The sequence below is a fragment of the Canis lupus genome, chromosome 10, assembly GCF_011100685.1.
Source record: "Canis lupus familiaris isolate Mischka breed German Shepherd chromosome 10, alternate assembly UU_Cfam_GSD_1.0, whole genome shotgun sequence".
Taxonomy (NCBI): Eukaryota; Metazoa; Chordata; class Mammalia; order Carnivora; family Canidae; genus Canis; species Canis lupus.
Genome location: NC_049231.1, coordinates 8,878,911 through 10,032,343, shown reverse-complemented (window position 1 = coordinate 10,032,343; position 1,153,433 = coordinate 8,878,911). Strand labels below are relative to the sequence as shown.

The 1,153,433-nt window shown below is 40.8% G+C and overlaps 6 protein-coding genes, 1 long non-coding RNA gene and 4 pseudogenes across 26 annotated transcripts in view; 7 read left to right on the top strand and 4 right to left on the bottom strand.

The window, feature by feature from the left end:
• Positions 1–32,766, bottom strand: part of CAND1 (cullin associated and neddylation dissociated 1) — a 40,288-nt gene extending 7,522 nt beyond the window's left edge. Inside the window, exons 1-10 of the mRNA XM_038549954.1 lie at positions 32,612–32,766; positions 21,799–21,942; positions 12,383–12,537; positions 10,526–10,649; positions 8,494–8,750; positions 8,302–8,407; positions 7,211–7,356; positions 3,649–3,941; positions 2,061–2,202; positions 236–1,729 (exon numbers count right to left, since the gene is read on the bottom strand). Of these exons, the coding sequence (XP_038405882.1) occupies positions 236–1,729; positions 2,061–2,202; positions 3,649–3,941; positions 7,211–7,356; positions 8,302–8,407; positions 8,494–8,750; positions 10,526–10,649; positions 12,383–12,537; positions 21,799–21,942; positions 32,612–32,679 (2,929 nt within the window). The 5' untranslated portion in view covers positions 32,680–32,766. The remainder of the gene's footprint in view (positions 1–235; positions 1,730–2,060; positions 2,203–3,648; positions 3,942–7,210; positions 7,357–8,301; positions 8,408–8,493; positions 8,751–10,525; positions 10,650–12,382; positions 12,538–21,798; positions 21,943–32,611) is intronic.
• A 162,173-nt stretch (positions 32,767–194,939) lies between these two features.
• LOC106559346 lies at positions 194,940–196,059 on the bottom strand (annotated as a pseudogene).
• Positions 196,060–215,716: 19,657 nt separating this feature from the next.
• Positions 215,717–876,486, top strand: GRIP1 (glutamate receptor interacting protein 1). Of its 13 annotated transcripts, none has more exons than XM_038549942.1 (26): positions 645,662–645,705; positions 646,080–646,156; positions 646,721–647,020; positions 696,916–696,996; positions 729,397–729,532; positions 731,869–732,014; positions 739,482–739,565; positions 743,718–743,793; positions 746,142–746,287; positions 781,484–781,631; positions 783,958–784,127; positions 790,262–790,417; positions 791,091–791,240; positions 799,890–800,076; positions 800,668–800,813; positions 811,616–811,696; positions 822,477–822,546; positions 824,786–824,931; positions 836,005–836,149; positions 838,246–838,385; positions 838,536–838,730; positions 852,551–852,707; positions 853,521–853,632; positions 858,509–858,742; positions 872,752–872,898; positions 874,742–876,486. In XM_038549942.1, exons 3-26 carry the CDS (start codon positions 646,738–646,740, stop codon positions 874,967–874,969), a joined length of 3,564 nt encoding a protein of 1,187 aa, XP_038405870.1. In that variant the 5' UTR covers positions 645,662–645,705; positions 646,080–646,156; positions 646,721–646,737; the 3' UTR covers positions 874,970–876,486. The 13 variants fall into 13 exon arrangements, with proteins under 13 accessions (XP_038405873.1, XP_038405879.1, XP_038405877.1 ...); XM_038549941.1 differs by having other exon boundaries at positions 791,088–791,240; XM_038549951.1 differs by lacking the exon at positions 646,721–647,020 and having other exon boundaries at positions 645,656–645,705; positions 791,088–791,240.
• On the top strand, positions 344,501–348,623 carry LOC106559345 (annotated as a pseudogene).
• Positions 408,107–409,233, top strand: LOC119876755 (annotated as a pseudogene).
• Positions 876,487–880,195: 3,709 nt separating the features above from the next.
• HELB (DNA helicase B) lies at positions 880,196–911,503 on the bottom strand. 8 transcript variants are annotated; one of them, XR_005365350.1, is made up of 13 exons: positions 911,095–911,503; positions 908,821–909,231; positions 907,543–907,712; positions 904,573–905,415; positions 901,339–901,516; positions 899,830–899,971; positions 897,675–897,829; positions 894,459–894,540; positions 893,055–893,114; positions 891,436–891,664; positions 890,191–890,334; positions 884,234–885,159; positions 880,196–881,273 (listed from the first exon to the last, which is right to left on the bottom strand). XR_005365350.1 is itself a non-coding variant. In XM_038549934.1 (13 exons), the coding sequence occupies exons 1-13, from the start codon at positions 911,486–911,488 to the stop codon at positions 881,169–881,171; spliced, it is 3,408 nt and encodes a 1,135-aa protein (XP_038405862.1). In that variant the 5' UTR covers positions 911,489–911,503; the 3' UTR covers positions 880,196–881,168. The 8 variants fall into 8 exon arrangements, 7 of the variants coding, with proteins under 7 accessions (XP_038405862.1, XP_038405863.1, XP_038405860.1 ...); XM_038549934.1 differs by having other exon boundaries at positions 884,665–885,159; XM_038549935.1 differs by lacking the exon at positions 880,196–881,273 and adding an exon at positions 904,392–904,520 and having other exon boundaries at positions 882,768–885,159; positions 905,056–905,415.
• Positions 911,504–935,125: 23,622 nt separating this feature from the next.
• On the top strand, positions 935,126–938,594 carry LOC111097585. Its single transcript, XR_005365349.1, has 3 exons — positions 935,126–935,191; positions 935,756–935,855; positions 938,056–938,594. It is a non-coding gene; the product is annotated as an uncharacterized LOC111097585 (long non-coding RNA).
• Positions 938,595–946,975: 8,381 nt separating this feature from the next.
• IRAK3 (interleukin 1 receptor associated kinase 3) lies at positions 946,976–992,540 on the bottom strand. Its single transcript, XM_038549565.1, has 12 exons — positions 992,402–992,540; positions 979,118–979,300; positions 976,173–976,237; positions 975,492–975,546; positions 974,089–974,240; positions 970,063–970,127; positions 965,516–965,630; positions 964,379–964,497; positions 950,397–950,595; positions 950,088–950,150; positions 949,836–950,000; positions 946,976–948,138 (listed from the first exon to the last, which is right to left on the bottom strand). Exons 1-12 carry the CDS (start codon positions 992,538–992,540, stop codon positions 947,629–947,631), a joined length of 1,830 nt encoding a protein of 609 aa, XP_038405493.1. The 3' UTR covers positions 946,976–947,628.
• A 12,965-nt stretch (positions 992,541–1,005,505) lies between these two features.
• On the top strand, positions 1,005,506–1,032,476 carry TMBIM4 (transmembrane BAX inhibitor motif containing 4). The gene is made up of 7 exons (XM_038549931.1): positions 1,005,506–1,005,679; positions 1,017,937–1,018,045; positions 1,019,071–1,019,176; positions 1,022,593–1,022,626; positions 1,024,528–1,024,645; positions 1,031,615–1,031,660; positions 1,032,204–1,032,476. The coding sequence occupies exons 1-7, from the start codon at positions 1,005,583–1,005,585 to the stop codon at positions 1,032,408–1,032,410; spliced, it is 717 nt and encodes a 238-aa protein (XP_038405859.1). The 5' UTR covers positions 1,005,506–1,005,582; the 3' UTR covers positions 1,032,411–1,032,476.
• A 5,041-nt stretch (positions 1,032,477–1,037,517) lies between these two features.
• On the top strand, positions 1,037,518–1,044,577 carry LLPH (LLP homolog, long-term synaptic facilitation factor). Its single transcript, XM_038549930.1, has 3 exons — positions 1,037,518–1,037,651; positions 1,040,537–1,040,754; positions 1,044,207–1,044,577. Exons 2-3 carry the CDS (start codon positions 1,040,550–1,040,552, stop codon positions 1,044,383–1,044,385), a joined length of 384 nt encoding a protein of 127 aa, XP_038405858.1. The 5' UTR covers positions 1,037,518–1,037,651; positions 1,040,537–1,040,549; the 3' UTR covers positions 1,044,386–1,044,577.
• A 97,694-nt stretch (positions 1,044,578–1,142,271) lies between these two features.
• On the top strand, positions 1,142,272–1,147,157 carry LOC100684165 (annotated as a pseudogene).
• The last annotated feature ends 6,276 nt before the right edge of the window (positions 1,147,158–1,153,433 follow it).

Genomic DNA, 1,153,433 nt, shown 5'->3' with positions numbered 1-1,153,433 from the left:
TTAAGATAAAAGAGTAACATTCAAATATAATGAACAGAAGGAACTACAACTGATTAACCATGATCTTATTACTCCATCTTTTAAACAACAAAATGTCACTTGAATCTGGCTCCATATTGCAACATAAGGCATAGGTTCTACATGTACAATACAAAAGGTTTTAACTTCTGCATTAGGCACCTTTCAAGGTTAACAACTGCTAGTAAAATTTTGTTAAGAAAGTCTAGATACCCACCTGATATCAAATACCCCTTAAGCCGTGGAAGGAGAGTTTCTGGATCAATTAGAGTGAGTTTCCCTAGACATTCAGCAACAACATTTCTGGTTCCTTCTTCTGCACACTCACAGTGCTTTAGCAATAAGGCCCAGATGTTTTCAACATACGGTTTAAGGCCCACTACTGATGCAGAGCTAATAATTTCCTTCAAAGAATGAAGCAGAAGATACTGCCTTTTGGGTTGACTGGTTATTTCTTGTAAGACAAATGGTAGATACTCAGGAAGATTGCCCACACTAATGCTGCCTAAAGCATAGGAGGCCGCTGATTTAACTTCTTCACTAGGAGATGAGAAGGCTTCTAATATTACAGATTTTAGTTCCAGCTGCCCACTTAAGTCAATATGATGCCCAACTTCTCCGAGAGAAAGCAGAGCTAAGAGACGAATGGAATCTGTAGACCTTGAGTTCTTGACATCTTGAATAAACTGACCTACTACAGCTGGTCCTTCTTTAGGGCATGCTCGAGTAAGGGCAGCTACACATTTGGCAATAGAATAGTAAGACTGCTTGTGAGTAAGAGCTGTGCTCTGAGAATAAACGGGACCAGTCAGCATGCGCAACAAATCCATGTATCCTAGATTATTTGTTCCAGTGACAACCAGAGCTTGGAAAAAGTCTAGCATGGCGCTAAGAGCTCCCCCCTGTAATAAAGGTGATCTCACAAGTCCAATAAGTTCATTGAGAATGGATCCACTTATCTTTGAAAGGGAGGAGGGATACACTTTTGCCAGTGTGGTAAGAAAACTGATAGCCATCTGTGAAACATGCATATCACTTTCACTGATAAGAGGTGGGAGCTCGTCTAGAACTGCATCAATCATGGCAGCTGTCAAGCTGTCACTATAGTTTTTAATTAGAATATCTAGGGCAGAAAGGGTACCCAGTTTCAAAGCTCTCTGGTTTTTCCTGAGAAATGAAGCAAGGATAGGAACCCCTTCTCCCAGGACAGGCCTCAAATCTATCTTCAAAGGCGACCCAGCAATCAGTGTCAACGCCTTCACTGTAGTTAACCGAGTAATTTCATTCTTTAGTCTCTCCAAGAAAATCTGAAGTGTATTGGGCAAATCAGAACCCAAATTGTCTCCAAGGTTGCAAATAATTTGTCCCATACAGGAAATAGCCCTTTCCTTGACCTCCTGATCAATGTCAGCTGCTTTTAACCTCTTAATGGTACAGGTAAATAGATCTTTGATATAAGGAGTTGCATCAAACGAGGAAGGCTGATCTAAAGGACGAATTACTTTGACAAGCTGTTGGGTAACAAGAAGTGCTTCAGATGTAATCTTGTAAAATGGGTCTCCAACACAAGCCACCACTGGAGGAACCAAAGCCTGAACGTGAGGATGGAAGACTTGAGGAGAGTGGTTACAAAGGATTACATACAGACACGACAAAGCATCAATCTTCAAATTTGATGAGCTTGATTTGTCATTCAGTGAGAAAATGATTCCTAAAAAAGTCAATGAGAAAAGTCCAATAATTTTTAGGTAGTTCTAGGAAAGAAAAAATTAAAAACTAATCCCTAAAATATTACTAAAGTTTCCGTTTCATCAAACTACCTCTAAAATAATAGAAACTCCATAATCTATAACTGTCAGTGCCAAAAATTTTAAGACTAGACTTTTTACTTGAAAATTTCTAACTTCAGGTGTTTAAAACGGTTTTTACGTGCAAATTAAGTTGTACAAGTTACCTTTTTGAAGGAAATGATTGTTTAAAGCTTATCAAAGACTTAATAAAGTCTGTAGTAAATCCCTAAAGTGATTAACTATTTTTCATACCTGGTACAAGTACAGGAATGTGTTGCGTTAGCGCCCCAGGTAGTACATTTACCAGTTCAGTTAACATGTTAAAACAACACTGTCGGGTCTTCACACTTTTTTCTTTCATCTGTTTGTGCAGAGCTTTAACAATGTTGGGAACCTGTAATTATCACACACTTATTAGCTGGTTCAGCTACTGGTATTTCCTCGGTACACTTAACATAAATTATCAGGGATGGGGAGAGAGGGAAGAATTTAACATGACCGTTTGATACAAATTTTGTTGTACCTATTACAACATGTGGTCTCTTGTAACTCTATCTGCTTTATACTGATAATAGAGAAAAGCCATCATTAACTTTCTACAGAGCAAGAAGTTTTCCTTGATTAATATTTAATTATGAAATACACAAGACTAAATAGAAATCAAACCAAATAATAGCACAGATATGCATTAAAAGAAAAGTGACAAATTATGGAGAAGAAACCATTAAATTGGGTCTTTGTCTTAGCTTTTAGTTTGCTCTCACAGTGAAATAGATCTCACTTCAAATACAAGCAGCAAGGTTATGATTCAAAGACACCTGCTTCTAAACTTTCTAACGTCTTGTTAGTTGGTAAAACCAAAACTGAGTTATTTATACTAATCTTACGGTATGTGTCTGTATGTATCCTCACACCCATATCAGATAGTGATCTGAGAGCTAGAGACAAAACCACCTAATTCATCACTTCATCAGAATTGCCCATGTTTTGCAGAACAATCTACCACAACCCTTGAATTGCCCATGTTTTTACCTGACTTCTATACCCTTTTCTCATTTCCTTCTACAATTAATTTTCAATGTTCACCTTTAAGTTCACCATGACTTTTCTGTTGTTAATTTGTACTATTTGAAAGCAAGACAAATATGTACATCTCCCCCGGGTTAGTTGTTCATTCCTCCCCAACATCTGTTTCTGTAATTTATAAAAATGAACAAATACATACGCCATGGGGCTGCTGTAGGGATTATATTTAAGATAGGAAAATGCCTAGCAGGCACTAAATATTCAATACATAGGAGCTATAGAGCTCTAATCGTTAGAATCTTAGAAAAGATGTACTAAAGCAAAAAATATCTATGCCAGTTGTTATTAATAAAATACATAAGTACTTACTATGTAATAGGCACCACACTAAATGTTTACATAGATCATCTCATTTCTCACTACCATGGGTAGGCTGTTCTAATAAACCATTATTACAAATGAGAAAAGTGAGGTTTAATAAAATGACTAACTTGTCCAAGATCACACCAGCTAAATTAGGAGTGAAGCAAGGTATGAACACAAATAGTGTGACTCCGCAGCTCTAAGATTTCTGTTAACACCAAAGATAATTTTACTGAATCTTAAAATTATTATCTAGTAAAATCAAAATACTTCAAATCAGAATAAACTATTTACAAGTAACATAGTATGAATGTACATAAACTACTACGTAAACATATCCTAGAAGTTTGCTCTTCCGAGGATGTTCTGGGACTTCAATTTCCATATAAAAAAAACAATTTTAAAATTTTGTAGTTACAGGCATGACTTTCAACCATACTTTTAAACTGACCTGACTCTGAAGCATGGTTAAGGGTGTTTCTCCCTGCTCCATGGCATCGGGGTCACATAGCCAACTTTGTACAGGACGAGTTTGCTTCAAAAGAGAAAGGTATGCATGAAAAACATCTGCCTTTACATTCTCTTCACGCTCTTTAAATCTGGATATCAGTGCAGGGGAGACAGTCTTGTAGAATTCTGGAAGCATTTCATGCCTTGTGCTAACTACAGCGTCCAAGCACTTGGCAGCTGCACGTCTCACTTTCCAACTCATGTCATCGTCGTCACTGTATTCATCATCACTCCCTAAAGAGAAGTTTTAATGTTAACAGGCTATTAATCATGGAAAAAGTTTATTGTTTAATAGAGAAAGTGAACAGATACTCAAACTCAGTTTTAAGATTTTTCACTAACATACAGCAATAGAGAAGCTTTAAAAGAACAAGGACTTAAGACTATACAAATTTACACATAAATTAACCTCTGAAGAAAAGAATCAAAAAAAAAAAAAAAAAAGAAAAGAAAAGAATCACAACTGTTTTAAACTTGTTAACCATCTTCTCACTTATGTGGGTAATGAGTAGCTTATCAGTCTTTATGATTAATTAATTTATAAAGAAGTTTCATGTATATTTGTAAAATTTTAAGTGTCCCAGCCTTTTAAACAATTATGACTAGAATTTCAAAGAACTCATCTAATACCACAGGAAAATCAAACAATCAAGGAGTTAATAAGATAAATCAAGAAATAATAAGACTGTGACTACAGATGAGGTGTTTAAAAAAAAGCACAGCTATCAATCCCAGGACATGCTGGGGAGAAAATCCTGACATGAGCTTTCCTTATGGCTAAAAGGGTTTTCACTAAATTTGTTGATGGGCTATTAGAAAAAACTAGGTGTATTTTTAACCTTTCAAGATACTCTCTTAAGGTAGTATAAAGAAACTATACTTCCTCAATCACAAATAAATTCTTTTAACAACAAAGCACCATGTAAAAAGAGAGCCCATCTTCTCCAAATTCCTGTGAATCCTTAGAACAATGTTCCAACACTACTGACTCCATCTTATTTACGTTAACTTTCATTGTGTGTGAAACCTCTGAAAATTATTTCCTTCTACCGCCATAAGGCTGAATCAGCTGGGTAGTAACAAAGTCAGGGGGATGGCAAAAATATTAGCAGTTCTCAGGATGGTCTAAAATTATCTAACAATAATTTTGGTGTTCTTAGGTAAGATTATAGTCCTGAAATGCAGATTCCTCACTGGAGGAAAAAGATGTCATCTCTTCGCTGGCTTATATTCTACTTAGCTTAGTGACAGCTAAACGTAGCTATCTATGCCTTAGAAAAATCCTAGGATTATGTAATAAAATTTTCCATTCTCCAGAAGGTTTACTTAATTTCATCCTAGCATATTACAGGAAAACCCAACCAAATACTTACTAAACCCAACACATTTGACTTATACAAGGTACTATATCAAAATGGACTATTTAAAAGCAAATAGTTGGGATCCCTGGGTGGCTCAGCAGTTTAGCGCCCGCCTTTGGCCCAGGGCACGATCCTGGAGTCCCGGGATCGAGTCCCATGTCGGGCTCCTGGCATGGAGCCTGCTTCTCCCTCCTATGTCTCTGCCTGCCCCTCTCTCTCTCTCTCTCTCTCTCTCGTAAGTAAATAAATAAATAAATAAATGAATGCAAATAGTTTTTCCCATGGCAACCCAACTATGGGAATTATTTTGCAAAAATATACTTAAGTGAAAAAAAGGACTATTTAAACGTTAAATACCCTAATCACTGAAATTATATTACTTTTATGTTATAGTAACATTATGGTGGAAAGGTAGTTATTAGGTATAATCAATGCAAATTGATAACACAGCTGAAGGACTTGGTTATTTACTTAATATAAGTACTTGGCACACTAAAAACCAACAATCAAAAATGGGAATATATACTGCTTCTGCTTTTTTCAAAGGATATTCTATTATAACCCCTTCATTAATATAGCGTATTTATTGAATGTCTTCTGTGTGTCAAACACTATCCTAGGCACTGAGATAAAGCAGTCAATAGAGGCTGAAGGTCTCTGTCTTCAAGAAACTTACATCATCCTAGTGGGTGGAAAATAACTACCCGTGTCAAAAGGGATTAGGCATAATAAAGAAAATAAAAACACTAGGAAGGAAGAATGTAAGGAAGGGAAAAGCCCTGAGATGTGAAAATGAAGAGGGGGTGTGAGAGAAAGTTTTTGGCCTGAGAAACGAAGACAAAGGTACCATATGTGGATAGAAAAGGCTAAAGAAACAGGTTAAGCAAGAGAAGGGGGAAAGGGAGTGAGAAGAAATTTTAGACACCTGAACAGTAAATCAATTAAGCAGATAAATATATAAACTAAGTTCACAGGAAAGATCTAGGATAAAGAAAAAAAATGGGTTTTCAGCATACTGGTATTAAACCCAGGAGACTAGATGAGATTAGCAAGAATATTAGAGTATCACAGAGAAGTCCAAGGCCCTGGAATACTCCAAAGTTTAGTGGTCACGATTATGAAGAACAATCGGCATAGACTTGAGAAGGAGTAATCACAAAAATAGGACTAATACCAGGAGAGTGTGGTGTCCTGGAAATTAAAGAAAATGCTGCTGATCTGGGTAATAGGCAAACATCTGAGGTCACTGGTGATCCTGTCCATCACTGGAAGAATGGATTCACGAGAAAAGGAGAAAAAGGAATTGGAGAGCATTCTTTTGAGTTCTGTTTTAAGAGAAACTGGGCATTAGCTGCCAGAGTGTAATACTACTGGGTTAAGAGGGATTTTTTGTAGTTGTTTTCTTTTTAAAAGATAAATGAAATTAGACTTTGGGAGAACATAAATTAAAGAATCAAAATTTTTAGAAGTATGAAAAATATCAGGAAATCCACCAACCCACGTACCTTGTAACTTACTATTTAATTACCTCCACTATGATTCATTTAATATTAGCAGAAACAACTAAACCTGAACAATCTCTATGTCCTTGAAAGTGCTATTCCTTCAGCGTAAATACTACAAATTGTGGCACAATGACATCAATTTTAGGAGCCTCAGAAATGTTTAGGTGATTCATGAAAGTTAAATGGAGCCTCCAACAATATTTAGGATTTTTCATGAAAGTATATATAAAACCAACCAAATTATTGAGTATGTATATCTACCACACAGTTTTAAAATAACATTCATTTCCCTCCTTACAAAAACCCTTTGGAAAAAAACCTGAATAAAGAACAAAATTCTCTTGGCTACCAATTATAAATGTAGTAGCAACATTTTTTTTCTGTATATTAAAAAAAAATAAAACTGGGATTGTAAGTTTTGTTACCCACTTTTTCACTCAACTTACTAGTAACTACTTTAATAAATACTATTCTGAAAATGTTGTGTAACAGGTTCAATACATACATGCCCCATTATTTATTTAATCAATTTGCTATTGTTGAATATTGGGGTCATTTCCCCTTTCACTATTATAAATAAATGAGGTAAGATCTTTCATGTAAATTTAATAAATTCCTTCTGTTTGATTTGAAATACCTTGGTCGTCATCATCTCCACCATCTGCATCCATGGCATTCTCATCTTCATCTTCATCATCATAATTATAATTTGGATCATAGGTAAGATATTTAAGACAAATATTTATAATGGTAGAAACATGAGGATATACTTCCTTAGGACATCTAAAGAAAAAAAATAAAAGCTGCCTTGAATAACTATACTTTTCTCCTTGATTCACTATTGGACACATTTTATTGCCAGATTTTTTCTTCCCTTTAACATAGCACAGGAAAAGTGGTTCCCAGCCTTCCAAAACCAATGGCTTTTCAGCAAGTAGGACTGTTTGTGAAAACGCCAGTGCACATTCTTCTAGGTTTGGTCTTCTAGCTATATGCTTTGAGACAGAATATAGAAATTCCCCACAATAAAGGAGTAACTTCTGTTTCTCACTTAGAAGAACAGAAATGTATCCCACAATTTCTAATTTTAAAAATTTGGTATGACCATAAAGATACTTCTCAAAACTATGAGCAGGGCAAAAGATTACTGTAGATAACAACCAGTGAAGTCTTAAGACACTGTGCAGTACCAAATGGTCAATTCTAGCCAAAGACAAAAAAACAATCTGCTCCTCAGCCAGTATGGCCTTCTAAGTACATAAATGAAGATTTTATGATCAGAACCAAGGTTTCCAAATGGAGATTTACTGCCCTAGCAAAATGGATATGACAAATTTCAAAAACTGTTGAAAAGATAGAAAATTCACTACAAATTTTTGGTCAAGTAATTAATTACTGCTCTTTGAGATAGTAACTACATTATTAAACCAAGACAACCATAAGTGCCTTTCCAAAGTCTTTCAAGTCCTAACAATGAAAAGGCAACATTTCAAAATAAGCATAAGGACCTGTATTTTGAAATATAAGATGACATCCACTTTAGATACTGTATTGATTATCAGTTACTAGTTAACAAGACTTTAATCTAATCAAACACATCTGAAACCAAAACTCAAATCCTGGCTATCAGCAAGGGAACTCATTTTCTTCACCCACCTATTCCAGATCTTAACTCTATTCTTAAGGAAAGTTTTTATTTGAATATACATAAAGATCCTAAAAACTTACCTTCTCACAAATGACTCAAAGGCTTGAATGCAGTACTCTCTTAATTCATCGTCATCTACATTACAAAATTTTACCACCAAAGGAATGATCTTCTCAAGGTATTCACCTAAGAAAAGCATATTGGTTCTTTAAAACATTCTTTTTTTTTTTCTTTAATTAAAGAGAATCTTAAAGTATTTAAACATATCTTACCTATTCTATGACCAGCTTGCCTACTAATTGCGGCAATACATTGTATGTAGGTTCTTGTTGTTGACATGGAATCATTTTTGGACAATTCTGACAAGAGATGTTCAATAAGATCTACAAACACTATATTTCCACAGCTCATAACCAGATGGCCAAGAGCAATAATGGTTCTTTTCCTCACTGCAAGTCTAGGGCTGGTCAACTGGGGGAGCAGACAGGTCAGAATTGAAGGATGGAAATTAACAAGAAGTCCTCCTTGCCTTAAAATAAAATAAAAAAAGAAAGAAAACAATATATAAATTCAAGATGTGTCAGTACTACTGAAATGTCCGGCCTCTGACCTTGGTGTTTTCAAAGAGTAAAAATTTAGATGACACTAATCCAAATTCATAATTAAAGTGAAACTAAATTCTTACTTTCTTTACCAACCCAACCGAGAAACTGAATTAAGTAAATACAGTTTAGAAATCTCTATCTACTTAATCCATCCCAAAATTCACTTCTGGAATCTAGAATTTATCTATAAGACATCCAGCCAACAAGCTTGAGAATACATCAAAAAAACCCAATGCTGTTGTCACTTTTCCCTCTCCCAGATCTCTGAATTGTTTTCGCTAATACCTTTTTCTCTGTCTAGTTTTCTGGGAGTTCTCCACACTCAAAATCTCAGAATCTCTTGACTACCCCCTTCTCCCTATGGTCTTTCCTCAATATATCTAGGTACTAAGTTGCATTGATCCTGTTGGTTCAACCTTCTCTTCCAAATCATTTCACATGTGCATCAGGGAGTCAATACCAGTTAAACATCTTATGTGCCAGGACCCTACAACTGATCAAGTAACACAGAGGACAAAAACTCTAACTGCATATTTCCTACCTATGAAACTATATAAATTCCCCAACCTATGAAAATGATTTCCTAACTACTTTCTTTTTTTTAAAGATTTATTTCTTTATTCATTCAGAGAGAGAGTGAAGAGAGAGGCAGAGACACAGGCAGAGGGAGAAGCAGGCTCCATGCAAGAAGCCCGATGTGGGACTCGATCCTGGATCTTCAGGATCACACCCCGGGCTGCAGGCGGCGCTAAACCGCTGCGCCACCGGGGCTGCCCTCCTAACTACTTTTCTATTCCTTCTATATATTCTAGAAAATGAGAATACAATGTTTACCAACTCCAAGACTATTTATGCTGAGAATTCTAAGCTGAGGCACATATAGCTATGCCCTACTCATTCTTCAAAACTAAATTCAAATGCCACTCTTTTCATAACAAACTCTCTTAGAATCTTCCATTTTAAACCCCAAAACACACCAACAGTCTCAATGTTTAGTTCCATTTTTGTTCTTATGTCCTATGGTAAAGTATAAACTCTTGTATGTGCCGGGATGACAGCTCTTACTATATGGTACTATAAATATGTACCATATGAAGGCACTTGATTATTTTCAAGTTGCAGTATATCAAGCACAAATCATACACAAACAATGATTTTGAGAATTAGGGATAAACTGAAACTGACAGGTCTTTTAAGATATTTCCCCCTAGGAATTTATTAGATCTTTCTATTTTCCCAAGTTTGACTTCCAGAAGAAAACAAACAAGGAACAAATGTATAAAGCCAGGTTCCCTCCTCCAAACATGCAGTATAATTATGGTTGTTGAAATTCACACCATTATTTTAACCGGAAAAGTTGCTACTCCTACCAGCACATCTCTTATTTAATAGGTCACTGTAATCAAAATACAAGAGTAAAACAAAACATTAAAACTGTGCTGAAATATTCAAATCACAAATCTTATTACTTTTCAAAACTACAAAAAAATACCTGCTATGCAGTATTTTTCATGCTATGCAATATTACATGATAAATATAATTAACTTATTTCTCCCCTTACCCCTACCCATATGCTTCTAAAACAGTCACAATTTAAACATGAACAATTTTAGGTCAAATTGTATTTATCAAAAGATGCTTTTAATAAAGGCACATAGTTTTTATATTACAAATAATACAAATCATAGACATGTTTACCTGCTCAACATATCAGCCATAATATCCAAGGCTTCTAGCTGAACAGAGACATCTTCCTGCTTCGCTATTGCACTGGTAAGACGTCCAGTAATCTTTTTACATACATTAGCAGCTAATGCAGAGCCTGCATAAATAATAAACCAAGAATAATTGCAAGGCAAGTATACTGACTCGATCTTATATTCGTGGTGATTACCAGAAAGTCAACAACTCTAAACTTGATTACAATCAAGACTGACTCAAGAGGTCCATGTCAGAAAAATAGGTAATTCAAAAGAGGTTATTTTCAATAAAATAATTTATTAGACATAAACAACAATAAGAGATAATTGTAGGAGTACACCACACAGGCGGAACAATACCAAGTGAAGAGACTCTACTAGACAACTATTTCCATATACTGACGTGACTACCAACTATCAAGCCAGTATGTATATAGTGTGTGCACCTCTCAACTAGAAAGCAAAAATGATTTTTCTTCTTGAATACTCTTTACTAGTAACCTAGACTTTTCTAAAATTTCAGTGAATTAAAAGCCAAATATATTCTGAGCTCCTACACAATCTCTTAGAAAAAAGAAAAAAAAAAGAGCTATCTCTAAGATCCTTCCTATCCCAATCCAAAGATTCCAAAACTTCATTATGAAGTAAAATGCTGTTCCAGAGAACTCATGAATCAAGGTTATTACTATTTTGAGACAGATTTGTGTTGTTACCGGCAAGTGGCAGAAAAAAAAGAGCAAGAGGCTAATCTAAATGGTTAATAGAATTCTTGTTAGAACCAGACCAGAAATCAGCTAAAAACAAATGTGTTTCAATGAAAGAAATGAGTAAAGTATTAATGTAACTAATACAATTCTAAGAAATATTTTACTGAAATAATAAGAGTAAAATAATATTGGTAAGACACAGTGGAAAAAGCACCAGCTTTAGATTGAAAGATAACGGAGGATTTGAATCTTCACCCAAACAGATAATCACAACCTTGAGTGCATCAACCTAATCTCTCTGTATTTCAGTTCCCTCAACAGAAAACTAGGAATATTAAGACCTCCCATATGGCTGATCTTTAGACTAACTGAAATAACACACACCTATCATCTAGCATGATAGCATAGCAAAAGGTTAATAAGTATTTGTTAAGTAAATGAGTAAAAACTACATACTTAAGCTACACTATTACCAGTCTACATATTTCCATGAAATAGGGAGGTAACATTTTCACTCCATCTGTAAATGAGACCCATCACTAACTTCACTCTGCTGGTTTTAGCCAATAGCTTAGTAGTCAAGATTAATTCTAAATTAACTCTAAATATTTGTAGCAGATACCAAATCTAATTAATTGACAAATTCATTAAATGTACTTTTATAAAATTACCAAAGTAGCTATAGAGTCAGCCTTAATTATAGATACCAGTAAACTATTTCACAGCTGTCTTAACAGTGTTAAGTTTTACACATCAAAAAGTCTGATGTAGAGCACAATTAATAGAGCACTGAAAATAGAGAGCTTATCAGAAATAACTCAGAATTTTAGTTTTCTTTTCCCTCAGTACATAGGCTGGCATCAACTCTATTCTGTAGTCATGGTACATACAACAATAAAAAAATCTTGCTATTCTGAGATACTTAAATTCAATCAAAATAATATTCATTTAAAACTGAAAACTGAATTTATTTTTAAGCAAAAATAAGACTCCAGACTTTTTTCCCCCCTCCTAATTGATCAAAGGGATGCTTACAAAGATCCTCTGAATAGACATTACTCTCCCTACCTGGGCAGGAGGAAAAACAAATGGAGGAAAAATAGCTCCATGTAAAAAGGAACTAGGAAGAAAAAAGTGCTCTTGCTTACCACTGGAAGCTGGAGGAAGTTCTCCAATTACTGTTTTAAGGCCAATACTTGAAATATCTCGAAGCTGTTCCTTATCAGAAAGCATGTTAGTGCAGAGAGTATCTACAATGGTCTCTACTTGGTATTCTTTCACCTTACTCACTAAGGGGCCAAGACTGTAATATAAAATAGACAAAAAAAATTTTTAATTTTTACATTAATTTACATTAAATTAAATTACATTAAATTACATTAAATACAAAAACAGAAAAATTACAAAAAAATTACAAAAAAAATAAAATTATTTCTACCTAGCAACTGTCAACACAAAGTAAAAACACTATGTAATATAGATAGTATATGAATAGGAGTTTAAAACAAATTTAGATTGGTAAGCTCCTTGTAGTTGGCTTCCAATGTTTCCCCATTGATTTCCACCATGGTATCATGAAACTTTAAGATGCTTTTACCTCTCCCAACCCTTCATGCATACAAAACATGTTGTAGTATTTTTTTTTAAAAGGCTAATTAGGAGTCTGCTCCTAACAAGGATCCTACAGTTTACCTCAAATAGCAATTCCATCCAATATATCACTTTGTCAACTCTGACCCTTCCTTTCTCTTACCATCTATCATCAACTCCACCTTGTGAACCAAAAGAATTTACATTCCTTTTATTTTATTGTTTAAATTTTAAAGCCATCAAATAATTGGTTGTCAAGCAAGTTAATACTACTGTGTGTTCCCAGAACCTTATATGTTCCTTTTATACTAGTGTTTTATACATTATAGGTTTGCATGTAGGACCACTGATTGAGGATGTAGAAAAGTTCTTCCTTTGTGTACTTCCTATAGAATTTAGCACACAGATGTTTGTTGCATGAATTTTCATTTTAGAGCCATTGTGTTCAAGCTTATAACTGGTTAAGAAAAGGCCCCTATTCCCAAATATTTGCCAATGGTTGATGAGGTAAGGCATTCACTGAGCTACTTTAGAAATGAATTGAATGAATTCACTATTCTGCACAATTTCTTTTTATAAGAACTTTATTTTCAAGATTTATTTATTTATTCATGAGAGACACAGTGAAGAGAGGCAGAGACATAGAAAGCCAGAGAAGCAGGCTTCTCACAGAAGCCCCATGTGGGACTCCCCCGACCCCGGGATCAAGCCAAGCCTATGGCAGATGCTCAACCGCTGAGCTACCCAGGTGTCCTTTTTAAACAACTTTTAAATTCAATGTTAGTATCTACAGGAAAGGAGACTGCATCTAAGGGACAGAGTTTTAGGTACTGGGCTTTGATGGTGTATTACAAGAAAAGAAGAGCATTTCAAATCGAAAAATCAGAGACCAGAATGAGTGGAATGCATATTGAAAAATGAGGAATGGAAAACAAAAAAAGCAAAAATGAACTATTAGGACTTCATCAAGATAAAAAGCTTTTGCACAACAAAGGAAACAGTCAACGAAACCAAAAGACAACCTATAGGATGAGAGAAGATATTTGCAAATGTCTTATCAGATAAAGGGCTAGTATCCAAAATCTATAAAGAATTTACCACATTCAACACCCCAAAACCAAATAATCCAGTCAAAAACTGGGCAGAAGACATGAACAGACATTTCTCCAAGAAGACATACCAACAGACAAGAAAAAACTGTTTCCCATCACTCGGCATCAGAGAAATACAAATCAAAACCACAATAAGATACCACCTCACACCTGTCAGAATGGCTAAAATTAACGAGTCAGGAAACAACAGATGTTGGCAAGGATGCAGAGAAACAGGAACCCTGGTACACTGTTGGTGGGAATGCAAGCTGGTGTAGCCACTCTGGAGAACAGAATGGGCGTTCCTCAAGATGTTAAAAATAGAGCTACCCTATGACCCAGCAATTGCACTACTAGGTATTTACCCAAAGGACACAAATGTTGCGATTCAGAGAGGTACCTGCACCCCAATGTTTATAGCAGCAATGTCCACAACAACCAAACTATGAAAAGAGCCTATAAGTCCATTAACAGACAAATGAATAAAGAAAACATGATACACACACAATGGAATATTACTCAGACATCAAGAAGGATGAAGTCTTACCAGTTACATCAGACACGGATAGAACTGGAAGGTATGTATTATTTGGAGTAAAGTTAAGTCATATCAGAGAAAAACGATTGTCATATGGTTTCATTCATATGTGGAATTTAAGAAACAAAACAGAAAATTACAGGGGAAGGGAGAGAAAAATAAGACGAAATCAGAGAGGGAGACAAACCATAACAGTCAAAAAATGAGTCCAAAATGATGGCAGTGACAAAGAGACATGGCCTATGTGTAAAGACCTGACACGAAACAATGAAAATATCTGGAGTGAAAATAAAAGGGATTCCAAAAAATGAATTTAAGGAGTTCCAGCTTCTGGCAACAGCAAAATAGCTTTGTTGGACTAACCCTACTGTAGATAAGGACTTTTAACTCTATAAAACTGTATTTTAGAAAACAACAATTTGAATGCCAGATAATGATGTAACTAAAAAGAGAGAAAGAAAAGTCTACCTAGGATTCCAAATCCGGTAAGTTATCCCTTAAAAATGAGAATAAAGACAATTTATGATAAAAGCTGAAAATATATCACTAGCAAACCTATATTACAAGAACTGCCAAAGAAAGTTGAATTTTGGCTAAAGAAAAATTAAACCAGATGGTTACTTGCATTTACAAAGATCACTAGAAATGTAAATGTGTGTACACATAAAAGGCTATATTTAAAAGATTACATGGGTTGCCTGGCTGACTCAATGATAGAGAATACGACTCTTGAACTCAAGGCTGTGAGTTTGAGTCCTATTTTGGGTCTAGAGATTACTAATAAATAAATAAACAAAAAAAAACAAGACTACATAATTTTTTCCAAAGTATAAATAATACTGTATTACACATACACATACAGATATATGGGGGGAAAAAAAAAGTAGCACAAAGAAAGTAGGACAAATGTTGCAAGGTTTACATCATTTATATGAAGTGATACAATATTAACTTTTAATAGACTGCCATAAATTTAAGATGCCACTTATAATCCCTAGCCTAGAGTGACAATTCAAAACACACCAGGAAAACACACACACACACACACACACACACACACACACACACACACCAGGAGATAGATCTAAAAAGTCAAGAAATAAAAATTAAATACAAAACAGATTCCCAACCTTTTGGTTTCAGGAACACTTTTAACACTTTAAAAAATCAACTAAGACCCCAAAAACTTTTCTTTATGTAGGTTGTATCTGTCAATACTTACCATATTAAAAATTAGAAGTAACACATGTTAATATAAGTATTTTTAAAAAATTAACTATATTCTCAAAAAAAGTGAGAAAAATAACACTGATTTACATGTTTGTACTTAAAAAAAAGCCTAGATTCTCATATCTGATTTTGAATTTGGTCTGATTACCACATGTCATGTGGCCTCTGGAAAATTATACTGTACACATATAAAAAAAATGAGAGTCAAGGGAAAATAATTATTCACATGATAATTTTGATATTTTCAGAGTCATGAGATGTTCCAGGGTTCCCCAAATCAAACTTTGAGAACTGCTGCTATAAAATAATTGATTAACCCAAAAGAAGGCAGGGGAAAAAAAAAAAACACAGAAAAATGAAAGAAAAAGAACATAAGAATGACATATCTAAATCCAACCGTATCAAATATTTATAATAAATGTCAATGGACTATGTAAGCACTCCTATTAAAGGGCAACAATTATGAAACTGAATCAAACAAAGCAAGCATTAACTATCTGTTGTCTACAAGACACATCATTTAAAAATAAAAACAGAGTAAACTGAAAAAGATAAAAGGTACACTATGCAAACAGTAATCTCAAAAAAGTTGAGGTGCCTTTTCCACATTAACATACAAGAAAATATATTTCAAGATAAGATGTATTTATTCATTTATTTTTTAATTTTTTAAAGACTATTTATTTATTCATGACAGAGAGAGGCAGAGACAGGCAGAGGGAGAGAAGCAGGCTCCGTGCAGGGAGCCTGACACGGGACTCGATCCCAGGTCTCCAGGATCACAAAGGCCAAAGGCAGCGCCAAACCGCTGGGCCACTGGGGCTGCACGATAAGATGTATTTAAAGAGAAACACTTTATACCTCCCAAAAGGTCAAACATTAGGAAGACATAAATGTGTATGCACTTGGTCATACAGTTTTAAAATATACGGAGCAAAAACTGACATTATCAAGAGTAAAACATAATTTGACAATCATAGTTGGAAATCTTAAACTTTTGTTTCTTTGGTATTTAATACCAAAAACAAACAAACAAAAAAAATACAAAAGAATATAAATCTGAACTTCAACTACCTTGACCTGACATTTCTAAAACATTATGCCCATCTACCACAGAATATACTTTCTTCCAAATATATACGGGACATTCATTCACTAAGACATACTATATGTTGAACACAAATCCAAGTAGACAAAATAAACATCCTGAAATCTTAAAGAATATGTTCTCTGACGAAAAGGGAATTACATAGCAATAAAAATAAACATCTCGATAACCTCCAAATATTTGAGAATTGCTTATAATCCATGGATCAAAAGAAAATCATAATAGAATTAAAAATATTTCAAACTAGGGGCACCTGACTGGCTTAGTTGGTGAACAGAAGAAAGTGAGTAGAATAATAAAAGAGAAGAAATCAATAAGGCAACAAACAAAAGAAAAATAAGTCAGTTTTTTGATAAGTTGGTAAATCCAAATGAACTGAGGGGAAAAAAGAAAACACAAATTACCAAAATCAGGACTGAAAAAGAGAGATAATCACTGATGACCTCTATTTAGGTAGAAAATCCCAAAGAGTCAACAAAAACTACTGTGACTATAAAGTAGTATGAGATGCTATAGTTCACTATTAAAAGACCGTATTGTTGAGATGTTGACTCTCTTCAAATCTCTATAACTTCAACACAATCCCAATCAAAATCTGAGCAACCTTATTTTTTAAAAAAAAAATTGAAATTGACAAACGGATTCTAAAATTTACAATGGAAATAGAAAAAAAAAACTTAACAAATCAAAATTCTCTTGGGAAAGGAAGAATGAAGCTAGAGAACTTATACTACCTTACATCAGACTTCTATAGATCTATACAGGGGGTTTTCAAGAAAGGGCAATTTTTACCCTCCAAAAGACAGCTGGCAATGTCTGGAGACATTTCTGGTTGCCACTCCTGGGAAAAGAAGGAATGCTACTAGTAGCATTCCTTAGTATTAGTAGCTAAAGGCCAAGATCCTGCTAAACAAATCCTACTGTACACAGAATACAGAGGACAGCTCCTTACAACAAAGAATTATCTGCCCAAAAAGTCAATAGTGGCCAAGGTTGACTAATACACTACACTAATACAACAGTTTTGCACTGGCGTAAGAATACACAAAAACATCAATGGACCACAAGACAGTTGTGAAACCTACACACTCAGTCAACTGATCTTTGATAATAATGCAATTCAATAGGGAATAGAAGATGTTTTCAATAAACAGTGCTTCAACAACTGGATGGATGTACATATGAAAAAACTGAACTCAAATCCTACTTTATAAAAATTAATTCAAGACAGATCATAGGACTAAAAGTAAAAGCTGAAACTATAATAAGGCTTTTAGAAAAAAGCAGAGGAGAAAAATGTTGCAACATAAGGCAAAGGTCTATGACATGGAAACCAATTATCATGAAAGAAAAGTTGGAATTAATATAGAAGTTAAATCAATCAAACAAAATTTTAAATTAAATTTAAAAACTTAAGCTCATCAAATTGAGAGAAAATATTTCTAAAATGTATATATCAAAGAGCCTACCTAGAATATATGAAGAATTCTTACAATTTGATAATAAAAAGACCACCTCAGTTTCAAAACTTGGGAAAAGTCCAGGAAAAAAAATGTCCAACAAACACACAAAACAGCACCGGAGATTATTAGTCATCAGGAAAATGTAAATTAAAACTTCACCTATACACTTACTGGAATGGCTAAAAGTAAAGAGTGACAAAACCAAGTGTTAGTGAGAATGTGGAGACAACTAGTACTTCCATATAAAATGATACAAAGACTTTGGGGAACAATATGGCAGTTCCTTCAAAAAAAAATCTAAATGGAGAAAAGCAATTTCATTCTTACGTATTTATCCATAAGAAAGACCTATATGTTAAAAAAAAGGAGTCATAAAAGAATGTTCACTAACTCTATTCATAATGGCTGAGCCCTAGAAAGAAAACAAATATATAAACAGACTGGTATCAATGGCTACTAATCAGTAATAAAAAGTCAAGAAATAATAATACACCTAACATGATGTATCTCACAGATGTCATGAGTAAAAAGAGCTAGACACAAAAGAGCACATACTGTATTAACTCCATTTATATGAAGTTCTAAAACAGGCAAAACTAATTTAAAGTGCACAAAACAATGTAACCTTAAGTAGGGATGCTCTTTGTGAGGTAATGATACAATTTTATCTTTTTCAAATGGTTATCCAGTCTTATAAAAAAAAAAAAAAAAAGGCCAACTTTCTATCATGTATTTCCTATTTTACTCCATTTGTCCATTAATGTCTCACTACTTCACTGCTTTAATTAGAGAAACATAATAGTCTCTTTTCATATCTCGGGCTAAGCAACAACTCTCCACCTTCAGCAACTATCATACTTTTTCAGGGTTTGCTAAAGCAAACACCTGCCCCCCCTCCCTCCCACCAAAATATACTTTAAAATCAACTTATTTATTAGCTTGTGGAAATAACGGATTTTTACAATTAAGTTAGCACTAAATTAGCTTGGAGAGAATCAACAACTTTGTTGAGTTATCCTATCCAAGGACATGGGATGTGTTTCCATTTGTTCCAAGTATATTTTTGTTAGAGGTCAAGAATATTTTAAAGTTTCCTAAAGTTTCGAAAAAGATAAAATTGTAACCTTACCTATACCCTCATTCAAGGTCACTATTGTAGCATTTCTTGTTACATTTAATTCATAGGCATTTTGTCTTTCTGTTGCTGTAATAAATGGACATTTGGTTCCATGAGATCTTCCAATCGGTTTGTTTATATGAAAACTACATATTTTTGTTCATTACCCTTCACACCCTGTTACTTCACTGAATTCTTACTGTCCACATTTAATTTTTCTTGACTTGATTATTCTCATGTATCTTTCCTAATTCTTACATATCAAATTTTATTTCCTCCTTGTCCTATAGTGGCTAATATCTTCAAAAAGAATGCAGCAGAGATAGAAACGCATCTTTGCCTTGTTCCTGACTTTAGTGTGATGGGAGCTGGTAATTTATCCATTTCTGGGTTAGGTACGTACATCTAACATTAAAAATGGTCTTGGCGGGCAGCCTGGGTGGCTCAGCAGTTTAGCGCTGCCTTTGGCCCAGGGCATGATCCTGGAGACCTGGGATTGAGTCCTGGGGCTCCCTGCATGGAGCCTGCTTCTCCCTCTGCCTGTGTCCCTGCCTCTCTCTCTACCCGTGTCTTAAATAAATAAATAAATAAATAAATAAATAAATAAATAAATAAAACATTAAAAATTAAAAAAAGGTCTTGGCAACTCCCTGTTATTAAATGCTTCCCTTGAAATAGGTAGTGAATTCTCCTTAGTGAGATAAAACATCCCTGACCTGTTCTTCACTCCAGCGACATATTAAGTATGATGCTGGTCTTTGGAAGGTGTTTAATTCTCTAAATACACTAAGCAGCCTAAATAAATGTTGTGTTTTGGGTGGTGGTTTTTTTTTTTTTTTTTTTAATCAAGCTCAGTGCCTGAACAACTGTGTTTTCTTCCTCTTATTTATTAACATAAAATGAAATCAGAACTTGTTACCAATAACTGGTTTAGAGTAATACTAGAACTCCCCGTACTGGAATTATCTGTTTTTTGAGGTTTCAAAGACATGTGCAAAAGATTTTCAGGCCTGAGCTTCTTTTGAGTGATGACTTCTCTGACAATTTTCCCAATTTCTTGGTAAGGTTACTTAGCAATTTATCTATCTATTGTGATTTTCCCTCCTCCAAGAATCAGATCTTGAGTTTTATCTCCCACTATTATTATGTTTATATCTTAATTCCCTTTTTTCTTGAATATATTCCATTTCTTCCCCCAACCTGTTAATTTTAAGTATAAAAGATATTCAAAAGATCAAAAGCTCCGTTTTCTAATGAGTAAAGATCCATATGAAGTAAGACTTATATACTTCTCAATTTGGGACAAACACTACTTTTTATTACTATTTTTAAGAGCTGGTAAATGTTCATATATTTTTAAGAGAATTTAATTTTACTAAGGCAAAAAAATTAAAAGATGAAAAATAACTAATGTAAAATTATACTAATTTCTATTATTCTGCAACTTATCCTTTTAAGACCCATTTTATTTTAAACTTGCAAATGTCCCAAGTTACAGAAAATTGTACTCCATGTCTAGAAATTCTATGCTGACCAATGATTTCTCATTGGTCTGTTTTCACAGCAGGTTTGTAAAAGCTAACCCCAAAACAAACTTAAAATCTTTATAATAAAATGAAATAAAGGAGTCATAATGAGACAAAACTTTATTTAAATTGATGCCTAATTATTATAGGATATACAAAATGACATAAATCCCAGTTTGTTACATGAAACTAAAGGTTATATTTTCTAATAACTTACTATGTAGATTGTTAAGGTTTTCTAGTATTTGATATGCATAAATGAAATAATTTGTTAACAGAATTTACTGAGAACTCAAATTCTGTACCCTGTTACTAAGTCAAATTGTCAATTTCATGTCTGATAAAAAGACACTCTTACTGTACTGTACACAATTGGAATTCTCACAATTTTTAGGAAAAACTCTGAAACTGCTGTATCATCAGTCCTAATTTCTGTTAACCATGGTTTTTTTTTTTTTTTTTTTTTTGTTAACCATGGTTTTAACTGCTGCTATTCTTTATAAAGTCTTATTATTTTTTACTTCCTTTGATCATTGGTTCTTAAAATTTTCAAAAAGAGATGAATAGAGGCTGGTAAGTCCTTAACTCAGCTAAAAAACAAAAACAAAAACAAAACAAAACAAAAAAAAAACCAAGTGAGAGAACCACTCTTTCTGGGGACTCCTATACTTACTTCATGCAAATTAAAATACGATAAATGGCTACATCTAGTTAAAATATAAACCTTAAGAAGTAGATAATACGCACCACATACAAACATTATGCACCACTCACCTGCAAATTCTAAAGGAACTCCAGAAAGACAGTACAAGACTAAGATAATTTACCAACTATTACACTGAGTTTTTTTTTTTAATGGGGCTGATAGGGGTGAGAAGCAAGGAAAAAAAAAAACACTTACCATTTGACAGCTAAATTCTGTACCTCTCCATTTTTATCTTCCAGTAACTTCAAAATCATTTTCACTACTTTCCTTTCACTATCATCGTCCAACTTGATGGAATCTTTCTGCAGTTCTGTCATCAAATCATTTGTAGCCATAAACCTATCAAAAAATTAAATTTGTTGATAAATTAAGTTTTTAAAGCATTAATAAAAAAGACACTGTCTTTCAAATCTAATGCTATCATCCTTATCTAACCAAGTCCTACTTTTAAATAAGGAACCATCACTTCGAATTATCTCCCCCAGGTCAGTCCTGTTTTAAGTTACTGACAGGATCTACAGTGGGTGCTCTTTCACTCTAATTAACTGTATCATTGCTTTTAGGAGAAGACAAGCGCCTCTTTACTTTTTCTTTGCATGTCGTTTGAATTTTACTTAGGAAACCTTTAGCTACGAATATTAACAATATCTTCCGGGCAGCGGTTTAGCGCCACCTGCAGCCTGGGGTGTGATCCTGGAGACCCAGAATGGAGTCCAACATCGGGCTCCCTGCATGGAGCCTGCTTCTCCCTCTGTGTCTTCTGCCTCTCTGCCTGCCTCTCTCTCTGTCTCTGAATAAATAAAAAACTAAAAAAATTTTAAAAAAACAGTATCTTCCTATACAATATTGTGTGTTGGGAATGAGAGGTGGGGGTCACATTAAAAAATTACTGGGAAATTTCCAAAATACAAATTCTCACCTCCACTCCAACTCCCATCATAAGGTATCCAGTCTATTTTCAAAATGGTGAAGAGGTGATTCTAGAACATTGTTCCATCTGACATCCAGCCCCCCCTCCCCTTAAGAACCACTGCCAAAGACAAGTTTAATATTGAAAAGCCTAACAAAAAATGTAGAGCGACCAACTGTTTAAACTCAGCTTTAAATAAAAGGGTTGAACAGAAGACAAAAATAAGGTAAAGAGTCTCAGATTTTTTTCTCATATACCTCATCAGACAATTCATTCTTTTAAAAATAAATCCTCAGAGTAATAGATAATTCACCTGAAATAAAGCCCCCATAATTCATTTAAAGGCCAAATGAATTTTTCCAATGATTCTGGTTCTTCTCTACTTATTGAAATAACCTAACTGCAATAACAACTACTTAATGCCTTTTTGTTGTATTTGAACCAAATCAAGTTTGAGTAAAAAGTGTACTACTTTATACTACATATAGGAATGTCAAAATCTGTTTAATTAAAAAACACTATTGAAGCTGAAATGATATATAGCCATGCAGATAGTCTGGCAATACAGGTGATAAACTATGTGATAAAGATCGGCAAAATAACTTATTAATTTAGGAACTCATTATTTTAAGGAGTCAGTATGTTCATTTAATGCTAATTTGACAAAGTTTTTTTTTTTTTGACAAAGTTTTAAACTACAATGCAAAAACAATTCTTCCCAAGTTTTGTGAAACAGCTTATAAAGTCTGTGTTCAAATTAGGATTATACTAGATAAAGTACTTTTTAAAAATAAACATAGTTCTAATCAGTGGCCCCTTCCCAATTTATATGATGACTAAAGAAATTAAAACCACACAATATTCTAGAAAATAAACAAAAAACTGAATAAGAGGCAACTAATGCAGGAATTCTTTATGAAAAGCATTAAAATATCTTAGCTATTTTACTTACTTTAAGATCATGAAATAAAACCACAGTAGTTGGGACCTCTAAAGATCCCTGAAATGTTCATCTGGTTGGAAAGAAAATGACCATCTTCAATTTAGGTAAAAAAGCAAATAACCCTAACGCAAAAAGTTGCTTTATGGTTCTGAAGGGAATCTATTGGTACACACATTCTTTCCTTGATTTACCACGTATTTACTCATTGCCTACTACACTACAAAGGCTGCACTATGAACAAAGGATAGACAACAATAAAAGAAGTCTGAATTTCAAAAAATTATGATTAACGCAAAACCACAAGATACCACCTCACAACAGATTGGCTAGTCTCAAAACTACAAGAAATAATAAGCACTGGCAAGGATGTGGAGAAAAGGGAACCCTCGTTTCCGGTAGTAGGATGTGAAATGGTGCAGCCACTATGGAAATTGGTTTTGGAGGTTCCTCAAAAAAGTAATAGCATATAATCCAGTAATAAGCCCACTATTTCAAAAAGATATATGCTCCCCTATGTTCATTGCAGCATTATTTACAATAGCCAAGATATGGAAGCAAATGGACTAAAGAACAAGGGAATATTTTATGGAATAGCCATAAAAAAAAAAAAAGAATGAAATCTTGCCATTCTCAACAACATGCATGGACCTAGAGGGTATGAAAAGGTATTAAGAGGCACAAACTTCCAGTTACAAAATAAATGGCAGAGATGAAAAAGTAAAGCATAGGGAATATAGTCAATAACATTGTAATAATTTTGTATTGTGACTGACTATACTTAGCATGGTAAGGACTATATAATATATAGAATTAGAATTGTCAAATCACTTTGTTGTATACATACAACTAATACAACATTGTATGTCAACTATACTTCAATACAAGTTTTTAATTTTAAGAAAACTATGACTAGATTTTTTTTAGAGTTTTAAACATTTTTTATAAAGTTGAAATGAGCACCAGTATAAATAGCAATAGGTAGTATTTTTAAAAATCAGAAAAATAAACTGAGATAGTATGAAGTTATGTTACTTTTAAATGGTGACCTCCAAATTATAAAGTCCTAACAATTTCTTCCTTCTGTTATTTTGGTATAAAAATTTGTACTACAAATCATCCTATGAGAAAGTTGTTTAACCAGCTAAAAAGCTGTCCATGGCAGATTTAAAAGCCAATTTGTAAAATGTCTCTTAAGCATGTAAAGTTTTAGGCATGGTGCTAAGACCTAACATGATAAAACAGACTTAAGTCCCTTCCTAACCTTTTCATCTAATATGGCAGCCAGGTAAAGGGACAAATCTTAATCTTACAGATTTTTAAAAATACTCAAGGACATCTGACACTGATCACAGCAAAGAACAATTAGTTTAGATCTCACTGATTAACAAGGGTGTTAGTGGGGAAAATGAGGCATGGGGAAAGCTGGTTTAGAATTTTAAATTTTTATTTTTGTCTGTGTTGGGGTGGGGGTGGTGGCAGCAGCAGCAATGCTGAGGGCCAGAGGTATGACATTTTCGAGTGAAGGGCTGAGAAGGAGTTAAGTGTGGCTGGGACATAGGCAGATAGAAACTTAACAGGAAGAAGATGAAAATGTAGGCTGATGTTAAGATAATAAGATCTTATATACTCGCTGACTATACAGTGAGAACCTATTATGTATCAAGTACTGTACTTGATCCTGTGTAAACAAGAGATGGCAAGAGCAAACAGAGCTACTGCTCTGTTGGAGCTTACAAGACAAATAGTCACACTAGTTTTAAAAACTACATATATGGGTCAATTATATACGTAATTATGAACAGAAATAAATCCTAGATGGGATGGAAAGGAATATGGAACAAAGAAAATTCAATGGTAGAACAAAGTATCCTGATGTAGACTGCACTAGAGGTTGTGCGTCAGGAAGGACTAAACTCTTAAACTCTGAAGCACGGGCAGGAATTTTTCTTAGGTGGTAGGGGGAGGCAAGAGATTAAGGGGATTTGGGGGTCTTTTTTTGGATTTTAGTCTTTACTCTAAGAGCAATGGGAAGCTACTCAAAAGCATCTGGGGCAGAGATGGGGAGTATACAGAAATGACCAAATGTGCACTCAGAAACATTACTCCAGCTATACTATGGTCAGAGTTAAGAGGGAACCAATCTTCATCTAGCCAAACTGACTACAGAACAGTTAGGAGTTACTGTAGCAGTCTAAGTGAGAAATGATGGTAGCTAGAATTAGGGTTATGACCATCAACCAACCAAGAAAGAAAAATGGACAATTCTCATGATTAGCAGAGTAAATGCCTTGTTTCACCTCACATATTGTAAAAAGTATCCTCTATCTAGTGCCACATCTTTTGCATGTTTGTGCTTTTTGTTGATAGTTCTGTTCAAAATGATCCCCAAGCATAGCGAAGTGCTGTCCAGTGTTCCTAAGTACAAGACAGCTGTGACGTGAAAAACATACATGTAATAGATAAGCTTTTCTTAGGGATGAAATGATGGTGCTGTTGGCCGTGAGCACAATGTGAATCAACACATTAAGTAAGGTTGCCTTTAAATAGAAATAAACATAAAACGAGGTTATGAACTGATCATCTATGAAAATGCTGTGACTAAAAGGCTCACGGGAACCTACCATCATATTTCCTCCAGAAGTTAATGGCTTGGTATCATTAATTCAACGTTCATGGGTAACTTTATAGTACTACCTACTGAGAATAATGAGAACCAACTATATGAGATTTAAAAGGTTAAAATAAGTCTTTGAGGTGGATTAGATATGGGGACGGTAAGGGAGGAGTTAGAAAATGGACAAAGAAGAGGAAAACCACAGGACTTGGGTATTACAGTCCGGTATGTATCCTTTCCAGAGTCTGTTATTTAGCGCCATTGTCTGGTCAGATCGTTTGACCACTGATCTTACAACAGGAGAAAGGATTCATAAACCTGGCTCAACTACAGACTACACTGAATGGCCATTCATCTGAGCCTAATCAACAAAAATCTCAACAATAATGAAGTTGTGAACATCATAAATCAAAGATGTTCTACAGCCCAATATGATCTGTCCTCGGCCAAAAGGGGGGATTGAGAAAGAAAAAAAGAAAACCGTAAAAGTCCAGGAATCTAAGATTCATACCCATATCTGAATATTATTCCAAATTGATCTGATGCTTACAACAAAAGCATCATTTTCCTGGACATAAACCACCCCAGAGAACATCCATTTCAGACAAGTTCACTTAACACAAAATACCAAACATCTTCCTCTCTAACTCATTGACTGCTATTTCTTCACCAATTATAGCCTTTGCTCTGCTTTAGTCTTCCCTCCTTGTAGATGTCAAATGATGGAACTGCCCCACCTTCCAACAATCCAGTGTGAAACTCTACTTCCTTAGACTCTTCCCAAAATTATCCAAATGAATAGGTCCTGATACCCTTTAACTGAGACTTCCCAAAGTGTGTGTTCTCCCTCACTATAATGGTAATAAACCCAACCTGTGTCAAGGATGCCTCTCTAAGAGAATTTCAAGAAGAAAAAAGTGATAAACAGTAGTTTTATATCTAATAAATGAGCATAGAAAATACCCACTGAATTAGTGGTACATAGAGCTTGTAAGAAACTTGGAGGGGAGTAACTTCAGTGATCTTAGGAGGGCAATAGCTAAGAAGTTTAGAGTTTATCTTGTAATCAATAGGAATTAGTGGGGAAGACAATGATCGGCTGTGATAGAAAATTCTAACGGAAAAGTTACCAATAGACTGGATTAAAAAGAGGCCTGAGACAGGAAGACTAATTTGAGAAATACTTAGCAGAAAATTAAATGAAAGAAAAAGGTAGAAGGGTGACATGAGGGTTTTCCAACTGGAACATCTGGTACATGGTAATATAAAAAGGCAAAGTAAGAATACAAAAGGCTTAAGGTGAGAGAGAGCAAAGTTAAAATGTTAACTTTCGGGCTTCTACGGCAGTCCCAGGTGGATATAACCTACAGGCAGTGCCATCTCATGTATTCAATAAATATTTTAGGGGTATCATCATTAAGAACTGTGCCAGGCTCTGCAAACAGTTATGAATAAGACAGTCTGTAGACTAGAACTTACACACCTGGCTGATTCTACTGGACTTAAAGTTCCTTGCAGGGAGAACTTATTCATCTTTAGTAAATCCAATGCAGAGATATGCAGAAACAATGGTAGAAATGGATACCTTGTACAATGAGCAGTCTCACAACCCTTCCCCTCATACACAAGCACAATTTTACCCTTGTTATTAACAGAAATCTAAATGATATGGGCCAACTGCGCCATCCAGTGAACCAATTATTTTTCAAAGAACTCATACACACACCACCATCTCATTTTCTCATTTATTCCCTTACGGTATGAATTTAGGAAGGTCTTAATACTGTCCGTGTAAATAAAACTAATTTTTTAGTCCTCTTTCTTCTTCCTGGTTTCCTCAATGAGATCTATTTTTCCAGTGGTGAGCCTTAATCACTGCTGATAATCAGTGTTATAAGTATACCTTTATCAACAAAAATCATGTAGTGAAATCCAGTAACTTACTGCCGTCAATCTGCAAAGTACTTAAAGTGTCCAGAAAACACCTTCTTAAGCTCTAAAAATCTGTTTCTTCTGATTAAACTTACTTGTCCTTAAGCACAAGTAGTGCAGAGAACCTCACTAGTATTTACGGTCACATTATTGTTTCAGCTATGTTACAGGATCTCTAAGGTTCCTTCCAGCTCTGAAAGTGTAGAATTCCCAGGCCTGAGATTTTTATTAGCATTTTAAAGTTTCCAAGAAAAAACACCTAATATCCAAAATACACACACACTAAATTTGGTGGCATAAACCATTATCAAACTAGGAAATTCTGCAATGCAGTAAATTATTTTAAGATTGTACCAAATGGTATTTTAAAAAATTGATTGATTTCTGAATGAAAATGGTTTCTGAAATTTCCCCAAATCCTTACATGCTTAAAAGAACTCTGTAATTAAAATCCAACTAAAACTAGTACCTGAGAACCCACAAGGCTCAGTTGGAGGATGTAGTTCAGTAAAATGAGGTCCCTACCCTCAAGCGGTTCCCCTCAACCATACTCCCAGCTGCAGTGAAGGTCACCAACTTGTACAGTGTGCCTTCAGGCTTATACTCATTTTCCCTACCTCCAATTTCAAGAGCTAGCTCAGATGACTCCACAAACATGAATCTCCTTGCTTTCATATTCTCTGCCACTTAAGCCTGACAACTACACATTGCCGTGGGTTCTTCATCTTCATAGAAGTGTCTTAACCATTGAACAAGCATGTAAATATTACTCAGAGCAAGCACTATATCTTAAACATTTTGTAGTCCCTCTCAAGGAATTACTAAAAGTGTTTTCCAGTACAAAATATACCATAAGCCTAATTGAGAGAGAACTAAAATCTAAGTTCTTAAATTCCTAGTCAAAACCCTGGAGAAGTAACATAACATGGTAGTTAAGATTAAGAGTTCATGGTGGATTGGGGGGCGAGGAGGTTGTCTGGAAATCCCAGATCTAATGTCTAACTCACTTTGGCCAAGTACTTAATTAACATCACATCTCAGTTTCTTGGACTGGAAGAGAGATTGTTAGTATCCACATTACTAGAGTTATAAGGATAAAGAGGATCAAGTGTATATAAAGCCAACAGAAAGCATTAATGTAAACTACTACTATGTAGAGAAAGGAAAATGTGGTAAATTTTCTTTAGCTCTTGATTCCTTGCAATACTTTAATTCAGTTGGTGGTAAAGCATATGAAAATAAAAGCAAAACTTCAGTTACCTCAACCCACTGAATTTTCAATATTAACGAACAGTATCCACATGGTTCATGCATTTAAGTTTTCATTCTGCTATCTACAGAATTACCTACGTACTGACAATAAACCTTAATATACCATCTTCAAAGAGTACAGAACTCTAAAACATGAAAGAAAAAGGGTAACAGATGTACCCTCTCACCAATAAATTGAACCCATGAATCAAATCCTACAAAATGATTCTTTAAAAATGCTGACATCTGATTATTTTGAAGCCTGTACCTATTTCCTTATTTTCTTTACATGAACAGACTATGTCATTATCCGGAGACCTAAAATTTCAGGCCTATAAGGGACCTTTTATAAGTACCCACATACAAGTCTCTCCAAGTAAAAATTTATTCCAAATTAAGTAACCTGCCTAAGACCTCACAGCTAGTTCACAAGAAAGAATCCTACTAGACTAGAACCCATATATTGTGACCAGTAGGTCCTATGCTCTTTGGAATCTACCATGAGAAGAATAATGTTTTTTTCCTGTTAGACACATTATTGTTTTCCTCTTCCCTTAGCACAAGAAGAGTGGTTTGCACTAGATATTCTATAATATTAACTCTGACCTCAAGATTTTTCTGGTAGGTATTTTAAAACATGTAGCAACAACCTGTGATATTTACACCAAAATAAATTTCAAATGAGAAAGTACACGGCATAATTTTTTTAAAAAAGACACATACATGCAAATAAATGCCTATACCGATATTATACAGAAAAAAGGCTCAAAATACTTGACTTCAAATGCACACTATTTGAGTTAATCTCTTAAATATCTGTAATTTAGTATATACACACAGTACTTTAGTTCCAAAGGCTTGCCTGTTAACTGGATGGCTTCAGCGTATTACAAGTCTTTAAAACAAAGTTAATGAAAATATCTTAATGCCAAATTGTTGGAAGTCACTGTTTCTACACTTATCTTTTACACTTTTCTTCTTCTTCAACTATTAGAAATATATCAATACTACACTTCTAGAATAATCATCCTCCAAGCAATGTTTTTTTGATTTACTCTAGCTGAGACTGGGAGATAATTCTTATCAAGTTCAACACTGACTACAGCTTAATATCAAAGCATTATGTCTTTCAAATAGTTTATTTTAAAAAGCAAACACAAAAGCATGCAATATATTAACTTTACAAGAAATTTAAGTAGCTGGAGTCAAAAATCACATATACAATATTAACACTCCTTTCAACATGTTACCTATACACAAGTCTGCCTAGTTGAACAAAATCATGCTATTATAAGGAAGTGCTGTCTTTAATCTGAAGTTGAATACAATCAGCATGACTTTTCTAGTACTTTCACAGAATGAGCCAAAATGACAGCAAAGGGGGGAAAAATCACACCACACACTTTAAGGCTGTACATATGTACATACATATCCCACTCAAATGTGTATTTAAATTTCAGTGTCTTGCACTGGGAGCAAGTGAAACTTCATAGGGAAGTAAACAGCATTCTAATCCTTAAACACACACACACACACAAAAGAAAAAAAAAAGCAAAACTTTTATTTCCTCCAATAATCTAGATTTTGATCTACACAAATCTAAAATACCAAAAACAAAAAAACAAAACAAAAAAAACAAATCATGTCTCTTCCAAAAAGTCCCAACGCTAAAATCTTTGGTATTGACAAACTGGATTCTCAAAGTTTCAAAATGTGACACTTAACAACTCCCTAGGTAGCAAAACTTTAAAAATTACTCTGGCTTTGAAGTCACAGAACCAAAACTGTTATTTCCCTGGCCACGTGACTACACCAGGACATCAACTTAATCTAGGGACACGATCACTACAGTTTTTCCCGCTTCTCCTTTCACAGATGGGAACATCTCTTCCTGGTAGATGAGGTCTGGACCGGTTTCCAGGTGGTAAAGGATTACCGTTCACACATACACAAAACAAAGTAAGGTAGCTCCCAGTCACAGTTTTAATCGACGGTATCTGTACTTTCCTTAAAAATGCTCACAAAATACAAGCACCAAAGAAATAGTTTTGTTGTTGTTTTTTTTTTTTTTTTTTTTTTAGATCGGGAGCGTATTTATTCTGTGATGGGACAGGAGGTGGGAAGGAAGGAATGTAACCACCACACTAGTGCAAAAGAAAGGGCGGTGGGGGCGGAACCAGGACAAGCCGTGGAAACCACCATTCTCCGACGTGCGTGTTCCCAAGGTCCGGAACGCACAGCACAGCGACCCGGGGCACGAGCTCCGCCAAAGCCTCCTAATCCACCACCTTCATTTTTTTAAGAACGTCCATCAGCAAAGATGCATTCGCTCGCTTTACTTTTCAGGGTTAAGGTTCCCGAATTCACCCTTCTGGCAGTAATTTTGCATATAAGACAATGAGACTGAAACCCCGAGAGCCCGCTTAGTTTTCACCTGACAAGGTTAAAAAAAAAAAAAAAGAAAAAAAAAGACACGAGATGCTGGCGGGAAAGCCCTGCGAGTCCGGTTTCCTCACCCTGGCTGCGCCCCCCGCTCCCACTCCCTCCCTCCTTCCCACCGCCACGAGGAGAACCGGCCAGGCAAAAAGTTCATAGGGACCCAATCTGCAGAAAGCTAAAGCTAAAGCTAAGGTGAAAAAAAAAAAAAAGAAAAAGAAAAAGAAAAAAGAAAAAAAAAAGGGGGGAGGGAAGAAAAAAAAAAAAAGCAAATCATTGGAGCTGAATGCACCTAGGCCCACTCCCGTCTGCGGGCCGAGGCGGCAGCGGGGGCCCGGGGCGGGCGGCAGGCTGAGCCCCGGCGGGCAGGGCGGCCTAGGGCCTGCGGCGGGCTGCCCCGGGGGCCCGGCCTCCCCTCCTCCGGGCCTCCCCTCCTCGGGTCTCCAGGTCTCCGAGCCGCCCCGCCTCCAGGGCCTCCCCTCCTCCGGGCCTCCGGGCCTCCGGGCCTCCAGGTCTCTGGGCCTCGCCTCCTCCGGTCTCCGGGTCTCCGGGCCTCCCTTCCTCCCGGCATCCCCTCCTCCAGGTCTCCGGGCCTCCCCTCCCCCCGGCCTCCGGGCCTCCGGGTCTCCGGGCCTCCAGGCCTCCCCTCCTCCCCGCCGCCCCCACCTCCCGTCCCTACGCCCGGGGGCGAGCCTGCCCCGTGCCGGGGCTGGGGGCGGGGAGGCCCGGGGACGCAGGAGCGGCCTGGCAGGCGCGGCGGGCAACGGCCCGGGGCGGCGGGCGGCGGGCGGCGGAGGGGGAGGGGGCGGAGCGCGGGAGAGGGCGGCCTGCGGGGCGCGGGGCGCGGGGCGGGGGCCGAGGGGTGGGGCCCGGGGCGGCGGCCGCGGGGGCCCCAGGCCGCACCGCCGGGCCGCGGCCTCACCTGAAGTCCTTGTCGCTGGATGTCATTTTCTCCAGCAGATTGGAGATGTGGTAGGAGGCGCTCGCCATGTTGGCGGCCTGGGTCCCGCCCGCTGGCGCTGGCGCTGCCGGTGCCGCCGCGGAAGCCGGGCTCGTCGTGTCGCTCGCGGCGGCTCCCGCTCGCAGGGGCGCGGCGCCTGTCCCTGGGCCTAACGACGGCGGCGGGGCGCGCTCATGGGCCGCGGGGAGCCGACGCCTCCGCTCGGCCGGCCTCGCTCCCGCGCTCTCCGCGCTCGCTCCCCGGGCAGGCGGCCAGAGCCCGCCCACCTCGCTCCGGGGCGGGGGCGGGGGCGGCGGACGCGGGCGCGGCGGACAGCGGGGTCAGGGTTCACGGAGGTCTCCCCGCGCACGCTGCGGCGGCGCCCGCCGAAACGCGACCCCGTTGGCTGACGGCCCCGTCCGTCTCCGCGTGACCCGCCCCCCAGGCGGCATGACAACGACCCAAAGCGGCTGTTCTCGCGAGACTTGACGGCGGCGGTTACGCGATGGGGGGGGCCCGCAGTGGGGGGGACAAACGTGCTGTAATCTGAGAATAACTTGACTTTTTTTTAATGTTTTATTTTTGTATCCGTAGGACTGTAACGATTTCTAATTAGCATAAAGCGAGGGAGTAATGCTACTGAAGGCACCAACATAAGAATGATTACAAGCGGCTTCCTTTCGAACCGGACGCGTGGCCTACTTTGCCTCCACCGCCGTGAAAATAATGCTGCCACGTGAAAACCACAAATCCCAGAATTCCGTCGGGGTGGGTCGGGATGGGATTGGCTGAAGGAACTTGTAGCTTCCCCATTGGCTCCCGGGAGAGGAGTGGATGCTGGGATTTGTAGTCTAAAGAGTCGGTAGCGGAGGGTTAAAGCTTCAGCGGCCCGCGCGGTTGGTTTCCGCCGCGTATTCGGGATTTTCCTTTTTAGAGGCCCGTTTGGCTGTTGCGGGATGTCTGCAGCGCTAGGCTGCCGCGGTCTGGGCAGGCGCAGTGCGGTTCAGGGAGCGTTCTTGGCAGATGTGCAGCAGAGAGGCTTGCTAGCGCTGCTCCTTGGGGGCGGGGGTGCAGGCGCTGGGGCTCTGCTGGGCACGCTCCTCCCCGCGCGCATCCCTGAGCTCGCCGAGGGCCAGCGGTGGTAGGCACCTACTCGGTGCATTCGGAGCCGCCGAAGGCCCACCCTCTGTAGCCAGCTCTCATGGCCTTGAGGCTCCTGCAGCTGTATTGCATTGTTCCCAGAGACGCACACACACAGCGGTGGGAAGTCCAGTCATTGGTTGCAGGCTTTATCTGCTTTCATCGGAATTGGAGCTGGCTAAAGGAAGACAGAGACAGCCCAGTCAAGCGAGAAGGAAAATTCTGTCTCAATCCGTTACTGCTCCTGTTCAATAAACAAAACACCTAAATAGCTTCCTTTCTTCCAAATATCAAATATGACCTTTCTCTGCTGTTCTTTCCTATAGTTCCCACATGTTAATATTGAGTGTCTTCTAAAAGCCAGGCACCGTTGTAATCAATTACAGTTAAAACAGGTGAAATGTGACCTGGCCTCCTCATGACTCCTACCTAATTCTTTTTTTTTTTTTTTTTTTTTTTTTTTTTGCCCCAGTGCATCCTTTTACTTTAATGCTGTTTCTCCCCAGTAGAACCATGCCGCTTTCCCTGACTTCATGATGGATTCATATCGTGTGTTGATTTTGGAGGTCAGAAGTTTGAAATTGTCAGCGTAGGTTCCCAGGGCGCTTTAGCCACAATGAACGCCCTTCTGCTCTGAGCAACCTCTCCACGATATTTAATGTAAACTATGCTTATGCATGTCACACACAAACAAGCTGGTCATTTATCTTGCGTGGACCCCAAGGCCTAAAATCTAAGTCATCTGGTTGATAACCCCCCCTCCCTTTTTTTTTTTTTTTTTTTTTTTAGCCTGAATCCAGTCAGACGCCAGGGCTTGTTTTTTCCATTTGTGTGTAAATCCTTTCATTTATCAGTCTCCAACTGAACTATAATATGTGTAGTCAGACAGCTTGAATATAAATCCTGTGTACTGCCACTTATTAGCTGTCTTAGGCAATTCACCTCAAGGTCTCTGGGCCTGGGTTTCTTTATGGATCACACTAGGATCATCAGAATACAATGTTACCCTATCTGACTGTTTGAAGAGTCAAATGAGCTATTGTCTGAGTCTGCTACTGTTGCTATAACTGAATACCGTGGATTGGGTGGCTCAAACAACAAGAATTTGATTTCTCCTAGCTCTGGAGGCTGGAAATTCGAGACCCATGCAATAGCAAGGTTAGCTTATGCTTATGCTGAGGCCTTAGCTTGCAGATGGTGGCCTTCTGCTTGTGTCTTAGTGTAGACTCTCCTGTGTACGCCCACACCCCTAGTATCTCTTTCTCTTCTTCTAAGGACACAAGTCCTGTTGAATTAGGGCCCCATCCTTGTAACCTTGTAACTTTATTTCACCTCATATATCTCTTCAGAGGCCCTATCTTCAATTATTGTAATACTGGAGCTTAGGCTTCAACATCTGAACACTGGGGGAGACACAGTTCAGTCTGTGACAGATATCCCTTATAGAGTGTTCAGCATATTACCTGAAACATAGTAGGTTTTATAAATAATAACATTTCTGGTAGTTACAAAGGTCACTGGAAAGCATCTAATAAAAGTCAGCTGCTAGTAGTAATATATTCTTTTGGTCTTTTCCTTGTGCCTATCCCAAACCATTCTGCATAGCCAGTTGAGGGTTTCTTTTTTTTTTTAATTTTTTTTTATTTTTTTATTTATGATAGTCACAGAGAGAGAGAGAGAGAGAGGCAGAGACACAGGCAGAGGGAGAAGCAGGCTCCATGCAGGGAGCCCGACGTGGGACTCGATCCCGGGTCTCCAGGATCGCGCCTTGGGCCAAAGGCAGGCGCTAAACCGCTGCGCCACCCAGGGATCCCCGGGGGTTTCTTAAAACATTGTTTTCATAGTGCTACTCAGCAACTTAAAAAGTTCAGTGGAGGGCAGCCCCAGTGGCTCAGCGGTTTAGTGCCACCTGCAGCCCAGGGTGTGATCCCAGGATCGAGTCCCACATCGGGCTCCTTGCATGGAGCCTGCTTCTGCCTCTGCCTGTGTCTCTGCCTCTGCCTCTCTCTCTCTCTCTTTCTCTGGTCTCTCATGAATAAATAAGTAAAATCTTTAAAAAAACAAAAAAAAGTTCAATGGAGGAAGAAAAAAGGTAAAAAAAAAAAAAAAAAAGTTCAGTGGTTCTCTACTACTGAATGAGATCCAAATGTTTTGGCAATCCGTGGCCTCCTTCATCTGTCCCTAACCCTTTTTTTCTGACCTTTCTCCCACTATTCTAACATAAGAATTTCTTCCATTGATTTTTTTTTTTTTGAGTCCCTCAAAGACCCAACTCCAAGATTTCATATAATCATCATTATAATAATAAGCCCTTACTTCTAGGTCAGGTGCTACATTCATTAAATCCACATTTTAAGTCTGAGAGGCACAGAGAGCTTCAGTAACTTGCTAAAGGTGCAGTCAGGATGAAAACCCAGGCAATGTGCTTTCAGAGCCTACACTCCAAATCTCTGTACTAAAATGCTTGTCCCCACCTGCAATGCTATTCACCTCCCCTGTCTCTTTCTAGGATCTTGAACCAACAATCGTGTTCATATTCTTCCAACTAGAGTGTAAATTCCTTAAGAGCATATACTAACTTTAAACCACTTCTGCTTCTTTCAAGTACTTAGCCCATGCCAAGTTTGTAATAGCAAAAGTACTTAATTTTATTTTGTATTCTTGACCTCTTAGAGATTTGATCTGTGTATCACTGAATATAGCTTGTTACTAAACAGTGGGGAAATGCATTCCTTTAAGGATCTATAAATGATGAGGCTCTGGGTGGCTCAGTCAGTTAAGCTAAGCGTCTGCCTTCGGCTCAGGTCACGACCCCAGGGTCCTGGAATCCAGCCCTGTGTCTAGCTCCCAGCTCAGCGGGGAACCTGCTTCTCCCTCTCCTCCCCATTCATGCTCTCTCTCACTGTGTCTGTCTCTCAAATAAATAAATAAATAAAAATCTTTTTTAAAAGTAAGGATCTGTAAATGCTAAATTAATTTTAAGCGCAAAAGGAAATAAGCCGGCAGGGGGTGGGGGTGAATGGGTGACGGGCACTGAGGGGGGCACTTGACGGGATGAGCACTGGGTGTTATTCTGTATGTTGGCAAATTGAACACCAATAAAAAATAAATTTATTATTTAAAAAAAAAAAAGAAAGAAGCCTACATAAGGCTGTCCTCCAAGAGTTTTCTTTCTTAGTCAATGGTCATAATGGAAAACAGACAAGAAAAGAAGAAAAATGGAGTCTTTCAGCTCTTGGAAGTTTCTTCAAATATCAATCAGTAGCTTAGCTTAATTCACAAACATTTATTGAGTGACTGCACTATTCCAGGAAGTGTATAGTTACTGAAGAGATAAACATGAGCAAGACACTTTTCCTTGATTTGGGGAGACATTCACATTGACCAAATCTTAAATTTCATGTATTTTTTTTTTTGTATTTTGCCTAAAGTATAGATCCTAAAATTCTCTTTAAAATGTAAATATGGTAAGACTGAGGTGAATTAAGTATTAAAAGTCAAATATCAATACAGAGAAGGCAACAGAAACATATAATTGATTAAAGAATATGAAGTTGTTTAAGTAGTGGCATGTTACTTTGTTGTTTTTCTTTTTTTAAGATTTATTTATTTTACTGAGAGAGAGAGAGAGAGTGCACAGCAGGGAGGGCCAGAGGGAGAGGATGAAAGACTCTTAACCAGACTTCAGCTCAGCACAGAGCCCAACACAGAGAGCTCAATCACAGGGCTCAAACTCACTACACTGAGATCACTACCCCAAACTGAAACCAAGAGTCAGATGCTCAACCTGCTGCACCACCCAGGTGCCTCTGTTGTTATGTTTTTCAAACACACTGTTGTCAGTTCTTTTACATGACTCTTAATGACATATTGGGCAGATCCCTTTTAAAGTCTTAAAAGTCCAATCTGGTTTAGTCCAATGTCCATCCTGACACCACCTTCTGCTTCTATACCCCATAGAGTTAAAGAGAATGGCAAAAGAGAGGATAAGGAGAAAGAGGTAAATTGCTTATAGTTCTACCTCTCTTAATTGTTGATGCCATCTGGTAGACACCCAAATACTGACACTCTTGTGAGGGTCAAGGTTGTAACTTTTTAAGGTGTCTTTCAGAGGCCTACCTTCTGCACACCTCCATGACCCAGCATGCCTGAGCATTCCCTAACCCTCCAGGTAGCAAATGGCACTCATAGATGGGGTCCCTCAAGAAGGCTCACACCTAACTTACTTTAGAGGGAGAGATGCTTACTTCACCTGCTAGAAGCTCATGCATCCTTGCCACCCACATGAAGGGAGTGCAGGCTGCTGCGTGCAATGCCTCTCTCTGTATTGCCATTTCTCTTCATTTCTCTTCTCTCCTCAAGGGGGCACAAATAAGTAGATGGCAAACCCAGGAATGAATTTTTTTCTATCGTTTCATTTTTTCATCACTGCTTTCAAACACACTCTATCAAATATTTTCCCTCACCCTTAATAACATCTTGAGCAGACCTCAAAACTCTGTAGAACCTTTTCCTTCCTGTAGGGATTTTGATTTTTTCTGGGTGGTAGGGATCTTTTATTTGTTTGTCTGGTTTTGTTTGTTACCTTGTTGGAATGGGAAAGGGAGGAAAGACCCAGCGCCCAGCATTTTGAGCCATCTGCTAATTTCCACATTTCTCTCTGACCCATGTGAGGACACCGAAAGAAGGCAGCCATCTACAAGCCAGGACGAGAGTTCTCACCAGTACCCAATCATGCTGGCACCCTACTCTGGGACTTGCAGCCTTCAGAATTGTGGGAATAACGGTTGTTTTAAGCCACCCCAGTCTATGGCATTTTGTGATGGCAGCCCAAGCTAACTAACACAAGTATATACAGGTACTTGACACATTTGAGCATAGAGTTTTTTTAAAGTCCTACCTATTACCATCTCAAGAAATGAGAGTACCATAAAACATTGAAAATCATTGCTCCATTGGTGATTTTTTTTTCCTGAATTGAATGCTGAATGAGCTATGAAGAGCAAGAGTCTTAGCAAAATATAAGTTTATTTGACATTCATTTTAAAACAGCTTTCTGCCAAGTAAACATGGATTGTGTTTAATTCATAGATTTGCTGTAAACTGAGTTAAAGGAAGTAAAGAAAATCAAGCTATATTTATTCAACCAGTTACTAGCTTCTGAAATATAATTCTTTGTCAAATGTCAAAGCTGATATGTTAATAGTGGAAGAAAAGGGCAGTGGTGATTTGTGTTTCAGCACAGACAGATTTGCACACAAATAAACACAAAATGGGCCTGTTACAGATCATTTGTTAATAATGAATTCATCTTAGATGCAAAAACAAGTAAATGCTGTATAAGATTGATTTTAAGAAGATTTATTTCCAATTGTTTGGAAACAATTCAGCAGCTCCAGTTTTTCCTATGATCTACTCTCTTCTAAACAACTGCTAGAAGCTCTTGGTTAATTTTAAGTGGCACTCTAAATCAAACTTAATTGTTATTCTATGAAGGGATTATTCTTTTAGAGTTAGAAATATATTTGTAGCATATTAGAGAAAATTGCAAAGATTATTTATATCATGAAGGTTCTTCCTTTGATACATCTACCATTTCATTCTTAACTTTTGACGTTTATGGTAATATTAACCATTGTGTGGCATTTTACTATTATAACATCTTCTGATATAAAATTTTAAGAGGACTGTCCAGGATTTTCAGACAACTAAAAATATAATTATATAAATGTAAAGCTGGTTATCAGTTTTTACAGAAGAATGCAGAAGAAAATGCTAAAATTAAGCAAATGCCACATTTTGTTTTAAATATAGATGCCCTGCTGATGGGGTCTTATCCCATTGCTTAAAAAAAGGTATTCTGCTCACCACAAGGTGCAAGTTTTCTTTTGAGAAAAGGTGTAAAAGAGTAATTAAAGGGGACTCATGAGCCCACAGGTTCAGAGATAGAAAAAGAAAGTACAGTAAAATGAAGCTGGAAAAAATAATAATTTTAATAAAAATAAATTGGATGAAATAGTCCTGGGATTTTTTTCAGTAGTAGATATTTATACAATGAAATGAGTCCATCATTATTATTTATATTAATAGGTGAAGTGGTACAAATATCACCTTCTAGAAAAACAACTGCTGATTATATTAAATACCTGTTTTTATTGTATTTATATAATTTTGGAAAATACAAGCCTTTCTGTATGATCTAAGTAAAAAAATTCAAGTTCTCTTTACATTTCATGGAAAATGCTATAAAAAATTTCACACCATTTCCTAACAAGTGTGAGAGTTTTGTTATAATGGATATAGTTATTAACACTTAAGATGCGTCACAATCTAGAATTAGTTAAAAGGAAAATATTTATTGATTGGGCCAAATGATTACTTTTAATATGTATAACAAAGGCTTAAAATGGGAGAAAATACTTGCAGGAGATATCTTTGACAAAGGACTTGTATTAAGAGCTCATATAGCTCAATAAGAAGACAGAAATTCCTATTTAAAAAATGGATAAAGATTTGACCAGACTCTTCACAGAAGAAGCTACAGGATGACAAATAAACACATGAAAATGTGCTCAATATCATTAACATCAAAGAAGGATGAATTAAAGCTACAAAGAGACACTACTACATAGTTTTTGGAATATTAAAATCAAAGAGGTTGATGATACGAAGTGTTGGTAAGGTTAGAGCACAACGACAACACTCATACACTGCTGTTGGAAATCAATTTGGCAGTCTCTCAAAAAGTTAAACATACATCTCCCATATATACAGCCATTCCATTCTTAGGTACCTACTCAAAAGAGAAAGAACATAAATGTTCATATCCGATTTATTCCTAGTAGTGCCAAACAGGAAACAACCCAAACGTTTGCCAACAGGTCAACAGATAAACAACAGGTCAACAGATAAACAACAGATAAACAACTTGTAACATCTCTATACAATGAAATCCTTCTTAGCATGAACCATTGGTAAACACACCAGTGGAATGAACCATTGGGAAACACACCAGTGTGGATGAACCTCAGAAGCACCATTGTGAGTGAAAGAAGAGAAAAAAAGTACAGAATCTGAGTCTACTTATATATGATTTTAGAAACTGCAAACTAATCTGTAAAGACACAAAGCAGGTAGGTCACTGGTTGCCAAGGGATGAGGGTGGAGGACATAGATAAGGCTCCAGGACAGTTTTGGAATTGATAGAAATATTTGTTATTTTAATTGTAGTAATGACTTCACAAGTGTATACGTACATCAAAATTCATTAACATGTACACTTTAAATGTGTGCTATGGGATGTCGATTATACCTCAATAAAGATGCCGAAATAATGATAAAAATAGAAGCCAAGCTACCTAAAAATAGACCACTTTTTAAAAATACAAGCATCAGAATAACTTCAGTTTCTCTCATGGATTTTTCCCCCAAAGAAAGCCTTTGACCTAAGACATAAGAAGAATAACTCAGTACGATCACCACTGGAGAACAAGAGATATTTGCTACAAAGGGTATGTATTAAAAAAGAGTACGGGGCAGCCTGGGTGGCTCAGCAATTTGACACCTGCCTTCGGCCCCGGAGTGTGATCCTGGGGTCCCGGGATCCAGTCCCACGTTGGGCTCCTTGCAGGGAGCCTGCTCCTCCCTCTGCCTGTGTCTCTGCCTCTCTCTGTGTGTCTCTCATGAATAAATAAAATCTTTTTTTAAAAAGTACATATTGACCATATACATATATACAGCCTTGATAAGAATTTTTAGAAACTAGTGATACTGTATTTATGACACTTAATAATGTCGATGTGCTAATGCCTCATTTGAAATAACAGGATATATATTTATAAATTATTAACTATTTAAACATAAATCCAATCATTTTGCCTGTGCTCTAGTCCCATATGGCCAACTCTTCTGGCACATTTCTGCTGAGATAACCAGCCACCTTAAACCTTAAACCCAATTTGCCGTATCGTATAGCTGGGTGATTCAGAGTACAAGCTCTAACTCACAGAGACCTGAGTTCAAACTCTGGCTATAACCACTTTTTCTGTGATCTTGGGCAACTTCTCTAAAATGAGAACACTACTAGTACCTAGGGTCATATGAGGCTTAAATGAGATGAATATAAAATGCCTGTTACAGGTACTTTATAAATATTACCTATTATTATTTAAAAACAAAATTAGTTTTCTCCAAAACTTTAACCCTTTTCCCTATCACCATATATTTTTTAAGTTTAATTTATTTATTTGAGAGGGAAAGAGAGGGAGAGAGAGAGAGATCATGAGGGGACAGAGGGAGAGGGAGAAGTTGACTCCTTGCTAAGCAGGGAGCCGGATGCTGGGCTTTGAACTCAGGACCCTAGGATCATGAAGTGAGCCCAAGGCAGGTGCTCAACCTACTGAGCCTCCCTGGTGCTCCAGATCTTTCCTTTCTAATCAGTTCCCAATACAATTGGTCTCTCCAGGCCTTCTTCAGTTCATTACTGTCTAGGCGTTCAGTAACCCTCGCCACATTAGATATTAGCTGGATGATTTAGGCAAGTCACTTAGCCTCAGTGAGCTTCCATGTTCACTACAAACGGGGTAGTAATATCGACCTCCAGGGTTAATGTAGGGACTAAACTATATAATGCACTAAGAATCCTTTGTACTTGCCGGATACAAGAGTAAATGTCTGCCAAAGGGGGGTACTTTTACCATTTTCTTTTTTTTTTTTTTTTAATTTTTATTTTTTATGATAGTCACAGAGAGAGAGAGAGAGAGAGAGAGAGAGGCAGAGACACAGGCAGAGGGAGAAGCAGGCTCCATGCACCGGGAGCCCGACGTGGGATTCGATCCCAGGTCTCCAGGATCACGCCCTGGGCCAAAGGCAGGCGCCAAACCGCTGAGCCACCCAGGGATCCCCTTTTACCATTTTCTAATTCTCTGTTCAATATTTACAACTTAAGATCATTTCGCTTTCTCAACTGCCACATTTCACTGTTGCTTCACTGATCTTGCAGTCCACAAAGCCTCTAAACACTTCTGTAAATACACACACACACACACACACACACACACACTGGGCTTTGGCTATTCCACATACCTTCCTCCTCTACTTGCACAGAATCACTATCCTTGTCTGACTTGACTTAGAATCAACTGGAATGCTCCTAAAAAATACTGATGTTTCAAGCCATTCTCAGACCAATCTAATAAAAATCGCCCCACATAATTCTAACATGCAACTGGCATTGAGAACCACAAATTCGTTTTGCTGATTTGGGTTTGGTTTTGCTGTTCACGTTTTGCTTTGTTTGGCATGAGATCTGATTGTAGAATTTTGCTTCAGTTTCTGAAGATACTTTTGGGTCTCGATTTTACCATAAAACATGCTAACTACCTCTTGCTGCTATCGAGTTTCTGCAAATTTTAAGCATCGTATCAGTCAGATCCTTAACCAAATCGTTTGTAAAAATCAGAGAATAAGACATTTACACACTCCTGGAGAATTCGCCATAACTTGGCATCAATTCATCAACAGCACTTGGGGAATATCATTGATCAAGTACTCCAATTATGAACCTGCACCGGTAATACTTCTTGATCTGCAAACATCATCCCTTCTAAATCATTTACTTCAAAGGATACTGTAAGCGAGCCTGTCAAAGGACTCTCTAAAATCAAGATGTATATTGTGATCCTGTGTAAAAATGATATGAGGTTTATCTGGGTCTGATTTTTCTCGTTAAGCCTGTTCTCTTCCTGAGCACAGGTTTCCTTTCTCAGTTCATAAAGACTCAATAATTCATCCTAGAGTCTCACTGGAAGTCATAGCAAGCTCTCAACCTGATAGTTTGCAGCATCTTTTTTTTTTCTTTTTAATTTGAGGCTTTATTTTTCTAACTCTATATTTTAAGCACCTTTCAGTTCCCTCCAAATCCCTGAAGATTATCAACAGTCATTTAGTAATCATCTACAGCTTTTTGATAGATTGAGATAACTTTTATCTTTTTAGTATTTTGAGATATTGTTCACCCAGGCTGGAGACAAACCAGACCAGATGGATATTTCTTGGCTATTTTACTCTGTTTGATTTCCCTTTCTTCTCCTTACTATTTATTTTGTTCTTTCCAAGTGATGATAAATCACAGGAAAAAAAAAATGAAAACATACTTAAGGAGTCAGTAAAGAGAGTTACATAACTCAATTTAATTTTTTCTGTTCAGTAGCATTGTTCCAATCACCTGAAGTGGTAGCCCTATACCCCATTCTTGCTTCCCTAACTCACAAATAAAAGTTATTGTTGTTGTTGTTGTTTTTTTACTATTAAGAATTTTTCACAAGTCTCAGAATCTTATGAACGTTTAGCCTCACTGAAATCATTCCCATATATTCCCTATGACATCTCCAAATTATTTCTCAAAGTGGATCAGAGACGGAAAACTTTTCTGTTAAGAAGCACAGAGTAAATATTTTCGGCCTTCTTTTTTCTCTATTTCTTCTCTATTTAGGGACACCTACTTGGGGGGTCTACATATATTTCATATGCTATAAAATATTGTTTCTTTTGATCTGTTTAAAAATATTTAAAAATGTAAAATCTATTTTTAGCTTATGAGCTTTCTAATAGGTAGTTGGATGGAATTCACATGTAGGCTGGATTTTGTCAACTCCTGCCAGACAGGGATCCAAATGTACAATAAACACTACAATCAACAGGGAAAAAGATGATAATGAAAATAATCACATAAATTAGCTCACCTAGTTCTTAAGCCCACATTTCCATTGGGAACTGCTGTGGGTTGAATTGTGTCTCCTCAGAAGATTCATTCTAATGCTCATCTCTGGTATTTATGAAATACAATGACTAGATTGGGCTGGCAGGGTATTGCAGCACGTAGCACAGCACCTGGTACAAAATGAGGAACCACAAATATTTGGTAATTTGAAACAAGAAATGCAGGACAGATACTCTGAATATATGCACCCAAATGATATATATCCATGGGACACATGGATGGCTCAGTCAGTTGAGCCTCCGACTCTCAATCTTGGCTCAGATCTTGATCTCAGGGTTTTGGGTTGAAGCTCTACATTGGGCTCCATACTGGGCATGGAGCCTACATAAAAATATATATATACATATAATCTAATAAGTCCTTTCATTGTCACTTAACATTCATATTGTTCTCTAATATATTTTTGTTATTTTTTTAAGGAAAAGAATGTGGAAAGGAATATAGGAAGAAAATCAGTGGACTACAATAATGTACTGTTCTAAAGAAAAATACTAGAAAACAAGAGAATAGAAGTTAAGTGGGAAAATACTTGAAAGAAAATAAATTCATCGCTTGACGGGTGCCCGGGTGGCTCAGTTGATTAAGCATCCTTTTCTTGGTTTCAGCTCAGGTCATGATTTCATGGGTCATGTGAGGGAGCCCTGCATCAGACTCCACCCTTCAAAGGCAGTCTGCTGGAAGATTCTCTGCCTCTGCCCCTTCCTGCATTCGCATGCATGCACATGCGCTCTATCTCAAATAAATAAATGAATCTTTTAAAAAAAAATTCATTGCTGAGAGAGTAGATTCATTCTGTGATGTACTTCAAAAATTTTTGATCTTCTTTGACTTTTCCCAATTCACAGTAGACGCTTAATGATGCACATTAAAAATATAGAAGAATTCTACAGAGGAAGTTCACCGCCAAATAGTAGTTTTGCATACCCTTTTCAAGAAACACCAAGGATTACTGGCAGCACTAGAAGCTGAGAGAATGGCATACAATAGATCCTTCCTCAGAGCCTTCAGAGGGAATATGGTACCACTGACAGCTCGATTTTGAACTTCCAGCCAGAACTGTGGGAGGGAGAATAAGTTATTATCTTAAGCCACCCAGTTAGTTTTACTTTGTAACAGCAGCCCTAGGAAATTAAAACAGAGACATAAAAATTCACCTTGTGAATGATGATGGTCTCTCAACCTCAAGGTTTATAAAGATCTCTTCTGGTATCTGGTTATTTGCTCAGGGATTTTCTCTCTTCTATCCTCTCCTGCTTCTCAAGATGGCATCTGGCCATCACAGAAACATTTATATGTCATGGCTGCATTAGGGAAGGAGGGGACTGGTCTTCTATGACCTATGGTTCATGGCAATTGAGATTTCTTAACCCAACTAAGGTTTCTTAACCCAGTGACTCTGGACCCTGGTGTCCAATCTCACTGCATTCTCTATGGTACAGCTTGGTCTTCTCATTTCTGGGTGTCTTTTCTAGCACTGACTGAGGTATAGTTGGTCCTATCTGGTGTTTTGGGCCATATACTGGCACCCATTGCTGATGAACCTGACCTTTCCCTTGGCTCTTATTCCAAAGTGCCTCGATCCAAGGCCTGACCCCAACTGAGGCCTGTTTTGGTATCATGGTCTCTTCTCTATACTCCCCCCTTGTAGGCTCAAGATGTCTCAGTTACTTTCTCTATGCTGGCCTGTGCTAGACCCTGGGAGGCTGCCTTCAGGCCCACTGAGCTGGGCCCCTCCCTCAGCCTTCTACTTTACCTGTAGCCTGATGTGTGCAGTACAACATGAACCATGGTTTTCCCGGAGAGACATTAGAAGCGTTTTCAGCCTACACCTGAGGCAGTCAGTTACAGACTTTGGACCTGGAATTCTCCTAAACATATCTGGGTGTTTCTACTGATGTGTTTTCCTCTGAAGTTCACCTCTCACCTGGGGATGGAGAAAGCCACCACTCTCCTGGTTCCACCTCTCAGCAGCAGGCCGACCACATCCTTCACAAGGTGCCAGGAACTTTTCCGCATCACATTCTTATTGTTTCTTCTGTATATTCAAGTTATGGTCAATCCTTTAAGCTTTGGTTCTGGACTAAAATCTAAACTTTGATGATGGTAAGAAAGTGTTTTTTCTCTCTTGAAAGCCGTATTTCAAGACTGTTGTTTCCCTGTATATTTTTTAACAGGCAGATTTGGAACTCAAGGCTGATCAATGACTTGTTCTTTCAAAACTCTACTAGTCTCCTTTTCCCAGAGACTATTTGCCCAGGGGCAGGCCAACTCCACCTGGAAGAAGGACTATGGAAGGTAAAGATAAATTGTTTAAAAAGGAAAATATATCAGGTGAGATTTCAAAACAATTCTACATCAGATTCATTTGTGACTTTATTGTCAGAACTGCATTTTTTTGAGAGCTTCCCTAACTAGTTAAGCTTTGTGTTTGTGTTTTTAAGGTGAAAGAATTGCTTTGTTTTTGTTTTTGCTTCTCTTAGATGACCTTGAATTGACTTTACATGATGAATACAGCTATTTGAGGTTCCAGTGAGTTAGCCTTACTCTTTGAACAAGTTCTCAAGAGCGGCCCTGGAAGGCATTCAGAAACCCTCCAGAGGCATTCTCAAAAAAGCCCTTTTCTATCAAGCTGAAATCCCAAGGCCAGACTCATCTTCCATGACATAACTTTTTCCTATCTCCGGAGGGAATTTCTGCCTTCCCAGGCAACTGTTTGTATCCTTCAATACCCTCCACCAGCACTCCTGCAGGTTGCAACAAAGGAATCTTCATTGTATCTCCTGGGGAGCCTCAGTCAAAGAGGACTTCTGATGGCCTATTCCGACTTCCCAGAATTCTTGAGAAGGGTATACAAATACTACTCTGTGGCAGTGAATTTCCTCTAGAATTCTTCTATATTCTTTCTCTCAAAGATTTTATTCATTTATTTGAGAGAGAGAAAACAGGGGAAGAGGGAATAGCAGAGGGAGAGGAAGAAGCAGACTCCCCACTGAGCAGGGAGCCCAATATGGTGCTCCATCCCAGGACCCTGACTGAGATCATGACCTGAGCTGAAGGCAGACATTTAACCAATGCTGAGTCATCCAGGTGCCCAAATTCTTCTATATTTTTAATGTGCATCTTTAACTGTCTACTGTGAATTGGGAAAATTCAAAGAAGAACAAAATTTTCCATGTTCATCACAGAATGAGCCCATTCTTTCAAGCAATGAATTTACTTTCTTTTCAGTCTTTTCCTACTTAAATTGTAATCTCTTGTTTTCTAGCATTTTTCTTTAGAACAGTACATTATTGTAGCCCATTGCTTTTCTTCCCATATCCCTTTCCATATTCTTTTCCTTCAAGAGATAACCAAAACATACTTAAAGAATATGCACTTTAAGTGCATATAAATTATATGTATATGATTCGAATGCATATATTCAGCGTAGCTGTTTTGCATCTATTGATTCGTTACCAAACATTTGCGATTCCCCATTTTGTATAAGGTGCTATGATACATGCTGCAGTACCATTCCAGCCTTTTGAGAATCCCAATCTGGTTATTATAATTCATAAGATATGGTTTGGCAGAGGGGTCATGGACTTGGGAGTCAGACAGATTTGAGCTCTGCTGAGATCTGCCAATTATAAAACCGTGATCTTGGGCAAAAAAAGTTATTATTATTATCCAAGCTGATGATAAAAAGTACCACAATGTTCCAGTGCATTGTGCAGTGACTAGTTCTGAGTATGGTAAGGATGGATTTCAAAATACTTGATAAATAAATGAAATTCAAAGGGAATTTTGAAACATGGGTAGGACTGTAGAGGGTGGAACCAGGGCAGGGACAGGAGAAAAAGAATATTCCTTGGCTTATAAATAAAGCACCCAAAGCTTAAAAGTAGTTGTGTTTTATTATTTGACTCAACCATTAAATTAATATAAATGTCATTTCATGACTATATGTAAATGTGCCATTTTGTTGTTCATATTTTATGAAATATCCAAGTGAATATGGTGTGAAAATGTTATGATCTGATAAAACCCAAAGAACAAGCATTTTTGACTCACTATTATGTATAATTAACCAAAAATGATTTTTGAAGTAAATTATTAAGGAATTCTATTCATTAGCCCTGCTTTTATCCAGTAAGTTCTTTTTACCAACTTTGTATCAAAATCTTGCAGGTTCCAAATCTATTTTCCTGGCTTCTCTCAAACTAGGTTTAACTCTGTTTTAAGCATAGTGCTTCACAATATGACAAATAGCTGAGATACTAGGGAAATTCTTTTTCACTGCTGCACACAATCTCTCTAGAAATGCTGTTCCTAATTCAGTGCAGTATTTTTTATTTTTTCAAATGTTCCCTTAATCTCGTTCCTAAAAATTAAATACATTAAGATAATTGCTAATCAGGGGACATGTGGATTCAAAAGAAAGGACAGGCCAGCCTGTACTTGTCTAGCCCAGACCAGCAGGGCACTAAGTGGAAGGAGGGAGGGTGTGAACACTCCAGGGATTGCTCAAAACCACCCACTGAGATACAGCTGGAAAATATGAGAACTTATGTCTACACACCTATTTTTAAAATTCTACCGGTATAGGGACGCCTGGGTGGCTCAGCGGTTGGGCATCTGTCTTGGGCTTGGGTCCTGATCCCATGATCTGGGATCGAGCCCCACATCAGGCTCCCACTGTGGAGCCTGCTTCTCCCTCTGCCTGTGTCTCTGCCTCTCTCTCCATGTCTCTCATGCATAAATAAATAGAATATTAAAAAAAAATTCTACCGGTATAAGTTTCATCTGTGCATGCTTTGTTAATATAATAATATTTGTATACAATTTGTAAATAAAAACGTTTACCTATGTTGGGGGGATGTGCTCAGTTATTTTTAAGTATTAGGGATATATGCAACTGAAAACACTGATGCACTGCACAAGAATTAGTGGCCTTTGGATCTTGGGTTCTGGAGACTATGCCAGGGTTGGTCACACAGCAGAAATAACCCGAAACTGCAATGGCATTCAGTGTTATCTTCTGTCAGAGAGTATATGGGTTTATGAGCTAGATGTGGACTTTCATACTTGCTGCACCGCAGTTGGTGTTTTTTTTTTTTCTCATACAAAGACAACAGAAACAAAAGGGCTACATATCCCTTGGCCCCAGTGTTAGTAAACATCATTGTCCTATTTCAATTGATCAGCTTGAGATTGGCAATAGCAAATAACTAATAGTGACTTCATAATTACTGCAGTGCTATCATTTATTGAATAATTTTGGACCTCACAGAAAATATAATGGGTAATGGTGATAGGCTTCTTTTACCTGCTTTGGCTCCAGAAGAGGAGGACTTCAATCTCAAACACAGAAATTATTTGTTAACTTTTCTCAAGGGAAGCCCACTCCCCTCACCCCCTTACTTTCCTACTGCAAGAAAAAAAAAAAAAGGCTGTTAATGAGAGAAACTCTCAATTAGGGGAATGAGGGATGTTCTAATCAATCTTTCATTCTCTAAATAAATTTCTGATTAATATAAAAATGATTTTTAATCAACACTCCCGTTAAAAACAACTTCAGAATGTGATATACTCCATTACAGTAAAAACTGACTAAATCTGTCTCTCTTTTTTCTGATAAAGCTTTTTGTAAGGACCAAGGATTGCCATTCCCTACAGCAGCTTTCAACCTCTAGAATTAGAGCAGAAGAATAAATGTGTAAACAGACCTCAAAAAATGTTAGACATTTAGGGATTATTTTCACAAAATAGTTATGTTGACGTTTTGATCTTATCATCTACTTGTTTCTCTGGAAATGTCACTGTCAGACTATTTTTGGTTAAATTGAGGACTCTGGTCAATTATGGGGGGGGGGGGGGTTGACCAGTGCTTTAAAAAAATAAACCCCAAGAGAATCAATCATTTAGCCAAATGAAACATTTGACACTCTTTCTGATGCTGTTTTCTTTTCTTTCTTTTTAAAAGATTTTATTTTTAAGTGATTTTTATACCCAGCGTGGGGCTCGAACTCTCAAACCCCTAGATCAAGAGTCACGCCCTCCACAGACTAAGCTAGCCATGTGCCCCTCTGATCCTGTTTTCTGACTTTTTCTATGAAATTTTAGCACTGAGGACTTTGTGACTATTTTACCAGAAAGGGTAGGAATTTTCTGGTATTAAAAAAAAAATAGAGATCTCATAACCACAAACATTTGGAAATCCTAGGTCTAAAGGAAACAAATTTTCTTCTTGGTTTTCAATTTCTACTGACACAGGCTATCAAGTTTGTTTTTACATAATAAGCCTACTGCCTGAGTACACACAATCTCAGAGATGAGAGGTTATCATCCACTCCATAAGAGGTAAGACACACTATATTTATTTATGTTGGGCCCTCAGTAGTGGTGAGCCATGACACTTGCTTCCAGTCTTTTCAGAATGAATCATTTGTGCCTTAAAAGGTGAACTCCAAGAATGGAATTTCCATACAGGTTATGGTATTGCTTGAGTGTTGTCTAGCACTCGTCTCTCCCAAAATTATTTCTGGAAGAGTAAGGCAAACTTCAGCCTGAAAAAAAATCACTCAATAGTATTTTTTTTTCAGGAGGGGGCACTAATACAACAACCTGTTAGAATACAAGTTGTTTAATAGAATTTTTGAGTGATATTATAAAATATTGCACATACTCCGTTTATAAACAACAGCTATGTGTACAAGATAAGCAACTACATAACTACATATGAGTGTTTTATGATTTTTAGTTATAAATATCTTGTCTTTAAGTTACTTGAGGTTGCTCACTAGGTCTTTATTTATGTACTTACTTAGTAGCAAGAACACCTGAAGGCAGGGAAGTAAAATTCTGTCAAACTGCAGCAGATGGCAGTGATAAGGCTCTGGAGTTGGACAGAAATGCATGAGATAGAAAACAGAATCCAGAGTTTAATCAGCCTTATTTTATGCAAGAATAACGACCTCTAGTCCAGGGTGTGTTGTGAAGACCAAATGGAAACATGCAGGTGCAAGGCTTCACCCAGTGTCTGGAGGGGCTATTCATAGGGATGCTGTGCTAAATTGTAGGAGGTCTTAAAACAACTGTATACTCCTCCTGGAGAGTGAGAGACAGATCCTGAGACATTAGCAATAGGGTTTGTGTCTTAGAACAAGGCAATTCATCTCCCTCCAAACATTTCCTGTCTTCATCAGCAGCATCCAGCCTATCATTCAGAAATGGAGCAAACTATTCTTAGAAGTTAAAACACTTCATTAATGTCATTCCCATGGAAACTTCTGCAGAAAAGCAGCCATGCTGATCAAAGGTAATTGATTATGTGAGCATCAGATGCAAAATTCAGCTCTCCCTGCTTTTCAACCTATGCCTGCCCCTTTATACCCATTTGGGATCCAGCCAGGCCGTTGCTTACTCTGGTACCACTCAAGAAATTAGGAATATGGCTAGCCCGTTTATGTTCACAAGTAGAAAATCTTTATTTCTCCTTATCTCTGCCAAATAATCGCACAAATCTTCGTAACATGCACACGTGCTTTTGCACTTGTCAAAATTTGGGTCAATAGACAAGCCATTCTCACCCCAAATGTAACGGTTGAGTGTAGTTTTGTCGTTATTTTCAGCAATCACAATAAAAGAAAATTGTAATATTTCAAATTGATAGCTTAGGGCGTGGTTATTTATATACCAGAATTTATCATTAGTTCTTTGAAGAAAACAAACGGCTAACAGAGAAGCATGAAAAGAAAATGTTAGGAGCTCTTGTCCAGTGAAGCAATGAAAAAAATCACCAATTTACCAAACTTTTATTTATATGCAGTCCATCAGGGAAGATACACCTCTGGATACTCTTGGGTCTATTTGTTTAATAGTATTAACCTTTTAAAAATGCCCAAATAATTCAATATATAAATAATATCATCATGCCAAAAAAGAGAAATAGAATTCTGAGTTGAGGTACCTTTAAAATCTCTCTCATGTATGAAATGAAACTAACCCCTGAACCATTAGGGACAAGATAATCAGAAATCACTAAATTCAGCAGAGTTGTTGTTAATAAGGAGAAAGAAATATTTAAAAGACACAATGAAGTTTCTGCTTCTTCATTAGGCTCTTCAATAGACCTCTGCAACCTGAGTGGTTCTAGAGTCTGGTGGTAGTTAGGACCAGTTAGAGAATTAGTCTTCAGTGTGCGTTGGCACAGATCTCATACTCATCTGTGTTTTCCTTTGTTGCCTTTGGACAAAATTATAATAATAACTTAGAATAGCTTGTTCCTTGCTTGAGATTAATGACATCACAGAATTTTCTAGCTCATGCTGGTCAGCTAGCTATACATTGGCTCCTGGGCCTCTATGAAGTTCCTGATTCAGATGAATAAGGTACTGTGACAGGTGCTATGACATACCATTGACCCCAATATTTCTTTTTTTCAATCTGAATTATCACAAAAGTGAACACATCACTGCAGGCCTTTCACATAAATCTTCGAGAGTATAGAAGAGAAATGTCATAAAAGCAGGGATTTTCAGACATATTTTCACCATGGTGCACATGAAGAAAAACATTTTAAATCACAACTCAATACATTTACGTTTATAGATACATATACACACACAGATGCATATGTGATATTTTGATCTATAATATATATATATATATATATATAGTCTTCATCCCTCTCCGGCACAGAGTCCCATAAACTCTGGGAATTTCCTAGGTGGTGAGAGTGATAAAAAGTACCTTTTGTTACTTTGATGAGGTGACTTTTGGATCACACCTAGGGATGGGGTCTGGTTGCCAGTGGAACCAACCACAGGATGAGAGGGTTGGCACTTTCAGCCCCACTACCCCACCTCCCCATCCTTGCCCCCCACACCTCAACCACTAGGAAGAGGAGAAGGACTAGAGATTGAATCAATACCAGGAGCCAATGAGTTATTCATTCGTGCCTGTACAATAAGGCCTTCGTAAAAACTCCAAAGAGGTTCTGGTCCAAGACAGAGATGAAGGAAGACCTTGAATTCACACCCTCCAAAAACACACCAAAGTACACCTATAGATTGAAGGATTCCTCCTGAAGTAGAATTGAGGGCAAACCGAACAGTTTCTGCAGTGCAAAAGACTGAAGGAATGGCAAAAGAGAATAGTGAGAGAGCCAGGAACATGGTAACAAAGGGAATGGCCACCCCTTCACCTCCCTAGCCCCCCCAGCCTTGACACCTCTCCCAGCCACCCATCCCTCCACTCTCCATTGTACCCTGCAGCAGGCAAGGATAGTCCTGAGGAGCGAGGAACAGATGCCTTGGTCTTTGGGCACAGAAACAAAGCCATGGTTTCAAAATGCAACTGGCAGAGAAAAGGGACAGCACCGGAGCTTCACCAAATAGCAGCTCCAAGAATGTTCTCCGTGTCGCAGGGACTGAGAAGGACGTGATTTATATTCCCACTTCACCTTAGAAGCCTCCACCGGTGGGGCAGGGCCAGGACCCAATCACTGGTGGCTCTGGTCTATGCAGAGAGCCAGCTGCCTCCCCAAGCGCCGGGTCCACAAGCCCACACCAGCCCTGGTGGCCCTGGGGCTCAGATTTTAAACCACACACATTTTGTTTTGTTCTGTTATTGTTTGTTCATTCCTTTTCTTTCCTTCTCTTTTTTCCCTTGTTTTCTTTGTTTATTCTCTCTCTCTCTCTCTTTTCTTTAAAAAGCCCTGGTTTAAAAGAGCAACTAGCCTATAAATGAGCCAGCCCTAAAAACTCGCCAAAAGGTTGTATTGGTGGTGGTGGTGGGGTTACTAGAAAGTTCTCTGGGGGGGAGGGGCTGACTACAGAGTCTAGGTTCTGTCCACCTTGAAAGGACAGACCAGGGTACCGTCTGGGCCCTGTAACTGGCCTGCTGCCTCATGAACCCGACTCCTAGCCCACAACAGCCCAAACCTACCAAGGGGCCACAGGCAGTGCTCGCCAGGACTCCCCTAGTCAGGGCTCACCACAGCCCTGGGCTCTGTGCCACGGTGACCCAGGCGCAAAGCACCCCTAGAACACTCCAGGCCTACACGGTGTTAGCTTCGGACAGCTCGCAAAAGCACCCCTGGTGCAGATCATTCTGGAACCTCCCGGCTGACATCTGCTTCAGATCCAGCCATCCTGCCAGGGTACCCGCTGTGTGGAGAGCCCTGGAACACTCCTGCCCAGACGGGCTCCAGACACCTGGCCAGGGCACACTCTGTGCTGCACACCTTGTGACAGCTTGGCTTGCACCCAATTCAGCTTTAGCTCCTTGCCAGGTTACCCTCAGTTTGGAGAGCCCCAGGACAACCGAGCTTGCAACCACCAGCTTCGGCTGTTAGGGGCGCATTTTGCAGGAAGGACCAAGGACCACACTGGCCCGTGCTCCTCTGCCCGGGTGCTCCCTGCACAGTGCCCAGGACCTCCCAACCTGTTCCCCACCCTGGCTCCAGCCTCCTCTTCAGGTTACTGTCTGTGCAGAGTGTCCTGGGACACCCTGGTTTACACATACTTCACCTTCAGCTGTCCTGCCAAGTTGCCCTCTGTGTGTAGAGCCCGGGGTCCCCCTGGATTGCCCCAGTTTAGTTTTGGCTATCCTGCCGGGGCAACCTCTGCACAGAGAACTCAGGGGCCTCCTGGCCCACACATCACCTCAGCTCTAGGTTTCCCACCAAGACACCCTGGCACAGAGCATCCCAGGACACCTTGGCTTGCACCCTTTTCAGCATCAGCTGTCCAGGTAGGTAGGGTGGTGCCCTCAGCTATAGAACCTCAGGACTCGTGGCCTGCATTCCCTTCACCTTTAGCTGACCCGATAGGGTGCTTACTATGTGGAAAACCTCAAGACCCCCAGCCCAAGCCAGCTACAGCTCTAGCCAGCCAGATAATCCAGTTTAAAAAATGGGCAGAGGGCAGCCTGGGTGGCTCAGCGGTTTAGCACCGCCTTCAGCCCAGGATGTGATCCCAGGATCAAGTCCCACATCAGGCTCCTTATAGGGAGCCTCCTTCTCCCTCTGCCTGTGTCTCTGCCTCTCTCTCTTTCTCTCTGTATGTCTTTCATGAATAAATAAATAAAATATTTTTAAAAAATGGGCAGAGAAACTGAATTTTTTTCCAAACAAGACATACTAATAGCCAACAGACACACGAAAAGATGCTCAATATCACTCACCATCAGGGAAATGCAAATCAAAATCACAATGAGCTATCACCTTATACCTGTCAGAATGGCTAAAAGCAAATAAACAAGAAATAAGAAGTGCTGGTAGGGATGTGGAAAGAAAGGAGCTCTCATACACTCTTGGTGGGAATATAAATTGGTATAGCCACTATGGAAAACAGTATGGAGTTATCTCAAATAATTAAAAATAGAAATATCATTTAAATTATCATTTAATTCGACTATTGGGTATTTATATACCCACCCCAAAAACCCCCACTAACTTGAAAAGATATATACTTATTGAGGATTATTTAGCAGAGATATGTAGCAGATACATAGCAGAGATATGGAAACAACCTAAGTATGCATCGACAGATGAATGGATAAGGAAATGAGCTACGGTATATATTACACACACACACACACAGGAATATGATGCAGCCATAAAAATGGATGAGATTGTGCGATTTGAGACAACATGGGTGAGAATGAATGCCAGGAAGATGTTGATGTATACTATGGACATATGATAATTATGAGTTTAATCATAATTTAATGAGTCGAAATCATTTGTTTTAGTTTAAACTAGTTATCATATTCAGTTCATTCTAGTCCTTTTTTGGTTCATTTGTAGGCTAGGCTTGCAGCTAGTAGGGACTTAGAGGGTATTATGCGATGTGAAATTAGACTGAGAAAGACAAATATCATATGATTTCACTCATATGTAGAAAAAACCCAACAACAAATTTTTTAAAAAAAAGCAGAATCAGACCAATAAATATAGAGAACAAACTGATGGCTACCTGAGCGAAGATGCACGATGGTTGGGCAAAATGGGTAAGGAGAAGTGGAAGACATAGCTTCCAGTCATGGGAATAAAAGGCACAGCATAGGGAATACAGTCAATGAGATTGCAGGGCCATATTCTTTTCCCCTTCTTTAAAGATTATTTATTTATTTATTCATGAGAGACACAGAGAGAGAGAGAGGCAGAGACACAGGTAGAGGGAGAAGCAGGCTCCACGCAGGGAGCCCGAAGTGGGACTTGAACCCTGGTCTCCAGGATCACACCTTGGTCCGAAGGCGGCGCTAAACTGCTGAGCCACCCGGGCTGCCCTGCAGGGCAATTTATGGAGACAGACGGGAGCTACACTTGTGAACACAGTGTAATGTATAAACTTGTTGAATCATTATGTTGTACACCTCTTTTTTTTATTTTTATTTTTTAGAGAGAGAGAGAGACAGGGCACATACAAGCAGGGGGCAGGGGCAGAGGGAGAGAAAGAATCTTAAGCAGGCTCCATACCCAGTGCAGAGCCCAATGTGGGACTCGATCTTACAACCCTGGGATCATGACCTGAGCTGAGAGCATGACCTGAGCTGAAATCAAGAGTCAGATGCTTAACCAAGTGAGCCACCCGGGGAACCCCTGTTGTAAACTTGAAATTAATATAACATTATGCGTCAACTATACTCAGATAAAACAAAACAGAATAAAATCCTAGAGCACAGGGTTCAGAGAGCTTCTGAGTTGGTGAACATGTGGACATTCAGAGAGAGCGGTGCCCTGGAGAAGGCATGGGAAGTTCTTGTCCTTTTCCCATACATTACACTATGCACCTGTTCCACCTGGCTGCTTGAGTTCTATCTTTTTGTAATTAACCAGCTCTCTAGTAGTTCTAATGTTTCTTTGAGTTCTGTGAACTACTCTAGCAAATTAATTGTACCCAAGGAAGAGTTCTTGGGATCCTCTGATCTATAGCCAGGTGGTCAGAGAAGTGCAGGTAACAACCTGGACTTGCAATTGACCTTCTGAGTTGGAGGAAGTTGTTGGAATCTTCAAACTACAGCTGATTGGTTGGAAGCACAGGAGATAACCTGGGCTTATAACTGGCATCTGAAGGAATTGGGGGACAGTCTTATAGGACTGACTCCTTACCTGTGGGATCTGATGCTATCTCCGAGTAAATAGTATCAAAATCAGGTTAAGCTATAGGATCCCTAGCTGGTGTCCAGAGAATTGCTTGGTGGTACGTGGGGAAATCTACTCCCTACTTCTGGGAACCGAGTCTAGGAACTCAAAAAAGCATTTTTTTCCTAAATGGTTGGGATCCACCAAAAGATTGTGACCTGCAATTTGCAAAATGCCCTTCTCAGGACAGCCCCTAGAACTTGCTTCTTCTACTGAGAATCTGCTGGGTTTGTCAGCATTAGAGCACAGGGTGAAAATCTTCCCTCCTGCTAGCCATTTGTACTATTTCTGTATGTCAGAAACCAGTAGGAAACCGAGTTTTATCTCCCCAGTGGCAAATAAGTCCAGAGATGCAGGCCTACAGTCCATTTAAGTATAATCAATCTTTACACCAATACTTCTTGACTACATTCTGATGAATCTGTCAAACATACTGTGAGCACAGGGGGGGAAAGGGGGGGAAAATACAAAGTATTTTAAAATAAAAATTTAACATTATCTCTGCTGCTTGTAGAATGACACCTGCAAATATTTTGCCTAGGGCAAAGGGAAGGAATGCTGGCTCCTTGTCGGATCTCAATTTAACACAGCAGTAAAAGGTGTGTATTCTCAAAAAAAAAAAAAAAAAAAGGTGTGTACTCTCTCTTTGTCCTACTATGAGCAAGATCTGTAGTCAAGGCTTTTTCCCTCCCTTACTTTCTAAATGCCATTAATCTTGCAATCTATTTGTAGTTCGTGGTTGGAAATAGGTTTTTCATATAGCTGTGTGTGCAGCTGGTCACCAGAATCAGGGAGAGCTTCTGTCTTCCGCAGCACAAGTGAGAAGAGGCAGGTGTGGCAGTTGGATGGAGCTTGGATTCAGAAAACTGGGGTTTCTGGGTTTCACTCCTTGGTGGATTACACTGCTTTAAAAAGAAGCATTCACTTTCTCTGAACCCCAGGATCATAAACACGTAGGGTGCTTATCATATGCCAGGTATGGTGCTAGATTTTGACAAAGATGGCTAAAATAAGGTATATATCCCTAAAACAGAGATGACAATACTGTAATATTATTCTTATAGTTATTATCAGAATTAGAATAGAGAACAAACAGGAAACAACTATTTTAGGATTATTTGTTCATTTCTTTTCAAATTGGAATCATCTTATGAAATATAACCCATATTTAGAAAAGTGCAAAAACATATATATATTCAGCTCACTGAATTATTAAAAAGCAAACATTCTTATAGCTATCACCCAGACATAGAAATTGAATACTGCTATCAATCCAGAAATCTCTACTTCTTGTTCCTCCAATCACAACTCCTCACTCTTGCTAAAAGTGACCATTTGCTTGACTTTTACAGTTATCACTGTCTTGCTTTTCTTTATATACACATACTTAAAACACACACACACACACACACACACACGCATCCTAAATATTACAGTTTGATTTAGCCTGATTTTGAATATGCAATATGGTCTAGCTGGCTTTTTTAGTTATCACATTATTTTTAACACTCACCCACACTGTAAATGTGAATTGTAGTTAATTTGTTATATTGCTGTTTAATATTCAATTCAATAAATATGCCACATTTCCCTTTCTAACCCACTCTATCGTTGATAGATGTTTGGTTTGTTTCCACTAGTTGGCTATCACACAAAATCTGTGATGAAAATTCTTGTGCATGTCTTTTGGCACATCTAAGTTTGTGTTTCTATATTGTATATCCTTTTGAGAAGAGCTGCTGGGTCGTAGAACATATGTGTCTTCATTCCTGCTAGGTAACATGAAACCGTTCTCAAAAATGCTTTCACCAACTTACGATCTAATCCACAATGGGTAGGAGTTGCTCTTGCACCACTTTCTCACCAACTCTTGATACTATTGGATTTTTAATTGTAGCTAGGATATGCAGATTTCATTTTAGTTTAAATCTCACATTCGTGATTGCTGATAAGATCAATTTGATCTATCAGCCATTTGAATTTCCTCATATAAATTGCTATTTGCATTTCCTCTTACATATATTGCCTGTTTAAGATTTTGCCTCCCACCCCTTTTTTTTAAAGTGAGTTGTTTCATGATGCTCTGGATATAACCTCTTGGTTAGATATGCAATATAAATGCTATGCAAATGAATTCTCCCACTTTGTACCTTGTCTTTTTCCTCTCTTACTGATGTTTTTGATGAACACAGGCTTATAATTTTAACTAATCCACTGTATCAATCTTTTTCTTTAAGTGCTTTTTTTGGTCCTAACAATGTTTTTTGATAAGATCTTTCCCCTCCCTATACTCCAGTGCTACTTCTGTGATAAATCAAGTGTCCATATACATGTAGGTCTGTTTGTGAATTCTCTTTATGATCCCATTGATCTATGTATCTATCATTGCAACGATCCCACGGATATATGTATATTTATTAATCTTTTCTATTTATTTAGTTACTGAAAAATTATGGTATGATTTCTCAATATGATTGTGGATTTGTCCACTTCATCTTTGGACCTTGTATCAATTTTTTTAATATTTGGAGGCTGAGTTATTAGATGCATACATTTTAAAATTTGTTACAAAATTTCTTGTGAATTAAATAACTTATAAGGAAGTGTTCATTTCTAGTAATTGAAATAAAAAGTTTTTTTCATATCTTTTATGTCTTTATTTCTTAAATGTGTTACTTATAAATAGCACCTGGTTGTAATTGTATGAAAATCTGTCTTTTGATTGGATCATCTTATTTACTTACATTTAATGCAATTATGGATTATTTCACATCTTTATTAATCTATTGCCCACCCTTCATTGCCATGTTTGTGATATTGAAACATTTCTCTCTTGACAGCTGATGTGATGTTACGCTTCATCAGCTGAAGCCACTGGAGACAGAACAAAGGAGAATGCAGAGGTCAAAAGAATGTAGTCCTTCTCCCATAGACAGCTTCCTCTGCACTTAAAGGAAACTTCCCAGGGAGTTCCATTACTGGGACACCTCACTGGCCTCTGTCATATTTTAACCACTTCCTTTCCATGCTGTTTCTAGCGTTGAACTTTTGACATTGCTTTATAATTTATCCGGATGTCAGATGGTTTCCACTACTAGGATATAACTTAAGAATAGGGTCTATGTTTTTATTATCTCTACTCCATAGTGCTTAAGCACGGTTCTAGGCAACAACAATAGCTAACTTATATTCTAGACATTGTCTCATGTGTTAGAATATGGTGGATGTTTGGTCAATGTTTGTTGATGAAATAGCAAATTATTATTACCATTTTTCAGGAGAAGTAGCTGAGGATCACTAAAGGAAAATAACTTGCCGAAAGGTCACATAACTAATAAGTGGCATGGTCAAAATTTAAACATAGAATATATTTCTTTCCTCTATTCTATGCTTATTAAGATACAAGGACGCTTCATGCCCAGAGGGGCTTTTGGTATTTTGTTGCTTAGAGTAGAAACCTCTTGAGCTTGAACTCAATAGTAGAAAATAGGGACGGGTCTTGTAGACTGACTGTGCGCTAAGCACTTTGCATACATTCACTGATAAGACAGGTATTATTATCATCATGTTACAGGGAAAGTCACCGAAGCCCACAGAGGTTAAGTGTAACTTCTCAGGTGGGTCTTAGCTTCTAAAAGGCAGAGACAGAATCCAAACCCACTTGGTCAAGCTCTTGGATCTATACCCTTGACCATTAATAAATATACTGACCATTCAGGTACCTAAAAAAGGTAAGAAAGCCAATGTAATAAATATTTGTGTCCCTATGACTCAACATAAGAAAATGCTACCCCTTACACTGGTCACATTCTCTTGTATTTGGTGGCTTTCATTTGTTTGCATATCTTTAGTTTTTTTTATATACATGTGAAAATACTGTATAATATATAACATTAGTTTTCATGTAAGTATACTTATATAAATGACATTTCTCAGCAAATATTTAAGCATCTACTCTGTGCCAATCACTCTTAGGTACAGAGAATCTAGTAGTGACAGAACAAAATTCCTGCTCTCATGAAATTTAATTTTGGAGTCAGAAGACAGGCAATAAAGCATAAACTAAGCAATATATAATATATCTGTTGTAATCAGTAAAACAAAATAATGCATAGTAAGGGATAAAGAGTGATGAGACTGTGGAACAAGATAAAATCTTCTCTTATCAAGAGAGATTGGAGCAGATATCTGAAATAAGCAAGAGTGATGTCTTACATTAAAAAAAAAAAAAATCTTGCCACTGTGGAGAAAAGATGGAAGTGAGCCAAAAGTGGAAACAGGGAGACCTGTTGCAAAAATTCAAGTGAGAGATAACGATGGATTTGATGGTTGAGGAGGACACACGCTATCAGAGTTTGCTTGTATTTTGAAGGTAGCATTCATAAGAGAAACGGTAATTTTTAAAATCTGCCCTTATGTTTTTAGAATCAAGACTATATTAGCCTCATAAAATGATCTGAGCAGTTTTGTTGCATCTTTAGGGAAATTCATGTGAAATAGGAGCTGACTATTCCATGAAGTATTGGTAGAACTCATTGTAAATCCATTCAGCCTGGGATAATTTGGAGGTGAAATGCGGTGAGGTAGAGGTCTCTGACTACCATTTCAACTTCTTTAATTCTCAATGTTTTCTTCAAATTCTACACTTAATTTTAGCATATTTTTCTTTGAATTTTTATATTTCATCTAAGTTTTCAAATTTTGTTAGCACACCATTCTTTGTATCATTGCATTTGCATTTTTATCCCTTTTCTCACTCAGTATGCTCTTTTTTTCTTTTTTCTATATTAGCCTTACCAAGAATCTATTTTTTTAAAAAAAGAACTCTCCTGCTCCCTCTCCCCCTCCCCACTGCTTGACGTTTGTTGAAAAGAAAAATTAGAGAGAAGGAAGGGGCATAGCGAGAGAGGGAATGTGAAGCAGGCCCCATGCCCATGATCTCACAATTCTGAGATCATGACCTGAGCTGCAGTCAAGGGTCCCACACTTAACCGACTGAGCCACCTCAGTCTTGCACAGTTCTTATTAAACTTTTTTTCCCCAAGATTTTATTCATTAATGAGAGAAAGCCCACAGGGGAGGCACAGAGGAAGAGGGACAGGTGGACTCCATGCTCAGTACAGAGTCCAATGCAGGGCTCTATCTCAGGGCTCTGATGACCTGAGTTTAAACCAAGAGTCCGATGCATAACCCATGGACCACCTAGATGCCTCTCTTATTCAACTTTTTTAAGAATAAGCTTTGCTGTTTTAAAAAATCTTCACTGATTTTTATTATCATTGTCATTTTTGTCTATTTCAGAGTTTCATGCTGTGAGAAGGTAAGTTGTATTTCCTTTTTGTTTTTCTAGGTGTTCTCTAATGCTTCCCTTGACTTATGTACCACCACCACCCCCGCCTTATATTGAATGCTTAGCTAATATATTCTCATGGTTCAAAAGCCCAAAAGTACAGAACATTTTACAGTGGAAACCGACCTTCCATACTTGTGCCCATATGCTCAATTATTACCATGGTACCCATAGTTTCTTAGTTTCATATGTGTCATTCCAGAGTTTATGCACAGATCAGTGGATATAAATATAGTCTCATTTTCCTACTTTTTAAATAAAGGTTACTTATAAATTCTCATCTGTACCTTTCTTTTCACCCATTATATAGATTTTCCATAACAGTACATAAAATATTTTCTAATTATTTTTTAGAGCTGCATAATATTATTTGTATTTCATTCAATCATTCCCTTATTGATATACTTTTGGGTTGTGTCTCATTGTTTTTGTTATAAATGATGCTTGTAACAGACATCACTTGTATTTTTTCAGCCTTACCAGGGTCATTTTTCAATATTTTGTTTCCTCTTTTTACTCCTGTGAACCTAACACAAGCTACAGCTCATTCCAACCAGACAGTGCCTTGTCCCTTGTCCAAGATGTGTCTTTCACCTCCCATTCCAAGGAGCTCAGTTACTACTGAGGCACGAGATGCCCTAGGACAGACTCAGCTCTCATGCATTTAAAGCAGAATTGCAGGAAAATAAATCTTAAAGAGAACTGCAGAGAATGAATCTTAGAAGAAAAGGAGATGGGAGCCATCAGAAAAATGATTCACTCTTTCTTCCAAGGACTGCTCTGAACTAAAACACAGTAGATCCCAGGCTCCGAGGATGCTGCAAGATCAAGCAATGAGTTTTCCTTGAAAACAGGTAGATAGTCTGCTCAGTAATAGACCTTGTGCCAGTTCTCTCTACTTCCTTGCCTCTTTCCCCTTCTCCTTCACTTGCATTCTCTGGTAAAGTAGCAATATGTAAGGGTTTGCCTCAGGTTCTGCACTTGGGAACTAAAACCTCTAAAACCAGGATAACCCTTGAAAGCAGCCCTCTCAAAATAAGATTTTGGAGTTGTGTTTCTCCTCAGTTTGATGCCAGTAGGAACCTTATTGCTGGTGGTAAGTGGAAGTGGCAGTAACTCCTGTTCGCAATAGTGTTAGAATCACTAAGGCTTTCATCCAGGATTAATTAGGATGAGATATGGGGGAAACTGAGGCTCTGGCATGTGCTGTGGCTATAGCACATCTTGTGTCTCAATGGATATGGCAATGATTACAGACAAAGATTATGGTGGAGATTGGATCCGGTTGATGTCATTGAGCAACTCAGGTAAGGCCACACACAGCCAATTGCCACCGTCAGAGTCCGAGGGGCCCCTTGCTGGTTATTACGCTATCGTTTCTCAGCTCCAATCCCACTTGTCTATCCTTTGCTTTGTGACATTTTCCGTGTTTCTGGTTTAGCAGTGGGCTCCCTGTTAGGTTTTTCCAAAAGGGAACACTAGAGGGAGACCAAAAGCCTGGAGGAGAAGAAAGAACCAGTTCCTTCTCCTTCTCGATTTGTGTTCTGTGCCCGTCAACATCGCCTCCTCAGAGATACCAGCTTCCAGACGCCTGTAAGCCTGAGTTCCCCTTACACAGAGAGGTTTTCCAAGCTTTTGGGTACATCTAACCTTTTCCCTTTGATCCTCAGCCCTTGAAATGGTAGCTTCCTTCTATGCTATTGCTTCCGTGTTACTCAATATTTTCCTTTTGCCTTTTTGTTCTTGCAAGATCTATTTAACCAGTTCCTTATGAAACGATGTCCCCTTTATAGAATTGGACTGGGTCAAATAAATTGAAAGGGGTACCCTTTCAGACATCAGAAATGTAATGCGCTGTCCTGCACATTTGGAAGTGGTTCTAATAGTTTACTTGGTTGGTTGACAGAACTTGGGTTCAGTGATGATCTGCATTCATTGAAATGGAGATGCAGGACTTTCCCTCATGTAAAGCAGAGGTAGGAATGTAAAGGTTTAGAGAATAGGGATATTGGAATGGATTTATCATAAGTGATCTGTACTCTAACCTGACCTACCTTCATCACATCATCTTAGATGCCTCAGAGGACACTTCCTTCACGGGGGTACTAATCAACATGTGGGTGAGGGGAGCACAACTGTGGTCTTTGTCATCTGTAGGCCAGGCAGGATGTTGAGAGATGTTGTCATTGCAGTGAGTCTCTGACTTCAGTGAGAATGCTGGGATCCTGGCATAGTAGAGCCAAGTGGCCACGCTTACCTACTAGAGAGAGTGAGGACACATTTCCAATGAAGAGCATCCCAGGTAAAGGGATAACCAAAATGTTTGGCCACCTGCCACAGAAATGAAATAGATAGACATACCACTAAAATGTCACTTGATCTGCATAACACAGGGGAAAAAATAATCCAGGCCTTGTGACCAGAAAGCTGACTTGAGTCACCACATTGGAGAGTGAAAGCCTCTCATCTAGCCTTGCAGACCCAAGCCAGTTCACAAACTTTGACTGAAAAGAAGGGTGAGTCTGGAACACCTGGCTGGCTCAGTCAGTAGAGCATACCACTCTTGCTCATGGTGTCATGAGTTTGAACCCCATGTTGGGCATAAAGATTACTTAAAAGAAACAAAAAAGGTGGGTCCCTAAGAAAGTACTCTGTAATTTGGCTACGGGTATATACTGTAAATCTTCCTCAAAGCTTCCCTCAGTGAGACACCTCAGTCATTTACTGTCATGAGAGGAATGTACTAAATGAGAGGAAACACTCAAATCTTCGCTGACATAACTTCCTGAGTAGTTTATAAGAAAATGCTCAACTTCTGTCACAAGGTAGACTGTGTTGAAAATCAGGCCCTGCATCTGACTTTAAGGGTGGTAATGGAGTGAAGGAGACTGACTGCAAACTTGACAGGTTTCTTATGTGAAAGACAGGACCTTGATGGAAAAAGAATAGGGCCCTGAGATTCGGAATTAGGGCATTAGATAGGTGAGCCTAAGAGTCTATAATGCCTAAATACTTCTCAATCCTCTAGAATGACAAAAGCAGACTGTTTTACTTGCCAGGGAGGGAGGCCTCCTTCTACCTAGAAACCATGCAATGAATTCAGCCATAGCAGGTATCAACAAAGTGGTGCCAATTATTAGCACACATACCCCACCTCATTACTCCAGGCTGAAAACTAGGGTCAGATTTTAGCACAGGTTGAATGTGGAACTAGATTGCTCATATCAATGAAATTGAATTGAATTGAAATTGAATACCGTGAGTCATATATACAGTCATGATCTAGGGAAACATGCAAGGGCAATGGCCTGGGTAGGAATGTGGCATATAAGGCTAGAGAGGGGGTATTTATTGACATAGGGACACTCATCCATCACTTGGGATTCAATGTCTTGGCAAAGACATCTGGACCCAGTCCTCCCAATCTGCTGGGATGGTTCTCTGAAGTTTGGATACAGCGATAGCCTATGTAAATGAAGTGGAGATTCCAAAATTTCCTTGCATGAGACTGGAAAGTGTTCAGGGGCTTAAAGATATAGGAATGGATTTACTACATGATACCTGAGGACCCACCATTGAACAGTTCATGAGCGGTACCGAAGGATGACCCCTTTTTAAAGGCAACAAAATGTACTTGTGAAAGCATCACCAATATTTTTGAGAAGTTTAACGGTTGCTGTCTTGTAGAGGCTGGAATTGATGTGAGATGCTGCACTCAAGTTGAGATCCTTGGAATTCAGGAAGAGGAAGGGATTAAGAAATGGCAGAAGCCAGGTGGCAGCACTGAATCATCAGAGGCAAAATGGATCTAATTACCATGAGGAGTAAGGTCAACATATGTCACACTTTGCTCTGGATAGTTTTTGCCAGTTGTATAATTATTAATAGTGCCAGCTTTCACTCTTGAAAGTGCCCTGGTTTTGACAATAAATCTTTGGTTAACCTAGCAATGGACAGAAAAAGTGGGCTGACAGTCAGAACACCTTGATCCATAGGAATCTAGGGTGATGGCTATTAGATCATAATATTTTTAGTGTCAAAAAAGGATAGTGGACCATGGTGTTACCTGATTTGTAGACCACAACAAAATGATTTTTTTTTTAAATGAGAGCTGGTGAGTAGTAGGCTGATGTCAGCTACAGGAAATTGCAATTTCTCATTCACTTTTCAGCTAAGCCAGGTCACAGACCCAGAGCCAACTGATTGAAGCAGAGAATGTGCACCCTTGACGAAGTACCCTGCAATGTCATCACAAGTGACATATTTATATATTTATATTTTTGCAATCCTTCCCCAAAGAGGCTTGTGATTTTTTTTTTCCAGGATAACTGCCCACTGGAGAAAGGAGAGACTATTCAAACATTTTGAGGGCCAGGGATAAAGGAAAATTTATGCAGTCCAATTGATAAATGGAATCCTGGCCCACGTCTACCATATAGAGGATCCAGTGAGTCTATATATTCATATTGTGGTAATTTTCCTGGTACTGAATATGTAATTGGAATAAATATTCTTGGCACAAACAGAAATTTTACATTTGACTATAGATTGTGAAATAAGGACCACGGTGCTATTAAAAACCAAGGGAAAGTCCCTGAAACTGCCACCAACACTGGGAAAAGAGAATAAATCAGAAGTAATACCATCCAAAAGAATTATACTGTTTGGTGTCATGATACAAGATTGAAAGGATGCAGGGACAGTGCTCCCCATAAACTCACAGCTTGATTCTTGCTGCTGTAAAAAACATGGATTATGGGGGATATTATTGGAACACCATGAATATAGACACTAGGCAATTGGTAGCCCCAGTTGTGGCTGCCATGCCAAATATGGTAGTTTTAGCAAAGCAAATCAACACAGCACTGGCATTTAGCGTCTATTGATTTGGTAAATGAATGTGTTTTGCTTCATCTCAATTAGTAGAAAGGATAAAAAGGATAGCAAGGACATATAGCAAGGACAGACTTATTGTCTTGACCCCCATCTACGTTAACTATCTTGTTCTCCTAATGCGTCTACATATTATTAGTCATTTTGATATTTTATGGAACATCATTGGTCTGCTATATTGATGACCTTATGCTAGTGAATCTTACAAGAAAGAAGTGGCAAGTACCCTGGATGATGTCCCAGTACTAGAGAGTGGAAGGAATGCCCCGTGGAGATCCAGGAGCTTGCCATGTGGGTAGAATTTTCTGGAGTCAATGCACAATACTGGGACATCCTCCTCTAAGATGAATATATTGTTGCACCTCACACTTACTGCCTCGGGCAAGCAGCGCTGGGTGTGGTGGAGCTCTGGATTTTGGCATAAGTCGGTACCTCAAAACAGAATACAGCTTTGGCCCATTTGTTGGATGACTTGAAAGGTTTCCATTTTCTAAGAGACCTAGAGCAAGAGAGGGCTTTGCATTAGGTCCAAGATAAAACACAAGCTTCCTTGCCACTCAGGTCACATAAAGCAGCCAGTAAGTTTTCAGTATACAAGTTTTTCCACATCTTCTTATGGATTTATTCCTAAGTATTTCATATTTTTTATGTCATTTGAAATGGCGTTTTTATTTCAATTTTTGATTGTACACTGCTGGTATATAGAAATACAATTTATTTTCACATTTTACATTATATTCAGCAGGCTTGCTAAGCTTACTCATTAGCTGAGTGGATGCCATATATTAAAATGTTACCTTGTTACATGTGTATTTTTGTATTCCTAAAATATTTTTGAGATTTGTTCTGGGATCTAATGAATTTACATACAAAAATACAAACAATCTGATCTTTCTATGATTTGGTTCACAGGCTCACAGTAGTGCTCAGTGGAATTATTCTCATCTACTAAGGCAACTTTCATTTCTGAGATTAGTCATTGCCTGTGAATTATGATTTTGTCTAGTCTGACTAGTGGGAACAGGTGCTATTACCAGCCCTTAGGGAGCACCAAGCACTATTCTCTAATGCTTTCATGTGGGCTTTGTCAATGTTAGGTGATTTCTTCACATTGAAGAACTGATGAGTCCTCTGCTGATTATTTGAGAAGAATTTTGCGGATGTCAGAATTCTCTGTGAAATGCTCTCATCTCTAGAACTCTGGTCTGTGAACTAGCTATCTTGATCTACTCAGATTCTCAGACTTATCTTCTCAACTCAGAGTGTCCACTAGGATTTGCCTGGTTCCCCTCTTGGTGCCATGGCCTGGAGGCCTAGGGTGATAAATTGGGTCAATCACTGGCCTCACGTCATTTTTATTCACTCAGGGTTGCTGTTTTTCACTGCTTAGTATCCTTGAACACCATTGATTCATTTATCTTATTTTTGTTTTTTTAGGGGGTTGTTTTGTTTGGGAGAGCAAATCTAATTCCTATTATTCTATCCTGGATGGAAGTAGAAGTCTCAGAAATGAATTTTAAGAATACATTTATTCTATTTTATCTGAAATTTGTAAGTATTTTACAGCGTAAGGATTTTCATATTCTCTAAAGGTGGCATCCAACTAGTTGCCTTTCTCAACATCCAAAATCTTATTCCTTTTCAGCAGTAAAACATAGATTAAGGACACCCCTAGCTAAAAGACACCATTCTCATTCTTCCTTATATCTGTGTGTGCACACTTAAGTGCTACTCATAAAGTTATTAACAGTAATATTTTGGGCTTCTGGGATTCTCTTTGTTTCTTTCTCCTATCCTGCTGATCAGAATGCAACAGAATGACTAGAGCTCTGATAACCATCTTGGTCCATGAAGAAAATTGGCTCATCAATCTGCCTCTGTCCTGAGTTCAGAACCAGAAAGTAATATATTTGAGAGAGATCCCATTACTTATCTTCTTGAAAACTGTACTACAAAATTTTGACATATATCATGGCCATAGTTTCTCTCTCTTTGGTCGGCTCTGGGAAACTCATATGTTACAGTGAATAGATTCGGTTGACCAGACATCCATGCCCAGTTGAACCACTTGCATGTAACCAAGCATACCAGGTAGAGAAACGTGTCTCCCATTTACAAACCCTTCAATTCTTTTATTTATTCAACTTCTCAATGTCACCTCTACATTTTCATTTTGAATGTAGTTCTCTAAGCTTCTGAGGCGGGGGGGAAAGATCTGTTAGGTGAAAATGTTACTTATGTCACTTTTCTTCTTCTCTGCTATTTGAATCCCTAGCAGCAATTGCTTACTATATGCTAGAAAAAAAGTACAGGGATAAGATAATCCCTTCCTGTCCCGTGGGATCCATATAAGGCTATAATTTTGTGGCATTGGCAGAGTCTTCCTGAGAATTTCTCAGCCCTGGGGATATGTGTAATTCTTGGCCCTAGTAAACAAACTCATTCATAACTCATATATATACACAATTTAATATGACTGCAAAGGTGTGTTTGCTTGGTTATGAATTTATGTGTACAAATGACAAACACATAACACAATTTAACAAAGGAAAATGCACTTTGAATCTTATATTCTCACTTTTTTGGTAAGTGGAGAAAAGTATTTGAGAGGGAAATATTTTAAAAACTGCAATGTAGATTGCAAAATGAATTGTCACTGAAGTATTGCTAATCAATGTATATTATTAATTCATTCATTTATAAAACACACATTCATCAAGAGCACTTGCTTTCTTTCTCCAAGCTTTTTATATGGCTTTGTATGGCACTCAGTTGTCAGCCTGAAGCCCACCTGCTTAGAAAAATCTTCCCTTGTCATCCTATCTAAAGTAGCCTCCCCTGGTTACTCTTATTCCTTTACCTGGTTTATTTCCATTATAAGATTCATCACAGTCTGAAATGATCTTCCCAACAACAATTGAGGTTTATAAGGTCAGGGATTTCTTTTCTTTTTCTCTCCTCCTTCTCCCTCTCCCCCTCCCCTCTTCTTTCTTCCTTCTTTTTTTCATCTTGTTCATCTCTGTGATCTAGAGTCTGGCACAGAGTCCAGTACCTAGGATAGTAACAGTAAAATGTAGTTGGCTAAGTCATATGAATGAAACAGTGAGCTCTTACTATATGCTAGGCATCACCTAGCTAAATACCCAAGTACCCTCAACTTACTCAAAGTCCTATAGGTAATACAGGTCTGTAAATAGTAAATATTAACAATATAGTACGTTTTACAGGGGTGCATGAAGGTGCTTTGCAAGCACATAGACAGATCTTCTGACTCAGAGTTTCTCAACCTCTGCCCCAGTGACATTTGGGGCCAGATAATTATTTGTTATGGACAGTAAGAGGTTGGGAAGTCGGGACCAGAGGAAGGGCGATCCTATGCATTGTAGGATATTTAGCAGCAACCAAGGCTTCTACATATCAGTTGCCTATAGAACTCTTCCTCTGAGTTGTGACAACTGTAAATGTCTCCAGCCATTGCCAAATGTGCCTTAGAAGCAATATTGCTCTAGGTTTATAAACACTGATCTAACTCAATCTATATAGTAAGAGTATGACGTTTAAATTTGTTTTCCTAAAAAAAAAATTTGTTTTCCTGTGCATCTGTGCATTATAATAGAAAACTTGAAAGGTATAGAAGCAGAGAAAAACTTCATAATCGTGTATCTTAGGATAACCATTATTTTAGCATATTGACATATTTCTTCTTTTTAAATCATGTTTTTAAATTGCTTCACTCCCAATGTGGGGCTTGAACTCAGGACCCTGAGATCAAGAGTTGCATGCTCCACTGACTGAGCAAGCCAGGTGCTCCTTACATATTTCTTTCAACTAACTTAACTCTCTGTTTTTCTTTTCTTTTTTTTTTTAAAGATTTATTTATTTGAGAGAGAGAGAAAGCAGGCGTGCATGCACATGAGTTGGGCAAGGGGCAAAGGGAGAGAATCTTCAAGTAGAACTCCCTGCTGAGCAGGGAGTTGGATGTGGGGCTCCATCTCATGACCCATGAGATCATGACCTGAGCCAAAACCAAGAGTTGAACACCTAATCATCTGAGCCACTCAGGCACCCCAGTATTTTTCCCTTTCCATAGATGAGATCACATATACTAATATTGTGTAACAGAATTTTGGCTTAGTATTATTTATATTCTTATAAAATTTTTTCATGTAAATTATTTCAATAATTACAACTATATAGTACATATTTTATATACAAATATATTTAATATATAACATAACTATATAATATTCTATATAATTGATGCAACTGTTCCCATATTAGATGTTTTTAATTCTTTCAGAAGTATTTTTTTTAAGATTTTATTTATTCATGAGAGACAGAGAGAAAGAGAGAGAGAGGGAGGGAGGGAGGCAGAGTCACAGGCAGAGGGAGAAGCAGGCTCCATGCAGGGAGTCCAATGTGGGACTCGATCCCGGACTCTAGGATCATGCCTTGGGTGGAAGGCAGGCACTAAACCGCTAAATTCTTTCAGAATTTATACCAACTTACTCTACCATCTGTGGTATATAAAATTGGAGATTTTATGTAACTTTATTAAATTATAATCTTTAAAATGTTTGTTAATTTAATGAACTATCAGAAAGGGAGACAGAACATAAAGACTCCTAACTCTGGGAAACAAACTAGGGGTGGTGGAAGGGGAAGAGGGCGGGGGGGGGGTGGGGGTGAATGGGTGACGGGCACTGAGGGGGGCACGTGATGGGATGAGCACTGGGTGTTATTCTGTATGTTGGTAAATTGAATACCAATAAAAAATTTATTATAAAATAAAATAAATTTAATGAACAAAAAGTTCCTCATTTTTGCACACATTTGCATTTTTGTTAATTTATTTGCTTTACATGTTAATATCCTGTTTATTCTTGTGTTTTCCTTAGCTGTTTTGAGAAATACTTTGTCTTAAATTCTTTATATGTCATTTGTTAAATTTTTGATCGTATACTCCAGGGTTTTTTTTCCAGGTTTTAAAAAATATGGATTTAACATTTATTTTGGTTTATGGTATTCCTGAAAAAAAGGTCAATTTTAAGATACATTGAAATTTCATCTTTTTTATGACTTTTTCCATTGATTTCAAGTTTAAAAGTCCTCTGTACCCAGAGGATCAGGTAAATATTTTTCTATACTTTCTACTGCTTTAAAAAATTATATTTTACTCTGCCCCTCCTGGAATTTATTTTGGTATGTGGAATGAGATCAGGCTAAACTTGATATTCTTCCAAATAGCCAGCCAATTGTTCATGACATTTTTATTGAATCATCTTTTCCTCCCCTAATTTCTGTTGACTCTTTTAATAATGGTATAAGTTTGTTCATCTACTTGTAAGAGCTCTTACAAACTAGAAACAATACTCTGAGACAAGAATGAAACTATATAGTATATGTTTTACTTTTTAAATTAACATTATTGCGGTATAATTTACATACAAAAATGCAACCATTTAAAAATGTATAAAGAATTTTGACAAATATAGACATTCATGTATGCACCACCACAATAAAGATATATATTACATTAGTATCAGCCTAAAGGACCCTTGTGCCCCTTCCTGGTCAATCCCGAGCCTGCACTCCTGTCGTAGGCAATTTCTGACCTGCAGAATCTGTAAGTTAGATTTACCTTTTCTAGAATTTCATATATAGGGAACAATACATTATATATATATTTGTACCTAAATTCATCTAAGAGATGTACTGAGAATATCAGTAATTAATTCCTTTTAATTGTTGAAAAGTACTATATGTATAAATACACAAACTCTTTTATCCATTCACCAATTAATAGCATTTCTATGGTTTTCAACTTGGGACTACTGTGAATAGTTGTTAAGAACACTCACGAACACATTTTTGAGTGTGTGTATGAACATATGTATTTATTTTGGAGGGAAACTAAGAGCAAAATTGCTGGGTCATATGGTCAGTGTATGTTCAACTTTACAAGTGTATGTTTGACTTTACAAACTTTACAAGAAACTACAAAGGGTTTTTCCAAATGGTTGTACTATTTTCCACCGTGAATATATATATATATGAGGGTTCTAATTGTTCTAAATCACTGTGAACACTTAATATCATCAGTGTTTTAAATTATAGTCATCACAGAGGGGGCGGGGCACGATGGCGGAGGAGTAGGTTCCCCAAGTCACCTGTCCCCACCAACTCACCTATATAACTTTCCAATCATCCTGAAAATCTATTAATTCAACCTGAGATTTAAAGAGAGAATAGCTGGAACGCTACAGAGAGAAGAGTTTGCGCTTCCAACAAGGTAAGAAGATGGAAAATAAATAAATAAATAAGAATCCAGGGGGCGAGGGGCCCCCGCGAGGAGCCTCCAGGACAGGAAAGCCCAGCCTTGGAGAAGTGGGAACTTTAAAAATCCACCCCGGATTCTTTCCTGATGGAAAGGCACTGAACAGGGAACTCGGGGGGAACCGCATGAGGGACAGTGGGGCCCCCAGGCTCCTGGGGTCACTAACAGAGAAAGTGCATCCCAGGGGAGAGCGCACCCACCCCCCGGATCTAGCGCAGTAAAGGGCTGGAGCGCGCCCGGGGGGCCCCAGGAGCACCTCAGGGAGTGGCTGCAGGCCGAGGGGGCTATCCAACCCCGGGCGCACGATTCCAGCGGTGCAGGCCCTGACTCCAGGGCACTGGGGGACACAGCCCAGGATCCTGCCTCCCCTTGGGACAAGCAGAGGCGGGGAGGGCACAGGACAGCGAGGAAGCTCCTGCCACCAGGCGCCCCCAAGCTGTGCAGATCAGCGCCCCCAACCCCTGGAGCATCAGGCCCATGCGGACTGGGAGCTGCAATGGTTACTGGGGGAGCTGACTCCAGGGCTGGAGAGCTGGCTGCTGCCAGTCTTGTTGTTCCTCCTGGTGTCACCCTGTGCCTGGGACAGAGTGGGCCGCCAGGGAACAGGGGCCTCACAGGGTAAACAGCTCCCACAAAGCTGTGCACCTGGCAGGGGGCGGGGCAGCTCCTGCAGGTGCACACATCTGAGAATCAGCACAGCAGCCCCTCCCCCAGAAGACCAGCTGGAAGGACAGGGGAAGAGCAAGCTCTTCTTAAAAATTTTTCTAAATATTTATTTATTTATTTATTTATTTATTTATTTATTTGACACAGAGAGAGAGAGAGAGAGGCAGAGACACAGGAGGAGGGAGAAGCAGGCTCCACGCCGGGAGCCTGACGTGGGACTCGATCCCGGGACTCCAGGATCGCGCCCTGGGCCAAAGGCAGGTGCCAAACCGCTGAGCCACCCAGGGATCCCCGAAGACCAAGTTCTTAATCAAGTAGCACTGGAAAGCTCCAGGGAAGTCCAAGGATTTACAGTATATAGAACCAGAGGATATCCCTCGTTGTTTTTCTTATTGTTTGTTTGTTTTCTTCCTTTTTCCAGTACAACTCGCTTTTAGCCACTCTGCACTGAGCAAAATGACTAGAAAGAAGAACTCACCACAAAAGAAAGAATCAGAATCAGTACTCTCTGCCACAGAGCTACAGAATTTGAATTACAATTTGATGTCAGAAAACCAATTCAGAAGCACAATTATAAAGCTACTGGTGGCTCTGGAAAAAAGCATCAAGGAATCAATTCATGACCAGAATTTAGATCTAATCAAGCTGAAATTAAAAATCAATTAAATGAGATGCAATCCAAACTGGAGGCCCTAATGACGAGGATTAATGAGGTAGAAGAACGAGTGAGTGACATAGAAGACAAGTTGATGGCAAGGAAGGAAGTTGAGGAAAAAAGAAAAACAAAAGACCATGAGGAAAGGTTAAGGGAAATAAATGACAGCCTCAGAAGGAAAAATCTACGTTTAATTGGGGTTCCAGAGGGCGCCAAAAGGGACAGAGGACCAGAAAGTATATTTGAACAAATCATAGCTGAGAACTTCCCTAACTTGGGGAGGGAAACAGCCATTCAGATCCAGAAGATAGAGAGATCCCCCCTTCAAATCAATAAAAACCGTTCAACACCTCGACATTTAATAGTAAAACTTGCAAATTCCAAAGATAAAGAGAAAATCCTTAAAGCAGCAAGAGACAAGAGATCCCAAACTTATATGGGGAGAAATATTAGATTAACAGCAGACCTCTCCACAGAGACCTGGCAGACCAGAAAGGGCTGGCAGGATATATTCAGGGTCCTAAATGAGAAGAACATGCAGCCAAGAATACTCTATCCAGCAAGGCTCTCATTCAGATTAGGAGGAGAGATAAAGAGCTTCCAAGATAGGCAGAAACTGAAAGAATATGTGACCACCAAACCAGCTCTGCAAGAAATATAAGGGGGACTCTGTAAAAGAAAGATGAAGTCCAAAGAAAGAAGACACAAAAACAAGGACTGAATAGGTATCATGATGACACTAAATTCATATCTTTCAATAGTAACTCTGAACGTGAATGAGCTTAATGATCCCATCAAAAGATGCAGGGTTTCAGACTGGACAGAAAAAGCAAGACCCATCTATTTGCTGTCTACAAGAGACTCATTTTAGACCTAAGGACACCTACAGCCTGAAAATGAAAGGTTGGAGAACCATTTACCATTCAAATGGTCCTCAAAAGAAAGCTGGGTTAGCAATCCTCATATCAGATAAATTAAAGTTTATCCCAAAGACTGTAGTAAGAGATGAAAAGGGACACTATATCATAGTTAAAGAGTCTATCCAACAAGAGGACCTAACAATCATGAATATTTATGCCCCTAATGTGGGAGCTGCCAAGTATATCAATCAACTAATAACCAAAGTAAAGACATACTTAGATAATAATACACTTACACTGGGAGACTTCAACACGGCACTTTCTGCAAACGACAGATATTCTAAGCACAACATCTCCAAAGAAACAAGAGGTTTAAATGATACACTGGTCCAGATGGATTTCACAGATATTTAGAGAACTTTACATCCAAATGCAACTGAATACACATTCTTCTCAACTGCACATGGAACTTTCTCCAGAATAGACCACATACTAGGTCACAAATCAGGTCTTAACCAATACCAAAAGATTGGGATCGTCCCCTGCATATTTTCAGACCAGAACGCTTTGAAACTTGAACTCAATAACAAGAAGAAATTTGGAAGAAATTCAAACATGTGGAGGTTAAAGACCATCCTGCTAAGAGATGAAAGGGTCAACCAGGAGATTAAAGAATTAAAAAGATTCATGGAAACTAATGAGAATCAAGATACAACTGTTCAAAATCTTTGGGATACAGCAAAAGCAGTCCTGAAAGGGAAATACATCGCAATATAAGCATTCCTCAAAAAATTGGAAAAAAACCCTCAAATACACAAGCTAACCTTACACCTAAAAGAACTGGAGAAAGAACAGCAAATAAAACCTACACCCAGCAGAAGAAGAGAGTTAATAAAGCTCTGAGCATAACTCAATGAAATAGTGACCAGAACTGTGGAACAGATCAACAAAACCAGGAGTTGGTTCTTTGAAAGAATTAATAAGATAGATAAACCATTAGCCAGCATAATTAAAAACAAAAGATAAAAACTCTCATGAATAAAATCACAAATGAAAAAGGAGAGATCACAAGCAATACCAAGGAAATGTAAACAATTTTAAAAACATATTATGAGCAGCTATATGTCCATTTCTTGGAGAAATGCATTTCTGGAAAACCACAAACTACCAAAACTGGAACAGGAAGAAATAGAAAACCTGAACAGGCCAATAACCAGAGAGGAAATTGAAACAGTCATCAAAAACCTCCCAAAACACAAAAGTCCAGGGCCAGATGGCTTCCCAGGGGAATTCTATCAAACATTTAAAGAAGAAACAATACCTATTCTACTAAAGCTGTTCTGAAAGATAAAAAGGGATGGAGTACTTCCAAACTCATTCTATGAGACCAGCATCACCTTAATTCCAAAACCAAAGACCCCCACCAAAAAGGAGAATTATAGACCAATATCCCTGATGAACACAGATGCAAAAATTCTCAACAAGATACTAGCCAATAGGATCCAACAGTACATTAAGAAGATTATTCACTATGACCAAGCAAGATTTTTCCCTGGGATGCAAGGCCGGTTCAACACTCATAAAGCAATCAACGTGATAGATCATATCAACAAAAGAAGAAACAAGAACCATATGATTCCCTCAATAGATGCAGAGGAAGCATTTGACAAAATACAGCATTCATTCCTGATCAAAACTCTCAGAGTGTAGGGATAGAGGGAACATTCCTCAGCATCTTAAAAGCCATCTATGAAAAGCCCACAGTGAATACCATTCTCAATGGGGAAACACTGGGAGCCTTTCCCCTAAGATCAGGAACATGACAGGGATGTCCACTCTCCTCACTGCTATTCAACATAGTCCTAGAAGTCCTAGCCTCAGCAATCAGGCAAAAAAGAAATAAAAGGCATTCAAATTGGCAAAGAAGAAACTCTCCCTCTTCACAGATGACATGATACTGTACATAGAAATCCAAAGAGTCCACCCCAAGATTGCTAGAACTCATACAGCAATTTGGCAGCGTGGCAGGATACAAAATCAATGCCCAGAAATCAGTGGCATTTCTATACACTAACAATGAGACTGAAGAAAGAGAAATTAAGGAGTCAATCCCATTTACAATTGCACCCAAAAGCATAAGATACCTAGGAATAAACCTAACCAAAGAGGTAAAGGATCTATACCCTCAAAACTATAGAACACTTCTGAAAGAAATTGAGGAAGACACAAAGAGATGGAAAAATATTCCATGCTCATGGATTTGAAGAATTAATATTGTGAAAATGTGAATGCTACCCAGGGCAATTTACACATTTAATGCAATCCCTATCAAAATACCATGGACTTTCTTCAGAGAGTTGGAACAAATCATCTTAAGATTTGTGTGGAATCATAAAAGACCCTGAATAGCCAGGGGAATATTGAAAAAGAAAACCAGAGCCGGGGGCATCACAATGCCAGATTTCAGGTTGTACCACACAGCTGTGGTCATCAAGACAGTGTGGTACTGGCACAAAAACAGACATAGATCAATGGAACAGAATAGAGAATCCAGAAATGGGCTCTCAACTCTATGGTCAACTAATATTTGACAAAGCAGGAAAGACTATCCACTGGAAAAAGGACAGAGTCTTCAATAAATGTGCTGGGAAAATTGGACATCCACATGCAGAAGAATGAAACTAGACCATTCTCTTACACCAGACACAAAGATAAACTCAAAATGGATGAAAGATCTAAATGTGAGACAAGAATCCATCAAACTCCTAGAGGAGAACACAGGCAACACCGTTTTAGACTTGGCCACAGCAACTTCTAGCAAGATACGTCTATGAAGGCAAGGGAAACAAAAGCGAAAATGAATTGTTGGGACTTAAGATAAAAAGCTTCTGCACAGAGAAAGAAACAGTCAACAAAACTCAAAGACAACCTACAGAATGGGAGAAGATATTTGCAAATGACATATCAGATAAAGGACTAGTATCTAAGATCTATAAAGAACTTATTAAACACAACAGCAAAGAAACAAACAATCCAATCATGAAATGGGCAAAAGACATGAACAGAAATCTCAGAGGAAGACATAGACATGGCCAACATGCACATGAGATAATGCTCTGCATCACTGGCCAACAGGGAAATACACATCAAGACCACAATGAGATACCACCTCACACTGGTGAGAATGGGGAAAATTAGCAAGACAGGAAATGACAAATGTTGGAGAGGGTGTGGAGAAAGGGGAACCCTCTGCACTGTTGGTGGGAATGTGAACTGGTGCAGCCACTCTGGAAAACTGTGTGGAGGTTCCTCAAGGAGTTAAAAATAGACCTGCCCTATGACCCAGCAATTGCACTGCTGGGGATTTACCCCAAAGATACCATGCAGTGAAACTCCGGGACACCTGCACCCCGATGTTTATAGCAGCAATGTCCACAGTAGCCAAACTGTGGAAGGAGCCTCGGTGTCCATCGAAAGATGAATGGTAAAGAAGATGTGGTCTATGTATACAATGGAATATTCCTCAGCCATTAGAAACGACAAATACCCACCATTTGCTTCGACGTGGATGGAACTGGAGGGTATTATGCTGAGTGAAATAAGTCAATCGGAGAAGGATAAACATTATATGGTCTCATTCATTTGGGGAATATAAAAAATAGTGAAAGGGAATAAAGGGGAAAGGAGAGAAAATGAGTGGGAAATATCAGCGAGGGAGACAGACCATGAGAGACTCCTAACTCTGGGAAACGAACAAGGGGTAGTGGAAGGGGAGGTGGGCAGGGGGTTGGGGTGACTGGGTGATGGGCACTGAGGGGGGCACTTGGCGGGATGAGCACTGGGTGTTATGCTATATGTTGGCAAATTGAACTCCAATAAAAAATTAAAAAATTATAGTTATCATATTGCCATTTTAATTTGCAGTTTGTTGATGGCTAATGATGTTGAACATCTTTTCATCCATTAATAGCCATTTGTATCTTCTTTGGTGAAGTGTTCAAAAATTCTTTTTACCTATTTCCACTGTTTTTTGTCTTATTTTGTGTTGTAAGAGTTTTTTATATGCTCTATATATAAGTTCCTTAGCAGACATGTGCATAGCAAATATTTTCTCCCAGTTTATAGCTTACCTTTTAATTTTTAATAGGTCTTTACAAAGTTTTAAGTTTTTATAAAGTCCAATTTATGAATTTTTATTTTATTTTTTAAAGAGAGCATGTGCAAGTGGTAGGGGTTGGCAGAGGAAGAGAGAGAGAGAATCTTAAGCAGGGCTCAATCTTACAACCCTGAGATCATGACCTGATCCGAAAACTGAGAGTCATGATGCTTAACTGACTGAGCCACCCAGGCACCCCGATATATGAATTTTTTAATAGTTTATTACTTGTTATGAGAAATATTTTTTCTGGCCAAATATCACAAAAGATTTCTCCTGTGACTCATTTTTAGTTAGTTTTTTAACATGATTTCATGAAGAATCAGAGCTTATCTTTTCCATATGGATATCTAATTATTTTAACACCATTTGTTGGGGGACAAAATACCCTGCCCTTTCCCCTAATGAAATAGCTTAACATATTAGTTGAAAATCAGTTAATCATATATGTGAGCCTATTTCTGTGTTCTTATTTATTTTCTATAAATTTATCTAAGGATATGTCTATCCTTATGTCCTTAGATCTTGATTAGTATTGCTTTACAATAAGTCTTGAAATTATGTGATGTAAGCCCTTCTTTTTGTTCTTTCTTTTTTAAAATTGTTCTGGCCCTTTCAGGTTCTTTGCATTTCTATATTAACGTTAACATCAACTTGTCAACTTCTATGTAAAAGCTTGCTTGGATTTTGATTGATATTGCACTGATCATTTAGGGAGGAAATGAATTCTTACCAATATTGAATCTTCTGTCCAAATATATATCCATCTATTTTGTTCTAGTTAATTTTTCCTTATAATGTTTTGTACTTTTGAGTATATATGGTTTTCAATGATATTGAATTTATTGCCAGCTATTTCAATTTTTGAAGACATAACTATTTTCTAATTTTAATGTTTGTTGCTAACAAAAATTGTAATGAATACATGTAATACATATGTAATTGAAAAAATACAATTGATTTTTAAATATTGACTTTGTATCTGTGATTATGGAATACTCACTACCTCTAGTAACTTTTCTGTCAATTCCATAGATTTTCAACATTGACTACTATATCATCTGTGAATAAAGATAATTGTTTATCTTCTTTCTAATCTGAATTGTTATTTTTTCTTTCTCTTGTTTCATGGCTAAGACCTCAAGTACAATATTGAATAGAAATGGTGAAAATGAATACTTGTCTGGTTTCAAGGGCACTACTGTAGCACTGGCTGATAATAATACAAACAACAGGGGATCCCTGGGTTGCTCAATGGTTTGGCACCTGCCTTCAGCCTAGGGCGTGATCCTAGAGTCCTGGGATCGAGTCCCACGTCGGGCTCCCTGCATGGAGCCTGCTTCTCCCTCTGCCTGTGTCTCTGCCTCTTTCTCTTTCTCTGTGTCTCTCATGAATAAATAAAATCTTAAAAAAAATCCACCATGATCAAATGAGATTTATTTCTGGAATGTAAGAATGCTTCAATATTCACAAATCAATGTGATACATCACATCAATAAGAGAAAGGATAAAAAACATATGATAATCTCAATAGATGCAGAAAAAGCATCTGACAAAGTACAGCACCCACTTATGACAAAAACTCTCAATGAAGTAAGTTTAGAGGGAATGTACTTCAACACAATAAAGGCCTTCTATAAAAAAACCTACAGGAAAAATCATACTCAGTGGGGGAAGTCTGTGAGCTTTCCCCCTAACACAGGAACATGAAAAGGATGTTTGCTTTCACCACTTTTATTCAGAAAAAGAAATAAAGGGCATCTGAATTAGAAGGAAGAAGCAAAAAGTAAAACTGTCATTTTGGCAGATAACATGATAGTATATGTAGAGAATCCTAAAGACTCCACTAAAAAACTACTAGACTGATAAATTAATTCAATAAAGTTGCAGAATACAAAATCGATGTATCGAAATCTGTTGCATTTCTAAATATTAATAATGAAGTAGGAGAAAAATAAATTAGGAAAATGATTCCATTTGCAGTTGTACCAAAAATAATACAGTACCTAGGAATAAACTTAACCAAAGAGGTGAAAGTCCTGTACTCTGAAAAATAAAGCACTAATGAAAAAAATTGAAGATGACACAAATGGAAAGACAGTACATGTTCATGGGTTGGAAGAACAAATATTGTTAAAATGTCTATATTATCCAAGGTAATCTACAGATTTAAGGTAATTGCTATAAATACCAATAGTATTTTTTTCAGAATTGGAATAAAAACATCCTACAATTCATATGGAACCAAAAAAAAAAAAAAAACCCCAAAGAAACAAAAACAAATAGCCAAAGCAATCTTGAAAAAGAACAAAATTGGAGATATCACAATTCCAGATTTCAAGTTACACTACAAAGCTATAGTAATCAAAACAGGATGGCACTGGTACAAAAATAGACATACATATCAATAGAAAATCAAAACCCAGAAAGAAACCTTGCAATTATATGGTCAGTTAATCTTTGACAAAGAAGGCAAGGGTATGAATAGGAAAAGACAGTCTCTTCAACAAATGGTGTTGGGAAAACTGTACAGCCACATGTAAAAGGATGAAACTGGACCACTTTCTCTTACCATACACAAAATAGATTTAAAAAATGGGTTAAAAGTCTAAATGTGAGACCTGAAACCATAGAAATCCTAAAAGAGAACACAGGCAGTAATTTCTCTGACATCAACCATAGCAACATTTCTCTAGATATGTCTCCTGAGGCAAAGGGAGTAAAAGCAAAAATAAGCAATTGGGACTACGTCAAAACAAAAAGTTTCTACACAGAGGTGGAAACAATCAACAAAGCTAAAAGGCAACCTACTGAATAGGAGAGGATATTTGCAAATAACATATCTGATAAAGGGTAAATATCCAAAATACACAAAGAACTTACATGATTCAACACCCCAAAAACAAATAATCCAATTAAAAAATAGGCAGAAGACATGAACAGACACTTCTCCAAAGAAGACATCCAGGTGGCCAACAGACACATGAAAAGAAACAACATCACTCATTATTAGGGAAATGCAAATCAAAACTACAATGAAATATTACCTCCAATCTATCAGAATGGCTAAAATCAAGAACACAAGAAACAACAAGTATTGGTGAGGATGTGGAGATAAAGGAACCCTCAAGCACTGTTGGTGGGAATGCAAACTGGTGCAGTCACTGTGGAAAACTGTATAGAGGTTTCTCAAAAAAATTAAAAATAGAGCTGTCCTATTATCCAGCAATCTCAGTACTGGGTATCTTTCCCAAAAATACAAAAACGCTAATTTAAAGGGATACATGCATCCCTATATTTCGATAGGGATTATTTACAATAGTCAAATGTGGAAGTAGGCCAAGTGTCCATTGACTAATGAATGGATAAAGACAATGAAATATATATATTTCATACATATATAATACATATATTATATATACTATATATAGAGAGAAAGCAAGAGAGGAATATTATTCAGCCATAAAAAGAATAAATCTTACCATTTGTAATGACACGGATGGAACTAGAAAGTATAATGCTATGCAAACTAAGTCCGAGAAAAGACAAATACCATATGATTTCACTCATATGCAGAGTTTAAGAAACCAAACAAAGAAGCAAAGGAAAAAAAGAGACAAACCAAGAAATAGACTCAACCTTAGCGAACAAACTGACAGTTTCCAGAGAGGAGGTGAGTGGGGGATGAAACAGGGGATGGGGATTAAGGAGGGCATTTCTCGGGATGAGCACCGAGTGCTGTACGAAGTGCTGAGTCACTATAGTGCACACCTAAAACTAATATAACACTGCATGTTAACGACACTGACATTGACACAAAAACTTAATAAAAGAGATCACACAGCTAATAAGTAAGGATGTCACAATTTTCAGATCAAGGATTTTGAGTGGACTCCAGAGCTGCTGTGTACCATGGCATCTCTCAAAGCCCCAGATTAATAGAGCGGGAGAAGGGAGAACAAAGAATTTGGCAAGAGACAACTTGGATATGAAGTCTTTCTCTGCATTGGTTCACTTCAGGTCCCTCACCTTTGAAAAGGATGATAATTTCATGCTGCAGGGTTAGTAGGAATATTAAATGAGTTTTAACATAAGAGAGCATGTGACATAAGCGCTAGGGCTTTTTTATTTATCTAAGTTTAATGCTGTTTTGTCTCCAGTTGACTAAAAAGTATGCAATATTTTTGATTCATGTCCTTCCAGTTCTCTGTTACCCACTGACTTATCCCTAGTCTGCATCTCCTCCCGACCCAGGCAACACCAGAGTGAGCAGAAAGCGCACACAGCAGAAGGGAAAACTATAAAAAAAAAAAAGAAAAAAAAAATCAGAGTCACCAGTTTTGGTATGACCAAATATGCAAATAGCTCAAGTGTTTTGTATACGTTTTTTACAAGGCACTAAAGGAATTTTTGTTATTTTGGTAAAGGGTCATCTCAATGCTTGACAATAATAGTTTTAGTAATATCAGGTATAGTACATGGAAGAGAAGCCACGTAGTTAGAATGGTGGGCTCGGGAAGCAGCGTACCTTGAGTTCAAGTCCTTTCCTGGCCCCACTTGTTGACTGGAACTTTGGACAAGCTGTTCAGTCTCTCTATATTTTGGTTTCCTCATCAATGGGAACATTACTAACTCTTAACCCTTTTCATTTTTAAGAGAATTAATTGTGGCTTATAGTAAGTGCTCAATTAAGAGTTAGCTTTTGCAACTCTTCAAAACTCATAAAACTCATTTATTTTTTTATTTTTTCATAAAACTCATTTAAAAAGGTTTTACTTTATGTTCCTCTTTGAAGAGTTGTTACTTAACAGCATAATATTTCTAACTACACAAATAATATTTACATTTATTCCCATTACTAATAGAGTATTCTCTGTTTTCAAGCTTGCCTCTGTTTCACTTGAGTCGATTCTATAATTTCGTGCAGGATTTCATAACCTTCAGGTTGTAAAGCAGCCAGGAAATCTGTTTGTGTATTAGAAGTCAAAGTAACACAAGGCCTGGCACTGTCAAGTAAGGCGACACTATTTGGGCTGCCTACAGATTTGGGTCAGCAATGGGAAGAGAATTCATGTTGATTTCATCAAGTTGCAAATCAAGGGATTTTGGTTGGCTTTTCTTTCCTTAAAATAAGTTGACAGACTGGTGAACTGATTAGCACAGTACACACCCTACATTCCTCTTTCCTAGCTCAAAAAGTGTTAACTATAAATTTAACCTTCCTTTAAACACATTTTTTTTCTTCCTTCAATTCTCCAGTTCTCCCTTTGCATTTCTCTCTGTAAATCCTACACATTTGTTAGATCCAGGTACCATTTGATTTTTTGCAGTGATTTGGCTACAACACGTTAGGACAAAGAAAGGCACCTTTCTGTACTCTGATGGTGTATCGAGTTATTTTTAGAAAACACCTTGAAAATTGGTAGAAGAAATAGGAGTGACCGTTAGTATTTCCAAGGCTCAAGAACTTCAGGTGACAGGAATGTAGGAAGCTGATTTGACTGTTTTAGGGTCCACCTGGATGTTCTTGATCAATAATTTACAACTAATTTGCTTGTTTGAAAGATTAAAACTGGGTTTAAAGGGGGCATTTTCATTCAATCTGCCTGGTGTTGTTCCAAGCGGTAAAGACAATACTGAAAAATCTCTCAAGAGATTATACTCCAGAGGAGGACTTTTGGGAGCTGGCGTGAGGCCAGTTTTTTTTTTTGTCCAGGACTGTAAAGGGGTTTTTGAAACTAAGCGATCAAGTATTGCAAGTGTTCCCAATTTCCCTCTCGAGGTGTTTGGTATAAAATTGCTCTCTGTATTTTTGGCTAAAAGATGTGTGCATCTGCCTCTCGAAGATTAAAATTGTGTCTGTTGACAAGAAATAGGTACTGGGGAAGCATATTTGTTGTTAAGAGGCATGTTTTCCTTACATGAGGTGTTAAGGGAATGACAATAAATTAGCGCTCCCCTTCTTTGTGTCAAGCTCTCGAGTGAATTTTTGCGTATGACACTAATCTCAGGAGATAGGATGCGTTGATTAATAGAGGAGAGCGGAAGATCAAGAAAACCACTCTCCTGGCCTGGTAACCAACCTGGAACTGTAAAGTCATAAAACAGTATTTGATCCAAAACCGTGTGCTGTCTCCAAACAATCACTAACCTCTTACTATTGATAGGTTTCTCAAGGGATCTTTCGTTCTTGTCTTTCCATTCCCAACTAAGATTCCTATGTAATCTCATGGAGGGCAACACAAAATTAATCAACAAGCCATTTCAATCAATAATTCCTTTTAAATCAGGTGTGTGTGCTTTTAAAATTGTTCAAAGGACAGTTTGGTTTTGTTTTGACTTTTTGTTTCCTTCCTCTTCTAATTGCAGTTGTCCTTTGAATAACGTGGGTTTGAACTGCATGGGCCCTCTTAAATGCAGAGTTTTGGGGATAAATACAGTGCAGTAACCATATTTTCTCAATAACATTTTCTTTTCTTGAGCTTGCTGTACTATAAGAACACAGCATATAGGGGATCTCTGGGTAGCTCAGCGGTTTAGCACCTGCCTTTGGCCCAGGGCGTGATCCTGGAGTCCCGGGATCGAGTCCCACGTTGGGCTCCTGGCATAGAGCCTGCTTCTCCCTCTGCCTGTGTCTCTGCCTCTTTCTCTCTGTGTCTCTCATGAATAAATAAATCTTAAAAAAAAAAAAAGAATACAGCATATAATGTATATAACATACAAAATACATGTTAATCTACAGTTTTTGTTATCAGTAAGGCTCTGGTCAACAGTGGGCTACTAGTAGTTGAGGTTTTGGAGAGTCAAAAGTTGTGTACAGATTTTTCAACTACCAGGAAGGTAAGTGCCCATAACCTCTGCGTGGTTCAAAGGTCAATTGCATATATTTCCTTGATTTTTTTTCTCCATATTCTAAGTATGAGGGGAAAGACAAATACTGGGAGAACTATCTTGAATGTTTTATTCACATTTTAAACATAAGAATTGAGAAATAATTCATTAACTACATATAAGCATTATTAAATAAAATTTAATATTTCAATAAAATTGTCACAAAAAGTGACTAATATCTTCCCATTGAGAAGAAGGAATAAAGGGCAAGAGATGTGTACAGATAAAAATAGTTACTTTTGGACAAATGTACTGAAATACTACCTAAATACTTATATTTCAGAAATATGCATAACTCAATGGGTTAATAGAGAATCAGGAATGCAAACTCTGAAGTAAACATGACCGAAGTTTCAAATGTGAAGAGTTTCTCAGGTAGCATCTTTTCTGTTTAAATTTACTAAGAAGTATAGACATTGTGTTAAGAAATGAGTTATAGATTTCAATTAAAATCATTAAAAACTAAGTGTTAATGTATTGTTTAATTTAAAATCAATTAATAAACATATGGTGTATTATTAGTTTCAGAGGTAGAGTTTGGTGATTCATCAGTTGCATGTAACACTCAGTGCTCAAAAATTGATTACCAAAGATCTAACAAATTAAATTACATAATGAAGTTTTGAGATCACAGGATAGACGGCTAGGAGAATACGTTCTGGAACATATTTTTTTGTTTTTTTGGTTGGTGGGGAGATTGTTCCTTTTACGAGTATTATGTTCCCTTCTTTGGCCCTTTCAACGTTGCTCACCATGCTATTTTATGTTTATAATTTGAATGTCGCTATATCAGTTTCTTTATGTTGGTATTTATTGAAACACTTATCCGTTTTATCTATTTTTGGGTAATTCTGGAAACAGCAGATAGATCTATTTTTGCTAACTCTGAGAGTCTTTCAGAAGTTTGAGACTTTACATATTTTATGGTTCTTGTGTCTGCCATATTATATTATCTACCATACTTCTTATTCTTATCTTTTCTTGTTCTTTTTTCCTATCTTCTCTTCAGCTGATCAAGATTTTGTTTCCTCTTTCCCCTCCACTCATTTGGAAACTGCGTATTCTATTTCCTTTTTTCTTCCTTTTTAAGGTTGACCCTTATAATTTATAACATGTATAAATGTACGTATATCATGTATACATGCATATTTTCTTAATAAAGTCTTAAGTTAATTAGTATCTTTTTCCTCCTTGTGAAGAAGTCTATCTTAGCACACTCTACTTTTCTTCAAACTGTTCCCCAACTCCCATATAATTTTTGCTTGAGGAGCACCTGGGTGGTTCAGTCTGTTAAGTGTCTGCCTTTGGCTCAGGTCATGATCCCAGGGTTCTGGGGTCAAGCTTTGAGTCGGACTCCCTTCTTAGTGGGGAAACTGCTTCTCCCACTGCCTCTCTCCCTGGCTTGTGCTCTCTCTCTCAAATAAAAAAGGGGAGCCCTCAAAAAAAATAATTTTGCCTAAAATTCTAGACACATCTTATTGCTAAACATAAAACATTTTTTGTTTATAAACATTCATTTGCATTTCCATTATAGTTTCCTGATTCTTTGCTCACTTTTAATTCTCATATAGCATTACTCCTTCTAATTCTATAAATTTACTTAGCTGAAAAATCGGCTTTCAGAGTTCTTCTAATGATGGTTTTTATTTTAGTGGTATATATATGCTTTAAAATATCTTTATAAAAAATAAAAAATAAAATAAAATATCTTTATAGTGGCACCCGGGTGGCTCAATTGGTTAAGCGTCTGCCTTCGGCTTGGGTCATGATCCTGGGGTCCTGAGATGGAGCCCCACTTCAGGCTCCCTGCTCAGCGGGGAATCTGCTTCTCCCTCTCCCCCTGCTTGTACTCTCTCTTAAATAAATAAAATCTTTAAAAAAATAAAAATATCTTTATAAATTATAGTTTGGCTGTAGAATTATAGTGTGGCTCTATTTTTCCTCCAGAAACCTTATAGATACCAGTCTATTTCCATAGGTATCTATTTTTACTGAGAAAACTCTACAGCTAATCTGATTTTTATTTTTGTTTTGTAGGATTTTCACCTTATCTTACTATTCTGCAATTTTACTATAACGTGTCTATATGTGAATTTTTAAACTGTATTTATCCCATTTTACAAGTGGTGGAATGTATCAGCTGGAGTACTCCTGTCTTTGGTTCTGAGACATTCTAGGCATTATCCCTTATGGTGTTACTTTGTTCCCATTTTCCCTCTTCCTCCTTTTGGGGCTCCTGTTAGATTATACCAGGCCCATCACTTCAGCTGCTTGCAACTATAGATTTCTGTTTTTGTTTTTATCATTTTTATGGTAATATCTTGGTTTCTGCAACCATATGTTCCCCCTTTGTGTTAAGTGTGGCCAAGTGCTTTTCAATTCATAAAATATCTTTTACTTGTTATTTATGTGTGATTTGAGCTGAAGATGGGAATTTTAGTATTGTTTCCATTCACCATCCTGACTTGAAGTTTACCAGAACTTTTTTAAAGATTTTATTTACCTGAGAGAGAGAGAGCCAGAGAGCACAAGTGCAGGAATGGCAGAGAGTGAAGGAGAAGCAGGCTCCCTGCTCAGCAGGGAGCCTGAGGCAAGGCTCCGTGCCAGGACCTGGGGTTCATGACCTGAACGGAAGGCAGGTACTCAACCGATAGCCACTCAGGTATCCTGGAAGTTACCAGAACTTATTGAAAAGAGACAATAAAAAGAGTGTCCAGCGATACATGAAAATATAGTATGCTAAACTTATGGAACCAGTTACTTGATCCCAATCAATATTTCTCCCTCTGCCATAAAATAAGATGAAATTTTAAATAAGTCACTCTAACAGGTACTATTGAGTTGCAGAGACAATTTCATAGGCCTCCATTATTTACTCCTAACTGAAGAAGAGGAGAACTCCTTCTTCCTAATTCTCCCCAAGCAAAATATTTTCATCACTCAAATCCTATTTCCCTTGCAGTTCATATCCCTTCTAGATCTGCCAAGGAAAAAAGAGGATTATCTGAGACCAATGGCCAGTGGAACGATGTTGCTCAGCAGAAGAGAAACAAAGAGCAAGAAATGGCTTTTGATGCAGCAGAAGGTGAGAAATGAGAAAGGTACGTAGACCAGAGGAGGAAAATATTTGCCACTTCATAAGTCATAGCCAGGAAAAAGACTTTTGAATTATTACCTTACATTTGTATCATTCCAGGTAGGCTAGTAATAACAGTAGCTGTTGCCATGACAACCTACAGATGATGTTAGAGTTCTCCAAATCATGAGGCACTTATATTGTAAATAACAAAGCCTAAAGGAAGCAACTTTGAGGTTTTTTACTTACTTTTAAAATTTTAACATTCTACTGACATCATCCCATGGGCATTATGCTCCCAAATGATTTTTATTTGTATCTGTCACAGTTACCTGAGGCAAGCTTAAATAACTGAATAGCTCTCACACAGAAATAAAGATATTCAGATACAAAGCAGTGAGATGCCTGGCCTGAATCCCAGAGAGAAGTCAGTGACATATCTGAGAATGAGGCTCCTAGCACTTAAACATTCCTCATCCCCCAATCCTGAGATAGCAGTTCTGTATACAACACTAATCATTACATCCAAATACATTTTTTTAGTGACCCCTGAAGTCAACAAAGCCAAACTCCTAAAATAGGATCTTTCTTGGCAGAAGAAAAATATATAATTTGTTATCTGGTCTTTTCTTCAGATTATCTTCCAAGTGATAATTAAATTAATGTTTCAGGCTGCATTGAATGAGGTACACATCTAAAATCCTAGTTATATTCCAGGAAAATAATTCTTGTTGGGATGGGAGAAGTCGGGAATGAAATATAAAACCCAAGATCTGGGACGCCTGAGTGGCTCAGATGGTTAAGCGTCTGCCCCGGGCTGAGGTCCCGATCTTGGGGTCTTGGAATTGAGCCCTGAGTTGGGCTCCCAGCTCAGTGGGAGTCTGCTTCTCCCCTTCCCTCTCCTCTGTCCACCCCCCACCAACTTGGTGCTTGTTCTCTCTCTCTCTCTGCCTCCCCTTGCTCTTTTTCTCTCAAATAAATAAATCTGAAAAAAATTAAACCCAAGATCTTATTCTCGTCTCATGTTATAGAGAATAGAAATTAAAGATCAGAGAGTCTAAAGGATTTATCCAAGGCCACACAATTTGTGGACAGAGCCAAGAACAGAAGATCAGTTCTCCTCCCTTCCAGAGCAGTGCTCCTTCTTTATATTACACTGAATATGATGAGTGCCTCCCTTAACACAGGTGACAGAGCCTGATGGATTATTAGGTGGGTAGGAGTGAGTAATTTGCTGTGGTAGTCACCTTCTTCCTGTTATTGTCATACGTGGAACAGAAAGCCTAATTTTTGTTATGCTAAAAGTAGCATAATACAAATGAACTTTCAGTTAACATTCTACATGTGCCTACTCTCTTTGTGGCAAGTAATTTTTCTATCTTAAAACTCAGATCATTAGGGAAATAGAGAATCTAATACTGGAGCGAATTTGAACACCGTTACTGATAAAGCAAAGAGAAAAATCCATGATTACAGCCAAAATTACCACCTTTAAATGACCTTCAGTTGTAACAGAGTAATCAACCCCATTTGGGAAATGCTTATTTGGCTCAAAAGCCCAGGCTTGCAGTAGCTCAAATCATTGGTCTGACTCAGCTCTTGGTGATGTTGCCTTACAGCTATTATTTCATTTCCTGAAGACTTATCAACAGGTAAAAAGACACGCAGCCCACCAAAACCGTTCATCATCTTAGCTGCTATTGTTTTTTTTTTCCCATTGCTCACTTTCAGTAAACATTTTAAAGAAACAGATTTGGCTTTTGGCTTCCACTGTGATCACCTGATGAGTCATGGCACATTGAGAAAGGAAAGATGTCAAGAATGTTTAATCAGCAGTGATTTAAACAAGGGACATATTTGAGAGAATTAACAAAATCAGCATGCTCATTGCTCCAGGGTGATTTTTCTTGCTGGTAAGACTAAATGAAAATCAAAACCCAAAGCAGTAGAAGCCTTTCAGGTCCAATTCATGCTGCCAAAGTTAAGAGACTGCCAGGATGGAAGGCTGAATCACTCCCTATGCCAGTTACAGCTGTGTTTTTCATATTTATAATGAAATCTTGATTCCAGTGTTAAAAAAATTCACTCATCTTCCCAAGTTTTATTCTTATCTCTTACCCTCCATCAATTCCCTTTCCCCCATCCCCACTCCACTGCTAAGAATTGATTGCGAAGCAGTTAAAGGCATTTAGTACAACATCAGTTCAGAATGTCCTAATTTAGCCTGATGTCAATGTCCTGAGGTAAAATATTCTGAAGGAAGGCTGAATCAATGAGTGGTGATTCTTCTTCCTGGTGAAGTCCTCAAAGACAAGTGGGCCAGAACAAGTGCTTAAAACTAATAAGACAAAATATATTTGGGGAAAAAAAAACTATGAAGTTTAAGGTGTAGGTTTAAAAAATTGTGGGAGAATCAAAACAACAGTTCATAGAAGGCTGTGAGTTTTGATGACTACAGGTCAAACTTCTGCTGCAGTATGAGAAGCCTGGTGTCCAAGAATAGTGTGGACAAGAGTTAATTTCCCCTTGCAATAATCATAGGACTTCTGGATCATTGTATATAGTTCTGGTAGCCAGGCTTTTATGTCCTTGATGTTTCTGGGCGGTGTTCTTGGTCACTTCTTTGTTACATTCAATTTTCAGAAGGTGTGCCTGTGTCCACCAAGAACTAGTAGTACCAACCACTCAGGGAAAAAATGCCAACATATGAAGAAGGATCTAGCCACAGAAAGTGGGCCTATGAAAATCCGATTGTGAATTATAGCTGGACAATTGTTTCATAATGAAATATCTTCTTCAAGTAACATGAAATAAGTTTCTGATGGAAATGAAATTAATCTTCAGCATCCTGCTTAGGCCTTCAGATCTCATGGATGCAAAATAAGCAATATCATGTTTATTCTCCTTATTATGATGGAAATTAAATGGGAATATCAAAGTGATATAGATGCAGAACCTATTGACTAGAAACCTGATGTCTTTCAGTCTGTCTGGGGAATTCTATGGCTGCATTGTGTTAAATAATTTGCCATGTCCCAAATGTTTGTCAAAACCATTATACTTGTTCTATTAAAAGGTGATCGGTTTGATTATTTGTTTCTAGATTTGAATGTTTTAGCATGGGAGAGAAAAGAAGATATCCCGTAGCAGCAGTTGAGAGCTATTTGCTTCATGTGTGCCTATTGCTTCCTTTGTATGATGCAGGTCCTCCAGGGAGAAAACAGGACAAATTAAGGTGACTTGGCAGCATCGGGAAAGTAATTCAGGGTTATACCACCATCTTTTGAGCAGATTTAGGACAAGCAGGCTTAGTCACTCCCAATGGCAGCAAAGAAAATTCCCACAGACTACAGCCAAACAAAGGAGCAGTTGTTAATGGGTGCAGGAGCACAAGCCAAGGTTACCCTCCCAGGGTTCAGCAAAGAGGGAGCAGTCAAAACCACTCATCCCCTAGTCTTTCCCTGAAAGGAGTCTATCTACCTACTTTGAAAGCTGCTGCCTGAGAGTCAGGCTTCTAATTTAGCACACATCCAGGGGCTGCCTGTGATAACCTCTGAATACTGGGGAACCATGGGTGAATATGGAAGGTACTATAGTAAGCAGAAGAAGCCAGATGGAGCAAGACAAATTCTGCATGATACTGTTTATATATGGAATCTTTAAAAGAAACAAAGTCAAATTCATAGAAACAGTGTAGAAAAGTGGTTGCCAGAGGCTAGGGGGAAGGGGTGGGTGTTGGGAAAAGGTACAAACTTAGTTATAAAACAAATAAGGTCAGAATCTAATGTAGAACATGGTGACTATAGTTGGTAACCCTGTTACTGTACAGCTTAAATTTGCTAAAAGAGTTGAATGTAAATGTTCTCACCAAAACAAAAAGGGTAAATATGTGAGGTCGTAGATGTGATAATTCACCCAACACAGGCAGTCCTTTTCCAATGTACGCATATATCAAACCACCTCAATATAGCTAAAAAACTAATAATAAGTGCTATTTGTATACAGAATCAGTGATCTGAATCAGCTTGGTTCATAGCCTTCTACTGAGTTAACTTCTACTAGAGTTAACATACTTAGATCACAAGGGAACTTAGTTTACTGGCCCTCTTCTATTAAACTAAAATTGACATTTCTCAAGGTGAACTCTTCAACTTTAGAAGGGGAGAAGTTGTTTGCAACTGCACCATTCTTAAATGGTACTCTCTGTAGTGAGTTAAAGGTGAAGAGAGGGGAAGTTTTTTTAAGCAGAGGAAATGGAGTCAGAGGCCAAAGAGATGGAAGAGGAAATCACACTCGGAGAATTTAAAATAGTTCAGAATGGGGGGGATAAGAAAGTAAGGGCAAGCAATGAGGCTGGTCAGCTGAGTAGGACAGGGGCTGTCATGAAGAGCTCATTGGCCTTGCCAAGGAAAATGGATTTTTATCCCGAGGGTTATGAAAGATATTTAGGTGCTTTAAGCAGGTGAGTATCTTGACACAGATGTATGTATGTATGTTTGTTTGTTTCTTTCTTTCTTTTTCTTTCTTTCTTTCATCTATCTATCTATCTATCTATCTATCTATCTATCTATCTATCTATCATTTTATTTATTCATTCAGAGAGACACAGAGAGAGAGGCAGAGACATAGGCAGAGGGAGAAGCAGGCTCCATGCAGGGAGCCCAATGTGGGACTTGTTCCCGGGGCTCTGGGATCACACCCTGGACCGAAGGTGGCACTAAACCGCCCAGGCCACCCCCACCCCCCCGGGCTGCCCTCAGATCTACAATTTAGAAAGCCCACTTTCCCTGCAGCCTGGAGAATGGGATAGCACTGGGCAAGCCACATCACAGTAAGGAGACCAAAGAGAATAGACATTTTTCCCAGTAAGTTGGATACTGTCACCAAGTTGAGTGGTAGAGATGACACAAAGAAATGAAGAGCATGAAGGAACTATTTAAAAAGTAGACTCATAGGAATTAGAGTTTAGTTTGATTTTGAGATGAGGGCAAGACAGGATTAAGGGTGACTTCCTGGTGTCTTGGGCAATGATGCAGACGGAAGCTTCTTCACAGACAAGAATACAGGAAAGAAGGGCAAGTTTGGGGACACGAAGACAAAGAGAATATATTTAGTTTTAGATACGCTGAGTTTGAAGTGTCTGTGTGACATGCACGTAAGTGGAGACGTCTACTAGCAATTGAGAATATGTAACTGGAGGTCTGAAGAGAGAATGTGTCAGAACTCCAAATGTGGAAGTTCTCAGTGTAGATGAATATTCGTTGGAGCCCAGGAAGCAGATGAGATCAAATAGGGAGCATCTATAGGATGAAAAGAAAGTAAGGGATAGAACCCTGAGGAACATGAACTTCTAAGAGGTTGTCAGAAAAAGGAACCCGTGGAGGAATTTGAGAAGGTGTAGCTTGAGAAAAAAGAACTAGCTGAGTATATGATCACGGAAACCTAGGACAGCATTTTAAGAAGGAAGACGTGAGAACCAATGATACACTTCTGAGAGGTCAAGTAAGGTAAGGACTAAAAGGAGCACCATTATATTGGCAACCATTGGACACAGCAATGACCTGGCCTTCAAGTTTTCTCCAATTTACCTGGCATTGGCAGGGAAGTGGTGAAACAACTACATGAGAAGAGACCAGAAATATAAGAACATGTAAATTATGCTGTGAGCATGTATATACATAAGAATTAAAATACTCTGAGTCACATTCTGCATAATTATTATTGAAAGGCTTAAAAATATAATTTAAACAAGGTTTTGTAGGGGGGAGACATTTGGCTTGGTAGTAGATCCTCCCACAGGAGAAATGGAAAATGAATTCTGTTTCTGTAAAGTTTTGTGGGCCTGCTCTGAATTCTCCTCACATATTTCCTGTGTTCAAGGTAAGTTTCAAAACTGTGGCAATTTTATAGCAGTGATATATCATATTTGTGACACTTTGGATTCACTGACATATAACATGCAAGAGTTTTCTCCCGGTGGTCACCAGTAGTTTCATTGTGTATGTTGTCTTCAGGCTTACGGTCTTTGTTTTGGATTTTCCCCCACTGGCACAAAATAGGAAAATAAGATTTACTGAGCTGGAAGTCTTAGTCCCATCATACCTACATAGGGTAGGCTTTGCTGTTCCCATTTTATAGGTGGAGAAGTTGAGCCTCGGAGAAGTTAAGGTCACGATGAAGACTAACTTTTTCTATCATAGTTTATCATGTTGTCTCTTCCTCTTGTCATTGCTCCTATATTGAAAAGTTGTCAGTAAGATGCTGGCGAGCTTCCCATTCTTTCCTCCTAATAGGTCTTTGGTAATATTTATTCATTTCAATACTATCCCAATAACTAGATAAAAAATATTTGCATGTAAATGTTGCTCTAAAAGAAAATGAAGGCCAGAGTTCTTTACCTGATGACACTCTAAGCAATTGGAATAATTATTATTGTTATCTCCACCATCGTCACTGTTACTATCACACTGGGAATTTACTCAGACACCAAGAAAATGTAAAGACCTTCTGAGTGGCTTAAAAATTTTTTTAAAAAGGATGATTAAGGTCATTCTTATGTAGAAGAATAAATAGTGTTTATGTGCTACAATCTCAGTGGACCAAGAAGGCATGTTTATTTCTTAAATGTCACTCCTGCCCACATGTATAGTTGCTGGTGTTAAAGTTTCTATTAATTTTAGTGTTTAAAATTCTAGTAACAAGGAATAAAACCTTTTGTCTCACAAAAGGGAGATGAGACTTAAGGACGTATACCTTTGTAAGAGCAAAACGCAATGAATAAAATAGACTCTAGGATATAATTTACTATTATAGTTAGATCTGTATGGTAGAGAATAGATAAGAGAACAGAAGTCAGTTTATGACTGAGGTATTGGGAGTTAGAGGACGCCACAAAAGGACGGGGGGAATGAGAGGCTAAAATGACCAAAATTTGTAATTTCGTATCTTTGCTTAAAAGCATCCCTTAAAAGGCTAAGTGCCTATGATTTCCTCTCCCTACATTTTGTAAAAAAAGTGAAAGTAAGGCTTCTTTTTCATTCTGAACTATAGTTATTGCTTTCTTTAGAAGCTTGCCTCTGGCTTCTACCTCTAGATTTATTATGCAGTCCCTTACTTGTTGACATGTGTTTCAGCATGTTTATCCTTATTGATGGCTCTAAATTATAAATGCCTTGAGGCCAGGATTTAACTACCTTGCTTACCATAGCAGAATACTATTAGTACATGTCTGTTAAACAAATAACAAATATTGCTTCATTTGGTATGTGAAAATTAGGAGTATTTGTCCTTTGATTACTTCCCAGAGACACTTCAAAGATTGGGAATGTAATGCGACCATTTTAGGTGCCTGTGAAAAAGGGCACTATCTTAATCAAAGAAAAGAGAAACAGAAGAATGAAGAAGTCAAGAAATAGTTTAGATGATTGAGACAAGTACTTCTAAGACTCAAATTGCTTCTAAGTAGGTGCTATAGGATTAAAAAAAAAAACCCTTTTTAAAAATCTCTTGAACTGACAAAGGTATAGACTTTGTCTATTTAAAGACTTTTCTATTTCTCAAATCTTTGATGCTCATACTTTGTATATTACCTTCTGAGTAGTGAACACTTTTATTTATCCTTTTGACATTCCTTTCCTAGTGATTACTTCAAAAAGTTTTATTTGAAATGTCCCTGAATGAAAGTCACCTGAATATTGCAAGGAATGATTTTTTTGATCAGACTATATCAAACAGTGTTTTATATATTTTTTAAAGGCTAGAGACACCTTGATAGAATATTCTTAGATTTTCTGACAAAGTATTGGAGCTATCTCCATTTGTCTTGATCAGATGAAGTCAACTACCAGGGTTGATCAGCCATAGGAAGGGAGAGATTTATCTGAAAGAGCAATAAAGCAGGATGCTATTTGGTTAGGGATTTTTTTCACACTCTAAATTTGTCTAAGCATATTTTTTGGTAATGATCCTGAAAGGAACTGCCAAGAGAAATTCACAGAGAATACACAGAATGTAATGAAGACCACATAGTGGCCCTGTTTCAATGTGTACTAGCAGGCTCCCATTTCTATTTCCCACCATCCTCTCACTATTCCCATTTTTCCTATCCTTGATCTTCTTTCATGTTGGTAAAGGCGATCAGGATTGAAAATGGTCAGCATGAACACTTGATGGAGAATGAGAGGAGTGGGCATTTTACGGTCATAGAAGTGAGATGTGAGAGAAAGTCTTGAAGGTCTTCAGTCAATCCAATATTGTTTGGTACACCCTCGAGGAAGAAGGGATCTCTTACAGTTTTTCAATGGCCACTTTACTATCAATGTGACTACTTTAAGTTAGTCAAATATTGTATAAGGTGGGAAATTTTCTCTTTGTGGATTCAGATTAAATCTAATACCTGATTTTTATCTTTCTGTTTCTAGCCACATTTTAAAACCAGGAATCATTTTATTGAATATTTCATGAGCCCAGATTATAACTTAACCTATAAAGCATCTAAGTTAAGAATCAGAATCATATACTTTAATAAAATCCCAATTAACCTGATTGAATTTAAAGCTCCTGCAGAAAAAAATAAATAAATAAAGCTCCTGCAGCAGGTATAATCTTTGGCAAGGAGAAGGATGAAATGAAATGAACACAGGCAGGCAGCTCACAGGAATAACTGACTCTACACCAGAAGTATAATGTGCTAAGCCTAACAAGCATTTTTAATCAAGAATCAGGCTAAAATTAAAAGAGATGACAGAGAAGATAAAATACAGAAGGTCTTTGGGCCATCTAAAGATGAAATTCTTTTTGAGGAAAACATTTTATTAAGACACTGCAAAATAAATTCATGAATTGAACAGCTGTGCTTTACTTCTAAAGGATTCCATGGAGAATTTATTAGTATGCATCCCATCTAAAAAGCCTGAAGTTTAATTACACAAAATTATTAAAGAAAGAAAACTTGTGTTTTTCTTCCTTTCAGTGAGAGAGAAAAATAAATGCTTAACTGGATACCTTCGGGGTCTTCCACAAGACCTTGGGAGCATCTTCACTTTATAGTCTTGGGCTCTCTCATATCAATTTCTACCTCTTAGGAGAGAAAATGCATGTGTGTGTGTGTGGGGGGGGGGGGGGAATGTGATAAAGTATGAGGTTAGCTACAACTCCACCTCTACCCCACCCCATACATATTTTCTTCCATGTTGATGGAGCCTTAGGCCAGAAACCTACAGTGGATATGAAAGGTAGATGAAGTTCATTTTCTCTTCACATCCCCCCTCCCTACCTCAGTGAGGGGAGAGCCTCAAACTATAAAGACCATGACATTAAAATTCCACAGCTTAGAGTTAAGGCCTATGATGAGATGAATCCATGTTTCCAAAAATGGAAAGTCTAGCAGCAGTAGACCAAGCTTGGCGGAGCTGTCCAGGGTCCTGACACCATCCTGCACCATCCGTGGCACGCTTTCTCCTTCCCTTTCTCGGTTTGAACACTAATCATCTTGACTTTCCACATTCCTTCAGAAATGCTGACATCTCTTGCCTACTACTTCAGAGTGCTTCAAGACTTGCCTACACAATCTCACCTTAGAAAATCTTAGTAAATGTGGCTTTCTGTCCCCCTCAACCTATGAATATCCAGGATAAGGATACTTCTAGGTTAAGGGCAGGCTTTGAGGACACTGGGGAGATTTAAGACCATTCACTTTTCCCCCTACAAACAATGTAATTTACTTATATTTTAAATTTATTTCCCAAATTGGACTCCTTGGTTATAAAAATATCCAGGATTTGAGGCTCTTGCGCCCCAGTGACCATCAACATAATTAATTATAAAAGACAAGGTGAGACAACATATCCTAGAAACAAGGTCAATGTAAAAAGGCCAATACAGCCATGGTCCCTGTTCATTCCAAAAATGTTCCCATGCTAGAGCAAATGCTGCTAAAGGGGAAACATGGTCAGATATTAATATAACACAGTCTAGTTACCAGGAGATATTACTGAAATATTTTCTGTCCAAAGAAAGGAAAAGAGAGACCTAAGAAATGTCTGAAGCTCCTTGCCAGGTAAGAATAGTTAATTGTAAAATATGATTTAATGTCTATGATTTATATGGGATACCTGGGTGGTGCAGTCAGTTGAGCATCCAACTCGGTTTTGGCCCAGGGAGTAATCTCAGGATCATGAGATCGAGCCCTGCCTTGGGCTCTATGCTCAGTGCAGAGTCTGCTTGAGATTCTCTCCCCGCCTCCTTACTCCTCCCACTTGTGCATGCTCTCTTTCTCTAAAATAAGTAAATCTTTAGAAAAAATATCATTTACAAATTTATCTATAAATCTTTCTCTTAAAGCCATAAATACTCACAAACCCCTCATATTTGTAATAAATATAATTATGGTTGGACACTATACATATTTTTTACTCTGGAGATTTAGATTATCATTGAAAATATTATAAACCCACATGGTGAATTTTCCAAAAGCTATTTTTAAAATCCAGTAAATTTATTCTTAAATAATGCAACTTCTGACCTGCTTAGTATTCAAAACCAAAAACCAAAATTCTGCCCCCCTCTTCGCAGTCTATTGATTTGAGAACTACAGCTGCTGAAATTAAACTTTATTGTTAGCATAGAGCTTTCAGCTGAGGAAGCAATTTCAAATTGGTTTCTTTTCTAGTCCAGCTTAATATTAAGTAAATATGTGCCTATAAGTGTCTCTAGCAGATTATTACCTAAAGTGGTGCATGCAACTCTGCAGGTGTAGCTCTGAAAAACTAAAATCTACTTTGGTGATGTATCTTATAGCCCAATGGATAAACATTAGTTTTGAAAATGAATACACAGTTATCTTCAGAGCTCAAAGAGTGATTTCAAGTTAGAGCTCTTTTCATTTATCGCCCCCTTTTAATTTAGTGCACTAGAATATAGACATACAACAATGAAATGACCATAGTTCCTGTGCTTGAGGAGTGTCCCATCTAGAGAAAAGACAGAAATAGGTATTATGATGTAACATGGCAATAAATAGATACGCACAGCATACTTTGGAAAGGCTTCTTATTCACAGAGGGGGCAGTTTTGGGGGAATGAGGAAGATCCCCTAGAGGAAATCAAATAGAGATTGATGAGAAGGATGTCTTTGCTTTATTTCTTTAAAATAGCAAGTTCAATTTCCTGGTTCAAGAAATAGCTTTTATACTCTAAAAATAATAAAATAATGTTCCCTCTGCTGGCATAAATACTAACTGAAGTAGCGGAAATAATAACCCATCATTTTATAGACATTTTGAAAGACAAGGGGGGAAATGAGGAAGAGAAGAAGAATATAAAGAGCTGTGAATTTTGAATAACAAGATCAGTAATGATATCACCTATTTTGATCTCAAATCTATAGACAGTGAAATTTGAGGAGTTAAAGAAAAGATACACATTGTCTTTTCACGAACGTCATATCTTTTAAAGAATATTCTGGCTTTCAAAGTTATGCCTTGAACTAAAATGAACAAAACACACAGAAATGTGCCTTCAGAAGTCAATAAAACTTGGCTTATGTTGATATTGTGCCTATTTAAACTTACATCTGAGTTCTATCAGACTTCCCTTCTTAATAGAGAAAGCCATCATTACTAACCTAAGTAAAAATAAATCTCTACCCCCCAAAATCTCATGCCAATTTACCCGCTGTGATGCATTTTTGTGTCATAAAAAGGTGTGGCTGGGTTTTGAGTGCAACTAAGTGCAGCTATTTGTAAAAACAAAACAAAAACAAAAAATAAAACAAAAGCAAGCCACTTTTATCAACTGACTGTCAAGAACAAGGAAAGACAGTACAAGCTATGTCCTATATCTGTGTAACACAAACATGAATGAAAATTTGTCACTTTGCCATATGATTTGAACAAAGGAAAAAACTAATCTAGGTAATTCAGATAGGTTAGGAGGCTGTTGTTGAGTTCTAGAGTACAACACTCAGGAATGAAGAATAAGAAAGGGAAACCACTATGTTACCCACAAGCCAGAGACAAAATTATAAATGGTGACTAAACCGAGGGATAATTTTAGGTCCTAAAAAGAGTACTTGAGCTAAGCCACACACGTTCTTCTTTATATACAGTGTGATCATCACCAACACACTAATATTTACTCAGCATTTGCTCTGTGCCAGCACTATTCTAAATGATATAACTTTGTCTCTGCAACAACCCCATGAAGGTTGTATTTCCATATTTCACAGAGGATCTAAGACATCAGTGAGTGTGATACATGCCGTTGTTTTATAAATGCACTGTTAAAAGAGTAAAGACAACCAAACTCTGATTTTCACTCCATTTAAGCCACATTTAGATTTTAAATTGTGAAATAATGTGCACTTGGAAATAAATGAAATTCAATACTCTGGCCCTTATTTTAAAGCGGAACAAACCAAAGCCAGAGAGGCTATTGTAACTTTTCCAAGGTCATATAAAGAAAGTAGAGGAACTAGGGTATGAATCTGGAAATCAGGTGCCCTAACCAGGGCCACCGTCTGTTTTTATCATCTTAAATGACAGATGCTCCTCTGTGCCCAGGTTCCTGGTCTTTGGAGCAGGGTTTTAAGTTTTAACTAGATTATCTCTAAGGTCCCCTTCAGCTCTCGCATCTTTACAAACAGGCAATGGTTTGGAATTTAATGAGGAAAAAAAAAAAACTGATCACACACAGCCTAATTTTATGACCATGGAAATGAGAATGGACTCTGAGAAATAACTCAGATTTGGGGGTAGCATAACATAGTGGAAGCAGCAATAGCTTTTGAGCCAAAAAGACCCAATTTCTATAACCAATGCCAATTCTCCTTTAGCTATGTGACACTGGGCAAGATGATTGGCCTCCTTAAACTGAAGTTTCTCTATCTTAAAACAACAACAACAACAAAAACAAGGATATGCCTGCTTCAAAGCATTATTGTGAAGGTGAACTAGCATAATAAAAGTCAGTCTCTGGACACGGAACATTTGTCCCATAAAGGCTACTTCTCCATACTCTCAAAAAATTGGTCTAAAATAAAATTATGGTTTAGGATCTGGCAGTGGATACTTTGGGGCTATATGTATTCTCTTTGTATAAATGTCATATGGCAATGGTACTGGAAAGTTGAAAAGGATGGGGAAATTGTGTAATGTATTATTTAAAAGGTAGTCCTTTTAGAATGTGACAGTTGTAGATGTTTGCTATCTCCCCCCTCCCCCATGTACAGACAGTATCCATTTCCTCTTCTTCTGGTGATAGTACCATGGAGTCATTGTCTTTTTCATTCTCAGTCCAAGTGCTTTGAATGTAGTTGACTGAACACCTAACTCCATTGAGAGGCATGAGACCTAGACTTGGAAAATCAAGTATCTCATCAGATCTGAAGAGATATGATCTGGAGAGCTTTGTTGCAACTGTTGAGAGGAAGCATGTGCTCTTCATGTGCACTGGATTTGAACCTTGACACTTGAAGCAACTGGTAGTCATCTTGTTAGCATGAGAATATAAGAAACAACACAATGTAGTTCTGGGAAACAGAACTGAGAGATGGATAAACACCATGTCCTGATGGCATCACTTTAGTCCATCCAGTGGACCCAATCACACTGAAGCCATGCATGACTCCTTGGTTCAGACAGCTATAGCAAAGTAGATTGAGTAGCTTACAAACACAGAAATGTATTTCTCTTATTTTTGGAAGCTAGAATTCTGAGGTCAGAGTGCCAGCATGGTTGGGTTCTGGTAAAGACCCTCTTCTGTGTTACAGATCCTCACGTGGTAAAAAGGGATGAGAGAGCTGTCTGTAGCTTTTCTATAAGGGAACTAATCCCATTCATGAGGGTTCCACCCTTGTGACCTGATCATTTCCCAAAGGTTCCACCTCCTAATGCTATCACATTGGGGGTTAAGATTTCAACATATGAATTTGGTGGGGGGTGACAAACATTCAGTCTGTTGTAACTCCTGTGAACTAATAAGTTCCTTTTTTGCGTAAGCCTATTTGGGTTAGATTTGTCTATTACTTGCAACCCAGAGATATCCTCAATAACTGTAAATAAGATAATATTATTAGATTGCTTGAAGGAATTTGTCTGTTGAGAAGAGAAACTACTACAATTTCCTCACCTAATTCTTCTCCCAGGCCTGGACAGAACCAAGACTACTGCTATCATTTTGCAAGCTACCTCATTTGCAAGCAACAATGACAAGAAGTCACACACAGAAGAACCACAGCATCTCCCCAGTTCCAATGTGGAGACAATCTGTACCTATATTGTTCCTAGAGGCACCACTTGTTTGTTTTCTGACACAGTCATTTAATAATCAAGAACCATATTCTAGAGATTGCTTTCAGATATTTTTCCCCTCTAAACCTTCTAGTAAAACTGGAAAACTCAATGCACAAAATGGACTGGTATTAGTTCCATTTTTCTCTCACCTGTAAAAGCTCTGATGAAGAGGCCAGTGCAAAAGAAAAGCAGCTGAAGGAGGAGAGAGGCCACAGGATCAGGAAGAGCACCAGGGTGGGGGAAATCGGTTGTACAGAACACAGTCTATGTAGATTTGGAGTTGGTCCCTTTAAATCAGGACTTTCATTGGGTGCATTCTAAATACTATATGCGATTCGGATAAAATCCAAATGTATATCCATTCCATGTTCCTTAGCCTGGCATTTAAGGCTCTCCATTATCTGACTCTAAACTACTTTGCCAGCCTTACTCCCCCTCCTTCCCCATACTAACCAACTGTCTTAGCCAGACCCACCCACTCTCATCACTTGAACACATCCAGTAGTTCTCCTGTTGCTGTGACTTTGATTTTACCCCCTAAGGAGACCTCTCATCTCCTTTTAACTCTCCTAATTTCCACAGGGATCAAACCAATGCCCTTTGGTCTCATGAAGCCAAAAGGATTTTTTCTTTCAACACTTAGGGCATTCTTCTCCTATCTCTCATTTGACCTGTACTTACATGTATTGCCTTGCACCATTAGCTGTCATTTACTGTGAATGCATTTTGTTTCTCCAACTAGAGGGTTTATTCCTTGAGATCAAGCATGGTTGTACCTTATGTTTCATAATAAACCTGGTACTACCTGGCACAGTGATATGTACAGAGTAAATGTTTGAAAAATAATTTCTAGGTTAAGGATTGAGGCTGAGTAAAATGCTTCCCCCCTATGTAAGTTTTTACTCACAGTTTCTCTTGGAATGGTGTTAGTAGCTGGGTATCAGATCTGACAGAGGCAGAAATGCGGGTATTTGGGAAGGAATGACAAACAGATAAGCATTAAATGGAAAGGGATGAAGGGAGAGACCTGGTCAGTAGAGCTGAAATTCAATATAAATGATGGCAGATATGGTATCTGTGCAGAAGCTTAATTTCCAGGACTCCTACAAACTGAACCTACACAAAACACAACTGCAGCAAGATTGTTCCCAATGTGTATACATGCCAGAAATTGTTCAGTCCAAGTTATCTGTCCTCTTAATGATACTGAGGCATCTCTTTGCAGCTGGAAAATGATAAATCCTGAGAAGCCAATAATAGTTCAATATGTATATGAGAAAGTCAAATATTCTTAAATATTACTTCACAAATGCAGATCATGAATAATTGCAAACCCTCCTCTTCTACTTGTCAACTGCCCCTTCTGTTCCCTTTCTCTGTCTCTCTTTCTGCATTTGCGGGCAGGTGCATGGGGTCACAGTATCACCCACTCTGTTCTGATCAGGTTGTGGATTCACTCTTCCCCTCCTCTGTACATTTTTTTTTCTTGTTACTTTCCATACACAGGAAGTCCTTGATTGACTCTGCCTACCCGGTGCATGTTCATTTTTAAAGCTCATCTAATTTCCTTGCTCCATAGTCTCCACCCTCCATCAATACTGCTCACAGATCTTTCCATACCTGTGCTCCTTTATCAGTTAAATACACCAAACTATCCGGCACTGAATAAGTTCCTCCTTAACTTGCCTTTTAGTTGTTTAATATGTGGAACTCTTATCTTCTGCACTCAACTGTTTATCCTTGAAAGATGAAACCCTATTTTAAAGGAATGTTCAAGTAAGATCAACATACATGATACACACAAAAATATCATTTTCGTTGCTTTAGACTGAGCACAGTCAGGGTTTCTCCCATCTTCTAATCTCTAATAGCATCTAGCACAGAACTTGGCACAGAGAAGATGCCTAATAAACACATGATTAATGGAATTGAAAACTCTTCACTTTGTTTAGGTTGTGATGCCTGAACAAAAAACAGTAAATGCTATTCAATCAAGAATTTTCATCGCAAAAAAAAAAAAAAAAAAAAAAAAAAAAGAATTTTCATCTGAAAATTCAAAGTGTGTCCCAATGAGCTTGATGTACTGGAACAGACAAGTGCAATTGAAAACAGCACACATAGCTAGCCAGAGACAAAATGGAAAAATACCAGGCTAGTCAAGAACCATTTCCAAGTTCTCTGTTTCCTTCACTGACCAAAGAATTCATTCAATCCAGTGAAATAAGTACTTCAGTTGAATACCAGTGAGCTTCTTTCTAGCCGGGGGAGGCAAAGGCTGAACTTGCCATCTTAGAAAAAGCCTACATGTGCATATTGAGAATTTTCTCTTAGAATATTCGGCACAGAACAATTATCATTTCTACCTATCTCTTGTTTCTCTTGTTTGGAGGAGGTATTTTCATGCTAAGTCAGAGATTAAGTATAACATTTAATTTAATTTTCAGTTTTCCATTTCCTTTACAGCTTTGAAACAGAAATTACTTTTATTAAAGTCTGAGTTGAAAGTCAAAACAAAATGTGGCGGCAGAACTTTAAATTCAAGGATATATAAAAAGAGTCAAAAGGCAAGGAATTCATTTCCACATCTGAGAACTAAAGCGATTTGTCAGTAAACTAAAATGCAACTAGTAATAATTTCATTAATATTTTTAAGGGAGTCTAGCAGTTGTCCATTAATAAAGGTGGAACATGCAGAGAAACTTCTTTATTTTTGTTATACAATAAATGTATGCTGATTAGGAAAAAATAGGAAATACAGTTGAATAAAAAGAAGAGTAAAAAGAAATTTTAAATCATCCCTAGGAGAGAAGAGCAACTATTGACATCTGGGGGTATACCCATTAATAATATGTATGCTGCAAACAAGATTAGTTAGATCCTTCCCGTTTTTCCAGTTGAGGCTAAGGGCCCTTGAGGATGAAAGTCTCATCACCTCACAATCTAACCATCAGCCTCTAAGGACAGCCTTCACCCTGCAGCCTTCCTGGAAGGTACCAATGCAGCACCTAGTACCAACATCACTTCCTCCCCACTGACAGATTATATTAGATGAAGAGAAAAGGCAGGAGGATCCTTCTCCTCTCTCACAGGAAGAAGAGGAAGTTGTTTTCTCCTCTCTGAAATTCAGTGAGGGGAACTCCAAAAGGATCATCATTAAAAACAAAAAAGGATAATCACTGAACATTAGGGGTGCCTGTAAGTTGATGCACTAGCATCTTATTCATCTTATTCTCCAGGGGGGGCATCCATCATTCCAGTTGGATGATGACTCAGGGACAGACCCTTATACATCCCACGCAGGTGATGAGAACATGGTGAGAGAGTTCTTGGAATTCGGGGGCTCTGAGGATCTAGGAATAGGATACTGTGATTTGGTGTGCTTAAGGGTTGGAGGTACACTCAGTTTGGAGAGTTCTCAAAGAGAATCATTGTGGGGAGACCATTTTTGGAAGCCCATATCAGTCAGCAGTGCGTGGCTGAAAGATAGATAGAATGGTCCAAGTCCTATCCCATTCTGTTTTCTAGGTGCTTTATAGAGCACGCGCGCGCGCACACACACACACACACACCACCACCACCACCACCACCACCACCACCACCACCACCACCAACAACAACAACAACAAACAAAAACAAAAACAAAAAAACCCTGGCAATTTTCCTGGCTCCACATGAAGGAGCATGGGCACTTTGAGACAGGGGCCTTAAGGCTGCCCAGATGTGTATTTTGAGGGTCACAGAATGAAGTATTCAAGTTTGACAGGGCATTGGGAATACATACAGCAAGTGAGCCAATAGGAGACATTCCTGTTCTGTGAAGGAGGCTCTTGAGCAATGGAAATGTCAGGTGAAGTCTAATGTCTCCTTGAGAAAAACCACACTCACAGCCTGTAAGGAGCTCTTCACAATAGTCGAGGCCCCCCAATATCAGATCAGACCAGATTGATCCAGGGCAAAGATAAGGTCTAGTTAACATTTGGATGAGGAGACCTCTGTATCACCAACACTGAAAGAATTCATTCCTGAGAGAGGAAGGGGAAAAAGATGTCTTACAATCTAACCATATGGTCATACTATCCATTCTCTGCTCTAAGCGATCAGGGAAAAGGGAAGAGGTTGAGCTTTGAACCAAGAATTAAGACCTATTGTCTTAAATACAAAAATAAGATTTTTCTAGAAATTGAAAGTGACTAAAATGTTATAGAAGGAGCAATAATACACAATTTTATATCCCAATAAATTTCAAATTCTTAATAAGCCTCTTTGTGCGCGTTTGTGTGTGTGTATCCTGGTAATATGTAGGACAAGGTTCATGCCAATTCTCCCGTTGAAAACAACTAAGAACACTGAATATAGTTTTTTAAAGTTTTTTAACCTTAAGAGCAAAATGTAAATGATTATTAAAATTTAAGTACAAGAAACAACTCAAAATGGTAAGTCAAGGATGAAGTCCCCTTTTGTCTTGAGGACATTTGCTTAAAGCAGAAGAAAATAAGCATAATTTTCACCACCTGGATAGCACAGGGAAGCAGTAGTCCCCTAAAACATACCCATCCCTCTATAAAACTCAGATTTCAAACTATACACTGTACACTTAGTGTAAAAATAAATCATAAGAAAATTTCAAAAAACCGTGCCTACCACCTTTACAGGAAAAAAATGAACCTGAAGATCTGCAAGAAACAGATAACTATGAAAAGTGATTTAGCTGATTTGAGAAAATGAATCTTTTGAAAAAAAAAGTTTATTTACTTATTTAGAGAGAACGCACACAGTGGGGAAAGCCCAAAGGAGAGAGAAAATCTCAAGCAGAACCCCCACTGAGCACAGAGCCTGACTTGGGGCTCAGAACCTGGCATCATGATCTGAACCAAAATCAAGAGTTGTATGTTTACCCACTAAGCCACCCAGGCAATCTAATAGCAGGTTAGATACAGTTGAAAAGAAATTAGTGAACTAGAAGAAAGGTAAAAAAAAGTCATCCAAAATGCAGAACACAGCAAAAGATGAAAAATATGGAAGAGACGTTAAAAGTCATGGGAAATAAAGAAATCAAATATATATTTAACTGGAGTTCTAGAGGAGAGAGAATAAGACAGAGGGATATTTAGACAGATTATGACTGAAATTTTTCTAGATGTAAGCCACCAATCAACCCATTCTAAATACCCAGCAAATCCTGAATAGGATAAATAAAAAGAAATTCATATCTCAACACACTAGAGTAAAATTGCAGAAAGCCAAGCAAAGTAAATAATAAAATAGACATTTTTTAAAAGAAAAATTACTTTTATAACAGCATCAAATATACTGACAAACTTCTCAAGAGTAATACTGGAAACCGGAAGACAGGAGAATGATGCGTTAAATATGTTTGGGGAAAAACTCAACAGATTCCACACACAAAATGATCTTTTGAATGTTAAGGAAGAAATAAAGATATTTTCAGTTCAACAAAAACTGAAAGAGTGTGTGACCATTAGGCCTCTCAAAGGAAAATTCTCAAAGAATACTTCAAGCAGAAAGAAAATAATCCCAGAGAAAGGTCTGGGATGCAAAAAGAAATAAGAACAAAGTGTTAAATAGGGAGTAGATTTCAATGACCACTGAATATTATAAACAACAACAACGTGTTTGGAGGTTAATAAGATGATAGCAGTAAAATACATTAAGAAAACAAAATAAGATCATATGGGGGCTAATTGAAGTTAAAGTATTTTATCATTGTAAAAAGTCAAGGTATTTATTGAAACTTTACACATAAGTGAAAAAGTATGTATGTTGTAACTCTAGAGCAACAACTAAATTAATAGAAATAAAATAAATAATATTACAACTTGTAGAAGAAAGTCCAAATGAGGCAACAAGCAGAAAAATAAAATAGACATAGGTAGGACAAATTCTTTTTAAGCAATAAAATAGATAAAAAGAAACTAAATTATCAGCAAATACTCTAAATAAAGCATAAATATGGCCTGAAAATTTCTAATTATATGCTATTTACTAGGAATGCATCCAAAATACAAAAATGCAAAAATAGTAAAAAAAAAAAAGGAATATATATACATATAACTACAACTACTACGCCCCCTACAAAAGCTGATATAACAAATTAAAATTACAAAGAATGAATTGCAAGACAAAAAAAACATTATTAGAGATTAATATATCAGAAATATTACTTTTTCAAATTGGTATGAAATATTTAATATCATGTCAAAATTTATGAATCAAAAGTATAGAAAAATAACTTTTATGATCATACTAGGAGGCTTTAAACACACTTCTTTTAGTTATTTTTTCAACAAATAGACAAGAGTTTAGCAAAGAAATAGAAAATTTGAACATAATTAACAAACCTAACCTAGTGGGCATTTATAGAACAAATGTTCAACATATGCTGAATATATATTATTTTTAAAGTTACAGAAACGTTTATGCAATTGATTACTGACCCATCAACTTTTAAAGAGCTAAAATTATACAGTGTATATCTGACCACATTGCATTTCAGCTAGGAATAAAAACAAGAAAGAGAACTAGAAATTTTTAAAATATCTAAAACAATTCTCTATAATATTGTTTGAAAGAAATTGTAATGCAAATTAGAAAATATTTTAAACTAAATGATAATAAAAATACTATATAGGATATAGATAAAGCAATACAGGAGAGAAACATATACTCTTAAGTGCAAATATTAATAAAACAGGCTGATAATGAGCTAAGCATACATCTGAAGAAATGAAAAAGACCAAGATAAACCCAGAGAAAGAAGAAAGCAGGAATAGAATGAGTAGAAATCCATGAGATTAAAAATAAACATACGAGAATCAACAAAGCCAAAATTGATTTTCTGATTTCAAACTATAAGACTATAATAATAGAAATGGTATGTTCCTGGCATAAAAACAGACACACAGACCAATGCAACAGAATCATGAGCCCAGAAATAAACTCATACATATATAATAAATTAATATTAGAAAAAAGGAAGCCAAGATACTTAATAGGGTGAGGATTATGTCTTTAATAAATGGTATTAAGAAAACTGAACAGTCACATGCAAAAGAATGGAATTGGACTCCCATCTTATACCACTCACAACAATGAACTCAAAATCAATTAAAGATGTGATGATCACAGGGTGTTGTATGTAAGGATTGAATCACTAAACTATACACCTGAAACTAATATTACCCTGTATTCTACCTAACTGAAATTTAAATAAAAACTTGAAGAATAAACATAAGTGTAGATGCATATTGGGGAAAAAAAAGACCTACATGTAAGACCTGAAACCATAAAATTCCTAGAAGAAAAACCAGAGGTCTTGGTAATAAATTTTTTTTAATGATATGACACCAAAATACAAGCAAAAAGAGCAAAAATAAACAAATGGGACTACATGAAACTAAAAAGCTTTTGTGGAGCAAAGGAAACCACCAATAAAATGAAAAGGTGACTTACCAAATATGAGAAAATATTTGTAAATCCTACATCTAATAAGGGGCTAATATTCAAAATATAAAGAAGCTCATACAACTCAACAGCAAGAAAACAAAGAATCTAATTTAAAAATGGGCAGAGAGGGATCCCTGGGTGGCGCAGCGGTTTGGCGCCTCCTTTGGCCCAGGGCGCGATCCTGGAGACCCAGGATCGAATCCCACGTCGGGCTCCCGGTGCATGGAGCCTGCTTCTCCCTCTACCTGTGTCTCTGCCTCTCTCTCTCTCTCTCTTTCTGTGACTATCATAAATAAATAAAAATTAAAAAAAATAAAAAATAAAAAAAAGGGGATCCCTGGGTGGCGCAGCGGTTTAGCACCTGCCTTTGGCCCAGGGCGCGGTCCTGGAGACCCGGGATCGAATCCCACGTCGGGCTCCCGGTGCATGGAGCCTGCTTCTCTCTCTGCCTGTGTCTCTGTCTCTCTCTCTCTCACTGTGTGCCTATCATAAATAAAAAAAATAAAATAAAAATTTAAAAAAAATAAAAAAAATAAAAAAATAAATAAAAATGGGCAGAGAACCTGAATAGGTATTTTTCCAAAGACTTACAAATGGCCAATAAGTACCGGAATCATCAAGGAAATGCAAGTCAAAACCACAATGAGGTTTCACCCCATCTGTCAGAATGGGCTACTATTAAAAAGATAAGAGATAACAAGTGTTGGCAAGGATATGGAGGAAAGAGTATCCTTGTACACCGTTGGTAGGAATATATATTGTACAGCTACTATGGGAAAAGGTATGGAAGGGCTTTAAAAAATTAAAAATAGAGGTACAACATGATCCAGCAATCCCTGGATTCAAAGAAAATGAAACAGGATAATGTATATATTCAAAGATATGAGTATACCTGGGTATATATTCAAGGGTAATGAAAACAGGATAGCAAAGAGATATGCACACCCACATGTTCACTGCAGCACTATTCACAATAGCCACCTCGTAGAAATACTCTAAGCGTCCATTAATGGATGAATAGAGAAAGAAAGAAAATATGGCACACCCACTTGTAGGAATATTATTCAGCCATAAAAAGAAGTCAAAAAAAAAAAAAGAAGGAAAGTCTGTCGTTTGTGACCATACAGATGGACCTTGAGGATATTATGCCAAGTGAATTAAGTGAGACAAAGAAAAACAAATACCATATGATCTTTCTTCTCATTAAAATAGAGAGTAGAATGGTGGTTGCCATGAGCTATGGGGTGGGGTGGTGGGTGGGATTGGGGAGCTGTTGCTCAAAGGGCACAAACTTCCAGGTACAAGATGAATGAAGTCTAATGTACAGCAGGGTAGGGTGAATGTAAAAATATATAAAAAAATATATATATTACAGTTAAAAATACTGTAATATATACTTTGAAAAGCTAAGAGAGTAGGTCTTTAACATTCTCATCACACACACAAAAAACCAATAGTAATTATTTGAGGATATAGATATGTTAACTACCCTTATTGTGGTAATCATTTTAGGGTTCACATGTACCAAATTATCATGTTGTACACCTTAAACTTATACAATGTTATATATTAGTTATATCTCAGGAAACCTGGGGGGAAAAGACGACAAAAATCTCAAATAGTCCTATAACTATTAAATAAATTGACTCCATGAGACATCTGGGTGGCTCAGTCAGTTGGGCATTTGTCTTTGGCTCACGTAAAGATCTTGGGGTCCTGGGATTGAGCCCTGCTTCAGGCTCCTTGCTCAGTAGGGAGCCTGCTTCTCCCTCTCTTTCTTACTTGTGCGCACATGAGCACGCTCTCTCTCTCTCTCCAATAAATGACTAAAATCTTTAAAAATAAATAAATAGACTCCATAATCAAGATTTTCTACCAAGAAAAATTAGGATGAAATAGCTTCAAAGTTGAGTTCTCTCAAAAACTTTAAGAATAGTCCAAACTTATATAAATTCTTAGAGGAAATTTAAAATAGAGGGAACACTCCCCAATTCATTTTATGATGTTAGCAAAACCTTGACACCAGAACCTAAAAAGAGAATATAAAAAAATCATAGACTAATTTCACTCATGAAAAAGTATGCAAAACTCCTAAACAAAATATTTGCAAACCAAATTCAGCAATATGCAAAAATATAATCCATGAAACCAAGAAGCAGAAACAGTGTTTAATAAAATTCAGCATCATTTCATGATAAAAATTCTTAGCAATCTATAAATAAAAGGCTGTTTTGTTAATCCACAGAGAGTATCTCAAAACTACCTACTGTACACATCATAGTTAATAGTAACATATTAAAAATTTTGCTTTGATAGTAGAAATGAGTCACCAGAGATACTTCCTATCCACTACTATCCCACATTGTAGTGAAGGCCTTCAATATCATTTAAGGGATATTGGGAAAAATGGTGAAGAGATCAGGCAAGAAGATACTAAATGGTAATTTTCATAGATGTGAGTATATGCATAGAAAATCCCAAAGGATCTACTCCTAAATTATTAGGATTAATAGAGTTTACCAAGTTTGCTGTGTACACAACAATGCAAAACTAAATTGTAGTTTCACATATAGGCAATACTTATGATTGACATCAAGAACAAAACTAAAGTTTTCAAAGGCATCAAAAATGTGAAGCGCCCAGGAATAAATCCAAAAGATGTTCATGCTTCTGGAGGGAAAAGTGTAAAATTTGAGTGAGAGACATTAAAGACCTAAATAAAAATGAGAAGTATGTCCTGTCCATAGACTGACTGAACTCAATATTATGAAGATTTCAATCTTCCCTTAAGTGATTTATAGGTTCAATGTAAATCTCATAAAAATCTCCAATAGGGGCAACCTGGGTGGCTCAGCGGTTTAGCACTGCCTTCAGTCCAGGGCATGATCCTGAAGACCAGGGATCGAGTCCCAGGTCAGGTTCCCTGCATGGAGCCTGCTTCTCCCTCCGCCTGTGTCTCTGCTTCTCTGTGTGTGTCTTTCATGAATAAATAAATAAAATCTTTAAAAAAAGAAACAATAGATGTTTGTGTGTATGCATGTAAGGAGAAAATTTATTAGCTAATATTACATTTATATAAAAATACAAAGGGCTGTCATGACCTCTTCAAAAAGAAAAATAAAGGGGCACTTGGTTGGCTCAGTCAGTTAAGCGACTGACTCTTGGTTTTGGCTCAGGTCATGATCTCCGGGTCATGAGATTGAGCCCCCAGTTGGGAGCTGTTCTCAGCATGGAGTCTGATTGGCCCTCACCACCCCCCCCCACTTCCTCCCTTTCTAAAATAAATGAATAAAATCTTTAAAAATGTATGAAGATTTGTCTATCAGATAGCAATACTTAATATAAAAGGTTGGCGGGGGTGGGGGTGGGTGGGTGTCTGAGTGGCTAAGTCAGTTCTGTCTCAGACTCTTGGTTTCAGTTTCAGCTTGGGTCATGTTCTCAGGGTTGTGGGACTGAGCCCCAGAGCGGAATTCTGCTTAGAATTCTCTCCCCGCCGGCCCGCATCCTCCCTTCATCTCTGCTTGTGCTCCCTTTCAAATAAATAAGTAAAAAAAATCTTAAAAAATATACATAAAAGGGTGGGAAAGATATTTAGCTCAGTGAAACCAAATGGAGTCCATAAATACCTGCAAGAGTGTGTGTGTGTGTGTGTGTGTGTGTGTGTGTGTGTGTGTAGATGCTTGCTATATGCCAAGAAGCACTGTGAATCAGTGGATATGTTTGGAATATTCAATAAATGAGGCTAAAACAATGGTTATCCATATGGGAAAAAAAGATAATTAAGCCATTAACTTCACATCACACACAAAATCAAAGACCTATAGTTGGGAAAAAAAAACCCTAATAATACTTTAAAGGGACAACATAGGGGAATATCTTTATTTCATGGCTTTGGAAGAGGGAAGGAATTATTTAACTATAGAGAAATAGGAATAATCCTGGAGGAAAATAATTAAATGCATTTATATTTAAATGAAGAACATTTATTTTATTTTTTTTTTAATTTTATTTATTTATGATAGGCACACAGTGAGAGAGAGAGAGAGAGGCAGAGACATAGGCAGAGGGAGAAGCAGGCTCCATGCACCGGGAGCCTGACCTGGGATTTGAACCCGGGTCTCCAAGATCGCGCCCTGGGCCAAAGGCAGGCGCTAAACCGCTGCGCCACCCAGGGATCCCAAATGAAGAACATTTATTTGCCAAAAACATAGAAACAGTAGAAAGATGAATGAATAGGAGGAAAATATAACACATATAACTGGCAGAGGTATAGACAAGAGTGTAGTATTCATATAAACAATCCATTTAAAAAGTTTGAGTATCTCCTACACAGCAGGCACTGGTCTAGGAAATGGGAATATATTCTAGTAGCAAACAAAGACAATAAAGTAGATAAAATATAGGTAGTGTGTTAAACAATGGTCAATGTCTAGGGGGAAAAAAAAGCAGCAAAGGGGCATCAAGCAAACATACACCTACATTGTCATTCATTCAATGTTCCAAGTCTGGGAGGTGTTGGGCCATCTGTAAGATCTACTTCGGCTTGGGGAAGGTGTCCTACCTGCACCCCATGCCCCCCATACAGGTACCCACACTCTCCCCTGAGTGCACACACATACATATTTCATTTCACTCCCCTGCTTGTGCTTGTACGTAACTCCCTAAAAAGAAACAAAGCTTTTGCTTTTAAAATGCAAAGATGCCTTGGAGAGGTAACACTGTATTGGATTTACATTTAATTTCAAATTACCCATCTTAGACTTTTTTTTCCCCTTGAGAATATTTAAGGAGAGAAATGTAAGAACTAATTTCTTGTGTTGGATGAATAGGAGGGCTGCGGAAACAAATCATCACGCAACTTATCTTCCAGTTCCTAGATAGTTAATAAGTGTCCACCTATCCCGTTGCCGGGAACCTGTGTGGTGTATATGCTGGGGCTGGGTTTGAGGTCGACGCTGAGGCAGGGCATCCAAGTTTAAGATCGTTTGAGATGAGAATGTTAAAAGGGTGTGTGGGAAGATACTGCAGGTAGGAGGACTTACCTGCAGTCACTGAGGCATTCTGTCCATTAGTACATGTACCTGGGGGAACCACCTTCCACGGTGAGCTCAGGTATCCTCAGTGTGATGATTTGGGGCTGCCAGAATCTCAATAATAAGGTGGCCATAATCCAGGGCAGGATCAGTTGAGTTTCAGACTGCTGAATCTCTGACATGAGTTGGGCATAAGTCAATTTTCAACTCTTTTATTCAACGCTTTGAGTAAAATATTGCTTTTGTCAATAAAACAGACTTTCCTGTATCTGTGTCCTTTCAATTTCCTAGCAAACCAAAGCATACAATTTTTTTGATAACAAAAAGAGGAAGAGGTCCAAAGAATGAACTGAAATACTGCCCGAGCCTGACAGTAAGAACCAGATATCATCCAGGCAAGAAAACATTCAGTAGAGAAAGTCTAGAGGCTTGAAATAAAATTTTGCTTACTGCATATTTTTTCAATGTACAAATATAGGTCCTGGCAAAGTCCTCCATTGTCCTCGCTTAGTCACTCTTTTCCTTCTACAATATTCTCCAAGGAGCTTCAACTCATGGTTTCAAAATGGAGGTAAATATGTGACATGGGCAGCATGGAAGCTGAAATCACTGGGAACCTCCTAACCTCTCTATACTATAGCTGGTCCTATTGTTCTCCAAATGCCTGCTTCATTGCATTTCATTCATGGACAGGATCAAGATCTTTGAAGTAATGCTGTTGTTACCAGGGCTGACTATCTTGGATTTGGATAATTTCTCACAATAACTCTACTCTTTCCCTCAAACAAGAAAAAGAGACATAGCAGTCATAGCTATGAAAATTCTGAATTCCTGGGACGCCTGGGTGGCTCAGTAGTTGAGCACCTGCCTTCGGCCCAGGGCGTGATCCTGGAGTCCTGGGATGCAGTCCCACATCAGACTTCCTGCATGGAGCCTGCCTTTCTGTGTGTGTGTGTGTCTCTCATGAATAAATAAATAAAATCTGAAAAAAGAAAAATTCTGAATTCCTGTTTAGTTCTGAAAATCAAAAAGCTTTGAAAATTTGGTATTGCTCTTTCATTACTGTAAACACACCAAGGTCAATGAGAGCCTGGCACAGCATGTCCACATCTATTCCGTGGTACCACTGAGCTGATTTTGATTTGTTTTCATCAATCTGTGAGATCATTATTGTCCTGCTGTATAATTGAATGGTTCTGTATTAGCATCAAGCTTTCTCAAAATGAGTTCACCAAGACTGAGCGAATGTTCGGTATAACACTCATCTGGGTATATTTCTCTTTAGCAACTTCTCCTATGGAATGTTTGACTTATGTTGAAGAGTACAGTCTTATACTGATAGCTTTCACTAAATCTTCCTTTTCAATCTCCTTGCATCTCTCCATCATACATACCAAAAATAAAAACCCAATTTTTGGAATGGATGAGTTAGCATATGGCAGTCTTTCTCTATATGATTGGCCCAAATCTTTGATGTCTGTAGTCCTTTCATTTGGGGTTTTTATATAAAACTGTCATTGACCTTGCAAGTACCAGCTGTCCTCTTGAAATATGAAGCTGGTAATGATGACACACAGGATTGATAATAACAAATGGTAGTTCATATTTCAGCTGAGTTGGGCTTTTATGCTCGGCTATTAGACCCAAAGTATTCCATATGGATGGAAAATATTAAAATATAATTCAATTGGCTAATCTCTTCTTTTTGCTACCAAGCAGGACATCTGGAATTGAAACCTACACTGAGTCTGCTCACAAATCAGGTCAGACCTGGCGTTGGGGTAAGGTGATGCTTTTAAACTAAGGATTTGAAATTCTTGTTTGGGGAGATTAGATCATTATCTGGGATGGAGATTATTTTACCATGACTCTCGACTCTGTCATAAATTCTGTGAGGGCAAACTCACAAAAACTGGGCTCTTTCATAGTTTAGAATGAAAATTGAGCCAAATTGGGGCCTTGGGAATAGCAAACCAGTAAGTAAACAAAAAAAATATTTGAGACTCAAAATAAGTCAAATCATTTTGACTGTAAAAGAGAATGTTTCTCTATACTATCTTGAGATACTGATCTTTGGTCAAGTTTTGCCTTGTTAAGCACATTCTTACGTAGACCTTCCTTCTGGTCATTAAGAGATACCGTTAATACTGCCTTTAAAATTTTGTAATGGCATGAATATAAAGAGAAATTATAAATATTTAGTTTTTCTTTAACTTTCAAAAAAAAAAAAAGACTTTTAAGAATCAAAACAGAAGTTCCTAAGGAAAACAGGACAGCATGAAAACGAAAATCATCGTGGTGGACATGGGCTATGCCCCAGGTCTCCCTCCCTCCCTTGCCCTAGCATCTAGAAGCACCATCAGCAGAGAGCCTTCAGCTGTCAGCTTCTTCAGAATTGCCCAGTTGCAGAGAGCTACCTCATCTAAGGTCACAACTTTGTGAGATGGTCCAAATCCAGGGCTAATGTGGGAATATAGAGACCTGGTCCTTTCATTCCATTGCAGGACCGCCAGGACCAGCCATTTTAGGTCCAGATGGCGGCCTAGGCAATTATCAAGCTGCAAAACAGCTCTACTTCTCTTTTTGCCCAAATCCCATCCTCTTCCCTTTTTGCCACGAGTATGGATCCCAAGAGGACCCACCTAAGAATACTCTGCACACCAATTTAGTTTTAGTACCCAATTTGCAACAATGATAAAACCATTAGAAAATAAAAGTGAAGGGTAGATGATATTGTCTCTGAAAATCTCTGATTGGAGTTTCTTGGTCAGGGAAAGAGAAGGAAAGCATGGTGTACGCCTGTGTGAGTGACGGGGCGACAGTGCAGGGGATGGGAGGAGGTGGAGGTAGCTTCCTACACAGCGCCAAGCAATTCTAGGATTCCAGCAGGCTGTCCAAGAATTCAACTCAATTATGACACCATCTACTTGGAGATAGTATCAGATTCCACAGGTTAAGGTTTATGAGACTGTGCCCCCCACCCTGCTCCTCTTCTGAGGCCAGTCACAAGTCCAGATTGTTACCTGTTCTTTAGACCAAGTGGCTATAAGTCAGAGGTTCCTAAGATGCCCTCCTTAGGTTTCACTAATTTACTAGAGTGGCTCACACCTCTAGATTACCTGTTTATTATAAAAGGATGTAATTTAGGAAAAGAGATGCACAAGGCAAATTATAGGGAAAGGGTGAGGAGCTCTACATCCTCTCCAGGTACAGCACTCTTCCCAAATCTCCACATATTTACCAATCCAGAAACTTCAAATGCTGTGATTTTATGGAGGCTTTGACTAAATCATTGGTCACTGGCAACAAACTCAAACTCCAGCCCCTCTCCTCTCCTGGTGGTGGGGGAGAGGAACTAATCACTTGGTTGGTTCTCCAGGCAACAAGCCCCCCATCATCCCTAAGTTACCAAAGCACTTTCCAAAAGTCTCATTCCCATAACAGAAGACACTTTATCACTCTTATCCCAGGAAATTGTGAGTGTTTTAGGAGCTGTGAGCCAGGAATTGTAGACAAAGACCAACTCTATATGAAAAATATATTACGGTTATTTGAAAGAACAAGTATATATATTTTTTCTTATAAATCAGAGTATCTCAGAAGTCAACATTTATAGATTCCCAAGCACCGCTGGGTCAGCACCAGCAAGTCAGGTGAGGAAGAATCAAGCCTGCAAACCATTCATTTTGTCTTCGTGCAATTCTCCTTCTCTCCTCTGTATAGGAGTCTTGTTAGCTCTATTGCTACTTGCAGCTGGGAGCATCTTTGTGCTCACCTGTAGGTACTCTGTTTCCAATTGCCAGAATCTTCAATAAGTTCTACCCATCAGAAGACGTTTCTCAACAGCAGTGGTGTGAGAGGGACTCACAGGGAGGAAATTTACCCACTATATGCTAATGCGGGTCTCTTCCTTAAGACATCTCTACCACAGAATCAGTGGTGCACTTGCTCCAAAGTCAAATACTAATGTTTTCCCCAGAGGTGCTCCTAACCAGAAGAAAAAGAAAACCACATAGCTTTGGTCTGAAACAGGAAATAAAATTCTTATGCTGGTTTCTGATTCCTGCTACACGGAACAAGGAAAACTGAAAGAACAATGCATGTTTGTCCTCCTTGTATATTAGCATGCCTAGTGACCTTGAGCTAGAATATTCAAGTATTAAAAAGACAACCATCTTAGAAATGGCTTAAGAAATAGGAAGGCTTTGCAGGCTGACAAAGAGAAGAAATGAACTTTTCTATCAGAAAGTCTAATTAAATTCTGGAGTTTGCATTGAAGATATGTTAGGCTATATTACACAGTGTTCCCACTAGGAGAAAATTGCTTCTGAAAGAAAGAGGAGGAAGCAAAAGAAAATTTTAGAGGAAAATCCTTTTCATTTCAGCAATCAAGTGAAACAGATGGAGAAGGAATTTGTAAAGAATTTTTCTTTGCAAAAATTTTATTTAGAGTTTTAGTTGTTGTGAATCCCAAATCCAAGCTCAAGTATTCTTGCTGTGGATTGAAAGCAAATAATCATCTCATGGTCTAATGCTCTGATTATGGTTGTAGTGGTGATGATGATAATGATAATAAACCTTTTTCTGATAATAAACATTTTTTAATGCATTAGGCATTATTCTAACCAGACGAGCAAGCATGCCATGGCTTTTCATACATTTATTTATGCAGTAGAAGTAGTCTACAAATTGTTCTGGACACTTAACCCAGGATGTAGATAAATGAACCATCTGATTTTCTATATCAGCATGTCTAACTGTGAATTTCACCAACTCCTCTGTGGTCCTATTGAGATTTGGCTTATTTGGTTGTGGTAGGGAGTGAAGGTTTGCACTTAATCTTTCACAGTCTTTACTATAGAATATTTAATAATTGCTCAAAAAATTCTGAACACTTTACTAAATATACCTACACCTCTTTTGGCAGCCTTTTTGTTTCAATTCAACCCAACAAGCTATCATTTGCACCTGTGATGTAAGGATGCTGTGAACAGAGAAAAGATATGAGAGATAAGGTCCTCTGCCAAGACACTTGTAGTCAGCTTTAAGGAGAAAGGGCAAACACATGGAATGGGCAGGGAATGATCCAAGACAGGGCATCACTAAATTTCACAGTGTTCTAGGAGTTTTTAAGATTTTATTTATTTATTTATGAGAGACACAGAGAGAGAGGCAGAGACACAGGCAGAGGGAGAAGCAGGCTCCCTGCAGGGAGCCAGATGCAGGTACTCCATCCCCGGACCCTGAGATCATGACCTGCGCCAAAGGCAGATGCTCAACCACTGAACCACCCAGGCATCCCTGTGAGTTCTGATAAGGATGGAGAACAGCAATGACTGGAGCCAGAAGGGGAGAATAAAGTGAAGAGAGTTGATCAATGACTAAGAGGAGTAGCCGGATACTCCAGCAAGAGAAATTAATCACAATGAGACCTATGTGGTTGGAGCCCAGAATTTGCCTTTTCTGCAGGGATAAAATACCTTTGCTGAGAATTCTAATCTTCACAACACAGGATGTCAGATCATTAAAAACAAAACTTGACATATTACTTATTAATAATGTGCGTATTGTCCCCAAAATTTAAGGTAAAAATACAAATCCAGATTAACCTTTTGTGTGTTAGAATAACTCATTAAAATATTTTAATTACTGAAGATGTTGAAATAAATTTTTTAAAAGTTATTTTTGGTTTCTGTTGCTGTTTAATAAAAGGTTGAAAAGATCTATAATCATAGATAGTTGTTACCTCCTTTGGGCTTCCATAACATTTTGTACTTAAATCATTTTTACATTAATTATATTATGCAGAAGTTTCTTTTTAAACTGACTTCTGTTTAATTAGGTTACTAAAATAGATGATGCTCTCCATTCTGTCTATAAAATATGCTGACTGATGCTTATGACATTTAGTGCTTGAAGATTCAACTCTTCAAAATGCCCTCACCTACTCACACCAGTTGAACTGTTTGCTTATCAAGAGTCATTTGGGCTGATTTCCAAAGCTCCTTTAAAAAAAATATATATATATATATATACACATACATACATGAGAGACAGAGGGAGAGAGAGAGAGAGAGGCAGAGACACAGGCAGAGGGAAAATCAGGCTCCCTGTGGGGAGCCCAATGTGGGACCCGATCCCAGGACCCCAGGATCATGCCCTGAGCCAAAGGCAGATAGATACTCAACCACTGAGCTCCCCAGGGGCTCCCCCCAAAGCTCTTTAATCCATCTATACTTGTGATTGCAATTACAGATTTTAAATATTATATCCACTAATAAAATAGAGATACAAAAGGAGCCATTTCTGTGAAAAAAATGATTTTAAAACTATTGATAAAAGCAAGTTACTAAAAATCCTGTTAACACAGATGTAAATGATAACTTTAAAACCTGAGTGAAGGGATCAGACATGATTCTGCACTCAGATCGATGGCAAGTGCCTTTAAATTCCTACTCCAAAGAATTTGAAATTAAAGGTATTTATAAACGAAGTGATGGGCCCATACTTTTGTGACTCTACATCAAAATATTGGTGAATTAACATACATGCATCTGTATTGAGAAAAAATAATCGTATGTATCATACTTTAAGTATCCCAGTTTCAATCTATTCTTTTCTATTAACTGACCACCACTAGTCCCAATTAAACATAAGGAATCTACTATCTTGTGATGTTTAGTTTATAAGCTCCTATGTGGTTGAGGCAGCCACCCGAGGTCAAAAGTTCTGACTTGAATGAGTGATTCCACTGTCAGGACACTGGAGACAGAAGATCACGGATTCTAGTAGGCTGCAGAGGATCAAGGCAAGGAGTCCATAGCTTTGGAGTGTCACGAACTGGGAAATTTTTAGTAACATTTTGTCAAGTAAAAGCATTAAAGAAGCCTACCAGGTGTCATCACCAAAAGTTTATAGGACAATTTTAATCATCCAAAAAAGTTGAAACATCAGCTAATGGGCATTCCTTCAAATGTAAAGTATTATTTAGTAGCATTCAAAATTTACTACATTGTCTTTGTTTTGCCTCCTTTGCCTCAATTACATCAAACTTTCATTTGCAGTCCATGCCAATTCAAAGACCAGGAGTTAGGTTCTGAGAATGTAGTTTACTGTAGTGTTTTCTCTTTGAAAAGGGAAAGGCAAGCTCAGACACTCCCCTCCTCATGTTGCCTTACCTTAGTTTATTATAATGTAAAATAAATATGCACATATTTTATGGGAATGTAAAAGAAATATGTGCTCATTCCTATCCAACTAAAAAACAAAAAGCACGTTTAGAAATTAAATACTAACAAGACCACAAAACAATTAAAATTCAAATTATCAGTACTAATTTAATACATGATGTTGTCTTCCTGGAACTGCATTGCTGATGTAGGCTTTAATATATAAGGACATAACCTCAGGTCAGGTTTTATATATAGTCAATTTTTATATTTTGATTTCAATAATACTAATGCAAGAAAAAAGTGTGTGTTTTCTTAAGTACGATTTTGTTTCCCAGCTTAGGATACATGGTCTCTCTGTATGATCAAAACTCCTCCAGGGAATAATGGTCCTAGGATAATTTTCATGATGTGTCAACTCTGTAAATTGTTTAAGATAATTTTAACATTGTGACATTAAAAAAAAATCTGTATATGGGTATTTCATCCAGCTCTGAAAATAATGAATACTTCATAGCATATTTATTGTTAATGAAGTTTTCCTAGTTAGTATCTGAACAATATATCCACTTGTAAAATAAGCAGGACACCGATGCTACAGTACGGGTTTTCTTAATTCTGCATGGCTTCACCATCATATTCCAGCAATGACCAAATTCTCCTACCACTACTCCCTATTCTTATGACCTTGAAACCTTCAGAAAGTCAACATTGATGCCATTTGATGCAAACACGGTCATAAACACAAACATAAGCTCAGGCGCTAGAATTATAAGGCATTACTTAGGCTGCTACCATTCCGGTAAGCCGGAATATGCTTACGTTAATTTTTAAGTTTATCAATGAAACAAAAACAAAGTTAAAATCCTTTTGCCAAAACCCAAGATTCCACAGAACATATCCATGCTTTCCCAGAGTTCCAAAGGCTAGTTTTCAAAACTCTGGTACAGGGCATAGTGAAGAGAAGAAGACCAATGAAATTAAAAGGATTTTGGGTAATCACAAACTTTCTAGAATAAATCATCAATTGTCAATCACTTTTAAATGAAAAAAAATTGGGGTAAAATAAGCCTGGAAAATAAACATACGGGAAAAGACAGGTTCCTAGGGCAAAAACTAAACAAAGAGGAAGTCAAAAGCTAAAGACCAATAATGTGTTCCAAAAGAAGGATCCAAAAGATGGAAAAATTAACAGATAAATCAGTAAGGTATAGGTGCTTAGGAGTTCGGCCTGAACACTGTCAGACAAGGAGTCAGAAGAGCTCGAAGATCTCTGTGGAAGTTTCTAGTTCAGTATTTCCATCACCAAGTATCAAAGATAGGCACTGATCCCATGTCTGTTTCCCTCTTTAGACTGTTGGCTCCTCAAGAGCTGGAGCACAGCCTTATTCGTCTCTGTCCCTTCACTACTCCAGCTTCAAGCACACAGTACAGCTCAAGCAAAACATATGGAATGGAAGAATTTCGGCATTAAAGAAACATCAAAGATTCCCAGGCCAGTGTTTTGCAGCTTTCAAGCTACAGATCCGTTGCTAGATTTCTACCTGCCTAGCAAAAGCTTCTGCTGTGTTTGACAACATGTATTGAGCATTACTCTTCAAACTCAAGTCTTTCTGGTTTTAGAGGCAGAATTGTTAACCATTTTGATATGCTACCTCCAAACAGGTTTTAAAGTCATCAGTCAAGTTATTAACTTATAAATACCTAATTTTTAAAAATCCACAAGATGGGGCATTACAGTGGAATTGACCTGACCAGCTGTCTACCAATTCATATTCCCCTTTGCATAGTATAGAGTTGCTGGAAAATGGCAAGTGACTGACTGCCCAGACACAAATGACATTTCTCAGCCCCACTTACATGCAAGGGAGGCTATGTGAGAGTTGCCCCTGAGTGCAAGATCGCCTTGGCACTTCTGGGCCAGGGCTTTAAGAAGCATTGTACCTTCTCCCATCTAGATTCAGATGATTATCAGATCCTAAGGTAGGCATCAGCAAACTTTTTCTCTTAAAGTCCAGATAGTAAATAGTCTAGGCTTTGCAGGCCACAATATTTCTGTTACAATTCTTCAATTCTAACATAGTAACGTGAAAGCAGCCATAGACAATTTATAAAAGAGTGGGCATGGCTGTGTTCCAATAATATTTTATTTACAAAAACAGGCAGTGATCTGGATTTGGTCCACTGGCTATAGTTTGCAAAAACTATAGGAGGATAGGAGTTAGCAAAAACTCCTATCCCAGAGGAGTTATGGAGCCACAATATTGAAGGAATCTAAATTCCTGTATCACTACACAGAGTTTCCTAATAGGAAATCCACTTTGGATTTGAGAAATACTTGAGTGAAAAATAAATTTCTATTTAGTTTGAGCTGATATGTATTTTTTAAGGGGATCTATTTGTAGCAGTACCTATCATCCTATTAAACAAACTGATAAATTGAAGTGCAATGTTACCATAACCAAAACCAAAACACAAAACCCTAAAAATGTATGGTACCAGCTTAAAGGGCAGGTGGTGGGCACCAAGGAAGCAGTTGCCTAATGCTAGAATGAATAATGGAGATATAAAGTGGCAAAACATTTGGTAAAACTGTCATTTACAATAGGTTGGAAAGAAGATGAAGTGCCTACTGAGTCTGCAGCTCTCAGTGCGTGGGTGGATGATAGGGAGGGGAGAGGATTGGAAAAAGCCAGAATCTTAGTGTGTATTGACAGTTGCATTAGTTGCTTGATTGCTGCCTTTAGTAAGATATTGCAAGAAAATTATAAGCTCTGGCCAAGAATGTCTGATTAGAGGGCAAGAAGTAAAAGATAAAACATGAGGCTTTCTAGCGTTGAAGAATGTTTCTAGACCTTAAAAGGAATAAGTTGGAAATAGTTCTTGAATGACAAAGGTCCAACAAGACGCCTCAGTCAAATGAAGTGACTCAGCTCTACAGCAAACATACCACGGAGGGTACTGCCCCTTACTTAAGACTATGGCTTCAGAGGCCTCAAGGTAATTCTCATTAGATTGAGTGAGAAAGGCTTCTGGGAAATGGAGCTAGGAAACAAAACAGAGTTGAGAGCTATATGCGGGAAAGAACTTGGGTGTATTTATACTTGGAACTAACTGGAAGCAAATAGATTGACGCTTACTAAGTTTCTGGGGGATCTGCTAGATTGTATTATTGTCCGCTCCTTCTAATAAGATTATATGGCTCTTCCCACTGCCTTAAGATTGGCAGTGTTTCCCTGAGGGAGGAATATATTTCCCTAACCCATCAATAGCAGACTCTGGCCATTGGAATGTAAAAAAGAAATAATGAATGTCACTATGTTCTATCACAGGCCTTAGGAGCCATTACATGGTTCTGCTAATTCCAGATAGGAGCTGATCCCCTAGCCTGGATCCCAGAATGGGGTAACATAGAATAAAACTCTGCCAAACTAGAATTGACATTTAATGTGAGCAAAAAATAAGATCTTATTGTTGAAAGCTACTGAGTTGTGCTTATTACCACAACAAAAGTTGGCAACGGCTAACTTTCACATAAAGAAATGACAGCTTTATGGCTTAGTCGGTGAAGCATCCGACTTCGGCTCAGGCCATGGTCTCAGGGTTCTGGATGGAGCCCCATGTCCAGCTTTCTGGTCAGTGAGGAGTCTGCTTTTCCCTCTCCCCCATCCCCCTGCATGTGCTCTTTCTCTCTCGAAAGGAAAAAGGAAAGGAAAAAGGAAAGGAAAGGAAAAAGGAAAGGAAAGGAAAAAGGAAAGGAAAGGTAAAGGAAAGGAAAGGAAAAAGGAAAGGAAAGGAAAAAGGAAAGGAACCTTAGCCCAAAATCTAAGACCATTTGAGCTTTAAAAAAAGAATACCAGGTCCCAAAATTGCATGGGCAGGAAGAAGACTGTGAAATCTAGACAACTTCCCAACTCCCGAGAAAGAATGGCATACCCCTCAACATTTATTGCAGATGTGGGCCCGGAGGATAAAAGGAGGAACTCCAGAAGAAAAAGAGCCAACAGTGAAGCCTCTGTTTCTTGAGAGCAGCACCAAGGTCTAATTAAGGAACTTTCCCCGTTCCCAAGGGAGGAGTTCCTCACCTTACCTCCCCAGTAGGACTCCATCACGCTCTTGGTCTATGAGATCTGTGTGTCTCCCATTCTTACTTCATCCAAATGAGAACTTCAGTTGTGTGTATCCCATCCCTGCTCTACCATTGCAGACTTTCTTTTCCAATGTATAGATTGCCAGGCCAGAAGACGACCATTATTAGACCTAGTGAAGGCGACTATGTACCACCAAGAGATCATGGAGTTAGAGCTTGTTGCAGAACGTACATGGTTCTGATGCACAATTTCCTTGGGGAGGAATAAGCATGTCCTATGGATGCAGAGGAAGGGGAGCATGTTTAGTGCTAGAGGGGCAGACTGTGCCAAATGCTAGATGCACACAAGTTTGAGCTTCCCCTCTTTGGAGCATGGAGTTGTCCCTCAGAAGGGAAAGTGTTTCTCTGTTCCCCTTACATCAAAGTGTGGGTAGAGAACTCGTTCTCCCCAGAGAAAGGATTGTGAAAATGATATGTAGCATTCTGGGCCAGGCTTATCAGAAGTGGATGCACCTTCTTTTCCCCTTTCATTGTCTAGATGCACAAAATAAAACTGAGGATTTAGAGGATGATAGAACCACAAGATAGGGAAAACTGCCTACTGATCAGGAACTCTGCCTTGATGCATGAGAGAGAAATTAACTTTAAGCTATTTTAAATTTTTAGTCGATTTCTTGTGATGCCTGGTATTATTTACTACAGAGATTGTAGTAATTCTAAGAGTCTATATATTGGGAGGATTAAATGAAGTAAAGCAGTCCCGGTGGATTATGATGGTCAACCTCATGTGTCAACCAACTGGGCCACAGAGTGCCTAGATGCTTTGAGAGATGGGATTTGGGGTGTGTCTGTAAGTGATTTTGGATGAGATTAACATTTAAATTGGTAGATCAAGTAAAGCAGATTGTTCTCTCTAAATGTGTTTAGGCCTCTCATCCAATCTGGTGAAGAGCTAAATAAAAGGGCTGAACCTCCCGGGAGTAAGAGGGAACTTGACCTGCCTAAATCCTTAGCTGGGAAATTGGTCTTTTCCTGCCTTTGGACTGGAACTGAAACATTGGCTTTTCTTGGGTCTTGAGCCTGCTGGCTTTTGGACTGGAATTTATACCATCAGCTCTCCTGGTCTCAGATCTTTGGGCTCAGGCTAGAACTATACTATTGGCTCCCCTCGATCTCCAGCTTGCTGACTGCAGATCTTGAGTCTTGCCAGTCTCCATGATCCTGTGAGCCAATAAAATCTCTTTGTGTGTGTTGTGTGTATGTGTATATACACATCCTGTTGTTTGTTTCTTTGGAGAATCCTATTATACATATATTAATTATTCAATAAATATACATTCATTCTATTTCTGAGTGCAGCAATTAAATCCAATTTCTTTTCTGCTACCTCAGTTCTGCTTGCTTTTATTCCCAGTGTATATGGCAGAGAATACTTGCTCTATTCTAGCCTATTTAAAGGAATCCTCCCTGTCCATGTAATAATGCACTAAAAGCTTATAAAAGCTAATCTCGGATATTAGCTTTGGTCTCTGGAATTCATCCAGAACACATCCTGGCATATTCATTCCTATGTATAAATATTTATTGTCACATTCCCTCACTTTGCAACTCCCTCCACTGAGTACTTTACTACCCATTCCTGATTTTTAGTTCAAAATCTGATCTTTCATGCTGGATATACATAGAGCCTGTTGGACACAGTGATATTTGCCCCCTGGCACCATTCACTTCCACTTCTTGCTCTGTCCAACACTTTAGTCCCACTCTCCATATCCATATTGAACCCTTCTGGAAAAGGAGATTTTTGTGTTCCATGGATTTAAAAGTGGCTTCCTCTTACATTTAGTTGAAGACTGATAGATTCAAGGATGTTGTGCAGCAACATGAATCATATCCTTACCCAGGAAGCTAAGATGTATACTTGACTAAATGCTATTACTGTGCACTACCAAATGCCACCTCCCTGCATTGAGCTGCATGCTGGAAAGCCTGCCAAGATATCAATAAACTAATGGGGTCCTTTAGCCATTACTAAAATTCCCTTTTATTTCTATCCTCTCATATTTAAAGATGTTAGCCATTTGAGGGCAGGGACTTTGGCTTGTTTGCTGCTATATTCTAAAATCCTAGAAAAGAGCTTAGCATATACATATTTGTTAAATAAGTGACTAAAGACCTATGCTCTGTGGCCCCTTTATCCTTTTATTTACCTTGAAACTCTGCACCCAGCACTAGTAATACATTTATTAAGTCAATTTCACCTTCTCCTTATTCACTGAAGTTATCTAAGTTTGCAACAAACTGAGGGCCAGGGCACCTGCCCTTGAGTAGTTCAAATGTGCAATAAGATTCCAGCAAAGGAGGCAGGTTTGCCCTCATTGCTCAAAACCAAGGCCTTCTGCAAGTTCCAAGACACTGACTATTATAATGGCCCCTCAAGTCCAACTTCTATAAGCACATTGGGATTTTGTTAGGGTTTCTATATCTAACAACACCATTTGAGACAGTTACTCTTGCTAATCCCTATTATAGACCAGTTCCATGTATCCTTGTGCTTGACAAAGTGAGACTTTTGTAGCATCTACAGGTTTGGGCAAAACAGAAAGAATAATAAGTGATGACAGTTTTGCAGGAACATCTCAACCAGTTCATGTATTTGGGGATACTGTTGAGCTGTTATGACAGCTCTACCTTCCATTGAGTCAGAAAGGGGATTCTCCATGAGTTTCTGGGTGAGATTTCTTTATGCATAGGACTTTCAAAGAACTTTTGGTTTAGTGTTGTAGCTGGGTCATATTTGGTCTAAAGTAGATGATCCAATGGTGCCAGAGAAAGTGAATGTTATTTTAATACAGGGGTACTCTACAAAATCAAGAACTCCAGATAACTTCAAGCTTTTTTTTTTTTCTGGATATACATGATCTCTAGAGTTTCCTGGTTATTTAGCACTAATTTCCTTAATCCAATGGCTGTCAAAGTGTATTCCCACACTAGCATCATGATTTAGGAACCTATTGGAAGGAAGTTCACATTCTCAGGTTCCGCCCATCCCAGTCTTATTTAGTCAAAAACTGGTGGGCAGGGCCTGCCAATCTATGTTTAACAAGTCCTGAAGATGATCCGGATAGATGCTCAAATGTGAGAACCACTGCTCTAACCTATTCTTGGGAATTCTTTACATGGGCAAAAGGACTTTCTTGGTACCTATATGTGGCCATGGTCTCACAGTTATTTTAAAATCTTATTTATCTCGGAGATCCCTGAGTGGCTCCGCAGTTTAGCACCTGCCATTGGCCCAGGGTGTGATCCTGGAGACCCGGGATTGAGTCCCACATCAGGCTCCCTGCATGGAGCCTGCTTCTCCCTCTGCCTGTGTGTCTCTGCCTCTCTCTCATGAATAAACAAAAGTTTAAAAAAATCTTATTTATCTCACATTTAAACCTTACCTACTCTTGTTCTTCATTAACTTTCATGATACATCAAACATTATTTGGAGGAAAGTATATTATTTCAGAAGTAGATCCAAGCTCTGCTGGTCCCTGCTCTATGATTCTTCTAGAAGTTGACCCCAGCTTAAGCCAATTAGTCTGCACAGGAACAAGTGGTATTAGCTAGTGGTCATGGGGACCTTTGAAATGTGTAGACCTTCTTCTAAGGGACCCTGAATGATTGATGCTCCTAGACAATATGAATAATTGAAGCACACCTGTAAACTCAGTTCATGCCCATTGAATGGACCACTTTATGCTGCTATCTGTATTACATGCTATACAAACAGACCTGCCTGACTTCACTGCAAAAGCCAGAATATCTGAGAACAGAAGACAGACCCAACCACAGTCAACCTCCTGACACCACTGCAATTAGTGATTTCCTGAGGCAGAAATCCAATTCTGTGTTGGGATGGTCCTTAAGCCACAGAGTATTGGTAAACCCCTACATCCAGACTAAATATATCTAGTGCATAGAAACCACTTAAAATTTATAATGCAGTCCATCAGGATTTTTGTGGTCCCTCACCTTACTTGAAACCCTCCAGCACTTCTCCCCCTGCCATAAGTCATGGGTCAAGGGACCATAGGACTTGCTCACAAATACTTTTGCAACATCATCAACCTTCATTTTCAACTTTAGGCTTTTTCCCTAGCCACACTCCATCCTATAGATGAGGTACTCTATCTGTAAAATGTCATTCTTTCTCCTTATTATCTCTCCCACCTAATAACCCTGGCTTAACAGAACATTATTACCATTTTGTTTATTTTCTATCTCTTAGTGCTCAGATATCTAGGTCAACTCTGTGGCTGTCTTCTCAGTGCTATCTTGCAATATTGGTTAAACACCTAGTATTTACTTGGCATTGAGAATAAAAAATAAAACCGATTATGCCTTTTTCTTGCCCTACCTCAGTTTTGAATTCATTTATTGAACACTAACTATGCACCAGCACGTGGCAGATGAATTTATACACATTTTCTCAAATAACAGATGAGGCATGTAAAATTACTATCTTTACAGATAGGGCAATTAATGGTCAGATGACTATAGTGATGTTCCCAAGGTCAACAGCTGGTAATTGAAGGACTTTGGATTCCAGCTGAAGTCAGGGCTCATGTATAAAATACTGTGTTGGCTACTTCTATAAAGTCATTCCACTTTTTAGTGATTTGGTGAATTAGTTCAGCTTCTCTCTCCAGAATAGTTACTCCATCCTATCATGAGCCCTTTAAATGAATTTGAGTCAGCTATGGACGTATTAGATGAGCAAGAAGAGCTCATTGACTAATACAGATGGAACTTTTTTACACTTAGTCTTTTGTCGTCTATTTGGATCAAAAACTCAACTAATTTTATTCCCCAGCTTCTGTTTGATTCTATATCAACCCCTTTGAATAATCTGATTTGGCTAGACCAGCATTTTTCCCTCAGATCTTGGCATTTGTCCTCAAGTACCTAGCATTTTGCCGGTGGCTAAGTCTCATTTCTAGACCCTCAATACTGTGGAAATGACTAGCCTGGCCAACTCTGAACAATTTCCCCACCAGGGAAGTGCTGAGCAGATGAAAAACTTACTTAACTTTTCACTTTAAAAAACCTAAGTATATATATAAAAAAAAAAAAAATAAAAATAAAACCTAAGTATATTGGAAAACTCTGCAGTAGTTCAACTTTGCTTGCATTGAACGTGGTTAATGCAATTACCTTAAGTCGTCCTCCAAGACATGTTTTACATGACCAAGTATGGAGATGTGGGTCACTCTATTTGTACACAGCCCTAACTTATACTGGAATCCTACTAAATCTGTCCTGTGATGTTGCTGCTGCTGTTGTTTTTAACTCCTTTTAGTTGTACAAAACAAATCTATTCCTTTTTGGATAGTACTGTTACTCAAATGTTTTTCTTGTTTTTTGTTTTTTTTATCATCTGTCAGGTTCCTTGTTGTGCCAAGTCCTACTCCTCCTACCTCCAAGTCTCCTCAATTTGGCTAAAGTTCCCCAGTCCATTCAATTTTTCCTTCTATCAGGGTCTCTGGTCTCATCACTATTTGAGTTATTACCTTCTAACTACTCTCTAGTTTGTCCAAATCTCTCCTTAAATATGGCATCCAGAATAGCACCTGATTCTCTAGGACTTTAAAGCACATCTTTCAGGCAGCCCTGGTGGCTCAGCAGTTTTGCACTGCCTTCAGCCCAGGGTGTGATCCTAGAGACCCGGGATTGAGTCCCATGTCAGGCTTCCTGCAAGAAGCCTGCTTCTCCTTCTGTCTGTGTATCTGCCTCTATCTCTCTGTGTCTCTTGTGAATAAGTAAATAAAATCTTTTAAGAAAATTTAAAAAATAAAGCACATCTTTCTTTTACTTGTGATTATGAAATATTCTAGACAAAAATGCATAAAGATTATAAATAACACCTACATATATCAAGTTTAAACAGATTATTAAATAGACAAAACCTCCTATATAACCTTCTCGTCACCCTCCTCCTATCCTCCAGAGATAATTGCTAGAGGATATCACCATTATCATAAACAGAATGATAATCACTGTTTACCAAACCAATGCATTTTTTGTGCCAAAGATCCTTTTAAATTATTCTTTCTGCTGTTCATGCCATCTCAAGCTAATAGCTATCTTGTTTTTATAAACTTTCCAGAAGAGAGTTAGTATAAGCAATATTCTTTATCTGTGTTCCCAGCTTTTCATTACCATTCCTCCCAATTATTTTTAATTATTATGTTTAACTTAATTTCTTACTATTATCGGGTACAACAATTAAATCTAGAACTGACAACAGCAGAAAGGGAGAACACTTGTTCTCCATCTTCTGATGTAAACTTTTCATATCCTTTGAAGACCTGTTTTAAATCTTCTGTGCAAATATCTGTTAACAAACCTGGGTAGGTACTAAAACTACTTTATGTTTTCTTCTCAGAAAGTTTGAGCCATGAAAACTGTAATCGCTTCCCATTATCAAGGGGGTATTAGTTTGGTAGTCTGAGCCTCTCTTGGGAAAATTAGATTTTCTCCTATATCTCTGTAGTCCTGTAAGTCATCTATAGGTTAATCTTCAAGCTGGATCTAGCAGATATCTGTGAGCTTTCCTGAAGGAACTTAAGCGATTGCATGTATAACGTATTGTCTGTTCCATAGCTGCAGCAATTGACTAAATTTCCCCATATTTAGGGACTGTTGATTATACTGAAATCTCACATCCTTCAAAGGAGTTGATCAATAAAATAGAATAGCTAGGGAGGTGATAAACAGCTTAAGACCTGTCTAACACGGTAGCTGCAAGGATATTCTGAATATCTATTTTCGAAGAAAATATTTTCTTCTTTCTGCTGTTTAAAATAGACTCTTCAATGAAATAATGTTTGATTTAGATGCTCTTGGAATTGAAGTAAAACTAATTCCGAAAGTATTTTTTTTCCACATTAAAGAAAAATGGCTTTAGTTTCTGTTACCAAATGGATTCTATCTTCATTAGCTAGAAGATAGCAGACAAATCACTTTTGGCAGATGATACAAAAAGAAAGGAGTTAAATATAGTTTATACCCTTGAGAAAGATTATATCTGAACCTTTAATATTAAATAACCTGGAAAATGTACAAATCTCTGTAGTCATCAAAGTGAAATGCTAATCAAATGAATTATATAGCTTCAACATTACTAATAAAGTTGTGCCCTTTATTTGTCCAAAAAAGAAGCCTATGAAAGAGAATTAAAAATTTCTGGAAAAATGGATTAAATTTGTAGGACCCTAATCCCACAATAGCTAAATAACCATGATTTTCCCTTTTTGGAAATCTATTAAAATATAGGAAAAAAATGGGAGCACCGGGGTGGCTGTCAGTTGTGTCCAGCTCTTGGTTTCAGCTGGGGTCATCATCTCAGGGTCCTTGGATTGAGCTCCTTATCAGGCTTTGCACTCAGTAGAGTCTGCTTGTCCCTCTCCCTCTACCCTTCCCCCTCCCCCCCACTCCTACCCCTCATATTCACACCACATATTCTCTGTCTCTCTCTGGAATAAATAAAATTTTTTTTAAAATAGGAAAAAAAACCCAACTTCTATGTATTCATTACTGAAAATTAACAGATGCTATTAACATTTTTTGCTTCAGATTTTAAAATTTAATAAAGGAAATAAAGTATTTCAAATGAAGTTAAAATTCCCTTTGTCTTTCCCTCTCTCTCTCCAAGTTCCAATCTCCTATTCCCCTTCCCAGAGGCAATTTCTACCTCATTGATCATCAATGTGATATGTATCCTTTAGTCCATGTTATTATACTCACTACTTTCATGTACTCTTTTTGTTTTTAATTTACACAAATGCCCTCATATTGTATCTACCATTTTTGAAACTTTTTTTTGGGGGGGGGGGCATCCTGTTATTGAGAATCATCCATGTTGACTAGTATTGGTCTAGGTCACTCACTTTAAATATTGTTAGTATTTCATTTCCTCACACAATTCACTTATTAATGGGAAGTTATTTTCTAATACGTTGCTATACGTTGCTATTTAAAGCACTGCCACAGTTGACATCTTTTACATGCCTTCTTGTGCATGTGTGCTGGAGTGTCTCCAGAAAAGTAGACCGTTAGGTGGGTACAATTACCAAAATAAGCTCTGTGTCCATTGTACCAATTATAGGACCACCCCAGAGTACTTGTTTCTCTGCATACTCTTCAGCATATGGTATTGTCAATGTAGTGAACATTTGTCATGCTTTTTGGCTCCCCGGCCTCTGAACATCCTTCTATTTGGAGAATCTCCAGTCATGAGTCTCCGTCTCCCACTATAGACATCAATACTCTCTTCTCCATCCTTCCTAGACTTTGCTATTCAGACTCACCCACACCAGATCAGGAATGGAAAGCCAGGGACTTAGCAGGAAATAGGTGCTCCATGGTATCCACTGTTAAAGAAAAAGGTAAATAAATTTACTCTACTGAGTAAATTTAAAGATCTAATTGGCTTTATTCATGATTCATGAATCAGGCAACATCTAACAAATGGAAGGGTGTTCTGAGCTGTGCAAAGTGGGAGGCTTTTATAGGCAGAAATGGTAGGGAGCAGGGTGAGGAAGTTATTAGCACACAAAAAGAAAAATTGTTTCAGACAAGATCACTTTCCCTTAGAAGGAAGGGCCAGAAGTCTTATACAGTCTCCCTCACTATGCTGACCAGGAAATTCTGGGCTGATTGGTTTGAAATCCCACTTCTGGGTAAAGCAGAAGCTGCAGTCAGGTTAGGGATTAGTCTTGCTGGGGGCTTAGCATAAGTGACTCCATTTGGACCTGTGGCTTCTTAACACCACTCTTGTTGGCAGCAGCTATATCCATTTTTCAGAGGCCTCAGAAATAGAGGTTCCAGAAGCTACATTCTGGACTCGTATTGATAACGCAAACAGTGGTCAGTATTTAGGATTTCGGAATAGTTGTGGAGTTTCAATGGCTTAAAACAGTGTCATCTGGGACATGGCTTCTGGCCCTGCCTCAGGATTATTAGAGTTTTGTTTGTTTTTTTTTTTTTTTTTTAAGAGTTTTCTAATAAGAAATTTAATGCATCTCAAAACAGCATAGACCTTGAAAACAGGCTGCCTACATAAAAGCCATTCTTTTTTGACAAACTAACCTCGGGTAAATTAACCTCTCAGAGTCTCTGCTTTCTGTTCCATAGCAAGTGGGAAATGATTGCACCTGCCTTAAAGAGTTGTTGTGAGGATTTAATGAGCCAATATGTGTAAGACATTTAGAATTACGCCTGCACATGGTAAGCAATTGGTCACCGTTAGTACTGTAATTTAATATGTTCTTTTTCTTCTTAAACTAACTGTGCTGACTTCTGTAGCTTGTAACTACAAAATCATGTGTAATCGATTCAGATGTTTTTATTTTTTCCAATTTGATAGATGAGAAATCAGATCTTATGGATTTTATCGCATTTTCCTCAGTGCTAGTGGACCTAAGGTCTTTTTTTTCCCCTCATGTTTATTGGCCATTTGAATTTCATCTTCTGTGAATCGCCCGTTAGCAGCTTTTGTGCATTTTCTATTGGGTGATTTTTCTTTTTCTTATTGAATTGGAGGCTGTCTTTATATATTCTGGATACTAAACCTTCACTTTATGTGTTGCAAATATTGTCTGCCAGGCTGTCACTTGCCTTTAACTTTGTTTATAGTGTCTTTTATCATGCTGAAGTTTTAAATTTTGATGTGATCCAATTTATTAGGCTTTCTTTTATCAGTTAGGCTTTTTGTGCCTAATTGAAATTCTTTCCTATCCTGAGATCATAAATATATTATCCTATTTTTTTCTAAGAGGTTGAAAGCATTTTTTATATTTCAGTGTTTATAGTATAATGACCATGATTTTTAAAAATAAATTATGAAAAAGGTTATAGCAAGAATAACTTTCCACTCTTTCTCAGCTGCTAGCTTATCAACGAGTACAGCAGAATTGTCCGTTCAGAAATTGCAGAGCCATCTTATAAGACACAGGCAGCAAAGAGGCAGACTATTAGGAAAGACTGATCATGCAAGCTGATGAGAGTCTAGTTTTTGAGGGTCTTATCTTTTGAAAAGCCCTTCCAATTACATGCAAGCACACCTCACACATGTTTTAGATATATCTATCTAACTAGAGGTCAGCAAATCAGGAGATAGTGCTTATGTCATGCTAAGATTAATTTTAATTTCCCCTAAGGAGATTTGAGGCTGCAGAGCGAAGGACACAATGAAGGAGCAACACAGAAAAATCTTTGGAGGCTAAAGCTGCCAACAGCCTTGCTCTTGCCCTGCTCATGGACAGCATGATGTCCTCTAGCTACTGCATCAGTGCTCTTGACTCAGGCTTGAAATAGATTGTGTCATTTTAAATTAATCATTTCCAAACTTCTTTCCATATCTGTTTTGGCCCAGAATGGAAGCCCAGTGTTGCAGATTCTTTCTCCCACTCAAATACGACTATCTTCATTTGCTTCCATCTCTCTCATTCAGGGGTCCACATACAGTTGAATTTTGTGCACACACTATATAAATATTCCCTTACTTAAAACTAGGTTAGTTTTGCTTAAAGTTGAAATTGGTGAGGGTACCATAGTGTAGCTGGAAAGACACAGCTGAGACATTTGGAAACAGTTGGCAATTACATTGTGCCAGTCTGCTCTGGACTTGAAGTCCTACCAGTAGAGATTTAAGATTCATACTAAGGAGTTAAGGCATTCATCTTCAGACTCTAGGTTGCATAAGAAACAGCTGTAGAGCTTATAAAAGTAAAGGATCTAATTCAGTAGGTTAAGAGCCAGGCATCTGCATTTTTACCTGTACTCCTAGTTAAAATGGTCTGTGAATCTCTTTGAGAAAATGTAGTTATATTATTTCATCTCTAGGAATCTTCTGTTGAGTTCTAAACACTCCATAGTGGAGTAACACATTATACATTAAGGTCAGTCAATTATCAGCTTTGCTAGTCACTTAAGATCCTTGGTGGAAAAGGATCTGAGAAAAAGTGCCTTTTGTTGAAGTGAAGGGCAAAAGTAGAAATCAGTTTAGAGTGTAAAGAGCAGGAGTTGTCCAGAAAGAAGTTTTGGTGGATCAGAAAGGTAAAGGTACTAGAAAAGGCACCAAGAAACACGTCAACTCTGTACATGGGAATAGGGATGGGTCACTGAGCATGACTCAGTTGCTGATCCAGGCCTACAGTTATGCTTGGTCCTGGACACTCTTTTCAAATGACATTCTCTCTGTAGTTGATCTCACTTTGAATGGGTGGATTTTATGTCATGTGAATTATAGGTACAGAGTTTTTTTTTTCTTGCTTATTAAGCATATTGTATACAGCAAAAGGCAAAACTTGTAAACTCAAAAATGGTCAGTAGAACATGTCCAAAATTAAGTATGAAGAGCAATTTTTTTAAAAAAGATAACAGAGTAAAAGAGATATCAGGAGTAGGCCAGAAGACCTAACAAAGAGAGAACATAGCAGTAGCAATATTTGGAGAAACATTTGTGCAGTTTGTGAAACTGTTAAAAAAATATTTAATCTGCAGACTCAAGAATTTCAGCAAATCAAAGCAACAAAAATACAAAGAAAACGACATCTTGGCACATCATAAACTACTAAAAACCAGATAAAAGAATACTTAAAAATATTGGAATTTCTCTTACCTGAATTTCACACCTTGGTTCTAGGAGTGGAAGCCAGAAAGGAAAGTATTGGGAGAGGCTGGACCAAGTAAGAATATTCTTCTTAAGATCAGTGAAGGACCTGGTGTAAAGGAAAACCTAGTTTTCCACCTCCTATGTAGGAAAAATTCAGTTCTTCCCTACTGTATTTCTTTATCCTGTATGCTCCTTTACAATTCACACAGAATACTTCACTTCCGGCATCCTGGTCACCAGACGTGTGGTGTTTTGTTTTGGGTTTTTTTTGTTTTTTTGTTTTTTTAACCCACAACGACAAGCAGCTGGTTGTCCTACAATTCGACTCAATTCCGGCACAATCTATTTGGAGATGGTGTCAGATTCCACAGGAAAGGGCTACAGCCTCACAAAACTGTCTTCCAATCCCCCCACCTCAGAGGCCAGTTGAAAGCCCAGGTGATCACTTGCGCTTCTGACCAACTGACTATATATTGGATGTTCCAAAGACTCCTCCTCAGATTTGATTAATTTGCTAGAGTCGCTGGTAGAACTCAGGGAAACATGTTTACCAGCTTATTAGGGGAGACAGATAAACAGCCAGATGAAGAGGTACATAGGGTGAAGTCTGGGAGGGTCCTGAGCACAGGAGCTTCTGTCCCTGTGGAGTTAGGGTGCATCACCTTTCCGGTGTGCCTCATGTATTCACTCACCTGGAAGCTCTCAAATCCTATACTTTTGGGATTATATGGAGGCTTCGTCACGTGGGCGTGGTCAATCATTAACTCAATTTTCAGGCCTTTCTCTAGGCGAGGTGGCGGTGGAGGAGGAGAACTAAAAATTCCAAACTTCTAATCATGGCTTGGTCTTTCTGGTGACCAGTCGTCATCCAGGGGCCCTCCAGGAACCTACCCAGAGTTGCCTCTTATAAAAGACAATCCTATCATCCCAGAAATTACAGGGTTTCAGGAGCTCTGCACCAACAACCTGGGGCAAAGATGAAATATATATTTTCTACTATCTCACACCATATTTAAATAGGGGTGAGAGAAATTAGAGCAAAATTAAGAGCCTTCTGAAAAGCCAGCTTGGAACATGTCTTCTGGAATAACCCAGCCTCAAGGACCTTGCAAACATGACCCCACTCTGAGCCCACTTTGGTGACCATGTTGGAATTTATGCTCATTGGTTTAAAACAATCACAGGGGCTTCTAGTAATAGGATGATGATCCACAGGTTTGGAAGGGAGGAGGATTACCTCCACAGAGACCTCACCTGAAGCACGTTGATAAAATAAAGACCGTTCTGAGCAGGAGAATGCAATGTGCTTTAGAACCATACACAGCTGGGTTTGAATTCTAGCTCTAGCATTGACTGGCTATGTGGCTCTGAGACCTCACAAGTTTTGGTTTCTTCACCTGACAAATGGAGATAATATTTATCTTGTAAAATTCTTGCAAAATATCTTGTAATGTATATTTTTTGTAAAATATATATACTTAAAATAGATGAGAATATATATAATCCTGGCATACTGGGTTGTCTACAACATTAGTTTGCCTTCAACTAGAAAAGAGAGGATTCAAATTCCCAGGCTTTATTTTCTGCAACCGTATCAGAGCAAAACACTTAGCATATACTATGCCAGGGTTAATAAAAATCATCATTATTTTAAAAGAGATATTTTTATTTGGTATTTATCTTATTCCCTAGAGATATGGCTTTTTCCAGTTAAGTCAAATTTGTTTGCTCTACCACTATAGTCTTGCTTAAGAATTTTATTTCAAGACAAAATTTTAGCTTTTGTATATCGTAATAGAACAGAATAAATGCATTTTAAAAATTATTTCCAAGGACCTTTCTTCAAAGGTCCTTTTAAGTTTTATTGTTTTTTTTTGTTTTTGTTTTGTTTTTTTTTTTTTTTAAGTAAAATGCTGGGGCACCTGGGTGGCTCAGATGGTTAAGCGTCTTCTGTCTTAGGCACAGGTCATGATCCCTGGGTCCTGGGATGGAGCCCCGAGTCAGGCTCCTTGCTCAGCAGGAAACCTGCTTCTACCTCTCCTTCTGCCTGCCACTCCTCCTGCTTGTGTGTTGGTGCTCTCTTTGTCTCTGTCAAATAAATTTAAAAATCTCTTTTTTAAAAAAAAAAGTAAATGCTAAAAATATGCAATCTATAATGGATTGGCTACTTGAGTTTTATAATAAATAAATATAATAGAACTCATATCCCTTATGCCACTCCTCCAGTCTGTTGCTAGATAAACCATTGCCTTTTACTTGTAAAATTAGATTTAAGGAATAAAGCTTTCTCTATTCAACCGAAATTCTAATTCGGTGCTCATGATACTTGAACTTTATTCATTATAAATAATTTACAGGTGTTTCTTTCAGAGTTCTGAATATTTTGGCAAACATTTTCCACTTCCTTGCAAGGGAATTCAAATCTGAGTGGATTTGTCTTTAGTCTTATGAAGATGACTCAAAGACAGCTCCCAGTGGACTTATCTCTGTCACATTTTCTGTATTAGATGCAATCTCTCTCCTACAAATATATTGCTTTATTTGGGGGGATTTTCCCCAACAATGTCAATTTCCTTCTATACATTTCAGTTGGTAAGTTTCCAAAAGATTGAAAGATCACTGGGATAAAAAAATCACGAAGATGGAGGAGCTTTTGTGCTTTCTGGATTGAGGGAAGTATTGAGTCTTTAAGCTCACTCCAACAATTATTTTCTCAAATCTCTTTGGTGTAATTTCATTCAAAAACTCATTGGTGACAGTGTTCTCTATAGTGGATAAAACATTTAAAAACACAGTTCTTATTAGCTGGTGATTTATAAATTCTTAATTTTGAAAGAATAATGATCCCTTTTTTCTCTTTGTGGTCAATGTTGATGATTCTGTTATATGTGATTCAGCAAGCGTATTAACCATAATGATGTTTGACAGTTAATCAGTATTTTCCTCCTGGGGAAGGTTCCAATCACTCTAGAAAGTTAAGAGAAGTGATAAAAAAAATCTCAGAGATCACAGCATTCACTCCTGAAATGTCTCCCCTAGAGTGAAATTGCCACTGCTTAATAGTGCAGAGTGATGTTTCATGCTGTTTAGAGGAAGTAAGCAAGAAAGCAGAGGCTAAGTCCCATTTCCAGGTAACTGAATAAGAATTCCTTATATTTCAGTAATGTATTTAAAATCACTGGAGTATTCCAGGCTAAGACTTAGGTCTCTGTCCTTTGTGTCCAATAGAAATGATATGGATAGCAGAGCTCACAGAATGTCAGACCTATATTAAAGCTTCATCTAGGCATGAAAGCTCAAGTCTCTACTCTGAGCCCATTTCTAGACTGGCAGAGTCAGATGGAGAATTTAATTCATAAGATAGAAAAAAATTTGGATATTTTAGAACAAACTTCTTAAGTAAACATTATTTTCTTGTTAGTTTTAGAGAGAAAGTTGTCTTCCGATGAAAATGAAATTATAGTGCAATACCACACTACACTCACTGTGGCTAACAGACTCTAAGATAACCCTCAATGATCCTGACCTGGTATGTACACTTCAGTGTTACTCTTTCCCCTTGACTGCAAAGAGGATTTGTTCTAACTGATAGAACATGGCAAAGATAGTGGGATATCATTCCTGTTACTATGCCATGTTTTATAAGGCCCTGTACAGACATGCTTCATTTTATTATTTCATTTTGTTGTACTTTGCAGATATTGCATTTTTAAAATAAATTGAACATTTGTGGCAACCCTGTGTCAAGCAGGTCTATCAGTATTATTTTTCCAATAGCATTTGCTCAATTTGTGTCTTCGTGTCACACTTTGGTAATTCTCACAATATTTCAAACTTTTTCATTATGATTATGCTTATTATGTTGAAAACTGAGGGAGGCTGAAAGCTGGGCCCCTTGTGCTGAAGAGCAGCCAAGTTATGAATGCAAAGGTCAAGTTCCTGAAGGAAATTAAAAGGGCTACTCCAGTGAACACATGAGTGATAAGCAAAACAGCCTTATTGATGATTTGGAGAAGGTTGAGCAGTCTGGATAGAGGATCAGTCCAGCCACACATTCCCTTAAGCCAAAGCCTAATCCAGAGCAAAGCCCTAACTGTCTTCAATTCTGTGAAGGTTTAGAGAGGTGAGGAAACCACAGAAGAAAAGTTTGAAGCTAGCAGAGGTTGGTTCATGAGGTTTAAGGAAAGAAGCCATCTCCATAACATGAAAGTACAAAGTGAAGCAAAAATGCTGCTATAGAAGCTGTAGCAAGTCATCCAGAAGCTCTTGCTAAAATAATCAATGAAAGTGGCTACACTAAACAACAGATTTTCAATGTAGATGAAACAGCTGCCCATTGGAAGAAGATGCTGCCTAGGACTTTCATAGCTAGAAAGGAGAAGTCAACGCCTGGCCTCACAGCTTCAAGGGCTGAGTCCCTTGTTAGGGGCTAATGCAGCTACTGACTTTCAGTTGAAGCCACTGTTCATTTACCATCCTGAAGAATCTATGGTTCTTAAGAACTGTGCTAAATCTATTCTTCCTGTGATCTGTAAATGGAGCAAATCCTCAAAGACAGCACGTATGTTTATAGCATGATTTCCCGAATATTTTAAGCCCATTGTTGAGACATACTGCTCAGAAAAAAAAAGTTTGCTTTCAAAAGATTGCTGCTCATGGGCAATGTATCTGGTCACCCAAGGGCTCTGATGAAGATGGAAACAAGATCAATGCTGTCTTCATGTTGCTAACACATCATCCATTTTGTAGCTCAGGGACCAAGGAGTAATTCAACTTGCAAGTCTTACATTGAGGAAATACATTTAGTAAGGCTATAGCTGCCATCTTAGAGAGTGATTCCTCTGAGGGATCTGGGCAAATTGAGAAACTTCTGGAAAAGACTCACCACACTAGATGCCACTAGGAACATTTTTGATTCATGAGAAGAAGTAAAAAAAAAATCCACATTAATAGGAGTTTTAAAAAAGTTGGATAACTTTGAAGAGTTTAAGACTTTAGTGGAGGAAGTAACTGCAGATTTGGTGGAAATAACAAGAGAACTAGAATTAGAAGCGGAGCTCGAAGATGTGACTGAATTGCTACAATCTCATGATAGAACTTGAAAGGATGAGTAGTTTCTTCTCCTCGATGAGCACAGAGAGTGGTTTCCTGAGATGGAATCTACTCCTGGTGAAATGCTGTGAAGATTGTTGAAATGACACCAAACGATTTAGGATATTACACAAACGTAGTTGATAAAGCAGAGGCAGGGTTTGAGAAGATTGACTCCAATTTTGAAAGAAGTTCTGCAGTGGGAAAAATGCTATCAAACAGCATGACATGCTACAGAGAAATTGTGGAAGAGTCAATCAGTGCAGCAAACCTCATTGTCTTCTTCTAAGAAATCAGCATAGCCACCCCAACCTTCAACAACCTGCTCAATCAGCAGCCATCAACATTAAGGGAAGACCTTCCAACAGCAAAAAGATGACTTGCTGAAAGCTCAGATGATAATTAGCATTTTAGTAACAAAGTATTTTCTAATAATTTCTAATTAATATTTCTAATTAATATTGTACATTTTTAGACCTAATTTTTTACATTTTTTAGACCTAATGCTATTGCACACTGTAAGACTAATGCTATTGCACACTAGACTGCACTATAGTGTAAATATAACTTCCTATGCACTGGGAAACCATTGAACTCACTTTATTGCAATATCCACTTTATTGGAGTGGTCTGGAATTGAACCTACAATATCTTCAAGGTATGACCATATTACAACACTGGAAGTAATATTGTGAGCTTGATAGAGTAAGTAGCTGAGTTAGAAAAACTTACATAGCAAGGAACTGAGAGCGGCATCTAGTTATTGTGAACAACTTCTAAGACCTAAAAGCAGCCTCCAGACAACAGCCAACAAAAACTAGGGCTCTCAGTCACACAGGAAGGAAATTAATTCTGCCAACAAGTTGAATAAGCTTGGAAGCAGATTCTGGTCCAGTCAAGCCTCCAGATGAGAATGCAGCTTGGCTGATGTCTTGATTGCAACCTGGTGACTCTCTGAGCATAGGACTCAGTTAAATTGTATTCCTAATGCACAGAAATTGTGATATTGTATAAATTTGTGTTATTTTAAACTACTAAGTTTGTGATAATTTGTTATGCAGTTACAAAAAAGTAATATACCCGCCAAAATGGCAAAAACATAATGGGAAATACCAAGTATTGACAAGGATTCGGAACAGTTGGAATTTTCATATCCTACTGGAGAGAATGTAAATTGGTTCAGCTACTTTAGAAAACTGTTTGGCAGCAACTCCTAAAACTGAATATATACATATCCTGTGACTCGACAATTTCAGTCCTAGATATATAACTAAAATAAATGCATGCATGTTTACCAAAAGACATGTCCAATGATGTCCTTAGTCACATTATTTATAACAGTCCCAAGCTGGAAACAATCCAAATATCCATGGTCAGGAAAATGAAAGAATAAATTGTGGTTTATTTTTAAATAGAATGCTATATAGCAATGAAAATAAATGAACTACAAATACACACAACATGGAAATTGCAAAAAACAATCTGGAGAGGAAAAAAAACTAATGGTTTCTTTTTTTATTTTATTTTTTAAAAAGATCTTATTTATTTATTCATGAGAGATGCACAGAGAGAGGTAGAGATGTAGGCAGAGGGAAAAGCAGGCTCCATGCAGGGAGCCCGATGCAGGACTCGAGCCCAGGGCTCCTGGATCAGGCCCTGGGCCAAAGGCAGGTGCTAAACGGCTGAGCCACCCAGGGGGCCCTAATGGTTTAAATAACGCTTGAGGACAGGCAATACTAAACTACGCTATTAGAAATCAGCATAGTGATTATTCTGGTGGGGGCAGCAACTAGAAAGAAACGTGAGAGAAGCTGCTGAGAGCCAGTAATATTCTATTCCTTGATCTAGATGCTACATTAATATATGCTATGGGTGTGTTCACTTAGTGGTAATTCATTGGATTACACATTATGTGTGTACTTTTTTTCCATGTGAATGTTATACTTTAACTAAAAAGCTCATGTAAAGATAATATTTCCTCTATATTGCCTCTCTAAAACTTTTTTTTAAGATTCATTTATTTGTTCATGAGAGACAGAGAGAGAGAGAGAGAGAGAGAGAGATGAAGCGTGAGAAGCAGGCTCCTTGTAGGGAGCCCGATGTGGGACTTGATCCTGGATCCTGGGATCAGGACCTGAGTCAGAGTCAGGCGCCCAACCCCTGAGCCACCCAGGCATCCTCTCTCTAAAGCTTTTATGGTTAGATCCAACTCACCTGTCCTTTTGTAGTTAAAGTATAAAAGAAGAAAGTGATAGGGAAAAAAATTAAAAAAGATAAGTGCTAAAACCAGGAAGCAAATCCCTGTCCCATATTTGTCAAATCTGACTCCAGGCTCTTATATATACTTCTGGACTATGAGAGTGTAGATTATACACAGTATGCTCTTCTGTCCCTCCATACTGTCATGTATTTATTCTAAGGAAATAGATTATTATATACCACAGTATAGTTACCAAATTCTAGAAATTTAATATGATCACAATAATTTTATTTAGCCACAGTTTATATGTTATCAGTTTTCTCAATAATGGGCTTTACAATATTTCCCTTCCTTTTTCTCTATTTATTTATTTACCTATTATCAGTTTGAACTCATGAGTTTTCAGTGACTAATAATTCATTGTCACCCTTAATTATCCTGACGCTCAGTTTCCCCAGATTTGGCCAACAGAAGTCCTTTGAAACGGCCTTTGTGTCTTTTTTCATGATCCATAAATTTTGAGCACTTCTTTAACTTCTCACAAAAGATATACTCGGCTCATTTTTTATTTTCCCCGCCCCAGCCCTGGAATCAGCCTTTCTCCAAGGTACTTTCTCGGGTTGTTTTCAGTGGGGAATGGCATTAGAAACCAAAATTGGGGTCCTCGGTGTGGTCACTGTTACTAGGGTGCCTGACTTCTGGCCCTTTTGAGGAACAGATGGAGGAGATGTATATACACACACATGTGCACACATCCACAGACACTTGGAGGTGAGAGAGAGGAGATAAATAAACAAACAGGGCTTCCTGTCAGTCCTATTGCCTCCTTACTTACGAATTCCTAACCTTGCCCCTAGTATATCCAGCCAGGTCTTTCCACCATACCTAAACGCAATTATATAGTTTTTTGTAGTTTATGAGACACCTCCATGGACATCCTCTCCTTTGGTCCTCATAACTGCCCTCTGATAGAGCCAGGGAAATATCACTATCATCAATTTAGAGATGAGACAACCAAATCTCTTCAAAGTGACTGCTTCACTCACATCGTTAATAAGGGCTAAAATCCCAAGTCTAGTTTGTTTACTTTGCACACCTCTTTCCACACAGGGAAGTTCACTGGTCCTTGAACAGGGCTAGACACTTCTTCAGTACAGGTAACGTACAAGGGGGTCAGGAGCTCCCTTCACATCTACATGACTAGTCAATTCCCAGCTTAAGCCACACCTTCATACGTGATGTGTGAGAAAATAGCTGTTTTATCTCTAAGCTTGTATTGAATAATATAGTTTCTCCTCCTTAGTTTTTGTCCCAAATAATGTAGTAAGCAAATAATATATTGAAATCCATCATTTTGAAGGCAGGCAAAGCACTCTAGAGCTAATGAAAATATAGCATAGATGGAAATGCAGACAGTCTGCATATTTACAAAATCTTATCAGAAAGATCCCATGTTGAATCATTTATGAACCTAAGCAAGCCCAGCCAAAAACCCAACTTACGAAAATGTTACTTTTTAAAAATAATCCCAGATATTTGGAAATAATAATTTTAGAGCATCATGTTATTATAGAGAATACATGCATGTCTTGTCTAATGTCAGTATCTCTACACAAGTCATGTTGAATTAATTTGGTCCTGTATCCATATTTACTCTTGGTTTTATAACCTTGATATGTATATGAAAGAATTTTATGTGACAGTTGTGAAAAATCATTACTTCTTACACCTGCAGTACATTTCTCCTAAGAGGAGATCTCCCATGAGTGTAGAAAATTGATTTGATTTATTTAAATAAAGGGGCAACTACGAAACCCCTCAGAGCTTCTAATACAGAGTAGCTTAGCTTGCAGGAGACCTATGGGCCTCCTCTGAGGAAAAAGAGCCCCACCTCATATCCTTTATAATTGAAAAAGCTGTGCTCTTCTAGGATTTCCTGGTTTATGGTATTATGAGCCGTTGGCTATTATTCCCCCATTTAGACTATAGGTAGCATGTATCACTTTTTTTCTGATTCTGTGGCAGCCATTGTTAATCAATTGGTTTCTTCTGGCTTTTTTCTACCATTCATCATCATCCTTTCCAAACACCCTCCCTCCCCATAGTTAGTTCATATGAGGTCCCAAAGTTTATAGAAGGAATATAGTTCAATAGGAAAAGCATAGCACTGGGAGATAGAAAACCTGGATTGTGTTTCCACTTTTTCTAGAAGTATTTGTGTCACTTTGTGCCAGTCACTTCTTTGAGTTTCAATTATCCTCCATTGCCCACCAGCACCACCACCACCATCATCATCATCATCATCATGATCTTTGAAGTTATTCAAGCCCTGAAATTCTGGCTTTTGTTTCAATTATGAAGATACATCCTAGGGATGCCTGGGCGGCTCAATGGTTGAGTAGTCTGCTTTTGGCTCTGGAGTCCCACATAAGGCTCCCTGCAAGGAGCCCTCAGTCTGTCTGTCTGTCTGTCTGTCATCTCTCTCTGTCTCTCTCTCTGTCTCTCATGAATAAAATCTTTTTTAAAAAAGGCACATGCTAGTTGAACAGTAACCAGTTTAATACGAGTAATCGACCAATTGTGCCTGATTCTGATATACATCTATATACACACAAATATGGTGCCCAAATAAAGCTGAATATTATGATTCCCATTTAGGAAGTGGGACAGGGAGTCCAAGCGGGAACATCATGCATTCATTCATCAAATGTTTATTGAGATATCACCATGAGTCAGCTATTCTTTCTAGGCATTGCAGATTCAACAGTGAACAAGAATGTTCAAGGACCCTGTTCTACAGAAGCTTCCATTTTAGAATGTGTGGAGGGACAAACAATAAGCACATAAAAATATTAAAGGAAAAACACAATCTCAAATAGTGACTATTACAATGAAGAGAGAAAAATCAGAAAAATGGGATGGAAAGGAGCCAAGAAGATGAGCAGGTAAGAATGATCAAGCAAGACTTCTCTGGGGATGTCACAGTTAAACTAAACCTTCTGGCCGGTCATACAAAGTTCTGGGGATAGTTCTTCCAAGCAAAGGAAGTAGCATGTTTAAAGAAAGGTTTTCCAAGATGGCTTAGAATGTTGGAGGAGGAGATTGAATGCCAGAGTCATTGCAGCATAAAGATTCATAAAGAGACTTATTGGACCTGAGGTAAGAGAGGTGATTTGGGCAGATGAGGAGTCTACCTGGAAAGGAGGACACCTTTCCTGCATGAGGCAGGCATGCTGCCTGCAGGGCAGTGGTCTTTCTCCTTTGGAAGAGCCTGAGAGTGTCACAATTGCGGGATCAAGTAACACCAACTGTCACGCCAACAGGGCCAATCATTGATTTAGGTCTCTCTGACAACAATCCTAAATCCAATTGGAAGTCCAAAGGTAGAAATCCACGTTTCAATCTAAGACATTCACTCTAATTTTCCTCTAAAAACCCACTACGTTTAGCAGAGGAAACCTCAGCCTTTCCCTGAAGGGTAGATTCTAAGAGATGGTGAGAGAGAGAGACCAATGACAGATGATGCAGAATCAAGTCATGTAGCTCACTTGTTGCGAGGCTGGGAAGGCACTTTACCTCTCTTGATGTCTGTTTTGACAACTGTACAATGAAAGCTTAGACAAGATATTCTTGAAGTCCTTTTCCCATTCTAAGTTGGAATTGTTTATTTGTAACTCTAAGATTTCTAAAATGATTTTTCTTGCTATTTAAATAATCTCTGCCCTATCAGATTTAAATTTGAATAAAAAACAATTTTTCTAAAGCACTTTGTAGTTTATACTTCTACCCCAGTACAAAAGTAATTTATATCATTTAGATGATTTCTTTCCATTAGCACATATATTCTCATTAAATTTCATTATGCTCATATTCTTAATGGGATAAATTGAAGACTGAGTTCTATAGCAATTGACCAGAGACCAACATTTGGGATCAGTCATTTAATCATATGGGGATCTGCATATCTCCTTTATCACCATTACATCATGGAAATTTGAGGACACTCATTTAATGGGGTGGGAATCTACATACCTCCTTTATCGCTAGCATATCATGCAAATTCTACCTTTTTTTATTCCTTTTGTAAAACTCAAGACAACATTTACAAGTTTCCAGATATCCAGAAACTCTCCTATTCTGCAAGATTTCTTAAAGATTAGTACTAATCCATAGTACTAGTACTTTGGTAATTAATTCAATGAATCTCAAAAGGTTAAACACATTTGAAAGTAAACTCTGATGATCTCAATAGGATTTAATTCTTTCCTACCAAAGTTTAATCTACATTTCTGGTCTGGGCATCAATCACCATCACAAGGAATATAAAGGAAAATCAATATATTTTTATTCTTCTCTTCAAGTTAGATCCATTAAGAATGCCCTTTACTAATTTTTATAAATTTCAATTCTTTCTAGACCTTTATCTTTCTGATAATATAATTTGACCCATGCCATCCCTTAATGTGTCTAAAACTATGTATGCTTCTTTTCATATTTTGTTTGCATCAAAATGCTGTTTTATTTAGGAGACAAAGGTTATCATATAGGCAGTTCACAAAAGAAGAAATATGGATAGGGATAAAACATGCAAATACATGATGTACCTCGCTAGTAAAGTAATACAAATTGAAGCAATGAAAAGACATTTTGCTGATCAAATTGGAGAAGTTTAACAGCCACCGTAGGTAAGGGTCAGGAGATCTGAAAACGATCCTATTCTGGTGGTCAGAAAATGAACTTGTATAGCCTTATCATAAGGCAGCATTTGATGGGTACTTTTGATCTGGTTCTTTCCTTTCAAATAATTTATCTTAAGGAAGTAATCAGTAATGTGCACAAGATTATGCCCAGAAGGATTTTTTATTGTAGGGCTGTTCATAATTCAGAGCAATCTAAATGTCCAACAGCAAGGATTATTAATTGGGTTAAATGAGTTGGGCTACATTCATTCTATGGAATTCCATAAACCTATTAAATTCTAAATATTGTGGAAAAAATTTAATGGTGGAGGAAATGTTCACAGCATAATACAAACACAGTTTTCAAACCTGTGTTTATACTATGACTTAATTATAACAATATTTGTATGTATGTATAAATAATTTAACTATTTATTCACTCATGAGACCCCAAGTTAGACAATATATAAAATTAAGTTTTGAGCAACTTAACTATGATGTGCCAGGGTATGGTTACCTTCATGTTTCCTGTGCTTGAGGTTCATTTAGCTTCTTATATTTGAGGGTTTAAAGTTTTCATCAGTTTGAAAATTTTTTGATCATTGTTTTTCCAGACATTTTTCTGTTCTCTCATATTTTTCCTCTCCTTTGGAGACCCTAGTGATATGCACATTAGGCTGCTTCAAGTTGTCCTATAGCTTTTTGGTGCTTGCCATTTTAAAAAGTTTTCTGTGTTTCCTTTTGGATAGTTTCTATTGCTTTCTGTTTAAAAGTCGTTAAACTTTTCTACAGTGTCTAATCAATCCTTAATCCCATCCAGTATATTTCCATCTCAGCCACTATAGTTTTAATTGCTAGAGATTTTATTTGGGGCTTCTTTTTTAGACCTTCCATGTCTCTACTTAACTTTTTGAACTCATGGAATATAGTTATAATAATTTTAAATATCCTTGTCTGCTAATTCTAATATCTGCATCTGTTCTGGGTCAATTTCAATTTATTGATTTTTCTTCTGATCATGGGCAACATTTTCCTGCTTTTTCATGCCTGGTAATTATTTATCATATACCCGACATTGTGAACTCTATCTTTTTGGGCACTAGATATTTTTGTATCCCTATAAATATTCTTGAGCCTAGTTCTCAGACGCAATTAAGGTACTTGGAAAGAGTTTGATCCTTTGGTTCTTGTTGTTAAAATTTGTTAGGCAGCACTGAACAGCATTTAGTCTAGGGCTGGTTATACTTCACTACGAAAGCAAACTCTTCTGAGTGCTCCACCAATGCCCTGTGAATGATGAGGTTCTCTAGTCTGGCTGATGGTCATAGGTACTATTCCCAGCCTTGTGTTGGTAACAGGTACCATTACCTCCAAGCATTACGAATGGCTCTTTCCCACGCTCAGGCAGTTGCCTCACATGGGTGTGCTGATCAGAACCTTGCTAGGTGCGAGAGGTGACTCTCTGCAGACCTCTCTAGAGTTTAATCTGTGCTGATTTCTCTTCTCTGTTACTCTGTCTTGTGAATTCCAGCCCCCTGAAGTCTACCAAATCCTCACATTGGTCAATTCAGACTTTACCTGGGCTCTCCTTTCCTGAACTGCAATCTGGAAATGTTCTTAAGGCAGCAATCTGGAGCAAATGTAGGGCTTGGCTCATTTTTTACCCATCTCTTAGGAATCACTATCCTTAGTGGCCTGATGTCCAATTGCTTAAAAACAGCTTTTTCATATATTTTGTCCATTTGGTTGTTTCAGGTGAGAGAACAACTCCAGTTCTTGTTATTCCACACTTCCTTTCATACTTTAAAAATGTTCTCTAATAACTCATCAGAGGCATTTCTTTGTAGTCACATTGATTTAGATGCCTCCCACTTGTCTTCCTCATTTATGGTAAAAGATTTCTGCAAATACTCTAATATTTAATATAACTTCTTTATAATTTCAGTATGATATCCTGATACTATCTTCTATTTAAAATCATAGATGTAAAAAAAATGATAAAGTCAGATATTTTGACAGACATTTACTGTTCTTGGAATTTCCATTTGTTGGCCATATATCTTTGTGGTTAGGGTGGGCCATAAGACTACTTCTACTGAATGGGGAATGAGTGGAAGTGGCATGTGTTGTTTTAGGTCAAAGATCTCAAAAGAGTGAGTTCTCTACTCACTCTCTTCAGTGGTACAGGGAAGGCTGAAATCACAAGTTCAGATAGCGGTACCACAAGATGATAGACATTCCATTAGTCCGAGTTCTTAGAGTAGAGCTCCTTTCCAAAATGCCAATCAACATGTAGCGGTGACCAAGAATGAATGCTTGTTTGGTCTGTAAAACCACTAAGACCTGAGAGTTAATTTGTTAACACAGTAAAAATGGTCTAATGTGAAAAACACACTCTAAAATGATATAAATCTTTTCTATAAACAAATACATTTTCTTAATATCTATGTTGTCATAACAGAATTTCAGACAGATCTCAACTACTTGGAAATAGCAACAATATGTTTTTAAGCCCCTCCAAAATAATTCTGGAGCAAAGAAAATGTTATCTCAAACTACTTAGGAAATAACCACAATGAGAACATCTTATAAAATCTATATGCAAAGAATTATTAATAGCTGATTGAATTTAATGCTAAAAAATGCATCATGACCAAGTAAGTTTATTCCAAGAATGGTTAATATTAGGAAATATAAAGCATCCACACCAAAAGGTTAAAGAAGAAAAATAATCTCAAAGATTCAAAACAGAAAACTCTAATTTGATTTTTTTAAAAAAACCTTAGTAAATGAGGATTAGGAAGGTGGTTCTTTAAAATTACAATGAAAAAGTCTATGTCAAACCAACTACCAATATCATGCTTAATGAATAATTATAGACATTTCTTATTTTGAAATTATGAATGACAAAGACTTCCTCTATCAGCACTCTTATTTACCATTTTTCTGCAAATCTTAGCCATTATAAGACAATAAAAGCAAGAAAACAAAACTGTCAGAATCTGTTACCCAGAAAACTCAAGAAAATCAACTGAAAAAATTTTTAGAAGCAATGAAAAAGTTTAGCAATATGACTACAAATAAATAAAAATTGGATTTTTATATGCCAGCAAAATCCAACTTTGAACAAACAAAGGCAGATTGCCAGCGAGCACACAACAGGCCTCTGCAACAACATTTATTGAAGAAACTCCTAGAGATGGAAGCAGTAGCATGGTCTATGAGATTACCTTGCTCTTCACATTCTAAAAAAGTGCAAAGAGATCCAACAGGGTCAGGTGTCAGATACTAGGAGAGGGATCCTGGCCCTAGGGATAGGGGACTTATAAACTTCTGATCTAGGGCAACACCAGCCCCTAGACAAGCATGGCCAACATTCTGACAGAAGCTTCTTCCCCAGCAGCGCACTGACATATTAGCAGGTACTGGTTGGGAAGCATCAGTCCTTTCCTTTGGTATTATTTGGGGACTATGGCAGATTCTGTTATCTAAAAATAGCCACAGCAATATTTCTGATTCCAGATGCTCTTCTAGAAACTTGCCATACTCCATCAAGTGTAGGGTCTATCTAGCTTCTCTTGAGCTGGAGTATAGATGTGACTTCTCTGACCAACAGAATAAGGAAGAAATGATATTATTTGAGTTTTAAGGCTAGCACAACAATAGGACACAGATTCCAACTGCTGCTTTCTTTCTGAGAGGCTTGCATTGGGGAAACCAGCCACCATGCTACGAGAAAGCCCAGACTAGCCTACGTGGAGAGACCACATGGAGAGGCCAATATGGAGAAGAACTGAGCCCCCTTGACCCACTCCGCCACCCCCACCCAACCAACAGAAACATTAACTACCAGACATGGGAGTTAACAAGTCTTCAGATGATTTCAGGTCCAAACTTCAGGTGTCCTAGCTGAACCTCAGACATCAAGAGCAGAGAGAAGCTATACTCACTGTATCCTGCCCAAATTTCTGATCTATGAGTGTAATAAGTCGTTGTTTTGTGTCACTGAACATTGGGGTAATTTGTCATGCAACCATAGTAACTAGAACAGCTACAAAAGTTTGTCTTACATGTGTAGCTTATATGACCAGGGCCCTGATCTACCACCACGATATTATGCCAGAACATTGATTGCTTTAACTCTTGGCTTTATCCAGGTTCCATGGAGTTCTGTAGGTCAATTTTCTGGGAACCAAATTTCAGTGTATCAGTCAAGATAACTATTACCTCTGAGCCATGTAGAAAATATAATGGGAAAAGATCACATTCATAATAACAGCAACAAAATATCCAGAAAACAATAAGATATTTTTGTAGGGCCTACATACAGAAAAAAACTTTCTTCTGAAAAACACAGAAGAGGACTGGTTTATCTAGAAGGACACATTCAATGTTGAAAATATGTTAACCTGGGATCCCTGGGTGGCGCAGTGGTTTGGCGCCTGCCTTTGGCCCAGGGTGCGATCCTGGATATCTGGGATCGAATCCCACGTCGGGCTCCCGGTGCATGGAGCCTGCTTCTCCCTCTGCCTCTCTCTCTCTCTCTCTGTGTGTGACTATCCTAAATAAATAAAAATTAAAAAAAAAAAAAAAAAAGAAAATATGTTAACCTTCACAAATGAATGTGTAGGATTAATGTAAGTATAATGGAAGATCTTAAAGTGTTTTTCCTAAATTTTATATATTAATTCTAAAATTCATCTGGAAAAATAAAAAGAGGATTTATGAAATTTTTGAAAAAGAATGGTATCATTCAGGGTCCAATCAGGAGACAGAAGCAAAATAATAATTAAAATAGGGAACATTTAATATTAATAATTATTAAGTATGAGAGAGGATTGGAGTAATGAATGAGTGTTTAGCTAGTAAGAAGTAAAGAAAACTAAAGAATATAGTAGAGTAGAGCTACTAAGTCCAGGGCTGCAGGAGAAAGAGCCTTTCACAAGGATGTTTTGTTGTTTTCGGTTTTGTTTTTGTTTTTTACCACAAAACTGCCCAAGGGGGGTTCTGGAGGCATTTATTGGTCATTGGTTCTCTAGACTACTGTGGATTGAAGGAGGGAGGCATCAGAGAGCCCTTACCTGCTGCGGACTGATAAGCTGCACTCCAGAACTCAGGACCACCTCTTCTTCTTGCAACATCTTTATACTGCCCTCCACTGAGATGAAGATTAACATCATGCCAGCCGACAAAGGAAAACACTAGAAGGACTCAACTCAATTTCCCAGAGCATTCAATGAAGGGTAAATTTGGAGCTGAGTAGCAGTAAATTGATTACTGGCAAAAGGTGATTTGGATGACCACTAATTGATATTAAAATATGCTTTAAAACCCTAATGATGCAAACAATATGAGAATGGCACGACACTAAGAAACTGATTAATGGAAGAGACTAAGAGAATAAAAAGCTCAGAAACAGATATACGCACATACATAAATATATGAACTTAATGTATTAAAGAGGTAGCATTTCAAATCACTGAGGAAAATTAGCATTATGAAAACTAGCAAAAGGTTAGATTTCCATTTCACACCATACACAAAAATAGATTTCAGATGTGTTGAAAAATTAAAATTAGGAAAGCTTGCTCCTTTATTTACTATCGCATCAATTCTTCCTACCGCCAATGCGGCACAGGCCCCAGCACCACCCCCACTTGCTAGCATCTATGACAACAAGCTGGGCTCTGCTAGAGAGAAGAGTCCTTTTTTGAGTCCCTTAAAGGAGTTTAACATGGAAATTAAGAGCTCCACCAGAAGAAAGTTTCAACAAGACACATCCAGGTTCCCGAGAAAACAATAAAGGTACAGATAGGAACATGAAGAGGATAACAACAATGCTGGCCTATAATATCAACATACCACCCCAGGAAAACAGGTGCCTTGTGGGTTATAAGAATGCTAAATATATCATATATATATAAGAATGAAAATATTATGACAATAGAAACATCATAATGCTTGTTAGGAATGGGAATTATTTACTTCCTCTCCAGGTAGCCCCACTAGATGAAGCAAGAGATTTTGCTAAAGAAAATGGTGTGTTGCTCACTGTGACATCCACTCTAAATACCACAAAGTTAGAGTTGCTTTTTACAAACAGTCTTTCTGGGATATTCCATATTACTTTTCAGAAACAAATGAAATAACCTTATAAACCTAAACAATATTATAAACCTAATTATGTTTCAGCAGCCACTAATAAAAAATTCAAAGAATGGGGTGCCTGGGTGGCTCAGTCGGTTAAGCATCTGTCTTTGGCTCAGGTCGTAATCCCAGGGTCCTGCAACCAAGCTCTGCATCAGGCTCCCTGCTCAGAGGGGCATCTGCCTGTCTTTTCTCTCTGCCTCCCCCCTCCAAACATGCTCACTCACTCTCTCAAATAAAATCTTTTTTAGAAAGTTTAAAGGTACAGTGAGGTCATAGCATATAAGTCAATTCTTTTCTTGCCTGGACTGCTGTGTATGATTTGATTTGCATGTCGTTTAGAGTTGACCCTTGAACAACCCAGAGGGTAGGGGCACTGACACCCAAGTGTAGTCGAAAATCCATGTATAACCTTTGACTTCCCTAAAACCTAACTACTAATAGTCTACTGTTGATCGGAAACCTTACTGATAACATAAACAACATGTATTTTGTATTATGTATTATATACTGTATTCTTACAATAAAATCAGCTAGAAAAAAGAAAATGTTATTAAGAAAATCATAAGGAAGAGAAAATACATTGAAAGTACTATATTGTATCTACCAAAAAAAAAAAAAATCTGTGTAAAAGTGGACTCACATGTTCAAACTTATGTTGTTCAAGGGTCTATAGTACTTAAATATATGTAAGATACACAAAGCTAAAAAATAAATTTTAAAAGACAGTCTTTTAAAATTTGCTCAAAAATAACACTAAATATTTTTTTGAACTCAGAGAGAACACAGTGTCTTAACATAACAGCAAATTTTAAAAAACTAAGAAAATACTAATTTATTACCTAAAATGTTAAATCTCATAAAGATGCCATGAAGAGAATTTTAAGGCCAAATTTTAGAAGAAATTTTTGAAAAATTCATGATAAATTTTGACTATCATTAACATGTAAAGAGTTTTTACAAATCAACAAGAAAAATTTTAAAGCTGGAAGAAATCATGCAAGAAATATTATCAGGTATTTAAAAAATAAATCTAAGTAGCCAACAGATTTATTACCTTATTAATAATCTAAGAAATATAAATTTAAAGAAAAATTATTTTTTTATCAAATCGACAAACATTTTTAACTATATAATGTCTTAAAATTATTGCATACTCTTTAATTCAGCAATTTCATTTCTATAACTTTAAGGCCATACAATAGATACTCATAAAAGTGTATGGTCAAAGTTGTTAATGACAGCATTATTTATAATAGCCTAAAAATGTAAACTCTTTAGAAATCCAACAATAGAAGATGGGTTAAGCCAATTTTGATAAATTCCTACAATAAAAGAAATACCATAATGTAGTAGTTAAGGGCACAGACTCTGGTTTCAAATTAGTGAGATTCAAATCTGAATTTTATAGTTTTTGCCTTTGGAGCCTTTGACGAGTTATTTATTTTCCCTAAATGTCAGTATTAAAGGGAATCCTAAAGGTGTTTAGCATAATGATTGAAATGAGCATTCAATGAGATAGTCCAACAATACACTTTTGTGTAGCGTTTAGCATATAATGCCAATGAAAATTAACTTCATATTTTCTCTTAATAGGTTATCACATAGACATTAAAATAATGTCTCCGTTGGCCATGTAATAAAATGGGACAGCTTTTATGATGTATTGTCAATGGGAGAAAGAAGAGTATAAATTTTCAAATGGAGTATAATACAAATTATATAACAATAGAAGCATAATACAGGTATTTAAAAACTGGGAATGTACATGAAAATGTTAACAGTGCTATCTCTAGGTTACTACATTATTTTTTTCCTTGGTAACTGTCTACATTTTCTGCATTTCTCTGCAATGAGTACCTATTTCATAATAAAAATAATCAGAAATAAAAATGTAATCTGATACATTGCTGAATATGTCTAGCTTTCTTCTCCTTGACTATCACAAGATATTATGCAACATCATTTTATTCTTCCAAAGTTCTAGCACTTATACGTTATCAAGAAATTCTTTCTTGTAGGCTATGATTAGATCCAAAGTAGCATTTTCCCTTCACAGCTTTCCTTGTCATTTGGCAGATAGAATTATCAGGAAGGCATGTCAAGAATGTATATTCCTGGTAATAGCTGATTTAATGCCAGTGTCACATTTAAAGTGCTGTTTTAATTTTTTTCCCCTTTGTATCCTGATAGGATTAAAGGTATAAAGACACTGTTGATTTGCCAATACTCAGAAGACATTTTTTCCTTTGTTAGAAATAAAGTAAAAAAAAAAAAGAAAGAAAGTCAATGCAGCACTTACTTGCACATTTTAATATGAACTAAGTTGCCTAAAGAGCAAACATAAAACAGTGCTGATAATAATAATATAATATTTTACGTGCCAAGCACATAATATACGATCAACAAATATTTGTTTAATAAAATAGAACCAAAAGAGGTACTAGCCACTGTGTACAGAATATTCATATTTAAACTTGTTGAATTGTTCTTAAATTTTAGAGATGGTGTATATTTCACTATTTTTTTAAGAGAAGACTTCCATGAAACTTTTGCCTAGGGGACTTGGGGACCTATATTTTCACACTGTCACTGGGCTAGTGTTAGGGCATCCTTGACAATAGCAGTGAGTGACACTTTTCTCCCCTTTATAATAAATAAAAAGTCTTTTTTATTTTTAAATAAAAAGTCCCTGTCTCCACTGCTCATTCTCTTAGGCTTGGTTCATGCTTCTTATCACTGAGAGAGGACCTGTTCTTATCACTATCTACCTACATCAGTCATGATTAGGGTTGGTCCAGTATAACAGAAAACAAAACATGGCTTTTTTTTTTTTTTAAATTGGAGTTCAATTTGCCAACATACAGCATATCACCCAGTGCTCATCCCATCAAGTGCCCTCCTCCGTGCCCATCGCCCAGTCATCCCAACGCCCCCTTTTAAGGAAGTTTAAGTTAAGGCAACAAGAGGTAGGCAGTTTGTGACCAGTTAGGAAATTTCACAATGTCTTCAGAAACTTCACAAGTTTCCTCCAACTCAATCTTCTGCCCTCCCTGGAGGGTTTCTATTGGAAAGTGGAGGAAGGACAGTAAAGTATCCTCCAGACTGGGAAGACATCCTTGAGAAAGAAAAATGAAGCAAGCCACTCCATATATGTACACAGAGTTTCGTTCAGCGTACCTTATTGACAGGGGGAATAAGGTGAGTTGAGGATCCAAGTACCACGCAGCTATTCTCTACCCTCCCCATCCGGACCTTAATCCACAGCTTTTAGAGGGTGAGAAGGCATCATGATGAGGTCAAAGGGTGGTTATCTAATGTGGCACCATCTGTGCACCAGTCATCTCTACTAGTTACCTCAAGTAGCATCTTCTGTGCACCAGGTTAGGGAAAATCAGAACAAGCTCTCCTGCATTTTGGTCAGGGCATACATTAACCTCCAAGGGGCCTTGGAGGGAGACTTGAGGGAGGTCACTGCTTGGGTGTGAGCAAGATGGAGGGCCAAAGATGGAGTCCGTGTCATCAACACTCCTAGAATATCCTTGACTCCATGATCCAACATACCTGGTGGAGCTCCAGCACCGTTATGATCCAAACAGCATGACACATAGTGGCTGTGCTTCTTTCTTTTAGGGGACTTTCTATGCACACTTTATGGCACTTCCTTAATACCCGTGTTAGTTATCTATTGCTGTGTAACAAATTATGCCAAAATTTTGCAGCTTTAAACAACAAACATGTATTAGCTGAGTTTCTGTGGGTCAGGAATCCATGTGCAATTGAGCTCAGTACTTCTGGCTCAGGATTTCTCACAAGGCTGCAATCACAATGTTGACTGGGTCTAGGTCATCTGAAGGCTTACTTCGGATGAACATGATTCTGAGATCACTCATGAAGTTGTTGGCCAGCCTCAGATCCTCGCTAGCTGTTGGCTGGAGACATCAGTTTCTTGCCATGAGTCCCTCCGAAGACCAGATCACAGCATGGGAACTGGCTTTCCTCAGAGCAAAAGAGTGTGAGAGGACACCACAAGATGGAAGCCATAGTATCTTTGTAACCTAATCTTGGAAGTGACATTTTTTTTCACTTTTGTCGTACTCCATTCATTAGAAGGCCTAGTTCATTCTCAAAAGGACACAATTGCATAGGGATCTCTGGGAACCATTTTAAAAGCTGCCTACCACAAAATCTCATTAAACGACATGTGGCCACATACAGATTTTCCTAGACTTACAATGGGTTATTTCCCAGTAAACACCACAGTTTAGGGACATCTGGATAGTTCAGACGGTAGTGGATGATCTGTCTTTGGCTCAGGTTGTGAACATGGGGTCCTGGGATTGAGTCTTGCATTAGGCTCCCTCTGAGGAGTCTGTTTCTCCCTCTGCCTATGTCTCTGCCATTCTCTCTCTCTGTCTCTCATAAATAAATAAGTAAATAAATATATACATAAAATCTTTTTTTTAAATAAAGAAAAACATCACAATTTAGGCTAGCTTCCCTTAAGTGTGCTCAGAACACGGACTTTAGCCTATAGTTGGGCAAAATCATCTAACGCAAATCCTATTTTATAATAAAGTATTGAATAGCCCCTGTAGTCAATTGAATACTATGCTGAGAAAGAAAAACAGAATGGTTGTATGAGTACAGTGTGGGTGCAAGTGGTCAGTTGTTAAACCTCAGGATGCCGCCTGCCTGGGAGCTGCTCAGCATCACAAGAGAGTATCCTACCACCTGCTGCTAGCCTAGGAAAAGATCAAAATTGAAAATTGAAGTATAGTTTTTACTGAATGCTTATCACTTTCAGAGCACTATAAAGTCAAAAAATCCTTTTTTTTTAAGTCAAAAAATCCTAAGTCCAATTGTCATATGTCAGAGACCATCTGTACTATGAGGGAATTTGGAAATGTAGTTTTTAGTTGTGTACTAATAAACTCAAATAAAACTCTGTCTCTAAAAAAGCAGAGAAAATTGTTTGGCAACAATCCTATTCTCTACCACCTTCACTGACATTTTGCTCTTCGCCTCATGATCTCCCTTTTTTTCTTGTGTCCTTCTTTCCCTTCTTCTATTAGTCTCCATCCTAAACCCTTTGTTCAACAGAGACCTCCATATTTATTATGATAATATAAGAATATTGGGCACAAAATACCATCCTCTTGACTTATTTTTATCAGGATGCTCATGAATTAGCAGTTTCACTCGTTTACTTCCTAAACTTCTCTCCTAGATCTAACCTAATGTCAAAACAAGCTCTCTCTTTGTAAAAATCTCTCGGAGCCATATCTTTCTTTTCATTCACACAGTAACTGCCTTTACATGATCCCTCAACATATTACATCTAAAGATAATTCCCTCCTTGCTTACAACTATCTCCTCCTGAAATCTATTCTAAGTGATCCTATAAGACGAATCTTTCTAAAGAGCTGCAGAAAGGCACAACAGGAGGAGCTCTTGGGTAGGATTTTGGGAACTTGGGATCTTGCCTTAGCTTGGCTCCTTACATACTGAGTGATCTCACAAAACCTACAAACTGCCCCAAGATTGAGTTTCCTTTTCTGTGATTTTAAGACCAAGTAGTGGCGGGAACACGGTGAAGTTCCCCAGTGGTGGAAGAAATGGAAGTAGCATGCTTTCTCCTGCTCCCTCAGAGGCCACGCTCTCTTAAATGACAACATAATTCATCAGTGGCTTAAATCCAGGTGAGATTCACCCCTAACCCAGCAGCTGGTGAAGGGGTAGGAGATACCTCAAGCTTATCACCTGGGTGAGGTACATGTCCCCACCCCCTAACTCTTGTAGATCACGTGCCTACCCAGTTTAGAGGCCATCGATGGCTTCCATTTGTCCATTCATTCAATTACTTAACAAATGTGTAGTGAGCACTTCCCTGTGCCAGAGTCTTTACTGGGTGCTTAGGGGGGAGGAAGATGTCTTTAGAGCATTTGAGTTTATTGGGGGGAGAAAATTACACAGTTTAAGCAATAGCAATAGAAAGTAATATATGTTTAATAAAAGGCATCATGTGCATGCTTACTAGGGGCATTTAACCTAGCCTAGGAAGACTAGAGAAAGATTACCAGAGGGAATGAAGTCCAGACTCTTTTTTTTTTTCTCAAACTCTCCATATTCAAATTTCACTTACATTTGTTTTTGTTTTGTTTTGTTTTACTATATGTTTGCCATTCCCTCTTGCATGCCTTCCTCTCGAAACAAAATGGATTACCCATTCTGTGCTAAATGCACTGTATATGGTCATAAAACCACTGTCTTCTTCTACAGTACGATAATACATATCTTGGGATCCCTCTCTCCTTCTTATTACAGAGCCACTGATACTTCCAAGCAATATTTCAGACATAGGGAGCTTTTCATTCCAGCCTAGCAACAAAGTTTTGGGGCCATATTTTTCTGGGTTGATTTTATAACTGATTTGTCTTTTTAAAACTCATTTCAAACTTTGCTGTACAGCTACCCCCGCACAGCAGTCTATAATCTACAAAATAACTTACTGGACTTGTTGTTCTAGCATACAATCATTTGCTCCAAGGAAGTTCATCGATGGCCCCCTCAAGGATTCTGGGGATATATGAAATCCAATGAGAGAGAGAGAAGTATTCTGGAGACTTAGAAACACAGTCTAATAATAGCATCGAGGTCCCTTGTTGTAATGTCAGGCATGGGTGCATAAAACAGATTGAGTCCAACTGTGCCCATTATGTACTTGTGCTTCACACCATTAATGATGGGCAAGAAATCAAACCAAGCATTTTCAGCACTACCCCCAACAAGCCATTCCACCAGGAAATCACTTCCTTCAGTCAATCAGGCACTGTGAAGTCATTTCAAGTATTTCCATCGCTCCCATTTCAGCCAAATGTTTGAAATTCTTCCAATACTACAAGACTTTCTGAAAAAGAGTTTAAGGTACAAATTGGCATTTGAAGGATCAGACGGGCCAGTGGTTGACCTCTGTGCTTAGCCTGGGTCCTGTCAGCCATTTGCTGCATGACTGTCACAAGACACCTGACCACTCACACCTTAATGAGTTAGAAAATGATGGCTTTAGGGAGGTATCGGCCTAAAAGAGTGTCTATGAAACCCATGGAATGCTTTGAAGAGACTGTTACATAATTTAAGTTCATCCCTACTGATATTAATCATCCTCTTTTCTCAATGCATTATTCATGTCAATTAATTAATATAATTAGTAGGACTCAACTTTGCCCTTCACAAGGAGCATAGCACCTCTGTTATCTTTATTCTTTTTTATTATTATTTGCATTTAGTCTCCTACTTGGCAGTAATCAACCATATTTACTTCACTCAGAGAAAAAGCAACACATCAGTCATCACCAGACATTAAATAAATTCCTTCATTTTTGAGAAAAAGTCCTCCGCCCCCTCAACCCCAAAAAACAATCTCTACTCCCTGCCATGCTTCAGTACTGTGGATGTTGATAATTGCTCTTGCCATTTCTACCCATAAAAAGCTGAGAATCTGAAAGGCAACAACATTCAGTTACCTTTTTCATGCCTTATGCAACAGCTCATTCGCCCTGAAAACATTAGGATTGGCCTCAGTGATGGACTGAAAACACTCTTCAGGGCAACACGGAGGCATAGGTGTAGCCTGAGGCAGTTTCAAGTTCTGACTTGAAATCTACATCAGACGTTGGCCCCACCACTTGGTTGAGGGCTAGGGCAAGATTGAGCCAAAAATCATGTAGAAGATAAAAACCTTTGAATGCTGCCCTCCTACCTTCTGTTTTTATTCTATCTCAATATTTTCATACTGTCCATGGTTCCTTGTTTCTTTCAAGCACTGTGCCCTGCTTGCTTTTTTTGCCCTTCCCCTGAGAAGGCTCTTCCAATATTACCTAGAATCTTAGACTCTCAGTGATAGAAAAGAATACAAACTTCTCTGGTTCAAAGCAGTGCATTACCTGCCTATAACATTTGCCAGGATATTTTCCAGCCTCTGCTTAAGACTTCCTAAAATAAGAAGGTAGTAGCCCATTTCACTGTAAAAGATAATTAAGTCTAATGATTAAAAACAAATTTCCCATTGAACCAAAATCCTCTGTTAGCTTCTACTTGCAACATTTTATTCATTCATTTATTTATTGAGGAAGGGACAATTGAGCAGAATCCTTAAGGGTAAGTCTAAGAGTTTCCAGAAGAAGAGATTGTCCACACCTCCAAGTGGACAGAGAAAGCAGAAAGAGCAGTAGGTGAAAAAGTACAAAAAGCCAAGCTGCAAGCAGTCTCGGGGTAGATGGCTTCACCATCTTCGCCATCTCTTTACCTATTTCTTCCAGGTCTTGAAGAATACTTCATCCTTTAGCAACTACATCTCTGTCCAGGACCTTGTACTCCCAGATATTAACTCTTTTTCTTTGGTATCTTTGTCTCTCCTATATCCTTTCAATCATGTTTGAGTCCTCCCCAATAGAAATACCTTGCATCGACCCTGCCTGGCTTCAAGTTTCTACCCTTCTCCTTCCTTCCAAGTAATTGATGCTGAGAGTAGCCCTGTGTTCCTCAAGGTGTGGTTCATGAACAACTCACACCAGAGTCACCCAAACCCTGGTCTAAAATTCAGACTCCTGGGCTCTGACGCTAGAAGTAATGAATCAAAATCTGTGAAACAACCTATTATTTTTTCTTTTGAAATAAAGTTGCTTTGGGGGCACCTGGGTGGCTAAGTGGTTGAGCATCTGCCTTCGGCCCAGAGCATGATCCCAGGGTCCTGGGATCGAGTCTCACATTGGTCTCCCCACAGGGAGCCTGCTTCTCCCTCTGCCTGTGTCTCTGCCTCCCTCTGTGTGCCTCTCATGAATAAATAAATAAAATCTTAAAAAAGAATAACATTAAATAAAGCTGCTCTAACATTAGACAACCACTGAAGTAGCCGATACTCCCAGTCTCCTCAGTCCACTCTAAGCAAGTTTCCACCTCACTTTGTTACTTAAACTCTCAATATTCTCCGTGGCAATCACCACTTCTTAGAGTTCTACTCTCTTGTTTTCTGAAATCAACACCATTGATGATTTTCCTCTTTACTTTTGTCTCCTCTTTCTCTGTCCTTTCCTCGGACTCTATTTGCTCATCTGTAAATGAAATTGTTTCTCAGATGTTCATCCGTGATACTTTTCTCATTGTACATGTAGCCCCTGAGGAATTCTTCTAAATAATGACTCCAAGGACCGTCTATATATGATCTCCAATACCAATGTCCTGCTCCACCTCTGTTTCAGTCTTCCTAGTAGTCATGGTGACTCATCAAAGTCACCATTTAAACAGTAGAATCCTCTTCATAGTCTCTCTCCCCTGAAACCCATTTCTCCATTTCTGAGTTAATATCAGTAAGGATGCTTTCAACTTTAAGTAACAGAAAACTCAAGACTCAGTTGGTTTGAATAGTAAGGAAAATGTATTGTTTCACATAATGAGAATTCTAAAGATAGGTCAGTCACTTGATTGGTTAACTCTGAGGCTAAGTGACATTAAGCAAGACCCGACCTCTTCTATTTTTGCTTCCTGCCATTTTCAGTCTATTGGCTTAGCCTCAGGCTGGCCTCTCACTGAGATCACTGCAGCAGTGTCAGACATATCAAGACAGGTAGTGTCTGTTGGAAGAAGATAGGGACTATCTCTTTTCCTGTAGGTCTTCATCTCAGCAGAGAAAACATTCACCGGAAGCCCTTTGGAAGACCTTCTCCTCTTCTCATTGGCCAGAATTGCTCTGCATGCACTTTCCAAAATCATCTACTGTAAAATGGGCGGAGAGGGGCCACTGTGGTGGATCCACCTCCATTGGCACCGTAATGTTGCCTTGAGGATGGTAGGTATGTGAATAGAGTCAGGGTTCTATTAGAAAAGAGAAAAGATACTTGAATAAATTATAATTAGCTTTTTTTTTTAAAAGAAAGATTTATTTGTTTTAGTGAGAGAGAGAAAGCACAGGGGAGAGGAGCAGAGGAAGAGGGAGAGAGGAGTTTAAGCAGACTCCGCTCTGAGCGTGGAGGCCGACTTAACGACCTTGAGATCAGACCTGAGCTGAAACCAAGAGTCAGAGACTCTCAACTGACTCAGCCACTCAAGTGCTCCAATTATAATTAGGTTTGATCACTATTAACAAACACCCAATTCAATAGTGATTTACATATATAAAGAAATCTGGAGGCAGAAGATCTGGGACACTTGTCTTAGCTTCATGAAGGGATAAGGAACCAGGCTCCTTCTAAGGTTTCTGCTCTTCTGTATGAGGTTGCCATGCCACAGTCCAGCCAGCCTCTCTAGTCTCGGCAGTAGTGTCGAGCCCACAAATGAAAAAGAACCCCATCTCTCTCTCTCTCTTTTTAAGGGAACTTCCCAGATAAGATTTATTCTTTTGTCATAAAGGAAGAGAGTAAATGTCATTTTTAGCTTGATATATTGTCCAGGGCTTTGTTTCTAAGGAAGGAAGAAGGTCTGTCTCTTGGGAGCCAACCAGCAAATCTGCTATGGGGTAAGTATTCATACAGGGGTCTGTTACTGTCACCATTCTTTCCCTCAAGTCATCCAAGCTGGAAACCAAGCCACCTTCTTTAATTGTCATGTATCATTTGACATATGATATGAGCCTGGATGATTTTGTCTGCAACAGACGTAACAAATCTTTTTTTTTTTTTTTTTTTAATCTCAATTCCCACTGCCTCTGCCTTAGATCAGAATTTCATGTCTGGACTCTTGTAATAGCTTCCTTCCACCCCTATCTGTACTTAGACTTCTTATTTCACTCTATTCCCAATGCTATCTTCAGATTCTTTCTTAAACACAACTCTAATTTACTAAAAATAACTCCAATAGCACTCTATTGCTTACTGAATAAAATTAAATTGCTTAGGGCATCAATCAAAATTCAATATGGTGACCCCAGCCAATCTCCCATTACTCCTTGCACTTTAGTCACACCACACCAAATCCTTTCAGAGCTGTCCAGGTATCACTGATTCATTCAGTGATATTTGTTTTGCTAACATATTACAATAATGTGGTTAATTTATAGTTTTCATTCTTCCTCTTGCTCCATAGACTGCCAAATACTTTCAGCCAATGAAATCCCAATGTGCTTTCCTTTCCTAAGTTATATCTATTCTATAACGTATGGGGCTAATTTCACTATGGGCTCTTTGTCATCTTTTTTCGTGATCTAGCAGAGTTTGGATCCATGATGGCTAACAAAGGGTATGCATGTTATATTCTTGAACAGATTGTGATGGAACAAAGGCAAAATAACTACCTGAACTGAAAATGTAGGATCCTTTTTTAAATGCTTCTTTATCACCCTTATTGAGGAATACTTGACAAATAAAAATTATATATATAAGACATACAACATGTTTTGATATTTGTGTACATTGTAAAGTGATTACTATACTCAAGCTAATGAACATATCCATCACCTCACATCATTATAAGTTTTGTGCTGAGAACACTTAAGATCCACTCTCTTAGAAAATTCCAGGTATATGATACAATATTCTTAAGGTGTACAATGTGATAATTTGGTATAAGTATATATTACAAAGTGATTATCACAATAAGGATAGTTAACACATCCTTCACCTCACGTAATTACTATTTTTGTTGTTGTTGTGTTGAGAATCTTAGCAGATCTCAAGCAACATTCAAGTATACAATACAATGTTGTTAACTATAGTTACCTTGATGTATGTTAAATCATCAGAACTTACTCTTCTTATAACAGGAAGTTTGTGCCCTTTGACAAAACTCTCTCCCATCCTCTGGCTCCTGGCAACCACCAATCCACCTTCTTTCTCTGAGTTCATTCATTTATTTTATATTCAATATGTAAGTGAGATCATATGGTATACATGCAGATTCCAAGGAGGATCAAGACACTCCTTGAAGAAAGAGAGAATGAAAAAAAAAGTAGCAATCATCAGATAATTAGGGATGGGTGAAAGTTCTTTGACATCTCAGAAGCACTATAATATTACTGGAGACCAGAAGTATTAACCATCTATTATTTAAGTTGGAAGATGCTAACGTTGGAGACACATCATGACTCCAGGGATTTGAGGACAAAGAAAGAGAAATAGCTGGTGGATGATATTGGAAAAACATTTTCCCCAACTTATGTGATAACAACATGATTTTATTTCTAAGGAATCCATCCCATCTTCAGATACTTATTGGCAAAAGCATATTTATTTTGAAGCCAGTGAATATTAAGTATAAGGACCTCCACCAATACAGGTCTTTTCTGAGGTTCTGTGACAGGACCATAGCTACATGTTCATGTGGCTTTATCAGTATTTTTAATAGTTTAAAAGTGAGAGGAAAATTGCAAAAATAGATGCATCACTATTATCCAGAAACCCAATTTGAGTTTTGCCAATTATCCCAATAATGTGCCTTATAGCAAAATGATTCAGTTTATGATTGTATGTTGAATTAGACCCCTTCAGTCCAGAGCTCTTTCTTAGTTTTTTCTTGACGTTCATGACCTTGATGCTTTTGAAAATTATAGGCCAGATATTTTGCAAAACACCTCTCAGTTTGGGTTCATCGATGTTTTCTCATAGTTAGATTCAGCTTATCTATCTCTAGCAAGACCACTACAAAAGTGATTCTCTGTCCTCGTCACATCTCTTCGGGTGGTACAGTATTTCCATTGGTCCAGTTAGTGGTGGTGTTAGCTTCAATCACGATTGAGGTGGTAGTTGCTGGGTGTCTCTAAAGTTACCTTTTCCCCTATCATAAATAAATAAAAATTAAAAAAAAAAAAAAAAAGGGATCCCTGGGTGGCGCAGCGGTTTAGCGCCTGCCTTTGGCCCAGGGCGCGATCCTGGAGACCCGGGATCGAATCCCACGTCGGGCTCCCGGTGCATGGAGCCTGCTTCTCCCTCTGCCTGTGTCTCTGCCTCTCTCTCTCTCTCTCTGTGACTATCATAAATAAATAAAAATTAAAAAAAAAAAAAAAAAAAAAAAAAATAAAGTTACCTTTTCCCTTTGTAATTAATGTATTTGGGGAAGGTATTTTGAGACTTTGTGCATTTCACTCACTGGTTTTAGCATTCATTAATGACTTGAATTATAACTATAATGGTTGCCAAAAGATGACTTTCTAATTCCCTCATTCCTCCTACATTTATTACTTGGCATTCTACTATAAGTAAAAGCTTTTTCTTTTTCCTCATTTATTATTTAAGAATTAACTTATAGTGGTACAAGTTCATGATTGTTATTTTATTCAATGAACAATAATCTATTATCGTCATACTTTATTTTGACCTCAAGTTGTCCATGACTTGGCCAGTGGGAATCCCTTTAAGTTGGCTTCTGTGAATTTTGACACATTGTCATCATTCTTTGAGTATCTCTTGTTTTCTAAAAGAGCAATATTTCCAAGCTTATCTTATAATTTCCCTGCTCCAAACTTGCAATAGTTTTGATAAACCAAGATCTGAGAGCTAGGGGTGCTCACTGCTTCGGGGTGTTGCTTTTCCCAAGCCTTCTGAGTGGAGAAGCTAAGGAATATATACATATGGTTACATCTCTATTTATTTTTATATCTTTCTCCTTTTTTTAGATTTTTATTTTTATTTATTTATTTGAGAACGAGCGAGCACAAGTTGGGGTGGGGGTAACATAGGGAGAGGGAGAAGCAGACTCCCCAGTGAGAAGGGAGCCCAATGTAGGGCTAGATCCCAAGACCCTGGCATCATGACCTGAGCTGAAGGCAGCCACCTAGGTGCCCCTATTTTTATATCTTTCTATATATGAGTTCACACTGGTACCTCCTATTGCATCCGACGCAAGGTTCATCTCAGCCGTCTCCATATTTATAACTTTGTTCTCTGACAGTGGGAAACCTGGCTACCAAAACTTCAATTTATTTGCCTATTGGATCAATTTCCCTTTTCTGTAACCAATCATCTCTCCAATACCTGCCACATGGATGCCCCCTCATCCCACCCCATGCCACATACCACCTGACTATGCACTGGCTTTCTCCTCACCCATATAAGCCCTTCTCTGGGCTGCCTCTACCACTCAATCCTACCTCACTCTGAGTTCAGATTTCCTCTTTCCCACTATTGAACTTCAAAGTCCTCCATTGGCCTCATGGACAACCTCCTCATTCTTCTGGGGCTCTGACAGCCCACATTTACCCATTCCCTCTCCCGCAGAAGATGCCACCTTCCTACATCCCCATGTGGTCTTTGATACCTCATGCTGCCACTACCACTCCTGACAGATACCTACTTTGTTCCCAGTTAATGCTTTTTGAACTAAATTGTTCAGAAAACGAGGGTGGAATAGAGGTGGATTTTCATGTTTTTCATAAAATAAGGATATTTTATAAATAGACTTTCATGAATTTGGCAAAGTAGGATATTTTGACCACCATCAGTTAAGAACACTGTGTCTTCCTACCACAACTTTCCTGTCCCATGACCCCCAGTGTTGAGTGACACTGGAGCAGGCATAAGCATTTTGGGGATCTAGTTAAGGAGAACTTGACCTGCAGTTATATTTAGTTTGGGTATAGTAGAATATATTTATGTGGAATAAATAGTATATATTTATATTGGGCTTTATTTTGCCACCTGAAAAGCATTTATGTGTGACTTAAACAAAGTGAAACCAATCTGGTTGATGGTAACCTGCTACTAGGCAACACTTAGAATCATTGTGACAACACACCTGCTGTAAAAGGTGAGTGAAGAGATCTCACTACTGATCATTAATAAGCTTCCAGAATACGTGCTGTATGCAGCTCACACTTTAATCCTGCTGGAACAAAACAAACAAATGAAAAAACCTGGCCCCACAGTTCTCAAGGCTGTTGATTACTTTGATATCTGGTAAAAGTTCCATGTTTTCTGGTTCATCTCCTAGATAGTTAAATCCACATGCCAATTTGGCTTTCTTTACTTTAGACTAGATATAACCATTTGACCTGCCTCTTACAAAGAAAGCTGTTCAAGACTTGCAACATGGACACAAATAAGATGCAAAAAGTTTAAAAGTTAGTAAAACTTGGGGGAATGCTGGTGGCTCAGTCAGTTAAGCTTTGACTGGATTTCGGCTCAACCATGATCTCAGGGTTGTAGGATGAGCTCCAGCTCCGCCTCTCTCCTCAGTGGGGAGTCGGCTTGGGATTCTCTCTCTCCCTCTCCTCTACCCCATCCCCTATGTTCAGATGTGCACACTCTCTCTTAAATAAAAATTCTTAAAAATAAATAAATCAAATAAATGTAAAACTCAAAAATACTGTTTAACTGTATCTTGGTAATCATTTTATGCACATTTCAGTAGAACAAGTAAGATTCCTGATTTAAATGTATGTGAACAGTATCTCCTTTTATATTTAAGTTTATTTATGAAAGAAAAGATTCAGGTGAAATTAATAAAATATGAAATGTGATAAAGATGAGGGATAAAATCTATAGAAATTATTTTGATACTGAAAAGTCATTCTTAAGAAGAGATAAATTTTAAATAAAAGTAATTTAAAAAACCTCATGGATAATTGTTTGATAATCCAATTAACGGAGTGAGGCATGTAAATAGAGTGAAAAAAATGTTAAATTTCTTGCTGATTTGACACAAAATAATTGACATCAAGGAGACAAAAATAAAACCCATGATATACCACCATAATGAAAATATTAATGACAACAAGATGATAATATCATTAATGCAAAGAGAATTAAAGACAATTCACTGGGAAAAAGAAATTAAAACACCCTAAAATCTTACAGCTCATATATAAAAGAAACTGGATAGCGTTTTCCCAAATTTGATAGTGGCTCTAGAAAGTTAACATGGTATTAACAAGAAAGAGTTCTGAAATTCTGAAAGAGTTCTGAAACATTTTTTTCTAAGCTGGTACCAACAAAATTCAATTTTGTCAACCATCCTAGAAAAATTAACGAATTATCTTTCCTTTTTCCATACGTACTATATTGTATTGTTGCTATAGGAAGAGCCTCTCAGGGACACCTGAGAGCGTCTGCCTTTGGCTCAGGGCATGACCCCAAGGTCCTGGGATTGAGTCCCACATGGGGCTCCCCACAGGGAGCCTGCTTCTCCCTCTGCCTGTGTCTCTGCCTCTCTCTGTGTGTCTCTCATGAATAAATACATTTAAAAAATCTTTTTTTATTTTTTTATTTATTTTTAATTTTTTTATTATTTATTTATGATAGTCACACAGAGAGAGAGAGGGGCAGAGACATAGGCAGAGGGAGAAGCAGGCTCCATATACCGGGAGCCCGATGTGGGACTCGATTCCGGGTCTCCAGGATTGCGCCCTGGGCCAAAGGCAGGCACCAAACCGCTGCGCCACCCAGGGATCCCTAAAAAATCTTTTTTTAGATAAAGGAAGAGCTTCTCAAAGATTATAAGCACCGAACTCCCCACCAAATGACAGTGGAAAGTATTACAGATTTATGCAAATTAATTCAACATTATTTTATTTTTTCTGATTTTGTGAGGTTAGTGATATTTTCCGGCATTTACATTTGTAAGTTGTCTTACAAAGGTAAGTCATCTATCTTCTCATTCTGAATAAACCTTCATAATTTTATTTCATATTCATAATTTTTATTATTTTTGTTAAAGAGGATTTTCCAAATATAAAATCTCCAGGCCCCACTTGGTCTGGATCTGGCCCTTATCGAATTTATCGTATGCGGGTAGGCTTCCAAGCCTTCGCTCCTGCTGTTTCTTGTGCCTGGTCCTGCCCCTACCCTCTTTGTTACTTACTATTCAAGATGGGACTCACCCATAGCCTATTCTGGGAAACCCTTCAGCCTCTACTTCTAGCCATCTCCCAGGCAGAGAGCTTCCAGAGAACATTTATATGTCTCACTTGTGATAAGATAGATAATTATATCTTAACAGATATAGAAATGAGCTCTTTGAAGACAAGACAGTATCACATTGTCCCCAGCTCCCCGCCTTACACCTGTTACTCAGGAAGATTTGGTGGGTGACCAGTGATTTTATGAATGAGTTGCAGTGTCGCACAATACGGTGAAATTCTAAGACGGATAGTTGCCAATAACCAGAGAGACTATGGTGCTTCCTTTTTAAAATCTTGTTACTTAGATTTCTGGGCCTTTTCCTGAGCTCTTTTGTGCCTGTAATCCAGCTTGTATGGCAGGTCTTCTGTTGGTGGAGAAACACTTTTATTTTCTTAAGCTATTGTTAAGGTATCTTTTATGAACAAGTAACTTATTAGGAGGGGGAAAGAAGAAGAGGATGTTGGGTTCACAGTGCTCAGGGGAACCTATCATGTCTTTGTATTGTGGACAAAGGAACAGAAGCCTCTGTAAAAAAAAAAAAAAAAAAAAAAATTCATTTCCTGATCTATTCAGCAATCTATTAACTTCTTTTCCCTCATACACAGTGAGCTTTTTTTCTGCTTTTTTCTGCTCTCCCTCCATGGCCTATTTCATTTCCTCTCTCATATTTAGTACATTAGTGCTTTCTCCAAGTTTTGACTCTCTTGCACTGCTTAGTATCAATGTACTGAAATGCAGGTGTCACTTTCAGGCCCGCCTGCTGCTGTTATTCCTATTTGTTCTCATCATTGGTTCCAGGCAGACCTGCACAAAGCCATACCTGTGTTTGCTCAGGCCTTTGATGTATATTGTGTTCCGGAACGGATGTACTACTATGCCCAGAAATTGCCTGTCTGTCACCTTTTGCCATGCATTGCAAAATTAGCTGGGGCCTCCGTCGTTCACAAACAACATGCTCCGCATATTATATAACTCTGAACATTGCTTATTAAAATGAGGGCAGCCTATTATCACCAAGTGAGCTGTTTGATTATTGCCTTGTGCTTGCACTCAGTATTCACTTATGCGCTCATTTATTCAACAAACTTCTTAGGTATCAGGGGCTATTAAGATCCTGGAGGTACAATTTATAGCATTGGATCTTTCCTGACCAAATTTCCCTGCAATTTTCTGTGCAAATTTTAGAGTTCCAGAAAGCAGAGGGACTCTGAGCCAGAAAAGTTGGGTTTGTAACCAACCCGGCTCTGTCTCCAACCAGCCGGGAAGGGGTTTACCTGAAGGTCTTTCTTTAGTTTCTTTCATATGTAAAATGGGGAAGCAATATCTATGTTCTAGTATAGTGGTTTGGATCGAATGATACAATTTTCTTTTTTTATATATACTTTATTTATTTATTATGAGAGACACACACAGAGAGACAGAGAGAGAGGGGCAGAGACACAGGCAGAGGGAGAAGCAGGCTCCATGCAGGGAGCCAGACATGGGACTTGATCCCGGGACTCCAGGATCCCGCCCTGGGCCAGAAGGCAGACGCTTAACCGCTGAGCCACCCAGGCATCCCAGAATGATACAATTTTCAAAGCATCATCGAACGGTCGATTAGGGAATGGAAGGTGAGGGTATGCCAATATCCCAGGGTTTTCTCTATTTCAGTTGGAAACAGACCTTCTCCCTTGAAGGAAAGGAAAGGGGTGGGGCTACCGAGCAGCACCTAAGACAAGACACCTAAGGGAAGTGGCCCCAATGCCAGAGCCCAGCCCAGCCCTGAAAGAGGCCAGCCCAGCACTGGGAGGAAACACAGGCCTATTGCTTCCAAATCCTTCCCAATATTGGACCCCAGGCCCGGAGCTAGCCATAGTGGCTAGCACTTGACAGTGAGCATGATTGGGAGAAGCATCAAAGACAAAGAAGCAGGTGAGAGCTGCCCACAGCATCAGACAACCCCCAAGAAGTGAAGATTCTGAAGATGGAGCAGAGTTCCTCAGATGCCAACTTCAGCACTGAGTGCAGTGAGCATGAGCATGACCTTGACATCCACCCTTGGCCACTGCAGGTGGAACCGATGGCCTACTTCTTGATTCAGAAGCAAAGCCACAGGATTAGGGGTACAGGAGGATAGCCAGAGGCCAGAATGATTCTTTGGGCATTGTCAGGAACTACTGGTTTCACTAAATTCTCCCATTTCCGATAACCACCCACACCACCTTTCCCCAGTTTTGTGGTTGACGAGATGCCTGCCCCCATGTGCTGAACCATGATCCTCCTGTACTGAGCGCTCTCTCTATGCCAGACGCCTTCCTAGATTTGACATATATATTCCACTGTCACAGGTCTTTAAGGTGAGTGTGATTCCCATTTCACAGGTGAGAAACCCAAGTTCAGAGAGAAGATAGGTACCTTTTCCATGATCAAACACGGGGGATGTCGCATTTCTACACGGGAGTCGGACTCACAGGGCCAGGCTGCTTCCAGCTCCCACTTTGTAGGTGCTTGGCTTCTGTGGCATGAATTTTGAATGAATCTTGGGCCTGCCTCCCTCTTCACGGGGCCCAAGAGAGATTTAAATATGAGCACTTACAGTTTTCATGGCTATTACTTACTTCCTCATCTCCTGAGGAGGGCCACGAAACTATGGATTGTACCATGGAGAATTGTCAGAGCGCGGCTCTATGACCTTGCTCCTCCACTTCAGATAACTGTGTGTGTGTGTGTGTGTGTGTGTGTGTGTGTGTGCACATGCGTCCTACTGCCTGAACTAATATCACTGGGGTTTCACAATCACGAGTAGAAAGGGCAATATTCCTTGCCGATGCCTTGATCACCTCATCTCTTCCAAACAACTTTTCCTGAGTGAAGCCCCCAGGCCTCTTCATTTTAAGGGCTATCTGGACTGCTTTCTCTTCATTTGCTCCCCTCATTCCATTCTGCTTCGTATCCTTGAACATATGGTGACTCCCAAACTAGATTAAACAGCTCAGAAAGTAAAAGTCGGTTTTCAGGTTTGCTGGTATCCACACTGAATTCCACAGGTGCTCATTAAATGTCTCCTTTGGAGCTCTGTGCATGTGTCGAGGGTGGCAGGGGGGAACGGAGGGAAGCAAGCCATGAGGGGAGCTGGGATTTTTGAACAAAAGCCACTTACATATATAACCGGCACCTCCCACCAGCCTTGGGGAGGCGAGCAAGGCGACAGGATCAAGAGAGTTTCAACCAAAGAGTAGCATCTGGGGATCCCTGGGTGGCGCAGCGGTTTGGCACCTGCCTTTGGCCCAGGGTGAGATCCTGGAGACCCGGGATCGAATCCCACGTCGGGCTCCCGGTGCATGGAGCCTGCTTCTCGCCTCTGCCTATGTCTCTGCCTGTGTGTGTGTGTGTGTGTGTGTGTGTGTCTGTGACTATCATAAAAAAAAAAAAAAAAAAAAAAAGAGTAGCATCTGCGTGGTCCCTCCAGATGAATCACAGGAAGCTCTGGCCCCGTCTCAGGCCTGCTGGAGAGGCGAAGGAAATCCTTAGAGGCTGGGTCACTCCGTGGACCCCCAGATTGAATCCTCCTGCCTGGGACACAGAAGTCTTTGCCCTCCTCTTGTCCAGTAGTAGTTGCTTAGGTGTCAGGTTGTTGTGCCCGTATACCAGGTGGCTGGGGTCCTTGCTCTTTCACTCATTTGACATGGCCAAGGGGACCCCAGGTGGCTGATCTGAAAGGCATTCCCGGTGCATAACTGCTGCCAACACATGCCACCTGCCTGCAGGCTAAATGAGGAGTATACCCCACTGGTCGCTTGGGTTAGACTCTGAGAAGTCACAGAGCTGGGCTGCCCGACCTGGATTTCCTGGGTCTTACAATGATGCTGGTGATCAGCTTCTTATCAGACACTCTTCCTCCTGGACCTTGGGCACTGGTGTCTGGGTGCGACGAGGGCCAGAGGGAAACATGAACCACATAAACCTTGTAAACCTCAGACTGCTCCTCCCCTCTGACAATGACCCATTGTCCTTGGACCAGGTTGCACACCTCTGCCTTCTTCGGGTGAATTCCTTCCCACGAGGCTCCATGGTTCTTCTTATAAATAAGCAGCACTGCCCTGCTGATCCTCCAGACGTGTGTGGAACAGCAGGATTTGCAGTGGCCTCCCAGGTCCTGGGTCTCCCTCCGGAACCCTGCAAGACATCAGCTCCCTTTGGCCGTTTGGACGGTGATTTCTAAAGCTTTCTGTGCGCCTGGGGGTGCTGCTCTCTCAAAAACCACTCCTCACCCCCTTTGCCCACATGAGAATTACAAGTAGTTTGGAATTTTTTTTCAGGTTCTATCATAGGACTCCTGTTCAGAAAATGATTTCATTCCTAAATTTTTATTTTATTTTATTTTTAAAAAATATTTTATTATTCATTCATGAGAGACACAGAGAGACAGAGACATAGACAGAGGGAGAAGCAGGCTTCCTGTGAGGAGCCTGATATGGGACTTGATCCCAGGATCCAAGGATCAGGACCTGAGCCAAAGGCAGAGATTCAACCACTGAGCCACCAGGTGCCCCTAAATTTTTATTTTAAAAAGTAGTCCTTAAATTATTTAAGCAACTAATTCTTGATATGAAATTCCTCAGACTTAAGTATTTTATCCCAAATACATGTGAAATTAGATATTAATAAGGGTTGTGCCATCTGTGAAAAAAGTTCCTGAAAACTGGAAACTTGGCAGTCACCCAGGAGGGAGCAGCACACTTCAAGCCTTTATTTTTTTCTTTTGGAATAGGGGTTAAACTCTGCAGTTCTCAAAAGCCTACTAAAAGGGATTAATGGCATTCCCATAGAAGCCAAGATGAAAATTGGAGAAGCATTATTTTCTTTGAGAATTTTGAAAAAGTCTCCACGTTAGGATCACTACCAAAAGGAAAATGAAATTTCAATTGCTTCTCTTAGAACTGTAATATGCCTTCCCAAACCTCTCCCTACAAAAAAAGAAAATTTATTTAGAATTGTGTTTAATTGGGGTGGCTGGGTGGCTCAGCGGTGGAGTGTCTGCCTTCAGCTCAGGGTGTGATCCCGGGGTCCTGGGATTGAATCCCACATCAGGCTCCCCACAGGGAGCCCACTTCTCCCTCTGCCTGTGTCCCTGCCTCTCTCTGTGTGTCTTATGAATAAATCAACCAAATCTTTAAAAAAATAATTGTGTTTAATTAAATCACAGACACAACACACAAAACAATCACAAATACATACAGAAAAATTTTTCTTCTTCTTCTTCTTCTTCTTCTTCTTCTTCTTCTTCTTCTTCTTCTTCTCCTTCTCCTTCTTCTTCAGCTTGGGCATTTTGAGGAGTTAACTTCAATTTTTAAAAATATTTAATTTATGTAACTGGAATCTTGAACGTATAATCTCGGTTGTTATAATGTGGCTAATCTCAGTTAAGCTTGTAATGTGTTGCTTGGAAAAAGACAACTTAATCTTCTTATTTCTTATCCCCAAGGAGAAGTTTATGCATATGTAATCAGAATAATCCTGACTAATAATTAAACTAAGGGTCTTCAAGCTTCATGATATTGTGAACTTGTCCTAAATTATTTCACTATCTCCAGCAGTTCTCTTCATTTGGATCTTGTCTGTATGAAGCGTGTAGACGTGAATCGTGATATTTTGCATAATTTTTTTTCTCTCACTCATTGTTACTGAACTAAATGAAACAAAGAGGAAAAATATCCAGGTTATGTGTTTATTTTAGTAGCTCAGTAGAGATAATCCAGTTGAACAGTAAAAAAGGGTAAATGCCACATGGCTGTAGACTTTGGTGGCTTCGTAAACCCATAGAAAATGGGCAAATGAAGGTCATTCTCTCAGAGAGGCCAAGAGAAATGGAGGCACACTGATAGCAGCTGGTTGACACCACACCTGAGGCTCATAGGCAGACTGTCGTTACATTAAATAATAATTTTAAAATAATTTATGCAAATTCAAGCATGCTCACCTAAAAGAGAGCCAGGTTAAAATAGCACTTGTCTGCTGTCCCCTCAGTGATCCTCGTCCCCAGAGTGAGACGAGATGTGAACCTGCCCTGACATAGTCTACTCCGTTCCCCTCCAGTCCTCTCACCGTGTTTGAATAGTTCAGGTGGCCCTATGATGCAAAGCAATCACTTTATCTGAGGCCCAACTAAAGAAACCGAAATCTACTTGAATACCAGAAGAACACCTGGCAGTGCTGAGGTCACGAGGGATGGCCTGCTGGTCTCCAGTGGGCACTTTGCGGAGGAATTGTCAAAGATAATTTTCCACATTTTCCTTAGGTCTTGAGCTGATTTCAGAATGCCACCCCTGAGTGATTTGCACTCCAGCATGCGGTCATCTCATTCTCATTTCCCTCCATCTCCACTCCCATCACTTCTAAGGGAAAACCTGTGATTCCTCTTCTCTGTTCCATGTACACTTGTTTTAAAATGTGAGCCTAAGTTGGAGGGAGGCAGGGAGGCAGTGGGATGTGACTGGTCTCCAGAACTCTCCTGAGCCAGGCCTTGGTTCAGCAATGCCACCCAGGCCTGGGCCACTGTTTACCACATCCATGCGCTATACTCTTTGTGGTCCTGCTCAATCCCATCTGATGGAGACTCTGATACCAACTTCTCCAGTCTGAGACTCTGGTGTCCCTTCTGCTTTGAGGCCCTCCCTGAACAAGCTATTTACAACTGGGATGTCATGTGTCACCATTCCCAGCGCCTCTTGTCTTACTGTCCTTTTTCCTTTTCCTCACAGCACTATCACCCTCTCACCTTTTAATTCTAGCTGTTTCATTCTGACTTTTATCCTGACCTCTGACTCTCTTAGCATCTTATTATTTGTCTCCTGCCTCCACACCCCCGCTACCGTCACCCCCCACTAAGAGGCAACTCTGTAAGGCAGGGATCCTTCTCTGTCCACTGATGCATCTCAACCACATAGAACAGCGCCTGGCCCACCGTGTTTAATGAATGTGCTGAATGAATATGTGCGGATTCTACATCTGAATTCCCTGAAATAGTTTGAGGGGTCGTTATTAGCTCAATGCAGGTCTTACATCTGTGCTCTGCTATATTCTTTAACTTTATCACCATAAAAACAGGCCACTGGTAATTAGCAAAATTTCCAAAAGTTGCTCATCAGTTACTACATGCATGTGAAGAGAGGTACAATGTCCAAAACAATTGACCATTTTTATAATGGATCAAAATCCATTACTGCAAATATATCTGGAGCAGAAATTTGTATGACAGAAATGTCTAAATCTAGCCAGTGGCCCATTTATTTTAAATTAGGTTCTTATCCACAAAATCCTATTACAGCAAAGCGATTTAAAGAGATTCTTCATCTTCTCTTTAATGTAACTTAACCTGGGTATTAAGAAGACTTCAATTAAATAGTTTGATGAGGAATCTACATTTTATAGACCATAAGAGTAATTTAAAACAAATGGCACTAAGAGAAGGAGGCAAACCAGAGACTATAGAGAACTAACTAACTATAGTCTATGCTCTCCATACATTTACTAACCATAGACTAACTATTGAGAACAAACTGAGGGCTGCAGGGGGAGGTGGGGGGATGCCCATCACTCGATGGGTATTAAGGAGGCCATGTGCTGTGATGAGCACTGGGTGTCATAAGGAAGTGATATTGTACATCACTCTGTTGTACACCTGAAACTAATATTATACCGTATGTGTAGTATTAAATTTAATATAAATTTAAATAAAAACTTGAAACAAAAAAAATTAAACTGGCACTTCTTAAGCTCTGCTATTATGAAAACTCTCAACCATGCCTGTCTCTTTCTAAAGTGTTTTTAGTAGTGACATAGGCAAGACTTGAGTGTTTGCCTACTTACCTTTCACCTGCCTGTGCCCCCAAAAGGGAAAAATATTTCTGAAGGTTTTGAAGAGTTAAACACCAATCCACATTTTTCTTGACAACATTAGCAACATACCACTGCCTCCTCCCTTTAGGTCTAAACATGATCTATCTGATGGAATTAAATTAGTAAATCAATGAAGTGCCATTTCAGCACTGCTGCTCACCATTTTCTCTTTTATTAAAAGTCGAGTTTGTCTATACTCTCATTTTTTTCATGTTCAGCCATTATAATTTGTACAGATGATTTGAGCCACAAATGTATGGAGAGCATATTTTCTGAAACAAAAGGTCTGCTGTAGCAATTTGGGGAATCAAACACACATCGATTAGTATTCTGGAATTACCCTGACCTTAGGCATGCTCTCTTTCAGGAGACTCAGTTTCTTCATCCATCAGATAAGTCTGTTCACACCCACTCTGCAGTATTACTAAGGTTAAACTTCCAGTAGCATCTGGCACATGGAGGCTATGTGCCATGAATTATAATCATAATCATTAATTTGCCTGACTTGACCATCTATTTATTTGAGAAGTTTTACAAAGGCACAAAACATAAATAAATCTCTTTTAAGTATGTTTAATCAATAGTTTTCATTGAAAACACTACATGGAGTCAGTGTTATCTTAAAACTCGAGGTCATTGAGTCACTGTCTTTATAGGTCCTGATTCTTGCCCAAGATCCTAGAAGTTACTTCAACATTTTAGGAGGGCCAGAGATCACTATTTGTCTTAGTTTAAGCAAAGTGAAATACATATGAACCAGTTCCTCACCGTTATGGATTGAATTATGTCCCCCCTCCCACCCCCGCAAAAAGATGTTAAGAGTTCTAAATCCCAGTACCTGTGAATGTGACCTTATTTGGAAATGGAGGCTTTGCAGACAATCGAGTTAAGATGAGGTCATTGGGATAGGCCTAGTTCAATATGACGGTGTCCTTATAGTGAAGGGAAATTTGGACACAGAAACAGAGGCCCACAGGGAGAGCCCCACACAGAAATGAAGGCAGAGATCAGGGTGATGTTTCTGCAAGCCAAGGAATGCCAAATATTGCCAACAAAATGCCAGCAGCCAGGAGAGAGGCCTGGAACGGTCTGTCACTTGCAGCCCGGAAGGGAACAACTGTGCCGACACCCCATTCTCAGATTTCTAGCCTCCAGAACCCCGAGATACGAAATTTCTGCTTCTTTTAAGCCACAGGTTTGTGGTACTTTGTAACAGCAGCCCCAGCAAACTAATATAGTTCCCCAGATACAGGTGGCTGTTAAGGGGATGGGGGCTAGCACCCGTGCCTTTCTCAGCACTGTTGCTACATCAGGGTGCTCACCTGCTAGCTCAGGGAGGGTGAGCAGAGAATGGGGTGGATTTTCCACCTGACAATCTACATTTACCTTGTTGCCTGGCATCCAGGTGGAGAGGGAAAGAAGGTAGGTTGAAGACCAGCAAGTGTGTCGGAACGTTGCCAAGGAGAGGGTGGAGGTTCAGAGGTTTCCCGGCCTCAGCTTCAGGGAGAGAACTCTTGTCACCATTAAGGCAGGGATTTGGGGTTATTTTCCTCTCTCTTTACCAAAAGAAAGAAAGCTTTAAGCATTCACCCTTTCCACAGCTGCTGTGTAAACCGAGCTGCACCAGCAGCAGCTGAGCGATTGCTGCAGGGCTATCCTTTATGGGCCAGTCTTCGCCTGCAAAGGACCGGGAGGGCCAGATGGAGATTCGACACTCCCCACCTCTCCCACCCCGGCTCAAGGCCCTTCTGTGGCTCATGTGCCTGGCAGGACCATCAGCTGTTGGTGCTTATTCTTAACCAAGTGAAGTAGTTGAGTAGTTAAGTTGGAAAACATCCATCCCAGCACACATTTGGGATCTCTAAACAATGTGGTTTGCTAGTAGTCATTGTTTGCTAGTGTATGCCAACACTGGGCCAAGCATTGTGCACACATATTTGGCAGACATTCATTCAACGGTGACTAAGAGAGTACTATGTGCAAATCATTACACGGGGTACAGGACGTAAAAGGATGAATTAGGTGCAATCCCTGCCTGGCTCAGGTTCGATCTTTTGCTCCCCAGATAGACACTACACCTTTCTTCCCCGATTTAGACTATGCAAAATCTCACTCTCCCAGACTCCCTTGCACTTGAGAGTTTAAGCACCCAGTTATGACCAAGCTCAAGAATGGAAAATTTGCTTTCCCGCTAAAATGAGACGGATGGGATTATCTTCATCATGTTTCCTTTCTTCCAGCCTTGATTTGAAGGTGATGGTTGGAGCTGCAACAGCCATCTTGAACCCGTGGAGTGAAGATCCAAAAAGTCAGCGATGTCCTGATATCGTCAAGCCTCTGGAACACTACCAGCAGCCATTACCTATGTACTTCTTTTTAGATGAAGAAGGTCAATCCCTATTTGTTTAAGCCACTGTTAGGTTTTCTGTTACTTGCTGAGTGTACTTCAAAACAGATACAACTTCCTTGATGAAGTTTATGCTCTGAGGAGACAGACACAACCAATTTCCATCACAACAATGATTTAATTGGCGTTGTGATGAGGAAGGAGAGTCACAGGACACTCGGAGCACGTATAACAGGTCTATCCACTTCCAGAGTCTATTGTCTGGGAGCAGAACTAGCCACTTACCAGCCATAACATTGAGCAAATTATTCAACCTTCTTAAACCACAGTTACTTCTGTAATCTGTAAAATGATGAATACAGGGGTGCCTGGATGGCTCAGCGGGTTGAGCGTCTGCCTTTGGCTCGGGCCCTGATCCCGAGATCCTGGATCGAGTCCTGCATCGGGTTCCTTGTGGGGAGCCTGCTCTGTCTCTCTGCCTCTCTCTCTCTCTCTCTCTGTGTCTCTCATGAATAAATAAAATCTTAAAAAAAAATGATGAATATAATGTCCTCTCTCACAGGTTTGTTGTGAGGATGAAATGATAAAATGCACATAAGCTGGCTTATAAATTCTTGGCACATAGTAAGCATAATTATTAGTATAACTCATCATTATTATATTATGTTATTGTATATCACAGGCATGCTGGTATCGCATATGTGTATTAGATACTATTGCGGTAGGAAGAATTTTTAATTTTTTTTTTTATTTATTTATGATAGTCACACAGAGAGAGAGAGAGAGAGAGGCAGAGACATAGGCAGAAGGAGAAGCAGGCTCCATGCACCGGGAGCCCGACGTGGGATTCGATCCCAGGTCTCCAGGATCGTGCCCTTGGCCAAAGGCAGGCGCTAAACCGCTGCGCCACCCAGGGAGGTAGGAAGAATTTTTAAATGCCCCCAAGATTCCTGCTCCTTCACATACAAGCCCTATATAGTCCCCTCCCACATTTAGACAGAACTTGTGAATTTGGTGATGTATCATTCCCGTGACTATATTATCTAATATGGCCTTGATAGCGGAGGGTTATCAGGGTGGGCCTGGCCTATGCAGGCAAGCCCTCCTGTAGCAGAGTTTTCTCCAGACGGCAAGCATCTGAGCAAGAAGTCAGAGAGCTGTGCTCCCGATGGCCTGAGCGCAGCAGCGACAATTATGCTGTGACTACCTGTGGGGGCCACGTGGCAAGGAACTGCGGACAGCCTCCAGGAACAGAGAGGGGTCGCTGGCCTACAACCAGCAAGAAAACAGGGACCTCAGTCTCTAGCAGAAAGGAAATGCATTCCGTCAACAACACACGAGCTTGGAAGAGGACGCTGGGGCTTAGATGAGCTAGTAGCCCCCGCCAACACCTTCATTTCAGCCTGGAGAGATCCTGAACAGAGACCCCACCCAAGCATGAGCTAAAGGCCTGTGACATAATACATCTCTCTTGTTTAATGGCACCAAGTTTATGGTAATTTGTTTTATGTAGCTATAGAAGATGAATATAAATATACATATATTTTCTAGAAGCATGTATTGCACAATATATTGCATCAGCATAAAGTGTAAGAGGCCTTTTCAAAGAGAGCCAAAAAAACAGAGGCTTCGAGAACATTGGAGCTTGTTGCCCTCACCCTCCGGAATCCTGAGTGAGCAGTGCAGGTCCAGGGCCGCTTTGCTCTGCACCGGCATTCGGGTGCTTGTGTCGCCCTGGCGATCCCCCAGAAAGAGCCTTGTCCTCATCAGCAGGATCAAAGGTAAGTCCTGGGCACCTGGAGGAGTGTGCAGGAGACAAGGCTGAGAGCACTGATGTCGTTTTAAGCAAACGATGCGGGTGCCGCACTCATCACTTCTGCTCACATTCCATTTTTGAGGATTTAGTCTTGTGGCCACACCTCGTCTTGGGGTTGGATGGGGATACACTCAGAAGAAGAGGAGAGAATATTCTGGTCAGTGATGAATAGTTTCCACCACAAATATGATAAAATAATAGCAATCTCTACATTACACTGCCAAATTCCTCTCCAGCCTTGCTCCTGCTGAGCACTTCGTTTTGATTACTTCAGAGAGAGCCAAATCTGATTGCAGAGAAGATACCTCCCGGTTTTGTAATGCTGAGTCATTCATGTGGCAACGTTGACCTCCGCCTGGAATACCAGAGGCACTAACATTACCAATGAGTGCGCTGCTCACCTCTCATTATAGCAATTCACAACCAAATGTACTCTTCTCGGTGCTTTGCAAACTGATAGAGCTGTGTTCCAATCAATAGGCTTTATCCACCTACCCATCCTCACCTGTGAAATGGTGGGGGGGGTGGGCGGTGATTAAAGAGCAGAATGCAGACACCCCGCTGCTATAGCCTGGCATTTCCCTGACCCTCGCCTTTTCCCCCTTCAGAGGTTTGGAGGAAGAGTAATTATACAAGATTTGGGCCATTTTGCTATGATTTAGTCAACAGGCTAAGAGGGTGTGCACTGCTGGACAGTTTTTTAGTTGTGGCAAGAAAGATCATGAAGGAAGCTTCAGATTTTCTTTGGGGATTAGGGTGATCAAAACACCCCCTCTCATGAGGCTCCCCCAGGGACTGCAAGAGGATGGGTGCTTTGCAGGATATGGAGAGAACAAATTTTATTTGGTTGATTGGATAGTCACCCAATCAATGTTAATGATGGCGGTCACAGTATACATACCAGTGTCATCCACTTTAAGGGAAGGGGGAAATTGTCTCACAGGTTTTCAGAATTCCTATCACAGAATCTTATTAATGCTTGATCTTTTTTTTCTGAAGCTGGACCTTGGCTTCAGAGTTATTTTTCAAAATATCGTGTACTTTGCTAACTGTACATAGCTCCCCGTGTTATTTCATCCATAAAACTTGTTTCTTTCTTTCTTCTTTTAAGATTTATTTATTTATTTATGAGAGAGAGACAGACAGACAGAGAAGCAGGCTCCTTGCAGGGAGCCCGTGGTGGGACTCGATCCCAGATCCCAGGATCAGGCCCTGAGTCAAAGGCAGACAATCAACCGCTGAGCCACCCAGGCGTCCCATAAAAGCTGTTTCTAATGCTTTTTTTCTCCAGGCTCTAAGTTGATGACACCACCAGGCCTCCAGGAAAAGTCAGTCTTTTGATAGGATTGTTATTGGTCTGCAAAAGTTCTAGGATTCTGATGTCATCTTTTATAAAGGTACACGAAACATGTCCCCAAATAAGCCCCTTCTCTTATCCTGTTCTCTGCTCCCACAGCAAACAGGCCATGTAGGTCTTAGCAACTTTATTTATTTATTTACTTACTTATTTGACAGAGAGAGAGCGCAAGCCGGAGGAACAGCAGAGGGAGAGGGAGAAGCAGGCTCCCCGACTGAGCAGGGAGCCTGACGCAGGACTGGATCTCAGGACCTCAGAATCCTGACCTGAGCCAAAGGCAGACACTTAATTGACTGAGCCAGCCAGTTGCCCCACAACATTTTTTTTAAAAAAGATTTTTATATGTATTCTTTTGAGAGAGTGAGTGAGCGAGAGCACAAGCAGGGCAGAGGGCTAGAGGGAGAGGGAGAGGGAGAAGCAGACTTCCTGCTGAGCTGGGTGCTTGACGTGAGACTCGATCCCAGGACCCTGGGTTCACGACCTGAGCTGGAGGCAGACGCTTAACTGATTGGGCCACCCAGGCGCCCCTTTAGCAATGTCTGAATAGCAGCATTTAGTCTTTTGTTTTCTTCCAAGAATATTTCTCAAGCGGCAGAATCCATTTCATTTCAAGTTAACTCATCCCAATCAGTGGTCCAAATCTTCATACGCTCAATTCAATCTGTGCAGAGGCAGAAAGCTGGACTTTGTAATTCCTGACTAGGGCAGTCTTATATGCAAGGGGAGATGGTGAACCTATGGGATAACTCAAAGTATGGTGGATCTGCTGGCCAGCAAACCTAAGAAGGGGGCTGTGTATGGCAGGATAAAGAAGAAGGGAGGAAGGAGTATGACCCCTGTTCCCATCTCTTTCCCAGCATTTCTTAATTCCAAGGGCAAGGGATGGACCTGAGCTTTATTAAAATATTAGGTAAGCATCCTGGTGAGGCTATGGCCACCAGCAGTGCTAGGTCTCTACTTAACCAGATACATGGGAGGAAGAAATTACTTTCTCTTGCAAGTTCCTGCAAACACACGTTGCAGGAACTTAGCAGGACCGAGAAGGAGTACTCATTCCCATTACGGTTTGAGCTTCCGCCCAGCCCTGATGGGTTGCTGAGGCAAGTCTGATGGAGAACCAACAAACTAATGATACCTTGAATTAGCCTGGCCGTTTGCAGTCTTCACAGCATTTCATGTCTTTTCTCTCAGATGCTCCTTTCAGCAGCTCGTGGGAGTAATAATACTAAAGGGAGCTCTATAGCTGAGCATTTAATGTGTGCCAAGTGTATATATCCTCGCTCATGGACTCTTCATGACACTCCTCAGAGTCAGGTTCTATCATTAGTCCTGTTTCACAGATGTGGCTTAGAGAGCTTGAGATTCCCAAGTTCACCCTTTGGTAAATGAAAGGATCAGCTCTGTGAGCCTAGACAGTCTGGCTCCGAAGCTCGGATGCGAAACCACTTGCGCCATCAACTCTTTGGCTTTTAGAGAACATAAGCAAACAGTAACCAGCAGCATTGGAACTAAGACCTATTTGCCCTGCCTCCTTCTTATTCCAGCATTCTGCTGATTTGGGGGCCTCTGAGGTTTGTGCTCTAGATAATCATCGCTTAGATGCATTGTGGCTGTGTTTCACCCCTGTGGTTGCTCAAGAATCAACCTTTTCTCTAAGGTCAACTTCAGGATTTGAAACCTTTAATTTCCTTCAAACTGACATTTTACCATTTCATAGTCCCCAAGCCTCCTGCAGCTTGTCAAGGAGTGATTTCAGATATCCACTCCCCACAGCTCTGAGAACAATTCATTTTAATGTTGGGATATTGCCCAGAATTCAAGAAAATGAGCATGATCCTTCCAGTCTGGCTTTTCATTCCACCTATTGTCTAAAACTATCTACAGGCATAAACTACTAGGTTAGAGGTGGGGAAAAAAATTTTAGTGTTCCAGATGATAGTCTTTACCTGTTTTTGTCTGTGTGTGTGTCAGGAAAACAGGAAGCCCAGATAATTGATGAGTTTCTTTATTCATTTGGATATTTCGTGACTGTGTAAACAATGGAAAAAAATATGTTCCTTAAGGTTTCATCACCAGTTAAAGAAGAATAGTATAAACCCTCCCCAATCTATCATAGTAGAAGTTGTTCAGCAGATCTAAAAGAAGTCCCTTGGGTCTAGGAAAAAGAAAAGTTTTAATTATTTGTGCCTGAGAAAGGCTTTAGAAGATTAATGTTAGAGAAGGTTCTATAATGGTCCTTTGGTAACCCAAAAGGATATATAAAATGGAGACAACAAATGCAGTGGAAATGTCTTCGGTGACTTAGCTCGAAATGAACAAAATTACAGCATTCTCCTGGAGACTTGGTCTTGATTGGATGGCTATTGATCAAAGAGGATCTTGAAAAAGTTGTTAAAGGGGCTCCTGAGTTAAGCATTTATTTTCCCTGTTCCTTAAATTTCTGTATCTTTATGATGGATGCCCTTTTTGAAAATCAGTCAAAATTTAGAGTTGTCAACAGCTAACCTAGTAAGACATTTAAAATTAAATACAATAATGAAGTTCTATTCTAGGAAACATTAGTCAAATGATTCCTTTAAAAATAAACATAAATGCTCATGACTCAAAGTCAGTAACAATTCTAGAGACTGTTCTTGTGAAAAATAGGGCTATTTTTTTTTTTTACAGTGTCAAAGTGGAACAGTATTTGCAAATTTAATTAAAGTTTAATTAAGGGGCACCTGGATGGCTCAGCTGGTTAAGTGTCCGACTCTTGGTTTCTGCTCACATCATGAACTCAGGCTCACAGGATCAAGCCGCACATCATGCTGAGTGCAGGGTCTGCTTGAGATTCTCTCTCACCCTCTCCTTCTGCCCCCACCCCCCACACACTCTGTCTCTGCCTTTGTCTCTCTCAAAATAAATAAATAAATCTTTAAAATTTTTAAAAAATTATCTGCAAAGGATTTGGTCATCTCCAACATACTTTTTTTTTTTTTCAAAGATTTTATTTATTCATGAAAGACACACAGAGAGAGAGAGAGAGAGAGAATGGCAGAGACACAGGCAGAGGGAGAAGCAGGCTCCATGCAAGGAGCCTGATGTGGAACTCGATCCCGGGACTCCAGGATCACGCTGTGGGCCAAAGGCAGGCGCTAAACCACTGAGCCACCCAGGGATTCCCTCCAACATACTTGATACAAATAATTTGGAAAGAAGAAAGGCGTTAACTCTCGTGGGCAATAGCTATACTGAGGAATAATGTGAAAAAGGATAAAGATCTTTATGATACATAAGCAAAAAACATTGCAATTATTCTCTTCCTCCATTATCTGCCAGTATCGTCACATACCATAGCCCACACAAAGCAGAGCCTTTCCTCAACCTGGACTTCTTATTTAAGGGTTACAATGTATGAGGGAAATAAACTCCTCACACATTACATTTCCCCAATCCTCTGTATTTTTTTTTAAAGATTTCATTGTGAAGTGATCTCTACATCCAACATGGGGCTTGAGCTCACAACCTTGAGATCAAGTGTTGTTCACTCCACCGACTGAGCCAGCCAGTTGCCCCTAATTCTCTGTATTTTTGGATCTCTTTGAAAAGGCATCTTAGACTTTACCTGATGCAATGCTCTAGCTAATTGCTTTAGAATGAATCCTTGCCTTGCCCAAAAGAATTGACCTTTTGATATGTATCATTTAAGTTACTTGCTTCACCGAGGTCTGATGCCCAATCTATTGGCAGTGTTGAAAATCATGAAATAGAAAGAGACATAAGTGTTTTGGACAAGATGACATTGTCAGGAAACTCTCTTCCATCTCCTTTACTTCTGTGGTGATGGGATGGGCTGCTACTGGGAAGACACTGGGCAAGGTATTGTCATATTTTGACTCATAAGAATTTCACAAAAACAACTCTTTCCCAAATAAGCTTGAACAGGTTGAGTATGTGACTTTCTTGGTGTGGGGCTGCCACATCCTAATAAAACCTCCCAAGTTTTTGCTATTCTGAGGTCTGTCAATTTCCATTTATTCCAGGACCCTGAGTGGTCAAAAACAATCTTCAAAGGGAAAATGGGGCTCTTGGCTACTTTAATATTGTACTTTATGGTCCATTTTAAATTTCATTTTCACAACAATCCTTCAAGATAGATAATACTCGCTCATCTTCCAGATGATAAAACAAGCACTAAAGGACAAGAAACTTGCCAGAGGCTAGTGAGCTGGAAAGAAAAAAAAACAGGATTCGATCCAGGTGGGTTTGCCTCTAGTTTCCCCATTGACTCTTTCATCTTCCTCCTTTTGTGTCCCGTTGGCTCTCCTCTACCGCTGCCAAAGCTGGAGGTTGGCATTTAACAAGGGGTTGGGAGGGATGCCAAGACAAGAACAACACCACGGGGATAGAACAGAGCTGCTTGTTAGAGGCGTCTCCCATTTGCTCAGGCTGTTCAATGAGCTTGAGAGACAGAGTGTGTAATGGGAAAACAACTGGTCTTGAACACAGACCATGGTTCAAATTCCTTCTCCACTATTACTGAATGATACCTACTGCCTGGAATCAGGTACATGTGACACTAAACTCCTAGGAGACCACATAACCAATGGGCCACAGCCCCTCTACTAAATCTACTGCATCTCTGTCCCTCCCAAGGATGTGCTCTGTCTCCAATTCAACATTAAGGTTGAGCCTCTCCTGCTTTACTCGGTTGGTTATTAGTGGGCTCCGACACCTCTTTCCTAGTCCTTCTAGGCCTGAGAAGTCTTTGTGGTGGCAACTTATACACAACCTCCTTAGTTTTCAGCCTTTAACTTTTAGTCAGAATTAGAATTGGGCTTGATGTGGCTTGAACTTCCTGACTTGGGCTGTAGATTCCTCCCTAGGACCATCCCAGTCCCTTTGTTCTCAGTTTTTTCTAATCCTGCTACTTTAGCAGTAGCTTTCTTTCTCCTCCCAGCTATAGCAAGGAACTAGCAGCTACATGGCTGTGGCTCCCCAGATCATTTCCGAGGTGGCCCCGGGACACACACTGGGTTGCACTGGGCATTTAAGGGAACTTGTACTCATCTGAGATTTGCACAATTTGCTTTCAGCCTGGATCACCACATTCCTTTCTACTGTGGTGAGGACAAAGCAGAGATTCTCCAAAATTAACAGATAAACCTGCTACTTCCCCAGTGAACACCTTTCTTCCCACCCACCAGTCATTCAATGTCTACATTTTAACAGACAGTATCATATTTTCTGAAGCTTTTTGGAGGAAAAGGAGATGAAATTGGGTTGAGAGTATCACTACACTCCTACAGAATAGATTCCATTTGATAGGCTATAATTTTTAGAATAAGCTTCTCTCTTGACACTAGAGTTCCTATTGCCTCTGCAGAGAAATGTATTATTTGCTGAATTGTTTTAAACTTTTTTATTATGAAAAATTTTAAGTGTATATATACCAAAGTGTAAAAACATAGTATGATGAACTACCTTCACCAGCTTCAATATTTGTCAATTCATGGCCAATCTCCTTTCATCTTTACCCTATCTCCATCCTCTATCTCCTGGATTATTTTTATACAAATCCAAGAGTTTATATCACTATATCTATGAATATTTTATATTGTTTAAAGATATGGATTCTTCTGAAAAAATAACCACAATGCTATTATTAGATCTAAAAGTTAATAATAGTTCCCTAATATTAGCAACTACCCAGTCTTTGGATTTGTTTCTTTTTTTTTTTTTTAAGATTTTATTTATTGACGAGAGAGAGAGAGAGAGAGAGAGAGAGAGAAAGCAGACTCTCCACTGAGCAGAAAGCCTGGGGCTTAATCCCAGGACCTGGCGATCAGACTTGAGCCAAAGGGACTGAGCCACCCAGGCACCCCTGCTTGTTTCCTAAGACATTATTTGCTTACATTTGCTTTACTTTGTTCAAATCAGAAGCCAAAGGCATATATTACACGTTAATATGTCTCTAAAGTTTTTCGTAATATATGCGTCTCCTTTCCTTTTTTGTTTTTCTTGCAATTTATTGAAGAAAGCAGATAATGTTCCCTGTAAAATTTTTCACATTCTGGATTTTGCTGATTGCCTTTGTGTGATATCCTGTCTCCTGTGTTTCCTATAAAATTGGCAGTTGGATCTAGAGGCCTTGATAAGAATCTCTCCCAATTTTTTACAAGAATACTTTGTAGTTAGTGGTATGTGTGTGTGTATATATCTATGTTTTTTTTTACATAAACATTCTTAGTTTATTAATCCTCTCATGAAAAAATCTGCACAATCACCACAGATAAAGTCACTGCAGAACCTTTACTTCTTCTGTTCTCCAGCCTCCACTCACTTTTTGCCAGCACTAACATTGGCTCTTACGGTTCCCTGACTTGCTTCATTCTGTTCTTGTGTTCCCTTGACTGTTTTCTTGAGGTATTCTTCTTCTCATACAGGCTATGTTTTGCAAGTCTATGTTTGGATTCATTTTTCTTTATGTTGTCCAAGGAATCGTAAATCATGCCAAAGCCAGCTGTCTTGCCATCACCAAAATGGGTTCTGAATCCAAATACAAAGACGACATCTGGTGTGGTCTTGTACGTTTTGGCTAGTTTTTCCTGAATTTCTGTCTTAGGTACTGTCGCCCTTCCAGGGTGAAGAACATCAATGACCACTTGTTTCTGCTAAAGTAGTCAGTTGGTCATGAACTTCGTGGTCCGGATAGTTACTGTGTCATTCGTGATGGTGGCCAAGCTTCAAGCATCCAGAGAGGAAGAGAGCTGCATATATATTTTTTGTGTCATCTGACGAGGCACCGAGTGTGTGGTTGTTTCCCTTTTTGTAATGTTAACTTCCACCAGTGGGTTCCAGTATTGTCAACTTGATCCAGTCTTTAGAAAGTTCCCCATTAGTTTTTCACTTAATGATTTTTCTTTAAAAGATTTTATTTATTTATTCATGAGAGACCAGAGAGAGAGAGAGAGGCAGAGACACAGGCAGAGGGAGAAGTAGGCTCCATGCAGGGAGCCCGAATGGGACTTGATCCCGTGTCTCCAGGATCAGGCCCTGGGCTGAGGGTGGCGCTAAACCACTGAGCCACCCCGGGCTGCCCATTCACTTAATGATTTAAAAGCTATTGGGCAGCCCGGGTGGCTCAGGGGTTTAATGCCGTGTTCAGCCCAGGGCCTGATCCTGGGGACCTGGGATCGAGTCCCACATCAGGCTCCCTGCATGGAGCCTGCTTCTCCCTCTGCCTGTGTCTCTGCCTCTTTCTCTCTCTCCTCTCTGCTGTGTTGCTCATAAATAAATAAAATCTTTAAAAAAAATAAACTATCGATGGTCATTGCCCAGATTCTTTATTTTATTAGGAATTGCAAAATGGTAATATTTGAATCATATGGTCTTTTTTGCCTGTATCAGCTGCAACTCGGTAAAACAAAACAAACCTTCCCTCATCAATTCTTTCCATTACAGACCATGGAAAGGCAAGGGCCATATGCTAATCTAAATTGAGAAACTCTGGAAGCATAAAAAGGGATGCTGGCAGAAATGTGATCAAAGTTTGAAAAGTGGTCAACAACAACAACAAAAAACCCTGAAAGAACTGAAGTAGAACAGACAGGGGTGTGTAGAGCTACCCAAGGCTACAAACCCAGGAAGCAGGGAGACGGGGTCAGGGAGCAGTGGAAATCTGACAGGGCAGACCAGAGAGAATGGAGGGCCACTGAATCAGCACCAGTGACCACAGTGAGAGGACTCTGGAACTAGAACTGAACAGGTAGGGCTGGGAGCCAGAGAGAAAATCTTGAGTAAACGTGGGATCAAAGGGAAGAATGTGAGCCAGCAAACCCTGCAGGGAACCTCGAGAGGGAGCTTTTGAATGAGAGCAAGGGGTTAAACTACAAAACCTAATTTAAGTAAAAGCAACTGTGCATCCGTACATTGACCAACCACATCCAGTGCGTGAGCTAAGATGTGTTCGCTTCTGTTGTTAGGTCGTCCTCCTGGGCACGTGTCCCAACACAAAGTGGAGAAAGGAACAAGGGAGGGAAAGGCTTGAATTCAAGGATACAATCTTTGGAAGGGAAATTTTTCAGTGCTTTCTTTTTCTCCAGCAGCAGCCCAAAGACACTAGGAAAATTCTTTAGAGATTGCGCAGAATCTATAATAATCCCAACAGAAAGTCATGGTTGACATAAATATTTTCATATTCTGCCTTAACCTAATGTAACAGTGAATTCTACTTAACAATTATAATAAAAATTTTTACCATTTATTTTAAGGGAAAGTATAATAAAATCATCAGAAATTGTAGTGTTGTAAGAAAGGATCTTAAAGGTCAGATAGTTGTAGTCCTAAATGAGAATATTAAGACAAAATTCTCATTCTATTAAAAAAAAAAAAACAGTTGACATTTAGATGAACTAATTCAACAGAGGGCCAAGCTCTTGCCTTCTGGGCATAGAGAAATAACAGCTTTATGAAAGAGTTTTAATAATAAAAAGTAACAGGAAAAACAAACATAACTCACAAGTATTGCACATTTTTTTGCAAGAATTATTCTCATATTTTATGAAGTTGCCTACTTGATTTCCCTTTTAGAATCAGTTCAAGCCAACCTGCAAAATATTAATAGTGAGTCAAGAATCTAGCATGAACACAGAAGTATTTTGAACTGAAATAGAAAATCAAACATGAATTTGGAGAAGATTATATATATATTTTTATTAAACATAGCTTCAATAATCTACCTTTAACTAGAAGAGAGAAACATTATGCTTTTATTTTTATTTCTTCTTCCTCTTTCTTCATTCTTCTTTCTTCTTCTTCTTCTTTTTTAGGTAGGCTCCATACCCAACGTGGGGCTTGAAGTCACCACCCTGAGAATGAGAGTCGCATCTTCTACTGAATGAGCCAGCCCAATGTGCCCCTCACTTCTTTTTTGAGAAGTTTTATGTTTTTAAAAGATTTTTTTGGCCATTTTATCCATCCTTTTATTTTAAATATGATAGTGAGTCCACTGAGAAACAAAGCTTCCCAGACATTGCATATTTTCACCTAAATATTGTGATCATTTGTAACATGTATTATGACGGAATGGCCATAGCCTTAACCTCACCCTGTTTCTTCTACTTTTTTAACTACTAAAGGAAGCAACTTTTTCAAAATCACTTCCAAAAAAATCACTTTTAATGTTTTAAAAAGCATTTGAAAGTACTTTCACTTGCTCAAAAAGGCAAATCCTTATTATTAATATTGAGTATTTAGGGCAAGTTCACACAAGAAGTTGCAGCTCACTCTTTACAAACATTCCTCCCCTAGATATACAATCTATTGTCAGGGAAAGGCCAGAGGAACATCGATAAATGCATACATAAATCAGAAAATATGCATTTAAGCATAACACGTTAATCAAAATAATGTATTTGGGACAACCATTTTAATGGATATCTCCTAAGGCACTATCATCTTTTGAAGTTATGTGTGTGTGCGCGTGTGTGTTTGCTCAGATGATACCAGAATAGCCATTAAAATATGGGGCATTATTTTGAGTATATAAATGAAGAATTCTATAACTAGCCTCAGTAAATTTAGAGTTACTCTCTTCTCCCCTACAATACTTTTAAAACATACTTTTAATTATGCTGTGCAGACACTTGTGAGCTTAAATGAACCAAATGTTGCTCTTGCATGTGTGTCAGACTAAGCCATAAATATTGAAGGTTCTACTCCAATAGAAATAAAACAAAGGTGCCTGGGTGGCTCAGTCCGTTGAGCAACCAACTCTTGGTTTCCGCTCAGGACATGATCTCTTGGGCCCTGAGATAGAGCCCTGCCTCCACATTGGGTTCCCACTCAGTAGGGAGTCAGCTTCAAGATTCTCTCTGCCCCACCCCCTGAGTGTGAAAGGGTCTCTTTCTCTTTGTCTCTCTCACAAATAAATAAATCTCTTAAAAAAAATTGAAATAAGACAGGTTCTGAATACCTCACTGTTCTTATTTTAACAGAAATCATAATATATTTTACCTACATCTTGGGGATATTAGTCAATAGCCAATAATTTTGAAGTAGTTTTCACATCTAAATATGATATGACTTATCTGGACATGAAATCTCTTAAATAAGATATGACATATCTATAGAAGATATGATTACAAAACAGTAACATAAGCTCCAGCCAGGCTTGAAAACATGTCTTATTATTGTAGTGGGACTTCCTCTGAAGACCTGAGTTACTGTGTAACCGCCACCACCTCAACACTGCTCTAACCAAAGAAGCTAGCACTCATTAGAAATTGTTTGCTCTTGGGAATGATTGTCACATTTTTGGTTAAAGTCAAAAAAAAAAAAAGGTGTGTAAAAATTGACTGACCCGATTTAGAGAAGAATTGATAGTTTCAAACTGCCCACCTTCTTTACTTTTGTGGAGAGAAGCAAAATGTGTAAGAGAGAGAGTGTGTGTGTGTGTGTGTGTGTGTGTGTGTGTGTGTTCCTGAAAGGTTACTTTAAACTGGAGATAAGGTTAGCAATTTTACAGAAAATAGCTCTGTGTTTTTCCATGGATCAGTGATATGGTCATTTTTGACCTCTTGCAGCACAGCTCAAATAATGAAAAAAAAAAAATTCAAGTTAGACTTGCCATTCATTCTAAAGCAAAACTGACTTTCAGATCATTATCAGAAAAAAGCTCGGTAAACAAACTTTTGAACCATGAAACAACTAACTCCCAGGTGGTGCCTCCTAGAGCCAGGCAATTCTAGCCTTCATTTTGGAAAAAAAGAAAACGTTCCTACCGCAGCAAGCCTGGGTCAGCATCTCGGTTCTCTCAGCTTTTCCCTCTTCATGACAGGAGTAGGATGCTATCTCCACGTAGTTCTAGTTGAGCCTGGAAGTTGAGCCAGTTGAGCCTGGAAGACCCCTTTCCCAACGTCTGTTGTTGTGTGTGATGTGTTCATAATCACTCTTCAAGAGATATTGAGCATCTTGGGGTAGCAATGTTTACTCTGAGGGATGTGGAAGGAAGAGGGGTGTGGGAATTAGTTTTCTGCTGCGTACTTTATAGGAGTAGAGCATGAGGTTTGGTTCAGTCGCACGTCTGAACCCTGACTGGCAATCACCTTTCCCCAACCTATGGGGTCTCCAGCCAGCGGTGGGGATTTAGCTGACACATAAAGCATGGAAACGAACCCATCCCTTTCCATCTATATTCATGGCACTGTAGGGATAGAGCTGCATGATGCCCATTGCAGAGGATTTTACCCTTGCAGTGTAGACAAAATCAGGAAATGCAGAATTGAATGGGCTACTCTTTCCCTGCCACTTCTGGATTTATTTCATTGGTTACTCCATTTTATCACTATATGTCATGTTCTTGAGGCATTAGAAGACTAAGGACAATGTTCCATGATGGATTCACATGGGGTATCATGATGATCAAAGCTCAAACTGAGCTTTTAAATAAATACTGTAATGCTTTATAGTCATAAGTTAGTCTTGTCTCTTTAACTTTGAGGAATGTTACTTAAGGGAAAAGACTAGGGTTTATATATCTTTTGTAGTCGTGAAGCCCCTGTCCCAGCACTAAACACCTTGTAGCCATATGCTCCCTTGACTACAGTTGAGTCGTTAAAAATTTTAGTGGTAACTGCCTCTATAATTATAATGCATAAAATCTTTATGTCATAGAAGTAACTTCTAGTGGAGCAATATTTAATTTTTAAAAATGAGTAACGGCTAACTTATGCAGAACTTACGATGCTCCATGAAGTATTGTTATTATCCCCATTTCACAGACAGAAAAACTGAGGCTCAACAGGGTTGCTCAAGTTCACACAGCTGGAACACCAATGCGTTCTGCTGGAACATCTATGCCTTTAACTGCCATGCTATTTTTCCTTCCATGTTTACACATTTAATATGTTCCAATTATTCTTTTTTTTTTTTTTTTTTGGTTTCAGTTTTTCAACTTTAAGTTTTTCCAATTAAAAAAAAAAAGATGAACTGCTGTGGGAAAGGATTTCGTATGGTGAAGGGATGAAGTGGCTATCAGTTGTCCTTGATCCCTTAAATGTATCTGATCATGTTGGAGTGTTTTCTGTCTTTGTGACATCTGTACTTTAAAGGAGCCCGTGAATATAAAGCCTACTCATCGGTGACATCAGAGTGTACCAAGAAAGATTAGGTTGCAGATTTTTCAGCATGATCTGGGGCTAGTAAATACAGGTGATTTTTATCGGATTAAAAGTCCAGCAGTCTACTGATACATCGATATCAGAATTCCGTGCAATTCCAAACTTGTAAATAGAGCTTAAAAGAAAAAAACCTGACAGAAATGTTGTAAAGTTGTAGCTGATAATGTTTTATTCTTTTTGCTGCGGACTTTGAATATATTATTTAAAGAACTGATTGGAGGACACCTGGGTGGCTCAGCAGTTGAGCATCTGACTTGGCTCGGGTCATCATCCCAGAGTCCTGGGATCGAGTCCCACATCGGGCGCCCTGCAGGGAGACTGCCTCTCCCTCTGCCTGCGTCTCTGCCTCTCTGTGTGTGTCTCTCATGAATGAATAAATAAAATCTTAGAGAAAAAAAAAACTGATTGGAAAACAGTAGCCTCAGGAGAACGGAGAGGAATGGGGTTAGTCTCTGTAGGGCCCTTTCAATACTAGCTGATCTTGCGTTCCCATGTTGGGTGGCGTCCTCCTGCTGCCTCTTCAGGGACCTTCTCCAAGCCTTCCTTGTAAGTTTGCCTCCTGAAGAACAACTCCAGGTCTGGGTTCTGCTCTCTCCCAGGTCTCCTGGAAATTTTTACCTGCTCAGCTGGTTGCTGGTTGGTGAAAAAATGGAATAAATCAATCTCTGATTATGTCATGAGTAAGTTAATGTGTGGCACGCCCCAGGTATGTTTCAACGTGGATTTCATGAGACCGTGACTTGACCCATGATTCTCTTTCTAGGAGTAGAAAGTGTAATCTCAGTAATAAAAAAAAAAAGACTAACACTACAGTGATTTCATGGTCTCACGATGATATTTAGAGGCAGAAAAAAAGAATTGTTGCTCAGAAAAATACACGGTTTGGCAGGGATATCAAACAATCGGGATCCTTGAACAGAACAGGTGGAGAAGCAGCAATTACACTTCAATCTCCTGACCCCAACTACACTTTCTTTAACAGAAAGAAAGCTCTTTTAACATGCTTTCAGCCCTCTTTAAAGCATACATGCTAGAGTGAATCTTTTGGGGAAAAAAAATTCTCTTTTGGTATCTCAATCTAGAAGTATGGTATAATCATGAACAAGAAAGTCTTACTCTTGGTTTAGTAGATACAGCTTAATAAATTATATTCTCATAAGTGCCCCTCGAAGCAGGAAAAATTGCTAGTCTTCCATTCCAACCGAAAGCCTTCCTCTGAACAAGTTGTTAGAACACGTTCAGAGATGCCTATCATGGGAACATATAATAGGATAAATTGACTGTGGGAGAAGAAGGCAGGGATTAGTCACTCACAAGTTGGCAGCGTGAAGACCAGGTAAAGAACTGCACATCAACCTATCGGGAGGTGAACTGGCACGCCGCCCTGGTTTGGGTGGGCACTTATTTTTTAATGAATTAATAAGTTTTCCATAGACTTTGTTAATGAAACTGCAGGAAAAAGAAATTTAAAATACAATTTAAAAAGGAGACCTAAGAGTTTCTCTATTCATGGCATATTCTTAGGGATATTAATTGCCCCATGAAGAAAACAACGATGAACTCCTTCGAATAAAGCCTGAAACTAGAAAGTGGACAAGGACCATATCAAGTATCAAATACAGACTTGATGGGCACACCCTTGTTTCCTGATGCAACCACTTACCCAAAACACCTGGTCTAGAGTAAATTCTCACTTGACAGCCATCCCGGTTTTCAAGTTCCAGGGATACCCAAGATAACTAGTCTGCTTCCTATAAGGCTGCTTTCTTTACTTAGTGTTTCTGAGATAAGGCTTATGCCAGCAAATAGTTGATCACTAACCCACTCCTACTGATCTGCCCATATCCTATGCTTCATGGATGTAACCGTGTAGGAGGAGGATGAATCGGAAGTGATTTTAACCACCCGAGGAAGAAAAAGGTCCTTCTGAGGCTGAAGGAGTTTGGAGGAAGCAATGAATGAATGCTCAAAAAAGGAAAGTCTCTCTTTCTGGAATAGAGGTGGTGGGAGTGAATAAATGCAGATGCGGCCATTCTTAAAATCCCCAATCCATTCAGTGTTTGCAAAACCTGAGCACGGCCACATCTCCCCAGGATCACCGGTGCACCGGTGTGTACACCAGAGGGGACGTATTCAGAAGACTAAAGACAAATTGCAGGGTCATCTTTCCTCTTACCAGTCCTTTCTTGTTTCCCTCTCCTTAGCCTTGTTTAATCTGATGGAATGGGCTCCTAAATCTTGCTGGTGGCCTCAGCCAGGACCCGGTTCATTGTCCATTATTTCCTCAAGGCGTGATGGTTTTCTCCAGGAGACATGTAAGCACAATACAGAACACAGAAGTATTTTCCACTGTCCCTGCCATGTAAGCCCAATTACAAATTTCTTGTTAAATCTCATTACGAAATATGCAAACCTATATGAATATGTTTGGTGTTTTGTTGTGTGCCCTTAATATTTTTTTTGAAATTACCAGGAAAGAATAGATTCTAAAATGCAGTGGTTCATCCCTCAGACCTCATTATTCTGTCCTCACAATGTGCATCACAATGAAATGACTGACTAAGGACTCTGAATACAAGTAAATATAGAAGCTCTATGTAAATACGCTTGTCGAATCAGGAGAAAGAAAGAAAAGGCTCGGAGGAGTTGTTTATGCTTTCTTTCATCTGAAGTGCCATTTTCTCTGTACATCAGATAGCATATTGATTTTAGTGTACTTCAATTCTCAATTTTCCATAAACCATAAAAACCTTAATGGCTTCTCCAAAGCTCAAGTGAGAAACAATCAATTAATTTTCCCAGTAGTTCAACTCTGTCAAAATTAAAGTGCTATTTTAATGAATTTTTCAGACATTTAGGATCTACACAGCAGCAGCGTAATGCCAAAAAGGCTTTCTTTAACCATGGCAAGAAAAGTTTAAATATATACCAATTAAATAGGGGGTTCAAATGTTTTAACCTTTATTATAGACACGAAAATGCAAGTCTCTTTACATTGCATTTTTCTAGGCTTTATCCTGAGTCCCCTGCAGCTCTGAACAGAACTGTTGCAGAATCATCTGTAATAAAATAATCAAATGCATCAGCTACTACCCCTGGGACACATTCCTCTGTATTGTGATTTGAAGAATAACAAAAAGGGCCGTCCTATTTTCTCCCACAGGCCCATATCTTACCTTGGAATTCCCACTGCTAACACCACCTCTATGAAATGAGGCTTTTTTTTTTTTTTTTTTTTGGAGGCCACAGTAAAATTCCTGGAAGGACAGAGGTCAGAGAGCTAACATGCTCTCATTTGCACAAACGTAGCCAACAGTACATTAGCATGGATTCGTTTATCAGATTGGTTAACTGTCACTGAAAAAGAAAAACACAGAGATTACAGAGGTGGAGACAGGTGCAGTTGGGGGATGCTGGAGGGGAGGTGGGCCGGTCTCTGTCTCGAAGGGACAACCTGGACAGCTCCCAGGCGAGAGATCCAAGGGTGGTGATGGAAAGAAGGATGCTAAGAAGGGTCAGGACTTGAAAAGGCTGTGGGCAGCCTCAAATACAATCTCTTTCAGGCTGCTCTGAGTATGACTAAGAAGGTAAAACACTAGAGCAGTAATTGGAATTGTGAAATGAGTTAAAAATAAGACTAATTACAGGCAGATAGGACCTCCTAGCCTGTTTTCTTAGGAGAATATGGACTGACAAATATTTGCCTGACAAAATTCACTCTGTGTGGGACATGAGGAAACTTTCTGTGATCCCGAGACAATGCCATTGTGGTGTCTCACCTGGGCGCTGTTCAGGTTTTGGTTTTTATTTTTTTTTTGGTTCTGTTTTTGTATTTTCTTCTTTGTTTCTTTTCCCACTTGGGTTATAATGTAAAACTCATTTAATAACTCAGTGAACTTAGGGAAGTTGTTTTGAGGAGTCTAACTGGTTTATAATGTCCTCATTTCAGGGGACTGGATCGCTTCTAGTTCCTTCACAAGGAGGAGGGGGCACTTAACCTCACACACAAGCATTAAGCAGACTCATTTGCCATTTGGCCTACTTCCGGTTAGATTTCAGGGTGGCTGTGGAGGGTCACATTTCTGCTGGCTCGTCTAGTCCATTGTTCATTAACATTTTGAAGTAATTCCTTTGTCTACCTGTGAGTCATCCATAGGCATTTCCAGAGTACAGGGCTTCTCTGATTTCCTAGTAGGAGGGGAGCTTCCAAGTCAAGCCCTGGCCCTCCTTCCTGCTTCCAATTTACAGAAAGTGGGTTGGGTATTTCTCCCAGGAAGCTGACTTGCCTGAGGGTTTCTAGGAGGAGCTATTGTCATTGTGAAATAAGTGCATTTATTTCTCCCCCAGAGTTTCTGGAAGCTTCAGCTACTATGTGGGTGGGCACATGGAAGGTGCTGATTATCATTCAGGGCATAAATAAAAATCAGAGGCAACCCAGTCACCGAGGGCAAGAAGGAAAATCACGTCATAAATCTCCTAAGTTATTCTCCATTTACATAACCAGTAGCAAATATCACCGTAGCACTTAAATAATGTAAATATAAACCGGGAGTGACTCTATCCATGGATCTTTTTTTTTTTTTTTTTTTTTTTTTTTTTTTTTTTTTTTTTTTTTTAAAATTTTTATTTATTTATGATAGTCACAGAGAGAGAGAGAGAGAGAGAGAGGCAGAGACACAGGCAGAGGGAGAAGCAGGCTCCATGCACCAGGAGCCCGATGTGGGACTCGATCCTGGGTCTTCTGGATCGCGCCCTGGGCCAAAGGCAGGCGCCAAACCGCTGCGCCACCCAGGGATCCCCTATCCATGGATCTTAATGAAACATCATATATAATAAGTGTGGAATAAAAAGGCTCATTGAACAGATTTTTTAAAGTCAAAGAGAATATAAACAAATGCTCATACATGCATAATACATATATGTCAGGCACTTTGTGTTCAATGCTGTTTCAGGCTGTAAAAATAAATAAGTTTACAAATCTTTAAGGGACCTTTTTTTTTTATCTTTTGGTACATCAAACAGAAACTGCTCTGAGGTTGGTGTTCCTGGGATTTCAATAGATTGACTGGGCGGGCTGGGCCTCACAGCTAGTGTAGAAATGAATGCTGCTTAGTGATACGGTAAAGGGGAGATAGATTTGTCTTCACAAAATGCTTTGTTCATGCTCTTTGCAGGGACTCCCTGCAATTATGATATAATCTATTTATTTCCTCCCAGATGTTCACTCACCGTTAACTTTGAAGTAGGCGAGTGAGCACTGTTGTGTATTTCTTACATATGGGAACACGAAAATTCTAGAAAACTCACATCATTCGCAAGTAGCGAGGCTGGCGGAAGCGAGAATGAAACTCAGACTTCTCAAATTCAATTTCTTAGCCTGTTTACTTCACAATCGCTGCTAGGTATTCTAACTCCAGAGTAGTTGGGGGAAAAAGATTCTCAAGTCTTCAGCATTTGTTTCCACTACTGTTTTTAGTTTCTAAGATTTTCTGATTAAAAATGTAATACTGCTTTTTAGAAAAATTGAAAAATACAAAAATTTATGATAAAACCAGAATAAAGTTCATAGATAATGTTAATACCCAGACAGAACATATTTTGATGTATCTCTTCCCTTCTAAAAAAAAATTGGGTTAAAAAAAATTGAGTTCATACTATACGTATATATTGCTTTTCATTAATGTAGTCGGTAATCTATATTAACACCTACCATTATTTTATGTACTGTCAGGAAACAAGAAAAAGAAAACTGCCAGTACTATGACACAATGCTTCACCATTTAGAATTATTATCTTATACTTACTGAAAGAAATTCTTTAAACATAATTTTATCAAATCTCTTGATTTATATAAATAAAAACTAAGTGACGCTAATTGGTTAGGCATTCCTAAAATTTTTTCATATTCAGAATAAACTTCAGCTCTTATGATTCATTCTGTGATTCAGACTTTACGATATGTATGTTTTTCTACAGTTCTCTTCTGTCTCCACTAGGGTGTTGGTGATACAGCATTTCTTGAAAGTTTTCTGCTATTGTCTCCAGAGCTTGCCTTGAAGCTGACGTTCCCCCATCTGCAAGTTCTAATATGCATGAAACTACAAGAAATATGATTTTAGATATGTAAAAATATGAAAAAGGATGCATCTTAGACTCTATGATATATCACGTATGGACTCCTTTTGTTCCCCTGAACTCTATATCATGAGAATTTACTGTTGTCTTTTAAATTCATGATATTTAAGGGCTTTACAATAGTTGGTATAATTTATGTAAACAATTCCCTATTATGGGACATTTAGGACCTCTTCAGTTTTTCGCCATCATAAATAAAGATATGCCATGCATCTCTGAATATCTTTGGCTACGTCTTTCATAGTTTCCTTAAGAGAGAGTCCTAAAAACAGCATAACTAGGTAAAATGACATGCAGTTTGCACGCCCTATATGTTGCCAAATTGCTTTCCAAAATGGTTGTATCCATCTGTATGCTAATCAGGAGAATATGTGGGCACACTGTGTTGCCTAACCAATGGTTTTCCCTATTCACCTACTGTACATACAGGTTAAATCTTGCCTCTTGGCCAATCTATCCTTTCCTTTCATTTCTTCCTTTATTTTTATTTATCACCCGTCAACATGGTAAGTAATTCCTTTTCCTTTTTAGTACTTACACCTTTACTGATCCTGTGAATGTCAACCAGAAAGCTCTCAGTCATTGCTTAGCCAATCTATCCTAGAGGTAGCTAGCTAGCTACCTTAATTTTTCCCTCTGAAGTCAGCTTCCTTAATCACTTCACTGTTCTAATTTTTTAGATACTCAAGGGGCTAAACCTGAATTCATTATTAGAAACTTTTTTTTATGAAGGTAGGAACCATCTATTTAATTTCCTTGATGAAATGCTTATTTATGTCTAGAACTCTATTTAGTCATTTTTGCTCTTGTTCATAATACTAATATTGATACTACTAATAAAAATGACTGCTCTCTATCCTGACCTAAAAGGTTGCTTTCTGAACCATCATCAAGCCTTGTTGAATTAAGCTAGGTAAAATCATCCATCACTAGCATATTTACGGGCCGTGTCTTCATGATCATTGGATATGTATTTAGGAAATGAAAACTGTTCTTAATATTCATGCCTTCAGCAAGCTTCTATTGAGCACACACTATAACAAGTAATGCTTGATGCCTGTGGCAATGTCAAGAAGCAGAAGACTCCTGGCTCTGTGATAATAATATGTAAAATCTACTAGCTTCTTCCTGTGAGCCAGGCCCTGGTCTAAGTGCTTGATGTGCACAAACACATTTAAATCCACTCAACAATGATATGCGATTTGCCTTGTTAATATCTGTATTTTATAGATAAGGAAACAAAGCAGGGATAAGCAAGTGGCTGCCCAGGATCGTACAGACGGATTTGAACCTAAACGATTTTATTTCAGAATTGGCTTGTTTAGCACAGGCTTTCCCGTAAAAACTTAGTGTGTAATAGGATAGATCAGACTTACACATAAGTTGCAATTAAATACTATAAACAGGAAGATATAGTAGTGCAGGGGGGTTGAGGAGATGAGAGAAATATAGATGCAAAGGAGAGGTAGGGTATGAATAGGACTCGAAAGATGGAAACAGTATGGTTTGGGAAAGAAATAAAAGTGGATGGTTTAGCATGGAGTGGAAAGATAAACTCTGGAACCCAACATCCCTGGATTCATATTCTGACTACGATACCTATTAGTTTCAAGACAACGTCTCCTGGCCTCAGGCACTCAACCCATCTTGGTTTTAATGAGCAAAGTTATGAAAGTTTGGAAGCATTATGGTATGTTCAGGGGATGAAAATAGTGAAAGGTAGAGGGAGTGCAAGGGGGGTATTGGGGCAACTCAACAAGTGAGGGAGGGAAAGAAGGGCAGGCATTGGTGTGGAGCATTGTAGCTGAAGACAAATGAAGTAGGTATGAGGAATTGTTGGAAGATTTGAGATGGAAGAAAGATAACTTGTCATCATTTTACTAAGATGGAAACATAACAACAAGGTTGGCAGGGGTGTGGTTTGGAGTAAGGACAGGCTGAAGAAGTGAATCCGGGGAGGCTACTGATATGGCCCAGGTGAGAGATGATACAGGCATGAATCAGGGCAGGTTTCATGGAAAGGAAGGAGAGAGATTCCAGAATACTTTCAAAGGTAGATTTGAAAGAACTTGGTAACCAATTGGGGATTTGGGATTGAGTCAAAATGTTCCTCAGATTTTCGCCCCAGGGGCCTGAAATGATGATAATGCCTTTTGCAGAGAGAAACTGCAGTTAATTTAGGAATGAATCAGAGTTGAAAACTTGGGTGTCAGCAGTATAGATGACTTTGCAAAGTTTGGGTGCAAAGGGAAGGAGAAAGCTGGAACTTTGTCAGTAATCTTAAAGCTAATTTAGGAAGGTAAATCTCTTGGATTACTACTTTTAGTTAGCAAAACTAGAAATTAATTATATATTATGGAACCTTCTTTTCATTCTCATCAGGGACTTTTCTTTTTTTTGGATGAGGCATTCCTTTGAGAACTTAACGAAGACTGTAGACTTTCTTGTATCCTCAAGTGTGTATGTGTAGGCGTGTATGGCGAGGGAGGGAGAGTCATAAACACACACACACAATTTTGCATACAGTTTTAGGGAGTTCTAGTATTTTTTTAAAAGATTTTATTTATTTATTCATGAGACACACACAGAGAGAGAGAGGCAGAGACAAAGGCAGAGGGAGAAGCAGGCTCCATGTAGGGAGCCTGACGTGGGACTCGATCCCGGGTCTCCAGGGTCACACCCTGGGCTGAAAGTGGCGCTAAACCACTGAGCCACCCAGGCTGCCCAGTTCTAGTATTTTTTGAGGCCAGGCCTGTGAAACCCAAGAGTCTGCTCTGCATAACTTTTTTTTTTTTTCACACATTAATATTTTTTCCAACTATAATTAACTGCCTGCCAGGTATTGTGCTAAGTGCTTTACCTATATTGGCTCATATGTCTCCATATAGGTGTTACATTTCAAACAGGAGGGAACACAGAATGGGGTTAAATTGCCCAGAGTTAGAAAGCTAGTGTATGGTGAAGGCAGGGTTTGGAGAGGTCTCTGTATTAGGTTTCTAGAAGATAGAGGACCAATAGGGTGTGTGTGTGTGTGTGTGTGTGTGTGTGTGTGTGTGTGTAAAGAGCTTTGGTCTCCTGAAGTGGCTCATGTGATTATGGAGGCTGACAAGTCCCATGATTTGCAGTCCACAAGCTGGCAACCCAGGAGAGCTGCTGTTTTAGTTCTTTTCTGAAGCCCAAGGCCTGAGACCCAAGAGATTCAGTGGTGTGGTTCCCAGTCAAAGGCTCGCAGCCTTGAGACCCAGGATGAGGCGATGTTTCAGTTTCCGTCCAAAGGCAGGGAAAAGCTGATGTCCTAGTTCAAAGGCAGCTAGATGGAGGAATTCTCTCTCACTCTGAGAAGAGTCAGGCTTTTTTGTTCTATTCAGACCTTCAACTGGTTGGATGAGGGCCACCCACATTAGGGAGAGCAATCTGCTTTACTCAGGCTACTGATTTAAATGTTAACCTCACCCAAAAACACCCTTCCAGAAATACCTAGAATAATGTTTGGCTAAAGTACCTGGGCACCTCATAGCCTAGTCAAATTGAAACATAAAACCACTGTTGTTTCTCTGACTCCAACTTTTTTGCCCAGTACTGTCATTTTAAAACACACCCTATTTTTCTTAGATGACCTTTTTTTTTTTTTTTTTGCTTTCACACATGCCTTACTTAAATTATTCATGTTAGAGATTCCTCTCCCATGTTTTCCCTTTCCCCAGTGATGTTCCCCTAACTGAAGATTTTATTTTATTTTTAAATTTTTTAAAAGATTTTTATTTTTATTTATTCATGACAGACACAGAGAGATAGAGAGGCAGAGACACAGGCAGAGGGAGAAGCAGGCTCCATGCCGGGAGCCCAACACGGGACTCGACCCTGGGACCCCAGGATCACACCCTGAGCCAAGGCAGATGCTCAACCACTGAGCCACCCAGGCACCCCCTAACCGAAGATTTTTAAAGTTAAAAAAAAAACAACACTTGGATTCATTCTGTTTGCTTTCTGCTCTTTTTCTTCCCCCAAGAAGATAAACCATCTAAGGAAACTTCTTTCATTTTAAATGTTGAAAAGGGTTTTGCAGCTAAAAGGGAGTTAACAACATCTAAAAGACTCCATGGGTATCCACTCGAAGTGCATTTCAGGTGTTAAAAAGAGTCTTCAAATTCACTGCATGCAATAGAAAAGAAGTGCTGGTTTTCAGTTAGCGGTGTTGAAACTTTCAGGTGGCTGCTTAGTATGCCATGTGTGTGTTTGTAAAAGTCAATGCACGATTAAAAAAAATATATTGTCGATGTTTTTAGGCCCTAGAGCAAATCCAAAATAACAGCTGGGATTTTACATCTCCCAGGGGACTCCTCACACTCATGAAATTCAGTCCCAAGAAGTCATAACACTCTGTTAGAGTGAAGGCCCAGGAGGCTGGGAAGCTCACTTGTCAGAGCACAAAGGAAATGAAAGGGAAGCTGCTCGTTCTGTCACACACACTTTCAATTCTTTAACGGCCTGAGTGGATCCAAATAAGCTTGAAAAGGTGATCAAATACTAAAATTAAAGCTTTGGGTTTACAGGTCTTTTTCTCTTTTCTAGCAGGTGAGGGAGGTACTAGTAGTAAGAGAACACATCTTCATTTTATTTTGAAGATTGTAAACAGAAAAGTAAGCAAAGTGAGACCCAGTTTAGAAATGTGTTGTGTGGCCTGTACAATCAACTATGCACACTAACTAAAACAATTAAAGTAAAATAATTAATTAAAGTAAAACAATTAAATTAAACTGAATTCTGGGGGAGCCTGGGTGGCTCGGACGCTTGAGCTTCTGGCTCTGCTTTCAGCTCAGGTCATGATCTTGGGGTCTTGGGATCAAACCCCCCCCATTGGGTTCCCCACTCAGTGTGGAGTCTGCTGGGGATTTGCTCTCTCACTCTGCTCTGCAGCAATCCCCCCTTGCTTGTGCACGTGCACGCTCTATTTCTCTCTCAATAAATAAATTGATAAAATCTTTGGAAAAAAAATAAACCGAGTTCTGTAAACCCAGACTGTAAACCCATTCAAACTGCACTGATAACTTGGTTGGGCAGATTTATCCTCAAAAAAGGAGCACAGAGGGATCCCTGTGTGGCGCAGCGGTTTAGCGCCTGCCTTTGGCCCAGGGCGCGATCCTGGAGACCCAGGATCAAATCCCACATCAGGCTCCTGGTGCATGGAGCCTGCTTCTCCCTCTGCCTGTGTCTCTGCCTCTCTCTCTCTCACTGTGTGCCTATCATAAATAAATAAAAATTAAAAAAAAAAAAAGAAAAAAAAGGAGCACAGAGCGCCTGCATGGCTCAGTTGGGGGGGCATCTGCTTTGGGCTCAGGTCATGATCCTGGGGTGCCGGGATCGAGCCTCACTATGGGGTTCCCTGCTCACTGAGGAGCCTGCTTCTCCCTCTTCCTGCCTCCCATTTGCTATCTTTTACTCTCAAATAAATAAATAAAATTTTTTTTTTAAAAAAAGGAGCACAAAATTCTTTTTCTATAATAGGCTCCACACCCAATGTGGGACTTGAACTCAAGACTCTGAGATTGAGGGTCACATGCTCTACCAACTGAGCCAGCCAGGCACTCCCACAATGTCTTAATGTAAGTGAATTGATGTCTAGAAACAGACATTGCATTGTAATTGCAGTCTTTAAGAGGCATTGATTTTCAAATTTAATGAAGGAGAAAAATACTACAGCTCATATCCTACTGGCTGGTGGGCATCTTCCTCATAAAGGTCCCACTAGCACTACAATTTCCTTGGAACGGATTTTTATATAGAACGCTTGGAATATGAGATGACTTCAGACAATGGAACTAAGTTTTAAATGATTTAGATTTTTATTTTTTTCTGGTTTGATATTAGCAAGTGATCTCAGTGACGAAAAGGATTTATTGGGGGCATGGGGTGATGTGCTAGACGTAGCCCAAGTGAGGTTAAACACCGTCACCATCAACCATCACTGACAAGCACTTACTGTCTCTGGATCTGGGAATACAAAGGGATAAGCCGGATTTGCCCCTCATTGAGCTTAGAGCCTAACTGATGACTTACATGTACATACAAAGAAGACACCAGACATTGGATATTGATGAACAACTGTTTGGACGATATGTACTTTGAGGCGGGGTGCATAGGAAGCCATCCTTAAGAGTTTCTTCACCCCAATAAAAATAAATTTATTTTAAAAAAAAGTTTCTTCACCAATCTCAGTTGTACAATCTGTAAATAGTATCTGGCCCTCACACACAGTAGAATGTATTAAATTGATCTTCCACTACTAAACTGTAATTTTTGTCCTGTATCTCAAGCCTTAGCCCAGAGTCTAACGCAGAGCAGGAATTTTGTGTCTCTGAGTTAAAATACTATCATTTTAACAGTTGTGAGCGGGAATTCCTTATCTACTATAATCCATCACTTATCCTAGACAAATCCTAGGAGGACAACTGCACCCCTGACTGTGAGGTAATTATACAAGCATGACTCAATCCACACCTTCGTACAGGTCTTCTGGGTTATGTTGTTAGAACAGCTACATACCTATAAGACGCTCCATAAGATGCCATTAAAACAGAAAGCAAGTACAGCCAATGTTGTGGTCGTTTCCATGTCGTCAAAACCTAGATCTCTGCCATATACACATCCTGGTTGTAGCTGGCCTTGGCCGGTTCCTTTGGGGAAATCAGTGATAAACCCCTTTCTCTCCATAAGACCTGGGGTGGGGTGGGGGGCGGGAAACGGGACTGGATCCTGAAACAAGATTCAGTCCAAAGCAGCCAAGGAGTCTTGTTTGTTTCAGGACAGAGGGCGAACCATTAAGAGCAGCAGGTGTGACGTTCGCATTGATTTTTCTGGATTTTACTTCTCCAAGAGTCTGGAATGGAGATTTGAGCAGCTCAGACTGGATTTCTATGGATAACCCCCTGGGAGGCTTGGGCCCCACCCTCCCTCCCTCCCTCCAGCCCCTCAAGTCCTTTACCTTTCCAGCTCCTGGGCCTGGGCCTCTCCTTAGGAGAGCTGCCACTTGTCATTGGCAGCTGGTCAGTTCTGGAATGACAGCTGCCCCCCGCCCCCTCCCCGGCCAAAGGGGCAGTGGCAGGAGCAAACATTGCAGCCTGATAAGTCTGATTATGCAGGGGCAAGGGGAAAAAAAAGATCCTATCTTTCTGGGCTTTCTTTTTGTCTTTTTGGAGGTGAAGATGTGGGTGTCATGCAGCCAGGTCCCCACCCCAGGGGGCGGCAGTCGGGGGTCACAGCCCCACAGGGCCGACAGTCGCCCAGTGTCATCCTGAAGGCTGTCAGGAGCCCTTCCCAGGATGTCCCGGGACATCACCAGCCCCCCCCCGCCCCGGGGGGTACCTTCCAGGCTGCTGTCCACCCCGATACAGCGCCGCTGTCCTACTGTGACCACGGGCAGCGACTGACCCTAAAACCTGGTCGGGAGACCCTTGCTGTTGTTGGGGACGGGACTGACCCCTTAGCCCGGGTCCCCTGGCTTCATCGGAGACAAAAGAGGTTCTGCGCTCACGCCCTGCCCGCTCCGCCGGGAGACGGTTTCTGGGGGCGGCGCGGCCATCCCCAAAGTTGCTCTTCCCCTTAGTTGAGGGCGAAGTTAGCGAATCCGGGGCGGCGGAGCCTCCCCTCGGGGCGGGGGTGGGGGTGGGAGGGGGTGCGGGCCAGGACCGGGGAGGGGGGCCGGGAAGGGAGGAGGGCCGGGGAGGGGGAGGGGGAGGGGATGCGGGCCAGAGATGGGGGCAGGGAGGGGGTGAGGGCCGGGGAGGGGGTGCGGGGCCGGGGGGGGGGACCTGGGGAGGGGGCGGGGGTGCGGGCCAGGGAGGAGGACCGGGGAGGGGGTGCGGGGCCGGGGGGGGGTGCTGGGGAGGGGGAGGGGGTGCGGGCCATGGATGGGGGCCGGGGAGGGGGTGCGGGGCCGGGGCGGGTGCTGGGGAGGGGGAGGGGGTGCGGGCCATGGATGGGGGCCGGGGAGGGGGTGCGGGGCCAGGGAGAGGGGGCCGGGGAGGGGGAGGGGGTGCGGGCCAGGGAGCGGGGCCGGGGAGGGGGAGGAGGTGCGGGGAGGGGGTGCGGCCGGGGAGGGGGTGCGGGCCGGGGAGGCCGGGGAGGGCGGGGAGGGCGGCGAGGGCTCCGCACCCGCGGCTCGGTGCCAGCTCGGCGCGGTACCTGGCGGCAGGCGGGCGGCCCCGGGCGCGCAGGCAGTGAGCGCCCCTTCCCCCTGCCCCCGCCCCTCCCGCCCGCGCCCCCGCCCGCGCCCCCGCCCGCGCCCCCGCCCCCCGCAGCCCCGCGCGCGTCTCGGGGGAGGCTCGGCCGCCCGGCGCCCGGGGAGCCCGCAGCCTCAGTCCTGCCGAGCTTTGTGCGGCGGCGGCGGCGGCGGCCCGGGTCCCACCTGCTGGTGGCGGAGAGACAAGGAAGGGGAAGGAGGCGGAGGCGGAGGCGGAGGCGGAGGAGGAGGGGCGAGGCGGCGGCGCGAGCCCCCAACCCCCGCCCGGCCCGCGCCCCCCGCCCGCGCCCGCGCCCGCCCCCGCCCCCGGGGCTCCGCCGTCCGCCGCTCGGCCTGCGCGCCGCCCCCGCCCCCGCCCCCGCCCCGCCCCGCCCGGCCCGGCCCGGCCTCCCGCGCACGCCGCCGCCGCCGCCGCCAGCCCGGCCTCGGAGCCGCCGCCCGGCGCCGCCTGGATGTGCCCGGGAGCCGCCTGGGCGCCCCGGCCCCGCTGAGCCCCTGAGCCCCTGAGCCCCTGAGCCCCGCCGAGCCCCGGAGCCGGGAGAGCGAGCCCGAGCGCGAGCCGGCGGGCGGACACCATGCCGGGCTGGAAGAAGAACATCCCCATCTGCCTGCAGGCGGAGGAGCAGGAGCGAGGTGAGCGGGCGGCGGGCGGCGGGAGCGGGAGCGGGAGCGGGAGCGGGGTCCGGGCCGCGGCCGCCCCGCCCCTCCCCCCGCGCCCCGACCTGCCCGGCCGCGGGGGAGGGGCGCCCTCCGGGGCCGCGGGGGGGCGAGGCGCCGAGTGGCGGGATTTGGGGGGCGGGGAGGGCGCCGCGGGGGCAGCGGGGGCTCGGGCGGAGACGGGGGCGTGGAGGGCACCCGGCGTCCCGGGGCGGCTCGCACGTGGAGCCCCGCGCGCCTGCCGACGGGTGGGTGCCGGGGGGGTCCTGCGGGGTTTTAAGTGACTTTTCAAACTTTCCTCCTCCCGCGGCCTCCGGCAGGGCTTCGGCGGGGCTGCTGCGCCCGAAGTTGCCGGAGACTGAGCGGGGGGCGCGGGGGCGCGCGGGGGGCGCGGGGGCCCGGGGTGACTTATGCCCTGGCGCAGTCCCCGCTGTCAAGTTGATTCCGCAGGACTGCGGGCTTTTCGTAGTCAGTGTCTGGTTCCTTGGGTGAAGGCGCTGCGGGAGGACCTCGGGTGCCCCCGCCCCGCAGACCGAGCTGGGCGCGCCGCCGCCTCCAGGTGACGCGACCGCAGGAAAGTTGGAGGCCGCCTGCACCTGCCGGGCTCGGGGCCGTCGGGTCACGCCGTGCTGCCGGGATGCTGCAGAGCTTGGCCAGGGAGGCAGCTCGTACCCTGCGGGCGATGCGCCGAGGGCACCAGAACCTCCCCCACGGCACCCCCGGGTGGGCTGGGGGGGCTCGGGAGCTGTGCGCCCGGGCTGCGCTGGCCTCCGGGGGCACCTCGGCCGGCTGGATCCACCAGGGTTGATCACCCCCGCGCCCACCCCCGCTCCTCCCACCCGAGCTGGCCCTGGCTTCGAGGAAAAATGCTTTAGAATTGGCTGTGTTTCAGGATGCTGGGTCTGCATGGGCTGTGGCAACAGTCGATGCCGAGGTTAAATGGTGCCTGCTGGGTGGGTGCCTGGTGGGTGGGTGGGTGGGTGGGGGGTGAGGAAAGCAGGAGGCGGCAAATCTGGTGTGTGGAGAAGGCAGGGTTGTCAAGGGGAGCTTGAATCCAGCAGCTTGATGGGTTGGTGTGGAGGGTGGTTGGGTTACTGGGCATGCCAAAAGTTTCAGGGCGTTTGAAATCCTGCTGACTGCTGAAGAGCCAATGTACGATTTCCAGTTTTTCTCTAGGTGGCACAACCTGTCTTTGGTTTATGTCGTGTTTAATGACTCAGGGAATTCATCCCTTTTTAACCACTTCCTTATTGGGTACGTGCATTCATTTTCCAGCGCCCTTTCCTGGCAGGTGACCTTAGGTTTACCCACTCAAAAGGCTGCCCCTGCTTTAGAGTTACCCTTGCTTTTCCCTTTCGTAAGTCATATCATCTTCCAGGTTGCAAAGAGCGGTACCAATAATTCATAACCAGGTAAAAGCACTAAATGAAAGCACTCTGTCAAACACCGAGGGTCTGTCCTGTCAACTAGATGTCACCATGGACTTGGCGCTAACTGGGCCTGTTTGCTAAAAAACCACTGCAGTACCGCCGACAAGTTTTATCCGAATGCTGAAATGGGTAGATTTTTGGATTGTGACAAAATGTACTTGTATGTCTTTTAGAAATATATGGTAACTTTGCAAGATGATCGCCTAATCTGCTTGGTGCAGAGAAGACTGAATTTCCTCCAGAACATAGAAATCTGAGGCAGAAATTGCGTATTCCACTTTATCTTCTCCCATAGGAGAAATAGGGATGTTTATGACTTGGTGTCTTTTTACACCTTAAGGATTTCTTCTTGCTCATATCATGTGATGCTTTTCTGATTAGTATTGTTTCGGATTTAATTGTGGCATTTCTTGTCGAGGTCTTGATTCGTTGGGAATGCACAAATATATGTGATTTGTTTCTTTTAAAATCTCCTACCTGGTTTTTGTGTCTCAGTTACTTGTGAGTGCACATATATCCGTACATATTTAAATTGATTGAGCTGACTACATGATTTTTAATGCATGTGTCAAAGGACACTGCTTATAATTGGCTTGTATTTTGGAGGGTATTAGTGTAATGAGCAATGTTTTCTATTTGCATTTGTAATCAGCTTGTATTTAGTCCCCCCCACCCACCTTGGAATTTATGACTTTAAAGGATTCAAATAGTATTGAATTAGTTCTCTTTACATATAAACAAATATATTGAACCATCAGGTTGGTCAGGAAAATAATGAACATAAAGGGAACAAGTACATTTTAAATTTTGTCTGGGGATCACATTGGCCAAAATGCTGATTTCTAATATCATTAGATTCTAAGGTTGGTTGTGCTCATACAACCATTGCTTTTTCCACATCCCTCTCTCCCCGCAACTGCAATTTACAGTTAAGCATTGTAAAACCTGTTACGGAGACTACTCTAGCATAACATTTTTTCATGTAGATTTTGTTTAGCTAAATCTCTTCCTGAAACTTAATGCAAATTAAGTTTAATTTAATTAAGTTTAATACAGACTGCTAGCTTCTTTAAGGACCACATATTTGAACAACTATTTCTTAGCATTATTCTTTTTTAAAAAATGCTAATCTCAACTCAAAGATTTAGGGAAACTGCCTTCTTAGTATTATCACATACTAAGAGAGACTTGACCAATCTATAGGATTTCATGCCATACCTACACAGCATTCATAACTTGGGTTCATCTTGAAGGCTTCTGTCAAGATGATGTTGAGTGAACTATTGCTACTGCATGCGATGCTGAGCAGAGAAACCGTAACATATGGGTTGTTGCAGTTAATGCAGTCACTTCTACAATGACATGTTAAGATGCACCCATGTACAATGACATACTATTAAAATTCAGGACACATTTCTCTGTCTTTCCCCTCCCCGGGTTTTCTGCTTGAGCTGATACACCCAATCCATTCAGAAGTCATCTAATACACTTTTGGGTAAATGTTTTAGGAGAAGAGAAATGATACTGAAAACTATTTAATAACCCACTTGAATTAAGTAATGTATTAGTTGTTTTAATCTGCTTATTGGTTTCTCATGTGTAATAGAAATATGACTGTTAAGGAAAGTCTTAGTAATTAATGATGTTTCCTTTGCCTTGTAGCTTCCCTTCTGATTTCTGTGGCTTTGCTTAGTAAATGTTCGCATGTGTATGTGTGTGTGTGTGTCTTCATCAGGGAGGAACGTATACATTTTATATATAGCTCCCTTCCTCCTTGTGTTTCTGTTCTTAAGTTTTGGAGGTATACAGGTAAACTTGAGAACTTCCTTTTGGACTTCTGTAGAAATTATCATGTCTGGGATTTGGCTTCTGTTTTGTTGACTGAGTATTTGGATCTCTTAAGATACAAAGAACTTAATTTTTACAAAATATCTATGAGAAAGCACAGGGGGCTTAAGTGGTGTGCATTATTATTATATCTTTGGTCCATTTCACTTTCCATACCTCAAGGAGATTTGGTGACCTTATTCTATACAACCTACTTATCAAAAATTCCAGTTTGAAATTTGACTTTTGGCTGGGGAGTGCTGTGGGGAAAAGAGAAGAAATCAAAATGCATGGAGAGAATGCTATGTGTTGGGCATGGTGTTGGACACTTAACATGCATTATTTGGTACAATCCTTACCGCATGCCTTTAAGGTAGGTATTATTATTTCCCCTGACAGATGAAGAAACTGATGCTCACAGAATGAAAAAAAAATGCCTGAAGTTATAAAGCCAAGACTTAGGGCACCATTTTCTGAAGAGCTACTTCAAAAAAAGAAGTTAAGTTACATTTTTTGACATGAAATTTTTAGCATTATATATGTATACATACATAACACACACAGACACTTATATAAAACATGGATTTTTTGCATCTAATAAACTGACACTAAATCTTTCATCAAGAATTTGTCAGAAGAATTTTTAGTTTAGTGGGACAAAGCTTCCAAAGTATATTTTGGACATTTGACAAACTAACCAGATAGATTTATTAAACTCTAACAAGAAGGATTGAAATGTCAACATATTTTTAAGGACAATTGTTTGACTGCACTTAAAGATAGTCATTTAAGTGAATGACTTTCCCCACCAATGATTCTATATATATATATATATATATATATATATATATATATATATATATATATCTCAAATTGCATAGTTTTCATTCTTTTTCAAAGAGTATTTGCCATGAAGGCAAGAATTAACAAGAATTCGGTATTTTCCCTCACTGCAATGATCGGGGAAACCACTGTATTGTTAATAGCCATTGTGCATTTGCTCTTTTGCCAACATTTTATTTAATTAAAGCCATCCATCTGAACTCTCAGCCTAGCTATCTATTAGAAGGCCCAGTAGCCAGACAAAGGGACTTCAGATAATGCTTTCTTCTGCAGTAACCCGATTGGTTTTTTTTCCACCAAGAAAAAGAAGTATCAACTTAAACTGGAAAAGGATATCATAGTTTTAAAGACTGTTATATTAAATGTTGCATGATGGCTGATGGTTTAGGAACTTAGGATCTGATCAGCTTATTTTTACTTAAATTATGATAATAGTTAAGTAATATAAATAAGAAAGTAATAGTAATCCAAAGTAACATATCTAACCAAATGATTATTCAAATGCAAAAGCAAAACCTGGGTTTGAATCTCTTGTTTTATCTCTTATTAAAGTGTATTGCTTCATAAATTCAAGGGTTTCCTAATAGAATTAGAAAAACCTATCAATACAAATGTCCTTATTCAAGAAACCTGCTCGTTTAGGCATGTCAGTGACCAAACAGTGCTGTCAGTTTTATGGGAAATTTATTGTTTTTTAACTATATATGCTGATTAAAATGCACCTGACCAAATTTCTTACCGCCTTTCATTTCAACAGTGATTAAACTTTAAGCAGCAAATCAGGTGTTGAAAAGAATGTGATGACGTGGTTAGTATCCTAGATGGATTCCTTAGCTCCCACCCAGCACAGTGGTGGACAAGAAGGTACTAGAAGTTGAACAACAGTGGGTTTAAATCTCTTCGGCACTTCTAGCTCTGTGATCTTTTAAGTTCTCAGACCTCTTGTATTCTCTTCTTGAAGATGAGGGCAAATAACATCTACCTCATGGGAGGACTAAATGAATGAACAAATGTGGAATTTATGTATGACAGCACCTTTCATATAGTGCCAGGCTCAGTAATAGCAACTCATTATTTGTATGATATCTTGATACAGATCTGTCGACTTAACACCTCAAGGTGTCCTGCTGAAGAAATGATGACTTTGTATTCTTTAAAAACTTCATAAACTAATAAAAGAAAAAAGCCCAGCATTTTGTGAAAATGTACTAAACGTACATTTTAGTACATTTAGTATGTAAATGTACTAAAACAGAGAACGTTATGAAGGCGAGGTCACTGATATATGTCCTAGTCTGGCTGACACAAAGATGAAGAAGCTCTTAAGGCCACTTTTTTCATACGTTTAGCAAACTTTTATTTACCACTAACTGCTGTGATGAGAAAATCAGGGTTCCCATGTTCAAGGAGATTATTATATATCTATAGTTAGAGAGTTATGGATCTGACGAAGAACTCAATACAGCTTCTCTTCTGGAAAGATTAGTGCTGAGGGAGCAGAGAAGAGGGATTGACTGTGCTGAGGAGGTGCTACAGAGGAAGTGTTAAAAGACTTGAAGGCAGGAGAGGAACATAGAAGGTTGGGCTGGGATGTGAGGGTAGAGATTTCATGCAATGGGCATGGCATGCTCCAAAGCATCATAGAATAGAATATGTCAGGAACCACTGTTGGCTTCTTAAGGGGCTGGATTGTGGGCTTTGACCATGCACATGGAGTGTAGAATATGACTATGCCCTTCCCCATAACGTGGGGAAGCTGGGTGGAGAAGATGAGACGTAGAGGGCCAGATTTAGAAAGAAGTTGTATGTCAGATTGAAGAGTTCAGATTGTCTTCATCAGGCAATGAAATTGGGTCAGTTGAAGGGTTTCTGATAGAGACGTGAAGGGATCAGGTTTATATCTTGGAAAAGTCACCCTGGAGGCGAGGAGAAAACATTGGAAAAGGGAGGGACTTGAGGGGTGGGGTCACTAGGAGGCTATGCCCTGTTTCAGGCCATGCAGAGATACTCAGGAGGGGGACTTGGTATGCAGGTGAAGGTGGGAAACACCACCAGGTGTGGGGGCCATGTAGGTAGTGATTAGAATCAGAGTCGTGTCTTAAAACCCAGTGCCTTAAACCAGAGACTGCTTTCTTTCTACCTCATATTGCCTTTCTTTATTTCCTCTTTAAGTTTATGTAGGGGAAAAAAAATGTAAACACGTTCTGATAGAACAATGTGAAAATCGAGGGCCACCAAAGTGATTGGATCATGGTGAAAGCTTAACGTGCGCTGTTTTTTTTTTAATTATGTAAAATTCATATACTGTCTAATCCTAAAGGAAAAAATAATTATTATCCTGTGCATTAATCTTCTATAACTAATAGGAAATTTTAAGTCATTTACTTATTTATTTATTTATTTATTTATATTTTTTATTTATGATAGGCACACAGTGAGAGAGAGAGGCAGAGACATAGGCAGAGGGAGAAGCAGGCTCCATGCACTGGGAGCCCGACATGGGATTCGATCCCGGGTCCCCAGGATCGTGCCATGGGCCAAAGGCAGGCGCCCAACCGCTGCGCCACCCAGGGATCCCAAGTCATTTTTTTTTAATTGAAAGAAAAGAGTGATAGTTATTATGCTGTGGAAGTGTCTTTCGTAGTAATAGAATTCGGTGGGTTTTTAATATTATTATTTTCTGAAAACAGCTAAATGCTCTTAAATAAAAGTTTAAAAACACTTATTATATGAGACTCAAAATTAGAAAACTGGGATTCGGGGCCTCTTTTAGCCATGCTCCGAATTGTTTGGCCTAGCCACAGACTCCCCTCTGAACCTTCCTTTTCTCCTCTCTGAATTTAGGATGATTCTTGACATGCTGACCTCCTGGGGTTATGTTATGGGGGTGAAAACTGTTATTGTTATAATACAAAGAGGAGAAGTAAAAATCTTAATTCTCAGAGCGCCTTGTTGGCTTAGTCGGTAGAGCATGTGACGCTCTATCTTAGGGTTGTAAGTTTGAGCCCCATGTGGGGTGGAGAGATTACTTAAAAATTAAAAAAAACCTTAATGAAATCTTAATTCTGTCTTCCAAAATGAAACTGTTATGAGGTTTCTCTGTTAGGCTCCCTTTGTTACAAAAGGACTCAAATGATGCGACTAAATTACAACATCTACAAAGCTGCACAGTCTAGACAGCCTCTTTTCTGACTGCCCTTGGAAAAATCCAACTCAGATGCCGAGTAGACCTTGCCACCTGCGCCCTGTTATTCGGTTTCTGCCTCTCTCTCCAGTCCAGGCTTCTGATCTCAACCCGATATCCAAGGGACCCTCACTTCTCAAATTGAAATCATGTACAGAACCTTTTTACGGGAGAAAAAATGTCTTGCAGGTCTCTATTGCTGACTTCATTTTTATTATGCTACTTAAATATATACTGACATAAAACTAGGTGTAAACTCCTGATGCTTATGGCTCTCGTACAACCACAGAACCAAAGCACATTTTACGGATGAAATACAAACAAAACTACTAAAAAATCAATAACTTTCAAATTAACGACATTTATTTCATGTGACTTGATATTGTTTGCCTGAAACTAAATCTGCTCTTGGAGTGTGAATATGGTACTTGCCGCTGTGGAAAGTAACATCGTCACATGCTGCCGTGGAAAGTTCTAGCTTCACTTTTTTTTTTTTTTCTGGCTGAACTCTTTTGGAACCGTGGTTTTAACAACCTGTTGTCCCTTGTTCTTTCCTGGGCATGAACACATCATTTACATGTGAAGTCCTCCATTCTTATTGGTCTGTTTTAAATATTTAAAAAATTTTTTAAATTTTTTAATATTTTAAAAAATATTAAGTCCTTCATTCTTATTGGTGATCCTAAATATAGTTAGTAGCAATATTAGGCTGCATGCTTATCTACTTTAGTGCTTTTTAATTTTTTTTTTAATTTATTTTTTGGGATGCCTGGGTTGCTCAGTGGTTGAGTGTCTTTGGCTCAGGGCGTGATTCTGGAGTCCCTCGTGCATGGAGCCTGCTTCTCCCTCTGCCTCTGCCTCTGTCCCTCTCTCTCTCTCTGTGTGTGTGTGTGTCTCTCATGAATAAATAAACAAATAAATAAATAAAATCTTTAAAAAAGTTACAAAGTAAACATTTATTTACTTATTTGAGAGAGGGAGAGAGAGAGAGCACATGTGCACAACTGGGTGGAGGGGTAGAAGGAGAGGGGTTGGGGGAGAGAGAGAGCTCAGTCTCACAACCCTGAGATCATGACCTGAGCTGAAACCAAGAATCAGACGCCTAACCACCTGGGCCATCCAGGTGCCTCCCTATGTTAGTGCTTCCTAAGTTATTCCTGGTGAAGGAGTTTTTTCTTTTTTTTTTTTTTCTCTTCTTTTCATTTTTCTTTTCTCTTCTCTTCTTTTCTTTTTCTTTTCTTTTCTTTTCTTTTCTTTTCTTTTCTTTTCTTTTCTTTTCTTTTCTTTTCTTTTCTTTCTTTTCTTTCTTTTTCTTTTTTAATCCTATTCTCTTATGTGGTCCTATATAGCACAGTGAGTGTACTGTGTCTCACCTGAGTCTCACCAAACCTGTATTTGTCTATACCCTGTTCAGTGAGATGAGCTCGTTAATCCCAGACTTGGACGTTGGAGCAATGCCAGATTGCTATATGAATTTCTAAACACCTATCTTCATTTTCAGCAGTTATCTAACCATGGACAGGTAATAAACAGTTTCCTGATCGGCACTGATCACAGACCAAACACTTGGAACACTACTAGTTTAGAATATGTTTATGTAGCTGGGGTTGGGGAGAAAGGTTCAGAAGGATGGAAGAAATGTGTGTGTGTAAAAATGTACACACTACCTTTAAGATATGTAAATGAAACAATTTATTTTCTATAGTTGCTCGCACCTTGCCTTTGAGATCCCATCCATATGGAAGATGGAAAACACCTGATCGTATTAATTAAGAGCATATTAGTCTTCAGCTTAAAAACTTCAGTTTGGTCATTGCTCTCATTTCTCAAGGGGTTTCTCCTCCCTCATTCTCTGAAGGGGAAAGCTTAGTATCTCCATGGCCCTGGGTGAAGGGCATTTTATTCATTGTGTGACCCGCACTGTGTCCATTGCTCTAGACTTGGCATGCTCGGTGACTGGGCGTTGTGCCCTGGTCTCCACTGAAATGAGACTGTTCCCATTTGGTCTTTGAATGTCCTCCTGGCAGCTGATTTGGACTTCCTGGACCTTGCCATTGTATCTACTTGTGAGATCCTTGTAGCCTGTGACCTTCTTGTCAAAACTAAGCCTTTTCTAGGTACCAGTCCCGTCAGCATTTCTGTATCCCTCCTGGGAGCCAGCAAGCACTTAACTCTTTCCCTTGAAACATGATGGAGTTTGTGGGATCTTGGGAAAGGTGCCCTCATCTGGACCTGTCTTACAGTACCTTCTGCAGACATCACCATTGGATTGCTCCAGTGCCATGTTGAATGTGCCGGTGCCAAATAACCATCATGCTAGGTGATGAGGGTCATTGGTCAAAATGTGCACAGTGCCCGCAAAACCACACAGGCATTAGTTTTTCTCTCCTTTTGCACTTGTCAAGGAGTTTTCAATCCTTGCAGGGTATTGGACACTTCTATCTGATCCTGTGTCCTACCCTTTCCTGTTTTTTTTTCCCCATTCTCTACCCTTTCCTGTTTTTTTTTTCCCCATTCTCTACCTTTCCCCATTCTCTACCCTTACCTGTTTTTTTTTCCCCATTCTCTGCTGTACCAGATATCTGGAGTGGCTTCAGTGACTTGAAGACTTAAAACTAGAAGGGACAGGAAACAGGAGGGCAAATGAATGATCACAGGGAACAGTCCTGTTTCTATTTTAGGTGGACATCTCTTCCTAAGATCTGAACGTCAGACAAGAAAGAAAAAACAGTCCAGGGATGATGTAGCTGGAAGCGGGCGAGTAATTTGACCAGTACCTTCTGTTGGTCTACCTTGTAAGCACACCTCTCTCACTTAATAGCTTTACTAGAAATCTGCCCTTTATATTGCATCACCCAAAGTGTGAACATGAGAACTGACAGATTTCTTCTCAAGACTGGGAGTGTAATTTCAATGTGCATTAACCATTAGATGTTGATGTGTTTTAAAGGCTTACTTTATATTTCGAATAAAGATGTGTAGAAGACATCAGTAGGTATGCTTGAGACTTCTTTGGAATTAATGTTAGAATTATTATCTTGCTAAGTATTTATTTTGTCTTCACAGTTGTTGAATATAGCAGACAATATGAAAAATTGACAGCATAAATTAGTAAAGCCTATGTTTCTGTAGATACAGTTCATTATTTGAGAAAAAGTTGAGGAATATAGATTTTACTTTAGTATATTAAACAACAACAACAAAATGGTAAGAAATCACATAGGTGAGTATTCAGGTAATAACGTAGTACTTATTTGTTCTTTTCTTCTGATATATATACTGTGAACAGTTTTCCCCCTTGATATCTTCTAATGTCAAGTATTTATAACTCCAATTACTGATATTCATAAATTCCATGACAAAGACTGAGCTGGGTGCGCTGATATGCTCATGAAGTCACACTTTGACAGTCAGACGGATTTCTACATTGCCCTCTTCAGAACTGTCAAGATTGTTGACTAGAGGAGAATGGTATTTAAAATTAGATTTTTCAGATGAATGCAAGTGTATCTTTTTAAATGTATAATTTTCTAGTATGTGCAGGGCACATTTTCATTAAATGAAAACCTTGAACAAAGCAATATAAATTTAGTTTTTTTGGTGTGTGTGTGTGTGTGTGTGTGTGTGTTACTGTTTCACTTTTTCCCCTTATAATTTTAGTTAGAATAAGAATTTGCCAGGCTAGAATCAGACACCTGTAGTGCTGCTGCATCTGCTGAGAAAGCACCTCATCTGGCTTTGTTCGTGAACTTGAATGCTGATACATCATGCGTGTGTGTGTGTGTGTGTGTAAAAGCCCTACCAATGAAGAGTAGTCTTATTTTCCCATCAACAATGTATATTATTATTGGGTGTGATCTGGGCTCTGAATTCAATGACTTCATTTATTCAAAACCCTACCCTTTCAGCCTCTACTCATCATACTGAAAAAGGCAGGAGGACAGTGTCTTAGTCTTCTTGGGATTTCGTAACAAAATACCACAGACTGGGTGGCTTAAACAACAGAAGTCTTTGTTTTTTTTTTTCCTCCCTGTTCTGGAGGCTAGAAGTCCTTGATCCAGGTGTCTTGTGTTTCTGGTGGCAGCTCTCTCCTTGGGTTGCCAACAGCGACCTTCCCACTGTGTGTGCTCACATGGCTGTTCCGTGGAGTATGCATGAGGTAGAGTGCAAGAGGTGGAGAGAACTCTGTCCTGTGTCTTCATATAAAGACACTAATCCTGTGGGATCAGGGCCCCACCTTTATGATGTCATCTAACCTTAATTCCTTCCTTAGAGGCCCCCTCTCCAAATACAGCCATGCTGGGGGTAAGGACTTCAACATGGGGACACAGACATTCAGTCCATAACAGGCAGGAACAGGAAATTCGTCAATGGTTTATATAATGTTCCTATACATTTCATCTTTCGGCATCTGGAAACTGCTCCTTTGGAATAGGAGATGGTATACTTAGAAGATGGCTTTAAAATACAGCCTCCAGTTTTTTTTGAACAGTTTCCCCATTGAGTGTCTGTCTGTGTTTCCTCCACTTGACTCTGGGGCAGGCTCGTAGTTGCATTAACCAGTAGGGCCTGCTGGACTGGATGCCGTTGCCTTCTGAGGCTGGGGTCTAACAGACCATGTAGCCTCCCCCTTGTTGGCTGGAGCACTTGTGTTTGGAGCTCTGGGCCACCTCCTGGCTCTTCTGCCTCTGAGGAGGTCACCACACTGTGAGAAAGTCCGTGCAGTTGGAGAGGCCGCACTCTGGTTGGCAACCCTGGTCTTCGGTCTCCCTGGCCTAGGCACCAGACATGTGAGTAGGGGAACCTTTAGTTGATTTGAGCCCTTGGTTGTTGAGTGCGCTGGCCTTTGAGTCTTCCTCGCTGGGGCCCCAGACCACCCTGGAACCGTCGCAAGCCATTCTCTCCATGTCATGTCTGAATTCCTGACCCTGCAGATGCTATCAGCATAATTAAATGGTTCTGAAAAGGCAGCTAAGTTTCGGGGTAGTTTGTGACATGGCAATAGTAAGTGGAACAGATGCCGTATGGCCCCTTTTTGGATCCCTCACCTGCTGTTCTATCACACTCTCTGGAACTCTTTGTTTATCATCAGCAAAGCCCTTTCTGGCCTCAGCCTCTCGGTGAACTTCCCCCTGCACTTTCTTGATGTAACTGAAACGTGGCTTTGCGTGTCAGGGCGTTCCTTCTTTTGTGCCCACTCATGGGGTGGTAGTTTTCATTCGCAGGCTCCTGGAGAAGGTTCTAGAAGGTCCTCTCTGGCCTTCTTTGCCATTTCCAGCCTGTCTTCCTTCCTCCGCTCTAAGACTTCCTGAGTTTGGATCTCCTCCACTGCACCCTACAAACCGCAGTCCCTCCCTGCTGCAGTCACCTCCCTGCGCGGGGTGACCATTTTCACTCCTGGCTCACTGCCACTTGTTCCAGTACTATTTCTGTCACGGTTCTTGTGATTTTAATATTCATTTAAATTGTCCCTCTCGTTCCCTGGTTTCTCCATTCGGTGTCCTTCTCTCTTTCGCTTGTGTGGCCACCACTGTGCCTTGGCTTCTCGCTTCTGTGGCCACATCCCAGGCCCGCTGTTCTCACCAGGTCCAGTGGCCTCTGCGGCCTCTAAGACCTTTTCAGAGTCTGTGAGGTCAAAACTATTTCCATAATAACACGAAGACATTATTTGCCTTTTTAATTTCCTTGTCTTGGGAGAGCCCAGTGTAATTTTCCAGAAGCTGCGTGATGTGATGAACATCTTCATTCTGGCAGCTCATGGAACGCATGTTGCATATTCTTGTGTTTAAATTTTTTTCTGGTTTAATATTAATATGGTAAATTTTAGTAGACATAACTCTCATAACCAAGAACTTTTTTTTCTTTTTTCTTTTTTTAAAGATTTTATTTGAGGGTGCCTGGGTTGCTCAGTTGGTTGAGCGTCTGCCTTTGGCTTGGGTTGTGATCCCAGGTCCCGGGATCGAGTCCCCATATCCATTGGGCTCCCTGCTCAGTGGGAATGCCTGTTTCTCTCTCTCCCTCTGTCTGCTGCTCCCTCTGCTTGTGCAAGAGCTCTCTCTCTCTGACAAATAAATAAAAAATCTTAAAAAAAAAAACAAACAAACAAACCAAAACTCCACTTGCTGCCACTCTAGTTTATTCCTTGCAATTTAATGTGGTTGGAGAAAAACGCTCTGTCAAGCTGACTGGTTTCGCTTTAATTTTGTGATCACTAATCCTCAGTGGGCCATTGGTGCTGCCGGCTTATCAGGCTGCATGTGTTGGTTAGTTCATTCATGCCTCTGCCCTCCTAGATGGCTGATGCCTCCTACTCATTCTCATTTCCTCGAATCTTCAACACCTCCTCTTCCATTCTCCCCCTCAGCTGAAAACTTTGCTTCCTCTTTTGCTTGAAAAATAGAAGCAAATAGAAGAGAATTTCTGACTGTGTCTTTACTCCTGTTACTATGGTTGAACTCTGTGCTGCTGTGCAAGGCCGGCGCCCTACTGTGCACAGGATCCCATTCCCTCTTGCCCACTCCAGGACACGGCTCTCTCTTCTCTCCAGCATTCTCCCCTCTGTTCATGCTCTCAGTCTCCCTCTCTGCCGCATTATCGCCATTCCCCATACATCGGGGATGGTACGTCACCTACTTTTTCACCTCTTTTGACTCTCAGTCCCTCCAGTTACCATTACAACTTTTTCCTCCCCTTAATACCAAATCCCTTGAGAGATGTCTCTAAACTCACTCTTAATACTTCTTTATTCTCTCGTGAACCTAGTCCAACCCAGTTTCGGTGCCCTGTCCTATCTTCTACTACCAAGATAACCAGTGACCTCTATTTTGTTAAATCCATTAGCCAGTTCTCAGTCACATATCACTTGACCAGTCAGTAGAATCTGAGGTAACTAACTACTGCCGTCCTGGAAATACTTCATTCACGGGATCGTTGGGCTTTCACATTGTCCTACTTTTCCTCCTGCCTCATTAGCTACTCCCTTCGTGGTCTCTTTAGGTGTTTTTTCCTCAGCTCCTTGATGCCGGAATATTGGAGTGCACCAGGGTTTGGTTCATGTACCTCCTGTTCTTTTGTGCTTTCATCCAGTCTCATTGATATGCTGGCACTTCCCCAGTTTATATCTTTAGCTTACTCCTTTCTCTTAACCCCGGGCTTCCAGATTCCCTGACTTTCAGCATCTATGTTTGAATGTCTGACAGGCATCTTATGCCTGAAATATCCAAAATCAAACTCCTGACTTTATTCTTCAAACCTGCTCCTCTCTGGTGTTCTTCATTTTGTAAGCGGCAGATCCATTTTACTGCTCATGACAAAGCTTCTGGTCACTTCCTGGATTCTTCTACTTCTTCAGACTTCACATCTATTGTGTTAGGAAATCCGTTGATTCCACCTTCAAAGTATATCTAGAATCTGGTCATCATCACCTACTTCTACCATGTCCAAATCAGTTAGCCACCATCATTTGTGTTCACCTAGATTATGGCATTTTCTTCCTAACTGGATTTCTGTTCTCCCCTTGTCCTTTATTCTCATAACAATTCTCTGCAGAATGGCCAGAGTGATACTTTAAAAATATGTCATATCTGCTCAAAACACTTCAATGGTGCCCCATCTCACCCAGCGTAAAAACCCAAGTATAAGGCCCTACGTAGTCTCTGTTACCCATTTATCCTTATTTCCCTTTCCTAGCCCCTCATTTAATCTACTGCAGTCACACTGGCCTTAGAAACACCCAATATATTCCTGTCTCAGGGTCTTTGCACCTGCTCCTCCCTTTGCTTGTACATCTTCCTCTCTCACCTTCTTCAAGTCTTTGCATAATGCTGCTTTCCTCCTGAGGTCATCCCTTACTACCTTGTTTGAAATTACAACCTCCTCAACACTCCTTCTCTTTCTTGCTTTAATTTTTTTCCATAGGATGATATGACATTCTGCTTATTTTACTTATTTATTTGTCTACTCTATATTCCCATTGTTTATTATGAATGGATGCTCCCAGCAGGCAGGGACTTCTGTTTTGTTACCGCCGTATCCCTAACACACAGAAGAGTACTTAGCTCATAGTAGGTCCCGTGAATTGAGGTTCTGAGGCAGTGTTACTAAGATAGCAAGAGAAATGATTTTCAGATGATAGGATAGTTAGGTTCACATGTAGGTTTTGCATTGCTTTTCAGGGCTTATGTTTGAACTTAAGGATTTTGATTCTAGGGGAAGAAGAACCGGGAACCATTTTAGTACTATATCATTCCTGGTCTCCCCCTATGGGGTTGAAGATTTGGGGACCTATATAAACTAGGGCTACCCAAAGAAAGATAAGTACAGATGAACAGGGAGTTTCTCTTCTATCATTGGCAATCTATAGACTGGCCCTTGAAAAGCTCTCTCTCATATCTAAGGCTACAAATATTTTCTGCTAAAATATGCCTCTGTTGATGATATACTAGGTGTTTTAAAGCAGAAGTGATAGAGGAATGTTTTTCAGTGAAAATCTTTTTCTTGGTATTTTGAAATACGGTGATTGTATCAGCACCTGTGTGATAATCGTCTTATTTGTGTTCACATTGCATATCATGGGCAAGGCACTGTGCAGATACTTAATATTTGCTGAATGAATAAAGGGAACAAAATGGGTTGGCATTATGAAAAATCATGGTGGGAAGAGATAGGCCTATCTTCTCCCCTCCGTTTAGAGGCAAAAGCTATTAAAAGTGAAGAGTAGAGAAGATTATCACTTACCAGGACATACCACCGAATTACACCTTATAATTGCTTTAAGTAAAAACAAAACAGTACAAAACAAAAAACTTTTGTTTTTGTTATGTGTGGCATTTGCCAAAGTTGTGCCAAAGACAAGGTGGTTTTTAAAAATGAATATGAATAGTGTACATATTTCTTTATCTATACCATTTTTGTTTTCATTCTTGATTCTTAAGTACTGACGGTAACATCTTTCTAACAGCCTCTTTCTGGCCTTAGATGAGTCCAATTGGTTTTACTAGTGTGTAATAACATGCCAGTAAAACGAAGATTAGTATATTTTGCCCTATTTTTTCTAAGCCAATTCATTGCACTCTAATGGAACGAAATAAAAAACGGCCTTTAATTGAATAATTTATTACGCCATTTGTTTTTTCTTAATATCAAATACGGGAAGTAGTACTTAATCAATTTCCTTGCTTATTACTGAAACCAAAGGGCTGCATAGTTATATGGCAAACCTATTAGGGAATGCTTATATATTTTTTAGGAAAACATTTATAATATTATTACATAGCATTGTACTTTGTTCCAAGGCTGCATTTCATATACACATGCATTCTTAACTACATCATTTTTTTCTTTAGATACGGTTGATTGCATGGTAGATAATCTCAAATTTCATCATAATCATGAATCATACTTAGATTAAGGCAGTTGGTTTAATGCAATAGTTTTTCCCCTGAAAGCATCTCTTTAACAACTAATTTTCCCAGGCTCCTGTTTCACATAAACTGTCATTTGACTGTTGATCAGTGCTTCTCTGTCCTCATAAGATCCGTTCTCTATTTCTTCCTAAATTCCCAGAGTATCTTCTTGGTTTCTTCCCTTCTCCCTCAACACTGGAATATCAGAATAACAATAAATTCGGATACTCGGGTATGTTTTTTGTAATGCCTGGCAGGAAAAATCTCAGGCATTCAAAAAATACTTGTTGATTGATTGATCTAAACCCCTACTCCTCCTGGGGTTTAACTTAAGGAAGATTGAATGAGTCAAAGACGCCCCCCCCACCCCCATGGATTCCTTATCTTGTCAGTTAGGTTTGGAATATATGCAGTAGGTGTGGGAAAAATATTCGGTGATCAAAGCAATACTTTCTATTATGGAAAAGCAATTTGGGAAACTTGGTTTTACTGCAGGATAATTAGGGATAGGAGCTTTTAGAATCAGAAATGGATTTGAATGCTCAGTCCCACCCTAATTGGCTCTGTGGCTTTAGGCAAACTATTTGACCTCCCAGTTTCTTCCTTTGTAAAAGGACCCTTAATAACACCTACCTGGCATGGTGATCGTAGATTTCACGAGTATCTGTAAAAGTAGATTTTAAGAGAATCTGTCGGCTATATATAGAACTGTGATGGCAGCTATATATAGAACTGTGAAATCTAGATGAGTGTACTAATTACAAGATCATATCCAAGAGAGGTTGAGCTTTTCCGGTTGTTGTGGGAATACAGTTGCCTGAGGACTGTTTTAGAAGGTGGTCCCGGGATGTTTGGAGATCCCTGTATCTCATGAGGAGAAGAGGGGATGTTCCCAAATTTCTCATGCTAAAATAAATATTTGGTAATGTTAACAATTGGTTACAAATACTTGAAAAAAATAATTATGAACATAGCCTAGAAATTTACCTATGCTAATTTACATCAGATTTAAGGGCCCCGAAGCCACTGTAGAACTATACATATGTAGATAAAAGGATTGGCTATAAAATCACATGCCACCATTTATTTTGTGGCTGATATGTGGTTCAGAGACATCAGGCTCTTGCATCACAACTTTTTAGTTCTCTTCCTGTCAGTGATTTGATTTGAACACCAGCTTTGTTCAGTGTAAGGCTTTCCCATATATGTTAAACCAAAATGATAAACATACCAACCAAACTGTTATCTCTCAGTGTAGGGAACCTACAAAGGTGTGATGATTTGGATTTTGTTTAAACATTTCAAGTAATAACTTACAGATAAATACAGAACAAAACCAAGCAAAACAACCCTGCAGAGATGCTCTCTGACCTGAGGCTGTAGCAAACCTAACCGGGAGTTAGGGATTCCTTTTGCCAGTTCAGACCCCTTCTGCCTCAGGAACTTTGCATTATTTGTAGCTGCTCAGAGCCTCCTGGCTTCCCACTGAGGACTAGAGGTACCTCTGATTCCACTTGTTCATGGTCAAGCTCAGTTCAGGTCTTCCAGGGGAACCTCTGCCTGGGAGGAACTTGGTTTATTATTGAAATCAGCGCTGATGGCTCCTTGGACTGGGCACTCTGTTCCAGTGACTGGAGGTACCAGGAGTCGGCTGCGGGGGTACCAGCCTAATGGAAGCCCTGTGTCACTGAAATAAACCAAGACCATGGTGCAGGTTAACTCAAACCTTCACACATAAATCCTTCTGCCATAGTAGGCAGATCCTTGAGTGGAAAGTTTGAAGAATCTCTCTGCAGAGTGCATTGGCCTCGCCCCTAGTAAATGAGTGTTGAATGACCCGACCTGCCTGGGAAGCAAATGACTGGCGTCCATAGGAATCCCACCACATGTTGTGGTCCAGGCCGGCCCTTGGTGGTTGGAACTGACATTACTGCCAAGTCCCTTCATTCCATCTTCAGGCTCTGCCGGGGTTCTTGTTGCTTCCTTCTTGCCCATACCACCTCATGGCCTCGGTCCTGCCAATATCCCCGCCTGCTCTGTGTCTCCTCCATTCGTGGGTCTTTTCCTGCGTCCCAAAGTGTGTTCTTTGTCCAGGATCTTCCTGAATCCCAAAATACTGATTACAGCTTTTTACTAGGTAGGAGCCAGTGTTACCCTGGTTCCCTCCTGTCTGTCTGGGCCTCCCAGACAAACTCTGACCTTAGTTTCCTCTCTGTATCCTTTGAAAACTAGTACCTGCAGAATTTCTCAGAGCTTATTTCTGCAAAAGTCCATTGTGCCTCTGGTGTGTGTGTGTGTGGCGGGGGGGGTGTTGAGGAGAAGGAGTAAAGCCGTGTGCAGTGGTTGAATTTGTCTGACTGTGGAACACTTGCTGTTGGAGCATCTTGGCGAGTAGTAGTTCAGAACGCACTTAGGGAAGTGGTGCCAAACACAGTAGGTCGAGGTATTTGGGGCTTAAAAAATGTGAAGAGCAGGTGTTATTCCCTCACCAACAGAAGAATATCAATCAGTGCTGTAGAATATTTGGTTTTGAACTTTCTCGATGTTTTCTGTGCAGTACTGCAGTGTCACTCTAATTAAAAGCTTTCCTCCCAATTTTGAGGTTTGGTTACCGAGTTTACCCTTCCTGATTGCTCTTTTCTCTCTAATTGAGCAAATTCACATTTGTTGAGAACCTACTATGTGTCATAGGTTGTGCTAGTTGCCAGAAGCACAGATATAATAAGTTAGGTCTGCCCTTAAAAAACAAATTATATGTAAAATGAACATTTTTAATGTTCATTTCTAGAACAATGTAGAAAGCCAGTTCTACATTAAGGCAATTATTTTGTTTTTCTTTCTTTCAAGCCCAAGACTTATTTAACAGGACTTTATTCTCTTTCTACTCCAGATGATAAAGGATCCCCTTAGGGCAGAAAAGGCATTTCTGAGCATGTTACCAAAAATAAAAAGTCGAATGAGTTGCACAAAAATTTAATATTTCTGCACATCAGAACCTACCATAAACAAAATTAAGAGGCAAATGGTAAACTAGGAAGACATTTGCAACACAAAAGTTTACTGTCCTTAAAAAAATGAGCACATAATACCTTTTAATAAGTAATTGTTGAGTGAAGGGATGAATGAATGAGTTCAAAACACTAAGAGGGGGAAAAAGCACCCTAATAGAAATTGGAAAAAGATGTGAAGCAATGTCATAGCATCTCTCTCTCCCTCTCTCAGTCTCTTACTCTCATACACATACACACACACACACACACACACACACATCATGTACACATGCATATGCACACAGACAGAAGTACAGATCCAAATATCAAAAATAAAGAAATGCGAATTAAAGCAAGAGAACCTTTTAATCTATCCCTCATTAATTTGATAAATGCTTATTAAGCACCCATTATTACCATACTGTTCAATTGCTTTGTACGTTATATTATTTCATTTAATTTAAACAACGATTCACCTGATGTAGGAATTGTTATCCTCATTGTACCAGTGAGCAAAGGGCCTAAAGAAGCTAAGTCTTGTAATATAGTTAAGATTTTTGGAAGCAACATTTAAACTCATGCCTGTATGTTTTCTCAGGTCCATGCTCTTATTTACCATAGCATTCTGTTAGCATTAATAATATCATGAAGGGTGTTTGATGATAGATAGTTGTTGATGAAAGAGTTAAGTAAAAAAAATTTATAAAACAGTTTGCACCTATGATCCCACATACGTTCTTTTAAAAATGGTTATAGCATAAGGCAAAACTGGGAAAGATATATACCAACGTGTGAATAGCGCTTATCTGTGACTTTTCTTTTTGCTTATACTTTCTAATTTTTCTACAATGTGTATGTATTATAAGCAACAATATTTTAAAAGTCTTACCAAATTTGTGTATGTGTATCTGTGTCTGTGTGTGAACCTGACAATATATTTTTGGAGTTTATAAGAAAGAGTTAATGGACTCCTATTTTCCCCAAAAGAAGAATAAAGAGAAAGCATACTCAGGGAATAGAAGAATATGTACATGTTCTTCATACGTACAGAGTGAATGAGTAAATTGGTCAGTGATATATGACTAAGCGACTCGGAGAATAGGAAGTGCAAATGTCTGCTACATATTTGGAGAAATAGTCAATAATAGTAATTAAAGACCTACAAGTAGAACCATCATGAGATCACTATTTTCACTGTGAGGGCAGTACAGCTTTCTCAGAAGGAGTGCCGAAATAGGAACTCTAAAGGTATGGCTTTGCAGAAAGCAATTTGATGAAAGAAGTCTTAAAATTGTTTGTACTAACCTTGACCCAGTCAGTGATCAACTCCTGGAATTTGATCATAAGCAAATAATCCTAAATACTGAAAAATCTTTGTGCACCAAGATACATGGTACTACCCAGAATAGGGGAAAATGGGAGACAACCTAAATGTATAGTGCTACAGTCAAGGGGTAATAAATGATAGGATAAATCATTTTCTGATTAATCTATTCAACAAATAACCACTGATCACCCATACTGTGCCAAACACTGTCTCAAGGACACACTGTGCTAAGGACACAGCAGTGAAGAAAATCTCTCCCCCAAATAATTTTTTTCCCCCAAATAATGTTTGAAAAGAGATTTCCATAACACTTTAATGTTAGGTATAAAAAATAAGGTATTAAATTGTGAATGTATTGACCTCAATGGTGTGAAAAATAAACAGAAAAAAAAGTAGTCTGTCTGAAAGGAGGTGCATGAAAATATTGACAGTTACTTTGTGATTGGGTTGTGGATGAATTTTTAAAAAAATATTTTTCAGTATGTCCCAATATTTCTGCAATAAAAACTTATTCTTATTTTTTTTATTTTTGATTTTTTTAATTTATTTATGATAGTCACACACACACACACACACACAGAGAGAGAGAGAGAGGCAGAGACATAGGCAGAGGGAGAAGCAGGCTCCATGCACCAGGAGCCCGATGTGGGATTCGATCCTGGGTCTCCAGGATCGCGCCCTGGGCCAAAGGCAGGCGCCAAACCGCTGTGCCACCCAGGGATCCCTAAAAACTTATTCTTAACTTAGCAAAATAAATATAAAACTTAATTGCCATTATTTATTATATGTTTGTGATATCCTTTTTATTTTTTTATTTTATTTTTTTTTAATTTTTATTTATTTATGATAGTCACACAGAGAGAGAGAGAGAGAGAGAGAGATGCAGAGACACAGGCAGAGGGAGAAGCAGGCCCCATGCACCGGGAGCCCGACATGGGATTCGATCCAGGGTCTCCCGGATCGCGCCCTGGGCCAAAGGCAGGCGCCAAACCACTGCGCCACCCAGGGATCCCGTGATATCCTTTTTAAATAGGAAAATAGGAGCTTGTGTCTGAGCAATGATGGGAATTTAATAGATCTAATTAAAACTACCAGAACTTGTGATTTTATTGAGCTCCTAAAACATCTTTGGTTTTACTGATATGTTTAAAGCCTTTAAGATGCTACTTTCATTAAAACACTTCTGTAGTAAATGGTAATTGTGTATTGAATAGATAAAAACTTACATTCAACAGATCAAAAAGTCCAACCCAATGTCAATTTGATTAGGTAAATGCAAATTTAACAGCCTAGTAATTCTTTAGTCTTCTTATTTTACATGCCATGAAGAGTGGGATAATATAATTAAAATTCTGAAAATGGCTGTTTAGGATAATGGTGTGTTTTTCCCTTTTCCTCTTTTAAAGTAAGATGAGGGAATTTACATTTCCACTCAAGCATTATTTCCTATAGTGAAGGATCCCACTACTGTGGTTCTAAGTAAACTTTAATTATGTTCCATACTTATGTGTAAATTTATTTTGTGTAATTGGCTTGTGTTTTGAAATGTTTTAGATAGATTCCCTTAAGTTTCCGAACTGTTTTGGACTTTGTGTTTGAAAATCAGTTTGAATTAAAAATAAAGATATTTTAGATTTAATTTAAAGTGATGAAAGAGTTTAGTAGCAGCTTAAGATTTGAGCATAGGTCAGAAAACTCTGTATTTTGGTTGTATCAGGATTTGTTACGCCTTACGTAAATGTACAGTGAGATTTAAAGTTCACAGCTCAAAAAAAAAAAAAATAAAGTTCACAGCTCGCAGTTGCAATGATGTGAATGGAACTAGAGGGTATGATGCTCAAGCAAAATAAGTCCGAGAAAGACAAATATCATGTGATCTCACTCACATGTGGAATTTAAGAAACAAAACAGATGAGCATAGGGGAAGGGAAGAAAAAAGAAGATGAAAACAGAGGGAAACAAACTGTAAGAGACTCTTAATCATAAGAAACAACCTGAGGGTCCCTGGAGGGGGCTGGGGGGACGCGGTAAGTGGGTGATGGGCATGAGACAGCCCGTCTCCACAACCCCGCGGCGCCTCCGTCCTGCCCGCCCGCCCTTCTCCTCGGATGGTGAGGCCGACCCCATCTGGGAGAGGTGGGGGTCAACGGGGGGCTCAAATTGGTGCCCCCCCACCCCGAGTTTTCTCAGAAAACCAAAGGGCAGCTGCCCCCTCCGTCCCTGTCTTCTCCGTGGACCCCTTTTCTCCGCCAAGAGCTTGGGAAGGCCTCACCACAGGAGTGCGCCTCACGCGTGGGAAGGCGCAGGAGAGAAAGTTCGCTGTGTTTCGGGCAACAGGGACACCACCTTGTAAGGAGCCCGGCCGGCGTGAGCACGTCCCTCCTGTCGGCGGTCGGGCCTGGCTGCTGTCCTGGCTGGGGCCGAAGCGCCCAGGGCCTGGCTGCCCCCGTGGTCAAAGCTCTCACCTGGTGGGAGGTTCACACGTGCAAGGCCGGCCTCCAGCGTGGCTGAGACCCCCCACCCCAGCCCACTGTAGACATCATTTGACTTAATTTTCTTTCTTTTTTTTTTTAATTTTTATTTATTTATGATAGTCTCACAGAGAGAGAGAGAGAGAGGCAGAGACACAGGCAGAGGGAGAAGCAGGCTCCATGCACCGGGAGCCCGACGTGGGATTCGATCCCGGGTCTCCAGGATCGCGCTCTGGGCCAAAGGCAGGCGCCAAACCGCTGCGCCACCCAGGGATCCCTGACTTAATTTTCTTAACGTAGCCACACAGCTGTGCGTGCAAACTTGAGACGGGTTCCTTAGTGTGCTCAGAATCCTGGGAGGTCCACGTTGGCTCCCTCAGATGCCCACTCGAAGCGTAGGGCCTGCCATCGCTGGTCAGACTATGTGCAGGTGACTCCCCTTCCCTTCAGGGAACTAGAACAGAAGGATGACATTCTTTTCTTTTCTTTTTTTTTTTTTTTTTTTTTTTAAGATTTCATTTATTTATTCATGACAGAGAGAGAGAGGGAGAAAGACAGACAGAGACACAGGCAGAGGGAGAAGCAGGCTCCACGCAGGGAGCCCGACATGGGAGTGGATTCTGGGACCCCAGGATCATGCCCTAGGCCAAAGGTGGGCGCTAAACCGCTGAGCCGTCCCAAGGATGACATTCTTAAGGGCCTTCCCTGGAAAGCTGCGGGCTGCAACAGACTTGCTCTGGCTTTGGAAGAGCAACACAGCAGAAAGAAAATTTTGTCAAGAAATACAGCTTTTCCTCTTACCTCACTTGAATTCTAAGCAGTGAGTGATCAGGATTTTCCTGTTTCCTCAAAACTATGCAAAAGTTGACGTACCGGGGCGCCCGGGTGGCTCAGAGCATCTGCCTTCTTCTCAGGTCCTGATCCTGGAGTCCTGGGATCGAGCCCCACATTTGCTCCCTGCTCAGAGGGGAGCCTGCTTCTCCCCTCCCTCTGCTTCCCACCCTCCCTGCTTGTACTGTCTCTCTCTCTCTCTCTCAAATAAATAATATCTTTGGGAAAAAAAAAAGTTGACATAGGTTCTCTTTCTTTTTCTGTCGTTCACTTTCTCCCTCCCCAGCCTTGCCCTTATTCCACTCTCTTTCCCCTGACACAGGATCAACAGTGTTTTGCTTGCTAATTAAAGAAAAAAAAATCTGAGAATAAGATGGCCCACTCTTGCCAGTATAGTTAGACACATCTTAATTTTTGTTCCTAAAACAAGATTTTAAATCCTATCTCCTCTGTGCTGTTCGATTTTCTCCACTGGGAGAGCCAAGGTTGGGCTTGAGAGCCAAGACCCTGGAGACCGTCCTCTTCCATTCAAATCCTGGCTCTGTGATCATAGATCATTACCATTTATGATCATAGGCAAGTTGTTTAAGGCCTCCATGCCTCAGTTTTACTAATGGTTAAAATGGAGATAATTATGATATCTTCCTCATCTTATTATTATGAGGATTAAATGAACTAACATATCTAAAACACCTAGAACATAGTAAGCACTCAGAATTATTATGGTGCTGACCAACTCAGTATCTCCTTCTGGATTAATAAAATGCAAAATGTGTTTAAAAATATGTCCTTAGGGCATAGATTTTGTTGTTGAATTCTTTGAGGGTTTTTTTTTTCCTGTAGAATAGTATATTACATGACTCTGAATTGGAATCTGTTTAAATTCTAAAACAGAAACATTATGACAGTCACTAGAGGAGAATTAGAAGTAGCTAGTGTCAGCTTGCATACAGCAGAATGAGATAAAGAGCAGTCGTGATACATAACACATCCTGGGAATCAACGGGAATTTTACAGTCATTATGATTATGACAACAGTTTTACTAGATTTTCACAGTAGCTTTTTATTTCAAAGATTTTCAAGGGAAATGTACAGCCTTGTAGAAAAAAATCTGTATGAAAAATTTTTTAATCACTTTAATTTTCTATAGAAGGTGAATTTGAGCAAGAAGATGGTTGAGCGGTTTCCCTGGGGAATAATACCAAATCGATCAGGGGTAAATCTGAGCAGCTTAATTTCTGATTTACTTCTTTAGTATCTACAAATCCTAGTTCTCTCAAGATGGGAGCAATTTGCATGTGAAATTTAGGAGAAAAGTTCTTTGGATTAAATTTCTTAAAAGAATCTAACATGGTTTCCTTCAGCAGAGATATTTAACTGGTGGAAGAAATGCCCTTGCCACCTCCCCACCCCCCAAACCACAACCCCTCAGGAACAAACTGACAGGAATAGCTCTTGGGGAAATTTCCAGTTCTTTTAGAGTTGAATATTCAGAATTTATAGGCAAGTCCCTCAAGATTAAAACTCATTGCTCTATTATAAAGGGTTCTCACAGGGTCAGTTTTACCCATGGGTGGAGTGGGCCCTAAATAAGTTGTTTCATTTCAGGCTGATAAATGCCTTTGAATTCCCTCCAAATAGCTTATCTACTCACTGTTTGAAATTCCACATTAGAGAGTCTTCTAGTTTTGCTGTTTTTTTTTCTAACTTCAAATTTTATATCTTCTGGAAATGCAGATATTGCAGGTATATCTAAGTAATAACATGCTCAGCCTTACAGGAACATGCTTGGGATTTTAGAAACTCTTTTTGGGGGGTACCTGGGTGGCTTAGTCAGCTTAGTGACAAAGCCCTTAATTTCGGCTCCAGTCATGATCTTGGGGTCCTGAGATCATTTGGCGCTGGGTGTGGAGGCTGCTTACGATTCTTTCTCTCCCTTCTCCCCAGGTCACTCCCCTCTCATTCTCATAAAAAAACAAAAAAAGAACCAAAACCCCCCAACCAAACCTTTTCTGGATTCTGGAGGTTTTGTTTGGCCTTAAATAGTAGTGAGTAGAGAGAGAGAGAGAGAGAGAGCACCATGATTCTTTGTTGTTGGGGGAAGGGGAGGGAGAGTAAGGGGGTGATGGCCCCACTGTGAAAATGGGCGATGGGGCACATCAAAGAAAAGCTGGGTGACAGAAAGCCAAATGTCACCTGCTCCCTCCTTTGGCTCCGGGCTAGGCCTTCTCTTTTGATCTTTGAGTAAACAAACAAAAATCTCTAACTTTATGTCTCAGTACTTTTTAGTTGTGTCTTTAAGAGGGGCTGATATAATTTGCTCTTGATTAAGAGCTTGGGATCACTCTCTCTTGTTCTCTGAAAGGAAAGAAGATGTTTGGGGACTGAACAATAATGGTTTTAGGGAAAGTGGGGAGATGTTCATGTGATTTTCCAAGGTCCCCTTGCAGCTTTTGGGACTTTCCCCAGAGCTTAGCCATTCTTCCTTTTCTGCAGGCCCCAGAAGATAATAACTCTATGTAATAAAAATGAATGTGTAATTCCTGGCTTTTAAGAGGATGAAAACCCCAGGAAGAATCTGTGCTTTATCAATTTCAGCAATGGTGGTGGGACTGCAAGGGCCCCCCAGAGGACCTCCCTCCCTCTCAGCTGCAGTCATGGCACCTGCCGAGCCGGCCTTGGCCTCTGTCCGGGAAAAGCACGCACCTGCTAGCCTTTATCTTCCCCACACTAGTGAGGCCATTTAAAGCCAAGACAGCAGGCAGATGGCTCTGCCCTGGGATCCTTTGTCATTCCAAATTGTGCTGTCATGTGGACAAGTCCATTTGTCCCACGCGAGGCTCTTCTCTGCCCGTTTTCCTTGCAACTTGCCTAGAAGATGTATTCTGCTCCTGTCCAGGTTGTCCCTGGACACTGACCCTTTCCTTCTCCCTCATACTGAGAGTCCAAGCCTGCCTTCATTCTGTCTCAGCTCCCGGTGCTCTGACTCCACTCACTGCCATGATTCATGGCCATGAGACACCTCTGCCCATCGGAACCGTCCCTTCAGTCTTCCAACCTGGTACCATCCTAATCGTCTTCATCATTAACTTGGCCTCAGTCCTGGACTCCCGAGCACTTGCAACCTGCTCTCTCACAGAGGTGGTGTTTCTGATGATTAAAGAAGTAAAGGTATTTAAAGCCAAAAACCAAGTAGGAGACTAGAAATTTAGGACACACAGCTATGAGAAATGAACAAGTCAAGAAATAAAATGCCTGGCAGAGAAATAAAGATATTTATATCCTGTGAGTTGAGATAGAATGAAATTACAGGGTTTTGGGATATCCTCTGACCCTCTGCTAAAGAAAAAATATGAAAAGAGATTGTGAAAGATTTCATACTTCAAAGACATGAAGCCAGTTTATTTTATTACCTTTCATAGACAAAGGGGTTTCATTTTATGATAGTTTCTTGAGCAAAACCTGGGTCATGGAAGCATATGCCTACAAAATCAGTCGGCACTAAGTGAATAATCATGTTTCAATTACTGTAGTTTTGCTAGAAAGAAACAGGCATTGTATGTGCTCTTAAGGGGCTTACAGTGTAACAAAAATACAGCAATAAAACATAAAACAATTTACTAATTGAAGATATTTTGCTGTGACTTTTCTTCTTTAAAATTTCCTGTAAAAGAGAGACAGAAATATTTAAATCGTTAAATTTAATTGGAGATGGCTTTAAAGGGATATTTTGATACCAAGATGTGCTTGTATACCAGGTGAACTACTTTGGGACACTTACTTAGAAATCTGCTTCTGCTGAGGATTTTCCCATCCTTTTTTTTTTTTTTAAATAAAAAGATTTTATCTATTTGTGATAGAGCAAGGAGGGAGGAGTAAGAGGGGGAGAGAAAGAGGGAGAAGCAGACTCCCTGCTGAGAGGGGAACCCGATGTGGAATTCAGTCCTAGGACCCTGAGATTGTGATATGAGCCTAAGGCAGGTACTTAACCCATCCCATCCTTTATTATTATTATTATTATTTTTTGATTTGAAGAGTTTTGAGGACATTATGCTTTTCTGTTTCCGTTATTGTTGAAATTAGAGGATGTCCAGTGTATTCGGTTTAATAACATAACAATGATGATGATTACAAATGGTATAATGGCAGCTCAGTCAGAGTTTTCCATATATGTATGGGGAGAGGGAGAAAGAGAGATTGATTGTGGGGGAGGGAGAGATTTTAAGGAATTGGGTCATGAGATTATGGAGGTGTAGTGAGTCCAATGTTGTCTCGCAGGCTAGAGGGAAGAGCCACAGTTTGAGTCCAAAGGAAGCCTGCTGACTGAATTTCCTCTTGCTTGGGGGAGGTCAGTCTTTGTTCTCTTATGATCTTCAACTGTTGGATGAGGCCCACACACATTATGGAGGGCAATCTGCTTTATTCAAAGTCTACCAATTTATTGTTTTCTCAGCCAAAAAACAACTTCACAGAAACATCCAGAATAAGGTTTGGCCAAAATCTGGCCAAGCCAAGCTGACACATAAAATGAATCATCACAGTAACTAGCCTTTATTGAACACATTCTGAGTGCCATTTCTTTCCGAACATTCAAGTCTTTTATTAACTCTATCAATTTGGTGTCTCCGTTTCTCAGGAAGCCTTAGGGATGAAGTGGGTCAATTACCTGCCCAGGGTCATGCAGGTAGTAATGATGGAGATGGAGCTCATGTTTCTCACCTCTCAGCTTAAACATGAAAATGACAGGTGGCCTGAGAACTCTTGGGAGGGGGGGCCTGTGAAGGGACATCTGAACTATTACAAAGAGCTCTCTGTTCAAATTGTTCACTTAGTGAGATTGTGACTTGTTTCTACAATAGTGATTGAAATAAGGATTTATGACTTTGTGGAATGGAGCCTAGGGCAAGCCTCAGGAAGGTCATTTGAAAATGTTATTGACAGACTAAGAGGCACAAGTTAGGGTATATTTTATGTCTGAGGTTGAGGCAGGTGCTTTCTCTAGTTATATTGAATCAAGGATTATTTCAGCTTGCTGAAATAGGGACTGGCCATGCACTATTGGAGCTCATGCATGACACCTTGATGGAGAGGGACAGTTATGTGGGCTAGAGTCCACATTGGCTGTAATCACTTTGCCAAGTATCTGGAACTTGGCTAATAAGCAGAGAGCCTGTGAAAACAGCTCATAGATGCCATAAAAATCATGGATTGTAACCTGGGCCTTGAGTCAGCCTGTTTGCTCTTACCTGAAACACTGGTTTCTAAAGTTAGGGCAGTGTAAGAGCCCATTCGACACAAAGGAGGGAGGGAGGAGGGGCTTTGCAGTGGGCAAACAGCTTGTGAGCAGGAAGAAACAGATAGCTGGGGATCTCTGGGTGGCTCAGCAGTTTAGTGCCTTCCTTCAGCCCAGGGCATGATCCTGGGGTCCCGGGATCAAGTCCCACATTGGGCTCCCTGCATGGAGCCTGCTTTTCTCTCTGCCTCTCTCTCTCTCTCTCATAAATAAATAAAATCTTAAAAAAAAAGAAAGAAACAAATAGCTGGTTGACTAAACTGAGCAGAGGGGGAAAGTTTAATGAAAGCAAACAGGGGCATCTGGGTGGCTCAGTTGGTTAAGCCACTGACTCTTGGTTTTGGCTCAGGTCATGATCTCAGGGTCATGGACTCAAGCCCCACTTGGGCTACATGCTCATCAGGGAGTCTGCTTGAGTCTCTCCCTCTCCCTCTGCTCCTTCTCAGCCCCCCCAACCCCCAATAAATAAAATAAACCTTAAAAAAAAAAAAAAGAAAAACAAACATAAACCTGAAAGATACCACAACCAGAGTCCTGGTAGCATAAATTAAAATATCTTTTTACACCGAAGGCCATTGTTAGTGTCATTCATAGTCACTAGGATTTCAAATGAGGTTTTCAACAGTCTAGTTTAGAAGGCCTCAAAGTGTGCAGGACATTCTAGAAGGATCCTTTGGAAAATTGGTGAGATGTTTTAGTGCTCAAAGGAACAAGCCTTCAATTATCTAGAAAGAAATTTCTTCTTAATATTTCATGCTCCTAGGGCTCTGGATAGATATCTTTATGACATGATAATCATTATTATGAGACTCCTTTGAATTCCTCCTACTGGTCCAGAACCAGTGTTGCAGTGCTTTTTGGGAAATGGAGCCGTCGGCCTTAATTGACTTTTGACTAGCACCCGTGTTGGCTGTAGTTTAAATAGAGTTAGAGAGCCCAGCTGTGCAGAACTCTTTTCCAGTGTTAGAACTCAAATTCCTACTGTCTGTGCAGCTAGCCTGACTGTCTTTTATCCTGTCTGAAACAAATTTATTTTCATTTTATATGCTTATAATAGAAGAGTCACTATTTAGAATTTTATTTTTTTCTGCCCATGTCTGATAGAATGTGGCTTGTAAAAAAGACGCAGGGTCTGCTTCTTTTTATCTGAACGTGTTTTTTCAGATGTCTGAGAATAAGCATGGGCGTATAAGCAGTAATTGAATTGGAAAGGTGTATACTGGTTGTGCTTTGGGGGAAATTCTCAAACAGTTAAAAATATAATATCCCACCTGACTCAAATATAAATCTCATCTAACTCTTGATTTTCAGCAGGGTTGTTTATGACTAAGTTTTCAGGACCTCGATTTTTCATTGTAAGATTGTTTGGGGGATAAATGCCAAGAGTGTATGTATGTGGATGTGGTTTGTGGCTTTTTCTTCTTACATATTTATAGAGATTTGGGGATGGGTTTGATCACATTACTGTTGTGCATATTAAGGCCTTGCTTAGGATTTCAGGCTATGTGTGTAGTATTGACTCGTGGCAAGTACAGAGTCATGCTACATTAAAGTATTGATTGATCATATTTTTAAAAGCCAGTAGTGGATCATCTAAGGTAAAATGTGTATTTCTGGTAATTGAACTCATTCTGAGGGGGGACATGCCCTTTTGATTTGCCTTTGAGGAGATGGAATAGACAGATGCCTGTCTTATTATTTGTATTATTTCTGGGATTTCTTCCTCAAATCTTCCTTTCACAACTATACATGAGGTTAAATTTGAAACACCTTGGTTGAAAAAACACATTGTACAGGTTTATACTAATGGATACATCATTGTTTTTCAAAATAGTTTCCATGAGGCACTAGCTCAAAGTTTGTTAGTAGATACCAAGGAGGAAAGTTTTACTGGTATACTAAGTTTCCAAAATACCTTGGAAGTTCTCTGATGCTTTATATTAATGTACACTGTAAGATGCTAAGGAGGGAGATACTTTTTTTAATAGTTAAATATATTTATTCCAAGCTACAGATACCAACTGGAGTTAAATCTAAAAGAATTTATGATAAGGACTCAGAGATGTCTCATGGAATGCGAAGGTGGGAATGGAGCTGGACCACAGGAACGGCCTGGAAAACCCCCCAGATGACATGGGGGAACCTCTCCCCATGTCCTTAGTTGGCTTTTCTCAGTGCCTGTTTCTTTTTTCTTTTCTTTTTTTTTTTTTTTTTTAAGATTTTATTTATTTATTCATGAGAGACACAGAGAGAGAGAGAGAGAGGCAGAGACACAGGCAGAGGGAGAAGCAGGCTCCATTCCCTGCAGGGAGCCCGACGTGGGACTCGATCCCGGGACTCCAGGATCACGCCCTGGGCCGAAGGCAGGTGCTAAGCCCCTGAGCCACCCAGGGATCCCCAGCAGTGCCTGTTTCTTTCCTTTTCACAGTGCTGGCTCTATTTCTTCCTTGTCTCCGTTATTAGCCTTCTGTAGTGACTCTCCTTAGAAGTGCTTCTGCTTTTAAAACAATGTAGGAAGGCTTTAAAAAAGTCATTGGTTAGTCTTGCATTAGCTAGGTTAGTACTGGGTACTCAGGCAGCGGTGACAAATACGAGACGGTCAACGTGAATTGTACTGATGAGCTTGTATTTCTCATAAACTTGAAAATTTAAAGGTGACAAAAAGCTTTTGCCAATTTCAGTACATTTAGGATAATGCATAGTTTAAAGTAGCTTTAGTCATATTAAAGCCCCTCTTTGAAGAGTCATTTAAAGAAAAACCTGGGTGAAGTTGTGGATGACCTAAAGTTTAGGAATCTAGACCAAACATGCTGGAGTGTAGGTGAAAGTCCCACTACCAGGCAGAAATATAATATGAAATAAAATTTATAATTTTAACATTTTGCTCGGGCACAAAAGTTTGAGTAAAATTTTCTGGTCATAACCCATGATAAGATACAATTATACTTTAATGATTTGGGACCTAGATTTCATTTTTTACGTATAAAAATGTTTTTGTTTGAAATATAGCTCATTTTCTTTATATCTGCTTTTCTTCACAGGAAGAGCATCATAATTCCTCTTTGTCAAAATGCTATAAAATTCCACTTATTTAGCATCCAAGAGCTCAAATAATCATATTTTCCTTCTACAGCAATGTATAGGGAGAATCGATGTTCAAAATAGTGCCCTCCAGGCACTGCAAGAATTGGCTTCCGAATCTCCGAAGGAAGATTACATTATTTGGTATAGCATCAGCATTAGGGTATTTTATTCTTATTCATAGAACATTGGGACAGTATTTAACTATGTATTCATATCCTCCAAACCATACTGGCTTACACGCTTGTCAAAGACTGCAGGGTTTTCATGCCTCCAGAAATAGATATAATTTTTATTTTGTGTGTTTATATCTTTGGATTCATATTTTTGTGGGGTTTGGAAGAATAGGGCAAGAGGTGGTAGGGAGATAACTTGATATCTTGTTGAAAGAAGTCAAGGCTTTAGGACTTGAAATGATAAGTAGAAAAGATATTGGGAGCCTTGGACTGCGAGCCTTGGATTTAGAAGCCAGCAGCTTATGAAAAAGATTTAATTATGATGCCACAGCCAAGTACTGTGAAGGTACAAAAGTGCTCATGACATCTTTTTTTCCCTATTATTGCCGTTCTACTCATTTCGTAGAATACAAGGTAAGCAGGAGAGAGCACTCATCTATTCTCATGATGATTATTTCAATAGAACTATAAAATATAAGTGCAGAGTTGGCTTCTACAGTTTTAGTCTGAGTCCAGGCTAATTAATTTTAAGCCTTTGGGCAAGTCACTCAACCAATGCAAGGCCCCAGTGCTAGTGGTGAAGTTGAATTTGATATCATACGTACCTATTTAATAATACATGATTTTTTAATGAAAATGTAACATGAAGAAAAGTCATTTATTCCAGTTTTTATCAGTATACATTGTCGTTTATTTCTACCCATTTCTTCAGCAGTTACTTTATTTCTTTAGCTTTTTAAATTGAAGTTTAGTTGATGCAACTAAAGATACTTTTTGAAGATGTATGCTATGAGGAGAAAGGAGGCACTGTTCTAGTGTTGGGGATATGACGTTATCTCTGCTGTCTTAGAAAGGAAGGTTTTGTTGGCAAAGGTGCTCACAAGTTAGAAACCCTACTTGTATGTATGATATGTCACAGGAGGAGAAATGAGCTATTTTATTTTCTTTTATTTTGTTAAAGATTTTATTTGTTTATTTGAGAGAGAGGCAGAGATAGTGACAGAGAGCATAAGCAGGGAGGAGAGGGAGAAGCAGGCTCCCAGCTGAGCAGGGAGCTCCACGTGGGGCTCCATCCCAGGACCCTGAGATCATGACCTGAGCCCAAGGCAGACGCTTCACCGCTTCACCGACTGAACCACCCTGATCCCCAGAAGTGAGCTGTTTTAGACAAGGTGGTTAGGGAAGTTGGTTTCCAATTTTCAAGTGGAATCCAATTTATTCACTCTCTCTTGTTTTTATGATATTTTGATGTCCTCTTGGCAGCCTCACGTCATTGCTAACCTCTCCACTCCACGGGACCACATTTTCCAGCAAACACACCATGAGCACTTATTTAAATGCCTAATCACTGGCAGCAATGCAGCTGTGTTCATCATTGTCAATTCAGATTTGTATGATGTTCCCATCCAAACATACCTCAGGGTACATTTGCACATCTAATTACAACATTAAACCTAATAATAGCCTGATAAAATACTACTCAGACAAATGTCTAAGCAAACAGCTGGCTGTTTCATTGTGTCCTGAAGGACAGGCACATTCAGACTTTGTTCCCTAACTGGAGGGCCTGAATTCCAAACTGCAAGCCCTCCTTCCGAATGAACACCCTGCGGAGGAAAGGCTTAGGCAGGAAGTATCTCACTCAAAGGGATGTCTTTAGATAAAAGAGCCTCCATGAAACCAGAGCTTTTTGGAACTGCACGCAGAGAAAAGTGGCTGTCTTTCATTTTACCCAGATGAGGACGGTGACCAAATTCAAATGGGACCAAAACAAAACAGAATATTGGTACAAGAATGTTATTCACGTGCCCACCTTTCTGCAGACCCGGAAAGTTAATGTTTGAAATCTCCAAGGAAAGAAGGCTGAGGGACAGTTTAATTGTGCTTTTCAGATATTTGAGGGAGTCATGCTGTTACCACGTAGAAACTACATCAAGCTCTATTTTCCATGAGTGATTGGGTTTATGTGTGTATTGAGAGAGAGGAAATTTGGTAATACTGGTTTCATCTTACTGGCACAGTAAACCTTCTTATTTGCCAAACCAAGTAAAGATAGAGTACTTAGGAAATAGAAATAAATCCTTCTTCCATGGTAAGTTCCAGTGCAGGAAGCAGGTTATGACCCTACCCCGTTACATCATAAGGGATTCCTCCTCCAGGGATCAAGGTTATGACCCTAACCTGTTACGTCCTAGCGGATTCCTCCCCCAAGGTTCACAGGTGTCCTTTGGCAGGTTCTGTTTGCCCAGGTGCATTGAAGCTAATGATGGAGCTCTTTTTTGGTTCTTGAAACATGTCGGCCTGTGGGAAAACTTTTGGATGGGAAGAGTTGTCTCTTATTGGAATGTATTGTTGAGAGAGGTCTTAAAATCTTTTTCTTAAAGCTGTTAAATAACAGTTTAAGTTTTCATCAGCCTTGATAGGTTAGGAATAATACTCCTGAAGGGTAAGAAAGGATTAAAATAAATCTCCAAGTGGCTTCTTACCTTCTGATTCTATTATGTGCCATCCTTTTCAGATTCAACAAGTATTTAGGTTCGCAGGCACACTGGGCCTGGTATCTGTGCATATGTTAATTCATTTGAGGTAATTCTCACAAAAATGTGCAAGGTAGATATCATTGTTCCCTTTGTAGATATAAAGAAATCAACAGCCTAAGAGGTGAAGCCACTCACTGAAAATTGCACGTCTAGGAAAGGGTGAGGGAAGGGCTTGGAACCAAGGCTGTGAACTTGGGTTCTGTCTTAGACTTCCATTAATGAGCTCTGAGATCTCAAGCCAATTTCTAGGGGTCCTGTGTAGACCCTAGTTTCTTTATTTGTAGAGTGAAGGGGTTGAGATGAGAAGATTTGGAATAAGTTGCTCTCCCCCTTCCGTAATGTATGACCTGGGGGAAATGAGAGAGATCAATACTTAATGAACAGTTTTTCTTGAACTGTGAGAGCACCCTGTGTAGGACACATAAATATATGTTATAGAATAATAGAGATATTATTTCTGGGTTGGGAATTTGGGGTGTGGGAGGCACAATGAAACTGGCATCTCTCTATGACCCAATGATCAGATCAGATCCTGAGCTAGCAGAGTCGAATTCTCTTGCAGCCATTTCTTGATTTTCCTTTTCTTTTTTCACATCTACTTTCCAATCCCAGGCCTCCTATCATCTATTTCCTTTGAAATTTTCTGAGTTTATGACTGATCCTGAACTATGCTATATTCAGTTATAGCTATGAATAATTAGGAGGCAAGCAAAGAGAAGATTTCTTTATTCTTGAAAAATGAGTCCTCAGTGTAGAGAAAACTGTCTAGATCTGAGCTAACAGAGTAGTCACTAGCCACATGTGACTGTGAAGTAAATTAAGTATAACTAGTCTGAACTAATATGTGCTGTAAGTATAAAATACATATTGCATTTTGAAGTCTAGTAAGAACATTGAATATTTTATCAATACCTTTTTTTTATATTGCTCACATGTTGCAGTGATAATATTTTGAATATGTTGGGTTAAGTAAAATGTATTATGAAAAATTTAATCTGTTTCTTTTCATTTTTAAAAATTTTTTATTTATTTTTTAGAGAGAGAGAGAGAGAGAAAGAGAGAGAGAAAGAATGAATGATGGGTGGGTGGGGGGGAAGGAAGAAGGAGAGAGAATCTTAACCAGGCTCCACTCCCAGAGCAGAGCCTGACATGGGCCTCAATCTCACAACCCTGAGATCATGACTTGAGGCGAAATCAAGTTGGATGCTTAACCTACTGAGCCACCCAGGTGCCCCATTTATTTTCATTTCTATTTTTTATTATTTTTATTTTTAAAGATTTCATTTACTTATTCATGAGACACACAGAGAGAGGCAGAGACACAGGTAGAGGGAAAAGCAGGTTCCACGCAGGGAGCCCGATGCAGGACTCAATCCCAGGACTCTAGGATCACGCCCCAGGCCAAAGGCAGGCACCAAAATGCTGAGCCACCCAGGCATCCCTATTTTCATTTTTATTTTTATTTTTAATTTTTTAAAAGATTTTATTTATTTATTCATAGAGACACAGAAAGAGAGAGAGAGACAGAGAGACAGAGACAGAGACACAGGCAGAGGGAGAAGCAGGCTCCAGGTAGAGAGCCTGACGTGGGACACGATCCAGGATCTCCAGGATCACGCCTTGGGCTGCAGGCGGTGCTAAACTGCTGCGCCACCCGGGCTGCCCCCCTATTTTCATTTTTAAATGTAACTTCTAGAATATTTAAAATTGCATACATAGTTTGCATTTATAACTTTGATTATATTTCTATATGGTAGTCCTGGTTGAAATTGGTGATTCCTGGCCACAGAGAATAATACTCTTTCACCCACACTGACATCCATTCCCATCCAAGGTATGTTTAGGAATATTTAGAGACACTAGTGGTTGTCACAAGTGGGCACTGCTACAGCCATGGCCAGAGATGCAGCTAAATGTCCTATGGTGTAGAGGGCAGACCCTTTTCTGACTCTGCAACAAAGGATTATCTGGTTCAAAATATCAGTAGTGCTGGGGTTAAGAACTTCTGGTATAGATGGTTCAGAAAGGAGAAGTCGAGAAAAAAAGATTGCGAATCAAGACTGCTTTTAGGTTACTCTAATTTGAAATATTATAATGAATGAGTACTTAGCAGCATTAATGAAGGACTGCTCCTATAGGAAAGAGTAAAAATACTGGAGACGGAAGATAAGCAGAGAAGCAACAGGTTTTGTTAATGATTTCAACAAAAATTTGTTGAATGACTGCAAATTGTTTTGGGAACAAGAGGAGGGAAGATTACATATGTACAAACAACACACGTTGAATTCTGATCATATCCAGAGCTTCTACAGAGAAAATGAAGTTAAATAAAGTTGTGATTCCTGCCTTTGAAAAGCCTTTAGGTTAGTGTGGGATGGCATGAGAAGTTCACTGTTTTGGAAGGCAGCATATAATGTTGGAAGAGAGCCGGGAAAAGCAACAACAACAATGCAAATCATGAGTTTCAAAGGAAAATATACCATGTTTGGTTGGGGAAATCAGGCAAAACTTCATCGAAGAGGTTGTATCCAAACTGTACCCTCAGTGGGCAGGATAACAACCTGTGTAGATGTGGAAAGGCGTATACAACGGACGAACAGCACAATCCTCTGCAAGGGGGAAGGGACAGATGGAGTGTGTTTGGGGACTATTCAGTTGTCAAGGTGACTCAGATTCCCAGTGGGAAGCAGTTGGAAATAAGACCAAAAAACCAAAAACTGCCAACAAAGGAAATAAACAAACACAAATGAGCCTGAGTTGTGTGTACCAGATTGGCAAGGTGAAAAAACAGAGGTGAGAGAGGCAAATAGAGGCAGCTTGTATTGGAGGGGGCAGTTCAGTGGGTTTAGCGAAAGGAGAGGAGAGAATCAAAGGTGATATTGGGGTGTTAAGCTTGGGTGTCTGGGGACTTTGGTTGGAACAGAGGTCCGGAGAGTGGGTTGGTTTAACAAGAATGGAATGATGATGAGTTCTGAATCACCTGGTTGCGTTTGAGGGAACAGTACATTACTCAGATGGTGGGGAGGTCGAGGAGGCCCCTGGGAACCTGACCTGGAGGCCATGAGAGTCCTGAGAACTAGAACTAGAAATTTTAGAATCGTCTCCAGCAAAGTGATCGGTGAGGCTTTGAGGATGGATGAATCCCCGAGGAAGACGGTGTCCAGTGAAAAGGACACACTTTTAGGTGTGACTGTCTAGGTAATGAGATGAGGGAGAGAAGTCAGTGAAGGACTTAAAAGTTGAGGCTGAAGACACAGAAGCAGGACTTTGTGCAATTTAGCATCACAGAAGTTAAGAGAAGTTTCAAATGGGGTCGTTGCACAGTACTGGATGGTACTGACAGCACACGGAGGATGGAGCTGAAAACATTTGGGACTTGGATGGAGCTCACCATCCGAAGGCTGCCGGTGGCCTTCTGGAAACGAGGCAGGGGGCAGGAAGCAGGTGGTATGGAATGATGAGGGAGGGGACACACTGCTTCTGCCCAGGTGGTCCCAGAGCCTCTGCTTGGAGAAAGGCACAGGCTCATTTGGTGACACTTTTCTCCTGGGTCATCCATTCCTTCTGCAGATACTCCTTGAGCGGGTATTTATTATTTTACCTAATGTGGAGAGTGAGGGTAGGTATATGTAGAGAAATCTAAGATAAAAATCCGTTATCCTCTCCACCTCTGGGCTCAGGAAAGCAGAGCTAACAATTGTGGTCATTGCTTGAGAAAAATGACAGAAGGATATTTTTAGTCATGAGGCTCCAAGCCCCAGAGCTTTGGGGTTGTCCCTATCTCTTCTCTGTCAACGCTCTTGACCCAGTCTTAGGGCTGACGTCCTGAGTAAGAGACTGTGTCTAATTTCCTTACCCTTACGCAGCTTTGGCTATGGAGAACATTTCTGATAAAATAGAAATGATTAGCTGGCAGTGGGCAGGGGGTGCAGGGGGCATTTGGAGATAAGTCAACTTCCCCCAGCACGGATCGCCTTTTCATAGTTAGAGGTCATTTGAATTAATTTTATCTGTTGTTCTCAGGTTCTGATGAAAATGGAGGCCTAACTGCTTCATTGTAGTATTTATTATTGAGAGGGGTAGGGGAGATAGTTGAACAGATTTTTATGAATCAGAGAAAATAATAGTATAGTTCCAAACTGGGAACTTTTCCATTTGAATATTAAAAAAAAATGTTAAATGGCTAATTTTGTGCTTTTCTACATGAATGTCATTTAACGTAGTGCCAAAGAGATGGGTGTTTCTCCATCCGGGTGGGGATGATGCATCTATATCTTCTCTTCAGGTTTATATCCCTCTGTTCCCTTACTGACAGCATTACTTCCCTACAGCACTAATCTTCTGATGTCTTAAGGAAAGCTTATAGTAAAACTTCAGGTAAGAGTTTGATTTTTTTTCTATATTATTTTTATTGGGGACAAGTGGATAAAAACGTAAGCAATTCACATTTGAAGAACTTGAATGCGTTAAAGTACGACACCGTAGAAAAATACAAAAATAAGGACATAGTTTCTAGAAACTGCCAGCAGTATAAATAGTCAAGGTTTCAGCTTGACTGGCACACGACAGTTACTGCTTTTGAGGAACTTTTATTCTAAAAATAGATGGAAAAAGTCAAAGCATTGTTATGTGGTTGTCAGAATTTCAGTGTTGTCATCAAAATATATCAGCTTTACTTCTGGATTTGCTTAAGGGTTCATCATTACACCTTGATTAAATTTTATGTAGACCTATTTAATATGTAAGGCCAAGACTCCGTGTTTATAAAGTGAGAATACCAGTGAGTCTCATTTTGAGCTCCCCAGCAATGAAGTCTCCAGCGCTATCTTAGGTACTGCAAAAAATAACAATTGTAAAAATCTGAGAAATTCTGTAACCGGTGTTCTCCACCAATGGTATTGACCAGTTAATTTGGAAAATTGATTTGTGAAGTCCTGGTTCTGTAAAATTTAAAAAGAAACATTTGCTAGTACTGTAGTCAACACCACCGGGATTACTCAGAGTACTTGCTCTCTGCATTTGGAACATATTACTTCCAAAATTATTGGCATTAAAAACATGGTATGGAGAAAAAAAGGAAGAAGAGGGAGTCATGGCATTTATTCACAAAAGATGTGGAACAGGTGGAAATTATTGAATAAAAAGAGTTCTTAACAACTATCCATAGATGTCTGTCAGGCACACTGGCCGTTTTCTGCACAAGAGCAGATAATAGGGATATGGGTGACATTTCCTTTTCAGCAATCGTCACAACAGTTTCTACTTTTATGAGTGCTGAAAATTGCTGATGTAATTATGACTATCCACTTGATCCAAAATATGCTTGTAAAGAGACTCCTAAAAATACATCTATTTAAAAGTGGTCCTGTTCAGACACAGTTCTTAAATTGGCATGTTGAGTTTTCAGAAGGTAATATTTGAAACCTCTGTATTTGGGGACACCTGGGTGGCTCAGTGGTTGAGCATCTACCTTTGGCTCTGGTCATGATCCCGGGTCCGGAGATCGAGTTCCGCATCAGGCTCCCTGCATGGAGCCTGCTTCTCCCTCTGCCTGTGTCTCTGCCTCTCTCTCTCTTTCTCTGTGTGTCCCATGAATAAATAAATAAATCTTTAAAAAAAAAAAAAAAAAAGGAAAGAAACCTCTGTATTTGGTGACTGGCGTAGGTACAGGCCCCAGGATGGTGAAACAGCCATTCCCAAATTCCTAGTGAGATGGCTGAAAGATAAAGAATTAGGGAGACATCAGCATTAACAGAGGAAGCCAGTAAAGGACACAGTCCCTGTGGCAGAAAGTAAGGGGAATTTTTGTTTGTGGTTCCTCAGTGGATCTGGATCGAAGGGTACCCTAGAGCCCCTTCCCCTCACTGAGTTGGGAAGATGACCAGGGGACCTGAGTGATGCAGTGTTCAGAAGTGAGGGCAGGTTGGGGGGAAACTGGTGTACATGTGGCCACAGCATCTTGATATCAGAATTGCCTTTGCTTATCTCCCCACATCCATCTTGCCCTCTTCCAATTTCTTCTGCTCACTAGACATACGTGAGCCTTTCGATAGGCAGGTGTGTCATGTCGTCCAAGGGTTTTGACTTTTTAGGATCAAGGCAGACATCCGGAACATGGACCTCTCCTGCCACCCTGTCTCATGGCCACCCTGTCTTGTGCTACACTCACACTGACCTCTTGGGCACCACTGGCTCTGGTTCTTTCCATTGACCCCTAATGGGTTCCACTGCTTGGACATTCTTTTTGCTCCTGTTTCCTAGTTAATTCCTCATCATCTTTCAGGCCTTGCTCCATTATTACTTCCTTAGAGAGAGCCTGTGCTTTCGTGGCACTTTCTAATTGGATGGTTATTTTCATAATCATTTATGTGCTGTTTGTCCTTCTAGACTACAAGCTCCACGAGGGCATGGATGGTATCTGGCTTCCTACACCATTGTATCTCTGGCACTTAGCTCAATACCAGCACATATTGCTCGATTCTTATGGGATGGATGGATGGATGGATTGGTGGATGGCAGCATTTGGATTTCAGCAGCTATTTAGGATACCCCTGTCCTTTGCTCCCTACCCAGACAACTGCCACGAGCAGGGGTCTAGGCATGGTGTTAGGAAAGCTCTACTTACTGCTCTTCGTGTAGCTGCCATTGTCAGGTGGTGGTTTTGGAAAATGAGGCGCTTCCCAAGGAGTAGGGTCCATGTTGGGGTCCAGGGATGGCCACTTTACTGTCCGTTTGCATGGACTGCTGGATGGCCTTACTGACAAAGCCCTGCCTTCTTCCTCTTCCACCTCCTCCAGACTGTTTTCCTTCAGTCCAGACAGAGATGTATCTTTGAGAAAGATAGATGGGAATCAACAAATTTTGCCAGAACTCCTCTTGGAAGATGATTCTATCGGAAAATAAGGCTCTCTCATGGATGCTCTTAAGAGATTCTGTTATTCAAAAGAAAGTAATCACTGTTTTCCTAAGGCTTCAGAGGAATTATTTTCTGTATAATAGATTGACCACAAGATATGAGACAGTCTTAGAAAATCCTTTTTTTTTTTTTTTTTTGCTTCCCACAACACTTGAGAGGATGCTGCATGTGTGAAATGACAGCTAAGCAGGCCATTAGGTAAAGGAGGAAGAGGCAGGATTACAGAGTTAGAGCATGTACAAGCCAGCCTCAGTAGAAATCATGACAAGAGCTACCGTTTACTGAGAACTTGCTGGGGGCCTGGCATTGTCCCGAGGACCTACATGTTTCATCTCACAGAACCCTTAAAACAACCATTTGAGTGACATACGGTCATTAAAATCTTTGTAGGGGAATCGGTAGAAAACAGGACACTGAGAAATACCACAAGCAGTGACGTAGAAAACAACCTTGAGAAAAAAATTTTCAAAAATGAGAGAGAAGGGACAGAAATGTAGAACTGGGGAGGGGGGTCATCTGTAGTCGCTTTTCACCGTGTTAGCTTGGAGTGGTGAGATTAGGGATGGGTTCTTTTTTCCCCTTTATACTTTTCAATATGTTTTAGCAGGGACTTAAAAAAAAGAAAAAGACACTGTTCTTTCAACAGAGAGCAGAGTTGGGAGAAAGCATCGAAGGTTTTTAATAAATAATCATAAGTAAGTCAATGAAAATTGAACTGCATTGGAGGCAGTGTGGAGGGAGGTAGGCAAGAGTGTGACAGCCCAGATGGAAAGTCAACCCACCTCCTAATTGGGAAGAGAAACCAGAGAGCATCGTACTGCTGAAGAAGCACCGTGACTCTGCACTCTCATCCTCCCAGATGAACCAAAGGAGGAAAAAGAACAGCACTGGCTAGTTAAGAGTATTTTGAGAATTCAGAGAAGAGTGCTGAGAAAGCACTGCTGTATATGATGATCATTAGAAGCTGGTTAATAATTTATGCTTGTAATTTTAATAATTTATTTATTTTTAAAGATGGGATGTGCATAATTGCCTGGATTATGCGTTCCCACACTTACGTGCACCTGGGGTAGAAACCTCTCGGACTGACCCTTGTCATCATGAACCATGGTACCACCTGGTGGCAGGTGTACAAATTGCAAGGTAAAGCCCTAGGGGGCTTTCACCTGGGGGGAAATCAAGCTGGGAGGGTCCAGCCTTAGAAATTCAAACCCCTGAACACTAGGTATTACAAGACTCTGACATCTACCTCTGAAACCAATAATACATTATGTGTTAGTTAATTGAATTTAAATTAAAAAAAAAATAAAAGAAAAATCCAAACCCATGAAGTGCACTAAAGGTGACATTTGAAAGTGTTAAGGACTGTCTTTGTAATGTACATTTATTTATTCTATCCCGTATTTCTATGGAAATAGAAGGTTAAAGTGTAAGCATGCCTAAAAGAAAAAAATACTTATAACCGAAATAGCTATGGAATTTAGCATTCCTTATTTTCTGTTTCTCTTCACTGTCTTCTGTTTTTTGAATTGCAGAACTTTTTTCACAGGCCATGTGATCTTTTTGCTTATTCTCATGGAGGGGATTTTATGCTTTCTACTAGTCAAGTAGAGATGGGCTCTATCAGAAATTGGCATTGGTGCTCAATTATGTCTTTTGGAGGAATACCCTGGACTGAATTAAAGAAAAAAATGGCAGTGAGTAAAATGTCATAATTTCCTTAAATTGAAATGAGTTTATGAGTCGTCTTGGTAGGAGAACCACCGACTAAAAATAATTATGACAAGTGTATTATTCTAAAGATCTGTTGATTAAAATACATGCGTAGCAATCCATCATTTTATTTCTTTGTCTCTGGAATGAAGTCAAATTAAATGGGCAGAGTAGTCCTTTGTATTTCCGATCTTCTGTAAGTTTCTTTTTTTTTTTCTTTTTTTTCTTCTGTAAGTTTCTAAGAGATACAGAATTTGACAGATTCAAAGGGGTTCATACACCCTGATATTCATGGCAGCATTATCAACAATAGCCAAACTGGAGAGAGCCCAAATGTGCATGACTAATGAATGAGTAAAGAAGATGTGGTGTATCTATATACACTGGAATATTACTCAACCGTTAAAAAGAATGAAATCGGGCAGCCCTGGTAGCTGAGTGGTTTAGTGCTGCCTTCAATCCAGTGTTGATCCTGCAGACCCGGGATTGAGGCCCATGTCAGGCTCCTTGCATGGAGCCTGCTTCTCCCTCTGCCTGTGTCTCTGCCTCTCTCTCTGTGTCTTTCATGAACAAATAAATAAAATCTTAAAAAAAAAATGAAATCTTGCCATTTGCAATGATGTGGATGGAGCTAGAATGTATCATGCTAAGTGAGATAAGGCCATCAGAGAAAGACAAATACCATATGACTTCACTCATATGTGGAATTTAAGAAACAAAACAGATGAACATATGGGAAGAAAGAGGGAGAAAAGGAAGAGAAGGAAAAACCATAAAAGACTCTTGACACTGAACAGATTGAGGGTTGATGGAGGGAGGAGGGTGGGGGATGGGCTAGATGGGTGATGGTATTTAAAGAGGGAAATTGTTGTGATGAGCATGGGGTGTTGTATGTAAGAGATGAATCACTGGATTTTACTCCTGAAACCAATATTGTATGTTAATTACTGAAATTCCAGTAAAAAATTTAAAAAGGGATATAGAGACTTAAAAATTTTTATATGTGAAGTGGTCAGGGTCATAATACTTCCCTATAATTTATAATTTACACTTTGCACTGAAAACACAAAGTAAATAAGGTGGTGAGGTTTTCTCTCTAATGGGTGTTTTATTATAGAGGCAGCCCCTGACCTACAGAGAAGTCCTGGGCTGGCCAAGGGGCCTGTAGGAACGGTGCCCCAGTAAGTCCTGTTTCAGATATACTGCTTCTGCTAGGATTTCCTCTCCTTCTCCTTCTACTTCCACTTCATAAGGCTAAAAACACTCTTCCTTATTTTCCCCCATGGTTTTTGTTACTTTCCCCTTCCAGTTTCTATGGCTGTAGGCTGGCCCTCTTCTATTCTTTCTTGTATTCGACCCCGTGTTGCCCCAGCCAGAACTCCATTGAGACAGTTTCCTCCTCAGAGATGCACAGGACTCTTCAGTTCTTTGAGCCATCTTGGCCATAATCCTTTGTATTCCATCTTTCTCTAGAATTGTGGAAAGTGAAGAAAGGGACAATGATGAATAATGGGAGGAAAATCCTGTTTTTGATGATTTATTTAGAAAGGGCCCAAAGATCCCCAAATGTGGACATTCTCAAGAGTCATTTGCTTGCTTCAGGGACAGAGACTTGGGAAATGTTGGGAAGCTTGTTTCCAACCCTGGCTGGAAGGTGCTGGTGTTACCACTGGGAAGGGAAGCAGGGGAGCTAATCTATGGAAGGAAGGAAGGGAGGGAGTTAGGAAGGGAAGAGGAAAGGAAGGGAAAAAGAAAGAAATCACAGAAAAGAAAGCAAAGAAAAAGAGAAAAGAGGGAACTCGCCTCTGGTCCCCATGGAGACCTATTAGTAGGAGACACCTTACTTCTGGTTGGAACTGCATTTCTCACCCTCTACACCTAGTCCCCCAAGGATGAGAGGCTGAAAGGGAGGGAAGGAGGAAAGGATGAGAGCAGAGTTTGTTCAGGATTCCACCACCTTAGATTCCTTCTTCCCAGACGGAGCTATAGATTCAATGCAATTTCAATTAAAATTCTAGTAGATATTTTTTAAAATAGAAATTGACAAACCGATTCTAAAATTCTTTTGGAAATGTAGAGGACTTGGTATAGCCCCAAATAAGCAAAACTAAAAAAGAATAAAGTTATATGATTAGTTAACTGACCTTAGCATTTATTATAATGCTACCGTAATCAAGGCAGTGTGGTATTGGTATCAAGTTAGATGAATAAGTAAGGCAGTGGAGGAGAATGGATCATCCAGAAATAGATCTACACGTATATGGACAGCTTCTTTTTGATGAAGATGCAAAGGCAATTACATGGAGAAAGGAGAGTCTTCAACAAATGGTGCTGAAAAAATTGGATATCTACATGTAAAATACGTGCTTCAGCCCACATCTTATATCATATTAAAAAATATCAACTCCAAGTGTGTTATAGTCCTAAATGTAAAACCTAAAACTATAATACTCCTGAAAGAAAACATAGGAGAAATCATTTATGACTTTGAAGGAAAACATAGGGGAAATCATTTATGACTTTGATAAAAAAATTTCTTAGATATATCACCAAAAGCACAATCTGATAACAAATTGATAAATTAAACTTTATTAAAAAGTCTACTCTTTGAAAGACATTATTAGTATGTGAAAAGACAGGCTACAGACTGGGAGAACTATTTGGGAGGCATATATCTAATTTGATATCCAGATTATGTAGAACTTTTAAAACTCAATAATAAGAAAACAACCTGATTTTTAAGAATGAACCAAAGGTTTGAACCGATACACAAAGATAGAAGGATTGCCAGTAAGCACATACAGGGATGCTCAACTTTATCACTAGGGAAATGCAGATTAAACCCACAATGACTTATTCATATACCCCTCTTAGAATTGTTAAAATGAAGAAGACTGACCATACCAAGTGTTGGCAAGGAAGTAGAGGAGTTGGAACCCTCATAGACTGCTGGAGGGAATGTAAAATAGTGCAGTCACCATGGAAACTAGTTTGGCAGTTTCTTAAAAAGTTAAAATTTCACCTACTAACTCAAGCCATTCCACTCCTAGCTGTTTGTATAAGAGAAATAAAAAACATGTGTACAGCATACCTTGTTCTATTGTGCTTCACTTTATTATGCTTTCCAGATACTTCCTTTTTTTTTAATTAAAAAAATTAAAGATTTGTGGCAACCCTGTATTTTTAAAATTTTTAAAAAAATTTATTTATGATAGTCACAGAAAGAGAGAGAGAGAGAGGCAGAGACACAGGCAGAAGGAGAAGCAGACTCCGTGCACCGGGAGCCCGATGTGGGATTCGATCCCAGGTCTCCAGGATCGTCGCGCCCTGGGCCAAAGGCAGGCGCCAAACCGCTGCGCCACCCAGGGATCCCGTGGCAACCCTGTATTGAGCAAGACTCTGGGCACCATTTTCAAACAGCATTTGCCTACTTCATGTCTCTGTGTCACATTTTGGTAATTTTCTCAATATCTCAAACTTCTTATTACTACATTTGTTATGGTGATCAGTGATCACTGAACTTTGATATTACTATTGTAATTGTTTGGGGGCACCACATACCCTGCCCAGGTAAGATGGCAAACTTAATTGATATATATTGCATGTATTCCTATTACTCCACCGACTGACCACTTCCCCATTTCTCTCCCTCTTCTGGGCCTTTCCTATTCCTGAGGCACGACATTATTGAAATTGGGCCAAGTGATAACCTTACAGTGGCCTCTAAGTGTTCAAGTGAAAGGAAGAGTGGCGCATCTCTCACTTCCAATCAGAAGCTAGAAATGGTTAAGCTTAGTGAGGAAGGCACGTTGAAAACCGAGATAGGCTGAAAGCTGGGCTCCTTGTGCCGAAGAGTTAGCCAAGTTGTGAATGCAAAGGACAAGTTCCCGAAGGAAATTAGAAGGGCTACTCCAGTGGACACATGAGTGATATGAAAGCCAAACAGCCTTATTGATGGTTTGGAGAAAGTTTGAGTGGCTCGAATAGAAGCTCAGTCCAGCCACAACGCTCCCTTAAGCCAAAGCCTAATCTAGACCGAGGCCCTACTCTTCACTTTGGTGAAGGCTGAAAAAGGTGAGGGAGCTGCAGAAGAAAAGTTAGGAGTTGGCAGAGGTTGGTTCATGAGGTTTAAGGAAAGAAACCATACGTATAACACAGAAGTGCAAGGTGAAGCAGCAGGCGCTGCTGTAGAAGCTACAGCAAGTTATCCAGAAGCTCTCGCTAAAATAATCAATGAAGGTGGCTACACTAAACAACAGATTTTCAATGTAGATGACACAGCCTTTCACTGGAAGAAGATTCCATCTATGACCTTCACTAGAGAGAAGTCAGTGCCTGGCTTCAAAGCTTCAAAAGACAGGCTGAGTCTCTTGTTGGGGCCTAATGCAGCTGGTGACCTTCAGTTGAAGCCAGTGCTCATTTGCCATTCTGGTAATCCTGGGGCCCTTAAGAATTGGGCTAAATCTACTCTGCCCGTGCTCTATAAACAACACAACAAAATCTGGATGACAGCACATCTGTTTACAGAACATTTTACTGAGTATTTTAAGCCCACTTTTGAGACCTGTTGCTCAGAAAAAAGATTCTTTGCAAAAGATCACTGCTCAGTGACAATGTACCTGGTCACCCAAGAGTCCTGCCAAAGATGTACAAAGAGGTTAATTTTTTTTAAAGATTTTATTTATTCATGAGAGACACAGAGAAAGAGAAAGGCAGAGACACAAGCAGAGGGAGAAGCAGGCTCCATGCAGGGAGCCCAATGTGGGACTCCATACTGGGACTCCAGGATCATGGTCTGGGGTGAAGGCGGCCCTAAACCACTGAGCCACCCAGGCGTCCCTACAATGAGGTTAATGCTGTTTTTATGCCTGCTAACACAAAGTCCATTCTGTAGCTCATGGATCAAGGAATAATTCAACTTTCAAGTTTTATGGTTTAAGAAATACCTTCCGTAAGGCGGTAGCTGCCAGAGGTAGCAACTCCTCTGTTGGATCTGGGCAAAGTAAATTAAAAAGATTCTGGAAAAGATTCAGCACTCTAGATGCTACTAACATTCATGAGTCATGGGAAGAAGTCCAAATATCCTCATCAACAGGAATTTGGAAGAAGTTGAGTGCAACACTCGTGGGTGACCTTGACGGGTTCAGGACTTCAGTAGAGGAAGTAACTGCAGGTGTAGTGGAAAAAGCAAGAGATTGAATTAGAAGTGCAGCCTGAAGATGGGAGTGAATTGCAGCAAACTTGTCATAAAACTTGAATGGATGAGGAGTTGCTTCTTATGGATGAGCATAACTCTTGTTGAATATGCTGTGAAGATCATTGAAATGACAACAAAGGATTTCAAATATTATATGTACATAGTTGATAAACAGTGGCAGGGATTGAGAGGATGATTCCAATTAAAAAAAATTCTGGGGTGGGTAAATTACTATCAGATTGGGAGGATTAGTCAACTGATGCAGGAAACTTCATTGTTGTCTTATTTTAAGGAATTGCCACAGAAGGGGTGCCCGACTGGCTCAGTAAGTTGAGTGATTGACTCTTGGTTTCAGCTCAGGTCATGATTTTGGGTAGTGATCTCTGGTGGTGAGGTCAAGCTGCGTGGGGCTTGAGCTCAGCCCAGAGTCTGCTAGAGATTCTCTCCTTTTCCCTCTCCCCCACCCTCCGCTCCTCTCCATTGTCTTTGCTTTCTCAAAGATATGTAACTGTGGGAGCTCCTGGGTGGCTCAGGTCATAATCTCAGAGTTCCAGGATCAAGCCCATGTGAGGCTTTCTGCTCAGCGGGGAGTCTGCTTCTCCCTCTTCCTCTGCTCCCCCCCCCCCACTCTTTCTTGCTCTCTCAAATAAATAAATAAAATATTTTTAAAAAGAAATTGCCATAGTCCCCTCCACTTCCAGCATCCACCACCCTGGTCAGTCAGCAGCCATCAACCCTGAAGCAAGACCCTCCACCAGCAGAAAGATCAGACTTGGTGAAAGCTCAAATGATTGTTGATGTGTTTTAGCAATAAAGTGTTTTTCAATTAGTGTGTGTATGTTGTTTTTTTAAAAATCTAATGCTATTGTGTACCTAATAAACTACAGTATAGTGTAAACGTAGCTATGACGTGCATGGGGGGAACCAAAATATTCATTTGACTCACTATATTGTGATATTTGCTTTATCGTGGTTTTCTGGAACTGATCCCACAATGTCTCTGAACTATGCCTGCACATTCAGTCACTTGTACATGGATGTTCACATCAGCGTTATTTAGAGTAGTCAAGACTACAAACTACCAGAATATCTGTCAGCACATGAATGGATAAACTGTGATGGCTCCATATAACAAACACTACTCAACAACAAAAAAGGAATGCACTATTGATACATGCTACAATTTGGATGCATCTCAAAATAATTATGTTAAATAAAAGAAGCCAGACACCCTTGCCCCTTCCCCCCCATATGGTAATACTGTGTGATCTCATTTGTATAAATGTAAGAAAAAAAAAGGTGCAGGCATATCATTGTCTGCCTGGGGACAGGACAAGGGACAGAAGACAGGCTATAGTGGGAGAAACGGACTAATGAGAAAATCGTGAGGAAACTTTCGGGGGTGACATGATGATTGTGTTGAGAATTTCTTGGGTGTAAAAACAAGTCAAAACATATCAGATTGTGCCTTTTAAGTGTATGCAGTTTCTTGTATGTCAGTTAAACTTTAGAAAAGTTGATAAAAAATAAAACAGACTATCTTAAGTTCAACTCACTGATGTGAGTTTACTCTTACTGGTTGAAATGTGCTTTTTTTAAAGTTTCCGCTCTTCGGTTAACATTCTCTGCCAGTTGAAGTTGACAGTTTCTTTAGTGTTAGTGGTATTTAAATGTTTTTAGATTTTAAATGTTATGCACAGGCTCAAAATGACAAACATGGAAGGGCCAAAATTTCATGAGAGGGGCTGTGAAATAAAGCAAGATTAATGATTTATGAAATCAACTTTCCCCCTATACCATTATAGAGAGTACACTGTAATCATTCGTCACGTATTTCTCTGTTAAGTTCCTTATGTTCATTTTATACATAAGGTGCAAAAAAAGAGGTCACATACAAAAAGAGCTGAGCTGGAGGGATTCATCCCCAGGAGAGGGGTTGCAAAGATGAGATTTAGGTACATAATCAAGTAAGCTACATTTAAGGAAGATTTTCATTGAGATCAAGAATAGGTTGGTTGACATTTTGTTTCCTCCTTTTTCAGATATTGATTGAGAGATCAGATTTCTTCTATGGAAAATCATTACACTTTGTCATGTTTCAGATCTTTACACTAATCTTGCATGTGTATGTATTTTATCATGAAATACCTGTCTTTATTTTGGCAATTACAGCTGAGATTATAAGAGATTTAATTCTAACATTTATTTTCCCTTTTAATATATTTACCCAAGACCTGATATGAAAATTGTTAATGCCACTGCTGGCTTAGTCATCCTCATTGGAAATGGCAGCAGTAACATTCAGTAATATCAGCATTTTTACAGACATTACTTCTCCAGAGGTAATCCTCCAGAAGGATTTTCTTTATTTGATTCATGTGAGGCCTGGAAGCTGAAGGTACTTTCTGGAGAAGTACCTCGCTTTTCTGTTGCTCTCATTTTGAGTGGCTTTACCATGACCATTTTTTATGCTATGCATCTTGAACATCTTTCCCGTCCTTTCCTTGCATTTCACTCCCTCCTATTACAGCTGCGTGTCATCAAGGTCAGAGGAGGTGCCAAGCTGCCCTGGGCGCGTCCCTGGCTCCGAGGCCAGGTGGTTGAGAAGAGTCTGTATTCACAGCTGGTCATCACTTAGTGTCTCCTGAGGTGCCAGCTATGGTTGTTTGCATTGTGCAACAGCTGAGCAGATTCTTGGCCCACCTGCTTTTCCTGGGAGAGAGGGAGACAGAGAGACAGAGAGACATATGTCTGCATGCTAGCTGTGGGCAAATTTATAAAGTAGAAGGTTTGCCTTTTGGGCCTGAACCAGCATTTTTGAAATCATTTCTCTGTCCCCAACTTGGGGGCCCCTTTTTATTACTTTTCAGGCTCACAGGCTTTATTGTCCTTATTAATACCTGCTTTTAGGGGGAAAAATCCTATCATCAGCTCCATTTATTTATTTATTTATTTATTTAATTTTTAAAAAAGACTTATTTATTTATTCATGAGAGACACAGAGACAGAGAGAGAGGCAGAGGGAGAAGCAGGCTCCATGCTGGGAGCCCGACGTGGGACCTGATCCCTGGTCTCCAGGATCACGCCCTGGGCCGAAGGTGGCGCCAAACCACTGAGCCACCCGGGCTGCCCATCAGCTCCATTTAATATGAATTTAACTCAACTTTCTCTTGAGGTGTTTGCATTTTAAACTTTATCTCTGAGTGTGATGTGCAGGTTTTGCTCCACTGAGGAGCATTCCAGGCTTCAAGGAAAGAGTAGAGAGAAGGAGGTTTGGGGAAGGAGTGCTTGCTTGGTGGATCTGAAATCGACTCTGCGTTGGTGGTTTTCCAAGTGTTTTTAGTCACCACATCCCTTTCCGCTGAGCCTCAGTATATACACTTGGTTTTTAAAAATGGAGCTGCCTGGCCATAAAAAAGAAGGAAATCTTGCCATTTTGCAAAAACATGGATGGATCGAGAGGGTATAATGCTAAGTGAAGTCAGTCAGAGAAAGACAAATACCATATGATTTCATTCATATGTGGAATTTAAGAAACAAAACAAATGAACAAAGGGAAAAAAGAGGAACCCCCCCCCAAAAAAAAACAGACTCTTAACTCTAGAGAACAAACTGATGGTTGCCAGAGGGGAGCAGGGTGGGGCTGTGGGGGGAAATAGGTGAAGGGGATGACGAGGACACGTGTTGTGATGAACACGGAGGAACGTATAGAATCTTGAATCACTATATTGTAGACCTGAAGCTAATATAACTCAGTTTGTTAATGACCCTGGAATTTAAAACAAATGGAGCTGAGTGGCTAGACAGGAGTGGAGGGTTTGGAGGCTACTTACTCACCTTCGCCTTTTCCTGGGGGCTCCTCTATGGACTTCCCAGAAGTTACTGGATCACAAAAAGCAAGTGTGCACTTCTCGCTTCTGCCCTGATATGTGGAAGAAAGCTGACCCAAGGAGTTAATGTCTCAACTCATAACTTTCCTTGAGCCCATCAGAGAGCTGAGGTGGCAACGACCAGTATAAAATTTGAGGACAAACAGGCATCTCCCAGGAGAGACTGAACGCAGACTTGGGCCAATCTCGTAGACCTCGGGAGGGAAGAAGGCAGGTCTGCCACAGAGGCAGGGAAGCTGAATTCAGCTACAACTGTTAAATTTCGAGAAGCTGAAGTGGGAGAGCCTGTGGAAGTCTTAGCCACCAGGGGAGTTGGCACCCCTTTGCAGGCTCTCCTCCACAGGCCTCTCTGGGTGCTCATAAGGAAGACTGAAGACGGGGCAGGAGACCTGAGAAGCCTCCCTGGGTGGTGTAGCCCTGGAGGAGGAGAGGAGACCAGCTTGGGTCGAAGGCTTAGAGGGGCCTTCCACTGCTGGAGGAGGATCGGCTTCACCGAGAAAGCTCATCCCTCTGAGATGTAGGCACGCAGGGCTTTCCTAAGATCGAGGCTGCACAGGACAACAGAGGACACCCACCTCACCAAGCTTACCTCCGCCAGGTGTTGAGTCCTGATGTTCTGCTCGCCCAGTGTTCCTCTATCTCTTGCAGCTTAGCAAACCACTTTAGAATTTTATCGGCCTCACACAGGAGCGATTTGTTAACTCTCAAAATTCTGTGACCCAGGCAGTCTGAGCAGTTCTTCTACTCCCTGTGGGGTCCGCTGGCCCTGGAATAGCCACAGTGGCTTCCCCGTTCCTAAACCGACACCTCCGCAGGGTTGCTGGGAGGAACTGCTGCCAGGCTGCTGTGGACACACACTTTCCCCTGCCTCTGTCTTTGGCTTTCTTGGTGGCTCTTCTCAAAAGCACAAAGCAGAAGGGTGCCCAGTCTCCTAAAGGCTAGATCTGGAGCTGGCACTGTGTTACTTCCAGGGTATTCCGGTCAGGAGAGGTTGGGGGACAGCCGAGATTCAAGGGGAAGACAGACCCTCTATTGATGGGTAGACCAGTACGCACAAATAGGGAGGGAAAGAATCCATGGCAGCCAACTCTGTAGATGATCTACTATACTAAATTTGCCTTTTTTTTCCTCTCCTGCCTTTCTGTCTTTGGCTTTCTTGTTCCCTTCTCTCTATTAATATTCTCTTGCCAGATCTCCACCTGTTAAAATAGACCCTATCCTTTAAGGCTCAATCTAAATTTCACTGCCTTTTTGAAAAGGCTGATCATATAATCTGTCAAGCAAATTGGGGTACCTTTGAGAGAAAGAGGCCACTAAAAGGAGAACAGGCATATTGGGGCTTCTAATAACTATTCATGAGCCTCTCCTTGAATTTTCCATTCATGAATGATCTTTCCCTTCTGATGGATTTGTTTGTATCTCTGATGGGATACGTGTCATTCTTCCTGGTACTTTGAGTGCAAATAAGTGTCAGCGCTCTCTTAAATTGTAAATTCCTAGAACACGGAATCACCGTCTTATTTGCCTCTCCCAGGGCATTTGGCCCAGTGCTGTGCATATAGTAAGTACTTGGTTGTGAACTGAAGAAGAGAGCGAAAGACAGAAAAATACCAACACCGATGTTGTTCGGTCACTAAAAGTGTCTTACAGAATTGAATAGCCAGCATCAGGTCTAAGTTCTAGTAATTCCACTCTCTTCATGAACGTTTCATATGACCCTGGGTAAGTGATTTAATGTCTAGGTATCTATCGTTCTTCATCTCAGAAATGGGGGAAATTATACCTGTGATGCATACTTTATGGGCCTATTGTAAAGGAAAAGAAAATGATGTATGCGGAAGCATTGAAATACTTTATGTGATAGTGCCTCTGTAGACACAAGGCAATATTCATATTCTAGTTTGTTTGTTTCCAGTTGAGTGGTCCAGATAACCTCTTCATCAGTTCTTTTCAGATATCAATTCCTTCCCCCCCCCCCCCCCCCGATTCTTAACTGGTGAAAATAAGGTGAAGGGGACAGGAGGTCAGGAGTAACCAGGTGCAAGTCTCAGCCCAGACATTTCCATCTGCTCTTGTGCATGTGGGCAAGTCACTCAGCTTTTTTGAGTGGAATGAAATAAAATGAAATAATACCTACTCTGTCCAAGGGGATAGTGACAGGCTCAAATTAAATGTATATGGAAATCCTTCTGAAATAAGTGTAAAGGATCATGGTATTAGTGATCGGAAGACTATGGCTTGCTGCTTTATGTTTCAATCTATGTATCTATCTCTATCGATGTATCTATCATCTATCATTCTGTCTCTTTAGTGAGCTATCTAGCTCTCTAGCTATCATTATCTATCCCTCCATCCATCCATCCATCCATCCATCCATCCATCCATCCACTTATCCATTCCTCCATTCATCTGTCCATCCTGTATCTGTGAATTTGGAGTTATCAGATATTTTGAACTTTTGAGTGTCTTACCTGGTTTAATATCTGAAGTGTCTGGAATTTCTTCTATCTTTTTCAGAGAAAGGCACAATTTTAACCTAATTTCTTACATTTACACAAAGACAAACTGAAGCAAAGTGTTATTTCCAATCTCTTGCAAGGGATGGTCTCATGTGCCTCTTAAACAAATATGTAGGCAATTAAAACTACTACCGTACAAGTTGGGTGGAGGACCTTAGACCTCCGTGTAACCCCAGAATTACATGGTTCTGGGTTTAAGTAATAAGCTATGTGCCCTCAAATCCTCACTTCAGCCACCTCAGAGGCCCCAGAAGCAGATGACAGCAGCCCTGGTGCTGGTGGTGGGGTCAGTGGTGAACCACAGCTGGGATTCCTGGTGGCCGGAACCCATTGTAATGAACAGTCAGGGTCATTTCTACTTCTTGCTCTATGCAAATAGAACTTTATTGTGGCCTCTCATGTGGGGAGGATATTGCTTCTGAGGCCCAGCAGTGAATTTTCCAGTTTTTGTGCTAAAGGTTGCATTATCAGCTGCTGAGAATTCTCCTGAAGGATATATCATGATCCCCTCTCCTGTAGATATCAAAAGGAAATTGTTCTCTGACCATCACAACATGGTTGAAGCCCTTAAGCCAGATTGTTTACACTCAGCATTCATGGAGGATTATTTGTTTCCCTCCTTGCAGGGCTTTGGGTATTTGATGCTCCAGTTAAGCCATGCATTCTCCCTCTGTCTTCAGTCTCAATTTCAGACGCCCAATGTGGAATATCTGTCAGAAGTCTTTTTAGAGTGATTCTCGAAAGCTCTGAGGACTTCCTGAATTATAGGAATTAACCAGGCTCCAGTAAAAAAAAAAAAAAAAAAAAGAATTCACCAGGCTCAAGTTGTGGTGAAGATGCTGGTCTGTCACACTGGAAGTGAGATTTACTTTAGGGCAACTCTGAAGCTTTTTGTTTTATTCTACTCTGAGTCAAGAGAACCCCTCTTGGGGACAGTGAAATATGCCCTGGCACATTTCTCCTGAGCACATGTTTATATTTCAGCATAAAAGAGCCCCCAAAGCTTACTAAGAATTTATCTAGCAAAGGTTGCAATTTCTCAAGTCCCTTGTAAAGTCATTGTGGTTGATGTGGCCTCTGGGATAATACACATCTTAAAATGTTGGAGAATATCAGTTTATACATTTCTTGATCAGCATAGAACCTCTAGTTAGACAAAATTACTGAGGTGTATGTGTGCGTGTTTGCATAGCTTTTTTGTCTCTCTTAGATAATAGGACCTGTAACCTTCAAAAAGTAATAGCACCTTAGGAGGTACTATTTTACTAATGAGCTAGAGATTGTTTTTACCATTCTTATTTAATTAGTCATTTAGGAGAGGTGAGGTTTTCCTATTTATTTATACTTAAGATTTTAATCACTTTGGAAGGAAGTCTTTCTAGAGTATATTAAATACTTTTTGACTTTTCAAATCAAAAACAATAAATATAACTTGATGATTTTTTTTTTTTGGATGACTCAGAGTCATTAATTACTGACTAGAGCTTTTCCCAAGTTGGTGTCAGCAGAAAAGATATCAATAGGTATCTTAGAAACACAATTCTCTGTGATCAGATAAATTGGGCAAATACTAGGTAAACAAAATAAGCAATATTTTTTTTTCCAAGAGTACTCCGAGCCCTTAGCACTTTCTCATGTATTTTACATCCCGAAGGGGAGTTGTGGAATCGAGCTTTTCCCAATAACAGTGGACCAGAGAACCACCTATGTGCTTATATTTGTTTTAGTTCCTGAAGAAAATCTTTAGAACTTTTGGGGAAAAGTGCTGTTTTAGTGTGGTAGCCTCATTTAGAGCTATCAATATATATGGATTATTTGACTTTACATCAAATGGCCCCAGACTGCTGCCGAATTTTTATGTTTCCCTTTAAAAGACATTTATGTACATTCTTACTTTTTACTGCTTTCAGGTGTCGCTGTGAGTGTTTTGACCTCCCCTAACTGCTTGCTACTCTCCCTTCATCCCACATCAGTTATTTTGGTGCCATATAATTGGTCATTCAAACCAGGATACTTTTGGAAGGGAAGAGGAACTCTTAGTTATATGGGGACAATTGTTGTAAACTACAAGGCAAGCAAGGATTGTTATGGCTAACACAAAGTCCAGTACAAACTACTTTAATTCAACAGTAGAGGGGTTTCATGGCTCACGTGCCTGAAAAACCTGAGGCTTGAGTTGGCCTCTGATGTGGCTTGATCTAGAGACATGGCCTCATGAACCTGGCTCCATGTGTAAGGCTTACCCTAGGGGCGGCCTGTATCGTGGTGCAACATAATTGCAGCGTTTTTAGGTTTTGCGTTTTGTCATTCGCATTGCCGTTTGCCATCAGAATAAAAGAACATCTTTGCCAAGAATTGTTAGTAGAAATTCTGAGTTTGCAGGGGCAGGACACAGTCCTGAAACAATCCCCAAGGAACTTGAACTGCTTGTTGGTTTAGATGTGATGCAGCGATTAGTGTGAAAAGGAGATGGGAATATTCCGGTATTACCGTGGTTATCAGAGAATGTTCTTGGAGGAGGGACTCAGGCCCAGGCAGGTAGAAGGGCTATTTCCCATTGGAGATCAAACAGAATGGATGCTGGGGGGAGATAACCACGTTGTCTACTACATATCCCTTTTTGTTTGTTTCCCTGACTCTGTAGGAGATTTGGCAACCAGCTATCTATGCTTATTCGAATTCTTATTATTAAAATAACGAGAAGGGCTCAGAAGGTCCACTTGTAATGAATGTGCACGAATGCTGGGGTTGTCACGTCTGTTTGGGCTGTTTAGGGGTGTTTATACTCCCTCCCTCATCCTCATCCTTGGTTGTGTGCTGGGTAGAGGAGGCCAAGTACATAAGTAGTAGGTAGAGGGAGTAATTAAGGATTTGGTCAATAAAATTACTGAGAAAATATTAAGCAGTATATCTCCTGGTCAGATGGTTTTTGGCCATCTAATATCACAGGTAATATGTGCTCATCATTAAAAATATAGACAAATAGATAAGCAGTTTGAAGATGGTAAAGATAATTTGTCATCCCATTGCTCTGACTTAAAAACAAGGTTAGTTTTTGAACTCCTTCTGAAAGAAAAACTGCCTATTTTTATGCAAGCACTTGTAAATGGAAATGGAAAGTCTGTTCTGTCTTTGAAAATCAGAAAAAACGGTATTTGTTCTTTGCCATACCTGATATTTTCCTTCCCCAACAAATGTTACCCAAATTACGTGATGCAGTAATTTTTAATATTACCTAATACTTTAGCTATCTATTTTCCCTTCTGTGAAGTGCGGATTGAAAAATAATAGGTTTTTCTCACAAAGGTGGAAACATTTCCCTTAGATATAAATTATTTTCTATTTACAAAGCTGTTATATTTATTCAGCATATCGTAAAGGAAAATTGTTTTCAAAAATGACTTTTTGAGACACACATTTCTTCCTCCTTCCCTGAGAGCCCTGTCATGAATTTGATGCAGACTGCTTTTTGAAGGGCTTAGCTTTCAGTCCTAAATATATAGGGACATGTTAGGAATTACACGTCTGTAATATAGGGGTCTAAGTGTGGTGCTTGAGAAGGGGCTGGTAAGACTGGGTAGGCCCGTGAGCTCCAAGTCCTGGTTCTACCCCTTTATTTTAACACCTTTGAGTCTCCGCTTCTCTACATCTTGAGGATAATCCCATGTGAACCTGAGGGTTGTTTCAGGAATTACATAAATCGTGGCATTATAAAGCTCTTGTCACGAAGTAGGGACCTAGTCAATACATCATTGCTCCTAATGAGCAGGTCCTAAGTGATGGCTTAGATTCTTTAAGTTGGAAGGCATCTTGGAGGTCTTCTGGTCCAACCTCCCGTCAATGCAAAAATCTGTCCTGCAGAGCTCCTGATAAATGGGTCTTCAGGCTCTCATTAAATAGCCCAAGGACCCCATTGCCTCAGAAGACCGCCTGCACATGTTTCTGGACATCTCTAATTATTGATGACAGCACACATTTTGGTTATAATTTACAGAATGCTTTCATATCCATTATTTTAGCTAATCTGTATGGCAATTCCATGTAGCTGGTAGAACTTTTAGGAAGTTTTTCTTCACATTGACCCCAAATGAGCTGTCCTATAACTCGTACTTACTGATCTGTAGAGCTCCATGGAGCACATTTTATATGATAGTCTTTCATATTGTGCTCATCCAACACCCGTTTTTGCGTAGCTGCTATATGCCAGGCACTTCCTGGGCGACAGAGCTATAGCAGTAAGAATAAAACAGTCATGCCCCTGCCTCCCTGGAAGTTATAGTTAGTGCCGGGGTGTCCAGCTCCAGCCTTTCCTTCAAATGCAGCCCAAAGCCTGGTTCTGTAAATAAAGCTCCATTGGGACACAGCCATGCCCATTCTCTTACATACCATCTATGGCTGTTTTGTGCTACAGCAGCAAAGTTGAGAAGTTGCAGCCAGACCCTGTGGCCTGGAAAGCCTAAAGTATTTACTTTTGGGCACTTGATAGAAAGATTTTGTGGATTCCTGGCCTGGGATAAGGTAGTCAGTTCTTGGATATACCAATAAATATGCCATTTCAATTTTTTGCAGGGCAGGGTGCTATGAAAGAGCTAACAGGGTGAACCTAATGTGGGTGGGGCAGTAAGTAATGCCTCCCTGAGAAAGTGACATTTAAGCTGGGCCCTGGAGGATAAAAGAGCTAGAAGATTCCGAGGGTGTGAGGAGCAAATAGGCGGAGGGACTTGTTGTGTAAAGTCCTGCAGAAGGAAAAGAGCTTGGTACATTTGAAGAACTGAAGGAGGGCCAGAGTGGCTGGAGACAAGTGAGGAGGATAGGCAGGTGGCTTGAGGTCCAAACAGAGAGGTAATTAGGAGCCAAATCAGGTAGAGCTTTTAAAAAATATTGTTATTTTCCTAAGTTCACTGAGATGTTACTGAAGGGATTTATTGATTTACTGATTGAAGATTTTATTTATTTATTCATGAGAGACACACAGAGAGAGGCAGAGACACAGGCAGAGGGAGAAGCAGGCTTCCTGTGGGGAGCCCAATGCGGGACTGGATCCCAGGACCCCAGGATCACGACCTGAGCCAAAGGCAGATGCTCAACCACTGAGCTACCCAGGCGTTCCATTTGAAAGGTTTTAAATAAATTTGCATTTTAAAACAATTATATGGAGATGGAGAGAAATCATCAGATTAACTATGTGGTGAGCCAGTTGCTTTGCTGCGTGAGGGGGGCAAGGACTCTAGGGGTGACTCCTAGTTATCTGATTTAAGCAAGTGAGTGAGTAAAGTTGCCATTTATGGGGAGCCCTGGAGGAGAAGCAGGCTTAGTGGGAGATAATAATGATATGAATTTTGGAGATGTTTAGTTTGAGATGGCCAGTGAAATACCTAAATAGAAATGTGAAGAAGACAGTTGGATGTGCAAACGTGGAGCTGCGAGGAAAGAGACGGGTGATAGTTAGAACGGGGAAGTCATTGGCATTTAGGGTTCCTTGAAGCCCTGCTGGCAGGTGAGATTGCCTAGGGAGATGGCTACAGGGAGGAGAATACCAGGTTCAAGTCCTGAGGACTCTAGCATTTATAGTCTGTGTGGAGTTGGAGAGGGAGCTTCCAGGGATACTGAGAACAAACGGCTAGAGAAGTAGGAAGAAACCCAGGAGAATTGGTATCCTTACCAATTCATGGGATTCCTATGCCCCTTGCTGCTGCTGATGTAAGGTTAAGGATGGAGAGGCCATTAGGATGGAGACCTGCGCCACACTGGTCAGCTTAACAGATTCAGTTGAGTGATGAGGGCAGAGGCCAGATTAGGGCAGATTGAAAGGTCCACGAGTAGGAATTGAGGATAAAGAGACATTTTTTCAAACCATTTGGCTGGGAAGGAGAGGAGAGAAGGCAGCTGCTAGAGCAGGAGAGGAAAGGTAGAGAAGAAGTTTTTTTTTGTTTTTAAGATGTTGGGCCTTGGTGGAAAGTAGGAAAGAGCAGGGTGGGAGGAGTGGAGGGAAGGACAGGGAGTTAAAGGATAACAGACGAAGTCTCTGGAGTTACTAGAGGGGAGGTAGGAGGTAACCAAGGAAAGTAGAGAATATAAGGTGGCGTCTTGGTGGATTTGGTGTTGATGTTCCCCAGAAGTGGGGGGGCCCTAGGACAGAAGATGATTCGTTCATCTGCAGTCTAGACTGAAGGCCCAGGAGCTGTGTATGGGGCCTTGTGTTCCCCATCTCTGCGCTCAGCTCTTGTTGACAGCCCTTGGGTTAGCTACAACGAGGAGGCGGCCACACTACCACCAGCTTTCTTCCTAAGTGTTTTCTTCTGGTTAATATCTTAATTTCCTTTCATCCTTTTTCATATCTGGTTTTGAAACTCCTTAACATTCTTATCACTTTCTGCAGGTATTTCCAGCTTGTCAGTGGCCACTGACAAATGTAGCACCGGGGACTGAACTCATCAGTTACTGGTGTGGTTGTGGTTGTAGCTCTTCACTAGAGAAAAGGACTATTGTGTTTTCTTGCTTTAGGCACTATTCTTTTAAAATTTAATTTCAGGTTGCTTTAGCTTTTTGGGTAGCTGTAATGCTGTTGTCTCTTATTTGGCTTGAAGGCAACTAAAATGCCTATAACTTTCTTTTTTTTGAAAAAAAAAAAAAAGAAAACTCCACAAATTGCTATTAAATCAAATCCTATACTTGTGCCATCAATTTTTTGAAATAGGAATGGAGAATTAAATTTAATCTCTATGTTTTGGCTCATTTATTTAGTCTATTGTCACCATTTTGACCTTGTTTTTTTTTTCTTTTATATTACCTGTTAGCTTTGCATTATCCACTATTTGATAAGTATATATATTTTTTATCTTCATCTGAATCACAAATGAAAACCATGGAAAAGGAAGGTTTGGAGGTAGTCATGTGGTATACCCATGAAGACTTTGTCTAGGTTGACCCCAAACCATTCAAAAACACCCCGTGAGGTGATGATTCATGAGCCTAGAAATACTTCCTTGCATTCCTCACACCTCTCCCTTGAGTAAAAACTCAGTGTGGAGATGTTATTTGCCAAAATAACAGAATCAAAAGAGAAGTAACCACCACCTGAGGGTATCATGAGAATGTGTTGAAATTCTCTTCCAAGTGATGGATCCTGATATTTGTTCTTCAGCTACAGTCTCTTTAGGATGGACTCAAATGCAGACCAGAGTACTTGAGGGTAGCATTCAGGTTCCCCTCATTCGAGCCTGCCCTTTGGCTAGGTGCACGCTTCAAATGTACAGCCTTCTCAGTAGCCTTCCTTGAGTCTTGTAAGCTTTCTTGGATGATGAGGATTAATAGGTTGTAGTCCATTTCAGTTAGATGGTCAGGATGAAGGACTCAACAGCAGATTGATCAAGCTAACGTGGTTATGCTTTACTCCACAAGCAGGACTGTAATTCAACATGAATTACAAACTGTTAATGCTTCTTAAGAGTCTGGGTCATGGTAAAACCATTCTGAGAATGATAGTAGGTAAGGATATGCTCTTTGTAGATCAAATTCTAATCCTAAATAATATAAGAAGCAGAATTGTCTTTTAGCCATCTTGACTTCCAACAGCATCAACTAAGTCAATATAGCTTTTAGGTGAGCGGTGTGCATGCCCTCCTGTCAAAGTTAATTGAAAGATAAGCATCTTGCTCCTTGTCGTTAGCAAGGCAGGTGAATGCGGTGGCTAATTACTCTCAAAAAGAAAGCTAAATAATCCTCTCTGTCGAAATCTTCAGCGATTAGATGTACAATATGAAATAAATTACTTTTTTGCTTAATTCTCGGGGGGGGGGAACGATTTGTAGCTAATTCAGTATGGGGACACAAGAGGATGCAGTTTTTAAAAATAGAATTTGTAATTAAAGTAGCCAGCTGGTAGTTCCTGTAAAATATTCCAGACCAAAGTCACTGCTTTCTGTTTCATGATGTAAAATTCTGGTGTCTCAATTGCTGGGTTCTTGAAACAAATGCAGAAGTACTTCCTGCGTCACATTTTCTCTCCCATTTTCAGGTTTTCTTATTGGCAGGTTTTGTGTCAAGAGGAAATGACTTTTTTCCTGGAGGTGGGAAGGGGTCAGGTTCTGTGATTTTCATTACTACACGGCACACACATTTGTGTTAGTGGAAGCATATGGATTTTTTTCCCTTTCTAAAAATAGTTAATAATATACCTGGCGGTTTGGTGAGTCCTAAAATGTACTTCTTAATCACAAAATTAATAGCGTCTTTTGTTTTTGAACACTTACTATTTGAACAAGACAAGTGCTGCCACTTTGTTACGTTACGTATGTTGTTTTACATGGTCTCCTGAGAGGTGGGTATTATTATCATTCTTGTTTTACAGGTGAGAAAATTGAGGACTAGTGATGTAAAGTAACCTGCTCAAGGTCACACAGCTAGGAAGTTGTAGTGATCCCATCCTCTCTCCCTCCATGGTCTGGGCTCATAACCACTGGGCCAACCTGCTATTTTTACCATCTCTGATGTGATGTGCCTTTTATTGTACATTAAATTGAATTCCTTTTTGAAAGTAAGCAGAATGTAAATAATAATGTATTGAGTGGCCTTCTGTTAAAATGAACTTACAGCCTTCATTTGGGAAGTCTCTAAGATAAATTTTTATACGCAATATGGTGAATGTATGTGAGACTTGCTTATCTAAACTGCACATTTTTCCTCAAAGAGTAGCTACTTCTGCAGATTTTTTTTTTTTTTTTTACTTTTTAAATTTCATTTGCGCGTGTGTGTAAAACTGTACTTTGAGCATTAATGGGGATGTATCCCCAACCCCGCCCCATCCCCTACCACACGTACGAAGAAGCAGTGGGTGCTATCAGCGTTCAGCCTGGCAATATCTGTTCAATGGAGATGGAAGGTTTTGATGATATTATGTCATTTGTCAAAAAGAAAAGTTTAAATACATGCATATTATCCTATGTCATAGAAGCCTTTATTATGATTGATTCTTTCTGAAGCCATATACTATGCAGATGTTTTATTCATGAATTGTTATTTCGGCAAAAACTCTGTGGGTTCTTATTCATTTTCCTTGGCTGAATGTGCCATGATTTGTTTTGTTTTGTTTCTTTTTTTTTTTTTTTTTTTTGTTAAATTTATCCTTATAAAGGCAGTGTTATTTTTGAGATGTTAATGCATGTTGTAGGGTTGGGACACAGCTGTTTGTAAAACTTAATGACTGTTGACTGCAGTTAAATCTCCACGAGTTTATAGTATAGAGAGCAAAGGCACTGACTGTGCAAGAAAATCTTATCTTTGATTTATGTGGCAAGACCGCTCTCACACCATGACCCTAATTTTCCTGTGGTGGCCGACATGATGGTGGGGATGGCACTGGACATAAAAGATGTCACTAGTAAGAGTGACAGGAGGAATAAGGTATGTGAGTGAGCTCATCCGTCTAATAAGCTTTTAAATATCATATATTTACGTGTCTGCATCTAGAGACCAATATCATCTTTGGCCATCGTTCTTTTGGTGGCTGCCTTCTTCCTTTTATTGGTGCGTGGAGGGATACCTCTTTGCGTGGCTTTCTGCTCATATAAGAAATGGATTATGAAAAATGAAGAAGATAGGTTGCATCTGCTGGGCACACATATTTTGGATATTACTTTTCTGAATAAATGCTGAGTAGATTCCTTTTCTTCTCTCATATGAATCTTGTTGCCTTGAGTTTTGGCAGGTAAGCATATTGAATTCTGGCACAGAGTGTTCTTTTGTATTTTTTTTTTTTAAGATTCCATTCATTCATTCGTGAGAGAGAGAGAGGCAGAGACACAGGTGGAGGGAGAAGCAGGCTCCCTGCAGGGAGCCCGATGTGGGACTTGATCTCAGAACTCCAGGATCACACCCTGGGCCGAAGGCAGATGCCCAACCGCTGAGCCACCCAGGCATCCCATCCTCTGTATTTTTTTAAAGATTGATTGATTGATTGATTGATTTATCTGTTTAAAGAGAAATAGCGCACGCATGCACACGCACACAGGCAGGAGAGGCAGAGGGAAAGGGAGAGAGAATCTCCAGCAGACTCCATGTGAAACCCAACTTGGGGCTCGATCTCATGACCCTGAGATCATGACCTGAGCCAAAACTAAGAGTTGGATGCTCAGCCACTTGTGCTACCCAGGGACCCCTCTTTTGATTTCTTGTGTGTGTGTGTGTGTGTGTGTGTGTGTGTGTGTGAGACAGCAGGAATAAAATCATAATCATTGAGCAATTTAAGGCATTTCTCCCCTCTCCTTGCCTATCATCACTGTGCTCTCCCTACTAGGGTTTTTTGTCACCCATTCTAGACATTAAGGGGAAACTCAAAAGGGGAGCAGTGCTGGCCCTAACATGACCCCAGCTCTGAATTAATTGGAACTAAAGGAAACATCCCCATTGCATGTACTTGGCTCTACGAACCAAGACAAGAGATGGCCTTTATGATGTTTCTCATGGTAAATGAGAACACAACACACTCACAGAGGTCTGTGGACCAGATTATTTCCTCTGTCCCTCCTTTTGGAGACTGCTCCTTTCTGTCTTAGGTTTGTCCCAGGCAGCAATTTCTTAGATTCACCCAAAAGTCCCCTCATCTGGGGGCTGGCAGTGTGGCTTTTCTGTTTTTTGTTTTTGTTTTTGCTTTTGGAACTGCTGGTATCTACCTGACTGGATACAGGAAGCGGCGGGAGTGATTTTTGATTTGCTTTTGGTACCTGTATGTTTTTCTGCCTCGTCTATGGATGTGTCTTTCTAGTCCTTTCCTCCTATATACTTACTTCTAGAGTATCAAGTCATTAGAAGGCCTGGCACTGTTTTTCCCAGTAAAATGTATTAAAAGGGATGATGCTAGCTAATCCTTACCTTCGAAAGCTGAGGAACTGGCATCTGGAGATAATGCAGAGGAGTCAAGGGGGATGGATGTTGAGGGTAGTCAGCCCTCCACAGGCCGATTAGATGACTGCATTCCCTTTCTATACCTGGTCAGAGAAAGTCTTATTAAATGCAGCGTAAGTCACTGGTCTTTATTATTGGGGTACTTGTCAAGTATGCTGCCTTTTGAATTCTCCTAGCTGTGCTTAAATGCTAATCTACCTTTTACATAATCTTTTTGTGTGGCAGCTTCCTTCACTGGTTTTAATAATAGTACTTCCCTTCCCGGGGAGGTTGGGAGGCATACCTTCATGTATGTGTAGGATGCCTTAGGCAGCGCCGGCCCCCAGTAGGCATTCAGGAAGCGACTGGTGCTAATGCACAGCAGCAGCAATAGGTGAGTCCCACTCTGATTTTAACTCTCTGTGTTTGAATCCTGGCTCAACTACTTTTAGTTTTGGACTCTTGACTTTGTATTCCATTGCTGTAAAATTTCTGCGCAAATGGTACCATCCTCATAACATTTTTTTGATAACTTTTTTAAAAAAAGATTTTATTTATTCATGAGAGGGGCAGAGATACAGGCAGAGGGAGAAGCAGGCTCCATCTGGGGAGCCCAATGTGGGACTCGATCCCAGGACCCAGGATCATGCCCTGAGCTGAAGGCAGATAGATGCTCAACCACTGAGCCACCCAGGCGTCCCATTTTTTAGGAGAAATTAAATAAATCATCCAAGCTAAGTGCTTAGCACAGTGCTTGGCTGGTAGCAAGCTATCACTGAATGTCAGCTAATACTATCATTGTAGTGCATTTTTTGTTAATTCTGTTACTGTGTTCTTATTTCAGGACTGTTCATAGTTTTGAGTTGTCAACACTGTGTCTATGATGGCTGGAAGATGTTATCACCAGACTGCTTTCTCTCTAGGTTGCAGATTCATATTAGATATAGAAGATGGGATGGAAACATAGCTTTTAAAATATTTTTTGTCTTCTGAGGTATTTGAATTTTGAAGGAGGGAGAGCAGCAAGTTGTAATATAGACTTTCCAGGTGGGCTGAAGAATCTCTCCCCAACTTGTAGTTATGACAAGACTGCTTTGGTTAGATCTTCATAAAAAATTAAGAATTTTTACTCTTATATTTCCTGTCCAGAGTGATGATTAAAATAAATAGATATTTTGTCGTCTTCTTCTTCTTCTTCTTCTTCTTCTTCTTCTTCTTCTTCTCCTTCTTCTCCTTCTTCTCCTTCTTCTCCTTCTTCTCCTTCTTCTCCTTCTTCCTTCTTCCTTCTTCCTTCTTCCTTCTTCTTCTTCTTTAGAGAAAGAGAGGGTGGGGAGGGGCAGAGGAAGAGGGAGAGAGAGGATCTTAAGCAGGCTCCATGCTGGGGCTCGATCTCACGACCCTAAGATCATGACCTGAGCTGAAATGAAGAGTTGGACGCTTGACTGACTGAGCCACACAGGTGCCTGTATTTGTTTTCTTTTAAAGTTAATGCAACAAGGTCAGCTTTTGACCTTTAAAAAATGCACTTGCAGTTTCACTTGAAGATGGCTTTCTTCCATTGCTTTTAATCCTTTGATAATAACTTAAATCCCTCTCTTTCCAGTATGCATACATTTCAAATGTCCACAGTTCTTGTCTTAGATAAAGCTTAACAAAATTAGTCATATACTCTGTTTTTCTCAAAAATGAATTCCATTCCCAGCTCTATTATACTTTTTCATTCCTTCCCTTTAAGCTCAAAATATTACTATCTGCTGTCTTGCAGTGCTCAACGTTTAGCTCATGGATTTTCCTGTGGTGTCCCAGGAAGAATATTTTGTTGCTTCTCTTCTTTTTCTTCATTCCCATTCAACTATAGTTGGGTGGATCAATTTCAACGTATTATATTCCCCTCTCTATAGCCAGGTTTGTTGGTTTTGTAATAATAGAATTGTTATCCTGTTCATGGAGTGCCTTCTAAATTGAGTCTTCATCAAGTTCTGTGAGGTATAGTTGTACCCATTGAATAATTTCTTCATTTAATCCAAGTCACTTTGCCATCCAGGTAATTTTCCAGATTGAGAATCTTGAATCTTTCAGTTACTAAGTGCTAGGGTTGACTGCTACTACTGGGGCCTGTTTGCTAAGAATGTAGTATTTATAATATGCTGTATCATTGAAAGATACCATGTTGCTGGCTAATGCTTTTCAGCCAATGAAGATATTCTTCGTGTAGTACCATGTTCATCTCACAGTGGGTTGAATGGTGGCCACCCCAAGAAATCAGATCCTAACTCCTGTAATTTATAACTGTTACTCTACTTCGATAAAAGGTCTTTGTAGATGCAGTCAAGGATCTTGAGAGGGGAAGATTACCCTGGATTATCTGGGTAAACCCTAAGGGCCATCACAGATGTCCTAATAAAAGGAGGCAGAGGGAGATGCCATGGACAGAGGAGAATGCCCTGCGAAGATGAAAGCAGAGGGTAGAGTGACACAGCTGCAGCCCAGGACCGCCAGGGCAGCCCCTATGAGCTGGCAGAGATAAGGAAGGATGCTCCATGGAGACTCTGGAGGAAGCATGGCCCTGCTGGATCCAGACTTCTGGCCTCCAGAACTGTGAGAGAGTAAGTATCTCTTGTTTTAAGCTGCTAATGTATGGTAATTTGTTACAGCAGCTTCAATAATATGCATCTATCCTCTCTCTCGATAATTTCATTCTAAAATAGATGGTGAAAAGAGGAGGGGAAAAGCAAGCGGTAGGGAGACACCAAGGTGCTGGTGGGCAGGTAGAGGCATGATGGATCACTAACTCTTTTTCCCCCCACATATTTTTTCCTGATGGCAAAAAGCCAACTGTAACTCTGATTTAACACTGATGGGGACAGAGGACTTTTTGCTTTAGAGAAGTCTTTAAAGGTAAAGATGGAAAGAAGAGGAAAAGGGAGAAACAGAAGGCAGAGAAATTAATAAAGAAAAAGACAAATAGAAAAGCATGAGTCTGATAAGTTCTACCAGAAAAGGAAAAAGGCAGGTCTGAGCTCTCTTAAAAATGACTGCATGGCTAAAAAATGAGGAAAGAAAGCAGGTCTTCAATCATGAACCTTATTAACTAATTGTGTATGGTTGTTACAATAAAATCAAATTGTTTCTTTAAACTGATTAGAGAATTTTAATTTACTTTGCTGGATGCATTGCCTTGTGTTAAAAGCCAGTGTCATCCCCTGTTTAGCACATTGGATAACAGAACCTTTGTGAGGTTGCAAGTTGAGGATGTTTGCCAAGTGAATGTGAGAGAATGTACTTCTCCAGGATTCTGTGTCGCGGTCTGTTCTGTTACTGGTGTGGGGTGTTTACCAATTGTTCCCTTGGTGTAATCCATGGCAGTGTCTCACTTACAGTCTTTGTTTTATTTGGGTGGGTGAATTTAGGCATGAAGACCCCGCCAATTTCAATGCTTTGCTTCGGGTTGTCTTCACTTTTTGATAGATCGTACACACAAGCACTGTGTTTGAGTCGGAAAATGGGTTGTCTACAATTCTTCTGAATGGGGCACATTGGTTGCATTTATCATTGCTCTAATAATAGGGAAAGTACTGCATTTGTTCCAGTTGAATTCAAATCAAATTCTGTTCGTTTACTGTGCGGTACTTAAGGATTTACATTTCTTTCTTGATTTATAACTTGGCACACATTTTCCTCAGGATATTTTTTTCCTCATCTCATGTGCAAAGCTGTCTATCTTGGGTTGATTTCAGTTTTATTTTACATCTAGGCCAACACACTCTTCTGTGCAGGCAGGCATTGTACAAATGACTAGTAGGGACAATGGAAGGTTGGGACCTGCTAGGTGTGACATGCCTGAGTAGCTCATGAAACCTCTGCAGCTGAAAGGTAGAAACCAGGGTGATTGGTCGTATGGACATGTGAAAAGTGAAGGGTTGGTATGAGAGAGTACCAAATGCAGCCATGTGTATCATGGGATGCAGGTGAGAGAGTAGGGAGTGTGGGGTCTTTGGTTTGGGGGTCTTGGGCTCTTCTTCACTTCCAGTTTCTAGTTATCGTATAGCAAGGCAAGCTCAGAGTTGCCGGATCTTTCTTTCTTTCTCCCTCCCCCCCCCTCAAGAGAAGTTACAGTAAGAATTTTTAGGTACTATCCTAATTATTAAGTCTGGTTTATTATTAATTGAAAATTCTAGGAAACACCATAGCATCTCAAATCTGCTGCTGTCACAGGATTCTCTGTGACTGATGATGTATCTTGATTATATTTTTCCCTCTCTCTGTTACTCCTAGAGCCCATAGAAGAGAATTTAGGTAGCTTATAAGCCCGCAGTATAATTTATGTTGGGAAACACTGGTGGAGACTTGGTTCTTTTAAAGCAAAGAGCTGAGCTAGAGCAAAGTCTGAAGAGATAATCAGAACTGATTTTAAAAATCTCCAGTAGGAACAGAGCTAGGGTAAGCAAGCAGAGTAAAAGTGGGATAGATTGGATTAGCCAGGAAGCATTTTACAAAAATACTGATTTAGGGAATGTGACATCAATGCTGAGTGAAGATGGTTCCAGAAATATAAGAAGTCTGATTTCTGTCTTCTAGGGTAGTGTTGCCAGAAGATGAAATACAGGGCACCCAGTTTTAAATTTGAATTTCAGATAAACAACAAATACTATTTTGGTATAAATATGTCCTAGACAATATTTGAAGAGTGTAAGTATGCTTCAAACACTGCAAGGGGCATCTCTGTACTAAAATATTTTTCGTCGTTTTCTATAAGATTGAAATTGACCCTAGATTCTTGTTTCTGTATGTTTGTGTTTGCTACAGCTGGCAACCCTATTCCACAGGCCAGGTAAAGTCCAGAGTCTAGGCCAGAATATCCAAAATTCACAAGCTGGAATATAGTGAAGACCCATAAAAAATTCTTTCAACAGTATTTGGACTGATTGTCTGATGTTGGCTTTATCTTTAAAATAACCTTACTGGAACTGCTGCAGGTGAGGAGGTGAACTGAGCTGTGTGCAAGTGGAGCTAACATGGAAGTTTATGGGAGAAAACAGCTCAGATGTTTGTCCATGACTGGTCATTGGCTCTCCAAAGAGCTGACACTTTTAAGGATGCTTTGGAGGTTGATAGAAATCATTGGTTAGGCATATTCACAGACATACAATAATGGGAGGTGATTAGCTATTAATAATATCTAATTCCTATTATTTAGCTATGAAAGAAAGATTTAGAGAAATATAGCTAATTTCTATACATTATATGCTCTGTAGAAACATGTATTCTTTTATTTATTTATTTATTTTGATAACACTGTCCTAGATTTTAGATAATTAAGGTCATGTACTCTCTCCTTCCACTATTTACCCAATTTATGTATAAGATACTGGGAGAGGCTCTGAGGTAAAAAAGAGATGCAGATAACAGAGTCTTCTCCCCCCAAATTTGGTACCAGTTTAGTTTTTACAAACTTGGGAGAAGATAGAGTAATACATGATATAATGTGTGCTGTTAGATAGCTTGATACCTTGTGAGTTGTAGCAAGTTTTTGAAATCAAGGAGAGAAATCTTGGAGTTCATAAATCTGGAAAAACATAATGGGAGGGAGGCAATAAAAGCTGGGGCTTTGACGGATGCCTAGGTGGCTCAGCAGTTGAGCATCTGCCTTTGGCTCAGGTTGTGATCCTGGGGTCCTGGGATCGAGTCCCACATCGGGCTCCCTGCATGGAGCCTGCTTCTCCCTCTGCCTGTGTCTCTGCCTCTCTCTCTGTGTCTCTCATGAATAAATAAATAAATAATCTTAAAAAAAAAAAGCTGAGGCCTTGAAATGAAAATGATGTGAGGATAGTTATGGGTGAAGGGAGGGAGGGACAGATGGGGTGGTGAGTGTCCATGTGTGGGTCACCTGTGATTATCAGAACAGCTCACATTACAATCAAAAATCAACAAAAACTGTGAGCAAATGGATCCATGATACACATTTTTATCTTGTCTACATTTTTATTTCTTGCTCTTTTTACTACATTTTCTTGTGCATTTTTTTTTCCTTTTAAAATGTGTTTGCTCCCATGTGTGCATTAGTTATTTAGGTAGTTCTTTATCATACTTTTCCTTATCGATGGGTAATGCCGTTTAACATTATCTTACACCTTTAGTTGGTTTCAAGGTTCACTTCCTCAGTCTCCTGTTTCATGATTTGTAACTTTGTTTTGTGATGACTTGGTCCAAAACCTCAGTCAGCAAACAAAAAGTGTATTTGTGTACCTACTGTACAGAGAGGCAACAAAATATAGTGATTGAGAGCATGGGCTGTGGGGAAAGCCTGCTTGGACTTCACCTTGGCTTTTCCACTTACATGTGTGGCCATGGGCAAGTTACACAACCTTCCTGGGTCTTGGTTTTCTGGCCTATAAAATAAGGTATTAATAGTATGTTCCTTAAAGTCACGAAAACTGAATAAGAACCCATGCTTGGACCATGGTACACTAACTATTGTTATTGTATTATGGTTATCATTTGCTCCATTAGAGATGTGGGTTATCAATCAGCAGACAAGGTCTGTAGTATTGGAGCTATTTTTTTCTTCCTGATACAAGTATTATGAAGAAAACATCCTGATGTTATAGAGACTATGGGCCTATGAGGTGTGGGCAGCTTTGCATAGGATGTTCAGCAAAGGGTACCTTGATAAGGGGTCATTTGAGCTGAGTCCTGAATGAGGAGAGCAGAAAAACTAAGGTTATAGCTGGAGTATTCAAACACTGTTTTTGTTTTTCTTTTTTACTTTAAAAAAAAAAACAACCCTGAGGTATACTTGACATACAACATTATATTTGTTTCAGTTGTACAACACAATGATCTGATATTTGTATATATTGCAAAATGTTCCCCACAATGTCCAGTTAATGTTCATTATCCTGTATGGCTACAGAATTTTTTTTCTTGTGATGAAGACTTTTAAGATTTACTCTTTGAACAACTTTCAGATATATAGTATTAACTGTGGTTGCCATGCTATACATTATGTCTCCAGGACTTATTTATTTTATAACTGGAAGTTTGTACCTTTTGACCACTTTTACCCATTTGACTCACCGCCCAACCCTTGCCTCTGGCAACCACCCATCTGTTCTCTGTACATATGAACTTGTAAATACCATTTTCTTTAAAAGAAAGCTTTGGAGCATGGTTTAATATGGGTGGGCAGGACCCAGTAGAGAGGGAGACATTCATGCTACTGGGGAGAGAGGAATAATGACAGAAGAGCCATCCCTGAAATGGCTGAAGAGTCAAGGTACAGCTGAAGAAGTTGATCTCTGTTAGCAGCTGGGGCTCTTCCTTATTTGTAAATGTACATGGACTAGGTGCAGGTGGGTTCCTATGCAGTAGCTCTATTTTCTCTTTGCAGAACGAGGCGATATCTTTGGTTGAGAGGGACCTGTGGAAATTGGGAGAAGAGAAATGAGCAAGGAAGGGGATGGAAGGGTTGAGTTTGAAAGAAGAATTTGTAAAATGAACTTTTCAGGCATATATGGTGGGGTTCAAGGCAGTTCTTATTGTCCATCTGAGAGCTGTGGTCATGAATTTAACATGAGACTAGTAAAGCAGGGTTGCATGCATCCACAAGCATTTTTCTCAGAAAGGTCCAGGGATAGTATATTTTCTGAGATTTATACAGAGCTTAACAATATATGTATTTTTTCTCTAACTTTCAAACAGAAATTCCAGCTTCTCCATGCAATTGTTTGGTCAACAACTTTTACTCAAAATTTGATGGTCCAGCCTGTTCAATAGAGCTTCCTGTGGTGATAAAATGGTCAGTGTCTCTGCTGTCCAATATAGTAGCCAGTAGCCACACGTGACTCTTGAGCACTTGAAACGTGGCTAGTGCCACTGGAAGACTAAAACTTGCATTTTATTTGCTTTCCATTAATTTAAGTAGCCACATATGGCTAGCGGTTGCAGCCTCATTGTAAACATTACTCCATTACCTTCTGGCATTTATTATTGCAGAGGAGAACCCAAACTCTGTCTTTCTTTTAGAAAATTGTAATTTCATAAATGATAGATGTGGCTTTTAGATTTTTTAAAACTGTAACTTGCTGAGCACACAGCAATTATAGTTCCCTTCCAGGTTTTAAAAGTTTTCTTTTAGTATATCTTTTGGAAGTTGTGATGGACAAAAAAAAAGAAAAAAAGAAAAAAAACCCATACATTTGGGGCCATACAAACCAGGGTTGTATCCCAGCTGAGAATGCCTTAACTTTTTTTTCAGAATTATTTTCCTACCAGGGAAAAATCTGGTTAAAATAGAGGAGTCATTCCTTTTCCCCATTCTGAGAAATTCATTGCTTTGATGGTTTCTACTTCAAGAATACCTGTTCTTCACAGACAGGTATTCTGATCAGACTTTCCAGATGGTTAGCTTCAGATGCATCCTTTTCATCTTTTGATTTGCTCTTTTGAGTACTTGGTCAAATTTGTTCTTCATCCATATTCCATTCTCTGTGTGTTGAGTCTGTTTTACATTGCTTCCAGGGTGAATTTTACTTATGCTGTACTTTTTATTTTACTGCTTGCTTTTCTTATTTTGTCCACTCTTATTTCATGGAAACATCTTCTAGAATCTTGGTGGGAGCAGCTCTCTCTGTATAACAAGTGCTCTATGTAGTACATGCCGGGTGGTACAAATACTCAAGAGGAGGCTTTCACATTAGATTCTTAAACAAATGTCACTCTTGTGCTGCAGATTCTTCCAAAGGTTCCATTTCTTAAAGTTTTTGAGTAAAGGCCAGACTTCAGTATTTTGAGAACAGTCAAGATTTAAGGGATTCCCCTTTTTTCTCTTCAGTCTCTCTGTTCAGGGATTGCCAATGTTCAGGTCTTCTGCTGGAAGTCATGTGGTGAACTATCGCTGCGATTCTTGGGGTATGACAAGTCAGTGCTGGTTATTCTTTTCTTCTTTTTCTGTGGGTAGGCATTAGCAGATCTGCTGGGAGTGAAGGTTTTACTCAGGTTTGGAGTGAGACGTAAGAGTGCGAGAGCCTCTTTCGGTATGTGGAGTTTCTCTCCAAGGGAGTGGGTAAGTGAGAGAAATCCACATAGTTCCAAAATACAGAGGAGATAATAGGAACAGTGAGGATATAATTTTTAGTGATTCCCTAATTTCACTCTGCTGTATCTTCCAGGGTGGGCCAATCTCTATCTCTGTACCAGGGACCTACCTGTTCCTCTACCTCATGCCTTTTCCCCCCCCTTGTGGTAAGGGGAAGGGAAATCAGTGAGTGTTTTTATCCACTCATGCACCACGGTTGCTATTGGTGAGGTGGAGGTAATGATGGTATGGAGAGGATGATTCCATGATTCCATTGAGCCATGATCTCAATGGCTCTTGAGATTCCAAGGCCATTAGGTAACACAGGTGCCATCAGACTCTCTCTTAGCCCTACTGCCTTGGCATAGGTAGCAGCTAGAACTTTTTTTATGTAGTCAGAGGTCTCATTTTTCTCATTTTTTTGTATTGTCAAAGAGTTTCAGATTGCTAATTCACATTTTAACAGGTTTTTGAGGCATGATTCACATACACAATTCACCAATTCACTCATTTAGAGTGTATCGAGGTGGCCGGGTGGCTCAGTTGGTTAAGTGTCTGCCTTCAGCAGGGGTCATGATCTCGGGGTCCTGGAATGGAGCTCAGTGGGGAGTCTGCTCCCTCTGCCTCTCCCCCCACCACCCTGTCCCAGCTTATGAACGCACCCTCTCTCTCCCTCTCTCAAATGAATAAATAACAAATCTTTTTTTAAAAAAAAACAAACTGTACAATTCAGCGGTGTTAAGTATATTTATAGAATTGTCACCACAGTCAATTTCAGAACATTTTCACTTCCCCAAAAAGAAAAATCCCATCCTCATTAAATAGCCACGAGCCTCCTGCCTCCCCACCAATTACCTGCTCTAGGCCACCACTAATCTCCTCTCCATCTTTATAGATTCGCCTATTCTGGTCACTTTATATACATAGAATCACCCAATATTTCGTCTTTTGTGACCGATTTCTTTGACTCAGCATAATGTTTTCAAAGTTCATCCATGTTCTAACATATATATCAACACTTCATTTTTATTGTCAAATAAAATATTCTGTTGTATGGATAGACCGCATTTTATTTATCGACTCTTCAGTTGATGGACATTTGGCTTGTTTTTACCTTTTAGCTATTATGAATAATGCTGGCATAGACATCGGTGCACAAGTATTTGTGTGCATTAACTCTTCCTTAAATGTTTGGTAAAATTTACTGGTGAAGATATTTAAGCCTGAGCTTTACTTTGGGAGGTGTGTGTGTGTGTTTTAAGATTTTTATTTATTAGAGAGAGAGAGAGAACAAGTGGGAGGAGGGGCAGAGGGAGAGGCAGACTCCTTGCAGAGCAGGGAGCCCTATACAAGACTCGATTCCAGGGCCCTGAGATCACGACCCCAATGGAAGGCAGATGCTTAACCCACTGAGTCACCCAAGCACCCCTCTTTGGGAGGGTTTTATTTTTATTTTTATTTTTAAAAAAAAGATTATTTATTTATTCACGAGAGACACACACAGAGAGAGGCAGAGACACAGGCAGAGGGAGAAGCAAGCTTCATGTGGGGAGCCTGATGCGGGACTCCATCTCGGGACCCCAGGAACACGCCCTGGGCCAAAGGCAGATGCTCAACTGCTGAGCCACCCAGGCATCCCTTTGGGAGGTTTTTAAATTATAACTCAGTCTTGGTATATAGGCCTATTCAAAATTTTTAAAAATTCTTGAATCAGGATCCCTGGGTGGCTCAGCGGTTTGGTGCCTGCCTTTGGCCCAGGGCGCGATCCTGGAGTCCTGGGATCGAGTCCCACGTCGGGCTACTGACATGGAGCCTGCTTCTCCCTCCTCCTGTGTCTCTGCCTCTCTCTCTCTCTCTCTGTCTATCACAAATAAATAAATCTTAAAAAAAAAAATTCTTGAATCAGTTTTGGTAGTTTGTATATTTCCAATGATTGTCTATTTTATCTAGATTTTCTCATTTGTCGGCATACAGGTTTTTTGTAGCATTCCTTTTATAATCCTTTTTATTTGTGTAAAGTTGTTAAGTAATGTCTGCTTTCATTCTTGATTTTAGTAATTTGAATCTTCTCTCTTTTTTTTCTTGGTCAGTCTAGCTAAAGTTTGTAAATTGTATTGATCTTTTCAAAGATCCAACTTTTGGTTTTGTTTATTTTCTTTGTCTCTCTTTTGAACTGTTTTTTATTTCATTAATTTCTGTTCAAATCTTTATTTCCTTCCTTCTGCTTGCTATTGGTTTGCTTTTTGTCTTTTCAGTCTTAAAGTGGAAGGTTATGTTATTGATTGGAGATGTCTTTTTCTTTTGGATATAGATGTTTTCAGCTTTAAATATCCCTCTGTGCACTGCTTTTGCTGTGCCCTGTAAGTTTGGTGCTTATTTTCATTTTCTTTCATTTTAAAGTATTTTCTAATTTCTCTTGTGATTTCTTCTTTGATCCATTGGTTAATTGGAAATTCTTTTTTAATTTCCACATATTTTTGAATTTTCCTAATTTGTGTCATTTAATTTCAGTTTCATTCTGTTGTGGCCAGAAAACATAGTTTGTATAATTTCTATTCCTTTAAATATATTTGTAAGCTGGTTTTATGGTCTATCACGGGGAATATTTCATGTATACTTGAAAAGACTATGTATTTTACCATTTATTGAGTGTTCTATAGATGTGTGTTAGGTATGGTTAGTTTACAGCACATGTTTTATCTTAAATATTTGTTAAATAGATTTACCAAGCTTGTATTTGGGACTTATTGGTATTTAAATGTCTCTTAAAGAGCCAACTGCCAGTTTGGTTGTGCTTTTTCTTTGAATTGAGATATATCCAAACACACTAAAATTGAAATTGTATTAAAAAGCTAAACAAAAAGATTTAAAACAAATCTTAAAATTATTGTTCTAGGATGTAGGCATTAGGCTTTCAGTGAGGACATGGTTGCCCAGTGCTGCCTATTTATTCATGTTCTATTGCTGAATTGTCTTGAAATTAATAGAATTATTGATTCTTTAAGAATTGTACAACACACTAAGCATAAATTCACAGTTCTAGAGGAAATTCATAGATTTTGATGAACATGAATCACGCTTTAAGTTTTTGCAGTTGTCCCAGAATATCTGCATTAGCAGACTATATAGCCTTTAGTGTGCATGGGAGTTAAGATTCAACTGAATTTTTGGGGCACCTGGGTGGCTCAGTTGTTTAAACATCTGACTCTTGATTTTGGCTCAGGTTATGATCTGAGAGTTGTGAGATCAAGCTCCGAGTTGGGCTCTGTTCAGGGCGTGAAGCCTGCTTAAGATTCTCTCCATCTCCCTCTGCCCCTCCCTCACTCTCTCTCTTAAAAAAGAAGATTCTAGTGCAGCCTTGGTGGCTCAGCGGTTTAGCGCCACCTTCAGCTCAGGGCCTGATCCTGGAGACCTGGGATCGAATGTCACGTCGGGCTCCCTACATAGAGACTGCTTCTCCCTCTGCCTGTGTCTCTGCCTCTCTCTCTCTCTCTCTCTGTGTGTGTGTCTCATGAATAAATAAATAAAATCTTAAAAAAAAAAAAGAAGAAGATTCAACTGAGTTTAATCTATGCCTAAGAAAACATACCCACAACATTCTTGGAAATTTGAATATGGCTAAAAGTATCTTAGTACTACCATGGGATTTCTATTTATTTCAGTCATATTTTGAGTCATGTTTGAATGTGTCCTGTTCAGTGAAAGCATTTTCTCTTTCATGAAACTGCTGAAATTGAGGCCAAGAGCTCCCATTACTGTAGTTAATTTGGAATCCAAATTGAGATGGGCTCTGGCTAAATACACCCTAGGGAGTCAAAAAAGGGTTCAATTTGACAAATTCCAGTGTTCTTATTGATGTAGTTAGTATCGATTAAAATATACTTATTATTATCACTAAGTATATTTTGGGATGAGTTAAATTGCTTTGCACAGCTTTTATATCACTATTAAAAATCAAACTGGCTCTATTTCAACATTGCTATTAATATATCATTTGGCTCTTACAATATGACTGCGAATATGCTGCCCATTATTGAAAAAGTTGGTTGTGCCCAAGCTTTCTTCAAGTGTCTTCATGTTTTCCTTTATGCTTTCATTCAGAAATAGTATTTACGTACAGAAATGAATAGAGTTTTTTAACTAATAATTCCATGGTTTACTTTGACATCTGAGGTTCTTATGGATAACTTCCTGATTTCCCCTCACTCAGCTCTATGAGAGAAATATTTCTTTCCTTCCCTGCCTACTGTGACCAGGCCTTATTCTCCTTGATTTGGAGATGAAGACACAGCTCTAATCATTACGAATCGATTTTTGTCTATTGCAAACGTTTTGTAGAGTTCAGGTAAATGAGAAGCCGATTATTCCTGAGCATGGTTTGTCCTACAGGCAACCCTTACCTCCCAGTCTGTTGTGTTCTATTTAGAGACATTTGTTTCAGTAGTGGAAAGAACGGATACAATGGTTTTAAATCCCAGCTTAACCACATTGCTATGTGATCCTGGGCAAGATACCCAATTTTTCTGAGCTTTGGTGAGCCTGTGTAAAATGGGAATTATTCTGGGAAAATAATGTAACATGGGAATAATTGTCCAGGTTGTTGTGAATGTTAAATGAGCTCATGGATGTGAAGTGCCTATTATAATGCTTGATGTACAGAATTCTCAACCCTTGTTAGCTTCCTTTTCCTTCCTGTCTCTCCTTTTCAGTAGTAAATAAACTCCATTGTGTCCGTAGGTTTATATTAATTACCTCTGCATTTTTCAAACCTGGCCCAGAGCTGGAAACTTGTGTTAAATACATTATTTTGACACCTTTAACAGCATTTCTCCAGATATTCAAAACAAATCCACATCTCCCTAGGTTTCTCACTTTTCAGAATTTGTTTTTTTTTTTTAATATTTATTTATTTATTTATTTATTTATTTATTTATTTATTTATTTATTTATGAATGACAGTCACAGAGAGAGAGAGAGAGAGGCAGAGACACAGGCAGAGGGAGAAGCAGGCTCCATGCACCGGGAGCCTGACGTGGGATTCGATCCCGGGTCTCCAGGATCGCGCCCTGGGCCAAAGGCAGGCGCCAAACCGCTGCGCCACCCAGGGATCCCACTTTTCAGAATTTGAAGCAGTATTTCCCTCATCCTTGTTATGGGCCATGCCTTTTAATGAAATATATTTGATATATTGCTAGTTGGGTACAAGCATAATATAACAAGCTTAGAACTAGCAGCATTTTTCATTTATTTTAATTCTATGAAAGTTTAGCAAAAAAAAAAAAAAAAAAAAGAAAAGAAAAGAAATCTAACTGTAGATTTGCCCTTTTATCATTTTCCCTCGAATTGTAGCTTCTTTTAAATCATCTACACGTTCCTGCCTGCCTCCCTCGTTGGTGCAATCAGTAGAGCTGATTGTATTTACTTCTCCACTTGTAACTAAAATTCTGTGAAAGGTTTGGGTGCTTCCAGCCAGATGAGGCTGGAACCAGGGATCCCATTTCTCCCTAACTAATATCTCCCATTATTTTTCTTCCTTGTGTAGTGACAGTATTTATTATTACTCCAAAGCAACCTTGAAGCTTAACTTTAGAAACATTGTATTTTCATCTGACCATATTAGACGGAAAAAGTTCTCTAAGCATGAGATACAGGTTTTCTGTTTAATGATGATTAATAACCTATTTAGATGTATTCATCTGAGGAGCTGAAGATAATTTTGCCATTAGGCCATTTGTATAAGGGCACAAACAGATGGGTTTTACTCTGAACCCTGAAGGCAAACAAATCAGACACCCCCTTTAATTGCTTGTTGTTTTGGGGAAGATTTCCATGGCTATGGCTCCCTCCCAAGGACACACTGATCTTCACTGTGATAACTCTAAAATTTGATAATTTTCAACCAGGCAAAAAAAAAAAAAAAAAAAAAAAAAGAAAAGAAAAAAGAAAAGAAAAAAAAAACCCAACAAAATCTGACTGCATTTATTCAGTAAAAACTTCCCATATTGTGCTACAACTGGGTACTCAAGAGTCGCAACAAAGAAGGGTCTCCAGTGAATAAGTTTGCATTTTAATTGTGAAGCTGCAGCAAGTTTTCATACAAGGATATCAGATGAACAGAAACTTAGTAACGTTAGAACACTGGTTGGAAATTGCTCATGACTCCTGGGAATGACAGCTTTAAAGTCAGGAATTTGTGATTCATAGTACAGTCTTCTACAGCCTCTTGTCTCTTGTGTAATCTGTTCTATGGGACGAATAATACCTCACTAAGAGGGCAGTTTTGGAGGTGGAATATAAAGCCCTGATCCATAATAAGTGCTCATCCAGTAGTAGTTACAATGACAATTAGTTCATGCATATATTTATAAGTGAAGGTTCTGATCACTGATTAGCTTGCCTATCCATTGTTCTAGTTTGTAGAGTCAAGGAATCTCAAAAACTACACACCTTCCATTATAAAGTAGTCAAATCAATCCTCCTTTATTGAAGGATGAATCAGTAAGCAGTTAGCTTTTTTTTTAAATTTTTTTTTATTTATGATAGTCACAGAGAGAGAGAGAGAGAGAGAGAGAGAGGCAGAGACATAGGCAGAGGGAGAAGCAGGCTCCATGCACCGGGAGCCCGACGTGGGATTCGATCCTGGGTCTCCAGGATCGTGCCCTGGGCCAAAGGCAGGCGCTAAACCGCTGCGCCACCCAGGGATCCCAAGCACTTAGCTTTTTAACCGTCTCATGAATAACTAGATAAGCAAACAAACCATACAGTGTATCAGAATTTGGAACAAGAATCTGAAATTCCAAAACATGGATCAAAACTCAAGCAATAAAAACAAAACAAAACACAAAACAAAACAAAACAAAAAACTCAAGCAGCTATCATCCATAAATACAAGTTCTGGAACACAGGGAAGTAGCATAAAACTATGTATATAGTGAGTGCCTAGTTACTTATTTGGTCAAAGAAGTAAGTGGCCTACAAGACAATTACAAGACAGAATTAACTCACACCATTATTTTACACCATCAGAAAGATTATCGTTTAGAGTGTTTTCTTAATTACTTATTGATTCAAAGAATTTGTGTCTAGAAGAGACTATTAAGTTTACCTATTCCCAACCTCTGGTTTTAGAAATGAAGCAATAGAGATCGTGGGCATTGAATGACCTGAGCCGTAGGTAGCTACCTAGGGACTGAGGCAGGTGTGGAAATCAGGGTAGATTTACCAAGGGCATAAGGGTAGAGAAAAAGCCCATTTTGTGGCCTGCCAATTTAGTGCTATTGACTGGGCATTTCTGAAAGCAATAGTGGTTCTCCAGATGGGCAGAAAAGAGGGGAGCCAAAAGAAAGAGGAATTTTCTAACAAGAGTTCATTTATTTATTTTAAAGATTTTATTTATTTATTCATGAAAGACACAGAGAGAGAGAGGCAGAGACACAGGCAGAGGGAGAAGCAGGCTCCATGCAGGGAGCCCGAGTGGGACTCGATCCCGGGTCTCCAGGATCACACCCTGGGCCGAAAGTGGCGCTAAACTGCTGAGCCACCTGGGCTGCCCTGTAACAAGACTTTAAATGAAGGAAAACCCTCATTCTTACTAATTATTTGGAGGGTTCAGGAATAGGGGAAGATGTGCAAGTAGCACTCTCTGGTAACCATTCTGTGACCTTTTGACCTTACAAAAGGAAAATCAGCTTAAAAGACCAAGCTCCAGGTAATGCTCCTTTCCAAAAGATGGGGACGTTTGCACTGGGGCTGCCACGATGACCTCTTATGTTGATGTGGGCAGATTTTCTCTGGGCAGATACTTCTTTGCATTGTAACGGGGAGACACAACACCGCACTCCAGCTCTCTGGGCAGGGGAGAAGAGTAGCATCCTACTCTGGCTGAGACTTGTAAGGAGGGAGACAGAATGGTGAGGTTGATAAGATGGCACGAGTCTAAAACATAGGGTCTGCTATCAAAAGACTGAAAGCCTGGATTCCCATCTCTCATTGCATTTTATCTCCAGGATTACTACAATCCAGCAATGTCATTTATTCATTCATTCAACAAACAGATTGAACATCAGCTACTTGTCAGGTTCTCCATGCTGCAGGCATCACAGCCAACAACCGATGACCAGCCTTGTCTTCACAGAGCTTACATTCTGGTTGGGGAGACAGTAAGTCCCATTTCTCCTTTCCCCAAGCTGTTCACCTTGATAACCTTCCCCCTAGGTTCTTATTCCTCCCCCGTTCCTGGAAACATCCTGGAGTTCAGCAGTATTCCAGTTCATTTTATCTCCTAAAGCCCCTGTTAAGTGTCACATTGTGAAGCCATAAGGCTCAAATACTCTTGCCAAACCCTTTATTAATTTGCCTCACACGCCCTAAATAGCGGAAGCTCTTGTATACTGCCTCCTTTGCATTTGCACGGCATCTCTGAGCTTCTTGGAATTTCTACAGGCCTCTGAATCATTTTCAGATAAGAGGTTTACTAAAACAGACGTACCTCTTGCGTGGCTTGTGGATGCGTGTGTACTCAGGAGTAGAGCAATCAAGATTTGTGATCGAATTAGGCGATGCATGAGATTTAGGTCAGTTGGGGGAAGGGCACCTCAGATTGGAAAACAGTGTATCTCAAGGGTGAAAGTGATGATGAAGAGAAAAAGTAAGCAGCACATTTAAAAAGATGACCCTGAATTTTAGACGCAAAAAATACTGAGCACTTGCAGTCAGAATGAAATCAATAGCTGCTGCTGACTGTTGACCAGAGGCACATGAGTTACGGTGATGGAGTTGTTCTCTAGTGTCCTCAGTGAAAGATCTACAAAGTGACATGCCATCTTGGTAAAGCAAAGTGAGATTTTGATTTACGGTGCTTTTTTAAGGCAGGATGAAATGTCTCAGAGGTAGTAAGGTGTTACTAAAAATGACATTTTATCTTGGAAAGCCTGAGTGGCAGCGCTTATTTTTCTAGTTTAACATGATAGAAAAATCCTAATCTTTCATGATATCAGTCATTATTTCCCTAACTATTCCCATTAGAGAGGTGATTCAACCTCAAATTTGGTCCCTAGGAAGTTGAAATTGGTTCACATACAATTACATTGTAAAATGAAATGGAGCTTTATAGCAGAAGGAAATTTAAGCAGTGAAGATTTTATTTTTAAAGTAACTCATAAGGTATTTAATTAGGATGTTGTTTAGATCTCTTTAGTTTTTTTTAAAGTTTTAATTTAAATTCCGGTTAGTTAACATACAGTGTAGTATTAGTTCCAGGTGTACAATATAGCGATTCAACACTTCCATGCCACATTCATCACAACAAGTGCCCTCCTTAACCCCCATCACCTATTAACCCATTCCTCTACCCACCTCCCCTTTGGTAACCATCAGCTTGTTCTCTGTAGCTAAGAGTCTGTTTCTTGGTTTGCCCTTCTCTTTTCTCCTTTGCTCATTTTTTTTTCCCTTAAATATGTGGATATCACTGAAATCATATGGTATTTGTCTTTCTATGATTGACCTGTTTTGCTTAGCATAATACTCTAGCTCTATCCATGATGTTGCAAATGGCAAGATTTCATTCTTTTTGATGGCTGATATTCTTTTTCTGCGCACACGTGTTTCTCACCTCTTGTTTTTTTTTAATATTTATTTATTTATTATTTTAGAGAGGGGGGAGTGGCAAAGGAGAGGGAGAGAGAGAATCTCAAGCAGACTCCCACCGGGCACAGAGCTTAATGGGCTTGATCTCATGATCTGAGCTGAAATCAAGAATTGGATACTTAACCAACAGAGCCACCAGGTGCCCCAGTTTACCACCTCTTCTTTATCCATTCATCAGTTGATGGACACTTGGGCTGTTTCCCTAACTTGGCTATTGTAGATAATGCTGCTTTAAACATCAGGGTGTGTGTCTCCTTTCAAATTAATATTTTTGTATTCTTTGGGAAAATACTATAGTGCAATTGCTGGATTATAGGGTAGTTCTTTTTATAACTTTTATTTATTTACTTTTGAGAGGGAGAGAGAGAGAGAATGGGAGAGGGACAGATGGAGAATGAGAGAGAGAATCTTAAGCAGGCTCCACTCCCAATGTGGAGTCTGATGCAGGGCTTGATCTCATGACCCTGTGATCATGACCTGAGCTGAAATCAAGAGTGGGATTAACCTTAACCTTAACCTTAAGGCTGAGGCACCCAGATGCCCCTCTATTTTCAGCTCTTTGAGGAACCTCCATACTGTGTTCCAGAGTGGCTGCACTAGTTTGTATTCCTACCAACAGTACTAGAGGGTTCCCCTTTCTCTGCATCCTCTCCAACACCTGTTGTTTCTTGAGTTGTTGATTTTAGCCATTCTGACAGATGTGAGGTGATATCTCCTTGTAGTTTTCATTTGCATTTCCCTGATGATGAGTGAGGTTAAGCATCTTTTCATGTGTCTTTTGGCCATCTGTGATGTTAACATTTATTTATTTTATTTATTGTGTAGGTCCATCCTATTTAGCTTTTGAAAAAACAATAATTGCCGTATTGTAACAGATTATATTTTCCAAAGATGGCTTCCGCAAAAGATCTCATATTGCAAGCTTATTGTTACATATGACTTTGACACTCTTTCCATTGAGTGGTGGGATTTATGTCTCTTCTCTTTGAACCTGAGCCAACTTTATTATTATTGCCTTGACCAGTAGTTCGAAGTGTTACTCTATGATATCTGAAGCTAAGTCATAAAAATGCCATCTATTCCACCTTATTCTTTAAGAATCCTTATTCTTGGAATCTAACTCTCATGCTGTGAGGAAACATGTAGGTAGATACAGTGGCTGACTACCCAGGTTGAGATCCTATGTGACAGCTGGCAATCAACTAAATGAGTGAGTTTTCAGATGACTCCAGCCTGCACGCATAGAGTCATGCTCTGCCCCAGCGGCCGCGTAGCCACCTCAGTTGACACTATGTGGAGCAGAGACATGCCCAGACTGCAGATTCATGAGCAACATAAAATGATTGTTTTAAACCACTAGGTTTGGGCTAGTTTGAGATAGTCTATTTCATGGCAGCAGATAATCAGAAAACATGACTGGCCTACCCAGACTTAAATAAGTAGACTTATTAATCAAATTTCTATCATAGTTTGATAAATAGTTTGTCTACACTAGAGAACAGTATCTTGATTCTAACACCCAGACAGAGTCCATGTGATCCAGTTCACATCATCAGTGTATCCTTAGTGTGATGGCTGAGAGCAAGTGCATCTATGCAGCTGTATCACCTCCTAGTTTATGGGCAGTTACTTGATTGCTCCATCTGTTAATTTGGGATGATACTAATACACTTAATTCATAGAGTTGTGAGGATTTAATGAGTTTTACATGTAAAGCACTTCAAACGACACTTGGCGTTTAGCACTCAATAAACGTTTGCATCATTGTAATTGTGATAGTTTATGAAGACAGTTCGAAGATTTGTTGGGAACAGTTGAACCTACAACTCATTATGACTGTCTCCTATTTTTCTACATGTTCTTACATATGATAAATTGTATATGCCATATAATGGCTTTTGATGTTAGTCTCAGGTTTCTCCTTAGTAAAGAGTCCTGGCAAGAGCCTTTCACCAGTGGGGACATGGAAATAATTTTGGCCTGGATTAGATCCTTTCTGTGCTTTCGCATCTGCCGAGATGTCTGCTTTTTGCTGTAGGCTCATTATAACTGTGTCTTTCTCTTTTCTTATGGTCTTGAAAGACAGTCTTTAAGTATAGACTAGAGGATTGATTTATCTGTGGATTTCTTAAGTGTGGCTTTGCTTTTCTTGAGTTTGTTCTGCAAATTGCTGGCTGTGGTCACATAATGCTGTATCTCTAACTTGAACATCCCCATCTGTGTTTTCTTTGCTGTAATCGATGTCTTCTGTGTACTGCAAAGATAGAGGCGGGTTTTAAATCTCCCTTGGTGGGAAGCGGTGCTTCCTGCTTGGAGTCTGATTTGAAAATAGATACCCCATTGTGCAAAAACACAGACACCATGAGACTTCCTGGGTAACACCATTAAGTATACCCTTGATAGCAGCAGCCAAGGGCAGTACTGTTTAAGTACTTCATGCACAATAACCTGTAAGTTATTGATGATGCTGACTGATGAGCTGTAGGTATTGAAGCTAATTTGCTACCTATTGGGCTTATAGTTCAGATTTTTGGTGAATTATTTCGAAAGCATAGAAACATCCTCATCAAATCCACATATAGAATAAGGGAGGAATATACAACTTTATGTTGGCTTTTATGATGGAGTTACATTAAAAGAGAAACTTTATTATGATATAATTATTAAAATAATTGCCAACAAATAATTTGCTTTAGTTTTCAAAAACTTATTAGCATATTATTTTTAAAATATTGCTAAGAGTTAAAATTAAACATTATATATTGTCAGCAATGTTATACCTGGCCTTGTCATTAAATATTAATAATAATTTGAGTCTTAAAAATAGTAATAATGCCTTATATTTATATTGCCTTTTATATTGCCTTTACAGAGAAAACAGATCTAGCCATATTTGGAAAAGGAGTAAGTTAGAATTACCTTTGACTCTAAACAACAACAAGACTCAAACAAGGTTTCTTTTTCCTTTGAAACAAAATGTCAAGGGGATGGTATCTCTATGATGCCATGAAGGACCCCGTTCTTTCCCTTTTTCTTTTCTGCCTTTCTTAGTATGTAGGCTTTGTGCTCCTGGTTACAAGACGATGGCTTCAACTTCAGGCATCACATTTACAATCCAAGAAGAAATAAGAGGAAGGGAAAAATGCCAAAAGCTCATGACAGCTGTTTGCCCCTTTTTATCAAGAGCACAGTAGTTTTTCTAGTAGTTCCATTCATTAGACTTCTACGTACATCTCAGAGGTCATATAGTCCCTACCAACCTCAGAGGGATGGTATTATCTATTGTTGCATAACAAATTAGCCTACCTTGGAAGCTGAAACCACAAACATTTATTATCTCCTAGTTTCCATGGCTCAGGACAGAGGCTCAGCCATTAGAATACCTGCATCAATCAAAGTAGATGCTTCCATTATCTTTGAAAAAAATACAATTTTTTGTTTGTTTTTTTAAATAGAATCTTTATCTTTTTTAATTTGTCTGTGGGTTAGTAAAGGTACCTTACTTCAAGGCTAAATTTTTGTCTTTTCTGCTTTTCAACCTTAAATCTAACTTACAGTTTTTATAATAGATACGAACATGATTCTTTAGGTGAAATTCCTTTATATCACTTTCAGTGGATTGAATGATCAATCTATCTAGAATTCAGCATATTATTATGGTAGGGTCAGTTGCCTAATATTATGGTTGTTATATATTTATCTAGTTACTCATTCAACAAATGTATTTTGAGCCCCTGCTTTATGCACAAAACATCAAGGAAATTGTTGTGGGAGAGACAAACAAAGTGTAGTTTTGATGGTAAGCATTTTTTAGTGCAAAAAGGGAAGTAACACATGAACACAGTTACAATAGAAGGTAGGTTCTGATAAACATCATAAGAAGCACTAAATGTTGGGGCGCCTGGGAGATGCAGTCAGTTAAGTATCTGACTCTTGGTTTTGGCTCCGGTCATGATCTCAGGTCATGGGATTGAGCCCCGGTGTGGAGCCTGCTTAAGATTCTCTCTCTCCCTCTTCCTCTGCCCCCCGCCCCTCCAAAAAACCTCTCTAATAAATAAATAAAATCTTGAAAAAAAAAATGGGACACTTGGGTGGCTCAGTGGTTGAGCATCTGCCTCAGCTCAGAGTGTGATCCTGGGTTCAGGGATCAAGCTCCATTTTGGGCTCCTGCAGGGAGCCTGCTTCTCCCTCTGCCTGAGTCTCTGCCTCTGTGTGTCTCTCATGAATAAATAAATAAAATCTTTTAAAACAGGGAGCATTAAAGGTTAAAGGTTAAAGGTTAAGGGGATTTAAAGAGAGGAAGGGACCATTTCCAGTTTGTGGATTTGGGAAAACCACTCTAGTGTATGGCCAACTTCTGATGAGGCATTATGTACATTCAGCATTGGAAAGGAAGACTTGCTGACATTATTACCTTCTCTGCTTAAGTGCTTGGATGACATAAATAGGAGTTTTGTTTACTCTAATTCAATTGGAATGAAGGCCTTTTAAATCAAAATACTTAACCTCTTTGCCCTAGGAAAAGTAGGAAACTGCACATTTGCAGGAAGGACTCAGCTCTGCTATGCATAGGTCCTTTATGCAGCCTGGTAATTTGGCCAATGCCCAAAATGGAATCATGGATAACAAGGCAGAAAGAATGGAGAAAGACAAAAGGCACTGAGTAGAAACAGTAACCTGGAAAAGCTAAGTGGTCCAAACTTCATCTAGTGTGAATTTGTAATGGGGACAAGTTGCAAGCTGGTCTCTGCTCTGGAGTCAGACAGACTGCTAGGGTGTCAAACTGTGTTTGTGCTGCCTTCTAATTGTGCGACCTTGAGCAAGTGCATTGCTTTTTGCCTCAGTTTTCTCCTTTATGTAAGAAGGATAACACTGTTATCATTTCATAGGGCTGTACTAATTAAATGAGGGAATACATATGAATTCTCAGAGGAGTGCCTGGCCCTTGGTAGACACTCAATATACAGTGGCTATTTGAAGAATGGTGAATTTCTGGAATGCCAATCACTCACGTTGAAATATAAGTATAAAATGGCTTTGCAAAAGCAAATGCATTAACTTTTCAGTATTTCATCTCATCTTGGAGAACTCAAGAGTTGAGGAAATTTAGTGCATGATAGTAGATTGTGACTATTCTAGTTGGAATCTAGAGTCTTATGAAAGAAGGGACATTATATGTTTTTTTTTTTTTTTAAGAGTTATTTATTTATTTGAGAGAAAGAGTGCAGGGGGTGAGGAGGGGCAGAGGTAGAGGGTGAGGGAGAGAGAGAGTCCTAAGCAGACTTCACGCTGAACTCAGAGCCTAAGGTGGGCCCTCAACCTCGTGACCCTGAGACCGTGACCCTGAGGTTGTGACCTGAGCCGAAACCAAGAGTTGGATGCTTAACTGACTGTGCCACCCCGACGCCCCAAGAAAAGGGGCAAACGGGGATCCCTGGGTGGCACAGCGGTTTGGCGCCTGCCTTTGGCCCAGGGCGCGATCCTGGAGACCCGGGATCGAATCCCACATCGGACTCCCGGTGCATGGAGCCTGCTTCTCCCTCTGCCTGTGTCTCTGCCTCTCTCTCTCTCTCTCTCTGTGACTATCATAAATAAAAATTAAAAAAAAAAAAAAGAAAGAAAAGGGGCTAACGTTACAGAAGCCTGGCTGGTGCTGTACCTAACATGCTCATCATCGTGTCCCATCAGCTCCCAGGACTGCCACAGCCAAGCACTACAACCTGGGTGACTTAAAACAACGTAAGTGTATTCTCTTAGAGTTCTGGGGGCTAGAATTTCAAAATTAACATGACAGCAAGGCCTCTGCCTCTGAGATCCTGGGTAGGATCCTTTCTTGCCTCTCTCTAGCTTCTGATGTCCGGTGATCAGAAGCTGTTCCTTGGCTTGCACCAAATCACCGTATTCTCTGTCTCTGCGGTTACCTGGCCATCTCTCCGTGGGTCTCACATGGATTTTCCTGTATAAGTCATATCGGGGTAGAGCTTACCCTTATGACTTCATTCGAACTTGATTTACACCTGCAGAGACCCTGTTTCCCAATGAGGTCGTATTCCCATTCATAGGGACAGGCACATATCTTTTTGGACACAATTCAGCCCGTAACACAGTATCTCTCAAAGTTGAGATGTGGAGCCCTAGAACACAGTGGGAGACGTTTTTGTGAGCTCATGAAGACAGGAGCTGTAGAGCTCTGACTAACTTTTTAGTGCTGCCCCAGTACAGGCTTGTGCCACATAAACCAGGTTAGCAAGTCTCTTTCACTCCTGGGTCTGCTTATTGAGTTTCTTTCCACCTTCCCAAAAATGTTTGAATTCATAAAAAAGAAAAAGTAATTCCAGAATTATCTAGTAGTGATGCAAGATGACATATTTTTCTTTTGTTCTCCCCCCCCCCTTTTTTTTAATAGTGGAGGAGCTTTGTGGCTTTGGGGTTTTGTGTGAATCTTCAAGTAGTGTAATGGGGATCAAAATGTTTAGGATTTATTGCTGTTTAGGGAGGGCAGTGCATTTTCTATTTAATTCCTTGGGAAGAGTCACACATGGGATCACAGTGGGTTTCGTAAATCATATATCCTGGGGCAGCAACCCAGATGGCATAAAGCTACTGACCTAGCACAGAATAGTGGAAGCATGCTGCCGAAGGCATAGAGCTTGGCCGGCTTCTGTGGGCTGAGCTGTGGCCATGTCACGGTCTACCACTTTGCCATTTGTCCCCGTGGATCCTGAAAGCTGCAGATAAAATTTTCAAAGGCTTAGCTGCCTGTAATTTAAGAATGAACTTGGTTAGAAGTCAAATCAAGTTAAAGAAAATGAAAATGTCATTGCACAAGAGAAAAATGAGCAATCTGGTGGAGATGCAGTATTTTAAAAATAGAGGTTTTTGTTTTCCTTTTTTTGTTTATTTTTTATCTTAGCTTTTAAGGCAAATACTTTTTGGCTTTAATCTAGTAACGTTTAATGGTTGGGGAAAAATAGAAAACAGCTGGTCTGAGACAGATGAAAGAAAGGAATGCTGAAGTGTGATGCATGGAGCGCAGAAGCCCTTACAGAAGCATTGCCTCTTTGGGAAAAATATGACCAGTTTGGGGAAGATTGGAGCTGTTAGCATAATTGCCCAGGACAGAGGCTGATGGGGGACAAGGAGTGGTTGTTTCAAATTGCATAATTAAAAATAGGTAAATCAAAATGATGTGATTTTGATACAGGTGTATGATTCGATCTGCAATTCAGAAGTTTCTACAGTTCATTTCTACAGAATTGCTTTTACTTTTATTTATTTATCCTATAAGATTTTATTTAAATTCAAGTTAATTAATATATGGTATAGTATTTTTTTTTTAACACATTGGTATAGTATTAGTTTCAGGAGTAGAATTCAGTGATTCATCACATAGAATGCTCATCCCAAATGCCCTCCTTAATGCCCATCACCCAATTACCCCATCCCCTGCCCACCTCCCATCCAGCAACCTTCAATTTGTTCTCTACAATCAAGAGGCTCTTATGGTTTGCCTCCCTCTCAATTTTTATCTTATTTTATTTTTCCTTTCCTTCTCTTATGTTCATCTGTTTTGTTTCTTAAATTCCACGTATGAGTGAAAACATACGGTATTTGTCTTTCTCTGACAGACTTACTTCATTTAGCATACTATATTCTAGTTCCATCCGCGTTGTTGCAAATGGCAAGATTTCATTATTTTTGATGGCTGAGTAATATTCCATTGTGTGTGTGTGTGTGTGTGTGTGTGTGAGAGAGAGAGAGAGAGAGAGAGAGAGAGAGAGAGAGAGATACACCACATCTTTTTATCCATTCATCAGTCAATGGACATTTGGGCTCTTTCCACAGTTAGGCTATTGTTGATATTGCTGCTGTAAACATGGAGGTGCATGTGCCCCTTCAAATCCATATTTTTGTATCCTTTGGAAAAATACCTAGTAGTGTAATTGCTGGGTCACAGGGTAGTATAGAATTGCTTTCAAATCAAACTTTCAAAAATTTTAAAGATTTATTTATTTGAAGGGGGGAGGTAGGGGAAAGGGAAAGGGAGAGAATCTCAAGCAGACTCCCCACTGAGCCCAGAGCCTGACAACATGAGGCTCTATCCTACTACCCTGAGATCATGACCTGACTGAAACCAAGTCAGATGTTCAACTGACTGAGCCACCAAGATGCCCCAAATTTTCAAAAATTTTAGAGTATAGGGCTTTATTATTACTTTTATTAGGGCCATAAAAGGTAGTTACTTTTTTGTATGTATGAATATGTACTTTATCAAAAAATCGTCCTAGTCACTCCTCCCCCCTCCCTCCCCTAGTTGAATCTATTTATTAACTTCTGTTGAGATAGTTTCTGGATTTGGGTTTAAAGTCAAAAACATAAAACTTTATTGAAAAAAGAGCCCCTTGCTGGAAATAACTATAGTGACTAAAGGAAATAATTCTTTAGTTATATATTCAATATATAGTTATAGTTATATATATATGTGTATATAACTCAAGTTATATACACAACTTGAGTATTTGTACTAATATCATTATTTGGAACAATATAATTAGGAAAATAAGCAAGATGCAAAAAAAAAACCATATATTGAATAATTCCCATTTATATGAAGTTCAAACATAGGCAAAAGTAATCCATAATTAAAAATAAGAATAGTGATGTACTTTGGGGAGGTATAGTGATGTGGAATGGGCACAATGAGGGCTCCTCAGCTTCTTGGCTCTGTCTCATAATCTGGGGGCTGATGACCTTAGAGTGCTCATCTTGTGAAAATTCATCAAGCTGTATACTTAATGACTTGTTTACTTTCCTACTACATTTATGTTACACACAGAGTTAAAATGGTATGTTATAGAACTTAATGGACTTCCAGAACTTGCCTTAAGATGATTTTCTCTTGAAGAAATTTAAATTTTGTAGGCTTGCTGATGTATCTTGATGAAAATTTGACCCGATCCTAAGCATAGGAGATTTGGGAATGTTCATGTTTATATTTTGTTTTTTCATAATTGCATCAAAATCGAGGAATCTTTCTCTGGGAGCTGTCCATTGATGTTCCTTGTAATTAGCAACCTGCTTCTCTTTCTGAAATTATATTTCCAATCATCATCTAAGTGTATTCAAAGGCCTCAGTGGGGGTCAGAATTAGCTACAATTTATGTTCAGTTCAAAACATAGAAATTTGTTTCTCAAAGTTCTCATTAGCTCGTGGTTCATAAACCATGAATGTATTTATGTGTGTGTGAGTTTTAGGATTCTGAAGACTGACAAAAAAGAAATAAGAGAATATGGAGAAGGTTTGGAAGAGTTCAAGAGGAGTGAGAGTGAGTGGAAATCATGAAGACATGAATCTTCTGATGTTCATTTAAAAGCATGACAATGGATTATTCTTTTGGCCAGACATGTGATACATCCAGTGAGACATTTGTATTTAATTCCTATTGAGTGAATGAATTTAGCTGTTCAAACTATAGAAGTGGTAGTGATAGTAATGGTGGTGGTGGTGGTGGTGGTGGTGGTAGTTTATGGGTTTTGACTTTCTTTTAAATACTACTCATTTGAAAAGCTTTGGTTGAAGGGGAGAGGGATGTACAGGCTTCCAGTCATAGAATAAATAGGTCATTGGTATGAAAGTTACACCACAGGGAATATAGTCAATGGTATTGTAATGGTGTTGCATGATGACAGATGGTAGCTATGCTTTTGGTGAGCACAGCACAATGTACAGAGTTGTCAAATCACTATGTTGTGCATCTGAAACTGATGTAATATTATGTGTCAGCTATACTAAAATTTAAAAAATACTTTGGTTCTGTGCTAGATAAGGGTTATAAAATAGTATATAAAACACTGTAATATGTATCTGCTCATCAAGGTCTTTCCTGCTTATTAAGAACTTATTCTGTAGTTGGAGAAACAAGGCCTTTAGAACTAAAATGTTTAAATGAAATATATGGGCAAGATGAGCGTACATACACACAGTAACAATATTTGACAGTTATCGAGCATTGGGTGCCAGTCAAATCTACTACCTTTCTAGTAGAAAAATGCAGAAAAATTGGACCTGGACCAGGTCATCTATAAGGAAAGATATGCAAATAGGCAACACATATATGGAGATATGTTCAACGTTACCAGTAGTCAAAGAATTACAGATTAAAATTTCATCTATCAGATGGGCCAAATTTGGAAAGAATAATAACAGCTAATGTTGATGAAATTTTAAGGAAATTGGAGTGTCAATTGCTGTAATCTTTCTAGTGGGAAATTAAGCAGCCTGCATCAGAAATTAAAATGTACAGAATCTATGAGCAAAGGCAGATGTAAGGTTTGTGGAGTCTGGGGGGGGGGGGGGGGCGTGGTATTTTATATTGTATTTTGTTTTGGGGGGGATTCTTTTAAAATAGAACTCTAAAGTTATGAATACAAAACTGGGTATGAAAATACATAGTTTTGATGAGGAAAAAAGAGTAACAATTTTTTCTGAAATTGGTTAATACCATAAACACCATAATCTGCTATGTGGCAAACTTTGAATCAATCTGGCTCTAGAGCTTGGCTCATAACAGCTTTGCTCTGATTGCCTCAGAATGCATCACTATATATGTCTGTTGGCTGCTAAAGACCAAAATGCTTTTGCACCTTTTTGCCACCTCCCCTGCTGGTGCCCTGGCCTAAACCTCTGTCTTGTGTCCCTCAAATCATAGCCTCCCTAATTGGTGTCAGTATTTCACCCTTGAACAGAGTGTACATATTATGTTTATTAACATTTTTAGTAATTAACATCCTGACGTTCTTCTGTAATATTTTATCCCTTATATATTTATTATATCCTTTAGATTACTCTTTGATTATTTTTTTCATATGACACTGATTTTGTGACATTTTCTACAAAGGCACAAGAAAGATAATTAAGTTTTTTAACATGGTAGGTGGGAATTTCTTTTTGTTATTAGTAGCTGGGTTTCATAAAACTTGAAAGTTCATACACACACATATTTGCTATTTGTAGTATGGGTACAAGTTTGTTGTGTTTGTAATTGAATGTATTCTATTACTGAATATATTCCAGGCACAGGATTCTTTCCATTTAGTTAGACTAATGAAAGCTAAATTGAATCCTTTGCTTACAATTTTGGACACCTGATGATTGGAAGAATTTGCTACATATTAGCTCTTGGTTCTGTACATTTCAAATCTTGTTAGTCCTCTACTACCAAGCGTGAATTGGAATGATGGGCAGTAGGAATGTTCCTGACCATTTCTAGTCTGGAATAACCGTCACTGTCTTTGGAAGGGACCTCAAGGTCCATATGTAAACTGAAGTAAACTAAAATATAAAGTAAACTAAAATAAAATTTGCCCTTGCTGGGAATTTGGGAATCCAAAAATGTCCATGGCTACTACAGGGTCACTCAATATAAGGGAAAGCCTGATGAAAGGGAAAGTGGAGTGGAAGGCAACAGCAGTCACAACAGATGCAGTTAAAGATCTTATTTTTACAAATTTGACAAAAACATATGGCCATGTGAATATAATTTGAGGACTCTTTCATGTTTTGGAAGAGGCTCTAGCAAATGATGGGCTCTGAAGATTACACTTTATTAGGAACTTAATATGTATGTCTCTGTCTATGACCATTAATTGCACTTTTCAAGAATCTATGCTAATGAAAGTCTGTATTAAGAATCAATAATAAAAAACAATTGTTGAATTATTTATTTTTGTTTTTTTAAATTATATTTATTCATGAGAGAGAGAGAAAGAGAGAGAGAGAGAGAGAGGCAGAGGGAGAAGCAGGCTCCGTGCAGGGAGCCCGATGTGGGACTCGATCCTGGGTCTCCAGGACCATACCTCTCGGGCTGAAGGTGGCGCCAAACCGCTGGGCCACCGGGGCTGCTCTGTTTTTGTTTTTTTGAGAGAGAGAGCATGAGTGGGGGGAGTAAGGAGGGGCAAAGGGAAAGAGAGAAAATCCTAAACCGACTCTATGTTCAGCATGTAACCCAGTATGGGGCTCAATCTAGTGATCCTAAGATCACCACCTGAGTCAAAAACCAAGAGACAGATGCTTAACAGACTAAGCCACCCAGACATCCCAGTGATTTTTGAGTTCTTAACTATATATGAGACTCTTTGTTAAGGCTTCATTTTGATTTTTATGAGCATTTTGACCACTTTATAATGAAAAATTACATTTCTATGTTTTAAAAATTCCAGAGAATATCAGTATTTAAATGAGGATTTGAATTTAGACAATGTCAGTATTATGATCATTTTTGCTTTACCTTTTCACTCATCCTGTGTATGAACCTGTTGTTTAGATTTATGCACCAACTACTTATTGGATGCAAAACAGCATTCTAGATCTTCAAATCCCTGCCTTCATGAAGCTTATATTCTAGTTGGGGGAGATACATAAATAAGTCAACAAATAAGATGAATAAGTAAAGTCTTGAATACGTTAGATAGTTTTAAGTACTGAAGAAAAACAGTATAGGGCCTCTGGGTAGCTCAGTTGGTTAAGTAGCTGCCTTGGGCTCAGGTCATGATCCCAGGTCCTGGGGTCAAAATGTGTGTCAGGCTCTCTGCTCAGTGGGGAGTCTGCTTCTCTCTCCCTCTGCCCCTCCCCCTGCTTGTCCTTTCTCTCTGGCTCTTTCAAATAAATAAATAAGAATCTTAAAAAAAAGAAAAACAGTATACCAGGTAAGGAAATAAGGAATGTATGTGTGTTGGGAATAAGGGTTGAGATTTAAATGGGTCAGTGCATGGAGAAGGTGACATTTGAGTAAAGACTTGAAGGAATGAGGCATCTTTATGGGTCATAGTAAGGATCTTGGCTTCTTCCTTGAGGGCAATGGGAATAACATGACCTGATTAGTGTTTTGAAAGCATCTCTCTGGCTGCTGGGTTGAAAGTAAAAGAGGTCAAGGGCAGAGTAGGGAGATGGGATCTGATGGGGGGTCATGGAGATATGGTCCAGGGAAGCAGTATTGTAGGTGTTGAGATGAAGCCAGATTCTGTGGTCTTTCATAGTAAAATAATCATCTGAGTGGGAGATTCTAAGGTAGTCACAGCACGGTTCTTAAGAGCCAACTCCAGACTCTATTGGTCAGACTGACTCCAAGTTCTGCTACTCATGATGATTTAGAGGGACTTTTGTTCATGTCTCATGGTTATTTCTTTCTTTAGAACTGGGAAGACAAAAATAGATGTTCTAAAGTTTGTGCAGAAAGATGTAATTACAAGAAGATAGATTCAAATCTTGCATGCCTTGTAGTCAATTGTTGTTTTAAAAAAACTAACCTACAGGTATGGCGTAATGTCGGGATGGGGTATTCTTTTTCGTTTGTTTAAAATTTTTATATTGTAGCCACTGCAGTTGCTTGTTTAATGTTTAAATAAGAGAGGAAAAGAAGACAAAAAAGAATGCCCTCAAACCCTGGAATCTAGGAAAACTCTAGACGTGAATATTCAATATGCCATAGGGTCTTCTTACATAATTCTGATGCCTAGATTAAGTCAGGATGATAGTGAAGAGAAGCCCCAGCTGTCCAAATAGATGAAGTACTCTTCCTTGATACATACCCTGGGAAAAGGCAATATGCTATCTATAAGATTAGTTTAGAGTTATGTTATACCAGGTCTTTTATTGAATGGCATTGTAATGAATTGCCATTTAAGGTAACAGGATGGTGTTTCCTGGAGTTCTTTGAAAGCAGGATAAACACTGGCAGACTTGTGATGTTTTGATTTTGGTCAATAGAGGTCAGATTACTTGACAGACTGTAGGCCCTTTGATTTAGTAATATGAATTCATACAGAGTTCAAAAATCTTTTAAAAACATGCTCTTCTAATCTGGAGGCAGCAAGATCTGAACCCAGGGAATTGCAGATGTCTTCAGCAGACTGCAAGAAGTGTTTGAAGTGCATTTTCCCTTTTTTTTTTTTTAAAGTTGTCATGTCAGTCTGAAAAATAAATAAATAAAATAAGTATCCCAAGACTGAATAAGCTAGAGAGTTTTTTGGTGGTGGTGGTGGTGTTAAAGCATGCCTTAAAAAAGTACTTCCAACCATAGTTCTCCTGAAAATAACATAGTTTTACATGACATATAGATTTATAAAAATTACATTACATTACTGTGTTTATAGAAGAAGAATGATGCTTTTTTTTTTTTTGGAAAGAAATTGAAACAACTTTTGGGTGAAAATGCATAGGTGGTGGTGAAATAGAAATAAGAGTGGGCTCTGGGGGTCCTAAGGTCGGCTTTCACTCAGCCTCTTAATAGTTATGTGATGTTTCAGAGCTAACTTTAAGGCTACTATTGTGTCTCATTTTCTTTTATCTTCCCCTCTCACTGTAGTGCCCTTTTGGGGGTCAGGGATTCCTTTGAGACTCTGAGGGCAGCCATGGAAGTCTCCCATCAAAAATGCACATACACCCATAGCAGATTTACATGTAAATTCAGGGGGTGTTTCTAGAAACCATCTGTGGACCTCAACTGAGTGTGAGTGAATTAGAATGTGCCAGTAAGAACATGGGGCTACAAAATATGCCATGTGAGCAATGGTTAGAGCATCACAGTGTGATTAACTAGAAAAGAAAAGCTTAGGAGACAGGCCAACAATGAGCTATCACACATATTTGAGGAGCTGTCATGTGGAAGGAATATATTTATTCCGGCTGCTTTACAGCGAGGCAGTCCAATACTGTAGCCATTGGCCACATGTGGCGATTTAAATTAAATTAAAATAAGGCAAAAACTAAATAAAAAATTAAATAATATAAACATTTCTTTCTTTTTTTTAAAGATTGTATTTATTTATTCATGAGAAACACAGCGAGAGAGGCAGAGACACAGGCAGAGGGAGAAGCAAGCTCCTTGTGGGAAACCTGATGTAGAACTCGATCCCAGGGCCCCGGGATCATGACCTGAGCCAAAGGCAGATGCTCAACCACTGAGCCACCCAGGTGCCCAAAAATTTCGATTCTCTAGTCATAGCAGCCATATTTCAAGTGAGCAGTGGCTGCATGTGGGTAGTGGGTATAGAATCGAGCAGTGCAGAAACAGAATATTTCAGCATTGCAGAAAGATGTGTTGGTGTGTTGGGCAGAGCTGCTCTCATTTTAAACTTTAAACCGAGTGGATTATGGAAAGACAGATTTCAACTCGTCATGAACAAAAGCATTCTATCAACTTAACTGTCCAGGGCTGGTTCTGTTGAGCTGGCTGCCTCAAGAGAACAGTGAGCTTCCTGTCATTTGGTGGATTCATCCAGAGACTAGATTGCTACTTATCTGGAGTGATGTCGAAGAGATTCCCTCTCAGAATCTTAGGGTGTTTAGATGGGAAGATGACTCACTGATTGAACTTTTTTTTTTTTTAACTAAAGACGAAGAAAAGGACTCAGAAGTGATTTTTGCCCACGGACCTACAGCTAGATGGCAGAGGCTAGGTATCTTCATGAGTCCCAGTACAGTGCTTGTTTTCAATCCACTCATGGTCTGATGTTGTTGTAACAAGGTCCTCTTATTGGATCCTGTTGAACAACACATTTCTGATTTGGGTGTTAGCCTACTTTTTTGCTATTCTTTCATACTACTCTGCAACAAAAGCTGTGCTGCAGCCAAGCTGTAATGGAACATGCTATTGTGTTGTATTGGCTGTGCTGGAACATGTTCTCCTCATTACTGATTTCAGGTCTTTGCCATTGCTATGCCTTTTATCAAAGTGACATTTCTTCACAACCTTAATTCTATTCATGTTCTGACTTCTACACAAGCCCCAGAATACTTCAACTCACACCATTCCATTTCTTTCCTCAAATATAGAGGCTTTTTATGACTATTACATTTTGTTTTGTCACTCTGATTAGCTTCTTAAAGGCTGAGGTTACTATTTTTGTGTGTACATACTTTTCCTGTCTAACCAGAATGTAAGGTCTCTGAGAGCTGGGACCATAGCTTTCTGCTATCACATATCCCTACATGGCCTACTTAGTGAATAGGTGCTTAGTAAATATTTGTTGAATGAATGAATGTTTTTTGAAAGATTTATTTATTTATTTTAGAGGGAGAGGGAGGAGGGGAGGGACAGAGGGAGAGGAAGAGGGAGTCTTAAGCAGACTCTGCACTGAGTGTGGAGCCTGACATAGGGCCTGATCTTGTGACCTTGAGATCATGACCTGGGTTGAAACTAAGAGTCAGAAGCCTAACTGACTCCACCATCCACGTACCTAGAGTGAATGAATTTTTATCTTCCAGAGTACCTGGTGCTATGGTATGCTTGTCATAAGTCTTCAATAAATACTTTCCAGCCAAACATTTATGTTCTCTAATAAAAAATAGTAAAATATGAGTGTAAAAACAATGTAAGGAACTCTTAACATATAAAGAGCTTGGAAGTCCTCACTCCTGTTCTTACAATCAGAAAAAGTTGAACAAACTGAGATCAGTGACTTTTCTTGGATTCATCAGTAGTCACAGAACAAATGCCACTGAAATCTGGAGAGATGTAAATCCAGGCACTCACAAATAATTTTTACCTGCCTGAAGCTGAAGTGGAAGGAGTCACAACCTGGGGAGGGTGGGGACAGCAGAAATCGTGATTTTGAAGAATTACTGGAGGCTGAGTGTTGTTTAGCTTAATATTGAGAAATTACTGGTCACAACAGTTTCAGTTTCAGAAGGGGTCTCACACTTACATGGATTTTGCTTCTAGGAACCCATCAAGTTCTCACATAAAGAGCCAAGAAAGACTTCCTCTTGGCTCTGGCAAAGAGAGAGAAAAAAATAACCATTGTGAAATCCTCCCAGAGCATTCTCTAGAATAAAGGTCTATTCTCCAGGGGACATGACTATACCAGTCTTATACTACCTAGTGAAAGGGTATTTCTCTGACTCAAGTTCTCTCTAGCTTTTCTGTATCCCCTAAAGGGGAAGGAGAAAAGCTAGGAAACACTTGTAAAGGTCACAACACAGCAACACAAGCCCACTAAAAGACTGAGATTTAATCATAAGATTCTAGAATGCTTCCCCTTCCCCACTTCTTACCATCACACCAACAGAGCTCTCTTGTAACAGTAGATTACAGCTGAAAGAGCTGCAGGATACAGACTCTATCCAAGGAGGTGTTCCTGGGGAAGCTCAAAGATAATAGGAGACACCTCATAAGGACACTAGAGGAATTTTACACTTCTGGCACCTGTATTTACAGCAAACATTAAACAGTGCAGCTCCTAGCTGGGTTCACATAAAAGTCCTATTTACCTCAGTTCCTGTTGTCTAATATATCATGTCTGGCTTTCAACAAAAAATTACAAGCCATGCTAAAAGGCAAGGAAAAACACAATCTGAAGAGACAAAGCAAGCATCAGAACCACACTTAGATGTGACACAGGTTTTGGAAGATCAGACAGGGAATTTAAAATAACTATGATTTGTAGGTTATGGACTAATTTGTCTACAAATGTATGTTGTATACCACGTGAAAGAACAGATAGGTAATATAAGCAGAGAGATGGAAAATATAAGAAAGAATCAAAAACAAATGCCAGAAATAGGAAACACAGTAGCAGAAATGAAGAATACCTTTGATAGGCTCATCAGTAGACTGCACTGAGACTGAGAAAGTCTCAGTGAGTTTGAAGATAGGTCAGTAGCCCCTTCTCACACTGAGATACAAAAAGATAATGAAGATAACCCAGAACAGAACACTTAAGAACTCTGCTACAATTTCAGAAGGTGAAACATACATATAATTAGAATATCAGAAGAAGAAAAAAGAGAGAATGGAACAAAAGAAATCTTTGAAGTGATTATGACTGGTGATTTTCTAGAACTAATGACAGACACCTCACCTCAAATCCAGGAAGCTCAGAAAACACCAAGCAGTATAAATACTGGAAAATCTGTACCTAAGTATATGATATTCAAACTGCAGAAAACCAAAGACAAAGAGAAAATCTTGAAAGAAACCATAGGGTCAGGGTAGGGATAGGGAGACTTTACCTTTAGAAGAACAATAACAGGGCTCTTGGGTGGCTCAGGCGGTTAAGTGTTTGCCTTGGATCAGGTCATGATCCTGGAGTCCTGGCATTGGATTCCTGCTTAGCAAGGAGTCTTCTCCCTCTGCCCCTTCCCCAGCTCATGCTGTCTCTCTCTCTCTCAAATAAGTAAATAAAATCTTAGGAAAAAAAAAGTACAAGAATAAGACCTACACTGGATCTCTCATCAGAAACCGCATAGGTGGAGTGAAATATTTAAAATGTCAAAAGGAAAAGGCCCTGCCAACCTTGAGTCTACATCTAGAGAAATGATCCTTCAAAAGTGAAGGAGAAATACTTCCTCAGATAAGTGAAACTAAGGGCCTTCATTACCAGCAGACCTGCCCTTCATGAAATGTTAAGAGTAATTTTTCAAAACAAAGGAAAATGAAGGAGTTTGGAAGTTTGAATCTACATAAAGAGGGGAAGTACCCCAGAGAAGGAGTAAATGAAGGGTAAAAGAAAATCTCTTGTTTTTTTAAAATTAAGAAAACTATTTGCTTAATACTATTAATGATGTATTAGATGATTACAGCCTATGGAGAAGTAAAAGGATACAGCCTATGGAGAAGTAAAAGGAATGACAATAGTGTCATAGAGACAGGAGGTGGCATTGACAGTACTTTATTATAGGGTCCAGGCACTATACATGGCATGGCATAGTGTTATTTGAAGGGGGGCTTGGATTAGTCTAAAATGCATATTGCAAACTCTATGGCAACCGCTAAAAAAAAATTTAGAATTATAATTGATATGCTGAGAGAGGTGAAAAGTAGTATCATGTAAAATGCTCATTAAAATAATGGAAGGCAGAAGAGGGGGAATGGAACAAAGAGAAAAAAATATAATGAATAGAAAACAGACAAAAACATGGTAGAAATTAATTCAACTGTATAATCAACTTTAAATGTGACTGGACTAAATACACCAATTAGCCAATTAAAAGAGATTATCAGAGTAGATTAAAAAAATAGAGGGTCACCTGGGTGGCTTAGTGGTTGAGCATTTGCCTTCGGCCCAGGACGTAGTCCTGGAGTCCTGGATCGAGCCCTCATGGGGCTCCCTGCATGGAACCTGCTTCTCCCTCTGCCTGTGTCTCTGCCTCTCTGTGTCTCTGTATCTCTCATGAATAAATAAATAAAATCTTTAAAAAAATAGACTCCACTGTCTGTTTTCTACAAGAAACAAAGATGTCTTTCAGCAGATAAATGGATAACAATCTGTAACACACAGCCATACAGAAAATAAAATCATGGGGCAGAAGAGACAATCTCTGCAGAATTTGAGGTATTTATGTAGATACTTTACCCTCAAGAAGGTGGAATATGACTCTCTGCTCCTTAAGCGTATGATGTGCATAGTGATTTTGTTCCAAAGAGTATATTATGGAAAGGAAGAAAAATTAACTTTACGGTGGTTGCAGTCATTACAAACATACCTTAGCCACGTGATCAAGATGGACAGTAACAGTGATAAGTGGTGTTGATATTATCCACTGTTGACATGTGATGAAAATGCACTTTACTCCTATGGTCCCCTCCCCAAACCCATAAGTCCAGTCTTCCCAAACAAATCTTGGTTGAGGGACATTCTACAAAAACAGAGGAAGTCTAGGAAATTGTTAGAGGCAAGAGGAGCCTCAGACATTACAACTAAATGAAATGTGTTATCTTGGGTGGAATCCTGGACAGAAAAGAGTCTTAGATAAAAACAAAGAAAATCTGAAAAAGGTAGGGACTTAAGTTAATAATATATTGGTCCATTAATTATAGCTAATACTCATGTAGGGTGTTAATAACCTGGGGCTATAGAAACTCACTGTCTTCATAATTTTTCTGTAAATCTAAACTGTTTTTAAGTTACATTTTAGTTAAAACAACAACAACACAACAATGTAAGTACACCTACCTACACATGTTTCATTTGTAGAACTCTTACTCAAGGCCATTTATTCCACTTTCAAGAGTTTCTGCTGATAAAATTTATGATATTCAGCTTATTTCTGGAATGCAGCAGTTATCTTATTTCCCCAAACATTTGCAAGGACAAAATTGTCTTTGAGCTGTTAAAATCCTGTGTCTTCCAAATGTTTTCCAATGCTCATGTTATTCATTGTCACTTTACGGCTTGCTATTTAAGGCCAAAATATGTAGAGTCACAGACGAAAAATAAAGTCCATCTCTGTCATGTCTTCCTCATTTTAACATCACGTTATGAAGTGCCAGGATGGAGAAGGTGTTGCTTTGAAAGCAGACTGCGTTGCAGAAGCTGCATTTTGCAATGGTGTCATCCAAACTCTGGGGAGCTCTGTTATTCAGAAGTCTCCCTGGTTCATTCATGCATTAAGAGGATGAGCCTTGCCGCTTTCTCATCCTGACAGAAGAGAATGTTGCCATGACAGCTGTTCGGAGAGTGGAGATGCTGTAAAGAGCATCCATAATGAAAAGAGAAAACAGCCTGGTTTCTTGGATCTCACTGAAGAGGCATGGAATAACCTGCATGGATTCTAAAAATGCACCTTGAAAATTTGTTACCTTCATTTTAGGCATAATAGTTTGTGGGCACACACGTACACGTATATGCGTAGTTCTTCTTTCAGTAGGCTGAAGCAGCATGTAGAAAAATTAAATCTCAACTAAAAACACCCATAGATACTTCCACCTCCATCATTAGAGTGTAGCCTGTGATCTACCATACTGAAGATTTAAAACATTTGTTTATTTTGTAAATGATTTTTTTAAAGGAGAAACTTTTCCAGCAAGAGAGAATATTTTTGTTAAAATACTGTTGTTCCTCCCAACCTGAAAAGATGTTAGGAAATAATCAGAGAGCTAAGTAGGACTCATCTCTTTTGTCCCCATGAGAAGACTATATATATATTGTCTATATCTAAATGCATTGAAGGAAAAAAAAAGAAAAAAATAAATGCATTGAAGGAATATTTACTGATTAAAAGATATGGTATCTTGCATTTGTTTCAAAATAATACAGGAATGGGGATATGGCTAGGGCTAAGGCACAATAGGATTGGCCATGAGTTGATTATAGAATAGTGTTAGAGGCTGAGTTGTGTTCCCCTCAACTTTATTGTTGAAGCCCTGACCCCAATATCACTATATTTAGAGATAGGGCCTTTGAAGACGTGGTTAAGTTAAAATGAGGCCATTAGGGTGAGCCCCAATCCAATTAACTGGTGTTCTTATGAGAAGATTTGGACACCCAAGGAAACACCAGGGATGTGCATGCAGAGGAAAGACCATATGAGGGCCCAGCAAGAAGATGCCCACCCAGACCCAAGGAGAGGCCTCTGAAGAAATCAAGCCAACGGACACTTAGATCTTGGACTTCTAGCCTCCAGAACTGTGAGAAATAAATTTCTGTTGTTTAAGCCGCCTGGTCTGTGGTATTTTTTTATGGCAGCTTTGATACAAATACCTGTGATGTCATCAGAGCACACGTTCTCTGCTCTCTAGGCACTTATGACATAGAGGGAAGACAGATGAATAACTGCAATAACGGTGGAAAGGGGGAAGCAAGTGGTAAAGGGGAAGTTGAAGTTGCTTTGGGAGCTCAGTGATGGGTGGCAAAACCAGAACTAGGGAGATCAGGGAAGTCTTGCTAAAGGTAGGTAGGAGTTCACATGGTGAAAAGGGCAGGGGAGAGAATGTTAAATAGAACAGCATGGGCAGATGCCTGGATATGGGAACATGGCATATTTGGGAAATCAAAAGTAGCTCAAAAGGGATGAAGTCGAGGGTGTGTGTGAATGAGGGAGTGGTAAGATTCGGCACCAGAGTAGTAAGCCCTTCTTACCTAACACACTCTCTCTCTCTCTTTCTCACATTTTGTTTTAGTGTCAGTCGGTCTCTCTCCCTTAGAATGTAAAGCTCATGATGCCTTTTTTGTCCCTTGCTCACTGTTGTATTTTCACTCGCTAGAATTGTACCTGGCACATAGAAGGTGTTAACGAAACAAAACGACCAGATACATGAATGAGTAAAAATCATGATTTGTTCTTTTAAGAAATCACTTTGGCAGCCCAATGGAGAACCCAAGGGTCTGTGGGATCCCAAGGAGGGATAACAGTTGGGAGGCTGTTGGAATGGGCCTGCCCAAGCCAATGGTGGGGGTGTGGACAGAAGATAGCCTGATGGAGGAGTTATCTGGAGGTGAATCTCAAGAATTTTTCACTGGGTAGGTTACATGTAAGGCTTGAGGGATAAGAGAGGAGTTCAGGATCATGCCCACATTTCTGCCTTAGGCATTGAGAGAAAGACTGGGACATCTCCTGGGGCAGGAGAGAGAGAGAGGAAGGAAAGTAGATTGGGGAGCAGGTTGGTTGGAGGTGCTGAGTTCAGTTTTTGTGTCTGGCTTCAGGTAGCAGAGTGACATCCACATCAGCACGTCTGCTTGCCTGTGGCTGTAGAGAAGGGCTCTCTGGGCTGGACCTAGAGTTAGAATCTTCAACTTCGAGGCAAAACTAAAGCCATCGAAATGGATGCGGTTATTCCAGAAGAGCATGTAGACGCCCAAGAAAAGAACATGGCGTGTTGAGAATGAAATGGAAATAAGAGATCAGAGCATGCAGGGAGAAGCTTAGTGCTTATCCCAGACTTCATGAAATCCATGTTGCTATGTTTGTTGTCACTTTATGGAACTTTAAGAAGAGCAGATAGGCTAAATTCTGGCTCTGAAGGTACAGGCTTGGTAAGTTACTTAACCACTTCATGCCTTACTCTTCCTCTTGTATAGAAGGAGTCCGAGTAGAATACCTCCCTCCATCATAGGTGTTGTGAGGACTAGATAAGACATATGTGTAGCCTCTAGCAAATAGTGTGTACCCAGTAATTGTTAGCTCTTACCAGTACCATTGTAAATTGTATTATTCTGTTTCCGGTTGGGAACATCACTGTCTACAGCTTCTAAGATTGATCACAGATTTCTCCAGGAGGACACTTGCCTAAGTGGAGTGTGATGGAGTGCCCCTTTATGGTGTGGATATGTGTGCATGTGAGTGACTAAAATACACAGGATACCTACCAGCTACTAAGTACAAATTGTAAACTCAATGATGTAAAACTTAAAGCAACATTGAATAGCAAACTCCAGAATAAAATTGTGTTATTGACTAAACCTTATTCACCTCTGTGTAATCCGGATATTATTGTTTTCTTCTTTTTGTTTTCAGATGGACCTTTGTATTAGTACCTTGAGTGTCTGACAGTCCTGGAACCCCACACATTTACTGGCTCGTTGAAGTGTGTGTTTGCAGTTTTTTAAAATCTGTTTTCTTCTTTAATTGATATCTTGATGGCCTGGCTTCCTACAGGGTACTTAGTTCTTCCTGCCTGTTTTCTGTAGAAAAGTGGCTTTCATTCTCTAATATCATGCTTCGGTCTAAATGGCACTGTTTAGCCATAAGAAAAGCATGTTACAAAGGCCTCATGCTTGAGTTCACAGTAAAATGCCAACCTATGACTATCTGTTCTAATCAGAAAAGTCCTCTCTGGAGGATCCCTTGGTGGCTCAGCGGTTTAGCACCTGCCTTTGGCCCCCAGGGAGTGATCCTGGAGTCCCAGGATCGAGTCCCACATCGGCTCCCTGCATGGAGCCTGCTTCTATCTCTATGTCTCTGCCTCTCTCTCTGTGTGTCTCTCATGAATAAATAAATAAAATCTTTAAAAAAAAAAAAAAACAAGAAAAGTCCTCTCCACCTGACCCACTTTTCTTGTCTTCATTCCTTTCCTCTTTGAAGTCCACAGTGAAAGTTTCTTTGCATGAAATTGTTATGATAATACATTAATCCCTTTAGTAGGTTTTGTACATTTCAAAAACTTGCCTCTCCGGAAGATTCCCCTTTATTATTAAAGGGATATACTCTTGCTCCCTAAATGTTAAAACTGTTAGCTTGAGCTGTGCTTGCAAGCATCACCACTTCCACAGCCATGGCAAAAAGAGAAGAGTTGTTTTAATATCTGAAAAGGAGGAGGAGAAATATTACTATAAATGTATAGGTACCATTTGAACAAGGCCGACCTCAAAGGTAGGCTCTCAGGCAGGACTGGCCTATTTATGGGTGACCTTTCTGCATCAAAATATCATTCTTCACACTACCAGGCTACTTTCTAAAATGTTTATATGGTAATTCTGCATAAAAAATTCACCCTTCTGAAATACATTAGAGTACACAAACATCATTTAAAAAATAGAAATATATTCATTCATTCATTGGTTCATTATACATTCATTAATCAATTATTATTTCCTGGATGCCAGAGAGTAATGGCATTTTCTTAGCCTGCAGGAGAGTAGAATAGACATGGTGCTTGCAGTCATGGAGCTTAGCATTTATTTAGCGGGGGACACAGATGTTCAACAAATACCTATTTAAGTTTTCAGTAAGTATTTGATGAACAGATGAATTTTTGAATATTGGGATTGAGGGTTTTCCCAATAAAGGAAAAGACGGGAGATATTTTTAAGACCCTCCTGAACCTCCTAATAAACTCCTAGCTTTCTACAGCTTGGGCTCTCATCAGTGTTAGCAGTTAATACAGGCAAAACAGCCCTTGTAGCTTCCCCTTCAACTTAGCTTTTCTGACGTTGTGACTGAGGGAAGATGCATATGAATTCCAAATAAAACTTGAAATGATCATTTGGAACACTTCATATTTTTGTAAATGGGGCTTGCTTAGAAAACCTATAGTCATTGGTCCTTTCTCCTCCCAAATTCCCTGCCTTCTCCTTCCCTAATGTTGCTCCTTGTAAAACAGCAGTGGGTCCCTCCCCTGTGAGGTCAGCATCTGAAAAATAGAAGAATTCAGGAAGGTGACCCAAATTGGGGATTAATGAGAAGTGATGCAAAAATTCCATTGCTCTTTCTATAAATGTATGTCTAATCTGTGGCCTGCTGAAAAATAGTACAGCTTTGAACATACTGTAGGGGAAATTATTTTAAAAATATTTTTCTGCATGACTTAGACTCCGAACTAGTACAGTACTTGATTTTGCAACAGCAGCATTTGACGCTGTTTCTTGCCTGTGTCTTTGAGAATTCTCTTGTCCTGAAGTTCCTGGTACCAAGCACTCCCGGTGTTCCTCCTTCTTTGGTTGCTCCTGACCCAGGCTCTGTTCCTGACCCAACTTCATCTTTGGGCTGATTTCCTAAAACCCCTTATTTCATCACACTGTATGTCACATTTCTCAAGTTTTGGCACTATTGACATTTTGGTTTAGGTAATAACCTTTGGTGCGGGGGCCTGTCTTGTGCATTGTAGGATGTTCAGCAGCATCACTGTCTTCTCTTCATGAGATGACCTATTTGTGACAACCAATAATGTCTTTAGGCATTTTTGAATGTCCCCTGAGGGGTAAAATAATAATTCCCCTAACCCTGGTTGAGAACTGTTGCTTTATATTCTTTCCTTAGGCAACCCCACCAGCACCGTTGGATTCAGTTATTATCTACATGTTAGTCATGCTCATTATATAACCTCAGTTCAGACCTTGTGCCTGAGCTCCAATGACAACATGTCTTTTTGGATATTTCAAAGGGTTGCAAAGCTAAAAGTAAAACATGCTACTTAGCACATTTCCTCTCTTAGTGTTTCCTATCTCATGATAAGTAGTACCATCCATCCTTCACTCTCATTCCCTTTTTCTAGTCAATCCATAAGCGTTGTCCAACTCTACCTCAGATTCATTCCCTCATCTCCAGTTACCACCCCACTGCTGCATATCAAGCTGCCATCACATATTGCCCAGACCATTGACAAGACTCAACTCCAGACTTCAGGACTTTGTACTTTCCTTCAGTCCATTCTCTGTATCATTCAGAGGATAGAATAAGAGTAAGACAATAAACCTGAATAAGTCACTTATGTGTGACTTCACCTTTAAGTTGAGGACCTAAATCCCTAATAAGATTAGATGGCCTGTATGGTCTGGCCCCTGCCTACCTTCCTTCCATTTCCTGAAAATACCGTATCTTTCCACTATCGTGTCTCTGCACATGACTAGAGTATTCTCAGCCAGCTCCCCCTCAATCCCACCCTTCTAATTCCTAATATTAGAAGTATTAGGAGTGTCTGTATTTTTTCTTCCCTTTCACTAATGCCACTGAAAGGAAGATGGCTTCATCAGTTTCTTTTTCTTTCTTTTTGGTATGTGCCTGTTTCTTATATTCAGAAAATTCCAATATGACACAAATTAACATGACAACATGAATGTCTATATTATATCCTTTTCTAAAAATGAGAAAAATATATTTATAACCATATGAAACTAGAATGAGAGATAAGGAAGTGGAGATAGAATTGACCTTTGAGCTACATCGGAATTGGGGGGCTGACCCCCCTGTGGTCAAAAATTAGCATGTAACTTAAGACTTCCCCAAAAGGTAACTACTAATAGCCTAGTATTGGCTAGAAGCCTTACTGATGACATAGTCAGTTAACACATATTTTGTATGACATATGTATTATATAAGGTATCCTTATATAGAGAAAAAATATTAAGAAAATAATAAGGAAGAGGAAAAAATATTCACAGTATAGATTATATGTATATAATCTACATATACGTAGACCTGTGCAGTCCAAACCCATATTGTTTAAGGGTCGCCTGTATTTGGAATTGGTTTAAAAAATGATGATTCTGGGATCCCTGGGTGGCTCAGCGGTGTAGTGCCGCCTTCAGCCCAGGGCGTGATCCTGGAGTCCTGGGATTGAGTCCCACGTCGGGCTCCCTGCATGGAGCCTGCTTCTCCCTCTGCCTATGTCTCTGCCTCTCTCTCTCTCTGTCTCTCATGAATAAATAAAATTAAAAAAAAAATGATGATTCTTATTTATCACTTGTTGGTGTATATTTTCTGTTTTTTGCATGTATTTATTTATTTTTGATAAATACTAAGATATTTGAAAAAATGTTCTGGCAAGAAAATGTAGTATATCATAAAGATTCAAAGGGAGATAATTTGTGGCTACTGAGCCAGAAATGTGTATGAGTCATAAATTAAACCTGACAAACCTGTCATAAAATGTAAGTTTTAATAGAAGCATAATCTGTTCTTTCATGAATGTGTCAGAATCAATAATACATCATCAGCTCTTTTTTAGATTGGCTCACATAATGCAAAAATGTGAAAGTAAACACATTTTTTTATAAGTCTGTGATCAAAATTATAAAATGTAAATGTGGCTTAGGGGAAAAATATATAAATTAGCTTAAACCATAGAATATGGAATATGGAAAGTTATTGTTTAAAAACAAATATGCCATAAACCAAGTTAGAAGACAAATGACAAACTGTGAAAGATAGTTAAATATGTATATATGTATATAGACAGAGGGTTAATTTTGTTAGTACACAAACACTGTTGCATATTAATTAAAAAAAAAAAAAACATTTACCAGAATAGAAAAAAATTTTTGAAAGGGAATTCAAGTGGCAAATAATTGTTCATTTTAGTTAGGGATCAATTAACCACTACAAAGTAAGTTTTATCCATTAAGAAATGATAAAAAAATAGAAAACCAATAATGATAGATACCTGATATTGGAGAGTATGTTGGGGAAGGGAATTCATTCTCTGTAAGTGGGACTTTGGAAGCCTCATAATATGCACCAAAAGCCCCAAACTCACAATTTCCAATTTGAGGAATTTATCCTAAGGAAATAGTCATAAGCATGATGATTTTGATGGAAGAAAGTTTATTCTAGCTTTAAAATACCAAGACAGCTAGAAATAATATAAATATCCATCAATACATGATATTATGGTTTATTTTACAGCAGAATATTATGCAGTTCAAAAAATGGTAATTTAAAGTGTTTATTCACACAGAAAATACTTATGATGAATCATTAGGTCAAAAATATAGGCTACATCTAGCTCCCTGATCGTGGTTCCTAATATCATTCTCCAACAGAAGAAACCAGGATTCCTTGGAGAAACAGCTGCTTCTAGGACTGGGTCAGGAAATGTACAGAATGGACCTGGAGCATCTTTTAGTGCCAGGAAGTAAGGAAGTATTTAAAAAAGTGAACAGAAAAACTCTACCAAAATACCAAAAAAATGAACCCTGCAACGATGAGTATTCAAAAGGACACAAGAACCAGTTGAAAGAGACAGCTCCCAATAGCCAAAGTTGGGAAGATTTGAGCAAGAAAATAAAGACGAATTGGATTATAATCCAACATATAAAACAAATATTCATGAGTGTATGCTAATATAAATAAATGATAGAATAATTGGAGAAAAAGACACAAGTCTCCAATGCAGAAAAATTCCAAATAATTTACTTCACCCTCAAAGCGGTGGAGTTTAACTCTCAAATCCTCAAGTGAGGTCTACTCTACACATGGTGACTTCCTTCCAAAGAGTACAGGAAGGGGGAGAAAAGAATAGTTTACAACGTGAGAAGTACAAACTTCCAATTGTACCAGAACAAAAGAAAACAGGAAAAAGCTCAACTTGAAGGACATGCTACAAAATACCCGGGCAGTTTGCTTCAGAAGCGTCAAGGTCATGAAAAACCAGGCAGGACGGAGAAAGTGGCACAGACCAGAGGAGAGGAAACAGGCACTGTTGACCAAATACAGTGGGCTCCTCCAGACTGGAACATTCGTGGAAAAGCTGTGATGTCTGAACGAAGCTTGAATGTTAGTTAATAGTACTGTATCAGTGTTAATTTGTCAGTTCTGATAAATGTTTTTGAAGATGATAGCAATAGGGAAAGCTGCTTGAATTGTATCTGGGGATTCTTTATGCTTTCTTCACGACTCTTCTGTAAACCTAAAATTATTGTAAAATTGAAAGTCAAAAAAATGTAGGCTATGTGATAGTATTCACGCAAAAGCTATTTACTAAGTACTTCATACATGCCGGGTGCTCATCCACATCCTGAGAACTCCGCAGTGAATAAAACAGATAGTATTCCTGACCTTGTAGAGCTTTCATTTTATTATCAATTGATCTTTTTTAAAAGAAGTGCATGTTGATTTGTAAATATATAATCTCTATGATATTCATTTTGCTCTTTGGGTTTATTGAGACAGTAAATGGAAACGTTCGGAGGAAGGTGCTGTTCTTTGAAAGACGAACTAACAGAGACCAGAGTAAGTGGTTTTGGAGACAGAAATGTTTTGCAGAAATTGCCTTGTTCCTCCAAGTCACTGGTTCTCCAGGTGTGCTCTGGGAACCAGTAGCATCAGCAGGGCCTGAGAACTTGTTAGAAGTGCAAATTCTCAGGCTGAACCCCAGTCATACCAGATTAGAAACTTTGGTGATGAGGCTCAGTGCTCTTGGGTTTTTGCACGCCCTCCGGGTGATCGCACTGCTCCAGATCACAGGATCCTTGTCTGTAAAATGCAAGCAGTAGTACTACCAACGTCATACCTCTCACATGTAACGGAGGCGTGTAATGCAAGACAATTAGGCACTTGGCCTGGAACATTGTAAGTGGTTCATTAAAAAGTACCAATTAAAGCCAGATAGCACCTCCCACCTCCCTTCCAATATCTTCATGGCTAACTCCCTTTCCTCCTTTGGGGCTTTGCTTAAATGGCATTTTATCAAGGAGGCCTTGTTTGTTTGCCCTTTTATAATTGCAATATGCCTCTCCCTCTTGCCCCCACTACCTGGAACTCCCAATCGTCTTTTTTCCTCCCCACCTTCCCCACCCTCCCAGGAGCACTCACCTCCATCTCATAAATTATATGGTTTATACATTCATTATTCATGTTTTTAAAATATGTGTCTTTCCATGCTCAATTGTAACTCCTCAAGAGCAGGAGACCTTTGTTCTCTCTGAGGTCATCCTTGGATGACCTGGCACTTCAGTGCCTGGCACATAAGTAGGTGCTTTAATATTTGTTTCAATGGTCAATGTTATTGTTTAATGGAATTGGGTATCCAGGCACTCTTCAAGCCCTTGAGGTGCTCTGCATGTTTGATTTGACTTACAAAAAGCTTCCATGATTAGGCCATGCTTTTGGCAGCAGTGGATGGTCTCCATACTTGGGGAGCTGCTATGGTTGGGGTAGCGCTGGGGTCCCAGTGCCCTCGGCTGCCCCAGACACCCACCCTTCCCCTAGAAGTCATTGAGTGCCTGGATTCCGGGAGGGCTTTCCCTGACAAGAGGACTCTGCAGCTAAGAGTGGGAAACTTACTTCTCTAAACCATTAAGTTAGGACGAGTTTGTGTTCCCAAGTCCTGCTGAACTCTGTGGCCATTTTTATTGGTGAGAGTGGCAGTTAAGAGCTATGAAGCTGTTCCCGGCAGAAGGAGGTGAGTCGAGATGTCACGAGGAAAGAATTAGGAGCAGGGAAGAAATGAGACGGAGGGGATTTAGGTGGACCAGGCGGATGCAGCGGTAGTGGGAAATAAAGCCAGAGAGGTAATAAAGGCAAAGCCCACATGAGGAGGAGGCTTTGAAACCCAGTAAGAGAAACGTGAACTTTGTTCAGGCGAATCAGCGGAGAATTCTGAGAGAGAAGAGTTGTGACAGCTGCACAGAAGATGAGTTTTGACAATGTTTTTTTAATGGATTTGGGAGTCGGGAAGAAGTATTGTTATCTGTTGAGCAAGAGACCAGATTTTGAGTGTGAAGTTTTATTGTAGGAGGTGAGGAAGGCCAGATCCTCGTTATTTAGGTTGTAGAGGACGTGTGTGTGTCATACTTTCTCTTTGGTCTGTCATGTAGTAGCCGATGCAGGGCTACCCGGTGTTACTCAGTTTTGTTTACTTTTATTCTCGCTTCTCTCTTCCTTTTTTATTTTCTTCTAATCTTTTAGAGTACTGCCTCCTTAATCTGTCATGCTTGGAAAGAACAGAGGCTTCACCAGAAGCCATGGGTCCCTGTGAGTGCCAACACAGTAGCAAAATCATAACCATAGTTTGGTGACAGCCTCCTCTCTTATTTCACTGAGCAGAGTTTACATTTTCTTGATGTTGCAGGATAACTTGTGAGCATTGAAATTTATGCTCAAAACCAAAAAAAGCAAAACCCAAACACCACTCTAAGTATTAATGTTCTAAAATAAGGGGATTCCTGGGTGGCTCAGTGGTTTGGTGCCTTCCTTCTACCCAGGGTGTGATCCTGGAGTCCTGGGATTGAGTCCCTACATGGAGCCTGCTTCTCCCTCTGACTGTATCTCTGCCTCTTTCTCTCTCTGTGTGTCTCTCATGAATAAATGAATAAAATATTTTAAAAAGTTCTAAAATGAGAATAATTATTACCCAATTCAGAGAATTACTGCGAGGATCAAGTGATATGATCCTTATGGTGCTTCCAGAGGGTTGGGCGCAATGGTAGGTCCCAAATCATGATTCTCTAGCCCCCAAGATCGAGTCAGGAAACTCCGTCTACCGTCTAGTGTTTTCTTTCATACTCTTGGCACAGTTAGAGTTTTCCTCACACACAGAACATGTCTGTCTGTTCACACCTGTGGTCTAGTGCCCAACAAAAGGTAGACGCTCAATAAATATTGACAAAAGGAATCAATGAATACATGACTATTTTTGATTTTTTTTTTTTAGATTAAAGAGCATTCTCAAGAAAAAAGTCATTTTCCGTTTGTTGTTGGCTGAATGAGTTCTTTTGAGATGTGGTGTAATTTCTGTGCTTTGAAAATGTATTCCAGTAAACATTTCCTCTTCTGATTTGGGTTGCAGCTATGCTCAACCAACTTTGGAATTTAAATTTCTATGTGTGACAGAGTCGAGCTATACAGAATATTTATAAAAGTCCTCATGTAACTCTGATTGTAAACTTGAATAAGTTTGCAAGTATGCACAATAAAAATGAACTAAAAATGGCATATGTTTGCTCATCAGAATCATGTCCCTTTCAGTATTCTAGGGTCTGGATCATGTATGCAATTTATGAAATCATTCATCCAGCAGCAAATAGAGAATGTTTTTAATGAGCTGTCAAATCAGATTGAATTGTGGTCATGAAAGATGTTGAGTATATTGAGTCAGAGAATTTGAACTCTACTGAGAGGAAACATTATGCTTTGTATTCAGATGAAAAAGTCAGTGTTTATCTGCCATTCATATGTTGTTTTTAAGTCCAATTTCGCCATAACTAAGGGCAAGAGGATATGATCAATCATGGAAAAAAAAGATGAACAAATTTTGGCATTGTTGTTCCTACTTTTGTTCTAAAAGGAGACCGGTGCTTGCTTACCCTTTCACTGGGTACCAGTAATAGGCCATTGAGCAATAATACTGTTTGTGATTTTCATTCATAAGCTGGAGCTTTGAAACTCTCAATATTTATATTGGAGAAACTCTCTTTTTGTGATCACCCGATCTCCGATGGCCTCCATGTCCAAGATCTAAAGAATACTTTTCAGTTCTCATTTTGTTTAATCTCTAAACAGCATTCCATCTGAAGGCCACTGCCTCCTTAAAATGTCTCTTCCTTTGACTTTGGCACATGGTTTTTCTTCCTACTTTCTATGTGCTCTTTCTCTGGCTGCTTTGCTGAACCATTCATCCTGTGGGCTCATCACTACTGCACTTCATCCTTCCCCCTTTTACTCCTCTGACCTCTCTTTTTCTCCCTACCCATCTCTTTCCCTCTCATCTCTTCTCACTTTATACTTTTCTGCCCTAAGTAATCTCACCTATGGCCCTATTGTCAATTACCTGCGACTATGCTACTGACTCAAAAATCAGAATCTTCAGCCCAGACCTTTCCTCTGAACACCAGGCCTCCTATCCACAAAACCTCCCCTTTGCCTCTAGGACATGTCCATTCCCATATAAAACCCTCTTCCACATGTCCACTGTCCCCCAAGGTCTATATAGGTAGGAGACTTAGCTTGTATTCTAACAGTGCTTCTCTTTTCCTTACCCAAGTCTACTCAGCTGACCTATCTTACCCCCTTAATAGTTTCGCTTCATCATGTGTGCACCTGGCCAGACACTCTAGGCCAAGCCAGCAGAATCTTCCAGGTGGACCACACTATAGATCTATAGAGATTGTTATTACAGGCTAGAATAATCTCCAGATTTATTTTCTCACGTCCATTATTGTTCCTCCCTTAGGCTTTAATCACATTGCAGCCGGACTAATTTTTTAAAAACAGAAATTTGATTATATATTGCCCTCTTTGTTAGGATCAAAATCTTTAACAAGGCCACAAGTTCCTTCATGGTCTTGCTCTTACTTACTCCTACAACCTCACTTCACAAGATGCTTCCTGTTGTGGTCTCTGTTACAGCCATTTTGTTATTTTTTTTCAGTAACCAGAAATGTGCCCTGTTGCCTCCTGCCACAGGACCTATGTACCTACTATTTCCTCTGCCTGGAATGTTATCCTCATTCCCCACAATGCCCACTACTTCATGTAGTTAATTACTTCTCATTCTTAAGACCTCAGTTTAAATATCGTTTCCTCAAGAAAGTTAATATCACTTAGATATTGTTAATATCAATTAAATATTATATTATTATAAGATATTATCTATGATTATTAATATCATATTAGTAATTTATATTACTATTTCTTCAACCAAGTGAAGCTTACTCATTATCTTTGTCACATTTCATAGCATTTAACTTCTATAATTAGATCTTAATTGTGTGTTTATTTCATTAACATTTGCTACACTGTAAGCCCAATGACAGCAGCTCACGATTTTGCTCACCATTTTTCTTCCTGTGCCTATCGTGGTGCCTTTATAAATTAGTCTTCATAAATGCAGGCCACGTGGCTGAATGAAAGCGAAAGATACTCAAGTATTTGCAAATTGCTCTACCAGCAAATTGCCAAGTGTTAAGCTGGACAATTTTTAGATTCAACATTTTGTAAGCAATTTCTATAGAAGCAGCTTCCTTCATCTTGCAGGATGAGCGTAGGCCAACTTACACATTGCACATGGTCTCTAAGATATAGAAATGAATGACTGTCTACTCATCAACATTCAATAAAATTTGTCAGCGTGTTTTAGAACAGTATTTTTCCAAATTTTGGGGGCATGACTCAGGGTACCTCATGATTTGGTACAGATACACATCCACACACAGAACTGAAATAAAACTTCAGAAATCAATATTTTCTATTGCTACCAGCAATTAATAGAAAATCTATTAATATTTCTTCTTTTCTATTTATGCTAATCTATCTTATTTATTTATCAATATTAGAACTTAATTGATTTCACAGTTGGAAAAGATTTTTAGAGAATATTTTATTTTTAAAGCTGTGGCCTTGGGCAGCCCGGGTGGCTCAGCGGTTTAGCACTGCCGTTGGCCCAGGGTGTGGTCCTGGAGACCCGGGATCGAGTCCCACATCGGGCTCCCTGCAGGGAGCCTGCTTCTGCCTCTGCCTCTCTCTCTCTCTCTCTCTCTCTCTCTGTGTTTCTCATGAACAAATAAATAAAATCTTTAAAAAATAAATAAATAAAGCTGTGGCCTCTTAATGGCTATAAATGTTAAAATCGAGTGGTGAATTGATTAATATTAGGTATGCATTTTCCCATTTTCCTTTTTAGACTTTTAAAATTTTGTTTTTAAATAATCTCTATGCCTGATGTGGGGCTTGAATTTACAGTCACTCGAGATTAAGAGTTGCATGCTCTACTGACTGAGCCAGCCAAGCACCCCTAATTCAAGAAAATTATTTTGACTAAGGAAAGAAAAATGTTTTTGAGAGTTGAGGACACTATCTCATTTTAAAATATGAGAGTTAACATACCAAAATTGTTTTCCAGCTTGCACTTTGAAATATTAATTTTGAGAAGTATTAGCTGTTTTGGAATTCCCTTTATTTTTGTATCTAAAAACATGTAATACAATATAGACATTAAATTTGGCTTTGAGTTCAGAAATCAGAAGGGTCAGGAAGGTTTTGATAAAGTTTTTTTTTTTAAGATTTTATTTATTCATTAGAGAGTGAGCGAGCATAGAGAGCATGTGCCCAAGCACAAGCAGGGAGTGGGGGGTGCAAAGGGAGAGGAAGAAGCAGACTCCTCCCTGAGCAGGGAGCCCCAACACCTGCTGATACCAGGACTATGGGATCATGACCTGAGCCCCGAGGCAGATTCTTAACCGACTGAGCCACCAAGATGCCTCTTGATGAAGTTTGAGATGGGAAAGACAAACATGAAAAAAGGATAGTTTCAAGGAAATAGAATTCTTATATCTGTTATTAGTTCATGACCTTAGATTTGTAGAGCTGACTTTGAGGAGTGCTTAAAACACCTGATTGGTGGTATGCCATGGCCAATCAGAGAAGTAAGGATGGTTAGCATGAATATCCTTCCATGTCCACTTTTTGGAATCAGATACAGTTTGTCACTAAGTTCAATTTTAAAAAGACATTCTTTTAGAAGAATTTTTAAAAGAAAATGATACATTTCCATTCATCTTTTGTTCTTTATCAGTTCGCTGTGACCATTAGCCCTTTGGCTTGCAAAGTCCCATTTTAGCCAAGATTTGCATTCACACCAGGTAGACCGCCAGTTAATTGTATATGGAGCTCTTGTTTGACTTCTCAGTCTAGTTACTTAGAGTAAAACTGGAGGAAAATGGTTTATGAGTCCTCCCCCAATCAGAAGGATGCTTCTCCCTGTTTTTTTTTTTTTTGTTCGTTTTATGTTTAAGTTTCCCTTTATAGGAAAGTCTCAGGAATTTTTCTCTAGGAACCAGATACAACTAGGTTAATATGCATACTTTTTTCCCCTAAAAGCTTCTTAAGGAATCAATAATTTAAAATTATAGTATAGGGTGCCCATAATTATGTCTTAAATCATTTTCGGAGAGAGCCCAAGTCCCCATTATAAATCATTTTCAACTAAATTTAAGCACTTGCTTTTTGATTAAACTCTTTTAATCAGGTTATTTTGGTGAAAAAGGAAATAATGCCTAATTGGAGGAAAAGATCTGTTTCTTTTCTTAATTTCTTTTCCTTTCAGGTCAGTTATGTGCTTCTAGTTTATGCTTCTAGTTGTAACACATCTTTAGTAATTTATAAGAGAGATTTCCTTATACTGGCTAAAAATGGAAGGGAAAGTAGACATAAAATTCTACAATTCCAACTTTCTATGGTCGGAATTTAGGAATTTGCCCTTAATGCAAATTGAAGAAAAGATAGAATCTGTATGAATATCTTGCCTTTCTCTCCCTTTCTTTTCTTCCATTTATGGATGTAATCTCTGCAACCTAGCTCAGACAAAGCCTCCATTTGAAGCCTTCTTCATGTCCCTAAGAAATTTGTCTCTCCATACCTGCTGTTCTCATGTGCTGTACTTACTCATCTGTTTCCACATCCTGTTTTTATAGTAGTTCATCTAGTGGCATATCTGTCTCTCCCCCCAGACTATGGGCTTCATTGGACAGGTACCATCACTTACTTGTCTTGGGTACCCCTTTGTGTGACACTGTCCTGAAGATAGGATCTGCCCAGTAAAGTATGATGATTGAATAAGTTTTCATGTCAAGAGTTCTTTATATACTCATGCCCCAGATCATTCAGCTAAATGAAGTAGAGAAGAACGAAGAGAACAAAGAACAGATAGATATATAGCAGACCCAGTGTTTGAGAAACTGACCCAATACTACCTAAGGACAAATCTTAAAGTCTGCCCTCCCCCACAAGGATCTGTGGTAGCAATTTAACGTATTAAAATATTGCTGATATGTAGAAACATCAATTTTATAAATCAGTTATTTATTTATTTACTTAATTATTATTATTATTATTTTATAAATCAGGTTTTTAATGTAAAATTTTAAACCCAGCCTTGGGAATAAACACATCCTCAGATTTTTAGCTTTAAGCTTTCTTTGCCACAGTGAGAGTGGTTTGTGTATCTTGATATGATCTGACGCTCTGAAGTAAACTCACCTTACAAAGGGGTTTTGTGGGCCATTCTTTTATAAACAATGAGGTCCTGCAACCTTAGAGATGAACTCTGAAAATAACTAAGTGACAAGGGGACAGGAACATGGGTATAGGAGTAACTCCCCTGACTACAGTGAACCTTGAAGGTGGTTCTTTAATTTCAGCTGCAAATGTTGCCTAGAGAGCTTACCACTGTATGCCTTTATGTCTTATGCTTGGTTATTGATTACGCTGGTAAATTTAAGGAATCCTACAGAAATAGCCTATCTCAGGAGAAATCTCTTTGCTGAAAAGACGTTGAATAGTTGATGCTGAACAATGGCTAAAATTGTGGTTACTGTGCTCATTTGCAATGCTTTGTCAATGATGTCACGGAGCAGCCACCAAATCAGAGCTCAGTCCTTTCTATGCCAGAAGTCACCCATCTGTCACCTGCTCAGAAGAGTGCGGAAATCATTGCCACGTCTAAAAGCTAAACATGAAGCATCGTGAACGGCGTCAACTGTTTTCATCTCCTTTAAACTTCTCACTCTTTACATATTCTCCTCCGCCAGCATTCAGGAGTAATCAGCAACAATCATGGTGATTAAGGGGAAGCTATGGTGATGGAAAATGAGCATCATCTTTTAAACACTTCCACATTTATAATGTAAGGCCCGAGCGTATCCTTCCCACTACTGCGATGACAGGGGTCTGGGAGGGATGATTAATATGCAGACCACACCAGCCCTCGCACAGTAGATCTCACAGGAAATAGAATCCGTGGGAACAGGATGATTCATCACCATATGTGGGCTGAAAGGGGACAGGTGAAAGTATTCGCTACCCACACCTTCACAGCAAGCTCCAGCCATTATGTTGGTAAAAGCACCCTATCGCTCTTCCTGCCCTCCTCAGGTGGATGGGAGAAAACTGTTAAACCAGTGGTTCCTAAAAGGACAGAGTATTAGTCACTCCTGGAACATGGCTGAAGTGCAAATTTCTAAACCTACTGAAACCTAAGACCTTGGAGATGGGGCCCAGCAATCTGTGGTTTACCAAGCCCTCCAGTTGATTCTGATGAATGCCAAAATTTGAGAAGAACTGTATTAAAGTATAGAAGAAAAAATATACTCTTGATACCAATTTCAGAAGTCATGATACTATACTTTGACTCTTGTTTAGAATTGATGTCCATCGTTTAGAGCACGTATTTGAATATATATTTGTAGTGGAAAGTGTCATTATTTAAAACCATAACTACTACCTATAAACTGCCAATCATTTTTATGGAAGGATTGTAATCTCAGGCTCTCTTCTGGTTTGGATTCTTCAAAGGTAGGCCTGCAATTAAATTTATAAGATAGGAGCGGAGAGGATTGAATTGCTCTAAATAATAAAAGGGGATTATATAGAATTTTCTTGGACATTGTGGGAAGCAGAGAAGAGAGGAGCAAGCAAAAGTGAGGCACCTAGATAGAATGGCCCCATGAAATTCTTGTGGGGAAGAGAGTACAAAAGTTTTTTTAGGAAAAGGTTAAGTTGTTGACTGGGCAGTTCTATGCAGTAACATCTCCCCCTGACCCACCATCTTTCTCTAAATGTTCTGCTAAGTACAAGAATTCTAAATAATTCCATAGCAGGAAGAAGGTTCGGATCTGGTCAGCCCGGGTGGCTCAGCGGTTTGGCGCCTGCCTTCAGCCCAGGGAGTGATCCTGGAGACCCGGGATCGAGTCCCACCTCGGGCTCCCTGCATGGAGCGTGCTTCTCCCTCTGCCTGTGTCTCTGTGTGTGTGTGTGTCTCTCTCTCTCTCTCATGAATAAATAAATAAAAGTAAAAAAAAAAAAAAAAAAGAAGGCTTGGACCCCAGGGACTTCCATTTCTGAGTCTCTGGAGTAGTTGGGGAAAAGAAATGGCACAGGATCTCAAGCAGTGGATGAGAATTCAGCTGAAGTAGAAAATCAATCACATAAGTCTCCAAAACTTGCTGACATATGGAGGAGAATAGAGGATTATTTCTTAGAATGCTCAGAAACAATCGGTTAATTAACTCATTAATCTGATGTTTGAGCCAAACATTTTGGGATTTTAAAAGGTATCATGGTTGAAGATGACATTTGGGCTCCATTTCTAACGTCTCAATGGCAGCCTTCTGAGTGACATCTGGGGCCCTGAAGTCCAGGAGAAACCAGTTACCTTAACCCTTCTGACCCTCTGAGTCACTCTCTGGTCATCTATCCCTCCTCCCCCCATCAGCTCATCAGTTCATGGGACTTTCTTGCCCATCTTGGCGTTCTGTAACTGACGCTGCCTTGCAGAAGTGCCCCCCCTCCTTCCTCTTCAATGCCTAGAGTAGATGCAGTGGCCTCTGTGCAGCAGAGTGCCCCACTGAAAATGTACAGTGTTCTCACTAAAATGTATCAGTACTTTATCGATGCCAATTTCCAGCTATATATCACATTTACTTAAAAGGACATAGCCTTTTACAGGGGAAAGATAGACTTTTTATAGTAGCCTCAGGGTCAGGCTCTCTGTCATGCTAAAACTGTATAAAGAAGAAAACCAAGTCTTTCACAATTCATAGAAGCATAGCATTTGAGGGCTTTTGAGATTATAGAGTCTAACCTCTTTAACAGATCAAAAGCCTGAGGGGTAAATGAGTTGCCTGAGCTAGGGAAGGGAGTGCTCTTCCCCAGCACCACAGCTTCTCTACATCCTTTCTGTCTGCTGTGGAGAAAAGCATCTGATCACCTCTGGCACTGAAGCTCCAAGTAGGAGAATCCATGGTAACATCACAGTAACCCTTGAAAGCCTGGGGATTGGGATTATTAATCATCTCAGGGTATTAGAGAAAGATTGAAGATGATAGATTTCAACACTACTAGTTTTTTCTTTCAGATTACCTGGGTCAAAGTGAACCCTAATAAATACTTAACCTATGAGGGTGTTAGAGAGGACCCAGCTGCCTGCCTTAAATGATTACAAAGGAAACTTTAAGAATATATATTGATTTAGGTTCTCCCACAGTTTCAGTAGGTTTTTAGTTCTGTGTCATTTTTAGGGATCAGTGAAGATCCTTTTTAATGAAAAAAACAAAACACACGAAGCAGAACACCTTGTAAATGGATTATGACCCCCAAATTAAAAAAGATGATTATGATATCTATCAAATGAAAATTCACCGACAGAATGATCTATAAATGTACTTACCGCAATGCTGCTTCCCTTTTAAAACGTCAGGGACCTGCATGCTGCTTTCCTTTTGCATCTGTCATGAACTAAGGCAATTTCACAGAAAAGGGATATAGATAACATTAAACCCCAAATGTTTGTGATGCTATCTTTGTAATAAAGATGTCTCCAATGCCTATATAACACTTCATAGAGGAAATTAATTTATGAATATCAGTTATGTTTTTACATATACTGTGGTTCCTCGTGTCACTCAAAGATCCTCTCATCAGACAGTTGTTTCTTGACCATGTTCCCTCTTTCCTTCCCAACCTAGTGCTTGTTCCTGGAATCCCCAGAACCTCTCTACCCATCTTGGGGCCTTTGGGTATGCTGTGCCTTCTCTACTCTGCCCTTCCCTTCTCCAACTCAACCCTTAATTGGCCTTCAGATGGGGCATTAACCAGGGAAATCCAGGATTAGTTCATTTTAGATGTGGCAACAAGGAAGATGGAAAATTTCTGGGTAAGATTATAGGACAAAATTATCAACAGAGGAATCTTTGAAGTTTCACATTTGTGCCCCTCTTTACCAACCCACACGCTCACGAAGCACCATCTGTAAAAGAAGTCTTCGGTGTCACAGCACACCCTGCTTATTCTGATCTGCCTTTCTTACCAGGGATTGCATCAAATGAAGGATGTCAGGCATGGTTAGTGACAGATACTCTGCAATAATATATCCCCTCTTCCCCAGACTATTTAAAACATACCTCACTGTTCAGGTCAAGTGTCAAGTCAAAGTTGGAATGCCCTTCTGCTGACCTTGGTCATTTTGTGTACAGGGGAGAAGACTTGAGTCAAAAAAAAAAAAAAAAAAGCAGGAAGAGCTAAAGTAGTAGTGTTATGCCTGGTAGTTATCTACAAACTAATATAAATTTGTGACTGAAGAAAACCTCACATTACTTAGCATTAGCAAAGACTTTGGAGTGGCCAGGAAATAATAGAGAAGCTGAAAGGAAAAATAAAAAGAGAAGCCTGGGAAAAGGAGGAAACTACTTACTTTGAAATTCTTGCCTGAAGCTCTGGTGGCAGTACTACTGGCTTGGAGACCTGGGTAAATTCCCCAAGATCTCTGGGACTTGGTTTTTTCATCAAAAGATAATGATTGAAAACAAAACAAAACAAAACACACACAAAAGGTAATGATTGCAATAACACCTACCTATGGTCCTTGTGAGGACTAAGTGAAAAATCCATGAAAGCATGTAGAACTGTGCTTGACACACAGTAAAGGCTCAGTGAAAGTTATTCAATAATAATATTATACCCCTTTTCAGTGTAGAAAGTCTGTCTTACTGATTCTTCTGTTGGTGGGATTTGCCATAGAGCCTAGTATAGGGCATGGTGTGTAGTTGGTGCTCATTAAATACTTGTATAAGTGGTTGGATGAATTCTGTCTTTGAATGTAAAGGGTGAAGAGATTTGATAATTCTGTTGATCGTTACAGATCTAGATTCTCTAGATAACTTCTCTTACTGAAGAGTGCCAGATTATTTCGGGAAGATCATTAATTGAGGAAGGTCATGGTTGTAAAGGGTGAAGAGATTTGATAATTCTGTTGATTGTTACAGATCTAGATTCTCTAGATAAATTCTCTTACTGAAGAGTGCCAGATTATTTCAGGAAGATCATTAATTGAAGAAGGTCATGGTTTTGCGACTGGTTTTCACTTAATTTTACGTCCTTTTATTGATCAGCCTATTTTTGATTCTGTTTTAAACACCTCGGGGTGGTATAAAATGAAAATCAAAAGGTGGGAAGAGATGGGAAGATAGAAATGAGCAAGGGTTCTCAGATATGGTACCTCGATGATGCCCATAGCAACACCTCATGATAAAACCATATGAGTAGAAGGGATGTTTAGCCTGGAAATCCAAAGAGCACTGGGGGGACCAGCTGTCTTACGGAGTAAGAATTAGTCATGTGCTGTGTGGCTCAGGACCCAGGGATAAAAATAACTGGGGAGAAGATTTAGATTCATTGTAAAGAAGACATTTCAGAAATGACAATGGTGACCTTATAAAATGAGTGAGTCATTGGAACTGTTAACCAGAGACCAAATAACCACGTGTCAAGAATGTTATTGATGGGATTCCTGTGTCACCTGAGAGACTGAGACCAAATAACCTCCGTGGGGGGTTCAAATGCTAAGATTTTAAAGGTGGGGGCCGATGAATCAGCTGGTGTGCTTTCTAGTCCACTTAGGAAGTGTGACTTTGGGCAAGTCGCCCTCTCAGGGTCTCCTCATTCACAAAGTTGGCTCTACCTATCCTGAGTGGATTATTTTAAAAAATCCTATGAATTCATGTACCATCTTGTCTTAGCATGTTGTTAAGGTGCGATTGCTTTTACTGCACATTAATTAAGTGGCCTCTTCACTGAAGACTGGACTCAGCATTGTGCTTTAAGCCAATACATTATTGTTTTCCTTAGAAACTTTTTTTTGGGGCGGCCCGGGTGGCCTAGGGCATGATCCTGGGGTCCCGGGATTAAGTCCCACATCAGCCTCCCTGCATGGAGCCAGTTTCTCCCTCTGCCTGTCACTCTCTCTCTCTCTCTCCTCTTTGTGTCTCTCATGAATAAATAAATAAAATCTTAAAAAAAAAGAAACATTTTTTTGGGGGGTGGGGATTGTATTTATTCAAATGAAAAAGGAGACTCTGATATCATATATGGAAAGTTTTACTAAATAAAAGTAAATTTATATTTATTTCTACGGAATATTTAAGGCAAGCAATTTTTCTGATAAAAACACACCCTTTTAAGGGTTATTTTAAGACATTATTCCTTCTGTTGAATTTTAGATGGTTGGAATTTACAGGGTGATGTTTATGAGCCTTTATTCATGTTGATAAGGAGAAGATTCTCATCACAACTCTCTATAATTTGCTTTTTAGCTTTGTAGAAACTGAATCAATAGTCTGTGATGGCCAGGATGATTTGCCTGCTTCTCAAGGACTATTCAATTAGCTTGGATTAATTTTGCTAGAAGCAGTTAATTTTTAACAGAAATTAATGACATTTTTATTCTGGAAACATGTTCTTCCATTTTAATACACAGGACGTGGTTGACTGCCTTCACAGGTTGCACTGACATCTTTAGGACAATAGTGCCCACTATGCCAATTGATGTAATTTTGTCCTTTTGGGGATACTTGGCCACAACCAGGAGGGAAAGTGAAGAAATGGAGAACAAACACTGATTGTGCACCTATTGTGTGCCAGAATGTTTATATTATTTTCACAGAATTGACGAGTGTGTAGCACACTGCCTCCATGAAATTGAAGTTCTAGGATGTTGATTAACATTCCAAAGATTCTAAATTCAATAAGCCATGGAGGTGAGATTTGGATCTAGATTTCTCTGATTCTTTCTTTCTTTCTTTCTTTCTTTCTTTCTTTCTTTCTTTCTTTCTTTCTTTCTTTCTTTCTTTCTTTCTTTTTTTAAGATTTTATTCATTTATTCATGAGAGACACAGAGAGAGAAAGAGAGGCAGAGACACAGGCAGAGGGAGAAGCAGGCTTCTTGCAAGGAGTCCGACATGGGACTCGATCCTGGGACTCCAGGATCATGCCCTGGGCAGATTGCAGGTGCTAAACCACTGAGCCACCCAGGGATCCCAAGTTTTCTCTGATTCTACTGCCCAGTGCCTCTGTTTCTGCCACAAGTCTGTCCTAACCAGGATGAGCTCCAGAGATGATCAGTTCTTGCCCCAAATATGAATGTGCAACACCCCTCCCCAATACACACACATACCACACACACACACACACACACACACACTCTGGTTGTTACCCACAGTTATCTTCACCTTTACTGTGGTGCCTTTGAAAAAAATGAGAGCCAAAAATGGTATACACATGCTGATTTTTTTCTAAAAAAGGGAGATTTTTAAGGAGATTTTGCTGTTTCTTATACCTTTGGAAACTGACTATACCAAACAAACTGTATTATAATCTTTGAGGGAAAACAGGAAAATGAAAGAAATATTACTCTCCTCTGTAAGCATCTGACATCCTAAGACAGTGGAAGCAGGTAGCCGTTACATGCACATTTTGTTCTATATAAAGACATCTGAAAATAATATTGCAGAATATATTTTATATATTTTTTATATATATAAAGTTTATTTTAAAGTGTTTTTTTAAGATTTTATTTCACAGAGAGAGAGAGAGAGCACAAGCAGGGGGAGGGGCAAAAGGAGAGGGATAAGAGACTCTCCACTGAACAGCGAGCCAGACATGGGGCTCGATCCCAGGACCCCAAGATCATGACCTGAGTTGAAGGCAGACACCCAACCGAGCTCCCCAGTGCCCTGGTATTTTTAAAATTTCTGCATAAAGTATAGTTACATTTTAAGTGAGAGAGTGTGAAGTACATTTGTAAACTTGTAAACTATCAGTTATTTTCCCTTTATATCTGCAAAAGTCTTATTTTTTTCCCCAGACAAAAGCTTTAATGTTTTTAGGTAAAAGAAGACATGACCCTTTTGTCGCTAGAGTTAAAATTGTGCTGATGGGCTATTTCTACATTGTGTGCCCTAGTTGAAATGGCACACAGGACTTAAACTGTGTACATCTCATTCTTGGCTCTGACCTCAAGGCCTAGTTTATACTCAATTACTGTATTTGCCAGGAAATATATTGGAATTTATCGATTTTCATATTCCTGTCTCTCCTACTGGCCTGAGAACAATTTGAAGCCAGGGGCTTATTCATTTTTTAGATCCCTAGAGCCCAGGATGTATTAAGTCCTTAATAAGTGTTTGTTGATTGTTGACTGCATTATTATTGGATGACTTATTCATCCAACCCATCTCCCAAAGGAAAGTTGGTCTTGACTAAAGGAAGTGCTCTTGGCTTTGGAACCAGCACGGAGTAGTTGAACTTCAGAGTCTCTACCTCTCCTGTGATTTACACATGCCAGTCTGCCGCTGATACATAAATTGTACTTTTTTTTTCTTCTTTTTTTTTTTAAATGGAGCTATAATTGACATATAATACTGTGCAAGTTTAAGGTGAACCACATGTTGATTTGATACATTTATTTTTATTTTTTTTTTTTTTTTTTTTTTTTTTTTTTTTTTTTTTTTTTTTTATGATAGGCACACAGTGAGAGAGAGAGACAGAGACATAGGCAGAGGGAGAAGCAGGCTCCATGCACCGGGAGCCCGACGTGGGATTCGATCCCGGGTCTCCAGGATCGCGCCCTGGGTCAAAGGCAGGCGCTAAACCGCTGCGCCACCCAGGGATCCCAATTTGATACATTTATATATTGCAATATGATTATGGCCATAGTGTCAGCTAACACCTTTAGCATGTCCTTTCTTTCAAATAATCATTTTATATTCTCCCTGAGATGGGGTGCCTGGGTGGCTCAGTCAGTTGAGTGGCCAACTCTTGGTTTTGGCTCAGGTCATGATCTCGGGGTCCTGGGATCTAGCCCTGTATTGGGCTCTGAACTCAGCTCTTGAGTTTGCTTGTGGATTCTCTCTCTTCCCTCCCCCAGTTTGGTCTCTCTCTCTCCCTCTCTCTCTAAAATCAACCAATCAATCAATCAATCTTTATTTCCTCCCTGAGATTAAAACTTTGCCTTCCTTTGAAGACACCACTTCTTTAGAAAACTTCTCCAATGAGGGTCGTGCCTTCTTTCATTTCTCCATATCCAGAGAGGCTGATATCAAACCTACAGAATTCTTCATGCACCCGTGGACATTTCTAGACTGATGCTACTAATAGAAATATACTAGCCTTCATATGTAATTTTAAATGTTCTATTAGCCGCATTAAAAAAAGAGTGAAAAGAAATAGGCGAAGTTAATTTTAATTATACATTTTATTTAGTCTAATATATCCAAAAATTATTTTAACATGTAGCTAATATAAACACTTCTTCCCCTTCAGAGAGAGAGAGAGGGCATGAGTTGTTGGGGGAGGGCAGGGGGAGAGGGAGAGAGAGAATCCCAAGCAGGCTCCAGGCCTGGCCCAGAGCCTGATATGAGACTTGATCCCAGGACACCGAGATTACAACTTGAGCTGGAATCAAGAGTTTGATGCTTAATGGACTGAGCCACCCAGGCACCCCCAACATAAACATTTCTAATGATATGTGTTACTTTTCTTATTCACAATAAGTCTTTCAAGTGTGGCATTCATTCAACACTTTTACAACACACACGCCTCAGTTCAGACTAGCCACATTTCAAGTGTTTACTAGCCTCTCGTGTCTAGTGGCTACATTTTGGGCAGTTTAAACTCTTGTTCCCATGAAATTTCTCAATATTTCAGAGCCTCTCTCTTATACCACCCATTTTCCATAAACTTTTCTGGGACCAAGAAGATAATTTCTCACTTTTCAGAGTTACTGAGGCATCAGTTGTTTTACAGTATCCCCATTCCTTTCCGTGTTGTCATCTTTGTAGATTCTAGTATCTGTGATCTTTCTCTCTCTCTCTTTCTCTCTGTGTCTTATGTCATTTCCACTTGACCTGTCATCATCGTCTCCATTCTTTGATCCTTATCATCCCTCAGATCTCTTAACCTCCAAAGCTCCTCTCTCTGACCACAGTTCCTAGCGTTCTGTTACTACCTATACCATACCTTTGCTCCTAGTCATTCTCAACTGTGGGGGAGTAACTTTTACATTTATTTCAGATATGAGCAAGTGGATTACTTAATTAAGCTGCTGTGCCTACCTGACCTCAAAAAAGCTAATCCTTGATTCATTTGTGAAATATTTATTAATATTCATTTGTGAGCTATTGGTTATGCACTTTTCTAGATGTTGAATGTAAAGCTGTGGACAAACAGCAAAGGTCCTTGCCCTCATGGAGCTTCCATTCTCCTGAAAAAATAGATGAGAAAGAAGCCTTTGTCTTCTCTCTGCCACATCTACTGCAAAAATAAAGACCATCCTCAGCAATCAGACTATCAACATTCCCGAAAATGTCGACATCACGCTGAAGGGACAGACCATTACTGTGAAGGGCCCTAGAGGAACCCTGTGAAGAGACTTCAATCACATCAATGTAGAACTCAGTCTCCTTGCAAAGAAAAAGAAGAACCTCCGAGGTGACAAATGGTGGGAAACAGAAGAGAGCTGGCTACTCTTTGCGCTCTCTGTAGTCCTGTATAGACCATGGTCAAGGGCGTTACACTGGGCATCTGTTACACAATGAATGTCTGTGTGTGCCTCATCCACGGTGTTACTCAGGAGATTGGTTCTCTTGTTGAAATCTGAAATTTCTTGGGTGAAAAATACATTTGCAGGGTGTGGATGAGGCCAGATGTTGCTTGTTCAGTATCTCAAGCCAAGAGTTTAAGTTAATTCTTGAATGAAATGTATTGAACTCAGCTACGTTGATTCAGCAAGTCACAACAGTTAAAAACAAGGATATCAGAAAATTTGGGGATGGTGTCTATGTTTCTGAAAAAGGAACAGTTCAGGCTAATGAGTAAGGTCTAAGTTGTCTAGTTACAGTTGATACAGAAATAGCAATATGCTAGATGATTTTTCAGATTTATTTGTGATTATTTATTTATTTATTTATTTATTTATTTATTTATGAGAGAGAGAGTGAGAGAGAGAGAGGCAGAGGGAGAAGCAGGCTCCATGCAGGGAGTCCGATGTGGGACTTGATCCTCGGACCCCAGGATCACAGCCTGAGCCCAAGACAGATGCTCAGCCGCTGAGCCACCCAGGGATCCCTATTTGTGATATTTTAAAGATACAACAAATGATATAGTGATTTGAAGGGAAAAAAGCCATTGTCATATATAGTATATTAGTTCATGATGAATGTCATGGAGTAAGATAAAGCAGAGAAGGGAGTGACCAAGTGTCACGGATGGGTTTTAGATTATAGGTCACCTGGCCAGTGAGGATTAAGAGAACCACGACATTTGGGCGGGGAAGCCTTGGAGAAAGTTAGCGGTAAGGCATGCAGATCTCTGAGAGTAGGGTGTTCCAGGTAGAGGGAACAGCAAGGGCAAAGACCTTAAACCCACTTGTAAACCATTGCTCATAAAAGAAGTCTACAGATGAAAATGATTCAGAGGAAAAAGTGCTCATTGGCTTCTCCAGACTGAGGCCTCCTGGGAGCAGTGTGAAGCTGAGAAATGGAGAAGCCCCTGAGTCCAGCACCTCTCCCTGATGGGAACATTGATACTCAGAGCAGTTATGTGGCTTGTTCAAGATCACAGGGCTATACAATGCCAGGTTTGACTCTGGACCCAGGTCCTCTGACACGAGGCCTGGCACTTTGTATTCATGTGGAATAAAGATGGTGATCATGTGGCTGCCATAGCAGGAGAGCGTGATACTGTAGTGCAGTTGCGATGCTAACCATCCTGAGGAGATTCCACGGGTTAAGGACAAAAGTCCTCAAGGCTGCCCTCACTTCAGATGCCAGCTGCAAACTTGGGGGGCCTCAGGCCACTGGCACTTCTGACTAACTGGCTATAAATTCAGGATATCTTCAACCGCCTCAGGTTTGATAATTCACTAGAACAACTCACAGAAAACAGGAAAGCATGACACCTATAGTTACATTTTTATTATAAAGGAGACAAATCAGAACTGGCCAAATGAAAAGACATATAGGGCACGGTCTGGAAGGATCTTGGACACAGAATTTTCACGTGCTCTTGCTTTGGAATCAGGACACATTGCCTTCCAGACACATCAATGTGATCACCTACCAGGAAGCTCATCAGAGCCTTGGCTCGAGGTCCCAACCCTCTCGTCCCACCGTTGGCCTTTCTACACTGGCTGCCCGCCTCCTGTAGCTGTCCCAGGGCCCCCTGGAGCCGCTTCATTAACATAAACCCTGGTGTGGTCAGAGGACCTACTGTGAATAACAAGGACATTCCTGCCTCTCCATTCCAAATTTAGAAACTCAGTCCCAGGAACCTGGGACAGAGACCAGACACATTCTTTATTATACAACAGACAGCAATTCAAAAATAATTTGACATATGAATCTTCCTACAATACAGCCGACCCAGAGATAAGAAGGAAGCAGCTGAGGCCAGAAACCTCCTGACTCAGAGGGGCATAGCCACAATCAGAGCTGAAGTTCATCTTTGAGTTAGAGGGGCATAAAGTCCTGGTAAATGAGCACGCGTGAGCTCATCTCTTTCCTCTGGGTCTCTTCTGGAGGACAGGGCATTGGAGATGGATTTAAATTGCTCAGGATAAAGTTGATGTCACCCACTCCTGCTTGAGGGCTCTGACAATTCCCTTTTCATTACCTCATAGGAGAAGGAAGATCTTTGCTAATGAAGTTCTTTCTGGTGTCTCCTGGGCAGAGGGTAAATCTCATAACAAATATTTGTTCAGTTGCTTACTGTGTTTCCTCTATCAACTTCCATGATCCCTGTAGGATTTTTCAAGTTTAAACAAGCATTCGCTTGTGTTTCATATCTAGTTAGAACAAAAAGCTACGTACATAGGCAGCTTGTGTTGCAAAAGAAGAAAAACATTATAAACTTCACTCACTGAAAGCTACGAAAATGTCCTTCCCTTTCTTCTATGCTGCCCATAAAACTCTATTACAAATTATAAAAAGAAGAAGACAAACATTAGATCGAGTGGAGAAATACTCTTTGGTGGAGGGGATACTTGGTAACTTGTCATTTGCTATTTTTACTCTAAAAGTCTGTCGAAGTATGTTTTTTAAATATGTTCAAGCATGTATTCAGGGAACATGCCTTTTGGTGTCTGCCGTGTGCAAGGCAGTGTGTGAGACACTGGTCCCCAGACATGACCAGGACTCTGTTGCCCCTTTCAGGTCTCCTGTGAGATGATTACAGTGCACTGTAGGTTGAATTACTGGGGTTTTTTTTCTCCTGTATTGTGCGAGCACAGAAGAAGAGAACTGAAGGGCCCCCAGGGAGGAGAGATACAAAGGTCAGAGAAAGTTTCTTGGAGGAGGTAGTGCCTGAACTAAGTATGAAAGGATGAATAAGTGCTTTGCCTGGTGGAGTGTGGCCGATGCGAGGTCGTGTGTTAAGCATGAGCCAAGACCTGGAGGTGAGATGGAGCTGCAATGGGGAAACAAAAGCAATTCTGTGAAATAGAAGGTACCTTGTTGAGAAGTGACCTGGAAAGATGAGAAGTGATCACCTTGTATGCCACAGTAAGTAGATCTTGGAGATCTTTTAGAAGATGAGCTCAAGGACAAGAAAGCACCATTCAGAGCAGGGTGCTCTTACGGGAGAAGGCAAACCCAACAGGGGCCATGTTAGTTCACTTTGGGACAAGGAGTGGCGCTGCTGGGGGAATGGTGGTGGGGTTAGGAATGGAAAAAGAAGACATCTGTGAAAGGTAACAAGGTCTGCAAGGGAGCAAACTGCTGTAAGGAGAAAAAAAGCTCAAGGAATATTATATGAATCTGGTAAGATTTAGGTCTGGGCTGTAGTTTAATACTGTGCAGAATAGAAGTTGCTTAGTGACATGTTTGGATCCCTGATACTGTTCAAATAGTTCTAAGATTTCGGAAGGGGGGCAGATTTCACTTTGATGAATAAACATTGCCACACTATATTTGTAGGTGGAACATTGGTATATCCATTTGTTGAAACATGAGATCCAAGCGGTCAGAGATGTCACTTTCTTCATTTCGTTTCAATATGGTGTCTTCAGAGCCTATAACGGTGGCTTGTACCTAGTAGGGCCTCAGTTCATTTCTGTTGAATGAACCAAACATGTGGAAACTAAGATGAGTACCCTGGTGAAAGTGCATAGGGGAAGAAGTAAATAACAGATACGATGTGTTTAATATGATAAGTGAATTTTAAAACCAACAAAATGCTAAGCTGAGCTAAGCTATCCTAAGACTAGAGTTATGTTTGGGGAAAATGTCAGCAGTCATTTCCATATAACATAAGACAGAATTTATTTTTAGTTTAATTACATACGGTGATCTCATCTTTTATTGTAGATTTCTCTGGAGAATTAACATGTTGATGATCCTGAACCCTTGTGCAGCTCCTCTGGGAAGAGCTACTATCTTGGTCATGCCTTTAAATTGGAGAAGTGGTACCTTGTATTGACTACTTAAAAAAAAAGGTTAGGTCAGATCATCAAAAGTAAATTTGTTCTGGAAACTTACGCTCAGCCAACATGGATACTTCTGGATACTTCTCAAAATCCAGAAGGAAGATTAGACTAAAGGCTAAAGGATGCCACATGGAGGAAAGATTATTGATAAAAATGAAAGTTGTAGCCTGTAGGAATAATATCATCCCTTGCTAGGCTCACTGCCCCTAAACCACATGGATAATCAATGAGTCTTTCTCTCCCTCTGATTTTAGCCTTTTGAGCTAATGTCTTAGATATTGTTTCTTTAGTGTATATAATCTCTATTCTTCTGCCCACTTGATTAAGAGATTCAATTCAATGTTCACCTAACGATTCTATTTGCTTAAGTCTCGAAGCCTGGTATATAGGGGTCCTCAATAAATATTTATTTGAGCGAATCCCTCCCCCTACTTTTTTTTTTTTTTGAGGGAGAAAAAGAGGGAGAAAGAGATGAGTTGGTGGTAGGGAGAGGGAGACAGAGAATCTTAAGTGGGCTCCATGCCCAGAGCAGAGCCTAACATGTGGCTCGATCTCACCACCCGGAGATCGTGACCTGAGTCAAAATCAAGAGTTGATGCCTAATAGCCTGAACCACACAGGTGCCCCTGAATGAATCTCTCTAAAAGTTAAAATATTTAAGCAGTTGCTGGATCTTTCTGATGATTCATTTCTGGGGCGAGAATTAATTCTTAGAGTGGTAGAGTTTCCAATTTGGTACCTTTCTCAAATGACTAATGAAGTAAAAACAATTAAGTACCAGTAGGTGGTTAGACTAATGGGGTGAATGTCTGCTAGTTTGTGCTTGTGTTGCTCCTGGATGGATGGAATCCTCATGAGGCTCTCTTTGGGGTTGCAGATTTTAATGGAGGCACGCAATACTCCTAGTTCTTGGGTTCCACTGCCTTTACCAAATTTGCTTGTGGCTAAGAGCCTTTGTGTTTTCATGTACTCTTGCTGGGTTGTGGTTGAAAAGAATAGCTTTTTGATGTTTTCAGAAGGTAAGATATGAAAGGAAGTATTAAAGGATTTGTCTTCACCTATAAAAATACATATATTTTGTTCTCCAGTAATCTTGCTATTCAGTGGGTGTGGTAATGTCTAGCTAGCAAACTATATACAAATTCACTGTTTTATTTAGTTGTAGGAAGCCTTTAGAATTTGGCATATAACCTATAGTTGATATTGGGGCTGTATAACAATTTAACAAAATATTAAAAATAGTAGTCCAACAATTCCATGGTGATTTAGCAGAATTAAGGAAGAAATTTTGGGGTGCAGTGTTAGAAAGCTCATGGAGCCCTTCTTCACTGATATTTTATCCAATATTCTCAGATTTATAATTTTTGATTTTTTTTTTAATTTTTATTTATTTATGATAGTCACAGAGAGAGAGAGAGAGGCAGAGACATAGGCAGAGGGAGAAGCAGGCTCCATGCACCGGGAGCCTGATGTGGGATTCGATCCTGGGTCTCCAGGATTGCGCCCTGGGCCAAAGGCAGGCGCCAAACCGCTGCGCCACCCAGGGATCCCAGATTTCTAATTTTTGAGATGGAATTCTCCCCCTCATTCTTCTGGTGTCCTTTTATTTTAAAAAGGATGTGCTTAAAAAAAAAAAAAAAAAAAAAAAAAAAAGATGTGCTTACTGGTTACACTCACTATTTTCTAAGCCCATGATAGTCTTCCAAAAAAAGAAAATTAGGACAATTACTTTTACATACAGATTTAAATAGTGCTTGCAGATTTTAACATCTCTCCTAAAATATTAAAATCGATGACTACTCTCTATTTCTCCCCTGTATTTCACTGTCAGGCTTCTTCCACAATGAGCCCTGGTTTCCCTTTCTTCATCATTCTACTCATTGCTTAATCACCTGCCAGAGTGATGCTTTTTGTTATCCTTCTGAAAATCTCAAGGACATCAGGAGCCTCCTAATCATGCAGTATTCATTCTTTTTTCTAGATGAAATCATTGATTTTGATGGTTACCCCATTGCACTATTTCAGCGCTCCCTCTGCCTCAAGTCATCTCTGTGGAATGACATAGTTACTGCTTAGCCCTCTGACTGCTGCTTCTTTCTCCCTCTTTCTCTGGTCCTTCAATTTAGCAGTGTTTAAGGTTTCCTGACCCCTTGCTTTTTCCTTTTGTTCGATTTCCTGTTAAGACACTTTAATTCTGGTCCATCCACTTTCAGTGTCCATTTGAAGGCAGTGAATTCAGGAAACAACAAGGCAGAACTTAATGGAGAGGGGCCTGGAGGGGGGTGCATTGCATTTTAGGAAATTTTTACCCTGTGCATGCTGGTGGTTGTGGTTTTTCCTAGTCTTCTGAGCTCCAGAACTAGGAGAAGATTCCAATACCTAGGTCCACTAGAGCTACTCTGAATTAGCCTAGAGCCTTAGAGCCAGGTTAGATCTTGTACATCAATCCTCCCTTTGCTTTACATCTGAGATGAGACTTGCTCCCTGGCAGACAGCCCCGAGGAGGGCCAAGAGCTCTCTGAATTATCTCTTTGGTCAGTATAGTATCTGGATAGAACTGCCCTCCTTCTAGGTTGAAAACACAGGGACCCCTAAATTTATAGCCCACAATATAATGGTGCAGGTTAAAGGAAAGAAGTCTCAAGCTGAAGAATCAGAGGAAGAGAGGACATTCGAATATGATTTGTTACAGGAAATAGCATACTATTTTGAATAACAGACATCCTACCTTGGGTACAAAGAGGCAGAGAATCTCAGTGAAAGAGCATAAAGCTCAGAGGAAATAATGCTTTGAGGTGGAAAACAGAACCTGGATGAGCAAAAAATGACAAGGGAAAAAACACAAGTGATATGACAGGATTCAGATTTGCATTGGAGTATGTAAGGAACAGAATTGACATAAGGGAAAATAGAGCCAATTAGGAGTAGGATAACCGAACAATGATCTTCTAGAATATAGTGAAAAAGGGCACCGAGATGAGAAGATCAAATGAGCAGCTGGCTGAAGGCAAGGACTGAGTTTAGAGGTTCACCCTGTGTTGGGATCTGGGAATACTAATGTTTGAATAAGACAGGGTCCCTGTCCTCAGTGTCCTCATAAGCAAGTCAGGTAAATAGAACAAGGGGAGGCTTCCTGAAAGTTGTCAGATTTGAGTTATTCTTAGGATGGGTAATACTTGAGCAGGCAAAGGTGAAGAAGCAAAGGCATTACAAGTATGTGGCGGTTTGGGTAGAGGTAGAGAGGTGGGAGAGTGCACGGTATTCATTTACTATCAAACAGCATCTTTCAAGCATCTTCCATGTGTGAATCCCCCAACTGTAGTAGGAGCAATGAGCAAGACAGAAAGGATCTGTTCTTCTGTGGGATTTATATTCAAGAGGGAGGAAAGCAAATGATGTACAAGGGGAGAAATATGTGAGTAAGATAATTTCATATTGTGATATAGCCTATGAATCCGATTGGCAAGGTAGAGCTTAACCGGGGGCAGGAGAACCAGTTCAGGTTGGATGGCTAGGGAAAGCCTCCTCCCAAAGGGGGTGACATTTGAGCTAAGACAGGGATGCTGGGATGAAACCATCCATGCAGAGAGTTGAAAGAGCCTTCTAGAGGAAAGACATAGCAAATGCAAAGGCACTGAAGCTAGGCATGTTCAGGAAAAGACCCATAGCTTCATGAATTCGATTAGCACTATAGCTGAACTTGTAGTTTGAGTTCTTCTCATTTTCATACAGGGATCGATCGGAAGAAGCATTTGGAAGGATACTGGTCTTGAGAGTTAGAATGAATTTGATTTTGTTCTCAGCTCTGCCAATAACGATCTTCAGAACTTGGGGCAAGTTATTAAACTTGTCTTGGCCTCAGTTCTCTGATCTGTGACATGAGGGTAATGGTCAGTAACTGTATGCTTGTACATACGGCTGTACACCATCTACCCCTGGAGAGACACAGTGGTGTGTCAGTAGGGTCAACCCAAAGCCACAGGATAGACACTGGGCAACTTTCTGCACTTTCAGTTTCACTAAGGGTTTGAGGAAAATTATTTGTAAATAATATGATGCACTAGAACACAAATTTCCCTTGCATTTTTAAGTTTAAAAAGTCAAATGTTAAAGATATGTTCATGCTTTTTCACAGGCCACTTTATTTCTGTACTCAGGTAAATGCTTCCATCGTGCACGTCAGTAAAAAAGTTTGAAAAGCATTAATCTAGACCCCGAAGTTTTTTAGCTACAAGTCTGTGATCCACTCTTCTTTTAAAAGTTCTTCATTCTTGAGTTATTTATTGTTAACCTCTTTCCCTCTGTGACTGAATGAATAATCGAATGTCGATTGTTTCATACTGCCTTTAAGGGTGCTCCTTTCAATTCAGAGAAAGAACTTCAAAACCAAAGTATTTCTGAGAGTTCTGGAGAGTATTAAATATCTTTTGGAGGGAGGGAAGAGCACCTTATGAATTATTTGTTGCAAATATTGTTTTACCTCAGAACCGTATACAGATGCCTCATTTTCCAACTGGGTCTCAGAAGAAATATGCTGTCCTTATGATTGGACATTAAAAAATTGGATAAAATGATTAAAATTAAAATTAAAATTAAAATGATTGGATATTAAAAAATATAATGTATTCAAAAGCATATTTTCTTCTCCCCTGGTTTGGGGTTCAACCAATGGCTTCCAATGATCATATCAGGATATTTTTAATTATAAGTAACAGATAACCCCACGTAAACTGGCATAAGCAATAAGCAGAGATACTATCACACATAACCAGAAGCCAGAAGTAGGGTAGTCCCTATTCCATTTTACTAGGATGTCAGCTCTGTTTCCTTCCATGTGTCACCTTTTTTCTCAAGCTAGCTTCTACCGTGGTCACAAGATAATCACCTATACTGGCAGCGGTTGTCCTTAACTGTAGTGAAAGAAAGGGCTTGTTCTCCTCCTAAGACTGAACATTCTTTCCTCCAGTCTGATTGGTTAACTTGGGTCATATGCTCACCCTTGAGCAATTAATACAAAGGCTAACGAGATGAGCATGGGAACTGTAGGCTATCTGGACTTAGCCTTGGGTCTGGGCATGGGATGGGTTTCCCTTAAGGACTGTGGCTGCCCTAAGAGGGGGAAAAACCTGACTTAAGTCATGGCTCCATTAGGGAAGAGGAAGGAGAAGATAGTGCGTGACACTCCTATAAGGTAGGAGTCTTTAGAAAAAATCTTTTAGCAAGAAGTTCGGTTTGTTCTTTACTGGTGACAATTGAGTTCTTTTTTTTTTTTTGACAATCGAGTTCTAAGGCGCATCAGTTTCCTTAGAAACGGATGAAAAAGAGAGGTCCTGAAATGTCTCATTTTGAAAATATTTATTGGGTTCGCACAGTGTTTCAAGAACTGAAATCCATGAGGTAGTCACATAAACACTTAATATTAGTGACAGGAATGGCCAAGAGCACAGGGTCATGTCTCATTGATCTTATTCACCTTTAATCAGTTTCTGCTCAGTGATAAGCTCTCTGGGAGTGGAACTTTTCCTACTGCTTTGCTCCCAGTGAATTCTCCAGCACCTGAGGTACTGCTTGACACGCAGTGAGCACGCCACACATACTTATGAAATAATGTTTATCAGAACCAAAATCATTAATGATTTCTGAAAGGACAGTGGAGTAGTAGAGCATGTCCAACAAAAGCTTAGTCACATGCTCAAATAGGTGGAAGATTCTCTGTAAGGTAAGAAGCCTGAGGAGGTAAATTAATTCTTTCTCACTTGGAGGGTGTCAGCATGTAATGAAGAACTTCTGATGCCCAAAGAGCTCTGAGACCTGACGTAATGGAACAAGTTAGGTGATGTCTACGTGGAAGGAAGCTTTTTACTTGACAGGAATATTTAGCACAGCACCTCACACCTAGTACATATTCAATAAATAAATAATGAATGAGAGAATGGTGAGCTTTCTAATTAGATTTGGGAAAATAGTATGACTAGATTAAATAGTTCATATCCAACTGTGCCTTCACGTATTTTTTTTTCTTTGCTTTTTGTGGTGTGATTTGTGGCAATATTAGCTTTGTTATTTTAATGGAGAGCTGTATTTCTAATGGAAAAATGTAACTTAGTGAAATGTGCTTTGATTCTCTATTCCACGTCAAAAGTCTGATTCTTTGGAGCAGAGATGCATAGATTTTGTACCTAACAAAATTGATTCCTTAGTGTCTGACAGTGAATAACCTCAAGGCCTGCCAACCAAGTATGCAAATTGATGTCTAAAATTATAGAATAGTTTGATGGCATATTTGGAAAGGACTGGAAAGACCGTCTTGGTCCAACCCGTCCCAATCTGGAGATGGAAAACCTGAGCTCGGACAAGCAGGGTGATGGCCTCCTATTGCAGGGCTGGGTCAGGGGTGGAGGTGGAAATCGAACTCAGGTTTCTCAACTGAACTGCACTAGTTTGACCACGTGAGAAATTAGGGATAATGGAGAGCAGCAGGCTTATTTTAAAAGTTTGATTTTAGGTAGTGGCAGGCTTGGAGCTACAGGGGTCTTGCAAGTCCTGAATAGACCTTTATTTTGCTAATGGGCCATTTGGAATAGGAGGGAAAAAAAATTAAAGTAGCAGTCTCCTTAGGTGGTGGAGAACATTATTCCATGTAAAAGACTGCAGTTATTATCAGAGGAACTGGTAACATTGACCGTAAAACACTGAGAAATTTCAACAAAAACTCCTCAGTGACTCCTTGAGAAGAACATTGTGAGGTAATGACTTTGCTAACATTGAGAAAGGAGGCATTCCTTTGAGAATGCTGTTTTATTTGCCTATGCTTGAATAGAGTCTGTCAATTTGCCTCTTCTCATCATTCCTACATTAATATGTCTAATAAACCTAGTCTATTAATTTATTATAATTCATACTTTCGTGCCATTTCTCTTTATTGTTTAGAAAATTTCTCATAACAGGTTTGACTGTAATGTGTGGTTTTCAGGATGTCTTCCGGGTTTAGAAATCCTGACATTCTGTATTCCCTCCATCTAACTTCAGGCAAATGACAATGGACTGTACGTTCATTCACTCTTCTAGATAACGTAGGAGGGGTAGTGTACTATACTTCTTATACTTGAGAATGTGTTTTTACTGCCTTTTGTCTTTTGCAACAGACTTTGTGTGTCCTGGTGTGTCATCGCTGACCTGACTCCTAGAAGGTTTGAGTAGTTTGCATACTGCTGGGCCATCTGCCCTGACCCCGGTTCATTGGTTCTCGTGCATTCGGTTCATTGGTTCTCGTGCATTCTGTTTCACTTGTGGTCGTTGGTGTGTATGTAGAGATCTTTACATAGCTATTTAAACAAAATCTCTGACTTGGATATTTAAAAATCCTTTTGGCATTGTTTCTTAGACTCATCTTGTAGTCCTGTGGACTTATTTACTTACATCCTCTTCCTAGAAATTTTATCTGCCCCAAATCTCATCTACTCAAAATCTGTTAGAAAAGCAAGAGTTTCATCACTCCTTTTAAAGTGAAATGTCTCTAATAACATAATTATTTTTTTAAATTTCAAATGAAAAAGTTTGTTATCTTGCTGTATTAATTTTTATCTGGTGACTCTTAGGAGCTAAGCATCTGTTTTGTGATACCTCTCAATGTTCTCGCAATTAGTTGGTCCAATACAAGATCACTGTTCAAATCAGCCAAATTAATTTCTATTCATTCCAAATTTCAATAATTTTGTTTATTTATTTTATTTATTTATTTTTTGCCTAGAGAAGACAAAGGAATTCAGAGTATGTGATCCTCTCTGTCTGGTAATGGCACAACTCTGGATATATTACACATTATAGATGTGCAGACACATATATATCTCTCTACCTGCAACGTGGGCTTGATTTATTTTTGAGAGGTTTTCACTAGATTTTAAATGGAATTTGTTTAATGCTATGTGTCAGGCTTTTTGCACTGTCATATATGTGACAGATATGGGGTAGACTTAATTACAATATGAGCTAGCAGTGTTTTTCAGTGACTTCTTATGTTCCAAGCATTGTGTTAAAATATCTTAAAAACTTACTTCATTTAATTAACGTTTCAAAAGCTCATGAAGTACAGATATGATAATTTTCTAGATGACGAGTTGAAACTTAGGGTCAGGGACTGCCCAGCATTTCTCAGCAAGTGGCTGAAATTCCAGTCAGGTCTTTCTGAATCCAGATGTGAGCTTTAAACCTGTATGGACTCATAAAAACACAAGGACATTTGAGGATTGGATATAAGGAGGTGTGCTGGCCCTTACCTGAGGATTTCTACTTTTTTTTTCCTAAAGTAAAAAATGAGATCTGCTGAGTATTTGATAGGGTTAGGAAGAGGATAAGGGTTTGTGGAGAGCTGGGGAGACCCGTTGAGGAGGAGGGTGTGATGATGGTGGATGCTGAGCTAGGGTGGCAGGTATTCCCAAGGAATCAGCTGATGCTGTGGCCCATGAATTAGTGGTGCTATCAATGTAACAAATAATGTGCAGTGTTCTAAAAAAATTTCTTAAAAAGGAGTCAAACAACCTAATAATTATTTGTATCAATTAGGATTCATTTCACCTGCTGGTAATAGAAACCTGAAATACTAGACATTTAAGACAGATGTTCGTTTTCCTTTCATGCAAAAAAAGTCTTAAGGTAGGTAGTTAAGGGCTTGTATGATATCTGCACAGTCATCTGTGGCTCAGCATTTTCCATCTTTTTGTTCCACCTTCCTAGGCCAGGCTTCCTGTGTCACCTTCACAAGGTAACTGCTGGGGTGCTGGCCATCAGGCCCATATTCCAGGTGGGAGCTGGGGGGGCAAAGGCTGCCAGCGGATTCAGCCTTTCTGTAGCATTCTCCCAGAAGCCTGTCGATGACTTCTCGAATATTTAATTACTCTTAAATACAAGGGAGTTTGGAAATTACAGTGGCTTTTTTTGTTGTTGTTCATTTGTTTGATTTCAACCCAGGCACATAGCTGCCTATAATAATATAGGGACCCGCTTTTAAAGAAAAAATGAAACAAGGTATTGAATAGATAGTTGCAGTCCCTGCAACACCTTTCTATTCCCAAATCCTCTGTCATAACCTTCAACGTTTGGGAATCTTAGATGAAAATTAGACATTAAAAAAAAAAGAGAAAATTAGACATCAGATGAGTACGTTGTGGAATTCCCTCACAAGGTTAGACTGTAAATAGGCACCACTGTTTTCTACTCTAAAGTGACTTAAGAACGTGGAGTCATGATTTTAAAGAGGTTGGGTGCAAAAAGGCAAAAAGGCAAAAAGGCAAAAAAAAAAAAAAAAAAAAAAGACACTTCTTCATCCCCCCCAGGGCAAGGCTTGCGCCATATAAATTGTTGTGGGGTTGATGTGGTTCTAGAGGCAGGAAGCTGTATGTGTTAAAAAAGTGTTGACTGCTGATTGTTCTGTGTATTTATTAATTGGTTTTCTCCATTCTTTCCCAAAGAGCTTTCACAGTTCTTGGTTCTTCATGTAAGCAGTTGGTTTCTAAATGAAATCTAAATCAGCTACACCCTTTATAAAAAGATAAAATAGAAGAAACATGTTTGAAACAAACGTAATTTGTTTCATATTAATAATTTTCTGTATTTCTGTTCTTGGATGCAGTGGTGCTTTTTACTGATTCTCTTTCCTTTCAGTGGTAAGCAAGTGGAGAAATTAGCAGGAGCTTCTGTAGCTGCTTTATGGCAACAAAGGGAAGAAATTAAAGATGGCCTGAAATTATAAGGATCTGTAGAGGAGGACATTTCAGAGCCTAGCAAAAAAGATAATACCTTCAGATCTATAAAATTGATTCTTCCAATATTTAAGTGCCTCCAGATCAAGCTTCGAGTTTCGCTGGGTGGTTTTAAGCAGATTCAGATTAATGATTTGTGTTTTCACTTTGGTTCTTTGCTGGTTGATGTTTGAGTCAGTGTTACATCTTGCCACCAGGGTACAAATGACTGAGGGCGCAGATGAGCTACCTGTAGGGTCCACAATGTGCTGGGCAGATTAGGATGGGGATGGGATGATAAATTCAGCTGGGAATTAGAAACAAAGAGCAAGTGCAGGAAATTGCTCAGGAGACTGGCCGGAAGGTAGCTCAGATGCCTTCAAATGATCCAGATGGTTGTTTTTGTTATTCTCTATTGATATGTCATTACTTAGGAGCCGGGAGCAATCCCCTTTCCCAGTACTTGGCATGGAATCTTGCATGGGGCTTTAAGCAGTTGACACATCTTGGGTAGTTTTCTTGGATATTTCATTTGCCTCCCAGGATGGCATATCAAGTCGGAGGCTATCACAGCATTTTCTTTGCTGTTATAAACAGTTGTCTGGGCTGAAAGGCTTCTTGAGCACATCTATTATTTCCCTGGGGTGGGAAGTGATGTCTGATGATTGGTAACAAAGGCTCACGTATCACCTGCCTTTAACAGTAACGTCAGGGCATCTCATTTCCCAGTAGTGCAACTTTAATTTCCTGTCATCTGGATAGCTGTATTCAGAGGCTGGATTGTCCCATCCCAAATGAAAGAGAGTGACAGGAAGCATCCTCTCCTCATGTTACAGTTTGCCAGAAGGCACTCAGAAGTCCTTTTATGCCTTATTCCAAATGAATGGATTTCACCGATGCATTTTCATCATTTAGTGGCGAGATAGGGGTGCTAGGGAGGTAGAGACTTGTTACATTCAAAATCAGTGGGTCTCTCAGCAGCGCAGCAGATATGGTCTGTGGTAAGGTGAGAAGATGTGAAGAGCAGTTGAATGGGACCAGAATGTCCAGAAGTTAATGCTCAAGTAAAGAAAAGGTAAAGAAGAAACTGAGTAGAGATCCTCCAAGGTCATGAAATTCTAAGGAAAGTGTTCTGTGGTCCAGGCCTGATTAAGGCTCATCATGTCCACTGGTAACTAAACTATGTATTAATTACATAATTTCTTTTTTCTGGAATCATGGGCATATAGGACTATGCGTGGTAAACGATAGGGCGGTGCCTTCTGAACGAGACACTAAAATGTTTCCCTAGTACCTGTGTGTCTTCCATCATTTCCCTGATGATACTTTCCACTCTGGACAACTTTTCTTGGTACCTTTGAGAGTCACTGGGTGGTGCTGAGTGCTCTTTTGAGCTTTGGGGACACAAACATGATGTGTGCTTTGTCATTGTGAGTGTGGCTTTTTGTTGTTTTTAAGCTACATTCAGTTGCTTGGGGGAGATAGAAGCACATGTCTGGGTATAATCAAGCGGTCATGCTTGATTGAGGAGGAAGGACTAGGATGGATGCAAAAGAGTGACTGCAGTAGTAGCCACGGGGCATGGAGCTAAGTAAGCAGGAGGGTGACAATATAAGAAAGGTGAAAAGTAAGGTTTAACATACTGTGTTGCTATAGGTGGAAGAGACCACTGTTCAATAATGCAGGACAAAGGTGATGTTAATATCTAATACAGGTCAGTCAAACTCTGGCATGTTTCATAGATTATTTTTTTCTTGCCTTGTCCTAATTATTAAGCTTTATGGGTTTTATGATTCAAAATAATTTAAATGATCAAAAATAGATGCATCAACAACCTGTTCTATGATAAATGTTCTTGATATACCTATAAAATATCATCTCCTTTGTGTCTATATTATTGATAATTGTTTCCTTTTCTAGTATTTCTTTTTAATGGATATTTTTAAAAAGATATTATTTATTTATTCATGAGAGACAGAGAGAGAGAGAGAGAGAGAGAGAGGCAGAGACACAGGCAGAGGGAGAAGCAGGCTCCATGCAGGGAGCGCGACATGGTACTGGATCCTGGGTCTCCAGGATCACGCCCCGGGCTGAAGGCGGTGCTAAACCCCTGAGCCACCCGGGCTGCCCTGCTTTTCTAGTATTTCTAATTAATCTACATTTCTCGATGAATTTACATATTATATTCAATATACAAATAAATATTTCCACCTAGAAGTATTTTAGCTTTACCAAGGTAAAAATTTACCTAAGGTAAAGTTTTTGTATGTAAGACCTAAAAAAGAATCTGTAATATCTTCTTAACACACTGACAGCTCTTTTGTTTATTCAAATGTCTACTGTAGTCTATTTTAGTGGAGAGGTGAGTCAACATTATACACTGTGACACTCGTTTCTGGTTTCTGGCTTACTTCACTTCCTTATGCTTCTCATTGCAATGGATAATTGAGGTAATTATTTGGGGGCAATCAAGCCCCAACCCAAATTCTTGCTTCATTTCACTGGTGTCATTGAGGTGCCTCCCTTTATATCATTAGGACACAGACGACAGTCTATTATGTAAGCTAAAATAAAAGAGAATGACGTAATGATAAGTGCAAACAAGTTCCTGTGTAGTCTGGAAAAGAAAAAAGTTGTTGCAGAGAAAGAATTTACAGTTTTTCTCCAGCAACTGCCTAGAGGGCAGGTGTTCTGATTGTTAATGAGTCATCTTGCTCTTTATCCAAAAGTATCTCCAAGGTAGAGAAGGGTAGCTCATTGGGCTGCACCATTCAGATTCCCTAAGGAGTATCATAATCTTTGCTCTCTTTTGTTGTCACTAAGCCAGCTGTCAATTGCTAACTTTGCATGTGAACACCCTCCCTCCTGCTACCCCAGCCTTCAGCTCCCAGGAAGGACACTTCCATACAGACATATCCCTAGTTCTTGGGTCAAATAAAATCTTCCACTTAAATAATTGATGATTTGAGACTTCAATAGGTTTCTTTTTCATTAGATTATTGTGGATCCATTATACCTGTTAACAGCCTCAGGGAACCAAATACAGCTGCTTTTCTGAAACTGCAGATAAGTCAGATTATGGTGATGACAAAGGCAGTGCCCCCTGAGAGCCTGAAGCCCCAGTGGCCTTCTGGCCTCACCCCTTCCTGAACCATCCATGGTGGATGTTCAATATATGCGCGTTATTGTTTCTTACATGTGTTAAGGTTATTCCAAAAACCTTAAAGAAAATTTAAATTAGATTCTATGACATTTGTATTAATTTATTCATGTATTCTTACTTTTCATTTTACATTTTTATAAACCATCTTTACCTTATAGCATTAATGATATTTTGGGAATTTGGGGGAGAAATTGCCAAATGAAGACTGATATTTGAATCGAGGCTTAACATTTTCTTTTAGTTGATCTTGGTGATAGCACTCTTTTATTGCAAAAGCTAACATAAATATGCAACTCTCACAAAATATGAGAAAGAAAGGATCATTTTTCTGCTTGAGAAGAAAACTTATTCCTGCTGATAAGGTTTTTCTGAATAATTTAGAATTTAATTGTTGTTTGGAGACATATTAATCCTCTAAAACTCTGAAATTGAAGAGAATTAGGGGAAAAAGGGAGCACATTTCGCCAAGCATTATTCTGGATGTTTCTGTGAGGGTGTTTGGATGACAGTAACATTTAAATCACTTAAAAGAGTAAGGCAGGTTGCTTTTCCTCTTGTGGGTGGGTCTCAATCAAATCAGTTGAAGGCCTGAATAGAACAGAAAATCTGACCCTCCCAGGAGAGAGAGGGAACTTTCTGCACTTGACTGGCTTTTTTTTTTTTTTTTTTTAAAAAGAGAGAGAAAGCATAGGCTTAGTTGGGGATAGGGTGGGAATAGAAGATGGGTCGGAGGGAGAGAGAATCTTAAGCATGTAGGGCATGGAGCCTGGTCAGACTTGATCCCACCACCCTGAAATCATAACCTGAACTGAAATCGAGAGTCAGATGCTTAACCAACTGAGCCACCCAGTCACCCTCCACTTGACTGCCTTTGAAATGGGACATCAGCTTTTTCTTGCCTTGGACTCAAACAGAAACTTTAGCTCTTACTAGGTCATGAGCCTGCTGGCCTTTGGGCTAGAACTACACTATCAGCTCTCTTGGGTCTCGCCTTCCCGACTCACCTTGCAGATCTTGGGAATTGTCACCTTCCATACTCATGTGAGGCAATTCCTTATAATAAATATTCCTCTTTAGGGACTTCTGGGGAAGATGGCAGAGTAAGAGGATCCTGAGCTCACTTCATCCCATGGAAACAACTAGATAACACCCATATCAATGTAAATAACCCAGAAAATGACCTGAAGACTCACAGAACAGACTCCACAGTCAATTGGAGAGAAGAAGCCATACTGAAGAGGGTGGGAAGGGCAGAGATGTAGTTGGGACCTTCAGGACTAGCCTTGGGAGGGAGGGACTAGCTGGCCTGGAGAGGAGAGAGGAGCAGATCCCTATGCCAGGCACTCCAGGCACAGGGGCCCCACACAGGGCCCCCATAACTTTTAGCTTTGAAAACCTGAAGGGCCTAACAATCAATGGGGCTTAACACTTGGAACTTTAAAAATCAGAGGGCTGGCCTCTGGGAGAGCCTGGAGGGTAGAGTTCTTGCCTTTGAAGAGATAGCACAACAAACAACCCCACTGAGATACAGCATAGAAGCAGCAGTTTGAAAAACACCTGTGGTATATAGAGATTTATTTACTAATCTCAGAGCAAGTCCTGGGGGGAGAGGGGCAGGGATCTTTGAGAGATGTCTCCCAGAACAAAAGAACTGGCAGGCACCGTTTCCCCCCCTCTAACCCCAGCCTAGATACATGGACACCTGTGGGAACTAGCTCAGCACCAAGACTCTACCCAGCCAGCTAACAGCATGCCCCTCTCCCAAGCACTTTTGTGGATTTGCCCCCTCCAACCTGGCCAGCACGGCAGGGGTTTTCCCAGGTGTGCCTACAGGTTGCCACTCAAAGTGGACTGGCATGGACCTTGCTGGTACTGTGCACCCTGCCCCTACATTCTTTGGACCTGCCTCCTCCAATATGCCCTTGGTTAAAGCCCATTCAGAGTAGTGCCACCAGCCTGACAATGTGCAAGCATCCCCAGCAAGGGCCAGTGCCACTCCAAAGTGACTCCTGCTCTGAGAAGAGGGGAAGATACCCAAACAGACCAGTCCAACTCTGGCTTTAGCAGTGTGCTAAGGGCAGACATTGGGTCTGACTGCAGGCCCTGCACATAAATGAAAGCTTCTCAGGAGAAACCCAGGTAGAGCACCCTGCAGTTCAGTGCTGCTGTATCCCTGACAAAACACATGGTCTGACTCAACTCAAGCCCAAGGTTAGCCCCAGACTGACCCACTGACAGTACAGAGACCAACCCTGCTTATAGCAGACAAAGAGAGCCATTGAAGCTGACCAGACTGAGGGCAAACATGGCTTAGCCACAAGTAGGGTGCATGCAACACACAGAAGAGATACCCCTGAAGTGCCAGGTTCTGGTGAACAGGAGACATTGCACTGCAGGTCTCTACAAGACGACTTCTTCATAAGGCTCCTACTTTTAAGAGCAGGAGATATTGTTGACTTTCCTAACACAGAAACAGACAGAAAATTAGACAAAATGAGGAGTCAGGTGAGTATGTCCCAAATGAAAGAACAGGGTAAAAATCCCGGCAAGAGAGCTAAATGAAATGGAGATAAGTAATATACCCAATAGAGAATTTAAAGTAGTGGTCATAAAGATATTCACTGGATTTGAGAAAAAAATGGAGGACCTCAGTGAGACCTCAACAAGGAGATAGAAAGCATAAAAAAAGAACCAATCAGGGATGAAGACCTCAATGACTGAAATTTAAAATACACAAGAGGGAATAAATAATAGACTAGGAGAAACAGAAGAATAGATCGGTGACCTGGAAGACAGAGTAGTGCAAAGCAATCAAACCAAACAAGAGAGAAAACAGATAATACATTAAAATAGACAAGGGAACTCAGCAACACCATCAAATGTAATAACATTCACATTATAGGGATGCCAGGAGAAGAGGGAGAAAAGGGGGCAGAAAATTTATTTGAAGAAATAATAGCTGAAAAATGTTGAAGCTAGAAAGAAGACAAATCCAGATCCAGGAGGCACAGAGAGCCCTCAACAAAATCAACAAAAGCAGATCCACATTAAGACACACAGTAATTAAAATGGCAAAAAGTAGTGATAAAGAGTATTTTAAAAGCAGCAATAGAAAAGAAAACAGTTACATACAAGGAAACCCCATAAGGCTGTCAGCTGATTTTTCAGCAGAAACTATTCAGGCCAAGAGGAATGACATGATATATTCAAAATGCTGAAAGAAAAAAAAATGCAACCAAGAATACTCTATCCAGTAAGGCTATGGTTTGGAATAGAAGGAGAGAGAAAAAGTTTCCTGACAAACAAAAGTTAAAGGATTTCATGACCACTTAACCAGCCGTCTAAGAAATGTTAATGACAACTCTTTGAGTGGAAAGAAAAGACCGTAAGTAGGAGTAAGAAAAATAGGAAGCACAAAAGCAGTAAAGTTAAGGATTGACAAAATAAAAGGATGTAAAAAAATGACACCATATATCTGAAACTTGACGGAGGAGGGGGTAAAGGATGAGTTCAAACTTAAGTGACTATCAATTTTATATAGGCTGTTATATGCATAAGATATTATATATAAACCTAATAGTTACCATAAATAAAAAACCAGCAATATATATGCAAAAAATAAAGAGAAAGGAATCCAAGTGTATCACTAAAGAAAGTCAGAAAAACCATAATTCAAGAGAGCAAGTGAAGAAAGGAATAGAGGACTACAAAAACAACCACAAAACAAGTGACAAAATGGCAAAAAGTACATATCCGTCAATGATTACTTTGAAAGCAAATGGGCTAAATGCTCAATCAAAAGACATAAGGTGATGTAGTGGATAAAAAAGCAAGACCTAAAAAAAAAAAAAAAAAGCAAGACCTATCTTTATGCTACCTACAACAGACTCATTTCAGACCTAGAGACACATGCAGATTGAAAATGAAGGGATGGAAAAGAATTTATTATGCAAATAGAAGTGAAGAGAAAGCCAAGGCAGTAATAGTTACATTGTACAAAATAGACTTTAAAACAAATACTGTAACAAGAGATAAGGAAAGACTATATAATCATGAAGGGACCAAACCAACAGGAAGATATAACAATTGTGAATATTTATGTACTCAAGATGGGAGCACCCAAATACATAAAGCAGCTGATAAAAAACAAAGGAAGCAAACGATAGTAATACAATAATAGTTGGAGACTTTAACACACTGTTTTAATCAATGGATAGATAATCCAAACAGAAAACAAGGAAACAGTGGCTTTGAATGACACATTGGACCAGATGGATCTAACAGGTATATTCAGAACATCCCATCCTAAAACACAGAATACACATTCCTTTTAAGTGTACTTAGAGCTTTCTCCAGAATAGATCACATGTTAGGCTGCAAAAAAAGTCTCAACAAATTCAAAAAGTTTGAAGTCATACGATGCATTTTTCTGACCATAATTCTTTGAAACTAGAAATCAACCAGTAGAAAAAATCTGGAAAGAACACAAGTACGTGGAAATTAAATAACATGCTACTAAACAATGAGTAGGTCAACCAAGAAATCAAAAAGGAAATAAAAATATAAGGAGACAAATGAAAATGAAAACACAACAGTCCAGAATCTTTCAGATGCAGTAAAAGTTGTTTTAAGATGGAAGTTTATAGCACACAGGCCTACTTCAAGGAGCAAGAATAATCTCAAACAACCTAACCTTATGCCTAAAGGAGCTAGAAAAAGAACAAAAAAACCCCAAACCTAGTAGAAGGAAGGGAATAATGAAAATTAAAGCAGAAATAAATGAAACAAACAAAAACCAATAGAACAGATCAATGAAACCAGGGGCTGATTCTTTGAAAATATCAACAAAATCGATAAACTTGTCCGAGAGAGAGAGAGAGAGAGAGAGAGAGAAAGAGAGGACTCAAACAAAATCAGAAATGAAAGAGGAGAAATGACAACCAACACCACAGAAATACAAAGGATTATAAAGAGAATATTATGAAATCACATGCCAACAAATTGGACAACTTTATAAAAGAAATGAATAAATTCCTGGAAACATACAAGTTCCCAAAACTGAGGAAGAAATAGAAAATTTGAACAGACCAATTACCAGCAATGAAATTGAATCAGTCATCAAAAACTCCCAACCAACAAAAGTCTAAGGTCAGACAGCTTCACAGGTGAATTCTACCAAACATTTAAAGAAGAGTTAATACTTGTTCTTCTCAAACTATTCCAAAAAATAGAACAGGAAGGAAAGCTTCCAAATTCATCCTATGAGGCCCTGATATCAAAACCAGACAAAGATACTACAAAAAAGGGGAGTCATAGGCCAATATCTCTGATGAACAGAGATGAAAAAATCCTCAGCAAAACATTAATAAATCATATATAATAATACATTTAAAAAATCATTCACCATGATCAAATAGGATTTATTCCTGGGATGCAAGGGTGGTTCAGTATTCACAAATCATTAACATGATACATCACATCAACAAAAGAAAGAATAAAAACCATATGATCATTTAAATAGATATAAAAAAAGGCTTTTGATAAAATACAGCATCCATTCATGATAAAAACTCTCAACAAAGTAGAGGGAACACACCTCAACATCATAAAGGCCATATATGAAAAACCCACAGCTAACATCTTATTCAGTTGTGAAAACCTGAGAGCTTTTCCCTTTAGATCAGGAACAAGACAAGGATGTCTACTCTTACCACTATTATTCAATAGAGTATTGAAAGTCCTAGCTACAGCAATCAGATAAGAAAAAGGAAAAAAAAAAAGGCATCCAAATTGGTAAGGAAGAAAGAAGTCAAACTTTCACTCTTTGCAGATGACATATTATATATACATAGAAACCCTAAACACTCCACCAAAAAACTACTAGAACTGATAAATGACTTCAGTAAGATTGCAGCATACAAAATCAATTTACAGAAACTCATTATATTTCTATACACCAGTGATGGAGTAGCCGAAAGAGAGATTAAGAAAATGATCCCATTTACAGTTGCTTTCAAAATAGTAAAATACCCAAGAATAAACAACCAGGGAGGTGAAAGACCTGTATTTTGAGAACTATAGAATATTAATGAAAGCAATTGAAGACACCACAATCAAATGAAAAGGCATTCTATATTCATAGGTTGGAATAACAAATATTGTTATAGTATCTATTCTACTCAAAGCAATCTATAGATATAAGGCAATCCCTACAAAAATATCAACAAAATTTTTCACAGAACCATAACAAATAATTGTACAATTTGCATGGAACCACAAAAGATCCCAAATAGCCAACACTAGCATGAAAAAGAAGAAGAAAACTGGAAGTATCACAATCCCAGATATCAAGGTATACTACAAAGGTGTAGTAATCAAAACAATATGGTACTGACACAGAAACAGACACATAGATCAATGGAACAGAATAGAGAGTGCAGAAATAAACCCATGATCATATGGTCAATTAATCTCCAACAAAGGAGGCAAGAATATGCAATGGGAAAAAGGCACTCTCGTCAACAAATGGTGTTGGGAAAACTGGACAGCTACATGAAAAGAATGAAACTGGACTACCTTATTACACCATACGCAAAAATAAATTCAAAATGGATTAACAACCTAAATGGGAGATTTGAAACCATAAAAATCCCAGAAGAGAGCACAGGCTATAATTTCTCTGACATCAGCCAGAGTAACATCTTTCTAGTGTATGTCTTCTGAGGCTTGGGAAAAATAAACTACTGGAACGACATCAAAATAAAAAGCTTCTGCACAGCAAAGGAAACAACCAACAAAACCAAAAGACCTCCTCAATGGGAGAAGATTTTTGCATATGAAGATTTTTGCATTTTCTATCTGATAAAGGGTTAGTATCCAAAATATATAAAGAACTTATGCAACCAACAGCCAAAACCCCAATAGTTGAATTACAAAATGGGCAGAAGACATGAACAGATATTTTTCCAAAGAAGGCATATGGATGAAAAAAAAAAAGAAGGCATATGGATGGCCAACAGACACATGAAAAGGTGCTCAACATCTGTCACCATCAGGAAATGCAAATCAAAATCACAGTGAGAGATCACCTCACATCTATCAGAATGGCTAAATTCAACACCCCAAGAAACAAGTGTTGGTGAGGATGGGGAGGAAAAGGAACCTCTTTGCACTGTTGGTGGGAATGCAAACTGGTGCAGCCACTGTGGGAAACAGTTTAGAGGTTCCTCAAAACATTAGAAATAGAACTACCCTATGATTCCGTAATTACACTACCGTATGTTTACTGTATGTTTACCCAAATTATGGAAACAGTGATTCAAAAAGATACCTTGCACCTTTCTATTTATTGTAGCAGTATTTATAATAGCAAATTATGGAAGCCACCTATCGGTTGGTGAATGGATAAAGAAGATGTGTGTGTGTGTGTGTGTGTGTGTGTGTGTGTATATATATATGGAACAGAATATTATTCAGCCATAAGAAAGAATGAAATCTTGCCATTTGCAACAACATGGATGGATCTAGAGGATATTATGCTAAGTGAAATAAGTCAGTCAGAGAAAGACAAATACCATAGGACTTCACTCATATGTGGAATTTAAGAAACAACAAATGAATAAAGAAAAAATGAGAGGGGGGAGGGGTGAAATAGGTAAAGGGTACACTTATCATGTGAGCACTGAGTTATGTACCAAATTGTTGAATCCCTGTATTGTACACCTGAAACCAATATAACAATGCATGTAAACTATACTGGCATTAAAATTAAAAAATCTGTTTTTCTCTCTATTTAGATGTCCTGTCAATTTATCTACCTACCTATGTCTTTATCCACATTCTATTGGTTCTGTGTCTCTCGAGAACTGTGACTAATGCAGTTGGACTAAGTAGTTTTGATTCATAGATATAAACACAGAGATGATAGAATGTAATTATTTTGAAAATTGCAAACACCAGAGGGAACATTACACAAAATGACTTAATTTGTCCAGTTTCATGGTTTTCTGGAATATCTGATTTAAAAAGAACGATGCTGAGAAAACGGGGGAAATTGAAATAATGTTTTAAAAGTGGCTTAGAACGTTCTTTAAAATGTCTAGGGTTTGAAATTGCTGCAGTAGTTTTCCCCTCTGGCATATTTTAGGTATGGGATAAATAATGATTAAGATGAAGCATTACATTTGGCATGTGATGAAAGGAAATCCTGTCTTTACCTTTTGATTATCAATTAATTCATGCTTTAATTATATTTTCATGAAAATATACATCTGTAAACCCCAATTTATGCTTGATATGCATCAAACCCCAATTTATGCTTGATATGCATCATAGTTTTACCATACGCAATTAAGAATAGGTCCTCTTTGACAAGATGTTTTCCCTTCCTGGTTCTTCTGATACTCAGCAATGACTTTTTGGATTAAGCAAAATGGTTTTGCCATGTTTGGAAAACAACATTTTGCTCTGCAGAATGGACTGTGTTTGAAATCATGTTTTAGGCAAGTGTAGAGATCATTGGTTACTGGGTTTTGTTGCTTTTGTTATTGACTGAGAAGCCACATGTGAATGTGTTCAAATTAGGAGTATGATCGTAAAAATATGGAAAGGTTGAAAATAAGCATAGATCAAGCATCAGATGAAGGACTTGAAAATATTCTTTAAGTGTATGGGATATAATTTTAAGATTATGGACTGAGGAAACCCTCCCCACATTAAATTTTGTAAATATTTTAAATGTTCTACCAATTACTTCAAAATACGTCTTAAAACTTGGAGCATTTGTCAGGAAAAGCTACTTTCTAGCCTTAATAAATAAGCAAAAAATCCATCCTGATTTATTATATAAAGATGCATTTCTAGCACGGTGTGATGTATACATTATACCAGTGTTAAAATAGCAACGGAAATACAAGTGATCTCTTCAGAATATTAGGCCTCCATGTAAAGTAGATGCCTCTTGATCCTAGGCCAAAGGACATAGTTTAAGAAACTGTAAGTATTTTATGTTAAGATTTTTTTTTCTACCCAAAAATCTTCAGTTCCTAGATTTTTCTTGACTGTTTTTCCTGATGCTGGCTCCCTTCACATTTGTACAAAAAAGAACAAAGATCTAAAAACTTCTTTTAATCCCCTAAGAAACTTGTTGGAATGTAAGAGTTTGATGTATGTGCATTTTGCTTTTTTAAAAAACATAGTGCTTCTAATACTTTTTATTTGAAAAAAAAAATTTTTTTTTAAACATGAAAGGCCCTTTATGGTACATTGGCAGCCTCTGAAGGGGGTTGCTGGAAGGCGAAGAGCTGAGACTGGTGTCTGTACAAAATCAGGACTTCCCCGGAGAGTGGAACTGTACGTGTCTAAACCTGAAGAGTTATAAGCTGTGTGTGGGTGGAGGGGAGCGTGAACCCAAGGGTTCTCTCACTCAGATTCCCAAACAGGAGCATTTTAGCCCCTTCCGGCTCCCTGCTGAGGACTCCAGCCCCAGACAGCAGATGCTCAGAGGTCTCCTTGTTACCTGTACGGGCCAGAACCTTACAGGTCATGTAGGATGCTTGGTCTTTTAATTGTGAATTTTTACCATCAGTTCACTTGCTGTTTTCTCGTTTACCAGGCTTTCTTACAAGGTTGTTTTGCATAGTGAGCGGAGGTGGGAGTACTTAGGGCTCATGAGGACCACGCTGCACTAACCTGAGTGTGCACGTGAGTGCCTCTGTGCGGGTGCCCCGTGGTAAGCCAAAGTTCGGGGTGTCCGGAACCCACCTGCCCTTCCTGCATGGAGCTTGCTTAGGTGCCTCTGGCCCCACCAGGGCCTTGCAAACAGCTCCCAGGAGGAGTGCTCTGGACCCTGCCTCTCACTTCACTTCCAGTTTCAATGGAATGTTCACAGGTGCAGAGCCACCCGACGGTAGAGCTGTGTTTTCTTCTTCGTCTCAACCCGGTGCCTAGTGCGGTGCCTGGCCTCCTGATTTGTCTAGGGAGCCTGATCAGGGAACGGTTCTGAGGAAAGTTCAGGCTTGAGGCCTGGCCCCACCCTAGCTCATTCCACTTGCTAACATACCCATCCTTCTCATGGGGCGAAAGCCCTCTGGGGAGAAGCTTCCCAGTTGGGAGATCCGCACCATGCCCAGAACCTGCCTGGGTGATGCTCACAGTGACCGACCGTGGCAGGCACCGGCTGCTCTGTCCCACTGCTGGTGGCCTTTCTACGCCTAAAGTCTGCTGAGAACATGGGGTCAGTGTGATTTTTTTTTTTTTTAAGAGAGGGAGAACATGGGGAAGGGGGAGGAAGAGGAACAGAAGGGGAGGGAGGGGAAAGAATCTCAAAACAGATTTGGCGCTGAGCAGAGAGCCCAGTGTGGGGCTTGATCTCATGACCCTGAGACCATGAGCTGAAATCAAGAGTCAGTTGCTTAACCGGCTGAGCCACCCCAGCGCCCTGGACTCTGCGTGATTCTTACTCTTTCCGTCTTACTCTTTGTTGTCACAACATACTCCTTTTCTCTTCTAAAGCTAGCTGTCTCCCTGTCTAGACACCCCCCCTCCCTTCCATCTGCAGATGGCTTTGTGTGGGAAGCCCACGGACTTTTCTCCACCAAGAGCTTTCCCAGGATGCATAGGTAATTAAGCCAGTCTAACTCTTGAGGTGTTACTCCTGCTAGTAGGCATTTGCCAACTACGGAAGCCTTTGCCAAAACGAAAATGACAGTATTTTTCCTCTTTTAGTGAATTGTTTGGGGTGTTTACTCTTTTCAGTGGGCAAGATTCTTTATTTGGAGCATGTCAGGTTGAGCATCTCAAAAGCAAGGTTCTGGTCGGCCAAGCTTCCTGTCCGATTTTTTTGTTTGCCTACAGGGGCCCTGGATTTTAAAATTCCCTCAAGATCAGGTAAATTGAGAGGTACAAAACCAGGCCATCTAGAGGCATGATTCATGGCTCATGAAATAGGAGAGCTTATTTCTTGCTCAGCTTTCGTCTGAATTTAATTCAGCCTTCTGATGAGACCCTCCTGCAGTATCTTTCTATTTGTTTTTCTCCTGCCAAGGTGCATGTGGAGTCTTTGGTTTCCAGGTCTCTGGGTCATGATCTTTATTTCCTCTGTGACCCCTCCAAAGCTCCTATCGGGGAAAAAATTGGGACAGACAGGAGTCTCCCAAGGGCAGTTTTAATACAGTCAGTTCTTATGTACCAACCAAGACATGATACACTAGTTCATCAGTTGTGTGGCTTGCTGGATCCATTGACAAATCCCAAGATTTGATAATGATTTCCTTTTTCATGCTGTTTAAAGCAGATTCTAATTTATTACTTTAATTCTGCTCATTGCTTTATGATATCCCTTCTCAGATGGAAAGAGAACTAGGAATAGCCAGTCAGCTGTGGTCATTGTTGATGTGTTAGTAAAAGTTTTGATAATTAACAATTATATCAATATCTACATCACAGCCGTTAGCGAATTAGCAGACAAGATGATGATGCAAATAAAACTTGCAACAACATGATTCACACTTATTATAGTTTAAAAATCTATAAATTCCATGTACTCTAATTTGAAACAATGACCTCATATATTCTTATGCTTGTTCTTCAGTAATGCATGTCTTTTGCTTAATTAACATTACCTGTGGAATAGCATTTGGGAAGAGACTCATGTTTAAAAAAATATTTGAGATGAAAGCGAGTATATTTATTCACTTTTCCCCACAAATAGAGACAAAAATTTGAGGACTTTTAAATTGCAGCTTCCTGACCCATATGCCCATGAAATACTTTGATAAACACTATGGCTTCGGGAGCCTGGGTGGCTCAGTCGGTTAAGCATCCACCTGTTAGCTTCGGCTCAGGTCATGATCTCATGGGTCATGAGATCAATCCCCGAGTTAATCCCTGAGTCAGGCTTCGTGCTCAGTGGGGAGTCTGCTTCAAGATTCTTTCCTCTGCCTGTCTCCTCTCTCTCTCTCTCTCAAATAAATAAGTCTTAAAAAGACACTAGGGCAAAAATTCTCTCTCACTCACTCTCAGTTGATTTCATCATAATTTAGTTTTGCCAAAAACTGATTGGGTTTTACAACATGCTGCATGTGAATCTCATCTGTCATTGGTTAAGCAGGAATGGCCATAATACCAATCTCACAGGACTGGCATGAGAATTTAATGACCTGAGTATACCATGACCTACAGTAAGTGTTGGCTATTATCAGTCTCGAGCCCAGACTAGTAATGATTCTTCAAAATCAGTATTTTTCTACTTTTCTTGATGACAGGAATGAACAGGAATTATCTACTAACAGACTAGATCTTAATACCCAATGATAGAAGCAGTATACAATTTGAATGTCCTTCCGGTGTAATTTATCTTACTATCACAACTTTCAGATTCATTATTTAAATGACCTTCTGACATAATTGAGTAGAAAAACATTCCTCTTTGAGCTGACAACTCTGAATTTCCCTCTCCAGCCCTAGGAACAGTTGATCTCTGTTGTCACATCATTCTCCAAAGGAGCAGCTTTACATAATCTGTGCCAGAGCTATTGTTATGTTGTTAATAATTCTCCAACAATGATAAGCATTGCCTGCCTGAAACCTGATTTGTTCAGTTGCTGGGGGCATATTTTAAGATTCATTTTGTGTGGAAGATGTTTGAGGAGTCGCTGATGACCAAACATTTTATTGGAACAGCACTGAGTTGGGGGGTGGGGAGCTGAGGTTGGGGATCCCCGTTTCCTAAAATTTGGCTCATGGCATTTCTAGTGGTACTTGCCGAACTACGTTCAATGGCACGTTAGTCTTACAAGATGCTCTGAGATGTGGTCTCCCTGTAGTCAGTCAACTGCACCCACTTTGGGAGGTCCACACTGCACGTTAGCTAATGAAAAGCTCTGAGAAGTCTCGGAGCAAAGAAACACTTGGAGAAACAATCATCTTTGGTACAGTACTTTGAACTTTCAAACAAGTGGGTTTTCCAAGTACTTGAGGGGCTCTACAGCTGTGTCTTGAGGCCACTTTTGGTCCTAGATGCTGCTGTGGCTGACCTGTGTGGCCACGGGGTGATCCTCTACCCAGGCAAGGATTAGGAACAGCTTTCCAGCTTTGGTAATGGGATGTTAACTTTGCACTTTGAGGTTTGGTATCCTGAGTTCTTCCTCTGGGCACAAACACGTGGTACCCACCCTACAGGCCTCTTCCTCAGTTTAACCTTGAGGTAGCTTCCATCTGTAACACTCTGACGGTTGCAGCCAGGGAAGAGAAATAGAGAATGTGGTAGTCCCCTCTTTTCTATTAATCCATTTCACTAATGAATGGCTGGTCAGAGTTCATGAGAGAGCTACATTCCTTGGCTTCCTCAGGAGAGTTCTCCATAAAACGCCCTTACTAAATTATGTTAATCCTGTGCCCTCAAATTCTTTTTTTTTTTTAATTTATTTTATTTTTATTTATGATAGTCACAGAGAGAGAGAGAGAGAGAGGCAGAGACATAGGCAGAGGGAGAAGCAGGCTCCACGCACCGGGAGCCCGACGTGGGATTCGATCCTGGGTCTCCAGGATCGCGCCCTGGGCCAAAGGCAGGTGCCAAACCGCTGCTCCACCCAGGGATCCCTGTGCCCTCAAATTCTATAGAAGATCCGTGTCACGTCGGACATTGTGAGGATCATTTTCCAGTCTTCTGTTGTGTACCTGTGTTGAAGACATGCGTATTGCTATACGTCCTTTGTTGAAATTGCCTCGATTAGTACTTCTTGATAAATTTGGAGTTTAGTAATTTTTATCTTATCAAATGCAACCAAATATAATGAAATACCCTTTCATGTTTTCCTTTTTGCCTAGGCTGCTAGGAAGATCAACGTCAAATTTAATACGCTGTAGTAATATCTGCATATGCTTTTCTTTAGGAAAAAAACAGGCTTATAAAAAACAAATAATAAAAAATATATATTGCTTCCATTCCCTTTGGAAGGAAGTGGTACTTAAATTTTATGTTAACAGTGAAACGTACCTTTTATGCAAAGCCTCTGTTCAGAAAATTTACCTTCAAATCATTTTAACTGATAATTTTTTAGTAGAGATAAATGCTTTTTGTGTTAGGTTTCTCACCGGCTTTCAAAGCTCCTTAATTCATTACATAGCAAAATTCCTGTGTATAGAAATTGTGGTTCTAAAAAAAATTGAATACTGAAGTGCTTTATAAAATTAGGTATATAAAACATTTTGGAATATTACTTAAGCACAATAATTTTCTATAGATTTCAGTAGTTAAGAAGTAACGAATAAGTGAAATAGTAAAATATAATGAAAAATAGATGCTGGCCATGAAATCTACAAATGTAGGTAATATTATTTTATTTCTTAAAATTAATCTTCCTCGATTACTTGTAGAACATGCTAAAGGTGTAGGTTTAGTCAGTGAAAATCAGAGGTAATGTATGTTGGGCAACATATCTTAGATGTTTGTGCAGGTATTGATGGGAACTGTTAGTACATTGTGTTCATTCCAGTTTTGAACAGTATGTTAAACTATGCATTTTACTGCTATTTTTTATTTTTTATTTTTTAAAGACTTATTTATTTGAGAGAGAGAGAGAAAGAGAGAGAGTGCACATGTGTGCGCCAGGGTTGGGGAGGCAGGGGAGAAAATCCTCAAGGAGACTCCCCACTGAGTGCAGAGCCCGATGCAGGGCTCAGTTCCATGACCCATGAAGTCATGACCTGAGCCAAAACCAAGAATCAGCCACCCAACCTACTGAGTTGCATTTTAATGAGGGACAACACATTGAGCATATCGTGTATTATTATGTAACATCAATAGGCCATTTTCTGCATGACTTTGGCCATCCTCTAGAAAGTTTCCAATGTTAGTAATGAAGAAAAATGAGCTTTAAAGATCTGGAGTCACATTTTATTATGTCTAATTTCATTTGCATATTTTTTCTTGCTTCTGGGAGAGCATAGGACTGTTCTTAAAATTATCCCAAATAAAAGAAAAGTTTTACATAGAAGGAGCCAGTCCCTCAATCCTCAGTTCTCAAAAAAAACCTCCCTTTTTGTCTTGACACGAATCCATAATATAATTGGGATAAATAAAGGCTGTATGCCTAGGGAGTAGAAAGTCAAGGGAAGGGGATGATGATTGAACTCAAATCTTAAAATGCTATCTTTTGGAAAAGGCTAATAAATCTAGCCTCTGTAGATAGAACTAGAGCCAGTGGATTGAAGCCACAAGAACATAGATTTCAGCCCTAAAAAGAAAAATTTTTAATGATTACAATGTTAAAAATAGAATTGGCTACCTTATAGGATTACTGGATATGTTTAAGCAGAGCTTCAAAGCCAATTTTCAAATGTTAAAAGATCTGTTTCATGGAATCTTAAAGCTCCCTGCTCTTCCCCTTGTCAGCACCTGATCATACACTCTACTCTGTGTTTTGTGTCATTTATATGTCTCCCCATCTCCCAGAAGAACTCCTTGAAGGCAACAACCATGCATTACCTATATTTGTATCTCCATCCCAAAGCACAGTGCTTGGCACATAGTAGAAGCTCAACAAATGTTTGTTGAATGACTATAGTTTGAAATAATGATTTTTGAACTTTTTTTAACCTATCCTTCAACTGTAAGTCTGATATGGAGATCGAGTGTGTGAAAAGGATTAAAAAAAGGGGATCTGTTTTGGTTAGGTGGAGTTCTAAGACCTGGAAACTTGCTCTTAAAGCACCTCTGAAGAACACAGGTTCAGAACCACTGATGTACAAACTTGAGCCTGCAAGATTTCTCTAGTTTACCTTTAGATCTCTAGTTCTTTGATACTTAATCCCTTCATTTCAAGTTTTCTGTGTTTCATTTTTAAACATTTTCTTGTCCTCAGAATGTTTTCTGAAGCGAAGAGCCAGATGCTAAATAAAAGAGGCATGTGCTTGTATTCACCTCCAGACACAATTTCATAGATTCTTAAGGTGGAGAGGCTGTACGACACGTTTCCCAGTTCTTATTTAGACATTTTTGTCATGGGTTTTTGGTTTCCATACTTTTTGGATGGTAATATCATGCCTTCCATGTCCTGGCCCCTGGCTGTGACTATGGATGAACTGGGAGCTTGGTAAACCCATGGTCATTACATGAAATTACATTTTATAGAAGCCAAGAAAATAAAAGAAAGGGAGGCCCAACCCTGCAGATGGAAGGAGGTGTCATAATGGCTACAGCCCTGCTACCTCCTTTGTATTTAGGCAGAGAGAGCGTGAGAACTGAGACTCCTACCAGTGATGAACTCTGTCAGCAACTGACCAAGGAAATAGAGGAAAGGGGGGCAATGAATAGCAAGGAGAGAGAGATAGGTTCATGGCCTGGGTGTCACTTCCCAGCAGGGGTGTTATTTCATAATCCAAGGGCTTCCCTGTGTGGGATTCCATGTACTACCTATACTAGTCATCCTATCACAGTGCTTTTCAACCATGGGTGTCCATTAAAAGACTTTGATTAAATGGATTGACCAGAGTTAGGAGAATACTATGATTGTGTATGATTAGATTAGATGAAGTAAGACATTCAAGTGATGGGAATAAGATAGTTTTGATGTGATCAGTTTATGGAAGATCTTTGATCCGATTTTTAGGAGATTTAACACCATTATTGGAATAACTGGGAGCCATTTTATTGTGCTTCATCAGCTAACTAGAGATGGTATTTTAGATACATTAGACGAGATCTAGTGTAGGGTGAAGAGAAAGAGAAGGTAGAGGAAGGGCTTAAGAGAAACAAAAGGAGCAGAAGACGTTTGGAAGAACATCATAAACCTTGTTCCCATGCACCCTGTAACCACCTCCAGTATAGCAGCCTTCACATATAATTACTTGAATGGCCAAAGGAATGCATTCAGTAGGCACTCAGCAAATCCTAGTTGGGTTTAAGTAAGAAAGAAGTAAAAGACATAATGGGTTACCAGCAACAAGGTTGGGGAGGATAAGAAGCCTTTAAATGACCTTGTGAGCTGACGATGAAACATCCCTGTTGAAATGTTCTGTAAGCAGGTTTTAGGTTGAAACCGGTTTTGCATATGGAACAATTTTCAAAATCCTTATCAGTACCAAACAGGTGAGTAACCTATTTGTCTGAACCATTTTTGATTTAGCATTCACTGCAGACTGTGTGCTCCACGTCACCTCCCCGTCTCTCAGCAGATGACCTTCTCTCAGACTTCGTAGAGAAGAATATCGGAAGGGTATGGTGGCTGGTGTTGGAGAGGCCATTTGAGGTGGAGGACGGAAGTACCAGAAGCTGATTTATCATAACGTGCTAACAGGGCGAAACAGTAAAACAAAGAATGTGAATGATAACAAGGACAGAGAGAAGGAATGAGATAAAGAAGATTAAGAGCATTGTTAGCAAGAAAAAATTTATTTATTTATTTATTTATTTATTTATTTATTTATTTATTTATTTATTTATTTATTTATTTATTTATGATAGTCACAGAGAGAGAGAGAGAGGCAGAGACATAGGCAGAGGGAGAAGCAGGCTCCATGCACCGGGAGCCTGATGTGGGATTCGATCCCGGGTCTCCAGGATCGCGCCCTGGGCCAAAGGCAGACACCAAACCACTGTGCCACCCAGGGATCCCAAGAAAAAAATTTTAAAATAAGACACTGAACAGTATTAGCTAAATAAATAAATAAATAGGAAATTGCAAAAATATCAAGGACTGTGCTAAAAAGGAAGGGGGGTATTTAGTGCTAGGCTAAGTTAGCACCTCAGTTGTGGGGTAGAGTCACCATGTCTGAGGCAGAGACTTTTTGTGCTGGTGGAGGCGACACTGACAATGCCTACTATTTCTTCCCATTACTATAAAAATATGTTGAATTGAACAGGTGAGATACAATAAGCAATTGGCCAAGTCCCACTTCATTTTTCTAGAGCCAGTGCAGGCTTCCCTCGGGTCCTCTTAAATCTGGGGTTGGTTCGGGGGCAGAAGTCCGAGGTGACCAGTGTTTGGGCAGACATCTTGCATCCATTTCTCTTAGACCCACAAGAAAGATGTTTTCATGGCTGGAAGTTTCTGCAGTTGTCTTCAACTAGAGGAACCCCTGCAGAGGTACAGACCCTTTCTACAAGACTCTTCCAGGTCCTTCTCTTTGGCCTAGGAGCATACTGCCCTCCATAAAAAGATCTCCATCCTGCCATCAGTGCACTCCTGTCTCACTCTTTGCCTCATACATAGACTCTCTGGAGGAGCGTTGCACGACGTACACTGTGTCTTCAGGTTACATTTCACTCCTCAGCTTGTTCTAATATGAGGGCCCACACCATGACTGCTTGGGGAGTATTCTAACCGCGGTCGCCATGACAGCTCCTTGCTAAGGGTCAGATTACAGGAGTCCTTTCAGTGCTCCTCTGGCCTCACCTCTGTGGGAAGGCGTGCTTCCTGATGGTCCTCTCCTTCCCCGATTCCTGAAGCCTCATTTCCTCCACACCTTTCGTGGTTCTCTCTGGCTGGGCCTGCTTCGGATCTTGCTGGGCCTCCAGTCTGCCACTCACGCCCTGTATATGAGCCTTCCATCACCTTCTTGCCAGCCGTGTTCTGCACTCTTCCATTTATCTTGTGTTTCAATACCAAGTGTCATCAGAATCTGTATTTTCAGCCCAAAGCAGGAATCTTAGAAGCCATCAAGCCTGGTAATTTGAAGTGAAGATACTACTGAGCATTTAAAATAAGTTTCAAAGTCTAACAGAGTTCTTACCATTTCCATGCTGATGCTTTTTTTTTTTTTTTTTGAAAACAATACATCTCTTTATTTTTCAAAATTTTATTTCTTACCTTCGGTACCCTAGTTTGCTGATGTCCTAACCTTCATCATCTTGAAGGGTAATCTGACATCTTTCTTGTCCTCAGGTATCTCTTGATGCTTTGTATACGTTAACTCTTATACTGGCATGACCTTTCTCCCTTCCCTTTGCTCCAGCCTTTCTTTTCCCAAATAACCAGAAAATGAACTTATTGTTATGCATTTGTTGTATGAATCTCATTCTATTTTACTTTTTTGCCCACGTCTTCTTTCTTTGCTCTTGAAGTTTCTCATCTTGTATATGACTGGAAGTTCCTCCTTCTCCAGCTCGTTTAGTCTCTCTTCTTCCCACACCCCCTTCCATCCTTTGTTCCAATGATGCAGAGTTTGAAGTTACTGGAATCTGACAGGTGCTCTTGACCCCAGGCATCTGCAGATGCTGTTCCCCCTTTCGGAACACTCTTGTCCTTCATTCACCTGACTAATCCCTGGTTGGATCTCAGTTTTCTGCCATTTCCTCCAGGGAATCTCCCCTCACCTCAGAGATGAAGTGGGATCCATTTGTGGAATGTTACCCAGCCCTCCTTACCTCCTCTTTGTAACTCCCAATGGGCTTGTCAAGACCTGTTTCGTGCCCCATAAAATGCATAAGAGCAGAGACCATTTTTGTCGTGTTGGAGGCGACATTCACAATGCCTACTGTTCTTCCCATTACTATAAATATATGTTGAAGGGAACAGATGAGATGTAAATAATGAATTGGCAAAGTCCCACTTCATTTTTCCAGACCCAGTTCGAATGTCATCTTTCTATGAAGCCTCCCCATCCCCAGGCAAGAACATAGTTCCCTCACGGAATTTACACTTTCCATTATGACTGTTCAGAAGTCAATGTCAGTCAAATGTCAGACAAGGAAAGGCTGAGGTACTGTCAGAGAATGCAGGAGACTAACGAGCCATGATGACTCAATGCAGCATGGGATCCTCTGGTGGATCCTGGAACAGACAGACATTAGTGGAAAGAAATACCAGTGAGACTCAAATAAAGCATGTAGGTTAGTTAACAATATTCTACTGGGGTCAGTTTTTTAGTTTTGGTAATGGGCATGAAGATTATGCAAGATATTAACATTAGGGTGACCTGGGTGGAAGGCGTGTAGGGACCCAGTACAATTTTTAAGACTGTTCTCAAAATAAAAACTTATCTCAAAATGACAAAGTTGAGGGAAAAGTCAACCAAGAGCTTTCAATAGACAGAAACTATGTCTTAGTATAGACATAGTTGGATTCTTAACCCCTAGCATTGCCCAGCCTAGTAGGTGCTCAGTAGACACCAAATTAATTTACTGTTTCTTGTTCCTCCTTTGGTTATTTGCCGTCTGTGTCTTCTCCTTGCCCTTCCTGCTTTACCTGGCAACAGCCTGGGGCCTTGAGGGAGGACCTGGTCCCACAGTGCATGTGCTTCAGAGGCCAGAATCCTGCCTTTTGGTGGCAGTGATGCTGTACTAACTACATTCATCCTTCATCCTACATATTGGCAATTTGCTTCCGTCAGGACTGAGGGTAAGTCAGAAGAGTTGTGCTGGAGAAGAACCCAAATAAATATGGGGAATTTTGTCTCATTATATCTTGATTTTATTATTTTATTTTATTTTATTTTATTTATATCTTGATTTTAAATTGTGTATGTGTTAGTTTTGAATTTAAGATTGTTATTCATCTTGAATACCAAGATACTCCAGTGAGATCCCCAATTGATATTTTTTTCTTTTCTTTTCTTTTTAATGATTTAGTACATTCTTATTTTATTTTACACACTGAGGACTGACTACCTTTTCACTAATAGTATCTCATCCCAAATTTTATGAAGGAAATGTCCTTCTAAAATGTTTAAAACTTGCTAAAGAATATCTTCATGCTTACCCATGGTGATAGACATCCAAACACTATGGTTGTTGAGGTAACTTGTAGACTGACAAAATGGTTAACACCTCAGAAATCCTGTCAAAACATCCTTGAGCGTTCCCAGGAGCTCTCTAAACTTGGTCCCTTACCTTAAAATGATGATATAATAGCACGTGTAATTAATAAAAAGCTATGATAAGACCTTCTAAACAGTAGGAAATTAAGTAGGATTTTCCAAAGATTCAATCATTTATAGAAATTTAGGGTCAGCGTGTAGTTATTTTCCTCCTGCTTTATAAAACTTTGGACTTGCAGTCATTGCTGTTGAAAACACGTGCAACTCCATTTGAGCCATAACTGAGCTGCCACTTGCTCCCATCAGCCGTGCACCACTAACGACAGAGCTAATGTTGTTCTAGCAAAGTCCCTCTTGTGTGTTTCTTGGCATCCTCCCCTAGGGCTTTCTGCTTCACACAGCTGCCTACCTGTGTCTTTCTGTGGCATCTCCCATCTCTGTATCTAGGCACTCACACCTCACAAACACAAACATCCACAGGTGGAAAGTGTAGAGCCTGGAGCAGAGGCTTCCTATGGAGAAGGAATGATTTTTTAATTATTATTATTATTATTTTTTACAATGCAACAAAGCAACATGCCCCACACTTGTTCCTGTTGCATAAAATACTGGTAACTGAGTACAGGGGCGATGTCAACCAGAATTCGAAAGAAAAAAAACAAAACAAAACACAGAGCCCCAGTTTTCATTTACATGGCCATTTTGGAAACATTTATAAATACCCAGATGCTACCCACTTTGTGAGGTGTCACAGATTATTTTGTGGGGTCAGCAGGTGTAGCGTCTCAGGGACATTTGCATTTGCAGTATCTAAGGACAGTGGTGGTGGCATTGCCATTCTTGAGTACCCTGCAGACGTGGCCCACCTTCTGAGCTCTCTTTTGCTTTTCCATTAAAAAAATGAACAAAGGGCAATATTTTACATTTTACATGTTTATGACCTTTTACATTTTAATGAGTTTTCTGTATTTAATGGTATGGGGCTTCCTTACACAAAGGCTTAAATATATGATGACATCCTTAATAAGATATATTTTTTTATGCACACTCTTAGAATTTAAATTCCCAGCATTTTGTACAGTTCCTGCTTTTTGTTGTTTTGATTCACATCAGTCAGCACTCAGATCAACTGGTTTGCCATCTCAGAGCCTTGCTTCCTATCATTAGGACCGATGTTTTTCATGACTTCCATTTTTCTATGCTATTTTGTATGACAGAAAAAAAAAAAAGAAAAAGAAAAATATGCTGCAATACTCAAACATGCACTGCTGCTCGTGTCAAGATGGTGCCACTGTCCAAACTTACGTCTTGGCCAGCAGGCAGCACCACGGTGCAGTGGTTTGAAATATTTGTTCCATTACTGATGTGCAAAAGTCTGGGTTACAGCAAGGTTGAAGACATATCTATTAAGATTATACCACAGTGCCCTCTAGCCTATATAGCAGGAAGAATAATGTTTCCCCTCTCTGCTTTTCATTCCTGGAGGTACATTATTTAGCAGCAACCTTTAGCTATAGGTAGACTAAAAGTATTTGTTGTATCGAGAATATTAACCTTCTATTAAGTGCCCCTAAAATTTTTTAATTTTTATTTTTTTAAAGATTTTATTTGTTAATTCATGAGAGACACACACACAGAGAGGCAGAGACAGACAGAGGGAGAAGCAGGCTCCATGCAAGAAGCCCGATGTGAGACTCGATCCTGGGACCCCAGGATCACGCCCTGGGCCGAAGGCAGATGCTCAACCCCTGAGCCACCCAGGTGTCCCTATTTTTTTTTTTTTAATACAGGTATCAAGTCACTTTCTTGAAGAGCCACTGCCTTCTTGCAGAAGTAGCCAGTATTCCAACATGTAAACAAATGCAGAAACATAGAACTATTGTGTCTTGGGGCTCTATCATTAGAGCTGTTTGCTCGATGGAGTAAAAGTAGGGGAGAGCTTTGCTTCCCACCTTTCCTCCTGTCCCCCAGGGAAAAGCAGCAATCCATAAACTGCATCCTTAACTGTGGCAAGGACAGGCATGCTTGGTGCTATCTAATCATCATTGATTCCTAAATCATTATTGTCTATTACCCACATTCTCCTCCTTCATATTATTTTGGGAAAGAAAAGAAATCTATAGATTTAAGCCTTCTTGTCTATGTTTAAGTTCGATAAATAGACTTTCAAGAGAAAATTTAGTATTTCCTAGAATCTCTCTTTGATTATTTGTTTTCTATGGTTTTCTCCCTCACCTCCCTTTCAAGGAGGAACCTTGAAAAACCAGAACTTTAACTCCAAAAGTTTCATTAAGTGAGGCCCAGAATACATACTTTTCTTCAAACCTTTTTTTTTTTTAATAAAGCATCTTTACCTTTAAAATCTCTATAAACTGTAGAAGTAGGTGAACAGTAGAATGTAATTTATCTGCTCTGTCACTAAATGAGCTTGGAAGTTTTCTAGAAAGGCAGTCTCTTTCCTGGTTATAGAAAACATTTAATGGGAAAAAACACTCCTGAGGTTTGCAGAACATATATACTTTTTAACTTAAAGAGATAAATCGTAGCACATTTACACTCTGCCATAAAATACTATAATGAATAATTAAAGTAGAGCTAGAATTGTCAAAATATATGGTAACTCTGGATTGTGGTGCTCTTAATTTTTTTTTCATGCTTTTTTGTTCGTTCATTTGCATAGCATAGTAATAGGCAACAGACTTCCCCAGTCATTAAGTATGAATTAACAAGAAAGGCTTTTAATGGATATTTTGGTTTCATTTCAGAGTTTGGCCAGTTATTTAATTCTATACTTTTCTCTTGCATTTGCTCTGAAAAATAACTTAGTTATTTGTATAAAAAATAAGTATTTAAAGGTGAACAGATCAGAACTCCATGGCTTGAAAAAAGAAAATTTAGCAATTAGTTTTTCACATAGACAGGAAGCTTTCCCTAGTGCTCGATTGTGAGCATTAAGAAATGAACAATTCAGACAGAACATGTATCTTTACTATTAAATAATTCAAAAGCAGTAAAAACAATATATATCTAGGGTCTTTATATTTCATTTTGATGTATAAGTTCTTGAAACACCAACACTATTTCTGCGTCTATATCCAAGTAAATTAAATGATCTCTAAATGAATTTTTCCCAGAAGACTGTCACTAGGTCAGTTTTGGTACCAAAACTCCAGGGTACTCTCACTTTCTGCCCATGTCTCTTTTGCAACATTCCCAAGTAGCCTTACCTGGTGACTTTAACTTTGAGCTGGCAAATGGGACCTTCCTACAGGTTAAATCCCTGTACCTTCCTACAGTCCTTGCCAACATCATTGCTCAGGCCAGCCATTTCTTAGAGGTCTGGGCCCAATGTCACATTGCAAGGGAGAAGTTCCTATACATGGCTGTACTGTCATTAGCATCCTCATTTAACCTCACAATGTATTATTATGATCAAATTGTTATAAGTATGTAAACCTAAATCCAAAACAGTGAATTGTTGACAGTGGGTAAAAGGGATGGGATAGGGAGATGAAAGGGACAGAAAAATTCTAACATTTGTTTGACTACCTAGTAAGTGTCAGGTGGGCACATACTACGCATGATCTCATTGAATCATTGCAGCATCGTTGTAAGGAGGTAAAGCACTGGTTCCCCAGTTGTGCATGTGAAAAATGCTCATTGTGTTCCTAGTGTTACTCTTGCCCAGGAATCGTAGATCTTGGATTGCCAACCGGGTATTCTTGGCTCCAAACCTCCTATTTTCCCTACATATGCACATGCTCAGGTTTATCTCTGGAAGAAATACTTATTTTTGTTGTCGAGTGCACTACAATTTACAATTTTTGAGAAGACTTTATGTATAGGCGTGATCCCCAAACATTACAGTACAATTGTGGAACATTATATGGACCTCCGGGTCATTACTATAGCGATAAGGCATCAAGGAAATAAGAAGAGCAGGTCTTTGCCTTCTCGTGGCTCCCTGTCTCTTGTCAGAGAGACACTGGCTTTCCCTTAGGCCAGCGAGAAGGCTCGGACCTGTGGTTTAGGTGTTATTGGCAGGGAGATTATTGCTCCAGGAGAAGAGTCTCAGTTGCTGATTTTAAAGGTCAGTCCAGGTTTATGAAGTCTCGCATACATGCCAGCTGTCTTGAAGTAGCCCCAAGTTCAAGTGCTTTTCTTCTTTGCCCTAGGTGCAGTCTCTTCACTGTGCTCCATCTCACCTTTGGGAGGCTGGCTATCCCATAGCTTGGCTCCCCTGTCAACCATAAAACCTGGTTTTCCCATTGAGATTATGTTCACTGTAATCCACAGGGTCTCAGGAAGCATAAGGACAACCAAGTGAGACACTTAGGACCTCCTTTTCCACCAGATGTGTCACACACAGGGTTGAATGAAGCCCATCCTTGTGTCAGCAAGAATGACAAGTCTTAGGCTCCATTTTGCTTTCACTTTTTTTTTTTTTTTTTTTTTGGTCTGTTGCTTAAAATAACTGAGCCTTATATTATTTTCCCTCATCATGTGAAATTGCAGATGTTTACTGGTTTCATTCTTTCTTTTGTTGAACTAACTCCCCCTCTAATGGGTGTTTTTTGTTTTCAAAACAAAGCTCTACATTTCAATTTGAATAGCTCCCTCTGATATGATAAAGTTTCTGTTATTTTCCTTACATAACCAAGATTTCCATTCATTTCAAAGTCGAAAATGATCTAAAAGATATGAGTGACAGATTTCCACGCAAAGATTTAAATATCCCCGGTCTGTTTTCAAGCCGTGTCTCTCCCCACTGCGCTGGGAAACATGTAGGTAGGTGTCCTCGCTGCTTTTGAGAAATATTCAGGGTCTGGGAAGCAAGACCAAAAAGTATTTGGTCTCAGCTTTCAGGGTAGGAACTACCAATAGTCTATCCAATATCCATTCTACTTTTACTCCCAGGAACCTGCCCCCCACCCCCACCCCCCCCAGTTGGGGAAATACCCTCATGGCTCAGTTTCCCTTGTGTCGCCGGTGAGATTGAGCAGAAGGCACTGGGTGGTTTTCAGGAAGACTGTCCAGCAGACTGGCTCCACCAGGAGAGGCGCCCCTTTTTGGTTCTTGGCTTCTTCCTCCTCTTTCTGCGTGACATGAGCATCTGGAGCTCCCCAGCCACCTTGGGCCTCAACGATGAAAGCCCTGGGGAAGGGGAGGGTTCAGAGTCGTGGGTGGTCATGGAGCTGACATCATCTGAGCAGGGAAATCAGCTTCTGCCTGGAGTAAGTCACAGATTTGGGGGCTCTGCTATGCGCCCTCCAACCTGGCGCTACCCAATGCTGTCTTCTTCAGCTTCTCCAGAAGTGTGATGCGGAGACACATCTGGTCACACCTCACCAACCCTTCTCTTCTCACTCCCATCCCTCTGCGTCTCTTTCCTGCCAGCATCCAAAAGGCCATTTTCAGACAGGAAGCACCTGCCTGAGAATCCCAGGGGCGGTGCTCAGCTATCTCTGAGATGCCTTCCTTTGTTCTTCTTTGAACATGAAGATCTCAGAGCCCCAGAGCCCCCAGAGTGTGAGCAGCACTGCCTGTAGGGCTGTGGGTAGGGCGTGCTTCTGGGGGCAGTTGCTCCCCCTGCATCAGCCCGGAGGCTGGAACCTGCACTGCAGCAACAGAGGAGCTGGACTGGGTTAGAGACTCACCGGGGTGGGAAAACCGTTGCTTTCCAGTGGTGTCTCCAGGAAGTCCAGTGTGCTGTGCCCTTGCCAGCAGCGTGTGCCCGGGGGAGGGTTTCACCCAACGAGACTGCCCTGCGGCCTCCTCCACCTACCTCCCAGCAGCCAACCTGGACGAGGACAGAGGTCAGGTGCGGCCTGGGGTTAAGGTGCAGGAGTTACTTGGTGAAAAGAACCCCCCCCCAAAAAAAAAATAAAAATGAAAAGAAAACCCAACCTCATGAAGAAGCAGGCTGGACGTAAGTTGGGAAAGGTGGAGGAAGGTTCTCAGGCACACACACGAAGGGAAGGACCGGGATGCAGCTCACAGACAGCAGCATGGCTCCAGGGGGGCCCGAGTCCCTGGTGGGTGGGGTGATACTGTCCCTGCAGCTTGCTGCCTCCTCCCGCCAGGTCAGGGCGCTTGGTGCTGAGCCTCCCATGAACGTTGCTTCTCAGCAGCCGAGTCCCTGCAGGCACAGTCTGTTACCCCTGTAGGCCCCGAAGCCCTTGGCCTGCTTGTAGAGAGGAATTTCAAGGTGGATTATGGTTGTGAGTAATAAACACACGACATTGGGCACAAGCTGGACTGGGAAAGAGTATCATAAAAAGAAATCTGTGATGATAATGGATTGTAAGTTGATTAAGATCCTAACAAGATAAAGCTTTTGTTAAAATTATGAGTCCCTCTCATATGAAAGAATGAGGCAAGGGTGGGGGCAAGCCTTACTGGGCATAGACCTCATTATAAGAGGGGTGTGTGTGTGTGTGTGTGTGTGTGTGTATAACATATATGTATGTAATATATATATTGCATATGTACATTATATACATGTATAATATGTATATAATATATATGCATTTGGGGGGGCAACATCAAGAGCTTGCAAGAGGTTCAGAGAAAGGCAGATGCAATTATCGAAAAATCAGGACTTTTAACAAAAGGTTGAAGGAGTCGAATGCATTTAGCCTGGAGGAGAGGTGATTTAATAATTGTAAAAGAACTGTTATTAAAGAGGTCACTGACCCACACACTCTCTCACCATAGAGAACATAAATAAAAGGAATTGTTTAACATAGAGGGGAAGAGAGGGATTTAGATCGAGTAGTGGGAAGCATTTCTTGAACATGAGCATCATTAAAGGAAAAAACATCACAAACTATAACCAGTTATTAAAGGACGTTGGGGAATCTGTCTCAAGATGTTAGTGTCCCGCACGAAGCACAGGCCCTGAACTCGGAACTGGTTTTGAATCTCAGTTCTTGCCTGAGCTAACATGAATAAGATGATCTTTAGAGCTCCTCCACTCTGCAGGATTTGGGGGCATTATGGGACATAGTATTTGGACACGCATTTAGGTGATAAACATGATAAATAAACATTATTTTCCCCCTTAACTTCTAAACTATTATTTCTTTGAGATTTTACAGCTCAAGGGTGAGCCAATGTGTTCTTGTCAGCTTCGATTATTTTTCTGTATTTTGCAAGGATCTGGCTTTTAGAGAAAAACGGATCCAGCTTTTGGTGGCAGGTGATTATTATTACTTGGTTTTGCAAAGCCATAACCTAGGTATGTGCGTATGTGTTTGGATTCATACTTACACCGTGGACAAAGCAATATAAGAAAGGTGTTTTGCAATCAATGTCAAGAAGAATTAGTGTTATAAGTCTCAAAAAGAAATCACTGGTCTAAAATGAACACTACATGCCTGAGGCTCAGTATTTCCCCTGCCTTGCCATCCTGGATCTGTTCACATTGCCAGGCTTATTGTCACTTAGTCAACTCCTGGTAAAAACCTCTATGTCGAGGAAGCTCTGCTCTCTTCGATCTCACATGCCATCATCACTGACTCTCTTCCGTTCATTTGTATGGTCTTCGAGGTGAGGGTTCCGGAGCTGCTGATTCCCTGCCTTGGCTATAGGCTCTGGGTCATAGTCGGTGCACTGGAGTGTATTTTTCTTGCCTAAATGATATTTAAGTGTGTGCAGATGCAAAATTAGTGTCAGTTTTCTGTGTCGCCAGAGGCGAATAAAAAGTCCAGAAAAGAAAGTCCAGAAGTCCAAGAAAGCTCCTTGACCCTCACCTACCTTGGCAGGATCCAAGAGTCTTAGACTGAGACCCTAATTTTTCTTGCTAAGTTGCAGAGCATGATTCCTAGCTCTGAGGGCAGAGCTTCAGAGTACGTTCCACGAGCTGTTTCCTTTATATGATAAAGAGACCAAACACCGATTGAGTGTCTTCTAGGTCCCAGGTGTCATCTCCGTGCTTCACGTGTATTAATCCACGTCATCTTCCCAACGGTGCTGTGAAGTCGTACTAATGGTCACTGTTCGCATCGTATAGATAAGAATATGGAGACAGAGAATGCAGGTTGCGTGCCAGGGGCTCGAAGCTGCCAGTGACTGAGCCAACATGCGGATGCAAGCAAGCCAGCTCCGGAGCCTGCGTGCCCAACCGCCACGCCACCTGCCTCTCCATTTTAGCAGCTCCCAGTTGCTGGGCAAGCAGGAGTTCGGAAGTGTTTGGAAAATGCCTTGACACATTCTAATTATTTTTGCTTTATCGTGGGGGATGCTTTTGAAGTCCTGGACCCGGCAAACTGCCAGGCTACCTTCCTTAATCCTCGTTTCACAACGTTTGACTTAGAATACAGGATTTATGATGGCTGATTAACTTGGAGCTCTCTGGGTTCTAGAAACAGCATCCAGACTTCGTCTTCAGACCACTGAAGCCGTTCTTAAAGGTGTCTTTTCTCCCCTTCCTGCCTCTGTTCATGCCACCGGGCCTTCACCTTATTCCACAGCCACCTGTCCATTCACAGGCAAAAGGATATCCCAAAGGGCGGTGTTAAGAGCCCTCCCTTGCTAGGATTCCCACAACACTGACTCACTCTCTCTTTTCTCTATGTTGTGGGGAATCCAGGGCCACCAAATACTTTTTTTCTGGCAGAGGAGCACATTCCTGAGAGGCCATGTGCTCCCAGTGACTGGGAACATAGTACCTGTCAGGAACGTGCCCCTCCACCAGAGCCACTGAAGTCTTGGCCTCCCTGGATATTTTCTTTTTTAAATTTTATTTATTTATTCATGAGAGACAGAGGCAGAGAGAGAAGCAGGCTCCACGCAGGGAGCCCGATGTGGGACTTGATCTGGGGTCTCCAGGATCAGGCCCTGGGCCGAGGGCAGGCGCTAAACCGCTGAGCCACCCAGGGATCCCCTCCCTGGATATTTTCTTCCCTCTGTTCCATGTTCACCTATACCTGGCTTTTCACCTCAAGATTTCCCTGATTCCTCATACAAGGCATTTTTTAGGTGTAACAGGCTTTATGGAATGTTTGGGGGCCACGGGAGACAGCACTTTCATCGTTACAACACAAAAAGCCTAGAATCGAATTTAGACATTCTTTTCCCTAATGTCCCTCGGCCACTCCATCCCAGAGCATTTCTTCACCAGTCACCCTCGTAGGAGGCCCCAGAATCCTGCTCATCTCACCACACTCCAGTTCTCTCCGCACTTCAGATTTGGTTTTTCTCACTTCTTGTGCAGCGTTGTCTGTAGCCACAGCCCACTCTTCAGCCCCACACCTGTCTTTGTCTGTCTAAGGGGGTCGTTACCACCTCGCTAAGCAAAAAGGACCTTTGCGTCTCCATCAGTGTAGGGGGACTGGCAGTGACTTTGGAGTTCCAGCCTGCCTCTCCCTCCTCTGTCCCATCTCTTCACTTCTGCTCAATTTCTGAACCTGGGAAAAGATCAGAGGGGAAAACATATCTTTTTCAATGATATGAATTTTGACTTTCCCATTAGATGGCAGAAATTGAGCTAGCCAGTTTGAGTTTTATTTTTTTTTATTTTTTTATTTTTTTTTTTAAATTTTTATTTATTTACTTATGATAGTCACAGAGAGAGAGAGAGGCAGAGACACAGGCAGAGGGAGAAGCAGGCTCCATGCACCGGGAGCCTGATATGGGATTCGATCCCGGGTCTCCAGGATCGCGCCCTGGGCCAAAGGCAGGCGCCAAACCGCTGCGCCACCCAGGGATCCCTAGTTTGAGTTTTAAATACATTTATTCTTCGGGCTAACCTGGTAACAAGGACTGTTACCACTATAATTAAGACACAGGATGGGAACCACAGGGTACTACTCTAAGATGTGTGTAGCCTCCCTTTCTTCTGATAAATGACCATCAATGTGAAAGGAAGCCAGGAGCGGCTTACATTAACCGCAGGAGTTGGTGACAGGTCTGGAGCTACCACTGCCTTTGAGGACAAATCCTTGAATGAGGCAATGGTTGGTAATCGAATCTCGTTTTCGCTTATTAATGGTGCTCGGTAGAGCATGCAGCGAGCTTGAGACATACGGTCCCAGGCAGAAGCAGGAGAGAACGGATTCAGACCAGATGAGGCTGCGACAACTGGGAGCTGCAGGGGCCTCTGAGCGATCCGAAGGTGTGTGCAAAGAATTTGTGGGTTTAGACAATCCATGGTCCTGGAAGTCGCCTGTCTGGCCTCCGAAGGGGGCACCCGGCGGGGGGGGCACCACGGGCACAGTCCGGCGTCGCTGAGCCACCTGTGAAGACCCTGTTCCTTCGCAGTAGAGTCTCAGCCACTGACTGCAGGGGAGCAACAGGACCCTGGAGGGGGAAGGGGTCATGTAGGGTGAGATATCTACGCCCAGCGGCTGGGGCTCTGGTCCTAGGGGAAGCCTGGTTTATTGGTCAGCCTATAACCATGAGTATGGGAAAAAAAATTGTCATAAGAAGGTAGAAAAATCGCTACTGGGAGGCTTCATGGATGCATACTGCTTGTCCCTCGTGGGGTCTGACAGTATAATTAAATTACGAGGGCTGTCTGAGAGGCTGTATGTGTCTTCTGATCTAAATCTCTCGCCTTTTTCAGGATTAGCTCAGGAACCAGGGCAAGCTTGGGCCTCTGAGGACCCGGGAAGGCGAAGGACAAGGAAAGGGGGCAGGGGGATGATCACAGAAGCCCGTTCAGAACAGTAGGATACAGGAGAACCTAGCTTGCTTTCCGGCTCATAGGCTGCTGGAAAGAACACCATTCCAGGCCTCACAGTGAAAAAACTAAAAATCATGTTGAAATGCAGGGTCCTGTATTTCCTCGAACTCCTGCCTTGAGGGGCGGCAGAAATTGGGGGAGTACACACTCTGTTCATGGTTTTTCCCCCGAAGCTTGGATGGGCACTCACAGAAAGGCTTGGGGAATGAAGCTTAAGAGTCTCCTCTCTGGATAAAATAAAGCAGGAATGGGAGGTACTATAATTTTAAGGACTGGGCCTTGGAAATGAGGAAGCAAGGCACAAGGACTTCTGAGGGGTAAGTAGTCAGGCCGAGGGGACAGCAGATACGAAGGCCCTGAGCTGCAGAGGCTTGGTTGGTGAGTTGAGCAGAGCGGAGACTGGTTTGGCCAGAGCAGAGTGAGCAAGTGGTCAAGTAATGAGAGGTGAGGTTAGAGAGGTAACCGGGGGGTGTGCAGATTGTGTAAGGTCAGATGAACGGGCTTTGGCTTTTATTGCAGTGAGACAAGAGCCACCAGAGGGTTTTGAGCAAGAAGGGATATCACATGACCTTCGATTTAAAATGATCCTCAAAATGGTTTGGCCATTCCCAGTAAAGCTCAACATACCTTAAACCACATAACCTGCATTCACACTCCTGAGTATTTATCCTAGAGAAATGGGTGCTGATGTTTACCCAAAGTCCCATGCATGAACGTGCATGTCAGCTTTACTTGTAAAAGTCAAAAATTGGCAACAGCCTAAATGTCCCTCATTGCTCAATGGGTGAATGGAAAAAACAAACTTTGGTACCTTGCAGACCATGAAATATGACTCAAGATTTAAAAGAAAGGACAGTGAAACACACCTACAACAGCTTGGATGGAGCTTAAGGACATTGCTCCGAGGAAAGCTCACCTCGGAACCTTTCATACCACATTAATTCTATTTATATAGTCTGTTCAAAGTGGCAAAATTATGGAAATGGAGAACAGATTGGTGGTTGTCAGGGTGAGGTTTGGGGTTGGCCGTGACTGTAAACAGTAGCACGGAGTTTCTCTGTGGTGGTGGCACAGTTTTGCATCATGATTGCGAGGGCGTTTGCACACATCCCTATGTGTGCGACTATTTCGTACAACTCTAGAGTAAAAAATGAAGAAAGTGGTGGGATTCTAATGACGCTTGAATGGAGTCTTGCACCGAAGTCAGCTTCTCTTGTTTGATAATATACTATAGATATGTAAGATTTAGTATTGGAAGAGCTGGGTGAAGGGTACACGGAGTCTGTCTACTATTTTTGCCACTTCCTTGTGAGTCTAAAATGATCTCTAATGAAAGTTAGACAAGGGTCTCCCTGGCAATTACGTTGAGTCAACACCGAAGGGACCAGGGAGCAGGAGGAGACCATCCACATGAGAGATCATGTGGGGGGATTGGGGTGGAGCTCCTGGCTGTCCCTTCCGGGTTGTGGAAGGGGGAGGCTTTCAGAAGTGCCAGAGCCCCAGTGTGTCATTGCTGTGTTGCCATCTCTCCTGTCATCTCTGGATCCAGTCTCGTATCCACTGCTGATCCTCGCACTACTGTTTGCCATTGCGGCTGACATTTGAGCCTCAGAGCCAGAGTGAGTGCCACTGCCCTCCGTGATGCCTTACTGCGCCAGAATTTCCTGGGCCTTCCCGGGGCCTTGACTTCTGTTGTCCAAGCTGTATCTTCTCTGCTCATCTACTCAGAGGGAGACCACAACCTGCCCCATGTGGCGTGAACTGGACTGCTTCCCACTGGATGTGGATCATTTCCTGCTCTTTCCACCCCTTCTTTCTCAGGAAGCTTCTGATTCCTTTTCTATGTCCATGGGGAAGAGTTCACCTGGGGTGTATTTCCCAATGAGGGTCTTCATCTTTCAGCTCTTTCTCAAGACACATTCCCAAGTGAGAGAAGGAAGGACAACCTCTGAGTTAAAGCATTTTCCTTCTTACTGGTCTAGTTTTATGGTATGTGTCCCTTTAGAATTAGGGCTAGCTCAGTGTTCTGAGGATTACTGCATCCCAATTTCCATCCCCTATGATGCAGAGGATGCAGTTGCCCCATTTCTATTTTTGGCAACCAATCCTTCAGACATAGTTTTCCTATCAGTGCACTGCCCCAGTCCCTTCTGGTGCATTTTTCCAGTGGGAGATAAATTCCTTCTGGTTATTTCTGGCTGCAGCCTCCTAGAAGCGTATGCTGAAGGTTTTGTGACCACTCAGATATGAACACTTTTCTAGGGCTGACAGTCCTGCCATGTCCTTGATATATAAAATTTACATTAAGTCCTTGAGCGCTTCTGCACCACTGAGTCATAACTGCAACCATTTCTTAGTAAGGTTATGCGAAGCCTTACATGAATTTTGAATCCTCATTGGCATTATCTCAAAAAAAAAAAAAAAAAAAAGATTGGAACTTTTGACTGTTGCTTTCCAAACAGAGACTCAACCTTTATGCAGAGATATAAAAGCTTTAGCTTGCTTTGAGATCCACCAACTTTTATTCCATTAAAAAAAAAAAAAACTCTTTATCAAAGCATGCATGACTTCTAGGCACCTTACGACTATCATGAAATTGCTAGAAAACCAACTATATAAAATTTTTAGAGCAACATTAAAAGATAGCAACACTTTACTTGTTTCCCCATTTCCCCTTGAAATCCATATGTTCTCTGTGATGTTACTCGGGTCTCTAAGAAACACATCATAAAGTCATTGAGCATCCACTGGTAATCCTACAAGATGAAAGACCCACAGTCTTCTTTCCAATTCCCACACTGTTGCAGTTCTTTCTAGACATGGCACATCTGTCACCCTGCCCTCCTGCTAAATTTATCTTTAGTCACATAATTTATTTTTCAGATCTAAAGATGGTTGAGCCATTAACATGTATAATAAACTTATTTGTATTCCAGTTACAATCATCTGAATTATTTGCATTTAAAATTTTTTTCTCTATGCCGGTTTTTCTAATTTTAAATTCCCTGGTGCTCACTCTCAGGTACAGAGCAGATAATAGTATTTAGTTACAGGTGTATTGCTTCTGAACTCTGTGTCATCTTTCTCTGTCACTCAGAATAATAAGGAGATTCTTTGACGTTATATTCAGGTTTTATCAGTGTTAATCTTCATCATCATCAGTTTTTTTCTCAATTAGGGCTTTCTTCAACCTCAATTATACCTAAATTCAAAATTATCCAAAAATATTAATGTAATTTTACATCCAACAAAATTGAATTTTGAATGGTCTCAAAGTAATTATTCTAAGGCAGTAAAAATTTGTAGATCAAGCATTGGCTTTCAGACAAAGGTGGTCTGCATTGGGATCCTTACTTTGCTACCAAATGGCTGCACTTGTGAGCACTTTGAGTTCTCTAAGCCTCAGTTTATGCATCTGTGAAATTTATATAATAATCTTAAAGGCTGTATATGTAAAACATGTAATACAATGCATAGTATATGATAGGCACTCAATAGGTGGCAGTCATTATTGTTACAATAATATTGTTTCAATATATGTTATCGTTGCAAACATGGTTCCAGATTCAATGATATGAAATAGGTGAGCACATCATAATACATGATTGGTACTTGCCATCATTCTCTACCCAGGAACATAGCCCAGGCCCCATAGGTGTCACACATTTATGCTTTAAATATTATACATAAAATTAAACTTGAGAAAATTAGTATAATATGACTTATTGAAATTTGAAAGTCAGTTCACTATATCTATTCTTATCAGAAGCAAAGGATGTATTTTGGCTTACATCCCTGACCATTTAGTATAGTCCCTTTGACTTTTATAGATGTACTTTAAAATATTCAATGTATATAACATAGAACAGACAATGTTCAGTATTGGACCAGAGTTCTTCAAAATTGGGAACACTGTTAAAAAAAAAACATTATTGTGTGCATTCTGTGTACATGAAAGGAGTAGACTTCCGATAGAAGAAGTGTGGCAGGGTTTGAAGAGACAGGTTTGATACGAGTCTGCTGCTGGCTTCGTTCCCACAGACGAATCATGTTCCTTCTTAGAGCTTCACTTTTCTCCAGATCAGCTGTGTTTTCTAGCATTACTTCTTCATTAACATCCTACTGTGGTTATACAAGACTTGAATGCTTATTCAAATGCAATCTTCAAAGCTTTTAGGGCCCTATTCCTCAGATCAAAATATGGCTTGATTTGTTCAAATGTGGCCTTTTAAGTCTGATTGAGAACAACTGTGTTGTTCAGTAGAAAAACATCACAGAAACAAGATTTTTATTCCTATTAGCAAAACAGGGGCTTGGAAATCTAATTTTGGCCCATGGTTCTCAACCCTGAGTACACATTCCTATAAACTGAGTAGGCTTTAAATTTTTTCAGTTCATTTTTTTAAAGATTTTATTTTTATTTTATTTTATTTCATTTCATTTCATTTCATTTCATTTCATTTCATTTCATTTATTTACTTATGAGAGACAGAGAGGCAGAGACACAGGCAGAGCAAGAAGCAGGCTCCCTGCAGGGAGCCTGATGGGGGACTCAATCCCCAGACCCCTGGGTCATGCCCTGAGCCAAAGGCAGACACTCAACCACCTGAGCCACCCAGATGTCCCAAATTTTTTTTAGTTCTTGAATCCCACGCTTGACTGATAGAATCATCAGGGGCAGGACCTGGGCTCTGAGTTTATTTAAAACCTTAGGAAATATAGTCAATAATATTGTAATAACTTTGTATGGGACAGATGGTAATGACTTATTATGGATGATCATTTTGTAATGTATATAAATGTCGAATCACAATTCATTGTACACCTGAAACTAATATAATATTGTATGTCAGCCACATTTCAATTAAAAAATAAAAGCTCTCCAGAACCCTGATGATTCTGATGCACACAGAGGACAGAGAACTGCTGATTTAGGCCTGTCCTTATCTAAATTAAATTTACTTTTAATTAAAGTAGCTTTTTTTTTTTTTTGATAGAGAAGCACTGAGGAATAAATATCTTTACACAGTCTTATTGGTAAAAATCTTTGGTTCAGGGGAAGCACTTTAACTAGGAGTCACCTCTCTCTGTTTCTTTTAGTAAAGTGAACTTTAAAATTTATAAGGAAATATTTGTAATTACCATCATCACATCTTAATGGTTAGTTTCTTCAAAGATTTATATCTTAGAATAACACAATACATAAAATACAACAGTGCAAACCCACTGTCAAATGTATGTCCTAGTCCACTCAAGCTACTGTAACAAATATATCATATAGCCTGAGTGGCTTAAAAATGATGGAAATTTAGTTCTCACTGCTCTGGAGGATGAGCAGTCCAAGGTCAAGGCAGTGGCAGATTTGGTGTCTTGTGAGGGCCCATTTTTCATAGATGGGAGTCTTCTCACTGTGTCCTCACATGGTGGAAGGAGCAAGGGATTTCTCTTGGGTCTCTTTTATAGGAGCACTAATCCCATGCGTGCAGGTTCCACCCTCACGGCCTAATCACCTCCCAGAGAGCCCACCTCCAGGTACTATGACCTTAGTGGTTAGGATAAATTTTCAGGGAACACAAGCATTCAGTCTATAGTAATGTATATAGAATTTTCAAAGTGGTTAAAAGGCAACAAAATGTCAGATACAAATATCCTTGACACCTAGGAAAAAAATGAAAAACAAAAGACCTGGAGGAGGGTCTCTATAGTTCCTTATTCTATCATTAAAATGATGAGCTACTAGCTAACATTAATGGGCTCTTGGTGTCCCAGACATATTCAAACACCTTAAGGCAGGGTCTCATTCAGTCCTCACAACAACCTATAAAGTAGGTACCATCTTAGCACATTTTACCCACGAGAACATTGAGACCACAATGGACAATTTTACATTTAAAATTCTCTATAAATTTTATCATTAATAATTACAATTTAAATTCTAATTCTTTCTCAAAAATTTCTATATCTTAGTAGTCCTTATTATTTCTGAGTACTGTTAGATTTGAAATGCCAAGCTTTATTAAAATATGTCATACTCCTAAGGCAAAGTCTTCAAAGCAATTTAATCTCCTATGCCGACATAGTTAACAAAGCTGAAGAAACAAAGGGTAAGATCAATTGTGGTTCATACACCACAATTATAATTGCTTTGCGTTCTCAATTCCCCAACTTTCAAGATTTGAAATTCACCTCGTATCTAGCAAGTGGCAACTGGGTGATAGTGAAGTCAGTGGAAAGAACGCAGGGAGACTTGGACTCCTTGTTCCAGCTCTCACTGAGGGGGGTTACCTGGCAAAAACTCCCTGAACCTGTTGAGACCTCATGTATATGCCGTCAAATAGAAGAGAAGTGGTGGGAACAGCAGTGATTAACAAGGACAACAATACCTGCTGTGGCTCTTCACAGTATTATTGTCACAGTCAAATGAGATTATTTATCAGAGGGTCCTCGGGGCTATATAATGAATGGTATATAGATACTAGTTTTTCTTATTTCTATTATCTTGTTTTTATTGTTACTTTTGTTATCTTGTTATTTTTGCTTATTTTTGCCCCAAACCCAAAATGATCTCCCCTTTCTAGAGTAGATAGAGGGGAGAACAAATGAGTGCTGGGGACAGGAGCCAGGCTCAGGCGTCTGCCCTTGTAAAACCGTTGAGATTTTAAGCTTAGGAATGTGAACACATTTTCAGTAGGGAAATCTCTTGCACTTGCTTTCAAAAAAGAGAATTTTTATTGTGGTGGAGAGGTTGTAATTGGGCTTGAGGAGTAAGCAGAAATTGAAAAGGCATTCAAGATACTGATCACTATTAATTTGTCAGTCCAAATGCACAGTTTTTCACTTTTTAAAACTAGTAATTTTATTCTATATATTAGGAGCATTGTTACCTTAAAAGCCTCTACTATATGATGTAAGGATCATTTTTTCTTTCCACAATTAGTTTGTATCAAGGACCAGATTCAGCTTTGAAATTAACTCTCAGCTTAATAATTTACTTCCAAGTTGAGTATTCTCACTTGAGTTAGAAAGAACCCACGCTAAAATATTCATAATACCTTGTGGCGCTCGTACACATGCTCAATATTTGCTTAGAGGAGGTAGCAAACAAACTCTATAAACCTTGCAAATAAAAATAATCTTATTTCCAATATCGCTTCATTAGGATTCTGAAAGTTCAGTTTTTAGGTATTCTGAGACCTCAGTCAGTGTCAGGCGTGTTCATAGTGCACACGGTGAAGCACACACCAGAATTCTGTTGCTCGGCCTCTCCCCCTCTGATTTTCATGTGTTGACATCATGAAGTTTGATTCTGCTTTCAACGAAAAGAGAGCCTGGCCTCTGGGGAATCAGAGACCTCTGGGTTTGAATCCCAGTTTTGCCACCGTTCAGAGGTGTGACCTTGTACACATTCCTTCACCTCTGTAAACCTTGGACTTTTTCATGAAGTGGGGAGGACAGCATACATGTCACGTCAGGAGGTTGTGGGGAGGATTGCATAGAGTGTATTGCAGTAGCGGGGCTGTTGAAGGCCTTCAGTATATTTTAGCTACACTGTGACCCCACCCCCACCCCCACCCCCGGTGTTCTATCTCCAATTTCTCTCTTTTTCGAAAAGAGATTTTATTTATTTATTTGAGAGAGTGAGAGAGGAAGAGTGTGAGCAGGGGGAGAGGCAGAGGAAGAGAGTCCTAAGCAGACTCCTGGCTGAGCCCAGAGCTCTACTTGGGGCTCGATTTCAAGACCCTGAGATCATGACCTGAGCTGAATCCAAGAGCCAGATGCTTGACCGACTGAGCCCCCCAGGCCCCCCTGTATTGGAGGATGTGAAATTTCGAGTCTCGTACCATGACTTTAATTTTCTCTAAACATGGCCCTTAAGTCTCCATTCCCCACTTCTTCACAGTTTTGCCCATGCAAGAGAACAAGTTAAGTCACTTTTCGTTCACTTCAAGTGATATTTAAAGTCTTGCAGAGTTCTTCTCCTTTTCTCTGAGGTGGCACCTGGGTGGCAGAGTGGGACGTGGATTATGCAACCTGGGAGACTTGAGAGGTGGAGGTTGGCTCATCAACTGTCTTCTCCTTCTCCCTGCCTTCCCTGTGATGTCTCATCCCACCTGCTCTTTGGGCACTAGCTCCTGCTAGGAATAGACAGGAGGAAAGCAAGAGTGGCTAGTTCTCGCTGTAGAAATCTGCCCGCTGGCATTTCTCCCCTGTTGCAACCTTCTTGAGTGGCATGGGCACCATTGAGACTTTTAGTTGCAAAGGGATCCTGAGTGTCCTTTGCTTTTGGGTGCTGAGTCTCTCTGAAGAGTTCCTGGGGTTTTGATCTCAGTGGGTGAAGGTCTACCCCTCACAATGAAGAGTTTTATACTCCGTTTTAAGCGAGCCTTGGTATTTACAGCACATCTTTAGAGTCCAGGGCAAACGTCTAAGCACCCAGCTCCTACAAGGGAAAATCAAGGTCTTCATGATGTGTTTTAAGACAAGTCTCTGTTAAAGTCCAAGAAGGGCAATGGCTTCTTTTTGCTACCTGACCCTACCCTCTTCTTTACGTAAAAGATGCCTCAGATTCGAAGAGTAGAAGACTTGGAGGCAGTAATAATTGGTATGAATGATGCATAATTTAGATGATATTTCAAAATCTTCTTCAACTACTTGCACAAGTAATATTTTGCTTTTTGTTTTATTTTCTGTTTTGTATTAATTTTCCCCCCATTTCTCTCACTTTTTGGTCCAGGAAATTGTGCATCAGCGATTCATTGAGTAGGTCTTGAATTCAAGACTAAGCTCGATCTATGTGATATTTGTAACTTCTCTTCTTATAATCCATTGATAATTTTTGTCTCTTAAGCTTCTGTTTCTTATACCTTTTGCATTTCTTGATTCCCCCATTTCCAATTGGTGTCAATTCTGCTGAATAATAATATGTGAATCTGCATTAACCTTTCTTCTTGTTTCTTTTCTTTTTAAAGATTTATTTATGGGCAGCCCGGGTGGCTCAGCAGTTTGGCACTGCCTTCAGCCCAGGGTGTGACCCTGGGGACCTGGGATCGAGTCTCACGTCAGGCTCCCTGCGCGGAGCCTGCTTCTCCCTCTGCTTGTGTCTCTGCCTCTCTTTCTCTCTGTCTCTCTCATGAATAAATAAATAAAATCTTAAAAAAAAAAAGATTATTTATTTGGGGGAGAGAGAAAGAGATAGAGCTCGAATGGGAGGGGCAGAGGCAGGGAGAGAGAGAATCCCAAGCAGACTCTACACTAAACATGGAGCCCAACAGGGGGCTGGATTTCAGGACCCCAAGATCACTACCTGAGCCGAAACCAAGAGATGGACACAACCCACTGCACCACTCAGGCATCCCTTTTTCTTTTTATTTCTATGTATTTTGATTCTGATTCCTCTAAGAGAAATGTATCACTTATAAGAAGATTCTAGAAAGTAGGAGTCTTATTTTCTAGTCTTAACCTTGCTTACCAATTATAGATCCTCACTGATATGCTTTATGTTATTATTAGAGGCTGGAGAGAGGCAATTTCTCAAACAGGCTCTATTCTCTTGCGGCTGACAAGAGTTCTGATATAGCAGTGGGAGGTGCGGGTCTCTGCTCCCTCTTGTAAGCGAAAGCGCTAAGTGGTCTCACTTAAATTATTAACAGAATACACAGGTCAAGCATGCAGGCTTTTGTCCTGCTTTTCCCCATTTCTCTCTTACGAGTGCAATTGTAATGTTGCACAGAAGGCACTCATATGTGGTTTGAGTTAAAAACCTGATCAATTTGTTGCCAGAATGTGTTGGAGGGTTGACATTTAGTGATTGCCTTCTTTTTTCTGTCCACACAGCCACATCAGTGATGAAGGCCAGTGATAACAGTAGTAGCTACCACCTTGGAGCAGTGTGCCAGGCATTGTTAGGTTCATGACTTTGCATGCTATGTCCCACTTAATTTGCACAATCCCGTGAAGTAGACACCCATTTTGTAGATGGAGAATGAGAAATTTAGAGAAGTTGACCGAGGTCACGAAGCTGGAAGGTGACAAGAGCTCAAATCCAATCTGCCCTTTCCCGCCATCACGTAATACGGTATCTGAACTGGGACATCATTCCGAGTGAAATGGGACACCATTGCTGTTGACAAAGCAGAGCCTTTCTGTGCAGACAGGACATATGTTTACCCTAACTATAAGTCCTCCTGGTGGGGAGCTCTTAATCATTGAGACAGGAAAGGGAGACCCTGGAGCCCTTTCCACCATCCTTCCCCTCCAAGGTGGGAAAGCCCTCAGTCTCTCATCAGGCTCAGTTTTTGTACAGAGGAGGCAGTTTCCCATAAATGTGCCCACTGATGCAATCCCTTGTAAATGTGGTGAGGGCCGTGCCCCTGTCCCTCTGTGTCTGCATCAGAGAGTTGCAGTTTGTGGGTGCAGCATCCATTTTTTGGGCGCTTGCCATGGGTGGGGTCATTTGATGAGCACTGGGAATGTATCATCTAGGGTGGGCACTGGGAATGTATAATCTAGGGTGAAGATGAAAGCCGGCGGCTACGCAATAGGGCGAGCAGAGCTATGAGGGGGACAGGGGAGCACACGTGGTGTGACCAAGCCTGGAGGAGTCCATTTGGGGCCAATGAGGGGAGCCCCCGGAGGACGCTGATGTGATGCTGGGTTTTCACGTGGAGAAGGCTGTGAGGGGCAGAGACAGGACAGGCAGGATGACCAGGAAATGGTGCTTTCCATTATCTGAGGGACAGAGGACAAAGGCCAGGCTAGTGAGGGTGGAATGGAGCGGGGAGAAATGAAGGCCACAAAGGGCGAGAATGAAGGCCGCACATAACTTGGTGATCGGTGGGATGTAAGGGGACAGAGGGGACGGACCCTTCCTCCCGCTTCTTGTTTCTCCCCTTGCTTGTGTGTTTGTCTCCCTACCCTCTGGAGCCAGAAGCCAGTGCAGGTGCTTCTGTAGTTGTGACCCTTGCCGAGAATGGCAGTGGAACAAGTACTGACAACAGCCAAAGTGAGAGCCGAGCAAGGTGCTTTTGGAGCCGAAAAGCAAACTATAAAATAAGCAGAATGCTATTATGATTAGTATTAGTATTTCACTTGGCACCCGGTACGTTCCTGACACTGTTCCCAGTGCTTTAGATGTATTGACTAAGTGATTTTCACACTGACCTTACTTTACAGCTAAGGAAACTGAGACTCCGAGACGTTAGGCAGCTTTTTGGGATCACATAGTCAATGACCCGACATGACTTTTGGTTCAGATCAGATCCACTGGGTCCTCTTACTTTTTTCTCCTGCGCCACGATTGTCAGACCCCAAGTGCGATGTTCCCATGTGTTGGCAGCCAGCGTTTCTCTGGTGACTTTGAGGACCCCCCCCCCGCCCCGGCCAGCTCTCCAGGCCTAGCTGCCCTTGCACTCGGTATTAGCACAGCATTGGCTCGGGCGCTCTAACGTCTGCGTTAGGGCATGGGTGGCCTTGTAAGGGTTTCCACGGGGTGTGCAGGCCGTCGGGCTCAAGGTTCAGGTCTTTGGTCAGTGTTCGATGTTGAGGTTCAATACCTGTTCTTTCCGCGTGCCCCCAGAGGAACTAAAGGGTGCCTGTGTGCGCACGGTGGAGGGCATGAGAAGAATCAGGGAGAAAAGAGAGGAAGGGCCTTTCTGCCCTGGACGCCGCCGAGCAAGCATCCGTAAAGTCTCCCCTCCCCCCGCCCGCACGTCTAAGTCAGAGTCTCCCGAAGAGCCGAGCAGCTGCGGAAGCTCTTCATCGGAGGTTTGAGCTTCGAAACGACCGACGAGAGTCTGAGGAGCCATTTTGAGCGCTGGGGGCCGCTTCCGGACCGTGTGGTCAGGAGAGAGCCCAACGCCGAGCGCTCCAGAGGCTTTGGGGTCGTCCCCCGCCACCTGGAGGAGGTGGCCGCGGCCAGGAACCCGGGCCCCACGAGGTGGACGGAAGAGTCGTGGAAGCAGAGGGCTGCCTCCCGAGAAGATTCTCAAAGACCCGGTGCCCACCTAACTGTGAAAAAGATTTTTGTCGGTGGCATTAAAGGAGACGCTGAAGAACATCATCTAAGAGATGATTTTGAACAGGATGGGAAAACGGAAGTGATTGAGATCATGACGGACCGAGGCAGTGGCAAAAAGAGAGGTTTCGCTTTTGTGACCTTTGACGACCACGACTCTGTAGACAAGATTGTCATTCAAAAATACCACACTGTGAACGGCCACAGCTGTGAAGTAAGGAAAGCCCTATCGAAGCAAGAGATGGCTAGAGCTTCGCCCAGCCAAAGAGGCCGAAGTGGTTCTGGAAACTTTGGTGGTGGTCGTGGAGGTGGTGTTGGTGGGAATGACAGCTTTGGTCGTGGAGGGAACTTCAGTGGTCGAGGTGGCTTCGGTGGCAGTCGAGGTGGTGGTGGATACGGTGGCAGTGGGGATGACTGTCACGGATTTGGTAATGACAGAAGCAACTTTGGAGGTGGCGGAAGCTATAACGATTTTGGCAATTACAACAATCAATCCTCAAATTTTGGACCCATGAAAGGAGGAAATTTTGGAGGCAGAAGCCCTGGCCCCTATGGTGGTGGAGGCCAATACTTTGCCAAACCACGAAACCAAGGTGGCTGTGGCGGTTCCAGCAGCAGCAGCAGCTATGGCAATGGCAGAAGGTTTTAATTACTGCCAGGAAACAAAGCTTAGCAGGAGAGGAGAGCCAGAGAAGTGACAGGGAAGCTACAGGTTACAACAGATTTGTGAACTCAGCCGAGCAGGTGGTGGCAGGGCCTAGCTGCTACAAAGAAGACATGTTTTAGACAATACTTATGTGTATGGGCAAAAAATTCGAGGACTGTATTTGTGACTAGTTGTGTAACAGGTTATTTCAGTTTCTGTTCTGTGGAAAGTGTAACGCATTCCAACAAAGGGTTTTAATGTAGATTTTTTTTTTTTTGCACCCATGCTGTTGATTGCTAAATGTAATAGTCTGATCATGATGCTGAATAAATGTGTCTTAAAAAAAAAAAAAGAAAGAAAAGAGAGGAAGGGGGCATATATAGGAAAAAAAAAAAGTAGTATACATAGGAAAAGAAAAAAAAAAAAACCCACATACACAGAGGAAGACAAACAAAAAGTGAATCAATAAGGACTGGAAATAGGAATTAGAGGCTCCCTGGTTGATGGCGTGGAGGAACGGACGAAAGGACCTTCTCTGAGAACCTGCTGTGTAGCAGGTACACACAGGCCTTTTCATATTAATTATCTCAGTTAATCCTGACAACCACTCCGGTCTTTGTTGACGAAAATGCTGGCGTCTGACCATCTTGTTAGAGCTGTGTTCTTACCCGCCTTTTATTTCTGATAGCCAACCGCCACGCAATGTCAAGTTTTTCTTCTTCTCAGGGGGTCCAACAGTTCTTGAGTAGGCAACTTTTGCTGGGCATGTTCCAAGCTGCACTGTCTTCCACAGCTTTGTGCTTGCCCCTCTTCCCCCCGCCCTTTGCAAAAATGTCTGGGCTTTCATTTATTTCTGCAATCCTTGGATTCTTTTTAACAAGATCTTCAAAAGCTGCAAAGCTCAGTGGTGCATGTGATGGATGGATGGTGCAGGAAAGGTGGTAGGAAGAGCTCTCTACCAATACGGGCTTCCAGGGAGGGAATGAGTAAGTCACAAGGATAAAAGGCACAGCGTAGGGAACATGGTCTATGGTATGGTCTTAGTGCTGTCTGGCGACAGACGGTATCTACACTTGCGGAGGGCACAGCATCACCTGTGGAGATGCTGAATCCTATGCTGTGCACCTGAAACTACTGTAACGTTGTGTGTCAACTACACTCAAATTAAAAAAAAAAAAAAAGAAAAATTAAAGTGAATACAGGTGTGCTGTACACCTGAAACTAATAAAATCTTGGATGGCAGCTTTAATAATAATAAAAAAAAAATACAGAGAAAAAAAGTTCTCCATCCTCCTCCAGGTCCTGGGAAGGAAAAAGCAAGTAATGGGTTAAGTAGAGCTCTGAAGTTATAAAAGTCACAATTATATATGCATGTAATTTTTAGCATAGAGATTTATTAATTTGCATTCAGATCATTAGAGCTAATTAGTAGCTACAGCTTCTCCCTCTATGCTTTAAGAATTTTACCCTTTACTTTCCTTGTGAACCCCAGAGCACATCTTTACAGATTGAGGCTTAAAACTGTCCCCCTGGTATTAGCATTGAGAAGAAGGGAGTTCTGTGCCACTACTGTACACAAAAGCTTCTGCTTCTTTTTTTATTTCTTCCTACTCTGTGTGTGTGTGTGTGTTTTTTTTTTTTAAGGAAGTCTCTTTACCATTCATCAGATAGCCCATTTGGAGTGGGAGTGAAATCTGCAGGAATTAGTAAATGAAGGGGAAAGAAGTGAAAACCCTTTTGATCTTCCTTTTCCCACTTAAGTGAGACCCTTGTCATTTGCAGGAAAGGAAGAGAACAGAAGAGCAGCAGAAATTATGCCTGAAAACCCGACTGCTCGTACTGAGCCACCCGTGCGAACTGGGGATGTTTTTCTCACTCATCTCACCACTTACTTGGAAATGGTGCCTGTAGGGGGGCACACATCGGGTGAACCTTAAGAGCCGTTAATGAAAAGTCTACTTAATTTTTTTTAAGATTTTATTTATTTATTCATGAGAGATGCAGAGAGAGAGGCAGAGACACAGGCAGAGGGAGAAGCAGGCTCCATGCAGGGAGCCTGACATGGGACTCCATCCTAGGACCCCGGGGATCACGACCTGAGCCCAAGGCAGATGCTCAACCACTGAGTCATTCAGGTGCCCCAAGTCTACTTAATTTTTAAGGGTTTGCCTATGGAATGGTTCAGATCAGTTAATCGGAACAGCATTGTTTTGGGGTTCATTTGGCTAATTTCTGGCTACTATGAATTAGTTATATGTGTCCCTCCATGTTCCCACTACTTACTGTCCATGGCGGGCATTTTCTTCCTGTGACTTTTGCTCAATTCCAGCTACAAAATTAGCTCTCTTTGAGTTGGAAACAGCTCATTAGTCTATGTTCCTAATGACTACTAGCCATTGAATCCTTATAGATAATGTAAAAATTAGTCCAAGAATCAATCCATCATGCACAGCCTGGTTGTCTTTATTCCCTGGTTATTCCTGCAATCTCTGCTTCCATTCCTAAATGCTTGAGAATGGATCGGGATCCCCCAACCGTGATGTTGATCGACGTGTGCGCTGACCGACAAATCCAACGTCAAGGCACTTCGCCTTCACCGCGTCCTCAGTTTTGTCAGGCTGCATTTATTTTGGGTCCCCTGTTAATTTCCTGTCAGTTTAATTAACATGAATATTTCTGACCTACTCTATCCTAAAGCTTTCTCCGGGCTCCACCTCCCTCTCTCCTAGCAGATGATGTTACACCCCCAGTTCTAGAAGATGTGACGTGCTCAGGCTTCCTCTGCTCCCTCTCTTGCACACTAAGTTTGCTCTCAATTTCACCCGTCCTTAGCTCCTTCCTACCTTTGGATGGCCCACCATGCCCTTGAGGAACGGGCCTCTGCTCACCGCTCCTGCTTCATCTTTTGCAAATACTTAGAGCCCCCCTCCCTCTCCTCATATGAACCACGTGCATTTCTTCAACTGAGCCTTGGTGTAAACACATCCACATACACCTCAGCCTCTGCTCAGTTGGTTTCCCCCTTAGCCATCTGAAATTGTCTCTGAAGTCTGTGTTCCAGGTGGGCCTCCCAGGGGCTCCCATGCCCTCTGCACTTGTCTTTATGGTGGCACTAACCACACCACATTGCTGTTGCCCAAAGATGCCTTATCCACCCTTACATTGCTGCCTCTAGAATAGACCCTGGCACGTAAGCTTTGAGAAGTATGTGTTAAAGGCTGAACACTGAACAAAAAAGGAATGAATGAATGAATGAATCTTGTAGCTAGTTGCGCTTCAACCCATTTTGCCTTGACACTACCTCTTAACTGTTTTGTCATCTTGGGCAGCCTCCCCCCACTCTTCAGTGTGCTCCCGCTCAAGCTTTTATTTGTTTTTGGAGAGGCTACTTAGTTCAGTGGTTTTAAGTACAGTCTTTGGAACTTTGCTGCCTTGGTTTGGAGACCGTGTGGCTTGCTCTGCTAGCTGTGTGGCCTTGTCTGAGTTACCTAGTCTGCGCCGCACGTATATTGTTACCTGTACAAGAAAGAGAATAACCAGACTCCCTTGCACAGGGTTGTGGTATGGATTAGTTGATGTGGTTCCTGGGTATCCCTTAGTGCCTGGTGATCGTAAATGGTAATCATAGTAATGTAATCACATAGGAATTATTTTAATTACTCCTACCTTCCGCATTTATGGTTGTCTTTTTTTTTTTTTAATTTTTGTGAACTATCTCAGACATGCAACTAGAAATAGGGATTAATATAGCAAATGCCTAGGTAACCCCTCCCTGGTGTAAGAAAGAGAACAATAAAAAGAGTAAGAGCCCCTTGAAGACCCTTTCCTATATCACCTTCCTTCCTCTTCCTCCCTTTTCTCCCTTCCTCCGTCTCAAAGATAACCACTTTTATCATTTGTAGGCATGTTTTTATACGTTGCTGTGTAGCTGGAAATCCTGAATGCTGTATGATGTACGATGCATTTCTGCTGCTTCTTTAGTTACCCACCCCCACCCCCAATACACTCCGCAGATCAGTGATCCATATCGTTTCTGGAGCTATCACCCCCAAACGCAAATCTGATGCTGTAGTGTTCACAATATCTCTTTTTAAAAGACTCTTTTTAGAGAGTTTTATTTTATAACAAAACCGAGATGAAGGTACAGAGATTTCCCATATACTTCCTGTTCCCGCCCATGCAGAGCCTCTCCCATGATCAACATCACTCACCAGAATGGTAATTTTTTTTTTTTTTTTTTTTTTTTTTTTTTACCAACCATGAACCTACATTCAATATCATAATCACCTAAAGTCCATAGTTTTACCTTAGAGTTCACCCTTGCTTGTGGCACACTCTGTGGGTGTGGACAAATGTATGATGACATATGTCAACCAGGACAATATCATTCAGAGAGTATTTCCACTGCCCTAAAACATCCTCTGTGCTCTGCCCATGCATCTCTCTCTCTCTGCCCACCAGTACCCACACATCTCTTTACTGTCTCCGTAGTCCTGCCTTTTCCATCATGTCATGTAGTTGGAATCATATTGCTGGTAGCCTTTCCTGATTGGCTTCTTTCACCTAGCAATACGCACATGAGGTAATCTCATGTCTTTTCATGGCTCAGTAGCTCGTTTCTTTTTGGTCCATTATCTGCTGCATCACAGTTTATCCATTCAGATACTGAAAGGAAGATGTCTTGGCTGCTTTCAAGTTTTGGCAACCATGAATAAAGCTGCTAGAATCATCCGTGTGCTGTTTTTCATGTGGATGTAAGTTTTTACCTCCTATGGGCAAAGACCAAGGAGTGTGGTCATTGGATTCTGGGTTTAAGAGTATGTTTGGTTCTGTCAGAAACGTCCAGATTGTCTTCCAAAGAGGCCGGACCATTTTGCATCTCCCCCAGCGAACAGTTCCCATTGCTCCATGTCCTTGTCAGCATTTGGTATTGTCGGCATTCCATTTTGGCCATTCTAAGAGTTACGTGGTGGGCATGATCTGTTCTTGAATCCCCGTTCCGTGTATTCCCCTCCTAGGAGCTGCTGTTGCAATGCTGCTTTCTCAGTGTGGCCTCTCCTGGACATTCTAAACTGGAGGCTTCCGAGTCCTCTTCCGTTTTTCCTTCATCTCCCTAATACTCTTCATCCTGTCACACACTGTATGTTCTTTCTTATTTATCTTGTGCATTCCTCCAACCAAATACATAAGCTCCATGAAATTTTCATCTGCCTTGTTTTCAGCTACGTCTCTACTGCCTAAAACAGAGTCAGATACATAGCAGGTGCTTGAGCAGTCTGCTTAATGAATGTTCAATTTACAGAACGTAGCCTCAGTGCTCAACCTGGATTTCAAATATTATCTTTATTTAGGCCCCCTTCCGTGTCCCTTTTCCACCCCAATGCCATCACTCCCTGCCCCTATGTCTTCTCCTCTCCCAGAGCCTGGTTCAAGTTGTTTCCTTTGTCTGGGCTTCCTCCCCTTCCCTGCTCATTTCTGTTTATCAAAGCTTTTCTTCTCTTCCCTCCAGCTCAGTTTAGATCCCACCCCTGGCCAAAAAAGCCTTCTCAGATTCCCCCATTGCAATGAATCTTTCCCTCTCCCACGCTCCTTTAGCACCTGGTGCCCCTCATCATCTTTTTTCAGAGTTTTCCTTACTTCAGATTTAGGTATATATGTGTCCACCCGGAATGTGGAATGTAGGAATCTCCTAATTACAGCCGTCCTCCCTCGCACCCAGCCCGGTGCTCTGCCCTGAGTGCTCAGTCCACCTTTGTTTAGTTGGCTGAACTTGAAGGTGAGAAGGGACTTCAGAGAGGCCACTCACAGCCCTCTGAAAAAAGTTCTGAACTCCTGTTTAATGACTGTGTGACAAAGGGAACTTTCCAGATGGCGAGGCACGGAGGAAACTTTAAACTCTCCCTTATTTAAAATATGATACTTCATTGTAATCCTCTGCATATTTCTATTATGTTGGCCCACAGTACAGAGTCATCAGATTACTTTAACTCCACACCATTTCTCCCACGTGCCATTCATTATTTCTGTTACTCCTCTCACTCACTTTTTAATATTTTTTCATCAAAAATTATTTTATAAGCATAGTCTAATTTCATTTTCTAATCCACCTGATTCTCTGCCAGGTGTGTTTTATGTGTAGGTTAAGAGGAAGAAAATGGATATGCAGGGATGGATGTGGAATGCCATTTCCTGCCTCATAGCTTAAGAAAGGCACTTCCTGTTACACAAATTTGCAAATTAGGGAAGTTCCAGAAATATAAGTGTGTGTTTTTTGAGCAGTAGTGCTAAGTAAGCGGGAGTGTGCTATTTGCTTTTGACTATAGTCACTTTTGTAGAGAAAAATCCCTGCTAATGGCTTTATTTAATAGGATGAAGTCAAATTTTAAAGCTGGGTGAGACCCTAGATACCCTAGATACCCTCGTCCAGAATTTCTTTATCCCATCACAACCAGTGCGCCCTTTTTTGACAAATATTTAGTAATAGCAATTTTGTGACTTAAAATAAATTTCACCAATAATATAATCAACAGATATATATGTTAAAAAATCAATATCACACTCTGAAATGTAAAGGAAAATTAAAATAAGATAATGTCTAATAAAATTAAATGTGTATGTATAAAATTACGTATGTATACTTAAATAAAATTAGGTATCATTTACATATAAATTGGGACACCTGGGTGGCTCAGTGATTGAGCATCTGTCTTTGGCTCAGGTCATAATCCCGGGGTCCTGGGATCGAGTCCCACATCGGGCTCCCCGCATGGAGCCTGCTTGTCTCTCTGCCTATGTCTCTGCCTCTCTGTGTCTCTCATGAATAAATAAATAAAATCTAAAAAAATGTTTTTTATATAAATATAAATTATATATTTTTATATAAATATAAATTTAGGGATCCCTGGGTGGCGCAGTGGTTTGGCGCCTGTCTTTGGCCCAGGGCACGATCCTGGAGACCCAGGATCGAATCCCACGTCGGGCTCCCAGTGCATGGAGCCTGCTTCTCCCTCTGCCTATGTCTCTGCCTCTCTCTCTCTCTGTGACTATCATAAATAATAAATAAAAAAAAATTTAAAAAAAATAAATAAAATAAATATAAATTTATATATAATTTCTATATAAATTTATATATTTATAAATAATTTATATGAAATTTATATAAATATAAAGTTTTTTATATAAATATAAATTATATTTATAACATATGAAAGTGTATATGCATCGGTATCAATATATAAATGCTTGAGTATGACTTCTCTGGAAGACATATGAAGTAGTCAGATGTTTGTACCTGTATCATTGAAGCACCAGAAATGGAAGAGCCACAAATGCTTTCAGATTCAGGTATGTTATATTGGCAACTCAAATACCATAATTGGCAGTAGGTCAATGGTACAATTTTCCCAGATGGTGAACTATTACTGATAAAGTTCAAAATGAAGCAAGAGTCATTCATACACACACAGCCCACCCACATATACACATACCCTATAGCTGCATTCCTAGAAAATCATTGTGTATTAAAACAGCAAAGTACTTCGTGTTTACATGTGAAAAAAGAGTTAATATGCAGCCTCAAATAGTTAGGAAAAGGGTTTATCTAATATCTGAATGGCTGGTGGAACATTTGGAAAATGATGCAGAACATAGGACAGTTTTTCTTTTAGTGGAATTGTCCTCTCATTACAATCTCTGTGACCTACTCTTGACCACCAAATGCCCACAAGAGTGGCCCACGATCATTGTGATCCCACCTCCTCATAAATGTCCAGATTGTTCCCCAACAGTTGGTACTGGCCAGTTGCAAATCTCTAGCGTGGTCCTGCTGCCTCCTTGAGGAATTTGGGAACCAGAAAGTTTCATTTACCCAAAACTAGTCACCTGTTTTATTAAGCTTCATGTAGCTCATGAGCTGCCGGACAGCTTTGTTCTGTTGATAGCTACTGTGCCCATCAGTCCATCAGACATAGGGTCAGAAATATCTAGACAGATGATAATTATGAGGACATGTGAAATCAGACTGCTTGGAATTGGAACCTACCACTTACACAAGGTTGAGGCAAATAATTTGTGCTGGTTAACCTGTTTGGGCCTCAGTTTTTTCAAGAGTCAAGCACAGGTAATAATAAAACTGAACTCAGAGCTGTTTTGAGGATTAAATGAGAAAATGTATATAAGGTGCTTGTCATAGAGTAAACATTTGGTAAAGGATAGTTGTGGTGGTGGTGATGATGATGATGACAATGAGGACAGTGATAAAGAATTGTCTGAAATAAAAATGTTCTTTAACCTTGATTTTCTTTATAACTTAACTAGATTTTTTTTCTTTAAGCAGCTAGATAGGCTGTTTTTTTTTTTTTTTTTAGCTCCGCTTGATCCTTATTATCATTTTTGCAGATTTCTTTGTTTTAAGTTAAATGTTCATCCTGTTCCTTTTAGCTAATACTGTAATTTAAATTGCCTAGCCATTGAGACATTTTCTTCACGGACACACTGGAGATTTGCATACGTGACTTTAAATGAAGTTATACTAATAAAATCCTTTTTACACTGGTAGAGAATAAATATCTAATGTTATTGCACCACTATTTTTGAAAAAGATATTTCCCTTCACTTTTGCAGAGGCTATATTCCCAGAACTTAGCTGCTATAATGATTGCTTTAGTAGCACACAAATTCTATATTAATCTCTCAGCAGTTTGCTCAGTTAAGTGCATTTTTATGCTTGGCAGGATTAGGGTAGTCTAGGAAAATTAGTTTTCTTTTCTTATTACTTTTCCTGTTTAATTTGTAACCGGTTAAAACACCACAATATGATGGATGATTGAGCCTAGTAAAACTGCAAAGTTAAAGGATAATTGGCAGACTTTGGTTAAGCAATGAAGTCTTCCACTACCTTTCAACAGCCTTTAAGACAACCTCATTATTAAAATGTACATACTAGCAAAATTCTGGATGTGCATAGAATTTAATTACTATCTAACTAACCACAATGCCAGGGTTTTATTTTTATAGTGGTTGTGTAGTGTTTATGAAAGTAGTTTGTGGAATGGGTGAGCCCTAGCAATCCTAGCAATCATAGAGGAACTCTGTGAAAATGGAATTTTGCAGCTAGATAACTACATTCTGGTCACTTCCTGTTCATTTAACGTATCAGTGTGGCACTTGCAATTGTTCAGTCCAATCAAGGACCATTCCTGGGGACCTAGTTCAATTTACATAATTTGCTGATAGAAATTAAAACCTTTCTGGGGATGGAGGCCTAAGAATTTGAGCCAATTATTTTCTAAAGAAGGCAAGGTCCTATTTTGTAATAATGCGGGTATTACCAACTTAATTTTTAGGATGAGAATGGTTCATGAGAGAATGAATGAACAAGACAGGGAGACCTAAGATCCAAACATACCATTCTTTCATTTATTTAATCAATCACTGCATCATTTCACAAATGTTTATTGAATACCTATTCTGTTTGAGGCACTATGCTAGGAGGTGCAAGAAATGTGTAAGATAGACATGGGTCCTGTCACATGGATCTTATCACCAATTCTGATGGATTTAACTTTGTAGCATACAGATAAGGTATGTATGTGTGAAGTGTAATAGATCTTCAAATGTGAATATTAATGATCATCTCATAGAATGCCAGACACCAGAAGTTAAAAGTCTAAAATCCTAGTTAAATATTAAAAAGTCAGTATTGTTGTACATGAACCATATATTCATAGAGGTAATGTGTAATCATACAATTCTTGCCAACAGACATTTGTTGAACAAACACTACGTAAGTGTGCTGAACTGGGCATCAATGGGTAAGACTCAAGCTCAAACCTTAAGGAACCAATGAACACTACATTTAAAAATGGTGGATATATTTTCTTCTGGAAGGATTTGGTACCTTAAGAGTAGTAGCTCCCAGGTGTTAGCTTAGTAATCAGACAGTCAAAGGTTTTACACCTACCAAGAGAATAACTGATGAGCCTGTATCCTGGAACAGTGTATGTCTCCCCTAGAACACATACTGATGAAGAGGAGAAATGTCCTTCAAGAATCTTAAGAGACTCTACGTAGCAGAACCTATTTTTGCCTAGAAGGGACTTGGGAAAGATTTCAGTGCATCCTATGGCAGTGGTGTTAAAATGTAGAGACATGTAATTGAATTTTTCAATGAAAAACTCAGTTGCAATGATCTGCTCAGTGAATATGATATAAATTATCATGCCATTATCAACAACCGCCTCCATCTATAAAACTAGAGGAAATACATGAGCATCATAAAAATCCTTTTATCGTCAAAAGGACTTTATATTCATGACTTTGCTGTGAAAGCAAAACAGGATTTTTCAAGGGATCTTTAACTATTTTGCAGAGGAACCATAGCACCAGAGACTTAGGATAAGCTGGAAGAAAACACAAACTATATGTTAATTTGGACTATTACTGAGATACTTTAGTATTCAGAATATAGGTAGTCACCAGACTCTTCCATTTGAGTGTTCTATAGTCAAATTATGTACTGATGGATGAAAATAGGAAGCAAAATTGAGAAAGTCAGCTTATCCTTTTGAGACCTATAGCAGATGCAGAGTATTATGATAATATCAAGCCTCAAAATGCCCCAGCAGTTTAAATGTCTGTGACTCCTAGACACCCTTAAATTAACACTTAGATTCTAAATCCACTTTCCTAGCGTCACTGCAGCAGATTTTATTTTCCAAAAAAATAATACTATGGTTACCATAGTACATCTTATCCCGCATGCTCTTCAACTTTGCCACTTCCCCATTAGGAGGTGGAGTCCAATTCCCCTCTCCTTGATTCTGGGCAGGCCCATGACTACTTTGGCCAGTAGATTCTCCTGGAATTAACAATAGGGTATGTGTCTTCTAGGATGGGTCATGAAAGGCAATGCACTGTCCTCTTTTTACACTTTAGCTGACAAGTGACAAGCCTGATTACCCTGAGGCCACTATATTGTGAGGGAGCCAGGAAACCTGTAGGTGCTCCAGTCAGTAGTCCTAGTCTTTGAGTAGCTCAGGCTAAGCAACTGGGATGATCAAGGAAAAGGGAGTCTCCAGAGGTCCCAGACTTGTGGAACAGAAAGAAGATATCTCCTCTGAGCCCTATCCAAATCTGGACCCACTGTATCTGTGAGCATAGCAAAACTGTTGTTTTAAGTCACTAAGTTTTGGGGTAGTTTATTTATTGGCTTACTAGAAAAATTTGGCTAATTTGGCTTATTTGGCTAACTAGAAAAATCATTGATAAGGTAAACTTGACATTAATTACAATGACAAAGTATTATTGTCAACCGCAAAGGCCTAAACTAATAAGTCTTTCCTTCTCTGTAGAAGCTGTATTTATTGAAAACTTTGGAGAAAAATTTTGCACATTTAGGGTAAACATAATTGTATCAACTGTATCAAAGTGTCATTTTTTAAAAAAGATTTTATTTATTCATTCATGAGAGACACACACACACACAGAGAAGCAGAGACGCAGGCAGAGGGAAAAGCAGGCTCCATGCAGGGAGCCCGATGTGGGACTGGATCCTGGGACTGCCCTGGGCTTAAGGCAGGCGCTAAACCGCTGAGCCACCCAGGGATCCCCAGTGTTTGTCATTTTTAAATAGCAGGTCTTGTAACAGGAGATCCATCTGTCTGTCTATTTATCTGTCCACCCATCCATCCATCCACACATGCAAACTTTACTCATAGATGTAGCTGGAAGCAAACTAAGTTGGGCTGATCAACCAGAAAAGGATTTGATGATAAAGATATTAGGTAGCTCATAGAGTTGTGGGGAAGGCTGGAGTCCAAACATACAACAGTAGTTGAATCTAAACTTACAGGAACAGCCCTAAAGCCTGCATCAACACCAGCCCGATGGGTAAATTGTAACTGCTGCTGCCCAGTGAACACAGGAGAAAACCCCTGGGCGAGCTGCCCCTGATTACCGGCTGCCTCTGCTGCCACAAAGCCAGCGAGATGGACTCCTTCCAAAGTTTGTTTCCTTAAGTTGCTTGTTTGCATCCGAAGATTCAGGAGTATGTGACTGGCAAGCGAAATCTAGTACAAATGCTTGTATCTTAGCTGCAAGGGAGTGTGGGAATTTGATATTTCTGGATTCTGCTCTGATGAAGGCAGATTCATAAAACTACTGATCTCTCAAACCTAGTGGAAGGGTTTGGCAGGTGCCGGGTAGCTTGAAAACGTGACAGTTATGCACAGATGGGATGCATTGAAAAAAGACAGAGGTCCTGCTGACCACAACTCAGAAGATTGCATCATTCTGGTGGCACCAGGAAGCAAACCTAGAAACAGCGGATGGAGGATTCAGGTGTACCAGCAGGCTAGGTGCTAAATTTTGTACCAATGTGAATAGTTCAAGAAAAATCCCCGGCCCCAGGACAACATTGCTCAATCTTATTTTAATTTCAAGTCTCTCAGCAAAAGCACTGCCTGGCATGATATGGAGATAAGGGGTCTATTATGAGAAGAGATGAAATAAATAAGCTTAACTCTGCCATCTTTACACTTCAGGCTGGGGTGGGGGGTCCCCTGGCCTAAGGTTCCTGCCACTTGGCCTAGTGCGATCCTGAGGACAAATGATGACAATGATGATGGTGATACCAATTCTTAGGGATACCTACTGTGTGCCAGACTCTCTTGTAAGTACCTTACAGGTATTAGTTATTTTAAAGCCTTACAACAACCCTATGAAGTAGGTAATATTATTATCTGATCTTATAGAGGAGAAAACTGGCACAAAGGAACAGCTAATGAGCACAGTGCTGGCATCTGGACTCCGGTGTTCTGACCCGAGATCTGCTTTCCTAAGTACTGATAGATCAGGACTTTCCTAGGTATCTTGGTGATTGTGCTTTCTCCCTCCGCCTTTTTTTTTTTTTTTTTGGTCCTGAGTGAATTCCAAGAATATATAGCCCTTATGTATTAACCAGGGGAAAAAGTGAGAAGTGTTCTGTAACAATTATCACAGGTTTTCATAAGGTGGTTCTGTTTGGGAAAAAAAAAAAAAAAAAAAAGAAGAAAGAAAGAAATGGCTAAGAAACTGCAACACTGTCTAAATTTTTCAAGAGTCTGCACTCCAGGGTGATCCCAGGAAACCTTTCTTCCTCCACTTACAATTCCAGTGGTTGCTTTCCAACTGTTTCCCTTCTTTAACACTCACACCCAGGCTGGGAGATAGGTCCTTTTTACACACGAAAAAAAAATGAGTCTCAGAAGGTTGTGTTGTGGTCAAGATCACAGAGACCGTCGATGGTAACCACATGCGCAGTCCTGGAATTTGGCTAACGGATGCCTGTTTGCGACAACTCTCTCAAGGAATCTTGATTTCTGTCGCGTGCTTATCAGATTTCCTCTGGAGCCAGTGGATAGAGGTCGGGGATGATGCTTAACCTTCTGCACCCCATAGCACCCCGCAGCAAACAGTCATCCCCCTGGGCCGTGCTGCTGAGACCCCTGCTTTAGCTGTTGCTCTCCTGATCCTTTTCTACCCCAGCCGTCTTCAGACAGAGTCGCAGATTCAGGTTTGGTGCAAAAGGAAAATAGGGACGCCTGGGTGGCTCAGCGGTTGAGCATCTGACTTCGGCTCAGATCATGACCCTGGGGTCCCGGGATCAAGTCTCACATCAGCCTGCTTCTCCCTCTGCCTGTATCTCTGCTTCTCTCTCTGTGTCTCTCATGAATAAATAAAATCTTAAAAAAAAAAAAAAAAGGAAAATAGTACATGTCGTTCTTCCAAAATGCTGCCTGAGAATTACTTGGAAATTTGGGTCTGTGTGTTCAGAAAAATGCCTCGGAGTTTAGGCCCTTCATTGCTTTCCTGGATGCTTACCGACGGCTCGCAGTCCATCGTGCTCTCTGGTACTTTTATATTTTAGTCATTAGTTTGTATTTGTCTTCAGTGAAGCGCATCTGTCACTTTTCATTCCGCTCAACTCTTTGCCACTTTCTTTGCCATTTATGCTCATCAGCTTGACTTCTTATCTGCAATCTGGAACATTTTCTGGCTTCCTCAGCCAGATGATTTATATTTTCTTAAGATGTTAATTCAGGTCAGCTGCAACAGACTCTTTGTTGTCTGTGCCTTTTCATTTAGAGAAATTACACACTTATCCTTCCTTCTTTACAGCTTTGAACCGGTTTTCCTCCCTTGACAAAACATTTTCCCCGTTAGCGACGCGATTCAGTTGGAAAAGTAGGTCCACGGGTTCTTCTCAGCCACTAACCGACGGCAGTTTCTTGAAGAATGCTAGTAGACCAGTGACCTAGTATTTCCCTCAACAGAAACCACGGTTGCTTCTCCACCCAGCAGGTGTGCTTCCTGACGTGGGCAGGGGTTGATTCAACTAAATATTGAGTGGCTATGAAGTACAGGCCCGGAGGCCAGGCTGCCCAGGCAGAGGAGATGAGGAAGAGGTAGCCCTTGCCAAGCGTCCAGAAACATCGTCAGGAGGGTGAGCCATGTGCATAAATAACTGTAGAAAGAGATGCAAGAGAGATGCACTTGTGTGGTGTCCCTGAAGCTCCAGAGGGACAGAGCCTGCCTGCTGGTGAAAGTTCGAGTTGCTGACCTCGACCTCCGGACCCCGTAGCCTGTATTAGCATCATGCTGGGAGCCTTCCAGACTCCCTGCACAAGGATCGTTTTGTAAGTGACAAGTGGTACATTTTGGCCCACTTTCCCTGGTTCATCCTGCCCTGCCCTGAAGCCTCTGAGGTCTATCCCAACCACTCCTGGTGATTTATTTATGTCTCGTGTGTCAATGAGACACGGAGCATCATGTATTCTTAGCGTTAGTCCAACCTGTCTGCTTCGAAAGATGATTTTAGCTCTCACATCTTCCTAATAACTGCTGCAATTAAGGACTCAAAATTTTTGTTTGATATCTGTAATTCTTTAGTTTCACCATTTGGGGGTAGATCATGGTCCCCTCTTTCCTTCACCCCAACTATATCTTATAGCCTTTTCTATTCTTGGGATGACATGGTAGGCAAATTTTAGGCTTTGGGTCAGATATATCTGGCTGTAAGCCCTGGCTATTAACTTTGTGTCTTTGGGGTAACTTTTCTAATTTGACAAAGGTATGATTTCCTCACATGTACAGACAGGATTAATGTCTACATTTCAGGGAGGCCTGGGTGGCTCAGTGGTTGAGCGTCTGCCTTCAGCTCAGGGCGTGACCCCAGGGTCTTAGGATCGAGTCCCCATCGGGCTCCCCGCAGGGAGCCTGCTTCTCCCTCTGCCTGTGTCTCTGCCTCTCTCTCTCTGTGTCTCTCATGAATAAATAAAATCTTAAAAAATCTACATTTCATAGTTTGGGGAAGATTAGTTGGGGTGACATACAAAATGCTTGCCAAAAAATGCCTCAGTGAGCCCTCTCCCCACCTGTTTATCTTCCTCATTTCTGTAATATTTCTAAAGGGAACCCTCTTTCCTTGTCCTTTATTTTCACAGTGACTCCTGTTTACCAGCACAGACTTTTTTCCCCTGTCACTTCCTGATCATGCTTATCAGTAGCATAGTCAACATTACCCCGCCCCATCTTCTATTGTGAAATTCTAAGTAATTCCATATTTTACTGCTGCCATTGTCCAAATATTCCTGTCAGTAATCTCCCCCACCCCACCCCTGACCCATTCACACGTTGAAATCCTAACTCCAAAGGTAGTGGCATTGGGAGGCAGGGCCTTTAGGAGGCGCTTAAGTCATGAAGGGTGGAGCCTTTATGGATGGGATCAGTGCCCATAGAAAAGTGGTCCCGGAGAGCTCCTAGCCCTCGTCCACTGTGTGAGGACACAGCCAGAAGTGTGCAGTTTGCATCCTGGAGGAGGGCTCTACCAGACCCGAAGCACGTTGGTGCCCTGATCCTGAACTTCCAGCCTCCAGAGCTGTCAGAAATAAGTGTTTTTTGTTTTTTTTTTTTTAAGCTACCCTCTCTGTGGTGTTTTGTTATAGCATCTCGAATGGACTAAATTTCCTTTGGACTTAGTTTCCTTTGTTTAAGTTAAGTGAACCACAGGTTGGATTTTTAAGCAGTTTGCCTTTCTATTGCCGATATGTTGAGATTGATTATGTGATACTTATTAGTATCTGATTTTTTGCCAGTCACTTCTTCCTTTCTTCTATTCCCATATTTGTATTCAAATAAAGAACCATAAGGCAACTGGCTAGCTTGGTTCGTAGCACGTGACTCTTTTGATCTCAGGGTTGTGAGTTTAAGGCCCATGTTGGGCATAGAGCCCACTTAAAAAAACAAAAAATAAAGAACCACATTTTTCTTGGGGTGCCTGGGTGGCTCAGTGGGTTAAGAGGCCAGACTCTTGATTTCAGCTCAGGTCATGATCTCAGGGTCCAGGGATTGGGCCCCACATTGGGCTCCTTGCTCAGCGGGGAGTCTGTTTGAGATTCTCTGTCTCCAAATGCACCTCCCCTTCACTCTCTCTCTCTCTCTGGTAAATAAGTCTTTTTAAAAAACATTCATGTTTTTCTTTTCATCTGGAGTTCCAAAATTTAGTGTTGCTTACTACCAACTTCTGCATGTGTGCCTGTAGGTTTTAGTTCATTTAGCAATCTGTATTTGACTTCAAGGATGTTCACTGAATAACTGCTGAAGCAACATGGTAGGTTCTTTTATATTCATTACCTCACAACTCTACAAAAAGTTGTGAGGCATTTCTATCCTGTGACGTATCTTTAGCACCACACTTGGTTTTCTGGTGGATTTATTTTCATTTAAAAGCGTACACGTACAGAATATAGGTGTTGTTCCTGCCTTTTTCTAAAGAGATGACATTATAATCACAATTTTTTCCCAAAGGATAGGCTTTAATAATTTCATTACATAATGAATGTAGAGAAGATAATTATAATGTATGTATAAAGAATATTATAACGTTGTGTATCTACCAACCAGTTTAGGAAACAAACATAGATACATTTGAGAGCTCTTTGCCCCTTGCCTACCTGCCTCTTCCAACCCTGTCCAAAGATAATCTCCAAATGCTTAAACTCTATATTTTATAATTTTGTAGTGAAAACAATGACAATTGAGTGCTTCAAGCTGTTCAGGTATGGAATTATTTCAGTCAGTGGATACCAGTATTTGTCTAGGAAGATCAGATTTTGGTCATGGCTTATTAAATGTGCAATATGAAATAACTGCTTTTTTATTTTAAAAATGAGTTTAAAATCATTGAGAAGTGGGTCTTTCTCTTTTTTCTATTAGGTTTTTCATAGAGCTACAGGTTATTTCATGCGTTTTCTCTGGGCATAGTTTTAGTACAAAAGCCACTGAGTAAGAAGTCTGTTGGGAGCAGCAAATAAAGTCATAACCCCAGGAGGGGGTCCAGAGAGACTACCAGGCAAAGGAAAGCCATGGTTCTTTGTTCTTTTCTTGCTTTCCATAGATCCCTGAACAAACGTTATGGGATTCATTGAAATTTTCTTCTGCAGATTGAAAGAAAGAAATGGGGAGTTACATATAGAAGAAAAAGATTGAATTTAGGTAAAGGCGAAAAGTGGGTTGGGGAAAATGGCAAAAACAGGAGAATTGCTGAAGAAATATGATTAACTAAGGAAATAAGAAGGTAAGCATAAAGATATGCCTAGTGCTTAATTTTAAATCTTGTGATTCTGAGGAAGGAGATGTGATGTTGCACTCTGAAGTTTACAAAAGGGGGAGAGAGAGAGAGAGAGATTGGTCGGTTGATAGATAGAAAGAGATTCTGTGTGGGTGAGTGGATGAGTGGGCAGATGGATGGATGGATAGATCAACAGACAGAGGAATGTGTATCATAATGAACAGGATGGATGATGGATGGATGGATGGATGGATGGATGGATGGGTAGGTGTAGTAATGAGTAGACTATATTGCTGACTACTGTAGATTGAATGCTTATCTTTCCAAAATTCTTAATGTTGAAACCCTAACCCCCAACGAGATGCTATTTAAAAGATGGGGCTTTTGGCAGGTGATTAGCTCATGAGGGTGGAACCCTCATGTATGGGATCAGTACCCTAAAAAATGAGGCCCCAGAGAGATCTCTCATCCCTTCTGCAATGTGTGGACACAGAGAAAAGGTGCCATTTATAATTCACTAGACACTGGATCTACCTATGCCTTAAACTTGGACTTTCTAGCCTTCAAAACTGTGAGAAATAAATTTTTATTGCTTCTAAGCCACCCAATGCATGGCATTCTGTTATAGCAGCCTGAATGGACTAAGACCTTTTAAACTATAGGTGGCAAATTAAGAAGGTCCCTTGGCAGCTAGAAGTGAATGTATTTCTGTCCATGCAAAACAGCCACAGCAAAGGGTCACCTGGGTGGCTCAGTCAGTGAAGTGTCCAACTCCACTCTTGATTTCAGCTCAGGTCATGGTCTCAGGGTGCTGGGATCAAGCCCAGAGTCACATCTGGCTTGGCTCTCAGTGCAGAGCCTGCTGAAGAGTCTCTCCCTCTGCCCCTCCCTCCACTCAGCCCTCTCTCTCTTAAAAATAAGTAAATAAATAAATAAATAAATAAGTAAATAAATACTAAATAAACCTTAAAAAAAAGCTGCGGCAAAGATCTGCTTAATTTAGGTAGTTCTTCTTACAGCCTACTGCTCTTAAGAGATTTTCCTCTTTTGTAAAGGAAAAAGTAGTAATTTTGTGAAAAAAGAATACCATTCTGTGATCAGGAAAAAAAAAAGTTTTGTTTTTAACCAAGAATTTCATCCCAGTCATGATTCAATCTAAAGACACAACACTGCAGAATGTGTAGCCAAATATGTTTGTGCTAGTAAAAATAAAGTTAGACTCACCATGAACTTTTTCATGTTGCATTTTGGAGCAATAATCTTCTTGCTGTGCTTCTTTGAGCTAAAGTATGGAGAGCTCAATTTTCAACTTGCCACTAGGTTTTTCTCTTACGGTTCCCTTATCCAGATGTTTCATTATTCTCTTACTCATTTAACATAGCAGATAATTACTTCCAATTTGAACATTAACTGTAGGTCTGGGATATTTACAAACAGTGCTGTTTCTTGGTCACTGATTTTTTTTTTTTCAGGGAACCTTTGAATTCTTCAGCTTTCGGGGTCAAACTTGCATTAGAACCCATTTTGTTAGGAAAGAGACCTATATAGCACCAAAATGCTCACAAGTTCCAGCCAATGGGCCATGTGTTTCAAGAAATACGCTATAGACTAAAGATTAGACCTATAAAAGTTTTATCCAGTAATAATGTTCTGGATTTGATCTATAGAGTAATAGGGAGCTTGAGAAATGTCAGCACTTACCAAAAATGCTGTAAACAGGCCTTTAAAAAACTGTGTGTATACTCATATCATATTATTGATGACTGATCTTTATACATCTAGTTTATTTATTTATTTTTATTTTTATTTTTATTTTTTTTTATACATCTAGTTTAGAACTCAACTCAAGAGCATGTATTGAGTGTCAGCTTAACATATAAGTATACGATTTATGAAATGGTCTTGGATATCTAGGAGTTTACGGACTTTTTGGAGAGATGTGGCATGGACTCAAAAATCTTGATATAGTATAACATGAGTGCCTTGAAGACTAGACCAAAAAAAGTGAGAAATTTTCATTGAAAGCGATTACTTTTAGTGAGCATGGAGGCGGAGCCCTGAGATCAGGCCAATTCACAAGAAGGTGAAGGGCTCAGAGGACTCCTGGCTGAGGGCTTCTCTGTAAATGGTGAATATAGTTTTCAGGTAATTGGGCGAGGCCTTGCTTCTGATGGTGAGGGAAGGACGTTTCAGTCCAAAGGAAGTTTCAGACCTTCAGAACAAAGGTCTCTCTGATGGAAACCTTCTAGTGGTGGTGCAGCACCCCCAGAACAAGATTCAAAGCCCTGACCCTGGCCTCCCTGAGCCCATCGGATGTTCAGTGTGGCTCCTGGATCGCTGCTAGTCTGAGGACGGCCCTGGGTCTGTGAAGCTTTCAGAGCAGTAAATATCACCATGACATTTAAGTTGCTTTTTTTTTTTTTTTAATAAAATAATTGAGCTGTGACGGATTGTGAAAAACAGAGAAGTGGGTTTTTTTTTTTTTGTATTTGTTTTTTGTTTGTTCTTTTGTTGCCCCCTCTCCCCCACAGTGTTTGAGGAGCACCATGCTATAGGATAGCAGCGGGCCTCCCAGCTCTTCCCTGAACAGGCCAGACCACAACACCTCTCACCCTCGCTTTTTCCTCTGCTGGGATGCACCCCATGCACCCACACCTTTGTCTCCTTGCTTCCTCCAGACCTCTGCGCGGATGTCACCTTATCAGAACTGCTTTCCCTGATGACTTAGACTTGTCACTCTGTCTCCTTGCCTCCCTGATCTTTCCTCCTGTAGGTTCCTGATCCCTCATGCATGTTTATTGGCCTATGGCCTATCTGGCCTACCCCATGAGAAGTCAAGTGCATAGGAGCAGGGACTGGTTGATCCTTGCACGGCGGTGCTCCCTCAGCTGAGGCTTCGCTGTCTGGGGTTTCAGTTACCATGTCAACCACAGTTGGGGAGCAGATGATCCTTCTTCAAACACGTTGTCAGGCCAGTGGTAGCCTGACACGACGGTTCAGCGCCCACGTCATTCATATTGTTCATGTCGCCAAGTGGGCATTGTATCATCTTACGTCATTAGAGGAAGGGGAGCACAGTGCAATAAGATATTTTGGGGGAAAGAGAGAGAGGGCACCCACATTCACATAATCCTTATTGCAATATTGCAAAATTGTTCTATTTTATTATTTGTTGTTTTAAACATCTTACTGTGTCTAATTTATATTAAACTTTATTGATATGTACATCCAGGAAGAAACATGATATATATACAGGGTTTGGTACTGTCTGCGGTTTTAGGCATCCCCTAGGGGTCTTGGAATAAAGTCCCCGTGGACGAGGAGGGACTCGTACTGCCTAGGTGAAACATATTAATATTTAATGCTATTTAATATCATTAATTTAACATTAGTAAGTGTTTGCTCATGAGTGAACGGCAGGATCCATTGCAGTAGGCTCAAAACTACAGACGTGCTTTAGGGTACGGTAGGTAATTTAATTTGGCTACAAAAGGGGAGATGGGAAATAGTTTTCATCAGCTCTTGTTTCAATTCAAGCGGGTCAAGTCCTATTTTGGTTCTAGACTCCAGCACATCTAATAAGATAAGGTTCCTTTTGTCCTGAACCTTAACCAGATGCCATATTACCATCAGGGATCCTTTTCCTAACCAACTTCAGATGTGTTTGTTCTGTTCTGGCATTTCAGTCTTAGGACTTCATATTTTTAATTGTCCTCCTCTTACCATCTGAGAGTTTACACCCCCGACTCTGGTGTGAGCCCCCTGAAACTGCAGCGTAGTTGCAGTCCCCACAGGTGCAGGCAGAGGGGAGAGATGCTGCTGTCACCGTTGGTTGAGATGGAGCGCAGCAGGGAGCGCTCTCTCTTGGGTGCAGCTGGGCCCTGGGCCATGGCCTACAGTGCAGGGACATGGACAGTTGGGAGGCCTCCCCCGGAGAGTGATGAGGACCTGTGGTGGGGGGTTGGGGCGAAGCTTCACAGTTGGAAAGAAGGGTCGGTGTTCCTGGGTGGCTGAGGGGACCTTCTGAGATGACATGAGACGGCCAGATAAGAAATCTCTGCCCCATCCCTGCTCTCAGCCCTTTTGGCATCGCTGCTGCTTCCTTCTAAGAGCCTTGCAGAGCACCTTGGCATCACTAAGAGGAAAGCCATCCATTTAGGACTAGCAGGGAAGCCATTTTCTGCTTTCAGAGTGGCCTGGTGTACAGACAGCATACATAATTAATATGCCCCAGAAAGCTGTTTAAATTAATTATGGGATTGTCCCCCAAGAAGCATACCATGGAAGCAGAGCTCTAGGTTTTTTTAAGCTAGGATCCAGGAGTCCCAGGTTCTCCCCCCTACCCCCCACCATTAGGACTTAGTGACCTCAGGCAATTCACTTAATGTTCTCTAAAGTACTATAAGGTATTTTATTGGTCCATATTTTATTCATACTTTTCACTCCTGAATCTTCGAAAACCTCAGTAGAGCCATTCTAAGGGTCATTGAGTGAAAGCCAGTACTATCCTTTGAGGTCCTCCACAGAAAATGGCTTAAAAGGACCTGGTAACATATATATTTTTTAACATCCCCAAGTAGATACTTCAGAGCACTAATTATTATTCTGTAAAATGTCCAGTTCAACCCACACATCTGCTTAATTCTTTGCATTCAAAGCCTGCCTGAGATGTAAGTGATCCGCTCTTGCACCTCAACGGAGCCCATATTCAGGTAGGAAGTTAAGTCGTTTTCAAAATTATACCTCTGCTGTGATAGAACAAGTTGCATGTTCCTCGAAGGAATTTGGCAGGAAGGCCTTATATAAGCCCTACGTTTTCCCCACTTACTCTGCTCTTGCCATTCACGCTAAAGAGTCATGACTAATTTTAGGGTTCACGAGGAACCTGTGTACAGAAGTTGAACCGGATTGGGAATTTGTATTTTCTGCTTAGTGATTTTTTTTTTTTTTTTTGGTGAGATGGGCTGCAAAATACTGTGGCACAACATTTTATCGGTGAAGAGTCATGTAAACTCCACTGGTGTTCAAGACACTAGGGTTTTTTGTGAGAAAGTTTCTTTTCTGCAGCCATATGGAGTTTCTGTGTTCTGCATCCATGTGCGTATCTCTGTAAAACTGTTCTACTTCTCTGAGCACAAAGGGCGTAGATGCCATACAATATTCTCAATAAATAAGCCAGCGCACACCTGTAGGGAGTTGCCTAAGTTTTCATGAATCTTTGAAAAACTGCAAAAAATTTCAGTTTGTTATTCCCAGTGGTCTTGCCTTCTTCAGCTGTCCAGCAGCCGTCCAGCAGATGGCAGCCCGTAGCAACCAGAGGGCTGCTTCCTTTTGCAGCTCTGTGTGCCTTTCTACCCTGTAAATATTTATTATTACTCGTTCTGTTAACATTGCAGCGGAGAGTATGATGCTTCTTTTGAAATGCAAGGTGTTAAGCATCTGTGATTTGTGAATTTGTATCTTATATCGGCCCATTATTATCATACTATTGTAGTCTGCGCTCCACAAATATAATCAAACTGTTCATTGTTCCTGAAGGAGCTTTTTATCTTTCTGCTTATGAACAATCAGAGTTCACTTAATTGCTTGTCCTAATGGAGTAGAGATATATCAGCAAATGCTCCCCACACTGACATCATCCTGGATGCCCTTGGCCCTGTGTTTGAGTCGAGGAAGGGATGTGGTTGAGCTAAGGGGAACAGCCCTCCAGGAGCTGCTCACAGGAAGCTCACTTTGGGCCAAAAGGGAAGGAAATGGAAGGGAACTAGGGCCCACTGCTCTCAGTGTGCCCTGGAAGCCGGGGCCTACCTGAGTGCTTGGTGGAAGTGCAGTGTCTTGTGGCCCACCTTAGAGGCAATGGATCGGCACATGCTTTTGAGCAAGACTCCCAGATGAATCACATGCACATTAAAGTTTGACAAGCGCTGACTATTGAGCGTTTCCTCTTCTTTCAGTTAAAGCAGATGTTGAGAGCCGACTCCGTGTCCAGCAGCACATCCGGGGCTTGGGCTGAGGAGATGGCCAGGTCAGGGTAGCAGCCACCAGTGCGCATCCAGTCAGGGGATAAACAGCATGTTTAACAAACAACAGTGAAGCCAATACAGCAAGTTGTGTCCAAACTGCAAGTGCGTGTTTGGTAGGCGTTGGTCTCAGGTTCACATTTCATCTTTAAAACAGTTCTGAGATTGCTGTTCTAGAAGAGGAAACTATACAGGGTCATTCACACAGCCAGTCGACGGTGAGCTAAAGCTTAAACACGGTTCTGGTTCTGGCAGGCGCCAAAGCCCAAGTGTTTTTAATAAACTGCATTCTGGAAGCCCAGGCTTTTCCCCTAAATTGCCTATCTGTGTCATCTCTGTTATAGATTACAAAGGAAGGTGTTGTTTTCCAGACCAAGGATCTGAGGACCTTGGATTAAATGCATGAAAATGTAAATTTTGGAAAGTTCATAAATTAAGGCCTTAAGAGTGACTTCCCAGATGAGGGCAGCAATCACTTAATACCTTGCACGTGGGTCACCTCGGTTCCTCTATCAGGACATCTGGAGATCTAGTAGAGCCCTGCCATCAAGAGGAGGTAGGGGCTGGCTGCAGATGGGTGGGCCTAGGGGACCTTTAGATGGAGAATTCCTAACAGAATGGGATTATATTTGCTGAGCTCAAGAGAACTAAGAATCCACGTGTTCTCTCCCACATCCCACCAGGTGCTTCTTGCGAGTGAGCACTCCTCAGGATGTTGGGTAACACTGAGCCCTGCGTAGCCCACAGCACTATTTTTAGGAGTTGCCCAGATTGACACTGATCTCTTCAAAACCATTTTCAAGGGTTAAAATAGTTGTAATTACCTGCACTTATATGATCCTGGTTGTTTTATCTAAGTTCATCGATGAGTCTCCCACAGAGAATGGAATTAGATATCTCAATAAGATAAAGAAATTATATCTATTTTTTGGTCCCTGTATGTGGGAGGATTGTTGCTCAGTCTGAGAAAATTATTTCACTCGGAGCCTTTTTTCCTTTTGTACTATAATTTATTAATTTGTGCATTATATATACCTGTAAGCAAAATGGAATATTAAATTTAAGTAATGCTTTAGAAACAGAATCATACGTAGTTGGCAAAAATAAAACCTGCCTCTTGTGAGGAACCTCTGGATCATGCAATGATGCTAAAGAAACTAACTGTCCCCTATGACTTTCGATGGCTAACATTGGTATTTTTCAGAAAATACTGGGGATTTTTTTTTTAAATACTGGGGATATTTGTGCTCATCTTTTAAGCCCCAGCTTGTCATCTCCAGGCAGTTTGTTGCATTTAGTAACCTAGAGTCAGAAATGATTTTGCTTCTTTATTTTTTTTTAATTTTAATTTTTAAAGATTTTATTTATTCATGATAGACATAGAGAGAGAGAGAGAGGCAGAGACACAGGCAGAGGGAGAAGCAGGCTCCATGCCGGGAGCCCGACGCAGGACTCGATCCCGGGACTTCAGGATTGCTCCCTGGGCCAAAGGCAGGCGCTAAACCGCTGAGCCACCCAGGGATCCCCATTTCGCTTCTTTATTATTTAGCTAATAGTGGTGAATGCACATTCCAAATATGGCTCATATTTCCAAGTACAAAGTGGTGTAGGATGTTGTAGAAATTGTTAGGGGAAAAAACATCTGCACCAATCCACAGGGGTTGGGGGTAGATAGTGTAGCTAGGCCAAAAAGGTCGGCCATGAGGGCCACAGTTGATAGTTTGTCAATGAGCACAGTTACCTCATTCTTGGAAAGAATAACTCCGATACACCAACATTTCTCCATAACCAGAAACACAAAAGGCACTGAGTTGATGCTAATGCTTTTTGTCCAAGAATGAGCTTTTTCTTCATTTCGTTGGTACCTCCCCTGTAAGTGCCCCTCAACACCGCTAGTTCATCTTTCACTCTTAATCTTGCTTCAGCTCTGTTTCTTCTTGGAGTTGAGGTTTTTATTTTAAATGTGAAAAAGGATAAAGGTGAGGGACAGCAACTCTGAAAGAGAAGCCTGCTATGTGAACTGTGTCTGGTTATCGTCTCAAGACACTTTCAAAAGCGAGCTCTTGACCGTGACATCTTGCCCTCACCTTTCTCCATGAGCAAATGAAATGTTGCCTGGGAAAACAGTAGACATTGTTCCCTAGTCTTCCATCCATGGGAAAGCTATAGTAATTATGCTATGCAAAAGAGGAAAAATATGCCAAGGAAAACAAGTCAACTTGAGTGATTTTGAGTGATTTTTAAGAGTATTTTATGCTTATATTTTTAAGAGTAGTTCTGGAATATACTATAAAGTCAATTCATTCATATTTACCTTAATTTCTTAAACAGACAAAGGTAAGAGTTATGCAGCAAATCGTGGTGATAGTAAATTAGCACAAAGAAGCAATAAGAACGCCATATGTATTATAAGATGTGCTGGGCTTTGTTTTAGGTAAGAGCATATGGGTCATTTTGAAAATTAGAATAAAAATGGTCTCTTGTATAGACAGCAATCCTCTACTAGCCGTAAGATTTAATTGAACAGAACATCCTTTACTATGCTGAGTAACTGAACTGTATTGGAAATGAAAGAAACCCCCAAACAAACAAACATAATGAAGATTGTTGGGAGGGTCGCCCTGGAAAAATATAATCAAAGAAGAGGTGCTAAGTGTTTTTGCCATAATCCCATGGTCCAGCCACGCTGTGACACCAAGAGCCCTGAGAGTGTGCTGTGCTAGTAATGGGTAGTACACATGCCTCTGTGCACATGTGATGAACTTGCTCACACCCTTCAAGACTCAGATCAAGTATCTCTAATCTTTGAAGCTAGCTCCTTGGAGCGCTCTTTTCCTCCTCTTTCTGGGAGACCCTCCTATTTTTGCTCTTGTCTCACTCTGTTGAGATTATATGAGGGGATACCTCACCTCCTCCCACTCCCAGAGGAGCCCCTAGAAGTCAGGAACCACATTTGGTTCATTTATATACCCCAGTGCCCAGGTCCTGCTGGAAAATGGGCAGGACAGATGCCTCCACCTGTCAGTCCGCGACGGATACCACCACTGGATCATGGCACGTTTCCTCTCTGAGCCTAGGCCCAGCCCCAAGGTACTTCTGAATACCACGCTTCAGGCTGCTACTCACTGTAGGTTTACTGTGATGGACACACTAGTTTTAGCTTCCTTGCTACCACTGGTCTCGCAGAACACCTGGCTCAGAGAAAAGCAGTCGTTATTTTCATGTGAAAAATTATATTAAATGGAAATCCTTTGAAACCCCTGCTGTGGCGTTGGCTTTTGGGTTGAGTATTCTGATGGAGTTGAGTCTAGAGGGGTGATAAAACTTGCTGGCATCTCAATCACAGATATTCAATCACTGTGTGGTTACCCTTTCATTATTTTGAAATACTCTTGAGTTAAATAAAGTGAAACAGGCACCTTTCTGTCACAAGTCTTACCAAATCCCGTATAGGCCAGAGCACGTCAGGAATCTGCATGAAGAGAGTAAAATATTTAGCGTTGCACAGACATATTGGAATAACAAAGGAGTGTTTTTTTTTTTTTTTGGAAGAAGTGTTCCCAAGACCCACTCTGTAGCAGATTCTAGATAGTTCTGTTCATGTCTTCCCCACCCCGTGTGATTTATGTATGTATGTTTTGTTATTATTTTGGGGAATAACGAGAACCATGGGCTTCTTTTTTTGCTATTTTTGAGTGATACGATCTACACTATCCTTGTAGAAATAGTGGGAATGATGGCTCCCTCTCATTTCCTGTGGATTCCTAAATGCTTTGACCTTTGAAAAGATTTTATTAATTTTTCTTTCTGAAGCATGAAGCTAAGGTAGTAAGTGAGATGGGTCAACAGACATGGACTCAAAGACCCCAAGTCTGACGTTCATGGGTGCCATGGAAGTGGTGTCATTTCTCTTCATGACCTTTCGTTTTCTTGTCTTCAAAGTGGGGATACTGGGTCCCTGAAGTGTGAATACAGCACAGAACAAACAAGCAATGCAGAGCTTGTGTTTGCTTTCTGCCTGATTCCAGACGTAACGCTCTTAAGGATATTTTTTTAAAGCCAGTTTGCTTGGGGAGTAGTTTCGTTTCCAGAAGGTAGAGATGACTTGAAAGTGTCTAACCACGCCTGACCGGTTAATAACACGCCCTGTGTGGAGTAGCAGCGGGTAAAGCCTAATACTTCCAACTCGGTCTTGATGACTTAGTGACATAGTTTGAGATATATGTGTGCCCGTGTCCTTTCTCCCCAGGTTCCCCTCCTGCCCTCACTTTCCCCCCCAAAAAAAGCAGATGGAAGAGAAGAATAGCCTGAAAACATCACTTCGAATAATGATGGTGTTGACAAAGGTTGATACTATGTTTGAAGAATAAGTAATTTTTCTTAATAAAGCGCTATGGGAGATAAAGCCCTCAGTGAAAGCATTTGGGGGTTTCTCCCTGTTATCTGCCTTTCTGGACACTGTGGAGAGTGGTGCTTCTCTCCTGGGCCTCACTTCACAGATTCCCCTTTTGCACTGACACTCTGACTTCTGTTAATTTATAGCGGTATCCGTGTATTGGTCATGAAACTTAGGTTGCACATAGGTTGGTCCCATTCCCTTTTGCATGTTGTGCAACATGTTGTTGTCGTTGGGGAAACTGAGGATTGCGTATCGAGCAGCATTTCAGTTCCAGTCTCACCACTTACCACCTGTGTGATCTTGCCAAAGCATTTAATTTTCCGTGGTCTCCCGCCCTGAGCTGTGCAATAGAGATAATGCTACCTAGGATTGTCGTGAGCATTCGGTGATCACAGAAGTAAAGAACCTGGTGTGTACTGGCTGCTTCAGAAATGCTAGTTCCCACGAAGCCCTCTGAATTTGTCTGTTTGCAATGTTTCAGTAATTAGCAGTGCTCCCAGGATCAAACCAAGACTCCTCACGGAGCCATACAAGGCCCCCCACGAGCTGGCTTATTTCCAAACCCATTTCCCATCATTCTTGCCTCCAAACTTTATGACCAGTCACCCTAAACTTCTCTGCTCCCCTGTTCCATCATGCATTTCTTTTCCTCCCTAGAAGGCCTTTCTTGTGTTCCCCTGCCCTGCCTGTCTAGCCTGAGTATCTCTCTGCCTGCCCTCTTGATCTTGTTACACTTTTTCATTTTAATCCAGTCTGTGTACCTCTCTGTTCCCCCATAAGTTGTCACATGAAGGGTGCAACTTGTACCTTATTCATATTTATATTCCCAGTGTACAATGTCTGGCATACAGCAAGTGCTCAATAAATCTTTGCTTCGTGGATTCTCTCTCACCTTATTTTCCCCCATCCCTGTCAACCCCAAGAGAGTGAAAAGATTCATCATTATTAATCCTAATAGAGTCAGATGTATTTTAGTGACTTTGTGAACCAAAAAAAAAATCACCTTTTTAGGATCTTTTAGAAGATTCTATTTAGAATCTATTTAGAAAAAAAAAATTGTATGTGTATTTAAAAAAATTAAAAAAAAAAAAAACAACAAACCTAAACCCTAATGACAGGAACCGATCATATTCGTAAATTTTCAAATTATATCCCTGCAGAATTGAGGTAATGTAACTGCAGGAACGTCAGTCTTTCTGTAGGCCCCAGCATCACCCCTGCTCTCAGTAATCCGGGTGGAGTTCTGCTGGGAGGACGCACACCTGTCACTGTTGGCTTGAGCATCAGTGAAAGGAACACACTTGATTTGGGTTTTAACTTCGGTCCATGATTTATAGACACCCGAATGGCAAAAAGACATTTCAAAATTATACTTCTTCATAGATGTGGCATTAGAGCTGCTGAAAGGAGCTCCGATTTGTTAGAATTGGGCTGACATTTATAAAGACATAAAACTTCCATGTGGCAGCAGCTTTAATTATTATTTAAGAGCAGAGTTGTTAAAAAAAAAAAAAAAAAAAAAAAAAAAAAGAGCAGAGTTGTTAAAATGGCTCCCCCAGATACTTGAGCTTTTGATTATGTAAGGAGAAAAAAAAAGATAAATTTCAAAAAATGAAGCTCAGTCAAACAGTTTGCGCTGCCAGTTACTCTATAATTCATTTGGGGGACGACTTCTATATGTGGTCTAGGAATGGAGCCAAATATCAAATGCATCACTGGCTGCTGACAGGTGATGATAAAGTCTTAAGGAGAAAAAAAAACAAAATAAAACACAACTTGCCTCCCATAAGAAAGATTGGGGGCTATTTACAGAAGGATTTGAGTATCTTCAAAGTACATGAGGTTTATGTTATTCATATAAAGAAGTCTCTTGTGGTTGCTTGAGATGTCTCCCAATCAGAAGAAGAAGCCCCTGTGTTTGAACCATGAGACATGACGTCTAAGCTAATAGCATCATAGTTGTCTGTTACTTTTCATATTTATCAAGGGAAACTTTATCAAGGAGAGCATAGCCTGGGAGGGCGAAGCCGCATTCTGCTGGCGTGGCATGTTTAACTTACTCTTACGCTGGCAATAAATGGAGGTTCGTCTGTGTTAGAATGTGAGTCTATTCTCCGAAGACATATATGCTGATAGCACTAATGATTTGCAATATTTAACAGTAAAACTGTTTTACTTGCAGTGACTCCAGGCTTTGAATTATAAATAGGAATCATTTTATATCTTTTGGCATTAGTTGAAATACATGGGAATTGGCCCAGATTTCCCATTAATAATGTAGCAAGTAAATGTTTCAAAATCATTAGAGCTGATATCTTTATTTAATTGGTATTTGGAAAATACATTTTATTTGTCAAAATATAGATTTATGAAATTTATCTAGACTCACACTGATTTGAAAAAGTACCCAAGCTTATTTTAACAGTTACAGTATTACCTGTAGACCATGTGACGTTTATCTGCGTGTATAAGCATTTTTTAAATTTGTTTATTGTTTGGGGTGATTAAAAATCCTAACTGAACTCGGGAGGCACTAAGAGATTGCTTTCTGCTGTGGCCTCACGCTGCCTGAAGCTTCTTTTTATGTGACCTCCAATTTCACTCCTGGGGAGGGCTGCTATCTCATCACGGTGGGCCAGCCTTACTGATTTAAGGCCAACTGAGTGCAGTTGTGGGAAGGCATCGAATCACTTTTGCAGAGAAAATTCCCTGGTGTGGCTCATGTGAGGTATGATTTTCATGACCAAAGTCGGTACAAGAAAGCATCCAAAAATGGGAGAGAAGGGGTTTGTCTGTACAGACAGCCCCTCTCTCAGTCTTGACCTCGTCTTTCTCTCTTGAATTTACTGGCTCTACTTATGGGAGACTTGAAATGCAATTGAATTTCTATTTGAAATTGCATCCCCCCTATTTTTAGATTATGACTTGAATGTATGATGATGTGATGAGGAAAAGGAATATTAACCATGGCACAGTCTGAATGGTAAATGGTGAGAACTGGCATGACAGATTGGCTTTTTTTTTTAAGAGATTTTATTTATTTATTCATGAGAAACAGAGAGAGGCAGAGACACAGGCAGAGGGAGAAGCAGGCTCCAAGTGGGGATCCCGATGTGAGACTCGATCCCAGGACCCAGAGATCATGCCCTGGGCTGAAGGGAGGCACTCAACCACTGAGCCACCCAGGGATCCCAGATGGGCTTTTGATAGAGTTGTACGGTTACAAGTGTATCTGTAAAGATGGAGTTGACCTAGAAATTGCAAATGATTTGGCATTGGAGAAGAGTGCTCCACCTTTCAGTACTTTGCTTGTTTACAATGGAAAATTTAATAGAGAGACTAAATTTCAGAGGACAAAGGAAGAGGATCCAAGGCCTCGCTCGGCCGAGCGCTGTCAGAGGCTTGGTGAAGTTGCCCACTTTCCGTGGCTGGGAAGGTAGACTTGTGGGATTTTGGAACTGAAAAGGAACTTAAATTAGCCCATTTTACAGATGGAGAAATAGAGTCCAGGGAGGTGACGGTGCTGTGCCCAGGCACACTTGGGCGTCCACTTTGGGTTTCCAGTGCGCTGTATTCACTTCTGGAAAGGCCCAGCTGGTAAACCCTTACAGCAGGATGGCTTGAGGTCTGCATGATGAAGATTTGGTAGCTGTTCACTGTGTGAAAAGGCTACACCAGTTTTATATGTGATTATTATAACCTACAATAGTACAATAAAGCCCTGCATCTTGGCTTTGCACTGCTGAGTCCCCGGCTGGACACCTGCTCTAGCCCAGAAACACCCTCCTCCTGCCTGTAACTTCTTCCATAGACAGAGGCACTTGCCTGTGGCCCTTGCTTTTCACGGACAGTCTCCTGTTCCTGTTTCCAGATGTCCTGTGCCTTGTGAAAAAGTGTCGTTCTTTCAGATGCAGAAGCTTCTTGAAAAGATCAGCTACTTCACTTACTAGTATTTTTCCGTCCACAGCCTCTATTCCTAAACTCCTCTCGATTTTCAGTTAATCCTTCCCTCTCAAGAAAACCAGGGCCGATTTAAGGAGAGGAAAGAGGAGAAGAAAACTAACATTTATCCAGCACCTACTATTTGCCGAGTATTCACCTCAAATTGCTTTTGGAATGAGGTCAGTGTGAATAAATAAATCAATAAAAGATCCTATCATGTTAGATACCTTGCCTACATTATTAATTACTGAATAAATCAGGGCTCAGAGATGTTAAATAAGCTGGGGAGAGGAATTAAAACGCCAATAAGTCCAAAAGGAGAGACATCACGAAGAGAGAGGTCACATTTCCCTTTCCTCATTCATAAGAAGAGTGCTAAACAAAAATAAGGAAGAAAGGGAAGAAAGAGGCAAAGGAAGGAAGGAATATGGTCACCTGCTGGGTGCTACCTATCTGGAATTAATGAATACATATATCTATATAATTTTGTATGAGAAAGATGTATTTTTAAGAAAATGGGCTCCGAATCTCTCTGTTACCTCTTTGCAATACTTGTTACAGGAATGTCCCTGGTGTCCTAGGCATCCAAGTGGCACGTCTAGGTGTTCCTGACCAGGCCTCGCAGTGTCACCGACAGCATGTTCATTTATGTTGCCTCATTTTCCTGCTCCAGGCTAATATCGCATCCAGATCTGTGATTCCAAGATGCAGAGCTTGGAATCCCTTCTTACAAAGTATTAAAACAAACAAGTGATAAACACAATAAAACCTTTTGCAATCTGCAGCTACGGTAGGGTGATGCTTCCCCAAGTCTTACCATACAGCTTCATCCTTCGACAGGGCGCCGTTCTGTGAATCCGGAGCCGTTCCAAGGGCTTGAAAAGGGTGCAGCCACTTCAAAAACCCGGATCTGTGTTTGTAAAAAAGACTCCAGGAAAGAATGAAAGTCTGAACTGCTTGACGATTGACCAGGGTTTAGCTAACTCCATAGAGCAATGATGTGTTCAGAGGCCGGGCTGCTGCTTCATCCGCATGATGGTTTGGCAAATTCTTTTTGTCCGTTGAATTTGTTTTTTTTTTAAGATTTTATTTATTTATTCATGAGAGACACAGAGACAGAGAGGCAGAGAGACAGGCAGAGGGAGCAGGGAGCCTGATGTGGGACTCGATCCCAGGTCTCCAGGATCACACCCTTGGCCAAAGGCAGATGCTCAACCACTGAGCCACCCAGGTGTCCCTGTCCTTTGAATTTGTAATAGAATTCATCTCCTCTCTCATCTCCGACTCCCTTACGCTGCTGAGTGCCTCCCTGTGTAACCAGGCGCCCCTCTGCTTACCTGTGTGTCTTGGGTTAGAGTGTCAGTGTCTCCATGAGGCTGAGGCCAAAAAGGGACTTTAAATATTATCCAGACCAATCGCCTTCATTTCATAGGTGAGAAAACTGTGGCTCAGAGAGACTGGAAAACTAGGCCCGAATTGTCCAGCGGAGACCAGCTGAGCCAGATACTGAACTTGGGATGCTGGGCTTCTGGTCTGGTGTTTCCCCACTGGACTGCGTCTGCTAGCTGAAAGGTATCCGGTCCTTGGAAAGGAAGAAGACAGATAGAGCAAAGAGGTAGGGATGTTTTGTTTCTTATTCTAGGACTCATGCACATGCCTTTCAGGATGTGGGTAAAAAATTAGGTCTTTTATTTTCATTCCATTCTGTATGTGGTATGGGCTTAACACGACCACAGCGGGTGCTAAGGAGGGGAGGTAAATAAAAGGAATTTAAGAGCTAAGAAATTTTGCAATATCATTAGGGACATAGAAATAACACAGATTGTAGCGTTGGGTGTGAAAAGGAGATTTCAAAACCAGCGGCGTGGTAAATGTTCAGAGAGGATGGAGTCAATGCAGGCCGGAGTAACGTGGGAAGGTTTCCCAGGGAAGGCTAGAGTATGTGAGATGAGCTGGCTTCCTGGGATGTATAAGAAACGAGCAGAGGGGAGAAGAGACCAAGGGCTCCTTTGCACGGAGGGCAGCCCCGAGTGAGGGCCCAGCGTTGGGTGTGCGTTGTCACCTTTTCAAGGTGGGGGCTCATCCCGGGGAGACCAGGGAGGGCTGGTAACAGAGGTGCGATGAGGTGTTGTCTTGAGGACCACTCCAGATCCTGGGGGCGGACAACGGGCATGAAGCAGTGCTGTAGGAGGAGAAGTCCGGCCGCAGTGTGCACGACGGGTTGGAGTAGAGGGGAGCTAGGAGATAACCAACACCCAGACTAGGAAGACTCAGGGACTGAGCATGGGAATCCTGGCTGGGAAGGGCTTTATCAAGTGCAGTCCCCTCGTTCATACATCTGGGGTGAGGCCTAGGAAGCTGAGATGACTTCCTCAGTGTGACCAAGTTTCATGGAAGGACTGGGTGCCACCAGCATACTTACAGTTAGACTTTTAGTCAGTCTATTTCCATTTAAACTGAAATGTCATTGGAATGTCCATCTGGCTAATTGGTTTATGTGATAGTTTACATGTCACTTCTTCCAGGAAGCCTTCTGCAATCCCCGGGTTCAGGTTATTCTTTTTCCTACCTGTGTTTCTAGCACCTTACGCTCACTAGCCACAGTGTCTTCCATGCTGGGTTATAATTGCCTAATGGTTGGTCACTTCTTTGGACCGCCCAGTCCAAGGACAGGACTATTTTCTCTCTTGTTCACTGATTCGTCTTTAGGGCCTGGTATTGTGTCCATCATATAGAAAGTGCTCAGTAAGTTCCTGCTGCATAACTGAATGACTGAGCAGCTGAAATAATAGACTCATGTTAGGAGAGAGGATTGAGGAGGTGAGGGAAGAGAGAAACAGAGAGAGGAAGGAAGGAAGGAAAAGGAAAAGGAAAAGGAGAAATGTTTAAAGATCTAGAAATTAAAAAAAATATTTAGGGTTTACAAAAGAACTCTGTTTCAACTGCATGTGTCTTTCCCCAAAACCCATTAATATTGATTTAATATGATGTCGGCATCATGGCCTTTGAAAGTCATATATGATGCAACTCATAGAGCTTATGTCTGATTGCGTCGCCTAGTAAAATGAATACAGAATTTCCAGTTAGGGAAATTATGACAAATCCAAGGATCAAATAAACTTACTTGCTACCCCGAATACATTTTTTATTTCAAATGATGATAATGCATCACTAAAGAAGAAATTAAAACATATTCTCATATCCTGTTTCTGCAATCTAAATGCTTTAGGAAAACTTTCATCCTGAAATGCTTTTTTTTCTTAAACATCTTAGATGTTTAAGAGCCTGATGGAATTTATGGCTATATTAGCTCATAAAGTGCCTAGAAACAAGGATTTTCTGAAGAGAACATTTTCATTGCAAGATTCAACAACCAAATTTAAGATGTCTCCCTGAATCATTCTCTTTTATAGGGGAATAAATTCAGCCACTTTGAGTTCAGGGTTTGTATTAATGATGGAGATCAGTATGTATAGTGGATAGAGACATCTGAGTAGTTAAAGTTAAGTAACATTATGTAATTTGCCAAATAAAAATAAATCCTATACATGGCTTTAATTTGAGATATTTATCAGAGTTCTTGCAACTGGTATCTTCTCAGCAGGAAGTACCTTTTTGTGGAGCAAATGACAAAAAAAAAAAAATATATATATATATATATATATAGACAAGAACTGAGCATGCGCTTATAGGAAGCAAGGTGCAACTGGGAAGAAAGCAGGGACCAGAGTATTCAGGGGTTCCACCAACCAGGTTAGCAAACTCTTGTCTTTATCCTAAGGGAATAGGAAAACTGAAGGCCTTTAGAGGAAAGAGAGAGGAGTGAGAGGTGGTAAGAGGGATGGTGGGGAGCTTTAGGAAGCTCCTGAAGTTAAACAAGTGAGGGTGAGATGCCTGCAAAAGAGTTGTTTAAATGTTGTCTTGTGCCATTTTGAGGTCTTGGCTGGAGGCCAGTCATTTCCTCTTCTGGATTAGCTGGTTAAGTCCTCGTCATCAACCACCTTCTTTACTGGGCTCTCACACTCTGGGCCGCTGTTCACCTGCTCTCAGCACTGCAGGGCCAGATACGAGGCAACCAGGGACAGGCCCCATACCCCAGAGCCCACTGAAATTATCCAAACTAGCCAATCCTAAACTGGCTTACCCAGCCTTGTCCATTCCTTCCCAGGAAGGGCTCAATGAAGACTTGCCCACGGTTTCTCCCTGGCCCTCTGCCTCGTCACAGACCCCAGAGATTCCCTGGGTGGCCCTCTATGGTGTGACATGTACTCCTTCCTTTGGGAATCGCGAGTAGAATAAACTGTCTTTTCAATGGCGTTGTCTCTCCTGGTCTGTTGGCTTTACCATATCCCTAAATAACAATAAAACCCACTAAATCAGAGCTGGTCTAGGTAGATGGTAGAGACAGCAACAAGCTGGTGAATGCAGATATTTAAGAGATAACATTAGCAGAATTCCATGATAGGTCCATATTGAGGATGGGAGAAAAGTAGGTGATGAAGATGACTCCTAGATTTCTGGCCGGTGTAGTAGGGGCCATTCCTCAAGACTGGGAAAACTGGAAAAGGCTTTGGTTGTGGGATAGTCTTGAGTTCAGTTTGGGGTATATTGGTATTGGGGTAACTCTCAGGTATTCAAGTGGAACTATCAAGGAGACGGCAGGTCTACAGTTTAGGACTGGTGACTAGATCTCATTGAGAAAGGAGGCTACATGGACAGTCGACTTTTTAAAAATCCCAGCGAGTGACAATCACAGATGGTTGCACCAAGCAGACTCCAAAGGCTACAAAGGCTATTCATGAGGGATCTCTTCCTGCAGGGAGTGAGATGTGAGCATTGCTGGGTTGAGGCAAAAGAAGATAAGCAGGAGAAATAAACAGTGTGAGCAAAGGTTCAGAAGCAAAATGTGCCTTGCAAACCTGAGCAATGCATACATGGTCCAGCTTCACGGGAGCAGGTGATTTGTATGGGGAGGTGGGTGCAGAGTAGGAGCAGAGGTGTAGACAACCTAGATACCAAATCATTCAGCCCTTGGAGGCCTGGAAGGTAAGGATTTTATTAAGTCCCAGTAGTCCTCTGGGTACTTCATTAAGAGAATTAAACAGAGTTCCTTTTGCCAGGCCTTTCTGTCTTAAATTTAGAATAGATGTTTCTACAGGGTAGAGAATCTCTTTTTCCTGCTGATCATGCTCAGCTCAAGTAGAGAGTGTTAATGTTTAAGGCTCAAAAGAAGATTAACCAAACATTATTATGTTAATTTTATTTCAGTCAACTGCTGAAGATTATTGTAGGTCTACTGTGTACCTAAATCATGGGACCCAGCCCATGATCCTGAGGAAATTAGGCTTACGTGGGGGAGATAGAACTTATACTTTATTTCTTTATTTTTACTTTTTTTAAATTTTATTTATGTATTCATGAGAGACACAGAGAAAGAGAGAGGCAGAGACACAGGCAGAGGGAGAAGCAGGCTCCCTGCGGGGAGCCCAATCCAGGACCCTGGGGTCACGACCTGAGCGGAAGGCGGATGCCCAACCACTGAGCCACCCAGGTGCCCCCAGAACTTATACTTTAAAAAGAGAGAAGTGGAACCTAAAACCAATGTGAGAAAGAATGTATCATGAGGGGATCCCTGGGTGGCTCAGCGGTTCAGCGCCTGCCTTTGGCCCTGGGTGTGATCCTGGAGTCCCGGGATCGAGTCCCGCGTCGGGCTCCCGGCATGGAGCCTGCTTCTCCCTCTGCCTGTGTCTCCGCCTCTCTCTCTCTATCATGAATAAATAAATAAAGTCTTTAAAAAAAAAAAACAATATATCATGAGACATTCCTGTATTTATCCTTAAACATTTTTATTGTGTTATTCCTTTTTGATTGCAGTAAAATACATACAATGTGCATTTTACTGTCTTACCCTTTTTAAGCATACAGCTTGGTAATGTCAAGTACATTCACATTTGTTGTGCAGCCCACCTCCAGAACTCGTTTCATCTGGCAAAACTGAAATTCTACACCCATTGAACACAATTACTCCCCATTCCCCCTTCCTCCTCCAGTCCCCGGTGACCACCATTCTCCTTTCCCTCTCTGTAACTTAACTACTCTAGGTACCTCATGTAAGTGGAATCACAGTGTTTGGGGTTTTGTGAGTGGCTTATTTCACTTAGCATAACGTCCTCAGGGTTCAGAATTTCCTTTTCTTAAGGCTGAGTAATATTCCATTATATGTATGTACTGCCTTTGGCTTATCCGTTCATCGATTGATGGACACTTGGGTTGATTCCATCTTTTGGCTCTTATAAATAATGCTGCTGTGAACGCGGGTGTACAGGTATCTCTTCAAGATCCTGTTTTCAGTTCTTTTGGGCGTATACCCAGAGTGGAATTGCTGGATCATGTGATATTTCTTAAAAATTTTAAAATAATTTTGAGGAACCAATATATTGTTTTCTGCAGTGGTTGTACCATTTTACATTTCACCAACAGTGCATAAGGGTTCCAGTTTCTCTGCGTCCTAAACAACATCTGTTATCTTCGTTGCTGCTCCTGTTGTTGTTTTTATAGTAGCCATCCTAATGGGTGTGAGGTGCACTTGAACTTTTTCTTCTATAGCGGGCATGTGTTTGTATTGTTAGGAAAAGAATTTGTAAAATATGCCTCTTCTTAGCGAGAGGACTAATATCAAGGCATTTGAAGTTAAACTCCATGTCGGGAGTGGCATAGCAGAGGGGCAACAAGAGAAAGCATTGCTGATCTTATTTCGGCAAAAATAACAAGGGCTGTGAAGATTATAGACGATTTTGGTCCTGTATTTATTTTTTAAATGAAATCTGTATGTTGAGCATGTGTATGTTTAATTATTTTGCCTACTTGGCCTTTGTAAAGTGGATTTGAGGAATAAGGAACTATGGGTCTTGGGTGTGGCATTTAGAAAGGAGAATGTTTACCTCAGATGTCCCCCAGAAGTACTAATGGCTTCTTTGGGTTGCTGGCATGATGTTCCCCAGTTCTCTGGTCTGGTTGTTGTGTTTGTTAACTTAACTGTGACCACCTGTATGACCCAGTTGAGACTGGAGATTTGAGCCCAACTTCCAAAGTCATGGGACTGAACAGGTACCTGTAGAAAATAACTTAGGAAATTGAAGGATAAATCTCAAACATATATATTGAGGAATGTGACAAATAGTGCAAAAGCCCTGAGTAACATCCTGCTGCATGTCACGTCTTCGTGTTTTAGAAGAATTGTAAAGGGTATTTGCTTCTTAGATGTCCCAACCTCCCACCCATACCCTGAGGATTTTCCCTCTACCTTTGGATACTCATCCGTGTCAGTGTTTGCAGATAAAATGCAGGATGCTCAGGTAAACTTGAATTTCAGGCAAGCAGCAAATACTTTTTTTTAAATGGAAGTAGATCTCGTGCGATGTTTGGGGATATACTTATATTAAAAAAAATTTTCAATGCCCTCTGAAATTCCAATTTAAATGGCTGTCCTGTAGTTCACCTGACAACTCTTTTACATTTTAAAAGGACTTAAAAATGATAATTCAGTTAGAAAAATAAAATCGCTGAATGATCAGCCAGTTACCATTTTAAGGAGGCTCATTGGGCTCTTCTGTCCACATTTGACAGTAGGATTGTTGACCAGGCCCTGGGGGTCCAGACGCTGACATTACTCCTACCCTTTCATGCCTCCTAGGTAGCCCAGGTGACCACTTAAAAGGGCCATGGGGACTCTTTTAATATCAAGTTTGGCACATAGTAGGAGATCAGTGTGTTTCAGTTTAGATAGATTGTTCCCTATTCCTCAAATCCGGTTTACAAAGGCCAAGTAGGCAAAATAATTAAACATACACATGCTCAACATACAGATTTCATTTAAAAAATATATACAGGACCAAAATAATCTATAATCTTCACAGCCTATGTTATTTTTGCCAAAATAAGATGAGCAGTGCTTTCTCTTGTCTATTTTGGAGTTAATACTCTGCCCCAATGGTGTAAAATGACTTCACTTTGCAAGGTGAGTAATAGCATCATTGGCAAGAAAAATGTCAGCCAATCAGGTAGGAAAAATGGTACATACGCCTCATTAACAGGCAGTCCTCATGGTCATTGTCTAATGATTGTGTTTCTTCCCTGCTCTTGTCCAGGGCAAACATTTCTGCTTTCAGAGCCACCTCTTACATTGTTTCCTAGTCATTTTCCTGGCAGATTAACATGAGGAAAACATTAAGTTTTCTCAATTTCATTAGCGGTTTAAAGCTTCCACCCCAAACTTGTCGCTTATATTGTTCCTTGGTAAGAATAACCTCCATTGCTTTATCCTTGAAACAGCCTGGAGATGAAAAGCCCCTCAAGATTTTTTTTTTTAGTTGACAATCAAGACCAGGAGCCGATGATGATGATGATGATGATGATGATGATGATGATATTTAAATTCCTAAGCAATAGAGATTTTCCTTTAATTCCACATTGAGAGGCTGTTTTGTCCTTGTGCTCGAGGTTGCTAAAGATTGAGGCATTTATTGGCTTGATTGGGAGAGAATTTGTATGCCTAGACTATGAAACAGCATTGTGGGACCAAAGCCTGCAAAGACCAACATTAAAATTAAAATAATTTCCCATTTTGGTCCTGGATTAAATTGGTTTGAATTTGCCGCTTTTTGGATTATATTTGCTAGCTAGAGCCTCTATCGAACACACTGTCAGCTGCAAGTGGTAATAGTACAAAGGTAAGGGAGGAAACCGGAGCTGGGGGCCATTGAATGGGAGTCCATGTGAACCTGAAGCCCTTGGCAGAGGGCCTTGCACAGAGGAAGTGAGGAGTCAACACCTGTTGAGTGTTGAACACCTGTTGAGTGTTGACCCTCACCTGTTGAACTCCACATCCCCCTCCCCGTCTGACCAGATCGGATACCTGTTCTCCTCAGTAAGCCGTCACTTAGCTACCTATGAATGCTTGTTTTCTTTTGGGCTTTTGAAGCCCAGGCTTGTCCCTTTGGGGGTATATCCCTTCATCGTTTCTCATGTTACGCAGCAGCTGCTGAAACTTGAGTTGAAGTTTTCAGATATTTCTTACATGACTGGGAGTCTTCACATAGCCTTGTACATACATGCATGGACGGAGGTATTAGCATGTGTGTACAAATATAGAAAGCCTACTCCCCCTGAATATGACGTGCAATAGCTTGCAGAGTTAAACGCTTTTGGAAATTCTTATCCCATAGAATTGGGTCTATTACAATTTGGCTTCCTACTTCCTGAGCAAGTGACATGGGAGTGAGTCATCGGGGCCTCTGTACCTGTGCTTCTTGCCCACGATGACCTCTCATAGGTTCATTAGAGACTCTACAATTGGATTTGGCAATTTGTGCCTGCTAACTTACTCCCCCTGTCCATTATTTACCGGCAGTGAATGGAAGGATTATTTCTGTTCAGTAAATGCAAGTTTTTCCATTTTTCCCTCTATTTCTGTTTGTGTTTTTACCTCAGATATTGCAAAGTAAATCCAGATTAGTCCACTTTTCTCTCTAAGCCATAATCATTTTACAGTAATGCTCATTATTGCAGCGGCCGGCACTTAGTGTCTGGCTTTCGCTGTTGTTTGCCATCCAGTGTTCACGTCTGCGGTAGAGTTCTTGTAATATTTGTGACCGAGGCAGCTCATCTGTTTCTGCCTCTGCTCTGACTTGCCCTTTAAAATGTCTTATTCACTGCTAAGTTTAAAATTGGCCTTTATACATAGGAAGCTGCCCTTATCTGTGACCCCAATATTTTACTTTGACAATTCTGTTATCCTATGCCTCGTCTGTCATCCTTTCTTATTCAGTGGGTCTCTCTCTCTTTTTTTAACCTCTTCTATTTTCTCATTTACCCAATCACTGCTGTTACCAAGCCAGAAAGAATCACCTGACTCACTCACTTATTTTTATCACTCCAAACCAAAGTCCTCCATGCCCCCTTATCAGCTGATGCTCTGTCCTTGTGCTTCCCTTTCTTGTTAGTTTAACCCAGTCGCTGATCCCAAACCTTCCTAATCAAATTCTTTGGCTTTATAACGTCTACGTCGATTTGTTCCCATGCATGAACAAGTGTGTCGCACCTCTGCTCTTGGCAGGATTCTCGTCCTGTGTTCCCTCTAGGCAAACAGTCCTGTCTTATTAGTGCAATTCTGATGCTCCTACCTCATCTCTCTATCTGCTGATGATCCCACCCGTTGCTCACTGAGCTTTCTCACTCTGAAACACTTACAGTGTTTTTTTAAAGGTTTTTAGAATTAGTGCTCTAAACTATAGGGAACAGCAAATGGTACCCTGGAACAGATTAAGGAGTGAAGGAGAATATTTCTTATACCCCATCTCTAGCTGTTGTGGAGAAGATGAACTCATCGCCCTTTCCACCCAAACCGACTGGATTCCATATCCCCTTTCTCACAGAACCAAGCTTAAAACTGCATCTTCATCCCTGATGTTTTCCTTTTTATTGTATCCCGATGTCTAAAACATTCAACTTTTCTTCATCCCCCACTATTGCCATGGTTCACACCCTCCCCTCCCCCAGCCTGGACTGTGTTAAGAGGTTCCTTAAAAAAAAAAAAAAAAAAAAGATTTTATTTATTTATTCATGAGAGACATACAGAGAGATGGAAGAGACACAGGCAGAGGGAGAAGCAGGCTCCATGCAGGGAGCCCGACGTGGGACTCGATCCTGGTTCTCCAGGATCAGGCCCTGGGCCGAAGGTGGCGCCAAACCGCCCAGCCACCAGGGCTGCCCCCTTAAGAGGTTCCTAACGATCTTTCTACAGCCCTTCTTCCGCCCACTCTCTATATGGCAACATGATGATTTTTCTAAAAGGCAAATCAGTTTGTGACCATTCATTGCTTGAGAGATCAAATATTATTAACTCCTTAAAATCTGTCTGCCAACTTCTCCATTCTCATCTCACTTTTTCCGCACACATATCACACTGAACTAATGGCAGTAGGCCATTGGTGCTCGTTGCTCTACTGCGGGAATGCTTTGCTCTTCTGAAAGTGTACTAAGTGCACATAGTGATCGGCTTACATATCTTCTTTCTGCAGCCTTGCTTGACCCACCCAAGTAGGGTCAATCACTTCTTTCTTTGATCGCTCTGCGTATGTTTTAGATACCTTTGTTAATGCAATTCTTCTCTGAATCTCTCTCTCCTTTACTCTAGTGTGAAATTGTTAAATTAAAAAGAATTTTTTATCGATGTGTAGTGGACACACAATATTATATTAGTTTCAGGTGTACAACATCGTGGTTCAACGTTTATGTATATTATGAAGTGATCACCATGATACATATAGCTACCACCTGTCACCATATAATTATTGCATATTAACTATATTCCCTATGCTACACATTATATCCTTGTGTCTTATTTATTTTGTAGCTGGAAGTTTGTACCTTTTAATCTCCTTCATTTATCTCACCCTTCCCCCCAATCCCCTTCCCTCTGCCTTCTGGCAACCACCATATTGTTTTCTGTAGCTATGAGTCTATTTCTGTTTGTTCCTTTGTTTTGTTTTGTTTTGTTTTTTAGCTTCCATACATAAATCAAATTATGCTATTTGCTTTCTCCATCTGACTTATTTTGCTTGGCATAACACTCTGTAGATCCATCAATGTTGCCACAAATGGCAAAATCTCATCCCCTTTTATGGCTGAGTAATATTCCATTTAACATACACACACACACACACACACACACACACACACTTCCTTATCCTTTTATCTACTGATGGACAGTCAGGTTGCTTCCATATCTTGGCTATTGTAAACAATGCTACAATGAATATAGGGGTACATATATCTTTTTGAATTCGTGTTTTTATTTTCTTTGGATAAATACCCAGAAATGGAATTGCTGGATCATACAGTAGTTCTATTTTTAATTTTTTGAGGAAACTTTGTACTGCTTTCCATGGCAGCTACACTATTTTCCAGTCCCACCAATAGCCCAGGAGGGCTCTCTTTTCTCCCCATCCTTGCCAACAGTTGTTATTTCTTGTCCTTTTCATTCTAGTTGTTCTGAGAAGTGTGAGGTGATATTTCGTTGTGGTTTTGATTTGCACTTCCTTGATGATTAGTGATGATGAGAATCTTTTCATATATCGGTTGGCTATCTGTGTCTTCTTTCAAGACATGTCTATTGAAGTCCTCTGCTCATTTTTTTTTTAAAGATTTTATTTATTTATTCAGGGAGACCCAGAGAGTGAGAGGCAGAGACATAGGCAGAGGAAAAAGCAGGCTCCACACAGGGAGCCCAATGTGGGACTTGATCCTGGAACTCCAGGATCAGACTGTGGGCCAAAGGCAGGCGCTAAACCACTGAGCCACCCAGGGATCCCTCTGCTCATTTTTATAAAAAGATTGATTGACTGATTTGAGAGAGAGAGCATATGCATGAGCAGCGGGGGAGGGGCAGAGGCATAGAGGGTTTGAAGCAAACTCCACCCCAAGCAAGGAGCTGGACATGGGGCTTGATCTCACGACCCTGAGATCATGACCTGAGCCAAAACCAGGACCCTCATGCACTACCCAGGCATGCCCCTCTTCTTCCCATTTTTAAATTTGATTGGGTTTCTTTTGATGTTGTATTATGTGAGTTCTTTATATATTTTGGATATTAACCTCTTATTGGTTATATCATTTGCAAATATTTTCTCCCATTCACTGGGTTGCTTTTTCATTTGTTGATCGTTTCCTTCACTGTGCAAAAGCTTTTCAGTTTAGTGTAGTCCCAATTATTCAGTTTTGTTTTTGTTTCCCTTGCCTGACAAGACAGATCCAGAAAAATATTGCAAAGGCTGATGTCCAAGAGCTTCCTGCCAATGTTTTCTTCTATTTTATGGTTTCTGATCATAAAAGTGTTTAAGTGTTGAATCCATTTTGAGTTCATTTTTTGTAAAATCCTGTTTCATTCTTTTGCTTGTTAGTTGTCCAGTTTTCCCAACACCACTTATTAAGGAGACTGTTTTTTTCCCCATTGTGTGTTCTTGCCTCCCTGTTGAAGATTAAATGACTGTGTAATTGTGAGCTTATTTCTGGACTCTCTGTTCTGTGCCATTGATCTATGTGTCTCTTTTTGTGCCAGTATCACAGTTTGGATTACCGTAACTTTGTACTGTAGTTTGAAATCAGGGAGCATGATACCTTCAGCTTTGTTCTTTCTCAGTATTACTTTGGCTATTTGGGATCTTTTGTGATTCCATACAAATTTTAGAATTATTTGTTCTAGTTCTATGAAAAATGCCATTCATATTTTGAAAGGGATTGCCTTGAATCTATAGATTTCTTTGAGTATTATGGGCATTTTAACAATATTCATTCTTCCAGTCAATTTCTTTCATCGATGTCTTATACTTCTCAGTGTACAGGTCTTTCACCTTTGTGGTTAAATTTGTTTGTAGGTTGTTGTCATTGTTTTGCTTTAATTGTATATGGAATTGTTTTCTTAGTTTCTTTTTCTATAGTTTATTATTATATAGAAATGCAGTAGATTTATGAATATTAATTTGTGTCCTGCAACTTTACTGAATTCATTTATTACTTCTCATAATTTTTTTGGTGGGGTCTTTAAGGTTTCCTAGATATAGTATCATGTCATCTGCATACAGTGACAGCTTTACTTCTCCTTTTCCGGTTTGGATGCCTTTTGCTTCTTTTTCTTATCTGATTGCTGTGGCTAGGTTGTCCAATACTATGTTGAATGAAAGTGCTGAGAGTGGACATTGTGGTCATATTCCTGATCTTAGAGAGAGAATTGAAGGTTTTTTTACCTAGTGTGAGATTTTAAAGATTGGAACAATATCTTATTTATCTTTGTATCCTGCTGGCCTGGTATGGCTCTTAGTAGGTGCTCAGTCAATATGTGTTAAATTAATTTGAATGTGAGAATAAAGGCATTAGTAACTTATTCTTGGAAAGAGAAAAGCCATGAGTAGTGATTCCAGGAAAATAAATGGAAGTGACAGATTCGATGATTCAGTGCAGAGTGGAAATGATTTTATACTAGGTTGTTTGACAGCAATTATCATTTGGATAAAAGCATGCATTTCCTCCTCTATAACCCCCATTTGGAAGATGGACTTTGAAGAGAAAAGCAACGTGAATGCACTCTTTCTTTCTTTCTTTTTTTTTTTTTTTTCAAAAGCAGTGTGCTGTTTTGATGGCTGAGCTTCCCAACTGTGAGCAATAAACATCCTCCTCTTCAAATGAACTGATCATCACTCATACTTCTGGTGGGGCAACTTGCTGCCAGCTTACAAATGAGGCTCATTAATGATATCACTAATTTCAAGTCTGTAAATGTAAGCACAAGGGAAGGAGGACCCCAAGTACTACCACTGGCCATTAATTCATGTTATTAATGGAGGTATTTTTTTTATCAGTGCCACGTCTCTCATCTTTCTAATGAAAAGGTTCTCATTATTTCATTGTTTACAGGTTAAAAGGTATGTGTGTTTTAAAATAGAGATTCACAAGCAGAAACAAAAATATTATATTTGCTGTATTTTCTCTTCATATTTAGATAAATCAGTGTGGGGAGGGTGGTTGTGGGGATCCTTCTAACAACATTTCTATTTCAAGAGCTATGGGCTATTTTAAAAGATGTATTGAAGAGCACGCTAATGTAATTGCCACTGTGTCACTGCCTGCAAGCTCCCATTAACTGGTAGCAGGCTTATATAAAAGGGCTGTGAATAAAGGCCCAGGAAGTCTAGCATAGGGGAGGCTGGTGTCTTCTGGGATGAAGTGAGGTTGTGGGTCTCTTCCAAGCATTTAGAAACATTGAGTTTTGTGTGACATTGTTATCTATAAGAAATACTTATTACATCCTAGGTGGGTACAGAGATCTGAGACACATGGGGATGGTAAAACAATCATTTCATATTTGTTATTTCATTTAGGGCCTTAATCCCTTAGTAATAGTAGTAGCAGCCTTAGATAAAGGGCTCCTTTTATGTATCCGTACAGTACAGCTGATCGCAGGCTTCTACTAAAATGATATAAATCCTCCAAAAACCTCAAGTACTTTTTTTGAGGCAAATACAATGGAGAATAAGATATAAAGAATATTGGCTGCTAATTTGACTCTTACTAATTGCTACTTAACTCAGCCTTAGTTTTTCCTTGATCCTAAGGAAGATCTTTAATTTCATTTTCCCCTTGAGAGTGTAAGCCGTTATCTTGCTTCATCTTGTATCCATATTAATTCAGAGTCACCATGTCCTCATGCACATACTAAACTGTCAGTGAAGAGTAAAAGTCCACTGCATAATGACTTCACAGTAGCAGTGCCGTGTAAGAGTTTGAATCCTGGTGCCGCCGCCTACCGAGTTTGGAGCATCTCATTGCCTTCATGTAATCATTTTGTTAAATGCAGCTAATAAGAATTAGACTGAATTCACTGGTCTGTGTAGAGGCATAAATGATACATAAATAAAATGATTAAAACTGTTTTTCGATGCCTGGCACACAGTAAGCCCTTGATACTTTTTGTCTATTATTATCTATTAAGGCTTTTCTCTCTACTCCAGATTCTTGAGCTTGCTTTTTTTTTTTTTAATCCAGGAGATAGAAAAATAACGTTGTGACTTGTTTTAGTCCACCTGCACCCAGTGTCCAGCTTCAGGATGATTTTTAAATTGTGATAACGATGGCAGGAATGATAACAAGAAGGCACGGTTTAAGTTGATTGTGAAGGTACAGTTTTGGGTCAGGGGTGAGGGTACAAACCTGCAGGTTCTGAGTGAACCAGAGAAGGATGGGGAGGGAGGAGAAGAGGAGAGATAGAAGAAGCTTGGGCCCAGGGCACAGGGGAGAGGCCCATTTCCCCCGTAGAGACAGGGAGGCCACGTGGAAAGACAGAGGTTTTGTGGGTCTCACTTGGGGCCCAGGGGAGAATGTGTGACAGTATGGCGATGCTTCAGGAGAAAGATAAAAGCGGTCCATTCTTGTGCCAGGATCAAGAGGGTGGCAGCTGTTGAATATTCCAGAAGGACTGCCGTGGAGTGCTGGAGTGCACAGCCTACCTCAGAGCTGCAGCTAGGGGCCCCTGTAAAAAAGACAGCTCTTGTCCCCACCCTAGACTAATCCAGGAACCCGCCCTTCCCACCAGCGCTCATGGCAGTGTCCAGGCAAGTTGGCTGCTTTGTGTAGCAGAGGACCTCAGGTTTAAGGAGGAAACTGGCTTCGTGGAATTTGGAATTTCAGGGTCACATTGTGCCCCTAAGTTGACTGAGTCCCACCTCTGTGTGTCTGGAAGCACTTACCCAGAGGGCCGCCAGGAGGAACACATATCAAAGCAAACCTCACTGAGGGGCACTTGATGGGATGAGCAATGGATGTTACACTATATGTTGGCAAATCGAACCTAAATCAAAACAAAATGAAACAAAACAAAGCAAATCCATTTCTGCAGGGGTGGAAAGAACCTCCAAAGCTAGGGTGCCTGTGATCATGCTGTTAGCCTTGTGGGTCAGAGATTTGAACTTGAGTGGCATCCAAGGTCTTCCCCTGAGTAATACCTGCTTCCCCTGGTAAATACCTGTTACCCGGTTATTTGACGGTCACTGATGCATCTTACTGAACATAGTCCTCCTTGATTGGCCCAGCATGCCTGGAACATAATCAGGGTAGTTGCCATCACAACCTTTTTATGGGTTGGCCTAAGAGCAGATAAACAATAAATGAAAGACAGTGTATGTAGATCTGTTTCCTCTTATTTCCAGTCTTGAGATTTTCTTAGACACTTCGCTACGACCAGTTAAGTGCTCCACCCCTGGCCCCAGCTTGCTCTAGTAACAGAGCTCCATTTGCAGTGAATTGCTTTCTTACTAAGTTCTGCAGCTTCACAAGGAGAATCAAAATTCTCCCTAAGCCGATGCTACAGTTTTTCAACTGAGATCTTCGTTGGTTCCAAGGCAAGATGAAGGAGGAATGTGGTGAATGTTAATCCGGAAGCAAGGCTATCCGCTCAAGTTCAAGAAGCCTCTTTGTAAAGTAGCCCAGGTCTCTGTAGGAAATTCTAGATTGCATTTTATGTATTCCTGACCTTGAGCCCAAAGTGAAACACGGGGCACTCTGCTCATGACTTTGGGTCTATCTGAGTCTGACATTTGAATCAATTACCACAGGAGGCTATAAAATCTCTTTCTCTGGAGGTATTTCAAATGGAGGTGAATAATTTCAGAAGGGACCCAGCCACAGCTTGAAGATGAACTCAGTGACCTCTTGGTATTTTCTAAGCTTGAAAGTGATTCGGCAGGAATGTAGAGGTCTTAAGTGTACACAAAGCAAGTCTCCGAGGTGCCTTGTCTCAATTCACAACTTGTCCTGATCTTCTGCAGAGGCTACAATTTCTCCAAATATGACTCCGCGTAAAGCAAGGAGCAGTGCGGAATGATTGGGGGGAGTCTGACCTATCACTCAAAATTATTAATAAATAATAATGGTGAAAAAGGGGTACTTTATTTCAGAGACTTTGCCGAGCAGTTGACATGTATTGACTCGTTTCGTTTCCACTGTGGTCAGTGTGATAGGTGCTATCACCAGGTGCTATAGCCCTGGTTTCACAGGTAAGGAAACTGAGGCTCTGCGAGGTTAAGGAACTTGGCAAGTAGGAAGTAAAGATGGATTTTATAGCACACTCCTTCCAAGGGCGATCCATGCCTCCTTGGTGTGAAATCTAGAAAGAGCTTGTATGTCTTGGAGATGGATCGACCTGGGTGCAGACTCCAGTACTGCTGTGTGACCTCAGCAAAGTTATTTGGCTTCTCTGAATCTCAGTTTTTAAAATTGCAAATGGAGAATGAAATATCTGTTTTGAAGTGTTGTATGTAAGGACACACAAAAAAGCATAAATTCTTAGCCGCTATAATTTTGAAATATTGTCCAGGGAGCCTGGTTGGGTCAACACACGACATTTTGAAAGGACCTTGAATAGTTCTGCCTTTAAGCTTGGGGTGACCGAGTCAACTCATTCTTTCTCTTATCATTCTTGAGAGAAATTGCTAATGTAAGATATCTTAAAGTCCTTGAAAATATCAATAACATTAACATAATGCTAATGTGAATAAATCAACATGAACTAATCAGCATTCCTGGAAAAACAGAGCCAAGTGTCACCTTGTAGAGGTAAAAGAGCAACTTACTGTGCATGTGTGAACCTGATTAGGTGGCCAGCTCTCAAGTGCTTGGTGGGAATGAGATTTAGAAGTTACTTCCTTGGAGAGAGAGTTGTAGGTGTGGTTCCTGAGGCCTGTGACTGGGGACCTGGGATGGGGGTGGGAGGGCAAGTGTTCAAACAAGCTAGACCTGCTCCCACCTGACACCCCCAATCACTTTCCATCAGAGCAAAGTTGCTTTGATTTATTTTATATATTGATGATTCCATATCAGATTTTGAAAAATAATTCTATTTTTTTTAAAGTTTAAAAATCACGCTTTGGAAAATATGCTGGCCTATATGACTTTAGAATATGATGGGGTGCCTGGGTGGCTCAGTTCGTTAAGCGTCTGCCTTCAGCGCAGGTCATGATCCCAGGGTTCCTGCATCGGGCCCCACATCAGGCTCCCTGCTCACCTGGGAGTCTGCTTCTCCCTCTCCCTCTGTCGCTCCCCCTGCCTGTGCTCTCTCTCTCTCTCTCTGTGTGTCGAATAAATAAATAAAATCTTAAAAAAAAAAAAAGTACTATTAACTAGTGGTGAAAAAAAAAGGTCATTTTTCCAGCCTACCACAGGGGTAGGGGGAGGTAGGAGGAAGCCCTTTCTGAAATGGTAATGATCTTTTAATTGGTGGCTAAATATCAGACCATTGGCACCTTTGCTGAATACCTCCATGGGCAAGAGCACTTTTATGAGGTGTTATAGGAGCAACCCCAAACAAAAATAGTTGGAACTGAGTTCTGAAGAAAAATGTTAATATAATTCTCATTGCAAAAGAAGGGAAAACTCATTATGTATAACAAAAGTCAGACTTTTAAAAAGTGGTGGAGGTAAATCACACTCCATTCCTTATCTGAAATGTGATCAGAGTTATGAATATATTTTGAAAATGTAAAAGCCGTGGGGACGTGAAGTGTTGTTTATTAATAATGTCAGTAATCTCCAAATCATATTATTTAAGGCCTGCACATCCATAGGCTAGGAAGTGGATGGTATGGCTGTACATTTTGAAGAGTGAACCCAATGTCAAGAATTCCAAGTATCAAGCCTATTAGGTTTCTTTGTTCTTTTTTTTTTAAAAAAAAAAAAAGATTTTATTTATTCATGAGAGATGAGAGAGAGAGAGAGGCAGAGACACAGGCAGAGGGAGAAGCAGGCTCCATGTAGGGAGCCCGACGTGGGACTTGATCCCTGGTCTCCAGGATCAGGCCCTGGGCTAAAGGCAGGCACCAAACTGCTGAGCCACCCGGACTGCCTGTCTTTTTTTTGTTCTTTAAGATTTTATTTATTCATTTGAGAGAGAGAGAGAGAGAGAAAGAGAGAGCACAAGCAGGGGTGGGGGGCAGAGGGAGAGGGAGAAGCAGGCTCCCCACTAAGCAGGGAGCCCAATGTGTGGCTCGATCCCAGGACCCTGGGGTCATGACCTGAGTTGAAGGCAGACACTTAACCGACTGAGCCACCCAGGCGTCCCTGTTTTGGTTTTTTTTGTTTTGTTTTGTTTTGTTTGTGGTTGTTTTTGAAGTATAGCCTTTGGTGATCTCTTTGACCTCATACTATCCCATATGGCGTTATCCATAATTGCGATGGTGCCGTCTACAATTCTCAAGGACTGTTTTGAATTTATTAAAGCCTATCGAAAAAGTGTTGTTGCATAGATGTTAAATAAGATGAAATATTGTCTCATCACAATATTATGTCATCCTGGAAAAGTGGTTGGTCCAGGGGGGACCCTGGGGCATAGCAGTGCCGATTCAGGGCAAGCCAAGTGCTCTGTGGGGATACCTCTGCTTCCCGGTCCAGGCTGAAGTGTTTGTCAGCGAAAGATCCATGGAAAGTCAGACATACTTTTTCCTTCTCAGCAGCCTCTGGCCACTAACAAGCACGGAGGAAACCAGGACTCTCAGCTCTGGGGAAACGGGACCCTGACACACTTATCCTGTACTCCGTCACATAAACAAGATACACTTTTAAGGAAAGGAATCTATTTTGAAGTTTAATACATTGGCAAAGGTTTGACTAGTTTTTCATCATCATTCCAACACAAGACATCAAAAGAGCCAGTTCTCGATATTGAAGGAGGACCAAAAAAGGAAAATGTGAGATGGAGAAGAGTGTCTTTCTCAAGCTTTGAAATCTGGTATTGTCATTCTTCCCGTGAAGATGAATCTGTGGATAGGAATTTAAATACATGAGTGTAGCAGACACTCCAGGTGGCCTCCAGGGCCCTTGCCTAGCATACCTTGTGAGATTCCCATCCTTCGAGTGTGGACAGGACCTATGACGTGCTTCCAACCAGTAGAACAGGGGAACGGTGACGGGATTTACGTGAGGACGTGCATGTAACTATGTGATTGTGTCACAGAAGATTGCCGTGTCTGTTTTCTGGGGCCTCCCAACCCCTCTCTCTCCTCTCCTTGCTCTCCTCTGCCTGTTTTGAGGAGGCAGGCAGCCACCTAGAGGACCTCCATGTGGGAAGGAACTGAAGGTAGCGCCTCCAAGCGGAAGCCAGTCACTAGCTGATGGGCAGCCAACAAGTGACACCCCTAGTCTTACATCTGCAAGGAATTTAATTTTGCCAACAACTTGCATGAGCTTGAACGGGGACCCTTTTCTGGTAGGTTTTCAGATGAGAACCTAGCCACGTGCATGACAGTCTGGGAAGACCCTAAGCAGGGGAGCCAGCGAAGCCTTGCTACAACTCCCCACCCGCAGAACCTATGAGACAGTAAACGTGTGTTATCCTGAGCCACTAAGTTTGGGTGATGCTCTTGTTTAACAACAGGTGCTGATACAATGAATGGAGATTTTTCTCTCTATCCAAAAACTTGCCTCCAGGAGGAGAGAGAGGAGTCCAGGCCATAGGCATTAAGCAAGCTGCTGATCATTTTGGAAAATATAAAATATATTTAGACTTTATATTGTCTATATATTGATTTCCCTCTACTCATACTTTTTAATGTGTTTTCAAAAAAAAAAAAAAACAGGCCATTCCCTGTGAATATTTTGAAATGAGTCAAGCTGGTGGTGCAATCAATGTGAGAATTCTCTCCACCTTCACCCCAATTTTAATTTAGTGTAGTGGGATTTAAAGGTTTGAACTTGAAGGAAAATCATTCCTTCCTAACTTTTAAGGTTTTGTTGTTGTTGTTGTTATTGTAGCTTGATAGAATTTAATTCATTGTTGTTGTTGTTGTTTCTTTTTAGTGGCTTTATTTTCATGGAACAGGCACAGGGCAGAGATTTCTCTGGATGACGTTTTAAATCTCCAACCCCAGTAGCTTTAGAAGTGGTAGGAGTAGTAGAACCAGGGGCTTAGATCCAATTACCATAAAATAACATTTTGCTAAGTTTACATTTCAATCAGCCTCATTCTCTGCAAGTACCCTGGGATCGTAAAAGCTCTGGATATTAGTGGAAGGTTTAATTCTTTAATTCCTAATCAAGATTTTTATTCCACAGCCACAGGATGCTTTTTCACATTTTGAGACATAGTCTTGGTCCTTGGAAAAGGGAAAAAAGGCATTTATGAGTCATCCAGAGGGCATGCTCATGACTTTATTACAACAGTAGCAGCAGAAGAGCGATGTGCTGGGTGCTGATTATGCAACAATTTTCACAGGCAGCCGGGGATGTAAGTGGTTGTATTTGTGCCCATTTTGCAGATGAGGAGACCGTGGGATAAAGATGGTAAGGGCCTCCCTAAGGTCGCACATGGAGCGCTCGGAAGAGTAGAATGGTAAACCAGACGGATGCCAGAACCTCAGATCTTCCTATTATGAATCCTTACAAATAAAGATGGATGGAGGCATTTCTAGCCAGCTAGTGTCCCTGGGAGAGAAGGCCACCAGTGCCCTTTGAACTCAGTAGTGTGATCATACATGTTATACGCAGACTCTGTGTTTAGCTTCTTCTGCGTTGTATGGAAAGCCACACGGAGAAAGGCAGTCATTTTATTATAAAAAATCTTAGTTCAGTGATTTATTGAAGCAAAAATTGTTATCACGTGAGCAACATTCACTTATGAAGTCACCCCTTTAAAGTTTGTCCCAAGGAGAACATACCTCCTGTATTTACACTCTACCCTTGTCTCTAGACCTTTGCATTCAGCCTCTCTTCCTTTTTAAGAGATCCACAAATATATGTGGTTACCGATGACTCTTCTTGACAGTGAAGAATAATGTAAACTGAAAATCTTGCCAAAAACTCCTGAGTGTCATGAGGCTGCTGAGGGGATGTGGATACCGGCTCAGGTCTAAAGATAGACTTGGACTAGTTAAAAATTGAAGATGAAGAATAGACAATAGTGGTAATGTGGGCACTTCTAAAAAGAACGATTTGTGTACCAAGGGATTGAGAGAGGCCTTTGGGAGAATTAGTAAAGACCTTAAAAACTTTTACGAAAAAAAATGACCTTTCTTCAGGGGCGCCAGGGTGGCGCAGTCGATTGAGCATCCGACTCTTGATTTCAGCTCAGATCATGATCTCAGGGCTGTGAGCCCTGGGTGTGGAGCCTGCTTGAGATTCTCTTTCTCCTTTTCCCTGTGCCAACCACCTCCAACCCCCCAAGTCTACTCCCTGCTCAGGTGCTCTTTCTCTCTCTCTCATTCTCTCTCTCTCAAAAAAAAGACTCCTTTTCCAGGCTGGGCTGTGAAAGGCCAATTTGAAGTGAAGGGTGTTAAATTTTGCTCTCATATAATGTTGTGCTGTCATACAAATTTCCAGTACAGATTTTAAATTACGTACCCTCCCAAAACAATAAAAGTCAATACTTGACACTTTTTTTTTTTTTTTGGTTCATTTTTCTAGCCTTCTTGCTTCTGCTCTAGACTATGAAATTTAGCTTCTGTTTTAAGTGGGCTCTCTTTGGGTGGCCTTTCCTTGGTACCAATTATCCTTGAATAATGAGTCCCCTTGTGCTTCCTGTAGACAAAGCACAGTTATTTTATTCTGATGAATTGAAGGAGAAACTGGACAACCGCTTGTCGAGATATGCAAAGGGGATTCAGTTGTGTGTGGGGGGGCGGGGGGCGGGGAGGTGGTGTCTGGACTCCATGACCTTTAAGGCCTCTTGCAATGCCAACGTCTTATGAAAATCCCCTGAGGTTCATCAAAAAAGAAAGACTCAGTAAAATCCAGAGGCACGCAATAACTGCTTGCTGCCATTCATACGAGGCAGTCTTTGTATTGTAGAGGCCTTACCTGGGCCTGGAGCTTCAACAGCTCCCAGGCCGTGTCTCGATTCATCTTTCTGTTCACTATCCTGCATTCCCTTCTTGGAACCCCAAAACATCCTCTTTGAGAGCACCTTTCAACCAGTAACTCTTGCTTCTTTACTTCCCACTTTGGGAAGTGAATGTGAGTATAGCTCATCTTTTGGCTGATGATTAAAATACCTTATTCTTGAATCTCAGTGTTTTTTAGGAACTGTGCCCCACCCACTTTTTTTAAAATCCTGGCAGACTCAGGGGACCTCTGCCATGGTTACATTATGGAAATCATTGCTAATGTTATTAACATTTGCAAACTTGTCAGGCTTGCATACAGAATGAACCATTAGGTTCTTAGGACAGCTTCGTCTACTCTCCTGGAAAGGACAGACCCCTCAGCAGAATGAGAACTGGTTATACCTGGGAATTATCAGACTCCCGGTTTCAGAGTGAAGGATGGCCTTGCATTTTTTTGTTTACATATTGTCCAACTGATGAGAAATTTAGTTCACACGTGGCTGTAAAAAGCACGAGAAGGCCAGGCAAGGAGGGAGGCTCATGTTGTCTCCCCCAAATCCTTCTTTTAGAGCTCTTTCCCATGATGGATTCATGAGGGCTGTAAATAACTTAGTACCGTGATTCTCAGATATAGGGAAGCATTTGTTCAGAGAGATGGTTACCTAGTATTGAGGTGCTGCTTCCCCAGGAAATAGCCGATTTCTGCTGCTGTTGCTTCTAAACATCTTTTTTTTTTTTTTTTTTTTTTTTTTTTTTGGTGGGAGGGTCAAAGTACACAATCTTAATTTGTCTGCTGGCCAGATAGATGTATGTGGTTGTTAGGTGCCAGAGTGTTTACTAAATACTGATGAAGGGGAAAAAAATGAATCTTAATGGAGGTATAATTTTCTTATAAACCAATACTTTAGCAAGAGAAGCTTTAAATGATCATTGATCATTTTTATTGTGAAAACGTTAATGTGCAAAGCACTTTACTAGACATTATTGGGTAATTAACCAAATAGAAATCAAGAGGTCTCCATCTTCAAGGAATTTTAATCACCCCAAACAAAAACAAAGGCAGCAACTTGAGAACCATTTACCAACACCTACCAAATAACACATAATTGTAAAAAAAAAACAAGTCTTTGCCATGCTCTCTTAGTTTCCTGGGAAATTATATATTCATGATATTTACATGTCTGAGGGTATATAATCAAATAGTTGTAGAATGTTAGAGCTACCAAACACATAAACCATTGTATTGTTCAGTCCTCTCATTTTACAGATGAGGAAACAAGTTTAGAGAGGTGAAGTCATTTGCCCAAGGTCATGCAATTGGTTGGCAGGTTCTGCTGGAACTAGTAACCAGATCTATTTTGAAGAAGAGACCTCTTTTTTGCATGACTAGTTTTGGTTTTCTAAATGAAATGGCATGCTGACCTTTGGATCCTTTCATAGATATGCTGGAAAAGTGGAAGGTTTTATTAGCCACAAAGCATTATGGGTGAAACTAAGAACACAGTTATGTTGCAGTATTGCTTCTGGGCTTTTGTTATGTCACTTACAGTCAAATTAATTTCTTCCTAGACCACCTACATGTTTCTACTGCGTGATGCTTTCTGAATACCAAGTATTTGAAAAGAAAAGGAGACACATTAATTAGATGCTGTGCACATATACATAAAAGACAGAAGTGACACAATCACTTAGTCACTGTTCTATCTCTTGTGCAAGGTAAAAAATGCTCATCATCCAGGAGTTCTTCCAGGGATGAATGTGGTTGGCCAAGGATGTGGTGGTTCACAACCCCTCTTGGGCCACAGTGGATTGCAGCAGAGCCTCCACTTTTTGTTTCTTGATGGAATGTACATGGAAGTTCCCCTCATTTCAATGGGGATCCATGTCCCATATTCCATTTTACTCATTTCCGTGAGAAGTCATCTACTTCCAGAAGACTACTTTGGAAGGAGGATGGTGGTAATCATCTCAGTAGTTTATTTGTTTTTACCATAATTGCTCTGTGAAGCAAACAATCTAAGAATTATATAGTGTAATTACTTAAAGGAAACATTTGAAAAGTTGATTACTTAACATTTAAAAATATTGATGTTTCTTACTACAATTCAACGTAATTACCACTTTATGCTATACATTGGTCTAGTTGATTTTTCTACAGACTTTCACCAGCCAGGTTCATTGACAAAGGATTACATTTGTAATCACTGAATTTAAAATTTAAATTTATATCATAATTTAAAATCACTCAAAAGCAGTTTTGTTATATACACGACAGTTTGAATATTACCTACAAAAACCAGAAGTCTAATGGAGGCAGATGTGGTGACTGAGGTAGCCAAGCCTCGGGCTTCCTCTACCAATCCATCTGGAAACAGTTTGCAGACAAAAAATTTAAAGTAAAAATTTATTCTTTCCAATGCAGTAAACTAAATCTGTGTAAAAGACATTTAACTAAATTGGTAGCATTTATATTTCTGAAATTACTAAAGCTTTAAATTACACTAAGAGTTTTGAGAAACCCTTTGTGAGGATGTGGAACAAATAATAGAGGATCGAGGCTCCTGTGTGTTTTTATTCAAAAATGATTCTGTATAATAGGGTAGATAGTGGTAGTAACATCTTTAATGATTTAGCTTCGAGGCAGTGGCACCAAAGTGGACTAGTTGTCATTTATATTCTTCACTACCACACTTACAATAAAAACAAAAAACAGGAGTTAAGTGTCCTTTTTATTTTATTTTATTTTTTAAAATATATTTTATTTATTTATTCATGAGAGACACAGAGAGAGAGGCAGAGACATAGGCAGATGGAGAAGCAGGCTCCGTGCAGGAAGCCTGATGTGGGACTTGATCCCGGGACTCCAGGATCACGCCCTGAGCCAAAGGGAGACGCTCAACCACTGAGCCACCCAGGCGTCCCTCTTTTTTTATTTTTAAAGCTGTATTATTTTAGAGAAAGAGAGCACACACATGCACAAGTGGAGGGGAGGGGCAGGGGAAGAAGGAGAGAGAATCCCAAGCGGACTCCCCACTGAGTGCAGAGCCCCACATTGGGCTTGATCTCAGGACCCTGAGATCAGGACCTGAGCTGAAGTCAAGAGTCTGTTGCTTAACCCACTGAATCACCCTGGTGCCCCTCACTTGAGAATGTCTTTGAGTAGATAGTAAACATAATTTTAATATTCTATGTTATGAAATGAGAAGTACTTTTAGAGCCCTTCTGTTGCATACCAGAATTCTATGGTCATGCAGTTGAGAAATGTGTAATTTTAGCTTGGTGTTTCTCAGACTCTTGGATAAAATCCTATTTTCTGAAGAAGGGATGTTTGAGGAATAAGATCTTGTAAATATTGCTTCAATTACTTCTTGCTTCCAAGATCTAGTGCCAAAAATAAATAAATTAATTAAAAAAAAACAAGATCTAGTGCCTTTCATAGGTTAAGATGTTATTAACCTATTGCAGAATTATTGCAGAGTTTCATTCATTTTTAAGACTGAATACTATTACATTGTACATATAGATTGCATTTTCTTTTTCCATTCACCCATCAGTGGACATTTATTTATTTATTTATTTTTAAAAGATTTTATTTATTTATTCATGAGAGACACAGAGAGAGAGGCAGAGACACAAGCAGAGGGAGAAGCAGGCTCCTTGCAGGGAGCCTGATACAGGACTCGATCCCAGGACCCTGGGATCACGACCTGAGCCAAAGGTGGACGCTCGGCTGCTGAGCCACCCAGGCATCCCCATCAGTGGACATTTAGATGGTTTCCATATCTTGGCTGCAGTGAATATACTAATACCTCTTTGACATCTTCATTTCAGTTCTTTTGGATAAAGACCCAGAAGTGGAATTGCTGGAAGGGATCGTAGGGTAGTTTTATTTTTTATTTTTTTGAGGAACTTCCATACTATTTTCCATAGCAGCAGCACTATTTTTCATTCCTACCAAGTTTTAGTTATGCAAGATGAATAAAGTGTGGAGATTGTGTAACATTGTGCATCTAGTTAACAATACTGTATTGGGCATTTAAACAATCTATTAAGAGTGTAGATTACATGGTAAGTGCTTTTACCACAGTAAAAGAAAAATCAAGAAATTTAAAAAGTTAATATAAACCCTACAGCTGGGGCAGCCCAGTTGGCTCAGCGGTTTAGCGCCACCTTTAGCCCAGGGCGTGATCCTGAAAACCTGGGATAGAGTCCCATGTCAGTCTCCCTGCATGGAGCCTGCTTCTCCCTCTGCCTGTGTCTCTGCTTCTCTCTCTCTCTCTCTCTCTCTCTCTCTCTGTATCTTCATGAAGAAATAAATAAAATCTTAAAAAAAAAAAAGAGAGATTGATACTTTTAAAAAATAAATAAATAAGCTCTACAGCTTTCTAGTAGAGAATATAAAAGTTGACAACCTTAATCATGAAGCAAATGATATCACACTATTTAATGAGCTCAAGTTGCTAAGATCTAGTTTTTGCCTTATTCCTAATGTTTTCAGGGTTCTGTAAGAAGCTCAAAGTCTTTACCATCAGAATTCTTGTTTCTTCTCATGCAGAAAATTTGCACTAATCTAGGATAAAAATAAGGCTGTTGATGTTGGAATGTTATCTGAAAATCCTAATCCATGTCCAATATAAGGTTTTCAGGCTACATTTTAAAATAGTAGCCTCAAGTTTTGGTGTGTACTTAAAATATACCAGCAAGATTTGTTGTAAGAGCAAGGCATTTGAGGAGTCATACAAGTTTGGTTTTAAATACTGACTCCAAAAAAACAAAAAAATTAAAAAAAATTAAAAAAAATAGTGAATCCACAATTTATTGTTTAATTGGTAAATTTATAAATATCAGCACCTATCAAATGAAAGTATTACACCTATGTCACTAGGTTGTTGTACAAAGAAATGAAATTCCAGTAGTATAGTCAATACACAGGAACTGAGTGCCCACTAGAGGCCAAAGCTCTACGCTAGGTACCAGGGAAACAAAAATGAATAGAATACTTCTGGCTCTTTGCTAAACAGACCTTGAGATCCGCCCCAAGGGAAACCAGATTATCTCAGTTACACAGAGAATAATAATGCTGTAATTAAGTAAGTGAGGGAAGGCAAATTGGTTATTCTCCACTACTTATCCACCCATTCTTTAGTAATAGAAACATTCATGTTTTTGCTAGACTTCTGGCCACCCAACTAGGAAACCCCATTTCCCTCCCTTGATTAGTAAGGAGTGGCCATATAACAATGTTATCCAGTGGAAGTAACGGACAACTTACTGCTTTTGCTCTTAAAAGGAAACTTTACTATTTTTCCTCTTTCTTCAAGCTTACGCTTGGCTGTAGTGGTGATGAATCACACTCATGAGTATAAGGACAACACTTCAAAGTATAGCATATCAGACAGAAGGAACCCAGATCCTTGGATGACTGTATAGCAGCACCACCTACTCTCTCCCAATCTCCACCTGCCGGATTACCAGCTCAGACCTCAACGTGAGAAAGAAATATATACCTTTCATTTTGTTTAAGCACATTTACTGAATTGTTAAAGCACCTGAACCATGATCCTAACTAGTAGGGTAAGCTCACAGTGCTGTAACTCACAAACCTAGACCCCTTGAAAGAGATGGGGGAAGTGAACATCCTCCGACAGGGCTTTCTGTAGGAGGAAGTCCCTGACCTGCATTTTGAAAAGTCATCGTGATTTGGGGAAACCTCCTCCTTGGGTAATTGTGACACTGCCCTCTTAAGAACCCCTCCCCATGAGAGTCAGTGATGTGATGCCTTATAATGAGATTTGGCTTTTCCTTTGTTAGTAATCCAATAGAAGATAGAATTAAAAAAAAAAAAAGGAAGGAAGGAAGGAAGGAAGGAAGGAAGGAAGGAAGGAAGGAAGGAAGGAGAAAGAAGAAAGAAAGAAAGAAAAAGAAAGAAAGAAAGAAAGAAAGAAAGAAAGAAAGAAAGAAAGAAAGAAAGAAAGAAAGAAAGAAAGAAAAAGAAAGAAAGAAAGAAAGAAAGAAGGAATTCAATAGTAATTGCCTCACTCTTTAGACAAATTTATATGGAACACTTACTATCTACACATGTAAATAAAGAAAATAAGTATCCAATATAGGTCTTAGGTCCTTCTTACTCATCTTCTTTATTTACCTTTTCTATAAACTATCTCATTCCCCCCTATCCAGCATATAAGCTTTATTAAGATAATTATTGTCTGCTTTTTGTTTGTCTGTTTGTTTGTTTTATGGCATCACTCGTACTTGATGCAGCCAGTCACATAGTAAGCATTCAATAAATTCTTTGTTGAGAGAAGCAATAAATAAAGGGAAAACTTCATGCTTTGACATTCAGCCTACAACAGTAGAAAGGACAGTGTGGCCTTGTATTCCCAGTTAAGAAAGCAGATGAGAAGCCTGTTAGGGCAGCTATGATAGTGTGAAGGAATACAGTCTGCAAGTTAGACTTTGGCAGTCATTATTGCACAAAAGTAACTGAATTTTATTTCCTCAATAATGCATTACAAAAAAAAGGTACTTGAGTATCCTCATCCAGAGGTGGGCTTTGAACAATTCAATTTTAACTACACACTAAAATAACTACATCACTGCTTGAGAGTTTGAAGTCAACTGGGACACTGCTTACGGAAAGAAATTTACTCAGTGATGCACCAGTGATATAAAAGAATAAGTCAATATGGATGTGGATAATTAACTTGCATTGCCCTGTAGGATTACGTGCAAATCATGACTAATGCTAACATCTTGGGCTCTACAGGATAAAGCTTCCCTACTGGTGAATAGCATATAGTACAACTTTAAAGAAAGTTGACTTTAGTTCATATGTCAGTTTTAGTGATTGATTAGTCAAAGAAATTTTTACCAGTGAAAGACCTACATCAATAATTTGCCTTTCCAAGAACTTGTAATTGGAAGTTGGTACTGTGTAATAAGTTTTTTTTTTTTTTTTTTTTTTTTTTTTTTTTTTTTTTTTTTAAATTTTTTATTTATTTATGATAGTCACAGAGAGAGAGAGCGCGCGCGGCAGAGACACAGGCAGAGGGAGGAACAGGCTCCATGCACCGGGAGCCCGATGTGGGATTCGATCCCGGGTCTCCAGGATCGCGCCCTGGGCCAAAGGCAGGCGCCAAACCGCTGCGCCACCCAGGGATCCCTGTGTAATAAGTTTTTAAAAGATTTATTTATTTATTAGTAAATAAATAGTAGTAAATAGTCCTTCTATTTAGTAGAAGGAGAGGGAGAGAATCTCAATCCGACTTCCTGCTGAGCATGAGCTTAACATGGGACTTGATCCCACCACCCTGAGATCATGACCTGAGCCGAAATCAAGAGTCAGATGCTTGACCGACTGAGCCACTCAGGTGCTCCTAAACTAATTTTTAAACTGAATAAACAAGGATTGAACAGAAGGTTCTCACATACAGGATTTTGGCATCAAAATGATGAAGTATATTATGAGGGTTTTTACCCCCCTACATATTTTTGTCTTGTATCTTTATTATATTTACTGAGTAACTGATAAAGGAATTGGCAGTATTACAAAACTAAACATGTTTAAGTAAAGAGGGTTTCATACAGGTAAATACTGATCCATAAGAAACTACCCAGCACTCTATAGCTTAGTCTTCATTGAGTTTCCCAAATCCCCATGTAATCTGATGGTTTCTTCAATGGATGTATTTTCCTGCTTTCATTGAAATTGATACAAGCTGTTGAAAGAAACTTGCCATTAAGAAATGAACGTGACATCAAGTCAGTAAAGAAATTTGAATGCAGAAAAAAAAGATATTTGCTATTCTTAGTGGTTTTTTTTCCCTCAATAATTCTTAATTGGGCCTCTAATTTGGCTCTGTTTGATCACTAATTATTTGTGTTGTTTATTAAAAACAGTATAGAGCCACCTGCTCAAACAGTAATACATGCAGCTTAAGTTTGCTAGTCTGCAGATTCACAAATAAACTAAGCTAATTCATCCATCTGTGAAATATTTCAAGGTCGGCCATCCATTGGCTACCAGATTTTGAGTTAAAAAGACAGTGGAGGACAGTGCTTATAGTTTGATAATGTTTGCTTACTAAGCGTGAAATGAAATTTAACTGTAGCATGTCTGCATTTGTAAATTTATTGTAGTTGTTTACACTTCTTGCAAAATGAAATGTCAGGCAGTCATTCTGAGTTCCCAAATATATCGGGCTTCAAAGGGCTTGAAGAACTGAGATGGGGACACCTGGGTGGCTCAGCGGTTGAGCATCTGCCTTCAGCCCAGGGCGTGATCCTGGAGTCCTGGGATCGAGTCCCACGTCAGGCTCCCTGCATGGAGCCTGCTTCTTTCTCCCTCTGCCTCTCTCTGTCTCTCATGAATAAATAAATAAAATATTTTTTTAAAAAAAGAACTGAGATGATTTTTTTCAGTTTTTAAAGATATTTTCTATTTTTCCACCATGTAAAATTAATTAATATATTCAGTCAAGACTATGTGTGGTGTGAGCATATGAGAGTTAAAACTCAAAGCAAAAATTGCTTCCAAATTTGATTAAAAAATTTTTTTTTTATTATTATTTATGATAGTCACAGAGAGAGAGAGAGAGAGAGGCAGAGACACAGGCAGAGGGAGAAGCAGGCTCCATGCACCGGGAGCCCGACGTGGGACTCGATCCCGGGTCTCCAGGATCGCGCCCTGGGCCAAAGGCAGGCGCCAAACCGCTGCGCCACCCAGGGATCCCTGCTTCCAAATTTGAAATGCTGAATGGACCACCTGAATATTATAGAGGTTTGAAAAACATGGAAAGTATCACAATTCATATTTTCCCTGAAGATATATCGTAGATAGAAAGATCTAGATTAGAAAGTCTCTTTTAGCTGCAAGCGGTTATTATTTTTGTGTGGCTAGATGCTTTCAAGCGATGGTGGAAAAAATAGTGCTGATTATGAAGTTCTTTTAGATAATTGTGAGACTTCACATGATTTATTTAAACTCCTTACTGGTGATTCTGAACAATGTACTACCTCATGGTTCTATTGCCTGGGAATTCATTCATACTTCTTCATGTCTCCACCCCCCCTCCACTTCCCCCCCCCCCCCATTGTCCTTCCAGGCTACTAGACAGCAAGAAAAATCTATTTTTAAATGGCACACACTTATTATTTGTTTATGTTTCTTGGTTGGTTGATTTATTTTACCAAAGCACTGCATTTCAAAAGCTTAAGGTTTTTATTATTATTATTATTATTACTGATTCATTTGGCTATAGAAACATTTGCTTGGTATTTAAATTAGTTTCCTATAGTCTCACTTCTTTTTCGAGTTGTGATGACTAATCTAATTTAAATTTCTCTTCTTTTCCTTCCTCTAAATGCTTTGCCATATGATTTATCTTACCTTCTTAACCTTTTCCTCTTAAAGCCATTTCCAAGGCCCCAGTTCTTGCTGTCACTTACGGGCACACTTGCCTCTGGTTTGCTATCAAAGAATCTATGAGTTGTTGATATTTTAGAAGCTCCTTATCTAATTTTGATTATTATATTCTTGCCTCTCTTCTTTACTCTTATTATTGAACTTCAACTGGTTCATTCGTTTGTGCATTTATTCAGTCAATTGTTTCCCCACATACATGCTGCATGCTGGATATTCAGTAACCAGTGGGTGTGCCAGGAGATGGGGAGACTTCCAACCCATCTTTCCACTTGATACTAAGTTTAGTGGCAAGTGTAGTGAAAAGTTTAAAACCATTAGCTTGAAAGGGCTTTGGGAATGTCTAAAGCTTTAAAGAATCATTTATTCACTCTATGAAATGTGTTTAGCACCTATGACATGCTAGCTGCTTAATCCACACCAGCTCTGACCAACCTTTAGATCTGGTCTTATTTCTTGTCTTTGCTGGCAGATTCTAATGTGCAACATATATTTTAGGAAGGAAACTTTAAAGACCCTTGTGGAATTCAAATAGTATGTTAAAATAAACCATGAAAAAAATAAAATAAACCATGAACAATATGTGCTTACACTAAATCTGATTCATTCGTTCATTCATTCTTCATTCACCAAGTGCTTATTATTTCTCTATATTGCTAGGCATTTTCTTGGGCCAGTTACAACAGTGTGCATGAGGGTAAAGGTCCCAACTCTCAGGGAGGTCATATTCTAGAAGAGAAGAAACAGCTAACATACAAGCAAGCACATTATCAAAGCAAGTAATTTCTGACAGTGGGACATGACAAGGATATATGCAAAGTGACTGTGGGGGCTGTATTATTATGGAGGCATCTGGAAAGCCCTCACCAGAAGGAGGCAAAGTTTAAGCTGAGACCTAAATAATACGACAAAGATCCATCTATGCAAAAGTCTGGGGGCAGTACATTTGGTGCAGAGTGAACAGGAAGGACAAAGTCTCAGAGCTTGACAAGGACAAGAAGAAGGTCACTGTGGGGAGTAATAGGAGAAGAAGCTAAAGAGGGAAGCAGAGACCGGCTACAGTTGGCTATTAAAGGCCCTGATAAGGATTGTGGAACATACAGAACTCATCACGGAGCGAAAGGCGGGGAAATGACATTACCTGAAGTAGGTTTAATACAATCCCTCTGATTGATGTATGGAAAATAGAATGAGAGTAGAAATAGGGTGCTTAGTTAGAAGGAAAACTGGCTGGCTTTGGGGGTAGCAGTGGAGCATAAAAAAGTGGGTAGATTAGGGATTTATTTTGGAGGTATAGCCAATAAATGGGATGTGGGTAGTCTTAAAGGAAAAGAATCATGGATAGACTCTTTTTTTTTTTTTTTTAAATGGGACAATTGTAAGGATAATGCTATTTACTGACATGGGAAGTATGGTGGGAGTTACAGGTTTGAGGACTGTGCTGGAGTTTCTGACCTGGTTATCCTGGAGAGGCCTGTTGTGTAATCTTAATAGGAAGCTGGAAGTGGTTGTATGAACCTGGAGCTCAGTAGGGGGATCGGAGTATTGGGTGAGAATGTAAATGAAATAGCATTCTTTCACTTAAATACAGAGTAACAATGATAAATTAGACTATGATACTTCTCTATGCCTGTCTACCCTCCTGTCTTCTCCAGCAATGAATACTTACAAGGCATAATGTACTACATAATGTGCAGTGTGCCCACTTGTGAAATAATAAGTGCATGAAAAACTTGGTAGAGGCAAATGTTGGATATTATGCCCATTTGTAAAACTAATCTGGATATTTTGAAAGGCTTCTCAATAAACTCAATACTTCATGTCATTCTTGTTGAAAAAACCAATCCAGCTGTTCATGCTCTTTTTCTCAGGTATATTGAATCATTATACAAAGACAGAATAATAGAGGTTAGAGTTGGTCAACTGAAGATAACTCTCCAATTTCCAGTCTTTTCCTGATAACATTTTACATTTTGTTCTCATCATGAGACTAGATTTCCTGACATGAGACAATTCATTACAGTCAGTGAAACTTAAATTAGCTAGACCAGGGTTTCTTTCTTCGGTTTGGCCTTTGGGCTACACGGATTATTGGATTATTCTCCCATAATCCAAGATTCTGGAAACATCCAATTTCAAAAACATATACCAAGAGTTAAAAATAAATATAGCATAGGGAAAGGCAGAAATGGGGTTTTCAATGCCCAAAGAAACTAAGGAGTTGAGTTTTATCCAACTTTATCCAAGAGTTAAGGACAAACCTAATTTGGATTTTCTAACAAGTAGCCATTACTCACCCTCAAACTAAACAGAATCTTTCACATCCTGATCTCGGTTTCTGGAGGACCCAGCTGGAATCCTCTTCATGTGTGTCAAGTTGCACGTTTTTGGAACAACAGGAACAGTGGTCTGTGCTGGCCACCTTCTGGGACTGTTTCCTAGATATTTCCTACATGGTCACTAGTCTACTTTCTGAGGCTCCCCTGGTGTGTATTTGGGCCCACTCAATACCTGGGGCTGGGTGCTCAAGTGGCTGCAAATAGAATTTAAATATTTAAATCTGTTTTGGCTACTGTTGTTATCATTGGTTCACTTACTGAAAAGAGCCTAACAGGCAAAAAAATAGCAAAAAGAGTTAAAAGTCGTAAGTATGCAAATGGAACAGAATTGCAGTTCGGATAATGCTATTTTGTATAATGCTTTTTTCTTTCTTCCATCCATCCCATCTTTATTTTTTTTTATTTTTTTTATTATTTTTTAATTTATTTATGATAGGCACACAGTGAGAGAGAGAAAGAGGCAGAGACACAGGCAGAGGGAGAAGCAGGCTCCATCTACCGGGAGCCCGATGTGGGACTCGATCCCGGGTCTCCAGGATCGCGCCCTGGGCCAAAGGCAGGCACCAAACCGCTGCGCCACCCAGGGATCCCCCATCCCATCTTTAAACAGTTACCCATCTACTGTGGGTTCAGTGAGACCAAAGACCTTCAAATCAATAAAATATCGCTCCCAGTCTAGTCAGAAAGATAGATTTAAAAAACAAAACAAAACAAAACAAAACAAAAAAAAAACAAAACAAACCCAACCCAATCATGTGTAATCCAGCATGAGCTGCACCAGACACGTCTGCAGCTGCATTATGAGCCACTCCCCAAGTCTGCTGCTTTACAGCAACAGTCCTCTCTAGTCTCCCACAAACCGGTCTGCAGGGAGTTTGCATTTGGGCTAACCAAGGCTGGCCTCAGCCCGGCAGCTCTGCTTCAGCCTGCAAGACATATGGGTTTGGCTTCAGGCTGTCGGTTTAGCTCTGCTTCATCTGTCTCATTCAGGTCCATCTCCACTTAAAGGAACAGTGGCTTTTTGGGTGTGGTCTCTTGGAGCATCCCAGCCCCATCTTCTGTCTTCCTTGCCTCCTCTCACTCTCCTATCTTCTCTGTGACCTGTTAGCACAGTGGGACAGAGCACGGCTCTACTTCCACTGTATGATAGCTCTCCCACCCTTAGCAATCTTAAGTAAATCTTGTCTCTTTAGCCATCATTCAGTCAATTCTTCATTCATGCCTTTGTTCAGTCTTCATTCCATCTGTCCACTCATCAGACATTGAGCGTGTAACAAGCTCTCCCAGCTGAGGCTACAAAGGTGACAAGGAACCAGCACTACATTTAGTCAGTGGTCTCAACATGTTTTGTCTTAAGGGAATTTGAAAAACAAATGCATTCCCATCTCAGATTTGTAACTTCACGTCTAAAGTTTCTCAACATACTTGTCAGTTATATATTTGCAAAATACGTAATTTCTAGCATGTTGTACATTTTAAATAAATCCCTTAGATCATTCATTTGAGTATATACAGTGAATCTAGATAGCTGCAATTTTATCTTATAATCATCATTTAAAAAATAGTGTTAGTAGAATAACTCTTGAGAGGCAGCATAGCATGATGATTAAGAGCATACACTCTAAACTGCCTGGTTCATTGTTAGGAGGTCATATGTATTTTAAATTATAGATATGCTGGTTATATAATCTGTGAATTTCATGTCAGACTAGTAAATGTGCCACTCTTAGCTGTATGGCTTATAGCAAGTTACTTAACTTTTTTGTGTCTCTTTTCTTCATTTACAAATGAAGATAAATGATAGTACCAACTTCATAGGATTGCCAAGATTAAATGAGTACAGGAGACTCTGGAAGGCTGAGACATAGCAAGAAATATTTAAATCTGTTTTTGCTACTATTGTTATCATTGGTTCACTTACTGAAAAGAGCCTTCCAGGAAAAAAATAGTAAAAAGAGTTAAAAGTCGTAAGTATACAAATTACACTTTTATGGGGCGCCTGGGTGGCTCAGTACGTTATGCATTTATGCATACAACTCTTGATCTCCTGATTTCCCCTCAGGTCATGATCTCAGGGTTGTGAGATCAAGCCCCAGGCATCAGGCTCCACTCTCAGCAGGGAGTCCACTTGTCCTCTCCCTCTCCTTCTGCCCCTCCTCCAACTTGCTCTCTCTTTCTCTAAAGTAAATAAATAAATCTTTTTTTTCTAAATATACATTTATAATTTTCCCTGAAATAAAACAGAGCACATCAGATAAAATTAGGCATACTATTTACAAATCTCAAATTAATGATAATGGCTAACTGTACATTAACTAACTAGATGTCTGAGTCTAGTTGCGGGGAAAGAGTTATTGTTTTAAAAGACGCAGAAGCAAAGTACCATTAACGTGCAGAGGAAAAGTATATTCTGCTCCAGAGTAGAGCCAGGATGCATCAAGCGGAAATAGCTCAGGGCTGGATCTTGTAGGATTGCTAGTGTGAATGTGGTGGGAATCTAGGCTTAAGAGAGGGAAATAGAGAGATGCTCTCATCTCTTCAGATGATCTCTGAAATCTTTTCTAATATCAGTATTTTGTGAATCTAACTTCTTAAAAATATAGCATTAGATTTTATGCCTTATTAACTAAGATATCTTGGCATTGCTAACATAAGAATGCAAAACAAAAAGAAAGATTTATTGAGCACCCACTCTCTGCCAGGGACGATGAATGCATATGATTATGTTTACTTACCTACAGACATGGGTACCTGAGAAGAATTTAAAAAGATGCACTTTTACTTGAAAACATTATTAATTCAGGCTCTAATGAGCCCAGTTTGGACCACGAGCTATTATTTTACTGTTGTTGTTGTTGTTGTTTTTAAACAAAACAAAAAAAAAAACAAGTGTTTTCATGACTTAAATAAATGTAAGAATTGGAGCATTTGTTGATTGCAGGGCTTTGGTGACTCTTTATCTAGAAAGACTTAATGCTAGTATATCAACAAGCAGTGTTTTCCTTCTAGTAAATCCAAGTGAAGTTACTGGCAGAGCTATAATTTAAATGCCTTGGACTTGGTGTAAAGCATTTACATTTAATTTGAAGCATTTATTTTGGAACTTAGTTTTCCTTACATTTTGCACAAATTCATGAAGAGCAAGAAGACAAAATATTAGGATTATACAATTTAGATTCTTAGGATATGACTTGTTTTTTAACAACAGCTACTGAAATAGCTGAATAATACACTTAGTCTTCACACTACAAAGTGTGTTAAATGAAGAGAACAAAGAGGGGCAGAGAGGTATTAGAGTACCGAGGGAGAATTTCAGGGGAAGGGCAGCATTTGCTTGGTTAATTTAGCTCAGGGGTCATCAGCTGGAATAACCCCAGATGCCCCTATTAGAAATTTATGGGAGCATTTTGGATTACCACAATGTTAGGGGAGTTGGAAGGGAAAAGGGGACTTGGTCGCATTTTGTGAAAGGTGGCCTGGGATGTTAGAATTACTGAAGTGAGAGAGAAACTCTCACAAAGCTGAAAATTTATCCTGAGTTTGTACAACTTTCAAATATTTTATATGAGTAAATATTCCTATAAGTGAATACTTATTTATTTGAGCCTAGCAGCTAATACCATTATACACAGAGGCATAAAACATTTTTTAATAGACTTCATTTTTTAGAGTAGTTTTAGGTTTACAGCAAAATTGAGCAGCATGTACAAATATTTCCCATATAGCCTGTACCCCTAACATGGGTAGACGTTATCAATATCCTCCACCAGGGATGTCTGGGTGGCTCAGTGGTTGAGCATCTGCCTTCGGCTCAGGGCGTGACCCCAGGGTCCTGGGGTCAAGTCCTGCATCAGGCTCCCCACAGGGAGCCTGCTTCTTCCTCTGCCTGTATCTCTGCCTCTCTCTCTCTGCATCTCTCATGAATAAATAAAATCTTAAAAAAAATCCTCTACCACAGTGGTCTATTTGTTATATCCAAATATATATATATATATATGACACATCATTGTTGCTCAGAATCCTTAGTGTACATTAGGTTTCACTCTGGGTGTTCTACATTCTGTAAGTTTGGACAAATGTATAATTGGCATGTATCCACCATGAGGGCATCATATGGTGTAGTTTCACTGCCCTAAAATCTCTGTGTGCTCTGCTGACTCGCCCCTCACTTCTCCCTAATGCCTTGCCAACCGTTGGTCTTTTTACTGTCACCATAGTTTTGCATTTCACAAAAGTCATGTAGTAGGAATCCTACAGTATGTATCCTCTTCAGATTGGCTTCTTTCACTTAATTATGTGAATTTAATTTCGCTCCCTGTCTTTTCAGAGCTTGATAGCTCACTTCTCTCTAGTGATAAATAATATCCCATTATCTGGATGTAGCTTATTTATCAACTCACATTTTTAAAAATATTTTATTTATTTATTTATTTATTAATTAATTTATTTATTTATTTATTTATTTATTTATGAGAGACACAGAGAGGGAGAGGCAGAGACACAAGCAGAGGGAGAAGCAGGTTCCCTGCAGGGAGCCCCATGTAGGACTCGATCCCAGGACCCCAGAATCACAACTTGAGCCAAAGGCAGACACTCAACCACTGAGCCACCCAGGCATCCCTCAACTCACATTCTGAAGGATATCTTGGCTGCTTCTGGATTTTGGCAATTATGAATAAAGCTACCATAAATATTTGAGTATAGACTTTGGTGTGGACCTAAGTTTTCAGCAACTTTGGGTAAATACCATGGAGTGTGATTGATGAATCATATGGTAATCCTGCTTAGTTTTGTAAGAAATTGCCAAACTGTCCTCCAAAGCATCTATACCATTTTGTATTCCCACCAGCAATAAATAAAAGTTCCTATTGCTCAACATCCTTAACAGAAGTTTCTGTTGTCATTGATCTGGGTTTTGGCCACCCTAATGGGTGGTGTCTCATTGTTGCTTTGATTTATGTTTCCCTGATGACATCTGATGTAGAACATCTTTTCATATCCTTCTTTGCTATCTGTACATCTTTGGTGAAGTGGCTGTTAAAGTCTTTAGACCATTTTTTAATAAGGTAGTTTATTTTCTTATTGTTGAATTTTAAGAAATCTTCATCTATTTTGGATAATCGTCATTTATCAGATGGGTCTTTTGTAAATATTCTCTCAAGTCTGTCTTTCCATTCTCTTGACATGAAGTATTTCACAGTTTTAACATATAGCCGATGTACTACATTTTACTGCAGTGTCCACCTGTGACTCTATCCTGTTATTTTCTGTACGTTGTATGGAATGGCTCGTGATCATCCCCTAAATTTAAAATTGTTCATTAGAAGTAGTTGCAAGAAGGAAGGAAACCATAAACAAAGTGAAAAAGCAGACTACTGAATGAAAGAAGACATTTGCAAGTGATAGAACCAATAAGGGGTTAGTATCCAAAATATATAAATAACTTGTAAAACTCACCCCAGAAGAACCCAAATAATCTAGTTAAAAATGTGCAGAGAATCTGAATAGACATTTTTTCCAGAGAAGACATACATATGACCCACAGACACGTGAAAAGAAAGCTGAACGTCACTAATCATCAGGGAAATGCAAATTAAGACCACAATGACCTTATAGCTGTCAGAGTGACAAAAAAAAAAAAAAGAAAAGAAAGGAAAGGAAAAGAAAAGAAAAAAAGAAAAGAAAAAGAAAAGAAAAGAAAGAAAAGAAAAAAAGAAAAGAAAAAAGAAAAAAAAAAAAGAAAAGAAAAGAAAAAACAAGTGTTGACAAGGATGTGGAGAAAAAGAAACCCTTGGGCACTGTTGATGGGAATGTAAGTTGGTGCAGCTACGTGGGAAATGATATGGAGGTTCCTCTTAAAATTAGAAATAGAATTACCATTTGATCCAACATTTCCACTTCTAGGTATTCACTCAAAGAAAGCAAAAAAACTAATTAAAAAAGATTTGTATACCCCTACGTTTACTGCTGCATTGTTTATAATAGCCAAGATGTGGAAGCAACTCAAGTGTCCATCAATGAGTAAATGGGTAAAGAAGATGTGAGGTACACAGCACATGTATGTGCATGCGCATGCACACGCACACACACACACACACACACAGAGGAATTTACTCAGCCATGAAAAAGGCTGAGATTTGTTTTTTAAATTTTATTTTAATTCCAGTGTAGTTAACGTACAGAATTCTATTAGTTTCAAGTGTGCAATACAGTGATTCAACAATTCCATACAATTCCAACTCAGAAAGGATGAGATCTTGACATTTGCAACAACATGGATGGATCTAGAGGGCATTATGGCAAGCAAAAAAGACAAAGACAAATACCAAATTATTTCATTTATATGTGAAATCTAAACAAAACAAACACATAAAAAGCAGAAACAGACCTATAACTGCAGAGAACAAATGGATGCCACAGGGCAGAGGAGAGGGAGGTTGGAGAAAAGGATGAAGTAGGTGAAGGAGATTAAGAGGCACAAACTTCCAGTTATAATATAAAAAAGACAGGGATATAATGTGGAGTGCAGGGAAAATAGTTAATAATATCTAACAATGTCGTATGGCAATAGATGGTAGCCACATTTGTGGTGAGCAGAGCATAACCTGTACACTTGTGAAATCACTATGTTATACACCTGAAACTATATGACATTGTGTGTCAACTCTACCTCAGTTTTAAAAAAGTTTTTAAAAAGAAGTAGGTGTAAGGATCTAACTCCATCTTCTGGTGCAACTGTACCCTCAGATTTACTAGTTCAAATACATATGATTAAATATATATGATGCTGTGCTTAAATTATGTATGTATGTATCATGCTATATGATTTTCATTTAGACTAGTAAAGGGGCACATTATAAATCATTTGCTATGACATAGGGGTGTTGGGTCGGATAAGGTCTGATTAAGAATACCAGGGGCCATTTCTCTTCCTCCTCTGCCATCCTCAGCATGTGGAGGGTCTTCCCTAAGGTCACAGGGAGTCTGCCATAGTTCTTGACGTCATCTGCAAACACCATGGTGTCTAAAAAGGCCAGATTGATTTACTGTCTCAAAGATTTCTTTGAGACCAGATTTTCCATAGTGCAACTCAAAAAATACTATAACCAACACTCGATCTGAATAAACACGGATGGTCGCTGCTTCATCAGTGATCTAGGGAAGGTTGTGAATTGAAGATTGAATCTCAATGGTTGGTCTATTTCTCTTTTCCTAAGAGGGGTTGGAGAATCTCATTCAAAACAGAACGTAAAGACTGCTAACTCTGGGAAACGAACTAGGGGTGTTGGAAGGGGAGGAGGGCGGGGGGTGGGAGTGAATGGGTGACGGGCACTGGGGGTTATTCTGTATGTTAGTAAATTGAACACCAATAAAAAAAATAAAAAAAACAAAAAAAAACAAACAAACAAAAAAAAAAACAAAAGTGTATGGAAGCCACGTAGCTGCTATTCAGGCAATTGCCTACTTCCCAGAAAAAAAAAAAAAGCATTAGCTTTTTTTTTTTTCTGACGTATTTGCTATTGTTGGTTGAAGCATATTTTGTTGAATAATTCAACCTACTTTCTTTTCGCTTGTGAACACATTTTTTTCTGAGAATTTTTATTTTATAGTTTAGTGAACATTTAGCTCAGTTCAAACCAATTTGTGATAATAATCTGCTTTCTTTACGTGAAAATGTAGGCGAGCTGAAATTTAAAGAAATTAGTGTTTTGGAACGGTGTAGTCAGGATAATATCTCAAAATGGTTCATGAACGTAAATGCCTCTAGGGACCAGTGGTAACTGAGTGAGAGGATTGGGCCCAGGGGAGGAGACTGTGGCTAAGTGGAAAGCCCATGTTTATTTATGGGTGGCAGCCACTGCTCAGCTCTAATCAATAGTTGCCATGTTGGAATTAGGCCTCGAGTTGCCAGATTTTTTGAGTTTTCTTTTTCTTTCCTTCTTTTTTTTTTTTTTTTTTTTAAGATTTATTTATTTATTTATTTATTCATGAGAGACACACATACAGAGAGGCAGAGACATAGGCAGAGAGAGAAGCAGGCTCCATGCAGGGACCCCTATGTGGGGCCCCAGTTTTCAAGAAAAAAAATACTGGATTTATTTGTGAAATCCCTGCCTTTTAGATATTGGCCCAGTTTAAAAACAGAAAACAAGAAAACAAAACAAAAAATACGCATATGTGAGCCAGATGGTCCCTATTTGTGGGAGGTACTTAATCTGTGAACTGCCATTTGCAACTTCTAAACTATCCCATGTGTTTCAACTACAGAGTGCAGCAGTTGGTGAACAGTACCACTTACCACTGCTAGTGCTATGGGGCAAATGGGTAATTCTCTACAGAAACGGTAGTGCTACTAACTGAGTGGACTTGAACTTCACTAATTTGTCATCGGTGGTAGGGTATTATCTTACTGTGCCATAACAAGCCCTGATAGATTTAAGATTGGTCCTCCATTGCTAACCATGCAGGAGTTAGGATAGCAGATGGGAAAAATTCAGAAGTTGGACCCAGGAAGATTGAAGAAAGGATCCTGTCCATCTGCACCACCCCTCAAGCAGGGAGGCAAGTGTCTTGCCCTCCGTCTTTTGTGTTGTGACACATACACACAGGCCCCCCATCCTTCACGTGGTGCACTGTCACATTCTTTCATTCTCAGTGACCCAAGTACACCGCCTTTAAATAGCAGATTCCCCATTCCTGCTTCCCAAGCACCTGGGATTGTTTTAATAGGGCTGTTCCCTTCTTTTGTCTTACCCTTCCAATAATATGACTGAGTTATAAACTCTTCCCCAGCACCACCACACCTCATCTTCTATGAACATTTTGTTATACTCGGATACCAAAATGCTTACCTCCCAAATAAATTCCTTTGAAAGTATGAAAATAATAGAAAGGTAAAGCATAATTTCTGTTTGCTTGTAGGTCATTTTACCTTGCATTGGTTCTTATTCAAAAACTGTTGCTGGAGCGCCTGGGTGGCTCAGTTGGTTAAGTGTCTGCCTTTGGCTCAGGTAATAATCTCAGGGTCCTGGGATCCGACTCCCTTTTCAGTGGTGAGTCTGCTTCTCGCTCTTCCTCTCCCCCTGTCCCTCCCCCTGCTGGTGCTTTTGCGCTCTCTCAAATGAATAAAATGTTTTTAAAAAGGGTTGATTACCACTGCTCTAGAAAGTCTCTTTAAATATTAAAATTAGCAATCTGTAAACTGTAGTGGAGCGTTTGAAGTTGGTCTATGCAAAAAGGATATTCTCTCTATTAAAACATCATCTGTCCTATAACATCAGTCCTTTTAGATTCAACTAGAAGCTCATAACTACAACACTTAAATAATGTGGTCTCCACCAACTTAAGAGTTGTAATAATTCAGGAGTGGTTGGGTAAAATTTGTTGCCTGAATAATCTCTGGGGGACAAGTGTACTTGACAAATTAGTCACATATACACCAGGATGTACGTTAATCTCAATTGAAAATGGAAGTCAACAACTATTTTCAATAGCAAACTTGCATAGAAAACAGTGAATTACTGTGTGCAAATAATTCTTAGACAAGATAATCTCTGAATCTGTATGAAAAAATACATGGTACTAGGTGGTGCTTGGCTGTGTTACCTTTGTGGCCTTGGACAAACCACTAAAACATCTTTGAACCTTATTTCCTCACTCATGGAGGTATCGTCTCATTATCAGTGTTGTCAAGAATATTAAATGAACCGATGATGTATTATTTTTTAAAAGATTTTATTTATTTATTGAGAGAGTGAGGGCGAACACAGGCGAGTGGGGTCGGGAGAGGCAGAGGAAGAGGGAGATGGAGAGAGAGAATCTCAAGCCAATTCAGCACTGAGCTCAAAGCCCCACGCAGGGCTCAATCTCATGACCCCAAGATCATGACCTGAACCAAAATGAAGATTCGGTTGCTTAACCGACCGAGCCACCCATGTGCCACCAACAGATAAGTCATTTATTTAGTCACCTATTCAAGGTTAAGACTCTGGATCTTCAAGTTTCTAGTTCAGTGCTATTTAACTGTTCTAGTTTATTTTGGTTGAGGGAGTCAGAATAATAAAGAAAGGATTTGGAACCTACGGACAAGTGATTTTTTTTTGTTTGAAGATGTTCATAAAACATTTTATAGTATCTTTTTGTCAGCATCATTAAGTTTGTGTTTCTCTTCACAGACTCACTCATACGGCATAAAAAGTGGGAAATCTCGAGGAATAGGGGAAATTTATGTGACCCTTGAATCTCACTTTACACATTTGAGAGGTGAAGTGTTCTCAGTTGGTGAATATTTACCTCTGTGAGTGTCTCCCCACTGTGTCATTAGCAATTAATATCTGCAAATAGAGAACTGTCTGAATCTAGAGGAGAGACAAACTCCTGTGAACCTAGCTACAGATAATGCAGAGTACAATAACTTTCCTCTAGGACGGCCCTACAAACTGATAGTACATAGATATTGAACAACTTTTACATAGTAAGAAGCTTTCCCAAACAATTACATTTCTGGGAACATGGAGCTGAAGAATACTTTTAGTTTCGTAGGTGAAAGACTGACGTGTTTATTAATTATAAACAAACTGAATTTTTCCTGGTGTTCAAAAAAATCACATTCACTTAAAGATCTGAAGAGGGATCCCTGGGTGGCTCAGTGGTTGAGCGTCTGCCTTTGGTCCAGAGCATGATCCGGGGATCCTGGGATCGAGTCCCACATGGGGCTCCCTGCATGGAGACTGCTTCTCCCTCTGCCTGTGTCTCTGACCCCCTCTCTCTCTCTCTGTGTCTCTCATGAATAAATAAATAAAATCTTAAAAAAAAAAAAAAAAGAAAAGAAAGACCCTGAAGAAAGAAACTAGAGGGAGAAAGATTATCCACGATGAATGCTGACCTGTCTAGACTTTAGAGTACCTCTTACGTCTAGTCTGAAGTGTTTCTGATTGTTGCACTTAAAAAAGAAAAAAAGGGTGATTTCAGAGACAAAGAATGAACAGGGTATAAGCCTTTTTAAAAAAAAAATACTTCCCTTCTCTCCATCTTCGCCAGGCATATTTTATTGGCTCTTTAGCCCATCTTTTTTCATATATATGTTTTTAAAATAAGTGTAACAACTCCGCTTTATACTCGAGTTTGCAGTAAGCAGAGTGGGATTACTTGTATCCCCCCTACCCCCAACACAGGCAGCCAAGCCCTGCAGTTTTCCTTATTCCCGGACGTGGCTTGCCCTTACTAAGCCTGCCAGAAGCCCTCTCTGGGCAGGGCACTTTGATGCTGAGCTCAAACAGCGCCGGGGGCCAGGGATGCCCAGGCTGAGCCTGGCACCTGCAGGCGGCGCCCAGCCCGGTCCTGCTGCTCCAGTGACCTCGGGGCGCACCCCGGGCCGGCGAGGTCGCGAGGTCGAGGACTCTGCTCCGCGCCCCCTCCCCCCCCCCCCCCCAGTCCGAGGAGTCCCCCCAGCAGGTGCTTTTGCCGTCGAGGGTGCCGGGGTTGCGGAGTGGGATCCGCAGGTAAGCAGGAGCCGCTTGGGTCTCCGGCTTTGGTTCAGTGCAGGAGCAAGGAGCGCAACTCCCCGCCCCTGCGCGCGGGGAGCCCGGGGGGGGGGGGGGGGGGAAGGGGGGGGATGCAGGATGGAGGATGGGGGGACATTCCGGGCAATGTGCGCGACTCCCTGTCCCTTGCAGCCCTCGCAGTGCCCGCACCCCCGCCCCTGCGCCCGGGGAGGGGGGGATGGAGGGTGGAGGGTGGAGGGACAACCCCGGGAGCCCCGGGGCGGAGGATGGAGGATGGAGGATGGAGGATGGGGGGACATCCCGGGGAGCCCCGGGGCGGAGGACGGAGGATGGAGGATGGGGGGACATCCCGGGGAGCCCCGGGGCGGAGGACGGAGGATGGAGGATGGGGGGACATCCCGGGGAGCCCCGGGGCGGAGGACGGAGGATGGAGGATGGGGGGACATCCCAGGGAGCCCCGGGGCGGAGGACGGAGGATGGAGGATGGGGGGACATCCCGGGCAACGTGCGCGACTCCCCGTCCCTCGCAGCGCTCGCAGCGCCCGCACCCCCGCCCCTGCGCCCGGGGAGGGTGGGATGGAGGATGGAGGGTGGAGGGACATCCCGGGCGACGTGCGCGACTCCCCGCCCCTCGCAGCGCCCGCACCCCCGCCCCTGCGCCCGGGGAGCCGGGGGTGGGGGTGGTGGGATGGAGGATGGAGCACGGAGGATGGGGGGACAACCTGGGGGCTCGGACTCCTGTCGCTTCCAACGCCGACTCTCTTGTTGAACTTTGTCGTTTCGTTTCGAAGCTGTTTGAAGTGCAGAGCTTTGCTGTGTTTTGTTTTTGGGTTTTTTGTTTGTTTCTTTTTTTTCAGGTCTCCCGCGATCTCACTTTCCGTCTGTCTCTTGCCCTTTCCGTGTTCATGTAAATTGCACACCTGACGGGTGGTTGGGCCGAGAAGGCAGGTTGGAAGGCGACCCCGTGGGCCCGGGAAGCAGGGGTGTAGGGGGAGGGGGCGCGCCCGGGCCCCGCGGCTGCTCGGCTGCGGCTGCGGCTGCGGCCCCGGGCGGTGCGCGCTGAGCCCGCTGAGCCCGCTGAGCCCGCTGAGCCCGCTGCACCGCGCCGCAGCGATGGAGCGCTTCCTGGGCTTTGTCAGGCAGATAAGGAGATCGAGGAGAAGGAAGGGGAAAAAGTACCGACCAGAAGAGGATTACCACGAGGGCTATGAGGACGTCTACTATTACGCTTCGGAGCATTTTCGAAGTAAGCGCTTGCCTCCACCCTCCTGTTCCTTCCCCAGCGCCCGGCTATCCCTAAACCTTGTCTGGAGCTGCGATCTTACATGCAAAAGGTTCCCCAGATGGTGTAGTCTGTGAGCCGTCTGTAAGTACCGAAGTGCTAACATTTTGCTGGGTCGGTTTGCAGGAACAGCGATCCCGCAGCATGTCCACAGCATAACCCGTCCAGCCAGTTCCAAGCCTGGGCAGGAGTTGAGGTGTGATTGATCCATTATGTTATAATCTTAGTGAACCATTCGGAAAGTATCTTGCAGGACAATGGGGTGGTTAGACTGTGTTCTGCTGTCGTTGTTTCTGATTAACAGGGTCGGTTGGTTGTTTTTCCATCCCCAGCAGAGGAGATGAGCTTCTTGGGAACCGACAGTTGTTGGCCTTCAAGTGGATGTTGGGGATTAGTTGTTCCTGATACAGACTTCCAGACGTGTATGTGTGATTAATCCGGGGCGTCAGATTGGTAGAAGGAAGTTCAAATGATTCTCTCTGATGCGTGTTCATCATTTAATTATTAAATTAAGGGAACACTTCTTCACCATCAGCTGGAAGCAGTGATACCTGTAGAATAAAACAATATATCCGTATTGAGACATTTGTAAATTAGCTGATAAACAGCAGAGACCCAGAGTCATTCTCATACTTATCAGTGCTGTAAGTTCCTGATGAGATTTAGACTCGTCCCAATGGATTCACAATGCCCAGAAACGCCTCAGGGTACAGAGAGAAAGCAGCTACATGCAGACATCACTGCATTCATGAAGTGCCCTAAATGTGGGAAACTAACTGACAGTTACATATACTCTACATTTACGAAATTAAAAGTTATTTTTTATCTTCTCGAATAGGGATCTTTATAAACTCATATTTCAGTTCCAATTCTTTCTGGCCTTTTGATGTGTATTCATGAATATATCCCCATTTGCAACCTCTAAGTGTTGGCTAATAAATAATTTAGATTCTATTTCTGTGATATTGAAATCCATGAGAATTAGCTTTAATGCCAGAAATTCTGTTGTGATTGATGAAAGTTGAGGATTGAAGAGTCATGTGGTGGCAATAACATAATAATGAAAAAATATAATTCTTTGACATTTGCTGGAATGATATGGCTATGTTGCTTTTACAGAGTAATCCCTGCGTTTTTGAGATGTTTCTCTTTTATAATGCTTTTATGTTAATATTCTGTTCTAATGTAGTGACAGTGTGTTTCCTAAACCTAGTTTCCATAATATACTTAAAAATGTAATTTATATTCATGTGATAGTATTCGTCAAAAAATACTATCTGCTTGCAGGCGTAATTTTGAAAACTTGGAGACTGGAAAAAAAAAGACAAGTTTAGGGACTTTTAATTACATTGTAGGTGTCCGTTGTACAAATTTCACACAACCAATGTATGTTGAGTCAAATTCACACCTTCTCGGGTGTGTCCTGGGATGTGCTTGTGCAAATAGAATCAAGTAATCTTTCTCATACTGGGATGTGCTTGTGCAAATAGAATCAAGTAATCTTTCTCAAAAACTAGTATCCTACTAGTTTTTGTAAGAATTTTAAAACAAAATAAATACTTTATAAGTTTACAGTATATGCCTGTAAGGAGAAATATTTATGAAGGTATCTAAGAAATACCCTCAAATTAGGGTTTGGATATATAGCTAAAGCATTAGTCTTTATACATCAAGTGCAGTAACTTTTAGAGAATCGTGTCTTAACCTGATTTGTAAAGGTCATGCTAAGAATAAGATGCTAAACGTCAAAAGTCATTTGCTTTAGATACATAACCAACATGTTTTCCCCTGTGCCTTATCTGAAAATACCCGTTATGTAATATTTAACTTTGTGGAGTTAGATGCATGTTGCTGTTCACCAGCTTCCAACTGCTACATAATAAACAGAACGTGTCTCAGTGGACTCAGGCACATGGGATTTGACATTTCATCAAATGTCACAGAGCCAGGGCTTTTCAAGAAGACATGTCATATAATATAATGACCTCGCAGTGTATCTTTTGGCTTCAGTTTCAGGGGCCTGTTTGAATTGTGTAGGGAAGACATCCACTTATATTTTACAGCTGTAGAAATGTATTAAAGGCTAAGACTGATCCTTAAAACTAATCCTCTCAAATGGGCAATATGGTTGAATTCAATTACATCTACAGCGTATCTATTTTAATTAGTCTTTGGCATAATTTGCAATGCCCTATGTTTCCCTGGATGGCTTAGAAAAACTATTTGCTTTAAGGCTCAAAACTTAGTGGAATTTACTGAGGACATTCACATTTTAGTTAATGGTGCTGTTGATAAACCAGGAGAGTCATTCTTATTTTTCTCCCTGTATCTTTTTTTTTTCTTGAAATAAACTTAACTCTCTGTCTTGTCAGTTTATCTAGTGGTTCAGATTAACACCAGGACTCTAGATATATAATAGTGGAAGATCGAGCTAGAAAAACTGTCGTAGAAAACTCTCCACTAAGTCTGCTTTTTCTTTAGTACATTCTCAAGTGCTCACTGATACTTGACTTTATCCTAAATAATGCCTCTTCTATTGTAGGTTCCAATTACAGTCCCTCCATCCTTTCCTTCATCTTAAATGTAACACAGTTTGTAGTCTTATGAAATGTCAAAGCCTTAATTAAAATGTCACTAGGGTCTGATACTGCGGAAGAGAAATTATTCTAAAAATGGATGATTTTTCGATAACTCTATCAAAACCGAGTTTTAGCAATGATGGCAATGATGATAGACTGATTTTATATATTCCCAGATTCTATATGTACTTGATGTTTATCACTGTGCATGGGATGACTATATTTGATTTTTTTAAATTCTGCTTTCATTACTCATCTATTTTTCCACAATTCTCGAGTTAGAGTTTAAATAATCAAGACAGATGCTTTGGGCAAATCCCCAAACTTTCATGGGTTTTTGTTTCCCAAAATGTGACAAGAGGTGGCTTTATTTCTTGAGATTTTTCAAGTTTGAGAGCTATAGGATTTTAAGCTTTGTTTTAGTTCTGAAACAATTTATATGAAGGTATCGGCTGAAGGATTTAACTGGGATTTCAATGAAAAAATTCACCTGGGTGTCTGGTGGGAATTATTTTTCTGGCAGGAGTTATCAGTAGGGAGATTCCTATTCCTTTAAGACAGTAATCTATCATTGAATATTAAGCAGTTTTGAAGAATGTTTATACCTATGAAATTCTGAACATATTGGTAAATCTTAGACTTCATCTTTTATCGTATCTGCCAAGAAGCACCATTTGCTCTGAAAATCTCACATGGATGACTCATTTGGTATTTTTTCCTTAAGAAAAACTTGCATCGATCCCAAAACTGATTCATAAACTGAATGTAATGAAAAGCTAGAAAAGGATCCTGAAATTCAGTTTTATTGTGTTTGGTGCTTTTATTTGTTTTTCACTAAATACTGTTATAGCAATGCCCCTTTACAGGGTCTGGCATATTATATTTTGACTAATGTCTCATACGAAAAATAAACCCTCTGGCCCTATCATAATATATATTTTTATTTAACCACACGAGATAATATTCAAATTATAAAGCAGATAATGTACATTTTATAAACATGCTCTTAGCACTGCTCATATCTGTGATAGAAATCCCCACCTGCCATGGCCTATGTAGGGAAGGGGAGGGTTACTGAGTTACTTGGGAAGGAGGAATGTTTCTCTCATATGCATATGAAAGGTACATGAGTCACTTTTCCTTCTGGCTCCAGCACCTTTTGCATCCAGTAATGGCACTGATTTAGGCAAAGGAGCTCCTCCATGGTACCCAAGATTTTCATCCTGACTCACTGAGGCAGGAGAAAAGCTATGTGGAGAAGCTGCTCGGGTCTACTCACCTTTCCCATGGAGGCCAGTTCAGAGAAACCCGAGAAAGGACGGAACAAGACTGTGGTTTAGACCTTTTGAGAAAAGGTTATTTGTATTTACAAATTGTATTGTATTTTATTTTGTTTTATTTTATTTTGCCTGTTCTAATAGATACTGAGCAAAAGATTGTGACGTGGTGTATAAAAACATTGTTAGCAAAGTTACTTTATTAAGCAATAAAATCCTTAGGGAGTTCAGGCTCTCAAGTGCCTAGATGTTCAACTGTATTATAAGAGGGAAGCTTTTTTTTTTTTTTCTTTTATTTCATTGAAAAAATGCCGTGTTGTTCTTCTTGGAGATGAAACGGTGTTGGTAGTGCTTGCTTGTAGTGTGAGAAATTTTAGGAATTGGAGTGAATTGGTAATTAGTACAAGTAATTTTTTCTCACTAGTTCCTTTGATAATATATATATATATATATCACATATGATATATATAATAGTATATATGACATTTATATATTATTATATATATATATTTGTAAGTTCAGTAATCACATCCACTCTACTTCCTGGAATTGACATCTGATTAGGATTCTTTTTTTTTTTTTTTTTGATAAGCGTACCAAAAGGATAGAGTGAGAACTTTTCCAGGTCCTTTGGAAAGATAGCTGATCCCTGATGTAATGCATATAAAAACTGAACACATAATTAAAAGGAAAGTCACCTTCCTCAGCCAGGGGATCCAGAGGAAAGGAACAGCTGGGGAAAGAAAGGAAAGAATGCAGCATATTTCATAGGTTATCCTTACCTTCCCAAGGTTTATGAGCATAAAAGCCACTTATTTCTATGTTAAAAAGAGTGATCATCCAACTGGCAAGGGTTGGATGTGAGACACTGGATGAATCAAACCTTAGCTGTACTTAGTTTGACTCAAGAAATCCCCAATGAATCAGCAGAGACATGGATTATATAGAAACAGGGCGAACTTGCTTGTTTTATGACTCTACTACTTATTTTTCTTCTCTAAGAATTACTTTCCATCTCTAGTACAGTTGTTTTGTTGAAAATTGATTGGCTACCATGTTCCACTTGTCTGGGGTATTCCGTGTCATCAACTTTATTATCTCAAGCTATATTGTTTCCCACATGGAATAATTTAAAGGAATAAATAAAGTTGAAAGGGACTTAATGCACGTTGTCCATCTTGAGTGTTTTTTTAGATGAATAAACTCGGGTGCAAACATGTTACATGACTTATGCAAGCCCCAGTGATGTCAGAAGTGGGACTAGGAAGCGGACCTCCTGATAGGGTCTAGCCCTGCATCCATTATTCCATGCTCACCTTTTAGTTCTCTGATGGCTTTTCTGATATGTAAGACCTGGGATCCATCTGCACATGAATTAGAAGCCTTAATTTCCTCCTCCCCCCACACACATAGGTTGATTTATTCTTTTGAGCAATGGATCACCTTATCTTAAACTAAACTCCTGAATAAAAACTATTCCTAATACAGTATTGCAAGCCAAATTAACATGATGGCGTATTTGTAGATGATGTTAATGACAGTGACTGTCAGTGATTCAAATACCAAAGAACAATATAAACTGTATCGCCTCCCATTTGCTCTGTGGCTTGCAAATACAGCCACTTTTATCCATAATTATCCCTTTGGGAGACTTAAAATGACATAACTCTATCAGAAAATATTAGAGGAATCTTGGAATTCAGTTAGGGAAGCCTATGACCTTTCTCAGCATCCCTACTGTGTGGATATCCAGCTGTTGGTGAATTCATTCTGGTATGAACACATTCACTTCCAAAGGAGGCAAGTCACTATTCAAACCTATGTCTCTTTTAAATAAGTTCTGAATTATATGTTAAGTTGTTTGCATATTCCCACAAATATATGGTTAAATTTTTTTTCTTGATCCAGTGGGATGCCTGGGTGACTCAGTGGTTGAGCATCTGCCTGTGGCTCAGGGCATGATCCCAGGGTCCCAGGATCAAGTCCTGCATCGGGCCCCCTGCATGGAGCCCCCTTTTCCCTCTGCCTGTGTCTCTGCCTCTCACTCTGTCTCTCATGAATAAATATGTAAAATCTTTAAAAAAAATTTTTCCTGACCTAAATAAATATAGATTCTATTAGATCTAATATGCAATAAGATTTCATGCCTCCTCTTTATTCATATTAGTTTTTCATCAATGTAACATATGGTATGTGGAGGTGAGTAATTTCTTCAATGCTATTTTTGTTTTAACTATACAAACACAGAAGAGCTCTGCATTGGGCCCACATCCATGTGGTAACTCCCCCCCCCCTTTTTTTTGTTTACTTCTAAAATGTCACCAAACCTGCCCATTCCCTTAATGAAAAACACATTCCAGTGTTTTCTGTTTGCATGATGTATGGACATTATTTGTATGCTCTGAAACTCTTCTTTTTCCCTGGGAGGAACAATCCTCATATTCAATATACCTCTGTTCCACTCCAATTCAGTCATCTCTGATTGATCAAAACTGACATATTATATCATTTTGTTGGCTGTGGTGATTGATGTGACGACAGACGTATAAACCAATGGGGCCAATCAGTGCTCCTCTGGGAGTTTGCAAATTCAAGACCATGCCCTCTACCACATAGTAAAAAACAGTCAGGAATAGGAGAGAGTCAAGTCAACATGCAACGGAGATGGCGCTGGAAAAGGTCAAAAGACCCCCTCAGAGTTCTGTGGTTACCAATCCCAGTCCTTGAGGTCTCTCCAAAGTTTGCATAGTTAGAGAGGACCAGAACCAGCATTGAAACTCAAATGGGCTAGTTTCTAGTTTGATAGTGTGGGTAATTTTTTAAATTTGGAAAATATCGTTATTTGGTTATTTTTATTTGATAGAAATAAGTGTAGAGATGAAAACTAGATTTTTAAATTAAAGTTCCTACCCTCCAAGAACGTAATTTTCATATAAAGGCGCTATGTGACTTCAGATGAATCATTTGGAACTCTATGCTTCTTCAGTTTCTTATTTGCAAAATGAGGGCATTACACACCCAGGCCTAGTGCTAAAGACCCTGATAGAGGAATCCATGATAGGTCTAGTCAGCAGAGCTGCGTGTCTCATGCAGTGCACAGCCAAAGCGGGTGGAGGAAGGAAAGAGCCTGTGAGCAAATTTGAGCAGACTTCTTAGCAGTATAACCACAGTGTGTTTAACAGTTTCTGCCCTCGCTCTCAGTTCAGAATTTAATCTTGTTTTGGAGATTAACACGACTTCCCCATCCACATCTCACCAGAATTCTTCTACCAGTATCTACAGCTGCATAAAAGGAGATTTGGATACATACAAGACAATTATTTCTTATCAGCATGTGCCCTGAAACAAGGTGCTGTAGAGTATCAAGTACAGGACAGTGAGATGCCCCTAAAAGCTACAGGTATTGCATGCATGTATGTGTGTGTGTGCACACACAGCACTTGTATAGATATTTGTGAGATCCAAAATAACACCTCTTCTTTAAGGTGACATCTGTTTCTGTAGAGACAGCTATATCCTGCTGGCTAAGGATGTGGGACCTGGATGAGAATACTTAAGTTGGAATCTTGACGCTCTCTCTTAATAGATATGCGACCTTGACAAGTAAATCAGTCTGTGCCTGAGTTTCCTCATCTGTGAAATTGAGTCAATAACTACCCACCTTTTAGGGTTATTGTGAATTAAATGACATAATACAGCATTTAGTGCTTGACACATAGTGGGCACTTAGTAAATGTTAGTGGAAGAAAGCCTTATTCATAAAGATATTAAGTAAAGCATGTTGGATAGTTATGAATGGCAGGCTAAGAAGCTTAAATTCATGTGTAGGCACTGGGACAATATTGTAGGCTTTTCCGTAGAGGTATAACCAGGAAAGAGCTGTACTTTAGGAAGATTAGTGTGGTATTAGTGTATACAAGGGATTAGAGGGAGAGACATAAATAAAAGGACAGATATAGCAGTTGTGGGGAATTATCATCGGTATGAACAGAAGAAATATATTTTACATACTGAGTTTGAGTTGCCAAGAAGATATCCAAGTAGGATTCTTAGGAGGTAGCTAGAAATGTGGAGATTGGGTTTATGGAGAGGGGATAGGGCTCAAGAGACTTGGGAGATGTGTAAGTAGATTTGATGGGTGAATCAGGGGACTAGGCAAGAGGAGTCTTTTGACTCAACTTTAAGCCGACTATTCTTGGGGCCAAACCAGGAAAACTGATTAAACATGCAGTTCTGATGAGGTAAGAGAGTTTCAACAGATAGAAGATACCTTAAGGGAATTTGTAATAAGTACTGGATGGACTGTGCATTTGACTAATTTCTTGTAATGATGATATACAAGATTAAATGAAAGGTGATAGTGCAAAGGGAAATGGAACTCCAAATAAATGTTAGGATTCAAAGGGTGGATTTGTTACTTGTGTACATTTAGATAACACTACTTCAAAGTTTAGAAAGACAGGAGACTAGTAAATGTCACTACATGGAAGAACCTCAAAAATATACTCAATGGAAAAAGCTAGACTCTACAGACCATGTAATGATGCAAATAGGCACAAGGTTTCTTTATGGGATGATGAAAATGTCCTGAAAATGAGACTGGTGATGAATGCATAACTCCGTAACCTTACTTTTGAACATCATTAAATATGTTTTTTAATTTTTTTAAAAGATTTTATTTATTTATTCATGAGACACACACAGAGAGAGAGAGAGAGAGAGAGAGAGAGAGAGAAAGAGAAGAAGGCTTTATGCCAGAAGCCTGATGTGGGACTCGATCCTGGGACTCCAGGATCATGCCCTGGGCCGAAGGCAGGTGCTCAACCGCTGAGCCACCCAGGCATCCCAAATTTATTTTTATTTATTTTTATTTATTTTATTTTTATTTTTTAAAATTATTTATGTATTCATTCATAGAGACACAGAGAGAGAAAGAGAGAGAGGCAGAGAGACAAGCAGGCAGCATGCAGAGAGCCTGACGTGGGACTCGATCTAGGGTCTTCAGGATCACGCCCTAGGTGGCAGGCGGTGCTAAACCGCTGCGCCACTGGGGCTGCCCCCAAATTTATTTTTAATATAGAAGGATAGGTGCTTAAAATGAGTAGGTGTGGAGTTCTGTTGTTGTTTAATAGCTCCCAAACAGGTAGTCAGAGTTCTTTTCTTTACCGTGGAAAGTCTATGCATTAGCTCAGTCAAGAAGATTTAAGTACCAACTCAGAAAAAAAAATGATAAAAAATGGAATACAGAGTGATTCACCATGATGCCAGAGGGAAATATTTCCAGTGGTATTTTAGAATATATAATAGAATTGATTATATGTTTTTTATTTGAAGTGTTAAAGTTCTACCCCAGTATCTCAACTATTATGTAAGCTTAGAGCCAAAACACTTTTCTGAAACACTGAACCTATAGAACTGAGTTTTTTTTGAATGTGTGGATTTAAATTAAATATTAGCAATTAGTCCTATTGACACGTAGAAACTGAGTTGAATTTCAGTTAATATTCTAAACCTTCAAAGATCTCTGTTCTAGAAACTGAACGGATTCCAAAATATTATGAGATTATGGCTAGGTAAATTATTAGTAATTAGTAATGTTTCAAATATATGATAACATTCTCAAATTTTCTTCTTTGCTTTTCTACCCTGTCCTGTTTATGAAGATTCAATTTAGAATAAGCATTTCATAGGTTTTATTCATTCAGCCAATACTTGATGACACCCACCACAGGTCGGGCATCATTCTAGGTGCTGGAGAGAGAGTGGTACAGAAGACACAGATGATCTTTGCCCTATTGTAAACAGAAATCTAATAGGGAAATAGAAAATAAAAATCAGTGCTAGGTGCAATGAAGAAAATCAGATCAAAGTTACAGAAGAAAGTGTTGAAGGGCGAGTGTTTTAGCCAAAGTGAACCTTCTTTGAAAACTGGATGTTTGAGCTGACCTTTTTTGAAGAGACAGAGCCACTGTGTGGCAATCTGGATAGAAGGCTAGGGCATGAAACCCTCTAGAGTTAGAAATGTACTTATTCTTTTTAATATAATACTTGTTGTATTGACATTTGCTGAATGGATTATTCCCTGGAAGTTTATTTGCAAAATGAGTGATTTGGAATTCCGGATGCCTTTCTTTTTAGGAAAATGTAGATTTCAAGCCAGACCTGACCGTCAAGGTCTTTGCAATATTTCATTAACAGGTAAAATGTGGCTGTGGCCAAAGGAGAAAACTTTTGGAGAAACTTATTGGAGAAAACTTTTATCTTGCCGAAAAAGAAAGAGATGCAGATGTCATTCATGTGTAGGTCTCCTGTCTTAGTCAGCTACCACCACGGGTTGCTTGAATGGCAGTGGTATTTTGGAGGAATGAGAAAATGGTTTATTTTACCTGTATAATGGTAAAAATGTGTCATGGTCTTTTTTACACCTGGCTTCTTTCTTTTTTCTTTTTTCTTTTTTTACACTTGGCTTCTAACTATCTATGGAGCATAGCTTTTAAGCTAAAAATGTGCTTGCCATGTAATCAGAGAATACTAAAATGTGTGATTGTTTTTTGTAGCTTTTTATTCTTTTTCTGTAGGACAGAAATATACTTTAATAATACATCCATACCCTATACATTACGGAGCCTGCCAATGGCTTGTGCATGTGGGGGGAAAATTATGTCCGGGAAATTCTTTTCCAGAGAGTGAACAAAGTTGTCCGTGGTCTTTCAGGTTACAGCCCCCAGCATCGCCATTATCTGTGCTTTATAGACAAATGGACCCCTTAGGTTTCTGTTGTTTATTATTTTACTAGCAATAGATAACCAGGGAAATGTTACTTTGTTTGTTGGGATGTTAAGCTGTTTTTTCGGTCAGTTACTGTTTGTTAAATATGATTCAGAATATTAGATAAATTCAATGTGATATTAAAAATCTTTTTGTTTTCTGATAAATGTCTGAATCACTTTTCAGATGCATCTAACTAATAAACTTTTAAAATGTTCAGTGCAGTGGCTTGCATTTTGTGAAAACAGGTGCTTCTGATTACTGTTGAGTTGGTCTTAGTTTTCATGTTGCTCTTCTGCTGGTGTTGGTATGTGATTCATGAATTTGCAGGTGTGGAAAATAACATTTGATTTGTGAAGCCTCATTTTTTAGATAAAACTAGGCACATGTCAAATACAAGCAGTATAGAATATGAAGCCAAGAGTGGCCATCTTGCTGATTCTAAAAATTGAATGTAGGTTAACACAATAGCTGCAGTGGAGAGTTTTATGAACAATTACAGTTGGGTTAACACTTGTGTTTGTAAACTGTGATCGGCATGTGGAAAGAATTCATTTCTGCAAGTACTTTGAAGGCATAAACACAAACTTATACTTTGAAAATACTTTGCTCAGTACATGTTACCCTGCCTGGAATCATGATTACTTTTTAAGGGAGCAGATGTCAAATTTTCAAATACAGGTGCTCAGCAGTTGGTTATAAATGTCTGCTTTATGGATTCACAGTGGCCTTTCATTTTTGACATCAAGTTGGGGGATCCCCAGCACCTGAGAACTGTTGTTGATGTCTGGCTTTATCTGTCAGTGCCAAATTTTCCTGATTTATAGGGACAAGTACCTCTTTCATTCTTAAAAACCCCAAGCTTTTGTGTCATGGTGTTTTAGGACCATTTGGAAGATGTTCAGGTCTGAGAGGAATCTTACATCTAAGAAAACGTATTAGGATCTTCCAATCCAGCTTTCTGATTTTGCATACGATTATTATCCTTAACAGCATAGTAATTTTGCTCAGTAATTGTTTTTTTTCAAGGCTCAGAGAGAGGGAAAAAATCTAACTCAGGATTGCACTCAGCTAAGAATGCTGGCATAAGGATTAGCTCTGTGAATTTAGTGTATTCTTAATCTTACCTTCCCTCAAACCCTTCCCATCCCTTCAAAGATTGCCTCCGTGTGAAGCTTTCCACCCTACCCCAATCCCAAGGGTCAGATGTGGGTGCTTGGTGTACGGCCTCACTTACTCTCTTGTTGTGTGATTACTATTATGTCCGTCTCTCCTGTGGGTGCCACACGGACAGCTTTATATTCCAGCACCTGGGACAGTGCCTGGCCGCCTTGATGCTCTCTGGGCAGTTCATAGACGTTTCTTGCTTGAATATTTGTGGAGACTGATTCCATGAGCCACCCACGGAAACCGGCCTCATTTCTTTATACCACTATTCATGTATCTGAAATAAGGAGGAGGTTTAGCAAACAGCACTCTTTGGCTGTAAGACTAGAGAATCCAAATGCAAGAAAACAGAATTGGAAAGGAAGTGTTATAAAATTGCATAGACCTACCTTGTTTTTTTTTTTTTTTTTTTTTTCAAAACACTTGTGAATGCAGTTTCTGAGTTTAGTGCGTGCTGGGATCTGTGCTAAGTACTTTACAAGCATTAACTCATTTAATTCTCACAATTCTGCGAGACAGATATTATCATCCTTATTTTCCATAAAACCGGGGCCAAACGAGCCTAATTAACTTTCCCAGTGTCATGCAATTATCTGAGCTGTTAGATCTTATTACCAGATATTCATTAAGCACATACTGTATGCTGAGAGCTGTAAGCGCATCATATCTCCCAACTGCTGTGCTGTGTTCCTTCCTCCCTTATTTTGCGATTCAAGGATACAGTCAGGATGGGAACTTGGCCCTTCTGACAGGTGGTTGAACTCCGGAGTCATCTTGGATATAATTCCTCATCTCCAAAGGTGGAAAAAGTAGCAAAAGCAACTGCTGTTATGACTTAACCATTTTTTTGTTCTGAAATAAATTTTCTTCTCCATCCTCTTCATTCAGTTCTTTTGAACTCAAATATACTTTGAACAGGACAATTTGCTTTACATTCTAGTATAACTTTGTGGTGTGTGTGTGTGTGTGTGTCTTTCCCTAAATTTGAAATTAGGAATTAATGTATATTCACCACATATTTAGATTGGAAGAAAATTTATTATCACCAAGATGAGCAAACAAATTAGTCTAGGGTAGAGATCTAGATTAAGCCTTGTTCACTCTCCCTCAGCAACATGGAAGTTGAGCAAGAGGAATGTAGATATCTGGCCATCCGAATATTTGAATGTGAATGCATGTTGTTGTCTGTGATACCTAAAACTCAAAATATTAAAAGTTAGGGACACCTGGGTGGCTCAGTGGTTGAGTGCCTGCCTTTAGCTCAGGTTGTGACACAGGGACCCAGGATCAAGTCCTGCATCGGGTTCCTTGCAGAGAGCCTGCTTCTCCCTCTGCCTGTGTCTCTGCCTCTCTCTCTGTCTCTCATGAATAAATAAATAAAATCTTTTTAAAAATTATTGAAAGTTAAACTGTACAAAACCAGCGCAGCTGAATGAACAAAAATGTGAATATGGGCATAAATCTGTCATAAAAAGTCAGAGTTCTCTTACAGGTTCCAAATAAATCCCTGAACTCATGAGAATTGGAAAAGGATATAGGAATTAATTTTATTTATGTTCTCTATTACCAAGTTGCACATGAATCATATCCCTCCTGCCAAATAAAATAATTGGCTGATGGGAAATATTTCTCGAGTGAAATTATTTACTATAAAGTATAAATTTTAAGAGTGAATATTATTCCAATTCCTGACAGCAGTGATCAAGGAACGTTTAGTGTCAGGTTATATCATTTATATTATCCAGTTTGAACTTCACTTTCAAAGTGTCTTACTTGGAGTTTTGTAATTGTCTCAGACAATTAGCTATTTATTCTTTTCATTTGGAAACGTTCTGTTTTTTTATTTTTTATTTTTTTCCTTCTTAAAGTTGCAAGCTTCCCAAATAATTAGAAATTACAGCACTTTCTTAACCTGACAAGGGTCTCTAGATCTGAAATGGAACGTCAAACTCTAGAAATGGTCTGATACTACCTGGAATTACGTAATGTTAAGAGCAAAGTGTAAATTTTAAGTTATCTGGAGAAAAAAACAGTGATGTGTATCACTTTTCAAAATGTAAAATCCGTTCTCTTCCTCTGTTAAGACACTTGGTAATTTTTAATTTTAGCAGGTTTTCTCTCTCTATTTTTGTATCTTTCTCTTCTCAGAAATCTCTTAAAGTCCCAGCTTTCCACCTGTCTCTCACCGTCAGATCTGAATGTTAAGAATTTGAGTTTGCCATATTTCCATGGCCTTTGGTTCCCACCTGTCCTTCCCACTTGTCAGAATGTTGCTGACTTCTCATTCTTTCCTGGAGCGTCCACTTCCCTGCTTAATCTCCAGGCCCCTCAAGAGCTGGTCTCCCCAGGGCTTCTGCCTCATGTGCCTGCCAGTGCTTGGCCTTAGTGCCACCAAACCATCTGTGGTCTATACTCCTGCTCCGAGCCTACTGACATTCCTGGAAGAAAAAGACCATGCAGCGTGGGGGTTGGCGGTGTTACGGACCGTGAGTGCCAGCCTCGGCTGGGCTTTCAACACTGGTCATCAGTCTTTGCCTTGATCCCTGTTGTTCCCTTTCTCTTTCCCTGAGCAGTTGTTATTCCCAAATCTTACCTGTCTTCTGAATTCCAAACCTGCTCTTCCCCTCCTTAAACACACTTTCAGCTGGGGTTACAGACTATTTCCAAGTTCTCTGCTCCCCCATCCCCTCTCAAATATCTATTAGAAAGCATTCTAGGGACACCTGGTTGGCTCAGCGGTTGAGCGTCTGCCTTGGTTCAGGTGGTAACCCCGGGGTCCTGGGACTGAGTCCTGCATCAGGCTCCTTGCAGGGAGCCTTCATCTCCCTCTGCCTGTGTCTCTGCCTCTCTCTGTGTGTGTTTCTCATGAATAAATAAATAAAATCTTTAAAAAAGAGAAGAGAAGAGAAGAGAAGAGAAGAGAAGAGAAGAGAAAGGAAGGAAAGAAGGAAGGAAGGAAAGGAAAGGAAAGGATAGGATTCTATATATATACAAGCTGCACATTCCCATCCCAAAATACAAAGAAGGTGCTTGGTTAACAGTAGGCTGATGGAACAATGTCTCGTGTCCTCCAGATTCCACACCAGCGACTCCACTAAAAGCGATGCGGTGAAGATTACCAGAAATCTCCTGAATGTAGGTCTGGTGTTCCTTAAAATGTTGTTAATATTGTTGATCTTTCTGTAACGTTGGTCATCATCTTGGCTTTTGAGTCTTTTGTGGCTTGGCTTCTATGACCCATCTTCATCCTTGTTCTTCTCTCCTTGTTTGCTCACCTTCTCCTTACTTCTTTCCCCTTTTACTCTTGAATTGCCGGAGTTCAGTCTTGGCTTTTTGCCTTCTCCATCTGTGAGCTCTTCCTGGGAAACCTGTGTCTCCTTCTTCTTTGTAGTTTCCATTTCCTGAATGAGCGCTAGATCCCTACCGCCGACTCTCATCTGGATAGTCTATCCTCTCAGGTTTCAACATTTCCTAAGCAAGAAGTCCGCACCTGATCTCCCACCCCAAACAGGTTCGATCCACCTTCCTTCTCTCTTTTAAAGCCATTGTCCTCTGAAAAGTCGAAAATAGGAAGCTCAAAACCATTCCTCATTTCAGCTTGTCTGAGTTTTTCATATTTTATCTACTTTATCCACTTCATACTTCATCTTTGTATTCCTACTCCACTTAGGCTAGCCCATAGTTGGAACTTAATAAATGTTTAATTTTATTTTATTTCACACCAAACTGTAGACAACTGGAATAGTGGATTCCAAGGGACATATCTATCTTCAACTTTGATGTATATATTAATATTTAGGCCTACTAGAAAGATCCTTGGCAGTTTATGACACCTCGAGGCTAAAATTCTTCTGAGGTAAAATATTTTATTAGTGTCATAGTATTTTCAATTCATGATTTTGACCTTGTTCATTAAAAGCAAAGTGGGCAGCTCGAGTCCCAAGGACCTGTGTAGCTGGAAATATTAGCTTGGGGTCTAGAATTCAATAACCATTGATTGCTCAGTCCAAAGCTGTTTATTGTTGATATCTTTCTATAAAATGGAATCAATTATTCTTGCCACATGCATTTTTATTAATGGACTGGCAATTTCGATTAAAATAATGAACTGAAGTATAGTGGCATATTGAAAATATGAAAAAGTGTTTTTCACTTTAAAATGTTGATTTAATAAATCACAAAGTATATCAGAGGAAGTTAGTGAAGAAAGGCAATAGAGCTAATGAGAACATTTAATTGATTCTAAATGATAGCTCCAAACATTGTTTAAATTTAACATCAAAGAGAATTCTTTTTTATAGGGCAGAAACTTTTTTGCTTACCACAGTTATTAATTGACCAAAATGATTAGAGTTTTCATGTTCTTTGTAATTTTCATTCAAGTTTTCTTTAAACCATTACAATAACTATTTTCTCACAGAAAATAGATTAAAATGAAATTATGAGAAGTTTAAATTCAACGGAAAAGTAATTTAGATTGCATGGTTTTGAAAAGAATAGAGACTGAACAACCTTTGGAGTGCAAATTTCAAATTCAAGGGCATATTTAGATGACTAATAGGAAAGAAATGTCACATGCCAGTAAACAGCAAATTTATTATGAGTGGTTCTTAGCTATTTCTGTAGTACAACCTATATGCTATTAGTCTGATAATAAGCATTGCAATAATTATAGTTTTATTTTATTTTAGAATTTTACAGTGCTTTTGATACACGTTTTACTTTGTGGCCCTTCCAGCAATCTTGTAAATTGGTAAATCAGCTGTTATTATTGTTATTCCCCATTTTATAGATGAGGAGAGAAAAAGTACTGGAAAATTAAAACAGCTTGTTCATTGTCACACAAACAGCGAGAGTGGTACTCCTCTTGATTCATCTGTTTCCAATTCTTTTGGGCTTTTCTACTTTCCCAAATGGACTTGAGCCCTTTGAAACAGGCTCCCCTGTCCCCTTTATCTTCCTGTACCTGGAATGGAGCAAGTACACAGTATATTTGTTGACTGGCCTCTACCAGAATGGAATTTCAACTGTCAGTCCCTTGAAGAATCTTACCCCTCAGAAACAGAATTGTATCAACTTAGTAGAATTATGCTGTGCACTTGAAAATATCGGCAGTGCATTTTTAATGTCCTATAAAGTACTTTTTATAAATTGAGAGCTGTCATGGGAAACATATCAAAAAGGCAAAGGATAAGTATTTTATTGTTAATCTATCTGGGGTTAATTCCATTCTATTATTATCTATTGTAGCATGACAAATTTTTAAAAATTATTTATTTATTCATGAGATATATACACACACACAGAGGCAGAGACACAGGCAGAGGGAGAAGCAGGCTCCATGCAGGGAGCCCGACGTGGGACTCCATCCCCGGTCTCCAGGGTCACGCCCTGGGCCGAAGGCAGGCACCAAACCACTGAGCCACCCAGGGATCCCCTGCAGCATGACAAATTACCCCAAAATATAGCAGCTTAAAACAGAAAACATTTATTATATTATAATTCCTGTGAGTTGGAAGTCTTGGTGCAGCCTAGCTCAGTGCTTGGGCTCATTGTGTCCCACAAAGCTATGATCAAGGTTTAGACCCAGGCTGTAGTCATCTCAAGGCTGGGCTGGGGGGAAGACTCCCTTCCACGCTTACTTATGTGACTGTGATCTCAGGTCCTTGCTGGCTGTTGGTTGGAGACATCAGTTTTTCCCACGTGGGTCTCTCCACTAAGTAGCTCAAAATTGGCAGCTGGTTTTCCTCAGAGCAAGTGAGCCGAAAGGGGACGAGAAAGGGCAAGCAAAAGCCACAGTCTCATGGTAACTTAATCTTGGAACTAACAACCCATCACTCTTGCTTTCTGTTCATTAGAAGAGAGTCACTGGGTCAGGCCAAGCCCGAGAGGATGGGATACAGCAGATTGTGACTACTGAGAGGTCAGAATCATTGGGGCCATCTTAGGGCTGGGTTCAACATTTATATTTAATGCTGTTGCTCAAATAGAATAAATCAGAAGAAATAAAATTCCAACAGACTGACCTCCACCTTGTCCAAGCTTTCTAAAGAAAAAGTTATAGAAACCCAACTCAAGCTGGGTTAGTTGTTCCCCCTTCATTAAAAAAAAAAGATTTTATTTATTTGAGAGGGAGAGAGAGAAAGAGAGAGCATGATCAGGGGGAAGGATCAGAAGGAGAGGGAGAAGCAGACTCCCCGCTGAACAGGGAGCCCAATGAGGGGCTCATCCCCACCACCCTGAGATCATGACCTGAACCAAAGGTAGACACTTAACTGACTGAGCCACCCAGGCACTCTGTCATTCTCCCTTCAAAACAAGTATCTCAGAGTTGTTCTGCATTTAGATCCAGGAAAATTCTGTTCTGTCCTCTCTCCCAGCACTCAACTCTGCTTTCATTTTTTTTTTTTATTTTGGATTTTAGTTTCGTTTCATTTAGTTTTTATTTTAATTCTAGTTAGTTAACATACAGTGATATGTTAGCTTCAGGTGTACAATATAGTAATTCAGTCCTTCCATACATTACCCTGTGCTCATCACAGCAGTCCTCATCACCTGTCAACCCACCGCCCTCCACTACCCTCCCTTCTGGTAACCATCAATTTGTTCTCTATAATTAAGAGTCTGTTTCTTGACACCGCCCCTCCCACCACCTTTCTTAATGTTTTTTTTTTTTTCTTAAATCCCACGTGTGAGTGAAATTATTTGGTATTTATCTTTCTGACCGAGTTAGCTCCATTCATGTCATTGCAAATGGCAAGATTTCATTCTTTTTTATGGCCAAATAATATTCCATTATAGATAGATAGATAGATAGATAGATAGATAGATAGATAGATAGATAGATAGATAGAATAGATAGATAGAATAGATAGATATAGATATCTCACATCTTCTTTATCTATTCATTAATATGTTGACATTGACACTTGGGCTGTTTCCATATCTAGGTTATTATAAATAACGCTGCTCTAAACAAAGGGTGCATGTATCCCTGTGGGTGTTTTTGTATTCTTTGGGTAAATACCTAGTAGTGCAATTGCTAGATCACAGTGTGGTTCTGTTTTTTAACTTTTTTGAGGACCCTCCCCATTGTTTTCCAAAGTGGCTGCTCCAGTTTGCATTCCCACCAACAGTGCAAGAGGGTTCCCCTTTCTCCACATCCTTGCCAATATCTGCTGTTTCTTGTGTTGCTAATTTCAACCATTCTGACAGGTGTGAGGTGGTATCTCATTGTAGTTTTCATTTGCCTTTCCCTGATGATGTGTGATGTTGAGCATCTTTTCATGTGTCTGTTGGCCATCTGTAGGTCTTAGGAGAAGTGTCTGTTTATGTCTTCTGCCCATTTATAAATTGGTTTATTTGTTTTTTTGGGTGTTGAGTTTTACAAGTTCTTTACATATATTTTGGATTCTATCCCTTTCCTGATGTGTCATTGCAAATATCTTCTCCCACTCTGTAGGTTGCCTTTTTGTTTTGTTGACCGTTTCCTTCACTGTGCAGAAGCTTTTTATTTTGAGGTAGTTCCAATAGTTTATTTTTGCTTTTATTTCTCTTGCCTCAGGAGACATATCTAGAAAAAAATTACTATGGCTGATGTCAAAGAAGTTAGTGTCTGTGTTGTCTTCTACGATTTTATGGTTTCAGGTTGCACATTTAGGTCTTTAATCCATTTTGAATTTATTTTTCTGTACGGTATAAGAAGGTGGCCTAGTTTGTTTCTTTTGAATGTTGCCACCCAGTTTTCCCAAGACTATTTGTTGAAGAGATTGTCTTCTTCCCATTGGATATTCTTCTCTTCTTTGTCAAAGATTAATTGACCATATAGTTGTGAGTTCGACTCTGCCTTCTTAAATAGTTCTGAATGGATTCTTCGGTCTGTCCTTGTGCTTCATGCCCATCTCTATGGCCAGGGAAATGGAATTCTCCAATTAACTAGTTTTGGATCACCTACCCTTCCCCTGGAGCCTGGAAAAAGTGACGGGAGCAGCAATCTAAATCACATGAACTGAGAATAGGGGAAAGAAAAAATGCGGTGCTGTTGCTACAGTAGGAGGTACTGCCTAATGGGCAGGCAAATCACTGTTGCCTATTGTGATCATCTGTTCCCCTTATGCCTTTATCTGTTCTAAATCAAGCAGTTTATTATTTTGTGGTGGACCTAAAGATGTAGCAGGAATGAGAACTACCCTCTGGAACAGAAGAGTTCATGCTCAGTAATTGTTTCAAACCAAGAACAGAAGGTAATCTACAGTTTTGTGGCGCGTATTTGATGGAAGCAAAACATTTCCTAAACTTTTTTTGTGTGTAACCTTCAATTGTTAATAGAACACATGCTTAGGGCTGAGTCCAGTTCATCTATCTAGACTTTTAGCATGAATACAAAACCTAATTAATGTGTTGACTCATAGAAAACACAGGGGTGTGTATGCCCAGATGGTAATTGGGCTCACCTGGGGCCATTTAGGGGTCAAATACTAGGTATCCAAGGTCACTGTTATGTAAAATTAAACCTAATAAGCTGTAGTCACAGTTTTATAGCTGTTTGTTGTTTTTGTTTTGGGGTCCCCCCCCTTATTGGTATTTTAAATATTAGACGTGAGAGGTCAACTGTAGCTCTTCTTGAGAGAGAAAATGGAATTATTAGGCTGTCATTGCAATTACTTTAAATAATATGAGGTCGATAGCAAAACCAAAGCTCATTTGTCAGACTTGGTATAGCAGTTGCCACCTGCGGTTCCATGAAAAAGGGGCTCTGCTCAGCATAAGCATGACTGTGGGCTTCTCCTGTTCCTAGACTTATGAGGACCCCTGGGAGTCAGTATGTCCTGGAGACCCACCAACTGAGGTTCTCACCACTCTCCTTCCATCAGCAACACCTTGCAGACTGGACATTTGGCGGGGAGACTGGTCCAGCAACATTCATTCTTGAGTGCTCATTTCTAGATACTGTATGAGGCACTGGGGATGCTGAGAAAAACCAAACATGGTCCGTGTTCAGTGTGATAAGAGATAAATGACATCTGTGCTTGGGTTTGGGGGGAATAAGAAAGCAGTGATTTAACTGGTCCTGGGTTGAGAAGCCATGAGGGTGACCTTGGTTTCTGAAACCATCCATAGCCCTCCTGCTGCCTGCTGGTTCCCACATGGGTCACATGGTGATGTTTTTTCCAGGCCTGCCCATCAATGAACTATTATGGCCTCCATATGTCTCAGGCATTTGGCTACCGGGCCAGTTCAAAATCCTCTGACCTGATTTTTATTTTGCAAAACATGGTTATCATATCCATCCTCCAGAGTGGTTTCTTCCCTGACAACACCCATTCCCAAATTCCGAGTTTCCTTCACCTTCCTCCCAACTCTCATCCCAGTCAAAAAGTTACCTCAATACCAAAACTTAGGTCATTTGCTCAACCAAAAATTACTTTCTTTCTAAAACTTACAAGGTGCGGGATCCCTGGGTGGCGCAGCGGTTTGGCGCCTGCCTTTGGCCCAGGGCGCGATCCTGGAGACCCGGGATCAAATCCCACGTCGGGCTTCCGGTGCATGGAGCCTGCTTCTCCCTCTGCCTGTGTCTCTGCCTCTCTCTCTCTCTCTCTCTCTGTGACTATCATAAATAAATAAAAAAATAAAACTTACAAGGTGTATGCTTTTCTGATATCCCACATTATTATGGATGAGTTTTTGTTCGATTTGGGTTTTTTATTTGTTTTTGCTTATTAACCATAATAAGCCTTTAAATGTTGGGATTTCAGGCAAAGTAGGAGAGAACACTGTGGACTGGATTGCTTTTACTAAATTTTGCGTCTAAGCATATTATTCTATTTAGATACGAAGACACTTTGATATGGGGACTTGTGGCCTCTCCTATCAGAAATAGTTCCATTTCTAAACCTTCTTTTTCCACCTATACTTTCTTCTACTTTCTTTTTCTCATATGTAGCTGCTGCTTCTTTGAAGTTTGAGGCAGAATATTAAATAGTCAACATAAGTCAATAGGGATATGAAGTTGGCTTTAAAATCAGCCTTCAGATGTGATGTTATAGACAGCCAGAACATGGGAAGCAGAGCTAGCCCCACGGTACTCTGGGCTGGTCGGACCTTACTGGAAACATTCCGCTTGCTTTGGAGAAATGTGAGCAAACCGATGCACTGCCAGAGAATAATGACCAGACACATGAAAGGCATGTACAGGGACACCTGGGGGGCTCAGCGGTTGAGTGTCTGCCTTTGGCTCAGGGCGTGATCCCGGGGTCCAGGGATCGAGTCTCACATGGGGCTCCTGCAGGGAGCCTGGTTCTCCCTCTGCCTGTGTCTCTGCCTCTCCCTGTGTGTTTCTCATGAATAAATAAATAAAGTCTTAAAAAAAAAAAAAAAGAAAGGCACGTACAGACTGGCTATAATAATAGAATGTGATTACCTTAGTCATGAGGAAACTTCGCAGAAATATAGTAGGAAGGAGGTTGGAGGTACAGTAGTGCTACGATGTGCCATCCATGGATTTGCTTTGTGTGGCCTTTAAGTAAAAACAAGGCTTAAATCAATGAGTAGCTTCGAGGAAAGATTTTTTTTCCCCCTGTGACTACTGTTAGCAATGTGATAGAAGGAACGTATGCACAGGGAAGCTGGGTGGAAAACAACTTACATATTATGTGCTAACTGCAGTCGGTGGGTGGAATATGATTGTAATAGTGTAGTCATTTTGAGCATAGACATAGGAGTAGAATGAACCTGGCTTTGAAGGCCAGCCTCAGCCCCTTCCAGAACTGTGGCTTAACATCTGATTCTCAGTGTCTGGGTCTCTAAAAGGGGAATCATAGTAGTCCCTGTCTCACTGGGGATGTTGCGAGGCCATGAAAAGAGAGAAGGCATTTGAAGCAGTTGGTACCACACCTTACATGTGGTAAGTGAAAAATGTCAGCATTGAGAAAGATTGTGAGAGCATGTTAGGTGGGCAAGCATATCTGATTAATTCATGATGTCTTCATGGGAGTGAAAGAAAATAGGCCATGTATTTATCATATTTGGGCTATAGTTGAATGAAATGATCATTTATACTCAGTCCTTGTATTTTATTTTTTTTATGTTACACAGTTATCTACTTACAACGTAAAAAGTAAGAGGGAGGATGAGCTTGAATCAGGGAGCTTCTGCTATGCATCTTTCTTTTCCTTCCATCTTTTCTTGTATAGCATAAGTTCAAAAATTTGACAGTTATATGTAAAGAAGATACATTCTTTTTCCTACCATTCTCTTAACCTTGCTAGGCTTGCAGTGTGAATGAATTGGAAGGAAATACACTTTACAATGCACGATGAATGAGCCTGTGCTTCGCAAGTGTCTTAGTTCTACTGTAGATGAGATATTTAGAGAGAACCTGAGGAAAATCAAGTGTTAAAGCAAGCTACCTTTTACAAAACCAAATATGTCTTATCTGAATATACTTTTCTTATATTTGTATTGAACTCAAAATAGTGTTTTGTTCACGCTTTGGGTTTTGAGTACATACGCTTTAGGGTATGAGTAGTTACTTAGATTCTACTTGGAATAACTTATCTTACATATCCATGGATACTTAGAAGAAAACTGTAAAACTGATGCATTGGCCATGATTCTTTAACACTACCTATTGTACGTTGCCAAGAACATTACTGAAAAAAATAAAGATGTGTCATTAAAAGAGGTAATGTTTCAAGGTTATCTCTGTGGGTGTTGAATAACTCCTAGAAAGCTAAGCACAGCCACTTCATGTATAGATGGCTGCCAAGAGGAAAGTGTTATTCCTACTGAAGATAGCATTGGCCCGAGGGATGGATGTATTTTCTTAAGATATGAATAAGTGAGAATAGCTCGATTACAACACAGAAGTAAGTCACTCACTTTTTCCCCATGACATAATGATCAAGAAACAGTGCATCTATTTACTTACTTACCCTTCACCTTAGATACATGGCAAGGTACTATTAATTCAAAGAAGTGATATTGTTCTTTGATCAAATCTTAGAGTGAGAACTAATCAGAATCCTGGATCCTCTACTTAATTGATTTTTATCTTTGTCAAAGTATGTGAACTTTTCTAAGCATCTCTGGCTCCCCCCGCCCTTTGTAAAAAGAGGACAACTGTTCATACGTGTTGTCTCCTGTGGAGATTGCATTAGATCAGTAGGAATGCTGTTATCACAGAGTCTGCTGCATGGGAAGCCATAAGAGTAACTATCATTATTAATAGTTAACAATGGTTAACGCACCTGGGTTCTGAACTCGTCTTAATACCAACTAGCTGTGTGATTTGGGGAAACTTTTATCAGTTCTCTGGACCTCAGCTTCCTTAACTGTAGAGTTAAATAAATTGATTGAATTATTTTGAATATTACTTCCCCCTCCAAAATACCATCCTGGTTAGCAAAAGCACTTAAAAATTCAAAGGAAAAAAAATTCAAAGGAAAGAAGCCTCCACTATTCCTATGTGGTATTTAATTTACCCATCTTAAACATTTCCTTTTGTAAAGGAAAGACCTTTTGCTTTTCCCCACCTCTATTTTCCCTAGGAATTGCATTGCCTCTAGTTCAAGGGAAAGGTGTTAAAAAGAAAATTAACACCTTGTTACTGTGTGAACACTAACTGCTCTTAATTGCTCACTTTAAAATAGCTCACTGATAATGGGCTTAGAAATCCTGTCTCCATCCAGATTCTTAATATCCTCTAGCAAACATAAACCTACCCATTTTTAAGTGAGCTTTTTATTGAAGTTTAGCATTCATATAGAAAAGTGTACCAATTACAAATGCACAGCTTGCTTTTATCTTTATGAAGTGAACATACCATGTAACCAGCACTTAGGTCAAGAAACAGAGCCTTACCAGCACCTCAAGATCTCCCTCATGTGCTCCTTCCAATCACTACCTCCTACCCAAGATTAACCACTATCCTGGTCTGTACCATTATAGATGACTTTTGCATGATTTTTGAAGTTGATAATCGATGAAATTAAGTGGCAAAGTAGTCATTTCTGTTGAGTACATCGCTTGGAGTAGAACTACTAGGGCATGGTGTCTGTATTTGTTCAGCTTTAACAGATCCTGCCAAACAGTCTTCAAAAATGGTCCCACCAAATTGTACCCTCGTCCTCTGACCCCAGGAAGAAATGAGAATTCCATTTCTGATCATGTATTTTAAAACCACATATCTTCAAGCAGGCTACTGTTTTGAATTAAGTTATACAGATTTCTTCCCAACACCTGTATAACACCCTCCACTTCAGGTCATGAGTCACTCCGGTTTGCCCTGGACAGACCCTGGAGGCACCCAGTTTATACCTGCTGTCTTTGCATACTTATTATTGGTGCTCCCTTTACTTTCAAGTTGTCTGAGGTTATGGAGGGATGAAAATGTTCTAAAATTAGTTTGTAGTGACGGCTGCAAAACCCTGTGACTAGAACTTAAAAAAAAAAAATAATTGAATTTAAACTTTCAATGGATAGATTTTATAGTATGTAAATTATATCTCAATAATAGCTGTTTTGAAAAATTGTCCCTGTTTGGATGGTAATGTATGTGGTCATCCTGCTTGACCCCATTTTTGCCACTTGCAAACAAGTTTTAAAAAGATAGAAAAAGAAAATCAAAATGAGTCTGGCTGCCTCTTTTGGAAAAAAACAAAATCTCCCTGGCATGGCTTTTGAAGCGTTTGCTAGCAAGAGGTACCGTCCAAAGCAAAGGAAAACTGAGTGTGTTACACCAATGCATTAAGGCACTCTTTTGGAAGGGGTATCCTTCCACTTGTATTGAATTTGTTTTATAATTTATCAAAAATAAGGGAGACTTTTTCAATAAACGTGCCTTGCCAGTTTTTCCATGAGATCAAAAATTTTCATTAAAACTATGGCATTGGGGCACCCGGGTGGCTCAGTGGTTGAGCGTCTGCCTTCAGCTCAGGGCATGATCCCGGGGTCCTGGGATCGAGTCCCACATCGGCTCCCTGCACGGAGCCTGCTTCTCCCTCTGCCTCTCTCTGTGTCTCTCATGAATAAATAAATAAAATCTTTAAAAATAAATAAGTAAATCAATAAACTATGGCATCTCTGTCACTCTTGCTAATAAACCACCCTGAAGTCGGTGGTAAAAAGAGCCATTTCACCTTGCTCTTGGATTCTGCGGGTCAGGGATTCAGAGGGAGCACAGCAGAGATGGCTCGTGTTCTCCACTTTCTGAGGCCTCAGCTCATTGTTGGCTGGGACCTCAACTCAGCTGTCAACTAGAATGCATATACATGGCATCTCCCTGTGGGTGTATTTGGGCTTCCTCACGGTGTGGCAGCTGGTTTCCAAGAGGATGCAGCCCTAGAGGGCAACGTGGAAGTGCCTGGCGTTGTATGATTTGGTCTCAGAGGTCAGCTGGAGTCATTTTTGCCATCCTCTGTTGATGAAGCTTGTCCAAATTCTGTCCAGATTCTAGGAGGAGGGGATGAAGACCTAATCATCTGGCAGGAGGGGTGTAGAGGTCACCATGGAGTAAGAACATATAGACGGGAGATAATGTGGGATGCAACTTTGGAAAATATGCCTCCCCTTTATCTGGATCTTCTCTTCCCTTCACCGCAGTTACTCTTGTCCTGCTCAATTCTGATGTCACCCCTAGTAGTTTCTCCTCGTTATGGAGTCCTGCCCAGGAAGGGAGCCCTGGCTGGATTGGATGCAGAAGTTCACGGGGGCTAGACTGTTCTAGATTGCTTAGGCCTTGCCATGCACGGGCCCCTTGCCCTCACTGGCTTTTGGATTGGGCAGTTACTAAATTGGCCTGTAGTATTCTCTAGTGAATACCTACTTGTTGGCTCTTTGTGGGTTTTCTGGTTCTCCGTTTCGTCAGAGACCTTCATGCTTATCTCCGCTTCTCCTGCACGGACACTGTTACTGTGCCTCTCACCATGGAATCTAGAGTTTTTGAGCTTCCTCATTTCCTAAGGTATGAATATGGTCCCTAGGGTTTTGACTTAGATGTAAGTTACTCTGTCCATTTTGATGTGGAGATTTGGGAAGATCCAAAATCGTGCTGCCCTATTACCACCAATTTACCAGAGCTCATGGAGAATGATCTTTTAAAAATATGAAACTGCTGCATAAAACCCTCCAGTGGCATCCCACTGCAATCAGAATAAAACACAAATGTCTCGCCTCGTCCTCTGGTCACATCAGGCTCTCACTGGCCCCTCTGCGCCCTCATCTGCCACTCCTCCTCTATCACCTGTGCCTGAGAGTGGCTAAATGAGGTGCCCTGATTACACAATCACTGCCAAAATCATCCCTGAGCTGCTTGGTCTTGTGGGCCTCAGTTTCCTAGAAAAGCCTTCCCCTCTGATAATCTGTGATTCAGTAAACCAGTGACATTCATGAGGCACATGGCCAGGGGGCCTTCTTGTTTCCGCAAATTCACAAATATTATCATACAGAATTTCTCCCGTAAAATGCAGTAAAGCGTAACTGAAAAATTTAAGTGACCTCTTAATATTTCTTTGAATATTGAACTAAAATCATTTCTAAGGCTTTTAAAATAAATTCAGCCACTAGAATAAATGCTACACTACATTACGCAAGCTTTTTTATTTTCAAGAGGTCTTTATTATTCCCCTTGATGCCCTGTGGTTTGACAGATAGTCCAGCTTAATTTGAAAAGCTGCTGCACTGACCCGGGATGGGAAAGACGGACTGTCCTTGGGTACCTTAAATCTGATGGCGCTTTTTCTCTTGGAAATTCTACATTAACCAAGGCATTGCCTTCAAATATAGCACTTCACCTTTATTGAATAGGTGTTCTGGTTTCTCCCTCTTCTCCTCTCTGAATTCCTTTGTTCTGGGGAGACCTGCTTCCAAAGCGACACGGTCAGCTCATGTGCTCCCCTTTGCACCTCACCCTGGATAGAGCTTCTCCTCCCATTCCCGAAGTGACTCTTTCTAGAGATGAGGTCACTTCAGACCCTGCCCTCCTGTCTTGGGTGGTGTTGGTACACACTCTGTAGCTGTCCATGGCCTCTCATCTCCTTTTCTTCTGTCAACTAAAAGTTTTCACTGATGAGCAACTTGGCACCTGCCAAAAACTGTGAAACTCCTTATACAAATATGGTCACCACCCTGCACGGAAAACTCAGCTTTTTGTTCCTTCATTTATCTCCTGCTTATGTTTTTCTGTAAAGGATGCATATCTTTATTGGGTGCCTTGACTTTTTTTTCTTTTCTTAGGTAATGCAGTCTGTGCAACAATTCAGAAAAATGATATTGCCGCACTGCTGGGTGGTAGGGCTCATGGTTTCACACTGGCCTTATGAAATATTTCCTCTGGAAAAAAATTCCATCACTCTACTGTTTTAGGTACACTTTTGTGTACCAAGTACCTCGTCCATTCTCATCCTGCAGTGTAGGTGATCAGTGGAGATGATCCAAAGGAAACGAAGGCTCAGAAAAGTTAAGTAAAAACAAAACTGGTTGTATTTCAGGTCTAGTATGTGTAAATCTAAGCCTCCTTACCATTCTTGTTAGTGTGCGTGTGTGTGTGTGTGTGTGTGTGTGTGTGTGTGTGTGTGTGTGTGTTGGGGGGTGGTATCTATCTATCTGATTTGTTTTTGAACAGAGAACAGCACTTTCTGGTATAATATGAGCCACAAATGCAAGTCACAGGCATGATTTTATGTTTCATTGTAGTCACATTTTTAAAAGCCAAAAGAAACAGGTGAAAATAACTTTAACGATGTGTTTCATTAAACCAGCATATCCAAAGTTGTGTCATTTCAACATGCAGTCAATATAAAAATTGTTAATGAGCTCTTTTCCATTGTGTCCTGAGGGCAGTCCTTCCAAATTTAGTATGAATTTTTCACTGACAATATATTTCGGTGAGGACTAGCAATACTTCAAGTGCTCCTTAGCTATCAATGGCCAGTGGTTATGTATTCCATGGGACAGAGGGAAGGGGGCAGAAGAAAGTAATAATGTATAAAATGGTACACAGCGTGAAGCAAGACCCTCCACACTTCCAATTCTCAATTCCTCCATCCTCCTCCTCAAAGGGGAGCACAATTTCTGACGTACTTTTCAGTTATTCTAAGTGTAACAGGTACATTTTTCCTTATTGTTTTACATAAATAGATACACACTCTCCACACTTCTATATTTTAGTGTTCTCTTTCACTAACGACTATATTTTGAAGATTTCTCCTTAATGGTTTAAGTGTGTATGGCTACATATGTGTGTGTGTGTTCAATTATATTTAACAAATATTTATTGACAACCAACTCTGTTCCACACACCTGGCTAGGCCCTTGGATTGCATCCGTGAACAATACTGATAAACACCCCTGCCCTTCGGTTTTCCATTTTAGAGGAGTGAGAGAGACAATAAATACCTACATGAACTGTATAGCGTGTTAGAAGGTAGTGGTGCTATGGAAAGAAAGAAAAGGAAAAACTGTGGGGGCAGGAGTTGCCATTTCAAGTAGGGTGCTCAGGGTACATGCACCTCATTAAGAGGTTTGTTGAGGACCTTGAAGGGGGTGGATGAATGCGTGGGTGAACCTGGCAGGAAGGGTGTCCCAAGCAGGGGGAGGCCATGTGGAGGCCCCAGAGGGAGGAAGGGTCCTGGTAGGTTTGAGGAGCTGTGAGAAGGCTGGTGGGACTGGAGCACAGTGGGAGAGGGGAGGACAGCAGTGTCCAGCTGGGAGGACCCTGGGTCTCATCTGCTCTGCAGGCCGCTGTAACCACTGGGACTCTTGCTGTGCAAGGAGGTCTGCTGTGTCCTCATCAGCAGCCATAAGCGTCATGGTATGTGGGTGCACCATGATTTATTTACCAGTGTCCCTATGGAGAGGGACCCTTAGGTGGTTTCCAGTCTGTTTGACATTCTAAACGATGACACAGTACCTATCCTTGAATCTACATATTTTGGCTCTTGCGTATGAAATTACAGAGAATAAATTCCTCATAATGGGATAGCTAGATGAGGGAATGCTTATTTTTAATTTTCCTAGATATTGCCAAATTGCCCTCCAAAGAGGCTGTACAAATTTCTACTCCCATCACGATATGTGAGAGTGCTTGTTTTCCTATTATCACGTATCAGTTAATCAACAGTTTTATTTTTGCCAATTCTATACGTGAAAATGTCCTCTTACTGGCATAATTTTGGGGATCCCTCCTCCGCTCTAAGTCATATAATAATGTGGATTCTCTTCCACCCCTCTTTCTTTTCTCAGGGCTTCTCAGCTGCTTTGCCCTTTACACCTGTCATAACCTATATTGCTTTGTCTTTTGATTGTTCACATCCTTATATCCCATTCTTTGTTATAAGCTTCCCAAGAACAGAGTGGCCCTCTTATTTTTTCATATTCCCCCCCAGTGACTAGAACTTTGCTCAACATATAATAAGCGATTATGTCTTTGTTGGTTAATGAGTGAATGACTTAATTCTGTTTGAATTGTGCTATCTAATCTTACCCTTCTGTTATCAGTGTAATAATTAAAATGACAGTAATAACTGTCACTGAAACTATTGGATTTATTGGATTATGTGTTTTCTGACTGCTAGCGGAGAACAGCTATGTACTCTATCCATTGCATTCAGGATGGAAATAGTCAATTTGTTATCTTATTTCTAATCCTTAAAGTAAGCATTTCTTCAAATATGCCAAAACCTGAGTAGTACTGAATTGGATACCCATGGAAGTGATGGTAAATACAGTTTAGCCAGGTCCCATAGCGTCATCTGCTTCTATCTGGTTTGTCATCTTGAAACTGAGCAGCAATTTCTGGCCTGTAGCTTTGGGCATCTGGCTGCTGAGGTCATTAGGCCAATGGCTACACCGTCACTTAGTTTTGAGAATCTCGGAAATGTGATTTGAAAATGGATTTGGACAGAGGAGTGTGTTCTGGGCCAGGAAGATGAGCAGCATTTCCTGTGCTGGGTTTCTCTGTACACTCGGGTCCCTGGAGAGGATGACAAACGGTCCATTTTGGAAATGTTATACTGACTCTTCCTCCTCCATGCACATCAGCCTATTAAACGTTCTGAGAAGCCCTGCAGTAAGGAAAGCTCTTTACTAGTGTTTCTCAAATTGTTTTGACCACAGAAAACTATTTCTTTCCGCGCAACACCTATCACTATATCACTATATTTTGAACCCATAGAGGTGAAGTATATACATTTAGAAATCATTAGTAAATATATATATTTTAAGTTCTTAGCACATATTTAAATGAAGAGTTGCTTATCCAGTGTTGGCTGGTTGGTAGCCAGTGGACCACAAAAACGGCCCACAGATGAACTGAACATTTTCATTTAAGGATCTGTTTTTGTTTTTGTTTTTTTAACAGCCGCCATCCTGGGATTAATTAGAAACATTAAAGCTAACCTGAGAGTTTGGGAACAAGCTTAAGTCCGAAAATTGATATATTGCCGAAAGTGAGGATTAAAAAAAAAAAGAAAACAACCTAGCTGTTCATTTCCCCAAACTATATCCTATCTTTAGATACTTGAAATGTTATCAGAGGAACGCTTCTGAAACCTCTGTATTGTCAAAGATACCAACCAATAATTGCTTTTGCTTGGATTTTATTTTTTTAAATTATTTTTTAAAGATTTTATTTATTGATTGATGAGAGACAGAGAGAGAGGGAGAGAGAGGCAGAGACACAGGCTGAGGGAGAAGCAGACTCCATGCAGGGAGCCCAACATAGGACTTGATCCCAGGACTCCAGGATCATGCCCTGGGCCAAAGGCAGGCGCTTAACTGCTGAGCCACCCAGGGATCCCCTCTTGCTTGGATTTTAAATTGTGTGGATTTATTTAACAGGCACTGGGAACTTTAATCTGTGTGTAGGAATTCCTAAATGGCCCTCCCCAGTCCTTTTGTTACAGCCTGTGTCTTCCAGTCTCCCTAATGTACTCACCTTGCTTCTCCCTCTTCCTGTTTCTCTCCCTCCCCTCTCTGTGCTCTTTACAAACATCCACAAGGCTAGCAATTAGGGGCTGAGCACAGATGCATCCTTTAATTTAATTTCGCATTCCATCATCTGAAACATGACCGAGTGTGTGCAGCTTATGGCCTTCAGAGTGCTGGGAAATCAATATGTTAATTTACCTCCATCTTTTCAAATCATCTTTGAGAGAGAGCAAGCACCTCCTGTGAAATGCGAGCTCACAGTCGGTGTGTGTGTGTGGGGGGGTGGTTCTGTGTGCAAGACAGGGCCCCAGGTACTTGTGCCCTCACCCCCACCCGGCTTTGTGAACGACTGGTGTTCCAAAGTATATTTATTTGTAAGTTGACTGCTTGGAACTTTGAACACTTTTTTCCCTTCTATTGAAAAATATTACTTCTGGTTATTATGATCCCAGACCGGCCCTTAAAAAGCCCACTAACCCCTAATGTATCTAAGTCATGTGACAAATAGTTAAATCCTGGGGGTTGCAATGGTACAAGTATATCTCCAGTTGAAGAGAAGTAACAGTCCTACTCTGGAAATAGTGATATTTCCATTAATGCAGCTTCTGGTTGCATATTCTCTTTTAGTATCCAGATCTTATATTCAGTTTATGGTAATATGAAACCTCCAAGGCTTTCTTATGTCAGATGCCTCAGGGTTGGGACTGTACCTCCCCACTTTTTGTACCTGTGCAGTTAAAATGTTTTATATTAATGAAAGTATATGCCTCTTACGTTCCATCTCGTTTGGTTTTGTCTCTTTGTTCATGCAAGTGGAGTGCTTTATTCTCATTCAGTCATTATTATTCAACACGTTAGTTTTAACTCAGTCGTGTCCTTTTCCTATTGGGTTAGTTTTATTTCTGTACCTTTATACAAGGTGGATAGAAACATGGGGCATCACAGCTTCAAGAGCTTCAGCTTTCAGAGGACTTTTCACAAGAAGACATTATCTCAGTTGAGGATCCTTCAAAGTGGGGACTGAGCTAATGATCTTAAAGGTTTCCATTTCTGTGGATGACAAAATAGGGCCAACAAGGTTATGAGTGAATGATGACTCTGAACCATGCTCTAAGCGTTTAGTGTTGTCCTTTGTCTACTACATGAAAATATCTCACTGAATTTATTCTCAAATATACTGTGCTTCTTTGAACCTTAACATATATTCTTTTTTACCCCCATCTGCCAGCATCATTCAAGTTTACGAAGACTGTGCAGAGATTAACCACAGTAGTTCTTGGATCAGTGACCCACTGGTTCTTGGATCACTGGTCTAGTAATTTTTGGACTCAGGAACTACTGTGGCTTACCTCTGCACAGTCATGGTAAACTTGCATGTGAAACAAATGGGGAAAAGCAGCTCAGAACTTCGGCTTGTTTTTGGTATTTTCTTCACATTACTCCAACAAAGACATCTCACCAACAAGAACAAAAATAACGACGAAAAATGAGTTTGTCTCTTTCTTTCTTCTTTCCAAGATCAGACCTAGTATGACCAACCTCAGCTTCTGAAGGTTCTGCTGACCTGAGGATAAATGAGTAGCTATTAGAATGTCATTTCTTGGCTCTACCTCCCACCTCAAATTCCATTGGGTGACCCTCACCATGAACAGAGTTACAGGAATTCCTTCTCCTTTTTAATCTTTTCAGTGTATCAGCTTTCCAACCTATTTTGGACATCTTTGATCACTTGGTCTAGGAAGTTCTGTTTTCCCACCCGCCATGTGTAGAGGCTCCCTCTCTTGTGGTTTTAAGTGTCTTCTCCCACTTCTAATGCTCTGAGACATAGCCTCTTGCCATGTAGTGCTCAGACCCCATTGGAGTCTCCACTGGGCTTCAGGAGTCAACCCAAATGGGAAAAGCTCTTTCCCTCTCACTCATGCAATACTTGGGCATGTGGACCTTGGAGTGGGCTGCTCTGTGCTCTCCAAAGCCTAAGGGGCTTTAAGGAGGCAGTGTTTTCCTATCTCCAGTTCCCAGGGCTCTGGCACAAGCCTAGGGGGTGGGGGTAACATACACTAATGACTGGGAATTAGGCATCCCTTTTACTCGATGCCATTATCCTTTTAGACCAAGCTTTCATGTGGCACCAGACTTCTCATAGGATATATTATTCCCTTGGTGGTTTCTCACTTCTCTGTTAAAAGACATCCCATTAGTCCTTCTGACTGTCCAGCTGTGGCTGAAGCTTGGCGCTAACAGGATTTGTGCTTTAATCTTAAATTCCATCAATAAAATTTGTTTTGTGTGTCATTTCCAGTAATATTCCAAAATATCTGGCTTATTTGGGGTTTTAGCTCATCCTTTGGGATCATCCTTTAGTATTCTTTCTTGACTATGTGCCAATTCTTCTATGTTGTGTAATTTTCCATTTAAGATCTAAAACCATTGAGGAGTTCTCTGCTCAATGACCCCTCAGTATTGAGAGGCAGCCTGGGGGGTAGGGTTGAGGGCTTCAGCTCCAGGGAGATCACAGGCCTAGATGTATGTCCTAGCTTTGCATATGGCTTTGAGCAACTTACTCAATGTCACTAAGCCACAGTTCCCTAAATTATAAAATGGGAATGATACAGTACCTATCTTGCCAGGTTGTTAGAGCATCAAGTAAGAATTATGTAAAATATCCATACATATTGAGAATTTATTCAGCTTTTAATAATCATTATTGTCATTTTTATTATAATTTCCCCATGCCATTCATTTTTCTGTGTCACTTATACGTGTAGGTCCTGTTTTAGTAAGTTGAAGACTCTGCTGTCATTTGTGACATTTGTAGTCGGCCTCCATGGATTTATCTTCCAGAGTAGACTCTAGACTTGCTAGGAGCTGGACCCAAATCTGAGGATCTAGGCTTTTTGCAGAGCTAATGAAATAACTTCTTATTTACTTCAGGCTTAAAGGAATTACTTTTTTTTTCAAAACCAACACAAGGAGACTCTCTGGCCTTGAGGTGCCCTTTGTTCACAATAAGTCCTTCCAATGCCAGGTCAGTTGTATAACCCTCTAAGCAAATTTCACTTCTGTTCTTTGGGAATTGACATGTTCTTTGGGAACCCTCTAGCCTGGAATTGGCTGAAAGTACATTGTATCTAAGGCTCTTTAGACTAAGTGAACCCCAAATTTAATTCAGCCTTAACATACGCTCCACATAGGTGTAGCAACAGAAAAGGAGTGGGCTTTATTTTCTGATGTACTCTATGCTTTGATTATATGTTTGGATCGGAGTGGGAGCATCTATATGTGTTGCATGCGTGTAAGATCTTCTATGCTTATGGCTCAATAATACGTGAAAATATAGTTGAAACTTAATGGCGCATTGTGTTACTGGATTACTTTTGAGTATCAAGTTGGAATAATGTAATAATGGGAATAAAAGTATCATCATTAAAAAATTGATTTCCTTTAAATAAAGCATCTTCTGAATTTAAGTAGGAGATTAGGACTCCAAAAGATGAAATGGTCTGTGGTGTTGAGTCTTTGGCATGTCTCTGAATAATAAACCATGGCATGTAGGCTAACTGCTGAGTTTTTATTGTGAGTTTAACTGATAAAGTAAATTGGAGTTGCTGGTTCCGAGAGATAGAGAGCATGGCTTATTATATTTATCAATATAAATGGGAGAAAACCCATAAGACATAGTAAAATTTAAAAAGATTCCTGATCCATCCGGCTCCCCCTTCCAAGCTTCCTTGCCCATATACTCCTCAGTCCCCTGCTTCTTTCTGGCCATCCGATGGCCCTCTTCCATTGCCCTGCCTCAGTTTATCACGGGCTGAGCCAGTGGGTCAGGCTCAGGGCTTTGGTTCCCGCCCTACTAATTGTCTTCCTGTGCTGGTCAGCTGTCTGCCCCATGCCCCCTTTAGAAGGCCTGAGTCTCTCTTCTTTTTCTTGGCAAAAGTAACTTTCACAGAATCAATTTGGGTCTGACCCAGCTATAAAAAATAAATTTCATAGCTGTTCTGTTAATGAACTTCACACCGAATCGTAGACTCTGATCAAGCACTCGGAAATTGTAGATGGCCTGAGCAATAATAGAGCCTGAGTTTGAAGTTTGACAGACCTAAAGGACGGCCTGTCTTATTGTTTCTTTGGTCAGCCACATGTTCATTCATTTATTCCATGCGTTCTGCAGCATTCAGAGTGTCCATTATGTCATATAAAAACAAATGCTCACCTTTTCTAAGCACTTACTATGTGCTAGGCACTGTGCTAAATACTTTATATGCTGTAGTTCATTTCTATAACTCCATGAATGAAGCATTATTATTACCTCAATTTTATAGGGAAGGAACTGGAATTCTAAAGGGTTAAATAGTTTCCTCCAGGGCCACCAGCTGGTGGATGCCAGATTTGAGATATAATCCATATTTGAATGGTTCCAACATCCATCCTTCAAACAGGTTACTGAGTAGTTTTAAATTATAAACAATTAAGCTATTCGATTGTCTGGTTCCCTTATTTCTCATTAATTAAACCTAAGACTGTTAGCAAGATAGAATGGAGAAGAAAAAATTCTCCTTTCCTAGTACTCTGTTATTTTTTGTGAGCTCAGGAGTGGACACAGAGATGGGGATGAATGCAGCCAGAAAGATATAAAGAGATATTGTGAAAAAAAAAATCACTGGTTGATACAGAGAACTTTCTGGGAAGGAGGATTTTTCCCCTCCTACATTCAGAGTGTGTTTATAGCAATAAAAAAATAATGAAGAGTGTGTGCTCAGTATACACTTTTCTAAACTACGACACAGTTTCTCAGACAATGTGTTCCGAAAATGGCATTTGTGTCCTTGACCCCTGCCCCATAGAATAATGCAATGAAGAAGCTGCACCACTGGGAATCCACTCCATGCTTCTCAAGTCAGGGCCAGCTGGCCTTTTCATGCTGGAGTCCTTTTGGTGATTAGGGGAGAACTGTTTCAAACACAGACAGGAGAAGCAAGTAAGGAAGTGGTTCTCCAACTTGAATGAGCATAATCACAAGTGTGGGGGCAGCACAGTAAAATGGGGGCCCGTCCATAGTGATTCTGAAATAGTGCATCTGGAGTGGAGACTGAGAATCTGCATTTTCAGCAGGCACACTGGGGAATAGTGATGCCAGTGGTTTGAAAACCATATCCTCAGAAAGGCTAATGCTAAGGAACATGTCTAGTCAGAGCATCATTCATGCACCTGAATGCATTTGATTGAGGTGGTGATCCTCAGTGTTGGTACCTGGACAACCGCAGCATCACCAGAGAACTTGGAATTAGAAATGCCAGTGTAGACGTACTGAGCCAGGAACTCTGGAGGTTGGTCCCAGCAATCTGCGTTTTGACGAGGGCTTCGGGGCACACACATTCTGAGGCACACCCAAGAGCAAGGCCAGCTGGATTGGAGGAGCAAAGCCCTGTTGTAGAACCCTATGCCATGGGTTCTCAGACGTGGCTACACATTGGGGTGACCTGGGGAGGTGTAGAAACTGGGTCACATTCCCAGAGAGTCTGACTGAGTCAGTCTGGATATGGGGTGAGAACTGAGATTTTTGTCAGTGGTCTCCAGGCTACTCCAATATGCAGCAAAGTTTAAGAACCACTCTCTTCTAGCGTTGATTACCGGAGGTTTTTTTCTCACTCCGTAACGTGAAAACTTCAATGCAAGCGTTACCTTGGTCCCCAGTCACCAATACTGAAATGCCACCGAATCAAGGAAAGGATAAATGTTATTATGTATAAACAGTGTGTAGTTGACATGTTTATTTTCCATAATATGCTTGGCACTATCATCTGGGCATGGAAAAGGTAAATAACTTCCTCCAAGCCATTGGGAAAACCAGAGGCAACCTTGAGATGAGAACACAGTGCTCCTGCTTTCACTCCTTTGGCCTCTTGGCCAACCACTGGGCCACACAAACTCTCACATCACTAACTTTCTTACTCCGCTCAGGTATATCAGCCCCTGTGCTAGTAAATTCTCATCTTTATGGCCATGGAAGGAATTGGCGACAACAAGACCTGTAGCATCCATCCCCAACCGTATGTGTGCTTGCGTTTGTAGACAAACACTTCAGTGATTGGTGACAATAAAAAATGTAATTTGGGGAAGTGGGTGCCTGCTAAACTGAGGTCATGCAGATTACTAATTCTAGGGACGTTCATCAGAAGGTGCCAGTGATTTGCAAATGGCGCCCCCTGATTCCTTACCCAACTTGCTCAGTATTGCTCCTCCAAGTACAAGTGAGTAGTATTAATGTGCCACCCCGCCTCCACCTTCAATAAAATATATAGCAAATAAAGCATTTAATCAGTGTCACTGAATGTATAGTTCTGTGACTCTAGCATTTCTCAAAGTGCTTCTTCAAGGACATAGAAGGTATTACTCATGGCTGAAGCGAATTGATTCTACCTTTTATAAGCCTGCAGGATACAAACATTTGACAGGAATTGTGTTGATTCTTAACCCTCTCTTCTTCCTGTTACGAGCTCTGTGGTGGTTTTAACGAGGAGCATCACAAATGAGTCGTTGGACCTCAACATTGCTCCAAAGAGGGAAAACTCAAGGCTATTATCTTGTTATAAGACATTACCTCACTGTGGCACCAAAACATGTGTGTGATGTCTCTGGTGGGTAAAGCTGGGGAGAGGCAAACTGACATCCTGGCAGGGCTGCTCCATCTCAATTGACTCATGTATAAATTATTTGCTTGTCTTCCACTTCAGTGATTACGTAATTTTCTCTCATGTTAGCTGCAATTTTTCAGCCTACTGTGAGAAATTGTGCCTGGTAGCCTATTCATCCCATCAAAGGTCAGTTATACTGATTAAAGCTTTTTTTTTTTTTTTAACATAGAGGCAGCCACGTGCTGGAAAGGCAGAAATGATGATGTATAGCATTCTTCATTAGCTTCTACTGTTTAATTAGATATATCAGAAAACTCGAGGGCCTTTAATCGTGTCCCAGACCTTTCAGTTGAAATAGCTCCTTCAACATCTAAGGGTAGAGGTTGTAAATAATGAAAGTAGTTTTGTTTGTTTGTTTTTCCCTCGGTCCCCTATCCTTAGACGATTCTGAGAATTTCTTCCCTCCTCCGATCTTCTTCTCCTTCTTGCTCCTCCTCCCCAGAGGCTGCTTCTGATTGGGAGTGTTTCTGGAGACAGCTTGTTAATGTGAAGTGCTTTTAATGTAAAAGCAATCTAGATTTAAAGGTATCTCTAAGTAGCAAAAAGAGTATTTTAGACTGAATTGTGAAAGTAAATCAAATTAAGGCATTTATTGTCACAAGTTGTACAATGACCTTGCGAGATTTGAAGTTGATGAGATTGGTCGCAGGATTAAAGGAATCAATCTAGAAAATTATGGATCGTTTTGTAAGTGTAAGCTTCTGTTTTGTTTAACGAATATTACCTAGAAACACAATAGTGAAAGCACACTGAAAGCAGTTGCTTACCTATTTATACCTCACCTGATCATTGATTTTGTCAAAATATTCTCTATTTCATGGTTGAAGAAACTTAGGTAAAGATGTGTTTTGAAACAGTGATTTCTAAGTTACGGTTTTATTCGGGACTGCTTTATTCCTTGAGGAATGTAAGTGTGTGAAGACTGACTCGTTAGCTTTGCTTTTGTAGATGCATTTCTCGTGATGTCATTCCATCAAAAATCAGCATTCCTCTTGACATGACAAGTGTGTTTGCTGGAATTAGTGTACTGTATCATTGATTAATTATACAGATATATTTTGGGTTCTTACTGTCAGATAAACTATACATTTTGAGCATTATTTGCATGTTAAGTGATGATTTTATTTTTGTCGAATTTGGGGCTAGTATTAAAAAGATCTTATTCCATTTCTCCACTATCTACCTGTGCACGGACATGCTAAACTGACTTTCAGTCTTTAGTATTTGTGTATTTGCTAGTCATTTTTTGGGTAACTACCAAAGCAACTGGGTCACCTGATATACTGCTGCTGCATCATCAGGCTTACTGCCCATGTTTGGTTAATAAAATCTGGTTCACCCTGAAGTCATTTCAGTTTTTATTTAAATGCCCTAATACTAAAGAATTGAACTGTAGTTTTGAGTCTTCCATCACTTAAAGATGACCAATTTAAACTATCTGTAATAGGTAGCAAATCCCAGTGGAAAAAGGGAAGTCAGAATGATTTCCTCATCCACTTACTCAGTCTCTCTTCCTTCATAGGTGATGGTAATAGTGGATGAGTCCTTCAGTAGGTATTACTCAAAACCTCAGCTGCTGAGATTATGTTTGCATAAACATTGAATTAGGAAGAGCAAGCTGGTACTCCATTAGATAAAAATCACAAGTGTGGCATTAGCAAGTTTATAATTTAATGAAAAGCTTAACGGGGCTTGGTCTTGATTCCTTTAAGTCAAGTCCTGGAGAACCTCCTTGTAAGTGCCTCTCCCTAAATATAAGACTTTCCCAGGCAGAAGTGTTCTCTGTGTGTCTGATTCCTCACAGCCCTCTGAGGGGAATGGGTGACGGTGCAGGCCTGATACAAAATGCTGAGAATATAAAAATGACCAAGATACAGTGTCTGTCCTCACGGAGCTCACGGTCCAGTGGAGGCGACCGATGTGTGAACTCAGAGTTAAAGTACAGTAGGGCAAATGCTTTAATGGAGGCGTGTGTGCTTGTAAAGCTTAATAGAAGGGAATGACAACACTGCCTGGAATACGAGGCACCTTCCCTAAAGAGGTGCCATGTACAGAGATCTGAAAAACCTTGATGAGCCTTAGACAAACTCCAAGGGGGAGCTCCAGGTATTGGGGCTGGTCCTCGAAAGGTCCACTGACCATCCCCACCCCCTACCTCCACCCCACCAAATATCTCTGCCACTTGCTGATACACTAAATTCAGGACCTAGAGCTTCAGCCTTCTAATATAAGATTTTAATTCCTGTTAACAATGTACTTTGGATGATGCTAACATCAGGTTGTCATCTGTCATTTACATCCAGTGTGGATGAGCTTCAGGTTGTCTGTTTGTTTTTCTTCTGAGCATGTTTCATAGCTTAAAGAAATCAGTGCAACAGTGTAGGGAGCCCTGGAGGAGGACGGAGAAAGGGGTTCAGAAAGATGGTTGTTAGAATCAGTATCAGAAGAGTCTTGGGTGGTCTGAAAGTCTGAAGATAACTCTCTTCCCTAAGGATGGCCTCACTCTGCCTCTATTTCCTCCTCCTCATTCACCTTCCTTGCCCACTCTTGTCTCCCCTTTGCTCCTCCTCTTCCTCAAATCTAATGTATAGTTCTTTCCCTGAATTAAAGTGAATTTCCATGCCATTTACAAGAGTTTTTTTTTTTTAACTGCTTCAGCTTGATTTATGTAGAACTTCCTACTCACTATAATCTTTACATATTAGTAATTTCTAACATGTTTTCGTCAAGGTGATATGAAGGAGTCTTAAGACGTTCAACAGTGGAGAAGCCAGATGAAGCCAGTGGGGGTTTGAAGTAAGGAGTGTGGCCACTAGGACTGAGGACCAGATAGCCCAACACGCAGATAGGGACCAGCCTCCTTCATTTCCTTATGTAGACGTGTCTCTGACATCCCACTCTTGGTGGTAGCTCATATCTATTAAAAACAAACAAGCAGTGATGTTCCTATTTCGCTCACATAGAGAAACACTGAAAAGGAAGAGGTTCTTGGTTGACTAAAAAAGAACCTTTTCAAAGACTGTCATGAGTATGCATCAAGGCAAGAGCTTCGACACCCAGATCTTTCCATCAACAGGATAGGCTGGAGGTACTTGGATGATGGCCAGAAATACACTTAGAAAGGATGCATCCTACAGTAAGTTGAACATTGCCCCTATTAATTATGATTAATTAATTATCCATATGATTCCAAGGTCTTTTTCATTTTTAAGACCGCTTGAGTCTGAGGACGCCTGGGTGGCTCAATGGCTGAGCATCTGCCTTTGGCTCAGGGCATGACCCTCGGGTCCTGGAATCGAGTCCCACATCAGGCTCCCTGCGTGGAGCCTGCTTCTCCCTCTGCCTGTGTCTCTGCCTCTTTCTGTGTGTCTCTCATGAATAAGTAAATAGAATCTTAAAAAAAAAAAAAAAAGACTGAGTGTATAAAATATCATTACTGGATCAGATGAACAGTGACCCCATGGCCTGGCCCATCAGGAAGGAAGACCCAGTGTGCTTTCTGTGAAGGGTATTTGTTGAGTATGATAGGTTATGTTATAGTCGTATAGTCTATATTTAGTTCTATGTTCTATATTCTATTTTTGTTCTATGTTCTGTAAGATTAGTTCTAGCCATGTACTATATTGAAGTTGCAAGAGGATAACCTTTATGAGAAAATATAAAATATCTAATATATTTACTTCCGGTTCCTTATATACCAAATAAGCATGGTAATACAGCTTGCTTCATAAGGTTTTGCAGGGACTAGATCTGTTACTTCACATAAATCACTTAGAGAGCGGTGTCTGGAACATAGGAAGCCTAAGATGCTATTAGTAATACTGTTGCTATTTTTCTATTTTTCAGTCTACATAAGCTGCCCTCCTTCTCACAGGTAGGGGGACATAGTGGTGGTTCTACAGAGCAGGCAACAGGTGGAGGACTTTGCTCGAGTCCAAGTGACAATTTTTGTGCCCCATTATACTTTATCCCGAAAGGGCACAATATAAAGGAAAAAACAACAACAACAAAAAAACAAAAACAAAATACGGTCTCCTTTTCCATTCCTCATTGTTTTAGATGAGATCGGGCGCGTTCAAGGTGGTATGGCTGTAGACTCCATCCCTCATTCTTTTAAACTACTGAGTGTTGATAGGCTTTCATAAATATATAAACCTTCTAGAATGTGTTCCTGACTAGATGGGGCTTTGGTAATTATAACCCTCTCATTTGCTCTCAACTGTAGGTAGACTTCTGGTTATGAAACAAAGCAGATCCCTCAACACTTGAGCTTCAATTAAATTTTGGTCAAGGATTTCAGTATAAATAAAGCAATAACTATGAGCCAAATTGTTTTGTCATGTATTCTGTTTTCCTCAGGCGTACCCTGAGATTGCAGTGGGCTGGTGTGCGTACTGTGATGTTCTCGCCAACCGCATTAAGACCACTAATTAATAGTGAAATGACTATCGCTAGGAGCCAAGCTCAAGAAATTCCAACTCCTTTCATCTGTAATATTCAAGTTAGATCTCACATTTGTTATATTGGTCAGCCGTTGGCCTCAGATTCTTTCCCCCTTTTTTTTTTTTTTTTTTTTTTTTTTTTTGCCCTCTGCCCCATTGTTCTGTTGGCCAGAAATACAAATGGAACCTATTTTCCAAATGATTGTTTATATCCAGTTTTGATTTGGACGGCCAAATGGCCTCTCTGCATGGTCCACAGCGCTCTTGTCTTGCTCGTCCACAGCTGTACAGTCCTCTTGGCACGTTGAATAGTGTGGTGAAGCGTGCTGTCCTGTAGCTGTCCGTGGCAGGCCGCATTTGCCTCGTTAGGCAATGCAAGGGCCTGCCGCACCGCTTTGTAATTTGTGTCACTTGAAACCAAGTGGGAAGACTTTCAGAGAATTTTCAGAGAAAAATATAAAACAAACTCTTTGAAAATGTGAGCACATAATACATGCTTAGCAGATAGCATTGTCACTGGTGATTTGTGTGTAATTATTACTCAGCTTTAGGTGGTACTTAAGCCCTTTGTCCAGGATGAGAAGATTCATTTGTATACATCATCATTATCCCTCCTGACGTGTGCTTTGGTGACACTAATCTGTGTTTTATTTCCTGCAGCAGTAATGATGGGGTTGTCTTCTGTGGCTTTATTATGTTGTCATGTTTTTTTCAGTGATCGCCCTCACAGTACAAAAGAAATCTCTCATGTGGGGATAAACTCCAAAATAGCTGACATTTAACAGTCATGCTGGCAAGCATCTCGTTTTCTTCCACTTCATTCTTTTTCCTTGTCAAGCTGAGTCCTGGGGAATTGTCATCGACAGCGGTCAGACGGATAGTTGTTTGTAATTTTATGTCGGATCACATTTCTGAGGTGGAGCATGTTTCTAAAGGCCTAGAGAGCTTGGCCCCAGGGTGGGCTGGGTGGGACACCCATTTGAGCCTGCAGAGGACAAGCTGATTGGCAGGAAGCTTGGAAAACCAGACTGCGTCACCAGGGTGGCTGATAGGCAGGGACTCCCATAGTCCCAGTTGTCAGTGGCCTTCGTAGGTCCCAGGGGTCCACTTCTGGATGCGGCGGTGGCAGAGGAACAAATGCACCAGAGCCTGCTTTGAGGACAGCAGGGATTAGCTTAGCAGGCGAGATCTCACGATCCAATTTTAAAGCTACAAATATTTTTTTTCTTAAGCATGTCGTATCACTTTTTTTTTTTTTTTTTTTTTTTTCATTTCGTGGTAACAGCAAACTATGGGGGCATGGCTTCTGTAAGCAGAATATTCAAGAAGATGATGCTAGTGACACTTCTCTGTACTTCAGCTCACTAGCCCCTGGGAACAGCCTCATACACAAAAATACACTTTTTGTATTGCTTATTAATTTGTTGGATGTTTGTTGGATGTTGGATGTTTCACTAAAGCCAGTCACCGGGGCCGAATCAATCTGTGTAACCACTACGCATGGCCTAGGCTTCTCTTAAGGCATGTGACACGTTACCCTACAGTCGTGTGTTTTTGTTCTGTCTCCTTCACATAAATGTGAGTTCCTGGAAGGCAAGGGCCTTGCCTCACATCTCTTTGGTTCCCCAGCGTAGGCCCAATGCCCTCGCACAGAACAGTGCTGGTGGCCTTTGGACACTGGAATTGGACCCCATATTGAACTAAACACTGCATCTATATGCTGAAAGATTTAAGCATGTGTCTAGCCACCCGTGTTAGGTTGCACAGCCATACTCTGAAACAAGCATCGGGGAAAGAAGAGGGTGTTGACCCTGGGGCACAGGAAAGGGAAACTGGGAGAGGAAGAGTGCAGGCGGGCTCCCAGCCCCCAGTCCCCAGCAGATAGCACTGTCACTGGGGATCTGGATGTAATCACCCTCGTGCGGGGCGGTGGGGTTTGCTCCAGGGCCTCCTGTGACCAGAGGGAAATGGGACTGTTGATACCCACCGTTGTGCAGCAGGAAGCTTCCCCCAGGCCAGCTAGGTTGCCAGCACGTCTCAAATCTCCTTGTTGACCGTTATGTCTGGACACTTAATGTGAAGTAAAGCTCACCCTAAGTAAATCTAAATCACCAGCAAGTGTCTCAGCAAGTCCACCAAGCCCCTTTCTCAAAACAGAAGGCGGCGGTCACGGAGAGGAGCGAAAGCGTGGAGACCCAGTTTAATACTCTTCTTGTTCGTGATGTGTCAGGCACTGGGCGAAGTGCCACACAAATATTAACTCGTTTATTTTTCTTCACAAGCCTTGGGTTAGGCACCGTGATTACCCTCATTTTATAGGGAAAGAAACTGAGGCAGAGGGACATAAAGCAACCTGTCAAGGTCACTGGATCATCAACATGTGGTGGAGCCAGGACTCGCCCCCCCAGGCTGTGCAGCTGTAGATCCTGCTCTCCCTCCCCTGCTCCATGACCTTGCCTCACTCTCGGCCAGTTGGGTAATGAAACCCAAAGACTTGAGGAGGCTGAGGTTTGAACCTTCTGGTTCTGGGATCCCTTCAAAACTCAGCTTGTAAACATCAATAGCATTTCATATTGATGCCTTAAAGCTCCTGTTTCCATGAAAAACAGACTTCCTGAGCCTTGCTGTGTGCTATGCTCCAAAGGAAAAGCCAAGATACAGAGGACGCACCTCTCCTTCAGAGGGACACCTGGTGGCTCCGTGGGTTCAGCATCATCAGACTCTTGGTTTGGCTCAGGTCATGATCTCCCAGTGATGAGATCAAGCCCCTGGTGGGCTCAGCACCCCCTCTGCTTCACGTACTCTCTCCCTCTCCCCCGCCCCCTGGCCCTTCTCCCTGTTTGCACTCTCTCTCTAAAAGAAAATTTTTGAAAAAAGCTATTATTTGAGTGGAGAGATGGTACATGACAGAGTCAGTTGGGTGACAGGAGAGGCCCAACCCCCAGTGTGGTGGGGCTCAAAGAGATGGCCTGTAACTGAGGAGAGGAGACAGGAGGCTGGAACAAGGGATTAGTAAAGGCTTGGGGGTGAGGCTGTGGGGGGTCTCATTTTCTGTGCAAAGAAAAGACAGAGAGATGCAGAAACAGAGCAGAAGGCACAGAGGAGGTGCAGAGGAGCGTGCACCCGGCCCGGCTAGAGGCCCTGGCACGCGTGGCCTTGGGGGACAGATGAGATCGCAGGTGCTGGAGCTGCAGACAGCAGGGAGACGCTGCGGATATTGCGAGGTAGGGAGATGGCTTGTGCGTCAGGAAAAGATGTCTGGAGCCAAGCTTCCGATGCGGCAAAGGTGGGATCCATCCGTGGTGTCGAGCAGGAGGCGAGGGGGGCGGGGGGCAACGGGAAAGAAGGGAAGGAAAACCAGTGACGGACGGGGGTCCTGGGAGACAGAGGCAGGGCAGGCTGGGTCCCTCGCCAGGTCAGAGGGAAGTGGGGCTGAAGCCCTTAGAGCTGGCATTCGGCCTCCTGTTGGTCGGGGTGGTCATCTGGGGGCATTTAAAGGCTCCAAATGGTCACTGATTTATGCTTTCTAGGGGGTTCCTGAGGGGCTCAGTGGTTGAGCGTGATCCTGGGGTCCTGAGATCGAGTCCCGCATGGGGCTCCCTGCAGGGAGCCTGCTTCTCCCTCTGCCTCTCTCTGTGTGTCTGTCTCATGAATAAATAAATAAAATCTTAAAACAAAAAAAAAGAATTATCCTTTCTATCAGGCATCCAGAGTCATGGCACCTGACAGAGGCTCCCCGGCCTACTTCTGGGGGACAAGAAAGGATGCTCACCAGCAGGATGGGGCGCCCACATCAAAACAAGTGAGCAAACGAAGGATGCGCAAAACGTTGACAGTGCGCAGTCTCCACTGTGTATGCGTTTGTATCACAAATTAATTTCCCGATATTTCTTTGTTTTCAGAAATGTTTCTTAGTTTTGTTTTTCCAAACTAACTCAGTTTTGCAAGTACATATTAGTTTTTGCAGATTTCATGACTTTTCTGTTATTCCGATAATAAAATATATGGGAACATTTTATTTTCTTCCTTGGTTTGTTTGGGGAAAAACAATGGAGAGGATTGTATGCCTCAGTGAGGCTGTTTCTTTCATGAAATCTTTTTGGGGATTTAACAACAAGGGGAAAAAAATGCGTGTAAAGCATTAGTAAAGTTCCTGGCACATAAAAGGGCTCAGGTTGATTTGATGATTTGTGAGAGAGCTCACATGATTAAGGGCCAGGCTCTGAGGGCAGAAAGGCTTCGTTTCAAACCGCAGGGCTGTCACTCGTTGGTCTGTGGCTCGAGACAGGTTCTCCGTTCACGCTGCTAATCTCAGTTCTTCATCTGTCATATGATGATGAGACGATGAGACTTAGCTCAAAACAGAGAGGATTAAATGGGATGGTACCCAGCCACCCAGCCCCACCACCATGGTTGGGGCTCTCGTAGCTCGCTCAATATCTACAGTATAAATTAAGATAAGAACTGGTGGTGGGCCCTCCCTTAGCCTCGGCTGGGTTGGGGGAGCGGGGAGATTGGTGCTTTGGGATCTGGGGACATTCTTGTGAACTGGCGTTCCTGAGTTGAGGGGGATGTGTCACAAATTGGTATTTCTTCTTGACTATCCCCCAGCAAACAGTCCTGAATCCCCTCAAGACAATGCTTACCAAAAGGGGTACTTAGGACATCAAGTGTTATTATACGATACAAGGTTTTGGACTAGTCCTCATCTGCAAACCATGGACCTGTTTTCAAGAGATAGGTTTACTGTTCCTCCTAATGAGTTAATTCTTATTTACGCAAAACACTGTGTCCTAGCCAGAACTTTCTAGAGACTCTCACCTAAGGCAAGGATTGAAATACTTTATTTGGGATATACAAATCCAGGGCGGCGAGATGAAGAAAAAGGGAAGGAAGTCACCAAAAGACAAGAGGGTATCTCAAGCCGTTGCATTCCTAGAAACAGAAAGCAGAATGGTGGTTGCAGGGGTGAGAGGTGGAGGGTGAGGGGGGCAATGGAGAGTTGTTCAGTGGGTACAGTGTTTCAGATGAAAGGTGATAACGTTCTAGAGATCTCTTGGAGGAGGATGTGAATATATCTAACATTGCTGGACTGAACATGAAACTATGGTTAAGGTGGTCAGTTTTCTATCGTGGGTTTTCTACCCCAGTGTTTAAAGAGCAAACTCACGTGACAGCCAACTAGATAAAAGTGTGTTAAATAAAGGCTGCCTGTGTTGTTACTTTTCTTTATTTTCATAGTTGTGTATTATCAGAGGTCCTGTGGGAGGAAGGCCTGATGTGTGTGGTGACTGTAGGAATGTCTTATATCCTGTCTTTCTTTATTGAATGTTAGGTAATTCCTTCTGGAGAAAAATTAAAAACTGAAGTTTTCATTCCCACCTTGTCCTTTTGCCTCATTAGGGAATTTATAATATAAAACAAACAAACAAAAAAAAAAACCAGTAGAATAAAGGTTCTACTAAATCTACGAAACCTTCAAAGTGAAGGTTTAGATGATTCATTAAAACCTTCCCCCATAAAGGTCAGAATGAGGTAGCCCAACTCCAGGAGATGGGCTTCCCAAAGTGTGGAATGTAGAGGTGTTTTTAGGGGCATTTGGGCTTTTCACCCTCTACTACTTTCTTTCTTTTTTAAAAGATTTATTTATTTATTTGAGAGAGACTGCACATGCATGCAAGTGGGGGAGGGGCAGAGGGAGAAGGAGAGCATCTGAAGTAGACTCTGTGCTAAGCGTGGAGCCTGACGTGAGGCTCAATCTCAAGACTCTAAGATCATGACCTGAGCCGAAATCAAGGGTCAGCGACTTACCAACTGACCCACCCATGCGCCCCTCCACCCTCCTCTACTTTCTGTCTTCCTTTTCCCCTTGCCCCTCTATGAAGATGGGGCCTCAGGCAGATAGTGGTTTGAGAATCAAGAGACTCCATGTTAGTCTTACTTCTTCTGGAATGATGATACGATAATAATAATATAAGGACCCTGGTTTAGGAAGAATTGTGCTCTTAGACCCTGTGAGACCCTAGCCTGGGTGGGCAGGGTAGGGCCAGCTGTCTGTCCTTGTAAGAGTACTGAGGGCCAGTGGAAGCTGCAGAGAAATGATCTTAGATCTCTTCATTAATAAAATGAAGGAACCAATCCACTCGTAGTCTCTGTGTGCCTGAGTGTGCGTGTACGGTTGTTCCATCCCCGTCTGTAATCCCCAAGATACCCTATAATGTGATAACGCTGCCTGGGGAGAGAAGCAGGCATGTAATCTTATGAACTCAGAAATATATGGGTTCTGTTCCCATTTTTGATCTTAGAGACTAGAAATCGATCCTTTGCGTATGTTCAGTTTTACATCAACATTTGTGTTGGCAGACCCTTTGAAATTATTCCTGGCTAGGTTATTCTTGAATGAATACCAGAGATATCCTTCTATCAGTCTGTTCTGTTGCTTTGTGGATTTGGTTTTTGTTTCTGGTTTTTTTTTTTTTTTTTTTTTTGTCAAAACTCTTCTCAAAAATCACAACAGATCATAATTATTTACCAGCATGTTGTCACGTAAACCCTAAGGGCTAGTAAGAATCAGAGTAAGAGGAAACGCGTTTATGGTAGTTGAGTTTGATGATTCACAGAGCTAAGCATCGTAGAGGGGAAGAATAAATGAACCGTGCTTATCCAAAGAAACGTTACTGTTTAAGCATGGCATTTAAGTGCAAGTTGAACTCATTGCTTGGTCCAAAGTAGTGTTTTCTCACTAACCAAAAAAGAAAAAGAAAAAAAGAAAAGTGTTTTCTCTAGTGTTCTAAAGCAGGTTCATGTATAAGCATTCTAGTAATTTCATAGAACTTTCTTAGATGCCATCGATCACTCAAGAACTTTCAACAAACATGCACTGACTACCTACTATGGGCTGGCTTATGGATTCCCGGAGGAAACCACTATCTACCTTCAAGGAGCACGCAAGCTAGTTGATGAATTAGGTAGCAATAAATAGTAAATATACATAATAAATGCTCTGGGAGCGTCATGCAGAGTGTGATTAATTCTGCCCGAAGAGGTGGAAAAGACTTTGCAGAGGAGGAATCTTTGATCCATGACTGGAAGAGAGGTAGGTGTATTGGTTAACGTTACTAATGCTAGCTGCTACGACATACCAACTCCCACATCTCGCTCGTGTCTCAGGCCAGCAGCCCAGAGTGCATCAGCCGTGATGGAAGGGGGCTCTGCTCTGCAGGGTGATTTGGGGGCCACAGATCATTCCCACTTGCTGCTTTCCTTTCTTCCAGAACCTTGGAATAAGAGGTCTGCAGGTGGGAGTTATGGGCCAGACCAAGAAGTCACCCCCATGACTTCCATTCACATTCCCTTCTCTGGGACTCAGCTGTGTATGGCTACATCTAACTGCAAAGAAAGTGGTAATGTACTTCAGGGATTAGTGAGTAGTAGTGATCTTGCTACTGTGAGGGTTTTGTTTTGTTTACAATTTTTTAGAAGGGAAGAAAAGAGCACGAGAAACACATAGTGACATGAAAGAGGAGGGAATATTCTATTTTGGCTTGGAGTGCGCAGCATGGTAGGCTAACTGGGCTCAGTGAGAAATAATACGAGAAAGTTAATTCAGGGCCAGATTATAAAAGATCATTAATCATTTAGTGAGAGGTTTCCACTAGTTTTAAAGTTCTCCATTTTTGTCTTAACGTAAGCAAATATTAATTGACTGATTTGCTAGGCTGAAATTTATTTTTGAAATAGATGCTTACATGTACTACATCAGATCTGAGGCATTATATTTTGATATTGCATTTTTTAATTGAAGTTTTGTTTTTCAATTATTATACTCTTTTAGGTAAGGGCCACATTTATACTTCATATATTTCCCCATAGTTTCCCAAGACCACTGAGGTACAAAGCTACCTTTGATTAGCTTTAATTAGTTTTGATTAGTTTAATTGATTAGCTTATTGCTTAATAACAGGCTTACAGAAATGACTTTTATTTAAAAAGGTAGAAAAAAGCAATGTCACTAACCCATGGTCCTACAAATAATTCAGGAGTTCATACTTTCTAGCAACTAAGGGGCCTCAGTGTTGGATCATTAAATCACATATGTTAATCATCCATATGTATAAGGCTTTGGACATGATAGTTAGGACTAGTCCTCGTGGTCTAGGCATTTAAGTCTTCACATGAAAAAAAATGTGATTGTCCTTGGAACATAATCTTTATGACATTTTGGGGAGTCCTCTAATCCTATATGAGAACAGGTTTGGTTTAATTTACTGTAAAACTCAATGTCCAATTTTGTTTCAAACCAAAACACATTCCAGATAGACTTGTGCATTTGGTCTCCCTGAAAATCATGGAGCAGGGAACTCTCAGATGAAGGACTATGCAGGTATTTGGGGGTTTTTTTGTTGTTGTTTTTTTTTAATTATTTATTTATGATTCATGAGAGACACAGAGAGGTAGAGACACAGGCAGAGGGAGAAGCAGGCTCCATGCGGGGAGCCCAATGTGGGACTCGACCCCGGACTCCAGGATCACGCCCTGAGCTGAAGGCAGACTGCTGAGCCACCCAGACGTCCCTATGCAGGTATTTGTTAAAAATATTCTGCACTCCAACCAGTTCACTTTGTTTATTCTGTTCCACGGTCCTTAGAATCAAAGTCTCGATTGTTTCTTAAACTGAAGCTGCTAACCATTATAAACTCCAATATCAGCCTTTGTTATGGTTTTTCGTATGGATAAATATTTCCTCTATGTTCAGATATTTGCACTAATATTCATTAGCGATTTGTTGAAAAATTGAGGTCCTACCCGTGAGAATGATCATCTAGCATTTTCTCTCTGTGTGCCTGTTGCATTGGTCCCTTGGATTTGTGACATGCTTATGTAGGTGGTGGTGACTCATTATGGCTCTGTGCTTTGCTTTTATTTGAAATTGCAGCAGGGTCATTTAAGTCACTTTAGATTTCACTTCCCACCATCGGATCATGATGTAGACTTTCAACCGGTGACACATGTTGTCAGCACTTTTTAGATTATATGTGAAACTTAAAAGTAAATTGGCCAGGTCTGTAAGTGAGGTAAATTTGGTATGAAATCTAAATCTATTCACGTTAACTAAACAAACTGGGAGTTGTTTCTCATTGGGGTTAAAGAAAGGACCACTCTTAAGCTATATACTTATATAATTCAATATTTGTGTGTGTGTGTGTAGCATCTGCCAAAGAGCCGGTCATGAATACTAAGACTAGCTCCTAACTCCTGCTCCTGTGGGGAGAGAAGACCTCTGGGAGGGATTGACTTTTGAGCCAGGTTAGAATTAAAGTGCACTAAACCGAACATTGAGTCACTGCTCCACAGGCTCCACCCTGTTCTTAGGGAAGATAATCCTGCATACTCCTTTACCTTTGATTTCTGAAGTGTGTGGACTAGGTTGGGGGTTTGGATGGATACAGGATGCAGAACATGGAGGGAGAGGATAGTTTTCCAGTTACGTAGTTTACGTTTTCTTTTTCTTTTTTTAATTTTTTATTTATTTATGATAGTCACACAGAGAGAGAGAGAGAGAGAGAGGCAGAGACACAGGCAGAGGGAGAAGCAGGCTCCATGCACCGGGAGCCCGACGTGGGATTCGATCCCGGGTCTCCAGGATCGCACCCTGGGCCAAAGGCAGGCACTAAACCGCTGCACCACCCAGGGATCCCTAGTTTACGTTTTCTGTTCATATTTCTGCGCGTTCACAGTCACATCTCATCTACTTCCTTCCTTACCTTATTCCTCTATATGCCCTAGTTTTCTTAATCTTTCATTTTCCAGTTCTCCTTCTTGTCTCCTTTACTGCTAGAGCTGATAGAGGTAAAACTGTTCCACGAGGCAATGCGAAGTGCTGTTGGGGGCAACCATTCCAATGTTCCTACCTTGAAGTCGAATGATAAGAATTCTGGAGGGTTCCACAAGCCGCATCTATAATTCTTCCTCAATTTCTCACCTAGATGGCATTTCTATTTTAACTTAAAACCTTTTTTTAATTAATGGTATCCCCCCCCAAAAGCAGACTACTGTAATAAATATCTGAAGATGAAAGAGAATAAAGTTACAGAACCTTAGAATATTTTAGTCTTTATTGGTTTAAATCAATCTTCCGATTACTTTAGATGAATTACAAGTTCATTGCCTATGCTCTTTTAATGATCACATGTAAAGAATTTATTTTAAATTCTCTTTGATATCTGTAGTTAGGTGACTTAACCCCTGTTTCACAAGTCTTTTGCTTATTTTATGAACCTCTATCGCTGTTAGTATGTATCATTTAAGACTGATTTTAGGATTGTAGTCCTTTTACCATCAGTAGGTATCTGGGCACTCGGATCTGATTTAACAGACTTATTTAAAGGTGTTATTCAGAAGCAGCCATCTGTCCTTACAGTTGGACAGAGGGTGTCAGACCCGGGTTGGCCCAGTCGAGTCTGGGTTGATTGGACAATGAGCCAGCTGGGACAGTCTTCTTCTCCCAGGAGGTGAGGTTATACCTAAGCTCACTTTTCTGCAGAACCTGTGGCTTCCTCCCCTCGGTGAGTGGACTGTAGTATCCAGACGCTTGGCTTTCTCGGATTGTTCATACAGACAGCTAGCACCCTGCAGTGTGGCTGCCCAGCACTGGGCGTTCATGGGGCTCCTTCACATTCTTGCCTTACGACATGAAGACACACAGAGGAGCAGGATTCCTCCACTGGAACTCAGGCTCACAGTGGGGCCAACAGCAGCACCCTGCCCCATAATAAATAGTTTAATCTTAGCTAGTGGGCTTAGCCTGTCATCACCATCATTTCCATAACTCAGATGAGGGTAGTTTAATTTATCATAATACTATTTGGCCCATAAGTGGATTGTAATGATTTATTGTTCTGCTAGCCGTAGTCTGCAGCAGGCAGGGAGAGCACATACCTGGAAGCCTTCCCATCTCAAAAAGATCTCTTTCCCGTAGACTACCAATTAGAAATCCATTCAGAGGGATCCCTGGGTGGCGCAGCGGTTTGGCGCCTGCCTTTGGCCCAGGGCGCGATCCTGGAGACCCGGGATCGAATCCCACGTCGGGCTCCCGGTGCATGGAGCCTGCTTCTCCCTCTGCCTGTGTCTCTGCCTCTCTCTCTCTCTCTGTGTGACTATCATAAATAAATAAAAATTTAAAAAAAAATTTAAATAAAAAAAAAAAAGAAAAAAAAGAAATCCATTCAGATTAACAAATACCCTTAAAATGTCAATACTTGCTGAGGATGTTAATCCAATCAGCCCTTTACACCTTAGTAAGATACTACTTTGATGAGATAATCATATTCTTTTTCTTTTAGCCACGGTGGTGTAGGCATATCGGTAACTTGGGTGTCCTGCGGCGTTCCAGGGAAAACTCAGACAGACCTGCAGGGTTTCAAATTGAGGAGTCACAAGAGGTCCCTGAGGACCGGAGTTGGAGAAGGGTGTGTGGCTACTGAGTGCCTGAGCGGGAGCTCCCCTGCCCTCCTTGTGGCACAGACGGTTACCCCAGTTCTGGAGAAATACTCTTCTCAAACGTCAGTGTATGCTTGATTCATACAGGGATCTTAATAAATTCCAGATTCTGATTCTACAGATCCCAGGTGCAGCCCAAGAGTCTTCATCCCCTAACAGGCTTCCAGGCCATGCAGCTGCTGCTGATCCGAGAACCACATTTTGAGTGGCAAGGCTACAGAATACCCAATGTGTCCATGACAGTGATGCAAATCAGTGACTTTGGGGATGTTTGTCCATTTTTAAATTTCCTTCTAGCTCTTTTTACAGACATTCCTTTCTCTTCTAAGCTAAGCTCTACCTTTCAACAGCGTTGTTTATTTCTCAAGCAAGAAGATTGCCGATGTTCCTCGTCCCTTTTAGCTTTGTTTTGAATTTGGCACACACGACAGCCAGCAGATCCTGCCAACGTGGGATTGGTCTTTTCTTTCTGGCCCTGGTCTGTTTATTTTGTGAGAGAGTCCAAGCTCACACATTTGAGAATTAACTTCAAGTGAATAAATTTACCCTTCTTAAATTTTAAGCATTCAGTTTAGTCGACGGCAGCAGAGTAGCAGGTGTCTCTGGCTGGGTGTGTTGGGTGATGGAGCCCAGGATCGCAGTGGCTCGGCTCTGCTGCTTCTGACCCTGCTGCCCGCACTGTGATCGCTGAACATCCCTCCTCTTGGGCTTCTGGGATCGGAGGCCTCTGTGTGTCCTGCTCCTAACTGGCCCTGTCCAGGGCGTTTTATTATCTCTTCTTCCTTCCTTGGACATTTTCAACCCTTCTTACAGTTTGAGATGTCCCTGTACCTCCGCAGGGCAAGTCTTCCTCCTTTTTCAGATACATTCAAAGGTGACATCCGCTTGCTGGGTGCAGTTAGGTTTTAGTCCTTTCTCTCTGCTCCATAAGGACTTGCAGAATTAATTCTATTACAGCACTTACCATCTCTTACAATGCGCTTTATTTATGTGTTCATCTCGGCAACATGAGCTTCATAAGAAGAAAAATACCATCTTGTCCATTTTTATTTCTGTAATTCCTAGCGAACTACCTGGGACCTCCTGGGCACAAAATAAACGTCAAATGAATGCATTTATTGATCAGCCTGTTTTTCCTTCCCATTCACTGTGTGATTCCTCACTTATCATTTACCCCCACATATCTTGCCTTCCCAAGGCTTTGATTTATCTACAGTCTTGGCCAAACCGGGGAGGTCTTCTGTTCTCTATATAAATCATCTGTGAGTCATTTGTATATTTTCTGCTGGGCTTTACTGACTCTGTCTGAATGCTGATTCTGGAAAACTGCAATCATTTTTACAGACTAGCGTATATATGTTCTGGTCAGACTTCCTGTAGAGGTAATTTGGTAGCTTTGCCACCTGGGAGCAATAGAAGCTTTTGATGTTCTTCACTATCTGTGCTCCTCGTGTGATGGAGCGATCCTTTCAGATACAGCTGTCAGGCGATGCATGAAATGCATTGTCCCTGACATTCAGGTGGTCCCTGCAATGCAGCACTTCCTACTTTTGCCTTTTATAGGACCAAAATGACTTTGTTAGAACTGGAAGCCCAATTCATTAATCTCCTGCTGGTGATATATAGCCACACAGTACTATGCATTTAGTAATTGTCAGCAGCACTAATAGAACTGTTTATAATATAATCGGGTAGGATTTCTGCATATGCAACTAAATTATGATGGATGTGTTGCTCAAGGATGAGGAGAGATAACCTTTAGATAGTCTCAGGGTCTGGGTGGTACTGAGTTGTCTATGGAGAAGGAGATGCTGAGGCAAAAACGAGATGCATGGGTGGAGGAGGGAGGGGGAGGCAGGCTTTCCTGGGGAGGGATGGGGTCTGGGAGGAAGGGTCAGCATCGAGGTCTGCAGTGAGTTTAACAACCCAGTCCCAATCAGGGACTCTCGCTCAGACAGATCTTGCAGGTCAGAATGTACAGTAGGACCCCAAGCCAGGGAGACAAATAAGACGGCAGGAATCTGCTGAGCAGTCTAGGAGCAAGAGAACCAGAAAACCAGTAAAGCAATTCTGTAGAGGGCAGATGGGGCCCTGTGCTCTTTATTATCTTTCAGGCACCTGTCCCCAAGAAGGGGTGAGCCATGAATGAGGGAAAGAATTAAATGATTGGAGAAGGCATGAAGAGGAAAGGGAAGGCTATTCTTTAGTAGGAATGTACTTTTTTTTTTTTTTCAGAAGTAGAGGCCCATCTTGATAAATGCATCGGTGAGAAATGAAGGGGAAAGAGGGACATAGGGTAAGAACGGAACTAAGCAATGATCATGTCATTTTTAATGTTTTTATGCATTTGTCCGCATATTAATTTCCAATGTCGGTAACTTTTCCATCGTCACACCTGGAAGAACAGGAGCTAGGTGAGTCTCCTGGGAGCATGTTTATGAGATGAAGATAATATTTTTATATGACATAGAAAGCGACTAAAGGTACCTGAGAAAGAAAGAGCTGTTACCATAGGTAAGGGCAGGAACGTCTACAAAGCTATAGTGTCTGTGTTTTTTCTACTGGAAAGTGGAAACTACTGGTAGTGAGAATTTGCCTCCTTCCACTTCAACAGGTCATGGGGAAAAGGCCCTCCGTGATGATTCTGTGTCTCCATGCCTGGTGACAATCCCTTGGGAACCAATGACTCCGAGCAGAAGACGGATTAGCTTGTTAACACACTAATCTTACCCCCATGTACGTTGTCTGGTTTTGTTACAGACCTTTGACTTTCTTTCCCCTCCTGGTCCCCGTTCTTTGGGGTGGGGGAGCTTGCACAACACCCTAGACACTCGAGGACGGGATCCCCAAGGCCTTGGTAACATCAAGTGCCCGATCTACCCCAGATAAGAAGTGTATGTGATGTATAGCCTTCACCCCACCCCCCCACGCAGGGCCGGGCCCCCTTCTACTCTGGCAGGTGCACTGGCTTCTCCCAGGCCCCAGGCTCCAGATCCCCAGATCTGCTCATACCGATCATACCTTGGCTTTTCCTCGGGTTCTTCCTTGTGACCTCTACTCTGATAAAGGCTTTTATTTTTTTTTTGTGGAGGGGGGTCACTCCACCAGCTCAGAGCACAGCAGGACTCCTGTTGCCACCGAGTCTTCACCCCCCACCTTTGGGAGCCTCGACACTAAGCCAGGGGTTCTCTACATTGTTTTCTACCCCCACGTATCTGGGGACGGAAATCGACCTCGGAGTAAACTGCAGCTGTAGCCACGGCCCCAAAATATTTTTGACAAGTATTGAATGAGCACCTGCTGCGTGCCAGGCACTATGCTGAGCCCTGGGGTGCAGATAGGGTGGAGAGGTGCAACCTCTGCGTTCCGGCCTCGGACCAGTTCTTGGTCTCCTCATTCCTTTCTCACACAGTGTGGTTTTGAGGCCCACTTGTTTGCCTGGAGAAGTGGACATCTCTTATTGGCCTATTTATTTGCAAAGTCTAACAGAGGAAGCTGGTAGCGCAGTGGCGCATTGAAAAGCTCCCTTGTCACCTAGACGTTAAGTGTTCTGTTCACAGAAAGGCCTATACTGCTCTTTTCTCGATCTGAATTTAATTCTTTTTTTTTTTTTAAGATTTTATTTATTTATTCATGAGAGACACACAGAGAGAGAGGCAGAGACACAGGCAGAGGGAGAAGCAAGCTCCCTGCAGGATCCCCATGCAGGACTCGATCCCAGGACCCCAGGGTCACGACTTGAGCCAAAGGGAGGTGCTCAACCACTGAGCCACCCAGGGGTCCTGAATTCAATTCTTAAGCTGACTAGTTTACCCCCACCTCCACCAGTCCTTAACTACCTTGAACTATTATTTTTAAATAATAGAAAAAATATAGATAATAAAGTGGCAGGCGTTCCCTTTTTATTCTTTATCACCTTTTCGTGTTTCCCTTGCCCTTTCCATTTCTCAGCTCTGCAGTCTCCTCCTATTATCATCTAGGGGAAAGCAGCCATTCCTTCCGATGCTCCTGATTTCCATTTCCCGTGCCATCTCACACTTACACACTAAGGTTTGTGTATTTTTCTGGGTCAGCTGTGTATCGTGTGAGACACCAGACATGACCACGGATCCGTTTTATCCAAATAGCGCAAATCCTGTTTATTGCCTCATTTGCAATTAACCTTTCTTCAGTATCAGCTTGGAAATGGGATGCTTGTTTGTTTGTTTGTTTTTTCTTGACTTTCTAATTATCTTCCCGTAATAATCGGTCCTCCTTGCAGAGGGGTTGGTGGTTTGGTCGGGACACCCTCTGGGGAGCACAGTTCCTCTAGGCAACTTCATCCCAGTGCCTTCATGATCATGAGCAAACGTATCTGTCTGGTGTCCATTTGTCACTGAGACCCTGCTCTCTGGCTGGCTGTCATTCTGATACCCCTTACTGCTGCAGCTTTCCTTTGGAAACTATTCCTTTTTTTTTTTTTTTTAAGATTTTATTTATTTATTTGAGAGAGCACTGAGGTGCGAGGCAGAGGGAGAGGGAGAAGGAGACTCCACCCACCGAGCAATGAGCCTGATGCGGGGCTCGATCCGGGGACCCCAGGATCATGACCTGAGCCCAAGGCAGATGCTCAACAGACTGAGCCACCCAGGGGCCCCACGGAAACTACTTCATTAGCAGTTCATTTATAATGAACCTCTCAACTTCTCTGAAACAAAAGATGAGTTGCAGAGGCTTCTAGAAGAAAAATGCAAATGGACACAGTTACTATCAGAAACAAGAGTCACCCCTCTCACGGAAGAAACCCTTTCTGGAGTTTTCAGCAGGAAACCCATAAAAAAAGCTGGCAGCCCTTATAAATCAAAGGCAAGATATCTGAAAATAAAATAATACAAGAGCAGGGAAATAACCTCGGTGCGTATAAAGCAGAGGGAAAAGGGTACAGTGGTATATAATTCCTTCTGTATTGTGATCTGTTGACAGGAAACCGTTTTTTTCTAGTGTGGGTTTAGTAAAGAATTGATGGAGAGGATGGGAAGCCAGGAAAGGGGAAGGTGCCAGGGAAGAAACGGGTGAGGAGGGAGCTAGCTCTTCTCTGAAGATAGGAAGCCGTGATGTTTTAGAAACTGGAAGAAAAAAAAGAAAATAAACTATAAGAATATTCAGCTTTGTGATGCTGTAGCTCTTTGCTGTCTGGTACCACAGCCACTGGCCACATGGGCCATAACAGTCTCCAGAATGTGCTTGGTCCAAATTGAGATGTGCTGTCATTAGAAATGACAAATACCCACCATTTGCTTTGACGTGGATGGAACTGGAGGGTGTTATGCTGAGTGAAGTAAGTCAATCGGAGAAGGACAAACATTATATGGTCTCATTCATTTGGGGAATATAAAAAATAGTGAAAGGGAATAAAGGGGAAAAGGAGAAAAAATGAGTGGGAAATGTCAGAGAGGGAGACAGAACATGAGAGACTCCTAACTCTGGGAAACGAACTAAGGGTGGTGGAAGGGGAGGTGGGCAGGGGGTGGGGGTAACTGTGTGGCGGGCACTGAGGGGGGCATTTGATGGGATGAGCACTGGGTATTATTTTATATGTTGGCAAATTGAACACCAATAAAAAATAAATTTATAAAAAAAAAGAAAAAAACAAATTGAGATGTGCTGTAAGTGAAAAATACATACCAGATTCCAAGTCTTAGCATGTGTGTGTATATATATTATATACACAACATAGATGTCTTATATATGTAATTTCAATGAACTTTAATAAGATACGGAATGTCTTCTGAATACCTTTTAGACTGATTGCATGGGGAGATGACTTCTCGATATTGGATTAAATAAAACGTCACTAAAATTCATTTCACACACGTTTAGATTTTTCTATAAATGTGACTACAGAATATTTAAAATTGCACATGTGGCTCACACTTCTGTTGCACAGCGGTGGTCTAGCCCTGCACTGTTAGTGCGACTATCTTGTATCTTTGGCATTTCAACCCCGGTTAACTTTCTTAAGTGATTGGTTTTACTTTCTCCTCGCATTTTCCTGTGAATCTGTTGATCTTTTAGGTAGTTGTCTTATTTGTCCTGCAGATTTTTAAGGTAGGAAGTAGATACAAATAAAGAAAATGAAAAACATAATCAGAGGACTTTCTTTAAGGACAGGCTCTGGAGATGTCCCTCTGAAATAAAGGATTTTTAAGTACTTTTTTTAAAAAATTTTATTTATTTATGATAGTCACAGAGAGAGAGAGAGAGAGGCAGAGACACAGGCAGAGGGAGAAGCAGGCTCCATGCACCGGGAGCCCGACATGGGATTCGATCCCGGATCTCCAGGATCACGCCCTGGGCCAAAGGCAGGCGCCAAACCGCTGTGCCACCCAGAGATCCCTTTAAGTACTTCTTAAGTAAAAAAGTCTTGTTAAGTTTTCATCATTGATAGATACACTACACAGAAAGCACCTAAGACAATAAATTGATTCAGAATAATCCTCTTTTATTCCTATTAGAGGGACAGATGTTGCATCTTCTTTAAAAAAGAGAACCATAAAAATAAAAAATTAAAAAAATATATAAAAAAGAGAACCATGAACAGTTTAACTGAAGAGGGGAGGCTGTTTTTCTTTGAGCATGATTCTTCGTCATCAAACCTTTTTCTTACGGGTTCGACAAGCCTGGGTCAAATTTGGACGTTTTAAAAAACTAATTTCTTTACATTTCTAGCTTTGAAATTTAAATCTGCATACATTTAAAATGTAGGTGTCCATATCTGTGTAGTGCATCTGGCCGGCAAACATGAGCCCTTCCTTCCACCAGGTTGGGAATGATGGCTCTGGCTGGCCCCTGAGTCCCAGTTCTTGATCCCAGGCAAGTTAGCTCATCTCTCCAAACTCAATTGTTCTTGTGTAATATCAAGATAATTATAATAGCTAGTCATTGTATTGTTGTGAGAATTAAAAGAGATAATTATCTAAAGCATTTCACACAATGCCTGGCACATTAGTGCTCAATAAATATTAACGGATCTTATAGGTATAACTTTGATTGTGAAAATAGAGTCCTCTTCACCTCCTTGTATTTTGACCGTGTATCCTTATAATGGGATGAATCAACAGAAGGCTAAGTGATTCTTCCAACATCTTAAATGAGTTAAAAGCACTCTTGGCATTAGAACTCAAGTTTCAACCCTTCATTGTTCTGGGCCAGGAGCCAGAAATTTTTGCTGGCCACAGTTCAGGTTCTGGGAGAGAAGCTGGTTGACTACAGTCCTGACATCCCTTTGTTGAAGTCAGGAACCCTACATGGACCCTGACACTGTTGTTTGTATCACTTATATTTCATAGGCTCTGACAGAGCTAGGGATGACCCAGTTACACTCAGATGACTAGAACAAACTGAGAGAAAGTGGTCTGGGATGAGGTCTTTCCTGTTAAAGGGTGCTGGGGGGTTAGGAAGGGCAAGCAGAAAACACAGCAGAGATTATGGCAACAAACAGACATATTCATCATTGGGGTCCAACTGTGCCCAGCCACCAGGTCTCTTGACATGGCAATGTTTGAGGGTCTCTCAGTTCACATCTGGGACATCTGTTAGAAGAGCCTTGATAGGGGATTCCTGGGTGGCTCAGTGGTTTAGTGCCTGCCTTTGCCCAGGGTGCGATCCTGGAGTCCTGGGATCGAGTCCCACGTCGGGCTCCCTGCATGGAGCCTGCTTCTCCCTCTGCCTCTCTCTGTCTCTCTGTCAATCATGAATAAATGAATAAATAAATAAATCTTAAAAAAAAAAAAAAAACAGAGCCTTGATAACACGCCGGGACTCAGAGCTGGAAAAGGCAGGATCTCATTCCTAGAAATACTAGGCTTTCTACCAGAGCAGAGGCCCAGAAAAAAATCAGTCCCAAGAATTCGTGTATGAAGAAGATGGGGCTCCAGTAGCAGGTAGAGGCTAGTTCCTGAGGACTGAGACTCAGCAGACTTATAGGAAGATTGGCTAGATGCTGATTTTTCCATGAAGAACAAAATTGATCCAATATTGTTCCTTAAATCTCTCTTGACTGAATTCCAGAACATGATGGGGCTGGGTGTATAGACCAGAAAGCGGGAATTAGTGACTATTCAACGACCTCTGACCCAGAAAGAGAACCAGTACAGAGATGTAGTCACGTTATGATAATCCCAACAGTCAGTTCGACAAATATGCGTACCACCAAGACTGGGACATCTCAGTAACACCCTTAACTGGTATATGGGACTTACAACTTATAATTCCTTTAGAAGATCAAGCCTCTTCTTGTGAGCTGTATAGTACTTTAGTAGCTAGGTAAATTAGTGGCAGAGTCAGGCTACTTACTGGCTCCACCATTCACTGTTTCTTTGTGCAAATTACTTTGCTTTTCTGAGCCCCAGTAGGTACAATGGAGATAAATTACACAACCCACCTCATAGGATTTCTGTGAGGTTTAAATCAGATAATCAGGGCAGCCCGGGTGGCTCAGTGGTTTGGCGCCGCCTTCAGCCCAGGGAGTGATCCTGGAGACCCAGGATCGAGTCCCACGTCAGGCTCCCTGCATGGAGCCTGCTTCTCCCTCTGCCTGTGTCTCTGCCTCTCTCTCTCTCTCTCTTTCTCTCTCTGTCTTCCGTGAATAAATAAATAAATCTTTAAAAAAATAAAATTAAAAAAATAATAAATCAGATAATCAACCTAAAATACCTGATGTACTTCTTAGTATTCAGTAGATGTTAATAATAATTGTTATTATCTACTTACTAATCTTAGTTTTCCCTTTGGCGGGTGTTATAGTAGACAATGTGCTTCTTTAGTGACTTCAGTGTCGTGAGCCCTTTAGCACAGAAATTCATCGAGATCCAAGCAAATTGTAGAGCCAATGTGTGTAGTCACTAGGATGTATACCGACTTACTAATCATGACATGACATGACTTACTAATCATTGTCAATCTATGAACAAATATCTGAGGCTCTTTTGGTCAAGGATCAAAGTTGCCAAGGAACTTCTGAACAAAATAAATGAGAGAAGAACATTGAATATGTGAAGGAGGAATTGGCAGGATGGGTTTCTAGCACGAGCGGAGAAGGCAGCATGGGAACGTAAGCTTCCATCTTGACAATTTAACGCCTTCAGGTTATTGCAATAGGAGAAACATCAAAGGCATTTATTAGTCATCTTTATTCCCATAATTAATATAACTTACTCCCACACATTTCCATTCATTCCCACTGCTACCACCCATTATCTCTCCCCTAGACTTACCACCATGGCTTCCTAGAGTTCTCCCTATGTTCCCGCTTCCTAATTCTTTTTTTAAGATTTTTTAAATTATTATTTGACAGATTGAAAGAGAAAGAGAGAGAGAGAGAGCAAGCACAAGCAGGGGGAGTGGCAGAAGGAGAGGGAGAGGCTTAGCAGGGAGCCTGATGTGGGGCTCCATCCCAGGACCCCGGGATGATGACCTGAGCCAAAGGCAGCCACTTAACCAACTGAGCCACCCAGGTGCCCCTCCTCTTCCTAATTCTGATCCATCTTCTTCCTGTTACAGAAATGATCTTTCTCAAAATATACAGTGGACCTTTCCTTTTAGTCCTGCTTGAAATCCTATAACAGCTTCATATTGTTCTTGGAATTAAAAAAAATTTTTTTTTAAATCGAATCTTGAACTTGCAAGGCTCTCACGTTCTGACCTCTGCCTGCCTCCCAGCTCTTTTCTCCATCTCTTCCCTCTCACTTGTCTCTGTGCTTCTTTCCAGTACTCAGACACCCCTACTTGACTCTCCCGTGTGTTCTTGCAGTCATGGGGCCCTTGGGCACCCGGAATGGATTTCCCCCAAAACTCTTCCCTTCTCCTTCCTGCAGCAGGTCAGCTCCCATTGGTAGGTGCTGCTGTCTTTGCAGTCTGCACTTTTCTTTTGTAGTACACTGTCACAACTTTATGAAAGAATCTCCTGTTTGTTGTCTGCTTTCTCAACTAGAATTTAAACACCATGAGGACATAAAATCAGTCAGCCTCGTTCCTGGTGATGTCCTGAATGCCACACCTGGCGTTCCTGACACATGGCGGGTGATGATTAAGTATTTGTGAGAGGATGGACAAGAGACTAACGAAATAGGTCCGAGACAGGACAAAGAGCATGACAATATGTTAGCTTTTAAAAATAATCTCAAGAGGGATATGGGGTTGAAGGGAGAGGAAGAGGGAGAGAGAAATTAGGCTGGAATGACTAGCGAAATAAGGAGTAATGAGGTGGTTTTATGAAGGGAGAGTGTGTCAAAGAAACCAAGAGTATCCTGGGGATCGCTAGAGGTCAAATAGAGGACAGCTTGCAGCACCTAGACAAAAAGAAGCAGTCAGACACAGATAACTGCCACCAAAGCAGGCAAGCACCTGTGCAGCAGCACTGTGATGGTGATGCACGCGTGATCATGGTCAACTTTTCAAAGATTAGTCTTCCTTGCTGCTTTGCAGCTCTACCTGAAAATTCCTGATGAATAGTTGACACTTGACAAGGCTCCATGACTGCTAGGATGTAGGTGTTTTAGCAACAGCAACAAAGAGCCTCACGAGGCCACCGACCGCCAAGGGGAGCACTGATGTATAGGCAACGTGAAGACATCTCTCCCCAAAAACGCCACAGTGAATCTCATCTCATGTCAAGACACCTTTATGACACCAGCCCATCTACCTAACACACCTCTTTACTGGGTCTCTTTAAATTTTTTGAATAGCTTTGTTTTTCCCCCATGGAGTTTTAGCAGCAGCTAAGTATCAATTCCAATACTTAGAATATACAATCACCTTCCCTGTCCTTTTCCTGGATGCGCATCCCATGTGTGTGCCAAGATTTCTCCTCTTTCATAACTGTGTCCCATCCTCAGGACCAGCTTCCTGGTGAGCTGGGAGTGGAAGGGGAAGCCTGTACTTCCTGTGTCATGCTGGAGCTTATTCCCTGGGGGATGGATTCATGCAGAAAACTGATAAGAAACAGGATGATGAAAGGCCTTGTGGTGGTAATGGCAGCTCTTGTATCTGGAAGTCCTGCCACTGAGGATGGATGGCCGCCCTCTTTCTTCAGTCTTCCTCACTTGGCCTGCTTCCTCAGACAGCTTCTTGAAGGTCTCCTTCCCCTGGCACCTTCCTCTCACCCTTCCTGCCACCTCTGTTCTTAGATTTTCTCCCCTCCTGTCACTTCTGTCCCTTTTTTTCTTTTCCTTATTCTCCTGCTGCCACTTGAACTTTTTATCTTCCTACCAAATTTGATCAGATTTTCCCTTTTGTCATCAAGGAGTCTTAGAATGACTCCAGGCAATAGAGAATGAGTCACAAAGTACGTCTGGCTCCCCTGTCACCACCGCTGCTGGGCAACTGGAGGTTTTTATTACTGCCTCTGTGGTCTCCTTTAGGGAGTTTGTTTCCATAGCTTTTCTTTTTTTTTTTTTTCTTTTTAAATTTTTTATTGGTGTTCAATTTGTCAACATATAGAATAACACCCAGTGCTCATCCCATCAGGTGCCCCCCTCAGTGCCCGTCACCCAGTCATCCCCACCCCCCGCCCACCTCCCCTTCCACCACCCTTAGTTTGTTTCCCAGAGTTAGGAGTCTCTCATGTTTTGTCTCCCTTTCTGATATTTCCCACTCATCCATAGCTTTTCTTTACTTCAGAGTTTGGTCTCCTTCCCCATCTTTTCAACTGCTCCTTGGAAAATTCCTGTTATCAGTTTATCATTACAAACATAAGCTTTTAATTGCTGTCTGAGTATCTTAAAACCTGCCTTTCTTTCTTTTGTAAAGCCACGGAAGCCCGTTATTGTACAGCTTACTGCTCAATCGTTTTTGCACACCACCCGGGGCAAATCATGCTCCCTGAAATAGTCCCAAGAAGAACGCAAGAGGCTCTGCGTCTTACTGCCCATTGCATCTCTTGCCATCAGTTTCCACATCTGTGAAATGGGAATAATAGAAGTATGTACCTCGTAGGATTGCCATTAGCGCTAAATGAGTTCCTACATGTTAGAATGTTATCAACAGGCATGTCCATAGTCAGTGATCAATAAATTTAATCCTCATATCAACTATATATTTGCTATTATAACCGAACTTTGCCATGATATGCAGCCTCCCATACACTATCAATCTTATTATAAAGAGATTTCACTCTTCCTTAAGCCTCAATTCTTTCAGTGATACTCCTTTTTAATAACGAATTTTCTAATATTGCCCTTTTGCTCTGTTTTTACAACTTTCTTCCCACTAGTCACAAACTTAGGTGTTTATTCCCATCCATCATTGGGGAGTTCCATATCTGAAGTAAAATCTTATTCTCACGAAAATCTGAGTTGATCTCTTTAAATCTCTTGCTTATTTTGTTCCTTGCAGATCGTTCTGTTTCTGTGCCAAGAAAATTAACGCTTCTATATCACGACTGTGGTTTCCCTCTGTAAAGTACAGTTCAGAGGGGTGATTTTCATTTTTAAGCATTAATCATTTTGAGCCTTTGTTACCGTAGAAACCACAATTCTCATCCTGAAACATGACAGCAGCGATCACCCCTGACAGTTCACAGACCTGAATTTCAGACAATCAAAGGCAAAGTAATTTGGAGGCCTGTTCATTTAGAATCTTCTCTTCCACAGTTACAAGGGAGCACAGCTCAGGCTGTCTTCCAATTTGTCAGAAGCAAGAAAAGGCATGTGGGTGGAGAGCTGAATGCCACCTTTCAGGCCAAGGTATCAGTCCCAAACACGTTTTTATTATTCTCTGGAAAATAAGGTTGTAAAAAAGTAATTGCCGACACCACCTTAATGATAGCGCGTTAAGTATGCTGCTGTAATTAAAATAGGAATTTTATTATACTAGACCTCTGAGAGCTTCGCATATATATACCATTCAGATCCCAGGATTTACAAAGCAAGCAACTTTGATTCCTGCTATTTCTGCTGTGTGGGCCACACGTTTCCTTTGTGCCTCGCCTAGCTGCAGCTTACGTAGACCACCTCTCTCCTGGTGAACAGCAATAAGCATCTTGTGTTGAGAGTGATGCCCTGCAGTGAGACTGCCGTGACTCTCAACGTACTAACCTCAGAAATGTCATGAAAGGAACGACTCCATGTTGTGCAATGAGGTTAACCACCCTACAAGGCACTTCGGTTAAAATTGGAAAAGGGTTCTCTTCTTTCAGTCAAATGTCATTTCCATTTTATTCCTATTACTTGATAGGTTAGTTAAAAATTGTAGACAGCTGCTAGTTGTAATAAAGACCCTGAGATACTGGCTTTAAAAAAATTAGTTGATTCTTTTTCTCCTGGACAAGAATTTTAGAGTTTGACCATCCACACATGACGATGCCATGAGCCTCCAGTGGGACCCAAGCACCTTCTATTTTTTCCTTGCTCAGACATCGTTATTATGTGGTTATTGCCTGGGGGCCTCAAAACAGCTGCCGAATCTTTGTTCATCTCACTTAATTCGCAGGGAGGAAGAAGGATAAGGGAAACCCCTCTTTTTTAAAGGTATCAGCCTTCTTTTTTTTAAAGGAGTTTCCCCCAGAAGTCCCATCCAAAAACTTCTACCCACAACTTTTTTTTTTTTTTAATTTATGATAGTCACAGAGAGAGAGAGAGAGAGAGAGAGAGGCAGAGACACAGGCAGAGGGAGAAGCAGGCTCCATGCACCGGGAGCCCGACGTGGGACTCGATCCCGGATCTCCAGGATCGCGCCTGGGCCAAAGGCAGGCGCTAAACCGCTGCGCCACCCAGGGATCCCTACCCACAACTTATTAACCAGAACTTAGTCACTTGGAAAATATATAGTTTATCAGCTGAATATATTGCCTTCTCTCCAAAAATTGCAGTGTCCCATGTTAAGGAAAAAGGAGAGAAGGGATATTGGTTTGGCACTTAGCAGTCTTTGCCACAACTGGCAACGTATAAATAAACAGCAGATTCCCCTCTTTCCGTGTTGTTTATCCACAGAAACTACACATTTATTCGGCGTATAAATAATCAGGAAGATTTCTCTCCTGAAGGAAAAATTATTCTTTATCATAATAAAATTTAATATCAGCACAATTCTTAATGATTTTTCTGAATCATCAAAATTCTATTTTTTTCAAGTGTCATTCCATGTTACTTTCATGTTTTAAATTCTTTGATGGGGGACATTTGGATATGACACTTTGAGTCCCAGATGAAAAGAATGCTTAATTCTCATCCATATTGTATATCTTAGTCCTTTGAATTAAAGCAGGTTTCTTATACACCTAAAATGCAGCACATATTTTTAAAAAGTTCAAAAGTCGGGTCCTCAACACATTTCATGCACTAATAATATGAATAGGCCCTGCCTTTATTGCTAGCTCACCATGGTCCATTTGATGTACTCTGACATGAATAATTCTCTCAAGACGTTTTTGTGTTTTTTTTTAATCATGGTAAAATATACACGAAACATAAACATAACATAAAATTTGCCATTTTAACCATTTTGAGTGTACAATTCAGTGTCATTAAGTACACTGACATTGTTGTGGAGTTCCCTGTTGAGTTTTTCTTTCTTTTATTTTTTTTTAATTTTATTTATTTATTCATGAGAGACACAGAGAGGCAGAGACATAGACAGAGGGAGAAGCAGGCTCCCTACAGGGAGCCCAATGCAGGACTGGATCCCGGGATTCCGGGATCATGCCCTGAGCCAAAGGCAGACGCCCAACCACTGAGCCACCCAGGGGTCCTGTATTTTTATTTCTTTATTATAATCTGATTATTTTCTTGTCTACTATAGTATCTGGCACAAAGTAGTGCTCTCTATTGTTTGTTCATGCAGGTAAATTATTTGGAATTCATTCTAATGATGAAATAAGGCAAGAACTTTGTAGATGGACGTAAACAGGCCTACTTGGACAGGATGCTGCTTAATAGTGGACTTTTTATCCAAAACACCGTACAAGTGATTTTATGCAATATAGTATCATCCCACAGTCCCTAAAACAAAATGTAAGGCGTGTAAAGTTCCAAATGGCTAAGATAATTTTTTTGACACGAGTAAAGTCCCTGAATCCAGTGTATGACAAACAGTAACATAATGGTAGCCCAAAAATGTTTCTTATTTTTAATCTTCTTAATGACAATCATAATAAAGATCTCTTTTGCTTTAAATTCTCTTTCATTCCGTTTTGCTTTAATCTGTTTAAAGTTTAACAGAGTTTACTCTGAGTTTATTCTTTTCTTCTTTGGCAATTCAGTGGTTCTCCTTAAAATGATGAAGTCCACCAGCAGGGAAAATATCGAATGATAGCACCACCTGCTATCATTCCAAAGGGGTTCAAAGGGGTTCAGGGGAATTGCAGTATATTCCAGAGTCAGACCTAAGCTCCAAAGGGGTTCAGGGGAATTGCAGTATATTCCAGAGTCAGACCTAAGCTCCAGGCCCTGCTGAAGATGTATTGTGATTCTGACATCCCATTTTTTTTTCCACACATTGTGTGCATAATGCCCCACCCATCGAACACAGTTGTTCCCATTTTTCCTGTTTCCAAGAGCATTTGACATAACTCAACACATGAGATAGCTCTATATTCTAATAGCACGCAGACATTTGAGCATTGTATTTCTTGCATCCCTTCTTGTGAGTCCTGGACTTTTTATTTCTATTTTAGTTGGATTTTGTTATGAAACTTTGCTTCTGTATGAACACTCAGCAGAAAAGTATTTACTTCTTGCCTGTTATCGTTTAACAACATCAACAACAACAAAACCCTTTGATTTGTAGTTTTAATGATTAGCCCTCTGAGTTCTCTTCATAACTGCGTTGACATTTTGGGTTGTTACTGTTCTTTTTCTTTTGTGTGTGTGTGTGTGTGTGTGTTTCTTATTTGTTTTAACTTTTTCATTTAAGACCATCAAATTTGATTTTGCTTTGCTCAGGGGAAAAAATGGTATATGTATAGAAGATCTCATGGGCTTTTTATGACCCCACAACAAAATGGGTGGGCTTGCAGTCTCTATTATTTAACCAGCAAAAAAAGATAAAAGACTTGAATATTATCATCAATAATTATGCTTTCCACACCAAATTAGTGCTTTATATTCCCAAGAGTACAAGATAGCATGTGTTGACACAACCCAAGGGACATAGAGAAATGGAAGTTACATATACATTTTTTGAAAATTTGAAATAAGCAACCACTTTCTCTGCGTACCAGCCCAGTGTGCTGTGTTCCGGCACCTTTCGCCATGCACGGTGGTGTCGGAAATACCACATATGAAGTAAGGGTTTTCCTTGTTGATGACTGTCCTGGCATCTTATTCTTGGGTTAGCATCCATGTAGGGTCTGGGTCTTGTTGTTAAGAACAAACATATTTTAGGTTATAATTTGTGTCTTCTTTGGGTAACCTACTTTCGGGAAAAGGATGTGTAATTCTCATATATTTTTAAAATTTGAGCCCCCTTTTCTTGGATGGATAATTATAAGTATAAAATCAGGAGACTGCTATTGAACTTAATTTAGTAAAAGAAATTATAGCAGCCCTGGTGACTCAGTGGTTTAGCGCCACCTTTGGCCCAGGGCGTGATCTCTGCGCCTCTCTCTCTGTGTCTCATGAATAGATAAATAAAATCTTTTAAAGAAATAAATTATAAATACAACTATAAGCAATAAGTAATGCATTTCCCAGTCATTGTCCCTGCTCCGGAATGTTTCAGTAAACTGTATACACATAGTTCTAATATTAAGACATTTAGAGTAAAACTTCCTATGCAATCATTTGTGGTATTCTGAAACTATTACTACCATTACTGATAGATGACATTTTATTTATTTATTTTTATTTATTTATTTTTATTTATTTATTTTTAAAGATTTTATTTATTTATTCATGAGAGACCAGAGAGAGAGAGGCAGAGACACAGGCAGAGGGAGGAGCAGGCTCCATGCAGGGAGCCTGATGTGGGACTTGATCCCAGAGCCCTGTGATCACGACCTGAGCCAAAGGCAGTCACTCAACTGCTGAGTCACCCAAGCATCCTGATAGATGACATTTTATAACAAAAATTCAGAGTGGTGGAATTGTGCACAATATGGGAAATGTGTGTGACATTTGAAGTGTTAGGGTAAAAACAGAACCCACTAATATGGTATATTTGTATTGGAAAATGGATGAATAGAGAACTACTAATAAGTGGAATAATTTCCCATTCCATTCCCTTATTCCACAACTATCAAGTGGCTGCTATATACAAGTCACTCTGGTGGACACGGGTTTTGTGATGAATCAGAGATTTTCTGAATATTCATTTACCTATAAGATGATGAGAAGACAAAGAGGAAGTATAAAACTAAAGGCAAATATGTAATTGTCTAGTTATTTCCAAAATATATGCCCTTTTCCTTATGATGTGGGCTGCAGTAGAGCGATGGCAAGGCATGAGTCTTTCCAGACAGACTTAAATTTGTATCCTGGTTTCATCTTCCATCACTGAGTAACGTGTGGCCATGAACTAATTACCCATTTTGAGTTTCTGTTCTGTAATTTGGTAGACACATTAGTGTCTTCTATCAGGTGTATTTTTGAAGAAAGTATTAAATGAAATGCTAATGTCAGGTGCCTAGTATGGTGCCTGGCACTTCACGAGGGTTTGCTGTATGCTCGCTGTTTATATTGTCATTACAGGCAAGGCATATACTTTTAATTGGAAAAAAACATGCTTGTAATATACATACATAGTTATCCACATTCAAAATATATATTTTGTATGCAGGAATAGATTAATGTCAACCTGGTTTATCTTAATATTAACCAAACCTTTGGGATACAGGTAAATATCAGAAGGAAAAAGACAGTGTGCCTCTTTACAACAGATTTGGGCCATTAATGTTTTGTCCAAAACAAGCTTCCTTAATCCATTTAACCCACCAGCCTTTTTGATCTGACTGGTAAGGTGTTTTGGATGACATTAAAGATGACTGAATTTTGGATTTTAATCAGCACCAAGGAAGGAAAGAAGGGGGAAGGGAGGGAGGGAGGGAGGGAGGGAGGGAGGAAGGAAGGAAGGAAGGAAGGAAGGAAGGAAGGAAGGAAGGAAGGAAGGAAGGAAGGAAGGAAGGAAGGAAGGAAATGATTTCCCCTTAGTTTTATGTCTGCTGGGATTCTGTGGGTAAATGTTGTTAGTGTTTTGTTTAGCTCTTGAGGTGAAATGCTACTGTTTTATCTAAGTTTCTTGTCTTGCTTGCTGTAGTGATTTAGAGCAGGCTCTTGAAGGACTGCTTGTTTCTTGCTTGTATGTTATACTCGAAGCACAATAAAAATTGTGGCAGAGGCTACTCGTCTTCTGTGTCTGTTATTCCCTTTATCTTTGATCACAGAACCTCCATTTTTCTCACCTGGATGCATTCCTCTAAAGCGATCTGTGAATCTAAGTTCTGGGTGGTATGATAAAAGCTGGAGTGTCACATGGGACATCTGGGAAACGTCCTACAAAGAAGGGGCACAACTTCCTTTATCTTTTCTTCTGTTCTGCTTCTTGAATAGGGCCGTGATGGCTGGAGGTGAGGAAAGCATCTTAGGGCTAAAAGGGGGACTGGTGTGCTAAGAACATGGAACAAGCACATAGAAATACCCTGAGCCTGCGGCATAATAATAATGAGCCATTACAACCTGGATGTATTGCCCTGGAATGTTGTTTATGAGAGAGAAGAAATTCTACTATCTTCAAGCCACTATTAATTTACATTATCTGTAACTCCTAGCCAGACCTATTCCTAAAAATTGAAAGTAACGTAAGGAAATTTTTACAGATTATAGAATTTGTGGTACATTAAATTCTGAATTCTCTTCTTCCATTTCCTTGGCATGACATGCTGGCCTTCAAGGTGCAACCATTGCCTTGGCAGTGTCTCTGTTATGTTTTTCTTTCTTGACTGCCTTGTCTCCTCTATAAAATCTGTTAAGCATTAATTAGCCTTTCTGAATTCGAAAACTTAACTTAGGTCAAGATTTAGCATCATCAAGGACAACACTTTAAAAAATCGAGATTTTTCTTTCCTGTGTTCTTGTGCAAGCTGGAAATCCTTCTCTTTATATAGAATTTTTCTTCCTGCTTTCTCTGAGTATGTCAGCAGCTACTAAGAATGTATATGCGTACATCCATAACCCATTTAATCTACTTCAGCTTCTATATTATAGTTTATAGATGCTCATAGGACAACCGTCCTTAATGTCCATGGCATTTCTTTCTATTCTTTTTCTACCTTCTTTCCAGATGCTTTGTATCTAAAGATAGGAATTTATAGAAGTAACTTTGGTAATAAATTACTTAAGATAAAGATTCCGTTTCTGTGTTTTCCCCATTTGTATGAGTTAGGTTTTTCTCCCCTAATACAGCATAATAGACAACCACAGATCTCACCATTTGCGACAACCTCCATTTATTTATTGGTTCTATGGGATGGCAGGGTGAGCTTTGCCTCTAATGTGGATTGGGTTCAGATCTGCCCCATGTGTCTCTCACTCTACAACTGACAGCTACCTATCAGATTCCTCTCCTGGCAGATGATAGAAAATGGGACAACCGAGTCTCCTAAGGCATCACCTCAGAACTATCAGATTCCATTGGCCAGAATAAGTGAGGTAGGGGTGTCTACTCTACCTTGTCCTTTGAGAAGCAGGGCAAGGCTACATGGCAAAGGGTGCAAATCTATAATCCCGTTATAGGAAACTGAAATATTTGGAGCAATACTTCATTCTAGCATACCATCATGAGTGAACGCATGCTTTCTCTTGATGCTCACCATCCACACATTTACACCTACGTGTGCACACGCACACGTACAGAATCCTCTCATCCTGACTTTATATTTTTAAGATTTTATTTACCTATTTCAGAGAGCGAGAGAGAGCGAGCATGAGTGGGGGGGGATGGGTAGAGAGAGGAGAGGGAGAAGCAGGCTCTCAGCTGAGCAGGGAGCGGGATCTGATGCAGGACTTGATCCCAGGACCCCGGGATCATGACCTGAGCTGAAGGCAGACACTTAACCAACTGAGCCACCCAGGCACTCCTAATTCTGACTTTCAGATCTAGATGGAGTAAAGTCCAAAAAGGTGAAAGGAGTTTGTGTACTCTGGGAGGTTTAAACTGTATGTTAGAGAATTCTTCATATCCATCGTCTTTAGAGAGATTTTTACATTTCATGGTGTTACAATATAAATGGGTTGGAAAGTCAACCCAAAACTGTATTGTTTGATTCTGAATGCCAGAGCTATCAGCCAGTACCCGGAAAGGCACATCGGGTCTCTCGAGGAAACTTGCTTTTGCTTCTGATAACTGGTGTCACTTCATCTTAGGATCCAGCTGATTTTACTTAATGGACAAAATGAAGATAGTGGCTAACTTTACTGCCTCAAATTCCTTCAGCTCAATGATGCTTTGAGAACTGTGCTAAAAATACCCTGCTCAACAGAGTGTAGTTTCTCTATATGATTGTAATATAGTTTGGGGCCTCTGTGGACATAAAATATTATAGCTGCATGACAGGCTGCTCCATTGGTTGTTAGAGGTCGGGCCAATTATAATGGGTGCTTAAGCTTCTAAAAATTTATTGTTCATGCCCCCAGATCACAATCTGAAAAACAGAAACACTAATCATGATGATAGGTGGGACACTACAGTTTTATACTATTGAAGCTGAAGGATATGCTCTAATATAGCTCATTATGTAGTTAGTCGGTTTCTAACAGTTTTGGTCTAATTCCCTGAGGAAGGAGAGACATTTACTGCTCATGGAATATCTGTAGGCCCCTCCACATCTTCTGGCTCCCTCTCCTTGTAGGTAGGGTCGGTCGCTGGATCTAGACAAGGAGCTGTGAGTAGGTATTACTGTTATGCTGCTGAGCCAGCGCATTCAAGAGCCATCGAGGCATCCTCTGGTTCTTTCTGGAAGGCAGGTGAAGATGCTGGGACCACAGGACAGAAGTAGCCATGGTCATGCAGTTATCAGCCCGCCCTGGAATTGGCAAACCAAGAAATAAAGCTTTGCGGAGTTCTATCCTACATCCTTTCAAATGAGTAGGGCAGTCATTTCCATTTTAGAGTTTAAAGAAAGTACCCGAAGTTCATAAAGTCCAGGTCTTATGCCAACCCATGGGGTGATGATCTCATATACTCTACGGTTCTGTGCCTTAAATTTATCCTAGCTACTGACTTGCTGCATCTGTAGTAGCTTGATCTGTATCCAGTTGGCTGGACCCGCTGGCCTTAGAAAATTATAAAACCATGTAAGGAAATTAACTCATGAATCACAAATTAGCTATTATATTTCATTTTTCTCACGGAAAATGTTGAGCATTTTCCTATGCATCTCGGGGTTGTGTGTACCCCCTCCCCCCACCCTCCCCCACAAACACATGCTCTTCCATCTACCAGATCTGATCCTGGTCTTGACAGTGCCATTCACTGTGTGATCTTAGGGACTTAGATCTTAGGATCTTAGGAACTCATACTTTCTCTGAGCCCCACTTTTCCTTCTTTAAAGAAGAGGTTTAAGTTAGGTAAGTTTTGTTTCAAACTTTGAGTCACAACCCAGTAATGAGTTCTAAATCCACAGAAGCTCTCTCCCAGCATTTGTTTTGAGACTTTATTTTTTTTTAGAGCAGTTTTAGGTTCCTAGCAAAATTAAGAGGAAGATACAGAGACATCTTATATGCTCCCTTTCCCAACACATGCACGGCCTCCCCTACTATCAACATCCCACACCGGAGTGGGACATTTGTTAAAATCAACGAACCTTCATTGACACGTCATACTCATCATCCAAAGTCCATAGTTTACATCAGGGTTCACTTTCAGTGGTTATGTTCTATGGGTTTGAACAAACGTACAATGTCATGCATCCATCATTATGCAACCATAGGGAATACTTTTACTAACTTAAAAACCCTCTGTGCTCTGCTTTCCCACCCAACCCCTAACAACCACTGATCTTTTTACTGTCTCCATAGCTTTGCCTTTTCCAGAATGTTTCAGTTGGAATCGTGTAGTATGTCGCCTTTTCAGGCTGGCTTCTTTCACTTAGTAAGATGCACTTAAGGATCATCCATGTTTCTTCATGGCCCAATACCCCTGTCTTTTTAGTTCTGAGTAATATCCCACTGTCGGAATGTACCGTGGTTTGTTTATTCACTTACTAAAGGGCATCTTAGTTACTTCCAAGTTTTTGCATTATGGATAAAGCTGCTGTGAACATCTGAGTGCAGATTTTCGTGTGGACATGTTTTTACTCCTTTGGGTAAATACCCAGGAGTGCTGGATCTAGCTAAATTACTGGATCGTATGGTAAGTTGAGTTTTGTGAGAAACTGCCAAACTATCTTCCAAAGTGGCTGTACCACGTTGCATTTCTACCAGCAATGAATGAGAGTTCCTGCTGCTGCTCCATATCCTTGCCAGCATTTGCTATTGTCAGTGGCGATTTTAAAATATAATAAAAGGAAAATAGAAATTTTTAGGTGCTTCTTAAATAGTAAGGCTAAGTGTTGTTACATGAAACCCTTGTTTTTGGTGTGTGTGTAACAAATATGAATATGTGTCCTGAATGACAATATGAAATTTATTTTTAGAGTGGGATTGGAGTCAAAGTTTGAAGAGACAGTGTCTTAGATTTTTTCCAGCTATAATATTCTTTGATTCTATGAATTTTCACACATACACACACAGTTAGTACTTTTAAAGATCTTCATAATATACTAAGGGAAAAACATCCCATTTGTAAAAGTAATACATACACATACGTATTTTATGTGCACATATACAGTCTAAAATATGTATATTTTATATAATAGAAAAATGTAAAGTTAATACCAAGATTAGCTCTGGATGAAGTTTAAAAATTTTTTTGCTAGTTTGCCTTTATATTATGTAATATTCACATATTTTACATTTTTAAATATACTTGAAAAAAGATTTTCTTATTTTAAAAAGAATTGCTAATTAGTGAGATTTTCATTTGGGTGACAAAGTGGAGAGAAATAAGGTGGGCTATATGGGAACAAGTCTTTTACAGTCGGAGGCTAAACACACCTGTCACTCAGCACTTTTTTTTAAATTTTTAACTTTTTATATTTTTATTTAAATTCAATTAATTAACATATATTGTATTATTAGTTTCAGAGGTAGTTTAGTGATTCATCAGTTGCATATAACACCCAGAGCTCATTCCATCACATGCTCTCCTTACCCCAATTCCCCATCCCCCTCCCCTCCAGCGACCCTCCGTTTGTTCCCTGTAGTTAACAGCTCATGATTTATCTCCCTCTCTGATTTCATCTTATTTTATTTTTTCTTCCCTTCCCCTATGTTCATCTGTTTTGTTTCTTAAATTCCACACAGGAGTGAAATCATATGGTATTTGTCTTTCTCTGACTAACTTATTTCACTTAGCTCCATCCATGTCACTGCAAAGCTGAAATTTCATTCTTTTTTATGGCTCAGTAATAGTCCATGTATATATATATATATGTTTTTGTAGACATTGCTTTTTGTGGACATTGGCTTTTGTGGACATTGCTGCTATAAATATTGGGGTGCAGGTACTCCTTAAAATCACTACGTTTGTATCCTTTGAGTAAATACCTAGTAGTACAATTGCTAGGTCACAGGGTAACTCTATTTTTAACTTCTTGGAACCTCCACACTGTTCTCCAGAGTGGCTGCACCAGCTTGCATTCCCACCTAACAGCATAAGAGGGCTCCCCTTTCTCTACATCCTCACCAACATCTGTTGTTTCTTGACTTGTTAATGTTAGCCATTCTGACCAGTGTGAGGTGGTATCTTATTGTGGTTTTGATTTATATTTCCCTGATGTGCAGTGATGCTGAAAATTTTTTCGTGTGTCTGTTGGCCATGAACAGACATTTCTATACAGCATTTCTGACACAGGGTCAACTCCCAGACAGTCTCTACTTTGACAACGTCCCTTCAACTTCTGCTGGCAAGCATTCTCTAAACTCCCTAGATTTTTCTTGGGAGCAGCAAATAGTGAAGTGAGGACCCCAGGATAGCAGTAGCTGGATTTATCCATCCAATATAGGAAATACCTTCTAAAGGAAAAGTTAAGGTACAGAACACCACTCAGTCACCAATCATGGTGAGGCTATCTGTCGTTAGCTTTGTCTCTGGAGTCCATTTTGGACATCCGATGACCAAAGCCTGGCTGACTTTGCACTGAGATGTTCTATGCTTACATGGCAGGTGTGATGTTGGATAATTGAGAGATAAAGAGCTGTGAATTTCTTCTTCCTCAGTTACTTACAACACACAGCATAATGCTCGGTGCAGCTCAGCACCTCTGAGCCTTCTGCCCAGGCTCTGAGAAAAGGTCACACTAGTGTTCTATTCTTTGGGGTAACAGGGGAACCCTATCTGCTCCTCTTTCATGAGAGTAGGGTAGAGGAAGTTTGCTATAAGTGTTGATATGCGTCCAGGAATGATCGCCAGCACTCTGTTCAGATATGCCAGAAACTTCTCACTGCAGGAGAACCAGAACATGCTCTTTAAAAAGCTATTACCAACCTAACAGAGCTACACACAACCCATCTTCTCTCACTACTCAAGTGTGAATTCCCAGAGTCTCCTAGCTAAAAGTCCCCCTGTATGAATTCAACTCCCAGCCTCTGGTTTTGAACTAGAAGAATATCAAGGTGTTACCACCTGAGAGCTTGAGGCTTTCCTACCCTACAAGTTCTATAAGACACCATTCTGTGTTTTATTTTGTTTTCATCTCCTAACTAATATTTTTCCTGCCACTTCATTGCTTAATCTATAACCCACTGACCTAATTAAAGAAATGCTCCTTTCATTGAACCATTGTTTTAGTCATCACATGTGTGTTTTGAAAAGTGACACCCTCCCCACCCCTCATTTGGTAATTGTGCTTAATTTCTTTGTGTTGAGGCAACCTCAGATCATTTCTAATTCTCTAATTCTTCCCCCCCCCCACCGCCCCGCCTTTTGGGAGTGATGGTGGTATGAAGCATCTCAGATTATTTTGCACATAGACACCTTGCAGTTGTGTGGTTTTATCATACCTTAGGAAACTCCATGGTGAAGCCAGGTGTATGTACAGAACTCCTTTGGATTCTCAAGGCAAGAAGAAAATGAGAAGCCCTTATTTGGTGGAGGATCCCCACATATAGAAATCCAACCGATTATGTTCTTTTGCTTGTTCATTTGTTTTCCAAAAGATACTTCTTGAAAACTACCTAAGGATCTGTGACTCCGGTGGCTTGATTTAGGGTGAGTGAAGGCCTGAGGGCAAATAGTCCTCTAAAGGTAGGGTTTCTGTTCTTTCTTTATCATTTGATTAAGATGCTATAGTACAATGAAAAATCAAAAATAGCTTTGGTGAAACAAAAATTATAGGGGGCAGGCAAACATAATAGAAATACTACTGGATTTGTATACAAGTGATATGACCGGGGTTGCAATTCTAGTTCTTCCAACTTTAGCTGTTTGACTTTAGTCACATCATTTGCCTTCACTCCAGTAAAATGGGAAAATTTTGAGCCTATATTAATATATAGTATTATATAGTATATAGTATACTAGTACATAGTATATATATTAGTATATATGTGAATATATGTGTGTATATATATGCTGATATGTATATTAGTATATAATGTATTATATTTGTAAGGAACATTAACACTGAAAAGATTAATTATTTCTATATTATCCTTATTTTGAATTTCCCTTGAACTAGAAGGATTAGAGATTTACTTCATAAACCATATACATAAACTACCTTTTTAAATGAAATTAGGGAACTCGGCACTTTACAATGCCTGAAAATTCATCTTAATTTACTAATATATGCTTTTTTCTTGTGTGAGAATAGATAAAATAATTTCAACCTTTTATATATGTCCTACTCCGAAATCATACCTAGATTATGATTTTAACTCTGCTTCTAACTTATTGTGTGATTTGGGACAATGTACTTTATATCCCTAGGCCTATGTTCTTATGAGGAAATGAATAAACCAAATTAGAATGAACTGCAAGGTTCTTTACTCTCTACATTTTGTTCATCTCTAAATTGTGTCTAAGTCTGAACCTCCCAATTCTTTAGTTTTAACAGCAGTGCCCTGGGAATTTCCAGGGCATTAATTTTTACATAAATGCGATGACCTCTTTGAGACCAAGGGCTCACAGCACAGTGTTCAGAATGGTTTAAGTTGTGTGAAACTAAGTTACTCAAGTTTGATGATGTCTCATTTGTTCAATAGAATATTCTTCATGTGCCTTTGGGCAAATGGTTAATTGGAAAAGTTGGATTATAAGACATTTTGAGTTTTCCCTTGAAACAATCACATTTACTTGGATTGAATTGCAGTAATGTCTCAGGGCTTGGTATTAAGTTCCTGTGTGAAATCATAGAATCATAAAAATATGAATTGTTTCTTAGAAGTCATGTAGTCCTAGCTCATCTGGCATCTCTCACTGGTCAACAGCTACCCTTCCGTCTTGAGAGGGAGGGAGGAGCCACATCTTCCTAACAAAATCCATTCCCTTTCTGGACAGATCAAATTGCTAGAAATTTCCTTTTTATATTGTGTAAAAGCCTTTCTCCATCCGATTTCTCCCTCATATTGTTGTTGCTGTTGATATTATTACTGCCTGCTAGAGCAACACAGAATAATACTCATTCTTTTCTTTGTTATAGCAATCAAGTTGAGGATCAGTATTATGACTGCCCTTATATTATCGTTAGCCTTCAAAAGGTTTTGTTTTGTTTTATGCCTCTATGTGGGAACCATGCAACCATCCAAAAAGTCCCCGTTTATGCCTGTTTTCCCAGCATAAATAGTAACAGCATCTCTTTTCCCTCTCAAAATTTTCCTAATTAATCAATAAAATATACCATCACTCTATGCCTCTATAATAGAGTCTACCAGATTTATTCTGCAGATTCCTAGATCTTAAGGGTGTTCTATAAGAAAAGAGAAAAAATGTTTAGGAAGCACTCTTCTTATTGATGCACCAAGAACATTAGTGAGAATTTCTGCAGAAAGGAAATCTGCTTTACTTTATTAACTCTACTGTTTCTAAAACTTATTTAATCATGAAATTGCCTATTATTCCAAGAAATACAGCTTGGAATTCCCTCTTTAGGAAAATCGCTTAGGTAAATTTTGATTTTAATTCCAATTATTTTAAGATTTTTTCCCCAAAATTGTTAGAAAGATTGCCTGAATATTAACTACAGAGCTCTTTGTTTTCTGTCTGTAAAATGAGAAAATTAGAGTGGGCTCTGAGGCTCAAGCAATTGGAAAACAATCTTGGCAACCACCTTAGAAGAACCTCCCTCCTATTTCTACACTGTTGGCAAATCACAGTAACTTCGAATCAGCAGGGTATTAGGAGCAGTGGGGATCCTTTGGCAGTAATGAAGGCTATCACTGCAGCCTGGAAGGACTGACAAGCCATTGTGTGAATAGTAGCTGGAAGAAGCTACATCTGGAAACTCATCAGGGGATTTGAAGAAAATTGAAGCTCGATCACTGAAGTATGATGTCAGAGACAGATCTCCATGGAAACTGTGTTGTGATGATCCCACTAGCCCTTCTATCTCCAGAAACATCTTCCCAGGACACAGGGTGTCATCCACCAGCTATCTCCTGCGCAGGAGAAATACAGCTATGTTTTCATCTAGTCCAAGAGGAGCTATGTTAACCAAAACACAAATGGGAAAGGGACTTTTAAAGTCTGCTAACTTAATTTTGTCAACTCAGTACATTGGATTTAAGTGCAATATCATTTATATCTAAAAAAATGCAATTACTCTTGAATATACATCATAAGCATCAATATATGCATTATAAAGCATAGGCCATCAGAGAGAGCCAATTTTAAAATGATCTGCTGAAGATTACATTTTTAATTGTCTTTCAACTGCACTAATATAAATCACTGGGGCAGTATATTTATTGGATTTGCATAATGACAGCATGACAAGATCAGTTATCATTTTTAACTACTGAGTTTTTTGGCATGACGCTTGTTACCACATCTGTGTTTATCCTCTTCCCAAAGCCATGGTAACATCACATGCATATATTTTCTGAACCAAAGAAATAAACACCTTCCTGGGTCTTTTATATATATATATGAAAAAATGCCAGCCCACTATAAATGACTAAGCAGTATTTTGAAGTTTAAAAATACCATTACACAAAGATGCTTAAAAAGCATTTTCTGTAAAATCGGCACATGAGCCTGTGTTTGTTCAGTTGGCTTGTGCGTGCTGCCCTCTGTCTACAAAATGTAAGAAAAATAAATTTTTGTCACAAGTTGTCTAGTAATAAGAACAGGTTATCAGAAATATGTGTGTTCTGTAACTTTTCTTTCTGGGGTAACGGACACCGTTTCTGGTCTAAGAATGAGCTGTATCTCTAAAGATCACTTGGAACTAAGATTTTTGGAACTTGGAACATACTGTCATAAAAACAGAGTTATATAAGCAGTATTCAGGTTCTCATCAGTTTTATCCATTTCTTGGCCTTGGCTGTATCTGCTTTGAGAAAGGTCAGGAGAAGAGATTACTAAAATAGCTGAATTCGAATATCCAGGGCAAGCCCAAGTTTCCTATCCTGAGAGTTGAGACTGTAGAGTTTCTGAGGTTGTCACTTTTCGTACACTCTTAAATGTTTCTCACCTGTGACATCACTCCCATCAAATTCCCATGATTACAGGGGCCAGAAGTCAGGGAGGCCTGTTTAGCGTCTGGATTTTAATTGAGTCTCTCCTGGGCCCACATGTCTGCGTTCTTAACACGATTCCACTTTGAGAAACACCTTCTTTTTTTTTTTTTTTTTAATTTATTTATGATAGTCACACACAGAGAGAGAGAGAGAGAGAGAGAGAGAGGCAGAGACATAGGCAGAGGGAGAAGCAGGCTCCATGCACCGGGAACCCGACGTGGGATTCGATCCCGGGTCTCCAAGATCGCGCTCTGGGCCAAAGACAGGCGCCAAACCGCTGCACACCCAGGGATCCCAGAAACACCTTCTTAAAGAGTGTACACCTCAAACAGTGATTTTCAACCTAGTTGATTATTGGAGTCCTCAAGGGAGCTCTTCTTAATGTGCAGATATCCAGGTTTTTCTCCTGGAGTCCCTGACTTCCCAGATCTGAGGCAGACTTGGGCGTCTGTTCATCTCCAGGAGCCTCCAGTGAACAGGCAGGCCAGGGAACCAATAATCCAAACAGTCTGAATCCCTTCCCTCCTAATCAAAAACCCTGTTTCCACAAAGCAGGTAGCACGAAGGAAAAAAATACAAATTAAATATATTCACAGAAGCTGAGAATAAAAAGTTAAATTTATTTGATTTTTTAAATACTTCTCAAAGTTGCACTTCATCATGTTTGAACTTCATAAAAGAGAAAAAGGGGAAATGATGTTCAGTTTTTTGTAAGGAAACTTTGCCTTTATGCATCAACTACAGCAAGTCCCCCTTAGCACAAAATGGGTATAAATAAGCCTCTGAAGCATGCTCAATGAGAGGGTTATAAATGACCAAGTGAAATTTTCATATCAGCTGGGCAAGGCTTTTTCTGGTCTAGGGGCACTCGGAGATCAGCTGGGCTGTTTTGAAAGCCCCCCTCCAGAAAGGCTCTCTCTAAGCTTTTTCCAAGTAGTCACCATTTTTCTCCTTAAACTTCTAGATCAGGAGTGTTTTCATCAAAGTCCCCACAGAAGAATTTGTGAGGACAGGAGAGAGGCAGAGTGACAACAAGAGGTGGGTGAGGGGAGCACCAGCAATGTGTGTACCTTAATTACTCTGCCTGTGTTCCCACTTATTCCATGTTTTAATATTTTCATAGTTTCTGGCATGGCTCTGAGCAGGACCAGTCTTGGTGTAGGCAAAGTAGACAACTATTCATTTATATGACTATGGGCCATACTTACTGGCCATTTTCCTGACTCCTCTAGTCACAGGGGTGACAAAGATGAACAAACAAACTCCTGTTCACAAAGTGTTTAATCTGGAGGGGAGACACACACAAAAACAACCAACCGAACAAAAACCAAACTACAATCAGAAGGTTTCTATGGAGGAATGAGGCCTAAGCTCAGGTCTAATAGACAAAACGGGAGTTTGTGGGTCCAATAAGTAAGGAGAAGTTTCTAGGGACAGGGACAGCATGAGCCCTGTCCAAGGAGGAGCCAGACCACATGACAAGTTCCAGAAAGTATAAGCAGTATAGCAAGTATTGTCTGAGGGCCAAATTTGTATTTAGCCTGGAAGACAGATCATGAAAGATCCTGTGTATCTTGCTTGAGATTTCAGAGTGTTATACCTTTTGCGGTAGAAAATAATTGAAAGCTATTCATCTGGGAAGTTAGAAGGCTCATTGGCTACCCCCCTAAAAAGGGAGGAGAGCTAACAGAATCAAAGGCCTGTGCTAGAGCAGCAGAATTGGGCACAGGAAAGAGGAGAGAGTTATAAGAGACAAGTGTGAAGTACAGTCTATGGGATCTTGGTTTGCCCAATGGATGAGTAGATGGATGGTTGGATGAATGGATGGATGGATGGATAATTGCATGAATGGATGGATTGGATGGATGATGAGAGAAGAATCTAGCTGACTCCCCATTTTCTGGCTTGACCACCTGGAAGATTGGGAATACCATTTACCAAGTGTATAGAGGGGTAACACTTTTGAAGAAGTCATGTTAACAAATGCTCATCAAATAAGACTGAAAGGCATGTAATTTTTTTGAGGTATACTGAATAAGGTAATGTTCACTGTAGACCATATGTGAAAAATACAATGATTAATCATTTTTTGATAGTTGAAAACCATAAAAGGAGTAAACATTGTATGATAATCCCCTTTGAGGAGATTTAGTATATTTACATACTTAAGATTTTGTGATAGATTTATTTTAGATAGATCCGGATACAAACTTTTATAGTAACAAAATAGAAAATGAAAGATTTAGGGCAGCCCGGGTGGCTCAGCGGTTTAGCACCACCTTCAGTCCAGGGTGTGATCCTGGAGACCCGGGATCGAGTCCCACATCAGGCTCCCTGCGTGGAGCCTGCTTCTCCCTTTCCCTGTGTCTCTGCCAATCTCTCTCTCTCTCTGTGTCTCTCATGAATAATAAATAAAATCTTAAAAAAAAAAGAAAATGAAAGATATAGAGGATACATTTCACAATAAAACTGATGCTTAAGCCAGTTCATATTCTTTACTGATCTGTGTTTGTGCACTTCCCTTCATTCTTATAGTTTCTTGTGTTCATAGTATTTTAAAGAGTTAAATTATTATTTTCAGTGTAATATAGTGTGAATAGAAAATAGAAGACATTTATTTCAAATATTTCACATCACAAATCATCAGCTTTTTTTAATGAATTGGGTCTAAAAATTTTTTTTCATTAAATAAATCAGACCAAACTGAATTGATGATTTAGAGATTAAAACAAAGATTTTTTTTTCACATTGGTTTAGAATTCTAAGTCCTGAACTTAAAAATTACAACTGAAGACATTTTGTAGGCAATTTGAAAATAATAAAATTCGATGTCTTGTCAAAACAATCCTGCAGTTTCAGGAATTTGACTGTGTTGGGTCACTGAACTGGCAACAGGGTGAATTTAAATGAATTTTTCACCCCTACCTGACTAAGAACATTCTCAACTTTATCAGGGAGCTTTTAAAGTGTTTCCATTTATAATTTAGCAACTTTTTCGTGACCATCCCCTGCATACAGGCTCTGTGCTAGATACTGAGATGCAGAGGTGAACAGGGTCTAGTTTCTATTGACAGAGCCCCTAGACCAGTAAGGGAAGCTGACATAAATCAGTAAGTTACACAACAGCATATGTTTGTCACTGATAGAAATGAGTGTGAGGCAAACAAAGAGAGAAAGAAAAAATAAGTCTACAATCCCATACAATTAACTGTATGGGAGACAGGGATCCTTAGGCAAGGTTCCTACGGGAGGTAGCTTTGGGGTGGAACTTGAAGGATGAGTAGGGAGGATAGTAATGAATCAAAGATAGTTCAGACAAGCAGCAGAGCCTGGGCAATGCTGTGAGAGTGGGGGGCTCAGGAGACAAGTCTACTTGCTGGCTTCTGGCCCTGACATCCAGAAATTCCAGTTCCATTGCTCTGAGGGAGAATCCAAGAACCTGTGTTTTTGACAAGTATGCTCAGATGAATCTCAGGCAAACTATCGTCCATCTTAGTGCAATCATTATTTTTTTAAATTTTAATTCAATATAGTACTAATATAATACATTATTAATTCCAGAGGTAGAATTTAGTGATTCATCAGTTGCATAGAACACCCAGTGCTCATTCCATCACATGCCCTTCTTAATGCCCATCACCCAGTTACCCCCTCCCCTTACCCATCTCCCCTCCAGTGACCCTCAGTTTGTTTCCTATAGGTAAGAGTCTCTTATGATTTGCCTCCCTGTTTTCATCTTATTTTATTTTCCTTCCCTTCCCCTATCTTCATCTGTTTTGTTTCTTAAATTCCATATATGAGTGAAATCATACGGTATTGGTATTTCTCTGTTTTTTGCTTAGTATAATACCCTCTAGTTTCATCCATATCATTGCAAATGGTAAGATTTTATTATTTTTGATGGCTGAGTGATATTCCATTTTATATATATATAATGTATATGTATAATGTATATATATAATGTGTGTATATATATGTGTGTGTGTGTGTATATACATATCTTCCTTATCCATTCATCAGTTAATGGACATCTGGGCTCTTTCCATAGTTTGGCTCTTATGGACATTCCTGCTGTGAACATTGGGGTGCAGGTGATGTTTCAAATCACTATGTTTGTATCCTTTGGGTAAATACCTAGTAGTGCAATTGCTGGATTGTAGGGTAGTTCTGTTTTTAACTTTTTGAGGAACCTCCATACTGTCTTCCACAATAGTGTAGTCCAGTCACTCTTAAATTTTAAATTCCTTAAGTAGAGATTGGTTTATCACTATATCCTCAGTACCTAGCATACTACCTGGTATATGGTAGGTGATAAATGAATGTGTTTTGAGGAATGAGACCACCTGCTAGACATTTAAATCCTAAGAAATAATTCCTGCTCAATTTCTTAGCTGCTTTCTGCTTTGGCTGTGAGTAGAGGAGTTTACTACTGTCGCATCCCACTTTGAGAAAGTAAAATGGTTGACCGTGAGGAGTGCCTGGGTAGCTAAGTTGGTTAGTGCATGACTCTTGATTTTGGCTCTGGTCATGATCTCAGGATTGTGAGATCAAGCCCTGTGTTCTGGCTCCACGCTGGGCATAGATCCTACTTACAATTCCGTCTCTCCTTCTCCCTCTGCCCCTCTCCTCTCCCTCTCTCCTTCAATCAATCAATCAATCAATCAATCAATAAATAGATAAATAAGTAAGTTGACTGTGATAAAAACAAAAAATAGGGAAGGAAATTTCTGATAGAAGGAAGCTAGGCTGTTCAGTGGAAGAAAAAAAACAGGATATATAATAAATATTTGTTTATACATATAAATATATATTATAAAAATAAAGGCTGCCGCTTTATTTTCTGTCTTTGCTGCCTCAGCAGTTTATACAGATAAGAGGTCTATGAAAGTACTTTCAACTTTTTGAATATGCACTGATCGCACATCCATGCTTTAACTACCATTTTTTCAACTTACTGATCTCCTGATAGAGTCCTAGGAATATATAGAGATGAAAAAGACAGCATGCCCTCAGTGAGCACTGAACATTGAGGTGAAGACAAGCAAGCAAAACTCAGTTACACTACATGGCGGTGAGTGGTAGGACTGTAGAATGGGCGCCAAGTACATGGTCAAGGACTTGTCATACATTATCATCTCACTTAATCCTAAGAACTGTATCAGACAAGTGTTTTACAGATGACTTGTGTTTTAGGAGTTAAGTGATTTACTCCAGCTCACATAATAGCAAGGGATGAAACTGTAATTTTAACTCAATATCTGTAAAAACACGTTATGATTACTCACTGCAGTTCTCAATCACTGCACGGTCCTTTTGCCTATACTCAGCTCTATTTGCTCACACCTACATAATCATGAAGTGTAATCGAGCTGTATGTATAAGATGCACTGACATCTTAAATTCCCTCAAAATTCAAGTTCAAAATGGAAAGATACCCCAGAGGAATTTGATTTATTAAATTTAATTGTATTAAATTTCAAGGCTAAAATGCACCCACTCTGAAAACAAACAAAAACCCTAATTACTAGGGCTCCTGGATGGCTCAGTCCACTTGAGCATCAGACTCCTAATCTCCGCTCAGGTCTTAATCTCAGGGTCGTGAGATTGGGCCTGGTGTGGGGCTCTGGGCTGAGCGTGGAATGCTTGAGATTTTCTTTCCCTCTGTCCCTCCCCCACTCACTTGCACACTGTCTCTCTCTCTCTCTCAAATAAAGAAACAAAACAAAACAAAACACTTGTCCCTAACATGAAAAGTAAATTACAATTGTGAGATAACTGAATTCAATGGATTTTTCATTGATATGGTAGCTTTACTTGAATATTTACTTTTAAAAATGATACTAGTCATAAACCTCTTGGGATTCTTTTTGCTCATGCCAACTAGTGGGCCAGGTTTGATGTACCCACTGGGGATCTATGACTCAATATTCTGCACAATTTGGCAAATAACTATTTGGATGTTTTCAAACTCAGCCTATAAACTAATAATGCTATTAGTCATGCGTTCTCACATATAACTTGTTGTGGGAGACCTAGACAGGCCAATTCTGAGTTCCAAAAGGATATTTTTGGTAGGTGGATTTTTAGTTTATCCATTGCTTGTGTATTTGTGCCTTTGGATTTACAGTTGTTCAGTTTATAAGATGTGTAAATTTACCAGGGTTTGGATCCATGTGAACTCAATTATTCTACTAAGAAAAATCTCAATATAAATATAAATGAATATAAATATGTGAATATAAATGTGTTTTGCCTATCATACTTTTAGCCTTTTTAATATCTAAGAGTACAGTGAATTTTGTCCTATCGATATATGTCAAGACTTAGGCACAATTTAATTTTCTTGATGTCAAGATCTTTTGTTGATGTACAATGAGGTGAAATTTACCCTTCTCAGAAAACTTTCTTGATGATTTAATTATGCTCATAAATTCGTAGCAATCTCTAGGTTTTTTTTGTATAAACATTTACAAAATAATATATCCCAGGCACATGTATTTAATGGCAAAGCAGCTGCATCAATTTCAAATCCATTTTTAGACCATTTACTTTTCATTCCTAAATGGAAGCTTTTAAGAATACCCTTTATTAAAATCCTGTGTTCTCATTATTTTCCTATTAAATACATATTTAACCAAACATTTTGAAAATACTTTTCCTTAAAGCAGGAATCAGAGCAAACACGCTCCAAAGCAGGTTATCCATCTGAGCCCTAAATCAATACCCCAAGCTATTTCTATATTGTTCTAGTAAATTATATCACTGTGTTTGAAGAATGAAGGAAAAGATATCCTCTATAAAGTCACAACAGATTACTTGAAGACGAATGTCCCATATCTGAGCTAAACACACCGTATTATCTAGTATTTTCAGAAACTCTTGTGCTTTGTACTACTGTCATAAAACATGCTGCATTGATCCCGAAAGATAGAGACCCATGGAAGATTCTTTTGTAGATTCATTTCAGAGATATTCAGACTTATTCATATATTGTTCCCTTCCCCTTCAGAAGCCTTGATCTGAATTGCAATTTGTGGTTTTATTTTTTAAAAGAATTGCATGAATATTTTAAATGCAATTTGGTGTACTATGTTATTGATCGTGAATTATTTATGTTAAGATTCTCTTTAATCATAAGGCTTTGCAAAGTATATGACAGAGGGATGAAGTTGAATTTCTTCTCTGTGTTTGGGGTCATTAACTCAGGGCTTATAGCAACAATAAATTTTCAATGTAAGTGCATTGGTTTCTCCACATCTTGTTTATAGATGTGAGGAAGTTCATATAAAGGTTTGGAAACCAATTGATCAGCTTTGGAAATACCACCCCCATGAACCATGGTCATATGTTTTAACAAATAAATATTAACTTCCTTCTATCTTATTCTAGAAGAAGATAGATTGGCCAAAGATGAGAAAAGTATCATGGCTGACCTATGTGCTTCCCATGAAAAGGAGAAATCGTAGAGTACTGCTCAGCTGGAAGAGTCTTCGACAGGGAAGCCCCACTTATTTCTTTAAGAGACTATTATTTCAAGAGTTCCCACAATTGGTTTATCATCTCCCAAAGAAGAGAGAGCATTTTGTTTATCTACTTTGTTTTCTCTCTTTAGACATAATTCTACTCTCTTACTTTTAAAAACACTCTAGAGAGGCGGAACAGAACTCCCCACTCCGTAAGTGTGGTCTACATGGAGTGACTGCCTTCCAAAGGCCACAATATGGAAACGAGGGAAACGAATCAGTTCACAGGGGAGAAACCGGAAATAGCACCTCAGTCAGATGATCGTGTTGCTGGTACATGTCTTTCACGTCATATCACATGCTTTGATCTTCCTCCCAATAACATATAACCTCAATCTAATTGCGACAAAAACATCAGATTAATTCCAATCAAGGGACATTCTATAAAATACCTATCCAGTACTCCTCAAAACTTCCAAGTGTATCAAAACCAAGGGAAGTCAGAGAAACTAGCCTAACCGAGAGAAGCCTGAGGAGACATGACAACTAAAGACAGTGTGTTATCCTGGGTAAGGTCCTGGAACAGTAAAAGGACAGTGGGTAAAGACTACAGAAATCAGAATAAAACACACACTTTGGTTAAGAATACTGCATCAGTATTTATTCACTAATTGTGACAAACGTGCCACATTAATGCCAGATGTTACTAAAAGGGGAAAGTGAGTGTGGAGTATATTGGAACTCTCCATACTATCTTCATTATTTTTTATAAATCTAAAACGATTCTAAAATTAAAATGTTGTACAAAAAAAAAACCCTAGAATGTTGTGTACATGAAGTATCTGCATTATAGCCATTGAATACCCAGAGGAATCATAGTTGCATAGGGCTTATTGGATTTTTTTTCTCATTTTGAAAGAGCCATACCTGGTTCTCACTGTTTAGAGGTGTAATATGACCAGCATCACCTTTAGATGGTGATGCTGTCACTTCTGAGCCCTGCATGATCTAAATTTATATGTCTAGACCAAGAGGTAAAATCGGGCTCAGCTGTACTTATAGTGTGGTCTCAGGTACTAGCCTTTCTGTTGTACATACAGAAATGGTATTACGTGCACATTCTCAGGCAAGATTTTTTTTACTCAAATGCAGTATGTTCTATAGCAAGTCTGGGTAACCATGATCTGTCACTTACTTATGTAGTCTCAACCCAACCGGCATTTATGGAACATCTGCTCTGAGCTAGCACTGGCCTAGATAGAGGATGAAGGAAAGAGCCCTTGGTGTAAAGAGCCCACCCTGGTGGTGGTGGACAAAGTCAAGAGCTACACACGCTCTCTGGAAGGTAGGCAAGTAACTCGTGGGAGCCATGGTTGCCCCTGGAGGCCCACCTCTGCTCATAACTCACAACTCCTCATTTCTTTCAGCTCATCCATTCATTCCACAGATATCTATTGAATAACAGGCTGTGTTCTAGTCACTGAGGCACATTAGTGAACAACACAGACTGATACCTCTGCCCTCATGAAGCTTGCAGGCTCTGAAAATTGCAAAATGCCTCCTTATCTAGAGCCCAAATCTCAATCCCTATGGCTCCCATTAGAAAAAAAAAAAAAAAAAGTTTATTTTTTTCTGCAGAAAAGTCTCATGTTTGGGTGACAGCCTGGGTGGCTCAGTGGTTGAGTGGCTGCCTTCAGCTCAAGTCGTGATCCTGGGGTCCCAGGATCAAGTCTCCCATTGGGCTCCCTACAGGGAGCCTGCTTCTCCCTCTGCCTGTGTCTCTCACGAATAAATAAATAAATCTTAAAAAAAAAAAAAAAAGGTCTCATGTTTGAGGATAGCTATTGTGGCCCAAGATTCCACCCCCACTCCAATCCCAGTAAATATTGTTTCCTGGCAGCACTTTCTTGGTTCCTTCCAGTCTCCTCAACATGCTGTAGATTCGGGTCCCTTCCCTGTCCTGTCCTGGATGGCAGTGCAGTCGTAAAGCTGTCGCCTTCAAAGTCAGGAATAGCCGTGTCAATTCCTGGGCCTGCCCTGTGACAGCTGTGGTCTGCACATACATCATTGGGACACACTTAGCCTCAGTTTTCTTATCTGTAACATGAGAGTGATATTTTTACTTTATGCAACTGTTGTAAAATTAGAATTCATATAAAATGACTAACAAAGGGCAAATAGTAGGTGGTCAAAAAATTGCAGTGCACTCTCAACTAGCCCATTTGCTTTTAGGAAATATGCTGTTAACAAAGTGTCTCTCCTGCATGCGTGCTGTTGAATTTTTGATTGTACGTGCATACCGGCATTTACCCCTTTTAGTTTGCCTGGGTTATATATTCACAATCTCTTATCAGAAATCCATGAGGCAGATGTGTTTTTGAACTATCAGCCTTTAGAAGGTAATGCGGAGGCCCCCGTGTGACCTGTGTCTTACAAAATATGCCCACCGCCCAGGATTATCGTGGAACAGCTGCTGGTTATCAAGCAGGCTAATAAGAGTATGGATAGTCACACTCAGTGGGGCTAATAAAGATATTTATATCCTCTAGTTAACTCAGGTCTGATTTTGCCATCAAAAGCCCAAATCAGGGGCACCTGGGGGCTCAGTGGTTGAGCATCTGTCTTTGGCTTAGGTCATAATCCCGGGATCCTGGGATCGAGTCCCACATCAGGCTCCCTGCATGGAGCCTGCTTCTCCCTTTGCCTGTGTCTCTGCCTCCCCCTCTGTGTCTCTCATGAATAAATAAAGAAAATCTTTTAAAAAGGGGGGGGGGCAAAATCAGCACTTTTTAGTGCTTTTGGTTGAGGGACTGTAGATAAGTAAGTCAGTTCAGGGTGCCAGCCTGTAAAGATCATTTTGAGTCCTGAGTCAGTTCACCAGTAGTATCTGAGTGTCTGTTCCTCCTTCTGAGTTATCGACAATTTTATAATATACCTGAAAAATCTTTCAAGTCATTGATTTAAAAAAAAACAGCAAAAAATATTTTTCTCACAGATCTGACCAGATCCTGAGATGTTTTCTTTTTCATTCATTTAAAAAAGTTATTTGTCCTTTAATGTGATTACCAGATATTTGGATAAGCTCTAAAACTTGTTTCAAAAATGCCTTTTTTTTTTTTTTAAGTATTTCCCTTTATTTATGGTAAATGCCCTGGGAACTTTTTTCTTATTTTTCATTCTGTTCTAATTCATTATGGTATATTAACTTTTCTTCTGTATTAACTTCCCTCAGGTTATAAAAATCATGTCACATGGTAATGTTATTAGTCAGATTCTACAAATTATTCTTATTTCATGTGTTCATCTCGACAAAAATGGTTTCACAAAAAGTATCATTTTTAGCCAGTAGAGGGAGTCAATTACAACTAAATGTAGTTTATGACATTCAAAGAAAAAAGACTAAAGACTTTAATTTATGGACTTTTAAAAAAGATTTTAGCATTTATTTGACACACACACACACACAGAGAACACAAGCTAGGGAAGAGGCAGAGGGAGAGGCAGGCTCCCCGCTCAACCAGATATGGGACTCGATCCCAGGACCCTGGGGTCATGACCTGAGCTGAAGGCAAATGCTCAACCAACTGAGCCACCCAGGCACCCCAAGATTTGTGGATTTTAAAATGTATAATCACATACTTTTAAGTATCTGCTCATAACCTAAATGTAAACATAATTTAACTTCATGTATTTTCATTGTGGACAGACTACAGATACATTTGTCTTTTCATTTCTCTAAACATCTCTGTTCTTCTTTCTTCTACTTGGTGCATTGTTTTAATCCTCTTTTAATGCAAAGTATAAAAAGGAGATCCCTAATATTTGGACACGTAGGACCTGTGTTTATACATGAGAGCTGGATAAAAACGAATTTTTCTTAATAGTCTCAGGAAGTAAAAGTATGATAGCCCTAAAGTATATCACATTACACCTTTGTACGTATGGCTTATCATTATCAAAGAGACTCTTAAAACTCACGGAATCATAAGGTGAAAAAGTATGTTCTCATCATGACCTTGAGACCCGGTGGTAGACCTGGTAGACCGTGTGTGCTCCGCACAGCCTTCTGCAGGCAGCACCTGCTTACCCTCATCCGTGAGAGAAGCCAACAGCTCAGCGTCCTTCTCATTGCTCCCCGGCTACTCCCCTTAGTGCCTCATCATGTCAGAGCCCTTCTCAAGATTAGTTGCTTTTACTCTATGGCGTCAATGGGGAACGTATGGGTAGCAGTTTCATTGGAAAATCTGGTGATGAGGAAAGTCTAGGGACACATCCCTGCCCCCATGTCAGAAGTCCAGCCGTTCCATAGGATTATACAACAGCAGCACCATTAAATGTATATTTAGTGCTCACTTTCTCCAGCTCTTGATGCTTCATTGTGGTTGGGCACACCCAACCAGAAGCTGCTCTTCTCCTTGACACGCTTTTTCAATCGTGGTTGTTATCGTTGGCTTCGTTTTGTGGAGAGAAGGAACACTGAGAACGTTACTCAGTGAGGGGGTTGGTGGGTTTTATTTTTTACTCTATTTTGAAAAGAATTTACTTGACCGTCACTTGGGAACAGTGGACTAACATTGATCTCTCTGATGTTGCACTAAGAAAATAGGCATTACAAGTTAAGACTTCCTAAAAGAACTTATTTATTTTATTTTTATTTGTTTACATTTGTTTTTATTGAGGTTCGATTTGCCAACATACAGTATAACACCCAGCGCTCGTCCCATCAAGTGCCCTCCTCAGTGCCCATCACCCAGTTACCCCATCTCCCCGCCCACCTCTCTTCCTAAAAGAGCTTAAAAATGATCTAACAAATCAACTCTGGTGTTGTCAACCACCAGCATCACCTTGAATTAGTCTTAAAAGACACTCCTTTCATTACAGACACCCAACGTCCAAACAAATAAAAATTTTAGCCAGGGGTTAGATTGTTTCTTTCTCATTTTTTTCTTTTTAAAATTACCTTTAATTTGCCACATTCAATTCGGTTGGGGAAGCTATGCTTAATTCTGTTGATCAAGTATCAGTGTAAAAGAGCATTATGAACACCGCCGTTCCCTCCTTCCCACGGGGTGCATGTGCTGTGCGTGCTCTGTGTCCCAGGACACATCCCAGTACTGCTGGTGGCTTCAGAGACTTTATGGACCAGTTCGCTTTAAATATTCAAAAGATAATAGTAAGGGAACTTGAAACTATGCCCTTTTAGACTATTAACAGCGTTCCTGGGATAGGGACTGTTATAAAAGTTCATATTCCTTCTCTCTGTTTCTTCTAAAAATAAAAATTGTTAGTAACCCTCTCAGGCAGGATGGACCCTCAGTCAACATTCGGTAGTACAGATAATTAGACTAGTCCTGTCTTATGTAAAAGAAACAAACAAACAAAAACTAGCATAGTATACTTTTTCAAAGTTACTTTTAATGACACTGGCACTTTTTAAAAAAATTATTCAAATTCCAATCAATTAACATACAATGTAATATTAGTTTTGGGGTGTAGTTTAGTGAGTCAGCACCTTCATACAACACCTGGTGCTCATCACAGGTGCTCCCCGTAATCCTCATCACCTACTCCCCTCCCCCCAAGTCCCCTCTGGTGTCCATCAGTGTGTTCTCTGTAGTTAAGAGTCTGTTCCTTGGTTCGCCTCTCTTTTCTCCCCTGTGATCATTTACTTTGTTTCTTAAATTCCACCTATGAGTGAAATCGTGTGGTATGAATCATGTGGTTCACTTGGCATCACATCCTGTAGCGTCACATTAATCTGTAGCATGTTACAAACTGATGGAGCCCTGTTTTAGCAAAAATGCATGGGTTTGCCATAATTAGCATTACAGGGTGCTGAAGGGAATTTTAGAAGCGGTTGAATTATGGGGACATTGACCAGGTTCCAACTTTGTAGAGGAAGAATAGCAGGAAGAAGGTGGAGGGAGGAGGATGCCACCATTTTTCCTGCCACTTTCAGAAAAGCCCTCTCTTTTTAGAAGAAGTATGATTGTTCAGAGAGGGTCATTAAAGACATCATCCAAGCCTCTAAACAGACCAGTGCATTCACAACTTTTTTCCAAATTGGCGATCGGTACAGGCAGTAAAATCCCAAGGCCTGTGGCTGCTGCTCAGAGAAGAAAAATGGTGTTTACTATTTCTAATCAGACTTTAGAGACAGAGCACGAGCAAGGTTTTTATCCACATTGCTTATTTACATGGTGTGTTTTAACCTGTCAAGGTAAGTGTGTCCTACTGCGGTAGCAATCAATAATCCCCTAGATCTCACAGTCGAAGAGTCACAGCCAGGAAGGTCTCAGAGCAGCAGCTGCAGCCTGGAAGCTGTGGCATCAAGGTTCTAATACTGGGCATTTGTATGAACAAGTAGACTTTGGGGACAGAACAAAGGTCACAGGGTGGACACGACGTGAACAGCTTCATTCCTGGGGAGCCAGCTCGCAAAGTGGTTCGGTTTGTTTTCATTTCTCCGCTACTAAAAAATTAAGCACAAGTCCAAAGCAGATGGTTTTATTAGTTTTAAATCTTGTGCAGCATTTCACAATCTCCTCCTATTGACTTGTGGTGTAGTGGGCGAACGGAATCAAAGGTGCTGCTTTAAATAGCTTTGACTGTCGTTAGTCTGAATTGACAAGTCACATGAGACACTTGTGGAATCTTAGAGAAAAAAAGAAAAAAAACCCATCCACAACCCCCCTTAGTAATCACTCATTCACTCATGCATTCATTCAACAGGTACTTTGTATTTCGGGCTCACTCTCATATATTTGCATTTGTCCTTTACTGTAATGTTTCTTCATATCTTTTATCCATCTTTTTTTTTATTGGATCTTAGTGACCTTTTTACTCATTTCCATGTGTTCTTCACGGAATAATACTAACTTTTTTGGTATTGTCAAATTCGTTACGGTTCTGACTTATCTTTTAATTCCTCTACTGTTGAGATTTACTCACATATGAAAATGTGTTGGTATCTTTCTTCATAATTTTCTCTTACAATAGACATTTCTTTATAATTTTTTTCTTCCATTGCTTGTATGCTTCCCTGTCCACAGATCAAATATTCACGCAAAATGTTTTTCTAGACATTTTATGCTCTTTATTTACATGTTATGCTTATCAAACTAGAGTTTATTTTGATGTTTGTGTGATGTATCTACGTTGACTTTTTCAGAAGAGTTGGCTTATTTCACTCTCTACTTCTTTGGGTTCCTTTGTCATCTGGATTCTTCTGTACCCTGGGACCTGCTTTAGGTCGACCTATTCCTTTTCATGGACACACGTGTGCTCCTTACACCTTTGTTACATGGTTTTTTAGTTTTTTGATCATTCAAACCATTTTTAGGGGTACACGTTAGCGCATTGAATACATTCACAATTTTGTGCAACCACTACCAGTCCTAATCCAGATCTTTTTTATCGTCCTACTAGAAACTGTACCTGTTAAACAATAACTCATCATTTACTCTCCCTGCAAATGGTTTTAATGATTATAGATTTGTAATATACTTTAATGCCTGATAGGCACCAAATCACCCAACCCATTATTCTTTAAAAATGATACTTTTAATTTTGCATATGTGTAAAATTGCACATTTGCCTCCAGGTTAATCTCCTGTCCCGTGAGAGGCTCTCTCCTCCAGCAGACACACAGACATGAGATCCTGGACTCTTCTTTCTTCTTCTCAACTCACATCCACCCATCACTCATCCTGTTGATCCTCTATTATTAATATTCCTCAGATGCTCACTTTCTTTCTACCCCATACTGGCCCGTGCCTCATTCAGGGCCTACTCACCTACCACAGGGCTTATTGCCTCAGCCTCCCAGCAGATCCTGCTTTCTTCTCTTTTGCCTTCTCCCACCCATCCTCCACACTGGTGCCACCTGATTGTCTTGTCCCTTCCTTTCTTTCTTTCTTTCTTTCTTTCTTTCTTTCTTTCTTTCTTTCTTTCTTTCTTTTCTTTTCTTTTCTTTTCTTTTCTTTTCTTTCTTCTTTCTTCTCTCTTTCTTTTTTAAAGATTTTATTTATTTATTCATAAGAGACACACAGGCAGAGGGAGAAGCAGGCTCCCTGTGGGGAACCCGATGCTGGACTTGATCCCAGGACCCCAGGATCACACCCTGAGCTGAAGGGAGACCCTCAACCCCTGAGCCACCCACGCGCCCCTGATTGTCTTTCTAACGTAAATATAATCATGTCATTGTGCTGCCTTAAAGTCCTTCTGAAGTTCATGACTTGGGATCAAGTTCAGATCCTTTGACGTCTTTAAGGATCTTGCAAGATCATAGACATCCTCCATTGTTCACCTCAGCTCTACTCTCCCTGCTGTGTACACACACCCACACTCTTACAGGTGCGCATGCAGGTGTGCACACACACACACAGCAAGCAAGTTGAAGCCTCCCTGAATTGCATTTATTCTCCAAAAAGGCCAGTCTCTGTCAAGGTTCCATAGTTTTACTCATACCCAGAAACCTTGCCTGCTGCTCATTCTCCCAACTTGCCACCCCTACCTCAGGCCATTAGGTCTCCCCACTAAGCTTCATGCAGTATTGCCAGCTCTACCCCTGAAGGTCGCACCCCTGTAACATAATTAGGTGTCCAGCCCACAAAGTTTCCATGAAGACAGGACCTCTGTCTTTCACCAGCACCGTTTGTGGAACCAAAGTGAGTGTAGGACTGCGTGCCTGTGCTCACTTGCACATCATTCATCTCATGGTGTTTCTTTAAAACTGAATGAAGTTAACAGGAATTGTCTGAAATAATTTTTCACAAGGTTACTGAGAGCTATTTTATTCTTTGAATTCTAACTACTACTTTCTCCAGATCTCAGAAAAGACCCTCACCCTTTCCTACTCTACCTCTTATTAAATCAAATGATTCTTTAACTTGCGCATGAAAGAAACTTCATGTTTCCACCACCTACCCTGTATTTAGCTTCTGAATAAGCTATTAATGTGTGCTGCATTGTGTCTCTTTTTTGCTTTGCTATGGTGACTTTTAATTGAGGTTGTCTTTATTACACTGCCTCATATGGCCACTTTGTTGTAACTCATTTCCTAGTAATTGGATATGTACCTTCTCTGAAATGCAATTTTCTTTGGGCTTGTAAAAGGCACAGAGCAAGCCATACCCATGAACTCTTTCATAGAATTTTTGTTGTCATTAAAAATAAGAATCAAAAATGACTAACCTAAAAGCTGGATCTAAACCATGACTAGAAACTGTCAAGAGAACAAAAGAAGTGAATTTAGCATAAGAGATCCCAAATTAGGGGAGGAAAGTGTAATTCTAGAGCATTATTAAATGAAAACATCATTGAATCACAGTAAAAAGAGGCAATTGGTTTTTCTTTGACAGATTATCTGAGATTCATCCCCTTGAAGAGCAGATTAAATGAGCCTGGTGGTCTCCTTTTAATGCAACCTCATGAATGTAACAGAGCCAATGTCTGAAATTTAAAATTCAGCCTTGTGTAAATGTGTAGAAATGGTTGAAATAACACCCTTTGGGGTACTGCAGGAGGAATCTGGACTCCCTCTTTCCTGGCATTTACAACCGAGACTTCTCTGAGTGGAACCGGAATTTGTGTTGTGTGACCAGCTCTATGATACTTGAATGTCTTGAGAGTTAGATTTTTAAATGACTGCATTCACTGTAATGTCAGCATCCATAATAATGTTTTTTTTTTTTCTGGCTACTTGTACAGTCGCAGTTCTAAAAGAGAGATTGATGACCAATTAAGTAGATAGCTATTGCAAAAGTAACCATGTAAAGAGCCCGTGAATGGGATCTCTTTAAAGGTTTGCATGAAATACACCATTTAAGCTAGCGTGAAGTTAATTCAAGGAGGTTTAATTAATCAGCAGGTATTTATTGAACAACTACTGTGCGTCTAACATTCTGACGTGTGTGGAACAGCCATTGCCCCCAAGGAGACAAGGCCTATATGTGTGAAAACCACTTGAGGTTAATCGTGTGCTACAGTCTGGGGCCCTGCTTTATGGATAAATAGGAGACATCGTAGGACGAAGAGAGCAGTGAGGACAGGCGTCGGAGAAACCTTGCAATGGGCAGCCCAAGCTTAGAGCCCATATCTGTTGATGGTTCTGTTGGTCTTTACATATCTTTCCAGAAGTTTTCCATGAGTTGATAACAGTAGTTGTTTCAGGAGAAGAGGACCTGGTAGAGGACTTACTGTTTATTGTGTCCTAGTTAGATTGTCTGAATGTCTTACCTTGTGCATATATTTCCTGTTCACAAAATAAAATGTGTGTTGTTGAATAAAAGTAGGCAGCTCAAGGAGCCATTCAGTGGAAAAGCATCCGTGTAGGGAGTGCATGAGGCAGGTGGGAAAAGAGGATCGGGTGGGGCAAGGCAGAGGAGGCCACAGGGAGCCTTTGGTACGTGGGGGACAGTGGGGGTCTCAGCTGTCAACTAGGACAGTGTGGGGGGGGGCGGTTCGGTTCAGGGAGGGGGAGAGTCTTGTTGGTTCATTGCACATGTTTTAGAATTAGACTGCCGAGGTAGGAGTCCCATCGACTCACTGGGGCTTATGACACACACTCTCTTAATCTGTTTCCTCTTCTGCCCAAACAGGAGTTACTCATGCCTGTGAACGGGGGGTCATCTGGGGAGGAGCACGAAGGTCAAGTATGTAGCTCAGGGCCTGGCACACGGCAGGACCTTACACGGCCTGTGAGCGATTCAGGATGGGGCTGGGACAAGGGGCAGGAATGCTGGGAGGCAGGAGACTCAGGCAGCAGCGAAGTATTTCCTAAGTTCTGTCGATCATGTTTCCAGAAACATTTCTCAACTCCAGCTTCTCCTCTTGGAGCCTGACAGCATCTGAGAAGGGTCTGAATCCCCTTCCAAACGAACTGAGATTTCCCCGTCCAGCCCATGCTCAACAACCACCAGGGTGTTTCGTCTAAAACACACCCTCCTGACCCTGTCGCTGCTGGATGGGAAGCCTTCAGCAGCACCTGTCACATCATCGTCGTCATCATCATCATCATCATCATCATCCATCGTTTGCTCTCCATGACACTAGCCACAGGCCCCCAGCCTGGCCCTTGGCCGCCTCCCCACTGTGGCCCCCAGGCTGGCCTCCGAGCATCCGATGGACGCTTTCAGGTGCATGCCTCCCTGCTGCTCTTTCCCCCGCTGGAGCCTACCTCCTCCCTCTCCCTTCTTCCCTCTCTTGCTTCTTCTTTGAAACCCCTCCAGGAGTCCTGCTCTGGTCCCCGCTGAGCCCCACACAACCTGGGGGGGTGTTCTCAGTCCCCTACCCCTTGAGTACTCTGGGCATGACTCTGCATCTCTTGGGCAGCAAGTGGAGGCTTCTCCACCTGCTTGCTCCTCATTGCAGGGTCGGGGGCGGGGGGGGGAGACTGATAGGTCTGGTTAGCCTGGGTCCAAAGTCCAGCACGCTGTTGTAAGCTCCTCCCTCTGCCCTCTCTTGGGGAACCAGGGCTCCTTGACTTCTTCACGCCTTAGGTTGCTCAGGCACAGGCCTCTCACAGGGGCTATCGGTCTCAGCAGTGTTTTGACATGGGCGATGTTACTCAGTCGGACTCACAACGTGTGGACCAGCCCTTTGGATTCCCAAGCCACGTTCTCCAATATTGGGTTTATTAGTTACAACAGGGATGCTGTTCCATCTGCCTGACTCTGTTGCGCATCTCTCGTGTCTGACCTTGGAAAGGGAGAAGGAAGTGCTAGTGATTGCACCCCTTGGGACCCAGCAGACTAACTTACTGCATTTTTGCACTTTAATCATCTATCTGTGTCTATCTTGGGCGCTAACTAGATTTATCTTCATAAGACTAAGGACTGTTGTTTGTGTTTGTATGCACAGCACCCAGTAGTCATAATGCCAGGTAGACACAATCATTGGGTGCTTGTTGAATGCATGGGGTAATCCAGTGTGCGGTGGGCCTGCACTAGGATTGACGTTTGTGAAAATGGAGAGCAAACGATGGATGATGACGATGATGATGACGACGACAACAGTTGATATTTATTGAGCCAGTCTTAGACTTCCTGAAAAACCAGATAAGTTCAACCAGATAAGTTCCTGGAAGTGAGAGGGTGGAGGACTGTCCTGGAGCCAACAAGAAGCTTGGGGAGTAGGAGGAAGACGATCATCATCTTCACTGAACAAATGAGGAAACAAAGGCTCAGTAGTTAAGTGAGTTCCCTCCCAATACAAATCTGAGTATTTTCTTACTGTGAATCTAGTGATGGCAAAGTTCCAGAGGATGGAAGCAGGAGAAGAGAAAGTGTTTATGCTTTGATTTCTTGCCTAGGAGACCAGAAGACTGCTGGTCAGGTGAGTTGAAGTGGCACCATCTTGGGGAGAATTTGTTAAGTTCTGCTTTGCGTGTATAGAATTGAGGGAATCATGCAATTTTCAAGTTTTGATGTCCTGGGTTGAAGACACGAAACAAGTACAAGTACAGTCCCTACTGTTCAATAATGATTTGTGTCTTTAAAGTATCAGACATTCTTATAAAGAAGATGATGTTGTAGACAGGCAAAATTTTCGTTCTAAATCACTTGCAATTAATTGTGATCTTAATTATCTTTGCTCACTCCCAGTTACATTTTTGATTTGTCGATTCTTTCCAGTGCCTGTTCAAGTCCACGTGTGTACTCACAACGCGGTGATCGAGGAGAATTTTGACACAGATCTCATGAGCCCACATAACTGATGTCATTTATCCATGAGTTTTGTTTAGTGATGCGTTTCATTCTTTCTCAAGCTTCTCATCTCTGGTTATTTTAAATATTCTGGAAACCACTGCTTTTGACATTCTTTTCTCTAATTTATGCACTGAAGATTTTTCCTAGTTCCAGGATCCAGATGAATCTTAGATGTATGGGCCAGATCAATAACAAGAAGATCAATAGGCTTTTAATTTTATTTTATTTCCCTTTACTGAAGCGGTCTTGATTTGCATCTGCTGATTAGATCAATTCGTCTGCAAGGTTGACATGAGAAATGTAGCTTGAATAAAGTCAGTATTTCCTATAAATTAAAATTTTTTTTAAAAACCCAGCAACATTTACAATACCTTCAAATCCACTGCTTTTTATCTGCTTCACACTTAACTTTCCTGGAATTGAGTTCAGAATCAGGGCTTTCAGTGGACAGAGAAAGATGCATTTGTCCTCTCCATTGCCTCCCTCTGGTCCCATCTGGGCTGAAAATACACCTGACAGCCCTTCACCATTCAACCAAAAGTAAGGGCTTAAATTTGTGATTGCTCCAAAACTGAGCCCGGTGAGAGGGAGTCCAAGGCTGAGACCAGGTGGGTTTATTTTGTTGGCAGTTTTCCCTATTGCCCCATAGCCCAGTCCCTCCTCTAATTGAAAATATCTGAAATATCATCAAAAATGGTTTGTTTAAAGGTGTGAGAGGCGTGTTTTCGCATGAAGCTCATAATAATGAAATTAATACCAGTAGCGCCCCTCTCCAGTGAACTCCAGAAGCCTTGCCCATATTAACATATTTATCTTTCCCGCATCCCTCTGAAGTAAGGGAAAGATTATTTTTTATGCTTTTCCTGATCCCAGGAGAGTAAGATATGGCAAAGGTGAAGTTTGAAGCAGGTCAGTAGAGAAGGAAACCCTCAGTCTTTATCTCCTTCATTTAGATTTTTACTCCCTTATTTCATGATTGGTAATGTTCCAACAACTCCATCCTTCTATTTATCAATGTATTTGCTTATTCCTTGATTTGTTCATGGTCAAATATTCAGAAAGCACCATTTTATGTCAGGCACTAGGTCAAACTTGTCTACAGAGCAGTTTAACCCTTTATTGCTGTACAGAAATTACTTTGGGGTTTGCAGAACCAGAGCCACCTCCAGGAGGCACAGTTTCTAAACCACTGAAGTAGAATAATTATTCAATCATTTATTTAACAAGTATTTTTTGAGCATCTGCCATCATCTATTAGTCCAGGCTGCCTAACATCCCCCTACACACACATCTAAATCTTTATAACTGTGATTACTTTTAAGTGTTGTTTTCATATTGAGTATATTCCACATTTGTCTCAATTATGTTATTTTTGTCCTCTGATCCTTATGACTGTTAGGAATAAAAAACCAGTAGAATTTCTTTTTTTTTTTTTTTATTACTTCACCCGTAATAATGACTAGATTCGTATTCTACTTTAGGCTTGCGTCTTACTCATCAGAAAACAGATTTGAAAAATGACAAGGAGCATGCAAAGTTAGAGCTCTCTGTAGATTTAGAAGGCTGTGAAGGGGGTCACATGTGTTTCTGTATGCCCACTGGGTCGAGGGACCATCCCCGAGCATGGAAATACCCTATATTTGTACAGAGCCCTGCACGTGGGAAGTATTGTGATGTGTTGTCCTCACAAGAAAATGGTGTTTTGAGATCATAGTTACTTTGCTCATGACTAGCTTCCCCAACATTTATTGGCCAAGTTGTAATTTGGTTTTCTCTTCCTTAGTTCTTCCCATTTCTTTCAAGCTTTCTTCCCCTCTGCCCCATGCAGCATGCTGTTTCTCCTGCCTGGAGGGCTTGCCTTCTCTTCCATGGACAAACTTCTGCTGTCCCTTCAAGATCGAGCTTCGGTGCCATCTCCTCTGGAAAACTTACCCACACCTTCCTTATTCCCTCACGTATCCATTCACCCCACTGTTTTGTTCCCTCTGTTCTGCTTCTACAGCGTTCTATGGGTAGTACTAATATAACATATACCCAGTTGAATTCTTGTTACTTGTTTAAAGTGATCCTGCAAGTGTAAAATACATTCCAGAAAAGGCATTCATTTAATGGTATTTCCATTCCATTCTCTCATAGCCATTAATCCGCGGGAAGCTCCTTAAAGACAAGCATCATCAAAAAAACAAAAAAGACAAGCATCATGTGGCTTTTGTCCCTCCAGTACCCTACCCTATGCTTGAAATATTCACTTTTAGACTAGTAACTGCATGTAGTAGCAGTTTTGGATAGAATAACCTCCCACGAGCCTAGCAAGGCCTTCCAGATTTATGCCCATGGATCAATCCCATTAGCAGTGGACGTGGACTGAAGCCAAGAGGAGAAGCAGAGCCAACCGCTGACAAGGTGGCAGGATCTGCTGCCCAAGTGTGGCCCCAAGCCCATGCTGTGTATGCCAACCTCGGGCTAATCAGTCCATTTTTAGAACAGGTGTTCTCTGTCCTCCACACTGTTGCTGAGAGCGGAGGGGAAGAGTTTGCCACCTGGTTAGAATTTATATAAACAGATGCTGTAAAGAAAAAGCTTACACTGCACGCTGTGTCAGCAGTTTAGGAATGCTTCGAGCAAATGTCTTCACTTCTGAGAGCAAGACTCCTCACACATGCCCTGCCCACCCACCTTCTCCGTGCCTGCAGTCAGGGCCTATTCTCAGAACCAAGATCTTTTGTACTGTTCATTCTCCTGTTGAAAGTCTAACACACCTCCCTGCACTGTGAGCCAGTGGGTCTTACGACTGGGCGAGAGACAGAGAACTTGGAAGTGGAAAGCCTTTCTCCCCTTATTTTATTATTTTTTTAAGAGTGATTTTTTTTAAGATTTTATTTATTCCTGAGAGACACAGAGAGAGAGAGGCACAGACACAGGCAGAGGGAGAAGCAGGCTCCCTCCAGGGAACCCGATGTGGGACTCGATCCCGGGGCCCCAGGATCACGCCCTGGGCTGCAGGTGGCATTAAACCGCTGAGCCACTGGGCTGCCCTCTCCCTTATTTTAAAAAGGGCTTGCTTTCCTTTTATGAAATTAAAACAACAACAACAACCAGTGAGACTTCAGTGCTCCAGAAAGGAGTCAGTTCTCAGAAGAGACGCAAAACTAGAAGGTGCCCACTAGTCATACTCTCATCCTGGAGCTGATTCTGCTTTAGCTCCTGGGACGCCTAGTGAGGTCATCTGGGACTTGGTCACCATCATCTACCTCCTGGAATTTGGAGGTACCTCATTAGAAGTGATTACTAGGAAACTGGGATGACAGTGTGCTAGCTCACTGGTTGAGGGACTACATCACACTACAGAAATAATAACAACAGTTAAATCACCACCAGTATCAGCAAAAGTTAATGTTACCCAATGTCACGTGTCATGCTTAATACTTTACACTCAGTGTGATTTTGTTATTTTTGTTTACAGTTACGGAGAGCCATGCTAGCAGATGGTAGCAACGACACATAATACATACTGAGCATTTTCCATGCGCTGGCACTGTGTCTGTCTGCCAAGATCCAGTCGGAATCCTCATTGAAACCCTGGTTTTCAGGGCCACAAACCCAGAACTCCTGGGAGGAGTCTGGGTAAGGGATACATAGAAACTGTTGTATTTTTGCAGCTTTACATGAAGTCTGAGGGTAGTTCAAATAGGAAAGTTTTTAAGGACTCAAGATGACAAAGCTTGTAAGCGCTGCTGTCTGCCTGCCTCGTCTGGATAAGCTTCTGTAGTAATGGTCAGTGCATTTCAGGGATGCTTGCACACTAAGTCATGCTGGAAACTCTGGTGCAGCTGCGTACTACTCCAGGACCCCTTGTAGGGGGGCTGGGGGTGCCATCCTCATAGACTTGACCACCATGTGTACGTAGTACGGCATTTTTCTGCCAGCAGATGGCAGTAAGAGGTCTTGAGAAAGGGCTGCCTTTCTCGGGCTCACAGTGGGCCCCACCCGGGGCTAGCACTGGCCCAGGCCGGGAGATGTGGGGGAAAGATGAAGGAGTCACGAAGTGTTTAGGAAGTGAAATGAGATAGCAAGCCCCTAAGATAGCGGTATCTTCAAGATGCCAAATTTCACCGAGACCAAACCAACCACCAAATTTGTCCCTTCAAAGCATTTAATGCACACACGCCTTGTCCTTCAGTTTGTGCACCTGCATGACTTATCTTCTTTTAACCATGTCCTCGCCCTTGCAACATTGTGAGATAAAATAGTAACCTGAGGGGGGATGAAAAGCAATGGAATTTTCTTGTCCATGAATAAACCCGTCAGTCTGGGAATGATTTCTCCATGAGGGGGCTTCTGGAGGTCCATAGTCGTCCACCCCCCCCCCCCCACCCACCCCCGGATTATCATGTGTTGGAAGCATATGAATTTGTGTGTGTGTTTACCAGGAGAGTTTCCCTAACATCCATGAGAGTTTCAGTAGGGGTCAGGGCCATTCAAAACGCATTCTGTCTGAGGGCCCGTCACTCAAGGACACCTAGAATAGATCCTGGGAGAGGTGGGGGGCAGCAAACACGAGGGCCTGCAAGGGCTGAGCACACAACATGGTGAATGGACTAAACCTGGTGGGCAGTGGGGTGAGCTGCCTAAGATATGCCCCAAATACCTAACTGGGCAGCCGATACTCAGCCCCTGCTGAGACTCGCCATGCAGGAATGCAGGCCTAGGGTGGCATGGCCTCTGGAGTTTTCAAAAATGCCATATGGAGTTACGCCTCCAGGTCCATAACCTTTAATAAACGGCAGAATGTTCTAAAGTGTATAACTAGTTGACATTTTTCAACAGCGCAGGCAAAACAGAGGTACCTGTAGTCCAGGTGTGACCCCTGCACTGCCAGTGTGACAACCTGAGTTACGACATCAGCCTGGGATTGAGAAGCTCAAGACCCGGCTCTCTTGGGATGGGACACATACCGTGTTAGGGAATCCTACTACTACCATTACTACGCACTTCTGTTATTATTGTAATAACAGCATTCATAATCACAGTGGCTATCACTCCAGCACCAGTCTGTGCCGCGCGCTCTCCTGAATACTTATTCACAGTGGCTCCTTGGAGCAGCTCAGCAACCCTGTGAGGTAGGTTACTCTCCTGGTTTTGCAGGCATTTAGGTAGCATTTGCTCTGTGTCACTGTTCTCGGGGTTTCTAGGCACAAGTCCTAGCTCATTCAATCTTTATCACAATCTTATGACTAGCTAGGGAAACTGAGGCACAGAGCTATTTAGTGACTCCTATCCTATGTGCAAGCCCAACGGTTTGGTTCCAGAGCCTGCTCTCTCAACTGCTGTGCTGTTCTGTTTTGTGGTGCTCTGGGTACCGACCGCTCTCCACATACCCCTGAGCCGTGGCGCTTGGTGGTCTCAGACAAACCCTCTCCACGCTGGCATGTGGCATCTCTGACTGAGCGTCGTCAGCCCCAGATCTCCTGGGAAATCCATCTCATTTTCATGCATCAGACATGCTTTATTCAATCTTTGGTATTTTTTTTAATCTCTGCTGAAATGAGCAGATCATAAATCCTTTGCTAGATGAGATTTCCAAATAATGGTGATGGATGGCCTTGCCTCTTGTCTCTCAAGTTTGGCCCCGACGACACCACAGCGGTCTAAGGGTTCCTATTAGAATAAGATGACAGTGCTGATAAAGAAAGTGGCCGCTTGGTTCTCCAATCAAATTCCTGTTGCATCTGAGCCACCTCAAAGGAGTGAGGCTTCCCAAAGGTTGGCATGAAATAAACTCCTGAAATAAGTGAAAAATTATGGTTGTAATGACAGAGAATTGACTTTAAGTGTAGCAGCAACAGGGAATCTGTGTCTGATGCACGAGGCCGGAATTACAACAGGGGAGCGCGCAGTGATTCGCCGAATGCAGTTGTTTCCGAGTCTGTCTACTGGTGCCGACGCTGACATCTAAACCCTGCTGAGAGATGCATAATGTAAAACTGACAGAAGGAGAGAGGAAAAGGACAGGGTGTGAATTTACTCCCAAGCTGTCTCATGCCATGAATTGTGTCCAATGGTACTCCGATTTCCTATTTAGGAGATGCCCCTTATTTGAAAAAAAGAAAAGTAGATTTGTTACTTTACAGCCTTGCATTGCCATCAGCTCACCAGTTTATGAGGCCTCCTGTAAGCAGTGGGTCTTAGCAGTTGGTGCACTTCCATTAGCATTTGTCTCTGCAAAATATTTCATCCTTACGTGACTCCCTTTTGATCAATTAAGCTCCGGTATCTCCCTCCCTAAATAAGTGCTGGGAAGATTTGTGGAAGACCTCTCTTCCTGGGGACTAGTTTTAATGTCAGTCCTGAAAATAAAACATTAGATATGAAGCTACAGGAAAGGTAGCTTTGGAATTTAAAAAAATGCCTGTAAAAAGAACTTTTTTATTGGCCACTGGGACTCACAACCAAAAATATGGAAGAATGCGTGACTAAGGGCATTCTGGCAGCATTCTAGAATTCGGGGCTTAATAATATAGCCAACCATTAAAAAGGCATTTAAAGATCTATACAATGGGAAAGATAAAAGCTTATGGAGCTAACTACCTTTTTAAAAACTACTTTTTAATATGCTCTTTTTAGGGGCTCCTGGGTGGCTCAGTGGGTTAGGCACTTGACTCTTGCTTTCAGCTCAGGTCATGATCTCAGGGTCATGAGATAGAGCCTGAGTCAGGCTGTGTGCTGGGCATGGAGCCTGCTTAAGATTCTCTCTCCCCCTCTCCCTCTGTTCCTCCCCACCATGCTTGCTCGCTCTTTCTCTCTCACTCAGTCAAAAAATAAAATAAATAAAAATATGTTCATTTTTAATATCCTTTAAAACTTGAAAGTAAGATTTTTCTTTGTTGTATTTTTAATTAAATGTCTTGACTTCTTACTGGTACTATGGAAGAAAATTCTGGTACGTCCATCTGATAGTTTTCCATATTGGTCCCAACATACATCACAGTATTTGCATAGATGTGATGTTTCTAACAGTTTGTGCACTTGTCCTCAGGGGGGACCATGGGTATAAGTGACTGAAGAGATACCGCTTAAAGAACATCCTTCCTAAAAAAAAAAAAAAAAAAGAACATCCTTCCTGTGAGCATTGACATCATCATAATTGGTCTAGGAAGTCTGTGAATTTAGGAGCACGTGGAGGGTCGTTCTAAGGTTAGGTGAGCCAAAATCTCAAGGGTTTATCCTTGGATAAAATGCCAAGGAATTATCCTTAACTGATCCTTGTATTTCTGGGGTTGAACGAACAGCTAGCCAAAATATAGAGTCTGAGTCATATGCAAGCACAGAATCATGTGAACGTGGCAAAATGCCCATCTAATGAGAATCACCCAGGGGCACCTGGTGGCTCAGTGGTCAAGCATCTGCCTTCGGCTCAGGGCCTGATCCCGGGGTCCTGGGATTGAGTCCCACATCAGGTTCTCCGCAGGGAGCCTGCTTCTCCCTCTGCCTGTGTCTCTGCCTCTCTCTCTGTGTCTCATGAATAAGTAAATCTTAAAAAAAAAAAAAAAGAAAGAAAGGGATAATCAGCCTTTTTTTCTTTTTTAAGCAAGAGACAGAGAGATGACTCGAAGGAGTAGGAGATGAGCATAGAGAAGATTAATGCAATGTTGATAGTAAGACTAATGAAAGATAGGATGTGATTTTAAAGCAAGGTAGTGGCTGCTGGAGGGTGAGGGCCTGCTGGACAGTTGGGCATGGGAATGAAGGGGGAAGCCAGGATGACACCCAGGTGTCAAACCAGATGGATGACATGTCTTTAGCAGGGCAGGAAATAAAGGGTAGGACAGGAAGCAGAATTTGTCCCACAACAAAATGCTGCATTACGGTGAGAGTTCTTTTCATAATAGTTATGGAGTGTCCTAGGCCTGTGCTGTTCAATATGGGAGCTACATGTGCCTAGTGAGCCCTTGAAATGTAGCTTTTCCAAATTGAAATGTGTTATAAGTATAAAATACCAGATTTCAAGGGCTAGGTATGACAAAAAATATTAAAAATTTTATTGATAATTTTTTACATGGATCACATGAAAAATTATAATATAGATATATTTAAAATGAATTATTATTAATAATATTATATATAATATTATATTTAATATATATCCTATTAATATATAATTTTATCTGGGGTTAAAAATTGTTTTTTTTCAATGTGGCTCCTAGAAAAAAAGTAAATTATAGATGGTCTTGCCTTTGTAGCCTGTATTATATTGAATAGCAGTGCCTTAAAAATCAGTAGATAACAGATGTTTAAAAGGCTTAGGGCAGCAAGGATTTGGGAGCCGCACCACAGAATCTCCCCCCTTGTGCCTCATATGTGAAGCTGGCTTCCGAGTGGCCCTCAGGACATTTTTAAGAGCTCTCTGAGACCAAAATGGCCTGGATAAATTAGGAATCCACTGACCCTGGAGGTACCTCTGCTATATATTCTGAAGCCAGGGAGTTTCTAAAACTTTCTAAGACAACTCCCAAGAGATTGGGATCATACATCCAAGACGGGTGTTTAGGGAGAAGCAGAAGATACAAGGGAGGCCTCTGGGAGTCCAGAGAGGATTCAGAAATGGAGACAGAAGCCCTAGGCCTGACACTGCCTACTGGAGTCTCTTAGCCAATGTCCCCCAGAAGCATCCAGACCCCTCAGGTGACCTCATGCCTGAAAGCCCCAGGCTCTTCCAAAATGCTTATGCCAGACACACATAGTGCTTACTGCCAGCCCTTGGTTCATATAATGTTTCCTAAAATGTCTACACGTTCAGCTTCCCTTCTACAAGAAGAGGCCTAAGGAAGAAACAGTCCGGAGGTAGGAAGGACCTGCTGCAAGGGAAAGCTGCTGCCGGACCCCTGCCCGGAGCTGAGCTGCCTCCATGGGGCTGCTTGCCGGGCACAGCATCTGAGGCCTGCGGCTCCCGTGTGATAGGACCCCAGCCTTTACATCCCCACACGCGCTGACTGTGCACTTTGTCCTGGGACCTTCTTGTTCTCCTAGTCCTTCCCTCTTGTGCCCCCTTCATTCACTCATTCTTTCACCCAAGATAGAGAAACTCATCAAGAACCTGCTGTTGCCCAAGTCGTAGGCCCTGAGACCCTCCAAACGGAAGGGCTGCCTGTGTCCTCTGGAAGCTTTCGGCCCCCTGGAGAGGTGACTTTGCAGATCTACAATCTGGCTCCACAGTGGGGAGGGCAAATGGGAGAAGGAACTCCCTCAACTGCAAAATGGGAGTAATAATAGTTTCCCCAGAAGAGGCTTTTTGTGAGGATTCACTGAGAAAATACAGGTGTGTCGAGGCCCAGACCATGCCCAGTGCCGGGAGAGCTCCACAGAAGGGCCAGCCATGCCATTGCTGCTGCTGGCAGTGCCAGCGCTGATGGAAAATGCGGCGACAGTCCTCGTAACCCACAGTCCCCATGGGTTCCCTGGATTCTCGGCAGAGGGCCGGTCCCTCTAACCTCCCCCCACCTCTCCTTGACTTTGGCTCCCTCCTGGCTGTGCCTTCACACTCCCTGTTTCCTGGTACCTCTCCACCTGTGACCCTACCCTGGGTACTCCGGTGAGTCCTTGCACTGCTGTGGACACACATGGGTCATCAGCTGCACAGGAATCCCTAGGGGCCCTTTGCAAGTTAATCCTCCCAGACGTAGTTCCCCAGCCACCTGGTCTGTTTCCGCAGCCTATGTGAACCCTGCACTCCCACTGCTGCTCCTTCGCTGCCCTCTAGTAGCTGTCCACCCCTTTGCACAGCCAGAGTCCCAAACCCACCTCGCTCTTGCCGGAGATCAGGGACTCACATCCCTGGATCACAAGAAGATGCCCCATGAGAGAGAGAGACCCAGTGTAGAGTAGCCCTCCCCACCAACTTGTTTCCTCCTATTCCTCACTTCTGGTCTCCTTCTGTCTTCAGAGAGCCTCCCTCCCTCCTTCCCCTCCAGTAGGCATTATTAGCAGGTTTGTCCTCTTTTAGGGGAAAATGAAAGAAACACCTTGACATTTTTCCCCCCTCAGAATCAGTGATTAAAAGTGTTTGCAAAACATCCCCAAGGAGCCCTTTGTGTTATTTTTATGGGGAAAAGGGTGAAAGATAATGGGCACTATTTTTTTTTAACTGAGTGTAAAGGGCCCTTCTGGGGTGTGGTAATGAGCTTAGGAACACAGCTTAGGTAATGGTTAGTAGAAACCTTTGAGATTTGATAAAATGTGGATTTCCTATGAAGGAAGCACAGAAGGAGCAAGACCTTTCTCTTGCTTGTTTTCTGAGCCTGTACATCTTATATAACGTATTATTACCAATGGTGTGCACTCTGGAGCCTCTAAACTTTTTTTTTTTCAGTGCACACACACATTGCACATTGTATACATATATATATATATATATATATATATATATATATTTCTATTTGAATATTAGTATCTTCATAAACCCTCCTGTTCCTTGTAGAGCACTTTAACATCAACAAAGTGCCTTCTTCTTATCTCATGTGCAGCATAATACTGATAGGACATCAGTATTATAATAGAATGACAGAACTATAGGGAATTTTAGAGAGACAGCCTTATTTTACAGTCAAGAATCTGAAGTGTAGAAGGAGTAGTAGTCAAGCAGGGCACCTGGGTGGCATAGTCGGTTGAGCGTCTGACTCTTGGTGTCAGCTCAGGCCGTGATCTCAGGGTCATGAGATCAAGCCCTGTGTCTGGCTCCATGCTCAGTTGGGCTTGAGATTCTCTGCTTGAAATTCTCTCCCTCTGCCTCTCCCCCTCCAAAATAAATCTTAAAGAAAGAAGAAAAACAAAAAAAGAAAGAGTAGTAGCCAACACACTTCTGATCCCAAGTGAGAGAAACCCAACTCAAGCTGGATTCACAAATAGGAGACAATATTGATAAATACAACCAAAAAGTCCCGTCGTATTATGGCTTCAGGCATGATGGATCTAAATATCTCCAACGACATCTTCAGGAATCCATCACTTTCCATGTCTCGACTATCTTCCTCTGTCTTGGCATGAGTCAAGCATCACTTCTCCCATACTGGTGATAAGATGGCGGCTCCAGGCTTCTACCCTAATTCTTGCTGGAAGAAGAATAGTTCCTTTGCAGTAGTTCTAACCAAAATCCTAGGATAGTATCTCCTCTGGAAGGCTTGTAGGACTGCTTATGTCTGGACCAATCCATGTGGCTGAGTGGACCATGTGCTCACTTGGTCAGCCCTAATGCCCTGTGGGGGGGGGGGGGGTTGGAAGAAGTGTCCACCCCCACCCACACCCCCGCCACGTGGACTGAGAGTGGGTCCTCAAAAGAAAATTTAGGTGTCATTCTTCTTTAAAGGGGAGCTGAGACTTGCTGCTGCACAGACATAGGGCATTTATAGGGCTGTATGCCACTTTATGTAAAGTGGGTCCGTAGTTTGTTGTTGGCATCCTGGTGTATGGTGTATAGTGTTCTGAGTTGAAATTCCCACGCCCCCCACACCACCACCAGGGTACTTTTTCAGCAAAAAGAGCGTGATCTTTTTTTTTACCTTTGTACTTGCAGGGGCCCTGGTGGTGGCCAGCATTCGAGGAGGTACTCAGGAACTTTTACCCAAGATCAAACAGCCCATCTGTACCACATTCAAACTTTCACCTGAGACTTCTGTGTCCTTAGGACATTTTTCAGTTCTGACACCCTATTTCCCATATGTTTTCCGTTTTTCATGCTCCCCACCATCATTTCAGTGTTACTGGATTAAAATAGTATGGCGGATGGTGGCATTGGTCTTCCAGTTGCATTACACATGACTTGGAGGAGTGAAGGGGATTGTCCATTTCATTATATCAGAAATGATGATTATCTCAAGCCTTACTTTTCCCTCATTGCATTCAAAGTCTTTAGATTTATTTATAGGCTACCTTAAAATATTGTCAGTTCAACTTTATTTGAATGCATAAATGGTCTTAGAAACTGAGGCGGCTTTGAGGTTGTAGCTTGTTTGTTTTTAATGGGTGCGTTCTTCCCATGGGAAGTGTAACTTCTATCCCCACAAGATGAAAACTGTCAAAATAGCAGCTAAAACAGCAATAAGGTTAGTTTGGAGGTTAATTGTTATAGTACAAAGCCCTGTGAGGATGGAATTATGAAGTTATTTAGCTATGTGCTACTGGATATAGAAATTCCAAAAACAGACACATCTGTTATTTTAGAGCTACATCCTATCCTTGACAGCCCATAATTATGGGCATTAGACCAGAATCTACTATCAAGATAAGTTGCATTTGCTACTTTCTTTTTCCTCCACCAAGCCAGAGAGAATTCTTTTTAATTTTAGCATCTTTTACTTTGGGATTTTTCTTTGTTGCTCTTGCTGCCTCTGACTTCAGTGAAAAACTAGCTGTGTTGTGTGTTTCTTCATATTTGGAGAACAACAGGGTCCTTATGAATCATCTTGTCAGAAGCACCAGGAATAAATCTGAGGTGTGTTCTAGGAAGGAAGGTACATGGCATCTCTCTCCTTTTTTTTTCCCCCTCCACAAACAGGTAGTCTTCAAGAAACATGTTATTTGGAAGATTTTGCTCTTAAAGTGGCAGAGCTTCCCCCCCCCCCCCCCGAAGTTATTTGTTAACTTCATCCTTTGTAGAAAAGCTTTAGAAACAGTATTGCTTATAAAAGAAGTCCACTGGAAGGGAATTCCCACCCCCAATTTATTTGTTGACCCAAAATGTTATTGAATATTGGACATGTGCTAGGTGCAGTCCTAGGCAGTGAACACATACACAAAGATCTTTAATTTGGAAAAAGAAAAAAGAAAAAAACGTAGATGGCAAGAGGCAGACAATAAACAAATAATTAAAATAGTGTGTGTTAGTGTTTGGTGATCTGGGAAAAAAATAAATCAATAGGTGGTAATAGATTGAGTATGGAGGTGGGAATAAACACATCATCCAGAGCTCTTCGGGAAATCCTATTTTTTCTCTTGATCTAATCTCATTTCTGTGCACATCCCACCAGTCCTTATGATTGGGCTTTTGAATTAGTTCTGTTTCTTGCCTTCTTAGTAGCACTTAAACCCCTGCACACATCCTGAAGCTGAGGAAAATTAACAATCCCTCAAGTCAGCTTTAGTACATGCTCCTACCATTAGTCCTTTTAATAATTATGAAGCCTCTCCTATTGGATTTCCCTTTTTAAAAAAATTGAGATATAATTGACATAACATTGTATTAGTTTCACATGTACAATATAATGATTCATTATATAATTATCATATATTGCAAAATGATCACCATATACCAATAATACCAATAATTCTTGTTAACATCAGTCACCATACCTAGTAAAAAGAATTTGTGTGTGTGTGATGAGAATTTTTAAGATTTACTCTCCTAGCCAAAAGAAAGGGGAAAAAAGTTTGTAAAAAATAGATTGACTCTCTTAGCAACTTTCAAATATGCAGGCTAGTAGTCTCTATCCTATCTATAGTGCATTAGATCCCCAGGACTTATTTAATTTGTAACTGAAAGTTTGTAGCTGTTGACCCCCTCACCCATTTTGTTCACTCCCCATTCCTTGCCTCTGGCGACTCACCAATCTGTTCTCTATATTTATGAGCTTAGTTTTGATTTTTTTTTATTCCACATTTAAGTAAAATCATACAGCATATGTCTTTCTCTGCCTGACATTTCATTTAGCGTAATATCCTCAAGTTCCAGCCATGATGTCTCAAGTGGCAAGATTTCAGTGTTTTTTTTTTAATGACTGAATAGTGTTCCATTATATGAATGTATGTATATACATTTTCTTTACCCATAGGCCCACTGACAGACACTTCGGTTGATTCCTTCTCTTGGCTATTGTAAATAATGCTGCATGAACCTGGAGTGCAGATTTATTTTGAAATGAGTTGTTTGTTTATTTTTTTTTATGAATACCCAGAAATGGAATTGCTGGATCATATGGTAGTTCTATTTTTAATTTTTTAAGGAACCTCCATGCTGTTTCCCACAATGGCAGCACCAGTTTGCATTCCCACCAACAGCGTGCAAGTGTTCCCTTCTTCTCCATGTCCTCGCGCTTGTTATTTCTTGCCTTTTCTTTTCTTTTTTTTTTTTTAATGATACTTCTTTGGAGATTTGATTGCTGTTTTCCTGATAATTGGTGATATTGTCATGTTTTTGGTGGGCATCTGTATATCTTCTTTGGAAAAATGTCTATTCAGATCCTACCCATTTTTTGTCCGTTTTTTGTTTTTTTGTTTCGTTTTGCTTTGTTTTGCCATTGAGTTGTATGAGGTCTTTATATGTTTTGTGTATTAGCCTCTTATCAGATATATGATTTGCAAATATTTTCTCCCATTCGGTAGGTTACCTTCTCATTTTCTTTTTCTTTTTTTTTTTATTAAAGATTTTATTTATTTATTCATGAGAGACACAGAGAGAGGCAGAGACACAGGCAGAGGGAGTCCGACATGGGACTCAATCCTGGGACTCCAGGATCAGGCCCTGAGCTGAAGGCAGCACTAAACCGCTGGGCCACCCGGGCTACCCACCTTCTCATTTTCTTGATGGTTTCTTTTGCTGTGCAGAAGCTTTTGTATAGGACGTAGTCCACTTTTCTTCATTCTTCAAATAACATACTCCCCTCCAAGTGATCTGCAAATTATTAGTCAAAGTATTTGACATGACCTGGGCTATCCGTTGTCGTAATGCATAAGATTATTTGTATAAGGTACCCTTTAATTTTACCCAAAAAAACTCAGTTTAACTAGTACTGCAAAATTTGAAAAGTAACACTGCCCCCAAAGGACTACTGACAAATTCATAAAAATGTTCAAAAGTGTTGGCCACTGATTTGAGTCAGCTCAGCTACCCAGCACGGAACCCAGTGCCCCAGTGCCTAGAACAGAACAGTCAATAACTGTAAGAGAAAACTGTGTACAGCCACTACGCAGCTTTCAACAGGATGCTGGTGGTCAGAATGGGAAAGTGCTGAGAGGGCTTCTATAGGTGCTTGAAAGGAATGGACTGCTGAAGAGGGGAGGGTGGTGATGTCAGCAAGTTCATGGAGGAGGAAAAGGCATCTTGTTGGGGACAAACTGAGGGACCAGATTGGGTTCCCGGCTCATCTGAGAGGCCCTGGGAGGTGACAGTGATCAAGGATCAGGGAATGTGGTTTGGAATGAGAGCGAGATTGAGTGGAAGACCAAGATTTGAGAGTCAGAGCAGAGAGGTGACCGCTGGAGCCTGGAGCAGATACAGTGCTGCAGAAGGAGGTGAGGTCCTCTGACTGCACTTGGGAAGTGCCGTCATTTGCGAAGGGAGAAAGAAGATGCGTGAGGGCTGAAGACGTTTCAGGATTTGAGGGGAGATTATTTCATGCCATTGGTAATCATGGAAGACTTCATGGAAAAGAGAGCATTTCAGTTGTCAATGCTAGCCCTACCTCAAGAGTCACCAAATACCAGACGATGTGACTGTACTCCCTACCAAATACATAGTGACCGATGAAGTTCTTTACTTTGCTCTAGGCACTTTACACAAATAATTCAGTGAATTATTAAAGCAAGCTGAGAGATGATTTTCACCATTTTACGAATGAAGAGCAGAGAGGTTCACTAACTTGCTCAAGGTCACACAGCCATTTAGTGGGACAAGCAGGATTCAGAGCCAGTCAGTTTGATTCTAAAGCCTGGGCTTTTGGCCACAACCTCATCTCATCTCTCCATGGTGCTTCAGTAAACAGTTTCACCTGGTGTTTTATGGGGCTGATTTCTGGCAGGTCTCCCTGTGTACTGCATTGCCCATTTTCCACCTATTCCATTCTTTAGCATTTCCCACCAGATGCAGTTAGCTGACAAATTTCTAAGGTTCTTAGCTTCGTGGGAGCTTCCCTGGCCTTCTCATATGCAACCTTCTAGCCTCGGCTCCATGAAGAGCATGAGAGCCCTGACCAGAGAAGCAAACAGCACACGCAGTGTGCATCATACCCTCCCTTTGCTAGCACAGCTCACCAGAGGCTTGGAGCCACTAAGTGCTTTTTAATCACCCCCGATTTGCCAGAGTGTGTCCTAATGACACTTCCTAAAGGGCATCATTACTTCTACACAAATGTTTTCTCATAAAATATTTGTAAAACATGCCTAATAAATCCTGTCTTGGGCAATTACACCAGATAGCCTCACCCTTAGAACCTCTCTCCTCAAATGAAGTCTTGCTCTTCCTGCTTCTCGGCCTTCTTCAGCTGCACCGACAGGTTCTGCTCGGAGCCCAGTCCAAGTGTTTGGCCTCCCACCGACACACTCCATGAATTCAGTGGCAGACAGTGGTCACGAGAATTAGAACATGGGTGAGGATCCTAGTTACTTTCAACATCTCTGAAAAGGAAACTCAGAACCGATTGTGATGAGCTAAGGAGGAATCAATGAGATTGTCCGTAAGTGGCTGAGAAGGAGGTACTGGTCATGTTTTGAAACCTCCAAGAACACCGTGTTCTGAAATACCCTAAAGACTTGGGAGATGCCTAACAGTTGCCAGGTGTGACGGGGAGAAAATCAGTGTTCTGATTCAGTACTAAGCAATTCAGGACATCCTATGTGCTATCTAACCAATGACCTAACCACGCTAAACATTTGTCATCAATTGCATTCAAGGAAAAAGAAAGGAAAGAGCCAAATACTCAAACAAGTGGGACCTATGAAGTGCATTTTGAAACAACAGATTTACAAAATCAGCTGACATGAAGAAGAAAATACACATTATGTTAGGACTTTAATCAAATTGATTCTAATGATATAAAACAGTGGAATATTTGTGGAGTTGACCCCATTGTTTTGTCTTTTTTTATATTTAAATGAATTTCTCAGGGCCCGTGGGTGGCTCAGTGGTTGAGCATCTGCCTTCAGCTCAGGGTGTGATCCCGAGGTCTTGGGATTGAGTTCCGCATCGGGCTCCCTGCATGGAGCCTGATTGTCCCGCTGCCTGAGTCTCTGCCTCTCTCTCTGGGTCTCATGAATAAATAAATAAAATCTTGGGAAAAAATAAAAGAATAGACAAGCTGTCCAGTCAGAATGGACTCCTGTGGTAAACACTTGGTGCATAATGGTCTGGTCCCCGGGGGAATTAGTCTTAACCACCTGCAGTATCTGGATCCTTTAGGTCATCGTGGTTGTGAATACGCCAGCTGTACCTCAGAAGGCCAGGGGTAGGGGCAAGGGAGAAAGGGAGAAGAGATGCATAGGAAGGTTCTTTGTTAGTTGGATTTACCCCCTCTTATCAGGATTGCATTTTCTATCCATGGAAAAGGGACATAGTGGAAAAGTAAAGAGCATAAAGAATATTTAGTGCTTTGTAAACACACGCACACTCAGGAAAACTAATTTTGTTTTATTTAGAAGGGGACGGGGAGGGGGGACAGGGAAAGGCAGAGGGAGAGAAAGAGAGAATCTCAAGCAGATTCTCCACTGAGTGAGGAGCACAACCCTGAGATCATGGTCTGAGCCCAAATCACAAGACAGACGCTTAACCGACTGAGCCAGCCAGGTGCCCCGGAACACTAAATATTTTAAAGAAACCCTGAAATAAGAATTATCATTTTAAGGGAGTAATCAGCCCTGAATCCAGCAAGCACATGTTTTCCTGTATTAAGGAGTAAACTTCATCAACTAACTCTCCTCCGGATCCCTTTGGAGCTTAATCAGATACATATTTTATACCATTTTGCCTGCTGTGTATCTCTACAGTTCCCACTTGGTGACCCTCAAAGAGCATGCTGTTAAGTTTGAGTTATTTAGACAGTGGAGCCACCACGGTTGACACAGGTGATTATAGGCTTCCAAAGACAAATACTTGCATTAAACTGCTGGCCGGGAAACGTAGGTTAGTTGGCCCAATGGTAGCTTATGTTAAGAGACTGTGGTCCAATTGCCTTGCCTTCTTGGGACCTTTTTCCTACGGGCCAGTAAATTATGAGATAGAAAAGCTTGTCTGCTGGAAGCATTACAGTCCAGGATGTGAGGCGAGGCTGGAATTAGGTGAAGGGAGGAGGGAGGGCTTTGGAAGAGAAGGCCGACCTGGGAATGGCTCCCAGGGAAATCTCTGAGGGCCAGAGAGGCCAAAAATGGAAGGAGTAGAACACATGGCAGATTCCTTCATTTCCTAGAAAAGGGTCACTCCAGGATGGTTCTATTTCTGTAAGATTCCTGGAGCTGAGCCTGAGCTGGCTAATGGGATATGTATGGATTGGCAGCCGTAATTACAAGGAGAGAAAAAAAAAAGTCCCCTAATTTGAACATTCAGGAACCTTTCAAAGGGTTCCAGGATGGGTGTTTTTTTTTTTTTTTTTTTTTTCCCTACTGCCAGAAAAATAAGATGTTTTAGTAGTTCTAAGGATCTTTCTTAGGACCAGAAGACAGAGCTTTTAAAAAGAATTGAGCATCTTAGTAAAAGAGGAAATATTTGATCACTTTAGCCTTAAGGAAGAAGCAAATTAGATCTGAGTAAGCGTAATAGCAGGGGGTAAGAGATTCCTGTATAATTTTGAGTTTTATTTAAATAGACATTAATATAATGGGCTGGGGTGGTGATATTCCACGGGCAAGATTTTACTAAATGCTATTTGACAACTGCATATTCTGAGTACCTAGATTTAAAGAAAGATGTTAAATTTAGGGAAAGCTCTTCTAAAGAGCTAACTATAAATATTTATCTCACTTTAGCTAATAACCCAATTCTCTAACACTAAGGCACATTTCTATTAAAGCAAAAAAAAAAAAAAATCAAGGAGGCTAAAAGATTACTAGGGATGACCTAATAAAGATGAAAATGAGATGGGTTGAAATGCAAAAACAGATTTATGCTAATTGGAGCAGTTATAGAAATTTGATTCTGTGATACAATCCATTTGATGTACTTTCCTATTGATTAGCGGGAGCTGACTGCTTTAGCTAGACCATCTTTGGTAAGGGAATTGTGTTCTTTTCAAAAACCTTTAAAGTAGGTGCTTTCAGTATTCAGCTACTTTTCACACACGTTATTTTCCTATTGGGCCCCAAATAGACAGCATATGCATTTCAACATCAGCAGATTGAAATTGTTTTACTTAATATGGAATTTATGAATGAAGAGGGGAAAGCTCTATCACTAAATTTGGAATATTGGACATTATTTTAGAAACCAGCTTGAAAGGATTTTTTTAACAGCCCTTAGAGTAGAGAATAAGACTGTATGAATAATTCATATAGTCCTAGAACTATTAATCAAATAGTTTGGACAGTGATATATCTTCGTTTTGACTAATTGCTGATTTTTTTTTTAAGTTCCTGGCCAACTGTGATTTTTTTTTTTTGGAGGGGATCTGAATGTTCGCATTAACTCTTGTAGGAGATTCTTGGATTTTGCTGAAAATTCCATCCCAAATGTTAGTTTGTATTGACTATATGGTGAGTGGGCTGGTGCAGGCAGATGAAGAAGTGTGCTCCGCCTTCTTGTCATTTTGTGAATGGATTGTGAAGGGTTTGTTCATCTCCTCTTCACTCCACTGGAGCAGATACTCACAAATATCTGCAATGTCGCAAGACTGTTTTATTTGCATAATGAGAAGAATGGTTTGGGGGGAGGGTTGTTTGGGAAATAGGATAATGAAGCATATTAAAAATAGAAGTACTTGGCCTTGTTTGCATTTATTCCTGGTATCTTTAGAAACAGTCTTGACTGTGTTGCTTTCCAGCCAAGTTTTTCTTTTTCTTTTTCTTTTTTTTTTTTTTTGGAAAGGGTAATTAAGGGGGCTGGGATTCCATCTGCCTGATGGTCCGCCTTGCCTGAGCCCTTTCCCTGAGCCCTTTTGCATTTCATCTCCAAACCTAGATTAGACTGCCTTGGCCCTCACAGACTTGCAAAGTGCCAAATAGGTCCTTCTGAGTCTGCTGTAGGACTGTCTCCTTTCTATTTTGTACAGAATCCCAAAGACAAACTGCCTCCCCCCTCTGCCTCCCATTCTTGTTGAGGAAACATCGCATCTCTTTGTAAAGTAAGAGTGCAAGCGTTTCCCTAACCTTTCTAGTTAAATGGGACACGCAGAAAGCACCCTGACTTGATGCTGAGACGGAAGGGAGTGGGGGGAGCTGAATCGGCTGGAATACACAGCCCTTTGCCTAAACCCCAGTGCATCGCTCGGTGCTTCGTATTAGATTTATAGAATGGCTCCTCTCCCAGCCTTGTCCCTGCTTTCCACAATTTGGTGCTTTGTTGCTATCGAAACAGCCTCACTTTCTAAGCCATTGTGATGGTGCAGGGGGAGGAGGCTGAGGCGGGCAGGGGTGGTAGTAGTAGTGAATGACACAGCTCTGCCAGATGACATGTAGCGGACCTCTGCATCAGCCAAGAGGAATTAAGCTTTGTCACTCCCCACTGGGACTACCTTCCTCCTGGTATGTGCGCAAGGAATTCATATGCTGCTCCTGCAGCCACCAGAGCAGAGCCCTGACTGCACTTTGCCACAGAAGGCAGGGAGCAAGAATGATAGCTGTCTCTTTCAAATGCCGTTGTCAGATTCTGAGACGACTTACTAAAGGTACCGTGCTTTCCTTGTTTTTCCCTCTGCCAGTCCGTTGCAGGAGCCTGGGACCACAGTTGGATGGTTTTTACTTTCAAATGCGACTGCCTTTCCAACTGATTGTCGGGCAACAAAGAACTCAGTGGAATATGTATAGATGGATACGTGTACAGGTAGAGTCGGCTCTGGCTCCTCGTCCTGACATCCTGGTTGTGTTCGTGTTGAAAATGGGAAGATCCTGGCTTGTGTGATCTTTCTTTTTTTTTTCTTCTTCTTCCCCCTTTTCTTTTCCTAATGACTTCATTCAGGGCTGAAAAGAGAATGGGTTTGGGTCCGGTGCTGAAGTTATTATGAGAAACCATCATTTTTGCATACTGATTAACTGGTCAAGAGGAGTCCAAGTGTGTGTCCCCGTCCTTTGCATGACAACATGTACTAAATGCAGCTGGCAGCTTCAGGACTCGCACAGCTGGTGAAGCTACAGAATCATTGTTTACTCTATTAATTTCTAACATCTCATGAGCTTCCTCCAAGGACAGCTTTAGTTTGTGTGTGCGTGTGTGTGTGTGTGTGTGTGTGTTAGAATTGCATGTTTAGAAATGTGGGCAATCCGAAACACTTTGGTCCTATGTGATATTCGAAGAAGTTTATTTGAAAGTAAAAATCATTGCTCTGTATCTTACCATCGAGAGTGACTGGCTTGAGGTGGTCTCTCTGAGAACTCTAAAATATTAATTAAATCTCTCTGTAAAATTCAAATTACGCTTCGCTTTGAAATCACCCTGTCTGTGCCATCTCATTTTACTGTGTGTCCATTCTGTCCCAAAGTTAGTGAATGCTTAAAAATTCTGCCTTAGTAACGTAGAGATAGGTGAGCCCTCTTGCCTTCTTTCCTGTAGATAGAAGCTTCTTTAGGGAGAATTTATTATTTAAAAAAAAACTTTACTCATTTGCGTACCTGCAAATGCCTTTCTCTTTTAGCCCGTAATAGAGAGTACTGTCAAGTAATTAATGGGTGTAATTATGCTCTAGAAGCTCTGAACCTATAAATATGTTAATGGGTGCTATTTCTATCAGTTTAGCTTGACATATCAGAGTTCTTTGATCACCAGCAGTGCAGCTAAAAATGCAATTAATATTTCATTTGGCAGAAGAATGAGCACAAAGCAAATAGTGAGAAATAGATCTTGAGTCAATAACAGGAAAGAGAATAAATACTATAGCCCAACTTACCGAATGCATTTGCAAGTTGTTTGGATAGCAGAGCAAGTCTTTTAAAACGTACTTTGGGGAAAATATAGGAAATACTCTCCCTTTTAAATTAGGCTGTTAGCATGGAGGAGTAAATTCTGTTTTGACTTTATCCTCTGCAATCGGGATAAATGTACAATTTCTGTGTATGAATCACTATTAAAAGGCTATCCTTTATGTTATGGTTTTGGTTAAGACTTTAAGAAAGGACTCTTATTCTAAAAAGTTCTTTTCTTATCTTAGCTGATTTTAGCACTTACTTCTCTTGATGTTCAGAAGATGATGCTCTTCTTACATTATAATCATGAAACAATAATTTTTACTCATGTGTATCAGAAATTCTTTTATAACTTCTACATACTGGAATAAGAGTAGACCCAAGCAGTGTTTTTACAAATATATATATTTTTAACTTTTACCAGTTTTCTGAGTCTTCTGGGAGCATTGGTCCCCTGCAGTGAAAGGAGACCTAAGTGTTTACAAAGAGAGTTGCTAAAAACCTGGATAAATGAAAGTATCGATGCCTTCTTCATAGTTGCCATTTCACTTTTTTCCCCCAAATCTTTATATCTGCTGTTTTCTACTTGGTACTTAGCTTAAGACTGCCAATTGATGCCTAAAATAAAATCTATATGTGGAAACAGTCTGCCATGATCTGACTCCTCTGTGTGTCTGACGGGATGTCGTAACATTGGCAGGGAGGTTCCTGAGCGGCCCAGCACCTTACCTTGTCAAACACTCACATTTCTGTCAAACCGGGTTCAAGGCCCACCAATGCTACCTGTTGTTCACTGAGTTCTTTGAACCCCATTCCTCTGTGTGGTGCTGTTTTTCTTAGGCTGTAATAATAAAACCAAGAAATATAAGTAATTGCAATCTTAATGCTCCTTCTTTCTTTTTTCTTTTTTTTTTTGTTTGTTTTTTTTTTTTTTTTTTTTTGCTTTTTGATGAGGGGGAGAGTGCAGAGATGGCCTGTGGATTTGCACTGGGATGAAGTTCCCTCTTAGCTGTCTCATCCTCCTCTACCCCACAGTTCCCACACCCTCACCTATTCAACCCCCAGAACACATAATTTTTTTTACACTCACTAAGGACTGCGACTAACACACGTTCTCCAGATACTTAGCACAGGGCCGTGAATGTAGTGGGCCCAGAGTAACCCTTTGGTAAAATGAATAGGATTTGCATAGTTGAAGTTGGTAGGACTTTTGAATTAATTATCCATGAACTCTCAGCGAATGTTTCAAGTTCTTTACTAGACCCCTGGTGGCTAGGACCTTATCCAGATCTTGGTCAGGGGGAGGGGAGATGAGCTTCATGTTTCAGAAACTACCTTGCTATTTGTGGTTGATGTCACCCACAAGTGGTATGGCAGTTGCTTTATCTTTTTAATTCTCTTAAGGAGAAAAAGGGTGCAATTCAAGGAAAACTATTTTCTACACATACTTACACTCTTCATAGTTTACTTGTTTCTTAGCTTCTTCATTCATCTGTCTATTGTTCACTTAACAAATATCTATTGTGTGTGCACAACGAGGCGCTGCCATTTTTTGTACTAGGATCCTGGGCTGGGCTTTTTATAGGTGTATCAAGCATTTTTTAATCAATATATATTTTTTGATCAATATGTATTTTTTAAAGATTTTATTTATTGATCATGAGACACACAGAGAGAGGCAGAGACACAGGCAGAGGGAGAAGCAGGCTCCCTGCAGAGAGCCCAATGTGGGACTCGATCCTAGGACCCCGGGATCACGCCCTGAGCCACAGGCAGATGCTCAACCACTGAGCGCCCCAGATGCCCCTAATCAATATATTTTTAACAATAAATAAGTAATTCTTTATTTGAGAGTAATTTTCAAGGATCCTCCCACACAGAAGCATGACCCACAGTTTTAGAGCAAAGCACGTTTTAGGTGACCGCTGAACACTTCTCAGACTTGGGAATTCTTTTTTTTTTTTTTTTTTTTTTTGTCTTATTAAGGCTTCAAGCGACTTTCAATTTGTTTGCTGTATTGGTTCCCTACAAAGGTAGAACCAGAAGAAAATCACCTTACCTCACAAGGGCCTCTCCCTGCATTAGGACAGGAACTTTTGGGCCACTAATAGGCCAAAAGCATGCTTTTCCACGTAGCACTGCAATCTGGAGAAAGAATGCTGCCTTCTGCCCCTATTCAAGTCCTCGCCTTCAGAATGAGTCTGCTGGTTACCTGACCTTGGAGCCAAATTCAAAAATAACGATTTCTCAGCTTTCTAGCCACATCTGACAAAGGAATTGCCTTGCCTGGGTAAAGCCAAGCTTCTGGGCGCCTACCTTCACAGCTGCTACCAGAGCTCTCAGGAGTCCTGTTTTCTCTGCAGCTTCCACAGGCTTCCTTCATTCTCTCTTGCTATGGTTTCATCATTTCTTTTTCCTCGCGACAGGCTGGCCTCATGGACACAGCACCATTTTCTGTAGTGGTAACTGGTGTGACTCTCAGGTGCCACTGTTTTGGGTCCACAGAGCTGAACTTTTCACGGCCCATGGGCGATGGTGTTTTCCTTTCACAGGCTTTACTCAGTCTACCAAAGTCAACATCAGCCAATAAATATTTACTGACATTCCATGGGGAGAGAGGCTCTGGTCACCTTTTGTGTTTTGTCACCAGTCGCTTGGTCCTCCTGTTGTCTTCTCTGTAACTGGTTCAAAACTCAGGTCCAACATTCTCTGCCTTCATTTGACTATAGATTCCAGAAATCAGAGCTGGCCCAAGTGTCAGTACTTCCTACCTGCCCTCCCTTCCTCTGTCTTCCCAAACACACAGGTGGCCTAGAATTAGAATTGACTGTCCCCCCACCCCCCGTCCCATTAGCTTTCTAGACAGGCAGCCCTGTTGACCCAGTGGGGTATCCCAATGAGATGTTTGTCGCTGGCATCCATTTGCTCCCTGCTGTGCATCTTTTCTTTCACTTTGCCTCTTTCTCCTTCCTGATTTCTCCTCCCAGCCTCAATATTCTTTCTTCTTTTCTGCTGCCCGAGCATTCACGGGCATTGCTTTATCCACTGGCACCGAGCAGGACTAGAAGGCTTTGTGCCAATCACACTCGCATCCTCTTCGTTTCCCTCTTTGCTCCTTACACTTCCCCCAATCACAGACTCATCATGCTTGAAAGGGAAGGTCAGACATTAATCTAGGCCTTGTCTCCTGAGAGAGCTGAAACTCAACCATCTTAGACAGCCAGCCATCTCATTCTTAATTCTCCCCAACAAGAACAGTCTTGCAACGTGTCTGACAATCTTCCAAAGGATTATTCAGGTGACCTCTGAGGCCCTCTAAACTCTGAGATTCTTTGACACTCATCCAATGTTTAAATTTTTTCCTGTCCAGAAATTCATTTCCCATATGCAACCTCAATCAACTACAACCATACATTTAATTTTTTTTGTCTTAATGGAAGAGGAAAAATACTTCTTCCCCCTTCCCTTTCTGCTACACACTTTTAATCCGAGGAACTCACTGGACCCGTGTCATTGTCCTGGACATGACTGCTCCGCTTCTGGTAGCCTCACATTTTTTGTTTCGGTCCCTCTGCTCTTTCCTCCCCATCTGTCTGGGTTGGGTCTCTCAGCTCCTCCAGCCTCCCTTCTCCTCTGATGGCTCCTCACCCACTCCATGACGTGATTCAGAATTGATTATCATCTTGGCTGAGAATGCCCTCTCTCTGCTGGACCTCATTCTTCCGTCTTCCCATCCTCCTTCCTTTTGCTAACCCTGGCTGGCCTCCTCTGTCAGGCCCTGCCATCTGGAACCGTTTGACTGTATCTCTCCACCTCATTAACTTTCCATCCCTTTTCAAACCTCACCTGAAAACGTATCCTCTCTTCTTTGTCTCTACCACTTCATTCCATCCTATCAAGGCGAATTTATCATCCCAGCCTATAAACTTTCAAGAGTGCCCCATGCCCTTCAAAGTTGTCTCACAAAATAAGATTGCTAGTTTTGCTGGAGTTTGAACTATTGCTGGGGTGTGGACATACTTCAGCTGAAAGGGAGAATGCTGCAACCCCCAGGTCGCAGGTGTGTCTTGCTCTTCTCCCCCCAGTGCTACTGGTGATGACTGTGACAGAAGTCCTCCAGTGCTCCTAGTCCAGTGCTCTGGAGGGCTTACAATGGACAGCAGCTTGGACCGTGGTCTGAAGCTTCTCTTCTGTAAACTGGCCAGACTTCTCATAGTTGCAGGTTTATTTCTGCCCCGCCCCCATCTTCTTCATAGAATCACATACTAGAAATGCACTCTCTCTTTGTAGAAGGTTCCTGCCCTACCGAGGGACTATTTGGCCATCTCTCACATAACCTCCAATGAGCAAGAAGGAGTCCATACCTTTCTGATGGAATTGTGGCTGATTGGGAAGGAAAAGTTGGGTTGTTACTGGGAAATGGAAGGCCAATTTTATAATAGTCATTCTAATGTGTGAACTTGTACATTTTGGGAAAACGAGACTCGATGTTTCATTTTTGCCACCATGCTTTTCTAGATAGAGTAGGAGGAAGGGATGGGAGCCATATACCTGTCCACCTAGAACATTAGAGAGAAGCAGCTAAGGCAATGCATCTCCTGTCCCTTAGCATAACATGCAGTATAGGGGAAATAGAACAGACTTGGAAGTAAGAAGATATGTGATCCTGCCCCATGGGGCTCTTCTCTGTTTACCTGTGTGGCAGGAAAAAGGACGAACCCCCTCACTGAATCTCAGTTTCCCCATCTGTAAGCTAAAAATCATATGTGAAGACTTTTATATGGCTTATGCTCATAGTTGCAATAACAAAATAATTGAATTTTAATGTACTACTGCAGTCGATTTATTCAAATTTTTTATCTTAGCAAGTTTCATCTGTTCTGGCAGAAAACATATTTTTGGTAATCTCCTGCCATTTGAGAGAAGGCGAAATACACAGTATTCTGAAAATTCCTGGGACTATAAGGGAGCAGTCAATGTTTAGATCCTTCCTTCTCTTTTTCTCTCTTTCATTAAGTCTCTTGGCACTATTTTGCACACATACATGAGAATTATAGGGTGAGCTAAAAACTAATAATCTATGCCTTATGAATCTTCAGAAGAAAATATTCTTTGCACAGTTTCTTTTGCAATTGCTTTATTAAAGTTTCAATACCACATATATTCAAAAGGAAAGCCATGAACCAGATGTTTATTACATTTAGCTTCTCGAAGGATGTTACTTCACCTTTCAAATGGAAAGAGACACTTTGACCTTGCCATTACAAAAGCAATAAAAACAAAATGGTCTCATATTTCTTAGTCAACGGTGACCACCTAAGTTCAGACAAAGCTTTTGGGCAGTGAGAAAGCGGGGTAAAGCTTCTTATTAATAATCCACACTCAATTATTAAAAAAGCACAGTAATTAAAATTTGTACCAGGGAAATTTTCTGTCTGATTTTCAAAACAAAACCAAATCCATTTCAAAAGAAGGCAAAATCTAATGTCGCTAAAGACTGCTAACTCTGGGAAACGAACTAGGGGTGGTAGAAGGGGAGGAGGGCGGGGGGTGGGAGTGAATGGGTGACGGGCACTGGGTGTTATTCTGTATGTTAGTAAATTGAACACCAATAAAAAAAAAAAAAAAAAGATTGCCAGTGTTACAGTGGAAACTTGGGGCAGGGGACATGCTGATTTACAACTTATTCTGTATGCTTTTTTAGTAAGAGTTGAAGTTTTATTGTTTGTGCAATTCATACTTTTACCCTTCTGTTGTCTTCTTAAAATTTTACCCATCTGTGCATGTTAGCACACAGTTGTGGTAAGAAAATTTACGGTCGATGGTATTCTATTATGTGGATTACCATAATTAGCATATCTCCCTAGCTTGTTTCCAAATTTTCACTCTGATAAATGATGGTGTTGAGCATCTTTAAAGAATTTCTTCTGAGTTCTAAGTTGTTGCCTTAGTGTATTTTCACTTGAAAGTCTCCCGATACATATTTCCTGAGAAATGAGTTTAGGATACATATCCGTTTTCTCCAAGGATTTCTTAAGCTAACAAAGGTGGCAGAAAGAAAAACAATGAGAGAGTGAGCATTTGGATGCCATAGTATCCGAAAAAGCAAAGCAAGGACAGTATTTCTAAAAGGGGACAGTGAGCAGCCTTCGGTGAGAGAGAAAGAAACAGGCATTCGTTTCTGTAAATGGGTCATTGCTGACCTCTGAGAGAATAGTTTCAGCAGAATAGTGATGTTCACAGCCAGATTATAAGGCTGGGAGTGCAGACCACTCTTGTAGGGTGAACAGCAGAGGTGAGGCCAGTGGGGCAGTAGCCCCCAGAGTGGAGGGTGGGGCCACAGGGAAGAGGACATTCTGGAATAGGAGAGATCTGAGCATGTTTTTTGAGGTCTCAAGGACAGAGCCAGCAGAGAGATCAACCTGAAGATACAAAGCAGAAGAGGGATGATTCCTGGAGCCAGGCAAGGCAGGGCAAGAGGGGGAGAACAGAATGCAGATAGATAGAGGATGCAGATGGATGCCAGGCTGGGCAAACAGAGCAACGTTCTGTCACAGAGGTGGGAAAGCACTGGAAGAAAGATCTTGAGGTAGGCATTAAGGAAGAATTAATTACCTCACTTTCTTAGTAAATTATAAGGAGATTCTAGAAACCCCTATTCTTAGGAACTCCTAATCCAGGGGATTCTAAATTTCTATATTCCTGCACCGGAATCACCTGAAGAGCTTAAAAAAAAAAAAAAATAGCGACACCTGCCTGCATCAACCCCAAGGATTGCGATTTAATTGACTGAGGGTAGGTCTATGCATTGGAATTTTTTTTTAAATGTCCTGAGTTAGTGTATTGTGCAGATGAGAGTGAGAGCCAGTGACCTAACCATTTAGGCAGCTTCTTAGAGACACCAAACTGGATGTTTGGAATCAGATATGTTTTGGCCAGAGACAGCCCAGGAATTTTTTTCAGCTGCTGGGAGGGAAAAATTGAGCAGATTAGCCTTCCTCTGACTTTGAAGGCAGAGCCCATCTGAGAATGGAAATGGAGCCAAAAGAAAGAGACACCAGGTCCCAGTGTCATTACTTGAGCCTCTGGTCAAGAGGTACCTTAAGTGAGCTTGAGCTCTACACCTAAACTTCTTTAGTTACATTAGCTAATAATTTTCCCCCAATATCTAAACTAAACTGGATATGAGTTTCTGTCTGCTGCAATCAAAAGAAGCCCAATATGGGTTATAAGATAGTTGAGCATATACATTTTGATAAGAGCTTTTAAAATACAGCTTAAAAATGACAATTGACTCAAGTAATTGCGGGCCCCTGGATCACTCATATCCCATTGAACACCATCACGGTCTCAGCAAACCCTGGTTCCCCAGCTCTGTGTTGAGTCCTGAGCACCACTGCTAACTTATCGTTTTCACTGGGTCATTCTATTTAGTGAGTCATTGATAAGTGCCCCCTGCCACTTCCCTCTTGGTGGTCCACATCGTCATGAACTAGAAGGCAAGTCCCAGTGGATGGAAAGAAATGTTTTATTTCCATGTTATTTTCCTGTCCTTACTATTCCAGGAATCGAGGGCCAACAGATGCCTCCCATCCTCTCCCTGCTAAGCAGATGGTGATTGTTTAACCAGATCATACTTTAAAAAGCAGGGTTATAAAGTTGTGTTGCTTTGGCTACATGGAGTGCACTGTTTTTCTGGCCATCATCACCTCTTTTACCACTCCCTCCTTTCATTACTTTTCTCCTCCCAATTCTAATGGACACAAACCTGTTTGTGGTAAAGGGTTCCACCCTCATTTATGTCCTGCAGGATGACTGTCACCCCATCCTCCAGTCATGGGTAGTTGTTTGCTGGAGTCACCTTGTACTGGCTTAAGAACCAATAGCTAATTTTTCAAGAGTTTTGTGAGCTGGTTGTGAAGCACATCTATTACTAAATTAAGCTTACAGCTTATAAACATTATTTTATATAAGCTTACAGTTAAATCAATTAAATTAAAAACAAAAGTAAGAAATACAATTCATTTCTAATTGTTACCTCTTTATTACTTTACCACATTTTATTACTTGGACTCTTAAAGTGTGTGTATCAGTATATGGTAAAAATACTACATAAGGGTGTGCTGTTGCACATCAGCTTGAAACTGACCGTGGTTTGAGCATTTACACCACAGAAATTGGCAAAGCCGATGTCCCAGAAAGCCAGTTGTTAAACATTTACCAACACACCATTGAATGGATACCTCCGCTCTTCGTGTTCATAAAACCTGTGTAGATGCCTCTCATTGTGCTTTCTAAATGGGATAGTGATTATATATTCATCTGTATACAACCATCAGACTCTGAATTCTTTGAGGTTAATATATATGCTTTACTGATTATTTTATCCCCAGCAAGTTCACAGTATTTGGTGCAAAGAAAATGCCATATTGAATGGGTAGTGTTAGTTTCTAATGATCTCCTGGATTAATGAGTCTTACATGTTTACTTTGGCCTTGAAATATTTCAGATAACCCCTTCCTTTCACCAGAGCTCCTGATTTTTTAAAATATTTTTTTCACATTTTCATATTACATCAGGAAGTAAGCCCCAGGACTATTCCAGGGAGGTTCAGCATTCTCTCACACCTGCTAATTTCCCAATTTCCTTTTTAACAAGAGGGGTGTTCCTTGCCCTCTTCCTTCCCCTCCTCCTCCTGAAGCCTGCTTAGAGCAGTCTAGGGGAAGATACTGGCAGGAGTCCAGGAACAGCACCCGGAGCTGGAGGCTGAAGGACAAACTCTTGTTAAATTCTGCATGACAAAATTCCCAATTGAATTCAGTCTGGGGAATATCTAGAACCCCACAGAGTTTCTGATTAAATTGAGTCTCTCCCATTCTTCAAAGTTAGGTGACCTCACACAGATCAAAAATGAATTTCATTTATTGCCTTTGTCTTCTAAATGGCTTGTTAGTAAATTTGGTTCACAGACTGTACAAATCTCATTATAAAATCTCAGAATCAAGATGGTTTCCACGAGGATTAATTCCTAATGATATTCTCATGTAGATGATATTTCTTGCAAGTGTTAAATTTTGTGTAAGAATTAGGGGCTCGAAGCTCAAAGACCAAAAACTCTTCCCCCAACTACATCCCCAATGTCAGCATAAAAGTAAATAGGGCAGTTCTAAAAATGGAAGGAATAATATCAAGAGATCAGGCATTTTCAGAAATTTCTGAAAGATGGAAAAATAGATAAACTAAAGCAGACATTACAGACCAGAGCAAATATAAGAACAGTAACTGGGGAACCCATGTTTCCCAGCAATGGCACAGACAGGTTCCAGACTTGGGTTGGTTTGGGACATTAGGAAGAAGAAAGGGTTTAGAAAATAATGTGATACTTTTGAAGGATGGAGCAGCCGGGAAAGCCAATCCCCTCCCCTTCCCCTATGGTATTATTCCCTAATGTAAAACTAGAAAAACCAATCTTTTAAGGAATTTGTGGATCTGCAGTGATGGGGACCGTTAGAAAAGTCCTCCCCATTTTCAGGTGCAGTTAGTGAAGAATTGGCGTATATAACATGCCTGTTTGCTTTGCTATCTGATTTCAGCCCCAGTCCTTCACATAAAGCCTGACAGTCATCATGCTGTCTTTCTGAGGAAAAGTTGGTTGAGAAAACATACCTATTTAACTTGTACTAGCTACTTGTACTAAGGCAACCTCGTTCTTTGTTAATAAGTGTAAACTGATAACCACTGACATTTGAGGGGTCACAAGTGTCATGAAGAAAGAAGAGCCGGGATCCCTGGGTGGCTCAGTGGTTGAGCGTCTGCCTTCAGCTCAAGGCATGATCCTGGAGACCCAGGATCAAGTCCCACGTCGGGCTCCCTGCATGGAGCCTGCTTCTCCCTCTGCCTGTGTCTCTGCCTCTCTCTCTGTGGCTCTCATGAATAAATAAATAAAATCTTTAAAAAAAAAAAAGGAAGAAGAGCCAATTCAGGTATAAAAGATACATTTTTAAAAATCCTAATTAGTAGCCTCAGAAACATTTAAGAAGGTATTACATTTATAAAACAAGTTCAGCTCTAATGATAAGAGGACAAAAGAGAAATATATGGATGTTCTTGGAATATAAAAATAGGACTACTGAAATAAATATTCACTAAAAGCAGATGTTGACAAAATAAAGGCATATATTTAAAGAAAGTAGGTACACAGAAAGAAGATCAATAAGAAAAACACAATAGCGACTTAACAAGACATGAGCAGAGGAAAAGGAGAGAAATTATAATGAAATTTTGATGTAAATTCTTGAAACTAAGGAGTATTTTCAGATTGAAAGGGCCTATAGAACCATAAGCAAGATGATTGAAAAAAGATCTAGACAAATTCTCTTAATATTCTAGGACATTATGAAAAAGAGAAAATCTAAGAGCTTATCAAGAGAAATAAAAGTAAATTTCCTGGGGTACCCTGGGTGGCTTAGTGGTTTAGTGCCCCCTTCAGCCCAGGGCCTGATCCTGGAGACCCAGGATAGAGTCCCACGTCGGGCTTCCTGCATGGAGCCTGCTTCTCCCTCTGCCTGTGTCTCTGCCTCTCTCTTGCTCTCTCTCGCTCTCTCTCTCTCTCCCCCTCTCTGTGTGTCTCTCATGAATAAATAAATAAAATCTATAAATAAATAAATAAATAAATAAATAAATAAATAAATAAATAAATAATTTCCTATAAAGGAATAAGAATCAAGTTGGTATCAGATTTTTTATAACACTAAATCCTAGCAAAAAAATTTGATGCTGTCAAAGTTCCAAGAAGATGTGCTTTTAAACCTTGAACTCTTAATTAAAGGTGAACATAAAATAAAGACATCTTTAGGCACTCAACAATTCAGACAATTTATATCCAACATGCACTTTTAGAAAAAACTACCTGAGGATATACTTAAGCAAAAAAAAAAAAAAAAGTATGTATATATATGAAATCTAGGGAAGAGGAAAAATGTAAAAGTCAAGAAGCAGTGGATTTAAGAGTGCAGTGGAAAGGTATCCCAGAATGGCAATTATGTAGTAAAAAGCAGTCATTCCAAATTAGAGCATTTGACCAGAGTCAGGGCCTAACTTCTTCCAAAGAACATGAATGTTTTTTGTTTTTTTTTTTAATTTTTTATTTATTTATGATAGTCACACAGAGAGAGAGAGAGAGAGAGAGAGAGAGGCAGAGACATAGGCAGAAGGAGAAGCAGGCTCCATGCACCGGGAGCCCGACGTGGGATTCGATCCCGGGTCTCCAGGATCGCGCCCTGGTCCAAAGGCAGGCGCCAAACCGCTGCGCCACCCAGGGATCCCGAACATGAATGTTTTGTAACAAATAATGAATAAATGGAGTAAAATTAATGATGAAGTAGAGATATATCAAAAATATATATTTTTGTTAATAGGAAAACAGTAAGGCAATTAGAAACCCTAAGAAGCATAAAAGCTGGACAAAAAAGTAAAATTCTCCATTGAGTGGTACATATCTAGTGACAAGATTGCATCTCCTGCCTTAGGAATTCTATCACTTTATTTTATTTTACAATGAATATTTATATAATAATTTTGTAATTGCCATTTATTGGATTTTTTATTTTTATAGTCTGCCTGTGCAGAGAAAACATAAAACTAAATTATAATTAGAGAATGTAGGTATTATAAACTTTTATAATATAAAGATAATTATATGCCTGATAAGCATGAAGGCTTATGGAAGAAACTATAGGACTGCTAATGTCCTCAATTTTTGTAGACTATATTTTAAGGTACTTTGTTAAGTTGACATATTAAAAAGAAGAAGAGACCCCAGTTAAAAAGACTGATACTACCAAAAGTTGGCCTGGATATTGAAATTTTTATAACACTGCTAGTATCATTTGAACGACTACTTCTGGAAGATCATTACTCGATGTAACATATACATAACATATGACTCAGCAATTACACTATTAGTTTTGTTTGTCTGTTTTGGGGAGAGAGATCAGGGGGAGGGGGAGAGGGAGAGGAAGAGAACCCCAAACAGACTCCCTGCTGAGCGTGGAGCCCAACGTGGGGCTCAGTCCCATGACTCTGAGATCATGACCTGAGCCAAAATCAAGAGTCCTGTGGTTAGCCAACTGAGCCACCCAGGCACCCCTACCCTGCTAGTTTTATCCCCCAAAATAATGCATAATATATAACTCAAAAATTTGTACAAGGACAGTCATTGAAACACTAGTCCTACTAATACAAGCCTGGAAACAACCCACCTGTCCTTTAATAGGTGAATGGATAAATACATTGTGGTATTTAATGGCATACTGTATGGAATTAAAAAGAACACACCTGCTACATGCAGTGAAATGGATGAATATTAAGCATAATGTTGAGTGAAAAGAGCTAAACACAAAAAAAAGTATGTGATCGATTTATTAAAAAGTTCAAAAACATTCCCAACCATCTATAGGACAGAAATCAAGATAATGGCAGAGACAGGGAGGGGACTTACATGATGCTGGGACTGGTCTATTTCTCTGAGCTATGATTCCGTGGGTGTGTCTACTTTGTGAACTTTCAGTTTGTGCACTCTCCGTGTGTATGCTATATTCCAATATAAAAAGCTTATTTTTAAAAACCAAGGTGTTAAGTATGTTATTTACACTTCATAAACAGGAGTTATCAAAGAACTAGGGGTAAGAGAGGCGGAGAAAGGAAAGAGAAGATGGTCCAAGTGCAACAAATTTCTCTCTTTCACAGATGACAATGACAAATGCTGCTTAAAACGGACAAGTGAAGAAATGGTAACGTTTATTTTGGTGTTTTCAGAAATTTGGAGACTGAGCAGAAAAAAAATGTTTCCTATTGAGGAATGGGATCAAGGTTGAGAAATAATGGAGGAGGGAAACTTTTACTTTCCATCTTTTATTCTTCTTTACTATTGACATTACAAAGAGAAAAAAACTAATATTAACATTATTAATAATAACAGCTGCCATTTACTTCATGTTTGCCATTATTGAAATACTGAAGCAGATGTTCTATGTAACCTATTTCAATTAAATTGAACACTTGATATTCTTCACCACATTCATTAGAATGGAATTTATTAACCCTGGTGTGATATAAGCTACACATCAAGATACCCAATTATAATACAAAAGACGTAAAACATTATTCAGAAGGAAAAATTTTAGCAACTCAAAATATGTTCTTATATTAAGGCACATGTGCATTTGAGCTCCCTAGCAGTCAAGGAGAAAAAATAAATTTTTGTTGTGTTTATAAATCTTGCTGCCCATTAATAAATATGGAGAGATAATCCATACCTGAGAACAAATTCTACCAAAATTCACTCTATAAATGTTTAATGTATATTAGATGCCATGATTATGTTATGGCAAAAAGATAGAAAAGTCTCTTTAAAAACTCCTTCCATTACTGGGACTTCTGAGTGGCTCAGCTGGTTAAGCATCAGACTTTTTGGCTCAGGTCCTGATTTCATGGCTCCAGAGATCAAGCCCCACATCAGACTCCACACTCAGGGGGCATCTGCTTGGATATGTCTCCCTCTGCCCCTTCCCCCACTCACACTCATGCATATGCTCGTGCGCTCTCTCTCTCTCTCTCTCTCTCTCTCTTTCTCTCATAAATCAATCAATCTTTAAACAAATAAAAACTCTTTACTGACTCCCTGTAAAACCCAAAGCCATGATATTATATCATAATGGAGAGAAGTAATTTCTTCAGGAAATGCAGGTGGTAGAATCCAGACATTGATTTCTGGAGCATTTCCCAACCTCTGTTCTTCAGAAAACTAATTATGCGAGATGTTAATAGTCCATCAAAAATGGGTTTAAGAAATGGAAAATGCAACAAACTGCAATCTCCCTTTTGTAGATTCAAAATTATATTAGCTTATTAAAGACCCTTAGAAGTCCAGGAAGAAATGAAGCTAATTAATTTTGCTTAACCCAGTATTTTCCCAATTTATTTGAGGATGGGACTTTTTTTTTCAATGAATACTAAACTGCAAAAAACAGATTTTGAGAAACATTAGTTTACCTCAATACAGATTAGAGCACACCCAACATAGAAGCCCCAGTCATTAGTAAATCCTTAGACAGTAGCTTTCAAAACTAGCTGTTTCAAATATAGCCTTGGCAAGTACTGAAAGGTGAGTTTTCTAAGAATTACTTCAAGTGCCAGTATTCTCTGGTATTGTTTATAAAATTAGACTCATGTGATTTAGAGTTTAGAAGTGTAGAAAGCATAGTTTGTGTCCTGCTACAAAAACTTAGGAGTCTGACAAATTCTGTCCTAGACATGCACCTCCCACTTTCACACAAAAATAACTACAGGGATGTCTGCTTCTAGATTAAATTCCCTCCCCCACCTCCTACCCTCCACAGTGCAGAGCTTCTACGTTTTGAACCTGTCAGATCATTTCAAGTCAATTCTATGTAACGTCTAAGTTCTGTGCCATGAAGCATGAAAAAAGATGATCTGAATTCATAACATTGAAAAGGCACCTATTACAAACTGGCCAACACAGACAAGGAAAGAATTAGACCTTCCTACACTGTCTAGGTTTCAATACAGCTACTTCCTGAGGATACTGGCAAGTTATGTTCTCTACAAAGTATGCACCCCCACCCCAGATAGCTGAATAAGTAAATTTTGGGTGAGGAGAGAAGAGGTTTAGTGCTTCATGTGTATGTTAGAGAATATCTACCAAATATAAATATTTCATTGTAAGCATATGTTATGCTAAATTCTTCACAACAATAATTAATCAATATCTCCTGATAATAAAATAATGGCATACAGTCATTTTTCAATTTGTTAGAGCCTATGGGCATAATTCCAATTGAACACCAAACATTATCAAGTTATCTTGATAAAGGTTAACAAGAAAGGGGAGGCTGTACCATTTAGAATTAGAACTTGATCTGTCAAACAAGCATTCTTATCCACACTGATTCTGACAGTAGTATTATAGCATACCCTTTGAAAAAGCATTAATAGCCTGGGCTTTAATCCAAGAGTGTACAGCTTGACTTACAGATAGTTCCTGTTTATAGAATCAAAGGCAAAAAAGATCAATGAACATGACAAAAAGTCTTGCCTCGTCTTAGTGTGATAAAGCAAGGGTAGAGCAGTAATTACTAGTGGAAAACTGTCTCCTTAATGTTAGATAGAAGATCCAGGGACCCAGGCTTTCCCCGCCCCCTTTTTTTAATGAAGAAAACGAGTCATAGTTTTGCGCTTTGAATGAAATCTAAGGTGGTTTCCCACTTTGAAAGGAGAGCCCACCATGAAAGAGTTATTGCCAAAGAAAGTCACTACAGTAAGTGGCCTGGCACAAAAGGCTCAGCCACATGGGATAGAAATTTAGTGATTCTTGGAGGAAGAGGGACTTCCCTTGGAATCGTTTTCAACATGTAGGGAAGTGATAGAAATTTTTAAGGAGTTTTTTCAGTTTTTTTGTTTGTTTTGATCTTGTTTTCATCAAATCCCAGGAAGAGGCAGGCCTGTAAGCCATAAAATGTGGGAAAAGCATTGTGAAGTAATTCAGCCAGTCAGCTAAAGAAATGTGTGCATCTGGTCTCCCTCCTGGAGACCTTATCACTCGGATTACAGTGCACAGGAATCTCAACTCTTGTCAGCCGAAAGTTGTTTGCAGTAATTTATTAGAATCCTTCCCCTGCTCCAAAGGAATATGTTACTCTGAAAAGATTTGAAGTTCAATGGTTTACGCATGATTTCCTCCACACTCTGTTTAGCTTGTACAGATGTTTGGTGGGAGAGTAGATGGGGAGCAGGGAGGGAGGAAGCAGGACTCCTGGCTCCAGCAGACAGTGAAATGGAAAAGAACTACAGAACCATCAAGATTCGTAGGTATTAGTCAGTTAAAAGGGAAACCTTTCTAGAAAGACAGTTTGAGTGGAATAAATGCAGATCTCTCTCCACCAGGTTCCTCATTTGAAACACAGAACAGTGAACCGGTTTGGAGTGTTTGTTTTCTTAGATCTTCCAAGGATGATACACAATTAATGTCAGTCTACATGCGTATGACTGTCTTAGAATACTAGGTCTTAAATCTCTCATTGAACCTAGAGTGAGAAAGGTAGAGCGTGATTTATGGGAAGGAAAAGATCCTTGCTTTATCTAAATCTTACCTGGCCGAAATTTCACTGTTTAGTTGATACACATGGTGAAGTCTTAGAATAGTTAAATATTAAGTGCTAAATGTTAATTTTACCCTGAATTTTATTTAAATTATCTTAAGGGCAGAGATGGAAAGAAAAATAGCTTGGTAGTTATATATAAATAGGACACTGGCCATTGCAAATGTTTGCGTTGGTACATGTGTGATGCTTGAGGTAAAACTAAATAAGGGTTCAGGAAAACATTAGCTTGGAAAAAAGAGGAGGTATGGATGCTGTCATCTTTTCTATCATTTCAGTGAAAATTTTAGGCAAAACCGAGTATAAAATATATGTTATGTTGTGTGTGACTCTGAAATAAAATTTGTTTGGGATTCTGATAAGGACAATGATGAATTTATTGTAGACAGGGCTGTCTCTAAGTCAAACTGAAAACAATGGTAGGGATGGTTTGTATTGATTGGTCTCTTTCCCACTTCTCTTGTTTTTTTCTGGAGGCTAACTAGGGTTTCACTTCCGCAGGGCCTTGCTCTCAGAGCTTAGTGGGGTTTTCCGGGGGGTAGTGGTGGTGGTGGTTTTTGAGAGTAGTAGTCTCTGCTTTGAGAAATCAACTCCTAAGGACTTTTGTTGTTTCTCTGCTCCAGGACTTGACCTTTTTCATTGGGAATTCTGAATGAGTAAAATCTCCTCAAGATTCAAATCTCTGGAGGCAGAGCTTTAAACTCTCTGGCCAGCTGATACTCAGCATAGAAAGTTCAAATCAGCTACATAGGTTGCCTCTGACTCGTAAGGGCAATTCTGCTTTTAGATTATGTAAAGAAGCCATTTTCCCCCCAAATATTACTCAATTTCTAGAAGGCCATGAATCCTTCATCATAACTGGAACCTCAAGCATATTTCTATGTTTCTAGGAAAATCACCATATACTAGCACAGTAAGCTTTTCTTCTCTTTTTAAATTTTTTTATTAAAGTTCGATTTGCCAACATATAGTATAACACCCAGTGCTCATCCCGTCAAGTGCCCCCCTCAGTGCCTGTCACCCAGTAATCTTTGATTTTCTTAAAAATTATTCATCCACTCCAACTTCAGTACTTTTGTGTGTTCAGAGTATAACTACTGACTTAGATGAAGAGATCAGAATATATATATATATGTATAATCTTTATATATAATACATATGTATATTTGGTAATACACATATATGCACACACAAACATGTACATGAAAATTGATTGGATGCTCTGCCAAAATATGTTTACTTTCTCCAGACCTAAATAGCCACTGCTCTAAAGGGCATGGCCCATACCTTGCTCCTCTCAGTATCCCCAGCACCTAGCAAAATTCCTGGAAAATAGCAGGCAATCAATAAATATAAATAAATAAATAAATAAATAAATAAATAAATAAATAAATTTATATTAATAAATTATATTTAATAATTTGTATATAATATATGAATAAATATAAATATAAATAAATAAAATTGAATTTATAATAAATTAACAACTTAGCCTCTAGTCACACATCTCGCCAGAAAATGGAAATGTGTTGGACTGTGTGTTACGCTATGAAATAGTAGGCTGAAAATGGCTTATGAGAAATGTATGTGAAAATGCTTTGTAAAATTTTACACAAGTATTGTATAGTGTTATGTTCTAAGAAATGTAAACATTTGAAGCGTTATAATTGCACAACGTAAACATATTTTTAGTAATATACCCTGGACTAATAATAAGCAATCGATACTGGGTTGTTAGCTAAGGAATACGTTTTTGATTTTAAAATACCAATGAGGATAATTCATGGATTTAATTATTTTTTTCTTCCTTGCCTCAAACAGCATTAAAAGTTTATCTGTGACATGGGAACAATTTGATATATATTCCAATACTAGGATATTGCCATTCATTTAAATATGTAAACACATCATTATAATAGGTAGTGTGGTGGGGGCACCTGGGAACAATTTGATATATATTCCAATACTAGGATATTGCCATTCATTTAAATATGTAAACACATCATTATAATAGGTAGTGTGGTGGGGGCACCTGGGTAGCTCAGTGGGTTAAGCGTCTGACTTTGGCTCAGGTCATGATCTCAGGGTCCTGGGAAAGAACTCCATGCTTCTGGCTCTGTGCTCAGCAGGGCATCTGCTTGTCCCCCCACTCATGCTCTCTCTCTTTCAAATAAATAAATAAAATCTTAAAAAAAAAATAGATGGCATGGAATGTTATGATACTGATCTTATTTTAGGGTGTAAATGCTAGAGATCATTTAAGTAACAGAATTAAGATTTGAAGATAGGGGATCCCTGGGTGACTCAGCGGTTTAGCGCCTGACATTGGCTCAGGGCGTGATCCTGGAGACCCAGAATCAAGTCCCACGTTGGGCTCTCTGCATGGAACCTGCTTCTCCCTCTGCTTGTGTCTCTGCTTCTCTCTCTGTGTGTCTCTCATGAGTGAGTAAATAAATAAATAAATAAATAAATAAATAAATAAATAAATAAAATCTTAAAAAAAATAGATGGCATGTAATGTTATGATATTGATCTTATTTTAGGGTATAAATGCTAGAGCTCATTTAAGTAACAGAATTAAGATTTGAAGATAGTTGACCATTTTAATGAGGACACAGTATTGATTCCTTTGCTTCACAAATGGCCAACAGCTCGCCAGAGGAAGGTTGGGCTGAGGCTGTTGAGTCATATGCAGGTTAGGCACCAGCATGGCAATCATAGAAAATGTTGGATAGTTTAGTTTTCTTTCTCTAGAGAAGCGTGGACATGGATTTATTTTGGTGGCTATCTTTGTACAGCAAGTGGAATCATCTTAATAGACAAGCCTGTGTTTATTTCGTGTGTAGACGCTGTGTGTTAAGATATATTTGGGGTGTTTATGCTATATAAGACCCTTTTTTTTTTTTTTTTTTTTTTTTTTTTGGTCTAAACGCAAGATAGAACTTCTTTTTCTTTTCCGCTAGAGAGATTTTACAGGAGAATTGCATGGCAACAATTCACCAAGAGTTAACAGTTGTTGAGTTTCTAGTGAGTATATGGCACAAAGCTGAGTCCTTCAAGGAATATATCTTTTAAATATCCATGTTTAGAGCACATACTGGATATACCATCAGAATGAACAACCATTTGAAAGGAGAAAGAGTTGTTTTCTTAGATTGATTTCAGTATACATATAGAGTTTATATCAAATTAGAATCTATACAGAGATTGGTACATGTGTTCTTTTTTAGTAGCCTATAAAATGGAAATCGTATATACTCAGGCGCCTGAGTGGCTCAGTCCGTTGAGCATCCAACTCTTGATTTCAGTTCAGGTTGTGATCTCAGGGTGGTGGGATCAGGCCCTGGGTCAGGCTCTGCACTGAGCATGGAACCTGCTTGGGATTCTCTCTCTCCCTCTGCCCCTCCCTCCCTGCTCATGCATGTGTGTGCATGCTCTCTCTCTCTCTCTCAAATAAATAAAATAATAAAATGGAAATAGTACATTACTATTCACATCCTCCAGGATCATATGACACTGTATTACATGCATGTGGAAGTGTAGCTTTTTAATGTTTTGTTTTAAAGGGCATAAAGCCGAATTGCTTTGAAAAAGGAGTGCACAAGAACAGTTTCATTCATTCACAAATATTTATTGAGCATCTACTAAATGTGAGCTACAGCTCTGGGTGGTAGGGGTTTACACAGCAGTGAACAGCAACACAAGTGCTGTCCTATATCTGTGGAGCTTTCTTCCTAATTGGGAGAGTCAGACAATAAGCAAATATACAAATGAATGCATACATGTATTATTATGCAGGAAGTTAGAGGAGGACGTGGGGCTCGAAGGTGAAGTGAAAGACACTATTTGAAGTAGGATAGTCAGGGATGACCTCTCTGATGAGATGACACTTGAAAGCCAAGACCTGAAAGCCATGTGGCTATCCCTCTAGGGGAAAAGTGTTCTACGTAGAGGGAACAGCGAATGCAAAGGCCCCTAGGTTGGAATGAGCTTGTTGTATATGTTTCATCAAGGGGACAATATGGTTAGAGCACAGTAAGCAGAGCAAAGGGTTTAGGAGCTGCCTTTTATTTATGTAGTTTTTTTTAAAGATTTATTTATTATTTGGAGGGGGAGGGGCAGCGGGAAAGGGAGAGAATCTCAGGCAGGCTCCCCTCTAGGCATGCAGTGAGTGACACAGGGCTCAATCCCAGGACCCTGAGATCATGACCCCAGCCAAAATCAAGAGTTGGACACTTAATGGACTGAGCCACCCAGGCGCCCCAGGAGCTGCTTTTTAAAGGAAGGATTTTAAGTTATAAGCTTATCCTATCCAAATGTAGTCACCCCCCCCCCCAAGATGCTCAATAGAGGTGTGTATTCCAAGAACACAAGACTACACGTGAATTGAGTACCACACTTACCGGATATTTCTTCACACTTACAAGGACCGTTTCTAGCTGCACAGGGAGGCTTCATCCAGAACCACAGCCTGCATAGGCTGCATTAAGCTCTCAGAGTAATTTGCTAATTAATAGTAGCAATAATCACGTGTATTGTTTCCATTGTTCTTATTGATTTCTTTTGTCTCTACCTCTCTGGGTTTGTTTTTTTCTTTTCTGCATCAACATACCAAATAAAAATTGTTCATCATAATATTGTTTATTAACCATTAAAATAATTATGTACCGTTTATTTCATTAGTCAGTACATTCTGAAATTGAGAATTTGCCATCCCAAGAAGGAACCACCTAATTAGGGCGAGAAGAGATGGTAAACTATTGACTTATGAAATTTAAAATATCTTTTGTTTCCATAAGGACTAAAATTTAAGAGGCACCTGGGTGGTTCAGTCGATTGGGTGCTGCCTTCAGCTTAGATTGTGATCTCAGGGTCTCAGTATCCATCCATCTGGCTCCCTGCTCAGCGAGGAGTCTGCTTCTCCCTCTCCTTCTCACTCTCCTTCTGTGCTCTTGCTTTCTCTCTCTTTTGCAAGTAAATAAATAAAATCTTAAAAAAAAGAACTAAAATTTAAGTTGAATCCCCCCCCAAAAAATACCTTTTTAAAAAATATTTGAGAAAACCTTAAAGTCCTCTAAACTAGGGTTCCTCCTGTTATCTCAGAGACCTTATGGCTATCATGCTTTGTGTATTGTCTTTCTGTTGCCCAGCCATGAAGATTTTTTACCTTTCCTGGCAGTTTGTTACATGCTAACTGTAGGGGAAAATCTTTAAAATGCTGTGAGAAGAAACTGTTGAAGCTGGAAATAAAACCGCTTAAACCCATATAAATGTGGGATGAGGGTTGATACAACTTGTAGAGCCTGCTTCCCTACCAATTCGAAACTTGGGAAAAAGCTTCCTAATCAAACACCATTTTTCCTCAATAAAAATAACCTTCTATTGATGTAAAGGACCTGAAAGACTTAATTCATTTGAGCAGAATATCAGAATAAAGCTCAAATAAAGTATCTTGTTCAGCCACTTAGAACTTTAAGGCTCTTGTTCCCACCACCTTTTCTGATGCTGTACTCTGTCCAGCTGGGAGGACTGGGCACCAAAGTGACTCCCAAGCACAGAAGTGTTCTTCACTGGGGGGGTCTGAGAGTGATTTTCCTGGGCATCACACCGTCCGCTGACAGCTCATCACCTTCCTCCTTCCAGGACCCTTGCTGGTGATGAATCCTGGACTGACAAATTGCTATTAAAGAGTTGTCTTACATCGTTTAAAGATGGGGATTTGATGAGGCAAATCTGCTACAGCTAGAGTGAAAATGAACCACTCCCATATTTTCTTATTCAAATCAAAACATAGAGATTTCAATTTTTAGAAGTATGATGTGTGCCGATAACAAGCTCTACCAGAGTTATGACAGCTCCTGTTGGAGCTATTTAAGAGAGAAAATAGAGATTAGGAAGGTTTCTGGGTGATTAGGGAGGATTTTCTAGTGGGATGAAAACTGTGTGAAAATAAATACTAAAAAGCTAAAGAGAAAGTTTCTTTCTTTACAGTTCAGGTAAAAATATTGTATTCTAAAAGTATTTGAGACAAGAGTGTTGGCTTGCTCACTGAAATGCCAACAGAATCCAGGTTTTTATTATTTATTTAATAAGGCCACCCCCCAGGACCTAGACTGTCCCACCTAGACACACTGTTGGTGCATATCATTGTGTATTACACATCTAAGGATATAGTCTTCACTTTTGCAAAGAAAGGTATTCTCGCCAATTTTGTGTGAAGCACCGGGCCCTATCAGTCCATCTCTATTTTTCCCCCTCCTTTTCAGAGGCTAGGATACGATGAAGTATTTCATACCACAAAAAAAAAAAAAAAAAAAAAAAAACAGTGCAAGCAATAAACTGTCGTAACAGACAACGGGCCTTGGTGTCAGACCTGCGATGGGAAGTGTGGGTGTCCCACTGGAAGCACATGGCCTATTTAAGGGTGGCTGCGACTACTCACCTTGCTTGTTGCCAGGCAGAAGGACAAGCCAGGCATTGTTAGATATTGAGATTTTGCAATAAAAGCCAGGGATCTGGGTCTTTATTGGGAAATATCACAATTTTAAAATGTGGATTCTATTGAGAAAAAAAAAAAAACTATGTTAGCTAATGAAGTTTACTTATAGTTCATATTTGCCTGTGGTTGCCTGTTTCCAAGCTGTGCATTGCATATTTCACAGGGGGAAAAAAAGAGCAAGGGGAGCAAGGCTGTTTATTCATCCATTCCCTCATTTTGCAAACATTCATGGAGTATCACATCGTGATTGGTGCTGTGGGACTTTCAAAGATAAGTAATACAGGGTCGTTGCACTCCAAGAACTCAGAGTCTAGTGGATGCCTCGTTCTAGCCTGGAAAACAAAACTGCAGTCACAGTTCAATTATTCTCTATGTTTATAGCCTTCAAATCAGCACCTCCAGCTCTAATCTCTCACCTGACCTTCAATGTATCTAATTTCCTTTAAATATGATATATCAATAAACTGGGTCTACCTGCATCAACGTCAATACATTGACATTTGTTCAAAGCAAAATAGTGAGGGGGGAGAAAAGAAATAAAAATATTACAAAAAAAATATGCAGAATGATTTTATGTGAATTTTTAAGGCACACAAAACAATAGTATATATTATAGGAACATCCAATTATAGGAAAAGTATAAAAACCTCCACAGCTGAAGGATAACAACACCCAGTTGAGGATAGTGGTTGCCTCTGGGGGAAGAAGGAGGGAAATGAGATGGAGCTGTTGGTCTGTAGTTGTGTATGCAACACTTTATTTCTTTAAAAATATCTGATGCGATTTCATAGACATTTGTTAAATCTTGATGATGGGTGCTAAGACATCCCATGTTTTTTCTGTCTTCCTGCTTATAATATTTTAAATAGATCATAAAAATAAAATAAGAATGCAAAATACCAGCACCACGAAATTAGATTTCTTTTTTCCTTATTCCTAAGGGAGTCCCTGTTCTAATTTTCACCATTGCCGTAGTGGCACTAGGCTCCCAGACTCAAAATACTTAAAACTTCCTTCTTGTTTATCCCCAGTGGCTAACCCAATCTGTTTATAAGGCATGTCCCCCTTTCCCACAATTTCCAAGTTCTCTCCTCCACCTCCCCGGGCCTCCTGGAAAGCAAGCACCATTCCACAGTCAACTTCCATGATCGTGCATGTGATGTTTCTCCTTCACAAAATGCCCCTTCCTTTCCTCGCTTTCCAAAACTTCTTCCTACAAGTGTGATTCCAATGCCACCTCTTCTGTAGAACTTGACCTATTTCTCTGCTGTTGTTATATTTTTGACGTGCACTGTATCCACTTTGGTACTGTATGATGCTCTTTGTTTGCGAGTTCATCTTAGGTGGAAATTTTGCTTTGGTTGTTGTGGTTCTGGTTCTTTTGATTTTTTCTCCCCCCACCCCCTCCTTCCCCAAGATCGCCTCTCCTTGTCCCAAATTCTTGTAGTTGTCTTTTTCTGTCTTCCCAGGTTAAACCATTGAGAAGCAGGTTTTCATGACTGAAAGAGTCATGATTTAATCTAGAGCCTTGGTTTGGTGCCTGGTAGTTCTGCTCCTTCCCTCCTCTCCAACCAAGTAGGGATCACAGTCCTGGGCAGTGGTCACAGCATTTTTAACGTCTGTTCACTAGCGGCGGTCCTGCCCCAGCTCCCTGGCTCATGTGATCATCCTGTATCCATGCATGGGCTTTTAGTCTCCATTCTTTCTGATTCTATGTGACATCAGGTCGCTATAGTCTGTCCTGTCCTGAGCCCAATAGGCCACTCCAATTTCCACCCAGTGGTATACATTTCAGTTCAAAGTTTGGTCCACAGACTAAACTTAATCTTATTTCTAAGGGTGGCTATGCTCCATTGGTTTTGTTTTAAATTTTCATTCCTATGTGCTTGATATGAGCAGGAGAAACAATTCTCTTAGATGGGGTTTATGGTAGATCTGCTATGTTCTTACAGCAAATAGTTTCTTCCTTTAGGTCTAGTATAGGTCAAGAATTTCTTGGGTTCAGTATAGTCTCAGTGACATAAATGCTGACATGTCAAGGTGTGTAAGAAACTGAAGAAAAGGTAATGGTGAGATAAAGCTTCTGGTACATCGGATTAATAAATGGAGGAACTGCTAATCCAGAGACGATAGATTCTTCACTGATTCTACTTCCCAAATTAGTATTCGCATTAGGAAATGTGAATTAGGAAATTCGCATTAGGAAAAGCATTAGGATGCTTTTAGGAAATAGGTGGACTAGTACAGACTTGTTAAATATTCTGTGAAAATGAGAGCTGTTCAGCTTACAGGGGTGCCTAAAGTTTATAAAGTGCCCTGTTTTAGTAGCTTGGTGTTTGGCAAAACAGATGTTTGGGAAATTATAATAGGTTAGTAGTTAGATTGATTCCACATTAATACTTGTGGGAAAGAGATTCATGGGACTTTTTCATTCTCCTTTACATTTGGGAACTCAGTGAAAATTATATATGGAAACAGAGCTTGTGATATAGAATCACTATCAAGGAACCATAGGCCCAGCTCATTCCAAGAGCGCCAGAGCTATCACACATTTGCCAGCCACGAATAATTGTGAGCACAATAAAGCTCATTCCAGAACAGCCAAATTAAAACGTGTAAGTGTTGGAGGGTTTTCTGTGGGATTTTTGTTTTGTTTTTTGGGTTTTTTTTTTTTTTTTAATATTCTTCTTTTCCTCTGGAATCTTTCAAGTAGAGCAACTGGCATTTCTACTTCACAGATGAAACAGACTAGAGATGAAAAGCTTGTAGCCTGCTTTATAATCCTCACCTTTACCTTTCTGCCATTTGTGAGGGATATGTAAGCCCTAAAGAAAATCCCATGTAGGGATGCCTAGGTGGCTCAGCGGTTGAGCGTCTGCCTTCGGCTCAGGTCGTGATCCTGGGGTCCTGGGATCGAGTCCCGCATTGGGCTCCCTGCAGGGGGCCTGCTTCTCTTCTGATTATGTTTCTGCCTCTCTCTGTCTGTCTCTCATGAATAAATAAAATCTTAAAAAAAAAAAGTCCTGAGTAAGAGTCTCTGAAGCAGAAATTTTTTATCAGATTCTGAGGGAAAGGCTAAACTTCTCATTAGTCAAATCAGCTTTGGTCACATGGGGCAAAAGCTCATGGAGAGATCAGGACAGGGCATATCAGCTTGCCAGTGAGATACCTTCCCCAGCATCCCCTGTGCAAAGGCTGCACTCATTGACTCTACCCCTTGACACCTTCACACTAAGTGGCCAATGCCAACTGCTAAATCTCAAAATCATGTTCCTCTCTCCCACCATAGTACAATCTCCATGAAGGCAAAGGCATCTCTGATATCTCTTTGTATTTCTCCATGGCCCCCATTGTAGGGCTTCCATATTGGAGTAGTGGAAGAAGAATTTGTTTCACCGTATTTGATTTCATATTAAGAATTTTTTTCCATTTTTCCCAAAAGGTGGAATACTTCTTTTCCATCAAATTTAAACATACTACGCAGAGCTCCCTTTACTTTCTAGGAGTTCGATTTTTCTCACAATCATTTCCAGATGCCACCACCATTGCTGAGACAACTCTTAGAATACAGAGCACATTATAGTAGGAAATGGATTCAGGTGGCCCCATGTGCTCCCTTCCTGATTCTAATACTTTTTTTCCTTAATAAAAACAATGCATCCAGAGGTGATAGATGATACTCTTTAGTTTAGAAAGCATGAATAAAAACTCCCCTTTCCTCCTCCTTACAATTATGTCCATGGAGATTTCCACCAAGCAAAGGGATTTTTTTTTTCCTCATTACCCAATATAGGAAAATCCCACTTAACGTGTCGCCAGTGTGCTGGCGAATGGTTACAGGCCTACAGATATAATCCTAATGTGCTTGTTTGCTGTTTTCCCCAATTAGTCATGGTGTATTAAAGTGAATAAAATCTTTTAAAGTCTTTTGGCAGCTATTTTTGCTGAAGCGCTCACATCTGCATTTGAAGAACAATAATTGTGAATATTCTGATTTGGAAATAAAGAGAAATTGAAAATGTTTTCTGGGAAAAAAAAACCACTAAATGACATAGAGAGAAAAGCAGTCCCTAGAGCAGAATACAATAACTCTTAAAGCTTAAGATTTAGGAAATAATTTAAATTTTGCTGATGCCTCTACTCCAGCCTCAGGCTTCCTGGGCTCTAGAGAAGATTCTGGGATGTGGAACGAATCAAGTATCGATCCTGCTTTAGGATAATCCTTCTATCTATGGAATGTGAATTTAAGGAGATTAATGGATACAATGAATGAAATTCTAGGTTTCTTATTTTGCTGCTTAACATTCCAAAGCTGCTACACCACTGCTTGACTAGGCAGGATAGAATCCGTTAAAATCACAAAATATATGCATCTCAATGAGAAATGGATGTTCCAGCAGAAAGACAAGACCAGCCACATATTTGGACTACATACAAGGCAGTCATCATAACAACTGCAAACTGCATTTACTGAGCACGTTCCATGTCGATGAGGCATTTTTCTAAGTGTTACCCATATTATCCCCTTTAAACCTTACATCGGGGCTGTGAGTTGGTTATTATCATGATTTTAGAGATGAGGAAGTTTAGGGACAGAGAAGTTTAGTAGTTTACCCAAAGTCATGCTGCTAGATTTGAAACTGGTGAGTGCAGTACCAGCACCAGAACCCTGACCTCTGTAAATGTATTACCTTTCTACATTTACAATGAATATTTATTTATTCCTTGTGTATATATATAGGGGTTGCCAGTTGGGTTTGTAAAAGAACGTGACGCAACACTGCAATAAGCTGTTGATCTAAAATATGACGTAAAAGGGGCCCTGGGTAGCTCGGTCGGTTAAGTGCCCAACTCTTAATTTTGGCTCAGGTCATGATTGTGAGATCCAGCCCTGTGTCAGGCTCCATGCTCAGTGGGGAGTCTACTTAGACTCTCTCTCAAATAAAATAAAATAAAATAAAATAAAATAAAATAAAATAAAATAAAATATGACATAGCCCAAACTACAAAACCCAAGGGTAGCACCAGTTTATGTTTTTACTCATTGCATGCCATGTACCAAATTACTAGCAGACAAACCTCAAAGAGAGTATTTTTGATCTGTAAAGTCCTATGTGTTTCAAATGCTGGTTTCTTCTCTTGCCCTTTTTCAGTAATTAAGATCAGCCTGTGGTTTAACATCTGAATAGTTAGTAATAGTGACCATGTGTGTAAGCTATCCTTCAAAGAAGGTATTACAGGTACAAGGTATTGTCACAGTGTCTGGTGATTAAGGTAATGCTCCAAGTATTTCCATTAAGCCCTTTGGACTGGGAAACTTTAAGTTGCATTGCAGCAACTATATTCTACTGAAATTCAAATTCTGAAGCCTAGCGTGTGTATAGCTTGATCTTTGGGGACTCAGAACTTTATCAGAATCAGACTGTATGACAGATCATCTCTCTCTAGTAAAACATGTTTTATTGGCTTACGAAATTTCTTGGACAGAGCTCGTAAGACTTTGGAATATTTCTGCCCTGATACTTCTTGTCTCTCCCGAGCATCCTGAGATGTAGTTGGCATAGATGGACTCTGACTAGTAAGGTATCCCATTGGCCAGATGACCCAAGTAGACTTTCGAAAGCATTAGTCCATTAATGACTTAAGCTGGGGTACAGATTTCTGATTGCTGCACAGGTGGGGTGGGATACTCTCGCTTGGATTTGGAGTTAACCACAAAGCACTGAGGGGAAGAGTGGCCAGGCAAGCCTGTGCTTGTTGACTCAGCTGTTCTGGGGGGCAGACAGCCAGACGGTGGACCTGGGGATGTAAAGAAAGAATATGAGTTTTGAAGCTTTAAGTCCCAGATCTATTACTCATTAGATCCATTCCCTGGGAGCACTCTGAAAGCTCTCTCTCTGTGGCTCAGTTTTCCTTTCTGTAAAATAGATGTAATACCTGGCCCTGAAGCTCACCACTTTAGCTGCACAGTAGAGAATATAGTATTTCCATCCTCCTCTCCCACTGACAACCCAGGAAAACCACATACATTCCTCCATCTATAGCTGCATGTAGGTTTTTTCTAGTTCACGGTCTTTGATTATGTGGTTCTTTCTTCCTGGAATGTCTATTTCCTCATTTCTGTGTGTCTGGACTCCTACCCTCTTTTGCAAGTCCTAGTTTAAATATTCTGTCTAAAACGAATCCTCCTCCAATTCTATGGAACAGGAGTAATTTCTCTCTTCTCTGTGTTCCAGCCCCCTTGGGGGTGCTTGATGGCACTGGCGTGCCCTTTCTTGGATTGCACTCATTTATATGCTGCTTTTATCTTTCCTACTGGACTGTAAGCTTCTTGTGAGGGAAATAAAGTCTAGTCCATCACTGTATCCCTATGCAGTGCTTAGCATGGTTCCTTGCACATTGGAAATCAGTAACTGTGTGTTTAATTGAATTGAATGAGAGAGGGAAACTGAACTTTGTGCAAATCTGTGAACCTTTCTCCCTGCCCAGGATCGAGGGACTCAGCTCCTTTGACTGAGTCTGACATAACCTGAAGTGATAAGGAAGACAGAGCTCGTGATTTTCTCTAGTCCTACCAAAAATCTATCATATTCTTCAGGAATCTGTTCCCTCCTGGTAGATGGGCATATTCTGGGGTTTTATAGATTGAATACATTTTTTTTAAATACTATCAAAGAGAATGGAGCTGGACCAACTTCAAACATGAAATTGCCAGGGGAAAATATCCAGACAATCTGCATTTTACTTGATTTATAGTTAGGAAATTACTGATTTTTTTTTCTTCTCTTCGTTATTGCATATGGTCATCTTACTTTTAAACTACAAGAGTATCCATTCCTTTCTTTGCTTAGCCTCTAGGAATAAAAAATAGGTGAAAAACCAAGAGGATGAATTTGCACATTGCCGTGTGTATGATAAAATGGAAGCCACAAAATAAATTTACGTTTATAGTGTTCACTTACCAGGACTATCAACATGTTTTATACATTGATTTTTTTTCCATCTGTATTGTTTTAGAAATATGTAATTATCAAGTTTCCTTTATAGTGTTATTCATGCAACTAGGTAATACAGAAACTGTCTTTGGGGCAGCCCAGGTGGCTCAACGGTTTAGCACCGCCTTCAGCCTAGGGTCTGATCTTGGAGACCCGGGATCGAGTCCCACGTCAGGCTCCCTGCATAGAGCCTGCTTCTCCCTCTCCTGTGTCTCTGCCTCTCTCTCTCTCTCTCTGTCTCTAATAAATAAATAAAATATTTTTTAAAAATACAGAAAATGCCTTTAAATCTCCAGTTAAAATGGGACGTTGAGCTGTAGATGCACACGGGGACAGTCTGGTACTAAAGATTTGCTACAAGTGAACCTCAAAAATATTGCCACCATGGATGATAATCTCGCCAACTCCCTCATCAACTTCTTGCCCTCTGTGCATTCAGCCCTTCTCTCATTAAATCCTTGACTTAATACATTATCCTGTTTGCCTATTTTGTTGCTTCTCAGCAGCTACTAATAAACCCAAAGGACTTGATCTTTCAGAAAATTTTCACAACTGCAGTAATCACACTGGAATGCTTCACAGCAAAAGGAACATTTTGTCTGAAATTCCATTCAACACACATTTATCGAGCAACTGCCATGGGCTGGAAAGCCTGGGATACCCATTCATTCCTTGTTTTGTTTGAGCTTAGAGAGCGAATTAGACACAAACCCAGCTACCATGTAGGTCAAACTATGATTAATGTGAATAGGGTGAGGCAAAGCACTTAAGGATGAGGAAAGGAAAAACATTAACACTTAAACTGCAAACCATATCTTCTTGGGGATGATATTCAACACATTTAATAATCTGTATGGCTGGGCACTGGCCGGAGAGAAGGGACATTAGCTAAAGGTGGAGCATAGTCCTAAAAAGCCAGGCAGTAGCTCTTAAGTCATTGGATATGGGAAGGTCTGAGGGCTTCTGGGTGAAGTGGGTCAGGAATGGGGTAGCAAGGAGGCACTGGTTTGGGGAGGATAGGGGACTCATCTGAAGGGCGGCAGCCTTCACCAGCTGTTTTGAAACTATTTCAATATTTCACTCCTGGTGTGACCATTGTGGTACAAAGCAGCAGAAGATCAAACACAGCCACTCTATGAGCTAAGTATTAAGCAGAATTTAAAATGAAGAAAACACTTATTAGAGACGAGATAGAGGCACAGAGCTAGTAAAAGATAGAACTGAGTTTAACCTGCTTCTTCCTTGGTTCTAAAGCCCATTGTCTGTATTAGTAACAAATTCATATGGACAAGTCAAGAGAAGGAGGAGGAGGAGGAAGATGACCATGATAGTGATTTACAGAGAAAGTGCCTTTTGAGGAAAGCCTCTAAAATATCAAAAGATATCTTCTTATCATACATCCAAGAGTATGTGACGCCAGGTTAGTTTTTTTCATTCCTGGGAAGAATCTTATTACTGTTCTTTTCCTAGGTAGCCTTCTTTCCTTTCCTTTCTTCCCACATCTAACACTCCCTTTAGATAACAAGTCTTAATCTAGAGTTCAGATGAAGAGGGACCATGAAGGAGCTTCCAAAATCTTAGAACCCATTGTATTTGCATCTGTCATTGTGCATCTTTGTGGGAAGATGATCCCTAGTTTTCTTCAGGTCCTTAGAGGCCTCTGTATAACTCTATTACATTAGAGGAAACTCAATAATATCCCACAGATGGAAATTTTAGGCATTATGATGTCATGTAATGTAACATTCTGAAAATACAACATATCCGCTCGGATTTCAATGGACTGAAAAGTGAGTACCCTCTCTTTGGCACTACTTAGATATTGCTGTCAAATAGATGGTGTTTCCCCTTACACGTATCAATGAATACTCTTGAGCTTTTTAGAGAAATGAGAGACCACAGGACTCAGGCACCCAACCTTGGCAGACAATTCTGACGTGTTACCTGGGGCTGACGTTTGGAGATCCCAGGTCTGGCAATTCCAGCACACATGAGACAGTGGGGCTGGTGGCCTAGTGTAGTTAAGTTCAAGCTCAGATCCAAGCACTGGAGTTCAACCTTGGCTCTCACTTCCCTATTCTGTACCTTCGAACAAGTTAATCTCCAAGTGCCACCATATTCTTATCTTGAAAATGAGAGTACTCATAGCACCTATTTTTTATAGTTGCTATGGAGAGGAAGCGGTTGATACAAGGTGGGACTGACCACAAAGGCTCACGGCAGCTGAACTCTTGCACCAAGGTCAGTGCCAGAAGATTAGAGGATTCAATATCCCCCCCTCCCCGAATCTACTTCTTTCAGCACTCACTTCTTCTTGTTTCCTAGTTGGCCATAATTTCTGTGCCAGGATCCTCTATTCCTGTTTTCTTGTCTCCATACATGGCTTCCCTTGCCCCATCAATGGAGTGGGAACAGTTGTTAGGGAATAAAAACTGTGACATGATTCTGGAGGCTTGTCCTCTTTTAATGTAGAAAATAAAAATATCTCAACACTCCACAATTACTCATCCAATCCAGTAAAACTAAAACCAAAGGGAAGTAGCACCTCCATGTTATGCTTTTCCTGGCAAGGCTCATACTTCTAGTTCCCTATTTTGTTTCTAAAGTACAGCTTATATTTCAAGCCATGTCAATAAAACTGTTAATCAGTGAACATTGCTTGAGAGTTTAATATACGTAAGGCATAAAAGGGGATAAAAGCAGTTGCATTTGTAAAAAATAAATACACATGATGTGAAGATTGGCAAGGTTTCTGTATCATCACTCATTCCTATTTAACTGGAGTCTACCTTTTTTTGCGTTTAGAGTGTTTTGAAAGATGAATGGACATTGCAGCCCAGTTTGAGAAAGCCATGGCAAAGTCAGTTCAGAAACATCACTTTAGCGCTTCTGAACCTTCTCTTCCAGCAACTTTAGTCTTCAACAGCATCTCCTTTAATATTGATGGTTCCATCCAATATAAAGAAAAGTCTTATTTCTCTGCCTCTGAAGCCCTAGATGCTTACATTGACGATTTTTATTTAAGCTGTAAGCTGCCTGATATTAATGATACAAAGGTTAACCCGGATCAGAGCCCTCTCGAATTTCTTGCTAAACTAAACAGTGGTAAGCTTTCATTATTCTCTGAGTTCAATTTTCAATTATCTATAGAAAGCTGATGCTTTGAGAAGATCTATGATCTAAAAGACTTCTCTTTTTTTTTTTTTTTTTTTTTTGGAAAATAATTGTCTTACATTCTGTGAATCTTTTTAGAATATTGTTATATAATTTTAAGTTCCAAAACTTTTTTAGCAATGGATCCCTTTGAATTGAGATTAATTACAGAAAACACCCCCCAGCCTTGATTTCAGAGTGGAAAAGCTCTGGCCTTGGCTATAAAGCCTTGGACTATGTGACTAAAAGTATTACAAAGGCACTTAAATTCTCCAAAATGAGAATAACAGTAGGAACACCTCGCAGGGTTATTGTGGGAACTAAATGTATGTGGAATGCTCTGTAAATTGTCATGGCTCTCGGGTCCTCAGGTTCTCTCTGTAGCACAATCAGCACTGTAATGGAGGGAGGTGACTTGAGGTCTGGTTCCCATTCTGCTAATGAGTTAAGATAAGAGAAAAGTCACTTACTCTCCCTGGGCTTTACTTTCTTTCTCAATAAGATCAGTAGACTGAAATTTATGAACTCTTATGATTTTAAAATTCTACGCTATGTAGATTACAGAAAAAAAATTGTTCAATGCCAGTGTTTCTCATTTAAAAAGTCTTATTTGTAGAAGCTGAAAAAAAAATACCACCATGAAAACAAAACTGGATAAAAATCTGCATTTGTGACTGATTGACCATGAAGCCCTTGGGGATATAACCTCCTCTGATAGTAACTTCTCTTATCTGTATGAGTAGGAATAATAATATACTAATAGTAAGGATGCCTATTCCTTCACTAAAAATGGGAAGCTATACATTACAAAAGTAAAGTGACCTGTATTGTCATGGATTTTGCATTGTTATGAGAACAACATTTGCCCTATTAACGTGGGCAAGGTTAGAGTACATCCAACAGCTTGTTATTTTTTCATAAGTGAAAAACATAAAGTGACATGAGAATTCGTGCAAACGTGACATAGTCCTACACAAGAGAAAACTATGATTCTTTAACCTAAGTCGTATTATAGAATATTTGACATGGTCTGGTCAATGGGCAAGCATCATACTGGGGATTGAGTGTGAAAGTGTGGTTCAAGTGTCTATATTATCCAAGCAATTGAAATGCAAAATATATTGTAACTGAGTCAGTAATATTGCTGGTTTTTCTGATGAGGATTTTCACCCTTTTTTTAAGGTTCAGTGCAGAAAGTCTTTCTGTGTCTGTTTTTCTCCTTGAATCCAGAGAAGAGACTGTATAAGTGCTACTTGTTAATGATTTGGAATGTGATACAGGCACTTGCTCTTTCCTGCATCCTTTTGGGTTGTTAACTCCCCCAGCAGTATTATTCTTGACACTTCTTTGTAGAGGGAAATAGAGGGTTTTCTTTTTTTTCTGATTATTAAAGTAGTTATGGCAATAGCATTTCAGAAAAGACATGAGAAAATGGAAATCAATTATAATCTCAATGGAGAAAACTGTCAATAGTTCTATATATAAACCTCCCCCTTTTTCGAAACAAATACGTATGATAGAATCGTACTATCCATTCTGTTCCATAATCTTATTTATTCACTTGTCAATAAGTTGAGAATATCTTTTCATATCATTAAAATAGTTCTGATCTTTACATTAAATGGTTCTATGGGACTTCATTGTCTCTGTCGGGCATTTTAGTTGTCACTAATATCCATTCAAAATGTTGCAATTGCCACCATTGTACATACATGTTTAGGTAGCCGTCCAGTTACTTCCTTAGGATAAGTTCCTAGGCATGGGGCTTCTGGATCAAACAACATGCACATTTTTAAGGGTTTGAGTTATACTACTCAACTGTCTTCCAGAAAGGACATAGCAATTTTATATTCTCTCCAAGGGAGGGGAAGCACCCTTTTTTCCCTATAATCTCACCATCCAGGAATATTATCTTCTTACATCCTTGCCAATCTGCTGGGTAAAAATTGGTATCTGTGTTTACTGATCATTTGCTTTTCTTCTTTTGTGACCTGCTTAGCATTGGCTTTTACCTGCTTTTATTTTGTACATTTAAATCTTTATTTCACCTAGAATTTATTCTGGTGTTAGGTACGGTTAACGTTTAATTGTTTTGTAAAACAATCCCACTTGCCACTTTATCATGAGCTGAATTCCAATATATATTTAGGTTTATGTCATGAGTCTTTGTTCTCATCACCTGTCTGCACCATTTCTGTACCATCACCACTCTATTCTAATGACAGTAGTTTTCCAGTGAATTTAACATCTTGGCTAGGACAGAGGATGGAGAGCTGAGGAGTCATGTCTATTCCCATTCACTTACTCTTCCAAACAGACTTTAAAATTACTCTAAAAAAATACAATAAAATAAAATAACTCTAAACAATCTCCAAATGTTGTTGATCTTTGGATTACTTAGATTCCTCCCTGCCCTCCTGGGCCCTGCATGGTCCCCTCCATCCTGCAGCTAGAGGGATCTTTATTAAGCACAAATCTGCTTCGGTCATTTGTGTGTTGCAGGTTCCATTCTACTAGCCTAAAAATAAGATTTAAAGTCCCTATTATGTTCTGAAGGCTAGTGATGGTTTGGCTCCTACGTACCAACGTAGCTTCAGTTTCTCCTCTGCTGCTACTGTGCATGTGCACATATGTGTGCCCTCCCAGTGGGGCTCTTGTTCCCAGTTGTCTGGAGCTGCTTCTAGCCCATGGAGTGTGCATGTTGCCTCTCTACTTTTCATATGTTATTTCCTCAACTTGGGGTTCTTTCCTCCCCATCCCCTTTTTTTTCCTGATAAACTCTTCTTTTGGCCTCAATTTAGATGTCACTTCCCTCCCTCTTCCCACAAAGTCCAGGTTAGTTGCTCCTGTTGTGTCTTCCCTTAGCACCTGGAAAGTTCCCTAGGATGGCAGTTAACACTGTATTGTAAGAACCTGCTCACTAGTTTGTTCTCTCACTGGATTGATGGGGCCACCTAAGTCTATGTCTTATTTACCATTGTAATTACCCTTGTAACTTGGCACTGAGGGTCACAGTCCATTCTTATTGAGGAATGAAGCAGTGAATGAAGCATTGCTGCTATGGTCATGTTGTGTGTGCCTAGGACTCTTTTTGTTTTCATTCTGGGCTACTCATTCAATTGACAGCATGTCTGTTAGAGAAACTATTGTCCTCCTCTGCATCTTTTTTTTATTATGATTATGATTAACTTGCCCAGAAAGAGTAGTGATCCTTATTTCCCTTATTCACTGGACCAAAATGAGCATGTTCCACACAGTGCCAGGGTTGATAACACCAAGAACCTTACAAGATACATCCACAGTGAAAGAGAGAGAGAGAGAGAGAGAGAGAGAGAGAGAGAGGATGGCTCATAATGGCAACACCCTTGGGGATCCTTTCACTTCTTTACAAAATTGTTCAACTGATGATTTCTTTGGGTCAACTTCTCAGATACCTATGTCCACTGCTTCTTCACTTGATTGGAGTCATTTAGGCTTATCACTCAGACTCAGTCTCGTGCTACACGGTTTTTGCAGAGCCCGCAGCAGCTGTTGCTCCTGAGCATTGGTAGCATCTGCAGAGAGAGAGCTTTGCACTCACTACAGGGAGCTGCCTCTGTCTGTTTCTCTGTGCTCTATGGTCAGCTGTACTTATCTAAAATGAGGGAAATGTGAGTCTACGTACTGTGTGTTCTTATTCTTGGCCCCCTCCGGGATATCTTAGGTATTGCACTAAAATTTGAAGGTTGCTTTAAAGAAAGTTATTCATACTCTACATTGGATTTTTTTTCACTAGCTCACTATAATGTTCTTCAGTTCTTGTTCTGTAAGGAGCTTTTCCCCCCACTGGGGTTCACAAACTATTTCCAAGACACTATTTTGTCTGTTTTTGCCTTGAAATACAAGTGATTTTTCTTGGCATGGAAAATGTGCTTTGGGAGAACCAGAGAGGAGATTCTCTTGAAAGATTATGGCAAAACCCTGTATGGCTTTTACTTGAAACATTAATCCCTTGAATGCTCCTCTTTTCGTTTTTATGCTCATATGTGGAGAAAATGATCCAGCAATGCTGTAACAGCCTATTTTGTGGTTGAGAGAGTTGTTCTTCTTTTACAATAATGAAAAATCATAACTATTGATTTGGAGGTGGACTGATCTGGAAACCAAAGTAGAGTTTCAATGGACCCGAGAAAGAAAGAATTCATATTTATACCACTGCCCAAAGCAACTTTGAGAGACATTATCTGAGACTTCTCTCCTACCTTGTGTGCCTTTGGGTGCATTTCGCCATGTTTTCTATTTGTAGTTTTTCAGGTAGAGAAATAAGAAATCTGTTTTTTAAGTCATCTTGTTATTCTAAGGGGGACAAATTTCTCTTTCAATCTATGCCTGTCTGGTGTTGTAATTAGTGAACAACATGCAATTCTCTAGTGCCAGGTATGTGCTAAGTAACATGTTTATAATTAGGAGTATAGAATCATGCACAGTCTCTGTACTGAATAACCATGGTTCCCTACCTTCAATGACTTCATAGTTTGCAAATAAATGTAACACCAATGATTGTAGTACAGTGTGATATAGTATAATTGCTAAGATGAGACTATGGCATGAGATCTGGGAGTAAAAGGATGGATACTTAAAGCAGGTTGGAGGATTTGAGAAGGCTCCCAGAAAAAATGACCCTTCAATTAAATTTTGAAGGCCAAGTTAGAAGATAGCAGACCAAAAGGAAGAAAAAGGAGAGCATTCTAGAAAGAGGCATGGACATGTGGAAAGGCTCATCATGCATTCAAGATGTTACCAGTAGCCAAGTTGGATAGAAAGAAGAGTATCGTTTTAATCCTATTTCCTTCAAGTTTGTCTCAACTTCAATTTTCATTCTAGTAGAATAACTGTGCTTGGACTAAATTCATCCAGCTCCTTATGTGTCTCGAGAAAATAGGTTTCACTCATTCTCACGTGTGGCAGTATTTAATAGAAACATAGCAACGAGGGCATTTGATGCAGATGTTTTCTACAACTTTTGCCTTTGAAATCTTTTCATACTAGAAAATGGAAACTTTGTAAATGAAATAAGAGTTTGACCACAGTTCCGGTCGATATTTTATGCTGGAGTATTTATCAGTCTTTTCTATGGCTCTTTCTAACTCCTGGAACAATGAATGTCTTCCCAACCGAGCTGCCTGGAAGACTCATTCCCCATGTACTGTCCAATCCCTGTGGGTCCCCCTCCGTGTGATCTCCACTCCTGTTGCTACACTGTGATCGGTCCCTTGACACTGGTGGCCTACCCTACCAATCTGTCTGAACATTGTGTATTTCGTGCTAGCTGATTTCACTGGCACCATTTCCTTATCCTGCAAAACCCTCACTCCCCAGCACACATACCTTCTTCCTACATCCTGCTCACCCTTCAAAACCCACCTTAAACTCAGGCCTCTGCCAGAAGATCTTCCTAATCTTTTTCTGCCAAGATGCCTTTGCCTCTGGGCTCCTACCCCCACCCATGGCACCTGAGTATACTTAATAGTAATATGCTGGGATGCCTGGGTGGCTCAGTGGTTGAGTATCTGCCTTTGGCTCAGGGCGTGATCCTGGGGTTCCTGGGATCGAGTCCCACAGGCTCCCTGCATGGAGTCTGCTTCTCCCTCTGCCTATGTCTCTGCCCCTCTCTCTCTGTCTTTTATGAATTAATAAATAAAATCTTTAAAAAAAATAGTAATATGCTGTGCTATTAATATAGCATAATAGTAACACTTAACGTTTATTAGTATTTGTGATGCATACATACGTGTGTATGCATATTTGCTGCTAATAGTAGTGCCAATATTTATTAAGCTCTTGTTATCTATCAGGAACTATTAAATACTTTATAGGCATTACATTATTTAATTCTCAAAACCATACTGTGGATATTATCCTCCTTTTACGACAATACTAAGACACAGAGAGGTTATGTAAGATGCCCAAGGGCACAGAGCTGGAGCTTTCACCTCTGGATTTATACCCAGGGACGCTCGTTCCAAAGTTCCCACTCTGGGCCAACACAGTACCACACTCACTTTACGTGTGCCATAAATAAAACTGTGAGATATCAAGCTGAGACAAAAAAGAAAAAAGAAAAAAAAATCTTAAGCCTCATCTTAAACACAATGATCTGAATTTTAAAGAAGGGTCAAAACTGACAAACTTGGTTTCATATTTTATATCCATGGTTCCTCTTAGTAACTAATTAATGAGCAGGAATATAGCCAAAAACATAGGACAAGCCTTTAAATAGGAGGGAGAAGAGAAGCGTCTGGCTGATTAGTTCTTGACTTATATTTACTGTCATTTTTTTGCTAATTATTTTTTATTGTAGTTGACTTACAATGTTCTATTAGTTTCAGGTACATGATGATCTAACAATTCTTTATTTTACACAGTGCTCTACAGGGTGAGTCTAGTTGCCATCTCGGACACCATACAAAGCTATTACAACACTATTGACTATATTCCCTACGGTGTGCATTTCATCCTATGGCTTATTTATAACTGGAAGTTTGTACCTCTTAATCCTCTTCACCTATTTGCTGTCATTTTGAAAAACTATTTTTAAGACAGTCATAAAGAAATAATATAGTGCCCAAAGTACCATACTTTGAGTAAGAACTAGGTCTGCATTCCAACACTCTCACTTACCCGCACTGTAACCCTGGGAAAATTCTTTAATCTCTTTCTCTCTCTGTCTCTCTCTTAATTTATAAAATGGGAAAAGAAATTCCTATCAAGGAGGATATATTAAGGATTAAATAAAATGGTAAATGTGAATACACACCTAAAACAGTTCTATGTCACATTGTCAGTGCCCCCAGAATAATCTATCTACCCTGGTGGGATAAAATGTAAAATATAGCATTTCTTAGTGGTGTCAACATTCTTTTTTTTTTTAATTCTTTGCACTTATTCTTCTCATTCTTCTAACACTTCACTCCTACCTCCAGCCATAACAAAAACAAAAGCAAAACACCAGACAATGACATTCTCACCTGGAAGGGGGAAAGTTGCTTTTGACGATTGGTGGCTTTAGCCTATGGCATATCTCTAAGTGGCCCTTGAACTTTACATATATGATGTGGAATCTTGATTGACAACATACAGAAGACTGTATGTGCTGTTCACAGTCCATTAGATTGTGCTGCACTTCTGGTAAAATTGTGATTTATGCAGCCAACTCTTCTAGCAGTTCAAGTAATTTATTAAATCAGAATTTTGCTTGCTTTGTTATCTGTCCAAGCTATGCCCTGAAACTTGAAGTTTTATACTCTATTTATTTATGACCTTCCATTTCTCTCTCTCTTGCATTATCATATGATAGACACTTGTGCCGGGAAGTTGTCTAATGAGCCTAAGCAAGACCAGCAGGGCTGTGAGATCAGTAGAGGATTCTGTGGTCTTAATGGAAAATTGGGTCCCAGGATGCTCAGTTTTTTAATGGATAAAATGAAAAGCTGAGATCTTTAAATTGAGCACAATTACTTTCTTTAACTCTTTATCATCTTTTGTAAATTAAGGGGGAAAAAAAGCATAAGAACCTAGCAAGGGAAGAGATATAAAATTACTACCAAAATTTTTGGACCAACATGGATCAAAGGTAGTTAAGCTATATACCTTTGGTATTATATATTGCCATTAATCCCATTTATTTAAATGTTTTTTTGAAAGATTTTATGTATCTATTTGTGAGAGAGAAAGAGAGATCACAAGCAGGGAAAGGGATAAGCATACTCCCCACTCAGCAGGGAGCTCAACCCAGGGCTTGATCCCAGGACCCTGAGATCATGACCTGAGCTGAAGTCAAATGCTTAACTTACTGAGCCACCAGAGTGCCCCTCATTTATTTAATTGTTAATAAATATTCTATATATGTAAAATAAAGAGTATGCAGAAGGGATATACATGTTTTCAGGAATAGTAAGGCATCCACATGCCTACCACTCATCAATATAGAATATTTGATGACCAAGTGAAGCCCCACTCCCCTCAAGGATGTCATTGTTCTTTATCTCCCCAGAGGTAATACCATCCTGTGTTTTTCAGTTTATTTATTCAGCTGTTTTTCTTTGTAGTTTCTATTCTCTTCTCAATGTATATTTTGGTGGTTTGCAGATTTTGCTAATGCAGAAGCTGTCTCAGTTAACTTCCATGTACTTAGTCTTCTGTTGCACGTGTGCTAGAGTTTCTCTGGAATGCACACCATGCAGAGGAGTTGCTGGGTTCTGAGCGTGCACTTCTTCAGGCTGGCTAGACCAGCCCAGACTGTCCTCACACACATTCCTGTCAGCAGCATGTGAGCTCCCATTTCTCCACTATTGCTTGGTCCTGCTTGGGCTTCCACGCCATTCTGGGTAACCTAAACAACAGAAATGCATTGTCTCACTGTTCCGGAGAATGTAAAGTCCATGCTCAGGGTTCGGCTTCTGGAGAATGCTCTTTTCCTGGCTTGTAATGGGCTAGTCCTTAATAATGGAGACGGAGGGAGCAAGCTCTCTGGGCATCTCTTCCTTTTTGTAAGTTTGATTGGATCAGGACTCTACCCTTACAACCTCATTTAACTTTAACTTGTCTCCCATACAATCACATGGTGGTTGGGGGGTGGGGGGGAGGGTGGTTAGATACATTTTATTGTCAGAAGTTTGGGGGGGTTGTTTTATTTTGTGTTTTGTCAATTAGTGGATATAAATATCTCATTGTGGTTAATTTTTCTATTGTGGGAAACCATATATAACATAAAATTTACCATTTTAGCCATTTTAAGTGTATGGCATATCGATACTAAGTATGTTCTTATCCTTATGTAACCCATCACCGTAATCCATTCCCAGATTTCATCTCCCCAAAATGAAACTTCATACCCATTAAACATTGCCTCTTCATCCTTACTTCCTGCCAGCCCCTGGCAACCACCATTCTGCTTTCTGTCTCTGTGAATGTAACCACTCTTTGGACCTCATGGAAGGGAAACCATACAGTATTTGTCTTTTCATGCCTGGCTTATTTCACCTAACATAAATGCCTTTAAGTTTTATCCATGTTATAGCATCTGTCATAACTTTGGATAACATTCCCCTCTAAGTATTCCACTTGTAAACAAAACACATTTTGTTTATCCGCTCGTTTGTTGATGGATACTTGGGTGGCTGCCACCTTTGGGCTATTGTGAATAATACATTGAACATGGATTTACAAATAAGCATACAAATATTGGTGTACTGTTTGAGTCCCTGCATTCAGTTATTTTGAGTATATATCACTGTGGTTTTTAATTTTTATTTCCCTGATTACTAAAGAGGTTGAATATTGATCTATTTTTATTGGTCATTATTGGCCATTAGTAGCCATTTGTGTTTGCTTTTCTTTAAAATAGACATGTGTATCTTTTATCATTTTTTTAATCTAATGAGTAATTGGGATTTATTTTCCTTTTTGGTTTTTAGGACTTATTTGTGGATACTAATCTTGTGCTGGTTATGTGTGTGGCAATTTTCTTCTCTTCATACAGAGAAACTTATATACGGTTTCTTTAGGGTGGACTTTTGTTGAATTGGAAGCCCCTAATGTCAATGTAGCAGAATTTATTACTTTCTCCTTTTATGACTTCTTAACTTACTTAGAGATTTAACTTCTAAAATTGTAGTTAAAGCAAACATGGATATTTTAGGAAATAAAATGTAAGCGACAGGGAAATGTTTACTGTTAAATGTGAAACCTCATTTATAGGTATTTATTAAGTCCTACTATATGATACCCTTAAGAGGCCACAAATTCTTTGCCTTCATGGAGCCTATATTCTTTGGGGCAGAAAGGCAATAGTCAAAAGAATATATAATACATGCCAGGCTGTTGTAAATGCTATGAGGAAAGCCTGAAATTGTTGTCATTGAGATTAGAGAACCATCCCACCTGTGTGAGCTGTGAAAAGCACGGGAAAAAGAGTACCATGGCAGCCCATACACACGGCTTCTGGTCCTGGCTCTTTTCACTGTAAATTGAGTGAAACTTCTTTGTCAATTAAATGCACGGATGGAATCAGATAATCCTTTCACCTGGAAAAATTCCCTAGGATTCTGGAATTCTAAAAGGTTTTTGCTTTATTAAACCTCCTTGGGAAAAACTGTTTAGAAGGAAATATGACAAGTTCAAATTTTTCTAAAGCTAAAAGAATGTAGTTCATTTCCAATCCTGATTCTTAACTTTATGTCCCAGGCAGAGTAATTTTTCATCATTTCCAATAAAACCAATATGAGATTCCAGCTGAAGCACTGTAAGTGCAGAGCCATTTGTAAAGGGATTTCCCCATAATTAAGACAACTCTGCAGAGGAGGCTCTAAGAGCAAGGCTTTCATGATCGGCTGCAAAAAGTAAAGCACTAAAATTGCTAAGTAATACTATAGATTTCAAAATTTATATGTATCTTTGGAGCTAGTCCCATAAAAGAAATGATTATTTAACAGTCTAAATTCTCAAAAATGGTTTTCCTAGTGAAAAGAAACCGTAACACGTCCCGCTGTACTTTTTTATCTGTGGACATTAAAATGTAAATTTCACTTGGGCGCTGGTGGAAAATCTTTTCATGGAATGAATGCTAAATTAAGTGTGACAGGTGATTGTGATTAATCACTTCTTATTACCAGGAACGGAAGAAATGAAGCCTTTGTTGCCTAATGAAATATAACACAACGCAAAAGGAAAATGCAAAGATGGAACATTTTTGAAGGGAAATCTAAACCGTTTCATGTCTCTTTGAAAGCATGTGAACCTCATGCACATGAATCTTCCCATTTATCTGAGGCTTGCCCTAGACTCTGACTCTCTTGAACTTGAAGGTTCAGAGTTCCTTCAAGATCATACTCTCAAGTGTGCTTACAATATGTTATTTCACTGCCATGGGCACCTTCAGCTTAGGACTTTGCCAATAAAGATGGATAAAGCCAGAGCTGCTTAGGGTGTGACCAGACATCACAAGCACAGTGGCCAATAGCACGGCCTCCAGAACACAACTTCCCTCATTCTGATTCTAGTTCTGGGTCACTTATAGCTAAGAAACCTTGGGCACGTTATTTAACTTAAGGTAATGAATACTCTGTAATTTGGGGATAGTGGTAATTTAATGTCCTTCCTGAAAGCTGTGGTCATCTTTAGGTATTCAAAAGTTATAAAAACACCCAGTTCCCTCTTTTTCCACTTTCTCCTTTTTGATTCTTGACATTTGAGATGGAGTCTTCACTTATATAGAGTCATCTTAAAAATTACAGACATTGTTGGGCGCCCAGCTGGTTCACTTGGTAGAGCATGCGACTCTTGATCTTGGAGTCATGAGTTCAAGCCCCATGTTGTGCCTAGAGCTTACTTTAAAAAAAAAAATTAGAGACATTCTTATATCTGCTAGAGAGACAGATTTCTTATCCTACCCTTTACCATCCCTTGAGCAAGTCACTTGCCCTCCCTGAGCTTTACCTTTTCTTATTTGTTAAATGGAATTGATACCAATTCACAAGGATTATAGGCTTCCCGTAAACTCCGAGTGTTACACTTGATCAATATATAATGATTCAGAGCAGGGATTTGTACATTTATCTTAAACAATGGTTTTAAACCTTGGATTCAAGTATGGGTTTCTAGGATTCTGGAAATAATTACATGTGTGTTTGTCTGTCTGCCTTTTGGGACCAGCCCTTGGCACATATTCAGTGTTAATACATGTTCATTCCATTTTTGATGTAGTTCTGTGACCTTAAGGCTCTTTGTGACAGTCTTCTGCTTAGATATAAATTTTGTATCACCGAATCACATGCTGGGACTACCATTCTCTAATTTGTCAACCATCTCCCATAATTGTGACAAGGATAGTATCATTCGCCCTTTTCCCTTTGTTACATGGAAAGTCAGATGACCACAGTGGATGGCATTATATTAAGAGAAAAAGTAGGGATCCCTGGGTGGCGCAGCGGTTTGGCGCCTGCCTTTGGCCCAGGGCGCGATCCTGGAGACCTGGGATCGAATCCCACGTCGGGCTCCCGGTGCATGGAGCCTGCTTCTCCCTCTGCCTGTGTCTCTGCCTCTCTCTCTCTCTCTGTGTGACTATCATAAATAAATAAATTAATTAATTAAAAAAAAAGAGAAAAAGTAAAATCTTCTTCCTAATGCTTTACTAAATGCAAAAAAAAAAAATTTACAACAAAAACAGTATTGCACTACATAGGTCTTTAGCATTGCAAAAAAAAAAAGGTTGAGGATAAGTAGTGTTGTTTTTTCCTTGTAAGTTTTCATGTTCTATTGGAATAGCACATTTAATATCCCTTTTATCCAAACAGTAAACAAAGCCAATGAACAAATACTTATTAAGCCCTAGGATGTACAAGATACTGTGTGGGGAACAAAAAATGAATAAAAAATAGCCCCACCTCCAGTGATTTTCCTATCAAGCCCATGACCAAGGACATAGAGTTTTTCCAATTATCTTACTATCACTACAGTAATAGAAAATTTTGCTTTCCTTATCTGCTATTCCCAATTATCATAATAAATGAAGCCAACATATATGGAAATTTGGTTTAGCTGGAATGTTTTCTGGCCTTTTTTTCTCTAGATGGCAATCCCAGTAAAATCCTAAGGATAGACATTTCTCCTTCAATAGTGACTTTAATCTATTGGAGAACATCTTTTACTGCATTAGAAGTGTGATGAGATGCAGAAGCAGACATGCTGTGTGATTCATAAAATGTTACTGACCTGTCCTAAAAGTCTCTGCTCCCTGCCCTCAGGGGCTTTGTAGTCCAATGTTAGAACAATTAAATCTTGAACATATAGCCTGAAAAGATGCGGGAAGGCATCCTCTATTTTAAGATGTTTTCAACTAATTTCTCTAAGCCTTACTTTTCTCACTTGTCAAATGAGATACATTCTTTCACTCAAAAATGTCTTTTTTTGCACAAATTGAGCTCTAAAGTCCACAGTTTTCTGCATCACAAGAGTTTAAGCACCTTGACGGCAGAAAGAAGAAGAAAACAAATCCAGGGAGGCTCTGAGCTGGTATTTGAAGATAAGAATTCTGGAATTTTTTTTTTTACATCTTCTTCAGAACCAAAAAAAAGGACCTTATACAGTGTAGTTGCCAAACACAAAAGCAGAAAAGGTTCCTGAAAGCCCCAAAGCCATGACCTGTGTTAGAGTGACCACCAGAGCCTCGAGATTTTTCAGGGGTAAAAAAAAATCCCTTTTTTAAAGTCAAAATGAAGCTTGTGTTATTTGAAACTAGGATCTTGAAATGTTCTTTCCATACAGAATGTCAACAGGGAAATATAAAAGATGAATGGTTTAGCATGCTTTCAAATGAAGGTTCTGTGTATATTTAAATAATTCACTGCCTCATGGAGAAGGTAAATATCTCTGGATAAAAATATGTCCAGTGTGCAATTTAACATGCTTTTAAGGATGGTGTCCTTTATAAACTAGTTGCTTTTTATTTTTATAAAGTAGTGTATTTTAGTATATTGTTTTAGAGTCAGTTTAATAATTAACCTAGTCCTTTTCCAAATGCTTTTACATTGTAGAAATTGACTTCCAGAAATTGACTTTTATATAAAAATCACATTTGAATGTTCACTTGAGTTGCAGCTTTAAAGCAAATATTATGACTCAAGATTATAATTAGAGGGTTTAGAGATCTACCTACCAGTCATTGAAGACACAGCTCAGTAGAATCCAAGTTTATTATTACTAGGTGGCAGTTATGAAGTATAGGAATCTATATTATCACTTATTTCAGGGATATTTTTATGATGCCACTCTGCTAAGTCAGTGACTTGCTGGTCATGTTGCATGTTAGGCTTCCTGCCATTGTGTCACTGAGGCTTGTCCGTTCTATGTGCTGCAAAGTATGAAGCATTACTGCAGCCAGAGCCATACATTTTATACATCTTGTCAACCTTCCAAGATTTTCCTAATAGTTTAAAACAAACATTTTCATATGGGATATTTTCATTTTGGAATGGAGCCTCCCCGATTAAGCCAAAATACAGCCATGCAACCAACAACTTTTGTTTCTAGGAAATGGTAAATGGGTAGAGAGAATTTAATTTTGCATGCTAAAATACATACTTGCAATAAAGGATAAATTACTTGAATGCTATATTCTGTTTCAGAGAATAGATTTAACACTTCTTTAAAGACGATGATGTTCAACAAACGAATGAAGACTCTCCCTACTACTTGAGAGTCTTTGGGAATACAATGATGTAAAGCAGACTTTGTTCCTACCTTTTCGGAATCTAGAGTTTAGTGGGGGGAAATGCAGTAATCACATAACGACAAAGGTAGAGCAATAGTTCTCAACTGTGGTGATTTATGTAAGCTTGTTTCTCAAGCTCCTGACATTTGGGGCCAGATAACTCTTTGTTGTGAGGAGCTGTCCTGTATTTTGTTATATGTGTAGCAGGATCCCTATCCTTTATCTGTCAAGAGCAACACCCCTCCTGGTAGTGCCAATCAAAACTGTCTCTAGCTGTCATCAGATGTCCTCAGGAAAGGGGAGCAAGGGGATCCCTGGGTGGCTCAGTGGTTTGGCGCCCGCCTTTGGCCCAGGGAGTGACCCTAGAGTGCTGGGAACGAGTCCCACGTTGGGCTCCCTGCATGGAGCCTGCTTCTCCCTCTGCCTGGGTCTCTGCCTTTCTCTCTATCTGTGTCTCTCATGAATAAATAAATAAAATCTTAAAAAAAGGGGGGGGGAAGGGAGCAAAATCACCCCCCGGGTAAGAAGAACTCCTTTATGTAAAGAAGAAATACAAAATATTTTAAGACCATGTAACAAGGTAGCTGATAAGGCTCTCTGAAAAGTGACACGGTAAATTGGTATTAAGCTCTGATGAGGAGTTAACTATGTATGGAGACAGCAAAGGACATGGAGAGGAGGGGGAAATGAGAAATAGAACAAGTTATTTTAGGTTTCTTTCTGAAGGCCAGTACTCTGTACATGTTAGTTATGCTGGTGAATTCCTCAAGTGCAGGGCCAGCCTTCCACTCCTTCACTTAGGGCTGGGGACATAGAGATACTCGAGGAGTTTTTGTTGAGGGCATGGTCTATACCCAGTCTAACAAGGCAGCATGCTAAGCACTAGGAGGTATAAATATGACCGAGGCAATGCTCTCTGGTGTCTGCGACCTCATAATCTTTTCAGAACGAAGTAAAATGAAGCAAGTAATCCTTCTGGGGAGAAGGAAAGTCTTCCCTGAAGAGGTGACATTTGAAGAAATAGTGAAAAATAGGTGCCAGGTGACTGCATTTCCCCAGCTGCTCCAGGTGGAACTGGTTGCTTCCTTCTCAGTGCTCATTTTGTGGGTTTTTTTTTTTTTAAGATTTTATTTATTCATGAGAGATACAAAGAGAGGTAGAGACATGAGCATAGGGAGAGGCAGGCTCCCTGCGGGGAGCCTGATGTAGGACTCGATCTTAGGACCCCAGGATCACGCTCTGAGCTGAAGGTAGATCAACCACTGAGCCACCCAGGGGTCCCGATTTGTCGGTGTTTCTATGATTGGCCTTAGAGCTTTGGGGCACAAGTAGATCTAAATGTGGAGAGATAGATGATAGATGAGAGAGAGAGAGGGAGAGGGAGAGAGAGAGATGATAGATAGATGTATCCATATGTATTTCTCTATCTGTGCATCAGGAGGTGCTAATAAAGGGAGAAATGGCTGCTAATTAGACAAAAACATCCCTTGTTCCCTGTAGTATCCTACCCGACTCATCCTTCTCTGACTACTACGAATCCTGACACGGTCACTTTGAAACTGGCAAGACATGTGCTTGACACATGATATTCGGTAGATATGGATGGCTATTTCTTGAACAATGAGTGAATAAGCAAGTGAAGTGACATTTTCATTTGGTTTTACATTTAGAGGTCTGACCATTGGGATCCCTGGGTGGCGCAGCAGTTTAGCGCCTGCCTTTGGCCCAGGGTGCGATCCTGGAGACCCGGGATCGAATCCCACGTCGGGCTCCTGGTGCATGGAGCCTGCTTCTCCCTCTGCCTATGTCTCTGCCTCTCTCTCTCTCTCTCTCTGTGACTATCATAAGTAAGTAAAAATTAAAAAAAAATAAAAATAAAAATAAAGAGGTCTGACCATTGAAGAAGAGTCAGGAAAACCAGTTAGGAGTCTGTTAGTCCAAGATAACAGATTTGAGGGACTTGGTGATTGTGGTTAGATTTCTGGGTTGCAGTCTTCTTCCCGGTACAGAAATATAACGTCCTCAAAGGAGATGCTGATCTCTGCCACAAAGAAACCATCTAATGAAGACCAAAAGTAATACAGTGTCAGTTGTTGAGCTGTCCCCGAGTGATGACAAAGAACATCTAAGTATCCTTTATCACAGGAAAGAGTACAGCTGTCCCAATGCTCTGTAGGACAGATAATGGCTTAGCAGCCAGTGGCAGGTTGAGCAAGAGCCTGATCTGTAAGCACCTGTGGTTAGAAAATGGGAAGGCACAGTGTGCAATGACATTTGGAGCTTAATGTCCATGCAAATGAATTGCTTGGACCAGGCAGAGATGGTCAGAGAGCACAAGAGCATGAATCCTGGCAAAATAGCATCCATGCCAAGTCCCTGGGTGTCCCGGCTCAGTGCCCTTTCTTTTTTGCCACCTGCAGAGTCCCCTCCATAGAAGAAAGCAGTGCCCCGTCTCATCAGGAAACTGTGCTCATTTCCAGACCTGTGAAACGTGGGTTTGTGACCCTGACTATTACCTCTTTTTCATCGAGACAGTAGGCTTTCTCAGCTTCCCCAGCTCTCAGGAGAGGGGAACAGAGCATGAGGCACTGGTAGAAAGAAGAGGCTAAGAGAACTAAGGACAAGGCAAGATGTATTAGGACAAATGTCAGCGAAATGTTTTCAGGATATGGGCTAATCAGCCACTCTTACTTCTGCTGGCTCATATTTAAAACATCTGAGAAATTTGCTTTCAATTTTCTTTATTTGCATACACGCATTTGGTATACATATATGTCTATATACGTGTGTGTGTGTGTACATATGGATACATATATTTTATCAGTACACAATATATATATGATCTCTGGGGATACATTAATTTGTCACTGAACTTTTGTTTGATTCTTTTAGCATTTGGTTTTAAAAATAAATATACTTTTAATGGACACTTGAGACTGATGTGTTTGCTCTTGCCTTTGCCTGGAGCCCTCCTCTGCAGAGGTGGGGCTGGCTCCTTGTCTTCATTTGAATCTCAGCACATGTTACCTTCACAGAGAGGCATTCCCTACCCCATGGTACTTCCTTCCTCCCTCTCAGAACTCTGTATCTGAAATTTTTAGCAGGCATGAAATAAATATTTGTTGAATCCTATATGGGGGACACTTGCAAATTTCTTTGTATACTCTTCATGCTATTTATATCTTTAGCAAACTTTTATCTGTATAGTCCCCAAGTCCTCAAATTTGATAGGCTATCTTAAACTTATTCTCTTTTAGAAGCTCCATCTAAAATATATGTTTGCAAGATTTTTCCACCTCAGTAACACTTTCCATTATACTCTAACAGTTATAAAGCTATATATTGCCTCAGACTCCAAGGTTAATTCCATCACTTTGAATTTCTCCATTTTATGCATATTGTCAGAGGGTAATCACTTTTTTAAAATCACTAATACCAAGTATGGTTTCTTTATATAATAGTTCAAATGAATATATTTCTATCTAAATTTGTCAATATTTTATTATGAGCCTCTTTGAAAATTAGTGTAGTGATTTTTAACATCATAAATGCTCAGAAAGAATGTCATAAGACCTACTGGTCTTCAGTTCATGCGGGAAAGTCCATATGTGAAAATCTGTCCATTTGCAAGTAGGATGCGTGAGCCACAACAGGGTCAGTTCAGTTTGGGTAAAACATAATGAAAGTTATTCATAATGAGAAGCTTCTAGAAATAGAAACTCCAGGATCTGAACTATAGTAGTTAAGAAAAAATGGAGCTAATATAATACATGTGATTTAGAGGAGATGGTCACCTATCTGGTCGTTTGAAGTTCTGTCTTCAAACGGCAGATTCCTAAATATAAGGTCATGACAGATGTTAACAATAGGTCCCTTCCTTCTTGAGACCCTCCTGACTTGTGTGTTAAAGAATGACATTACAAACTTACCATTTAGACCAAACCCAGTTTTCTGGAAAAGCAACTGAAATATATGATCGAAAAGTAAAATATAGTCTTGCCTTGGTTTTCATTTGCATTTGGCTTTTAAACATGGCAAAAACCAATAATGGGTTTTCACTTTGAGCTATTTCTAAATGTTATGTTGGAAATTAGCTGCAAATGTTACATTCTCTGGAACAAGTTAAATTGGAAATGTTGTCCATGGTAAATGAAATATACCCCCAAGCATTCTTAACTATGAATGAGAATCCTGAAAGAAAAATGTACTTCTCACGTAACTTTTAAAGATTTACTGCACTATATGAGAAATTTCACATGGGGAAAACCAAATAATAACCACTGTCTTTCCTTAGAGATATATTAAAAAGGGCAAGAGGTATAAAAATGAATGTATGTGCTATTAACCATCAGCCTAGTGCTTGCTGCAGAGAATAATTTTGATTCTTTACTGTATGTCCTTAGCATAAATGATTATTTTACATGCTTTATTTCTCTAGTATTCAGAGAGAATCAATAAATTATATTTATTACTCAGATGCAAGAGATGTTTTGCAGTCTACCCAATGATAAATTTCTAATATATCCATCTTGCCTTAAAATGTTTTACCTCTAATTTTTTCTCTCTTTAAGGAGATTAACTCTTAACTGTAGCTATCTATTATATACTTAGAGTTGCAAATCATCTTGGTATATATTTTTGTACTTTCTGAAATGAGATGTTTTGTTTAATTATTCAAAACGAGATAACAGTACTGACCTCTATGCAACTGCATTCTAGCCTTTTGAGAGGAAAATATGAATACGGAAAAAGAGGAGCCATTGTAATCACTTATTTTCTTCCAAAATAGTAGAATTATTTGACTTGCATGGTATTGGACAAACCTTTTTAATGGGAAAAACACTGGCTTCTTCAGGGTAAAAGTTATATTTCCATCATCTAACACAGTGCCTGGCACCTTGAAAGTGCTAAGTCAGTAGTTGGACAGATGAATGAATGAGGAAGAAAGGAGGGGATGGAGGAACTCTCTTTAAAGAGATACCTTGCTGTGTAATAATAATAATAATGTGGCTGAAGATTAGTTTTACTGAAGCAACCAAAAGATAATAAATTCAAAATAAAATAGTTCAAATATCCCTTAAAGTGGTAAGCTGACATGCTATCAGAGCTGAGATTAAAAAAAGAATGTAAGGTCATTGTACCTAGTTGTTTGAATACTTTGATAAAATTGAAAACAAAGAAGTACCAGAAACTAAGAAATTTTGTTTTTAATCCTGAAAATAATACGGTCCACCTCTACTTGCAATGCTTCCAGCAGCTGAGCCTCCAGAAGGAATGAGGAAGTGAGCTCAGGTTCAGAGAGAGGAGGTTAAAAGAGTGAAGAGTTGACAGGTATAAGTTAGTACCAGTCAGGAAAGTTGGGGTTCCTGCAGAGTAAATCGGACCATAAATCTGAGGAGGATGTGAGCCAAGTTTACAATACCACAAATATCATGAACTTGGCCATCCTTGTAAGTCTGAAATGTTCCAGCATATATTGTTTCACATTTAGTTGGAACTTAACCACGACCAAGAGATGGTACAGGGTAACTAACTCTGAATGGACACAAGCCCAGTTAGTAGTTATGTGACCATAGGCAAGTTACTAAACATCTCTTTGCTCTTACTTAATTCCCTGGAAATGGCAGATAAAACCTACCTCATCAGGCTGTTATGAAGATGAAATGAATTAATGTTTTTAAAAGCACTTAAGGATTTATTAGATAAACTTCACAGAGAGGAAATTCTTGAAAAATAGGGATATTTGGGTATATCTTTAAATTTTACGCCTTCTTGCGAACAGATTACTGCTAAAAACAGAACACTAGGTTGGAAAAGCTGTTGATCTGGTTTATTCATTCATTCATCAGATATTTACTGAGCATCTACTATTTACCAGGGATTACTCTAGATACTTAGGATATAGTGGTAAAAATAAGTTATCAATGTGGCTACTGTCCTCATGGAACTTCTGATCTAGAGGGGATTGGAGCTAAATAAATAATAATTCTATATAGTAAATCCTGTGATAGGTACCATATGGAATGCCATAGGATCTCAAAGCTAGCACATCAACCCCCTGGCCGGATAGAAGCTGGCTGGAAATGGGGACAGATCATGGGATACTTCCTGGGAGAAGTGCTGATTGGGTTAACTTGAAGGATGAGTATAAGTTAGGCAGGTAAGGGGCACCTGGGTGGCTCAGTGGTTGAGCATCTGCCTTCAGCTCAGGTCCTGGGGTCCTGGGATTGAGTCCAGCATCGTGCTCCCTGCATGGAGCTTCTCTCCATGCTTCTCTCTCTGCCTGTGTCTCTGCCTCTGTGTTTGTGTCTCTCATGAATAAATAAATAAATGATCTTTTAAAAAAAGTTAGGCAGGTAAGAGGACATATATAGAATATTCCAGAGCACGAGGAATTCAAGATTACTGAAGTTAGATGATAAGGGTGAGAGGAGGCTAAAGAAGTAGGCAGGGATCAGACCATGAAGGGAAACCAAAGCCATACAGTTTGAACCTTAAGGATAATTGGGAACCAATTTGAAGTCACCCAGCATCTTTTGCTCCTTAGCCTATCACATCATATTTCTTTAGAGTTTATTTGGGAATAAATAAATTTATTGTAGGTGGCTTGTAAAGTAATCCAAGAATGCTGCCGAAAATGGTATCAGAGACGGAACAAATGGAATCACTACATTGATTTCTTGGGTATGACATCAAAAACACAGTCATAAGAAAAACATATAAATGAGAATCCAACAAAATTAAAAAATTTGTGGAGGATCCCTGGGTGACTCAGCGGTTTAGCCCCTGCTTTTGGCTCAGGGTGTGATCCTGGAGACCCGGGATCAAGTCCCACATCAGGCTGCCTGCATGGAGCCTGCTTCTCCCTCTGCCTGTGTCTCTGCCTCTCTCTCTATGTCTCTCATGAATAAATAGATAAAATCTTAAAAAAAAAAAAACTTTTGTGTCAAAGGACACTGTCAACAGAGTGATAAGACAACCTAGAGAATGAGAGAAAATATTTACAAATCATATATCTGATAAGGGATTAATATATTCCAAAATACAGAAGGAACTCCTACAACTCAAGAGCAACAAAAACAATAAAATCCAACCCAATTCAAAAATGGGCAAAGGGGGGGGCGCACCCGAGGGCGGGGCGCACCTTGTCCGAGTCCAGCTCCAGGTCCTCCTGGCAGCAGAGGTGACACAGGAAAGACTTGGGCTCCCGGCGTAGGGTCTGTCTGGTCATCACGAAGATCTCAAGATGGCTGGGCAAAAACTTGCTCTAAAACCATTGACTGGGTAGCTTTTGGGGAGATCATACCCCGAAACCAGAAGGCTATTGCCAACTCCCTGAAATCCTGGAATGAGATGCTTACCTCCAGGTTGGCTACTCTTCCTGAGAAACCACCTGCTATCGACTGGGCTTACTACAAGGCTAATGTGGCAAAGGCTGGCTTGGTAGATGACTTTGAGAAGAAGTTTAATGCCCTGAAGTTTCCTGTGCCAGAGGATAAATACACATCCAGGTGGATGCTGAGGAAAAAGAAGATGTGAAAAGCTGTGCTGAGTTTTTGTCCCTCTCAAAGGCCAGGATTGAAGAATATGAAAAAGAGCTGGAGAAGATGAAGAACATAATTCCATTTGATCAGATGACCATTGAGGACCTGAATGAAGTCTTCCCAGAAACCAAATTAGACAAGAAGTATCCCTATTGGCCTCACAAGCCAATTGAAAATTTATAAACTTGAGTTGAGGAGAATGCCCCGGCCCTCATATTATAAACATTGGACATTAAAAATGATGATATGGTGGAAAAAATGGGCAAAGTACTTGAATAGACATTTCTCCAAATAAAATATAAATATGGCCTTTAAGTGCAAGAAATGATACTCAACATTGCTAATCATCAAGGAAATAAAATTAAAACTGCAAAGAAATACCCCCTCATGCCCATTAGGATGGTTATTATCCAAAATCAAAACCAGGAGCACCTGCGTGGCTCAGTTAAGTGTCTGCCTTCAGCTCAGGTCATGAACCCAGGGTCCTGGGATCAAGCCCTATGTCAGGCTCCCAGCTCGGTAGGAAGCCTGCTTCTCCCTCTCCCCCCTGCTCATGCTCTCTCACTCTCACTCTCTCTCATAAATAAATAAGTAAAAATTTAAAAGTGTTTTTTAAAAATTCAAACAAAACATATGTTATGCTCTATGTTGGCAAATCGAACTCCAATTAAAAAAATATACCAAAGGGATCCCTGGATGGCGCAGTGGTTTGGCGCCTGCCTTTGGCCCAGGGCGCGATCCTGGAGATCCGGGATCGAATCCCACGTCAGGCTCCTGGTGCATGGAGCCTGCTTCTCCCTCTGCCTGTGTCTCTGCCTCTCTCTCTCACTGTGTACCTATCATAAATAAATAAAAATTAAAAAAAATATATATATACCAAAAAAATTAAATTAAAAAATAAATCTCTGCATTTGCTCATAAGATGCAGTTATGTAGCTTTGTGTAAAACTCTGATAACACATGCTATTATGTGTTCATATACATAAATGTATAAACAGAATGTTATACATATATGTAAAATATGATTTTACAGTATTTCTAATTTCACTAACTTTTCACTAACTTATTTCACTAATTTCACTATGGCTTTTTTGGAGGAGTGTCTTGGTGCATATGGTTGAATTCTTATTAAGTAAATTGTAAGTATGATAAAAAATAAAATAAAAAATAAATCTCTTTTAATCTAAAAAAATTCAAACAAAACAAAAAACAATGGAAATTATAAATATCAAATATTGGCAAGGATGTGGAGGAAATGGAATTTTTTTGCATTATTAGTGGGAATATAGAATAGTGCAGTCACTGTGGAAAATGGTTTGAGTTCCTTAAAAAGGTAAACGTAGAATTACCATATGATCCAGCCATTTCACTCTTAGGAATATACCCAAAAGAATTGAAAACAGGGGCTTGAACCGATACTTGATTACCACCGTTCATAGCAGCGTTATTACAATAACCAAAAGGTGGCCACAGCCCAAATGCCCATCAGCGGATGAATGGATAAACCAAATGTGGTCTATCCATACAAGGAGGTATTATCCAGCCACAAAAAGGAATGGAATTATGATAATATACAAAAACACAGGTGAACCTTGAAGACCTTACACTAGATGAAATGAGCCAGATGTAAAGAAACAAATATTGTGTGATTCCACTTCTCTGATGTCCCAGAAAAGGCAAAGTCTTGGAGAGAGAGTAGACTAGATGTCACCAAGGGCTGAGGGGAAGGTGCAATAGGAAGGTATTGCTTAAAGGGTGTTATGCTTTCAGTTTTGCAAGATGCAAAGCATTGTGGAGGTGAATGGTGGCTGTTAGCTGTACCACATTAGAAATGTACTTAAGGCCACTAAGCTGTACGCTTAAAAATGAGGAAGGGGGTAAACTTTATGTTGTGTATATTTTACCACAGTATCAAAAAATATTAATGGAACTACCATGCCTTGCAATTCGTAAAACATTTTCCCAAAGATAAAACTTTTCTAAATACAATAATCTCTTTGAATTTTTTATTTCACCCAGTATCTACTTGCTGCCTTTGGGACTTTGGGAGTGTGTAAATCTGAGCCAATTAGAGATGTTCTGAGTGAATAACCTCATGCTCCAGCTTCCAAACTTCAAAAGAACGTCTACCACCCAACTCTTAATTTCTGATGAGGCAGCAGCCCGTTTCTCCACCTTCCCCAGCTGAAGAGTCAAAGGGGCTTTGGGTGGGGGGTGGCAGGAGGGGAGGGAGGAAGGGGAGGTCAGGAGAAGACCAAAATTTTTTAAAAGCACTCATCCGCAGCATCGTGAAAGTCTTATTGCTGTTCTTGCTCTCACGAAAGGCACAGTATCCTCCGAGAGCACTTACGTGGAGTGTGAGATCAATCATGCTGGCTCCTTAATTGTTTATTGTTCTTTGAACATCTCTAATTGTTAACATCTGTCTGATATTGAAGTAGAATGTCCAGAAGGTGAGAGCGAAGCTTCCCCGGCTTTCCAGAGCAGCCTTCTCAGGAATTTGAATTCAAAGGAAAATCAATTCCTTGCTCAACTCTTGGCTCAAAATTGTATTGGCCTTTAAGGGGGCAGGGAATGGAGGATCCTGGATGGTGACAATGAATCAATGTGTCTTTGTAACTAACACTGAACCCATTTTTGAGAGCTCCCCCAGCACACCATTGGCACAGACTTGTCAAAATACAGCCGGTCCCTGGCTGGTTCCTCTGGAGGGGAATGGAATGCCTCATTTTTGCAAAGGCTACTGGGGCACCATTAGTTGCACGTGTCCTTGAGGATCTGTGGAGCACAGAGCTCAGGATTTGAGGAGTCGTGAACTGAGTTTGAATCTGTTCCTCTACTTTCTTACTTACGTGGGCAAATTTGTGCAGGTTAGCTTAAAGCCTTTGAGCTTTGCGCGCTCTCTCTCTCTCTCTCTCTCTCTCTCTCTCCTCTCTCTCTCCCCTACAGGGAGGATAATACTGGCTCATCAAATGGAAGAATGGCTGTAAAATGGCACAAAATCTGTAAAGTGCTTTCTAACTAAGAGTCATTTCTATTAGAGGTTCTGTAAGAGGCAGCAATGTCCACCCCAAGCAATGAATGACTTTTACTCCTCCTTCAACAATCAAAACCATATAGTAGTACTTTTTAATCTCCTGCTTTTCTCTCTTCTGTACCTATAGATTTCTCCTCAGATGTTTGCTCTTTCACTGGAGAATAAAATTAGTTACCTGCTTTTTAAGGCTATTGCTTTTTGAGAAGGCTATTGCTTGGTAATTACCCTCAACTCTTTGTTGTTGTTGTTGTTTTTAATCTTCTTCTGATTTTCTAGGACAAAGCAGGCAAAAATGAAAAAAGTCTGACGTTTTGGCCATTTTATTGTCTCTATCGATTTCCCCTTCAGTGTTCATTTATTGCTCTTCTTCCCATGAACCAATACATAGCAAATGCTAGAAGCTTCTTGCTCTGTTCTTTTTGAAGGGTGTCTTGCGTACGAACACCGTGAGCTGCTATTTTTGTCAAAGGTGCCACCAAGAAGAAAGCAAACGATCCCTGATGTGTACTCTTGATTCAGGCAGACCAAGAAAACCACCCATGGTGGCTTCCTCTCCTTAGGTCTATTTTTCCCTACTTCACATTGGCCCATTCAGTCCTGTGATCCACTACGTACTTCTCCATGTGTCATTTGAAAATTGTGAATTGTGACTGTGATGAGTCCTTTTAAGCATGCTTTATGTAATTTTTTGGTTGCTTTTTAAAAGAGAAATATGACCCTTACATATAGTACATCCTGCCCTGTGGCTCCTGAACTGTTTCTCTATTCACAGTATTTCCTTTGAATTTAATGTGTGCATATTAGTCTATGTTATTTTGTCTTCTGTCTTGATATGGGTACCTTGGGTTCTTGCTGTGTTTTAATTATCCAGGCAAGACCTCAAATAACTGCAACAACAATTCAGAAGAAATGCCCTTTAGTCTCAGATGTGAATATTTCAAAGATTATTGGTTCATAGGGGCCTGAACATCATTTGTTGAGAGTACTAGAGCTATAGGAGTTTTAACTTCCCAGAGTTAGAGACCTATAAAAAAATAAGCAGGTTTTTAATTTATTTCGCCAAGATGACATGTGATAGCCACTGAACTGTCGTGTTTTTGTCTTTTAGTCCAGATGATAGTGGTGCTTGCCTTTTTTCAGTTGGTCTCCATCCAAGAAGCTTTAGTGCCTGATTGTTTTACAAATATGACATTTAATCAATCCTAATTCTCGAGAAACTTAATTCACTAAGCATTAGTAGATCTTTAGAAGTGTTTCATTATGCACGTGCACTCCTGAAATGTCTTTAATGTTTATCTTCTGGTATTTAGAAGACTCTTCCTTGACAAAGAAAGCTGCCAGAGAAAAATTTAAGTGTATTCAGTGATATAGATGGAATGTATTTTTGGAAGACTAGAAATTGTAACATTTTAATCAATTATACTTTGTTGTTTTTTTTTTTTAATCGGTAAATAGGTAGTTTCTGGTATAACCAGATGGCTTGAAACACAAAAAAAACATATAAAAAGGCATATAGTGAAAAAATTCACTCTCTTCCATAACCCCCAGCCAACCCGGTCCCACCACAACATACACAAAATGAAAATCATGCTTATTCGTTTCTTAGAATTTCTCCAGATGTTCTTTATGCAAATATAAGCAAATATGAATTCATATTCATAACTTTCCTTTATAAAACAAAACATTGCTTTCTGTGCACACTGTTCTGTATGTGCTTTTTTCACTGAAAAAATAATCTTGGGAACCTTTCCATATTGGCATAAGAAGTGATTTATCATTATTTATAGCTGGACGGTAATTTTCTGTATGGGTACATTCTAATTTATTTAACTAGTCCCTCATTTGTGAACAAGTAAGTTGTTTCCAGTATTTTGCTATTATGAAGTTACTGTAATGAATATCCTTTTGCATATATTATTTTATACATACATAAGTATATCTGTTAAATCACATTAGTAGAAATCTGGGCCAGAGGGTATGTGCATTTATAATATTGTTAAATAATGTCAAAATGACCTCTTCCAATGTTATACTGGATCATATTTCCACCTACCATGTGTGACAGTTTCTGTTTCCCCACAGCCTCACCAATATGTATGTTATCCAACTTGGAGGATTTTGCTAATCTGGGAAATGAAAAAAAAGGGTATTTCATATGGCTTTAATTTGCATTTCTTATGAGTAAGTTTGAACAACTTTTTTTACCTTTACTATTTCCTTTTCTGTGAATTTCTGTTAATATCGCAGTCCATTTTTTCTACTGGCCTTGGGTTATAGTGTGTTAAAATCAAATACATGTAAATATCCCAGATTTGGGCAAATCTTAGGAACTGATCTCTAACTAAAACCAGTCTCTCTGTGGCCTGTCAGACTTGAGAATATGCCCATTGTGAGCAGAAAAACATTGGATATCCAAGTCATCCCTGGGACTTCCACTTTCTTTGGGAAATTATTCTAATTAATATTGAAAGAAATAAAAAGAGAATGTGATGAAGCATTCATATTGCTCAATTAATTCATGTGATGATTCAAGTATTCTGATATCATTAGCTTTGATTAAACATCATTCTTGTAAAAACAGTTGGGAACTAAAGCTTATTAGATGGATAATGTCATTTAAAAAAAAAAAAAAGAGGAATAGGACCACCACTGCAGTGGTTTACAAGCATTTTTTTCCTTTGGCTAGGTGAAGGAAAGAGCCAGATCTGAGGTGGGGGTTTCTTTGAATAATTAAAGCTGGTGTATCTCCTACTCCTGCTGTAGAGCTGGTTTCTGAAGTTGGAAGACACCTCAGACTATATCTCCACCTCCCAAACACACACACACAAACACACACAAACACACACAAACACACCTTTCTACCCATTGCTTGTCAAATTCTTCCCTAACTCTTGAGGAGACAAGTTTGGTTTCACTTCTCCTGTGACTTGCTCTTCAGAAACTTTCAAGATACCCATCTGTAACTCTAATAAGGCCTTTTGGGATTTATTTTAATAAATAGGCATTTTGCTTTAATTTCAATCCATGTCTGGAATGTGCATGTCAGGATTTGGCCAGAGCAGATTGTCCTCATTTGAGATTAGGTCACGGTGACTGTAAATCCCAAACAGCCACTCATTTTCCCCGAGAATTGGGAGAGTGGGTAGAGAGAGATGCAGACAGTCACAGCAGTTACTTTTACTTATTCTGTTGGTTGGTTTTCAAGTTCTGAGACAAAAATGTTCTGTCCCTCCCTCACTTTTTTGTACACTTGATTGTAGCTGTGTTGTGTGGCTAATGTCTCCTCCATCCCCCACCATCCTCTCCCCAAACCTCTTGTTTGTGGTTAGAATGAAGATAGAAAGCAAAGAAAGTCAGATATACGAGCCTGTCATGGGTGCTAAAAGGGCTACTTGGCTTAGGCAGATCTCACTTTTATAAAGAACTTCAAACTTAGATATTTTTTTACTATTATTTGTATATACATGTCCCAGAGATTCATGGACAGCATTGCAAGGAGTAGGTGTTCCTTTTACAATTTTACAATGTATGTCTCTGCAGTAGATCGCAGAGCTCTAAATGCATGAAAGATAAACATATTTTACAAATCCTATAACTAACTATAAGGCACTCTCTGGAGGTTAACAGGTTATTTTGTTCAATATAAATATTTCAAGTATTCCATAATTTGGGTAACCCCATTTCAATATTTCATTACAGGAAAAAAATGCCAATTATCTCAAAAATTTTAAGTAGTATAGGCCTTTCTCAATTTTATTAAATCCCTGGGCACTCAAAAGGGCTGAATTATATACATCATTGTGTCTCTTAACTAAAGCCATCCAGACAGTGAGATGCAGTATGAAGATTTCGGGAAGTAATATTTATAGACATTTATGGGGAGAAAAAAAAAGTGTGAGTTAAAACTTGCCTGGTCATATTCCTAGAGACATGTCATTCAGTGGTCCCCGAAAAAAATATTCTAAATTCTAATGTGAGCATACTTTTAATTGAAAGATTACCACTTATTATGAACACTAGCATATTCATTTAAAATAAATCAAATTTATGCTTCAAAATCATACATTTACTGGGGCACCTGGGTGGCTCAGTTGGTTAAGCATCTGCCTTCAGCTCAGGTCATGATCTCAGGGTCCTGGGATCAAGCCCCACATTGGGCTCTCTGCTTATTGGGGAATCTGCTTCTTCCTCTCACTCTCTCTCTCTCTCTCTCTCTCTCTCTCTCTGGACTCCTCTCTCTCTCTCTCTCTGCCTCAAATAAATAAATAAAATCTTTTAAAAATTTGTTAAAAATTATACTTTTACTGGTGCATAGTGGGCATGTATTTTGATGCAGAATTTGTGGTTTCTTGTGTTGTCCATGAGTTCTATACAATTGCTCATGTGTAATATATGATAAGGACCAGCCCACTGTATTTGATGTTGCAAATCTAGGGACCTGGCCAGGCCTGACTCTGCCTCTCTCTCACTTTGTGCACTTTTAGTGGCTCACTGACCCTCTCTGATCCTCAGGAAATTGTAAGGTAAGAAGGTTGCCCTATAATTTCTAAGGTCCTTCCCAAGAGCATGATTTCATTATTTTAAATTATTATAAAGGATTTTAGTTGCTATGTTTGGCTTTATCATATGGTCTCTCTATACATCATTATGTATATATGTTGGTCAGGAATACATTCAAAATATTCAACAAATACCTCCTATGTGCTAAGTAAGACACGTAGACTATACTCAAAGCTCTTGCTCACAGGCAGTTCATATTCTGGTGGAGGAAATAGACACCAGACAAGTAAATAAACAGACATTGCTGATAGTTCTAAGTATTAGAAAAGAAGTAAAAATTAGCTAAGGCATAGAGCATGGCTGGGAAGAGAGCGCTAAATTGGGAAAGGATGCCCAAGGATGAAGAGATGGCATTTTACCAAGATCAGAATCCTAAGAGGCTGGTTGTACAAAGGCCTGGGAAAATAATGTTCCAGGTAGAAGAAATAGCAAAAGTAAGAGCTCTAAGGTGAGAATGACCTTACCATGGTCAGGGAGCCAGAGGAAGGCCGCTGTGACTGAGGTACAGTGGATGGAGAGGAGAAAGATAGAAAGATACAGCACGAGGTAAGAGAGATGAGTAGGGCCAGATTACACCTGACACCATGGTCGGGTGTCTGCATGTTACTCTAAGGATAATAGCCCCTGGAGAACTTAAAGCGAAGCAGTATTGTGATTTTTTTATTTTGTTTTGTTTAAGAGAGAAACTCTGGAAGTCATGTGGACAATAAGTGAGCATGTTTTGGGGTCTATTTCAGTAGCGCAGGGAGATGATGGTGACTTAGATCAGGGTGGTGGGAGTATATGTGGTGATAGGTGAATGGATTGGGTAAAAATCCCAAGAAGGAGCCAGCAGACTATGAGCATGAATTCAAGGTAGAATGTAAGGGCAGGAGAGAATCCAAGATAATTCAGAGGTTTGGGGTTGTAGTGACTGCTTGAATGGGGGGGACCACGGACTACTGGTATGTGTGTGTGTGGGGGGGGGGATTGATCATTCTATTTTTGACATGTTAAGATTGAGATCCCTTTTCAATATTCAAGCAAAGATGACAGATAGTCAGTTGTATATCTTGAGTCCAGAGTTCAGGGGGAAGCCATGGCTGTAGATACAAATATGAGGGTATTAACATTTAAAGAGATGGAACTGATGGAGATGGTGGGGGCAGGGATAGCTAAGAGAAGGAGAAGCATATCCATATTTATAGGTTTAAAGAGAGAGGAGCGAAGGGGAAGGAGGCCGAAAAAAGGTGTGATTGGTGAGGTAAGTGGGAAGCTAGGACCATCTGGTATACCCAAACCCAGGCAGACAGAGAGATTGAACTCCTGTGATGCCGCCAAAATGTCAAGAATGAAGAGATCAAGGAACAGTTTTAAAATAACATTAATGATGAGACAACCTTCTGATGAGACAAGTTCGTGCTATCTGGACTGCATTTTAAGTGTGTACTATTTTTATAGTCTTAAACTCCAGGATACAGAAGCAATTTTTTTTTAATGCTTGCACAGAATAAACTTAAATCTGATGAAAAGTAATTGCCCCCAATAGTGATTCAGGAAAAAAGAACAAATCAGTGTGCCCTGGGCAGCCTTCCAGCAGATCTCTCTTCCTAGCTAGGAGGTGATTTATAATGCCCAAGAGTACTCGCCTTTTGTCATATTTCACTTTTTAAATAAAATTTTATAGAAAGAAATTAAAAAGTTCTTTTTTTCATAGTTGTTGCCAGACTGGGTAATGATACCACCCTGTCCTTTGTCATCATTTGTCATATAAAGCAAGGATACTAGTGCATGCTCATTATTTAAAAGCTGTGGCTGCCTTGTTAGTCAGTTGTTTCTCACTTGTTTAATTAAAATTCTGAACTGAATTATAACGTAAAAAACCTTCCATGTGTAGACAGCATGTACCTCCCAGAGTTGGGCTGTATACAAAACAGTGCCATTGGAGATACTTTCATGGAATAAGTGCAAACCAGATTTGTCCAATTAGTGATAATTATACATAAAGGATCAGATGAGCAAGTCATTTTTCTCATTCTAACTTAAACTTTTACGAGGAGCATTAGTTCTAGGGCCACCAGGGCACTATAAAAGAAGTAATTTAATAAGTGATATTCTAGTACCATAAAAGAATTGGCATTGGCCCACCTGACATGTCTGTGTTAGAGGACTGAGTTGTGCCTCTGGGAGGATTTACCATATTATTTTTTAAAGATATGTTTTATATTCAATAGGTTTCATGTGTATTTTTAGGATTATTGAACTGTGTTTTTAAGGAGCCATTTTTTGCCCTCTCAGAACTCATCTCTAAGTAATTCAGTTATGTGTGAACATCAGTGTCTTTGTTCTCAGTCGTCAGGGTCCTGACAATCCCTCATAATAAAATAAAAACAAACGAAAAAGAAAAAAGTCTAGGCCCTTAAAAATCCCCATTTGCATGATTTTTATTTCTACTAAATATGATCAGTTAACATTTATCAAACTGCCAAGAGGTCCACAAAACCTTACCAGGCCAGAGTGGCACAAAGCAGCTCAGATTACTATATACCAAGGACTTTACATGCATTCTCCCAATTCATACTCACAAGCTTGAAAAATAGGTATTGTTACCCCAGTTTGAGAGATGAGAAAATTAAGGCTTAGAGGATTTACGTAGTGTGCCCAAGGTAAATGGAGAAACCAAGTTTCAAACATTTTATGATGATAAAGCCTAGGAGCCTTCCACATTACCAAGTTAACTCTCCACAAAAGAAAGCCCATTTCTATGTTTGAATTGTTTGCAGTCATATTAGCTGAGAAACACGAGGCATCGGGTGACTATGATATATAGTATGCACATGCACTCTGTTGTTGTAAGCCTTAAGAAGAAAAATTCTATAATAATAATTTTTTAAAAACCTGATTAAAAAATGAACAGAGGACTCTAAGAAATATTTTTTCCAAAGAAGACATACAGATGCCAACAGGCACATGAAAATATGCTCAACATCAATAATCATTAGGAAAGTGCAAAATAAACCCACAATGAAGTATCACCTCATACCTGTCAGATTGGCTATTATCAAAAAGCCAAAAAACACATGTTGGTGAGGGTGTAGAGAAAAGGGACTGCTTGGACGCTGTTGGTAGAGATGTAAATTGGTGGAGCCGCTATGGAAAACAGCATGGAGATTCCTCAAAAAATTAAAAATGAATCTACCATATGATCCAGTAATCCCATTTCTGGATATTTATCCAAAGAAAATGAAGACACCAATCCAAAGAGATAAATGCACCCCTATGTTTACTGCAGCATTATTTACAATAGCCAAATATGGAAGCAATTGTCTATCCATAATAGAATGGATAAAGAAGATGTGTTATATTTATACAGTGTAATATTACTCAGCCATAGAAAAGAATGAAATCTTACCATTTGTGACAATGTGGATGGGCCTAGAGGGGATTGTGCTAAATGAAATAGGAAGAGAAAGATAAATACAATATAATTTCACTTGTATGTGGAATCTAAAAAACAAAGTAAATGAAAACAAAACAGACTCATAGATTCAGGAAACAAATTGTTGGTTACCAGAGTGGAGGTTGAAGTAGGTCATGGAGATGTAATGTACCCATGGGGAAGGATGGTCTAACTAGACATGGTGGAGATTATTTCATAATATATAAAAATACCAAATGACTTTGTGGTACACCTACAACAAATAGGATATCGTAGGTCAATTATACTTCAATTAAAATAAAAAAGGAGAGGAGCACCCAGCTCGCTCAGTCAGTGGAACATGCGATTCCTGATCTCAGGGTTGTAGGTTCAAGCCCTACATTGGGTGTAGAGATTACTTAAAAATAAAATCTAAAAAATAATAATAAAATTATTTTTTAAAAAAAGGAGAAAAGATATAAAAGAAAAATAAAGAACTGCCTTCTCTCACCTACTTCCAATTGCTTTATCTCTGCTGATGGCAGAAAAACAAGCCAAACAGGGTAAATATTTACCTTCTTTCTATTTATGAAACTTGTGATAACCCGATATGGGTTGCAATCTAAATGAGAAGAGATCATTTAGTGGATGGACATCCAGGTCTTAAGTTTGTGGACGTTGTTCACCAACCAGCTCGCCCTCCTCCGCTGAGCCTGGGGGCCCCTGGGATGAGGTCCAACCCCTGTGCATCACGCTGCATCTCAGTTACATGCAAATATGCAAGGCAAGAAGTTCTGGGATCAAAGGAAAAAAGATAAAGGAAATTGAAAAAATGACTTAATTATGCAACTTGCTCAAGGCTTTCTGGTATTTCTCCACCAAATTTAACATCTTTTTTTTTTTTTCAATTAAGTGTGTAGATATTTAAGAAAGGTGGTAAAGCTTCTACTTGGTTTAACAAAGAATTTTGTGACCTAAAAGATTTTTAGCTGAAATCCCCATAATTGGAATTTGAAAAGTATCCCTTCAACTGGTTTCCTGGAGAGAAGATGCTGACAGGAGCAGTGCCAGCAGTGCTTTCATATTTCAGTTTTATGAACTCTGTTTACATAAATGTGACATTTTTCAGATAATGCACAAACGCTTGTACTTATTTCAAGCAATACATCCCTAATTGTCAAAGAAGCAAATATCTGAGCTTTATTATACCCAGCGTAGCCATTATGTGTTGTTTACTCTTTCTATCACAATAAATAGCAAATGTTTTGTTAAGCTTGTCGTAAGCAAAATAGAAGCCAATAAAAGCTGCAGTTATACAGTGGAGAAACATGAAAGCAGAGTATACTTAAAATCAGTACCCAGATTGCTCAGTACATCTACACATGCGTGCATAAGCTCCCTAAGCTGTGTCTTTATGCAGCAGGCACGTAGACTGTACATGTCAAATAGTCATCATGCCCACCTCTACAATGTCTGCTGTGCTGTGTTCGAATTACTCACTTTGGACCCCGGGGATAAATTAGTTTCTCATATAACCATTCTGTTCTTCTCTAAGCTGTGGACCTGCACTACATGCCTGTGGGCTGTCTCCAGGCTCAGCTGCAATTTCTCTGAAAGCATCTCTTGTTATAATGTGGCAGTCCTACACATAGAATTCCAAAGTCCAATTTGAATTTATATAACCCACACCACAGTGTGCGTGTATTTGTCGAAGAGTTGACATTTCTTGAATATTGTAGATGCTCCATCCCATCTTGACTCTTGCCATTAGCTCTAAGGTCTTGCTTATTTTACTGCAGGGCTCAAGAGGAAGTCTATGGGATCAAGGTGATGGGCTCCAACTTCTGTCCATGGCGTTTGCCCTACAAGATAGGAAAGGACGCGTGGCTTGGGGTTGAAAGGTCCTTTTAGATCTCCTGTTCATATGCATACTTTTTCTTACTAGTGCTCATCGATATATAAATGTATATATATGGATAACTACATCTATCAGATATGTATGTGTGTATATTGATGTATGTGTGTATGTAGATACAGGCACAGACATAGAGATCTAACTGAGTGTCTCATGTGGCATTGATACACACTGATCTAGAAAATTTAAACAATGTCTACATTGAAAAAATACTTCGTGATTTGCTTGCCAACATTGGATTTCATAAAAAAAAAATCTCATTTTGAAATACACTGTGGCTCAGACTTAAATGCTCAGAAGAACCCTTCTAGAACTTTGATGATATGATTTTAAAATACCTTAAGGCAGATGAGAGTGAGTCAGAAAAAGTTTTAGTTATCATAAATGAACCTCCGCTAAGGTATTATTGCTAATAGAATCCAATATAGTTTTCCTTGATTACTTTCATGATTGAAGTGTCCCAAAGCAGACCCAAATTCAGTAATGAAACTGGCAAATGGTGATGGAAGAAAAGATTTCTTTTATTCTAGATGTTTGTACTTGTCAGTAACTTGTTAATTGGAAAATTGGAAGAGTCCTACTGAGTATAATGCTACAAAATCAGTTCAAAAGTAAACATTCACATTTTTTGTGGAGTTGAATTGCATTGTCGCTTATTTATCCTAATTATAAAAGCTGAGTCTTTGTTCAGGCAAGATTTATGTGAAAAGGTAGCGAAGTTGATGAAGTAGACAAAACCAAGGAGAGTCAGACAAGCAAGTAATTCGTGAGGAAATTGTACATCTGAATAATTTGTCTCAGAAGCAAATGAAGATAATTTGATCATCTTTGGGCTATTAAATCCAGGTACCTGGGTTTTAATTTTTATTTTGCCACTGACAAATTGAATCATAATAGACCTCTTAATATCAGTGAATTTTTCCAACTGAAAACTCTGCAAATGGTACCTCGTAGCTTTGAAAAAAAAAAAAAGACATGTCAAGTACTTGACTCTTATTGTTGTAGAAAATGGAAGGACAGGTTGGCCCGCACTCATATTGGTTTACAATTGTCAGATAACACGCTTCCCTCTCCAATGAAGGTTGTATGTCGTGTAGACTCTATTTATTGAGCCAGTGAAAGCAATATTAGGAAAAAAGAGGTCTTTGGTGGCAGGCAGCCTAGATTAGAGTCATGGCATCCTCTGCCACTTAATAGCTATTTAGCCTTAGACAAACTTTTAGCTTCCCTGAAATTCAGCTTCCTCCTCCTTAACAATGGGGCTAATAATATCTGTAACTGTAAGAATAAATCCCCACTCAAAGGAGTTCATATTATGGAGAAAAACAGGTTGAGGATTACAAGATAATATGGTAAGGGCTACCGTGAAAACATATTTATTGCTGAGAGATCCCTGCCGGCTCTTGTCTGTCTCTCAGCTTCTTTATACACCAGGTAAAGGGATGGAACCACCACTTTTTCAACTCAATTCAGTCCTGGTGCTTTATTTACACTGTTTAGTCGATCCTCACAAGAATCCTAGGCGGTAGGTACAGTACGATTTCCCTTTTACAGGTGAGGAGATTGGTGCTGAGAGTATAAGCAACTCGTCCAAAGTCACACAGGAAATGATAGAGCCACGTGAACCCTAAAAGATGCATTACGGTAAAATCCTGGTGTATTAAATGGGTTTAATGTTTTGCATACAAAAAGTATTTCTGGCCTAACACTCTTGTAAGGTTTTGTCTACATCATCACTGCCTCTCACTGTAAAACCAGAGAGCATCCAAAGTAGGGCTTTAAATAACAAAAATCACAGGCTCCCTGGATTCTGACAAGCATGATAAATCCTGCTTTAATCATGCATTAAAAACACATGTCATCTGCTTGATAAGCAGTCATCTGCTATTGCTTGACCTAGCAATGAATTAATAAAGCAAAACACGCGCGACCCAAGGCATACGTATGAAGGATATTATTCCCAAGGCACCCAAATGTGATTCTCACCCTTCCCCTAACGGGCCGAAAGGTGTTGGCTTCAAATGCTATGTAATGACACTAGCTCACGCTTACAGATTGAGCTTTAAACCTGGGAAATTTTTTTAGAACTATAAGCTATCAAAAAGTGAGTTCAGAGATAGGTCCCGAAATGAGCCAAAGCCAGAAGAGATGACAGTCTCAGAAAGAATAGCTAATTGGTGTTAGTCACTGGGCTTCCTAGGCTCCCCGTAAAATTGTTAGGTCTAGCAACGAGTCTGCCCCTTGTTGTGCAGGAGCTCTGCTGCACAGGCCCCTCCTGAGCCTGAGAACTGAGACTGCAGCACCCCTGCCCTGGAGCCTGGCTACTTGTAGATGGGGTGGGGGGAGGTGCTGGGGGCGGGCAGAGAAAGAGGAAAGACAGGCTTCAGTGAGCCCCTTTGCCAACAGCACAAGACATTCCACCTTTTTCTTCATTGTATTGCTAGTGGTCGCCCAGCCCAAGATTTATTTTCCCTTTCTAGCTGCATGAACACTAATGAAAGGTTTGAAATATTGTAAGCAGCAGGCGATGAACATGGTGTCTGGAATACTAAAGGAGGAAAGAGAGTGTCCCACTATTTATTCATCTGAAGATGATAAACCACTTGTAGGAACCAGTTCATAAATGTTCTATCAGCAGAGGATGGTTGGCATAGGGTAGGAGTTAGAGAAATTCAGCCAGGTTTCCTCTCCTAAAATGCTTGGGGCTGCTTGCCTAAAAGTCATTCTTTCAAGTGATTTGCTTATGTGCCAGAAAAAAAAAAAAAAAAAAAAAAAAAAACTTGAATCTTATATCATAAACTAAGCTAAGAATTCATGGCAAGGAAGTGAGGTCTGAAAGCTGGGAGAAGTTTTCTAAACTGAAAAATTCCAGGAAATCTTCAAATGCAGCCCCAAGTCCTATCCTCTGTCAGTGATATGTTCACCCAAGAAGACACCCAGGAGTGACTAGTGTATGAAAATGTGCCTTTCTTTTCACGCACACAGTAATCATAAAAATGAATGTGAATCAAATTTTTGTAAATAGTATATCATTGTGGTGAAGAGCCAACCCTATAAAGACAAGTTAAAGCTTTATTTCTGCACTTTGCTCCCTGGGAGCCTATTATTTCATCTCTACAAGCCTCTTTATCCTCCTGTTTCAAGTAGTATAATTCTACCTGCACTATTATATAGTTGTGAATATTGATCATGTATATGAGGTCCTGAGTACAGTGCTTGGCGTGTAGACTACACCACAGTGTTCTCAGGGGGTTTATTCATGAGAGACACACAGAGAGAGGCAGAGACACAGGCAGAGGGAGAAGCAGGCTCTATGCAGGGAGCCCGATGTGGGACTCGATCCCAGGACTCCGGGATCACACCTTGAGCCAAAGGCAGACGCTCAACCACTGAGCCACCCAGGTGCCCTCTCAAATTCAATATAATAGTAGTTGCATTTAAATTCACCGTGGAATCTACTGTTTAGGATAAACAATTGCCATTGTTTATTGCTTCCATAATGCTTCCATAAGACCAGAACTCCTTTTGTAACACATTTATCTTTTGTGTGTGTGTGTGTGTGCAGTTCTAAATATTATTGAGCTGTGAGGATAAGATTATACGCATAAAGGACTAAAACTCATGCTGTCATACAGTGACTGCTTGGTAATTGTTTATAGCATTATTATTTACATTTAAAAAATGTCTTATGGTTGACTCAAGTAGTTTGAACTACTTACTAGGGAAAGCACAAAGTCAGAAGTCAAGGAAAGGTCTGTAAGAAAGTATTTAGATTATTTGTAGAGGAAATCAGTGGTATTGACATATAATGACAGAAGCATCTAAAAAATCTTATATGATTACAGTCAAACCCTAATTTTTCTTCATATAACTTATATCCTTCATATATTGCCAGGGTATTCAACTGGAGGATCTCTTTTCCTTCTGTCTACTTTGCTCTCTGAAAAATTCTGGCTTAATCAGATTTCCCCATTAACACAAATTCTCATCTCTTGTTTCACTGTTTTGATTATTAATGGAAGTAGATTCTTGGAAAAAAACTTTGGTTTTTCTTGGCATATTGGAAACATCCTTTGGAGTATTGCTTCTTTTCTTTTTTTTTTTTTTTTTTTTTTTTTGAGACTTCTTTATTTATTCATGAGAGACACAGAGAGAGAGGCAGAGACACAGGCAGAGGGAGAAGCAGGCACCATGCAGGGAGCCTGATGTGGGACTCGATCCCAGGACCCCAGGATCACGCCCTGAGCTGAAGGCAGATGCTCAACCACTGAGTTACTCAAGTGCCCCTGGAGTATTGTTTCTAAGACCACTACACACGAGCCATGAAGGAAGGAATTGGGAGTCACGCAGTGGGTTTGGCACGTATGTCCTTGTGCTTCAGTCAGATCAGTGGCCCCGGGGAAAACAGTCTGTGCTCCTAGCTCTAAAATATTACTCAAGCTTATAAGTTTAGACTGTTTTTCCTGTACTATTGTTCCAGGGTGCTAGATACAGAGACAGTTTTTTTTTTCAGCTTATTTATTAGAAAGTGAGTCTGAATGGTGGTGGCAATACCTTTTCTTTCTCAGTTTCATTTAGGAATTAGTCAGTAGTGGTGACTATCTTATCATTTATTTGTGTAAAGTAATTTGCCAGAAATTGGCATTTGTTTTAGCTTACACTATACTTGGTTAACAGAAAAAAGAAAAGAAAAGAAAAGAAAAGAAAAGAAAGAAAGAAAGAAAGAAAGAAAGAAAGAAAGAAAGAAAGAAAGAAAGAAAGAAAGAAAGAAAGAAAAGAAGAAAAAATACTGAGCCACTGAACCAGATTGGAAAGTTGCCTTAGTTATAAAATTACCACCAATTGCCAGCAAAAGGTGAGGGCTTTAAAGGCCATTTTCTCAATAATCAAAGCTACACCAAACAAATCATTCTTTTATCTAATGATCTCCAGTGTTTATTCACTCACTGGCACAAGATGTAAATCTCTTAAAATGAAGTCATCATGACTCCATTTTGCTTCCTCTTATTTTTCCATGAATTTTGACCTCATTCTTGCAACTGATGTTTCATACTGAAATGTTCTAAATGTAGAAAGCTTTGTGGTAATATCATGTAAAACAAGATTTCTTGGAGAGCCTCGATTTTACAAAAAGCTCCCTCTTTTTCTCTACAGCTTATACTAGAAATGCAAAAAGAGCCCCAAACAAAAGGGGGAGAAAAGCAGAGATCTGAATAATCAAGAGATAGGATCATTTAAATGATCCAGTTTTGAAGCTGTGACCATTGTTACTGGAATGTTCTTAAAAACCTCAATCTTTTCGATGAAGACATGTTGAACATTTTGTTGCATGTGCTATCTCTAGAAAAATCTATGTACTCTTTAAAATTTTTTCCCCAGAATTTATGCCAGTTGAAATTGTGAGCAATATGTGTCAAAGTAACTTAATTATTTTTAATTCAACATGCAGCATTAAATGTGTTTCGGATGTACAATGTGATGATTCAACAATCCTATACATTGCTCGGTGCTCACCAAGATAAGTGCACTCTTCCTCTCCTTCACCTATTTCACGCATTCCCCCCGCCACCAAAGACCCATTTGTTCTCTGTATTTTTCAAAGTAACTTCTTGTTTCATTTTATTTATTGGTCAAAAAAATGGAGGGAACCTTAGTTTCTCCAAATGTTTTATTTATTTCTATGGGTTCTCCCACTCAGCTCTAGTTGCTAGGAGATAAAATCTTTGATTCTTATGACCCTCCAAGAATCCTGAGATCTCTTCCAAACTGTTTATACTCATATACTTTTTCCTGAATAATGGTGCACTTTTTAAATAAGAATTAGTAAATGGGGACACCTGGGTGGCTCAGTTGTTGAGTGTCTGCCTCTGGCTCAGGTCGTGATCCCGGGGTCCTGGGATCGAGTCCCACATCAGGCTCCCCATGGGGGGCCTGCTTCTCCCTCTGCTGTATCTCTTTCTCTGTGTCTCTCATGAATAAGTAAAATATTTAAAAAAATAATAATTAGTAAATGTGGCTTTAGATAGCCAGTACTCGTTACCCTGAAGTAATTTATATTTTTCACGTTATTATTCTAATGCTAAGACCTTATCTAACCTGCACATATTTCATCGTGTTAAGATACTGACAATGTCAGCTGGCATAACCTGATGATTAAGTCAAGGAATTAAAGCATATTGTCCTCTCAACATATAGAAAGTGTAGACACTGTACTAAATTTAACTTTTTAAAGTTTTCAATTGAGATGGGATATGGTAATGAAAATAAGCCTCATGCCCTAGTGTCCATCCCTTTAGAAATGTCAGTTCTTTGGCGGTGAGGACAGTCTGTAACTGCTGTGACTTTTTTTTTTTATTTTATTTATTTATTCATGGAGACACAGAGAAAGAGAGAGGCAGAGACACAGGCAGAGGGAGAAGCAGACTCCATGCAGGGAGCCCAATGTGGGACTCGATCCCAGGACTCCAGGATCATGCCCTAGACCAAAGGAAAGCTCCAAACCGCTGAGCCATCCAGAGATCCCTGCTGTGACTTTTGTTCATCTGTTCCTGCTGGAAACAATACCAAGGAAGAAGCATCCGAGTTATCATTTGTGATTCAGACACATGAGCGTTGGGAATGCCAGAGGCAGAAAATGTGCAATTTCATGCTCATTAATTTCAGAGAGGATTTACAAATTAACCTGGCTCGAGATACTACTCTTCCAAAAAACCTGTAGGCATCACCAAGCAGCACAGTTACTACAGACCCTTCCACAGGGTTGACCAGATGCTCGGGGCCACAGCGGTCCTTTGCATCAGCTCCTGAAGATCATAGGCCAGATTCTGTGCTGGAGACCTTCCCGGTTCCAGGAGAACTATATGCATCCAAGGGAGCAACGTTGTGTCTGAAGAAAAGAGTTTAGGGAGATAGTACCACAGAATATTCTTTCCCCCATGTTCCTGCCATGAGGCAGTAGATAATTTTTCACTTGGTTGTCTTTTACTGGCTAGGAGGTGGTAACACCATACTATGTCCTGTCTCCACCTTAATCAATCAACTGCTGTAGGTAATCCGACCTTAGGTGTATCCAGTTACCACCATAAACGAGCCATTTTAGGATTGTCAGAGGCTTTAGGGTGAATCAAGAGAAGATGGAATTCACTGAGAATCATAACATCGCCACAGTTTCATTTTCATTTGAGGAAACCGTTCCATAAGTAATTTGATAATTATAGTATTTGAGAACTAGCAAGAAGCTATTCGGCCTTCTTTGTAGGCTGCCATTGACACAATCAGGTGACAATCAGGACAGATGCATCCTCACCACCTGTGCTGTTGTTCTTGGTCAAATCAATCGGAACAGGGATTCCCAGATGTTACTGTGCAGACAGATCACCCGGAGATTTTGTTAAATCCTATCCATAGGTCTGGGGTGGGGCCAGAGATCCCACAGTTCTGACAAGCTCCCAGGTGATGCCCATGCTGCTTGTCTGTGGACCACATTTTGAGTAGCAAGGAGTTGGCTAATGGGGCGGTGACAGACAAAGATGGCCTTGTAAGGCAGGCCTACAGCAATATGAGCTCTACTGCTGGCATTGTTTTTAGCTGTAATATGTGATCCCCGAAATGGTTATGTGATTGTGAGCAATATAATTTTACAGGACATTCTATCATTGTGAAGAAACCATCGTTACGCTTGTTTTTAAAATGAAGTCACTCTGTTTGGATGGGGTTTTTTTAATTGAATATTCAAAAGCAAAAGACCTGGTCCACTTTAAGAATATAAAGTACATCTGTGTCTGATTTATAAAACTGTACAGAAACCTGCAGAGTCAAGGATAGACAATAATGTCATGCAAATGCAAAACAAATAACACAAGACAGGAGGGTTAGTTGGAGAGGGAAACCGTCTCTTCACAGGAAGAAGACGAGACAGGAGGAGCACATTGCCTCTGCCTTCTACCATCAAGCTCAGATCATTCCTGCTCCCTCTGGTTTAAACCTGGTTGGTGGACTACTTCACCCGTTGGGCAAGGAGATTAAACTAATTCATTCTCAAGTCAGATGTAAGCAGTTATCCATATGGTAGCTTCAACACACCAAAGCAATAGAATGGAAGCCCATGTATGACTCAGAAGCATCTGACTCTTGGAAAGATTGAGGGTGCATTTTTTGATTGGCCCTGCGAGGGGTAAAGGTTATTTTATCAGACATTAAGAACTACTTGGGATCAAAGAGGAGTACTGAGCCATATCTTTGAGTGTGTTTTTCTTTCAATTGTGTGAGGGCATGGTGCTTGTATATATACATTATTTTAATAAGTGTAAGTTATAAGTAAGTCTATTGTCAAAACCCTTGGACAGCTACCCTTCAGGAAATCTTGCTTACATTTTAGGATGTGCCATCAAACCACCAAGGCAGCCGACTGAACTGGAGGTCTAGTGTCTAAAAAAGAGACACACAATATACAGCCCTTACGACAGCTGTCTTGCAGTACATTCATACTGGGCTGGAATAAAATGTTCACGGGACCCAAGTACTGAAAAGATTATGGTCCCACATCACACAAAACTCCCATGTTAGCCAAAAATTAAAATGGCCTGTTTCTTGATTTTTCTGATAGCGGAATTCTGGATATGTTCTTGAAGTTGGAACTCCCTTCCTCTTCCCATGCATCCCCCCCACCAGTACCCTAAGCCCATGCTCCTTTTCCCCCTCAGCTACTGAGCTACTGAGACTCAGTTGCAGTCTCAAACACACGAGGCAATAAGGATTCCTCAATCACCATTCCACGTAAATTTTTATTATCTTTTCTCCACGTTGATTCTTAGTTTGCACATAGTAGGCACTAAACTTTGTGGAATGTAATTGAATTCAAGGGACAGATTATTCCCTCCACAATGGATTTCATTTTGTTCATGCATGAAAAACAGAGGTTTCTTCTGAGTTTGTAATGACACGCATGAACATTGTGGCATGAGCTGCCTATCTCCCTGCTGCTAGGAAATGGTCATAATGTTTAATTGCACAAAATGCCTTTTTTTCCCTAATCAAGAAGTTAAGGGATCCGCTGGCTTAGCAGGTGCCTCAATTGTGCATAATTAGTTGCTAAGAATTGTTTAGCATTGGCTGATTAGTCTCAGCCAGAGGAAATTAATTTTTTTTTCTTGAACAAAGCTATGAACATAGCTAGAGATTCTTGAAACCACAGTCATATCCACTCCCTCTGGGAAGCCAAGAGACACTGGAATGGGGGAGGCAGGAGATGGAGAGACAAGCAGCCCGATTACACATGGATGCTATTTGACATCAGGCAACCATTCTAGGTAATGAGAACATGAGGGGACCTGAGTCCACTCCTCAAAGTGTGGTTCTCTTAGCTCCAGCTTGGGCTTCGATCGTGATGCAGAATGAAGCAGTACTCCTTAGACGCCTGCTGCCTACCTTCCAGGCTTATAAACACCAGCTTCACTTGGAATATGTAATCAAAACAAATGATATGTGTTTGCCTCTCCTGTGTTTGGCACATGAGGAGGAGATTGACCAAACTTGGGGGAATAAGAGGGACAGATGGTCCTCTCCATTGTTCCACTTCTGTTTTAAGTACATGGTTGACTAAGCCCTTTCTGTGCCTGTGTCACAGTGTCATTCTCCATTTAATGGAGGGCATTTTCCCTAGTCTCATGGGATGTCACTGTAAAGGGAAGCTGTGCTCTTCCTTCTTAAAACCAATATACAGCCCTTATGACAGTGAACGGCCATCAAGTGTGACAGTGATTATTTACCTGCTCAGATGTCATTAGGAAAGGTTGACAGTTCTGACACCCTGTGATGCCCTTAACGATTACTTAAAGCATTCCCTTCTGTGAGCAGTAGGCCACCAATTGAATGTCTGCTTTGCCACTGTGGTGACTTTCAGTAAGGATCCCTTTTTAGATGATCCACCATCAAAGTCAAGGCTGGAAGTCCTGCATGAAAATCAGAATTCTTTTGCTTAAAGGCATTATTTTAAAGATTTTTGATAAATCTTTCTGTGGTCTAGATGAAAATTAAAGGAAATATATTTTTTAAGATTTATTTATTTATTTATTTATGAGAGAGAGAGAGAGAGAGAGAGAGAAAGAGAGAGGCAGAGACACAGGCAGAAGGAGAAGCAGGCTCCCGGATCGCGCCCCGGGCCAAAGGCAGGCGCCAAACCGCTGAGCCACCCAGGGATCCCCAGGAAATATATTTTAATATATTTTAGTAAATATAACAAAGAGTCACAAATTTTTAAGGTGTGTGTTAATTCAATACTTAATATCTGTTGGGTGATGATGTGACAGTAAAGGAATAGGCTATAAATAAGCCTAGAAAAAGAAAAATCAGAGTTAGGAAGGAGAATAGCGCATAACAAATGCTTGGCTTTCTTCAGGTTGCTTATTTATAATAAATGCTCTAGTTCAAAAGTTGACTATAGTTCACTCATCTATCAGCAAATGTTTAATGAATGTGTGTCAGGCACTGTTCTAGAGATGTTATCTACTGATTTCCTTTCCTTAATATTAGGCCTCTTTTTTAATTCATTTATGCAATCGGATGGAACTTGAAAATCTACTTAGTGTCTCCCTGATAAGATAATGAAGTATTAACATGGATCTTATATTCACTGAAAACTTAAGCCCTTACTGAGGAACAGTGCATTGTATTGGCATTTATTTTAAATTTGTATGTTCCAAAAAGTAAACTTAAAACTATAGATTGGTTCTGTGGTACAATTTAAGTACACTTCATTTTAGAAGGGGGAATGAGATTTATATAGACACAAAAGGAATTAGCTATGATTATACATTTTCACAGCCTTCATAGTACAATTTTTAAAAGATTTTTATTTATTTATTCATGAGAGACACAGAGAGAGTGGGGGGGTGGGGCAGAGACACAGGCAGAGGGCGAAGCAGGCTCCATGCAGGGAGCCTGACGTGGGACTCGATCCCAGGTCTCCAGGATCAGGCCTGTGCTGAAGGCAGCGCTACACCACTGAGCCACCTGGGCTGCCCCATTGTAGAAATTAACTTACAATTATGCAAGCTCTCTGCTGAAGTGGTGTGTCCAGACTTACCTGTGTGACACAGAAGCATGCGACTAAGAGCCTATCAAAGCTCATTATTCATCCAAGAGGAAATACCATCAGGAGGAAAGAACATGGGGAAAAAATTAAAGAAATTCAGTCCAGACTTACTCTAGATGTGTGTACTATAAATTTACTTCTTTGGACTTCAAGTCCTGACTATAATATGAAAGAGTGGTCTAAATCATCCCTTGTCACCATGAAATTTTAATGATATGGGACGGCTCAGTGGTTGAGCACCTGCCTTGGGCTCAGGTCGTGATCCTGGGTCCAGGGATCGAATCTCACATCAGGCTCCTTGCGGGGAGCCTACTTCTCCTTCTGCCTGTGTCTCTTCCTCTCTCTGTGTGTCTCTCATGAAAAAATAAATACAATCTTAAAAAAAAATAAATTCTAATGATGTGTCAACCAATCTCCATTAAGGAACACATGAGAAAACCACAATAGCTCTCCATGACTTTATGCTCAAGGGTTAAAATGTACCCCAGACATTCTTATCCTTTAGTATCCTACGATGGAGCCATCAGCCATTGATTTATCCAGTGTCTTTTCTCCACTTCTACTTTCAACCAAAGTTTGAATCAAGAGTTGACTTTGAATAAATCACATCAAGAGTTGATATCTATTCTATGATGGGTAGCTTTTTATAAAAGGCCTGTATTACCTCCTAGAAGTTTAAAATAAACAGATATTCTTAGGAAACATTTCTTTAAAAACAAATGTTAGCCATCTGTATGTCTTCTTTGGAGACATACAAATTGCCAACAGACACATGAAAAAATGCTCAGCAGCACTCGGCATCAGGGAACTACAAATTAAAACCACAATAAGATACTGCCTCATACCAATCAGAATAGCTAAAATTAACAACTCAGGAAACAACGATTGTTGGTGAGGATGCGGAGAAAGGGGAACCCTCGTAAACTGTTGGTGGGAAGGCAGGCTGGTGCAGCCACTCTGGAAGACAGTATGGAGATTCCTCAAGAAGTTACCAGTAGAGCTACCCTATGACCCAGCGATTGCATTTATCCAAATGATACAAACAAAGTGATTCTAAGGGGCACATGCATCCCAGTGTTTGTAGCAGCGATATCCACAATAGCCAAACTATGGAAGGAGCCCAGATGTCCATCAACAGGTGAATGGGTAGAGATATATAGATATATGTACAATGGAATATTACTCAGCCATCAGAAAGAATGAAATCTTGCCATTTGCAACAATGTGGATAGAACTAGAGGGTATTATGCTAAGTGAAATAAGTCAGTCAGAGACAAATACCATATGATCTCGCCCATATGTGGAATTTAAGAAACAAAACAGATGAACATGGGGGAAGGGAAGGGAAAAAAATAAGATGAAGATTGAGAGGGAGGCAATCCATAAGAGATTCTGAACTCTAAGAAACAAATTGAGGGTTTCTGGAAGAGTGGTGGGTGGGGGGATGAGGTAACTGAGTGATGGACATTTCAAGGGCCATGATGTGATGAGCACTGGGTGTTATATGAAACTGATGAATCCCTAAATTCTACCTCTGACACGAATTTAAAAAACACACAAATGTTAAATGGTACCACGCTGCTGTGTTGCTGTGCTCCCCTTAACTCTCATGATAAATGTTACCAGGATTCTGACTCACTGACATTAGGAATTATTGTTTTCACTCTGATTGACCTTGGCAAGCTATTCTTAGATAATATCAAACTTACTTCAGTCTGGAACTTTGGCCAATACAACTTCGGGCTTCTAGAGAATTGTTTACTTTTGTTTATGCTTAGTAAGGGCACTCTTAATACTGGGAGTGGGACTGGGGCTGGGGAATGGATATGTAGGAGCTGGCCAGGTAATCATTTGTAATGTGGTTTCAGCCTTATAAGGATATGCTTACCTAGACTATCTCCGCTCTAAATCAAGAAAACTGTTTTCAAATATAAATGAAAAATTAATTTTACAAAGGTTGACTATTTCTATAGTGCAAAGTGGTAAATTTCTTAAAAATAAAATAAAATAAAATAAAAATAGCTCCTTAGAGTATTGACTGCAAAAACCCCCAGAGTCTCCTGGGCAAATCTCTTATTGCCCTTTAAGAAAATCCAATGCTGGATTCAACCCAAGACTTTAATTGGCTGGACTCTTGACAAATTGAAAACTGAAGAAAGCCTGTAGGCTTCCAAGATGCTGTCCCTAAAACTAGTTGTTATGATCTACATCTCCTTGGCTCAGTGCTCTGTACTCATAAGTATACAGTTTCAAAGTTTTGGATTATGACAGAAAATATATTTTAATTGGTTTTATAAAGAATCCTGATTTTCATAATGGTGGGTTTAACAGGTGCTGTATAAAGCATATTGCCTGGTCATTAAATCAGTACTGTGCGAAAAGCACTCAAATTCCACTCAGGTGGAAATGGTGGGGCAAATAGAGACTTTTGTAGTACAATGCTTACATTTTTGGTTGTGGTTTCTGATTATTGCATTTTCAAGGAGAAGAGTCAAAAATCTAGGATACTGTATCATAAGCACAAATGATGCCGTTGATTGTATTGGTATCTGAAAGTTAATAGATTACAGGTATGGTTGGAAGAACATAAAGAATTGTGTGACAAATGGAATATAAACACAAAACAGCGTGATTTCCATTTTTTAAGTTAATTGCAGATTACAGCACTGTTAATCTTTCCTTTTTGTCTTTGCTTATAAAGGCCTTGTTAGTTTTATGAAGAAATCGTGAATTATTTCAAACCAAAAGTATATCCTACAAAGGAATCGAGTTCCTCAGTTTTGAAACACAGACCACTCAGTTGGGAGAATTCATGTTTTCAGATGATAAAGCATATTTGCTGAATTAAATCCTTGTTATGTTTAATAGTTTACGATGTACAATATGGTTCTTTTTAATCATTTAATGATTTCCTATTACAAAAATAACCGCAACAAACCTACCTAACAGTGTGACCGGAGGTACCATTTGGCTCATCTGCCTTGACTACATATGCTTGTTAATTATTTTACATTGTGTCTACTCAGGCCATTTATATCTTATTCTTGAAAGTGTTTACGGTTGTCACGCAGATGTCTCTTACTTGATACAAATGCCCCATGCGAACTGGAAAGAATTCTTCCTTTCTTTTTTAACCCTAATATTTGCCATCCTAGAGCTTTACTCCTGTATTCCAAGCCAGATTACACCTTTTTCGATATTTAAATAAAAATCACTTTACTGAGAATTTCATGGACCCATCCCCTCCATGATCTTGCCACCTAGTGTGTTGCTCATTCAGCTTCTTTCCTAACTGTCCCCGGTATGCTGAGCTTTAGACCTTCTGGCTTTTCAGTTCTCTCTATGATTCTGCAGGTTATTTTTATCTCTTTCTAAAAGAGGGTGAATCAGTCCATTGCAGTATACGTCTTCTTTTGCCAAATCATCATTCCTTCCCTGTTCCCGACATAGCTTCTCTGGTCTTCCTCTAAATGTCCCTGTCCCTCCATTTTGCTCTGGATGCCATTTCGCACTTCCAAGAGGAGCCTACTAACTCTGTGTTGTCTTTATTTTCCTGCAATACTAATGCTCTGTCATCTGCTTATAATGCTCTGTCATCTGAAATATAATATTTCTTTTCATTTCCTTTGGTCTTCTGATTGTCCATAGTGCCCACTGAGCCATTTTATTCCTTCTTTGTCTTCCTCTTACTGACGTTCACCGATGCTTATTGATCAATGAATGTAGGTGACAGGCAAATAATTTTGTATGCTGTATTTGCATAGTTCTTATCATTTTATGCCTTCATGTACACGATAGCTTGATCCTGACAATCCTAAGAGGTAGATGAGAAAGTATCTCCCTCTTTTGTAGGTGAGAAAACGAGTGTTCAGAGCATTTGCAATGACTCATCCCATGGCTAAGTCAAAGTTAAGACTCAGATCTCCCAACTCTTTCTCCCATCCCATCCCATATCACCTCTCTCTCTGGCAGAAGGATTGCAATCCATTAAAAGATCTTCACTGCGTTAGAAACTGGATGGAAATTAACCAAACGCTTCATTGTACCTTTGCAGATGAGAGCCCCTACACTAAATCCGCCAGCCAGACAAAGCCGCCTGATGGAGCGTTGGCTGTGAGGAGACAGAGCATCCCAGGTTAGACCAGACTGTTGGATTTTTCAGCTGTTTTACTTTTGAACCCTGTTATTTGCTGATCCTGAATAGTTCCACCTTGGTAATAAAAATCAATGCTATTTCATAGGGTGTAGACCACACTCTACACGACTCGTTCGAAGGATGTTCATAAACGCTAGACTTTGGGAAAGCTTGCCAACTTGTGAGAATTCATCTTATGTGCAAATCCTTTGTAAAAATGACTTGAAGTTATGGCAGCTCTCACTCATTTACTGACTCTCTTCTCTGTTTCCAGGGGGTGACTTTCACAGCAGCATCTATTTCTTTACTGAGCCATACAAGGCAGGACAAAGGGGTTCGAAATTGCTGAGGCAGACATATATTTGCTGAATAACAAATTGCTCCTTTCTTCTTAGCTCTTTGAACCTGGATTTACTTGCACTGGGCAACTCTTGTAAAATTCTGGGGCTTTGTCTCCTTAGGAAGCTGTGATTGGGATTCTCATAATACGATAAGTGATACCTGTTTTTTTCAACACAACATTTTGGACAAAAAGAATGCCTTTGCTCCAAAACTTCAATATTTTGAGAATGACACAAAAGTTCTGAAGGAGGAAAAAAATTCAAAATGCTACTCAAGCTTGGTGTGAACTAATTAAGTCATGGAAAACCTCTCATGGAAGCAACAGTACTTAAGCGAAGGGTGAAAACCATTAATACATTTGGACATTTATCAAAACTAACATCTTTATATGTTTTATACAAGTAAATTGAGTACAGCTAAACTTTAGCTATGGGATTTTAGAGCATAGTAGTTTAACAATTCAGGAGAAATAAAGCAGTGTTTCCAACGTGAAATCGAATTGTTTGGCAAAGTCCATCAGTGACAAGGGAATTTTTTTTCCATTTGAATAAGAGCTCAATTTGAATCCAGTTTCTGAGCACCCCTGCTCATGATTATTATTTACTTTGATAAGAATGACATGTGGCTATTTTTATTCTTATTCTGAAGGCTTGGGTTCATTATGAAAGTACGTGGCTTATAAAGAGGCGTATTATGAACGTGTTATACATCCTGGTTTGTGTGCTTTGAAGATTCTAAAGTAATTTGAATTCTATAATTAGATGGCATCACCCAGTGCCAAGATTTCTTCCATTCCATCCTATAAAACATCGTACTGAATTCTGGTCACATTTAGAAAAACTACTGTAGTCAGCTATGGGCTGTGTTCTCCACTTTCTCTTTGTCAGCAGTAAAGAAGTGCCCAAAGTTTGAAGTTCAAGGATGCCAGTTCCCCATCACTCCCTTCTTGGCTTCTCTGCATTAGCTAGTAGGCACTACTCCTCTGTTGGGAAGAGTGAAGAGACTTCCTAGTGTCCTTACCACTTCATGTGATATTGAACAAAAGCACTGTCTATGATCATGTTTTCCTTTCATGGTTACTAAGTTATAACACATGTTTGAGGGCCAAACTTTCCCCCAAAGTCATTAAGTCATTTTGTAAGTTACATGCTATGTATACAGAAGTCGTTCATCATAATCTTTAGTTCATGACACACGGTGATTCTTCTTTACAGAGCTTTTTCCTTTGGTCCTCCTTAGATCATTTTAATTAGAATCACAAACCTTTTTTTTTTTTTTAAGGCTTCCTGGGTTATTTTCTTAGGGTTTAAACATGGACAAACACCTTTTTTTGTTCATCTCCAATGAGGTAGCAGCCAGAAGGGTTGTGGGTCTTGAGAATTCTCTTATTTAGAACAGTCCAAGAAAAAAAGACTTCACCAGCCAGAGGGCTGAGATACCAAAATGGTTAATAGCTGATCATTAAATACTATTATCATAAGGAGAAAATTAAGGAACTTCTTAGAAACTGCTTCCTGACTGACTTCTAACACATGGATCTGTGAACTTTTAGTTACTTGACTTTACTGTCTTATTTAAAAGTACCTATTAATTTTTGTTCTGACAAAAAACAAAACAAAACAAAACAAAACAAAAGAAAAAGGAGAGGAGTCCTCCCTTGATCTATGGCCAAGAAGTCGCTTAAGGAGAGATCTAACCCAGTATCCATGAGTCTTAACCAGTTACCTACTATGTTTACTACCTTTAGTCTTAATGAAGTCCATGAGAAAGAAATGCACAGAGGAAGAACCTAGGAAAATGCACGCTCTTTGTTAATTGCCAAAATGTTAGCTGAAAAGTCCTGAAATGTTCTCCTGTTGAACTCCATTGGGTCACATAGAGCCAGAAGAGCAAAATGCAAGTTTACAGCCTCTGTTCCTTCCTTCCTTCTGTGCTGACTCCCCAATCTTACTTTCCTCAAAGGTGTTTTACCACCTTGGTAGCAAGGAAAGTTATATCTAGAGAAAAAGGCAGCAAGGAATTGAAAGAAGGCCTAATCAGGTCTTTCTTGGCTAATCTAACAAACCCTGGATCTTCTCAGCGGGAGGGAGCTCTCAGGGCAGATGCAGCCCTATGGCCATTTGGTTGCCCCAGATACTATAAGCAAACACAAGGAAGCTGGAACCTTAAGGGAGCTCTGGTTTTCCTCACATCTACCCCCATACTCCATTCTCAACAACCCAAGGATGATGACTGAATATGATCCTTCGTGTTAGCACTTTCTCTGATGGAAAGGGTGAGAGTGTAGTGGAGGAAAGGTGTAGGGTAGTGGAAGGCATATTAAACTTCTCTATCCAAGTTTTTTTAGTTCTTTGAAACTTATTATACAAATGTAGACCTGACGCTTCCTGGTATAAATATCTATACACATATACATAGGCAAGATTTCTTAACATGGGCTCCCCTATTTTCATGGCATGAGAAAGAGCAACTTGTAATAATTCTGTCCCAAAGAGGTAACCTTGAATGTTTAACAGAAATAAAATTTGCTTTTCATTCACACCAAGACCCACTACCTCTGTCTAAACTCACAATTGCTGCAGCAATTATTTTATACTCACAAGTCAAATATGTGTCTTTTATTAAGTGGCAATTCCAACTCTAAGTCCTTTCATCCTCCTCCCTTTCTCTTTTCAACAAAGGGAATGAATTAAACATCTCTTAGGAGCAAAATACATTTGCTTTTGATAAAGGGGAAATGCATAATTCATGCTATTTGGAAATTTGTCATTTTAATCATGTCTCTTACAACGCTAAATGTGCAGGAAAAAAGATTTTTTTTAGCCTTTCATAAAGTTTTGTAAAATTTTAATAATGATGATAGTAGAAAAAAAAATAACACGAGTGTCTCTATGACACTGAAGTTTAAATTTAGATTAAAGGCCTATTAAGTCTGTTAAAAAATATATTAAGGTGTCACATTTTCAATCTCATTTCTGCCCATTTTTTTAATCAAAGAGGAAGAGGTGATTTCCAAGTACATTTTGAACTAACAGATCCTGCCATACATCTATGTTTATTAAAAAGAATCTCTTTATCTGTTCCCATTTATTTGACAGATTATTGGTGAGCTGAAATCTTGACCACTCGAAGGGTTTGTCCAAATTATTAGAGGAAATCTGTACTGACTCTTAGTTTAACACATTTTGCAATAATCTGTGGCTTTACCAACTTAGATATGAAGCATTCACTTATGTCTGTCTAATATCAATGAAGGGAAAAGATAGGATACTACTATAGACCTCAGGGCCTGGAGCTAGGGTATTATTTATTTGACATGCTTCTTCTTTCCAGGTTGGATAGCTTTCTTTGACTATGCTAGTCTTGACAAAGATTTCTGGGCAATTCACAAAGGCAAGAAGATATCAAGCATTCACATCAATAGTATTTCCGAACTTTTATGCCCCAGGAAAATTATCTTAACTCTGGAGCCAAAATGAGCTACAGAAGTTTGCATGGGATTTTTTTTCTTCCCAGAATATAAAAAATGACACTTCTCAGTTTGGCCATAATGGAATGAAGTGTATATCAGTTATTATTGCTTCTCACATTTGGTCTATTTGCTGGGGGAGTAAAACTATGGAGCCGAGTCTGACATGGCTATTAGCCCAAGATGTATTCACCCAGGCCGTTTAGAATACATCCAGGGAGACTCAACACCTACTGAAAAAATCAGTCTGGAAAATACTACAGGGCCCTTGGCACCACAGAGAAGCTGGTGACCTTGAATTATGGAAGAAAGGACGGGAACTTTGAAGGCTTTGCCTTCTCTGTCCAGCATCCTTCCCGTCTTTGTTAGCACACAATTTGACGCTTCATTGGTCAAAGTTTCCATTATTACAGCACATATAGTGTGACATTTACACTAGGATTTTATAGCTGTAACATTGTTCGGATGTATGAAGGGCATGTGCTCTGGTTTGGGGCTGGTTCTCCTTTCTTCTGTTTGGTTCCACCATTGAGTTCCCCCCAAAAATGGTCAAGTCTCACAGGTGGAAACCTAAAACCAGCCGACTTGAGCACGGAGGAAATGTCGTACAAAGGAAGGTGCTGCCCAACGTCTACGTTTATCAAATCATCACATTGTTCCCTTAAAGAATCTTACAGTCTTGACAACTACATCTCAATAAAGCTGGGGTTTAAAAAAAAGGTAAAGGACCAGTACATTTCCATTGTATGCATAAATGACTTAGAAAAGAAAATTTGATGTGTGTGTGTGTGTGTGTGTGTGTGTGTGTGTGAAGGAGTGGTTCATAGTGGTCCTGCAACTCTTATAATTTTCAAATTCTTTCAAAGATAAAAAGTCAAATAAAAAAAAAAAGGAATGATGGTACACAAATGCTGCTCAAAGATACTGCAGCAAACTCTGCTGTGAGGGAGAGAGTGGCCCATACAGGACAATAGCAAAAGACGAGCACCTCTGCTACTCAGTCAGGCTGTCCCTGCAACCTCAAACGCATGCAGCGGGCCAAGGTCAGGACAAGAGGACTAAGGTCCACGATGTGCCCTACCAGAGCCCCTCACAGTCAGCATTAAGAACACAAAACAGGGGCACCTGGGGGGTTCAGTCGGTTAAGCATCTGGCTTCAGCTCAGGTCGTGATCTCAGGGTCCCGGGATCAAGCCTCTCATCGGGCTCCTTGCTCCATGGGGAGTCTGCTTTTCCCTCTCCCTCTCTCTCTTTCTCTGTCAAATAAATAAATAAAATCTTAAAAAGAAAAGAACACAAAACAGCAGTGTTTACCAGCTTTCTAATTATTGAATATTTAAGAAATTAGCAAAACGATAAAGGATCTTTAGTGATAAATTTCTAAGATGATAGATCGAGACTATTGGGAGCTGCACAGATGTCTGAGAGTCTGTCCACACCTCTACCTATTTGTTTCGTCCAGAGTACTAGATCTATCACTCTATAGTGTGATCAAGTACTAACTAGATCTATCACTCTATAGAGTGATCAAGTACTAACTAGATCTATCACTCTATAGAGTGATCAAGTTCTAGATCTATCGCTCTATAGAGTGATCAATTTATTGGTTTTTTTCTTTGTCATTCCCTCCAAGGTAAGCTACTGGAGGGCAGTCACAGCCTATGTCTTGTTCAGGCACGTGTGTACAGAGCACAGAGGAGTGCCAGGCAAACGGTAGGTCCTCAGGCCTTGCTTGGGGGATGGACGAGCCGCAGGTTTGCTCTGTGCAGAGTCTGTCCCCTTAGGGCTAAAGTACTTGGCTACAAAACAAGTATTCACAGTCTCTGTTTACCGTATATTCTCTGACTGGTGAAATGCTGCACAGCAGCTGTTCACCTGAGCCTTGAGGCCGCCCCGAGTGTGACATTTCCAAGGAAATCATCTGCTGCCCAAGACTAATGAGTGAAATAAATATAAGTCAGCTAGAAGCTAGGGAATTTTAAAGGCCAGAGGTCTCCCTCCAGCCTTATCTGTTTCCGTGTGAGCAGAAAATGTCTGTGCAGTCCTAGAACCCTGCAAAACCCTGCAAGTCGGGACAGAATTTAACAATAAAGTTGACAAGATGAGAATGAGTCATCCAGGTGTTCTGCTATAGGAAATAAAAGGCTAAAAATATATATATATGGGAAAATAGCCAGAGTCTATAAATAGACTGATGCAAAGCACAACTTATTACTTATTATGGCAGGTACACATTAAAGATTTCCCCTGGAGCACTGATCCACTTTGCTGCGTGGCTGCTTGTACGTACCGAGCTCTCAAATAACACCGGGCAAAACGAGAGCCAGCTTGATTTGTGTGTTCAGTGCTGCCGCTTTCATTAGCGATTCGGAAAAATGACAGTCTATTATGTTTGAACTTCTCTCACCCCTCGGTAAACGTGGGTGAAATATAATAAAGTGGTACATATGCAGCAAACAATTTTTAAACCATAACTCTCCGAGCATGCAATTTAGGGGGGAAATTATTTGTAGTGAATTAGTGCTGTGCCTTGATATTCCCCAAGCCCCCCTGTGCTTACAGGATTGGTGGCATTTGGTCAACGTCATGCTCTAGATACACATAGTAATCAGACAGAGTGACTGTGGTGGCCAGCACAGCCTCCCAGAGTCTGAAGATCATTTTACAAGGAGGCTCGAGGATATGTGCACAACAGCTATAAGGAGAAAGCCCTTTCCCTCTACTACTTTTGCACTGAAGAGAAATTAATTCTCCCAGTTTCCAAGTGAGGGAGATCTTCAATCAGGGTTTTTAAATCAAGTGACTTTAGAGAATTAGGCTGGGTGAAAGTTGTATTGATTGACTGGCGCTAGGGAAAGTGAAGAACCTTCTTACACAATTTACTGTAGAACAGAGAGTTAGGCCCGTCGATATTCTCTTACGACATGGCTTGGAATTAGCTTCCCAGATCTGTCAATCACATGTCATCCTCATAATGTTGGTTATGTATCTGTGTTCTATTCATACTATAATTAATGTGGATTTCAATACATTTCTATTGATCCCCCTTTTTCTTAGCTTTACCCAAGCCTTTGTTATCTGGCTTTGGTATACTATTTATATTCTCTGACATAAATTTTTAAAATCTCTAACTCTAAAATTTTTGTAAAGGCTATGTGTCCTCTCAAATACATCCACTAGTGGTTATGTACTCCCATATTTCAGGAAGCACCAGCCTGGAATGAGATTCTTCTCAGAAGAAAGCACGTCAAGAACCCCAAAGCTGTGTACTTTGTTTGTTGATAAGTTGGTGTAGATTCACAGTGCAAAAATGGGTCATTTGAATGGGAGTAGAAGGCATTTAGGACTTTTTCTATAAAATAAGAAGAAATACCAGAAGAGAAACAGGAGGTTGAACAATATTAATCCAGAGCTCAGGGATAGACAAGAATGCATTGATCATAAGAGTAACCTAATCTAGAAAGAAAAAGTGAGAGAAACTATAGGTAATTATAAAAATACGAATTGCCATTCATTTCATGCTACGCTTCAAGTATTGGACTAACCATGTTAATAAATACTGATTTTTTTTTTCCTCACAATTCCTTCAGGAAGTAAGTTTTTTTCCTTCTTCTCTAATAGATGAGCAAACTCAAGTTTGGGGAGCTAAAATATCTTGCCCATGGTCACAGAGCCTAGAAAATAGTGGAGCTTAGGCAAACCCTAGATAAAAATCAAGTTCAACTAAAATCCTGAGCAGTGCATAAAACAAGAAGGCGGTGGAGGCGATCTTTAATGAGTAAGACATGTAAAGACTTGGCTTCTACAGGCCAACTGAACCTCTGCTCAGAAGTATCCAGAAAATGTAAGGTATCCATCTCAGTTACAACCAACTGGCGCCCTTCACTGGGGTGGGTCAGTGAGTGAAGGCCGAAGTCATGGCGATCGTACCATTATCTCTCTAAGTAACAAAGACCTAAGAGAACCTGGGAGGAAAACTGGTGGTGCTTCAGGCTGTGCTGTAATTTCTTCTATACAGTTGTGATTTTCAGGGCTTCCAATTCAAGGGAAAAGATTAAAATTGGCCAAGTGGGCTTGTAAATACTTGTTCTTAAACTGGTAACACTATAGCTCTATACTTCATGTTTCCCTTTTAAAACTTTGGAAGAATACAGAGCTTAAAGATAACACTGAATAAATCAATCCCTTTGTTCTGTGGCAGAGCATTTAACCTTTCAAAGACGTTTCTAAAATCAGTTCATGTATATCCCCCCATTATCGGATTAAATGAGTAAAGACTGACCCCAGGCAATGTGCTCACTCTCTCTCCATATATATATAATATATGTATATGCACACATTTTTATATTCTTTTAAAATTAAACATTCTTACACGTTCCTAAAGTGTATTACTGAATTACATGTTTAACTGGTGTTACAGGATTTCTGCTTCATAATACTTTATAGAGCCTGCCAAATCTCTTTTTCTCTTTAGGAGTTTGATTGCACCTCTGGTTCTTTCCCGTTTTCTGCATAGAATGTAAACAGTTTGCACATCGATCCCATGTCTTTTACCCTTGCATTCTTGGCTGCATTGCTTTTATTTTTTCTCCAGCCAGGCTTTTATTTGCTCCCTAAATCCATTATAATTAACATGATCTCTCTTTTTTTTTTTTATTCTGAGTTTTTATCGAAACTGACCCTTATGCAGTCATTCAACATTTAATCATTCAACAACTTATTGGGCACCTACTATGTGCCTTTTACTATCCCAGGTACTAGGAATATCCTACAAGCCTCTGTCTTCCTGGAGTTGGCCCACTAGTGGAAGAGACATACATTCAACAAGCGCCTAACATAAGGTCAGACTGTGCTAAGTACAATAAAATGGAATAAACTAGTATATGGGGTAGAAAGTAGTGGGTACAGAAGGACATGGGCTCTTGGTTTGCAAGGAAAGTCAAGGATGGGCTCTGGGAGGAATTAACATTTGAGGGATCCTAAGATGAGGGTGAACCACATAATGCTCTGGAAGAAGTAGAGTGTAGACCAAAAGAATAGCAAGTGCAAAGGCCCTGAGGTCAGAACAAATTTGCCTTGTTAAAGAAACAGAGAAAATCGGCATGGCCAGAAAGGGAGAAGTAAGACTGAGAATGGTAAGAAATGAGGTCAGGGTATGCCTAGCTGGCTCGGTCAGTAGAGAATGCAACTCTTGATCTCGGAGTTGTAGGTTCAAGCCCCACATTGTAGAGATTACTTAAAAGTGTCAAGAGTGCTTAAAAATAAAACCAAGGAAGGAAGGAAAGAAGGGAAGGAAGGAGGGAGGGAGGGAAGGAAGGAAGGAAGGAAGGAAGGAAGATAGATAGATAGATAGATAGATAGATAGATAGATAGATAGATAGATAGATGTGGTTGGAGAGAGAGAGAAACAATGATGGGTTCTGTAGAGCTTGTAGCCAAGGTAAGGGTAAGAGTTTGGAACTTAATCTGAGTATGACCCAAAGCTACTGCCGGGGTTGAACAGTTGAGGTATGATACAATTCTTTTTAATATTTTTTTTTAATTTTTATTTATTTATGATAGTCATACAGAGAGAGAGAGAGAGAGAGGCAGAGACACAGGCAGAGGGAGAAGCAGGCTCCATGCACCGGGAGCCCGATGTGGGATTCGATCCCGGGTCTCCAGGATCGCGCCCTGGGCCAAAGGCAGGCGCTAAACCACTGCGCCACCCAGGGATCCCTACAATTCTTTTTAAAATCTCTCTGGTTTCTATATGGAAAATAGACTTGAAGGACACAAAGGTGGAAACAGGAAGATCAGTTGCCATTGCAGTATTTCAGACAAGAAATGATGGTGGGTCAGGCAAAGATGATGAAGGTGCAGGTCGTGAAAAGTGGTCAAATTTTGAAGAAAGACTCCCCAGAACCTAATGAAAAGTGAGATGTGGAATGGGAGAAGAAAAGAAAAATCTAGAAGGAGTCCAAGGCCTTTGCTCTTCACTGGATGAACAGAGGTGCCATTTATCGAGATAGAGAGCCACCGAGAAAGACCTAGATTGGCAGAAGGGTGCATAGGGAACTCAAAGGAGAGGCCCTTGGAGATAAAAATTTTGGAGGCATCAGCCATATGTACACCCGTGGCGATGGGTGAGATCATTTAGGCGGTGTAGATTAAGGGTGGGGTCTGAGGCCTGAGGTTGGAGCACACCAGGCTTCAGAGGTCAGTAGTGAAGAAATAGAGGCAGTTGAAGGAGAACCAGGAGAATGGAATCCAAGCTAAGACCCACATGTCACTGAGGAGGGAGAAACAAATTGCATCAAATATTGATGATAAGATGAACAAGATGAGGCCTGAGAATTGACCATCAGATGGTCTAGGAAGTTATAAGTGACTGGTTCCAATAACAGGGTATGAGCAAAAGCCTGATTTGAGTGGGTTGAGGTAAGAATAGGACAGAGAAGACAGAGAAGGTAAACAGAGACAGAGAAGGTAGGCAGTTTTTTCAACCTCTCAGATAAACTATCAAGAGAAATAGAAAAATGGGACAGTAGCTGGAGAGGACATGGTATCCTGGGAGAGAGGAACTCTTTTTTTTTTTTTTTTTTTTTAACAAAATATGGGAGAGGTAACTGTGCTTGTGTACTAATAGGGTTGATTCCAGTGGGATGGGAAGAGGGAGAGGGGATAAAAGCAAACCCAAAGTCTTTGAAGCAGCTAGAGGGAGACCACCTAGCATTCAGTGGGCCTATCAGCAAAAGGCAAGGCAAACAGAGTCCAAGGGCACGATGGGAAGGAGGGTGGTAGATTTCCTGCTGAGAGTGTGTGTGTGTGTGTGTGTGTGTGTGTGTGTGTGTGTGTCTTCTGACTACTTAGTGGAAAAAGAGGTGAGATCATCACAGAGAGTAAGGTGGTGAAGGGAATGGTTTACGCTAGTAGAGAGGTATCATTCCAAAGGCTGGGAGAGTGGATTGCCTCGGGCAATTTGCAAGGATTCGCATGCAGCCCTGGGGCTCTCTAAGTAAATAGGATCCTCTCTGCTCTTGCACACCCTACCTCTTCAAATCAAAAAAAAAAAAAAAAGGTTAAAATAAACTTACCCACCTAATGCTGATAGCCCACATTGCCGCCTTACCTTCCATCATTTCCCCTGGGAGCTCTCCTCCAATTTCTCACTTCCATGATCATGTCTTTCTATGAACACCCAGAATATTATGTGTTTTTATTGAGCCTTTTTTTTTTTTGTCAGGTTACCTCATGCTGTCTCAAGATGCTCTGCAATTATTTTTCTGGAATCTAGACTTATCTCTAATTTGTGGTTAGAGTCGCTTAAATTCAAGACAGTATTTCTTTTCCCCCTCACAGGGTTCGTAGCTCAGGGAAGGTCATGTTGGTTGTGTTAAAGGATCTGATCACTGTTGTACATCCAGCATTACAAAATAAAGAAATGGGGGCAGATGGATCGGGTACCTGGGTGGCTCAGTATTTGAGCGCTTGCCTTTGGCTCAGGTCGTGATCCCCAGGGTCCTGGGATCGAGTCCCACATCGGGCTCCCCGCAAGGAGCCTACTTCTCCCTCTGCCTGTGTCTCTGCCCCTCTGTGTGTCTCTCGTGAATAAATAAAATATTAAAAACACACACACATCAAATAATGAGGTGGAATGTGTACAACTCATAATATTCTTACTGCTTTTCCTCCAAAAAACATTTAAACCTAACACACTTTCATGTGCACACATGCACACACACCTTTCTCTTTCTTCTTTCCTTCTTCCTTTCTTTCTCTTTCTTTCTTTTTCTTTCTTTCTTTCTTTCTTTCTTTCTTTCTTTCTTTCTTTCTTTCTTTCTTTCTTTCCTTCTGTTTTTCTGTTTCCTCTTCCAATATAGGAAACTCCACATCCAACTTCTGCTTCAATATTTTTAGAGACAGGAAATTTACTACCTTACTTAGCCACCACTTATTTTTTATATCACTACTTGTTAGGCACTATTCTTCATGCCAATGGCCTAAAGTTTCCTAACCTTATACTTGTACCTACTGGCTCTTCTAATTCTCCTGAACTTCCCCAAAGTACATTTTTCAAGTCCTTTCATGCCCCGATCATCTCTTCCCTGAGCTGTTGTCATGGTTGTAGTTGTTTAACCAGGTAAAGCAGGTCCGTTCCTTCCACCTTGTTCTGCGACATGCTCTCCACACCCAGGTAGTCTTTCTCGAGTTTGTTAATGCCATTTACCCTGTGGCAGCCAAAAGGGAAGAGCTCCTCTCACTGAAGAGAACACAGTGTGAGAAAACCATCTCTTTCCCTGATCTGGATGCTCTATGGGATTAATGCAGATTACAATCGTATTTTTAAATGAAATAGTGAGGTTTGTTTATCCTGAGCTGGCACTCAGTGGGTGTTGTTTTCATGAATTATCCCTAAGAGTCAGTCTTTCTCCCTTGAGCAGCAGCTCTCTGGATAATGCTGGGCCTTCGTTCAGTTGTCCTCACATTTACTTCTGTATTCAGCGAGTAAAATCTGAGAAGAGGGAAGGGTACTAATAATTGTGGGGCATCTATCATGTACCAGTCTTATTTATTCAAAAGGGATAGTTAATTATCTCAATTTTACGGAGGAAGAAATTAAGGCTTATGGAGGCTTAAGGGACTTGCCCAAGTTTACGCAACGACAAAGCCGGTATTTGAGTTTAGCATCCCCTTAATCCGGAGCTCCTCGTCTTTCAGCTACATACTCAGCTCTCAAATGATTTGGCTCATCTTTGCAACATGGTGGAAATAGTCTCTATTCCTGCTCATCACGTATATTTACCATTCTTCTTTTTTTTAAGATTTTATTTATTTATTCATGAGAGACACAGAGAGAGAGGCAGAGACATAGGCAGAGGGAGAAGCTGGCTCCATGCAGGGAGCCTGATGTGGGACTCGATCCCCGGTCTCCAGGACCACGCCCTGGGCCAAAGGCAGGCGCTAAACCTCTGAGCCACCCAGGGATCCCCATTTACCACTCTTCTTAGTAGCGAATTAACCACGAATTTGACAAACATCTAAGAGTGTTAAGAATTTGGGGCATAAGCAGTACCAAGGACAGAGCTCGGAAGTACCCCACCAGGAACCTTGACCCTCCTCATGTTGATCCTCATTCGCAGACTTTGGTTATCATCCTCAGTGAGCTCTAAAACCACAGGCTTTGAGTTCGGAGTACTCTGTCCACAGGTTATCATGAGAGATCTTTCTCAAAGCCCACTGAAAGACTCAAGTATGTATTTACATTATGTTGTTTTTATATATAATGTTGATTTGTATGCCTTATTCTTCAGTGGTGTAATAATCCTTTCTAAAATTTTGCCAGGACATGCCCTTAATCCTAGAGATCTGTGATTTCCAGAGCCCTTCATGGTAGAAATTAAGATGCTTACTCATTCCTATTCCTTTGGCATATCTTTCATTTTCATCTTCATTTTATGATCACATCTGTACATTCTTTTAATGCCGGGGTGGTGTGGGGCGGGGAGTAATTTATCTGACTCTAGAAAGCTGCATAAAATACATTTAAAACAGCCAAAACAGTATTTTAATATCACTTTACCTACCTTTGGCATGTTTTTTCTCATACATTAATGTAAAATTCTCTCTTTTCTAGTTTAAGATCATTCTTAGACACCGCTGGAGATGTGCATCATTGGAATTGAGTAGCTCAGCATTTCATCATGCTAACAGTAACATTATCCCAGCTTCTACCAGCAGTAGGCTTCTACTCCATGCTCTTGTTCTGGCCTGGAGAGCTTGGAAAAATCCTTCTAGTTGTCCTTTACATCTCTAATAGTTCTCAAGTGAAAAAATTGTCCATATTCTAATAAAGCATATCCAAGAATTATTCTTTCTAGAAGCCCACGTGAAGGTGCAGTAACTATGGTGGCAAGAATTCACCCTTTGCTCTCAGGAGCAAGAAATAAAGGGAAGAAAATATTAGGAATTTGCAAAAAAATGAGATGGCAAATATTTAAATTATCTCCAGTGCCATCAAGGATACAGGAAAATAGAAGCATATATTGTTGGTAGGAATATAAATTTCTTAGAAGACACATTGGTAGCTCAATCAAAATGTTTAGAAATATAGCCACTTTCCCCGCCATTTCGGGGAATATTTCCTACAGCAGTCCTCATCCTTGAGCACAAATACGTAACCGTAGTTGCCTACTAAGAAGATGTGGTAGTTTTTGAGAATCATCCCAATCCTATAAAGAAATGCTCTGAGAAAAATGTCGGTAGCCCCCCAAAAAACAACCACTCTCATCATCACTCGCTGCCTTTGAAATAGAGCATTATATTAGCATCGGAGGAAGGTGGCTCTGGGGATAGGAAGATATCTCTCCCAACTCTGATGCCTCGCTGTTGAAAAGTGGGAACTAAGAGTCCCTGCAGTCAGCCATGAGTGGACAGGTGGGGTGTGGTTGAAAATGGGCAGGACTGGGAATAAAATGTGTCAGCAAATCCATATCTACAGAGATGATCACTGAAACATGGCTCATTAGTGAAATATCAGAAACAACCTAAAGTATTTATCAAATGGGGGACGGTCAAACAAATCATTTTAAGAAAGATTAGAAAACTTTTGAAAAGTGTGAAGCAGACCTATAGGCCACGTCGTGAAAAGACTTCTAAGACATATGCGTTATATTGAAAACAGCAAGTTATCATTGTGTTACAAATCCAATTTAGCTTAAATATTAGTGTCTGAAAAGTGAGTGGAAGTTTAGAAACAAATTTTGACAGTGGTTTCCCCTGAGATGAGAGGAGGAATAGAGGGAGAGGGTGGAAGGGCATCCTCAACTCAGGCTTTGCTCCATATGCTTATGTGTCATTTGAATCTTATGCTAAAATGTGTATCTGGGTAATTTTTTTAAGTACCATAATAACAAAAGGGGAAATTAATGGATTAGAACTTCCTGGAAGAACCGTATCTTGGTGAGCATGCCAGGCCCAACCCTACAGGTGGAAACAAGAAGGAAGCATATCTGCCAGCTGATACTGCAGAGTCAACCATATAAATCCTTATACATGTGTCTAGAAGCTGATCTGCAGGGAGAACAATACAAATGTGACGTTGTCACCGTTCATATAAGTAGGAGAAAATAGAAGATTTGAGACAAAAATGATCACCGGTTTCAAACTATTTTAAGTCCTATAGAAAGGAGCTCAGTGGGTTCTCCATGATCTCAGAGGTATAACTGGAACCTGCACGTCAGACGTCATCATCCAGTATCATCCCATTAGCTCAGGGAGGCCTATAGATGCATTTCCTTGGCCAGCAAATACCATGAGACAGTGACTGTTGCTCTTCATTCTATTTCATGCCCACACCCACCCCACTGATCAGGTGATACACAGCCTGTTTTATCCCTTTATTACCTCTAATTAGTACCTGCATTTGGATTTTTGACCCCTGCTATGAGGAAATCAGATTTGGAAACAACTGAAGGTAAAACTTTGTAAGAAGTACAGAAAAGCAATATACCGCACTGGTTAGGAACACAGGCTCTGGAGTTAGCCTGCCCTGTTGGAATTCCAGCCCTGCCACCTACTGCTATGTGGACTTTGGCTGGTTATTTAAGTTTCATGCTTTGTGTGTCAATTTTCCCATTGTGTGAAATGGGAGAGTAATGAAGCCTAAAGAAGTTAATGCATAGAGAGCATCTATATTGTTTTTCTATTGCTATGTAATATTACCCAGACTTAATAGCTTAAAAACATCTGTGGGTCAGTAATCTAGGCATAGCTTCTCTACTCTTCTGTTTCGGGTCTCACAAAGCTACAGTCAAGGTGTCAGCAGGGCTGCGGTCTCATAAAAGACTTGACTGGGGAAGGATCTGCTTCCAAGCTCACACAGGGTGTTGGCTGGATTCAGTTCAGAGTTTCAGTTTCTTGCTGGCTGTCACCCAGATGCTGCCTGCAGCCCCAACACAGCTGCCTGCCTCCTCAAAGCCCACAAAGGTGGGAAAGTCTCCAGTGAGAGGAGCACTATAGCCTTCTGGGCAAAATCATGTACAAATAATCACATACATCTGGGTACCTTTGCCATATTCTCTTGGCTAGATAGAAGCACAGTCCAGAAAAGGAGCCACACAAGGGCTCGTGATCGGGAGTTAGGGATCATAGAGGACCACCTGGGAGTCTGTCTGCCACAGCATACTAAGCCAGGCTTAGTCCATAGGAGGTGTTTAATAAATGTAGATACTCCTCGTTGAAACTGTCTGAAGAAGAAATAGGTAGCTTCCGAGAAGATCGGTTTCTCAAATTGGGGTATTCGGATAGGTGCTGGATGGTGTCTCTAGGCACATAGTGGAGAAAACCAAATGAAAGTAGGTCTTGAGCTCTAAGATCATCTGTGATATCATTCAGTCACTAGGAAGGGGAAGAATGCCCTCCTCCTTCAGAGTCTCCTCCAGCATCTTCCTTGTTTCATTGCTGCTTTCCTTCGGCATGCTTTTTCATTTTTACCTGACTTTACCTGTTTTTAAAAAAAAAAAAAAAAAAAAAGGAAGAACTAAAGCATCCTATATAATTTTCCCTGGGACTTCTGAGTGGCTTTGGTCCCTCTTCAATAGTCAAGCTTTGGGGATGGGGTGGGGAGGAAAGAAAGAAATAGATTTTACCTTCACTAAGATTTGTAGACTCCCAGGCCCTATTTTCAGCTTCTCGCAAAACCCTAAGCAGATTTGTGTACCTGTGCTGCACACTAAAGGCCGTATAACATTACTGGGTGTTCCCCCAGAAGAGGGAAAGATGATGGATTGGATTTCTAGGTTCTCTGTAGATCTTGGTGCTGACACACAAGGGTTTTTACCTGTGTGATTCACTCCACAGCTCAGTCACATGCCTCTGCCATCTGTACCAAAGGCTGGGGAAACATGACCTTCCCGTGCAGTAGCCCAGCTTTGGAAGAGAAGGAATAAAGCAGTTCCATTGTGGTAGCACACGATTCAGAAATGTGTTTTTTTTATGTCTGAGAAGTTACCGATTTAAGACATATATTGCCTTGGATGTTAATTTCCCGAGTGCATCTACCAGCCCTACTTCGTCACATAGTCTCTGAAAAATGAAGTGACTAAACCGTATGTGCCACCCATGCAAACATCCAAATACACCCCGAGTCGTGCACACAGTGGCTCCTGACCCTGTTGCACTGGGGAGAGTAGTTGGCAATGACATAGGCACTCGACAGCCATGCTAGTAACTAAATATTACAAATACAATAACCATAAAGCATCCCTGTTATTTCCTTAATTTAAGCAATTTCCCAGTAGAGTGTTGAGGTGTTAATTGCTTCTGCACTTCTTTAGTTGACAGATACGTCCTTTTTCACCTGGGTAAGGGAAGCAATTATTGTAATGCTCTCCTGGGCTTGGTGAGATATTCTTTAATGGATTTTAAAGGCATTGGTGGGGCATTGTGCTTTTAAAAAGAAACTGTCCTTTGCTCTGTTCATACTTGATAACGTGGGTGGGTGTTGTATTCAGACCACATGATGAATCTGTAAAAGGAAAGTATATAATGGGGGAAAAAAAGAGTAGTAATATTTTTGGGGGGGGGATGTATCCAGATTTCAGATATGAGAAAAATATGTTCGTATGTGTGTATAGTGTGTATATATATCACTGAGTTGAGCAAAAATTAAAACAACAAAAAAAGAGTAAGCCTTTTCTTTGAATATTCAGCAGGGCATATTTCTCATGAATTTCAGCACAAAAATGTTACTTTCTGGAACTGGTGTGGCCTTCTAAATGAGAATTTGGCAGGTCGCTAACTTAATACAAATCGGTAAATATTATTTTACCTATTGTGTGAAAGGGACTTTCACACAATGAACTACAATTATGTTAATGTTTCCTTCAAGGGGGAAAAAAGAAAAATAGTCTTAGAATTGTTTTTATTAGAATTTGGAACTTTTTTTGGATAAGTATCACTTTGGCAACTTGTCAAGCCAAGACAGCCCACGTGAAGCAAAGTGACATAGTGGAAAGAAGGTTGAATTTAGGATTAGAGCACTTGGTTTTAAGTTCTAGCAAATGATTTGCCTGATATGGTGTCCTTAGGCAAGTCATCTAACCTGGCAAGTGTCAATGTTTTCATCTTTACAGTCCTGGGTTTCCATGAGAATCAAATGAGAAAATGTATGTGACTCTATGAGGCAACTCCTTAAGCTCTATTCAGATGTAAAGGGATGTTACACAAAGGTCTAGGTTTTGTGGCACCTGAAGTATATGCCATTGGAGGGGAGGCAGCTCTTTAAGGAAAAGAACTCAAAAATATCTTTTTCAAATTTTACAAAACCATGTGAACATAATGAACGAGTTGCAAATATTTTTCAAGCAGTTTTTTTCTTAATTAACCCCAGGCTAGAACCCTCACCCTTTGTTTCGCTAATTATTACTAATCAAATTTGTTATGACTTTTTTAACTGTTTAGGATCTGTATTGCTTCCTAGAATGTAAAGTCTTCGAGGGCAGGGACTAAGCCTGTCTTGTTTATTGCTGGATAGCAAGGTGCCTAGCATTTAGCAAATTATCAATAAATATTCACTGGAAAGATGCAGAGAGGCTGAAAGGCAACGGACCACAAGGATAAAACATTTCATATTCAGAGTGAAGCTACAAGATAGCTGGGGGAGGTTGCGTTCCCTACAGTGATTGAGATACTAATACAGAGGACTGAACAGAGAGGAAGTGGCAATGACTTTGGTTCGTCTGTTCATTCCCTGCTGCTCATCCTAATGGGAAACCTTTCCTTGGGGACAAGAATGCAGTTGTTTCCCTTGTGGAGCAGAAGAAAAGAGACCAGGAGAGGGGCGAGGAGAGAAGTCTACTGTCCTTGTCAGGGTGGGGGAGTCAGAGGTAGGATGCGGGAGCTGACCTTCATGTGGGCCATACAGCCTCCTTCTTTTCTGAATTGCAGTGAGGTCTCAAGAGGGTTCCATTAAAACTCAAATTCACTGCAGCCCTGCTGCCTGGCTTCTCCTTGGAGAGTCTACAGGGCTCCCCTGACGCCTTGCTTCTGGGTTGTCTGCAGTGAGTGCACTATTAGTTTTCCATCTGTTCCTTTATCCGAAATGGATCAAGTCTCGTAAAATAAGAGAAAGTCAAGGAAATGCCTGTGACATCTGTAACAAAATGAGAGGGACTGATTCACTGGCTTACTGTTACTCTGGTGGCTTGGAGTCTGCCTGGGGATGGCTTTATTTTTCAGCTCTTTTCTCAGTAGCATTTCATTACATTCTTGTGTCCATTGTTTAGCAATTGCTTAATGATGAATCTGAACATTCATAGCATTCAGCTATATGAGGCTGCGAATTTCGTGTACCTAAAACAGGTACCAAGTTCTGCATAACAAACTAATTTTCAAATCTCCGTTTCCTAATATATAAAATGGGATAATTACCCTTTTCACAGAGTTGTTCTAAAGGTTAAATTAGATCATGTATTGGGAACATTTTGAAGAGTATTAGCAGCTTTAAAAGGATAGGTAATCCTGAAAGGTATCAGAATATTTCCTTATTTTAATTTCTCTATTCAGTCAGGTTGTCTACCCCATGCTGGACTCATGGGTACTTAGGTATCCATGGAAGGAGGAAGCCAAGCAAGCATACCTCTCAGACCCACTTTGCCCTGATCATTTAAGAAGTCTGATTTCTTGTTGAGGTTGATCATCCATCCATTTCCTTTTTTAGGCAGGATAAGACCCCAAGCACTGTCCTTTCAGTTATCCCTGAAGAAGCAACAGTGCCTAAACTAGCAGCTAGCCCTCCATCCAGAGCACTAGCTACGCTCCTTAACTCCTTGATGACTAGCTCTCACTAGCTGCCTGTGCAGCCTCATCTGACCTCTGTCTGCCTCTGTGTCTTCCTTCCCTCCCAGAGTGCTTCTTTCTTCTCACCCTTCAGCTGAACGAGACCTATCTCTCATCCCTTTTGTTCAGCTGGACTCCCAGACCAGACCATCTGATCATTCTAATCCAGCCCTACAGAGGAACTCTGGCTTTTTATATTTAAATAGTTATTCACCATAAAACACTGGCCAAAAGGATATCCAGAAAGACTGGCAAAAACCCCACAATATCTCATTAATCTGCTAAACAATTTTTGATACCTCTATTTCTCCAGTTATAGATGGAAATGATAGTAATACCACAAGCAAATCACCTAAAGGATGAACTTAAAGCTCTAATGACACATCTATAGCCTGCAGGAGGCATTCCCAGGACCACAGGTTGAACTATTATCCTTCAGGCTCCCAGGCCCTGTTGTGGACCAAATACTTAATTGAAATTATTAGTATAAACATTCATCCCTTAGAGATGTGGGATGTGAGCTGCAGAAAAGTAGAGGCAGTAATAATTGGTCTTCGAAATGCTAGAGCTCCAAAATATTTTTGAACCAAAATGGCCCGCAGGTAGCTGTAAGAATGCAGTTAACTTCTCTAGGAGACCATTGAAGCTAATTTCAAAATTAGCTGTGCCAATTGCTTAAGATTAACTTGCAGAATCCAGTTTTCAATTGCGTCAACAACTTAAAAAATGTGATTACAACCACCTACAAGTAAAAAGTCACAGATGGAGAGTCTTCCCAAAGAAAAATTGCCTGGGGCTCTTAAGACAAGTGCAATCACTGGATCTTCTGCACAGTGCCTTTTGCTGGTCCTTATGGATTCTCAGATATAAAAGTCCACCACGCAGGCCATCAACTCAGGAAGAGGGGAAGTTTCACTGAGGTGAGTCACTTCCTGTTTCTGAGATCTTGGATATGGTTTCATTTTATTAAATGACTACATAGGAACTGAATGATAGGTCTGGGCATTATTTCCTATTTCATGACACCCACCTGATATGTGCACAGATTGTAAAATAGCAACCTAGCAGAAGATGTTCTTTGATTTTTCACAGTGCTCAAATCTGATGTAAATTAAGATCCTCCTGGTTTCTTGAGTACAGGGATGTGGTCAAGAGTTCTCATGCATTCCCCTGAAACTGTATACAAAATTTCTCTGGGGAGGGAGCCCATGGCTTTCATTAGATTCTCAAAAGAATATATGACTCAACAAATGGTGAAATACCACTGCTAATTGTTTTGTCCTATTCATAACAATCAAAATAAAGAAGATTGGTGCTCTGTGTACCTGCAATTTTTTAATATCCTAGTAATAATAATAATACGACTAACATATATATGGAATACTTAATACGTGGCATGTACTATAATACATATAATAATTAATTTATATTAATATAATAAATATATATTATACCATGTACCACCTACTATATATGTGGCAGGTACTATGATATGGCAATTTAATAAATTCCTTACAAGAATATTACCACTTCATTTTCACAACACCCTAAGGGTAGGTTACTCTTATTACCTCTATTTTAGAGATAAGGAAACTAAGACCCAGAACCATTAAATAAATTTGTTAATAATTTGTGACGCTGGGAAGCTTAACACCAAATTTTCACAATTAAATCATTGATTTTGAAAAAAGTGGGAAACAAGGAATCCTACTTTTGCCGTATTTTAAAATCAGTGATATTTTTTTCCGATGCTTTAGGAGATATATCGTAGCTGAATCAGTTTCACTAGAATCCACATCTCAGCTTTATCTATTTTTAAATCCTGATCTATTTATCACATCCTTTCAGGGGGCTCAGGTTCTTATATTCGGTACTGCATATTATGTATTCTGTTTCTCTTGAGGTGCCCGAAGAAACGTACGGATATTAATCCAACCATCCCCATCATTGTGTAAGATAAATACCAATCATAATTTTGTTTCACATGAATATTCGTGCTGGGTAATATTTATGTGCTCTACATCCCTGCTACTAATCTAACTGATGCTCAGATTCCCAAGGGATGAGAGAAATTCTGGTACATCCTTCATGTCACTACACAGAGGTGGAAAGCGCCAGAAGACCTTTCTCTGCAAGTCTGGGTGGCAAAGAACTGAGACTGAAAATGCAGCCATTCATCACAGAAACCCAGCTTTGATCCCAGCAGCTTTGCTGAACCAGGGGTTGTTAGGAGGAACTTGAAATGAGTATTGGAAAAAGCATCTGCTTATTTCCTGAGGGGGATAAACTTCCTAGTGGCACCACTAAAAGTAATATATAGATAAAACTGTACTGTGAACAATAATATTCTCTCCAAAAGTAATACACAGATACAGCTATGGTATTCTGGTGCAGGTCTCAATCCCCCTCACTAAAGAAATGGTAAAAATCATAATCATAATACTGATCAACCAAGTAAGCTTAGGGAAATAACCCTAACTACTCCTATTCAAATCCTTCTTCTTCATCATTTTTGCCTCTGTACAATCCAACAATAATTCTGGTTTCTGCAACCCAATGCTCATTGCCTGGTCATAATTCCCTCTTTGGGGATGGATATGTTCATTCATTCGGCACTTACCAGGAATACCTACTAATATGCCAGGCACCATTCTAGGCACTGGAGATGCAGAGGGGAAAAAACACTATCCCCATCACTAGCATTTAGAAATTTGTGGCTTTTTAAAAATATATTTATTTAAGAGAGAGGAGAGAGAGAGTGAGAGAGAAGGAGTAGGGGCAGAAGGGTGGAGGGAGGAGCAGACTCCCCGCTAAGCAGGAAGCCTGATGTGGGGCTCCACCCCAGGACCCTGGGATCCTGACCTGAGCCGAAGGCGGACCTTAACCAACTGAGCCACTCAGCGGCCCCTATGTGATTTATTGCATCAAGTTTTCATCAATAGTATTTCCATTTCACTATTTATAATATCTTTTAAAATTTTTATGTAGTTAATGGAACCTCAAGAAGCAGAGAGTTTCACCCATGCTTATTTTGCTGAATGTGCCTAGGGTGGTTGCTTTTAAAATACGTTTTCTCTTTTTATGTTACAGCTATAGGGTGAAGGTCTTACAGACCACCCACTTTGTTTAAGGTATGATGAAAACCATCCTAGCACTAGGTTTTTCCCCTGGTATTTAAATCACATTTTGCAAAAATAAATAAATTAAATAAATAAATAAATAAATAAATAAATAAATAAATCACATTTTGCTTCTCTCTGTATGACATTATATCATGTGACGGCCCCCTCTCCAATGAGGCACAGCAACCCAAACTTCCTCATTTTCCAGATTCCCTTTCTTAGTGACAGACATCAGTATCCCCCAATCAAACAAATTGGAATCCTTGAGGTCCTCTTGCCCCCCTCACAGTTCCTCGCTCCCCACACACTGATTCGTCTCTAACTCAGGGCAGTTCTTAATCTATCTGGAATCCATACCATCCATATAGCTACTGATGGATTTCAACCTCTCACATGTTGCTTCCCTGTCCCTAAAAACCCACCCTACCCTTATTGCTTCTGCATCTGTCTACATTCCAATTCCTCACGTCCCTTACAGTTAGGTATGGACATAGAATGAGTCCTTGTCATTGGAATGTGAACAGAAGCAACCCAGTGTGGCTTTTAAGAAAGTTCTTTTTCTCCTTCCATCAGGTAATGAAGACAGGTTGAAGTCCTGGGGCAGAAATTTCCAGACTTCCTCAGTTGATAGGGCCCTTAGTGTCTCAGTAATTTTTTTTTTTTTCAAACAGAAGCTCTGGGTCAAATGAAATATCAATAGTTCCACTCATTAAGTAGTTAAGTCCAAACAGTATAGTACATATTGCATCCTAACCACTCATTTGCCATTTGAAAAAAATACTAATACATATAAATTGAAAGAACCTGAAGTACTTAGTATTGGTATGCGTGTGTGTTTGGTGGCCACTGCACAACTTCTCAAAATTTCAGCTTCATTTCCTGTTCCACATTGATTTTCACATGGAACTCCCTTTCTTTAGTAAAACCCAAAACCTGACTTGGGAAGATAGGACATCAACAAAAACAATTATTATTCAATGTTGAGCAAAACTATTTCCAGCTAGTAGGTGGTATTGTGTCCAATAGATACCAAAAATGGTTCTATGTTCCTCAAAAAATTTTAATAGTCCATGGTGGTCCTGTAAGTTCACTAGGTAACCTTAAGGCATCTGAATGCATAGTTTGGAAACCAGAGCCCTAGAAGATGACAGAGTCATAAAACAAAAAAGACCATAGATCCCTAAACATGAGAGGAGATGGCTGTTGATCAGAAACACCCACCTTAGACTTGTATATGAGCAGAATAAACTTCTGTTGTGGTTAAGCAGTTATTCATTCTTTGATTGGTTGACACGGCAATGTCTAACTTAATATATTATTTTACTGCACTAGCTTGTAATGGTTCTCCTTGACCCAAATCTAATACCCTTCTCCCCAACACTTCATGCCATAATTACCAAGTCCACTGCTTTGCACTAATAACAAGCTTACCTTTCCTAAAACTTAAATCTGAGCACTTCTTTTGTTGATTTCCCAATCTGTTTTCAACCAGTCTTTCCTCACACACCAAATCTTAAATCAGTATCTCTCAATCTTGACGACATGTTAGAATCACCTGGGGACCTTTTTTTTTAGATTTTATTTATTCATTCATTCATTCATTCATTTGAGACACTGAGATAGAGGCAGAGACATAGGCAGAGGGAAAAGCAGGCTCCCTGTGGGGAGCCCGATGTGGGACTCGATCCCAAGACCCTGGGATTACCATCTGAGCCGAAGGCAGACGCTCAACCACTAAGCCATCCAGGTGCCCCTCAAAAAAAAATACATATGCCTAGTCCCCACCTGCAAGGATTTTCATCCAATTGAAATGGACAAGTTCCTTAAAAGTCAGGAACTACCACAACTCACCATAATATGACATAATTAATTTAAACAGTCCTATAACTATTAAGGAAATTGAATTTGTAATCTAAAACCTCCAAAAGAGAAAAAGTTCCAATCCAAATGGCTTCATTGAAAATTACACCAAATGTTTAAAAAGAATAAACAATACCGTACGATCTCTTCCAGAAAATAGAAAAGAAAGGAATGTATTCTCCAATTCATTTTATGCAGCTAGTGTTATTAGCCTGACACCAAAACCAAGATAGTACAAAATGAAAAACTGCACATTATATCCCTCATGAATATAGATGCAAAGAAAATCCTGACCAAAATATTAGCAATAGAATCCACCGATGTATAAAAAGAATTGCATATAATGAGCAAGTGGGATTTATTTCAGTGTTGCAAGATTGGTTTGTTAGAAAATCAGTGTAGGCAACTACATCATCACAGAGAAGAAGAAAAATCACATGATCATATCAACTAATCAATACAAAAAATTGACAATACAAAAAATTGACAATATTTATATATATCATGAGAAAAACTCAGAAAAATAGGAATACAGGGGACTTCCTCAGCTCGATGAAGGGTATCTATAAAAACCTACAGCTAACATACAACTTAATGGTGAAACACTTAATGTCTTTCCCCTAAGAGAGGATATCCACTCTTACCACTCATCCAACATTGTGCTAGAAGTTCTAGCTCATGCTTTAGGGAAGACAGGAAAATTAAAGGCATACAGATTGGAAACAAATAAAACTGTCCTTTTTTGCGGACAACATTATGGTTTACATAGAAACCCTAAGGAATCCATAAAAAACAAAACAACAACAAAACCTCCTTGAAATACCAAGTGAGTTCAGCAAGGCCACAAAATAAAAGATGAATATACAAAAACCAATTGTATATTTATATACTAGCAATGAATATATGTACATCAAAATTAATAATACCATTTGCATTTGTTGCCCCAAAAATGAAATACTTAGGTGTTAAACTAATAAAGTATGTATAGGACTCATATGCTGAAAACTACACAATGCTGATGAATGAATCAAAGATGTTCTATTAACTGGAGAGATATAACATGTTCATGAATTCAAAGAGTCATCATAGTAAAGATGTCTATTCTTTCCAAATTGACATACAGTCTTAATGCAAGTCCTATCAAAACCCGAGGAAACATTTTTGTAGGTATAGATAAGAATATTCCAATATTTATATGGAAAGGCAATGGAATTAGAATAGCTGAAATCATTTTTAAAAAGAAGAATAAAGTAGGAGGAATCAGCCTACCCAATTTCAAGACTTACTTTATAGATACAGTAATAAAGATTGTGTGGTATCTGTGGAGGGATATACACATCAGTGGAACAAAATAAATACTGGGATTTGACCGATTTGGGGGAAAGTGCAAAAACGATTCAGTGGGGGAAAGATAGTTTATTCAACAAATAGTATTGGAGCAATTGGTCATCCATAGCCCTTTGCCCTAAAAAATACGTGAATCTTTGATTAAGTCTTACACTTTATATAAAACTTAACTCAAAACGGACCATAGACTTAAATGTAAGCCATGATAGTAACAGAACTTTTAGAAACTATAGAATAAATATAGGAGAAAATTTTCCTGAATCTTGGGCTCAGCAAAGTGTTCTTAGACTTGACAACAGCATGATCCATAAAAAGAAAAAATTTTTAATTAACTAATTGGACATAAAAATTAAAAATATTTGTTCTGCAGAAGATCTTGGATGAAGGATGAAAGGAAAATCTACAGAGGAGGAGAAAATATTTGCAATCCTCATAATCAATAAGGGATTAGTATCTCAAATATATAAGCAACTCTCAAAATTCAACAGTAAAAGAAGTAAACAATCTAATTAAAAAATAGGCAAAAGACATGAGGAGACATTTTGTCTTTGGTGAAATGGCAAATAAGTACCCACAAAAAAAAAAAAAAAGTTCAACATTTCCCATTGGGGAAATGACTCAACTTATGCAAAAATTAAAACCGTAATTAGATATTACTGACACACTTGTCAGTGTGGCTAAAATAAAAAATAGTGACATTGAGTACAGACAGGATGCAGAGAAACCAAATCACTCATACACTGCTGATGGGGATATAAAATGGTAATGACTACCTTGGAAAACAATTTAGCAATCTATTAGAAAAGTAAATATGGACCTACCATATGACCCAGCAATTGTACTCCTGGACATTTATTCCAGATAAATGAATAATTCACACAAAAACCTGTGCATGAATGTTTATAGTCGTTTTATTCATGATAGTCGCAAACTAGAAACAACCAACACATCTTTCAACAGGTAAAAGTTTAAACAGACTGTGGTATATCTATGCCATGGACTACTACGCAGCAATAAAAAGGAACAAACTATTGCTACAGTACAGAAAATCATATGGAATGTAAAAAGTCAACCACAAAATTTTCACACTGTATGATTCGATTTATTTAGCATTCTTTAAGTAACAAAGTTATAAGCAAAAAGAATAGGTTAGGGTTTTCCAAGAGGTAAGGAAAGTGTCCAGGGAGGAGAAAAGTGGGGGTGGCAATAAAGGATGATACGAGGGAACTTGTTATATTGTCTCTTGACTACACCAGTGTCTGTATCCTGCTTGTGATATTGTATGACAGTTTTGCATGATGTTACCACAGGGGGGGAACAAGATAAAGGCCATATGGGATTTCTCTACAGTATTTCTTAGAACTGCATGAGAATCTATAGTTAATCTCAAAAGTAAAAGTTTAATTTTAAAAATTCCCCCTAGGAAGTATTCTGATGGTTTGTTCTGGGTTGGGCCCAGGCATTGGTATTTGAACAGCTCCCCAGGTGATTCTAACATGCAGCCAGATGGAGAAAGTGCAAATTCAGCTGATGGATATCCTCTCCCCAGAACCAAGTAATCACCCACCATTTACTATTTCTGTGCCTCCAAAGCCCCCCCTTCTCCACTCACTGAACGGAGGCTGTCTTCAAGATAGCTCAGGGATGGCTCTTCCAAGGGGCCGTTCCGAGCACTCCTTGCCCAGCCTCTGGTTAGGGGTCCACCCTGGCTGCTCCATGACAGCCCTTTATTTTTTGTCATAGTCCTTATTCCTCTTTGTTATCATCACTTTTTGTCTCTCTCCCCACTTTCAGCAACTGTTGGAATTGTGCACTCTGGGATTCCCTGTCCATTCAGTCCCTGAATTTTAGGGACTTGCCAAAAATTGGAATTAACTCTCTTTTTCTGGCCTAACCCTAATTCTGTTTTGTTTTTTTTTTAAATAAGCAATGAACCAAGAATGTCCAGACGCCAAAAGTTTTACAAAACAATATATGATTCTTATGTCATACCTTTATTTTATGCAAACCAGTATTACAAAACACGAAGATGGTCTAATAATGGGTTCCGGATGCCCTGTGTCTGTGCTACTTCATTTCTTTTTTCTTCTCTCTTTCTTCCTTCCTTTCTTTCTATCTTTCTTTCTCTTTTTCTCCTTTGTAAAGCCAAGCAGATCCAGACTCTGACCAATGTCTGGAAGGCAGACGCAGAGGCTTTGTCAGCCTTCCCGCTCTAGGCTCAAACTTTGGGTTAACTAGGGAGATATAACTAGTAGCGTAACATCCAGTCATGACTCCAATACATTCATTCGGGTTTGCATCATGGACAGGCTCCTCTATGTTCTATCATCGTAACATTAACCAGGTCTACTTTGGGATCACAGTTTTTCACAGAATCTTTGCAGAGATGCATGTTCCATTTTTGCAATAGTATTGAATATATCTTGTGTCCCAAAAAATCTTATTGGCATTTTTATTGATATTGTGAACTTCATAGATTGACGTTAGATTGTGCTACCCACTGGAATATTAATCCTTAGATGGCAAGGATTTTCTTAATTTTGTTCAGTTTTATATCTCCAAAGCCTAGAACGATGCCTGGCACATATGGTAAGTGCTCAGTTTTTTATTGAATAAATGAATGGAGTGCTTTTACATTTGTTCTGATCTTATGTTCCTCAGAAGTGTTTTTGACATTTTCTTAATGTAAATCTTGTACATTTTCATTAAGTTTTTTCCTAGGAATTTTATTGTTGGCTACTGTAAATGGTCTTTTCTTTTATGGTAACTTCTAACCAGCTATTTGTTTATATAAAGGATATGGCTTGGGGGATCCTTGGGTGGCTCGGCGGTTTGGCGCCTGCCTTTGGCCCAGAGCGTGATCCTGGGGTCCCGAGGTCGAGTCCCGCGTCGGGCTCCCGGCATGGAGCCTGCTTCTCTCTCCTCCTGTGTCTCTGCCTCTCTCTCTCTCTCTGTCTGTCATAAATAAATAAATAAATCTTTGAAAAAAAAAGGATATGGCTTTCGGCATATTTTTTGTAATCATCTATGTTATTGAGTTTTCTTATTTGCAAGAACTTTTCATAATTCTCTTGCTTTCACCAGGCATCACTGCTACATTCCTTAAAACTTTCTGGAGTTCAGTAATTAAGAGGATTGAATTACAAAATCCAAGGAAGAGCAGCAAAAAACTAAATCCCATTCTATCAGTGTGATTCTTGTTGGTTATGTTGAGTGAGTACAGATACAGTTGTAAACCTGCAACTTACTTGCTAAGATAATTAAATATGGTGATAAAGGAAAATGTCAAATCGAAAACCATCTCATTCCTTGCCAATTGGGCATCATCTGTTCCCTGTGCTGCTTGCCAATTTGGGGATGCTACAGTCTTCTCTACATGTTCTTCTTAATTTGGGGAGGGATGTTTGCAATTTAAGTCACAAAGAAATAAATTGTCACTGCTTAAGTTCCAGTGTTTCACTGCAGAGTTTTGTTCAGTAAGCTTGGATATATAAGTGAACTCATGCAATTGCATGCATCTGTCATCATTTCTCTTTGCCATGAGATCATTATGCAAACACTAAACACCAAAAAATACATAAAATGATTGATTCGTCTAACGGAGAGTACAGATTAGCAGAAAGTATACTCCAGAAGCATGTTCCTCCCTCTCCTGACTGCTTCTTTTCTCCTGTTCCTTCAAAACACCCATAAAAGATTTAGTCAATCCTTCAGGGTCTAGAGATACTTACTGGCAGTTAACATTCTCATGATTCAGCGTATTTTCTTGCAACAATATTCCATCTTTACCCCTGAGTTTTGCCTAATTTAGATTCCTCCTTAAGTCTGTTCTGCTCAGCTAATCCCGATCGATAAATACAGATGGATTAGACAGGAGACAAAATTGTGAAATAGATGTTGCATTTGGAACAGCGAGCCTTCACTTTACATTATAGCCAGAACTGTCTCCTGTGTGGCTACCTTACCCCAAACCACCCTCTGGCATGGTGGTCTGTGACTCATTTGCCTCTGTGACTAGGCTGTAAGCATCTCTGCCTTTCTTCATCTTTGAATTTCACTCTCTGGCTCATAGTAGGCGCTCAATAAACGCTTGAATCCATGAAGGCACAAATTACTCAATTCACTGGTGCATCAATATTTTCTCGCTTTCATGTTATTACAACTAGCTCTTGGGGAAAGATTTGAAACATTTTAAAATAAGAGGGTAATTGACTATTACCAGTTTTAAAAGAAGCCCAGATAGATTTATATTTTGACAGAGACCAAACTAAGCTAAAGTAATTAAGCTTTTTTGAGATTTCCAAGACTCAGCCAGAAGCCTGGTAAGGAGCAGAGTCCCTTCTGGAGAAAACTGCATTGTCCACATCCCATAAGGCTGCATCTATGTGCTGGTGTCCCATTTGATGCAGGAAATATGTGTCTGAAAACCTAGGAGGAGTGAAGGTCTTATTAGTTAAAACTTATTTCTCCCTTACTGATTATTACTGTTTCATAGTTGCCTCTTTGTACATTTCTGATTGACTTTTCAGATGGGCCCTTAAAAAACTATGCTTCCAATTCTTCAAGTAAAGATCTATGACCAAATGCTTAAATATACAGGAGCATCTATGTATTTTAAGAAAATGCAAAGAATTCTTTTGTTGGGCAAGATCATTGAGCACATTATGTCTCTGTATTATGAATAGTCATCATCTGTTATGTAATTCTCATTACTTTAATTATTTAACCTAATTTTTAAAGTAATTTATACTTAGCCTTCTGCTAAGAAGGACTTTAGGGGTTGTTTGTTAGGTTGACCTCGTTAAGTACCAGTTGGGCCTATCTGTTTTTATGGGAGGTAGAAGGGGTTGTTTTATTCCGATTTAAGGTGATACAGGTTAAATGCACACAATGATGGAATTTTGTTTCAAATCCTTCTGGTAAATCATGTAAAAGGCCCTGCGCTTTTATGCACATGACAAGAATTTTGATCCCTGGATTTCAATCATTATTTGATCTTTCATACAAAATGTACTGAATGAAGCTGACATCATTCACACTCATAGACTCTTCCTTGGCTTCTACTTTAAAAAGCAACACAGCTTGCATATGCACATATGCAAGAGGTCACAGGCTCTGGCAATCTTGAAAGCCTTGCCTGAAATGATATTTAATACGTTCGTTGGTGAGGAAATCAGTGGCCTATTCCCGTGCCTTCCTTCCTGGAATACTGTTTTCCTTACTAGATCAGATGAGTGATAATTTCCTTCCCTAACTTGATTTTATTTTTTTCATTGGTTGATGGGATAATATACCAGCAGCAGCAATTTAAAAACTTTTATGATAAGGATTCATATACATTTTTGATATGATAATTAACTGTCACGTGTAATTAAGGAAGGGGAAGAGGTGTGCCAGTAACCTTTTTGGTTTCTTAACTTTGAAGAAGAAAGTCCATTCTTTCATTTTGGTGAGTGTCTTTGAAATCCTCGAAGGTCATAACTCCTGAAATTCATAATGTGATTCAGGAAGAATTGGAAAACTTGAGTTTCCCCATCCCTCCCTGGAAAGTGTGTATGCAAAAGGGAAATAACATAACGGAGAATTTGAAAACAGTTTATCATGGTTAATCTCTGGATAGGTCGATGTTGACTACTTTTATTTCTGAAAGAAAAGGATATTCTCAAAGCTTTCTCTCTGTTGTGCCTAAAATCAGAAGATTCAGGTCCCCTCTCCGTGTATAGGCATTGTCAGATCTGTGGGATCTGAAAATTTTGAAAGTAGAGAATGAAGGATGTGTGGCAATTACCTGGAGATTCTGAGTACCAACCCCACCTTACCATATTGTGACACATCCTGTAAGAAGTAATGTGAACTGTTTTGTGAAGCCATTGTACTTTGTTTTCTGAAAGAAAAAGAAAAAAAAAAAAACAACAGAGTCAGTAATATTTTTCTTGACCTTGTAGAAAGCTCTCTTCTCTTGTGTCGTTGGCTTATTTAGCTAAAAATGTAACAGCAACTTGGAGCTTGCTGCTGCATGATCGATATTATTATTTAAAATTATTGTTGTGTTATTGCTTAAAACTCTGTGCTAGGCCCTTGTCTTACAACTCTCAGCTGTCCCCTTTGGAGTTACAAGGAGAGGAACCAAAGAAAGTCGCAAAACAAAGGGTGAATATTGTCATTTGTACATAAGCCACATCGGACTCTTTGTTGTTGAGCCTAGAGTGGACTAACCCACTGGGGCCCATTTCAATGACCTGCGATAGAGTATCTGCCTCAGCTTGGTCCGCGTGCACGTCGTTATGAGATGCTCTGCAAAGCACCGTGGATAAGAGGCCGCAGATCCTTTCTCATAAGGGAAGAAGTGGGAAGAGCTGATGGCAGGAGTCCCTTCACCACACACAGCAGTATCCTGTGCTTCGACCCTCATCTAATGAGGCAAATGCTTTCCTTCCCACAGAGGAATTCAAGGGCTCCACCGTGGTTGAACTGATGAAGAAGGAGGGCACCACCCTGGGGCTGACAGTGTCGGGCGGAGTTGACAAGGATGGCAAGCCACGGGTCTCAAACCTGCGCCAAGGAGGAATCGCTGCCAGGTAACATCTCGGGGGGGGGGGGGGAATGTAGGAAAAGGAGCACAGTGGGGGGGTGACTAATGCAAAAAATCAAGCTCCCTCAGTAAAGGTCACTGATAAATAAATGACAGTTGCCATCTGCCGGGCAGCCGCACGCTGGGGTGTGTCTGGGAAGCTGTCCTGGCCTGTGCCAAGTCGCCAGGGAGCCCCTAGGCCTCTCAGAAGACTTCGGCTTTAAAATGCCTGCATGGCTTGAGTCCCCAGATATGCCACCAAGCAGCGGCCAGGGCTGATCAAGCAAACAGGCCCGGTGACCCTACATCGTGCGTGTGGGCAGCTGCGTGGGGGGGGCGGCCAGCCAAGGCATCGGGAGGCCCGTCTCCGAGCTCCTGAGTCACGATCTGCCTGGCCCACGCCTTCTCTGCTTTTCTACTTGCGAGATCGTCCTTTTCATGAGGACAAGGATGAGGTTTCCAAGAGCAGGGGAGCGGAGCTGGGGAGGTCTCATTGTGTCCCCCTCCCGATGAGTTGCACGCTGCCCTGGCCGCTGCCAGGGGGGTACAGGCGGGCTTGCCTCATGGACCGGTTGAGATGTGCTTCAGATGGGACCATCAGGTTTCATTGAAAGCGAGGTTAATGCATCTTACCTCCTGCACATCAAGAGTCTTGCCCACAGAATCACAAATTACATTTTAGGGTTCTTCCCTTACCAGGTATCCCTGAAAATCATGCCTGCTTTGGATGATGGACCTGTCTGTACAATACAGAGGCCTCGTGCAACTAACTGTCCATAATCTGAGGTGCTGTTGGTGAAATAGGCTGATGTCAGCACAAGCACCCTCATCTCCTTTTTTTTTTTTTTTTTCCAGAAGGAAAGAGACTTCTTTCCACACCCACAGCCCCCTTTATTTTATAACCGTCATGGCCAATCTGTGATGCTAGAGCTTCCCATGTCTCCAGAGCTTTTTCATGTGTCGCCCTGAAGCAAGGGTAAATGGAGGGGGTGTGGGGGGGCAGTGCTATGTCCAGTTGTAGTGATGCTGTCATTAAAAGTTGTGCTGTGCGGGTCACACTGTCAATTACCAACAATTCACGTTGTCACCTACCAACTGTTCTTTGTTGAAGGTACGACCGTTTTACAAGTAGTAAACTAAAATGATCGAAGGTAAGATCCCTGCCCTACGGGGCTTATAATTTGCTGGAGGAGGTAGGGATAAAGAGCACAAAGAGCTTGAGAGCAATAACAGCATTGCATGATAGTAAAAGGCAACAAGGTCATTGTTGTCACAGAGCATTAGGTGGTTAAGTTGTCCGGGGAGAGTTACTGAACCGGAGGGAAGAGGGGCAGCATGGACTGCAGGCTGCAGCAGATGAGGAAAGCTTTCCGAAGAGGAATGATTGGAGCTGGACTTAAATAAATGCATTAGGTGTTTCTGTGTGGGGACAGAGTATTCCTGAAGGTCCTCATCCGTGATGCAGATTTTAAGTAGCGTCTGTGGTCTCACTGCCTGCCTTTACCTTAGACGTGAAGTCTGCCTAAAACCCCCAAAATAGCCACAGTTCTTTCTTTTTAATTTTTTTTAAGATCTTATTTATTTATTCATAGAGACACAGAGAGAGAGAGAGAGAGAGAGAAGCAGAGACACAGGCAGAGGGATAAGCAGGCTCCATGCATGGAGCCTGACATGGGACTCGATCCTGGGTCTCCAGGGCTGCCGGCAGCGCCAAACCACTGCGCCACCGGGGCTGCCCAGTAGCCTCCATTCGATTCTTGTGTTGGAAAGAGGGGAGAATTGTCCTGAAACCCTATGCTTTCACTGTAATTTGTTCTCTCCCTCTCTCTCATTACTGCTGTAAGCAATAAATAGCAATATAAGCTGGCCCTTTCCTTAGCCCTCAACAAACTCCCAGTGAAGATACTGAGAGCTAGGAAATGTCCAGGAGGCCAGCAGCAAAATGACAGAGAATAAGAAGAAAGAAAAGGTCCTGGCAATGCCAGGATCTGGATACTCTGTTCCTAGAGAACCGACTCGGGGCAGAGCAACCAAACAACAACAACAACAACAATAACAACAACAATCTATTTTGTTTCATGGTGCTCTTTAAAAGAGGCAAAGGGTTAGGGAAAATATCAGAGTCCATAGCAGATCCGGTAAAGGGCTTTCAGGGTGAGCCGGTCAGCAGGGATGAGAGGATTGCTGGATCTCTCAGCCACCTTCAGCTGTACTCCAGGCCCGGGGCCAGGGGCTCCTGCCACGCAGGCCTTCGGGGCTTGTGTGCATTTTTCCAAAGGACAAGTGAAAACGTAGGCCTGTAGAGAGGAGGGGGCCACTGAAGCAACATGCCCTGTTTTGCAGAAGTGATCAGCTGGATGTGGGGGACTACATCAAAGCGGTGAATGGGATCAACCTGGCCAAATTCCGCCACGATGAGATCATCAGCTTGCTGAAGAACGTCGGGGAAAGAGTGGTTCTTGAAGTCGAGTATGAGCTGCCGCCAGTCTGTAAGTAATCACAGCGCGGGCGCAGAACAGCTGTGCCACTTTTTTGCCTTAAACAATTGGTTCTCCATCGTTGCCCCCTTTTGCCATCACTGTCTCATTACAGGAATGACAGGGTATGGTTTCTTGATACTTAGAAATTATTTGAATTGATAAGCCTCCAGCCCACTCCAGAAGAATTAAAGAGTGCAGATAACAAGAAAATGGCATAGGACTTGTGTTCCTTTAAGGGGATGTAGGTACATCATATTTGCCACTTTAACTATTTTATTTATTTTATTTTTTTAAAGATTTTATTTATTTATTCATGAGAGACACAGAGAGAGAGAGAGGCAGAGACACAGGCAGAGGGAGAAGCAGGCTCCCTGCAGGGAGCCCGATGCGGGACTCAATCCCAAGACCCCGGGATCACGCCCTGAGCCGAAGGCAGACGCTCAACCACTGAGGCCCCCCAGGTGCCCCATCCCTTAAGCTATTTTACTAAACAGTCAACATATGTATAAGTTCTGTGCGTTCACTTGCATCCAGGCTTTGTACTTAGTGACTAGGGTTAGGAAAAGCATGTTTAGTGTGTTTTATGTTGATTCTTGTGTAGTTCTGTTAATTTCTGAAGCATGAAAATAGATTCAAAACATGTTATTATCAAGTAACAGTAATAATAACATAACCACACATTTTCAGACCGTAGTCCATGTCGAGCGTTATAAGGAACCTGATTTGCACGGACACACCTAATCCTCACCATGGGGACAGTCAGCAGAGCAGAGCTGAGCTTTGGTGTCTAACAGCCAGGTTCCGATCCCAGCTTCACCTACAACTAAGGGCATGCCTTTGAGAAAGCTACTTAAGCTTTCTGTGTCACAGTTTCCATATCTCGGGAATGGGCATAATATTAGCTCCTACCCATAGATCTGTTGTGAGGATTAAATGAATTTGTGTTTGTAAAGCAGTGCCTGGCATGATAAACATTTGTTATAAATAATAGATATACAAATCAATCAGCACTATAGGACAGGCATTATTATCATTATTATCCTCATTTTACAGAGACTTCAGTTACGTATCTTTCCCAAATAAGTAGGCAGCAAAGTCAGAATGTGAACCCAGGCTCCCTGACTCCAGAGTCCACGGGCTTGTTCATTGTGACATATCCATATGCTCTGCGTTACTGCTGTCCTGCATTTAAGCTATGTTGTTCTAGCACCACCTCTCCTGTTAATAAGCTGTTCATGTGGATGCTACCCTGAGAAAGCTCTTTGCGTTTCTCTACTAGTGAGAACTCAGATGGAATATTAATGATCGATAGTGACCTATTTGTTCAGCAATGGCTTACTGAGCATTTGCTACATTCCCGCCACCACTCTGTACATCCTGACAGGGGAAGAGGGATAACAGAACAAGACCACAGCAGGGAAGTAAAGTAGCCAATATGAATGCTAGGAGTCATGAATGCTATGGGGAAAAGAAGGAGCCCTGCAGGAGAGGGACTGGGAGTGCTGGGGCGGGGGGGGGGGGGGGGGGGCGGATTGAAGTTTTGAATAAGGTGGTAGGAACAGCTTCATGGAGAGGGTGACACTAGCCAATAACTTGCAGGAGGTGAGAAAGGCAGCTGTGTGGATTTCTGGGGAAGAGGACTGCAGGAAGAGACACAGCCAGTACCGAGATCAAAGGCAGGAATATCCTGGGGTTGTTGTACAAACATTAAGGGCAATTTGGCTGGAGCAGAGTGAGCATAAAGAAAAGTAGGAGAGGAAGTCAGGAATATAAAAGATGTGAGGTACATTTGTAGGCCACTGGAAGAACCTTGAGTTTTGCTCTGAATGACAGAGGATGGCACTGTATGACTTGGGGCAAAGGAGGGACATGATCTAATGCCTATTTTCAAAGTCTCCCTTTTGGCCGCTCTGTTGACAGTGCAGCAGAGCTGGGAGACCAGTTGGGAGACTAGTGCAGGGATCCAGGTGAGAGACGGCAGTGGAGATGGTGAAAAGCATTCTTGATCACTTTGAAGGTAGAGCCAACAGGATTTCCTGATAGATTTGATGGGGATTGTGTAGAAAAAGAGGAGTCAAGGACCACCTGAGATTTTGAGCGTGAGCAACTAGAAGGATAGGCTTGCCATTAGTGGGGGGTGGGCAAGAACGTGGGCAGAGCTGATTTGTGAGCGAATATCAGAAGTTCATCATTCGCAGTGCTGCAGTGGAGGTGTCTGTGCTGTGCAGAAAGGCAATGTCGAGAAAAGAACTAGAGGTGGGGTTAGGAGTTTGGGAGAAAGATCCGAGCTGGAAATATACATTTAGAGTAATGAGACCATAGAAGGTGTTTGAAGCTTTGGGACCAGATGTGAGCACTTGGGGAGTGAACATATATGGCCAATCATGATTTCTTATTCTTAACATAAAATCCAACAACGAAAATATAACGTGTTTTTATAACAAAATCCAATGATGTCTGTGTTCGAAAACCTTGCTATAACATTTTTCATTTTCAGCAAGAGTAGGAAATAGAATCGAGTGTTGAAAGCTTAGACTCTGTCACTGGTGAAATGTCCGTTTCCCCCTTTCTTGCTTTGTGACCTCGGGTACATTATTTAAGTTCTCTGAGCCTTAGGTGTCTCATCTGTAAAATGGCTTGAGTAGGTGTAGAATGTAAGAATTCAAAGCTATAATCACGTATTTAGATCATCATCATGGACTTAGTAAATCATAGTGCTTGTTAGCCATGATCACCGTGTTTTCTTGAACTTAAAAGGAGTCCATTTGTTTTGAAATCACTCTTAAACCATCACCAAGGAGGGAAGAGAATCCAGATATCTAGAGCTAATGCTCTTTGATTAACCATTTTTATTCCACTGGGGATATAAATATCAATAAAACACAACCTCTTCCTGAAAGGAACTCTTTCCCAGGGTAAGGCCAGTAGTGGAGATTTAGGGGTTATCTAGAGCTAGAGGTTGCAGAAGATTGGAAGGAGGTTATGCAAGTCCAATAAGAAGAGGAGCATTTTAGGGAGCAGGTATGGCAAGGAAGTAAGAACATAGCCCAGTGCACATGTCTGAACCACAAAGCACAAAGAGAAAGAGAAGACCTGGAGGGGGATTAGGCCAGTGAGGTGAATAGGAACAAAATAATGGAGAGCCTTGGAAGCCGTATTGGTAGAGCTTGGATACTATCAGGTGGGCAAGAAGGAGGTTTTCATGGCTTTTAAAGCCAAGGAACGTCATCATCATCATCAGATTTGAGTTTTTAAGAGTTATCATTTTAGGAAGCCAAATGGAGAGTAGATAAGAGGCTGTTGTAAGCCTGAAGGCTGTGATTATTTTCCAAAACAGAGGTGACATCCTGACCAAATATAGCTTTAGTAAGATTAAAGAGAGAGTGAGTATCAGACGTATTCAGGGGTTAAAACCTATCACGACTTGGTGATTATACCAGCTTTTTCTTCCTCAGGCATTAAAGCTGATGGGAAAACGGAGTAAAATATTTTTAAAAACAGGAGTGTGAACCTGATGGTAGAAATCAGATAGAAGAGATCTATTCTCCACGGATTATCCCTGTCTCTATTATGTTTAGATAAATTAATAAGATCTTTGAGTTCAGGGAGGTAGAAGGGATTAATAAGCATCCCGAGCTCAGACAGCAAGAGCAGGAGCGAGCCACTGCGGGGAGGCCCTGGGGAGAGAGCTGATTGCTGAAAGATAAGCCGCCAAGGCTGAGACTGGTAACTCTCAAGAATCACAGCAATTTGAGGCTCAGCCACCCTCAGAGTCCAGAAGGAAGTGGGGGAAGGACATGTGTCTGCATGTGTGTGGCTGTGTGTATATGTGATCGGATAGAGAAGAACTAGGACTTGGACCTTGTGCGAACCACTTGCCTTTCATAAGATTCCAATTCTTTATGAAAATGGAATGGTTGACCTACATGAGCTCTAAAGCTCTTCTGGACTTTAAAATGATGTGGTGTTTCAAAATTGTATTTAGAGAAATGTTACCAAACCCTAAAGGGTTTTGAAATATTACATAATCCTCATTCATTTTTTAGTTATCACTTAACTTCTTTATCATAAGCTTAAATAGGTGGAGAGGATGTAATTTCTGGCATAACGTTTCTATGTCTTTAAACGGTGTTTCCATTCAGACCTTGGAGCTACAATATTTGCTTCACTTCTTTTATGAAAAACGTCTCCCACATCATCTGATTGGCAGAGGCAGTCCTCACTGTTACGCCATCAGCTAAGTCAGACTAGATTTCTGTCAGAAAGAGTCCTTTTTAAATTCAAATAAATGTATTAAAACAAGTCCCTGTGATGGCCTTCTTACTTTTCAATTCTAAGAGAGACAGACAGGTGATAGATGATGATGATGATGATGATGATGATGATGATGATGATGATGATGGAAAGTGGGGAGCGGTCTCAGGTCTCCTCCATGTAGTTCATTCTGGGATTCAGTCTGAAGGAGTAGAAGCTACCAGGGAAAGCTCTTCCTATGACAATGGCAGAGGAAAAACAGAATAAACCCAACTACCTGAGCACATTTCCATCTCTCAACATCCCATTGGCCAAAGCGAGTCACCTGAGGAAGCCCAACATGATGAGATAATGAGGAGGGAAAGAATACAACTCCTATTCTGCTATTGAGGTAGAAGTTGGGGGGTGGTGGGCAGGGAAGTAGTATATAAGCTAGAAAAATCTAATCTACCATAGCAAAATTATACAAATATGCATGTATAGTAGGACATGCATATTCACATATGAAAACAAGGGACAACAGGACAACAATTTTTGCATCGCAAAATTCATTTCAACCTAACATTTTTGTGTACTGGATTTGATTCTTTGGGGAAGCCCCTTACTTGGATAGTTATGTCCACATATGCAAATGTGAAGTGATGAATAAAATTCACATGGCAATAGAAAGAGTCCAGCTAGTGAATATGAGAACCCAGTCATCAAGATCCAGTCATGCAAATAACAATGATGAAGCCCAAATCTATTTCATTAAGTATATCAAAATGTAGTCAACGTTCACATTTATTTTTGTAAATGATAAACAGCAGGAGTGTGGATAATCTAAAGCTGTAGATAATCCTAAAAGTCTTTAGATTGACTCTAGATTTGATTAAGATTTTGTGGTCAGCAAGATTTACCTCAAGCAAAATTAAAATTACACTGCCTTTCATTACCAGAACAGACACCCAGCCAACTAGGACAGGTGGCCCAGAATAAGAATTTGTATATAATTGAAAGTTGATTTAATGATTAAATGAAATAATATTTATAAACCACTTTGCAGATTTCCTGGCACACAAGTAGATGCTCATTAATAATTTCTCCCCATATCTTTTCCTTTCCTTTCTATTTGTTCCAGAAGAACAAAAATATTATGTTCTTAACCAATTAATTCAAGTGGTTTGTTGGGTCATGGAAAAAGAAAACATTTGGTTTGAACTCAATTTTTTTTTCATTTAATTAAAACTGTACCTCAACACTTTCAGCTATTTGTATGTACTGTTCCTGGCTGATTAAAATGAACCAAAATTCCCCTGATAGCAAGAATATGACATTTAATTAAATCAGCAATATACCAAAACATTTGTTCAGCTGTAGGTTTATGTTGTTTTTCAGCAGATCCAAGTTCATGTTGTACTTTATATCCCAGCCGGATATGTGCAGTATTGTGAATTTAACTGTGTACTTTTCATAATCATGTCAATTCCTTTGAGGATTCAAAACTTCGGATAATTAAAAATAATTGTAATTAATGCTAAATTAAAATTACTTCCTATTTCTGTAAATGATAAAAAAATGTTCTTTTAAAAGATGCAATTATTTTTTTTTAAAAAAAAAGATTTTATTTATTTATTCATGAGAGACACAGAGAGAGAGAGGCAAAGACACAGGCAGAGGGAGAAGCAGGCTCCCTTCAGGGAACCCGATGTGGGACTTGATCCCGGGACCGTAGAATCATGCCCTGAGCCCAAAGGCAGATGCCCAACTGCCGAGCCACCCAGGGATCCCTTAAAAGATGAATTAAATTCTATCTATAGAATCTATACATATATCTATTCTATCTCTATATTTCTTGGTAGTTTTATCTTTTTAAAAATATTTATCTATTTAAGGGAGAGAGAACACATGTGAGTGGGAGGAGGGGCAGAGGGAGAAAAACTCAAGGAGACTCCAGGCTGAGAGCACCCAGCTCAATGTGTGCCCCAATCCCATGGCCCATGAGATCATGACCTGAGCTAAAACCAAGAGTTGGAGGCCTAACCAGCTGAGCCATCCAGGACGTCCCTCTTGTTGATAGTTTTATGAAATCAGCTTTTCAAGATCTAATAGCAATGTGTTAAAAGTGTGCTATTGATAATAAACATAGCATTAGATAATTAGCTATCATTGTAAAATTCAAGATAAGGATCTAAGACCATCAGATTCTGCTATTTGCAAATTCTTTTGTCTCTGTGAATAAAAACATCCCTGTATCCATAATGATGAAATATTAATTTGTGGAAATTTGTTTTTTAATTCAGAAATAATGTACTATATAACCAGAATTACTTATTACTTTCCTGAAAACAATCTCACAGAAGAATTTAGTTACTATACCTTCATACAACTTATACCTTGTATTATGCAGATATACTGTGCATAATATTAATTAGAGATATCAACTTAATCATGCAATTTTATTTTGTGAAATAAGAATAATAAGCAGGCAAATAAAACATACACAGTTGATATCAAATAAAATTAAGTAAATATTTATTTTATTAGACAGAGTAATATTTTGAATGTACATAGAAATTTTTTTTTGCCCTCCAACTTTGATTTGGGTTGTCTTTCTTTTTTTTAATTTTTATTTATTATTTATGATAGTCACACAGAGAGAGAGAGAGGCAGAGACACAGGCAGAGGGAGAAGCAGGCTCCATGCATCGGGAGCCCGATGTGGGATTCAATCCCGGGTCTCCAGGATCACGCCCTGGGCCAAAGGCAGACGCCAACCGCTGTGCCACCCAGGGATCCCTGGGTTGTCTTTCTTAATTGCTGTACATCATGTCAGAAAATCTATCTGCATCTTCCTAATATGTTACAAAGGGGAAATAATTCTATGGATTATATGAAGATTATCTCTCTTGTTATACAGAGTTTTAACAATGTGATTATTATGCTCTCCCTGTAAGCTGGCTACATAAGAAGAAAGGAAGTACCTATAATTTTGATTCCACGGGGGCCTGAGCCTTAAGTCACTTATGCAGACAATTTATTTGTATGGTATCTGTATGGTATTGAGTGTATTGACATTCTAAGTGCTTTTTCTAACATTGTCTTTGAAAATAAATTATCACCCTTTTATTACTCATAACAAGAATTATTGGCAGCAGAGATCTGTAATGTCTTATACCACATCAGAAAAATTGGAAATGTTCTTATGACTTAAGACTTATATTTCTCTTTCCTCTGCATTCAGCTGTTCAAGGATCCAGTGTTATTTTCCGAACAGTGGAGGTCACATTACATAAAGAAGGAAATACCTTTGGTTTTGTAATACGAGGTAGGTGGTGGCTAGAAAATATGAACCATCAGATATTCTTGGAGAATTTATCAATGAAATATTGGGAGTGAACTAGAAAGTCATCCTTAAAACAACAACAGACGTTTCTATTGCATAAAGTCACCTTATAATACTCGCACCCATTCTTTTAAAAATAAAGCAATGAGTGGGAGGAATCAAAGCAGAATCATGACCTAGATTTGTTTTCAGCCCATTAATACAGAACAAGAAGTCACTATAAACCTTGTCAATTCATTCATTCTACTGATTTACCACTTTTCAACATGCGTTTTGTTTTCCCTTCATATTTTTCTATATCTCTGAGTCAAAAATGTAGATGAATATGGCTTGATTTGATTTAATACACTAGGATTATGCAACTTGTTTAAATTATTTTCTCCCGAAATACATTTTGTTATTGTAGCCTTCCAAAAATTGAAGATAATCTAATCTCTTGGGAACCTATATACATCAGCTTAACTTACTTTATTATGGGATGACATTAATAATAAAGATTTCAGATGACTCCAGCTTGTCCATAAAACCATTAATTCTGAGCTTTAATTCTGGCTTTTAGTATTTTATTTTTCTTATAGGCAGTTCTACACCTTGAAGACTACAGATAAACAACTCATAATTCCTAGTGTGACAGTAAAGTTCAATAGGGAACTATGTATGCATCAAAGATTTTTTTTAATTTTGCATATCTTGATTTTTTTGTTTTTATCTATTATATTTTATACTTTGCCAGGGTCAAAATTTTATCCAAGTTATTAAAACATTAATTAAAGCTAACTAAGCATCTTAATAAACATACATGCATCAAGAAATAAATGTGTTCATTTAGATTAAAAATATAGATTTGTCTTAAATGACTAAGCTTTAAACATTATGTTCCATTCTGTGCCAACCATTTAGCAAATCAATCAGATATTTATTAAGGACATGTCAACATGTCAGTATAGGGCCAAGTACTGGGGAGTCATAAGACAGGCAAGGAGTTACAATCCAGTGAATTTAAGACCTAAGTTGATAAAGTACCCAAGTGAGCAGTAGAGAAAATGGAAAATGCAGAACTCACTGAGTGATTTAGTCCAGCAGTTACTACCTTTTCCTGACCAGCTCCTATTTTTAGGTGGAACAACAAGAACATTTTACCTTAATCATTCCCAAATTTCTGTATAAAAGAACTAGATGAATATAATAAAAAGTCAATATAAAGTAATTTTGGCTCAGAAGGTGGTATATACAAATTTGTTTTTTTGCAATAAAAAACAGACACAGAGGCACACTTGAATCACATGCCCACAAGCCTAATTATTGAAAAGCTGCAGTCGAAAATACTGTTGATGCAAATATTCATTATTTGTTGCTCTATGGTTAATCAATAACAAATCAAATTGCTAACGAAAGAGCTAAAACAACAGTAATTTATCATTAGCAACAAAAAAAGAATGGAAGCATTTGAAACCACCTCAAGACAACTGATGATATAATCAACAAAATGCCTGTACCACCATTTGCAGGAATTTCAAATATCTGCATGTGCATGCAGAGGAAGAATTTTCTATGAGCCTAGGATATCACCTGGTACATCGTAGGAGCTTAATAAATAAATGAATAAAGAATTGAATGTTGCCTAGATTTGTGGACATAGACTTCTTAGCATTATACTGATTTTAAAACCTTAGTAATAATGAACCAGTTTTAGTTTATGAGTACTACCTTTTTGTAGGCTTTAAAAACTCCCTTAGTACATTAGTTGAACGTAAAAGTTTGTGGAATTTTGCACAAGTTTTCGTGAGAATCAAATTAAGAATTTCTATTTTAGATGAGTTTAAGGCCCACCTGAAGGGTCTTCCATGCCCAAAAGGTGGCCCCCTCCCTTCGGAATCTCGATTAGTCACAAAAAGAGTTGCAGACTGAGAAAGTACTGTGGGTAAATGTTATCAGGGCAGAGAAGACATCGTGGCATAGATGGAATGTGAGCTAAACTTCATTTCAGTGAGAACACCGGGACTTTGAGGAAGGAGGACAATATCACAGATGGAGCATATTCATTTCGTGTTGCTGAATTTCTTCTTAACTGGTTAGAATGAGTGTTGGTATAATAAAACAGGCTTTTACCTGCTGAATGCAATTGCATTTCTAATGCTATATGTCATAGGTTCTAAAACCTTGACTCCCCCAAACAATAGAACCTGGCACCTATAGAAGGGAAAATGACATTCTAGCCTAAATCTTGTGGAGTTAAATTTCAGTTAATTCCCTTGCCACCAACCTAAGGATGATGACTTGGAATAATAGGGAAAGCTCTCTGTCACTAAGTTCCTTTTCACTTTGGGCAGGAAACTTGCCCTGTCAGTCATTCTCAACTAGAAAAATGTAGACAGGTCTACTCATCTAATACATGGAGCCTAGTATTCAGATTTGGTTTGCACTGTGGCCCTGGCACTGATATTTTTTAAAGGCATTCCAGGTGAGTGACGCTCACGTGAGAATACTCTCTCTGTTTTGCTTTGCAGCTCTAAAAGTCTAGAACCTAAGTGAATCACAAGCTAAATTTGGTTCATTATTTCAAATACTGATAAAACGTCACATATGAAGAAACGGAGAGCTCACTCATGCTTTGCCATGCATTTACTGTTACAGATTTAAATTTAGACCAAATCAAAATTGTGGGAAGTTGTGTACTGTCTTCAGCCCCCATCCTTTTCTAAATCAACATCCCATCAGGAACAAACAGACCTGTCTTTTTTATGATCACCTTGCAAAAGAGGAATTACATAATTGTTTTTATATAAATATGGGTAAACGTTCTGTAATTTATTGTCATCATTTTCATTTTAAAATTCTTTTCTGAGGAAGTTGTGAATTTCGCATTGCAAGTAAGGAGGAACTTTGAAAGAAGCCATTAAACTGAGGGAAAGAGTGAAATACTGGAGATTTATCCATCAGCCAGACTGAATAAATCATTTTTAATAGAAGTGAGCAGAAAGGAAGCATTTGCCTTCATCGGAAACAGTGAATGCCTTTTGAGTTTTCTTTGAGGCTAGGTTCCTTATGTTGACCTCTCTACCTGTTCCCAGTTTGGTAAATGCCAGTCTGCTCTACCAAGCAGATACTGGGGAAGATACTGGAAAACTAGGGACCAGCAGGTGGGCAGCCAGGAGGATGGCGATGTATAAAGAAATCAAATCAGATGCAGAAAAGTTCAGAAAGTGAAGATGTCCAGCCTGAAGAATATGAAACTTAGCAGGTGTATCATCACTGTTTTCAGCTCCTAGAAAACGTTCCTTACAGTAGAGAGCATACATTTTTGTTTCACTGCTCTAAATAATAGAACAAGGACCAGGAGATGAAAGTTGGAGAAAGAGAGATATCAGATAAATAATTAGAAAGAAGCTTCGAACACCCTATGTGTCCAAATGTGAAACGGGCTGCCTCAAGTCGAGTAAGTAGGCCATCTGGTGGGTCTCAAGAAGAGTGGGGAAGCACAGATTATAGGAGGTTCACAAAGGGGCCCTGGATTTAGAAGAGAATTTATAATGCATTACCTTCCATCTTGAAGTTTCTATGTTTCCAAGAATTCTTGAGCAGAAATTGTCTTTATGCAGGATTAAAGTCTCCATTTAAGACTGCAACTGTTTTGAAATAGTCTGTCAAGATTTGCCTAGAATTTTTTGAACAGCCCACCTTTAATGGAACGCACTTCAGCCCCTTGAATTTTTTTCTTCTTGTGTTAAATACTGATATACCTTTACCTTCTTCAGTTGTTGCTTCCCTTACGTCAGTTTGTAGACCGACTCACCTGTATTATAGCCCAGGTTAATTGATACCAGGTATACCCGCCTGCTGGCTGTTGTTCTAATAGGCTGGTATTTGTAAATAGTTCATGCTCTTGTGACACTAGCTGTTAAATATTTTGTATATCACCCCCAAATACAATCATATATTTATTGAGAGGTGGAGACATGGTGACTACAAAAGCATATTCTACATAAAATGAATAAGATTTTTGGAAAAAATTTACGTGGACAAAACATAGTTTCATTTCTTGGCTGGCATTTTGTAAGTGATTCTTTTTAATGAAAGCATTGTTGAGCTGGGTTTTTTTGTTTGTTTGTTTGTTTGTTTGTTTGTTTTTGCTAGGAGGAGCACATGACGATCGAAATAAATCTCGTCCAGTTGTAATAACATGTGTTCGCCCTGGAGGACCTGCTGACAGGTAAACTTCATCCCTCTGTGTCGCTATCCAGATAGATTGAACAAAGCTGGGGACATTGACAGAGACGTTGATGAATTAGAAATTTCACCTTAAAAAACAGATAGTATGCAAATATGTTGGAATGTGAAAACTGAAATGGTTTGGGCTGTGGAAGCAGGAGAAGGAAGGTCTGACTCCAGACTCCACACATAACTACCAACTACCATACGTGTTCAGCAAGTGACTCAAGAGTTCTGAGCTTGTTTTCCTCTACTGTAAAATGTAGATCACAATATCTACCTTTCAAGGTTGCCAGTGTTCTCAAAAAGACCGGCTAGGGCCTTGCAGGGGACCTATCATGCGATAGAGACTTCATCAAAGGCAGCTGGCTTTTATAAGGCAGGCACTTGACATGCATCATCTCCAGTTGCTAATCTCCTCACCTGGAAAGATAAGTGGTGCTGTTTTGATTGTTACTATTATCAACATTCTTATGATTATTACCTTCTGATAATGATTATGTATGTCAGATGGAAGTGACTTGTACTAAAAGAGAAGGAACATTGTCAGTGTCTAGAACCCTCTCTTCCTTACTAATTTGAGTGTCCGAAGGGGCAGCTCCTTCAGCTTTCACATCATAAACATGGTTGGGGAGAGGGACTCCAAAGTAAACACACAACTTAGCTGTCTCAGGAGATACTTCTCTTTGTATTAATTTCCCACAGCAAAAGTTGACTCCATCAAGGCAGGAGACCACAACTCCCGGCTTTCGGTATTGAAGTCTAGGAGAAAAATGCTCTGATTACCCCTGAGTCTTCACAGTGTTTCAAACAAGGATACAATTTTTATTTTTTTAAAGATTTTATTTATTTATTCATGAGAGATAGAGAGAGAGCCAGAGACACAGGCAGAAGGAGAAGCAGGCTCCATGGAGGGAGCCCGACGTGGGACTTGATCCTGGGACTCCAGGATCATGCCCTGAGCCAAAGGCAGACGCTCAACCGCTGAGCCACCCAGGCGTCCCAAGGATACAATTTTTAAATCTTCGCTTATGCAATAGAAATAGTAATAATACATATTATTTACTGAGCACTTAACCAGGTGTCAGAAAACATGCTAAGTGCTTGGCAGACATTTTATTTTATCCTCTCGACTGCCTACTAAATGAAGTATTTTTTATCCACACTCACAGGTGACGAAACTGAGGTACAGTATGTTTAAGTGACTTGCCAGTTAGCTAATACATGGAAGAACTAGGATAGGAATTCAGGTTTATTTTCCTTCAAAACTCATGCTGTTACTTACTTTTCTAAAAAGTTTGTGTTTAATAGAAAATAAGAGAATATGAAGATACTGTTTTCTCACCTATGTTCTAGTACGTTTGCCTTTGCAGAGGATAAGACGGAGTCAAAATTTTCATAAACATCTTGACTTTTTCCTTTCTCGTGCTTCTCCTGTGATTTTTTTCTTCCAGAAGTAAATGAGAATATTTCTGTTCCTTGTTAACTTTTAGGTTGAGGTTAACAAAAATGTCAGAAGCAAGCTACTGGTTTGTGAGCAACATACAAACAAATTAATTTAGGATGAAGTGGGATCTATTGAGTCAAAATTCCTAGAGAGTTGTCAAGGTGAAAGATATTTCAGAGATGTTTATCCTTTCAAATCCTAAACTTGTAATCCCCCCATTTGACTTTCTCATATCCATGAACCTCCCTGAAGCAGGAAGGTTATGATCTGGGAGGCTCCCTGGCTATGTTTTAGTGGCGTCCCTAATGTCCTGAGGCATCTTCTTCTACTGCCTTGAGTATCTGTGGTTCAGCAGAAGGAATAGTATTTCCCTGTCTCTTCCAGGGAATATGAGACTGAATCAATTTAATGATTGCCAAAATGGCCTGATAAATCAATAGGGAAATTTATAGACTAGGGAAATTTTTCACCAGTGCTCCCTATAGCATTTGGGTTCACTGATAATAAATTGAATGCAATCAGCAGGCTTTTCTGCTCACCTGGCTTTGGAAAAATAGGTGAATGCTATTTCCTGGGCTCTAATAAATGAATTTTAGATATTTAGGTGAGAACCCAAAAAGGGAAAACACGCATTTAGTACTTTTGCACCCCAAGAGTTAACCGGGGGTAACTTTGTAATTGACTAATATGCAGTTATTTCCTTATTACTGACTTTCATATTGCAGCAATTTTCTTTTCAGTGTTACCTCTTGCATCTCTTACTATCACCCTTGATGCTTAAAAGGAAATACATATAGGATGGATGGTAGAAAGTGTGAAAGAACCACTTTGGCTTAGTGACTGTTAATGTGAAACCCCGTTATGTTACACTAATGAAGACTGTTTCTTTTTTCTCCCTTCAGAGAGGGCACCATCAAACCTGGCGACAGGTTGCTTAGTGTGGATGGAATTCGGCTTCTCGGGACCACACATGCTGAAGCCATGAGTATTCTTAAACAATGTGGACAAGAAGCAACACTGCTGATAGAATATGATGTCTCAGTGATGGGTATGTCAGAGACCTGAGATGGTGCTTTCTAAGCCCTAGGTCATGTCATTGTCCATCCCTGATAAACCACTTTGGATTAAGAATGGACTGTTATGTCCTCTGGCAGCAGACACAGTTTCATCAATACTATATCATTACTCTGTTGGGTTCAGGGAGAGGTGAGTGGTACTTTTCAGCGATTTAGAGTTCTTGTGTCAATAGCTTCTATAATAAGGTCCTCATCTGTCAGAGTGTTTCACCTAGCTCTCAGTTCTTCTATGAGGATTACCCTTTGGCAGCAAAGTGTTTTCCCCTCCAAATCACAAAAAATAGTGTTATTGACTTAAGGGCTGGTACTTTGTCTTTTACTACACAGAGACGGAGGAAAATAGGAGATTTCTTTCCTTCTTGTAACTTCACAGTAGGAAGCTTGCTAATCAGAATCAATGGAAATTACCAATCATTTTATCATTAAGTTTAGGAACAAAGAAAGAAAAGGGGACATGTAGAAACATTGACTAAAATCAATGAGAATCATTGATTAAAATAAAAATACTGTTGAGTGCAGTGTCCTTTTTTAAAAAAATATAGTTGATACATGTTACATTAGTTTCGGTTGTACAACATGGTGATTGGACAAGCTTATATGTAACGCTATGCTCGCCACAAGTGCACCTACCATCTGTCACCCTGCAGCACTGTTATAATACCTTTGACTATATTCCTTTTGCTGTGCCTTTCATTCCTGTGACTTATTCATTCCATAACTGGAAACCTGTATCTCCCACCCTCCTTCACCCATTTTGCCCATCCTCCCACCCTTTTTCCTTCTGGCATCATCAGTTTGTTCTCTGTATTTATGGGCCTGATTGTGCTTTTTGTGTGTTTATTCATTGTTCGATTTCTTTAGATTCCACGTATGAGTGAAATCATATGGTATTTGTCTTTCTCAGCGTGACTTATTTCACTTAGCATTATACCCCCAGGTCCATCCATGTTGTCTCAAATGGCACTATCTCATCCTTTTTTATGGCTGTATTATATATATATAAATATAAATATTTTTATATATATAAAATTTATATATATATAAAATTTTATATATTTTATATATGTTTATGTATATGTGAAACACACTGTCCTTATCTATTCATCTATCAGTGGACACTTAGATTGCTTCCATATCTTAGCTACTGTAAATAATGCTGCAATAAACATAAAAGTGCATATATCTTTTCAAATTAGTATTTTCATTTTCTGTGGGTAAATATTCAATAGTGAAATTACTGGACCATACAGTATTTCTAATTTTAATTTTATTTTTTATTTTTTATTTATTTTTATTTTTTAACATTTTTAAAATTTTTTTAATTTAATTAAAATTAATTTAATTAATTAATTAATTTAATTATTTTTTTTATTTTAATTTTTTGAAGAACTTCTATATTGAAGCACCAATTTATATTCCCACCCTCAGTGCATAAGGGTTCCTTTTTTTACACATCCTCACCAACACTGGTTATTTCTTGTCTTTTTTATTTTAGCCATTCTGACAGATGTGAGGTGATATCTCATTGTGGTTTTGATTTGTATTTCCCTGGTGATTAGTGATGTTGAGCATCTGTTCATGTATCTGTTTTTCATCTAAATGTCTTCTGTGGAAAAATGTTCAGTTCTTCTGCCCATTTTTAATTGGACTATGTGGTTTTTCAGTGTTGAATTAAATAAGTTCTTTATACCTTTTGAATATTAACCCTTCATGAGATACATCATTTACAAATCTTCTCCCATCTAGTAGGAAGCCTTTTTGTTTTGTTGATCATTTCCTTTGCTGTGCTAAAGTTTTTTATTTTTATGTAGTCCCAATAGCTTATTTTTGCTTTTGTTTCCCTTGCCTTAGGAGTCATATCTAGGAAAATGTAGTGTAGTATTCCTTCTTTCAAAAATGATTCCAATAGAAATTAATTCTATTTCTACCCTCACAACTATGGCAAAGCTTGGAAGATATTCTCATCTGGCTTTTAGATGTTAAGAGAGAGCCAAAGTTTTGTGTAATGTTGACTAAGGCAGAAGAATTATGAGATAATGAATTGGAACTTGAAATTGAAACTAAATCATGTTAGAAGTACTTCTTACAATGATCAGACATGATTATCTGACTGGATTTTACCAGAGAGTTTTATACCGGTGAGACATAGCAGAGAAAAAGAGGCTTATTCAAAACTGCAAACTGTATGATTCATGTAGAACAGTGTTGCTTGCAAGTGTTAATATGTCTACGGGCCTGAAATGTTTTAATGAGCTATGAGGTTTCCTTTTTTTTTTTTTTTTTTTAGCTATGAGGTTTCTTAAAATATTTAAAGTATGAGATTTAAGGAGTTCTTAACAGAATAAATGATATGATATGCTCTTGACATGGAAAATTCAGAAATAAATGAACTTTCCTCCCTCATGTACCTTTCTCTTGCATTCTCTCCTTCCTTCTTTGCTTTTTCTTTCTTTTTTGCTGTATAGGTTTTTTTTTTATTTTTTTTTATTTATTTATGATAGTCACAGAGAGAGAGAGAGAGGCAGAGACACAGGCAGAGGGAGAAGCAGGCTCCATGCACTGGGAGCCCGATGTGGGATTCGATCCTGGGTCTCCAGGATCACGCCCTGGGCCAAAGGCAGGCGCTAAACCGCTGCGCCACCCAGGGATCCCCTGCTGTATAGTTTTGAATTAGATTTGGAGTTCGGTGATTGGGGCTCTGTTTTCACTCCACTGACTTCTGTTATTCTGGACCATGTTACTTATTTCCCTCTGCCATGGTCACCTCAGTTGTCAAATTGGGACTAACAATGCCTATTTTTAGAGGTAGTTGTGAGTTAAAATTATACAGTAAAATCTATTTTAAATGATGATGCAGTATATTATTAATATTAAAAATTGAAGCAGATATTTAACATATTTAATCATTCATTCAGTCCACAAATCTTTATTGAGCTAAGTGGCAGGTATCAAAAACCCAAGAGTACTATAATCAAAACAGACTTGGTCCCTGCCCTTATGAAGCTTGCAGTAGATGGAGAGGACAGATAGAACAGATTAAACACTCATGAAGTGTGATCATTACCTACTATAAAGGGCATGAACTGGATTCTGTGATAGGGAATAAAGGCAGGTACAGGTGAGAGTTAGCAGATGCCAATATAGGGTAATTAGTGAGAAAGTGACATGTGGGCTAACACCTGAAGACTTAAAAGGAACCAGCTCCCAAAAGGAAGACAACACTAGTCTAGAAGCCCTGAGCACTTTACCTCAAAGAGACAAGGGCTCTCCTATGAGAACGAACACCACTTCAGAGGAAATTCCTCCATGTTTCATTATTGCCAGAGTCAGGAGGGGACCGGGTGACCCATCTGTCTGCCTTCACCCCAAATCACACATCCTGAATGATGTTTGACAGTTTCCACACCTCAGAGGTCTCAAATATCCCCCTAATATAGGGAAAAGTGGAAGGAAACACATCAGGAAGGAAACACATTAAAAAGCCTCTAAGTTGCTAGATATAAGATCAGTATACAACAATCAGTTGCACTTCTTTATACCAGCCAAAAACAGAAAGCTAAAATTTTAAGATACCATTTATAATAGCAATAAAAAGGAGTCAATATTACAAAAGTTGTGTATAGCTATATCTGTGCCCATTACACATATATAGCTATATAGATATAGATATAGATATAGGCATATACACTAAAAATACTTTAGTGAAGGTCTATGTCACATTATTGAATGGGAAGTCTTAATATCGAAGAAATGTCATTTCTCTCAAATGCATCCACAAATTCAATTCTACTCAAAATCTTAAAAGGACCTTTGGGGGGAACTTAATAAGCTATTTGTAAAAAGTATGTGGAGTAAGAAAGGTGGGAGGGGAAAAACAGCCCAAAATGTTTTCGAAACGATAGGAAAACAAGAAAAACTTGTTCTACCCAATGTCAAGACTCTTTCTAAAATCATGCCACTAAGTCTATGTAATGTTAGCCATGGGATAATAAAGAGATCAATGGAAGAGAATCAAATACCTATAAACAAACTACTGTGGATGTGGAAAGAGAGGTGTAGTCTTATATAAGTGGGGAAAGGTTGACCTAGTCAGTACGTGATGCTTGGTCAGTTAGTTAGCCACCCGGGGAAAATTCGATGAAATTCCTACTTTGTGCTCTGCTCAAAAATAAATGCTGTGTTTGGATAACCGTTTCCCAATAAACTGCTATTACAAATAACTGGAATGAATATCCTTTTACCCAAATCTTTGACTGTATGTAGTTCTTAATTAAACATTTGGCACATCATTCTAACTTGTCCTCCAGAAAGGGTATACTATTTTATATTGCTACCAGCAATGTTTTAAGAGTACCTATCCCACCAGAGCTTGTCAACTTTGGATATTATCATTTTTTACCTTTCTGATTTGTTAAGTGAAGATTGCATTTATATTTTAATTTGTTGTTAAAAAATTTATAGTGCAAGTGAATTTTTTTCATGCGGACAGTAGCCAATTTTATTTTTTATTATATACTTATATCTTTTATTCATTTTTCTGTTGCTCTTAACTTTTTTATTGGTTTGTATAAACTATATATTAAGGACATTCATCCCTATCAGTTTTTTGAAAAACTTTGTCAGTAGTTTATTTCCTTTTTGATATATTGAAGGTTTTTTTTCCTTCTTGTTTTGATTTAGCACTTTTCTTAGAGTTTAAATATTATTTTTCCTAAACAGTTACCTAATACCCTATTTAACAAAGAATCACATATCTGCTGATTTTTAATTTTTTTAATCATACAGTAAATCATTAAATATACTAACCTCAACATCTGCGGCTTTCAATTTCTCACTTGTCAATACTTCTCTATTTAATTGTCTTACTTGGATGTTTTTCCAATATCCCCTATAGTCATTCTCTTCTTTCTGTTTGTCTTTCTTGCTTTTTTCCATTCCTGTTCTTCTAATTTGGGTTAAGATAGGATAATGGTATCCATAAAGTCAAATAATTAAGAATGACAATTTGAAGAAAGGAAAGGAAAAATAGTGCCTTAGAATATAGGATACTTTCAATTAGAATTATTCATCAAATATTAACTGAACTTTTATAACAAAAGAAATACTTTTTTGTAATACTTTTTCTTTTGCAACTTTTGCAGCTTTTCTTCCTCAAAAGGAATAAAGTGAGTTCTTGCACAACACAGCCTATTTACTCTAAGAGGCCCGATTAACATTTCAAACTCTTTGTAAGTCAAATTCCCATTAAAAAATAGTTTACCACTCTGTTTTTTGTGAAAAAATTCTAACATTTGTAGAATTAATATTTGATAAACCCCCAAAATTAACTTTATCAAATTTTTAACAAGATCAGAGCAAAAAAAGGATTTTTTAAATTTAAATTCAATTTGCCAACATAAAGTATAACACTCAGTGCTCATCCCATCAAGTGCCTGCCTCAAAAAAGGCATTTTAATGGGAAATTATTTAGTCAACCAGAACTTTGGTACCAAAGACATTGATATTTTCTTTGTTGAATGTAAGAATTAATCATATTAATCATATTCTATATCTCCTAAGAATCTAGGTCAAGTACTAGTCTAAAGATTATCAATTCTTTTTATACATAATATATTCATCAAATTCTAATGGAAAATATGTTGAGATAGGCATTAGATTATATTGATTCCTATTTTGTACCTTTTATCAATCTCCCTTGATGTTATACTCAATGATTCCATTTCTTTGTATTATCTTTTCCTTCTATCAAATAAAAATAATGATATTTACCCTATACAGCTCATTAAAACAAAGACATTCATTTCTAAAGGAAACTAGGAGATATTTAGAAATACAAAGGAAATAAATTTTTGAAAGCATGTATAAAGCTCAAAGTTTATGGGCCTCCATTCAGATACCTTCCTATCACTCTTAGGTAAAGCTAAATAGATGCAAAAATTGCAATAGAAAACTTAGGATCTTAAATTAAGAAAATGAGGAGCAATAGCTCAACAGTATATGAGGACACCATCAAGTACAAATAGCAGAAACCCAATGTAACCAAAGGTCAGGAGGGAATTTATTAACCTCCAAAAGTCAGGAGTTCAAGGTGTCTCCTGGCTTACAAGTTCAGTAATATCATAGGCATCCTATCTCTCCTTGCCTAGAAAAGGCTTTCCTTATCTTATGATAAGATGGCCCCAGCAGCCACAAGTCTATATTATCTTGAAAGGTTATGATGCCAGAGAAAGAAATGAGACTGGATCACCCCTAAAAGATTCCTAGTAACTTAGCTTGAAGCAAATGCTGACCATTACACTAATCACTATGTCCAACGATATAATATACTCTTTGCTCTTTTGGTAGGGGAGGCAGGAATGTATGATGAACAGCCCCAACAGAATACGGCGCTTCCCCAAAGCAAATGGTGTTGACTTGATGAAAGTAATAGATGACCTTTTGAGGACATATTTTAATGTTAAATAATATATTCCCACTAACATGAGTTATATTCCCTCTAACATGAGAGTTTCCCTTGCTTCATATCCTCACCAGCACTTGGTTTTCTCAGTCTGTTTCATGCTAACTCTTTTGATGTATCTATAGTGATATCCCACTTTAAGTTTAGTGTACGTTGCCTCAATAAATAGCCATGTGGAGCACCTTTTCATTTGCCTGTGGGACATACTTATTGCAATGATTTTACTTTTAGTACTTTTATTTATATACCATTAAATGTATGATGCACTGTATCTTAGAAGAGTGTGTGTATCTATAATCAGATATAAATACTGATTTTATGTATTTATATACAATTAAAAGTACATAATTTCTAAGTGCATGTGCGTGTGTGTATGTGTGTGTGCACATGAGGCACTGTAGTGGAGTGAGACAGAGGAGAGAGGACTGAGCTCTGGGGTTCTCCAAAAGTGGCAAGTCACAGGTTAGGAAGGTGAAAAGGAATCTGTAATATAAGTAGGGAAGGTGCATCCAGCAATGGAGATGGAGAATCAAGGCAGAGTGTTGAGTCACAGAGCACAGAATATTCCTTTGCAAAATGGTAGTAATTATACTACCACACTCACAAGTTGCTGCGAGAAGCAAAGAATTAATACATATGCAGTGTTTGGCACAGAATATGTGGCCAGTAAATATGCACTATTTAAAATGTTTATAGGAAAAAGCACCCCCACTTTATTATTGTTGAAATGTATGACCAAACAACTGGGTCTGAGAGCTCTGCTGTTGAAAATCATGTAACATAAAATACATGGAGAGCATGAACATCTGAAAACAATGACTTCATTAAATGTAGTGTCTTTTGAAGTCAAACAAAGTTGGTGGAATCTTGGCTCTCTGTTGACCTTGGACAAGTTATTGAGCCTCTCCAAGTTTCAACCTTCCTTTCTCTAAAGTAGGGATGATAATGCCACTTCTACAAAGGTTTGATGGATTGAATGAATGTATATAAAGTGCTTACCATAACTGAACTAAACTGTATTGAATACTGGGAAATTAAAGTTGACTATTTCCATGCTCAACTTGCCTAAAATGAACCTCAGGCCTCCCATTAATACCTGGGATTAAGAAGCAGCTGAAGCTTTATTCTGTGACAATACTGAGTCATTAATAGAAAGAATATTTGAGAAATAATGTTGTAGATCATTTTATTTTCTAAAATTCTTCAAGACACTTATTTTACTTAAAACTTTGCTGAAAATATTTCAAAAATATGTTTCTGATAATGTATTTAAAATTAAAGATACTTGAGTCTTTGGGAGAGGAGCACACAGGTATCTCAAGGACATTGTTCTGAACATCAATCTTTAGATCAGTGTTACAGAGTCAAGAGGTTTCAAAGATTATGCCAAATCTGTACTGATATAACTTATTCAGGATTTTTAAAAATTATAAGATCTTCTAATAATTATTTATTTCATAATTTTCCTTTTTCTTCCATGGGAAGAGCTGTGGAGAGCCATCAGTTAGTATGGATTTCTTGTTGGCTGTATTAAACAAAGCTCACTGTAGTATAATTTAAATAAGATTTCTTTCTAAGAAGCAGTAATCATTATCATTTTAGTAGATGTCAAGTGTAACGAACAAATTATCATAGTTGATCATAAAGATGGAAAGATACTAAAATGTTTTCTCAAATACTGTGAATTTTTCCACTGTTGTGCCTAATATTTACTATTCCCATACATAGACCTTTCAAAAATATTATATATAATATTATAATATATAATATTATATATAGTATAGTATATATAATATTATATAGTATAGTATATATAATATATAATATTATAATATATATACTATATATGTCAAGTGTAACGAACAAATTATCATAGTTGATCACAAAGAGGGAAAGATACTAAAATGTTTTCTCAAATACTGTGACTTTTTCCACTGTTGTGCCTAATATTTACTATTCCCATACATAGACCTTTCAAAAATATTATATATAATATTATAATATATATAATATTATATATAGCATAGTATATATATATTATATATGATATTATAATATATATATATACACATATATATATCCAAGTCCAATCCACCTCCTTCCCTGATCCTATTATTTACTTCACTCAGTTTCTCTCATTTTATTTCTCTTTTGAACCCCACTAGCACTTTCTTGGCAACTTGTGAGGGATTTACATTTTGTCTTGGTTATCTGTGAGTTTTTCTATTGTGCCTCTAGGTTTCATAGACTCCTTGGGGACACTAACTGAATCATCTCCTTTGCTTCTTTCTATTGCATTCCACGTGGAGTCTCCAGACATACATAGGATGCTCTTAATGATCATTGTGGATTGAATAATGCAGTCACCTATGGATTAGCTATTCTTGTGGCTAAGCATCTAATGATGTGTACAAAATATAGCAAAACATCAGTGTTTATGTGGTAGGTTTAAAATGAAGTTACTTCATGAGATCACCTTACATTGCAGAATGACATTATGAATTTTTAAATCACAAAACCTCTTAATCTACCTTTCCTGTGTTCCTGTAAGCCTCTGACTCTCCTTTTAACTATTTCTCTGCTCAGCTTCAAGCCTTTCCTTTTATTAACCTGGACTAAGCCAGCTTGCAAAACCAAGAATGCTGGGAAAAAAATGTTATCCTTTCCTTGGAAATGCTCAACTGTATTCTATGTTTGCCCAGATGTGTGGATGGTCCTTATTTATATTCAATCCTTGGTAGTCTTCAAGTACTGTTTTATTAGGGATCGATTTGAATGTTATGAGTCTTTGGGAAAAAATTACTAACTCCTTTGCAATCAGAAGTATAGGTTTATTGGTGTTAAGACAACTGGATCATGGCTATGCTTTGCATGTCATTTTTTCAGAATACCAAGATTAAGATATAACACTCCACCACTGACTTCTGAGTCACAGGTACCAAGAGTAAATTGGCCACTATTTGTACGTTCTAATCAGTTTCTTCCAGATGATATCAATGTACTAGAAACGTAATTTTTCAAGGGCTCCCAGAAGTATTTATGACACATGTGCTTTCTTTGTGGGTCACCAGCATAACCTCCACTTCATAGAAAATTTCACAAATGGAAGACCAGAGAGATTTCTATATAAAAAAATCTAATTTTCAAATGGCAACGGCCATTTATTTGGAATGTTATTTTTCCAAGATAAAAGGTAGATTTCCTTATAATTTTTTTTATCTAAAAAATGAATTTTTGCAAAATCCTCTCATTCCCATTCATCTAGTTCTCCCATATGTATTGAGACTCAGAGCCACTTATCATATGTTTATGGGCACAAAAGAAGTGGATGAGGAGAGTTACCTTAAATGAGAAAATGGATGTTTTTTATTTTATATTACTAGATTATCATAGATGTGCTTTTAACTTTACTTTTTTATTATAGTACAAGATGCAAACAGGAAAGGGCTGAAACTGTATTTGTCCACCTTGTTGAATTTTCACTCATGTATTCTCCACCCAGTCACTGCTCCATCTCTCTCCTCAGTACAACCCCATCTTCCTAAACCACAAATTTCTTTTCTTGATTTGTGAACTGCATATAAATGGAATCATATAGTATATTTCTTTGGTATTGGGCTTTTCTTGTCCAAGAGTATGTTTGTGAGATGCACTCCTCCTGTTACCTGTAATAGTAATTAGTTCTTTTTTATTGTCATTATAGTATTCCATTATAGCCCTAGATCACAATTTAGCCCTTCTCCTTGATCATTTGGGTTTTTTCCAGTTTAGACTTTTATAAATAATGCCACTGTGAACATTCTGCCATATGTCTTTTGGTGAATATATATATATATATATATATATATATATATATATATATATATGTGTGTGTGTGTGTGTGTGTGTGTGTGTGCGCGCGCGCGCGCATTTCTGTAATGTTATGCCTGGGAGTGGAAATACTAGGCCATAAATTACATTTATGCCCAACTTTAGCAGATAGTGCTAAACAGTGTTTCAGAGTGGTTGTACTAATTTTCATTTCCACTAATCATTTTGCTTACCTCACACCTTCACCAGCAATTGGCATTGTCAACCCTTTCCATTTTAACCATTCTGAGGGTGTGTGATGATACCTCTTTGTGGCTTTAACGTCTATTTCCAGGTGAATAAGGATGTTGGGCACCTTTTCATTATTGGCCATCTGGATGTCCTCCTTTTTGATGTGCTTGTTCAAGTCTTTTGATTCACTTATTTTTTTCTATTAGGCAACTCTAGGATTATAAATTTATGTGAATCCTTTGTACATTATATGTACAAACCCTATTTTAGTTACATACGTTATAAATTAACCCTAAATGCTACATGGAAAATAAATGCCAAAATTGGTAGATTTAAGCCGTAGCATTCCAATAAACTGCTTGTTTTTTTTTTTGTTTTGTTTTGTTTTGTTTTGTTTTTGTTTTTGTTTTTTGTTTTTTTTGGAAATGCCCTAAGATTTAGACATACAGAAGCCTAGAAGATGATGTCAAATTCCATCTAGTTCATCCTACCACATTCACGTAGATCTTGTCATTGGATTTTAGCACTATATTAGTATTAGCCATTGCTATGTGGAAAATATTAATATTAACTAGTGCTAGAGAGCAAAATATCACAAACTAGTGGCTTAAAACTACAACTATTTTATCATCCCACATGTTTGGCAGAGTAGTAGAGATGAGAGCTGAGCTGCTCAGCCTAACTCAGCATGGCCTACTCTCAGTCCCTCTCATATGAGCCACTGTTGGTTCTCCATTCTGCTCACTACTGGGCCTGCTTCCTCATGCTTATTACAGCCTGATTCTTTTCTTGGGTTCGGCAGAAGATATGTCCTTTGAAAGCTCATCCTAAGTAAGTTACTTTTTAGTTTCTGGGTCTCTAAAGTAATGTGGATAGACAGATTTTAGTGCAAGAGGTACTCATTAACATTTTTGAATGATTAAGTAACACTAATATAAGAATATAAAATACAGTAGAACATCAATCACAAACCCGTTCCTTCTAGGTGTTTAGTGTTTATTAGGTACTAAGGAGATGGGTAGTGGTATCAAAGAAGGAGTAATATAGGCTCGCAATTTAATATCCACCTTTTGATTAAGAGTCCCTTTTACTTTATTTTAGGGGATATCCCTTGTGATAGAATCAGAAGGGTCATTTAAGTCTTTTGGACACTGTTCCTCACTTGTGACATGAGGAGACTAGACCACATCATCTCAAAGTTTCTTCCAGCTGTAAAAGTCTGTGTCTTTGAATTTAGTAACTTCTCACAAAAGATTTAAGAAGTTGTACCATTCTTTTCTCAATAATGTAACACCAAAGTAAAATACTCTAAAATAGTTTAAGGTAACATTTAGCTGTAGTTCAAATTGAACTAAAATGGTTACAACTAAAACGCTATCTAAAAAGGAAAGTTGGTCTTTTCCCTTGCTAATCAAAACAAACCCAGCAATCTCATTGACAATTACAATTTCCTTGAGATTTCTTCCCAGCATTTCTGTAATAGGCATAAGACCAAGTTGCTGCTCTGAAGCCATTATCTGCAAGAATCTTGATCTTGGCATTCTGAGACATTAACAAATTAACGGAAAATGGGTTAAAATTCCCTCAATTTCAAATTGAATATTATGCTTCTAAAATTAAGCATGTCCCCTAAGGGGAAAATTAGCCTGTTAATTTTAGTATATTTTAGAAAAATGAAAAACTGAATTCTGTCAGGAGATCTCTTTGCATGCTAAGTTTCTCTAAGGTCACGTATGTGTATTAGGTAGACGAGAATTGCACTTCCTATGAAGCAGGGTAGTAGATAAGTACTTTGGTCAATCGTAAGGTCAGTTCTTGGCCATTTTTTTAGAGTTCTACCCAAGTACCAATCAAGGTTACTTTTCTCTGTGATTGGATACTAGTTTTATAATTCCTTGCTGTCAGATGAGCACCAAACAATCTTTTACTGGGGAAAAATTCTTTTTCTATGTGTCTTTTCATATCTTTATACCTTCCATTAACCACTGTGTATAACTGTAGGCTATAGCTTCCAAAGAAACGATGATCACAAACTCCCTGTGAGACATGAAACTCTTCTACCTTTTTTCTCCATATTTTAGTTATCTTTGTTCAACATCATCCACTTCAGGGCCTGATATATAGTAAAATCATTATTTTTTAGCATTATTTGTGGTATACTAATAGGTGTTAAAGTATCCGGTTGACTCCCAACCGTCATAAATATGAAGGGGGTAAGCTACATTTCTACTTGTCTCTTAGGCTATGATACTGAATTTGGCTACCGGATGCCACTGTCATTATCACTCATCAGGGTGCATTTGCTTAATATGTTAGCACCCACTCTAGTACCCTGCCCCCTGGATCTTCTATATGATCCACAATCATAGTGAGCGAAACTGCCCCAAATCTGTCTTCATGAAGTCCGGAGATCAGAGCATTTTATAAGGACCCTCTGGTTTCCTTTAAAGATGAATAAAGAATTTTCCACTGTGAATTCTCAGAAGCAGATTGAGATCAAACTTTTCATACAAATTTCCTTTAGGACACACCAATACCCAGTCTCTTCTTTCTGTAGATTCTAGTTCTCATCACCTGAAGGCGTTGTGTTGGTAGTAAAATAGGAAACAGAAAAGCCAGCAGGTTTTCACCTGATATCTATGAGGGCACCACCACCCAGCAGTAATCCTGCTCGAAATCACTAGAGCATCTAATGGAGTAATTCATGACTTCTGAATGAAGTAACAGTAGTAATAGTAATGAAGTAAGTAATTCAGAATGACTGAACAGACCACACCTCCTACAGAATTATTTTATTTTAAAGCAAGTATAATGCAAAGAGCCAATCCTAAAGTTTTCCCTCAACCTCTATACGTTTCCTGTCTCTGAACATACTCTCTCACAATGTTATCATCTATTGGGACAACTACCACCATCCTCATGGTGGACATCTCCCCACTCATTAGCTATAAAGTAAAGTTCAAACTCTTTATTCTGAGACTCAGGCTGTACCCAAACTTTTCCTGACCTACCTTTCTAGCTTCATTTTTTGTTGTATCTTCGGAAAATCCCATGCTTCATTCAGCCCCACTGGACATTTAATCATTTGTGAACGATGTTTTACCATTGTTGTGTGTTTCCTCATGGCTTTCATCCCACCTGTACCATGTAGTGATTAAAAGGACTCAGGTTTGATTGCTGGCAGTGCAACTTACTAGGTGTGTCACCTTTCTAAGCCTCAGTTTCCCCATCTGTAAAATGGGGTTTCATCACAGCCATAGTGCCATCCTATGATTACCATGGTGATTAGTGTTGTTAATACATTTAAAGCATTTGGCATATTCCTTGCCCACATAGAAATAAAAAATCTGCTTTTATTATTGTTACTATTTTTGTTGTTCTGTGAGCTCTCCCACTCTATTTCAGCCTTTCAACTTCTATTTCTTGAAGCTAAATCTAGCGAGTCCAGCTGGGAGCAACCTCTCTGTCATTCTAACTTCTATGATGTCTTTTTTTATACACCTCTTTTTTTATTTTAAAGATGTTACATATTTATTTGAGAGAGAGAGTGAGAGAGCACAAGCAGAGGGAGCAGCAGAGGGAGAGGGAGTAGCAGGCTCCCTTAGAGCAGGGAGCCCAAGGATGGCTCTATCCCAGGACACTGAGATCATGACCTAAGCCGAAGGCAGATGCTTAACGGGCCGAGCCACCCAGGCGCCCCATACATCTCTTTATAGTCTTTATCCCACTGAGCTTAGTACTGTCGTTTATGTGCATGACTCTCTCTCCTCTAGGAGATTATAAACTCCTTGAGGGCAGGGACTATTTCATACCCATATTGTATCCTCTGCTGTGCCCTATACCTGGAAGATACTATTTGTCTCTTGGTTGACTGAACAAATGGATGAACAAATAAATAGGGAGTAATTCATGTTAAGTCTACCTTTCCCCTAAATGTAATAATATTCAAAATACCTTCTCATGTGCTTAGAACACGTTTAGCCTACAGGGCACTTCACCATCACTATCCTAGTTTATCCTTCTCTTACCTCTATTACACCATACTTCCTCTTGTTGTTTGAGAAAGCCTGAAAGGATGACGTTGACCATGCGAGTCTGAGGCTTTCTGATTACCAGAATCTACAGGACTTCTACAACAGTAGGTCGGTTCATAAGCTGGTAAATTCATTTGCACTTTAAGTGAACAAATCAAAGCATGTGCTTCATGATCATCACATATTTAATGTTTAATGCTGAAGAAATATTTACATTTCTAGAATATTAGGTAAGAGCTTTGTAGTTAATGTTTGTGTATGTTGGGCAACTCTTAGTTCCCTCTCAGGAGACCAACTTTAAATAAAGGCTTTGCCCTAAGGTACAGTTCTCTTCATGGTGCTGGGTTTTGGGGTTTTTTTAAGGTTTATTTATTTATATGACAGAGAGAAAGAGAGAGAGATCACAAACGGGTAGGGGTGGAGGAAGATGGAGAAGCCGGCTCCCCACTGAGCAGGGCTCCATCCCAGGACCCCAGGATCATGACCTGAGCTGAAGGCAGACGCTTAACCCACTGAGCCCCCCAGGTACCCCCAGCCCCAGTGCTGTTTTTCACAGAGCTCCCGCAGCCACAGACTAAATATTCCTAATTTTCTCTTCCTTGTGGTACACAGAAAGAACCTTTCATTCCAGTTAGAGGTTCAAGGCTAAATCAAGGATGTTAGAGTTATTATTACTGTTTTTTTATATACCTTGTGTTGAAGGAAAGAAAGGATTTTGGCTGTTTGAAAAATGAGAAATCTAACGTACATGATTTGCCTGGATGACACAGTTATTATAAGTGTCAAAGTCAAATTTCAGCTTTTTCTCTACCATGATATGCCACTATTAGCAAATTATAGTGATAGTAACTACCATTTACCAAGTACCTGTTCTGTTCAAAGCATTTTATAAACATTATCTCACTGCAGTCTCACCTTCAGAGGTAAGGGCGTATGTATCCCCATTGCAGGAAACAGAGATAATAAAATAATTTGCCTACAGAGAGTATAACAGAGCCAGAATTCAAACTGTTATGTCTGATTCCAGAAGCTTTGCTTAAAGCGATTTAACCACCAGAGCAGTCTTAATGGCACATTTATAGGATAATCCCTGGAGCTAACTGTTGAGAACTGAACTTGAATCCTCCCCTTGGCCCGTTCTCCCATCTTCCCCATCACAGGTGGTGGTACCTCCATCTGGTCCCCAGCCAGGCCCCTGGGCCAGGCTTCATTTTCCCTCCCCCTGTTCACACCTAGCCTGTGCTTCTCCTGCAGTTTCCCAGCTCGGTCCACTTTGGCTCTCGGCACACTTGTCCTTGCCTCTCACTCACAGATGCAGTGGGTCCTCTGCACCTTATCCTTTCTCTCCCAGTCACCTCCTGGCTGGCCTGTCTCCTCTTCACCCGCTCCCACTCCCGGGCAAATATGTGCTCCTGCAGAAGCCACAGCCACCTTTCCATGCACTCACCACACCAGGCCCCCCTTAACTCAGTGTGGCCCCACTGCACTTCCAATAAAGGTAGACTCTGGCCTATGAATCCCTGCATGTTCAGACCCAGAGCTGTCCCCACCTCTATCCTCCATGGTTTCCCAGAAGCTCTCTTCTCCTGGAGTCCCAGGCCTCCTTTTTCTTAAAGCCCCACCCCCATCCCAGGCTCCCATCCTCAGGGACTTTGCCAGTTCTGTTCCCCCTGCCTCAGCCATGATTCTCCAGCCATTGCACATGAACACACTCTTCACGCAGCTATTTTGAACATGACTTTTAATGTCTCAGCTTCCCTGTCCTACTTCTCTGAGAAAACTTCCCCTGCACCTTCCCTGTTTCAGTTAGGTCTCCCTCTTTTACTTGCCCCAGAGAAACCTTACTTTTCCTTCACAGTAATTATCACCACTAAAATGCTAATTGGTTGGTGAGCTCATCCGAGGTCTCCTCCACCACTCTCTAGGCACCAAAAGGGTGGGGACGGGGACACCATATATTTTTCACCACTGTATGCACAGTATCTGCGTGATGAATGAATGAAATACAAACAGCTTAAGGACGGTGCATCTACTTTACTTCACTAAATTGGGAATAAATATTTACTCATCTCAGAAAAACTCCGAAGGTAATATAGTAAAAGGTGAAAAAAAAAAAAGGTGCAATAAAGTCTTAAGTAACCACCTCATGTTCCTATTCTGATATCCTTACTCATTCTTCTCTTTCTTTCCCTCTCCTCTCCTTTCCCTTACCTCTTTCTTTTTCTCCTCCCCCCTCCTCTCTACTCTCCCCTTCCCTGGCCACCACCCTCCCTCTCCTTCCTTTCCCTTCCCTTCCAGAAGCATTTCCTCCAGGTAATAGACAAATGCATCAAGGTGCCTGAATCCCAGAGAGCTCCTTGGAAGGATTTCTGGTGACTCTCTGGCCCCTGCCCACAGTGGATATCCTGCCCAAATTTTCATTAGCTATTTCAGTGATTCTGGAACACCACAGCTCTAGAGTCAAACCGTAAACATTAGTCTGCAGATAGAGACTTTTAGGGAATGTATCAGTCTCCCCCCTAATTAGGTGCACTAGGGTACAAGCAACAAATGATTTCTCTACAGTTCTTCGAAGATTGGGAAGTGCTGGGATTAGAGTACAAAGTGGCCTGTATCACTCACCCTGTGTCCAGCCCTCCTCTTGTAGAAGATCCTTGTTTTAACAAAGTAGCAAATGTGAGTCTTTATGATGGAAGTTCCTAAATCCATAGCTTCTGCAAGTTGACCTGCTATTGAGTCTTGGCTGGTTGAAAGCTGAGTCTGCAGTTGAGATCATTTGAAGATCCTATTGTTATTAATCGGGAATGTAAATCTGTTGTGCTCCCTGTCCAACCTCTGTCATATTCCATACCTTTCACAGAGACCTGAGCCTTGCAGACACTGGTAAGAGGAAGATTCTCTTAGACACTCCTAGATGTGATTCCAGATAAGTATCACATATTTGAACAAACAAGTTTTTGAGACGTGACATGTTGGGCTCATTGGAGACTTTGATCCTGGCATTATGTTTAAGTTTGTGGCTTTCGAGAGGCTTTAAAAATAAATACTATTAAGCTACATACATTCTCTCTCTCAGAGAGGAGGGAGGGATGGTTATCATTAATTCACAAGAACAAGGTCGGGTACTCCAGCAATATTTCAGTAGCACACTTGGAAAATCTCACCGGCCTTCTTGCCTTATGCACTTGAGTTCCTGGCGTTGGTTGCTTGCTTCTTAAGACCTCTTTGCAATTTTGCTACAGACTCCATCTGAGATGTCTCACACTGTGGAGACATGCTTTGGGATGCTCTAGGGCCTCTTACTTCTCAAGAGATGAATGATTTCCTTACTTGAATGCATCTGGTTGAGTCCCTTAAAGGATAGGTTTGTGCCAAGTGGGACATTTACCTTGCAGAATCTGCCTCATTTGAGCCCTCCTATCCAAACAGAATTGTAGTAGAAGTTTGGCAGCCTTACCCTCGGAATTCTCATATTCAGGAGGGCATTTGGGACCCAGAGGTAGATTTTAGTGTGGTCATTCCAGCTGAAGATCTCATTTGGCAGATATACTAAATATCCCATCTGTGAAAAAAAATGAAAATTAATTTAATTTTCAAAACCGTACAGTTCAGAGGTTCCCATGTAGGTGTTTCTTGAGTATCTTGTCTGAGATATGGACTCATTAGTTATAGATTATAAAACCAAATCCATAGCAGTGTAATCTGAAATTGCAGAGAGAGAGGAATACTGAATCATTTACAGTATTTAAAGCTAAGTAAGTGGAAAGACACATGGAAATCGAACTGATGATATAATAGAATACTGTCCAGCTCTGTCATCCTGCTTCTCCTTTCTATTCTGTTAGAATTTTCTCTTAATGACAACATCACTGCATTGTACATTCGAAAAACACTTAAACACTTATTTAAACTCACTTGAAAAATAAACATATAAGTAATAATTTAATTCACTGTTATAAGAATTTTTTATCTTTCTGGAGCTAAGTAAAAAAAGTAATTCTTCATATTAATTAGGAAGTTAATTAAGCAGCATAGGTGACATCGGCATATCCTAGGTTTATCCCAGGAAGTAGCAAAGGAGAGAACTAATGATTTGTGTAGGGTTCATTTCTGCCAAGCACTGTGCAAAGTACTTTACCTATTTTATCAATTCTAATTGCCATAGCAATCTTGTGACATACGAATCATTATCCTTATTTTTCATAAATGAAGTGATTGTCTTGAAGAGGTTACACTTACTGCCCAAATTCACACAGATAATATTGTGTTAAACCTAGGATTCAGACTGACCTCACAAATCTGATCGTGTGCCCACAGAAGACTGACAGTCATTATAACCAATGTATGAAATAGTAAATATTTTAAGTGTGGACAAAAGCTTTGAAAGCAGCAGAAAAAGTAATGAAATACATCTTTATATATTCTAAACCAAAAATCCTGAAATTGAAATGTAAGACTCAGTTAACATTCTTTCAAAAATAAAAGACCTCCAGGGAATATTTAAAAATAAAAATGAAATCTGATTATTTAAAATATAATCATTTGAGGGGCACCTGGGTGGCTCCATCAGTTAAGCCTGTGACTCTTGGTTTCGGTTCAGGTCATGATCACAGGGTCCTGAATCGAGCTCCATGTCAGGCTCTGTACTCAGCGTGGAGTCTCTTTGTGACTCTCTGCCTCTCCCTCAGCTCCTCTTCATGCTCATGCACACAGACTCTCTCTCTTTCTAAAAGAAATAAATAAAATCCTTCAAAAAAAATAGTAAAATGTAATCATTTTAGGCTTAGGTGCATTATTGAGCAAGAAAAAAAAAAATCCCAGAACATCAAATATTTAATATTAAGCACCTAACAGTTCTGAGTAAGAGGAAGAAAGTAGACAGTGAATTAATTACTACTGTTTAATCACTCAAGCATTTTTATTGATACAAATTATTGTAAAGCTACTCAGACTAAGAGAGTGAGGCCTAGGAATCCAGAAATCCTTTCACCTATTTTGTCTTTGGCCTCTTAAAATCTCGTGCCTACCCAGAAACATCTTCACAGATTCCCCAGCACTGCATCTACAGCCCGAATCTCCATAGCCAACCAGAGGTGTTAGGTTCTAGCTATCTCCAAAGACAGAGGAATAGATAGTTCAGGAAAAGGAAGACAAGTATACTCGCAAGGTAGGGTCTCGGCTTACTTCCTAACATAATAAAGACATCATGAGTGATATCATGGCACCATCATCTGAGTCAGGGTTCCACAATGAAGGACTTCAAATTGAACAGTTTGTTAGCTCTTGACCTTTCGCAAAGGCTCTCGCCTCCTTAATTCGACAGTCATGCACAAAATGTGCTTGGACTCCACAGATTCTCAAGTTCACTGCAGAACTTCTTGGCTATTCTTTCTGCTGTGTGCACTGGTTTACAGAAGTTCTCTACTTTCATCTTTCAAAATATTTCAGGAGTCGTTCCAGTTTCTCTTATGGTAGCATAAAAGGCCATTTGTCACCTTCAAACACCCTCTCTGGCCAAGAAACAGATGCCTATAGAAGACCTATCTAACTGTATAAGTGAAAAGATGAGGTTCAAAACATGCTTCTGAAGACATATAAGGCTCCCAGGAGATGGTATTCTCTAAAGTTAACACACCACAATGAATCTCAGCATCATCTGCTTGGACCACTATCCAACGCTGGAATCCCTTCAGGACCTTCTTTACCAAGCTCTATTTGAACACTTCTAATAGCAGACTGCTTCCTGCCAACCAAGCCCTCAGCCTCAAGTAGGAGTCCTCCACCCTTAATGCACAATAGAATTACCTGGAGAGCATTTAAAATGACCATCCCATCCCAGAGGGTTGTTGTGACAAAGAGAACATGATGATATATATGAAAGCACTTTGTAAACTATAGCTCACAGTGAAGATGGAAGGCATATCATCACTTAGGCTAGCAAATAATTTCTGAGTATTTACCCATCATTATAACCTGTCTAAACTTTTTTTAAGATCTGACATCCAAATTATTTTCTATCTTTTCCAGCTATGTCAAACTTTTCTAATTAGAAATTTTACTTATTTATGATTAAGAAGTCAGTATTTATCGAGGACCCACCAGATTCAAAACACTAGACTCTGTGCTTATTATTCCTATTCAGTGGTCACCATTGTCCCAAGCTGAAGGGGGCAGGGGGTGCTTTTAGCACCTTTGCACTGTTGATATCCTGGTGAGACTTCCTTTGCTTCCTCATTGGCAAGGCATTATGTTTTCTTCTTTTTTTAAGTTTTTATTTATTTATTCATGAGAGACACAGATGGATAGAGAAGCAGAGACACAGGCAGAGGGGGAAGCAGGCTCCACACAGGGAGCCTGAGGCTGGACTCCATCCCGGGACCCCAGGATCACACCCTGGGCTGAAGTCAGATGCTCAACTGCTGAGCCACCCAGGTGCCCCCCGCATTATGGTTTTAATACATGATGGTCACTTTATTTTTCCTTGTTTTTTATCTAGCCATGTCTTTGGGTCTATACATTTGCCCAGTGTTGCTTTCTTTAAGTGCTGTCTTTACCTCCTATAAACACTCAAGGTGAGTCAAATACATAGATGCTTTAAATTTTTCTAAGCACATTTTGGCAACATACAAGTAAGTTGGCTTTTAGGATGTCTGTGTGGTTGGTATTCATTTGTCTTATTTCAGATCTGGTTCCTAGGGAATTAGGATACCTTTTCTTAACTGTATACATAAGGCCAAATCTAGCACAGGAGGCCAGAGAGAATACATATCTTGCTATTGAGCCCTTTCCTCTTCTTGACCGACTCTAACTCTTAGTCTTAGGAGGTTAAGAATCCTGAGTAGTAGGAATTCTTTTTCAGGCTGGCAGACACTTATTCCTACTTAGTAGTTTCTCTGCCTCAGCAGAATCTGATGGAGATTCATCCCATTTTTTGTGTGGATCACTTATACAGCTCAGAAAACCTGACACTGACTATTTTTAGACTGAGGAGGAATCAGACTTTTGGAGAGTGATGATAAGGAATATGATGATTACACCGTAGCCCTGTGTAAATGCCAAATCTTTTTAACATTCAGGGCAAAGAATTTTTCACTTTGTGGCAAATATTTCTACTTTCCTTTTGGCGTTGGTCACTTAAATGCCAGGTTCATTTGACTGTGTACATTTTTTAAAGCAAATAGGACACAAATTTTGTGAGTTTCCCAAAAGCTTGCTCCTGGTAGATAGAATTATGCTTATTTTTAAAAAGTCATCACATTAGTACTGACAGTGGAAATGGAAGCTTCTGGAGCTTATGCAGTAAAAGACATGGCATTGTCTACAAAGTGTGCCCTGACTCACTATGCCTGAGCTCATAAATTTCTTTTTTTTTAAGACTTTATTTATTCATGAGAGACCCAGAGAGAGGCAGAGACACAGGCAGAGGGAGAAGCAGGTTCCCTGCGGGGAGCCCGATGGAGCACTTGATCCCAGGACCCCGGGGTCACCACATGAGCTGAAGGCAGACACTCAACCACTAAGCCACCCAGGCATCCCTGAGCTCATAAATTTCTTTAAGAAATCTTGTGATCTTATTTTACTTGTCCTCTGTTTTAAAAGTTTAAAAACTATTATCTATATAAATAGGATAAGATTAGAGCTTGAGATTGAAGTTGGAAGACTCTTGTTAGTATCCTATAAAACAAGTTTAAATATCTGTACCATGTCAGTCTATAAAATTTAATAATGAAACCTCCATGTAAATCCTAACATGATTATTTCAATTATTATTATTCCGTCAGCTGGGGGCCTAAATGCCTTCATTTATTTAGTTACTGGGTTCTAGTTTCCCCTGAACTAAATCCATGGTGAAACATCACTCTACAAAGGGCCAAGAAAAGCCAGGGCTATCTAGAAGAAGAAAAACAAAATCAGAATACTTACACTACTGTATTTCAAGATCTATTAAAAAGCTAGAGTAGGGGCGCCTGGGGGTGACTCAGACTGTTAAGCCTCTGCCTTCGGCTGAGATCGTGATCGCAGAGTCCTGGGGTCGAGCCCCACATGGGGCTCCTTGCTCAGCAGGGAGCCTGCTTCTCCCTCTCCCTCTGCCCCTCCCCTTCCATGCTCTCTCTTGCTCTCCCTCAAATAAATAAATACAATTTTTTTTAAAAAGCGCTAAATAATTAAGACAATGTGGTACTGGCATAAGAAGGACAAATTGACCCATGTGACAGAAAAGAGTGTCCAGAAACAGAGCTATACATATATAGTCATCTAGTTTTTGACACAGGTGACATTGCAGTGCAGTGAGGAAAGAAAGGGTTTTTGTTTTGTTTTGTTTTTTCAAATAATGACGATGGGGCAGATATATCCAAGTGCAAAAAACTATATCATGGCCCTGCCCCAGGCCATATATAGAAATCAGTTCAGATGGCTTACCTATCTAAATGTGAAAATTAAATAATAAAGCCCGAAGAAAAAGTATGGGATAACATCATCACAACTTGATAGTAAGCAGAGGTTTCCTATAGAAAGCACAGAAAGTACCATAAAAGAAAAAAAAAAGAATAATGAACATCTCTTCATTAAAAGACACCATTAAAAGTCTAAAATGGTAAGCCATAGAGGGGAAAAATATATTTGCAGACTATGTATTCAATAAAGCATTCATATCAGAAGATGTTATTTTTGAATTCCCACAAGTCAATAGGCCAGACAGCTTAATGGAAAGTTGGGAGGAAAGACTTGAGCAGACACTTTATAAAAAAAAAAAAAAAAAGTTCTCCAAGTGACCAATAAGCCAGGAAAGATTGCTTAACAAATGCAAATGGAAATCACAACGTGATACCACTCCCATACCTACCTAATGGCTACAGCGGCAAAGACTGACCAGGACAAGAGGTGACAAGCATGGGAAACAACTGGAACTTTCATTCCCTGCTGGTTAGGAGATAAACTACTACAATGCTCTGGAAAACTCTTTGACAGTGTCTGCTTGAGTTGACGTATTCCTACCCTACAGTCCAGCAATTCACTCCTAGTTACGACTCCCACAGAATCCATTCCTGTGTTCACCAGGAGACATAGGATGTTCATGGCAGCAATATTTGTAACAGCCCCGAACCGGAAAATACCTAAATGGTAGAATGGATTAAACTATGGCATATCCACCTAATGGAATATTATTTGGCAATGACCATGAATGGCCTGAAATTACTCCCAACAATAAGTATGAATCTCGCTAACCTAACATTGAGCAGAAAAAGCCAGAATCAGAAGAGTAAAAACTGAGTCTGTTTTTAAAAAGTACAAAAATAAGCAATACCAACCTGTGCTGACGGGATCGAGGTAGTGGTTACCTGTGGGACAAGGGAGTGATTTAAAGGAATGTACGCCGGGTGGATTCTTTGATGCTGGTACTGTTCTATTTCTGGATCTGGGTATAGGTACACAGGTGTGTTCCGTGTATGAAAATTTATCAAGTAGCTAATTAATGATTTATGGATTTTTCTGGATGTTTGTTATACTTCAATGAATAGTTTTAAAAACACTAGAAGCCAATAAGCAGGGTACAGAAAAATGTCAGTCATGTAAAATGCAGGGAGGGAGGCCAAGATATTCTTTTTTTTTTTTTTTTTTTTTTTTCCAGGGCAAAAATCTTGGCTTTAGGCCAAGATATTCTGAAGGTAATACAATTACCAGAGCAAGCTGCTGCAGAGAACAGAAGTCAGTCATCAACCATGCTTGAGCCAAACTCAAGTTAGCATGGGACATATTATTGAGTTTCACTTACTTTGGACTCTTCTTACAATAGAGTTAACTATGCAAATCGTCTCCTTTAACTCCCTAGGAAAAACTTAGGATTTAAGATAAAGCTCATTTGAACATGAAAGGTACGCCCTGTTGTATTGGGACTATTTCCCAAGCAGTGTATTTCAATAAAGCAAAAATAAATTGGCAGTATTTTTGAAAGCGAAAAAAAAAATTTTTATACGAGTTTAGCTCATCTGAAAGAGATTGAAATTATTCGTAGCATTATTGGAATAGGCTATCACTAATAAAAATACTTTTAACTAATGGGTAAATTGAAAAGCACCCCAAAGGTACTTTTTATCAGAATGAATGTAAGGCAGGCAAAGCTAATAATACCACGCAGTCTTTCTGCCACTCCGGGAGGTTCTAATCAAGCCTTGTGCTCTGATTGAAATGCAGGGCTCAGAGTGGGAAAACTGATTAACAAAATAAAAAATCCAGAGTGTTTCCCATGCAAACAGTCATCAGCGTATCTTATGTAATTATGTAGCCCATAAATCAACACAGCGTGCAAGGGCTTCAGCCTTAGTGTAAATATCTTAATGACTGAGCTGTCTTTAACCATGAATAATTTATATCTGCGTGATCCCTTTTTCTCAACCATGCTTTACTTAGGCAGGACAAACTAATCTTCTGTCAGGGGATGGGCTCTTGATTATTTCTTCCTGCTTTTTCTTCTGTTTATTTTTCTCATTTTGACACACTCCATTTTTCCCTCTTGCACTTTCTTAAATAAGGGTGCCTCATCCATCCAGCCTGTCTGCTTGCTTTTACTTTTGCTATGCATCTTATTAGACATCTTGGAATAAAGCCAGGGCTTTTGGACTCCCACTTTTCATAGGGCCTCCTGTAAATGGAATTAGGTGGCGACTAGGGAAATAGGCTTAATACCACGAGGCAGTATTCGCTCCTTGATGTTGTTGTGGGGAAACATTTATTACAGAAAGCAATTGCCAGAAAAGGCTAACGATCAATTAAACGTTAGCATTTGTAGATCCCCTCCTGTGATGCAGAAAGTAACTGCCACATGGGTAATGCTAGAAAGCTTACTTGCTAAAATAGTTTTGTTGTTTTCTTAGAGCCCATTAAAATAAAGGCAGCTGAGAAACATTCAGATCAAATTCTATGTTGTCTATTTTTTTAAGATTTTTATTTATTTCTTTCAGAGAGAGAGAAAGAGCATGAGTGAGGAGACAGACAGAGGGAGAAGCAGACTCCCCACTGATCAGGGAGCCCGATGTGGGGCTTGATCCCAGGACCTCAGGATCATGACATGAGCCAAAGGCAGATGCTTAACTGACTGAGCCACCCAGGTGCCCCTCTCTGTCATCTAAAAAGCTTATCTCTGGGTTGCCTCCTTCCTGTGCTTCTAGCAGGGAGCTCTAATAGATATTTCTCCCATGGGATTTTACATACATGGTGCTAACTGGTATAATGGGGACTATCCTCAACATATTTTAATGATAGGACACAGAGGTTTGATCGAGGAACAGCCATTGGAAACCTCCCCCTTTGCAATGGTGATAATTGCATAATTGACCAGGTTTCCTTTATTATCCCAGTTTCCAGAAAGCTCATATTTTTTTTTACTAAAGCAAAATTCACAAAATATATAATTAACCACTTTAATGTGTACAATTTAATAGTAGCGTTTAGCACATGCACAACATTGTGCAGTCATCAGCTCTGTCTAGATGCAAAACTGAAGCCGTCATCCCCTTATTCCCCTCTGCCCCCAAGACCTGGCAACTACCAATCTACTTTCTGTCCCCTTCAATTTACCTGTAGTTCTGAGTCATTTTTGCAGTTCAGAGCATCTCTATTAACCCTTGTGGGCAAGGCATTTGCAGGCTCCTTTTTTTCTTGCTGATTATTTCTTTATGTTATAGATTTAGTTTAAAGCAAGCAGCCTCCAGAGTTTGTGAAATGAAATTGAGTGGAAATATATGCAAACTAGGATAGCATCCTTTTTACCTCTAGAGCCACTCGCCACTCTTCTCCATGCTACTGTGTGCCCTGACCTTCATGGCCTACATAATGGGCTCTCATGTCCTCGGCTCCAGTTGGGTTTAGCTAGTAGGGATCATGGCAGGAGATGAGAGGAAGAGAGGACAGTGATGGAGAGTGTTATTTCCTGGCTGCCTTGCTATGGGTTCACTGAGGCTGGCTACATCCTTTGACTTCAGGTGCCAGCTCCATCAGGTAGCCCGTTCCACATAGTCCTTTCTCACTAACAGCTCTATCCTTTGCTTCTTCAGGACAGTGTAGTAAGGTGCTTTTTGCTTCTGGCCTCAGAGCATATTGCATTATCCCTGTGGTTCCCTTCTAACCTTCTCACATCTTTCCAAATAGTTTTTTATTAAACTCTCATCAAAGTATCTTAATTTGAGTGTATCATCTGTTTCTTGTGAGGATCCTGATTCAAATAAGCACATTCTCCTCTGTGGTTCTGTTTAGCCGTAAGTCAACATGATTTGCTTAGGGACCTCTGCAGATAAGCTGGTCTGACAGATTCTTCTGGGACCAGACAATGTCCTCCCCAGGTACCCAGAGCATTCACGTCTCTTCATGGTTTTAAGGCACAGGACCTTTGTGTCAATCCTTAAAAGACAGCGGTCTTTTTAAGAGCTTATAATCCTGGAGATGGCTTTTTTTTTTAAGAAGATTTTATTTATTTATTCATGAGAGACACACAGAGAGAGGCAGAGACATAGGCAGAGGGAGAAGCAGGCTCCATGCAGGGAGCCCGATGTGGAACTCGATCCCAGGACCCCAGAATCATATCCTGAGCCGAAGGCAGACACTCACCCACTGAACCACCAAGGCGTCCCTCGAGATGGCTTATTTACTTGACCATTTTCAACTACCATAATACCCACTTTAGAGGTGGAATGACCAGTGAGCTCAAGTTCCATCTGGAAGAAGGTGGGTTACCTTTCTGCCACTGGATTGTTCCCTAATTCTTTCACTGCTAGATAAAGTCACATACTTCTCAGTCTGATACTGTGAGGCATTCGATGGAATTCATTTTGCAGTCTTAGAATTTAGACACAAGAAGAACACTCTTCATCATCAACATTATCTATATATGTATACACAGCCGGTGACAAGAATAGCCATTGAAAGGATTTAAGCATAGAGTTAACGTGATCCCACCTATACTTGGAACTACTTCAAGCAAGAGAATATAAATTAACTTTCTGCATCATCAGTATATTTAGCATAGCACCTTAAATAAAATAATAGGTGTTCATGCTTCCACTTGTTTCATCAACAAATATCACTGAGCACCTACTATGTACATAGATATCATAGACTGTGGAGAACCATGGTCATGAGGAGGACATACACAATCCCTGCTGCATGGAGCTTACATTTTTATCAAAGAACAATTAACTAAATAGCCAATTAGACAACTGATTGTTGAATTGCATTTATTAGAAGTGCTGTGAAGGAAAAGCACAGGATTCTATTAATGCATTTCTCAGGAAGGTAGACATGGTTTGCAGGTCAAGTCAGAAATCTCTAAGGAAGTGACATTTGAGCAAAGAAGTGGTGAAGAAGTGGGTGAAGGAGAAATGAAAGAGAGTTGGAGCATTCCAGGTAGACAGAAGGGACCAGAGACAAGAAGGCACATGGCATTTTTAGATTTTATTTATTTATTTATTCATGAAAGACTGAGAGACAGAGAGAGAGAGAGCGCCAGAGACAAAGGCAGAGGGAGAAGCAGGCTCCATGCACCGGGAGCCCGATGTGGGATTCGATCCCGGGTCTCCAGGATCGCGCCCTGGGCCAAAGGCAGGCGCTAAACCGCTGCGCCACCCAGGGATCCCGGCATTTTTAAAGAAATGAAAGAAAAGTAGGGGGCTGGAGCAGAGAGAACAAGAGCAGAATCGCGGGAAATAGACCTGGTGAGGTAAGCAGGCCAGATGTAGGTCCTTGTAGATGGTGTTGAAATGCTCTACCTCGTAGGAACAGCCACTGAAAGGATTTAAGCATGGTGTTAACACAGTGTGAGGCACACTTTTAAAATGATCACTGGTTTGGGAAGGTGGAGGCCATGAGAGGAGGAGGGGGTACCAGATGATGGTAACTTGGGCTGAAAGAGTGATTGTGGAGACAGAAAGAAAGGATGAAGTTGAGAGCTGTTAGGAATTAGAGTGAAAGAGAAATTTGTGAGGATGAGGAAGAGGATGAACTTGAGATGACTCCTAGGTTTCTGGTTTGCACGGTGGAGTGTAATGGCAGTCATTCACTGGGAGAATAGCCAACGGAGTGTGGTGGGCTCACTACCAGTTCTACACATGCTGTGTTTGTTGTGCCCGTGAAACACCCAAGAATTGTTTAAGGTGGCAGTAGTAGCAGTGGGAGCTCAGGGGAACGGTATGTACTAGATGCATAAATCTAAGAGTGATCATGGGTAAGTGAAACTAGGCTACTAAGGAGAAAGAATAGAAAGCTAAGCTCATATTCAGTAAACTGTTATCAACAATCCCCACACATCCTTGTGTGTGCACACACACACACACACACATACACACACACACACAATGGGATATTACTCAACCATCAAAAGAATGAAATCTTGCCATTTGCGATGACAGGAATGGAACTAGAGGGTACTATGCTAAGTGAAATAGAGGAAGACAAATACTGTATGATTTCACTCCTATGTGGAATTTAAGAAACAGAGCAGATAAACATAGGGGAAGGGAAGGGAAGGAAAAATAAAAATATAAAAACAGAAACAAATTCTGAGAGACTCTTAACTATAGGAAACAAACTGAGGGTTGGTGGGCGGGGAGATGGGGAAATTGGGTGACAGGCATTAAGGAAGGCACTTCACGTAATGAGCACTGGCTATTATATGCAACTGATGAATCACTAAATTCTACCCCTGAAACTAATAATACAATACATGTTTGCTAAATTGAATTTAAATTAAAAATAAATTTTAAATCCCTGGTCATCTTAACATAAGATAAATACCTCCCTTTCCCTGGCACCTTTATTTTTTCTCTGCGTAAGTTAGGACTTCACTGTGACACAGTCTTGTTAGAAAGTTAACATTGTAAAAAAAAAAAAAGAAAGAAAATAAAAAGAAAGTTAACGTTGTGCCCTGGAAATTTCTTAATATGAAATCTTTATATTACATAATGGGTGTGTAAAGATGGGAGACCATCCCTTAAACTCACTCTTTAAAGGATGTTATTGTTGTTATCAAAATACTTAAAAGTGTGAGGTCTTACAACCCATCTCCGTAAACATGGGTTGTCTAGAATCATTTTTATATCTAGCAGTTCACCTCTTCTACTCACTAGTAGGGTATTGGAATTTAAATTGAGCTACTGCATACTTTTATAAGGTTTATTAACCTTCTCGAATTTTCTGATTCCCTAGGCTTTTCCTTACCTGGCATTGCTATTTCTCTGTAGAGTTGTAGATAATCAGGGCTAGAGAGCTTTTATGAAAGTCCAGTTATTTTACAAATGCAGGAAATGAGGTCTAAAGGAAATGATGGCTTGAGCCACATGGTAAGTTGGTGGCATAGTGAGGCATCTCCCTCCAGCTTCCAGCCCCAGGCCCAGCTTAGAAGCATACCGCTTCTTCCCTTAACCATGACTTTAAATTTCTCTTCTCAGAGTTCTGAAGCATTCCATTTTAGTTTTAAAGAAACTCATTCATTGCCCGTCTGGCTCCCCCAAATGGAAATATTGCACTTGTTGATCCTCTGAAGCCTTATGGGGGAAAGTACTACTTAAAGAGAAACTTACTTTGGAGGTGAAGCAGAGCAGCTGGGGGTATGAGCTCTCTTCTCTTCTAAATTAATGGTGGCAGAAGAAGATCCGGTACATTTTTTTCCATGCTTCTTCCCCACCCCACCCCCCATAAGCCACTTTAACTGTGTATGCACGTCCTTTACTTTAAGAGAAGATGACGCTTGTTCTAGACTCAGCCCATTCTCCTCAGTCTAACCCCAAGACCCTCCTCCAAATGGGAGGATCAATTCAGTGATAGTTGGACACTAACAGGCACGTGCAAAGCTGAAGGGATGAGGGGAGCAAAGGTCTCCCATGACCTCCTTAAACCATTTTTGTTAGCTACTCATGTGCATTTAATATGTAGCATGCTCTTTGTGACCTTCTGTCTGCCTCCAATTTCTCCAGATTGTTCCATTCTTCTAGAACACTACAGCCTGATAGATGAGCTTTGCCTTCATCTCAAAAGCGTTCTTAACAACTAATTAGATCCTTAAAGAACAGAAAGTAAAAAGCTTCTTGCGAGTAATCAATTCCCTGCAGGTTTGCTCATATTTTTCTCTGTTTCTTGATAGCCCTGTTCCTATCATTTCTTTCCACAGGAAAAAGTTTAATATTCATTCTTTGCCATAACTGGAATGTTAGAACCATGCAAGAATATAACTTTTAGGACCTTAACGAATATAGGCCAGGAGAAAAAAAGCAATGTAAGAGTTTATATTTAAACAATATCCATATATGCTGATAACCTCTTTAAAAGCTCTGATCTTTAATCATGATGCAATGCTTTTAAGAAAAATGAATACATCATGTGTACTAAGTAATGGTTGATTGTGGTTTTATAAAAAAAACTTACATCTGCAAACGCCGAGTTATAAATACCTGCCTCTTAAAATAACAATTCAAGAAAGATATATTGGAGGAATAGACTCAAGCGAAAAGGCCTACCAGGATATAGATTTAGTTTTTAACAAAGACCCAAACTTAAAATACTAGCTTAAATATGATAGAAGTTTATTTATTGGAAGAGCTCCAATCTCCGGGAAGAGAGGGTTTCAGCAACCTAAGCTTCTCTACGTGGCTCCCTGCTTTTGTCTACATGGCTGAAGATGGGTCACCAATTAAGGGCCTGCACTGCAACAGCAACAAGGAAGAAATGAGATCGAGGAGAGCACATCCATCATTTTTTTTTAAGATTTTATTTATTCATTCATGAGAGACACAGGGAAAGAGAGAGAGAAAGGCAGAGACACAGGCAGAGGGAGAAGCAGGCTCCATGCAGGGAGCCCGACGTGGGACTCGATCCTGGGACTCCAGCCCTGGGCTGAAGGCAGGGGCCAAACCGCTGAGCCACCCAGGGATTCCCCCACACATCCATCATTTTTTTTTTTTTTTTTACATCCATCATTTTTAAGAGCACATCCAGAACAGCTCACTTCCCACTGACTGGAACTTGGTCACATAGACGCACCTCACTGCAAAGGAGGCTGGTAAATGCCCTTAGCTGAGCCGCTTATTCCTGAAGAAATCAGGAATACTGATGTCCCTGAAGAAAGAAGGGAAGATGGGATACCAAGGAACAACTACCAATTTCTGCCATTAAGTAAGAGATTAAGTTATAAGTAGCAAAAAACTTTATTACTTCCATCTGTTAAGCCAAAGAAGTTTATCTTTCCATATGAGAAAACCAAGTGGAAGATTATATGTGATTATCACCTTGCAAAGCTATCTGTTGAGATCCAGCCAGTCCTGGGAAGTGATTTCGGATATTAGTCCTTCTAAAATTATTCCTTCTATTATTGTGGTGATCGTTTCACAGTGTGTGTGTGACTATCAGGGCATCACATTACCTGAAACCACGGTAATGTGTCCATTATATCTTGAATCATTAAGTTCTAAAGTTCTATAAAGATAATATGAGAAAAGGCCCTCCTGGGCCAGAGCTGACATGAAGGTCAACCTAAGCAAGAAGGGACCTTGCCAGGTTGCATGCTCATGTAGGTTGCAGACTTCAGCGGGGGGGAAGCTCAAGGCACCAGATTTTGTGCACTTGGCTTAGTCACAGAACTTGGGCTGTGAGAGTTAAGAGGTCTGCAGAATCGACTACCCTAGTAAAGAAAGGACCCCTAAAACAGAGGTTACAAGGACTGGCCAGTGAGCCCCAACTGAGGCAGGTGCAAACCACTGTCGCACATAGCCAAGGGGCCCGCTCACAATAGATCACCAGGTGGAAGTAGAGCAGGACCTGGGGCAGCACCATGACCAAGCGAGGCACTGGAGAGAAACAGCAGGTAGTGAGGGAGAAGGAAGAGAAGCCACATGTTGTCAGTGGACCTAGGTCAGGTGCTAACACAGCAAGGTAGCAAGACCAGAGAGAGCCACAGCTGCAAGAGTTAGGTTCACGGGAAAATTATAGTCCTAACACCCCAGAATCAAAAAGCCCTGTTAGTAAACTCAGAGTGTTGGGTCCTCCCAGCTATTCTTACTGAGTTCTGCCCTGGAATTGACAGGAAGGGATACCGGTTCTAATGGTCACTTAATTTTTTTTTTTTGGACTAAATTACTGCGATATCACCAATCATTTGAGAAATGTAGTGCATACAAGAATCTTTAGCACCAGAATATGAATGTCATTGGCATGAACGTTCTCATCTTTACCTTATTTAAGAAATATCTTGTTTCATAACAAGCTAAAAATGGCTCTTTCCTATAGAATGTCCAGCGTCGTGAGTCAGTCCATACAGCGACAGGAATACTGATGTCCTAGCTCACCACATCTGAGTGTCACCTCCGTGATAAAGATGGACTTGCAGAAAGACAAAATCGTACTAATGAAGAGCAGTTGAAAATCAAAAAAAAGAAAAACTAAAAAAAAAAAAATCAAAAAAACTATTACAGAGTTTTGTAATATGTGTCTTATAAAATGTTTGAGGTCATAATATAGCAATAATAATAACAATAGTCTTTATGTATAGCACTTTGTGAAGTACAGAATGCTCTAACAAAACATTGATTTCATCAAAATAAACACTGAGGGAAAGATACCATTTTGTAGGCAAGCAAGCTGACTTGGAAAGTTTTGGCAACTTGTCCATGATCAAAATATTGTGAAAAAAAAAGAATGAAATGTGGGTGTTTTAATTCCATGTCCAAGGCTCTCACCTGCCTCTTCTGAACTTTAAGCAACTTCATGAGTTTTCTCGTTTATTTGTGCATTCACTCAACAACTGTTCATTGCTCACGTCCTGTGTGCCAATCGTTATGCCCGGCACTGAGGATGTCGTGATCAACTAGGCGTCATCTCTGCCTTCGCAGCCAGCTTGCAGTCTGGCAAGGGACAGAAGCCTGTGATGAACACTGGCCACAGGGAAGCAGTGAGCTGTGCACCACAACAGAGGAAGAACAGCAGGTTGTAGGAGCACATGAGACAGGGATCTCACCAAATCATGAGTCGGGAGAGGCTTCTCAGAGGCAATTGATGTTTACGCTGAGTCCCCCAGGGTAAATAGGAGTTGAAGGGATACGGAGGGTTCCAAGCCACAAATAAAGCACGTGTGGTGTGAAGTCACTCCTGAGGGTGAAGTGACCCTAGATCAGGTCCAGAATAGGGAAAGACCCAAAGGATTTACAAATTCAACTTACTGTATGCATTCCTCGTGTTTGGCTAATGAGAGATTTCCTCTCTTCATCCATCCACCCATCCACCCACCTATCCATCACCTATCCATTCACTCATCCACGCACCCACCCATCCACCCATCCACCCATCCATCCACCAACCCATCCATCCATCCATCCATCCATCCATCCACCCACCCACCCACCCATCCATCCATCTATCCACCCATCCACCCACCCACCCATCCACCCACCCACCCACCTATCCATCCATCCATCCACCCATCTATCCATCCACCCACCCACCCATCCATCCATCCACCCATCCATCCACCCATCCACCCATCCATCCACCCATCCATCCATCCATCCATCCACCCACCCACCTATCCATCCATCCATCCACCCACCTATCCATCCATCCATCCACCCATCCATCCATCCATCCATCCATCCACCCACCCACCCACCCACCTATCCATCCATCCATCCATCCATCCATCCACCCACCCACCCATCCATCCATCCATCCATCCACCCATCCACCCACCCACCCATCCACCCACCCACCTATCCATCCATCCATCCATCCACCCATCCATCCATCCACCCATCCACCCATCCATCCATCCATCCATCCACCCACCCACCTATCCATCCACCCACCCACCCACCCATCCATCCATCCACCCACCCACCCACCTATCCATCCATCCATCCATTCATCCAACCACCCATCCATCCATCCACCCATCCATCCATTCATCCATCTACCCATCCACCCATCCATCCACCCACCCACCTATCCATCCATCCATCCATCCATCCATCCATCCACCCATCCATCCATCTACCCATCCATCCATTCATCCATCCATCCACCCATCCATCCACCCACCCATCCATCCATCCACCCATCCATCCATCCATCCACCCATCCATCCATTCATCCATCCATCCACCCATCCACCCACCCATCCATCCACCCACCCACCCACCTATCCATCCATCCACCCATCCACCCATCCATCCACCCACCCGCCCATCCATCCGTCCATCCATCCATCCACCCATCCATCCATCCACCCACCCACAGTAGGTGCTAAATGTTTGAAAAACTTCTATTGGGAAACCCAGTATTTCTAGGGACTGTGCCAAGTGATATAGAGGGCATAAAGATACACAAAACATGATCCCAACTAATGTGAAGCTTACATTTTAATTGAAGAGATAAACCTGTGCACATATTACTGGATATGCAAGCTGGATACAGCAGGGGTCCTAAGAGGTGCCCTAGGGGGTTATCACTGGCTTGGGGGGATGTTACCTGGAGGGAAATGTACGTTTTGGTGAAAACAGTAACAGACCAACATCAGATTGAACATTCTCCACATTTTTTCGTGCGTCTCTTTGCTTATTGGGTTTATTTTGTTTTGTTTTCTGAAATGTGTTCTTCCGTAGATTCTGTGGCAACAGCGTCCGGGCCACTGCTAGTTGAAGTTGCCAAAACTCCTGGTGCCAGCCTTGGGGTTGCCCTAACTACCTCGATGTGCTGTAACAAACAGGTCATTGTCATAGACAAAATCAAATCTGCAAGTATTGCAGACAGGTGGGTGTTGTAGAAAAGTGCCTACTTTTCAAAACTGCATGAGTGTTAAAATATATATATGTATAAATGTATTTCTATATGTATATACACACACATATGTAATATTACACAGGTACACATGCATTCACATACCTACATATATGATTTTAAAACAGCTCTCCTGCCCGTTTATACAGGTTTCATCAAGAAAACAAGTTATGGTTCTAGGGCTTAAAAATTCATCTACCTCATCAGCCACCCCGTAACATAATGTTGCCTCATCCAGATGTTTGGTGTGGTCTTTAGAGATAGGAAAAAATGAAAGTCAAGCAACTGAATGAGTTTTCCTAGAGTGTTCTAGGGTGATAGATTGTTTTTGGCTTAGGGTGGCCAAGCATACCTTCAGTATGCTCCTTTTAGGTTTTCCCGAACTGTTAACGGGTGACATCTTGCCACCGTGAAAAATATGATTCCTCTTTTCTTAAATAAGTAAAACAATATTTTTGAAATAATACAGTCTTTAAAGAAAGGTCTTACACTGTCATAGAATGTTAATCTTAGGCTTTCACCATCTTCAAGGGCCCCCGCAAACATCATTCATTCCTATGACACCATAAACACAAAAGTCCTTTTTCCTGAATTCTTTTTCTTAATGAATAGTTTAGACTTACAAGGTAAGAAAGGTGGCAGGGACGAGAAGACTACCTCACCACCTTATAAATTATTTCACAGCTCCTGGTCAGAAAACCCCCATTTCCAAAGCTGAAGCTCTCCAAGAGCTTCACGGAACTTTCTTTTTGGATGGAAGGGATGACTTGAAATGCTTTTTTGTCTTGAGAAGGAGGGGCAAATTGAACTCCAATAAATTTTTTTTTTTTTTTAAAGAGAAGGAGGCTACTCTCCCTGTGGAAGGTGCTCAGTAAACTCCAAGAGGCCCAGCTTCCCCTGCATGTCCACGAGGCCTCTTTCCCATACACCCTCACCCTAACTTGGTAAACCTCGCACTCTGATGCAGTAGAACCTGCAGCAACCCCTGTAGTGGTCAGTCTACAGCTCCACTGTGCTCTTACCCTCTGTTCAGTCCTTGACCAGTGATGGCCATTGATCCAGAGGTGTTCTCCAGCTCAATGGTGCAGGATGCTTTAATTTTCTCCCTCTGTTTTTTTTTTTTTTCCCCATTCCACAGGGGGTAACCAGTTTAAGGAGCTGTCCGCTTGACTGGTACGTCGGGATGCTGACTGCCGTGTTTGCTTTTCTCAACTCATCCAGTAGCCAGTCTCTTGAGTTCAGCAAGACATAGCAGCTAGCCCCTCTCCCCACCTCCCCCCAGCCTTCCCCTCACTCACCAACCGCAGGCCTCCTTTTTGACTCTTCTGACTCCTGAATAATTGCCATCGCCATCACCATCGAGAGCTTTTGTACTAATCGACACTTAACCCCACAATAACAAAATAAAATAAAATCTAGTCATAGAGAACTGGTGATTCGGCGGCTCACGTGAGAGCTCCTGAACAAGCCATTAGCTGAGTCTCCCCCAGCCTTTCCCATTCACACATGAGATAGTTGGAAGTGCTCCCACTCCAATTATGTGAGTCACATCTTGACGTGCTGAGTATTTACCAGCTCACGTTTCATGGAAAGACCAACAAGGAAAAACAAAAAAACAAACAAAAAAAAACCCCACAGAAATTAAAAAAAAAAAAAGCCAAGGGGAAAAATTTTCCCATATAAAAACCAACAAGGAAACACACACACAGACACACACACACACACACAGAAATTTAAAAAAAAAAAAAAAAGCCAAGGGGAAAAATTTTCCTGTTCTTCTCTTCCCTCCCATTCACTTCCCTTCAACTTTTGGCACCACCACCACTGCCCTGAAATAATATCTATCTATATGTTTATTTAAAGAAGCACAAGAGAAAAGCATTTCCTTCAGGTTTTCTGTTATTTTCTACATTCCTATGCAGACGCAAGGGACTTAGCATTTGACAGATGGGGTTTCCTATAACACTCCAACTTTTCCTTTTTTTTAAAAAAAAATATTTTTTTAAAGATTTATTTATTTATGATAGACATAGAGAGAGAGAGAGAGAGAGGGGCAGAGGGAGGGAGAAGCAGGCTCCATGCAGGGAGCCTGACGTGGGACTCGATCCCAGGGCTCCAGGATCACGCCCTGAGCCAAAGGCAGGTGCCAAACCACTGAGCCACCCAGGGATTCCCCCCAACTTTTCCTTTTTTAAGTAAATTGAAACCATGTGAACTGTTAACCTGGAAGGCCATGAAAGTCCCATGCCAAAGAGCAAGGCACTCATCCCACTGGTGTTTCTCCTTTCCCTCGCCGTAGATGCGGTGCCCTGCACGTGGGGGATCATATCCTGTCCATCGACGGAACCAGCATGGAGTACTGTACGCTGGCCGAGGCCACCCAGTTCCTGGCCAACACCACCGACCAGGTCAAGCTTGAGATCCTTCCCCATCATCAGACCCGCCTGGCCCTGAAGGGACCTGACCACGGTGAGAGGATCCATCTAGATAAATCTCTTTATCTTCCCCTTGCAGTTACTGCTTCTCCAGCCGAGGCAGACAGGCACAGTGTCTACTTCTGGCTTTATCATTTCTTTCTTTTTTTTTTTTTTTTTTTTTTTTTTTTTTTTTTTTTTTTTTTAATTTTTTATTTATTTATGATAGTCACAGAGAGAGAGAGAGAGAGGCAGAGACACAGGCAGAGGGAGAAGCAGGCTCCATGCACCGGGAGCCCGATGTGGGATTCGATCCTGGGTCTCCAGGATCGCGCCCTAGGCCAAAGGCAGGCGCCAAACCGCTGCGCCACCTAGGGATCCCTTTATCATTTCTTTCAAAGCAGCAGGTTATCTTTGTTTGCTTTTCTTCATCTTCCAGATCCTTCCTCCCCCATCCCCGAGCCAAACGTAATTTATTTGAAACCTCAAAATTGAGGGAAGAAACATTGTTTGAAAGAGAATTTTCAGGCTTATACTATGGGATATTAAAAAAAAGGCGGGGGGGACTGTTGAGGACTGTTGCCAATTGAGTGTGGAGAGAAGGGAGATTATGTGACTTCCTGTTATGCATACTGAATTTCCACTCTACCTGAAGGACAGTGAAGGCAACTGGTAAAACTCTCGCTTTTTAAAAATCATTATGAGGTAGGTATTGATGGCAGGCCCTTCAAATATTGGGAGAGGGATAAAACAGTTGCACGAAAGGTGGATTTGCCCTATATTTTGTGTATTTGCCAGAGTAGCTTTGTCCTCAGGGTGGAGAACAACCCCGATGGACCAGACTATTTGACTGCATTTATTCAGTAACAGCGGCCAGCTGAGGGAACCCACATTTTCACAGTCTTGAAGCTCACAGATATGTCTGCTTAAGTGCTTATATACCCTCTACTTAAGTCTCTTTAAACAGAACCTGATACCAGATAAAGGACTTGTCCCCAAACACCATGAAGAAAGACTCTCTCTAGAGAAGTCTTTGTTCCAACTCTTCTCTCCTTTCCTTTGAGCCAAGTGCCTTCCTTTTTTAATCCTTGAAATGGATTCCTTGAAGCTCTCCTAGTGCTGTCAGGAGACCCAAGGGAAGAGGAACACTTTTGTTATTTTTAGAGAATGAGAACAACTTTCTCTGAAATCGAAATCCGGCTTGTGTGGAGCTTGCTTGTATTAGGTGTCTCCCACCTTCTGAAACACACTGCACTTTTTTCCACAGTTTGGGGGAAAAAAAGAGAGAGAGAGGGGGACCAGATAATTTTCATACTGAATGAGTCAGCTGGATGCAACCTTTTTTAATTAAATGGAGCTTAGACAGCCCTGGAGCTAATGAAAATCTCTAGTACAGCATTACCTTTATCAGATTTTAATTTGACACAATGGAGCAGAGATGTGATGCAGCATAGGCAGGTTAGGGAAAGAAACTCTGCCTCCTTTGACTAGAAACAGTAAAGGGCTCCAGAAGGCACATTTCATGGAAATGTGCCCTGTTCCGGTCAGGAGACCCCATGGAGCACAGAGGCAGAGGGGAGAGATTTCCAAAACTAAGTTTCTTCTAAATTAACCTGAAGTCATCACTGGATCTGGAGTGCAGTAGGTCTAAGAATGCACACTGCGTAGTGCTTTCTCAGCGTGAGATTCAGCTTGGAAAATTCTGCTATTGATGAGTCTGAAATACGGAGCGGACCCTTGCAAAATGGCATTATCTTTAGCAGCCCCACATTCCTCTTTTCATTGGCCCTGTGTACAAATCATAAGTAGTCCAAATAGTTCCCAACTCATGAAATATTAAATAGTTTTACCTGTCAAGACAATTTGAGAAGGCGAATTTATACACTAAAATGCATGCAGACCAAGAACAAAAATTTTTTTTTCCACTGTGGAAAACTTGATGCCGTTGTGATTTTTCATAATGAAGGATGGGGGTGGAAGATGGGGGCTGGTAATTTAAGTAATTCTAGTTTCCACTTCCCACCCTTTCATCTGCATTGGGTGAAAGTTGCTCACCGTCTTCATTATTTCTCTACATTTTACATTAAAATCAGACTTGCATTTCCAAGAGGACAAAAGTATGGGCTCAGAGACATAATTAAATCACAGTTAAGAAGGGGAAAAAAAGGGCAGCCCCAGTGGCACAGCGGTTTAGCGCCGCCTGCAGCCCGGGGTGTGATCCTGGAGACCCGGGATTGAGTCCCACATCGGGCTTCCTGCATGGAGCCTGCTTCTCCCTCTGCCTGTGTCTCTGCCTCTCTCTCTCTCTCTCTCTCTGTGTGAATATCATAAATAAATAAATAAAATTAAAAAAAAAATTTAAAAAAAAAAAAAAAAAAAAGAAGGGGAAAAAAATACCAAAAAAATTTTATGGTGGTTTATAATTCTCAAACTTCTGGGTTTTCTTTTTTTTATGTGGTAGCGTTGTTTTACATAGTTCTACTCTTTTTCCACAAGAAAGCTCTGGTTATTTTTTTTTTTTCAGGAATTCTGGGGCCTGAACAGCATGTCTCTCATCCCAAGGTGGATGGAGATATATTTCCCAAATTTTGCTTCACAACAAAACATTTCACCACAGTGTTTTCAGAGATATAGGGAAATGAGCCCATCAACTAGGAATGAGATTAACTGTGCCTTTTGCTGATAAATGGTATTAAAAATGTCAACAAGAATGAGTTTCCAATAAGCTTAGAAATTGTTCCCACTGAGGGTGTTTGGGAGACATAATCATGACTGAAGTTCATGAGGCTTTGGAAGAGAACATGGGAGCGAGTCACAAGGTTCAGTAGGTTTGGTGCCTGGAGGGCCTTCCATTTTTGAGCTCCAGGAGCAACCACAAAAGCAGCTGTTGCCTGTGCCCTTAGTCATCCTGGACAGGGCAAGAGGGTACAGTTAGAGAGGATAGCAAACGAAACTACCCTCCATGTCGGATACATCTTAAGACTCCGGGTAGTGACGTCATCATGGAAGATGTAAGAAGCATTCTATTTTAACTTGGTATTTATGAATCTCTATCAAATCCAGGAGCACCTGCAGGAAGAGGCAATGTGTGGTGGCTGAAGGCAGGGACTCTTGAATCAGACTTCCAGACTTAATTCTGGCTCCACCACTTGGGACCTTAAGCAAGCTACCCAACTTTTCTATTCCTCAGATTCTTCATCTGTAAGATGGGTGTAGTAACAACAGCAATACCTGCCTCATAAGTATATTGAGAGAATTATCTAAGATAATCCACAAGAAAGCACCTAGCACAGTACCTGATATATACCAAGGGCTCAGTAGAAGTTGGCTCTTATTAGTGGACCATTAAATGGGAGAATGTATAGAAATGTGTTTTGCAAAATGTGACATCTTATTTTTAAACTCGTGAAGTACTTGCCTAACAAGCATGTGAGTATCAAGTACATCACCATAAAATGGAACTGATTTGGAGTGTATGTTCAAAGAAGGCAGGAGCTGTGCTCCTGGGCCTATAGTATTTGTTGAACACCTTTTGCATTCATTATGCGTGGCCTACAATTTCATGCATTATTTTGTGTCATTTTTGTCCTTTATTATCTCATATGTATGAAGATTTAGCCCTTACCAGCAGCTCAAAGTCAAGGTAAAGGTTGTGACCTACACTTAATTGGCACAGCACACAATGGTGGTCAAGAATAGCTTTCTTATTGATTTGTTCATTGGGTGCTATGGTCATTAAAAAAAAAAAATGCCCAATAATTTTCAAAGTCCTCCTTAAAGAACTGGGTCAAAAAGTGAGTGTAGAATTCTCAAGTCCACTCACTGTGCTCTGGCTTCATTTGAAACACAGACAATACTGTGTAAGAAGTTCAGTCGAGTGGCTGCTGCTGCTGTGCATTGGCCAGACCCAGCAAGGCCTGCATCTTGCTAAGAATTCTCCTTGTACTCCTCAAAATAGAATGAGGATGGGGAAAGAGAATCCACTATGAACTACCCCCCCTGCAACGCTCTTTATCACCTGGAAAATGCTGCTGCGGTGTGGACGGGTACCTCCCTGCTGATTCCTATCCATTTATACACGTCTTTTCTCATCCGTCATTATGCACCAGGCACTCTGCGAGCTGCTACAGGATGTCTAGTGAGCAAGACAAGCAGAGTAGGTTCCTATCCTCACAGATGTTCAGTATGGAGAGACAAATATTTAAAATGTGTTAAATAAGTAAAGCCATTTCAGACTGTAGTAAGTGCCACGAGGAATATAGAGGCAGAGGGGGACAGCGTGGGACGGGCAGCCCTTCAGCCCGGGAGGTCAGAACAACTTCTCTGAGTAGGTGACACCTGAGCTGAGACCTGAATGATCACAAGGAGCCAACCATGCTCCTTGAGCCCCTGGGAGGACAATACAGGCAGGCAAGAAGAATAGCAAGGGCAAATGCCCTGAGGCAGGAAGCAGCCTGGCTGGGTCTAAGAATAGCTGTGTGACCAAGGCAATGGAGAGAGGGATGGGGATACAGCTGGAGAGAGAAGTAGGTGGGGTCACATTTGATTCTCCTCGTCTTTGTAACCCATTGGAGCAGCTTAAGTGGGAGTGACATGATCTACCTTACATAGATGTACCTTAAAAGATTGTCTTGTAGATCCTGGGAGGGAGGTCTATAGTAAACAAATCGGGGAGCCAAGTCCCCAGGTCTTGCAGGGGCCAGGTAGGTGATGGCTTGAGACTAGAACAGAGGACAGGGAGCTGGAACCCAAACCTGAAACCACAGCAGGACAGAAGCAGCCTGTGCAGCGTCCTCTTCATTGTCCTGCAGGGGAGACGCCTTTGTGATCTCCACCTGACATGTGAGGAAACTGAGGCTCAGGGAGGCCAAGTGCCTGGCCAGGCTCCTGGATCTCTCCAGACCGAAGCCCAGGTGGGCCGCAGCCTGCAGTGCTCTTCCCCACTCACACTTTAGTTCCAGGGCTGTCCCCCTGCATTGGCTCAGGTGGCCAATGATGCCACCATCACAGATGGTACAACTTGAGCCCTTATCTAAACGAGCCTCCTTTAAATACTCACAGGGCATTCGACTCTCTACGTGAGTAAATGTTCAATAATTCACACATTAGGCATCTTACTTTAGACTCATGACACTCAAAGGAGACAGGAGGTCAGGTGTTACTTTTAAGTCTTTTAAGATTGTTCAGTGAAAAATCTCACACCAGGCATAGTGACAAACATAACATTGCCCCTCTTTCAGAACACTGGGCAGAAAAGAAAATCTAAATAATGCTGAACTTAGAACTTAGAAACACAGTATACGGGTTTTTTTTTTTCAATAAAGGGGACAGGAAAATTTTGAAATAAGCTTTATTAAAACGTTGTGGCATCTTAAGAAAATATAAGAATGTGTGGAATCTTCTGAGAATTAACTTTCTTTCCAATGTAAACATGTTTTTCAAAAATACAAAAAGAGTATAAAGTATATTGAGACTTTTATTTTCTCCTTATGAGGACACAAGTAAGCTCCTGGTATTGATAGATGATTGAGAATGGGGTTTTTTGGTGGTTTTGTGGTGGGTTTTTCTGTGTGTGTGTGTGTAGTTTTTGTTTTGTTTTGTTTTGTTTTTTGAAAAATCAAGTCCAAGTGATGTATCAGAGTATAATTAAAATGTCAGAACAGTAAATTGTGATGTGTGACTGGTAAACTACTTCAATCATGAGCCAGTGTGATTTATCGTTCCTTCTTTTCTTTTTCTCAAAACAAGTGGTACTAACTGGCCAAGATGTGCAAATGTTTAATTACTAATCACATGCCATAGATCTTTAGGGGGTTGACTTCAAGTTTAAAAAAAAATGTTTTTAATCTCTGCTGCAAAGCACACGGGGAGATTAGAAATTGATTCAATAGTCATTTTAAAAGAAGAAAAAAATGGGCTGGGGAAAGACATGCATTATTCTTGAGAAGATGAAAAGCTTCCATCCCTGATGTTAATCATCTGTTTTGCTGACCACTGAGAAAGGGCAAAGCCAGTAGTTTGTTGTTGTTTGTTTGTTTTTTTTTTTTTTGAAAGCAGCTTTCATTTTTTGTTACACTTTTTATTTGTATAATTCAGTTATTTTTTTCCTTTTTTTTTTTTTTTTTTTTTTTTTGGTTCTCTGTCGTTTGTTTGTTTTTCTTATTTCTCATCATCACTTCATGTGGGCAGTGAAAATTCAGAGGAGCGACAGGCAACTTACGTGGGATTCCTGGGCCAGCAGCCACTGCAGCCTCCACACCTGCCATCACCCTAATACGTACCACCCTGACCATTGCAGAGTGCCAGCCCTGCCAGGCCCGAAAGCGCCTCCTCCAAACAGCCCTCGTAATGTTCCAGACTTTCTCCTCCTGCTCTTTTATTGAAATTATATTCTTCTTCTTCCTCATACCTAACTCATACCATATTTGGCTTCCTGTGTGTTATGTGCTTTTTTTTTTTTTCCTGTAGTAGCAACTTATCATTTCTGACATCTGAGTCCTTTTTCTCCCCGCCATCAGAAAGCATTTGTCATTAGGGAAGGAAGTAACTGTTCAGGATGCTTTATATGTGGTCAGGAAATAACAATTCGAGATACTATATAGCATACAATGCTCTCAGCTCTTCCCTGTGTCTTTGGAACCACTTATGAGATTCACGTCAGAATATATCTATGAAAATGAGATTATGACCCTGATGCATTGAGTTGTCGTTCATGGGGAAGCTCGTTTAAAGGCTTACTGTTGTGTGTGTCTAAAGCAACACTCATAGAGCCTCTGTGTCTTCCATTGTGCTCACGAGGATCATGATGCTCCTCAGGCACTTGTGGCTCTTATAACTCTCAGATCCTAAAGTGCTGTCTCCACGGTTTCTGAGACCTGGTCTCTGTCCAGTTGGGGTACTTCCTAGCCAATGCTCTGCATCCCGTGTGTCTTGCTGGACTGTTGCTGGTTGGCAAGGGTAGCAGGCTCACACCCCACCTGGGAATGCTCTGTGCCAAGTGTCTACTCTCTTACAGCAGCTTTGGTGTCATCCTTCTCTCCTACTTCCATGAGTGCATACAGCCTGAGTTCCCTGAACATGGGGACCTTACCTCGAAGCCTCTATTCTACTAGCCCTCGTGGAACCATGATGAGGAGGAGACTGAAAAAGAAAGACTTCAAAAGCTCACGTAAGTGAAATGGTAACCGCTGTCTTTTGGCCCAGAGAAAACGTATGGGCCACCTGGAGTCTGTGGCGAGTGTGTTTTACGATGCCTGAGGGATAAGGAGCTCACAGCTCAGTGCCAAAGATCGATGAAATGATATCTGTTATCTATAGGGTAATGATTGGGCCAATACAATTTCGGGCTGGATTCATTAGGTTCATTCTACCTTTGCCTACAACTGTGTCTTCGATTGTTTTTTTCTTGCTCTTTCAATCTGAGAAAATAACCAAAGAGGTAAATTTTTTCCCTTGGAGACTCCTTCCTTCTATTCTGGGTAGCTTTGGCAAGGAAACATTTGTTGTCAATTTCTTATTCCCTCTAAAGCAATTTGTTTAAAACTCTGTCCCCCTTCTGATAAGTCTAAGAACCCCATGCATTTTTTTAATATGATTATACATTTGCTCACTTATCTTTCCAAGCAGATCTAATCATAGTCTAGAGAGTTGCATTTCTTGTTCTCTATGTCCCCTTTGGTGGCTGTAATTATGATTCCCGTGGAGAACCTCAAGGAAGATAAGCCCTCTTCCTGCGCTTACCATAAAAATAAAATAAGGAACACCCTTAAGTTACCTAAATAAAATGAAACCCAGATACTTCAAGACTGGAAATGAAGAAAGAATGTTTTTGTGAGAAGGGATGTGTGGGCCTATTGGCTCTTCAGCTTGTTTGCCAGAGATTCATCTTCACAAGTGGATTCACCATGCCACCCTCAGTGTAGGACACCAGCCATCACTCACACCGGGCAATGGACTCTTCATGTTGTAGGAAGCTGTTTCCTTACAAAGGAAACCATTGCAAAAGATAGGGTCACCACTGTGGTATATTCATGATTTTGACTTGCATACGTATCCCTTCAAACATAAGGGATATCTTGTCACCTTTCATATAGGTGCATGACAGTAAATTTGAAATTAGGAAAACAGAAGGAAGATTGAGTTTAGTTAAAATGAGAATAAACAGCTTCTAAAGTCTCATATGTTTCTTAGCTGACACTAAACTAAATTATTCACTCTTGGAAGAAACTAGTTGAAGGCAGTAAACTAGTGATGAGCATAGACTTGGGAACCAGGCTGCCTGTGTTCTGATTTCGGCATCACTACTGTAGGACCTTGAGCAGGTCACCTAAGTTCTCTATGCCACGGCTTCCTTAGCTACACAAGGAGGATTAATTATAGTGCTTCCCTGGGTAATTGTGAAAATTATATGAAAGAATATATATATGTATTCTCACCACCAAAAGGGACCCATGGGACAAGAAATATACTCTAGGCTATGATGAGAATATATACATATTATATATTATTAAATACATCACTTGACAGGATGAGCACTGGGTGTTATACTATATATTGGCAAATCGAACTCCAATAATTATATATATACATACATACAAAATATGCATATTATAATAAAATTATATGTCAGCTGCACATACATACATGTATATATTGTATACATATCATTTTCCTAATTACCCAATGAAATATATTCCATATTAACATATATATACTGGAACTCCTGGTAAATGGTAAACACTATTGAACTATTAGCCGTTTAAACAGTTTATTAGTTATTATGCCTTGAATCTAAATTGTCATGTGTGAAAATCTGTTGACAGTGTTCTTATAGGGACGCATTTTTCACAGTGGTTACTTTGGCTTCCATATAGGTTTTGAGGCTTCCATATAAACCTGCAGGGTTTGTGGTGGATTTTTGTATATGAAATTGCTGCTCTCTGAGGCCTCCGTGTGCCTCCCACTGACAGCAACAGGCTCAGAAGAGCAATTAAAATGAATTCATTAATGTTTGTACTTCTGCTTCAACGGTTAAATGTTTGTGTTATGTCAGACTCGCTACATTGATTAAAGACATTAGTGACTACAAATGAGTGATAATATGTTTGGCTATCTCAGGTTGATATTTACATGGCTTGAATTTTCTAGAAGGAAACAAAGCTGAGGCCACACTGTCACTGATACCCATAACCAACTCATAAATTCTGTTTTGAACCGGGAAGTGACTCTCTGACATAGTAGAAATGTAAACAGAAACCTGGCTGAAGAAATGTCAAGCTATTTGTGTTTGCTGTAGACATTGGCCACCAGAGCATCACTGACCATATACCTCCCAGAATGTTTATGTCTCTCGAGAGATCAGACATTTTATATTGTAATCAAAGAATAAGGTCCAAAACTTTTATTCTTACTCCAAAAAGACCTACAAAAATAATGGTAGCATTCCAAAGTCAGAAAAAAAGGAATGAAGTTTTGGGGGATTTTTGTTTTGGGGTTTTTTTTGTTTGTTTGTTTCTCTTTCTCTCTCTCTCTCTCTGTTCTTGCTTCTTTGTATGGTCACATTAGTTGTAAAGGTTCTCCCAAATAACTTATAATAAAAGTTTTATTACACTCTCACTATACCATGGTTTACTTCCACCACTTTATTTATGTCTTTATTCTATGCCATTTGCTGCCCCTTTTCTAATCCTTACGTTTCTATGGCAACCAGGCCATTTGTATGGATGGTGAATCATGGCAAAGTCACAACAAATATAATAAAAAGTCGCTACGCTGTGTTGGTGATGAAGTGAGGCCAGAGCTTGCAAAACAAGAAAAAAAAACTCTCACATATGTTTATAGTAGAAAAGGACATGCCAGAAAAGAATTAAGTCTTCTCACATAAGTAGTAAAACATTCGGTATCATTGACCAAAGGGGAAAATACAGGAAGTTTGTAGCAACACGTTACAAGAATTAAACCAGGAAAATGCCACGTTTGTTTCCCAGGGAGAAGGATGAGTGTCCCCAGCACTCCTCCTTGAGCACTAGGCCGAGAGGAGTGTCACAGAGCCCCGGTAGGGTTGCAGAGCCGTGTCACAGAGGGAACCCTCTTGTCACCCCTTTTGGAATCTTACTGAGCTTTGCCCCACACCCTGGGCTGTCCCTTTTTCTGCCTCAGAGGTCAAGGCTTTTTCCAGAGCCCTATCATCCGCCCATGATGGCAGCATGACTAGGCGGTGGACCAGGTTCATACCCCCTGCTTCCTGCTGCTGCACACAGAGCCAGTGTAGACTCTGCTTGTTCACAGTCCTCCTGAATTGCAGCCAACTTAGATGCCAGATCACATTCCCAGAATAGTCTTTGCCTCTTTTGCCATCACCACTTGCTAGCAGGGAGGCCAACATTGGAAAGAGCTGAAAGAAGGAGAATGAAGAAACCTGACAACTTTTGTCCCTGCCACCGACCCCTGAGAAAAGGACACAAGCCAAAGGCAGCTTATGGTAAGCTTTTATAAGTGAGCATGCAGGGAGCCCTCCCCGGGGTCAGCTTATGAGCTCAGGCCCACCCTCATTTGCAGAAGGGAGCAGCTGGACACCCACACTGTGCTCCTGAATGGGATCACGTGCTACACACCCAGTGTGTGGGTCCACAGCAGGCCGTCCCCACTGGGAAGACTACAGTGAGGCAGAGGTCTTGAGTGACAGGATCAAATAGTGATAAACACAGAATATTAATAAATCTTTGCAGTCTGCTGCTCAGCATACTTTTGAAATGCTCTTCCTGTCTGCTAGTAAACCTCACAAACTTCTGAATTAAGAAGACATTTGGCAGATTTTTTAACTCAGGAAGCTAACGAGTTATCTTCAGTTTTCCTCCCTTACTTACATCAGGAAAGACAAGAGCCTACAAACACACAGGGTCATTTCCTGCACACCCAAAGGGCTGTGCAAGGACCCTCCAAATGTGAACAGGCACAGGCCGGAGCAGAGGCAAATCCCAAACACAACCTCGGTTGTGGCCAGAGCCAGTACCCTGCAAGAGTAGCTGCTACTGGACAGAGAATTCATCATACAAATGTTTAAACTACAGGGTTATAATTCATGATAAATCACCTTTATTTTCTTTTGCCAGTTGGCCACATTAATGAAGCTGGATAATCAAGCTCATCTTTTTTTTCCTCCAAGTAATATTGGTTGTTTTTTTTTCTTCTGGCTCATCATCTTTAGATCTGCAATTTATCTTTTTCATATCTGGTAATAATTTGCAAGACTTTAATATGTGTGAGTAATCGGTACATACAATTTCAAATGAAATGTTACCGTTTCAAAGAACAGATTTCAGTATATCGAAGGACGTTCAGAGTTAATTATAAAAGCCTACATTATTTAATCCTATATTTATTAGATAAATTATAAATTTATATAATTATAGAACCACCATTTAACGTATTTTTAATCCTAAATTAAATGTCCTAATAATTACTATTGCCTTGACTTGCCTCCAGATGAAGCTTACAGATTTAATGATGCCCATAATGAGCACTTATTTCCATTTTCAAAACCTTCTAGAGACTTCAGTCTCTCAACTATCTTTAATAACTGTTCCAAAAATGTGGAAGCTTTCGCCTTTGAATAGGTCTTTACTATACCCCGCCTAATCCTTCCTATTATGACTGACCTATTTCTTCTTAATTCTTTCTTAGTGGAAATGCCAATCAGGTGTCTTAAAGGTTCAAAAATGGTTTTTAACTCTAATTAAGTAATCCAAAAATCTATACCAAACTGAGATCTCAAATGGAAAAAAATACATATTAATGTGAACCTATAGAAAAATTCACAGAGAGTAAAGTCTTCCTGTCAAGGTCCAAAAATTACCACCTAGAGAACAGAATGTAAGTAATCTGCCAAAGAGGTGATATTCTATTATTATGTTCCTGTCTTCAATGAGAACAGACTGGAAAGAAACACAGCCCTCCATCGTGACTAACTACTTGTAGGGGTTGTGTGCCTCCAGTAAGAAAATGTATGATCTGAAGAACAAAGTACGATTGACATCAACAAAGGCACACTAGGAAGTGTGATCTGAATTAATATGTGACAGTCCATGTGTCAGATCTTGGAATTGTAGGCCACCACCTGTAAAAAGCTCAGGGTTGGAAGCTCCCCTTTACTCCCTACTAACCTGCAGGCTGCTTTAATCACATCGCTTTGGTTGCAAGAACAATGATGATGCTTCTTAAGAAGAAGGTAATTTTCCTTCCTCTTCCTAGACAAAGATCCACCTCCCCATCCTCTGCCCTGGCAGCTGCAATGCTGGAATGAACCACATAGTAGAAAAATTGGGGTCCTGAGGAAAAACTTTTAGCTCCCTAAGTCAGCAGAACCTATAGAAAATGTTGGTTCTGAAAAGGAAAATGTGGATAGCATCATAAAATTCAATTTGTTCTTCATTTATTTAGTGTTCTTTGAATGTTCCAGGCATTGGGATTTCAAAGAGGAAAAAGATCTGGGTCCCAGTTTTTAAAGAACTCAGGGTCAAGGGGAGAGAAAGGCAGGCAAATAAAAAAGTGATAAATGCTGAAATGGGACCATGTATTAAAATGTGGAAATGTAAAAAAAGTGAGGACTTAACTCTGCCTGGATAAGGCAGGGAAGGGGACATTGAAAACCCAGGGGAAGGACCAGAGGGACCTTCAGAGTATGAAAGCAGGGCTGCAGCATATGGCACATGGAGGGAGCACAGAGGAGCATGAGACTGGATAGGCAGGAGAACATGAACTTGGGAAGGGTGCTGTGAGCTCTGCTAGCATTGAAGACTTTGTTCTACAGAAACAGGGAGGCATTGAAAGATTATAAATTGGGGGATGACCTTCGCATACTAGAAAAGCCACTCTGGCAGCAATTTGGAGGCTGTTAGCACAAGACAAGAGGCAAGGACACTGGTTGTAAGTCTCTATAGTGATATGTGTTAGCAATGGTGAGGCCGTCCTCTAGACGGTAGATAAATTGGGGGCCTCATCATGAAGAGAAAGTTAATCTGGCAATAATATGCAGAAAGTGTTGGGCACAGAAGGACCAGAAACATGTGTGTGCAAATTTTTGAAATAAAAATGGAAGCCTGATTTGAAGCATTAACAGCAAGAAGGAAAAAGAGGATTTGTAGAAGTTATATTTCAGTGGTCATCTTGAAAGGACTTAGCAATTGATGGAATTTGAGACAATGGGGATGTTGTAAGTCAAAGTCTACTTTGAGATTTCAAACCTGGTGGACTAGAAGCATGATGGTCCCATTCATAGAAATGGTAGTGGAAATGAGAAAGAGGAGACGATCAACTCAATTTTTAAGAGGTTGAGTTTGAGGAGTCAATGAAACATCCTTATGGATGGGATATCCAAGTCAGGAAATTCATCCCCAGAGCTTGAGAGAAACTGGAGAGTTAGATTTGAGAAGATACATGCAGAGGTCATATTACAGAAGCAGGAGAAGTGAATGAGAGAAAAGAGAGAAGACTAAGAAGAGAGAACCAGGGGCAACTCTACGTTTGCAGTGCAGAAGAGGCAAAGGAACTGGAAAGGGCTGAAAAAAAGTCAGAAATTAAAAACAAAGCTTCATTGAAACCAAGGGAGCAATTCCAGAAAGAAAAGAATGGTTCCCAAAGCCAGTTGTTGCAGGGTAGTTAGAGTGGATGAGGCCATTGATTTTGGCAATCAGGAAGTCATCAGTGAGAGTGGATTCAGTAAAGGGTGAAGGGAGAGGCCAAGTTTTAAACAGTTTCAGAATCAGTACAGACCTAGAGGGAGAAGTCAGAAATCTAGGAGGCTGAGCAGGAAAGTTGGAAAAAGCAAGAGAAAAGTTATGTGGCACAAAAATCACAGGGAGTGGAAATAGATCATATTAGAAAGGGGGCCTAGCCTTGAAATGGAAGGAAGGATATATCCTCCTGAAGCAGGAAAAAAAAGGAAGTGAGAGCAGATCATGTTAGAGAAATCGAGGTTGAAAAGAATGTTTTTAAGGAACTCTTGTCAGTGAAGGAAGTGAAGTAAGGAGTAAAGTTTGATCCTTAAAATGGTAGAAATGTTTGAGACAGATCCTATGAGAAATCAAATATTACATAACAGAAGATCCAGGGCCCCATAGAGAATTGCGGGAATTTATAGAGACATTCTCTTGCACTCTTCAGCGAACTTAGTAAGAGCATTGGAGTCAAGCAGGCATTATGAGAGAGGATAGCATATTAGAGGAGGGAACATGTCATGAGGTCTGTGCATCTCTCATACCAGCAATGCATCATTGAAGTGGCCACCAGGGGTCCAAGTAGAGCGTGGAAGGAAATGATCTAGTAAAAGGCAATGGGTAAAGATGACAGCTTCCAAAGTAGGTTCCCCAGATTCATCCATGAGGGATGGGAAGGTCTCCTCTAGGGTCTCTTGTACCTTCAGTAGCTCTGTTCTTATCTGGAATACAAAGGTATCCCTTACATACTTTCATCTGAAGGAGGGGAAATCTGTTGCTAACAAAATCATTTGAAAACCACTCAACTAGAAGACAAGTGAGAGGGAGTAGGGCCAAAAGTCATCAAGAAGGGAAAGTTAGTATCTAAGGACTGGGAGAGATGGCTAATAAGGTTGTGTGATCAACAAGGAGGATTCAAATATGAAGATCCTGGAACTCTCTCCAGTTTGAAGGACACTGGGGTCCAGCACAGCGAGCTGAATTTGGGGGGATTACCAATAATCAGCACTGAGATTGCTAAAGAACCATTACAGTAAAGAGGCCATATAATCACAATTACAGGAGGTTTCAATTGGAGGAAGTGACAGTCCAGCATTGGACCCTGTAGAGAGCTTGCTCACAGAGAGTGAAGGAGGCAGGGGTTCCAATGGGGAATGCTGAGAGAAAGGCATCTAGGAATTGAGTGGCCTTTCCATGACCCAGGCTGGGGTTAGGAACAAGACAGAGATGGATATCTGGAGGCTTAGATGAGGGCCAGAGGAAAGATGAAATAGATGACAAAATAGGATGGAGATCCAGTGAGAAAGAACAAAGGCTAAAGAGCCCAAACTTGGGGATAGGAGAAATGTAAAGTTTAAATGACTCCATCATGCCAATCTGGTGCGAAATTAAGGTTGGTGGTTTAGCACATCTTCACCATTCCAGGAGCCAGTCTTTCCCTTCAAAGCTGAAGATCAGATTATTTATAAAAACTTTAAGGCTTAGACACAAATGGATAGAGTGGAAAACGTAGTGGACCAGTTAGCCCAACCCTTTTTTTCATAGAGAGGAAAGAAATGAATGCTTTCCCCCAAGGTCACACAGCTGGTTGCCTGCTGGCAGAGCCAGGGCCAAAAGCCAGGTACCCAATCCCAAGGCTGTTCTCTTCCTACAGCTCCCACAACTGTCCCTGCTACAGGGTCTGAGTACGGGGAGGAGGCCACACTGGTGTTGTTACTAAAATGTGACAAATATTGGGAGATTCCTTTATCTAGTTCAGTTATGACTAAGTTTTTATCTAGAAGACCAAAATATAACCTCCCACCATTGCCAGTGAGCTTTTTTTTTCCCCCAGAGACATGATCTGTGTCAAATGCTGGCATTCTGGGGCACATTGGTGGCTCAGTTGGTGAAGCGTCTGACTCTTGGTTTCAGCTCAGGTCATGATCTCAGGGTCGTAAGATCAAGCCCCCCATCAGGCTCCACGCTGGGTGTGGAGCCTCCTTGAGATTCTCTCCCTGTCCTCCTTGCTCTCTAATAATAAAGAAAGAGAGAAAGAGAAAGAAAGAAATGCTGGTATCCTTCCTCCAACCTAAAGTCATAGTTTTTTGTGTTTGTTCCTCTAGTGTCATTAGCCTCAAGCACAGTGGGTTTGGCCGGGCAGGTCGTTCACACAGAAACCACAGAAGTTGTGCTGACAGCAGATCCTGTGACAGGATTTGGGATCCAACTGCAGGGCAGTGTGTTTGCCACGGAGACGCTCTCTTCTCCACCTCTGATTTCCTATATTGAAGCTGACAGCCCAGCAGAGAGGTAAGACATTCTTTCAAGCGTCTTTGTGTGTGTGTGTGTGCATTTCTTGTGGCAGCTATCTTTGAATAGCTGATAAATTATGGAACAGTGCTCAATGCAGGAAATGCAGGATGTAATGAACTCTCTGTGCTGACAATAAAATTTTATTTCTTGATAAGGTTTGAGAAGAATAACGAGCATGGATGCCTTTATCTAGCAGATTTTTGTCCATCAGGGATTGGAAGCCATAGTAATGAAAAAGGAGAATCTCTCTGAAGTTCATACTTCATTAAAATAATTTCTCTGCTGTGGAGGGGGACTGTACATTCACCATTACTCTATGTTGGTCCAGATCAGATTATAAGAACACCATAGTGCTAAATTATTAACCACTTCTCTGGGATATATCAAGGTTCCCTCACTCACATTTGTAGCCATGAAATGCAAGAGTGCCAGACCTTGCAGTTGACCCAGTATGATGCCCACATCATTGAATAAACAAGAGCAAATAGGTATGCTATTTCACAGGGATAAAACAAAATAGATTTGGCAACTTCAACTTGATAATTATTTGCTCTGTCTACATCCTCTAATATATGGTTCTAAATATAGATGTGGGGTGCTACAGATTGGAGACAGAGTGATGGCTATTAACGGGATTCCGACTGAAGACAGCACCTTCGAGGAAGCCAACCAGCTCCTCCGAGACTCTTCAATCACGAGCAAGGTCACCCTGGAAATCGAGTTTGATGTTGCAGGTATGATCATATAATTGCAAATCAGCTGCAGAGTCAGGAGTGGACCACATATGAATTAAATGAATTATATGGCAGAGGTGGAACTATTTTTTTACATGCTGAACACGTTTTTGTTTAGGAGATTTGGGGTGTCATTTTGTTTTGATCATTGTTTTTGTGCTATCCATTAAAGTGTCACCATAAGAACAGTTGAAAATAAATGTGACAAAATGAATAAGTAAGAGCTACTATAAAGGTGATAAAAAAAATCATGTAGCATTTATTCTTCCTGATTTGCCCCTAGATGGTGGGCAAATCATATTCTTCTGTCACACAGACAAGAAAAGCCACTCTGACCCTTCCCACTGCAAAGAATGTATGAAAGATTGGTAGGGAACAATGAAAATTCATTAGGTGGATTTATACAAGCCCAGCAAGTAAATATTCAGTCTCCAGTGTTAAAAACAAATTGTACCAGACACTTGTTAAAAGCAAGGAAGACTTTCTTCAAGACTATTTAATAGAGATCAAGACTTGGAATAGGAAAGAGAAATTAAACTCAAGTCCAAGACCAGTAAGGGCAACCAGGAATGAAATTTATGGCCCCCAGCAAGGTAAGGGTGAGGAAGTCATAGGATGGAAAATGATTAACAGGAACTTGATGAGATACCTACGGTGTGGGGATGAGGAATTTGATTATATATTCAAAGAGGGATTCTCAATAAATTGATTTAGCATTGATTTTCACTAAAATTGGGCTCAGCAGGCCAAGGGCTAGGCCAAAAACAAGGCCTAGTTGAGAAGAGGAGCCTGACTTATGTTTGGTCAGGAAGGGAACCCTTGTTAGTAGCTAACAGGTGTGTGCGTTATAGAGGTTGGTGCTAGTTTCCATTTAATAAAAGTGTCTTCACACAGTGAAATACTATCTCACAGAGCCAATGATCTTTACCAATCATTAAAGATGTGCCTTTGGACATAGAGATTGCATTATCCCAACAGATACTTGTTGAGTGTCCATGGGAGATGCAACAGTAGACATGGAAGGAAAAAAAATTCCTTTCTTCATGAAGCTCGTGGTATTATAGAAAGTTGATTTAAGTTAGCATATATAAATGTAGGCAGCAATAAGTACTCCAAGGAAAGTAAGGCAGGATGCGGATTAGAGAACAGCTGTGGGGCGCTAATTGCGTGGGATGACTCTTGGAGGAAGTGACATTTGAGCAGAGACTTGAAGGTCAGGAAGGAGCCAGCTCTATGGGAATCTGGGAGGAGAGTATTTCAGGTAGAAGGAGCAGCCAGTGTAAAAGAGGTGAACCAGAATAATAATCTGGGTGGGTTTGAGAAATAGCAAAAAAGGCTCTTACTAGGGTGCCTGGGTGGCTCAGTCAATTAAGCTTCCAACTCTAGATTTCAGCTCAGGTCATGATCTCATAGGATCAAGCCCCAGGTTGGGCTCCACACTCAGTGGGGAGTTTGCTTGAATTCTCTCTCTCTCTCTCTCTCTCTCTCTCTCTGTGTCTTCCCCCTTTTGCCCCTACCCCCACTAGCATGGGCACTCAATCTCTCTCTCAACTAAATCAGTAACTCTTTAAAAGTTGGGGCTCTTACTACAGCATAAGGAAGTTGGGGTGGGGATTAGATTTGGAATCAGAGGTGAGGTGAGAGAGATTGGAAGGGGCCAACTAATGCAGTCGCTTGGTATAAAGAATTTATATTTCAAGTGTAATGAGGTCATGGAGCATTTTAGGGACAGCAGTGAGCTATCTTGGTTAATGTGTTAAAGATCTTTCTGAAATGAGAAGGGACAATGGCAGAAACAGAAAACCTAGTTAGGAAGTTGCAGTGGATGGATAGGTCAAAATAAGGTGGCTTGGGCAAGGTGGTAGAGCTAGATTTGGTGAAAATAGTGAAATTTCGGACATGGCTTGAAGCAGGGCTGACAGATCTTGCTTCTGGAATGGATATGGAAGATGAGAGAAAGGGAAGATCGTGGATGACTCCTGACATGGAAGGGTCAGCCATTGAGTAAATAGTGATGATTTCCAGGAGAGGAAGACTTGAAGAATGGAAATTTGAGGATAACAACAAATCTATTTTAGACCTGGATAGGCCAATCCACTGCCAATTCTAGGGAAAAGGAAAAGCACATTCATTCCTTCATTCAAAAGTCAATAATCAAGCACCAGTCACTAAATGTTAGGCACTGAGCTATATTTAGATCATTTAAAGGGAAAACAGGAAGGATTAATATCCTCAAAGTGGGGCACCTGGGTAGCTCAGTGGTTGAGCGTCTGCCTTTGGCTCAAATCATGATCCCAGAGTCCAGGGATTGAGCCCTGCTTTGGGTTCCCCAGAGGGAGCCTGTGTCTCTCATGAATAAATAATTAAAATATTATATATATCCTCAAAGTGCTCAGAACCAATTAGACAACAGCAAGAACTGCTGCAAGACAAGAAAAGACTTACCTTACATGTGTTGCCACTGGAATGTTAAAGGAAGAGCCCAGGACACCACCGGATCCTAGGATGAGAGGTGCGGTCTGGAGGGCAGCCCTGCAAAGGGACCACCATGGCGAGTGATTGGTAGTCACTGGAATACAGGAACTAGGGAACGAGTGGCAGGAAAGAGGGAACTCTGTCTGAGGAATACTAAAACTGAAAGGGGAAGGAGATAATGAAGATGCAGCATGAGAAGTGGGAAGAGAACCCAAAAAAAAGGTGGCATTTTGGAAGCTAAAGCAAGAATTTCCAGGTCATGGTCAAAAACATAAAGGTGCTTCAGAGAATTCAAGTGATATAAGGCAGGAAAGGTCCACTGCATTTGGCAATTATAGGAAAAAAAAAACACATTGCAGCCGAGTTTCAGGGAACTGCGGGCAGAAGTCAGGCTGTGGTAAGCTGAGGGTTGAGGAAGGGGGGAGATGTACGGGTAAGTTCTGCTTGCCTTCTGCCGTGGGCCTGGGTTTTGGCACAGGGGACGGCTGGAAAACTGCAGTGAATGGATAAAGATGGAGGCCTCTGTGGCGTTCCCTTTTCAGAACTGTTCCAGCATTTAGTTACCTCCTGGACATTATTTTTGTATTGCTTTATCCTCTAATCAGTGGTTCTCAATCCAAATCACATTTGCCCTCGGGAACATGTGGCAATGTTAAGAAGCGTAGCTGTGGCTGAAAAAAAGATGGGATGAAAGATAGAGGGAAGCCCAGAGGGGACATGTTGTTCTGTCTTGTTGATATTGGAGAGATCAGAGCATATTTGGGGCCTAAAGTGAATGAGGAAGAAAAAAGAGAATTGATGGATATAAGTCCCTAAAGGGATGAGAGGGGAAGTTACCTAGAACATAGGTAGGTAACTAGTCCAAGACAGAAGGTTGGCAGCTGCCTCTTGTGAGTTTGTAGAGAAGGATGTGAGACCATCAGCACATTTTTATCTGTGTCTTTAGGATCTCATGTATGAACTGTCAAGCAAAGGTAAAAGGAGCAGCATCTTGGGGAGTTGAAAAGAAAGATTGTTTAGAATAGCTGACGGGGAAATGAGTGAGAAATCTAACCAGACTCTTGTAAAGGGATTTTCAGGCTGGGTAGTGGACCAGGCAGGGTCTGGAGGCTCTAAGTTTATACACAGTCAACCTGCATGAGCAAGTAGTTTTTTGTCAGGTGACTTCCGCTCCTGAGGAATAATAGCAGAGGTGGGAGGTAATTAGATTAAGCCAGAGATTAAGATTTCTGGAGAAGGTTTGACAGAAAGAAAACTAAAGTCATAGCAAGTCAAATTGTTGCAGGAAGAGCAAATGAATAATTTTGGTGATAACCTAAAACTCACGGTGATACTTATCAAATGCTCACTCTACAGGATGCCGGTCTTCTAAGCACTGTGTGTGTTTTAGCTCATAACAGCAAGGAGGTCACTAGGATTATGTCCCCAGAAAACTGAGGCTCACCGAAGTTAATGGTAGGGCTGGGATTTTCACCCAGGCAGTCTGGCTCCAAAGGCCATGCTCTTACCACTACACATGATACCTTGGAGGAATCTAGGTTGCAGAGGGATGGACATCAATAATGGATCAGCGTGGTAGACTGGAAAGAAAGAGAAGACTAAGGATCTAGGAGTATTCAGGTAGAAAAATAGGCATTGGAAGAGAAAATTGAGGAGAGAGCTGATGGCAGGAGACTGAGGTCCAAGTGGCATATTAGAGCTTAGGATTTCAGAGAAGGTCAAATAAGGCTCAGGGTAAGGGAGCTACAGAAGTGATGTGGAGTGGAGGCGAATATTATTCAGCCAGAGGTCCGGGAATTGGACATGCAGCGTGATGGAAACACCAGGCACACAGTGGAGTCCCTCAGGAGGAGGGCAGGACTTGGAATGAGGACGGGAGTGTGAACTGGCTGCTTTTGACATGCCGAACACAGTCCTATTGAAGGATCTCTGCACTTTGCCCCCGCCTGGGTAGCTCTGTCCTACCACGGTCTGGGGGTTCGCTCACTTCATTCAGGTCTTTGCTCACATATCACTTGTTCAGAGAATCCTTCCCTCATCTATCACTCTGTCCCCTTGCCCAGATTTATGGTTCTTCTTAGTCGTTCTCATGCCCTGGTGTTATGTTGTGGATTTATTTACTGTCTTGTCTTCTCCAGTGGGAAAAAAATCTATGATGTCAGAGACTTGTGCCTTTTGTTCACGAATGTATCCCAGCACCCACAATAGCCCTTGGAATGCGGGAGACTCTCAGCCAATATGAATGAATTAAGTGTGGTTGTCTCTCCTGAGGGACTGGAACCAGGAACTTCAGTTTCTACATCGAGAACTGATGCTGTACCCACTGTTTCTCTGGGGTTCCTGGTCTCTCCGTGCTGCTTGTTTCTGCATATCTGCTCTATTTGTCTCTGTACAAGTTCTTTCTTGATTGTACTTGTTTGCCCCAACTTTGCCAAAGTCCCTAGCCAGTACAAGTTTTTTTTTTTTTTTTAAGATTTTATTTATTTATTTGAGAGAAGAGAAACAGGCCGAGGGAAAGGAAGAGAAGCAGTGCAGACCCTGCCACAAGACTTGATCTCATGACCCTGAGCTCATGACCTGAGCTGAAACCAAGAATCAGACAATTATCCGACTGGGCCACCCAGGCATCCTCAGTTCACGTTTCTAATTCTTAGGTTTGGTAGCTGCGGCCAAGCAGGAATCTGATAGAAGGACCCTTAAGAATAAGTCAGGTGCTAGTGAGGGTATGGTTTTCAAAGAAGGCTGTCCAGAAGTTCCAGAATGTACTTACTACAAGCACACAACATTCGTGGTAAAGTGATTTGTACGATTCACTATCTCCATTTACTTATAAATGGGAAAACTGAAGTTTGGGTGGGGAAACCCAAGGTCATATTACAAAGTGAAGAGTAGGTCCCAGGTCTGCTGACTTGCACCTGTCTTTTCCACGTCATATCACACTGCCTCTTTGAAAGAGATGTCAGAGTTGTCAGCATGACAGAGCAGGATTTCTGAACCTCTGCCCTACTGTCCTTGGTTGTTGAGGGGAGGTGAATATCCTGGGAGCTGTAGGATGTTGAGCAGCATTTACTTGAGGCACTCCCGTAGGGAATGGCCAGCAGAATCTGACCTCTTCCATCAGCAGTATCTAAGTATTTATTTGTGCTGTAACTGCATTTTTATGTGTATCATCACTATTTGCTCATCTTGTAATCCACATTTAATGTATATATACACTTTAATATTTGTTGACTAGAAACTTGAATATCCTTGGTTTAGGCTCCTAAAACATAGAAACTATGTCTATTAAACTCACTTTATTCAGTACCAAGCTTACTTGAATAAGAGACAGAAAAAAAGGGACCTAAGTGCTTCTACTCTGCCCTGGTTGCTCCGTAATTCAACCCATTTCAAATGGATAGATATGATGTAGAATAGGGCCAGAAAAAAATCCGATCCTATCATGCTCTCCTCCCATGGCTGACATTGATTGCTAACTGATTTCAGTATCCTCCTCCTAAGCCTAGGGACAACATCAGGATCTCCAATAAGACACTCTAGCTACTAGCTAGTCATTACCAATCTACTGGAATCTGTTGGAAACTACTGGAATCAGAAAGCTCTTTTTTAGCCATTTGAGAACTTGGAACGTTGGTAGGAAATCTCCAGACATGAGCTATTTCAAGACTGCCCTTATCCTTCTGGATGTATTCCTAATTATCCGGCAGTGGGCCACCTATTTCCAAAATTCTTCCTCAAAAATATGTGATGCCCAGATATTAATTCCCAAGCTATTGGTCTCAGAGGTAAGCCATCTCTACTTTATAAATATTTCAAGTGACATAGAGAGTGTTTAAAAAGCTGGAGTGTGAGTATCCTCTTGCCTAAATCTCTCTCTTTAGATGGGTACCTCTGTACAAACAACATTGTAGTAACATTTATGGAATTCTGTTTAAAGCTGGAATGATTCATAGCCTCATCAGTTTAAAAAACAAAAGTTTAATTTTTTTCTATTTCTTTACCAATTTTTTTACCATACGTGTAATTTTACAAAGCTATATTCATAATATATGTACAACTTACATTTTGCCTTTTTCAATACTGTCTTTTCTTTTTTTAAAATTTTGTTTTATTTATTCACGAGAGACACAGAGAGAGGCAGAGACATAGGCAGAGAGAGAAGCAGGCTCCATGCAGGGGAGCCCAATTGGGACTCGATCCCGAGACCCTTTGGCCCTGGGCCAAAGGCAGGAGCTTAACTGCTAAGCCACCCAGGCATCCCAATACTGTCTTTTCCATACCAGTCTAAAAAAAAAAAAATGTGAATACTTGAAGATTCTGCTTTAACTCCGAGGTTATTTTGTTGGAAGAGATGCAGCTTTGTTCTGAAAAGAAGTCCCAGGGAAAACCCTATCAAATGATGTTTGCCATCATTACTAGAGCCCCCAGTGCTTTCCTCTGAGTGGGTGGAAGTTAAGCATTTACATTTACCACCACCCACCCCGTTAGAATCTCTTAATTTTTCAAATCTCACAAGGGTGTCCAGGTTAATGAATTATGATGCGGTGATTATCTTACAGTGCCAATGACAAATGCTTCAGGCAGAAAAAGCAGGCCAATTGGAAAGCAGGGAGCCTCTGTTTACCCAAATGTGTTTTTAATTACAGTTTTAACAAAGATAAAGCAAAAGAAGGGAAGCACAGAATAATCACATGGGAGTCTAACAAAATAAACATCTTATTTATTTTAAACCTATTGTATCTCCAAGTATCTTTTTCCTCTTTACTAGTATTTCTTTAAGAAACATCAAATTAAATATGCCTATGCTTTAACCACCAAATAACTGTGTAGGCAAAAAAAAAAAAAAATCACCAAATATAAAATAAATCATGTTGGCATTTAAAGGTTAAAGTGAAGCCACAGCTGATTATCATTTGTTGATATTTGTTCATCATTATGAATATTTCAAATCTTATGTAGTCAAACATGATTCATTACTGTTTTCCAGGAAGTGATAATATCTCCTCCAGTGTCATTAACAGTGTTAATCTTGGTCAAGGTTCCCTGCATCAAAAATTTATAAAAGCAAAATGTTGCTATGGTAACTATTCTAGATCAATGATTCCTGGCCCTTCGGATTCCAAGACCTCATCTATATAGCATTGTGGACAAGCTGTTACATATCTCCATGAATACATACATGCAAGTGTACCATATTTTCCCCTCCCCTTTCACAGAGAATTTTGGCAAAAAAAAATAAAAATAAAAATAACACTAAAAAAAAAAAAAAAAAAAAAACATGAAACAAGTTCCCTAAGTGGTGAAGCTATTTGTGCCTTTAAAGCTTCTTATGCACTGGCATATGGACCACTTGGTGTTTTATCTGGGTAATCAGATTCCTACTACACCCACGAACATTTTTGTGGACGCTTTCTGCTTAGCGGCGGTCCCATGTCTGCTACTAGATCAACGTGTTCATCAGAGATCATTCAGTTGCAAGCAACAGTCATGCACTTGAGCTAATTCAGGCAGACAAGGAGCATTTACTGGAAGCACACAGGAGTTTCACAGCCCTGGAGGACAGGATATGCAGGCAGGCCCAGCACAGCCTAGAACCAGAGGGGAGAGCTGTCAAAGCCAAGCACAGGCACTCTCCAAGACCACCATACATGCTCCTCAGGTAGGCTTGCTGGTTTCTCCCTTCTCTCTGCAGACTGGCTGTTGGTGCCGGTGGGCAAAATGTGGCCACTTCAAACGCCCTCTCTGCCCCCACTCTGCATGCTCATTCTCCACTCTTAAACTGTCACGTTGTGGGTAGGAAGAAGGGTGGCAGTTAGCCTTCCATTATTGGAAGGGAGAACGTAGAGGACTCAGGGGTGAGATGGAAGGCACAGATCTGAGGAATATTTTGGAAGTAATATGTATGACACCTGCGGCCTCTGAACCGAGGAAATAAGCACACCCACATGTTGTTCCTGACCCTGTTTGTTTTTCTACCCCAAAGTATCAAAACTATTCAGTCGTTTTGAAGTCAGGGGAAATAACTTCATCTACCTCAAGTACTATTGAGAAATGGGACATTTCACATGAATTCTTTTTTTTTTAAAAGATTTTATTTATTCATGAGACACACAGAGAGAGAGGCAAAGAGAGAAGCAAGCTCCCTGTGGGGATTCGATCCCAGGACCCCGGGATCATGACCTGAACCAAAGGCAGATGCTCAACCACTAAGCCACCCAGGTGCCCCTCACATGAATTCTTAGAGAAGAAACAAATATATACGGGTCCTTTCTGGTATGTCAGAATGTTTGCTGAGGACAACAGCAAAGCCGAAGACATCCACTCACACGGTCTGTGGCCCTCACGACAGAGTTAAGAAGAGTGGGAGGGTGCTAAGCAAAATAAGTCAGAGAGAGACCTCCCTCATGTGGAATTTAAGAAACAAAACAAACGAACAAAGGGGAAAAAAGAGAGAGACAAACCAAGAAACAGACTCTTAACTGTAGGGAGCACACCATCAGGTCACAGGATGGGGGGGAGGTGGGCAGAGGGATAGGCTAAGTGATGGGGACTAAGGGGGGCACTTGTGATGAGCACAGGATGATGTATGAAGTGTTGAACCACGAAACTGTACGCCCAAAACTAACGCTATGCTGCACATTAACTAACTGGAATTTAAATAAAAACTTTTCAAAAAAGGGGGGGAAAAAGTGGGAGGGGGTTAGAGAAGCAGCAGCCTCCCCAGCTTCCCTGGGAAATGTGCAAAGCACTGGAAGGAAAGAAAAGACCAAAAGGGAAGACTTGCCTTTACTTGGCACAACGGTGGGATCTGTGAGGGGCAGCTTGCAGATCCTTTTTTACAGGTGGCATTCTAGAAGCCTGGAGGGCCCAGAGAAATCAAATGTTTATTGTGCTTTCCAGTTTAACAGTTGGTGGCAAATCTTCTGAGTTGGAAGATCAGCTTCTGGTCTTGTAAAAGGTTTACTGCCTGCATTTCTCCTGGGAAAGCATAACAGGCCTGGAAGAGCAAGTTATGGCCCAAGAAGGGAATAGCCCAGCTCTGCCTCCATGAGGCCCTCCCAACTTTCACCTGAGCTTTGCAGAGACAGAAAAGGCATTAAACACTTGATGAACAGATTGAGCCAAGAGCTAGTTGTAACCACAGTGTGGCTCTGCCATCCGACAGGCCCCCCACCCTTTTGCTGATGTTTCCCTTCATCCGCCCCCTTGCACCCCTTTCCTAAACCTGCAAGAAAGGACTACAGTCAGCTGAGTGTGAATAGATGTTATCTCCTCAGTGGATATTTTCTTTTTAACCTTCTGTCTCATTGAAGGTTTCCCAGAATGTCCTAACAAAGGAATTTTAGGAAAAGTCTATCTAAATCTGTGTAGCAGTTCTTTTCTCAAATACTAATCGGGCCCTGGTAAACTCAACTTCGTTCTATCCACAGTTGAGATCCCGGTTCTCTTTCTTTTAGCTCCCCTCTGTAGGGCTCGGCCAGCACCTGGGCCCACCTTCACTCTGCTCCAGCACCTCCTGCCCTCCTGCTCCTCCCTGGGGCCTCCTGGAGCTCCCCAGGATCCAGAAATCAAAGGACAGCCCTCTGCGCAGTGGGGGCCTCCTGGCGCCCTGTGTCTCAACCCCACAGGCAGCGTCCAAGCTTAGGGGTTGTGACCAATACCATTCTGGTTGTGAAATATTTCAAGTATCACTCTTGTCTCCACCTTCTTGGGGTATATTTTTCACTCTTTATATTACAAATGAAGGCACCTCGCTGCCCCCCAGATCAACAACCATCTCATCAAGCTGAAATTTCTCCTGAAAACCGATTCCCCCAGCTACCTTCTAACAAAGGTTGAAAAAGAGAAATTATCGCTGAATAGGTAACTCTGGGAAACATGGTTGAAGAGGAAAAAAAGAATATAATCAGACCCATGGTTCTTAAACTCTGGTGTGCCTGGGAATCACCTGGAGAACATGCTTAACACGCAGATTGCCAGGCTTTATCTTCAGAAATTCTGATCCTGTCGATCTAGGGTGATTCAGGAAGCTGTATTTGTATTTGTATTTTCACCCAGTCCAGGTGAATGGGATGCAAAGGTTGCCCGGATGACACTTCAGGATACTGAGCTCAGGTGTTGCTGTGAATCACGCACGGCTGCCTTCGGGCGCGACAGGTGTGCTTCACCAGGAGCAGAGTTCATCAGGATCCTACGGGCCTTCTCCTTGCTTCACTTCCCACAACTTTAACTTCAGACGCTTATGACACAAGAATTCCTGATGCATCTTCATTGATTGGTGCTTCCAGGTCGCGTACAAACATCTCTTCTTTGTTTTGAAATTACAGAGTCCGTCATCCCGAGTAGTGGCACGTTTCACGTGAAGCTCCCCAAGAAACACAGTGTGGAACTTGGAATAACCATAAGTTGTAAGTAAAAGTGACCCTTTTTTTTTTAAACGTAGGATTTGAAAAAGACATTAGAAAATTGTACTGTCGGATGTCTTGCAGGTGTGACAAGTGTTTTTTAAGTGTCACTGCCACGTTTCTATGTCCTGTTACAAACAGGCAGAGCCAGTAGCACCTCCGGCCCTTGTGTCAGGGGCAAGTTACCTAAACTCTTTCCGATTGTAGGTTTCTTCATCTGTAAAATGGGAATAAGGTTATCTAAAAAAATATAGGATTATTTGAAGTATTTAATAAAAGAACATATTTATTATACCTAGTAGAGTTCCTGACAAGTAGTAAGTATTCAATAAATGCATCTCATCCCCACCATGAATAACTAGATGAGCATAGAAATGCATATAGGCTCTCTACATTCTCCTATATTGTGGATTGTTTTCACAATAATCTGTTTAATAACAAAAATCACATTTATTTCCTTTTAAGATTATGCTCCTGTCAGTCCACTATGTATGCATCAGTAAGCCGTTTGGCAAGACTAATAATATAATGATTCTTAATTTAGTAACTTTTAGAATTCCTGCATGGTCCAAGGTATCTGGCTAACCAAACCAAAAAAGGAAAGCAGAGCATATAAATGTGCTTAATTCCCTCCTTTCCTCGGGCTCTGGCTTTATAACTGCTTTGGTAAAAACAGCTTTGAAAATTTCAGTTCCCATTTATAGAATGTGAATTGAAGTTTTTGTGCTTTTAATATCCATCAACTAGGTTCATCAATAAATGCCCCCAAGAAAACAAAGCAAATGATTAACGCATAAAGACCAAAGAGGTGATGTCTGTGACCAAGGAGTGGTCTGTTCAAGAAGAGCGATGAGGTTACATGAAGTGCCTCACTACACTCTGCTGGACCGCATTTATTTCAGTGGCTAACGCAAAAATAGTTCTCAACTGGGCTGTACAAAACGGGGCCTGTCCACTTCAACTTTGACAATATAAATGGAACAATGAAAATGAAATTTTAGGTATAAACAATATATCAGACAGATCTAGTGCAACACTAAAAAAAAAAAATAGTGGAACTTTAATACAGAATAAATGTTAAGAACAAGCAGGTCTGTGTATGAGAGAGCACTTGCACCCACCTCTTGAACCCCCGTGTGGCATACTGGGAAGAGAGTAGGGATGCTGTGTCTTCATGCCTCTCTATGAGAAGTAGAAAGATGAGATGGGATTTTGGAAACTCCAGACCTATTCTAGGTACTACTGAAGTCGTTTATGCCTTTAATTGGATGACTTAGCTTCTCAGTTTGTTCATTATGAAACAAAGAAAGTGTGCCGTCATTCCATCAACAGCGGTGATTACTGAAATTAGGGGAGAGCTCATCAGACCTTAATTATTCAAAAAATATTTGGGGCTCAAGATGGCTGCTGCAACCCCCATATAACGTTAAGCCTGCTCTCATTTATTCTATTAATTCCATTCCATTGATTTGTGTCATCAGAATTGGCCACGAAAGCCATCTTTCTAGGAGAAGTGCATAACCTGCCGGCTGCTCTCAGAGGCCCTGCTTTCCACTCCATTCTTTCTTCCTTTTGCCTTCATTAGATAAATGCATTCTGAGTGCTTAGCATGCCTAGGCCCTATGTGAAGTTTTGGAATTTAACAGATTTTAAGTGGGGAAAATGGTCTTTGTGTTTTTATGTACAATAGATTTATTCTTACAAAGTGATATATGTAAGGGGAGGAGAGTAAGGAGATGGACAAAATGGGTGAAGAGGAGAGGGAGATAGAGCTTCAGTTATGGAATGAATAAGTCACAGGGAGAAAAGGAACAGCATAGAGAAGAACATAGTCAATGGTCTTGTAATTGCATCGCAATGGTATTGTAATTGCAGCTCATGGTGACAGGTGGTAGCTACACTTGTGAGCACAGCATTAACAAATCAACTTGTCTCAAATCACTATGTTTTACACCTGAAACTAATGTAACATCCTGCGTCCACTACAATTTTTTTAAGAATGTAAAGAAAAAAATTTATATATATATATATATATAACTGTAGAGTATCCATTTAAAAAACTAATCCTGCGATATAGTCCTTTTTTAAGTCAATACTTAGATGCTCAATTTGTTTGAAGTGTATTCATGTATACACAATTACAACATATTTTATTCATGTGAAGAATCCTTTAAAATTATGTTATGATGGTTTTATGTATGTACTATTACACTTAATACCAATAATAGAAACTTCCCCCAAGCCCCCACAAGAATGGTCTAACTTTTAGCCACGTGAGCTAAAGCTCTTCACGGAAGCTGGAAGTGTACGCCATTCCTGGATGGAGGTATGATACATAAGCTTGTCAAACACGCTTGTCAGCCCATCTAGAGCTACAGCTCCATATATATACAACCTATCATCACTATACTGAATTTGTGTCTCCTCATGGAAAATACTCATATTTTCCCAATTGAGCAAACAGAATTTACTTTAAAAAAAAAAAAAGGCCAGAATCCATTTTTATTGTTATGAAATAGTAAACTCCTGAGGCCTAGCATGGCTCCTGGCATTTTGTACAAGGTGCTTTTTTCATCCCTGTCTTTGTGGAGCGAATGAATAAGGAATCTCTCAGAAACAATCTTCTGCTAACAATCCTCTCCTAACCACTGTGAGCTCCAGAAATGAGCCTTTGAAGGAGATGATGAATGCAGATGTTTATGCAAAGGGCCTGGTGTGAACCAAAGCAGCACCTACTTGAAAAGTGATTAAGAGCAAGGCCTCAGAGCCCACACTCCTCCACTCCTTGACTCTCTTGACTTCTCTGTACCATTTCCTTGTCCTTCTTCTATAAATTGGTGCACTCGTAGAAATCTTGAGAAGATTAAATGAGTTAGTAAAGTGCCTCGAACCAATTATGAGCCTTAACAGTATTAGTAATTATGATGATTATTGCTATTTATTTTGCATATAGACCTTCATGAAATAGCTCAACCCAAGCTCTACCCCACAAAATTTCATGCCAACTACAATTATAGCACTTGGGTAGGAAACCAAGGGACCCTCTTCTCAAACACAAAGGTCCTATTAGCAAAACTGAGGCAATGCAAGAGTTTATTGATGTTTCTTACTATATACAAAGTCCTCCTCCATCTCCTTCACCCTGTGAGAACCTGAGGAGCAAGAAGCAGGCCTCTTCTTGGGAAGCTTTCCACCAGAGCCTTTCACACTTGGCTGAAGCCTCACTCACTCTTCATACCTAATTGACTGAGAAATGAGTCTCTCTGATTTTGGATGTGGTGAGCAGTTTTAGACTAATTTTCTTAAGTTCCTGATGAGACGTTCATAGCACATTAGCACCGGGCATTGCTTTTATTGATGTGATTGCTATAATGTGGAGCGATTTATTATAGCAAATAAAGTGGAACAGTCTCACGCTGGAAGTAGCATCCCAAAGGTCTGATGCCTCAGCCTATAGGGAAGCAGAGCGCATACACTGCCATGCAGCCCACCAGCCTTTCAAGTCAGACAACCCTGGTGGCCACTGTCACCTGCAGTTGTCAGTAAAGTTATTTTGATACTGATGTTTTCTTCTGCAGATTCACTACCAGAATTTTTATCTACTTTGTACCAGGCATGGCAAGAAGCAATTTCTATGTGTGCTTCTCGCTTAATCCTCAAAGGGGCCCTGTGGCATCTATGCCCATTTTATAGAAAAGAAAGACTCAGCTGGGTACCCTGCCCAGGACCCAGAGCTCATGAAGGCTACACAGGATTCAAACCCATTCTGTCTGACTTGGCATGGGCTTTGCTGTCACACCACCACTCCTCACTGCTTCTGCGTGATTGATGACCCTTCCCACATCCTATATCAGAGAAGCAAAAGACAGCACTTTGTGGAGTTAATTTGTTGACTTTCCTTTTTAGTTGTGACTGGATTTTTTTTAGGAACAAAGGCTTGCTTTTTTATATATATACATAAAATCATAAAACAGCCTTTATGACAAGCACAACAAATCTGTCATTTTCCTCTTAAGTCTTAAGCGTATTTAGGAAAAATACGAATGGCTCAAGTTTTTTTGCCAACTTTGCAATAAAAATTCTACTCACTGCTCCATTTCAAATCAAATAACTTGTTTTACTTGCCAGGTATCATATATATGGTTGCAAGTAAAGTCAAACTGAATGATTGTGTGTGTGTGTGTGTGTGTGTGTGTGTGTGTGTGTGTCTCCAGTGTAGTTTGGACACAGTATCAGGCCTTTTGAGCAAAGTACCCCGACTAGCAGAGTAAGACCCATAAATGCTGCGATATTATCAAATGTTCTTGGGATACTTTGTTGATTCATGTTTAATTAGCTCCAAAGTTCAGAAGATTTTACCTGTCTTCTAATACAGAGGATTTTGTTTTTTATTTTTTTAAAGATTTTATTTATTTATTCATAAGGATGCAGAGAGAGCGGCAGAGACACAGGCAGAGGGAGAAGCAGGCTCCCTGCAGGGACCCTGATGTGGGACTCGATCCTGGGACCCCAGGGTCATGCCCTGAGCCAAAGGTGGACCCTCAACCACTGAGCCACCCAAACGCCCCCAATACAAAATTTATTTTTAAGATTTTATTTATTCATAGAGATGCAGAGAGAGAGAGAGAAAGGCAGAGACACAGGCAGAGGGAAAAGCAGGCTCCACGCAGAGAGCCTGACGTGGGACTCAATCCAGGGTCTCCAGGATCACACCCCAGGCTGTAGGCAGCACTAAATCGCTGCACCACCGGGGCTGCCCAATACAAAATGTTTTAAGCAAAAGATCGAAAATGTCATTTTCTACCTTTCAACAACTATTTGAGAAGCAAAGAATGTTCACTTTAAGACTCAGTTCCTGATCGTGAGAAAGGACTAGTGATTTTTAAATCTTCAGGATCAAAAGATAATAGCTTGAACACTAGCATTTAGCACTGTTACCACCCCATACGGTTTTTAAATAAATGACAGTTTAAGATTTTTCAAAAGGCACAAGCCATACGGAGAAGAAGAAAAGGAAAATAGATAGCAGCAACCAAATTTGGAAGTGGCAGAGAAGATGGAGAAAGATGAATTTAAAGAAGCAGAAGGGAAAGCTGACAAGGAACCTGATTTGCATCCTAAGCTCCCAACAAGACCAAGAATTGGTGGAATCAGGAACTTCTGGAAGTGACTCCGGTGGTAGTTGAGACACGAGGTATGGTTGAAAGCCTGTGAAGAAGGAATCATTCCCTTAGATGCCTTCCCGCAGCCAGTACAGCCAGGCACCTCTCCCCTCCTGGCAGAACCAAGTTTCCTTCTCTGGAAAGCATGAAGTCGAGAGCCTCTGGACTGGGAGTGCACAGAAGAGTGTAGGAGTGCTGCTCTACAAAAGCTGATGAGGGCAAAGTGTACACACTGAATGTGGAGACTGCTAGTCTTCCCCTCTGCAGGCTCAGAGAGGCCAGCTAGCCAGGCTAATGCCCTCCAAGTGGGAGGAAAAATCAGAGCCATCTGACCCAAAGAAACAGCCTGGCCTGAACTAAACAGGGATCCCATAGTCCACAAACGCCTCTCAGGTGCACCAGGCTTCCTAACAGTTTTGTAGGACTGCATCTTTAATGTGAACAGACAGCCAAGAAAAAGCAGACACCAGAGGGAAAAACTGAATGTGCAAGTCTATCATCAAAAACAAAGAAGAGGGGATCCCAGGACGGCTCAGTGGTTTAGCTCCCACCTTCAGCCCAGGGCATGATCCTGGGGTCCTGGGATTGAGTGCCACATCAGGCTCCCTGCAGGAAGCCTGCTTCTCTCTCTGCCTGTGTCTCTGCCTCTCTCTCTCTTCATGTCTCTCATAAATAAATAAAATCTTAAAAAAAAAAAAAAAAAAAAGGAAGAAAGACAGAAGCAGCATGTTCAGGAAGAAGAAAACCTTAAAAAGGAACAAGGTTTCATTAACATCAGTAACAACCTTGGATAATGTGTGGATGGGAGACAGGAAGTGAATACTCTTCTAAGACAACATACCAAGGGGGAGGGGCAGGGGGGAGACAAAGAGCTCTTGGAACTTAAGAACATGGCAGCAATTAAAATATTAGAAGATTGGGCAGCCCCGGTGGCGCAGTGGTTTGGCGCCGCCTGCAGCCTGGGGTGTGATCCCGGAGACCCAGAATCGAGTCCCACATCGGGCTCCTTGCATGGAACCTGCTTCTCCCTCTGCCTGTGTCTCTGCCTCTCTCTCTCTGTATGTGTCTCTCATGAATAAATAAATAAAATCTTTTTAAAAAAATAAAAAAAATTAGAAGATAGAGGTGAGGGAAAATTCCAGAAACTAGAAGAAAATAACAACAAAGGGATCCCTGGGTGGTGCAGCGGTTTGGCGCCTACCTTTGGCCCAGGGCGCGATCCTGGAGACCCGGGATCGAATCCCATGTCGGGCTCCTGGTGCATGGAGCCTGCTTCTCCCTCTGCCTGTGTCTCTGCCTCTCTCTCTCTGACTATCATAAATAAATAAATACAAAAAAAAAAATAACAACGAAATGAGGAATCTAAAGATATAAAATTAGACAAGCTGAATCCAAAGGACACAATATCCAAATGATAGCCATTACAATATGAGGGAGTAGAGAAAAGTGTGAGGGCTCCAAGGATGCAAGAGAGCAGGGTTAACAGATAAATGGAGGCATATTAAAATTTTTAAGACTTTATTGAAGCAAAAATAGATTCAAATCAGGCAGTGCCAAACTGGAAGTAGTTAGGAGTGCTCTACCCACTGGAGCCTGGGGGAAGACATGTAGATAAAGTGCAGACACAGACAAAGGAAATTATTCGTTGGCTGTAGCTTAAAGCCTAGTTGGCTATTTGTGATTGGTTTCCCTTAGCATTTAATTTTGCAACTTTGAGGCATTGACAGGCTTAGATCTTGGTTTACTTCTATAGGCCATCACCCCATTAGAGCCACCTCAGTGTAATGGCCTCCTTGCTTAATGAGTATAACAAAAGTCAAGAGAACATCTTCCAGGGTCTGTGGGAAGGAAGTTCCCAAGATCTATATAGCAACCCCGGAAAGCAAACAGTCCAGATGGGTTGTAAACCTCTGTGAGAAGCCCTGATATGATTAATCATACTCAGAGAAGATTTATATAACCTGGGATCTGAGGAGTTGAATTCACGACAAACACAAGAAAACTAAGCAAAGACACCAAGACAATAGACAGCTACAGGGAAAACAGAGCCTGTGAAAAGCAAGTAATCATGCTACATAGCTTGTCTGTGAATACTGTTTATGTAGTCATAAAGGAGAATGCCAAATATTGATCTTATAAAAAATTAAGACAAAACTATGTTGGAAGAATGGAGAAATCCCACGGGACAAAAAAATATGTGAATATGGTTCAGATATAGAGTGAGAGAGAGCTAACTCCTCATCTTTCATAGCAGAAAGTAAAAAATTAGCACTGAAAAATAAATAAATAACACTGTGTGTTATTCAGCAATATAGCAATAGCCAAAAGTTGCATCTAGGGAAGTAAGAAATAAAGAGGTGCTCCTGGAGAAATTTGACTCTTCAAATTGTATGCATGTGTAATTTTGATATAAATAAATAGTTTTTAAAAAGTAAATTTAAAAAAACAATATAATAGATGGTTTTCTTGTGAGGATCAAGAATGTACATCTATGGGCAGCACAAAAAAAAATCAATCATTGTGATGTTATATAAGTGGGTTCTGGTGATTTAGGATAATTTTTCTAGGAACATCATCTTGTTGACTTGCAAAATAGCTGTAAAAGGCATGAAAATGATGAGTTTTGAAAAAACTTGCAGATGACTCAAAAATGTAGCACTTGCAACAACAAAAACAACTAACAGAGATGGAAGAGTTTGAATTAAAATTATTTTAGGAACTATGACTAAGGAAAAGGCAGTATTTTAAATTGAATATATATGATATGACACGGGATTTGTGTCGTTCTCTCTCTTTTGTCTGACTTTCAGTTCTGTACATGTTTATATTGAGATTTCAAGCATTTTGAAACTGTTTTGTCCTTCTCGGAACTCAATAACCACGTGCGATCCTTCTTGGTAGGCCACAACCATTTAGTGAGACCTCCCCACCATATGATGGTTCATATGGCTTTCTCACCTGGAATCACTTTGCAGAAGAGGGAATTTCATGGCTAATAACTTCATGAGATTTAACCATCCCTGTCCCCCACCTCTGTTATACACCTTCTCTAGGGGTTCATGGCCTCTGCCCAGAGCAGAGCTGCCTAGTTTATAGTTAGTGTCAATAAATATCTATTAAACAAATGACTCTGTGGATAACTTCAGTCAAATTCACAGCATTAAGTGCTAGGGTATTCTCGTTCAAAGGGTCACAAATTCAGAAGCCCTCAGGAGTGAGGCAAGTCAGTGAATGAGATCCATCCAGGGAGGACAGTGGCAAGTGGGAAATAAAAGGCTGCTCCCAAGAGGGCAGTTGAGAAGTATCTAACATTACTAAATAATCGTAATAGTAGCATGTGCACTGGTCCGGTCCACTTCAATGTAAAACTCAGTCCTTATAAAAAAAAACTCTGAGATAAGCATTATTATTATTATTATTATTATTATTTATTATTATTATTATTATTATTATTCATCTGCAGGTGAAAAAACTCAGTTGCCTAAAGAGTCAGGGTTTTGAACCAAGCATTCTGGCTGCCAAATCCCAGCTCTTGATTCCTCTACCATATTACCCCCCAAATTTTAAAAGAAGCTATCCACGTGCATGAAATCTACTAATTTTTAAATGTTGGCAACTAATCTAATTTTTTAAAGTACTACAAGTCAAGCAAAGCATGCTTGGTTTGTGACTCCTTCTCAAGTAGTGGAGAATTAAAACATAGGTACTTGGATATGCAAACAATGTCTGAGCCCCCAGAGCCACATTTAACATGCTGGTAGGCACGGTAGCAACAGTGCCAGGAGCTCATATGGATTTGGACACACTTCCAGGGTCAACTTCATCACTCCATTGGGCATCTACCCTGATTTCAGGCCTCAGGTATAGTCTTGGTTAAAGAAAAAAGAGAAGAATCTAGTAAATTTAAGAATGGCCACCATATGTGTCTATGTGCCATGATAACTTTCAAACCTCTGCAAAGCTGTGTGGGTTGGTCCAAGAGGCCTCGGTGCTATTTTCCTCTGTTACAAAGATGACAGACAGGTTTGATGTATTTTGTTGCCTCTACTATTGTTTCATTTCAAACCATTTCAGTGGAACATGGATTTTATTAAAAACCAAGGGAAACAACATTGAGTGCTCTGTGATGGTTACTACAGCTTGGCAAAATAGAGTATAAGTTCATTGGCAGATGCTAAAAAAGTTGCATTTTCTGGTCATAACAAAATTTTTGTCTTTGAACCCTATGCCCAAAACAATTTGCAGTTGTAAAATATGACATGTATAAAAATGCTAAATGCTTATATTTCTCTGGAGGAATTATATCAAATCATTGAGTGGAGGTTTAAATTATGAATTAATTGTAGTGGATAGAATGTTTTACATACTTTGCTAGAAGCTAAGAATAATGACTGAATGAAATCCCCTTAACATTTACTATGGACTAATTTAAACAGTGGGTAAGGTATTGGTATATGTATTTGCTTTTTCTTTCAATGTTGTGTTGAGATATTAAACCATCTGTTCTTATGCATAAACATTTTCCTGGGATTCAGATGGGATTATGGGATATGATATGGTTCTATGATTATTATGGGGTGATCAGCCTTTTTATAATAAAATCTTACTTTAGGGGCCTTTTAATGATCCTTAAAAGGAAATCACTACAGACTTCAAACTAGCAAAATATCTCCTCTCAGAGGCAAATTGTTTTTTTTTTTTTTTTATAAATGTCAGTATGGGTTCTTTTAATTATCAAATACCTAAATTAAATGTAAACTTTCTAGATGAAGATGATATTTTTGTACTTATTTGACCTATAGCTCATTTTTAGGATTAATTCTAAGGTAGACTCAAAACTAATTGCTTTTCATTCTCATCAAATGGAAATATCCCTGAGAGAAGCTATAAAGCCAAAAACTGACCACTGTGCAGGATAGCAGGATAATTTGTAAACTCAATAAAAGTTATAGGTGCATATTTATAATATGAATATGTATAAAATATAAGTAAGTCAAATACTACTATAAAATAAAATATTCACATTCTAGAACATTTCAGAGCATTCTAGGTTTGAATATGTGAGCAAAATTTCAAGATTTACATGTCTAGCAAAAGATTTCCTCCTGGGGGGAAAAAAAGAGCTTTAAATCAGTAAATCTCACCCACTTTGCAACCCTGTACACTAGTACAGCACAGTCCCACAAAAAGTGGTGTCTCCTCACCAAAAAGAAGTAAAGAAAGAAGTAGGCAAAGGGAGCACATATAAATACCAAGAGGGGGAGCCCCTAGTTGCTTCTCATAGTCTCCTATTGGGGTATTCACCTTTCACCTTTCTCTTGGGAATCACAGGTTGAAATAGATTTAAACCTAATGGGCAGCTCTGCAATTGCCTCCTTCTCCAATTGCAAATCTAAAGTGACTTTTAGTTTTTAAGTTTGTAAATACTTTATTAACACAAACATTTTTATATCAAGAAGATAGAATGTGCACATTTTCTAATTTGCTTGCTGAGCATCTTTGCTTTGCAGTCTGTAGGCAACAGACTGTAGTTGCGTTAACCATTGCTATAAAACGGGAACTGTATGGTGTGGGTGAACCATGGATATAAAGATGTGACTATTCCAACTTCATTATTACAGCACCGTCTAGCAGAAAGCCAGGAGACCCCCTTGTCATATCAGATATCAAGAAAGGAAGTGTGGCACACAGGTAAGGAAAATGAATTTTCTGGTTTATTCCAAGGCATTTCTGTTTCTTTAAGTAACTCCACCCCCAACATGGGCCTCGAACTCAGGACCTGAAGATCAGGAGTTGCATGCTCTACCAACCGAGCCAGCCAGATGCGAGGCATTCCTTAATTAAAGTAGAAATGACCCTTTCCATACCTATGGTAGACCTTGCTGATAGATCATGGTATCCTCAGTCTTTCCCAGACAGCAACTATTAATCAATCATATTCAACATTCCTCATGCAATGACTGGGTAGCTAGCTCTCCCACCTCATTTCACCTTATTTCTGTACCCACTGCAGACAACAGTCACCTGAAAATATTTCTTAGGGTCCTTCCTGAGTCCATCACTGGCTCTCCTTCCCTGATCATCTTCTGTCCTTCATTTTCCAGCTAAAAATCTGGAAGTGGCTCCAGTTATGAGAAACACCCTACATGGAGACAATAGCTTGTGAAAGAGCTTTGCTAAATGCCAGAATGTCCTCCCTAGCCAAGCCAGATCCTTCCTTGAGCCTTGAACAGTGTTAGTCTCCTATTTGGTCCATGTAATGTCAAAATTAGAGAGTCTCAAACTTTTGATTTCACAGATCAAAAATATTTATTTTATTCATTTATTTGAGAGAGAGAGAGAGAGAGAGAGAGCGAGAACATGAGCGGGAGGGGCAGAGGGAGAAAGAGAGAATCTCCAGCAGGCTCCATGCCAAGCACAGAGCCAGACTTGGGGCTGGATCTCACAACCCTGAGATCATGACCTGAGCCTAAACCAAGAGTCAGACCTTTAACTGGTTGCACCCCTCAGGCACCCTTAGATCAAAAATATTTTTAAATGTTTGGGAATACTGATATAAGACTATTGACTTTCTATTGACCAAATAAGGACTTTTTTTTAAAAAATCCCATCTATTATCACAGTCATGTCATTAAAGTAGTTTTAATGCTCAAAAAGTAGGAAGGACATCGTATGAGTTTAGATATATAAGTATAGGGCCAGATGCCATGGCAGGGAGACATAAATAGGCTGCGACCAACAAGACTACACTGTGTCTCTCATGCAACAGTTGGAAGGGAGTCAGGCAGTGTGGGGCTGGGGAAGCAACTCTGCCATCCTCACCAGTTTTCTCCAATTGTTGCAATTTTCTAGCCATAGAAGGCAAGTGGAAATGGTGCTAAGAGAGCCTGGGGTGTGCATCTTCAGGGAATGACCCAGGAGAGGTCAGAAGAGAGGAGAATAGAAGCTGACGCCAATTACTAATCTCTGTCACAGAAGTAATACGTAAAAGATCGTTCTTACCAAAACACAACTTTCCTTACAAATATGTACGTGTATACATATATGCACCTACAAACACATACACATTCTCATTATTTTTCTCATTTCATGATGGACCTTAAAATTTGCCAACAGACCTGCAGATGTCCACTTTCAGTTTTAGGCTTTCAATGGCCACATTGCGGACAAGTAGCATCAGATTCACCCTTTTCCCCTACCTCAGCCACGATGGGTTTCCCCGCACAAGTGGAAGTGGCAGGGACACCAAGATTCAGACCTCCACTAAATCCAACCCTCCCTGATTTCCCTCACTCTCTCAACCCTCTCCTAGTACCTGGATTGCCAAGGATGAAATGTAGTGCAATTGCGTGCAGAAGCATGAGGACACCCAATGTCCGTAAACCCTGTGCCATTACCTCCCTTCCTAGGAAACTTAGAATTCCCAAGTGAAGCTTAGATGGTTGTCCTGGACTAATTCAAGGAACTAGGATTCAAAAAAAATGTCTTTAATATTCTTGAAATGTCATGTCATGGTAGCCATCCAAAATAAGACTAGGAAAAATTTATTAAAAAAAAAAGGGGGGGGGGAATCCCTGGGTGGCACAGCGGTTTGGCGCCTGCCTTTGGCCCAGGGCGTGATCCTGGAGACCCGGGATCGAATCCCACGTCGGGCTCCTGGTGCATGGAGCCTGCTTCTCCCTCTGCCTGTGTCTCTGCCTCTCTCTCTCTCTCTCTGTGTGACTATCATAAATAAATAAAAATTTATTAAAAAAAACAAAAACAAAATAAGACTAGGGAAAAAGGGATTTGTTAATAAAATGTATTTTAAAAATAGTTGAAGAACCTCTCTTCCTCTAGAGACTGTCGTCATGCTACATTATTCTTGATGCCTCCTAAGTGACCCGAGTAGGTGCTCATTAATCATGTGTGGCCCTGCATTTACTAACAGGACTGGAACCCTGGAACTAGGGGATAAATTACTTGCAATAGATAACATCCGGCTGGACAACTGTTCTATGGAAGATGCAGTTCAGATCCTCCAGCAGTGTGAAGAGCTGGTGAAGCTCAAAATCCGCAAAGACGAAGATAATTCAGGTATTGATGGCTTTCTTAGTTAAGACTGATTTCTCTAACTGCCCAGCTGTCACAAAAGATATTAGATCTTGATGTTTTACATACAACAGCTGGCTAGTGACATTGCAGCAGCATTTTACATAGTTAAAAGGGTCTTTAAGTTGGGTGTTGAGAGTGTAGCATGAATTTTAAAGGTGCTTTTTATGATATAATTAAGATATTTTTGTTAAAAAACATGATCACAACTGTATCAAAATAACATTCAAAAACAAAAACTAAATCATCACCCAGTACTACCCTACTATAATGGACTCAGCCATTTTCTAGTTGATACTTATATTACATAATTATAGCCATAATGCATGTTATAACTCCATAAGCGTATTACCACTTTTCAAACACTTAATACCTATCATTTTTTTATTTACTGCCTGTAATTAATTTATCATTCTTCTCTTCTTACTTAGATTGCTCCCAGTTGTTTCACTGTCGCAGGTAGTACAATCACAGACATGTTTACGTAAGGATATCTTTACTCAACTTTTCTCCTTCTGAATTATTTCCTTAGGAAATATTTTTTAGAAGGAGAACTGCTGAGTAAGAATAAAAAGGACCTTCTCAGGATTCCTGACAAGTCTTGTACCATGCTTTCTGCAAGGGCCATTCCATTTGTTGGGTTTCCAATAACAGACAAACACAGTGGGGCTAGTACTTCTCAAACTTTCTTAGGCCTCAAAATTACCTGAAAAGCTTGTTAAAACACCGTTCCTGGCCACAACTCCCAGGGGAGGCCTGGAATTCTGCATTTCTAACAAACTCCCCGATGATACTACTGTGGTCCAAGAAACACAATCCAAGCAGCCTGGCAGTTGGCAAAGTTCTTTTATCTGATTATGATAAGGACCTAGAGCTCATTGATAAAAGCCCATAATTGAAAGGTGCAGCTAATGTGGGGAATTACAGAAATTGATAGATGTGGATAGCATAAACATTTGAGGTAAAATTTTGCCAATCTTATGGGTAAAGCCAACTTCTTTGCTATGAATATCATTCTGCTGATCATAGTTAAAAATCTTTTTACTGTTTGTTTGCCTAAGCCTTATACGTAATATATAGTTTATGATACATATACACATATATATAGTTTTGTTTTTGTTTTAATACAGTGAGAATTTAAAGTAATCAGAATGTTTACTCCATTTAGATTTTTATTTGCCCAATGTTTTCAAGTTTTTTTCTCTACAAAATTAAGAGATTTTTGCCTAACGACTCTCCTTATTTAATCTTCCCAAAGCCTTTGATTTTGTTTTCTTCGTAGAACCACTGTACTCACATTTCGTAAGTTATGTAAGATTCATTAAATCACATAGTTACAAAAACTAGTAAAATTGATGTAAACAGGCTTGGGAATAAACAAAATGGACTTTAACTTTTTAAGCTTATAACTCAATTGTTAGCAGGCACAGAAATGCACAGAGGTACTAGAAAGAGAGATCTATTACTCTAGGGCATTCAGTGGCATTGGTAGGTATATTTTACAAAGAGGATGGAAAACCACCATTAATCCAGTAATGGCCAAAGAGAGATTGGTTAAGAGAGCTTCTGCGGTACATAATTCAGTTTCAACCAATGATGAGTTATTGTCAGTGTTCTGGAATCTTCTATAATTAAGCCATCTAGATCTAGAGTTTGTGGTCATATCAGGCCATGTGTTTTTGATTCCTGTTCAAAGTCAAAACAAGTTGGTAGTTGCATCCATCAGTACAGCTGGTAAGGCTGATTGTATTCAAATACATTTTTATAACCGACGCTTAAAAATTTCCACTCATTATTTCCCAAGCAACTGATTTTCCATACCAACATTTGCATTCTTCTCCTTACAAGCATGCTTCAATTGCACTTTCTTTTGGGGATTTATTTCAAAAAAGGATAAAGCCTCAAGCATCAGTCCGGGTTCTGTCCTAGTGAAGAGGCAAAGCTCCGTGGAGAAACCCATTTTGCATGATTTGCCAAACTAAGCAGATCTCACCTACCTTCCTTGCAGAGTAAAAAAGCCAAGCCAGAGATGAATATGTATAGTGCTCACAATTGGCGATTTTCCCAGTTCCAAAGGCAGGCTGTGCAGATATGTTAGGCAGAAGGAGTTGCAGAAACAATAACTGAGCATTTGGAGAGCCGTTTTTACTTTCATTTGCTTCTTTCCCTCAGCTTATTTTTTCTCCTGTAGACCTTTCCCCCTGTGCCTAATACGGTGGCAGTTCTTCTGCTTATTAAGTTTTTTATTATTATATTTTTTAGGAGGTCCTATTTTTAAAATCCTAAATCCTTCCATTGAAAACCATAGACCTACCCAAAAGAAGACTGTAAATATAGGTGTGAGATACGTATTTAGCCAAAACGGATTTCTTCCACTTGGTATGTGGAAATAATATACTTATTCAGACATGTTTTTATAACAGGACACTATTTGAAAAGTATCATCTGATCATTGATTTGGAAGAATTTAAGTGTTTCTATATCCTCTCCCAACATGAGAATATTAAGTATGAAGTGAGTAACTGAATTCTCTTTTATTTAGAGCAGAGCAAGGGGTAGGGGAGGAAATTGTTCAAAATGAATTCACTCAAGGCAGACGAGGTGGTCATAAGGAACACATGCTTGAAAGTGAGACCTGAATTTAAAGTCTGGCTCTACCACGCTTGAGTTGTGCGAGTTTGGACAAGTTACTTAACTAGTCTGAGATTTGGCTCCATTTCCAGTAGTGTACACATAGCAATACCACCTGAGGGAGCAGTCCTAACTTATTAATAGGAATGTTTACCAGCACAGTTTGTATTCAATACAGGGGGACTATTTTTATTACTTATTAATAAGTAAAATGAATTTTCCCACCTTGGTCCTTATCCGTCACCAAGATTTAAATGAATGGGAAATAACCATTGATCCTTACAACAGTCACTGATTTTAGAAGTTTGATGCCATGTTTAATCTGAAATTAAACTGGTGATTTGAATTACTACCATCCTTTGTCTTAGTATTTTTATTTTTTTTATTATTTTTTAAAGATTTTATTTATTTATTCATGAGACACAGAGAGAGAGAGGGGGGCAGAGACACAGGCAGAGGGAGAAGCAGGCTCCCTGCAGGGAGCCCGATGTGGGACTTGATCCCAGGACCCGAGGATCACACCCTGGGCCGAAGGCAGATGCTCAACCACTGGGCCACCAAGGCTGTCCCTGTCTTAGTATTTAAAGTGGCAATATGCATCTATATTCTTCACTGCTTAAAATGTTGTTCATACTAAGGTCGGACTTTCTGTCCTCCCAGAGTCTTCTAGTTCTTTCCTTAACTATCTGTTCCTCTCAATCTTGCCTCTCTCATCAGCTGTAGAAAGTTTGTAACCGTACTGGATATTCCTTGGTTTCCTCAGCCAGCAGTACCACAGTTGGGTTAATAGATATTGCTTCAAAATGTGAGCAAATCTTCCAGTTACACTAATGGCTCTGTTGTGCCTCGTCCCTTACCCACAGAGATGGTAGAAATATTCTCCGAAGTTGTTAAAGTCTTTGTTTCTCATTCAGTCATGCCGTCTCAGCACTTATTTGGTATATGTTGAGGTGTTAGGGTCAGCCAGTTAGTTCTTAGATTAAAAAAGATGCGATCCCCACCCCCCAAGTCAGTCACCTTATATGAGATACAGAAGAAAATAAATAGGTAATAATAGGATGAATGTTCTAGGTGTAAGTGCAAAGTGTTAAGAGAGTGTGGAGGCCTCCATTTGAGCCTGGGGAGCTCAAGGAAATGCTTCTAACAACCTTGGTCTTGAAAGTGTTTGGGAGGCATTGTTAGAATTAACCAGAAGAGAATGGGCCAAAGCAGGAGGTCAGAAAGCATGGCACGTCCTAGTAGCAGACGTAGCTGAAGCAAAGACTATGTGTAAGGACTTTGGTAGTAGATGAGGAGAAAGATATACTGAAGCCAGATGGTTATGATCTTAAAGCATATGAAGAAATTTGAACTTTACTCCAGAAGCCATCGGGAGCCATTAGAAGACTTAAAGCAGGGGAGTGAGGCCGTAGTATTTGGTCAGTGATAATTGGTTGCAACTGGTTACTGAAGAATGAGGCATTCAAGAGTCCCAATCAACTCTGTTTCTAGCCCAGGCTCGGGGAGCAGCAGAATGAAATAACTAACGATGCTAGGCTAGCTTCACAACTGACAAGCTCAGAAATGGGGAAATGAAATTCTCTGAGCATCAGTTTCCTCATCTATAAATATCCATTTAATGCCTACTTCACATGACTGTTTAAGGATCAAAGGAGGGAATATATTTAAGCACTCACCAATGCTGATTGGCACCTAGTAAGACCCAGTGAATCCTAACTACTACCTGCCATTATTAGGATGCTTTAAAAATTAATTTTAGCTTTATTTTGCAATGTCTAAGTCTTTTGGAACACTTGAAATTATAGGGATTTGCCTCACCCCCACTCCCCAACATTTAGTGACCATTCTGCCTTCAGGAGCTTTTGTATTTCTCATCTTTCATTACCATAGTCTAGTAGATAAGTCTAGTAGAGCCAAGTCTTCTTCCCTGGGTCCAAGGCTCCAAAACAAGGGCTCTTCCCCAACCCTTAGGTCCCCAAAGATGCAAATAACCTCCTTGAAATAAAACCTTTCTTTTTTCTTTGGTTGCATCTAGATCCAATGTAAATGAAGAGGGAGAGATTGGATAGCTGAGAAACAGCCCTGAAGCAAAAACACTTGAGAATTTGGAGAGTTGTAGGAAGAAGTAGATGGAGCCTTCCAAACCTGTCCCAAATAATTCCTAAGGGTCTGTCTGCTTTGTATTAATGCCTTTGTGCCAATCAAATGTAGACCTGCTAATGATTTTCCTCACTTCTAATATAGAGCATGTTTTTAGAGACTATAAATTCAGTATTTTGCCTTCATGGGCTCTAATTTGTGTAGAGAAACATTTCCAGACTGTAATTTGTCCCATCCAAAGCAAATTACCTTTACACATTTACAAATAGAGTCTTATGCACATGTAGCTTTAGTACCAGTTAAATCTGCCCATCAAACATTTGAGCTTTCCTATTTTTTTTTTCAGTTCATCATTGCTAGGCCAGCTTAATAATTTGCCCCAGCTTTTTACCCCCCTCAAATCTAGACCAAAGTAACAGAAAGGCCCCATTACAAGCAAGCAAGAATGATCCTAGCTGTGCTAGGAGCAGTCGTAGGGATGGTTTTAGCAAAAAGCTGATTCCAAAGAAAGAACCTACGATAGATTAAAAAAAAAAATTTATCAAAAAAAATTATTTTTTTCCTTTTTTTCATGCTTGATCTCAAAATAATGGCTTTCAGACTCTATAGTCAGAATCATCCAGAACACTTGTTAAAACACAGGTGACTGGGCCCCTCCCCCAGAGTGTGGGATTCCTATAGGTCCGAGCTGAGGCTGAGAATGTGTATTTCCAACAAATACTTAGATAATGCTGAAGTTCCTTGTCCCAAGACTATACTTTGAGAAGCACTGTCCCAAAGCAGCCTGACTTGGAGACTTGTACATGATCACAAACATAAAGAAATTCACATTGTACTCTTAGACACTCAACAACCCCTTGGAAGTCTGTTAGCATTGACATGCTCAAATAAAATGACCACACAACAGCAGGAAGCTGTAAGGGTGTTGTTCTAAACGGTTTATTTTCTCAGGCCCTGTCCTCTAAGAAACATAGCCATGCTGCATAAGATGGATTCCATCACTTTTAGAGATCAAAGTGAACTTTGATTGACCTGTCCATGTATGCATTCCAAAGGCTCTCTCCCAAATCCAAGCCTCCTATTTGGTCCGCACAGGCAGCTGCCATTATGGATTCAAGCCAGATAGCGTTCATTTTGTTAAACAGGCAGCACTCAAGAAGCCCGAAAATAACATTGTAGATAAGTAATGCTGCAATTTTGCATCTGTTCTGTGGTCCCATTAATTTTCTTAACTAGAGCTGAGCAGAAAAAACAAGTAGGCTGGCCCCTTTGCATGTCTTTCACTAATAGTGGTAAACCTTCTGTTGTGATATAAAAGCTTCTTATAATATCATTAACATCTGTTTGGGCTCACTTTGGAACTTAGTGGTGATCCTGCATTTTTCCCTCTCAGAAAGTTTTTGTTCTGGTTAAACACTCCAGTCGCTCCTTTCTAAGCTGGAACAGCCTCGAGGAGAGAAGGTCTTGGAGTGCTTCCACCTCCAAAATGGTCTGAGCATAAATGGCAGTTATCACCCTCCTAGGCCGTAGGGCTTTACAACTGCCAGTTGGGCTAATGGCCCGAGAAGGCAGATGGAGTTGGAAGTGCAGCCTGAAGCTGACTCACACACTCTTGGCACGGCACTGTGGAGGGAGGATGCTCTAGGTTTGCTGGTTCCCACGATGGCAGCCCAGGTCTTATTATCTCTCTTGGAGTGAGCCATATTGGGTTTGCAGAAGGAAACTAGACTTCAGAGTAGCAAGGAGAGTGACTCCCAAAGCTCTCTTAGAGACCTCTTTCCTTGGAACTATGACTCAGGCTAACGACATCCATTCATCCTCTCGTTCATTTGTCCAGGCATTTACCAAAGTCTCCTTGGTGCCAGATATGGTTCTGGGGATATGAAGATAAAAATATCCATTTCCAGGTGATCCTATTAGAATGGAGGAGACAAGTAGAGAAAGCATTCAGACATAGAGTGAAACGTATGTACAAGAGCAGGCATTTTGATGTGGGCAGAGATTGCTTCTCAGGGAGCAAAGAATCCTAGACATTACATGACAATGGTTTGTGGCTCTTCTGAGCTCAGACCTACTTGACTGGATCCAGTCCTTCATATTTAATTTCTCTTGTTAGGGAGAATTCAATTTTAATTTAATTTCTCTCCTTGGAGAGGGAAACAAGAATTAAGAGAAGTTGAGAACACTGGAAGAACACACAGGAGCCGTGAGATCTCACAGAAAAGTCTCTAGCTCTAGGCTAGTAACCAGGAAGGCTTCTGAAAGACAAGACGCATGATCCAGGTCTCAAAGCAAGAGCAGAAATTCTCTAGGAGAAGAAAGGTATCTGTGCATATCTCCTTCTCAGTCGGTTGGGCGTCTGTGCATAGGGAGCAACGCATACAAGGTTAGCAATGTTAGGAAAGTGCAGTGGTTCAGTGAGGAGAGAAGGTAGGAGATCGGACTGGGCCGTGGCCCTCTGGAGACGTAGAGGCTCCAGCTCAGCTCGTGCAAAGAGGCTGTTTTTTATTCTTAAAGAATTGGGAACTACCGAAAAGCTGCAAGTAAGAGTAACGATTCAGATGGATGCTTCCAAAATATTCCGGGAAGAAAAGAGAAAGAATCATATATTGGCAGCGCTGGTGAAAATAGATGTGGGGGACCAGCAAAGGCTGGAGCCCAACCAGGAAAACAATTTAGGAAGAAACTGTCGCTGTGAAAAACAGAGCAGAGCCAAGGTGGGGGCCTCCTCAAGACCAAGTGGCAGTGGGAAGCTCTGGGAACCTTGCCTGGTTGGTGGGCAGATGGGTCAGAAGAATCTGGATGAGACGGTATATATGCAGCCACCACCATCATCTCTGAAAGTAAGGAAGCCAGGCTAATTAAATAATCTGTTTACTCAAGGCACCCACTAGGGTTTTCTAAGGGAATTAATATCTTTAATTTTCTTGAGGTTTGTTTATTTAATTAATCTCTACACCCAAGGCAGGGCTTGAACTCAGGACCCCAAGATCAAGAGTTGCATGCTCCCTCCAACTGAGCCAGCCAGGCGCCCCAATGTTTTCTCTTTAAAAAAAATGTATTATGAAAACTTCAAATATGTTTTTAAAATAGAGAAAAATGTAATGAACCAGCATAACTTACCTAGCATCGACCATTATTAACTTAAGATCAATCTTGCGTCAACTCTGTTCCCATCCTAATTGTCCCACCCCACCCACACATGGAGTTATATTGAAGAAACTCTAGACATATCATTCCATCTTGTAAATATTATGGGTGTATTTCCTAAATAATGCTCTTTTAAGGGATTTCTAAAATACATACCTCCATATTATCACAAAATATGATCAGTAATTCTTAATATCATCCTGTGTTCACTCAATGTGCCATTTCTCTGATTTTCTTGTACCTATATAGTTAGGTAAGCAGATGGGTAGATAGATAGGTGATAGATAGATAGATTTTTATCAAGTTGATTTTAATCTGGGTCCAAACAGATCTATTTATTGCTTTTGGTTGTCATGCCTCTTAAATTTTCCCTTTCCCTTTCTGGTTTTTGTTTCTGACAATTTGTTCATTGAAGAAATCAGAGATCAGCCTCTATTTCTGTCATAATTTAAATACACCATCACTTCTTCCTGTTTCCATTGCAACGTTGTGATAGGAACATGTCCTTCCTCACTAATATACTGCCACTTGTTTTTATTTTTATTTATTTATTTGTTATTTGCAACCCCAACACTATTTACACTCATGGAGTGCCTTAAGAATTGCTGCCCAAGTTAAAACATCCCCGTCTGGGGCACCTGGGTCACTCAGGGCATGACCCCAGGGTCCTGGGATCGAGTCCCACATCGAGTTCCCTGCAGGGAGCCTGCTCCTCTCTCTGCCTGTGTCTCTGCCTCTCTATCTCTCATGAATAAAGTCTTTTAAAAAATAAAAATAAAACCTTCCCACCTAAAGCGGTCTTAAACCCATTCACTCCAGTCTGGTGTTAGTTTGTCATCTTTATGACACAAGTTGCAGAATGGTCAAAAAAATAACCCAGGGCCCTCACTCAGGGTAGCCTGAAGAATGAGCAAACTAGAACCAGTTTCTCCACCTTCTCCCAGTACGTGGGACTGCGCCTCAGCTCAGCTTCTTGCAGACCAGGGTTTATTTTCATCTGGATGGAAGTTTCCATTGAAACTTCCCACAGGTTCCTGGGTGCTGGGCAGCTGTCATTTCCCACAACTCCCATGAAGAGCTAATGGCCAAATCCAGAAAGCTTGTGGCCCATTGACAGGGCAGGGCTTCTGCTTGCCCTACAAGGGAGAACAACAAAGGGTCAGGATCTTCCTACCAGCAGAAACACCCACCCTGAATGGCCTGCAAAGTGCCTGGTGGCGACTCATATTTAACTATGCCAAGGTCCACTAACCAAATGACTCGCCTAGAATTTTATCCAGAATATAGTCGGTGGCACAGTCTACAAAGTACATGTAATCTGTCCAATAATACCCTATTCACGTATGTCGAAGCCAGCTCTGAAGGGTGATGATGTATCGTAGGGTAGGGAAATTTAGATTCTTGACCTCTGCCTCCATAAGGCACCGTGTCCTTGTGCTTCTCTCGGCAGCTCCTTAGCAGACTGTCACCACCTTGGTGGCCACCACTTAAGTAGAAACCTGTAAGAAGTTTGTGAACCATCAAATGGAGCTCTTGAAGCTTCATGTGGAGGTTTCTCAGCTGTCAATATAAATTTGCATGTAAGGGCGCCTGGGTGGCTCAGTCGGTTGGGCGTCTGATTCTTGGTTTCAGGTAGCATCATGGTCTCAGGGTCATGAGATCAGGCCCTGTGTCGGGGGTGAGGAGTGCTTCTCCCCGCCCCCCCCCTTTGTCTCTCTCTCTCTCAAATAAATAAATAAAATCATATATATATATAAAACATATAAATTTGAGTATAATTATGGATATTTTTATATCGTAGGAGGTCGAGCATAATAGTGTATAGTAGATGATCTTTGATTCTCTATGTCTGGAGCTTATTAGGAGTAGATCGTTGAGGAAGGAAAGGTGATGGGTACATTCCAGGAGTCCCGATCCATGGCAGAAATGAAGTAAATGCTGCGGGGAGGGGACCCATCGCTCCCTACATTACTCTATGGACCTTCCTTTCATTTTATGTTCATCGTAATTGTTCACTGTACAGCCACATAATTGAATTGTTAATTCAAGCTTTTCTTCTCCTTATTTCAGGGCTTCATGTCATAAATGAATAGCTGCTCATTGCAGAAATGTGACTGTGTAAATGTTTAACTATGATACGGTCTGACTTGTAAAAGCTGACTATTTTGCTAAAGTAGCTACTGGACCATTTCATTGTGTCCTTAGGTACAGAAATGAAACAGCTCCCTAACCATTCACAGCTCCCAGGCTCAAGGAGTAAAACGAGAAACGCTCGAGAACTTTCAGCATGTCATAAGCAAATAAAACACTTTGAAATCTGAGGCTGCATATTTGCAATCCTGCATAGTCAAGACACCCAGGCGTGCCAAAGGTTTCCCAGGACACCTTGCAGGCCCGTGCTTTAGGCAGGCCGTTCACCGACGATCTCCTTCGTGCAAATGTTTAGTAGTGAAAATTAGTCCATGACAGTGTGGCAGCCTGGTATAGTCTCCTGAAACGTGATTCACACGGCTCTTAATCTCTAGAACAGACGAGAGGGAACCATTCAAACCTGTCCTTTTAATATCTGTGAATTCATCAATAGGATCAACGTTTTCCTATACGATCAGTGGAATAGTGTGTAAGGGATTTTAGATCTCCAAGCCAACTTCTCCAAGCCCCACCTAACCATGTATATGTCAAAGTTTACTTTCAACCCTGAGTGTAACCCTTCTCTATATTGAAAGTTAGCTTGCTTGTAAAAGACTGGAGATGGGAATGGCCTGGCCTGGGTCTGTCACTGTGTGACTCTCTCCTCCCACACGGTCTCCTCAGCCATGTGCTCATCCCACAGGTGTATATCTATTTATAGCACACTTACAAAGTGCTGGGCAAGCACTGTGCTAGGCGTGGACACAGGCTAAAGGGCCTATGGTGCCAGCAGGGTGGGTCACGCAGTGGTTTAGAACATAGGCCATTAGGCAGTGATCCCCTGCCCCGACACTAATGATGACCACATCCCTGTATCAGAATGTAATGTCTTACTACTGAGATTCTACACCCAAAAATCATTATTTCCTGAGACATAATGCTTTGATGATGGAGTTTTGAGTTTCATATTTCAAATGTGAATATATGTGTCTTATTATTTCACTTTTTCCAAAGAACCCAATTATGACTCCTTGGCATTTATTGCAGATGAGCAAGAAAGTTCCGGAGCAATTATTTACACCGTGGAGCTTAAGCGCTACGGGGGGCCCCTTGGCATCACAATTTCAGGAACTGAAGAGCCGTTTGATCCTATAATCATTTCAAGCCTCACTAAAGGGGGATTAGCTGAAAGGTAAAATTTCAAGCAACTGCTTCAATTACCTGTGTCTGAGATGGGTTCCCTTCCTCACAGCGGCAGAGAAACATGCTCCCCTCTCCTGCTGGGTTATCTGTTAACTTTTTCACATCTGCACAAAGGATTGATTCTAGAGCTTGAGACTCTCAGACAGGGCTCCGACTTGACTTTGGGGGCATCTTCTAGGGGGTGAGAGATGTCACGGGCTGAGCAGTGATTTTACTCTCGAGAAATGTATACACTTGACCACAGTCGACTGGAGGTGGATTTATATTGTGTCCATTGTGAGAGGAGGAGACTGAAGTCCAGGGAGGTTAAAAGGCTTGTCCAGCTCAATTCAGCAAGCATTTACTGAGCCTGTTTTACCTGACAGATAGTGGGCTTGGCTGCTGTGTTTTCCAAAGAGGATGATGACACAGGCTCTGCCTTCAAAGATCCTGGGAAACATAGTGACCATCTTCGTAATGTCTTGTAATTTAGAATGTCTGCTTGTTCTCTTGGCAGTGACGCACACCCACCCCCCCCACCCCCACCCCGGGTAAATTGCATTTCTTTCTGAAACACGTTATGGTAGGTATTTGAAACCTTTCCTCCAGTAATCTAGCCCAGGGATGCACACACATTGCTCAGGCTGACACAGATAATGGTCTGCAAAATAGAGATGTAGCACTACAGAATTTTGGAGCTGAAAGGCACCTTGGAAATCAGCTCATCCAAGATCTTCATCTGGCAGATGAGGGCACGGAGGCAGCTCAGAAAGGGGTTACCCTGTTGGAATGCCACACTGTGATGCTAGCAGACACCTGTGTTGTGTTTTTCTTCAGCTACTCTCTTTTCCCAGCTTCCTCTGCTAGAGAGACAGTCCTAGGTGTGTCTTTTAGGAAGACAACAAGAAAAGATTAATATGGATCTGATTCAGCGACCTGCTGGTCAAGTGTTCTGTGGCTTACAACATAAACTAGAGACCCTTTATGAAAGAATGAAGTCATCTCCACCCCCACCCCCCCCAAAGAAAAAATGTTCTTAGAGAGTGGATGCACGGGGAGGCTCATTAAGCAGTCCCTCATGACATGTGTGACCCCATGTCACCTCTGCTACCCCAGCGGCCACTGCCCACTACCCCAGAAGCAATCTGGGCCCACCCCTTCACTCACTGCACTTCAGGGAGCCAGGACGGCAGGAGGCCAGTGCCTGGGACTCCCATTCCACAGCCTGCACCCCAGATCGGAGGGATCGGAGTTTTTATACCATCCCTGGATTTGAACACTTACGAATCTCCTACCTCCCCACCCAGAGCTTCCAAAGATGGACATATGGTGAACATCAGAATTCAAATTTCCAGAGTTGGGTGAGGATGGAGAGAGAAAAGGCCAATGGTTTAGTCGTTCATTAACCAGTAAATTTTCTTTTTCCACATTTCAAGCAGCGGGCTGAGCCCTTTACGCACGTTTTCCCGGTTCATCCTCAGCCCCCACCCCACCCCACCACACCCAGAGATGGTTTTCCCCATCGTAGTGATGAGGAAAGTGATACCCAGAGAGGTTAAAGTTAAGGTAACCAAGTCACACAACTGGAAAACGGAAAATAGAGCACGGATTGATTCTCGAATTCAGCCTCTTTGATCCTTAGAAGTACCAACATGGGGACTCTGCCACAGCAGGCTCGGTGGAGGGCCCCATCCCTGGGAGCCTCGCTCCTGCTGAGCCAGGGTAATGATTACGTCCCACCTTTTAAATCTGCAGAAAGCAGGAACGCTCCATACCGACCGTGGCTGCATTTCTTGCACGACGTTACTTCCTCGGGACTTTTAAGAGGGTCACCAAACGGCTCTGCCTTCTTAGAATTTAAAAAGCGCACACAAGTCCATTTTACACACTAATCAAAACGATTTTTCTAATTTCATTTGAAACCTAAAAGTCCTTCACAGCAGATGCGGTTATCTGGTAACATTGCCCAGGAGAAGGCTGGCGGTGGCTTCCAGAGACCCTTGCCAAGCCTTTATTATTACGAACACGTAAAGTCTGGCAGGGAACTTCCGTCCAGTGGCGCACAGGGATTATTTCTACCTCTCCTGTTACTATTCGGTGTTTCAGAACGGGTGCGATCCACATCGGAGACCGGATCCTGGCCATAAACAGCAGCAGCTTGAAGGGAAAGCCTCTGAGTGAAGCCATCCACTTGTTACAGATGGCAGGAGAGACGGTCACCTTGAAAATTAAGAAACAGACAGATGGTGAGTGGGTCGAGAGCCACGAGTAAGGCTTTACGGGGTGTTCCTATCCCCGGGTGTGCATTTCTAGGGAAGGACTCCCCAGGGGGCTATGTGAATATCTTTTTTTTTGAAATGTGCTCTCAGACTCAGACTCCTCCTGTATCTTTAAAGCCCAATCAGCATCAAGCCCCAAGAAGTTCCCCGTTTCTAGCCACCTGAGTGACCTGGGAGACGTGGAGGAGGACCCCTCTCCAGCGCAGAAGCCGGGCAAGCTCACGGACACATACCCCTCCACTGTGCACAGCGTGGACAGCGCGGTGGACTCGTGGGACAGCTCCGGGGTAGAGAGCAGCTATGGGAACCAAGGTATGTCCTGGCCTCTGTCCCTCAAAGATCCAACCTCTACTCTTTGGGCCACAAATGAACAAACAAAAACCTTCATTTATTTTACTCACGTCTGCTTGGGGGCAACCAGATGGAACATCCTGACTCCGGGGGCCTCGCATTTTCTCCTCCTTAATTCTGATAAGTCGTGAGCGTTTAGCAAACGGGAGCACGGGCCCCATCAGGTCTCCTAATGTCTAAGTGTTCGGTTCACAAAGTGCATGAGGCAAACCGTCCAATAAAGCGGCTCACTGAAAAAAATTAAAATTTAAAAAAAATTGTTTTAAATAAAAAAAAGAAGCTCGCTGAAGACAGGCCCCATTCTGGCTTTTTGGAATTAAGCGGGCTTCCCACAAAGACGGGTTGGGGGTTTGTTAGAGCTGTGCCTTAAGACATGAGCCGGTGACGTGTGACCTCATTTATTCCTGCCTCCTCCTGACCTTTTTTTTTTTAAGATTTATTTATTTATTTATTCATGATAGACAGAGAGAGAAAGAGAGAGAGAGAGAGAGGCAGAGACACAGGAGAAGGGAGAAGCAGGCTCCATGCCAGGAGCCCGACGTGGGACTCGATCCCGGGACTCCAGGATCGCGCCCTGGGCCAAAGGCAGGTGCTAAACTGCTGAGCCACCCAGGGATCCCGTCCTCCTGACTTTTAAGAGAAACTCAGACAGGCTTCCTGAGTATTCAGGAAAGATTTGTGACCATAGTATATAAAAAGTATATAGCATATATATATAAAGTATAAAAAGTGTATAGCAGACTGTCCTTCACAGGCGTCAGCCTCGTGTGAAGAAGTCTGACCTACATGAAAAGTCAAACCTCACTAACAGAGCGTAAACACACAAAACATGTTAGACTGAGTACAGGCTCTAAACTAAAAGCTTCCTGAAAACATCTGTTGCCTTTGATGATGCACAGCATCAAAGGAGAAGTGTGTCCCAAGTCTTGGTATTTCTCCTGTGTGGGACTGAGATGCGATTGCCCCCATCTGGATCTCTGGTGACCCCATCCCTCAGGAAAAGGATGTCCCAGATTGCCCCCCGCGGTGCCTGGAGAATATTGGAGTTCCAGGTCAGGCCATAGCTGCTTAACTACCTGCGAGCAGAGAGACGGGGCAGGAGTGTTGACTGGGGCGTCCTGGCCATCCTCATGTGTGCTGAAGCTGTGGGGATGGGGGGGCACCAGCTACATAGAGGAATGGGTCTGGGAGCAAGATACAGCAGATCCACCCTCGAGACGATGGCATAAAGCCTCACAAATGCTCATTGTCTCGTAGACCCCATAATTCCACTTCTAGGACTTCATCCTCAGGAAATAATTAAATCAAAGACAGAGGTACCAAGGTACAAAGATGTCATTTTAGGCACTGTTTACAATATCTAAATAGCAGTGAAATAAAAATATCAGGTGACAAGGAATTAAAATAAATTTGGAGCATCTATATCCCCTCAAAAAAAAAAACCAAAACCAAAAAACTTTACCTTCTCTTTTTTTTTTTCCCTGTACAAATTCCAGCCTCCCAACCCCTCTTCTCCTCTGATTTAAGTCACTCAGAATAAAATACGTAAACCAAGAGCTTGGAGATCACGTGCTTGAGTGCAGGGGTTGCTTTGTAGCTAAGTTAACTACGTTTTAGGAGGGTCTGTAACCAGCTTGCTCTCTACCTGGTTTTACTAGTTTTCTTCCCTCAGCTTGCCTCTGCCTATGTCACTCTTTGCCAAGTCCCAGGCAGAGGGGACGACAGGGAAAAGGAATGATATTTCAAAGCCATCAAGTAGTTACTTGTTAGCGATGAGACTGGAGTTTGGTGAAGGAAATATTTTGAAGACCCAGATTAGAACTGGAGCTTTTATTTATCTGGCAATTTGCTTTTCCAAGTCCTGATACCGTGTGACAAGTCAACTGTGCCACCCAGTAACTCGTATGCTAACTTCTCATCGATCAAATTCTTGATTGCTGGTTGCCTGTGACCTGATGAGCCACCAGAGGCCTCTGATAAAGGACAGAAGTCAAATTCTATCAGAGTGGACCCCAAGGTTTGTCCATTAATGTCCTTGCTTGTTTATGATTAGTGCAATGACTTTCTTGTTACACACATTTTTTGGTAAGGATGCTGCTGATTTGAATGAGTTCTGCCCATAAGGTAATGTGTAAGGACTTAGCTACTCTGAGGCCCGCCTGACTGGTGCGGTGGGTGGAGGAAACTATGCTTGATCTTGGGTGGGGGTCATGAGTTTGAGCCCCACGCTAGGTATAGAGAACACTTAAAATGAATGAATAAATTCTAAAACTTAAAAAAATAATAATTAAAAAAAAAAAGAACTTGGCTACCCTGTCCTTTTACACTGTAAGATGAGGCCCGTGATTAGCATACTAAAGAGACGGCCTTTCCCACATTAATGAAAAATGACAAACTATTTGTTAGTCGTGAAGCTTTTGAAACTCGGAATTCCTAGACAGAGAACAGTGGTCCTAAGAATATGACATCTGGGGGATCCCCGGATGGCTCAGCAGTTTAGCACCACCTTCAGCCCAGGGTGTGATCCTGGAGTCCTGGGATCGAGTCCCGCATTGGGCTCCCTGCATGGGGCCTGCTTCTCCCTCTGCTTGTGTCACTACCTCTCTCTCTCTGTGTGTCTCTAATGAATAAATAAATAAAATCTTTAAAAATAAAAATTAAAAAAAGAATATGACATCTGGCATCAATAAGTTAGAAATGCTCATGGGGCCCGAGAGAGAGGAGAGGGCAACTGGGGGAAAATCAAAGTCCCCCCACCCCACCCCAGACGGTGAGAACGTGGGGACGGCCCTCCGACTTGTAAAACAGCGATTCCCAAGCACTCATCTGGGTTCTCCTAGGGAGTCGAAGAGCCAGTTGGTCACAGGATCTCAGGGTTGGGAGGGACCTTAGAAGGCGGCTCACCTGCCGGCCCGCACAGCCCGGACACCGCGGGGTCATGCTCAGGGCCACCCGGTCGCTGGGCGCGGGGACTGAGCTCCAACGGCCCTGGGGTCCTGTCCCGTATCCAGTGGAACCCTGTGGGCCCGTGGCTCCTCCTGTGGGTCTCCATCCTGCCCTCAAGGTCACTCATGCTAGGCTGAGGCCTCTCCTCCTCCTCCTCTGAGCGCAGCTGCCAGAAACCTTACCTTTGAGTATCTCTATGGTCCCCAGGGCCTCTCTCCTGAGTGTGCTCCAAGCCAACTCTGGGCCAGTGTAGCACTCAGAAAGCAAGGGTCTGCAACAGTCTGGCAGCATAGAGCAACTCTAGCCTGTCACCTTCATCACTGAAAATTTTGGAACCCAGGCACCTGGGGGCCTCAGGTCATGACCCTAGGGTCCTGGGATCGAGAACCGCATCGGGCTCCCTGCTCAGTGCAGAGCCTGCTTCTGCCTCTCCCCCTGCTTGTGCTCGCTCTCTCTCTCTCTCTTTCTCTCAAATAAATAAAAATCTACAAAAAGAAAGTTTTAGATCTTAGGAAAACAGGCTATCTACCTCGACATAGGATTTTGGTGGTCAAATCCCGTCTGTCACTCACTTTGTGCTTATTGTTTACTAAGGTCTCAAAGTCTGGCTTTTTTTTCTCCTTCTTTTACTTGTGCTGTTAGATTAAACCAAGTCTTTGCACGTTGTGCTTGTGACGTTGACTTTTTAAAAATAAGGCACAGAAGGTGCCTGCCTTCAGCTCAGGCCGTGATCCTGGGGTCCTGGGATCGAGTCCCCCATCGGCCTCCCTGCAGGGAGCCTGCTTCTCCCTCTGCCTGTGTCTCTGCCTCTCTCTCTCTCTGTCTCATGAATAAATAAATAAAATCTTTGTAAATAAATAAATAAATAAATAAAAGCAAGGCACAGACCCACACTTCTTTCCCCCCCTGTTAAACGCTATGTGGTGAGATGTAGATGGTCTCTTCATTCTGTCCCTCCAGCTGCTCGGCAGCCTCTCGACCACATCCCAGGAAGACCTTGCACATTCTTCCTTTCCCCTGCGGCCCCCAAGAGCTGTCCCATTCCCAGTAAGATGTCGCACCTCCATGATGCACATCTTCCTCCTCGGGCCAATGCCTCTGCACCACGGTCCTTATTGTTCTCTACTGCTTCTCCAAAATGTCAAATTTGCCCAATTCACTCATTCAACAGATACATCATGGCTGGCACAACACAAGGCCAGGATACAATGGATATAATGATGGACAAAAGAGCAGTGGTCCCTGTTCTCATGGAAGACGTAACCTGCTGAAGGGCCAATGAACAAATTCCTACAGTACAGAGTATTACTTAGTACAGAGTACTGCAGAGAGGAACAGGATGGAGTGATCAGAGCTGGGGGGGAAGGGGTGTGTTTAAGGAAGTCTCACAGCGGGATGGCCCTCCGTTCTACTGTGCGACTCTAGGATGCACACCTTTTCTAGTCTGCCTCTGGGTCAGCTTCTTCCACTTCCCATTCTCCTGACCCTTATACTCCTGCCCTCCCACCTCATCAACATCTGCTGCTTGGGCCCCCTTGTGTCTTATTTATTCTTCTTTCTAACCCCAAAAGCCCTTTCCTTGGATTTAGCAGAAGTCAATCATACAAGAGGAGACTGACAAACTGCTAGTACCTGGACTCTCTCATTCCCATGGATGGTGTGGCTCTTTTGGTGTCTGTCATTCTTGACCCTCAACTCAAGTAGCTATGTTTTCCATCGTATCCTGCCATAATCTTGAGATATTTCTCTTTTGAGTTCACTTTTTTCAGCTTTGTTGAGGTATAAATGACAAAATTGTATATATCTAAAGTGTACAAGGTGATGATCTTGCGATGCACACACATTGTGAAATGATTACCACCATCAAGTTGATTAACACACCCGTCCACTTACATAGTTACTATTCGTATGGGTGGGTGGTGAGAATGCTTAAGGTCTACTTTCTTAGCACATTTCAAGTATGCAGTATGACATTATTCTTAACTATAGTCATCATGCTGTACTTTAGATTCCCAGAACTCATTCATCTTATAAAAGAAACTTTATGCCCATAGACCAACATCTCTCCATTTCTCCCACCCCCTTGCCCCTGGCAAGCACCTTCTACTTTCTGTTTCTAGGAGTTGAGTTTGACATTTTTTTGATTTGGGTTTTACATATAAGTGAGCTAATATAGTATTTGTCTTTCACTTCGCATAATATTCTCCAGGATCATCCATGTCATTGCAAATAGAATTTCCTTCATTTTTATGGCCGAATAATTTTCTGTTGTGTATATATACTACATTTCTTTCTTCATTCATCTGTCAATGGACTCTTAGGTTGTTTCCCTATCTTGACTATTGTGAATAATACCACAGTTATATCTCTTCAAGATACCTACTATATTTCCTTTGGATATATACCCAGAAGTAGGATTGCTGGATCCATTTTGAGGTCATTTCTATATCATTCGTATTTTCTCAGGAAAAAAGAAATGCTTTTCATACAGGTGTTCAAATATATTCGTACATCAGTTAAGGAATTTGCTTCTTTTTGTTTTCTTGGCTTCTATAATTATATCCCCAATATCCCCTATTTGGCATATTTGTGTTTTTATTCTTTTTTCCCATACTGGTAATGGTTTATTTTTATTTAGCATTTTTCCAAAGAACTGACCCTTGCATGTACTTATCAGTTCTGTTCTTGTTTTTTAAAATAGATCTTTCCTTTTAATTTGATTAACTTTATTCTTAGATTTTCTGTTTATGACTAGAATTGGATGAATTGGATGCATAATTCACCTATTTCCATGCTTCCTTGTAGTTTTCATAACGATAATGATGACTGAGAAGAGACCAACATTATGGAAGCGTTGAATCACTATTTGTATACCTGAAACTAATATTACACTAGAATTTAAATAAAAACTTAAAAAAAAAAGACACCAACATGTACAGTCAAAGAGCACAATTTCCCTTTAATGTAATCAGGGAACACAACGTAGTCCATAAAGAGAGTAGCACAGAGCAGGACACTGAGCAGTATTCTCCCCATTGGTGGTTGGCGGGGGGGGGGGGGGGGCTTTTAATTTTCTCTTTAATATCTCTTCTGATCTCTACAAGCTCATGTTTCGTTTCCTTCTATCATGTTACCTTGCCCAGTTTTCTGTGAGTTCTTATATCTCTACTTTGATCTCTTGCTTTATAGAGATGATGCTTTCAGTGTGCATTTTTAAAAATTTGTGATGATCTGTTTGGTCATATTTATCATTTGCTCCATATCAGTCTTTTACTCATCAGTATCCTTCATCTGCTGTTGCTTTGTTTTTCTGTTCCTTCTGTCCTTTTTTTTTTTTTTAATATTAACTTGGTATACATCTCATACCAGTTCCTTTTAATTATTGCTCTTTGAATGGGATGACTTCGTCCTAAATTGGAAGTTTGAAAGAGGGTCTGAAATAGCAGAGCCCAGGTTGTGCTCCAGACTAGCAAAAATTACCCACCCCTTGCCCCAAGTTCACAGTAACTTATAATAAGTACATTCTTCCTCAAGCCCATAGAGATTGGCTACCATGGGCCGCCAACAATACAGAGTTCCTCTCTGCTGGCCTGCCTCACTGAGACATTGCTTGGTGATATCATCTGTAGGTGTCATCTTTCAGCCCACCTCCCTGGCTTTACCCTGGTGCACTGGTTTGGGGGAACTTCCTGCCACCAGCCTGTGCAATCCATTCTAGTGTTCCAAACAAAGCATTGTTGTTTTGCTTTATGCCACAGCCCCTACTTTGGAAGACTGGGCCCTCTCTGAAATCGCTGGCCATAGGTGTCTCCTCTTGGTTTCTTATCACCGCCTCCCACCCTGTTTGTCTCATGGAATTTGTATATAAAATTACCAAATATATATATATATATATATATATATATATATATATACACACACACACACACACACACACACTCTTATGGTTTGAGATTCTAGTTTCACTGAAGATGAAGTTTATGTTATTTGTCATCCCTTTTTGTTTTGAGGTGATTTCTAGGACAGGGAGAGAACTATTTTGCTCTGCCATTTTAAGCCACATCCTCGTCTAAACACTTTGAGTATTTCTTGGCTAGAACAATTACAAATAGTTACACAAATGTATGGTTTGATTTTCCCATTCTTAACAAAGCTAGATTTTTAGGAAACAAATTTGGCAGGGAGTTATCTGGCTCCCTTTCCTACACTAAAATTGGCTTCCAAAAGTAACGACAAGAGCTACAGCCCCCAAATTGTAGAGTTGAGTCTGAATTCCAAAACCACTCTATGATTTCAAATTTTATGAATATGAAACAACATTGTTTAGTTTGCTTTTTAAAATTAATACTGAGTGTGAATAAAGAACTACAAATATATTAATCTGCACAATATTGTGGTACTAAAAACCAAATAGTACAATGTTGGATTATCAGAATTTTACAAGTATCTGAAATATGGTTACCCTCGAAATAGAAATCATTATAACAAGATTTCATACACTAGTAGATGTGACAACATTTGTGAAGAACTATTTTCTACGAGGCTAATGAACAAAACCAAACATTACTCTCAGTGAAAGGAATCTAGACTGAATTTTATACCTTGTATCAGTTTGCTTCAGCTGCTATAACAAAATACCACAGACTGGGTGGCCTAAACAATAGAAATTCATTTTCTACTGCTCCGAAGGCCAGGAATCCAAGATCAAGGTATCAGGTTTGGTTTCTCCTGAGGTCTCTTTCCTTGGTTTGCAAATGGTTGCCTTCTCCCTGTGTCCTCTCATGGCCTTTCTTCTGTGTGTGTGTGTGTGTGTGTGTGTGTGTGTGTTTGTGTGTGTGTCCAAATTTTCTCTTCTTGTAAGCACACCAATCAGATTAAACTATGGCCCCACCTTACAACTTCATTTAACCCTAATTTCCTCCTTAATGGCTCTATCTATAAATACAGTCACATTGATGGCCAGGGCATCAACATAGGAATGTAAGAGCAGATACAATTTAGTCTATAACACACCTCACATTATGATACAAAAGATAAGACCAGATATTGAAACCTAGATGTGAAAGGAGGGAAGGAGGGAGGAAAAAAAAAAGAAAGAAGGGTTTCCAATTCTAAATAAAAGAATAATTACTTAGAAAATACAGGTTTTTTTTAGATTATATCTATCAGTGTGTTTATCAATTTTGAGTTTAAAATCTAGTTTCCAGTATCATCCCTGCATTTCAATTCTTTGTGCTCACACCATCACTTAGTAAAAACAAAGTCTATTTCTATTTCTGGCAGTTGATTTTTCTTACACGTGGGCTGCCTCCCTGATGCCATTCCTCCCATGGCTTTTAAGTTTGACTCCCTGTGTAAAGGGATATTCCTCAGCGCTGTTAACGTCTCAACTGTGGCAAGCAGCTTGTCTTCACTTAATTTCCGTCAGACTTTCCCTATTTTAAATTATGCAGTCATCCTCCTCCTACATCAGTTAGGAGTTCACTTACATATGAAAGAAAATACAAATGATGGTGCTTAAACACGCTAGTTATTTTTCTCCCACTGCAGTAAAGAGCCAGATGAGGCAGGTGGCCCCACAGTGTCATCAGGACCCAGCATCTTCCCCCTCCAGCTTCGCATCTCTCCTGCTATCCCTTCACTGCCACTGCCTGTTATAGAGGCTGCTTTTAGGCACCCAGGCTTGAGTGATGGATTGCAGAGAGGGCCGCAGGGCCCCCCTGGCTGGATACAGACAGGCCCATCAGGAGACCCTCCTCAGACATCCAGAGGCCCTAACTGACCAATGGGCTACTTACAACCAGGCACAGTTACCAAAAAAGGAAGATTCCATGTTCTCATGCCTCCTCACCTTCCCCTTGAAATACAGCTCCTACCCACTGGCTCCTGGCAGACTGCCTCTGCCTCCAGGTCCTACCAGCAGCTCCCTTGGAGTTTATTCGGTCAACTTCAATCTCCTTTGTTCTGCCTTGGGTGAATCCTTCCACTGTCCATGCCTCCGGCTTCCACCCAGTCGTCACCCCACATTTGGGGGCTCTTCCACCTGATCGGGAGATAGACCACATTTAGACACCACACGTCTGTTATATTATAAAACCTTCATCAGGCCTGAAATATTTACTTCCTCACCATCTCCTTATTTTGAGTATATTACCATCAATGATCTTTTAAAAAAAAAAAAAAAAACTAAATCTAATCTTGCCCCTCCCTTAAAAACTAACAAACAAAAAACCCTCTTGATGGTTCTCTGTTGTTTTAGGATTGCACCTGAGGTGCTGAGTTTAAACCAGAGTTCTTTGTAATCTCGTTCCCAACTGCTTTATCAGTCTCATCTCCTGATAGTTCCTTGCAGTACCTTTTACTCTATACATCCTGAATTTCTCATTATTCGCCCAGCAAGCTTTGCTCTTTGCTACTGTACAGCTATAGGTATTTTGGCATGTTCATAAGTCCCTGCCTTTATCCATTCTTAATCAGTGGAGGAGTAGAAATGGAGTTCAGCTATTGATTAAAATATCAACTACTTTTGTTTTTTGGACAGGAGTGTTTTGTTTTGTTTTGTTTTTCTAGAAAAGTCAAGTTGGACATGGCAGCCAGAATCAAGATTTTTTTTCCCTACTCCTAACCCAAGCCTCGATGTTGTGTCTTAAATGAGGGAGAAGTCAGATCTGCAAAGCTAAGTGCAACTCAGCATGTCAGTTGGATTCGATTTAGCTGAATAGAACTGAATACCCTAGTATCACAGAGACTTAAATCATTAAAAAGGTAGGCATTTCGGAGCTGGCACAGAACTATAGTGTCATCAAGGACCCATGCTCTTAAATATTTCTTCTTTATTATGCCTCACACTTGGCTTTCATCTTTGGGCTTACCACATGATCCAGGATGGATACCAGGGCTCCAGCTCTTTCATCTACATTCCAGGCACCAGGAAAGAGTGTTGTAAAGAGCCTTTCCAGAAGTTCCAGTGACATGTCACTGGCCAGACCTTTTTACATAGTTAGCATTTAATATCAAGGGAGGCTAGGAAGTACAGTCTTATTCTGAGCCCTAATATGCCCACCCCCAAACCTGGTCTTCTGGTTAAAGGATAAAGAGAAGAATGGATGTTTCAATGGGCAGCTCGCAGTCTGCCCCAGTCCGCTCACTGCACAGTCTTGGCATTGCTGCCCCCGACCTGGGGCAGTGGGCCGCAGCTGTGCCTGCCTTACAGCGCCGGGGCAGAGGGAAAGAATGAGTCCAGAGAGAGCCAAGAAGAGACTGCGGGTCTTGACATTCCCCTGCAGTCTCCCAGGACTCGACAGTTAGGTAAATCATTGCTCTTCCTACAGGGAGGCAGAAGCCCAGATGGTAGGAGGGACCAGAATATTTCTGGAATCCTGCTCCCATCTTGAGAGTGAAGCAGAAACCCGTTGATGGCACATGGAGAACAGGGCTCACCGTGACTGCACATTTACCAGCCTCTCCTGCTCGGCTCCACCGTCTCACCCACCACTTCTACAAGGAAATACCAACTCACCCCCGACTCTTGGCCACCCCTCCTGGCCGCGTTCCCACCCCCACGCACGTCTCGTTCTTCTATATCCGAGTGTTCAGACTAAATGTTCTCGGAGGCAATTACAACTGTCACCTTCTCTGCCTGCTTCTCCTCCCCTCTGTTCCAGACGAATACCAAACTGTGCGGTTTTGGAAGACAGGAAGCTGTTATCTTTGCATTTCAGCTCCTCATGGGGTACCTGACACTTAAGTGCTGGAAGGTTCACCAGATCAGTAGGGCTGAGGTTTTCCTCCTTCGCGGCCCTCCCAGGTTTATAATCAGGAAACTGAGATCTTAAGAAGTCGAATGGCTTAGCACATAATAAAAGTCATGGGCATCTGTATTTATCAAAACCTCATTATGGTGAGAGTTTGTGTATGTTATTGTCAATCCTCCTGTCACCCTGGTGAGGCACATGTGGATCATTGTCCCTGTCTTAACACTGAGATGAGTCGGCCAAGGCTGCGGGGCAAGGACGTTGCAAAGCTGGGATTTGGCCCGACGTTTCTTACTCACTCCCTGTGCCCTCATGGCCTGGTCCAGACCGAGGCCATTTGAGTCTAGACCTAACCCAAGGGGATTTGAATTGTACCCCGTCCTCAGGTCCTGCTTTGTTGTAATGCAATAATCAGATACTGCTTATTAACGCACGGCCCACTGGTGTAGACAGACCTGCTCTTCAAGAGGGGCATTTCCCTGGTAAGGAACAGTGCTGCCCATCTGCTCAAGGCCATCCTTACACACTTGCCCAATCACCAAGAACTGCTCATGAACAACAGTTGGAAGATAAATCAAAAAGTCCAGCTGTCCAGTTTAAAACATGTTGGAATTTTCCCAGGGAAGTGACTGATCAAACGGGTTGTTTATCAGAAAAAAATACCGAGTGGAGGACACTCCATTTAGCATTGGATCTTCGGAAGGTAAAAGCTAGTTATGGCAAGGCAGGTGCAGGCTTCCCCTAACTCTGCTTGTATCACAGAAAGTGAGACTTCACTTAGGTGTGTGTGTGGGGGGGGGGAGGTCGGTTCCTCCGGTTGGGAAGGAGAAAATGGATAGCCTGTTGGAGGGAGTCAGGAGAAATGCAGTGATGTGCGGTTACTCCTGTTCAAGAAGAGACCCGTGAGTTTCTTTAATTCAACACTTTTGACAGAAAACAACACATTGATCACACAAAATTTCTTCCCAAATGGCTAGCCATACTTCTGTAGTTACCCGGGAAGAAAATGAGATATCAAACTGTAAATATTTTCTCTGTGCCAGCACTCCTAATGCTCAGAATCCTAAAACAGAAGGTTCATAGAAGGTTCTTGCAGCCATAGGCATTCCCCTGCGTTCTTGAGGTCAGGTCTTCTTTTTTCTTTTTTCTTTTTTTTTTTTTTAGAGATCAGGTCTTTTTGATTGGAGCATTATCCTGTGGACATCCTGCTTCCTCTGTGCTCTGTTAGTAAGGATGGTGTTGTAAGTTCTAACGAGGGGAGGGAAAGTGAGTGAGTGACAGTCATCTTATGTGATCCAGTCATTTCATTGTATGGGAAAATGGGGGCCGAGACCTGTTTGCTGTATTAACCATTTGGGGTTGTTTGTGGGTTTTTTTGGTTTTTGTCTAAATGGTTTTTAAACACATTGTGCAACCTGACACACACACGCACGCACACGCACGTAGTAGTGGGTCACAACCCGAAATAGTGGATGGAGCCATGTATCGTGGTTACAGCACAAGCCCCCACTCTCCTATTTAAATCTCCCAAAAGAATTTTGAAAGACCGCATACCCCATTCACACATTTAAAGTTGGCATCTAACTTTTCTCTCTCCAAATTTAAACACTTGCAAAGACTATAATTTCCAGTTTCTCATTAATATGCCTTAAGTATATTTTTGTCAAAATCTGGAACCACGGATTTCGCTCAAATTTGTGAAAAATGTCCATTGTATACCCCAGTTGCCCAAAGCCATTCCTCACTGCCTCGCCTATCAAGCTAATCAGACTTGCCGTCCTGTCCTGCGGGAGAGGATGTCGGTCTTCATTTTGCAAATCAGATATACCTAACGATGTGCCCACCGACTGCGGTTTTGAAGTCTGCGTCCAGGATGCAGAGAAGCAGGTGGATGACGGAGGGAGAAAGCCTTGCCAGGAGTCTGTGCCTGCTTGAAATCAGGCGCTGCTCCCGAGAGACCTGCTCACAGGAGCAAAGCTTTCCAAGTTACCCCTTGATTTGACGACTGGAGGGTTTTGCATCCCGGGGCCAAGCTCCTTCAGAAGGTTTGAGGTGGATAAGAAATGCGTCTTTCGTTTGCAAAGTGACAGGAAGCCAACCCAAGGGGTGGGAAGGGAGAAGCAACAGGTCTCAGACCCCTGGTTCTTTATGGTGGGGTTGATTTTGGGGAGATGTGCTTAAGGAACGTGAGAGTCTTAAGAACTGAGTCTCCTAAGGTGATGACTGGACCCCCGGGAGCGTTTGCAGACACCCCTACGTCCTTGAACTGCTGTGCTAAGCCTTTACATGCTCATATGTAAAATGCAAATAATAATAGTACCTACCTTTGAAGACAGTTATGAGGAATAAATAGGTGACGCAAATAAAGCACTTAATGAAGTTCCAGGTGCATAAGTACCCGCTGTGTGATCCCTGTTGTTATTGCTGTCGCCCTTCCTATCCCACCCCTCCTCTTGCTGACACTGTCATTTCTCCGTGGAGTAAGTCATCCTCGGGCGCATCCCAATCTTTCAGAACCAAGCTCCATCCACACCCCTGCAGCCAGCAGCCACTTAGCTACTCCTTGGGCCTGGAACCCACATCTGGTGGCAAATTCCATTCTCAAAGGGAGAGACTGGGGTAAGAAGCCCTCATGCATCCTGTAGGTGGACAGAGGTTTCTGGGCAGGAAGCTCAGGCTTCTGACTTTCCAGAACTTGCTCTAGTTCGAGAGAGTTTGCATTTATCACATCAAGGGTTGGATACAGGTCTTGTGGGCACCTCCCCCTGGTCCAGCAGATTCCTTGCCCAGAGAGAGCAGGGCAAGGGCCCTAATAAAAACAGGTCCGGGACAGTGGGCTCTCCTGCTTAGGTCTAAAAGGTCTTACCTCCGGACTGTCGTTGGCATCAGTTGACATATCTTGTGTGACTGTGTTTTGAATGTAAGACTTGAGTATTATCTTGATGGCCTTTCTGATCCCAAGTTCAGTTCACGTCAGCAGCCTTGAATCAACGGATGGAAACCACAGGAAAAGACACGTTACCAAAAAGACCTCTCCAGTCCTTCTCAGAAACAGAAGGTGACACCTGATTTTTGTTCCAGGCTCTGGCTTTCAGGCCTCGGGCTACAACTTCAACACTTACGAGTGGAGGGGTCCGAAGCAGAGAGGCAGCCTGTCCCCGGTCACTAAGCCGCGAAGCCAGACTTACCCAGACGTGGGGCTGAGTAATGAAGACTGGGACCGGTCCACAGTCAGTGGGTAAGGTTTTCATCAACTGCTGCCTGGCCATCGGCCCAGATCTGGCCCTCTCTACTCCCCATGACACGAGTTGCTGGCATGACACTGGCCCCGTGGCAGGGTTCAGAGACATGGGCCACCCAGCAGGAGCCTGGGCACCACCCCATAGCAGGGCAAGAGCTGTTTCCCCTCATGAAAACCAGAGTTTTCATGTCCTCACTCTCTGACTGGTGTCCTCTCTTTTCCTTTCAAAGGTTGCATTGTGTTAACTTGTATTTTAAAAAAAGAAAAAGGATATGTCAAAGAGCCCCCCATTTTGCATTGAGATATATTTTAGCAATTTGTTCCCTAACCAAAATATTTTAAGGAAACTCATAAAAACCAATAGCCCTTACATGACCCATCCCGGAATTTATAGGGGAGACAACATTTTCTCTTGGAGGCCTGACCTGTCTTTCAGGAGGCAGAGCAGCCAAGAGGTGTTCCCACCCAGCACCGTGGTGATGCGCCCCATTCCACGGGCGCCATGGACGCCCAAGTCTAGTGAGGAAGGAGGAAGTCCTTCCCTCCACTCTTTGAAATTCTTTGCACTTCTGAAAGCATCCCCACTTGGAGGGGAAGAAAGGCCTTGGAGTTGGAAGGCCCCAGTCCTTGCACTTGGAGTTGGAAGAAAGCCAGACCCCAAAAAGAATGTCCCATTGTGTGTGTGTGTGTGTGTGTGTGAGAGAGAGAGAGAGAGAGAGAGAGAGAGAGAGAGAGATTGATTGATTGATTGATTGATTCTGGATCCCATCTGGCAAGTTCTCAACGCAGACTGTGCTTTTTGGACAACAGTTTTACAGGGGCTCCCGACAGTACGGAGGCCGAACAGGAGGAGAACTTCTGGTCCCAAGCGCTGGAGGACTTGGAAACCTGTGGACAGTCGGGAATTCTGAGAGAACTCGAGGTAGCCTTGGCCCTGCTGCTGACTTGTATCGTTTCTACACTCATTTTTTTTTTTTTTTGGTCCTTTTGAGTTTGCACTTATCACATCAGTTCATTTAAAAGCTTTAACCCCTTTCCACAGGAGAAAGCTGACAGGCGTGTGTCTTTGAGAAACATGACTCTCTTGGTAGCTACCCTTTATGTTTATATTTTTTGCTTGTGAAGCTGCCTTCCCTGCCCCCCTTGCCTTCTGGACAGCAATTTTGATTTGATTCAGTGCAGTTGAAAGTATTTCTTTCCCCATCTCCACCCCCCACCCCGAGCTTACTGACTTGTGGCCTTTGCCATGGCTCCCTGCTAACCCTGACTGTACCTGTTTGCCACCCAGTCGCTGGGGAGGGAGCTAAAGCCTCCCGGCCGTGGCGCAGCTCATCCTCTTAGTTGCTTTAGAAAGGTTTCTTTGGCATGTTTTCATTTGTACCTGGTACAGCAGTTAATTTGATCGTGAAGCGGAACATAAGAGGAAATTTTATTTTATTTTGGTTGGGTTTGTTGCCCTCAAAGTAGACAACAACGCAGCTGGTGAAAAAAGGCCGGTCTGTGTGAAAAGCAGCCAAAATATTACACAGTACTCTGCTGTTCATTTGCAAATCCTGATTCCACATTAACTTAGTGTGGATTCTAGGAGTTGTGGCGACATGGAACATAATAGCTGGACTCCTGGTGAGTTCTTTAATCAAAGCCATGAATTTGCTGACGATATTCGCACTGTGGTCTAGGAGGTCCTGGGCTGTTTCCTTTTATGTTCTTTTAAATTTTCTGAGCTGTAAAAAAATAAAGCGGCAAAAGTCTCATTTTTTTATTTTGATGTCATATGAGGTCCCCAAGTCACCATAAGGAATGTGAATGGCATAAGTGGGTGAAATTGCGATTCTAAAACAAGTACTCATCTTTATATTATTTTGCTTCTCAATTGCATGTGTGGATATTTGGTGTGATTCTAATGTCTGTGAATCTGCAAAGAGAATTATAAAGGAAAATAATAGTGTGAACTTACAAAGACCATAGTACTACCTGGCATGAATTGAAACTTCAGAGCATGGTTAAAGGGCCTGGAGATGGATAATACTATAAAACTTAAATAAATGAGGACATTAGCAATTGGTTCCTTTTTAGGCAACTTTCAAAAAGAGTAAAATGCTTAAGTATCAGCTGGCTTATTTAAACTTTTACCACTCCCTGTGTATACAATGATCAGCAGAAGGGGCCCAAAGTGGATAATGAGCTCAATTCACAATTCTTGAACATACTCCTGCTTTTCAAAGCATAGTTGGCTCATATGCCTTCTTCACTTTGCATTTTGATTCTTCTCCTTCAAAGAATCAGCTGTTCTTCTAATATCTTCTTTTACAGCAGGTCAAACAAGGGTAATGTAAAAAGTAACACAGTGAGGTTGGGTCTTCACCCAGAGAGTGAGTTACCTAACGAACACGACATCTATGAGCATGGAAGTCGTGTTGCGATAGCCTATAAACCTTTTCTAACATTGCTTCAGGCAGGTAGGACCCTTGAAATTATAAATCCAGAAATGGGTTGGGCTTATAAGCCAAAAGCAGATCAAAGCCCTATAACAAGGAAGAATGATTGGCAAATCTAGAAGTTAGAGTTTTATTTATACTTGTATCATAACGAGTATAATGAACTCTGATTGCTTGATTGTAAATGTTACGGTGCAAAAAAAAATATTATTAGAGCTAGTTTCTTGCACATGAAATTTACATCCAGTATTAAAAGTTATAGCATACTGTAACTATAATAAATGTAGAAGATTAGCTAAAATGAAAAATGATTACAATTGAAATGGAAGTGAAAATTATACTAGGCATTCTCCCCATTAGCTAGCAATTATTTAGGCTCAACTTTAGCCCTGAAAAATGTATAGTTTTAACAAAAGAAAAAAATTCACACTAAGATTTTAGACAAGTTACTTAATCTGTCTTATCAGATAGTTATTCTTCTGTAAAATAAGGGGATTATAATGATTAATGCTTATATGGCACTTCACACAGGCCATAGCATTTAATAATTATTCAATAGAAATTATTTTTGCCATTTTTATTAATGAACATTGCCTTAATTGGGGTTTTTTTGTTTAATATAGGAAGAACATTTAACTAAATATCAAATAGAAAACACTTGGACATATCCCTCTAAGCTTTATGTATATCAGTTATCTTACTGATAATTTGGGGGAGGGGGATTATAACTATAAATTATAAATTGTGCAAAATGGAACTAGGCAATAGAGAATCTCTAAGTAAAAGCAAATCTTAGATGATTCAAAATAATTATTTTTAAGCTTTATTTTAGATTTTATATATTATGTTTTAATTATTTTTAAGCTTTATTTTATATTTTATATATTATGTTTTAATTTTCATATTTCTCCATAGTAAGTCCATTTTTTTGTTGTTGTTGTTTAAAGCTCACTTTAAACAAAGCAGTCAAGCCATGCTTTGAAACCTTGCTTCCTGGGATCCCTGGGTGGCGCAGCGGTTTGGCACCTGCCTTTGGCCCAGGGCGCGATCCTGGAGACCTGGGATCGAATCCCATGTTGGGCTCCCAGTGCATGGAGTCTGCTTCCCCTCTGCCTGTCTCTCTCTCTCTCTCTCTCTCTCTCTCTCTGTGACTATCATAAATAAATTAAAAATTAAAAAAAAATAAAAGAAACCTTGCTTCCGCAGAACTCTTTCTAGATCAGTTTGGGATTTCTGTTGTGGTCAAGGCTCATCGAAGCAGATCTGTTATCTCCCTGTTGTAGAGATTAAGTATTTTATCTCCAACGTGTTTCCGACTGGTCCCATGAAAAATGAAAATAAAAAATAGATATTAACAAAGCAAATAACTTGTCTTAGTAGGTAAAACCAGTAGATGGATGGTCACCACTGCAAGAACAATAATCACTGGGTGCTTGTCACTTAACAGTGGACACACAGAGAAATGCACGACACCGACAGAGCTAGTAGTCAAAAGCTTGCGATTTTAAAAATAGATGTAACTGAAAAAAAAAACATACTATGGATATTCCACATTGGTTTAAATATTAGGTTTTTTTTTTTTAATCTCCTAAAAAGTCAGTTCAAAAAAAAAAAAAAATCAACCGAATACTTGACTGGGAAGCAATACAGCCTGGTAGTCAAGAATAAGGGTTCTAGAATCAGAGTGCGAGGACTGCAATCCCAGACTCTTGGGCAACTTGCTCGACCTAGCCGGGCATCCTTTTCTGTGACTGAAATGGGGAGGTATGATAACTCGAATACCTATCATACAGACTTATCTTAAGTATTAAATGACAACCTACAGACACGTATGTGTGGTACTTAGCACATGTTAATGGTCAATGACCAGTAAGGTTTTTCCTACAATTAAATTTTTCTTTTTCAAAATTATCAATAACTGACGAATCTAGTCAAGATATTGATAACTGGTTTTGTTCCCTTTTCGACAGAGTTGTAGATACACGTACATGTGCGCCAATACTTGGCTTCAGTTCAAAGATCTTGTTACTGGTGTGTGTATAGCCAAACACCAGGTGGCTCTTGGAATTACAAAATCTTAGAAAGATAAATGAAAACTCTGTCACTTTGCAGGGTTCCCTCCTAATCAATAATTTTAGATGGTGCCCTTGGCTCACGTACTACCTATGTCACTTTGGGGAGGTCAACCTCTGTGTGCCTCAGTTTCTGCACCTACAAATTAGGAGTGTGTATTTCATAAAGTTGTTGTGAGGCTCAAGTGGGAGAACACAAGGACTCAACAAATGACACCCCACTGCTTTTAGCATCCTTATGAATGTGAACCATGAGATCGCAGTGTGGCCAGCAACACAGCATGTGGAGTTTGTTTTCCGTTGCCATGACATCAAGCAGATTCACCAATCCTGGTGTACCAATGTTCGACCATCCTACCGAGGAGCATGTTGCTGGCTGCAGGCTTGTTTTCAGAATTTTAGCATTCCCATGATACCATGAGAAATGAACATCCTCAACAGGACATTGGTTCCAGATGCTTTTTCAGTTTCATGTCTAAGATTCAGTCATATTTGGGATCTAACCTTGCCTTTCCCTTACATATGAACATACTTAGAAATGGAACAAGCTTCCCAGTTCACTGGTAAAATCCAATCCAAGTGTCCCAGCTTTTGAGCAAAGGGTTGAATCCAGTAGCACAATAAATGATTATTCTTGGCCTTTCTGAGGATCTCCCACGAAGGCCACTTCTAAGGAACAGTGACCTACGCCAAGTGGTGTGGAGACTTAGCTGGTCTACAGAATTCTGGGGCAGGTCAGAAGGCCAAAGGGAAGACAGTGTACCAGTGGTAGGTGGGTAGCGTTGGGTAATTGCCTTTCTATCAATAGCCCTGTTTCCGCCCCTTGTTACCTCCAGGTGGGGCTAGAGGCAGCATCGCCAAGGGAGGCCGCCTGGTTCCACTGTGAAAAGTTCTTCGTCCATTGCTGGAAGATATATTGAAGGGGCTTCATGAATCCCATCTTTAGAGCCCACTCGGTGGAAAGTTAATGCTTAGAATGTAGTTTGCAGGAAGCAAATGTTATAGCTTTTCAATTTGCCTCCAAACTGCCAGGGGTGGTATTTGATTAAATAAACTCAATGGCTTAAGTACTTAAATTGGATTTGAGATGTGCATTATAAATGCCACTTGCGAAGCATGTTCCCAGACTTTCATAGTTCAATTAGTATGTCCATTCTCCAGCCTTTGGTTGTGCCCCGAAGAGACTGTATTTTGACTGGGCAGAAGGAAAAATGTGCTTAATGTTGAGCGACCGAACCCTTTCCTTAGTCCAGGGCTTAACTGTTTCTGAAAATTGTCAATGCCACAGGCGACAATCATGTCGGGGAGCACGATGAGTTTGAATCATGAGGCCCCAACACCTCGCAGTCAGCTGGGGCGACAGGCCAGCTTCCAGGAACGGAGCAGCTCGCGGCCACATTACAGCCAAACAACTCGGAGCAACACCCTGCCCTCAGATGTGGGCAGAAAGTCTGTCACCCTGAGAAAAATGAAACAAGAAATCAAGGAGATCATGTCCCCAACTCCCGTGGAGCTGCACAAGGTCAGGATGCTTTCTTCTCTTTCCTCTGTCACCCTTAGTAGCCACTCTGCTTAGCGTGAGCACTGCGGTAATGACACGCAGTGCCCGGCGTGGTAATGACACGCTCCTGCGGGCTCAGCCAGCGACAGAAGCCAGCGGCCAAAGGCAGATCGTCAGGGACTCTGTGCTCAGATTGTGACCTTTGGGTTATCCTATAAAATGGGGGAAATTCGCTTTGGAGCAGTGAATTTACTAAAAACCTATTTGTGGCCAAAATCTTCGCACAAAGGCTGGAGGCTCCAGAGTCCCATGAAGTTTAGATGAATTGGTCTGTCATTCTTTGGAAGTGGGACAAGGATTTTCTGATTGTCATACGCTTGTAGCTTCGTTGAAAATGAGCTTCAGGCATAATGTTGGAATGCTTGATCTTTAATGGCAGGCTTAGCAGACGGTTATGTTATGCAGAAGATGTGATGTGGATGTCTCGGGTCAGGACAGGGCACGTCCTGGTGTGTCCCATCTCGGCCTGTGTTGGTTGCCTCACTTGACTTTATGGAAGAAAGTCCCCTGTGGCACACAGAGCTGAATTTGGGTTGCTGGCCAAGTTTCAACAAGGCATGTACAAGTGACAGTGTTTGCAGAAGCCCGGGGCAAGGAGAGCAGTGATAAGGAGGTGCCTCTGATTTTCTTTCATGGAACTAATGCTTTATTTTTAGTTAATACATAAAGATGCATAGACAGTAATGATCTCACCTTTCTTGAGATCTTTGGTCTTGAGAACCAAGACCCTCTCTGGAGTTAATGACCTATTTGCTAGAAATTAGTTATTTGTCTTACCCAGAAAAGCAAGTAGATGTTGGATTGAGAGGAGGAAACAAGCCCTACACCCCCTTTTTTCCTCTGAAGACTTCAATTTCCCTAAGCACCTGTATAAAAGATATTTTATAATTTTTTGCGGCTATTGGCTTTGCCAGCTGACAAAGGATGTGGTCAAAGAAAGACCAGAATGGGAGGTTGAGTTCTAAACCTTGTGTCTCCATCCTGGGTTAATTCTTACCACTCACTCACCCACTCATGTGGTACATGTGCCAGTGTGTTGTGAACCCCCACGGGGCACGTAGTCTCGTGGTGAGCTGGGGTGGGAAAGCGTGGGAAGATGGGGAGGAGGGTACAGTGAGAGAGGCAGGACGGGGCTGCCTCGGGGTGGGGGGACAGAGGGTGGACCCTCACCCTCTACAGAGGAGATGGGCAAGGCTTCTTAGGAGCCGGTGTGGGCTCTGCAGGAAAGTGGGGGACAGGAGGGCATTCCAAGTGCAGCAGGAAGCTTGTGCAAAGGAATGTCGGGGATGGTGGCACGTTGGGGAATGCCAATATCCCAAAGTGAGCAAAGCCTGCAATTGGAGCCTGTGCGTTAGGAGGAATCACAATAAAGAAGTGTCTGGTGTTGGAGGGTGGGGACGCAGGGAGTCCGCTTGTTCATCCAGCTTCCCTGAATTGGGGCATCTGTTTGGTACTGCCTGTCAAAGGCCCTAAATGCCAATTGGCAAACCCCATGAGGAGGCTGTAAGGTCCCCTCTGGTGGTTACGTAGGGGAAGCTGTGGGGTCCGTGCCAATCGAGCTGTACCAGGAGCATGTGAGCCTCACCTGACTCCCTCAGGTGTCTGAGAATACTGGCCGCCCCTCTTCTCAAACATTCTCCTGCCCAGGCCAAGAAGAGCACGCTTCCTAACCCACCCTCCTTCAGCCCCTAAGGGAAAGGACACCAGCATGTATTGAGTTCCTATTCTGTACGCTTTATATTTTTCGCCCTTACAATAATAGCCCTTCTTAGCAGATATTTATTACCCCCATCCACGGGATAGGGAAATAGCAGGTATAAAACAGAGTCATTTTTCCTTGGAGAGCGAGGCACTTGCCTCAGAGGAAGATTATTGATAGGCCACGGGTACAAAGGCCTGTCGGCCCATCCCCGCTGCACTGCAAGCATTTAGCAAAGATAATGATGAGGAATTTGCTGTGCAGGTTGTTATCACTGAGGGAAAGAAAGAGAAGAAAGGAAAGGAAGGGGAGGGGAGGGGAGGGGAGGGGAGGGAAGGGGAGGGAAGGGAAGGGAAGGGAAGGAAAAAGGAAAGGAAAAAGGAAAGGAAAAAGGAAAGGAAAAAGGAAAGGAAAAGGAAAAAGGAAAGGAAAAAAAAAAAAAGGAAAAAAAAAAAAAAAAAGGAAAGGAAAGGAAAGGAAAGGAAAGGAAAGGAAAGGAAAGGAAAGGAAAGGAAAGGAAAGGAAAGGAAAGGAAAGGAAAAAGGAAAGGAAAGGAATCCATCTTCTTTCTTAAAGAGGCAAACTGTACCTGCCAGCACCATGAGTGGCAGCGTGGCAGTGGGGCCACAGGGTCCCCCACACGGAGGGGCCACTTGGACCTAATCAGCGGGATGCTGCTTTTTGCTTTCGCTCCAGGCATTTCCCCTCAGCGGCGGCAATGGGGGCATCTCCCACGAAGCTTCACTTTCCTTCTGAGTCAGTCCCAAATGAGGGAGAACGCTCAAAAGTAGGTGGTGGTGTGCTGGGCGTCTTAGGGCACACACAGAAAGGATCTAGCTAAGGGGGAAAGGTAGCCAGGGAGTGTGCAGCCTGACAACCCGGAATCCTGGGCGTGCTGCATGGCCTGGTGTATGGCCTGGTGTAGGCCACATCCCAGCTCTCTTTTCCTTTCGAGAGCGAGTTCAGGTATTCTATTGGGCCACCCACATGTTGGTTGTTCAGTGCATGGTGTGCACAACAACACAGTCCCTCGGACTCGAGGTCATGCTGGCAAGGCCCGTGGGCATCTCTTGACCCCTGCAAGGTTGCCTGACACCGTGAGGAAAAAGCACAGTGACTTGTTGGTGGGATTGAGTTATCCTCCCAGCGGGGTGCCACTAGCCTATCGTGGTTTTTAGCCTAATTTTTCTTTTGTAAAAATGAGGAAAAGGCACTGTTGTGGGTGGTGGCGTGGAGAAGGGCCAGGGCATCAGAAAAACATTCCTTGTTCAAGTTGGAGATAATCCCAAGCTGGACGCACAGCTTGACAAGTGGGATGCAGGCTGGCGTGCAGTCCCCTGTGCCCCGCTGGTGGGCTCCTCCGAGTGGACCTGGTGGAGGAAGTCCCAAGGGGCTGCAATGACCAGAGCAGAGAGGCCGGAGGAGGTGAGTGGCACTCCAGGCTTGGTGTCGTTTCCCATTGCCATTTGCTCCTTGGAGAGATCTGTCGCCTGGAGGACAGGTCGCAGATCTGCTCCTGTCCAAGCCAGTGCCCATAGACTCATTCCGGGTTCAGGAGCAGCTGGATCAAGGGGGTGTGAACCAATGGGCAAGTAGCCGTTCTCACTGCTGGGGTGAGAAAACAAGCAAATACAGCTCCATCTCCGGGTGACAGGTGGCTGACATCACCTTCCAACGTGAAGAACACAGGGTAGGCCAGGTTCTTGCAGGTTCTTGGGTCTCAGCTTCTTTCCATTGGTTGCCCAGTGACTTTCCACCCAGTCGTCCTTGCCCTTCCTTCTTTTCCCTCAGACCTGCAGACAGTCCCAAGCTCGGGTCAGGGACTACACGGTTTTCTTTCATTTCACATCATGTGCTGCGTCTGAGGCTCTTCCCTCTGGGCAAGCCTTCCTTTAAGTTGTGTACGTTCAGTCCTGAACCCCCAGAGCTAGTCGTCCTGTCCTGCATGACACTTGGACCTAACATAGACCCGCAGGCCCACTCCCTTTTCTGGCTGTGTGGATGGAGGAGGAAGTTAGAGCTGGGGAGATGGCTGGATATTTAGCAGGGTGTGAGGGGACGGTGCGGGGGAGTGTCACAGGGACGTGACACTCAAGTCCCCTGAGGCCACTGCCTCTCCGACTGAGACTATCCGAAACACAACCTTGCGACTCAGGACATGCAAACATCCACGCTCACGTGTGACCGAATACAAAACCTGACTGCACCGTTCGTGCTAACGTTTCCTATTTTTTGTCTTTTTTTCAAATACCATCGTAGTAAGCTGATTTCAAAATGTATTAATGGGTGTCGACCAAACATTCGCAGACTCCTGCCTTAGACAGTAGTTTGGCATAAAAACCTCTGATGATCCCTTCCACGCTTATTAAAATTCAGTTTCCTGAACCCCACGCAGACTGGCCTGGTCAGCATTTTCTGGGGGTGCAGGCCAAGAAGCTACATTTTAGCAACCCCTTCGGGGGATTGTCTTGCACCCTAAAGACTGTGGATCGCTCCTTGAGGTCTTGCTAATGGAGGTGATGATTCCGTTTCAGCGAAATCATTGGCAAGAGCTGGGTTGGCAGGGGAAGAAAGGAAATGAGGTTGCGTCTTCGGCCCTGCAGCTCCTGGGTTTTATCTTTAAAATGAATTCTGGTTTGTACTATAGCTTATCACAGATTCTTTCTCTTTACAGATAAGGAGCCTGTGATCTTAGCTACAGCTCATTGATAACCCTACTTTCCCTTCTGATGCTTAAATATCCTTTATGGCCACTTAATCTATTTCTGAGATGAAGGCTAGCTTCCCTTCTTTGCATACTTTAAAGCAAAAAAGATTTTTTTTTCCCTGTAGAGTAGAAAGTTGCCCCACATTCAGAACATTCGGACTTTTTTTTTTTCTAGTCATATTGACATTTCCCTTGGCCCTGCCATATGTGGTTTTAAGTAAAATTATATTCCTTAACTGTATGCAGCTATTGGTATTTACAAAGGTCTTAAAAAATCCTTTTTCAGCAACCAACTTTTATTTAGGGGTGCAGGTGACACGACCCTGGAACATTTGAGTTGTCCGCTAGGACCCCGGTGATTTCTTACAGCTGCTTTGGCTACCAGCACTTTTTCCCCAGCCAAGTTGACTTTGCATTTCCAATGTATCTGGATGTTTAGAGAGGGGAGCTTTGTTTTTCCCAAGAGGACACAGTTGCTTTTGTCCTTGTAAGAGGTGTCACTGGCAGTGCCTCATGGCAGTCTCTCCCGCAATAGTCTCCCCGAGTCAGGCGTCAAGAAGAGAGGCTCAGCCCTAGGAGGAAATAGGAACTGGAAAAATGTATCTTATTCAGACACATGCCTCCTTCTTCGCCAGATATTTGGAGTCAGTGCTCGAGATGAAACGAGTCCCCATGGCCTGCCTCGACCTATTCTCCAAATAGCTCCTATAGATTTGTCTTACGAGAAGCTAAAAATGACAAACTGAATATATGCACCTTCTGCTTTTGCCTACCCCTCTTTGCTAGCTCCAGTTCCTCTTCCTCGAGGCGGGGGTGGGGGGGTGGGGGGGTGGGTGGTAGTGAGGGGATAAATCAGAAAGAGCACAGACTTTGTCATCAGGCCCCACCGAGGTTTGGTCACAGTCTGACAGGCATTAGCCATGTCACTTCTCAGAACCTTGCTTTTGTCCTTTAGCAAAGGTGGGGGCAGGATCCTGCTCAGCAGGGGAGACTTCACAAGTAGCATTTCCCCCCCTGGGGAAGTCGCCTCAGCCATGCAGTGTTGGAAGCCCAGAAAATTCGGTCTCCACGGCCTCCCAGCCTGAAAAGCAGACTCAGCCTTGGGGCCCTCGAGATGGGGACGTCAAGCAGGATGGGCATCTGTTTGCAAAGACCAATGGATGCGTGTCCAGTTACTAGTCGCTACCATAGCCTGGCAAGCAGATCCTCTCCCTGTGAAACCTGGGCCAGTGATAATCGGAAGGTTGTTGGGGGACATGGGATTGCAGAATAAGGGCTGGAGGGTGCGTTGTAGGATTGATTGATTGATTGATTGATTGATTGATTTTTTGCATTGTAGGTTTTAAATGAGTCATGACATTCAGCCCTGACAGTCCCCAAAATGGATCATTCCCTCAGCTTCCTTGGTCTATGATTCTGTTAAAACATACTTTTTAAAATGTAAAAGATATAATTCTTTTCTTTTAAAGATTTATTTATTGGGACCCCTGAGTGGCTCAGTGGTTGAGCATCTGTCTTTGTCTCAGATCCTGGGATCGAGTCCCGCATCAGGCCCCCCCGGAGGGAGCCTGCTTCTCCCTCTGCCTGTGTCTCTGCCTCTCTCTCTGTGTCTCTCAGGAATGAATGAAAGCTTTTAAAAAATTAAAGTTAAAAAAATAAAGATTTATCTATGTATTAGGGGGAGGAGCAGAGGGAGAGAATCTTAAGCAGAGTCCCTGCTGAGTGTGGGGCCCATCCATCCCAGCACCCTGCGATCATGACCTGAGCCAAAATCAAGAGTCAGTGGCTTAACCATTTGAGCCGTCCAGACGCCCCGATATAATTCTTATAAAAATGATTGCCTGGTGTCAAAAATTTTTGTTTGTTTCACTCTTTACAGGAAATGACAGTGGGATGACAAAGCCTGTTCAAAAGGGGATGAAGAAACTTTCTATATGTCTCAGTCAGTGAGGGGGGATAAAAAGCAAGAATGCAAGAATAAGATTTCCAAGTTAGGATTAAAGCTGCCCAATGACTTACAGGGAAATAAAAACAAAGCCTTTGAGGTCATCTTTTCACTTGCAGCTGCACCTCTACCTTCCAGCAAGCTTCCCGTCCACTTTGTAGGGCCTGAGCTCCGAGCACTAGAAATGCCCCAACAAAGCTGCAGTCCCCCAGATTCAGATGACCCACAGGCCATGTCAGTGCTCCCGTGTGCCTTACTTCTTAGTCTTTGATCTTCAGGTCACCTCAGGTCTTTGATCTTCATCTTGTCCCTTGGTCAACGGTCCCCCATCACACCTCTTCAGAAGTGTTAATAGCCTCCCTTAAGTCTAGCTCTGGCCGGGGAATCATTCATCTCTTCCTGTTTATGTCTCTCTGTTGTGATCAAGTATGTTCATTTATAGGTCATGGGATACTGTATTATCTGTAGGATGTACACTTATAGGTGCCAGAGCTCTCTGAGGGTCACTCTGTTCCCCTAACGCCCTGGTCCTTGGAGACTAGCCTGCGGACTTCTTCCTTCACCACTGTCCTGTCATCTTACTTGTCTGGCTATAGCAAGGATTACGCTGTAATGGTCTTGCCCAGGCTAGTCTCTTTCTTTCCCTTAGATTGATGGAGAGCTGTCTCCTTGGTCTGAGAATCTTTGCAGTGTCTGACCACAGCGACACCTGGAATGAGGAAATAACACCGAGGAGACCGTTAGCGCTCTGTGTAGCAGGGGTTTGGTCAGTTGTGTGTAACTTGTCATCCTTCCTGAATGGCAGTGAGCCTGGCCCTGAACTCCCACAGGCCCAAGGGGTGAGCGGAGGGCATGCCCCCCGCCCCCCAGAGATGCAGGTGGACCCTGGAGCGAGGAGACCCACATAGACCTAAAGAGAATGGAGGTCAGTAGGTTGCAGAGGGAATCGGGAAGGGTCAAGAACTGGAGGAGAGCCAGGCCAGGGCAGGCTGGGAGTCTGAAAGCAGAGACGGGAGCAGAGGCAGCAGGTGCTGAGTAACTGGAGGGCGGTCCTGAGAAAAACCCTGGAGCAGAGACTCTGCCGACTGGCTGACTTGGTGGTGGCCGCGGCAAGAGCAAAGGGACAGTGGCAGGGTTGCCGAGTGAACCGGGGAGAGGGACTCTGGGCCCGGGGGCCTCAACTCAGTTCAACCCACAGATGTTGCCAAAGGTCCTTGGTCTCCTTACAAGGAAGAATTCAAGGACAGACACACAACACAGTGGGCAAGTGACGCAAGCATTAGGGTTTATTAAAGTAAACTCTGGAGACGTGAGATTGGGCAAGCTCGAGAGAGAGCTGCGTGCCCTAGGGTGTGGGTTTCTATCTTTGATTGACTGTTGTGAACAAGGGGGAGGAAGCTTCATCACTTGGTGTGGAGACGCAGGGTTTCGTGCTCCTTCCTTCGTTGCTTGGTCAGGGATTTCCTGTCACGGCACCCGCCGTCTTGGGCCTGTCCGGTTCAATCTGGCCTCTGGTGACGCGCTGCCAAGACGGGCTCTGACGTCCCTGAGAGCTGGCCGTGACTCTCTCCTTGCTGGCCTCCCGGCATCCGTTGGGGCCTAGCCACCTGCCTATTCTGACAGCCCAGCCGGCAACCACCCGGTGACCGAGGGGCCCGTGCCTGGGGTTGATCTCCGGGAGGATTGGGAGGCTGATCTAGCTCCTTCTCTTTGACGTGACGTGAAATGAGAGAGTGAGGCTGCTCTGGCGTGAATCGGGAGAGCAGCACCTAAACCCACCGCAGGTCTGTACAGCTCAGCTCCCCCAGGGCCAAGTCGGCCCCGACTCGCTCCTACTTAGAGCCAGAGTCCAAGAGAATTCGGGGGACTCTCTCCTTGTCGAGCCCCTACTTTGCGAGCCCACGGTGCCACACGCTTGCCAGGAAGCAGCAGGAGGCAGTGCTTGAAGCAGCTGTTCCTTTCCCTCCGCCAAGGAGGCTCCCCAGACAGGAGGGCAGCAGCTGCCTTTTCTGACCCAGTTTGTCTTGAAGCCTAGTTTGAATGGCGCGAACTGAAATCACTCCCTCTTGGCCTGGAAGATGCATTTGGGAAGGCGAGACCTTTATTTTTTTCCTTCCAGCCCCAGAAGGAGTATAGGATTGTCCTCAGAACCAACGTTTCTTGAATTATCAGGTTGAAAGGAAAAGAGCGACTCTGGTGGTGTCTGTAAGAATAAATCCAAGTGCCTGGTGATTTACGGGAAAAGTACTACCATCTCTGAGAAATAGAGGTGTTGGTTTGGCCCCTAAAACCATCAGGCAAGGGGCTGAATGATAGGAACGCTGCCAGGGCTTAGAAGCTGCTGCTGGGAGAGCCGTCACTTGCCATGATCTGCCCAAGATGGTAGACACAATGGCCTTTAAAATCCAAGTGGGTGGGGGGGGGGTGTCCCTGGGTGGCTCAGCGGTTTAGCACCTGCCTTCGGCCTAGGGTGCAATCCTGGAGTCCCAGGATCGAGTCCCGTATCGGGCTCCCTGCATGGACCTTGCTTCTCCCTCTGCCTGTCTCTCTCTCTCTCTCTCTCTCTCTCTCTGTCTCTCATGAATAAATAAATATAATCTTAAAAAAAAAAATCCAAGTGGGGAGAACTGCCTCGGCTGCCTAAAAATATTCATGTGTCAAAACTGAAAACAGAAATATTAGGTTTCTCAGCTTTGCCTTGAGGACATTGTTCAGACACGTGAACAGACTTGCCCAGAAATAGAAGACAAGGCTCGACTTGAATTATGGTGAACTCTTCTGCCTCCTGGTAAAGCTTCTGTTCCCGGGAGGGTTAGAAGCAACTGCAGCATGTGCTGGCGAAGAGTTAAAATTGAACCGAGCTTTGTAGAACTGTATTCTTGCCCGGAGTCGTGCTTCACGAGGCTCATTGGCCCTTTTAGGACAGAAAAAATCTAGCCTTCTGTTCATAGTCCGGGTTCTCAGGCTGCGGCCTTTGGTGAGCACAGAAGAGAGAACCCCACAAGCGAAATCTTGATTCACATGAGCCAGAGTGCAACACAAAGAGCTCTGGGAGCAGAAGTTTATGCAGATGTTCATGGAAAGCCACAGAGGGGCTTAGATCAGAAGAAATACAGCAGACATGATAAATTAGTCATCTTTAGCTTGTTGGGCAGTTGGAAATGGATAAAGGCTGCCTGACCAGCTAGGAGATTATATGTCCAGGAAAAAAAAAAATCATGATTTAGTGGAAAGAACACAGTAAATGAGGTCAGCTACTCAAGTACTGCATCCTAGAGTCTGTACATTCAAACTAGACAAATATGTCCATCGACTTCTTTAAGAGTCACTGTTCTCATTAGCAAGAAGGGAATAATTCTTCTGCGCAGAGTTGCCTGGAGTTCAAAAGCAATCATATGTAGGAAAGTGCCTGGGTAAGGAATTAATCGGTGGACCCCCCCCACCCCCAAAAAAAAGTGACTTAAACCTTGGAAACCTGAAATTCTTTTTGGACAGGAAATAAATCAGAGGTAACGACCCCCAATCTCCATGCAAGCAGGAGGGCGACAGCGACATGGCACGATTTATTGTTGCTGCTTTGAGAGCAGCCAGCTGTACTCCCCATTTTTGTGAATTATTGATTCCTGGAATCTTATCTTTTGTGTCACTACTAAATAATTTCTTCTTGGTTATTGGCTACCTCCAGGAGAACCACAGAGTTGGCTATAAAAAATCCTGTTTCCTCTAACCTTATAACTATGGTTTCTCTTTCCAGAGAAACAGATTCATTTCCAATTTAAACCATTGATTAGCCTCTCCTCTTGAAGAGTTTGCCATCCAAGCCTCTTGGCCAGCAACTCTGACCTTAAATGAGCTAATCTGTTAACCGACTCTGGTTGATGTCCAACTCGAATATTTTGGTTAATGTATTACCACTGACTGATGTTGACGTTGTTTGAGGCCCCTCCTGGGTTCTGGCCATGGAGCTGACATCCAGGAATCACAGGCCCAGTGAGCAATGAAGAACTTCGCTATTATTCTAGGCCCACACCAAATGTTCCCCCAGTGCAAGGATACTGGTTCACCGTGTTCGAAAACCTATCTCAGATCTAAGAATGAAATGGGCAGATTCGTAATGCCTATTGCAAGCACAGACATTCACATTCGGGGACACCTAAAGAGGGTGGCTGGCTCGGCAGAGCAGATGCCCATCCACTTACCCTTCCAGCCCTTAGCACAGGGTCCCTAGGACCTTCCCCTGTACCCGGCTGCGAGTGGAACAGAGCAAACCACGAGGCACCAGCCTCTAGGAGTAGTGGTGATGGCCCCTGCCCCAGGTGTGCTACTTGTCACACGGTGAGAACATGGCTCCAAGCAAAGACGCCAAGGGGGCAGAAGGACAAGAAATCCCACAGTCAAGGCCCAGACAAAGCCAAAGAGGGGCGCAGAAGCAGGAAACTTGAGCAAAGAGATTTCATCTACTAATATAGAGGGCCCAAAAATGACAGGCCCTCACCAGTCCTGTTAGCCATTTGCTTCCTCCCCTTCCTCCTCCACCCTTCTTCTCCAGCTTGGCCTATTCCTCTTCTTCCTTCCTTTGAGAAAGGAGCGTGACGATGGGAAGAGAGGAACTAGAATACAACCTAAAAGATGTTTCCTCCAACGAAGGCCCCTTGGAGAATGGCTGCTTCCAAACTGGGAGCAGGAAATATTCATGATGAGTCAGGATATCTTGGAGCCGGAAAGCAAAGACACTAGCAAAACAAATGAGTCCTCTCAAAAAGGTCATGGAAGTTCACATAGAAGACTCCCCTTGGCCAAAGATGAGGAAATTGGAGCACCCGAAAGAACAATGATGCAATTACTTGAAATGCAACATCTGTATGTAAACCCAGGTGTTCATAGTGATGCTTTACAAAACTCATCCCCCCTCCCAACAAAAATGTGTTTGGGCCGCCATTGGAAGTCTTTAGTGCAGTAATTCCCTTTACTGGAAATGCAAAGAAAGAATTAGCATTCATTGTGCCTTTCTGGTACAACTTGCCCATCAAGGTAGCCCAATGGCACTATTTGAAGAAAGAAAAGGCCTTCTTTATGAAAGAGTCGTAGCTAGCAAACATGGAAGATATTACAGGATTGGAAAAAGACCATCACTCTGCCGTCCTGATGAAATTATTCAGACATTGATCATCAGTGGTCAAAAACATTTAGGTGAGAGGTTGAGGGGGAGCCTTACAATGAAGGAATTAAGCTGTCCTCCCCTGGACCCACCCAAAGGGGGGCAACCAGACATCAAAGGATGTGACATTGTAGGAAGCCCCTGAGATCTATTCTCACCCCTCCTCACAAAGCTGACTCTGACTCCAGTCAAGGATGCAGAGGGAACTTCCCCTGGGAGGGAAATGAAGGCCAGAAGAAGACATGGGTACAGTTCCCATAATGAGCCAGCAGCCTGGGGCCATGCTCTAGACAAGAGGACCTCACACTGCTGACCTTGAGATCCTGATTTGGGAAAAAAAAAAAAAAAAAAACTGTAGAAACCAGTGTTGAGACACCCAGGGAAATTGTGTTCTGGACGAGGTGTTGGAGGATATCAGGGAATAAGGTGAGTTGGTGAATGAATTAGTGACACCCAGGTTAGGTGAAAAACGCGATCTTTTTTTTTTTTTTTTTTTTTTTTTTTTTTTAGAGATTTATCCTGAGGTATGTAAGCGTGAAATGACGTAGAGACTGGCATCCGCCTTAAAATAATAACCCAAAGAAGAAAAAAGAAGGGTGGATGAAGGATGTGGTATAAGGTCTTGATGGTTGTTAGATGTGAGCGATGAGTAACGAGGATTCGTTCTTCTAGCCTATTCTTAAATATGTTTGGATTTTTTTTTTCATCAAAATACAGCTCTCTCTGAAATTCTGGCCCCTGGGACCCCTGGGGGGCTCAGCGGTTGAGCACCTGCCTTTGGCTCAGGTCATGGGGGATCGAGTCCCACATCGGGCTCCCCGCAGGGAGCCTGCTTCTCCCTCCGCCTGTGTCTCTGCCTCTCTCTGCGTCTCTCGTGAATAAATAAATAAGATCTTTAAAAAAAAAAATCTGGCCCCTCTCCTCCTAGTGCACTTGTAGGAAAGAGGCAGGTGGTGGTAGGATGTTCATATGTCTTAATTCATAGGATCTAAGATGCCATGGATGACAAAATGCACCTGATTTCAAAGATTTTAAAATGTGAAAAATAAAGCATATCTTAGAACCCATGAAACAAGGCATTTTGACTGGCAGAAGCATGTACCAGTTAAATGTTTCATGTCTGGAATCAGGGCCTCACTACTCGTTACCTTGGTGACCTTGGGGGAATTACTTAACCTCTATAAAATTGAATTTCCTCACCTCTAATATGGCAATAACCACGAGGGCTGCCTGGTGAATTGTATAGACTCGGCCAGCTTGATATTTGAGCTCTCTGCCTAGTAAAATAAAAAAACCACAAACACCACTTTTTGTAGTTCCTTCAATAGTCCCTACTTCTCTGAAATAAAATAACTGGGCATAAAAAAAATAGACCTGTCTTATCTTTACCTTTTGCCCTGCATAGCCCTGACATTTTTACTATTTTACAAGAACAGATTCGTGCACTGCTTGTCTCAAAGTAAGATCTAATACAAATAAAAATAAAGTGTTTAAAAAACACACAGAGTAAAACAATAAGCCCAGATCACTGAAGAGTGCATCAGTTTGTACAGAGGGCGTCGGGCAAAATTTAGTAATATCAGCAGCCAGCTTAGAATGTGGTAGGGACTGGGTGCCCGGCTGGTGAATGGATGAACCACTAGATGACTGCCTGGACCTCAGGCTAACTATTGCAAGTAGTCATATTGGAGGCATGAGGATGGGGTGGGGGTGAGCATGAGCACTGGGGTGGGGGTTGAGCATGAGTTGGGGTGGGGGTGAGCCTGAGCACTGGGGTGGGGGTGAGCGTGAGCGCTGGGGTGGGGGTGAGCATGGGCGTGAGCTGGCAGGTGGCCCGCTGCTGAGAAGGGTCAATGTCTTGAGTCGCTGAATCAAAGCGGCTGCTATCAGCGCCAGCCCCCAGAGCGCAGTGCCGCTCACACGAACACCTTCAGGTCTTTTAACTCGTGTTGCTGTCAGTATGGACATGCCCACTGGGCTGTAGCAGAGCAGTGGACTCCAGGCTGGCACTTGCTCAGAGGAAGACGGCGTGCTGAGCGCCGCTCCGGCCCGGCAGTAGGCACGTGGGCAGGCAGCGAGCCTGGCTCCGTCCTGATCCAGGGGCCGCTGCCGCCGCTCCCCAGGCCCACGCACCTGCGCTTGCCCCCAGCAAACAGAGACACCCACCTGCGGGGGACAGAGCCACACCTGCGTCCACCTGACGAAGGGGACCAGGAGCCGCAGCAAGAAAGGCCCGGGCCCTCCAGCCCTTTGCCTCCTTCCTTTTCCGTTCTGCGTGGCCCTTTACACGTTGCACGGATGTTCTCGGGGAGGGGGAAAAGTGCAGGGGTGTGGGGAGCTGCCTAACAAGACCCGGAGCGGTACGGAGTCAGTGAGTGTGAAAAGATCGCTGGACAAGAAGTCTCGCCAACAACAGCCTGCAGCCACGCTGAACGCCCCTTCCCGTTTTGTCACTTTGCAGGTCACCTTGTACAAGAGCTCTGACATGGAGGACTTTGGGTTCAGCGTAGCCGATGGCTTGCTGGAGAAAGGAGTGTATGTCAAAAATATCCGCCCGGCTGGGCCAGGAGATCTCGGTGGCTTAAAGCCCTACGATAGGCTCTTACAGGTAAGACCGCAGGTGAAGCCTTGGTTAGTGTAACTTGGCCAAGTCTTGCTTGACCGGTGCCTACCCATCTTCCTTTCGTTGCCTCGACACTCGGTTAGGGGCCCCTCCTCTATGGGGCGGACACTCCTGCCCTCGGTAGGATTCACCAGCTACTGGAATTGCCTGGTTCCCTGTACGTATTGCCCAGCAGATGATAAACTTCCTGAGAACAGGTGCCAGCACATTATTATCCCGCTTCCCCTCATAGCCGTGACGTATCTCAGGATCTCTCACCATGATCTGGAAGCAAAAAGCCAAAGCTTGTGTAGCGAGTGGAGTAGGGTGACAGGTAGGGTTTCAGGTAGCAAAGCAAACGCCTGCTTTTCCATACGGTTTTTAGGAATCGCGTTTTGTAGGAAAAAGAGAGGATGGATGTCAGTCTTGAGAGCGTGTTTAGCTGGAATGCGTCTGGAACTAGGACCCGACTTTGGAAGCGTGAGGCCGACCCAATGGGGTGGCTTTCGGACACACATTCGCCAAAGCAAGTCATCATTGGGGAATTAGGTTGTTTTAAAGTCACATTCTGGTGATCTTGGGACTCTGGGTCCCGTCCTGGTGTTCTGGGATGCTTTCCTTTTCCATAGACACGCTAATATTTGCTCAAGAACTACGGTGGCCCTTCCCAAGCTCTGCATGGGCGCCGTGCTGTGGCTGCTTCCGCAGGAGCTGAGGCTGTACCAGGTAGACTGGATTCAGGCGTGAGAGCCTTGAACGCTTGGCCAAAGCTCCTGCACATTGCTCTCCAGCGTAGGAATTTCTTACGCAGAATAATGGCGTGATTTGCAATTTAGAAAGATAGAATAATACTGGAGGTGGGTTGGAGTGGAATGAGGAAGGGGGGCTCCACACAGGGAAGGGGACCAGGTCGGTACCAGGTAGGGACGGGGAGTCCTTTCTATCCTCGGGGCATCCTGGGACAGCAGTCTGGGGCAAGTGGCAGTTTGGGTCCCTTGCTCAGAAGAGATATTGGATCCATATTGAGGAGATTCGGGATGCTGTTTTGGGTCATAGTTACCTATGGTGGGCTTATAGCGAGGGAGGGAGGACAACCAAGGCTGGAAGCCTGGGGAAAGCAAATTTCCGAGACAGGAAGAGATAAGAGGCAGGAAAGAACTGGAAGCGAATTGACATAAGAGGATCGAACAAGTTGGTGTCGGAGAGAAGAGAGCCAAGGAAGGAGAGGGTGTCTCAAGGCTGAGTGGGTGTGTCAGGTGTGACCAGTGCGACAGGCCAGAGTGGATGAGACCCGGAGACCCCACTCCAGACATCGGGTTGGACATTGGGGTCCATCATACACTCTAAGTGTGGGGTTCCAGATGTGAGAAGATTGAGAAGGGAAGGTCGCAGCGCGGGAGCAGCACGTAGCTGGTGAAGAGTAAGGAGACACGAAAGAAGACGAGCACAGGTGTCAGCTGAGGCGGGGACGGGCCCCTTTGGAGAGGCGTCACGGTCAGGGGCACAGCTTGGGGGGCAGCAGACGGCCAGGAGCACATCTTAGCGGGGCCACGTCCAGCTGCTGCTCTGACGCAGATCCCTTAACCATTCTGTGCCCCGCTTCCCTCATCTGGAAATGGGGGACAAGCCTCAGCGCTTGGAGCACCTGCCTGAGCCAGGATGCAGCCAGGTGTCCCCATCCCCCGCTCCCCAGGGCCTTGCGATTTAGTGGCAGGGAGTGAGTGAGCCAGGGACTCCTCAGCGAGGCTGCTCCTGGGGGCACCCCCAGGACACCTGTTACACCAGAAGCGTGACTCTGTGCCCAGAGTGTTGTGAAGACAATTCCAAACGACTCTTCTTGATTTTTCAGGTGAATCATGTCCGAACGAGAGACTTTGACTGCTGCCTTGTTGTGCCCCTCATAGCAGAATCCGGTAATAAGCTGGACTTGGTTATTAGTAGAAACCCACTGGCTTCACAGAAGTCTATAGAACAGACTCTACCAGGAGGAGAATGGAGTGAACAGAACAGTGCTTTTTTCCAACAGCCTAGTCATGGTGGTAATTTGGAGATACGAGAACCCACTAACACATTATAGCAATGCTTTTCATAAAGCAGGACAAAAGACAATATCTACATGGTGCTAAAAAAAAAAAAATCCCTTTAAGATTTCTGTGGCATTTAAAGCACAGATAATCACGTGGCATTAACTGCAAGCACAGGGGTCTTTTAAATCTCTCTCATGGCTCATGTTCACTTCCCCTTTCAAGCTGAAGAGGTTTCTTTCTTGGTGACCGCTAGGGTATATGGCGGGCAATTCCCTGCCGGGCCCCATGGTAGAGAAAAAGAAGCTATAGGCCACCCCTCCCCCCCAATTAACATCAGAGGAAATTTTTTACAAGTTCATCTTCCAACCACTTTTTAAAAAGAGAAAACGTCTGTTTGAAAAGATGCTCTATGACAATTTCCTTCATTCACTTTGAAATCAGTTTCTTACTGTGAAGTCGTCAATGTTGAGGACTTGACCAACAAGGCTTGTCACAAAGCTGGCTCTCCTAGGGGAACTGGAGCTTGGGATGTGGCTGGGACTGCTGCCATGGGAGGAGGGGTCCAGGCATAACATTATGTTATCTTAAAATGTTTCAGCGGTGATGCACGTAGGAGACCATATTAGGTGGTGGTAAATGTTTTGCCCCAATATAGGAATGATTTTAACTAAGATGTATGCTATTCCCTATGCAACAAATTAACAAACAGGATATGTCTTGTGACCTGTTTTTTTTTTTTTTTAAGGACACATTTTTAATAGCTGCAAATCTCTGATAATGAATTAGAGTGCTTAGTAACACTGAGAATTAGTTATTTTTAAAATTCAAGACTAAGAATTTAAGGGAGAATGAAGAGTCTATTCAAATGAGGCTTATCCTAATGATAGGCGAATCCAACTCATCTTGCTTGACATGTTTTGAAAACTGGCTATAGAGGGGTGTACAGCCCATGTACTTTAAAATGACACTGGACTATCTTTTGTTCTGAGCCACGATACTTATTGAAATTGTAAATACATCTTTCACAAAATGCATTGCCAATTATTACCATCCCTCAAAGCAATAAATTGTGACAGTTGCTTTTAAGATGTTTGTCAGCAACTGTTCTCATTTGTTCAGATATTTTGAATAGTTACACTAATAACTGTTATTGGTGAATATTAAAAAAATAGGTCTGTATATTGATTGTAGAATCTCCATATTGAAATGATTATTTTCCAAACATTTTCATTTTGGTCGATAGTTCCAACAACTGCTTACGTAAAGCATTTGAACACTGTGTCCTTTGTTTAAGGGAAAAGCTCACCTTTCTTTTTGTGCAGAGAAATATATTATTTCAACCATATTTCACAACCCGCCAGGGCAAGAGAGTATAAAGCAGAATCATGTTAAGAGAAAAAAAAGATCATGAGTCACTTAAATATGTATTTTTATTTGTAACAAACAAGTATTAAGCTGTAAAGTATTTTTGTACAAATTTAATACTTTAATAGCATGGTATTTATCGTCTATGTATGGTTTTGGGGAATTCAAAATTGTTGCAAATATTTGTATGGAAAAAAAAAAACCCTCTACCAAATGGAATAAACAGTGATTTTAAAAAGCCAAAAATTATAACATGTGGTTTTTTTTGATACTTTGATTATATTTCAATATTCTAGATGAGCCCCACACAACACATTTATTGGTAACAGAGTTTTCTAAAGGGGAAAGCTTTTGCCATAAACTTGAAAAAACAGCATGGAAGAATGAGAAAAACATGGGCTTTTTGTTTTTTGTTTTTTTTCTTAGTTTTCGGGCTTTTATTTATTTTTTATTTTTTTAGGTTTTATTGGGGGCAGCCCTAGTGGCTCAGCGGTTTAGCACTGCCTTCAGCGCAGGGCGTGACCCTGGAGACCCGGGATCGGGTCCCCCACATCAGGCTCCCTGCATGGAGCCTGCTTCTCCCTCTGCCTGTGTGTGTGTGTTTGTGTGTGTCTCTCTTTCTCTCTGTGTGTCTCTCATGAATAAATAAATAAAATCTTTTTTTTAAGGTTTTTTTTTGTTTATTTATTCATGAGAGACACACAGAGAGAGAGAGGCAGAGACACAGGCAGAGGGAGAAGCAGGCTCCATGCAGGGAGCCTGATGTGGGGGACCCGATCCCGGGTCTCCAGGGTCACGCCCTGGGCTGAAGGCAGTGCTAAACCGCTGAGCCACCGGGGCTGCCCAGAACATGGGTTTTAAATCAGATCTGGGTTTGAATTCTAGGTCTGGTACTCACCAATGCTATAAAACTTAGTTACTGCGAGTCAGTTTCCCCACCTGTGATACTGAAGGTCAAATCTGCACTCCAGGGCTGTTGTAGGACAAAATATAAAAGATGTTTAAGTCCTAAAACAGCCTGCAGACAGAAATACCCCCACTATATATTTATTTTAGGTAACAAAGGTAGATTTTCACTCAAGGATCATAACATCTACCCCCAGAGGACATTACATGTATTTTATGAGATATGTGTATATAAATTATCAAAATGTATAAATTTTAATGTATGCTATTAAAAAAAAACTACACCACAGTCCGAACATTTTCATTTTTGCAGACTATCTTCCAGGCCTTATAAGTTAACAGGAACAAGGCAAGGATGTCCATTCTCACCACTTCTATTTAACAATTTATTAAAGGTTCTAGCCAGAGCATTAAGACAAGAAAATCCAATAAAAGGCACTTGGATTAGAAAGAAGTAAAACTATCTCTATTTGGGTATCTCTATTTGCATTTGTAGGAAATCCCAAGGAATCCACTAAAAACCTATTGAAACTAATAAATGGGTTTAGCAAGCTTGAAAGATACACGATCAAATGTATTTCTATACAGTAGCAATGAACAAAAATGTAAACATTTCATTGACATTAGGATCAAAAATAAAATACCTAGGAATAAATTTAATTTAAAAAATGCAAAACAAAGCATTATTGAAAGAAATGAGAGAAGACATAAATAGAAAGACATCACATGTTCATGGATCAGAAGACTCAATATTAAGATGGCAAGACCCCAACTGGCTGTTTTGCAGAAATTGACAAGCTGCTCCTAAAATGCACGTGGAAGCACAGGGGACTCAAGTAGTCCAAAAGTCATGAAAGAGAAGAACAAATTGGAGGACTCACTTTTCTGGATTTTAAATTAAAGGTAACTGGGACAGCATGGTGCCAGCATAACAATAGATGTGTACATCAACAGGCTAGAATCAGGACCCAGAATCCAGAAATAAACCTTCACTTCTATGATCAGTTGATTTTTGATAAGGGTGTCAAGAGAAGTGAATGAAGAAAGAATAGTTTAAGAAATGGAGCTGAGAACAAGTGAAACTGGATATCCACATGCAACAGAATGACGTGGGACCCTTACTTCACCATACACAAAAATTACCTCAAAATGAATCAAAGTACTAAATGTAACACCTAAAACTATTTAAATTCTTAGAAGAAAAACAGGAGTAGGGGCAGCCTGGGTGGCTCAGTGGTTTAGCGCCACCTTCAACCCAGGGCATGTGATCCTGGAGTCCCAGGATCGAGTCCCCACATCGGGCTCCCTGCATGGAGCCTGCTTCTCCCTCTGCCTGTGTTTCTGTCTCTCTCTCTGTCTCTCATGAATAAATAAATAAAATCTTTAAAAAAAAAAAGAAAAGAAAAGAAAAACAGGAGTAAATCTTCATGACTTTGGCAGGCAGTAGTTCCTTAGATATAACACGAAAGCATAGACAGCAAAAACAAATGAGCTACGTCAGACATCATCAAAATGGAAAATTTGTGCTTCAAAGGACACCATGAAAAAGTGAAAATAAAATCCACAGAGTGGGAACCTTTGTTTCTTTTTCTTTTTCTTTTTCTTTTTTTTGCAAATAATATTTCTGATAAAGGGCCTGTATGTAGAACATATAAACAACTTCTATATCTCAATAAAAAGAAAAGTAATCCAATTTAAAAATGGGTAAAAGATCTGAATAATTTCGTCAAAGAGGTCATACAAATGACCAAGTGCATTTAAAGATAATTCATATCATTAGCCATATGGGAAATGCAAATCAAAACCACACTGAGGGGTGCCTGGCTGGTTCAGTCAGTAGAACCTGACTCTTGATCTTGGTGTGGTGAGTTCAAGCCCCACACTGGGTGCACAGATTTTTAAAAAATAAAATCTTTAATAAAAAAAAAAAAACACTTTGAAATATCACTTCACACCTACTGAATGTCTATAATCAAAAAGTCAGATAATGACAAGTGTTTGAATGTGGGGTAACTGGAACCCTCACATTCCAATTATAAATAACAAACGGTGCAGCTGCTTTGGAAAACAATCTGGCAGTTCCTCAAAAGGTTAAATATAGTTACCACATGACCAAAAAATTCCACTCCTATGTGTATAATTAAATTAAAATATATGCCCACAGAAAAACTTGTACGTGGATGTTCACTGTAGCATTTTATAATAGCCAAAAAGTGGAAACAACCCACATGTCCTTCAACTGATGAACAGAGAAAGTCAGCGTGCTATATCCATACAACGGAATATTTATTTGATAATAAAAGATGAAGGTCTGTTGCCTCACTGCACTAATGAAACCACGATAGGTCAGTTGCAGCTCTGCTGGAGCTTCCTGCAAAACTTCGGCCAGGGTTCCTGATTTTTGCCCCATCAGCTCAAACCAACATGGTCTGTTCCAGAAATACAGCTTTCATAATATGCTACCAGTTTTTCCATCAGTCCACAAAGGATATAGGCTTCATCAGATTAGACTGCATGACCTTCCTTGCCTAGATTATCCAAGACATCTATCCAATAAAAGGGACAATGCTAGTTTTTTTAATCTTAAAAAAAAAAAAAATGAAAGCACTAATACATGCTACAACACAAAGTCTGAAATCATGATGTTAAGTTAAAGTCAGTCACAAAGGACCACGTATTGTATGATTCCATTTTATGAAATGTCTGGAACAGACAAGTCAATAGGGACAAAATAAATTAGTAGTTACCTGGGGCTGGAGGAGTTGAGGGGATCCAAGCCAAGCCAAGCCCTACCGTGTTTCTTGCGGGGGGGGGGGGGGGGGGGGGGGGGGGGGGCGGGGGGGGGGCCGGGATTAAAAATGTTCAAAAATCCATTGTGGTGGTTGTAGCTCAACTCTGTGAATAGACTAAGAGCCACTCAGTTGTACACTTCAAAGGGGTGAATTGTGTGTAAATTATATCTCACTGAGGCCATTTTTCAAAGGTTGGAATAACAGGATTTTCTCTTAACTTTTTCTTTTACCATTTAATAATAAAACTCTAAAAAAATAAAAATAGAAATCACTCTCCGAGAAAATAATTTTCGAAAGTGGAGTATCTTCAAAACAATGTATTCCTAAAAGAAATGACAATTACGGGACATGATGGACAGTAGTAATCACACTGACTATAAAAATGTATCAAGTCAACACGTCGCATAAATTCCACTTACACAGTGTTCTATGTCAATTATATCTCCAACTAAGAAAAAAAAAAAGTACACCCAACTCAGAAGGTAATTTCCAGGAATACAGTCTCAGGTGACATGGGTCTGGCCAGCAGGGATGGAGCAAGCAGCAACCTGGCAAGATGAGCAATTGGCAAAAGACCAGCACCCTGAAATGGGTGTCAATAATACAAGAGGTATAATTACAGTTTCTCTTATCATGGCTTCAAATCGTTGGCAGAGATCACCCACAATGATCATGGAAGTTAATAAAGGCATTGTCGTAAAAATAAAAAATAAAAATAACTTTTGAAAGTACAGTTTTTAAAAAAAAAAAAAACACATCATAACTTTTTCTTGCATTTATGCCCAAGGCTACCAGTTTTCATGATAACAGATGTTGAAATCAGTACAGTTTCTATGATTAAATGAAGTTAAAAATCTCTGCTAGCACAAACACCTTAAAATAAAACTCCAGTTGGGGCCGCCTGGGTGGCTCAGTGGTTGAGCGTCTGTCTGCCTTCAGCTCAGGGCTTGATCCCGGGGTCCTGAGATTGAGTCCTGCATCGGGCTCCCCATAGGGAGCCTGCTTCTCCCTCTGCCTCTCTGTGTCTCGTGAATACACAAAATCTTTAGAAAAACAATTTAAAAATAAAAAATAAAACTCCACTTACAGACATCCTATTTTAGATCTCGATTCTCTGATGCTATGATGTTCATTTTGTGTTGAGTAGGAAAAAAAAAAAAAGATAATTACTTCGAGCAATCTCAAATTAAGTTTCTTGATTATGTTTAGATATGAAAAGTTGCCTGGGGGTTAACCTATTCAGTCTCAAATTCTGAAATCTGGAAGACACTTGTGGAGATGATTCTTCTACCTGTTAGGACAACAATAAGGATAAAGTTAATCTGGTGAAAATATTGTCAGTCTCCCCCGTGTACTTGGACTCCCTCTGGCCGCTGCTACGGCAGACCCAGTACATTGTCCCCACCCCGTGGAAGACGGGAGGGCCCCGTGCAATCAGCTGCTAGCTCCTTGTGGGATTGCATCTAGTTCTGCTCCCGGTGGCTCTCCCAGCACCCAGCTCTGGGACCGGCGTCAAGAGGGGACACTGCTGAATGAGTACACACAACGTCCAACGGTGTGGCCACGGCTTACTTGGGGAGCCCACTTCCAAATTAAAACGTGGGCCCCCCAAAAATAAATAAAAATAATAATAAAAAATAAAACGTGGGCCCTTTGTTCAAAGATAAGAATTTCAAGATGGCAAGTGCACAACCGTAAAAGAAGTATGGACCAGTTTCGAGCACAAAGCCCCGTGTGACGGCTTACTCAGGGTGCACATCCGTGACGCCATTCTTGGGTGTGGCAGGATGCCACCTGCCCTGCCAGGATTGCTGGTACCCTTAGTGATTCCTGAGTAGCAGGCAGTGGACCAGTATGGCCATGAGAACGGCGACTCAACCCCTCACGATGCTGTGTTCAATTTAGAGCACTGTACTGGCTAGCGTTAGCTGCCAACTTGGCTAAGCCGTGGTACCCAGATTTTTGGCCCAATAGTATTCCAGATGTTTCTGTGAACACATTTTTTAGAAGAGATAACCATTTAAGTCAGTGGACAATGAATATGGCAGGTCACCCTCCATAATGCAGGTGGGCCTCATTCCATCGACCGAAGGCCTTCACAGAGAAGAGACTGCCCTCCTCCCAGAGAGAGAATCCTCCCTGCCTTTGGACCCATACTGCTATACCAAGTCTGTGGGTCCCCCGCCTGCTGGCCCGCCCCGCACACTGGGGACTTGTCAGCCTCCATGATCGTGAGCCAATTCCTTACATCAATCTAAACGGATGACAGGTAGGCAGGTAAATAATAGGGTTACAGACACAGCCTACTGGTTTGTTTTACTGGAGAACCCTGATAAATAAAAGAACTATCTTTATTCAGGGATTTTTGTGATTACATCCTTCCAAGGTTTTTTTTTTAATACTTAAATGTCATTTTCTTTCAAAAAATTCTGGAAATTACTGCTTTATATGATAAATTTTAGAACATTTATACATATGCTTTTGTTTAAAGGGACATTTCTGTTTTTCCCTTTTGGTGGTGGGACGCTAGGCAAAACAAAACAAAAAACAAAAAACAAAATCAGGACATTTTCTTTTAAAGCTTTTTTTTCAAGACCCAAAGCTATGAATCCACAGAAAAGCCAAAGCTTTCCTCTGGGAGTGGCTCTGGCATTAGGACCTGCAGAATTTAAATGCTGACCTGGCTCTGAGGTAGCCCTGTGGGTATGAAGGAAAGGAATGGGGACAGCCCTGGTCACTGAATTTTGAGTTTTCAGAAATCACACAAACTCAATGCACTAGGAAGTCTAGAATTATGGAAATACAGAATTTATTCCTAATTCATCAGTCCTGAGGCTTTGAATTCTTAGTTTCCTCATTTCTAGGGAGTTCTGGAGGTGTCACGCACTTTTGGCAAGCCTTGTGAGAGCCCTTATCCTCTCCAGTTAGAGAGCTTTGCTTGCGCTGAAGCCACGGTGCAGTGACGTCAGCCAGCGCTGGCCATCTGGGGTTCACAGACCTTCTGTAGTGTTGGAATTGGCCAGAGCTTCAAAGCTTTGGCAAGCTCAGCAGTGAAGATGGGTAATGCTGTCACTGTCTCTTTGTGCCATCACAGAAACCACAACCCACCCATCCCATGCTGGTGCGAAGAAATAAAAAGGAAGAAACTTTTAGAAAAAGACTCTGGAATTTTCTGCTCCAGGCCAAAAGCCTTATTATATCCCAGGGTCTTTGTAAGAGGTAACACATTCAATTTCAGAATGAGATGTTTTGCTGAGATGGAAATTCCACATCAATGAGTCTATCTGGAGCACAGAATGAAGCTTAGAATTGGCAGGGATCCTACTACTTCCAAGAAGGAAAAAAAAGAAACTTCCTCTTTTCATTATGCCAACTTTTATCACTTTCCTTACAAAACCTGTCCATCAGCCTCTTTCTCCAATCCTGATTAATGGTAACTGGATCCGGGGCACCTGGGTGGCTCAGTGGTTGCACATCTGCCTTTGGCTCAGGTCGTGACCCCGAGGTCCAGGATCGAGTCCCACATCAGGCTCCCTGCATGGAGCCTGCTTCTCCCTCTGCCTGTGTCTCTGCCTCTCTCTGTGTCTCTCATAAATAAATAAATAAAATCTTAAAAAAAAAAAAAATGGTACCTGGATCCTCCCTGGAGGCCAAGGCCGGAAGCCTAAGACCCATGCTCCAGCCTGCCCTGCGTCCCTATATATAACTGACCACTAAGTCCCTAAGCATCTCTTCTCCAACCCCATCACTATTACCTGACTTCAGAGCCTAATGATTCTGTTCAAGCTACCGAAATAATCTTCTTGCAAGGAACTCGTCCCCTACAGCCTCCCAAACATAATCTACTAAACTCCAAAGTGACCTTCACAAGTTTCAATTCACAGAACTCTTAAAATGCATCTAGTGTTCTCCATCACATTCAGGAGAACATTGAACCCCCTCTGTGTCCTCCCAACCCTTCCAGGATCCTCAGCTCAACCTCCATGTGCACGCTGTGCTCCAGCCACACTACTCCATACTTGTGACTGCCTAACACACCAAGATGTCACACGCTGCGCCTGCCAGGCACGCTTAGAGACCTGTTGCACTGTCTCCATTCCACGTGGGGTGGGAGGCTTACTATAATTCTCCCTTTAGAACTGCACTTGGTCTTGGCAGGTTACAGGAGCACTTTCTCCTCTGGGCTCCCTCCCTGGCCCCTTCTCTTTGTCACAGCCTTGAAAGCCTAAGGACGCGGTATAACAAGTCTACCTGCTGGCACCCACAACACCCACAGCAATTCTTAAGCTTCTTTTGGAACTTCATTTGGAGATCATTGATAATAAATTCACCAGCTGCTTGGGTGGAGAGCGGATATTAAAGTGAGGCTGTGGCCCAAAAAAGGGGTGGTGGGTGGGTGATAAGGAAGATAAGCAGAAAGGAGGTGCAGATGACAAGTTCCACCCCACACGACACCCCACAATCCAGAGACTGAGTTCGCCTAGAGGGCTGGCCTCAAGCCCAGTGACGCACAGTGCTAGGCTCGACAGGGCCCAGGAGAAAGGACAGTGATAGAGGTGAGAGAAGACATGTCTGGAAGTGCCACGGCACACTGTAGCACTGATGGAAAGTACACAGCCCGTTCTAGGTGCGCTGGAGTTCACGATACTCAAACCCGGGGCAGGCAAGAACGTGGCTCCTACCATCCGGATCTTGCTGGGACTTTCGGCATCACTCAGGCCGCAGCCTCTCTTGGACACACGAAGTATTGATGGGTCTTCCTCTGTATCCACTTCATCAAATGCCGACGACTTCCATTCTCCTGGAAAGGCCAACGTCCTGTCTTCCGCCACAGAGGCCTGGCTTTCAGGGACACCGTGTGCCACGCTGTTGGTGGGGACAGGAGGCAGTGGCTTGGCCGATAGCTGCAGGCTCGGTCCTTGGTTCTCTCCAGAGCCCTTTGACAGGGGTGCAAACTCTGCTGGAGACGCACAGCTCATGGAGAGCTTGTTTTGCAAAAAATGTTTTAAACGAGTTTTCCTGGGAACACTGTTTTTCAGAATTGCACTCCGGAGGTGACACTCTTCGGCGATGATGTACACTCTGCAACGGCCCCTGGTCACGGCGGTATAAACGTGCTGCCAGTGCTGGCGGCCCGCCTTCCCGACCACGTACACGACTGTCTTCTCCTCAGACCCCTGGGAGGAAACAATGCATTAACGAGAGTTAGTACTGCCAAGTGGGTTCATGTCCTCAGTCTCCCAAGGTAGAAAAGAGAGAAGTCCTCAACGTGCCACCTGGCCAGAATGTTCACATAAATCCACCTTACAGCCCCACTCTATTCATTATCCAAGAACCTGTACTTCCTAATTGTGCGGTTAAGTTCAAGTCTTATAAATCCACAACTAGTGGGCCCCTGAGGGGCTCAGCCACTGAGCATCTGCCTTTGGCTCAGGTTGTGACCCCAGGGTCCCAGGATCGAGTCCCACATCAGGCTCCCTGCATGGAGCCTGCTTCTCCCTCTGCCTGTGTCTCTGCCTCTCCCTCTCTCTCTCGATGTCTCTCATGAATAAATAAATATTTTTAAAAATAAAAATAAAATAAATAAATCCAGAACTAGCATGTAGATACCCAGCAATAAACTTGAAATACTGCATGCAGTGTCAGATCATCCCTAATAAAAGAATTTTCAATGATCATATGGGCTCTATACATATGGGCTATTTATACAGCAAAAAATAGACACCTTAGGTATGGATACATTTATTTGTTTACCTTTATATCGAGTATCATCCATATAGAGACATTTGATATACTATTCTGCAAACATCAAAGATGCTTTAGGGGCACCTGGGTGGCTCAGTCAGTTAAGGGTCTGCCTTCGGCTCGGGTCATGATCTGAAGATCATGGGATCAAGCCCCACATCGGGCTCCCTCCCTGCTCAGCAGGGAGTCTGCTTTTCCTTCTCTCTCTGCCCCTTCCCCCGCTCATCCTCCCTCTCTTACTTTCTCTCTCAAATAAATAAAATCTTAAAAAAAAAAAAGATCCTTTGAAGTCTAACAAAATTTCAAAAACTGGATACTTTCATGTAAAGACTAATCCAACTATGTACACAAAATAAAATTACTCTGATCCAAAAAATACATACAAAACAAACATAAATATTTAACCAAACAAAATAAGTCACAAAAAAGAAGGAAAAGTTCTATCAAAAATTTGTCTCCAAAATGGAGGGCCCTAGGATTTTTTTTCTTCTACTTTTCTGTATTCTCCCACTGCTGAACCATCTATTACTTTCATCACGATAAAGCAAAAGAGAACAATGAAACTTTGCTTAAGTTTAGCAAGCCAAGAATTATATAGGCAAGAAAAATGCCCAATGTCACCATGTAACTGTGAGAAAACAATTTCAAGTTTGGGGCTATTCTTTTTTTTTTTTTTTTTTTGGGGGGGGGGGCTATTCTTAATCCCTATATTTTCAGTGCCAACACTAAGAAGTGGTTTGAACCATTATCTCAATGTCCCCAATTCCCCAGGCCAAAAGAATTGTGGGAAGACGAATGACAAGTTGGGGTATATAGAAAACACAGATTCACAGTTAAAACCGTCTTCCGAAAAAAAATAAAAATAAAATAAAATATAACTGTCTTCCGAGGCACCTGGGTGGCTCAGTGGTTGAGCATCTGCCCTCAGCTCAGAGCGTCCCAGGATCCCAGCATCGAGTCCCACATCAGGCTCCCTGCATGGAGCCTGCTTCTCCCTCTGCCTGTGTGTGTGTGTTTGTGTGTGTCTCTCTCTCTCTCTGTGTGTCTCTCATGAATAAATAAATAAAATCTTTTAAAAAATAAAATCCTCTCCCACAGCAAATAACACCCTCTTCCAATCTCTCTACACACAGAATTGGAACCAACTCTTCAGATTATAAAAGTGTGACAAACCCTTCCTCCAGGTGCTGCTGAATCTCAGAAATTCACTTAAATGACACTTGATCTCACAAATGCTAAGTACATCTTACAGATACACAGCACCGTTTCTCCCCTTGGATTTCGGTTAGGTAAATGCCTAAACCTAAACTTAGTTCACGAAGCTCCTAATCATCAAGGAACACAGAGAAACTTGACAGCTTCGGAGTCAGTCTCCCTCATACTCACACTTTGCTGCAACCCACTGTCCTCACAGCATCTACAGTTATACTTGTAAAAAGCAAATCCAATCACATCAGACTCTGCTTAGAGCCCATAAATATCTTCTCAGCTCTCAAAACAAAGTCCTAACTCTTTAATATGGCTCATCTGGTCCTTCATAAGCCAGTCTTGACCCTGCTGCTCCCTTCTCTCCCCATTTTTTTTTTGTGATAAACACAGTACAGCACTACAAATGTATTCTCTTCTTTATGATTTTCTTAATGACATTTTCTTTTCTGCAGCTTATTTTTTTAGATTATATATGTATATATATATTTTTTCTAAGATTTTATTTATTTATTCATGAGAAACACAGAGAAAGAGCGAGGCAGAGACACAGGCAGAGGCAGAAGCAGGCTCCATGCAGGGAGCCCAACGTGGGACTCAATCCCGTGTCTCCAGGATCACGCCCCGGGCTGACGGCAGCACTAAACCGCTAAGCCACCAGGGCTGCCCTTTAAATTATATTTCTAAGTAATCCCTATACCCAACGTGGGGCTCAAACTTACCACCCCAAGACCAAAAGTCACATGCTCTATTGATTGAGCCAGCCAGGTGCCCCTCACTTACTTTATTTAAGAATTCAGTACGTAATTAAGAATTCAGAACATACAAGGTATGTGCTATTCAAGTGTTTACATTATTGGTAAGGCTTCTGGTCAACAGTAGGCATTATTAAGTGTTTGGGAAATCAAAAATGATACATGGATTTCTGACTGCATCAAAGGGTTAGTGCCCCAAACTCCCACTGTGTTCTAGGGTCAACTGTAGTTTCCTTATTGTTTTACAACTGTGTCTGTCTCCTTGCTCCCCACCACCAAATGTAATCTTCAGAGTGACAGGTATCTTTGTTTGTTTCATGGACTGACCTAAACTAAGCACCAAGAACAATCTGACTCAATAAATATTTGTTGAATTGAACTGAACTTGGAAGAAACAAACTACACTGATACAAGATAACAATCACAAATGTTCTTAGAGGTAAGAGACGCTATTTCAACCACAAAATAAGACCCAGATTCGATAAAAGGAACATTTAGAGATATTTACTACAATCTTAATTGAGTAATAAAAAGACCCCTTCATACTTCATTTGTCCAGAAATGTGAAAAAAGACTGGATTTTAAATTTGAGGAAATGTCTCAGAAAATATAGTAGAACGGTAAGACAGAAAGCAGAAGAGAGAGAGAAGAAATTTGGATAATCAGTTCTGGAGGTCGAATATAACAGAGATTCTAGAAAGACAAAACAGAGAAAAACTGAGGACAAGAAATCTTAATGAAATTATTCAAGAAAATGCCCCAAAATTAAACGATAAAAGTTTCCAGAATTACAGAGAGCCCACCATAAAGATCCCCAGGAGAAATTTTGCCAGGACCTAGCAGCAAGGAATATTTGTACTTCTTAACAACTGGCTGTTTCATTTCGGTTTCTTATCCAATAGACAGTCCACTGACTGCTTCTCTCTTGTTTTGAAAATTTAAAGTCAAACCTGCAGTCTACATGAGCAAGCAAATAGTTGAGTGCAGCATTTCATCCCACTCTTAGAATCCTTTTACCAACCTTACCTTTATTTTCCATTTGACATAATTTCTTTATCCTTAAAAAAAAAAAAATCAGGCTGAATTGTGGGCATTTTTTTTCATAAGTCATTTCAAATTCTTTTTTTGGAACTGAGATGGAGTAGGTTAACAAACAAAATACGATCTACTTAAAAAAAAAAAAAAACATATAAAAAACAAACACCCTATGTTAATTAATGTTTGCCTACCAGTAGATGATAGAGGCTAACCTAAATTTTTCCACATGCAACTGCAGACTGATGCAGCTTCATGATTAAAGTAACATACTAACATCAAAGAGGGGTCCTCAAAACAAGGAGTTAAATAACAGAACCACAAATAGCTTACGAGAATGCAAGGGTATTAAAATAGAGCTAAGGGGCACCTGGGTGGCTCAGTCAGTTAAGAATCCAACTCTTGATTTCGGCTCAGGTCGTGATCTCAGGATTCTGAGATCAAGCCCCGCAGCAGGCTCCCCGGTGGGCATGGAACCTACTTAAGATTCTCTATCTCCGGGATCCCTGGGTGGCGCAGCGGTTTGGCGCCTGCCTTTGACCCGGGCGTGATCCTGGAGACCTGGGATCAAATCCCATGTCGGGCTCCCGGTGCATGGAGCCTGCTTCTCCCTCTGCCTGTGTCTCTGCCTCTCTGTCTCTCTCTGTGTGACTATCATGAATAAATAAATAAAATCTTTAAAAAAAAAAAAAAAGATTCTCTATCTCCCGGGACGCCTGGGTGGCTCAGCGGTTGAGCATCTGCCTTCAGCTCAGGGCATGATCCTGGAGTCCCAGAATGGAGTCCTGCATCAAGCTCCCTGCATGGAGCTGCTTGTGTGTGTGTGTGTGTGTGTCTAATGAATAAATAAATAAAATCTTTTAAAAAAAAAAAAGATTCTCTATCTCCCTCTTCTTCTACACCTCCTCCCAAAAAAACCCAGAGTTTAAATGCAAATTGCACTAAATGCAATGTTGTTGATTAAATCCTGGGACAGAAAAAGGGTATTAATGAAAAAACTGTGAAATGCAGATAAAGTGTGTAGCCTAGTTAATAGTATCTTTCCAATGGTAAGTTCTTAGTTTTGACAAAAACACCATAGTTGTGTAAGATGTTACATTAGGGAAAATTGGATGAAGGGTATGTGGGAAGAGTTGGTGCTCCCTTTCCAGCTCTTGTATAAAACTAAAATTATTCCCAAATAGAAAGCAGTTGCCTCACAAGAACAAAGGAAGGGGATACATTTGTCAAAACCCATCCAGCTTTATAAATATAAATGCCTATGCAAATTATACCCCAATAAAGCTGATTATAAGACAGTAAAAAAGTAAGCTTCAAAAATAAACATCACAATGCCATTTAGGTAAACCTTGGTAACCTTGTTTCTAACTAAAAAAAATAAAGGCAACGAAATTAAAAAGAAAATCATCAAAGGTACTCAATGGCTCTGAAACCTGTTCAAATAGCTTTATAAATGTCCACTGTTACCTGAAAAGTATGAATAGTTCTTGCCCATGCATGTTTTATGTGACAATATTTCATCAGTTTTTCAAAGTCCACAGTTATTTCCAAGCCAGCCGCATTATTAATGGTCAAAAATCTTCTCTTTCCAAAAGTTACATCGGTGACATCCTATTACCAAAAGAAAGAACTATTTTATATGTTTTCAAATATGCACACTGGAGAGATATTTTATTTTTGTGTTGAACACAAAATGCAAACACAGGTCAAATAGCACGTGTGTTCACAATTGTTAACCTTCAAAAGGCTTAAAACCTATGCTTGAGCACAATTGAATACATGAGAGTCAGAGAGAGAGAGACACAGGCAGAGGGAGAAGCAGGCCCCATGCAGGGAGCCCAAAATGGGACTCGATCCCAGGTCTCCAGGATCACATCCTGGGCTGATGGAGGCGCTAAACCACTGAGCCACCTGGGCTGCCCATCAAACACAAATTTTAATCAGCTTGACACTTGACCTTAATTTGACTGTGTGGAGAATAATCTATGTTGTCTGACTTATTCTGAAACCTATATATTTCACTCCTTACACTATGTAAGTCTGCATATACTCTTTGCAAAAAGTTTAATTTTCCTCAAGCTTGTAAAGAATAAGCTTCTGAGTTTATTCTTAAGAGGGCATTTATACAATGACAACAAATTCAAGGAAACTTCTCATTTCTATAGTTAAGCAGCAACCACTGAAATGATGCTCTGCAAAATACAGTTGTGTCACTTGTCCCTTATTTTTGTTAGCCAAGCTCTCTGAACTTATAAAAAAAGATGTTTCTTGTGGGCACCTGGGTGGCTCAGTGGTTGCTCATCTGCCTTTGGCTCAGGGCATGACCCCGGAGTCCTGGGATCGAGTTCTGCATCGGGTTCCCCTCAGGGAGCCTGCTTCTCTCTCTGCCTCTCATTTTGTGTCTCTCATGGATGAATAAATAAAAACATTTTAAAAACATTTGTTTCACAAAGCCTTCCAGAAAATATAAGAGAAGGGAACATGCCCCAACTCATTTTATGAGCCAGCATTACTCTGACACCAAAACCATACATTACTAGATAATTATATACCAGTATCCCTTATAAACATGAATGCAAAAATCCTGAGGAAAAAATTACAGAATATCAACTCTGAGATGATTAGATTTTGACTCAAACCTTGGCCAATTAAAAAAAAAAAAAAAACTATCTCTATTAAGTAAAAAGGTATTATTTTTCTGTCATCACTTACCTGTGTTATAAAAAATATTTCTCCATTGCAGAGTCGAATATCACTTTCAAAGTCATGCTTATTTTTAGCAAAACCATGAGGAGTGGCATTAAAGTCTTCACCACTGGCCTCTCGGTCATTACCTTCCTGACTGTGAGAGGTATTTTGGGGGAGTAACTCTGAGAGATATGCATTCCTGGTACAACAAATCTTATCGCCAACTCCAAACTGAAGTCTATTCCGATGGTCTCTGAGTTGGGAAATGACAATACGTCATCAAGGTTTGAAAAACCTCAATTTCATTTTGTTTAACCATTAACCCCCACCCAGATCTGATCCAATTTTCAAAATGATTTCCACACTCTCTTTACTTCACTTTTGTTCTCCAAATGTCGATGAGGAATCAGGTTCCCACAGTCACAGTCTGATTACTTCTCCTCTCTGTGGCACCTCAAACTCTGTGACACTTCCCAGCCAAATCTTTTCAAATTAGAAATCGTGGCATAAATGCTGATGTCTCTTTCCCTCTGTATTCTAAAAGTTACCCAAAATCTTATTGAGTCTACTTTTTAAATCCATCCCCTCTTCTCCAATCTCTCCTATCGCTACCCTATACACATCTTACCCCACGTCTACATCTTTCTAGCCTAATAATTATGACCTCAGAATAACAGCAAGCTGAACAAACATCGGTGATACACCAGTTACTGTGCTAAGTGCTTCAGAGATACTTCATTTCAACCTCACTACCACGCCATGAGGGAAATGCTGCATTGGTACTTGCTTTTTATGCATACGGAAAAATGAAACTGTCCGCCACAACCGGTCACTGGAACACAGACCGGGTGACTTCCCATTGGCACTTTCTAACCCTCTGTGAGGCCACCAAATGTGGTTTCCGAATGTGTCTTCCCTCAGCAGACAGGGAGCTCCTCCTGGAAGTTCCACATCTCTATGTTCTCTGCACTTAATAAATAGCAGGTGTTGATAAATGCAAGAGGAGCAAGTTAACTGTTCCTGTGTGTAAACAGAGCGACCTTTCCACACTCGTATTTCTCTGATAGAGGTCCACCAAGGGGCCTTCTGCAGGCATCCTGTTGCTAATGTTCTTGGACACACCTATGCACATATTACATTTGGAACAAATTCTGAACTCCCCACACTCATCTTGGAGAAGCTGGAGGGGCCAACTTGAAAACCACAAGGAAAACTGTATGCCTTATTTTTCTTATTATGCTGATGATCACAACAGTCAGTTCCTAAGCATATATATTATACTCAATTGAAGAGATCATTTTACTTCACAAATGAGATTTTTAAAAAAGATTTTTAAATGTGTGGCTACAGTGATACATGTGAAAACAAATTAAAGAGGGGATCCCCAGGGTGGCTCAGCGGTTTAGTGCCACCTTCGGCCCAGGGTGTGATCCTAAGGACCCGGGATCGAGTCCCACGTCAGGCTCCCTGCAGGGAGCCTGCTTCTCCCTCTGCCTGTGTCTCTGCCTCTCTCTCTCTCTCTCTCTCTTTCTCTGTATGTCTCTCATTAACAAATAAAATCTTTTTAAAAAAAACATAAAAAATAAAAGAATGGTGAATAAATGGAAGGACTGTCCCAGAGCTTCTGGATCTTTACTGCTCACTTGAACAGGTGGCCCGTGTAGTGCTTGCAACAGCAGGCGTTGATGACATCACAGTCTTGCCTGAAACAATGAACAAGCAAGGGTTACCTTAACGGTCTCTGTCGTACGCTCACTCCTGTTACCAACAATGACAACGTACTGTATGCTATAAAAAGCTTCCAGGTGGTGCCTGTGGGGCTCAGTCAGTTGAGCATCTGCCTTCAGCTCAGGTCAGGATCCCAGGGCCCTGGAATCAAGCCCTGCATCGAGCTCCCGGCTCAGTGGAGAGTCTGCTTCTCCCTCTCCCTCTGCCCCTCCCCTGTTCAGGCTCTTGCTCTCTCGTTCTATTTTATTTAAAGAAATAATCTTAAACAAAAAAAGAATCTCCAGGAATTTCTCCAGGAAAAAGCATTTTGTGATTTTTATCTTTTTTTTAAAGATTTTATTTATTCATGAGAGACAGAGAGAGGCAGAGATACAGGCAGAGAGAGAAGCAGGCTCCCTGTGGGGAGCCCGACGTGGGACTCGATCCCAGGTCTCCAGGATCACGCCTTGGGCTAACGGCAGCGCTAAACCGTTGAGCCATCCAGGCTGCCCATCTTTTATTTTTTAAAAGATTTTATTTTTAAGGAACCTCTACACTCAACATGAAGCCTAAACTCATAACCCTGAGATCAAGAGCTTCATGCTCCACTGACTGAGCCAGCCAGGTGCCTCTGTAATTTTTATCTAAATGTAAATCTTGAGTGTCTGGGTGGCTCAGTCGTTGAGCACCTGCCTTGGGCTCAGGTCGTGATCCCGGGTCCTGGGATCAAGTCAGTCCTGCATCGGGCTCCCTGCATGGAGCCTGCTTCTCCCTCTGCCTGTGTCTCTGACCCTCTCTCTGTGCTTCTCATGAATAAATAAATAAAATCTTTTTAAAAACTAAATAAATGTAAATCCTGGCTCCACTCATATTTCATGGGAGTTGCCAAATATAATTATTTAGTAGAAAGAGCCCTGTTTATTTATTTTTTAAAAGATTTATTTATTTTGAAAAAAAAAAAAAAGATTTATTTTGAGACGGAGAAAGATAGTGCAAGTGGGGAGAAGGGCAGAGAGCCAGGGAGAGAGAATCCCAAGCAGGCTCTGCACTTAGCACTTAGCTCAGAGCCTGATACAGGCTTGATCTCACAACCTCGAGATCACGACCTGAGTCAAAATCAAGAGTAAGAGTCAGACACTTAGCTGACTGAGCCACCCAGGTGCCCCGAAAGAGCCCTTTTTATAAACTGCCCTCTGCCACACCTAACAAAAAAAATACCTCAAAATTAGAAGAGAATTAACAGTGCTGAATGATGAGAATCTCCCATTTAAACAGTATCTATATAAATTATGAGATTTAAAAGCTAGACTAAGAATGCTGAAATACTGTAAAGGCTTTACCTTCTAAATGCAATAAACTGTGATGTTTGTGCATCTTGCAGGTCATTTTCTTTGAGTAAGGTTCTCACTGCAGAATATAAATCTGATAATCGAAGAGAAAAAAGTTAACACAGAAAAACACCAAATTACACATTGTTTCAATGGAGAAACTAACTCAGAGTTCCTGCTAAGGGGGAATGGAATACCAATTGGCCATGGGAACATCAATTTCATTTGCCACAGCAGCCAGAGGACCAGAAGAGGAACGGTGATGAGGGTTCCAGATGCCCTAACCCCAACAGACGTCAGCCACTAGCTGATACAGCCCCTAATCTGCAATACAACCTCTCAGCACTGATGGTTTGTGAATGCTGAATGTAAAATATGAGCAAGAGGACAAAACATGTAACAGAATTACTGTAAGGTAAGACTTCTGTTTTAAGTTCTGGTGGCACAGAGTTATCATCTGAGGAGCTTTATACTTGGCACACGTTATTTCACTTAATCTTCACAACATTCGCAGGAGGCAGGCCTTCAATCCAAGGTTGACATTTAGTATAAAATATTGAGATACTTCCATAAAGGATGGAAAACAGCTACTCCCCAAATACCACAATGCCTGATCCCCACCCCCACATCCTGTGTTTGCTTCCCTCAGGACCCCCCAGGATCCAGCAACTAAAAAGTTAACCCTGGCACAGCAGGGACATCCATACCTTACTAGCTATTATATAGTTTGGCCACAAACACCAATTGCATTCTAGATATAAATGTGAAGCTGAGGCTCTTGGAAGTAAAACTAATTTTCCAAATGGTGGAGGGTGGCTGGCCTCCCTCTTTTAGACCCCAGATCACTGACAATGATGACATCCACTTACATTCTCCCTCAAAGCGCTGAGAAGTAGACTTCCTCTAATCTGTCTTATCAATAGTACAAAACAGTGAACATTTCTCATGAGAGAGAGAAGACATAAAAATTTAGGTAAGAACATTCTAGGCTCCTGTGTCCTCCCCCTCGTAGCAGATAAATCATAGGGGAATGAAAAAGCCCAGGCCTCAGGATGCCCTGCTCTAGGAAGACTTAGTTGCTTACTGAGCCCTTTATTGTTAAGATGAAAAGATTCTCCCTAAAAAATGGCCACTGCTCAGCTCACCCTGGTCAGCCCCTAGCCTGCCAGAGGAGGAATTTTCAAAGGTCTCACAGGATATTGTTTTCCTCCACACATACGATCGTGCTGTTCTGCTCTTTGCTTTCTTCATTCTCTCAACATCTTACAGATCAATACGTACACTGTATTTTCATTGATTCTAAAATATACATTTTTCTCACACTTCAGCATCTCTGGAGTTCCAGCCCAGCTATGAAGCCCATCTTTGGTCCCTGTACTTTGTAATAATGGGAATAATGTACTCAGTAACTTAATTATCAATGGAAAAGTACTCTCTCTCTCTCTCTCAGGAATATTTATTCGGTGCTTTTAAAGAAGGGATTAATTTTCTAGCTGAAATTTGTAATTGAGAAAGAAAAATAGCATCAGTTGAGCTCTACTGTCCTTCTGAAACAGACCACTTTTTTCCTTAATGTACATTCTCGGTAATGGAAAGAACGGGAGCCAGAAATAAAACTAACCATATTTCAGGTAGATCGGAATGAAGTGGCAAGGAAGGCACGTTCCTTAATGGGCTAAGTAAGTCTCATCTTTTTCATCCGTATTAGTATCTACTCTTAGCTAAGCTGTTGTGAGAATAAATATCACCTATTAATTATTCACAATATATTTCATAAAAAATCATAAAGCAATGTGCAGCTTATAATTTCATTTATGTAAGACAAAAAAAATAATATATGCTTGTGTATGGATATTACAAGGTTTAAAAGGATCAACACCAAGCTCTTACTACATAGTAAGAGTAGCAGATGAGTAACAGTAATAGCATGTGACCTTTTGGGGGCTACCTTGGGGAAAATGGAAAGGAAGATTACAGGGCAATATTCACTTTTACTTCAAACACTTCTGAATTATTTGACCATTTTTAAGGAAAGAAATTATTTCTATAATCAAAAGAAAAAAACTAAAAGGGTATTTATAGAATACAATGTATTAATATGGTCCCATTTCAAAATTATTGTAACATGTAAATGGACCCCAACCCAAGGGAACTGCAACTATGACCCACAAAGCAGGAGAGGCTTATACATGAAGCACTACAAAAGAGTGAAAGTAGCTAAGGAGTTAGGATATTCCTTCAAAGAACGATGGCAACTACAATAAATTCTCAATAATAATCATTTAAATCTTCACTAATTCAGTTTTGAGCAAACCATTATGCTATTAAAAAGTTTGCTGAGTAAGTTTAGAATACAAGCAAAGATCAAAAGGTTTAATCGATTTGTAATAGATCACTAAATATCCATTCTTCACAAAAAACTAACAGTTATGGAGCTGATAGCCTCATAGCAAGCCTGTATATAGCCCCTCAAAACGGATGAATGCCCTCAACCCCCACAACAGCTCCATGGGCAGTGTCACTATGATTCCCATTTTACAAATGGCTATGTGACATGACATAGGTCATACACATAAGGGAGAAGACTCTGTATCCTGTGCTCTTTTTGATCCTGTGATGTTGTTATCCTAACATCCATAATTAGAAGCAATGCTTGTCCATTTTATAAGCAACAGAAAGAACTAGTAGGAACTCAACTTGGCAACAGTTTAACAACCATTACTTTTGGTTCACAAATGTAGCAAATGTAATTCCATTTCCAACTGCTACAAAAGAAAATCTTCATTAATTAGGATATGCTTTCTTCTGAATGAACTTGAGATTCCTGGGGCTTTCCTTCATTTTAAACTAATCATCTACATCCATTTATTCACTCAACAAATATTTACTGAGCCCTTAGTGTATGCATCAAGAGCTTATTTCTTGTGTGTGTGTGTTTATGTGTGTATCACGAGTCCTTCCAAATCCCTTCCAGTATGAGATGCTATAGACAAGATCTGTTAAAGCAGATTGGATTACGTATATTGGCCTGGGAGAGCTTATTTCTTTACGAACTTCGAAGGTGAACAAAGTAGTTTTGATGACGAACAAAGTAGTTTATTTTCAGTGCCTAAATTTTTTACTAGCAATATTTCACTTTACTATCAAATAAAATTATAACCGGGCATTTAATAAGTATATTACAAAACTGAAATCGTAATCCTGCGTAATTGAAAAGTTTATACTTACGAGAGTGAGGATCATTTTTTGATAACTGAGAGTTGACATCCTCTTCTGGGAGTCTGATAAAAATAAATGTTTTATCTTGTATTGAGACAGGCAATGTTGGATTATCAGAGATATTCAGTTCTGCATCAAATACTGGAAATTGGCGTCTTGAGATTCTTAGGTGAAGATAAAATAACACAGCACAGCAAGAACATCAGTACCCGAAAATGGGTCTTCATGTATCATCAGATATGTCATTATAATAACTACTATCTGCTAATAGATAGTAAGTAAGATGAAAAGGCTACCCACATAGGCATTACAAATTGTAAATGAGTTTTAAAATGGAATTAGCAAGACCATAATGTTACACTAATCAATCAGTCCTCTACCTCTAACAAAAGCATTAGGAAAAACTGTCAGGGAATTTCCCAGTCTAACAACTTGACCTACTTTCCTTCAGACCACACAAGAACTATACAAGGTAGGAATTATCCTCATTTCACAGGTGAACAGCACAAGGCTTCTGCAACTGCAGTGGGTTGCCCATGGCCACAGAGGTAGAAAGGAAAGCAGAGAAGCTAGGAGGTAATTCTGGGCCCTTCTGGCTCCATGGCCTTTTCTACTTCAATTAATCTGGACTCTTTGGGGCCTTTTCCATACGCTTACATCACATTCTTTTTCTCCTTTCTTCTGTGTATATCATACATATGGCCTCATTTTCTCAGGTGAACCAAGTATCCACATCTTCTCTTTGCTTCTATTCCTTCATCCTTCTTTTGTTCTTGTGTTTCTCAAGACTAGCCAATCATATCAGAACACAGAGTATGTAAGGGGCAGATGCCTTGTCATAACAGAGTCTCTCCTTGGTTATATGGAAAAAGATCGACTCCCTGAAAAGACCTAACAGCAACCTGGCTATCAAAGCTAGTGTTTCCCTACTGCCATCTTCAACCCTTCCCCACAGGGCTGAAAGGGAAGAAAAGGAAGGTTGTTCTTGCTGGAATATCCCAGATCTAATTTGGGGGTGTTGAGAATCACCATGGATTTCCTGTTTGGCTTCTGATCCAGAACATGAAACACACTTCCATTTTTAGGAGTCCGTCCCTGCCATCACTGGGATCCTTGTGACATTAAGTATGCTGACAATTAAGAAGGAATGATAAAAGCAGCAGAGTTCAAATGACATCAAAAGGGCTAATAAGAGGAATTCCTAAGTTTCAGATAAAACTGACTCTAAGAAATCTAAAGTGCTTTAGATTTGTCCAAGATTGTCAGACTTTTCAGTGACCAATCATCTATGAAACTCCCCCAAATGAGGTGGCCTTTAGGTAGAAGCAGAAGAGTTAGACCAAAAGGTATCACACATCCAACTGCATTCTTTTGCTTAATGTCTTCATATGAACCTACAACATCCTACCCTATTCCTGTCAATCCTTCCCATACTCCCACAATCCTCTCCAAGTCAGACAGGGGCATAGAGAAGGAGGTTCTGAATGTTCTCATTTCTGCTGTACCCAAACAAGAAAATGTTCAAGCAACGAAAACAACATTTTGTAAAAGAGTGTCCAAAACCAAAGATAAATTTTAGTCCAATGAATAAAACAGTCTCTTAGTATTCCGAGATTTCATTATGTCTATTACAGGGGAATCACCCTGAAGGCTTACGTAAAGACAGAGGGAAGAGGATTCTTTTCTACACTAAGGGGAGTGATATGGCATTGATGCCACCAGGATTCATCAAGGAGTAAAATATCATATTCCTTTTTTTTTTTTTTTTTTTGGTGTAGGGCTCCCCTTACAAAAATTAGGGGATAATTCTTCCCCATTCTCCCTTGAACTTTAATGAGCTCATTTCCAAGTCTCTTTCCCCCTTGGGTTTATTCTAGAGTCTAGGCTTAATGCAACTCTAATTCACATATATACTTTAAATCAGGAAAACACATTCATTCTTAAATTTCAATAGTAATTCATGCTAGACCAATAACGAAAAACATTACGTTTGTTTTTCTAACTGTGGGACAATATATATACCTGAAGGATAGAATAAGTTCGTTAGAAGGGCACAGTAAACGTACTGCACTGAGCTGTCCTAATTCAAAAGCTAACAGGTATTGTTTTTACTTTTTATTTCTAATGTAACAGCGAGAAATGTAAAATTTTCATTATACTATACCTTGTGGCATTGTTCACAATTAGCTCAGATTCTGTTCTGTGGTTTGTCTTCAGTTCAATAGCACAATTTCTTGACTTAAGAGTTTCAAAAAGATCTATCAGCAAGTTACCGGGTTCGATGCTGGGTAACTGTCTAATATCACCTAAAAGGAGAGTAAGATACAGTAGATTTTTGGTAACAGGGTTCCTGAAATCTAGAAGCTGTTTTTATCTCTCCCAACTGATACATGCTATAATTATAAAGATTTATTCTAAGAAAAAAAGCCCCTCAAAATCTTTGTTTCAAATTACTTAAGGGGCACCTGGGTGGCTCAGCAGTTGAGCATCTGCCTTTGGCTCAGGGTGTGATCCCAGAGTCCCGGGATCGAGTCGCACATTGGGCTCCCTGCATGGAGCCTGCTTCTCCCTCTGCCTGTGTCTCTCTCTCTCTCTCTGTCTCTCATGAATAAATAAATTTAAAAATCTTTTTAAAAATAAATAAAATTACTTAAGAACATTAACTCTTTAAAAATATTTAACAGCAGCAAAGCATTCAAAGTAAACAGTATGAGATATAAAAAAAAAAACAGTGATAACACAGTAAGGTAAAATCTGAATTGAACTTCCTTCATACCTATAAACCCAGGCAAACTGTGTAGGGGCATATATGTTAGCCATTTTCTCATGGGAAGAGAAAAACAGGCCTAGAATCTTAGGTAAATGCCACTCAGTCACCAACTCAATCTTGCTCAATGTCTTAGTAGACCCTGAAGAATCTATGGCCTCAAATAAATAAAATAAACATATAAAATACAAAATAGACAAACCCAACCTATTTGCTCATAGATAAATTCCTGTAATATGATGATAACGTTTGGCTCTACTAAAAATCCCTTTAAACAAACCAACCCTGGAGTTAAGAAAAACAACTACTTTCTCAGTGGAGACTGGGCGAGTGCTTAAGCCATTAACAGAGTCAACTAACTGCTTACAGCGTATCCCCAAAGACCTAAGAGAATTATTTGTATACAGTTTGATTCTCACAACATGATTCTCCATGAAATCATACAGGCTACAGGCCAGGAGTACCCAATAGAATCTAACTCTCACCAGAATGGAAAAGGATTTAGGAGGCTAGTCACGTCTACCTTGAGTTATTAGCTGAAAATCATAAATTCACTCCTAAGTGGTCTATAATTCAGACTTTTTATTATTTCTAAATGATCCAGATCATTATTTACTCTGAGCGTGTGACATTTTTACTATTTTAACAGTCATCATTTAGGTGATTAGCAGTAACCCCTCACGACTCTATTTCATCTCGCGGCCTAGTCTCCTAATACCCTGGCCCAAATGAGGAACCACCCAAGCTGACAGAGGGATGGAACCCAGGGGGGGCTGGAGTGTGGGCTCTGAGAAATGGCTTCCCACCTGGAGGACAGGGACACTGAAACTGTGAAATGCTGTAAGCACCCCACCAACTGCAAAGCTTTGAACAAAACAATGAGGACTCCAACAATATTTAACTTACCAAGGATAATGAGCTTCGAAAGTTTGGAGTGCTCACACAATAACTTTAAAACTGATTTGAAGATTCTGACAGATACCAAACTCCCTTCATCCACAACCAGAACTCTCACCGAAGAAAACTTCCATGGACCGTTCTTGGCCGAGTTTTTTTTCTCCCATAAATAGAAGCTGTAATTGACCTACAAGCAAATTATGGCATTTCTAAATTCAGGGTATAAATTTTACAAATCAACATCTTAACAACATGTTATTTTGAAACAAGACTCTTGAATGGGCCAGTGGGGGTGGAGAGGGCAGTGGTGTGGGTAAAGCCACATAGAGAAACAGGCTAAAGAAATAAAGAACACAAAAGTTAAAACTTTTTAAAACCCTAAAGGGATGGATACAGAGAAAAGATAGATCAAATAAATCTAAAAACAAAAACAACAAAAAAGATCAAATAGTTTAAAAAAAAAATGCTTCCTGATAAGTACTACATGTATTTAAACATCACACACAGCATTACTCTACTGCCAAAATCTTAACCCTCTTCTTTTCGCTCTTGACCACACAGAGCTCCCTAATCTTTTCCATTCCCAAATGAACCTTCTCTTGGCTTTCTGAGATGGCCAGTCACTTCAGCCCTCCTCTCCTCCCAACTGCACCACTCCATTCTGGAAATAAAAGGCTGCCTTCTCAACCGAACTATGAACATACTATTTTTCTTCTAACATTCTAAGCTCCCTTACTTTCCCAACATTTAAAAACCCACAACAAAGCAAGTTTAAAAACTATCTATTAAAGATACAATAATATTTACTATTTTAAAAAATACAGACAAGGAGAAAACTTTGGAAAATAAAACCTGAGAACATTAAATATTTTGGTATATACATCATTCCCGAAATGTGTCTACGTTGGAATCATGCATGTATACACTATATACCTACGCCGATTTCTTAAATTGTATATCTTTAATTTTTCTGCTGAAGCTTCACTTTACTTCAGCATGTCTATTAAGTAAAAGCCTTCATATTTTCCACCCAAATTCATCAATTCCCTTCAACAAAACCCCCATTCTCTCAGTGGCCTTGTCTCAACAGAACATCTGAATCACTGCAGCTTGTTTTGATTTTATAAATTCAATTAGTTCTCTTAGAAATGTCTAGGTGAGACTTTCCCCTGTATTTTTAGTGCTACCAACCAAACACAGGCCCCATCTGTGAGGCTAGATTACTCCCGCAGCCTTACAAGCGGGTTCCCCTGCACATTGATCCACAATGGGATTGCCAGATAAAATATATGAATTTCAGATAAACAGTAAATGACATTTTAGCATAAATATGTTTGATGCAGTGTTTAGTACATGCTTACACTAAAAAAATAATTTTATTTTTATCTGTCCCACCTGGTAAACTGGTAACCCTAGCCCAAGGATGGTAAATAAATGGTGTGAGTGCCACATGAATGCCTTTCTGATGGCCCTATCTATACGCTCTCCTGACCCTACATGTGGCTTAAGAAATATTCTCCCAGCATTCCAAGCAGATATTAAGATACTTCCATTGACCAGAGTCAGAACATAAGATGAAATTTAGTAATAATGCCTCTCTAGCTCTTCTCTTCTAAGCCAACCCTTCAGACTAATCAGATGGGAAAAATCATAAGCTGATCAGAAAACTCTGCCGTCAGTGAGCTATCCTGAGCTTCTACACTGAACACAAATAAACGTAATGTATAATGTCATTTCTGAGGTGGCTCATGGCGCTGAGATTCTGGGTAATCTTTCTTAAAACTGCTTTCTTCAGCATTTCACTCTCTTGTTGAGGATCCTAAATGGCTCCCCAGTAAACCAAGTCCAAGCTTCTTTGTTGGGTATGCAAGGTCTGGAGTAAAGGAGGAAATTATGGCACCACGGAAAGAGCAACGAGCAGGGAGGTCACACATCTGAATCCAAGTGCTAGTTCTGCACCTGGTTACGATCTTGGGCAACTTGTTCAATACCCTCAAATTTCAACTGGCTCCTCTGTAAAATGGAGATAATATCACTTACTCACTTCACTAGTTTATCAAGGATTTAATGGGATACTTTGCAAACATTAAAGCTCAAGTTCCCAGTCTACACCAAACTCAATTTCCATTATTTTACAATACACGGAATTCACTCTAATCAATGCAGTCACCTCAAGACCATCTCCACACACTACGATCACTTCTTCAATGCCTATGGAAAGGCCTTCCCCCCAAATAAAATGTCCTCCTCACCTGAGCCTCTCTGTCTTTTGCAGTCCAAGTCAATGATTATATCCTTTAGGAATCTTCCAACAATGGAGTTCCTTGATCTATAAAATGGCAGGTCAGGCTATTACAAGTTTAAAATTCCATGACTTCTAACTAGTGCCAAAACTGTTTCTCAAGAATATTAATTCATTTGAAAATTTTATTACATGACTGTTTACCAGGCTTTGCTATGGGGGAAGGAGACAAAGAACTAAAACCAGGGGCGCCTGGGTGGCTCAGTGGTTCAGCATCTGCCTTCCCCTCCGTCATGATTCTGGGGTTCCGGGATAGAGTCCCCATCGGGCTCCCCACAGGGAGCCTGCTTCTCCCTCTGCCTGTGTCTCTGCCTCTCTCTCTGTGTGTCTCTCATGGATAAATAAATAAAATCTTTAAAGAAGAAAAGAACTGGGCAGCCCCGGGGGCTCGGCGGTTTACCACCGCCTTCTGCCCAGGGCCTGATCCTGGGGTCCCGGGATCGAGTCCCCATCGGGCTCCCTACATGGACCTGCTTCTCCCTCTGCCTGTGTCTCTGCCTCTGTGTGTGTGTGTGTCTCATGAATAAATAAGTAAAATCTTAAAAAAAAAAAAAAAAAGAAGAAGAAGAAAAAAAAAAGAACTAAAACCAGACGACCAAAGTCTTCACTTTTATGCAGATTTCCAACTATCAAATAGAATACAGCCTTTTCCTTCCAACACAAGCGCTTCTCCGACTAGGGGTGCGGACTCTAACAGGTGTGTAACCAGTGCCCCCGGGACGGAATCCCACGCCGGACCCCACGACGTCACGCAGCGCACCCCCAGGCTAGCTGGCTCCCTTCCACGCAGGACCGGCTCCACGAAAGCCACGGAGTGCTGAGCGACTGGCCAGCGCCGGCCCTGAAGCAGGGATCCTCGGAGAGCCCGGCTTCGGGCCAATGGTTTTATCTGCAGGGAAAACAAAAACAACAAAAAACAAAATGCAGAAAAGTCTTCCCACCTGACACAGCGTATAGGCGCTCAGGCCGGTCCTCTGCCGTAGCAGGCCAGCGGCCTTGCCGGTGGGCGCGGTGAGCAGCACCTCCACGGCCCGCTCCAGCCTTGGGAGCCCCTGCTCTGCAGAGCTGACCCACTCGGGTGGCACGTCCTGGTCGCGTTCAAAATCCTCGCAAGCCCGCTCTACCTCACTTTCCTCCAGCTGCTCCAGGTGCTTAAAGAGGTGGCTGACGATGCTGGTCTTGCCACTGCCCCCCTTGCCGCTCACCACAGTCACGGCATTGGAGCACACCATTTCCAGGGCGGCCACCTGGGCCGGATCCAGCCCAGCCGGGCCTGTGTCTGCGCGCCCGTCCTGGCCCCCCGGGACGGCCACAGAATGCTCTGCACTCACTGCGCCCGGCATACTTCCATGCAACGCCTCCCCACTCCTCGACCCCTCGGGGCCTGTGGCCTGAAGGGCTGCCAGCACCCTTTTGACATCGACCTGCAAATGCCATGGGGGCCTCGTCATCAGGTCACATATGGAAGAGGCAATGCCCTGCTCCGCCCGGTAAAGGTCATCAAGAAAGACACAGCCCCTCTCGTATGTCACCACGCCGATGTCCTTCAGAAACTTCAGAGACTGCCAAGCGTCGTGGAAAGACATGTCGTCTGACACGCTGTAAGTTAGGTCGGCTTCCTCGACACACGTGTGCCCTTGCTCCCTACATACGTGTCTCAGTTTGGAGTAGATTATCAACGCATGCTTCTCCAAATCAGCCATCGACTGGAGGAGGGACTGGCACTGGCAAAATGAGGCCCAGCTGGCCTCGCACTGCAAGAGCTTCAGCTCCATGTAGGTTATCTTCAAAGAAACAGAGATCGAGTTGCTTATGAAAATTGCAACTGCTGGCGGGTGTTATCAGGACTACATAAAAACTGGGTTACTCGTTGGTAGTTGCTTAGGTCTCAAAAAAGACATAAAATAAGAATTGCTTACGTCTCAGATGACATGTAACGAAACCTGGAGGAAAAACTGGGTAGCCATGACATCACCAAGTTTCTACTAGACTGTCAAAGATCTAAGTTTTTAATTAAAATTATATTTTCTCAAAACAATACACATACAGTTTTAAAAGCCAATTAACACTAGCAAGCAAATTGCGAGAGAGGAATCCCCTGACTTACCCTTTCCCATGCCTCATAAGGTCAACATTGTTCTAAGTACTGTTTATACCACTCTCTGATTTTTTTAATTTTAATTTTTTTTAATTTTTTAATATATATATATATTTTTTTAGAGGAGGTAGTAACCTCCTCTCCTATGGGAAGTCTTTCTCTACAGAAACTCCCCCTTTTTTATGACAACACTTCCCCACATGCTTCTCTTCCCATCTTTGAAAAAAAGCTATGGTATACATGCTGTTAATCAAATTATTTTGGTTAAATCGGTGCTAAACAGGATTCGCAGCTGAGTGACACGATATATTACAATTATATTAACTTTTGCGTCAAACGCTTGCATATGTAGTGAAGTTGATGACTGTCTCAGCTGGTTGAGGTTTCTCTGTGTCTCTCAACAATTCTGCCCAAACTCTACTGAAGAGGCTCAGAACTTCCTTCACCATGATCCACTCAGTAGGTTCTCTACCAGCTTCATTTTTTTTTTTCCTAAGGAGCATCTTTTCTGGAGCCTTCCATACATTTTATGGGCTGAAATGTGTCCCCTCAAAATTCATTTGTTGAAATCCTAACCTGCTACTACGCCAAAATGTGGCCATATTTGGAAATACGGTCTTTCAACAGGTAATTAAGTTAAAATGAGGTCACTGGGGTGGAACCTAATCCAACAGGACTGGAGTCCTTATAAGAAGAGAGGTGATGACAGACAGGCACGAAGGAAGACTATGGAAGACCCAGAGAGAACTGTCTTCTCACAACCATGTACAAGCTAAAGAGAGGGGACTCAGAAGAAACCAATCAGCTATCACCTTGATTTTGGACTCAGAGCCTCCTTAATCGTGAGAAAATAAATATCTACCACGCAGAATATGGTGTGAAGCACAGATTTAGAGGGTTGGCAGTCCCAGCCATCTAATATGTCAGTAACGGTCTTTATTTTGGACGGTGGTTTCCAAACTGTACGGTAGGACTTCATGTCTCCTGTTCCCAATTGAGTTCCAGAATGTGCTTTGCTCTACCTCTCCTCTCTACTGAATATATATAATAATCCAGTGTTCCAGAATTTCATTTTGTAAAACATGCTGAAATCATCATCATGTCATGTAGGAGATAAATTCATTATTCTGGTATATCTCAAATTGGTTGGGGGGAGGGGGCTCATAAACATTCTTGGGGATCCAAGAATTATCTCAGAAATTTTTAAATTGTATTTTCATTTGGAAAACCACCATAACCAAGTACTGCCAACATTTAAGTGCTACACTTGGTCTCCAACTCCACTGAAGCCTCATAGTTCCATTCCTACTCTTGGTCTCTAATAATAAGAACAGAAGGGGATTCATCTGTAAGTGATATCATTGTATCAAAAACTCAAATAATAAAAAAAAACCTCAAATAATATAATGATGTACCACATGAATAATGACAGTTTTCAAAAGCTCAAATAGGAAAGTGAGGGATTAACATGGACTTGCCAAATTCCTAAGAATTTGTGTCTTCAATGAGATCATAGTCACATTGCAAATGGTCATTTGGTTACCAAAAAAATGTTTCCTATTGAAGTAAATTATATAATTAAATTACTGACAATGTCAATGTCATCAATTTTGTTATTTTGTTTTCCTTCACAAATTTTCTGCATATGAGCTACAGGTATAAGAAATTTATAGTTGGTTCTCACCCTTAAGAGAAAAATCAACATTGAGGTCCATACAAATTTTTTTCCTTTGAAAGAGATGTAAAAATTGTCACGTTTGAGAAATCCTCCCTTACTCAAGATTATTAAATGGCGAGTAAACGTCTTACTTACTTTACTAAACCCAAGTTTCCATGGATGCGTACCTAACATCTCTTCTATCTTTTCCAAAAGCTCCTTAGAACCTGAGCTTATGAGCCATTTAAAGTGTCGAGGCAGAAGAATTGGAAGGAATTCCATTATTTTTGGAAACTGCAAAGCTGTCATTACAGTTATAAATGGAACTACAGGGTCAGAGAAAAGAACAAAACAAAACGTACAAGTGAGCTCACAGAACAACTGATGTGATAGACTTTCCCCCCGTAGCACAACCAGCTCATAAAATTGAAATTTAAGAGAGAGAAAGAAATTTACTGTAACCGGCAGGAAAACTGAGCGGTTTATACAACTGATTTTGTACTCGGGTGGTAAAAACTGTGTTTAACTCCAAAATGTATGTTCTTCAAATGCTTAGACAGCCACTTCTTAGTCTTTTCTTTCCTTTTGCGTATAATATAATCAGAGTAAAATTTGGGACTCTGTGATATAATGATAAATTTGAAGCTAAGCATAACAAAGAAATCATTTACATATTAACCTTTAGAACCATTTTCCTGACTGTCATCGTGATTCTTTGGTCACTGAAGTCATCCGATGATGCCGTTGCATATCAATTATTTGATATAATTAAGAAATGAAATACTCTATTCATGTGAGTGGCCAGATAACAAACCATACTAAGAAATTATTTCATACCATTTTGGACTGCAATCTCCAAAATATCCTTATCTCTCTCCTCTGCCTTCTTAAGCAGAATAAAAATTGGAACTGAAGAGCTGACAACTCAACTTTCCCTTAATGACTCCAGGTAATCCCATGGACACAAAAGTCAGAGAGAAACACAGTTTTAAAGCCGGGGAGGGGATCCCTGGGTAGCTCAGCGGTTTAGCGCCTGCCTTCCATCCAGGGCGCCATTCTGGAGATCTGGGACCAAGTCCCACGTTGGGCTCCCTGCATGTAGCCTGCTCCTCCCTCTGCCTGTGTCTCTGCCCCTCTCTCTCTCTCTCTCTCTCTCGTAAATAAATAAAATCTTTAAAAAATAAATAAATAAAATAATAAAGCTGGGAAGGAACTAGAAGAAGCTTAAAGATCATGTCACCCAACCTCCCCACCTTATCCATAAGGAACCTGGAAATTACAATGATGCATCCTAAATGAAACAGAAACAGAGTTGCAAGAGCAGATTTTAAAAAAGAACAGTATGCCAAGATACTAAAGTGGTAATATCTCTAAACACACTAGTTCATTAAGTATCTCATTTATAATAAAACTGGATGATAAAATCACACCTACCTTTGTTTTCCAGAGGAAGGCACATCTCGTTTTCTGGTAGAGACTCTTCCCGTCCATCCTGCGTAGACTGTTTTTGACCTTTCCTTTCAGTTTCCTTTTGGAAAAGTCTCAGCATTTCCCTAAGATTTTCAAAGTTGAGGTTTTTATAGCTTGAGACAGCATTTACCCAAGCTAAAAATTTATCTATCTTGTCACTGGAGAAATTACAGTCTCTAAGAAACAGGGAACAGATACTTTTTTGATTTGGTGGTGACATATCAGACTGTAAAAAGTAAGATGGGAATCCGTGAACTTGATAGCTCCTCAATCCCATAGGTCTCACTTGCACCTTCACTCGCCACCAAGGACCCATTATCGGAAAACGTCCAAACACGTTACATTGCTCTTGAGTGTTTTCATCAGAAATTATGACTTTAAAAAAAAGAAAAGAAAAAGTTAATGTAAGATATTTTACAACCGCTTTTTCAGTGTTTTAGCAAATCTACCACTGTCTTTAATCCCCCCACAGCACCCTGTACGGATGTTTATTAGGGTATCTCATATTCCACTTACCTGTTTCTCTGTTTCCCTTTACTGAGCTGTGAGCTCTCTAGAATGAAAACAATATTTTACTTGTCCTTGGATTCCAAGAGCTAAGTACAGTACCTGGCAAAAGTCTGTTGTTTCTATTTTTTTTTTAAGATTTTATTTATTTATTCACGAGAGACACAGAGAGAGAGAGAGGCAGAGACACAGGCAGAGAGAGAAGCAGGCTCCATGCAGGGAGCCCGACGCTGGACTCGATCCCGGGACTCCAGGATCATGCTCTGGGCAGAAGGCAGACGCTCAACCGCTGAGCCCCCCAGGGATCCCCTGTTGTTTCTCTTCTAAAAACAGTCATCTCTCTGCTACTCTGACCTATGCCAAAAATCACCTTCCTGCAGTTTCTAAAAAATGCTGTGGTCCCTCCCACCACAGGGCCTTTGCATATGCTGTTCCACATGCCTCACATGTTCTCTTCCTTGCTATTTAACCCCCTTTTACTACAGATCCTAATTTAATTGTCACTTCCTCAGGAAAGTCTTCCCTGAATCTCAAGATTCTAACTTCTCATAGCACTGCTTATTATTCCTTCTATCAACTAAGTATTATGGTCACTTCTGTAATTGTTTAAAGAATGCCTGTTTAATTCACCAAAGAATAAGTTCCATTAAGACAGAAGCTTCATTATCTCATCTCCCTGGGCATCTCGGCAACAAACGGCAGTCACTTGCTTGGAACTTGGTAGCCAGTCACTAATACTTTAGGATAAATGAGTAACCTTGCACAAATACTTGACAACTGTCTGTCTAGGGCACCCGGGGGGCTCGGCAGGGGAGTGTCAGAGTAGCTCAGGGTGTGACCCTGGAGTCCCGGGATCCAGTCCCACATCGGGCTCCCTGCATTGAGCCTGCCTCTCCCTCTGCCTGTGTCTCATGGATAAATACATAAAATATTTAAAAAAAAAAAAAGAAAGAAAGAAAACTTTCTAAATGTGTGCTGCCCACTCTCATGTGACTATTTAAACTCTAATTAAAACTAGACAAAACTTAAAATTCAGCTGCTCGGTTGCAGTAGCTGCATTTCACGGTCCCAATAGACGCGGGCGGCTCGCGGCCACGGGAGCGGACGCTGCAGGCACAGAGCGAGGCCTGCAGCACCGAGCAGTCTGGGGGGGGAGGGGGGGTGACCACTCAACGACCCTCAAACACCAGTCAGTGCGCTCGTCACCGGGACTCCACAGCACAGCAACTGCACAAGATAAACGCACATCAGGACGCGAACGAATCCACCACGCCTGGAGGCGCGTCCTGTGTGCGTGCTGTCCAGGTGGCTGAAAAATAAATATTTGACTCCAGGCAGGACAGGAAAACAATTTTATTTACTATTATTATTATTATTTTGGAAAACAGTCTAAGACTCTACTTCTGGGATGCCTGGGTGGCTCAGTGGTTGAGCATCCATCTGCCTTGGGCCCAGGGCGTGACCCCGGGGTCACGGGATCGAGTCCCGCATCGGGCTCCCTGCATGGAGCCTGCCCCATTCTCTCTCTCTCTCTCTCATGAATAAATAAATATTAATTTAAAACACAAGTCTCCTTCTGGGCGTGAACACAGGCTTGACGTCCCGCTGTTTCCTCGAGGACGTAAACAACCCCCCCAAGAGCCTGGATCGTGGGGCGCCCACCCGACCCGCCGACCCGGAAGCGCTCCCTCCCTCCGGCCGTCCCACTCCCTCGGGCCGCGGCTCCCTCACCGCGGACGCGCCCGGGGAGCGTGCCGGCCTTGACGCCCCCGCCGCACAGCTCCTCCGCGTCCACGAACTCCAGGTCTTCATCGTCCTCCGCGTCCTCCCTCACACAGTCCTCGTCCTCGTCCTCCAGGTTCTTGGGTGGCAGCAGAGGTCCCTGCAGCTCGCGCAAGGGCTGCCTCACCAGAGCCATGGCGGCCCCCTCGCGGGTCTCCTCGGATCCCGGAAACCCCGGGCACCGTACGGCCACCATCAGCCAATCAGCTCCGCGGGCTAAGAGTTCCGGAAACGCCCCCCACAGCGGCTTGAGCGTGCGGAAGGGCGGGGCGGCGGCGAAGCTCCGCTCCGAGGGTCCCGCGGGAGGCGGGGCTAAGACGCAGCAGGGGCGGGGTGAGGGCATAGCTCCGACCCAAGTCCCCGCGGGAGGCGGAGGTAAAGCGCAGCAGGGGCGGGATGAGGGCGGGGCATCGGCGTAGCTCCAGCCCAAGTCCCCGCGGGTAGCTCCGCCCTAAATGTGCCGCGGGGGCGGGGCTAAGACGCCGCAGAGGCAGGGTGAGGGCGTAGCTCCGCCCCAAGTCCCCGCGGGAGGCGGGGCTAAGGCGCAGCAGGGGCAGTATGAGGGCGGGGCATCGGCGTAGCTCCGCCCTAAATGTACCGCGGGGGCGGGGCTAAGACGCAGCAGAGGCAGGGTGAGGGCGTAGCTCCGCCCCAAGTCCCCGCGGGAGGCGGGGCTAAGACGCAGCAGGGCAGTATGGGGGCGGGGCATCGGTGTAGCTCCGCCCTAAATGTACCGCGGGGGCGGGGCTAAGTCGCAGCAGGCGGTATGGGGGCGGGGCATCGGTGTAGCTCCGCCCTAAACGTGCCGCGGGGGCGGGGCTAAGTCGCAGCAGGGCGGTATGGGGGCGGGGCATCGGTGTAGCTCCGCCCTAAACGTGCCGCGGGGGGGGGCTAAGACGCAGCCGGGGCGGGGCGAGTGCGGGGAACGGCGGGAAGAGCGCGCGCCGGGCGGCCGGCCTGGAGGGTCCGAGCTGTGCGGGGCCGTAGCCCGCCCTCCGGGCAGCATCCAGTGTGGCCCCTGCGGAACCCCTAGCACGTCCAGAGAGAAACGTGAGGGAAGGCCGCCTCCAGGGAGTCTAAGGAGCCCGGAAAAGCAAGCCCCCCCAACACCCTAAAACGAAAACAAACCCAGATGCTCCTCCGGAAATGGGCCACCGCCCAAAGCAGCGGATCTGCAGTCGGGAGACCCGCTTAGGCCCCACTGCTTTGCTCCTCCGTTTCCTTAAACCTTTGAGTTTATGACATCGGAGGCTCCTGCGTTCAAGGCCGGGTCTCCGGGCCCCGGGCCACGCGCAGTGTGTGGGGGTCTAGGGCAGGGACCCAGGATTCAGGCTTTAGCGCACGTCCCAGGCTGTCTCCTGTGATGCTCAGCCAGGCTTGCGAACTGCCGGATCGCACGACGTGCAGAGGCTTTTCCGTCCTTTCCTCTGTGACCCCAAGCTGGTCTCCCAAGCTCCCCCAAGCTGGACCACGCCGGCCCCCAGAGGGGCAAAAAAAGCATCTGCTTACAGTTGAGAGTATAGACGAAGACTGGGGAAGGGAGGTACAAGAGAAAGGACCGTCCGTGGCTTTAAAAAGTATTCTGGGGGGACACCCGCGTGGCTCAGCGTCTGCCTTCGGCCCAGGGCGTGACCCCGGGGTCCTGGGATCGAGTCCCCGCACTGGACTCCCCGCAGGGAGCCTGCTTCTCCCTCTGCCTGGGTCTCTGCCTCTCTCCGTGTGTCTCTTGTGAATAAAGGAAAATTGGAAGTATCAAAAAGGAAATTGGAGTATCAAAAAGAGTCATCACACTTCATTGTAACACATTGAATACATAAAAAGTGATGTGGGGCACCTGGGTGGTTCCATCAGTTAAGAGATTAAGTGTCTGACTCTGTTTGGGCTCAGGTCATGATCTCCAGATCCAGAGATGGAGCACACTACCCACTCTCCATGCTCTTCCAGGAGTCTGCTTCTCCTCTCCCTCTGCCCCTACTTCCCTCTGCCCCTACGTCCCTACTTCCCCCATACTCTCGCTCTCTGTCTCTCTCTGAAATAAATAAATCTTTTTTTTTAAAAAAGTGATGTGCCCACTAAAACACAAAGACAAACAAAAACAAAAAATATATATATATTTTTAGGGGAAAATTAAGGGAAAAAGAGGGAAAGTAAGAAAAGAATGCCAGGTAAGAAATTTAAAAAGAAATTCTAAAAATATAAAACACCAGGGACACCTGGGTGGCTCAGTGGTTGAGTGTCTCCCTTTGGCTCAGGATGTGATCCTGAGGTCCTGGGATCAGGCCCCAAATCGGGCTCCCCACAAGGAGCCTGGTTCTCCCTTGCCTATGTCTCTGCCTCTCCCTCTCTCTCTCTCTCTCTCTCTGCCTCTCATTAATGAATGAATAAATAAATAAAATCTTTAAAAAAACACACACCCACGCACCATTTTGCAATCCCTGGCTCCGTAACTGATTCAAGCAAGGGCCACCAAAAGATACTAAAACCATTAAGTGAAAAGTCAATGGGAAACTCTGGCTCAATAGTCTCATAGCTATACCCGATTATAAATAGCAAAGGGGAAAAATGTACTTTTACAATGAAGATATTTGTCAGTCACCCCTCAATCAAGTTATCAAGCTTAATGTCATTAATGAGACAAACTGATGTTATGTGTCTCATAGTATGATGTACAGAAAATGAACTGTGACGTATTCTTGCCAAGAATATTTAACCTGATTTTAATTAAGGCTCTACACCAGCATTGTCCAATAAAAATATAGTATGAACTACATATGTAACTTAAAAATTTCTAGTAGCCACATTACAGAAAGAAACAGGTACCAGTAATTTAATGATGCATTTTCTTTCATCCAAAATATGATTATATAAACATGATAATCAACATAAAAATCACTAATGAAATATTATACACTTCTTTTCATGCTAAATCTTTAAAATCTGGTGTGTATTTTATCCTGACAGCACATCTTAACTTGCACTAGCCACATTTCAAGTGCCTGCCTGACTACCATATTGGACGGCACATTTCCAGAGCTAATTTCCAACTTGCCAAAAAATCCAAGAAACTGAAGTATGAACTAAATAATACCATGAGAAAAGAGAAAGATCTAGAACAGAAGTCAGAAAACTGTTTTGTAAAGGGCCATGTAGTAAATATTTTAGGTTTTTGCAGGTCATATAGTCTTTATCACATAATTCTCCTACCACTACCTCCTTCTCTTCCTCCTCCCTTTCCTTATTTCTCTTTTTTACAACCCCTTAAAAATATAAAAACTGTTCTTAGCTCCAGTGCTGCACAAAAACAGCCCATACTATGTGCAACTTGACCTGGCATGGGTGTCATTCTATAAGACAGCTGACCTGGATTTTCCAGAAACTCAGTGTCATGGGGGAAAAGGTGGGAAAGAGCAAGAGGGATTCTGGGATGGACATAATTCCAGTAGCTGAAGTCAAGAACATAAAGAATAGCTCCAAGATGGGCAAGAGCACTGTACTGAAGCCAGAACCCTCGGGGCTTGGGGAAGCCACAGTAAGGTTAGGGAGAAGCCACAGAAGGTTATAAAAGGCTTAATTAACCATTTTTTTCTTGAAACCATGGCTATTCATCTCATACTAATCAAGCCCTCATTTCAATGCCCCCTTGAAATCTATCCTAGGGAGTGCTTGTTAAATAAATCAATCTAAATCATGAAGCAAAGGTTTTTTCAGTATCTCCTTCATATTGCTTCCTGTGTGGAAGTTTTTTTTTCCCATGTTATACATAATGTGTCATCTGGTTATTTTGGAAATGTGTTTATCTTAGGATGCTTGGATCGTATCAAGGCAAGTAACTGTGAAGTTATCATTGGTAAAGCCTAAGCATTTAATCTGAAGAGCAAGGAGGGCATAAGGTTTAGTGACTTGTTTAATTAACGTGATGAAGGAAAGCATGCAGTTAATGTGAAGTCATGATAATGATGGTTTCGCAATTATACGAAAGCACTTCAGTTTCATCTATCTAGATGAGTGTTTTAAATTAGCATTTTGTCTCTTTCATCTGTTAAAGTAATGTCTTATCAGGAATGGTAGAGTCAAAACAAGAAATGAGATAAATGATAGGATAACCAAAAAGACTGGTAATTGCATACGGAGCAGAATGTTCAATTTCATTCAGTCAATGGGCAGGCATGTGTGCGACACCTAGTACTACTGTCATCGGATAACTGGTTCCCCTCTCGTGCTAGGCACACAGTAGGACTGTGCTTCCCTACCAAGCTGAAGTTAGTCATGGTCATCTAACCTGCTTTGGCCAATGAAATAAGAGCAACATATCCCTTCAAGGTGGAAGTATTTAATTGCAGGTGCTCAACTCTGTGTCCCTAATTATTCCTTACCTTGATGATTGTGGGAGTGTGAGGAGCAGCAATGAGCCACCATATAACAGCCAACTGCCCTGGAGAGTTCTGTAGGCCTATAGTAAACTTTGAGTAAACGAGAATAAATCTTGGTTGTGTTAGTCCACTAAGATTATGGGGTTGTTTGTCTTATCAGCAGAACCTAGCCTATGCTTCCTGACTTAAGACTGATCGTATACTAGATGGTTGTGCTGGTGGGTACAGTGAGAGACATGAGGAGACAATTATAGCCTCTGCCAAAGAGTTCCCATAAATTATAATTAAGGTATGTAGATTGCGAGTTAATGGGCCAAGGGGCTGGAAAACTGTACTGGGAGCATGATTCAGAGCAATTTGGAGTGCTGAAACACTGAGATAGCATTGTGCAGTAGGAAAATGGATTTAAGGAAGTATAGAGTCCCACCCACAGAGGTCTGATATCTAGTTTCATAAAAGTCTTCAACCAGGAATCCAAACTCGGAGTAGTTAAGGAGTGATATACCAAAAAGGAACAAAAATGCTGAAGATAAAAGGCTTTAGGGAATGTGTCTAGTTGACTCATATTAATTAATGCATAAGATATATCTTAACAATTTTTTAATGATATAAAAATGGGTATCTTAGTGGCTCAGGTCATGATCCCAGGGTCTTAGGTTCAAGCCCTGCATTGAGCTCCACACTCAGTAGGGAGTCTGCTTGAGTTTCTGTCTCCCTCTCCCTCTGTGCCTCCCCCTGCTTGCAAACTCACACACACACACTCTCTGTCTCTCAAATAAATAAAATAAGTCTTTTTAAAATGATATATAAAATAAAGAGCTGACATGAAGTTTTAAGATAAAAGATAAAAATAATTCCCCTCTGAGGAGACTGGTTGGGTAATAGTACAAGATCCCTTGAAACCTTCAGGCCCTCTTCTTTGACATGGGTGACTCAGTGGAAATATTGATGTAATTAATTGTCGTTGATGTTAAGCCCCTCTCTCTAAATGTCGCAAAGTAATGGCCCCAGTTACATCAACCACGATTCAATTTCATCTACATTATTATGCAAGTTTTTACTCAAGCTAAAATAATTGGAGGGCTAAATCCATGCCCTTATGTTTCTATTTCAATATATAAGTTTTTAAATTATAGGAGAATATATTGATTTTAAAAAGTATCACTTTCTTAAATATATTTTCTAGAGCTTCCTTTCCTAACAAATATGCCACAATCCAGGTAATCACCAAAGCGAAAGCACATCGACTCTGGTGCCACAGAAGTATGGCTGCAGATTGATCCCTCGCTGGCCATCTTGGTCTTTATTTGTTAGGCATTTCATGAAAATTATTGATCGCATTCTGTATAATAAGTGAACAAAAAACAGCAAAATTTTGGAAAGTACTAGTGATAGGAGCAAATGGTTACAACTCATGTATTCAGTCAATACATATTGGAGGACAGTTACTGTTCTGGGCACTAGAGAAGAATAGTGAACAGAACAAGTCCTTGCATATCCTAGTGGACAGAGATAGTCAAAGAGCAAGTAAATATAAATATCAAGTGATGATGAGTATGGGAGGCCAAAATAAGAGATTAAGCGGGAAGAAGATGACCGGACTGGAGATTTGTTATTTCAGAAAATGGGAATTGATGGACATAGAGGCAGAGATATTAAACTGACATTGATGAGGTAGTGTGTTATATTGGCTCTGGGATGAATTCTTGAACAGAAGAAATGCACACGAGAAACAAGTGAAAAATGTAATGCTCACACAATCCAAAGCCAGCAGTGAGTGGGGAAGACTGACTTCATGGAAGGGGAATCTGTTTGAGCATTCCACAGGCTCCGCCTGATTGCAGAAATCAGACTGTCTTCAGAGTAGCAGGTGTGTTTTCCTAGGCTCATTTTAAATGGCTGGAAAAATCCCCTGCATTTGTGAGCAGATTCTACAAATGACGCATACTTCTGACCAAAGACAGGGGGGAAAAAATCATCCAGCTTATGAAGCGTTAGAGAAAAAATAAGATCCAAAGAACTAGGTTGGAATGATAAGAAGCAAAAAGGGAAGGAATGAGTGAAAGAGAGATAAGTAGCATGTGGGAAGAGAAGTACATTGAGGATAAAGCAATCATAACAAAAAAAGAATTCGAAAGTTCTCCTGAAAAAGAAAGAAAAAGCCATAATGCTCTACCGACAGCTCATTTTACCCAATGGCTTATTTCATTCAGGAATAGAAAATCCATGAAATTCCATTTTTGAGAGAAGAAAACAAATTTGGAGAGGACACAGAAAACGTTTTCATACTCAGAAAAGTAGAACATTTATGTGTTGTTTTCTTCTCTTTTTATTTATGAACAAGAATAGTAGCTAATTTTGAGTGCTTACGATGTGTCAAGCATGAAGTGCTTTTAGTGAATGAACCCATCGACTCTTCCCAACAGTCCTATGAAGTACGTACCAATAAAATGTCCATTTTCCTTCTGAGAAGGTTAAATAACTGGCTTAAGGTTGGAAGTGGCCCAGCCAGGGTTCGCACCCAGGGAGTCTGGCTCCCAGGGCCTGTGTTCTTCGCTGCTATGCATTCAGGCACAGCCAGGGCACACTTGGGGGAGCATGGAGACGCATGTTGCTGCAAAATAAACCTTCTTCTCTGATTTGTTTGAGATTTGTAGAACACACACACATTTCTTTGAGATCCTACAATAGATTTAAAACAATTACAAAGATAAGCACATGGCAAAGTCATCAATAAGTGATAAATAACTCAAATTGCACAGAGGTTTCTTATTTTTCACATAGCTGCTGGATCAACCTGTAAGAACTCCATACTCAGTGGTTTAGGATCAATAATCCACGTGGGAGAAATGAGTGTTCTTTACCTCTTTCTTGGCTAGCTCTGTTTTGGAAAGATTATTGTTGGCTGACACCTTCCCCATAATATTTGACCACTACTTCATATTTTGAGAAAAACCTCTTCCTTACAGCTCCCACACTGCTCTTTAAAAAGCTTCACCCTATTATCTCTTTGTTAAATTGTATCATTGCCAAATGATGGGGGTAAGCACAGGGTCTGAGCCATTTCTGTAGTGAGGAGAAGGGGATTCACCTAAAAAGATGACACTCAGATATCAGAACACCTAATTAATCCCTAAGTTGTGTCTCTTCTTCCTCTTCCTTTAAAATGTCTCTTTGATTGCTCCTTCATTACCACTACGTCACACTCAGGGCCATCCCTAGGGTGTGTGGAGCCACGTGCAGATCCTGTCAACAGGGCCCCGTCAATGGAAACAATTTTAGCCACCCCATATCAGCATGCCAGTGCCATTCCGGCTGTCCAATCTCATGTTCACACAACCCCAGAAACAAAAACAAAAACTAAAAAACCTGCCCTGCCCAGTAGGTTGTTTGGCTTGTCCAGTCACCCTTCTAGAACCGAGACCTAGCCACAGAACCCCAGGATGGCCACATAAGCATGACTCATGGAGCGACTGGGGAGATCTGGCCAAGTCCGCTCATTGGACAGGAAGTGGGAGATGATCCCCCAAAAGAGAAACTGGTACTGACTGAGCCCACGTGGGGCCTCACTTCTGTCTTGAGGGGCCCCACCCAGATGGACCCCAATCCCATCTCAGCGGGTCCCAGGTACCAGAAAGGGTCTAAGAGACATAAAGAAGTCCTTTCAAAGAGTGAGCTCCACTGAGGCCTGGGGCCTTCGTTAGGGGCCCTGGGTTACGAGTCTAAGAGCTACAGCAGCACCTTTTCCGTCCCTTCTCACCCAACTTACTACAACTCCCGCCTGGTTGGCTTCACAACCCCCACTTTCTCTCCTTTTCTGTTCATTATCCTCATTGTGCGAACATACCACACGTCCTCTTGTGTGCCATGTTCCTTCTTATTGGTTTTTATGAAGCCCTCAGTGGTGGTCCTCATCCGGATTCTGGCCTAGATCCCACCCCCTCTCGTCCACTCAGGAGCAGTGCTCCAGCAATCTTCCCGTCTCTCCCATATCATTCATTTCTCTCTCTCTGATGAGTGATTTCCGTCATCACACAAACATGCCACCTTAAAAACCCATTCTGTGTCCTCACTTCCCCCACCAGCCACCGACCCATTTACCCACTTCGCAGCTCTCCTGCAGCAAAACCACCTGAAAGGAACCCTTGATTCCTCTCCACTTGTGCTCTGCACAAAGGCATTTGGTAGAGAAGGCAAGCGTAGAGGCGGAAATCTAGTTCATTCTTTGTTTACCAAGCAAATGCTTGACACAGGACTTTGTCATTTTTGAGGAACAACATTTGAAATTGATCTGCCTTGAGGCATCATTATTTCCAGTTGGCCAGCCGGAAGATTTTTTTTTTTTTTTTTTTTTTTACTGATTTTGCACACAGATCCTCAGGTCCCCTTGGTCTTTGTTAGCCCACTTCAGTCAGACTTTCCCCATTGTCCCCCTGAAACTCCTCTGGTCCAAGGTCACCGTGTAACAGTCACATGGGTAAATCCAATGGTCGGTCTATTTGTCTCCTCTTGCTGCTGTAACAAAGTACCACAAACTTCGTGGCTTCCAACAACCCAGATTGCTTATCGCACGGTTCTGGAGGTCGGAAATTCAAAGCGGGTCAGTGGGACTGCCTTCCTTCTGGAGGCTCTAGGGGACAACACATCCTTGTCACATCACTCCGCCTTCTGCTTGCACTGTCCCATCTGCTGCTCTGTCTCTGATTCCAAACCTCTTGCCACCACCCCCCTTCTAAGGACACTTGTGATTACATTGATCCCACCCAGACAATCCAGAATAATCTCCCCATTTCCAGATCATTAGCACAATCACATCTACCAAGCCCCCTTTGCCACGGAAGGTAGCATATTCACAGGTTCTGGGGACTAGGCCGTGAGCATGGTCGAGGGGCCCTGACTCAGCCAGCCAGTTCTCTCTTACATGACCTGTCAGCTGTATTTGATGCACTTGATCTCTCCTTGCACCTTGATATATTTTGGGCTCCTGGTTTCTGGGACATCGCAGTCTCTTGATTGTCTTGCCCTCTTGTGGCTGCTCCTCCTGAGAAGTCTCCCTTGCTGGTCTCCCTTATTCTTCGTCACCACACTCGGTCTTTGGTCTTCTCTCTACACTCTTCATTTGGCCTCGTGTCTGTAAATAGCGTCGATGTGCCACAATGTGTAAATCTACGTAGTACTTGTCTGTTCCTCTCTTTTGAACTACAAACTCGTATTTCCAACTGCCCGCCCAACACCTCTATTTAGATCACTAATATGCATTTAACACTTAATATGGCCACGTATGACTTCCTGACCCTTTCCCCACAAATCTGCTCCACCTAGAGTCTTCTGCATCAGGATGGACGGCAACGTCACCCTCTTGGTTGCTCTAGCCAAACTCTAGATCCATCCCTGACTCCTCTCTGTCTCCTATGTCCCATCACCAATCCATCAGCAGATTCCACTGACTTTACCTTCAAAATATGCCCAGAATCCAACAAATCTTACCATCCCCCCCTGCTTTCCCATAGTCTCATCTCTGTCTGCCTTCCTTTCTGTGCTAGCTTTTTCCAATAGCCTTCTAACTGGTCTCCTGCTTCCAGTGCTCTCCCTACAGAGCATTTCTCAGCGTAAGAACCATAACGATCCTCTTAAAACAGGTCTTAGTATATTACTCCTTTGCTCAAAACTCAGCAAAGATGCCCCATCGCACTCATGGTAAAAGCAAAAGCCTACATGCTCCACCCTGCCATCAATCTCACTGACTTTTACCTCTTCCTATTCTCTCTTTGTTCGTTCTGCTTTGGCTAACCTGGGCTCTTTCTAATATTCCTTGAATATATCAGTCTCTGGGCCCTCACACCACCTGTTCCCTCTGTCTGGAAAATATCTTACCCAGGGATCTGGGTGGCTAGTTCCCTCACCATCTCTAAGTCTTTGTTCATCTATTATTTTCTCAGCAGGACCTTCCCTGTTCACTCTGCCAAAGGCGTTGATGGGAATGTGAATTGCTACAACCTTTTGAAAGCAATTGCACAGGGTCTTTGAAAACATATTAACACATCCTTCAATACAGTGATTTCATTTTGGCCAATCTCTCCCATAGAAATAGAAAGCATAGAAGCACCCTGTGTAAGTTTATAGGGTTATTTATTGTACATCCTTCTTAAACCGAAAAGACGTAAGCAACAATCTGATTGTTAATCAACACAAAAGTGATTGAATTAATTATGGCAAATCATATTAAAGAGCATTATGCAGCTATTGGAAAGAATGAAGTTAGATATAGTATAGTTACTAAGGCAAAGAGGATGGTGATGCTGGATACTTAAACTAGCATGCTGCAGAGTAATGTGCAAAGTATTATTACATTTTTGAAAAACAGAACAAAAATTCACATAATTGTTTTAAGGCCATGAAAAAAGTGCTACTGGATAGACACTAAACTGTTAATATCAGCTACCTGTAGGATATGGGAATAGAACAGGAAAATAATTGACTTTTTCTTGAAATATTTCTGTATTGTTTCATTCACTAAAATGTACACATAATGGAGATCCCTGGGTGGCTCAGTAGTTTAGTGCCAGCCTTCAGCCCAGGGCGTGATCCTGGAGACCCGGATCAAGTCCCACATCAGGCTTCCTGCATGGAGCCTGCTTCTCCCCCTGCCTGTGTCTCTGCCTCTCTCTCTCTCTCTCTTTCTGTCTCTCTCTCTCTCTCTCTCTGTCTCTCATGAATAAATAAAATCTTTAAAAAAAAATAAAATGTACACATAATGATTCAGTAATTACAATTAAAATTTAAGTTTAAACTACAAACATGCCAATAATAGCTTGCTTCCTACACCCTCACTGTTCATTTTCATCCACTTAAGCATTTTGCTGATCACCTACTGTGTTTCAGGCCCTGGACTAGATGCAGAGCAATAGGATGGGGCAAGTATGGCGATGGTGGTGGCAGTGGGGAGACAGGGAGGGTATGCTTGTTTTCCACCCAACATGTGGGTTTTTTAGAAGTTAAATTATTTGCCCCATTTAAAAATCAGAATATTTTATTTTAAAATTTTAGGCTTCTAAACTTAGAATATGTGGCAACACTGGGCTGCATTCCCTCATAGAAAGAGTCCATTTAAATTACATGCTTTGTGCTCCCTTTACGTGAGGCCCGTTGTCTCTAATTGGTCACAGTCCTCACTGCCCCCTGTTAATGGCCTGTGTCCCATCTCACTTGTTTACCTCTCACTTGTTGGACTCTCTAACTCCCGACCTAAACTAAGGCAGGTTTGGGTGGATGCAGAAGGAACAGGAGTAAAGAGGTGTTAAGGAGATTGATGTGGAGGGCTTGGTGACCAATGTGCATGTGTGGGAAAGGGGTAGGTACAAGGGGACTTGGATGGATAATGACGTCACTATCTAAGGCATGGAACACAAGAACTCAGTTTGTAGGAGGCTAATGGAAAAGATAAGTGTCCACTTCGGACTGTTTGAAATGTCTGTGGAGTATCTGGCAAAAGATATCTAGGTAATAGTCGAATATGTGGATCCTACGGAAATGGTCAGAACAAAAGAGAAGGATTTGGGAGTGGAAGAGGTAGTTTTGGGATTCCTGGGTGGCGCAGCGGTTTGGCGCCTGCCTTTGGCCCAGGGCGCAATCCTGGAGACCCGGGATCGAATCCCACGTCGGGCTCCCTGCATGGAGCCTGCTTCTCCCTCTGCCTATGTCTCTGCCTCTCTCTCTCTGTGACTATCATAAATAAATAAAAAAAAAAAATTTAAAAAAAAGGAAGAGGTAGTTTTTATAGTGACTAAATCAATGATAGCTGATGAAACTGTGCAAGGCATGGTGGGGCATGAACTCTAAAGAACATTCCTTTTAGACTAGAGAAAGGCACTAGCAAAGGAGGCAGAGGATGGTCATCCGGGAGAGGGAGGAGACCGCCCAGGGCAAAGAGCAGAGAAGCCAAGGACCTAAGAAAGTCTCCCAGGAGAAAGAGGTCAGTAGCTACACATCACCGAGCACCATATCTAGTCCTTCGGAACCTAATCTTAGACACAGATGGGAGTCTCGGGTTCATGTCCGAGTTTGATGTTGGACCTAATGCAAGTCTCTAAAAAAAAAAAGGGAGGGGGGCCCTCAGAGACCACATCTGTAAGTAAGGAAGTTGGACCAGGTGATGGATCCCTAAGGTCTTTGAAGTCCTAACATCCCAGGATTCTCAGAAGCCTCCTCCCCCAGCCAGTTATCACTGCCACCTGTTCATCCCGAAGCCATGCAGCTCTGTGTGTGTGTGTGTGTGTGTGTGTATTTCAGTTGCTTCTATACAGAGAATGATGCCTGAGGCTAGATTTTTTCAGTTCTGCCTGCCTGGAAAGAGGAAGCCAGCATCTGCTCCTTGAAAAAGAATTTCAAGAAACCTCTACTGATAACTTCCCTAATTCCATAGATCAGTTATAACCTAAACATACTCATGAATTTCATTACTCAGAAGTTACTTCTGAAAAGTAAATTCAAAAAAAAAATGAAAGTAAAGTCATAGGAATATGAGAACAATGATTTATTCTTTTTTAAGATTTTATTTATTTATTCATGAGACACAGAGAGAGAGGCAGAGACATAGGCAGAGGGAGAAGCAGGCTCCCTGCGGGGACCCAATGCAGGCCCCGATGCAGGACTGATCCAGGGACCCCAGGGTCATGACCTGAGCCCAAGGCAGATGCTCCACCGCTGAGCCCCCCAGGCATCCCAAGAACAATGATTTATAAAGGAACCAGTTGTTCTCCCTGACCTGGAACAATCACTTCTTATGGGGGTGGGGGAGGTTCCCCTCTGGTTTCTAATGTGCTATTAGCTGTACCACGAGTCCCTTAATGGTGAAGGCTTCCTCCTACCTAGTAGGCCCTCCACGAATGTGCATTGCAACAAACGTGTCTCACATTATTCCACAGTTATGTCTAGCAACTGGATTAAGGATGGACGTCTCTGGGGGATCCCTGGGTGGCGCAGCGGTTTGGCGCCTGCCTTTGGCCCAGAGCGCGATCCTGGAGACCTGGGATCGGGTCCCACGTCGGGCTCCCGATGCTTGGAGCCTGCTTCTCCCTCTGCCTGTGTCTCTGCCTCTCTCTCTCTCTCTCTCTCTCTCTGTGTGACTATCATAAATAAATAAAAATTAAAAAAAAAAGGATGGACTTCTCTGCTTAATGAGAGAAAGGCACATGGAAGAAGCATAATTTCAGGAGGTCTCTAAAAAAAATGAGCCTGGGGGAAAGGAAACGTCATAGGAAAAATAGGTGGAAAATAGCAGATTCCGGAATGAGAGACCTAGTTGTCACCTGACTTGAAAGATGCCAAAATCAAGGAGGGGGATCACACGTCACAGCTGCCACTGTGTGCAGTTCAACAGCGGTTGCTCAATCTCTGTGCACACAGGATGTCTCCCATGTCCTTTCAGCCGTTCCCATCCGTTGCCTTGGTGGCACAGGCAGTCGTGTCTCCCGCAGCAAGGGGGAGAGGAAGGATCTGTCACCCGCAGGGCCCCCGGTTCCGTCACAGCTCCCTGCTGCAGGGCAGACTGGGGCATCAGCTCAGCTGACCCGTCAGCTAATCCCCTGGGTACATGTGTCCAAGCCGATTTCTGTGACTCACCGTTCACTTTCCCCGTTACATTCCTTCCGACAGGTTCCCGATGAGGCCCGGAGCCACTTCTGGAGCATGAGGCTCCAGCGCACGGGCACTTGTTAGAGTTGCCAAGTCAAGCACGGGACACCCAGATCATTCGGCTTCCAGATAAACTATGCAACTTTCTTTTTCTTTCTTTCTTTCTTTTCTTTTTTTTTTTTAGATTTTATTCACTTATTCATGAGAGACACAGAGAGAGAGGCAGAGACACAGGCAGAGGGAGAAGCAGGCTCCTTGCAGGAAGCCTGATGTGGGACTCGAATCCAGGACCCTGGGATCACAACCTGGGCCACAGGTAGATGCTCAACCATGAGCCACCCAGCTGTCCCCAAAACAACTTTCTAATGAAAGTATTCCCAGAGTTTCCTGTGTCTTGTTTTTTTATGTTTATTTTTTTTTTTTTAATTTTTTGTTTGTTTGTTTGTTTTTTGCCTAACCCTGACAGCCCTGCGCTTTGGATTCCAGGACGTTTCTGTTGGAGAGGTTTCTGATGCCCCCCCCCCGCCTCCCCCCCCCCCCACCGCCTCCAGGGTGCGCTTGTGCTTCGGCTGCTCTCTAACGTTCACAGCCCGGCACTGGCACCCACAGGCGGATCCCGGGGGCGTAAAGAATTCTCAGGGCCTGGGGAGGAAGCCCCTTCAGCAAACATTCAGCCGAATCGCTAGCTAGCAATGCCACATCCTCAAGTCCCAGGCTAAAGGACAAGAGAGATTTGTCCAGAAAGCATACTGGGTTCCAGGTCAGATGTCTCAGAAAAAAAGACATTCTGCTGTAAACATCTATCCCTGACAGGCTCTGTGATAGATTTGGGGGGGCTTCTGTTTGTCTCCTTAAAACAGAGTACAGACAGAGGGGAGGAAATAATTACTATGTGAGAAAATGCAGCAGAGTTCATCTAGAGATAAGAGCTTTGGGGAAACTCTCAGCCAGGCAAAGCCAAGACCCAGAGTCGAGCAAGGATGAGAAAAATTAAACACAAGTAAATAAAACTGATAAAACTGCTATAGATAAAATGGGAGAGGGTGTCGTCCTTAGAGGACTTCTTTGGGTGATCGCTGATTTGGGAAAGGGGCTGGAGATGAGAGATTGGAGTCTTAAAAGATAGAGAAGAGAGGAGCCAGGTGAAGACCCCTAATATAAATGAGAGCATGTCTAGCAGCGTGGCCACTGGACAGGCCAAGTAGGCCGGCCCACCGGCCCAGTAGGAATAAGGAAGAGTCTGATATCTGAGCCTAAAGGTCCTTAATTTGTTTAGGAGTCCTACTTTTATAAAGCAAGTTACAGACGACAATGCAGACTTCATAGGTCCTAGAAATAAGTCTGGGACTAGATAGCCAAATTAGAGTGAAGGGATTGAGGGGGAGCCAGGACATGAAGGGGAGGCAAGGAAGTGGCAGTCAGAGGGGATGAGGGACAGGCAGGGGCACTGGTGGTTCTGGATGACAAGGGGCCCTGGAAACATCCTCCTAGATCTAGAAAAACCCAAAAATAGTTGGGTGTTCCCTATATTTCCTACAGTTCACTGCATAGACCCCTGAGATATTTTACTTGTATAGGATCACAGAAGGCTGAAGAATTTTGTGACTCTCAAAGCTCATATAAAATGAGGTTGTTGCTGGGGCGCCTGGGTGGCTCACTTAGTTGAGCATCTGACTCTTGGTGTTGGCTCAGGTCATGATCTCAGGGTCATGGGATCAAGCCCAGGGTTGGTGAGCATGGAGCCCACTTCTCCCTCTCCCTCTGGTCCTCTCCTCCACACACACCCCACCCCCGCACAGGCTCATGCTCTCTCTTTCTCTCTCTCAAATAAGTAGATAAATAAAACCTTTTTAAAAAAATGACATTGTTACTAATCTGTGAGATCCTGTACCACTCCAGTAGTCTGTGGTTCTTACATGTATTCCAACCAAAAGACAAATGATATACTAAACGAGCACAGAGCAATGGGTGGTGCGTATCAGCTGCTGGGATCAGGCAGAGACATCATAATGTGTGTATCGCACCTGGCCTTCCTTCTCTAGCTCCTTCAATGCTACTCTCCTACACCCGAATTGCCCAGGCTAGAACCCGGTATCCTCAACTCCTGGCTCTCTCCGCCCTACCTACCCCTGCAATTCCTCATGAAGTCGTATAAATTTTATCCCTTAAAAAAAAAAAAAAATCCCCTAAAACTATGCTTACTGTATCCACTTCTCTGGACCAACCCCGTCCAGGCCACCATTATGTCTTCCTGAACAGCCTCCCAAAAGGACTTGCTGACTCCCTACTTGGGCTTCTCTGATCCATTCTCCACCACATAACCAGAGTCATCCTAGAATGAACCCCATCAATGGCTTCTTGATGCTCATAGCATGAAACAAGATTAAAAAGGTCTTTCTGAGCTGGCTTGTGCCCAGTAACTACTGAGATCACTCAGGGGTCCCCTGACTGTACCTTCTCCTCCACCACTGCCCTCTTTCATCCTAAGCTTCAGCCACACTGAATTTTGTGCAGTTCATCCCTAGGCTGGGCTCTCTCTTGCTTCAGATCCTTGTAAAAGTGCAACCTCCCTTCAGATCCTTGTAAAAGTCTAGAGACTAGTTTCTAATTCTGTGTGGCCACTTCTCCTAAAGATAATAATGATAATGATAAAGATGATAGTGCCCACTGCCAGCCAGGCGGATCAGGATGATGGCTAGGGCCACACCATTAATTCTGTGACTGGGCTTAAATAAGAATAAAGAAATAAAGCTTTAGAAGATTAGGTCTTTGGCATAAACATATTTGAAGTGAACTAATTAAATACAAATATCCCTCTCAAAAGACATTAAGCTAAAAACGCAGAAGAAACTTTCATATAAATTCAGTGCTCGGAGTTCTTAACATGCAAAATTAAACGCCACATTCTATTGTGCCTTTTGCCCAAACATGGATTTTGACATTACCCATAAAACCAGAAGGAGCTGCAGATCATAGAGCACTCCGAGGCTGGTACGACCCGGCAAATTTTCAGTTTCCATTAAATAAAACAATAAATGACTTTAAAAATGAAACACAAAGTTACATTTTTCATAAAGAATTGATTCGCACTGTTTTTCTTCAAAAAAATGTAAAGAAAGTGACCCCTAGTGGAATTCCGACGAAGCATTTCTCTGGTGCTTCGTGCTTCTCTATCCGACCTACTGTAGAAGGGCCAAGGGTCTGCGTGCCAGGCCTTGCGCTGGGCTCTGGAGACAAAGACAAGGCCCACGGGAGGTGCAGTGTGCTGGAGAGGCAGCCGTTCATAGGGAAAGCTGATCCGGGCTGTAAGTAATAAGATACTATTTATTATTTATTATTATTAGGGTGGAAGCAGCCAATTTGGCAAGGAGCCGGGGTGGTGGGGAGAGACGGTCAGGGGGAGTTGTGCAGAGGAAGGTAGCCACGGAGACAGGCTATTTGGAACAGGGAGGCTGGAGCAGCATGGTACCTGCTGGAAATTGCCAGTGGTTTCATGCGGTGTGTGCGCACTTAGGGGAGAGTGTATAAGGTAGAAAAGTAGGGGATCCCTGGGTGGCTCAGCGGTTTAACACCTGTCAGGGCGTGATCCCAGAGTCCCAGGATCGAGTCCCATGTCAGGCTCCCTGCATGGAGGCTGCTTCTCTCCCTCTGCCTGTGTCCTGCCTCTCTCTCTGTCTCTCATGAATAAATAAATCTTAAAAAAAAAAAAAAAAGTAGAAAAGTAGGCAGGGACCTGGCCTTTGTCTTATTGCATTGTGTCCTTCACACTGTCCGGAGATGTAACAAATTCTGCACACGATGTTAGTATTAACTCGGCCTTCGAAGGCCACGGGAGACTGTTTAAAAATGGGCTTCAGCTGGCAGACCTCAGAAAGACCGGGTCCCTAGAAGAGAGGATTATTCAAGTCAGGAAGTGAAGACAGCAGTGGGAAGATGCGCAGTCGGTTGAGCATCTGCTTTGGCTCAGGTCGTGATCCTGGGGTTCTGGGATCGAGTCCCTGTGTCGGGCCCCCTGCGTGGCGAGGGGCCTGCTTCTCCCTCTCCCTCTGCCTGCTGTTCCCCCTGCTTGTGCTCTCCCTCTCTGTCAAATAAATACATAAAATCTTGAAGAAGAAAAAGAAGAAAAAGAAGGAGGAGGAGGAGGAGGAGGAGGAGGAGAAGAAGAAGAAGGGGAGCAGAGACCACACAACACCTGGAAGTGCCAGGAGTGTGGACAGAAGGCGAGGCGGGCGGCCAAGAGCAGATGTGCGGTTGCGGGAGGCAGGAGGCAGCAGGAGGAGGCCGAGCTTGCAGAGGGCAGCAGCCACCTCCACTATCCTCGCCAGCAGCAGTGGGAGCACCACGAGTTCCCGAGCCGTTGATGTGCCAGGAGCTGCATTTTACCTGCATTAGGCTAGGCCCCAGGTAAGCCCTAAGCCACACGTTACTAGCCTCCCTGGACAAGGGAGAAGTGGAAACTTACGCAGGGTAACCATTTGGCCCAAGCTCATGCAGCCGAGGAGCAGGGGACTGGTCGCTGGGACCTAGCACTGCAGAGGCGTCAGGAAGGACAGGGTGCCAGAGCCATCCGAGGACAGCAAAGGGACTCCTCACAGGAGGCTTGAGCCCGAAAAGAGAAGAGGGGAATGTGGAAGCCCGGAGAACAGTGACATCTGAGGGAAAGGCAAAGAAGGAGCAAAGGAGGAGGTAGGGGCGCCCCGGGGTGGGGGGGGCTCAGCGGTGGGGCGTGATCCCGGGGTCCTGGGATTGAGTCCTGCAGGGAGCCCGCCTCTCCCTCTGCCTCTGTCTCTGCCTCTCTCTGTGTGTCTCTCATGAATAAATAACATTTAAAAATCTTAAAATCATAAAGGAGGAGGTAAGGAAAGCAGAGACAGAGACTTACCTAAAGGAATTAGAATTCAAGAATTGCAGAAAGAACTAGAATTCCATGGGCAGCCCGGGTGGCTCAGTGGTTTAGCACCTGCCTTTAGCCCAGGGCCTGATCCTGGAGACCTGGGATTGAGTCCCATGTTGGGCTCCCTGCCTGGAGTCTGCTTCTCCCTCTGCCTGTGTCCCTGCCTCTCTCTGTGACTCTCATGAATAAATAAATAAAATATTTTTTAAAAAGTTATTAAAATAGGAAAACTGCTTTCCTTTTTTTCTGCAGTCTCTTGGCCTATCATGGTGTTTTTATTTGAAACCTCATGTCATGGTCCCTTGGACATGGGGATACTGGTAGAATGAATGCAGAGCCTCACGGATGCCCTGGGTGGGGGCCCCCTCCTGACTCAGCGTGTGGCCCACTGGCTTCCAAGTTCAATCTCCCCGATATGCTGCACCTGAGCTGAAAGCAAACCACCCGGTGTCCCCTCCCCACGGCCCACCACCCAGCCCAGAGCCCAGGGCAGCCTCGCAGGAATGACGGCCCCCGCACCGGGACGTGCTTGGTGCCTGGGTCGGGGTGGGCAAGAGGCTCATCCTTGCCACGTGCCAACCAGACACACTGGGCATTGCCAGCCTGGAGCTACGCCTTACCCGGATTTGTCACAGGCCATGTTCACGCAACCCCAGCCCTATGGGTGCCTGAATCCAATCCCCAGCTAGGGAGACACTGGTGATGTGGGCTTGCTCTGCTGGCACCCCCCAGTGGCTGCCCCAGGGAGGGTCAGGAAGGGGCAAGACTGGGCATGACCCAAATTGCTGGGGGCGGGGGGGGGGGGGGAGTACAGGAACCAAGAATCCGACCCAGGGAGGGGGGCAGGCAGTGAGAGGTAGGACCCCACGTGAGCTATGACTCCACAGCCTGTGAGGACAACTGTTCCATCAGGCTTCACGTACAAAACACAAATTAAAAGCTAAAAGTGTTATATTAGTTTGCTAGGGCTGCTGTGGCGAAGCACCACAGGCTGGGGGCCTTCAACGACAGAAATGAATTTCCTCACTTTTCTGGAGGCTGGGGTCCTGGATCAACACGTCCCGGGCAGGGTTGGCCTCCTCTGAGGCCTTGTACACAGCCATCTATCTCTCTGTCTTTGCCAGGTCTTTCCTCTGCGCTGTCTGTGTCCTAGTCTCTTCTTATGAGGACACCAGTCACCCCGCATTAAGGCTCTCAGCAGGGGGATCCCTGGGTGGCGCAGCGGTTTGGCGCCTGCCTTTGGCCCGGGGCACGATCCTGGAGACCCGGGATCGAGTCCCACGTCGGGCTCCCGGTGCATGGAGCCTGCTTCTCCCTCTGCCTGTGTCTCTGCCTCTCTCTCTCTCTCTCTCTGTGACTATCATAAATAAATAAAAAAAATTAAAAAAAAAAAAAAAGATTAAAAAAAAAAAAAGGCTCTCAGCAGGGACCTCATTTCAACTTCATTACCTCCTTAAAGACCCTGTGTTCCAATGCACTCACATTCTGAGGTGCTCAGTGGGAGGTCTTCTACATATGAATTGTGGGGGACACAATTCAGCCCATAAAAATCGTTAAGGGTCTCAAGATAGCAACTACAGGGCAATAGGCCCCAAGGCGGGGAGGGGGGGAAGATGCTCTGTGCGTGGGTACAGTGTGACTGCACCAGGCACACGCCGGCGAAGCCAGCCCTGGGCTCGGAGCCTCATTGTACAGGAGCAGCAGTGCGGGGCTGGAAGGTTCGGGCCTCCCCCCACCCAGCCCTGGGGGGGCCAGGGTCCCAGCAGAACCAACACCCTTCCTTGGACAGGATCATGACAGAAGTAAAGCAGTGCCCTTGAGAAGAGCCGGGTTTTGTTACAGTGATAGAGAGGGTGACAATGCCTTTGAGCAGGGTGAGAGCGAAGAGAAGTTTCTTTGCAAGCAAATGAACATCCCACTGAACAGAGGAGTGTCCTGGAGGGAGGTCAGCAGTGAGCAAATAAACTCCGGAGGGGAGAGCAGCGTGCTAGGACGGGAATACGCAGAGAATACGTACCAGAGGACTTTACATTTCACAACTTTTAATTATTGCTGGCTTTAAATTCCTGGAACTGAGAAATTAAATTAAAATTGAATTAATATTAAATATTATCATTCCTTGATCCAACTGCTGCGGCACTTCGTATCCAAACGTGGTATTACTAACTGACCAGTGGGAAAATATTCTGTCCTTACTCTCTTGTGGTGTCCGCTGCGATCAATGCAATATTTGCAGATGCTGGATCATGAAGAGGTACATACTGTAGCTCTATGATAGAGCCCCCTCTCCCACGGGACCCAGTATCGTAATTGTTATCACATCACTGTAGTGCTCTAGTGAACTAAGCTTAGTCCCTTGTGCATTTGCTTGAGTCATTACCCTCACTCTCGCATTAGTCTCTCCCGGAGAACAACAAAAAAGTCTTGTTGCATTTATAGGGATAGAAATGCAAGCAATAAATAAATTTAAAGATCTTCCATAGCGGAATAGCACTTCAGGAAATTAACAACACATGAATTACATAAAAGCAGTTTTCTTACGCAGAAAACGAAATAATGAAAATGGTGACGTATCGTTGCATATGATTTTTATTGTTTGTTTAAATCCCACCAAATAAGACTACAAAAATAATTTTAAGACTTCTCAAATAATGGCAATTATTTTTAAAATTAAAGTAATCCATGTTCATTGCAGGAAAACATTAAAATATAGATAAGGGGATTCCCGGGTGGCTCAGCTGTTTGGCACCTGCCTTTGGCCCAAGGTGCGATCCTGGAGTCCAGGGATCAAGTCCTGCATCGGGCTCCCTGCATGGAACCTGCTTCTCCTTCTGCCTGTGTCTCTGCTTCTCTCTCTCTCTCTCTCTCTCTCTCTCTCTGTCTATCATGAATAAATAAATAAATAAAATCTTTTAAATAAAATAAAATAAAATATAGATAAGCAGAAAGGAAAGGTGGCATCATTATAATTCCAACTCCCACTTACTTTTAGATATTTTTGTTTATTTTTTCTAGTCCTTTTTTCAACTTTTTGTCCAAACACTTTTTGCAAGAAGTAGGATCCTGTTTTACGTAGCGTTTAGTAACCTGCCTTTTACCGCTAACAACAAGGTAAGACATTCTTGCATGTTACTTTAATGACTACATTTAGTTACCATTTTTAAAAAATTTCTGATTGTTGGACATTTAAGTTAATTTCAGCTATTTGTTACTATAAACCATGTAGAAACATACATCCTTCCAGCTATAATTTTTTTGCATCTCTCTGATTATTTCCATAGGATAGATTTGTAGATGTCAGTAATGTCTCAAAGTGGGATGCAGAGAAAGGGGAACCCTCTTACGGTTTTGGTGGGGAATGCAAACTGGGGCAGCCACTCTGGAAAACAGTGTGGAGGTTCCTCAAAAGTTAAAAATAGAGCTACCTTATGATTCAGCAATTGCAAACAAAACTAGGTTTTGTTTTAAGATTTTATTTTTAAGTAATCTCTACACCTAACATGGGGCTTGAGTTTACAGCCCCAAGATCACATGCTCCACCTACTGAGCCAGCCAGGCGCCTCTGCACTACTAGCTATTTATCCAAAGAATACAAAACTAGTAGTTCAAAGGAATGCATGCACCCTGATGTTGATAGCAGCATTATCTACAATAGCCAAATTATGGAAAGAGCTTAAATGTCCCATAGAGTGATGGATGGATAAAGAAGATGTGGTGTATATATATATGTTGGAATATCACTCAGTCATAAAAAAAGAATGAAACCTTGCCATTTGCAATGATGTGAATGGAGCTACAGAGCATAATGCTAAGTGTAATGAGTCAGTCAGAAAAAGATAAATACCATATGATCTCACTCATGTGTGGAATTTAAGAAACAAAACAAACAATCATGGGCGGGGGGGAAGTGAGACAAACTAAGAAACAGACTTAACTACAGAGAAGAAACTGATGGTTCCCAGAGGGGTTGGGGGCGGGGCACTGGGGGACATAGGTGATAGGGATTAAGGGGAGCACTTGTGATGAGCCCCCGGTATTGTGATTAAGTGTTGAATCACTTTATTGTACACCTGAAACTAGTATTACACTGACTGGAATTTAAATAAAAACTTAAAAAGAATAATGTCTCAAAGATTACTTTTAAGCCTTTTGAAAAAAATGCTTTTGATCAGGAAAAAAAAGTTAAGGACTAGTCTGCTCATACAACAATTAGCTCTTTCCACGTAGAAAAGTATCATAAAAGCACACCAGATTAAAGCAGTAAGACTGAGGTTGGCTCTCTGCCTTGCCTGCCGAGGAATTTTAAGACCTCGACTGGTCACTCAACCCTTTCAGGTCTTGTTGGCATTCAAGTTGACAATGGGGTGGCAATACATCAGAGTTTCCTTGGAGAGACTATGTCTCTAATGCAAGAAAGAGATGGTTTCAAGCTTCCTTCATTGAGAAATGCTTAAGATCAACTAATTGCACTGCACCACATCAGAGTGCCTCGTCTAGAACTTGCCTATAAGGAGATGAAACACTAAGAGGTTGACTTGAGAATTCAATTCTCTGGATAGTTATGCTTTTCATTATAAAATAGAAAATCAGCATGCTTATTTTTATCAACTTCCATGAGCTTGATCACTGCGGATCTGCCATTGAGAGGTACGTCCATTCCAAGGAAACTGCAGATTTCTAGTCCCTAAGGTGGCAAACTAAGATGAATTCCCAAAAACTTACTGAGGTCAGTCTGGGGTTGTTGGAGATCAGTCTGGGGTATTAGTCAGTTCTACCCCAGACAAGTATGACTCGCTTTCTTCAAACTCCAACAAGCAACTAGCCAAATATTAAGTTTTTCATTCATTCAATAGACATCAATGAGTATCCAATTCCATACGCTGGAGGAGATCATAGTGTTAACTCCGAAAAGAGACACAAATAATATGGTCATGATTACAAACAATAAGCAAAATGTAAAAGCGAAATTAGTGAGAGAGAACGGAGGAGAGGAAGTTTGGGAAGGATTCATGGAGGAAGTGATATTTATGCTAAATTATGAATGGTATATAAGGTTGTACATAGCTGAAGGGGGGGGGGGTGGGGAGAGGAGGGCATTCCAGGCAGTTGGAGCAGCTCTTGCTAAGGCATGGGAATGAGAAAAGACACGGTATGCTTTATTAGGAATCAAAACAAATTTAGTGGGACTAGAACAAAAGGTATAAAATCAATGGAAAAAGAGCAGGAAGGAAGTAGTGATGGAATCATAACAAATTTAGTGGGGCTAGAACAAAAGATACAAAGTCAATGGAAAAAGAGCAGGAAGGAAGTAGTGATGGGATTTAAGGGTAGATAGATAGTTTGGAACCAGTTTATGAAAGTCATTTTGTGCTACTTAAATTGGATTGTATCTTGTATTCAAGATAGAGAAACATATGTTTGAAAATGAGATAAAATCAGTTGATTGGATTTATTCCTAAAGACTTTTTATTTACTGGAAAGACATTAACCTGAAAGAAGATACGTGGTGAAGTGCCTCATGGTTCTAAAGTCGACATTATCTTGCACTTTTTATCAACAATTTTGTGGATAGATAAAGTAACTTCATCAAACTGGCCAATAATGCAAGCCTGGAAAAAAAAAGCCGAAAGTTTGGGTGACTGAATCAAAAATTTGAAAGACTAGCTAATTCAACTATTCTAAAGATGTTTATTGAACATCTATTATGTTTCAGGTCATTATCTAAGTGCTGAGGATCCAGCGATGAGCATGTCAAAGTCCTTGGTTTCGTGGAGTTTATATTCTAGGGAAGAAGATTGATGATAAACAAATAGGTAAGTGTAACATATAGTGTCACTCGCTGACAAATGAATTGAAGGAAACTGAAAGATTGCAAAGGGCGAGCAGGAGTAACGGCAGAGAGAGAAATTCTGGGGGGAGTGAGCTCCAGGCAGGGGAAGGGCAAGTGCAAAAGTCCTGAGGTGGGAACCAGGTTGGCACCAAGAGGCCTGGCGTGGCTGCAGCTGACGAATGACGGGGAGAGTGATAAGAAATGGAGTTAGACAGGGGCTACCCCAAAATGTAGGATCAGTGATTCAAAACAAACAAGATGGCCCGGAACCACAGTGTGTATTAAGTCATTTGAAAATAGCTGGACAAAAATAAATAAATAAATAAATAACTGGACAATGTTAGGACAATGTTATAAGCTCTGGGTTTTATTTTGTGATAATCAGTCACACAAGGAAAAGGTGAAGGAGATAGATGCTTATCAGAAGTTTATGTGAAAAAGATCTCAAGGCCTTGGGTAGATCCTTTAGCTCTGTAAGAGCTCGTAGGAAGCCTTGCCTTTGACGCACACACATACCCACACTTGGGACAAACTTAGACTAAATTAACAGAAATATAATATATCCAAATGAAATAACAGAATAAATTAATCTTCTTTTTACATACAATATTTAAAGTATTACATTTGATTCAGTATGATAAATTTTAAGAGAGCTATTGGTGATTTAAAATCTTTCCCATTATCCAATGGCAAGGATGCTGAGAAAAATTAAAATACCCACTCATATATTTTTTTCAGCTTCTCATCTCATCAGTTCTGAGCTCTGCTTATGTCTGTCTGTCTGTCTGTACTCGCTCTGTGCCTAGTGTGGGACTCAAACTCACAACCCCGAGATCGAGAGTCGTAGGCCACACCAGCTGAGCCAGTCCACTCTGCCCCACGAGCTCTGCTCATTTAAAACTCATAGGTCTCAAGTGAGACGTGATCCCACGTGGACACAGGGGTCTTACAAACCAGGGCGTCGAGACTGTCAGTTTGGGCTCGTGGTGCCACTGGGCCAAGAAGAAAGATGTAGCTTGCGGTGGTGTGTGGTGGTTCTGGGTATCGATGGCAGCTACAAAAGGAGAGAATCAGACTGGGGAGCACAAGGAGGACGGGAAGGTTTGAGACTGGAATCCGGGGAGCTGTGCCCCCTAACAGTTCCACAGCCAGTGATGAAAGCTAGTGTGGGGGCGCCTGGGGGGCTCAGGGTATGATCCTGGGGTCCTGGGATCGAGTCCTGCATGGAGCCTGCTTCTCCCTCTGCCTGTGTCTCTGCCTCCCTCTCTGTGTCTCTCATAAACAAATAAATAAAATCTTAAAAAAAAAAAAAGAAAGAAAAGAAAAAAACAAGCTAGTGTGCAGTGAGCACTGATGCAGACCGCTGCCGGCTCGCACCCTATAGGGACGGAGGCCTGGCGGGGAGCCTGCACCCCAATGTGCCAGCCCGGGCCCAGGGCACGTGGAAGGAGAGTGACTTGCAGCAGGCAACAAATTACAGAAACTAAGACTAGCGCCGCCGCGCAGATTTCCCGTTTTGTATGTACTTATGTATGTTCACCAATTACTTATTTTCCCCTCTCTCTTCTCCCGTGGTATGGAAGGAATATTGGTGATAATTACCTTTATTCTTAGAAAAATCTTAGATAGATTAAAATCACCTGGACACAGAGATCGTGACTGATGAGACCCTGTGCCTCCCCTTCTGAAACAGCGACAGCATCTTCAATTATTTAAGGAATATGGTGCGATGTTGTTACTGTCACTGGAAGTTTACGCATGAGGTGCAAAGGTGAGGACAACCGCTGAATGGCCAGAGGGCGGGATTTGTCCATCCTTGCCCTTCAGTGCTTTCCTGTGCCGTTTGGAGAAAACTGTGTCTCCTGGATGCCCTGACAGCTAAGTCCTCACTTCGGAACATAGAAGGGGTGAAGACTTTTGGGGCCCTGGCAGTACGGTAGGAGCTGCACAGGTGGTGGTCTGGCCCCTGTTCCCGCTTTCCTCCGGGGCAGCACCATTTCCAGAAGCACCAGCAGCGAGCCCTCCGCAGCCTCAGCAGGACACTGCTCATAGGCATTTACTCGCACCTTTTCTCTTTTTTTCTCCTTTATCCATAACAGTGACAATGGCTTCTTGTCATTGCTCATCTCTGGATAACTTCACATTTTCCTTTTTTCTTCTTCTTTTTTTTTTTCCACTTGTAGCCTTCACAACCTTTTGATAAGCAATTCCCAACATGAAATTCCATCTGTTTAAAAGAACTGGTATAGGGGTTCTATTTCTCCATGAGGACCAACACTGATACAGGCGAACCCACGACTCAACCTACGACAAGAAAAACGTGGAGTGGATGAGGAGGAGAAGCATGGCCATGGACAAGCCAGGAAAAACTGGAGAGATCAGATAATCGGATGTCTTTGGCAAGTGCAGGACGGCCTACAACGATTTCTGATGTGTAGCAGTTTCGGGTAGGAATGGGGTCCAGAGTGTGCCTTGGAAACAGTGGCTGAAGAAAAGTGGGCTGTAGTTTCACTGTGATTGATGAGATCATTTGACTGTGATGCAGGGATGCTACTTGGTTCACTCAGATGGCCACTGAAACAAGGACCAATGATGCTGGGATATGAGGACATGTCAGACTATGTCTTCTACACCATGGCAATACATTTTTATTAGAGAAATACCTTTTAAATTTTTATTTATTTATTTATTTATTTATTTATTTATTTATTTATTTATTTATTTATTTTCAGAAAGAGAGAGAGAGAGCATGTGTTTGTGTGTTTGTGTGTGTGTAAAGAAGGAAGGGCAGAGGCAAAGGGAGAGAGATCCTCAAGCGGACTCCCTGGTGAGCGCTGAGCCCAACTCGAGGCTGGATCCCAGGACCCTGAGATCATGACCTGAGCCGAAATCAAGAGTCAGATGCTTAGCTGGCTGAGTTCCCCCAGAACCTCCCCTTAACCTCTGTTGCTGAAATCTTCGCAGTGATGGGGCAGTGGTATTACCTGCCATTTCTCTTCCAAGAAACACAAAAACAGCAGCAACTCATTAATTTGGTATCAAGAGAACAAAATGTGTAGCAGTGTTATGCTCTTAAGAAGCCAGCACTGGGACCCCTGGGTGGCTCAGCGGTTGAGCATCTGCCTTCAGCCCAGGGTGTGATCCTGGGGTCCCGGGATCGAGTCTCACATCGGGCTTCCTGCAGGGAGCCTGCTTCTCTCTCTGCCTGTGTCTCTGCCTCTGTGTCTTTCATGAATAAATAAATAAAATGTTTAAAAAAATTTTTTTAAAAGCCAGCACTAATTTATCTTTTAGCTGGATTTGCCTGGGAAGTGTTTTTATCATATTTACGCCCTCCGTAACTTATGCCCACAAACAGTCCCTCCCGATAGAACTCGTTAGAACTGGTATTTCACCCTGGAGTACACTTTTGCTATTTCCCTTTATAATTAATGTATTGTGGGCCCCATTAGCCTAATTACATAGGCTCCATCTCCACCTGCTAGAGAAAAACACTGTATTCGGTCCCATGTTCTCTGCACTGTGATAAGTTGTATTTTCAACTGATAACTACAGCCCCGAGTCTGCTAACTTCAGCAAGTTAAAAATTCTATGTAGGCTAAAAGGGATAGAGGGACACAAGTCTGAGGAATAGATACTTTATGGTTAAAAATCTCTCTCTCCAAAGATCTTGTGATTTTTGTGTGTGTGTGTGTGTGTGATTTTTTTTTTAATTTAACTGTAGGCTACCCCTTGAAGTACTGATTTGTAAGTATAAAGTTCAAGGGTAATTTTTAAAGATTTTACCAAAACCAACTAATATTTAATTGTAAGGCATTCTCAACTGTGCACTGTGATCTGTTCTCCACTCTTCTGTATTTCAGCTTGTCTCGTTTTTGCATCTTGGATTGCTTTGCTGTAAGTCCTCTCAAAACTTGTTTTTCAGGGGATACCCGACAGATCCACATGGGAGCTTCCAACCTTCCAACCGCTAAGGTTGGAAGACAAATAATAAAGGGCAATGGAATAGAAGATTATTGGTAGTTGCCAGTTGCTATCAGGGGTGGAAGTATGCAAAAAGCCAGGCCAATGTCGAAATGCATAGGATATTTTTCCAACATAAAAATAGTTTTATTATTTTCTGGTAACAAAAATGATACATACTCATTATAAAATTTCAAATACATAAAAGTCTAAAGTAAAGATCATCTGAATACCATGGCCGGGAAAAAGACGCCTCTCTTGGCAAAGATCTCTGTATGAAACATACAGTATTTTAAAATATCCAGTATTATAAATGGGCCCACATTGAACATATTATTATATAGCCTGCTTTTTCATTTGATAGTATTTCACGGACCAATTTCCCTAGCAATGAATAAGACCTAAATGATTTTTAATGACAGTCCCATATGATTTAATGGTATATATGTGCTGGAATTTATTTAACCCATTTTTTATTAAAGGATATTTAGGCTATTTCCAAAGGCTTTTGTTGTTGTTGTTTTTAAAGATTTATTTATTTATGTGAGAGAGAGAGAGAAAGAATACAAGCAGGAGGGGCAGAGCCAGAGGGAGAGAGTATCTCAAGCAGATTCCCTAGGATCATGACCTGAGCCAAAATCAAGAGTCTAGCACTTAACCAACTGAGCCACCCAGGCACCTCCCAAAGTTTTATATCATAAACACCATCAAGTACTTCTTTGCCCTCATGTTTACATACTTGTGTGATTTTCTTTCACTGGGATAGATTCTAAACAAATTGCTGGGAAAGTGTATCGTGAATTTTTGACACATATTGCCAAGTTTAATACATACTGTCTTCTGGAAAAGCTGCACCAATTTTCACTCTTGCCAAGAGGACCAAGAACGCCCCTTTGCTCATATTCTTGTCAATTATTTGAATATTTGCCCATCTGGGTGCATACAATTAATACCAATAAGGTAGGGGCACCTGGGTGGTTCAGTTGGTTGAGCATCTGCCTTTGGCTCAAGTCATGATCCCATGGTCCTGGGATCGAGCCCCACATCATTGGGCTCCTTGCTCTGCAGGGAGCCTGCTTCTCCCTCTCCCTCTGCCTGGTGCTCCCCATGCTGTGTTCTCCCCCTCTCTCTGTCAAATAAATAAAATGTGTTAAAATAATACAAATGAAATAATAAACACACATATATTTACTTTTTAAAAAATTCTCAAATAGAGGATGCCTTTATTTTTTTTAAGTTCCCCTTTTTCAGAGCAGGTATTTCCTGATTTGAATAAATCAGGAATAAAGAGTTTTCAGTTTGCATCCCCACTTCAATATTGGTGTGACTCCAGATAAGAGTCAACTTTCCCAGCTCACTAGGCATTCAAAGCCTAAGTGATGAAGGCATCTACCACATACTAGATACTTCCATGTTAACCGAGTCTGAATCTCCACAAGTAAGCTTTCTACCTGCTTACCCTCCATTGCAATTAATGTTGTTCTGTAAGAAATTTTAAAATTAAGGAGCCAATAAAGAGCTTTGGAACTATCCCCTTGCTCTTTGTAGAGGTAACCACAAAGCTTTCAATGAGGCAGATGACATCAATAAGAAGGCACTGAAGTGAAAGTTTGGTAGGCAATGTAGATCTTTGGAGCAAAAATGTCTCCCAAGAAAATACTTGCATGTCATGTTCAATAGACCATCAAATATTTATAAATAATTTGACAGAAAGATGGAAACAAACTATCACAAGTATCAGTTTATCTTTTATCAAGATGTTGGTCTGTGATTACTTAGAAATGGTTTGGGAATATTTTCCACCATGAAGCAAATTTATAAGCAATGTACACAATGTCTAATTCCTCTTTTCAGAGATACCTCAGATATTAATATTTGACATTAATAACTTTTTATCCACAAATAGCAGTATGGAACCATCTAGGCAAATGAATGCCAGTAGAATGGATCTTAGAAACATGGCACTTTGGGAACAATGTAGATGACAGTGTTGATATACTAGGTACCAATGATTTGAAGTTTTTTTTTTTTTTTTTGAAGATGTTTTAAAGGACTATTTAGTTCATTCACTTTACAAATATTTATTGGGCCCCATTACGTGCCAGATACCATGTTAGTTGTTAGAGATACAAAAATGAGCAGGATATAGGCCCTGCTCTCAAGGAATTTTCAGTTTTGTGGAGAAGAGAGAAGTCAATAACTACATTTTGGAGTGATAGGGAGGTGAGGCATGTGTAGGTGCTTTGGGTCCTTAGAAGAAGCCAGATGAAGATGCCATGAGTAGCCAAATAAATATCCTGAAGAAATCATAGGTCAATGGAAGAAGAAGGTCTGTTACGGTGGCTGCAAACCATGTCATCCTGCCTAGTGCACACTAGTAGCAAAGCAACAAGCCACTGTAGAGACATTAGCTGTACAACAGGATAAGGAGAAGTCTCTGTGAACCCCTAGAAAGATCTGGCGAAGAAGCCAGAGTCTGAGTCCAGACAACACTCTCTGCGAGATGGCTCAGGGAGGCTGGTCTCCTGGAGAGCCACCAGTGAGCATTAGAATTGAGATGAAAGGGGGTCGGTGAAGGATCTCAAGATGGCTGGGCAAAAACTTGCTCTAAAAACCATTGACTGGGTAGCTTTTGGGGAGATCATACCCCGAAACCAGAAGGCCATTGCCAACTCCCTGAAATCCTGGAATGAGATGCTTACCTCCAGGTTGGCTACTCTTCCTGAGAAACCACCTGCTATCGACTGGGCTTACTACAAGGCCAATGTGGCAAAGGCTGGTTTGGTAGATGACTTTGAGAAGAAGTTTAATGCCCTGAAGTTTCCTGTGCCAGAGGACAAATACACTGTCCAGGTGGATGCTGAGGAAAAAGAAGATGTGAAAAGCTGTGCTGAGTTTTCGTCCCTCTCAAAGGCCAGGATTGAAGAATATGAAAAAGAGCTGGAGAAGATGAAGAACATAATTCCATTTGATCAGATGACCATTGAGGACCTGAATGAAGTCTTCCCAGAAACCAAATTAGACAAGAAGAAGTATTCCTATTGGCCTCACAAGCCAATTGAAAATTTATAAACTTGAGTTGAGGAGAAAACCCTGGCTCTCATATTATAACCATTGGACATTGAAAATAATGATACGGAAAAAAAAAAGAATTGAGATTAAAGGAATGGTGTTTCCTTTCATCCATTCATTCATTTATTCCCTTGAACATAAGCTCCATGAGATCAGAGATCTTTGTTGGGTGTGATCTTCACTGCGTCCCCAGCTCCCCAGAACAGTACCTGACACAAATGTTGATAAATGTTTATTCAATGAATGAATGGTTGGATCAGTGGATATATTTAACTCACATCTAATGACAAAGTGGATAACTGTTAACAGAGAAGCAGGATAGTGAAAAAAGGAGGAAGACATGTCAAGCCTTGTGTCCTCACTGAAACCTTGTGGATTCAACAAATGACATCTATGCCTTTTCATAAGAGCTTGGATCTGTGGGGGCTTCTCTGTAACATGCAGTACGAGAAAGGGTGTGGGCCTTGAAACCAGAGAGATGTGCATTCAAATCTGGGCTCTCCCAGATATGGGAGGCCCTCAGGCATGTTCCTTACCCTCTGTAAATAAGTCTTCTCACCTCAAAAAAGGGTTCAGACCTTTGGGGTGGCTGCGAAGGCTAAACAGGGAAAAAAAACACAGAAACCTCTGGACCCAGCTCCCTTTGCCCTTGCCCATCCTTCCAGCCCCAGGGCCTGTGTTGTGTGGAGTTCTGCGAGAGCTCCTGGCCCCCAAACCTCTGGATGTCCATCCTGGGCCCCCTTTTCTATGTCTCTTCCTCCCTCTCTCTCTCCAGCAAGCTTCTCCAAGAAGCCTTCCTTCCTCTCTCATAAGTACACAGTAACCTCCTTACCCTTTTATTTTTAGTTCCATTGGTTTGTGGTTCAAATACCAGATGTTACCAAACTGTTGAGTTGGCTAGTTGCCTTTCCTCCTTCCTCAGTGTCCTAGGAGCCAACACAGTGCTTGATAAATGCTACTCAGGCTAACCCTCATTTCCTAGACTCACCACATCTCAAGTCATAGAAGCTGTTTACACAGGCTAACATACCATCCCATGAGGCTACACGATAACGCAGCGAGTTTCGGATCATTATAACAATTCTCAAGAAGTCAATAAAAGTGATTATGCCAGAAGTCCCATACCTGTTTTCAAAGACCACGAAATATTTTCCCTGTGCTTTGGGACATTATAAAGTGAGGCCAAAAAACCTAACAAGTAAATAAGATTGGCCTGGGGGATTGCCCATGGTGCATTATATAGGTGAAAATGAGTGAAATTCTTTACTAATTGATCTTTGCTGATCAAAGGGAACACTTAAAGGCTCATTCTTGGTTTCTTCATGTACCTGAGTCTCCACATTATGAAGCCATGGAGGTCCTCTCTTATTGCCCAGAGCAGTGTGCAAGATTTAATTCCTATCAATGACCCTGTATTAACACACCAGAAGGCAAATCAAGGAGGACTAGTTTACTCAATAGAAGATTCTTCTAATTTTCAGCCACAGTGGCATCTGCCTGCCATATCATTGATCAGGTTATTGCCAGATAATCTGACTTGTTCTTTAAGATGTACAAAGTAGTCATACCCTAGCAAGGTGACTGCATCAGAAAAGATGACTGATTAACAATATTTCTAGAGCTCTTACTCCAAATAACTAAAAGCTTAAGTAAGAGGGTAAATATAAAAGAATTTTTTTAAATGATTACTCTCTCAAAAACCATACACCTAGATGGAAAGGTACTGATCTATGACTATTTGAGAACACTCTAAGGCAGAGGTTCTCAAAGAGTGGTCTGAACAGCAGCAGCATGAGCAGTATCTGGGAACTTGCTAGAAAGCCAAATCCCTAACCCCAGAACTACTGCATCAGAAACTGAGTGGGGTCCAGCAATTTGTTTGTTTGTTTGTTTGTTCAGCAATTTGTTCTTAACAAGACTTCCGCATCATTTGGATGCACACTGAAGTTTGGGAAACACTGCTAAGAGAATTCAAATCAACATAATTCCAACATAATTCCATGTGCCAAGTAATGGCTCAGGCTTGGTGTTCATCACAGCTTCCTTTATGACCTCTCACCAAGGGTACTGGGAGGTCCAGACTCAAGGCAAAAAACAGTTCAACATAAAGTCAATTCTTGATCGTCTTGATTACTTCTTTTGAATTACTAGTGGCAACTTCACACAATGCCAGGCTAATTTCCCCAATTCAGCCAAAATAGTTTCAGATTATGTTTCTAAGATAAGCTAAATCCTGATGGTTTATAATATATAAAGCCAAACACCAAAAGCTTTTATACTTCTTTTCATTAACATGTGTAATCGAGAGCTGCCAAACTAGGACAGGTCACAAGAAATCATACAAAGTCTAGTCCAATTGTTTGTCCCTACTAATTTTGGCACATGGGCGATTTGGGAGCATTGTCAACACATGCCATGAACATATGGGCAAGACAGTGAAGGGCAGTCAGGGCACGTGAGGGCCAGCCTGAGCATGACTTCTCTCAACTGTTTACCTGGACCTTTATGTGGACTGCCAATCAGACTAAGGCATATTCTATTTGAACCTCATCATGAGATCCTTTTTCCCAGAATTATAGCTTCATGTTTCTGACCTTGGTCTCTTAACCTGACCCTGATTCCTGATGACTTTCTTCTTTAATCATTTGTTCTTAAATCTGAAATCTGGCCTCCAATCTCACTATGATTAACCTAACTGTACTAACTCACCAAAAATAATAATAATAAAAAAATAAAGGAAGAGAAGAAGGAAGGAAGGAAGGAAGGAAGGAAGGAAGGAAGGAAGGAAGGAAGGAAGGAAGGAAGGAAGGAAGGAAAGAAAAAGAAAAAAATGTCTATAGAAGGCTAGAGGTCTACCCTTTTATTATAAATGTGCTAGAGAAGGAAATTCCATTAATCCTATGGAAATGGTTTTTGTGGAGTATTTCTATTCATCATCATGAAGACAGTCCTTATCCCCACTTTATTCAGCAATGTTTACCATAGCTGAATTTCTTATTATGTGGGTTCTTAGAGACAATTTAATTCAACTTCACTTGTAAGGAAACAACAGCTCTGTACAGGCTAATGTGGGCCTTGAAGAGATGAGTCCTACACACTCAGGGAATGTGACAGAGTAATGTGTCCTCCCCTCCCCCCCCCCCCCCCCCCCCCCCCCAGCAGGATATCCATGTCCTAATCCCAGAAACCTATGAATGACTTTACAGGAGAAAAGAGACATTGCAGATGTGATTAAATTAAGTGTCCTGAGATGCAGAGATTTCTGTGGATTATCTGAGTGGGCCCAACACAAACACAAGGATCCTTAAGAGAAGCAGGAGGCCCAAAGTAAGAGAAAAAGGTGATGAAGAAAAGATCAAAGAGAGAAAGAAAGAGAAATCTTCAAAGATTCAAAGATGCCACATACTGGCTCTGAGAATGGAGAAAGAGGCCACGAGTCAATGAATGCAGTCTCTAGAAGCTAGAAAAGGCAAGGGGACAAATTCTCCCCTAGAGTCTCCAGAAAGAACGTCAAGGACCTCTGACCGTCAGCACTGTAAAATAACTAAATTATATTGTTTGTCTGTTTTTTTTTTTTTTTTTTTTTTTTTTTTTTTTAAGTAATCTCTATACCCATTGTAGAGCTCAAACTCACAACCCTAAGATCAGGAGTCAGATGCTCTACCAACTGAGCCAGCCAGGCACCCCAACTTACACTGTTTTAACCCAGTAAGTTTGTTATAATTTGTTATAGCAACAAAAGGAAATTAATACAGGTAGTTTACAAGCCAGTCAGAGAGACTGGATGGCACAGGCAACTTTGATATAATTCAGAAAGTAACAAATATAAAATAGAAACACAAAAACAATGCTGTGGCAATGCTGATGAAGTGAGTACTTCTGGGTGGAGAGATTTAGGAAGCTTCCTGGAAGAGGCACTTCTGAGCCTTGAAGGACAGGTAGAATTTCCACAGGGGGAGATCCAGTAAACAGGAGGTAGAGGCACAGAGTTGGCTGGTATAGAATCAAACTAAAAGCTGACATCGGCCCTTGTGACCAGCGATTTTCTCAGAAATAAAAATTACCTGATTAAAATTTCATACATTCTACTCAAGATATAATAGTTTGCAAAAAAAAAATTGTAACAATAGCCAACAACTATATGATACATGATAAACTATCCTAAGAGTTTAAATACAGAAATACAGATCTTGGACAAGAATTCCCTCTTTCCACAGAACATGTCATAGTCGGGAGCGAATCTGGCTCATTTTCAGACAGGCAGGCTTGATAGGGATGAACAGAAAAAATACTAAGGGTTAACTGAAGTAAACAAAAGGGCAATTATTTAAAAAGGCATCTGCTAACATTTACAAATTAGACACTTCCTACAACCATCTCAAGCAAGCTAAACAGAACAATGGAATCTAACTGAACTGACCGTACATAGCAGACTGGAGGCTCTGAGGGCTCATGTTGATGATGACGAAGACAACAGAATCCAGTCCCTTTTTGGTAGGTTTTGTTTGTCTGAAGTCAAAGGTCATGATCTTAAGTAATTTTGAATGGCTCTAACTTAGACTAGGTTTAAGCCACTCTGTTTTGGGAATTGGGAAGGAAGGAATAACATCGTCCAGATTGTTGACCTGCATCACCCAAACTCACCATTGATAGTCCTCTTAGCATCACTTATGGTGACAATGTTTTCCCAAGACGATACCTGTCCTCGGGTGCCTTAGCAATTACTTGCTTTCTTCTTTATCGTCTGGTGAAATCGATTCCCTTTTATACTGTTCACATTCGTTCCAGGAAAATTCACAGGAACAGCTGGTCTCCACTGGCCTGCTCCTGTAAGAATGGCCTGGAGCTTCTACAGAAGGGTCCACATCCGTACCATAGGCCCCTGGGTCCTGGGATAGAGCTACATGCTTTGGAGACCCACTTTCTTTACAAGAAGAACTGGGCCTGTCGCAGGTATCCTCATTCCTCTCACTGCCTGTCTTTCGGTCAAAACCCAGAAACGTAACCTCAGACTGGCTGCATTCGAATGGAACTTTCTGAGTCACTCCAACTTTTCTCAAACCTTTATCATGAGGCAGTGAATGATTATTCTGGTTTTCATCATCTTCCACTGGAATACTTGGTACGTTCTCCAAGAAGAGAGGAGAAGGACACCTGAAGGACTTTAGGGAGGTGGGAGGATCTTCAGCAAAATATAAGCTGGCTTGAGTACTTTCAAGAGTAGTTAGGACCTGGTTAACCAAGAAGCAAACAAACATGGAGTTAAGCTTGAATAACCTCTCCTTTTACCTTATTTCCATCTACCTGCTAAGGAATGTTCTTGTATTTTCATGAAATAAATTCAACTATAGAGTTTTGAATGAGAAGGTATTGAAGATTAGCTTAAACCCCTTCAGTTTAATGAGTAAATTAAGAGACTTGAAACCAAATATAAAAGAAGCTGCAATGAAGTAAACATCAAGGGACCTGAGTTAAGGCTTAGATTTGCCCCCAGCTGCTGTGGGACCTTGGCTGGGTCTCTGTCCATTTTTCACTTCAACCTTAATATGTGGAGTACCGGAAAGTGTCAGAGGACGGGGGACCCAATCCGTAGTTCTCAAATGCCAGATTTACATATAGGAGCTTTCTTAAAATACAGATCCCCTGGTCCCAACCTAAAGATCATCACTGAAAAAAATATGAAGATAGGGGCCCAGGAATCTGTATTTTAAAAGCTTCTCCGTTGGTTTGGACATGCAGCCCAAACCAAGAACTACTGACCTGATTTAAAAGAACATGTAGCCTCCCTTCACACACACGTCATTTTTAAAAATATATTTAGAGAGCTTTACTATTTGCAAAGTGCCTTCACATGCATTACCTCGTTTATTCTGCACAAACAATACTGTTATCCTCATTTTACAGATAATAAAGCTGAGGCTCAGAAAAGATCACTAGCCAGGAAGGAGCAGATCTGTTGCTTGACCTCAGATCTGGCTCCCAACTCCAGGTTTCTTCCACTATATATCTCACAGCTCTTTTTAAAAGGCCCAAGATACCAGGTCACATAGCTCTCACTGGTGGTGCCAGGCCTAAAATATAGCTCTCCTGACTCCCATGCCAGTGCTCTTCATATTCTGATTGTGCTGATCTCTTGTTGAAAACCCTTTCATGGCTCTGCTGTAGATTCAGGATAAACCCAAAATCCCAGAATGGAATTCACGTCCCTCTATCACCTGGAACTTTCTATGATTTTAAGCACTCCAGCTTTTGCCTCACCACCTCCCACTTCCATGAACTACCTGCAGTATCAGTGCTGAAAAATCCGTTACCTCTGAGCTTTGCAAGTATAAATTCTCTTCGACTAAAATGCCTTTCTATTCTGACTCTATGCTCGCATGTTGACCTGGGCTTCCACCTACCATTATGCTTATCTCTCTGTATTGAAAAGCCACTTGAACTAATCTGACTCTCATTTGAGGCTGAGGGCAACAACTGTATCTTGATTACTGTTGCATCCTCCGTATCCAATACTAAGTCTGGCACATGCAAAGTAAGCACCAGCTACATATTTGTTGAACAAATAAACAACTAACTCAATGGATGATGAAATTGAAGAGTAAATTTTAAAAATCAATAGAGGAAATATGAAATGCATTTTTAATGGACCAAATCTCTTAATGAAGGTCGAATAAAATTCTCTCCAAGCTGCTCACTTCAGTCTTTTCATTAAATCTCTTGTGGTGCCCTATTCCCACGCAGCAACGACCTCTACCAGAATACCAAATAATGTGACTTGTTGACTTGGAAGAACCATTAGGTTAGAACTCTGTGTGAGGAGCTGGATTTGCCTCATTGATAAAGAATTCACTTAGACACACAATTTATCCAATTTAGATTTTTCCATGGTTCTGTGGGCTTGGTTTTGAGTAAAACCATGTGTACGCACTTCATCCATTGATGGTCTTAACTTTGCCCGCGAGGTAGCACACTGGCCTGCCAAAGAGAAGAGCTTGGCAGAGAAGTTCCGAGGACAGGGATGCACTTTCTTATCTAGAAATGAAAGACATGAATCGAGGCCTCTCTTCTCCATCAATTCCATAAGGAGATCCCTCTAGAAAGAGAAGAAGACAATTTATCTTTTAGAACTCTACCCCAAAAATGACCAAGAGATCGGAACAGAGATGAAGACGATTCTCACCAGCTGGATATGCTTTGGATCATCTAACACCACTTTACAGCCTGTTAGAACCTCCATTATTACCTATAAAGAATACAGAGAAAGTCAACTACAAACATATGTAAGATATATACGCAGAATTAGTTGCAGTGATTAACTTTAACAATAGATATCGTTCATTCTAATTAATGACTTTATATTTTACTCTTTGATTACACAAAATTAATGTATAAGACGAGTAACAGTCAAAAGCCCTTAAAAAGTTCTTAGAATTTAGAGCATTCCTGGGAATAAGCTTTCCTCCTTTGTTGACTGGTACTTGGTACTTACAATTCCAAAGCTATAGACATCCGTTTTAATGGAAAGTTTGCCCTGTCTGATGTACTCTTCAGGCATGTACCACAGATGTTTACTGCTGCTGCTGGCCACGCTTATGGTACAGCTCTGGTGTTCCAGGTGGGGTCGGAAGTGCGCCATGCCAAAATCAGTTAGCTTGGGTTGAAACTGATCATCCAAAAGTATGTTTGCACTAAAATCATGATCGAGGACAAACAAGACAAAAACATCACAATGACATTCCGGTGGGAAAAAAACGACAAGCTCACCTTCATTTCTGGTTAATGCCAAACACTAACAAAACAAAGCCACGCACAGTTTTTCATGAGCTAGGGGTATTTTCTTATTCTTCTTAAAGTATAAATACAAGTAGTATATAAAACTCTAAAATGAAAACCTGGGTGCCTGGGTGGCTCAGTCAGTTGAGCGACTGACTGTTGATTTCAGCTCAGGTCATGGTCTCAGGGTCCTGAGGTCTCAGCCCCTGTTGGGGCTCCATGCTCAGCAGGCAGTCTGCTTGGGATTCTCTTTCTCCCTCTCTTCTCCATCTCTCCCCCGCTTCATCCGCACACTCTCTAGCTCCCGTGCTGCCTCCCTCTCTCTCTCAAATAAATAAATCCCTTAAAAAAATGAAATAAAATGGAGACCTGACCTAGGAATAGTGCACTTTTCAAGTGTATAGATACATATAGGGCGTTGGCAGATAAAGCTGATGCTTTGTCAACAGGAAAAACTAAAGTTAACCAAAGCCACTTTCCTTGCGCCCTTCTGATACGCAGTAAGACCACTAACTGGGTTTTAATCAGCTAACAATCAAGTGCCTGTGATGTGCACAGAGCTCAGGAGCTTATCAGCTTATCAGCCTATCAGCAACGAGCCACCAACCTGCAGAGATGTGAGGAATCTTTGGCAGCCCCGTCTTACGGATAACCCTGGTCTACTGTCCCAGCTCTATGGACTTTCCAGGGACTAATGACAAAAATGTCTTTGAGTCTTATTTATTTATTTGTTTGTTTGTTTGTTTATTTATTCTTAAAAGATTTTATTTATTTATTCATAGAGACACACACAGAGAGAGAGGCAGCGACACAGGCTCCATGCAGAGTTCCGGACGCAGGACTCAATCCAGGGTCTCCAGGATCACACCCCGGGCTGCAGGCAGCGCTAAACCGCTGCGCCACTGGGGCTGCCCTTGAGTCTTATTTAAAACATAAAAGGGCACCTGGGTGGCTCAGTAGGTTGGGCATCTGCCTTTGGCTCGGGTCAGGATCCCAGGGTCCTGGGATTGCCTGGCATTGGGCTCCCTGCTCAGCAGGGAGCCTGCTTCTCCCTCTCCATCCGCCATTCCCCTTTCTTGTGCTCTCTGGTTCTCTCTATCTCTCTGTCAGATAAATAAAAAAATATATTTTTCAAAAAATTAAAAAAAACCAAGTATCTACAGAGGTAAAGGCAAGGTGCTTAGAGTCAGTTTTGTCTCCTTGTCACAGAAAAATCTTAATAATCACTCAATATCTTGGCTGACAGTAAGGTAAGCATCAGCTTACTTTTACCTTCAAAGCGCCGCCACAGCAGGGATGGGAAAGGTTAAGCCCATGCATTTCACGTGGCCCACAGCCGGCGTGAGTCCCAGCCTGCCTTTCTCTGGCAATGTGGCCACGGGGGTTACTATACCCCATACGCCTCAATGTTGTCCTCACATGTGAAATGGGGCAAACAACAGAATTCACAGAACTGAATATAAGCAGCCTACTACCCAGCATAGGATAATGTTCAATAAATGAGAGGGAAGATGAAAATCAGTAACTCATGGTAAGAGAGCAGATGGGTATTGATAAAAGAGGTGGGGAGGTGGGCCAAGAGAGGGTGATCTATTTCTCAGTTTTGCTTGGGGCTATTCAGAGCTGGCTTTTTTGTTCTCTGAAACCAAAGCTGCTAATACTAGGCCTGCCCATCCAAAATGCCAAGTGGTATATTTGTATACTACATATTGTTATCAAAGGTGGTAAGAGCAAGGTGCCTGGATGGCACCATTGGTCAAGCGTCCAACTCTTGATTTCCGGTCAAATCATGATCTCAGGGTCATGAGATTGAGCCCGGCATTGGACTCCACACTCAAGGCAAAGTCTGCTTGAGATTCTCTCTCCTTCTCCCTCTGTCCCTCCCACTCATGTCTCTCTCTCTTTTCTCTCTGTAAAATAAATAATTTTTTTAATGCAGTAATAGCTACAGGATAAGAACAAGAAATTCTTAATCCTGAACAAATACTGGACCTTACAAAAGTTCCAGAAGTCCTTGCTGTCCCTGTACATGTAGGCTGACAGGAAGAACCTGGCTTCGCAGTCTGAGTTGCAGGTGTTCTAACCATCCAGAGTATTCAGAGTCCTAGTTCTATTTCGAGATTCAGAGTTGAGGCCTTTAAGAATTCTAGTGCGGGCTTTGTCTACAACAAAGTTGACAACAGCATGAAGACATTCCCCAGGACCCTTTATGAAGAACACATTCTAAACTTGATGTCACTCTCTGTCCTTTAAGTGTGGCCAGGAGAATTGCAAAATCCAAAGAGCTCACCTCATTTATCAGTCCTAGGACGTTTATCTATTGTGTGACCCTTGCGTTTATAAGAACGTCAGTGAGGGCCTAACCCTTCAGTCTCATATCAGTAATCATAGTTCTCAGTCTTCTCCTTGCCTTGTCTTTTCTTCATATATTTGAAACACGGCAGCTTCTAAGGCCAGCCTGGGTCCAACTCATTTTTGTCACTCATCATCCATCTCACTTGGAAAATAGTGTTTTGTTTTGTTTTTTTAAAGATTTTATTTATTTACTCATGAGAGACACACAGAGAGAAGCAGAGATACAGGCAGAGGGAGAATCAGGCTTCTTGCAAGAAGGCTGTTGAGGGTCTCGATCCTAGGACCCCGGGATCATGCCCTGAGCCAAAGGCAGACACTCAACTGCTGGGCCACCCAGGCGTCCGGGAAAATACTGTTGACTATCCTGACAAACCTCTGAACATGAGGAGTCCACTAGAGCCAGCCCCTGCCTTCTCTCCAGTTCCAGATAAGAACATTTAGTTCATAATTACTTCTTCCATAGGTATGTGTGCACTTCAGCTGTTCCCACCAAGGTGGGCCTTCTGGAGACCCCTTGATCATTTCGGAGGGCTGGGGGCTCTAATGCAGGAGCTTGCCAGCTGTGCCAGGAGGTGAGACGGGCAGAGAGGTCCCATTCCCAGAACCCCACCCTCTCCCCCTCCACTTCTGCTGCACTGACCACCCAGCTCTCTTCTGCACACATCCCCACCCTCTGCACGCACATGCTTGATTTCAGCAGAGAAGGACAGGAAAACCCTGAATGCCAGAGTTTCAGTGTCAAACATCTTGCCCTCTTCTTCCTCAACTCCAGCTCTAAAAAGCTTAGACCCACGAGGATGCAAAAGCTGAATTTATAAAACACTTAGAATTCCTGAAGAATAGATCTTTCCTGGGCACAAAAGAAAAAAAAAGGCAAGCATCAAAAACAAAATCCACAATCTGATTCTTTTATTTGACCCTCAGCAAAGCTGGTGGGGAGCTTTGAGCAACTGTTGACTCACGCTTCAGACACACTTAAGGAAAGTGGGGTAACCACAAGGGGTGATGCAATAAAACCCACAGAGGACTGTGGGCCAGTGAGAGGGCATCAGTAAGAATCTAGGGCACTGCATTTACACTTTCAATGAAGATAGTTGATGAAAAGACAAGTTGTTCACCAGCAGGCTTTAGTGCATAACACGAATTTTGAGTGCAGTGTTCTAAATAAAAGTTCTAAATAAAAGTCAACAGTGGCTGAGGAAGAAGCATGTTCTGTTTAAGAAAGTAGGAACTGCAAAAGCCCCATCAACAACGAGCTCTGCCCGGATTCCTTCCCTCACTGCAGCCCTAAATAGAGCATTCATACACCGCCTTCAGCCATCATACAAGGTCAATGGAGTATGTTTGTCCCGTGGGGGTAAAGACAGACCAGTAAAATAAAGACAACATAAAATAACTACAATCCTATAACAATATAGTTGAACAAAAGGGCAGCTCTCTAGCTACCGTGCTTACCAAGGAGATAGACAAGAAACACGTAATGGCCTACGCTGTCAATTTAGGGTTTTCACAACCTATTTCTTCTATTCTTTCCCACAAAGCTACTTGCTGAAACACAGACCATCACCTTTCTTTTTTTTTTTTTTAAGATTTTATGTATTTATTCATGAGAGACACAGAGAGAGAGAGGCAGAGACACAGGCAGAGGGAGAAGCAGGCTCCCTGTGAGGAGCCCGATGTGGGACTCGATCCTGGGACCTTGGGATCACGCCCTGAGCCAAAGGCAGATGCTCAACATCTGAGCCACTCAGGTGTCCCTCTAAATAATTCTTCTAGTAGAAGGATCGGGGTGGTACACGGAGGAGACGGGGAAAATCCTACACAAGGTGGTCAGTTTGCATCCTGACTCTGGAGAGTAACATATTTCATCTCTCTCTTGCCAAGGGCCTCCACCACAATTCTCTCTGGAGACTTGAACCTCCCACAGGGTACAAGAATTGCTTTCTTTGCTCACCAGTCTTTCTCCTGATTTAGCCAAAGCCCAGGGGCCTAAAATGTACATATAAACCATGATGATGCATCTAGATTATAGCGCAGAATTGGAATCTAAGTGCAAATACACATTTGACATGTAAGCACATGACTGGTTTTTTAAAATATGAATTTTTAAAGGATTTTAGGGGGAGTTATTGGTGCAAAGCAGCCTAGTCCCTGAGTGCCTGGAAAACTCTCTGGAAAAGTCTGGACTCCAACAAATTGGACTCAGAGATAAAGAGGACCCGCTGGCCTCTTCATGACAGCCTGAGGCAACAGGACATCTTGCCGTCTGTGTCACTGCTGTTACAACACCAAGACACCCCTCTCCAGATGAGGCAAGAGCCAGCGTCTCAAGGAACCTATAGGTTACTGAAAAAGGGCATACACTCCCCACCCCAACCTTCAGCATGCAATATATCTGATGAAACTGAAGCTTTTTATTCCCCCTTTGGATTGTACAACCTTCTGCCTCTCTTCCATTGAACCCAGACAGGACTCAGGGACAGTATTAAAGGCTGCTGTTGCTTGACTGATGACTTATGAGACCTACGCTCAGCCATTAAATGGGTATTCCTGCATTAAATGTGAAATCTGGTCTCCAACCAAACTAGCATGACTTCCTTAAGGCTCAGTTTCCTCGTGGGTAAAAAGATCTGAGAATGCTTACCTCTCTGGGTTGTTACGAGGATTAAATGAAAAAATGTAATCAGAGTTCCTGATACACAGGGAGGGCCTCGGAATATACTCTGAAGGATGTAGGCTGGCCTTTGTCCATCTTACACCTGCCTTAAAATCCCAAGAAACTTGGTTGGGTATCTGTAGAAGTTCAAGGCACCAATGTGAAGTGACAAAGGTACAGGGGGTTGCAACAATGACCCTGGAGATCTAAGGATCCTTGGGTTAATTAGTTTCAGGGCATCTGCTGAGTTTCAAAATAGTTCCAGAGTTCTGGAAGAACCTGATTTAAAGTATCATTTCCAGATACTCTATGATCATGGAGAGAAAAAAGGGGTGTTTGGCACATATGCGTGCATGCGTGTATGCACGCCTGTGTATAAATAAATGAATGTTGGGGTTTAAAAACACTGATGATAAACAAAAATCAAAGGAAAAATTTAAGTTTATGTACGATTTAGCTGCGCTGGCATCTCTTCGGAAAAAAATAGACATATTTGGAAATTTTATAAGAAGGGAGACACTTGAGGAAAATAGGAAAATCTGAAGGAAAAGAATTTTTATATCTAAAATGTTTCTGAAAAACAAAAGTGGGTGTTTTTTGGGAGGTGGGGGGAGATGGGAAAGGAGAAGGAGGAGACTCGTCAATTAAACAATGAACTAATCAAACCAACAGACTTTGCATTCCCTGCAGATTTTGCATCCCTACTAGACACGGAGCTGCTGCTTCTACTAGACACCATCAGGTCTGGGGGGAAAGGCGGAGGGGCAAGGGTGTCACGGTCCTAGGAAGGGGCCACCGCCCTGTGGCCTCCTCGCCTCCCTCCCAGCCACCAGGGCTCTCGTCCCTCACGAAGGAAATTCCCCACGCACCCTACTACCACCAGGCGTCTCTGATCCAATTCCCTTTTTAAAAAATTCATTTGTGAGCACATGGATTTCCCCCTCTTCCCTTTCCTAGACCACCTCCCTCGTACGAAAGGCTGTTTCACTTGGCAGGAGACACATGGCAATACGGCCGGAGAACATGATCTTATAGGAAACATTAGAAATGTTCACCGAGATTATCTCGGCTTTGGAAACATTAACAGGAATGAATGCCTGGGCTGAAAAATGCCGAGGATAAAATGCATTTCAATTTAAAATCGTTCATAAATGTGAAAACAATTAAGCTGGCTAAGGGATAGGCTGGAAATAACAAGGAGGTTTACTGCTTTCAGATGCTTTTATGTGATCCTGTAATTCAAAAACATCTTCGTTTCCCAAATAACAGAGACTTTGCCAAGAACAGAGACTTCAACTCTTCAAGATTCTTTTCTTCAAATCCTTTTTCCTCCTTAAATTCCACCATCTGGAAATGAATTTTGTTTTTATAACATTCTCTTTGAAGAGTTCACATTACTAAGACATTTTTGGGCTAACTAAACCACCAGACTTCTTGAAAATACCTTTGAAATGTGGGCTTGGCTTCCTCCTTGGGTGTTCTGCAGCTGTGTCCTTGACAGTGTCTCCTTAGAAGATATTTATTCTCGCTGCTTGAACAAGACGAAGATTCCGAATGCAGACTTTCAGGCCTACTCTCCCTCTCAAAGCCTCCTGCCTACCACTGCCATTTTCACTAGGAATCCAACGTCAGCATTTCCAAACTTGCACATCCTAGTTACGGTCTCTTCCCCATCCAATCTCCCGGTCTCTGCCCATGAAACCAGCACGCTCCCAGGAATCCCGGCCAGGAACACTGCATTGCCTCAAAAGACCATGATTGTTGGACCCACACAAACATGGAACTCCGCCTCCTTCCCCATCTACAGACATGGGACAGAGGCAGATGACAAACCGCTGTGACTCTGAGATAAGGCCAACCATGTGCACACTCAGGGCTGCTGGGAGGAGTGAGTTATTCGGTAGGCTTTCAGGTCAGGTGTGAAGTCAGGCTGGCTTTCACAGAGTTCCCTAAGCTGTCTGCAGCCCATCGGCTGCCCCGACTGCATGAGCACATACCAGTGCAGGTGGGATAGACGGTGCTTATCACTGTCTGGGCACTTTCCCTTCACCTGCAGAGTACTCTTCTTCCCTCCCTTATTTTCATTCAAATCCCCTATTGCCGCCTACACACCCCTTCCTCCATGAAGTCTGCGCCCCACCACTCTGAATTCCAGTGGCACCCCCTTTCTCAAAGTTCCCGTGGTGCAGCCTGCACTATACCATGTGGCGCTTGCTCAGAGACCAGCTTCTGTTGTTTACATAAGCTTAAAGTCTAGCCTATAGAAGACACCAAGCAAACATCTGTCGATATAATCAGTTTGTTAATTAAGAGAATTTGAAACCATAAGTGGACCCAGAACACTCTGCACATGGCAGATTTATGGCCCAAATGCTGCCAAAGCATCTCTTCCTATTTTCTTGGCAGACATCACTAACTGAGTTCAGAATGCACCCACCCCCAGGTTCCCTTTCAACCTTGCAGGTGGGAAGTCAGTACCAATCAATCAGCGGTGGAATGTGAGATGAAACAGATTTGTCATCACTGCTAGAGTGTAATCATTTCCTTTTCAGATGAGGTAAATGAGCCCACATGCTCGAAATGACTTGGTTTTTGCAAAATAGCTTGCTAATGGCAGAGCCAGGACTGAAGTCTAACCCTCCTTTCTGTTTGCTACTCTTTCAATTTACCACAGTGAACTGAAAAAAACACCTTTTATTCAGCTACTCATAAAAGACTAAGAAACTGTTGATCACCAAGCAAAAGTGAAATGAAATTTATCTCTTCTTTTCCTCAGGTACGTACAGATCATTGCAGTGGCAAAATAATGGTTAATGGGTGAGTCACAGGAAGACAGATTTTTAGCTCAAAATAAATGGAGTTGCAATCGTTAGGGTTGCACCCCAATGGAGCATGAACAACACACTGTGCAAGGGTCCAAGGACAGGCTGGATGAGACATGTAGAGTCGGTCTCCATGAAGTAGGAGGGATTACAGTTACTGCCAAGCCTTGGCCTGGGCTTTGCATTCATTATCTCACTTCATCCCCACAACTCTGGGAGGAGGTGCAGTAGTCACCCATTTCCAGACAAACCCTTAAATAAAAATAAAAAAAAAACATGATATAGAAGTAAAAAATAAACCATTATTAAAAAGCCATAGCCTCTCCATCTAAATAAAAACTTGTTATATTTTGATAGGTTTTCATCTTCTGTTTTAAAGTAGGCTCTGTGCCCAGCACAGAGCCCAGTGCAGGACTTGAACTCATGACCCTGAGATCAAGCCCTGAGCTGAAAGCAAGAGCTGGTGGCTTACCCGGCTGAGCACCTAGGCGCCCCTTAATCTTGTTAAAAAATTCATGAGTTTGTAGTTCTATAAAGTTACAACTGTATACTATATACTAGTTCAATTTGGCTTTTTTCACTTAATCTTACTTAATGCACATTGTTCCATGTTATTCCATACTATTAAAAACATTGTTTAGTAAAGTCAAATAATGTATGACAAACTCTCCTGCAATTCATCAGTTTGAGATCCAAATGCAGAAAATAAAGGTAACAGTATCTTCCATTTCATACTCCATCAAAAAGAAAAAAAGGGCACTGACTTCGTCGTCCTAGAGAAGGTCACTGTTAAACACATTTTGAGATGTCCTTTATCGAGCCAACTATCAGGGCTGTGCAACGAAATGACATTGCTTCTAGAAGCTGCCCTTCCTTACAAAGAATGAGAAAATTGATAGGACACAGGCAGGAGAACAGGAACCTCAGATTTTCCTCAAAGCACCAAGCTGTACAAACAGGGACCAAGAGCCAGGAAGGCCCAAGTTTAGAGCAGAGTGAAGAGCTCATTTAAAAGATTCGGGAGGGTAATCTGGGTCAGCCAATTCACATTTGGTCAAGACGGCTGGAGGCTGAATGTCATTACCGTCAGATGTTCGGTGCCCTGAATGAAATGAATTGGTCTCATTCCAGGGTCTAGAGAACAGGTGCACACAAGGAAGGGGTGGGGAATCTACTGTTAGAGTTGGTACTAATTAACATCCTTGCTGGCAGGCTCAGCGGAGAGGCCAAGAGTTCACTGGCTGGAGAAGGGGCTGCTTTGTTCTGGAATAGACAGGGACATACTGATGAGTCCTCTGAAATCAAAATCTCAGAGAAATGCCCAGAGTCCAGGAACTCCACATCCTGACATGTTCCCGGGGTGGACATAGTGCCACATAGATGGTTATGTTTGAGTCCTTGAACCCTTTGGAAGCCCCCGAAAGGCAACAATCATCAGCAGCCCCTTCACCAACTACAAAAATGAAATACATTGTTAGCACATTTCCAGTTTAAATCCTGCCTCTTCCATGAAATGCTCCATCTCGGACCCTCTCTTGGGTCCCATTGGGATCCATTCTCAATCTCTCTTGGTGTTGCGTACCTGTAATGCTGCTGGGCACTCTGTCTGGCAGGGTTACTGGAATTATTTTATAGTTGGCCACATCCAGAGAAGCCCCTGAGATCTAGCCTGGAAGAAATAGCCTCCTTCTAAGTATGAGACACTGTAAGAGACTCCACAATCATTCTGTTCCCACCTATAGTCCCAGAAATGCTCGAGTCCCTCGTAAGAGCCTAGCTTATCTTACCAAGGTCCTCAGGCTGGTTCACCCCTGCCCCCCAACATTCCTCATCCCTCCCAGAAGCCCCTTCCTTCATTCTTGTCCCTTCCTCTCCACTCAACCCATCTGTCTCGCTTTCATTATACTCTTGGCAACTCTTTACTCGACTCTTCCCCTTGAACAAATGATTGCCTCCACTAGGAATATTCTCTCCTGTTCTTTCAACCAACCTACTGCCTTGGCCCATCTGGGCTCGGAACTCTGTCATTAGAATGAGGCTTCTCAGCCCAGGCAGGCATTGGGCATCTTTAGTGGTGCCCTATATATTTTTCTGTGTTTGTGTTACTGCTCTGATAACCAGGTTGAACCTTCAAGGACAAGACGATGATCACTGACATCTACCCCATGTGTTCTAATACGATGCTCTGCATACAGCAGATGTTCCATAAGTATTTGTAAATTAAACATGATTTTCAAAATGTTCAATAAACATGTTGACATAGAAGTGATTTTTCTTAAAACAGAGCTTAGTTTGTGGGTCTACTTCTCTCTCTCCTTTTAAAGATGTTATTTATTTGTTTGTTTATTTATGTGAGGCACAGAGAGAAAGGTAGAGACACAGGCAGAGAGAGAAGCAGGTTCCCTGTGGGGAGCCCCATGTGGGACTCTATTCCAGTCCCTGTGGGACTCTTTGGCCTTGAGCTGAAGGCAGACTCTCGACCACTGAGCCATCCAGGTGCCCCATGTGGGTCTACTTTTCAAACACAATAGATAGATGATAGAGGTAAGTACCAAGTATAGAATGTTTGTGTCCCCCTCCAAATTCATATACTGAAACCCTAACCCCCAGGAGGATGGTAGGTAGAGGTGAGACCTTTGGGAGGTGATTGGGTCAAGAGGGCAGGGCCCTCACAATTGGCATTAGTACCCATATAAAAGAAGGCCCAGAGAGACCCCTTGCCCCTTCCATTCTATGAGAACACAGAGAAAAGATGGGCATCTATGAATCAGAAAGTGGATCCTCACTAGACACAGAATCAGCTGGTGCCATGGTCTTGGACGTCCAGCCTTCAGAACCATGAGAAATGAAAGCGTGTTGTTTATAAGCCACCCGTTTTCTAGTATTTTGGTTATAGTGTCCCGAATGGAATCAGACAGTGGGTAGAAGAGGGGTAAGTAAAAAAACAGATTGGCCATCATATCTCTTAGCCTTTACCGCCGCTATTCCTACCATGTCTTCACTAATTATAAGAGAAGCTACCATTTGATGAGTGTGTGATGAGTGCATACTCTTTGCCAAGCACCATATGTATTTTATTTCATTTAATCCTAAGAGATAGATGCTATTACTCTTATTAGCATCATGCAGAGGGAAAAACTGAGGCTTCCAGAAATTTGCTGAGAACCACGTTAAGCGGAGAGTCAGCTTCTTAAATCAGATGTCTCGGAGACACCAGGAGATAGTGAGCTAAGAGGAAGGGGTGAGAAGAAGGTGGGGAGGAAAGTAGATGAAAAAGAAAAATGATTTGGTTCCGTTTTGCAGAGCACACGGCAGTCAATCTGTCCCCGTGAGGGCAGTGGCCGCAGGGGTGTGGCTCAGATCCCTCCTTCAGGACCCAGGGACACCACAGGTCCCCAGCCAGGGAGGGGTGGCTGTTGACAGCGCACTAACCCCTACCTGGAACCTGCCCTTGGTAGGAGGGAACTGCCTCGTCCAAGTCATAGTCACAGCCCCACACGCAGGGCTAGTCAGACGCAGGGGTGCAGAAGCCCAAGCGCCTGCTCCACTTTGGCAAGTTCTCGAAGGGCCACCCAGCACCAGTGCTCCCTATGGCGTTGATTAGGCCTCCACTCCAAGACCCCAGCGCAGCTTCTCCGGTTGCCCCAGTCCACCTTGCTCCATCCCTCCCTTACTTCTATGGTTCCTGGGAACACTCTAAAAAACCTCCTGCCGGGCAATCTGTCCTCTGAGCCTACTTCCTGGGAACCTGGCCAAAGACACCTACCCACACCGAGAAAGCGGGTATCAGGGCCAGGGCCTGAGCTCTCACCTGATCCCTGGAGAGAGATGCTGCTGGGCAGGCCCACAGCTGTGGTGATGCTGGCTCGGCCACAGGCTGAGGCCAGGTCTGGACCCCTCCACCCTGACACTCCCTTTGTGCCAGTGGGTGCCTTTCTCTGCCCTCACAAGTACCAGAACCTTGATCTATCATTTCTCACCCCTCTCCCATCAAGCTCTCCTTTCAGGAAAGGATTTGATGAACTCAGTCACCCAAAAGAAAAATGAATATTAATGTATTACCGCCTGCGGCTGAAAATAAGCGAGGCTCATTTTAAGTATAAACCAAAGGAAGGACAGGTGTAGAGGAAAATGCTGGATATTTATTTATGCAGATACGACATACATAAGCATCCACTATGCTGAGCTGGGGGTGAGGAAGGGGGATTGCTTCTGCCCTTTGGAACTGACCCCCCGACACCATGGCTGTGCATCTGGGTCCCAGGTCCCGAGAGGGAGCACCCACTGTGTGCTGATTCTATGGGGCCACCAGAGCTGATGAACTGTCACACCGCCACGGGAGCAGATGGCCCTGGCTTGTTTCTGCACACCCCCAGGACTCCGGAAAAATCTAGAGTCTTTTTATATAGAGTTCATTTCACCAGAAACACAAAGAAGTAAGCAACCAGTCCCTCTTTTGCTCACCTCAAAAGCACACTAAAAGCTTTTTTTTTCAAGATCCCAGGGGATGGTTCAGAAGAGACAGAAGCCTTTTAAATTCAGTTATCCCTGCTAGGCAGCAAAGGTGTATTTATCTACTTTTGACTGATTCGAGATGAAGGGCACACGGGAAAAATTCACCAGGGGGATTTTGCTACAGAGTATCTACTCTCTGTCTGAATGATTCTTTAGGTCTAACTGGAGAAAAAAAAAAGAAAGAAAGAAAGAAAGAGAGAGAGAGAAAGAGAAAAGAAAAAGAAAAAAGAAGAAGAAAAAAGAAAAAAGAAAGAAAGAAGAAGCCAAAACAAACTACGCCCGAAAAACATAACACAACGCACCGACCCCACATAACTACGCCCTAACTGCCTCATGCTGATCATACATCCTTCCGTCCTCCGCCCTCCTACCTCCCTACCGCCTCCCCAACCTCCCTCCCTCCACCCACCCTCCCCCCGCCACCCCGCCCTCCCTCCCTCCAGCCCCCCTAACGACACTCCCGCACCCGCCTAAGACGTTGCTTCTAATTTTCTCATGTCTCAAAAATGAACAGCAGAGTCTCGGCTTGGCTTGTCACACATGAATAGGTAAAGCTAGGAGGCTGCAGGCTCCGTGGAATCAGCAAGACCCTGGGGACTCAGTGACAAAGAATTTTAATTACCGTCGACTGTCTACTGCTGTTATCTTGCTGGGAATCTCCATAGAAGTCACTTAACCTTCCCTTAAAACTCACTTATGAAGAAAAAAGGGAGATTCATACAGGTTCATTTCAAAGTTTAGTGTCAGGTATAATTAATAAAATACACAAAACTGTCTATCCTACGTTATTCGTTAATAATTCCCAAAGATAATATAAACTCTCCCTTTGGCCATATAAATGTAGCATTTTACATTGGGTAGATACAATTTTCATTAATAAAAAAATTGACTCTCTATAATGTACACCTGAAACTAATTAGGAGTCATATGCCATTATACTTCACTAAGAAAAAAGTCAGATTTTAAATACTTAGATGAGAATTTTTTTTCTTTTTTAATTCTATTTATCTTGAGAAAGAGAGAGCGAGCACATACACAGCAGGCGCGGGGGGTGCAAGGGGTGAGGGAGAGAGAGAATCCCAAGCAGACTCCACACTGAGCACGCGGAGCCCCACACAGGCTGATCCGTGACCCTGAGACCATCACCTGGAGACCATGACCCAAGCCAAAACCAAGAGTTGGATGCTTAACTGACTGAGTCATCCAGGCGCCCCCTCTTAGATGAGAATTCTTAATCCTTATACACACACGTACCAGGGAAACTGCAGGTAGAAAATAGCGTGAAGTCTGACTCACCTGTGCTGATGAAAAGGGCTTTTGGGTGCAACCTCAAGCTTTGGGATAATTTACCTTGATACACTGCCACAGATGACTGAGCACGGCTCCGTGTTGTGCAAGTACTGAATGGCTCTGGCTGTTCCCAATAAAACACTGATTCGAATGTGCCAAGAGAGTGGGGCCGTGTTACCCTAAAAAGACAACAGTAGTTGGTTTAGGAGTGGAAGGTATGTACCCACACCTAGAGGTATGCCAAAAGAGAAGCAGATGGTGAGGTGGGGTGAGGTAGGGGAATGAACATTTTGGTTTGCCATAACCTATTTGTAATTTGAGATACGTTTTCCTCTACTACCAACAGTTCTAGGCCTTTTCGTAGTCAATGGGAATATCCAATAATTTTAACATTAGTTTAATCAAAATATGGCTCGTAAGGTAACTAGGTTTAAATGTTCATTAAATAAGGGGCCACTAGGCGGCAGTTGGGTAAGCATTTGACTATCAGTTCAGGTCTTGATCTCAGGGTCATAAGTTCAAGCTCAACAATGGGATCCACCCTGGGTATGGAGGCTACTTACAATATTTTTTCATTAAATAAGATTTAAAAATTACTTGTGGCATCATAGTGTGGGTAATTGAGAATACTCTGTTTTTATACTTACCCTAACTAAAATTTGACCTTAAACATACACACATACCAGGGAAATTGCAGGTAGAAAATAGCATGAAGTCTGACTCACACTTCATTCATATTGAGAATGAATTTTTAAGCTTCTCTTTCAAAAACATGAGAAATCAAGGCATTATTCAACCTCTTTCTCTTTAAGGAGGTTATATCACCTTTATGTCTACCCTTTGTACTGAACGCTACTTTGTGCGAAGCTATGTGAGTAAGAAATAAGGGTAGTTAATGTAAACTCATTTGAGATATGGAATCAATCAATAAGGAGTAAGGACTCAGCAAGTCTTTTGGCCACCGTGCTGCACAGCACACAGTCACTCAGGTATTTAGGCAGGCTTTTTTCTTTTTTTTTTTTTTTTTAGAGTAAAATAATTAATCATGGAAAGTCCTCTACTTCCTTGGGAAACACATTGTTGGCTATCCCTTCATGTGAATCCATAGTGGCCTGCTGGATCCTACAGGAGGTTTCAGCAGCTTCTCCAGGGCTTCAGGGGGTTAGAGCATCAAGGGGGGGTCAAGGTGTGACTTACTACACACTGCAATCTGTCAGAAAGGGATCCGTTTCTCATATATGGATATACCAAGCAGAACTTCTCATTCTCTGTAAAATAAGCAGCCAACTCCAGTATGTTTGGATGATGAAACCTTGAGAGAAAAGATGTTTAAATCCATCAGATTATTTATTCAAATAGGAAACGAACCGCACTGTGGTCTGGGGGCAATAGGGTGGGCTGGGGAATGGGTGTAAAGCAGAATATAGATTTGGCCCAGGGGGAAGTAATCTCATTGGACACATGGCACAGATTTATTCCCCAAATTGGTCTAAAGAGCGCAGCTCTGCTGAGCAGAGAGTCTGATACAGGCCTCGATCTCACGATTCTGAGGTCATAACCTAGGCAGAAACCAAGAGTTGGACGCTTGGCCAACTGACCCACACAGACGCCCCAAAACTATTTCTTGAATGGCTGTATCATCACAGTGGAACCCAGGTAACAACTGTGAAATATAAAACGTGAACTTCACGTGTTCCACAAACTCAGTTCAATTTAATTATTTATTGAATGCCTACTATGTTCTAGGCATGCTTGGGGAAATTAAAATAAAGCTTTTTTTTTTTTAAAGATTCTATTTATAAAACCTTATTATTAGTTTCTTCAATGGCAAAACTTTCCTATAAAACACACATACGCACGTCTTCAGATTTCTTTCCTTCCTCCTTCCTTAAAGAAGTATGTCTTGTATGTGTGTGTATGGACCCGCACAGAGACATATTTTACTTTTAAACAGATCAAAAATGCCTATGGCATAAGACCCCTTATACCTAGTATAATGCAGACTCTCACTACGAAATGAAAAGCAATGGACTGAAAAAGAATTGAGCTGGCGTATCTGGCTGCCTAAACAACTGATCTATACCACTGCCTGGTCCGTCTTGCACCTTAAAATAATTCAGAGACAGAAATCTTTTTTGGAAAGCAGATAGCAGACCTCATATAGACACAGCCATGGCCTGGTGCTCTGCTCTCCTGCTCACAGAGCAGAAATGACCATTTGCTTATTTTTATTTTTTTATTTTTTATTTTTTAATTTTTTTTTTCATTTGCTTATTTTTAGATATGACCAATCTAGCAGAAAAACGGACATGGTACAAGTCAGGGAGGTGTGGAACGTGGAGCAGCCATAGAGAAAGACTGCTGACTTTGTATCTACGGACCCTTCTCACCTATCCTTTCACTACAAATTTTGAAGTCAATGGGATTTTAGATTATATAGAGCTCAATGTATTCGGATACAGTAATTTTAAAATCAATTCAACAAGTATTTGTTGAGTGCCAGCTGCAGACAAAACCTGCCAGGAACCATGTTGTAGTACATCAACAGACTTGAACGACAGACAAACCTGGTTTGAATCTCTGGTCTTCTTTTTAGCAGCTGTGTGAACTTGGGCACGTGATTTAATTAATCTCCGTGAGCCTGTTAATCTTTGCTATGGTCTGAGTTGTGTCTCTCCCGACACACCTTCACCCTCCCTCCACCCAGTTCCCATTTAAAGCCCAAACTCCAACGTAAAGGTGTTTGGAGAGGCCTTTGAGAGCCAGTCAGGGTCACGATTAGATCCCTCACGATGGGATCAGTGCACTTATATGAAGAAAAACTGGAGAATCTGCTCCTTCTCTCTCCATCATGTCTGGACAGAATTAGAAGACCCTTGTCCGCAAGCCATAAAGAGCACCCCATCAAGAACCAAATCTGCTTTGATTGTGGACTTCTCAGCCTCCAGAACCACAAGAAAGTAAATTCTGTTTAAGTCACCCTGTCTCTTTTGTGATGGCAGCGCTAACAGATGAATATTCTTCAACTCTAAACAATAATTAAAACATCACTTCCCAGAACGCCTGGGTGGCTCAGTGGTTGAGCATCTGCCTTTGGCTCAGGTGGTAATCCCAGGGCCCTAGGATAGAATCCTGCATCGGGCTCCCTGCAGGGAGTCTGCTTCTCCGTCTGCCTCTTTCTGTGTGTCTCTCATGAATAAATAAGTAAAATCTTTTTTAAAATTTTTTAAAAATAAAACACCACTTCCCAAGTTTCTTATGAAAATTAAATGAAAAGTTAACTACTTAGCCAAATGTCAGGTCCTTAAAAATTATTAGCTCCCTTCCCACCCCTTGGGAAAGGAGAGAAAAAAAGGAATCCGATGCCACATCCCAACGAGTTTACAATCCTAAGGGACAATGGTTAAGAAATTCCCTTAAAAAAAAAAAAAAAAAGAAATTCCCTTAATATTGAACAAAAAAAAACTCATCTTCAGGTCTCAGCTTAGACGTGACTTTCTCTGGAGCTCCCAGGTTACCACGCTCCCCTCTCTCAGCACTCTATACTTCATCTCACCACTTCGCTTACTGAAATTGCCTGTTTACTTATGTACTTCTCTCCTAACCCCACCCCAGGCAGCATGTTGTGGGAGGAGAGGGCTATATCTGATTTATTCATTAATAAATATCTGAGAAGGAGACTGAAGATGATTTAGGAAAGGAGTTGGAGCTTCTCAAAAAGGTGGGATCCACTTCCGTTTCCACATCTTCAAAATGAGGATAAGAGTATTTACTTCACAGGACTGTTGTAAGGATTAAAGAATGTAAAGTACTTGGAATAAAGCCTAAAACTAAATAAATATTAGCAATATAAATAATAATAGCACACCAAGAATATTCAAGATCATAGAGTGGTTAATTCTCTCTAAAGTCATATATAAATACCTTCCAGAACAAATCCAACTGGATCAGATATATAAATGTAGAAAATGAAACCATAAAAGTACTTGAAAAAAACATGGTAGAATTATTTTATAACTTTTCACTAGAGAAGGTCTTTGAAACTGTGATATAAAATCCACAATCCATAAAAGAAAATATAGATTAAATTCAACTACATTAAAACCATTTCCACAGAGCAAAAACTAGAATAGGCAAAGACAAATGTCAATCTGGTAAATATATATATATATATATATTTGTATTTCATGAGATTAAGACTAATTTTCTCTAATATATAAAATGCTCCTACAGATCATTAAGAAAAATACCAATAGCCTAATATTTTTTTAAATGGGCAAAGAATAGCATCAGATATTTCACAGAAAGGAAATATGTCTCCTAATATGTGAAAAGATTCACTCATAATACACGAAGAAATTTAAACCATACTGAGAAACCATTTTCACCTAGCACACTGGCAAAAATTAAAAGTAAAGAATAAACGCTATATTGGCAAAAATATGGGAGCCAGGAACTCATATGTATGCCTGCTGTAAGTGTAAATTGGTACTTCTTTTGGAGGAGAATTTGGTGTTATGCAACACATATAACCATTTGACCCTGTAATTATATTTATGGGAACTTAGATATACTCAAACGGGTACAAAATAACATACAGACAAGCTTTCCTTATTGCAGCATCGTGACTTTCTAATATTAAAAGATTAGGAAAAAACCCTAAAACTCCATCAATATGAGAATGGGTAATTAAATTACAAGACTGAATACAATGGAATATCAAAATAAGCAAAGTGAACAATGTATCTCTGCTACCCCTGGTGTGAAAATAAGAAAACTAAATACATACATGCTCATGCATAAAGTTATCTCTGGGAAGACATACAGAAAACTGGTAACTGTTGCCCTGGGGAAATCAGCTGGGTGGTTACAGATAATAGTGGGGAAAAACAGTCTGTTTTTGGTTTACCCTTTGGCACTTTTGGAATTTTGAAATATTCCGACTTATTATATATGCATTAACAAATAAATAAAACTTAAATACAGAAAGCTTCTACTATTATGATTTGGGTTTTAGTTATTTGTTGACTAAATGATATGCAGTAAGTTTTTTATGATTAGACTTCTAATATTTTGATTTCTGGTCTGGGGCCTAAAAGAAGGATGTAGTACAATGCCTCCTCCACCACCCACTTCACATATTGCTTTAGAAAACATCTGAAAAGAACATTTTCTTTTCATAAAGGGTGATGAGTGAGCTCTATAGGGTTAAGGGCCTTCGATGAGCAAGGCTGCACAGCTGCAGATATGAATATATATGAAAATGAAGTCATTTTAGTTTGTCTCTGAGGACTCCCAGGCTCATGAATGAATTCCCAGAAAATAATATGCACATCAAAAGCACTTGATTTCTTTGTCTAAACTCTCTTCCTGAAGAGGGTTATACTGATGAAACAGTTTCTTGACTAAAATGTCTCTAAGGAAGGGGGAAATGGTAAAATATATACAACTCTAATGTTCTAGGAGTTATTTTACATTCAGCCATGTTAGTCGCACATGATTTAACCCACTTCCTGGTGACGGTTTCTTGTTAAAATGTGTTCAAGTGAATTGTGTGAATGGTCTATTTTAAAATATATTCTCAGGACTATGCGAAAGCAGATGTCAAAAACATACCCAATGTTCAAATATCCAACCCACATTTATTGCATGCCAGCCATGCCAAGCACTGTGCTGTAGAATCAAAGATGCAAAAAGATGAAAACCAGGCACAGAGGGAAAACTTGCAGACGAAATATACTCACAGTAGTAAAACTTCAAGCTCAGATAAAAACCGCTTCCATTGTTTCTTACATTGCATTTTTTTCTCCTAAATATCACACAGAAAAATAAGAAAAGAAAATTAAGCAAAGGATCTGTAATTCTGGGATTCTTAACCCAGGCTCTAGTCTTCCTGAAACACAGCTGATGTTTTTGATGTAAATGCATATAAACATTTTTCTGGGGAAAGGATCCTTAGCTGTCATCAGATTTGCAAAAATCCATCAACTCCCCAGCCGATTGAGAACCACTGCTCTTGAGTTCGAAGTCTTTCATGCAACGTGTCACGTTGCTATACTTTACATTCAAACCCTTTTACCATATTCTGTATGCATTTTCATAAATTCAAAAGTTTTATATATGTATTTAAATAAAATCCCATGCTAGAACCTGCCCACTTGATCTCACAGAGAATCCAGTTTGTCTTGGCTGCATTCTGGTTAGAAGTGATTTTACTAATTTGGCATTTACCATTTGGGTCATTTGGATATGACAATTCCAGTTTACCTTCGTATTAATTTTGAAAAAAAAAATGGGCTTACTAAGACACTGAAAAATATAACTCCTTACTTCAAAGGAGTTTCAGAAGCTAGCCCAGTGCCTGACACGTAATTGAATAAATATGAATTATTTATTAGTTTACTGAATAAATTAATGAATTTGATGATATTGTATGAGCACCTACTCTCTACCTGGTATTGTTCTTGATGGCTTGCTAACCCTTATGTCCCGGCAGGTCTCTGCATCTCCAGGTCCTAACTTCTACTAAGAAAGAGTTAAATATTCTTAGGCTCCATCAGCTGTAAGTTTCTATCATTTGTAAATTGAAAGACAGGGCAGGGTTTTTAGAGCTCTGTTCTCAGGAAGAAAGGGAGAGAAATCCAACAGGAATTCTGGAAGCTATTTTCCAAGTTAATCCAGGAAGTCAGAAACAATAAACTAGGCTAACAAATCATTTTCAAGGACCGTTTTATGAGAATTTACATTTTAAAAACCCATTGTCCTGGGAGCCAGGTGGATTGGGTCTCAGTCCTATTTCTAACACTCAATATTTGTGACTTTGTGTCACTTAATATCCGTGAGGTCATTGTTTTCTTTTTTTTTTTTTTTTTTGAGGTCATTGTTTTCTTAATCTGAAAAATGAAGGGGTTAGTTTTTGTGTTCATGCTAACCTAGTACTCTTAATGCTCAAGGTTTGATCTGTGAATGAGGAATCATTTCACTGGGAGCTGGCGAGGAATGCTGAATATCAGGTCCCTACGAGGTCTGCTGAATCAGAATCAACACTGTAAGAGCTCCAGGTGATCTGTACGCACCTAACTCACGCATCTTGTACATTCCCCCACTTCAGTCCCTTGAAGAAAGGTTACTGGAGTTAATGTCCCAATATTACAAAACCACATTTCTTTAAAAAACAAATGCTCTGTGGCTAAGTCTTCATTAAATTATCCCATCTTTCCTGATGAGTGTGTGTGTGTGTGCGCACATGCATGCACTTAGGACTTTGTACGGTCTCTAAGTCTTTGGTAACTTTGTCAGCTCTTGTCTTTTTACTCCTAGAGATTAGCAACTACATTCATCAAAAGGACGTACATGCGTCATTCAGTTCACTTAATGAACACTCATTGAGCAACTTCCATGGGCCAGGCTCTGTAAGAAGGCTCTGGGATACAAAGATAAATAAGACTCTTCAAAGAAAACCATCTAGTCCATTGGGAGAGGTGGATGAAGAAATCAGTATTAGGAGATAATGCTATGATGCTGTGGCTGCACATTGGAGGGTCACCAAAACCATACCGGAAGGCAATCAAGCAAATGATCATTGTGGGACAGGAATTCTGGGACAGGAAACAAAGGAGATCTAAAGGCAATGACATTCCATTCTGAAACCAGACCCCTGGAAGGAAAAAACTGAAAACCAAAAATCTCCCCAAAGGGAGTGTGAGTTGGTGGCAGCCATAGAGAGAAGAGGAAAGTAGAAGGCTGGAGCCTTTGGGGAGGGAGGTAGCCCTGGGGGTCAACCCTGAAAGAACATACAGCTGGGGCCGGGACACATGGCCCTAGGAAAAGCTTCATTCAGTTAGACCACCTCCAGAGTAACCACCTTCTTTTTGTTGAATGGTTTTACCAGTAAAAAGTTTCATTTCTTTTTTCTTCTTAATTTTTTTTAAAGTAGGCTCCATGCCCAACACAGGGGCCTGAACTCATGATCCCGAGATCATGACCTGAGCTGAAATCAAGAAAGAGTTGGATGTTCGACCAACTGAACCACCGAGGTACCCAATGGTCTCATCTCTTGTGTCCTCAGGAATCTTGAAGCGCCCATATAGAATCAGTGGGGTAAAATGCAATTTAGGGAACTGGAAAAATCAGATTAATAATTAAAGAAAAAAAGAGGGGCCCTGTAATCAAAGCTGCAGAGAAGGGATGGCTTAGCTCCATCCTCTTCCCTACCTCCCCAGTCCTATCTAACTGACCATGAGATTTGGTCCATTTCACCTCATTTCTTAGACACACCTTCTCTTGGCCTCTGTCCTGGCTCACAGCAGTGGGTCTCAACACTGGCTGCACACCTGAACCACTTGGGGAGCTTTTTAAAAATGCTGATGCCTGCCACCACCACCACTACTCTGACCTAACCTGATGCTGACAGGAGCATTTCAGAAAAGGTCCCGAGGTGACTCTAACATTAGGATTGAGGACATTAGTTTAGGTCCCATCCATGTCTTTATCACACATCTTGAAAAATCCCTCTTTTCATCTCCAGTCTAGCCCTTGCCATCTCTCCTCCAATGCCTCTGCCGGCTTCCAGCCCATCATCTAACCTTTAATCAAAGTTCTACTTCAAAAACACAAGGCTAGTCCTTTCACTCTCCCACTTAGAAACCAGCCACAGGCGTGACCCGTCATTCCAGTATCGTCTGCCACCACCTTCCCACCCGCACCCCCACACTCAGGTCTCCTCCACAGAATGATCTGTTACTCTAAAGACCTATGCTATCACACACATACATCCAGGCTGCTGGGCCAGCTATTACTTCCCCCAGAAAGCACTTCCTGTCCCTCGCTGCCTGCCAAAATTCTACTCATCTTTCAAAATCCAGCTGAAAGGTAACTTCCTTTCACCCACTTTTCCATTTGTGTGTTGCAGAAATGTTTATCGGGTAGTCCTTCTGTGCCAGGCACTCTTCTGGGTGCTGGATGTGCCCCTGCTCTGGCTGTCTTGTTTATGCTCCTGTGGCCTCCTTTTACACAAATCTCTGCTCAAGGACTTCTCACTCCACAGGTTAATCTTTTCTTTACTTGATTGTTTGCTCCCTAAGACTGAGCTCCCTGAGGATAGAATTCCACCCTATACATCCTTGCTCAGCACCCAGCCCAGCGAGAGTTTAATAAATGTTTACTGACTGTTGACTAACAACGCAGAACATGAAGAGCAGCTCTTTAGGGTGTTATGTGTGCACCCCAGTATCCTCCTGACTCCTGAGTTTGACTCCTCAATACCTTTCTGCTTTACTGGCTGCAGCCACTCAGCTTTCTCAGAAACTCCTACTCTGCTCATTTCCTTGCTCTTCCTACTTGAGGCCTCCTCTTTCTAGCCCCCCTGAACTGTGATAAATGACAATTTATAAAGTAGCACCTAATATCAGCCTGTGGCTTAGCCGGTGAAGCTACCTGGGGCTGACCCTGCCCATCCTAAAAAGAGCAAGAAAACTGGAGCAGACCAGCACAAGCAAAGTGCCAAAGGTCCTACAAGGCTTTTCAGAAAAAGTCCTCCTCCTTCGACACATCTGGGGATGGGAAGAATTTCACTTCCACATTCCTGCAAGACAGGCACTCATTTCACAGTCTTTTCTCCCGTCACCTGAGCTCATATATCTTATTTCCATTTATGAAACTTTATTTTCAAATATACCTCCTTTCAATGTTGATGAAAAATGACACATTCTAGTATGAAATATGAGCAAATAAATGGAATTGATATCCTGTGATAGTAATTCTTTCCATACCTGTTTAAATAATTTAATAGCATATGTTCGGTTTTGGATCTCCGCTCTGTATACCTCAAAAATCTCCCCTTCTCCAATTAGGAAGTCTTTGTGGAAATTTTTGGTTCCATCTCTGATGTTTTGAAAGCTGATGGAGGATTTAAACAATATTCCTTAGGAAGGAAAGTGGGGAGAAGATAAGTTACTCTTTCTCTTTTTAAGAATCAATGACACCATTATAAAGAACCAGGGCTTCCATATTAGAAATACATCAGAGCTCAGCAGAAAGCCAGCCGTGCAAGACCCAGGAACCAAAACCAAAAGCCCACCATATGCTCTCTGCACTTTTACTTGTGTCTGGCACCCACCATTCCACAGAGCAAATGGCTTTTTAGATTTCTGAACAATAGCCGTGTGGTTCTATCATCCTTCCAAAGAGGTCAGCCAAAGAACGTAGTTAGGGAAACTTTTCCAAAGTTCTATTTCTTCATCATTAGATCAATAGGTTGCTTTTAGCTCACTATGAACCTAAAACTATTAAAAACAAAAAAACTCTAAAACTATAGAAGTGGAAATTTTGTTATGACTAAACAATATTCTCCAAGCATGACCGATAGAAACATTTTTCATGAGCCAAATCCTCTAAATTCTGAACTACTTCCTCAGAGTAAATTAGGAAGATGCTTCAGCTTTTCAAAAAATCATCTAAAGCAGAGATTGGGAGAAAACATTTAAAAAGGTAATCACATACATATTCAAAGGGAAAAGCGTAGCAAAATCCTTCAGAGCCAAATTTTGGCTGTATTTCCACATTTGGTGTTTGATGTAGATCTTATTGTTAAATCTTAAAGGATCAAAACCTTACCCAACTTTTCTAATTCTCTTTTTGAACCAAAAAACATGCAGATCTAATGGTAAAGCTGAGGCAAAGCAGCCTTAACTAGCCATTAAAGTTTATCAGAATGATTCCCAGGTAGAACTAAATTATTCTCCCTGCTAATAAAGTAATAAAGCTGATATGGAAAATAATGGGATTTTCATAGTGACCTTCAGCATTGCTCTACAGACATCTCTAAAGATCTCCACAAGGGCTATGAAAATTTCTAAAACTATATAAAACCCAATGTAATTTTTAAATGTTTTCCTATGACACATAAAAATGCAAATTTCACCCCTTGGGGAAGAGACCACTATGTTCCATTGGCCAATGGGATTTTTTAATATAACCATAATATATCATCCATCAGAGCTCCGTGTCGGTCAAAACTGCCAGTATTTCAATATCCATGAAAATTTGACCCTAAACCTGCATATTTTTTTAAACCTGCATATTAATGAACAGCTAATAGGTTTATTGGATATTCCTCCCTGTAAGTTAACTTAAAGCAAAGCATGATTTAAAGTAAAAAAAAAAAGTTTTTTACCTTTTTCATTATGTTTAGGAGTAAGCACATTATCCGTTGTGACATTGGCTGTTTCCTAAGAGAGGAAATACACACTGAAATAATTCCATTTCATAAGTCTAGAAAGAACAGAACCGTAACAGAAACCCAAAGCTCCCCCTGGACTATACAGTGCAATAGAGTAGAATTTAATTTAGAAGAAAGCTAGTAGAAAGCAAAGTTACTTTATTTAATTCAATAGTATTCATTGTCATATACAGTTAAGTCTTCCATACCACTGCAAAAACTCAATGTCATGGTTATATTCAATTTTAAATGACTTCTACTGCTATAAAAAAATGATCACTGCCAATTTATTTGCTCCAATAAAATCCAACAGTAACATGCAAAATGCCAACTAGAACAGGAAAATTAAAAGCTGAATTAAGACAAATGCATAGCTCACAGCGCTCTTAATAGTTCTAAGCCTCATCTATGACAGATCACTGCGAGGAGAAAGCTCTTCACTCTTTCAAACACTCACAAATCTCTAATTTCCTGAATCCTCAACTAAACAAAGAGTAATGAGAGAGCTAAGGTTTTTCTGGTTTTAGAAAAAGTGCCTGCAAATCCAGCATTTTTCTGTCTGACAATTTCATTCCCCATGCTCAATTATACATGCAACGGAGTTCAAGGTTCATTATCTATGCACATACACTCTACCTTGGGTAACATGTTTGGAAATCCATCTCTCTGATGACTCTGCTCTGAAGGATTCAAGGCTGCTCCTGCAAGAGAAATAGGGGAGTTACATACAGAAAAATGTTATGTCTTTATTAAGCACATTTTTTCTTCCTTAGACTGTGAAAAAAACCACTTTGCTAGGAATGTTAATTTCTAAATCTCAGTTTCATTCTCTGAATGGTTATAAATTTGCATATGTGAATAGCTTTCTAAGCATCAGGCATTATGCAAACATGCTTAACACACAAATACCTATCTTAAATTACTGTTAGACATCGTTAAAAATATTAAAGTATAAAGCAGAAAATTGAAAGAAAAAAAGCTTTTTGCCCATATGTTTTAAAGTTTTACAGTCATGGGATTATATCTCCATAAGTTAGTTTTTATTTTTTGTATTTTATTTTTTATCCCATTCTGTGCCATTGGATATTAGAGATGTGTATGTGTGTACATGCAAGTGTCGTCAACCATAAACACCTACCACCCCTTCCTGAATGTACACTGTAAATTCTGTCCTATTTGAATCGAGGTAGCCTATGTAGGTTCCTACAAAAGATGAAAATCCTGAAATATTTTGCTGTCACATCTGACATTTTCATTCAGACCACAGAAATTTAATTTCATCTTCTAGTTTTTCTTAGATTGCATTCTGTTTTTAAAATTATTTTGTTTAGAAAACTGGCAACACAACATTATCAATTAATAACAGACCTCCTTGAACAAACTATAAACCAAATAGACCTAGCAGACATTCTACAGAACATTCTACACCAAAACAGAACAATATACACATATTTCACAAGTGTACATTGAATAAGCTCCAGGATAGACCATATCTTGTGCAATAAAATGAGCCTCAATAAATTAGGAAAGATTGAAATCATATAAAGCATATTCTCTGACCACAATGGAACTAAAATAGAAATCAGTAACAGAAGGAAATTTGGGAAATTCACCAATACATGAAAATTAAACAACAAATCCAAAAATAACCAGTGAGTCCAAGAAGAAATCACAAGGGAAATTAGAAAATACTTTGAGATGAAGGAAAACAAAAACACAACATACCAAAACTACAGCACTCAGAAAAAGCAGCGCTGAAAGGGAAATTTATAACTGTAAATGTCTACCTTAAAGAAGAAGAAAGATCTTAAATCAATAACCTGAATTTTCACTTTAAGGAACTACAAAAGAAAGAGTAAACCAAAGCAAGCAGAAGGAAGAAAAGGATTAAGATTACAGTGGAAATAAATCAACTAAATAATATAAAAACAAAAGAGAAAACCAATGCAACCAAAGTGGGCTCTTTGGAATAATCACAAAATTGACACTCCCTTAGTTAGACTAGCCAAGAAAGAAAAGAGACTCAAATCACTAAAACCAAAAACAAAAGAGGAGACGTAACTACTAACCTTATAGAAATAAAAAGAACTATAAGAGAATATGATGAACATCTGTATGTAAAAAATTAGATAACTGAAATGACATAGACAGATTCCTAGAAAGACACAAACTGCCAAAACTAACTCAAGAAGAAATAATTTGAATGGATATATTGCAAAGGAAAGAGATTGAATTAATAATCTATGATTTCCCACAAACAAAAGCCCACGTGAATCCTACCAAACATTTAAACAAGACTTAACATCAGTTCTTGGGATCCCTGGGTGGCGCAGCGGTTTAGCGCCTGCCTTTGGCCCAGGGCGCGATCCTGGAGACCCGGGATCGAATCCCACATCGGGCTCCCTGCATGGAGCCTGCTTCTCCCTCTGCCTATGTCTCTGACTCTCTCTCTCTCTCTCTCTCTGTGTGACTATCATAAATAAATAAAAATTTAAAAAAAAAAATCAGTTCTTTACAAATTCTTCCAAAATAGAGAAGAGGAAGTAACAACTCCCAAATTGGTCAATGAGACCAATCATATTATCCTAATACCAGTGCCAGATAAAACAACACACGAAAACTAGAGCCCAATATCTCTTATGAATATAGATGCAAAAATATTCCACAACAATAAGAAAAACAACAAATTCCAACAAAATATTAGCAGACTAATATAAGAAGATTATATGACGTAATCAAGCAGGATTCATTCAGGAATCCAAAACTGGCTTGCTACACGAAAATCAATGTAATATAGCACATTGTTCAAATGAAGAACTAACCCATGAAACCCAGTAACCTGTCATAGAGATCTAAGGGATAGAAGAGAATTTCCTCAATTTGGTTAATGGTATCTGTGAAAAGCCGATAAATAACATCACATATAATTGTGAAAAACTGAATGTTTTGCCCTTTACATCAGGAACAAGAAAAAAAAATGCTCTTGCCACTTCTATTCAACATCATACTAGAGGTTCTAGCCAGGGCAATTAGTCAAGAAGAAGAAAAAACATCACAGATAAGTATTGTGCAGAACAAAATTTGAAGTACAGGCACTAAAAGTCATTGTCCTTTTGTCAGGGAGACAGGGAGATGATACTTCATTGTCATGTAAAATAGACGATTCAAAATGGCTTTCCTGAAAAAAAAAAGAAAAGAAAATGGCTTTCCTAAGAAGCCAGCAGAAAGCTATGGATTTCATGTCAAAACTAGAAAATAATTGCTGATCATTGACATTTAAAACGCCCCTGGCCCTCCACCTGTTCATGCTCTCTCTCTCAAATAAATAAATAAAATCTTAAAAAAAAAAATAATAACTAAAGAAGTGGTAGAAAGGAATGTGTTGCTTACTCAGGCAATAAGGAAAGAAAGTGTCCTAAAAAAACAAAGTAATGAAAGCCTTCAGATAAAGCCTCAGGTCAGGAATCAATGACACAGCATGGCCAGTCAATGTCTCGAATAAGATACAATATTTACATTTACAAGTTATATTGCAAATAAAATGGATTGAGAGCCAGGTCGTAAGAATCATAAATGTTTACCATAGTTCACAATTAAATGGATAGCTCGATGATGCCCCATCTCCTGGAGAATCTGTAAAAGGTCACCGATGGTCTTGTTTTTCTGTGCCCAGGACCAAAGTAATTCTCTTGTTCCACTTTTACCTTGGTCTACATACTTTTCAATGTGACGAACATCCAGCCAGCTGCTCAAGAGTCTCTCCGCTGTGGAAATTGCAACAGGAAGAACCAAAAAATAATTTACTTTTATTGGAATACTTGTTCGGGGGTGTATGTTTTATTTCATATTATTTATCATTTTTATTTTGAACTAATTTTAGCAATATACTGCCCACCCAACTGCCCCCAGTATTAACATCTTATGTTCCCTAGTACAATGACCAGGACCAGTGATGACTAAATTGCAGACCTTTTTCTACTTTCACCAGTTTTTCTACAAATGCCCTTTTTTTGGCCTATGATCCTACCCAGTTTTCCACAGTGTGATTGTTGCCACTTTTTAACCTCCAGTCTCATGGTCTTCAGTTTTTCCTCATCTTTAAGGACAGTGAAATGCTATTGTGTCCTCCTCACTACATAGTATCAAGAGGTTCAAGATGCCCATGTCCTACCACTAACGATACTGATCTTGACTGCTTCGTGATGGTGGCATATGCCACCTTAGTAGGTTCCTCTACTATGAAATTACCTTTCCCTGTAAAATAACTGTGTTGGGGGAGATACTTTGAGACTATGGAAATATCCTGCTTTTCCTTAGATTTTGCCCATAAACATTTGCATCCACCAGTGGATTTTGTCTATCAGAACTATGATTGTGGTCTTTGCTTCGTGGTGATCTTCTATTTCCCCTTTCTCCTCCTACATACACTAACTGTAATTCTTCTGTAAGAAAGTACTATCCATTCTTCCCCATTTAATTAACTTACTTATATCAGTATGGACTCAGGAGTGTTTATCTTATTCTATAGATTAAAATCCAAAATTATTATTCTCTACTTTGTTGCTACAATTATTCCAGCTCTGTCCATCCAGGTGGGTTTCTGTGCTCTTCTGACAAGCCCTATCAGTTTTGGAACATTTCCTTATTTTCTGACCCTATAAGATGCTATGCTTTGGGCTCATTATGTATTTCCTCCCATCCCAGCCCTGGAATCAATTACTTTTCAGGAGTCCTGGTTCATTTTATGAGATAATGTATTTAGAAGACAAGATGTAGGTGCTACACGCACTCATTACCACAGGGCTCCATTGCTTCCAGGCCTTCCATGCAGACAGAGCTAGGAAATACATGTGCATTAACTCACACACCTATAATTTCTCTGTCTGTATACATATTAAAAACCATGTTTTGGGGGGCATCTGGGTGGCTCAGTGATCAAGCATCTGCCTTCTGCTCAGGGCACGATCCCAGGGTCCTGGGATCAAGTCCTGCATCAGGCTCCCCAAAGCGAGCCTGCTTCTCCCTCTGCCTGTGTCTCTGCCTCTCTCTGTGTCTGTCATGAATAATAAATAAAATCTTTAAATAACAAACCAAAACCAAAACCATGTTTTTATATTGATACCTCTGATTCTAAGTCAACACTACATGGTATATTTTAGCCCTTCCTCATTTGTAACGGTATTCCCAAATAGCAAGAAACTTGGTTCTCATTATCTACAGTATCTTTACTGATTTGTTCAATATTACTACTTTCAGAACTGCTAACCTATACCCCTAGGAGAAACACTTTAACCAAATATTGCATTTATGTACACTTCTTTTTGCCCTCAGCCCAAGAGTATTTAGGTTAGAGCCTATTTCCCAAAGTTCCTAGGTTAGTTCTTCTTCTCCTCTCCCTTCAGTGTAACTACTCATTTGCAATAGTTAGGTTCAGTTGTTGCAGTTTTAATGGAAAGCTGCTTTAAATTTTTGTTCAATACTCTCTTGCTGCTGAACATTTTTGAGCAATTAGAAGCTAATATCTGGATAGGATCGGGGAAATATTCTACTGGGATAGTAGGATTTAATTGCTCAAAAACAGTGTATATGGCTTATTTAAGCCTGGTATAAATACCTTAAGAGCTGTACTTACTGAAAGTATATGAGTTTTTATGACACCCCAAGCTAATGGGATTCTTTAGGTTAAAAAAAAAAAGATACTGTCTTTCTGCACAACTTCCAATTTTTAAGGTGTATTTTAAGGCCAAGGAGAGAGAAAGAGACCAAATGACAGATCAAAAAGGTGTCTTTCTTGCTCCTGGGACAACACTCCCAGATTAGCCCAGTCATCTTGAACACTAAAATTAGCAATGTGATTTGGAGTCAGCGATGATGATTGTGGCATCCCCTCATAACTTTATCCTCTGGAAAATCTAAAAAACTCTGGAAGCCAGATACACATCGGTAGATAAAATCCAATTATCATCTGAGTGTGGTCATGGGGACCCTCAACATAGCACCATAACTGGTTATGGAAAACAGCCTTCTCTTCCTCTGCCACACACGCATTTGGAAGCTCCTCTCCAGCAGTAACCAAGGTAACCTCTCTCAAGGACTCAATGATATTCTCCAAAGGTCGATGTCCTTTTAAAAGACAAATAGGGGCTCAGATCAGAGAAGTGCAATAAGCCCCCTGTGGTCAGTCTACTTCAGACTCCAACGTTTTAAAAAATTTTGAAGGGAGCTACTACACCAGTGATAGTATTTCAATGAAGACATCAGAGAGGCAAACATCTTCTGATCTAATCTGGCATCCCTTCTCCCCACGTTTTCAGTCCTTCAAGGGTTTGCTGGGCTATTCAATTTCCTTTAACTTTATGTTTTTGCTGAGAGTATAAGTAAATCCTGATAGTTGATGGAGATCACAATATGAAACCAGAACTCTTTCTGTAAACCAAAAATTGACTTAGTAGCTACCAGTGCCTACCAATATAAAATCTTTAAAAAAAAAAAAAAAAAGAAAGAAAGAAAAAAAAAAGATGAGGGCATCATGGAAGGCTTCCTAAAGGAGTGGTTTCTGGAGCCTGAGCCAAGTTTAAAACTTTAAGTATTTCTAAAGAGAGGCCAATTCTCAAGGAATTATTGATACTATACTGGGGAGGGAAAAAAATCACTGAAATTTCAGCTGGAAAACAAGATAAAAGAATGAACTCTGGGGACGCCTGGGTGGCTCAGCGGCTGAGTGTCTGCCTTTGGCTCAGGGCGGGATCCTGGGTCCTGGGATGGAGTCCCACATTGGGCTCCCCGAAGGGAGCCTGCTTCTCTCTCTGCCTGTGTCTCTGTGTCTCTCATGAATAAATAAAATCTTAAAAAAAAAAAAAGAATGAACTCAGAGCCCCATAGGCTATATTGTCTTCAAAAGAGAAGTCACCAGTCAAGACAGAGGGCCCTTGTGATTCCCTGGACACACGCATGAATATATGGGTTTAGCAGAAGCTCTCTCATTTGACCTATGGTGCAACTCTAGGCAAGCCACTGAGCAGTTTCAAAATTCTCATTAATAAATGTCCTTTGAGGGACGCCTGGGTGGCTCAGCAGTTGAGCGTCTGCCTTTGGCTCAGGGCAGGATTCTGGGATCCAGGATCCAGGATCAAGTCCCACATCGGGCTCCTTACAGGAAGCCTGCTTCTCCCTCTGCCCGTGTCTCTGCCTCTCTCTGTGTGTCTCTCATGAACAAATAAATAAAAATCTTAAGAAAGGGGCAGCCCGGGTGGCGCAGCGATTTAGCACCGCCTGTGGTCCAGGGCCTGATCCTGTAGTCCCGGGATCGAGTCCCGCGTCAGGCTCCCTGCATGGAGCCTGCTTCTCCCTCTGCCTGTGTCTCTGCCTCTCTCTCTGTGTCTCTCATGAATGAATAGATAAAATCTTAAAAAAAAAAAATCTTAAAAAAAAAAAAAAAAGCTTGCAAATCAACCAATCAATCAAACAGCTCTCTCTCAAGAGTACCTGGATAGCTTGGTCAGAAGAGCGTGCCACTCTTGATCTCAGGGTCATGAGATCAAGCCCCACATTGGGTGTAGAGAGTACTAAAAAAATAAATAAATAAACTTAAAAAGAAATCAGTTCCCTCTCCACTTTGAATCTTTGAGATAAGACATGACATGATTCTGGGATAATGTGAAGAGAGAGGATACTCTTGTGGGCTACCACAGTCACAGAGGAGCATGATGGTGTGACGCTGCCACCATGTAGACCCCAAGACCTGGCCTTCAATGCCCACCTGCTTGTATACTTTGTCTTACATCTTTTCCTAAGCTCTTCTTTCCGACTTTTCCCTTACTCAGACAAGGGAAGCCCCAAAACCAACCCCAGGTGATGGCTTCTGCCCTGACAAGACCTCCTGCTGCCCCAGACCACACAGACCACTTGAGCTAAACCTGACTTGGGACCGTGCAGATGGACCATGGAGTGACATCTGGACTGACCTACAATTACTTTTACCTCATTGTAATACTAAAATCTCTGCCCAAGGAGGAGCCTCAGCCTCATTCACATAGCACACAAGGCACGCACAGGCATGTGGCCATAGGCATGTGGCCTTTTACCCACCTCTCCCTAGGATGACAAGGTTTCCCTATCTAAATATTCATCCTAACCCTAAACAAAAGGAACCTATTCACTCTTTCTCTGGGAGTCATTCCCCATGATCTCCTTATTTGCTGCAAATATAAGTTTTCTTTGTGGGACAACTGAACCTGGTGGTGTTTCTGACTCATCAAGGCAGGAACTCATTGGTTCGGTTACATTGTCAGCTCACTCTACAGTGGGGGTGGATTGGGACAAGAGAGACTTTCTGAGAGAAAAGTCTGTCAGATGGGGAAGTGCTCCAGAAATGAAGGAAAGGACTGACAGGGCAAAGAGGAGGCCAGTATGTTTAAAACAGAGGATTCATTTTAAAGAAAAGGAGAACAGGCCCCATGGAGTCTGTGTTACCTCCGTAGGAATGTACTTGGCACCTGCTAGATGTTCACTACATATCTGCTGAGTGACAGACAGGCCCTGAGCATTAGCATACAAATTTAAACTCTCTTCTGAAAGTAAACGAGGCCAATGAGGCCAATGGAAGATCTCTGAGAAGGGGATGCAAACACAGAAGCTTTAGTTTTTGGAGGATCCACCTGGTGGCGATGGCAGCAGGAGAGTCCCACAAAAAATATTTGTACCTAAAAAGGTAAAAAAACGCTTTAGGGCTCACAATTCTCACAGTAGAGAAGCAATGGTTTATAACTGCAAGAGAGATCTGGAATTAACTTGTCAAGTCAGACTTCCCACCTAATTCTTTTCCCCATTTTCCTTTTCCTTTTTTTAAATTTCTGAATTTCCCTCTTAAAAGTGCAACAGACCATGATTCTGTGCTCTCTCATCCTGTGACTTGAGACACCACAGATGCAAAAAGAGCTGAGGTTTTAGTGTCCTAACACTGATCAGGGTCAAGGGGTTCTGAGTTTGTACCAGGCCTACGTAAAGCAAAGGCATTTTGCTAATAGTAATAGTTGACAGAGTAAGACTGACCGGGGCTCCGTTGAAATGGATACTGCGTGCATGGGCTGCTTCTAGGATGAGAAGCCAAATAGGTTTTCTCTTTCTGTAACTGGTGATTCATGGTGTAACCTTAACAGCTTTCCTTCAGTGATGATGCATTCGGCATAGAAACACCACTAAAGAGTATTATTAGCATCCATAAAGTGTGTAGTGCATTTGCAACAGATTCTAGAAAACAAGAGCTTCATTGTGATGGGACGGGAATGCAGACTCTTGACGTGTGAGTCATATCCTTCAATATTCAGAGTTTTCTCTACCCCTTCCCTTGTTTTCTTCCGGAACATAGAACTTTGTTTATTCGTAGTACTAAACAAAGAGTAAATTTCTCAGTGACTAACTGTGTTGTTAAGCTTGACCAATCCCCATAAAAAGATAAAGAAAAATATGCCATAGGTAAGCATTGTTTAAAACATTGTTTTTTAGAAGGCAAATCTTTTGTTTGAAAGGCATCTTGGGAAAAAAAAAAAATGAAAGGCATCTTGGCATGAAGTAAAAGAAGCCAAAACGTCCAGCTGGCAAGTTCAGAGATTTGTCTATCTGAAGATACTGATTGCTTAATAATCATTTGACTGTTCAAAGTTCCTTTTCGGCTTTGTTTTGAGAGCCCAGAACTATCTAGGTAATGCTAACCACTGGGGAATTCAACTGCGGAGATCACTCTTCATATGCAAATATGTCTCTGAAGGGGTTTTTTAGAATATCGTAACACACCCCAGTTTGGAATCTTTGTATTTGCATATAACCACATGTCAAAACCCTTAGTAAATTAAGACTGTGTTCTTGCACAGTTTGTTTTGAGATAATATGATGGGAAAAGGAAAAGATGCCTCCCTCCTTTCTTCCTACACAGGATGCAATCAGGCCTTCTCATAAAAGAACATTTAACTGAAGATCTGTTTCATTCCCAGGGAAGTCAAATAAAAAGCCAAACGTGTAAGTTGTTGGCTCAACTCCTCTTACCAGACGATTGCATTAACACCCACCAGCTAATAAATTTTACCAAGAAGTAGTTCTTGTCCACACTTCAGCTTATGTTTACTTTTGCCCATACGGGAGCAGCACTCCTATTCCGTGGCAGGGCAGAGCATGATTTTTTAGGGCACCTCCTTCCATGTGCCCTGCTCCCACAATCCCAGACTCTGGTAAGGATGTAACATTAACTACCTCTGGGAGAAAACTTAAGAACAGTTCATCCTCAACACCAGCATTTCAGTCTGAAGCTCAGAAGCTGGGTGATTCCATATCCAGGTGATGATTGATGTGGGACACAAAAGGCAAAAGAAAAATTATTAAATTCCCTTACTGCCTACAGCTCATTGATAAATCCTTGAAACAGACAGAGTGACCTTCCTCTAGGGACTCAACTGCCTCGACTGTTAATACTTTGCTAAGGACAAAGGCAATCTTAGCCCGACCCCAGGATGCTGTAAGTCTACTTTAACATAAAAAAATTCCTTCAGAAATTTCCTCCATCTCTGAACCCCCCAAGATGCATGTTGGCAATCACTCCTCCCCACCAAGCATATGATCATCAATACACATCTGAAGGTTCTCATGACTAAAGTTTAATTAGATGATAATAAATGACATTTTCCGAACAATAGCTAGCCCCCCTCAAGGTCCTGGAGACCTTGCTTCCAAATTCCTTAGAGACTTACACTATCCCTAACCCCATCCCAACTTGAAAGTATATAATGGGCTGCTCGCTCCTCATCACCCCGGTGCAGCTCTTTCTGCCCAAGGGTCCTGTCCCCCCACCCCACCCCGCCACCGTGCTTTCATAAAAACCATCTTTTTGCACCAAAGATGTCTCACGAATTCTTTCTTAGCTGTTGGCTCAAACCCTAAGTTCTTTTCCTACATCAATGATCAGTACTATCTCTCCATACTTTCTTCCTTTGTCAAACTTCAATAGGCCTATACAAATTGGCAAAATTAAATTGAGAAATCCCCAGAAGCAGGAACCATCACTTGAATCCAGTATATTGCTTTGTTTAATATCCTGCCCCAAAAGTTTTTGGATTTTTAACGGACCCCTGTTCATTATTCATTCAATCACAGGTATTTACTGAACATCTGCTCTATACTAGGTGCAATTTTAGATGCTAAAGTAGTAAGCAGGAAACAAGGCAAACAAAACATCTCCTGCCCCCTTGAAGCTTATTTCTAGATGGGCAAAACACAAATAAATAACAATATTTAAAGTGTTGTGAGGGATAATCAGTGACTTGGAGAAAAGTAAAGCAGGAAAGGGGCATAAGGAGCATGGCGGTGTATTTTATTTTATTTTATTTTATTTTATTTTATTTATTTTATTTTTTGGCAGTGTCAATTTTAAAAGAGTGGTCAGAGTAGATAATAGTTAAAAACACAAAGGAAGTGAAGAAGCAAGCCCTCAGGGTTACCTGCAAGAAAAATGTTCCTTGTGTGTCCAAGGAGGCCAATGCAGCTGGAGTGGAGCAAACAAGAAGGAAGTGAGAAAAGCCATGTAGAACTTTGGGAGGCCACTGAGGGGTTCTGAATGGGGCAATGATACTAGCATCCTTTGCATGTATACTTTAGCTCACTGGCGCTATGCTCAAAAGTGACTTGAGGAGGGCAAGAGCAGTAGCAGGGAGACCAGTTAGGAGGCTGCTGAAATTATCCAGTGGGATCTGCTGGTGGTTTGGACCAGGATGGCTGTGGTAGTGGTGCTAAGAAGCGGTCAGATTATTAGATAGAGCCTGAAGGCAGAGTCAACAATATATACTGAGAGACAGGATGTGGTTTGTGAGAGAAAGCAAGAAGTCACAGAAGACTAATATTTTCAGCCTGAACGAATGAAGGATGATGGGGTTGCCACCAGCCAAGATGGGGAAAAACTCTGGTGGAGGGAAGCATTTCTGGGCTGTTACGTCGGAGACATCCATCAAGCAGACAAACAGAGATGGTGCTGATGTTGGGGAGAGAGAGAGAGAGAAAGAGAGAGAGAGAGAGAGAGAGACCCAGGCTAGAAAGGTGCAATTAACAGATAGATGGAATTGACAAAATAGTGGGAATAGGAGATAAACAGAAGAGAAGAGGTTTTGTGGACTAATCCCAGGGGTACTCGAGGAGGTCAGAGAGATAAAGACAAACCTGCAAGAAGGGAAGAAAATAAAGAGTGTAAGTTCTAGAAGTAAAGAAAGTGCTTCAAGGAGGAAGGAGTGATCAACTGTATCAAGTAAGAGGAAACTAAAGGGGCGTCTGGGTGGCTCAGTCGGTTAAAAATCTGCCTTCGGCTCAGATCATGGTCTCAGGATCCTGGAACTGAGTGCCACATCGGGCTCCCTACTCAGCAGCAAGTTGGCTTCTTCCTCTGTGATCTCTCTCTCACTCTCTCTCAAATAAATAGGAAAAAAAATATATATTTATTTTAAATATATATATATTTACTTTAAATATATAAATATATGTAATATATTTTTATATATTTAATATATATTTAATATTTATATATAAATACATTTAAATATATAAATATATACTTTATATAAATATAAGTAAATATATTTACTTTAAATATTTACTTTAAATATATATATCTATTTTAAATATATTTACTTTATTTTTTTAAAGATTTTATTTATTTATTCATGATAGACACAGAGAGAGAAAGAGAGAGGAAGAGACACAGGCAGAGGGAGAAGCAGGCTCCATGCAGGGAGCCCGATGTGGGATTCAATTCCAGGACTCCAGCATCACGCCCTGGGCCAAAGGCAGGCGCTAAACCGCTGAGCCACCCAGGGATCCCTATATTTACTTTATATATTTATTTTAAATATATATATTTATTTTAAATATATATTTTATATATATATACACACACACACACATACACACACACACATATCATAGAGGAAATTGAGAACTGATGATTGGATTTAGCCACCTTGACCATGGATGAGAGGTATTTTAATGGAGCAGTGGGGACTGAGAAAGAGCCTGACTGGAGCAGGTTCAAGGGAGAATGGAGGGATTGTAATATAAATAGCTCCTTTACAGAACTTTATCCTAAGGGGAACAGAGAAATGGGGGGGGGGGGGTAACTTAGGGTAAAAATAAGATCTAGAGAGAGAACACTGTAAGATGGGAGAAAGTCCATGGTCCTCAAAAGAACAAGAGGCTCTGCTCCACTTTCAGGGAGGAGGAAGCATCACTCTCCATTCCTTAAGTGTGGGCTGCACATAGTGACTTTCTTCCAAAGAGTATGCAGAGAGGGGAGAAGAAAGAAAGAGTATGGGTGTAGAAAACTGACAGACACTACCTCAGCTCTGGTTAACATCAACAGCGGTAAGTCAGGTAAATAGTGTGTGCCCCTAATATGATGTCATGAGAATGGCACTTTACCTCTGCTGCTGGCCTCTCAAAAATCCATAACCTCACTCTAATCGTGAGTAAGACACCAGCCAAATCTCAGTCAAGAGACATTCTACAAAATGGTAGACCAGTACTGACCAGTACTCCTCAAAACTGTCAAGGTCATCAAAAACAAGAACTGTCTGAGAAATTATAACAGCAAAAAGGGTCCTTAAGAATACAGGATGACTCAGTGTAATCCCCAGATGGGATCCTGGGAGAGACAAGGGGGGCTTAGGACAAAATGATGGAAATCTTAATAACATATGGACTTTAATAATCATAATAATATATCGATACAGTAACAAATATACCACACTCATGTAAGACGTGAATAACAAGGGAAACTGAGTGCACAGTGTATGTGAAAGGTATAAGAGATGGGAATTTTTTGTACAAGTTTCTCAAGCTTTCTGTAAATTTAAAACTGTTCTAAACAATAGCCTATTTAAACATTTTTTTTTAAAAAAGACCATAGGCTCTGGAGTCTGACCATCTGATGAGAATCCTAGTGTGCGCTTCTCTAGACTAAAAAATAATCATAATATCTTCAGTCTGGGCTCCTCCTTTCATTACAGAACCATCCAATCATCATCAACCAGAGAGTGTATTATTACCTTGTGATTATACTACTCTTAACAACAATACATGATAAGAGTGATTTGAAGAATTTAGACATAGAATATGTATAAAGATTTTTAAAAAATTAAGTGGAGAAGTGAGAGTGTGGTAAAATAACTGGTATATTAAGATGTTACTCCCCCTTTCACCTTTTTTTTTAATTTTTTAAAAAAATTTTTTCCCCTTTTACCTTCTAAAGTCAAGTGTTCCCTCCCTGCACCTCTTCCCATCTTTCTCCTTTCACTGTGCCAACAGGGAAACTCAGCATATTTAAAATGAGCAGTTGCCCTCAACCACCCTGAACTGAGCCCAGCTAGCCTTCTGGCTGAGCCAGTAATTCATGAAGCAGCTGGGCTGTCCTCGGTCTCCTTCCCGAGCTATGTAGTCTCGCTATGTGCACAGCAAACTATAGCTGGGGAATCAAGGACCAGAAATTTTAGATTCTTCCCCTATGAAAGGATATACAAAGGAACAATGGCCAGACTATATATAAAAATAGAAATGTGACCCACACCATGCATCAATCCGTCCAGGATGCCAATCCACTATACACAGCAACTAGTCCGGGAAGTCATATTAGCATCTATAGCAACTAGTCCAGGAAGCCAAACAAAAATCCCTGTAGCAGTCAGTCCCACATAGTTAGGACTTAATTAACAACTGCCAGCTTCCTTAATTTTTGCCCCTGCTTCCCATTTAGGAGCATCTGGAAAAAGCCAACTCTGCACCCTAAACAATTAGACAGAATGCCCCCCTACTAGTTGGCCTGTCCAGAGCTTCTTTGCCAACTGCCTCCAATAATGGAAGACCTGAAGCCTTCACTTTTTTCTACTAGAAAGCTTTTCCACTCCTCTGCTTGCCTTTGGGGCTCTGTCAAATGCAAGTGACGATGGCTGACTCACTTGCTTTGAATAAAAAGCCTTTGCTTGTTCTCATTTCGGGGGTCTTTATTTATTTCCACAGCTAGAAAAAATGGGGCTGCATGTTTGAAACGGCTCATTGAATTGTTCTTTCATTGGCTGAAATGAATGTACTATAGGCTGGGTGATGTAGCAGAAAGAGAAGAATGGTCAGTATTTGTGAACTTGAGGAAGTCATGGTCAGGAAGTGTAGAGTGGCTGCGGGTAAGGGCACAGGCCGTGGACCCAACTGCCATGGTTCAAATTCTGGCTCTGCTATTCCTGAGCTGTGTCCATTTGGGCCAGTATGAATTAATGCACACCACAATTCACTCATCTGTTAAAATAGTGGTGATGATAACAGCACCCACCCCACAGGGTGGCTGTAGAGGACACAACCCCTGTAAAGCATGAGTATCTGGATTTCCATGCTGAGAGAGACAGAGAGAGTCCAGCAATACTGGACTGGACTTGCTGAATAACAGCAGTGACATGGGACGATGACTGTCCCTTTCAGATGGGATATATGTTCTTCTGTTGTCAGTCTTCAAAATGCTTTAACTCATTTATGAAGCTACCTAGACCCATTCACTACCTGTGATTGTACTGAAAACCTTTTTCTCTTGCGAATGTAGTAATTCCAGGAAACCAATGGATGCTAAAACTGCCTATGTCACCCATTTCAAAAAGACCCGGTGTGGGAGGATCTTATTGCTCAAATGCATCCTGCGAATCTCTATGCTTTCTAGAAGTCAGAGAGTCAAGTATTCTTCTCTGACATTTTTACATAAGGGTCACACTTTAAAATTAGAGTTTAAAGGGATCCCTGGGTGGTGCAGCGGTTTGGCGCCTGCCTTTGGCCCAGGGCGCGATCCTGGAGACCCGGGATCGAATCCCACGTCGGGCTCCCGGTGCATGGAGCCTGCTTCTCCCTCTGCCTATGTCTCTGCCTCTCTCTCTATCATACATAAAAAAATAAAAGATTTATAAAAAAATTAGAGTTTAAAAAAATAAAATAAAATTAAGGGTTTATAACACATAAACCATCTTTATATAACTAGAAGCCTGATGCCACATTCCAGAAAGTTCACCAACAGTAAAACTTTTTTTCTCATAGGTCTTTTGACAGTCTTGTTTAAAAAAAAAGGGAGGGGGGGCTATTTCATTAAATCAAGGCTAAGTTGTTTGGACACAATCGTGTTTATTTTCAACTAATATTAAACGTGGCATCATGGAAGATCACATTTAACAAAAAAGTGCCCATACTTAACAAAACAAAGATTTTTCCCCCCTGAATTATGTCCAGGGATCACACTCGAGACTTCCAAAAGGCAGTTGCTCACCCTCCCAATGGCTGCCTGCAATGGCTTTAAAGCCAACTTTCTAGATTCAAATAAAAAGACGCATCGAGCCATCGAGCACCAACCTCCACGCCAGAAACTCTGTCAATAAGCCAGAGATATTTGATTAAGAAACCCGGGAGCCGCATTATTATAAATAAAATAGTGTTTTACGCTAGCCTGTCACCTGAAATGTGATGACGACGGGCACCTGGAGGTGGGTGCCCTGCCGACCCCAGGGCCTGACCGCAGCAGGAGCTCTGACCCGGGCCAGTGGGGCCCTGAGGAGGCTTCGAGCATCCGAACCGCGCGAGGCACAGGGTCGGGGAGCGCAGGTGGCCTCCCCGCGGCGCGGCCCAGGGTCTCCGCGAGGGAAGGGGAGCCCCGCCTCGGGGCGCAGGGGGCGGCTGCGGGCTCGCCTCGCCGCGCGGCGGAGCGGGACTGCGCATGCGCGCCGCGGCCCCCGCCCCCGCCCCCGCCCGGGGTCCCCGCGCCCCCGGGTCCCCGCCCCCGCCGCCGCCGCCGCCGCCGCCGCCGCCGCACTCACCGAGGCCGCGCCAGCCCAGCGCGCCGTCGCAGCTGTCGAGCACCGCGCACAGCTCGCCCAGCAGCGCGGGCGGCAGGTCGAACAGGAGCGTGTGCGCCGACAGCGCGCCGCGGGCCCCGCCGCCCGCCGCCCAGGCCATGGCTCGGCCGCGGGGACGCGGAGCTCAGGCCTCTCGGCGCCCCGAGCAGCGCTTACACAACCGCGGAAATCCTGCCCCCCCCGACGGCGCCCGGGCTGCACGGCTCGCCGAGCCCCACGAGGGGCGGGCCCGCATGACGCACTGCGCCGCCCGGCGAGGTGCCCGGGCCTCGGCCTGCAGCGCCCCGGCTCCCCCGGGCCTCGGTCTGCGGCGCCCCCGGCTCCCCCGGGCCTCGGTCTGCGGCGCCCCCGGCTCCCCCGGGCCTCGGTCTGCGGCGCCCCCCGGCTCCCCCGGGCCTCGGTCTGCGGCGCCCCCGGCTCCCCCGGGCCTCGGTCTGCAGCGCCCCGGCTCCCCCTCGGCCGGCGCCTGCACGACGACAGGCCATCCTGCAAAATGCATCCGACTCTACCTTTCTTTCTTTCTTTTTTTTTTTTTTTAAAGGATCAACATTTTTATTTATTTTTTTTAAATTTTTATTTATTTATGATAGTCACACACACAGAGAGAGAGAGAGGGAGAAGCAGGCTCCATGCACCGGGAGCCCGACGTGGGATTCGATCCCGGGTCTCCAGGATCGGGCCCTGGGCCAAAGGCAGGCGCCAAACCGCTGCGCCACCCAGGGATCCCTACCTTTCTTTTTTTTGCCAGAAAGCAGCGCATCTTTACTGAGGAACACTTGGAAAGCCCAGGAAAACTGGAAGAAGAAAATAATCACTCGGCGGAAGACGACCATGTGAAAGGTGTTAGCACCTTTTCCTGCAACTTATACCGAAGTCAGACAAATGTGCATATATGAAGTGACTGTTGGGAGACGCCAAAACAAAAAACAAAAACAAAAAACCAGCGACAGGAAAACAAAAGAGAGAACAAAGCAGAAGAAAATTGTTCTCGTTTTGTCCATAAGGCTGCCCATTCTCCGTATGGTTCCTTGGCTTTACTACATTCTTTTCTTCTGTGGGCTTTCTTTCTTTCTTTCTTTTTTAACATTTTACTTATTTATTCATGAGAGACACAGATAGAAAGGTAGAGAGGTAGGCAGAGGGAGAAGCAGGCCTCATGCAGGGAGCCCCATGCGGGCCTGGATCCTGATGCTGCAGATCAGGCCCTGAGCCAGGGGCAGGTGCTCAACTGCTGAGCCACGCCGGCTGCCCCGGGCTTTCTTGATAAGACGTTGTGTCACTACTTTTTTCCTTCTTCAAAGCTTCAAAGTGTTGGACAGAATCGTTTGCTTTCAACATGGAGTTTAAGTACAATTGACGATTGTCTTGACCTATTCTTTGGAGTACGCTGTAAAGCCCATCACCGGCATGATGCAAATGCTACTGACAAAAACAGGAGATGCTTTGAAAGTGGGGAGAAAGATCCCGACCTTTATGACTGTAGAGGGACAATGGCCCTCTACAACTGGAAAATAGCCACCCAATTTGAAAGCCATCAGATTTGTACCCTTTGGCAATGGTGCCCCCTAGAGACCAATATTTGATGATACGCGATCAGTTTGTACTCCTACCCTGGTCTGAATTGCCAAGTGGTTCTCTGCACAAAATATACTTGAAAATTGATAAAGACTACACGATTTGGGCAAAGGCTTCTACATCCCTTTGTTCAAATGGCTAAGCCATTTCTACATCCCTTTGTTCAAATGGCTAAGCTTTATATCGTCCATCTGAAGATGAAGCCCTATACCTCTCAAAGGAACCACCTGAATAAACTGAGCAACAGAGAAAGATACAAGTGTTAGCTACGGAGTTGCTGAGCCAACCTTAAACTCTCCTAAGCACGAATCACTGTCACTGAGTGAAGCAGTCAACAAGGCCTGCTTTTCCAGATCTTCTGGTTTACAGAGAAGCAAGAATTTTATGGGAAATCCCAGATGATGTGAAATCTATATGGACTACGTGAAATTTCTGGTATTTTTCAATGTTGGCAGTATCAGACCATGCTCCCTCCCAACTCCTTTTTTTTTTTTTTAAGATTTTATTTATTCATTCATGAGAGACACACACAGAGAGAAGCAGAGACACAGACAGAGGGAGAGGGAGAAGCAGGCTCCGTGCAGGGAGCCCAATGTGGGCCTCGATCCTGGGTCTCCAGGATCACATCCTGGGCTGAAGGTGGCGCTAAACCGCTGAGCCACCCGGGCTGCCCTCCCTCCCAACTCCTTAAAACTGCCTTAGACTTTTGGATTTTAGGTCATCATGTTATGTCACTCATGGCTCTTCACTGGTGCTGTCCTTCACTGCTCTCCCCCACCTTAATTCTTCTCTCTCGGTTTTAGACTCTACAGCTCCTGCTCACTGCAATTATCTCCAGTACTAATCCTATCTTAATCTTTGGAGATCTGAAATATTTGCTGAGCAAATGATCTTTCCAAAACCCTGTCTGCCCAGTTCTTTGACTCATTCTCTCCTCTAATAATCATATCTTCCACTCCATTTCAGCCAGTCACTCGCATGATCATTCCCTAGAACTTGTCATTATCAATAACCACCACTTCTGTAATTTCTAGTTCATGAATCTACTGTCTGACCACACCACCTGTCTTTGTAGTGCATTCCCTCTGGGTACTCTGACCCCAACAATCCTTCCTCCTCACCAGGATACCAAATCCAAAGTCTAGCCACCTCTTCTTTGACCCCACCCTCTTGATGTCCTTACTTTTCTCTTCATCTGTAAAGTTCACACTCAATTTGTATAATCCTTCTCTTGGAAAGCATATGCTTTCCATTCTCTTGCTCCTCTCTGCCTTTGTTGAGCTCTCTTAACAAATCTACCATCCTGATTAGCTGTAATTTTCTAATTTGGGGCTCTGCATCCATGTACCAGAATGTAGCTGGAAGTGGGGTGGGGAATAAAAACTTGTTGATTGCACTCAATCTAAAATCAAAGCTATGACTCTCAGATGGGTCCTTTATGCTGCCAGGCTGCCAGGCTATGTGCCTGGAGTCTACTTTTCTCGTCCCCTTGACAACTGTTTTATGCCTTCTCTTTCCTCAATTCCCATTATCTTTTCCTCCATCCTTAATGCTCAGCCGATGATCTTGAGAGTATTTATTAAGAGTACTGGGGTGGCTCAGTGGTTGAACATCTGACTTTGGCTCAGGTTGTGATCCTGGGGTCCTGGGATCGAGTCCCTCTGCCTGTGTCTCTGCCTCTCTTTGAGTCTCTCATGAAAAAATAAATAAAATCTTTTTTTAAAAAAGTACTGATGTATCAGAAAAAACAAATTCCACAGAATCTCAGCATCATCTCAGCATCAATCTACCCACCAGCATCTGAACAGACATACAGACCTCTCTCCTTTTCCACAGGCCAATTTTTAGGTTAATCCTTTCCCTTGTGCACTAGATCTGATTGCCTTCCCGTCTCCTACTCAAAGACATCAGGAGCAGTTGTTTTCACTCTCAGCTGCATCAATTTATCTTTACTGTATCAGTTCCTTTTTTTTTTTTTTTTTAAGATTTTATTTATTTATTTATGAGAGACACAGAGAGAGAGAGGCAGAGATACAGGCAGAGGGAGAAGCAGGCTCCATGCAGGGAGCTCGACGTGGGACTCGATCCCAGGATTCCAGGATCACACCCTGGGCTGAAGGCAGGCACTAAACCGCTGAGCCACCCAGGGATCCCCTACTGTATCAGTTCCATTGGCAGACAAACATGAGGTTATTTTTTTCCACCTTAAACCAAAAAACTACTACATGCCATTTACCCCCTTTGATGTCATAATTACCCCTATTTCTTCGTTCCTTTTCATAGTAAAGAGTTGACTATTCTCACGGTCCCCCAACTTTTGTCCTGTTATCTCTTAAATCAACTCTAGAGCCACCCCTCCTACCTTACTCCCCTGAAACAGCTCCCAGGATTGTCCATGTCCACATCCGTTGCTGAATATAACAGTCAATTTTCAGATCTCATCTAACTTGACCTATCAGTTTTTTGACTCAGGTGATTACTGCTTCCTTCTTGGACACTTTCTTTGTCTTCCAAATCTCTTACATTTTAGCTTACTTCACTGATCAGTCTTCAGCTTCTCTTGCTGTCCCTTCTCTTTTCCCTTAACTTAATGTTGGTGTGCCCCAGGGTTTGGCTCATTGTTATATGTACACCCATTCCCTTGGTGATCTCAACCAGTTTCGAGGCTTTAAATACCATCTGCCTAGCAGGGACTGCCAAATGTATATGGTTAGCCCAGACCTTTCCCTTGAACTTCAAACTCATGTCCAAAATTGAACCCTTGATCATGCCTCCTGAACCTGCTCTTCGACATTCTTTGCCATCCAGGTCACTCTATCCTTCTAGTTGCTTGAACCGAAAACTATAGAGTCATTCTTGATTCTGCTATTTCTTCACAGCCCATGTTCAATCCACCAGCAAACCCTGTCCACTCTGGCCAAAATATATTCAGAATCATTCTTTTCTCCACTTCCACTACTGCCACCCAGGTTTGAGCCATCATCATATCTTGTCTGGTTTATTACAGTTGTCTTCTAACTAAAGTAGCTTCCACCGTTGCTTTCTATAGACTTCCCTCAACACCGCAGCCAGATTCATCCTTTTAAATCAAATCTGATTATGTCTGTCACCTGTGTAGAAGCCAACAATGGCTTCTAATTTCAGTCAGAATTAAAGTCAAACCCTTTATATGATCTGCATTCTCTCCTTCTTCTCCCACTCGACTGTTACCCCTGATCACACTGCCTCCTTTCTGGTCTTTGAACACACCAGGAGGAGTCCCACATTGAAGCCTTTGCACTTGCTATTTCCTTGCCTGATATGCTCTTCCCATCTAGCTATAGTCTTCCACATTTAAAATTGCAGTGGTCCAGGCACTCAGACTCAGGCTGGCACATGACTAGAACTGGCAATAAATATGGGTTAGGGGAATCAAATCTCATTCAAATTTCTCCTTCTCTCTGAATCTGAGTAGGAACGTGTAGCAGCTCTGGCCATCTCTGGAACCATTTTTGCGACCACATGGATGTACATATTAGAATGAAGTGAGCCCTGGGGATAGTCTCATGAGAGAAAAAAACAGATCCTTCATAATGGCATTAAGCAGTTCTTTTGTTCTTACCTGGAGAATGTCCTATTTATGGACTTCTATCACACAAACCCCTTACTGAATCAGTTTTTAAACTGGGAATCTGGTAATTTACAGCCATATGCATCCTAACGGATACACCGAACAGACATTTGGTGATAGTCCCTGGTTTGTTGATGGCCCATAAACTATGGGAAGGAACCTAACCTTTATCCAAAGCTGGAGTTCAAACGTATGTATACAGCTATATCTCTGAAATGTCAGGCGGTCATGAAAACTGCATTGTAGAGAGACAACTGGGCCTTTGGGAGAAGAAAACAAGTGTTAGTAGAAAATGGTTCTGGTAGCACGGATGGAAGCAGTATGAAGTTCTAGACGTGCATGAGACTGCACTGAAATCCATGCAGACCCAGACCCTGCACCACACCCTACCCACCCCACCTACCTGTACATGCTTCTGGCAAAGACACGGCTGTCCTTAAACCTAAAACTATTTCCTGTTTTATGCCATGAGATACTCTCTAACTCCACTCCCCCCTACCCTCCTGCCCATACACACACACCATACATTTCAGACACTAGGAGAAGAAATAGTTTCCATCCCAGCTGGAAGTAAGAGAGTAATGACCTGCAAAGATTAGCAAATGGAAATGCCAAGGGAACCCTGAAGGCTACGGCACAGATGACACAATGGCACAGATAGACTATCTATCTGTCAGATAGACTATCTACTATCACTGGCAAAGTTCCAGCTAAGCACAGGCATTGAAGCCCCAGAAAAAATCAGGTGAGTCAGACAACAGCTCTTTGTATACGTGAAAAACTATCTTGGTGGCAACTATTTATTCAGCATCCCTAAGGATGGATGTGCAAAGACACCCAGCCTGTGGGACATAGATTTTCTGGTATAGGAAATAGTTTTCAAAACAAAGATCACTAGCCTATCCCATCTTTGAGCCTTAGCCTATCCCTGAGCCTTAGAGGGTCCTAGGTACACTGGGGTTCGGGGGGGAGGTAAAAATCCGTAATGGGGTGAGAACATTTGTGGTCATATTACTTGGTAATTTTAAGAAGTAAAAGTTGGATGGTTTCAGGCTTTCATTAAAATGACCTAATAATATTGTTGGTGGGAATGCAAACTGGTGCAGCCACTCTGGAGAACAGCGTGGGCGTTCCTCAGAAAGTTAAAATTAGAGCTACCCTACAACCCTGCAATTGCAGTACTAGGTATTTATCCAGATGATACAGACATAGTGATTCAAAGGGGCACTTGCGCCCCAATGTTTATAGCGGCAATATCCACAATAGCCAAAATATGGAAAAAACTCAGATGTCCATTGACAGATGACTGGATAAAGTTGGGGCGTACACACATGCACACACACACCCAATGGAATACTACTCAGCCATCAAAAAAGAATGAATTCTTGCCATTTGCAATGATGTGGATAGAACTAAAGGGTACTATGCTAAGCGAAATGGCAGAGAAAGACAAATACCATATGGTTTCACTCATAGATGGTATTTAAGAAACAAAATAGATGAACATGGGGAAAGGAAGGAAAATTAGATAAGACAAAAAGAGAGAGGGAGGAAAACCATACAAGACTTTTAATTATAGTGATTAAACTGAGGGTTGCTGGAGGGGAGGCGGATGGGGGCATGGGGTAGCTGGGTGATGGGCATTAAGGAGGACACCTGAAGTAATGAACACTGGGTGTTGTGGCAACTGATGAATCATGAAATTCTATCTCTGAAACTAATAATACAGTATATGTTAATTAAATTAAAAGAAAATTTTAAAAGAAAAAATGATCTAATAATAATAGCATGCAATAATTATTCCTCCAGTTCAGTGTATGTGTATTTTTAAAGATTTATTGATTTGGAGGGGAGGGGCAGAGGGAGAGACTCTCAAGCCGACTCCTCACTGAGCACGGAGCCCAACTCAGGGCTTAATCCCAGGACCCACGAGATCACAACTGGGCCAAAACCAAGAGTTGGATGCTCAACTGAATGAACCACCCAGGTCCCCCTGATGTATGTCTATTTTTAAAGAACATTAGGCTTGCATATATTATAATTATATTATATTATAATTCAACCTTTCCCCACTTAAGATATTAAAAACATTGTTTTTGGGATGCCTGGGTGGCTCAGCGGTTGAGCGTCTGCCTTTGGCTCAGGGTGTGATCCTGGAGTCCCAGGATCGAATCCCACATCAGGTTTCCCTGTGGGGAGCCTGCTTCTCCCTCTGCCTGTGTTTCTGCCTCTCTTTCTGTCTCTCATGAATAAATACATAAAATTAAAAAAAATAAAAACATTGTTCTAAAAACCCGTTATCTAATAAGATGATCTATACTAAGATTTTAGCAATTATACTTTTAGGGTAATGGAAGGGTTCCTGGTGATTTTATTTTCTTTGCGTTTTCTACACTTTCTAAAGTTAGCATGTTATTGTCTTTATTAGAAAACCATCAGGTGCTTGGGTGGCTCAGTTGGTTAAGCAGTGGCCTTTGGCTCAAGTCACGATCTCAGAAATCCAGGATCGAGCCTTGCGTCGGGGTCCCTGCTCAGCAGAGAGCCTACTTCTCCCTCTGCCCCTCGCCTTGCTTGTACTCCCCTTCTCTCTCTCAAATAAATAAAACCTTTAAAAATAATATCCTTACCTATAGAAAATAATTTCTTTCAACATGTTCATGCTTTTAAAATCATTTTCATAGTGTTTTTCACCCCAGAGTGTGTTGCTATAATAACTTTTGCCTGGTCACCACTGACTTCTAAAATCTGATTTTTATAATTGAATAGTTTTCAGTCAAGGGCACTTCAATATTAGCTAAGCTTCTATTTTTGAAGGAAATGTTTATTTATCTCTAGAAGCACCCCAAACACGTGAAATAAATCTGAGATTATGGCAGCATTTTTTCTTTTGCAGTCAAGTATCTACTCAGGCTGTTTGCAATTTGATAATGGAAAATGGTTTAGAGATCCTAATCCAACTACTGCCTTTTATAGATGGCAAAACTGCTGCTGGCTATAAGAACTCTGGATGATGTGTTTGTTGGAGAAATACACACAAAAAAGTCTCATTCAAGATTTCCAAATTTCCTTGTCAAGTTATAAGCACAAATCTTGTGCATTCTCCCTCTCAAAGATTTGGCTCTCTTTTCTTCGTCATTTAGTAAATCCTATATTAGTCTATTCAGGCTGGTATTAAAAATACCACAGACGGCATGGTTGAAGTAAGAGAAATTTATTTATTCACAGCTCAGGTTACAAATCCCAAGATCAAGGTGTCCACAAGGTTTGGTTTCTGGCAAAAGTTCCCCTTCTGGCTTGTGGATGGCCTTTCCTGGGTGTGAGCACACACATATTCAAAGAGAGAATAGAATGAAAGAGAGTGAGCAGTGCACCAACATTCTGGTCTCTTCTAATTAGGACACTGATCCTATCTGATCAGGGCCCCACCCTATGACCTCATTTAACCTTCATTAACTCCTCACAAGCCCCTTCTCCAAATTCAGGAGTTAAAATGGGAATTAGGGCTTCAGCATATAAATGAGGGGCCCACGTTCAGTCCATAACAAACCCTCTGCACAGAAGTTCAGAAAATAATGTCACATCATTAGTGTTCAGAGTGTACCCGTTCTAACAACACTTGGTAATTAGTTACTCGCATCTTCTAGTCTTTCATAGTGGTCATAGTTCCTCTGATTCCATACTGAATTTGTTTCATTGTTCTGATCTTTTGAAAGAAAAGTAAAAGCTTGGATTTCTAATCTGGTGCCTTGACAATGAAGGCAATAACAAGTCTGTGTATGAAAATATCCAGCATATTTTGATCTAAAAATATTAGTAGCTTCATATCAAATGGCCTTTCCTTAGAGCTCATTCTGGCAGTTTCATAGCATTAGTCCCCCATCACACCATCTTTTGTGAATTTTTGCCTTTTTTGGTCTTTTCTGACGATAGTGTTTTCTACCTACATTACTGATTGTTTCTTCTGTTTTCCCAACTGACTCTTCCTTTGGCTTGTACTGTGCACCCACAGGCTGAATTCTATTGATCTTTTTATTCCATGTCTTGAACATTTCATATCCTCTCATTCTTCATCTATTCTGTATGTGGACTGCTCTCATGTTTGTGTCCTCAGCCCTAACCTGACCCATGGGTGCCCTTCGCACTCTTGCCTCCAGTGTTCATTTCTATTTCTATTTCTTCCTTGCATCTCAATTCAGCATGCCCCAAACTGATCATTTCCTAGAAAATCAGCTTCTTTGTACCAAAAGAACTCTTAATAATTTTGATTGACTGACTGATTGACAGAGTCAGAAGGAGTCAGAAGGATTTAGTGAGCACCTGCCCATGTCAGGCATTATGTTTGGCGGTGCTTATATCCAATTGTTATTCTTTGGTAACGTCAGTCATAAGTGTCTGGGTCTTTTCCAATTTGTCTGAACTAGTTATTTCATATTTGGATTTTTTCAGCATCTCCAAACTGATGAATCTCTAATTATCTTTCAAGATCCCACTGAAAAGTCACCACCTAGTGTGATGTAGGTTGTCTCGTGGGCACTCATAATATACATTTAAGTCTTAACCACTGATACCTTTGAATGTGACCTCGATTGGAAATATAGGCATACACAGAACATATTACAGATTCAGTTCCAGATGACAGCAATAAAGCGAATATCAAAATAAAGTGAGTCAAATGGATTTTTTGGTTTCCAAAGCATGTAAAAGTTTACACTATGCTTTATTACACAACACTATACTACACTATACTGTTGTGTAATATCATTAAGTGTGTAATAGCATTATGTCTAGAAAAAAAGTATATCCTTTAATTTAAAAATATTGCTAAGAAATGCTATCATCTAAAGCCTTCGGAGTGTTGTACTCACTGATCAGATCACCATAAAAAACACCATAATAATGAAAAAGCTTGAAATATTGTGAAAATTACCAAAATGTGACAGACACATGAGAAGTGAGCAAATGCTGTTGGAAAAATGATGCCAACAGACTTGCTCAACGCAGGGCTACCATAAACCTTATTACACTCAAAGTGTAATAAAGTGAAGTGCAATAATATGAGGTATGTCTGGAAAGTCTTTGCAGAGGTAATCAAGTTAAGATGAGGCCATGCTGGATTAGGACTGGTGTCCTTATAAGAAGACGGACGTTTGGACACAGAAACACAGGGGAAAGAAGGCCTGGTGATGATGATGGCAGAGATTGGAGCGATGCAGACACAAGCCAAGGACATCCAAGGACTGCCAACCCTAGAAGCCTCTTAGAGAGGCATGGAACAGATTATCCCCGAGAACCTCTAGAAGGAACTAACCCTGCTGACAACTTCATTTCAGACTTGTGGCCTCCAGAACTGTGAATGAAGAAACTTCTGTTGTTTTAAGACATTAGTTTGTGCTAATTTATTACAGCAGTCCCAGCAAACTAGACACTCTGTGAAACCATTTATAATCTTCCCAAAGCCTTTTCTTTTGCAGTCTCTTTACTTGCCATGATTTTTTAAATTTGCTATTTAATCTCCTTTAAGTAGTGGAAAAATATCACTTAACATTATTAGCACAAATTTTATCATTGATCTTTATTTCGTGCAATGCCACTTTTAAATGCAAACTCATATGTGGATCACCAAAATCACAGAGTTTGTATTTCAGACCCTGTATATGCATATGCATTTCATTCTTAATAGAACTGTGGAAAAGCTGCATACAACGAACTCAAAATATTTTCATTTCATTTCTTGAGATGTGCACATTCTACTAACACTCTTTAGCTTTAGCTTACTGATAAGGATGGACAGGAGAAGAAACTCCGGCTGCCCCTCTTCCCCTTTCCTTCAATCGCTTCATTTTTAGTGCTAGTGGTTGGTTAATCCTGGGAACTGACGCAAGTGAAAAAGGATAGGATTCCTTGGACATTCATGCTTCTTAGAACACCATTGCCTCAAGGGATCCCCAGGTGGCTCAGCGGTTTAGTGCCTGCCTTTGGCCCAGGGTGTGATCCTGGAGTCCCGGGATCTAGTCCCACATTGAGCTCCCTACATGGAGCCTGCTTCTCTCTGTGTGTGTGTCTCTCATGAATAAATAAATAAAATTTAAAAAAAAAAAAAAGGAACACCACTTCCTCATTTCTGCATTCATAGTAAGTTCTGATTGGTAAGGAAAGATTGGTAAAACAGCCCTTGGCACTCACTGTCTGTGTCCTCCCACCCGTTTCCTTTACTAAGTTGTAGGTGTAACACACTTGCCGTGTAATGGTATTGAGTCTATTCTAACTCCCATGTGTTGTAGGTCCAATAGAATTCTGTGCTCATGGGACACCTTGAATGCTAAATTCCAATGGTTGGCAAAGAAGAATGGACGTTCATATATTGCGTACACCTCTTTTGCTCATGCTCCATTGTGCTTTCCCTTATAAAACACAAGTTGAGGGGATCCCTGGGTAGCTCGGTAGTTTAGCGCCTGCCTTCGGCCCATGGAGTGATCCTGGAGAACTGGGATCCAGTCCCACATCAGGCTCCCTGCATGGAGCCTGCTTCTCCCTCTGCCTCTGTCTGGGCCTCTCTCTCTCTCTGTGTCTCTCATGAATAAATAAAGAAAATCTTTAAAAAAAAAAACAAACACAAGTTGAAAAGCAAAATTCTTAAACACTTCAAAATGGTGACAACTGAGCATTAAACCAAGGGCAAATTCCTTTGAGAGCAGGGCCCTGTGCAATTGTACAGATTGCACGTCGATGAATCCAGCTCTAGTTTAAGAGTCCTAGTTAATACACAATTTTTTTAATATTTGGAATTGTCAACCTCTTAATTTTAGCCATCTACACTCTCCTTTTATGATTTTATATTACAATGAGTAATAGGCTTATAAAATGAAAAATCCTAAAAGGTAAGCATTTTTTGGCTCATCTTCATGGAAACGAGTTTAGTCCTTTTTTTTTTTTTAAGATTTTACTTACTTATTTATTCATGAGAGGCAGAGACACAGGCAGAGGGAGAAGCAGGCTCCCTGCAAGGAACCCGACGCGGAACTCGAACCCGGGACCCCGGGGTCACGCCCTGGGCTGAAGGCAGGTGCTCCACCACTGAGCCCCCCAGGTGTCCCCAGTTTAGTTCTGTTGACAAAAGCTTCCAATAACATCAACTTAAGGATCTAGTTTCAGAATAGACAGTTCCACAGCTATTCTGAGGTCCACTTAGTCTTTTGAACACTGTGGTTAAAGCGGGGACCCGGCAACTGTGCGGGCGGGGGGGGGCGGGGGTTGTCAAAGTCAACTCCTCAGAACCACTCCGAGCGGCCCTGGGATGACATTACTCGGGGCCCATCTCCAGCTCCTCCGAGCCCTGGGCTGGCAGCAGCCGCGAGTGTGCGCCCTGACCCCTGGGGCCTGCCAGCGGCGCTGCCGTTAAGTGAAACCGATACTGGGGCTCCCGGGGGGCTGCGCGGTGGGGCGTCTGCCTGGGGCTCAGGGCGTGACCCCGGGGTTCCGGGTTCGAGTCCCGCGTCGAGCTCCCCGCGTGGGGCCTGCTTCTCCCTCTGCCTGGGTCTCTGCCTCTCTCTCTGGGTCTCATGCACAAATCAGTAAAATCTTTAAAAAAAAAAAAAAAAAAATATATATATATATATATATATATATATATAAAAGTGCCTTTGCAATGTGATTGCTGGAGGACCCTGAAGGAGACGGGCGTGTGTTGAAGGCCGTGCGGATGGGACTGGCTGCACCCGCGAGCGCAGCGGCCCTGCAGAGCTGGCCCAGGGCCAAGCGGAGACCCCGCCCCCTCCACCCCCGCCCGACGGCGGCGGCGCGGGGAGCGCATCGATGAGCGCGGCCTGCGCTCGGCGGCTCGGCGGCTCGGCGGCTCGGCTAGTGGGGGCTGGAGCGCCCATCCCGGAAGTGCGCCGGCGGCCGTTGCGGCCGCGTCGTTGCCCCCGCCCGGCGGGGTCGCTGGGCTTCCGCCGCCGCCATGGCCGACCCCGACCCCCGCTACCCCTGCGCCTCCATCGAGGACGACTTCAACTATGGCAGCTGCGTGGCCTCCGCCAGTGTGCACATCCGAATGGGTACGCGCCCCGCCCCCGGGCCCCCGCCGGCCTGCCGCGCCGTCCGCCTCCCCGGGCGGCCTGGGCCTCGGCGGGAGCGCCTCCGGGGGCCGCAGGCTTCGGGGGCCGCCCTCCCCCCACCCCGCGCCCGCCGCCCCTCCCCCTGCCCCCGCGCCTCCGCCGGGACGGCGGCGGACGTGCCCCCGCGGCGCGGCTCGGGGCCCGCCCGGAGCCCGTCCCACGGCGTCGCCGCCCGCGTCCGGGGCGGAGGAAGACCTCGCCGGCCTTGTTTTGGCACCTTCGTTATTACTATTATTACTATTACTATTATTATTATTATTATTATCATCATCATCATCACAGGGATTTTATTTATTTATTCATGAGAGACACCGAAGAGGGGAAGGGAAGGGAAGGGAGGAAAAAAAGAAAGAAAAAGAAAAAGAAAACCGCGCAAGCACACAACTGCATGTAGGTCTACGTCACAATGACGTCAGGAGGCCCGGGGTCACGCCCTGGGCTGAAGGCAGGTGCTCCACCACTGCGCCCCCTTCCCTTCCCCCCTTCCCCACTTCCCCTTCCTCCCCTTCCTTCCCTTCCCCTTCTTCCTCTTCCCCCCTTCCCCTTCCTCCCCTTCTTCCCCTTCTTCCCCTTCCTCCCCTTCCCCTTCTTCCCCTTCTTCCCCTTCCCTCTTGGTGGTGGGATCCTTTCAAGTGTCTACTTACTGCTCCAGCCTCCTTTGCTGGATGGTAGGATCTGTGAGGCCAGAGGGACCGCATCCGTTCTTGTTTCACTCTTCAGTGTCTGCAAGACCTGGGACTTAGCACAAGTTTGAGTATTAATTGAGGCAGTTGCTGGAAATGGAGGCTTTAGAGGTCGATCAATATGCAGTATTAGTTTTAAGTTCTTTTCTTAAAGATTTTATTCATGAGAGGCAGAGAGAGAGAGAGGCAGAGACACAGGCAGAGGGAGAAGCAGGCTCCATGCAGGGAGCCCGATGTGGGACTCGATCCCGGGACTCCAGGATCATGCCCTGGGCCGAAGGCAGGCGCCAAACCGCTGAGCCACCCAGGGTGCCCTAGTTTTAAGTTCTTATGCAGTATTTATGGGGCAGAAATAAATTTGAATCTAAAATGCTTAAAAAATTAAAATGGTTCGTTTCACGTTAGTGGAATTCACCGTCTGTTACAGTTCAGCCAATTGCTTACAGAAGTTGCCCCATAGTTTCATCCTGTCCCCGTGGCAGGAACTCATCCTGGAAAAGGGATTACCAAGATCTGATGGCACTAAGACTCTTTATTTCTTTTTTTTTTTTTTTAAGATTTTATTTATTCATGAGAGACACAGGGAGAGAGGGGGGGGGCAGAGTCACAGGTAAAGGGAGAAGCAGGCTCCATGCAGGGAGCCCCACGTGGGACTCGATCCCGGGACCCCAGGATCACACCTGGGCTGAAGGCGGCGCTAAACCGCTGCGCCACCCGGGCTGCCCAGGCGCTAAGAATCTTGATCCCTAACATCTCTATTTCTGGAATTGGATTTTGGAATGATTTTGGCAAAGGAGCATAGTTTTTAAAATTTTTAATTGTGGCAAAACACACGTTAAAAATGTCCCTTACAGGGCATTAAAAATGTCCCACCTTCCCCATCTTAAAGTGTACATACAGTTCAGGAGTGTGAAGGTTATTCACATTGTTGTGCAACCGATCTGCAGGACTTTTTAGTCTTGCAAAACTGAAAGTTTGTACCATTAAAGAACTCCCTGTTTTCCCCTCTTCCAGTGCCTGGCAAAGGCAATTCTACTTTATGAACTTGGCTTCACTAAGATTTGTCATATAAGTGGAATCATACAGTATGTACCTCCTTGTGACTAGTTTATTCCAATTAGCATGTTTTGTGGTTGTGTCCATTTTTTCTTTCTTAGGGAGGCGGGAGAGGGACAGAGGGAGAAGGAGACTCCATGCCCTCGATCTCACAACCCTGAGATTATGACCTGAGCCAAAAGCAAGAGTCTGACACCTAAGGGACTAGGCCACCCAGGCACCCCAAGGTGTATCTATTTTATAGCATGTGTCAGACTTTCCTTTTTAAGGCCGGACAATTTTCCATTGTGTGACAAAATCACATTTTGTTGATATGTTTGTCTACTTGACGCCTGCATAGCTTTGACCTGGCTGTGAATCGTGTCGCTGTAAACGTATATACAGTGCCCCCATGGGATGCTTTTTTCACTTGTTCCATCTGTCTACCCAGAAGTGGCATCGCTGGATCCAGGGTGTTTTAGTGAAAAACCTATTTTTCCCTCCTTACTAAGGAAAAAAACAGTTTTTCCTCCTCTGTTTTTCCTTTACTACTCACACAGAACACTTCAGTTCTGACCCTTCTAGTCCCCCAAAGTGTGGGTTTTTCCCCCACACCAAGCAGTTCTCCACGACGCCAGCTCTGTGTCCTACAATTTAGCTCCATTCTGACACTGTCTCCTAGTGGATAGTACCGGACCCCACAGGTGAAGGGCTCAGTCCCATAAGACTGCTCCCACTCCACTTCAGATGCCAGTTGCAAGTAACAGGTTCCCAGTTACTCATAACTTGTCAGACTCGGCTCTAAATTGAAGGTTCCCGTCAATCCCTTCTTGGATTGACCAGAGCAGCGCAAAGAACTCCAGGATACCACATTTGCCAGTTTATTAAAAAGTAAACGGGGCAGCACTGGTGGTCCAGTGCTGCCTTCGGCCCAGGGTGTGATCTTGGAGACCCCGGATCGAGTCCCGTGTCGGGCTCCCTGGGTGGAGCCTGCTTCTCCCTCTGCCTGTGTCTCTGCCTCTCTCTCTGTCTGTCATGAATAAATAAATAAAATCTAAAAAAAAAAAGTAAACAGCTGGATGAAAGCAGAGTAGGAGGTCTGGGAGGGTACCAGGCACGGGAGCTTCTGCCCCGGTGGAGTTGAGGTGCGTGACCCTTCCAGGATGTGGATATGTTCACCAGCCTGGAAGCTCTCTAAACTCCTACTCATCATTTTTATGCATGCTTCCTCACTGAGGCATGATCAATTATTAACTCTATTTTCAACCTTTTTCCTTCTCCCCACTTCAGCAGGGCTGAAAATTCCAGACTTGTTTATGGCTTGTTCTTTCTCGTGACCAGCCCTCATCTAAGAGAGTCACCTCAGTAGAGCAAAAGACATGTCTATCACCCAGGAAATTACAAGGGTTTCAAGAACCTTGTATCAGGAACTGGGGTGAAAGATCAAATATTAGAACAAAAGATGTTCCTAGTGCTCTTATCAGGTAGGAAATTACAATTTCAAGAGCTCTGCCAGGAACCTAGGACAAAGGCCAATATGTTTTTTCTATCATCTCACAATACGGTAATTGTATTTTTAGTGTTTTGGGAAACCACCATACTGTTTTACACAGTGACAGCACCATTTTATATTCTAACCAACATTAGGTGTTCCAGTTTTTCTACATTCTCATGCTTGTTTTTCCCCCGTTTCTCTGAAAGTAGCCTTCCAAATGGGTATGAGGTGGTATCTCATTGTGGTTCTGCTTTGCTTTTCCCTAGTAATTGGTGATATTCAGCATCTTTTCATATACTTGTGGGCCTTTTGTATCTTCTCTGAAGAAATGTTATTTAAGTCCTTTTTAAAAAATGGACTTTATTTCTTTTGAAGCAGTTTTAAGGGCAGCCCCGGTGGCTCAGCGGTTTAGCGCCGCCTTTGGCCCGGGGCGTGATCCTGGAGACCCGGGATCGAGTCCCACGTGCTTCTCCTTCTGCCTTTGTCTTTGCCTCTCTCATGAATAAATAAATAAAATCTTTAAAAAAATAAAATAAAATAAAGCAGTTTTAAGTTCACAGCAAACTGAGTGGGAAGTACAGAGTTCCTATGTAACCTGTCCGTACACATACATAAGCTTTCCTACATTAGCATCCTGCACCAGAGTGGTACATTTGTTATAACCCATGAGCCGAAGTTGACACATCATTATTACCTAAAGTCCATACTTTATATTAGAGTTCACTCTTGGTGTTCTACATCCTGTGGATTTTGACAAATATGTAATGACATAGACCCACTATTGTAGTATCACATGGAATAATCCCATTGCCTTAAAACCCCTCTGTGCTCTGCTATTCATCCCTCCCTCCCAGCAGTCCCTGGTAACCAGCGATCTTTTTTACTGTCTCCATAGTTTTACCTTTTCCAGAATGCCATATAGTTGGAATCATACAGTATATAGCCTTTTCAGATTGATTTCTTTACTTAGTAACGTATGTTTAAGATTCCTTCATATTTTTTCATGACTTGATAGCTTCTTTTTATTTTTTTATTTTTATTTTTTTTTAATTTTTATTTATTTATGATAGTCACACAGAGAGAGAGAGAGAGAGGCAGAGACACAGACAGAGGGAGAAGCAGGCTCCATGCACCGGGAGCCCGATGTGGGATTCGATCCCGGGTCTCCAGGATCACGCCCTGGGCCAAAGGCAGGCACCAAACCGCTGCGCCACCCAGGGATCCCGATAGCTTCTTTTTAGCACTGAATAATGTTCCATTGTCTGCATTGTACTTCAGTTTACTCATTTACCTGCTAAAGGACATCTTGGTTGCTTCCAAGTTTTGGTAGTTATGGTTTAAATTACTATATAAACATCCATGTATAGATGTTTTTGATTTTTAAAAAAAAAAACTTTATTTTTTTAAGATTTTTATTTATTCATAGAGACACAGAGAGAGAGAGAGAGAGAGAGAGAGACACAGGCAGAGGGAGAACCAGGCTCCACGCAGGGAGCCCGACGTGGGTCTCGATCTCGGGCCTCCAGGATCACACCCCAGGCTGTAGGCCGCACTAAACCGCTGCGCCACAGGGGCTGCCCCATGTATAGATTTTCTGTAGTCATAAGTTTTCAGCTCATTTGGATAGATGCCAAGGAGTATAGTTGCTAGATTGTATGGTGAGAGTATGTTTAGTTTTGTAAGACACTGCTAGAGCACAGTTGCTGGATCATATGATAAGAGTGTGTTTGGTTTTGTAAGAAACTGTCTTCCAAAGCGGCTCTACCGGTTTTGCATTCCACCAGCAGTGAAAGAGTTCCTGTTGCTCGACCTTCTTGTCAGCATTTGGTGGTGTCAGGTTTTGGATTCTGGCCATTCCAATAGGTGTGTAGTGGTATCTCGTTTCAATTTGCATTTCCCTGATGACCTATGACACTAAGCATCTTTCCTATGTTAATTTGCTCTGTTTTGTTCAGTGAGGTGTCTTGCCTCCTTTTTAATTGAGTTGTTCATTTTCTTACTGTTGAATTTGAAGAGTTATTTGTGTATTTTGGATAACAGTACTTTTATCAGATGCATCTTTGCAGATATTTTCTGTTAGTCTGTGGCTTCTCGTTCCCTTGACTTTATCCATATTTTAATTGGGTTTATTTTTTTTACTGAATTGGAGGAGTTCCTTATATACTCTAGATATTAACCATATATAGATAAATATGTACATATGTATTTACAAATTTTCTACCATTCTGTAGGTTGTCTTCTCACTATGTTGATTGTGCTCTTTGATGCACAATTTTAAGTTTGGGTGTAGGACAGTTTATCTATTTTTAATTTTGTTGCCTGTGCTTTTAGTTCATATTCAAGAAATCATTGCCAAACTCTGTCTTGAAGCTCTTCCCCTGTGTTTTTTTTTCCCCCCTGTGTTTTTTTTTTTCTAGGAGTTTTTAGAGTTTTAGGTCTTTCTTTCTTTCTTTCTTTTTTTTTTTTTTTTAGTTTTAGGTCTTATGTTTAGGCCTTGAAGTTATTTTGAGTTATTTTTTGTATATGATGTAAGGATTCAACTTCATTCTTTCACATGTGGATATCCAGTTTTCCTAGCAGTATTTGTTGAAGAAACAGTCCTTTCCTTCATTGAATGATGTTGGCATCCTTGTTGAAAATTATTTGATCATATATGCAAGGGTTTACTTCTGGTCTTCTATTCTATTCCACTGTTCTGTCTGTGTGTCTTTATGTTAGTAGCACACTATTTTGATTACTCTAGCTTTGTAATAACTTTTGAAATCAGAAAGTGTGAGACCCCAAACTTTGTTGTTCTTTTAAAGGGTTTTTGTTTGTTTGTTTTTTGTTTTTTGTTTTTTTTTACTTTTAAAGTATTTTGGCTGTTCAGGGTCCCTTGAAATTCTAAATGAATTTTAGCATGCATTTTTCTATTTCTGCAAAAAAGGCCATTGGGATTTTGATAGTGATTGGTGTGGGGTCAGGAATGAATGAATAGTCAAGAAAGAATTCTTGAGATGTTTTCAGTGCAGAGTTGCTTTTATTATAGTAGTGACAGGATTGCTAGGCAGAAAGAGCTGCACTTTTGTTGTATGAAGCTGGTAGTTATATGTTTACTATTCAAGGGGGAGGGACATGCAGGGAGTATTGGATCATAAATGTCTTATTTGAATTTCTACTTGTAAAACTGCTTTCTCAAGATTTCCTATTGATTGTCATTCAGCTCGATATTAACTATCAGTGAGATGTGCAAGCAGTCATGATACCCTTAAAGAATGTAGTAACTAGCACATATCAAAACTATGCAGGCTACAGGTCAGCTTTCTGGGCTAAAGGTGAACATTTTTCTGTTTCTATGCCTCATCAGGGATTGCATTAGATCAGTAGCTCTTTTTTTTTTTTTTTTTTAAATTTTTATTTATTTATGATAGTCACACAGAGAGAGAGAGAGAGAGGGAGAGACATAGGCAGAGGTAGAAGCAGACTCCATGCACCCGGAGCCTGATGTGGGATTCGATCCCGGGTCTCTAGGATCGCGCCCTGGGCCAAAGGCAGGCGCCAAACCGCTGCGCCACCCAGGGATCCCGATCAGTAGCTCTTTTTGTGTATAGTAGGGACATTTTAACAATATTAAATCTTTTAATCTGTGGACATCAGATGTCACTTATTTGTGTCTTTCAGCAGTGTCTTGTAGTTTTAGAGTACAAGTCTTTTGCTCTCTTGATTAGATTTATTTCTAAGTATTTCATTCTTTTTGATGCTATTGTAAGTGGAATTTTTTTTCTTAATTGTATTTCCCTTCTGGCTTGCTCATTGTTGGTGTATAAAAAATGCATCTGATTTTTGATTCTATACCTTGCAACTTTGTTGAATTCATTTGTTCTTAGAGTTTGTGGAATCTTTATGGTCTTGTATGTGTAAGATCATGTAATGTGTATACAAGTAATTTCACTTTTTTTCCCCTTTCCAATTTGGATTTCTTTTTCTTGCCCACTCGCTCAGGCTAGGACTTCCAGTACCATGTTGAATAGAAGTGCCCCAAGCCTACATCCTTAACTTGTTCCTGATCTTAGAGGAAAAGGAGTGACGATTTCCTCAAGCTTCTCAGAAGCCCTGTTATTTGAATGGTTTTTCCATGGTGCAAAATTGGATATTTGTGAGGTTTTAACAAAGGATTTTACAATCACATTCTCTCTCTCCTCTTGCATTTTAGTATAAACAGCAAGAGGCCAGCAAGTACCTTTATTACTTGCTGGAAGTCTCCTCAGTCTAATCACCCACTTCATTAGGTACATTTTCTACTTCTGTATTTCCATAGCTGACAGTGTTGCTACATTTTTTCGCCAATACAAAATAAGAATTTTCTTACCTCCAGTTTCCATAAGGTTTTCCTCTCTTCTAGCTTATGACCTACAGCCTCCTCAAAGGCATCATCATTCTAGAAACAGTTTCAGGGCTTTTTGAGCTTTTACCTCAGAGACCTGCTATCTTCCAGCCACTGCCTGGTTCCAAAGCCTTGCCCATATTTCAGGGTTTTGGTATGGCAGCTCCCCACTTTCAGGTACCAAAGTCTAAATTAGTTTTCTATCGCTGTGTAACAAATTACCATAAAATGCAGTGGCTTGAATAAACGTTTTTTTCTTTTCATCAGTTTCTCAGAGCCAAGCATCTTACTGATTCTAGATCAGGATTTGTTATAGGTTGTAGTCTAAATGTTGGCCGAGACTGTAGTCATCTGAAGGGCCAACTGGTGCTGAAGGCTATACTTCCAGAAGGCTCAGTCACATCACTATTAGCAAAAGACCTTTTTCTCACTGGCTGCTGGTGAAATAATGTGCATCTTTCCATAGGACCACTCGAATTTCCTCACAACATTGGCAGCTGGCTTCTCCTGTAGCATTCGTTCTCAGTGGGGACAGTACCCTCCCAAGAGGGTAAAAATTGGTTCTTGATGTGGATGGCAAAAAAAGTCTCAGATTTTACAATGGTTTGTAGCTTTCCAAAAACCTATGATACAAAAACAGATGTACAATATGTTTGTGGTTTTAACAGTTTATTGGAGGACTATTAGGAAAATAATGTCCAGAAAGCTCCTTAGGTGTTCAACAATGGAAAAAGGTTGAGAAACAATGCCCTAGAGTGAGTCCTCTAAGCAAGTAGGTAGCTCTGTTACTTTGTATTCTTTAACTGATGTATAAAAAATTGCCTTTTATGATTAGTGTTAGAAATAACACACATTGTCACTTCTGCATATTCTTTTTGTTGGAAGTGAGTCTCTTGAAGGAAGTGTCAAAAGTGTGGATGTTTTATTTTTTATTTATTTATTTTTAATATTTTATTTATTCATGAGAGACACACACAGAGAGAGGGAGGCAGAGACACAGGCAGAGGGAGAAGCAGGCTCCACCTGACGTGGGACTCAACCATGGGTCTCTAGGATCACGCCCTGGGCTGAAGGCGGCGCTAAACCGCTGAACCGCCCAGGTTGCCCAAGTGTGGATGTTTTAAACCACCATTCCATGAAAAGAAAGATAAAGGCATTCCAGGCAGAGGAAACAGCAAGGGCAAAGACCCAGACGTAGGAAGGAGTTAGTATGCTTGGAGAACAGAGAGGTAGCTACTGTGGGTAAAGCTAGTGAGAAAAAGAAGAGTGGCGTGAGATGAGACTGGAAAAGTACATCAGTTAGGGCCTTGTAGGCCCCATAGAATCTTTTAATAAGTGTTTAAACAGGGAGTCACATGACATAGTTCAGGTTATAAAAGATCACTTTAGTGAGTGACAGCTGTGTGGAGGATGGATTGTGACAATAGGTGGGACCAGAGTGTAAGCATGGAGACCAATAAGAGGACCACTATAGTAGTAGGTGAGCGATCATACAGGCTTTGTTTGACTAGAGAGGTAGTAGAGGAGACCAAAAAGGTGGACGTGCTGTACTTGGTGAGCAGAAGCTCCAGTACTTGTGGGTAGATTGGGAGAAAGGAAGCATTGCCCACATTTTTGTTGTGGGAAATGTTGGTGCTGGTCACTGATGAGAAGACTGGGAGAAGGACAGATCTGAGTAGAAATGAAGAGTTGCTGTTTCGGCCATGTTAAGTTTGAGTAGAAAGGGAGGAAATAAAAGCAGAAGGGGGAGAAATCAAGATTCAAAAAAAATTGAAAGATACTGCTCTTTGGCTTATATTCATTTCCCATCAGCTCTTTTATTTTTCTGTGTGAGCTAAGTATACATAGCCTTTGCCACGTTTATATTAGTTACTCAAAATGGGTGTCAACTGTTGCTTTTTCTTTGAATTTAATTTAAGCTTTTATTAATTTTAATTTTTTAAAGATTTACTTATTTATTTTAGAGAGTATATGCCCATGCACAAGCGGGGGGAGGGGCAGAGGGAGAGGAAGACTCTCAAGCAGATTCCACCCTGTGTGCAGAGCCTGACGTAGGGCTTGATCTCACAACTCTGAGATCATGACCTGAGCTGAAATCAAGAGTCAGAAGCTTAACCAACTGAGCCACTCAGGTGCCCATAAGGTCTTTTTTTAAAAGGGTCTAGAAAAGTTATAATCTAGAATATAGGTATAAGGATTATTTTTATGATGAATTTATTGGGTTAGCACAGGTTTCTTTATTTTTTTTTAGAAAAAGGATTTTATTTGTAAGTAATCTCTACACCCAACGTGGGACTCAGACTTACAACCCCCAGATCAAGAATCACATTCTCTAGTGGTGGAGCCAGCCAGGCGCCCCCGAACCCCCAGCTTAGCACGTTTCTTTAGAATGGTTTTCCTTTTTACAAAAGTAGTAAAGATTTACTGATAATCTATAAAAAACAGATTAGCAAGGAACTGAACATGAGAATCATCCTCAGTCATGTTACTTAGAGAAAACCATCATTAACCCCTTAGTGTATATTCTCCAGTCTTATTACATAAGCACTTGTGCACACACACACACACACACACACACATACAAATGAACATGAACTACACTGTTTTGAACTGTGGAGCAGTTCCGCAAAATGGTAAAGATTAATATTAACTTTTCACTGCTTAGTTGAGAAAACAGATGGAATGAGTTTGAGTTATGTGAGGTATATAATAGGATATCAAAATTTAAGAATATGATTTTTTTTGCAGTCTGGAAAATCCCTCGAGGGAATAATAGTTTGGCTTTTAGTTTAGTAATTAAATCTGCAGAAAGATAGCCCAAATAATACTGTCCATGACAGTAATACATGCTTTTCTCTGCTTTTGTGAAAAAGGTGGAAATGACCTTCCACAGCATGCAGACAGACATCAGGGCCATTTTAAGAAAGTACATTATATTGTAGATCAGTTGTGGGGATTAGCATTATTTATCTCCTTTCTGTTTAAGATACATACCTACGTTGTAGGCCAGAATACAACTGTTAACCAGTGTTATCGCGAGTCATCTGTTAAATTATAAGTTCAGTAAAATCTGTTCAGGAAAAACTTACTATATATTTTGGAAAAGATACCAACATTAATTAAGATTTAATTTGGGGTCATTTTTAAGGATTAAATCTTTGGTATTTATGAAAATTCCTTTATTAAAGAATATTTATTACTTGATATTTGGCTGAATGCCATCAAAGCACTTCACCCTCACTTAGGAAGCCAGGTCTTTAGTTGGAATCCTTTTCAGAGAGAACACTTCTTGTATTAGCATTGTCATAAGAAGGAAGAGATGATGTTTCATCTTGTTTGTTGGGTAAAAGTCATTCAGCAGTGTTTTTACTGGCTGCCTAAGCACAGTGAGTGCTCTACAAAAGTTATGTGGCTCTGCTGTTGTTTTAGAATAATACAACTGAGTGGCAAAATTCACCTTTCATAAATTCAATATAAATTATTTAAAAGCAAATAAAATGTAATGAGTATCGTAATAGTGCCATTCACTTGGCTGGGTGTTTGGGATATAAAAATGAGGGAGATGTGTTCCCTATTATTAGGGAGATTTTTTTAGTCTTTATAGTTTAATGGAAGTGAAGGGCCAGGGCTTATTAATTAGAAAATGAAGTGATCGGAAATACACTTGTATTCCCCTTAGGAACAGAAGGAGTGTTTAATTCACACTGGGGAAATGAGAAAGGCTGAATGTTGAAAGATGGTTAGCAGCTAAGGGGGTCAGGAGAGAAGGATGTTATCAGTATGTGTACATAGAGGAGGTGGAAACTCTTTTTTTTTTTCTGAAACCGGTGGTGAGTTGGGTGTTCACTGTATTTATATCATCTGTATGTCAGATGACTTTACTAATAAGTTTTTTTATCATTAGGCCTTGGAGTTGATTTATGGTTGTTAATGTGCTGAAAGTAAAAATTTCTTACTGTATAGAAACTAGAGGCAGAGGTAGTATAAGTGAGAAATAAAAGCAGGTGAGTAAGTTTATTAGCCTTTTAGGGAAAAGTTTTCATTTTGAGGAAACATTTGTACCACTTGGAAATTAAGATTTCTTTAAAAAACTGTATCTAACCATATGCTTTCTCTTTCTGCTTTTCAGTTTCAAGAAAGATTTGTTGTTTAGAAATACTCAATTTTTAATCTTTTGTTGTATGCTGCTGTATACAAATATGTTTCATCCTTTTTATTTTGATGAAAGCATTTTCTTTTCTTCTTTTTTCTTTCCTTTTTTTTTTTTTTTTTTTTTTTTAAATAAGCTCTACATCCAATGTGGTGCTTCAACTCAACTCAATGACCCTGAGATCAAGAATCACTGAGCCAGCCAGGGACCCCATTGCTGAAAACATTTTCATTCTGGGCTATTAATTTTTTTTTTAAACTAATGCTTCTTGAAGGATAGTTATCATTTACAATTTGTGATTTCTTTGGGAGTTTTTTTGTTTGTTTGTTTAAGTTACAGACTGCATTATTTGGGCTAAGATCTAAAAATTATACATAAAAAAAGTCCATGTTTCTAAGTACAGATTTGATTGTGCTGTTCTATGTTAAATGCTTAAGAAAATAATCATATGGAATTATTTTTCTTTTTCAGCCTTTCTAAGAAAAGTCTACAGCATCCTTTCTCTGCAAGTTCTCTTAACTTCAGTGACAGCTTCTTTTTTTTTATACTTTGAGTCTGTACGGACATTTGTACATGAAAGGTAAAGTGATGAGTCTGAAACATTTTCAGCTGCTGCTTATGATCAAAAGGCCATATTATAAGCAGAGTTTTTTTTTTTCTGTTTACTTCTGAGGCTAGAATGTAAAAAAGGTTCATTATTACCTCTCATAAATCTAGTTTTGTTTTGATAAGAAACATGTTCTACAACTTAGTATTTGCCTCTGAACTTCTTAGCATACAGTTTTGTAGGGTTAAACCTTCATCTCCTCAAATAGTATTAAGAATTTTTACTGTATTTAGCTTTTTTAAAAAGGGTTTTTTTTTCTTTTATTATACTTAGCCTGGTCCCCAAAGCCTTACATGGTGCTTGAAAAATAAAAATGCTTTAAAAAAATAATTAAAAAAATATAAATAAATAAATAAATAAATAAATAAATAAAGGTACTTAATAAATATGTGTGTAATTTATCTTAGTGTTGGCTCATGACTAGGGTAATTTCACTGAGAAAAGGAGCTTCATATGGTTCATCACATTTGTTTAAGAGCTGACCCCAAAATAATTATTTCCTTGGCAAAAAGTTTTTTAGATTTTTATATTAAAGGGAAAATAAGGAATGAATATTTTCTTGGAAGTAGACAATTTCTATCATCCCTCCCCCTCCAAAAAAATAAAAAAGAGTTTGTTATTTAGGTAAAGTTCTTTAATTTAAATTACAGTTAATAGTAAATGTATATAAAATTTGTTTATTCTTTAATAGCTATTCTGTATTTCTGTCAAAAACAGTATGCTAATTGTAAAAATTATTCAAATACATAGAAGTTCATGAAAAAGGAAAAGTCTCCCACATTTATTGTGGGCTCTTTTCTTTGTCTTGCTGCTCCTCCCCAATTCACATTCCTCAAATTCCTTGAATGGAAAAGTAATTTCTTTTGACAGTTTGGTGTAGTTCCTCCCAGATTGCCTTTTCTTACTTTCACAAATAAAACATACAAATTTTATTAAATGGGTTAATACTATTTACACTGTTTTTAAACTTAAAAATGCTTTTAATTTTTTTCTTTCAGTCCTGCCTTAATTTTGGTGTTTGCCCTTGGATCTTTGGGTTTGATTTTTGCATTGACTGTAAACAGACATAAGCATCCCCTTAACCTGTACCTGCTTTTTGGATTTGTGAGTATTTTGACAATTTGTTACTTTAACATTTATTCCCGTGTTTTAACTTTATTTAATTGAATGCAAATAACATATAATAGTAGCAGAACAAAATTAATGTTTTTAATAAATTAAAATATTTTAAGAAATTACTTGAAATGTTCTAATCTTTTAGAATTTTTAACCTTTGTCAGTTTCAGGATTTTTTCCTGTGAATATTATGGTACAGCAGAAAAAAAATCATGAATTGGAATCTCATGACCTGGCTTTGCCACTTTCTGGTTATGTGACATTTGGCAGGGTGGTTAATTAACTTTTTTGTACCTAAGTTTGCTCATATGTAAAATGAACATATTAAAGTGGATTATCTCTGTGATACTTTGAATCTCTAATATTCTGTGATTTTCTTGGGAAAAAATTATAGCTTTAATTTCATAGACCTTAAATTGAAATTTTTCTGATTAACTTTTGTGTTTTTTTTATCTTAGTACTCTGTTCTTTTAAAGGACCACTTTGCTCAATTGATGTGCTCTACTAACTTGTTTTAAAATGATAAGTAGGGAACTTAACTTTAGGTCATGTTTGTTTGGATGTTTGTGAAAATGAAAACCCAAACTACTACCTATAAAAACCAAGCCTATAGTATGACCAGAGTGAGTTGGCAAGGCTCAAGATAGATATTTTTTAAATTATTTTTCTTGTTCTCTTATCCAGTATGATTTTGGGTTCTAACCTAAAAATTTACTTTAAAACATTTCAAACTAATATTAATAATATTTATAGTCCAATAAGAGTGAAAATGCTATTTATCAGATTCACTTGCTTTAACCTAAAGAAAGTTTGTGAATTCTGGTAACAAGTTTATATTAATATTATGAAAGAAAAGCTCACGACTTCAGAAATTTCAATTATAGAAAAGGTTATTCATTTAAATCATAGGTTCTTTTGTTTCCAGGTATCAGTATCCTCACCTAAGTTCTCTCGAGCATGGAGTTTATATAAAAGCTTGGGAACTCACCAAGAAGGGGCCTTAAGAAGACAAGGAACTAGAGGAAGGTTCTAGAAAAATGCCGTTGTAGGAAATTCAGTACTCATTTTGGCAGCACATACACTAAAATTGTAGGAAATTCAAAGCAAGAATTGGGGGTCTCCTCTCCCTTCTTCCATTACATTTCTTCTCTGTCTTACAGCTGTCCTTATATATAGTTTTCCTCTTTCATAGCTTTTAGTTTTTAGATGGTTTACTGTGGGCCTTCATACGGTTCATTAACATTTAGCTTCAGCTCCTGCTACCATTGCTTCATTCTTTAAGTTTAGATGCCTAAGTGAGAAAGAATCTGATTGGCATAGTTTATTATTGGCATGGGTCACATTGTGGATTGCTAGCCAATATAAAGCCAAGGGCTGCCAACTCCTACTCCTGTCATCTGTGACCTAGGAGAGAGGTGGGGTGGGGGATTAGGGAGGGGCACAAAAAAAAAACACAGCATCATATTCAGTTCCTCTTAAACTCTGCAAAAAGCTTGCCACCTTTCAGAAAGGCTATGATTGATTTCTATGTGTATGGATCAACTTTTGCCCAGCAGGGAGAGGACCTCCTAGAAAAGTATCCACCAAATGCATATGAACAAGATGGTCACTTACAGCTACAACTACTGATCATACCCATAGGTAAAAATGGTTTAACATATAAGGAAGCATGGAAAATACATTTCAGATTATTCAGAAACCTCTGATACTAGATTACTTTGTCCTGCTCTACCAAAGTAAGAAAGGAGATGGCTCTAACCTTGTTTTAGGTGTGTGTGTGTGTATGTGTGTGCGTGTGTGTTCATATACTTAAAAGAGGGTATTATTTTAGGGTGGTGTTATATTTTCCTAGTCTTACCTGTTCTCCTGTTCATATTATCATGTTTCCTTTGGATGCTTTGAGTATGGGGTAGGATTTCTTAACCTAAAATTATGTCACAAATATCAAGAATGAGGTTTAATCATATTTTTCCAGAAAAAAAAAATGTCATCTTTTCTACCACTTCTCCAACACTTCCAACAACATTATAACAAAATGTGGCAGTGCCTTTCTTGCCTCTAGATCTATGTACAATTTTAAGGCCATTTTTGCTCTAGTTCTGATAGGTTTCTTGATTTCAGGTGGGGAGAGTTACAGGGAGTGCTTCTACCAAGAGTATGAATATATAGCTACTGACGTTACTTCTCGCTTTACTGTTGTGATATGGTCTATGAGGTAGTTGGTAAAATATAACTCTAGAGTAAGCATTTATTTATTTATTTTTAAAGATCTATTTATTCATTTGACACCCATACACACCCACACCCACACACCCACACACACACACACACACACACACACACACACACACACGGCAAGCAGGGGGAGTTGCAGAGGGAGAGAATCTCAAGCAGACTCCATGCTCACTGTGGGGCTCAAAGCAGGGCTGGATCTGCGGACCCTAAGATCACGACTTGAACTGAAATTGAGAGTCAGATACATAACTGACTGAGCCACCCAGGCATCCCTAGAATAAGCATTTAAAATAAAACAAAGGTATGTAGTTAAGGAGAAAGTGAAGCTAGAGGGTAAAACTCAATATCCCTAAATCTTTAATTTAGGATAGGAGTTCAGCTACAGGTGACATGGGTGAAACGAGATTATTTACTTCTCTTTCATGTAAAAATCTGTGCACTGTTTAGTGAAGTTTTCAGGGACCCAGGTTCCTGCTATGGTTCAAGGACTCCTAAAGTCTTGTATTGGCATGAAATAGCTCCCACCATATCAACATTCCATCCAGTTATTTACAAAAATGAGAAGAGAAAAGGCAGAGCAAGCCCCTTTGCTTTTTTTTAGTAGTTGTATACCTGTCTACTCACATTCTGTTGGCCAGAATAAAGCCCCATGACCAGATACAGGGGAGGCTGAGAACTATGTTTAATCTGAACAGCTATGTGTCCAGGTAGAAATTCTGTTACTAGGGAAGAAAGACTAAATATTTAGAGACAGTTTCAGGACTGCCACACTAAAGCGCTATGTAAATACTTTATTCTTCCTATGTATGTGTATGATGTTGAAGTTTTATGAATATAGATATCATTTGCAATTTCATTTTTACTTTCAGAAGGTGAGAGAAATAGAAACAACATTATTTCTGTATCTTCCTGTTACAGGTATAAAAAAATCTAGTCAGGGTTTAAAGAGTGATAGGATCACTATTAGAATGTAAATATTCTCAGTACATTGAGGTCTCATTTTCATTATGGTAGGCTTATTATATGTCCCATGTAATTCATGAGGCTGCTCTGAAGCTAAAATGGGATCATATATGGGAAGTCACGTGGAACTCTTAGAAATTAGGACATGTACATGACAATAGTGTAAATTTTATGTGCATTTATGTAATTTTAGTTTCTTTTTTTAGACACTTTTCGAAGCTCTGACTGTGGCCTTTGTTGGTAAGCCATAATTGTGCTTCTGTATGTTACAGTAACTTTTAATGTAGATAAATCTTTTGAGTTAAAAGGTGCTTGAGACTAAATTTTAACATCATGAGATGTCATAGTTCAACTATATAGCATAGGATGAGGAATTCCATCACATGAGCTGAACCTCTCAAATTGCTGCACTGAACTGTGCTTTATTATTATATCCTCATACTTTATCAAATGACCCTACAAGAAACTTGTTAATTTCTGTTTTATATTTGGTGTTAAGTATGTGTCTGAAAGGAAGTGTCTGTTAAAATTATTTGATGTACTGTATGTAATGCCTTAAGTAAAAAATTTCGTGATTTATTAACAATAAAAATTCAGATTGTCTCAGAATGATTAACCTGGGGTACAAAAAAAGTTGGAATGAACTATTACTGTCAATAATAGTAAATTGTTACTCATTATGTTTAGTTTGTTTTTTTTTTTAAGATTTTATTTATTTATTCATGAGAGGCACACACAGAGAGAGAGAGAGAGAGAGAAAGAGAGAGAGGCAGGCCCCATGCAGGGAGCCCGACGTGGGACTCGATCCCGGGTCTCCAGGATCACACCCCGGGCTGAAGGCGGTGCTAAACCGCTGAGCCACCGGAGCTGCCCTCATTATGTTTAATATATTTATCTTTTCCTATTTTGTCATTACTGCTTTTAACCTTTCTATGACAGTTTTATTTAATCTATATTGTTCAGTAATTCACTTCTTTTGTAAAGGAATCACAATGTAAGTAATAATAACTACTAAAATAAATAGAATTGAAATTTTTCAACATAGAGCGGAAGGATTATTATTAATAATTACTTATTAATGTTATATCTATTAATGTTATTATCAAGTCTATCTCTGTCCTCCCTGGCTCCCTCCATTTGTAACAGATTTAGGGAGAGCTCTGTTTCATGGTTCTTAGAAATACATAGGATGGGGTAATCTGAGAACATTATTTTCCTCATTAATTGTAATATTCTTTCCACCTAATCTTATGCCGAAGTTGTTGACAAGAAGCACAATAATCTCATATTTTTTCATGTCTGCATTTGCTTTCCTAATCCTATAGTGATAGAGAAATTCCAATAATGTAGTGTTTAGGAATAGATATTAATCCTTGAAAAATAAAAAATGACTTAATGGTTTGGGTTCAAAGCACTTCCTTTAAAGGGGATATAATTTAGCATTCTGTTAAAATGCTAAGCAACTGTTTTACAATTATAATAGTCATAGTCAATCTAGGTGTTCATTCTAAAATTTCAGAAGAGAATTTGGTATGTATTCAGGAAACCCCCAATTATGTATTCGTTGTATACATTTTTGGATATAAAGCAATTAGCGGTTGGTTCCTGGTCTCTGCAGGGTTGGTGAATGGTAGACAGCCCTAGTATTCTTCTTGCCTCGTTTCTTTGTTCGGGCTGATGAACTGGGTATCCAGTTAACCAAGCGATTGCTGGAATTGCTGCTACTGCCCAGGAATTTCCCAGCCAACCACAGGACCCAGAGTCATCCTTATTGATATTTCAGTTATATAGCACAATCACCACAGATGGTGATAAAACTAAGCTGGGACAGAGATAAGCAAGAGTAATTCTATCATATCCACCAAACTCTAAGCTAGCTAGCTGTGTCATAGCTCTCTGGTCATTTCTTTGACTTCATAATGATGTGACCACCTTATTTGGTATGAATGACTGTTTATTGCATTATGGGTGTGGTTTTATTGTACCAGTGTTACAGGCTGAATAAAGAATCTTTTCATAATTATTTTTATTGGCAAGTAGTACAGGAGAAAAATACAGTATTTCTGTTAAATGCCAGGAAAAAAACGGTTTTATATTGAATATGTCTAAATTCATTTTTAATGTGTTTTTTAATTTTACAGTTACTTTCTATGATGTCTATATTATCCTGCAAGCGTTTATACTGACTACTGCTGTATTTCTTGGTTTGACTGTATATACTCTACAATCTAAGAGAGATTTCAGCAAATTTGGAGCAGGGTAAGTTATATATTCATGGCTATGATAGATAAATATCTTTAACATTAGAAATCACCTTAAGAGAAGTGCTATAATGTTAGCTTTGGATATTACCTTTTAAAATGAAGGGTGTTGAAGGACACCTACGTGGCTCAGTCAGTTAAGGGTGTAAACTCGTGATTTCAGCTCAGGTCATGATCCCTGAGTGAGGCTCTGTGCTCAGCAGTCTCTTTGGGATTCTCTCTCTCTCCCGCACTATCCCTTGTGCACGTGCTCTCTCTCTCTCTCTCTCTCTCTCGCTCTTGTACGCACATTCTCTCTTCCAAATAAACAGATCTTTAAAAAAATAAATAAAAATAAAATGGACATCTTTCTGAGTAGTAAAGCCAGGCCTTAACACTTCCAGAACATACAAGGAGACAGAAATCACTTGTTTCCGTTCTATGTTAAAAGGGAAGAGATTGCCCAAAAAAAAAAAAAAAAAAAACCCAGTTTGCTAGAGAGGCTAGGCTTGTATGCTCTATGAATGCTATGGAACTTACCTAAATTATTTAGGTCTTTGTCTTAACATACATGTTAATACATGTTAATACAAAGCCATCCACTTCTTTGTGGCAGAAACAAGGTAATTGACCCAGGTGTTGGTGATAATCAACATGAACTTCAAAAACGTTTTTTTTTTTAAAGATTTTATTTATTTATTCATAGAGACAGAGACAGAGAGAGAGAGAGAGAGAGGCAGAGACACACAAACAGGGAGAAGCAGGCTCCATGCAGGGAGCCCGACGTGGGACTCGATCCAGGGTCTCCAGGATCACGCCCTGGGCTACAGGCAGCGCTAAACCGCTGCACCACTGGGGCTGCCCCAACTTCAAAAACTTTTTGACCTATTTTGATAAACCGGTATCCTTCTTCAAACTAATAAATACATGGAATGATATTTTTTATATTAGGATGATGGTACAGTGTTGCCCTCACCTGGTAAGAATGTATATACTCTTTTCTAAGCTCACAATGGCTTCCTGTTGACACATCATCAGCATCTTCTGTTCCTTTTCCTGTTGCAACACTAAAAATTTACAAAAGTCTATCTTGCAAAACATTCTTTCATCCCCCCTTTTCCCCTGGTAATCCAAATTACTAGAAATTTCTACTGGAATAAAATACAGTTGGTCAGCCAACACTGACAATTGTGCAAGATGCTTTACTTGTTTTAGAATGGAGCGTGATTTAGGGAGAGGCAACATTTTTTTCGTTTTCTGCTTTTTGTGTTTTGGAGGGGATACATAAAGATTTGAAAGATTTGCTGTCTGCTTCTTCCCATCCCATCCAACTGTGCCCCTCCCTCCCATCCATTCTAGTGTAATCTCTGGAAGTCCCATTCTGGTAAACATTCTTACCTGTATTTTGGCCTCTTCATAATATATTCTTTTTCCTTATTTCAGTGAAACTTGATTCCTCCTTGAGAACACTGCTCTCTAGCATTTTGTTCTCCCACACCCTATGTAGTTTCAGGTGTGTGGGGGGGTTAGTACTGAAAACTGCTTTAGTCCCCTGCTGCTACTTTCAGTATTTCCTTAGCATGCTGGAAATTCGTTGTTTTAAGGTTGTGTTATCTGGCTATACATTTCCTAATCTTCCTCATTACTCCCACTGATTCCCTTTGTTCAAACCTTACTTTTTTTTATTTTTATTTTTTTTTTATTTTTTTAATTTTAAATACTGTTGGGGTGCCTGGATGGCTCAGTCAGTTAGGCTCAGTCAATTAAGCATCTGCTTTCAGCTCAGATCATGCCCACAGTCCTGGGATTGAACTGATCCTGGGATTGAACCCCATGTATCAAGCTCCCTGCTCAGTGGGTAGTCTGCTTCTCCCTCTGCCCCTGCTTCTCCCCCCAGCTCATGCTCACTCGCTCTCTCTGTGTCTCTTTCAAATAAATAAATAAAATCTTAAAAAAAAAAATTCAAGTAGCTTTTACACTCAAGGTGGGGCTCGAACTCACAGCTCCAAGATAGAGTTGCATGCTCTATTGACTGAGCGAGCCAAGCACCCCAAGCCTTCCTCATTCTTGAAACACTTCATTCAAAAAAAAAAAAAAAAAAAGAAAAACACTTCATTCAGCATCGAACTACATGTTAGGCCCATCTATCACTTTAACTTCTCAGTGTCTCCGGACCGCTTCTTCAGCAACTTTTCATTTCCTTGCCACAGCTACAGTATGGATCTTGTTGCCACCAGAGATTGCTCCCCTGAAGAAATCTTAAATGCCAGTGTTGGACTTTCTTTTTTTTTTTTTTTTTTTTTTATTTTTTTTTATTTATGATAGGCACACAGTGAGAGAGAGAGGCAGAGACATAGGCAGAGGGAGAAGCAGGCTCCATGCACCGGGAGCCCGACGTGGGATTCGATTCCGGGTCTCCAGGATCACGCCCTGGGACAAAGGCAGGCGCTAAACCGCTGCGCCACCCAGGGATCCCTGGACTTTCTTTCTTAAGTCTTCTACTAGCTCTCTCGTTTCTTTGTGCCCCCAATTGTGCTTGTTCTTTAACAACTGCTGTTGCTGTAATAAACTTCTTTTTCTCAGACCTAGGGGTCTCATGTCTTCTACAGGCATCCATGAAACCATACTAGACTAATTTATGAGCTTGTGTGTGGGGTAAAATCTCAGATGCTTTATATTCTTAATACCACCTTCCTTACACTCCTTGATGCTGAAGCTTTGTAGTTTTCTTAAGGTTTAAGTATGAAAAAGTAAGTCCTGAGTCCATTTCAGTCCTGAAGGATCTTATACTCTGGTGGCATGATACTTCATTCTAATTTAGGTATTCCACATGTATCCAGAAAAATTCTGTGGCCATTCCAGCAAGAGAATTGAGAGCTGGAATCTCATCATGCCCTTAGTTCATCGGATTATAATACTATGTATACTTAATTTCGGATTTTATTTTTATTTTTTTGTTGCTAAAGAGCATATTTTCCATGATTTCAGTCCATAGTGAGATTCATGTTATGATACTTAGTAAATGATCTTTGTGCACTGGAAGAGAATGTATATTTTGCTGCTGTTGGATAAGTCTTTGGTGAATGTCAGTTAGGTCAAGTTGGTTGATAGTATTGTTTAAGTGTTATGCACAATTTGTAATATCCGCATGCTCGTTCTATCAATTAATGTCAAAGTTGTATTGAAATCTCCAACTACAATTATGGCTTAGAGTATGATTCTCTTATCATTTCTGTAAGTTTTACTTCATGTTATTTTGAAATTCTATTTTTAGATGCATAAACATTTAGGATTGTTATGTCCTCTTGATGACTCCTTAATCGTTCTGAAGTTATCATCTCTGGTAATATTTTTGTTCTAAAATCTACTTTATTAATACAGCTACCCTAGCTGTCTTTTGATTGTGTTAACATGGCACATCATTTTCCATCCTTTTATTTTTAGCTTCCTTGTAGCTTTATAGTTAAAATAGTTTTCTTATAGGCAGCATATGGTTGTCTTTTGCTTTTTGTTTTATCCAATCTGACCATCGCTGCCAGTAATTGGAGTGTTTAGTCAATGTGATTATTCATCTGGTTGGGTTTAAGTTTACTACCTTGCCATTTGTTTTCTTTCTGTTTGTCCTGTCTGTTCTTTGTACCTTTTTTCTCTCTTCCTTCCTTTGGATTATTTGATTTATCTCCTTTATTAGTTATTAGCTATAGCTCTTTAAAATAGGGGTTGCTCTAGGTTTTACAGTATATATCTTTCTTTCCTTCTTACTCCAGAATTTTTATAATTTTATGTATTTAAATAATCTCTACAACATAGGGCTCGAACCCATGACCCTGATATCAAGAGTTGCATGCCCAAAAAAGAAAAAGAAAAAAAAAAAAAGAATTGCCTGCTTTATGACTGAGCCACCCAGGAGCCCCTACAGTATGCATCTTTCAATCATCATAATCTACCTCTAAATAATATACCATTTCCTGGGGCACCTGGGTGGCTCAGTAGTTGAGCATCTGCCTTTGGCTCAGGTTGTGATTCTGGGGTCCTAAGATCGAGTCCCACATTGGGCTCCCCGTAGGGAGCCTGCATTCCCTCTGCCTGTGTCTCTGCCTCTCTCTGTGCATCTCTCATGAGTAAGTAAATTAAATCTAAAATAATAATAATAATAATATGCCATTTCCTATATAGCATATTACATCTCCTCTCCTCTACCTTTGTGCTATTGTTGCTGTAACTTTTAGTTCCACATATGTTATACACCTCATAATTACTATTTTTGTTCTAAATTTTACCCTTCAAAAAGATTTAAACATAGATGAAGCCTTTTATGTTCACCCACATATTTGTCATTTCTGTTCTCCATTTCTTTGTGTCAATCCAAATTTCCATCTTATACTTCCTTCTAAGGAGATATATTGAGAGAGCATATATCTGCCTGAGAGATTTCCTTTTAATATTTCTTATTTTTAAAAGAATTTATTTATTTATTTATTTATTTATTTATTTATTTATTTATTTGAGAGAGAGAAGTGGGGGAGCGTGCATGCGTGCTAACAGGGTGGGGGAGTGGGGGAGCAGAGGAAGAAGGAGACAGAGAGAACGTTAAGCAGGCTCCATGCCCAGTAAGGAACCTGATGGGGAGCTTGGTCTCACCACCCTGAGATCATCACCTCAGCCAAAATGAAGAGTCAGATGCTTAACTGACTGAACCACCCAGGTGCCCCTTCTGATATTTCTTATATAGTGCCAGTCTCTTAATCTCCGCTTTTGCATATCTGAAAAGAATCTTTATTTCACCTTTAATATTGAATGTTATTTTTGCTGGATGTAGGATTCTAGATTTGTTGAGGTTATTTTGTTTTGTTTTTTTCTGTTTTTAGTATTTTAAAGATGCCATTCCATAGTATTCTGGTTTATGTATTTTCTGACAAAAAGTCTTCTGTCTTTATCTTCGTTCATGGGTATATAATGTCTTTTATCCTCCAGCTACCCTTAGTATTTTCTCAGGAATTTTCAGTAATTTGATGAACATTTTCAGTAATTTGATTATGATATTCCTTGGTGTGTTTTTTTTCATGTTTCTTCAGCTCCTTGGATTGGCAGTTTAAAGTTTTCATCAAGTTTGGAACATTTTCAGTAATTGTTTCTTCAGTTATTTTTATGTATTCCTGTCTTTCTCTTTATTGAGACTTCAACATATATGTTAGGCTTCTTGATGTTGTCCGACAGTTCATGGATACTCATTTTATTTTTTTCCTCCAATTTTCTCTTTGTGATTCATTTTGGTTAGTTTCTATTGCTGTTTTCATTTTGATAATCTTTTCTTCTTCAGTGTCTATAATCTGCTATAAATTCCAACCAGAATATTTTTTAATTTGACATAAAGTATTGTTTTTATTTTTGGAAAGTCAGCTTAATTTGTGTCTTTTAAAAATATATATCTTCCATTTCTCATGGTGATGACTTTCCTTTAAAACCTCCTTGAATATATGGAACATATTGTTTGTAATGCATTGTTTCCTAATTCTCGCGTGTCATTTTTTAATTTGTTCATATTGATTAATTTTTCTCATTGTTAGAGGTCATATTTCCTGGTTCTTTTGCATGTCTTTATAACTTTTCATTAGATGCTGGTCATTGTAAATTTTATATTGTTGGGCGGTGAATCTTTTTGTTTTTCTTAAAATATTTGGTTTCATTCTTCTAGTAAGCTGTTAAGTTCTTTGGCAACTCTCTGAACCTTTTGACGTTTGCTTTTTTAAGTACCTGTTATGTAGGCCCAGAACAGTGGTTAGGTTAGGGCTAATTTGGCCCCACTCTTGAGACAGTACCTTTCTAAGAATTCTTCAGAGCCCCATGTCTTAGGAGGTCTTTCCACTTTGGTTGGGGAGAATGTGCAGTATTCCTGGCCCTTTGTGGATTTTGAGGATTGTTTTGGCTGCTTCTCTATTGTGTTTCTTCCTCCGGCCTTTGTCATTTCTTCACATGTATGCATGATCTGTGCTCAGCTAAAGACTTGAAGGGAATTGTCTGCATATCCCCAGAGCTAGCCAGCTCTCTTCTTGATAGCTCTCTTCTTTCTGGAACTTTGCTCTGCAAATTCTAGCCTCTATGGCCTTTCTGACCATTCAGTTCTCACCACCTCAACTCAGGGAGACCAGAGGGCTCCATATGGATTCTTGTCTCCATGCTGTAGTCTAGAAACACTTTCTTGCTGGGTCAGTTACAAAGCTTACCTTTATCTGGGGAATTACTGTGCCGTGCTGCTTGCTGTTCATTCATATGTTTTGTGTGGTTTTTATTTAAGGAGGGAGGGTAAATTTGACCCCAGTACTTTCTTGTGGCCTGAAGCACCAGATGTGTATTTAGGTTTTTAAGTTTCATATTTGATAATAAAGGACTGACTGCTTAGATGTCCTTTGTCATATATTTATACTTTTTAAAATATATTTATACTTTATATTATAATGCATAATTACACATTATATATAATATGTAGGAATGGTAACTCATAAAAGTATAGCAGTGGCAAATTATGTGCATAAATTTCTGTAACACATTAGAATAAAAGAGGGAGTACATTGGGAACTTTAATAGATATGCATGTTCACAGACTAATATGATATTGTTATTTGGTTAAAAAGGCAGTTTTGTTTCATTTGTTCGTGTATATATTTTCTAGAAGTTTTATAGGTCTCTGTCCTAAAATCCTTCTAATGATATTTCTGCTTATATCAGTATTTTCTTTGTGTTCCAACTGAACACTTTAAAAGTGATACTTTCAACTAGTTTTGTTCGCTATAAAAACAAATGTTGAATGATGGCTGTTTTTTTCAATTTCTGAGTATTCTACATTATTCATTGTGTATTTATGAACTCTTAAATTTCATTTATTCTTTGGCAAATATCAGGATGGATTTCTTCAGAAAATGTTGCAACAGTTTACGTAGCGTTTTGGTAAGGAACAATATTCTAATTTACCAATATTTTGTTTTTATAGACTGTTTGCTGTTCTGTGGATTTTGTGCTTGTCAGGAATCTTGAAAGTAAGTTGTTTTAAAATGGTAACTTGAAATATAATTCTGGCCATGTTAATATAAATAATCTCAAGGCTATGAGAGGTACTTTTTATGATAGGACACTTAGTTATAATCTGGAACATTTGCATATAGAATGATTAAAAATTATCTTTTAAAAAATCAAGGTCTTATGTTAATATCAATTGAAAGAAAGATGAACATATGACTTAAAGTACATAGAAAGAGGTCCTTACTTGTAATTGCTAAGCTCCCAGTGGCACATATAATTCTGAAAAAGAAATATATTTTTAAATAATTGATATTTAGGATGCTACTATTTGAAGTCAAGTGGGTAATTTAATAGAAAGGAGGATATCCATTGACTCATCCATTCATCCTTTCATCCAACAGAAAGGAGGATGAACCTTGCCTTTTTCTGCTTTTAACATTTGCATTCCAAGTTGTAAAACATTATTAAATATGTATATAGCATATGTAACTTAAGAGCAAGTAACTTAAGTATTCTTCATACAGTTCTTAAATATAAACTTACTAATTTTTTGCTTATAGTTATTTTTCTATAGTCAAACATTGGAGTTGGTCTTGGCTGCTGTGGGGGCCCTCCTTTTCTGTGGATTCATCATCTATGACACACATTCATTGATGCATAGGCTGTCACCTGAAGAATATGTATTAGCTGCCATCAGCCTTTATTTGGATGTCATCAACCTGTTCCTGCACCTGTTGCGGTTTTTGGAAGCAGTTAATAAAAAGTGATTGAAAGCAGTATATGGAAATGGATTCATTAAGTAATAAAGTTTGAGATATAATTAACTATTAAAATTTTTTGTGAGTTTCTTCATATGCTACATATTTCTGAGCTATTATATAATATAGTATAATAGTAATATCTGTATTACTATTGTATAAAAGTGATTATAATTGAAATCTGTTATATAATTATTGGATTATATACTAATAATATAAATCTTACTCCTTATGGTATCTCATTTCTTTTTTTTATTTTTTTTTTAATTTTTTTATGGTATCTCATTTCTAAGTCCTTAATTTAGAATCTCAGGTAGGAGATATTAAAATTCTGTTTTTCGGGATCCCTGGGTGGCGCAGCGGTTTAGCGCCTGCCTTTGGCCCAGGGCGTGATCCTGGAGACCCGGGATCGAATCCCACGTCGGGCTCCCGGTGCATGGAGCCTGCTTCTCCCTCTGCCTGTGTCTCTGCCTCTCTCTCTCTCTCTCACTGTGTGCCTATCATAAATAAAAAATAAAAAAAAAATTTAAAAAAAAAAAAAAAATAAAATAAAATTCTGTTTTTCAATTTTTTCAATCCCAAATTTACCATATATAGATTGTTCATCTGCAATTCAAAAGTAATTTCATGACTAGACTATCAGTTTATCTTTGTCTACTGATTTTATCTAAATTTTCCTTAATGTTAGATTTGATTTTGATTTTACGATACTTGTGTCCTTATCATTATAAATTTTCTTTCACCAGGAGATTTTAATCTTATTTAGAAAGGAAAAAATATAAAAGATAAATTCCACAGAATTACTCAGCAGTAATATTAAAATTACATTAAAATGTTAATGAAATTCATTATAAAATGTTTTAAAAATGAGATGTCTTCTTGAAAGTCAGATATATTGACATAAAATTTGGCATTATTTTTTTAAAGTACAGACCCCATTTAAAAATTCTGGCAGTGTACCTGTGGCCAAGCAAACTTTCATAAATTCCTTCACTGTATTAGTTTGCTGGGGTGCCATAACAAAGTACTACAGACTGGGTGGCTTAAATAGAAATTTACTTCCTTACAGTTCCAGAGGCTAGAAGTCTGAGACCATAGATTGGTTTCTTTTGAGATCTCTCTAGGCTGGTAGGTGGTCATCTTCTCCTTGTGGTTTTACACGGTTGTCTCTCTGTACTTGTCTGTGTCCAAATTTCCTCTACAAGGACACAAGTCATATTGGATTGGAGCCTACCCTCATTTTACCTTAATTACCTCTTTAAATACTCTGTCTCCAAATACGGTCACATTCTGTGGTACTAGGGGTTAGGACCTTGTAATAATCTGAGTATTTGTTGTCCCCCCCCAACCTCCCAATTCACATGTTGAAACTTAATGCCTAATGTGATGGTATGAGGAGGTGGGGCTTGCAGGTCATGCTTAGGTCATGAGGACAGAGCTTTCATGAATGGGATTAGTGCTTTTAAGAGGTAACCCCACAGAAATCCCTCACCCTTTCTGTCGCATGAGGTAACAGTGAAAGGACACAATCTTTGAACCAGGGAAAGATTGCCTTTAATTAGACACTGAATCTGCCAGCACCTTGATCTTGGACTTTCCAGTCTCTAGTATTTTGTTATGGCAGCCCAAATTGACTAAGGCAGACTTCATCACATGAATTTGGGCGGGGGGGTGGGGGGGGGGGGCACAACTCCACCCATAACACTTGCTAAGCATCATTCCCCCTGCTCTTAATTTGAAATAAATAAGATTGCTTTAACCTCTGGTGAGTTTTAGATGTAAATGTGACTCCATCATTATCAATTAATTGATGAATACTCAATTGAATGATGCTATATTCAGGTTTAACATAGCATGGTAGGTAAGAGCATTTAAATGGGAATCCTTGCTGTGCAACCGATTATGTGACTTTTGGCAAGTTACTTATCCCTTTCTAATTAGGTCTTTTGCCTCATCTTTATATTGGGAGTCATAATACCTACCGTATTGGACTTTCATAGGATTTAATGAGATGGATGTTGTATAAACTAAGTGCTTGGTTAATGTCAGCTACTATTATTAATTCTTACTAGCAGTCCAAAGGCAGAATGTGCTGAGTTGTGACTAAAAGATACTAAATAAGCAAGAACAGATTTGATGTGTTTTTTTTTTTTTTTTTTAATTTATTTATTCATGAGAGACACAGAGACCTAGACAGGAGGAGAAGCAGGCTCCCTGCGGAAAGCCCAATGCGGGACTTTATCCCAGGACCCCGGGATCCTGACCTGAGGACAAGGCAGATGCTCAACCACTGAGCCACCCAGACATCCCAGATTTAAAAAATGTAAAACAGTGCCATTCTTTTCAGTAAATTATTTTTTTGGTTTGGAAAATAGTTTCTTAAAAAATAATGCAGACAGGTAATTCATTTATCTTTTTTAAAGGACTTAAATAAATTTTTAAAAGTTGTTTTAATTTCTGATATGACAAATATAATTTCTGAGAACGTGAAGAGATCACAAGACCAAGAAGTTTGAAAACTGATGCAGACTGTCCTATTTTATCAGTGAACCATAATTATTCATACATTCTTCTGTCGAAGAATTTTTTTTTTAAGAATTTTATATGGTTCCTTTTTTACTGGCAAAATCAGTGCTGCTATGTATGTCCCAGTGTTCATAGATAGGAGTTTGCCTACATAGGGGAATATACCTAGAAGCAGAATTGCTGGATACAGACATCTTCAGTTTTTTTATAATGTGAAAATATGCGGACTCGAGAAATATTTTAAAAAGTGAAATTATCAGGACTTGGGTAGAGTGGCAACTCCACGTGCAAGGGACAAAGTATAGTCAGAGGTAGGGGGAAAACAGAGGAGTATCTGGGAACTTTTTATGGCATGTAATTTTGGGAAAGGTGCAGTGGGCTCTGTCTGCCTGCCTACATTTTTTTTTTTCTGCAGGCCTCCTCACACCTGGCTTTGATCCACTTGATGCACTTTGGCGGCTTGGTGATGTCAGCAGCCAGCTGTGGCCTTTTTTCTTTTTTTTTTTTTTTTAAGATTTCATTTATTCATGAGAGACAGGCAGAGACACAGGCAGAGGGAGAAGCAGGCTCCACACAGGATGCTGTGGGCTTTTCTCGAACAGGTGGGAACTTAGGCTCTTTTTCTTGTTCGTCCTTGTAGAGCTTTGCCTTCAAGTCCCTACCACCTAGGGTCTGGACAACATGGGGTCACCATCTGAATCCCAGAAGCCTTGGTAAAAGCCTGAGTGAGTATTCAGATTGGGAATTGCATGGGCTAGGCCTGACTGCAGAGGCCGTTGTGGCTGGTGCTTGTTGCATAGCTTGCCTTGCAGGTGGGGAACCAGCCCACTTCCAGGCAGGTATTCAATCCTGCCCACTGTGCCTCCAGTCCCAGCGGCTTCTTCCAGCTTGGTGAGGGAGCTGAAGCAATGTTCGCTGTGACTTTTGAGCCTCATCCCTCCATCAGGGGCTAACGTGTCCTGGAGCCTGTAGTTCAGTCATCATAGAGCCTATCACAGAGTGCATACTCGAATGTATGAATGAAGAAATGAATTAAGGATTTTTAAATACACTAAGACCATTTATTTTTAGAACTGCTTTTATACAAATTGATGAACATAAGTATTTTTTTTTTTTTTAAGATTTTATTCATGAGAGAGAGAGAGGCAGAAACACAGGCAGAGGGAGAAGCAGGCTCCATGCAGAGAGCCCGACGTGGGACTCGATCCCGGGAGCTGAAGGCAGGTGCTCAACCGCTGAGCCACCCAGGGTTTCCTGAGGAACATAAGTTTAAAAGTTTTTGTTTTTTTTTTTTTTTTTTTCAAAATGCAGTTTATGATTCAGTGTTTTCAAGTCTTAGTAATGCAGAATTTTGGCATATATTTAACGCCATGACATTTTCATATTAAGTTTTTTCCGGTGCCAAGTGTCTATTCAAGTCTTGGCCTGGTATGTTAAATGAGATGCAGTTCATTAGGACTATTAGTGAGCTTTCTCTAAAATGCAACGTGAACATTTTTGGGAGGGGCAGCTAAGATCTAATATATGGCTAGTTAACACATGGACATTCACTTGCTTTATAAAGGGTTAATCTTATTTAAAGAAAGCAGGTTTCTCAGGCACGCTTCTTTTTTATATACCACATTATGAGCTTTTTTTTCGGGTGCTAAAAAACCCCGATGTATTTTGAGTATAGTAATTTCCATATGACGCAAGTTTTCTTCAAGGACACAAATTTAAAGAAAAGTACACACAAATTATCTCAGAAGGAACTTTTCCCTTACCAGCAACCAGACAGGAATTTACTGGGCATCATTAAAAAAAAATTTACTGTGTTTTGGTGTGTGTTGTAAATCTCTGGAAAACGCAGCTTAGCAAACAGTAGGGCGCATGTTTGAAATTATGTAAAAATAAGGAAAGCGACCCCTTGCCGAGTCCTTCTCACGTACCCAGGATCGGTCAGCTCGTGTTGGCTTGCGTCTACGGAGCAGGAATCCCGGCTCCGACATACCTAGGAAGATGCCCCAGGACACCTGCCTGCTCCAAGGCCCACGCTGCCGGCCGGGGGTCGTAGGCAGCTCATGAATCGTTAAATCCTTCCCGGAAACATAATGCACTGTATGTTAATTGAATTTAAAGAAAATATATCTTAAGACCACAACAAAGCCTAGGCAATCCGGAGCATACGTAAAATAATACTAAGAACTGGTGTCTGTGGCCCACGTGCCCGCCCCCGGGGACAACGGCCCAGGCTCGGCCTCGGGTCTGCTCTCCACTGAGCGGCTATCAGGTGCGCGCGGGCCCGGCAGACGCAGCCTGGCCTTGACTTGGTCTCCGGGTTGGTAAAGGCTTGCTTTCGGGGACAGATGTGAATGAAGCGCGCGTGCCGGTCGGTCGTGCCTCTTACGGCGCCGCTGGGGAGTTCGGGCGACCGGCACCGGCGTCCGCCGCGGGCGGGGACGTGCAGCTCGGCTCCGAGCCCCCGCCTGCAGCAGCCCGCGGCCTGCAGACCGCCGGGACCCCACGGCGCACGCGCCCAGCGGAAGGAGGAAGTGCGTCAGCGTCAGCGCCAGCCTCCGGGAGACCCCGCCCCTCGGCGCGCCCCGGGGCATCTTGGCTCCCGGCGTGCCCTGCGCCGCCCGGGGCTGCCGGGAGCGCGCGCAGAGAGGCGTCCCGGAAGGCGGAAGTGCGGCGGCTTCCGGTCGGCGTGGCCGTGCGCGCGGTGACCGGCCTCCGAGTGTCCCGGTGAGTCCTGTGCTGCCCGCGCCCGGTGGGGGGGGGTCTCGTCGCGGGCCTGGGCCGTGTAGGGGCGGGGCGGGGACCGGCGCCTCCTGCGCTCTCGGTGGTGGCCCTCGGGCTCCGTGCGACGTGGGGCCCTCCTGTGTCGGTCGTCTCGCCCGGGCGAGCCCGGGGCCGCGGCGTGGTTTGCCGCAGCCGTCCCGGCCCTGGCCCGTCGAAGCGCTGCGTCGTTGCCGACGGGGGAGCACACTGAGGGGTCAGCTGGCGTCCCTCACCGTCCCTCCGCCCAGCGCATGCGCACTGCGTCGGGCGCCTCGGTCGCCGAGGCCGGAAAGCGCTCCGCGCCTTCAGGTCGTAACACCTACTGAGAAGGGAGCGGGAGGGTAAGGGTGATGGGGCGGTGGGACGGGGGCCAGGGAAGCCCTCTCCCAGGAGGGAAGGGAGGAGCAGGCGCGACGGACACCGCCGGGCACAGGAGCCTAAGTGCGCAGGCTGTGCACTTGTGAATTTTTTTCTTTTCTTTTTTTTTTTTTTTTCCCCAAAATCGTGCCTTGATGTTTTCTGTAAGTGCTCGGTTGTGTGTAATGTATTGCATTTTATTTATTTACTTATTTATTTTTAAATGTTTTTGATCCCTCAGAGGGGGAAGAGTTCAGTCTTGATTTGCCTTTCTGAGGGAAAAAAACAAAAACAAAACTTTGACCATGGCAAGAGCATTCCTGATAATATAAAAAGCCACACTGAGAAAAGCTGAAAGTTCATCTTTGCTTTGTCTTCCAGTTTTGTCCACAGTGAGTGGTGCCGTTATGAACTTTACTTTGCCCACCACAACCTCTTCCATGAAACTTTTTTTTTTTAAGATTTTATTTATTCACTTATGAGAGACACACAGAGAGAGGCAGAGACACAGGCAGAGGGAGAAGCAGGCTCCATGCAGGGAGCCTGACCTGGGACTCGATCGCGGGACTCCAGGATCACCCCTGGGCTGAAGGCAGGCACCAAACCACTGAGCCACCCAGGGATCCCCAAAAGTTCTGATTACATAATTTTTACCCTAACCCTCGAGGCAGAGACAGGCAGAGGGAGAAGCAGGCTCCCTGCAGGGAGCCTGACCTGGGACTCGATCGCGGGACCCCAGGATCACACCCTGGGCTGAAGGCAGATGCTAAACCCCTGAGCCACCCAGGCTGCCCCATAATGTAGTTTTTGACATATGTATACAAAGATCCATCAGCACAATCAAGATAATGTAAATCTCTCCCAAAAGCCTTCCTCCAAACTTTTTATAATCCCTATAATCCCCTCTTCTCAAATCCCCACTCTGTCCCTAGGTTGTCACTGATTGAACTTTTTTCAGATGTAAATGGTACTTGGGGATGAGATGGAGCTTGGAGCATGTGGTGAGACCTAGTTGAAGGAAGCAGGGCTAGGGCACAGATACCCATGTAGATCATGACTATGAGGTGGGATGTCATTAAAGAATTCCATGAAAGAATGGAAAGCTCTTAAGTTTTTAAAAGTTCACACTATGAGCACCTGGGTGGCCTAGTTGGTTAAGCATCCGACTCTTAATTTCAGCTCAGGTCGTGATCTCAGGAGGTTGAGCCCTGCATCAGGCTCCACACTCAGTATGGAGCCTGTTAAGATTCTCTCTCTCCCTGTGCCCCTCCCCCTGCTGGCGCACTCAGTCTCTCTTTAAAATATATATATAAATATATATAAGTTAAAAAATATATATATTTTAAAGATGTTACTTATTTAATAGAGAAAAAGTAAAAGCAGAAGGGGCAACAGGCAGGGGGAGAAGCAGACTCCCTGCTGAGGGAGGAAGCCCAATGTGGGGCTCGATTCCAAGACTATTCCAAGACGATGGGATCATGACCTGAGCCGAAGGCAGATGCTTAATTGACTAAGCCACCCAGGTGCCCCAGCACAAAAAAAAATTTTTATAGCTTGGGCTAACCGCCTTGTGGAGGATTTAGGGCTGGAGCTAACAGGTGAGGAATAGCAGGATGGAAATAAGACAAGTTTAAAGTAACTAGATTGAACTGAGGGGAGGACAATGAGGAAGACGGGTGGGATGTCCTATAGGCTTGGAGGAAATCGAGTTTTAAAATATTTATTAAAAAAATATATATATATATTTATAAAAACATGTTGGGGGCGCCTGGGTGGCTCAGTCAGCTAAGTCAGACTCTTGATCTTAGCTCAAGTCTTGATCTCAGAGTCCTGAGCTCGAGCCCCACGTGGAGCCTACCTAAAAAAATACAAATAAAACCATTTTGTGATTTGTAAGTTGTTGCATGAATGTAAGGTGATGATGCTCTTTGCATCTGGGGGTAAGTCAGATTCCTTCATCTTGTGTGGAAACCCCAGGAGCTTTCAGAGTTGGCTTGACTTAGAGTTTGCCAGTGACCACAGGGAGTTTGATTTTGTGCTCTCATTATTTACTGGCTGTATAGGCCATGTTGATCCTCACATACTTTGTTCATTATACCATCGTAAATCATAAACAGAGTGAACAATTTGCCCTTCCATCGGTTTGTGTTTTGTTTTTTTTTTTGTGTGTTTTGTTTTGTTTCTGTTTTTTTTAAGAAGGTTTTTTTTTTTAATTTTTTATTTATTTATGATAGTCACAGAGAGAGAGAGAGAGAGGCAGAGACATAGGCAGAGGGAGAAGCAGGCTCCATACACCAGGAGCCCGATGTGGGATTCGATCCCGGGTCTCCAGGATCGCGCCCTGGGCCAAAGGCAGGCACCAAACCGCTACGCCACCCAGGGATCCCTCGGTTTGTGTTTTGTACTGATAACTTTTGACCGGGTTTTCCAAGGACTTGCCCTTCTCTTTTTAATAGTAAATTTTTTTGCTTTTGTATATGTATTTCTGCTAGCTTTCCAGGTAACATGGCTAAAAGCTTACGGAGTAAGTGGAAAAGGAAGATGCGTGCGGAAAAGAGAAAAAAGAATGCCCCAAAGGAACTCAGCAGACTAAAGAGTATTCTTAAAATGGATAGTGATGTTTTAATGAAAGATGTTCAAGAGATAGCCACCGTGGTGGTACCCAAACATTGTCAAGAGCAAACTCAGTGTGTAGTACAAGATGAAAAAGGTGAGTTTATGTGCTTCGTTTTAAAAATAATAATTCTATTCATTTCCTTTTGTGACTCTTTTTCCCTTTTTTGACTATCCTCCGTTCTTTCCTGCACATACTTCCCTATGAACCTCCTGCCATGTCCATATAATTCTTTGAAGGCTTAGAGTGCTGCTAGAGATTCTGTGCTAAACTATTTATTTATTTACTTATTTATTTTAAAGATTTCATTTATTTATTCATGAGGGACACAGAGAAGCAGAGACACAGGCAGAGGGAGAAGCAGGCTCCCTGCAGGGAGACCGATTTCGGGACTCGATCCCAGGACTCCAGGACGACGCCCTGGGTGGAAGGCAGACAGACGCTCAACCACTGAGTCCCCCAGGTTTCCCTGTGCTAAACTATTTTAAAGCCGGTTCATGTGAATAGGCATATTCTGAGCTACTCTGAGTGTGCCTTTGGTGCTTATACAATATCCTGAGTGCCTCAGAAATAGATAGTACAACAGGAGTAGACAAATGTAGATGTATCCTCATTGGGAAGGTACACTATTCAGTTAGGGACTAGGCAAGATAGATCTCTCTTCATTTTATCTTTCACAAGATCTAGTTCCCATTCAAAGAATCCTTATATGCCACTAAGTTATTTTCCTGAAAAATCAAGGTTTTCCTGTATGTGATTTTGAAAGATTCTAGGTATCTCTGTCGTAATCACAGTCTAAAGTTGGAGGCCTGTATGTTACTAGCTTCAGCACAGGAAAAGACTCATTGGTTTTCACATCCTCATAGAACAGTTTGGCAGCAAACTGAAATAAGCGTACATAATAATCAGGCTCTTAAAATAGAAGTATATTTGTGTGGTGTTCAGTGCAAGGAAGAGAGTGGTGATCCTCAGTCTCGCAATCCTAGATACTTTCCCTCTTGCTGATATTCCCTCAAAGGTCAGTTCCTCCCCTTGTGTTCTGAATCTTCTCCATTCCCAGGGGCTGTACTCACGCATCCTGCTTATCGGTCTCTCTTCTCCACTGGGTCATTCAAACAGGATAAATGTGTTCTGGAATGTCCATTCTCAAAAACCAAAAACAAAAAAACCATGTCTACATGTTTCCCCTTATTTCGTTTCTTTCAACTGACTACCCAGTTTCTTAAGCTTCAAATCTAGTAGTTACTTTGATCTCTCTCATCTCCCACTTCTAAACCATTAGCACATCTTGAATCTTTTATTTTTTTTTTTAATTTTTTATTTATTTATGATAGTCACACACACACACACAGAGAGAGAGAGAGAGAGAGAGAGAGAGAGGCAGAGACACAGGCAGAGGGAGAAGCAGGCTCCATGCACCGGAAGCCCGACGTGGGATTCGATCCCGGGTCCCCAGGATCGCGCCCTGGGCCAAAGGCAGGTGCCAAACCGCTGCGCCACCTAGGGATCCCCACATCTTGAATATCTCCAAAATAGAGCAGGAATCTGTCCATTTTCCTCCTCCTTTCATGTTTTCACTTTTTTTTTCATGTTTTCACTTTAAAATGACCATTATCTCTTGCTCAAACCAAGGTAGTAGCCTTTTTATTTTTCTCTTCCCCTCTTGCTCCCTTTCAGTTAATTTTTGACATACCAACTGGTACAATATCTTTGGAATATTTGGCAAATTATGTTATTCTCTTGCTTAAAACATCTCATTGTCTTTCCGTGTTCTCATCAAAGCCTACCTACCAGGTCCTACTTAACCTGGTTCCATACTTCTTTAAAAAAAGCCACTTAACACAGCTGCAGCTGTTATGCACCTTTGTTATGCTCCCTTCAACAGAACATTGTAAGCTCCGTGACAGCAAGGAGCACACTTGGACCACTATATCCCCAGAACCTACAACAGTATCTAAAATAATCATTCAGGGATGTCTGGGTGGTTCAGTGGTTGAGTGTCTGCCTTTGGCTCAGGTCGTGATCCCAGGGTCCTGGGATCAAGTCCCACACTGGGCTCCCCACAGGAAGCCTGCTTCTCCCTCTGCCTGTGTCTCTGCCTCTCTCTCTATGTCTCTCATGGATAAATAAATAAAATATATTTAAAAAAATAAAAATAATCATTCAACAACTAGTTATTCAATGGCTAATATATAGCAGGCACTATCCTACGTGCTGAGGAAACAATGGTAAATATCAGAGAAATGGCCTCCATGTTGATGGGATTTACATCATATCAGAGGAGACCAAAAGTAACCAAATAAACGAATTAATATAATGTCAGGTCAGGTAGTAGAGATCATGGAAGACTTCGTATACCCTTGTGAGTTACCTGGGAGAGACATTCTGGGCATATCCTTCATAGCCCGGTTGACCCAGCTTCCTGCCAGGTCTTCTATTTAGTGGAGCTGGATCTTTGTTATCTGGATAATCCAGTGTTACCTGGATAAAGAGTGGCAGCTCAGTGTATATCCGGGTTTTTCTTTCTTTTTAATATACTTCTGTTTTTAAGTAAACTACACCCCCAACGTGGGGTTCAAACCCACGACCCCAAGGTGAAGAATCCCATGATCTACCACCTGAACCAGCCAGGAGCCCCTATATCCAGGTTTTCTTTTCTTTTTCTTTTTTTTAAGTTTTGATTTAAGTAATCTCTACCCCCAGCATGGGGCTTGAACTCAGGATCCTGAGATCAAGAGTCACATGCTTCTCCCACTGAGCCAGCCCAGCACCCCTGTCCAGGTTTTTCATTGTCATCTGCCCATTTCTGCTATCACAAGCTTGTTGCTTACTACTGCACTTCCTTAGACGTGGCCAGCCATTCCTAATAGTTGATTTGCTTCTACGGCCTATCCATTAAAAGTGTGGTTGCACTTAATAGGCTCACCTGTCTTATTTAGCTTAAGAAAGCACTTAATCTGAGAAATGTTCTTATAACTCACATGTGCTCACAGCTATACACTCATTCTTCATGCAGTAGCTCAAACCCGTATATCCTAGATGTTTTCTGTTTAACTTTTATTATTCCAAAGATGGACACTCGTGACATTCTTCAGAAAGTTTCTAAGTGGGACACCCAGGTGGCTCAGTGGTTGAGCATCTGCCTTTGGCCCAGGGCATGATCCTGGGGTCCTGGGATGAGTCCCACATCAGGCTCCCTGTGTGGAGCCTGCTTCTCCCTCTGCCTGTGATCTGCCTCTCTCTCTCTCTCTGTGTCTCTCAGGAATAAATGAATAAAAAGAAAGTTTCTTAGTGACCAAATAGATGACATCTCTAGTTCCTCACAAAACTTCTTGTATCTTTCATGGTTTAGGAATACCTGGGAGCGTGTCCATTGAATGTGCTGTGAGTTTTCAGTGTTAGTCAAAGAACATTCTACAGGAAAAGGATTTGTTCCTTTTGTAGTTTCAGACGACTTTCAATTCTGATGTTCTCATTGCATTAACACGCTTTTTCACAAGATTGTTTCTTCATTCATGAACATTAATAGTTTTCCATCTTTTATTCAGATGACATGAAAATGGAGACTGAAATTAAGAGAAACAAAAAGAGCCTTCTAGACCAGCATGGACAGTACCCCATATGGATGAACCAGAGGCAAAGGAAAAGGCTAAAGGCAAAGCGAGAAAAAGGGAAGGGGAAAAGCAAAGCCAAAGCAGCAAAGGCAGCGAAGGGTTTGGCTTGGTAGACTCTTAAACACCTGGAAAATCCTACGCGGGACTGGTCTTTGATTAGAATGTATACACGGATTTCAACTTCACCAAATGAAAACTTGGTTTCCGTATTTAACTTGGCCTTGCTCTTCAATACAAACCCAACTTAACTCCTCAAATTTGTTTTGGGAGCTTGAATAAAATATTTTTTTGATGAATGAAAGCTACACTGATATTTTAACTGGATGCTGTCCATTGTGCAGGGATTCTCAGACATCACTATTCTATCAAGTGCTATTGTGGTTGTAACTGGTCTTAGTAAAGATTTCTAAAAGAAGATATACTGACACGTTTGAGGTAATTCTGGTTTAGAGAAAACTTTTACACAATTTAAAGTATAAAGTCAGTGGATCTTTTAAATACTACTTGTTTGGAGTTTTGATTTTGTTTAATTGAGAATAAAAGATATTTTGTCTAGATCTTGAAGAGCTTTTTCTTTTATCTATCCTTAAGGCTTTCTAGTAGTAGAGAAGACCACCTTCCTCAATTAAATTGTTAAAAAAAAATCTTAAGGTTTTTGGTAGAATATTAACATCTACAAATTGGTATGCTCCATCTTTTTAGGAGTTAGAACATCCTGGGAACTAGTTCAGTGTTCTTTAGTTTTTATCTGATGTAGCCAGCCTAACATAACACAGTATTCCCCAGAGTATGTTTCTCAGAATCCATTTTTCTGAATGCAGGGTGAGAAATACATTTCATACGTCAATTTGGGAAATGGTGCATGCTTGAAGATCCACAAAAAGTATTAATTAGCTCAGCATAGTGTTCTAGAGATCTAACAGTAAAAAAACCTATTCAACTTTGACTCTTTCAAACTAGTGTTCTGAAGAAAAATATACTGTTGGAACTGCTGGTAAGATGCAATGCTTTTCGTTAAGTCCATCTTGCTACAGTTCACTAATTTCACTCTTACTTAAATTTATTTATTTAAAAGATTTTATTTATTTGAAAGATAGCGACAGAGCACAATTGGGCAGGAAAGGGAGAAGAAGCAGGTTCCCCACTGAGCAGGGAGCCCAATACAGGGCTCTATCCCAGGACCCCAAGATCATGATATGAGCCCAAGGCAGATTGATGCTAAGCCAGCTGAGCTCCCTTACATTTATTTTTGTTAAGCAATTTAAACTTTGTATTCCCTCTGCAATTTTACTGTAGTTCTGTTCTGTTACATGTTCATCTGTTAACTATCCTTATATGTTCACTGGTATACATCGGGTCCCTATTGTGTGCTAGGAACTTTTCGTGCACAGGACCTAAGGAAGGAGACTGAGGAGGTTTTGACCTTACGGGCATCTACTCAAGAGGCTGTTAGCTTCAGAGGAAAATCAAGTTAAAAGTGAAAATCTATTTGAATAAGGTCACTTAAGTCATCAAGTCACAGATTTATGGCAGGCACAGTGCTAGGCTGTGACACCATACAGAGAGAAGTAGGAGGACATGACCTTTAAGTCTTTAAGGAGATGTGATTCTGTAAAATTTCATACCAATAAAATATTAAAATTATGTAATAGACTTGTCAGTTTACTCAGTGATTAGTTCACCTAAAGCCTGGTGGATAATTTTTAAATACTTAAAATTGTTTTCTCAAAAGAACCTGATAGAAAATAGTTGGAAAATAAATGTTATCCATGGCCTTTTTTTGCTTTCTGGTCTAGTTATGAACTACAGATAGTTTGTGAGGAAAAAGCAAATACATAAATGTGTATCCGTGAAACAAAGTTGCTAACATGAAGCCAGTGACCATATCAGCCTAAATGTACTAGGTTACTTACTTTTTATTCCATCATAGGAATTGACTGCATTAGTGATGTTGCATAGTTGGTGCTTACCTAAAATGTAGCAGCACTGGCCGGTATTTGGTAGCTGGATTTTCTTTGCGATCAGAGGCCAGTGCCAGGGATATGGTCATGTTCTCTTTGGCTGATAACTTCTAATTTGACACCAATGATGAGCTTTGAGCTCTCATCCAAGGCCTCCATGTTAGGATGCTCATGTAACGTATGTCCAGTTATGATACTGGTCTATTCAGGATTTTGCTTAACAAAACACTGTTGAAATGCTTACTTGGGAAACATGCTCTCAAATGTCCGATGGCCTCTCAAAAAGATGGCTTTTTTTTTTTTTTTTTTTTTTTTTAAGATTTATTCATGAGAGACACTGAGAGAGAGAGGCAGAGACACAGGCAGAGGGAGAAGCAGGCTCCATGCAGGAGCCCAACATGGGACTCAATCCCGGGACTCCAGGATCACACCCTGGGCTGAAGGCAGATGCTCAACTGCTGAGCCACCCAGGGATCCCAAAAAGATGGCTATTAAAGAGAAATTGCCTTGCACTGGTGTAACGGGTCTCTGAGGCCTCCTGAACTATACTGCCAGCAAGATCTTCCCACCTCCAAAGTTTGGCAGGGAATTTAGACTGACATTCCAAAATGAATGCAGGGGTACAGTCACTTCTTTGTTGCTTTATTCTTTAAGGTCATACATTTAGTGTAGCATAGTCTTTTAATCTTTTAAGTGATTCGCTTATCTTTTTGAAATTTGTAGTTTACTTAACTCATGTTTCCCAGAGAATCGTAAAACCACCAGATGGAGCTCACGCTAAGCACCAAATAATTTTTGGGATTAAGAGTGGGCTAAAAACACAGTAGGAATTGAATATGACATTCTATTTTTGTTTTTTAAGAAATTAAATTTTAAAATAAGGACAATCAAGATCATTTTCATTTATTTGTTATTAAATAGGCCTTGGTCTATGTTATTTAATCCTAAACTCTCCAAAGTATAACTCATTTACTCCTCCCAACAATACCTATTTTTGGTTCAATCCATTGTGCAGGCTCAGGATTTATGGACCTTTTCTCAAATTTCAGCCTAACACAGACATGGAGCTCCGTAGGTGGTTCTCCCGTAGAATGGGCCGACCTAGTTCTAAAGGTGTGGCCCACAGTCCATGGTGCCAGAGCTCCCAACCAGAGAAGTCATGGGAACTGCAACTGAAACTCTAAGGCAGAGTCAAGTTAGTGGTTTTGAGCACATCTTTTTTTTTTTTTTTTCCTGGTGTCACACTGATGTAGATATTCTTTTTTCCTCCACTAGTTCATGTGCTGCCTAGAATAAATATGCAGCAGAATATATTTGCTTCTTAGGAAATTTGGGTATTTTGAATGTGTAGATTTATATGTCTGGGGTATGATTTCCGGGAGTTGGAGAATGAAGAATAACTGGCTCTATATAAACCATGCCTTGGTTTATATATCTGAAACGGGTGGTTTGTGACCATGAGGGTTAGGGATGTATAGGTTAGATCAGTGAAGTGCTGGCCACAAAATAAATGGGAGGAATCCAAAGAGATATCAAGGAATTCTCAAATGTATAAATACTGCAATTGAGAAGCCAATGTTGGGCTGTTGGCTAAGCTTACTAGCTAAGTGACAGGTGTCTAGATGCCACCTGGCAGAGCGATGGAAATTCGTGCTGGCCACAAGATAGAAACCCTTTTCCCTGGAAGGCCATTGCAGCAGACACATACTAATCTTACAAGGAAATGTTGGTGGGGAGGGGTGTATATGGAGCGCTGCTAAGTGCTCATGCCAGGTCAAAGGCCACTCTGCTGTTCCAGGGCCCTGTGAGCTAGCAGGAGAGCCAGGGCCAGATTTTGTGTCTACTTATTAAAAAGAACCCTAAATTTTGTGGTTGAATGCCAAGTGTTGTCACCTGCTTTATTTTTTTAAAGCTCTTATTAATTTATTCATGAGACAGAGAGGCAGAGACACAGGCAGAGGGAGAAGCAGGCTCCATGCAGGGAGCCCGACGTGGGACTAGATCCCGGGACTCCAGGATCAGGCCCTGGGCGGAAGGCAGACGCTCAAACGCTGAGCCACCTGGGCGTCCCATGTTGTCACCTACTTTATTTAGAACAGGAGAAAAACGTGATGTCAAGTAAGACTGATTTGGCAAAGTGATGGTAATGCTAACAGCCAACATTGAGGGAATGTCATGTTAAATGCTTCACTCATATTATTTAATCCTTGATGCTGTGGGATCGATACTCTTCTCCCAATTTTCAGATGAGGAAGGAGCTCTGAAGAGGTGAGGGTGGTTGCTCAAAGCTAGCGCACCTATGAAGGTGGAGCCAGGCTGCCCTCGACTGCAGAACGAGTGCCCCCGATGGGACGCTTCAGAGAGCCGTACCTTGGCTCAATCTAAGGAAGAACCTTCACCGAAATGGAACACGGAGCCCCGAGTAGCCTTTGAGGTACCATCCCGACCAACGGTGACCAGCCATGTGGTAGGAACAGAGCAGAACAGATTCAAACACTGTACCTGGAAATTGAGTTGAAAGCTGCTAAAGTCCTTTTTAGGTAAGCAATGCCTTGCAGGAAGTTGTGTCTGAAATGTGTTGTGCTTATTTCACTCTTTTTGTACTCTTCTGGTGCTACGTGATTACGGACTTACGTCTCTTCTTTGGTGGAAATAACAAAATCTGAAATCTTAAATTTGTTAATGTTGTTAAGTCTGGTATTTATTCCTCTGCATTCCACTTTAAAGTATGGAAGAACTTTATAAACATCTGCTTTAAACCATGAATGGGGTAAAGTTCTTCGCATTTTAATTTCAAGAATGGCATAGTTTTACAATACATTGTTTATAATATGCAGAATGTATTTAGTTTCCCCGAGCGATGACTTGCCCTGGCATTGTGCTATCTTATGAAACACTTTCTCACTCTCACATTGTGTCTCTATAGTTTTCAATATGAGTGAAACCTTTAAATAGTCTTAGTTGGGTGTTGTGTATCACTGTACAGTAACTGCTAGTACATATGGTATTTCTGATCCGTGTAATAAAGTACATTTGTCATGTATCTTGTGATCTGCATACCTTTCAGCTGTTACTTCATAAATCTGTTCCATCGGAGAACTGCTTTGTACAGCAATGGTTGAAGCTGCTTTTAATAAACTAATATTTTGTGTCTTTTATATGTAATCAACGGGGAGTATTATAGACTTGTGCCTCTGTGGAGAAACATTCCACTAAACTTCTTTTCTCTTGACAATAATGGGGGAAAAAAATAGCTTGGGAAAAGCACAGATGTTCAAGAACACATGTGGTTTGCTCCTAAGAGTCAACTGGAGATCTTCTGTATTGCTCCAAGTTTTTGTTTGTTTGCTTTGGTTCTTAATGCTGTGGAGAAGAAAGAGTTTGAGATACGTGGTGGCGGCGTGGGGGGCAGCTACACATCTGAGTGAGAGGCCAACATGGGGTGCTATTTGTCAAAATCCTAAAATGCCCACACCTCACACAAAGAGGCGATATTCTTGAGCAGAGCTGTAGGCATTTGGCCAGAGATTGGTCATTCCCGCGTGCTTCCCTGCTCAGACATAAACATTTCTGCCCTAGTTTTTGTCTTTGTTCTGCCCCAAACTTCCAACTGATGGTATCTTCACCAAAGCAGAGGTGTTTAATAATTCAGGTAATCCCCTGGGTACTTGGATAGGCGCTATTGTGTTTCCTTAGCCCTAGAAATTCGCTCAGGGAGTCGGCTCTCCACACCCTAAGCAACGGGTTATCGGTGACTGTATGGGAACATATTCTTGCAGAATGCTAGAGAGAGGGAAGCTACATGCCTTAGGTCAAGTTGGTATGGAGGTTCTGCGTGGAGCCTATGAATCTTTACGAAGAGTTGCCATAAAGAGAATGGGAACCAGCTGTTCCAAATCTCCACTGACGAAACGGGTTTTAACTGTAGCAGAAGGGATTTGGGTTAAATGGAAAGAAGAACTTCCTGAATGTGAGTGTTATTTAAAGCCAAGTATGGATTGCAAAGAAGCTGTTGAGTTGTCTCTGGAGGAGAGAGCGCATGCTAGGGAAAGGAATGGAAGGGGGCGAGAGTGGGAGCCCTCCCCACCCCTTACTCGAGATGGTTTAAATGTAACTCTGCCCAGTACCTAAGGTATGAGGGTTTTATTCTCTTTTCTCACACTCACATCTCAGGTTATGAGGCTTAGAAGGTCTGATCTGAAGAACACACTTCAGTCATTGGAACTTAAGATGCCAGAGGACCCCGAGGTCTGGGTGTCCTTTAGGTATAATTCTTAATTGGAAGGAAATGCTAAGGTGTGACCAATGGATGAGGAAGTTGACCCATGGTTAATTTTCCACCCTTGTCATTAAAGACCAGTGTACACACTGAGTTCATGGCGTGCCAGGGAGGAATTTGACACTGAGAAATTCCCAGAAGGACAAGTGGTTGGTAGGCTGAGACCACTGGGCTTGGGATGGGTTGGAGGTCTGGGGAGCAGATACGGCCACCATGTCATGGCAGGGCCTGTGCTGGCAGATTTTTAAAGATAGAAGTCTCCAGCAAGACCAGAGCTTTAGACCTAACCTGGCACTTTGACTTCCAGAAAATAGAGACTAAGTTCAGGGAAAATGAACCTTTTCTTCTTCCCCACTGGCTGCTACCACCTGCCCCTGAACAGCCCCCCCTTGGCTCCTCCCTTTTCTTTGCATATCCTTGCTTTTAACCTTTTCCTTCAGTCTGTTTTTTTTTGCAAATGACTTTTTTTAAAAAAATGGTTTCATTTAATAAAAGTTTAAAGCTGTGAGTCTGTTTATTTACCTCTTAGGGAACAAAATTCTAAGTTTCATTATAAGTGTTTTTTGTTTATAAATGACTCCTGGTATTTTCCTCTGTGGCCCAGTGACAATAGGAGAAATAGATTTCCGGCTTCTGTGCTGTTTCTCTCCATCTCTTGGTCTTTCTCTTTTCCTCTGTTTGCTCTCTCTCTTTTTTCTTTCCTATTTCTACACTGTCTTTTTTTGTGTGGGTATTATTCAATCCCTCCTCAGGCTCTAATCACTGTCCTCAGGCTCAAACCACCATCCCTGCTTGGTTCTTTCCTTTCATCCCCGTCTTCTTCTTCCTTATGTTCTTCTTCCTCTTTCGTTTCACCCTCCTCTCCTAACCTTAACTGGAGGCATGAATAGAAAATATGCTCTACAAGGCGGGCAGGCAAATGAGCTGGCCATTTGTTTTTATAAATAAAGTTTTATTGGAACATAGCTACTCTGATTCATATATTGTCTATGATGGCTTTCGTGCTACAGAGGCAGAGCTGAACAGTCATGAGACCCTCTTCTGGCCTGCAAAGCCTAAAATACTTACCATCTAGCCTTTCGAGAAGTTAACTGAGTCTTGCTTTCAAATATTTTTGTGTTAAGTGAAGGTTTTTGTACTTTATCTGGAAATTCAAGTAATTTGGATTGGTTTTTAGATCTCCCATCCCTACTTAATGAAACTAAATCACCTTTTATATTTGCATGTTTCCCTAAATTTCTTACTTGAAGGCAATGTATCCAAAGGAGGAAAAAAAAAAGCTCCTCCTGACTATCAAACAAGGTGGGTAACATCAACGGGTTACTGTTTGTGCTGTGTTTGTGTTGAGATGTGTTTCCCACCTTCCACCTCTGGTCTCCTTTTAGTCTTTGGGGGGAAAAATTCCATTGTAAATATTTTTAAAAAATCTAACAGCTAACTTTTAAGTCTGCACACTGTTTTGGGAAGCATTAGATGCTAGAGAAAAGACTCTGTTTTAATTGAACATGGTCCCTGGAGTACTGGTCCATGGAAAAGCATTCCAACTTGGCTTGATTTGGTGGGTCGTCTGGTTTTTTACACAAATATACTTTTTTTTATTTTTTTAATTTTATTTATGATAGTCACAGAGAGAGAGAGAGAGAGAGAGAGGCAGAGGCACAGGCAGAGGGAGAAGCAGGCTCCATGCACCGGGAGCCTGACGTGGAATTCGATCCCGGGTCTCCAGGATCGTTCCCTGGGCCAAAGGCAGGCGCCAAACCGCTGCGCCACCCAGGGATCCCGACACAAATATACTTTTAGGTTGGTTTCATTTACCTGAAATCAGTACAGATTAAAATAGCCATAGGATTTAAGGTTGGAAAATGTTTTAGAGATCACCTATTTTAACCCTAAGCTTTTCAACAGGAAATCTGAGGTTCTGAGTTTCCCAAGATATCAGGAATTCGCCACAGAGTCCAGGAGCCCAAGTCTCTTCATTTTCAGGTCAGGCTTTTTCTAAACCAGAATGTAGCGACAAGGAGCTGTATAAATGCAACCTCCTGGCTAATGTCAAGCTTAACTCGCTTCCTTTGCCCTTTAAATGAAGCGAAGGTGTGTGACTGGTGGTCTTTTCCACAGGTCTACATCTGCTGTGGTTGAGAGCCAAGCCTTTCCCATCGGTGGCCACATCTCTTCGCCTCTCAGGCGGTGCCCCATCTTTTAGTTCAAACAAAACCACAACAAACCATCCTCTTCCCCTCTGCCCCCCATAAAAGGCTGTATTTTTAAAAATTTTTTTGGTCTCTACTCTTGTCATCCAACTTGTGCGGTCATCATGTTATTTTCTTTTTAGGACTTTCATTATTTTTTAATAACTTCTATGGTTTATTATAAATTTTATTATTTTTCATATACATAAAATTAACATGTCTCTGTCGTAAAAAATTAGGAAACCCAGGAAAGTCTCGATGAAATACAATCTTTCATAATCCAAACACTCCGAGAATATACGTCTGTGTGTCTATTCTCATAATGGTCTTAACTGTATAATTTGATATGCTGCTTTATTCATATCATGAGGATTTTTCCCATGCCACTGAAAATTCTTGAAATGTATTCTTCGAAACATTCCCTATTATGTTCTATCTTGTGGGTAAATTGTACATTTTCTTGTTTGCCTGTTTTGGGCGCTAAAATTTTTTTTCAAAAGAAATATTTTGCGATGAAAATATTTCCCAGTAACATTAATGGTCTTACTAATCCTTCTCTGATTATATTTTTGTAGAAGAATTCTAGAAGAGAGGGAACTTTCCTTTTCTTTTTTCTTTTCTTTTCTTTTCTTTTCTTTTCCTTTCTTTTCTTTTCTTTCCTTTCTTTCATGAATTTTCTTAACAAGACTCTCAATGTATTTGCCAGACCTAGACCACTCTCCCAAAGGGCTGAAACGTTGAATTCTTCTGGGAATGTGTGGCTGCCTGTCTGAGGCACCCGTGAAGGGCTGTAAATTAAACCTTTTAAAACATTCCTTTCAATATGTCACTCTCCAGCTAGGAAACTTCCCATGGCTCCAAGGTCAAATCGAAACTTCTTAGTAAAACTCTTCCATTTCTTCACTTGCAATTGATTTCTCAACCACTGCAATCTGGCCTCTGTCTCCATCTGTCTCCCTGGAGGCATCAAAGAAACAGCCCTGGGCTGGACAAAGTGTCAGGAAATTAGGGTTCAAACCCCAGCCCTGCCACTTCATAGTATGTGACCTTGGGCAAAGAACTTGATTTCTTCGAGCCCTCTTCCTCAGCGTTAAAATGGAAATAATAAAACAGGCATTTGATTTGGGGGGCTTCTATGAGATAATATAGGCAAGAAGTGGTTTTCATCTGCCAATGATGAAATGGTGGGGGTAGTGTTGTGGAGACTACTCTTGGGGTAATGTGGTAGTTATTGGTGCTCTTCACCAAATATTTCAGATTTCATTTAGGCTTACGGTAGAATTTCACTTCCCCGCCCTGCCTTAATTGGAAGGTGGCCACGTGACTGACTGGCCAACACCCATATGGGTGTAAGTGCCGTGCATGATGTGCATGATGTGCAAACCCTCTCAAGAACTAGCCCTTAGCCAGTCGCTCTCCCCACCTCTGTCCCATGGCAAAGGGCCACTCTGCAGGTAGTTGCTCCTGAACCTGGACCCTGAACAGAGAATGTCAGTGTGGAGAGGAACCCCCAGCCAACCAGCCACGGACATGCACCTTGAGCAAGCTGAGGTTGGGGGTTGCTTGTGATTGTGCTCTCATCAGGTAGGATGAGTCTACTGTTGATCCCTCTTCCTCTGTAGAAGTTGATATTACTGAGGTTCTTTTATTATTTTTATTATTATTAAAGATTTTATTCACTAATTCATGAGAGACACAGAGAGGCAGAGACACAGTCAGAGGGAGAAGCGGGCTCCATGCAAGGAGCCCAATGTGGGACTCGATCCCAGGACCCTGGGATCACGCCCTGAAGCAAAGGCAGGCGCTCAACCACTGACCCACCCAGGCGCCCCAGATATTACTGAGGATCTTGAAGCACTTTTTTCTTTTGTCTCGGTGCCATTACCACTCTTGGGGTTTTCCTCTGTCTCTATCATACCCTTGGGTATGATATCATACCCTTGGGTATCATACCCTTGGATATACCCTTGGGTATATCCAGTTCATTTTCTTCCTTCATTTTCCACTTAAACATGGATACAAGATGAGCCTCTGACCTCCTCATCTCCTTTTGGTATATGCTTACTCCTGCCAACTTTATTTACCCTCACAGCTTTCAATATTATGTCTCTTTTAACCTTGTATGCTTGAAAAAGTTTTTCAGTATGAGGATCACTTGGCCTACTCTTTTTTTTTTTTTTTTTTTTTTAATGCCTTGAGGGCTGGGACTCTAGACTGGAAACAGATGGCCAGCTGGCTCTTCCACTTAGCTACCTGGGAGAGACTTAACCTCTCTGTGCCTCTGTTTCTGCAGTTATCACAGAGGGATAATTGTAGTTCCTACCTCATGGGTGGTTGTGTGGATTAAATAAAATACATGTAAAACACTTCCGGTGCTTGCCTAGTACAGAGTAAGCTTAGTAAACACGCTGGTGGTTGTTTTGTTGTCCTATCTTATTTCCCCCCTTCACACCTCAAGTCCTACCTCTAGTTTCTGGTGAGATGTCTTTAGAAGTAGAAACCCTGTAACAAATACCTGTTGCAGGCCTAACATCACATTGATGTCTAACGTCCAGAGTGAAAAATGGGCACCCTTGCCCTAAAGATACTTTGCCCAGAGTTTGCTTTGCCTTTTTAGTTGAATTATTGCCTTTAGGTGGGTCAGGCACTTCTAAGTCGTGTTTTTGTTTTGTTTTGTTTTTAGGATTTTGTTTATTTACTTGAGACAGCACAGAGAGGGGAGAGGCAGACGGAGAGAATCTCAAGTAGACTCCCCACTGAGCAGGGAGACCAATGAGGAGCTTGATCTCAGGACCCTGAGATCATGACCTGAGCTGAAATCAAGAGTCAGAGGCTCAACCACCTGAGCCCCCCAGGTACTGCTAAGTTGTTACAGTAATCTTTATTCCATACTGTTTTATACACAGGTAACTGACTGATCTTGGGAGGAAATCTGCCTTCAGCAAACCTGCTCCACCAATACTCACTAATCTTTCCCTTGCATATTCCAGCTCTATCACTGCCAGGGCACCTTGGTTCCCAATGGTTTTTCTCTTGACTATGTATTTAATTTAATTTTTTTTTTTTTTTTACTGTGGCAAAATATACATAACATTTAACCATTGTCAAGTGTACAATTCAGTGGTGTTAAGTACATTCACAATGTTCTGCAACCAACACACACTATCAGTTTCCAGAAATTTTTCACCATCTCAAGCAGAAACTTTGTCCTATTAAACAATAACTCCCCATTCGATCCTCCTCTCAGCCTCCAGCAACCATTATTCTGTTTTCTTCCTATGATTTTGCGTGTTCTGAGCATCCCTCACACATGTGGAATTATACCGTATTTGACCTCCTGTGTCTGGCTTCTTTCACTTTGAGTAATGCTTTCAGGGTCCATCCATATTGTGACATGTGTCAGAGTTTCATTCATTTTAGTGGCTGAATAATATTCTCTTGTATGGATATACCACGTCCACATATTGTTTTTCCACTAAGATGTCGGTGGATAGTCCAGTTATTCTACTATCTTGAAGCGCAATACGGTGCTGGCTCATTCAAGTTCTCCATCTCAGCCAACCTTCCCTTCTTGAAACTCCTTTGTTCGAACCCCTTCGTCTGCCTCAAAGTTATATACTGAATGATGAAAATAATGGGGAAGGAGATCAGGAAGGAGCAGAGAGTTCACACACTATATAAATGTATTAGTGATAGATTTTTAGTTCTCTTTACAAAAAAAAAGTATGATTTTTAAAAAACTACTTGTGGTTAATGATGACAATCCTGCTGTAAGTGTCACATTTTGGGTAGCTGAATATGTAGTTTTTTTCAATCCTTTTTGACTGCTACTGGTAGCTTTTTTTTTGTTTTTGTTTTTGTTTTGTTTAGAAAGTTGGTGGTGGGAGATACACGAGCCCCTCCAGGCTGTACTTCTACTGACTTGTGATATTTATTTATTTTGCCTGGTGATTTAACTTCTGAATATGGGGGGTTGGATATCTCATGTCTCTGGCACTATGTTTTAAGTTTCTCCAGGGAGGAGGCCATTCTACAGTTTGGCATAGCCAGATAAAGAACATACATCTCTTAAACGACTTGATGCATATTTGGCTCTCTTTAAAACGTTTCCTTTTACTTTCTGTTTCTTCCAGCAACATCCAAAACAATAGTATGCAGCTAGTAGGCATGCTCTAGTGTACAATTTAACAAATTGGCTAGTCTATTGATTCCAGCTTTTCAGAGTACCTGTTTTTCTTTTTATTTGACACTAGAATATTTGAAATATTCATTCTCCCTGGGGCACCTGGGTGGCTCAGTCAGTTAAGCAGCTGCCTTCTGCTCAGGTCATGATCCCAGGGTTTTGAGATGGAGCCTTGCATCAGGCTCCCTGCTTGGAGAGTTTGCTTCTCCCTCTTCCTCTACTGCTCCTTCTGCTTGTGTGTGTGCGCGCTCTCTCTCTGTCAAATAAATAAATACAAAAATCTTTATAAAACAGATTCATCCTCCCTTAATAACCACTGACATTCTTATTAGGATACATCCGTACTGATCCTGAGCTGTAATACAAAGTTATCAGTTTATGTCGGTCCTACCAATGGAAAAAAAAAAACAAAATTTCAGGGGCAGAGGATGAAGTTTCTCCTTGCTAAATTTTATTTTTCTCTGTGTTAGTTAGCATCCCTGGTTCATGTACTAAAATATTTTAGTGCTTATTAGAGTATCTTAACTCCCTGAGATTTACCAAGGACAAATGTGATGTTAGTATTATATTGTATTTCATTTCACAGGTTTGTTTCATAACCTCAGTAGTTATTTCTATTTGCAATTCTGTTTCCTTTCTAAATGTGTTAATAAAATGCTTGCATTAAGATTGGCTTGACTCCAGAATCTGATACGGTCATTCTTCAAGTAAGTGATAAAACTTGTGACAGTATAGCACTTGGAGATCTTTGGATGCATCCTAACTATACAAGTGGGGAAACGCTTAGTTCCTTACAGAGTTAAATTAAGGTCAGACCTGGTTTCCGACACGAAGTTCAGATGTATTGGCAGATCCCCATGCTTGCATTTATTATACTGTAATTTGGGGCTTAAAGAGTTATATCCAGTCCATCCCCAACATCTGGATAGTGTTTATAACGATCACATTTGATCCTAATGTAATTTTGTTGGGGAATTCACTAGAATTCCTCTGTTGGCTACGTTACAACTGAACATGAGATCTGCTAAAATATTACCAAAAACTAGTGAATATCCACAGAGAATACAAAAATAGATAGATTTCACTCCCTATCCCCTTTCCCCCCTCCCCCCCTGCATCACGCTCATGTATCTGGGCTTCCTTGTCTCCATTGATAAAAATAGGGGTAACGCTTTAACAGCAGCCAACATTTGTCAAGGGTTTTGAACCTTGAGAAACGGAACAGGCACAAAAATCTTTCAGGGATGATTATTGTACACGTGCAACCACAATGGCAGCATCATAGACTCAACAGATATGGATGACATGAGCTTGATGGGGATTTTTCCTTTCATTTTCATTTTGATTTAGATGCTATTCCTTAGGGTTGGGAAAGCATCACTTGGAAAGTAGAGCCAGAGGATTGTTTTTAACCACCCGGCCCTCCTCCCCCACCCCCATCAATGGAAGGAAGCCCCAAATGAATCAAGCTGGGCCTTGTAAGGGCTGCAAAGGGAGCCTTCAATGATGTGAGGGGGACCTGGGGGAGGGCACGTGGGAAGTTGGGCCCTGCAGTTTCAGGACCTCCCAGCCCTGCCAGCAGGAAGATTATTAGCACATTTCATGTATTTTGTGCATAGCTGTGTACCCTTCCCATGAAATAATTTTAACATTAAAAAAGAGACAGATGGGAAAAGAAAAAGACAGGGAAGGACAGAAACTGTAACAGTCTTTAGAGAGGGAAGATTATTTCATTACATCCAAACAGCATATGCTTTTCTGATGTATAGCATATGCAAGTCTATGCAAATTATTTAATAGCAGTGCGCTCAGAGTAATTTCCATTTCCTCCCTCGCTTGTGACGGGATATTCCTTTTAATCAGATTAGATGACATCCTCTGCAAACTTTTGGGGGTTTCAACTTAATTTACCATGCTAAGTAGTTAGGGTAATTTGAAGTAAAGCAATCAGTGGGCTGAAATGAAGCCAAACCTCATTTGTGACTTTGAGATGAGGAGCTGGCCGGCTGCGGGAGCCCCACAGGACTTGGAGGGCCCTGCTTTCCTCCCCGGCTCCCCAGCACCCGGGACCCCGGCTGAATTTCCAACGGCCGGTTGCCTGGTTTGGATGGCACCCGGGCAGACGCGTTTCTCCCCCGCAGAGCTTCCTCCTCCGGGCGGCCCGGGTCACGGGGCTGCGGGAGCCGCGATGCAAAGGCGAGCTCGGGCGCCCCAGGCCGCCAGGCCCGCGGAGGTCACGGCCCCTGCAGCCTGCAGCCCGCAGCTGGGCTGGAGCACGCGTCCCGCGCTGGGGGCTCTGCGGAGGGGGAGCGCGGCCCGGGGGCGGCAGCTGCAGCCGGCTCTCCAGCAGGGGGCGGTACCGGGTCTCGGGGAGCAGCTCGCCCCCAGAGTGTGCCGGGGGCCTACCCGGCTGCAGGCAGGTGGGCCTCGCCTTGCACAGCCTCTGCTTGGCCCGGGGTCTTTGCAGAGGGGCTTGCACTGCGTCCTGCCAAAGTGTGAGCAGATGCGGCCTCAGGGTCGTCTACAGGGGGCCCCGGGCGGTGGGGCGCCTGCCTTGGGCCCACGGCGTGACCCCGGGGTCGTGGGATCGAGTCCCGCATCAGGCTCCCTGCGTGGGGCCTGCTTCTCCCTCTGCCTGGGTCTCTGCCTCTCTCTCTCTCTCTGTGCGTCTCTCAGGAATAAATAATAAAATCTTAAAATAAATAAATAAATAAATAGAAGGCAGATCCTTTTTTTTTTTTTTTTTTTTTTTTAAGTAGGACAGGGCAGCCTGGGTGGCTCAGCGGTTGGGCATCTGCCTTCAGCTCAGGGCGTGACCCCGGGGTCGGGGGGGGGATGGAGTCCCCATCGGGCTCCCTGCTGGGAGCCTGCTTCTCCCTCTGCCTGTGTCTCTGTGTGTGTGTGTGTGTGTCTCTGATGAATAAATCAATAAAATCTTTTTAAAAGTAAATATCATCTGTACTAAAGCCTGCTGGAGATTTACTAGCCACCAGGACATAACAGGGGGACATTTGATGGCGAAGTTTCCTGCACCAAGACGACTGGTGAAGTTTCCTCTGAACCCACCTTTCCCTCAAGGCAACGGGATCTTGGTTTTGAGGCCGCGAGCTCCTGGGGCAGAGCCCGCGCTTCTTACTCAAGCTGCGGGCCTCCTTTTGGGTGTGACAGATGGAAGAGAACAGGCTGCAATCCATGAACTCTTGAAAACTTTTATTTTATTTTATTTTTTTATTTATTGATTCATGAGAGACAGAGAGAGAGAGAGAGAGAGAGAGAGGGAGAGAGAGAGACAGGCAGAGGGAGAAGCAGGCTCCACGCAGGGAGCCCAATGGGGACTCGATCCTGGGACTCCAGGGTCATGCTCTGAGCCCAAGGCAGATGCTCAACCCCTGAGCCCCCCAGGCGCCCCAAGTCTTGAAGACTTATGAACGGGGTACCTGGGTGACTCCGTTGGTTGGGCAACCGGCTCCTGTAGGAGTCCCATGGGGCCTGTGGTAGAGGTCCCACCCCAGGAGGAGTGGGGCTCCTCACTCCGTGGGAGGTCTGCTTGAACATTCTCCCCCTCTTCCCCCCAAATACATAAATCTTTAAAAAAACAAAAAACAAAAAAAATCAAAGAACTTGGGAAGGACATCATGTCCCTAAACCAGGCCCCATCCTAGCCTCAGACAGAAAATCGGGGCTGTGGGTCCTGAGCGCCTACCGCGTTTGCCCCTCTCAGCTCCCCTTAACCCGAGGCCATCCTTCCCAATAACCATTTGCCCCGCTGGGCCGAGAAGAGGACCTCAGGCAAGTGCAGCAACGGCCGCAAGTCTCACAGTTAGCAGGTGGATTCGAATCTTAACCTCCGGGGATCCCCGGGTGGCCCAGAGGTCTAGCACGCTTGCCTTCGACCCAGGGTGTGACCCCGGGGTCCTGGGATCGAGTCCCACCTCGGGCTCCCTGCAGGGAGCCTGCTTCTCCCTCTGCCTGTGTCTCTCTCTCTGTGTCTCTCATGAATAAATAAATAAAATCTTTAAACAAACAAACAAAAAAACAAATCTTAACCTCCCTGACCCAGGGCCCAGCCTCATGTCACCAGAGCACCTTAACACATTGACTCCTAAAACTTGGGCCAAAGAGGACTTCTTCCTATGATTATGCTTTTTTTGTTGAATAGATAAAATATACGCATGATGAATTCGAGTGCACAGCCACAAATAGGTCTCTGTCCTTCCTGCCTCCTCCCACGGCCACACTCCTAGGAGCAAGCACACCGAAGGGGTCCTGTATAGTCTTTCAGACATCTCTTGAGCTTTTATAAACACATCCGTATATATTCTTTCCTCCCCTTACATGGACGTAGCGCACTCTGCACACTGTTTCATCTTTTTTTTTTTCACTTCATAATGAATCCTGGAGGTAGCTAAATAATTATTTTTACCAGCTGCAGAGGGAAATACTTCCTCTTGTAGGTACCCACCGTAACTTTTATTTAGTGTGAACTTGATGGACCTAACAGAAATTGTATTGTCAGATGACGATGCCCCTGTCAAGGTAGCCAGCCTTAGGAAGGTCTTGAGGAACACATGCCTCAAGACAACAAGCATGTGGCCTCCCAGAGTCACTACACAGCAGGTACATCTGCAAAGAAAGGCTTTCTTTGCATTTTAAAAATATAGCATCGCCTTTGACAGGTGTATCTACGCGCATGCACGCACACACGGACACACCTCTGGAAGCAGAATGAAAGATTCTCAAAGAAAGATACTCAAGATGTGCAAGAAAGTTATCAGTGCTTGTGGATTCTCACGCCTCTTTCACTGTAGTTGAGCCACAAAAGTAGTCTGTGGTGTCCCACCCTCAATTCTTTCTTTGAGATAGGATGGGCTGGATCAGTAAGGGAAGTGTAGGAATAGATCACCCTCCAGGACAGAAAGAGAAGGAAATAACAAAAGGAGGAATTCTAAAATCTCTAAAGATTAAAGAGGGACATTCCTTTTTAATCCAGGTAAAAAAACTTCAATGTCTTTGGCTAGAAAAAAATTCTTTGGGGGCTGATGTAAAATACTGGCCTGCTTTCTATGTTGACACCTTATGAAGATAAATTATGACTTTAAAAGTGCCTGAGGGTTCCCCAAAAGATGGGATTTATCTCCCATTAAATTTGTATGCTCTCTAGAAGTTACAGGGAGTTTATTTTAAAAAAGAAAGAGAGGGAGGGGCACCTGGGGAGCTCAGGGGTTGAGCATCTGCCTTTGGCTCAGGTCGTGATCCCGGGTTCCTGGGATTGAGTCCTGCATCGGGCTCCCCATAGGGAGCCTGCTTCTCCCTCTGCCAATAAATAAATACAATCTTTAAAAAAATAAAATAAAATAAAAAAGAGAAAGAGAGAGAATGAAAAAGAGAGAGAGAAAAAACACAGTAGTTTTTTTCTCCAATATCCACCTACGTTCAAGGTCAGGCCCTGTCTGGGAATTTCCAGTGTATCAGTGGAATATCTGTGATGGTGAGACTCGCAAATATTCTACATAGTTTCATTCCTCTTCTTAGGTTTTCTGTTCAAATGGCAAATCTACTAAGAATCTGGTAAGTGTTAATACTGATCCAGTGTTTCTGGTGTGGTGCTTTTATCTCCACGTTTGTGCTATTCAAGGAGATTTGCCCTGTTTCCAGGACCCAGTCCGGTCTACTGCAAGCAGCCACTTGCAGCGGAGGGCCAGGCATCTGGAGGCTGCTAACGTGGAGACCGACCGACCTCCACGGCTCCTCTCCCCACCATCTCCGACCCCATCTCCACACTCAGCTCCCTCATGTCCAGGCTGTGCATTTGCTGGTGGCAAAGGGCCTCAGAAGTAACAGTGCTAAAACGTGACCAACATTGGGCTTAGAGCAGAAGCTGCCAGAATGAAGGAGCCACGTGTGACACAGTGAAGAAATGGAGGGAGGTGGAACATGTAAAATCATGAAGTTTTAGATTTGGAAGAAACCTTAGAGGTCACCTAGTCTAGTGGTTTCTGAGGCTGGTCGTAAGCATCAGCTGAGAGATATTACACACACACACACACACACACACGCACACACATACTGGCAGGAGTGAATTTTCACCACATCTTGCAGGTGCAAGAAATGTCACACCATTTATCTAAACCAAATGAAGGCAGTTGTGACCAAGGAAGGGGGACTCCCTTTCTCTTTGGGTTGAGTAAACGTTCCCGGGGACGTCGTGTGATTATATTAGTCAGCTATTGCTGTAGTGATGTTGTAGCACAAGCTCAGTGGCTTAGAACAACACAGTGTGTTATGCGCCCGGGGCTGTGAGTTAGACGGGGGCAGAACTGCTAAGGCCGCAGCTCGGGTTCAGGTGGAGAGCAGACCAAGCCTCTGCTGTATTCACACCCACCCGAGTGAGTCGGGCGCCCACGCACAGTGGGAGAGGGGAACAGTGGGAGGGTGCTACAGGGTCACATGGCACGTGGCTGGCATGTGTGGTCCTATGACAGCGGGTGAAGAGCTGGCCCTAGGATTCCTATCTTCTTTTTTTTTTTTTTTTAAAGATTTTATTTATTTATTCATGAGAAACACACACACACACACAGGGAGAGGGAGAAGCAGGCTCCATGCAGGGAGCCCGACATGGGACTCGATCCCGGGACTCCAGGATCATGCCCTGGGCTGAAGGCAGCGCTAAACCGCTGAGCCACCCAGGCTGCCCCGATTCCTATCTTCATCTGGTTGCCAAGACATCGTACTCATGGGTTGTTTTTTGGTTTGGTTTGGTTTGGTGTTTTTTTTTTTTTTTTTTTTTTTTTTTTTCCTGCTCCACTGGATATTCCTGCTGAGTTTCTTTTGTGGATCCTTCCCTCCCCAAGTATTCAGCACTGCAGATTCCCAGGGCTCATTCCTTTGCCTTCCTTTCTACTTCCTTGTATTCCCTTGTTCATCACACTGTCGGCTCGTGGCTATAAATACCGAGGACATCCACAGTTCCATCGCCACCAACTCCGAGGCCCAAGGCGCATACATCCTTTTAGATGCCTAACACACATCTCAAGCTCAGTATGTATGTCCCACTGCTCTACCTACAGCCTTCTCTCTTTGAGCGGTTGAACAGTCCACCTCCCAATCACCCAACCGGACAACGTGGGGTTCATCATTGGGTCTTATCTTTCTCTCACACCATTATCTGACCTCTAGGCATATGCAGTTGGTTCTACCTTCAAAACAGAATCAGGGTCTTATTTCTTACCACCTTCACTGACCGTGCTCTGTCTGAACCAGTCATTTCTCACATGGCCTAACTAAGATAGCCTCCGGACCCACCTCCCTGCTTCTACTTTTTGCCACCTACAATTTATTCATAGTAATCCTTTCCAAATGTAATTCCCATCAAGTTACTCTTCTGCTCCAAATGCCATCGCACCCAAACCAAAAGCCCAAATCCTTGCAATGCCCTAGAGTACCCTACATCATCTGCTCCCCACCCTCGTTCCCTCTCCATCCATTCCCTTCCTCTTCATTGTTCCTTGAATGTACCAAGCATACTCCTGCCTTATTAGGGACTTGACTTTCTCTTTCTCAAATACTTCTCCTCCAGATAGCTGCTTTTCTCAGACATCGGCCTCAGACATCTTCCTTACCTCCGTTTAGTCTTTGCTTAAATGTTACCTTTCGACGGAAGGTCAATATATTTAATGCTGAACCTGATGCCTCTCCCCAATCCTGACTCAGTGCTCCTGATTACTCTTAACTTGGTTTACTTTTTCTTTCTCCATAACTTCTATCACCTTCTAATGGTATTTCATTGATTAATTTGTTATGCTTATTATTTATAGTAGGATAATTTGTCTGACAGATGGAGGTAAGATGTCTTGAGGACAGGACATCTTTTTTGTATTAACACAAGGTTTCCATATTTGCTAGTGGTAATCTTCACTTGGTACAAATTCGTAAATTACTTATAGGATCCATTTCTTTTTCTCATTAGTCCATGATAGTAAAAGTAGGACTATTTGGTTTCCAAGCAATTATAAACACCATTGTAAATTTGGACTCCGAAATTTCAAAAACAATTGCTACTATGGACACTTAGTCACTGAATTAAATACGATTATGCTGTAAGATTATATTAATTTTTATTTTAGCTTAAATGAAAACACACAAAACTTGCTTCCGAAAACTCTTTGGGCCTCCCGGAATAGATCTATGGAGCCCTATTTTTGGAATCGCTGCCCTGTGGAATGATAATTTCTTAGCAGATTTTAAGGTCACTCAAAGGAAAGCACTGAGCTTGGAGCTCCTGGGATGTTTCCTACAATGTTACACGTTCACCTTGTGAAGCAAAGTATAAATCATGGTGTTCCTTCCAACCCCCTCTCTCCACCAATAGATCAAGTTGAAAGATTTAGTAAGCAGGTCGAAAAGGAAAAGGAACCAGTATTTACTGAACCCCTAATAAATGCCAAGTGTTTTCATATGTACCATCTTATTTATTGTCCCACTAAAACTACTGAATTATTTCCCCACTTTTACAGAACAAAATACAAACTCAGGGAAGTTTGAAGTCTTGCCCAATGTCACATAGAAAGTGGTTGAATTCTTTTAAAAAATATTCTTTATTTGAAAAATTTCAGGCTTAAAGAGAAGTTGCAAAAACAGTACAAAGAAATCTACATTCTTCACCCAGACACCTCATTTAAAATTTGCCAATTCTCCCAGTTATGACCTTTACAGCAAAGAATCTAATCCAAGGACACATGTTGCACTCAGGTGTGTTTCCAATCTCTTTATTCTGGATCAGATCCTCAGTCTTTCCATGACCTTGACATTGTTTTTTGTTTTTTTGTTTTGTTTTGTTTTTTTTTTTAATTTTTTTTTGACATTGTTGAAGATTATACACCTGTGATTTGTAGAATGTCCCTCAGGTTTTTTTTTTCTTTCTTTCTGATGCTTCTTCACGATCTTTTTTGTTGCATCTTATCGGGCAGAATGTGTCTATTGGTCCTGTTATTGGTAGTGTTAACTCTGATCTCTTGATTAAGATTGTGGTCTCTGCCTTGTGTCTCTACCATAAAGGTATTCTCTCCCTTGTTTTTTTTTTTTTTTTAAGATTTTATTTATTTATTCATGAGAGACCCAGAGTGAGAGAGAGAGAGGCAGAGACATAGGCAGAGGGAGAAGCAGGCTCCTTGCAGGGAGCCTAGTGCAGACTCGATCCTGGAACTCCGGGATCACACCCTGAACCTCTCTCCCTTGTTATTAACAAATATTTTGGGGGGAGATACTTGGAAACTATAAAATCTCATTCCCTATTCCATGTTCAGTCACTACTTTTGCAAGAATTAATTATTATTACTATGGTGGCCTACAATTCCATCATTCTTTCTGTACTTATTGTCTGGCTTTCTGCTTTAAGGAAGAGCTTTCTCTTAATTTCCTTCTTTCCTTCCTTCCTTCCTTCCATCCATCACATGAATTCCTACTTACCAAGTGGATTAAAATCCATTACTGTCATTATTTTGATGCTCAAATTGTCCCAGATTTGGACAGTGGGAGCCCCTTCAAATTGGTTTCACATCCATGTCTTCTAGATCTGGAGTTTCTTTCATTATGCCCTTTATGTTCTATTAAATAGAGATAGAAGAAAAAAATAAATGCGAAAGCAGAAAAGCAATGAAGTAGGAATGGTGCATGGCCCAGGTTAAAATCTTGGTAAAAATCCTAGCCTCGTCTTGTCTTAGTTGAGATACTGTTCTTTGCCTTGCCATGCCCTCATTTACTTATTTGTAAAGTGCAGATGCTAAGATGTGTGTTACCAGGTTACTAGGTTGTAAGAATTACAAAAGATAACTGTTGTATTAGGAGCTATAACAGTGTTTTTTTTTTTAAGATTTTTATTTATTCATGAAAGACACAGAGACAAAGGCAGAGGGAGAAGCAGGCTCCCTGTGGGAACCTGATGTGGGACTTGATCCCAGGACCCTGGGATCACGACCTGAGCCAAAGGCAGATGCTCAACCGCTGAGCCACCCAGGTGCTCCTATGACAGTGTTTGATACACAACTGGTATGCAATAAATGGTAATTATAAATAATAATGAGTTATGCTCTTCTCCCCTTTAAAAAATGGGATGGGCCAAAAATCTCTCTCACAGAATCATTAAAAAGATAGGAAGCATCATACACAAAACCATCCAGCACATGTAAGTATTAAACCATGTAACCATTAGGATTGATATGATCATTTTCTGAGCTTCCATTTCCTCTTCTTTAAGAGGACAACACTATCCACGTCGCAGAATTTGTTGTAAAGACGATGTGAAGCTACATGCATCAAACTCCCAGACCCAGTGCTGGATCCTCAGAGTACACACCATAAATAAGAAGGGTGGTTACTGCAGAGCAGATTTAAGAACATCTGGAGAAGTGGTAGAGAAGGAAAATACCACTTCACCGGAGGAAAATCAAGCATGCTCTTGTGCGTGTGTGCATGTGTGTGTGTGTGTGTGTGTGTGTGTGTGTTAGAGAGAGAGAGAGAGGAGGGAGGGAGAGAGGGGCAGGGAGGGGGCAGGGAGGGGGGATAGGGGGAGGGAGAGAGGGAGGGAGAGGGGGAGGAAGACGGAGAGGGAAAGAGGGGGGAGGGGGCAGGGAGGGGGGAGAGGGAGAGGGGGAGGGAGAGGGGGAGGGAGAGAGAGGGGCAGGGAGGGAGAGGGGGACGGAGGGGGGGAGAGGAGGAGGGAGGGGGGGAGAGGGGGAGGGAGGGGGGGAGAGGGGGAGGGAGGGGGGGAGAGGGGGAGGGAAGAAGAGGGAGGGGGGGGGAGGGAAGAAGAGGGAGGGGAAGGAGGGGGAAGGAGGGACAAAGCCAAGCCAGTGGCTACAGCTTAACCACCCTCAGAACCCGGGTCTCTCTTTTCCCGGATCCCGCTCACTCCTCTGGACTGAAGGGGGAGGCACTCCTAGATGCAGTTGGTGGGGTCAAGGGCCGGGATCTAGAGATGCACTCACTTCCCTAATCTCATCTTGACTCCTGGCCTGTAGCGGGATCCTCATCAGCCTCCCCAGGCCTCGCTTCGCCTCCGCAGGGGAGCAAGGCCCGCCTCAGTTTCCATTTTCCCCGTTTCCCTCCCCAGCAGACAGCGAGCAAACGACGTGCAGGCCTGAGGCTGGGTGCCCGACAGGTGGGCCACCTCGGGGGTGGGGGTGGGGGGCTGCCCCGCGCACAGCCGCGCTACCCCCTCCCTCCTGCAGACACCCCAAAGGCATTTCGGAATCAAGTATTTTGCACCCACGAAAGTAGTCGGTTCGATGCTTTAGACACAGCCGGCTGCGCTGGAGCTCCAAACAGCTCAACGGTCCAAAGACCGTAGGTGTTCGGTTGTTTTTTTAAAAATAAAAAAACATGGGCAGCCCGGGTGGCGCAGAGGTTTAGCGCCGCCTTCGGCCCGGGGCCTGACCCTGGAGACCCGGGATCGAGTCCCGCATCGGGCTCCCTGCATGGAGCCCGCTTCTCCCTCTGCCTGTGTCTCTGCCTCTCTCTCTATGTCTCTCATGCATAAATAAAATCTTAAACAAATATATTACTTTATTGCAAAAAAAAAAAAAAAGTCCCCGCAGCGCAGTGCAGTGCACGCGTGACCTGGACCGCGGCGTCTCACGCTCCGGCAGGTACCGCCTCGGAGACCGAGGTGAAGACGCTCCCCTGAGCTCCCGGGGCCGCGGCGGGGGCGGTCCCCACGCGGCGGCTCAGCGGTCGGGAGGCCTCGGAGCCCGGGGAGCCTCCCCCGCCCCCGCCTCCGCCTCCGCCTCCCACGGCCGCGGCCCGCCTCGGACTGCGCCTGCGCGCCATGCGGGGGCGGGGCCTGCGGCCCACGGCCCCGCCCACCCGCCACCTGCCGGCCCGGCTGCGCGCGCACCTCGCGGCCCCACCCCGGCCTCCTTGGTCCCGCGGCCGCGACCTGGGGTCGCTGGTGCCCCCAGCTCGGGGCGCGGCCGGGGCAGCTGCGTGCAGTCGCCCAGCCTTGCGGGGCCGCGCTTCTTGGGGCTGCGGGTGACGACCGCGTAGGTCGCTGCCTGCCCGAGGCTCCGGCCCTTCCGCGGCTTTTCATGCCCCTTGTAACCTGTCCCCGTCCGTCCTCTTGCCTCCTTCCCCTCCTGCTGCCCGTCCGGCTCTCTGCCTCTGTGCTCCCCTCGCCCCTTCCTTCCTCTGCTCCTGCCCTCCCTCCCTATCTCCTGCTCACCACCCCCTGGTCTCTAACCCCCACCCCCTCTCTTTTTGTAGCTCTCTTTTCTGCAAATAGTCTCTTTTCTCTTTCTCTTTCTTTCTTTTAAGATTTTATTTATTTATTTATTCATGAGAGACAGAGAGACAGAGAGAGAGAGAGAGAGAGATGCATAGACACAGGCAGAGGGAGAAGCAGGCTCCATGCAGGGAGCCCCACGTGGGACTCGATCCCCGGTCTCCAGGATCACACTCCGGGCTGCAGGCGGCACTAAACCGCTGCGTCACCGGAGCTGCCCTCTCTTGCTCTTTCTTACACTTTTCTTTGTCTTTTTAAATTTTATTTATTCATGAGAGAGAGAAAGACAAGACAGAGGGAGAAGCAGGCTCCACGCAGGAGCCCGACCTGGGCCTCGATCCCGTAACCCCGGGGTCATGTCCTGGGCCAAAGGCGGGCGCTACACCGCTGAGCCACCCGGGCTGCCTTTTCTTTTTCTCCTTCAACCCATCTTGTTTCCCCTTTGCTACGCGGTTTTGATACAAGTAGTTCCTTGGAAAATACCAGAAGAAGGGGATCCCTGGGTGGCGCAGCGGTTTAGTGCCTGCTTTTGGCCCAGGGCACGATCCTGGAGACCCGGGATCGAATCCCACGTCGGGCTCCCGGTGCATGGAGCCTGCTTCTCCCTCTGCCTGTGTCTCTGCCTCTCTCTCTCTCTCTCTCTCTGACTATCATAAATAATTAATTAAAAAAAAAAAAGAAAATACCAGAAGGATTGCTCCGAGGAAAGGCATATAGGGTGATACATATCTTTCAAAAAAGAGGAATGAAAGTAGGGTAGTTGGGAGTTTGGGCCCTGAAAATAGTGATCTCAGTTTCTCCAACTGGTCTGGTCATCTCCTTATTATCCTTGCAAATATGATTGAGGCTTTTTATTTTTTTTAATTATTTATTTATTTATGATAGTTACACAGAGAGAGAGAGAGAGGCAGAGACACAGGCAGAGGGAGAAGCAGGCTCCATGCACCGGGAGCCCGATGTGGGATTCGATCCCGGGTCTCCAGGATCGTTCCCTGGGCCAAAGGCAGGCGCTAAACCGCTGGCGCCACCCAGGGTTCCCCTGATTGAGGCTTTAATTGAACAGGAGCGTGTGTGTTGTGTTGTGGGTGCCTTCCTGGAACAGCCTGGGTTCCTTCCCAGAGTAAAAATGCCACTCACAAATTGATAGTGTTCTGTAGGAAGTTTGACATAGAAGAATGATCCTCAAAAGACCCAGACGGAAACTTGAACCTCTTTTAGCGTAGCACATCCAAAATTCACACATTACACCGGCTGAAGGGATGCAGGCAGTGATGGGCGTATCTTATCTTGTATTCTTTCTCTGTGCTTCACAAACCCATTTTGTGACCCTTTGTGTTTACTTAAATTATTAAGGGCTTACCCTTTTTTTTTAAAGATTTTATTTATTTATTTGAGAGTGAATGAGAGACAGAGAGAGAGAGAACAGAGGCAGGGAGAGGAACCGAGGGAGAGGGAGAAGCAGGCTCCCTGCTGAGCCGGGGGCCCCATGCGGAGCCCACGCAGAGCCTGAGTGTCCTGGGATCACGAGCTTAGCAGAAGGCAGACCCTTAACGGCGGTACCCAGTGAGCCACCCAGGAGCCCAGGACTTACCCTTTTCTAGAAGACTTCTTATATCGCCCAGATATCTTAGGTAGAAAAACTACCGTTGTGTTTCTCGTCATGGGTCCTCCATTGACCCCACTGACATACAAACATCAGTTGGATTTTTAGCAATGTCTTTAGAGTTGAATCATCTTTAAGGAAACAACTAGGTTTTTTTTTTTCTAGGCCTCTTTTCTGTGCCAACTGAATTGAGACAGGCTTTTTAAAAATAAAACAATGTTGAGGCACAACTTTTATTTTAAAAATCACTCATGCTTCTAAAACCTGTTGTTTACAATATTCATTGTGGGACAGGACTTTATACTGTTTGCTGTTGTAAACCCTTAGATCCTTTCAAGGTTTCCGATTCTTATTTCTCAGGAGGCGAGGATAATTGCTAAAATCATCAATAGGCTTCCAATATTGTTGCATAAATCGTGCCAGTATTTTTAAAGACATTCAGATAGACCTGTGTTTGATGTGAAGGGATGAAGGAATTGTCTTTGATTCCTAATTTCTGTGAAATTTTTCACCTATGAGCACCTATGTGGCTCAGCAGTTGAACATCTGCCTTTGGCTCAGATTGTGACCCCAGGGTCCTGGGATCGAGTCCCGCATTGAGCTCCCCACAGGAAGCCGGCTTCTCCCTCTGCCTGTGTGTCTGCCTCTCTGTGTGTGTCTTTCATGAATAAATAAACAAAATCTTAAAAAAAAAAAAAAGGGAAAACTTTCACCTAATCTTTTCTTAGAGACCTCAGAGAATCATAGCATTTTGAAGGAGCTAGGTTGATATTTGGGACTCTATCCTCCTCTCAGAATCTTGGATTCTAGCCTCAAAATATACATCAGGTTTGGAATTTAAGTCTTAGAAAATAGTTTCTTCATAGATTTTTTAATAAAAAGGAGATTTCAGAGGTCTGATCAGGTGGTCTCCACACAGAGACCCACAGACCACTTCCTGATTTGTGCATGACCTCTGGTGTGTGAGGACCGTAGCTGCGTCACCCGGCTCAGCCCACAGCTGGGGTCGCTCTGAAGCCCTCCTGCTGGGGCTCATGTGGGCTCACGTGGGCTTACATTCGAAAGCGTCCGGGCCCACGGGAGCTCCCCACTTAGAGTAGCTCCCCAGGAGGCTGGGCAGGATAATCAATGCACTCATTAGTGATGTATAGGATACCCATAGAGGCCTTTTGCACTGTGACAGAGAAAATATCCAAGAGGAGAGCAAGCTTAGCTCTTGGAGGACAGTGGAAGTTGAAAGATACCACCAAAAGAGCATGCATGGGGGTGGGGGGCGAGGCAACGAAGGAAGAAGAAGACGTTGGGTCTGCTCTCTAGGAATGGCCCACAGGAGAGAGCTTGCTCAGAAAGTTGGCTGGTGAAGGCGAGCCCTCTCCTGCAGCCTGCTGTAATCTCATGACTTCCGAGGGGGACTGGGCAGGACAGGGGCTGTCAAAATCCTGTCTTTGACAGAGGACAGATCGCTTGAGCACCAACACCCAATACCTCCATTCGTTCCCTTCTGGGAACATTCTACGCTCCTAAGATGGTATTTCCATAGAGACATAGCTGGCCAGGGGTGCCCCCCCGGCCCCATCCTGATGCTTAAGCAGAGCAAGACGTCTCACTCAGGTGGTTGGCTGTGCTTCCTACTGCACCACGTAGCTTAGGCTTGTTACTATCAGAAGCATCGCTGTTCAAAACGGAGCTGCCTTGTCATTCTGATAACACTCAGCAATCTGGATAAACTTCTATAAAAAAAGAAAAAGAAAATCAACACGGGTGACATATCTTAAAATTGGGTTACCATTGGAGCTATCCATACGTGGTAACGTGGAGTTTGCTTTGGGCTGAAAACAACTTTCCGAATGCCCCTCTTAATCAAGAAGGGTCATGTAACGAACAGCCAGTAGATGGCACCACGAGCATCTGCTATCAATTCCAAGGCTGAGACCATTTATCTTCTCAAAGCTCTTCTCAAAATATTAAGCAAAACTTTGACTGAAACGCAACCGTATTTGGACAAGCAGGTTTATTTTACTTTAGTGCTTTGTTATTAGAAACATACATATGTGTGTGTATATATTTTACTATCAAACCCTAAAGTTATGGAAAGTATCCTTGATGGTTAGGATGGACTGTAAACTTTTACAGTATTATTTGCAGGCAGATTTTTCAATTTCTTATTTAAGCTAACTTGTTCCTAATATGAGGTTTAGTGGTTATGTGTCATACCATTCCCCAGTAAAACTCAGGAGAATATTTTTCATGATCCAAGCACCCCTGTAAAAGAGCTCATTCATATCGGAAGAAGCAGAAATGCAGTGTAATGCATCGTGTGTGTGTGTGTGTGTGTGTGTGTGTGTTTAAAGAACCACATAAATAAATGTCTTTATTGCAATGAGCGCCTCTATTTGGAGGTGTGTACACAAACACATAACACAGACAGTAGCTCCTGATCAAGATGAACAGATAAATGACATGGTTATTAGAGTATGCTATTCCTGTTCCATGCTCCACTTCCAAACCTGAAGATTTCAGAGTAGGAAATGACTCTTAGAATTCCGGTGTATGTAGAGCATCTGGAAGAGAAGCTATCCCTTAACCAAACAAGCCATGGCCTTGGGTGCAAGTCTGAACAGAACCTTCAACTATCTCTTTGCCGACATTCTTTCTGCTGCGTAAGCAGTCAAACAAGACTTGGTAGAGATTGAGCAAAAAGTATAAGGCAGATTGGAGGGTGAAAGACTGAAGTCTAATGCCACGTCTGTATCTGGAATAGAAACCAAGTCGGGGGTAGCCTGGGTGGCTCAGCGGTTTAGCGCAGCCTTCAGCCCAGGATGTGATCCTGGAGACCCAGGATCAAGTCTCATGTCAGGCTCCTTGCATGGAGCCTGCTTCTCCCTCTGCCTGTGTCTCTTCCTCTCTCTCTCTTTCTGTGTCTTCCATGAATAAATAAATAAAATCTTAAAAAAAAAAGAAACCAAGTCAGGGCAATTATCAGAAGGATATTGATGAGACACCAAAGTTCCAGAGGTACATATAGAAGGAGAAGCTGTGGGAACACTCAAGACTCCAAATGAGGGGCCCCTGGGTGGCTCAGTCGGTTAAGCATCTGCCTTTGGCTCAGGTCATGATCCCTGGGGGTCCTGGGATAAAGCCCCAAGTCGGGCTCCCTGTTCAGCAGGGAGCCTACTTCTCCCTCTCCCTCTGCCTGCCACTCCCCCTGCTTGTGCTCTCTCTCTCTCTTTCTCTCTCTGTCAAATAAATAAATAAAATCCAAAAAAAAAAAAAAGGACTCCAAATGAAAAATGTACATATGTGAGGACTAGCACTTTTTTTTTTTTGAGGACTAGCACTAGTAAGCAGGAGTACAGAGTTAGTTTCCTGGGATGAATGTTGTTTGATTACAATTTTATTTCATTTGAAGATGCAGGATCTGCCTTCAGGATGCTTCTTTGCCCTTCTTGAGGGCGCTCTTTTTTTTTGTATGCAGTCTTTAGGCAGATTTACTGATCTCTTTTTAATCCCAAATATTGGCTTCTATCATTAATTCCCAGTTTATTTATTTTCTAGCTTTGAATTATGTGTTGTAGAAAATAAAATAATGATTCTTTGAGGTAACTGGTAGCAAAGGGGAGATAGAGTCTGGGGAATATCCAGGGAGAGTGAGCTGGTGTTGGGTTCCTGTGAGACTTTCAATCATTTGGGCAGCAACTTGGAGGAAATCCCTCAGGACGTTGGGTGGGAGAAGAGGGTGCAAGAACCACAGGAAGAAATCCAGGTCAATGGTACCCATGCCCAAAGCCTGATTTTAGTGGCTTGTGCCACTAAATGCTTGTGCACGTGGCATATGGAAGCAGATTCAAATGCAGTCAACTCTGAGGGTCTTCGTATTACCCTTCCCTGAGGCAAGTACATTTATGAGCTCGTTGACCTTGACGCACAGGATGAAAATAGTAAAAGAGAGGCCAAGAGCAAAGCCATGTTGACTTCAGTTGAATTCAAAACATGCGGAGAGAGAAATGAGAGTTCACCAAATGGAAACAGAGACTAGTCTATGGGAAAGGCAGTTTTACTTTCAGTCTTCCAAGTAGATATTGCAAGTGGCAAACCATAAAAAGTAATATGAAGACTACTGAGGAATTGCCTGGAACACGCAAAAAGGGACGGGGCCATTGTCCCAGCAAACAGGTAATCACAAGAGCAAAATTGTGATTACAGGAATGTTTCTGACTTTCAAGGGGAGAGAGCACAGACAGCAAATAGACCTAATTACTTCTAAATGGCCCAAACAAGCTAAGTCTGATGCTTCTACTTCACAGGGGAGCTAACGATGTTGGCAAGTCTGGGAGTTTATTCAGTCCATTCAACTAAGGAGTATTATCGTACGGCCTGTACAGTTCCAGTCTTGGTATCAGGTCTCATTTTGAGTTGATGCTCTAGCATGTACTAATGTGTGATTGTCAGCAAGTTTCTTAACTTCTCAGAGTTAAGACAGTCATATCTACTTCAAAGACTAAATGAAAACGTCTTATAATGAATATAGAAATATCATCATTCATGCTGATAAATATTTACTGAATACCTACTATATTCTAAACACAGATGCTCAATAAAAATTTTTCTTTCTTAATTATTAATGCCCTATCTAGGGTTTAGGTTTAGGACTGGTTTAGGATTTTGTATCATGGGGGAGAAGCTGTTTCCACTGAAGATGGAGGGAGCTGATACGTAAGAATGAATCTGCAAGGCCTTCTGAAGACAGAGCTTATTCTTCTCTTAACAAAAATGTGGGAAAGGAAAGGATTACTTCTGTCGTTTTATTTTTTTTTAAGATTTTATTTATTTATTCTTGAGAGACACAGAGAAAAAGCAGAGACACAGGCAGAGGGAGAAGCAAGCTCCCTGTGGGGAGCCCGATGAGGGACTTGATTCTGGGATCCCGGGTTCACGCCCTGAGCCCAAGGCAGACTTTCAACCACTGAGCCACTCAGGTGTCCCAATTTCTGTCATTTTAAAGAGAAAGAAACAAAGATGTATTATCCAATTTACCTGGTGTTCTCTTTGTTATTCTAAGTTTTCTTCTGAACCAATTTCTGCTACATTCTGAAATAAAATGCCTTATAGACACAAAAAGTGGGGACTTTGGCCCAACATCTTACAATAGACCTGCTTCTTCTTCTTTTTTTTTTCCTAAAGGATTTTATTTATTTATTTGACAGAGAGAGAGAAAGAGAGGGAGAACACGCAGAGGGCGTGGCAGGCAGAGGGGGAGGGAGAAGTAGGCTCCTCGCGGAGTGGGGACCCTGATGACTCTGATGCTGGATCGCAGACAGTGAGATCATGACCTGAGCTGAAGGCAGACAATTTATTTTTTTTTAATTTTTATTTATTTATGATAGTCACACAGAGAGAGAGAGAGGCAGAGACACAGGCAGAGGGAGAAGCAGGCTCCATGCACCGGGAGCCCAATGTGGGATTCGATCCCGGGTCTCCAGTCTCGCGCCCTGGGCCAAAGGCAGGCACTAAACCACTGCGCCACCCAGGGATCCCAGAAGGCAGACAATTTTTTCCCATTGTCATGCATAACTGACTGAGCCACCCAGGCGCCCTGATAAATCTGCTTCTTAAAAGCGACTGTGTATTTGGAGGTTTTACATTTGCCAGCTGCTACCTCAAATCACAGGCCAGATCAATATTGTGGGCTTGGTTTTCCACCCTAGTCAACAGAAATAATTCAGTCTTTAAATGAGAGAGAGAGAAAAAAAGAGCGAGAGAGAGAGAGAGAGAAATGCACACTAAAGCAAGCTAAAGTGCTCCTGCTCAACAGAATACATTCCATATTTGCACATCGGCAGTTCTTCTCTCATGGACTTGGCTGTGCACCAATTACTAGTGATAGCTAGAAAAATTAAATGAACTTTCCTAACTGCAAGAATTATTGCTGCAGAAGTTGTTGTTTTTAAGACTTTATTTATTTATTCATGAGAGAAACAGAGAGAGGCAGACACAGGCAGAGGGAGAGGCAAGCTCCATGCAGGGAGCCCGACGTGGGACTCGATCCCAGGACCCCAGGATCACTCCCTGAGCTGAAGGCAGACTCTCAACCACTGGGCCCCCCAGGCGTTCTGCTGCCGAAGTTTGTTAATCCAGAGGAAGCGTAGTACCCTAATCCATCCTGCATCTGATACAGACAGTTCCTTAGATTTGTCTAACATCTTGATTTTGTGTATTGTTACTATTGGATTCCAGATTTGTAAGGATTTTTATTTGGTTCATTTTCAATCTGCTCTGTCACTTTTTTTTTTTTTTTTAGTATCCAGTTCTCCAATGAAATTTTCAGGCTTTACTTTTCTTCATAAAATGTAAGCATTTTTGTTTTGTAGTCTTCATCTGATCATTTCAATCTCTCCAATGTTCACATGTCTGCTGTTATTTCTTCCCATTGTCACTTGAAGTGTCTTGCTTTCTTGTGTGCCTGATTATTTTTGTCTGTGTGTTGGACACTGCATTTAGGACTACTCTGAGGCCTCGAAACCTATCTTCTAAAGCATGTTATTTTGCTTCAACCAGGAGCCTGCGAACACTACCAATCTGGGAATATCTTAATCTCCTTTTAAGGCTTAAAGTTTCCTGAACAAGCCAGATGATGCTAGATGTAAATCCATGTGAAGACTGGGTTATTTTCATTTCATCCTTCTCCTGATCATAAGAATGAATTTACCAGAGTCTTTGCCTTTGGCAAGCCCTAGACTTTTACCTTCATCCTTTTGATCCTTTGAAGCCCACTCAAAGTACAGCTAAGTTTCAAAATTGTTTCTTACCATCAGCAAATGCCCAATGGGAGGAGTAGCCTTGAATTCTGGGCTTACCTCTCTGGGGTCTTGTCTTCACCTGGATTTTGGCCCAGCAATTCTTTGCGATTTTGTTAGTTCTTTGATACTTTTAAGAAGATACTTCTGCTCTGTTAGTTTCCTTCACTGGGAAGCCAATTAGTCTTGGTTCCACCATGTTTGAAGGATTGCTAATGCTCTGGTTTATAAATAATGGAGTTCTGAAATGGGCATGAATATGTGCTCCATTCAGAAAATAATATCTGTAAAATGAAAACTAAATACAAATGAAAAGTGATCTAAGTATCACTGCAGAAGGGAGTGTGAAGCCTCATTCTTCTCTTGTATATAGCTTCTCAACAGTAGAGAGTTTTAGGTTTCTTTTTAAATAGAATTTAGAAGGACTGTATTTAAAAAATCTAGAAGTCTATCATTTTACTGGGCAATAACCAGTCACAGTACATCAGCAGCTTACAGTGATACGCATGTAACTCTTGCATGGGTCTATGTGTTGTCTAGGGTATAGGTGGAATTCGTGTCTTATTCTAGCATCAGTCTGGAGGAACAGCAGGTAACTGCGGCATGTTCTTCCTATGGAAGAAGTCAGAAGGTCCCAGAGGGAAGAGGATACGAGTGACAACTTTTAAGGTCGATGCTAGGAATCATTGCCCTGTCACTGCAGCCCACATTCTGCTGACCAAGGCAAATTTTATATCCTAGCCCAACACTGGTGAGATGAAGAGGGAACCCACAAAATAATCTAATCTGCCATAAGTAGATGTTCCAATGAACTGCCAGATGCTATGAAGAAGTGATGCTTACAAATTAGTTAAGTATTTGGTACAGATTTGGTGATGTGAAGTGGTGCTTCCAAGTACTAAAGTTCAATGAACTTGGTTCTGTAAGTTCTCTTAAAGCCCTCCATAGTAGGGATCCTTGGGTGGGGGGATTTAGCGCCTGCCTTGGGCCTAGGGCGTGACCCTGGAGACCCGGGATCGAGTCCCGCATCAGGCTCCCAGCATGGAGCCTGCTTCTCCCTCTGCCTATGTCTCTGCCCCCCACCCCTGTGTCTCTCATGAATAAATAAATAAAATCTTTAAAAAAGGCCCTTCATAGTAATTTGACATGTAGAGCTTTTCCACATTCGCAACCTACTTGCTAACGAGTATCTAAAAATGACTAGATAATTAATAGATATTGTCAATGTATTTCATATTCTAATAGATGTGGCAAACAGTTAACATGATCTTAATGATGTTGAAACATTTTTAAAATGTAACTTGATTCTTTCAATTTAGTTTTTATTTCTGCCATCATATATCTTAATACACAAGATCTCTTTTTTAGTCTCTGAATATCCTATTCTTTATTAAAAAAAGCAAATTCCTATTCCTGTGTCACAAAGTCTGTATCTTAGGTTATCAGTGACTATCTTTGACATTTCTATCCTGCATCATAGTCATTTACTCTATTGTTTTTTTCCTCTTTGTTGAATTAGACCCTTCTCTTGTACAGGAGAAGATTTCTTCAAATGCCTGGTGATCCTTATAGTCTGCTCATATTTAATGTTTGAGCAGTAAAAAGATGATAGGAACTTTGTGCCAATGGTTGGGGCTTGGAGTATATGGATTGTGAGCTGGCCATGTGATTTCTTTGAGGATTTCCCTCTAGGCTAATCACATGACCTAGAGAAGACTCTTCCAATTTTCTGCCTGGATATCAGGATTCTGGAAGCTCCATGGGGAAAAAGGCTCAGTGGTCTCAACATAATGAATGTCGTTTCTCATTGAATCATTATGTTTTCAGCATGATACCTTTGTCTTCAACTGAGCCTGGTATCCTCCAGTCGGCATACCCTCTGTTTCCCTCTCTGTGGAGACTGAGCCTCCTGTCTTCTGCTGGGATGGAAGAGGAGTAGTTGAGCAACCACATGGAGTCGGACAGAGGGATCTGGTGAGGAGTTAATTATTTCTCAAGCAGACTTCCAACGGATCCTTCTGTTTCAAGTCCCTCTTCACCCTCACAACCAGAGATATTATACCACAAATATTTGAACCTTTGTGGATTCCCAGTGTGATTCAGGTTGCTTGTCACCTTTTAGTTGTTGGCATAGGATTCAGCTCTTAAGTCTGCTAAATGCATTTCTGTTTGCCCATTAGCTTTTTAGCTTTCAGAGTGTTGTTGTGTTCTCTCTCTTTCTCTTTATACTTGTGGGTATGTGCTTTTAAAATTTTTGTTGCTTTAATTGGGTTTTGGGAGAAAGCAGAGGCTATTGCCATATTTAACCAGAAGCCTACTTTACTTTTCTAGATGAAGTTTGTTCTACTTCAACCCATTACTTGTTTGATTGGCCATGGATTTGTTCTCATTTAGGAAGCTCCTTTCATATTATGTTATCGGGCCGGAATCTTGGTTTTAAGTAAAAACAAAGGGCAGGAATTGGCAGCAGTCTGGGAGCACTCCATCTTTACTTTCACCCTCTGTGGTGCCCAATGCAGTTGTTTTGTATTCATCTCCGCCTCTGTCTTGTTAGCCCAATGCTCTGGTCAGGCTTAGAGATGCTTCTCCCAGTAACCCTCCCCTGACCACAGAATCAGCATCTCTGAGCTACCTCTCTACATAAAGGGATGCTTCCTCTGCTACTTTGTCCTCTGTCTGTTCCCCAGTCTCAGGGAAACTCAAACTCCCCTAACGGTTCAACTCCATCACTTTCACCTCAATAAGGCTACTCAGATTAATCTTCAGTGTGCATAATGTACACAAACTACTACTTATTCCCCATCCTGAGTGAGGGCTGGTGGTAGTAATGATGGGGATGGGTATCAGTGTTCTAAGGCTTATTGATTAGCTTAGAGACTCAATATAGATTTGTCTTTCTAGGATGAGGATGGGCAAAGAGGATGCTCAGGCTACCTATTTTTTTCTTAATAATTTTTTCCTGTTATACTTTGTTTAGAAACCCTCTGCCTCCCTCTTCTCATGGACTTCTCCCCCTTCTTGCTTATTCCACTGAGTTTTTATTTTTTTTATTTTTTTAAATTTATTTATGATAAGCACACAGTGAGAGAGAGAGAGGCAGAGACACAGGCAGAGGGAGAAGCAGGCTCCATGCACCGGGAGCCCAACGTGGGATTCGATCCTGGGTCTCCAGGATCGCGCCCTGGGCCAAAGGCAGGCGCTAAACCGCTGCGCCACCCAGGGATCCCTCCACTGAGTTTTTAATTTACTAAATCCTCTCCTCTGTCTTATCTGGGTTCGAAACACTAACTCTATGTGAGGAGAGGCCCTCTGAGATTGGGGCCATCCATGGTCCTGTGTGGTTGTAGTCCATTTCTGTCACTGGGTCAGGGAAGAAATGGGAAAATCAATCAAGCTGTCACCAAGTGTTAATGAGCTTTCAGTCTCCCACTGCACCACATCACCATCCTCTCCATCACTGTGGTACCGAATCACTTGCTGGCTTTCACTGCAGCTCTGGGGGTTGGGTGTAGGATTAAGCCTCTCTATACTGATGAGAGTTAGAGCAAGTGTGTTGTTGAGGTCCCATTTGAGGGGGGCCTATTCTGCTCATACCCCTACCTCATAGCCTGTTTCTCAGTCCTCCAACCTTGTTGTAGACAGTGCAATCTCATACTCACAGGAGAAAAACAAGGCTGATGATGGTTGTGGGTATTAGTATATTGAACCTTTAATACAATTAAATGTATATGTTTCTTTACATTGGTGATTCTTTATTGGATGAGATAAATCACCTGAGAGACTTATTCAAACCATCTCTTTTCTAATTCTAGCATAACTTCCAAGGGATATGGTCTCCAGATGGAAAAACTCTGCAATAAAATGTCACTGTTATTGATGAAGTACGTTATATCCCTTAGGTATCTTAGGTTGGAAAAATCTTGAGAACCACTAATTGTAAGTGACTCACTTATTGAGATTTGAGGTGATAGTGCCTTTTTAGTTGAGATCAACTTGGTTTTATAAATACATGGAAAAAGTTTATTTACTTAAGTTATCATCAAACTTCCAATTAAAGTAGCCTTGTAGTACCAATTTAAATTGGTGAGCTATAGAATTTACAAATATGGGGATCCCTGGGTGGCGCAGCGGTTTGGCGCCTGCCTTTGGCCCAGAGCGCGATCCTGGAGACCCGGGATCGAATCCCACATCGGGCTTCTGGTGCATGGAGCCTGCTTCTTCCTCTGCCTGTATCTCTGCCTCTCTCTCTCTCTCTGTGACTATCATTAAAAAAAAAAAAAAAAAAAGAATTTACAAATATGGTGTGCAAGTGTATTACAACTGGATAAATTTCTGTGCGGAGTACTAAGTGTTTTTAGGAAACAATATGACGCTGTATCATCAAGAAACTTAGGACGTATTTTCAATATCTGATGTAATTTTGGAGGTGTTTACTGTGTGCCATATATTATGCTAAATATTTTACATAAATTATTCCATATGAGACTCTCAACAACCCTAAAACAATAGTTATTTTCATCCCCACTCAACAGATAAGAAAGGGAAATTCAGAAAGCCTGGGGGGTATGTATCACATACTAAGTGAGAGAGCTGGCATTTAAACTCAAAGATATCTGATTTCAAATCCCATGTTTTTAACCCTCTTTGCAGAGTTAAACTCTTTGTCCCAGTAATGTTACTCTAGGATATGTAACTCAAGGAAGGAATTCCTAAAAAAAAGAAAAAGAAAAGAAAAGAAAAAAGAAAAAGAAAAAGAAAAAAACCCAAAGAAACCCCACTACATATGCACAGATGTTTGTTGTAGTGGATTGTACAATAACAAATATTGGAAACCACCTACATTTCTCACAACCGCAAGAATGGTTAAGGAAACCATAAGAGATTTACTCCCTGGAATACTAGATCATTAGGTTATTTTGTAGAAAGACAGAAAAATATTTATAATTATAGAACTTTAAAAATGAATGCAAAATATTGTTTCCCACCAAGATTTCAACTATGAAAATATATACATTAGAAACAAGGACCTAGAGTTACAAAAAGAGAAAAGAGTTTTCAGGCCTGGGATTATGTGTATCCCCCCTCCCCACCTCAATCTCTTATTATTGAATTGGAGACAAACCAGTTTTAGTTTTTCCACCTCAAACAGCAGCAATTCATAAAAATGGAAGTGAAGTAAAATAAACTCTTTTTTAGGAAAAATGTTTGATTAATTTATTCATAAGAGACATACAGAAAGAGGCAGAGACATAGGGCAGAGGGAGAAGCAGGCTCCCTGCCAGGAGCCGGATGGGGGACTCGATCCCAGGACCCAGGGATCACGCCCTGAGCTGAAGGCAGATGCTCAACCACTGAGCCACCCAGGTGCCCCTAAATAAACTCTTGTTGATAATTATTGCACAGATGTATTTCTTCGGGAAATATTAAGACCTGCAAGATTTCACAAGATTGGTAATGGTCTCTTCATATGTATCGCTCCCTCACAAGATCTTGGCTTTTTGTGCAAGGAAAATCGACCTCTGTGGGGGACATCTGTTTCTGTTTCACACCCTCAATGTGTATACCCCCCCTTTCTCGATAACAGCGCCTCCATTGTTACTCCATAGAGATTGTGGGGAGCTGACTTCATGCCATCAGGGAAGGGCAAGTGGCCCAGGCCTAACCAATCGGAATATTGCATTACTTGGCTCATCGTGATACTGTGATGGGGGGCATGGAACCCAATCAGATCTATACACCTTAGTTTTTAGAATTTTTAGCAAAGCAGCTAAAGAGAAAAATCTCTTAAAGCTGAGAAAAGATGGGGCTGGAGCATTAACAGCCATCCTGCCACCTTAGGGCAGAGTTTGCATAAGACTGAGATAACTGGGGTGGCGTAGGGAGTGCTGGGTGGCTCGGTTGACTCTTGGTTTCAGCTCAGGTCATGATCTCCCCATCAGGAGATTGAGCCCCCACTGTCCATCATGTGGAGTCTGCTTCCCCTCTGCCCCCCAGCCCCCATCCGCACTCATGCTCTTTCTCTGTCTCTCATAAATAAATAAATCTTCAAAGAAATAGAGATAACCCTGAGGAAAACAGAGTCAAAAGATAGAAGAAATCCTAACGATAGTATCAGAGTCCCTCGACTCACGTGTGTCTGGTAACAGAACACTTGACTTTGATGAACCATTTAAATGTCTTTTTCTTAAGCTAATTTGAATGAGTTTCTGCCTCTTGCACCTCAGAGTATACCTACAGTATTCTTCACCACATTTTCTTGCAGAAAAAGGGGACAGTGCAGGATGAGGAAAGGTGGAGGTTTGAGGTTAGGCTGTAATCCCGAGGTTGGCAAGGTATACTGGGGCCACACTCTGGAGTGGTCTGGGGGTCAAGCTGTGGCTAATGTGTCTGGCTTCAAAGGGACAAAGTGATGTCTCAAAGTCTTAGCCTTTGAATCACGTTCACTTGCAAACTAACCCCGGGGGCTATTCTTAGCAAAGCTGTTAAACTAGGAGAGCTCTCTTAGAACTGAAGTTTAATAGGGTGCCAATAGTTTTGGTTCTTTTTGAACATGCCCTACATTTGAATTAAATGATTAATTAATTAACCACTAATACGATGCCTTCAAAGTCATCCTTACAAGATTTGTAGCTTCATACGTTTCGCACAGACAGGACAAGCACTGCAACCCATTGCAGCCCAACGTCATCAGAAGCAAAGCAGGAGCATCTGTGGCGCAAAGGCAAGCGTGGAAGAGAATTTCTCCAGGCAGAGAAATTGAAGGTGAAAACTTTCCCCATTAGGGATACATCCTGTTTACCATTTCCTCAACATTTAGAGAAGTTTCTTTTTCTCTAAGGCAAGTTAGTTTTCCCCTTCTACTCTGTGAAGTTCGTCCTTTTTTGGGATGCAGTGACTGGTTACTACTGGCAACACAGATGCTTAGGTAACAATGGCTCAAGTATTTTATTTTTTATTATTATTATTTTTAAAGATTTTATTTATTTATTCATGAGAGACACACACAGAGAGAATGAGAGAGAGAGACAGAGACACAGGCAGAGGGAGAAGCAGGCTCCATGCAGGGAGCCCGACGTGGGACTCGACCCCGGGTCTCCAGGATCAGGCCCTGAGCCGAAGGCAGGCGCCAAACTACTGAGCCACCCAGGGATCCCCTCCTTTTTTTTGGCTCAAGTATTTTAGAAGGAACTTGAACGCATTCAACATTGTAAGGTAAACCCAAGATTTATTAAATATTTGCCTCAACTCATCTGTAAGGCATGTTCCTTCCTCCGCTCTAACCCCCTAAATCGTATTTCACACGTGTGCCCTATCTGCGGAGTAAAATCCTGGAAGTGAAATTGTTATGTCCGAAAAGAGGTGTAGCAATTCCAGGAGCCGTGGTTTATTTTTACTTTAGTCCTTTAGAAACCTATCTCTCTGATGGGATAAATTAATAATCTGAATTTCACTTTCTCTGTCAGAAACCTTCCTTTTCTAAGAAAGATGTCATTTATATGCAAGGCAGTAACAATAATAATAGCGTGAACACAGACTTTGAAATCCTTTTTCTCTCTAGAGGACCCAAATGGAAACATTATGAAAATATTTTTGATATTGAAAAAATGGATATTGTTTAAGGACAGTTGATTGGGATTTCAGTGAAATAAATCAGAGAGAATTCTGTTACCATATGTTAGCAGGGAAACAAAGAGGTCGCGAGGGGAGACCTTCCTGCTTTTTGCCTCCCCTCTGCAATGCCAGGACTACGGGGGAGGACCGTGTTTATATTAGTGGCCGGATATATGCTTGTGTGGGAAGCAAGAAATGCTTGGGGCATTATTACCAATTTCAGAAGTTTTGTGTTGTGTTCCTTGCAACTAGAGCATCAATACATGTAGATTCCATAATAAAACCTGTCTTTTCTTCTTTTTTTAAAAGATTTTATTTATTTATTCGTAGAGATGCAGAGAGAGAGAGAGAGGCAGAGACACAGGCAGAGGGAGAAGCAGGCTCCCTGCAGGGAGCCTGACCCGGGACTGGATTCAGGGTCTCCAGAATCACGCCCTGGGCTGCAGGAGGCACTAAACCGCTCGTCACCAGGGCTGCCTCCTCCTCTCCTTGATTTCTTTTTCGTGGAGTAGGCTTTCTTGGTTGTATGGCTGGAGGGAGGGCGGTTTTTGAGGGGGGGGCGTAGGTCGTGGAGGGAGGAGGCAGGAGGGGGTAGGGAGGATGAGGGAGGCGCGGAGGTTCTGATTGCTTTGGTGAGGGATGGTGATTGATTCTTTCTTCTTCTTACTTCTCTAGTCTTCGTCTTCTTCTTTTTCTTTGCTTCGTCTTCTGTTTCTTCTTCTTCTTCTTCTTCTTCTTCTTCTTCTTCTTCTTCTTCTATGGAAAGGCTAATTAATGATTCACATCACTAGATGGAAACATACCTTAATGATAGGATCGTATTTCTAGTTAGGGAGGCAAGGGTTCCTAAATCTTTGTTTATTTCAGATCTCAATTATGAGGCTAAATTGCAAATTCCATAGTGTCTAATCCATAATTAGTACTCAAGAAGTATTTGTTACAAGAATGAATGGGTGTATCAATTACAGAGTGCATTGCAACATATCTTTTCATTAGAAACAACTTGTATCACTTTGAATAAAATATTCCTTGTCATTGCCTTTGTGTTCTCAATTAGAAAGAGTCTCCATGAACAAGTGTAGGAAAACATAGAATTTCTGGGCTCAACTTCTTTTTTAAAAAATTAGCAGAAGATACCTCAGCTGTTTTTTGAACGAAATGTTGCTGCTCACCTTCGTTTTCAAGCCAGACAAAATATCTTTGGCTTGGCCAAATAAGTGAAGGAAGAGCCCTGATCCAGCAAGGGGAAATTGGGGTGGAATGGATTCCCTCACTGTCTACCTTTTCCTCATCCTTGGAGCTGATTTGTGGGTCACTTTGTTTGCAGAATGGTTTCTTCTTCCTCTTCATTTTTTTTTTTTTTTACTTCACTTGACTTTTTTCTTTGAGCCATTTCTACAAATGGAATTTTAACATGTAAACTCAGAGATCAATGTAGGAAAAAAATGTGACTGAACAACAGAACAACAAACAACTGGGCGTGGAAGCCAGATATGTCTGAGCTTCTTTCATAAGTTGTGTGACTTCAGGCAAATAGGTTTCCTCATCCTAGCAGGGTGATAATACCAGCCTCACAGGGATGTTAAGAAACTGAAATAAGATTGTTTGCAACAAATAAATCTAATCTTCTCTTTTCATGATCATTGAAGACCTTTGCATGGATCTAGGGAAGGAATGGATTTTTCTGTAGTGACACCTCTTGCATTAGAATTTGTAGTTAGCAGATCAACAAAATATAGGTTCAATGAACCAACCCGCAGGACTACAGAGTTTGCCTTGTAGCTAGTCTGTTCCTACACGTTTATCTCTTAAACTGGGACTTCACAAAAATTCTCTTTCAATTTTAATTTTTCTCACCTCTAAAGTGAAGGTGTGGGCATGAGAGGGGACCTTAAGCTGACCAGTGACTGTCTAAGAGGGAGCTGACAGCTGGCCATGTTTGAACATTGGTGCAAAACAGATCGCAACTTTGGGTCATTTTTCCTCCTGGTCTTGACCCCTCTTTGAACGACCCTTATTCTGTATCTCACCGTCTCTTCTCTTGATAAGACATTCAGTCCGTTGTGTCTTTGGACTATCTATGATCTGGAAGCAGGGGAGCTGCAGAAACGCATCCCTAGAATTTAGAGCTAGTAATTTGCCAAATCATCGGAGAAAGTCACAATATATGCCACCCCCCCAAAAAAAAAAGAAAAAGAAAAACTAATTGATTTCACTCAATTTTTAAACATTGAATTCATCCTTCCCACTCCTTTTACCTTGGTATAGGAAATGAAATATCAAGACTGCAAGCTGGGAATACATTGGGACTTATTTTTAAGGCGAAATACACTGTGGTCTCCTCAAAGGGCAACAAGGAGCTAAAGTCTTCCCCACTGGATGTATAGATGGCACTACTGACAAAGAGAAAGTCTCTGGGCTGAGACAAGCCCAGAGCGCAGGGATGGAGATTCCCCACCATGCACTGATTCCTTCCTTCTTCTCTATACCTTGGCTACAGTGTCTCTAACCAGTTGGCTACTTAACATTCTTTCTTCACCAAATTCCCTGAGGAAGGGATCCTGGGAAATGACTTGTAGCTAAGGTGTTCCCCGGAGAAAAGAGAAACCTTGAAGACAGGCCCAACTGAAGAGTGAATCTTCTTCCCTCAGTCTCCACCCCATGCCTATTTGGGTACAGTCCCTCCTTCATTACTAATCTGAGCTGCTGTGGGGTATGGGGATGGAGAGATCAAGTGCTGGAAACTTCACCCGGACTTGGTAGGGTTGAGACTCATGATCCTTCACTATTCCCCTGAGGGGTCACAACAACACTGTGGGCCTGTGGAGGAGAAAGTAATCAGGGCAGGTCACTCACAGAAGGTGAGCGACACCACACGGAAGGGATAGGTTAGAAGGCTAAGGACTGGAATAGGTTAACGAGAACATGGCAACATGGGCAGATCCATTTACCAGGTGCTTACCTTGAGATGAGGGCATTTGCTTTAATTCTCATCACAACTCTGTGAGTAGGTTGCTCCACCCATCTTACAGAATAAGAAACCAAGCCTTGGAGGTTGAGGATGACCTGAATAGTAAGTGGTGGAGTCTGGGATGGCTCATCACCCCCTTACGTCATCATCCACACGAGTGCTCCCCCTCTGAACACTCCCTCAGAGATACACGCATCTCCATCTCCATCCCCCTAGCACCCCCCATGGTGCCTGGCAGGTGTCGATGAGTGTGTCCACCACTCCCTCCTTCTTGGTTCTACTTGACCATGCAGCCAGCTTCACCAGCAGCCTCACCAGATTCCATCTGGAGAGTCGATTTCATGTTGCGCTTGCCGTGGACCTGTCCTCCCCGGCGCCCTCACAATAAATCCCCATCCAGACCCTCCCCCCAAACCCTCACCTGCTGTCTTCTCAGCGCACCTGCTAAGATAAACCAGAAGCCAGCATCACTGCTCCTGTTTTGTTATTCTGCTGTGTACGATGTCTTTCTGGTTACTCACTATTGTTCGGCCCTCCCAAACCCTTCTCTTGATGATTCTTTTATCAGATGCTTTATGGAAGCTTTGCTAAATCTCCTCAAACTCAAGTATTTATTATATTCAGTCCCATTCCTACTTTCCTCTGAGATATTGCACTTTCAATTTTCTACTGAACCCTTGAAGGTCACCAGTGATAGTCACGTGTCATTTTGTCATGTCCAGCCTCGCAGCAGATGGTCTGGTAAATGACCTCTTTTTTTTTTTTTTTTTTTTGAGAATTTGACTTTTGCAAACACTCTAAACCTTGTCATTGGTGGCAATAGATCCATCACTGTGTGCATTTTTTTCCCTCGGGGGCGGTATTGCATTTCCAACTGTAGGCTAGGACTCTTCACCTGGATTCGATGCAAGTCCCTGAACTTAACATATAAAAACCCAAACTCATCATTTTCCCATGGAAACCAAGTCCGTCTCCTGATTTCTTTATTTCTGGGGTTTTGTTTATTTATTTGTTTTGAAATCTGGTTTCCAACCTAGAGATCTCCTTTCATAACCCCATTGAACTTGAAGTTCTGTGCAAAGAGTCTTCTCCATTTCCTCCGACCCCACCTCCCAGCACCCCCTATGCACCCTGGTTAGGCCTACATTTACCTTAACCTGGACTCCAGCCTTGAGCCATATCGTACCGACGTCCTAGCACATCTGTCTCACCTTAATATCTTCCCCACTGAACACAAAAATAAAATCTTTCACTGCCAGCTGTTAGTCACTGGATTAAGTACTATTTTCTCAGGGCTCTCCAAAATAGATTTTTGACCAGCCCTCTCTTTCATTTCCTATTCTTCCCTTACTTATTCCTCTAATTCAAGCAACATCTCTTCATAGTTCCCAGGAATTACTCTATGTTTCCCCACTTAGGAGCCTTTGCTTCTAAGATTCCTTCCCTGTAAAATGTCTCCCACTGACACCTTGACGTATTAGAAAGCTCTTCTTTCTTCAAGGATCACCACAGATATCATTTCTTTATGAAAATCTCTCCTGAACCTCCCAATTTGAGGTGGGGTTTTTTCCCTCTTATTTATTTACTTTAAAAATAACCTATGGCCTACAGTGGGAGTCCACCCTTGAGGGTGGGTTTCTCTTATTCATCTTTGTGTACCCAGCACATAGGTCATAGTCCCTTAATAAATAGCTCTTGTGAAGAACTGAGTCGGATGCGACGCCTGGGGGGCTCAGCAGGTGAGCATCTGCCTTCGGCTCAGGTGGTGACTCCGGGGTCCCGGGATCGAGTCTCGCACTGGGTCCCGCAGGGAGCCTGCTTCTCCCTCTGCCTGTGTCTCTGCCTCTGTCTCTGTGTCTCTCATGAATAAATAAAATCTTAAAAAAAAGAAGAAGAACCGAGTTGGATGTACTCTGCTTACCACTACTGCAGGTATGGAGAGGTATCAATCTTAGAGACCTACCGATGAGAAAAGGTATACCCGCTGAGAGCCTGTGATGGGGCCGCATTAGTGCTGCGCCCCAGGGGCACCGAGTGAGTACTTAATCCAGCGACTAACAGCTGGCAGTGAACGATTTTATCTTTGTGTTCAGTGGGGAAGATACTAAGGTGAGACAGATGCTCTAGGACGTCGGTACGATGCGGCTCAAGGCTGGAGTCCAGGTTAAGGTAAGGGTAGGCCTAACCAGGGTGATCCTTGGTTCAAGATCAGTGTGGGCGGAATGAGTGTCCCTTCTGATAGGCTCAGAGGGGGACGTTTCTAGATCCCTCATCCTTACAGTATGTCTCTGAAGACGTACTATACCTAGATGACGTGCCTCTTCTATTTATTTATTTATTTTTAAGATTTTATTTATTTATTCATAGAGAGAGAGAGGCAGAGACACAGGCAGAGGGAGAAGCAGGCTCCCCGCAGGGACTCAATCCCAAGACCCCGGGGTCCCGCCCTGAGCCCGAGGCAGACGCTCCACCACTGGGCCCCCCAGGCGCCCTAAGGTGCCTCTTCTAGGCGCACCCCCAGAACCGGATGCACGGCCCCGACGTGCCGTCTCCAGCTCCGGGAGCAGCGGGGCTCTGGTGGTGAGCCGGCGCGCGGCGGGAGCAGCCCGGTAGCAGCGCGTCGCCCCCTGCCCCTGGCTCCCGGGATGCTCCTGCCCCTTGCACAGCGCGAGCATCGAGCATCGAACCCGGGGTCCTCGGCCTGCCTGACGCTCAGGGCGGGGGGCGGGGCCTGGGTTGGGGGCGTGGCCGGGCTGGGGGCGTGGCCTGCCGACCGGCGCGCAGCTTAGAGACGCAGCCGGGGGAAGACGCGGGGGGGGGGGGGGGGGGGCAGGTTAGGGAGGTGCAGGCCGCGTGGCCGGGCCGTGGGGGCGTGGCCTGGGCGGGGGCGTGGCCTGGGCGGGGGCGTGGCCTGCCGACCGGGGCGCGCAGCTTAGAGACGCGGCGGGGGGAAGCCGCGGGGGGCGGGGGGGGGGTGGGGACAGGTTAGGGAGGCCGAGCGCGATCACTCCAGCTGGCCTCCCGCCAGGAGTCCGGAGCCGAACACAACCGCTCTTAGAAAGTCTGCCGTCAGATCTCGGGTGACCACAAATGGTTCGGGCTGCGGTTTTAGGTTTCATGCAAAAGGTAAGCAGCGCAGTGCAGCACGGTGCCCCCAACACCACGCGGGGCACCGATTCACACGGACCCGGAGAGGAGAGGCCACCTACGGACCGAGAAACACCATTTCCTGAAGGACCTTCTTGCTCCTGGGAGGTCCTCATCCTCGCAGGAAGGGCATCGGAGCAGCCCTTCCCGAGCCAGGAGGAACGCACAGGCCCCCGGCACCCAAATTAGGGGCCTGTCAGCTTGCCCGTGTTGTCCAAGATTCTAGCACCAACACAGTAGGGAACTCCCCATACACTTTTTTTTTTTTTTTTTTTTTTTGCGCAAAACATACTCGTTTCTCCTCTCTGTAAAGTTCCTGGATCCCACAGTCCAAGTTAAACACAACTGGAATTTCCCTATAAGTCAAAAACAATATTAATTCTGAGCCCACATATTTTTCTTCTTGTAGGGTATGTACACATTTAAACACGGCACATGTTGCAGACAATCTGCCAGTGGTCCAAGGCTCTGGAGGAAAAAACAAAAGGGAAGAAATGCAAGGGAACATATTTTCACCGAGAGAGCCGGGGAAGGCTGGTGGGGTGTCTGACCCGGCAATGAGAATTTTCCTCTGTGGTCTGTTGAAAGAAGAGCAGAGTCTGGCATCAGGCCGGGTGGGCAGACGGTTGGAGGTTTCTCTCCAATGAGGGTTGCTTGTCGGTGGGAAGCAAAGAGATTCTTGGAGAAGAGGAGTGTGGCACCCAGCTGACCTACCGAGTCCCCGACTGGAGCTGTGCAGGAGACACCCAAGTGCCTGTTTATCTGAAGCCTCCAGATCCCCCCCCCCCGGGGGGCATCTTTTTAAAATTAAAATGGCAATGTAAAGTTTTGTAAATGTTAGTTCTTCTAATTGACAGTGGCTTGTATAATTAAAATAAAGTCACTAATATTTTCTCTTGTTTTCTTTTTTATTACTGCAAGTTCATTTTTCACCAACTCAGACAAGGTCTTCATTTTTATGAAGACCCACGCTGACCCCTAAAAATCAGATTTTTTTTTTCAGTTAATGTTTGTGCCCATCTGGTTTGAATTTAGCATTCTTATGAGTCATTTCACTGTGATAGGAACACTCTGCTATAGAAAACTTCTGTTAATATTTTAACATTTTAAATCAAACACCACAGAGAGCATTACCTAAGCCTCCTTGCAATTATGGAAAACCATGCCCTCTATTTGTTCACGGTTCCTGCCTTCACGTTTATTTTCTTTAAATTGAACATAGTACATGGTAAATAAGTGCATACCCCATATGTGCGTTCAAATACTTTACCATCTTGGGCCAACATATCCTCTTGCAGCTTAAGAGCCTTTTGGAGGCAGCCTTTGCCCGAGGAAGGATGAATAATTTCATAGGAAGTCCGATGGTCTTTGCTTCTCACGGCTGACACTTAACCCATTTAAAAGAGCTTGGTTTATTTTCCGATCAACATTGACTTTATAACTTACATTTTTACTACCCAAATTTCCTGATTTTGAAGCTTGCACTCATTTTCCTTTTACTGCTGGGCAACATTTCTCAAGGTAGTCTTTAAGGCGAAACGAAGGAGGAAAAAAATGCCAGGAATCTCTTTAAGAAAATACAGCAGTGTCTCCTCCACCTTCTTAGGCAAATGGATGGTTCCCAGGGAAGCTAGATTTGGTTGTGTACTTAGTCAGTAAATTGAATCTGCACATGGGGTGGACATAATTTAACTTAAAAAAATAAGAAGAGGATTTTGAAGTATTATTTGTCTATATTAAAAGTGAAGTAAGCATGCCTTAACAAGCCAGGCCATTTTGTCCTTTATTTGTGATATTTAAAATATTTCATTTTAATTCTGGAAGAAAAAAAACCCCACACACCAGTGGTTTAAATCAAGTGCTTAGTAAGGAACAGGCCGTTTTTTTTAAGGTACGTATGGGTTCCACACTTCAACAAAGATACAAATGAACTCCAGCTCTGAATGAAGAATAGGGTTTCACTCCCCTGTTCCCCCATTAAAGTTTCTCCAGTTTACCTCCTAATCTGCAGGACTAAAGCTTAACAAAACAAAGCGCCTTACCTGGGCTCTGAGCACCCATTTCTTAAGATAACTTCATTCTAATTCTTGTTACATTTTAGCTCACTGAGGGCGCTTGGAGAGGTTTAAATCAAAATAGGAAAAATAATAACCGTTGACTCACAGAGGTGGGGCCCAGTTACTTTGTCTTTGTTCAGGCAAAACATGTGTTGGAGGCTATGAAAGCTTTGCAAAATCCAAATCTGGGGATTTTAGCAGCCACATGCCATAACTGCAGATCCCAGGCTAGGCATGACGAATACGTTTGTACTTCCCATTAGCCATATTGTTGTGACTGAATAAAAAATGTAGTCTTTTTCACACAATTTAATTAGAAGTACCAGATGTGGTGTTGTATGACTGATGTCAAAATACGACACTTTTATGTAAACACTTTAACTTAATCAATCAAGTAAATAGCTTTCACGATTCTAAAGTATTTCAAATCTGCTTGGTACAAATACATTATTTTTGGTGTTATGCTAAATAGATCATGGCCAGCTGCAGCATCATTAAGAGATTAGGGGAATAAAGTTAGATTTTACTATATTATTTTTCAAGGGCCGGCCTTTACAATTTCCTCCTCGGGGAAGGACGAAAAGAAGACAGGGGTTAGAAAATCCTTTAATTTTGTGGTGCCAAAGAAAGTTCTCCTTGGAAAAAACAAGCTCTTTCTCCACCCCCATCAGATATTACCATTGAGTGTTGCTGTGCCTTCCCAAGGCTGGCGGGGGCAGAGTGTTTCTTTCTGGTTCCTTCCAAGGTGAACAGCCCATTGCTGGGGCCATGGGCCTTTACCAGCATATTGGGTGTCCTCGAAGTTTCGATACTCCTGGGTGGACAGGGTGGGAACTGGGCATTTAAAAGCCATGCCGGGGACACCTGGGTGGCTCAGTGGTTGAGCGTCTGCCTTCGGTTCAGGTCGTGATCCTGGGGTCCCCCTGCAGGGAACCTGCTCCCTCTGCCTACATCTCTCATGAATAAATCAATGAAATATTAAAAAAAAAAAAATCCAAGCCATTAGCTGCCAGGCACCTTCCCTTAGCCTGCCTGGTTTGAAATCTTTGTTAAATTCAAACAGCCTCGATGGCAAAGGCCAGCTGGACTTCATCCGTAAGAGTGGTGCTGCTGGGTGACAGGCACTGAGGGGGGCACTTGATGGGATGAGCACTGGGTGTTATTCTATATGTTGGCAAATTGAACACCAATAAAAAATAAATTTATAAAAAAAAAAAAAAGAAAAAGAGTAGTGCTGCCCAGACATGTCCCTCTTGGAAGAGCGAAAGGTCAGGGGACATCAGAAATGGAGGGAGGTGCTCTGGGTCCCAGCCTCGGGGTGAACTGGAGGTACAGGCTTGGACAGTTGTGCGAATCCTTGTGCCACCTTCACAAAGGGTGGCTGACACGGCCCTGGGGGAAAGGCCTTGGTCTTAAGAAGATGCACAGAAGGAACGGACCGTAGGCTTCTGCGAGGGCAGCAGTGGCTCAGCAGGTGACATCGTGCATTTCCTAGAGACTCGTTTCTGGCTCTGGCCTGCGTCCCCCATTCTTTGCCTCCTCCCGTGCACGGGACACTCGTGGCTAAAGGAAGCCTCGCTCTGGAGAGCGGTTGGGAGAAGCCAAGTGCAGATGAAGAGGCCGATGGCCTTCTCGCCAGGGTTCTAGAACATTCTGCGGGCAGAGCGTTCTGTGAAACAGCTCTTCGGCCTTGTGCTGTTGACACTGTGGTTTACAAAAATTCGGTGCCCCCTGTGGGTGGCCTGCACGGTGCCTTGGCTTTCTGTCTAGTGCAAACTGAGGGGAACCAAAGGAAAATGAGAGCATTACCCTGCAGGCTCTAACTTCCCCTGCCTTGAGAACTACTGACTTTTTCAGCTCCTCCAGAAAAGAGAGAACTTGACCTCTGTCTTCATCTACGATTTATATATATTTTTATGTCTTTGCTTACATACAATACGCATTTTTTACCTTCTTTCAGGTAACACCTATTTCGCTCCCGTCCAAGCTTGTTGTGTGTGGTCAGAACAGTGAGATGGTTCTAGAACTCAAAACAGAGCTGAAGATAAGCTCACCCAGGACCTGGGTTGTCCGAAATCACTTTGAAGAAGTCACTCATGAACTGTGGATGACTCTGTGCACTGAGGTGGGCAGGATTCAACGCCCGCCTGGCCTCCTGAAAAAGGTCTGAGATTGCTGAAAAGGCCACGTGGGCCGGGAGGCACTGACTCAGTTTCCACGCCACATTGGAGTTGTTTTAGTCCGAGTGGTCTCCAGGGCTTCAAAATTAGGAAAATGCTGAGTAACCCGTGATGCAGCTTTATATTAATTTGGAAACAAACATCAAGTAACGTTGAGCTCTCTGCTACGCTCCCCACACCTCGAGACTACACTGAAGCACCTGCAGGCTCGGATCCCACTTTTCCTTGGGTCCCAGGAGAAGGGAGGCTCCCCCCCACCCCACCCCGGCCCTCCTTCTACCCTCCCTCCTGCCCGGGCTTCCTGCACTTTATCAAGGGCTCCTTACTTTACTCATCTTACTTGGGCTTACCGGAGAAAACACTAAGTGAAAAGACCGAACGAACTTGCAGAGAAGAGGTGTGGGCTTTGTCCTCCTCCTGGATTGATTTTCTGGACCACACACCGTGAATGCAATCAGTTGGTGGGTCTGCTTTTTATGCCACTTAAGCTGGGTGACCGGGTTGTTGTGTACTTTGAAAGCTCCAGGAGTCAGGTTGGCATTCAGATAGCTTTGCTGTCCAATCCCAAAGAGCAAGAAGTCCTAAAGGGATTTATTTTCTTCATTCTCTCCTTTTTCCTTCTTTCTTTCTTTCTTTCTTTCTTTCTTTCTTTCTTTCTTTCTTTCTTTCTTTCTTCTTTCTTTCTTCTTTCTTTCTTTCCTCTTTCTAAAGCAGCTTTGTTTACTTTGGCAGATGAATAAGTCTAAGTTAAAGGTGGGTGGAGGCATTCAGGGAAGGAAGTGTGTGGGGGAAGAGGATGGAAATGCGGTGGGGCCAGCTGCCACCCTGTTTTGCTTTGCTGGAAGACCTGAATAAGCATTGGATGAATGTTTTGGAAGACTTCTTCTGTAGGAATCTCTCTCTCTCTCTCCCGTGCAGATCCCTCATGGTGGGAGATGGGACACGCAGAGCCTGAGAGAGGCCATAGGATCTCCTTGTAGGCTCATGAACGCTTCAGAGGTTGCTCTCAGAGCAGACAGTTCCCAAGAATTTCTTACATCAAGGCCAATGGTGTGTGATTGTTTGGGGTTCGAATACTTTTCTTGGTCTATCTTGTGATATCCTATTTTCTACTGCTCAATTGACATAGCAGGTTCTAGAAAATACTGCTCTGTGGGCAACCAATGATGTGTTGATTATCTGATGATGAGAATGAATATCCATCCTGCATCCAGCTCTTTCTTGCTCCAAGGTCTCTATATATGCTGTCACAGGCTGTTCTCTCTGCTTGGGGCATTTTTTAAAAATTATTTTATTTTATTTTATTTATGATAGTCACAGAGAGAGAGAGAGAAAGGCAGAGACATAGGCAGAGGGAGAAGCAGGCTCCATGCACCGGGAGCCTGACGTGGGATTCGATCTCGGGTCTCCAGGATCACGCCCTGGGCCAAAGGCAGGCACCAAACCGCTGCGCCACCCAGGGTTCCCTTTTTTTTTTTTTTTTAACCTATTACTCAACCCCAGCAAGCTTCCATTCATTTTCCGTATTTCCTATGTGTGTCTCAGCTTACAAGTCAGTGCTGGGCACTGTCTCCTTCAGGCTGGGCAGGTACCACCACTACATCCCTCACGTGTGATGTATCTGTTCCTGATAGCACGTATCCTGGTTGTGATTTGCTAACTCTTTGGGCAATTATTTGATTAACATTAGGCTCCCCTGCTAGACTGTAAGGTTCTGGGAGGAGGACGTATCCGGTTTACCACCATATCCCCAGAGCCCGACGTACGATAGATGCTCTGTGCCTATTTGTAGAATGGATGAACAGTGGATGATGCCTCTCACAGCCCCTCCGTCAGCTCCAATAATAATCACAGTGACTTAAAACAATTAAAAGCCAATTTAAGCATATTCAGAAGGAATTTGATTAAAAAAAAGATAACAAGGGGGAAGGTGTATCATGATCACTGTATGTCCCTGCAGTGCACAATAATACTTCTTCCCAGTTGTGTTCAGCAATCCTAGTGATTTTCAGAGTTTCTCACCCGTTTTTTGGTGTCTTTTCTCTTCAGTTCTAGTTACATATGCATATTTAGTGAGTGTGTGTTGGGAAACTCAACTTCCACTTTGAAATGCTTCACTTCACAGGTCCATTCAAGTGCATACTGGGTATTGATTCCATGAGTCACAATTGCCAGTGGGTGACATTGGGTAAAATACTTAACCTCTGTGCCTCAGGCTGTTGAAAAATAAAATAGGGTTTTTAGAATTTAATGAGATAATACTCGTAGTAAAACTTTGAGCACAAGGCCTGGCATGTGATAGGTTTTTGATGGACGTCAGTGATCATCACTAACAACATTAGTGATTGTCATTATTTTGCTATGGCGGAAACTGTGTGAAACTGGCCATCCAAGCCTAAAAAAGAGGTGATTCTCAGTCTCCTGAGTTCACGGCTTAGGAATAATTGGCACAGAAACGCTGGAGAGGATCTTTCCCTTTCTTTCTACGACCAGCCGGGTTGACAAGATGACCACCAAGGGGAGTTTCTCATTGCAGCTCACTGCGTGATGGCCCACAGCTCTTCACAGGTCTTGGCGAAGCTATAGGACGTTGATGGTGCCCCACTGACAGGATCATTCCTACACCCTGCCCCCCACCCCTGTGGGCAAGTGTCCCATGGAGCCCTCTCTTCCATACCCCAGGGCTTTTGAGGGGCAGGGAGCATGTTGCGTTGGCCCCTTGCTTGGATTCTATTGAGCCTGGGTGCTGCTGGATACATGGTTGAAGGTTTAGAGAAAATTGTTCACAATCTGTGAAGCATGTGAATTATATTCCTGTGACATTTAAAAAATTCTTGGCAGAGGGAGAAGTGTTGAGTGAAAGGTAATAATCCACTGTTACCTTCCCCTTCATTTGACTGCTGTAATAGCTGTTGGAAAGGCCTTTGAGAAATCTGTTGAGTTAGACTCGTCATTATGCTTCCCGTTAGTTAGATAGCCTCCTCATTCTTCCGTACTATTTCCCACTGGTGGGGTGCAATTAAAAATACTTTTTACGTCGACATGCAACCGATGTTCAGTCCTCAAGAGATTCACTTCTTAACACAAAGCGTTCTAAGTGAAATTGAGAACAAGCTTTGGCCATTACTTTCACAGGTGAAAATGTTTCACAAGTGACTGCTGTTGCTTTAAAAATGCTATCTCAGCCTTGTGGGGAATTGGTGTTTGTTTATGGCAAAGTTTGGACGATAACACAGAAGTTTCAGTCATATTTCCTGGAGACTTTCACCTGGATGGAAGAGAAAAGAAAATTCTCAAACTGAGTGACTTAAAAGCATGAATGCATTTGCACATAATTTCTCCTTTTTCTAAAACAATATTCTCAATACTCTTTGGCAACTCTTCCTCCTTCTCGATTCGTCCCTCATTTGTAGCTTCACACTGACTGTATTTATGAATGTAGTTAATACTTATGGACAATTTACCCTGTGCTAGGTATTGGTCTAAGAACTTTACGTGAATTAACTTTATTGGCACCTTATGACAACCTATGATAGAGTGATGGTATCATCTGCATCCACAGGCAAGGAAACAGAGGCAGAAGGACTAAAATGAGTCACCCAAGGTTAAGCTGGTCAGCAGTCTGGCCCCAGAGTAATGCTAGCCCTTGACTCCTATGCTCCAGTGCTGTTTAAGCCCTGGTCTATGCAGAGGGAACCACTGGGAAGGCCTATGTAGCTCAAACCCAACCCAACAGCTGTGGAAGTTATGGAAGAAACTTGCAAGGCAACCAGTAGCCTCTGGGTCTCACTGTTGGAGAACCATCAGCCCATGTGCCCTTTCCTAGAGGCCATTCATCACTTCGCTGCTTCAAGTATGAAACCTCTAAGGATCAATTCAATTTTTATGACAAAAGTTGTTTACAGGATAAAATAATAGGAAAACTTCCTTTTCGGTGATGGTTCCATTGAGGAAAATGATCCTTGGTGGTTTTAAAAACATATAATCTCTTTTTGGGCTTACATATATGGACCCTGTAAATTAAACCAGACACATATGTGCTTCTTTCTCCTTTTTTCTGCTTGGTGTTATTTTAAAATAGTATATGTCTTAAATTTTGTTTTTAACATGAAATAGTACCTCTAAGAGGAAACACAAGAATAAAAGTGATTTCTGTGATGAGTCTTAGTCATGCTGAGCCTAGAATTAGCCAGGTCTATCATTTGTCTTTTCCTGTTTGTTTGCCTTCTCATGTTTGTTTTAATGAATTCAATTTCTTATACCTCTGTTTAGTCCAGTGGGATCAAGTGTTAGACATAGACTGAGTTTATTGACTTCAACATCTGTTTTCAGAAATCTCAGCACTTCTCACCTTAAGTTGGAAGCTGCTGAGTTCTACCCCAAGAACGAGGTACACTTTGAGCAGTTAGGGTGAAGAGTTTACCAGGCCCTCTTAAACGTTCATACCTTTTATGCCTTCCTGAACAGAGCTCTGGGGATAGAGCAATGTGGTCTCGGCTATTAAAGATAGTGGCCAGGAACACCTGGTCACAATAAATATAGGCTCCTTCTTTCAGCCTTCTCTGTGGTCTTAAAATGAATCTACAAATTTTAAAATTTGTCATTTCCAGGATTATGATAATCCTAGGTAATGAGACATTTTCACAAGCCCCACATTGTAAATCTGATGCTTGCTTATTTAAAAGGCCATATCCAAAGGAGATTGAATTTTGTGGATTGTACAGTTTCCTGGGTTCGACTCATACCAACACCATATAGACTTAAAAATCAAGAATATTTACAAGATAGCTAATTATAAAATCATTAAAGCAGATGAATCCATGGAGTGCTATTTTAAGAAACTGTCTACCATGCTCATAGTAGTTGGGCAGATTCCTGTAGATTAGAAATAAATTTGGGCACAGCCTAAATATCTGTGGGCTTCAGCGAGTCTAAAATCTTTTTTCAAATAATAACATTTATTGGTATGTTTCTAATTATAAAAGTTATTCATGCTTATTTTAGAAAACTTAAAGGGAAAAAAGAAGAAAACAAAGCCATTTTCGATCTTACTCGTGCCCGAAATCTTGACATCCAAGAAAAAAGCAATTGTGTATTCTACTGAGGATCCTTTTTCAAAGCAATGACATTATGAACTTACTATGCACTTGAATTTAAAATACCAAAAAATAAAAAATAAAAAAATAAAATAAAATACCAATAAGAGTAAACCTGGTAATAGCTCTGATTATAGTGGCTGTGTACACTATTTTCTAATGGTAGGACACCCCAAATTAAGATACAATTTTCCTCATTTTTTTCCTTTTTTTTTTAAAGATTTTATTTATTTATTCATGAGAGATAGAGAGAGAGGCAGAGACATAGGAAGAGGGAGAAGCAGGCTCCATGCAGAGAGCCCGATGTGGGACTCGATCCCAAGATCCCAGGATCATGCCCTGAGCCAAAGGCAGATGCTCAACCGCTGAGCCACCCAGGTGTCCCTCCTCATTGTTTTTCCTAAGTTACTTTATCAAATCATGCAAATAGCACATTAATTATGGAAAATTTGGAAGACATAAAAAATATCACTCTGAATTATCCCTCTTTCTTCTCAAAGTAAGCACTGCCATGATATATTTTCACCCCGTCCCAAAGCTGTCCTTTCTCAGTTCAGCAGGTGGTTTTTAGGGTGTTTTAGGGATGGATTGGCACAGGCTGTCTTAGAAGACAGGCAAATTTGACCACGTCAGGCCGCGAACTAGGGTCGGGCAGCCAAGAACTGTGTAAGGGAGGAGTTTCCAACAACTGTGTTCTCTGGGCAGGAATTTGTGGGTGGGGTGTCTAGGAAGGGAAATGAAAATGATCTGTTCCATGCAAGCAAATTCAAATGTATTGGGTGCCGAATGATCTGTCTATCCACAGCTCAGATCTGCTAACAGCGCTTCTTTGGTAGAGAGAAGTGGAGCCAAGTCTTTATTCCAACGTTATGTTCCACGACGACGTGGTTTTTATTTCCCCATCAACTTGTGTGAATAACCAACCCGGCAAATAGAATGGAGCACGTAGTGGGTCCTACAGAAATGCTTATGGAGCACAAGTGATGAAACTGCAACTTATCATCTGGGCTGCAGCCTCAATTACGAATACCAAATTGTTTTCGTGAATGACCTGTGACTGAACTTATTTAAAGGATCTATCTTTTCGGTGAATGTGGACATAATTCAATATGCACCGAATGAGGTGATGATGATGCCAGTGGAAAAGGAGGAAATGTGAAGGCCAAGAAGAATTATCAGTTCAGCAAAGCATTATTCTTATCTCAGTGAATATCTATAAATACATATCTCTAAGTGCATACGTACAAATAAAATTTTCTACAAAAATGTCTTGGGAAAAAATGTCTTGGGCTGTGGTGTCGATGGTCCCATTTTTAGAAAAAGAAAGCAAGAGGAACTGAAAATATGGGTGAAAATAGACAATGTCAGCTAAGAAGAAATATGCTCAAGAACTAGAAAACCCAAATGAGAAAGATGCTGCATTGATACATTAGCAGGAAACTTAGGTTTTTCTTTCATGAATTTTTTTTTGTTTTTCTTTCATGAATTTTAAAGTTGTGTTGGTTTGACTCAATCGATTTCATTAGCTTCTCACTTCGGCTGAAGACTTTAAATGATATGCAAATAATCCATCTGAAATACAGACCAGTAACCCACATGTTTGGAGAATTTTTTTTTTTTTTTTTATTCCTTGGAAAATTCCTTTAATGTTGGGAAAGTATCAATTGTGGATACTATCTACTTAGTAGAGAAAATAGAATCAGTGAGGGTTTCTCTGCACTAATAGATGCTCATTATAATCTCTGAGGTCCTGAGACTCAGAGGGTCTGTGTTTCTGAAAGGGTGGCCCAGACACCACCTAGGTCACAATCACCTAGGCACTGATTAACATGCAGATTCTCGGGCCCCACTCCAGATCTCATAAAAGAGAATATTTAGCTACAGAGTCCCAGAAATCCAAGTGGCATTTATGCACACCAGAGTTTGAAAACCTGGGATAGGGCAAATGGTAAAACGTATTTGTTTACAGATTTAGGCAAGTCCAGGGAGAAGGGATGGAGTATGCTAGGTTCTTTCACCAACAGGGGTCACTCACTCTTTAGTGTTGAATTTGGTTCTAAAGTCTAAGACATAGATGGCCAAGCCCACATGAGAAAGGCCAGCTGGTGTTCAACAGAGAGAACTGGAGGTCTCTTGTCCAATGGATGAATCGATTTTGGGGGCCCTGAAATAATAATTAATGATGAATGTCATCTTTTGATGATTTCTTTGTGTTCAGCACTTCCACATGCAACTACAGGGGCTCCCATTTGATCCTCCTAGTAACTCCGTGAGATTGGCACATCTTTATTTTATTGCCATGGTCTCCGAGGCTCAGAGAGATTACATTTCTTGGATGGGGTCTTCTTTCTAGTAAGTTGTGGAGATGGTATCTCTGATTCCAGAGATGGGGGGCTTAGCCTCCCAAACCACAGTGTTTCCACAACTTTTATAAGCCTCAGCTTGGAGGGCACCTCCCAGGGAGAGAGCTTTAATGGAAGCATTCTCCTCTTCTTTTATGCCTTCCTTGGATCCAGCTTGAGCAGCTGGTGTCACACGTGCCATGTTGGGACCCAGGAGCCCAACAAAAACTACAAGTGGAGAAAACTCAGCACTCCTGCATTCCCAACTGTTTTCGAGGATCGAGGGCTTACTATTTTTTCAAATCACGATAGAGAGTGAGATCTCAGTGGCCACTGTGGGTAAAGATACGTTGCCAAGTTAAAACATATCTGCAGGAGGGTCAAGAATGTCCTATTTCTTGATCTGGGTACTTGTTACACGGACAAATCCAATTTGCAGCAAAATGCAGCAAACTCTACACTCATGAACTGCGCCCTTCCCTATTTGTACCTTATACATTGTTAAAAAAATAAAATAAAGCTGTAATCTTCATTGAATTATGTAACCTAACTGCTGAAACTCATCTCCTCTCTGCCATCTTCCACTGGTCCCCCTTCCTTCTTGATTTCCGAATCAACACACCGTTTATAGGGAGAAAATGGTAAGATAATTGTTCCAACAACTGCATATAGAATTATTTGTTAGGCCAAAGACTCGGAGTAGGAGTCCACCCTGGTGAGGGAAATGGTCTGTTTCCTTGTTGAATCCTTTTCATCTCTTGGTTCCAGTAATCTTAAAAGTTTAGTACATTTTCCTATTATGTTAACACGTTGTGCACTGAACGGCAGACCCAAAGCCTCTTGAATGTGACTTAAAATTTTTGCTTAAGTAACCTCACAAGACTCCCACATTCTTGGGTTCGGCCTGTATGGAGAATCAGCAGTCACTTTTAAGTTTTAATAAGTTTCACATGTCTTGTAGTGAAACTGTGTTTGGTTAATTCCAACCTTTAATTAGTAGCCTCTGGATTGGTGTACACCAGACACGGGGATGTTATTAGTGTGAACTGAAAGCGATGTGTGTTACTCTATAACAGATCAAAACAAACCTTGTGCGCTCTGACAGCATTAAACCCCACTGAGGCCTGACCAGGATATGGTTTTCAGTTGTAAAAGAAAATTGTAATTCACAAGTCCTTGCCAGATGTCGTACCCCAATACCTCAGCTTCATTACATCTGCCCGGGGTAGGTGGTCATAGGAGGTTCAGCCAAAGGGACTTGGTATGGGTTTTTTTTTTTCCATCGTTTAAAAGTTAGATTTATTCAAAATATGTAAATGGACATATTGGTGCATCTTGGTGTTTGTTTTTTGTTTTTTTTTGTTTCTAGCTTTTTCGTTTTTAAAGAAACATTCAGGATGTAAATAATACTTTCCAATTTAGGGGGCAGCTTCGACCTCGTCACACGTCACAGAAGTCCGAGTTCTTGGCAATGTTAAATCAAGGAGGAAACTTTCATCTGCGAAATGTAAAAAGATGCTGAGATAAAATCACTGGAGATGAGCACACTTGAATGAAAACATGGATTTAGGAGCTGCTGTTTTCTGGAGTAAACAAATGAGTTCTAAGATTTGCCTTATTATAGATCCCTACAACACGGTGATGCCAACCAAGTGCAAAATCACAAAAAGCTTCACTAGGTGGACCAAGAGAGAAAGAGCCAATGTATTTTTTAAAACTAGCTTGATGGGCAGTGGCTTCTGAAGTGTGGAAAGGTATTAGAGAAAGATCAAACACTGATGCACACGGTATGTTTACAAGTGACTCACATGGTTACACCAGGACAGAGGGACTCTTCCCATCTCAGAGCTCAACACAGGACTCTGAACTCCTGGACTTCTGCGCAGTTTGCACTCTTTGCCTGATCACTGTGTTATTCGACTTGATCAAAATCCACATTTTGCAACTTAACGTCCCTCGTATCCTTTTTTAAACTGTTAGACTTGTGAATGTTTTCTTTGGTTAGACAATTGGTCTTACTCTAATACTTACTCAATATAACTTCAATATCATTTCACAGTAATATATAATGCAGATGGTAGGGTATAGTAGTAGCTTTCACCCTACAAGCAAATCATATTTTATCTGGCTATAACTATAAAAAGTTATTCTTGATGGAAGGTTGTAGCAAGATTATTATTTTTTTCAATGAGATTTTACTGTAGGGAATGGTCACTGTTAAGTTCCAATGATTTAAATTGTAAATTATAATATATAAATATATACATAAATATATTTTTTTCCTACAAAGGAATAATGACAGAAAGCAACTTCAAGGTATTCTGGTTATAGACATAATTTGACACTAAGTTCCCTGTTGACCAATTTGAAAGATACCATTATGTTTCTTTGCTTTTAGAAGCCCCTGATTGCCTATCATTGAGGAAAGAGCAACATTTTAAATTGTGGTAGAAGGAAGTTCTTTTAAAGAAATTCCCCTCTCTCTTTTCACACATCTTGAACTTGTGAGGAACCAAATAATCACATTTTTGAGAAAGAGTGTTTTCTTTCATCAACACCAGGAGCAAAATATTTTTTTTTTTTAAAAGCTGGCTTTTAGGATCTCCAGTGCTAATTTGTGTGTGTGAACTAAGCAATAAAACCACACAGGCAAACCTGAACTAGGCTCTGAGGTTGGAGAATAAATTTGAACCTTCTTTGGAATTTTTTCCTTTTGGCTTATTTGCCTCTCCAGATACAAACCACAGAAGCAGAATTTGTTGCTCTTCATGCTGTGTATAAATTGTTGTTGGCACTGACTTTTTGAATGATATTATCCTCTAACCATCCTTCGGAGGGCTAAAGTTCTACTCTTTCCTCTCCATTTTAAAGGTAAAAATTTCAACTCCAAGAACTAACAAGATCCAAAGGTCTCTTGGGTCATCTTTTCAGAGTTTTCATTAACAATTCATTTTGGAAAAATTTCCCCTTTTTCATGTTAAAACAGATAGATGATGAGTTATTCCTTCTTTTTCTTTTTCTTTCTTTCTTTTCTTTCTTTCTTTCTTTCTTTCTTTCTTTCTTTCTTTCTTTCTTTCTTTCTTTCTTTCTTTCTTCTTTTTTTTGGCCTACCATCAAAAGGCTTTACTCAAAAAAAAAAAAAAAAAGGCTTTACTCATTGTTTCTAATTTTAATAGGTCTCGTCTTTGAAAGGTTGTTAAGTAGATGAACTAAGAAAAATATATCTCATAATTGGTAAAACTTTATTTCATGAGGATTGAAAAATATCTGATTCTCTTGACTTGTTTTTTAAAGATTTTTATTTATTTGAGAGAGAGAAAGAGCCTGCATGAACAGGGAAAGGGCAGAGGGAGAAGTAGGCTCCCCGACAAGCAGTGAGTCTGATGTGGGGCTCGATCCCAGGACCCTGAGATCACAACCTGAGCCCAAGGCAGACATTTAACCGACTGAGCCACCCAGGCACCACCTGATTCTCTTGACCTTTATTATTAGGATTGTTAGAAGTTTTATTGCTACTAAATTTTTGTAAAAAAATGAACATTGATGTGTTGTGATTTGAATTATCACTTTATTCATACAAAATCATATAAGGAATGCCTCCTTACTTGTTGAGTGTATGTGCATATATGTTTGCACAGAACAAACTTTCTATGCTCTTTCTACCTATTTGGAATGAAAACGGCCATCATACTTATAGGAGAGGGCTTAAAGTGGAAAAATCTGGCTTTCCACCTTCATTCTGCCTCATACTAGTTGTAAGACTTTAGGTAAGTTCCTTAATTTCATTTTTTAAATTAATTAATTAAGTAATTAATTAATTTATGAGAAAGAGTGAGCGCCTGAGAGAGAGAGGGAGGGAGAGAGAGAGAGAGAGAGCAGGCACATAAGCAGGGGCCGGGCAGAGGGAGAGGGAGAAAGAGAATCTCAAGCAGACACCCCACCAAGTGCAGAGTCCTACTTGAGGTCAGATCACGAGATCCCAAGATCAAGACCTGAGCCAAAATCAAGAGTCAGATGCTCAACCAATTGAGCCACCCAGGTGCCTCAAGTTCCTTGATTTCTTTTTTTTTTTTTTTTAAGATTTTATTTATTTATTCATGAGAGACATAGAGAGAGAGGCAGAGACATTGGCAGAGGGAGAAACAGGACTCGATCCTGGGACTCCAGGATCACGCCCTGAGCCGAAGGCAGATGCTCAACTGCTGAGCCATCCATGCGTCGCCCTTAATTTCTTTGAGCCTCAATTATTCAGCTCTGAAAAGGAGGAATTAATAATACCCGAGTCAAAGACTGTTGTTAGAGAATGTTACCGTATTACCAACCAGGGATAAGTATCTACTATGAGCAGCTCTCCTAGGAGGAAGTAAATTACCTAAGACAATGAAGAGATCATGGTTAAGAGAGAAGTCTTTGGAGTTTGATAATTCCAGAGTTCAGAACTTAGCTCTATGTGTTATCAGTAGCTTTGACAAACTTTGACCAATTTCTTTATCTTTCTGGCCTTCAGATTCTTCACCTATAAAAAAGGGGTGAGGAAAGGGTTCTTCAAGGGGTTACCAACGGGATTAAATGAGGTGATATATACACTGAGTGCTTAGCATAGTGCCTGGTACTTAGTAATTGCTCAGTACATAGTAATAGAATATCATTATATTTTTGTAATAATATAATTGTCTTTGCCCATGGTAATCACTCTAAGTTCTCTTTGGATAATTATAATCATTGCTCCTTTTTAAAAAAGATTTATTTATTTATTTTAGAGAGAGAGAGAGAAAGAGAGAGAGTACGAGTGGGAGGGTCAGAGGGTGAGGGAGAGAGAGTCCCAAACAGACTCCCACTGAGCAGAGCCGGGGCTTGATCTCATAGCCCTGAGGTCATGACCTGAGTGGAAATCAAGAGTCCACCGCTTAACCGACTGTACCACTCAGGCGTCCCTAATTATTACTTCTTTTTTTTAAAGATGGCATGTCAAGCTTTCTAATCTGAGAGTATCTATACAAATGAAGTAACTCAGTAAAGATTTGCTGAGTGAATATACATGACCTTTGCCAATGTGGAATTTTTAAAACGTAATTAGTATTACCTAGCAAATGCTGAGCCTTTTAACAATATTTTCATAGGATAGTTATCAATCAAGGCCTATCTACATAAGCTTCTAATTATCATCTCACCACAAAACTTCAAACACAGATACCTGTAACTATTCTTTGTTCAAGGACGTTAGCTTAAGATAGGTCTTTAGCCACAACATAATTATCTTTATACAGTGTTTTCCCTTGCTATCAATGTCAAAACCCTATGCTTGCTATAGGGACTTCTCTTAGGACTCAAGAAATTCAGCAGAAGTTTAGCAGTCCGACGACTTTAGAGACCAGCTAAAAATGTTTTTCACCAAAAAACACTGTAAAAGGACATTTTGACAGTCATGTTGATTTTCTACACACAAAAACAATCTCGATTTTTCTGTGAAATAGATGGAATGGCAAACAGTCCATAGATCAGTCCCAAATCTTACTGCCCATCTTTGTCGCCCTAAGACATCGCAGTAGCTGTGTGCAGAAGTGTTAACAGAGAGATAGCCCAATGGTAAACAGCCGAAGGCAGAGGTCTTGGAGGCCTGGCTAATGCACATATTAATAAGTGATTATGCCTTGGACTTAGTCTCTATAGGATCCTGTTGGGGGAAGAAGCTCTTTTCCTAAAAACTGACAAATGACACCATGGCCGAGGAGGATCGATGGCTGCTTCCCTGGGATTCCCACTGGTGGAGCTCAAGGCCTTTTCCCACATGCTTGGGAAGTCAGGAGCAGACACTCCCTTAATTGATGGAGGGAGAAGGGGAGAGGCGAGCCAAGGTAGGGGTGCTGAGACTGTGGGTGTGGGGAGCAGATGCCTGCAGACTTCCTCAGCCAGGCAGCCTGGTGTCTGACTCAGCTCCCCGTGCAAAGCCCCCTGCAGACACTGCCCTACTTCTCAGCCTTCTCGGGAGGTTTTCTTTTGATCGCCAGACCCCCCGGGAGACTCCCAAATCATGCTGTTTTGCCTTTGCACATGCTTCTCCTTTTGCCTGGAAAAGTCCTCATCCCCCCTCTTGGGGGACCTGCTGTTGTTTCAGGACGGCTCAAACATCACCTCCCCCATAAAGCAAGCCTGCCTCCCCTCGGCACCCCCAGGCACCCCCCGTGGTGGCTGGGCCCCTCTCTGGGCCGCTCCTCATATATCGTAGGGATGTCAACCAGCGTCCACCTTCCTGGATTGCAATCACCGCTTTGTGTCCCTCTCCCCCTGTGCCCCTGAGCAGGGCTTCCGTCTGATTCCTTCGTGCTCAGCATACAGCCCAGCACCGGGCAGAAACAAGGCCCCGACTTCACCTAAAAGCAGGGAGTACAACCGTGACTTAAGCGGCCTCTGTTTGCATTGGAATTATTAATTGCTTTGTAAGGGAGCTTAAGTACAACGCCCTGTTAGGAAGTTCTAAACCTGAGTATTGACTGGGAGATGAAAAAAAAATAATTTTCAAATGTAAAGACTAATTGTAGGGATATTATTAGGTACCCTGGGAACAACAAAGCCTTTCAGGATTCAGCAAGCGAGAGGAATGTGGGATTCAGCAAAATTTAAAATAACTTTTCTTTAAACTCCAAGTTTTATCAGAACCTAGTGTATTGTGTTTTGTTCCCTTACCTAACTTTCACATTCCTTAGGGGAAGCGAGAATATTTTTGTGTCTATTTCCCATAAGGAGCACAGTGCTTGACAGGTAGTTGATGCTTGGGATATGAGCACACACACTCACACACACACTTGATAGGTAGTTGATACTTGGGAGACGAGCACACACTCACACTCACACACACACTTGATAGGTAGTTGATGCTTGGAGATGAGCACACACACTCACACACACACTTGATAGGTAGTTGATGCTCAGGAGATGAGCACAGACACTCACACACACAGACTTGATAGGTAGTTGATGCTCGGGAGATGAGCACACACACACACACACATACACAGACATGAATGCTCTGCATCTTGAAAACTAACGGAAGGCCTGGCACTATGTTTGGTTAAGACACATGTACAAAAGACATCAGCTCTTCCCTGGATGCCATCAGATACATAGCTCATTCATGAGTACTACCGTGTCACAGTCTGTGAACGTTTAGGATCCTCCCAAACTCCTGGTGGCCCAGTGACTACGATTCGAGAAACACAACCTCAAGGGTGTTTTTCCACTATAGAGCTTGCATTTGTTTTTATTTTGCATTTTAGAAATCCTCTAGCTGCTACCGTGCACCAAAGCTGGCGTGAGGTGCATGTGCTTCTGGTTGCAGGAAGGATTTCGGCTGTGAGAACTTCTCCAGACAACCTGTTTTCTCTATCTGCATGAGGGAGAGAGAGAGAGAGCAAATACAAGAATTTCTCTTGTGCAAGATTGACTTTCTCTGAGGCCCCAGAGAAGCCATTCGGACACTCTTCCTTAGTCCCTCCAGCTGTAAAATGGAACTAATAATGACTAATAATGTATTTCACAAGGTAACTGTGAGGATTAAGTAGTCAGTGTTTCCTGGTGGTACACCTCGAGTATGAAATACTTCTGTAATGTGAAGCTCTGCTGAACCTATTTTTTTCCCCTGACTTAACATCAATGTTTTCTATTAAATTGGTTTTTCAGACCCCCGAGTTCATTTAAATGCCCAAATCCAGCGACTTGCAAGCAAGACGGTTTAATTCTGTATTAAGAATTCCATTTTGTGGCCAAGATGTTTCTAGAGAACAATGACACTTACCATTAAGATAACCGATGTGAATTCCTATCCCGCTATGATGCAACTCTGGGCAGGTTCTGAAATTTCTTTGCTCCTCTGCTTCCTTTCAGGTCCTAAAGCAAAGTATCTGTGCCTGACTTGCAGGATTGTGAGGAGACGGGGCAAATATGGTGAAATGGTTTAAGGCCTGTGGCAAAGGTGCCAGAGACCATTATTCTACACGTGAAAACTAAGTCCCAGAGATGCAACTAAGCTTGCCTGAAATCATGTCACAAGTGATCGTCAGGACCAATACTCCATGCCCTGGATGACAAACACGTCTTCTGGCCTCATGCTTTCTGAGGAATCAAGTACCTGTGGATGGAGAGTTTTCTCTCAGAGGAGCCACTCTTCCCATTTGGATGATGGTTGGCTTTCTTTTACCTGTTGATCTAGCTTTAGCCTCATTCTAAAACTGGAACACATGATTTTTTGTTGTTGTTGTTGTTGTTTTGTTTTGTTTTGCAGACTTGTCTCTCTTCACCAGCAGGAGAGAAGAAGAGGCTGCTAGAAGCTTGTTGCTAAGGAAAAGAGCCTCGTCAGAACATCCAATTGAAGACTTCTTATTGGCTGCAGCGAACACTGTTATATGGCTTGTAGAAATCAAATAAAGTCTTGAGAGGAGGCCAGAAAGTCAGAGAAATGCTGTTAAATCTCTAGTCCTGTATGATGCAGAATAAGTAAAGGGAAAATATAGAGTGTAAATTGAGTTGTAATTCCAACCGAGTCAATGCAGTCAGTTGTGATGGCCAAACAACAGATGCATGAAGGCTAAAGGACCCCAAATGTTACAGACTCTGGCTGCTACCCAAACACCCTTGCAGCTGAAATAAAAGAGTCCTGTATTCTTGCAGACACAAAGCTTTAAAGACAAAGCAGCAGACCCTCTTGACTAAAGGGGTTTGCAATGGATATACTGCTAGTAATCTTAAACCCACTCAGCAGCGACTGGGCAGGCTTGGGAAGCAAACGGGTTTTGTAGAAGGCCTACCATGTTCTTGGCACCCAATGGCCTCATTGTTACTCCTGTGTGTGTTAGTTGCATAGCACAATGGTATATGGACAGAGGGCTGCCTGGGTGGGGAAGAAAAGAGACTAGCATGGTGTCTTCAAGTCCTCCCTGCCAGTTCTGCCTCTTTGGGTCTGGGCTGAAAGGAGATGGAAGGAAAGGCCAAAAGTCATAGCTGCCCATTTTTTGATCGCCTCTTAGGCTCCGGGCCCTGTGCTAAGTGTATGCACCATATCTCATTTCACTGACATGATAAATCTGTGAGGTTTATAACCCTCCTTCGTTATGAAGAGAAGACTCGTACAGGTGAAAGGTAGTCATTAGGAACTTGTGCTCTGGAGCCAGAGCACTTGGATCCAAATCCCAGGTCCTCCACTTCCAAGCTGCCTGACCTTGGGCATTGCTGTCTCAACTATTAGGTGGTGTGAAGACCATACCTGCTACCATTGTGATGATCACCTAAATGAATAGACACAAAACATTAAGGGGAGTACTGGGCAGGTAACAGGCACTCCATAAAGTCACTTATTTTTATGACTGCCCAGGGCAATAAGCACAGCCATAAACAGGCTTGTGGCAGAGCCAAGCCCAGAACTCGGGTCTTTCTGAAGCTTGGGGTGACTTTTCCCTTAACCCTATCACTCTATGCCAAGATAAGTAGAGAGGATATGGCCAGAAAAGGCAGAAGCGATGTCCTGAAGCAGTTTCTAGCTGCTTAGCAATCAGAAAGCGCCAGAAAGACTTCCTTGCACACTCTACCCCCAGCCACGCTCCTCACCACCAAATGTATTTATTTATTTATTTATTTATTTATTTTTATTTATTTATGATAGTCACACACAGAGATAGAGAGAGAGAGAGAGAGAGGCAGAGACATAGGCAGAGGGAGAAGCAGGCTCCATGCACCGGGAGCCCGACGTGGGATTTGATCCCGGGTCTCCAGGATCGCTCCCTGGGCCAAAGGCAGGCGCCAAACCGCTGCGCCACCCAGGGATCCCCACCAAATGTATTCATTTTTGTCGTTTCCAGTTGCTACCACTGAACAACCAAAAATAAGAGGAACCCGGCAGCTCACGTGTACTTTTGTGGTGTCTCATTAGCATCGTCTACGAGTAGGCCGCCCTCCTCTACGGACTCCTGCGTGGCCCTTGCAGCCAGCGCTTCTTGCAAGCGAGCAAAGAGAGATGGCTTTCCCCGAGTTCCTTGTGAACTTAGAATAGCTTTGGGGGGAAATAATCATCAATTATATTCAGTGTCTTAAAGGGATGGGGTGTTTAGATGTTGAAAGGGCACTGTCTAACCCGATTTCCTTGACATAACCCTTTGGACTTGGCTTCAATTTTGATGAACCTCACAGGAAAGCTCTCATCATTGGCTGGACACTTGCTGCTCCCCCCCGGGGCTGCAGGGTTGGCTGCACGAGCAGAGGAGGATGCGTGGCCTTCTCTTGCGCTCGCCGCTGCCAGCCCAGCTCCGTGGCAGCCAAGTCCCAGGCGCTTGGCTGGTCTCAGCTGGATTTCAAGTCAGGTTCGGACACCTTGGTTGTGACTGGGTGAGTTGCGTAACTCAGGCTAGCCGTTTAGAAGAAGAAGGGGGGAGAAGCAGTTATTAGGGGTTTTATTTTAATAATGATTTTATTTTATTTTTTTAAACCGAGAACTGGAAGAAAATGTCCACATGACTGTATGCAGATTCATGTTTCAATCTGGAAAAGTGGAAGCAGTTTGGTCTCGCTGGGAGGCCTTTCTGATCCTCCAATAGGTGAGAAAGAGTGTGGGAGTGCAGCTCCCACAATGGTGTGGGCAAGGGGTGCTCAGTAGCCCCCGGGACGCCCTCTCTGGGGCCTGCATCATCGCCACATTCTGCTGTAGGTGGGCCTTGCTTTGCCTCGGCCTCCATACGGTAGAGTCCCAGCCGAGATCTCCCCATCATCAGGTGGAACCCAGGACTTAAGGGGTTGAGTCAATGGGTGCACTGATGCCTCCGTGGGGAGGAACTTGGCCCTGGCCAGCGGACCACAGAGAGCACAAAGAGAAGCTGCAGCATAGCCTCTGGGGGTGTGTAGACACCTTGACCCACCGGCCTGCCGCATAGCAAATGTCCCCTCGAGCTATCACAGAGGAACCTTGTTGAAGTCCTTTTGCGGTGGCTCTAGGTCAGGTGTAGACTCCCCTCTATTCTGGATGGATTTGTTCATTAACAAAGTCAGCGTGTGCTATCCAGCATCCAGGGTCCTTCAGCTCAGACTCCTGCCCCGCAGGGAACTCCCTTCTACAAACCTGACACTGAATAGGCCCTGGGATATCCTGATTGCAGGGTTTGGCTCAATAGAAGGTCCTTAGCCTCCGTCAAAAGCTTCTTAAACGAAAAAGGATAGACATGTAAGGTTGACCAGCTGTTACTCTGTACTAATATCTGCTTTGCTGTTATGTTGGCTCTGGCTCCTCTTTCTGTTGTTTTTTGTTAGCTCCTCCACGTGGGAGCTGGGGGTATGGGTGGAATGATGTGTTAATGCTCAGATTTTGTAGTGAGCTTGATCAAAGAAGTTCGCTTGTTTGTTGGAGGGAACTCAAACCTAAATGAAATAATAGAGTCACCTGCGCTTTCGCTGCCCATCTTGTCAGGGAGGGGGTGGAGATTGAGGTTACTAGGAAAGCAACTTCTTCCCTTCTCTTTTTTTCTTCTAGAAGTGTGGAAAATCACTTCACGTGGAGGAAAAATGCCTATTTTTGGCTCCTGGAGAAGTTCACCAAAGCCTGTTACCTCCTGGATAATCAAGACTTGTCTCAGGTAGAGTGGCTTTCTGAACAACATTTTGCTTCATATCAGAGAGACCTGCACGCAGACACACTTGTGCTCGCTGCCTTCTTACCTCCCTAGGCCTTTTAAGTACTCATCTCGGAGTTAAATATTGTTGATTCCCATGCTGAAAGCATATGTTTTGAAATGGTTTTTCTTATCAAGCGGTAAGATACATCATGCAGCCCTTTCAGCAGTGGAAACAATGCTGCTAGTCAGTTTCTCTTTGTTCCAGGTTTTTCACGTTAACGTGGTCGGTGTAGTAAAATCCTTGCCAGTGGAGGGAGAGCCAGATTTGTGGCACGGCCCATAACACACGTACATTACTGAGACCACACACAGATTAAAAAGATAAAGGCACACATTGCTTTTGAGCAATGACGTGTGTGCCAAAAATGAGGTTTCACCCACAATAGACCCGAAGAATGTAAGAGTTTGGTCTCAGAGTATCAAGAGTTTCCTTTTCTGTTGTAGTCTACCTTTTAAAAGGGTGGTAGGACAACATTTTAAAATTCTTTTGATTATTCTAGTTCCACTATTTATAGCTGAAAAGAAATAAAGACCACGTCCCTTCTACCAGGAACCACTGCAAGGGGAGGAGCAGCACAATGTGGGGTTTAGACCTTTGGCTCTAGAGCCAGACTACTCAGCTTCATTTTAGGATGACCCACTGTGTAACTTTGGGCCTTGGTTTCCTGTAAAACAGAAATAATTACTGTATTGTCATGTGAGTTAGTTGAGATAATACAGGTAGGGTGCTCCACTAGACCCTGGTAAGTTTTCAGTTGTTTGCTAGGAGGACAGTGAAATCTAGCCCTAATGCCATCAATGTGCTCCAAAAGTCAAGTTGCATAAAATGCAGGTCGATTTACTCCAACATGATGAAATAATGTATTTTCGGTCAATCTGTACCATTGCAAAAAGCACAGAGAGGACAAGCTAGTACAGCTGACCGCTCATTGAACTGGGAAGGTCCATGAAAAGGACACCTCTTGGATGCATCCTCTTTCAGGAAATTAAGGCTTTTCGTATCCACCTGCCTCTCAGTCCCTTATAGTGTTGGGGTCTAGTACAGGTGTAATCACAGTTTGTGTGAATTGGTGTCATGGGGGAAGGGAAACATTATTGGAGATGTTACATGTTATTATTAGATTAGCTGTCTGAACTTGCTTTTAGCGTTTTCAATGGATGGTTGTTTGCCAGGCCCACAAGAATCACCTAAGCAGATTTAACAACATACGGATTCCTGGTTCCAGGACAGAGGCAGCAAAATACAGGCTCCCAGACTTCAGATCCTGTGTTCATCATTTTAGCCTATATGACCTTTGACAAGCTATTAGCCTCTCTTTTTCCTAATTTGTGAGATGGGGTTGTCGTAAGAATTACAGATAATGTATTTAAAACTGAGCATAAATCTTGGTGTGTAGCTGGTGATAAATCAATACTATTTGTTAATACCTATTTTCTCTAAAAATCCCAGGCTGTAGTGTCCTCTATCTTCACTGAACTCAATTAGAGAAATTTTGCCTTGACAAATATAGTTTTGAATAAAAACTGGTGAAGACCTCTCATCTTACAAATGAGAAAACAAAAGCACAAAAAGCTTCTCAAAGTTACACAACTATTCATAGGCTAGAACTCAAACCAAGGCTCCTATTTGTCCATGCTTTTTTCCCTATTCCACAGCTCTGAATCACGTGATCTCTGAGGTCTCAAGTTCTATCCTTAGACATCAACTCCAGAGTCACATTTTCCTAGTCCCTGCCTGCCTTTACTTTATGGAGCAGCAACACCAAATTGTTACTTCCTGATACTCATGATTGCTGTTTCTCACCTATTTCCTTTGGCTTATGTGATCCTTCTTGCCTGAAACGCTTTTCTTGTCTTCATTTTCTACTAACTACACTAACTCCTGCTTCTGCTCATGAATGATTAACCACCACAGTAATAGCCATCTCACTGTAAACAATTAGAAGTCAGACAAAAGATCAGATATTAGACAAAAAGGCATATCGCCGGGAGTAGGAAAGCAAATGAGGTGAGCCCTGTGACTGCCACAGCTTCCTGCTTGGAGAGAGTTTCCAGGCCACTTGCCATGGTGGGGAACCTGAACAGGGTCTGGTGGTCTCACAGAGTTGAAGAGACCGATATCAAAGTCTGGAAAAGAAGGAGGCTAGCCATTTGCAAGGCATATTGCCAGGAAGGAAGGAGATAAATGGAAAGGGAGCTCTGGAGATCTGCAGAGTTCACCCCGAGTGTTTGGCTGAGTATTATCATCTGCACATGCATGTGAAGAAACTACCAAGACTGGAGAAAGAACTAACAGAATGCACTGGACTGAACAATACCCAAAGCTCATGCAAGACTGGTGAGAGTTTGCATTTCCACCAGCCTGAATGAAGAAATTTCAAAAATACTTCAGGCGTTGGATAGAGTCCTTAGAAAGGTCATGCCTTAGTAAGGGATTACATTACTTCTAGAATAAAAGCCACTGTAGACCTACCATAAAAAGCTTAGGGGCAAGCCTCTCGTGGATCAAACTGAACTGCCATAAAACTCAATGTTCTTTAAAGGAAGACAATAAAACCCAGAATCCAATGAAATAAAATTCACAATATGTGAAATTCCAAAAGTAATTACTAGACATACGAAGAAGTGTGAAGATATGATTTATAACAAAAGAAAAATTAATCTCTTAGAAATGGATTCAGAAATGAAAGAGATAATTAGTAGACCAGGACCTTGATAGTACCATTACAAAGCTTATTCTTATGCTTAAGGATATAAACAAAAACACAAACATGATGAAAGGGGAATGGGAGATGTATATATAAAAAAAGACCCAACTATAACTTGCAGGGATGAAATTCGAGAAAAAATAGAATAGTTAAGATTACCAGCATATTGAGTGATGCAGAAAAAAGATCACCATGTCTGAAGACACAGTAACAGAAACTATTGAAAATGAAGTGTAGTTTAAAAAAAGACTAAAAACAGATGTACACGAACAGATCCTCAGTGAACTCTAGGATCATATTAAGCCACGTGTGTGATTGGAGTCCTAGAAATGTGTTTCAGGGAAATGAAAATCCTATTTGAAGACATAGTGGCTAAGAGTACCCACATTTTTATGAAAAAATATAAACCCACAGAGCCAAGGAGCTCAACAAACTACACTGAGGAGTAACATAAAGAAAACCACACCAAGACACATCATAATTACACTTCAAAACCAATGCCAAACAGAAAATTTAAATTTTCTGGAGCAGCTGGAGGGAAAAAAGGATACATTTTGTATCTTCCTCATGCAGGTCTAAAGACAACACAATGCTATCTTTTAAGTGCTGAAAGAAAAAAAGCAACCTAGAATTCTATACCCAGCAAAGATATTTTTCAAAACAACAGGCGATATAAAAAACCTTTCATGTCAATAAAAGGTAAGAGAACTTCACTGTAAGAAATGTTAAAAGAAGTTCTCTCAGCAGAAGGAAAATGATACTAAGTAGGGATTTGGATCTACAGAAAGAAGAGCTATCCAAATGGTAAATATATGGGCTAATATATTTTTTTTTAAATGAGAGGTTTTCTTTCTTTCTTTCTTTCTTTCTTTCTTTCTTTCTTTCTTTCTTTCTTTCTTTCTTTCTTGGTCGTTTTTTATCTCTTTCATATATATCCATTTCCTTCTTCCCCCCCCCCTTTTTTTTTTAGAGAATGAGGCTGAGGGAGAGAGAGAGCAAGAGAGCATGGAGCCTGACATGGGGCTTGATGTTAAGACCCTGAGATCATGATCTGAGCTGAATTCAAGAGTTGGATACTTGACCAACTGAGCTGCCCAGGTGCCCTGGCACATGTATCCTTTTCTCTAGTAAGAAATTCTATACTTCTTCACCATCCTTCATTGGGCCAAACTCAACCCCCCATACAGTCCAGGTTGGTAAGACAAATGAGTGAAGCCTCTGTGTGATTAGGTCAATAGTGAGGACAGTGGTAAACTGGACCATGACTATTTCATCCAAAAGGAACAGCTATTTCTCAGCTACAATTGATTGGTTCTGGAAAGAAATTGAGCACAACTCTTCATTTATTTTAACATTGTCAATTAATTGGTTAAATCCAAACCAAAAGTCCCTATGTGTATTTTATATCCATGAGCTATATTTGGCTTTTGGGTCATCAGGCTACAACTACTGTTTTAGATATTCTTCACTTGTGCTCCTATAACACTCACTGGGTATCTCTGTTATACTAACTTAAGTGTATTCTAATTTTTTTTGTTCCCAGCTAGATTAAAACTAGTGGGAGAGAACTATGTGTTATTTAATTTTATATTCCAAGTAATTAGTACATAGCCTGGCATAGCAAATGCTTCACATATGGTTGTTAGATTGGGGGTCACTGTAAGATATTATTTATGCCAATGAGCTCATCCTGTGTGCAGGTCAGAGAACTGGGGGAAGGTTTAGGAGTTAAGTACTTGACTAAAATTTTGGTAGAGTACTCTGGGAATATATCACAGTAACTTAATTTACTTTTTTTTATTCAGTTGATAAATCTATGCTATCCCTATGGTGGAGATGTCTGTGAGAATCGCAAGTATGAGGAGTAAAGCGATATGGTATCTTGGTAGCTGGAGTTTTACTTTTATGCCTTTGCTTTGGGGGGAAAAAAGAGAAACCACAAAGCTTGTCTTTTATCTTCTCCTGCTACTTGCTCATACTTCTCCAAATGTAATTTCACAGTGATGCATTTGTTCCTGGGCTAGTTTCTACCTAAGCATGAATGGAAGTATAGGTGGGATGTCTTTTATTCATCCAGGTTTTCTTTTTTTAGTCTCCCTTCTCTACCTACCCAGCACACCCTTCTACATGCATAGATTTCACCTTATTATGCACACCTTGGTCTCACTATTAGAAAATGAGGTTGATCATGGGCCTCATTTTTGGGGAAGCTGCTCCAATGTCAGAGCAGTCAAAATACGATATTGAGGGTAGTCAGTGCATTGAGATCTTATTACATGTCGGGTCAATGAAATCATGTCATTTAATGCTCACAGTAATCCTACGTGGTAGTACTTGATCTCTATTTCACAGGTCAGAAAACCGAAGCCCAAGATTTCACAGCTCACATAATCAGAAATTAGATTTTTGTGTTCTCACTTTCTGTACCTTGGTTCTTCAAAGCATCATCACATCAATATCTGTTAGAAAGGCAGTCCCACTCCAGACCTACTGAGTCAGAACTTGCATTTTAGCATGATCCCAAGTGATTCATATGCATACTAATGTTTGAGAAACACTGGTCAACATGATACTACTTTCTGTTGGGGACACACTCTCTGTGGCTGGAAGCCCCAGTACACTTCCTAGTGTGTGCAACTGTCTCCTTAGGAGTGATTTAAGCAGCAAAAATGTTGTTGGTCAAATTCCATTGTGCTGACATGAATACTCACCCCAAGATCTCTCCCTTCCTCTCATCCATCATCATATTGCACTTTGCACTTTTGGACACAGCTCAAAGATGTGAACAAGGAGAGCTGGGAGTTTTGAAGAGGAATGTATGAACCATGGGGCTTCTTGTGACACTGGTACCCTAAACAATGTATGGTCCTAACTTCTGATTGACTCTGGAGGGACACCTGAATAATAATTTCTCCCAGTGGCTGCTTGTGTCACTATACAGTCCATTGGGGCCCAGTCCTCTGGATTAGAAGGGCAGGGAAATCTTCACAGGAAACACTCATCAAGCAAGAATCTTGGCAGAAGTGAAGGCATGGAACTGTTGTGGGCACAGAGGTACATGGATTGTAATAACTTTATGAAAGTGTATTTTTACATTGCTACCATCCACAAGCAAATGTCTAACCACATATTTTAGGGGACCCAAGAGACTGTAGCACTGATTTATTGTAAGTGGGCTCGCAAAATACTGCATGAGGTCAAAGTTGTTGGATTGTCAATGAAAAATAATTTTTCCAGTTAAAGTATCTCATACACATTTGCTTTGACATGGCAGTGGTGACAAAGGATGCTTTTTGTGACATTCTTCTAAGGACCATTGTGATGTTAATAAATAAATTATTTATTTCATTCTCAAGAGCTAGGGTGTCTCCAGGCTTTTTGTTTGCCAGTTCTGTCTTTGGAAATCTTTTGTCTTCATCACCACACATCTGTGGGGGTCTGAGTTGAGCAGAATGGGCTGCTGTGGAGTAACGGGAGGAATTCTTTCCCCCCTGAGATGTGGTTGGGGCACAAAGCGGGACACAGGCCAACTTTCCTGCCAAGTGTATAGCATGAAACTGTGGCATACTCCTTCATGTTGTGGTAACTTTGTTTTCCACATTAAATGAACAGAAACACACTTTATTGAAATAATGTCACTCTGCAGAGGTAGCGTGACACTGCTGACCAGAGCCCTATCTCTGGGCATCTCATCCACGTGGGTAGGAAAGGGACATTTTTCACAGGGTTCCAGCATTCACAAGATTAGAAAGGTATGGCAATAACTTTATCATAGAATCAAATTGTTAAAAGGGGGTACTGTAAGATCATTTCATATGTTTTCTTTTTCAAAGATAGGCAGACATCCAAATTTTTAGAGATGAGAGGCAGTGAGGTACAGTGAAAAGAATGAGGGTGTAGGCTGATGCAAATGTTGGAAGGAATCTTAATTCTATTATTTATTAACATGACTTTGAGTGAATTGTTCAACCTCTCTGATTTTTAATTTCCCCATATTCAAAAAGGAGGAAATAGGCACTTTTGTACTTTTGATCCTTAAGACATGACTACAAATTGATTGTAAGATAGTGGAACAATGGATTCAATGGGGGAGAGATCCTGTTTCCATGTAAGTTTTGCTTTGTAGACTTTTGAAAACTTTTGAAAACTTCTAGCATCTCACCAATGTTCTTTAATTTTATTTTTCTTTGCACTTGAACCTAGAGTTAGCTTGCTTTTTTTGAGTTTTTAAAAATTTTTTATTATTATTTTTTTGGTGTTGGTTTGCTTAAGTGAGAATCCCACTGAAGTTAAAGACTCATGCACAAAATATTGAACTTTGTTTGGGTTGCTTTATCTATGGAAGTTATTTATTGGGGTAACGACTGTTAGCTGTTGAACTCAGGGGCTTAGTTTATTTCCTTGCTCACACAGAGTTCAAAGGAGCTGATTTTGCCTGGACAGCTCTTCTCCAAGATAGAACTCAGGGGTCCTGGCATCCTTCCTGGTGTCTTCGCCACCCATTAGGGCCTCCCCGGGAGGCCTCTCATGAATCCACTAGCTCGCTGATGAGCAGAGAGAAAGGATGAAGAGAATCTCATGGGTCTTTTTAAGGGCCAAGCCTATAAGTGCTACATCACATCTGCTCATATTCCATTGGCCATAAATTGGTACAAAATCCCATCTAGATGCAAGAAAACTGAGAGATGTGGTTTTCCTGTTTGCCCAGGAGAGAAACAAAATGGTTTGGTGAACCTATCATATTGCCTTCGCCTGACAGCTTTGCTGCCCAAACTGAATTGTAGCTGTCAGGCAGCTACCAGGGGGTCTCTCAGAAAATTTGCTCGTCAACTGATGTACAAAAATGTGGTTTGGGTATATAGAAAGCAGTTTATAGCTGTCCACACATGATATATGAAATGCGTGAAAGTTGTATATCTATCTCTCAGATTTCCGTCTACTTCTGAATTGTTACAGAGAGTCAGTAACAATGTGTAGCACACAGTATTGACCAATGGTTCTCCAACTGTGACAACCAGACCAACATCACTGACATCACCCTGGAACTTGTCAGAAATACAAATTCTTGGATTTCACTCCAGATCGACTGAATCGGAAACTTTCGGGATGGGGCCAACAATCTGTGCTTCAACAAATCCTTCCAGGTGATTCTGACGTAATGAAGGATTAGAACTACCAGCATAGTCCTTGATTTTCTCCTTTTCTTTCAAGGAAGGGGAACATTCCCTTACAAGAAAATATATTCTTCCACAGTTTCCTTTCGTAAGCTTTCGTAGTGATGAATGGGCTCCAGCTAGTCTGAAATTTCTTACATGTTGGCAGAGTTGATTCTTCTACAGTTTCATCATATTCATTTTGAATTGTCCTCATTGAAATAGTAAAACATCTCATCATCACTCTTCCTGTGTTTCTCCATCAAAGTCAAGACCATTTGGCCATCTGCAAGTCTTTTTCTTTCGGCTCACTTAAAACTTTATTAATATGTCTACCAGGTTTTACATATGACAACACAGATCAACTGCTATTTTCTTTTATCTTTTTTTCTTAAAAGATTTTATTTATTTATTTATTTATTTATTTATTTATTTATTTATTTATTTATTTAATTTTTTATTTGAAGGGAGAAGAGAGAGCGCAAGCGAGTCAGGGGAACGGCAAGGGGAAGAGAGAAGGGGTAAGAATCCCAAGCTGTCTCTATGCTGAGCACGGAGCCTGATGTGAAGCTTGGCCTCAGGACCCTGAGATCACGACCCGAGCAGAAAACACAAGTCAGACGCTTAAGTGACTGGGCCACCCAGGTGCTCCTCAACTGCTATTTTCTTGTGACACTTTTGTTTGTGAAAAATGGAGCATTATAATAATTTCATACCTGAGGAAGTTCCCACTGACTTTTATTTCCCATTCAAAAATGGACGTTCAGGAGCACCTGGGTGGCCCAGTCAGGTAAGCATCTGCCTTCAGCCCAGGTCATGATCCCAGGGTCCTGGGATTGAGCCTTGCATCAGGTTCCCTGCTCAGCGGGGAGCCTGCTTTTCCCTCTCCCTCTGCCTCTTCCCCTCAACCCCGCTTGTGCTTTTTCACTACTTCTCATTCTTTCTCAATAAACAAACAAACAAACAAATAATACAAACCTTTTAAAAAATGGAAGTTCATTTCTCCAGTGCTTTTTGTCAAATAAGCGTTGTGTATTACATGAGAATACCTTAAGAAAACAAGGATTTTTTTTTTACAAAATTCAGAATATTAATTGATCTCCATGGCCTACTATTATCTGAAAATTATCAGCCATGCTATCACAACCTTTATTTTCTATAAGAATGTATAAGTAACACTTGCTTTTATGATCATTATTTATATCAGTAAATTTTATTTTATTTTTTTTAAAGATTTATTTATTTATTCATGAGAGACAGAGAGAGAGAGATGCAGACACATAGGCAGAGGGAGAAGCAGGCTCCATGCAGGGAGCCCGATGTGGGACTTGATCCCGGACCCCGGGATCACACCCTGAACCCAAGGCAAACGCTCAACCACTGAGCCACCCAGGTGTCCCTATATCAGTAAATTTTAAAAAGAAGTGGATGCTAATGAGTTTATAACTTGAAAGTTATTGGATTTGAGTGACAAATAGTAAGTCATACAATAGACCACAGTTATTTAACCAGCTTGAAGACTAGTAGCTTTTCATCTGGACTGACAGTGAGATCTTCTTCCCTTTCTACGTGTGGTGGAGAGAAAAGGAAGAGACAATGATTTCATGGGTGCATCTATAAAAGGCATTTTTTAAAAAAAAAGGTAGAATGGAAATGTAATCACAAAAAGAGGACTTGGAACTCTGGTTTGGGTGTCGGGCAGCCTCTCTGGGAAGATCCTACCAAGATGTTTATCTTATCCTTTCCTTTAATTTTGTCTGCATCTCCCACGCAGAACTTTCCAAAACCTACCATCTTCTGAGAACAAGTCAGAATTTGTGCTGGGCCTTCCTACCTGAGGTGCCTGGAAGGATTCAGATCCTTACGAATGTGTAGCCAGCACATTCTGTGGACACTCAAAAATGCAGCAGGAATCATGTTCCCCTGATCTGATTTGAATTTAGAAGGACTGACTTGCTCAATTTTAGAAGTATGGTGACCCAGAGACTTGGGGCCATGTTTCCCTGCTTCCTTACTGATCCACTTATCAGTTCGCTGCCAGACTGCCTTCTTTTGCTTAGTGGGTTACTGGTTTATTTTCATTTATGAATGTTAAGAATGCCTTTCAGATGAATTACTCACTTACACATTCAAATTAGGATTTCCATTTTCCAGTTTTATCACAGCTGGCATAATTAAGGATGTCAAGTTTTTAAAACTATATTGTGACAACATTTAAACTTGTTATGCTTTTGCCTGTGGATGTAATTAAGACAGTGTGTTGGGTATCAGTTTATTCTTAAAAAGCAAAGTAAAAGCAGATGAGGTGTATTTATAGACTCATCAGCCAATGAATGGATGAAAGAGAAAAAGAAATTAATGGGGCAACGTCAGCCAGGATGGAGGAGGGACCCACTGCGAAGTTCATTTCCAGACCAACTATTTAGAATTTATTCCAAAGACAGCTGTCTCTTGAATTACAGTAGGGAGAAAAAAATGACGTCGTAAGACTATCCGGCCTCAAGTTAAGAAGCAGGCAAAGAGTAACACACTTCAAATAAAACTCTGCAGTTGGGGTGGGAGTCCAGGCACAATACTTACAGTCAGAGCCCCACCTTGAGTCTCCCTCCTGCAAAGACTGGGGGGGCGGGGGGACTTAGGAAAATCTGGGAAAGAAGGAAAATCTCTAGGAAACATAGGGGCTTTGGAACTTGGTCTTGGCCACTTGAAAACTGTTTTGATTCGGAGCCAAAGACCCCATAGGGGAGGGATGGAGTAGATAAAAGGGCAGAAGACAAAAATGAAGTATAAAACTCCAACCCGGGGAGTTCATTTTTCAAAACAGACAAAGAAGAAAAATGAATTGTGAGGCTTAAGGGATACAGATTAATTTCTCTGTTTTCTTGTGAGCCTGGGCAGTACATTCCCTTGATTGTGAAATGAAACGCCAAAGCTGTCAGAGATTCTTGGGCATGTGTCTAACATGAGACACAGGTGAGGCATAACAAATTTGCATTGTCTTGAGCACATAGAAAGAGGCAGCGCAGTGGGAGGAAATATGGTCGTTTTGGTGTCCTGTTTTTCACCATCCATATTTCAGAGAGGAGAAGAAATAACCTGGACCTAATGCAAGTCCTATGGTCTGCAGTGTGGAGCTGGGGGTGAGGGGCCAGCAGCAGGGGAAATGGCTTCACCAGGTCTCTGGCCAAAAGAGTCTAAAGGAATGTTCATTAATTTTTTGGCTGTTCACCGGAAACAACCAAGAAGGGGTCTTCAAAAATTCAAATATAAAAAGAAAATCACTTTTCTAGACAATTAAAATACACTAATAAAAAGTGACTTAATTCGGGGAAAAAGCCCTCCAGGGGTTCATGAAGAAATACTTCTTTTGTTGTGGACGCTTCTCTCTGGATTCTACTGTAACTGCATTTCCCGTCCGCAGCATCGTTTCTGCATATATCCCTATACTCTTTTTCCTCCTTCCTCACCTCAGGGAATTTTATTGATGTATTTTATTGACATGTGTGACAGGGGCTCTTGGTTTCACCTTTTAAAGAGGGAGAAGAAAATGATACTATCTCTACGTAGAAAAGGGAAGGAGGGAAGAAGGAGGTAAGGAAAGAAAAGAATCAAGGCATAGTAAATCCTATTGTTTCAATCATTTATTTATTTATTTTTAATTTTTAAAAAAGATTTTATTTATTTGAGTGAAAGAGAGAGGGATAGCAACTGGGAGAGCACAGTGTGGGGCAGAGGGAGAAGCAGGCTCCCCACTGAGCAGGGAGCCCAATGCAGGACTCCATCCCAGAACTCCTGAATCATGAGCTGAGCTGAAGATGACTGAGCCACCCAGGCGCCCCTGTTTCAACCATTTAATCAAACCGTTTCTATTTCTGAATAATCTCTTCAGCTGCAATGTATCTGGAGAGACAGAGGGAATGAGTTCAACTGGGTTTCACCCTTTGTTTTTGCCAAGTTATTGTTTTGTTGCATGGATAAGGCCTGGGTCTGTGTTCTAAAAATTATAAATATGTACGAGCACACAGAAATGTATATATTCAATGTCATACTTTTAGCTCCAAAGACGGTTATCCGACTATGCCCATCACGTGGTAGTTGATACCGATGCTTCTCAAACTACGGTGACAAAGGCCCAGTTTTAAAATTTCCAATCAGTCATGACTGATATTTTTGTAAAATAGAACAATAATGAGTTACAAGAAAAATTAAATTAAAAAATACCCTAAATTGTGCAGAAGGTAAGCCTTCAATGTTTAAAATTAGATTTCACAGGCAAAAATTGCCTGTGGAATTGCTGTAAAAAGTTTCTAAGTGCTTATTCTCGGTTTCCATACTTAACTCAAGGCAGTGTATGACCGTGCCCTTCCTTTCAAATACCATTTGAGTGGTGCCAGTTTAGATAGTCTCAGTGCTGAGGGTCAAAAGGAAAAGGATTATTAAGCTCAGAGCCATTAAAGCACTACGGAAATAGAGACAGTGAGATAAATTCTGGTATTTTTTTCAAATAACTTAATTTCATTATATAACTATGTATCATTTTCTTTTGAAAGAAAATATATAATTGCCCGGGCACTGTGGATTTATAAAAAAAATCACTGAAGTGTTTGCTTACGTAAAATAAACTATATACACGGGATATCTCTGGTATCACATGCTTGTCCCCAAACACTGGAAGAATCAATCTATTTTAACACTGAAATCGTCTTTAGAATGAAACAATTTCTAAAATGCAAACAAGGGTATGGTATTCTGGAATCCATATACAGCTAACTGACATGACATACACATTCACGTACGCCATGTTATTTTTTTCAATTGATCTTTCTTTACCCAAGTATAATGAATGAATGTTGACCATTGCCTAATCCACCGTTGACTGAAGTAGTATTAATTCTCACGCTGGGTTGAAATGGCCAGGAAGATGGTGGAGAGCTACAAAGATTCTAAAGTGAATTGTATGTTTTCCTTTTAAACTACGAGGCATTGACCAATTCCCACCGGGCCCAGGTCGCCCTAACAAACTTTCCACACATAGGCTAATAGAATTTATGTCCAGAAAAGCAGTAAGTTAAAGAAATGGAGACTTGAGTCACAAAGACCTTCTCTTGCTATAAATTTATTATTTGCGAGGAAGAATTTCTTATTGAACAAAAAATGCAGAGCAGAGCTATTGCTTATCATCCCCACATGGAACAAGTGCTGAAAGGGCTGTGGTGTTGTGGAAGTCATATTTATTGTTAGCGTATGTTTTCTGTAGTTGTGGCTATCAGAGGGAACCTTCTGGGGAGGGTATCATTTACAGTACCCTATTGTTTGACATCCAACTTTATGATTCTGTTTCAGTGGTAGTTTATTACCATCACATCTTTTTTTTTTCTTTGTAGATTTAACTTGAGATAAATGTCTCATTCTAGTAATGAGATTTTAAGAATTACTCAGTATTCAAACCATGTGAACTCAGTGGTTTATAAGCTTGGGATCTTAAAAAAATCACTAAGTAAATTTTGGGTGGTGAGCATGAGAAGCGTTCATACAAATATGAAGTTTTAAAGTGGAACTAAAATCCAATGAGTGGCAACAAACTGACATGAACTGGCTTTGTTGTGGCTCAGAGGAGCTGGCTCTTCTAAGGTTGAATTAGAGGGAGGACAGAATGGTGGAGCTTGGGTGGGAGTTTTTGTGAATCCGGGTGCATTAAAGGGGTAGGTGTGACTTTTGATTGTACTTTGAGTGCCTTAGGCTCCTAAAACCTCTTTTTTTTTCTCTCTCTCTCTATTTAAATTGTAGGGGATCCCTTCAGTGTTCCTGGGTGGCAGGAACCATCTGGAAATCTGAGACATTCTGTGTTCTGAGAAGGGATGCTTCCTGGGCAAATTCTCTTGGTCCCTTGGTTGGATTCATTTTTTATCTCAGCGTGTCATTTGCCATCTTTTTGCCACTTTTGGGTCCCTGTCTTCTGTTTCTGCTCTCACCCTTGTGCTTGTTAAGATACAGCCCTGGCTGGTTGTTCTCTTAGTGACAGTCATGACTGCCATTTCCAAAGTGATGACGTTGGCTGCTTTGGTTTTAGAAACTGTCGGAAAGAGCCTCTAACCAAAATAAAGAGCATAAGGACCAGTCGTGAGTAATTGGTTAAGTGGTGCAGGTTTTGTTGGCTTCATTTTTCTTTGCCCCCTGGGAAACACAGATCAGATGTAGGGAGTGAGTGCTGGGAGTAGGTTGGTGCTCCACCGTAGTGAGAACCGGAAGGACGGTTGTGAATTCCCTTGCTCTGGCACCTTTCTCTTCAGGTATTAGTGTGTTTTTGGAGGCTTGGGATCAGACTCTGACTCTGGTCTGTTCTTCAAATGGACAAACAGGGAGACACTGGGGCCCATTATATGTCTTCATAACTTTCTTATAAGGTACAAAGTAACATCGTTTTGGACCATTTTGAAGAATATGGGAAAATTCATTTTTGAAGGCCAGTAGGGCTGCTTACTGTGAGCAGACCTATGTCAGCACATCAGATCTTGCTCTGCCTCTCTGTGCTCTGTGAAGTGTCTGAATGAAAACTTTTCCATAATCAGAGGATAGTTGCTGAGGGAAGAAGGGTCACTAGATCCAGGATCGGATGGTGATGGCAACAATGACCCATCTGTTCATAAAATATTTATAGAACTTCTACCTTGTGATAGGCCCTCTGCCAGGTGCTGGCCAGTGGTACCTCTTTGTTGCATTCTCAGCTTTTTAAGATATTTTTTGTTATTTTATTTTATTACCATTTATAAGTTGAAGTTTAGGGAACTTGCTTAATGAACTCAATGAACCTCAATCTCATGATTCAGTACCTGTGTCCATCTGTCTATCTCTCAATGTTTTTTCTCTCTCTCTCACACTTCCCACACACTCCTCATTCTAAATATTTATTAAGGCTGTGGTGACGGGGACACTGTAATGGCTATCCTATTACTTGAGTGAATTTCAAATGATTATTTGAGAGGCCTCCTCTTCCATTCATGTCCAGATAAGCAGAAATGTTCTCACCCAGACGTGGTTGAAGTAATGTTTCAAGGTGGGAAATAGTGGTTATTCATTTCAGAAGGGGTAATAAGTAACACATTGTGTTTTATTGCTGAGGTGTGTGAGATATAAAATTATAGAAATCCAAAGAAGGAAATATCTTTATGGTAAGCTCTCCATGGAAACCTATCAAGCTATGAATTTGAAGAGTGCTAAGTGGCTTCTGGTAAAGCCACATCATTGGAAAGGTTTATCACTTAACAACGTTAGCACATGGAATGCTCTAATTCTGTGGTAACTGCAGCCAACAACTCCTAGCTTTTCTGGACAACTACACAAATGTTTTCTTTTAGTGCAATATTTAATGTATTCTGTCTTAATTCTGAAGGTTTTTCTCATGCCTCCACATCTGAAACAATTCAATGCTGTCTCTATTTGAAGTCCCTCCTGGTTAGTGAGCTGGCTGTTGGTGATGTATCACGTAGAGTGGTTTCTGTGATGTGGTTTGCAAGATGAATGAAGATCACAGTCACATTAAGTTGAGGACTATGGTCAGACTTAAGCCATTATCCTTGAGGTGTACGGCTGTTGATTTATCAATGTCCTCATTTTTAAGAATGAAATCTTCTCGAGGTTGCCATGCACTCTGTGGATGTATATCAAATGAAGTATAATGTTATATTCTCTCGTAACTTCATAAATAAGAATGTCTTGCTTTGAGGATGGAATGAGAAGTCAGCTCTACTTGGCATCTACATAGTAGAGAGGTCATAAAGAGATTAATGATTGTTGGCAACTGGTCAAATTTCTTTGATGTCCACTATTTTTTTTTTTACTAAAATGCTGCATTTGTCACTCCTTGAACAAGTTGCCCACACATTTATGTACATAAATTATGGTGCCTTTATTACATCACTTCCAACCTATCTGGATAAAAGCATGATGGAATTTTTTTCCCTGTGTGCAATTTCCATTTTGGTGGCATTTCTGCTTCCTAACAAATTCCAGACAAAATATATACCCAAAGCCTGTTTTTTATGTATTTCAGGTTTCTGTGTTCAGCCACACTTTGTTTGGGAGATGTTCTGCAGGAATTTCCTTAGATTTGTGAATATTTGGAGAGTAATTTGCAGAAATGGGGGTCTGGAGATTCATGTAATCCCATTGTATATCATATCTTTTTTTTAACCCTATAATTCAATTTTGGATAATTTGGATGTGATACTTAATGTGGTGACTTAATTCAATTGTTTTCTTATAGTTTCAACTTTGATCTGTTTCTAAACTATTATCAGGAAGATGTGAAAAATTCCAAAGTGAACTCTGACACAGATATAGAAGGCACCTCCTTTATTCCTATGGCTTTCTGTCTCCAAAGATAGGTCAACTTCTTAACTTCTACTATTTCACTAGCATGAGATGTAAAGGTGCCTAAATGCTCTCAAGTGGTCTCAGGCTGCACTCACATTCCTGTTCTCGTCCTCATTTCTCTGCCCTCTAGATGTAGAAGTTGGCTTTTTCTGCTGCCTAACCAATGTTTAAAGGACAACAGTTTATATATATTTATTTTGGTTTTCTAATGTTTTGATATCAGCACCACTGAGTAAATGTTTACTGGGAAAAAAATTCAAACACATACTAAATTGATAAAATAAATTTATTGGTTTTTCTTAAACAACAAACAGGAAGGGAAACACATTAGAATCTAAAGCTGCAATCTGTGAAGGTAAAAAACATAAACTCGTTAGATTCTTCACATTGAGAAGATAGTAATACATTCTATTAGATTTACTGAAAAATCACTCTATCCTTTGCAAAGATGTATGTAACCATATGGTTCAGTTATCCAGCTCAATGGGTCAGGGCCCCAGGTTCATGGGAATCTACAGGAAAATATGACAGCATGATATTTCTGACAATACTTTTGGCTGTCAACCCAGTGTACTCTTTACTTGCCTGAAATTGAGTTGACCGTTGCATTGCTTTCTGGTGGAGATGCTCAGAAGCATAGACAGAGGCTGGGAGTGGGTGGGGTTTGGAGGTGGGTAAGAGTGCAAAAGCCCTAAAATGAACAGGCAATTATCGGAAAACTATGATATATGCAACAAAGTTATTTCCAATGTTAAACTTTCTACTCAAAGAACAATCATTTGACATATTATCTCACACCTGTTAGAAAGGCTAGTATCAAAAAGATAAAAGATAGCAAGTGTTGACAAGGATGTGGAGAACAGAGAACACTTATGCATTGTCGGTGGGAATGCAAATTGGTGTGACCACATTGTAGAAAACAATAGAGTCCTCAAAAAACTCAAAATAAAGCTACCATAAGATCCAGCAATTCTACTTCTGGGTATTTATCTGAAGGAAATGAAATCACTAACTCAAAAAGGTATCTTCACCCCTACATTCATTGCAGCATTTTTACAAAAACTAAGTTGTGGTAACAGCATAAATGTCCATCAGTAGACAAATGGATAAGCAAAATGTAGTATATATATTCAATGGTATATTATTCAGCCTTAAAAAATAAGCAAATCCTGCCATTTGTGATGACATGGATGGATCCTGAGGGCATGATGCCTAGTGAAATAAGTCAGACAGGAAAAGACAAATATTGTGTGGAATTTTTTAAAATGTGGAATTTAAAAATTCCCCAACCTCATAGATACAGAGAACAGGTTGGTGGTTGCCAGAGATGGGGGAAGGAAGGTGGGCAAAGTGAGTGATCACCTGGTCAAAAGATACAAACTTCCACTTCAAGATAAATAACTCCTGGGGGATATAATACACAGTAAGATGACTGTAGTTAACAGTACTCTATTTTATATTTGGAAGTTGCTAAGAGAGTAGATCTTAAAGCTCTCATCATACACATGCACAAATTTGTAGCTATGGTGTGGTGATGGCTGGTAACTAAATTTATTGGAGAGCTCATTTTATGATAAATACAGACAGACATCAACTCATGTTGTACAGCTAAAACTAATACATTGTATGTCAATTTTATCTCAATTAAAAGAAAAAGAAAATCACTTAATAAAACAACAGCAACAACAAAATAAGCCAGCAACTTAATCCTCAGGATTAAGCAAGAGATGATTATTTGCAGATAGATTTTTTTACATGAAACTCTTTCTCAATTTTTTGTTATTTAAATCAGCAATCTCTATTGCATTAAAAAATAGTTCACTCTCCAAAATATATAAAGAACTTATACAACTCAAAACCAAAACAACAGAGTCCTATTAAAAAATGAGCCGAAGACACGGACATTTCTCCAAAGAAGACATCCAGATGGCCAACAGACACATGAAAAGATGCTCAACATCACTCATCACCAGGGAAATGCAAACAAAAACCATACTGAGATATTGCCTCACACTTGTCAGAATGGCTAAAATCCAAAACACAAGAAACAACAAGTGTTGGAGAGGATGTGGAGAAAAGGGAACCCTCTTGTCCTGCTGGGGATGCTGACTGGTGCAGCCACTCTGGAAAACAGTATGGAGGTTCCTCTAACAGTTAAAAATAGAATTACTGTATGATCCAGTAATTCCATGACTGGGTATTTACCCAATGAATATGAAAATACTAACTTGAAATAATGTATGCACCCTTATGTTTACTGCAGATTATTTACAATAGCCAAATTATGGAAACAACCCAAGTGCCCATCAATAGATGAATGGATAAAGAAGATATGGTACACACACACACACACACACACACACACACACACACTGGAAGATTACTTAGCTATAAAAAAGAATGAAATCCGTTGGGGGAGTGGGGGTGCCTGGGTGACGAGCACTGAGGGGGGGCACTTGATGGGATGAGCACTGGGTGTTATTCATATGTTGGCAAATTGAACACCAATAAAAAATAAATTTATAAAAAAAACCAGTATGCCAATAGAATTAAAAAAAAGAATGAAATCTTGCCATTTGCAACAACATGTTTGGAGCTAGAGAGTATTATGCTAAGTGAAATAAGTCAGTCAGAGAAAGACAAATACCATAGGACTTCACAAATATCTGGAATTTAAGAAACAAAACAAATGAACAAAGTAACAAGGACACAAACCAAAAAACAGACTCTTAACTATAGAGAAGAAAGGGGACGGTGTGGAGGGATGGGTGAATTAGGTAAAGCAGATTAAGAATACACTTATCATGATGAGCCCTGAGTAAAGCATAGAATTGCTGAATCACTATATTGTACATCAGAAACTAATATAACACTGTATGTTAACTGTACTGGAGTTAAAATTTTTTAAAATAGTTCACTCAGTAAAGCTGGGGGGAAAAAAAGAAAAGCCAAAAAATAAAATAAAACGAAAAATGAAATATCTAAAAAATATATATATAGTTCACTTAAAAAGTTAAGTTTTAGAGCAAAGGTTTGCTGGACACACTGTGTGTCTCACACAACTCGTGAAATACATACTGTAAAATGCTGTTACTACATTTTATAGTAACGTTTTCCCATCCTACCAAGGAAGACACTCTGAGTTTTCTTAGTCCCAAAGATAAAAACAGAGTGTTTTTGGCATGTGGATTGATTTGAACACTGTGCTCAGAGGCAGGAGGAATAAGGAGAGTTTAGCTGCTGAAAGGAATAGTAAGACGTTTTATAATGGGCTACACGGAAGGGTTTTTTAGCTTTTCTACTGTGTTGAAATTCATTCAATTAATCCCACAAGCCAGGCATTGTTCTAACCACTGTAAGCTCATATGTTTACAGATGATGAAAAAACTTTTCCATAATCAGACAATAGTCGTTGGGGGGGGGGGTGTCACTAGATTATGTGGATGATGGGTGTGATAACAACGACTGTTCAGTTCAAAAAGTAATCACTGAAGGTCTGTTTTGTTAACAGGCTCTCTGCCAAGTGCTGGGCAATAAGTACTACCTTTTCATTGCATTTTGAACTCTTTAAATTATTTTTTATTATTTTATTTTAATAACATTTACAATTGAATATCTAGGGAACTTGGTCAAAAACTCAATAGAGGAGTGCCTGGGAGGCTCGCTCGGTCTGACTCCCGATTTCATCTCAGATCATGATCTCAGGGTGGTAAGATTGAGTCCTGTTTTGGGCTCCATGCCCAGCTTAAGATTCTCTCTCTCCCTGTCCCTCTCTGCCCCTTCCCTCCCCTAAAAAATAAAAAAAGAGAACTCAACAGAACTTTCCCAATGGACATAATCTTGAGCTGGCGGATGATCTTTTCTCTCTCTGCTCCCCTCTGTCTTCCCGTCTTTCTCTTTTTCTCCCTCTGTCTCTCTCTTCTTTCTCATGCCCACATACTTTCCATTCCATCTGCATTTGGCAGAGTGCAAAACAGCTCACCATCCCTACCCTTGGGGAGCTTACATAACAATGTCAAGATAGACTATACACCAATATAAATATGTCAGATTTCTATTATATTGGTAAGTGATAAGGCTCTGAGGAAAAAATCAAGCAGGGAAATGCAATGAGCCATGGGGGAGTTATAATTTTACAAAGAGGTGGTCCGAGAAAGTCTCACTATGAAGGGACATCTGAGTAGAACCCTGCAGGAGGAAGGGGAGGGAGCTGTGTGGATATCTGGAGAGGGGCACTTCAGGGGCAAGGAGGACACCCCCATGGCTGGGATAAAGTGGGAGCAGAGAGGCAGCAGATGAGTGAGAGGGGAGAGGGAGGTGGGCAGGTGATGGATATCCGTGGAGCCCTGTGCTCAGGCTAATAGCAGAGGCTGGGGGCTGAAAGAGCAGAAAGTGCTTTTCTCACAGTTCCAGAGGCTGGCGGTCCAAGGTCAACGTGTCATCAGGGTTGGTTTCTGGTGAGACTTCTCTGTCTGGTTTGCAGATGGTGGCCTTCCCACTGTAACTTCACATAGCCTTGGGGGGTAAGTGGGAAGGGACAGAGAGAGGGAGAGAGGGAGAGATCTGGTGTCTGTGTCTCTTATAAGGACATCAGTCCTATTGGATCAGAGTCTCCCCCCCACACCTCATTTACCCATAGTTATCTCTGTTAAGGCCCTATCTCCTACTATAGTCACCTTGGGGGCCAGAGCTTCAATATGTGAGTTTGGGTGGTGGGAACGATTCAGTCCACAACCATTTACAATTGCAGACAGTTAGTTGTAAGTCAGAGACAGGTGAGCAGTGGAGAGACATGCTCAGACTGTCTTTCTATAAAAATCACCCTTGTTGCTGAGAAGCTGGGAGGCCAGTTAGGAGGCTGCTACAATAAAATGGAGGAGGGAGATGCCTGGGTGGCTCAGTGGCTGAGCATCTGCCTTTGGCTCAGGGTGTGATCCTGGGGTCCTGGGATTGAGTCCCACATCAGGTTCCCTGCAGGGAGCCTGCTTCTCCCTCTGCCTGTGTCTCTGCCTCTCTCTCTGAGTCTCTCATGAATCAATAAATGAAACCTTAAAAAATAAATACATAAAATGGGGGAGAGATGATGATAATAATCATGAATCACAGAGAGTGTAGGATCTGCTGTGTGAATGAATGTGAGGACAATCTGGATGTGACATTTGTCATGCCACTGAGTTCTATGAATATCTCGATTCCCTTGTATATATCAATCTCTCTGATCTAAGACACTGCTGTGACTTCATCTCTCGTGAAATGTGTAGGGAATTCTATATTAATACAAAATAATATTAATATTAATCAAAATATGAAAGCTTACTAGCCAAAGTTTGAAAATCAGAATAAAATATCTTGCTTTTTTCCTTGTAGGATGACACTCTAACTCACTTGCAATTTTGTAAGTGGCCTTGGGTAGAAGAGAAAAACAGGTTAAAGAAAGCAAACTGGTAAAATCTACAGGAGTGTGTTTGGGCTAAATGTTGGCAAATTGAACAATAAAAAAATTAAAAAAAAAAAAAGGAGCGTGTTTGGGTTGAAAAATCTGCTTTCCTCGGATCTTCACTTGGCTGGCTTTTCTTTGGCATATACATGTCACCTCAAAAGTCTTCTCTGAGAGACCTTCCTTGACAGCTCAGTCAAAGGTGTTCCCTGCAGTTACTTTCCATCTTAGCATGCTGCTTTATTTTCCACATGGCACCTTTACTCTAGATATTTTCCTATTTGGTTGTTCATTGTGTACTGTCTGTCGGCCCCTCCTAAATTCGGCACTCCAGGGGAACAAGGTCTTTGTCCTGTTCGCCACAGATTCCCAGCATCTAGAACTGTCCCCAACGCACAGTAAACACTCAACAAATACTTGCCAAGTGAACAAAAAGACAAAAAGAGAAAGTGTGGAGGCCCGGTCATGTAGCTCCCTAAGACTCACAAACTGTGTGAGGGGAAATAATCCCTTCTTCGTAGTGCAATGTTGAGGTTGACAGGGGACCACACAGTAGACAAAGGGCTGGGCAGATTTCAGGGCTAGAAGCTCTGTCTTTTTGAAGGTTTATGTGCATATCTGGGAGTCAAGAGATTGGGAGTTCACATCTGCTCTATCTCCAACCCACTGTGTGACTACGGTACAAATCATTACCTTCCGCAAGCATTAGTTTCTCCATCTGTGTGGTGTTACTGGCTAGTTTAAACATTTAGAAACCTTCATTGGCATAAATGACTCTATTTATGCTGTTGCTTTCAGGAGATTGAGTGCTTTGTGGAATGGAGCCCTGTTTTTCCTTTTGGCTTCTGAACTGCACTTCCTTGGCAGGCAAGGTGATTCATTGCCTTGAATTCCTCTTCTCCATTTCCCAGTTTCTCCCAAATAGTGTCCTCATTCAGTGAGGCTGCATGATTGTGGTGGGAAGGACAAGGCCTTGATCACCTTAAGATATGCCTTGGCTTGTCATTCCCTCCCTTGATTCCTCTCTCTTGGCCTACTCTATCTAGATGAATCCTCCAACTTCCCACCACACAGACGTGCATTCCTGGCTCAGCACCAGAGTGAGAACATAGCTTTTACTCATCTCCCACCAGATAGAGCACTGAAATTACGTCTTGTGCTCAGACCCCAAAGGCCATCATCCCTGCATCTCCCATTTACTCTCCCCTGCCAACCAGACATACTGTGCCAAGAGGAGGCCTCGGTTCTATAAACAGCCATTGGGTGACTTCCTTCTTGACTTCACTGCATTTTCAGCTCTGAAGAATCAAGAGCTGATTCTCTCTTATGTTTGGCTCTAGCTTCTATCCTCCGGCCATACCTAACCCCAAAGCAGACGAGGTATTGGCACAGCAGTAAAGGACATAGCTTTGGATTCAGCCAGACTAGGGTTACAACGCAGCAACACTACTAATTTTGTGAGCTTGGGAAAGTTACCCAATCTCTCCCGGACTCAATTTCTTCATCTGAAAAATGAAGATGAGAAGGGGTATTAAGAATTAAGTGATATGACGTGAGCCAAGAATTGAGCGCAGTGCCTGGCGTGTGAGCACATTTGGTAGTTGCTATTCTCAATTGCTGGTGCCCTCGTCACCAAGTCCAGGGAATTGACCTGATGATGTTATGCTCACTCTTCTTCCTTAGTTCCAAGGGTTGTTACTAAGGATTTAAAAGTTTTGGTTTAAAAAAGTTAATCTCCACCTCTTTGAGCCCTCTAATTTGTACAATTAGATAAATGATTCTCACTTTTGGTATGATCTACTCACCAGCTTGTCCGTGATAGCTGGGGTTGCTGGGGCTCAGAAATGTCTCACTTCATCTTTTAAGTAGTGCTCCTGTAAAAAAGAAAGTGCTCTACCTAACATCTAATGTCTACACAGACAAAACCAGACACAAGTTCATGTAATTTCCTGGAGAATAGGAGCCTATACATGGCTAATGTAGATGATTCCAATTAGGTTGTAACATGTGAATACTTTATGGGCTGCTTAACTTTGCTTCAAATGTTTGGTATTAGCAATATTTCTTTTGTTTGTTTGTTTGTATTTTTGTTTTTCCAATATTTCTTTAATATTTTATTCTGAAAGCAAGTTGATCTAATCTTTCGCATGCAGTGGATGGCCTCTTGGCTTCTCATACAGCCCAGGTTGATGACATATTTGCTTGGTGTCATGGATAAGAATTTGTTTCCTCTAGAAAAGGAAATAACACAATAGGGGCATTTAATATACATTCGCCAACTTATCAAGTGGTGGAGCAGGTTTTCTTGAGTGGCATGTAATGTTACTTTCTGGTTTGAAGTTCTAACTTACACTATAGGGTAGAGAGGTGAAGTGCGGAACGATCTATTGGTGTTGAGAAGTCTCAGCGCTAGGAGAAAGAAAGAAAGAAAGAAAGAAAGAAAGAAAGAAAGAAAGAAAGACAAAGGAAGCATTGTAAGAAATATTTATAAGTCAAATGTTACAGAGGAAAGACTCCAAACCAAAACCTATTTCAAAAAATGTTGGAGGAAATGGTATATCTTTTTATGTGCTCAAGAAAACAGTTAAAAAGAACTTCACAGCATTGGGTCAATTAAGTACATTTATTCCAGTGATTTCCCAGATATTTCCAAGTTCCATTTAAAACAGAAGTCTCCTATCAAGCAATCCTTTGAAATTATTTACCCTTTTATGGTTGTAAAGTATGGAAACATAATACTTTTAATGGAAACCCTAATAAACGGCATATGCTACAAAGTGTCTACTGATGTGCTTTAAAGGTTAGTATTCTTATGTCACAGGGGCTTGCCCGTCTACACTGCTGATCCCAGGAAATGCCCCAGGGACGTGGGCAAGTATAGCTGGAGGGGCAAGGCCAGGCAAGAAGGCCATGGCTCATTCATGCTCCCCGGGAAGGTACGGCTGCCAGAGTCCCACTGGAAAGCAAACTCCACCAGCAGGCAGAAACAGAGTCATCTGGATTCAGGACGTTGTTCTGCTCCAGGCCTGGTGACTTGGTGGTCACCATAACCTGAAAAAGGTTTTTTTTTTTTTCCTTATAGTCGATAGGAAGGAATGTTCTCTATAGACCTGGTTGCGAATCCCCAGGATAAAATAGTATGTAATATTTTTAGCACGTATTTAATTGGCAACAGAAAAATTAAAACCACTTGACTCATAATGTTAAAACGGTATTCTGGTTAAAATCAACTCCCAATCAAGAAAATTTAATGTGCTTCGCCGAATGCATATTTTCATACAAAGCGAATATATTTTAAAGTTATAGATCCTTAATTTTATGCTGAAATAGTACTAGCAGCTCACAGATGGATTCCCTTCCACCCCGTCCCAGCAAATTATTTTTCATCGAAATGTGTTCAAAGCATTCTCACTTGTGTATGCTTCAAATTAACAATTCGGTACTCTACATTAGATAGTAATTTATTTATTGACATTTGATGGATTCATACTTGCGTTCCTTGGTTTCTTTTTTTTTTAACTTTTATTTATTTATGATAGTCACACAGAGAGAGAGAGAGAGAGGCAGAGACACAGGCAGAGGGAGAAGCAGTCTCCATGCACGGGGAGCCCCACGTCTCCAGGATCCCGGGTCTCCAGGATCGCGCCCTGGGCCAAAGGCAGGCGCTAAACCGCTGCGCCACCCAGGGGTCCCCATTCCTTGGTTTCAAAATATTGTTAAAATGTTGTTAATAATCTGTGGACATACATTTTAAACAACTGTCATTAAATTTAGAATAACTGTCATTAAATAGGGAAAATTAAATTTAATAGACTAGTTGCTATATATTTAAATACCAGTGGATGATTAGAAGCAGATTTATTGAGGGTTGGTTTAATCATGGCTGGATAAATTCATGCCTTTCCAGCAAATATATTCATTGTATTTCTTTTGTTTTCTTTTTCTTTTTTTTTACAGTGAATTGTTTGTAGGCATGTCAATTGGTATCCTATCAACAGCTGAAGCATCAAATAGTTAGTATTCAAAATATAGGATGCACTCTACTCAAGACGCGCTCAAGAGAACTCAAGACTGTATATTAATCCTTGGTGAACCTGGAAAAGTCTTTGCTGAAAGACACAGAGAAGCCCAGAGAAGAACAGCTGTTAGGAATAGAGAATAAATTCACCTGATTTTGTTCCTATTTGCCACTTGGTAAAACAGTTGTCTAACCTCTTTTAAAATGCCTTTGATACTATGGGTAAAATATCAAAGACTGATGCTTTTAACAACGTTGTTCAAAAATGTCAGTTTGATACACTGAGGCTATCATGTTTTAGTTTCCTTTTATTTTGAAAGAACAAGACATATCTTCCAAACTATCTGGAGAGGTTGGTTTCTTTTCGCCAGGCTTCAGCCCACCCTATCCCAAGTCTGAAGCATTTTGTTACATGTCTTTGATCTTCTGTTTGACTTCTGCTTCATGGAAAAATGCTCATAAACCTTTAGAGAATGGCTTTCTGTGCTTTTAGATTTATTCAAGAATTATAAACAGTGGACAGATCTATAGCAAAACGATTTTAAGAGCACTTAGGACTCACATGCTAATTTATTTGCTCACCACCAAAAAGGCTTGTTTGGTAAAAAGAAGTTTAAAAAGTTCAACTTTGCTTAGTGGAAAAAAAAAAAAAAAACCTCCACTTTTAAGTGGCTAAAAGTATTGCATTTCAGGTTTCTTCTTCTTCTTTTTTTTTAATATTAAGACCTCTAAAGCAACAATCTTTTTAAAGATGTTATGCACGAGGATTGGCATGACATTTGAAATGGCTTCAAGGGTCCTGTTACTCTTGACATGCTGGCAAACACTTCACAGATGTGCTTTTTCACTGCAGCCATGTCAAGAGAGAATACAAAATCTGCGACTACAAACAAGTCCCTGCATGTCTTACTACTAGGGCAAGAGGAGGCTTGAAGACGTCAGGGCGAGAGCATCCTATTTCCTCTAATCCATCATTACTCTAACCTAATTGTAGACTTTCCACAACTTATGGGATCCACCGTTGAGCTCTACATTCTTAGATGTTGACTAACAATTGTGGCTTTAGATGAAACAAACAAACAAACAAACAAACAAAATTAGAAATCTTTGCCATTTGGTATTTTGCAATTCTAAAAATATCTTTCAGTATAAAATGTGAAAAAGGATTAAAGACTGTTTATGCTCTTGCTTTTTATTTTTTATTTTTAATTTTTAAAAGGCTTTATTTATCCATTCATGAGAGACAGAGAGAGAGAGGCAGAGACACAGGCAGAGGGAGAAAGAAGCAGGCTCCATGCAAGGAGCCCTATGCAGGACTCGATCCTGGGACTCCAGGATCACACCCTGACCCCAAGGCAAACGCTCAACTGCTGATCCACCCAGGCATCCCTATGCTCTTGCTTTTAAAAAATGGACTCTTCTAGAGCTTTACAGGAGTTGCAAACTCATGTCTCCTATGCTGAATCAGTACTATAAGGAGTTTATTTGGAAAATCACTTAATTTCATGTAAAAATAGAGATTTCGGCTTCTATTGAAAAATCAGTTCTGGCAACTTGCTTTTTCTCCAGCAACACCAACTGGAAACAGTAGTGGCTGCATATTTTTTAGAGACAGTTTAATTTTTTAAATATTTGCTATTCTTCAACCATGACATGGGCTTCCTGACTCATTTACCTATGGCCTTTGCTTGGCATTTGGGCCTGTGACTCCTGTATAAGAGTACTCCGAAATACCAACAGTATTACTGGTGTATCCACATGAGGAAGTTTGCAAAATTTAAGCTCTTTTCTCAATAGATGTCCATTGTGCCGAATGAAACCCTTTTCTTCAGCAGGACCCTATGTTGATGCAGAGGTTCTTTGGGAAACCTACACACCATTCTCTCAGGAGATCTAATCCAGTGGCCTTAGTCATTGTTGGCCAAGCTTCAATGGGAGTTCTACTCTGGGCTCAGTGTGAGAAGCATCTCCCGCTATGCAGGTGGCAGGTAATACACAAATCCACAATAGCATGCCAGTTCCGGGAGGACAGAGATTTTCTTTTCCTTGTTGTCAAAGTCTATGTATCTAGAAGAGTGTTTGGCATATGTCAGGTGCTCAGTAAATATTTCTTGAATGAACTAGATGGGTTATTTATGAAATGCACATGCTTTAGTTTAAGCAGGAAATATTTTTTAAATGGCAATTATTATTACTGTTCATTGAATGCCTTCTGTAGGTTAGGTACTTTACAAATGCCATTTTAGGCATTTCTCACAGGAATTCCCATGGGATAGGTACTATTTACCTGTTATATATAGGGACACTGAGATTCAGAGATTTTTAATTATCTGAAGTCAGATACCTAGAAACAGTAATGATTTTTTACTCAAATCTGCTTCCCTTCCAAAAGATATGTTCTTTCTGCTACTCTGTGTTTCCTTTTAAACATAAGACCATATTTTGAAACATTAAGCAAAGTGATGATGAAAGAGTTCTGTCCAAAAGACACCAAAACATCTGACAAATTGCTGATATTGTCAATTTAGTCAACTGGCTTGGTTTTTTATTCCACAAAATCAGCTGTTTGGATGTTTTCTGGACCTTGCAGGAAAGCTCGGTCAACTGAGCATGCAAGAGTTAATCTGTGACCCTGGATCAGAAGGCTTACAAAACTGCCCACATTGAATTGGTTATTCAACCTCAGACTCTCTCCTTTCACCGGGCAATGGGTCTCCCTAGCCCAATTGTTTTTCAGCCGGAGAATCTAAAGGGTTGAATTTTCTCAGTGTCCCCCTTACCTCTAGTTTATCCCACTATGGCTTCAAAGGTTGGTCAAACTCCCCAAACTTTTGGCCTTCCTTGCTTCCTTTCGACTGTATCTGCTTTATCTCAGATCTCCGTCTTTGTATGTCTACCTCTGGCCTGGTAATCTTGCTCCAAGTCCTGATTTCTCCTCTAGCCTGGCAGTTTTGGGTTATGTATTTTTGACTTTGAACAGTAGCCAGATTCAATTAAGAAACCATAGATGTGTTGCACACAAGACTCAAGGCACTTGACTGTAGTTGGACTGATCTGAACTGGTCAATGTAGCTTGAGTCTGGGAAAGTTTTCTAATTTCTGTGTCTCATGATTACATTTCCCTTGCTTCTTCATAGAATTGTGGGAACAGCTTTACTGGTTCTTATAAAGTTGTTAATTGAAAATGCTCATGAATTCAAGGCAATATATTAATATTTTAAACCAAATTTCTGTTAATTTATATCTAAAAATAATTATGTAGGGACGCCCAGGTGGCTCAGCACATGAGTGTCTACCTTTGGCTCAGGGCATGATCCCAGAGTCCTGGGATCATATTCTGCATCAGACTCCCTGCAGGGAGCCTGCTTTCTCCCTCTACTTCTCTCTCTGTGTCTTTCATGAATAAATAAAACCTTAAAAAATAAAAAATAAATAAAAGTAATTATGTAGGTGTAACAAGGAACAGTCTTTACATACAGAAAAATCAAATAATTGTGAAAACCAAAATAGAGAATAAAAATTGAAGCAGATGTAGAAAATGATGACCATTAAGGTGAAATAATTGAACAATTTCTGGAAGTAGGATTCAAATTTTTTAGATAACACATTTATCTGTATGTGTCTCCATATTTTTTGAGTAAAAAAGTAGTGTAGTTTAGATATAATAAAATTTACCCTTTTTAGTATAAAGTTCTATAGTCACAAAACTACCATCATATTAAAAATATACAACAGGGATGCCTGGATGGCTCAGCGGTTTGGAGCCTGCCTTTGGCCCACGGTGTGATCCTAGAGTCCTGGGATCGAGACCCATACCCGGCTCCCTGCGCAGAGCCTGCTTCTCCCTCTGCCTGTGTCTCTGCCTCTGTCTCTCTCTCTCTCTCTTTCTGTCTCTCATGAATAAATAAATAAATAAATAAATAAATAAATAAATAAATCTTTAAAAAATATAGAACAGTTCCATAAAATATTTTCTGTCCTCTTTGTAGTCAAATTCTACTCCCGACCCCAGTATCTGACAATTAGTGACAACCAGTATAGAACATTTGGATTGCCTAATCATTTGCAATATTTTCTGGCCCTCTTCATGCTTCCCTGTGGGAACTGGAGTTACCAGCACAAGCAGATACTGATATTCCAGTGATTGTTATTGTTATAAGTAACAACATCCTTTTCTATGACTCAGGAATCTTGTACACTATGTTAACATCTATGAAACCAGGGCAGCTTACCTTGTTTATTTGCATGTAGGGTAAAATTTCAGACACCATTTATGATTCTTGACTAGGTTATTCATTCCTTTCCAATCTGTATACATCTTTTTTTTCTTGCCTTATTGCATTGGCTAGGAATTCTAGTATGATGTTGAAAAGGAGCTATAGGAGGGACATCTTTGACTTGTTCCCAATCTTGGGTGCTGGAGGTGGGGAGGGATATTAAGTTTCTCACCATTAAGTATGACATAAGGTATTAATTTTTGATAGATGCCCTGTGTTGGTTTTAGATGTTCCCTTTTATTCCTAGTTTGCTCAGTTTTTGCTAAAAGATTTATTCATCTTTGTTCAAGATAGGTATTAATTTGTACTTTTCTTATAACATTTTTGATTTCAGCATCAGAGAAATGCCGACATCATTAAATGAATTGAGAATTTCCCCCATATTTTATATATACAAACTCTGGAAGAGTTTGTACAAGGTTGTTATTTCTTTCTCAAACATTTGGTAGAACTTGCCATGATGTAATCTGGGCCTGGAATTTTCTTTTTTGAAAGGTTTTTAATTAGAAATTCACTATCTTTAGGATGCCTGGGTGGCTCAGCGGTTGAGTATCTGCCTTCAGCTCAGGGTATGATCCTGGGGTCCTGAGGTCGAGTCCCACATCAGGCTCCCTGCATGGAGCTTCTCCCTCTGCCTGTGTCTCTGCCTCTTTCTCTGAGTCTGAGTCTCTCACAAATAAATAAATAAAATCTTAAAAAAAAAAGAAATTCAATATATTTAAAAGGTATAGGACTAGTCAGATGATTTATTTCTTCTTGAAGGAGGTTTTTTACACCTTAATGTCACTGGTTGATAGTTCCAACATCGCTGTCTTATTTGATTGTGATTCTGTTGATTACTTTGTCTCTTAATAATGTATTATTTTTATGTGCTGCTTTGTGTGTCTTGCAATTTTTGGATGAAAGCTGTATGTCTTATGTAGAACAGTACATACTGAGGTAAATAATATTCATGCCTGATAATGGCATGCCTTTTATTTTTGCTAGGCCTTTAGTGTGTGGGATTGTCAACCCAGACAGTAGGGCTGGGTTTGAGTTATTTTCTTGCTGTGGTTACAATCACTATGCAAAAGCTTCAACCTCTAGCATTACCTTGTGTTTAAGGTAGGGAGACGGTTGCCAGATTTTTCTCAATGTCTGCTTCACTTTAATATTTAGGTTGTCCCACTGGGGTTGTGCCTCAGTAAGGACTCTCACCATACTTTTTTTAAAAAATATTTTATTTATTTATTCATGAGAGATATAGACAGAGAGAGAGAGAGAGAGGCAGAGACACAGGCAGAGGAAGAAGCAGGCTCCATGCAGGAAGCCCAATGTGGGACTCGATCCTGGGACTCCAGGATCACACCCTGGGCTGAAGGCAGGTACTAAACCGCTGAGCTACCCAGGGATCCCCTCACCATACTTTTGAAGACCATTGTTTCTTGTTGCTGGTGTTTGCTAGCCTGGTGTTGAGAGTGTATTTTGTTGTCCTGCTTCAGTGCCAATCTTAGATAAGTGCTCCATCCCTGTGTCTTGGAGGTGCGGCCTTCTCAGTGATTCTTCTCATCCACAAGCTGGCAATCTCTAATGATCTGGGCCTAAGTGTATTCCTGCCCTTCCCCAGAGGGTATTTCTGTTCCTTTTCTCATCTGCAAGTGTCTTCACCTGTACCTTGGGGGTACCAGGGTGTGATGCTCTTCCTCCAGTGGGATAAGGCTTTTATTCTGTAGGAGACATAGGAGAGACAGATACAGGCAAATCTTCATGCCTTCACCTCAGTGGCTGCTCTTTCCTTCTCCAAGGCTGAACCACAAGTGATGCTTCTCTAGATCATTCTGTCTCTAGTTTTTCCCATGCATACTCAGTGAGGTCTGTGAGAAGGGCCTGCAAATGGGTGTGAGTTCCTCTATGTCTGTGGCTCTCAGTAGTTCCATGCTTTCACTTTAAACTCTGTTCCCTATACTCTCACACTGGACCTTTAAGCATTCTTTAATAATTTTAGTCAGTTTTTTTGTTTTGTTTTCTGGCTCCATCATGGCACCTGCTTTTGCTACAACAGGGACCAAAAGATTTGGTGCAAGGACCCCAAGATCCAGGACTCCTACCTGAGACTGTTGGTTAAGCTCTATGGGTTTCTGGCCAAACAAACCAATTCCACTTTCACCCAAGTTCTGTTGAAGAGGTCATTCATGAGTCACACCAACCAGCTGCCTCTATTCCTCTCCAGGATGATCCAGAAGATGAAGCTGCCTGGCCAGAAAGAGAAAACAGCAGTGGTTGTAGGGACTATATGTCCCTACAATAATGTGTGTGGTAGGAGATGCCCAAACTGAAGGTGTGTGAGCTGTGTGTGAGCAGCCATGCCTGTAGCCACATCCTCAAAGCTGAGGGCAAGATCCTCATCTTTGACTAGTTGGCTTGGGGTCTCCCAAGGGCTGTGGCACCATTTTCCTCTCTGGTTCATGCAAGAGCTGAGAGGTACAGGTATTTTGGCAAGGCCCTAGGAACCCCACACAGCCACATCAAGCCCTAAGTGCAGTCCAAGGGCTGGACGTTGGAGCAGACCAGAGGCCACAAGGTCATCTTGGGCTACACAAACTAACCCCAGATCCTGCCTTGTTATTAAAAAGATTTTGGTGCTGAGAAAAAACAAACAAACAAACAAACAAACAAACAAACAATTGTAGCCATTTTTTTTTTTTTAAAACCAGATTGTATAGCATCTGATGTTTGCTGCAGCTAAGCAAGTGCTCTCCTTGGAGGCATCGTTGTTTGCATTTGTTAAGTTAATTGTTTACCCTGTGACCACAGCTCTGTAACTGATCCAAGAAAAGTTGTAATTTTATAAATTATCTAGCTCTTTTTTTTTTTTTTGGTCGTCAGTATGGAGTGATGTTCTTTCCTGTTTCCTACATCCCATAATGAAGCCAGAAACCCTATTTCTTGACTTACAAGAAAATTTATTTCTAGGTGTTCAAACCATCCACAAGAAAATCTTATTTCATAAACCAAATGTCAGGTAATTTTGGACCTCAAGTAAAAGAAAATCTAATCCCAAATATGTAAACTAAAAGTTTTTACTGCCTTATTTGAAAAGAAAAATGGAAGTATAGGTTTAAATCAAGTTATCAATTTTGTTAGGGTTCTGGGTTCTTTCTCTTTCCCACTCTGCTATCCTCAGGTCATCATTGTGTCCTTTAGAGTAACTCCCTCCAGTGTCCCAAGGTGGCTGCCAAAGTTCTGGACATCACATCACAGAGGTGAAAACAAACAAGCCACACATAAAAATATAAATTAAATTAATGGCCTTTTGGTGTCATTATTTTTTTAAGAGAAAGAAAAAAATCTCCGAAGGCTTCCCATCAGACTTGCCACATGTCTTATTCAACAGGATTGGGTCACATGTGCATCGCTCAGTTGTTGACCTGAATAAGAATGGAACTCCCCTATTTGATTTAACATCACGATTCATCGCTGGCCTGGAAAGGGGACAAATTCCTCTGAAGCACGTGGCCACCTGACAGCTGAGAAAAATCAAGATTCTACTATTGGCAAAGAATATGGGGAATGGCTGTTAAGTGAGCGACTAGTGGTTCCCGGTAGAGTTCATGAGGCATACAGAGGACCAGCTTCACAGTCAGGTGTATCTAGGTTCAAATGCTGGCCCTTTGTGTTTTGGAAAGTACAAAGGGAATAATATTTGATAAATTTTAAATATTTGCTATTTATCTCTTTCCCTCATTAAGTCATGTTCCTTGGCATTCATTTTGATATTATAGCTCAGGAAGGGGCCACGAATGCCACCTCCTGTTGGTAGAGATGATTTTAGATACGGTAAATGCTCAGAATATGGTAGCTATTGTTATCATACAAATAAATACATTTAGCTAAATATATATATTCATAATATATATAAATTTATACTTTTTAAAAATTTTATATATATATTTATATAAAATGCGTTTAGCTAATACTGGCTTTTTTTTCTAAGTAAAGCCCCTTATTATAGCTGCATATTTTGAGAGAAGATAGGGAAGTGTTTTCTAGCTCATTAGCAGAGTGAGAGGCCTTTAGCTGACCTCGCTGTGGCGACAGGACCTTCTATGACCCAGAGCCCATTCTGTGCCCCTGTTATATGCCTGCCTAGCTGAATACATGTATCATTGGCTTTACTCTGAGGACTTGGACACTGAAGCCTAGGCATACGTCTATGTTACAAGAGCACAGAAGCCACAGTTTGAGAAATTCTTCCTGATGTGAGCAGAAAAAGGAAAGGTGATTCGGGGGCGGGGGGGGATGTTGACTTGGGAGTTAATAGATCTTTGGGGAGATGCATCTTATAGTGTTAGAATTATGAATCTGAATTTCTAGAGGGAGATTCAAGTTTGGGAGGTAGATGTGGGAGTTATCCCTGCATAGATGGTTGTAAAGACATGGTCAGAAATAAAGAGAACCTCAGTGTCAAAAAAAAAATAATAATCCCCTGATTCAGGGGAACCCTAGCTGTGGGGTACAGAGGGCCAAAGAGGTACCACGGAAGTAAGAGAAGGTTTCAGGGAATGTTGGTCTTCTTGTTCACAGCTATGGGACTCTGCAATGAGTAAGAAAAGAGCAAGCACTGGATAAGAAATGAATAGTTTAAATAAATTTAGAAAGACTCTTACTTGTATTTCACCAGAATGTAAAGAGAAGACACTGTTCAGGTTCAAGAGTAGTGCATTTAGAAGAGAACCAAAAAAATAAATGAGCCTTTTTGTATATCACTCACCAAAGAAGTTGTTTTGCTTGAGTTTTTTCTAGAATCTATGCCTAGTATTCTTAATCTCTCAATATATTTATTTCCCCGTGGCCCTCGAACATTTTAATTCCTATGAATCCTAGAATCATCTTTAAATTAAAAGGGTTATAGCCATTCTGTAAAAATAGGATGGACCCCTACCCGTAATTTGGTTTCAGTGTAAGAAACATGCCAAGAGCATATGAAAATACAGGGTTAGATTCCCGTGAGCCTCTGGTCACAGCCTATCAGCACATAACCTTGTTTTTTGTGTGTGTCTGTTTAAAGACATCTTATTTTTTATTTATTTATTTATTTATTTATTTATTTATTTATTTATTTATTTATTTTTATTATTTTTATTATTTTTTTTGAGAGACATCTTATTTAATGCATGTTGTTGATTCACTGACAATGAACTCACAGCAACACTGCTATAATTCATGCTCCAACCCATGTGTGGTCAGACTTCTTAAGTTTTGCCAAAAAACGTCATATAGAGTGCTATTTTGCTTCTGTTTCATTTTCATTTTCCTAATTACCAGGGAAGGGGAAAATCTTACTGTGTGGCTATTTGCCATTGGGTTTCCTTTTGCTGTGAATTGCCTGTTCAGATCATTTACTAATTTTTTTTTTGATGGCCTTGTTCTATTAATTTACAGATTCTTAAAATGTGCAACCTGTTTACCAGCATTTTCTGGAGTGTCTCTTCTACGTTCATAGAGAAAGTCAGGGGTATTTTTTTTTTTTTTTTTTTTTTTGCTGTGAGGATAGTCAGTTTTCTCCACCTCACTTATTTGATAGACCTTTCTTTCTCCACTATTTACTCTGCCCCTGCTAAGCCCCCCACCTCCCAGGTACAGAAGTACATATACCAAGTTCTCTGCATGTGTATGCCTGTGTTACGTTTCTTTCTTTCTTTCTTTTTTTTTTTTTGTCTTCTTCCATCAGTTCATCTATAGACCCTCAAACTAATATCACATTGTTTCAGGACCGAAGCTTTGCAATAAATCCTGATACTTGGAAGGGCAAGTGTTCCCCTCCTTATTCTTATTTTTCAAAATTGCTCTTGAACCTTTATTCTTCCTATGAATTTTAAGATCAGTTTGTCAACTACAGTCAAAAGCCTTGTTAAAATTTGAGTTAGAATGGCAATAAATTTATGGACCAATTTGGGAGAAATTTTCATTCTCACAACATTGAGTATTTATATCTATGAACAGTCTATACTTCTCCATTTATTTGTTTTATGTCCTGAAATACATTTTAATATTTTCTAGTAAGATATTGTACATCTTTTGCTATATTTATTACCTGTCTTATATCTTTTTGCTGCCATTGTGAATGAGATCTTTTCTTTAATTACATTTTCCGACTGGCTCTTTATTAGGTATAGTGAAGCTACTATTTTATATATTGTTTCTCTACCCAGGAACTTCGATGAGCTCTCATTAATTTTACTAAGTCACTTATGGATTATTTTCAATTTTATATGTAGATAATCATATCATTGGCTAATATTGACCATACTGTTTTGCTCATTTTTTGAGGTCTCTCTTTTTTTCTGTTTCTGGATATCTCCTGAATAGAAGCAGTACTAGTGAGTATCTTTGCCTTGTCCCTGACTTTCAAGGTAAAACAAATACAATGTTACATGTCAATTATACCTCAATAAAAAAGGTGATGCTTCAGGCAGCCTGGTGGCTCAGTGGTTTAGCACCGCCTTCAGCCCAGGGCGTGATCTTGGAGTCCCGAGATCAAGTCCCACCTCGAGCTCCCTGCATGAAGCCGGCTTCTATCTCTGCCTGTGTCTCTGCCTCTGTGTGTGTGTCTCTTATGAATAAATAGAATCTTAAAAAAAAAAAAGGCGATGCTTCTAATGCTTCATGTTTAGTAAGATATTTGCTTTAGGTTGTTGGCAGGTACCTACATCAGTTGAAGAAAATTTCTTTTTGTTCCAATTTACTGCATCTTTCTTTCCTCATTTCATCTTCCTCTCTTCCTCTCTACTCTCTCTGTCTCATTTGCTTTGGTAAAAGGTTAATAAATAAACGTTAATTTTACCAAAATTTTGTGCATCTATGTTTGTAACTGTGTTTACCATATAGTTTTTCTCATACTATACTGCCCTTGTGCAATTTTATTTTATTTTTTTTTTTTTGTGGCTTGTGGAATTTTAACATGAAGGCTTTGCTAACTTCACAAAAGGAATTGAGGAGCTACTTCCTTTTTTTTAATCTCTAAAACTCTTGTGTAATATAGGAGTTAAATGTTCTTTGAAGATTGGATGGTATCTGATCCAAGACCTTTTATATATGTTAAATCGAACACATATCTAATTAATATTAATAGTTGTAATTATTTTAATAGCATATCATATGACTAATGTTTAATATAATTACTAAATTAATACATTGATAATATAACAATATATAAATTATTAAGTTAATATATTTCATATGTTAGTGAATATAATTTAATATTTAATATTATCTTCTCATCTTACAGTTGAGGCAGCAACTGTATTTCAGCTACTCCAATAATTGCCCTAGTTATCCATTTTTGGGACCTTTTGAGCTTATCCTCTTTCTCTTGGAATTAAAAAACTCCCAGGTGATCTCAGTGTGTTGAGAAACACAGGCCTAACCTTCTGACTGATTCTCTGAGGAGCTTTCTCCTTGGCATCTCCTGTCTCTCCAACGCTCACTGAGCTGAACTGCAAATTGCCTTCCTGTGGGGTTAAGGCCTTACTACAAATACTGAGAGCAATGGGGCTTTATGTGAAAACAAGCTCTTAAAATTTTAATCCAACCCATTCTCAGTGGTCTCTGAATAAACCTTTTCCATATATAAGATTCAAGGGAAGTTTGTTCTGGTTTTAATAAAGCACTGTCAAGCAATATCATGAGCCATTAATCCATGTTGAAATAAGAAAGTAGAGGAGCTGTCATAGGGTCACTCATATATCATTTGAGGGCTCCTCCTGGTGTTTGTAGGACACCATAGGCTTCCAATAGAAAAGGCTGCATGGACAAGACACCAGCTTTTCCCTTTCCTTTGTGAGATCTGGAACTAACTATGATATTGCTGTGATTCTTGGGTCCCCTTTCCTTCAGCATGGGACTTGAGAACTCCTTTTACCCTCTAGGTATGAAGCCAGCATGGACAACACAAGCTCATAATCCTGACATTGGATCTTCTTGCCATCAATTGGGGAATAATGGGTTTAATCAGGCCATTGAAAAGGAAGGTCGCTTGATCCTTCGTTTTCATTTCTGAGTTTCATTTCCCCTTTACTTTCACCTTTATTCCCTGAAATCAGTATTGCCTAGAAATTCTTCCTACCACAATTATGTTGCTTTCCCAGAAACTCTGGAGCCTTCCCAGCCCACACCCAGGCCCCTGCATGCCACCATTCTTACTCACAGCTCCTGCGGGTTTTTCCAAGACAGAGAAGATTCAAAACACACTCTTTGAGGCAAAATGGCCCTAGGAGGGGATTCATGCTAACATAACAGAGTCTGACAAGGAAGATAGCTTATTCCGACCCCTCTCCCATATCAGGATACATATTTGGGAAGAAATGCCAAATATTAAATAAAAAAAGCACACAACTTCATTCTTGTGGTTTTTGTACCCCATTTCAGACAGGCTTGGACAAATTCTACTAATTCTATTGTAAGTGATGGCTCTGAAAGCATTTCCAGCAACTTGAGGGAGAAAGGAGACAGGCAAGGAGGGGGAGAGAAAGGGTGGCTAAGATAAGCCTGATGGGCTCCAGTGGGGCCACCCAATCTGCTGTGGAAAGCTGTTACCACTCACCCTTCAAACTTTTTGAAAATTTGCTCCTATGGAGGTAGAGGTTGGTGGAGGAGAGGAGGCACAAAAGTGAAGAAAGTGTATCTCCCTTCTGGAAAGTGAGGTTGGCTTGGTTCTGCAATCCTGTGTGAAACATATTGTGCATAGAGATGAGCAATGCCTCCCTGCTGGTTGAACCAAAGGACAAGACTCTGGCTTTGGTGGTTGTCCAGGTACCAGGATTGATCAAAATAGACCTAAGATTGTTAAGTTTTTGGCGTTCAAGGCAAAGTCTGGGGCTGG

Coding starts and splice junctions, on each gene's coding strand:
- GRIP1 (XM_038549941.1), top strand. CDS start 646,738: ATGGACATTGCAGCCCAGTTTGAGAAAGCCATGGCAAAGTCAGTTCAG. Junction 790,418..791,087: donor GCCTCCTCCAAACAGCCCTC/GTAATGTTCCAG, acceptor ACTCTCTTACAG/CAGCTTTGGTGTCATCCTTC. Junction 822,547..824,785: donor AAAGGAAGTGTGGCACACAG/GTAAGGAAAATG, acceptor ATTTACTAACAG/GACTGGAACCCTGGAACTAG.
- HELB (XM_038549932.1), bottom strand. CDS start 911,488: ATGCCCTCACCCCGCCCCTGCTGCGTCTTAGCCCCGCCTCCCGCGGGA. Junction 894,541..897,674: donor AAAAAATGATCCTCACTCTC/GTAAGTATAAAC, acceptor TTCGATTATCAG/ATTTATATTCTGCAGTGAGA. Junction 885,160..890,190: donor GAACTATTCATACTTTTCAG/GTAACAGTGGAC, acceptor GTTTCCTCCCAG/GGGTCTGAGGAGAAGACAGT.
- IRAK3 (XM_038549565.1), bottom strand. CDS start 992,540: ATGGCCTGGGCGGCGGGCGGCGGGGCCCGCGGCGCGCTGTCGGCGCAC. Junction 976,238..979,117: donor CCATTTAATTGTGAACTATG/GTAAACATTTAT, acceptor TTTCTCTTGCAG/GAGCAGCCTTGAATCCTTCA. Junction 948,139..949,835: donor TAAGACCATCAATGGATGAA/GTGCGTACACAT, acceptor TTGGTTAACCAG/GTCCTAACTACTCTTGAAAG.
- TMBIM4 (XM_038549931.1), top strand. CDS start 1,005,583: ATGGCCGACCCCGACCCCCGCTACCCCTGCGCCTCCATCGAGGACGAC. Junction 1,005,680..1,017,936: donor CAGTGTGCACATCCGAATGG/GTACGCGCCCCG, acceptor TTTCTTTTTCAG/CCTTTCTAAGAAAAGTCTAC. Junction 1,018,046..1,019,070: donor CGGACATTTGTACATGAAAG/GTAAAGTGATGA, acceptor TTTTTCTTTCAG/TCCTGCCTTAATTTTGGTGT.
- LLPH (XM_038549930.1), top strand. CDS start 1,040,550: ATGGCTAAAAGCTTACGGAGTAAGTGGAAAAGGAAGATGCGTGCGGAA. Junction 1,040,755..1,044,206: donor TGTAGTACAAGATGAAAAAG/GTGAGTTTATGT, acceptor TCTTTTATTCAG/ATGACATGAAAATGGAGACT.